At 45.0% G+C, this 989,746-nt stretch overlaps 5 protein-coding genes and 1 pseudogene across 24 annotated transcripts; 3 read left to right on the forward strand and 3 right to left on the reverse strand.

Annotated features, from left to right (window-relative positions):
- Positions 1-5,804: 5,804 nt before the first annotated feature.
- eif2b2 (eukaryotic translation initiation factor 2B, subunit 2 beta) lies at positions 5,805-29,648 on the reverse strand. 2 transcript variants are annotated; one of them, XM_072274826.1, is made up of 8 exons: positions 29,429-29,647; positions 25,411-25,531; positions 19,868-20,013; positions 13,138-13,301; positions 12,321-12,416; positions 11,547-11,684; positions 9,158-9,224; positions 5,805-5,990 (listed from the first exon to the last, which is right to left on the reverse strand). In XM_072274826.1, the coding sequence occupies exons 1-8, from the start codon at positions 29,577-29,579 to the stop codon at positions 5,833-5,835; spliced, it is 1,041 nt and encodes a 346-aa protein (XP_072130927.1). In that variant the 5' UTR covers positions 29,580-29,647; the 3' UTR covers positions 5,805-5,832. The 2 variants fall into 2 exon arrangements, with proteins under 2 accessions (XP_072130927.1, XP_072130928.1); XM_072274827.1 differs by lacking the exon at positions 12,321-12,416 and having other exon boundaries at positions 29,429-29,648.
- Positions 29,649-69,748: 40,100 nt separating this feature from the next.
- Positions 69,749-90,240, reverse strand: zdhhc22 (zinc finger DHHC-type palmitoyltransferase 22). Of its 2 annotated transcripts, none has more exons than XM_072242814.1 (2): positions 90,172-90,240; positions 69,749-71,658 (listed from the first exon to the last, which is right to left on the reverse strand). In XM_072242814.1, the coding sequence occupies exon 2, from the start codon at positions 71,640-71,642 to the stop codon at positions 70,863-70,865; it is 780 nt and encodes a 259-aa protein (XP_072098915.1). In that variant the 5' UTR covers positions 71,643-71,658; positions 90,172-90,240; the 3' UTR covers positions 69,749-70,862. The 2 variants fall into 2 exon arrangements, with proteins under 2 accessions (XP_072098915.1, XP_072098992.1); XM_072242891.1 differs by lacking the exon at positions 90,172-90,240 and adding an exon at positions 89,992-90,031.
- A 121,278-nt stretch (positions 90,241-211,518) lies between these two features.
- Positions 211,519-440,154, forward strand: tmem63c (transmembrane protein 63C). The gene is made up of 22 exons (XM_072251616.1): positions 211,519-211,722; positions 223,009-223,088; positions 235,760-235,847; positions 237,869-237,906; positions 244,820-244,962; positions 245,731-245,782; positions 252,390-252,498; positions 253,155-253,228; positions 269,558-269,638; positions 277,791-277,911; positions 279,458-279,591; positions 313,399-313,521; positions 330,118-330,271; positions 347,572-347,678; positions 360,158-360,244; positions 389,987-390,052; positions 390,760-390,922; positions 396,346-396,451; positions 400,283-400,450; positions 413,953-414,068; positions 430,806-430,880; positions 439,926-440,154. The coding sequence occupies exons 1-22, from the start codon at positions 211,519-211,521 to the stop codon at positions 440,118-440,120; spliced, it is 2,484 nt and encodes an 827-aa protein (XP_072107717.1). The 3' UTR covers positions 440,121-440,154.
- Positions 286,397-287,788, forward strand: LOC140200532 (paraneoplastic antigen Ma2 homolog; annotated as a pseudogene).
- A 10,394-nt stretch (positions 440,155-450,548) lies between the features above and the next one.
- On the reverse strand, positions 450,549-737,603 carry pomt2 (protein-O-mannosyltransferase 2). 13 transcript variants are annotated; one of them, XM_072274830.1, is made up of 22 exons: positions 710,989-711,307; positions 694,553-694,637; positions 671,894-672,007; positions 650,754-650,862; positions 639,806-639,914; positions 620,778-620,937; positions 610,162-610,268; positions 583,992-584,074; positions 570,959-571,068; positions 570,810-570,876; positions 565,523-565,583; positions 564,225-564,303; positions 549,856-550,007; positions 537,536-537,627; positions 525,372-525,448; positions 508,226-508,297; positions 506,854-506,913; positions 501,806-501,911; positions 485,871-486,011; positions 484,122-484,233; positions 473,821-473,932; positions 469,696-469,756 (listed from the first exon to the last, which is right to left on the reverse strand). In XM_072274830.1, the coding sequence occupies exons 1-21, from the start codon at positions 711,300-711,302 to the stop codon at positions 473,836-473,838; spliced, it is 2,307 nt and encodes a 768-aa protein (XP_072130931.1). In that variant the 5' UTR covers positions 711,303-711,307; the 3' UTR covers positions 469,696-469,756; positions 473,821-473,835. The 13 variants fall into 13 exon arrangements, 11 of the variants coding, with proteins under 11 accessions (XP_072130933.1, XP_072130932.1, XP_072130951.1 ...); XM_072274832.1 differs by lacking the exons at positions 469,696-469,756; positions 473,821-473,932 and adding an exon at positions 450,549-450,808; XM_072274831.1 differs by lacking the exons at positions 469,696-469,756; positions 473,821-473,932 and adding an exon at positions 450,549-450,811.
- syne3 (spectrin repeat containing, nuclear envelope family member 3) lies at positions 737,534-912,740 on the forward strand. Of its 6 annotated transcripts, none has more exons than XM_072274879.1 (13): positions 737,534-737,764; positions 738,379-738,539; positions 749,029-749,201; positions 790,298-790,607; positions 798,124-798,288; positions 809,993-810,229; positions 817,941-818,074; positions 827,674-827,848; positions 856,004-856,186; positions 881,055-881,204; positions 898,199-898,354; positions 899,248-899,283; positions 908,524-912,739. In XM_072274879.1, exons 2-13 carry the CDS (start codon positions 738,393-738,395, stop codon positions 908,716-908,718), a joined length of 2,061 nt encoding a protein of 686 aa, XP_072130980.1. In that variant the 5' UTR covers positions 737,534-737,764; positions 738,379-738,392; the 3' UTR covers positions 908,719-912,739. The 6 variants fall into 6 exon arrangements, with proteins under 6 accessions (XP_072130980.1, XP_072131004.1, XP_072130988.1 ...); XM_072274869.1 differs by having other exon boundaries at positions 737,536-737,764; positions 809,903-810,229; positions 908,524-912,736; XM_072274903.1 differs by lacking the exons at positions 899,248-899,283; positions 908,524-912,739 and adding an exon at positions 884,072-884,254 and having other exon boundaries at positions 809,903-810,229; positions 898,199-898,289.
- The last annotated feature ends 77,006 nt before the right edge of the window (positions 912,741-989,746 follow it).

A 989,746-nucleotide genomic window follows, 5' to 3' on the forward strand; every position in this document is an offset into this window, starting at 1 on the left:
GTGCACTTAGCTGTAGCTCCTGAGAGAACATATTAAGGAACTAGAGCTGCTGCTCAATGACCTTGTATGAGTTATATGGGAGAATGAGGTGACAGAGAGAGGCTACAGGGAGGTAGTCATCCCTATATTGCAGGAGACAGGTAACTGGGTGACTGTGAGCAGGAATGGGAAATACACAGCCAGTGCAGAGTACTCCTGTGGCTGTTCCCCTCAATAATAAGCATAATTCCGATGGGCCAATCAGCAGCAGGATTATGCCACAGCGACAAGGTTTCTCACAATTGAGCGACACTTGTTTAAAAGGAGATTTTGCAGACGGTCAGGCTCATTCCAACATCCCAGTCAGCGGCAGGATTATGCCACAGCAACAAGGTCTTTTGCGGGTCAGCGACGCTTGTTTCAAAGGGACAAGCGAAGCGGCCATTGTAGGGAGTAGGCCAGTGGTGAGAGTAGGAGTGTCAGGCTTTGCTTCAAAGGCGGCTTCAGCTGGAAAGAGGCATTGGCTCTAGGTAAGCTTCTGTTAAGGTTCCTTTTTTTTCTTTCACTGTACCTCGTGTAGCAATTGGCTGTTGTGTGGGGATATCTGTGTGAAGTGCATCAGGCTGCAGCTCCTTGAAGACCGTGTTAGGGATCTGGGGCAGCAGCTGGAAGACCTTCGGCTTGAACAGGAGAGTGAGGAGATAATTGATCAGAGTTACAGGGAAGTAGTCACCCCAAAGTTGCAGGAGACGAGTAGTTGGGTGACTGTTTGGAGAAATGGAAATGTGAATAGGCAATTAGGGCAGAGCACCCCTGTGGCTTTTCCCTCAATAAAAAGTATAAATATATATGAAGTTACCATTACTAGGGAGAAGGTTCTTGGGAAGCTGAAAGGTCTGAAGGCAGATAAGTCACCAGGACCAGATGGTGTACACCTCAGAGTTCTGAAAGACATGGCTAAAGAGATTGCGGAGGCATTAGCAATAATCTTCAAGAATCACTAGTTCCTGAAATGGTTCCAGAAGACTGTAAAATTTCAAATGCCACTCCACTCTTCAAAAAGGGAGAGAGGCAGAAGAAAGGAAATTATCGGGCAGTTAGTCTGACCTCAGTGGTTGGGAACATGTTGGAGTCAATTATTAAGGATGCGGTCTCAGGGTACTTGGAGACACATGATAAAATAGGCCATAGTCAGCATGGTTTCCTCAAGGGAAAATCTTGCCTGAAAATTCTGCTGGAATTCTTTGAAGAAACAATAAGCAGGATAGACAAAGGAGAATTGGTTGATGTTGTGTATTTGGATTTTCAGAAGGTGACCCATGGTATTACAAGGAAGATTTTAGCATGGGTAGAGCGGTATCTGACTGACAGGATGCAAAGAGTGTGATCAAAGGTAACCTTTACCTTTTCTGGCTGGCTGCCAGCGATTAGTGTGTTGAGACATGATTCTTTTTATGTTATATATTAATAATTTGGATGATGGAATTGATGGCTTTGTTGCAAAGTTTGAAGATGATATGAAGATAGGTGGAGGAGCAGGTAGTTTTTGAGGAAGTAGGCTACAGGAGGAGGAGTTGGACAGATTAGGAGAATGGGCAAAGAAATGGCGTATGGAATAGTATTGGAAGGTGTATGGTCATGCACTTTGATAGAACTGAAGGGGTTGCCTATTTTCTAAATGGTGAGAAAATACAAAAAACTGAGACACAAAGGACTTGGGAGCCCTTGTGCAGGATTCCCTAAAGGTTAATTTGCAGGTTGAGTCTGTGGTGAGGAAGGCAAATGCAATATTAGTATTCATTTCAAAGGGACTGGAATATTAAATGTTGAATCTTTATAAAGCACTGGTGAGGCCACACTTGGGAGTATTGTATGCAGATTTGGTCCCCTTATCTTAGAAAGGATGAACTGAAATTGGAGAGGCTTCAAAGGAAATTCATGAAAATTTTCCAGGATTGAATGGCCTGTCATATGAAGAGCGTTTGATGACTCAGGGCCTGTATTCACTGGAATTCAGGAGAATGAGGAGTGACCTTATTGAAACCTATCAAATGGTAATGTGGATATGGTGAGAATGTTTCCTATGGTGGGAGAGTCTAAGACCAGGGGACACAACCTCAGAATGGAGGGGCATCCTTTTAGAACAAAGATGAGGAGGAATTTCTTTTGCCAGAGAATGGTGGATCTGTGGAAATTGTTGCCACAGGCAGCTGTGGATGCCAAGTATTTTTGTATATTTAAGACAGAGGTTGATAGATTCTTTATTGGTCAGGGCATGAAGAGATACAGGGGGCAAGGCAGCTGATTGGGTCTGAGATGAAAACTGGATCAGCCATGATGAAATGGTGGAGCAGACTTGATGGGCCAAATGGCCTAATTATATTCCTAAATCTTATGGTATTGTAAAACTCCAAGCCAGGCACCTTTGCCCAGCACAGCTTGTGTTTTTGGGTCTTGGTGCTGCTGGACTGCAGGATGTTATTCCCACTAATACCCCAAAATTTGCTCCACCACTCTGTATCTTAAATTTTCCATTTAACTGGGCAAAGATGAGTGAAGTGCAATAAAAGAAAAACTCCGTGGAAGAAGTCCCAGTGAGCCAGAGCCTGAAATGATGAGTTAGAACCATAGAACACTACAGCACAGAAAATAGGCCATTCGGCCCTTCTAGTCTGCGCCGAAACATTATTCCACTAGTCCCATTGACCTGCATCTAGCCCATAACCATCCAGACCTCTCACATCCATGTACCTATCCAATTTATTCTTAAAACTTAAGAGTGAGCCTGCATTTACGTCAGATGGCAGCTCGTTCCACACTCCCACCACTCTGAGTGAAGAAGTTCCCCCTAAACTTTTCCCCTTTCACCCTAAAGCCATGTCCTCTCATATTTATCTCTCCTAAGTGGAAAGAGCCTATTCACATTTACTCCGTCTATACCCCTCATAATTTTGTAAACCTCTATCAAATCTCCCCTCATTCTTCTACGCTCCAGGGAATAAAAACCCTAACCTGTTCAATCTTTCCCTGTAATTCAACTCCTGAAGACCCAGCAACATCCTAATAAATCTTCTCTGCACTCTTTCAATCTTACTGATATCCTTCCTATAGTTAGGTGACCAGAACTGCACACAGTACTCCAAATTTGGCCTCACCAATGTCTTATACAACCTCCCCATAACATCCCAACTCCTATATTGTACTCAATACTTTGATTTATGAATGCCAGGATGCCAATAGCCTTCTTTACAACCCTGTCTACCTGTGACGCCACTTTCAGGGAATTATGTATCTGATCTCCCAGATCTCTTAGTTCCTCCACACTCCTCAGTGCCCTACCATTTACTGTGTATGTCCTACCTTGATTTGTCCTTCCAAAATGCAACACCTCACACTTGTCTGCATTAAATTCCATCTGCCATTTTCTGGCCCATTTTTCCAGTTGGTCCAGATCCCTCTGCAAACTTTGAAAGCTTTCCTCGCTGTCCACAACACCTCTAATCTTAGTGTCATCAGCAAACTTGCTGATCCAATTTACCACATTATTATCCAGACCATTGATATAGACAACAAACATCAATGGTCCCAGCACAGATCCTTGAGGCACACCACTAGTCACAGACCTCCAGTCTGATAAGCAATCATACACTACCACTCTCTGTCTTCTCCCACACAGCCAATTTTGAATCTAGTTCACAACCTCTCCATAGATACCTGGTGTCTGAACCTTCTGAACTAACCTCCCATGTGGCATCTTGTCAAAGGCCTTACTAAAGCCCACGTAGACACACACCCACAACATCCACAGCCTTTCCTTCGTCTACTTTCTTGGTAACCTCCTCGAAAAACTCTACAAGATTCGTTAAACATGATCTACCACGCACAAAGCCAAGCTGACTATCCTTAATCAGCCCTTGGCTGTCCAAATACTTGTATATCTGATCTCTCAGAATACCTTCCAATAATTTACCTACTACTGATGTCAGGCTCACTGGCTTGTAATTACCTGGTTTACTTTCGGGGCCTTTTTTAAACAACGGAACAACATGAGCTCCTGCACCATACCCATGGCTAAGGACATTTTAAATATTTCTGCCAGGGCCCCTGCAATTTCTACACTAGTCTCTCTTAAGGTCTGAGGAAATATCATGTCAGGTCCGGGGGCTTTATCTACCTTTATTCGCTGTAAGACAGCAAGCACCTCCTCCTCTTTAATCTCTATATGTTCCATGACACTGCTGCTTGTTTCCCTTCCTTCCATATACACTATGCCAGTTTCCTGAGTAAATACTGATGCAAAAAAATTGTTTAAGATCTCCTCCATCTCGTGAGGCTCCATACATAGACAACCACTTTGATCTTCCAGGGGACCAATTTTGTCCCTTACTATTACTCTTAATATACTTGTAGAAACCCTTCGGGTTTACCTTCACATTATCTGCCAAAGCAACCTCATGTCTTCCTTTTACTTCCCTGATTTTCTTCTTTAGTATTTTCTTACATTTTCTATACTCTTCATGTACCTCATTTGTTCTTTGTTGCCTATACCTACTATACACCTCTCTCTTTTTCTTAACCAGATCGCCAATATCCCTTGAAAACCAAGGTTCCCTATGCTTATTAACTTTGCCTTTAATCCTGGCAGGAACATGCAAACTCTGCACTCTCAAAATTTCGCCTTTGAATGCCTTCCACATACTGAACACACCTTTGCCAGAAAACAACTTATCCCAATCCACTCTTCCTAGATCCTTTCTCATTTCCTCAAAATTGGCCCTTCTCCAATTTAGAACCTTAACTCGAGGACCAGACCTATCTTTATCTGTAATTAACTTGAAACTAATGACATTATGGTCACCGGACCCCAAAATGCTCGCCTACCCATACTTCCGGCACCTGACCTGTCTGGTTCCCTAATAGGAGATCAAGTATTGCATCCTCTCTCGTTGGTACCTCTATGTATTGATTTAGATAACTTCCCTGAACACATTTGACAAACTCCAAGCCATCCCCTACTATTACAACTTTCTGTTTCTTACATCGGTCTGCTATCTTTCTACAGATTTGTTCCTCCAATTTGCTCTGACTATTGGGCAGTCTGTAATACAACCCTATTAGTGTGGTCACACCTTTCCCGTACCTCAGCTCCACCCATATGGCCTCTGTAGATGAGCCCTCTGGACTGTCCTGTCTACGCACAGCTGTGATAGTCTCCCTGACTAGTAATGCCACTCCTCCCCCTTTCAGCCCTCCCCCTCTGTCACGTCTGAAACAACGGAACCCCGGAACATTAAGCTGCCAGTCCTGCCCCTCCTGCAACCAAGTCTCACTAATAGCAATAATGTCGTAATCCCACGTGTTGATCCATGCCCTAAGCTCATCTGCCTTACCTACAATACTCCTTGCATTGAAATAGATGCACCTGAGAACACTTCTATCATGTACAAACCTTTGATTACTGTCTATACTTGCAGTCCTCGCATGACCTTCACCCTCCTCCACTTCACTATCTGCTCTAACACTCTGGTTCCCCTCCCCCTGCAAATCTAGTATAAACCCCCCTGAGCAGAACTAGCAAACCTACCCACAGGGATGTTAGTCCGCCTCCAGTTCTAGTTTTGAGATTTCTAATTACATTGAGCTGGAGGCAAAAACGATGGGATTTCCAATCAGTACAAAACCTAGTGATCAGAGATAACTGTCTCACTGAGTGATAACCGCTCCATCACTGAAGCTTGTGTTCAGCTCACTGTGTGTGTGTGTGTGTGTGTATATATGCGTATCCACACGAGCACAGAACAAACTCTCCGACTTGAACCAAGGCATCAGTTGGTGTCAGCAAGTTTAATTAAGTTATATTTGGTGATCGTCAGGATTATAAAGTTCCCTCATTAGACGGTATATGTAGGAGGGGGCGTTCCCCCCAATGTTGGAGATGAAGAGTGTGATGAGTTCTGGAGGAACGTAGTCGAACACGGGGCAATGTGCACTCACTTTGCATAGAATCTCACCTGTAAGAAACAAACAACAGTCAGAACAAGAATCAGGTTTCTCTGGGAAAAGACATGATCACATCAAGATGGAGCTGGATAGGTATCAGGAACGAAAGCATTTATGAGGCTAGACGGAGGGAGAGAGAGAGGGAGGGAGAGAGAGAGAGAGAGATAGAGAGATATCCTTCTGTACTGCAATCAATTCTTGATTCACGACACACAAATGAACTGCACCCGAGGGTTCTGAAAGAAGTAGCAGTAGAGATTATGGAGACAATAGCAGTGATCTTTCAAAAATCATTGGACTCTGATATGGTGACAGAGGACTGGAAAATTGCAAATGTCACTCCACTCTTTAAGAAAGGAATGCAACAGAAAGGAAATTATAGACCAGTTAGCCTGACCTTAGTGGTTGGGAAAATGTTAGATTCAATTGTTAAGGATGAGGCAATGGAGTACTCAAATTGAATTGACTTTATTTCTCACATCCTTCACGTGCATGAGGAGTAAAAATCTTTACTTTACATTACGTCTCAATTTAAATGTGCAATGTGTAATCATAGTAATTCATAATAAATAGAACAGTCAATATAGTATAAAGTACACTCAAATTAGTCTCATAGCCTGGTGGAGGAAGCTGTCCTGGCTTTTATGCTGCGGTACCCCTTCCCCGATGGTAGCAGCTGGAATAGATTGTGGTTGGGGTGACTCCTGTCCCCAGTGATCCTACGGGTCCTTTTTACACACCTGTCTTTGTAAATGTCCTGAATCATGGGAAGTTCACATCTACAGATGCGCTGGGCTGTCCGCAGCACTCTCTGCAGAGTCCTGCGATTAAGGGAGGCTCAGTTCCCATAGTGGGCAGTGATGCAGCCAGTCAGGATGCCCTCAACTGGTGATACAAGACAAGATGGAACAAAGTCAGCATGGTTTCTTTAAGGGAAAACCTTATCTGATGAACCCGTTGGAATTCTTTGAGGAAATTACAAGTAGGATAGATAAAAGGGATGCAGTGAATGTTGTATATTTGGACTTTCAGAAGGCCTTTGTCAAGGTGCCACACATGAGGCTGCTTAACAAGTTAAGAGCCCATGGTATTACAGTAAGGTTACTAACATGGTTAGAGCATTGGCTGATTGGTAGGAGGCAGCGAGTGGGAATGAAAGGATCCTTTTCTGGTTGGCTGCTAGTGACTAGTTGTGTTCTGTAGGGGTCGAAGCAGGGATGTGATACTGAGGTTTTATAAGGCACTGGTGAGGCCTCACCTTGAATATTGCGAACTGATTTGGGCTCCTAGTCTCAGAAGAGAGAGGGTTCAGAGGAGGTTGACAAGAATGATTCTGGGAATGGAAGGGTTATCATATGAGGAACGTTTGATGGCTCTGGGTCTGTACTAGCTGGAATTTAGAAGTATGAGAGGAGATCTCATTGAAACCTTTTGAATGATGAAAGGCCTAAACAGGGTAGATGTGGAAAGGATATTTCTCCTGGTGGGAGAGTCTAGGACAAGAGGGCACAGCCTCAGGGAAAAGGGGTGTCTATTTAAATGAGATCCAGAGAAATTTCTTTAGCCAGAGGGTGGTGAATTTGTGGAATTTGTTACCACCTGCAGCTGTGGAGGCCAGGTCATTGGGTGTATTTAAGGCAGAGATTGATAGGTTTTTGATTGAACACAGATCAAAGGTTACGGGGAGAAGGCCAGGGAGTGGGGCTGAGGAAGGGAAAAAAAGGATCAACCACAATTGAATGGTGAAGCAGTCTCAAAGGGCCAAATGGCCTAATTGTGCTACTATGTCTTATGGTCTTTACAACTTTGGCGGGGTAGGACTACAACCAGAGGCCATGGGTTAAGGGTGAAAGGTGAGAAGATTAAGGAGAACATGAGGAGAAGCTTCTTCATTCAATGTGGAAAGAGCTGTCAGCACGTGGCCCATGTTTAATAGAAGTTTGGATAGGTACATAAATAGTAGGGAGATGGAGGGTATGGTCCCGTGCAGATCAATGTGAGTAGGCAGTTTAAATGGTTTCAGGGTGTACTAGTCAAGTCAAGTCACTTTTTATTGTCATTTCCACCATAACTGCTGGTACAGTACACAGTAAAAACCAGACAATGTTTTTCAGGACCATGGTGCTACATGAAACAATACAAAAACTACACTAGACTGCAGACCTACCCAGGACTGCATAAAGTGCACAAAACAGTGCAGGCATTACAATAAATAATACACAAGACAATAGGCACAGTAGAGGGCAGTAGGTTGGTGTCAGTCCAGGCTCTGGGTATTGAGGAGTCTGATGGCTTGGGGGAAGACACTGTTACATAGTCTGATCATGACAGCCCGAATGCTTCGGTGCCTTTTGCCAGATGGCAGGAGGGAGAAGAGTTTGTATGAGGGGTGTACGGGGTCCTTCACAATGCTGTTCACTTTATGGATGCAGCGTGTGGTGTAAATGTCTGTAATGGCGGGAAGAGAGACCCCGATGATTTTCTCAGCTGGCCTCACTATCTGCCTAGATGCTGTAGATGACTCTGTGACCTGCCAAGATCAGTATGCCAGGCAGAAATCGGGGTAAACTTATTGAATTCTCAATGTACTCAACTTGCCAAACTCACCCAGGAAATGCAGCAAGCTGTGTCTGTGGAACAGGTGTACAAGACAATCAAGAGGAAATTTGTCTTCACCAATAGTTAATTATTTAATTTGAGCCAGATTTATTATCCATTTCTTCAATGTGATCCAAAGTTCTCCGTGACTTTCAGATTTATATGCTACAATTACTCTCCCTTTCCCCAATTTAGCTTCTGATACAGAATTGTCCACCCTTTCTCCTGATGGATATGTTTGAAGGATACACTGTACGTGGGTTGGAACAGATTTATAGTTCCAGGTACAAGTGGCGAAACTTCTGTTAACCAGCTTGAGTTGATTACCCCATTAATTGTGAGACTGGCAAGCCACTTGTAATGACTGAGTTACTGCCTTGTCTTACCGAAGTACACACTTGGGATCCGTGCATGCTGCGCTCTAGCAGAAAGCACAGGTGTACACTGCCAGATCTACCATCACCACATTGATGAGTTCAGTGTGACAGAACCAACCTGCCTACTCTCAGCAGTACCCAGAGCATATGAGCTAGTAGCCAACCTGAGCCCCACAATGGGAGCTGTAACCAAGAACACGTACCTTCAGTGAAAGGGAGCACCTCTTGCGGCGAAACAAATTTGTGCACCGTGTTCTCCTCGTTGGGAAACTGCGAATGAGAAAGTGGTTCATATCCAGCAGCAAACACATCCGCACCCATGACACAAGTACTGAATCAGCAGTCAGATCAGTGCTGAGGATTAGCTGAAATAATAGATGACTAATACCAGAAGTGACAGAGCTCCCTGCAGAGAGAGACCAATCCATGACTGAAAGAGAAAGGAGCAGCAGCAAACAGCCCGTGCTCTGGAGGTCAAGGCAGGCATACGGTAGCTTTATGTTCCGACTGATGGTTGGCAGTCACCAATGTGGGAGATTAGGGAGAAGTCTACGTCTCTGATGACTATGTCTGCATGGATCAGTTCGACTCAGCAAGGCACATACAGGAACAGAATGTGTCATAGACAGAGTTTCCAGCAAGTCAGAATCAAACCCTTTGACCCAACTCTACTCACTTCACATTTATAACTGTGTAGCTAAGCACAACTCCAATGCCATATTTAAGTTTGCTGATGACAGTACTGTTGTAGGCCAAATCAAAGGTGGTGATGAATCAACATATAGGAAGGAGATTGGAAATCCAGCTGAGTGGTGTCATAACAACAAATTCTTACTCAATGATAGCAAACCCAAGGAGCTGATCATTGACTTCAGGAGGAAGAAACTGGAGATCCAAGAGCCAGCAACTTTAAATTCCTCAATGTTGTCATTTCAGAGGACCTGTCATGGGCCCAGCACATCAGTGCAATGAGGAAGCATGGTAGCGTCCTTACTTCCTTAGAAGCTTGTGAAGGTTTGGCATCTATACACTACTAAAACTCTCATGCTCTGTCTGTCTGTCTGTGACCTCCAATTAGCGCAAACGGTGCATTACAGCGGCACTTTTTTTGGCTAAATTGAATTAAAATGCACTAACTTACAGAATGCAGGCAAAGTTCAGGGTTATATATTCGTATAAAATTGCTCATTCGCCAAAAATCAACAGGCTGGCTTTCACCCAAGACCCGATCAGCCATCATGGAAATCGGGACATGACAACCCGACACAGGCGCACAGCTAGCCTCAGCAGTGACACCTACCAGAGCAAAAGGGCAGGGCAGCTCTATTTCGAGGGGTCACATTCTGCTAATCACCATCAGCATGTGCAGGATTGGGACAGATCTAACAGACCCATCAATAAGAAATAATTAAATCTTATCGTAATGACGTACTTCGAGACACCCATAAAACCCTTTGCTGCAGTCAAGGGACAGCGGTGACTATATTACGTCCATTTAGGAGAGCACCAACCACATCATCAAGAATAATCAGCATCCTTTGGTGTTAGTGCTTCGTATCTTCTATCCAGCATTAGGGTAAAAAAAAAAGGTCAGCCTAATTATGCCACGTGGAAAGGGAAGGGGAACATTATGGTCAAGAGATGACGCCAAACGTCATCAGGAAGCGGCAAGGAGAGGGAAAGAACAAGAATCAGATGAGGCCAGGGCCGCACGACTCCAGGATCAAACAGTCGGGACAAGAAAAGATGAGAGAAGAAGAGACAGAGGAGGAGAGGCATGCACGTCTCCAGGATCAGAGGCAAACAACAAACAGTAGAAGAGCTGAAGAGACGGGGGATGAAAGGGCTGCATGTCTCCAGAATGACAACGGGAGGCACAAGGGTGGCAGATAAACCAGAAATGATGCCATCAAAAGTGTCCTTCGAGGAGCAGCTATATTTGCTTTGCTACGCGTTGTTCTTCTTTACTAAACTGAGGTTTTCTACTTCAGTTTCCAAAGCAAAGCGATACCAATAGCATTCAGGAAAATTTAATGTTCATTCTGGTCACATCAGACTGCAGTACCCTTCTCTCAAAGGGTGCCCCAATGGGTCACCCCGTTGTCTGGTGTTGTCTAATACTTTAACCACATAGATATGTGGTGGAACGTATATTGACTGGCTGCATCACAGCCTGGTATGGGTGTACAAATTGGTTACATAAGCAGAGAACATGCCAGGGTGGTAGTAAAGCGTGAGGTAATCCATCTTGAAAGAAAGAATGAAAGCATGTTATTTAAACTGAGTCTACAAAATATTGAGGTACAACAGGGTCGGAATACAACAGCGAAGGTTGACAGGTAGATTTGAGCGAAGGGGCCTCACTGTAAGCAGTGTGGAATAAAATAAGGATGAGAAGGTATTTCTTCTGAGGGTCACATCCCCAGAAAGCTGTGGTGTCAGGGTGTGAATGTATTCCAGGTGAAGGAACCAGGAGTATGAGGCAGTAGGAAACTGGTATTGACATTAAGGATGGATCAGCCCTGATCTGATTGAATGGCACTAAAGGTGTAAACATGAGATTTGTGGAGGAGAGCTTAGGTGAGGAAGTACCTGTGGACACAGCTTGTACATGGCAGCACAGACGATGACCGGTGTGGAAAAGTGCCTAGCGGCCAGAGCCAGGGTGTGGGCACCGTTCACCGCCCGCAGGCCCCCATTGGCGAGGATGGTTTTGGTACCAATGATGACCTGTAGAGATGCCAGGAAACCACATCAGTGCAGGCATGCCCCTCCCAACTCCACACCCTCCTCAAACAGCCTCTGAAATTACTACTCCTACACTGACCCACGTCCCCAGCCAACTCTTCTCACAGTGCCGCTCACCCCTCCATTACCCCTCCCTCACCTCGACCCAACTCTTCCCTCTGTGCCCCTCACCCCACTACCCATCCCTCACCTCGACCCAATTCTTCCCTCAGTGCTGCTCACCCCTCCACTACCCATCCCTCACCTTGACCCAACTCTTCCCTCTGTGCCCCTCACCCCACTACCCATCCCTCACCTCCTCAGCCCAACTCTTCCCTCACTACCCATCCCTCACCTCGACCCAACCCTTCCCTCACTACCCATCCCTCACCTCAACCCCTCTTCCCTCAGTGCCACTCACCCCTCCACTACCCATCCCTCACCTCCACCCCTCTTCCCTCACTACCCATCCCTTACCTCGACCCAACTCTTCTCTCCGTGCTGTTCCACTGCCTCATTGGCTCTCCCCTTCCCACTATACCCCACCCTCTCCCTCCCCCTCACATTCCTTGCCTCCTTGTCACCTCCTCCCTGTCCTGCGCCACGATCCCTGTAGTATACAGCACCCTCAGACTGTACCTTATTGACACGTGACATGACAGCGAAGATGGCAGCGTCAGTGATGACAGTCGTTTCGATCCCAGCAGCAGACAGCGCAACAGACATTTCGTGACCCTAGAACCCGGAGACTGAGGTGAATTTCCTATCTGAGCCCAGGTGGATGATCCCTCAACAGGGGGTAGGGAGCCCCAGTGGGGAACCTCTGTGGAAGAGGCAGGACGGCGAGCACTGGAGATGGGGCAGACAGAAACAGCTGGGAGAGTTGGGCAGACGTAGTCTCCCTCCCAAATGAGAAAATCTGCAGGTGGTGAAAATCCAAGCAACACACACAAAATGCTAGAGGAACTTGGCAGGCCAGGCAGCATCTATGTAAAACAGTACAGTCCATGTTTCGGGCTGAGACCCGTCAGCAGGACTGGAGGAAAAAAGATGAGGTAATCTGAGTTAAAAGGTGGGGGAGAGGAGGGAGAAACACAAGGTGATGGGTGAGGCCGGGAGGGTGAAGGGGTGTAAGAGCTGGGAAGTTGATTGGTGAAAGAAATATAGGGCTAGAGAAGGGGGAAGGTTATGGAAGAAAGAAAAGGAGGGGTGGAAAGCACCAGAGGGAGGTGATGGGCAGGCAAGGAGATAAGGTGAGAGAAGGAAAAGGGGATGGGAAATGGTGGAAGGGGGAGTGGCCATTACCGGAAGTTTGAGAAATCCATGTTTGTGTGATCAGGTTGGAGGCTGCCCAGATGGAATATAAGGTGTTGCTCCTCCAACCTGAGCGTGGCCTCATCATGACTCCCTCCCCATCTCCCTGTCGAGCCCTGAGCCCCTCACCACTCCCACTAACCTGGCAGTAGGGGGCACACTCGGCCACAATGACATGGAAGGTGCGTTTTCGAGCAGCCTCTTTGAGGAAAGCTTCCACAGTTGGGGATCGTCCCAGGGTCATGATCACTTCGTTGGAATGGATGTGTTCCAGGGCTTGCACTGTAATGTTATCCATTGTCCCCTCTGCAAACACCAGACACTTGCACAGTTACTGCACAGGCCAACTGGCCCACTGCATTGCTGCTCACCAAAGATGGAGCTATCAGGATAAATGCCACGCCCAGCTCCTTCTATCCCCACACCATTTCCGAGCGCACCTCCCGCTCCCCTTTAATCAGGAACTGCGGCACAACCAATCAACAAGAGGAAGTGTGTACATAGAGCTACTTTCAATCAGGTCAGTAATCAACATTTAAAAGACAGAGCTTGACAGCAGTTTCTTGGAATTGGGCTGCAACCAATCAATGAGGGATTCATTAGAAAGAGGGAGTAAAAATACTACAAGTGCATGCAGAGCAGCCATTCTTTTGAGTGTACCAATGTTTAGAGTTGCTCTGACTCATCAAGGCTTGGTAAGTTTCCCTCTTTCATCGTATTTGTTCATTCCTCGTCTGTTAGCGCATAGTAGTGCAGTGAGAATAGCTCCAGGGCAGTGTTTTGTACTCTGTGTGGGATGTCTGGGAGACCTCCACTCTCCAGATAAACACATTTGCACCAGGTGCACCGAGCTGCAGCTGAGAAAATTCAACTCATATGGGAGAATAGGGAGGTGACAGACAGGGAAAGTAGTCATCCGTCAGTTGCAAGAATGGGTAGCTGGGTGACTATCAGAAGAAGGAGGGGAAATGCACAGCCAGTGCCGAGTACACCCTTGGCTGTTTCCCTCAGTATTAGTTACGCAACTTTAGATACTGTTGAGGTGCACAGCCTACCGGGGGGAGCTAAAACAACCGGGTCTCTGGCACTGAGTCTGGTGCTGTGGCTCAGAAGACCAGAGAGGGAAGAGGAATGCAGTGGTGATAGGAGATTCCATACTTGGAGGAACAGAGATGAGCTTCTGTGGACACAGTAGAGATGCCCGGATAGTATGTTGCCTCCAGGTGCGAGTGTTGGGGGTCTCAGATCAGGTCCATGATATTCTCAAGGGCGAAGATGAGCAGCCCGAAGTCTTGGTACATATTGGCACCAATGACATAGGGAGACAGGGTGAGGAGGTCCTGAAGACAGATTCTAGGGAGCTAGGTAGAAAGCTGAAAAACAGGACCTCAAGAGTAGAAATCTCTGGATTGCTGCCTGTGCCACACACCAGGGAACTGGTGCAGGGGGCAGGGGTTCAGATTTATGGATCATTGGGATCTCTTCTGGGGAAGATACAATCTGTACAAAAGGGACGGGTTACACCTGAACCCGAAGGGACCAATATCCTTGCTGGCAGGTTTGCCACAGTTGTTCGTGAGGGTTTAAACTAATTTGGTAGGGGAATGGGAACTGGAGTGATAGTGCTCAAGGATGAGGTAGTTGGTTTACAAACAAAAGCAGTGAAAAGGGTGAATACAGGACTCAAAGGTGTTATATTTGAATATGCACACTATATAGAATAAGGTAGATGAACTTGTAGCACAGTTATAGATTGGCAGGTACGATACTGTAGGCATCACTGAATCATGGCTGAAAGATTATAGCTGGGAGCTTAATATCCAAGGATACACATTGTATCGAAAGAACAGGCAAGGCAGGAAGGCAGAGAGGGTGACGTGTCTCTGTTGGTAAAAAATGAAATCAAATCATTAGAAAGAGGTGCCATACTGTAGGGTTGGAAGGTGTTGAATTGTTGTAGGTAGAGCTAAAGACACTGTTGGGAGTTGTATACAGACCCCCAAACAGTAGTAAAGATATAGTCTGCATATTACAACAGGAGATAGAAAATACATGCCAAAAGGGCAATGTTACAATAGTCATGGGGATTTCAATATGCAGGTAGATTGGGAAAATCAGATTGGTGCTGGATCTCAAGAGGGGGAATTTCTAAAATGCCTATCGGGGGGCTTTTTGGAGCAGCTCATGGTTGAGCCCAGTAGGGGATCAGCTATTCTGGATTGGTTGTTGTGCAATGAACCAGAATTAATTGGATAGCCAAAGGTAAAAGAACCCTTGGGGAGCAAGTGATCATAATATGATCGAATTCACACTGACATTTGAAAAGTTGAAGCTAAAGTCAGATGTATCAGTATTACAGTGGAGTAAAGGGAATTGCAGAGACATGAGAGGAGTTGGCCAGAAACGACTGGAAACGAACACTGGAAGGGATGACAGTAGAGCAGCAACGGCTGGAATTACTGGAAGCAATTCAGAAACCACATAGAAACATAGAAAATAGGTGCAGGAGTAGGCCATTCAGCCCTTCGAGCCTGCACCGCCATTTATTATGATCATGGCTGATCATCCAACTCAGAACCCTGCACCAGCCTTCCCTCCATACCCCCTGATCCCCATAGCCACAAGGGCCATATCTAACTCCCTCTTAAATATGGCCAATGAACTGGCCTCAACTGTTTCCTGTGGCAGAGAATTCCACAGATTCACCACTCTCTGTGTGAAGAAGTTTTTCCTAATCTCGGTCCTAAAAGGCTTCCCCTTTATCCTCAAACTGTAACCCCTCATTCTGGACTTCCCCAACATCGGGAACAATCTTCCTGCATCTAGCCTGTCCAATCCCTTTAGGATTTTATACGTTTCAATCAGATCCCCCCTCAATCTTCTAAATTCCAACGAGTACAAGCCCAGTTCATCCAGTCTTTCTTCATATGAAAGTCCTGCCATCCCAGGAATCAATCTGGTGAACCTTCTTTGTACTCCCTCTATGGCAAGGATATCTTTCCTCAGATTAGGGGACCAAAACTGCACACAATACTCCAGGTGTGGTCTCACCAAGGCCTTGTACAACTGCAGTAGTACCTCCCTGCTCCTGTACTCGAATCCTCTCGCTATAAATGCCAGCATACCATTCGCCTTTTTCACCGCCTGCTGTACCTGCATGCCCACTTTCAATGACTGGTGTATAATGACACCCAGGTCTCGTTGCACCTCCCCTTTTCCTAATCGGCCACCATTCAGATAATAATCTGTTTTCCTATTTTTGCCACCAAAGTGGATAACTTCACATTTATCCACATTAAATTGCATCTGCCATGAATTTGCCCACTCACCCAACCTATCCAAGTCACCCTGCATCCTCTTAGCATCCTCCTCACAGCTAACACTGCCGCCCAGCTTCGTGTCATCCGCAAACTTGGAGATGCTGCATTTAATTCCCTCATCCAAATCATTAATATATATTGTAAACAACTGGGGTCCCAGCACTGAGCCTTGCGGTACCCCACTAGTCACTGCCTGCCACATGATATATATATCCCAAAGAGGAAGAAATATTCGAAAGGCAAGATGGCACACCGTGGCTAATGTGAAGTCAAAGCCAACATAAAACCCAATAGGGCATATAATAGAGCAATTATTAGTGGTAAGAGAGGATTGGGAGGATTTTAAGAATCAAAAGAATGCAAATAAAAAGTCTTTAAGAAGAAAGAGATGGAATATGAAAGCTAGCCAATAATATTAAAGAGGATACCGAAAGTTTCTTCAGATATATAGAGAGGTGAGAGCGGATATTGGATTGCTGGAAAACAATGCTGGAGAGGTAGCATTGTCGGACAAGGAAATGGCAGATGAACTGAATGAGAATTTTGCATCAGTCTTCACTGTAGAAGGCACTAGCAGGATGGTGGAAGTTCCAGAGTGTTAGGGGTGTTAAGTGTGTGAAATTGCCATTACTAGGGAGAGTTTTTGCGAAACTGAAAGGTCTGAAGGTGGATAAGTCACCTGGACCAGATGGTGTATATCCCAGGGTTCTGAAAGAGGTGGCAGAAGATATTGGGGAGGCATTAGGGTAGTGCAGTGGATGTGATCTATGTGGATTTTAGTAAGGCATTTGACAAGGTTCCACATGGTAGGCTTATTCAGAAAGTTAGAAGGCATGGGATCCAGGGAAGTTTGGCCAGGTGGATTCAGAATTGGCTTGCCTGCAAAAGGCAAAGGGTGGTGGTGGAGGGAGTACATTCAGATTGGAGGATTGTGACTAGTGGTGTCCCACAAGGATCTGTTCTGGGACCTCTACTTTTCGTGATTTTTATTAACGACTTGGATGTGGGGGTAGAAAGGTGGGTTGGCAAGTTTGCAGATGACACAAAGGTTGGTGGTGTTGTAGATAATGTAGAGGATTGTCGAAGATTGCAGAGAGACATTGATAGGATGTAGAAGTGGGCTGAGAAGTGGCAGATGGAGTTCAACCCGGAGAAGTGTGATGTGGTACACTTTGGAAGGACAAACTCCAAGGCAGAGTACAAAGTAAATGGCAGGATGCTTGGTAGTGTGGAGGAGCAGAGGGATCTGGGGATACATGTCCACAGATCCCTGAAAGTTGCCTCACAGGTGGATAGGGTAATTAAGAAAGCTTATGGGGTGTTAGCTTTCATAAGTCGAGGGATAGAGTTTAAGAGTCACGATGTAATGATGCAGCTCTATAAAACTCTGGTTAGGCCACACTTGGAGTACTGTGTCCAGTTCTGGTCACCTCACTATAGGAAAGATGTGGAAGCATTGGAAAGGGTACAGAGGAGATTTACCAGGATGCTGGCTGGTTTAGAAAGTATGCATTATGATCAGAGATTAAGGGAGCTAGGGCTTTACTCTTTGGAGAGAAGGAGGATGAGAGGAGACATGATAGAAGTGTACAAGATAATAAGAGGAATAGATAGAGTGGATAGCCAGCGCCTCTTCCCCAGGGCACCACTGCTCAATACAAGAGGACATGGCTTGAAGGTAAGGGGTGGGAAGTTCAAGGGGGATATTGGAGGAAGGTTTTTTACTCAGAGAGTGGTTGGTGCGTGGAATGCACTGCCTGAGTCAGTGGTGGAGGCAGATAAACAAGTGAAGTTTGAGAGACTGCTAGACAGGTATATGGAGGAATTTAAGGTGGGGGCTTATATGGGAGGCAGGGTTTGAGGGTCGGCACATTGTGGGCCGAAGGGCCTGTACTGTGCTGTACTATTCTATGTTCTATTAGTAATAATCTTTCAAGAATCACTAGATTCTGCAATGGTTCTGGAAGACTGAAAAATTGTAAATTTCACTGCACTCTTCAAGAAGGGAGAGAGACAGAAGAAATTCTGTCAGTATGACTTCAGAGGTTGGGAAAATGTTGGAGTCGATTGTTAAGGATGTAGTTTTCAGGTACTTGGAGGCACATGATAAAATAAACCGTAATCAGCATGCTCCCTCAAGGGAAAATCTTGCCTGACAAATCTGTTGGAATTTATTGAAGAAATAACAAAGCAGGACAGACAAAGGAGAATTGATTGATGTTATATACTTGGATTTTCGTAAGGCCTTTGACACAGGAGGCTGTTTAACAAGTTAAGAGCCCATGGTATTACAAGAAAGGTTCTAGCATGGATTAGGCAGTGGCTGATGGCAGGAGGCAAAGAGTGGAAATAAATGGAGCTTCTTCTGGTTGGCTGTTGGTGATTAGTGGCCCACAGAGATATGTGTTGGGTCCATTTCTTTTAACATTATATGTCAATGCCTTGGATGACTGAATTAATGTGTTTGTTGTAAAGTTTGCAGACAATACAAAGACAGGTGGAGGGGCAGGTAGGTTTAAGGAACTAGAGAGGCTACAGAAAGACTTAGATACATTAGGAGAATGGGCAAAGAAATAGCTGATAGAATACAGTGTTGGGAAGTGTATGGTCATGCACTTTGGCAGAAGAAATAAAATTGTAGACTACTTTCTAAATGGGGAGAAATTTCAAAAATCTGAGGCACAAAGGGACCTGGAAGTCCTTGTGCAGGATTCCCTACAGACTCATTTGCAGGTTGATTCGGTGGTGAGGAAGGCAAATGTAATGTTAGCATTCATTTCAAGAGGACTAGAGGTAAGGATGTAATGTTGAGGCTTTATAAAGCCTCACTTAAGAGTGTCGTCAGCAGTTTTGAGCCCCTTATCTTAGAAAAGATGTGCTGACACTGGAGCGGATTCAAAGGAGGCCGGACAAAAATGACTCCAGGGTCAAATGGCTTGTCATGTGAAGAGCATTTGATGGTTCTGGGTCTGTATGCAGTAGAATGACGGGTGACCAAACTGAAACCTCAGATGTTGAAAGGCCTTGATAGAGTGAATGTGGAGACGATTTTTCCTATGGTGAGAGTGTCTAGGACCAGAAGACAGAGCCTCATAATAGAGGAGTATCCCTTCACCACTGAGACGAGGAGGAATTTCTTTAGCCAGAGAATCGTAAATCTGTGGAACTCATTGTCACAGGAGGGCAAGTGGTTACATATATTTAAGGCAGAGGTTGATAGAATCTTGATTGGTCAGGGCACAAGGGATACAGAGTGAAGGCAGTAGATTAGGGCTGAGAGGAAAATTAGATCAGCCATGATGAAATGGTGGAGCAGAACAATAGCCCGAATTGCCTAATTTTGCTTCTGTATCTTATGGAATCCAGTGGGGCCAGACACCCCTACTCAACATTAATCCTGGGAGCCCACTGACTGTACCACTTCAGGGAGCATCTACTCGTTCGCCTGAGTGCAACAGTGACAGACACCGACCTTGCTGACCCTGGAGGGACTCACCCCCCCCTCCCGACCCCCGAGGTTGCCACATCTCACCCCTGTTCTCCACCACTTACCGAGCTCAATCAGTAGTTCATTAATGGCCTCAATGACATTGGCTCTTAGTGGTGCAAAGCTCTCACTGAGATCCTCATTCTGACTGCCGGACATCAGCAGCCGGTGCAGAGATTCCTGGTCCATCTCCTCACTGTGACCCTGCAGCCTGCCACACAATGAGAAATCAGCAAGGCTCACCTCCCCAATACCTCCCCTCCCCTCCCCTCTCCGCTCCAAGCTCGGACTTTCCACCCTCCCTAACTCCCTCCGCACCACAGGACCTGCCTAAATCCCTCCACACTGCTGGCACCTAATTCCCACCCCAGCACTGGAACCACCCACCCTCCTCACCACTCGAACCACCCTTCCTCTGTCTGCACCATCCAGACTATCCCTTCCTCCCCACCACTGGGATCTCCCTAATCTTGGTGTGAATCCCACAATCCTCTAAAGACTCGCTCACACCTGGCATGATCCTCATAACCCTGTAAAGACCCTCCCACAGCTGGCATGATCCTTGTACCCTCTAAATATCCACCCACACCTGGCATGATTCTAGTAACCCTCTAAATAATCCTCAAAGGACACACCATACCCAGCATGATTTTTGTAACTCTTAGAGATCCGGCACTAAACACGGTCCCCTTAACACTCTAAAGACCCACCCACACACAGTATGTTTCCTGTAATTCTCTGAAGACCCACCCACATTTGTTGTGATCCCCATAACTCTCTAGACTCAACCACACCCACTATAATCCCGGTAACTCTCTATAGACACACACACCCACTGTAATCCCCGTAACTCTATAGACTCACACACACCCACTGTAATCCCCGTAACTCTATAGACTCACTCACCCACTGTAATCCCCGTAACTCTATAGACTCACACCCACTGAAATCCCCGGAACTCTATAGACTCGGACCCACTGTAATCCCCGTAATTCTTGAGACTCACACCCACCCACTGTAATCCACGTAACTCTCTATAGACTCACACCCACCCACTGTAATCCCCGTAACTCTATAGACTCACACCCACTGTAATCCCTGTAATTCTCTATAGACTCACACCCACCCACTGTAATCCCCGTAACTCTATAGACTCACACCCAACGTAATCCCCATAACTCTCTAGACTCTCACCCACCGTAATCCCAGTAACTCTCTACAGACTCACACCCACCCACTGTAATCCCCGTAACTCTATAGACTCACACCCACTGTAATCCCCCTAACTCTATATAGACTCACCCACACCCACTGTAATCCCCGTAACTCTATATAGACTCACACACACCCACTGTAATCCCCGTAACCCTCTATAGACACACACACCCACTGTAATCCCCGTAACTCTATAGACCCACACCCACTGTAATCCCCGTAACTCTCTACAGACTCACACCCACCCACTGTAATCCCTGTAACTCTATAGACTCCCATACCCACTGAAATCCCCGTAACTCTATAGACTCACACCCACTGTAATCCCCGTAATTCTCGATAGACTCACACCCACCCACTGTAATCCCCGTAATTCTCTATAGACTCACACCCACCCACTGTAATCCCTGGAACTCTATAGACTCCCACACCCACTGTTATCCCCGTAACTCTATAGACTCACACCCACTGTAATCCTCGTAACTCTATAGACTCACACACCCACTGAAATCCCTGTAACTCTATAGACTCGGACCCACTGTAATCCCCGTAATTCTTGAGACTCACACCCACCCACTGTAATCCACGTAATTCTCTATAGACTCACACTCACCCACTGTAATCCCCGTAACTCTATAGACTCACACCCACTGTAATCTCCGTAATTCTCTATAGACTCACACTCACTGTAATCCCCGTAACTCTATAGACTCACACACCCACTGTAATCCCCGTAACTCTATAGACTCACAGACCCACTGTAATCCCCATAACTCTATAGACTCACACCCACTGTAATCCCCGTAACTCTATAGACTCACCCACCCACTGTAATCCCTGTAACACTATAGACTCACACACACCCACTGTAATCCCCGTAACTCTCTATAGACACACACACCCACTGTAATTCCCATAACTCTATAGACTCACACCCACTGTAATCCCTGTAATTCTCTATAGACACACACACCCACTGTAATCCCCGTAACTCCTTACAGATTCACACACCCACTGTAATCCCTGTAACTCTATAGACTCAAACACCCAATGTAATCCCTGTAACTCTATAGACTCACACCCACCCACTGTAATCCCCGTAACTCTATATAGACTCAACACACACCCACTGTAATCCCCATAACTCTATATAGACTCACACACACCCACTGTAATCCCTGTAACTCTGTAGACTCACCCACCCACTGTAATCCTCGTAACTCTATAGACTCACACACACCCACTGTAATCCCCGTAACTCTATGCTCACACCCACCCACTGTAATCCCTGTAACCCTATAGACTCACACCCACTGTAATCCCTGTAACTCTATACCCACACACACCCACTGTAATTCCTGTAACTCTATAGACTCACCCACCCACTGTAAACCCCGTAACTCTATAGACTCACTCACCCACTGTAATCCCCGTAACTCTATAGACTCAAACAACCACTGAAATCCCCATAACTCTATAGACTCGGACCCACTGTAATCCCCGTAATTCTCGATAGACTCATACCCACCCACTGTAATCCCCGTAATTCTCTATAGACTCATACCCACCCACTGTAATCCCCGTAATTCTCTATAGACTCACACCCACCCACTGTAATCCCCATAACTCTATAGACTCACACCCACTGTAATCCCCGTAACTCTCTACAGACTCACACTCACCCACTGTAATCCCCGTAACTCTATAGACTCACACCTACTGTAATCCCTGTAACCCTATAGACTCCCACACCCACTGTAATCCCCGTAACTCTGTAGACTCCCACACCCACTGTAATCCCCGTAACTCTATAGACTCACACCTACTGTAATCCCTGTAACCCTATAGACTCCCACACCCACTGTAATCCCCGTAACTCTGTAGACTCCCACACCCACTGTAATCCCCGTAACTCTATAGACTCACACACACCCACTGTAATCCCCGTAACTCTGTAGACTCACACCCACTGTAATCCCTGTAACTCTATAGACTCACACACACCCACTGTAATCCCTGTAACTCTATATAGACTCACACCCGCTGTAATCCCTTTAACTCTATAGACTCACACACACCCACTGTAATCCCCGTAACTCTAAAGACTCACACACACCCAGTGTAATCCCTGTAACTCTATAGACTAACACACCCACTGTAATCCCTGTAACACTATAGACTCACACACACCCACTGTAATCCCTGTAACACTATAGACTCACACCCACCCACTGTAATCCCTGTAACTCCATACAGACTCTCACACCCACTGTAATCCCCGTAACTCTATAGACTCACACACCCACTGTAATCCCCGTAACTCTATACTCACACACACTGTAATCGCTGTAACTCTACAGACTCACACACCCACTGTAATCCCTGTAACTCCAGACTCACACACCCACTGTAATCCCCGTAACTCTGTAGACTCACACCCACCCACTGTAATCCCCGTAACTCTATACACACCCACCCACTGTAATCCCCGTAACTCTATAGACTCTCACCCACTGTAATCCCCGTAACTCTATAGACACATACACCCACTGTAATCCCCGTAACTCTATAGACTCACATCCACTGTAAACCCCGTAACTCTCTACAGACTCACACCCACCCACTGTAATCCCTGTAACTCTATAGACTCACACACACCCACTGTAATCCCTGGAACTCTATACACTCCCACACCCACTGTAATCCCCGTAACTCTATAGACACACACACCCACTGTATTCCCTGTAACTCTATAGACTCACACCCACTGTAATCCCTGTAACTCTATATAGACTCACACACACCCACTGTAATCCCCGTAACTCTATATAGACTCACACCCACTATAATCCCCGTAACTCTATAGACTCACACCCACCCACTGTAATCCCCGTAACTCTATAGACTCACACCCACCCACTGTAATCTCTGTAACTCTATAGAGTCACACCCACTGTAATCCCTGTAACTGTATAGACTCACACACACCCACTGTAATCCCTGTAACTCTATACAGGCTCACACCCACTGTAATCCCCGTGACTCTATAGACTCACACCCACCCACTGTAATCCCTATAACTCTATAGACTCACACACCCACTGTAATCCCCGTAACTCTATAGACTCACACACACCCACTGTAATCCCTGTAACTCTATACAGGCTCACACCCACTGTAATCCCCGTGACTCTATAGACTCACACCCACCCACTGTAATCCCTGTAACTCTATAGACTCACACAGCCACTGTAATCCCCGTAACTCTATAGACTCACACACCCACTGTAATCCCTGTAACACTATAGACTCACACACACCCACTGTAATCCCCGTAACTCCCTACAGACTCACACACCCACTGTAATCCCCGTAACCCTATAGACTGAAACAGCCACTGTAATCCCCGTAACTCTATAGACTCACACCCACCCACTGTAATCCCCGTAAATCTATAGACTAACACACACCCACAGTAATCCCTGTAACTCCATAGACTCACACACCCACTGTAATCCCCGTAACTCTATAGACACACACACCCACTGTAATCCCCGTAACTCTATAGACTCACACCCACTGTAATCCCCGTAACTCTATAGACTCACACCCACTGTAATCCCCGTAACTCTATAGACTCACACACACCCACTGTAATCCCCGTAACTCTATAGACTCACACACACCCACTGTAATCCCTGTAACTCTATAGACTCACACACACCCACTGTAATCCCTGTAACTCTATAGACTCACACACACCCACTGTAATCCCTGTAACTCTATAGACTCACACACACCCACTGTAATCCCCGTAACTCTATAGACTCACACACACCCACTGTAATCCCCGTAACTCTATAGACTCACACACACCCACTGTAATCCCTGTAACTCTATAGACTCACACACACCCAGTGTAATCCCCGTAACTCTATAGAGACTCACACACACCCACTGTAATCCCCCACGTCTTCTAATCACCTACCCATGTGATTCTCATACTTCTCTACAGACGCACCCACCCAGCATGTGCCCGTAACCCTCTACTGATCCACCCACACCCAGTGTGATCCCCGTAACTCTCTAGAGAACCCCCACCTCAACTCAACACAATTCCTGTAACCCTTGTAATACCTTCCCACAGTTGGTGTGATACCTGTAACCCTCTGAATATCTACTCGCCCCATGCGAGATCCCTGTAATCTTCTTAGGACCGACCCACACCCAACGCGATTCCCATAACCGCCTGGAGACCCATTAACACCCGGCATGGTCTCCCTAAACCTCTAAAGACCCACCCACACCCAGTGTGATCTCCCATAATCCTCTTAACCTCCCCCCCGCCATAATCCCCTAAAAACCCCCCAACCAGTGCATACCCCACTCTCACCGGCTGTACTCTTCACGAATGATTTTCATCACCCGCCGGATAATGTTCCCCACAGTGGTCTCAAAGGGCTGGGCAACAATCACCTTCCGGCTCTCCTTCCGGATCAAGTCCAGCAGCTCCCCTAGAGTGGAAGGAAGTGGTAGGTGACCGGAGTGGGTGAAAGGGCAGTAACTTCGCTGTGGGGCTTCTGACTGATTTCCCCCCCCCCCGCCCCCCCACAACTGTGGGGCTCAGGGTATGAAAATGGTGAGTGCCCAGACAAGTGGGATAGGGACAGAGATTAAGTCCCTGGGAATGGCAACGTGAAGCGCCAAACTAGGGCTAGGGAGGGTCAGATGTTGGGATCACAGGTACATCAGAGTCTTGGCACTCAGGACAGAGAATATTCAAGGGATAATCAGATACAAAATTACATAATGAAGTGTACAGTAGGCCGGACTGGACCAATAGGGAGAGAAACTGAACGAGAATGACAACGAGCTGGAGTGATTGATTCTGAGAAAGAAAGCTGGAGATGTTAGTACTGAGGTCAACACGCCATGCTGCATGGTGTCCAGGCAGAAGATAAGGGGTTGCTGCACCACAGGACGCCACACAGTGAGATCAAAGCACAATCACCCCATCTATATCTGGTCTTTCCAGTGTTGAGGAGACCACAGTGTCAGCATCTCAGGGCATCTGTCCTGGACTCAACACATCGTGGCATGGCAGTGGCTCAACTTCATTAGAGGTTTGACGTGATTTGGCTCAAGAAGACAGGTGATTGGCAAAAGGGATATGAGAGGATCATGGGACAGGAGGCCCAGGGAGAAAGAAAAGGGGGAAATTAGCAGAAGTTTGAGAAGTCAATGTTCATGCCATCAGGTTGGAGGTTTTCTCCCCCCTCCCTCTTTTTTCAGTTACTCTTCTTTCAGTTAGTCCTCATGAAGGGTCTCAGCCCGAAACGTCGACTGTACCTCTTCCTAGAGATGCTGCCTGGCCTGCTGTGTTCACCAGCAACTTTGATGTGTGTTGCTTGAATTTCCAGCATCTGCAGATTTTCTCGTGAATGTTGAAAGGCCTAGATAGAGTGAATGTGGAGAGGATATTTCCTATAGTGGGTGAGTCTATGATCAGAGTATGCAGCCTCAGAATAGAGGAGTGTTCATTTAGAACAGAGATGAGGAATAATTTCTTTAGCCAGAGGGTGGTGAACCTGTGGAATTCATTGCCACAGACAGCTGTGGAGGCCAAGTCGCTGGGATAATTTAAAGTGGAGATTGATAGGATTTTGCTATGTCAGGGTATCAAAGGTTACAGGGAGAAGGCAGGAGAATGGGGTGGGGAGGACTAATAAATCAGCCACAATGAAAAAGTGGAGCCGATTCGATGGGCTGAATGGCCTAATTGTCATCTGACTGTACATATATGCAGCCAAATGAAACAACATTCCTCTGGACCATGTTGCAGCCAAAAACATGCATCTCACACAGTACATAAAAACATTTACATAAAAAAGTTAAAATATAATTCACAATGCATGTGGTGCACAGCACAGGTAAACAGTAAACAGCTCGCAGTCCTAATGACAAAACTAGTGGCAGGGTATTCATCAGTCTCACAGCCTGACGGAAGAAGCTGTTTCTCAGTCTCGCAGTCCTAGTCCTGATACTCCGCTACCTCCTCCCTAACATTGTTGCGTCAGATTGTAGGATGGGTGGTAGGGATCCTCAACAATGCTTTGGGCCCTTCATATTCAACACTCCTGGTAAATGTCACAGATAGTGGGGAGGAAAGCCCCGATGATCCTCTCAGTGGTTTTGCTATCAGCAGTAGGGTCTTGTGGTCCGATACTTTACAGCTTCTATAGCACACAATGATACAGTCCAGTCAGACAGGACAGTGCTGACAGTGCTCCTGTAGAAAGTGGTTAGAATGGGGGTAGGGAGTCTTGCATGCCTCACACCAAGGACTCTTGCTAATTTCTGCAGATGGAAGGTGGAGAACGTTCATTCTGATGTGGAGACACAGGGTTGTAGACTCAGCCAATTCTCCCCACCACTGAGGCCATCTTCACGCGGTGATGCCTCAAGAAGGTGGCATCCATCAATACGGACTCTGATCATCCAGACCGTGCCCCTTCTCAATCAGGGAGAAGGTACAAGAGCCTGAAGACACGAACTCAGTGTTATACCAACAGCTTCTTCCCGTCTGCAATCAGATTTCCGAATGGACAATGAACCCATGAACTCTTGTACATTATTTATAGTAATGTTATGTCGTGCACACTCCAAACACCAATTTTCACATTGTACATGCGTCAGTGACAATCAAACGGCTTCAGATTTTGAAGTGAAAGGCTGCCTCTGCTGGAAGCAGTGTTTGGGTCCTGTAAAGGTGGCAATGGGAGAGTGTGGTGGGATGTGGGTGACCAGGGGTTGTCAGAATCAAATCAGCTTTATTACCACTGGCATATAACGGGAAATTTGTTAACGTAGCAGCAGCAGTTCAATGCAATACCCAAGATAGCAGACAGAGAAAAAAAAAATAATAAAACATAATAAATAAATCAATTACATATATTGAATAAATTTTTTAAAATGTGCAAAAACAGAAATACTGTATATTAAAAAGTGAGGTAGTGTCCAAAGCTTCAATGTCCATTTAGGACTGTGAAACAGTTGCTTCCCCCAAGCCATCAGACTCCTTAATACCCAGAGTCTAGTCTGACATCTACATCATTTATTATTATATAGTAATTTGTCCTCTACTGTGCCTATTGTCTTGTTTATTAATTATTGTACTGCCCGCACTGTTGTGTGCACTTTATATAGTCCTGTGCAGGTCTGTAGTCTAGTGCAGTTTTTATGTTGTTTTACGTAGTCAAGTGTAGTCTTGTGCTGTCTCACATAGTCTAGTGTAGTTTTGTGTTGTTTCATGTAGTACCATGGTCCTGGAGGAACATTGTTTCGTTTTTACTGTGTACTGTACCAGCAGCTTATGGTCTAAATGACAATAAACTTGACTTGACTTGGAATTGGAAGGCAGAGGGAAAGAAGCTGTTCCTGAATCGCTGAGTGTGTGCCTTCAGGCTTCTGTATTTCCTCCCTGATGGTAACAGTGAGAAAAGGGCATGTCCTGGGTGCTGGAGGTCCTCAATAATGGATGCTGCGAGAGGGGAAGCCAGTCCTGATGAAGGGCCTTGGCCTGAAATGTCGACTGTACTCAGTTTCTGCCTGACCAACTAAGTTCCTCCAGCATTTTGTGTGTTGCTTGGATTTCCAGCATCTGCAGATTTTCTGAGAGGGGAACGTATGAGCGGAAAAGGCCAAGGATCAAAGGCAAGTGGTAGATGGTGATGGCCAGGTAACACTTCTCATTCTGCTCAGGACTAGGGAGGGTTCGGGTTCGGGTTGAGCTGTTTCTCCTTCACCAGAAGAGGGAGCGAGACATCCCCTTCAGCGATTCCATTAGGTAAATACCTGGAGTCAGGGGGTAAGTGCTGGCTTTACACCAGGGGTCAGAGGTAAGTGAGGAGTCAGGGGGTAAGTGCCGCTTTTACCAGGGGTTAGGGATAAATACCTGGGGTCGGGGGTAAGTACTGGTTTTACCCCAGGAGTTAGAGGTAAATACCTGGAGTCAGGGGATAAATACCGGTTTTACACCAGGGGTCAGAGGTAAGTGAGGAGTCAGGGTAAATACTGGTTTTACACCAGGGGTCAGAGGTAAATACCTGGAGTCGGGGTAAATACCGGTTTTACCCCAGGGGTTAGTGGTAAGTACCTGGAGTCAGGGGGTAAGTGCTGGTTTTACACCAGGGGTCAGAGGTAAATACCTGGAGTCAGGGGGTAAGTACCGGTTTTACACCGGGGTCAGAGGTAAATACCTGGGGTCAGGGGGTAAATACCGGTTTGACACCAGGGGTCAGAGGTAAGTGAGGAGTCCCGGGAGGTTATGCCCGCTGTCGAGGGTAAATACGGGGGATCAGGTGATAAACTCCCGGGGACAGGGATGCTTATTTCTGGATCGACCCCGATACCTGCGTTGTTCCACCGACTGTGGGCCACAATGCGCCGCAGCAGCCCCGCGGTGGCCGCCGCCACATCCCCGGAACGGCGTAGCTGACCCCGGCCGAGCCTCCCGCCGAACGCCGCGACTGCCTCCGCTACCTCAGGCTGCAGGGCCGGCATGGTGCTACCGGAAACTGAACCTCACCAGATCCGGAAGTCTCCGGGGCGACCATCTTGTGGAGCGGTGAGACCGCCATATTGATGAGGGTGGGCGGAAGTGACGTTTTTATCTGTGCTCAATCATTTACTTCCTGAAACCTCTAACATTCTCCAAAAAACCCCAAACTTAAAACGTTCAATAAAATATTCACCCTCCCTACACCTCCTCCACCTCCAAAACCCCTCCAGACATCCCACCCTTCAAAAACTCATTTCAGGGAGGTAGCACCCACCCCGTCGACCTCCACGGGTTATGTAATACTTCGTTCAGTGATTTTGTCTAATCTGTAAACCAAGTTGGGTATCTGCAGCAAATGTGACATTAAAATATGTATTTATATTATCATGTTTATTCTATTATAACTTTAAGCAAGTCTACAGGGAGTTTGACCTCATCATGTAGGACATCAATGGAGTAGATCCCTAGCAGCCAGCCAGCTAGCTTAAATAACGTTAGCTATGCTAATGCACGAATGACACCTGTTAAACTCACCTCAACGTGTCTTTTACATTTTAACCCACCATGGGCAACAGAAAAGTCACTGTTGCAAACAGTGCAGCGAGCAACATTGTCATTATTTTGAGGTCGAGTGTAAAGCCCGCCCACAGAGAAAACTGATAGGTCAACTTAGCAGGGGTCCCCAACATTTTTTGCACCGCGGACCAGTTTAATATTGACAATGTTCTTGCGGACCCGCCGACTGGGGTGGGGGGTGGGGCGGGTGTTAATCACGACCGGAATATAGGTGATAAGTCAACTATAAGTCACTTATAGCTGGCTAATACACTCAATTTCGTTTCTAAAAGGGTTTACCTAACAAATTTAATATTAAACACTCAGCGCATATTTGCCTCGCATGAATATAGTGATAAGTCAATTATAAGTCACTTATAAGTCAGTAGCATCATAACATTTTAAGTAACATTTGGATATTAAAAATACAGCGCGTATTTTCCTCGTATGAACATATAGAATCATTGCAACACACCAATATCACTGAGTCAGTGGAAGCCCTGGGCTTGTTTCCCTGCAACAAGACGGTCCTATTGAGGGGTGATGCGAGACAGTGATACTGGAAGGGGATTCCTTATGTCCAGTCTATTCTGCAATTTAGTTTTTGTTGCATTTATTGCAGAAAAGCCTGCTTCGCAGAGATATGATGTTGGAAATGGAAACAATGTTTTCAGTGCTTTCGTGGCTATCTCAGGATATTTAGCCTTGACTTTGATCCAGAATGCCGGCAGAGATGTCAAACATACTTTTCATCCCTTCGTCGTTTGCAAGCTCGAGGAATTGATCTCCTTCCCGCGCTGACATGGATGACGTGTGGTTAATGACCTCGCGTGCGTTCAAGTTCAACAGTGCTTGACAGGGAATGAGAAAAGGTGCAGCTGACTCATATCGCCAAATCATATCATTTCCTCACGGCCCGGTGGTTGGGGACCACTTAGCACAAAGAGAGACCAATCAGGATGCTCGCTCTCGCTCTCCCTCTCCCTCTCAAAAAAAATCGATTTCCGGGATATTGTATATAATCTCCAGGTGTCAGGGAGCTGCTATCAATATGCAGGAGACTCCCGGAACTTCCGGGAGAGGTGGGATGTCTGCTTCTCAATCCCACCCCTCTAGGATTCACCACCAGCTTAAGTCTTTCCTCCACGCCCTCCAAACCTGACTACTTCACCTCCCAAATCCCCTCCTCTGATCCTTCACCGGACCTCTTCCACTCTGGCAAAACCCTTTGCCTGCTTTCTCTCAACTCTAACCAATACATTTACCCCAATCTCCCTTTTCTCCACCAATAATTGCCATACCTTCCACAAATCACAACCCCAAAATCGCCCCCACCTCTCAAACAAGAGGTCATCTAGTTTCAACATTTAATAAGGCCGTGATGGTCCTATTTGCAACTTCAGGTCTGAATTTCCTGTTGTAATTTATGGTAATTTTTATGCTTTTGCAGAGTACTGTTGCCATGAAATAGAGATGGGCTAACCCCTATTGACAGCAATGGATCTGGGGTTGAGAGGGTAAACAGCTTCAGGTTCCTCGGAACCACACCACCAAGGACCTCACGCGATATGTACACACCAGCTGTGTGGTGAAAAAGGCACAACAGAGCCTCTTTCACTTCAGACAGTTGAAGAAGTTTGGTATGGGCCCCCAAATCCCAAGAACTTTCTACAGGGGCACAATTGAGAGCATCCTGACTGACTGTATCATGCCTGGTATGGGAACTGTACTTCCCTTAATCGCAGGACTCTACAGAGGGTGGTGCCGACAGCCCAGCACATCTATAGTTGTGAACTTCCCATGATTCAGGTCATTTACAAGGACAGGTGTGTAAAAAGGGCCCGTAAGATCATTGGGGACCCGAGTCACCCCAACCACAATCTATTCCAGCTGCTACCATCCGAGAAACGGTACCGCAGCATAAAAGCCAGGACCAACAGGCTCCAGGACAGCTTCTTCCACCAGGCCATCAGACTGATGAACTCACACTGATTTGAGTGTACTCTATATTACATTGACTATTGGTGGGAGGAGAAGATGGCGGCGCGACGCAGCTCGCAGCGGCCACTCCGGTGGTGATGTCTGTTATCTGTCAAGTAGGGGGCCATGTACAATCCTGATTTGATGGAGACGGACGTGACAGCACAGAGGAACATCTGGTGAAATTTCTGAAATGCCTGCTTCGCTGCTGCTGCTACTGTGTGGTCCAGAGTCTACAGAAGAGAAGGCCCCGAGTCCTTGGCTTTGCTTGTTGCTCGGCGGCCGGGGTGGGGTCGAAGCGCTTGGCAGAGGATGGTGCTCGGAGAAGCTGTGTCGGAGGGGCTGGGCGGAGGCTCGAAGTTTTTGGACGGACTTGGAGTCCGCTGCAGTCGGGTGCTTCCAATGGTGCTGCATCGGCAAGTTGGCGGCACTTGGAGGTTCACGGCAGGGAGAGTTTCTCCCTTCTACTGCCTGCGTGAGATGATGAGGCTATCGGGACTTTGAGACTTTTTTTTACCATGTCCATGGTCTGCTGTTTATCAAATTATGGTATTGCTTTGCACTGTTGTAACTATATGTTATAATTATGTGGTTTTGTCAGTTTCAGTCTTGGTTTGTCCTGTGTTTTCTTGTGATATCTTTCTGGAGGAACATTGTATCATTTTTTAGTGCATGCATTTCTAAATGACAATAAATGAGGACTGAGTGTCCTCATAATCTAATTTATTATAAATTACTATGATTGCACATTGCACATTTAGATGGAGACGTAACGTAAAGATTTTTACTTCTCATGTTTGTGAAGGATGTAAGAAATAAAGTCAATTCAATTCAATTCAATCATAAACACAAGGGGTTCTGCAGATGCTGGAAATCCAGTGTAATACACACAACTCGCTGGAGGACTCAACAGATCAGGCAGCATCTGTGGAGATAAACAGTCAATGTTTCAGGCTGAAACTGAAGAAGAGTCTTGGCTGGAAATTTCTCCCTGTACGTTAGTGATAACAAAGCTGATGCTGACCCAGTAACTGTTCACTCTCTTGGTTATCGAGTACTAAAACGTAATGAATGCAGCCCAGTTCATCGTAAGACAATAAGAAATAGGATTAAAATTAGGCTATTTGGCCCGTCGAGTCTACTCAGCCATTTAATCAGCGCTGATCCTTTTTTACCCCTCCTCAGCCCCAGTTCCCAGCCTTCTCCTCGTAACCTTTGTTGCCATGTCCAATCAAGAACCTAGTCATAGTCATAGTCATAGTCATACTTTATTAATCCCGGGGGAAATTGGTTTTCGTTACAGTTGCTCCATAAATAATAAATAGTAATAGGACCATAAATAGTTAAATAGTAATCTGTAAATTATGCCAGTAAATTATGAAATAAGTCCAAGATCAGCCTATTGGCCCGGGGTGTCTGACCCTCCAAGGGAGGAGTTGTAAAGTTTGATGGCCACAGGCAGGAATGACTTCCTATGACGCTCAGTGCTGCATCTCGGTGCAATGAGTCTCTGGCTGAATGTACTCCTGTGCCCACCCTGTACATTATGTAGTGGATGGGAGACATTGACCAAGATGGCATGCAACTTGGACAACATCCTCTTTTCACACACCACCGTCAGAGAGTCCAGTTCCATCCCCACAACATCACTGGCCTTACGAATGAGTTTGTTGATTCTGTTGGTGTCTGCTACCCTCAGCCTGCTGCCCCAGCACACAACAGCAAACATGATCGCACTAGCCACCACAGACTCGTAGAACATCCTCAGCATTGTCCGGCAGATGTTAAAGGACTTCAGTCTCCTCAAGAAATAGAGACAGCTCTGACCCTTCTTGTAGACAGCCTCAGTGTTCTTTGACCAGTCCAGTTTATTGTCAATTCATATCCCCAGGTATTTGTAATCCTCCACCATGTCCACACTAACTCCCTGGATGGAAACAGGGGTCACCGGTACCTTAGCCCTCCTCAGGTCTACCACCAGCTCCTTAGTCTTTTTCACATTAAGCTGTAGATAATTCTGTTCACACCATGTGACAAAGTTTCCTACCGTAGCCCTGTACACCCTTGCTGATGCATCCAACTATGGCAGAGTCATCCGAAAACTTCTGAAGATGACAAGACTCTGTGCAGTAGTTGAAGTCCAAGGTGTAAATGGTGAAGAGAAAGGGAGACAAGACAGTCCCCTGTGGAGCCCCACTGCTGCTGATCACTCTGTCGGACACACAGTGTTGCAAGCACACGTACTGTGGTCTGCCAGTCAGATAATCAAGAATCCATGATACCAGGGAAGCATGCACCTATCAATCTCTGCCTTAAATACACCCAATGACCTGGTCTGCACAGCTACTTGTGGTAATAAATTTCACAAATTCACCACCCTCTGGCTCATGAAATTTCTCCACATCTCTGTTCTGAGGCTGTGCCCTCTTGACCTAGACTCCCCCACCATGGGGAACATCCTTTCCACATCTACTCTGTCTAGGGCTTTCAACATTCAAAAGGTTTCAATGAGATCCCCCCCTCATCCTTCTGAATTCCTGCAAGTACAGACCCAGAGCCATCAAATGTTCCTAATATGATAACCATTTAATTCCCAGAATCATCCTTGTGAACCTCCTCTGGACCCTCTCCAATGCCAGCACATCTTTTCTAAGATGAGGGGCCCAAAACTGTTCACAATACTCAAGGTGAGGTCTCACCAGTGTCTTATAAAGCCTCAGCATCACATCCCTGCTCTTGTATTCCAGACCTCTTGAAATGAATGCTAACATGGCATTTGCCTTCCTCACCACCGGCTCAACTTGCAAGTTAATGTTCAGGGTTCATTTCAGGGCACAAGCACTCCCAAATCCCTTTGTATCTCAGATTTTTGGATTTTCTCCCCATTTAGAAAATAACCTGCATATTTATTTCTTCCACCAAAGTGCATGACCATGAATTTTCCAACTTTGTATTTCACCCAAGGAATTATAGACCAGTGAGTCTGACTTCAGTGGTGGGCAAGTTGTTGGAGAAGATCCTGAGAGGCAGGATTGATGAGCATTTGGAGAGACATAATCTGATTAGGGATAATATCAGGTATATTCCTCTGATTAAATTGTCCCAGAGCAAGAACCAATTCAGAGTCCACACCCTTTACATAACAAATGACTATTTGTTTGAGATAGGTCTCAGGTTTAGCAGATCATTACCTGAAGCTTCCTGTGTCCACATTCAGTTGCTCTGATTAGATTATCCAAGAGCCAATGGGATGGAGATCCAATGGTTTAATTGATGAGGAACAGTATGAGACTCAAATACACAGGGGCGATAACTCTCCAGCAGGCAGAGACCAAACATCGCGGATGAGGACTCCTCCACGGACACGTGAAGATTGGGACCACGAGGAACGCCTGGCCAGCGTAGGTTTCCTTTCCCGGGTAATATCCTTTTCTCTTCATTGACTGTTCCTGGACTGTAAGGGAATTCCAGTAGGGTGCACACAGAGACAATTTGTGAACCCACGTGCTTTTAGTTGAAACAATAAAAGTTACTTGTCGGTAACTGCAGATTCTCTGTGCCTCATGATCATTATTATGAGGGGTGATTCTTGTAACAGAATCTGACTGAAATTTTTGAGGATGTGACTAAACACATTGATGGAGGAAGAGCAGTGGATGTAGTGTATATGGATTTCAGCAAGGCAGTTGATAAGGTACCCCATGCAAGGCTTATTGAGAAAGTAAGGAGGCATGGGATCCAAGGGGACATTGCTTTCTGGATCCAGAACTGGCTTGCCCACAGAAGGCAAAGAGTGGTCGTAGACAGGTCATATTGTGCATGGAGGTCGGTGACCAGTGGTGTGCCTCAGGGATCTGTTCTGGGACCCCTCCTTTTTGTGATTTTTATAAATGACCTGGATGAAGAAGTAGAAGGGTGGGTTAGTAAGTTTGCTGATGACACAAAGGTTGGGGTGTTGTGGATAGTCTGTAGTGTTGTCAGAGGTTACAGCAGGACATTGATAGGATGCAAAACTGGGTGGAGAAGTGGCAGATGGAGTTTAACCCAGATAAGTGTGAAATGGTTCATTTTGGTAGGTCAAATTTGAAGACAGAATATAATATAGATGGTAAGACTCTTGGCAATGTGGAGGATCTGAGATCTTGGGGTCCGTGTTGATAGGACACTCAAAGCTGCTGCATAGGTTGACAGTGTTGTTAAGAAGATGTATGGTGTGTTAGCATTTATCAACCGTGGGATTGAGTTCAAAAGCTGTGAGGTAATGTTACAGCTATATAAGATCTTGGTCAGACCCCACTTGGAGTACCATGTTCAGTTCTGGTCACCTCACTACAGGAAGGATGTGGATACTATAGAGAGAGTGCAGAGAAGATTACAAAGATGTTGCCTAGATTGGAGGGTGTACCTCATGAGAGAAGAAACATAGAAAATATAGAAAACCTACAACAAAATACAGGCCCTTCGGCCCACAATACTGTGTCCAACATGTACTTACTTTATAAACTACTTAGGGTTACCCGTAGCCCTCTACTTTTCTAAGCTCCATGTACTTATCCAGGAGACTCTTAAAAGACCCTATCGTATCTGCCTCCACCACCATCGCCGGCAGCCCATTCCACACACCCACTAATCTCTGCATAAAAGAACGTACTCCTGACATCCCCTCTGTACCTACTTCCAAGCACCTTAAAACTGTGCCCTCTTGTGTTATCCATTTCAGCCCTGGGGAAAAACCTCTGACTATCCACACGATCAATGCCTCTCATCATCTTATACACCTCTATTAGGTCACCTCTCATCCTCCGCCGCTCCAAGGAAAAAATCCCAGTTCACTCAACCTATTCTCATAAGGCATGCTCCCCAATCCAGGCAACATCCATGTAAATCTCCTTGCACCTTTTCTATAGTTTCCACATCCCTCCTGTAATAGGTTGAATGAACTTGACCTTTTCTCCTTGAAGCGACGGAGGATGAGAGGTGACCTGATAGAGGTGTATAGGATGCTGAGAGGCATTGATCATGTGGATGGCCAGGGGCTTTTTCCCAGGGCTGGAATGGCTAACACGAGGGGTCACAGTTTTAAGGTGCTTAGAAATAGGTACTGAGGAGATGTCAGGGGTAAGTTTTTCACACAGGGAGTGGTGGGTGCGTGGAATGAACTGCTGGCGGTGGTGGTGGAAGCTGATACAATAAGGGTCTTTTAAAAGCATCTTAGATAGGTAAATGGAGCTTAGAAAAGTAGAGGGCTATGTGCTAGGGAAGTCCTAGGCAGGTTCTAGAGTAGGTTACATGGTCGGCACAACATAAGACCATAAGAACATTGTGGGCTGAAGGGCCTGTAATGTGCTGTAAATTTCTATGTTGTACGTTCTATTTGCCACTTACATACCTGATAGCCAGAGGTCTCAGGGAATAGAATTAGGTACAGTCAAGATTACTAGAGAGAAAGTGCTTGGGAAGCTAAGTGGACTAAGAATAGATAAGTCTCCAAGACCAGATGAGGTGCACCCACGGGTTCTGAAGGAGGTGACTTTGGAGATTATGGAGGCATTGGAAATGATCTTCCAGGAATCAATAGACTCTGGCATGATTCCGGGGGACTGGAAGGTCGCAAATGTAGTTCCGCTGTTTAAGAAAGGAGGGAGGCAGCAAAAAGAAAATTACAGACCTATTAGTCTGACATCAGTAGTTAGTAAGTTATTGGAGTCGATCCTCAAGGACGGGGTTATGAAATACCTCGAGGTGCATGACAAAATAGGCCCAAGCCGCATGGTTTCATGAAGGGAAGATCCTGACTCACCAACCTATTAGAATTTTTTGAGGTAATCTCAAATAAGATTGACAAGGGAGAGGCTGTGGATGTTGTGTATTTGGATTTTCAAAAGGCCTTCGATAAGGCGCCGCATAAGAGGCTGCTTAATAAGATGAGAGCCCATGGAATTACAGGAAAGATATTGGAATGGGTAGAGCATTGGCTGATAGGTAGAAAGCAAAGGGTGGGAATAAAGAGATCCTATTCTGATTGGTTGCCAGTTACTAGTGGTTTGCCGCAGGGGTCGGTGCTGGGGCCGCTTCTTCTTACAATGTATATCGATGATTTAGATTATGAATTAAATGGTTTTGTGGCTAAGTTTGCGGATGACAAGTTTGTGGAGGAGCAGGAAGTGTTGAAGAAATGGAAAGGTTGCAGAGAGAATTGGTCAGTTTAGGAGAGTGGGCAAAGAAATGGCAGATGAGATACAATGTTGAGAAATGTACGGTTATACATTTTGGAAGAAGAAATAATTGGGCAGATTATTATTTAGATGGGGAGAAAATTCAAAATTCGGAAGTGCAAAGGGACTTGAGGTCCTCATGCAGGATACCCTAAAGGTTAACCACCAGGTTGGATCGGCAGTAAGGAAAGTGAATGCTATGTTGGCATTCATTTCAAGAGGAGTAGTGTATAAGAGTAAGGAGGTGTTGATGAGGCTCTATGGGGCAGTAGTGAGACCTCATTTGGAATACTATGTACAGTTTGGGCCCCCTATCTTAGAAGGGATGTTCTGATGTTGGAGAGAGTTCAGAGAAGATTTACGAGGATGATTCCTGGAATTCAGGGGCTAACATATGAGGAGCGTTTGTTGGCTCTTGGACTGTATTCATTAGAGTATAGAAGAATGAGAGGGGATCTCATAGAAACATTTCAAATGTTGAAAGGGTTGGACAGAGTAGATGTGGAAAGGCTGTTTCCCTTGGTGGGTGAGTCCAGGACAAGAGGCCACAGTCTTAGAATCAGAGGGTACCCATTTAAAACAGAGATGAGGAGAAATTTTTTTAGCCAGAGGGTCGTGGATTTATGGAATTCGTTGCCACATACAGCTGTGGAGGCCCGATCATTGAGGGTGTTTAAGGAGGAGATTGATAGGTATCCAATTCACGCGACAGTGAGAGTAGGAATGCAATGAGGTGGAGGATAAATGCGTGGCTGGGGGATTGGAGCAGGGGCAGGGATTCAAGTTTTTGGATCATTGGGACCTCTTTTGGCGCAGGTGTGACCTGTACAAAAAGGACGGGTTGCACTTGAATCCCAGGGGGACCAATATCCTGGTGGGGAGATTTGCGAGGGCTACTGAGGTGACTTTAAACCAGAATGGTTGGGGGGTGGGAATCAAATTGAAGAGATGAGGAGAGAGGAGGTTAGTTCACAAATAGAGAAAGCTAGTAGACTGTGTGTGAGGGAGGATAGGCAGGGGACAGAGATCGGGAGCACTCAGACCAAAGATGTAGGGCAGAAGGAAGAAAAATATAACAAAAATGTTTGCTCCATTAAGGATAAACAAAGAGTAAGAGGTGGAGAGTTTCTTAAATGCATCTATTTTAATGCTAGGAGCATCGTAAGAATGGTGGATGAGCTTAGAGCATGGATTGATACCTGGAAATATGATGTTGTAGTTATTAGTGAAACGTGGTTGCAGGAGGGATGTGATTGGCAACTAAATATTCCAGGATTTCGTTGCATCAGGTGTGATAGAATCGGAGGACCAAGAGAGGGAGGTGTTGCATTGCTTGTCAGAGAAAATATAACAGCGGTGCTCTGGCAGAATAGATTAGTGGACTCGTCTAGAGAGGTTATTTGGGTGGAATTGAGGAATGGGAAAGGTGTAGTAACACTTATGGGGGTGTATTATAGACCACCTAATGGGGAGCGAGAACTGGAGGAGTAAATTTGTAAGGGGATAGCAGATATTTGTAGTAAGCACAAGGTTGTCATTGTGGGAGACTTTAATTTTCCACACATTGACTGGGAGGCCAATTCTGTAAAAGGGCTGGATGGTTTGGAGTTTGTAAAAAGTGCACAAGATAGTTTTTTGCAGCTATACTTAGAGGTACCAACTAGAGAAGGGGCAGTGTTAGATCTCCTGTTAGGGAATGAGATAGGTCAGGTGACGGAGGTTTGTGTTGGGGAGCACTTCGGGTCCAGTGATCACAATGCCATTAGTTTCAATATAATTATGGAGAAGGATAGGACTGGACCCAGGGTTGAGATTTTTGATTGGAGAAAGGCTAACTTTGAGGAGATGCCAAAGGATTTAGAAGGAGTGGATTGGGACAATTTGTTTTATGGGAAGGGTGTAATAGAGAAATGGAGGTCATTTAAAGGTGAAATTTTGAGGATACAGGATTTTTATGTCCTGTTAGGTTGAAAGGAAAGGTTAAAAGTTTGAGAGAGCCATGGTTTTTAAGGGATATTGGAAACTTGGTTCGAATAAAGAGAGGGATCTACAATAAATATAGGTAGCTTGGAGAATATGAGGTGCTCGAGGAATGTAAAGAATGTAAAAAGAATCTTAAGAAAGAAATTAGAAAAGCTAAAAGAAGATATGAGGCTGCTTTGGCAAGTAAGGTGAAAATAAATCCAAAGAGTTTTTACAGTTATATTAATAGCAAAAGGATAGTGAGGGATAAAATTGGACCCTTAGAGAATCAGAGTGGATGGCTATGTGCGGAGCCGAAAGAGATGGGGGAGATTTTGAACAATTTCTTTGCTTTGATATTCACTAAGGAGAAGGAGATTGAATTGTGTAAGGTAAAGGAAACAAGAAGGGTAGTTATGGAAAGTATGATGATTAAAGAAGAGGAAGTACTGTTGCATTTAAGGAATATAAAAGTGGATAAGTCTCTGGGTCCGGACAGGATATTCCCTAGGACCTTGAGGGAAGTTAGTGAGGAAATAGCAGGGGCTCTGACAGAAATATTTCAAATGTCATTAGAAACGGGGATGGTGCCGGAGGATTGGTGTGTTGCTCATAGAACATAGAAAAGTACAGCACAGTACAGGCCCTTCAGCCCACAATGTTGTGCCGACCCTCAAACGCTGCCTCCCCTATAAACCCCCACCTTAAATTCCTCCATATACCTGTCTAGTAGTCTCTTAAACATCACTAGTGTATCTGCCTCCACCACTGACTCAGGCAGTGCATTCCACGCACCGACCATTCTCTGAGTAAAAAACCTTCCTCTAATATCCCCCTTGAACTTCCCACCCCTTACCTTAAAGCCATGTCCTCTTGTATTGAGCAGTGGTGCCCTGGGGAAGAGGCGCTGGCTATCCACTCTATCTATTCCTCTTATTATCTTGTACACCTCTATCATGTCTCCTCTCATCCTCCTTCTCTCCAAAGAGTAAAGCCCTAGCTCCCTTAATCTCTGATCATAATGCATACTCTCTAAACCAGGCAGCATTCTGGTAAATCTCCTCTGTACCCTTTCCAATGATTCCACATCCTTTCTATAGTGAGGCAACCAGAACTGGACACAATACTCCAAGTGTGGCCTAACCAGAGTTTTATAGAGCTGAATCATTACATCGCAACTCTTAAACTCTATCCCTCGACTTATGAAAGCTAACACCCCATAAGCTTTCTTAACTACCCTATCCACCTGTGAGGCAACTTTCAGGGATCTATCAACATGTACCCCCAGATACCTCTGCTCCTCCACACTACCAAGTATCCTGCCATTTACTTTGTACTCTGCCTTGGAGTTTGTCCTTCCAAAGTGTACCACCTCACACTTCTCCAGGTTGAACTCCATCTGCCACTTCTCAGTCCACTTCTGCATCCTATCAATGTCTCTCTGCAATCTTTGACAATCCTCTACACTATCTACAACACCACCCACCTTTGTGTCATCTGCAAACTTGCTAGCCTACCCTTCTACCCCCACATCCAGGTCATTAATAAAAATCACGAGAAGTAGATCTTTGTGGGACACCACTAGTCACAACCCTCCAATCTGAATGTACTCCCTCCACCACCACCCTCTGCCTTCTGCAGGCAAGCCAATTGTGAATCCACCTGGCCATACTTCCCTGGATCCCATGCTTTCTGACTTTCTGAATAAGCCTACTGTGTGGAACCTTGTCAAGTGCCTTACTAAAATCCATATCGATCACATCCACTGCACTACCCTCATCTATATGCCTGGTCACCTCCTCAAAGAACTCTATCAGGCTTGTTAGACACAATTTGCCCTTCACAAAGCCATGCTGACTGTCCCTGATCAGACCATGATTCTCTAAATGCCCAGAGATCCTATCTCTAAGAATCTTTTCCAACAGCTTTCCCACCACAGACGTAAGGCTCACTGGTCTATAATTACCTGGACTATCTCTACCATCTTTTTTGAACAAGGGGACAACATTCACCTCCCTCCAATCCTCCCGTACCATTCCCGTGGACAACGAGGACATAAAGATCCTAGCCAGAGGCTCAGCAATCTCTTCCCTCGCCTCATGAAGCAGCCTGGGGAATATTCCATCAGGCCCCAGGGACTTATCCATCCTAATGTATTTTAACAAGTCCAACACCTCCTCTCCCTTAATATCAACATGCTCCAGAACATCAACCTCACTCATATTGTCCTCACCATCATCAAGTTCCCTCTCATTGGTGAATACTGAAGAGAAGTATTCATTAAGGACCTCACTCACTTTCTCAGCCTCCAGGCACATCTTCCCACCTTTATCTCTAATCAGTCCTACCTTCACTCCTGTCATCCCTTTTTTCTTCACATTTTCTTTACCCTACTCGCCAAGGCCTTCTCATGCCCCCTTCTTGCTCTTCTCAGCCCCTTCTTAAGCTCTTTTCTTGCTTCCCTATATTCCTCAATAGACCCATCTGATCCTTGCTTCCTAAACCTCATGTATGCTGCCTTCTTCCACCTGACTAGATTTTCCACCTCACTTGTCACCCATGGTTCCTTCACCCTACCATTCTTTATCTTCCTCACCAGAACAAATTTATCCCTAACATCCTGCAAGAGATCTCTAAACATCGACCACATGCCCATAGTACATTTCCCTGCAAAAACATCATCCCAATTCACACCCGCAAGTTCTAGCCTTGTAGCCTCATAATTTGCCCTTCCCCAATTAAAAATTTTCCTGTCCTCTCTGATTCTATCCTGTTCCATGATAATGCTAAAGGCCAGGGAGCAGTGGTCACTGTCACCCACTGAGAGATCTGTGACCTGACCTGGTTCATTACCTAGTACTAGATCTAGTATGGCATTCCCCCTAGTCAACCTGTCCACATACTGTGGCAGGAATCTGTCCTGGACACACTTAACAAACTCTTCCCCATCTAAACCCTTGGAACTAATCAGGTGCCAATCCATATTAGGGAAGTTAAAGTCACCCATGATAACAACCCTGTTATTTTTGCACCTTTCCAACATCTGCCTCCCAATCTGCTCCTCTGTATCTCTGCTGCTACCAGGGGGCCTATAGAATACTCCCAATAGAGTAACTGCTCCCTTCCTGTTCCTGACTTCCACCCATACTGACTCAAAAGAGGATCCTGCTACATTACCCACCCTTTCTGTAGCTGTAATAGTATCCCTGACCAGTAATGCCACCACTTCTCCCCTTTTTCCACCCTCTCTATCCCTTTAAAAGCACTGAAATCCAGGAGTATTGAGAATCCATTCCTGCCCTGGTGCCAGCCAAGTCTCTGTAATGGCCACTACATCATAATTCCATGTACATATCCAAGCTCTCAGTTCATCACCTCTGTTCCTGATGCTTCTTGCATTGAGGTACATATATTTCAGCCCTTCTACCTTACTGTCTTTACACCGTTTATTCTGCTTCTCTTTCCTCAAAGCCTCCCTATAGGTTAGATCTGGCTTTACTCCATGCACTTCTTTCACTGCTCTATCACTCAGGGTCCCATCCCCCTTGCAAATTACTTTAAACCCTCCCGAACCATGCCAGCGAACCTACCTGCAAGGATATTGCTCCCCCTCGAGTTCAGGTGCAACCCATCCAATCTGTACAGGTCCCACCTTCCCCAGAAGAGATCCCAATGATCCAAAAATCTAAAACCCTGCTCCCTGCACCAACTCCTCAGCCACACGTTCAACTGCCATCTTCTCCAATTCTTATCATCACTGTCACGTAGCACTAGCAGCAATCCTGAGAATGCCACCCTTGAGGTCCTGTTCGTCAGCCTTCTGCCTAGTTTCCAAAACTCACACTTCAGGACCTCATCCCTCTTCCTGCCTATGTCGTTGGTGCCAACATGTATCACGACTTCTGGTTGGTTTCCCATGTTGTTCCATCGTTTAAAAAGGGTTCTAAGAGTAAACCTAGCAATTATCGGCCTGTGAGTTTGACGTCAGTGGTGGGTAAATTGATGGAAAGTATTCTTAGAGATGGTATATATAACTATCTGGATAGACAGGGTCTGATTAGGAACAGTCAACATGGATTTGTGTGTCGAAGGTCATGTTTGACAAATCTTATTGAATTTTTTGAAGAGGTTACTGGGAAAGTTGACGAGGGTAAAGCGGTGGCTGTTGTCTATATGGTCTTCAGTAAGGCCTTTGACAAGGTTCCACATGGAAGGTTAGTTAGGAAGGTTCAATCGTTAGGCATTAATATAGAAGTAGTAAAATGGATTCAGCAGTGGCTGGATGGGAGACACCAGAGAGTAGTGGTGGATAACTGTGTGTCAGATTGGAGGCCAGTGACTAGTGGTGTGCCTCAGGGATCTGTACTGGGTCCAATGTTGTTTGTCATATATATTAATGATCTGGATGATGGGGTGGTAAATTGGATTAGAAAGTATGCAGATGATACTAAGATGGGTGGAGTTGTGGATAATGAAGTAGGTTTTCAAAGCTTGCAGAGAGATTTAAACCATTTAGAAGAGTGGGCTGAAAGATGGCAGGTGGAGTTTAATGCTGATAAATCAAAATAGGACATACATGGCAATTGATAGGGCATTGAAGAATGCAATGGAACAGAGGGACCTTGGAATAATGGTGCATAGTTCCCTGAAGGTGGAATCTCATGTGGACAGGGTGGTGAAGAAAGCTTTTGGTATGCTGGCCTTTATAAATCAGAGCATTGAGTATAGGAGTTGGGATGTAATGTTGAAATTGTATAAGGCATTGGTGAGGCCAAAATTGGAGTATTGTGTACAGTTCTGGTCACTGTATTATAGGAAAGATGTCAATAAAATTGAGAGAGTACAGAAGGGATTTACTAAAATGTTTCCCGGGTTTCATCTCCTAAATTACAGAGAAAAGTTGAACAAGTTAGGTCTTTATTCTTTGGAATGTAGAAGGTTGAGGGGGAACTTGATAGAGCTATTTAAAATTATGAGGGGGATAGATGGAGTTGACGTGGATAGGCTTTTTCCATTGAGAGTGTGGGAGATTCAAACAAGAGGACATGAGTTGAGAGTTAAAGGGTAAAAGTTTAGGGGTAACATGAGGGGAAACTTCTTTACTCAGAGAGTGGTAGCTGTGTGGAACGAGCTTCCAGCAGAAGTAGTTGAGGCAGATTCGATGTTGTCATTTAAAGTTAAATTCGATAGATATAAGGACAGGAAAGGAATGGAGGGTTATGGGCTGAGTGCAGGTCAGTGGGACCAGGTGAGATTAAGAGTTCGGCACGGAGTAGAAGGGCCGAGATGGCCTGTTTCCATGCTGTAATTATTATATGGTTAATTAGTCAGGGTTTCAAGGGATATGGGGAAAAAGCCAGAAATTAGAACTAGATGGGAGAATAGTTTAGCTCATGGTGGAGTGGCGGAGCAGACTCGATGGGCCAAATGGCCTACTTCTGCTCCTTTGTCTTGTGATCTTGTGATCTTTCTTGCGTGTTCTCCTAATCAAAGTGCTTTTGCAACCTACCTGTTTCCTCAACACTACCTGCCCTTCCACCAATCTTCATATCATCTGCAAACTTGGCAACAAAGCCATCTATTCCATTATCTAAAGCATTGATATACAGCATAAAAATAAATGGTCCCAACACTGACCCCTGTGGAACACCACTAGTCACTGGCAGCCAACCAGAAAAGGATCCTTTCATTCCCACTCGCTGCCTCCTACCAATCAGCCAATGCTCTAAACATGTTAGTAACTTTTCTGTAATACCATGGACTCTTAACTTGATAAGCAGCCTCACATGTGGTGCCTTGTCAAAGACCTTCTGAAAGTCCAAATATACAACATCCGCTGTATCTCCTTTATCTATCCTACTTGTAATCTTCTCAAAGAATTCCAACAGGTTCGTCAGGGAAGATTTTCCCTGAAGGAAACCATGCTGACTTTGTACTATCTCATCCTGTGTCACCAAGTACTCCATCACCTCATCCTTAACAAACGACTCCAACATCTTCCCAACCACTGAGGTCTGGCTAACTGGCTATAATTTCCATTCTACTGCCCTCCTCCTTTCTAAAAGAGTGGAGTGACATTTTCAAATTTCCTGTTCTCTGGCACCATGCCAAAGATTTTTGAAAGATCATTACTAATGCCTCCACAGTCACTACCAATACTGCTTTCAGAACCCTAGGGTGCAGTTCACAGGCTAACCCTCCCCACCATTGAACACTGTCACAAGAAAACTTCATCCATCATCAGGGATCCCCACCACCCAGGCCAGACTCCCTCCTCACTGCTATCATCAGAAAGGAGGCACAGGAGCCTCAGGACTCACACCACCAGGTTCAGGAACAGTTATTACCCCTCAACCATCAGGCACTTGAACTGGGATGTTGAGTGAAGATATCCACTACTCTGAACTGATTCCACAATTTTAGACTCCCTCTCAAGAACTCACGTTCTCAGTATTTTTTGCAGTTTGTCTTCTTTTGCACATTGGTTGTTTGTCAGTTTTTTTTAATGTTCAGTTTTACAAAAATTCCAGTGTATTTATTTTCCTGTGAGTGCCTGCAAGAACATGAATCTCAGGACAGTACATGGTAAGATATATGTACTTTACTTTGACTTTGACTTTGATCCCCCTCTGCCTGAAAATGCTCAAAAACTCTTCCTGCACCTCTGTGGAAGAGATTCTCACCTGTGGGGAGAGGTTTCACCTCTGTCATTGACTGATGAGTTCATTAGACATGCTAATGATCGATAGCTGTATAGGATTCTGTTGATCGATAGCTGTATAGGACTTTGTTGATTAATAGATGTATAGGATACTGTTGATCGTTAGCTGTACAGGATTCTGTTGATTGATAGATGTATAGGATACTGTTGATCGTTAGCTGTACAGGATTCTGTTGATTGATAGATGTATAGGATACTGTTGATGGTTAGCTGTACAGGATTCTGTTGATCGATAGCTGTATAGCATTGTATTGAATTCTATTGAACCTTTACCCTGCCTCATGCAGCTGGATTCTAGACTTCCTGTCAGATCGCTGGGAGGTGGTAAGAGAGGGCTCCCTCACCTCTGCCCCTCTGACCCTCAACACTCTCTTTATACCCATTGTTGTATTGCCACCTACAGCTCCAATCTGCTAACTAAATTTGCTGATGATACTTTGTTTATTGGCCATATCTCAAATAATAATGAGGCAGCCTACAGTGAAGAAGTCATCACCCTGACACAGTGGTGTCAAGAAAACAACCTCTCCCTCAATGTCGCAAAAACAAAGGAGCTGGTTGTGGACTACAGGAGGAATGGAGACAGGCTAACCCCTATTGACATCAATGGATCTGGGGTTGAGAGGGTGAACAGCTTTAAGTTCCTCAGCATAAACATCACCAAGGATCTCACGTGGTCAGTACATACCGGCTGTGTGGTGAAAAAGACACAACAATGCCTCTTTCACCTCAGGCGGTTGAAGAAGTTTGGCATGAGTCCGCAAATCTTAAGGACTTTCTACAGGGGCACAGTTGAGAGCATCCTGACTGGCTGCATCACTGCCTGGTATGAGAACTGTACCTCCCTCAATCGCAGGACTCTGCAGAGAGTGGTGCGGACAGCCCAGCACATCTGTGGATGTGAAATTCCCACTATTCAGAACATTTACAGAGACAGGTGTGTAAAAAGGGCCCGAAGGATCATTGGGGACCAGAGTCACCCCAACCACAAACTGTTCCAGCTGCTACCATTGGGAAACGGTACTGCAGCGTAAAAGCCAGGTCCAACAGGCTCCTGGACACCAGGCCATCAGACTGATTAATTCACACTGATACAATTGCATTTCAATGCTAAATTGACTGTCCTGTTATACATGCTATTTACTACTACTACTCATTACAAATTGCTATAAATTGCACATTGCACACTTAGACAGAGATGTAATAAGATTTTTACTCCTCATGTATGTGAAGGATGTAAGAAATGAAGTCAATTCAATTCAAAACTGTACAGATTAACAATTGATCGCCAGCTGTATAGGATTCTATTAATCAATAACTAGAGAGGATTCTACAGATTGACAGTTGTCCAGGATTTTATTGATCAATAGCAGTATAGGATTCTATTCATCAAATGCTGCATAGTAATCTATTGTTCGATAGCAGTATAGGATTGTACTGGTCTAAAGCTGTACAGGATTGTAAGAATCAATAATTGTGTAGCATTGATAGCAGTATAGGATTCCACTGCTCGATAGCTGTATAGGACTCTTTTGAACGATAGCTGAAGATGGTTCTATGCATTGATGAGCTGTAGAGGATTCTACTGAATGACAGCTGCAGAGAATGCTACTGCTCGATAGCTGTATAGGATTCATTGATCGAGAGCTGTAAAGGATTCATTGATTGATTGTTGTATAGGATTCTACTAATCAATAACTGGATAGGATTCTATCAATCAATAGCTGTATAGGATTATATTGTTCAATAGCTGCATAGGATTCTATTGATCAATTGCTTTGTAGGATTCTATTGGTTGATCGATGTATAGGATTCTATTGATCGATTGCTACAGGGAGGTAGTTACGCCAAAGGAGCAGAGCACAGGAAACTGGGTCACTGTCAGGCAAGGGAAGAGGAAAGGGCAGGCAGAGCAGGGTTCCCCTGTGGCCATTCCCCTCAACAGCAAGTATACCGCATTGGATACTGTTGGGGGGGGATGACTTACCTGGGACAAGCTGCAGTAGCCGGATCTCTGGCACTGAGTCTGGCTCTGCAGTTCAGAAGGGAGGGTGGAAAAAGAGGAGAGTGGTAGTGATAGGGGACTCGATAGTTAGAGGTACAGATAGGTTCTGTGGTCGTGACAGAGAATCCAGGATGGTTTGTTGCCTCCTGGGTGCCAGAGTCAAGGATGTCTCTGATCGATTGCATGACATTCTGAAGTGGGAGGGTGATCAGCCAGATGTCGTGGTGCACATCGGTACCAATGACATAGCAAGGAAGAATGAGGAGGTCCTGGAGAGTGAGTATAGAGAGCTTGGTAGGAAGTTGAAAAGCAGGACCTCAAGGGTGGTAATCTCAGGATTGCTACCTGTGCCACGTGCCAGTGAGGGTAAGAATAGGATGCTCTGGAGGATGAACAAGTGGCTGAGGAACTGGTGTAGGGGGCAGGGTTTCAGATTTCAGGATCATTGGGACCTCTTCTGGGGCAGGTGGGACCTGTACAAGAGAGACGGGTTCCATTGAACTACAGGGAGACCAATATCCTTTCAGGGAGGTTTGTTAGTGCTATTGGGGAGGCTTTAAACTAGATTTGCAGGGGGATGGGAACCAGAGTGCCAGAGCTGACAGTGTGGCTGGGGTGAAAATAAATGATGTTAAAAGTTCAAGCAAATCCGCAAATAGAAAGGTTGTGAGTGGTGGTAAAAATCTTCTGAGCTGTATATATTTCAATGCTAGGAGTATTGCGGGGAAGGCAGACGAGTTGAGGGTGTGGATTGACACGTGGAATTATGACGATATAGCAATTAGTGAAACTTGGCTACAGGAGGGGCAGGACTGGCAGCTTAATGTTCCAGGGTTCCGATGTTTCAGATGTGATCGAGGCAGAGGAATGAAAGGTGGGGGAGTAGCATTGCTTGTTAGGGAAAATATTACAGCAGTGCTCAGGCAGGACAGATTAGAGGGCTTGTCTACTGAGTCCTTATGGGTGGAGCTGAGAAACAGGAAAGGTATGGCCACATTAGTGGGATTGTATTATAGACCACCCAATAGTCAACGAGAATTGGAAGAGCAAGTCTGCAGAGAGATAGCAGGCAACTGCTGGAAACATAACGTTGTGGTGGTAGGGGATTTTAATTTTCCACATATTGATTGGGACTCCCATACTGTTAGGGGTCTAGATGGGTTAGAGTTTGTAAAATGTGTTCAGGAAAGTTTTCTAAATCAATATATAGAGGTACCAACTAGAGGGGATGCAATATTAGATCTCCTATTAGGAAACCAGTTAGGACAAGTGACGGAAGTGTGTGTAGGGGAGCACTTTGGTTCCGGTGATCATAACACCATTAGTTTCAACTTGATCATGGACAAGGATAGATCTGGTCCTAGGGTTGAGGTTCTAAACTGGAAGAAGGCCAAATTTGAAGAAATGAGAAAGGATCTAAAAAGCGAGGATTGGGACAGGTTGTTCTCTGGCAAGGATGTGATCGGTAAGTGGGAAGCCTTCAAAGGAGAAATTTTGAGAGTGCAGAGCTTGTATGTTCCTGTCAGGATTAAAGGCAAAGTGAATAGGAATAAGGAACCTTGGTTCTCAAGGGATATTGCAAGTCTGATAAAGAAGAAGAGAGAGTTGTATGACATGTGTAGGAAACAGGGAGTAAATAAGGTGCTTGAGGAGTATAAAAAGTGCAAGAAAATACTTAAGAAGGAAATCAGGAGGGCTAAAAGAAGACATGAGGTTGCCTTGGCAGTCAAAGTGAAGGATAATCCAAAGAGTTTTTACAGGTATATTAAGAGTAAAAGGATTGTAAGGGATAAAATTGGTCCTCTTGAAGATCAGAGTGGTCGGCTATGTACGGAACCAAAAGAAATGGGGGAGATCTTAAATGGTTTTTTTGCGTCTGTATTCACTAAGGAAACTGGCATGAAGTCTATGGAATTAAAGGAAACAAGTAGTGTGATCATGGAAACTGTACAGATTGAAAAGGAGGAGGTGCTTGCTATATTGAGGCAAATTAAAGTGGATAAATCCCCAGGACCTGACAGGGTACTTCCTCAGACCTTGAAGGAGACTAGTGTTGAAATTGCGGGGGCCCTGACAGATATATTTAAAATGTTGGTGTCTACGGGTGAGATGCCGAAGGATTGGAGAATGGCTTATGTTGTCCCGTTGTTTAAAAAAGGATCGAAAAGTAATCCGCAAAATTATAGGCCGGTAAGTTTGACGTCGGTAGTGGGTAAGTTATTGGAAGGAGTACTGAGAGACAGAATCTACAAGCATTTGGATAGACAGGGAGAGTCAACATGGCTTTGTGCGTGGTAGGTCATGTTTGACCAATCTATTGGAGTTTTTTGGGGAAGTTACCAAGAAAGTGGATGAAGGGAAGGCAGTGGATGTTGTCTACATGGACTTCAGTAAGGCCCTTGACAAGGTCCCGCATAGGAGGTTAGTTAGGAAGATTCAGTTGCTAGGTATACATGGAGAGGTGGTAAATTGGATTAGACATTGGCTCAATGGAAGAAGCCAGAGAGTGGTAGTGGAGGATTGCTTCTCCGAGTGGAGGCCTGTGACTAGTGGTGTGCCACAGGGATCAGTGCTGGGTCCATTGTTATTTGTTATCTATATCAATGATCTGGATGATAATGTGGTAAATTGGATCAGCAAATTTGCTGATGATACGAAGATTGGAGGTGTAGTGGACAGTGAGGAAGGTTTTCAAAGCTTGCAGAGGGACTTGGACCAGCTGGAAAAATGGGCTGAAAAATGGCAGATGAGTTTAATACAGACAAGTGTGAGGTATTGCACTTTGGAAGGACAAACCAAGGTAGAACATACAGGGTAAATGGTAAGGCACTGAGGAGTGCAGTAGAACAGAGGGATCTGGGAATACAGATATAAAATTCCCTAAAAGTGGTGTCACAGGTAGATAGGGTCATAAAGAGAGCTTTTGGTACATTGGCCTTTATTAATCAAAGTATTGAGTATAAGAGCTGGAATGTTATGATGAGGTTGTATAAGGCATTGGTGAGACCGAATTTGGAGTATTGTGTTCAGTTCTGGTCACCAAATTACAGGAAGGATATTAATAAGGTTGAAAGAGTGCAGAGAAGGTTTACAAGGATGTTGCCGGGACTTGAGAAACTGAGTTACAGAGAAAGGTTGAATAGGTTAGGACTTTATTCCCTGGAGCGTGGAAGAATGAGGCGAGCTTTGATAGAGGTATATAAAATTATGATGGGTATAGATAGAGTGAATGGAAGCAGGCTTTTTCCGCTGAGGCAAGGGGAGAAAAAAAACGGAGGACATGGGTTAAGGGTGAAGGGGGAGAAGTTTAAAGGGAAATTAGCAGGGGCTTCTTCACACAGAGAGTGGTGGGAGTATGGAATGAGCTGCCAGATGAGGTGGTAAATGCGGGTTCTTTTTTAACATTTAAGAATAAATTGGACAGATACATGGATGGGAGGTGTATGGAGGGATATAGTCCGTGTGCAGGTCAGTGGCACTAGGCAGAAAATAGTTCGGCACAGCCAAAAAGGGCCAAAAGGCCTGTTTCTGTGCTGTAGTTTTTCTATGGTTTCTATCTATACCTATCATAATTTCATATACCTCTATTAAATCTCCCCTCATTCTTCTACGCTCCAGGGAATAAAGTCCTAACCTGTTCAACCTTTCTCTGTAACTGAGTTTCTCAAGTCCCGGCAACATCCTTGTAAACCTTCTCTGCACTCTTTCAACCTTATTAATATCCTTCCTGTAATTTGGTGACCAAAACTGCACACAATACTCCAAATCTGGCCTCACCAATGCCTTGTACAACTTCACCATTACATTCCAACTCTTATACTCAATACTTTGATTTATAAAGGCCAATGTACCAAAAGCTCTCTTTATGACCCTATCTACCTGTGATGCCACATTTAGGGAATTTTGTATCTGTATTCCCAGATCCCTCTGTTCTACTGCACTCCTCAGTGCCTTACCATTAACCCTGTATGTTCTACCTTGGTTTGTCCTTCCAAAGTGCAATACTTCACACTTGTCTGTGTTAAACTCCATCTGCCATTTCTCAGCCCATTTTTCCAGCTGGTCCAAATCCCTCTGCAAGCTTTGAAAACCTTCCTCACTGTCCACTACACCTCCAATCTTTGTATCATCTGCAAATTTGCTGATCCAATTTACCACATTAATATATCATCCTGGTTCCCATTTCCCTGCCATGTTAGTTTAAACCACTCCCAACAGCTCTAGTAAGTCTGTTCGCTTTGGATTCAAGTTCAACCCGTCCCTTTTGTACAGGTCCCACCTTCCCCAGAAGAGGTTCCAATGATCCAGAAATCTGAATCCCTGCCCCCTGCACCAATTCTTCAGCCACGCATTTATCCTCCATCTCATTCTATTCCTATCCTCAATGTCGGGTGGCACAGGCAGCAATCCTGAGATTATTACCTTTGAAGTCCTGCTTTTCCGCTTCCTTCCTAACTCCCTATGTTCTTTCTTCAGGACCTCCTCCCTTTTTCTTCCTATGTCGTTGGTGCCAATATGCACCACAACTTCTGGCTGCTCACCCTCCCTTTTCAGGATATTGTGGATATGTCCAGAAGCATCTTGGACCCTGGCACCTGGGAGGCAAACTCCCATTCGTGCCTATCTGTCCTCCACGACTATAGAGTTCCCTATTACTGCTGACAGTTATTAGTAAAGGCTTCCGTTAGTCTTGCGAGACCATGGATCTGCGCCTGGAAAGCCTTCACTATCCAGGGCGCAGGCCTGGGCAAGGTTGTATGAAGACCGGCAGTTGCCCATGCTGTGAGTCTCCCCTCTCCACGACACTGATGTTGTCCAAGGGAAGGGCATTAGGACCCATAAAGCTTGGCACCAGCGTCGTCACAGAGCAATGTGTGATAAAGTGCCTTGGTCAAGGACACAACACGTTCCTTCAGCTGGGGCTCGAACTCACGACCTTTAGTCCAATGCCTTAACTACTTGGCCACGTGCCCACACTTGACAGTTATTACTATTACTATTATTACTTCAGATGTCTACCCTTCTGATCCATATGGTCAGACTCAGTGCCAGAAGTACGACCGCTGTTGCTTCCTCCAGGTAGGTCATCTCACCAACATTACCCAAAATGGAGTATTTATTACTGATGGGGATGACCACAGGGGTGCTCTCCACTATCTGATGTTCCCCCTTCCCTCTCCTGACGGTCACCCATTTATCTGTCTCCTGTAGTCTTGGGTGACTAACTCCCTGTAGCTCCTGTCTATCACTGCCTCACCTTCGCTAACAAGCCGAAGGTCATCGAGCTGCAGCTCCAGTTCCCTAACCCGGTCTCTAAGTAGCTGCGTCTCGATGCACCTGGCACAGATGCGGCCATCAGGGAGGCTGTAGTCTCATGGAAGTCCCACATCTGACACCCAGAACAGAACACTTGCTTTGTAGACATATCCCCTAAAATATAAGGAACGAACTTACCTACTTGCCTTGCCGCCACTGGCCTTGCCAAAGCCTTACTACTCTGCCTCAGACTGCTCCGACGCCAACTGCTCCCATGATGACTTCTCCACTAGGCGGTACCTTTCTTTTACAGAGACTGGGATTCCCGTCAAAAACCTTTGTCAGACTTGAGCGAACGTATCTGTTGCACCTGCGCAATACTCCAATCAATGATTCCTGTCGAAAAACAGATTGACACCTGTATAACAGGGATTCCCAACCTTCTTTGTGCTATGGACTCCAGGCTGGGAACCCCTACAGTATAGGGTTCCATTGATCAATAACTGCATAGGTTTGTGTTGATCGGCAGCTGTACATGATTCTATTGAACAATAGCTGGATAGGATTCTGTCGATCATTTGCTGTATAGGATACTATTGATCGATTGCTGTGTAGGATTCTATTGATCGATTGCTGTATAGGATACTTTTAATCAATTGCTGAAAAGGATTCCATTGCTTGATATCTGTGTAGGATTCTATGATTGATAGCTGTGTAGGATTCCATTGCTTGTTTGTTGTATAGGATAATATTGATCATTAATTGTATAGATTTCTTTTGATCAATAGCCGTACATGATTCCATTGATCGATATCTGTATAGGATTCTGTTGACCGACAACTGTATAGGATTCTAATGAATGATAGATTGTGGAGGATTCTACTGGATGATAGCAGCAAAGGATTCCATAGATCAGTTGCTGCAGGCAATTCCATTGATCGATACCTGTTTAGGATTCTATTGATCAATAGCAGTAAAGGATTTTATTGATTGATGCTGTATAAGATTCTACTGATCGATAGCTGTAAGACAATCTTTATTAAGCCATTGACCAACACCATTATGTAGGGGTCCATCGATCACAGGTTGGGAACCTGTGCTGTATTGGATTCCATTGATTGATAGCTGCATAGGATTCTATTGATCAATTGGTGAATAGGATTCCATTGATTGATAGTTGTAGAGGATTATTTTGAATGGTAGCCGAACAGGGACCTGTTGATCGATAGCTGTATCAGATTCTATTGATTGATAACTGTATGGTATTCTTTTGCAACACTCACAAGACGCTGGAGGAATTCCAGCCCGAAACGTCGACCGATCTTTTCCACGGATGCTGCCTGACCTGCTGTTTTTCACCTGGAACCTACCAGCCTTCTCCTTCCCACCCTCCCCCCATCTTCCTTATAGGGTCTCTGCCCCTTTCCTCTACAGTCCTGACGAAGGGTTCCGGCCCGAAACGTCAACCGATCTTTTCCACGGATGCTGCCCAACCTGCTGAGTTCCTCCAGTGTGTTGTGAGTGTTGCTTTGACCCCAGCACCTGCACAGTATTTTGTGTTTATGGTATTCTTTTGAATGATAGCTGTCCAGGATTCTCTTGATCGATACCTGTATAGGATTCTATTGAACAATAGCTGGATAGGATTCTACCAATCATTGGATGTATATGATTCTATTGATCAATAGCTGTGTAGGATTGTACTGATTGATAGCTGCATAGTAATCACACGATTCTATTTATCAATATCACTATAGGATCCCACTGGTCAATTCCTATATAGGATTCTATTGATCGGTAGCTGTATAGGATTGTACTGTTCGATAGCTGCATAGGATTCTAATGATCGATCGCAGTGTAGCCTTCTATTGAACAATAGTTGTATAGGATTCCACTGATCAATTGCTGTATAGGTTTCTATTGATTGATAGCTGTATAGAATCCTATTGATCATTAATAGTATAGGATTCTATTGGTCAATATCTGTGTATGTTTCTATTAATTGATAGCTGCATAGGATTGTACTGATTGATTGCTGTATAGGATTGTATTGATCAATAGTTGTTTAGGATTCTATTGATTAATTGCTGTATAGGATTCTTTTGCTCAATAGCTATATAGGATTCTGTTGATCATTAGTTGTATATGATTGTACTGATCAATTGCTGCAAAGGATTCTATTCATCGATAGCTGTATAGATTGAATAGTTGATAGGATTCTCTTGATTGATTGTAGTATAAGGTTCTATTGATCGATAGCTGTTAAGGATTCTATTGATCGATTGCTGAGTGATAGCTGTATAGGATTATATTGATCGATAGCTGTATGCGATTCTTTTAATTGTTTGCTGTATAGAATTATATTGATCGATAACTGTGTAGGATTGTACTGACCATGACTGCATTCAATTCTGTAGATTGATCAATAGGTATCTATTGATAGATTGCGGTATAAGATTGTATTGATTGATAACCATATAAGATTCTACTGGTGGATTGCAATACAGAATTCTATTAGCCGATATCTGTACACAATGATAACTATGCGATTCTACTGATCGATTGCTGTATAGGATGCTATTGATTGATAGCTGTATTGGATTCTATTAATCAATAGCTGTATAGGGATATATTCCATCAACAGATCACTTGCAATCCCAGAGGTAACAACACACTGGACCATTGTTACACCACCATCAGGAATGCCTACAGTGCTATTCCATGCCCTCACTTCGGGAAGTCTGATCACCTGGCTGTACTTCTACTCCCTGAGTACAGACAGAGACTGAAGACTGCAGCACCAGCAGTGAGGACCAAAAAGGTTTGGACAAGGGAAGCACAGGAGCGCAAACAGGATTGCTTTGAATTGGTGGACTGGATTGTATTCATCTTTGAACCTGGATGAGTATGCTGCAGTTGTTACCAACTTCATTAAACCTGTGTGGATGAGTCGGTGCCTACAAAGACTTGCTGCACATTCCCAAACCAAAAGCTGTGGATGAACCAGGAGGTACATCATCTGCTGAAGGCTAGATCTGCGGCATTCAAGTCTGGCGACCCAGGACTGTACCAGATCAGGGTCAGTATGGGTGTGGGGAGTGATGGGGTTCAGGATCAGTGTGGGGTTGGGGAGTGATGGGGTCAGTATGGGGGTGGGGAGTGTTGGGGTTCAGGGTCAGTGTGGGGTTGGAGAGTGATGGGGTCAGTTTGGGGGTGGGGAGTGATGGGGTCAGTTTGGGTTTGGGGAGTGATGGGGTCAGTATGAGGGTGGAGAATGATGGGGTTCAGGGTCAGTGTGGGTGTGGGGAGTGATGAGGTCAGTATGGGGGTGGGGAGTGATGGGGTTCAGGGTCAGTGTGGGGTTGGGGAGTGATGGGGTCAGTATGGGGGTGGGGAGTGATGGGGTTTAGGGTCAGTGTGGGGGTGGGGAGTGATGGGGTCAGTATGGGGGTGGGAGTGATGGGGTTTAGGGTCAGTGTGGGGGTGGGGAGTGATGGGGTCAGTATGGGGGTGGGGAGTGATGAGGTTCGGGGCAGTGTGGGGTCAGTATGGGGGTGGGGCGTGATGGGGTTCAGGGTCAGTGTGGGGTTGGGGAGTGATCGGGTCAGTATGGGGTGGGGAGTGATGGGGTTCAGGGTCACTATGGGGGTGGGGAGTGATGGGGTCAGTGTGGGGGTAGGGAGTGATGGGGTCAGTGTGGGCGTGGGGAGTGATGGGGTTCAGGGTCAGTGTGGGGTGGGGAGTGATAGGGTCAGTGTGGGTGTGGTGAGTGATGGGGTTCAGGGTCAGTATGGGGGTGGGGAGTGATGGGGTTCAGGGTCAGTGTGGGGTTGGGGAGTGATGAGGACAGTGTGGGGTTGGGGAGTGATGGGGTCAGTATGGGGGTGGGGAATGATGGGGTCAGTGTGGGTGTGGGGAGTGATGGGGTTCAGGGTCAGTGTGGGGTTGGGAAGTGATGGAGTCAGTATGAGGGTGAGGAGTGATGGGGTTCAGGGGCAGTGTGGGGTTGGGGAGTGTGGGGTCAGTATGGGGGTGGGGAGTGATGGGGTCAGTATGGGGATGGGGAGTGATGGGGTTCAGGGTCAGTGAGGGGGATGGGGAGTGATGGGGTCAGTATGAGGGTGGGGAATGATGGGGTCAGTGTGGGTGTGGGGAGTGATGAGGACAGTGTGGGGTTGGGAAGTGATGGAGTCAGTATGGGGGTGGGGAGTGATGGGGTCAGTATGGGGATGGGGAGTGATGGGGTTCAGGGTCAGTGAGGGGGATGGGGAGTGATGGGGTCAGTATGAGGGTGAGGAGTGATGGGGTTCAGGGGCAGTGTGGGGTTGGGGAGTGTGGGGTCAGTATGGGGGTGGGGAGTGATGGGGTTCAGGGACAGTATGGGGGTGGGGAGTGATGGGGTCAGTGTGGGGGTGGGGAGTGATGGGGTCAGTGTGGGTATGGGGAGTAAAGGGGTTCAGGGTCAGTATGGGGTTGGGGAGTGATGGGGTCAGTGTGGGTGTCAGGATTGATGGGGTTTAGGGTCAGTGTGGGGTTGGGGAGTGATGGGGTCAGTATGGGGGTGGGGAGTGATGGAGTTCAGGGTCAGTGAGGGGGGTGGGGAGTGATGGGGTCAGTATGAGGGTGAGGAGTGATGGGGTTCAGGGGCAGTGTGGGGTTGGGGAGTGTGGGGTCAGTATGGGGGTGGGGAGTGATGGGGTTAGTGTGGGGGTGGGGAGTGATGGGGTCAGTGTGGGTATGGGGAGTGATGGGGTCAGTATTGGAGTGGGGAGTGATGGGGTTCGGGGGCAGTGTGGGGTTGGGGAGTGTGGGGTCAGTATGGGGGTGGGGAGTGATGGGGTTCAGGGACAGTATGGGGGTGGGGAGTGATGGGGTCAGTATGGGGGTGGGGAGTGATGGGGTTCAGGGTCAGTTTGCAGGCGGGGAGTGATGGGTCAGTGTGGGTGTGGGGAGTGATGGAGTTCAGGGTCAGTGACGGGGGTGGGGAGTGATGGGGTCAGTATGAGGGTGAGGAGTGATGAGGTTCAGGGGCAGTGTGGGGTTGGGGAGTGTGGGGTCAGTATGGGGGTGGGGAGTGATGGGGTTCAGGGACAGTATGGGGGTGGGGAGTGATGGGGTCAGTGTGGGGGTGGGGAGTGATGGGGTCAGTGTGGGTATGGGGAGTGATGGGGTCAGTATGGGGGTGGGGAGTGATGGGGTTCAGGGGCAGTGTGGGGTTGGGGAGTGTGGGGTCAGTATGGGGGTGGGGAGTGATGGGGTTCAGGGACAGTATGGGGGTGGGGAGTGATGGGGTCAGTGTGGGGGTGGGGAGTGATGGGGTCAGTATGGGGGTGGGGAGTGATGGGGTTCAGGGTCAGTTTGCAGGCGGGGAGTGATGGGTCAGTGTGGGTGTGGGGAGTGATGGGGTTCAGGGTCAGTGTGGGGTTGGGGAGTGTTGGGGTCAGTATGGGGGTGGGAAGTGATGGGGTTCAGTGTCAGTGTGGGGGTGGGGAGTGATGGGGTTCAGGGTCAGTATGGGGGTGGGGAGTGATGGGGTTCAGGGTCAGAGTGGGGGGTGGGGAATAATGGGGTTCAGGGTCAGTGTGGGGGCGGGGAGTGATGGGGTCAGTATGGGGGTGGGGAGTGATGGGGTCAGTTTGGGGTGGGGAGTGATGGGCTTCAGGGTCGGTGTGGGTGTGGGGAGTGATGGGGTTCAGGATCAGTGTGGGGGTGGGGAATAATGGGGTTCAGGGTCAGTGTGGGGGCGGGGAGTGATGGGGTCAGTATGGGGGTGGGGAGTGATGGGGTCAGTGTGGGGTGGGGAGAGATGGGGTTCAGTGTCAGTGTGGGTGTGGGGAGTGATGGGGTTCAGGATCTGTGTGGGGGTGGGGAGTGATGGGGTTCAGGTTCAGTATGGGGGTGGGGAGTGATGGGGTCAGTGTGGGGGTGGGGAGTGATGGGGTTCAGCGTCAGTGTGGGGTTGGTGAGTGATGGGGTCAGTATGGGGGTGGGGAGTGATGGGGTTCAGGGTCAGTGTGGGGGGTGGGGATTGATGGGGTTCAGCGTCAGTATGGGGGTAGGGAGTGATGGGGTCAGTATGGGGGTGGGGAGTGATGGGGTTCAGGGTCAGAATGGGGGTGGGGAGTGATGGGGTCATTGTGGGTGTGGGGAGTGATGGTGTTCAGGGTCAGTGTGGGGTTGGGGAGTGATGAGGTCAGTGTGGGTGTGGGGAGTGATGTGGTCAGTATGGGGGTGGGGAGTGATGGGGTCAGTGTGGGAGTGGGGAGTGATGGGGTTCAGGGTCAGTTTGGGGTTGGGGAGTGATGGGGTCAGTATTGGGGTGGGGAGTGATGGTGTTCAGGGTCAGTGTGGGGGTGGGGAATGATGGGGTCAGTGTGGGTGTGGGGAGTGATGGGGTTCAGGGTCAGTGTGGGGTTGGGGAGTGATGGGGTCAGTATGGGGGTGGGGAGTGGTGGGGTCAGTGTGGGTGTGGGGAGTGATGGGGTCTGTATGGGGGTGGGAGTGATGGGGTCAGTGTGGGTGTGGGGAGTGATTGGGTTCAGGGTCAGTGTGCGGGTGGGGAGTGATGGGGTCAGTAAAGGAAAATCATGTCTGACGAATCTCATAGAATTTTTTGAGGATGTAACTAGTAGAGTGGATAGGGGAGAACCAGTGGATGTGGTATATTTGGATTTTCAAAATGCTGTTGACAAGGTCCCACACAGGAGATTAGTGTGCAAACTTAAAGCACACGGTATTGGGGGTAAGGTATTGATGTGGATAGAGAATTGGTTAGCAGACAGGAAGCAAAGAGTGGGAATAAACGGGACCTTTTCAGAATGGCAGGCAGTGACTAGTGGGGTACCGCAAGGCTCAGTGCTGGGACCCCAATTGTTTACAATATATATTAATGACTTAGATGAGGGAATTAAATGCAGCATCTCCAAGTTTGCGGATGACACGAAGCTGGGCGGCAGTGTTAGCTGTGAGGAGGATGCTAAGAGGATGCAGGGTGACTTGGATAGGTTGGGTGAGTGGACAAATTCATGGCAGATGCAATTTAATGTGGATAAATGTGAAGTTATCCACTTTGGTGGCAAAAATAGGAAAACAGATTATTATCTGAATGGTGGCCGATTAGGAAAAGGGGAGGTGCAACGAGACCTGGGTGTCATTATACACCAGTCATTGAAAGTGGGCATGCAGGTACAGCAGGCGGTGAAAAAGGTGAATGGTATGCTGGCATTTATAGCCAGAGGATTCGAGTACAGGAGCAGGGAGGTACTACTGCAGTTGTACAAGGCCTTGGTGAGACCACACCTGGAGTATTGTGTGCAGTTTTGGTCCCCTAATCTGAGGAAAGACATCCTTGCCATAGAGGGAGTACAAAGAAGGTTCACCAGATTGATTCCTGGGATGGCAGGACTTTCATATGAAGAAAGACTGGATGAACTGGGCTTGTACTCATTGGAATTTAGAAGATTGAGGGGAGATCTGATTGAAACGTATAAAATCCTAAAGGGATTGGACAGGCTAGATGCAGAAAGATTGTTCCCGATGTTGGGGAAGTCCAGAACGAGGGGTCACAGTTTGAGGATAAAGGGGAAGCCTTTTAGGAGCAAGATTAGGAAAAACTTCTTCACACAGAGAGTGGTGAATCTGTGGAATTCTCTGCCACAGGAAACAGTTGAGGCCAGTTCATTGGCTATATTTAAGAGGGAGTTAGATGTGGCCCTTGTGGCTACGGGGATCAGGGGGTATGGAGGGAAGGCTGGTGCAGGGTTCTGAGTTGGATGATCAGCCATGATCATAATAAATGGCGGTGCAGGCTCGAAGGGCCGAATGGCCTACTCCTGCACCTATTTTTTATCTTTTTTATATTTCTATGGGGGTAGGGAGTGATGGGATCAGTGTGGGTGTGGGGATTGATGGGGTTTAGGGTCAGTGTGGGGTTGGGGAGTGATGGGGTCAGTATGGAGGTGGGGAGTGATGGGGTCAGTATGGGGGTGGGGAGTGATGGGGTCAGTGTGGGTGTGGGGAGTGATGGGGTTCAGGGTCAGTGTGGGGTTGGGAAGTGATGGGGTCAGTTTGGGGGTGGGAAGTGATGGGGTTCAGGGTCAGTTTGGGGGGTGGGGAGTGATTGTGTTCAGTGTCAGTGTGTGGGCGGGGTGTGATGGGGTCAGTATGGGGGTGGGGAGTGATGGGGTCAGTGTGGGTGTGGGGAGTGATGGGCTTCAGGGTCAGTGTGGGGGTTGGGTAGTGATGGGGTCAGTATGGGGGTGGAGAGTGATGGGGTTCAGGGTCAGTGTGGGGTGTGTTGCTCAGGTAGGCAAGTGGTGTTTGGGAGGGGGTTGGGAAGTGATGGGAGTAAGTGAGGAGGTGAGGTTGATGGGGTCAGTGAGGGGGTGAGGTTGATGGGGTCAGTGAGGAGGTGAGGTTGATAGGGTCAGTGAGAGGGTGAAGTTGATGGGGTCAGTGAGGAGGTGAGGTTGATAGGGTCAGTGAGGGGCTGATGGGGTCAGTGACGGGGTGAGGTTGATGGGATCAGTGAGAGGGTGTTGATGAGGGTCAGTGAGGGGGTGAGGTTGATTGGTGTCAGTGAGAGGATGAGGTTGATGAGGGTCAGTGAGGGGCTGATGGGGTCAGTGAGAGTGTGAGGTTGATGGGGTCAGTGAGGGGGTGAGGTTGATGGGGGTCAGTGAGAGGGTGAGGTTGATAGGGTCAGTGAGGGGCTGATGGGGTCAGTGAGGTGGTGAGGTTGATGGGTCAGTGAGGGGCTGATGGGGTCAGTGAGGGGGTGAGGTTGATGGGTCAGTGAGGGGGTGATGGGGTCAGTGAGAGGGTGAGGTTGATGAGGGTCAGTTGAGGGGGTGAGGTTGATGAGGGTCAGTGAGGGGGTGATGGGGTCAGTGAGGGGGTGAGGTTGATGGAGTCAGTGAGGGGGTGAGGTTGATGGGGTCAGTGAGGGGGTGAGGTTGATGAGGGTCAGTGAGAGGATGAGGGTGATGATGATCAGTGAGGGGGTGAAGTTGATGGGGGTCAGTGAGGGGGTGAGGTTGATGGGGTCAGTGAGAGGGTGTGGGGATGGGGAGTGATGGCGGTCAGCAGGGTTGGGGGGTAGTGATTGGTGTCAGGGTGGGGAGTGATGGGGTTGGTAGGGTTGATGGGGAGTGATGGAGGATCTCCAGGGGGAATGACATTTAGTACCTGAGGGGGTGTCTCAGATTGGATCAGAGTTGTTGGGAAGGCATCATGACCTGCTCTCTGTAGTTTGTAAAATACAAGGAGACAAGTTCTAACAAATCACTTTATTCAAAGTCAGAGAAACTGAGCAGCATCACCATTGCCTCATTGCCAAAGAGTTTCATTATTTCCACCTCATCTCAAGGTCTCACACTGAATGTTGTCATCTTTGGATGGAAACCAGTGCCTCTGGAATCTCTGTAGCCTCTGGAATACTGTTCCATGTGGGAGAAGCCAATTGCTGGGTCAGAGTGAGAAAGCCACGATATTGGTGTCAACCATGACCTGCTGCCTTTCAGGGTCAAACACACTCCTGCTAATTTTGTTCTGCTGCTTAAGGGAAATAGGGATTATATGCCAGTATATCTCATGTGAGTAGTAGGCAAGAGGATTATTAGGGATAGGATTTATGAGTATTTGGAAAACCATGGCCTGATTATGAACTATGTGGCTCATGAACTGATTATGGTTCTGTGTGGGACAAATCGTGTTTTACTAGTTTGATGAATTGGTTACTGGACTGTGCCCAACGCATCCACAGGTACACCCCTCCTCATCATTGCTGGTATTTACTGGAGACGCTGTCTAAAGAAGGCTATCTCATCATCAAAGACACTCTCCATTCGGGCTGTGCCATCTTCTCACTACTATTGTTGGGCAGGAAGTTCAGAAGCCTGAATTCCCACACCACCAGGTTCAAGAACAGTTAATTCTTTCAACCACTCTGTTCTTGAACTAACTGGTACCATGGTGACCTTTTGTACTTTTATAGTGACCATTTTGATAATTTTGGATCAAAATGGATTTTATGTTTTTTCTTCCACCTTCTCCAATGGGATCCCACAACCAGGCATTCCTTACCCTCCCCTGCACTTTCTGCTTTCTGCAGTGATCACTCCCTATGCGACTCCCTTGTCCATTCGTCCCTCCCCACTGATCTTCCTCTTGGCACTTATCCTTGCAAGCAGAACAAGTGCTACATCTGCCCCACACCTCCTCCCTCACTAACATTCAGGCCCCAAACAGTCTTTTCAGGTGAGGCAACACTTCACCTGTGAGTTTGTTGGGGTCATATACTGTGTGCAGTGTTCCCGGTGTGGCCTCCTGTATATCAGTGAGACCCAACATTGATTGGGAGACCGCTTCACCGAGCATCTATGCTCTGTCTGCCAAAACAAGTGGGATCTCCCAGTGGCCACCTATTTTAATTCCACTTCCCATTCCCATTCTGATATGTCCATCCATGGGGTCCTCCACTGAGGCCACACTTAGGTTGGAGAACAACATCTTATATTCCATTTGGGTAGCCTCCAACCTGATGGCATAAACATCAATTTCTCAGACTTCCAGTAATGACTCCCCACCCCTGCTCTCCTTCACCATCCCCCATCCCTATTTCCCCTCTCTCACCTTATCTCCTAGCCTGTCCACCACCTCCCTCCGGCACTCCCCACCCTTTTTCTTTCTTCCATGGCCTCCGATCAACTTCCCTGCTCTTTACTTCATCCCTCTCCCTTCTGGTTTCACCTATCATCTCACCTTTTAAATCTACTCAGCAATTTTTCTCCAGTCCTGCTGAAGGGTCTCAGCCCAAAACGTCGACTGTACTTTTTTCCGTAGATGCTCCTGGCCTGCTGAGTTCCTCCAGCATTTTGTGTGTGTTGCTTGGATTTCCAGCATCTGCAGATTTTCTCTTGTTTGTGTTATATTGTCCTAGTTCTGTGTTTTTTTCTTGTAAAAATGTATATGTTTGTGCTTGTTTTATGAATACTGGCCTTTATTCCTTGGAATATAGAAGATTGACAGGAGATTTAATAGAGGTATACAAAATTATGAAGGGTATAGATAAGGTAAATGCAAGCAGGGTTTTTCCACTGAGGTTGGGTGGGACTACAACCAGAGGTCATGGCTTAAGGGTGAAAGGTGAAAAGTTTAAGGGGAACATGAGAGGAAATTTCTTCACTCAGAGAGTCCTGAGAGTGTGGAATGAGCTGCCAGCACAAATGGTGCAGGCAAGCTTGATTTCAATGTTTAAGAGAAGTTTGGGTGGTGGGGTATGGAAGGCTATGATCCCAGTGCAGGTCGACGGGGGTAGGCAGTTTAGATGGGCTGAAGGGTCTATTTCCGGGCTGTAATTTTCTAGGACTCTATGACTCTACTGCATATCTGATGTTTTGTGCCTGTGAGGCTGTTGATGGTGAGTTTGTGTTGCATCTGTGCATACAAGGTCTTGTGATCTTGTAAACATGACAATAAACTCAACATTGTATCATTTCTTGATGCATGCATTACTAACTGACAATAAAAGAGGACTGCGTGTCCTCATAATCATAATCAGAACTTTGGCTTTGATTTTAATGGTTTTTCATGGAGGTGCCTAATGAAGCTGGAGCTCTGGATATTGTCCGCATGCATCTTAGTAAAGTGTTGACTCATCCCTCATGGAAGACTCTTGCCGAAGATTAGATGCATGCAATCCAAGGTGAATTGGCCATCCGGATTCAGAATTGGCTTGCCCATAGAAGATGGAGGGTAGACTTATTTGAGCTGGGGGTCTGTGATTACTGGTGTTCTACAGGGATCTGTGCTGGGACCTCTGCTGTTTGTAATGTACATAAATGACCTGGATGAAAATGTAGATGGGTGGGTTAGTAAATTTGCAGATGATGTGTGGATATCGTTTCCCAAAGGGGTGTAGATCAGTAATGAGTTATAGGTCAGTATAGATAGATGGAGAAATGGTAGATCAGGTTTAATCTGGACAAGTCTGAGGTATTGTACTTTGGGAGAACTAATGTACAGGGACAAGATCCTTAACAGTGTTGATAAGCAGAGAAATCACGGGGTCCACATTCATAGATCGCTGAAAGCCACTACACAGCTTTGTAGGGTGATTAAGAAGGCAGGTGACAGGCTCGCCTTTATTAGTAGAGGCACTGAGTTCAAAAGTCAGGAAGTTATGTTGCAGTTTTATAAAATTCTAGTAAGGCTGCATCTGGAGTGTTGTATACTGTCCTGGAAGGATGTTGAGGCTTTGCAGAGGGTGAAGACGAGGTTTACTAGTATGCTAGTGTGTGTTATAAGAGAGGTCGGACACACTTGGGTTGTTTTCCCTGGAGTGGCAGAGTCTGAGGGGGATCCGATCATAGTTTATTATGAGGGCATAGAGTAGACATATAGTATACTTAGCCCAAGATTGAAATCTCTCATATTAGAGCCATGCATTTAAGGCAAGAGGAGTTAATTTGAAAGGGGATATTCAGGACCAGTTTTGTTAGAGTGGCGGGTGCCTGGGAAGGGATGGTGGAGGAGGCAGATACATTAGAGATATTTCAGAGGCTCACACACAGGCACATGGATGAGCAGAGAATGGAGGAATATGGACATTGTGCAGGCAGAAGGTATTAGTTGTCATCAGCAACACACACAAAATGCTAGAGGAATTCAACAGGTTAGACAGCCTCTATGGAGGAGAATAAACGGTTGGCGTTTTGGGCCGAGACCCTTCAGGCCCCTGTTCAGCACAACATGATGGGTGGTAGGAGTTGTTCCTGTGTTGTATACTTCTCTGATTCAACAGACTAGAATTACTATCATTAGCTGTTACAAAGCAGCATTCAACACTCATCTCAAATAATTTGCCTCTAATTGTCCTGTATTGATCTGCACATTCGTCTTGCCATGAGCAAATGTTCATCAGGTTGATTCCTGGAATGAAAATGCTGGTATATGAAGAGGAATTAGCCCCTATAGGCTCATATTCACCAGAAGTGAGAAGACAGAGTCCCTATTCTTCTATATGTTGTCTATTTAAATAAACTCAATAATTGTATCTGACTCTACCATGTCCTCTGGCAGTGAGTCTCTGTGTAAAAAAACAAAACTTGCCTCCGAAATTGCCTTTAAATTTTTCCCTTCTCACCTGAAGTATTTGCCCTCATATTTAGGATATGCTTGACTGTAGAGAAAAGATTCAGACCACCTGGGTTGTAGATGAGTACTGCACCAGTTGCCTCCATCTCTCGCGGTTGTGGGTGGGTGCCTGGGTTGTAGCAAAGCTCTCTCTGGTCCACTCTGCAGTGTTGTCTGCCCATTTCTTCCTCTGTTTGCCCATTTTTCTTTTCCCCTGCACTGTTCCCTGAAGAATAATCTTTGAAAGTCCACTTGACCTTGTTATGTGGCCATACCATCTCAGTTCCTCTTCTTTACTGTGCACAGTAGATCTTCATAGTATCTCATGTGCTGGGTGGTGGTTCTTTATACATTGTTGTTTGAGACATGGTCTGTATAGGAGATGCTGAGGAGATGTCCATGATGTGTATGCATACAAGAAGATGGACAGCAGAAGTGCATGCAGGAGTTTCAGTCTGGATCTGATATTGTCTCTCCGGATTGGTTTTAGTTTCAGTCCGGATCTGATATTGTCTCTCCGGATTGGTTTTAGTTTCAGTCCGGATCTGATATTGTCTCTCCGGATTGGTTTTAGTTTCAGTCCGGATCTGATATTGTCTCTCCGGATTGGTTTTAGTTTCAGTCCGGATCTGATATTGTCTCTCCGGATTGGTTTTAGTTTCAGTCCGGATCTGATATTGTCTCTCCGGATTGGTTTTAGTTTCACTTTGGATCTGATATTGTCTCTCCGGATTGGTTTTAGTTTCAGTCCGGATCTGATATTGTCTCTCCGGATTGGTTTTAGTTTCAGTCCGGATCTGATATTGTCTCTCCGGATTGGTTTTAGTTTCAGTCTGGATCTGATATTGTCTCTCCGGATTGGTTTTAGTTTCAGTCTGGATCTGATATTGTCTCACCAGATTGGTTTTAGTTTCAGTCTGGATCTGATATTGTCTCTCCGGATTGGTTTTAGTTTAGCCAGAGTTGCTGTTGTTTGGACTGTCCTTGCAAGGACTGCAGGTTTTGATCCTTCTTGATTGATGATGGTACTAAGATACTTGAACCCTTTGACAGTAGCTGGACCTTGTCCACTGTGACTTCTGTTGTGATTGACTCTTCACTGTGTCTCATCAGCTTGGTTTTCTCCGTGCTGATCTCCATGCCGTATCTGCCCGATGTATCATCCAGATGGTTCACAAGGCAAGGCAATTCATCCTCACTTCCTGCCAGCCCATCAATGAACCTGAGTTGGTTATGATCTGTCCTCCAATGCTGACTGTGCCGATACGATCTTCCAAGGTATCTGTCATTATTTGCTCCAGAAAAATGTTGAGTAGTGTAGGTGAAAGGAAGCAGCCTTGTCAGTCTCCAACTGATGTGTGGAACCACTCTCCAAATGTGCCTTGAACAAGTACCGCATTGCCATCTTTGGTGTAGAGCTGCTTGATGGCTTGGATCAGCTTCTGGCCCAGGTTGTATCTCTTCATTGTGGTCCAGAGTGCATTATGTCACACCCTATCTAATGCCTTCTTGAAGTCTATGAACACGTGGAAGATGTCCTGTTGTATTTCTTGCACAGTACTTGGAGGTTAAATATCTGTTTTCTTGTGCTTCTTCCACTTTTGTATCCAGCTTGCTTTTCAGCGATTTTTCTTCTGCTGTGGTTTAGTCTGTTCAAGATTACTTTCAACATCACTTTGCTTGCATGGTTGATAAAACTTATGATTCAATAATTCTGGCACTGCTATAAGTTCTCTTTCTTGGGGAGAGTGATGATGAGTGATTTTGTCCAGGGTGTTGGCCATTGCCCAGACTGCCAGATTTTGTAACAGATATTGGTGAGGATGTCTATCACTGTCTCTCCTCCATGTTTTATCAGCTCAACCAGGATATTCACTATTCCTGCAGCATTCCCATTCTTCAGCTATCTTATGGTTGCTTCCACAGAATTGGAAAGTCATTGTTGTTTGACAAGTCATCATCTAACTTTATAAATGTCTATCAGGACATCCCTCAGCCTCCTTCACTCCAGGTAAGACAGCCCAGCCTGTCGAATCTCTCCCCATGTCTAAAGTCCTCCATTTCAAGCATCATCCTAGTGACTTTCTACTCTCTCCTGTGAAACCACTCCTTTCCTATCATGACCAGAACTGCACACAGTGTAGCTCAGGCATAATCCTGGTGAATCTCCAGTGAAACCACTTCCTTGCCCTGGTGACCAGATGCATACAGTGCATTTCAGATATCATCCTAGTGAATCTCCAGTGAAACCACTTCCTTCCTTTCATGTCTGGAACTGCAGACAGTGTAGTCTATCCAGTGTTTTGTACAGTTACAACTTTACATGCAAACTTTTAGACTCTGTACCCTAATTTATGAAGGCGAGCATGTCATATGCCTTCTTTACCATCCTATCTACCCGTGCAATGCTTTCAGTGAGCTATGGGCAGATCAAGGAAGGAACTTTAAAAAGGCTGAGCATGGTAAGATTAAATGCTTTTTATTACTGACAGGTCTAGCCAGGAGGCGATCAAAGAGAGGAAATCTCTCAAGTAGCAGCCATTTTGGTTGCTTCACGGTGATCTGGGCTTTGAGAAGGATGCAGACAGGATTAGAAGGTATATAGACAGGCTAAGGTAAAGTGCAAGGAAGTGTCAGATTGAATGTAATGTGGAAAAATGTAAGTTCATCCATTTTGGTAGAAAAACTATAAATTCAAACATCAGGGAGACTGAAAAGAGTTGCTGTTCAGAGGGGTGCAGGTACCCTGTGCAACAAACAGTCTGCTGGAGAAATGAGCAGATCAGTCAGCATCTGTGATGGGAATGGGACGGTTGATGTTTCAGGACTGAGAGTGTAGAGGGGAGATGGTCAGTGTAAAGAGAGAGGGTGGGTGAGAGTGAGACAGGAGCCTGAGTCATTGGTGGATTGAGGAGTGGTGTAGATAGTGAAGGATAACTCCCAGACTAGTGGCGCGGTAGACAGTGAAGTATGTTAGGCACAAGGGATAAGTTAGTTGAGCATTTCATTGCTAATTTTAATTAGTTTGGTACAATTTAAGTAGTATTTAAACATTTAAATTAGTAGGGCACCACTGTAGTGTAGCATCTTCTGCAAGGAATTTGTACATTTTCCTGTGACTGCTTGGGTTTTCTCCGAATGCTCTGGTTTCCCCCCACAGTCCAAAGATATTCCAGTTAGTAGGTTAATTAGTCATTGTAAATTGTCTGGCTAGGGTTAAGTAGGTGAGTTTTTGGGTGGTGCAGCTCTTTGCGATGGAAGAGCTCGAATGGCAGGAAACATGAGAAATTCTGAATATTGATATACAGTACATGTGATGTATAAATCCAAATCATTGGGCTTAGGAAACTGGGGGATCATTGGGAATTCTGCACAGTGGGTTTGAGGAAGCAGGAAGATTATCGGGAATTCTGCACAGTGGGTTTGGGGAAGCAGGAAGATTGATGGGAATTCAGTTCTATTTATCCTTTGGATCCACATGTACTGTTGGAATTGGGAAGAAGAATCCCAGTAACCAACGCTTCCCGAATACGTCCTGGAGGTTAACCCCCCATGGAGTGCAGCGAACTGCAGGCAACCCCTTCTTCAGGTGGTACCAGGTCCGGCCCCGGGCTACCAGCAGGATCTGCTGGCAGCAGAAGCCAGCGCAGGTGAGTCCGATGCCCAGCCAGATGTAGAGCATGAGGACGAGGAATAGCTGAAAAGATGGGATCATACTGAAGAAGAAGTGAAAGAAGGAGAGAGGGAGGAGGGTGAGGAAGGTGAGGGGATTCTCGAAGGAGAGATGGTATTCGATGCTCAGGTAGGCCACACCTACCACCAGGGAGTAGAGGCAAACAATGGAGGTGTACCAGCCGAACATGAGGAAGTAGCGCATGTTCCTGTTGCCTATGCAATTGGCGGTGAAGAAGCAGTGATGGTCTCGCTTCAGGATGACCTTACTGCAGAGTTTACAGAAGTGACTGCCTGGCTGCAGCGTGGGGCTGCTCTCACTCGACACTCTGCTGCCCCGCAGGCTCTCCGAAGGGTACCACAGAATCAGGAAGTAGTTGCCCAGGACGTTCACTGACACGTAGAGGAAAAAGGTAAAATGGAAGCCGCAGTGGGACCAGGGTCGGCGGAAGTCATCAGCGAAGATGGTGGGAATGAAGACAAAGCTCTGAAGGATGAGGGTGGTAATGGAGACGGCAAGGAAGTAGGAAGGCGCAATGGTGTTCAAAATCTTCAGCTTCAGCATCCTAGACCATTCCTCCCTACAGAGAGAACACAGTTCATTTGCAACTCCTCCTGTTGTGGAGCAGGGTTTACAGAACCTTAGACAAAGAGTCATAGAACAGTACAACACAGAAACAGGCCCTTTGCCCCATCAAACTGTTATTCTGCTTAGCCCCATTGACCTGCCCCTGGATAAACCTCCATACCCCTACCTATCCAAACTTCTCTTAAATGTTGAAATCAAATCTGCATTCACCACTTCTGTTGAGAGCTCGCTCCACATTCTTGACCCCCTCTGAGTGACAAGTTTTCCTTCATGTTCCCCTTAAATATTTCAGCTTTCATGCTAAACCCATGACTTCTTTCTTGTTCTAGTCTCAGACAACCTCAGTTGAAAAAGCCTGTTTGCATTTATCCTCTCTATACCCCTCATAATTTTGTATACCTCCACCAAATCTCCTCTCTTTCATCTATGTTCTTGGGACTAAAGTCCTAACCTATTTGGTCCTCAAGTCCCGGCAACATTGTTGTAAATTTTCTCTGTACTCTGGTGCTGAGGGACAAGGTCCTAAAGTGACTACCGCTCCCTTCTGATGCAGGAGACCCTGACATTAATTATGGCTTTGGGAAATGCAGGAATTATCAGGCATTCTGCACACTAGTTTCGTGAAGCACCGGAAAGGTTCTGTCAAAATCCTTGTAAATTTTCTCTGTACTCCTTTAATCATATTGACATCTTTCCTGTGGGTACTTTTCCTAGTCTTCACTAGTTGGAGTATGTGACGTGGCCCCAGAATGTTCCACGATCCCAGTCAGAAACTTAACGTCCTTCCAAACCGCAGGAAACACAGATACGCAGATGCAAGGGTCAGCATCCGATTAACAGACAGGAACTGGTGAAGAACCACAGGTGCTCAGTTTTGTGGTAACTGTCTCTTCTGAAGACATGGTTAGAGCAGCATTGTTAACTAGCAGTCAGTGCATCACTTCTGAGTGCCGGTGATTACCGAATGGAGTTCAATTCCTGCAGGGTTGGTAAGAACATTGTACATTGTCCCCATGACCAGATGGGTTTCAAGGATCAAGGAAGCATCAACTTTGTTTGCCGTATACATTTACATGTATTAGGAACTTGCCGCGGTGTGGTCACACATGCAACAAAAACAACATTCAACGGAATGAGAAAAGGCAATAAAAGGAAGCATCAAACTAAAAATTGTGCATAAAAAGTCGCCAAGAATAGTGGGAAACTGGAAGATCGGGAAAACTTTAAAAAGCAACAAAGTACCACAAAGCGAGCAATAAAGAAAGGGAAGCTAGATTATAAAAATAAACTGGCACAAAATATAAAAACAGATAGTAAAAGTTCTGGGGAAGGTGGGACCTGTACAGATTGGATGGGTTGCACCTGAACTCGAGGGGGAGCAATATCCTTGTAGGTAGGTTTGCTAGCAGGGTTCGGGAGGGTTTAAACTAATTTGTAAGGGGGATGGGACCCGGAGTGATAGAGCAGTGAAAGAAGTGCGTGGAGTAAAACCAGATCTAACATATAGAGAGGCTTTGAGGAAAGAGAAGCAGAATAAACGGTGTAAAGGTAGTAAGATAGAAGGGCTAAACTGTGTGTACCTCAATGCAAGAAGCATCAGGAACAAAGGTGATGAACTGAGAGCTTGGATACATACATGGAATTATGATGTCGTGGCCATTACAGAGACTTGGCTGGCACCAGGACAGGAATGGATTCTCAATATTCCTGGATTTCACTGCTTTAAAAGGGATAGAGAGGGGGGGAAAAAGGGGAGGAGGGGTGGCATTACTGGTCAGGGATACTATTACAGCTACAGAAAGGGTGGGTAATGCAGCAGGATCCTCTTTTGAGTCACTATGGGTGGAAGTCAGGAACAGGAAGGGAGCAGTTACTCTATTGGGGGTATTCTATAGGCCCCCTGGTAGCAGCAGAGATACAGAGGAGCAGATTGGGAGGCAGATTTTGGAAAGGCGCAAAAATAACAGGGTTGTTATCATGGGTGACTTTAACTTCCCTAATATTGATTGGCACCTGATTAGTTCCAAGGGTTTAGATGGGGCAGAGTTTGTTAAGTGTGTCCAGGACGGATTCCTGTCACAGTATGTGGACAGGCCGACCGGGGGAATGCCACACTAGATCTAGTACTAGGTAATGAACTGGGTCAGGTCACAGATCTCTCAGTGGGTGAGCATCTGGGGGACAGCGACCACCGCTCCCTGGCCTTTAGCATTATCATGGAAAAGGATAGAATCAGAGAGCACAGGAAAATTTTTAATTGGGGAAAGGCAAATTATGAGGCTACAAGGCTAGAACTTGCGGGTGTGAATTGGGATGATGTTTTTGCAGGGAAATGTACTATGGACATGTGGTCGATGTTTAGAGATCTCTTGCGGGACGTTAGGGATAAATTTGTCCTGGTGAGGAAGATAAAGAATGGTAGGGTGAAGGAACCATGGGTGACAAGTGAGGTGGAAAATCTAGTTAGGTGGAAGAAGGCAGCATACATGAGGTTTAGGAAGCAAGGATCAGATGGGTCTATTGAGGAATATAGGGAAGCAAGAAAGGAGCTTAAGAAGGGGCTGAGAAGAACAAGAAGGGGGCATGAGAAGGCCTTGGCAAGTAGGGTAAAGAAAAACTCCAAGGCATTCTTCAATTATGTGAAGAAAAAAGGGATGACAGGAGTGAAGGTAGGACCAATTAGAGATAAAGGTGGGAAGATGTGCCTGGAGGCTGTGGAAGTGAGCGAGGTCCTCAATGAATACTTCTCTTCGGTATTCACCAATGAGAGGGAACTTGATGATGGTGAGGACAATATGAGTCAGGTTGATGTTCTGGAGCATGTTGATATTAAGGGAGAGGAGGTGTTGGAGTTGTTAAAATACATTAGGACAGATAAGTCCCTGGGGCCTGACGGAATATTTCCCAGGCTGCTCCACGAGGCGAGAGAAGAGATTGCTGACCCTCTGGCTAGGATCTTTATGTCCTCGTTGTCCACGGGAATGGTACCAGAGGATTGGAGGGAGGCGAATGTTGTCCCCTTGTTCAAAAAAAGGTAGTGGGGATAGTCCGGGTAATTATAGACCAGTGAGCCTTACGTCTGTGGTGGAAAAGCTGTTGGAAAAGATTCTTAGAGATAGGATCTATAGGCATTTAGAGAATCATGGTCTGATCAGGGACAGTCAGCATGGCTTTGTGAAGGGCAGATCGTGTCTAACAAGCCTGATAGAGTTCTTTGAGGAGGTGACCAGGCATATAGATGAGGGTAGTGCAGTGGATGTGATCTATATGGATTTTAGTAAGACATTTGACAAGGATCCACACGGTAGGCTTATCCAGAAAGTTAGAAGGCATGGGATCCAGGGAAATTTGGCCAGGTGGATTCAGAATTGGCTTGCCTGCAGAAGGCGGAGGGTGGTGGTGGAGGGAGTACATTCAGATTGGAGGATTGTGACTAGTGGTGTCCCACAAGGATCTGTTCTGGGACCTCTACTTTTCGTTATTTTTATTAACGACCTGGATGTGGGGGGTAGAAGGGTGGGTTGGCAAGTTTGCAGATGACACAAAGGTTGGTGGTGGTGTAGATAGTGTAGAGGATTGTCAAAGATTGCAGAGAGACATTGATAGGATGCAGAAGTGGGCTGAGAGGTGGCAGATGGAGTTCAACCCGGAGAAGTGTAAGGCGGTACACTTTGGAAAGACAAACTCCAAGGCAGAGTACAAAGTAAATGGCAGGATACTTGGTAGTGTGGAGGAGCAGAGGGATCTCGGGGTACATGTCCACAGATCCCTGAAAGTTGCCACACAGGTGAATAGGGTAGTTAAGAAAGCTTATGGGGTGTTAGCTTTCATAAGTCGAGGGATAGAGTTTAAGAGTCGCGATGTAATGATGCAGCTCTATAAAACTCTGGTTAGGCCACACTTGGAGTATTGTGTCCAGTTCTGGTCACCTCACTATAGGAAGGATGTGGAAGCATTGGAAAGGGTACAGAGGAGATTTACCAGAACGCTGCCTGGTTTAGAAAGTATGCACTATGATCAGAGATTAAGGGAGCTAGGGCTTTACTCTTTGGAGAGAAGGAGGATGACCGGAGACATGATAGAGGTGTACTAGATAATAAGAGGAATAGATAGAGTGGATAGCCAGCGCCTCTTCCCCAGGGCACCACTGCTCAATACAAGAGGACATGGCTTTAAGGTAAGGGGTGGGAAGTTCAAGGGGGATATTAGAGGAAGGTTTTTTACTCAGAGAGGGGTTGGTGCATGGAATGCACTGCCTGAGTTAGTGGTGGAGGCAGATACACTAGTGAAGTTTAAGAGACTACTAGACAGGTATATGGAGAAATTTAAGGTGGGGGCTTATATGGGAGGCAGGGTTTGAGGATCGGCACAACATTGTGGGCCGAAGGGCCTGTACTGTGCTGTACTATTCTATGTTCTATGTTCTAATTATATAAAGTGGAAAAGAATGGAGAAAGTGAACATAGGTCCCTTGGAGGACGAGAAGGGGGAATTGATTTTGGGTAATGAGGAAATGACAGTCTTTGGATGACTATTTTGTGTCTGTCTTCATAGTGGAGGACACATCTAACATCCTAAAGAGAAATGCTATGAATGCAATGGGAGGTGAAGATCTCGATATAATAACTGTCACTAAAAAGATAGTGCTGAGTTAACTTATGGGCCTAAAGATAGCTCTGTCCCCTGGTCCTGATGGAATGCATCCCAGGGTACTGAAAGAAATGACATAAGTTATAGTAGAGGTTTTGGTGATAATTTACCAAAATTCTCTGGTCTCTGGGCAGGTCCCAGCAGATCGGAAGATGGCGAATGTCATGCCGCTGTTCATAAAAGAATGTAGGCAAAAAAAAAAAACAAGTAACTATAAGCCAGTTAGTTTAACATTTGTAGTTGGGAAAATGCTTGAAGCTATCATTAAAGAAGAAATAGCAAGGCATCTGGAAAGAAGTGGATCCATCTGGCAGAGGCAGCATGGATTCAGCAAAGGCAGGTCCTGTTTGGCAAACTTACTGAAGTTCTTTGAGGATATAATGAGCACAGTGGGAGGGGAAAAGCTGGATGTTATTTATTTGGATTTCCAGAAGACGTTCGATAAGGTGCCGCCAGAAAGACTTATCCATAAGATAAGGATGCATAGAGTTGGGGGTGATGTACCAATAGCTGGTTAACCAATAGAAAACAGAGAGTTGGGATACAACTGTTTCCACTGTGCATGTACCATATTTATGAGGTTGCAGTTGGGCTGAGTGTCGTTGAGTAGCGAGGGATTGGGATTCTGGTGACAATCTATGGAGAATTAGGGCCAGTGCCTGTGATGCTGCCCCAGTTATTTTCCATTGTGCATGTGCCTTACTGTATCTGTGCACATGACAATAAACTCTGCCAGGCGTGGGGAAGGGACAGAAAGCTGCAGTTAAAGCCACAACCAGATCAGCCAAGACACTAAACAACAGATTAGGCTTGAGGATCCAATCAGCTAACCCCACTCCTCTCCACGTTAAAAGAAACACACAAAATGCTGGATGAACTCAGCAGGTCAGGCAGCATCTAAGGAAATTTTAAAGAGTCAAGGTTGGTGTTGAGATCCTTCATTTGGACTGGAAAGGAAGGGACAGAAGACAGAATAAGAATTTTGGAGCATCACAATCTGTCTACTGGAGATCAGCCAAGATAATGGGGGGATAGCAGTGAAGAAGTGTCTCACTGAACTCCCATGGAAAGCAGGAGGAAAGCCTCTTCAGGATAGACATCCCTCTAAGGCAGGGGTTCCCAAACTGGAGTTCACAGACTCCCGATTAATAGTTAGAGTGCATGGCATAAAAAAGGTTGTGAACTCCTGGTCTAAGGGATTTCCGTCCAGAGATGTTATCTGACCTGCTGGGTTCATCCAGCATTTTGTGTGTGTTGCTCTGGCTTTTCAGCATCTGCAGAAACCCTTGTCTCCTGTCTGGGTTTTCCGATTGGCTAACCCAACTCCCATCCAGGTTTTCTTTTTAACTTTATTTACCCGTCAGAAACAGTCATTTTCAGATCGTCAGTGTCATGAAATATCCAAGGAACTGCTGCACCAGCTTGTGTCCTCCTGTGTGGCCTCTGTCAGGAGGCCGGAGGCAATGTGTCCTCCTGTGTTGCCTCTGTCAGGAGGCCGGAGGCCGGAGGAAATGTAGAAGCTCTGGACGACACTACAACTGATGAGGGAGGAGTAAGAACACCGAGAGGTGAAGTGGGGGCAGCTACTACATAACCAAGCTGGCCAGAAGATTCTGCCCCCAGGGCTCGTGTGTGGAGTTGACCAAAATATCCTGTATCCAGGGCTCAGGGCTGGTCAGAATACCCTGTCCCCTGGGGTTGGATGTAGAGCTGACCTGAATCTCTAGTCTCCAGGGGTTGGGTATGGAGCTCACCAAAATCCCCCACCCCGGGGTCATGTGTGGAGCTGGCCAGAGCCTTCCATCCCATAGGGGTCATGTGAGTAACTGGCTAGAATATCCCATCCCCTGGTGTCGGGTGTGGACCTGACTAGTATCTCACGTCCCCAGCGATCAGGTGTGGTGCTGGCCAGAGTCTGCAGTCCACCACAGGTCCGATGTGAAGCTGACGAGAATCTCCCATCCCCAGGGGTCTGATGTGAAGCTGACGAGAATCTCCCATTCCCCGGGGGTCTGATGTGGAGCTGACTAGAATCTCCCATCCGCAGGGGTCTGATATGAAGCTGATGAGAATCTCCCATCCCCAGGGATCTGATGTGAAGCTGACTAGAATCTCCCATCCCCAGGGGTCTGATGTGAAGCTGACTAGAACCTCCCATCCCCAGGGGTCTGATGTCGAGCTGATGAGAATCTCCCATCCCCAGGAGTCTGATGTGGAGCTGACTAGAATCTCCTGTCCCCAGTGACTGGGTGTGGAGCTGGCCACAATCTTCCATCTGCCAAGGAGCTGGCCCCCATCCCCAGAGGTCTGGTGTGGAGCTGACTAGAATGTCCCATGCCCCTGGGGAGGGGAAATTCTGGTCAGCTACACAAGCAAACCCTGGGGGATAGCGGATTCTCACATAACCACACCAGTCCCTGGTGGGGGGTGGGGGGGGGCAGGAGATTCTGGTCAGCTACATACCCGACGCCTGGGGAAGGGAGATTCGGGCCATTCAGCTCCACACCAGACCCCTGGGGATGAGAGTTTCTGGCCAGCTCCTTAGCTGACCCCTGGGGATAGGAGATTTGGGCCAGCACCACACCTGACTCCTGGTGGCCAGAATCTCCCATCCCCCAGGGGTCAGGTAAGGAGTTAGACAGAAGGTCCTGTGTGTGGAGTTGGCCAGAATTTCTTATTCCCAGGTGTTCGGTGTGGAGCTGGCCAGAATCTCCTGTCCCCCAGGGATCTGGCATGGAGAAGTCCAGAATGTCCCCTCCCCCAGGGGTCGAGTGTGGAGCAGACCAGAAACTCCTGTCCCCAGGGGTCAATCTGAAGCTGTCTACAATCTGCCATCCCCAGGTGTCAGGTGTGGAGCTGCACAGGATCTTTCATTCCCCCAAGTGTCGGGTGTGGAGTTGGACAGAATCTTCCGTCCCCAGGGGTTATGTTTGGAGGAGGCCAGAATCTCCCATCCCCAGGATCTGGTGTGCGGATGGTCAGAATCTCCCATCCCCAGGATCCGGTGTGCGGATAGCCAGAATCTCCCATTCTCAGGATCCGGTGTGCGGATGGCCAAAATCTCCCATCCCCAGGATCCGGTGTGCACATGGCCAGAATCTCCCATCCCCAGGATCCGGTGTGCACATGGCCAGAATTTCTCATCTCCAGGATCCGGTGTGCACATGGCCGGAATCTCCCATCCCCAGGATCCGGTGTGCAGTTGGCCAAAATCTCAGAATCCAAATCCGAATCCGGTTTATTATCACCGGCGTATGACGTGAAATTTGTTAACTTAGCAGCAGCAGTTCAATGCAATACATAATATAGAAGAGAAAAGAAATAATAATAATAATAATAATAATAAATAAATAAGTAAATCAATTATGGTATACGTATATTGAATAGATTTAAAAAATGCAAAAAACAGAAATACTGTATATTAAAAAAAGTGAGGAAGCATCCAAGAGTTCAATGTCCATTTAGGAATCGGATGGCAGAGGGGAAGAAGCTGTTCCTGAATCACTCAGTGTGTGCTTTCAGGTTTCTGTACCTCCTACCTGATGGTAACAGTGAGAAAAGGGCATGCCCTGGGTGCTGGAGGTCCTTAATAATGGACGCCGCCTTTCTGAGACACCACTCCTTGAAGATGTCCTGGGTACTTTGTAGGCTAATACGCAAGATGGAGCCGACTAGATTTATGACCCCCTGCAGCTTCTTTCGGTCCTTTGCGGTAGCCCCTCCACACCAGACAGTGATGCAGCCTGTCAGAATGCTCTCCATCGTATATCAATAGAAGTTTTTGAATGTATTTGCTGACATACCAAAGTTCTTCAAACTCCTAATAAAGTATAGCCACTGTCTTGCCTTAGAAACCTAGAATAGAAACATAGAAAACATACAGCACAATATAGGCCCATTGGCCCACAAAGCTGTGCCGAACATGTCCCCACCTTAGAACTACCTAGGCTTACCCATAGCCCTCTATTTTTCTAAGCTCCATGTAGCCATCCAGGAGTCTCTTAAAAGACCCTATCGTTTCCGCCTCCACCACCACAGCCGGCAGCCCATTCCACACACTCACCACTCTCTGTGTTAAAAACTTACCCCTGACATCTCCTCTGTACCTACTTCCAAGCACCTTAAAACTATGCCCTCTCGTGCTAGCCATTTCAGCCCTGGGGAAAAGCCTCTGACTATCCACACGATCAATGCCTCTCATCATCTTATACACCTCTATCAGGTCACCTCTCATCCTCCGTCACTCCAAGGAGAAAAGGCCAAGTTCACTCAACCCATTCTCATAAGGCATGCTCTCCAATCCAGGCAACATCCTTGCAAATCTCCTCTGCACCCTTTCTATAGCTTCCACATCCTTCCTGTAGTGAGGCGACCAGAATTGAGCACAGTACTCCAAGTGGGGTCTGACCAGGGTCCTATATAGCTGCAACATTACCTCTCAGCTCTTAAACTCAATCCCATGATTGATGAAGGCCAATGCACCATATTCCTTCTTAACCACAGAGTCAACCTGCATCGTAGCTTTGAGTATCCTATGGACTTGGACCCCAAGATCCCTCTGATCCTCCACACTGCCAAGAATCTTGCAACACTGTATGTCTGACAGAGTGATCAGCAGCACTGGGGCTCCACAGGGGACTGTCTTGTCTCCCTTTCTCTTCACCATTTACACCTCGGACTTTAACTACTGCACAGTCTTGTCATCTTCAGAAGTTTTCTGATGACTCTGTAATAGTTGGATGCATCAGCAAGGGAGATGAGGCTGAGTACAGGGCTATGGTAGGAAACTTTGTCACATGGTGTGAGCAGAATTATCTGCAGCTTAATGTGAAAAAGACTAAGGAGCTGGTGGTAGACCTGAGGAGGGCTAAGGTACCGGTGACCCCTGTTTCCATCCAGGGGGTCAGTGTGGACATGGTGGAGGATTACAAATACCTGGGGATACGAATTGACAATAAACTGGACTGGTCAAAGAACACTGAGGCTGTCTACAGGAAGGGTCAGAGCCGTCTCTATTTCCTGAGGAGACTGAGGTCCTTTAACATCTGTCGGACAATGCTGAGGATGTTCTACGAGTCTGTGGTGGCCAGTGCGATCATGTTTGCTGTTGTGTGCTGGGGCAGCAGGCTGAGGGTGGCAGACACCAACAGAATCAACAAACTCATTCGTAAGGCCAGTGATGTTGTGGGGACGGAACTGGACTCTCTGACGGTGGTGTCTGAAAAGTGGATGCTGTCCAAGTTGCATGCCATCTTGGACAATGTCTCCCATCCACTACATAATGTACTGGGTGGGCACAGGAGTACATTCAGCCAGAGACTCATTGCACCGAGATGCAACACAGAGCGTCATAGGAAGTCATTCCTGCCTGTGGCCATGAAACTTTATAACTCCTCCCTTGGAGGGTCAGACACCCTGAGCCAATAGGCTGGTCCTGGATTTATTTCCTGGCATAATTTACATATTACTATTTAATTATTTATGGTTTTATTACTATTTAATTATTTATGGTGCAACTGTAACGAAAACCAATTTCCCCCGGGATCAATAAAGTATGACTATGACTATGACTATAAGACTTCTTTATAACTACATCGATATGTTGGGACCAGGTTAGATCCTCAGAGATCTTGACACCCAGGAACTTGAAGCTGCTCACTCTCTCCACTTCTGATCCCTCTACAAGGATTGGTGTGTGTTCCTTCGTCTTACCCTTCCTGAAGTCCACAGTCAGCTCTTTCGTCTTACTGACGTTGAGTGCCAGGTTGTTGCTGTGGCACCATTCCACTAGTTGGCATATCTCACTCCTGTACGCCCTCTTGTTACCACCTGAGATTCTACCAACAATGGTTGTGTCAACAGCAAAGTTATAGATGGTATTTGAGCTATGCCTAGCCACACAGTTATGTGTGGAGGTGGCCCGAATCTCCCATCCCCAGGGGTCAGGTGTGTAGCTGACCAGAATCTCCCGTCCCCAGAGGCTGGGTGTGGAGTGGGTCTGAATCTCCTGTACCCCAGGGGTTGAGAGTGGAGTCCTTAACCTGAGTAAGCAAGTAAGTCATGAGAGGACATGAAATCACAGTGAAACTTAAAAGCAGATAGACTACTTATCACTCTCTAAAGACAGGTGAATCCCACTAATGGCTGGGATCTGTATATAATCTGGGAGAGTCAATGATCACCCATTGAATGCTACCTCTCTGACAAGATGCCAGAATCTTCCATCACCACTCTGGTTTAAAGTTCAAAGTCCCAAGTTTGTGGTCATACCTCTGTATCAGGGAGGAATCACCATGAATATGCAAGCACAGGGAGTTGTCCTGATGTCCTCAGATTTGGCCCTGGTTACGTTTCATGAGCAAAAGATTAAAGGCTTATAAGGAACTGGTCACCACCCTTCATGTGCTGGGGCCTGGCAGAAATATTTAAAACATCGCTGTCTACGGGTGAAGTGCCGGAGGATTGGAGAGTGGCTCATGTTGTTCCGTTGTTTAAAAAAGGATCGAAAAGTAATCCGGGAAATTATAAATGCAAACAACAGGAATTCTGCAGATGCTGGAAATTCAAGCAACACACATAAAAGTTGCTCGTGAACGCAGCAGGCCAGGCAGCATCTCTAGAAAGAGGTGCAGTTAGTCCTTCAGTTAGTCCTGATGAAGGGTCTCGGCCTTAAACGTCGACTGCACCTCTTCCTAGAGATGCTGCCTGGCCTGCTGCGTTCACCAGCAACTTTTATGTGTGTTTCGGGAAATTATAGGCCGGTGAGTTTAACGTCAGTAGTAGGTAAGTTATTGGAGGGAGTACTAAGAGACAGAATCTACAAGCATTTGGATAGACAGGGGCTTATTAGGGAGAGTCAACATGGCTTTGTGCGTGGTAGGTCATGTTTGACCAATCTGTTGGAGTTTTTCGAGGAGGTTACTAGGAAAGTGGATGAAGGGAAGGCAGTGGATATTGTCTACATGGACTTCAGTAAGGCCTTTGACAAGGTCCCGCATGGGAGGTTAGTTAGGAAAATTCAGTCGCTAGGTATACATGGAGAGGTGGTAAATTGGATTAGACATTGGCTCGATGGAAGAAGCCAGAGAGTGGTGGTAGAGAATTGCTTCTCTGAGTGGAGGCCTGTGACTAGTGGTGTGCCACAGGGATCAGTGCTGGGTCCATTGTTATTTGTCATCTATATCAATGATCTGGATGATAATGTGGTAAATTGGATCAGCAAGTTTGCTGATGATACAAAGATTGGAGGTGTAGTAGACAGTGAGGAAGGTTTTCAGAGCCTGCAGAGGGACTTGGACCAGCTGGAAAAATGGGCTGAATAATGGCAGATGGAGTTTAATACAGACAAGTGTGAGGTATTGCACATTGGAAGGACAAACCAACGTAGAACATACAGGGTTAATGGTAAGGCACTGAGGAGTGCAGTGGAACAGAGGGATCTGGGAATACAGATACAAAATTCCCTAAAAGTGTCGTCACAGGTAGATAGGGTCATAAAGAGAGCTTTTGGTACATTGGCCTTTATTAATCAAAGTATTGAGTATAAGAGCTGGAATGTTATGATGAGGTTGTATAAGGCATTGGTGAGGCCGAATCTGGAGTATTGTCTTCAGTTTTGGTCACCAAATTACAGGAAGGATATAAATAAGGTTGAAAGAGTGCAGAGAAGGTTTACAAGGATGTTGCCGGGATTTGAGAAACTCAGTTACAGAGAAAGGTTGAATAGGTTAGGACTTTATTCCCTGGAGCGTAGAAGACTGAGGGGAGATTTGATAAAGGTATATAAAATTATGATGGGTATAGATAGAGTGAATGCAAGCAGGCTTTTTCCACTGAGGCAAGGGGAGAAAAAAACCAGAGGACATGGGTTAAGGGTGAGGGGGGAAAAGTTTAAAGGGAACATTAGTGGGGGCTTCTTCACACAGAGAGTGGTGGGAGTATGGAATGAGCTGCCAGATAAGGTGGTAAATGCGGGTTCTTTTTTAACATTTAAGAATAAATTGGACAGATACATGGATGGGAGGTGTATGGAGGGATATGGTCTGTGTGCAGGTCAGCGGGACTAGGCAGAAAATGGTTCGGCACAGCCAAGAAGGGCCAAAAGGCCTGTTTCTGTGCTGTAGTTTCTATGGTTTCTATGGTTTCTATGTGCTGTTGTCCAGTATGTCTCATCCCACTCTTTAAGAAAGGAGGAAGGCTGCAGAAAGGAAATTATAGACCAGTTAGCCTGACCTCAGTGGTTGGGAAGATTTTGGAGTCAATTGTTAAGGAAGAGGTTATGGAGTACTTGGTGACACAGGTCAAGATGGGACAAAGTCAGTATGGTTTCCTTAAGGGAAAATCTTGCCTGATGAACCTGTTGAAAATCCAAAAATCTGAGATGCAAAAGGATTTGAGAGTCCTTGTGCAGAACACACTAAAGGTTAACTTGCAGGTAGAGTTAGTGGTGTGGAAGGCAAATGCCATGTTAGCATTAATTTCAAGAGGTCTAGAATACAAGAGCAAAGATGTGACACTGAGGCTTTATAAGGCACTGGTGAGGCCTCACCTTGAGTATTGTGAACAGTTTTGGGTTCCTCATCTCAGAAAAAGATGTGCTGGCATTGGAGAGGGTCCAGAGGAAGTTCACAAGGATGATTCTGGGATTGAAAGGGTTATCATATGAGGAACATTTGATAGCTCCAGGTCTGTACTCACTGGAATTTCGAAGGATGAAGGCTGGATCTCATTGAAATCTTTTGAATTTTGAAATGCCTGGGCAGAGTAGATGTGGAAAGGACATTTCCCATGGTGGGAGAGTCCAGGACAAGAGGGTACAGCCTCAGGATAGAGGGACGTCCATTTAAAACAGAGATGCAGAGAAATTTCTTTAGCCAGGGGCTGGTGAATTTGTTACCACAGGCAGCTGTTGGGTGTATTTAAGGCGGAACTTGATAGGTTCTCAATTGGACACGGCAAAAAAGCTACACAGGAATGGCTCAACAACAACAAAGTTAATGTCCTGGAGTGGCCAAGTCAGAGTCCAGACTTTAATCCAATTGAGAATTTGTGGCTGGACCTGGAAAGGGCTGTTCACTCACAATCCCCATGTAATCTGACAGAGCTTGGGTTTTGTAAAGAAGAATGGGGAAAAATTGCAGTGCCCAGATGTGCAAGGCTGATAGAGACCTATCCACACAGACTCAAGGCTGTAATTGCTGCCAAAGGTGCATCTACTAAATACTGACGTGAAGGGAATGAATACTTATGCAATCAATTATTTTGTATTTTACATTTGCAATTAATTTAGATCACTTTGTAGAGATCTGTTTTCACTTTGCCGTGAGTCTTTTTCTGTTGATCAGTGTCAAAAAAGCCAAATTAAATCCACTGTGCTTCAATGTTGTAAAATAATAAAACATGAAAACTAGCAGGGGAGGAGGTGTGAATAATTTTTACTGGTACTGTACATGTGGGTGAGAGTGACACACTGATGGACTGGAGGTATATGTGGGTCAGACCATAAGATACAGGAGCAGAATTAAGCCATTTGTCTCATCGAGTCTGCTCTGCCATTCAATTATGGCTGATCCTGTTTCCCCTCCTCAGCTCCACTCCTCGGCCTTCTCTCTGTAAACTTTCATGCCATGTATAATCAAGAACCTATCAATATCTGCCTAAAATACACCCAACGACCTGTCCTCCACAACTGCCTATGGTAACAAATTCCAGAAATTCACCACCATCTGGCTAAAGAAATTTCTCCACATCTCCGTTTTAAATGGATGCCCCTCTAACTCAAGGCTGTGCCCTCTTGTCCTAGACTCCCCTACACTGGAAAACATCATTTCCACATCTACTCTGTCTAGGCCATTCAACACTTGAAAGGTTTCAATGAGAACCCCCTCATTCTTCTAAATTCCAGCGAGTACAGACTCAGAGCCATCAAATGTTTTTCATATGACAACCCTCCCATTCCAGGAATGATCCCTGTGAACCTCCTCTGAACTCTTTCCAATGTCAGCACATCTTTTCTAAGATGATGAGTTCAAAAGGTTCTTGATTGAACGTGGAATCAAAGGTTACGGGGAGAAGGCTGGGAACTGGGGTTGAGGAGGAGAAGAAAAAAGGATCAGCCATGATTGAATGGTGGAGCAGACTCGATGGGCCAGACTTATGGTCAAATTTCCGGGTGATCTCAATCATAATGTGATCACTGCCTCCTAAGGATTCTTTTACATTAAGCTCCCTAATCAACTCCAGAACTCTGGATCATTACATAACACACAATGCAGTGATAGCTGATCCCCTATTAGGCTCAATGAAACGCTGCTCTTAAAAGCCATTTTGTAGGATTCAAAAAACTCACTCCCTTGAGGTCCATTACCAACCTGATTTACCCAGTCAATCTGCATGTTGAAATCGCCCATGACTATCATTACCTTGCCATTTTGACATGCCTTTTCTATTTCCTGTTCACATCACGGCTCCTGTTGGGAGGATTGTATATAACTGCTTTCTGGCTACTTTTACTCTTGCACTTTCTTAATTCAAGTCAGAAGAATTCAATGTCAGAGCACACTGGAAGTACGTGTGGGTCACAGCGACACACTGATGAGCTAGCAGTATGTGTGGGCCAAAGCACACTGATGGGCTGGGGGTAAGTGTGGGTCAGAGTGACACACTGATGGGCTGGAGACGAAGGGGTCAGAGTGACACACTGACGGACTGGAGACGTGTGGGTCAGAGTGACACACGGACGGACTGGAGACGTGGGGGTCACAGTGACACACGGATGGACTGGAGACGTGGGGGTCACAGTGACATACTGACGGGCTGGAGACGAGAGGGTCACAGTGACACACTGACGGACTGGAGACGTGCGGGTCACAGTGACACACTGATGGACTGGAGACGTGGGGGTCACTGTGACACACTGATGGGCTGGGGGTACACGTGGGCTGTAGATAATCATGGGTCAGATCAGTACACCGATGGTCTGGAGGTATGTGTGGCTCAGAGCTTTTAAGAAAAGTAGCTTTCCTCCTCTGAAGCAAATGGGATTGTTTGTGTCAACATGTGGTCATTTTTACTGATGAAGAGTTTTGACCTGTATATCAACTGTCTATTCCCTTCATAGATGGTGCCTGATTTGCTGTGTTCCTCCACTATTTTTTTGTGTTCCTCTAGATTTTCAGCATCTGCAGAATCTCTGCTTTTATCACACTGAGACTAGTTACTGTTGCCTTGTAAATTTAGCATGTGGGGATTGTTGGTTGTTGGTTGGTTACACGGGAATGGACATGTTTAGTCCATCAGACATAGGAACACAACTAGGCCATTTGGCACTTCAAATCTGCTCTGCCTTTACACCATGGGTAATTTCTTATCCTCTCAACCCCATTCTCCTGCATTCTCCACGTAATCTTTGACACACTGACTGATCCAGGACATATCAACTGTGCCTTTCACTGTACCCAGTGACTTGGCCTCCTTGGCTGTCTGCGGTAAATAGTGAACAGGATTAACAACAATGACCCTGGTTAACAGTGGCCATTGGCATTAATAAAACTGGATGTTGTTGCTTGAGCAAATATTCCTGAGAATAATTAACAGTGAACCTCGTGGTGAGTGCAAGAACTGCAAATGGCATGTCTGATATCCATTCAGGAGAGGGGCCTGAGATCCAGACTGGAGAGGGGTCTGAGATTAAGGCAGGACAAGGGTCTGAGATCCAGACAGGACAAGGGTTTGAGATTAATGCAGAACAACGGTCTGAGATTAATGCAGGACAAGAGTCTGAGATCCAGGCAGGACAAGGGTCTGAGATCCAGACAAGAAAAGGGTCTGATATCCAGACAGGACAAGGATCTGACATCCAGGCAAGAAAAGGGTCTGAGATCCAGACAGGACAATGGTCTGAAATCTAGACAGGACAAGGGTCTGAGATTAAGGCAGTACAAGGGTTTGAGATCCAGGCAGGACAAGGGTTTGAGATCTAGACAGGGCAAGGGTTTGAGATCCAGGCAGGACAAGGATTTGAGATCTAGACAGGGCAAGGGTTTGAGATCCAGGCAGGACAAGGGTCTGAGATCTAGACTGGAGAAGGGTCTGAGAATAAGGCAGGGCAAGGGTCTGATATCCAGGCAGGACAAGGGTCTGTGTTCAAAGGCAGGACAAGGGCCTGACATTCAGTCAGGACAAGGATCTGCAATCCAGACAGGACAAGGGTCTGAGATTAAGGCAGTACAAGGGTCTGAGATCCAGGAAGGACGAGCTTCTGAGATCCAGGCAGGACAAGGGTCTGAGATCCAGGCAGGACAAGGGTCTGAGATCCAGGCAGGACAAGGGTCTGAGATCCAGGCAGGACAAGGGTCTGAGATCCAGACAAGAAACGGGTCTGACATCCAGACAGGACAAGGGTCTGACATCCAGACAGGACAAGGGTCTGACATCCAGACAGGAGAAGGGCCTGAGATCAAGGCAGGAGGAGGGTCCGAGATCCAGACTTGAGAGGGGTCTGACATCCAGACAGGACAAGGGTCTGACATCCAGACAGGACAAGGATCTGAGATCCAGACAGGACCAGGGTCTGAGATCCAGGCAGGACTAGGGTCCGCAATGTTTCTTTTTCCTTCTTCTATCCTTAGTCTATTGTTCTTTTGAAGGACATTGATGTTTTCATTATAATTTTACACTTTTCCTCTATCATATTCCCTGTGTTTGACCCTCCTTACATTTTGATTCTCTCACTGCTTCTCTCAAGGTATTTCCCTCTCTCTCTCTCTCTCTCTCTCTATTCGTGTTTAAATATTTCCCCTCTCTCTGCCTCATTTTCTCCGACCCTTTCTCTGTCTTACCCCGCTCTTTGTCCCTCTCTGTCTTACCCCTCTCTGTCTCTGTCTACCCGTCCAATTTGCCATCTCCTGCGTCTTCGTTCCGTCTCTTATTCTCATTCTCCCTTTCTCCTTGTCTCTATCTCCCCCTCTCTGTCGCCATCTCCCACTCCCTGTATCTGTCTCCCCATCTCCCTGTTTCTCCACCACCCTCTCTGCCTCTGTCTCCACTCTCTCTGTCTCCCTTCCCATATCTCTGTCTCCATCTCCCCCCTCTCTCTGTCTCCATCTCCTGCTCCCTTTATCTGTCTCCCCCTCCCTGTCTCTCTCTTCCCCACTCTCTGTCTCCTTTCTGTTTCTGTCTCCACTTCTCTGTTTCCATCTCCCCCTCTCTGTATCTGTTTCAGCCCTCTGTCTGTCCTGTCTCTGTCTGCCCCCACTCTGTATCTGTCTCTCACTCTCACCATCTCCCGAGCTCTCCCTCCGCCTTTATGCTTGTCCCTTTCTTTTCCTCAGTATTTTGATGTGTATCCCTTTTTCTTCCTTTATGTAGACCCGTCTCTGCCTGCCCGTTCCTTTCTCCCTTCCCCCACTCTCTCTCGCTGCGTATCTGTGTGTTTCCCCCACCATCCTCCCTTCTATGTCTCCCTCACCTCCTCTTTCTCTTTCACTGTTAGTTGTACTCTTTTGATTTCACTGCTCTGTCTCTCTCCCTCCTCTCTCTCTCTACCTCCCTTCCCCCCCCCCGCTCCCTTCTCCCTCTCTTTCTCTCCCTCCCCTCTCTCTCTCTCCCCTCCCTCTGTCTCTCCCCCTCCCCTCCCCCTCCCCTCTCCCCTCTCCCCCTCTCTCCTGTGTAGTACCTGGTGCTTGCATGTACAGACTACAGCCAGCCTTTGCTCCGTCCACAGCCTCCATTGTTCTCTCCCCTCTCTCTTCACCATGCTGAATAACAGCGGACGATGCCCTGCGCAGTCTGACTGATGGCACTGGTGTTAATGCCAGCTCTCTGGCTGCTGTTGTCAGTTTATATTGATCATTACCTGCTTCTGCAATGTCCTCGGAGAACTGTCTGTTCCGTCCCCTTGCGATGATGCTGCAGTGGTGATCCCCCGCTGTGCACTGCCGCAGCTGCAGCTCTGCCGGCACAGACTGCAGCTTCTCTGTACAGACCATTACCAATTCAGCCCCTTCCTGCCCACCCCACCTCACCAAACATCTGCACCTTCATCGCAGCAGGCATCACACTACGTAGGAGGGGAGGTTGCTCAACCCATCACAACCTGTGCTGTTTCTTCAGCAAATCTCTCCAGTTCCTTGTGTACAGCGATCTTCCCGCCCTTTCATTACTTATCCAATTTCCTTTGAAAATTCTTGACGTCATTCACTATGCCAGAAGTTCTTCAGTCTCCAGTTGGATTTACCCCTCTGACTCCACTGTGTGTTCAGTGAATTACCACCACCTCTCCACTGGCTGTTCAGTGAATTACCACCACGTCTCCACTGGCTGTTCAGTGAATTACCACCATGTCTCCACTGTGTGTTCGGTGAATTACCACCACGTCTCCACTGGCTGTTCAGTGGATCACCACCACGTCTCCACTGGCTTTTATACTTTATACTTTATTGTCACCAAACAATTGGTACTAGAACGTACAATCATCACAGTGATATTTGATTTTGTGCTTCACACTCCCTGGATTACAAATATTAAATACTAAAAATTAGTAAGTATTAAAAATTTAAATTATAACTCATAAATAGAAAATAGAAAAATGGGAAGTAAGGTAGTGCAAAAAAACCGAGAGGCAGGTCCGGATATTTGGAGACTACGGCCCAGACCCGGGTCAGGATTCATTCAGCAGTCTTATCACAGTTGGAAAGAAGCTGTTCCCAAATCTGGCTGTACGAGTCTTCAAGCTCCTGAGCCTTCTCCCAGAGGGAAGAGGGACAAAAAGTGAGTTGGCTGGGTGAGTCGTGTCCTTGATTATCCTGGCAGCACTGCTCCGACAGCGTGCGGTGTAAAGTGAGTCCACGGATGGAAGATTGGTTTGTGTGATGTGCTGCGCTGTACTCACGATCTTCTGCAGCTTCTTTTGGTCTTAGACAGGACAACTTCCATACCAGGTTGTGATGCACCCTAGAAGAATGCTTTCTACGGTGCATCTATAAAAATTAGTGAGGGTTTTAGGGGACAGGCCAAATTTCTTTAGTTTTCTCAGGAAGTAAAGGCACTGGTGGGCCTTCTTGGCAGTGGACTCTGCTTGGTTGGACCAAGTCAGGTCATTTGTGATATTGACCCCGAGGAACTTAAAGCTTTTGACCTGTTCCACTTGCGCACCAGCAATGTAAATTGGGTCGTGCGGTCTGCTACTCCTTCTGAAGTCAACAACCAATTCCTTCGTCTTGCTGACATTGAGGTATAGGTTATTGTCTTCGCACCATGCCACCAGGTTCTTACTTTCCTCTCTGTACTCAAACTCATCATTACCCGAGATATGGCCTACAATTGTTGTGTCATCAGCAAACTTAATATATTGAGTTTGATGGAAGCTTGGCTACACAATCATGGGTGTACAGTGAGTACAGCAGGGGGCTGAGTACACAGCCTTGTGGGGCACCGGTGCTCAGAGTGATTGTAGAGGAGAGCTTGTCCCCTATTTTTACAGCCTGGGTCCTGTCTGTGAGGAAGTTGAAGATCCAGCTGCAGATCTGAGTGCTAAGGCCTAGGTTCTGGAGCTTAGGAATCAGCTTATTTGGAATGATGGTATTAAAGGCAGAGCTGTAGTCAATGAAAGGGAGCCTTACATATGCGTCTTTATTCTCCAGGTGTTCTAAGGAGGAATGTAGGGCCAGAGAGATGGCATCTGCCGTTGACCTGTTGCTCCGGTAGGCGAATTGCAAAGCGTCGAGGTTGACTGGTAGGTGGTGGTTGATGTGTGCCATAACCAATCTCTCGAAGCACTTCATAGCAATTGATGTCAGAGCCACAGGTTGATAGTCATTCAGGCATGCCACCACATCTCCACTGGCTGTTCAGTGGATCACCACCACATCTCCACTAGCTTTTCAATGGATTACCATCATGCCTCCACTGGTTGTTCAGCGGATTGCCACCATGTCCCCCCGCCCCCCCCCCCCCCGGCTGTACAATGGATTACCACCATGCCCCCGGCTGTTCAGTGAATTACCACCATGTCTCCACTGGCTGTTCAGTGGATCACCACCACGTCTCCGCTGGCTGTTCAGTGGATTACCACCATGTCTCCACTGGCTGTTCAGTGGATTACCACCATGTTTCCACTGGCTGTTCAGTGGATTACCACCATGCCCCCACTGGATCTTCGGTTGATTATCACTCCATCTCTGCTGAATAAGACCATGAGACCATAAGACATAGGAGCAGAATTAGGCCATTCAGCCCATCAAGTCTGCTCCGCCATTCCATTATGCCTTCTTGCCATATCCTATGTTGCCCTGACCAATCAGAAAATGATCAACTTCTGTTTTAAATATACCGCCGGACTTTGCCTCCACTGCAATCTTACCAATATTCCATAGGTTCACTACTCTGGCAAAAAAAATTCCTCCTTACTTCTGTTCTAAAACGTCCCCCTCAATTCTGAGGCTGTGCTCTCTCATTCTGCTTACCCCACCAAAGGAAACATCCTCACCACATCCAGTCTGTCTAGTTCTTTCAATATTCAGTTGGTCTCATAGAAACGTAGAAAACCTACAGCACAATACAGGCCCTTTAGCTCACAAAGCTGTGCCGAACATGTCCCTACCTTAGTACCACCTAGGCTTTACCCATAGCCCTCTATTTTCCTAAGCTCCATGTAGCCATCCAGGAGTCTCTTAAAAGACCCTATCATTTCCGCCTCCACTGCTGCTGCCGGCAGCCCATTCCACACACTCACCACTCTCTGCGTAAAAAACTTACCCCTGACATCTCCTCTGTACCTTCTTCCAAGCACTGTAAAACTATGCCCTCTCGTGCTAGCCATTTCAGCCCTGGGAAAAAGCCTCTGACTATCCACAGGGTCAATGCCTTTCATCATCTTGTACACCTCTATCAGGTCACCTCTCATCCTCCGTCGCTCCAAGGAAAGAAGGCCGAGTTCACGCAACCTATTCTCATAAAGTATGCTCCCCAATCCAGGCAACATCCTTGTAAATCTCCTCTGCACCCTTTCTATAGTTTCCACATCCTTCCTGTAGTGAAGCGACCAGAATTAAGCACAGTATTCCAAGTGGGGTCTGACCAGGGTCCTATATAGCTGTAACATTACCTCTCGGTTCTTAACTCAATCCCACGATTGATGAAGGCTAATGCACCGTACGCCTTCTTAACCACGGAGTCAACCTGCGTAGCAGTTTTGAGTGTCCTATGGACTCGGACCCCAGGATCCCTCTGATCCTTCACACTGCCAAGAGTCTTACCATTAATACTATATTCTGCCATCATACTTGACCCACCAAATGAACACCTCACACTTATCTGGGTTGAATTCCATCTGCCACTTCTCAGCCCAGTTTTGCATCCTATCAATGTCCCGCTGTGACCCCGACAACCCTCCACACTATCCACACCACCCCCGACCTTTGTGTCATCAGCAAATTTACTAACCCATCTCTCCACTTCCTCATCCAGGTCATTTATAAAAATCACGAAGAGTAGGCATCCCAGAACAGATCCCTGAGGCACACCACTGGTCACTGGCCTCCATGCAGAATATGACCCGTCTACAACCACTCTTTGCCTTCTGTGGGCAAGCCAGTTCTAGATCCACAAAGCAATTTCCCCTTCGATCCCATGCCTTCTTACTTTCTCAATAAGCCTTGCATGGGGTACGTTATCAAATGCCTTGCTGAAATCCATATACACTACATCTACTGCTCTACCTTCATCACTGTGTCTAGTCACATCCTCAAAAAATTCAATCAGGCTCGTAAGGCATGACCTACCTTTGACAAAGCCATGCTGACTATTCCTAATCATATTATACTTCTCTAAATGTTCATAAATCCTGCCTCTCAGGATCTTCTCCATCAACTTACCAGCCACTGAAGTAAGACTCACTGGCCTAAAATTTCCTGGGCTATCTCTACTCCCTTTCTTGAATAATGGAACAACATCTGCAACCCTCCAATCCTCCAGAACCTCTCCCGTCCTCATTGATGCTGCAAGTTTCATTGCAGAGGCTCAGCAATCTCCTCCCTCGCTTCCCACGGTAGCCTGGGGTACATCCCGTCCCGGTGACTTCTCCAACTTGATGCTTTCCAAAAGCTCCAGCACATCCTCTTTCTTAATATTTACATGCTCAAGCTTTTCAGTCCACTGTAAGTCATCCCTACAATCACCAAGATCCTTTTCCATAGTGAATAGTGAAACAAAGTATTCATTAAGGACCACCACTATTTCCTCTGGTTCCATACACACTCTTCTGTTGTCACACTTGATTGATCTTATCCTCTCATGTCTTATCCTCTTGCTCTTCACATACTTATAGAATGCCTTGGGGTTTTCCTTAATCCTGTCCGCCAAGGCCTTCTCATGGTCCCTTCTGGCTCTCCTAATTTCATTCTTAAGATCCTTCCTGCCAGCCTTATAATCCTCTAGATTCCTATCATTACCTAGTTTTTTGAACCTTTTGTAAGCTCTTTTTTTCCTCTTGACTAGATTTACAGCTGCCTTTGTACACCACGGATCTTGTACCCTATCATCCTTTCCATGTCTCATTGAAATGTACCTACTCAGAACCCCATGCAAATATCCCCTGAACATTTGCCACATTTCTTCCGTACGTTTCCCTGAGAACATCTGTTTCCAATTTATGCTTCCAAGTTCCTGCCTGATCGCCTCATATTACCCCTTACTCCAATTAAACATTTCCCTAACTTGTCTGTTCCTATCCCTCTCCAATGCTATGGTAAAGGAGTTAGAATTGTGATCACTATCTCCAAAATGCTGTCCCAGTGAGAGATCTGACACCTGATCACGTTCATTTCCCAATACCAGATCAAGTACAGCCTCTCCTCTTGTAGGTTTATCTACATATTGCGTCAAGAAACCTTCCTGGACACACCTAACAAACTCCACCACATCTAAACCCCTCACTTTAGGGACATCGCAATCAATATTTGGGAAATTAAAATCTCTCACCTCGACAACCCTGATATTATTACACCTTTCCAGAATCTGTCTCCCCGTCTGCTCCTCGATGTCCCTGTTGCTATTGGGTGGTCTATAAAAAACACCCAGAAGAATTATTGACCCCTTCCTGCTCCTAATTTCCACTCACAGAGACTTCGTAGACAATCCCTCCATGTCTTCCTCCTTTTCTGCAGCCGTGACACTTTCATGGCGGGATGAGAAGATGGCGGTGCGACGCAGCTCGGAGCAGCCATTCCAGTGGTGATGTCTGTTATCTGTCAAGTAGGGGGCCGTGCACAATCCTGATTTGAGCAGACATACGTGACAGCACGGAGGAACATCTGGTGAAACTTCTGAAATGCCTGCTTCACTGCCGCTGCTACTGCGTGATTCAGAATCTCCAGAGGGGAAGGCCCCGAGTCCTCGGCTTTGCTTGTCGCTCGGCGGCCGGGGTGGGGTCGAGGTGCTCGGCAGAGATGGTGCTCCGTGCTTGGTGTCGGAGGGCTGGTTGGAGGCTCGAAGTTTTTGGACGGACTTGGAGCCCGCTGCAGTTGGGCACTTCCGAATGTGCTGCATCGGCAAGTTTGTGGCGCTTGGAGGTTCATGGCAGGGAGAGATTCTCCCTTCTACCGTCTGTGTGAGATGATGGGCTATCGGGACTTGAGACTTTTTTTTACCGTGCCCATGGTCTGCTCTTTATCAAATTACGTATTGCTTTGCACTGTTGTAACTATATGTTATAATTATGTGGTTTTGTCAATCTCAGTCTTGGCTTGTCCTGTGTTTCTGCAATATCATTCTGGAGGAACAATGTATCATTTTTTAATGCATGCATTTCTAAATGACAATAAACGAGGACTGAATGTCCTCATAATCTAATCTCCTTTGCCTCTCTCCCTACCCTTTCTGAAACACTTAAAGCTTGGAACTCGAAGTAACGATTCCTGCCCTTGAGCCATCTAAGTCTCTGTAATGCCCACAAAATCATAGCTCCAAGCATGAGGAATTCTGCAGATGCTGGAAATTCAAGCAACACACATCAAAGTTGCTGGCACATCGATCTTGCTACCCCTTTTGCCAATCACCTGTCCAGCTCTTGGCTCCATCCCTCCCCATCCTGTCTTCTCCTATCATTTTGGATCTCCCCCTCCCCCTCCCACTTTCAAATCTCTTACTAGCTCTTCCTTCAGTTAGTCCTGACGAAGGGTCTCGGTCTGAAACGTCGACTGTACCTCTTCCTAGAGATGCTGCCTGCCTGCTGCGTTCACCAGCAACTTTGACATCATAGCTCCAAGTACTGATCCACGCTCTAAGTTCATCCGTTTGGTTCAAGAGCAGGAAATTCATAATGAACCTGACTCAGATCGGTCACTGTCTACCATTAGTAAAACAGAATGAGTGGTTTGTATCAATTTACCAGAATCCTCTCTTCAGTAGGTGATGCCTCAATTACATGGCATATATCATTAAGGACCATCAGCTTCCGTGATATTCCTCTTTCCATTACTACCTACCGTCAAGGAGGAGATACTGGAGCTTGAAGACCCACACTCAACATTGTAGGAACAGTTTCTTTCCCTCCACCATCAGATTTCTGAATGGTCCAGGAACCCATCAACACTACCTCACTTCACTATTCCTCTTTTACAATCTATTCGTATCATTTTTTATTGTAATATAGTCATTTAAAAATGTAATGCACTGCCACTGCTGCCACAAGCATATCATATTTCATGGCATTTGTCAGTGATAATAACCTCATTCTGATTCTAGTTCCTGTATTCCCTACAAACTGTGCAGGCCCCAGTCCTATACATTCCCAGGTTCATTGCCTGGGTCAGATACAGGCAGTAGGGACCAAGTGAATCTCTGGCTTGTAGGGAGATGCAGCAGTGTTCTTAAGAAGGAATCAAGAGGGAAATGAGGGGGAATGGGATGACCTTGGTGGAGAGGATTAAAGAGAATCCAATAAATGTTATAAATATATTAAGGGAAAAAGAGTAACTAGGCAGAAGATAGGGCGGCACATAACCTTGTTGGCTGAATCACATCTCCTGGGAGCCATGTCACAGGAAAGCAGCATCCGTCATCTGAGACACCCAGAATAGAAAGAAGACTCAGTAACTCACTGACATCCATGAATGAAATATGTGTGTTCTTCATTGCTGTCAGTCATCTGCAACCCGTCATTTGTTATCAAAATATACAACTCTGAAATTCTTCTTCTCCAGGTAGCCATGAAAGCAAGAAAGAAATGAAAGGTAGCACAATCATCAATTCCCAACTTCCCCCTCTCTGCACAATAAAAAACAAACAAAATCAGAATAGGCACATTGAATTGAATTGACTTTATTACTTACCGTACATTCTTCATACACATAAGGAGTAAAAATCTTCATGTTACGTCTCTGTCTAAATGTACAATGTGCAATTGCTTTGAATCAGTGGACTGGACTGTATTCAGGGATTCATCTTTGAACCTGGATGAGTATGCTGCAGTTGTTACCGACTTCATTAAAACCTGTGTGGATGAGTGTGTGCCCACAAAGACTTGCTGCACATTCCCAAATCAAAAGCTGTGGATGAACCAGGAGGTACATCATCTGCTGAAGGCTAGATCTGTGGCATTCAAGTCTGGTGACGCAGGTCTGTACCAGAAAACCAGGTATGGTTTGCGGAGGGCTACTTCAAGGGCGAAGGGACAATTTCGAACGAGGCTGAAGGCGATATCAGATGTACGGCAACTCTGGCAGGGACTGCAAGACATTACTTCCTACACAGCGAAACCCAATGGCAGCAGTGCTTCACTAGCAGATGAACTCAACGCCTTCTATGCATGCTTTGAAAAGGAGAACACAACTACAGCTCTGAAGATCCCTGCTGCACCTGATGACCCTGTGATCTCTGTCTCAGAGGCCGATGTTAGACTGTCTTTATTAAATAGGGTGAATCCTCGCAAGGCAGAAGGTCCCGATAGAGTACCTGGTAAGGCTCTGAAAACCTGTGCCAACCAACTAGCAGGAGTATTCAAGGACATTTTCAACCTCTCAATGCTAGGGGCAGAAGTTCCCACTTGCTTCAGAAAGGCAACAATTATACCAGTGCCTAAGAAGGATAATCTGAGCTGCCTTAATGACTATCGCCCAGTAGCACTCACACTGACAGTGATGAAATGCTTTGAGAGGTTGGTTATGACTAGACTGAACTCCTGCCTCAGCAAGGACCTGGACCCACTGCAATTTGCCTATCGCCACAATAGGTCAACGGCAGACGCAATCTCCATGGCTCTTCACACGGCTTTAGACCACCTGGACAACACAAACGCCTACGTCAGGATGCTGTTCATCGACTATAGCTCAGCATTTAATACGATAATTCTCACAAATTGATTGAGAAGTTGCAGAACCTGGGCCTCTGTACCTCCCTCTGTAATTGGATCCTCCACAAGGGAGATGAGGTCGAGTACAGGGCTACTGTAGGAAACTTTGTCACATGGTGTGGGCAGAATTATCTGCAGCTTAATGTGAAAAAGACTAAGGAGCTGGTGGTGGATTACAAATACCTGGAGATACGTATTGACAATAAACTGGACTGGTCAAAGAACATTGAGGCTGTCTACAAGAAGGGTCAGAGCCGTCTCTATTTCCTGAGGAGACTGAGGTTCTTTAACATCTGCCGGACGATGCTGAGGATGTTCTATGAGTCTGTGGTGGCTAGTGCTATCATGTTTGCTGTTGTGTGCTGGGGCAGCAGGCTGAGGGTAGCAGACACCAACAGGATCAACAAACTTATTCGTAAGGCCAGTGATGTTGTGGGGATGGAACTAGACTCTCTCACGGTTGTGTCTGAAAAGCTGTCTAAGTTGCATGCCATCTTGGTCAATGTCTCCCATCCACTACATAACGTACTGGGTGGGCACAGGAGTACATTCAGCCAGAGACTCACTCCTCCAAGATGCAGCACAGAGCGTCATAGGAAGTCATTCCTGCCTGTGGCCATCAAACTTTACAACTCCTCCCTTGGAGGGTCAGACCCCCTGTGCTGATAGGCTGGTCCTGGACTTATTTCATAATTTACTGGCATAATTTACATATTACTATCTAACTATTTATGGTTCTATTACTAATTATTATTTATGGTGCAACTGTAATGAAAACCAATTTCCCCCTGGGATCAATAAAGTATGACTATGACTATGACTATGACACTCCCTAACCGGAAGACCACAATCTGTGTGGATTGGTGATAACGTATCCTCTTTGCTGACGATCAACACTGGCACGCCTCAGGGGTGTGTGCTTAGCCCACTGCTCTACTCTCTATATACCCATGACTGTGTGGCTAGGCATAGCTCTAATACCATTTACAAATTTGCTGATGATACAACCATTGTTGGTAGAATCTCAGGTGGTGAAGAGAGGGCATACAGGAGCGAGATATACCAGCTAGTGGAGTGGTGCCACAGCAACAACCTGGCACTCAACTTCAGTAAGACGAAAGAGCTGATTGTGGACTTCAGGAAGGGTAAGACGAAGGAACACACACCAATCCTCAGAGGGATCGGAAGTGGAGAGAGTGAGCAGCTTCAAGTTCCTGGGTGTCAAGATCTCTGAGGACCTAACCTGGTCCCAACATATCGATGTAATTATAAAGAAGGCAAGACAGTGGCTATACTTTATTAATAGTTTGAAGCGATTTGGCATGTCAACAAATACACTCAAAAACTTCTATAGTTGTACCGTGGAGAGCATTCTGACAGGCTGCATCACTGTCTGGTATGGAGGCGCTACTGCACAGGACCGAAAGAAGCTGCAGAAGGTTGTAAATCTAGTCAGCTCTATCTTGGGCACTAGCCTACAAAGTATACTTATACTTTATACTTTATTGTTGCCAAACAATTGGTACTAGAACGTACAATCATCACAGCGATATTTGATTCTGCGCTTCCCACTCCCTGGATTACAAATATTAAATATTAAAAATAGTAAAAATTAGTAAATATTAAAGATTTAAATTATAAATCATAAATAGAAAATAGAAAAAATGGAAAGTAAGGTAGTGCAAAAAAACTGAGAAGCTGTTCCCAAATCTGGTTGTATGAGTCTTCAAGCTCCTGAGCCTTCTCCTGGAGGAGAAGTACCCAGGACATCTTTAGGGAGTAGTATCTCAGAAAGGCAGCGTCCATTATTAAGGACCTCCAGCACCCAGGGCATGCCCTTTTTTCACTGTTACCATCAGGTAGGAGGTACAGAAGCCTGAAGGCACACACTCAGCGATTCAGGAACAGCTTCTTCCCCTCTGTCATCCAATTCCTAAACAGACATTGAACCGTTGGACACTAACTCACTTTTTTTTAATATACAGTATTTCTGTTTTTGCACATTTTTTAATAATCTATTCAATATACGTAATTGATTTACTTGTTGATTTATTATTATGTTTTATTTTATTTATTATTTCTTTTCTCTCTCTGCTAGATTATGTATTGCATTGAACTGCTGCTGCTAAGTTAACAAATTTCACGTCACATGCCGGTGATAATAAACCTGATTCTGATTAAAGTAATTTATATTAAATAGTATGTACAACAGGACAGTCAATATAACATAAAAATACAGCTGCATCAGCATGAATTAAGCAGTCTGATGGCCTGGTGGAAGACCCCCAGATCCCCGCTCTCTGCATGAAAAGAAAAATTCTGGCATGGCTCCGGAGGAGAAAAAATTGCAATTGTCCATTTGCAAGGGAGAGAGACAAGAAAGGAAATTATAAGCCAGTCAGCCTAACTTCAGTGGTTGAGAAGATGGAGTCAATTGTTAAGGATGCGGTTTTGGGGGACTTCAAGGCACATGATAAAATGGGTCATACTCAGCATGCTTTCCTTAAGGGAAAAATTTGCCTGACATATCTGTTTGAAGTCTTTGAAGAAATAACAAGCAAGATAGATAAAGGTGAATCGGTGGATGTTGTGTATTTGGATTGTTAGAAGGCCTTTGACATGTTGTCACTCATGAGGTTGCTTAACAAGTTAAGAGTGGGAGTAAATGGGCTTTTCTGGTTGGCTGCCGGTGTCTAGTGGTGTTCCACAGGGGTCTGTGTTGGGACGGCCTCTTTTTATGCTATATGTCAATGATTTGGATGATGGAATTGATAGCTTTGTTGCAGAGTTTACAGACCATATGAAGATAAGTGGAGGGGCAGGTAGTTTTGAGGAAGTAGAGAGGCTACAGAAAGACTAAAACAGATTAGGAGAATGGACAAAGAAGCGGCAGATGGAATACAGTGTCAGGAAGTGTATGGTCATGCACTTTGGTAGAAGAAATGAAAGGGTAGACTATTTTCTAAATGGAGAGAAAATTCAAAAATCTGAGGCACAAGAAGATTTGGGAGTCCTTGTGTAGGATTCCCGAAAGGTTAGTTTACAGGTGAGTCAGTGGTGAGGAAGATGAATGTGATGTTTGCATTCATTTCAAGAGGACTAGAATATGAAAGCAATGATGTAATGTTAAGGCTTTATAAAACACTGGTGAGGCCTCTGGTCAGACCCCACTTGGAGTACTGTGCTTATTTCTGGTCGCCTCACTACAGGAAGGATGTGGAAACCATAGAAAGGGTGCAGAGGAGATTTACGAGGATGTTGCCTGGATTGGGGAGCATGCCTTATGAAAACAGGTTGAGTGAAATCAGCCTTTTCTCCTTGGAGAGACGGAGGATGAGAGGTGACCTGATAGAGGTGTACAAGATGATGAGAGGCATTGATCGTGTGTATAGTCAGAGGCTTTTTCCCAGGGCTGAAATGGTTGCCACAAGAGTACACAGGTTTAAGGTGCTGGGGAATAGGTACAGAGGAGATGTCAGGGGTAAGTTTTTTACTCAGAGAGTGGTGAGTGCGTGGAATGTGCTTCCTGGAAACGGTGGTGGAGGCGGTGGGTACGATAGGGTCTTTTAAGAGACTTTTGGATAGGTACATGGAGCTTAGAAAAATAGAGGGCTATGGGTAAGCCTAGTAATTTCTAAGGTAGGGACATGTTCGGCACAGCTTTGTGGGCCGAAGGGCCCATATTGTGCTGTAGGTTTTCTATGTTTCTCACCTGGAGTATTGTGAGCAGTTTTGTAAGAAAGGATATGCTGATATACTGTGTCCGGTGCTCCCGATGCGGCCTTCTATATATTGGTGAGACCCAACGCAGGCTGGGAGACCATTTTGTTGAACACCTACGCTCTGTCCGCCAGAGGAAGCAGGATCTCCCAGTGGCCGCACATTTTAATTCCACGTTCCATTCCTGTTCTGAGATGTCTATCCATGGCCTCCTCTACTGTCAAGATGAAGCCACACTCAGGTTGGAGGAACACCACCTTATATTCCATCTGGGTAGCCTGATAGCATGAACATTGACTTCTCTAACTTCCGTTAATGCCCCACCTCGCCTTCGTAACCCCATCCTTTATTTATTTATTTCTCTCTTTTTCTCCCTCTGTCCCTCTCACTATACCCCTTGCCCATCCTTTGGGCTTCCCCCTCCCCCTTTTCTTTCTTCTTAGACCTCCTGTCCCATGATCCTCTCATATCCTCTTTGCCAATCAACTGTCCAGCTCTTGGCTCCATCGCTCCCCCTCCTGTCTTCTCCTATCATTTCAGGTCTCCCCCTCCCCCTCCCACTTTCAAATCTCTTACTAGCTCTTCTTTCAGTTAGTCCTGACGAAGGGTCTCGGCATGAAATGTTGACTGTACCTCTTCCTAGAGATGCTGCCTGGCCTGCTGCATTCACCAGCAACTTTGATGTGTGTTGCTTGAAATTCCAGCATCTGCAGATTTCCTCATGTTTGCTGATATTGGAGAGGGCCTAACCCTAATGCAAAGTTCACAAAATGATTCCAGGACTGAAAGGCTTGTCATATGGCATGTTTGATGGTTTTCAAATCAAATCAAGTTTAATTATCATTCAAATGCAGACTGGGAGACCGTTTCGCTGAACACCTACGCTCTGTCCGCCAGAGAAAGCAGGATCTCCCAGTTGCTTGGATATATACATGGAATTATGATGTAGTGGCCACTACAGAGACTTGGCTGGCACCAGGGCAGGAATGGATTCTCAATATTCCTGGATTTCAGTGCTTTAAAAGGGATAGAGAGGGTGGAAAAAAGGGAGGAGGGGTGGCATTACTGGTCAGGGATACTATTACAGCTACAGAAAGGGTGGGTAATGTAGCAGGATCCTCTTTTGAGTCAGTATGGCTGGAAGTCAGGAACAGGAAGGGAGCAGTTACTCTATTGGGGGTATTCTGCCCCCTGGTAGCAGCAGAGGTACAGAGGAGCAGATTGGGAGGCAGATTTTGGAAAGGTGCAAAAATAACAGGGTTGTTATCATGGGTGACTTCAACTTCCTGAATATTGATTGGCACCTGATTAGTTCCAAGGGTTTAGATGGGGTAGAATTTGTTAAGTGTGTCCAGGACAGATTCCTGTCACAGTATCTTGACAGGCCGACTAGGGGGAATGCCATACCAGATCTAGTACTAGGTAATGAACTGGGTCGGGTCACAGATCTCCCAGTGGGTGAGCATCTGGGGGACAGTGACCACCGCTCCCTGGCCTTTAGCATTATCATGGAAAAGGATAGAATCAGAGAGGACAGGAAAATTTTTAATTGAGGAGGGGCAAATTATGAGGCTATAAGGCTAGAACTTGCGGGTGTGAATTGGGATGATGTTTTTGCAGGGAAATGTACTATGGACATGTGGTCGATGTTTAGAGATGTCTTGCAGGATGTTAGGGATAAATTTGTCCTGGTGAGGAAGATAAAGAATAGTGGGGTGAAGGAACCATGGTTGACAAGTGAGGTGGAAAATCTAGTCAGGTGGAAGAAGGCAGCATACATGAGGTTTAGGAAGCAAGGATCAGATGGGTCTATTGAGGAATATAGGGAAGCAAGAAAGGAGAATAAGAGGCTGAGAAGAGCAAGAAGGGGGCATGAGAAGGCCTTGGCGAGTAGGGTAAAAGAAAACCCCAAGGCATTCTTCAATTATGTGAAGGACAAAAGGATGACAGGAGTGAAGGTAGGACCAATTAGAGATAAAGGTGGGAAGATGTTCCTGAAGGCTGTGGAAGTGAGCGAGGTCCTCAATGAATACTTCTCTTCGGTATTCACCAATGAGAGGAAACTTGATGATGATGAGGACAATATGAGTGAGGTAGATTTTCTGGAGCATGTTGATAATAAGGGAGAGGAGGTGTTGGAGTTGTTAAAATACATTAGGACGGATAAGTCCCCGGGGCTTGATGGAATATTCCCCAGGCTGCTCCACGAGGTGATGGAAGAGATTGCTGAGCCTCTGGGTAGGATCTTTATGTCCTCGTTGTCCACGGGAATGGTACCGGAGGATTGGAATGAGGCGAATGTTGTCCCCTTGTTCTAAAAAGGTAGAAGGGATAGTCCGGGTAATTATAGACCAGTGAGCCTTATGTCTGTGGTGGGAAAGCTGTTGGAAGAGATTCTTAGAAATGGGATCTCTGGGCATTTAGAGAATCATGGTCTGATCAGGGACAGTCAGCATGGCTTTGTGAAGGTCAGATCATGTCTAACAAGCCTGATAGAGTTCTTTGAGGAGGTGACCAGGCATATAGATGAGGGTAGTGCAGTGGATGTGATCTATATGGATTTTAGTAAGGCATTTGACAAGGTTCCACACAGTAGGCTTATTCAGAAAGTCAGAAGGCATGGGATCCAGGAAAGTTTGGCCGGGTGGATTCAGAATTGGCTTGCCTGCAGAAGGCAGAGGGTCGTGATGGAGTGAGTACATTCAGATTGGAGGATTGTGACTAGTGGTGTCCCACAAGGATCTGTTCTGGGACCTCTACTTTTCGTGATTTTTATTAATGACCTGGATGTGGGGTTAGAAGGGCGGGTTGGCAAGTTTGCCGACAACACAAAGGTTGGTGGTGTTGTAGATAGTGTAGAGGAATTTTCAAAGGTTGCAGGGAGACATTGATAGGATGCAGAAGTGGGCTGAGAAGTGGCAGATGGAGTTCAACCCAGAGAAGTGTGAGGTGGTACACTTTGGAAGGACAAACTTCAAGGCAGAGTAAAAAGTAAATGGCAGGATACTTGGTAGTGTGGAGGAGCAGAGGGATCTCGGGGTACATGTCCACAGATCCCTGAAAGTTGCCTCACAGGTGGATAGGGTAGTTAAGAAAGTTTATAGAGTGTTAGCCTTCATAAATTGAGGGATAGAGTTTAAGAGTCATGATGTAATGATGGAGCTCTATAAAACTCTGGTTAGGCCATACTTGGAGTACTGTGTCTAGTTCTGGTCGCCTCACTATAGGAAGGATGTGGAAGCATTGGAAAGGGTACAGAGGAGATTTACCAGGATGCTGCCTGGTATAGAGAGTATGGATTATGATCAGAGATTAAGGGAGCTAGGGCTTTACTCTTTGGAGAGAAGGAGGATGAGAGGAGACATGATATGGTGTACAAGATAATAAGAGGAATAGATAGAGTGGATAGCCAGTGCCTCTTCCCCAGGGCACCACTGCTCAATACAAGAGGACATGGCTTTAAGGTAAGGGGTGGGAAGTTCAAGGGGGATATTAAAGGAAGGTTTTTTACTCAGAGAGTGGTTGGTGCGTGGAATGCACTGCCTGAGTCATTGGTGGAGGCAAGTACACTAGTGAAGTTTAAGAGACTACTATACAGGTATATGGAGGAATTTAAGGTGGGGGCCTATATGGAAGGCAGGGTTTGAGGGTCGGCACAATCTTGTGGGCCGAAAGGCCTGTACTGTGCTGTACTATTCTATTAAACCACGCACGGATACAGTCGAACTAGAAAGCGTTCCTGCGGGGCCAAGCTGCATAACATACATCACACAGAGGTCGGTCGTTTCCAGCGTCTCGGCCACGGCGCACAGAACTCGGGCGTTTCTGGCGACTCGGACACGGCCCACGGAGCTCGGGCATTTCCGGCTCTGCTCGGACACGGCCCACGGAACTCGGGCGATTCCGGCTCTGCTTGGACACGGCCCACGGAACTCGGGCGATTCCGGCTCTGCTCGGGTATTTCCAGGCAGATTCGGGAGCCGGTGCTGATGCTGCGACTCCGCTGTCGGAGGCGGATTCGGAGTAAATCGAGCGGCTGAGGGTGAGTGAGGAGAAGCCGAGGATGGAGACGAGGCTCAGAACTCGGCTCCGCGTGAAAGCAAGCACCGGGTTGTTGGATGAGGGGAAGGTGGGTGCGAGGTGCATAAAGAGGATTAGGAGGTGTGAGAAAAATTAAGAGGAGATGGGGGAGAGGTGAGGGATGTGGGTAAAATTGATATGGGGGATGGATGTGAGGGAGGATGAGGGTGTGAGGGGGAGTGAGGGTGGGTGAATGGAAATGGATGTGAGGGGGATATGGGGGTGAGGGAGGATGAGGCTGTGTGAGGAGGTATTGGGGAAATGAAGAGGGATAAGGTGATGAGGGAGGTTAGGACAATGAAGAGGGGTGAGGTGATAGAGAGTTGAGCAAGATATATGGAGACTTTGGGATTCTAACATTTCACTGTCATTCATTCTTTGGGCACTCGTGGACGTTTGCGAAGAAAAATAATTTCAGGATGTATATTGTATACATTTCTGTGACATTAAATGTACCTATGTTGTTGTTGTTGTTCGTCCTCCGTAGTCGAAGATGACCATGGCTTCAAAGTCAAATGGGAGATTGGTGGCTGTGGGTCCGGAGGTGACTGATGAGGCCAATCCGGGCCCTGAAGGCTCGTCCACATGTGGGACACAAGTGGGTGGGTGCTGTCGTGGCAGTGGATGCTGCTCGGGCCTTGCGCACAGCACGCTTTCGTTGTGCCTATATTGGCACAATGTACCTATATTGAATTGATCAATGTAGTGCATTTGGATTTTCAGAAGGCCTTTGACAAGGTGCTGCACAGGAAGCTGCTTAACAACATAAGAGCCCGTGGTATGACAGGAAAACTACTAGCATGGTAAAGCCTTGCTGATTGGCAGGAGGCAAAGAGTGGAAATAAAGAGAACCTTTTCTGATTGCCATGGAACTAGGTTGTGAAATGGAACAGAGGGACCTCAGAGTAGATGTGCATCACTCATTTAAACGAGCATTGCTGGCAGAGTATGGTGGCAGTTTTTTTTCACATTGAGGCTACAAGTAAATGGAATGAGCTGCCAGAGGAAGTGTGTGAGGCAGGCACAATAGTGACATTTAGATTGATATGTGGAAGGATTGGGACTTTAAGGGGTATGGGCTGAACACAAGTAATTGGGATCAGATGGTTAGCAGCTTAGCATGAATTTGTTGGGCCAAACGGCCAGTATCCATGCTGTATTGCTCGATCGATCGATCACTTAGTTCCTTCCTGTCATTGACTCTACTCCCAGCCTGCGACTGCCTCCACTCTCCTCTGACCACCAACTCAATTCCCTCCCGGCCACTCACTCCAACCCTTAAGTCACAAACACCTCTTGCAGGTCATAATTGCCACATCCTGTTCTTTAATTCTGATCACAAACTGTGCCCCTACTGCTACAGCCAATGACCTGTGTAGTTGCTGTTTCCATCACACTAGACTACTGGCTCCATCCATTAGTCCAATAGCCATTAACTCCAAGCTCAGACTGTTGGCTTCATCCTCTGGTCTTGCAGCGATCGGTTCTGTCCCCTACTCTACTGTCTCCTGTCTCCATTCACTTATCCTGTGAACAATGACTCCATAACCAGGCCAATGGTCATTAGATTTATAAGATTTGCCAAATTGTATTATTGGCTACAAGCATGACAGATTTACTATGTGATTGCATCCAGTATAAAGAAGTAATACTTAACAAAATGATCATTATAGTCTGTTCCTTGAGACCTCAGTTCCTCACTTTCTATCCTCAGATGGGTAGATATTGAACATATTTTTCCCATGGCAGGGACTATCTGAGACAAGAGAACAGAGATTTATGGTAAGGGGTGGGAGGCATGGGGAGAATCTGAGGAGGAATATTTCCTACTGAGTGGTTGCAATCTGGAATGTGCTTTCTGAGAAGGTCAAGGCAAATTCTCTCACAGTAACTATGAAACATTTAAACAATTACTGTCCCCGTGTTGCTGGTAGCTGATGCACTCCACGACAACTAGCTGTTTGCTTTCTGCCCTGCACCACTTTGAGACATCCCTGACTGGCAACAGAGTGGTGGCATGTTCTCTGAGTCTTATATGTGAACACTGAAACACTTGTATGCTCCCCTGCTCTCCTGGTTCTTTTCCTCACATATGGTGGAACAGTGCTAATTGCAGTGCCACAGCTGGCACTGTTTTCCCACCATCAGTATCTAAGATAGCATGGTCTGGATTGTGGGGATCTTTGATGATGGATGTTGCCAACTTGAGATGGTGAAGAGGGATGTGCCCATGATGAGTCCACTGACGTCTTCAGCTTCTTACATTCTTGCGGATACGAATTGCCATGTTAGACTGTGATACAGCCAGTCCCGATACTTTCACGAGTAAACAATCTAGCAGAGTCAGTGAATGCTGGAACATTACAGCACAGAAATAGGCCCTTTGTCCCGTCTACTCTGCTGAACCATTAATCTGCCTAGTCCTATAGACCTGCATCTGGACCATGGTCCTCTATACCCCTCACATTCATGTACCATCCAAAGTTCTTGTAAGTGGTGAAATTGAACCCGCATCCACCCCTTGTGCTGGCAGTTTATTCCACACTCACACCACCCTCTGAGTGAAGAAGTTCCTCCTCATGTTCTCCTTAATCATTTCACCTTTCACCCTTAATCCATGACCTCTACCTCTGTGGAAAAAGCCTGATTGCATTTTCCCTAACAATGTCCCTCATAAGTTTGTATGCCTGTATCAAATCTCCCTCATTCTCCTAAGCTTCAGGGAATAAAGTCCTTTTCATATAACTCAGATCCTCAAGTCCCAGCAACATCATTGTAAATTTTCTCTGCCCTCTTTCAACCTTGTTTACATCTTTCCTGTAGGTGGGTGACCAAAACTGCACACAATACTAGAAATTAGGCTTCGCCAAAGTCTTGTACAACTTCAAGAAAACAACCCAATTCCTTTTTTCAGTAGCACACACACGAAGTGCTGGAAGAACTCAGCAGGCCAGACAGCATCTATGGGAAAAAGGTACAGTTAATGTTTTGGGCTGAGACCCTTTGGCAAAAGATGAGGAAAAGATTTAAAAGTTGGGGAGGTGACAGTCGGAGAGCAGCAGAGATCACAGAGGGGAGCAGTGACAGAGGGTTTCACTAAACTCCCGTTGAAGGGAAGATTTAAAGTTCTTCCGAGTAGGCATCCCTGGAGAGACTTTGTAGTGTAGTAATCAAATCATAAACAAGACAAAATCTGCAGATGCTGGAAATCCACGCAACATTATTTAGTAATGCAAACACAAGGAATTCTGCAGATGCTGGAAATTCAAGCAACACACACAAAGTGCTGGTGAACGCAGCAGGCCAGGCAGCATCTCTAGGAAGAGGTACAGTCGACGTTTCGGGCCGAGTCCCTTCCTTCAGTTAGTCCTGACGAAGGGTCTCGGCCCGAAATGTCGACTGTACCTCTTCCTAGAGATGCTGCCTGGCCTGCTGCGTTCACCAGCAACTTTGATGTGTGTTGCTTAACATTATTTAGTGCATTGATTTATGTCGGCTAATGTGACAAAAGCTTTCTTTATGACCCTACCTGACTATGACACCATTTTGAAGAAATTATGGATCTGTATTCCCTCTGCCCTACCGCCCACCATGTAAAACCTACTCTGGTTTGTCCTGCCAAAGTGCAACACCTGGCACTTGTCTGCATTGAATTCCATCTGATGAAGGATTGAGCAGCAATGATAGGAGGAAAGATATTGTTGAGGTGTAAGATGACAACAGGTAATGTTGGGTAGGGCGAGGAGTTCACCCGCTACACCCCTCCTCAATGCACTGACTGCCTAAAAGTTCTTTCTGAAATGTGGACAGTTTCTTTCTTCCCACAGATGTTGCTCGATCTGCTAAGTTCTTGTAGGCGATTGTTGCTCCAGATTCCAGCATCCCTTGTGTCTGCACTCTACTTTCATCAGTGTATCTGCAGAAGTGTTTGGTGATGAGCTGAATCTCCTTAACCACCTAAGAAAGTAGAGCTGCTGGTACCCTTCCTTATGATTATATCAATGTGCTGGGCCCAAGCAGATCATCTGATATGTGAGCGCCCAGCTACTGACCCTTTTCAATGCTGAGTTGTTGTTGCATTGTTGTTTTGTTGCTTGTTGTGTTGTGTTCTGTGTTGTTCTACCAAGCACTGAGGACCTGCTATGTTGGGCAATACTTACAGGCTGCCCTGAGCACATCCTTGGGCATGTTGGTTGTTAACACAAACAGTGCATTTCACTGTATGTTCAATGTCGTCATCATCATCATCACCATCATCCTTAGGTGCCATGCCATATGATGAGGGCGATCATGGTCTTCCATCTGTCTTTAAAGTGAAAAGTTCTAATAATAAGCTTTTCAAAATGTTGATCTGTCCATCCCTTGCTGTGACTCACGAATGTCATGCGCTGTCAACTGCGACTTTTTCTTCCATCAAATTTCCCGTCGCTGCAAGATGTTCAATCTTCCCTTTCATCAGTACATGTGCCAGAAATTCCAGCTACCTTTTCCTGATTGATGATATCAGCTCTCTTCTTATTCTGGCTTTTCGCAACACTTCCTCATTTGTTACTCTGTCCTTCCACGATATATTCATCATTCATCTCAAAAACCGTATGTCTACAGCTTCGAGCCTTCCCTCATATTGCTTTGATATTATCCAACATTTGCTTCCATATTTTAATGTTGAATGGATGTAGCATTGCAGCACTGAGTTTTGTACCAATAGAAATTCTGTTATTCTTTAGTATCTTGCTCAAATGCTTGGACGTGTATTTAGCGATCCCAATACTACTCCCAATTTCAACATCAGCCCTACCATCAGATGTTATCATATCCCTAATTAATTGAACTTCTATGTTTGTTTAATTGTTTTGTTGCCCACTTTCAGTTAACATTTCTGTATGTCTTTCTTCTTTGTGACGATCATACATCCAGTCTTTTTGCAGTTGATGGTTAATCCTCTCTTTGTACTTTCTGTGACACCTTTTTCTAGTATTTCTTGGAGTTTCTCTTTAGAAGTAGCTATCAGCACTATGTCATCTGCATAGTCTAAGTTGTTAACATTGCATCCACCAATTATGATTGGTTAGGGCATCAAAGGAGATGGCGAGAAGGCAGGTGTATGGGGTTGAGTAGGATCCAGGATCAGCTGTGATGGAATGGCAGAGCAGACTCGATGGGCTGAATGGCCTAACTATGTTCCTATGTCTTATGGTCTTAATTATCATGCCTGGATTACTGCTAATTTCTCTTAGAATCTTCTTGCTTTAGAGACCATAAGGATATAGATATAGGAGCAGAATTAGGCCATTTCGTACATCAGGTCTGCTCCACTATTTCATCATGGCTGATCCATTTTCCCTCTCAGCCCAATCTCCTGCTTTCTTCCTGTATCCCTTTATGCCCTGACTAATCAAAAATCTATCAACCTGCTTTTTTTTGTATCCAATGACTTGGCCTCCACAGCCACCTGTGGCAGTGAATTCCACAGATTCACCACTCTCTGGCTAAAGAAATTCTGTAGGTTAGGTGAGGGAACATAACCCTGTCTGACTTCCCTCTTAATCTGGACAAAATCACTTGTCTCATTCCTGCTCTTTGTTCCCAGTACAAATTCATTGAAGATAGTGAAACACAAAATGTAATCTTCATCCTCAGAATGAGATGTGAGTGTGCCATCAGAAAGACCTATACCTATGATTCATTGATTATACTGTAGTTTTTGTTTAGGTGAGACTTGAAGAGCTTATAAAAATCCTTCAGTACTTGGACATTAATGGAAAAGGTTTCAGTCGAAGCAAGCAGCTGAGAAGGGAGAGAAGAACTCGGGTAGAAAAAGTCATTTTTTTTAAAACACTGCTCGGGGAGAAGGGTCTGCACTGCGCAGGCGTGTGACGTAGCGCGCTAAAGTTTAAAAACAGACCGCCATATACAGCGGCCATCGTTGTAGTGGCCATCGTCGGAGTGGACTGAGTCAGAGTGGGACGGCTCTGGCTCAACAGGCTTCGGCGAGAACAGGCAGAGGCCAGGGTAGGTTCTGGTAAGTTTTTTTTTGTTCAGATAGTTTAGAGTAGAGACAATGCCAGGCAGGATGTTGGAATGCTCCTCTTGCAGGATGTGGGAAGTCAGGGAGCCCTCCAGTGTCCCTGACAACGACACATGCAAGAAGTGCATCGAGCTGCAGCTCCTGACAAACTGCTTTAGGGAACTGGAGCAGGAGCTGATGACCTGCGGATCATTCGGGAGAATGAGGAGATTATGGATAGTAGCTACAGGGAGGTAGTTACGCCAAAGGAGCAGAGGACAGGAAATTGGGTCACTGTCAGGCGAGGGAAGAGGAAAGGGCAGGCAGAGCAGGGTTCCCCTGTGGCCATTCCCCTCAACAACAAGTATACCGCATTGGATACTGTTGGGGGGGTATGACTTACCTGGGACAAGCTGCAGTAGCCAGATCTCTGGCACTGAGTCTGGCTCTGCAGTGCAGAAGGGAGGGTGGAAAAAGAGGAGAGCGGTAGTGATAGGGGACTCGATAGTAGGAGGTGCAGATAGGAGGTTCTGTGGTCGTGACAGAGAATCCAGGATGGTTTGTTGCCTCCCGGGTGCCAGGGTCAAGGATGTCTCTGATCGCTTGCATGACATTCTGAAGTGGGAGGGTGACCAGCCAGATGTCGTGGTGCACATCAGTACCAATAACATAGCAAGGAAGAGTGAGGAGGTCCTGGTGAGTGAGTATAGAGAGCTTGGTAGGAAGTTGAAAAGCAGGACCTCCAGGGTGGTAATCTCAGGATTGCTACCTGTGCTACGTGCCAGTGAGGGTAGGAATAGGATGCTCTGGAGGATGAACAAGTGGCTGAGGAACTGGTGTAGGGGGCAGGGTTTCAGATTTCAGGATCATTGGGACCTCTTCTGGGGCAGGTGGGACCTGTACAAGAGAGACGGGTTCCATTGAACTACAGGGAGACCAATATCCTTTCAGGGAGGTTGTTAGTGCTATTGGGGAGGCTTTAAACTAGATTTGCAGGGGGATGGGAACCAGAGTGCCAGAGCTGACAGTGTGGCGGGGTGAAAATAAATGATGTTAAAAGTTCAAGCAAATCCGCTAATAGAAAGGTTGTGAGTGGTGGTAAAAATCTTCTGAGGTGTATATATTTCAATGCTAGGAGTATTGCGGGGAAGGCGGATGAGTTGAGGGCATGGATTGACAGGTGGAATTATGACGTTATAGCAACTAGTGAAACTTGGCTGCAGGAGGGGCAGGACTGGCAGCTTAATATTCCAGGGTTCCGATCTTTCAGATGTGATTGAGGCAGAGAAATGAAAGGTGGGGGAGTAGCATCGCTTGTTAGGGAAAATATTACAGCAGTGCTCAGGCAGGACAGATTAGAGGGCTTGTCTACTGAGTTCTTATGGGTGGAGCTGAGAAACAGGAAAGGTATGGCCACGTTAGTGGGATTGTATTACAGACCACCCAATAGTCAATGAGAATTGGAAGAGCAAATCTGTAGAGCGATAGCAGGCAACTGCAGGAAACATAAAGTTGTGGTGGTAGGGGATTTTAATTTTCCATATATTGATTGGGACTCCCACACTGTTAGGGGTCTAGATGGGTTAGAGTTTGTAAAATGTGTTCAGGAAAGTTTTCTAAATCAATATATAGAGGGACCAACTAGAGGGGATACAATATTGGATCTCCTGTTAGGAAACGAGTTAGGACAAGTGACGGAAGTCTGTGTAGGGGAGCACTTTGGTTCCAGTGATCATAACACCATTAGTTTCAACTTGATCATGGACAAGGATAGATCTGGTCCTAGGGTTGAGGTTCTGAACTGGAAGAAGGCCAAATTTGAAGAAATGAGAAAGGATCTAAAAAGCGTGGATTGGGACAGGTTGTTCTCTGGCAAAGGTGTGATCGGTAGGTGGGAAGCCTTCAAAGGAGAGATTTTGAGAGTGCAGAGTTTGTATGTTCCTGTCAGGATTAAAGGCAAAGTGAATAGGAATAAGGAACCTTGGTTCTCAAGGGATATTGCAAGTCTGATAAAGAAGAAGAGAGAGTTGTATGACATGTATAGGAAACAGGGAGTAAATAAGGTGCTTGACGAGTATAAGAAGTGCAAGAAAATACTTAAGAAAGAAATCAGGAGGGCTAAAAGAAGACATGAGGTTGCCTTGGCAGTCAAAGTGAAGGATAATCCAAAGAGCTTTTACAGGTATATTAAGAGCAGAAGGATTGTAAGGGATAAAATTGGTCCTCTTGAAGATCAGAGTGGTCGGCTATGTGTGGAACCAAAGGAAATGGGGGAGATCTTTATTAGGTTTTTTGCGTCTGTATTTACTAAGGAAACTGGCATGAAGTCTATGGAGTTAAGGGAAACAAGTAGTGAGATCATGGAAACTGTACAGATTGAAAAGGAGGATATGCTTGCTGTCTTGAGGAAAATTAAAGTGGATAAATCCCCGGGACCTGACAGGTTGTTCCCTCAGACCTTGAAGGAGACTAGTGTTGAAATTGCAGGGGCCCTGGCAGAAATATTTAAAATGTCGCTGTCTACATTTGTGAGGTGAGGTGCCGGAGGATTGGAGAGTGGCTCATGTTGTTCCATTGTTTAAAAAAGGATCGAAAAGTAATCTGGGAAATTATAGGCCAGTAAATTTAATGTCGGTAGTAGGTAAGTTATTGGAGGGAGTACTAAGAGACAGAATCTACAAGCATTTGGATAGACAGGGACTTATTAGGGAGAGTCAACATGGCTTTCTGCGTGGTAGGTCATGTTTGACCAACCTATTGGAATTTTTCAAGGAGGTTACCAGGAAAGTGGATGAAGGGAAGGCAGTGGATATTGTCTACATGGACTTCAGTAAGGCCTTTGACAAGGTCCCGCATGGGAGGTTAGTTAGGAAAATTCATTCGCTAGGTATACATGGAGAGGTGGTAAATTGGATTAGACATTGGCTCAATGGTAGAAGCCAAAGAGTGGTAGTAGAGAATTGCTTCTCCGAGTGGAGGCCTGTGACTAGTGGTGTGCCACAAGGATCAGTGCTGGGTCCATTGTTATTTGTCATCTATATCAATGATCTGGATGATAATGTGGTAAATTGGATCAGCAAATTTGCTGATGATACAAAGATTGGAGGTGTAGTGGACAGTGAGGAAGGTTTTCAGAGCCTGCAGAGGAACTTGGACCAGCTGGAAAAATGGGCTGAAAAATGGCAGATGGAGTTTAATACTGACAAGTGTGAGGTATTGCATGTTGGAAGGACAAACCAAGGTAGAACATACAGGGTAATTGGTAAGGCACTGAGGAGTGCAGTAGAACAGAGGGATCTGGGAATACAGATACAAAATTTCCTAAAAGTGGCGTCACAGGTAAAGAGAGCTTTTGGTACATTGGCCTTTATTAATCAAGGTATTGAGTATAAGAGCTGGAATGTTATAATGAGGTTGTATAAGGCATTGGTGTGGCCGAATCTGGAGTATTGTCTTCAGTTTTGGTCACCAAATTACAGGAAGGATATAAATAAGGTTGAAAGAATGCAGAGAAGGCTTACAAGGATGTTGCCGGGACTTGAGTGAATGCAAGCAGGCCTTTTCCACTGAGGCAAGGGGAGAAAAAAACCAGAGGACATGGGTTAAGGGTGAGAGGGGAAAAGTTTAAAGGGAACATTAGCGGGTGCTTCTTCACACAGAGAGTGGTGGGAGTATGGAATGAGCTGCCAGACGAGGTGGTAAATGCGGGTTCTTTTTTAACATTTAAGAATAAATTGGACAGATACATGGATGAGAGGTGCATGGAGGGATATGGTCCGTGTGTAGGTCAGTGGGACTAGGCAGAAAATGGTTCGGCACAGACAAGTAGGGCCTTGTTTCTGTGCTGTAGTTTTTTTTATGGTTTCTATGGTTTTCTAAGATATCAGAATCAACAAAAGTATGTACTGGCAGCAACGAGCAGGAATGAAAGTTGAAAATGACACAAGTGGCTCAACATAAATGTGATAAATAAGTAAATCTGCATCTTATTTTCATTGCATGGTCACCCACTTTCCCTTTCCTGAAGTCAACAATAGCTTTTTTAAATTTTACTGAGCTGGGGTATTATTGATATGTTACAGTTCATCACTGTTCTCTTCTCTATTGCCCAGCTTCCAGAACTTTCTGCATGCTAAGTATTCTTCTAACTTTCTTTTCTCCTTTATGTACTTTTTAGAAATGATGTCATTAATCAAACTTTTGTTCCCCTGCCATAATGTGGCATCAGTTTTTGACAACATCTGATGGTGTGCTTTGGGCTCTTGCTAGGGCTGTTACGTTAATACAAATTGTTGTCATTGGAGATCTTTTATCATGTTTATGACATTACTGTTCTTAAATCATCTGCAGATTTCTAATTTGTACAAGTGGCATTTATAAGAAAACATTGAATTGCAATAGAACCTTCTGAGAAGGTAACAAGAAGAATCTGAATCAGGTTTAATATCACTACCATACGTCATGAAATGTGTTATTTTGCGGTGGTAGTACAGTGTAATAAATATTGTAATTTGTAGTTTTTATTAACAAGATATATAATAAATAGTGCAAAAAGACAAAGAACTGGTGAGGTAGTGTACATGGGCACAGAGCTGGTGACCCTTTTGGGGAATGATTGAATGGAATCCCAGAAATATTGCATCCGTGAAGGAAGAAATTAAGTTTGTTATATCCATGAAGGATGATTCATCCAGTCCATCTTCCCCACTCTTTCTTCACATTCCTACTTTTTTCCCCCTTTAAGTACATATTTAATTCTTCTTTGGACACTACAACTGAATCTGTCTGCACTAGAGTCCATGCCAGTCCACTCCAGATCCTGTCCTCCCTCCCTGCATAATAGGTATTGTCCTTCATTTCACTTTCATCCCAGTTTCCCTGGCTTTTGACCCCTCCACCAGTTTCTATGTTTTCTTTGCTATCATATTGACCTCCTCTGTTTCAATGATACTATTCCAGCTTCTCCGGTCTATCATGATAACTAATGGGCCTCATGCCAGAATCACTTCTGTATCCTCTCCAGGGCCTGCACATCTTTACTTAAGGCCAGGACTGGATCAGTACTCCAGCATTTCATAACACTAAACATGGATGCAGAAAAAAGAAGCAGGAACGGACCATTTGGCACCTTGTGGTCTCCATGCTATCATGCATTCTTTTTGTTCTCTCTAACCCTCTGCATCTTCTACAACTTAAATGTATTTCAGTTCTGGTTTTCTCCATTCTGATGAAAGGTCATCAAATTGAAACATTGTCTTTCATCCTCTCTGAGCCCGCTGAGTATTTATTTCCATTATTTTCTGTTTTTATCTGTCCATTCTTAAATACTTTTTGAAATTTGCCACTTCACATCCTGTGGCCAGGTGGTCAAGGATGTTCTTAAAATTAATCCTAATTCCCAGTTCTTGGAGCAGAATCCCATAAATTATCCTCATCCAGGTAACTTTTTAAATGTAGTGAGAGTCTCTCTCTCTCCACCATCATTCAGATAGTGAGTTCAAGACTCCTATGTTCATTGAGTGAAATATTCATTCTTATCAACGCCCATCTAATATGTCTATTATTTAACTTACAGTCATAAAACACTACAGCAGAGAAGCAGGCCCATGTCAAACTGTTATTCTACCTAGTCCCAGCACAGGCAAACTAGAATAGTACAGCACATTACAGGCCCTTCGGCCCACATGGTTGTGCCGACCCTCAAACCCTGCCTCCCATATAACCCCCCACCTTAAATTCCTCCATATACCTGTCTAGTAGTCTCTTAAACTTCACTAATGTATCTGTCTCCACCACTGACTCAGACAGTGCATTCCACTAAAGGTGGATAAATCCCCAGGGCCAGACAAGATGTTCCCTCAGATCCTGTGGGAGGCTAGTGCAGAAATTGCAGGGGCTCTGGCTGAGATACTTAAATGTTCTTAGCTAGAGGTGAGGTACCAGAGGATCAGAGGATAACTAATGTTGTTCCGTTGTTTAGGAAAGGCTCTAAGAATAAGCCAAGAAATGATAGGCTGGTGAGCCTGACATCAGTATTGGGAAAGTTATTGGAAGGTATTCTAATGAGGTGTTGAAGGGTTGAAGGGGTTTGGGGGGGCGGGTTTCGGACCCTTGTGAGGAGGGGTTGCTCGGACTTCTGTCTGGGTAGTCTGCCTGTGTTGCTTTCAGACTGACAATTTTGCAGAAGTTATGTTTTGTGAATTGGGTTCCGCTTTTCTGTCTTTGTCTCGTAAGCTAGTTTTATAAATACTCTTAAGTTGGACAAAGGTTCAATATGACCTTGCAATCCTTGTTTCACTTGCAGGACAGGATGTAGTAATTTAATTATTCTGTCTAAAAAGTATGAAACTACGGTTGAAAAGTGAGGAATTACCAAATCGTGCACATTGTCTTGAGTTTGATGGCTTTTGCCTTTTAAGGTAAATAAGGGATCTTTGTCTTAAAATACCACTATTGCTGGGCAAGTGACTATGGGGGTAGCTAAAAACTTGTTTCCTGCTACATGACAAAAATGATATAAAAACTCTGTGTCTGTGCTTTGAGAGAGAGACCACTGATACGGGCCCTTGTGTGTGCCTAAGTGCTCTCTCTCCAGTAGCGAGCTACTAAATAAAAAAGCTGTTGCTTTATCTTCCGTATTACTGTGTGTTCTTGCATCGGGTAATGGGTAATAAGTAGAAGTAAGGTTTAACACTAATGGATCAGATATGTAAGTATTTGGATAGACAGGGACTGATTAAGGAAAGTCAACATGGCTTTGTGCATGGAAAGTCCTGTCTAACCAATCTTACAGAGTTTTTTGAGGAAGTTAACAGGAAAGTTGATGAAGGCAAGGCAGTGGATGTGGTCTACATGTGTTTTAGCAAGGCCTTTGACAAGGTCCTGCATGTGAAGTTGGTAAACAAGGTTGAGTCACTTGGCATTCAAGAGGAGATAGTAAATTGGATGAGACATGGCTTTGTGGGAGAAGCCAGAGAGTGGTTGTAGATGCTTGCCTCTCTGACCGGGGGCCTGTGGCTAGTGGAGTGCTGTAGGGATCAGTGCTGGGTCCATTGTTTTTTGTCATCTATATCAACAACCTGAATAATAAAGTGGCAAACTAGATCAGCAAATTTGTGGATGACACGGAGGAAGGCTATCAAGGCTTGCAGTGGGATCTGGACTGGCTGAAAAATGGCACATGGAATTTAATGCAGACAAGTGTGAAGTGTACTTTGGGAAAACCAGTCAAGGTAAGGAGGTCTTGCGCAGTGAGCAGTAGGGCAGTGAGGAGTACGGTGGAACAGAGCGATCTGGGAATGCAGATCCATAATTCCTTGAAGCGGCGTTACGGGTCTTTAGAGTGGCTTTGGCTCATTAGACTTGGGTGAGGTAATGTATCTTGTACGTTACTCTCTCTCTGTTCTTATTTGTTCATTTCTCATCTGTTAGAGCATAGTACTTGAGTGAGAGAGGCTCCAAAGGGAGTGTTTTATATTCTGTGTGGGATGTAGGAAGTCTGGGAGACCTTCAGTCTCCAAGATAAGAACATCTGCACCAGGTGCACTGAATTGCAGCTCCTGAGAGAATGTATTAAGGAACTGGAGCTGCAGCTTGATGACCTTTGACTACATGGGAGAATGAGGAGGTGATAGACAGGAGATGGAGGGAGGTAGTTACCCCTAGGTTGCAGGAGACAGGTAACTGGGTGATATCAGGAGAAGAAGGGGTAATGCACAGCCAGTACAGAGTACACCTGTGGCCGTTCTCCACAATAATAATTATACAACTTGAGATAGTATTGAGAAGGACAACTTACTGGGGGAAGCCACAGTAACTGGGTGTTTGGCACTGAGCGTCGTGCTGTGGCCGAGAAGAGAAGAGAGCTCAAGAGGACTGCATCGTTGATAGGAAATCCTTGGTCAGAGGAACAAAAATGAGGTTCCGTGAGCGCGATAGCAACATTTAGATGGTATATTGCCTACTTGTAGAGAGATACAGTGGTATGACAGAGCAGTTAGCCAAAGTAAATTCTCCAGTCCTTCAGTGTGTCACACTGAAACACGCGTACCTCCAGTCCATCAGTATGCCAAACTGACCCACATGTAACTACAGCCCATCAGTGTGTCACTCTAACCCACTTGTAACTACAGTCCATCAGTTTGCCACTCTAACCCACTTGTAACTACAGTCCATCAGTGTGTCACTCTAATCCACTTGTAACTACAGTCCATCAGTGTGTCAAACTGACCCACGTGTAACTACAGTCCATCAGTGTGTCACTCTAACCCACTTGTAACTATAGCCCATCTGTGTGTCACCCTGACCCACATGTAACTACAGCCCATCAGTATGCAACTGTAACCCACATGTAACTACAGCCCATCAGTGAGTCACTCTAACCCACATGTAACCACAGCCCATCAGTGTGTCAAACTGACCCACTAGTAACTACAGTCCATTAGTGTGTCAAACTGACCCACATGTAACCACAGTCCATCAGTGTGTCATTCTAACCCACATGTAACAACAGCCCATCAGTGTGTCACTGTAACCAACATGTAACTACAGCCCATCAGTGTGTCATTCTAACCCACATGTAACTACAGCCCATCAGTGTGCCACTGTAACCCACATGTAACTACAGCCCATCAGTGTGTCATTCTAACCCACATGTAACAACAGCCCATCAGTGTGTCGCTCTAACCACATGTAACTACAGCCCATCAGTATGCAACTGTAACCCACATGTAACTACAGCCCATCAGTGAGTCACTCTAACCCACATGTAACCACAGCCCATCAGTTTGTCAAACTGACCCACTAGTAACTACAGTCCATTAGTGTGTCAAACTGACCCACATGTAACCACAATCCATCAGTGTGCCACTGTAACCCACTTGTAACTACGGCCCATCAGTGTGTCACTGTAACCCACTTGTAACTACAGCCCATTAGTGTGTCACTCTAACCGACTTGTAACTACAGTCCATCAGTGTGCCACTGTAATCCACTTGTAACTACAGTCCATCAGTGGGTCACTCTAACCCATATGTAACTACAGGCCATCAGTGTGTCAAACTGATCCACTTGTAACTACCGCCCATCAGTGTGTCACTCTAACCCACATCTAACGACAGTCCATCAGTGTGTTACTCTAAGCACTTGTAACTACAGTCCATCAGTGTGTCACTGTAACCCAGTTGAAACTACAGTCCATCAGTGTCTCACTCTAACCCACATGTAACTACAGCCCATCACTGTGTCACTGAAACCCACATATAACTACAGGACATCAGTGTGTCAAACTGACCCACATGTAACTACAGCCCATCAGTGTGTCAAATTGACCCACATGTAACTACAGCCCATCAGTGTGTCACTGTAACCCACATATAACTACAGGACATCAGTGTGCCGCTCTAACCAACTTGTAACTACAGCCCATCAGTGTCCCACTCTAACCCACATGTAACTATAGTCCATCAGTGTGACACTCTAACGCACATGTAACTACAGTCCATCAGTGTGTCACTCTAACCATTTGTAACTACAGTCCATCAGTGTGCCTCTGTAACCCACTTGTAACTACAGTCCATCAGTGTGTCACTGTAACCCACTTGTAACTACAGTCCATCAGTGTGTCACTGTAACCCAGTTGTAACTATAGTCCATCAGTGTGTCACTCTAACCCCCATGTAACTACAGTCCATCAGTGTGCCACTCTAACCCACTTGTAACTACAACCCATCAGTGTGCCACTCTTACCCACTTGTAACTACAGCCCATCAGTGTGCCACTGTAACCCACTTGTAACTACAGCCCATAAGTGTGCCACTCTAACCCACATGTAACTACAGTCCATCAGTGTGCCACTGTAACCCACATATAACTACAGTCCATCGGTGTGCCATTGTAGCCCACATATAACTACAGTCGATCAGTGTCCCACTCTAACCCACATGTAACTATAGTCCATCAGTGTGTCACTCTAACCACTTGAAACTTCAGTCCATCAGTGTGCCACTGTAATCCACATGTAACTACAGTCCATCAGTGTGTCACTCTAACCCACATTTAACTACAGGCCATCAGTATGTCAAACTGACGCACTTGTAACTACCGCCCATCAGTGTGTCAAACTGACCCACATGTAACTACAGTCCATCAGTGTGCCACTATAATCCACATGTGACCACAGTCCATCAGTATGTCAAACTGACCCACTTGTAACTACAGCCCATCAGTGCGTCACTCTAACCCACATATAACTACAGTCCATCGGTGTGCCATTGTAACCCAAATGTAACTACAGTCCATCAGTATCCCACTCTAACCGACTTGTAACTACAGCCCTTCAGTGTGCCAATGTAACCCACTTGTAACTACAGCCCATCAGTGTGCCACTCTAATCCACTTGTAACTACATTCCATCAGTGTGTCACTCTAAGCGTCTTGTAACTACAGTCCATCAGTGTGCCACTGTAATCCACATGTAACTACAGTCCATCAGTGTGTCACTCTAACCGACATGTAACTACAGGCCATCAGTATGTCAAACTGACCCAGTTGTAACTACCGCCCATCAGTGTGTCAAACTGACCCACATGTAACTACAGTCCATCAGTGTGCCACTCTAACCGACTTGTAACTACAGCCCATCAATGTGCCACTGTAACCCACTTGTAACTACAGTCCATCAGTGTGTCACTGTAACCCACTTGTAACTACAGCCCATCAGTGTGCCACTCTATTCCACTTGTAACTACATTCCATCAGTGTGTCAAACTGACCCACTTGTAACTACAGTCCATCAGTGTGCCACTGTAACCCACATGTAACAACAGCCCATCAGTGTGTCACTGTAACCCACATGTAACTACAGCCCATCAGTGTGACATTCTAACCCACATGTAACTACAGCCCATCAGTGTGCCACTGTAACCCACATGTAACTACAGCCCATCAGTGTGTCATTCTAACCCACATGTAACAACAGCCCATCAGTGTGTCGCTCTAACCCACATGTAACTACAGCCCATCAGTATGCAACTGTAACCCACATGTAACTACAGCCCATCAGTGAGTCACTCTAACCCACATGTAACCACAGCCCATCAGTTTGTCAAACTGACCCACTAGTAACTACAGTCCATTAGTGTGTCAAACTGACCCACATGTAACCACAGTCCATCAGTGTGCCACTGTAACCCACTTGTAACTACGGCCCATCAGTGTGTCACTGTAACCCACTTGTAACTACAGCCCATTAGTGTGTCACTCTAACCGACTTGTAACTACAGTCCATCAGTGTGCCACTGTAATCCACTTGTAACTACAGTCCATCAGTGGGTCACTCTAACCCATATGTAACTACAGGCCATCAGTGTGTCAAACTGATCCACTTGTAACTACCGCCCATCAGTGTGTCACTCTAACCCACATGTAACTACAGTCCATCAGTGTGTCACTCTAAGCACTTGTAACTACAGTCCATCAGTGTGTCACTGTAACCCAGTTGAAACTACAGTCCATCAGTGTCTCACTCTAACCCACATGTAACTACAGCCCATCACTGTGTCACTGAAACCCACATATAACTACAGGACATCAGTGTGTCAAACTGACCCACATGTAACTACAGCCCATCAGTGTGTCAAATTGACCCACATGTAACTACAGCCCATCAGTGTGTCACTGTAACCCACATATAACTACAGCCCATCAGTGTCCCACTCTAACCCACATGTAACTATAGTCCATCAGTGTGACACTCTAACGCACATGTAACTACAGTCCATCAGTGTGTCACTCTAACCATTTGTAACTACAGTCCATCAGTGTGCCTCTGTAACCCACTTGTAACTACAGTCCATCAGTGTGTCACTGTAACCCAGTTGTAACTATAGTCCATCAGTGTGTCACTCTAACCCCCATGTAACTACAGTCCATCAGTGTGCCTCTGTAACCCACTTGTAACTACAGTCCATCAGTGTGCCTCTGTAACCCACTTGTAACTACAGTCCATCAGTGTGTCACTGTAACCCAGTTGTAACTATAGTCCATCAGTGTGTCACTCTAACCCCCATGTAACTACAGTCCATCAGTGTGCCACTCTAACCCACTTGTAACTACAACCCATCAGTGTGCCACTCTTACCCACTTGTAACTACAGCGCATCAGTGTGCCACTGTAACCCACTTGTAACTACAGCCCATAAGTGTGCCACTCTAACCCACATGTAACTACAGTCCATCAGTGTGCCACTGTAACCCACATATAACTACAGTCCATCGGTGTGCCATTGTAGCCCACATGTAGCTACAGTCGATCAGTGTCCCACTCTAACCCACATGTAACTATAGTCCATCAGTGTGTCACTCTAACCCACATGTAACTACAGTCCATCAGTGTGTCACTCTAACCACTTGAAACTTCAGTCCATCAGTGTGCCACTGTAATCCACATGTAACTACAGTCCATCAGTGTGCCACTATAATCCACATGTGACCACAGTCCATCAGTATGTCAAACTGACCCACTTGTAACTACAGCCCATCAGTGCGTCACTCTAACCCACATATAACTACAGTCCATCGGTGTGCCATTGTAACCCAAATGTAACTACAGTCCATCAGTATCCCACTCTAACTGACTTGTAACTACAGCCCTTCAGTGTGCCAATGTAACCCACTTGTAACTACAGCCCATCAGTGTGCCACTCTAATCCACTTGTAACTACATTCCATCAGTGTGTCACTCTAAGCGTCTTGTAACTACAGTCCATCAGTGTGCCACTGTAATCCACATGTAACTACAGTCCATCAGTGTGTCACTCTAACCGACATGTAACTACAGGCCATCAGTATGTCAAACTGACCCAGTTGTAACTACCGCCCATCAGTGTGTCAAACTGACCCACATGTAACTACAGTCCATCAGTGTGCCACTCTAACCGACTTGTAACTACAGCCCATCAATGTGCCACTGTAACCCACTTGTAACTACAGTCCATCAGTGTGTCACTGTAACCCACTTGTAACTACAGCCCATCAGTGTGCCACTCTATTCCACTTGTAACTACATTCCATCAGTGTGTCACTCTAACCCTCTTGTAACTACAGTCCATCAGTGTGCCACTGTAGTCCACATGTAACTACAGTCCATCAGTGTCCCACTGTAACCCACATGTAACTACAGTCCATCAGTGTGTCAAACTGACACACTTGTAACTATCGCCCATCAGTGTGTCACTCAAACACACATATAACTACAGGACATCAGTGTGTCAAACTGACCCACTTGTAACTACAGTCCATCAGTGTGCCATTGTAACCCACTTGTAACTACAGCCCATCAGTGTGTCACTCTAACCCATATGTAACCACAGCCCATCAGTGTGTCAAATTGACCCACATGTAACTACAGTCCATTAGTGTGTCAAACTGACCCACATGTAACCACAATCCGTGTGCCACTGTAACCCACTTGTAACTACAGTCCATCAGTGTGTCACTATAACCCACATGTGACCACAGTCCATCAGTATGTCAAACTGACCCACTTGTAACTACAGCCCATCAGTGTGCCACTCTAACCCACATGTAACGACAGTCCATCAGTGTGTCACTCTAACCGACTTGTAACTACAATCCATCAGTGTGACACTCTAAACCACTTGTAGCTACAGCCCATCAGTGTGCCACTCTAACCCACATGTAACCACAGCCCATCAGTGTGTCAAACTGACCCACATGTAACTACAGTCCATTAGTGTGTCAAATTGACCCACATGTAACCACAGTCCATCAGTGTGCCCCTGTAACCCACTTGTAACTACAGTCCATCAGTGTGTCACTATAACCCACATGTGACCACAGTCCATCAGTATGTCAAACTGACCCACTTGTAACTACAGCCCATCAGTGTGTCACTCTAACCCACATGTAACGACAGTCCATCAGTGTGCCACTCTAACCCACATGTAACGACAGTCCATCAGTTTGCCACTCTAAACCACTTGCCACTACAGCCCATCAGTGTGCCACTCTAACCCACATGTAAATACTGTCCATCAGTGTGCCACTCTAACCCACATGTAACTACAGTCCATCGGTGTGCCATTGTAGCCCACATGTAACTACAGTCGATCAGTGTGCCACTGTAACCCACATGTAACTACAGTCCATCAGTGTGCCACTCTAACCCACTTGTAACTACAGCCCATCAGTGTGCTACTCTAATCCACATGTAACTACAGCCCATCAGTGTGTCACTGTAACCCACATATAACTACAGCCCATCAGTGTCCCACTCTAACCCACATGTAACTATAGTCCATCAGTGTGACACTCTAACGCACATGTAACTACAGTCCATCAGTGTGTCACTCTAACCATTTGTAACTACAGTCCATCAGTGTGCCTCTGTAACCCACTTGTAACTACAGTCCATCAGTGTGTCACTGTAACCCAGTTGTAACTATAGTCCATCAGTGTGTCACTCTAACCCCCATGTAACTACAGTCCATCAGTGTGCCTCTGTAACCCACTTGTAACTACAGTCCATCAGTGTGCCTCTGTAACCCACTTGTAACTACAGTCCATCAGTGTGTCACTGTAACCCAGTTGTAACTATAGTCCATCAGTGTGTCACTCTAACCCCCATGTAACTACAGTCCATCAGTGTGCCACTCTAACCCACTTGTAACTACAACCCATCAGTGTGCCACTCTTACCCACTTGTAACTACAGCGCATCAGTGTGCCACTGTAACCCACTTGTAACTACAGCCCATAAGTGTGCCACTCTAACCCACATGTAACTACAGTCCATCAGTGTGCCACTGTAACCCACATATAACTACAGTCCATCGGTGTGCCATTGTAGCCCACATGTAGCTACAGTCGATCAGTGTCCCACTCTAACCCACATGTAACTATAGTCCATCAGTGTGTCACTCTAACCCACATGTAACTACAGTCCATCAGTGTGTCACTCTAACCACTTGAAACTTCAGTCCATCAGTGTGCCACTGTAATCCACATGTAACTACAGTCCATCAGTGTGCCACTATAATCCACATGTGACCACAGTCCATCAGTGTGTCAAACTGACCCACATGTAACTACAGCCCATCAGTGTGTCAAATTGACCCACATGTAACTACAGCCCATCAGTGTGTCACTGTAACCCACATATAACTACAGGACATCAGTGTGCCGCTCTAACCAACTTGTAACTACAGCCCATCAGTGTCCCACTCTAACGCACATGTAACTATAGTCCATCAGTGTGACACTCTAACGCACATGTAACTACAGTCCATCAGTGTGTCACTCTAACCATTTGTAACTACAGTCCATCAGTGTGCCTCTGTAACCCACTTGTAACTACAGTCCATCAGTGTGTCACTGTAACCCACTTGTAACTACAGTCCATCAGTGTGTCACTGTAACCCAGTTGTAACTATAGTCCATCAGTGTGTCACTCTAACCCCCATGTAACTACAGTCCATCAGTGTGCCACTCTAACCCACTTGTAACTACAACCCATCAGTGTGCCACTCTTACCCACTTGTAACTACAGCCCATCAGTGTGCCACTGTAACCCACTTGTAACTACAGCCCATAAGTGTGCCACTCTAACCCACATGTAACTACAGTCCATCAGTGTGCCACTGTAACCCACATATAACTACAGTCCATCGGTGTGCCATTGTAGCCCACATATAACTACAGTCGATCAGTGTCCCACTCTAACCCACATGTAACTATAGTCCATCAGTGTGTCACTCTAACCACTTGAAACTTCAGTCCATCAGTGTGCCACTGTAATCCACATGTAACTACAGTCCATCAGTGTGTCACTCTAACCCACATTTAACTACAGGCCATCAGTATGTCAAACTGACGCACTTGTAACTACCGCCCATCAGTGTGTCAAACTGACCCACATGTAACTACAGTCCATCAGTGTGCCACTATAATCCACATGTGACCACAGTCCATCAGTATGTCAAACTGACCCACTTGTAACTACAGCCCATCAGTGCGTCACTCTAACCCACATATAACTACAGTCCATCGGTGTGCCATTGTAACCCAAATGTAACTACAGTCCATCAGTATCCCACTCTAACCGACTTGTAACTACAGCCCTTCAGTGTGCCAATGTAACCCACTTGTAACTACAGCCCATCAGTGTGCCACTCTAATCCACTTGTAACTACATTCCATCAGTGTGTCACTCTAAGCGTCTTGTAACTACAGTCCATCAGTGTGCCACTGTAATCCACATGTAACTACAGTCCATCAGTGTGTCACTCTAACCGACATGTAACTACAGGCCATCAGTATGTCAAACTGACCCAGTTGTAACTACCGCCCATCAGTGTGTCAAACTGACCCACATGTAACTACAGTCCATCAGTGTGCCACTCTAACCGACTTGTAACTACAGCCCATCAATGTGCCACTGTAACCCACTTGTAACTACAGTCCATCAGTGTGTCACTGTAACCCACTTGTAACTACAGCCCATCAGTGTGCCACTCTATTCCACTTGTAACTACATTCCATCAGTGTGTCAAACTGACCCACTTGTAACTACAGTCCATCAGTGTGCCACTGTAACCCACATGTAACAACAGCCCATCAGTGTGTCACTGTAACCCACATGTAACTACAGCCCATCAGTGTGACATTCTAACCCACATGTAACTACAGCCCATCAGTGTGCCACTGTAACCCACATGTAACTACAGCCCATCAGTGTGTCATTCTAACCCACATGTAACAACAGCCCATCAGTGTGTCGCTCTAACCCACATGTAACTACAGCCCATCAGTATGCAACTGTAACCCACATGTAACTACAGCCCATCAGTGAGTCACTCTAACCCACATGTAACCACAGCCCATCAGTTTGTCAAACTGACCCACTAGTAACTACAGTCCATTAGTGTGTCAAACTGACCCACATGTAACCACAGTCCATCAGTGTGCCACTGTAACCCACTTGTAACTACGGCCCATCAGTGTGTCACTGTAACCCACTTGTAACTACAGCCCATTAGTGTGTCACTCTAACCGACTTGTAACTACAGTCCATCAGTGTGCCACTGTAATCCACTTGTAACTACAGTCCATCAGTGGGTCACTCTAACCCATATGTAACTACAGGCCATCAGTGTGTCAAACTGATCCACTTGTAACTACCGCCCATCAGTGTGTCACTCTAACCCACATGTAACTACAGTCCATCAGTGTGTCACTCTAAGCACTTGTAACTACAGTCCATCAGTGTGTCACTGTAACCCAGTTGAAACTACAGTCCATCAGTGTCTCACTCTAACCCACATGTAACTACAGCCCATCACTGTGTCACTGAAACCCACATATAACTACAGGACATCAGTGTGTCAAACTGACCCACATGTAACTACAGCCCATCAGTGTGTCAAATTGACCCACATGTAACTACAGCCCATCAGTGTGTCACTGTAACCCACATATAACTACAGCCCATCAGTGTCCCACTCTAACCCACATGTAACTATAGTCCATCAGTGTGACACTCTAACGCACATGTAACTACAGTCCATCAGTGTGTCACTCTAACCATTTGTAACTACAGTCCATCAGTGTGCCTCTGTAACCCACTTGTAACTACAGTCCATCAGTGTGTCACTGTAACCCAGTTGTAACTATAGTCCATCAGTGTGTCACTCTAACCCCCATGTAACTACAGTCCATCAGTGTGCCTCTGTAACCCACTTGTAACTACAGTCCATCAGTGTGCCTCTGTAACCCACTTGTAACTACAGTCCATCAGTGTGTCACTGTAACCCAGTTGTAACTATAGTCCATCAGTGTGTCACTCTAACCCCCATGTAACTACAGTCCATCAGTGTGCCACTCTAACCCACTTGTAACTACAACCCATCAGTGTGCCACTGTAATCCACATGTAACTACAGTCCATCAGTGTGTCACTCTAACCCACATTTAACTACAGGCCATCAGTATGTCAAACTGACGCACTTGTAACTACCGCCCATCAGTGTGTCAAACTGACCCACATGTAACTACAGTCCATCAGTGTGCCACTATAATCCACATGTGACCACAGTCCATCAGTATGTCAAACTGACCCACTTGTAACTACAGCCCATCAGTGCGTCACTCTAACCCACATATAACTACAGTCCATCGGTGTGCCATTGTAACCCAAATGTAACTACAGTCCATCAGTATCCCACTCTAACCGACTTGTAACTACAGCCCTTCAGTGTGCCAATGTAACCCACTTGTAACTACAGCCCATCAGTGTGCCACTCTAATCCACTTGTAACTACATTCCATCAGTGTGTCACTCTAAGCGTCTTGTAACTACAGTCCATCAGTGTGCCACTGTAATCCACATGTAACTACAGTCCATCAGTGTGTCACTCTAACCGACATGTAACTACAGGCCATCAGTATGTCAAACTGACCCAGTTGTAACTACCGCCCATCAGTGTGTCAAACTGACCCACATGTAACTACAGTCCATCAGTGTGCCACTCTAACCGACTTGTAACTACAGCCCATCAATGTGCCACTGTAACCCACTTGTAACTACAGTCCATCAGTGTGTCACTGTAACCCACTTGTAACTACAGCCCATCAGTGTGCCACTCTATTCCACTTGTAACTACATTCCATCAGTGTGTCAAACTGACCCACTTGTAACTACAGTCCATCAGTGTGCCACTGTAACCCACATGTAACAACAGCCCATCAGTGTGTCACTGTAACCCACATGTAACTACAGCCCATCAGTGTGACATTCTAACCCACATGTAACTACAGCCCATCAGTGTGCCACTGTAACCCACATGTAACTACAGCCCATCAGTGTGTCATTCTAACCCACATGTAACAACAGCCCATCAGTGTGTCGCTCTAACCCACATGTAACTACAGCCCATCAGTATGCAACTGTAACCCACATGTAACTACAGCCCATCAGTGAGTCACTCTAACCCACATGTAACCACAGCCCATCAGTTTGTCAAACTGACCCACTAGTAACTACAGTCCATTAGTGTGTCAAACTGACCCACATGTAACCACAGTCCATCAGTGTGCCACTGTAACCCACTTGTAACTACGGCCCATCAGTGTGTCACTGTAACCCACTTGTAACTACAGCCCATTAGTGTGTCACTCTAACCGACTTGTAACTACAGTCCATCAGTGTGCCACTGTAATCCACTTGTAACTACAGTCCATCAGTGGGTCACTCTAACCCATATGTAACTACAGGCCATCAGTGTGTCAAACTGATCCACTTGTAACTACCGCCCATCAGTGTGTCACTCTAACCCACATGTAACTACAGTCCATCAGTGTGTCACTCTAAGCACTTGTAACTACAGTCCATCAGTGTGTCACTGTAACCCAGTTGAAACTACAGTCCATCAGTGTCTCACTCTAACCCACATGTAACTACAGCCCATCACTGTGTCACTGAAACCCACATATAACTACAGGACATCAGTGTGTCAAACTGACCCACATGTAACTACAGCCCATCAGTGTGTCAAATTGACCCACATGTAACTACAGCCCATCAGTGTGTCACTGTAACCCACATATAACTACAGCCCATCAGTGTCCCACTCTAACCCACATGTAACTATAGTCCATCAGTGTGACACTCTAACGCACATGTAACTACAGTCCATCAGTGTGTCACTCTAACCATTTGTAACTACAGTCCATCAGTGTGCCTCTGTAACCCACTTGTAACTACAGTCCATCAGTGTGTCACTGTAACCCAGTTGTAACTATAGTCCATCAGTGTGTCACTCTAACCCCCATGTAACTACAGTCCATCAGTGTGCCTCTGTAACCCACTTGTAACTACAGTCCATCAGTGTGCCTCTGTAACCCACTTGTAACTACAGTCCATCAGTGTGTCACTGTAACCCAGTTGTAACTATAGTCCATCAGTGTGTCACTCTAACCCCCATGTAACTACAGTCCATCAGTGTGCCACTCTAACCCACTTGTAACTACAACCCATCAGTGTGCCACTCTTACCCACTTGTAACTACAGCGCATCAGTGTGCCACTGTAACCCACTTGTAACTACAGCCCATAAGTGTGCCACTCTAACCCACATGTAACTACAGTCCATCAGTGTGCCACTGTAACCCACATATAACTACAGTCCATCGGTGTGCCATTGTAGCCCACATGTAGCTACAGTCGATCAGTGTCCCACTCTAACCCACATGTAACTATAGTCCATCAGTGTGTCACTCTAACCCACATGTAACTACAGTCCATCAGTGTGTCACTCTAACCACTTGAAACTTCAGTCCATCAGTGTGCCACTGTAATCCACATGTAACTACAGTCCATCAGTGTGCCACTATAATCCACATGTGACCACAGTCCATCAGTATGTCAAACTGACCCACTTGTAACTACAGCCCATCAGTGCGTCACTCTAACCCACATATAACTACAGTCCATCGGTGTGCCATTGTAACCCAAATGTAACTACAGTCCATCAGTATCCCACTCTAACTGACTTGTAACTACAGCCCTTCAGTGTGCCAATGTAACCCACTTGTAACTACAGCCCATCAGTGTGCCACTCTAATCCACTTGTAACTACATTCCATCAGTGTGTCACTCTAAGCGTCTTGTAACTACAGTCCATCAGTGTGCCACTGTAATCCACATGTAACTACAGTCCATCAGTGTGTCACTCTAACCGACATGTAACTACAGGCCATCAGTATGTCAAACTGACCCAGTTGTAACTACCGCCCATCAGTGTGTCAAACTGACCCACATGTAACTACAGTCCATCAGTGTGCCACTCTAACCGACTTGTAACTACAGCCCATCAATGTGCCACTGTAACCCACTTGTAACTACAGTCCATCAGTGTGTCACTGTAACCCACTTGTAACTACAGCCCATCAGTGTGCCACTCTATTCCACTTGTAACTACATTCCATCAGTGTGTCACTCTAACCCTCTTGTAACTACAGTCCATCAGTGTGCCACTGTAGTCCACATGTAACTACAGTCCATCAGTGTCCCACTGTAACCCACATGTAACTACAGTCCATCAGTGTGTCAAACTGACACACTTGTAACTATCGCCCATCAGTGTGTCACTCAAACACACATATAACTACAGGACATCAGTGTGTCAAACTGACCCACTTGTAACTACAGTCCATCAGTGTGCCATTGTAACCCACTTGTAACTACAGCCCATCAGTGTGTCACTCTAACCCATATGTAACCACAGCCCATCAGTGTGTCAAATTGACCCACATGTAACTACAGTCCATTAGTGTGTCAAACTGACCCACATGTAACCACAATCCGTGTGCCACTGTAACCCACTTGTAACTACAGTCCATCAGTGTGTCACTATAACCCACATGTGACCACAGTCCATCAGTATGTCAAACTGACCCACTTGTAACTACAGCCCATCAGTGTGCCACTCTAACCCACATGTAACGACAGTCCATCAGTGTGTCACTCTAACCGACTTGTAACTACAATCCATCAGTGTGACACTCTAAACCACTTGTAGCTACAGCCCATCAGTGTGCCACTCTAACCCACATGTAACCACAGCCCATCAGTGTGTCAAACTGACCCACATGTAACTACAGTCCATTAGTGTGTCAAATTGACCCACATGTAACCACAGTCCATCAGTGTGCCCCTGTAACCCACTTGTAACTACAGTCCATCAGTGTGTCACTATAACCCACATGTGACCACAGTCCATCAGTATGTCAAACTGACCCACTTGTAACTACAGCCCATCAGTGTGTCACTCTAACCCACATGTAACGACAGTCCATCAGTGTGCCACTCTAACCCACATGTAACGACAGTCCATCAGTTTGCCACTCTAAACCACTTGCCACTACAGCCCATCAGTGTGCCACTCTAACCCACATGTAAATACTGTCCATCAGTGTGCCACTCTAACCCACATGTAACTACAGTCCATCGGTGTGCCATTGTAGCCCACATGTAACTACAGTCGATCAGTGTGCCACTGTAACCCACATGTAACTACAGTCCATCAGTGTGCCACTCTAACCCACTTGTAACTACAGCCCATCAGTGTGCTACTCTAATCCACATGTAACTACAGCCCATCAGTGTGTCACTGTAACCCACATATAACTACAGCCCATCAGTGTCCCACTCTAACCCACATGTAACTATAGTCCATCAGTGTGACACTCTAACGCACATGTAACTACAGTCCATCAGTGTGTCACTCTAACCATTTGTAACTACAGTCCATCAGTGTGCCTCTGTAACCCACTTGTAACTACAGTCCATCAGTGTGTCACTGTAACCCAGTTGTAACTATAGTCCATCAGTGTGTCACTCTAACCCCCATGTAACTACAGTCCATCAGTGTGCCTCTGTAACCCACTTGTAACTACAGTCCATCAGTGTGCCTCTGTAACCCACTTGTAACTACAGTCCATCAGTGTGTCACTGTAACCCAGTTGTAACTATAGTCCATCAGTGTGTCACTCTAACCCCCATGTAACTACAGTCCATCAGTGTGCCACTCTAACCCACTTGTAACTACAACCCATCAGTGTGCCACTCTTACCCACTTGTAACTACAGCGCATCAGTGTGCCACTGTAACCCACTTGTAACTACAGCCCATAAGTGTGCCACTCTAACCCACATGTAACTACAGTCCATCAGTGTGCCACTGTAACCCACATATAACTACAGTCCATCGGTGTGCCATTGTAGCCCACATGTAGCTACAGTCGATCAGTGTCCCACTCTAACCCACATGTAACTATAGTCCATCAGTGTGTCACTCTAACCCACATGTAACTACAGTCCATCAGTGTGTCACTCTAACCACTTGAAACTTCAGTCCATCAGTGTGCCACTGTAATCCACATGTAACTACAGTCCATCAGTGTGCCACTATAATCCACATGTGACCACAGTCCATCAGTATGTCAAACTGACCCACTTGTAACTACAGCCCATCAGTGCGTCACTCTAACCCACATATAACTACAGTCCATCGGTGTGCCATTGTAACCCAAATGTAACTACAGTCCATCAGTATCCCACTCTAACTGACTTGTAACTACAGCCCTTCAGTGTGCCAATGTAACCCACTTGTAACTACAGCCCATCAGTGTGCCACTCTAATCCACTTGTAACTACATTCCATCAGTGTGTCACTCTAAGCGTCTTGTAACTACAGTCCATCAGTGTGCCACTGTAATCCACATGTAACTACAGTCCATCAGTGTGTCACTCTAACCGACATGTAACTACAGGCCATCAGTATGTCAAACTGACCCAGTTGTAACTACCGCCCATCAGTGTGTCAAACTGACCCACATGTAACTACAGTCCATCAGTGTGCCACTCTAACCGACTTGTAACTACAGCCCATCAATGTGCCACTGTAACCCACTTGTAACTACAGTCCATCAGTGTGTCACTGTAACCCACTTGTAACTACAGCCCATCAGTGTGCCACTCTATTCCACTTGTAACTACATTCCATCAGTGTGTCACTCTAACCCTCTTGTAACTACAGTCCATCAGTGTGCCACTGTAGTCCACATGTAACTACAGTCCATCAGTGTCCCACTGTAACCCACATGTAACTACAGTCCATCAGTGTGTCAAACTGACACACTTGTAACTATCGCCCATCAGTGTGTCACTCAAACACACATATAACTACAGGACATCAGTGTGTCAAACTGACCCACTTGTAACTACAGTCCATCAGTGTGCCATTGTAACCCACTTGTAACTACAGCCCATCAGTGTGTCACTCTAACCCATATGTAACCACAGCCCATCAGTGTGTCAAATTGACCCACATGTAACTACAGTCCATTAGTGTGTCAAACTGACCCACATGTAACCACAATCCGTGTGCCACTGTAACCCACTTGTAACTACAGTCCATCAGTGTGTCACTATAACCCACATGTGACCACAGTCCATCAGTATGTCAAACTGACCCACTTGTAACTACAGCCCATCAGTGTGCCACTCTAACCCACATGTAACGACAGTCCATCAGTGTGTCACTCTAACCGACTTGTAACTACAATCCATCAGTGTGACACTCTAAACCACTTGTAGCTACAGCCCATCAGTGTGCCACTCTAACCCACATGTAACCACAGCCCATCAGTGTGTCAAACTGACCCACATGTAACTACAGTCCATTAGTGTGTCAAATTGACCCACATGTAACCACAGTCCATCAGTGTGCCCCTGTAACCCACTTGTAACTACAGTCCATCAGTGTGTCACTATAACCCACATGTGACCACAGTCCATCAGTATGTCAAACTGACCCACTTGTAACTACAGCCCATCAGTGTGTCACTCTAACCCACATGTAACGACAGTCCATCAGTGTGCCACTCTAACCCACATGTAACGACAGTCCATCAGTTTGCCACTCTAAACCACTTGCCACTACAGCCCATCAGTGTGCCACTCTAACCCACATGTAAATACTGTCCATCAGTGTGCCACTCTAACCCACATGTAACTACAGTCCATCGGTGTGCCATTGTAGCCCACATGTAACTACAGTCGATCAGTGTGCCACTGTAACCCACATGTAACTACAGTCCATCAGTGTGCCACTCTAACCCACTTGTAACTACAGCCCATCAGTGTGCTACTCTAATCCACATGTAACTACAGCCCATCAGTGTGTCACTGTAACCCACATATAACTACAGCCCATCAGTGTCCCACTCTAACCCACATGTAACTATAGTCCATCAGTGTGACACTCTAACGCACATGTAACTACAGTCCATCAGTGTGTCACTCTAACCATTTGTAACTACAGTCCATCAGTGTGCCTCTGTAACCCACTTGTAACTACAGTCCATCAGTGTGTCACTGTAACCCAGTTGTAACTATAGTCCATCAGTGTGTCACTCTAACCCCCATGTAACTACAGTCCATCAGTGTGCCTCTGTAACCCACTTGTAACTACAGTCCATCAGTGTGCCTCTGTAACCCACTTGTAACTACAGTCCATCAGTGTGTCACTGTAACCCAGTTGTAACTATAGTCCATCAGTGTGTCACTCTAACCCCCATGTAACTACAGTCCATCAGTGTGCCACTCTAACCCACTTGTAACTACAACCCATCAGTGTGCCACTCTTACCCACTTGTAACTACAGCGCATCAGTGTGCCACTGTAACCCACTTGTAACTACAGCCCATAAGTGTGCCACTCTAACCCACATGTAACTACAGTCCATCAGTGTGCCACTGTAACCCACATATAACTACAGTCCATCGGTGTGCCATTGTAGCCCACATGTAGCTACAGTCGATCAGTGTCCCACTCTAACCCACATGTAACTATAGTCCATCAGTGTGTCACTCTAACCCACATGTAACTACAGTCCATCAGTGTGTCACTCTAACCACTTGAAACTTCAGTCCATCAGTGTGCCACTGTAATCCACATGTAACTACAGTCCATCAGTGTGCCACTATAATCCACATGTGACCACAGTCCATCAGTATGTCAAACTGACCCACTTGTAACTACAGCCCATCAGTGCGTCACTCTAACCCACATATAACTACAGTCCATCGGTGTGCCATTGTAACCCAAATGTAACTACAGTCCATCAGTATCCCACTCTAACTGACTTGTAACTACAGCCCTTCAGTGTGCCAATGTAACCCACTTGTAACTACAGCCCATCAGTGTGCCACTCTAATCCACTTGTAACTACATTCCATCAGTGTGTCACTCTAAGCGTCTTGTAACTACAGTCCATCAGTGTGCCACTGTAATCCACATGTAACTACAGTCCATCAGTGTGTCACTCTAACCGACATGTAACTACAGGCCATCAGTATGTCAAACTGACCCAGTTGTAACTACCGCCCATCAGTGTGTCAAACTGACCCACATGTAACTACAGTCCATCAGTGTGCCACTCTAACCGACTTGTAACTACAGCCCATCAATGTGCCACTGTAACCCACTTGTAACTACAGTCCATCAGTGTGTCACTGTAACCCACTTGTAACTACAGCCCATCAGTGTGCCACTCTATTCCACTTGTAACTACATTCCATCAGTGTGTCACTCTAACCCTCTTGTAACTACAGTCCATCAGTGTGCCACTGTAGTCCACATGTAACTACAGTCCATCAGTGTCCCACTGTAACCCACATGTAACTACAGTCCATCAGTGTGTCAAACTGACACACTTGTAACTATCGCCCATCAGTGTGTCACTCAAACACACATATAACTACAGGACATCAGTGTGTCAAACTGACCCACTTGTAACTACAGTCCATCAGTGTGCCATTGTAACCCACTTGTAACTACAGCCCATCAGTGTGTCACTCTAACCCATATGTAACCACAGCCCATCAGTGTGTCAAATTGACCCACATGTAACTACAGTCCATTAGTGTGTCAAACTGACCCACATGTAACCACAATCCGTGTGCCACTGTAACCCACTTGTAACTACAGTCCATCAGTGTGTCACTATAACCCACATGTGACCACAGTCCATCAGTATGTCAAACTGACCCACTTGTAACTACAGCCCATCAGTGTGCCACTCTAACCCACATGTAACGACAGTCCATCAGTGTGTCACTCTAACCGACTTGTAACTACAATCCATCAGTGTGACACTCTAAACCACTTGTAGCTACAGCCCATCAGTGTGCCACTCTAACCCACATGTAACCACAGCCCATCAGTGTGTCAAACTGACCCACATGTAACTACAGTCCATTAGTGTGTCAAATTGACCCACATGTAACCACAGTCCATCAGTGTGCCCCTGTAACCCACTTGTAACTACAGTCCATCAGTGTGTCACTATAACCCACATGTGACCACAGTCCATCAGTATGTCAAACTGACCCACTTGTAACTACAGCCCATCAGTGTGTCACTCTAACCCACATGTAACGACAGTCCATCAGTGTGCCACTCTAACCCACATGTAACGACAGTCCATCAGTTTGCCACTCTAAACCACTTGCCACTACAGCCCATCAGTGTGCCACTCTAACCCACATGTAAATACTGTCCATCAGTGTGCCACTCTAACCCACATGTAACTACAGTCCATCGGTGTGCCATTGTAGCCCACATGTAACTACAGTCGATCAGTGTGCCACTGTAACCCACATGTAACTACAGTCCATCAGTGTGCCACTCTAACCCACTTGTAACTACAGCCCATCAGTGTGCTACTCTAATCCACATGTAAGTACAGTCCATCAGTGTGCCACTGTAACCCTCTTGAAACTACAGCCCATCAGTGTGCCACTGTAACCCACTTGTAACTAGTCCATCAGTGTGTCACTCTAACCGACATGCAATTACAGTCCATCAGTGTGCACTGTAACCCACTTGTAAATACAGTCCATCAGTGTGTCACTCTAACCCACATGTAGCTACAGTCCTTCGGTGTGTCACTGTAACCCACTTGCAACTACAGCCCATCAGTGTGCCACTTTAACCCACTTGTAACTAGTCCATCGGTGTGTCACTCTAACCCGTATGTAACCACAGGCCATCAGTGTGTCAAATTGACCCACATGTAACTACAGTCCATTAGTGTGTCAAACTGACCCACATGTAACCACAGTCCTTGTGCCACTGTAACCCACTTGTAACTACAGTCCATCAGTGTGACACTATAACCCACATGTGACCACAGCCCATCAGTATGTCAAACTGACCCACTTGTAACTACAGCCCATCAGTGTGCCACTCTAACCCACATGTAACGACAGTCCATCAGTGTGTCACTCTAACCCACTTGTAACTACAATCCATCAGTGTGACACTCTAAACCACTTGTAACTACAGCTCATCAGTGTGCCACTCTAACCCACATGTAACCACAGCCCATCAGTGTGTCAAACTGACCCACATGTAACTACAGTCCATTAGTGTGTCAAATTGACCCACATGTAACCACAGTCCATCAGTGTGCCCCTGTAACCCACTTGTAACTACAGTCCATCAGTGTGTCACTATAACCCACATGTGACCACAGTCCATCAGTGTGTCAAACTGACCCACTTGTAACTACAGCCCATCAGTGTGTCACTCTAAACCACTTGTCACTACAACCCATCACTGTGCCACTCTAACCCACATGTAACTACAGTCCATCGGTGTGTCATTGTAGCCCACATGTAACTACAGTCGATCAGTGTGCCACTGTAACCCACATGTAACTACAGTCCATCAGTGTGCCACTCTAACCCACTTGTAACTACAGCCCATCAGTGTGCCACTCTTACCCACTTGTAACTACAGCCCATCAGTGTCTCACTCTAATCCACTTCTAACTACAACCCATCAGTGTGCTACTCTAATCCACATGTAAGTACAGTCCATCAGTGTGCCACTGTAACCCTCTTGAAACTACAGCCCATCAGTGTGCCACTGTAACCCACTTGTAACTAGTCCATCAGTGTGTCAAACTGACCCGATTGTAACTACAGTCCATCAGTGTGTCACTGTAACACACATGTAACTATAGCCCATCAGTGTGCCACTCTGACACACATGTAACCACAGCCCATCAGTGTGTCAAACTGACTCACATGTAACTACAGTCCATCAGTGTGCCACTGTAACCCACTTGTAACTAAAGCCCATCAGTGTGTCACTCTATCCCACTTGTAACTACAGCCCATCAGTGTGCCACTCTAACCCACATGTCAGTACAGTCCATCAGTGTGCCACTGTAACCCACTTGTAACTACAGCCCATCAGTGTGTCACTGTAACCCACATGTAGCTACAGTCCATCAGTGTGTCACTGTAACCCACTTGCAACTACAGCCCATCAGTGTGCCACTCTGACACACATATAACTGCTGTCCATCAGTGTGTCACTGTAACAACACATGTAACTACAGTCCATCAGTGTGTCACTCTAACCCACTTGTAACTACAGCCCATCAGTGTGTCACTGTAACCCACATGTAACCACAGCCCATAAGTGTGTCAAACTGACCCACATGTAACTACAGTCCATTATTGTGTCAAACTGACCCAAATGTAACCACAGTCCATCAGTGTGCCACTGTAACCCACTTGTAACTACAGTTCATCAGTGTGTCACTATAACCCACATGTGACCACAGTCCATCAGTGTGTCAAACTGACCCACATGTAACTACAGTCCATCAGTGTGTCACTCTAAACCACTTGTAAATACAGCCCATCAGTGTGCCACTCTAACCCACATGTAACTACAGTCCAAAAGTGTGCCACTCTAAACCACATGTAACTACAGTCGATTGGTGTGCCATTGTAGCCCACATGTAACTACAGTCGATCAGTGTGCCACTGTAACCCACATGTAACTACAGACCATCAGTGTGCCACTGTAACCCACTTGTAACTACAGTCCATCAGTGTGTCACTATAAGCCACATGTGACCACAGTCCATCAGTGTGTCAAACTGACCCACATGTAACTACAGTCGATCAGTGTGTCACTGTAACCCAGTTGTAACTACAGTCCATCAGTGTGTCACTGTAACCCAGTTGTAACTACAGTCCATCAGTGTGTCACTGTTACCCACTTGAAACTACAGCCCATCAGTGTGCCACTGTAACCCACTTGTAACTAGTCCATCAGTGTGTCACTCTAACTGACATGCAACTACAGTCCATCAGTGTGCCACTGTAACCAACTTGTAACTACAGTCCATCAGTGTGTCAAACTGACCCACTTGTAACTACAGTCCATCAGTGTGTCACTGTAACCCCCTTGTAACTAAAGCCCATCAGTGTGCCACTCTAACCCGCATGTAACTACAGCTCATCAGTGTGTCACTGTAACCAATTTGTAACTACAGTCCATCAGTGTGTCAAACTGACCCACTTGTAACTACAGTCCATGAGTGTGTCACTGTAACCCACATGTAACTACAGCCCATTAGTGTGTCACTCTAACCGACTTGTAACTACAGCCCATCAGTGTGTCACTCTATCCCACTTGTAACTACAGCCCATCAGTGTGCCACTCCAACGGACATGTAAGTAAAGTCCATCAGTGTGCCACGTAACCGACTTGTAACTACAGTCCATCAGTGTGTCACTGTAACCCACTTGAAACTACAGTCCATCAGCGGGCCACTGTAACCCACTTGTAACTACAGACCATCAATGTGTCACTCTAACCTACATGTAACTATAGTCCATAAGTGTGTCACTGTAATGCGCTTGTAACTACAGCTCATCAATGTGACACTGTAACCCACTTGTAACTACAGCCCATCAGTGTGCCACTGTAACCTACTTGTAACTACTGCCCATCAGTGGGCCACTGTAACGCACTTGTAACTAGTCCATCAGTGTGTCACTCTAACCGACATGCAATTACAGTCCATCAGTGTGCCACTGTAACTCACTTGTAACTACAGTCCATCAATGTGCCAATCTAACCCACATGTAACTATAGTCCATAAGTGTGTCACTGTAACGCACTTGTAACTACAGCTCATCAGTGTGACATTGTAACCCACTTGTAACTACGGCCCATCAGTGTGCCACTGTAACCCACTTGTAACTACCAGTCCATCAGTGTGTCAAACTGACCCACTTGTAACTACAGCCCATCAGTGTGCCACTCTTACCCACTTGTAACTACAGCCCATCAGTGTGTCACTGTAGCCCACATGTAAGTACAGGCCATCTGTGTGCCACTGTAACCCACTTGTAATTACTGCCCATCAGTGTGTCACTCTATCCCACTTGTAACTGCAACCCATCAGTGTGCCACTCTAACCCACATGTAAGTACAGCCCATCAGTGTGCCACTGTAACCCACTTATAACTAGTCCATCAGCGTGTCACTATAACTGACATGCAACTACAGTCCATCAGTGTGCCACTGTAACCCACTTGTAACTACAGTCCATCAGTGTGTCAAACTGACCCACTTGTAACTACACTCCATCAGTGTGTCACTGTAACCCACATGTAACTATAGCCCATTAGTGTGTCACTGTATCTGACTTGTAACTACAGTCCATCAGTATGCCACTCTAACCCACTTGTAACTACTGCCCATCAGTGTGCCACTGTAACCCACATGTAACTATAGCTCATCAGTGTGTCACTCTAACCCACATGTAACTACAGTCCATTAGTGTGCCACTGTAACCCACATGTAACTACAGCCCATCAGTGTGTCACTGTAACCCATATGTAAGTACAGTCCCTCAGTATCCAGCTGTAACCGACTTGGAACTATAGTCCATCACTGTTTCACTCTAACCCACATGTAACTACAGTCCATCAGTGTACCACTCTAACCCACATGTAACTACAGCCCATCAGTGTGTCACTGTAACCCCCATGTAACTACAGCTCATCAGTGTGTCACTCTATCCCACTTGTAACTACAGTCCATCAGTGTGTCACTGTAACCCCCTTGTAACTACAGCTCATCAGTGTGTCACTCTAACCCACTTGTAACTACAGTCCATCAGTGTGTCACTCTATCCCACTTGTAACTAAAGCCCATCAGTGTGCCACTCTAACCCGCATGTAACTACAGCCCATCAGTGTATCACTCTAACCCACATACAACTACAGGACATCAGTGTGTCAAACTGACCCACTTGTAACTACAGTCCATCAGTGTGTCACTGTAACCCACATGTAACTACAGCCCATTAGTGTGTTACTCTAACCGACTTGTTACTACAGTCCATCAGTATGCCACTCTAACCCACTTGTAACTACATTCCATCAGTGTGCCACTGTAAACCACATGTAACTACAGTCCATCAGTGGGTCACTGTAACCCATACGTAAGTACAGGCCATCAGTGTGTCAAACTGACCCACTTGTAACTACCGCCGATCAGTGTGTCACTCTAACCCACATGTAACTACATCCATCAGTGTGTCATTCTAAGCACTTATAAGTACAGTCCATCAGTGTGTCACTGTAACCCAGTTGAAACTGCAGTCCATCAGTGTGTCACTCTAACCCACATGTAACTACAGCCCATCAGTGTATCACTCTAACCCACATATAACTACAGGACATCAGTGTGTCAAACTGACCCAGTTGTAACTACAGTCCATCAGTGTGTCACTCTAATCCACTTGTAACTACAACCCATCAGTGTGCTACTCTAACCCACATCTAAGTACAGCCCATCAGTGTGTCACTGTACCGCAATTGAAACTACAGCCGATCAGTGTGCCACTATAACCCACTTGTAACTAGTCCATCAGTGTGTCACTCTAACTGACATCAACTACATTCCATCAGTGTGCCACTGTAACCCACTTGTAACTACAGTCCATCAGTGTGCCACTGTAACGCAGTTGTAACTACAGCCCATCAGTGTGTCACTCTATCCGACTTGTAACTACAGCCCATCAGTGTGCCACTCTAACCCACATGTAAGTACAGTCCATCAGTGTGTCACTGTAACCCACTTGTAACTACAGCCCATCAGTGTGCCACTTTAACCCAATTGTAACTAGTCCATCAGTGTGTCACTCTAACTGACATGCAACTACAGTCCATCAGTGTGCCACTGTAACCCACTTGTAACTACAGTCCATCAGTGTATCACTCTAACCCACATGTAGCTACAGTCCATCGGTGTGTCACTGTAACCCACTTGCAACTACAGCCCATCAGTGTGCCACTCTAACCCACATGTAACCACAGCCCATCAGTGTGTCAAACTGACCCACATGTAACTACAGTCCATTAGTGTGTCAAATTGACCCACATGTAACCACAATCCATCAGTGTGCCCCTGTAACCCACTTGTAACTACAGTCCATCAGTGTGTCACTATAACCCACATGTGACCACAGTCCATCAGTATGTCAAACTGACCCACTTGTAACTACAGCCCATCAGTGTGTCACTCTAACCCACATGTAACGACAGTCCATCAGTTTGCCACTCTAAACCACTTGCCACTACAGCCCATCAGTGTGCCACTCTAACCCACATGTAAATACTGTCCATCAGTGTGCCACTCTAACCCACATGTAACTACAGTCCATCGGTGTGCCATTGTAGCCCACATGTAACTGCAGTCGATCAGTGTGCCACTCTAACCCACTTGTAACTACAGCCCATCAGTGTGCCACTCTTACCCACTTGTAACTACAGCCCATCAGTGTCTCACTCTAATCCACTTCTAACTACAACCCATCAGTGTGCTACTCTAATCCACATGTAAGTACAGTCCATCAGTGTGCCACTGTAAACCTCTTGAAACTACAGCCCATCAGTGTGCCACTGTAACCCACTTGTAACTAGTCCATCAGTGTGTCACTCTAACCGACATGCAACTACAGTCCATCAGTGTGCCACTGTAAACCACTTGTAACTAGTCCATCAGTGTGTCAAACTGACCCAATTGTAACTACAGTCCATCAGTGTGTCACTGTAATCCAGATGTAACTAGAGCCAATTAGTGTGTCACTCTAACCGACTTCTAACTACAGTCCATCAGTGTGTCACTCTATCCCACTTGTAACTAAAGCCCATCAGTGTGCCACTCTAACCCGCATGTAAGTACAGTCCATCAGTGTGTCACTGTAAACCACTTTAAACTACAGCCCATCAGTGTGCCACTTTAACCCACTTGTAACTAGTCCATCAGTGTGTTACTCTAACCGACATGCAACTACAGCCCATCAGTGTGTCACTGTAACCCACTTGTAACTACAGTCCATCAGTGTATCACTCTAACCCACATATAACTACAGTCCATCAGTGTGTCACTGTAACACACATGTAACTATAGCCCATCAGTGTGCCACTCTGACACACATGTAACCACAGCCCATCAGTGTGTCAAACTGACTCACATGTAACTACAGTCCATCAGTGTACCACTGTAACCCAGTTGTAACTAAAGCCCATCAGTGTGCCACTCTAACCCACATGTAACGACAGTCCATCAGTGTGCCACTCTAACCCACATGTAACTACAGCCCATCAGTGTGCCACTCTAACCCACATGTAACTACAACCCATCAGTGTGCCACTCTAACCCACATGTAACCACAGCCCATCAGTGTGTCAAACTGACCCACATGTAACTACAGTCCATTAGTGTGTCAAATTGACCCACATGTAACCACAGTCCATCAGTGTGCCCCTGTAACCCACTTGTAACTACAGTCCATCAGTGTGTCACTATAACCCACATGTGACCACAGTCCATCAGTATGTCAAACTGACCCACTTGTAACTACAGCCCATCAGTGTGTCACTCTAACCCACATGTAACGACAGTCCATCAGTTTGCCACTCTAAACCACTTGCCACTACAGCCCATCAGTGTGCCACTCTAACCCACATGTAAATACTGTCCATCAGTGTGCCACTCTAACCCACATGTAACTACAGTCCATCGGTGTGCCATTGTAGCCCACATGTAACTACAGTCGATCAGTGTGCCACTCTAACCCACTTGTAACTACAGCCCATCAGTGTGCCACTCTTACCCACTTGTAACTACAGCCCATCAGTGTCTCACTCTAATCCACTTCTAACTACAACCCATCAGTGTGCTACTCTAATCCACATGTAAGTACAGTCCATCAGTGTGCCACTGTAACCCTCTTGAAACTACAGCCCATCAGTGTGCCACTGTAACCCACTTGTAACTAGTCCATCAGTGTGTCACTCTAACCGACATGCAATTACAGTCCATCAGTGTGCACTGTAACCCACTTGTAACTACAGTCCATCAGTGTATCACTCTAACCCACATGTAGCTACAGTCCTTCGGTGTGTCACTGTAACCCACTTGCAACTACAGCCCATCAGTGTGCCACTTTAACCCACTTGTAACTAGTCCATCGGTGTGTCACTCTAACCCACATGTCAGTACAGTCCATCAATGTGCCACTGTAACCCACTTGTAACTACAGCCCATCAGTGTGTCACTGTAACCCACATGTAGCTACAGTCCATCGGTGTGTCACTGTAACCCACTTGCAACTACAGCCCATCAGTGTGCCACTCTGACACACATATAACTGCTGTCCATCAGTGTGTCACTGTAACAACACATGTAACTACAGTCCATCAGTGTGTCACTCTAACCCACTTGTAACTACAGCCCATCAGTGTGTCACTGTAACCCACATGTAACCACAGCCCATAAGTGTGTCAAACTGACCCACATGTAACTACAGTCCATTATTGTGTCAAACTGACCCAAATGTAACCACAGTCCATCAGTGTGCCACTGTAACCCACTTGTAACTACAGTCCATCAGTGTGTCACTATAACCCACATGTGACCACAGTCCATCAGTGTGTCAAACTGACCCACATGTAACTACAGTCCATCAGTGTGTCACTCTAACCCACTTGTAACCACAATCCATCAGTGTGCCACTCTAAACCACTTGTAAATACAGCCCATCAGTGTGCCACTCTAACCCACATGTAACTACAGTCCAAAAGTGTGCCACTCTAAACCACATGTAACTACAGTCGATTGGTGTGCCATTGTAGCCCACATGTAACTACAGTCGATCAGTGTGCCACTGTAACCCACATGTAACTACAGTCCATCAGTGTGCCACTGTAACCCACTTGTAACTACAGTCCATCAGTGTGTCACTATAACCCACATGTGACCACAGTCCATCAGTGTGTCAAACTGACCCACATGTAACTACAGTCGATCAGTGTGTCACTGTAACCCAGTTGTAACTACAGTCCATCAGTGTGTCACTGTAACCCAGTTGTAACTACAGTCCATCAGTGTGTCACTGTTACCCACTTGAAACTACAGCCCATCAGTGTGCCACTGTAACCCACTTGTAACTAGTCCATCAGTGTGTCACTCTAACTGACATGCAACTACAGTCCATCAGTGTGCTACTGTAACCAACTTGTAACTACAGTCCATCAGTGTGTCAAACTGACCCACTTGTAACTACAGTCCATCAGTGTGTCACTGTAACCCCCTTGTAACTACAGCTCATCAGTGTGTCACTCTAACCCACATGTAACTACAGTCCATCAGTGTGTCACTCTATCCCACTTGTAACTAAAGCCCATCAGTGTGCCACTCTAACCCGCATGTAACTACAGCTCATCAGTGTGCCACTGTAACCAACTTGTAACTACAGTCCATCAGTGTATCAAACTGACCCACTTGAAACTACAGTCCATGAGTGTGTCACTGTAACCCACATGTAACTACAGCCCATTAGTGTGTCACTCTAACCGACATGTAACTACAGCCCATCAGTGTGTCACTCTATCCCACTTGTAACTACAGCCCATCAGTGTGCCACTCCAACGGACATGTAAGTAAAGTCCATCAGTGTGCCACGTAACCGACTTGTAACTACAGTCCATCAGTGTGTCACTGTAACCCACTTGAAACTACAGTCCATCAGCGGGCCACTGTAACCCACTTGTAACTACAGACCATCAATGTGTCACTCTAACCTACATGTAACTATAGTCCATAAGTGTGTCACTGTAATGCGCTTGTAACTACAGCTCATCAATGTGACACTGTAACCCACTTGTAACTACAGCCCATCAGTGTGCCACTGTAACCTACTTGTAACTACTGCCCTTCAGTGGGCCACTGTAACGCACTTGTAACTAGTCCATCAGTGTGTCACTGTAACCCACATGTAAGTACAGGCCATCTGTGTGCCACTGTAACCCACTTGTAATTACTGCCCATCAGTGTGTCACTCTATCCCACTTGTAACTGCAACCCATCAGTGTGCCACTCTAACCCACATGTAAGTACAGCCCATCAGTGTGCCACTGTAACCCACTTGTAACTAGTCCATCAGCGTGTCACTCTAACTGACATGCAACTACAGTCCATCAGTGTGCCACTGTAACCCACTTGTAACTACAGTCCATCAGTGTGTCAAACTGACCCACTTGTAACTACACTCCATCAGTGTGTCACTGTAACCCACATGTAACTATAGCCCATTAGTGTGTCACTGTATCTGACTTGTAACTACAGTCCATCAGTATGCCACTCTAACCCACTTGTAACTACTGCCCATCAGTGTGCCACTGTAACCCACATGTAACTATAGCTCATCAGTGTGTCACTCTAACCCACATGTAACTACAGTCCATTAGTGTGCCACTGTAACCCACATGTAACTACAGCCCATCAGTGTGTCACTGTAACCCATATGTAAGTACAGTCCCTCAGTATCCAGCTGTAACCGACTTGGAACTATAGTCCATCACTGTTTCACTCTAACCCACATGTAACTACAGTCCATCAGTGTACCACTCTAACCCACATGTAACTACAGCCCATCAGTGTGTCACTGTAACCCCCATGTAACTACAGCTCATCAGTGTGTCACTCTATCCCACTTGTAACTACAGTCCATCAGTGTGTCACTGTAACCCCCTTGTAACTACAGCTCATCAGTGTGTCACTCTAACCCACTTGTAACTACAGTCCATCAGTGTGTCACTCTATCCCACTTGTAACTAAAGCCCATCAGTGTGCCACTCTAACCCGCATGTAACTACAGCCCATCAGTGTATCACTCTAACCCACATACAACTACAGGACATCAGTGTGTCAAACTGACCCACTTGTAACTACAGTCCATCAGTGTGTCACTGTAACCCACATGTAACTACAGCCCATTAGTGTGTTACTCTAACCGACTTGTTACTACAGTCCATCAGTATGCCACTCTAACCCACTTGTAACTACATTCCATCAGTGTGCCACTGTAAACCACATGTAACTACAGTCCATCAGTGGGTCACTGTAACCCATACGTAAGTACAGGCCATCAGTGTGTCAAACTGACCCACTTGTAACTACCGCCGATCAGTGTGTCACTCTAACCCACATGTAACTACATCCATCAGTGTGTCATTCTAAGCACTTATAAGTACAGTCCATCAGTGTGTCACTGTAACCCAGTTGAAACTGCAGTCCATCAGTGTGTCACTCTAACCCACATGTAACTACAGCCCATCAGTGTATCACTCTAACCCACATATAACTACAGGACATCAGTGTGTCAAACTGACCCAGTTGTAACTACAGTCCATCAGTGTGTCACTCTAATCCACTTGTAACTACAACCCATCAGTGTGCTACTCTAACCCACATCTAAGTACAGCCCATCAGTGTGTCACTGTACCGCAATTGAAACTACAGCCGATCAGTGTGCCACTATAACCCACTTGTAACTAGTCCATCAGTGTGTCACTCTAACTGACATCAACTACATTCCATCAGTGTGCCACTGTAACCCACTTGTAACTACAGTCCATCAGTGTGCCACTGTAACGCAGTTGTAACTACAGCCCATCAGTGTGTCACTCTATCCGACTTGTAACTACAGCCCATCAGTGTGCCACTCTAACCCACATGTAAGTACAGTCCATCAGTGTGTCACTGTAACCCACTTGTAACTACAGCCCATCAGTGTGCCACTTTAACCCAATTGTAACTAGTCCATCAGTGTGTCACTCTAACTGACATGCAACTACAGTCCATCAGTGTGCCACTGTAACCCACTTGTAACTACAGTCCATCAGTGTATCACTCTAACCCACATGTAGCTACAGTCCATCGGTGTGTCACTGTAACCCACTTGCAACTACAGCCCATCAGTGTGCCACTCTAACCCACATGTAACCACAGCCCATCAGTGTGTCAAACTGACCCACATGTAACTACAGTCCATTAGTGTGTCAAATTGACCCACATGTAACCACAATCCATCAGTGTGCCCCTGTAACCCACTTGTAACTACAGTCCATCAGTGTGTCACTATAACCCACATGTGACCACAGTCCATCAGTATGTCAAACTGACCCACTTGTAACTACAGCCCATCAGTGTGTCACTCTAACCCACATGTAACGACAGTCCATCAGTTTGCCACTCTAAACCACTTGCCACTACAGCCCATCAGTGTGCCACTCTAACCCACATGTAAATACTGTCCATCAGTGTGCCACTCTAACCCACATGTAACTACAGTCCATCGGTGTGCCATTGTAGCCCACATGTAACTGCAGTCGATCAGTGTGCCACTCTAACCCACTTGTAACTACAGCCCATCAGTGTGCCACTCTTACCCACTTGTAACTACAGCCCATCAGTGTCTCACTCTAATCCACTTCTAACTACAACCCATCAGTGTGCTACTCTAATCCACATGTAAGTACAGTCCATCAGTGTGCCACTGTAAACCTCTTGAAACTACAGCCCATCAGTGTGCCACTGTAACCCACTTGTAACTAGTCCATCAGTGTGTCACTCTAACCGACATGCAACTACAGTCCATCAGTGTGCCACTGTAAACCACTTGTAACTAGTCCATCAGTGTGTCAAACTGACCCAATTGTAACTACAGTCCATCAGTGTGTCACTGTAATCCAGATGTAACTAGAGCCAATTAGTGTGTCACTCTAACCGACTTCTAACTACAGTCCATCAGTGTGTCACTCTATCCCACTTGTAACTAAAGCCCATCAGTGTGCCACTCTAACCCGCATGTAAGTACAGTCCATCAGTGTGTCACTGTAAACCACTTTAAACTACAGCCCATCAGTGTGCCACTTTAACCCACTTGTAACTAGTCCATCAGTGTGTTACTCTAACCGACATGCAACTACAGCCCATCAGTGTGTCACTGTAACCCACTTGTAACTACAGTCCATCAGTGTATCACTCTAACCCACATATAACTACAGTCCATCAGTGTGTCACTGTAACACACATGTAACTATAGCCCATCAGTGTGCCACTCTGACACACATGTAACCACAGCCCATCAGTGTGTCAAACTGACTCACATGTAACTACAGTCCATCAGTGTACCACTGTAACCCAGTTGTAACTAAAGCCCATCAGTGTGCCACTCTAACCCACATGTAACGACAGTCCATCAGTGTGCCACTCTAACCCACATGTAACTACAGCCCATCAGTGTGCCACTCTAACCCACATGTAACTACAACCCATCAGTGTGCCACTCTAACCCACATGTAACCACAGCCCATCAGTGTGTCAAACTGACCCACATGTAACTACAGTCCATTAGTGTGTCAAATTGACCCACATGTAACCACAGTCCATCAGTGTGCCCCTGTAACCCACTTGTAACTACAGTCCATCAGTGTGTCACTATAACCCACATGTGACCACAGTCCATCAGTATGTCAAACTGACCCACTTGTAACTACAGCCCATCAGTGTGTCACTCTAACCCACATGTAACGACAGTCCATCAGTTTGCCACTCTAAACCACTTGCCACTACAGCCCATCAGTGTGCCACTCTAACCCACATGTAAATACTGTCCATCAGTGTGCCACTCTAACCCACATGTAACTACAGTCCATCGGTGTGCCATTGTAGCCCACATGTAACTACAGTCGATCAGTGTGCCACTCTAACCCACTTGTAACTACAGCCCATCAGTGTGCCACTCTTACCCACTTGTAACTACAGCCCATCAGTGTCTCACTCTAATCCACTTCTAACTACAACCCATCAGTGTGCTACTCTAATCCACATGTAAGTACAGTCCATCAGTGTGCCACTGTAACCCTCTTGAAACTACAGCCCATCAGTGTGCCACTGTAACCCACTTGTAACTAGTCCATCAGTGTGTCACTCTAACCGACATGCAATTACAGTCCATCAGTGTGCACTGTAACCCACTTGTAACTACAGTCCATCAGTGTATCACTCTAACCCACATGTAGCTACAGTCCTTCGGTGTGTCACTGTAACCCACTTGCAACTACAGCCCATCAGTGTGCCACTTTAACCCACTTGTAACTAGTCCATCGGTGTGTCACTCTAACCCACATGTCAGTACAGTCCATCAATGTGCCACTGTAACCCACTTGTAACTACAGCCCATCAGTGTGTCACTGTAACCCACATGTAGCTACAGTCCATCGGTGTGTCACTGTAACCCACTTGCAACTACAGCCCATCAGTGTGCCACTCTGACACACATATAACTGCTGTCCATCAGTGTGTCACTGTAACAACACATGTAACTACAGTCCATCAGTGTGTCACTCTAACCCACTTGTAACTACAGCCCATCAGTGTGTCACTGTAACCCACATGTAACCACAGCCCATAAGTGTGTCAAACTGACCCACATGTAACTACAGTCCATTATTGTGTCAAACTGACCCAAATGTAACCACAGTCCATCAGTGTGCCACTGTAACCCACTTGTAACTACAGTCCATCAGTGTGTCACTATAACCCACATGTGACCACAGTCCATCAGTGTGTCAAACTGACCCACATGTAACTACAGTCCATCAGTGTGTCACTCTAACCCACTTGTAACCACAATCCATCAGTGTGCCACTCTAAACCACTTGTAAATACAGCCCATCAGTGTGCCACTCTAACCCACATGTAACTACAGTCCAAAAGTGTGCCACTCTAAACCACATGTAACTACAGTCGATTGGTGTGCCATTGTAGCCCACATGTAACTACAGTCGATCAGTGTGCCACTGTAACCCACATGTAACTACAGTCCATCAGTGTGCCACTGTAACCCACTTGTAACTACAGTCCATCAGTGTGTCACTATAACCCACATGTGACCACAGTCCATCAGTGTGTCAAACTGACCCACATGTAACTACAGTCGATCAGTGTGTCACTGTAACCCAGTTGTAACTACAGTCCATCAGTGTGTCACTGTAACCCAGTTGTAACTACAGTCCATCAGTGTGTCACTGTTACCCACTTGAAACTACAGCCCATCAGTGTGCCACTGTAACCCACTTGTAACTAGTCCATCAGTGTGTCACTCTAACTGACATGCAACTACAGTCCATCAGTGTGCTACTGTAACCAACTTGTAACTACAGTCCATCAGTGTGTCAAACTGACCCACTTGTAACTACAGTCCATCAGTGTGTCACTGTAACCCCCTTGTAACTACAGCTCATCAGTGTGTCACTCTAACCCACATGTAACTACAGTCCATCAGTGTGTCACTCTATCCCACTTGTAACTAAAGCCCATCAGTGTGCCACTCTAACCCGCATGTAACTACAGCTCATCAGTGTGCCACTGTAACCAACTTGTAACTACAGTCCATCAGTGTATCAAACTGACCCACTTGAAACTACAGTCCATGAGTGTGTCACTGTAACCCACATGTAACTACAGCCCATTAGTGTGTCACTCTAACCGACATGTAACTACAGCCCATCAGTGTGTCACTCTATCCCACTTGTAACTACAGCCCATCAGTGTGCCACTCCAACGGACATGTAAGTAAAGTCCATCAGTGTGCCACGTAACCGACTTGTAACTACAGTCCATCAGTGTGTCACTGTAACCCACTTGAAACTACAGTCCATCAGCGGGCCACTGTAACCCACTTGTAACTACAGACCATCAATGTGTCACTCTAACCTACATGTAACTATAGTCCATAAGTGTGTCACTGTAATGCGCTTGTAACTACAGCTCATCAATGTGACACTGTAACCCACTTGTAACTACAGCCCATCAGTGTGCCACTGTAACCTACTTGTAACTACTGCCCTTCAGTGGGCCACTGTAACGCACTTGTAACTAGTCCATCAGTGTGTCACTGTAACCCACATGTAAGTACAGGCCATCTGTGTGCCACTGTAACCCACTTGTAATTACTGCCCATCAGTGTGTCACTCTATCCCACTTGTAACTGCAACCCATCAGTGTGCCACTCTAACCCACATGTAAGTACAGCCCATCAGTGTGCCACTGTAACCCACTTGTAACTAGTCCATCAGCGTGTCACTCTAACTGACATGCAACTACAGTCCATCAGTGTGCCACTGTAACCCACTTGTAACTACAGTCCATCAGTGTGTCAAACTGACCCACTTGTAACTACACTCCATCAGTGTGTCACTGTAACCCACATGTAACTACAGCCCATTAGTGTGTCACTGTATCTGACTTGTAACTACAGTCCATCAGTATGCCACTCTAACCCACTTGTAACTACTGCCCATCAGTGTGCCACTGTAACCCACATGTAACTATAGCTCATCAGTGTGTCACTCTAACCCACATGTAACTACAGTCCATTAGTGTGCCACTGTAACCCACATGTAACTACAGCCCATCAGTGTGTCACTGTAACCCATATGTAAGTACAGTCCCTCAGTATCCAGCTGTAACCGACTTGGAACTATAGTCCATCACTGTTTCACTCTAACCCACATGTAACTACAGTCCATCAGTGTACCACTCTAACCCACATGTAACTACAGCCCATCAGTGTGTCACTGTAACCCCCATGTAACTACAGCTCATCAGTATGTCACTCTATCCCACTTGTAACTACAGTCCATCAGTGTGTCACTGTAACCCCCTTGTAACTACAGCTCATCAGTGTGTCACTCTAACCCACTTGTAACTACAGTCCATCAGTGTGTCACTCTATCCCACTTGTAACTAAAGCCCATCAGTGTGCCACTCTAACCCGCATGTAACTACAGCCCATCAGTGTATCACTCTAACCCACATACAACTACAGGACATCAGTGTGTCAAACTGACCCACTTGTAACTACAGTCCATCAGTGTGTCACTGTAACCCACATGTAACTACAGCCCATTAGTGTGTTACTCTAACCGACTTGTTACTACAGTCCATCAGTATGCCACTCTAACCCACTTGTAACTACATTCCATCAGTGTGCCACTGTAAACCACATGTAACTACAGTCCATCAGTGGGTCACTGTAACCCATACGTAAGTACAGGCCATCAGTGTGTCAAACTGACCCACTTGTAACTACCGCCGATCAGTGTGTCACTCTAACCCACATGTAACTACATCCATCAGTGTGTCATTCTCAGCACTTATAAGTACAGTCCATCAGTGTGTCACTGTAACCCAGTTGAAACTGCAGTCCATCAGTGTGTCACTCTAACCCACATGTAACTACAGCCCATCAGTGTATCACTCTAACCCACATATAACTACAGGACATCAGTGTGTCAAACTGACCCAGTTGTAGCTACAGTCCATCAGTGTGTCACTCTAATCCATTTGTAACTACAACCCATCAGTGTGCTACTCTAACCCACATCTAAGTACAGCCCATCAGTGTGTCACTGTACCGCAATTGAAACTACAGCCGATCAGTGTGCCACTATAACCCACTTGTAACTAGTCCATCAGTGTGTCACTCTAACTGACATCAACTACATTCCATCAGTGTGCCACTGTAACCCACTTGTAACTACAGTCCATCAGTGTGCCACTGTAACGCAGTTGTAACTACAGCCCATCAGTGTGTCACTCTATCCGACTTGTAACTACAGCCCATCAGTGTGCCACTCTAACCCACATGTAAGTACAGTCCATCAGTGTGTCACTGTAACCCACTTGTAACTACAGCCCATCAGTGTGCCACTTTAACCCAATTGTAACTAGTCCATCAGTGTGTCACTCTAACTGACATGCAACTACAGTCCATCAGTGTGCCACTGTAACCCACTTGTAACTACAGTCCATCAGTGTATCACTCTAACCCACATGTAGCTACAGTCCATCGGTGTGTCACTGTAACCCACTTGCAACTACAGCCCATCAGTGTGTCACTCTAACCCATATGTAACCACAGCCCATCAGTGTGTCAAATTGACCCACATGTAACTACAGTCCATTAGTGTGTCAAACTGACCCACATATAACCACAGTCCGTGTGCCACTGTAACCTACTTGTAACTACAGTCCATCAGTGTGTCACTATAACCCACATGTGACCACAGCCCATCAGTATGTCAAACTGACCCACTTGTAACTACAGCCCATCAGTGTGCCACTCTAACCCACATGTAACGACAGTCCATCAGTGTGTCACTCTAACCCACTTGTAACTACAATCCATCAGTGTGACACTCTAAACCACTTGTAACTACAGCTCATCAGTGTGCCACTCTAACCCACATGTAACCACAGCCCATCAGTGTGTCAAACTGACCCACATGTAACTACAGTCCATTAGTGTGTCAAATTGACCCACATGTAACCACAGTCCATCAGTGTGCCCCTGTAACCCACTTGTAACTACAGTCCATCAGTGTGTCACTATAACCCACATGTGACCACAGTCCATCAGTATGTCAAACTGACCCACTTGTAACTACAGCCCATCAGTGTGTCACTCTAACCCACATGTAACGACAGTCCATCAGTTTGCCACTCTAAACCACTTGCCACTACAGCCCATCAGTGTGCCACTCTAACCCACATGTAAATACTGTCCATCAGTGTGCCACTCTAACCCACATGTAACTACAGTCCATCGGTGTGCCATTGTAGCCCACATGAAACTGCAGTCGATCAGTGTGCCACTCTAACCCACTTGTAACTACAGCCCATCAGTGTGCCACTCTTACCCACTTGTAACTACAGCCCATCAGTGTCTCACTCTAATCCACTTCTAACTACAACCCATCAGTGTGCTACTCTAATCCACATGTAAGTACAGTCCATCAGTGTGCCACTGTAAACCTCTTGAAACTACAGCCCATCAGTGTGCCACTGTAACCCACTTGTAACTAGTCCATCAGTGTGTCACTCTAACCGACATGCAACTACAGTCCATCAGTGTGCCACTGTAAACCACTTGTAACTAGTCCATCAGTGTGTCAAACTGACCCAATTGTAACTACAGTCCATCAGTGTGTCACTGTAATCCAGATGTATCTAGAGCCAATTAGTGTGTCACTCTAACCGACTTCTAACTACAGTCCATCAGTGTGTCACTCTATCCCACTTGTAACTAAAGCCCATCAGTGTGCCACTCTAACCCGCATGTAAGTACAGTCCATCAGTGTGTCACTGTAAACCACTTTAAACTACAGCCCATCAGTGTGCCACTTTAACCCACTTGTAACTAGTCCATCAGTGTGTTACTCTAACCGACATGCAACTACAGCCCATCAGTGTGTCACTGTAACCCACTTGTAACTACAGTCCATCAGTGTATCACTCTAACCCACATATAACTACAGTCCATCAGTGTGTCACTGTAACACACATGTAACTATAGCCCATCAGTGTGCCACTCTGACACACATGTAACCACAGCCCATCAGTGTGTCAAACTGACTCACATGTAACTACAGTCCATCAGTGTACCACTGTAACCCACTTGTAACTAAAGCCCATCAGTGTGTCACTCTATCCCACTTGTAACTACAGCCCATCAGTGTGTCACTGTAATCCACATGTAACCACAGCCCATCAGTGTGTCAAACTGACCCACATGTAACTACAGTCCATTATTGTGTCAAACTGACCCACATGTAACCACAGTCCATCAGTGTGCCACTGTAACCCACTTGTAACTACAGTCGATCAGTGTGTCACTGTAACCCAGTTGTAACTACAGTCCATCAGTGTGTCACTGTAACCCAGTTGTAACTGCAGCACATCAGTGTGCCACTGTAACCCACTTGTAACTACAGCCCATCAATGTGTCATTTTATCCCACTTGTAACTACAACCCATCAGTGTGCCACTCTAACCCACATATAAGTACAGTCCATCACTGTGCCACTGTAACCACTTGTAACTACAGCCCATCAGAGTGTGAGTCTTACGCACTTGTAACTACAACCCATCAGTGTGCCACTCTAACCGACATGTAAGTATAGTCCATCAGTGTGCCATTGTAACCCTCTTCTAACTACAGCCCATCAGTGTGTCACTGTAACCCACTTGAAACTACAGCGCATCAGTGTGCCACTGTAACCCACTTGTAACTAGTCCATCAGTGTGTCACTCTAACCAACATGCAACTACAGTCCATCAGTGTGCCCCTGTAACCCACTTATAACTACAGTCCATCACACTGTCAAACTGACCCACTTGTAACTACAGTCCATTAGTGTGTCACTCTAACGGACTTGTAACTACAGTCCATCAGTATGCCACTCTAACCCACTTGTAACTACATTCCATCAGTGTGCCACTGTAACTCACTTGTAACTACAGCCCATCAGTGTGTCACTGTAACCCACTTGTAACTACAGCCCATCAGTGTGCCACTGTAACCCACTTGTAACTACAGTCCATTAGTGTGTCACTGTACCCACATGTAACTGCAGCCCATTAGTGTGTCACTCTAACGGACTTGTAACTACAGTCCATCAGTATGCCACTCTAACCCACTTGTAACTACATTCCATCAGTATGCCACTGTAACCCACTTGTAACTACAGCCCATCAGTGTGCCAATGTAACCCACTTGTAACTACAGCCCATCAGTGTGTCACTGTACCCACTTGAAACTACAGCCCATCAGTGTGCCACTGTAACCCACTTGTAACTAGTCCATCAGTGTGGTACTCGAACCGACATGCAACTACAGTCCATCAGTGCGCCACTGTAACTCACTTGTAACTACAGTCCATCAGTGTGTCACTCTAACCACTTGTAACTACAGCCCATCAGTGTGCCACTCTAACCCACATGTAAGTACAGTCCATCAGTGTGCCACTGTAGCCCACTTGTAACTACAGCCCATCAGTGTGTCACTGTAACCCACTTGAAACTACAGCCCATCAGTGTGCCACTGTAACCCACTTGTAACTAGTCCATCAGTGTGTCACTCTAACCGACATGCAACTACAGCCCATCAGTGTGCCACTGTAACCCACTTGTAACTACAGCCCATCAGTGTGTCAAACTGACCCACATGTAACTACAGACCATTAGTGTGTCAAACTGACCCACATGTAACCACAGTCCATCAGTGTGCTCCTGTAACCCACTTGTAACTACAGCCCATCAGTGTACCACTCTTACTCACTTGTAACTACAGCCCATCTGTGTGCCACTCTAACCCACATGTAAGTACAGTCTATCAGTGTGCCACTGTAACCCACTTGTAACTACAGCCCCTCAGTGTGTCACTGTAACCCACATGTAACTACAGCCCATTAGTGTGTCACTCTATCTGACTTGTAACTACAGTCCATCAGTATACCACTCTAACCCACTGGTAACTACAGCCCATCAGTGTGTCACTGTAACCCACATGTAACTACAGCCCATCAGTGTGTCACTCTAACCCACATGTAACTACAGTCCATCAGTGTGCCACTTAACCCATATAACTACAGCCCATCAGTGTGTCAAACTGACCCACATGTAACTACAGTCCATCAGTGTGCCACTGTAACCCACATGTAACTACAGCCCATCAGTGTGTCACTGTAACCCACATGTAACCACAGTCCCTCAGTATCCCGCTGTAACCGACTTGTAACTACAGTCCATCAGTGTGCCACTCTAACCCACATGTAAGTACAGTCCATCAGTGCGCCACTGTAACCCACTTGTAACTACAGCCCATCAGTGTATCACTGTAACCCACTTGAAACTACAGCCCATCAGTGTGCCACTGTAAACCACTTGTAACTAGTCCATCAGTGTGCCACTCTAAACGACTTGTAACTACAGCCCATCAGTGTGCCACTGTAACCCACTTGTAACTACAGCCCATCAGTGTGTCATTGTAACCCGCTTGTAATTACAGCCCATCAGTGTGCCACTCTAATCCACTTGTAACTACATTCCATCAGTGTGTCACTCTAACCCTCTTGTAACTACAGTCCATCAGTGTGCCACTGTAATTGACATGTAACTACAGTCCATCAGTGTGTCACTCTAACCCACATGTAACTACAGGCCATCAGTGTGTCAAACTGACCCACTTGTAACTACAGTCCATCAGTGTGTCACTGTAACCCACTTGAAACTACAGCCCATCAGTGTGCCACTGTAACCCACTTATAACTAGTCCATCAGTGTGTCACTCTAATCCACTTGTAACTACAGCCCATCAGTGTGCCACTGTAACCCACTTGTAACTAGTCCATCAGTATGTCACTCTAACCGACATGCAACTACAGGGCATCAGTATGTCAAACTGACCCACTTTTAACTACAGTCCATCAGTGTGCCACTGTAACCCACTTGTAACTACAGTCCATCAGTGTGTCACTCTAACCCACATGTAGCTACAGTCCATCAGTGTGCCACTCTAACCCACATGTAGCTACAGTCCATCAGTGTGTCACTGTAACCCACTTGCAACTACAGCCCATCAGTATGCCACTGTAACCCACTTGTAACTAGTCCATCAGTGTGTCACTCTAACCCACATGTAACCACAGCCCATCAGTGTGTCAAACTGACCCACATGTAACTACAGTCCATTAGTGTGTCAAACTGACCCACATGTAACCACAGTCCATCAGTGTGCCCCTGTAACCCACTTGTAACTACAGCCCATCTGTGTGCCACTGTAAGCCACTTGTAATTACTGCCCATCAGTGTGTCACTCTATCCCACTTGTAACTACAACCCATCAGTGTGCCACTCTAACCCACATGTAAGTACAGTCCATCAGTGTGCCACTGTAACCCACTTGTAACTACAGCTCATAAGTGTGTCATTGTAACCCACAGGTAACTACAGCCCATTAGTGTGTCACTCTAACTGACTTGTAACTACAGTCCATCAGTATGCCACTCTAACCCACTTGTAACTACAGCCCATCAGTGTGTCACAGTACCCCACTTGAAACTACTGCCCATCACTGGGCCACTGTAACCCACTTGTAACTACAGCCCATTAGTGTGTCACTCTATCTGACTTGTAACTACAGTCCATCAGTATACCACTCTAACCCACTGGTAACTACAGCCCATCAGTGTGTCACTGTAACCCACATGTAACTACAGCCCATCAGTGTGTCACTCTAACCCACATGTAACTACAGTCCATCAGTGTGCCACTTAACCCATATAACTACAGCCCATCAGTGTGTCAAACTGACCCACATGTAACTACAGTCCATCAGTGTGCCACTGTAACCCACATGTAACTACAGCCCATCAGTGTGTCACTGTAACCCACATGTAACCACAGTCCCTCAGTATCCCGCTGTAACCGACTTGTAACTACAGTCCATCAGTGTGCCACTCTAACCCACATGTAAGTACAGTCCATCAGTGCGCCACTGTAACCCACTTGTAACTACAGCCCATCAGTGTATCACTGTAACCCACTTGAAACTACAGCCCATCAGTGTGCCACTGTAAACCACTTGTAACTAGTCCATCAGTGTGCCACTCTAAACGACTTGTAACTACAGCCCATCAGTGTGCCACTGTAACCCACTTGTAACTACAGCCCATCAGTGTGTCATTGTAACCCGCTTGTAATTACAGCCCATCAGTGTGCCACTCTAATCCACTTGTAACTACATTCCATCAGTGTGTCACTCTAACCCTCTTGTAACTACAGTCCATCAGTGTGCCACTGTAATTGACATGTAACTACAGTCCATCAGTGTGTCACTCTAACCCACATGTAACTACAGGCCATCAGTGTGTCAAACTGACCCACTTGTAACTACAGTCCATCAGTGTGTCACTGTAACCCACTTGAAACTACAGCCCATCAGTGTGCCACTGTAACCCACTTATAACTAGTCCATCAGTGTGTCACTCTAATCCACTTGTAACTACAGCCCATCAGTGTGCCACTGTAACCCACTTGTAACTAGTCCATCAGTATGTCACTCTAACCGACATGCAACTACAGGGCATCAGTATGTCAAACTGACCCACTTTTAACTACAGTCCATCAGTGTGCCACTGTAACCCACTTGTAACTACAGTCCATCAGTGTGTCACTCTAACCCACATGTAGCTACAGTCCATCAGTGTGCCACTGTAACCCACTTGTAACTACAGTCCATCAGTGTGTCACTCTAACCCACATGTAGCTACAGTCCATCAGTGTGTCACTGTAACCCACTTGCAACTACAGCCCATCAGTATGCCACTGTAACCCACTTGTAACTAGTCCATCAGTGTGTCACTCTAACCCACATGTAACCACAGCCCATCAGTGTGTCAAACTGACCCACATGTAACTACAGTCCATTAGTGTGTCAAACTGACCCACATGTAACCACAGTCCATCAGTGTGCCCCTGTAACCCACATGTAAGTACAGTCCATCAGTGTGCCACTGTAACCCACTTGTAACTACAGCTCATAAGTGTGTCATTGTAACCCACAGGTAACTACAGCCCATTAGTGTGTCACTCTAACTAACTTGTAACTACAGTCCATCAGTATGCCACTCTAACCCACTTGTAACTACAGCCCATCAGTGTGTCACAGTACCCCACTTGAAACTACTGCCCATCACTGGGCCACTGTAACCCACTTGTAACTAGTCCATCAGTGTGTCACTCTAACCGACATGCAACTACAGTCCATCAGTGTGTCAAACTGACCCACATGTAACTACAGTCCATTAGTGTGTCAAACTGACCCACATGTAACCACAGTCCATCAGTGTGCCCCTGTAACCCACATGTAAGTACAGTCCATCAGTGTGCCACTGTAACCCACTTGTAACTACAGCTCATAAGTGTGTCATTGTAACCCACAGGTAACTACAGCCCATTAGTGTGTCACTCTAACTAACTTGTAACTACAGTCCATCAGTATGCCACTCTAACCCACTTGTAACTACAGCCCATCAGTGTGTCACAGTACCCCACTTGAAACTACTGCCCATCACTGGGCCACTGTAACCCACTTGTAACTACAGCCCATCAGTGTGTCACACTGACCCACATGTAACTACAGACCATTAGTGTGTCAAACTGACCCACATGTAACCACAGTCCATCAGTGTGCTCCTGTAACCCACTTGTAACTACAGCCCATCAGTGTACCACTCTTACCCACTTGTAACTACAGCCCATCTGTGTGCCACTGTAACCCACTTGAAACTACAGCGCATCAGTGTGCCACTGTAACCCACTTGTAACTAGTCCATCAGTGTGTCACTCTAACCAACATGCAACTGCAGTCCATCGGTGTGCCCCTGTAACCCACTTATAACTACAGTCCATCACACTGTCAAACTGACCCACTTGTAACTACAGTCCATTAGCGTGTCACTCTAACGGACTTGTAACTACAATCCATCAGTATGCCACTCTAACCCACTTGTAACTACATTCCATCAGTGTGCCACTGTAACTCACTTGTAACTACAGCCCATCAGTGTGTCACTGTAACCCACTTGTAACTACAGCCCATCAGTGTGCCACTCTAACCCACATGTAAGTACAGTCCATCAGTGTGCCACTGCAGCCCACTTGTAACTACAGCCCATCAGTGTGTCACTGTAACCCACTTGAAACTACAGTCCATCAGTGTGCCACTGTAACCCACTTGTAATTAGTCCATCAGTGTATCACTCTAACCGACATGCAACTACAGCCCATCAGTGTGCCACTGTAACCCACTTGTAACTACATCCCATCAGTGTGTCAAACTGACCCACATGTAACTACAGACCATTAGTGTGTCAAACTGACCCACATGTAACCACAGTCCATCAGTGTGCTCCTGTAACCCACTTGTAACTACAGCCCATCAGTGTACCACTCTTACCCACTTGTAACTACAGCCCATCTGTGTGCCACTGTAACCCACTTGAAACTACAGCGCATCAGTGTGCCACTGTAACCCACTTGTAACTAGTCCATCAGTGTGTCACTCTAACCAACATGCAACTGCAGTCCATCGGTGTGCCCCTGTAACCCACTTATAACTACAGTCCATCACACTGTCAAACTGACCCACTTGTAACTACAGTCCATTAGCGTGTCACTCTAACGGACTTGTAACTACAATCCATCAGTATGCCACTCTAACCCACTTGTAACTACATTCCATCAGTGTGCCACTGTAACTCACTTGTAACTACAGCCCATCAGTGTGTCACTGTAACCCACTTGTAACTACAGCCCATCAGTGTGCCACTCTAACCCACATGTAAGTACAGTCCATCAGTGTGCCACTGTAGCCCACTTGTAACTACAGCCCATCAGTGTGTCACTGTAACCCACTTGAAACTACAGTCCATCAGTGTGCCACTGTAACCCACTTGTAACTACATCCCATCAGTGTGTCAAACTGACCCACATGTAACTACAGACCATTAGTGTGTCAAACTGACCCACATGTAACCACAGTCCATCAGTGTGCTCCTGTAACCCACTTGTAACTACAGCCCATCAGTGTACCACTCTTACCCACTTGTAACTACAGCCCATCTCTGTGCCACTCTAACCCACATGTAAGTACAGTCTATCAGTGTGCCACTGTAACCCACTTGTAACTACAGCCCCTCAGTGTGTCACTGTAACCCACATGTAACTACAGCCCATTAGTGTGTCACTCTATCTGACTTGTAACTACAGTCCATCAGTATACCACTCTAACCCACTGGTAACTACAGCCCATCAGTGTGTCACTGTAACCCACATGTAACTACAGCCCATCAGTGTGTCACTGTAACCCACATGTAACTACAGCTCATCAGTGTGTCACTCTAACCCACATGTAACTACAGTCCATCAGTGTGCCGTTCTGACCCATATGTTCGAATTCATCCTGAAATTTGAGGAGGAGAAGCTATGTATCAGTATTAGAAACATAGAAGCATAGAAAATAGGTGCAGGAGTAGGCCATTCGGCCCTTCGAGCCTGCACTGCCATTTATTATGATCATGGCTGATCATCCAACTCAGAACCCCGCCCCAGCCTTCCCTCCATACCCCCTGACCCCCGTAGCCACAAGGGCCATATCTAACTCCCTCTTAAATATAGCCAATGAACTGGCCTGAACTGTTTCCTGTGGCAGAGAATTCCACAGATTCACCACTCTCTGTGTGAAGAAGTTTTTCCTCATCTTGGTCCTAAAAGGCTTCCCCTTTATCCTCAAACTGTGACCCCTCGTTCTGGTCTTCCCCAACATCGGGAACAATCTTCCTGCATCTAGCCTGTCCAATCCCTTTAGGATTTTATACGTTTCAATCGGATCCCCCCTCAATCTTCTAAATTCCAACGTGTACAAGCCCAGTTCATCCAGTCTTTCTTCATATGAAAGTCCTGCCATCCCAGGAATCAATCTGGTGAAACTTCTTTGTACTCCCTCTATGGGAAGAATGTCTTTCCTCAGATTAGGGGACCAAAACTGCACACAATACTCCAGGTGTGGTCTCACCAAGGCCTTGTACAACTGCAGTAGTACCTCTCTGCTCCTGTACTCGAATCCTCTCGCTATAAATGCCAGCATACCATTCGCCTTTTTCACCGCCTGCTGTACCTGCATGCCCACTTTCAATGACTGGTGTATAATGACACCCAGGTCTCGTTGCACCTCCCCTTTTCCTAATCGGCCACCATTCAGATAATAATCTTTTTTCCTATTTTTGCCACCAAAGTGGATAACTTCACATTTATCCACATTAAATTGCATCTGCCATGAATTTGCCCACTCACCCAACCTATCCAATTCACCCTGCATCCTCTTAGCATCCTCCTCACAGCCATGCAGACTGTCCCTGATCAGACCATGATTCTCTAAATGCCCAGAGATCCTATCTCTAAGAATCTTTTCCAACAGCTTTCCCACCACAGACGTAAGGCTCACTGGTCTATAATTACCCGGACTATCCCTACTATCTTTTTTTAACAAGGGGACAACATTCGCCTCCCTCCAATCCTCCGGTACCATTCCCATGGACAACGAGGACATAAAGATCCTAGCCAGAGGCTCAGCAATCTCTTCCCTCGCCTCATGGAGCAGTCTGGGGAATATTCTGTCAGGCCCCGGGGACTTATCCGTCCTAATGTGTTTTAAGAACTCCGACACCTCCTTTCCCTTAATATTAACATGCTCCAGAACATCAACCTGACTCATATTGTCCTCACCATCATCAAGTTCCCTCTCATTGGTGAATACCAAAGAGAAGTATTCATTGAGGACCTCGCTCACTTCCGCAGCCTCCAGGCACATCTTCCCACCGTTATCTCTAATGGGTCCTACCTTCATTCCTGTCATCCTTTTGTTCTTCACATAATTGAAGAATGCCTTGGGGTTTTCCTTTACCCTACTTGCCAAGGCCTTCTCATGCCCCCTTCTTGCTCTTCTCAGCCCCTTCTTAAGCTCCTTTCTTGCTTCCCTATATATTCCTCAATAGACCCATCTGATTCTTGCTTCCTAAACCTCATGTATGATGCCTTCTTCCACCTGACTAGATTTTCCACCTCACTTGTCACCCATGGTTCCTTCACCCTACCATTCTTTATCTTCCTCACTGGGGCAAATTTAGCCCTAACATCCTGCAAGAGATCTCTAAACTTCGACCACATGTCCATAGTACATTTCCCTGCAAAAACATCATCCCAATTCACACCCGCAAGTTCTAGCCGAATAGCCTCATAATTTGCCCTTCCCCAATTAAAAATTTTCCTGTCCTCTCTGATTCTATCCTTTTCCATGATAATGCTGAAGATCAGGGAGCGGTGGTCACTGTCCCCCGGATGCTCACCCACTGAGAGATCTGTGACCTAACCCGGTTCATTACCTAGTACTAGATCTAGTATGGAATTCCCCCTAGTCGACCTGTCCACATACTGTGACAGGAATCTGTCCTGGACACACTTAACAAACTGTGCCCCATCTAAACCCTTGGAACTAATCAGGTGCCAATCAATATTAGGGAAGTTAAAGTCACCCATGATAACAACCCTGTTATTTTTGCACCTTTCCAAAATCTGCCTCCCAATCTGCTCCTCTGTATCTCTGCTGCTGCCAGGAGGCCTATAGAATACCCCCAACAGAGTAACTGCTCCCTTCCTGTTCCTGACTTCCAGCCATACTGACTCAAAAGAGGATCCTGCTACCTTTTCTGTAGCTGTTATAGTATGCCTGACCAGTAATGCCACCACTCCTCCCCTTCCCCCCCCCCCACTATCCCTTTTAAAGCACTGAAATCCAGGAATATTGATAATCCATTCCTGCCCTGGTACCAGCCAAATCTCTATAATGGCCACTACATCATAAATCCATGTATGTATCCAAGCTCTCAGTTCATCACCTTTGTTCCTGATGCTTCTTGCATTGAGGTACACACACTTCAGGCTTTCTGCCTTCCTACCTTTACACCCTTTATTCTGCTTCTCTTTCCTCAAAGCCTCTCTGTATGTTAGATCTGGCTTTATTCCATGCACTTCTTTCACTGCTCTATCGCTCCAGGTCCCATCCCACTTGCAAATTAGTTTAAACCCTCCCGAACCATGCTAGCAAACCTACCTGCAAGGATACTGCTCCCCCTCGGGTTCAGGTGCAACCAATCCAATCTGTACAGGTTATGTGGTTTTGTTAGTTTTTATGTCCATTTGTCATGTGTTTCTGTGATATCATTCTGGAAAAACGTATCATTTCTTAATGCATGCATTACTAAATGACAATAAAAGAGGACTGCGTGTCCTCATAATCTAATCTAATCTAATCTAATTAGTAATGACCTTTTGATAATCACTAGATTCTGGAATGGTTCCGGAAGACTGGAAAATTGCAAATGTCACTCCACTCTTCAAGAAGGGAGCGAAGAAGGGGAATTATACGCCAGTTAGTCTGACCTCTGTGGTTGGTGTCGATTATTAAGGATGGGGTTTCAGGGTACTTGCAGGCACATAATAAAAAGGGCCTTAGTCAACATGATTTCCTGAAGGGAAAATCATGCCGGACAAATCAGTTGAAATTCTTTGAAGAAATAGCAAGCAGGATAGACAAAGGAATATCAGTGGATATAGTGTACTTGGATTTTCAGAAGGCCTTTGACAAGGTGCCACACATGAAGCTGCTTAGCAAGCTATGAGCCCATGGTATTACAAGAAAGACTAGCATGGATAAAGCTGTGACTGATTGGCAGGAGGCAAAGAGTGGGAATAAAGGGAGCCTTTTCTGGCTAGCTGCCAGTGACTGGTGGTGTTCCACAAGGGTCTGTGTTGGGACTGATTCTTTTTACGTTATATGTCAATGATTTGGATGATGGAGTTGATGGCTTTGTTGCATAGCTTGCATATGATACTCAGGTGGAGTGGTAGGTAGCTTTGAGGAACTAGAGGCTACAGAAAGGCTTCGATAGAATTAGAAAATGGGCAATGAAATGACAGATGGACTGCAGTGTCAGGAAGTGTATGGTCATGCACTTTGCTACAAGAAATGAAGGGGTTGACTATTTTCTAAATGGGGAGTAAATACAAAAAAAACTGAGGTGCAAAGGGACTTGGGAATCCTTGTTGAGTCTGTGGTGAGGAAGACAAACCATAGAAACTACAGCACAGAAACAGGCCTTTTGGCCCTTCTTGGCTGTGCCGAACCATTTTCTGCCTAGTCCCACTGACCTACACACGGACCATATCCCTCCATACACCTCCCATCCATGTATCTGTCCAATTTATTCTTAAATGTTAAAAAAGAACCCGCATTTACCACCTTATCTGGCAGCTCATTCCATACTCCCACCACTCTCTGTGTGAAGAAGCCCCCGCTAATGTTCCCTTTAAACTTTTCCCCCCTCACCCTTAACCCATGTCCTCTGGTTTTTTTCTCCCTTTGCCTCAGTGGAAAAAGCCTGCTTGCATTCACTCTATCTATACCCATCATAATTTTATATACCTCTATCAAATCTCCCCTCATTCTTCTATGCTCCAGGGAATAAAGTCCTAACCTATTCAACCTTTCTCTGTAACTGAGTTTCTCAAGTCCCGGCAACATCCTTGTAAACCTTCTCTGCACTCTTTCAACCTTATTTATATCCTTCCTGTAATTGGCCAAAACTGAACACAATACTCCAGATTCGGCCTCACCAATGCCTTATACAACCTCATCATAACATTCCAGCTCTTATACTCAATACTTTGATTAATAAAGGCCCATGTACCAAAAGCTCTCTTTACGACCCTATCGACCTGTGACACCACTTTTAGGGAATTTTGTATCTGTATTCCCAGATCCCTCTGTTCTATTGCACTCCTCAGTGCCTTACCATTAACCCTGTATGTTCTACCTTGGTTTGTCCTTCCAACATGCAATACCTCAGACTTGTCTGTATTAAACTCCATCTGCCATTTTTCAGCCCATTTTTCCAGCTGGTCCAAGTCCCTCTGCAGGCTCTGAAAACCTTCCTCACTGTCTACTACACCTCCAATCTTTGTATCATCAGCAAATTTGCTGATCCAATTTACCACATTATCATCCAGATCATTGATATAGATGGCAAATAACAATCGACCTAGCACTGATCCCTGTGGCACACCACAAGTCACAGGCCTCCACTCGGAGAAGCAATTTTCTACTACCACTCTTTGTCTTCTTCCATTGAGCCAATGTCTAATCCAATTTACCACCTCTTCATGTATACCTAGCGAATGAATTTTCCTAACTAACCTCCCATGCGGGACCTTGTCAAAGGCCTTACTGAAGTCCATGTAGACAATATCCACTGCCTTCCCTTCATCCACTTTCCTGGTAACTTCCTCGAAAAGCTCCAATAGATTGGTCAAACATGGCCTACCACGCACAAAGCCATGTTGACTCTCCCTAATAAGTCCCTGTCTATCCAAATGCTTGTAGATTCTGTCTCTTAGTACTCCCTCCAATAACTTACCTACTACCGACGTTAAACTTACTGGCCTATAATTTCCCGGATTACTTTTTGATCCTTTTTTAAACAACGGAACAACATGAGCCACTCTCCAATCCTCCGGCACCTCACCTGTAGACAGCGACATTTTAAATATTTCTGCCAGGGCCCCTGCAATTTCAACACTAGTCTCCTTCAAGGTCTGAGGGAACACCCTGTCAGGTCCCGGGGATTTATCCACTTTAATTTTCCTCAAGACAGCAGGCACCTCCTCCTTTTCGATCTGTACAGTTTCCATGATCTCACTACTTGTTTCCCTTAATTCCATAGGCTTCATGCCAGTTTCCTTAGTAAATACAGACGCAAAAAACCTATTTAAGATCTCCCCCATTTCCTTTGGTTCCGCACATAGCCGACCACTCTGATCCTCAAGAGGACCAATTTTATCCCTTACAATCCTTTTGCTCTTAATATACCTGTAAAGGCTCTTTGGATTATCCTTCACCTTGACTGCCAAGGCAACCTCATGTCTTCTTTTAGCCCTCCTGATTACTTTCTTAAGTATTTTCTTGCACTTCTTATACTCCTGAAGCACCTTATTTACTCCCTGTTTCCTATACATTTCATACAACTCCCTGTTCTTCTTTATCAGAGTTGCAATATCCCTTGAGAACCAAGGTTCCTTATTCCTATTTACTTTGCCTTTAATCCTGACAGGAACATACAAACTCTGCACTCTCAAAATTTCTCCTTTGAAGGCTTCCCACCTACCGATCACATCTTTGCCAGAGAACAACCTGTCCCAATCCACGCTTTTTAGATCCTTTCTCATTTCTTCAAATTTGGCCTTCTTCCAGTTCAGAACCTCAACCCTAGGACCAGATCTATCCTTGTCCATGATCAAGTTGAAAGTAATGGTGTTATGATCACTGGAACCAAAGTGCTCCCCTACACAGACTTCTGTCACTTGTCCTAACTCGTTTCCTAACAGGAGATTCAATATTGCATCCCCTCTAGTTGGTCCCTCTATATATTGATTTAGAAAACTTTCCTGAACACATTTTACAAACTCTAAACCATCTAGACCCCTAACGGTATGGGAGTCCCAATCAATATATGGAAAATTAAAATCCCTTACCTCCACAACTTTATGTTTCCTGCAGTTGCCTGCTATCTCGCTGCAGATTTGCTCTTCCAATTCTCGTTGACTATTGGGTGGTCTGTAATACAATCCCATTAATGTGGCCATACCTGTCCTGTTTCTCAGCTCCACCCATAAGGACTCAGTAGACAAGCCCTCTAATCTGTCCTGCCTGAGCACTGCTGTAATATTTTCCCTAACAAGCAATGCTACTTCCCCACCTTTCATTCCTCTGCCTCGATCTCATCTGAAACATCGGAACCCTGGAATATTAAGCTGCCAGTCCTGCCCCTCCTGTAGCCAAGTTTCACTAATTGCTATAACGTCATGATTCCACGTGTCAATCCATGCCCTCAACTCATCCGCCTTCCCCACAATACTCCTAGCATTGAAATATATACAGCTCAGAAGATTTTTACCACCACTCACAACCTTTCTATTCGCGGATTTGCTTGAACTTTTAACATCATTTATTTTCACCCCAGCCACACTGTCAGCTCTGGCACTCTGGTTCCCATTCCCCTGCAAATCTAGTTTAAAGCCTCTCCAACAGCACTAACAAACCTCCCTGAAAGGATTTTGGTCCCCCTGTAGTTCAAGTGTAACCATGCAATATTAACATTCCTTTGAAGAGGACTAGAGTATAAGAGTAAGGATGGAATATTGAACCTTTATAAAGCACTGGTGATGTCTCAGTTGGAGTATTGTGAGCAGGTTTGGGCCTCTTATCTTTGAAAGGATGTGCTGAAACAGGAGAAGGTTGAAAGGAACTTCATGAAAATGATTCCAGGACTGAATGGCTTGTCATGAAGAGTGTTTGATGGCTTTGGGTGTGTATTCACTGGAATTCAGAAGAATGAGGAGAGACCTAATTGAAACCTATGAAATGGTGAAAGGCCCTGATAGGGTGGGTGTGGAGAGGATGTTTCCTATGGTGGGAGAGTCTAAGACCAGAGGTCAAAGCCTCATAATTGAGGCGCATCCTTTTAGAATGGAGATGAGGAAGAATTTGTTTAGCCAGAGAGTGGTGAATCTATGGAATTCTGTGCCACAGGCTTTATGTATATTTAAGGCAGAGATTGGTAGATTCTTGATTCGTTAGTGCATGAAGGGAAATAGGGAGAAGGCAGGGGATTGGTGCTTAGAGGAAAATTATATCGGCCATGATGAAATGGCGGAGCTGACTTGAGTGGCCAAATGGTCTAATTCTGCTCCTATATCTTATGGTCTTGTAGGTGCAAAATCATGACCTGTTGAAATAATGACATATGTTATTCATGCACTTTTACATATAACCAGTAATGAATTATTTTTGCAGCAAAGAATGTTTGATCTAACAATACAGTAGTCAGGTTTGACAGGAACCTGTTATAGTAATTGAGAAATCCTAAAAAGGATCACAACTGTGACATGTCCTCAGCCAACACTGTTTGAATTTTCTCAATGCCACACACACAAAATGCTGGAGGAACTCAGCAGGCCAGGTGAGAACTATGGAAAAGAGTAAACAGTCAATATTTCAGGCCTAGACCCTTATGTAAATCTTGTGTATTAAAGAATTCACACTGACATTGTGCTTTGAGCCTATAATCTTCTAATATTTTTAATACTACTTAAGATTTTGGTGGAGTTCCTTGTCATTGTTACCGGTAATAACAATGTCACCCAGGTAACACTGAGGGCTGGGGCAGCCTTGCAGCTCCCGGTCTATAGCTTTCTGTCAGAGTGTAGGTGCAGGTGCTCCTCCAAAAATAAGCCTATAATAGCAATAAAGCTCTTTGTGAATGATCATGAGAAACACTTTGGATTCTTCTACTATCTCCATCTGTAGGTAGGCGTCAGCTAAATCGGCTTTGCTGATGTGTTTTCCTCCATAGAAAGGTTTGCAAAGATATCCTCTATCTTGGGAAGAAGGTATTGATCTACTTTCGGTACTGGGTTGATGGTGACCTCAAAATCATCACAGATCTTGATAGACTTGGCTACTGGGACCACTGGAGTGGCCCATGGGCTCCACTCAACTTTGGAAAGAATTCCTTCAGCCTCCATGTGATTTAGCTCACTGGGTACTTTAACACAGATGGTATAAGGAACCAGAAAAGCTTTGTAAAACTTGGGTGTGCCATTTTCATTTTACAGTATTTTACCCTTGATATGTTTGAGTTTTCCAATGCAGTCCTCAAACACTACTATGGTATCATCCAGTACTTCTTAAAATTTGCTTTCAGTTAATTCTATTACAGGGGATGTGGCATGGTGGATGGGTCTCCAATCAAGTTGTAGTGGTCTCAGCCAATCATGACCCCATAATGCTGGTCCTCCTGTTTTTATCATATGCAAACCCAATGTGGATTGTTGGTTGTTGGATTTCACTGTTACGAATGTCATTTTCACAGGATTTATCTTTTTTCCAGTATGAGTTCTTAGTTGAATATCTGCAGGCTTTAGTTTAGTATCATTGAAATGAGGTTTTGTGGAGTGACTGAACAGCTGACCCAATATCCAATTCCATTTTAATTAATTTGCTGTAAGCCATATTACTTGTCTAATGTTTTCACATTATAAATCTCAAGGCTATCAGTCCTTTGTCACTCTCATCATTATTAGATTTTTCATCAACAGCGTGCTTATTAGTGCTTTTTTTTTGAAACTGCAACTTGACTTTTTATCTTTATCTCTTCCCTGTACAGTCCTTCTATTTTTGTCTGCCTGATAGGCTCTTGTATGTGTCCTACTTTGTTACATTTTTCGCAAATTTCACCTTTAAACCTGCATTGGTCTGGTGTATGTCTGTCTCTCCACAACTGTAACACAATTTGTTTGGCTAAGCACGTTTCTGTTTAGACATTGCAATTTTGTTCACACTCACTTTCATTCCTGACTACAACTCAATTGTGTCTCTGTCCGCTGTTTCCATTGATTCAGTATTTCAACTGCTCTTTTAAATGTAAATTGTGCTTCAGTTAGATTAGATTAGATTAGATTATGAGGACACTCAGTCGTCATTTATTGTTATTTAGAAATGCATGTATTAAAAAATGATGCAATGTTTCTCCAGAGTGATATCGCAAGAAAAACACAGGACAAACCAAGACTAAAACTTACAGAACCACATAATTATAATACATAGTTATAACAGTGCAAAGCAATACCATAATTTGATAAAGAGCAGACCATGGGCACGGTAAAAAAAAGTCTCAAGGTCTCGATAGCCTCATTATCTCACGCAGGCGGTAGAAGGGAGAAACTCTCCCTGCCATGAACCTCCAAGCGCCGCAAACTTGCCAATGCAGCACCATTGGAAGCACCTGACTGCAGTGGACTCCAAGTCCGTCTGAAAACTTCGAGCCTCTGACCAGCCCCTCCGACACAGCCTCTCTGAGCACCATCTTCTGCCGAGCGCTTCGACCCCGCCCCGGCTGCCGAGCAACAAGCAAAGTCGAGGACTCGGGGCCTTCCCCTCCGGAGATTCTAGACCACACAGTAGCAGCAGCAGTGAAGCAGGCATTTTAGAAGTTTCACCAGCTGTTCCTCCGTGCTGTCATGTCCGTCTCCATCAAATCAGGATTGTGCACGGCACCCTACTTGACAGATAACGCACATCACCACCAGAGTGGCCGCTGCGAGCTGCGTCGCTCCACCAGCTGCTCTCCAGGAGCCACAAACTAAATGATCTCTCAGTGTATCATTAAGCCTATCACTGAACTGGGAATGCTCAAACAATCTTCAATTCAGCTGTGTAAGCTGAAATGAACTCCCCTTTCTTTTGATTCCGCTTATGAAAGCTAAAACATCTGCAATCAACAATGGTTTCAGTTCTAAATGTTCTTTCAGTACTTTCATGATATCAGTAAAGCTCACTTAAGCTGTTTTGGTTGAAGCAGTCGAACTTCTAGCAAACTGTATGCGTTTCTAACCAAGGCACTCAGCAAAGCTGGCACTCGTTCATTTGCTATTTAATTTACATCAAAATACTGCTCAGTTCATTCCGTATACATCAACCAGTAATGTTCTGTGCAATCGAATGTGCCTATCTTTCCGATGTAGCCAGTCATTTTTGTTCTTTTTTGAATTTATGATTATTATCACCCAGTACTCACTGTTTATGAACCCATGAATTTGTCTGTTTTCTGCCTTTTTTTAAACTGGAAGGCTTCTCCTCTTGCAAAGAAAGCACACTGCGCTTTTTAAAAACTGGAATGTCTCACTGTGCTTCAACTGGTAGGTAGTTGTCTCTGGTTCATTTCAAAAATACCTCTTTACCACTGTTATGTTTTGTAACTCCAAATTATAAAACTAATTAAAAGAAAAACATGAAGTCAGGGTAACTTGTGTAGGTTTTTATTTTTAGTGAGGAGTGCATTTATGATGCGGCGTAATGATGTATGCCATTCACATACTTTTACGTCTAAACTAGTAATGAATTATTTAAACATCAAAGAATGCTAAATCAAAAAATATATTTACAATATTACTGAAATATTAAATAGATAACACTGTAGTGAACTGTTCTATGTTCCATGAATTTGCTGCAAAACTGTTCCCATAGTTTTGTTTTGAAACCCTCCAGACAAATGATTGAACAGTTTCAGACCTTGTGGGCTGGTCTGACAGAGAAACCATCAGTGCTAATTGGTTTGTATTAAAATCAGTGAAGTGCTGACTCACTCTTGGCCTGAAGCAGTATTGTGTGTGCAGCAAGCTGCATTAACACAATTATTACTCAGCAGCCTGCGGCACTCGATGACTCAGGCTGAGAGGCAGAGAAACATCGACAGAAAGCAGCTAACAAGCTGTCAGGAACTGGCAAGAGTGGAGCTCTCATTCTGATCTTCGTGTGGTGCTGCATGGTTATTGATTGCAGAGAGAAGGGTGCATCGTTGTGCATCAATTGTGCTACTTCTTCAGCCTCTCTGCAGCTCAGCTCCAGTCAGTTGTCTCCACCAAGGGTGAGTTGCTGATGTAAAGATCTGGGGAGAGAGGCAGGGGAATATCCTATCTGTGTGTTTATGACAGGTGGATTTGAATAGAGTGGAAAGAAGGTAGAAAATTTCACTTCAGAGGCGTCTATTCTTGTACAATGACTATCTGCCGATGAGGCAGTAGGCCTTAGAACAGGAAGCAGAAGGTAGAACATGAAATAAGCTTTTCATCCGCTCCAGCTTTTCCATGGTATTGATTTACATGAGACATGAATTTCCTGTTACGTCTCAGTTTCTGTGTTGTGCTTATCACGGCAGCTGCCCCATGACCAATTAGTGAACGAGTACAGCCACACCTGCTCGTGTGCTGGCATAGTGCAATGATGCTGACTATTTGGATTTATGGTGGACCACATAAGGAACGAGCTGCCAAAGATGCTGCACGTTGTTTAAAAGGTATTTAAACAGGTACATGGATAGGAAAGGTTTAGAGGGATATAGGGGTAAATTGCAGACAAAAGAGCCTAATTCAGGAACACATCTTGCACAGAAAATTCCATCCCAAAACTTTGAGAAACAGAAATTTCACTTTGTTCCTTCCTGATGCAAGATATCAACTGATCCAGAAGATTAGGATGCATGGGATCCATGAAGACATGGTATTTTGGATTGAGAATTAGCTTGCCCATAACAGACAGAGAAATGGCAGGAGAATGTTATTCTGGCTGGAGATATGTAACTAATGTGTATTGGTGCTGGGTCAACTGTTTATTTGTGATATATAAAATGACTTGGATGAAAGTGTAGAAGGGTGTTTTATAAATTTACAGATGGCTCAAACATTGGTGGAGTTGTGGACAGTGTAGAGTAATCAAAGAATACAGCAGGGTAGAAGATCAGTCACAGATATGGGTAAAGGAATAGCAGATAGAATTTAATCCAGGCAGGTGTGAGGTCAAAAGTAGGAAAAAAAAGTTGTTTATTGTGTACAGTTCTGGTCACTGAATTATAGGAAAGATGTCAATAAAATTGAGAGAGTACAGAGGAGATTTACTAAAATATTGCCTGGGTTTCATCTCCTAAGTTACAGAGAAAGGTTGAACAAGTTAGGTCTTTATTCTTTGGAGCATAGAAGATTGAGGGGGGAATTGATAGAGACGTTTAAAATTATGAGGGGGATTGATAGAGTTGACGTGGATAGGCTTTTTCTATTGAGAATGGGAGAGATTCAAACAAGAAGACATGAGTTGAGAGTTAAAGGGCAAAAGTTTAGGGGTAACACGAGGGGGAACTTCTTTACTCAGAGAGTGGTAGCTGTGTGGAACGAGCTTCCAGCAGAAGTGGTTGAGGCAGGTTCGATGCCGCTTAAAGTTAAATTGGATAGATATATGGACAGGAAAGGAATGGAGGGTTATGGGCCGAGTGCAGGTCAGTGGGACCAGGTGAGAGTAAGAGTTTGGCACAGACTAGAAGGGTTGAGGTGGCCTGTTTCCGTGCTGTAATTGTTATATGGTTATATGGTTATAGTCATCTGCACAAGTATATGTGTGAAGGTGCAATGGAAAACTTATTTATAGCATAATCATAGGCAAATAGTATCATATAAAAAGAGCTTTGAGCAGCGACCAAACTGGACATCGGATGGAGGGGATTTCACTCAGGTCCATCGCCTGAGTGGAAAAGCCAGCAGTGGGTCACTATAGCAAAAAAGCTTTGAGCAACGACCAATTGGCAAGAAGGGGGCATGAGAAGGCCTTGGTGAGTAGGGTAAAGGAAAACCCCAAGGCATTCTTCAATTATGTGAAGAACAAAAGGTTGACAGGAGTGAAGATAGGACCAAACAGAGGTAAAGGTTGGAAGATGTGCCTGGAGGCTGTGGAAGTGAGCGAGGTCCTCAATGAATACTTCTCTTCGGTATTCACCAATGAGGGGGAGATTGATGACGGTGAGGACATTATGAGTGAGGTTGATGTTCTGGAGCATGTTGATATTAAGGGAGAAGTGGTGTTGGGGTTGATAAAATACATTAGGACGGGTAAGTCCCAGGGGCCTGGCGGAATATTCCCCAGGCTGCTCCACGAGGCGAGGGAAGAGATTGCTGAGCCTCTGGCTAGGATCTTTATGTCCTTGTTGTCCACGGGAATGGTACCGGAGGATTGAAGGGAAGTGAATGTTGTCCCTTTGTTCAAAAAAGGTAGTAGGGATAGTCCGGGTAATTATAGACCAGTGAGCCTTATGTCTGTGGTGGGAAAGCTGTTGGAAAAGATTCTTAGAGATAGGATCTCTGGGCATTTAGAGAATCATGGTCTGATCAGGGACAGTCAGCATGGCTTTGTGAAGGGCAGATCGTGTCTAACAAGCCTGATCGAGTTCTTTGAGGAGGTGACCAGGCTTATAGATGAGGGTAGTGCAGTAGATGTGATCTATATGGATTTTAGTAAGGCACTTGACAAGGTTCCACATGGTAGGCTTATTCAGAAAGTCAGAAGGCATTGGATCCAGGGAAGTTTGGCCAGGTGGATTCAGAATTGGCTTCCCTGCAGAAGACAGAGGGTTGTGGTCGAGGGAGTAAATTCGAATTGGAGGGTTGTGACTAGTGGTGTCCACAAGGATCAGTTCTGGGACCTCTACATTTCATGATTTTTATTAACGAGCTGGATGTGGGGGTAAAAGGGTGGGTTGGCAAGTTTGCAGACGACACAAAGGTTGATGGTGTTGTAGATAGTGTAGAGGATTGTCAAAGATTGCAGAGAGGCATTGATAGGGTGAAGAAGTGGGCTGAGAAGTGGCAGATGGCGTTCAACCTGGAGAAGTGTGAGGTGGTACACTTTGGAAGGACAAACTCCAAGGCAGGGTACAAAGTAAATAGCAGGATACTTGGTAGTGTGGAGGACCAGAGGGATCTGGGGGTACATGTCCACAGATCCCTGAAAGTTGCCTCACAGGTAAGTAGGGTAGTTAAGAAAGCTTATGGGGTGTTAGCCATCATAAGTTGAGGGATAGAGTTTAAGAGTCACGAGGTAATGATGCAGCTCTATTAAACGCTGGTTAGGCCACACTTGGAGTACTGTGCCCATTTCTTATTGCTTCACTATAGGAAGAATGTGGAAGCATTGGAAAGGGTACAGAGGAGATTTACCAGGATACTGCCTGGTTTAGAGAGTGTGCATTATGATCAGAGATTAAGGGAGCTAGGACTTTACTCTTTGGAGTGAAGGAGAATGAGAGGAGACATGATAGAGGTATACAAGATATTAATAGGAATAGATAGAGTAGACAGTCAGCGCCTCTTCCCCAGGGCACCACTGCCCAATACAAGAGGACATGGCTTTAAGGTAAGGGGTGGGAATTTCAAGAGGGATATTCGAGGAACGTTTTTTTCTCAGAGAGTGGTTGGTGCGTGGAATGCACTGCCTGAGTCAGTGGTGGAGGCAGATACACTAATGAAATTTAAGAGACTATTAGACAGGTATATGGAGGAATTTAAGGTGGGGGGTTATGTGGGAGGCAGGGTTTAAGGGTCGACACAACATTGTGGGCCGTAAGGCCTGTACTGTGCTGTACTATTCTATGTTCTATGTTTTGGATTGATTAGCAAGAGCAGATTAAAGGAAGGCAGGGCAAGCGTAGTGGCCATCGTCGCAGCAGAGTCAGAGTGGTGATCTTGAGGCTTTAGCTCTTTGAGGCTTCAACAAAGGGAAGCTTCAGTCAGAGGAATTAAAGGAAGGAAAAGCACAAAGTTAAGTTTTTTTTTCCTTTCTCTTCTTTATGTCTGCTCTGCTCTTGCGGGATGTGGGAAGGCAGGGAGACCTCCAGCATCCCTGACGACTGCAATTGGAAGATGTGCATCCAGCTGCAGCTTCTAACAATTGGCGTTAAGGAGCTGGAGCTGGAACTGGATGGACTCTGGATTGTTCGGGAGGTTATTGGGGAGAGCGTTCTCTCTCAAGGTGGCAATCTCAGGATTCCTGCTCTGCTCTGCTATAATCTCTTTCCTAGACAAAGACAAGTCTTTATGGTCAGACTCACTACAAGGATCTTGATCAAACAAGGAAGGTAGGAAAGTTCCTGACAAATCATCAGAATCTGAATCCCAATTTGAGCTGTCATGGGTAGTAGACCCATGCTGCACAGAACCATCTGCCTCGGCAGACTTTTTTTCCATAGCTCGGGTTACTGCACAGGAGGGATACATGTTAGAATACATTTTTGGATCATCAGTGATCGGCTTAGTTGTCAGCTGCACTGCAGGAACAACTTTTCCATCTGCTAGGTCATTCCCCAACAATAAAGAAACACTATCCACCAGTAAACTGGGTCGTAGTCCGATTTTAACAGGTCCTGAAACTATCCCTGACTTTAAAACTACTTTGTGCAGAGGTGCAGGCATAAGGTTGCCCTCAATACCTTGTATAAGATTTACTTCACCAATGTCAGTCTCATCACTAAACTCTGTCTAACATAAGTGACTGAGAAGCCCCAGTAACCCGAAGAATTTTTATTGGTACTTGACTGGACCCTTCATTCACGGAAGCAAATCCCTCTGACATAAAATGATTGAATCCCTTCCTATCTCGGTCAGACCTTGTCAGAGCTTTCTTTGAATGTCCCGAACCCTGCAGGTTTACGGGTATTTTAAAGTGTTGGACACAGGCATCTGGAACTGCCTCCTTTTCCTTCTTCTTCAGACAGAAACAGTTAGCCATAACATGACCAGATTTCCTACAATAGTGACAAATAGGACCAAAATGTTTTTCCTTCACTTGCTTCCCTTCATTCTTACCTTTATCATGAGCTTCTGTTTTAATTTCTGGTTTACCCTGACTATCCATGCTGCTCTTTTGGAAAGTCTTACTCAGAGTAAACTTACTCTTGTGGGTGAGAGAACAAACTCATCTGCTAATTTAGCAGACTTTGGCAACGTGGCAGGGTCCTTTTCATCCAAATATGCCTTTATGCCATCAGGGATGTACCTTTTAAATTTCTCTATTAAAACCAACTCTTTCAAGTTGTCATACTCTCCATTCACATTTTTAGAGGAGCACCAACGCTCAAAACACACAGATTTGTCATAGGCAAATTCCACATAAGTCTGGTTCACAGATTTCTTCAGACTCCTAAATCTCTGTCTATAAGCTTCCGGAACCAATTCATAAGCTTTAAGTCTAACCTGCTTCACAGTATCATAATCAGCTGCCTGTTCACTGTTTAAGGCCGTATAAACCTGTTGTGCTTTACCTTTAAATACACTTTGTAAAAGGACAAGCCAGCCCTTTTTCGGCCACTGTGAACTCTGAGCAACTTTCTGAAAATGGTGGAAGTATTTATCAATATCTGCCTCATTAAATGGAGGATCCAATTTAATTTCCTGACAAGCAACAAATGGTGCACCAGAGTCTCCCGCTAGACCTCTTTGCTTCAATTTCTCTATCTTTTCTAGCTCAAAAATCCTCTGTCTTTTGGCTTCTTCCCTCTGTTTGTCTGCTTCTCTAGCATCATACTGCCTCTGTTTTTCTGCAGCTTCTAATTGACTTCGTTCCAACTCAGCCTCTATTTTAAGTTTATCTAACGCTATTTGTTCTAGCTGTAACCGGATCACATCTTTACTTACAGGAAACTTCTCTAAAACCTCTTCATCAAACAACTTCATACCTATATAATGCTCAGCTATTTTCCTCTGAATCTCTGGCCTTGTAGTAGCCATCGTTATCCCTGTAAGCTTCAGTTCCTTAGCAATTTCCAGCACCGCACCCTTTTTCGCTTTCCCTAATACCGTAGGAGTTGGTGATTCCAGAAACTTCCCAACATCCATTGCTGCTGATTACCACACACAAACCAATCAAACAAGAGGAATCGGGTATGTCCTTTATCCCCAATCAGATCGATAATTAAACAATCAATAAGCTCCAAATTTGTTCATAATCCCGGATGAGCCCCCAATTTTTGTTACGCACCAGCAGCAATAGATATGAAATTGAGTTGAGTTTTTATAAATAAACAACAAAATTTATTAACCTCTACTCAAAAACATAGAAAAGTAAACCAACAACTAACTTAAACGCAAGTTAACAGCTTTAGACAATAGACAATAGGTGCAGGAGTAGGCCATTCGGCCCTTCGAGCCAGCACCGCCATTCACTGTGATCATGGCTGATCATCCACAATCAGTATCCAGTTCCTTTGATTCCACTATCTTTAAGAGCTCTATCCATCTCTTTCTTGAAAGCATCCAGAGACTTGGCCTCCACAGCCTTCTGGGGCAAAGCATTCCATATATCCACCATTCTCTGGGTGAAAAAGTTTTTCCTCAACTCCGTTCTAAATGGCCTACCCCTAATTCTTAAACTGTGGCCTCTGGTTCTGGACTCACCGATCAGTGGGAACATGCTTCCTGCCTGCAGCGTGTCCAATCCCTTAATAATCTTATACGTTTCAATAAGATCCCCTCTCAGCCTTCTAAATTCCAGAGTATACAAGTCCATTCGCTCCAATCTTTTGACATATGACAGTCCCGCCATCCCGGGAATTAACCTTGTGAACCTACGCTGCACTCCCTCAATAGAAAGAATGTCCTTCCTCAAATTTGGAGACCAAAACTGCACACAGTATTCCAGGTGTGGTCTCACCAGGGCCCTGTACAGCTGCAGAAGGATCTCTTTGCTCTTATACTCAATTCCCCTTGTTATGAAGGCCAGCATGCCATTAGCTTTCTTCACTGCCTGCTGTACTTGCATGCTTGCTTTCAGTGTCTGATGTACAAGAACACCTAGATCTCGTTGTGCTTCCCCTTTTCCTAACTTGACTGCATTTAGATAATAATCTGCCTTCCCGTTCTTACCACCAAAGTGGATAACCTCACATTTATCCACATTAAACTTCATCCGCCCACTCACCCAGCCTGTCCAAGTCACCCTGCATTCTCATAACATCCTCCTCACACTTCACACTGCCACCCAGCTTTGTTATGCGTCTTTAGTTATCAAACAGTCAAACTTAAAGACAATGCTTAACAGATCTTACTTAAACACAGTCTTCAGGTGGTAGTTCAAAGAGTCCAAGTGATTTATGAAGTAAGTGAGAGGAGAGACTTCCCGAACCAGCGATGAAGAAAAGACGAAACTGCTGATGCTGATCTCAGCCAAAAAATGCTTTGTCCAAAGAGTTCACGAAGAATAAGATTTCTCACAGTAACTGACCTTTCGCCGGAGGTGGTCACCACACAACACACGAGACCATGCAGGGGTTAACCAAAAGTGTGTTCCACAATGCCCGTATGGACCATACCAAATGTCAATCACAGAACGCCGTTGATTTCTTGGGTTCATACGAAACTGGCAATTCCTCGCTCTCACTCTCTCTCACTCTCTCACTCTCTCTCCTTCCACGATTATGTAACCACCGACTGTGAGTCTGTTGGGGTTATATACTGTACCCAGTGCTCCTGCGGTGGCCTCCTGTATATCAGTGAGACCCGATGTAGATTGGGAGACTGCTTCACTGAGCACTGAGCCAGAAAAAGCGGGATCTCCCAGTGGCCACCTATTTTAATTCCTCTTCCCCTTCCCATTCCGATATGTATATCCATGGCCTCCTCCACTGTTGTGATGAGTCCACACTTAGGTTGGAGGAACAACACCCTATATTCTGTTTGGGTAGCCTCCAACCTAGTGGCAGCAACATTGATTTCTCAAACTTCCGGTAATATCCCACCCCCACTCTCTTCTACCATTCCCATCCACTTTTTCCTCTCTCACCTTATCTCTTTGCCTGCTACTTGCCTCCCTTTGGTGCTCCTCCCCCCTTTTCTTTCTTCCATGGCCTTCTGTCCTCTTCTTTCAGAGTCCCCCTTCTTCAGCCCTGTATCTCTTTCACCAATCAACTTTCCAGCTCTTTACTTCATTCCTCTCCCTTCAGATTTCACTTGTCATCTTGTGTTTCTCTCTCCCCTCTCCCCGCCTTTTAATCTACTCCTCAGCTTTTTTTCTCCAGTCCTGCAGTAGAGTCTCAGCCAAAAACATCGACTGTACTCTTTTCATAGATGCTGCTTGGCCTGCTGAGTTCCTCCAGCATTTAGTGTGTGTTCCTCCTTACCTCTGTTCTAAAAGGTCGCCCCCACAATTTTTGAGGCTGTGCCCTGTACTTCTGGATATCCTAACCATAGGAAACATCATCTGCACGTTCACCCTATCTAGCCCTTTCAACATTCGGTAAGGTTCAATGAGATTTCCTGCATTCATCTAAATTCCAGCGAGTACAGACCCAAAGCTTATGAACCTCCTCTGGACCCTCTCCAATGACAACACGTTCTTTCCGAGATATGGAGCCCAAAACTGTTGACAATATTCCAAGTGCAGCCTGACTGGTGTCTTATAAAGGCTCAGCATTATTTCCTTGCTGTTATGTTCTTTTCCCCTTAAAATAAATGCCAACATTGCATTTGTCGTCTCTACCACAGACTCAACCTGTAAGTTAACCTTCTGGGAGTCTTTCATGAGTCCCTCTGCACCCCTGATGTTTGAACTTTCTCCCCATTTAGATGATAGTCCGCATTATTATTCCTTTTACTAACATGCATTATCATACATTTCCCAACACTGCATTCTATCTGCCACTTTTTTATCCATTCTTCCAATTTGTCTAAGTCCTGCTACAATTGCCTTGCTTCCTCAGCAATACCTACCCCTCCACCTGTCTTCATATCATCCGCAAACTTTGCCACACAACTATCAACTTCATTATCCAAATAATTGACAAACAATGTGAAAAATAGTCCCAATACTGACCCCTGAGGAACACCTCTAGTCACTGGCAGCCAAACAGAAAAAGCCCCTTTTATTCCCTCCTGCCTGTCAGCAATTCCTCTTTCTAAGCCAGTTCTTTCCTGTAACACCATAGGATTTTATCTTGTTAAGTGGCCTCGTGTGGCACCTTCTGAAAATCCAAGTAAATGACATCCACTGCCTCTTCTTTGCCCATCATGCTTGTTACTCCTCGAAGAACTCTTAACAGGTTTGTCAGGCAAGATTTCCCTTTACAGAAACCATGCTGACTTTGACTTATTTTATCATTAGTACCTCGAAACCTCATCTTTAATACTAGATTGCAACACTTTCCTAACTACTGAGGTTAGACTAACCGGTCTATAACTTACTTTCTTTTGTCTTCCTCCCTTCTTAAAGAGTAGAGTGACATTTGCAATTTTCCAGTCCTCTGAGACCATGCCAGAATCAAGTGATTCTTGAAAGATCATGACCAATGCATTTGTTATCTCTTCAGCAGTGTCTCTTAGGGTCTGGGATGTAGTCCATGTGGTTCAGGTGACTTATCCACCTTAAATACACACAAAATGGTGGAAGAACTCAGCAGACCAGGCAGCATTTTATGTGTGTTACTTGAATTACCAGTTCTGCAGATTTTCTCTTGCTTATCCAGCTTAACACCTTTGAGTTTGCCTAGCACTTTTTCCTTTGTAATAGCAAAGGCACTCACTCCAGCTCACTGACACTCATGGACCTCTAGCGCACTGCTAGTGTCTTCCACAGTGAGGACAGATGCAAAATACCCATTAAGTTCATCTGCCATTTCTTTGTCTCCCATTGTTGTTGTTGTTGTTCGTCCATTGTTGATGTCGATGAGGACCTCGACACCATTATGATGGTGTCAAGACTAGCGCGTGATTTGGATTTAAGTGAGGGAGAGTTGCGCAGCGTCAGCCTCACTCTCTCTTCCCAATTCCCATCTGGATCCAGTGGCAAGACAGAGTCTAGACGGCTGGAGATGGGACTAGGCGCAGTGGATGACCGGGACGTCTTCTGTGTCTTGTCCTGCTCTACACGTTCCACAATGCTTGCAGAGACCGCCTTCTTGACCGTTGGACCTTCCATAGGTCTCGTCCGCTCAATCTGCCGGAGTCTGTCTTCACATGTCTTCACATGTCTCCCATTACTACCTCACCAACATAATTTTCCTGTGGTCCAATATCAGTATCAACTCTCACCTCCCTTTTACTCTTTATTGCAAAGATTGGAAGATTGCAAATGTCACTCTGCTATTTAAGAAGGAGGCAAGGAAGCAAAAAGGAAATTATAGACCTGTAAGCTTGACATCGGTGATTGGGAAGTTGTTGAACTTGATTGTCAAGGATGAGGTTACGGAGTACCTGGAGGCATACGACAAGATAGGCGGAACTCAGCATGGTTTCCTTAAAGGAAAATCCTGCCTGACAAACCTATTGCAATTTTTTGAGGAAATTACAAATAGGCTAGACAAGGAAGATGCAGGGGATGTTGTGTATTTGGATTTTCAGGAGGCCTTTACCAAGGTGCCGCACGTGAGTCTGTTTAACAAGATAAGAGCCCATGAAAACACAGGAAAGCTACATACGTGGATAGAGCGTTGGCTGATTGGCAGGAAACAGAGAGTGGGAATAAAGGGATCCCATTCTGGTTGTCTACCGGTTACCAGTGGTGTTCTGCAGGGGTCCGTGTTGGGGCTGCTTCTTTTTACGTTGTGCATCAATGATTTGGATTATGGAATAGATGGCTTTGTGGCTAAGTTTGCTGATGATACAAAGATAGGTGGAAGGGCCGGTAGTGCTGAGGAAACAGTCTGCAGAGAGACTTGGATAGATTGGGAGAATGGGCAGAGAAGTGGCAAATGAAATACAATGTTGGAAAGTGTATGGTTATGCATTTTGTTAGAAGAAAAAAACGGACAGACTGTTATTTAAGTGGGGAGAGAATTCAAAGTTCTGAGATGCAACAGGACTTGGAAGTCCTCGTGTAGGATACCCTTAAGGCTAACCTCCAGGCTGAGACGGTGGTGAAGAAGGCGAATGCAATGTTGGCATTCATTTCTAGAGGAATAGAGTATAGGAGCAGGGATGTGATGTTGAGGCTGTATAAGGCACTGGTAAGACCTCACTTGGAGTACTGTGTGCAGTTTTGGGCTCCCTTATTTAAGAAAGGATGTGCTAAAGTTGGAGAGGTTTCAGAGAAGATTCACTAGAATGATTCCGGGGATGAGAGGGTTAACATATGAGGAACGTTTGACCGCTCTTGGACTGTATTCCTTGGAGTTTAGAAGAATGAGGGGGGTCCTCACAGAAACATTTCGAATGTTGAAAGGCATGGACAGATTGGATGTGTCAAAGTTGTTCCCATGGTAGGGGAGTCTAGTACGAGAGGGCATGACTTAAGGATTGAAGGACGCCCAGTCAGAACAGAGATGCGAAGAAATTTTTTTTAGCCAGAGGGTGGTGAATCTATGGAATTTATTGCCATGGGTGGCAGTGGAGGCCAAGTCATTGGGTGTTTTTAAGGCAGAGATTGATAGGTATCTGAGTAGCCAGGGCATCAAAGGTTATGGTGAGAAGGCTGGGGAGTGGGACTAAATGGGAGAATGGATCAGCTCATGATAAAATGGCGGAGAAGATCGATGGGCCAAATGGTCGTCTTCTGCTCCTTTGTCTTGTGGTCTTATAGAACTAAAAAAAATTCAGAAACATAGAAAATCTACAGCACAATACAAGCCCTTTGGCCCACAATGCTGTGTTGAACATGTACTTACTTTAATACTTTTGATATCCCGCTTTATGTTATTGGCTAGTCTGCCCTCATATTTCATCTTTTCCCTTCTTATAGCTTTTTTAGTTGCCTTTTGTTGGAGTTTAAAAGCTTCCCCATCGTCCAACTTCCCACTCACTTTTGCTACCTTATTTGCCCTTTCCTTGGCTTTTATTCAGTCCTTAACTTCCTTTGTCAGCCACGGTTGCCTACCCTAGCCATTTGAGAACTTGTTCCTCTGTGGGACGTATCTATCTTGCATCTTGTGAACTATTCCCAGAAGCTTCAGCCATCTCTACTCAGTCGTCATCCTCCTAGTATCCTCCATTCCACCTGGGCAAGCTCCTTTCATGCCTCTGTAATTCCCTTTATTCCACTGTGATACTGACACATGTGACTTATGCTTCTCTCTCTCAAACTGCAGTATGAATTCAGTCCTTTGTTGATCACTGCCTCCTAAGGTTTCCTTTACATTACACTCCCTGATAGGTTCCTGGCTATGATGCAACACCCAGTCTAAGATAGCATTTCCCCGAGTAGGTTCAAGCACAAGCTGCTCTAGAAAGCCATTTTGTAACATTCAACAAATTCCCTCTCCTACAATCTGACACCAGCCTGATTATCCCAATCCCCTGCATATTGAAGTCCCCCATACCAATTGTGTCATTACCCTTACTACATGCCTTTTGCAGCTCCCTATGCAATCTCAACCCCACAGCTTAGCTACTGTTTGGAGGCCTATATATGGTTTTTAACCCTTGCAGTTTCTTGACTCCACCCACAAAGATTCAACATTCCTTGACTCCATGCCACCTCTTTCTAAACATGTAATTCCATCTTTTACCGACAGAGCCATACCACCGCCTATGCCTTCCTGCCTGTGTATCCTTTGACGTTAAGCTCCCAACTATGGCCCTCTTTCAGCCATGACTCAGTGATGCTCACAACACCATACCGACCAATCTCTTACACCACGAGTTTGTCCACCTTACTCCGAACGCTATACACCTTTAAATATAGCAACTTGAGTCCTGCATTTTTTGCCCTTTTGAATTTTGCCTCAGTGGTACAATTTAACTCTTTGCTCTGTCTGCATTTGTATCCAGTCATTGGCTTGTCCTTCCTTACTTTCATGTTACATGCAGCATCTTCTTGTAAACCTGCTGGCACATCCTCAGCTCTATCATACTGTTTCCCACCCCTTGCCATATTAGCCCATAAGACATCGGAGCAGAATTAGGCCATCTGGCCCATCAAGTCTGCTCCGCCATTCAATCATGGCTGATCCTTTTCTTTTCTCTTCTCCTCCTTAACTTCAATTCCTGGTCTTCTCCCCGTAATCTTTGATGCCATCTCCTATCAAGAACCTAACAATCTCTGCCTTAAATACATCCAATGACCTGGCTTCCACAGCTGTATGTGGCAACAAATTCCACAAATTCAGTTACCCTTTGGTTAAAGAAATTTCTCCACATCTCTGTTTTGAAAGGGCGCCCCTCAATCCTGAGGCTGTGCCCTCTTGTCCTAGAGTCTCCCACCATGGGAAACATCCTTTCCACATCTATTCTGTCTAGGCCTTTCAATATTCGAAATGTTTCAATGAGATCCCCTCTTATCCTTCTAAATTCCAGTGAGTACAGACCGAGAGCCATTAAACGTTCCTGGCAGGAAAGTTTAATAGAGCTGTTCGGGAGGGTTTAAACTAATTTGGCAGGGGGATGGGAACCGAAATGAGAGAGCGGAGGAAGGGGAAAACAGAAATAAATCTAAGACAGTGAGCAGTAAAGATGTCAGGAAAGACAGGCGGGTGATGGGGCAAATTTGTAGCCATTGGGATGAGTTGCAGTGTAATAAAGTTGCAGTGAAATCAAAGCGGAAAGTATCAAATACTGGTCTTAAGGTGTTATACTTAAATGCACGCAGCATAAGGAATAAGGTGGATGATCTTGTCGTACAGCTACAGATTGGCAGGTATGATATTGTGGCCATCACTGAGACCTGGCTAAAGGATGCATGTCCCTGGGATACACGGTGTATCGGAAGGATAGGAAGGTAGGCAGAGTGGGAGGCGTGGCTTTATTGGTAAGAAATGATATTAAATCATTAGAAAAAGGTGATATAGGATCGGAAGGTGCAGAATCTTTATGGGTTGAGCTAAGAAATAGCAGGGGTAAAATGACCCTGATGGCAGTTATTTATAGGCCTCCAAACAGCTGCAGGGATGTGGACTACAAATTACAACAGGAAATAGAAAAGGCTTGTCAGAAGGGCAGTGTTATGATAGTTGTGGGGGATTTTAACATGCGAGTGGATTGGGAAAATCAGGTCGGCACTGGATCTCAAGAGAGAGAATTTGTAGAATGCCTGCGAGATGACTTTTTAGAGCAGCTTGTTGTTGAGCCCACTAGGGGATCGGCTGTACTGGATTGGGTATTGTGTAATGAACCGGAGGTGATTAGAGAGATTGAGGTGAAGGAATCCTTAGGAGGCAGTGATCATAACATGATTGAGTTCACTGTGAAATTTGAAAAAGAGAAGCCGAAATCTGATGTGTCGGTATTTCAGTGGAGTAAAGGAAATTCCAGTGGCATGAGAGAAGAACTGGCCAAAGTTGACTGGAAAAGGACACTGGCGGGAAAGACAGCAGAGCAGCAGTGGCTGGAGTTTATGGAGAAGTGAGGAAGGTGCAAGACAGGTATATTCCAAAAAAGAAGAAATTTTTGAGTGGAAAAAGGATGCAGCCATGGTTGACAAGAGAAGTCAAAGCCAAAGTTAAAGCAAAGGAGAGGGCATACAATGAAGCAAAAATTAGTGGGAAGACAGAGGATTGGGAAGTTTTTAAAACCTTACAAAAGGAAACCAAGAAGGTCATTAAGAGGGAAAAGATTAACTATGAGGGCCATTAGTGCTGAGGAAGCGGAGAGTCTGCAGAGAGACTTGGATAGATTGGAAGAATGGGCAGAGAAGTGGGAAATGAAGTACAATGTTGGAAAGTGTATGGTTATGCACTTTGGCAGAAAAAAGAAATGGGCAGACTATTATTTAAATGGCGAAAGAATTCAAAGTTCGGAGATGCAACGGGACTTGGGAATCCTCGTACAGGATATCCTTAAAGTTAACCTCCAGGTTGAGTCAGTAGTGAAGAAGGCGAATGCAATGTTGGCATTCACTTCTAGAGGAATAGAGTATAGGAGCAGGGATGTGATGTTGAGGCTCTATAAGGTGCTGGGGAGACCTCACTTGGAGTACTGTGGGCAGTTTTGGTCTCCTTATTTAAGAAAGGATGTGCTGACGTTGGAGAAGGTACAGAGAAGATTCACTAGAATGATTCCGGGAATGAGAGGGTTAACATATGAGGAACGTTTGTCCGCTCTTGGACTGTATTCCTTGGAGTTTAGAAGAATGAGGGGAGACCTCATAGAAACATTTCGAATGTTGAAAGGCATGGACAGAGTGGATGTGGCAAAGTTGTTTCCCATGATGGGGGAGTCTAGTACGAGAGGGCATGACTTAAGGATTGAAGGGCGCCCATTCAGAACAGAAATACGAAGAAATTTTTTTAATCAGAGGGTGGTGAATCTATGGAATTTGTTGCCACGGGCGGCAGTGGAGGCCAAGTCATTGGGTGTATTTAAGGCAGAGATTGATAGGTATCTGAGTAACCAGGGCATCGAAGGTTATGGTGAGAAGGCGGGGGAGTGGGACTAAATGGGAGAATGGATCAGCTCATGATAAAATGGCGGAGCAGACTCGATGGGCCGAATGGCCGACTTTTGCTCCTTTGTCTTATGGTCTTATGGTCTTGTATGATAACCCTTTCATTCCTGGAATTATCCCTGTGAGCCTCCTCTGGATCCTGTCCAATACCAGTACATCTTTTCTAAGATGAGGGGCCCAAAATTTTTCACAATACTTAAGGTGTGGCCTCACCAATGCCTTATAAAGCCTCAGCATCACATCCTTCCTCTTGTATTCTAGATCTGTTGAAATGAATGCTAACGTGGCATTTGCTTTCCTTACCACTGACTCAACCTGCAAGTTAACCTTAAGGGTGTTCTGCACAAGGACTCCCAATTTCCTTTGCATCTCAGATATTAGTGTTGTGTGGGGGATTTGTACACCCTTGTTGTTCCATGTCCAACGCTTTGGATCATTGACTGGAAAAAATCTCAGGATGCTCAGCCAGCTGTGGCCTGGTTTGGGCTAGGGAAAAGAAAGGTGCTGGACATTGAAAATGAGAACAGAATGTGCTGGAAATACTCAGCATGTCAGAGAACATTTGTAAAAAGAGAAGCACTTAATATTTTGGATTGATGACATTATAGACTAGAGTGAGAAACTAATCTTAGAGAAGATTGAAGATTGGTCAGAACAAAGAGGTGTATAAGATGATGAGAGACATTGACCGTGTGGATAGCCAGAGGCTTTTTCCCAGGGCTGAAATGGCTAGCACGAGAGGGCAGAGTTTTAAGGTGCTTGGAAGTAGGTACAGAGGAGATGTCGGGTAAGTTTTTTACACAGAGAGTGGTGAATGTGTGGAATGGGCTGCTGGCGATGGTGGTGGAGGCGGATACGATAGGATCTTTTAAGAGACTTCTGGATAGGTACATGGGCTATGGGTAACCCTAGGTAATTTCTAAGTATATGTTTGGCACAGCAAGGGCCTATATTGTGCTGCAGGTTTTCTATGTTTCTAAAGAGAACAAAATTTGTTGATCCCAGTTTGCAGTTTAACTTTTAAGTATTCCCACATAAATCACCATTGACATTTCACAGTAAGTGACCTGAGGCATATGGTTCTTCACCTGCAGAGTGTGATTGACATCTATGGGTGTGATATTGTGACCGGTTGGGTAAATTCCAATTTGTATAATTGTTGCTTTTGTCAGTAAAGCTCCATTATTAACAGATTAGTTTTAGTGAGTGATCTGGCAGAGATTAAAGTGACAAATTCCAATCTGGGTTGTTGCCAATGGGCTCCATTTGCTTTTTAATGCTTTGTCCCCTTGTTTGCGGATTAGACATTTTAAAACACAGAAGTCCACTCCATAACTTTTCTGTTCTGCACCCACTGCCTTGTTCTTCGAGTAGATAATTTTCTGCCGACCATGTGCAATCCTACAGATATTCTACAGATATATTAAGAAAACAAGGATTACAAGAGTTAAAAAGGAGACGGTTATTTCTTTAGCGATTTGATTGGGACACAACTGCGCAAGTGCATGGACGTCAGCCAGGTAGAACAGTGAGAAGAGTTTAAAAGGAGACAGCTTTATAGAGCGGGTGTTCACTCAACCTGTTCTCATAAGGCATGCTTCCCAATCCAGGCAACATCCTTGTAAATATCCTGTGCACCCTTTTTATGGTTTCCACATCCTTCCTGTAGTGGGGTAACCAGAACTGAGCACAGTACTCCAAGTGGGGCCTGACCAGGGTCCTATATAGCTGTAACGTTACCTCTTGGCCCTTAAACTCAATCCCTCGATTGATGAAGGCCAATACACCATATGCCTTCTTAACCACAGAGTCAACCTGCGCAGCAGCTTTGAGTGTCCTATGGACTTGGACCTCAAGATCCCTCTGATCCTCCACACTGCCAACAGTCTTACCATTAATACTATATTCTGCCTTCATTACTTGACCTACCAAAATGAACCACCTCACACGAGTTTGTTAAGTGTGTCCAGGACGGATTCCTGTCACAGTATGTTGACATGCTGACTAGGGGGAATGCCATACTAGATCTGCTATTTGGTAACGAACCGGGTCAGGTCACAGATCTCTCAATGGGTGAGCATCCGGGGGACAGTGACCACCCCTCCCTGGCCTTTAACATTATCATGGAAAAGGATAGAATCATAGAGGATAGGAAAATTTTTAGTTGGGGAATGGCAAAGTATGAAGCTATAAGACTTGCAGGTGTGAATTGGGATGATGTTTTTGCAGGGAAATGTACTATGGACATGTGGTTGATATTTAGGGATCTCTTGCAGGGTGCTAGGGATCAATTTGTCCCAGTGAGGAAGATGGTAGGGTGAAGGAACCATGGGTGACAAATGAGGTGGAAAATCTAGTCAGATGGAAGAAGACAGCATACGTGAGGTTTAGGAAGGTTCAGATCAGTCTATTGAGGAATATTGGATAGCAAGAAAGGAACTTAAGAAGGGGCTGAGAAGAGCAAGAAAGGGGCATGAGAAGGCCTTGGCGAGTAGGGTAAGGGAAAACCCCAAGGCATTCTTCAATTATGTGAAGAACAAAAGGTCGACAGGAGGGAAGATAGGACCGAACAGAGATAAAGGTGGGAAGATGTGCTTGGAGGCTGTGGAAGTGAGCGAGGTCCTCAATGAATACTTCTCTTCGGTATTCACCAATGAGAGGGAACTTGATGATGGTGAGGACAATATGAGTGAGGTTGATGTTCTGGAGCATGTTGATATTAAGGGAGAGGTGGTGTTGGAGTTGTTAAAATACATTAGGACGGATAAGTCCCTGGGGCCTGATGGAATATTCCCCAGGCTGCTCCACGAGGCGAGGGAAGAGATTGCTGAGCCTCTGGCTAGAATCCTTATGTCCTCATTGTCCACGGGAATGGTACCGGAGGATTGGAGGGAAGTGAATGTTGTCGCCTTGTTCAAAAAAGGTAGTAGGGATAGTCTGGGTCATTATAGACCAGTGAGCCTTATGTCTGTGGCGCGAAAGCTGTTGGAAAAGATTCTTAGAGACAGGATCTCTGGGCATTTAGAGAATCATGGTCTGATCAGGGACAGTCAGCATGGCTTTGTGAAGGGCAGATCGTGTCTAACAAGCCTGATAGAGTTCTTTGAGGAGGTGACCAGGCATATAGATGAGGGTAGTGCAGTGGATGTGATCTATATGGATTTTAGTAAGGCATTTGACAAGGTACCACACGGTAGGCTTATTCAGAAAGTCAGAAGGCATGGGATCCAGGGAAATTTGGCCAGGTGGATTCAGAATTGGCTTGCCTGCAGAAAGCAGAGGGTCGTGGTGGAGGGAGTACATTCGGATTGGAGGATTGTGACTAGTGGTGTCCCACAAGGATCTGTTCTGGGACCTGTACTTTTCGTGATTTTTATTAACGACCTGGATGTAGGGGTAGAAGGATGGGTTGGCAAGTTTGCAGACGAAACAAAGGTTGGTGGAGGTGTAGATAGTGTAGAGGATTGTCGAAGATTGCAGAGAGACATTGATAGGATGCAGAAGTGGGCTGAGAAGTGGCAGATGGAGTTCAACCCGGAGAAGTATGAGGTGGTACACTTTGGAAGGACAAACTCCAAGGCAGAGTACAAAGTAAATGGCAGGATACTTGGTAGTGTGGAGGAGCAGAGGGATCTGGGGGTACATGTCCACAGATCCCTGAAAGTTGCCTCACAGGTAGATAGGGTAGTTAAGAAACCTTATGGGGAGTTAGGTTTCATAAGTCGAGGGATAGAGTTTAAGATTCACGGGGTAATGATGCAGCTCTATAAAACTCTGGTTAGGCCATACTTGGAGTACTGTGTCCAGTTCTGATCACCTTACTATAGAAAGGATGTGGAAGCATTTGAAAGGGTACAGAGGAGATTTACCAGGATGCTGCCTGGTTTAGAGAGTATGAATTATGATCAGAGATTAAGGGCGCTAGGGCTTTACTCTTTGGAGAGAAGGAGGATGAGAGGAGACATGATAGAGGTGTACAAGATAATAAGAGGAATAGATAGAGTGGATAGCCAGCGCCTCTTCCCCAGGGCACCACTGCTCAATACAAGAGGACATGGCTTTAAAGTAAGTGGTGGAAAGTTCAAGGGGAATATTAGAGGACAGTTTTTTACTCGGAGAGTGGTTGGTGCATGGGAAGTACTGCCTGTGTCAGTGGTGGAGGCAGATACACTAGTGAAATTTAAGAGACAGGTATATGGAGGAATTTAAGGTAGGTGGTTATATGGAAGTCAGGGTATAAGGGTCGGCACAACATTGTGGGCTGAAGAGCCTGTACTGTGCTGTACTATTCTATGTTCTATGTTATCTGGGTTGAACTCCATCTGCCACTTCTCAGCCCAGTTTTGCATCCTATCAATATTCTACTATAACCTCTGACAGCTCTCCACACTATCCACAACACCCCCAACCTTGTGTCATCAGCAAATTTACTAACTCATCCCTCCACTTCCTCATCCAGGTCATTTATAAAAAATCTCGCATAGTAGGGTTCCCAGAACAGATCCCTGAGGCACACCACTGGTCAGTGACCTCCATGCGGAATATGAGCCGTCTACAACTGTTCTTTGCCTTCTGTGGGCAAGACAATTCTGGATCCGCAAAGCAATGTCCCCTTGGATCCCATGCCTCCTTAGTCACATCCTTAAAAAATTCAATCGGGCTCATAAGGCATGACCTGCCTTTGACAAAGCCATGCTGACTATTCCTAATCATATTATGCCTCTCCAAACGTTCAGAAATCTTGCCTCTCAGGACTTTCTCCGTCAACTTACCAACCACTGAAGTAAGACTCACTGGTCTATAATTTCCTGGGCTATCTCTACTCCCTGTCTTGAATAAGGGAACAACATCCGCAACCCTCCAATCCTCTACAACCTCTCCCATCCCCATGGATGATGCAAAGATCATTGCCAGATGCTCAGCAACTCCTCCTTCGCCTTCCCAAGTAGCCTGGGGTACATCTTGTCCGGTCCCGGTGACTTATCCAACTTGATGCTTTCCAAAAGCTCCAGTGCATCCTCTTTCTTAATGTCTATATGCTGAAGCTTTTAAATCCGCTTTAAGTCATCCCTACAATCGCCAAGGTCCTTTGGAGTTGCAGTTGCATGCCATCTTGAAGAATGTCTCCCATCCACTTCATAATGTACTAGGTGGGCACAGGAGTACATTCAGCCAGAGACTCATTCCACCGAGATGCAACACAGAGCGTCATAGGAAGTCATTCCTGCCTGTGCCATCAAACTTTACAACTTGGAGGGTCAGACACCCTGAGCCAATAGGCTGGTCCTGGACTTATTTCCTGGCATAATTTACATATTACTATTTAGCTATGTATGGTTTATTACTATTTATTATTTATGGTGCAACTGTAACGAAAACCAATTTCCCCCGGGATCAATAAAGTATGACTATGACTATTCTCTAGCGAATACTGAAGCAAAATATTCATTAAGTACCTCTGCTATCTCCTCCGGTTACATACAGACTTTTCTGGAAAGATCTGGAAACTGTGGACAAGATGGCAGCAAAGGCAGGTACTGAGGAATGACATGTGTCTGTTGTAGTGGGTCATGATAAGAACATAGTTCAAGAGCTGGTCGACAGTAGAAACCAAGATGGAAGCAGTGAAAGACATTCTCACAGAAGTTCCTTCAGAGAAAGGAAAAAATCTTCTGCTACCAGTATACCTTAGACAGACTTTATAGTGGAGTAGTACAGTGGAGACACGAGTCTGCATCTGTAGCATCTTGTGGATCCATTGCAGATGATGGAAATCTAAAATTTAAAAAAATGTTGGAAATAGCAATGCAAGCAGCATCTATGGAAAGAAAAGCGGATAACATTCCAAGTCAGTGACTCTGCATCAGAATTGTACGAGGCCTGAAACATCAATATTTATTTATTTATCTATCTATCTATTTATTTTTTCTTTCTTCTTTCTCTCTCTGTCCTTCTCACAATCACTCCTTGCCTGGTCTCCACCTTCTTCTGCGTACCCCTCCCCCTTTCTTTCTCTCTAGGCCTCCTGTCCCATGATCCTCCCCCTTCTCCAACTCTGTATCCCTTTTGCCACATCAACTTTCCAGCTCTTAGCTTAATCCCTCCCCCTGCTGTCTTCTCCTATCATTTCGGATCTCCCCCTTCCACTTTCAAATCTCTTTCTATCTCTTCTTTCAGTTAGTCCTGACAAAGGGTCTCGGCCTGAAGCGTCGACTGTACCTCTTCCTAGAGATGCTGCCTGGCCTGCTGCGTTCACCAGCAACTTTGATGTGTGTTGCTTGAAATTCCAGCATCTGCAGATTTTCTCGTGTTTGAATATTTATTCTACAAATTTACCGAGCATGGAGGAATTGTTTGAATAAATTATTCTCGAACTACCTGCCAGGTACAGGTATCAATTATAACCGATGTTTTGATGACAGACACTGCATCTTCTTCAGGGAGGATGCTTGGGCATGTCTAGTCCGGTGCTGTTTATACCCTCGTAGTCCCTCCCTCCTGATTGGTTAGTTCTCATCCAATCAGGATTCCGTTCTGCCAACTTGTTTACAATCAAATGCCAGTTCTTATTTAGAGTGAGACCTTTGACTTTGTTAAAATTCTTTTCCTCTAGTGTTATTTCAATTGCTTCCTTTACCAGGTGGTCCCAAAAGCCATTGGCTTAGCACAGTAGTTTTCTGCTGTCGAAGTCAATCCTATGATCATCACGAATTCAGTGTTCTGCTATCGCTGATTTCTCTGGGTAACCAAAACAGATAAACCTCCTGTGCTCCTTGATGTGCCAAGATCCCTTTCTGTAGTGGTGTATATCGGCCATCTGGCCAATATGCACCACTCCGCATCGCAGGGAATCCTGTCAATGCCAGTCGACCTGATCCCCAGGTCATCTTTGACCCACATAAGCTGTGATTTGAGCTTCCTTATGGGTTTGTGGATAGTATTAATCTGGTATTTCTTCAGGATTTTGGCAATCAATCCTTACAGAAACCATGGAAATATAGGGAAGATAGGTGGTAGCGACAGGTTCCTCGTCAGTGTAAGTTTTCCTGGTTTCTCTGTCAGCCCTATTAAAGGCCCAATTAACTTCCTTCACCTTGTAGCTATTCTGTAGGAATGTCATGTGTAATTGTCTTATTTCGTTGGGGAGACTGGCCGAGTCCGAAATAGTTTTCATTTGGTTAATCAAAGTAGAAACAACTGTTCTACGTTAGGAGATGAGATGGTGGCTGTTACTGTTGAGGTATAAGTTTGTGTGAGTGGGTTTCCGATAGATAGATGCCTATCTGTGTGTTGATTTACATAAATAATGGCATCAGAAGCAGTCGAGATTGGTAAGATGCATTGTCCCTGTGGTTAGAAAACTTGACTTTGATCATCTGTGAATGGTTGTTGTTAATAGAAGGGTAATACAATGGCTGACAGACTACTGCTAATATCAGTGCAGTCAGCATTAGCAGGAAACCACTGGCTGACATACCCAGATACTAAGGTATCATTGCAGTTCAGAGCTAAGGCTATATTTGCTTCTCTTATGTTCGTCTGGAATGCGCTGCCAGGGGTGGAGATGGGAGCAGAAACAATATTTAGACAGACACATGTACGAAAGGGAATGGAAGTTATGGAAAATGTATAGGCAGATAGGATTAGTTTCATTTGGCATCATGGTTGGCATAGACATCATGGGCTGAAAGGCCTGTTCCTATGCTTTTTTGTTCAATATTCTATTCTATAATCAATATTCTTGTGTTTATGAAAAGTTGTCTGCTCCCCAAATACACAAATTGATACACCAATGACTTCACACTTATCCCATTTGCCACCTTAGGCCTCCATCCTTTTTTGGCCTTGCCCATTTATCTAAATATCTCTTAAATTTACTGATTCCACCACCTCTTGTGGTAAGTAAGTTTCAAATATCAACCATTCTCTATGTAGAATAAACCTTTCTTACAAAACCACTTTAAGACTACTTCTACTCCCCATAAGCCAAAGGTCACTCAGTTTGATATCACTACCATGCGAGAAAGATACTGAATATCTACCCTATTTAAGTGTCTATGCTCCTTTATCAGGTCACCCTTGAGCGTCCTTCACTGCAGGGAAAACAAGCCCAGCCTGTCCAATCTTTCCCCATAATTGAAGTCCTCCAATCCAGACAACATCCTGGTGAATGTCCTCTGAACTCTCTGCAGGGTCATCACATTGTTCCTATACTGAGGTGATCAGAACAACACACAGTACTCCAAGAGTGCCCTTATAGATATTTTGTGAAGTTGCAACATAAGATCTTAACTCTTATATTCCAAGCTTTGATTAATGAAGGCAAGCATGGCATTTGCCTTCTTGACCACCCTATCTACCTGTGTTGCCACTTTCAGGGAATTACGTACTTGAACCCCAAGGTCTACCTGTTCACCAACATTTCTTAGGCCCTACCATTTAATGTATTGTATCCTATGCCTATTTGATTTCCAAAATGCATTAACTCACACTCATGAGATTATCTTCCATCTGCCAGTCCTCTGTACAATTTAAAATCTGAACCATATCCTAATGTAACTTTAGACAGCACAACACCAATATTTCTGTTGCCTGCAAACTTACCTCAACATTCACAACCAAGTCAAACAACATGAGCAACATGCTGAGTTCCTCCTACATTTTGTGTCTGTTGTATGGATTTCCAGCATGTGCAGATTTTCTCTTGTTTGTGATCAAACAACATGGGTCCCAGTACTGGTCCCTATGGCACACCACTAGGCATTGGCTTCCAGTCAGAGTAGCACCTTATATCGCTATCTTCTACCTCCGTTCACCAAGCCATCTTGGATCCAGTTTTGCAGCTGACCTTGAAACCTATGTACCTTAAACTTCTGGACCAGTCTACCATATGAATCCTTGCCAAACACCTTACTAAAGTCCAGAAAGACAATGCCTACTACCCTGCCTTCATCAGTCTGCTTACAGGTGAAGACCTGTGTTACCAGGGCAAGGGGGTGGGGGTTGCAATGTGAGAAATCAATTCATATTATGAGTTTTCATAATCTGAAACTGTGTCTTCTGAGCATGCATTAAGAAACACAAGTTGAAAAACAATTAGTTTTGTGTTTATGCACTTACTTTATCACATAAATTCCATGATAGTAAATTTTATTCTCTATCTCAAATATTTTTGGTCGTGTTTCTGTTGCCTAAATATACTGTATGCAATGCAGGGTTCACCTGAATTTTATACAAGAGATTCAACAGGTGCTGGAAATCTAGAGCAACACATGTAATCCATGTGACACTGTGTGAGTTTCCTCCAGGAGATCCGGTTTCCTCCCATAGTCTAACGATGTACCAGTTGGTAGATTAATTAGTCATTGTAATTTTCCTGTGATTAGGCTAAACTTAAATTGGGAGATTACTGGGTGGTATGTCTTGAAGAGCCATAAGGGCCTATTCCACACTATATCTTAATAAATAAAAATAAAATAAAAACAAAATGCTGGAAGAACTTAGCAGCTCAGGCACCATCTATAGAAATGAAACTGTTGACGTTTCAGGCTGAGACCTTTCAACAGGACTGGAATGAAAGAGGAGACAGCTGAGTTCCTCCAGCATTTTCTCTAGGTATGTCACTTGTTTTTACCTCTTTAGAAAATCAGTAAGACAGGATTTTCTCCACACAAAAACCTTGGTGATTGTCCCTAATCTGCACCTGCCTTTCCAAGTACAAACATGCCCGTCAGCACTGTGCAATTTCATCATGGAGAAGTGGGACTTGTTCAAGCAATAGAAGCAAACTGGTGCCCTGAAGCGAAGGCAACCTTGTTCTGTCAGATTACTGTCAAGCTTCAGCTGCTTCTTTTATAGCCCACATCCTGCCTGACTGATTCCTAGTTTGCACAGATGTTGCCTCACTACTTTCCCAGAAGTCACCTGACTATTCTTCGCTCTGTGTCCAATATTTGTTAATTGATGCATTGAGGTTGTTGGTTGGCTTGCAAATTTCACAGAATGCTCCCACGTTCAAAATATGTGCCTATTTAATCACAAGGGTGTTCTTAGTTTTATATTTATTAATAACATGTACATCAAAACATATAGGAAAATGCATTGTTTGCATTAACGATCACTCAAAGATGTGCTGCGGGTAGCCATCAAGTGTTGCAACACACTCCAGATCCGACGTAGCACACTCGCAATGTCCAGCGGAATAGCACATACCCAACATACAACAAACAGCAGCAAAACAAGCCCTTTCTTTTATGTCTTTCCACTCAAAGCAACAAATAAGTCCATGTAATGAATCGGATTCTGATCACTTGTTTCAAATGACAACCAAGAGGCCATTGATTTTAGAATGTTTGTGTGTGTGTGTGTGTGTGTGTGTGTGTGTCTGTCTGTCTGTGAAATTATGCTGCTCATCTCTCTGCCTGACCCTACATCAGTAGTCCCAAACTAATTTCACTGTGGACACAGACAAAATGCTGCAGGAACCTAGCAGGTCAGGCAGCATATATGGAAATGAATAAACAGTCAACATTTTGGGTTGAGACCCTTTATCAGGACTAGGAAGAAAGGAGGAAGAAGCCAGAATAAGTAGGTGGGGGGTGATCTTGTCATAGACCCTTTGAATCAGCAGGAGTCTCCCAAGGGCCCCAGACCTCGGCACTTTACTTCACCTGAATATCGTTAATTTACCTAATTGTGGCTTGTTTTACCTGTTAATTGCTCTCTGAAGTTTACTCATGCTGTTTATTCGTAACTGCAGATTTCTCGTGTGATCTTGTACTGTTTAGGTTACGCAACTCAGCACTTGTTTCTCAGTCTTGAACAAGACTTTCCATAGTGATGTTCATTCCAAATGACCTGTGCATCTTTGTTGATTCTTTGAATAAGCTGTCATCAGTGTTTTATACCCGTCTCCAGTTACTCTGCGCCCGAGTTCTTCGTTACAGATCCGTTATCCACACTGTCCCACTATCCACTTTGCCGCATTCCCCACAGTGTCTGTTATCTACACTGCCCCATTGTCCTGAGTGATCTGTAATATGAACATAAGACCATAAGATATAGGAGCAGAATTAGGCCATTTGACCCATCGAGTCTGCTCCACCATTTCATCATGGCTGATCCATTTCTCTGTCAGACCAATCTCTCGCCTTCTCCCTGTAACTTTTTACACCTGGAATGATCAAGAATGTATCAACCTCTGTCTTAAGTACGTATATGTAAAGACTCAGCCTCCACATCCGCCTATGGCAAAGAATTCCACAGATTCACCACCCTCTGTCTCTGGTTTCTTCAGATACGTAAAGTGTAAAACAGAGGCAAGAGTGGACATTGGACTGCTGGAAAATGATGCTGGAGAGGCAGTAATGGGGGCAACAAAATAACGGACGAACTGAATAAGTTTTTGCATCAGTCTTCACTGTGGTAGACACTAGCAGTATGGTGGAAGTTCCAGGTATCGAGGCATGAAGTGTGTGAAGTTACATAACTAGAGAGAAGGATCTTGGGGAAACTTAAAGGTCTGGACCAGACAGTGTAATGCCCGGAGTTCTGAAAGAGGTGGCTGAAGAGATCATGGATGCATTAGTAATGAACTTCCAAGAATCGCTGAATTCTGGAATGGTTCTGGAAGACTGGAAAATTACAAATGACATTCACTTTCCAAGAAGGGAGAGACACAGAAGAAAGGAAACTATAGGCCTGTTAGTCTGACTTCAGTGATTGGGAGGATGTTGAAGTCGATTATTAATGATAAGGTCTTGGGGTAAATGGGGGCACATGATAAAATAGGCCATAGTCAGGATGGTTTTCTCAAGGAAAAATATTGCCTGACGAATCTGTTGGAATTATTTGAAGAAGTATCAAGCAGGATAGACAAGAAAGAATCGGTCGATGTTGCGTACTTTTTTTTTAAATTAAATGCAATCGTGAACAATGGCCAGAGCAGAAATGCTGATCAGGTTAACTAGTTCCCAAAGAGAACATAGAAACATAGAAAATAGGTGCAGGAGTAGGCCATTCGGCCCTTCGAGCCTGCACTGCCATTTATTATGATCATGGCTGATCATCCAACTCAGAACCCCGCCCCAGCCTTCCCTCCATACCCCCTGACCCCCAGAACTCTGATAGGCCAATCAGATGGTTCGCTGCTGCTCAGCATAGAACAGGCACAAGGGTCGCTAGCCCCTGTACCCCAGAAACACACCTGAGCGGTGCGGCGGGGGTATGTGCTGTGCATGACCTGATCTGAAAGCATCATGTTGACTCATAACAGATCATGTTCACGGTGGAACAGCTTAGTTAAGGATGGGGTGATCAGCACAGCTGGACAAATTATACCACCACTACCCCAGCAAGGATTTTCAGAAGGCCTTTGACAAGTGCCACACTTGAAGGTACTTAACAAGCTATGAGCACGTGGTATTACAGGAGAGGTTCTAACTTGGATAAGCAGTGGCTGATTGGCAGGAGGCAAAGAGTGGGAATAAAGGGAGCCTTAGCAAAGTTTGTGGGTGATATGAAGATAGATGGAGAGGCAGGTAGTTTTGAGCAAGTAGAGAGGCTATAGGAGGACTTAGTTTAGGAGAATGGGCAAAGAAATAAGTGGAATACAGTGCTGGGAAGTGTGTTGTTATGCCCTTTCGTAGAAGAAATGAAAGGGTTGACTCTTTTCTAAATGGAGAGAAAATATAAAAAAACTGAGGTGCAAAGGAACTTGGGAATAACTTGAGAATCCTTGTGCAGGATTTCCTAATTTGCAGGTTGGGTCTGTGATGAGGATGTTAGCAGTCATTTTAAGAGGACTAGAATATAAAAGCAAGGACGTAATGTTGAGACTTTATAAAGCACTGGTGAGTATTGTGAGTAGGCTTGGGCCCCTTATCTTAGAAAGGATGTGCTGAAACTGGAGAGGATTCAAAAGAGGTTCATGAAAATGATTCCAGGATTGAATGGTTTGTCATATGAAGAGTGTTTGATGGCTCTGGGACTGCATTCACTGGAATTCAGAAGAATGAGGGGTGATCTCATTGAAACCTATCGAATAGTGAAAGACATTAATAGAGTGGATGTGGAGAGGATGTTTCCTATGGTGGGAGAGTCTAAGACTAGAAGTCACAGCCTTAGAGTAGAGGGGTGCCTTTTTAGAATGGAGATGAGGAGGTATTTCTTAAGCCAGAGAGTGGTGAATCTGTGGAATTTGTTGCTACAGGCAGCTGTGGAGGCCAACTACCTTTCCCTCTACTGTCTTCATATTGTCTGCAAACCTGGCCACAAACCATCAATTCTGTCATCCAAATCATTAAAATGTAAAAAGAAGCGGTCCCAACACAGACCCCTGTGGAACATAAGTATCCTCCCACAGCTAACCAGAAAGAGCTCACTTTATTCCCACACTTTGCCTCCTGCAAATCAGCCAATTCTCTATCCATGCCAGAATCTTTCTTGTAATACCATGGGCTGTTAACTTGTTAGATAGTTAGGTAGATAGATAGATAGATAGATATACTTTATTGATCCCAAGGGAAATTGGGTTTCGTTACAGCCCCACCAACCAAGAATAGAACATAAATATAGCAATACAAAAACCACAAACAATCAAACAACAAAATACAAACTATGCCAGATGGAAAATAAGTCCAGGACCAGCCTATTGGCTCAGGGTGTCTGACCCTCCACGGGAGGAGCTGCAAGTTTGATGGCCATAGGCAGGAATGACCTCCCGTGCCGCCCAGTGTTGTATCTCGGTGGAATATGGCCAAAGTCCAACAGCAAAAAGTTCAATATCCGGTCTACAAACACGTTCCTCGATCGTAATATGACCCAGATTGCACCATCCATTGTTAACCAGAACAGTAAGCACCCAACTCCTTTACGCTTACCGCTCTCAGTGCACTTCCGGTCAGCCCGAACGGTCTGGAAGCCATCCATGGAAAAGATTTGATTGGGTATGTCCTCGTGCAGCCTCCAGTGAAACACATAACACTGCACTCCCGAAATGTTCTCTGACTCCTGGCTAGCACCGTGAACTCGTCCATTTTATTACCCACTGAACTCCTCTTCTCCATAAGTCTCTGATAAGTTAATCAACCTCCATAATTTGAGCAATCTCATTCATGGCACCTTGTCAAAGGCCATCTGAAAATCCAAATACACAACATGCTCTGATTCACCTTTGTCTATCCTGCTTGTTATTTCTTCAAAGAATTCCAACAGATTTGGAAGGTAAGATTTTCCCTTAAGGAAACCATGTTGGCTTTGGCCTATTTTAGAACATAGAACATAGAACAGTACAGCACAGTACAGGCCCTTCGGCCCACAATGTTGTGCCAACCCACAAACCCTGCCTCCCATATAAGCCTCCACCTTAAATTCCTCCATATACCTGTCTAGTAGTCTCTCAAACTTCACTAGTGTATCTGCCTCCACCACTGACTCAGGCAGTGCATTCCACACACCAACCACTGAGTAAAACACCTTCCTCTAATATCCCCCTTGAACTTCACACTCCTTACCTTAAAGCCATGTCCTCTTGTATTGAGCAGTAGTGCCCTGGGGAAGAGGCGCTGGCTATCCACTCTATCTATTCCTCTTATTATCTTGTACACCTCTATCTTGTCTCCTCTCATCCTCCTTCTCTCCAAGGAGTAAAGCCCTAGCTCCCTTAATCTCTGATCATAATCCATACTTTCTAAACCAGGCAGCATCCTGGTAAATCTCCTCTGTACCCTTTCCAATGCTTCCACATCCTTCCTATAGTGAGGTGATCAGAACTGGACACAATACACCAAGTGTGGCCTAACCAGAGTTTTATAGAGCTTCATCATTACATCACGACTCTTAAACTCTATCCCTCGACTTATGAAAGCTAACACCCCATAAGCTTTCTTAACTACCCTATCCACCTGTGAGGCAACTTTCAGGGATCTGTGGACATGTACCCCGAGATCCCTCTGCTCCTCCACACTACCAAGCATCCTGCCATTTACTTTGTACTCTGCCTTGGAGTTTGTCCTTCCAAAGTGTACCACCTCACACGTCTCCGGGTTGAACTCCATCTGCCACTTCTCAGTCCACTTCTGCATCCTATCAATGTCTCTCTGCAATCTTTGACAATCCTCTACACTATCTACAACACCACCAACTTTTGTGTCGTCTGCAAACTTGCCAACCCACCCTTCTACCCCCACATCCAGGTCGTTAATAAAAATCACGAAAAGTAGAGGTCCCAGAACAGATCCTTGTGGGACACCACTAGTCACAATCCTCCAATCTGAATGTACTTCTGCAGGCAAGCCAATTCTGAATCCACCTGGCCAAACTTCCCCGAATCCCATGCCTTCTAACTTTCTGAATAAGCCTACCGTGTGGAACCTTGTCAAGTGCCTTACTAAAATCCATATAGATCACATCCACTGCACTACGCTCATCTATATGCCTGGTCACCTCCTCAAAGAACTCGATCAGGCTTGTTAGACACGATCTGCCCTTCACAAAGCCATGCTGACTGTCCCTGATCAGACCATGATTCTCTAAATGCCTATAGATCCTATCTCTAAGAATCTTTTCCAACAGCTTTCCCACCACAGACGTAAGGCTCACTGGTCTATAATTACCCGGACTATCCCTACTACCTTTTTTGAACAAGGGAACAACATTCGCCTCCCTCCAGTCCTCCGGTACCATTCCCGTGGACAACGCGGACATAAAGATCCTAGCCAGAGGCTCAGCAATCTCTTCTCTCACCTCGTGGAGCAGCCTGGGGAATATTCCATCAGGCCCCGGGGACTTATCTGTCCTAATGTATTTTAACAACTCCAACACCTCCTCTCCCTTAATATCAACATGCTCCAGAACATCAACCTCACTCATATTGTCCTCACCATCCTCAAGTTCCCTCTCATTGGTGAATACTGAAGAGAAGTATTCATTGAGGACCTCGCTCACTTCCACAGCCTCCAGGCGTATCTTCCCAGCTTTATCTCTAATCAGTCCTACCTTCACTCCTGTCATCCTTTTTTTCTTCACATGTGAAGAACGCCTTGGGGTTTTCCTTTACCCTACTCGCCAAGGCCTTCTCATGCCCCCTTCTTGCTCTTCTCAGCCCCTTCTTAAGCTCCTTTCTTGCTTCCCTATATTCCTCAATAGACCCATCTGATCCTTGCTTCCTAAACCTCATCTGCTGCCTTCTTCCTCCTGACTAGATTTTCCACCTCACTTGTCACCCATGGTTCCTTCACCCTACCATTCTTTATCTTCCTCACCTGGACAAATTTATCCCTTACATCTCGCAAGAGATCTCTAAACATCGACCACATGTCCATAGTACATTTCCCTGCAAAAACATCATCTCAATTCACACCCGCAAGTTCTACCCTTATAGCCTCATAATTTACCTTTCCCCAATTAAAAATTTTCCTGTCCTCTTTGATTCTATCCTTTTCCATGATAATTATAAAGGCCAGGGAGCAGTGGTCACTGTCCCCCAGATGCTCACCCACTGAGAGTTCCGTGACCTGACCCGGTTCATTACCTAGTACGAGATTTAGTATGGCATTCCCCCTGGTTGGCCTGTCCACATACTGTGACAGGAATCCATCCTGGACACACTTAACAAATTCTGCCCCATCTAAACCCTTGGAACTAATCAGGTGCCAATCAATATTAGGGAAGTTAAAGTCACCCATGATAACAACCCTGTTATTTTTGCACCTTTCCAAAATCTGCCTCCCAATCTGCTCCTCTGTATCTCTGCTGCTACCAGGGGGCCTATAGAATACCCCCAATAGAGTAACTTCTCCCTTCCTGTTCCTGACTTCCACCCATATTGACTCAAAAGAGGATCCTGCTACATTACCCACCCTTTCTGTAGCTGTAATAGTATCCCTGATCAGAAATGCCACCCCTCCTCCCCTTTTTCCACCCTCTCTATCCCTTTTAAAGCAGTGAAACCCAGGAATATTGAGAATCCATTCCTGCCCTGGTGCCAGCCAAGTCTCTGTAATGGCCACTACATCATAATTCCATGTATGTATCCAAGCTCTCAGTTCATCACCTTTGTTCCTGATGCTTCTTGCATTGAGGTACACGCATTTCAGCCCTTCTACCTTACTGTCTTATATTATATTCTGTCTTCAAATTAGACCTACCAAAGTGAACCACTTCACACTTATCTGGGTTGAAGTCCATCTGCCACTTGTCAGCCCAGTTCTACATCCTATGAATGTCCCACTGTAACCTCTGACAACACTACAGACTATCCACAACACCCCCAACCTTTGTGTCATCAGCAAACTTACTAACCCACCCTTCTACTTCTTCATCCAGGTCATTTATAAAAATCACAAAGAGGAGGGGTCCCAGAACAGATCCCTGTGGAACACCACTGGTCACCGACCTTCATGCAGAATACAAACCATCTACAACCACCCTTTGCCTTTTTGGATAAGCCAATTCTGGATCCACAAAGCAAGGTCTCCTTGGATCCCATGCCTCTGTACTTTTTGAAGGAGCCTTGCATGGGGAACCTTATCAAATGCCGTACTGAAATCCATATACACTACATCTATTGTTCTACCTTCATCAGTGAGTTTTGTTACATCCATCAGTGTGTTTTGTTACAAGTTATGAAAGTAAGAATAAAATCTGATGAATCGCACATAAATGACAAACTAAAATGCATAAATTAAATGTTGTAAGGTATAGAACAGATCAACCACTAATACTTTGAATGTGATGCAGCGGGGAGTGTAGAAGCCTAATGGCCTAAGGAAGAAACTGTTTACTGTCCAGACTTTTTTTGTTTATTCAAACCGGAGTCTCCTGCCTGATGTTAGAAAGTCAAAGAGGATGCTGGATAGATGGGTGGGATCCTTAATAATGCTAAAGGCCTGCATATGCTGCACTCCTAATAAAATGCCCCCAGTGGATAGTAGGGAGACCCCTATGATGCTCTCAGCCATTCTCATGGTCCTTTGTGGGCACTTCCAGTCTGATGCACAGCTGCTCCCATACCAAATGGAGATGCAACTTGTCAGGATGCTCTCAATGGTGTGCCTGTAAAATGCAGTTAAGATGGTGGGGAGGGGGGAGGGGAGCATTGCTTGTGGAGATGCTGCTGTGCCTTCTTGTTCATGGTGGTGATATTTAGAGACCAGGTGAGATCACCTGTGATGTGAACTCCAGGAACTTGGTGCTCTAAAAACTCTGTTTACAGAGGAGGTATGTGGACCTTCATACCGCACCCTCCCCCTTCTTATTCTGCTTCTTTCCACTTCCTTTCCACTTCCTTTCCAGTCCTGATGAAGTGTCTCAGCCCAAAACATCAATCACTTATTCCTCTCCATAGACCTGCTGAGTTCCTCCAGCATCAAATTTGTAAGATATGATCTCCTGTGCACAGGGCCATACTGAATTCCTCTAATCAACCAAAGTTTTTCCTGATTTATGTATGTTTTATCCCTCAGAATATTCTCCATTAACTTACCTATCATAGATGTTAGACTTACTAGTCTATATTTCCAAGGTTTTTCTTTACCATTTTCTTAAATAAAAGGCACAATATTCACTACCTTCTAATAATTCACTTATGGCTAATGGTGATGCAAGTATTTCAGCCGGGGATCCCACAATTTCTTCTCTAACCCTCCACAGTGTTGTTGGATATAGCTGGTCAAGCCTTAGAGATTCATTTTAAGGCATTCAACACCTCGCTCATTATATTGTGAACTTCCCCATGGATAGTGTGGATGGACATCGTGTTCAGGATGGAAGCACTGGGATTCTGTGTTGTACATTTCTGTGATTTTCTACTGGTCTGGCTACCTGGACTCACTCACGTTCCATATTGACATCTAGAACATAGAAGATAGAAAAATACAGGAAAAGGATACTTCCCAAAGTAGCTGTAGAAGACCATGGCGTGGAGTTTCTATGTCTCTGTACTGGTCTAGCTGCCCAGACTCACCCATGATCCATATTGACCTCCGTATAAAACATTTGTCTGCACAGGTACACCAGCTTGTGACGTTGGCAGTGGACTTTAGATGGACGGCTCTACACTCCAGCTTTCCCCACAAGCCCTAAGCAGCAGACCTGAACATAACCTGGGTTTCCTCAGCTTCCTCGACTCGCTGACCAATGAAACAGTGGAACATTGCTACAGTGCGCGATCCCATAGCACTGTCCTTCAGGGGCTGCCATTTGGAGGCGTTCCCACTGTACTTACCATTAATTTCATCCTCTGGCTGGTATGCATTTACTAATTTATTCTGGTTTGATCTGTTCTGGGTGTTCTGATAGAATAGGTTACAAAACCAAATACTGTAGATGTTAATGCAAAGTTAAGACAGAGAATTCTGACAACGCTCTGCAGGTTAGCAACATCTGTGGAGTAAAAATCAGAATTAATATTTCAGGTCAATGATCTTTTGTCAGTCCTACAGAATATTAATTCTATTTTCTACTCTGCAGATTATACCTCATTTGCTAAGTTTTCCAATATTTTTTGTTTTTCAATTACAATAATGTAGAACCCATGCCTGTCTTCAAGTATTATTAATGAATAAAATGTGGTTTGCACATTTGAACTGCTTGTAGCTGTTATCACTGGAAGTCCAGCTCATTGGGAAACGGACCATCTACCTCCTCATAACTTGTCTGATGTGCCCTATTGCAGTGTAGTGTTCTCATTATAAGACCATAAGACGTAGGAGCAGAATTAGGCCATTCGTCCCATTGGGTCTGCTCTTCCATTTGATCATGGCTTTTCCATTTCCCTCTTAATTCCATTCTCCCGCTTTCTCCCCGTAATCTTTCACGCCTTTACAAATCAAGAATCTATCAAGCTCTGCCTTAAAACACCCAATGACTTGGCCTCCACAGCCGCTTGTAGCAACGAATCACACAGATTCATCACCTTCTGGCTAAAGAAATTCATCCTCATCTTTGTTCTAAATGGACGCCTCTCCATTCTGAGGTTATGTGTTCTGGTCCTAGGCATTAGAAAACATCCTCTCCACATCCACTCTATCTAGGCCTTTCAATATTCAATAGGTTTCCATGAGATTCCGCCCCCCCCCATTGTTCTGAATTTCAGCAAGTACAGGCCCAGAGCCATCAAACACTCCTCAATGGTAAACCTTTCATTCCCGGAATCATTCTCGTGAACCTCCCTGGTACTCTCTCCAATCTCAACACATCATTTCTTAGATAAGGGGTCCAAAACTGCTCACAATACTCCATGAGGTCTTACCAGTGCCTTATAAAACTCAGCATTACATCCTTGCTTTCATATTCTAGGCCCCTCAAAATGAATGCTAACGTTGCATTTGTTTTACTCACTGCTGACTCAATATGCAAATTAACCTTTAGGGAATCCTTCATGAGGATTCCCATGCGTCTCAGTGACCCAAATTATAGTTTGGGTCAGCTGATCATGTCAAAGTCATTTTCCAACAGGAATTACATTTTCACTAATGTGAAAGACCTAGATAGAGTGGATGTGGAGAGAATATCTCCAAGTGGGGGAGTCTAAGACCAGAGGGCACAGCTTTAGAATAGAGGGCTGTCCATTTAGAACAGAGATGAGGAGGAATTTCTTCAGCCAGTGGGTGGTGAACCTGTGGAATTAGTTGCCACAATATGGCTGTGTAGGCCAGGTTATTAGGTATATTTAAGGCAGAGGTGCATAGGTTCTTGATTAGACAGGGTGTCAAAGATTACAGGGAGAAGACAGAAGAATGGGATTGAGAAGGATAATAAATTAACCATGATGAAATGGTGAAACAGACACGATGGGCCAAATGGCCTAATTCTGCTCCTAAATCTTATCGCTTGTGGTTAGAGTGGCATAACACCATAAATAAGACCTAGGAGCAGAATTAGGCCATTTGGCCCAGCGAGTTTGCTCTGCCACTTCATCACATCCATTTTCCTCTCAACCCTATTCTTCTGCCTTCTCTCTAATTTTTGACCATTTGATTATTCAAGAACTTATCAACCTTCACCTTAAATATGTCCAATGACTTGGCCTGCACTGTGGCAAAGAATTCCACTTATTCACCATCCTCGGGCTAAGGAAATCTTTTGTTCATCTCCGTTCTAAATGAGTGTTCTTCAATTCTGAAGCTGCGCTCGCTGGTCCTAGGTTCACCCACTATATGAACATCCTCGCCACATCTATTGTATCCAGACCTTTCAATATTTGATAAATTTCAACGTGATATCTCCTTGTTCTTCTAAATTCCAGCAAGTACAGAGGCAGGGCCATCAATTGCTCCTCATATATTAACTCTTTCATTCCTGGGATGATTCTCGTGAACCTCCTCTGGATTCTGTCCAACGCCAGTGCATAATTTCTTAAATAAGAAGCCTAAAACTGCTCACAATACTCCGTGGGGTATCATAAATGCTTATAAGACCTCAGCCATCAAAGTTGCTGGTGAACGCAGCAGGCCAGGCAGCATCTCTAGGAAGAGGTACAGTCGACGTTTCAGGCCGAGACCCTTCGTCAGGACTAACTGAAGGAAGAGTTAGTAAGAGATTTGAAAGTGGGAGGGGGAGGGGAGATCCAAAATGATAGGAGAAGACAGGAGGGCAAGGGATGGAGCCAAGAGCTGGACAGGTGATTGGCAAAGGGGATATGAGAGGATCATGGGACAGGAGGTCCGGGGAGAAAGACAGGTGGGGGGGGGACCCAGAGGATGGGCAAGGGGTATAGTCAGAGGGGCAGGGGGAGAAAAAGGAGAGTGAGAGAAAGAATGTGTGTATAAAAATAAATAACGGATGGGGTACGAGGGGGAGGTGGGGCATTAGCGGAAGTTAGAGAAGTCGATGTTCATGCCATCAGGTTGGAGATGGAATATAAGATGTTGTTCCTCCAACCTGAGTGTGGCTTCATCTTTACAGTAGAGGAGGCCATGGATAGACATGTCAGAATGGGAATGGGATGTGGAATTAAAATGTGTGGCCACTGGGAGATCCTGCTTTCTCTGGCGGACAGAGCGTAGGTGTTCAGCAAAGCGGTCTCCCAGTCTGCGTCGGGTCTCGCCAATATATAGAAGGCCACATCGGGAGCACCGAACGCAGTATATCACCCCAGCCAACTCACAGATGAAGTGTCACCTCACCTGGAAGGACTGTTTGGGGCCCTGAATGGTGGTGAGGGAGGAAGTGTAAGGGCATGTGTAGCACTTGTTCCGCTTACAAGGATAAGTGCCAGGAGGGAGATCAGTGGGGAGGGATGGGGGGGACGAATGGACAAGGGAGTCGCATAGGGAGAGATCCCTGCGGAAAGCAGTGGGGGGGGAGGGAAAGATGTACTTAGTGGTGGGATCCCATTGGAGGTGGCAGAAGATACGGAGAATAATATGTTGGACCCGGAGGCTGGTGGGGTGGTAGGTGAGGACCAGGGGAATCCTATTCCTAGTGGGGTGGCAGGAGGATGGAGTGAGAGCAGATGTGAGTGAAATGTGGAAGATGCGTTTGAGAGCAGAGTTGATAGTGGAGGAAGGGAAGCCCCTTTCTTTAAAAAAGGAGGACACCTCCCTCGTCCTGGAATGAAAAGCCTCATCCTGAGAGCAGATCCCCTTTGCCAATCACCTGTCCAGCTCTTCGCTCCATCCCTCCCCCTCCTGTCTTCTCCTATCATTTTGGATCTCCCCCTCCCCCTCCCACTTTCAAATCTTTTACTAACTCTTCCTTCAGTTCGTCCTGACGAAGGGTCTCGGCCTGAAACGTCGACTGTACCTCTTCCTAGAGGTGTTGCTTGGCCTGCTGCGTTCACCAGCAACTTTGATGTGTCTTGCTTGAATTTCCAGCATCTGCAGAATTCCTGTTGTTTAAGACCTCAGCATTGCGTTCTTGCTTTTGTATTCTAGTCCTCTCGAAATGAATGCTAACATGGCATTTGCATTTCTTACCACAGACTCAGCCTGCAAGTTAACCTTTAGGGAATCCTGCACAAGGACACCCAAGTCCCCCTGCACCTCTGATTTTTGAATTTTCTCCCCATTTACAAAGAAGTCAGTGTCTTTATTCCCATGCACTCCCCTACATTATATTCCATCTGCGACTTCTTTCTCCCAACCTATCCAACTCCTTCCGCAGACACCCCAAACACTACCTGCCCTTGTATCATCAGCAAACTTGGCCATGAAGCCATCAACTCCTTCACCCAAACCTTTGACATACAATATGAAAAGCAGTTCCAACAGCAAGTATAGGGCTTTCCGGGGAGTGAGAGTGTGGTGAGGGATTTTGGGGAGTGGGAGGTGGTGAGGGATTCCGGGAAGTGGGAGTGTGGTGAGGGATTCCGGGAGTGGGAGGGGGATGTTCCAGGAAGTGGGTGGGTGTTTCCGGGGAGTGAATGGGGATCCAGGGAGTGGGAGGGGTGCTGGGGGGTTCCGAGGAGTGGGAAGGAGTGTGGGGGATTGTAGGGTGTGGGAGGGTGTGTGTGTATGTATAGGGGGTTTCCGGAAGGTGAGAAGGAGTGTAGCAACTGGGTTTCTGGAGTGTGGAAGGGAATGTGAGGCTTGTGTGGACTCGGATGCCTGTGTTAACCAAACCTTCTATGAGTGAATGGGAGATCTTGAAACTGCACTCATTAAACCAGAAGCCGATTTGCCAGCTTTCTGAATAGCCAGGTCATAAAAACAACAGCTAAATGAAACAATGTTGCTCTGGAACCAAGCTACAAAGCACAGTACATATATCACACACAGACATAAAATAATATTAACAGATACAAAATATTCTGTATTTGTAAAAGTTGACATAAAGTGCATATACAGCATATAGTTAAATATACAACATTATAATAGACAATACGTGCAGGAATAGGCCATTCGGCCCTTTGAGCCAGCACCGCCATTCGCTGTGATCATGGATGATCATCCACAATCAGTACCCCGTTCCTGCCTTACCATACCATAGAACCATAGAAACTACAGCATAGAAACAGGCCTTTTGGCCCTTCTTGGCTGTGCCGAACCGTTTTCTGCCTAGTCCCACTGACCTGCACACTGACCATATCCCTCCATACACCTCCCATCCATGTATCTGTCCAATTTATTCTTAAATGTTAAAAAAGAACCCGCATTTACCACCTCGTCTGGCAGCTCATTCCATACTCCCAGGCAGCTCATTCCATACACCCACCACTCTCTGCGTGAAGAAGCCCTCGCTAATGTTCCCTTTAAACATTTCCCTCCTCACCCTTAACCCATGTCCTCTGGTTTTTTTCTCCCCTTGCCTCAGTGGAAAAAGCCTGCTTGCATTCACTCTATCTATACCCATCATAATTTTATATACCTCTATCAAATCTCCCCTCATTCTTCTACGCTCCAGGGAATAAAGTCCTAACCTATTCAATCTTTCTCTGTAACTGAGTTTCTCAAGTCCCGGCAACATCCTTGTAAACCTTCTCTGTACTCTTTCAACCTTATTTATATCCTTCCTGTAATTTGGTGACCAAAACTGGACACAATACTCCAGATTTGGCCTCACCAATGCCTTATACAACCTCATCATAACATTCTAGCTCTTATACTCAATACTTTGATTAATAAAGGCCAATGTACCAAAAGCTCTCTTTAGGACCCTATCTACCTGTGACGCCACTTTTAGGGAATTTTGTATCTGTATTCCCAGATCCCTCTGTTCTACTGCACTCCTCAGTGCCTTACCATTAACCCTGTATGTTCTACCTTGGTTTGTCCTTCCAATGTGCAATACCTCACACTTGTCTGTATTAAACTCCATCTGCCATTTTTCAGCCCATTTTTCCAGCTGGTCCAAGTCCCTCTGCAGGCTCTGAAAACCTTCCTCACTGTCTACTACACCTCCAATCTTTGTATCATCAGCAAATTTGCTGATCCAATTTACCACATTATAGAAACAGAGAAACATAGAAAATAGGTGCAGGAGTAGGCCATTCGGCCCTTCGAGCCTGCACCGCCATTTATTATGATCATGGCTGATCATCCAACTCAGAACTCCGCCCCAGCCTTCCCTCCATACCCCCTGACCCCCGTAGCCAAAAGGGCCATATCTAACTCCCTCTTAAATATAGCCAATGAACTGGCCTCAACTGTTTCCTGTGGCAGAGAATTCCACAGATTCACCACTCTCTGTGTGAAGAAGTTTTTCCTAATCTCGGTCCTAAAAGGCTTCCCCTCTATCCTCAAACTGTGGCCCCTCGTTCTGGACTTCCCCAACATCGGGAACAATCTTCCTGCATCTAGCCTGTCCAATCCCTTTAGGATCTTATACGTTTCAATCAGATCCCCCCTCAATCTTCTAAATTCCAACGAGTACAAGCCCAGTTCATCCAGTCTTTCTTCATATGAAAGTCCTGCCATCCCAGGAATCAATCTGGTGAACCTTCTTTGTACTCCCTCTATGGCAAGGATGTCTTTCCTCAGATTAGGGGACCAAAACTGCACACAATACTCCAGGTGTGGTCTCACCAAGGCCTTGTACAACTGCAGTAGTACCTCCCTGCTCCTGTACTCGAATCCTCTCGCTATAAATGCCAGCATACCATTCGCCTTTTTCACCACCTGCTATACCTGCATGCCCACTTTCAATGACTGGTGTATAATGACACCCAGGTCTCGTTGCACCTCCCCTTTTCCTAATCGGCCACCATTCAGATAATAATCTGTTTTCCTATTTTTGCCACCAAAGTGGATAACTTCACATTTATCCACATTAAATTGCATCTGCCATGAATTTGCCCACTCACCCAACCTATCCAAGTCACCCTGCATCCTCTTAGCATCCTCCTCACAGCTAACACTGCCACCCAGCTTCGTGTCATCCGCAAACTTGGAGATGCTGCATTTAATTCCCTCATCCAAGTCATTAATATATATTGTAAACAACTGGGGTCCCAGCACTGAGCCTTGCGGTACCCCACTAGTCACCGCCTGCCATTCTGAAAAGGTCCCGTTTATTCCCACTCTTTACTTCCTGTCTGCTAACCAATTCTCCACCCACACCAATACCTTACCCCCAATACCGTGTGCTTTAAGTTTGCACACTAATCTCCTGTGTGGGACCTTGTCAAAAGCCTTTTGAAAATCCAAATATACCACATCCACTGGTTCTCCCCTATCCACTCTACTAGTTACATCCTCAAAAAATTCTACGAGATTCGTCAGACATGATTTTCCTTTCACAAATCCATGCTGACTTTGTCCGATCATTTCACCGCTTTCCAAATGTGCTGTTATCACATCCTTGATAACTGACTCCAGCAGTTTCCCCACCGCCGACGTTAGGCTAACCGGTCTATAATTCCCCGGTTTCTCTCTCCCTCCTTTTTTAAAAAGTGGAGTTACATTAGCCACCCTCCAATCCTCAGGAACTAGTCCAGAATCTAACGAGTTTTGAAAAATTATCACTAATGCATCCACTATTTCTTGGGCTACTTCCTTAAGCACTCTAGGATGCAGACCATCTGGCCCTGGGGATTTATCTGCCTTCAATCTCTTCAATTTACCTAACACCACTTCCCTACTAACATGTATTTCGCTCAGTTCCTCCATCTCACTGGACCCTCTGTCCCCTACTATTTCTGGAAGATTATTTATGTCCTCCTTAGTGAAGACAGAACCAAAGTAATTATTCAATTGGTCTGCCATGTCCTTGCTCCCCATAATCAATTCACCTGTTTCTGTCTGCAGGGGACCTACATTTGTCTTTACCAGTCTTTTCCTTTTTACATATCTATAAAAGCTTTTACAGTCTGTTTTTATGTTCCTTGCCAGTTTTCTCTCATAATCTTTTTTCCCCTTCCTAATTAAGCCCTTTGTTCTCCTCTGCTGAACTCTGAATTTCTCCCAGTCCTCAGGTGAGCCACTTTCTCTGGCTAATTTGTATGCTTCTTCTTTGGAATTGATACTATCCCTAATTTCTCTTCCAGATCATTCATCCAGATCATTGATATAGATGACAAATGACAATGGACCCAGCACTGATCCCTGTGGCACACCACTAGTCACAGGCCTCTCTGCTACCACCCTTTGGCTTCTTCCGTTGAGCCAATGTCTAATCCAATTTACCACCTCTCCACGTATACCTAGCGACTGAATTTTCCTAACTAACCTCCCGTGCGGGACCTTGTCAAAGGCCCATGTAGACAATATCCACTGCCTTCCTTTCATCCACTTTCCTGGTAACCTCCTCAAAAAACTCCAATAGATTGGTCAAACATGACCTACCACACACAAAGCCATGTTGACTCTCCCTAATAAGTCCCTGTCTATCCAAATGCTTGTAGATTCTGTCTCTAAGTACTCCCTCCAATAACTTACCTACTACCGACGTTAAACTTACCGGCCTATAATTTCCCGGATTACTTTTCGATCCTTTTTTAAACAACGGAACAACATGAGCCACTCTCCAATCCTCCGGCACCTCATCCGTAGACAGCGACATTTTAAATATTTCTGCTGGGGCCCCCGCAATTTCAACACTAGTCTCCTCCAAGGCCCGAGGGAACACCCTGTCAGGTCCCGGCGATTTATCCACTTTAATTTTCCTCAAGACAGCAAGCACCTCCTCCTTTTCAATCTGTACAGTTTCCATGATCTCACTACTTGATTCCCTTAATTCCATAGACTTCTTTAGTAAATACAGACGCAAAAAACCTATTTAAGATTTCCCCCATTTCCTTTGGTTCCGCACGTAGCCGACCACTCTGATCTTCAAGAGGACCAATTTTATCCCTTACAATCCTTTTGCTCTTAATATACCTGTAAAAGCTCTTTGGATTATCCTTCACTTTGACTGCCAAGGCAACCTCATGTCTTCTTTTAGCCCTCCTGATTACTTTCTTAAGTATTTTCTTGCACTTCTTATACTCCTGAAACACCTGATTTACTCCCTGTTTCCTATACATTTCATACAACTCCCTGTTCTTCTTTATCAGAGTTGCAATATCCCTTGAGAACCAAGGTTCCTTATTCCTATTTACTTTGCCTTTAATCCTGACAGGAACATACAAACTCTGCACTCTCAAGATTTCTCCTTTGAAGGCTTCCCACCTACCGATCACATCTTTGCCAGAGAACAACCTGTCCCAATCCACGCTTTTTAGAACCTTTTTCATTTCTTCAAATTTGGCCTTCTTCCAGTTCAGAACCTCAACCTAGGACCAGATCTATCCTTGTCCATGATCAAATTGAAACTAATGGTGTTATGATCACTGGAACCAAAGTGCTCCCCTACACAGACTTCCGTCATTTGTCCTAACTCGTTTCCTAACAGGAGATCCAATATTGCAATCTCTCTAATTGGTCCCTCTATATATTGATTTAGAAAACTTTCCTGAACACATTTTACAAACTCTAAACAATCTAGACCCCTAACAGTATGGGAATCCCAATCAATATATGGAAAATTAAAATCCTCTACCACCACAACTTTATGTTTCCTGCAGTTGCCTGCTATCTCTCTGCAGATTTGCTCTTCCAAGTCTCGTTGACTATTGGATGGTCTGTAATACAATCCCACTAATGTGGCCATACCTTTCCTGTTTCTCAGCTCCACCCATAGAGACTCAGTAGACAAGCCCTCTAATCTGTCCGGCCTGAGCACTGCTGTAATATTTTCCCTAACAAGCAATGCTACTCCCCCACCTTTCATTCCTCTGCCTCGATCACATCTGAAACATCGGAACCCTGGAATATTAAGCTGCCAGTCCTGCCCCTCCTGTAGCCAAGTTTCACTAATTGCTATAACGTCATAATTCCACGTGTCAATCCACGCCCTCAACTCATCCACCTTCCCCGCAATACTCCTAGCATTGAAATATATACAGCTCAGAAGATTTTTACCACCACTCACAACCTTTCTATTTGCGGATTTGCTTGAACTTTTAACATCATTTATTTTCACCCCGCCACACTGTCAGCTCTGGCACTCTGGTTCCCATCCCCCTACAAATCTAGTTTAAAGCCTCCCCAATAGCACTAACAAACCTCCCTGAAAGGATATTGGTCCCCCTGTAGTTCAAGTGTAACCCGTCTCTCTTGTACAGGTCCCACCTGCCCCAGAAGAGGTCCCATGTACTTCTCCCCATGTCCCTTGACTCCACTATCTTTAAGGGCTCTATCTAACTCTTTCTTGAAAGCATCCAGAGAATTGGCTTCCACTGCCTTCTGAGGCAGAGCATTCCACAGATCCACAGCTCTCTGGGTGAAAAATAATGCTACTGGCACTGTCATAGTGTGTAATCAGAGGTAGCAGGGTGTTCAAGGATGGCAAGGTTAGGGATATTGCTCCTCCTAAGCAAGAGGAAATCAAATGTATATGGAATGAGCTGTCAGAGGAAGTGGTTGCGACAAGTACAATAGTATCATTTGAAAAGTTTTTGGATAGGTACATGTAGGAACGCATGAGATATATGGGCCAAATGCAGGAAATTGGTACTAGCCAGCAAGGTCCAGTTGGGATGAAGGGCCTGTAACTGTGCGGTATCGCTTTGTGACTCTATGACTCTCTCTATAACTGTCCTGTGGCACAAGAGAGATCAGCCTGGGCACCAGTCTTCCTCAGCAAAGCCTAGAAAGCCTTCATAAACTCCACAGTTGGTTGAACCCAGTAGATTTGCTTTTCGAGAGCTGGTGGAGGGAAGCAGTTAGTTCAGCACAACAACCAAGCGGTTGTTAGGTTCTCCCACAGATCCAAGGAGACAGAACCGTATTAAAGGAGTGGATCAAGTCACCTTTTCTCTGTGGATCTGTGATGAAGGAGCTGTCTTTGACCAGCAGCTATACTCCTTGACCAGTACTTTATGTATGACAGGCCCTTCAACCCATTCAACAGATGCAATCATCTGTTTGAACTTCTTCCATCTGGCAGATGTTATAAGATTTTCCATGCCGGCACTTCCAGACTGAAAAATAGTTTTTTCCCCAGAGCTATAATTGCTCTGAACCAATCGATCAAGCATTATCCATAAATTTGTTATATTGCTACTTTAATACTGGTTTTATGGTTGTTGGTTGTACTGGCTGGTTACTTGATTTTATTTATTGTTTATTTATTTTATTTGTTGTTTTATAGCATTGAGTATGGGAGTTGCAAACTCATTTTCGCTGTATTGGTGCATGACAAATTGTACTATGCAATGATAATAAAGATATTTCATTTCATTTCATTCCGTCCATGCCAACCTAATCTTCTTCCTTGTCTTTAACCATATCCCCCATTATATACCTATCCAAGCTGCTCTCAAATGTTATAGTTGAACCCAGATCCACCACTTCCACTGTCGTTCGTTACACTCTCACACCACCTGCTGAGTGAAGAAGTTTGGCTTTTGATACTGAATCACCTGATCATGAAATCATTTGAAATTCTGAGTTGGTGAGGTAAATACTGGATTCTGTATTTGGTTTTGAGCCCAGTTTGAGTGGGATTGGCTTGGTATTCAGACATCACCTGTCACAGTGGGCTAACTTACAGGGCCTGATGCCTGTGTATGTTGGGAGAGATGTTAATGCCAGACTATATCTTGATTTCAGGTGCTATTGTTCATATTCTCCTGCCTCCGGAAAGCTGCCTGGGACTATGGACGACTGGCTCTACTGATGGACAATGACAGGTTCTTTCCCTTCTGTTTACCTATCTATCTCCCGTAAATACCTCCCTTATCTACTGTACCTCCCATAAATACCTCCCCTATCTACTGTACCTCCTGTATCTTAGTCCCCTATCTACCTCCAATATTCAAGTCCAACTCCTCAATTCATGCACTGGATTTTCTGGTCCTTTCAGCATGCTCCCAGTACCTGTTCACAGGGAGTATTCCAGCTGGAGGCTCTGTGTTAGAAGATAGAACAACAATACAGAACAGGAACAGGAATAGGCCCTTTGGCCCAAAATGTCCATCCTGACCCTATTGTTCATCTAACTCTTCTCATAGTCTGTTTCCTGTTCTCCACTTGTTCATGTAAATAGAAGCTCTGGTATTGACAAGAGTTTTGGGATAGAACAGCACATCAGTCCAGATCAATACCTGATGTGTTGTCTTACCTCATTCCTTTCTTTACCCATCCTACACTATCAATAGCACTCGTAATTTTATATGCCTTTTTGTCTCCACTCAGGGAAGACAGACCCTGCTTGTTTAATCTCACCTGATTACTTAAACCCTCCAAATAAAGCAACATCCTTATGAATCTTTACTGTACCTTCTCCAGGTGAATCATGTATGCCCTGTTGTAGCCAGAACTATACACAATATTCCAGTGAAATGTAACCATGCTGTCCTAACTTTAATAGTCAATGCCTCAGCCAATGTAGGTGATGCATTCTTGTGTGTTTTTGTTGTGTTCTTTTTATATTGTATTACTTATTTTGTTTTCTTTTACATTTCTGTACTGATGTATGTCAATAAACAATCTTGAATCTTGACTTGACTATAAGGGTTATCACCACCCTACGACCTGTATTCACATTTTTAAGAAACTATCTATGCACTTGTATGTTAAAGTCTTTCTGTTCAGCATCACTCCCCAAGGCTCTGCTGTTCTCTTTCAGATCTCCCCAGTTTAACTTCCCCATAATTTCATGCTTACTCAAGTAGACTCCCTCTGCCATTCCCTTGTCTACTTTTCCAGTTGATCCATGTCCTGTTGTACGTGGACTATGGAACAATATAGAATAGAAGTAGGCCTTTTGGCCCATGGAATCTGGGTTGGCTCTGATGCCAAATTAAACTGCACATCTGCCTGTTTGTGGTCTATATTCCTCAATTCCCTGCCAAGAACCATTTGATCGAGCCCTGGTTAAACTGGAGTCAGTGAGAGTCACTTTGCTGGTTGGAATCATACCTCATTCAGGGGAAGATGGCTGTGGTGGTTTATTTTATTTAGAGATACAGTGTGAAAAATGCTCTTCCAGCCCTTCAAGCTGCAAAACCCAGCAACACCCGACAACCCCTGATTTAACCTTAAACTAGAAAAGTGGAAAGCGGCCAGTGAAAGGAGTGGAGCTTTGAGGCTTTGACGAGACGAGGCAGAGGATGAGCTTGCTCGCAGTTAGTCTTTACAATGTCTCCTGAGACGGTGATGTGCCTCTCATGTTAGATGTGGCAGTCTTGGGGGAACGCCCCTCTCCCACAGAGTCACATCTGCCAGAAGTGCATACGGCTGGGCGATCTGGAAGACCATGTAAGGAATCTGGAGCAGCTGGATGACCTCCGATTCATAAGGGAGAATGAGGCAGTCATATATGAGAGCTACAGGGAGGTAGTCAGACCTAGGCTATCGGAAGCAGGTCGTTGGGTGACAGTCAGAGGAGGGAAAGGGAAGGTGAGCAGACAGGTAGTGCAGAGCACCCCTGTAGCCATTCCCCTGAATAATAAGTTTACCGTCCTGGATACTGTTGATGAGGACGACCGACCAGGTATGGGCCATGGTGGCAGGGCCTCTGGCATTGAGTCTGACCCTGTGGTGCAGAAGGGTGGGATGGAGAAGAGGAGAGCTGTCGACATTGGAGATTCTATAGTCAGGGGAGCAGACAGGAGATTTTGTGGATGTGAGAAGGACACCCGCATGGTTTGTTGCCTCCCGGGTGCCAGGGTCTGGGATGTCTCTGACCGAGTGCACAACATCCTAGTATGAGAGGGAAAGCAACCAGAAGTCATGATACATGTTGGTACCAACGACATAGGCAGGAAGAGGGATGAGGTCCTGAAGTGTGAATTTCGGGAACTAGGCTGAAGGCTGAAGAACAGGACCTCAAGGGTGGCGTTCTCAGGATTGCTGCCAGTGCTACGTGACAGTGATGGGTAAGAATTGGAGGAGATGGCAGTTGAATGTGTGTCTGAGGAGTTGAGGCAGGGAGCAGGGTTTTAGATTTTTGGATAATTGGGATCTCTTCTGGGGAAGGTGGGACTTGTACAGATTGGATGGGTTGCACTTGAACTCGAGGGGGAGCAATATCCTTGCAGGTAGGTTTGCTAGCATGGTTCGGGAGGGTTTAAACTAATTTGCAAGGGGGATGGGACCCGGAGTGATAGAGCAGTGAAAGAAGTGCATGGAGTAAAGCCAGATCTAACATTTAGAGAGGCTTTGAGGAAAGAGAAGCAGAATAAAAGGTGTAAAGGTAGTAAGGTAGAAGGGCTGAAGTGTGTGTACCTCAATGCAAGAAGCATCAGGAACAAAGGTGATGAACTGAGAGCTTGGATACGTACATGGAATTATGATGTAGTGGCCATTACAGAGACTTGGCTGGCACCAGGGCAGGAATGGATTCTCAATATTCCTGGATTTCAGTGCTTTAAAAGAGATAGAGAGGGCAGAAAAAGGGGAGGAGGGGATACTCTCTAAACCAGGCAGCATCCTGGTAAATCTCCTCTGTACCCTTTCCAATGCTTCCACATCCTTCCTATAGTGAGACGACCAGAACTGGACACAGTACTCCAAGTGTGGCCTAACCAGAGTTTTATGGAGCTACATCATTACCGCGCGACTCTCAAACTCTATCCCTCAACTTATGAAAGCTGACACCCCATAAGCTTTCTTAACTACCTTATCTACCTGTGAGGCAACTTTCAGGGATCTGTGGACATGTACCCCCAGATCCCTTTGTTCCACCACACTACCAGGTATCCTGCCATTTACTTTGTACTCTGCCTTGGAGTTTGTCCTTCCAAAGTGTACCACCTCACACTTCTCCAGGTTGAACTCCATCTGCCACTTCTCAGCCCACTTAAGGCACTGGTGAGACCTCACTTAGAGTACTGTGGGCAGTATTGGTCTCCTTATTTAAGGAAGGATGTGCTGATGTTGGAGAGGGTACAGAGAAGACTCACTAGAATGATTCCGGGAATGAGAGGGTTAACATATGAGGAACATTTGTCCGCTCTTGGACTGTACTCCTTGGAGTGTAGAAGAATGAGGGGAGACCGCATAGAAACATTTCGAATAGTTACAGTCATAGTCATACTTTGACTGTTGAAAGGCATGGACAGAGTGGATGTGGCAAAGTTGTTTCCCATGATGAGGGAGTCTAGTACGAGAGGGCATGACTTAAGGATTGAAGGGCGCCCATTCAGAACAGAAATGCGAAGAAATTTTTTTAGTCAGCGGGTGGTGAATCTATGGAATTTGTTGCCACGGGCAGCAGTGGAGGCCAAGTCATTGGGTGTATTTAAGGCAGAGATTGATAGGTATCTGAGTAGCCAAGGCTTCAAAGGTTATGGGGAGAAGGCGGGGGAGTGGGACTAAATGGGAGAATAGATTCAGCTCATGATAAAATGGCGGAGCAGACTTGATGGGCCGAATGTCCGACTTCTGCTCCTTTGTCTTATGGTCTTATGGTCTTTTGCATCCTATCAATGTCTCTCTGCAACCTTCAACAATTTATCCTAGTAGCCAGGGCGTCAAAGGTTATGGTGAGAAGGTGGGGGAGTGGGACTAAATGGGAGAATGGATCAGCTCATGATAAAATGGCAGAGCAGACTCGATGGGCCGAATGGCTGACTTCTGCTCCTTTGTCTTATGGTTTTATCCACAACACGACCAACCTTTGTGTCGTCTGCAAACTTGCCAACCCACCCTTCTGCCCCGACATCCAGGTCGTTAATAAAAATCACGAAAAGTAGAGGTCCCTGAACCAATCCTTGTAGGACACCACTAGTCACAACTCTCCAATCCAAATGTACTCCCTCCACCACGACCCTCACCTTCTGCTTTCTGCAGGCAAGCCAATTCTGAATCCAGCTGGCCAAACTTCCCTGGATCCCATGCCTTCTGACTTTCTGAATAAGCATACAGTGTGGAAACTTGTCAAATGTCTTACTAAAATCCATGTAGATCACATCCACTGCACTACCCTCATCTATATGCCTGGTCACCTCCTCAAAGAACTCTGTCAGGCTTGTTAGACACGATCTGCCCTTCACAAAGCCATGCTGACTGTCCCTGATCAGCATGATTCTCTAAATGCCCATAGATCCTATCTCTAAGAATCTTTTCCAACAGCTTTCACACCACAGTCGTAAGGCTCACTGGTCTATAATTACCCAGACTATCCCTACTACCTTTTTTGAATAAGGGGACAACGTTCTAGCCAGAGGCTCAGCAATCTCTTCCCTCACCTCGTGGGGCAGCCTGGGGGATATTCCGTCAGGCCCCAGGGACTTACCGATCGTAATGTATTTTAACAACTCCAACACCTCCTCCTCCTTAATATCAACATGCTCCAGAACATCAACCTCACTCATATTGTCCTCACCGTCATCAAGTTCCCTCTCATTGGTGAATACCGAAGAGAAGTATTCATTGAGGACCTCGCTCACTTCCACAGCCTCCAGGCACATCTTCCCACCTTTATCTCTAATCGGTCCTACCTTCACTCCTGTCATCCTTTTTTTTTTCACATAAGTGAAGAATGCCTTGGGGTTTTCCTTTACCCTACTTGCCAAGGCCTTCTCATGCCCCCTTCTTGCTCTTCTCAGCCCCTTCTTAAGCTCCTTTCTTGCTTCCCTATATTCCTCAATAGACCCATCTGATCCTTGCTTCCTAAACCTCATGTATGCTGCCTTCTTCCACCTAACTAGATTTTCCACCTCACTTGTCACCCATGGTTCCTTCATCCTACCATTCTTTATCTTCGTCACCGGGACAAATTTATCACTAACATCCTGCAAGACATCTCTAAACATCGACCACATGTCCATAATACATTTCCCTGCAAAAACATCATCCCAATTCACACCCGCAAGTTCTAGCCTTATAGCCTGATAATTTGCCCTTCCCCAATTAAAAATTTTCCTGTCCTGTCTGATTCTATCCTTTTCCATGATAATGCTAAAGGCCAGGGAGCGGTGGTCACTGTCCCCCAGATGCTCACCCACTGGGAGATCTGTGACCTGACCTGGTTCATTACCTAGTACTAGATCTAGTATGGCATTCCCCCTAGTTGGCCTGTCCACATACTGTGACAGGAATCTGTCCTGGACACACTTAACAAACTCTGCCCCATCTAAACCCTTGGAACTAATCAGGTGCCAATCAATATTAGGGAAGTTAAAGTCACCCATGATAGCAACCCTGTTATTTTTGCACCTTTCCAAAATCTGCCTCCCAATCTGCTCCTCTGTATCTCTGCTGCTACCAGGAGACCTATAGAATACCCCCAATAGAGTAACTGCTCCCTTCCTGTTACACCCTTTATTCTGCTTCTCTTTCCTCAAAGCCTCTTTATATGTTAGATCTTTGTGGCGAAGATTGTCATGCGGATGACACGAAGGTAGTTTGAGGGATAGTTAGTTTTGAGGAAATAGAAAGGTTACAGAAGGACTTAGACAGATTAGGAGAATGGGCAAATAAGTGGCAGATGAAAGACAGTGTCGGGAATTGTATGGACATGCACTTTTGTAAATGAAATAAAAGCATATACTATTTTCTAAGTAGAGAGAAAATTATAAAATCTCAAGTCCATAGGGACTTGGGTGTCCTTGTGCAGGATTCTCTAAAGGTTAATTTGCAGGTTGAGTCTGTGATAAGGAAGGAAAATGTGATGTTAGCATTCATTTCAAGAGGAATAGAATATAAAAGCAAGGATGTAATGTTGAGGCTTTAAAAACACTGGTAAGGCCTGACTCAGAGTATTGTAAGCTATTTTGGACCCTTTATTTGAGAAAGGATGTGCTGTCATTGGAGAGGGTTCAGAGGAGGTTCACGAGAATGATTCTAAACATATCTAAGTTTAGCCCTTCGTCATCGATGAAGACCTCGACACTATTGGTACTTTTTACGAGGTTGAGTTGCTAGCTTGACGCTCAACCCAGCATGGATGGAAAGCGTGCAAGGGAACCGGCTGGAGTTGAACCTGGGACCTCTCGCCCCGAAGTCCAGCACTGTTGCCACCATGCTGCTAGCCGGCTTTTGATGATAATAGTGTTGAGACTAGCACCTGATTTGGATTTAAGTGAGGGAGAGTTGCAGGTCTCACTCTCTCTTCCCAATTTCTATCTGGATCCAGTGGCAAGACAAAAGTCGAGACGGCTAGAGATGGGACTAGGTGCAGTGGATGACCAGGACAACTTCTGTGTCTTGTCCTGCTCTACACATTCTACAACACTTGCAGAGACTGCCTTCTTGACCGTTGGACCTTCCATTGGTCTTGTCCGCTCAATCTGCCGGAGTCTGTCTTCACATGCTGGGATAGACAACTCCCTATCTCACCAAGGGTTTGAGACCTGCCGGCTACCCTCACCTGGTTTAGCCAGTTTGTTGAAGCCATTGCCCAGGGTGTGGCCCCTGTCGCATGCAAACAGCTACAGGGAGCCACAGGTGAGAGCTGAGTGCCAGGTGGGGACCAAAGGTGGGCTAACTGCCTTAAAAAGGACGTGACATGTTCCCCCACCAGAAGTGCTACCCCTTCCTGACACCCCATACACCCCAACTGTAAACATAGAAACATATACAACTTACAGCACAATACAGGCCCTTCAGCCCACAATGTTGTGCCGAACATGTACTTACTTTAGAAATTACCTAGGGCTACCCATAGCCCTCTGGTAATGAAAGGGGAATAGGAAGATTGATTAATGGCTCTGGTCCTGTACTCACTGAAATTCAGAAGAATGAGGGAGGATCTCATTGCAACCTATCGAATGTTGAAAGACCATGATGGAGTGGATGTTACCTATGGTGGAGATGTCTAGGACCAGAGGGCCTAGACTAGAGAGATGTTCATTTAGAACGTAGATGAAGAGGAATTTCATTAGCTGGAGAGTGGTGAATAAGAACATAAGACAGGAGCAGAATTAGGCCATTCAGCCTATCGAGTCTGCCCCGCCATTCTATCATGGCTGATCCCGGATTCTACTCAACCCCATACACCTGGCTTCTTGTCATATCCTGTGATGCCATTACAGTACCCACTAAGTTCATCTGCCATTTCTTCGTCCCCCATTACTACCGCACCAGCATCGTTTTCCAGTGGTCCAATATCAACTCTCACCTCCATTTTACTCTTTATATAACTGAAAAAAATTAGTCTCCGGCTAGTTTCCTCATATTTAATCTCCCTCCCTTCTTATAGCTTTTTTCATTGCCTTTTGTTGGATTTTAAAAGCTTCTCCAATTATCCAACTTCCCACTCACTTTTGCTACCTTATATGCCCTTTGCTTGGCTTTTATGCAGTCCTTAACTTCCCTTGTAAGGCACGGGCACCTACCTCTGCCATTTGAGAAAAACTTCTGTGGGACATATCTATTTTGCACCTTGTTAACTATACCCAGAAACTACAGTTATCTCTGCTCTGCTGTCATCCCTGCCAGTATCCTCTTCCAATCCACCTGGGTAAGCACCTCTCTTATGCCTCTGTAATTTCCTTTATTCCATTGTGACACTGATACATGTGATGTGCTTCTCCCTCTCAAATTGTAGTATGAATTCAGTCACATTATGGTCGCTGTCTCAAGTCTGCTCCACCATTTCATCATGGCTGATCCAATTTTCCACTCAGACCTAATCTCCTGCCTTCTCCCCTTCTCCCCGTATCCCTTCATGCCCTGATCAATCAAGTATCTTTCAACCTCTGCCTTAAGTATACATAAAGACTTGGCCTCCACAGCTACCTGTGGCAAAGAATTCCACAGATTCACCATTCACTAGCTGAAGAAATTCCTCCTCATCTCAGTCCTAAAAGGATACTCCTCTATTCTGAAGCTGTGTCATCTGGTCTTAGAAGCTCCCACCATAGGAAACATCCTCTCCACATCCACTCTATCAAGGCCTTTCACCACTCGATAGGTTTCAATGAGGTCAACCCGCATTCTTCTGAATTCCAGTGAATACAGGTTCAGAGCCATAAAAAACGCTCTTCATATGACAAGTGATTCGATAAAGGACGCCAGGTCATTGAGTGTATTTAAGATGGAGGTTGATAGGTTCTTGATAAGTCAAGGCATAAAAGGTTAAAAAGTTGAGTTAGACAATCAACGTTAGTGTTGTGTAAAAATAGCTACCTTTTAATCAGGACAGCAATTGAGATTCAAAAGGCAGTTTTGTGGCAGTTTCTCTGAGTTGCAGAGCAACCAATCAGAAAAAGGCAGTGCTTAAAAAGAGCTACCTTTCAGTCGGGTCCACTTTCAAGAGTTAAAAGCAAAGCTTCACAGCAGTTTTCTCTGAATTGGACATTCAACGTCAGTGGTGTGTCATGATGATCGAAATTTCAAAGGGAGAAAAACCTCTCCTTGGGCTTCCAGCTAGGTACAAGAATCGACAGTAACCGATGTTTCGATGACAAACTCTCCCAACTTAATTTGGAATGATGATCTCAAATGGTCCCAAAAGCAATTGGCACAATAGTTTTCTGCCATCGAAGTCGATCCTTGGGCCATTGCGAATGAATGTTCTGCCACCACTGATTTCCCCGGGTAAGCCAAACAGGTAGACCTCCTGTGCTCCTTGATGCAGGTTTCCACCATGCATCTTGTCTGGCTGATATACGCTGCTCCACATTCACAGGGAATCCTGTAAATACCAGCCATCCTAAGTCCCAGGTCTACTTTGACCCACATTTTTGTCCTCGGTCACAATATGTACCAAGACACCTGGATGCTCATCCTTGCACTTGAGAATGCCATGGACCCGATCTGAGACATCCCAGATGCTGGCACCAGGGAGGCAACATACTATCTGGGTGTCTCTATCATGCCCACAGAACCTCGTCTATGTTTTTATGACTAAGAGATCTCCTATCAACACTGCACTCCTCTTTAGCACTCTGCTCTTCTGAGCCATAGCGCCAGACTCAGTGCCAGAAACCTGGTCACTGTGGCTCCCATCTGGTAGGTTCTTCCCCTCATTGGTATGTAAAGTGGTATAATTATTATTGAGGGGATGACTACAGGTGTAAATTGCATTGGCTGTGCATTTCCCCTCCTCCTAACAGTCACCCACTTTCTTGTCTCCTGCAATTTAGGGCTGACTACCACCCTGTAGCTCCTGTCCATCATATCATTCTCTTGTTTGAGTCAAAGGTCATCAAGCTGTAGCTCCATTTCCTTAATACGTTCTGTCAGGAGCTACAACTTGGTGCACTTAGTGCAGATGTGTGAATCTGGCAACTGGAGGTCTCCCAGATTTCCCACATCCCACACAGAGGACATCCCCTATAGCTATTCTCACCGACCTACTATGCCCTAACGGATAAGAAATGAACAAATAGCAGGAGAGGGAGAGAGAGAGAGAGAGAGGGAGAGAGAAAAAAACCTCACCCAAGCCAGATCTTCCCCAAACTCTAACTTGAACTTCCTTACAGATTTCTGTCTGGTATTAATCCAGTATTTCTTCAGCATCCTGGTGATCCTTCCAGAAACCATGGAAATAGAAGTGGAAAGACCCACTATCTGTTGGGAAGTGTGATGGTGGCTGTTATTGTTAAGGTATAAGACCACGTGATTAACCCTGTGAAAACTATTTTGGATCTGGAGAGTCTCCACGAGGAAATAAGAAGATTACGAATGACATTCCTACAGAATGGCTACAAGGAGAAGGAAATCAATTGAGCCCTTAAAAGGTCCGACAGAAAACCTGGGGAACCAAATGAGAGGAGGAACCGTCACGACAGCCTGTCTTTCCTATATTTCCACAGTTTCTGGAAGGATCGTCAGGATAACAAGCAGGATGAACAAAAGAGAACCGGTTGATGTTGTGTACTTGTGTCACAAATGAGGCTGCTTAACAATCTATCAACCCAAGTTATTAGAGTAAAGATTATAGAATGAATAAAACAGTGGCTGATTGGCAAGAGGCAAAGAGTGGGAATAAAGGAAGCCTTTTCTGATTGGCTGCCAGTGACAAGAGTCTGTGTTAGGACAGATACGTTTTACATTATCGGTCAATGATTTGGATGATGGATTGATGGCTTTGTTGTAATGTTTGCAGACAATATGAAGATAGATGGAAGTGAAGGTAGTTTTGAGGAAGCAAGAAGGCTACAGAAGGACTTAGACAGATTAGGGGAGTGGGCAAAGTAGTGTAGATGGAATACAGTGTTGGGAACATAGAACATAGAATAGTACAGCACATTACAGGCCCTTCGGCCCACAATGTTGTTCTGACCCTCAAACCCTGCTTCCCATATAACCCCCCACCTTAAATTCCTCCATATACCTGTCTAGTAGTCTCTTAAACTTCACCAGTGTATCTGCCTCCACCACTGACTCAGGCAGTGCATTCCACGCACCAACCACTCTCTGAGTAAAAAAAAAAACTTCCTCTAATATCCCCCTTGAACTTCCCACCCCTTACCTTAAAGCCACGTCCTCTTGTATTGAGCAGTGGTGCCCTGGGGAAGAGGTGATGGCTATCCAGTCTATCTATTCCTCTTATTATCTTGTACACCTTTATCATGTCTCCTCTCATCCTCCTTCTCTCCAAAGAGTAAAGCCCTAGCTCCCTTAATCTCTGATCATAATGCATACTCTCTGAACAAGGCAGCATCCTGGTAAATCTCCTCTGTACCCTTTCCAATGAAGTGTCAGCCTTTCACCATTTGATAGATTTCAATGAGGTCACCCCTCATTCTTCTGAATTTCAGAGAATACAGGTCCAGAACCATCAAAGGCTCTTCATACGACAAGCCATTCAATCCTGGAATCATTTTCATGAATCTCCTTTGAACCCTGTCCATTTTCAATACATCCTTTCCAAGATAAATGGTCCAAAACTGCTCACAATAGTCCATGTGAAGCCTCATCAGCACTTTATGAAGTCTCAACATTATATAATTGCTTTTATATTCTAGTCCTCTTGAAATGAATTCTAACATCGCATTTGACTTCCTTACCACAAACTCAACCTGCAAATTAGGGAATGTTTATGGAATCCTACACAAGGACTCCTAAGCCCCTTTAAACCTCAGTTTGTTGTATTTTCTCTCCATTTAGAAAATAAATTCTTCTACCAAAGTGCATGACCATACACTTCCCGACACTGTATTCCAACTGCTATTTCTTTGCTCATTCTCCAAATCTGTCTAAGTGCTCTGTAGTCTCTCTACTTCCACAAAACTACCTGCCCCTCCACCTATCTTCATATCATCTGCAAACTTTACAACCAGCCACCAATTCCATCAAACAAATCACTGACATATAACGTAAAAAGTATCTGTCCCAACACAGACTCCTGCCAAACACCAGTAGTCACCGGCAGCCAGTCAGAAAAAGTTTCTTTTATTCCCACTCTTTGCCTCCTGCCAAACAGCCGCTGCTTTATCCATGCTAAAATCTTTCCATGGGCTTGTAGCTTGTTAAGCAGCCCCACGAGTCGCACCTTGTCAAGAGCCTACTGAAAATCCAAGTACACAACATCAACCAATTTTCCTTTGTCTATCCAAAAGATTTGTCAGGTAAGAAATTCCCTTGAGGAAACCAAGCTGACTACAGCCTATTTTAGCATGTGTCTCCAAGTACCCTGAGACTTCATCCTTCAGAATTGACTCCAACATCTTCCCAACCACTGAGGTCAGATTAATCGGTCTATATTTTCCTTTCTTTGGCCTCTCGCCGTTCTTGAAGAGTGGAGTGACATTTGCAATTTTCAGTCTTCCAGAACCATTCCAGATTCTAGTGCTTCTTGAAAGATCATTACAACGATTATTCACGATCTCTTTAGCCACCTCTTTCAGAACCCTAGGGCTTACACCATCTGGTCTAGATGATTTATCTACCTTCAGACCTTTCAGTTTCCCAAGAATCTTCTACTTACAGTAACTTCACACACTTCATCCCCCTGAGTCCTGGAAATTCCACTTTACAGCTAGTATTTTCCACAGTGAAGACTGATGTAAATTACTTAATTCAGTTCATCCACTATTTTGTAGTCCCCCATTTCTACCTCTTCGGCATCATTTTCCAGTGGTTTGATATCCACTCTCAACTCTCTTTTACACTTTAGGTATCTGAATAAACTTTTGGTATCCTCTTTAATATTATTGCCTAGCACACTTTCATATTCTATCCTAACCTTCTTAATGACTTTTTTAGTTGCCTTCTGTTGGCTTTTAAAATCTTTCCAATCCTCTAACTTCCCACTAATTTTTGCTCCATTATATGCCCTCTCTTTGGCTTTTATGTTGGCTTTGACTTCTCTTGTTAGCCATGATTGTGTCACCTTTCCTCATTATCTCTCGGTTTCTCACTTCCCATTTTGTTTGTTGATGGCTACCTGTTTTCTCTGTAATTCTCAATGCTTTTGTAAGTCTGAAGGTGCTGTGCTGTTTACAGCTTTCTTTATTTTCTGCAGCCTCACCTCCTTGTTTTATGGAGAACAAAATGAAAAGGAGAAATCTTCCTGTGAAACCAGCCCAACAGAACTGGAGAGTAAGGATGTGGTGAGTCAATTTACATTTCAGTGAACTTACTGAAATGTTTACAGGGACTATGAGTGGGAACTTCTTCACTCTGAGGGTGGTGAGAGTGTGGAAGAAGCTTCCAATGGAAGTGGTGGATGCAGGTTTGATTGCAGCACTTCAAGGTCATAGGTATAGGTACATGGGTGGGAGGAGCATGCAGGGCTGATCCAGATGTTGCTCGATGGGACGGGGCAGAATAATAGTTTGTCATGGACTAGGTGGGCCGAGTGACCTGTTTCTCTGTGTAGTGTTCTATGATATTATTTACTAGTCATCCAACTGCAAAGGCAATTTGGATTATTTTTACATCACGTACAAAATGCTGGAGGAACTCAGCAGTTCAGACAGCATCTATGGAAATGAATAAACAGTCAACATTTTGAGCCAAAACTCTTCATTGGGACTGGGAAGGAAGGGGGAAGAAGTCAGAATAAGGAGGTTTGGGGGAGCAGAAGGGGTGTGTACAAGCTGGCAGGTGACAGATGAGTCCAGAGGGGAGGTAGGTGGGTAGGGGATTGAGGATGAAGTAAGAAGCTGGGAGGTATTAGGTGGAAAAGGTAAAGGGCTGAAGAAGAAAGAATCTGATAATAGTGGACCATGCAAGAAAGGGAAGAAAGAGGAGAACCAGTGGGAGGTGATGGGTAGGTGAGAGAAGGAGAGAGAGAGAAACCAAAATGTGTAATGGAAAAAGAGCGAAGGGGGAGGGGGGAAATTACTGGAAGTTATGAAAATCATTGTTCATGCCATCAGGTTGTAGGTTACTCAGATGGATATGAGGTGTTGCTCCTCCAACCTGAGTGTGGTCTTATAGTGACAGTTGAGGACACATGTTGGAATGAAAATGGAAAGTGAAATTGAAAAACTACTTTAAGCACCTTCTTTTGTGGCAGACAGGGTGAAGGTGCTCAATGAAGCAGTCTCCCAATTTGCCTCACTAGATACAGCAGATGACTCACAGTTGAAGTGTTTTTTGCGGGACTGATAGACTCACAAGTGAAGTGTTGCCTCACCTCAAGGTGAGAGAGGACGTGTAAAGGCAGGTGGAGCACTTGTCCTGCCTGCAGCAATGAGTTCCATGAGGGAGATCAGTATGGAAGGATGATATTACAGTGCCTTTGGGCCCCTTACCTTAGAAAGGATGTGCTGAAACTGGAGAGGGTTCAAAGGAGGTTCACAAAAATGACTCCAGGATTGAATGGCTTGACATATGAAGAGTGTTTGATGGCTCTTGGCCTGTATTCTCTGGAACTCAGAAGAATGAGGGGTGACCTCCTTGAAACCTATTGAATGGTGAAAGACATTGACAGAGTGGATATGGAGAGGATGTTTCCAATGGTGGGAGAGTCTAAGACCAGAGGACACAGCGTCAGAATAGAGGGGCATCCTTTTAGAACGGAGATAAAAAGGAATTTCTTTAGCCATAGAGTGGTAAGTCTGTGGAATTCTTTGCCACAGGCAGTGGTGGAGGCCAAATCTTTATGAATATTTAAGGCAGAAGTTGATAGATTCTTGATTGGTCAGGGCATGAAGGGATACAAGGAAAAGGTAGGAGACTGGGTCTGAGAAGAAAAATTGGATCAGTCATGATGAAATGGTGGAGCAGACTTGATAGGCCAAATGGCCTAATTCTACTCCTATATCTTATGGTCTTATGGTAATTTCTGTGTTGCTAAAATTTCATCTATTAAATGGTCTTTCCTGATTTGTTGATAATTATCGAGTCTGTTCATATGTTCTCATTTATTTAAATTTGATTACTGATGTTTGCTCATGTGACCGTTCTAATTGTTGATTGCTAATGGCCATTGGCACTAATGTCTTGTAAATTGGTGGTTGCTATTGTGTTGTATGTTATGGGATTGTCCTGTGTTTCAAACTTGGCACTAAATCACAGTCAATTCTGGTAAATTTCACATACTGGCAATAAAGTGATTCTGATTCTGATATGTGATCTTAGCTTCAAATTAATGGATTTTTCATTTGGTTTTGTTTTACGGTAGGGCTTTTGTTCATGGCTGACCACACTCTATCACATGAGGTATGTTGAATGTTCATTGCTTAATCCTTGTGATTTCTGCTGTGTGAAGAGAGTTACAGATAGTCACCTCCTTCAGCCACATGTCAGAATACAGAAGAAATGATGTGTCAATGGTAGCAGTGTCATGGTGACAATTTCCTTGTTAATGGACGTTACCAGTTCCTGAGGAAGATGAGAATAAGGCTATGTCCACACTAGACTGGATAAATCTGTAACCGAAGCTTTTTCCCTTCGTTTTGACCCTTCGTCCACACTGAAATGGAGTTTTCCTCCCCCAAAAACGGAGCTTTTCTAAAACACTCTCCAGAGTGTTTAAATCTGAAAACGCCGGTTGGCTGTTGTAGTGTGTACGGGGTAACCGGCTAATTTTAAAAACGCTGTCATGACGTGCCGGAACAACTGGTGGCGGCAGCGCGGCATTTCATAGTTTTCTTAAACGCAACCTCCAACACCACAACAACAATATCTGACAATGGGTGTGTAACATCCCAATGTAACATTGTATGGAAATACAATGTAACACTGATGAAGACATGTTTTATACATTTAACAAGATGCTTTATTAATGTATTGCTTGTGCAAACATTCAATAGATGCAATTGTCACTTTTGCCCAGTAACTTGTTTGATTACACATGTTAAATACAGCAAAATAATACACAAAGACATGTCAAAAGTAAAGGCAAACAAATGAGGTAACAGCAAATTTCACTTTTGCCCAGTAACAAGCCTTCTTGCATTTAGTTGTAGCTGTCGTCCCTTTCATCGGTGATGAGACTATGGCTGTAGGAAACGTTTCTGGACCAACTGGAAAAATGGGCTTAAAAATGGCAGATGGAGTTTAATACAGACAAGTGTGAGGTATTGCACTTTGGAAGGACAAGCCAAGGTAGAACATACAGGGTAAATGGTAAGGCACTGAGGAGTGCAGTAGAACAGAGGGATCTGGGAATACAGATACAAAATTCCCTAAAAGTGGCGTCACAGGTAAATAGGATCGTAAAGAGAGCTTTTGGTACATTGGGCTTTATTATTCAAAGTATTGAGTATAAGAGCTGGAATGTTATGATGAAGTTGTATAAGGCGTTGGTGAGGCTGAATCTGGAGTATTGTGTTCAGTTTTGGTCACCAAATTACAGAAAGGATATTAATAAGGTTGAAAGGGTGCAGAGGAGGTTTACAAGGATGTTGCCGGGACTTGAGAAACTGAGTTACTGAGAAAGGTTGAATAGGTTGGAACTTTATTCCCTGGAGCGTAGAAGAATGAGGGAAGATTTGATAGAGGTATATAAAATTATGGTGGGTATAGATAGAGTGAATGCAAGCAGGCTTTTTCCACTGAGGCAAGGGGAGAAAAAAACCAGAGGACATGAGTTAAGGGTGAGGGGAGAAAAGCTTAAAGGGAACATTAGGGGGGGGGGCTTCTTCACACAGAGAGTGGTGGGAGTATGGAATGAGCTGCCAGACGAGGTGGTAAATACGGGTTCTTTTTTAACATTTAAGAATAAATTGGACAGATACATGGATGGGAGGAGTATGGAGGGATATGGTCCATGTGCAGGTCAGTGGGACTAGGCAGAAAATAGTTCGGCACAGCCAAAAAGGGCCAAAAGGCCTGTTTCTGTGCTGTAGTTTTTCTAAGGTTTCTATGGTTTCTAAACACGCACCAAGTCTTTCGTTTGGCAATTTCCTTTTAAGTTTTTCTAGTCTGTAACTGGACAAACGCGCACCAAGTATACCGTTTCCTCTTCACTTGTTTTCTGTGTGTCCTGTGCATGCCCAGTAGGAGGAGATTCGCCCAAATACCCATTTTAATGTGGACAGAGGTATTTTCAAAAACGCCTGGTGTGGATGCCTATCATTTTTACGCGAAACCGGCGTTTTCAAAATTATCCAGTCTAGTGTGGACATAGCCTAAACCCATAACTATTGTAATGAAAATAAATCAGAGAGGTTAAGAACCATTTAAATTAACTAACAATAAAAAATGAAACTGCAAACATTCAGAAAGAATGATGTGACCAATGAAGTGTCTGCTTATTTAACATGTAGTATAGTGACTGGGTGTCAGAAGAAGGAATTACAGGAAGAAGTTCTCCAGTTGGGTCTCAGTTTGAACAGAATAATCAAGCGAAATGGAACAGAATTCCTGACAGACTGATTTCTGATAGATTGTTTTATGTTCTATCTTCGAAGATGTTGTGAGAAGGAATGGCTGTGTGGATGGTGGTGTTCCTAATCACCTGTTGCCCATGACCACCTTGGTCATATAACCATATAACAATTACAGCATGGAAACAGGCCATCTTGGCCCTTCTAGTCCGTGCTGAACTCTAGTCCCACCTAGTCCCACCGACCTGCACTCAGCCCATAACCCCCCATTCCTTTCCTGTCCATATAGCTGTCCAATTTTAACTTTAAACGACAACATCGAACCTGCCTCAACCACTTCTGCTAGAAGCTTGTTCCACACAGCTACCACTCTCTGAGTAAAGAAGTTCCTCCTCATGTTAACCCTCAACTTTTGCCCTTTAACTCTCAACTCATGTCCTCTTGTTTGAATCTCCCCCACTCTCAATGGAAAAAGCCTATCCACGTCAACTCTATCTATCCCCCTCATAATTTTAAATACCTCTATCAAGTCCTCCCTCAACCTTCTACGTTCCAAATAATAAAGACCCAACTTGTTCAACCTTTCTCTGTAACTTAGGTGATGAAACCCAGGTAACATTCTAGTAAATCTTCTCTGTACTCTCTCTATTTTGTTGACATCTTTCCTGTAATTCCGTGACCAAAACTGTACACAATGATCAAAATTTGGCCTCACTAATGCATTGTACAATTTCAACATTGCATCCCAACTCCTATATTCAATGCTCTGATTAATAAAGGCCAGCATACCAAAAGCTTTCTTCACCGCCCTATACACATGAGATTCCACCTTCAAGGAATTATGCACTATTATTCCTAGATCCCTCTGTTCTACTGCATTCTTCAGTGCCCTATCATTTACCATGTATGTCCTATTTTGATTAGTCCTACCAAAATGTAGCACCTCACATTTATCAGCATTAAACTCCATCTGCCATCTTTCAGCCCGCTCTTCTAACTAGCCTAAATCTCTCTGCAAGCTTTGAAAACCTACTTCATTATCCACAACTCCACCTATCTTAGTATCATCTGCATACTTACTCATCCAATTTACCACCCCATCATCCAGATCATTAATGTATATGACAAACAACATTGGACCCAGTACATATCCCTGAGGCACTCCACTAGTCACTGGGCTCCAATCTGACAAACAGTTATCCACCACTACTCTCTGGCGTCTCCCATCCAGCCACTTTTGAATCCATTTTACTACTTCAATATTAATACCTAACGATTGAACCTTCCTAACTAACTTTCCATGTGGAACCTTGTCAAAGGTCTTACTGAAGTCCATACAGACAACATCCACCGCTTTACCCTTGTCAACTTTCCTGGTAACCTCTTCAAAAAATTCAATAAGATTTGTCAAACATGACCTTGTCAGAGGCCCTGCTATTTCCACACTAATTTCCCTCAATGTCCTAGGGAATATCCTTTCAGGACCCGGAGACTTATCCACTTTTATATTTCTTATAAGCACCAGTACTTCCTCTTCTTTAATCATCATAGTTTCCATAACTTCCCTACCTGTTTCCCTTATCTTACACAATTCAATATCCTTCTCCTTAATGAATACCGAGAAAAGAAATTGTTCAGAATCTCCCCCATTTCTTTCGGCTCCACACATAGCTGACTACTCTGATTCACTAAGGGACCAATTTTATCCCTCACTATTCTTTTGCTATTAATATAACTGTAGAAACCTTTGGGATTTATTTTCACCTACTTGCCAAAGCAACCTCATATCTTCTTTCAGCTTTTCTAATTTCTTTCTTAAGATTCTTTTTACATTCTTTATATTCCTCGAGCACTTCATTTACTCCATGCTGCCTATATTTATTGTAGATATCTCTTTTTTCGAACCAAATTTCTAATATCCCTTGAAAACCATGGCTCTCTCAAACTTTTAACCTTTCCTTTCAACTTAACAGGAACATAAAAATCCTGTACCCTCAAAATTTCACCTTTAAATGACCTCCATTTCTTTATTACATCCTTCCCATAAAACAAATTGTCCCAATCCACTCCTTCTAAATCCTTTCACATCTCCTCAAAGTTAGCCTTTCTCCAATCAAAAATCTCAACCCTGGGTCCAGACCTATCCTTCTCCATAATTATATTGAAACTAATAACATTGTGATCACTGGACCCGAAGTACTCCCCAACACAAACCTCTGTCACCTGACCTATCTCATTCCCTAATAGGAGATCCAACATTGCCTCTTCTCCAGTTGGTACCTCTATGTATTGCTGCAAAAAACCATCCCACACACATTTTACAAACTCCAAACCATCCAGCCCTTTTACAGAATGGGCTTCCCAGTCTATGTGTGGAAAATTAAAATCTCCCACAATCACAACCTTGTGCTTACTACAAATATCTGCTATCTCCTTACAAATTTGCTCCTCCAATTCTCACTCCACATTTGGTGGTCTATAATACACCACCATAAGTGTTACTACACCTTTTCCATTCCTCAGTTCCAGCCAAATAGCCTCCCTAGATGAGCCCTCTAACTAATCCTGCAAGAGCACTGCTGTAAGATTTTCTCTGACAAGCAATGCAACATCTCCCCCTCTTGTCCCTCCAATTCTATCACACCAGAAGCAATTAAATCCAAGAATATTTAGTTGCCAATCACACCCCGCCTGTAACCATGTTTCGCTAATAGCTACCACATCATACTTCCAGGTATCAATCCATGCTTTAAGCTCATGCATCTTTCTTATAATGCTCCTAGCATTAAAATAAATGCATTTAAGAAATTTTCCACCTCTTACTCTCTGTTTATCACCAACGGTGCAAACAACTTTACTATTTTCTTTTTCTTCCTTTTCCCCTACATCTGTTCCTACACTCTGGTTCCCCTCCCCCTTTGTATCTAGTTTAAATCCACCGGATCCTTTCTAGCAAACCTACCTGCAAGAATATTTGTCCCCCTCCAGTTCAGATGTAAACGGTCCTGCCGGAACAGGTCCCATCTTCCCTGGAAAACTGCCCAATTATCTATAAATCTGAAGCCCTCCCTCCTGCACCATGTCTTCAGCCACGTGTTGATCTGCGCTATCTTACTATTTCTAAACCCGCCTGTGCGTGGCCCTGGTAGCAATCCTGAGATTGCTATCCTGGAGGTCCTGTCCTTTAACTTGGCACCCATCTCCCTAAGCTCACCATTCAGGACCTCCTCACTCTTCCTACCCACGTCATTGGTCCCTACATGGACCACAACATCTGGCTGCTCACCCTCCCTCTTGAGAATACCGAGAACTCGATCCGAGATATTGCGGACCTTGGTACCAGCGATGTAACAGACCATCTGGGATTCTCGATCTCTTCCACAGAACCTCTCATCTGTCCCCCTAACTATCGAATCCCCTATCACTACTGCTCTCCTCTTTTCCCTCCTTCCCTTCTGAGTTGAGGGTCCCATCTCGGTGCTAGAGACACAACCACTGCAACTTGTCCCTTGTAGGTCGTCCCCCTCAACAGTGTCCAAAACGATGTACTTATTATTGGTGAGAACAACCACGGGGGTGCTCTGCTCATTCTGTCTATTCTCCTTCCCTCTTTCTACAGTCACCCAGCTACCTGTCTCCTGACTCTTAGTGGTGACTATCTCCCTGTAACTCCTGTTTATTTCTGCCTCTGCCTCCCGAATGATCCGAAGTTCATCCAGCTCCAGCTCCCTAACTTGGTTTGTCAGGAGCTGCAGCTGGATGCGCCTTTTACAGGTGTAATCATCAGGGACGATTGTGCTCGCCCTGACTTCCCACATACTGCAAATGGAGCACTCAATTGCCCTAACTGCTGCCTCCATTACCTACTCTTAAGGTAATTAGATTTATTAAAGGAACTTACCCAACCTTACCTCACTTGGAGTGAAGCTCTTCCTCAGCTCCCCAAAGCCTCAGGAGTCAAAACCTTCCTACTCTGTCTCCCACTACTCCGTCGCCTGCTCCATTAATTGTCTCTCTTTTAAACACTCCCGCTGCCTCACGGTCCGACTTACACGCGCTTGCACAGTCATGCCCTGTTCAACTGCCAAAGAAATGACTGACTTACACAAACTTCTCTCTTTTAAACACTCCCGCTGCCTCACGGGTCATAGAGGTTACGAATTTGTGAGGTCCTTTTAGAAAACAGCAGTGCATTTTGCAGGTGGTATATTCTACCACCAGTCTACACCAGTAGTGGAGGGAATGTTTTTTGTGGTGAACTGGGATTGGGGTGGACAATCAAACATGCTGCTTTATCCAAGATGGGAGGTGTTGGAGCTGCAGTCATCCCTACAAGTGGATGTTGTTCCTTTATATCCTGCCTTATACCTCCCTGGGAAGGCTGTGAAGTGGCAATATAGTCAACCACTGACTTGCTTGTTGTGAAATATTCACATTCAGTAGTGATGTCGATGTCAGGTTTTCTCCCTGCTTCCGTTTACACAGATGGTTTTGAACTGGCGCCCTGCTAAAAATGAGGGAGGATGCTGTGAGGGGCTGTGGTGAAGAAGGGGCTGAGGGTAAGATTAGTTTCGGGGGTGGGGGCAAGGAGATAGTGATGAAGTTGGCAGTGGAGAGCATTTTGGGCAGAGTACATCGAGTGACAGGGCTCTGTAGGAGTGAATGAGGAGCATTAGAAGCCACAACATGAGGTGATAAGGAACAAGGGCAGAGGAAGCAGAGGTGTTGGGAGGGGATGGGCTGATAGCAGTTCTTGTAGCTGTCTGTGAAACTGGAGCTGTATCCACTGTGTTTGTACTCAGAGATGATGAAATTCAATACAAGTGCGGAATCGACGCCATCGTGTATCTCTCGTTCCAGCGTCACATCTTAGTTCTCCTCAGTGTGGTCTGTGTCTTCTCCATCGCCATCATCCTTCCTGTCAACTTCTCGGGGGACCTGCTGGGTAAGGATCTGTGTTCTTTAGTCAGAGGATGGTGAATCTGTGGAATTCATTGCCACAGATGGCTGTGGAGGCTATCTCTGGGCATACTTAAAACAGAGGTTAATAGGTTCTTGATTAGTAGGCATGTGAAGAGGTTATGGGGAGAAGTCAGGAGAATGTCTTAAGGTCTTATAACGGGGTATGGTCTTATAAAGAGGAATAATAAATCAGCCATGATTGAATAGCAGTGCAGACTTGATGGGCTCAATGACCTAATTCTGCTCCTATGTCTGGGATCTTACTGGGAGCAGAGAAGGCATGGCACCAGAGGTCAGCAGTAACAGGTGTGTGTAACAGAGCAGGTGGGGAGGTGTGGCAGATGGATCAAAAGCCTGGCCAAAGAGGTGCACCCTAAAGATCATTGTAGGGAAGAGAGAGGTGCAGAGGGCTAATTTCCTAAACTGGAGGTGTTGGCACTAGTTATTACATTTGTGAATACCAGGTGCCTCTTTGTTTGGGGGCTTGCAGAGAAATCAGGGTGGTGGTGGACCAGAACAAGTTCAGGTCCTGTGAGACCATGGAGCGATCTAAGTTTTCACATTGGAGAGACTGGGGTAGAACTGGGAGCTGAGGAAGGGGAGGGCAAGTGAATTGGTCAAGAGCATGGAGCTAGCCTTGGGCTGCAGACACTGGATGAAACCACTGGCTCTGACCACTGGGAGGGGGAAGTCTGTGCTTTGTCTTGTTGCACTTGCACCTACCACTGACTGATGAACGTTTATGTTCCAGGAGACAGCCCGCAACACTTTGGCCGTATAACCATCGCAAACGTTCCTGCAGAGTGAGTGAGGAAGGACTGTCTGTAATTCCACAATGCAGCCACCATCTACTCTCCCCCTGAACTGGTCCCACACATTTCTGCTGCCCATCAATCTCCCTGTGGTACCCCCACTCCCATCCATTGCCAACAGGAACATCTCTGTTTCCTTTTACTCTGTTCCCTAGTGCTGAGTCGACGCCATTCTGTACCCTCTTCTCATCTGATCTGCCTCAATGCTGCCATCATATCCATGATGGTCCCTCACTGCTGTCAGTCTCTCCTGCACTCCCAACCATCCCCTACCCAAGCTTCCTTCCCCGTCAGTTCTGCTCACCTATCTTATCATTCATACCCCTACCTACTGGCCTGCCTTCATCATTTGCCATCCCCTTATACCCAGCTGTCTACACCAATCTTACGAGCCACACAGAAACGATGGTTGTGTTGATGATGAGGTCTTCCCCCAAGCCATCAGACTCCATAATACTCAGAGTCTAGACTGAACATCTGCATCATTTATTACTATATTGTAACTTGTCCTCTACTGTGCCTGTTGTCTTGTTTATTATTTATTGTATTGCCCTGCACTGTTTTGTGCACTTTATGTAGTGCTGTGTAGGTCTGTAGTCTAGTGAAGTTTTTGTGTTGTCTTAAGTAGTCTAGTGTAGCCTTGTGTTGTCTCACTTAGTCTAGTGTAGTTTTTGTGTTGTTCCATATAGCACCATGGTCCTGGAGGAATGTTGTTTCGTTTTTACTGTGTACTGTACCAGCAGTTTATCGTCGAAATGACAATAAAAAGCGACTTGACTTGACTTGACTGGGAATTTGTGAAAGAACATTTTCACCCAGAAGGTGATTACGCTGCCTAAGAGGAGATGGACACAAAGATTCCCACAATATGTAAGAAGTAGATATGGGGAAAGTAACTGTAGGGGTTTCAGAGAGTCAGGATCATCTTTATAGACCTGTTAGCTTGACGTCGGTGGTTGGGAAGTTGTTGGAGTCGATTGTCAAGGATGAGGTTACAGAGTACCTGGAGGCATATGACAAGATAGGCAGAACTCAGCATGGATTTCTTAAAGGAAAATCCTGCCCGACAAACCTATTACAATTTTTTGAGGAAATTACCAGAGTGCTAGACAAGGGAGATGCAGTGGATGTTGTATATTTGGATTTTCAGAAAGCCTTTGACAAGGTGCCACACATGAGACTACTTAACAAGATAAGAGCCCATGGAATTACGGAAAAGTTACATAAGTGGGTAGAGCGCTGGCTGATTGACAGGAAACAGAGAGTGGGAATAAAGGGATCCTATTCTGGTTGGCTACCGGTTACCAGTGGTGTTCCACAGGGGTCTGTGTTGGGGCCACTTCCTTTAAATTGTACATCAACGATTTGGATTATAGAATAGATGGCTTTGTGGCTAAGTTTGCTGACGATACAAAGATAGGTGGAGGGGCTGGTAGTGCTGAGGAAACGGAGAGTCTGCAGAGAGACTTGGATAGATTTGAAGAACGGGCAGAGAAGTGGCAAATGAAGTACAATGTTGGAAAGTGTATGGTTATGCACTTTGGCAGAAATAATAAACGGGCAGACTATTATTTAAATGGGGAAAGAATTCAAAGTCCTGAGATGCAACGGGACTTGGGAGTCCTCGTATAGGATACCCTCAAGGTTAACCTCCAGGTTGAGTCGGTAGTGAAGAAGGTGAATGCAATGTTGGCATTCATTTCTAGAGGAATAGAGTATAGGAGCAGGGATGTGATGTTGAGGCTCTATAAGGCGCTGGTGAGACCTCACTTGGAGTACTGTGGGCAGTTTTGGTCCACTTATTTAAGAAAGGATGTGCTGACATTGGAGAGGGTACAGAGAAGATTCACTAGAATGATTCCGGGAATGAGAGGGTTAACATATAAGGAACGTTTGTCCGCTCCTGGACTGTATACCTTGGAGTTTAGAAGAATGAGGGGAGACCTCATAGAAACATTTTGAATGTTGAAAGGCTTGGACAGAGTGGATGTGGCAAAGTTGTTTCCCATGATGGGGGAGTCTGGTTCGAGACGGCATGACTGAAGGATTGAAGGGCACCCATTCAGAACAGAAATGCAAAGAAATTTTTTTAGTCAGAGGGTGGTGAATCTATGGAATTTGTTACCACGGGCAGCAGTGGAGGCCAAGTCATTGGGTTTATTTAAGGCAGAGGTTGATAGGTATCTGAGTAGCCAGGGCATCTAAGGTTATGGTGAGAAGGCGGGGGAAGTGGGACTAAGTGGGAGAATGGATCAGCTCATGATAAAATGGCAGAGCAGACTCGATGGGCCGAATGGCCGACTTCTGCTCCTTTGTCTTATGGTCTTATGGTATTCTGAGGCTGTGTCCTCTGGTCTTAGACTCTTGCAGCCTAGGAAATATCCTCTCCATCCACTCTATCAAGGCCTTTCACCATTTGATATGTTTCAATGAGGTCACCCCTCATTCTTCTGAATTCTCATGATACAGGCCCAGAGCTATCAAATGCTCTTCATAAGGCAAGTTGTTCAATGCTGGAAACATTTTTGAGAACCTACTTTGAACCCTCTCCAATGTTAGCACATCCTTTCTAAGATCAGGGGCCCAAAACAGTTCACAATACTCCAGCTGATGCCACACCAATGTTTTATAAAATCTCAACATTACATCCTTGCTATTCTTGTCCTCTTGAAATGAATTCTAGCATCGCATTTGCCTTCCTCACCAGTGACTGAACCTGCAAATTAACCTTCAGGGAATTCTGCACAAGAACTTTCAAGTCACTTTGCACTTCACATTTTTGAATTTTCTCTCCATTTGGAAAATAGCCATCTACTAAAGTGCATGATCATATACTTCCCAACCCTGTAATCCATCTGCCACTTCTTTGCCCATTCTTCTAATCTATCTAAGTCCTTCTGTACCCTCTCTATTTCCTCAGAATGACCTGCCTTTCCACCTATCTTTGTATCGTCCACAAACTTTTTAACAAAGCCATCAATTCCATCATCCAGGTCATTGACATTTAACATAAAAGGAAGTGATCCTAACATAAACCCATGTGGAACACCAGTAGTCATCGGCAGCCAACCAGAGAAGTCTCCCTTTATTCCCACCCTTTGCTTCCAGCCAATCAGCCATTGCTTAATTCTTGCTAGTATCTTTCCTGTAATACCATAGGCTCTTAACCTGTCAAGCAGCTTCATGTTTGGCACCTTGTCAAAGTCCTTCTGAATATCCAAGTACACAACATCCATCGATTCTCTTTTGTCTATCCTGCTTGTTACTTCTTCAAAGAATTCCAACAGATTTGTCAGGCAAGATTTTCCCTTGAGGAAATCAAGCTGACTACGGCCTATTTTATCATGTGCATTCAAGTACTTCAAAACCACATCCTCAACTATCAACTCCAACATCTTCCCAACCACTGAGAAGAGATGAAGTGGCCTACAATTTCCTTTCTACTGCTCCTCTCCCTTCTTGAAGAGTGGAGTGACATTTTCAATTTTCCAGTCTTCCAGGTGTATAAGATGATGAGAGGCATTGATGGTGTAGATAGTTAGAGGCTTTTTCTCAGGGCTAAAATGGCTAACACGAGAGGGCACAGTTTTAAGGTGCTTGGAAGTAGGTACAGAGGAAGTATGTTGGGGCAAGTTTTTTACCCAGAGGGTGGTAAGTGTGTGGAATGGGCTGCTGGCGACGGTGATGGAGGCGGATTTGATAGCGTCTTTTAAGAGACTCCTGGATAGGTACATAGAGCCTAGAAAAATAGAGGGCACAGCATCATGGGCCGAAGGGCCTGTATTGTGCTGTAGGTTTTCTATGTTATTATGACCATTCCAGAATCTAGTGATTCTTGGAAGATCATTACTAATGCCTCCATACTCTCTTCAGCCACCTCTTTCAGATCTTTGGGGTGTACACCATTTGATCCAGGTGACTTATCTACCTTCAGACCTTTCAGTTTTCCAAGATACTTCTTCCTCGTAATGGCAACTTCACATACTTCTGACCTCTGACGCTTTCAAACTTCCATTATACTGTCAGAATCTTCCGCATTGAAGACTGATGCAAAAGTGACAATGAAGCCATCTGACTTCTGTGTACAACAGCAAGCATTCAAACTGTTGATCATTCTCAATACAAATTTCTTGAAATAGTTGAGAATTGAGAGCATGGGACCTGATTTTATTTACTGCTGTGATAACAGTATTTAATGATTTATGCAGCTGATCACGTAGGATTTTTGTGAGAAGGTATCTGAATTATACAGTGAATGGTAAATACTATTATGTTACATACAGTTTTTTTTCAAGAAAGTAATAGCCTAGGGTAGTGTCCTTTCATTGATGGTGCCCATCTGTTGCACAAGCAAGAATATTGTTGAGCAGAATGTCCTCTTTGAAAAATTGTTCAACAACCTGAATATTGACTCTCCGTCATATCTATTTCTAGTCCCCTTGCAAATAAAAACTCTAGTACCATGCCACACACAAAACATTTCAAAGTGTTTCGGCCTGAAACATCGACAATACTCTTTTCCATAGGTGCTGCCTATGTTGCTTGGGTTTTCAGCATCTGCAGATTTTCTCTTGTTTGTGATTACTGCACCATGCTTTCATGTTTTATGAAGCGAACATAAGCCAGAATCAAAGATTCATTGCCTGGCAAATTGACCTATCCAACTGCAGAGTGAATTCCATTGTCCCATTCATGTTGCACATTGTGTCTTCCACATTCTCAGACATTTCATCTTTAAACAAAGTTGTCACTGAGTGGAATCACTTTAATTATTTGCTCTGGTGACTTGTGTAAAACATTACCCAGAACCTCTCTTACTGTGGCAAAGTCAGTTCTTCTCCAATTGTATGGGGCTTTCCAGATTTAGCAATGAGCAATGAAATATTGTATGAAGCATGCAAACCATTACTCTTTTGTTATGAAGTGCTGGCATACATGTTTTGAGTGTTTTTTCATTTCTGAAAGTTTTCATGAAGTGACTGACAATAAGCCAAGTTCTTGTTTGCTTTATCAGAGTGTATTCTCTTCAAACGTTCAAGGAACCTGGACAGTTTCATTGCTTCATTTGGAAAAAAAACTTTTTCACACAACAGATATATTGGCTGCTGTTGGTTACTTGGTGCTGGTATAAATCCATATTTCAGGTACTCCACATTATTCTGTCAACATACTGCTCTTAATTAAAAATTAGATCATGGCGATAATGAGAGACATAGAAACATAGAAAACCTACAGCACAATACAGGCCCTTTGGCCCACAGAGCTGTGCTGAACATGTCCTTACCTGAGAAATTACCTAGGGTTACCCATAGCCCTTTATTTTACAGTGAACGGTACGGCACTGAGGAGTGTAGTAAAGCAAAGGGATCTGGGAATAGAGGTCCATCATTCATCACAGGTAAATAAGATTGTAAAGAAAGCTTTTGGAACATTGGCATTCAGAAATCAAAGTATCGAGTACAGGAGGTGGAATGCTATGTTGATGTTGTATAAGATATTAGTGAGGCCCAATGGGGAGTATTGTGTGCAGTTGTGGTCACCTGACTGTGCAACAGTTTCTTCCCCCAAGCCATCAGACTCCTCAATACTCAGAGTCTAGACTGACATCTACATCATTTATTATTATACTGTAATTTGTCCTCTACTGTGTTTATTGTCTTGTTTATTAATTATTGTACTACCCTGCACTATTTTGTGCACTTTATGTAGTCCTGTGCAGGTCTGTAGTCTAGTGCAGTTTTTATGTTATTTTATGTAGTCTAGTGTAGCCTTGTGCTGTCTCACATAGTTTAGTGTAGTTTTGTGTTGTTTCATGTAGCACCAAGGTCCTGGAGGAACGTGGTTTCGTTTTTACTGTGTACTGTACCAGCGGCTTATGGTCGAAATGACAATAAACTTGACTTGACTTAAAGTAACGTTGAAAGAATGCACAGAAAAATTACAAGGATTTTGCTGGGTCTGGAGGAACTGAATTAGAAGGAAAGATTGAATGGGTTAGGACTTTATTCTTTGGAACATAGAAGATTGAGAGGAGATTTGATTGAATATACAAAATTATGGAGGTGTATTGATTGGGAAAATGCAAACAGGCTTTTTCCACCGAGGTTGGGTGGGACTACAGTCATGGGTTAAAGGCGAAAGGTGAAAAGTTTAAGGAGAACATGAGAGGAAACTTCTTCACTCAGAGGGTCAAGAGGATATGGAATGAGCTGCCAGCACATGTGGTACACGTGAGCACAATTTTAACTTCTAAGATAAGTTTGGATAGGTACATGGATGGTAGGGGAATGGAGGGCTATGGTCCTGTTGCAGGTCAATAAACTGCAGGGAGGAGGTAGTCTAAATGGTTCAGCATGGACGAGATGGACCTATTTCTGTACTATACTTTTCTATGATTATATGACTCAAAGACATGGCAGATCTTATCACACCTGTGCCCACTGCCTCAATCATTTCCTGCAACTCCCTTCTCCACCCGTTACCGTGATTTCCAGTTTTAGATCACTCCTTCCTCTCCCTCTGTTACTTTATTCCCCCTCCATCAGTTCTGCTGCCTCCCGTACTTCTGCTGCTGAAGCTCTGGGTTTTTGTTTTCCAGTGATCGGCTGTTGTGGCTACATAGTATATTTGCGCTCTTCTACTTCATAGTGACAGTGATCTGCATGGGACATCACTCTCTACAGCTTGATTATAAGGAGAATGAGAAGGTGAGCTACAACTGAATGAACACATTGTGTTAATGTGCAGGAGCTGACAGTTTCACAAGCCTGCAAAGGAGCACTTGGCTCACCTTCCTACTCTGGCCAGTGCTTCCAGGATAGGCTTTCATCCAGGATAAATGTTCTAATTTCCACATTTATTCTTATGTTATATGCTCCACAGTTCTCTGCCTGATGAAGCCAATTTTTTCATTCATAAAAATCCTCCCTCAATGTCAATGTAGGTGTTTGTGAAGCTGTCCAATCACCACAGTGTCACCTGGGGAAGGGAACCTGCAGTCCTTGAGGATTGAGAATGACTGCTTCTAGCCTGGTTCTGAAGTGGTTAATAGGGCCAGTGTGGGACTTGCAGTCCCTTTTACAGAACTCAGAAGTCTTTACACAGGCAGAAGTGCAGGCAGGGAATGGTGGGCTATAGACCATGTGCATGGCAAATGGGGTTAATTTGAATTGGCACTGGACAGTACTCAAAAGGTTTGTACAGGAGTAAAGTAATTCCCTTAAAATCAAGTCCAAGGATGCAGTCACCTTGAGCAGCTCTTTTCAGTTGTTCTCGGTCTGGATGACAGGTGTTTGTTTGGGGGCATGGTTTGAGTGCTCTAAGTGCTATGATCTAATCTAGCTGTAGCCTTTTTCTTCCAAAGGTTGCAAGGACATTGCTGATCTCACAAATCCCAAAAGACATCACAGATGCAAGTCTCATCATCAAGCACTTCCAGTGAGTCCTACGGCTTTGAACAAGTCAGCGTTGGGAGGAGCAGTGAGTGTGTGGGGATGTTGAGAGCGAGGTACTGGGGTTATGGAAGTGAATAGTCTGTATTTCTGAATCCATGTGCTTTGAAGAAGGGAAGGCTGTGGGGAGAACTAAATTATAAAATAAGGTCATGCCTGTATAGTGAGATTTTGTTCTGCTTGGTAGAGCGATTGAGTGGTCAGATGCTATTTAAAAAAAAAGGGAAGAATTAATAGCGGTTAAGAACAGTTGCATGTGGCGTGCATTTGAACGCAATAGGGTAAATTGCTTCCTCCTAAGCAGTAAATGATCTCTGATAATAATTACTATCTGCATTTTCAATAACTATTTGATCATTTTTTAAGTTTCTCTGTGCTTGAACTACTGTCCTTAGCAATACAAGACACTGTTGTTTATCTCACACAATCTGTCAATTGTGGGTAGATCACATTTCCACGTAGTTCCTTCTCAGGAGCATTTTACAAGTCATTTCAGTGGTCATATTTGGCTTTCTGTTGGAATCAAGCCAATATGACCACATGCTGCCTTCTTTATGCATCACAAATATTGAATTCCATCATTGAATTAGAGCTGTGGTGGCTTCTTGCCTGCTGTCCTTGATAACATCCGTAAGACCATAAGACATAGGAGCAGAGTTAGGCCATTCTGCTGTTTGAGTCTGCTCTCATCCCTCTCAATCCCAGGGACCTTGTCAAATGCCTTGCTAAGGTCAGGCTTACCGGCCTATAATTTCCAGGTTTATTTTTAGAGCCTTCCTTAAACAGTGGAATAACATTAGCTATTCTCCAATCCCCTGGTACTTCACCTGTTGCTAAGGATGACATAACTAACTTTGTTAGGGCCCCAGCAATTTTTGCACTTCCCTCCAACAGGGTCTAAGGAACACTTTGTCAGGCCCTGGGGATTTATCCACCCTCATTTGGCTCAGGACAGCAAACACCTCCTCCTCTGTACAGGGTCCATGAAGTCTTTGCCTCACTTCTATAGTTTCTATGTATGTTTCCTGAGTAAAATCCATTTAAGATCTCCCCCACCTCTTTTGGCTCCACACATAGATTACCATTTTGATCTTCCAGAATTTTGTTTCTTGGATTCTTTTTGCTGTTAACGTATCTGTAGAATCTGTTAGGATTCTCCTTCATCTTGTCTGTGAGGGCAACCTTATGTTTTCTTTCTTTCTTAAGTGTTGTCCTTTACTCCATAAGCACTTCATTTGTTCCTATCTTTCTATACCGACTATGCACTTCCCTTCCACTCTGTTGCATCTAAAACAACGGAACACTAGAACATTGAGCTAACAGTCCTGCCCCTCCTGCAAACGAGTCTCACTAATGGCTACAAAATCATAATTCCAGGTATTGATCCAGGTCCTGAGCTCATCTGCCTTTCCTACAATACTTAAATGGGTATGAATGAGACCCTCCCTCATTCTTCTAAACTCCAGTGAGTACAGGCCCAGAACCATCAAATGCTCATCATGTGTTAACTGCTTCACCCCTGGGATCATTCTCATGAACCTCCTCTCGACTCTCAATAATGCCAGCACATCTTTTCTTAGATGTGGGGCCAGAAACTACTGACAATACTCCTAGTTCAGTCTGACCTATGCATCATAAAGCCAAAGCATGAGTTGCATTTGTATTCTAGCCCTCTTGAAATGAATGCAAACGTTGCATTTGCCTTCCTTACGACCAAGTCAGCCTGCAAGCTAACCTTCAGGGAATCCTGCACAAGGACTCCAAAGTCCCTCTGGATCTCAGGTTTTTGAATTTTCTCTCCATTTTGAAAGTAGTCTACGACATTATTTACCAGATGTCTTGGTACATATCAGTAGCAATGACGTAGGAAGGAAAAGCAATGAGGTCCTGAAGAGAGAATTTAGAGAGCTAGGCAGAAAGTTGAGAGCAGGACCTTCAGGATAGTAATTTCTGGATTGCTACCTGTGCCATGTGCTAGCGAGGGTAGAAACAAGATGATTTGGCAGATAAATGCATGGCTGAGAAGCTGGTGCAGGGGAAGGGCTTCAGGTTCTTGGATCATTGGGATCTCTTCTGAGGGAAGTATGACCTGTACAAAAGGGACAGGTTGCACCGAAACCCGAGGGGGAACAATATTCTTGCAGGCAGGTTTGTTAGAGCTGTTGGGGAGGGTTTAATCTAATTTGGCAGGGGGGTGGGAACCAGAATGAAGGGAGTCAGGATAGGACAGATGGTCAAAAAAGCAAAGATAGAACATAGAGAACACAGAAAATCTACAGTACAATACAGACCCTTGGGGCCCACGATGCTGTACCGAACATGTACTTACTTAGAAATTACCTAAGGTTACCCATAGCCCTCTGTTTTCCTAAGCTCCATGTACCTATCCAGGAGCCTCTTAAAAGACCCTATCGTATCCACCTCTACCACCGTTGCTGGCAGCCCATTCTACACACTCGCCACTCTGTGTGAAAAACTTACCCCTGCCATCTTCTCTGTACCTACTTCCAAGCACCTTAAATCTGTGTCCTCTCGTGTTAGCCATTTCAGCCTTGGGGAGAAAGCCTCTGACTATCCACACGATCAATGCCTCTCAGTATCTTGTACACCTCTATCAGGTCACCTCTCATCCTCCACTGCTTCAAGGAGAAAATGCCGAGTTCACTCAACCTATTCTCATAAGGCATGCTCCCCTATCCAGGCAACATCTTTGAAAATCTCCCCTGCACCCTTTCAATAGTTTCCACGTCCTTCTTGTAGTGAGGTGACTAGAACTGAGCAGAGTACTCCAAGTGGGGCCTGACCAGGGTCCTATATAGCTGCAACATTACCTCTCGGCTCTTAAACTCAATCCCACGATTGATGGACCCAGTACAGATCCCTGAGGCACACCACTAGTCACCGGCCTCCAACCTGACGAACAGTTATCCACCACTACTCTCTGGCGTCTCCCATCCAGCCACTGCTGAATCCATTTTACTACTTCAATATTAATACCTAGTGATTGAACCTTCCGTGTGGAACCTTGTCAAAAGCCTTACTGAAGTCCATATGGACAACATCCACTGCTTTACCCTCGTCAACTTTCCCAGTAACCTCTTCAAAAAATGCAATAAGATTTGTCAAACATGACTTTCCATGCACAAATCCATGTTGACTGTTCCTTATCAGACCCTGTCTATCCAGATAATTATATATACCATCTCTAAGAATACTTTCCATCAATTTACTCACCACTGACGTCAAACTCACAGGCCGATAATTGCTAGGTTTACTCTTAGAACCGTTTTTAAACAATGGAACAACATGAGCAATATGCCAATCCTCCGGCACCATCCCCATTTCTAATGGCATTTGAAATATTTCTGTCAGAGCCACTGCTATTTCCACACTAACATCCCTCTAGGTCCTAGTGAATAACCTGTCCGGCCCTGGAGACTTATCCACTTTTATATTCTTTAAAAGCACTAGTACTTCGTCTTCTTTAACCATATAACCATATAACAATTACAGCACCGAAACAGGCCATCTTGGCCCTTCTAGTCCGTACCGAATTCTTACACTCACCTAGTCCCACCGACCTGCACTCGGCCCATAACCCTCCATTCCTTTCCTGTCCATATATCTATCCAATTTAACTTTAAACGACAACATCGAACATGCCTCAACCACTTCTGCTGGAAGCTTGTTCCACACAGCTACCACTTCTCTGAGTAAAGAAGTTCCCCCTCATGTTACCCCTAAACTTTTGCCCTTTAACTCTCAACTCATGTCCTCTTGTTTGAATCTCCCCCATTCTCAATGGAAAAAGCCTATCCATGTCAACTCTATCAATCCCCCTCATAATTTTAAACACCTCTATCAAGTCCCCCCTCAACCTTCTACGCTCCAAAGAATAAAGACCTAACTTGTTCAACCTTTCTCTGTAACTTAGGAGATGAAACCCAGGCAACATTTTAGTAAATCTCCTCTGTATTCTGTCAATTTTATTGACAACTTTCCTATAATTCGGTGACCAGAACTGTACACAATACTCCAAATTTGGCCTTACTAATTCCTTATACAATTTCAACATTACATCCCAACTCCTTCATTCACTGCTCTGATTAACAAAGGCCAGCATACCAAAAGCTTTCTTCACCACCCTGTCCGCATGAGATTCCACCTTCAGGGAACTATGCACAACTTTTCCTAGATCCCTCTGTTCTACTGCATTCTTCAATGCCCTATCATTTACCATGTATGTCCTATTTTGATTAGTCCTACCAAAATGTAGCACCGCACATTTTTCAGCATTAAACTCCATCTGCAATCTTTCAGCTCACTCTTCTAACTAGCCTAAATCTCTCTGCAAGCTTTGAAAACCTACTTCATTATCCACAACGCCACCTATCTTAGTATCATCTGCATACTTACTAATCCAATTTACCACCCCATCATCCAGATCATTAATGTATATGACAAACAACATTGGACCCATACAGATCCCTAAGGCACACCGTTACACACCGTTCTCCAATCTGACACACAGTTATCCACCACTACTCTCTGGCGTCTCCTGTCCAGCCACTGTTGAATCCATTTTACTACTTCGATATCAATGCCTAACGATTGAACCTTCCTAACTAACCTTCCGTGTGGAACCTTGTCAAAGGTCTTACTGAAGTCCATATAGACAACATCCACCGCTTTACCCTCGTCAACTTTCCTAGGAACCTCATTAAAAAAATTCAATAAGATTTGTCAAACATGACCTTCCATGCACAAATCCATGTTGACTGTTCCTAATCAGATCCTGTCTATTCAGATAATTATATATACCATCTCTAAGAATACTTTCCATCAATTTACCCACCACTGACGTCAAACTCACAGGCCGATAATTGCTAGGTTTACTCTTAGAACCCTTTTTAAACAATGGAACCACATGAGCAATATGCCAATCCTCCGGCACCATCCCTGTTTCTAATGACATTTGAAATATTTCTGTCAGAGCCCCTGCTATTTCCTCACTAATTTCCCTCAAGGTCCTAGGGAATATCCTGTCTGGACCTGGAGACATATCCACTTTATATTCCTTAAAAGCACCAGTACTTCCTCTTCTTTAATCATCATACTTTCCATAACTACCCGACTTGTTTCCTTTACCTTACACAATTCAATATCCTTCTCCTTGATGAATACCAAAGAAAAGAAATTGTTCAAAATCTCCCCCATCTCTTTTGGTTCCGCACATAGCCGTCCACTCTGATTCTCTAAGGGACCAATTTTATCCCTCACTATCCTTTTGCTATTAATATAACTGTAAAAACCCTTTGGGTTTATTTTCACCTTACTTGCCAAAGCAGCCTCATATCTTCTTTTAGCTTTTCTAATTTCTTTCTTAAGATTCTTTTTACATTCTTTATATTCCTCGAGCACCTCATTTACTCCAAGCTCCCTATATTTATTGTAGATCCCTCTCTTTATTCAAACCAAGTTTCCAGTATCCCTTGAAAACCATGGCTCTCTCAAACTTTTAACCTTTCCTTTCAACCTAACAGGAACATAAAGATCCTGTACCCTCAAAATTTCACCTTTAAATGACCTCCATTTCTCTATTACATCCTTCCCATAAAACAAATTGTCCCAATCCACTCCTTCTAAATCCTTTGGCATCTCCTCAAAGTTAGCCTTTCTCCAATCAAAAATCTCAACCCTGGGTCCAGTCCTATCCTTCTCCATAATTATATTGAAACTAATGGTATTGTGATCACTGGACCTGAAGTGCTCCTTAACACATACCTCTGTCACCTGCCCTATCTCATTCCCTAACAGGAGATCCAACGCTGCCCCTTCTCTAGTTGGTACCTTTATGTATTGCTGCAAAGAACTATCTTGCACACATTTGACAATCTCCAAACCATCTAGCCCTTTTACAGAATGGGCTTCCCAGTCTATGTGTGGAAAATTAAAATCTCCCACAATCACAACCTTGTGCTTACTACAAATATCTGCTATCTTCTTACAATTTTGCTCCTCCAGTTCTCGCTTCCCATTAGGTGGTCTATAATACAACCCTATAAGCGTCACTATACCTTTCCCATTCCTCAATTCCACCCAAATAGCCTCCCCCGGACGAGTCCACTAATCTATTCTGCCAGAGCACCGCTGTTATATTTTCTCTGACTAGCAATGCAAAATCTCCCCCTCTTGCCCCTCCTATTCTCTCACACCTGAAGCAACGAAATCCTGGAACATTTAGTTGCCAATCACACCCCTCCTGCAACCATGTTTCACTAATAGCTACAACATCACATTTCCAGGTATCAATCCATGCTCTAAACTCATCCACCATTCTTACAATGCTCCTAGCTTTAAAATAATTGCATTTAAGAAACTCTCCACCTCTTACTCTCTGTTTATCCTTAATGGAGCAAACAACTTTGTTATCTTTTTCTTCCTTGTCCCCTACATCTTTGGTCTGAGTGCTCCTGATCTCTGTCCCCTGCCTATCCTCCCTCACACACTGTCTGCTAGCTTTCTCTATTTGTGAACTAACCTCCTCTCGTCTAGTCTCTTTAATTTGATTCCCACCCCCCAACCATTCTAGTTTAAAGTCACCTCAGTAGCCCTCGCAAATCTCCCTGCCAGGATATTGGTCCCCCTAGGATTCAAGTGTAACCCGTCCTTTTTGTTCAGGTCACATCTGCTCCAAAAGAGGTCCCAATGATCCAAAAACTTGAATCCCTGCCCCCTGCTCCAATCCCTGCTCCTTTACCTCATTGCATTCCTACTTTCACTGTCGCATAGCACAGTCAGTAATTCCGAGATTACTACCTTTGCAGTCCTTTTTCTCAACTCCCTTCCTAACTCCTTATATTCTCCTTTCAGGACTTCTCCCCTTTTTCTACCTATGTCATTGGTACCTATATGTACCACAACCTCTGGCTCCTCTCCCTCCCACTTCTGGATCTCTTGGACGCGATCAGAAACATCCTGGACCTTGGCACCAGGGAGGCAAACTACCGTCTGAGTCTCCGGACTGCATCCACAGGATCGCCTATCTGACCCCCTAACTATCGAGTCCCCTATTACTACTGCCCTCCTCTTCCTTTCCCTACCCTCCTGAGCTACAGGGCCAGACTCTGTGCCAGGGGCACGGTCACTGTTGCTTCCCCCAGGTAAGCTGTCCCCCCAACAGTACTCAAACAGGAGTACTTATTGTCAATTTTCAATTGTCAATTTTCTTTAATCATCATAGGTTCCATAACTTCCCTATCTGTTTCCCTTACCTTACAGAATTCAATATCCTTCTCCTTAGTGAATACCAAAGAAAAGAAATTGTTTAAAATCTCCCCCATCTGTTTTAGCTCCACACATAGCTGTCCACTCTGATTCTCTAAGGGACCAATTTTATCCCTCACTATCCTTTTGCTATTAATATAACTGTAGAAATCCTTTGGATTTATTTTCACCTTACTTGCCGAAGCAACCTCGTATCTTCTTTTAGCTTTCTAATTTCTTTCTTAAGATTCTTTTTACATTCTTTATATTCTTCGAGCACCTCACTTACTCCATGCTGCCTATATTTATTGTAGATATTGCTGCCTATATTTATTGTAGATAACTTTGGACCCTTTATCTTAGAAAAAGATGTGTTGAAACTGGAGAGGGTTCAAAGGAGATTCACAAAAATTATTCCAGGATTGAATGGCTTGTCATATGAAGAGCGTTTGATGGCTCTGGGCCTGTGTCCTCTTGAATTCAGAAGAATGAAGTGTGACCTCATTGAAACCATTGAAAAGCTGCCACTTCCTGACACAATATTCCATCTAATCTTCTTTGCACACTCCCCTAATCTCTCCAAGTCCTTCTGCAGCCTCCTAGCTTCCTCAAAATTACTTGCCCCTCTATCTATCTTCATGTCATTTGCAAACTTTGCAACAAAGCAATCAATTCCATCATCCAAATCATTGACATATAACGTAAAAAGAATTGGTCCTAACACAGACTCCTGTGGAACACCACTAGTCACCGGCAGCCAACCAGAAAAGGCTCCCTTTATTCCCACTCTTTGCTTCCTGCCTATCAGCCAACGCTTTATCTATGCTGAGGAGGAATCTTTCCTCTTATACCATGTGCTCATAGCCTATTAAGAAGCCTCATTTCTGGCACTTTGTCAAAGGCCTTTTGAAAATCCAAGTACACAATATCAACCAGTTCTCTTTTGTCTATCCTGCTCGTTATCCTGGCGATGCTTCCAGAAACCGTGGAAATATAGGAAAGACAGGCTATCACGACGGGTTCCGCCTCGATGTTAGGTTTCTTGCTTTTTCTGTCCGACCTTTTAAGGGCTCAATTGATTTCCTTCTCCTTGTAGCCATTCTGTAGGAATGTCATGCGTAATCTTCTTATTTCCTCGTGGAGACTCTCCAGATCCAAAATAGTTTTCACAGGGTTAATCATGTGGACTTATACCTCAATAATGACAGCCACCATCACGTCTCCCACAGAGAATGTTTCTTTCCATTAATATTTCCATGGTTTCTGGAAGCATCGCCGGGATCCTGAAGAAATACTGGATTAATACCAGACACAAGGAAGCTCAAATCACAGCTTAGGCAAGATCAGGCTTGGGTGAGGTAAAGTATCTTGTCAGTCTCAGTCAGTCTCTCTCTCTCTCTCTCTCTCTCTCTCTCTCTCTCTCTCTCTCTCTCTCTCTCTCTCTCTCTCTCTCTCTCTCTCTATCTCTATATCTCTCTCTGTCTCTCTCTCTCTCTATCTCTCTCGCTCTATCTAATTCTCCATCTCTCTCTCTTCTTGTTCATTTCTTATCCGTTAGGGCATAGTAGGCCAGTGAGAATAGCTACAGCGGCAGTGTTTTGTACACTGCGTGGGATATGGCAAGTCTGGGAGACCTCCAGTTCCCAGATACACACCTCTGCATCAGGTGCACCAAGTTGCAGCTCCTGAGAGAATGTATTAAGGAACTGGAGCTACAGCTTGTTGACCTTCGACTCATAGAGAAACATAAACATAGAACATAGAATAGTACAACATAGTACGGGCCCTTCAGCCCATAATGTTGTGCTGACCCTCAAACCCTGCCTCCCATATAAGCTCCCACCTTAAATTCCTCCGTATACCTGTCTAGTAGTCTCTTAAACGTCACTAGTGTATCTGCCTCCACCACTGACTCAGGCAGTGCATTCCATGCACCAACCACTCTCTGAGTAAAAAACCTTCCTCTAATATTCCCCTTGAACTTCCCACCCCTTACCTTAAAGCCACGTCCTCCTGTATTGAGCAGTGCTGCCCTGGGGAAGAGGTGATGGCTATCCAGTCTATCTATTCCTCTTATTATCTTGTACACCTCTATCATGTCTCCTCTCATCCTCCTTCTCTCCAAAGAGTAAAGCCCTAGCACCCTTAATCTCTGATCATAATGCATACTTTCTAAACCAGGCAGCATCCTGGTAAATCTCCTCTGTGCCCTTTCCAAAGCTTCTACATCCTTCCCATAGTGAGGCGACCAGAACTGGACACAGTACTCCAATTGTGGCCTAACCAGAGTTTTATAGAGCTTCATCATTACATTGCGACTCTTAACTCTATCCCTTGACTTATGAAAGCTAACACCCCATAAGCTTTCTTAACTACCCTATCCACCTGTGAGGCAACTTTCAGTGGATCTGTGGACATGTACCCCGAGATCCCTCTGCTCCTCCACACTACCAAGTATCCTGCCATTTACTTTGTACTCTGCCTTGGACTTTGTCCTTCCAAAGTATACCACCTCACACTTCTCCGGGTTGAACTCCATCTGCCACTTCTCAGCCCACTCCTGCATCCTATCAATGTCTCTCTGCAATCTTTGACAATCCTCTACACTATCTACAACACCACCAACCTTTGTGTCGTCTGCAAACTTGCAAACCCACCCTTCTACCCCCACATCAAGGTCGTTAATAAAAATCACGAAAAGTAGAGGTCCCAGAACAGATCCTCGTGGGACACCACCAGTCACAATCCTCCAATCTGAATGTACTCCCTCCACCACCATCCTCTGCCTTCTGCAGGCAAGCCAATTCTGAATCCACCTGGCCAAACTTCCCTGGATCCCATGCCTTCTAACTTCCTGAATAAGCCTACCGTGTGGAACCTTGTCAAATGCCTTACTAAAATCCATATAGATCACATCCACTGCACTACCCTCATCTATATGCCTGGTCACCTCCTCAAAGAACTCTATCAGGCTTGTTAGACATGATCTGCCCTTCACAAAGCCATGCTGACTGTCCCTGATCAGACCATGATTTTCTAAATGTCTATAGATCCTATCTCTAAGAATCTTTTCCAACAGCTTTCCCACCACAGACATAAGGCTCACTGGTCTATAATTACCCAGACTATCCCTACTACCTTTTTTGAACAAGGAGACAACATTCGCCTCCCTCCAATCCTCCGGTACCATTCCCGTGGACAACGAGGACATAAAGATCCTAGCCAGAGGCTCAACAATCTCTTCTCTCGCCTCGTGGAGCAGCCTGGGGAATATTCCATCAGGCCCCGGGGACTTCTCTGTCCTAATGTATTTTAACAACTCCAACACCTCCTCTCCCTTAATATCAACATGCTCCAGAACATCAACCTCACTCATATTGTCCTCACCATCATCAAGTTCCCTCTCATTGATGAATACCAAAGAGAAGTATTCATTGAGGACCTCGCTCACTTCCACAGCCTCCAGGCACATCTTCCCACCTTTATCTCTAATCGGTCCTACCTTCACTCCTGTCATCCCTTTTTTCTTCACATAATTGAAGAATGCCTTGGGGTTTTCCTTTACCCTATTCGCCAAGGCCTTCTCATGCCCCCTTCTTGCTCTTCTCAGCCCCTTCTTAAGCTCCTTTCTTGCTTCCCTATATATTCTTCAATAGACCCATCTGATTCTTGCTTCCTAAACCTCATGTATGATGCCTTCTTCCACCTGACTAGATCTTCCACCTCACTTGTCACCCATGGTTCCTTCACCCTACCATTCTTTATCTTCCTCACTGGGACAAATTTATCCCTTACATCCCGCAAGAGATTTCTAAACATCGACCACACGTCCATAGTACATTTCCCTGCAAAAACATCATCCCAATTCACACCTGCAAGTTCTAGCCTTATAGCTTCATAATTTGCCCTTCCCGAATTAAAAATTTTCCTGTCCTCTCTGATTCTATCCTTTTCCATGATAATGCTAAAGGCCAGGGAGCGGTGGTCACTGTCCCCCAGATGCTCACCCACTGAGAGATCTGTGACCTGACCCGGTTCATTACCTAGTACTAGATCTAGTATGGCATTCCCCCTAGTCGGCCTGTCCACATACTGTGACAGGAATCCGTCCTGGACACACTTAACAAACTCTGCCCCATCTAAACCCTTGGAACTAATCAGGTGCCAATCAATATTAGGGACGTTAAAGTCACCCATGATAACAACCCTGTTATTTTTGCACCTTTCCAAAATCTGCCTCCCAATCTGCTCCTCTGTATGTCTGCTGCTACCAGGGGGCCTATAGAATACCTCCAGTAGAGTAACTAATCCCTTCCTGTTCCTGACTTCCACCCATATTGACTCAAAAGAGGATCCTGCTACATTAGGAGAATGAGATGGTGATGGACAGGAGCTATAGAGAGGTAGTCACCCCTAGATTGCAGGAGAGAGGTAACTGGGTGATTGTCAGGAGAAGGAGGGGAATTGCACAGCCAGTGGCCGTTCCCCTCAATAATAATTATACAACTTTAGGCTCCAATGAAGGAGCCGACCTACCAGATGAGAGCCACAGTGAACGGGTCTCTGGCACTGACTCTGGTGCTGCAGCTCAGAAGAGCAGAGAGGTGAAGAGGAGTGCAGTGTTGATAGAGATACTTTAGTAATAAAAATATAGGTGAGATTCTGTGCAACACACACAAAATGCTAGATAAACTCAGCAGGCCAGGCAGCATCTAGGAGAAGAATACAGTTGACATTTTGGGCCAAAACCCTTCGACAGGACTACCGAAGAGTTTCGGCTCGAAACATAAACTGTAATCTTTTCCTAAGTGCTGCCTGGCCTTCTGAGTTCCTCCAGAATTTTGTGTGTGTTGCTCGCATTTCCAGCATCTGCAGATTTTCTCTTGTTTGTGATGAGGTTCTGTGGGCATGATAGAGACACTCAGATGGTATGTTGCCTCCCTGGTGCCAGCATCAGGGATTTCTCAGATCGGGTCCATGGCATTCTCAAGGGCAAGGGTGAATATCCAGATGTCTTGGTACATATTATCGCCAAGCACAAAGATGTGGCTCAAAGAGGCGTCAACAGAGGCTTCAATTGCCATTCCTCTAGTGGGCTCAACTACAAGCTGCTACAGAAATCCATGCCGTTGGCATTCTACAAATTCCCTCTCTTGGGATTCCAGCACCAACCTGATTTTTCCAATCCACCTGCATATTGAAAATCCCCATGATAATCATGTTTCCCTTTTTACATGCCTTTTCTATCTCCTTTTGTAATTTGTAGCCCATGTCCTAGCTACTGTTTGGGGATCTGTATATAACTCCCATCTGGGTTGTTTTATCCTTGCAGTTTCATTACCCACAAAGATTCTACATCTCCCAATCCTATGTCACATCTTTCTAAGGATTTGAATTCATTTTTACCTACAGATCCACTACAACCCCTCTGTCCATATGCCTATCCTAAACCATGTGTATCCTTGGATGATAAGATCCCAGTTATGATCTTCTTTCAGCCACAACTCAGAGATGTCACAACATCATACCTTCCAATCTCAAACTGTGCTACAAGATCATCTGCCTTATTCTTTATACTGCATACATTCAAATATAACACCTTCAGTCCTGTATTCATTACTGTTTTTGATTTTGGCCCACTGTTATACTTTAGCTCATCCCACCGACTGCAGTTTTGCCCTATCATCTGCCTGTCCTTCCGCACAGTCTCACTAATCACTGCCTCTGTTTGTACAACAGCATCCCTCTCCTCAGTCCTATTACTCTGGTTGCTATCCCCCGCCAAATTCATTCAAATCCTCCCCATAGCTCTAGCAAACCTGTCTGCAAGGATATTGGAACCATAGAAGGATAGAAACATAGAAAATAGGTGCAGGAGTAGACTATTCGGCCCTTCAAGCCTGCACTGCCATTCAGTATGATCATGGCTGATCATCCAACTCAGAACCCTGTACCAGCCTTCCCTCCATACCCCCTGATCCCTTTAGCCACAAGGGCCATATCTAACTTGCTCTTAGATATAGCTAATGAACTGGCCTCAACTGTTTCCTGTGGCAGAGAATTCCAGAGATTCACCACTCTCTGTGTGAAGAAGTTTTTCCTCATCTCGGTCCTAAAAGTCTTCCCCTTTATCCTCAAACTGTGACTTCCCCAACATCAGGAACAATCTTCCTGCATCTAGCAGGGTTTCGGGTTTCGATGTAAAACCTCGGGTTTCGATGTAACCTGTATTTCCTTGCGGCCAGCTTTGCTAGAGCTGTTTGGGAGGGTCTAAGCAAATTTGGCAGGAGGATGGGAAGCAGAGTGATAGTGCTGAGGATGGACTGGTTGGTTGACAAACTGAGACTGCTAGCAAGGACAGACTGATAGGGCAAAATTTTAGTCAATAATGTAAAAAGGGGATAAAATCGAAAAGGATGATGAATACAGATATGAAGGTGTTATATTTAAATGCACACAGTACATAGAATAACATAGATGAACCTGTTGCACAGTTACAAATTGGCATGTATGATATTGTGGGCACCACTGTGTTGTAGTTGAAAGAAAATTATAGCTGGGAGCTTAACGTCCAAGTATACACATCGTATTGAAAGGATAGGCAGGTAGGCAGAGGGGGTGGGGTGCTCTATAGGTAAATAGGAAATCAAATCATTAGAGGTGACAAAGGATTGGAAGGTGTAGAGTCATTGTGGGTATAGCTAAGGAACTGCAAGGGTAAAAAGAACCTGATGGAAGTTGTATACAGACCCCTCCCCCAACAGTAGTAAAGAAGTGGTCTGCACATTACAACAGGAGATAGAAAATGCTTGTCAAAAGGGCAATGTTACGATAGTCATGGGAGATTTTAACATGCAGGTCGATTTGGAAAATTAGGTTGGTAATCTCAAGAAAGTGAGTTTGTTGAATGCCTAAGAGGTGGCTTTTTAGAGCAGTTTGTCGTTGAAACTTCTAGGAAATCAGTTATACTAGATTGGGTGTTATATAATGAGCAGGAGGTGATTAGGGTGCTTAAGGTAAAAGAAATCTTAGGAACCAGTGATCACAGTATGATTGAGTTTAGCTTGAAATTTGATAGGAAGAAAGTAAAGTCTGATGTAGCAGTATTTCAGTGGAGTAAAGGAAATTACAGTGGTATGAGAGAGGAATTGGCCAAAGTAAATTGGAAGGAGTTGCTGGCAGGGATGTCACCAGAGCAGCAAAGGCATGTGTTTAGGGGGAAAATGAGGAAGGTGCAGGATATGTGCATTCCAAAAATGAAGAAATACTCAAATGGCAAAATATCTGATCAGGGAAGTCAGTGCTAATGTAAAAGCAAAAGAGAATGCATACAACAAAGCAAAGATTAGTGGGAAGATGGACGATTGGAAAGCTTTTAAAACCCTACAGAGAGCTACTAAAAGAATCAATAGGAGGGAAGAGATGAAGTACGAAAGCAAGCTATCAAACAATATTGAAGTGCAGAGTAAAAGCTTTTTCATGTATGTAAAAAACAAAACAGAGTTCAGAGTGGATATATGACCACTAGAAAATGAGGCCGGAGAAATATATCAGTGGCCAAGGAGATGGCAGATGAACTAAATGAGTATTTTGCATCAGCCTTCACTTGGAAGACACCAGCAGTGTGCCAGATGTTGAAGGGTGTGAGGGAAGAGAAGTGAGTGCAGTTACTATTACAAGAGAGAAGTTGCACAAGAAGCTGAAAGTCCTATGGGTACATAGGTCACCCAGGCCAGATGAACTGCGCTGTGGGGTTCTGAAAGAGATAGCGGTAGAGATTGTGGAGGCATTAGTAATGATCTTTCAAAAATCATTGGACTCTGGCCTGGTGCAGAGGACTGGAAAATTGCAAATGTCACTCCATTCTTTAAGAAAGGAGGAAGGCAACAGAAAGGAAATTATAGACCAGTTAGCCTGACCTCAGTGGTTGGGAAGATGTTGGAGTCCATTGTTAAGGATGAGAGTATGGAGCACCTGGTGACACGTGATAAGATAGGATATTGTGAGCATGGTTTCCTTCAGGGAAAATCTTGCCTGACAAACCTGTTGGAATCCTTTGAGGAGATAACATGATGGGATGCATCCCAGGGTGCTGAGGGAATTGGTGGAGGTTATAGTAGATGTGTTGGTAATCATTTACCAAAATTCTCAAGACTCTGGGCAGGTCCCAGCGGATTGGAAGACAGCAAATGTCATGCCACTTTTTAAAAAAGGATGTAGGCAAAAGACATAGAACAGTACAGCACAGTACAGGCCCTTTGGGCTACAATGTTGTGCCAACCCTTAATCCCTGTCTCCAGTTCTGGTCGCCTCACTATAGGAAGGATGTGGAAGCACTGGAAAAGGTACAGAGGAGATTTACCAGGATGCTGCCTGGTTTAGAGAGTATGGATTGTGATCAGAGATTAAGGGAGCTAGGGCTTTACTCTTTGGAGAGAAGGAGGATGAGAGGAGACATGATAGAGGTGTACAAGATATTAAGAGGAATAGATAGAGTGGATAGCCAGCGCCTCTTCCCCAGGGCACCACTGCTCAATAGAAGGGGACATGGCTTTAAGGTAAGGGGTGGGAAGTTTAAGGGGGATATTAGAGGAACGTTTTTTCACTCAGAGAGTGTTTGGTGCGTGGAATACTCTGCCTGAGTCAGTGGGAGGCAGATACACTAGTGAAATTTAAGAGACTACTAGACGGGTATTTGGAGGAATTTAAAGTGGGTGTTATATGGGAGGCAGGGTTTCAGGGTTGGCACAACAATGTGGGCCGAAGGACCTGTACTGTACTATTCTATGTTCTATGTGTGTGTGTGTGTGTGTGTGTGTGTATTACTGAGTATGTATGAGGATATTTGTGCGTATGTCTGCTTGTGTATGTATATACCTTTGCGTGTGTATATGTGTGTTTGTGTGAACGGTGTGTATGAAGGACTGGTATTGGTTAGTAACAGTTTGTTCCTCTCTGCCGTATCTGTGTGTTGCACTAGGTAAGATGGTGACCTTCAGCTGGAATGAAAGATGCGTAGTTGTGACCTTAAATATGTATTGTCTTCCAGTGAGGCCTACCCAAGCTGTACAGTGACAGATGTGCAGTTCTGCTTTGATGTCCGTGCTCTGATGAAACTCGACTGTGAAAGGTAAACTATGAGCAGAGCAAATGGGAAAAGTCCACAGTTGTATTCAGCCACAACAAGCCCAGAGTCAAACCCTGGCACTGTGAATAATTTCAGATGTAAATAGCAAGTGCAGGAACAACTGATGTTCTCTACGCTAAACATCCATCAGATGTGAACTGTCGCTACCTTTTGATGCTTGCCACTCCTTCCCTGCTATAGCACATTAGCATGCCCTGCACTTTTGTGCATACATAAGAACTAAGAGCAGGAGTCAGCCATTTGGCACCTTGAGCTTGCTCTGCCATTCAATAAGATCTTGACTGATCTGGCCATGGACTCAGCTCCACTAATATGCCTTTTCCCCCGTAACCCTTAATTCCCCTGCTGTGCAAAAGCCTACCTAACTGTGCTTTAAATATATTTAATGAAGTAGCCTCTACTGCTTTCCTGGGCAGAGAATTCCACAGATTCACTACTTTCTTGGAAAAGCAGTTTCTTCTTATCGCTGTCCTAAATCTATTCCCCTGAATCTTGAGGCTATGTCCCCTAGTTCTCAGCTCATCTTCCAGTGGAAACAACTTTCCTGCCTCTTTCTTATCCACCTCTTCATAATTTTATAATGTTTCTATAAGATCCCCTCTCATTCTAGTGAGTATAGTCCCAAGGACTCAAGTTCTCCTCATGGGTTAACCCCCTCATCTATGGAACTAACCTCATGCACTTCCTCTGCACTGTCTCCTGCAAACCAAACTTTTGTGGTTTATGTGCTAGCACTCCCAATTCCCTCTGAACAACAACATACTTCAGTCTTTCACCATTTAGAAAACAATCTGATCTTCTATTTTTCCTTCCAAAGTGGATGACCTCGCACTTACCAACATTGTACTCTGTCTGCCTCACCTGTGGCTCCAAGTAACTGTTTGCATGTGTCAGCAGCCACACCCCAGTACACCACTTCAACAGGCAGGTGAAACCAGGTGATGGTAGCTGGCTACCTCATACTCTGGTGAGCTAGAGACGTGCCTGTCCCAGATTACAAAGTCAGCTCTGGCCGACTGGGCAGAAGAGATCTACAGTGAGATCCAACAGCCAGGAAGGTGGTGCTGCAACACTCTGTGAAGAGAGAAGGGCATGACAAGGCACAGAAGACTTTATGGTCATCCACTACAACCAAGGAAGATCCCAGTTTGTGACGCTTGTTCATACCACTGGACTGGCACTTCTGAGGTCAAGAGAATGTAACTGCCCCAATGCAACAGCTTTTCCACTTTCCTGCACAGGTTTCCTGTCATCGTTGGACATAACAGACAATTACCTCTACAGCTGCCAAACCCTTAGCTACTCACTTAATCTATTTATATCTCTCTGCTTGTAAAGCATTCATTTAGCTCCCTTCCCACATCCTGTGAATCCAAGCATGAATTCCTGTCTTTATCCTGGATCTACCCTCTCCCTAGTTATCCTCTTGTATTTAATATATTTATAAAAATGGTTTAGGATTCTCCTTAATCCTACTTGCCAAGAACATTTCATGGCCTCTTTGGGCCCTGCCTGAGCATTTTCCTGCTATTTTAATTTTATTTATTCAAGGACCTGACAAACTTCAGAACCTCTTTCATAATCTGAGCTTCCTTTATCCTGCTCAGGACTGAAATATGCTTGTCCATGGGATTGGTCAGCTATATTTAAACAATATCAGGTGTGCACTTCCACAATAACAATGGTGCACAATTAGCTCCTGTGTAATAGTGTCAAACTCACCCTCCCCCAAATTCTTATTTTTCCAAAAGGTTCATGATATCTTTATACATAATTACTGTATATATAAACTTAAGGAGTTATGATAACTTTTTGCAGAATGATTTTCCAATGAAAGGCCACTCACCTGTCCAAGTTCGTTTCTATAAGACGTAAGACATAGGAGCAGAATTAGGCCATCTGGCCCATTGAGTCTGCTCTGCCATTCAATCATGGCTGATCCTTTTTTTCAATCTCCTCCTCAACCCCAGTTCCCGGCCTTCTCCCCGTAACCTTTGATGCCACTTCCAATCAAGAACCAATTAGTCTCTGCCTTAAATCACTCAACGACTCAACGACCTGACCTCCAGAGCTGCATGTGGCAACAAATTCCAGAACTTCACCACCCTTTTGCTCAAGAAGTTTCTCCGCATCTCTGTTTTGAAAGGACACCCCTCCATCCTGAGGCTGTGCCCTCTTAGAAACATAGAAACATAGAAAATGGGTGCAGGAGTAGGCCATTCGGCCCTTCGAGCCTGCACCGCCATTTATTATGATCATGGCTGGTCATCCAACTCAGAACACCGCCCCAGCCTTCCCTCCATACCCCCTGACCCCCGTAGCCACAAGGGCCATATCTAACTCCCTCTTAAATATAGCCAATGAACTGGCCTCAACTGTTTCCTGTGGCAGAGAATTCCACAGATTCACCACTCTCTGTGTGAAGAAGTTTTTCCTAATCTCGGTCCTAAAAGGCTTCCCCTCTATCCTCAAACTGTGACCCCTTGTTCTGGACTTCCCCAACATCAGGAACAATCTTCCTACATCTAGCCTGTCCAATCCCCTTAGGATCTTATACGTTTCAATCAGATCCCCCCTCAATCTTCTAAATTCCAACGAGTACAAGCCCAGTTCATCCAGTCTTTCTTCATATGAAAGTCCTGCCATCCCAGGAATCAATCTGGTGAACCTTCCCTGTACTCCCTCTATGGCAAGGATGTCTTTCCTCAGATTAGGGGACCAAGACTGCACACAATACTCCAGGTGTGGTCTCACCAAGGCCTTGTACAACTGCAGTAGGACCTCCCTGCTCCTGTACTCAAATCCTCTCGCTATAAATGCCAGCATACCATTCGCCTTTTTCACCGCCTGCTGTACCTGCATGCCCACTTTCAATGACTGGTGTATAATGACACCCAGGTCTCGTTGCACGTCCCCTTTTCCTAATCGGCCACCATTCAGATAATAATCTGTTTTCCTATTTTTACCACCAAAGTGGATAACTTCACATTTATCCACATTAAATTGCATCTGCCATGAATTTGCCCACTCACCCAACCTATCCAAGTCACCCTGCATCCTCTTAGCATCCTCCTCACAGCTAACACTGCCACCCAGTTTCGTGTCATCCGCAAACTTGGAAATGCTGCATTTAATTCCCTCATCCAAGTCATTAATATATATTGTAAACAACTGGGGTCCCAGCACTGAGCCTTGCGGTACCCCACTAGTCACCGCCTGCCATTCTGAAAAGGTCCCGTTTATTCCCACTCTTTGCTTCCTGTCTGCTAACCAACTCTCCACCCACACCAATACCTTACCCCCAATACCGTGTGCTTTAAGTTTGCACACTAATCTCCTGTGTGGGACCTTGTCAAAAGCCTTCTGAAAATCCAAATATACCACATCCACTGGTTCTCCCCTATACACTCTACTAGTTACATCCTCAAAAAATTCTATGAGATTCGTCAGACATGATTTTCCTTTCACAAATCCATGCTGACTTTGTCCGATCATTTCACCGCTTTCCAAATGTGCTGTTATCACATCCTTGATAACTGACTCCAGCAGTTTCCCCACCACCGACGTTAGGCTAACCGGTCTATAATTCCCCGGTTTCTCTCTCCCTCCTTTTTTAAAAAGTGGAGTTACATTAGCCACCCTCCAATTCTCAGGAACTAGTCCAGAATCTAATGAGTTTTGAAAAATTATCACTAATGCATCCACTATTTCTTGGGCTACTTCCTTAAGCACCCTGGGATGCAGACCATCCGGCCCTGGGGATTTATCTGCCTTCAATCCCTTCAATTTACCTAACACCACTTCCCTACTAACATGTATTTCCCTCAGTTCCTCCATCTCACTGGACCCTCTGTCCCCTACTATTTCTGGAAGATTATTTATGTCCTCCTTAGTGAAGACATAAGCCACTGTCGCTTCTCCCGGGTAAGCTGTCCCCCCCAACAGTCTTGTCCTAGACTCTCCCACCATGGGAAACATCCTTTCCACATCTACTCTGTGTAAGCCCAAAACAAGTTTGAGTATGGTCCATACTCTAGTTAGATTATCCACCTACTGTTTCAAGAAATCCTCTTAAATGCACTGAAGAACTTCTACCCCATCTAAGCCTCTTGCACTAAAACAAAAGTAAAAATTTGGTATTAAAGTCACCACTACCACAACTTTTTTTTTACATCTTTCCATAATCTATCTACATATCCGTTCCTCCATCTCTCAGTGTCTATTGGGAAGCCTACAGTATAACCCCATCAGAATGATTGCACTTCTTTTAATCTTTAACTCCATCCATTTTGTCTCAGTGAATCACAGTCATGAGAAGATCAGCAGATGTTGGAAATCTGCACTGTTTCAGTGAATGAACCCTGCACCATGGACATGATGGGCCATGGGCCTATTGCTATGCTGTATGACCCTGACACATCCTCAAAGAACTCCAACAGCTCAGTCAGTTGTGATTTACTTTAATAAAGCCATGGTGACTGCTCACTCCCGTAATGCTTTACAAGATGTTTTGTTGTATTCCAGCATTTTTCACTAACATCAGGTTGACAGGTCAGTAGTCCTCTGTTCTCTTTGCCCCTTTTTTCTGAAACAGTGGAGTAATATTTGCTGCCCTCCAGTCCTTAGGAATGATTTCAGGATCTTCAGAACCCCAGAGTGGGACAATTGGAACATCAGCCATCTCTAAAGTCACCATTTCAAAACTCTGAGATTAAGACCATGCACTAGTGTTAGGGTTAGGGTTAGGGTTAGATTCATAGTTCCTTCAGTATGCTAGTCTCACTTTCCCCGTGATTCTCTAATATATCCAACAGTTTTTATGTGCCTTCTGGAAGACAGATGTTATGTGCCTTCTGGAAGTACAGCATATTAACGGGGGACAAAGAGATAGTAGATGAACTAAATGAGTATTTTGCAACAGTCTTCACTATGGAAGACACGAGCAGTGTGCCAGATGTTGAAGGGTGAGAGGGAATAGAGGTGAGTGCAGTTACTATTACAAAGAAGAAGGTGCTCAATAAGCTGAAAGACGTAAGGGTACATGAGTCATCTGGACCAGATAAACTGCACCCTAGCTTTCTGAAAGAGATTTTGGAGGCACTTGTAATGATCTTTCAAAAATCATCGGATTCTGGCATGGTGCCATAGGTCTGGAAAATTGCAAATGTCACTCCACTTTTTAAGAAAGGAGGAAGGCAGTAGAAAGGAAATTATAGACCAGTTAGCCTGACCTCAGTGGTTGGGAAGATGTTGAAGTCAATTGTTAAGGATGAGGTTATGGAGAACTTGGTGACACAGGACAAGATAGAACAACCTTTTCTGTTGGCCGCCAGTGGCTATTGGTGTTCCGCAGGAGTGGGTTTTGGGACAGCTTTTTATGCTGTATATCAGTGATTTAGATGCTAGAACAGATGACTTTGTTGCCAAGTTTGCAGATGATATGGAGGTTGGTGGAGGGGCAAGTAGTATTGAGGAAACAGGTAGGCTATAGAAGGACTTAGACAGATGAGGAGAATGGGCAAGAAAGTGGCAAATGAAATACAATGTTGGAAAATGCATGGTCATGCACTTTGGTAGTAGAAACAAATGTGTGGACTATTTTCTAAATGGGGAGAAAATCCAAAAATCTGAGATGCAAAGGGACTTGGGAGTCCTTGTGCAGAACACCCTAAGAGTTAACTTGCAGGTACAGTCAGTGGTGAGGAAGGCAAATATGAGGAACGTTTGATAGCTCTGGGTCTGTACTTGCTGGAATCTAGAAGGATGAGGGGGGATCTCATTGAAACCTTTCTAATGTTGAAAGGATGTTTCCTATGGCGGAGGAGTCTAGAACAAGAAGGCACAACCTCAGGATAGAGAGGCGTCCATTTAAAACAGAGATGCGGAAAAATTTCTTCAGCTAGATGGTGGTGAATTTGTGAAATTTGTTTCTACAGACTGGTGTCTTTCTCATCACCAACTCAACCTGCAAGTTAAACTTTATGGAAGCCTCCACAAGGACTCCCAAGTCCTTTTGCACCTCTGATTTTTGAATTTCTCCCGGTTTAGAAAAAAATTCATATTTTTATTCCTTTTACCAAAATGCACGGCAATGCCCTTCCCTACACTATATTCCATCTGCCACTTTTTTGCCCATTCTCACAATCTGTCTAAGTCCTTCTGCAGATACCCTGCTTCCTCAACACTACCTGCCCCTCCACCTTGCTTCATATCGCCCACAAATTTGGCCAAAAAGCCATTGATTCCTTCATCCAAATCATTGACATATAATGTGAACAGAAGTGGTCGCAACACTGACCCATGTGGCACACCACCGGTCACAGGCAGCCAACCAGAAAGGGCCCCTTTATTCCCACGCTTTCCCTCCTGCCAGTCAATTGATCTTCTACCCATACTAGTACCTTTCCTTGAGATGTCCTTGATTCTGGGGAGGCTAGTACCAATGATGGAGTTGGCTGAGTTTGCAGCATTCTGCAGCCTTTTCCAATCCTGTACAATGGGCCCCCATATTAAATGGTAATGCAACCAGTTAGAATGCTCTCCAGAAACAAGAGAAAATCTGCAGATGTTGGAAATCCAAGCAACACATGCACGTTACTGGAGGAACCCAGCAGACCAGGCAGCGTCTATGGAAAGTACAGTCGACGTTTCAGGCCAAGACCCTTTGGCATGACTGGAGAAAAAAAGATGAGGAGTAGGTTTAAAAGTTGGGAGAGGGGGGAGAGAAACACAAAATGACAGGTGAAACTGGGAGCAGGAGGAATGAAGTAAAGAGCTGGGAAGTTGATTGGTGAAAGAGATACAGTGCTGGAGAAAGGGGAGTCTGATAAGAGAGAACAGAAGGCCATGGAAGAAAGAAAAGGGTGGAGGAGCACCAGAGGGAGGCGATGGGCAGGCAAAGAGATAAGGTGAGAGAGGGAAAAGGGGTTGGAGAATGGTGAAGGAGACGGGGCAGAGCCATTATTGGAAGTTTGAGAAATTGATGTTCGTGCCATCAGGTTGGAGGCTACCCAGATAGAATATAAGGTGTTCCTCCAACCTGAGTGTGTTCCCATCGTGACAGTAGAGGAGGCCATGCATTGACATATTGGAATGGGAATGGGAAGTGAAAGTAAAATGGGTAGCCACTGGGAGATCCTGGTTCTGGTGGATGCAGCGTAGGTGCTCGGCGATTTGGTCTCCCAACTTACATCGGGTCTTGCTGATATATAAGACGCCACACTGGGAGCACTGGACGCAGTATATGACCCCAACAGACTCACAGGTGAAGTGTCGCCTTACCTGGAAGGTCTGTTTAGGGCTCTGAACGGTGGTGAGGGAGGAGGTGTCGGGGCAGGTGTAGCACTTGTTCTGCTTTCAAGGTTAAGTGCCAGGAGGGAGATCAGTGGGGAGGGACAAATGGACAAGGGAGTCGCATAGGGAGTAAACCCTGTGGAAAGCAGAAAGTGGCCGGGGGGGGGGGGTAGGGAAAGATGTGCTTGGTGGTGGGATCCCTTTGGAGATGGTGGAAGTTCTGGAGAATTATGTGCTGGATGCAGAGGCTGGTGGGGTGGTAGTTGAGGATGAGAGGAACTCTATCCCTGGTAAGATGGCGGGAGGGTAGGGTAAGAGCAGACGTGCGTGAAATGGAAGAGATGTGGTTGAGGGAAGTGTTGATGGTGGAGGAAGGGATCCCCTTTCTTTGAAAAAGGAGGACATCACCTTCGTTCTCAACGGTACATCTGTAGAAATTTGTGAGAGTCTTTGGTGACATACCAAATCTCCTCAAACTCCCAATGATATATAGCCATTATATATCGTCTTTGTAATTGCTTCAATATATTGGGCCCAGGATAGATCCTCAGAGATGTTGACACCCAAAAACATGAAACTGCTTCCCCTTTCCACTGCTGATCTCTCAATGAGGACTGGTGTGTGTTCCCTCGATTTCCCCTTCCTGAAGTCCACAATCAATTCTTTAGTCTCACTGACCTTGAAGGCAAGGTTGATAACACTCAAGCAGTTACCAATATTGAATCTGGAATATATTTTTCGATAACTTCATAACTGATGGGCTAACTCACAAAATCTGAAGATGAGTGAGGAGTTCCTGCCATGGTTCTCAGGGTTTGTAACCTTTGTATTCCTCCTTCAGACGAAAAGCAATGAAAGGTCGTCTGTATTTCACAGCCAAGGCCCAAAAGGAAGGAAAGATCATGATTAAGACCCACCCATTGGCCCGGATCTGCTGCTGTGACTGCTGTGGATTTGAACAGGTGGGAATATCAGTCTTCTAGAGTAAATAATTTGTTTACAATGGTCAATATTGAAGGCAGAGAAGAACAGAATGGATTGATAGGTTGGAGCAGGAGTAGGAACAGACACAGGCAGACAGAAATGAAATGGGATTAAGAGAGGTGTTGGAGATGGGCAGAGATTTAGAGTGACAGATTGTATGGGTAAGATAACAGTGGATCATTGACTGAGAAGGGGATCTGAGATGGAGGTTGAGGATATAAGGAGGACAAAAGACTATGTTAGGAGATAATCAATGTATTAATATCAAAGTGAATACAGGTTACAACGAATATAGTTCAAAACCATAGTTCACTGAAAGTGGATAATGTGCTAAAGCAAGTATATGGCATGCTTATCTTCATTATTATGGATGCTGAGTATAGACAAAAGGAAATCATGCTGTAGGTATATAAAAATTTAGCCAGACTGCAAGGAGTATTGGTTGTAATTCTGGTCGCCCCATTATCAGAAGCATGTGGAGACTGTGGAGAGAGGTCAAAAGAAGTTTAGTCATGGAGTCATACAGCATAGAAACAGGCCCTTTAGCTCAACTGGATGCTGCTGATCACAGCATCTTCCCTCCTAGTTCTTCGTATCTACATTCAGGCCATAACTCTCTACAAGCCCATCCCCTGGATGCACCTTCCCAAATGCTTCTTAAGTGTTGGAACTGTACCCTCTGACCACCTCCTGTCCAACTACATTCCCGTTCCCTGTCCAACCATGTGTTCCCATTCCCTGGTTCTGGTTCTGTACTCACTGGAATTTAGAAGAATGATGGAGGATCTCAATGAAACCCATTGAATGCTGAATGGCCTAGATAGAGTGGATGTGGAGAGGATGTTTCTTACAATGGGGAAGTCTCAGATCAGAGGGTGTCCATTACAACAGAGATGAGGAGGAATTTCTTGAGGCAGAGAGTGGTGAATCTCTGGAATTTATTGCCACAGACACTTGTCATATTTAAAGTGGAGGTCGACAGTTTCTTGATTAGTCAGGGTGTCAAAAGTTATGGGGAGAAGGCAGGAGAATGGGGTTGAGAGGGTTAATAGTGGAGCAGATTCAATGGGCCAAATACTGTAATTCTGCTCCTGTGTCTTATGGTCTAACTATGGCCTCTGTTATCTGTCCTACCACAGCCAGATTAAGGCAGAAACCATTTTCCTCACTTCCCAGCACATCCCAGTTTTCCACCGTGACTGGTGGATTTGGAGGATTGTTCACTGTGACATTCCTTGCACCCAGCAGCAATGCATGGAGAGACCTGTTTATTGTTGATGTAGCTCAAAAGATGCAGTTGTCCACTTGAGATACAATAGCTTCAACATTACCTTCTGCCTTGCCTGAGAACTGAACCATCCAGAGGAAGGTTTGGATGGCAGCCTGAGATATGTGTCCGGGATGTGGCTTGTTTCCGCACTTCCTATGCTATGTGGTTGGCTTCCCTGTAAATAGTGTGGAAATTTAATATGCATAACCATTTGAACTCCATTTGTTCACCAGAAGCTGCCTTCTCTGTTGCAGGTGGATGCGGAGCAATACTACAGTGAACTGGAAGAGAAGCTCACGGATGAGTTCAACGCTGAGCGCCATCGGATCACTCTGAAACGGCTGGGAATGACTTTTGTGACCTTCCAGGATGAGCGGATGACAGCTGTGTAAGTAACAGGCAAAGGGTTGAAATTAGGATTGACACCTCCTCTTTTGTTTTTATGCCATCCCTTTATTCTGACCCCACACCAACAGCACCAACTCAGAATAATCATCACTAACTTGGAACTAATCAATGGTCACCTTACACCAAACTGCCTCCAACACCAGCACAATCCCCAAACCTGCACCAAACCCACTCCATCCAGCACCATCACTAAACCAGCTCCAAACCCACTCTAACCAGCACTAACACTACTCTAACCAGCACCATTCTCAAGCCTGCTCCAACCCAAGTGTAACCAGCACCACTACAAACCCAGCTCCAACCCCACTCTTACCAGCGGTATCAACCCCACTAACCAGCAGCACCCCCAACCCTGCTATAACCGGCTCCATCTCAAAACTAGCAGCACCGACCCCAGTTTAACCAGCACCATCTCCAAACCGGCTCCAACCACTCTCACCAGCATCATCGCAAGACACCACTAACCCCACTCTAGCCAGCACCATCTCGAAACCAGCAGCACTAACACCACCCTATCCAGCACCATCTCCAAAATAGTTCCAACTCCATTCTAACCAGCATCATGTCCAAACTGGCTCCAACTCCACTCTAGCTAGCTGCATTCCCAAACGAGCATCATCACCAAACCACTGCTAACCCCGCTCTAGTCAGCATTGTCTCCAAATTGCCTCCAACCCAAATCTAACCAGCACCATCTCCAAACCAGCACCGTACCCACTGTAACCAGCACTGTTTCCAAACCAGCTCCAAAACAACTCCAACCCCACTCTAATCAGCATCGTCACCAAACCACCACTAACCACTCTAACCAGCATCGTCACCAAACCACCACTAACCCCACTCTAACCAGCATCGTCACCAAACCACCACTAACCACTCTAACCAGCATCGTCACCAAACCACCACTAACCCCACTCTAACCAGCATCGTCACCAAACCACCACTAGCCCCACTCTAACCAGCATCGTCACCAAACCACCACTAGCCCCACTCTAACCAGCATCGTCACCAAACCACCACTAACCCCACTCTAACCAGCATTGTCACCAAACCACCACTAGCCCCACTCTAACCAGCATCGTCACCAAACCACCACTAGCCCCACTCTAACCAGCATCGTCACCAAACCACCACTAACCACTCTAACCAGCATCGTCACCAAACCACCACTAACCCCATTCTAACCAGCATCGTCACCAAACCACCACTAACCCCATTCTAACCAGCATCGTTACCAAACCACTACTAACCCCACTCTAACCAGCATCGTCACCAAACCACCACTAACCACTCTAACCAGCACTATTTCCATACCAGCAGCACCAACCCCACATTAACCAGTGCTCCAGAATAAATACCTCAAACCCTGCCCTTTCACTGGCAGTCAGTGGCCCCGCGTAAGTGGATTTACACGGGAATGGCTTAGTGTTAGCCATAAACCAACAACACCTAGCATCAGAAAAAGATAGTAAGATATAGGAGCAGCATTAGTCCATCTGGCCTATCGGATCTGCTTTGCCATTCAATCTTGGCTGATAGCTAAAATGAACTTAGAACACTAGCCAGGTGCTACTAGTTAGCAGCACACTAACCAACAGCAATTGATCAAATATAAACAAGAAAACAAAGTTGTTACACTAATGAGCATGTTCTGATTGGGAAGATGTTAGAGTCAATTGTTAAGGATGAGGCGTTGGAGTACTTGGCTACTCAGGACAAGATAGTACAAAGTCAGCATGGTTTCCTTCCGGGATTCAGAGCAAGAGAGCTGCGAGTGAACGGCTGATTTTCGGAGCCAAGGCAGTTTTTACCACTCGGGGTGAAAGAGAGGCAAGACTGCACAGGCGCGTGACATCAGGCAGTAGAGTGTGAATAGGGGGGGCCACATCTTTCCATTTAAGCAAAAGCGTCCTTCTGGCCATAAGAGACATAAAAGCCAAAATGTGCAAGTCAGATGACTCCAAAATAATATCCTTTCCTCCAACAATACCAAATAAAGCAGGCAAAGGATTAGGTTTGAAATTTACTTTGAAAATTATCGAGAAAGTTTGAAATACTTCTTTCCAATATTTTCCAAGACTCAGACATGTCCAAAACATATGAATGAGTGAAGCTTCTCCATTATTACACTTATCACAATACGGAGATATATCCAAATAAAAATGGGACAACTTATCCCTGCAGGAAGCAGGGATTTAGATTCTGAGACCACTGGGATCTTTTTTGGGGTAAGGATGAATTGTACAAAAGGGACGGGTTGCACCTTAACAGGCGGGGGACCAGCATTCTGGCAGGCAGGTTTGCCACTGCTACACTGGTGTGTTTAAACTAAATAGTGGTGGGGAGGAGAGGAAATATAAGGATGGAGTTAAAGGGAAAGAGAGAATAAAGAAAGTTAAGAAAGACAACAGAATTAACGGGGCAGAAAGCTCAGGAAGGGATCGGAGAGTATGGCCAAGTGCACTAGGAATCGATGTGATGGGTGAGGGGAGTAATGGATTAAAAGTATTATATATGAATGCACGAAGTATAAGAAATAAAGTGGATGAGCTTGAGGCTCAGTTGGAAATTGGCAAGTATGATGTTGTGGGAATAACAGAGACATGGCTGCAAGAGGACCAGGGCTGCGAAGTGAATATTCAAGGGTATACGTCCTATCGAAAGGACAGACAGGTGGGCAGAGGGGGTGGGGTGACTCTGTTGGTGAGGAATGAAATTAAGTCCCTTGCGAGGGGTGACATAGAATCAGGAGATGTAGAGTCAGTATGGATAGAACTGAGAAATTGTAAGGGCAAAAAGACCCTAATGGGAGTTATCTACAGGCCTCCAAACAGTAGCCTGGATGTAGGGTGCAAGTTGAATCAAGAGTTAAAATTGGCATGTCACAAAGGTAATGCTATGGTTGTTATGGGGGATTTCAACATGCAGGTAGACTGGGAAAATCAGGTTGGTACTGGACCCCAAGAAAGGGAGCTTGTGGAGTGCCTCTGATATGGATTCTTAGAGCAGCTTGTACTGGAACCTACCAGGGAGAACTCAATTCTGGATTTAGTGTTGTGTAATGAACCAGATTTGATAAGGGAACTCAAGGTAAAGGAGCCATTAGGAGGTAGTGACCATAATATGATAAGTTTTGATCTACAATTTGAGAGGGAGAAGGGAAAATCGGAAGTGTCAGTGTTACAGCTGAACAAAGGGGACTATGGACCCATGAGGGAGGAGCTGGCCAAAGTTGACTGGAAAGATACCTTAGAAAGGATGACAGTGGAACAACAATGGCAGGTATTTCTGGGAATAATACAGAAAGTGCAGGATCAGTTCATTCCAAAAAGGAAGAAAGATTCTAAGGGGCGTAAGGGGTGACTGTGGCTGACAAGGGAAGTCAAGGACAGTATAAAAATAAAAGAGAAGAAGTATAACATAGCAAAGATGAGCAGGAAGCCAGAGGATTGGGAAACTTTTAAAAAGCAACAGAAGATAACTAAAAAGGCAATACGGGGAGAAAAGATGAGATACGAAGACAAGCTAGCCAAGAATATAAAGGAGGATAGTAAAAGCTTCTTTAGGTATGTGAAGAGGAAAAAATTAGTTAAGACCAAAGTTGGGCCCTTGAAGACAGAAACGGGTGAATTTATTCTGGGGAACAAGGAAATGGCAGACGAGCTGAACAGGTACTTTGGATCTGTCTTCACTAGGGAAGACGCAAACCATCTCCCAGACGGAATAGTGGCCGGACGACCTAGGGTAACAGAGGAACTGAAGGAGATTCACATTAGGCAGAAAATGGTGTTGGATAGACTGATGGGACTGAAGGCTGATAAATCCCCAGGGCCTGATGGTCTGCACCCCAGGGTACTTAAGGAAGTGGCTCTTGAAATTGTGGACGCATTGGTAATCATTTTCCAATGTTCTATAGATTCAGGATAAGTTACTGAGGACTGGAGGGTAGCTAATGTTATCCCACTTTTTAAGAAAGAAGGGGGAGAGAAAACAGAGAATTATAGACCAGTTAGCTTGACATCAGTGGTGGGGAAGATGCTGGAGTCAATTATAAAGGATGAAATAGCGGCACATTTGGATAGCAGTAACAGGATCGGTCCGAGTCAGCATGGATTTACAAAGGGGAAATCATGCTTGACTAATCTTCTGGAATTTTTTGAGGATGTAACTATGAAAATGGACAAGGGAGAGCCAGTGGATGTAGTATACCTGGACTTTCAGAAAGTCTTTGATAAGGTCCCACATGGGAGATTAGTGGGCAAACTTAGAGCACATTGTATTGGGGGTAGGGTACTGACATGGATAGAAAATTGGTTGGCAGACAGGAAACAAAGAGTAGGGATTAACGGGTCCCTTTCAGAATGGCAGGCGGTGACTAGTGGGGTACCGCAAATCTTGGTGCCGGGACCGCAGCTATTTACAATATACATTAGATTAGATTAGATTATGAGGACACTCAGTCCTCGTTTATTGTCATTTAGAAATGCATGCATTAAAAAATGCTACAATGTTCCTCCAGAAAGATATCACAGAAACACAGGACAAACCAAGACTAAAACTGACAAAACCACATAATTATAACATATAGTTATATAAGGGGTTTCTTGTTTTATGTTACTGCGTATGTTAATTAAGATGACTTCTTTGTTATGTTAAATGCTGATAAAGTCTCTAGTTAGCAGTTTGCTTGGGTTATAATATAGATAACAGAGTAAGTGAACCAATGGGTGTCCATGTTATTGTTTCTTGGGGTGATATGCTGTCTCATATGGCTGGGGACCAGGGAGTTTTGGTGGGGAGTTGGAGGAGAGACTGGGAGGACGACGAGTTGGAGAAGAAACCGGGAGGACGACGAGTCGGAGGAGAGACCGGGAGGACGACGAGTTGGAGGAGAGACCGGGAGGACGACGAGTTGGAGAAGAGACCAGGAGGACGATCATACGGCTGGGAACCAGGGGGTTTTGGTGGGGAGTTGGAGGAGAGACCGTGAGGACGACGAGTTGGGAGAGAGACCGGGAGGACGACGAGTTGGAGGAGAGACCGTGAGGACGACGGACATACGGGGAACCAGGAGTTTCTGGCGGGGAGTTGGAGGAGAGACCGTGAGGACGATGAGTTGGAGGAGAGACCGTGAGGATGACGAGTTGGAGGAGAGACCATGAGGACGATGGACGTACTGGGAGTGCTCTGGTCGATTACTCCGGGTGGTTCCGGGCTGCCAGTCGAGGGGTCAGAGTGGATCGCGGAGTGGATATTGTCTACATGGACTTCAGTAAGGCCTTTGACAAGGTCCCGCATGGGAGGTTAGTTAGGAAAATTCAGTTGCTAGGTATACATGGAGAGGTGGTAAACTGGATTAGACATTGGCTCAATGGAAGAAGCCAAAGAGTGGTGGTAGAGAATTGCTTCTCTGAGTGGAGGCCTGTGACTAGTGGTGTGCCACAGGGATCAGTGCTGGGTCCATTGTTATTTGTCATCTATATCAATGATCTGGATGATAATGTGGTAAATTGGATCAGCAAATTTGCTGATGATACAAAGATTGTAATCATTGTAATAGACAGTGAGGAAGGTTTTCAGAGCCTGCAGAGGGACTTGGACCAGCTGGAAAAATGGCAGTTGGAGTTTAATACAGACAAGTGTGAGGTATTGCACGTTGGAAGGACAAACCAAGGTAGAACATACCGGGTTAATGGTAAGGCACTGAGGAGTGCAGTAGAACAGAGGGATCTGGGAATACAGATACAAAATTCCCTAAAAGTGGCGTCACAGGTAGATAGGGTCATAAGGAGAGCTTTTGGTACATTGGCCTTTATTAATCAAAGTATTGAGTATAAGAGCTGGAATGTTATGATGAGGTTGTATAAGGCATTGGTGAGGCCGAATCTGGAGTATTGTGTTCAGTTTTGGTCACCAAATTACAGGAAGGATATAAATAAGGTTGAAAGAGTGCAGAGAAGGTTTACAAGGATGTTGCCGGGACTTGGGAAACTCAGTTACAGAGAAAGATTGAATAGGTTAGGACTTTATTCCCTGGAGCATAGAAGAATGAGGGGAGATTTGATAGAGGTATATAAAATTATGATGGGTATAGATAGAGTGAATGCAAGCAGGCTTTTTCCACTGAGGCAAGGGGAGAAAAAAACCAGAGGACATGGGTTAAGGGTGAGGGGGGAAAAGTTTAAAGGGAACATTAGGGGGGGCTTCTTCACACAGAGAGTGGTGGGGGTATGGAATGAACTGCCAGACGAGGTGATAAATGCGGGTTCTTTTTTAACATTGAAGAGTAAATTGGACAGATACATGGATGGGAGGTGTATGGAGGGATATGGTCCATGTGCAGGTCAGTGGGACTAGGCAGAAAATGGTTCGGCACAGCCAAGAAGGGCCAAAAGGCCTGTTTCTGTGCTGTAGTTTTTCTATGGTTTCTAAGAAAGAAGGTCCGAGCTCCAGCGTGTGCACGAAGAAATTGAACTTTGATAAGTCTGGCGCCTGTTCCATTCCTTTTTGTATTGTACCTCCATTAATCTCATCGACTGAGTAATATCTATAAAGTGTAATTGGTAAAACGTACATTGAGTGCTGGCTGATGATTGATGTTTGAAGCCGAATCAGGTGGCAGTTGTACAGCAACTGACGTAACCGGGAGAGAAGGTGGGCGGGGGACAGGGTTTCCCCTAGATAAATAGGAGCCAATAGAGCTGAGCATTACATTTGTTGGGGCAGACGTCCGGGTTTGAATTTTCGATAAAGCTGTATAAATCACCATGTTAAGTAGTGTGGAGATGGATCGAGATAAGATTGTAAGCTGGTATGAGTTAGAGGACATACCGGTGAATCATGCGTGCGTGTTAAGTGGGGTGGATTTCCGCATTTCGGGAGATGTACTCGTGCAAGGGTTGAGTTTGATCAAAGGTATAGGGCAGGTAGGACTGGTAGCTAGAAGATGCGGTAAAGAAGTGGAATCTAGCTGGGTGTTGGTTCGTACGAGTGCTGACATCATGATGTTGGAACTGCCAGTGACGGTCGGCGTCTGGGGGAGGGGGGTGCCATGGGGCCTCCACACCTTCCCAGAGGAAGGAAGTGAGGAGATACCAGAGGAGGAGCTAGATGAGACCCCAGGGGAGGTGCCAGTAGCCAGTGGTGGAGGGTCAGAGTGGGAAGGCTTGGCCAGGCCCCGTCCCCCAGCTAGAGGTGAGATCTCCGAGTTAGAAGCCGCCATTACCTCCCTGGTGAGAAGGGCCGAGGGGCCCTGCCCAAAGCTGAGAATTTTCTCAGGAGCCAAACCTACCCCGGAAGGGGAGGACGACTATGAGATATGGATTGAAAATACGTCCCAGTTGTTAGAGGCGTGGCCAGGTTCAGATGAGGAAAAGAGACAGCGATTGGTGGAAAGTTTGAGGGGAGGGGCGGCTGGGTAGTCCGGGAGCTGAAGGCGGAACGGCCCTCGGCTTCCCTGACGGAGTATCTGGAAGCTTTGGAGGGAACGTTTGGAATGTCAGGAGATCCCTGGGAGCTTTTAGCGCAGTTTCACCACATGGGGCAGGGAAGAGGGGATAAACTCTCAGAATACATTTTTCGGCTGGAGAGAATGCTTATTGGGTTGTGGCACTGAGGGTTAGTGAAGGTGGACGAAGTGGTGAGGTTGAGGATGAGTCAGATATTTAGTGGTTCCCTGGAGGAGGACAAGGTGGTTTGGAGTCTCCGGCAGTCCTATAAAAGGAACCCCCCTCCATCATTCGGGCAGCTGATTAGAGAGGTGTGGGAGGAGAAGAGCGCTTTGGGCCGGAAAAGGGGCTTGGGCCACCGGGGACGATCCTCAGCGGTTCAGGAGGTGGTAGCTGGGTTGAGAACCGAGAAACCCAAGGGTTTCTGGGGGGAAGGGACCCCCGCTTGAGGGGATGGACAGGGAGAGTACCCCCTTCGGGGGACGGCCCACACCGTGGGCTGGGAGTGGGGAGCGTCCTGGGAGGAAAGGGGTGGCGGATAGAGTGTGCTATAACTGTGGGAAAAAGGGGCATTTCTCGGGGGAATGTGAGTGGCCGGGGGTGTGCTACAGCTGTGGGGAAGCGGGTCACTTTCAGAGGGATTGTGAGAGACAAGGTGCCCCGCGGAGGGAAAGCCCCCGGGACACTAAGAAGGGAGAGGTGTCGGGAAACTTAGGAGAGACTCAATGAGGGAACGGACTGGAGTCTCAGGAGGAACACGTTCCCAGAAATCAGCCATGGGACCCCCGAAAGCCCAAGCCCTTATTCTGGATGGACTGGTGGGACTCCGTTCCAGCATGTCCCTACGGATATAGGGAATCTTTGCAAGAGCCATCCTTGACACTGGAAAACAACGGGAATTCTGCAGATGCTGGAAATTCAAGCAACACACATAAAAGTTGCTGGTGAACGCAGCAGGCCAGGCAGCATCTCTAGGAAGAGGTGCAGTCGATGTTTCAGGCCGAGACCCTTTGTTGACACCGGATCACAGGTTACCTTACTGTAACAAAAACCAATTTCCCCCGGGATCAATAAAGTATGACTATGACTATGACTATGACTATGTACTGGTCGTTCTACAACAAATATCTGAAGCATTTGCCAGTAACCCCGTTTAATGCACTGGAGATTTGGGGCATAAGTGACGGTGATTACCCGTACGATGGCTACCTGCCAGTGAGATTGGAATTCTCAGAGGGTGATGTGGGAGTGTCGGAAGCCCTTGAGACGTTGGTGTTGATTTGTCCGGACCTGGTGGAAACTGGTGGCGCTGCCCTGCTGGTGGGGACTAACTCCCCTCTTGTGCGACGGCTCCTGGGAGCCTGTAAGGGGAAGGCGGGGGAGAACTTTCTGGAGACCCTCTCAGTACACCCAGTGTTTCAAGCGGTGTATGAAGAAGTGGGTGACCCTACGGGGCTGAATCCTGAGTTCAAACGAGGGACGGTGTGGAGTACTCAGGTGAGGCCTAAAGTGATACAGCCAGGGGAGGTGGCAGTAGTGATGGGGACCCCCAGGTCTCCCGGAGTACTGGCGGGCGAGGCCCTGTTAGTAGACACCCCGGAAGACCTTGAGGGGGAGTCCCGGTTCCCGGCTGGGGCACTGGTGAGACCTGAATTGCAGACGCCCTCAGCTGTACAGGCACGGCGGATGGGGGTGATTGTAAGGAACACAACGGAAAGGGAGATCACCTTTAAGCACAGGATGCCCCTCGCACACTTGTTCCTGGTGACGGTGATGTCTAGCGCCCCCGTGAGGCCCACTGGAGGAAAACTATTGGAGAACAGGGGGCGGCTGACCGAGGAGGCCTTTAATTTTAAGGACTCCCCTGTACCGCTGGATTATAAGAGCAGGCTGGTGGAGAAGACGCTGAAGCTAGGGGATGTCTTTTCTCAGGGCGAGTTTGATGTGGGCTGTTCCAAGAGCACTCGTCACACTATCCAGGTGACAAATGACACCCCGTTTAGAGAAAGGTCGCAGCGGCTGGCCCAGCAGATGTGGAAGATGTGCGGCTGCACTTGCGGCAGTTGAGGGATGCAGGGATTACCGAAGAGTCCTGGAGCCCCTATGCAGTGCTCCATAGTAGTGGCTAGGAAGAAAATGGGAAGGTATGCATGTGCGTGAACTATAGGACCCTGAACCGGTGCACTGTCCCCGACCAGTATACAGTCCCAAGGGTGGAAGATGCATTGGCCTGTTTAAGTGGTGCGCAGTGGTTTAGTGTATTGGATTTGCGGAGTGGGTATTACCAGATTCCGATGAGTGAGGCCGATAAAGAGAAGACAGCCTTTATCTGGCCCCCGGGATTTTTTCATTTCGAACGAATGCCCCAAGGCATATCGGGGGCCCCAGCCACCTTCCAGCGGCTCATGGGGAGGACAGTGGGGGATATGAACCTGCTGGAGGTGTTGGTGTATCTGGATGACCTGATAGTATTTGGAACATGAGGAGCAGCTGCTGAAGGTGCTGAGTCGGCTGAAGGAGGAAGAGTTGAAACTTTCCCTGGATAAATGCCATTTCTGTAAGCTGTCAGTCAGCTATGTCGGACACTTAATTTCGTGAAATGGAGTGGCTACTGATCCGGCTAAGATAGCCGTAGTGACCACCTGGCCGAGACCCCAGAAGGTGAGCGCTCTGCGCTCGTTTTTGGGGTTCTGTGGGTATTACTAGCGATTCGTGAAAGGATACACTAAAATGAGTCACCCATTCAACCACCTGTTGTGTGGCTATCCACCTATGGGGAAGAAAAGGAAAGGAAACTGAGGGCAGAAGGCAGGCGGATACTTGAACCTGGCGGAGCCTTTTGGATCGAGGTGGGATGCTCAATGTGAGGAGGCGTTCCAATCTCTGAAAAGGGTGCTGACACAGGCCCCAGTGTCAGGAGGGGGAATTAGAAGAGTCAGGTACTAGAGAGTACCCCTGTGGCTGTACCCCTTGACAATAAGTACTCCTGTTTGAGTACTGTTGGGGGGGGAGCTGCATACCTGGGGGAAGCAACAGTGGCCGCGCCTCTGGCACAGAGTCCAGCCCTGTGGCTCAGAAGGGTAGAGACAGGAAGAGTGATAGGGGACTCTATACTTAGGGGTCAGACAGGCGATTCTGTGGACGCAGGAAAGAAACTTGGGTGGTAGTTTGCCTCCCAGGTGCCAGGGTCCGGGATGTTTCAGATCATGTCCAAGATATCCTGCAGTGGGAGGGAGAACAGCCAGAGGTCGTGGTATATATTGGTACCAATGATATAGGCAGAAAAAGGGAAGAGGTCCTGAAAAAAGATGACAGGGAGTTAGGAAGGAAGTTGAGAAGCAGGACTGCAAAGATAGTAATCTCGGGATTACTGCCCGTGCCACGCGACAGTGAGAATAGGAATAGAATGAGGTGGAGGATAAATGCGTGGCTGAGGGATTGGAGCAGGGGGCAGGGATTCAGATTTCTGGATCATTGGGATCTCTTTTGGGGCAGGTGTGACCAGTACTAAAAGGACTGGTTGCACTTGAATCCCAGGGGTACCAATATCCTGGCGGGGAGGTTTGCTAAGGCTACTGGGGAGAGTTTAAACTAGAATTGTTGGGGGGTGGGAACCGAGCTGAAGAGACTGGGGAAGAGGAGGTTTGCTCAAAAATAGAGAAAGCTTGTAGACAGTGCGAGAGGGAGGATAGGCGGGAGATAGAGAAGGGAAAGTTTGAGATGCATCAATTTTAACACAAGGACTGTTGTGAACAAAGCGAATGAGCTTAGAGCACGGATCGGTACTTGGAGATATGATGTGGTGGCCATTACAGAGGCTTGGATGGCTCAGGGACAGGAATGGTTACTTCAAGTGCTGGGTTTTAGATGTTTCAGGAAGGACAGGGAGGGAGGCAAAAGAGATGGGGGTGTGGCACTGTTGATCAGAGATAGTGTCACGGTTGCAGAAAAGGTGGACACTATGGAGGGATTGTCTATGGAGTCTCTGTGGGTGGAGGTTAGGAACTGGAAGGGGTCAATAACTTTTCTGGGTGTTTTTTATAGGCTGCCCAATAGTAACAGAAATATCGAGGAGCAGATAGGGAAACAGATCCTGGAAAGATGTAATAATAACAGAGTTGTCGTGATGGGAGATTTTAATTTCCCAAACATCAGTTGGCATCTCCCTAGGGTTTAGATGGGGCGCAGTTTGTTAGGTGTGTTCAGGAAGGTTTCTTGACACAATATGTAGATAAGCCTGCAAGAGGAGAGGCTGTACTTGATTTGGTATTGGGAAATGAACCTGGTCAGGTGTCAGATCTCTCAGTGGGAGAGCATTTTGGATCGTAATTCTATCTCCTTTGCAATAGCATTGGAGAGAGATAGGAACAGACAAGTTAGAAAAGCGTTTAATTGGAGTAAAGGGAATTATGAGGCTATCAGGCAGGAAATTGGAAGCTTCAATTAGAAACAGATGTTCTCAGGGAAAAGTATGGAAGAAATGTGGCAAATGTTCAGGGGATATTTGTGTGGAGTTCTAATGAGACAGGGAAGTTATGGTAGGGTACAGGAACCATGGTGTACAAAGGCTGTAATAAATCTAGTCAAGAAGAAAAGAAAAGCTTACAAAAGGTTCAGGGAGCTAGGTAATGTTAGAGATCTAGAAGTTTATAAGGCTAATAGGAAGGATCTTAAGAAGGAAATTAGGAGAGCCAGAAGGGTCCTTGAGAAGGCCTTGGTCGGCAGGACCCCAAGGCATTCTACAGGTAAGTGAAGAGCAAGAGGATAAGACATGAAAGAATAGGACCCATCAAGTGTGACAGTGGGAAAGTATGTATGGAACCGGAGGAAATAGCAGAGGTACTTAATGAATACTTTACTTCTGCATTCACTATGGAAAAGGATCTTGGTGATTGTGATGATTTGCAGCAGACTGAAAATCTTGAGCATGTAGATATTAAGAAAGAGAATGTGCTGGAGCTTTTGGAAAGCATCAAGTTGGATAAGTCGCCGGGACTGGATGAGATACACCCCAGGCTACTGTGGGAGGCGAGGGAAGAGTTTGCTGAGCCTCTGGCGATGATCTTTGCATCATCAATGGGGACGGGAGAGGTACCGGAGGATTCGAGGTTTGCGAATGCTGTTCCTTTATTCAAGAAAGGGAGTAGAGATAGCCCAGGAAATTATAGACCAGTGAATCTTACCTCAGTGGTTGGTAAGTTGATGGAGAAGATCCTGAGATGCAGGATTTATGAACATTTGGAGTGATTAGGAGTAGTCAGCATGGCTTTGTCAAGGGCAGGTCATGCCTTACGAGCCTAATTGAATTTTTGAGGATGTGACTAAACACATTGATGAAGGAAGAGCAGTAGATGTAGTTTATATGGATTTCAGCAAGGGAATTGAAAAGGTACCCCAAATAAGGCTTACTGAGAAAGTAAGGAGGCATAGGATCCAAGGGGACATTGCTTTGTGGATCCAGAACTGGCTTGCCCACAGAAGGCAAAGAGTGGTTGTATACGGGTCATATTCTGCATGGAGGTCGGTCACCAGTGGAGTGCCTCGGGAATCTGTTCTGGGACGTCTACTCTTTGTGATTTTTATAAATGAGCTGGATGAAGAAGTGGAGGGATGGGTTAGTAAATTTGCTGATGACACAAAGGTTGCGGGTGTTGTGGATAGTGTGGAGGGCTGTCAGAGGTTACAGCGGGGCATTGATAGGATGCAAAACTGGGCTGAGAAGTGGCAGATGGATTTCAACCCAGATAGGTGTGAGGTGGTTCATTTTGTTAGGTCAAATATGATGGCAGAATATAGTATTAATGGTAAGACTCTTGGCAGTGTGGAGGAACAGAGGGATCATGGGGTCCGAGTCCATAGGACGCTCAAAGCAGCTGCGCAGGTTGACTCAGCGGTTAAGAAGGCGTGCGGTGTATTGGCCTTGATCAATCGTGGAATTGAATTTAGGAGCTGAGAGGTAATGTTGCAGCTATTTTGGACCCTTGTCAGACCCCACTTGGAGTACTGTGCTCAGTTCTGGTCACCTCACTACAGGAAGGATGTGGAAACCATAGAAAGGGTGCAGAGGAGATTTACAAGGATGTTTCCTGGATTGGGGAGCATGCCTTATGAGAATAGGTTGAGTGAACTCGGCCTTCTCTCCTTGGAGCAATGGAGGATGAGAGGTGACCTGATAGAGGTGTCTAAAGTGATGAGAGGCATTGATCGTGTTGATAGTCAGAGGCTTTTTCCCAGGGCTAAAATGGTTGCCACAAGAGGACACAGGTTTAAGGTGCTTGGGAATAGCTACAGAGGAGATGTCAGGGGTAAGTTTTTTTACTCAGAGAGTGGTGAGTGTGGAATGGGCTGCCGACAACGGTGGTGGATGCAGATACGGTAACGTCTTTTCAGAGGGTTTTGGATAGGTACATGGAGCTTAGAAAAATAGAGGGCTATAGGTAAGCCTAGTAATTTCTAAGGTAAGGACATGTTTGGCTGAACTTTGTGGGCTGAAGGGCCTGTATTGTGCTGTAGGTTTTCTATGTTTCTGTGAACATGTTGGAATCTTCTTTGAGGAGATTACAAGTAGGATCAATAAAGGGGAGACATTGGATGTTGTATATTTGGACTTTCAGAAGGCCTTTGACAAGGTGCCACACATGAGGCTGCTTACCAAGTTAAGAGCCTATGGTATTACAGGAAGGTTACTAACATAGTTAGAGCATTGGCCGATTGATAGGAGGCAGTGAGTGGGAATAAAAACGATCCTTGTCTGATTGGCTGCCAGTGACGAGTGGTGTTCTGCAGGAGTCAGTGTTGGGAGCACTTCTTTTTATGCTGTATATAAATGATTTAGATGATGGAATAGATATCTTTTGCAGATGATACTAAGATAGGTGGAGTAGCAGGTAGTTTTGAGGAAACAGGTAGGTTACAGAAGGACTTAGATCAGGAGAATAGGCAAGAAATTGGCGAATGAAATATAATGTTGGAAAATGCATGGTCATGCACTTTGGTAGTAGAAATAAATGTGCGGACTATTTTCTAAACGGGGAGAAATCCAAAAATCTGAGATGCAAATGGACGTGGGAGCCCTTGTGCAGAACACCCTGAAGGTTAACTTGCAGGTAGAGTCGGTGGTGTGGAAGGCAAATGGCACATTAGCATTCATTTCAAGAGGTCTAGAATACAAGAGCAAGGATGTGATGCTGAGGCTTTATAAGGCACTGGTGAGGCCTCAGCTTGAGTATTGTGAACAGTTTTGGGCCCCATATCTTAGAAAAAATGTGCTGGCATTGGAGAGAGTCCAGAGCAGGTTCACAAGGATGATTCCAGGAATGAAAGGGTTATCTAATGTTAAAAGGCCTAGACAGGGTAGATATTGAAAGGATGTTTCCCATGGTGGGAGAGTCTTGGACAAGAGGGCACAGCCTCAGGATAGTGGGGCGCCCTTTCAAAACAGAGATGCAGAGAAATTTCTTTCGCCAAAGGGTGGTGAATTTTTTAGATTATGAGAACACTCAGTCCTCTTTTATTGTCATTTGGAAATGCATACATGCATTAAGAAATGATACAATGTTTCTCCGGAGTGATATCACAGAAAACAGGACAAACCAAAGACTAACACTGACAGATCCACATAATTATAACATATAGTTACAGCAGTGCAAAGCGAAACCATAATTTGATAAAGAACAAACCACGGGCACAGTAAAAAAAGTCTCAAAGTCCCCGGGTCGATCGAGTGCCACGTGCCACGTGCTAGTCAGAGTAGAAATAGGAGGATATGTCAGATGAATATGTGGCTTGAAAAATGGTGCAACGGGGAGGGATTCAAATTTCTGGGGCATTGGAACCAGTCCTGGAGGAGGTGGGACTGGTACAAACAGGATGGTCTGCACCTGGGCTGGACCGGAACCAATGTCCTAGGGGGAGCGTTTGCTACTGTTGTTCAGGAGGATTTAAACTAATGTGGCAGGGGGTTGGGAACAAGTGCAGAGAGACAGAGGGGTGTAAAATGAGGGTAGAAGCAAACAGTAGTAAGGTGAAAAGTAAAAGTGGCAGGCCGGCAAATCCAGGGTAAAAATCAAAAAGGGCCACTTTTCAACGTAATTGTATAAGGGCTAAGAGTGTTGTAAAAGCGAGCCTGAAGTCTTTGTGTGTCAATGCAAGGAGCATTCGTAACAAGGTGGATGAGTTGAATGTGCAGATAGTTATTAATGAATATGATATAGTTGGGATCACAGAGACATGGCTCCAGGGTGACCAAGGGTGGGAGCTCAACATTCAGGGATATTCAATATTCAGGAAGGATAGACATGAAAGAAAAGGAGGTGGGGTGGCATTGCTGGTTAGAGAGCAGTGAGGCCTGATGGAATATGCTCCAGGCTGCTCCATGAGATGAGGGAAGAGATTGCTGAGGCTCTGGCTAGAATCTTTATGTCCTGGTTGTCCATGGGCATGGTACCAGAGGATTGGAGGGAGGTGAATGTTGTCCCCTTGTTCAAAAAAGGTAGTAGGGATAGTCCGGGTAATTATAGACCAGTGAGCCTTACGTCTGTGTTGGGAAAGCTGTTGGAAAAGATTCTTAGAGATCGGATCTGTAGGCATTTAGAGAATCATGGTCTGATCAGGAACAGTCAGCATGGCTTTGGGAAAGAGCAGATCGTGTCTAACAAGCCTGATAGAGTTCATTGAGCAGGTGACCATGCGTATAAATGAAGGTAGTGCAGTGGATGTGATCTATATGGATTTTAGTAAGGCATTTGACAAGGTTCCACACGGTAGGCTTATTCAGAAAGTCAGAAGGCATGGGATCTGGGGAAGTTTGGCCAGGTGGATTCAGAATTGGCTTGCCTACAGAAGGCAGAAGGTCGTGGTGGAGGGAGTACATTCAGATTGGAGGATTGTGACTAGTGGTGTCCCACAAGGATCTGTTCTGGAACCACTACTTTTCATGATTTTTATTAACCACCTGGATGTGGGGTAGAGGGGTGGGTTGGCAAGTTTGCAGACTACACAAAGGTTGGTGGTGTTGTAGATACTGTAGAGGATTGTCAAAGATTGCAGAGAGACATTGATAGGATGCTGAAGTGGGCTGAGAAGTGGCAGATGGAGTTCAACCCAGAGAAGTGTGAGGTGGTACACTTTGGAAGGACAAACTCCAAGGCAGAGTACAAAGTAAATGGCAGGATACTTGGTAGTGTGGAGGAGCAGAGGGATCTGGGGGTACATGTCCACAGATCCCTGAAAGTTGCCTCACCCGTAGATAGGGTAGTTAAGAAAGCTTATGGGGTGTTAGCTTTCATAAGTGGAAGGATAGAGTTTAAGAGTCGTGATGTATTGATGCAGCTCTATAAAACTCTGGTTAGGCCACACTTGGAGTACTGTGTCCAGTTCTGGTTGTCTCACTATAGGAAGGATGTGGAAGCATTGGAAAGGGTATAGAGGAGATTTACCAGGATGCTGCCTGGTTTAGAGAGTATGCATTATGATCAGAGATTAAGGGAGCTAGGGCTTTACTCTTTGGAGAGAATGAGGTTGAGAGGAGACATGATAGAGGTGTACAAGATAATAAGAGGAATAGATAGAGTGGATAGCCAGCGCCTCTTCCTCAGGGCACCACTGCTCAATACAAGAGGACATGGCTTTAAGGTAAGGGGTGGGAAGTTCAAGGGGGATATTAGAGGAAGGTTCTTTACTCAGAGAGTGGTTGGGGCGTGGAATGCACTGCCTAAGTCAGTGGTGGATGCAGATACACTTGTGAAGTTTAAAAGACTATTAGACGGGTATATGGAGGAATTTAAAGTGGGTGGTTATATGGGAGGCAGGGTTCGAGGGTCGGCACAACATTGTGAGCCGAAGGGCCTGTAATGTGCTGTACTATTCTATGTTCTATGAGAGGAGATTAACGCAATAGAAAGGAAGGACGTTAGCCAGGAGGATGTGGAATCGATATGGGTAGAGCTGCATAACACTAAGGAGCAGAAAACACTGGTGAGAGTTGTGTACAGGCCACCTAACAGTAGTAGTGAGGTTGGGGATGGCATTAAACAGGAAATTAGAAATGCGTGCAATAAAGGAACAGCAGTTATGATGGGTGACTTCAACCTAAATGTAGATTGGGTGAACTAAATTGGTAAGGGTGCTGAGGAAGAGGATTTCTTGGAATATATGCGGGATGGTTTTCTGAACCAACATGTCGAGGAACCAACTAGAGAGCAGGCCATTCTAGACTGGGTATTGAGCAATGAGGAAGGGTTAGTTAGCAATCTTGTCGTGCAAGGCCTTTTGGGTAAGAGTGACCAAGATGGAGGGTGATATAGTTAATTCAGAAACAAAGGTTCTGAACTTAAAGATGGGTAACTTTGAAGGTATGAGGCATGAATTAGCTATGACAGACTGGCAAATGATACTTAAAGGGTTGACGGTGGATATGCAATGGCAAGCATTTAAAGATTGCATGGGTGAACTACAACAATTGTTCATCCCAGTTTGGCAAAAGAATAAACCAGGGAAGATAGTGCACCCGTGGCTAACAAGGGAAATTAGGGATAGTATCAATTCCAAAGAAGAGACATACAAATTAGCCAGAAAAAAGCGGCACACCTGAGGACTGGGAGAAATTCAGAGTCCAGCAGAGGAGGACAAAGGGCTTAATTAGGAAAGGGAGAAAAGATTATGAGAGAAAGCTGGCAGGGAACATAAAAACTGACTGTAAAAGCCTTTATAGATATGTGAAAAAAAAAAGATTGGTTAAGACAAATGTAGGTCCCTTACAGTCAGAAACAGGTGAATTGATCATGGGAACAAGGACATGGCAGACCAATTGAACAACTACTTTGGTTCTGTCATCACTAAGGACGATATAAGTGATCTTCCAGAAATAGTAGGGGACCTAGGGTCTAGTGAGATGGAGGAACTAAGGGAAATACATGTTAGTAGGGAAGTGGTGTTTGGTAAATTGAAGGGATTAAAGGCAGATAAATCCCCAGGGCCAGATGGTCTGCATCCCAGAGTGCTTAAGGAAGTAGCCCAGGAAATAGTGGATGCATTAGTGATAATTTTTCAAAACCCTTTAGATTCTGGATTAGTTCCTGAGGATTGGAGGGTGGCTAATGTAACCCCGCTTTTTAAAAAAGGAGGGAGAGAGAAACCAGGAAATTATTGATTGGTAAGCCTGACATCGGTGGTGGGGACAATGCTAGAGTCAGTTATCAAAGATGTGATAACAGCACGTGAATAGATGTGATAAAGGGGGAATCATCGGACAAAATCAGCATGGATTTGTGAAAGGAAAATCACATCTAACGAATCTCATAGAAATTTTTGAGGGTGTAACTAGTAGAGTGAATAGGGGAGAACCAGTGGATGTGGTATATTTGGATTTTTAAAAGGCTTTTGACAAGGTCCCACACAGGAGATTAGTGTGCAAACTTAAAGCGCACGGTATTGGGGGTATGGTATTGATCTGGATAGAGAATTGGTTGGCAGACAGGAAGCAAAGAGTGAGAACAAACGGGACCTTTTCAGAATGGCAGGCAGTGACTAGTGGGGTACCGCAAGGCTCAGTGCTGGGACCCCAGTTGTTTACAATATATATTAATGACTTAGACGAAGGAATTAAATGCAGCATCTCCAAGTTTGCAGACGACACGAAGCTGGGCGGCAGTGTTAGCTGTGAAGAGGATACTAAGAGGATGCAGGGTGACTTGGATAGATTAGGTGAGTGGGCAAATTCATGGCAGATGCAATTTAATGTGGATAAATGTGAGGTTATCCACTTTGGTGATAAGAACAGGAAAACAGATTATTATCTGAATGGTGGCCGATTAGGAAAAGGGGAGGTGCAACGAGACCTGGGTGTCATTGTACACCAGTCATTGAAAGTGGGCGTGCAGGCACAGCAGGCGGTGAAAAAGGCGAATGGTATGCTGGCATTCATAGCAAGAGGATTCGAGTACAGGAGCAGGGAGGTACTACTGCAGTTGTACAAGGCCTTGGTGAGACCACCCCTAGAGTATTGTGTGCAGTTTTGGTCCCCTAATCTGAGGAAAGACATTCTTGCCATAGAGGGAGTATAAAGGAGGTTCACCAGATTGATTCACCAGATTGGGATGGCAGGACTTTCATATGATGATAGACTAGATTGACTAGGCTTATACTCTCTGGAATTTAGAAGATTGAGGGGGGATCTTATTGAAACGTATAGAATTCTAAAGGGATTGGACAGGCTAGATGTAGGAAGATTGTTCCCGATGTTGGGGAAGTCCAGAACAAGGGATCACAGTTTGAGGATAAAGGGGAAGTCTTTTAGGACGAAGATGAGGAAAAACTTCTTCACACGGAGAGTGGTGAATCTGTGGAATTCTCTGCCACAGGAAACAGTTGAGGCCAGTTCTTTGGCTATATTTAAGAGGGAGTTAGATATGGCCCTTGTGGCTAAAGGGATCAGGGTGTATAGAGAGAAGGCAGGTACGGGGTTCTGAGTTGGATGATCAGCCATGATCATACTGAATGGCGGTGCAGGCTCGAAGGGCCGAATGGCCTACTCCTGCATTTTCTATGTTTCTATGACTCCCAAGACCCCGATAGCAGGCGGCAAAAGGGAGACACTCACTGCCATAAACCTCCAGGCACCGTCAACTTGCTGATGCCTTGGAAGCAGCCGACCACAGCCAACACTGAATCCATCCGTCCGAAAACTTTGAGCCTCCGACCAGCCCCTCGGCCTCCCGAGCGCCATCCTCTGCCAAGCGCCTTCGACCTAGCCCCGGCCACTGAAACAAGCAAAGCAGAGTATTCGGGGCTTTCTGCTCCGGAGATTCCGGTTATCACACAGTAGCAGCGGCAGCGAAGTGGGCATTTCAGAAGTTTTCCAGATGTTCCTCCGTACTCTCACGTCTGTCTCCATCAAAGCAGAATTGTGCACAGTCCCTTACTTGACAGATTACAGATATCATTCACTGGAGAGGCCGCGTGCACTGCTGTCGCGCCGCCATCTTCTCCTCAAATTTGTTGAATTTGTTGCCACCTGCAGCTGTGGAGGCCAAGTCTTTGGGGGTATTTAAGGCACAGATTGATAGGTTCTTGATTGAACATGGAATCAAAGGTTATGGGGAGAAGGCCGGGATCTGGGGTTGAGGAGGAGAAATAAAAAGAAACAGCCACGATTGAATGGCGGAGCAGACTTGATGGGCCAGATGGCCTAATTATGCTTCTATGTCTTATGGTCTTATAAACTATAACTAATTGTTGTTGCGCCACATTAACACATACATTAGAGATATCCCATTTGACCCTGATGTCATTTAGGTATTAAGGGCTGGATATAGAGAAGAAAGGAAACTTATGAGAGAGATGGGAACTACTGGGAAGATCTGACAAGAGTAGACATGCTGGGAGCAGTATGTTAAGCTGGTCCAGGAGGTTAAGTCACATGGAATCTAAAACTGGCTTTGTCATAGAAGTCGGAGAGATTTGGAATTGATTTGTTATTGTCTCATGTACTGAGTTACAATGAAAAACGTATCTTGCATACTGTTCATACAGATCAATTCATTACTTAATACATTGAGGTAAAACAAGAGAAAGCAATAATAATACAGAATAAAGTGCAACAGCTACAGAAGAAGGGCAATGCAGATAAACAATAAGGTGAAAGATTATAATGAAGTAGACTGTGAGGTCTACAGTCCACTTTATCGTACCAGGAAACAATTTAATAATCTTATAACAGCAGGGTAGAAGCTGTCTTTGAGCCTGGAGTTATGTGCTTTTAAGATTTTTATCTTCTGGTGGTGATAGAGTAGTGTTTCTTTGAGTTGACATCTGGGATCAATGAGATTTCTCAGGGATCTGTGCTGGGACCAGTAGTATTTCTCGGGGGTCAGAATCAGAATCAGGGTTATTATCATCATGAAATTTGTTAACTTAGCAGCAGTTCTATACAATATATAATGTAGAGGAAGAAGGAAGAAAAAGTAAAAATAATAAATAAGTAAATCAGTTTACTATATATATATATATCGAATAGATTAAAATTGTGCAAAAAAACAGAAATAATTGTATATTAAAAAAGTGAGGTAGTGTTCACGGGTTCAATGTCCATTTAGGAAACGGATGGCAGAGGGGAAGAAGCTATTCCTGAATCCTTCAGGCTCCTGTACCTCCTACCTGATGGTAACAGTGAGAAAAGGGCATGCCCTGGGTGCTGGAGGTCCTTAATAATGGACGCTGCCTTTATAATACACCACTCCTTAAAGCTGTCTTGTGTACTTTGTAGGCTAGTACCCAAGATGGAGCCGACTAAATTTACAATGCTCTGCAGCTTCTTTCGGTCCTGTGCAGTAGCTCCCCCCCCCCACCCCCCCGAGTCCCCATACCAGACAGTGATGCAGCCCATCAGATTGCTCTCCACATTAGATCTATAGAAGTTTTTGAGTGTATTTGTTGACATATCAAATCTCGCTTTCTTTATAACTGCATCGATATGTTGGGACCAGGTAGGATCCTGAGAGATCTTAACACCCAGGAACTTGAAACTGCTCACTCTCTCCACTTCTGATCATTCTATGAGGATTGGTGTGTGTTCCTTCGTCTTGCCCTTCCTGAAGTCCATAATCAGCTCTATCGTCTTACTGGCATTGAGTGAAAGGTTGTTGCTGCGACACCACTCCATTAGTTGACATATCGCACTCCTGTACACCCTCTCGTCTCCATCTGAGATTCTATGAACAATGGTTGTATCATCAGCAAATTTATAGATGGTATTTGAGCTATAACTAGCCACACAGTCATGGGTATAGAGAGACTAGAGCAGTGGCTAAGCACACTCTCCTGAGGTGCATCAGTGTTGATTGTTAGTGAGGAGGAGATATTTTCACCAATCCACACAGATTGTGGTCTTCTAGTTGGGAAGTCGAGGATCCAATTGCAGAGGGAGGTACAGAGGGCCAGGTTCTGTAATTTCTCAGTCAGGATTGTGGGAATGATGGTGTTAAATGCTGAGCTATAGTGGATGAACAGCATCCTGTGTAGGTGTTTGTGTTGTCTAGGTGGTCTCAGGCCACGTGAAGAGCAATTGAGATTGCATCTGCTGTTGACCTACTGTGGCGATAGGCAAATTGCAGTGGGTCCAGGTCCTGACTGAGACAGGAGTTCAGTCTAGTCATGACCAACCTCTCAAAGCATTTCATCACTGTAGATGTGAGTGCTACCAAGCGATAGTCATTAAGGTAGCTCATATTATTCTTCTTAGGCACTGGTATGATTGTTGCCTTTTTGAAGCATAGAAACGTAGAAAACCTACAGCACAATACAGGCAGCACACATAAGAGTTGCTGGTAAACGCAGCAGGCCAGGCAGCATCTCTAGGAAGAGGTACAGTCGACGTTTCAGGCCGAGACCCTTCATCGGGACTAACTGAAGGAAGAGCTAGTAAGAGATTTGAAAGTGGGAGGGGGAGGGGGAGATCCAAAATAATAGGAGAAAACAGGAGGGGGAGGGATAGAGCTAAGAGCTGGACAGGTGATTGGCAAAAGGGATATGAGAGGATCATGGGACAGGAGGCCCAAGGAAAAGGAAATGGGGGAGGGGGGAAATCCCAGAGGATGGACAAGGGGTATAGTCAAAGGGACAGAGGGAGAAAAAGGAGAGAGAGAGAAAGAATGTGTGTATATAAATAAATAACAGATGGGGTATGAGGGGGAGGTGGGGCATTAGCGGAACTTTGAGAAGTCAATGTTCATGCCATCAGGTTGGAGGCTACCCAGACGGAATATAAGGTGTTGTTCCTCCAACCTGAGTGTGGCTTCATCTTGACAGTAGAGGAGGCCATGGATAGACATATCAGAATGGGAATGGGATGTGGAATTTCTGCATACCTCGACATGGTTTTTATCCCCCCTTGTTCAGTCCCTTCCTATCTATGTTCGTGACACTCCTCACGCTCTTAAACTTTTCGATGATTTTAAGTTCCCTGGGCCCCCACCGCTTTATTTTCACCATGGATGTCCAGTCCCTATATACTTCCATCCCCTATCAAGAAGGTCTCAAAGCTCTCTGCTTCTTTTTGGATTCCAGACCTAATCAGTTCCCCTCTACCACCACTCTGCTCCGTCTAGCGGAATTAGTCCTTACACTTAATAATTTCTCCTTTGGCACCTCCCACTTCGTCCAAACTGAAGGTGTAGCTATGGGCACCCGTATGGGTCCTAGCTATGCCTGCCTTTTTGTTGGCTTTGTGGAATAATCTTATGTTCCAAACCTATTCTAGTATCTGTCCCCCACTTTTCCTTCGCTACATCGACAATTGCATTGGCTCTGCTTTCTGCCCGCATGCTGAGCTTATTGATTTCATTAACTTTGCCTCCAACTTTCACCCTGCCCTCAAGTTTATCTGGTCTATTTCCGACACCTCCCTCTCCTTTCTAGATTTTTCTGTCTCTATCTCTGGAGACAGCTTACCTACTGATGTCTACTATAAGCCTACTGACTCTCACAGCTATCTGGACTATTCCTCTTCTCACCCTGTCTCTTGCAAAAATGCCATCCCCTTCTCGCAATTCCTCCGTCTCCACTGCATCTGCTCTCAGGATGAGGCTTTTCATTCCAGGACGAGGGAGATGTCCTCCTTTTTTAAAGAAAGGGGCTTCCCTTCCTCCACCATCAACTCTGCTCTCCAATGCATCTCCCCCATTTCACACACATCTGCTCTCACTCCATCCTCCCACCACCCCACTAGGAATAGGGTTCCCCTGGTCCTCACCTACCACCCCACCAGCCTCCGGGTCCAACATATTATTCTCCGTAACTTCCGCCACCTCCAACGGGATCCCACCACTAAGCACATCTTTCCTTCCCCCCCTCTCTCTGCTTTCCATAGGGATCGCTCCCTACACGACTCCCTTGTCCATTCATCCCCCCTGTCCCTCCCCACCGATCTCCCTCCTGGCACTTATCCTTGTAAGGAGAACAAGTGCTACACATGCCCTTACACTTCCTCCCTTACCACCATTCAGGGCCCCAGACAGTCCTTCCAGGTGAGGCGACACTTCACCAGTGAGTCGGTTGGGGTGATATATTCTGGTCCGGTGCTCCCGATGTGGCCTTCTATATATTGGCGAGACCCGATGCAGACTGGGAGATCATTTCACTGAACACCTACGCTCTGTCCACCAGGGAAAGCAGGATCTCCCAGTGGCCACACATTTTAATTCCACATCCCATTCCCATTCTGACATGTCTATCCACGGCCTCCTCTACTGTAAAGATGAAGCCATAGTCAGGTTGGAGGAACAACACCTTATATTCCGTCTGGGTAGCCTCCAACCTGATGGCATGAACATTGACTTCTCAAACTTCCGCTCATGCCCCACCTCCCCCTCGTACCCCATCCATTATTTATTTATATACACACATTCTTTCTCTCTCTCTCCTTTTTCTCCCTCTGTCCCTCTGACTATACCCCTTGCCCACCCTCTGGGTTTTCCCCCCTCCCCCTTTTCCTTCTCCTTGGGCCTCCTGTCCCATGATCATCTCATATCCCTTTTGCCAATCAACTGTCCAGCTCTTGACTCCATCCCTCCCCTTTCTGTCTTCTCCTATCATTTTGGATCTCCCCCTCCCTCTCCCACTTTCAAATCTCTTACTAGCTCTTCTTTCAGTTAGTCCTGACGAAGGGTCTCGGCCCAGAACGTCGACTGTACCTCTTCCTAGAGATGCTGCCTGGCCTGTTGCATTCACCAGCAACTTTGATGTGTGTTGCTTGAATTTCCAGCATCTGCAGAATTCCTCGTGTAGCACAATACAGGCCCTTTGGCCCACAGAGTTGTGCTGAACATGTCCCTACCTTAGAAATTACTAGGGTTACCCTTAGCCCTCTATTTTTCTAAGCTCCATGTACCTATCCAAAAGTCTCTTAAAGCGCTGGCAGCCCATTCCACGCACTTACCACTCTCTGCGTAAAAAAACTTACCCCTGACATCTCCTCTGCGCCTACTCCCAAGCACCTTAAACCTGTGCCCTCTTGTGGCAACCATTTCAGCCCTGGGAAAAAGCCTCTGACTATCCACATGATCAATGCCTCTCATCATCTTGTACACCACTATCAGGTCACCTCTCATCCTCTGTGGGAACTTTCGCCCATAACAGTGAGAGGTTGAAAAAGTCCTTAAATACTCCTGGCAGTTGATTGGCTCAAGTTTACCGAGCCTTACCGAGTACTCCATCGGGACCTTCCACCTTGCAAGGGTTCACCCTTTTTAAAGACAGCCTAACATCGGCCTCTGAGACAGGGATCACAGGGTCACCTGGTGCAGCAGTGCTTGGCCAGTGGTGTTCCTCAGGTATCTGTGCTGGTCCGGTGGTGCTCTGCCGGGATCAGTGCTGGGTCAAGGTGTATTTCTCAGGGATCCATGGGGGAAGCGGTGGTATTCCTCAGGAGTCCCTGCTGAGACCAGTGGAGTTCTGCAGGGAGCAGTGGTGTCTTGCAGAGAATAATGCTGGAATTAGTGGTGTACCTTAGGGATCAGTGCTGGTCCAGCAGTGTTCCTTGGGGATCGGTACTGGTCTAGTGGTATTCCTCAAGGATTGGTGCTGGGTGCAGTGGTGTTCCTCAGGGATCTGTGCTGGGACACCTGTACTTTAATTAATATTTGGATATCACTGTAGGTAGCCTGGGCACAAGAGGTTGAGGGGTAACCTTATTGGGGTACATAAAATCATGAGGGGCATCCATAACGTGAATGTTCACAGTCCTTTCCCTAGGCTAGGGAAGTCTGAAATTAGAGTATGTAAATTTAAGGTGAGGGGGATAGATTTAATGGAGATCTGAAGGGCAATGTTTTCACAAAGATGGTGCTGCGTGTTTGAAACAAGCTGCCTGAGGAGGTGGGAGAGGCAGGTACAATTACAGCATTCTAAAGACATTTGAATGGGTACATGGATAAAAAAGGTCAAGAGGGATATGGTTCAAATGTAGACAAATGGGTCTAGCATCTCGGTCAGCATGTATCATTTGATTGAAGGGCCAATTTGTGTAGTTATGTGCTGTATGACTATGACTGATGGGAAAGAGAGGGATAAAGGCCAAATGCAGATGAATGGGGCTAGTTCAGGAATGTACTTTGGTAGGCATGGACAATTTGACAAAGGCCCTGTTACCGTGCTGTATAACTCTATGACAGTCCCAATGATAACCTTCAGGTACTGATATTCCAACAAAAAGCATGGATATATCATATAAAACATCAATATACTTCCTAAATATTGGTATTCTGAACTGGGTACATATCTAGAACTTGGCCTGTGTTTTATGAAGTTTAGAATAGCCTCCTTTCCAGCCACAATGGCAGTAAAGATAACCTTTCCTTTGTTTCAGACCACTGTTGTCCACTCACCCCTCTCTGTATTACTCCCACATTTGTTTTTTTTTTTGTAATTTATTTTTCATTGAAGTTCATCATCAAACAAGACTTTCCATAAGATGTATTGTACATATATATCATATAGTCATATTTGTCACAAATCTCCACATAATATTTATAGAAACATACATAGAAACATAGAAAATAGGTGCAGGAGTAGGCCATTCGGCCCTTTGAGCCTGCACCGCCATTTATTATGATCATGGCTGATCATCCAACTCAGAACACCGCCCCAGCCTTCCCTCCATACCCCCTGACCCCCGTAGCCACAAGGGCCATATCTAACTCCCTCTTAAATATAGCCAATGAACTGGCCTCAACTGTTTCCTGTGGCAGAGAATTCCACAGATTCACCACTCTCTGTGTGAAGAAGTTTTTCCTAATCTCGGTCCTAAAAGGCTTCCCCTCTATCCTCAAACTGGGACCCCTCGTTCTGGACTTCCCCAACATCGGGAACAATCTTCCTGCATCTAGCCTGTCCAATCCCTTTAGGATCTTATACGTTTCAATCAGATCCCCCCTCAATCTTCTAAATTCCAACGAGTACAAGCCCAGTTCATCCATTCTTTCTTCATATGAAAGTCCTGCCATCCCAGGAATCAATCTGGCGAACCTTCTCTGTACTCCCTGAGGTACTTATCTGAGGTACCTCCCTGAGGTACATATCTGAGGTATACACTTATAGAAAGGAGAGGAAAGAAAGAACAATCAAAAGAAGAAAACTATGTACAAAGTAGGGAGTGATCTTTTTTTTACAACATATTCATTGACTTGTGAGAATAAAGTCAGGCCTATGATCTGTTATGTAGTTAAACCATTTTTCCCAGTATGAATCAAATTGTTCCAACTTATGATTAATTACTTCTCCATTTTGTAAATGTTCATTGCAATTTCCATCCATACATTTAAAGTTGGACTTTCCTGTGATAACCGTTTCCTGGTAAGGGTCTTTTTACCAGCCACCAGCAGTATATTCATTAAATATTTATCTCTTTTCAACCATTCTTGAGATATATACCCAAAATGTATGGTCTTACTTTCTGAGGGTATTTCACATTTAAAGATGTCTTATAGGGCATTGTGTATCCCACTCCAATAGTCTTTGATAACGAGACATTCCCAGAAAATATGATAATGGTTTGCATTTTGATTTCCACAATTTCTCCAGCAAATGGGGAGGTTACTATCATAATGGGATTTCTGAGAGGGTGTAATAAAATATCTTATCAAATTTTTCCACCCGAACTCCCTCCATTTCTGTGAACTGGTGGACTTCCATTGATACCTCCATATTATTGTCCATTCTTCCTCAGATATTATTATCCCTCCTTCCTTCTTCCATTTTGTTTTAATGTATGAAGTTGAATGTGTTTTAAGATTTGACAAACCCTTATACACACTTGAAATGATTCTACTACCGTTGTCTGAATTATATACTTTTCTAAATAGCGCTATCAAACATGTACTTGCCTTGGTTACATTTTTAACCGTCCTATTAACATACTGTCGCATCTGTAAATATCGATAGAAGTCTTGTTTTTCTAATAAGTGTTTCTCTTTGAGCATTTCAAAACTAAACAGTGTTCCTTTTTTCATTATATTGCAAATAGCTGTTATTCCTTTAGTTGTTCAGTCCTTAAATCTAGCATCCAGTTTGTTCGGCGTGAAATCTGAGTCATATGCACACCATTTAAGAATTGCAATGTCTCTCTCTAGTTTATATTCTTTTATAATAGTTTTCCATATTTTAAGAGTCCATTTCACCCATGGGTTATCAATAGTATTTATGTAACTTTGTAGGTTGTTATCAGCCAAAATTACCTATATGGGGATGGAAAGTATTCTCTCCTCAATGTTTTTCCATTGAGCGCCACATGATGGGTTGCACCAGCATATCACAGCTCTCAACTGTGCTGCAAAATAGTAATCTCTAAGAGAAGGTAGACCCCATCCTCCACTTCCTTTGCTAATTGCAAAGTTTTGAGACGAATTCTGGGCCTTTTACCTTGCCATATATATCTTGATAGCATCTTGTCCCATTCATTGAATTGATTTTGGTTAATCTCTATTGGTAGGGTCTGAAAGAGATATAGCAGTCTGGGCAGTATATTCATTTTAATAGATTCAATCCTTCAACTGAGACCAAGAAAAGGAATTAGGATCCATCTTGTTATATTACCTTCCTTAATTTTTTTATATATAGGCTGATAATTGCATTCTGATAATTTTGCCAAATCTTTTGGCATAATGATTCCCAAATATTTGACAGACTCTGTTTGCCATGCCCAAGGATAACTACTTTCAATTTCTCTTAGTCATACTTTATTGATCCCGGGGGAAATTGGTTTTCATTACAGTTGCACCATAAATAATAAATACTAATAAAACCATGAATAGTTAAATAGTAATATGTAAATTATGCCAGGAAATAACTCCAGGACCAGCCTATTGGCTCAGGGTGTCTGACCCTCCAAAGAAGGAGTTGTAAAATTTGATGGCCACAGGCAGGAATGACTTCCTACGATGCTCTGTGTTGCATCTCGGTGGGATGAGTCTCTGGCTGAATGTACTCCTGTGCCCACCCAGAACATTATGTAGTGGATGGGAGACATTGTCCAAGATGGCATGCAACTTGGACAGCATCCTCTTTTCAGACACCACCGTGAGAGAGTCCAGTTCCATCCCCACAACATCACTGGCCTTATGAATGAGTTTGTTGATTCTGTTGGTGTCTGCTACCCTCAGCCTGCTGTCCCAGCACACAACAGCAAACATGATAGCACTGGCCACCACAGACTCATAGAACATCCTCAGCATCATCCAGCAGATGTTAAAGGACCTCAGTCTCCTCAGGAAATAGAGACGGCTCTGACCCTTCTTGTAGACAGCCTCAGTGTTCTTTGACCAGTCCAGTTTATTGTCAATTACTATCCCCAGCTATTTGTAATCCTCCACCATGTCCACACTGACCCCCTGGATGGAAACAGGGGTCACCGGTACCTTAGCTCTCCTCAGGTCTACCACCAGCTCCTTAGTGAGCTATAGTTATATGGAAGTTGTTGGGTTTTATGTATGTTGATCTTATATCCTGATAATTGGCCATATTGTTCAAAGGATTGCATCAATTTAGGTAAAGCGCATGTTTGTTGCCCTAGATAGAGCAAAATGTCATCCGCGTAACAGGCTAATTTATGTTCTGTCCCTTTAATAGTAATTCCCCTGATATCTTCATTTTGTCTGACCTGTTGAGCTAATGGTTTCAGATATAATGTGAAGAGTAGCGATGACCATGCACAACCCTGTCTCATGCCCATTTCTAGGGTAAAACTATTAAATAAATATCCATTGATTTTAATCCTAGCAGTAGTAGTGCCTGTATAGTTTTAATAATTGTGTCATGTAGATCAAATCTATGTAAAATTCTGTAAAGAAAATTCTAATTAACCGAATCAAATGCCTTTTCAGCGTCCACACATCACTATTACTTCAGTTTTTTTTATATATGACCCATAATGTGAAGTGTCCTTTGTATATTGTCTTGTGTTTGGCGTTGTTGTATAAAACCTGTCTGATCATTATGTATCAGTGTGGGTAGAAACTCTTCTAATTGTTTGGCCATGATGGAGGTAAATAATCTATAATCCACATTAAGAAGACATATTGGTCTAAATGACCCACATTCCATTTTATCCTTGCCTTCTTTCAGTGTAGCTGAGATTATCGCCTCCTTCCAGCTGGGTGGCATTTACGTCTTTCTTAGAGCCCAGTTCAGTGTGGGGAGTAAAACAGGAATTAACTCATTTCTAAATTCCTTGTACCACTCTGCCGTATATCCATCTGATCCTGGTGAATTGCTTAATTTAAGACTACTAATTGCAGTTTTTAGTTCAGCTTCAGTTATGTCAGCAGTCATCGTTCTATTTTGTTCTTTACTTAGAGTAGGTAACTATAAAGAATTCAGGAAGGTGTCAATCTGGGCTATGCTTTCCCCTGGAGCTTTGGAATATAGAGTTTTGTAAAACATTTCAAAAGCTTCTTGAATTTCACTTAATTTATTTTTTTTACCACTTTTGTTCTTGGATCCCCAATTCTATGAATTGTGTTTTCTGCTATTTTTTTTTAGTTTACACGCCAGTATTTTCATAGATTTAGATCCACTTTCATAGTGTCTCTGTTTCAGAAACATTAAATTTTTTCTAATTTCTTGTGGAGCCAAACTATTAATTTCATTCCTAATTTTTAAAATTTTCTTGAGCGTATCCTGTGCCAAACTCAATTTGTGTTTTGTTTCTTGTTCGTTCAGCTTATTTTGTAATTCCTCTAATGTTTTATTCCTTTATTTTTTCTTATATGAAGATATCGCTATAATTTTCCCTCTTAAGACAGCCTTCAGAGTATCCTATAGAATGGGAGGTGAAACCTCTCCATTATCATTGAATTCTAAGTAAAGACCAATTTCTTTTTTAATTCCTTCAGTCCTGATGAAGGGTTCCAGCCCGAAACATCGACTCATCGTTTCTAACTGATGCTGCCCGACCTGCTGAGTTCATCCAGCGTACTGAAAGTGTTGCTTTGATCACAGCATCTGCAGATTATTTTGTGTTTCTTTTTTAATTTGTTCCTTAAAATAGGAATCATTGAGTCAACTTGAATTTAGTTTCCAAATAGTATTCTTTGGTTGTAGGTCAAAATCAACAGATAAATATATAGGTGCATGGTCACTTACATCTATTGTCCCAATTCCACAGGTGTTTATTTTGCCTTTGTTTATTCCAACTGTTATGAAATAGTCTATTCTTGTATATACGGAATGGGGGGCAGAATAATGAGTGTAATCCCTTCTGTCGGGGAAAAGGTCCCTCCATATATCATTTAGACCAACATCCTCAAAAAGAGTTTCTTATGTAAGGACTCTGTTTCATACGTTTTTCTATTGGAAGAGTCTAACTTTGGTTGTAATTGTAAATTTAAGTCTCCCCCACATATCAAGAGACCTTCTGTTTCCGTTACCATAATATTAGTAATTTTCTTGAAGAAACAAATATCACTTCCTGGGGGTGCGTATATATTCAATAAAGTAACTGGATTTCCATCTATATTCCCCCTTACCAGAATATATCTGCCCTCCTTATCTCGCATTGCGAATACTTTTTCAAAATTTAGCTTACTTGAGATGAGAATAGCAACTCCTCTTCCATGTCCTGATTTATATGAGGAGAAAAACAAATTAGTGAAGCCCATTCTCTTTAATTTTCCATGCTCATTATCACTTAAGTGAGTTTCCTGTAAATATACTACACGGGCTTGTTCTTTTTTTCATTTTGGATAGAATTCTACTGCGTTTGATTGGATTTAACAGCCCATTGACATTAAAAGAAATGAATTTTACTTAGCCATGTGTACCTGTTAGTATATCAATGAACTTTGCAGTATATAACTTAATCGATCTAATCCCTGAACAAATAAGAACCAAGAAACGTAAATAATAATAAAAAGGTAACGAAGGTGTGATTCCAATGCTGGGGTCTCCAGATGACCCTGGGTTGAGCTAGAGGAAACGTCTAGCCGTGGGGGATAGGCCCCCTGCAGTACCTATAAAAGTAAAAATAGATTTTTATTTATATATATAAAAATAAAAAAAATTGAGTAATATAAAATCCACATTATAATACGTATTTCTTGAGATAGGTATATCACTGTCTATTTTTGTTTCCGTTTAGTTTATCAGCACTTTTAAAGTTAGCCAAACCTTGTGGCTCTTCTGGAGGAGGTGAGGGCTGGCTGTATTCAGAGAACTCACAGTCTCTTTCTAATATCCTTCTCTCATCCTCCTCCCATCCCCTGCTTTCTCAGTTCTCTTACTATTTCCCCAGCAGATCGGGATAACTGCTCAGCTAGACTTTTCCTTGGTTTGACCATGCTAATAGGCAGTCCTCTGTTTTCATGTCTGTAGTCGCCTCTTCCACTGTCTAATATAGCTGTATCTCTCCTTCGTAAAATACTCTCAGTTTAGCAGGGTATGAGGTTTGGAATTTAATCTTTCCTGGCTTTAATTTTCGTTTCACTTTGGAATATTCCTTCCGTTTCTGTAGGACCGCCGAACTATAATCATGATCGAAATATATTAACTTCCCGTTCCAAAACACCATCTTCTTACCCCAGGCCCTTCGTAGAATCTCCGCCTTGCGCTTGAATCGAAGGAATCTAAGTACTATTGAGCGCGGCTTACTTTCTCTGTCTCCGGGAGGCCTCGGGATGAGTGCACGATGCGCGCTCTCAATTTCAATCTCCATAGTCGGGGGATTCTCCAGCGCTTCCCGCAGCAGCTTTTCTACAAATTCCATCAATCGACAATCCCTCCACTCCTTCGGGAACATTATAAATCCTGATACTTTTCCGTCGCAATCTTCCCTCCTGGTCAAGCAATTTACTTTCCTGTTGATTTTTATCGTTTTACTTAGTATCTGTTCCACGTTTTGCACGCGATCTCCCACCTTCTCAATTCGAGTCTCTGCCACCGCTATTTCCTGATTGACGTTGGCGAGCTCTGACTTGATATCATTGAGTTGCTGTTTTATATCTTTTTGGACTTCCCTTATCTGTTCCAAAATCCTTATCATATTTACCGCTTCGCCTGAACGAGGCCCCGTGTCAGCTTTGCCACCACGCGCACGTGTAGGAGAGCTGCTCGTTGCACCTCTCTCTTCCATAGGCTCCGCAGTGATGTTTTTTTAATCTCCATTCTTTTTCCCCATTCTTGCCCCCCTTATCAATTCAGATATTTTCGGAAGATCTTATACTTGGTGGATTAATGGGGTAAAATATATGTTTTTCTGGAGGAGCTGTTGATTTAAGCTGCCATTCTGGACGATGACGTCACCGGAACCTATCTCTCTCACATTTGTTTTTGTTTGTGTATCCTTACTTTTCTAGGATCATGAAGGATTACCAGCATAGTAAGTGCCGGAATCGGTTGCAACAGTCCAGCGTTACAACTATCGTTAAGTCTTACAGATGGGATGTTCGCTATGCCCCTGGGCTCAGCGATATTATCTGGTGAGTCATTCACAGAAGGTCTGAAATTTACGTTATCAGTAACCAAGTAAATGACAGTAGGAAAGTGTTTAACATATCCACACTCTTCCTCAGCATTATTATTGTACCTGTGAGTTCTGTTAGTATCATAAGCAATAGAAACAGGACTAGGTCACTCTGTCCTTACACTATAGCTAAATTTATACGTAGCACGCCTTTCCCTTGGTTACTCAACTGTAAACTTTCATGTTGATAATTAATGAGTGAAGAATCTCTCAGACAACAGCAGCAGATTTTGCAGTATGTGCTGTCTTCAATCAGCTTATTGACCTGTAATAAGGCATCATCGGTAAAGAATATAATGTAGGAAATCTCATATTACAGCTTGCCTGTCATTTCTAATGTGCTGAGAATGGATCCAGAGTTAGTGGTATGTGCCTTGTGTGGGATGTGGGAACTTTGGCAGACCTCCAGTCTCCCTGATAACTATATCTACAAGTACACTGTACTACAGCTCCTTAGGGACTGTGTTAAATACCTGGTGCTGTAGCACAATGACCTTTGTTTCCTACAGGAAAATTTGAAGGTGATAGATAGGAGCTACAGGGATGTAGTCACCCCTAAGTTGCAGGAGGCAGGTACCTGGGTGACTGACAGGAGAGGGAAAGGGAATAGGCGGCCAGTGCAGAGTACTGTGGCTAGGCTCCTCAATAATAAATATACCGCATTGGATACTTTTGGGGGACCTAACTGGGAGAAGCCACAGCATGCAGGCCTCTGGCCCTGAGTCTGGCTCTGTGGCTCAGAAGGGAAGGGGAGGGGGAGAAGAGGTGAGCTGTAGTGATAGGGGATTCATTGGTTAGAGGAACAGAAAGGAGGTTCTATGCACAAGGGAAACAGGAGGTATCCTGAAAAAGGGTCTCGACCTGAAACGTCAACTGTTTACTCTTTTCCATAGATGCTGCCTGGCCTGCTGAGTTCCTGCAGCATTTTGTGTGTGTTGACGTGGATAAGAACGAGATTCCCAGACAGCTTGTTGCATCCCAGATGCCAGGGTCAGGGACATCTTCATTGAGTCCACAGGATTCTTACATGGGAGAGTGAGTAGCCAGAGGTCGTAGTCCATGTTGGTACCAATGACATAGGTAGGATAGGTAATGTGGTCCTGCCAAGTGAGTTCAGGGAATTAGGATCTAAGTTAAAGGACAGGACCACCAGGGTTATGATCTCGGGATTGCTACCCATGCTATGTGCTGGTGAGGCCAGAAATAGGAAGATCATACAGTTTAACATGTGACTAAGGAGTTGATGCAGAAGGGAGGTCTTCAGATTTGTGGATCATTCGGCTCCCATCCAGGGAAGCTGGGACCTGTATAGAAGAGATGGTTTGCACCTGAACTGGGAGGGAACTAATATCTTAGCAGGAAGATTTGCTAATGCTGTTTTGGGGGTGGGGGGTGTTAGACCAAAGTTGCAAGGAGATGGGAACCAGAGTGCTAAAGCAGATAGTGGAGTGGAGTGCTTGTGGAGAAATATGTTTTAAAGCCTACATGGAATAATGCCATTGTAGCCATTGGTGAGACTTGGTTGCAGGAGAGGCAGGACTGGAAGCTTAATGAACTGGGTTTCCATTGTCTTAGATGCAGTAGAGCAGGAGGGAATAACGAAGGAGGGGTGGCATTACGAGTCAAGGAAAATGTTACAGCAGCATTAAGTCAAGACAAAGTGCAGAGCTCTTCCTCTGAGGTGTTATGGATGGAACTAAAGAATAAGAAAGGGATGACCATGTTAATCGTATTACAGTGGTGCTAGAAAGTTTGTGAACCCTGTAGAATTTTCTCTAAAATGTGATCAGATCTTCACGCGTCCTAAAACTAGAAAGAGAACCCAATTAAATAAGTAACACAAAACTTATTCTTTTATACTTATTCATTTATTTATTGAGAAAAATAATTCAATACTGGCAAGTACATATTTGGCACAGTATTGTGGAGGACCTATATTGTGCTGTAGAAGGTCTATGTTCTATTATTTGTTGGAAAAATGTATGTGAACCTTTGCTTTCAGTAACTGGTGGGACCCCTTGTACAGCAATAACTTCAACCAAATGTTTCCTTACAAAACTGCTTCAACTCTAGGATATTGGTGGGTTGAACTGCCAAGACCATAAGACATAGGAGCAGAATTAGGCCATTCAGTCCATCGAGTCTACTCCACTATTCCATCATGGCTGATCCTGGATCCCACTCAACCCCATACACCTGCCTTCTTGCCATATCCCTTGATGCCCTGACCGATCAGGAAACCTATCAACTTCCGCCTTAAATGTATGCACGGACTTGGCCTCCACTACAGTCTATGTCAGAGAATTCCACAGATGTATTACTCCCTGGCTAAATAAATTCATCTTTACCTCTGGTCTGAAGGGTTGCCCCTCAATTTTAAGGCTATGCCCTCTAGCTCTAAATACCCCCACCATAGGAAACATCCACCTTATCTAGTCCTTTCAAATTCGGTAGGCTTCAATGAGATCTCCCCATATTCTTCTAAATTCCAGTGATTACAGGCCTAAAATGCCAAAATGCTCCTCATATGGTAACTCACTTCGTTCCTGGAATCATCCTCATGAACCTCTCTCCAATGACAACACATCCTTTCTAAGATATGGGCGCAAAACAGTTGACAATACTCCAAGTGTGGCCTAACTAGTGTCTTATAAAGGATCAGCATTATCTTCTTGCTTTTATATTGTATTCCATAAGACCATAAGATACAGGAGCAGAAGTAGGCCATTCGGTCATTGAGTCTGCTCCGCCATTCAATCATGGGCTGATCCAATTCTTCCAGTCATCCCCACTCCCTGACTTCTCCCCATACCCTTCGATGCCCTGGCTAATTAAGAACCTAATCTATCTCTGCCTTAAATACACCCAATGATTTCGCCTCCACAGCCTCTCGTGGGAACAAATTCCACAGGTTTACCACCTCTGACTAAAGTAATTTCTCTGCATGTCTGTTCTAACTGGACACCCTTCAATCCAGAAGACGTGCCCTCTTGTCCTAGGCTCCCCTACCATGGGAAATAACTTTCCATATCTAATCTGTTCAGGCCTTTTAGCATTTGGAATGTTTCTATGAGATCCCCCCTCATTCTCCTGAACTCCAAGGAATACAGCCCAAGAGCTGCCAGACGTTCCTCATACAGTAACTCTTTCATTCCTGGAATCATTCTTGCGAATCTTCTCTGAACCCTCTTCAATGTTAGTATATCCTTTCTAAAATAAGGAGCCCAAAACTGCACACAATACTCCAAGTGTGCCTTGACATCACATCCCTGCTCTTATATTCTGTACCTCTAGAAATGAATGCCAATATTACATTCGCCGCCTTCATCACCAACTCAACCTGGAGGTTAACCTCTAGGGTATCCTGCACGTGGACTCCCAAGTCCCTTTGCATTTCTGCATTTTGAATTCTCTCCCCATCTAAATAATAGTCTGCCCATTTATTTCTTCCACCAAAGTGCATGACCACTGTATTGTATTGTATTTCATTTGCCACTTCTTTGCCCATTCCCTTAAACTATCTAAGTCTCTCTGCAGGCTCTCTGTTTCCTCAACACTACCCACTCCTCCACCTATCTTTGTATCATCAGCAAATCCCATAGTCCAGATCATTGACATACATCGTAAAAACCAGTGATCCCAACACCAACTGAAGTGGAACTCCACTGGTAACCAGCAGCCAGCCAGAATAGGATCCCTTTATTCCCACTTTCTGTTTTCTGTCGATCCGCCAATGCTCCACCCATGCTAGTAACTTCCCTGTAATTCCATGGACTCTTATCTTGCTGAGCAGCCTCATGTGCGGCACCTTGTAAAAGGCCTTCTGAAAATCCAAGTACACCACATCTACTACATTTCCTTTGTCTACCCTGCTTGTAATTTCCTCAAAGAATTACAGTAGGTTTGTCAGGCAGGATTTTCCTTTCAGGAAACCATGCTGGCTTTGGCCTATCTTGTCATGTGCCTCCAGGTACTCTGTAATCTCATCCTTAACAATCAATTCCAACAACTTCCCAACCACTGATGCCAGGCTAACAGGTCTATAGTTTCCTTTCTGCTGCCTCCCACCCTTCTTAAATTTATTACCCTTGAAATAAATGCCAACAATGTATTTGCCTTCTTTACCACAGACTTAACCTGTAAATTAACCTTCTTGACTCGCACAAGGACTCCTAAGTACCTCTGCACTTCTGATGTTTGCACCTTCTCCTCACTTAGATAATAGTCTGCACTATTGTTCCTTTTAGCAATATACTTTATCATACATTTCCCAACACTGTTTCCCATCTGCCACTTTTTTGCCCATTCTGCCAATTTGTCTAAGTCCTGCTGTAATTGCATTGCTTCCTTAGCACTACCTACCCCTCCACCTATCTAAGTATTTTCTGTAAACTTTGCCTCAAAGCCATCAATTCCATTATCTAAATCATTGACAATGTGAAAAGTAGCGGTCCCAATACTGACCCCTGAGGAACACCACTAGTCACCAACAGCCAACCAGAAATGGCCTCTTTTATTCCCACTCACTGCCTCCTGCCTGTCAGCCATTCCTCTATCCATGCCAGTATCTAAGATAGGATTTTATCTTGTTAAGCAGCGTCATGTGGGCACCTTATCAAACGCCTTCTGAAAATCCAAGTAAATGACATCCACTGCCTCTCCTTTGTCCACCCTGCTTGTTACTTCCTCAAAGAACTCTTAACAGATTTGCCAGGCAAAATTTCCCTTTACAAAATCCATGCTGACCTTGACTTATTTTATCATTGGTCTCCAAGTACCTTGAAATCTCATCCTTGATAATAGACTCCAACACTTTTCTCACCCACTGAGGCTAGGCTGACTGGCTAATACTTTCCTTTCTTTTGCCTTCCTCCCTTAAAGAGTCGTGTGATATTTGCAATCTTCCTGTCATCTGGGACCATGTCAGAATCAAGTGATTCTTGAGAGATCACAACCAATGCATCTGTTACCTCTTCAGGAACCACTCTGAGGACTCTGGGATGTAGTCCATCTGGTCCAGGTGACTTATCCTCCTTAAGATCTTTGAGTTTGCCTAGCACTTTTTCCTTTGTAATAGCAGTGGCAGGCTTCCCTGCTCCCTGACTCTCACAGACCTCTGGCACACTGCTAGCGTCTTCCACAGTGAAACAGATGCAAGTTACCCATTAAGTTTACATGCCATTTCTTTGTCCTCCATTTCTACCTCACCAGCATCATTTTCCAGTGGTCTAATATCAACTCTCACCTCCTTTTCACTCTTGAGATAACTGAAAAAAACTTTTGATATCCTGCTTTATATTATTGGCTAGTCTGCCCTCATATTTCATCTTTTCCCTTCTTATAGCCTCCTTAGTTGCTGTTTGTTGGATTTTAAAACCTTCCCACTCACTTTTGCTACCTTATATGCCCTTTCCTTGACTTCTATGCAGTCCTTAACATCTTGTGTCAGCCACAGTTCCCTACCCCTACCATTTGAGAACTTCTTCCTCTGTGGGACATTCCCAGAAACTTCAGCCACCTCTGCTCTGCCGTCATCCCTGACAGTATCCTCGTCCAATCCACCTGAGCAAGCTCCTATCTCATCCCTTTGCGAGTCCCTGTATTCCATTGCGATCCTGCTCAAATTGCAGTATCAATTCAATCATATTATAATTACTGTCTCCTAAGGGCTCCTTTATGTTAAACCCCCTGATAAGATCTGGGTTATTACACAACACCCAATCTAAGATAGCTTTTCTTCTAGTTGGCTCAAGCACAAGCTACTCTAAAAAGCCACCTTGTAGGCATTCAACAAATTCCCTCTCTTGCAATCCAACACCAATCTGATTTTCCCAATCCCCTTGCATGTTGAAGTCCCCCATTACAATTGTGTCATTACCCTTATTACATGCCTTTTCCAGCTCCCTTTGCAATCTCAATCTTGGCTACTATTTTGAGGCCTATATATGATTCCCATAATGGGTTTTTTACTCTTGCAATTTCTTAACTCCATCCACAAACATTCAACATTCTCTGACCCTATGTCACCTCTTTCTAAAAATGTAATTTCATCTCTTATCAATACAGCCACACCACAGTTTATGCCTTTCTGCTGTTCCTTTCGATGAAGTATATCCTTTGATGTTAAGCTCCAAACTATGGCCTTCTTTCAGCCACGACTCAGTGATGCCCACAACATCATACCGACCAACCTCTAATTGCGCCACGAGTTCCACTTTAATCTGAAACTTACGTACATTTAAATACAACACCTTCAGCCCTGCATTCTTTGCCCTTTTGAATTTTGCCTCTGTGGTATAATTTAGCTCTTTGCTCTGTCTGCATTTGTACACAATCATTGGTTTAACCTTCCTTACATTAATGTTACACCCATCATCTGCTTGTAAATCTGCTGTCTCATCCTCAGCTCTATCATATGGGTTCTTATCCCCTGCCATATTAGATTAAACCACTCCCAACAGCTCTACTAAATCTGCCCACAAGAAAATTGGTCCACCTTGGTTTCAATTACAACCCATCCTTTATGTACAGGTCCCACCTGCCCCAGATGACCTCCTGATTATCCAGAAATCTGAATCCCTGTCCCCTGCTCCAATTCTTCAGCCACGCATTTATCTGCCATCTCATTCTATTCCTACCCTCACTGTGGCATGGCATAGGCAGCAGTCTTGAGATTACTACCTTTGAGGTCCTGATTCTCAGCTTCCTTCCTAATTCACTGCATTCTTTTTTCAGTACCTCCTCCCTTTTTCTTCCTATCTCATTGATATTAATATGTACCACAACTTCTGGCGACTCACCATCCTTTTTCAGGATATTGTGCACGTGTCCAGAAACATCTTGATTTCTGACACCTGGATGTTTCCTATTTTGCATCCACAGAATCACCTATCTGCCCTCTGACTATAGAGTCACCTGTTACTGCTTGCATCCTCCTCAGTTCCCTAATTACCTGAGCCACAGGCCCAGACTCAGTGCCAGAGGCTCAGCTACTGTATGTCGTCCCCTCTAACAGTGCTCAAAATGGAGTACTTATTGTTGAGGTCGTTCCACAACATTTCTACAGCATTAAGAACAGGACATTGACTGTCCATTCCAAAATATGAATTTTCTTCTTTTTAAACCATTTTGTTGTTGATTTACTCTTGTCTTTCGAATCATTGTCTTGTTCTATTATACAACTTCTATTCAATGTGGGCACGTGGCCAAGTGTTTAAGGCATTGGACTAGCGACCTGAAGGTCCTGAGTCCGAGCCCCAGCCGATGGAACGTGTTGTGTCCTTGAGCAAGGCACTTAATCACACAGTGCTCTGCGACGACACTGGTGCCAAGCTGTATGGGTCCTAATGCCCTTCCCTTGGACAACATTGGTGTCGTGGAGAGGGGAGTCTTGCAGCATGGACAACTGTTGGTCTTCCATACAACCTTGCCCAGCCTGCACCCTGGAGAGTGAAGACTTTCCAGGCACAGATCCATGGTCTCGCAAGACTAACGGATGCCTTTACTTTATTCTGCTTCAGGTGATGGACTGCTACCCTGACATTTTCCTGTAAAATGTCTTGATACAATTTCTTATTCTTTGTTCCCTCAACAATGAGGAAGCAGTCCAGGCTCTGAGGCAGCACAGCAGCCCCAAACCATGATGTTGCTTCCACCATGCTTCACAGTTGGGGTGAGGATTCGGTGTTAGTGTACAGTGTCCTTTGTCGTCCAGACATAGCAATGTGCATTTCTGCCGAAAAGTTCAACTTTTGTCTCATCTGTCCACAGAATATTGTCCCAAAAGCATTCTAGAACATCTAGGTAATATTTTGAGATGTGCAGCAATGTTTGGAGAACAGTGGTTTCCTTCGTGGTGTCCTTCCATGAACACCATTCTTGTTCATTGTTTTTTTATAGTGGACACATGAACAGAGATTTTAGCAAGTTCTAGAGATTTATTCAGGTCTTTTGCTGTTACTCGAGTTCTTTTTCACCTCCTTCAGCATTGCATGTTGTGCTCTTGGTGTGATCATAGAAACAGAGAAAACCTACAGCACAGTACAGCCCCTTCGGCCACAAAGCTGTGCCAAACATGTCCTTATCTGAGAAATTACCTAGGGTTACCCATAGCCCTCTATTTTTCTGAGCTCCATATACCTGTCCAGGAGTCTCTTAAAAGACCCTTTCATATCCGTCTCCATCACTGTCGCCGTTCCACTCACTCAGCACAGTCTGCGTAAAAAACTCACCCCTGTTATCTCCTCTGTACCTACTTCCAAGCACCTTAAAACTGTGCCCTCTTGTGCTAGCCATTTCAGCCCTGGGAAAAAGCCTCTGACTAACCACCCAATCAATGCCTCTCATCATCTTATACACCTCTATCAGGTCACCTCTTATCCTCTGTCGCTCCAAGGAGAAAAGAACGAGTTCACTCAACCTATTCTCATAAGGCATACTCCCCAATCCAGGCAACATCCTTGTAAATCTTCTCTGCACCCTTTCTATGGCTTCATAGAACATAGAACATAGAATAGTACAGCACAGTACAGGCCCTTCGGCCCACAATGTTGTGCCGACCCTCAAACCCTGCCTCCCATACGAGACCCCACCTTAAATTCCTCCATATACCTGTCTAGTAGTCTGTTAAACTTCACTAGTGTATCTGCCTCCACCACTGACTCAGACAGAGTATTACACGCACCAAACACTCTCTGAGTAAAAAAACATTCCTCTAATATCCCCCTTAAACTTCCCACCCCTTACCTAAAAGCCATGTCCTCTTGTATTGAGCAGTGCTGCCCTGGGGAAGAGGCGCTGGCTATCCACTCTATCTATTCCTCTTATTATCTTGTACACCTCTATCATGTCTCCTCTCATCCTCCTTCTCTCCAAAGAGTAAAGCCCTAGCTCCCTTAATCTCTGATCATAATGCATACTGTCTAAACCAGGCAGCATCCTGGTCAATCTCCTCTGTACCCTTTCCAATGCTTCCACATCCTTCCTATAGTGAGGTGACCAGAACTGGACACAGTACTCCAAGTGTGGCCTAACCAGAGTTTTATAGAGCTGCATCATTACATCGCGACTCTTAAACTCTTATCCCTAGATTTATGAAAGCTAATACCCCTTAAGCTTTCTTAGCTACCCTATCCATCTGTGAGGCAACTTTCAGGGATCTGTAGACATGTACCCCCAGATCCCTCTGCTCCTCCACACTACCAAGTATCCTGCCATTTACTTTGTACTCTGCCTTGGAGTTTGTCCTTCCAAAGTGTACCACCTCACACTTCTCCGGGTTGAATTCCATCTGCCACTTCTCAGCCCACTTCTGCATCCTATCAATGTCTCTCTGCAATCTTTGACAATCCTCTACAGTATCTACAACACCACCAACCTTTGTGTCGTCTGCAAACTTGCCAACCCACCCTTCTACCCCTACATCTAGGTCGTTAATAAAAATCACGAAAAGTATAGGTCCCAGAACAGATCCTTGTGGGACACCACTAGTCACAATCCTCCAATCCGAATGTACCCCCTCCACCACGACCCTCTGCCTTCTGCAGGCAAGCCAATTCTGAATCCACCTGGCCAAACTTCACTGGATCTTATGCCTTCTGACTTTCTGAATAAGCCTACCGTGTGGAACCTTGTAAAATGCCTTACTAAAATCCATATAGATCACATCCACTGCACTACCCTCATCTATATGCCTGGTCACCTCCTCAAAGAACTCTATCAGGCTTGTTAGACACGATCTGCCCTTCACAAAGCCATGCTGACTGTCCCTGATCAGACCATGATTCTCTAAATGCCCAGAGATCCTACCTCTAAGAATCTTTTCCAGCAGCTTTCCCACCACAGACGTATGGCTCACTGGTCTATAATTACCCGGACTATCCCTACTACCTTTTTTGAACAAGGGGACAACATTCGCCTCCCTCTAATCCTCCGGTACCGTTCCCGTGGACAACAAGGACATAAAGATCCTGACCAGAGGCTCAGCATTCTCTTCCCTCGCCTCGTGGAGTAGCCTGGGGAATATTCCGTCAGGCCCCGGGGACTTGTTAAAATAGATTAGGACGGATAAGTCCAACACCTCCTCTCCCTGAATATCAACATGCTCCAGAGCATTAACCTCACTCATATTGTCCTCACCATCATCAAGTTCCCTCTCATTGGTGAATATGGAAGAGAAGTATTCATTGAGGACCTCGCTCACTTCCACAGCCTCCAGGCACATCTTCCCACCTTTATCTCTAATCGGTCCTACTTCACTCCTGTCATCCTTTTTTTCTTCACATAATTGAAGAATGCCTTTTGGGGTTTTCCTTTACCCTACTCGCGAAGGCCTTCTCATGCCCCCTTCTTGCTCTCCTCAGCCCCTTCTTAAGCTCCTTTCTTGCTTCCCTATATTCCTCAATAGACCCATCTGATCCTTGCTTCCTAAACATCATGTATGCTGCCTTCTTCCACCTGACTAGATTTTCCACCTCACTTGTCACCCATGGTTCCTTCACCGTACCATTCTTTATCTTCCTCACCAGGACAAATTTGTCCCTAACATCCTGCAAGAGATCTCTAAACATCGGCCACATGTCCATAGTACATTTCCCTGCAAAAACATCATCCCAATTCACACCCGCAAGTTCTAGTCTTACAGCCTCATAATTTGCCCTTCCCCAATTAAAAATTTTCCTGTCCTCCCTGATTCTGTCCTTTGCCATGATAATGCTAAAGGCCAGGGAGCGGTGGTCACTGTGCCCCAGATGCTCACCCACTGAGAGATCTGTGACCTGACCTGGTTCATTACCTAGTACTAGATCTAGTTTGACATTGTCTCTAGTTGGCCTGTCCACATACTGTGACAGGAATCCATCCTGGACACACTTAACAAATTCTGCCCCATCTAAACCCTTGGAACTAATCAGGTGCCAATCAATATTAGGGATGTTAAAGTCACCCATGATAATGACACTGTTATTTTTGCACCCCAAAATCTGCCTCCCAATCTGCTCCTCTGTATCTCTGCTGCTACCAGGGGGCCTATAGAATACCCCCAATAGAGTAACTGCTCCCTTCCTGTTCCTGACTTCCATCATACTGACTCAAAAGAGGATTCTGCTACATTACCCACCCTTTCTGTAGCTGTAATAGTATCCCTGGCCAGTAATGCCACCCCTTCTCCCCTTTTTTCACCCTCTCTATCCCTTTTAAAGCACTGAAATCCAGGAATATTGAGAATCCATTCCTGCCCTGGTGCCAGCCAAGTCTCTGTAATGGCCACTACATCATAATTCCATGTATGTATCCAAGCTCTCAGTTCATCACCCTTGTTCCTAATGCTTCTTGTATTGAGGTACACACATTTCAGCCCTTCTACCTTACTGTCTTTACACTGTTTATTCTGCTTCTCTTTCCTCAAAGCCTCTCTATATGTTAGATCTGGCTTTACTCCATGCACTTCTTTCACTGCTCTGTTGCTCTGGGTCCCATCCCCCTAGCAAATTAGTTTAAACCCTCCCGAACCATGCTAGCAAACCTACCTGCAAGGATATTGCTCCCCCTCGAGTTCAGGTGCAACCCATCCAATCTGTACAGGTCCCACCTTCCCCAAAAGAGATCCCAATGATCTAAAAATCTAAAACCCTGCTCCCTGCACCAACTCCTCAGCCACGCATTCAACTGCCATCTCCTCCAATTCTTACCATCACTGTCACGTAGCACTGGCACTCTCTCTTCCACATCCTTCCTGTAGTGAGGCGACCAGAATTGAGCACAGTAATCGAAGTGGGGTGTGACCAGGGTCCTATATAGCTGCAATATTACCTCTCGGCTCCTAAACTGAATTCCACAATTGATGAAGGCCAATGCACTGTATGCTTTCTTAACCACAGAGTTAACCTGCGCAGTAGCCTTGAGTGTCCTATGGACTCAGACCCCAAGATCCCTCTGATCCTCCACACTGCCAAGAGTCTTACCATTAATACTATATTCTGCCATCATATTTGACCTACCAAAATGAACCACTTCACACTTATATGGATTGAACTCCATATGCCACTTCTTGGCCCAGTTTTGCATCCTGCCAATGTCCCGCTATAACCTCTGACAGCCCTCCACACTATCCACAACAACCCCAACCTTTGTGTCATCAGGAAACTTACTAACCCATCCCTCCACCTCTTCATCCAGGTCATTTATAAAAATCACAAAGAGTAGGGGTCCCAGAACAGATCCCTGAGGCACACCACTGGTGACCGACCTCCATGCAGAATATGACCTGTCCACAACCACTCTTTGCCTTCTGTGGGCAATCTAGTTCTGGATTCACAAAGCAATTTCTCCTTCGATCCCATGTCTCCTTACTTTCTCAATAAGCCTTGCATGTTGTACCTTGTCAAATGCCTTGCTGAAATCCATATACACTACATCTACTGCTCTACCAACATCAATGTGTTCAGTCACATCCTTAAAAAATTCAATCAGGCTTGTGAGACATGACCTGCCTTTCACAAAGCCAGGCTGACTATTCCTAATCATATTATATCTCTCCAAATGTTCATAAATCCTGCCTCTCAACTTACCAACCACTGAAGTAAGACTATCTGTACTCCCTTTCTTGATTAATGGAACAACATCTGCAACCCTCCAATCCTCCGGAACCTCTCCTGTCCCCATTGATGATGCAAAGGTCATAGTCAGAGGCTCAGCAATCTCCTTCTTCGCCTCCCACAGTAGCCTGGGGTACATCTTGTCCAGTCCCTGGGGTACATCTTGTCCTGTCCTGGTGACATATCCAATTTGATGCTTTCCAAAAGCTCCTGCACATCCTCTTTCTTAATATCTACATACTCAAGCTTTTCAGTCCGTTGTAAGTCATCTCTACAATCACCAAGATCCTTTTCTGTAGTGAATTCTGAATCAAAGTACTCATTAAGTACCTCTGCTATTTCCCCTGGTTCCATACACACTTTTCCATTGTAACACTTGATTGGTCTTATTTTCTCACATCTTATCCTTTTGCTCTTCACATACTTGTAGAATGCCTTGGGTTCTCCTTAATCCTGTCCACCAAGGTCTTCTCATGGCCTTTTCTGGTTCTCCTAATTTCTTTCTTAAGCTCATTCCTGTTAGCCTTATAATCTTCTAGCTTTCTATCATTACCTAGCTTTTTCAACTTTTCGTAAGCTCTTCTTTTCTTCTTGACTAGATTTACAACAGCCTTTGTACACCATGGTTCCTGCACCCTACCATCCTTTTCCTTTCTCATTGGAACGTACCTATGCAGAACTCCACGCAAATATCCCCTGAACACTTGCCACATTTCTTCCGTACATTTCCCTGAGAACATCTGTTTCCAATTTTTGCTTCCAAGTTCCTGCCTGATAGCCTCATATTTCCCACTACTCCAATTAAACACTTTCCTAACTTGTCTGTTCCTGTCCCTCTCCAATACTATGGTAAAGGAGATAGATTTGTGATCACTATCTCCAAAATGCTGTCCCACTGAGAGATCTGACAACTGACCAGGTTCATTTCCCAATACCAGATCAAGTACAGCCTCTCCTCTTGTAGGCCTATCTACATATTGTGTCAAAAAACCTTCTTGAACACACCTAACAAACTCCACCCTAACAAACCCCTCACTCTAGGGAGATGCCAATCAATATTTGAGAAATTAAAATCTCTCACCACGACAACCCTGTTATTATTACACCTTTCCAAAATCTATCACCCTATCTGTTCCTCAATGTCCCTGTTACTATTTGGTGGTCTATTTAAAACACCCAGTATAGTTATTGACCCATAGAAGCATAGATCACTACAGCACAGAAAACAGGCCATTTGGCCCTTCTAGTCTGTGCTGAAACATTATTCCACTGGTCCCATTGACCTGCATCCAGTCCTTAACCCTCCAGATCTCTCCCATCCATGTACCTATCCAATTTATTCTTAAAACCTAAGAGTGAGCCCGCATTTACCACGTCAGATGGCAGCTTGTTCCACACTCCCACCACTCTCTGAGTGAAGAAGTTCCTGCTAATGATCCCCCTGAACCTTTCCCCTTTCACCCTAAAGGCATGTCCTCTCGTATTTATCTTTCCTAATCTAAGTGGAAAGAGCCTATTCACATTTACCCTGTCTATACCCCTCATAATTTTGTAAACGTCTATCAAATCTCCCCTCGTTCTTCTACGCTCCAAGGAATAAAGTCCTAACCTGTTCAATCTTTCTCTGTAACTCAACTCCTGAAGACCCAGCAACATCCTAGTAAATCTCCTCTGCACTCTTTCAATCTTACTGATATCCTTCCTATAGTTAGGTGACCAGAACTGTACACAATACTCCAAATTTGGCCTCACCAATGTCTTATACAACCTCCCCATAACATTCCAACTCCTATACTCAATACTTTGATTTATGAATGCCAGGATGCTAATAGCCTTCTTTACAACCCTGTCTACCTGTGACGCCACTTTCAGGGAATTATGTATCTGATCTCCCAGATCTCTTAGTTCCTCCGCACTCCTCAGTGCCCTACCATTTACCGTGTATGTCCTACCTTGATTTGTCCTTCCAAAATACAACACCTCACATTTGTCTGCATTAAATTCCATCTGCCATTTTCTGGCCCATTTTTCCAGTTCGTCCAGATCCCTTTGCAAACTTTGAAAGCTTTCCTCGCTGTCCACAGTGCCTCTAGTCTTAGTGTCATCATCAAACTTGCTGATCCAATTTACCACATTATTATCTAGATCACTGATATAGACAACAAACAACAGTGCTCCCAGCACAGATTCTTGAGTCACACCACTAGTCACAGGCCTCCAGTCTGATAAGCAATCATCCACTACCATTCTCTGTCTTCCTTCCTGTTCCTAACTTCCACCCACGGAGACTCCGTAGACAATCCCTCCACGTCCTTCTCCTTTTCTATGGCCATGACACTATCTCTGATCAACAGTGCCACACTCTCACCTCTTTTGCCTCCCTCCCTGTCCTTTCTGAAACATCTAAAGCCTGGCACTCGAAGTAACCATTCCTGCACCAGAGCCATCCAAGTCTCTGTAATGGCCACAACATCATAGTTCCATAGCACTTGGATCTTTGATCTTTGCAGGATGCCCATTCCTAAGGAGAGTAGCAACAGTACTGAGTTTCCTCCATTTGTTGACAATTTCTCTCACTGTGGAGTGATGAACACTCAGGTCTTTAGAAATGCTTTTGTAGCCTTTCCCAGCATCATGCATCTCTACAATTCTTCTGAGGTTTGCTGAAAGTTGTTTTGATTGAGGCATGGTGCACAAAAACAGATCTTTCTTGAGAAGATCAGACTCTGTCAGTAACCTGACTTTGTGTGTCTTTTTTTCATAGGGCAGGGCACCTCTGCAACCCACACTTCCAATCTCATCTCATTGACTGGAACACCTGACTCCAAATATCTTTTGTAGAAGGCGTAACCCCAGAACCTCGCATATTTTTTCCAACAAATACATGTAATATTGGATCATTTTTCTCAATAAATAAATGAAGAAGTATAATGTTATTTAATTATGTTCTCGTTATCTGGTTTTAGGCTTCACCGTGGTGCATCATTTACATAAATGATTTGGATAAGGGTACGTGTGGCATGATCAGTAAATTTGTATACGTCACCAAAATTAGCTTTATAACAGCGGGATAGACAATTACAATGCTTAAAAGGCATTGGAGGGGTACATGGATTGAAAGATTTAGAGGGATATGGGCCATATATAGCAAGATGAAATTAGATCAGTTAGGCATCTTGGACACATTGACATTGGGTAGAAGGGCCTGTTTCCATGCTACGTTACCCTGTCTCCATAAACCTACACTTTGCCCCTGAAATAGGAGGTGGTCAGGGTCAACCCCTTTGCAGGGTCTGGAGTCACTCTGCCTCATTGCCACTCCCTCCTTCTTTCTCTATCCTTCCACTACTTCCTCTTTTTGCCACTCCAGCATGTTCTGGCCCTTTCCTGTCTTCTCATTCCACTGTCTTACCTTTCCCTTGCCACATTTCCCAATTTCATGTCATTCCCACAAATGCATTCCTCAGCCCCATTTCCTTTAACTGCTGCATCATGACGACACTCACAAATTCTATCACTGACTCCCTCACCTTTTGCCAAGATTGGTACAATTAACTGGTTATTAAAGACTAGTCCAAGAGGCTCTGTGAGCCTCAGAGTAGAAAATCACAGCAACATTAAAACTGTAACAAATTGCAACTGACCCTTCTAGGACCAATTAGAATGTTCTTTAGACCCTTGGATGCAGGGTGAAGTCTGTTGTCCATCCAATTTCCACAGGTTTCATCTTGACAGGGAACCTTAGCAAAGTTTTCTAAATTTGATGGTTTCATGTGTGACTCATTTTCCACTTTAGTGGGAGATCGTGAGAGTGACAGTCTATTCTGCCAGCATTAGCAGAAGCAGCTGAGGTTGGGACGAACAATTTACATACAATGTAGTGCTGCCTATCGGGTTTCAGCTTCATCCTCTGTTGATATTCCCTCATTTGGTCGTGATGTCTTTTCTCACTGTGTTAGGGAGAACCTGTCGGTGCAGGGCAGTGTCTGGTGGATCCGCTGTGCCATTCTGAACATCCTCCTCTTTCTACTCCTCTTCTTCCTCACTACACCTGCTATCATCGTCAACACTATGGATAAATTCAATGTCACTAATCCTGTGGAGAGCCTGAAGGTAGGTGCTGCCCACTAACCCTGACATGCCTAACATCTTTACAGCTATACAAGGCCTGATCCACGCACACAGCAAGGTCATCCTGCCTGTCAATGGTTGGTCCCTGTACAGAAGCCTTACACCAGGCTGGCATTGCCCCCTCATTGGGCTATGGTGCTAATCTCCCAAATCTGTTTCAAGGGAGAGGGCAAAGTAACTGACCCCGCTGAGATTTACCACTCTCCACACTGTACCTAGTGCAAAGAGATCTCATTCCTCACACTGTACCCAGTGCAGAAAGATCCCAGTCCCCATACAGTACCCAGTGCAGACAGATCTCACTTCCCACACTGTACCCAGTACAGAGATATCTCGCCCCCCACACTGTATCCAGTGCAGACGGGCCTCGCTCTCCACACTGCCGCCCAGTGCAGGGAGATCTCACTCACCACTCTGTCCCCAGTGCAGAGAGATCTCTCTCCCTGAGCAGATCTCATCTTACCCAGATACTGTATTGGGAGTGAAGTGGGTGGCATTGTTTCTAGTCCTTCTGGGAATGGTCTGAGCATAAAATTAAAAAAAGGAATAGAAAATGTTGGAAATGGTTAGCAGATCAGGCAGTGTCTATGTGGAGAGAAGCTGAGTTAACTTTGAATCATATTACATGGTACAAGCCCTTTGGCCCAAATGTGTATGTTGGCCAACTTGTCTACCTGAACGAGTCACATTTCCCCATGTCTGGCTGATCAAAATCAGGTGTATTATCATTGAATACTGAATCAGGTTTATGATGTAAAATTTGTAGCCATATATCACAAAGACATACAAAAATCTATACATTTCAAAAATAAATGAATAATAAATAAAAAGAAAAAATAATGAGACAGTGTTCATGGGTTCATTGACTGTTTAGAACTCTAATGCTGGAGGGGAGGAAGCTGTTCCTAAATCGTTGAGTGTGGGTCTGCAGCCTCCTGTACCTCCTCCCTTATGGGCAGAAGTGGGCATGTCCCAGATTATGAAGGTCCTTAATGATGGATACTGCCTTCTTGAAGCACCTTCTCTGTCTTGAAGATATTCTCGATTGTGGGGAGGGTTGTGTGTACAAAGCTCTGCAGCATCTGCGATCCTGTGCGTTGGCGCTTCCATACCTGAGGGTGATGCAGTTAGTCAGAACACTGTCCATGGTAGTGTCCATGAGTTCAGAGAAGGTTCAGAAATCTAATGATGGAGGGGAAGAAACTGTTCCTGAAAACTTCAGGCTCCTGTAATAATAAGAAGAGAGCATATCCTCGATGGTGGCATCATTAATGATGGATGCCGCCTCTTCAGTCGCTGCCTCTTGAAGATATCTTTGATGACGGGGAGCCTAGTGCCTGTGACGGAGCTGACTGAGTCTTCAACCCTCTGCAACCTCATCAGATCTTGTGCATTGGAAGCTCCATACTGGGTGGTGTTGCAACTAGTCAGAATACTATCCATGATATACCTGCAGAAATTTGCTTAGAGACTTTGGTAACCTACCAAATTTCCTGAAATTTCTAATGAAGTGTAGCTATTGGTGTGCATTCTCCATGACTGCATCAATATGGTGGGCCTTGGACAGATCCTCTAAGATGTTGATGCCCAGGAACTTGAAGCTGCTCACAATTTCCACTGCTGAACCCTTAATTACCCCTTCCTGAACATAGAACATAGAATAGTACAGCACAGTACAGGCCCTTCGGCCCACAATGTTGTGCCGACCCTCGAACCCTGCCTCCCATATAAGCCCCCACCTTAGATTCCTCCATATACCTGTCTAGTAGTCTCTCAAACTTCACCAGTGTATCTGCCTCCACCACTGACTCGGGCAGTGCATTCCACGCACCAACCATTCTCTGAGTAAAAAACCTTCCTCTAATATCCCCCTTGAACTTCCCACCCCTTACCTTAAAGCCATGTCCTCTTGTATTGAGCAGTGGTGCCCTGGGGAAGAGGCACTGGCTATCCACTCTATCTATTCCTCTTATTATCTTGTACACCTCTATCATGTCTCCTCTCATCCTCCTTCTCTCCAAAGAGTAAAGCCCTAGCTCCCTTAATCTCTGATCATAATGCATACTTTCTAAACCAGGCAGCATCCTGGTAAATCTCCTCTGTACCCTTTCCAATGCTTCCACATCCTTCCTATAGTGAGGTGACCAGAACTGGACACAATACTCCAAGTGTGGCCTAACCAGAGTTTTATAGAGCTGCATCATTACATCGCGACTCTTAAACTCTATCCCTCGACTTTTGAAAGCTAACACCCCATAAGCTTTCTTAACTACCCTATCCACCTGTGAGGCAACTTTCAGGGATCTGTGGACATGTACCCCGAGATCCCTTTGCTCCTCCACACTACCAAGTATCCTGCCATTTACTTTGTACTCTGCCTTGGAGTTTGTCCTTCCAAAGTGTACCACCTCACACTTCTCCGGCTTGAACTCCATCTGCCACTTCTCAGCCCACTTCTGCATCCTATCAATGTCTCTCTGCAATCTTTGACAATCCTCTACACTATCTACAACACCACCAACCTTTGTGTCGTCTGCAAACTTGCCAACCCACCCTTCTACCCCCACATCCAGGTCGTTAATAAAAATCATGAAAAGTAGAGGTCCCAGAACAGATCCTTGTGGGACACTACTAGTCACAAACCTCCAATCTGAATGTACTCCCTCCACCACCACCCTCTGCCTTCTGCAGGCAAGCCAATTCTGAATCCACCTGGCTAAACTTCCCTGGATCCCATGCCTTCTAACTTTCTGAATAAGCCTACCGTGTGGAACCTTGTAAAATGCCTTACTAAAATCCATATAGATCACATCCACTGCACTACCCTCATCTATATGCCTGGTCACCTCCTCAAAGAAATCTATCAGGCTTGTTAGACACGATCTGCCCTTCACAAAGCCATGCAGACTGTCCCTGATCAGACCATGATTCTCTAAATGCCTATAGATCCTATCTCTAAGAATCTTTTCCAACAGCTTTCCCACCACAGACATAAGGCTCACTGGTCTATAATTACCTGGACTATCCCTACTACCTTTTTTTTAACAAGGGAACAACATTCGCCTTCCTCCAATCCTCCGGTACCATTCCCGTGGACAACGAGGACATAAAGATCCTAGCCAGAGGCTCAGCAATCTCTTCTCTCGCCTCGTGGAGCAGCCTGGGGAATATTCCGTCAGGCCCTGGGGACTTATCTGTCCTAATGTATTTTAACAACTCCAACTCCTCCTCTCCCTTAATATCAACATGCTCCAGAACATCAACCTCACTCATATTGTCCTCACCATATCAAGTTTCCTCTCATTGGTGAATACCGAAGAGAAGTATTCATTGAGAACCTCGCTCACTTCCACAGCCTCCAGGCACATCTTCCCACCTTTATCTCTAATTGGTCCTACCTTCACTCCTGTCATCCTTTTTTTCTTCACATAAGTGAAGAATGCCTTGGGGTTTTCCTTTACCCTACTCGCCAAGGCCTTCTCATGCCCCCTTCTTGCTCTTCTCAGCCCCTTCTTAAGCTCCTTTCTTGCTTCCCTATATTCCTCAATAGACCCATCTGATCCTTGCTTCCTAAACCTCATGTATACTGCCTTCTTCCTCTGGACTAGATTTTCCCCCTCACTTGTCACCCATGGTTCCTTCACCCTACCATTCTTTATCTTCCTCACCGGGACAAATTTATCGCTTACATCCCACAAGAGATCTCTAAACATCGATCACATGTCCATAGTACATTTCCCTGCAAAAACATCATCCCAATTCGCACCCGCAAGTTCTAGCCTTATAGCCTCATAATTTGCCTTTCCCCAATTAAAAATTTTCCTGTCCTCTTTGATTCTATCCTTTTCCATGATAATGCTAAAGGCCAGGGAGCGGTGGTCACTGTCCCCCAGATGCTCACCCACTGAGAGATCTGTGACCTGACCCGGTTCATTACCTAATACTAGATCTAGTATGGCATTCCCCCTGGTCGGCCTGTCCACATACTGTGACAGGAATCCATCCTGGACACACTTAACAAATTCTGCCCCATCTAAACCCTTGGAACTAATCAGGTGCCAATCAATATTAGGGAAGTTAAAGTTATTCAGGATAACAACCCTGTTATTTTTGCACCTTTCCAAAATCTGCCTCCCAATCTGCTCCTCTGTATCTCTGCTGCTACCAGGGGGCCTATAAAATACCCCCAGTAGAATACCCCCTTCCTGTTCCTGACTTCCACCCATATTGACTCAAAAGAGGATCCTGCTACATTACCAACCCTTTCTGTAGCTGTAATAGTATCCCTGACCAGTAATGCCACCCCTCCTCCCCTTTATCTGCCCTCTCTATCCCTTTTAAAGCACTGAAATCCAGGAATATTGAGAATCCATTCCTGCTCTGGTGCCAGCCAAGTCTCTGTAATGGCCATCATAATTCCATGTATGTATCCAAGCTCTCAGTTCATCACCCTTGTTCCTGATGCTTCTTGCATTGAGGTACACACATTTCAGCCCTTCTACCTTACTGACTTTACACCATTTATTCTGCTTCTCTTTCCTCAAAGCCTCTCTGTATGTTAGATCTGGCTTTACTCCATGCACTTCTTTCACTGCTCTATCGCTCTGGGTCCCATAATTATCAGAGGTGCAGAGGGATTTAAGAGTCCTTGTTCAAGACTCCCAGAGGTTAATTTACAGGTTGAGTCTGAGGTAAAGAAGGCAAATGCAATGTTGGCATTTATTTCAAGGGGAAGAGAATATAAAAGCAAGGAGATATTGATATGACTTATAAGACACTAGTCAGGCTGCGTTTGGAGTATTGTCAACAGTTTTAGGCCCCATATCTCAGAAAGAATGTGTTGTCATTGGAGAGAGTCCAGAGGTGGTTCACAAGTGTGATTCCAGGAATAAAGGGGTTAACATTTGAAGAGTATTTGGCAGCTTTGGGCCTGTACTCATTGGACTTTAGAAGAATGTGGGGCATCTCTTTGAAACCTAATGAATGTTGAAAGGATTAGATTAGATTATGAGGACACTCAGTCCTCGTTTATTGTCATTTAGAAATGCATGCATGCATTAAGAAATGATACAATGTTCCTCCAGAAAGATATCACAGAAACACAGAACAAACCAAGAGTAAAACTGACAAAACCACATAATTATAACATATAGTTACAACAGTGCAAAGCATTACCGTAATTTGATAAAGAGCAGACCATGGGCACGGTAAAAAAAAAAGATAGGGTTGATGTGGAGAGGATGTTTCCTACGGTTGGGGTATCCAGAACTAGAGGGCACAGCCTCAAAATTGAGGGGTGACCTTTTAGAACAGATGTAAGGAGGAATTTTTTTAGTCAGATGTAGTGAATCTGTGGAATGCTCTGCCACAGACTGTGGTGGAGGCCAAGTCTGTGGGTATATTTAAGGTGGAAGTTGATGGTTTCCCGATCAGTCAGGGCATCAAAGGATCTGGCGAGAAGGCAGGAGTATGGGGTTGAGTGGGATTCAGGATCAGCCATGATGGAATGGTGTAGCAGATTCGATGGGCTGAATGGCCTGATTCTGCTGCTATGTTTTATGGTCTTATGATCAATTCCTTAGTCTTAAATGACATTGAGTGCAAGGCTTCTGTTGTGACACCACTCAACCAACTGATATACCTCACACCTCATTTGTGCCATCTGAAATTTTGCCAATAACAGTGGTGTCTTTTACAAATTTATAAATTGTGTTTCAGCCTCACAGTCATAAATGTAGAGAGAGTAGAGCTGTGGGCTAAGCACATATCCTTGAGGTACACCGGTGTTGATTGTCAGTGAAGAGATGTTATTTCCTGATGAAGTGGTCGAGGATTCAGTTGCAGAGGGAGGTACTGAGGCCCAGGTTTAGAAGCTTGGTGATTAATACAGAAAAAATGATGGAGTTGAACACTGAGCTGTCATCGATAAACTGCAGCCTGGTGTATGTTTTGTTGTAGTCTAGGTGCTCCAAAGCAGAGTGGAGAGCCATTGAGCTTGTGTCAGGTGAAATGCAGAGCCTAGCACCTGGCACTCCCTCTGTAAAAAAAGTTCTTGCCATAAAAATTTTATTTAAATTTTTGGAGGAGGAAACTCGGAAGAGAGATCAGAAAATAGAGACTTTGGAACAAAAAGTGTCTTCGATGTCTAAACAGTTGGAGAGTTTTAAATCTAAGATCATTGATCTTGATAATCGATCTAGAAGACAGAACTTACGTTTAATTGGTCTCCCTAAGGATGTCGAGGATGGGGACCCTTTAATATTCTTTTCTCAACTTTTAAAGGAAGCGTTTAGCTCTGAATTCCTGAATGATCTTCCATTGCTCAACCGCGCTCATCGCAGTTTGCGTCGGAAACCAGATTCCCAATCTAAATTTTCCCCCTCTTACCTTAAACCTATTCCCTCTAGTGTTGGCATTTCCATCCTGGGGTAAAAATAACCTGGGGATTCAACTGCATAGGAGACAGTTAGACAGTTAGGAGATTCTGTGGCTGCGAAAAGACGCCAGGATGGTGTGTTGCATTCCAGGTGCTAAGGTCCAGGATGTCTCAGAGCAACTGCAGAATGTTCTCAAGAGGGAAAGTGAACAGCCTGAGGTTGTGATGCACATTGGCACCAATGACTTAGATAGAGAAGGTGAAGAGGTCCTGTGCAGTGAGCACAAGGAGTTAGGGAAGAGGCTGAAATGCAGCACCTCCAAGGTAGTAATGTCTGGATTACTCACAGTGCCACGTGCTAGCCAAGATAGGAATAGGATGTTGTACAGATGAATGAGTGGCTGAGGCCTGATGCAGGGGACAGGCTTTCAGATTTCAGGATCATTGGGATCTCTTCTGGGGAATGTATGACCTGTAGAAAAAAGGATGGGTTATACCTGAACCCAAGGGGGGCCAATCTCTTTGCAAGCAGATTTGCTAGAGTTTTGGGGAGGATTTAAACTAATCTGGCAGGGAGATGGGAACCAGAGTGATAAGGTTGAAGATGGGCAGTTGGTATGCAAGCAGATGCAGTGTGCAGTGAGACTGTGAGGAAGTGCAGGCAGATGATATGGCAAAATTGCAGTCAGTGGGATGAGCCGAAGTGTAACATGAGGGCAAAATCAAAAAGAGTGATAAATGTAGGTCTGAAGGTATGATATTAGAATACACAAAGTATGCGGAATAAGGTAGATGATCTTGTAGCACATTATAGATTGGCAGCTATGACTTTGTGGGCATCGTTGAGTTATGGCTGAAGAAAGATCATAGTTGGGAGCTTAACATCCAAGGATACACATTGTATTGAAAGGACAGGCAAGAAGGCAAAAGCGGTGGCATGGCTCTTAGTAAAAAAAATGAAATCAAATCCTTAGAAAGAGGTGACATAGGATCAGAAGATGTAGAATCCTTTTAGGCAGAGTTAAGAAACTACAAGGGTAAAATTACCCTGATGGGAGTTATATATAGGCCTCTGAACAGTAGCCACAGGTTACAATGGGAGACAGAAAAGTCATGTCAATAGGGCAATGTTACGATAGAATTTCAATATGCAGGTATATTGGGAAAATCAAACTGGTGCTGGATCTCAATAGAGAGAATTCATAGAATGCCTATGAGATGGCTTTTCAGAGCAGATTGTGCCCACTGGTTGAAAAGCAGTTCTGGATTGGGTGCTGTGTAATGAATCAGATTTGCTTAGGGAGCTTGAGGTAAAGGAACCCTGAGGAGTCAGTGATCATAATATGGTAGAATTCACTCTGCAGTTTGAGAAGGAGAAGATAAGCTCAGATAAAGGATGATGGCAGAGCAGCAATGGCTCATACATCCCCAAGAAGTAGTAGTATTCTGAAAGCAGGATGAATCAACCATGGCTGACAGGAGAAGTCAAAGCCAACAAAAAAAGCCTAAGACAGGGCATATAATAGAGCAAAAATTAGTAAAAAGTTAGAGATTGGGAATTAATTAAAAACTAGCAGAAGGTGAAGGCAACTAAAAATTCATAAAGAAGGAAAAGATAGAATACGAAGGTAAGCTAGCCAATAGTATGAAAGACGATACAAAATGTTTCTACAGATATATAAAGTGTGAAAGAGAGGCGACAGTAGATATCAGGCTGCAGGAAAATGATGCTGGAGTGGTGGTAATGGGGGCCAAGGAAATGGCGGGTGAATTGAATAAGTAATTTGCGTCAGTCCTCACTCTGGAAGACACTAGTAGTATGCCGTAAGTTTGAGGGTGTCAGGGGACTGAAGTTGCCATTACTAGGGAGAAGGTGCTTGGGAAACTAAAAGGTCTGGAGGTAGATAAGTCCACACCCCAGAGTTCTGATGGAGGTAGCTGAAGAGATTTGGGAGGCATTAGCAATGATCATTCGAGAATCAATAGATTCTGGCATGGTTCCGGAGGAGTGAAAATTGCAAATTTCACTCCACTCTTCAAAAAGGGGGAGAGGCGGACAAAAGGAAATTATAGGCCAGTTAGTCTGACCTCAGTATTTGGGAAGATGTTGGAGTTGATTGTTGAGGATGTAGTTTCTGGGATACTTGGAGGCACATGATAAAATAAGCAGCAGTCAGCATGGTTTCCTCAAGGGGAAATCTTGCTTGACAAATCTATTGTATGGAATTCTTGAAGAAATAACAAGCAGAATAGACAGAAAATAATCTGTGGATGTTGCGTATGTGGATTTTCAGAAGGCCTTTGTCAAGGTGCCACACATGAGGCTGATTAACTTCAGAGCCCATGACATTACAGGAAAGGTACTAGCATAGACACAGCATTGGCTGATTGTCAGAAGGCAAGAGTGGGAACGGAGTAAAGCCAGATCTAAAATATAAGGAGGCTTTGATGAAAGAGAAACAGAATAAAGGGTGTAAAGGTAGGAAGGCAGAAGGGCTGAAGTGTGTGTACTTCAATGTAAGAAGCATCAGGAACAAAAGTGAAGAACTGAGAGCTTGGATACATACATGGAATTATGATGCAGTGGCCATTGCAGGGACTTGGCTGGCACCAGGGCAGGAATGGATTCTCAATATTCCTGGATTTCAGTGCTTTAAAAGGGATAGAGAGGGGGGGGAAGGGGAGGAGGGGTGGCATTACTGGTCAGGGATACTATTACAGCTACAGAAAAGGTGGGTAATGTAGCAGGATCCTCTTTTGAGTCAGTATGGGTGGAAGTCAGGAACAGGAAGGGAGCAGTTACTCTATTGGGAATATTCCTTAGGCCCCCTAATAGCAGCAGAGATACTGAGGAGCAGACTGGGAAGCAGATTTTGGAAAGGTGCAAAAGAAACAGGGTTGTTATCATAGGTGACTTTAACTTCCCTAATATTGATTGGCACCTGATTCGTTCCAATGGTTTAGATGGGGCAGAGTTTGTTAAGTGTGTCCAGGATGGATTCCTGTCACAGTATGTTCACAGGCCCACTCGGGGGAATGCCAAACTAGATCTAGTATTAGGTAACGAACCAGGTCAGGTCACAGATCTCTCAGTGGGTGAACATCTGGGCAACAGTGACCATTGCTGCCTGGCCTTTAACATTATCATGGAAAAGGATGGAATCAGAGAGGACAGGAAAATTTTTAATTGGGGAAGGGCAAATTATGAGGCTATAAAACTAGACCTTGCGAATATGAATTGGGATGATGTTTTTTGCAGGGAAGTGTACTATGGACATGTGGTCGATGTTTAGGGATGTCTTGCAGGATGTTAGGGATAAATTTGTCCCGGTGAGGAAGATAAAGAATGGTAGGGTGAAGGAACCATGGATGACAAGTGAGGTGGAGAATCTAGTCAGGTGGAAGAAGGCAGCATACATGAGGTTTAGGAAGCAAGGATCAGATGGGTCTATTGGGGAATATAGGGTAGCAAGAAAGAAGCTTAAGAAGGGGCTGAGGAGAGCAAGAAGAGGGCATGAAAAGGCCTTGGCGAGTAGGGTAAAGGAAAACCCCAAGGCATTCTTCAATTATGTGAAGAACTAAAGGATGACAGGAGTGAATATAGGACCAATTAGAGATAAAGGTGGGAAGATGTGCCTGGAGGCGGTGGAAGTGATCGAGGTCCTCAATGAATACGTCTTTTCGGTATTCACCAATGAGAGGGAACTTGATGACAGTGAGAACAATATGAGTGAGGTTGATGTTCTGGAGCATGTTGATATTCAGGGAGAGGAGGTGTTGGATTTGTTAAAATACATTAGGACGGATAAGTCCCCGGGGCCTGACAGAATATTCCCCAGGCTGCTCCACGAGGCGATGGAAGAGATTGCTGAGCCTCTGGCTAGGATCTTTTATGTCCTCGTTGTCCACGGGAATGGTACCGGAGGATTGGAGGGAGGTGAATGTTGTCCCCTTGTTCAAAAAAGGTAGTAGGGATAGACCGGGTAATTATAAACCAGTGAGCCTTATGTCTGTGGTGGGAAAGCTGTTGGAAAAGATTCTTAGAGATAGGCTCTATAGGCATTTAGAGAATCATGGTCTGATCAGGGACAGTCAGCATGGCTTTGTGAAGGGCAGATTGTGTCTAACAGGCCTGACAGAGTTCTTTGAGGAGGTGACCAGGCATATAGATGAGGGTAGTGCAGTAGATGTGATCTATATGGATTTTAGTAAGGCATTTTACAAGGTTCCACACGGTAGGCTTATTCAGAAAGTCAGAAGGCATGGGATCCAGGGAAGTTTGGCCGGGTGGATTCAGAATTAGCTTGCCTGCAGAAAGCAGAGGGTGGTGGTGGAGGGAGTACATTCAGATTGGAGGGTTGTGACTAGTGGTGTCCCACAAGGAGCAGTTCTGAGACCTCTACTTCTCGTGATTTTTATTGATAACCTGGATGTGGGGGTAAAAGGGTGTGTTGGCAGGTTTGCAGATGACACAAAAGTTGGTGGCGTTGTGGATAGTGTAGAGGATTGTCGAAGATTGCAGAGAGACATTGATAGGATGCAGAAGTGGGCTGAGAAGTGGCAGATGGAGTTCAACCCGGAGAAGTGTGAGGTGGTACACTTTGGAAGGACAAACTCCAAGGCAGAGTACAAAGTAAATGGCAGGATACTTGGAAGTATGGAGGAGCAGAGGGATCTGGGGGTACATGTCTACAGATCCCTGAAAGTTGTCTCACAGGTAGATAGGGGTGTTAAGAAAGCTTAAGGGGTATTAGCTTTCCTAAGTCGAGGGATAGAGTTTAAGAGTCGCGGGGTAATGATGCAGCTCTATAAACTCTGGTTAGGCCACACTTGGAGTACTGTGTCCAGATCTGGTTGCCTCACTATAGGAAGGATGTGGAAGCATTGGAAAGGGTACAGAGGAGATTTACCAGGATGCTGCCTGGTTTAGAGAGTATGCATTATGATCAGAGATTAAAGGAGCCAGGGCTTTACTCTTTGGAGGGAAGGAGAATGAGAGGAGACATGATAGAGGTATACAAGATAGTAAGGGGAATGGATAGAGTGGACAGCCAGCGCCTCTTCCCCAGGGCACCACTGCTCAATACAAGAGGACATGGCTTTAAGGTAAGGGGTGGGAAGTTCAAGGGGGATATTAGAGGAAGGTTTTTTACTCAGAGAGTGGTTGGTGCATGGAATGCACTGCCTGAGTCAGTGGTGGAGGCAGATACACTAATGAAGTTTAAGAGACTACTAGACAGGTATATGGAGGAATTTAAGGTGGGGGGTTATATGGGAGGCAGGGTTTCAGTGTCGGCATAACATTGTGGGCCGAAGGGCCTGTACTGTACTATTCTATATTCTTTGTTCTATAAAGGGAGCCTTTTCTGGTTGGCTGCTGGTGACTAGTGGTGTTCTACACAGATCTGTGTTAGGTTTGTTTCTTTTTATGTTATATGTCAAGGATTTCGATGATGGAATTGATGGCTTTGTGGCCAAGTTTGAAGATAGGTGGAGGGGCAGGTAGTTTTGAGGAAGTAGAGAGGCTGGAGAAGGACTTAGACAGATTAGGAAATGGGTAAAGAAGTGGTAGATGGAATACAGTTTTGGGAAGTGTGGTCATGCGCTTTGGTAGAAGAAATAAAAGCATAGACTATTTTCTAAATGGAGAGAAAATTCAAAAATCTGTGGTGCAAAGGAATTTGGGAGTCCTAATGCAGGATTTCCTAAAGATTAATTTGCAGGTTGAATCGGTGGTGAGGAAAGCAAATGTTATGTTAAAGTTCTTTTCGAGAGGACTAGACCTACCTGGGAGAGGCAACAGTGGCCGTACCTCTGTCACAGAGACTGGCCCTGTGGCTCAGGAGGGGAGGGAAAGGAAGAGGATGGCAGCAGTGATAGGGGACTCTATAGTTAGGGGGTCAGACAGGCGAATCTGTGGACGCAGGAAAGGAACATGGATGGTAGTTTGCCTCCCAGGTACCAGGGTCCAAGCTGTTTCTGATCATGTACACAATATCTTGAAGTGGGAAGGAGAACAGTCAGAGGTCGTGGTACATATTGGTACCAACAACATAGGTAGGGAAAGGGACTACAGAGAGTTAGGAAGGAAGTTGAGAAGCAGGACCTCTAAGGTAATAATCTTGGGATTACTGCCTGTGCCATGTGACAGTGAGTATAGGAATAGAATGAGGTGGAGGATGAATGTGTGGCTGAGGGATTGGAGCAGAGGGCAGGGATTCAGATTTCTGGATCATTGGGACCTCTTTTGGGGCAGGTGTGACTTGTACAAAAAGGACGGGTTGCACTTGAATCCCAGGGGGACCAATATCCTGGTGGGGAGGTTTACTAAGGCTACGGGGGAGAGTTTAAACTAGAATTGCTGGGGGGTGGGAACCGAACTGAAGTGACGGAGGTAGGGGAGGTTGGCTCACAAATAGAGAAAGCTTGGAGACAGTGCGAAAGGGAGGATAGGCAGGTGATAGAAAAGGGACATGCTCAAACCGATGGTTTGATATATGTCTATTTTAATGCGAGGAGAATTATGAACAAAGCGGATGAGCTTAGAACTTGGAGCTATGATGTTATGGCCATTACAGAGACTTGGATGGTGCAGGGGCAGGAATGGCTACTTCAAGTGCCAGGCTTCAGATGTTTCAGAAAGGACAGGGAGGGAGGCAGAAGAGGTGGGGCCTTGGCGCTGTTGATAGAGGTAGTGTCACGGCCGTAGAAAAGGGGAAGACATGGAGGGATTGTCTACGGAGTCTCTGTGGGTGGAAGTTAGGAATAGGAAGGGGTCAATAACTCTACTGGGTGTTTTTTATAGACCACCCAATAGTAACAGGGACATCGAGGAGCAGATAGAGAGACAGATTCTGCAAAGGTGTAAAAATAACGGGGTTGTTGTGGTGATATATTTTAATTTCCCAGATATTGATTGGCATCTACCTGGAGTGAGGGGTTTAGATGGAGTGGAGTTTGTTAGGTGTGTTCAGGAAGGTTTCTAGAGAGAATATGTAGGTAAAGCCTACAAGAGGAGAGGCTGTACTTGATCTGGTATTGGGAAATGAACCTGGTCAGGTGTCAGGTCTCTCAGTGGGGGAGCATTTTGGAGATAGTGATCACAATTCTATCTCCTTTACCATATCATTGGAGCAGGATAGAAACAGACAAGTTAGGGAAACGTTTAATTGGAGTAAGGAAAAATACGAGGCTATCAGGCAGGAACTTGGAAGCATAAATTGGAAACAGATGTTCTCAGGGAAACGTATGGAAGAAATGTGGCAAGTGTTCAGGGGATATTTGCATAAGGTTCTGCATAGGTACGTTCCAATGAGACAGGGAAAGGAAGATAGTGTACAGGAACCATGGTGTTCAAAGAATGTTGTAAATCTAGTCAAGAAGAAAAGAAGAGCTTACGAAAGGTTCAAAAAAATAGGTAATGACAGAGATCTAGAAGATTATAAGGTTAGCAGGAAGGAGCTCAAGAATGAAATTAGGAGAGCCAGAAGGGGCCATGAGAAGCCCTTGGCAGGCAGGTTTAAGGAAAACCCCAAGGCATTCTACAAGTACGTGAAGAGCAAGAGGATAAGGCATGAGAGAATAGGACCAATCAAGTGTGACAGTGGAAAAGTGTGTATGAAACCAGAGGAAATAGCAGAGGGACATGCTCAAACCGATGGTTTGATATATGTCTATTTTAATGCGAGGAGTATTATGAGCAAAGCGGATGAGCTTAGAACTTGGAGCTATGATGTTGTGGCCATTACAGAGACTTGGATGGTGCAGGGGCAGGAATGGCTACTTCAAGTGCCAGGCTTCAGTATTCACCACGGAAAAGGATCTTGTTGATTGTAGGAATGACTTGCAGTGGACTGAAGAGCTTGAGCATGTAGATATTAAGGAAGAGGATGCGCTGGAGCTTTTGGAGAGCATCAAGTTGGATACATTACTGGGACCAAATGGGATATACCCCAGGCTACTGTGGGAAGCGAGGGAGGAAATTGCTGAGCATCTGGCGATGATCTTTGCATCATCAATGAGGATGGGAGATAGTCCAGAGGATGGGAGGGTTGCAGATGTTGTTCCCTTAATCAAGAAAGGGAGTAGAGATCGCCCAGGAAATTATAGACCAGTGAGTCTTACTTCAGTGTTTGGTAAGTTGATGGAGAAGATCGTGAGAGGCCGGATTTATAAACATTTGGAGAGGCATAATATGATTAGGAATAGTCAGCATGGCTTTGTCAAAGGTAGGTCATGCCTTACGAGCCTGATTGAATTTTTTGAGGATGTAACTAAACACAGTGATGAAGGTAGAGCAGTAGATGTAGTGTATATGGATTTCAGCAAGGCATTTGATAAGGTACCCGATGCAAGGCGTATTGAGAAGATAAGGAGGCATGGGATCCAAGGGGACATTGCTTTGTGGATACAGAACTGGCTTGCCCACAGAAGGCAAAGAGTGGTTGTAGACGGGTCATATTCCGCATGGAGGTCGGTGACTAGTGGTGTGCCTCAGGGATCTGTTCTGGGATCCTTACTCTTCGTGATTTTTATAAATGACCTGGATGAGGAAGTGGAGGGATGGGTTAGTATATTTGCTGACGACACGAAGGTTGGGGGTGTTGTGGATAGTGTGGAGGGCTGTCAGAGGTTACAGCGGGACATTGATAGGATGCAAAACTGGGCTGAGAAATGGCAGATGAAGTTCAATCCAGATAAGTGTGAAGTGGTTCATTTTGGTGGGTCAAATATGATGGCAGAATATAGTACTAATGGTAAGACTCTTGGCAGTGTGGAGGATCAGAGGGATCTTGGTGTCTGAGTCCATAGGACACTGGAAGCTGCTCCGCAGGTTGACTCTGTGGATAGTCTGAAGCTTTTTTCCAGGGCTGAGATGGCTAACACAAGAGGGCATCATTTTCAGGTGCTTGGAAGTCGGTACAGAGGAGATGTCGGGGTAAGTTTTTTACGTAGAGAGTGGTGAGTGCATGGAGTGGGCTGCTGACGACTGTGGTGGAGGCGGAAACGATAGAGTTTTTTGAGAGACTCCTAGATAGGTACATGGAGCTTAGGAAAATGGAGGGCTATGGGTAAGCCTAGGTAGTTCTAAAGTGAGGATATGTTTGGCATGGCTTTGTGGGTCGAAGGGCCTGTATTGTGCTGTAGGTTTTCTATGTTTCTATAAAGCAAGAATGCAATTTTAAGGCTTTGTAAGTCACTGGTGAGACCTTGTTTGGGACATTAAGGGCCCCTTATCTAAGAAAGGGTGTGCTGACGTTGGGGAGGGTTCAAAGGACATACATGAAAATGATTCCAGGATTGAAAGGCTTGTCATACAAGGAGTGTTTGATGGCTCTGGTTCTCCACTCGTTAGAATTCAGAAGAATGAGGGACGACCTCACTGATACATTTTGAAGATTGAAGGGCATTGATAGGGTGGATATGGAGAGGACTATGATGGGGGAGTCTAAGACCAGAGGACACATTCTCAGAATCGAGCAACATCCACTTGAAACGGAGATGAGGAGGAATATCTTTAGCCAGAGAGTGGTGAATCTGTGTAATTGGCTGCCATAGGGGGCTGTGGAGGCCAAGTCATTATGTATATTTAAAGCAGAGGTTGGTAGATTCTTGACTGGTCAGGGCATGAAGAGATACGAGGAGAAGGCAGGAGATTGGGGCTGAGAGGGAAGCGGAGCAGACACAATGGGCCAAATGGCCTAACTCTGTTCCTGTATCTTATGGTCTAATAGACAAAAGAGAGTCAGTGGATGTTGTTTTCTTGGATTTGCAGAAGGCCTTTGACAAAGTGCTGCACATGAGGCTGCTTAACAAGGTAAGAGCCCATGGTATTACAGGAAAGGTACTAGAATGGATAGAGAATTGGCTGACTGACAGGAGGCAAAGAGTGGAAATAAAGGAAGCCTTTTCTGGTTGGCTGCCAGTGACTAGTTGTGTTCTGCAGGAGTTGGTGATGGAACCACTTCTTTTTACATTATATGTCAATGGTTTGGATGAAGAAATTGATGGGTTTGTGACCATTTGTGGATAATACAAAGATAGGCAGGAACAGTAAGAACATTGAAGAATGAGAGGAGACCTCATAGAAGCATTTTGAATGTTGAAAGGCATGGACAGAGTGGATGTGGCAAAGTTGTTTCCCATGATGAGGGAGTCTAGTACGAGAGGGCATGAATTAAGGATTGAAGGGCGCCCATTCAGAACAGGAATGCGAAGAAATTTTTTTAGTCAGAGGGTGGTGAATCTATGGAATTTGTTGCCATGGGCAGCAGTGGAGGCCAAGTCATTGGGTGTATTTAAGGCAGAGATTGATAGATATCTGAGTAGCCAGGGCATCAAAGGTTATGGTGAGAAGGCGGGGTAGTGGGACTAAATGGGAGAATGGATCAGCTCATGATAAAATGGCGGAGCAGACTCGATGGGCCGAATGGCCAACTTCTGCTCCTTTGTCTTCTGGTCTTATGGTCTTATTAAAGAAGCATCTGGACATCTGAAGGAGCAGAGCATCGAAGGATGTAGAATTAATACTGGTTGGTGGGATTAATATAAATAGGTCTGTGTAATCATGGTGGTCTAAGGGTATTTTACAACTGTAATTGACAATATTCCCAGCATCAGTAGTTTTATTTTTGACTTCCATTGTACTCAGGGAAGTGGCCAACTTCATCCACGCTCTACTGGTGAAATGTACCAGCCTTGTGTGTGCAGCCATGCTGTTCACTGTCCTCAGTCTTTGGTCAGTTCTCAGCTCTGTCACAGGACAGTTAACAAGTTGCTTTTTGTCTTGACTTTAGAAGAGTGTTCTGCCTTGCTTATTGACAAGTTTAGTAGCTCTTGTGTTGGTATTGCCTTGTTTTTCAGCCTCTCTGGTCTCCCTGTCTAACATTGCTTCATTCTGTTTCAGAATCCTATTGTGACCCAGTTCTTCCCAACTTTGCTTCTGTGGACATTTTCCGTATTGCTGCCATTCATCGTCTACTACTCCGCTTTCTTTGAGTGTCACTGGACCAGGTAATCCTATTTCAGGTGTATGAAGCTGAGCTGGAAGCCTGGGATCACACAAACACTTGTAGTAACTGATGCCAGAAGTATGGTCTTGAGAGGAACACAAATCCCATCCAGCCAAGACAGCTGGTCAATTCCAATTGCATATTTCAATGGCATGGGTAATGTTGACAGATGGTGCACTCTCTCAACTTGCAGTACACTCCTCACATGCTTTCTGTACCTCCTCCCGCACTTTCACCACATGCTCTCCTTCACTTTTCCCAATTCCCCATTTCCCCTCTGCTCATGATTTCCTTGATGGTAAACTGGATGAGCAAATTTGCAAATGGCACCAAGACTGGGGATGTAGTGAACCACGAGGAAGATTATCAAAGCTTTTAGCAGTATCTAGACTTGTTGGAAAAATGGGCTGAAAAATAGCAGATTGAATTTAATGCAGATAAGTGTAAAGTGTTGCACTTTGGGAGGGAAAACCAGGGTAGGTCTTACACGGTGACAGACAGGGCACTGAGGAGTGTGGTAGAATAGAGGGATTTGGGAGTACACAGCAACACACGTGACACACAACAATGGACCCAATACTGATCCCTAGTCACAGGCCTGCAGTCAAAGAGGTAACCATCTACTACCCCTCTCTGGCTTCAGTCACAAAGCCAATGTCTCATCCAATTTTCTACCCTATCTTGAATGCCCAGAGACTGAACATTTTTCACCAGCCTCCCATGCGGAACCTTGTCAAGTGCCTTGCTATAAAGTCCATGTAGACAACATCCACTGCTTTGGTTTATCCTCTTTCCTGGTAACTTCCTCGAAAAACTTTATAAGATTGGTTAAACATAACCTACCACACACAAAGCCATGCTCTCTATCCTTAATCAGTCCCTGTCTATCCAAATACTTATATATTCTGTCCCTTAGACTACCTTCCAATAACTTTCCCACAACTGATGTCAGACTCAGCAGGCTATAATTTCCTGGTTTGTGTTTAGACCCTTTTTCAAACAATGGAACAACATTAGCTATCCCCCAATCCTCAGATACCTGTAGGGTCCAAAGGAACACCTTGTCAGGCCCTAGGGATTTATCCACCTTGATTTGCTTCAGAATAGAAAACACCTCCTTCTCTATAATCTGTACAGGGTCAATGAAGTTGATGCTGCTTTGCCTCATTTCTATAGACTGTGTCCATCTCCTGAGTAAATACAGATGCAAAAAAATTACTTAAGGTCTTCCCTATTTGTTTTGGCTCCACACATGATTACCAGTCTGATTTTCCAGAGGACCAGCTTTGTCCCTTACAATCCTTTTGCTCTTAACATATCCAGAGAATCCTTTAAGATTCCCTTTCATCTTGTCTGCTGGAGCAACATCATGCTTTCTTTTAGGTTTGCTTATTTCTTTCTGAAGCTCTCTCTTGCATTTCTTATACTCCATAAGCACCTCATTTGATACTACCTGTCTGTAGCTGCTATGCACCTCCTTTTTTCTCTTATCCAGGGCATCAATAGCTCTTGAAAACCAAGGTTTCCTACACTTGTTATGTTTACCTTTTATTCCGACAGGCACATTCAAGCTTTGTATTCACAAAATTTTGCTTTTGAAACTTCCCACTTACAAGGTAAACCTTTGGCAGAAGAGAGCCTGTCCCAATCCGCACTTGCCACATCATTTTTGATACCATCAAAACTGGCCTTACTCCAATTTAAAATCTCAACCCGTGGACCAAACCTATCTTTTTTCATATTTACTTTGAAACCACTAGCATTGTGGTCACTAGATGCAAAGTGTTCCCCTACACAAACTTCTGTCACCTGCCTTGTCTCATTCTCTAATAGCAGACACTGTATTGCATGCTGTCTTGTTGGGACTTCTATGTATTGATGAAGGAAACCTTCCTGAACATGAATAAACATATCTGGGACTTCCAGCTGGGTACAGGTATTTATTTTAACTGATGTTTCAATGACAGATTTTGCTATCTTCATCAGGGATGATGCCTGTGCATGTCTTCTCTGGTGGTATTTATACCCCTGTAGTCTGTCCCTCCTGATTTGTTGGTCCTCATCCATCTGGTTTCTGCTCTCCCACCTTGTTTACAATCAAATTCCAGTTCTCCATCTTTGTTAAAATTCTTTTCCTCTAGCTTTATTTCAATGGATTTTTTTAACTAGGCAGTCCTAAAAGCCATTGGTGCAGAACAGTAGTTTTGTGCCGTCGAAGTCAATCCTATGGCCATTGCAAATGCACGGTATCCAGTGGTGGTTTTCAGATTGCTTGTTCCACTCCGCCAGTGTAGTCCTGATAAGGTACAGCTCTGGGGACTACGGTGAAGTTTAGACCCTTGGCAAGGAATGATCTTGTTGCCTCATTGATGCTTTGCCCAGTTTGATTGATGACTACCCTTTTTGGGTCTAATTGTGGGATGGCTGCACTTTCTTTGGGTAGTTTGTTGTATTTCTTGACCTGCCTTGCAGGAGTTCCTTTGTGAAACTAGTTCACCTTGGGCAGTCGTGTATCTATTGATGTACCCCCAATCATTAGGAGACAAGAGGGCTGACAAATTCGATTGTAAACAAGTTGGGAGAGCGGAAGCTGGATTAAATGAGAACTAACCAATCTGGAGGGATGGACTACAGGCCACAGTAAACATGCGCGGGCATCATCCCTGATGAAGATGGCAGAGTTTGTCGTTGAAACTTTGGGTATATTCGATACCTGTACCTGGCTGGAAGTCCGAGAAGAGTTTATTCGTCATATATGCCGGGAGAGCACTAGATGCTTTTTCCTGAACACATTTGACCAACTCTATCAAATCCAGTCATTTTACAGTTTGGGATTCCCAGTCAATTGAATTGACTTTATTTTTTATATCCTTCACATACATGAGGAGTAAAAATCCTTACGTTACGTCTGGATCTAAATGTGCAATGTGCATAATCATAGTAATTTATAATAATTAGAACTGTCAATGTAATATAGAGTACACTCAAATCAGCGTGAGTTCATCAGTCTGATGGCCTGGTGGAAGAAGCTGTCGCGGAGCCTGTTGGTCCTGGCTTTTCTGCTAAGTTCCCTGGCCCCCACCGCTTTATTTTCACCATGGATGTCCAGTCCCTATATACTTCCATCCCCCATCAGGAAGGTCTCAAAGCTCTACGCTTCTTTTTGGATTCCAGACCTAATCAGTTCCCCTCTACCACCACTCTGCTCCGTCTAGCGGAGTTAGTCCTTACTCTTAATAATTTCTCCTTTAGCTCCTCCCACTTCCTCCAAACTAAAGGTGTAGCTTTGGGCACCCATATGGGTTCTAGCTATGCCTGCCTTTTTGTTGGGTTTGTGGAACAATCTATGTTCCGTGCCTATTCTGGTATCTGTCCCCCACTTTTCCTTCGCTACATCGACGACTGCATTGGCGCTGCTTCTTGCACGCATGCAGAGCTCGTTGACTTTATTAACTTTGCCTCCAACTTTCACCCTGCCCTCAAGTTTACCTGGTCCATTTCCGACACCTCCCTCCCCTTTCTAGATCTTTCTGTCTCTGTCTCTGGAGACAGCTTATCCACTGATGTCTACTATAAGCCTACTGACTCTCACAGCTATCTGGACTATTCCTCTTCTCACCCTGTCTCTTGCAAAAACGCCATCCCCTTCTCGCAATTCCTCTGTCTCCGCCGCATCTGCTCTCAGGATGAGGCTTTTCATTCTAGGACGAGGGAGATGTCTTCCTTTTTTAAAGAAAGGGGCTTCCCTTCCCCCACTATCAACTCTGCTCTTAAACGCATCTCCCCCATTTCACGTACATCTGCTCTCACTCCATCCTCCCGCCACCCCACTAGGAATAGGGTTCCCCTGGTCCTCACCTACCACCCCACCAGCCTCCGGGTCCAACATATTATTCTCTGTAACTTCCGCCACCTCCAACGGGATCCCACTACTAAGCACATCTTTCCCTCCCCCCACCCCCTGCATTCCGCAGGGATCGCTCCCTACGCAACTCCCTTGTCCATTCCTCCCCCCCATCCCTCCCCACTGATCTCCCTCCTGGCACTTATCCGTGTAAGCGGAACAAGTGCTACACATGCCCTTACACTTCCTCCCTTACCACCATTCAGGCCCCAAACAGTCCTTCCAGGTGAGGCAACACTTCACCTGTGAGTCGGCTGGGGTGATATACTACGTCCGGTGCTCCCGATGTGGCCTTTTATATATTGGCGAGACCTGACGCAGACTGGGAGACCGCTTTGCTGAACATCTACGCTCTGTCTGCCAGAGAAAGCAAGATCTCCCAGTGGCCACACATTTTAATTCCACATCCCATTCCCATTCTGACATGTCTATCCACGGCCTCCTCTACTGTAAAGATGAAGCCGCACTCAGGTTGGAGGAACAACACCTTATATTCCGTCTGGGTAGCCTCCAACCTGATGGCATGAACATCGACTTCTCTAACTTCCTCTAATGCCCCACCTCCCTCTCGTACCCCATCTGTTACTTATTTTTATACACACATTCTTTCTCTCACTCTCCTTTTTCTCCCTCTGTCCCTCTGAATATACCCCTTGCCCATCCTCTGGGTTCTTCCCCCCACCTCCTTGTCTTTCTTCCTGGACCTCCTGTCCCATAATCCTCTCATATCCCTTTTGCCTATCATCTGTCCAGCTCTTGGCTCCATCCCTCGCCCTCCTGTCTTCTCCTATCATTTTGGATCTCCCCCTCCCCCTCCAACTTTCAAATCCCTTACTCACTCTTCCTTCAGTTAGTCCTGACGAAGGGTCTTGGCCTGAAACGTCGACTGCACCTCTTCCTAGAGATGCTGCCTGGCCTGCTGCGTTCACCAGCAACTTTTATGTGTGTTGCTTTTCTGCTGTGATACCGTTTTCCGGATGGTAGCAACTGGAATAGATTGTGGTTGGGGTGACTCAGGTCCCCAATGATCCTACGGGCCCTTTTTACCCACCTTTTTACCTACCTAACTCGATAGTTAGGGGACAGATGGAGGTTCTGCGGCAGCAAAAGAGACGCCAAGATAGTGTGTTGCCTCTCGGGAGCTAGGGTCCAGCATGTCTCTGAATATTCTTGAAGGGGAAGGTGAGCAGCCGGAAGTTGTGCTACATGTCGGTACCAATGACGTAGGCAAGAGAGGCGTAGAGATCCTGAGCAGTAAGTTTAGGGAGTTAGGAAGGAGATTGAAGAGAAGGACCTCCAAGATGATAATCTTCATATTACTCCCTGTGCCATGAGCTGGGGAAGGTCAGTACAGAAAGATAGCGCAGATGAATGAGTGGCTGAGGAGATGGTGCAGGGACAGGGTTTCAAGTTCTTGGATCATTGGAACCTTTTCTGGGGAAGGAGTGACCTGTACAAGTGGGACAGGTTGCACCCGAACTGGAGGGGAACCAACACCTTGGGAGGGAGGGCTTGCTAATGCTATTGGGGAAGGTTTAAACTCAGTTCGAAGAAGGGTGGGAACCGAAGTGAAGAGGCAGAGGATGGGGTGGTTGGCGCACAAGTAGTGTCAGCTTGTAGGGAGTTTGTGAGGAAGGAGAAGCAGATGATGGGGCAAAGATGCACTCAGCCAGATGGTTTGAGATATGTCTATTTTAACGCAAAGAATATCATTAAAAAAAAGGATGAACTTAGAGCGTGAATCAATACATCGAACTATGACATTGTGGCCATTACAGAAACTTGGATGTCTCGGGCAGGTATGGCTGCTGAGTGTGCCAGGATTTAGATGTTTCAAAATGGACAGGGAGGGAGGCAAAAGAGATGGGAGAGTGGCACTGCTCATCAGGGATAGTATCAATAAAGGAAAAAGTCATGGAAGGAACACACATCAAAGTTGCTGGTGAACACAGCAGGCCAGACAGTATCTCTAGGATGAGGTGCAGTCGATGTTTCAGGCCGAGACCCTTCGTCAGGACTAACTGAAAGAAGAGTTAGTAAGAGATTTGAAAGGGGGAGGGGGAGATCTGAAATGATAGGAGAAGACAGGAGGGGGAGGGGTGAAGCCAAGAGCTGGACAGTTGATTGGCAAAGGGATATGAGAGGATGATTGGCAAAAGGGATATGAGAGGATATGATGGCATGAAGTCAACGAGCTCAGCATGCGTGCAGGAAGCAGCGCCAATGCAGTCATCAACATAGCGAAGGAAAATTAGGGGACAGATACCAGAATAGGTTTGGGTCAATGTAGCGAAGACTCGTTGACTTCGTTAACTTTGCCCCCAACTTTCACCCTGCCCTCAAGTTTACCTGGTCCATTTCCGACACCTCCCTCCCCTTTCTAGATCTTTCTGTCTCTATCTCTGGAGACAGCTTATCTACTGATGTCTACTATAAGCTTACTGACTCTCACAGCTATCTGGACTATTCCTCTTCTCACCCTGTCTCTTGCGAAAATGCCATCCCCTTCTCGCAATTCCTCCGTCTCCGCCATATCTGCTCTCAGGATGAGGCTTTTCATTCCAGGAAGAGGGAGATGTCCTCCTTTTTCAAAGAAAGGGGCTTTCCTTCCTCCACCATCAACTCTGCTCTCAAACGCATATCCCCCATTTCACGCACATCTGCACTCACTCCATCCTCCTGCCACCCCACTAGGAATAGGGTTCCCCTGGTCCTCACCTACCACCCCACCAGCCTTCGGGTCCAACATATTATTCTCTGTAACTTCCGCCACCTCCAACAGGATCCCACCACTAAGCACATCTTTCCCTCCCCCCACCCCCCGCTTTCCGCAGGGATTGCTCCCTATGCAACTCCCTTGTCCATTAGTCGCCCCCATCCCTCCCCACTGATCTCCCCCCTGGCACTTATCCTTGTAAGCGGAACAAGTGCGACACATGCCCTTACACTTCCTCCCTTACCACCATTCAGGGCCCCAGACAGTCCTTCCAGGTGAGGCGACACTTCACCTGTCAGTCGGCTGGGGTGATATACTGCGTCCGTTGCTCCTGATGTGGCCTTCTATATATTGGCGAGACCCGACGCAGACTGGGAGATCATTTTGCTGAACACCTACGCTCTGTCCGCCAGAGAAAGCAGGATCTCCCAGTGGCCACACATTTTAATTCCACATCCCATTCCCATTCTGACATGTCTATCCATGGCCTCCTCTACTGTCAAGATGAAGCCACACTCAGGTTGGAGGAACAACACCTTATATTCCGTCTGGGTAGCCTCCAACCTGATGGCATGAACATTGACTTCTCTAACTTCCGCTAATGCCCTGCCTCCCTCTCGTACCCCATCCGTTATTTATTTATATACACATATTCTTTTTTTCTCTCTCCTTTTTCTCCCTCTGTCCCTCTGACTATACCCCTTGCCCATCCTCTGGGTTTTCCCCCCCTCTCCCTTTTCCTTCTCCCTGGGCCTCCTGTCCCATGATCCTCTCATATCCTTTTTGCCAATCAACTGTCCAGCTCTTGGCTCCATCCCTCCCCCTCCTGTCTTCTCCTATCATTTTGGATCTCCCCCTCCCCCTCCCACTTTGAAATCTCTTACTAGCTCTTCTTTCAGTTAGTCCTGACGAAGTGTCTCGGCCCAAAACGTCGACTGTACCTCTTCCTATAGACGCTGCCTGGCCTGCTGCGTTCACCAGCAACTTTGATGTGTGTCGCTTGAATTTCCAGCGTCTGCAGAATTCCTCGTGTTTAAGTCATGGAGGGATTGTTTACTGAGTCATTATGGGTGAAAGTCAGAAACAGAAAGGAGGCAATAAATCTACTGGGTGTTTTTTCATAGACCACCCCTCAATAGTAACAGAGATGTCAAGGAGCAGATAGGGAGGCAGATTCTGGAACAGTGCAATAATAGGGTTGTGTGATGGGTGATTTTAACTTTCCTAATGTTGATTGGCATCTCCTTAGATGCCAATATGAACTGTGTTCGACTGACGGTTGATGTGATGGTCTTTCAGATATGAACCATGTTTGACAGACAGTTCATTTCATTTTTAAATCTTTTCATTAATTATTATTGAAAATCAACAAAAAATAAATTAAAGTAGTTAAATCAACATATCAATATATACAATAAGAGTTAAACTATCAAATAACTGATTAACCAAGCTAAACAGTATACCAATAATAATAAGAAAAAATGTTAAAACTATTATTTTTTTGGAAAAAAGAAAGAAGGAAAAAAGAACCCCTACTAACTAAAACAAAAAAAACCCTACTAACTGAAAAAAAATGAGAAACAAACCCATTGGGAGCACAACCCCGGAGCTATACGCCATAAAAGCTTCCATAAAAGGAAAACATCAATCCGCCAACCAAAACCAATTACACAAGAATCAGAAGGGGACCATCTTAATTAACTCGGATCAAATGATAATAGCGGGCAAGAGAACCCCACCTTTTCTCAAAGTCAAATCGAGGATCAAAAGTTCAACTTCTAATTTTCTCCAAACTAAAACATAATATCACCTGAGAGAACCATTGTATCAAAGTGGGAGCAGAGGCATCTTTCCATTTCAGTAAAATAGCCCTTCTAGCCAATAATGTGACAAATGCAATCACATATTGGTGTGATATAGAAATACCATGAATATATTGAGGAATTATACCGAACAGAACTAACAATGTATGAGGTTGTAAATTAATTTTTAAAGCTTTAGAAATTGTAGAGAAAATAGATTTCTAAAACTGTTTCAATACAGAACACGACCAAAACATATGTGTCAATATAGCCGCACTCATAAAAGTTGCTGGTGAACGCAGCAGGCCAGGCAGCATCTCTAGGAAGAGGTGCAGTTGACGTTTCAGGCCGAGACCCTTCGTTCCTGTTGTTTGTGTCAATATAGCCGTCTCAGTTTTACATCTATCACACTGACTATCAACATTAGAAAACATTTTAGACAGTCTCTCCTTTGTCAAATAGTAACGATGTACAATTTTAAATTGAATTAGAGAGTGACTGGCACAAATCGAAGAAGAGTTAACCAACTTCAAAATTCGCAACCAATCCCTGTTATCAAGGTCATGTTAAGCTCTGTTTCCCAATCTTGCTTAATCTTAAGAAAAGGATAATTATACTGTTGTAATAGTAAATTATAAATTTTCCCAATAAAACCTTTCACAAAAGGATTTATTTTTAAAATAATGTCTAACAGGTCAGAATCTTGTATATATGGAAAATTACTTAAATATGAACCATGTTCGACAGACAGTTCATGTGATGGCTGGTGAGATATAAACCGTGTTTGACAGACAGTTGATAGAAACATAGAAAACCTACAGCACAATACAGGCCCTTCAGCCCACAAAGTTGTGCCAAACATGCCCCTACCTTAGAAATTACTCGGCTAACCTATAGCCCTCTATTTTTCTAAGCTCCATGTACCTATCCAAAAGTCTCTTAAAAGACCCTATCTTATCTGCCTCCACCACCATTGCCGGCAGCCCATTCCACGCACTCACCACTCTGTGGTAAAAATCTTACCCGTGACATCTCCTCTGAACCTACTCCCCAGCACCTTAAACCTGTGTCCTCCTATGGCAATCATTTTAGCCCTGGCAAAAAGCCTCTTTCTATCCACACGATCAATGCCTCTCATCATCTTATACACCTCTATCAGGTCACCTCTCATCCTCCGTCGCTCCAAGGAGAAAAGGCTGAGTTCACACAACCTATTCTCTTAAAGTATGCTCCCCAATCCAGGCAACATCCTTGTAAGTCTCCTCTGCACCCTTTCCATGGCTTCCACATCCTTCCTGTCGTGAGGCGACCAGAACTGAGCACAGTACTCCAGGTCGGGTCTGACCAGCGTCCTATATAGCTGCAACATTACCTCTCGGCTCTTAAACTAAAATTTGATGTGATGGTTGATCAGATATAAACTGTGTTCAACAGACAGTTGATGTGATGATTGGTCAGATATGAACTGTGTTCGACAGACAGTTGATGTGATGGTCGGTCAGATGTGAACTGTGTTCGACAGACCGTTGATGTGATGGTTGGTCAGATATGAACCATGTTTGACAGACAGTTGGTGTGATGGCTGGTCAGATCTGAACCGTGTTTGACAGACAGTTAATGTGATGGTTGGTCAGATATGAACGATGTTTGACAGACAGTTGATGTGATGATTGATCAGATATGAACGATGTTCGACAGACAGTTGATGTGATGGTCGGTCAGATGTGAACTGTGTTTGACAGACAGTTAATGTGATGGTTGGTCAGATATGAACGATGTTTGACAGACAGTTGATGTGATGATTGATCAGATATGAACGATGTTCGACAGACAGTTGATGTGATGGTTGGTCAGATATGAATTGTGTTCGACAGACAGTTGATGTGATGGTCGGTCAGATATGAACGATGTTTGACAGACAGTTGATGTGATGGTTGGTCAGATATGAACCGTGTTCGACAGACAGTTGATGTGATGGTTGATCAGATATGTAAAAAGGAAAAGACTGGTAAAGACAAATGTAGGTCCCCTGTAGACAGAAACAGGTGAATTGATTATGGGGAGCAAGGACATGGCAGACCAATTGAATAATTACTTTGGTTCTGTCTTCACTAAGGAGGACATAAATAATCTTCCAGAAATAGTAGGGGACAGAGGGTCCAGTGAGATGGAGGAACTGAGCGAAATACATGTTAGTAGGGAAGTGGTGTTAGGTAAATTGAAGGGATTGAAGGCAGATAAATCCCCAGGGCCAGATGGTCTGCATCCTAGAGTGCTTAAGGAAGTAGCCCAAGAAATAGTGGATGCATTAGTGATAATTTTTCAAAACTCATTAGATTCTGGACTAGTCCCTGAGGATTGGAGGGTGGCTAATGTAACTCCACTTTTTAAAAAAGGAGGGAGAGAGAAACCGGGGAATTATAGACCGGTTAGCCTAACGTCGGTGGTGGGGAAACTGCTGGAGTCAGTTATCAAGGATGTGATAACAGCACATTTGGAAAGCGGTGAAATGATTGGACAAAGTCAACATGGATTTGTGAAAGGAAAATCATGTCTGACGAATCTCATAGAATTTTTTGAGGATGTAACTAGTAGAGTGGATAGGGGAGAACCAGTGGATGTGGTATATTTGGATTTTCAAAAGGCTTTTGACAAGGTCCCACACAGGAGATTAGTGTGCAAACTTAAAGCACACGGTATTGGGGGTAAGGTATTGGTGTGGGTGGAGAATTGGTTAGCAGACAGGAAGCAAAGAGTGGGAATAAACGGGACCTTTTCAGAATGGCAGGCAGTGGCTAGTGGGGTACCGCAAGGCTCTGTGCTAGGACCCCAGTTGTTTACAATATATACTAATGACTTGGATGAGGGAATTAAATGCAGCATCTCCAAGTTTGCGGATGACACGAAGCTGGGTGGCAGTGTTAGCTGTGAGGAGGATGCTAAGAGGATGCAGGGTGACCTGGATAGGTTGGGTGAGTGGGCAAATTCATGGCAGATGCAATTTAATGTGGATAAATGTGAAGTTATCCACTTTGGTGGCAAAAATAGGAAAACAGATTATTATCTGAATGGTGGCCGATTAGGAAAAGGGGAGGTGCAACGAGACCTGGGTATCATTATACACCAGTCATTGAAAGTGGGCATGCAGGTACAGCAGGCGGTGAAAAAGGCGAATGGTATGCTGGCATTTATAGCGAGAGGATTCGAGTACAGGAGCAGGGAGGTACTACTGCAGTTGTACAAGGCCTTGGTGAGACCACACCTGGAGTATTGTGTGCAGTTTTGGTCCCCTAATCTGAGGAAAGACATCCTTGCCATAGAGGGAGTACAAAGAAGGTTCACCAGATTGATTCCTGGGATGACAGGACTTTCATATGAAGAAAGACTGGATGAACTGGGCTTGTACTCGTTGGAATTTAGAAGATTGAGGGGGGATCTGATTGAAACGTATAAAATCCTAAAGGGATTGGACAGGCTAGATGCAGGAAGATTGTTCCCGATGTTGGGGAAGTCCAGAACGAGGGGCCACAGTTTGAGGATAGAGGGGAAGCCTTTTAGGACCGAGATTAGGAAAAACTTCTTCACACAGAGAGTGGTGAATCTGTGGAATTCTCTGCCACAGGAAACAGTTGAGGCCAGTTCATTGGCTATATTTAAGAGGGAGTTAGATATGGCCCTTGTGGCTACGGGGGTCAGGGGGTATGGAGAGAAGGCTGGGGCGGGGTTCTGAGTTGGATGATCAGCCATGATCATAATAAATGGCGGTGCAGGCTCAAAGGGCCGAATGGCCTACTCCTGCACCTATTTTCTATGTTTCTATGTTTTTCTATATGAACGATGTTTGACAGACAGTTGATGTGATGGTTGGTCAGATATGAATGATGTTTGACAGACAGTTGATGCGATGGTTGGTCAGATATGAACCGTGTTCGACAGACAGTTGATGTGATGGCTGATCAGATATGAATGATGTTCGACAGACAGTTGATATGATGGTTGGTCAGATATGAACGATGTTCGAAAGACAAATGGTGTAATGGCAATTCTTTATGTTTCAGATCCACGGAGAACCAGGTGACAATGCACAAGTGTTACTTCTTCCTGGTTTTCATGGTGATCATCCTGCCATCTCTGGGACTGACCAGGTAACTTTCTGTGGAATAAGTGAAGCGCCATACCATTGGCGTCTTGAAGGAGGGTGACACAAATGCTGCCAGTTTACTTCCTACAGATGCTGCCTGGCCTCCTGCGTTCACCAGCAACTTTGATGTGTGTTGCTGCCAGTTTACTGTTAGGTTCTTTCACTGATCTTCTTTGTGGGGACATAGAGTCGACTTCTGTGTGTAAGGTGTAACGGGTTAAAGAACCAGCAGAAATGGAAAACACTTGGAGTCTGGTATTGCTATTCAGTAAAGCTCGTTTATTAGTAACTACGCAATACAGTAATAAAAATTCAGGTGTACAGATGTCCCCCGCTTTTCGAACGTTCGATTTACGAAACCTCACTGTTACGAAAGACCTACATCAGTTACCTGTTTTCGCTAACAGAAGGTGTTTTAGATAGATAGATAGATATACTTTATTAATCCCGAGGGAAATTTGGTTTCGTTACGGCCGCACCAACCAAGAATAGAGCGTAAATATAGCAATACAAAAACCACAACAATCAAACACCAAAATGCAAACTATGCCAGGTGGAAAATAAGTCCAGGACCAGCCTATTGGCCCAGGGTGTCCGACCCTCTACGGGAGGAGCTGCACGTTCAATGGCCACAGGCAGGAACTGTTAGGGGAAAAGGCAGCATGTGAAAAAAAAAAGCAGCGTGCGCCCCGAGCAGCTGCTCTCCCCCGGATTCGGAACTGCATTCTTGCCGGCATTGCTTAAACACGTGCCTGTGAGCATCCATTTGCAAAATGAGTTCTAAGGTATCGGAAAAGCCGAAAAGAGCTCGTAAGGGTGTTACACTTAGCGTAAAACTAGACATAATTAAGCATTTCGATCGTGGTGAACGCAGTAAGGACAAAGTGAGTTTGGCTTGTGGAAGTTGATGAAGATGATGTTGAAGAGGTTTTGGCATCCCATGACCAAGAACTGATAGATGAAGAGCTGATGCAATTGGAAGAGGAAAGGATAACAATCGAAACCAAATGTAGTAGCGAACGGACCGAAAGTGAAGTCGTCCAGTAACTGAATGTGAAGCAACTGCGTGAGATTTTCACTGCAATGATAAAGTACGACTTTAATTTTGAAAGGGTACGTTGGTTTAGGGCATATTTGCAGGATGGTTTGAGTGCTTACAAAGAACTGTATGATAGAAAAATGCACGAGGCTAAGCAGTCAAGCAAGCCTTCCACATCAGCCGCAGCAGACAACGAACCTCGACCTCGACATCAAGGCAGGCAGACATAGAAGAAGATGACCTGCCTGCCCTGATGGAAACAAACCACCCCAACCCCCAGGCCGCAGAGAATGCAGCAGTAGCCAGAATGCACCCAGCACATCTTTAAGAAAAAAGCCGAAATAAACAAGCTAATTAATTAGGTGCCGCCTGGCACATAAATGTCGGCCCAGATCAGAGGCGATTGCCGATTGTGTCACCTCTGATCCGGGCCGTCAGTTACATGCCGGGCGGCACCTAATTAATTAGCTAGTTTATTTCGGCTTTTTTCTTGAAGATGTGCTGGGTGCACCCCGGCTACTGCTGGACTCCTGCATGCTTCGCTGCAGTGTATCGGTCGGCGGCCTGGAGGGTGGGGACCACTGCACCACCCCAACCTCCGACGACTCAGCCTAACACGCCATTATCAGTGTGCTTGGCACTGTCTTCCCGATTCCTGTAAGTGATACTGCACTGTACATATATTATTTCTACCTTATATTGGCTGTGTATTTTTATGTGTTATTTGGTATGATTTGGCTGGTTGGCTTCATAGCTTAGAGGTTACTGGAGAGAGTGTTTCTGCCAACAGCGCTTGCGCTGTGTTTTTGCCGACAGCGCTTGCGTGAGATTTTTGCTACAGAGAACAGTGCAGACAATGATTGTAGAAAAGTATTTCTACTTTATATAGGCTGTGTATTTATCATATCATTCCTGCTTTTACTATTATGTTACTGTTGTTTTAGGTTTTATGTGTTATTTGGCATGATTTGGTAGGTTATTTTTGGGTCTGCGAACGCTCACAAATTTTTCCCATATAAATATTCCGGCTTGCGAACCGTTTCATAGGAACACTCTACCTTCGGTTGGTGGGGGAAACCTGTATCAGACAGGTAGCAATGATTATATATAAGTGTGGAAATAATAGACCCAAGCTTCTTCAAGCTGAGGCGGTAAATGGATACAGCCATACAACGATGGGTAAAGGGAATCGGTTAAGTTCGTGGTATTTAGTTGAGCAGTGTTGGAGAGAGAGAGAGGTGTTTAGTTCAGGTAAGTTGATGCCGTCATTTCTTCGTTGTCCTCCAAGATCCTTTTGAAGTCACCGAATGTGACCACACAAGGGGACCGTCTTCTGTGGTGGAGTTATCAACCCAGGCGAGGGGGTGGACACACTAATAACTTCCCACCGGTCACTCCCTGTTCACACTGCGAGAGCCACTGATCAATCCACCTGATCGATCCTCCAAAACCCACTTTTTCTGTGGGCACAACAAAGCTCATTCAGTGTCCAAAACCATGTGTCTCCCGTTTATCATCTGACCTTCTAATTATCTCCCCATGCTGAATACCAGCTGTCACTCAAGCAGCTCCTCCCCTCTCTCTCTGTAAGAATACAGAAGCTGAAACCAGTGTCCTTGTAAAAATGTAAACAAGCTACAGAAAACCCATAACATCATCCAAAGCTGTCTTTGCCTCTCTCTCTCTTAAAAGCAAGATGTCGGTGTTCAATAACTGTCTCTCTTTCTTTTCAACAAGATGTTTGTGTTGGGCACTTCTCTCTCTCTCTTTTCAAAAGCACAATTCAGAGGAGTAATTCAGGACCCCAGCGCAACTGCCAGACCACCTCTTAAAATGTCCATCATGTACCCACACCACTTACCGGGTTACCCTACAGTGTACCCCACCACTTACTGTGTACACCCACCAGTGCATACCCTCAATACTAACAATGACCCCCAAAGTGTTCCCACAATACAAACTGTGAACCCCCATACCCTGCTCTCACCACTTAGCATTTCCCCCACCACATATCGTGTCCATAAGGCTATAAGAGAAAGGAACGGAAGTAGGCCATTCAGCCCATCGAGTCTGCTCCAGCATTCAATCATGGCTGATCCAATTCTTCCAGTCTTCCCAACTCCCCTGCCTTCTCCCCATACCCTTTGATCTATCTATCTCTGCCTTAAGTGCATCCAATGACTTGGCCTCCACAGCCGCTTGTGGCAACAAATTCCACAGATTTACAACCCTCTGACTAAAGTAATTTCTCCGCACCTCTGTTCTAAATGGATGTCCTTCAATCCTTAAGTCTTGTCCTTTTGTCCTGTACTCCCCTACCATGGGAAATAACTTTGCCATATCTAATCTGTTAAGGCCATTTAACATTTGGTATATTTCTATGAGATTCCCCCTCATTCTCCTGAATGCCAGGTGTTACGTACCAGCAGCAATAGATCACAAATTGAGTCAGGTTTTAATGTTAAAACACTGTGTTTATTACTATCTACTCAAAAATATAGAAAATCAAATGGAATAAACAGAAGTTAACAGTGTCATGTGCATGTTAAAAAACTGTCAATCTTAGAAACAGTTCTTAAAGTCTTAAGTTAGCAAACTAGAAAGATCCAGTAATCCACGGAATAAGTGAGGGAGAAACTTGTAAATCCACATTAAAATGTAGAGAGGAGGCGATTACGAAGAATTCCACGGGTTTCACACCGGGAAAATAAAGTAACAGTCACCGAAGATCTTATCGGTCGAGTTGTCCCGAAATCCACATAGAAATATGACAAGGTGACAGTCGCGGAATAACCCTTAGCTCAAGTGGTTACCACATAACATACCCGCAACCATGTAAGGGTTAACAAAGGTGGTCGCCATAGAGTACTCCAACAAAATCCATGTATAGATCATAGGAAGTGACAGTCACACATCCATTGTGCACTGGGTGCTGTTGATCAACCCAATTCTCTGGGCACGGGAAAGTATCAGACTTTACCCATTGCTGCAGCAAGCTCCTGCTGGCAGCTTGTGGTCCAAAACTTACACACACACACACACACACACACACACACACACACACACACACACACACACACACACACACACACTCTCTCTCTCTCTCTTTCTTTGAAAGTCCCAGCGGTCTGTCACAGCTTGTTATACCGATGTCATAGTCCTGCCTCATCCAGGCGTTTTAAAGTGACACCCACGGTAAATGAAACGGTGGTCACGTAACACCTCCCCCAAAAAAGGGAAAATTTTGATTTGTAAGAGCAAAATTTTAACTGCAATCTACAGTATGTGAAAGAATACATTTACGGTTACTATATAGTGTACTACAGACATATAACATATTGCAGAAGCGTATTCAAATAGTAACTCCCACTCCACTATTAAAAGTACACCGCAAACTTAACATCTGGGAAGACAATCGGCAATTATATTATCCTTTTTCTTTATTAATCTTTTTATTGATTTTTTAAAAAGGCAATGATACAGTCAAGAGGTGAATTAATTCAAATACATATATCAGTTACATTATAAAGATTAAGATAAATGTCAAAATCATAGATAATGTTAAACTAGTGTAAAATATATAATAATAAAAAAAAGAAAATAACAATTCTCCTCTTACCAGTTTATGAAAAGAAAAGAAAAAACATTGGATTTTAAATGAAAAGAAAAAAATCCACTACACTATAATAAAACAAAATAAAAGGACTGGACAGTCCATTTTGAGGATATGACAAAAAAAGAAAGAAAATACTTTATGATCAAATCCAAGACGTCGAAAAAAAATTGAAAGTGTAATAAATCAAATTAAATGAAAATATTGGATAAAAGGTCGCCATATTTGCTCAGAGTTAAAGGATGTATCAAATGTCCGACTTCTTATTTTCTCTAAACTTAAACAGGACATAATGGAGGAGAGCCAGTAAAAGACCGTAGGTCAATTAGAATCCTTCCACTTCAATAAAATGGCCCTCCTAGCCAGTAATGTTGAAAAGGCGTTACTGCAGAATATTTCTTGCTTCCGAGGGGATAATCCCAAAAATTGCCATAAGCAAGTGAGTTTGTATATCCAGATCCAAAACTCTTGATAGTGTTTTAAAAACATCTCTCCAAAAGTAATCTAGCTTTGTACTAGACCAATACATATGAGTTAAAGTGGCCAACTCAGTATTACACCTGTCACAAATTGGATTAATATTAGGGAAGGTACGCGCTGATTTATCCTTTGACATATGGGCCCGGTGTACTACCTGGAACTGTAATATGGAATGACGGGCACAAATAGATGAGTTTTAGTCCATTGATTATCTGTAAATGACTTGAAGTTCCAATTCCCACCACAGATGTAAGGCTCACTGGTCTGTAATTACCCGGACTGTCCCTACTACCTTTTTTGAACAAGGGGACAACATTCGCCTCCCTTCAATCATCCGGTACCATTCCAGTGGACAACGATGACATAAAGATCCTAGCCAGAGGCTCAGCAATCTCTTCCCTCGCCTCGTGGAGCAGCCTGGGGAATATTCCGTCAGGCCCCGGAGACTTATCCGTCCCAATGTATTTTAACAACTCCAACACCTCCTCTCCCTTAATATCAACATGCTCCAGAACATCAACCTCACTCATATTGTCCTCACCGTCATCAAGTTCCCATTCATTGGTGAATACCGAAGAGAAGTATTCATTGAGGACCTCGCTCACTTCCACAGCCTCCAGGCACATCTTCCCACCTTTATCTCTAATCGGTCCTACCTTCACTCCTGTCATCCTTTTTTTCTTCACATAATTGAAGAATGCCTTGCGGTTTTCCTTTACCCTACTCACCAAGGCCTTCTCATGCCCCCTTCTTGCTCTTCTCAGCCCCTTCTTAAGCTCCTTTCTTGCTTCCCAATATTCCACAATAGACCCATCTGATCCTTGCTTCCTAAACCTCATGTATGCTGCCTTCTTCCACCTGACTAGATTTTCCACCTCACTTGTCACCCATGGTTCCTTCACCCTACCATTCTTCATCTTCCTCACCAGGACAAATTTATCCCTAACATCCTGCAAGAGATCTCTAAATATCGACCACATGTCCATAGTACATTTCCCTGCAAAAACATCATCCCAATTCACACCCGCAAGTTCTAGCCTTATAGCCTCATAATTTGCCCTTCCCCAATTAAAAATTTTCCTGTCCTTGATTCTATCATTTTCCATGATAATGCTAAAGGCCAGGGAGCGGTGGTCACTGTCCCCCAGATGCTCACCCACTGAGGGATCTGTGACCTGACCCGGTTCATTACCTAATACTAGATATAGTATGGCATTCCCCCTAGTCGGCCTGTCCACATACTGTGGCAGGAATTTGTCCTGGACACACTTAACAAACTCTGCCCCATCTAAACCCTTGGAACTAATCAGGTTCCAATCAATATTAGGGAAGTTAAAGTCACCCATGATAACATAGAACATAGAATAGTACAGCACAGTACAGGCCCTTCGGCCCACAATGTTGTGCCGACCCTCAAATCCTGCCTCCCATATAAGCACCCACCTTAAATTCCTCCATATACCTGTCTAGTAGTCTCTTAAACTTCACTAGTGCATCTGCCTCCACCACTGACTCAGGCAGTGCATTCCACGCACCAACAACTCTCTGAGTCAAAAGCATCTGTAGGAAGAGGATCCCTTACTCACTCTTCCTTCATTTAGTCCTGACGAAGGGTCTCGGCCTGAAACTTCGACTGCACCTCTTCCTACAGATGCTGCTTGGCCTGCTGCGTTCACCAGCAACTTTGATGTGTGTTGCTTGAATTTCCAGCATCTGCAGAATTCCTGTTGTTTTTCTCTAAGTAAAAAAACCTTGCTCTAATATCCCCCTTGAACTTCCCACCCCTTACCTTAAAACCATGTCCTCTTGTATTGAGCAGTGGTGCCCTGGGGAAGAGGCGCTGGCTATCCACTCTATCTATTCCTCTTATTATCTTGTACACCTCTATCATGTCTCCTCTCATCCTCCTTCTCTCCAAAGAGTAAAGCCCCAGCTTCCTTAATCTCTGATCATAATGCCTACTTTCTAAACCAGGCAGCATCCTGGTAAGTCTCCTCTGTACCCTTTCCGATGCTTCCACATCCTTCCTATAGTGAGGTGACCAGAACTGGACACAATACTCCAAGTGTGGCCTAACCAGAGTTTTATAGAGCTGCATCATTACATCGCGACTCTTAAACTCTATCCCTCAACTTATGAAAGCTAACACCCCATAAGCTTTCTTAACTACCCTATCCACCTGTGAGGCAACTTTCAGGGATCTGTGGACATGTACCCCGAGATCCCCCTGCTCCTCCACACTACCAAGTATCCTGCCATTTACTTTGTACTCTGCCTTGGAGATTGTCCTTCCAAAGTGAACCACCTCACACTTCTCCGGGTTGAACTCCATCTGCCACTTCTCAGCCCACTTCTGCATCCTATCAACGTCTCTCTGCAATCTTTGACAATACTCTACACTATCTACACCACCACCAACCTTTGTGTGGTCTGCAAACTTGCCAACCCACCCTCCTACCCCCACATCCAGGTCGTTAATAAAAATCATGAAAAGTAGAGGTCCCAGAACAGATCCTTGTGGGACACCACTAGTCACAATCCTCCAATTTGAATGTACTCCCTTCACCATGACCCTCTGTCTTCTGCAGGCAAGCCAATTCTGAATCCAGCTGGCCAAACTTCCCTGGATCCCATGCCTTCTAACTTTCTGAATAAGCCTACCATGTGGAACCTTGTCAAATGCCTTACTAAAATCCAAATAGATCACATCCACTGCACTACGCTCATCTATATGCCTGGCCACCTCCTCAAAGAACGCGATCTGTCCTTCACAAAGTCATGCTGACTGTCCCTGATCAGACCATGATTCTCTAAATGCCTATAGATCCTATCCCTAAGAATCTTTTCCAACAGCTTTCCCACCACAGACGTAAGGCTCACTGGTCTATAATTACCCGGACTATCCCTACTACCTTTTTTGAACAAAGGGACAACATTCGCCTCCCTCCAATCCTCCGGTACCATTTCCGTGGACAACGAGGACATAAAGATCCTAGCCAGAGGCTCAGCAATCTCTTCCATCGCCTCGTGGAGCAGCCTGGGGAATATTCCATCAGGCCCCGGGGACTTCTCTGTCCTAATGTATTTTAACAACTCCAACACCTCCTCTCCCTTAATATCAACATGCTCCAGAACATCAACCTCACTCATATTGTCCTCACCATCATCAAGTTCCCTCTCATTGGTGAATACCGAAGAGAAGTATTCATTGAGGACCTCGCTCTCTTCCACAGCCTCCAGGCACATCTTCCGACCTTTATCTCTAATCGGTCCTACCTTCACTCTTGTCATCCTTTTTTTCTTCACATGATTGAAGAATGCCTTGGGGTTTTCCTTTACCCTACTTGCCAAGGCCTTCTCATGCCCCCTTCTTAAGCTCCTTTCTTGCTTCCCTATATTCCTCAATAGACCAATCTGATCCTTGTTTCCTAAACCTCATGTATGCTGCCTTCTTCCACTTGACTAGATTTTCCACCTCACTTGTCACCCATGGTTCCTTCACCCTACCATTCTTTATCTTCCTCACTGGGACAAATTTATCCCTAACATCCCGCAAGTGATCTCTAAACATCAACCACATGTCCATAGTACATTTCCCTGCAAAAACATCATCCCAATTCACACCCGCAAGTTCTAGCCTTATAGCCTCATAATTTGCCCTTCCCGAATTAAAAATTTTCCTGTCCTCTCTGATTCTATCCTTTTCCATGATAATGCTAAAGGCCAGGGAGCGGTGGTCACTGTCCCCCAGATGCTCACCCACTGAGAGATCTGTGACCTGACCTGGTTCATTACCTAGTACTAGATCTAGTATGGCATTCCCCCTGGTCGGCCTGTCCACGTACTGTGACAGGAATCCGTCCTGGACACACTTAACAAACTCTGCCCCATCTAAACCCTTGGAACTAATCAGGTGCCAATCAATATTAGGGAAGTTAAAGTCACCCATGATAACAACCCTGTTATTTTTTCACCTTTCCAAAATCTGCCTCCCAATCTGCTCCTCTGTATCTCTGCTGCTACCAGGGGGCCTATAGAATACCCCCAATAGAGTAACTGCTCCCTTCCTGTTCCTGACTTCCACCCATATTGACTCAAAAGAGGATCCTGCTACATTACCCACCCTTTTTGTAGCTGTAATAGTATCCCTGACCAGTAATGCCACCCCTTCTCCCCTTTTTCCACCCTCTCTATCCCTTTTAAAGCACTGAAATCCAGGAATATTGAGAATCCATTCCTGCCCTGGTGCCAGCCAAGTCTCTGTAATGGCCACTACATCATAATTCCATATATGTATCCAAGCTCTCAGTTCATCACCTTTGTTCCTGATGCTTCTTACATTGAGGTACACACATTTCTGCCCTTCTACCTTACTGTCCTTACACCATTTATTCTGCTTCTCTTTCCTCAAAGCCTCTCTATATGTTAGATCTGGCTCTACTCCATGCACTTCTTTCACTGCTCTATCGCTCTGCGTCCCATCCCCCTAGCAAATTAGTTTAAACCCTCCCGAACCATGCTAGCAAACCTACCTGCAAGGATATTGCTCCCCCTCGAGTTCAGGTGCAACCCATCCAATCTGTACAGGTCCCACCTTCCCCAGAAGAGATCCCAATGATCTAAAAATCTAAAACCCTGCTCCCTGCACCAACTCCTCAGCCACGCATTCAACTGCCATCTCCTCCAATTCTTACCATCACTGTCACGTAGCACTGGCAGCAATCCTGAGAACGCCACCCTTGATGTCCTGTTCTTCACCATTCTGCCTAGTTCCTGAAACTCACACTTCAGGACCTCATCCCTCTTCCCGCCTATGTTGTTGGTCCCAACATGTATCACGACTTCTGGTTGCTTTCCCTCTCGTAGCAGGATGTCGTGCACCCGGTCAGAGACATCTCAGACCCTGGCACCCGGTAGGCAACAAACCATGCGGGTGTCCTTCTCACGTCCACAAAATCTCCTGTCTGCTCCCCTGACTATAGAGTCTCCAATGACAACAGCTCTCCTCTTCTCCATCCCACCCTTCTGCACCACAGGGTCAGACTCAGTGCCGGAGGCCCTGCCACCGTGGCTCACACCTGATCAGTAGTCCCCGCCAACAGTATCCAGGACGGTAAACTTATTATTCAGGGGAATGGCTAAAGGGGTGCTCTGCACTACCTGTCTGCTCACCTTCGCTTTCCCCCCTGACTGTCACCCAACGACCTGCTTCCGACAGCCTAGGTGTGACTACCTCCCTGTAGCTCTCATCTATGACGGCCTCATTCTCCCTTATGAGTCGAAGGTCATCCAGCTGCTGCTCCAGATTCCTTACACGGTCTTCCAGATCACCCAGGCGTATGCACTTCTGGCAGATGTGACTCTGCGGGAGAAGGGAGTTCCCTCAAGACTGCCACATCTCACATGAGAGGCACATCACCGTCTCCGGAGACATTGTAAAAACTAACTGCGAGCTAGCTTGTCCTCCGCCTCTTCTCGTCAAAGCCTCTCGAGTCAACTCCACAAAGCTTCACTCCTTCACTGGCCCACTCACGCACTGGCCGCTTCGCTTGAGCTATCCCTCTATTTGTCTGTTTGAGTTTTTCAAAATGTTTGGTCACCTGACCTCGACTGCCCAGTCAGCTGCTTTCTGCTGAGTCTGAGCTATTCAAATCTTGATTGTCTAATTAATGGCTTACTGCTGATCTGATTGTACAGACCAACTGCCAAAACTGCCAGAATCTCTCGAGTCAAAGCCTCAAAGCTCCAGTCCTTCACTGGCCCACTCACTCACTGGCCGCTTTCCAGTAGCAACCCTGTTATTTTTGCACCTTTCCAAAATCTGCCTCCCAATCTGCTCCTCTGTATCTCTGCTGCTACCAAGGGGCCTATAGAATACTCCCAATAACCCGTTGTAGTTGTGTCAGGTCTTCTTATTTTTAGAATCTGTCTTCTAGCCATACTTGCTTTCAACTGACCAGCTAATAATTTGCCTGATTTGTCTCCATGTATATAAAATTGACTTTTGGATTTAAAAAGTTGCTGTTCAATAGGAAAAGTCAACAACAAATCATGTTGTGCTTGGAGTTCCACCCTTTCCTTAAAGAGATCTTCACTAGGCATTACTGAATAAAGTTTATCTATTTCTTTAATTCTATTAGTAATCAGCAAAATTTCCGCCTTAGTTTTCCTCCTGAAACCCGCTGAATATGAAATTGTTTGTCCCCTAAGAAAAGATTTCATAGTATCCCAAATAACTAAATTTGACATTTTCTCAGTTGTGTTCAATTAAAAAAATAGAGGAATTTGTTCTTTAATAAAATTTACAAAAGTTGAAACTTGCAAAAATAAAATGTTAAATCTCCACTGAGGTCTGTAAATATTATCAGAAAGTTCCAAAGTTAGTTTCATAGGTGCGTGATCTGATAACATGATCACATCATAGGCACATTAAACAACAGAGGTCACCAATCACATATCCAAAAAAAAAAATCGATTCTTGAATATTTATGATATACATGTGGAAAAAAAGGAAAAATCTTTTTCTTCAGGAAATTTAAATCTCCAAATATCGACCAAATCATATTCTACCAAAAAAAGAATTAATGCAAGTTGCAGCTTTATTAGGAGGTGACGGGTTGGTGGACAATCTATCAATCAACGGATCAAGACAGCAGTTAAAGTCACTGCCCATAATCAACTTATATTCATTTAAAATCGGCAATACAGGAAATAGCTTCTTAAAAAAATTGGGGCTATCTGTATTAGGCGTGCATACACAAACTAAAGCCACCTTTTGACCACACAACAAACCAGTTACAATCAAATATCTTCCAATTAAATCAGTAATAGTATTAAAATGGACAAAAGGGATTTTAGAGTTAATAAAAATAGATACCCCTCTTATTTTATTTACTAATAAAGATTGAAATAAGGGTCCCTTCCAAAATTAAAAAATGACTTTCATCTTGTTTACGAATATGCATCTCCTGTGCAAAAATAATATCTGCATGGTGTTATTAATTTTTAAGAATCTTTCTACGCTTAATAGGTTGGTTCATACTGTTTAAGTTCCACGATATTATATTGATTTTATTGAGATCCATATTTAAAATTTAATTTGAAAGTTCTATGAAGTATTCTAACGCACAGGCGCAGCCTAAACTGGAAGAAAAGTCGAAGCTTGACTCGATCAGAAAGAGCAGCAAGATGATTGACAAAGAAAAACCCCTCAGGACTGCCCAGTCGGAAAAACACTAACCTAATAGCCCCACTCACCTCCCCCAAAAGCCCGGGAGTCGTCCAATAGGCAAATGACATGCTAAACTACTGACCTTTAACCCGTCTCCAGATGGCAGCTCCATTTACAAAGTATAAAAATACCACCACCAACAAGACATAACAAAGAATACATAAAGAAGTAAACAAATTCCAAATATTTTCATATTGTGTCTAACAGTAATTAAAACTGAGTTAACGACAGCCATCTTAAATCCATTTAAAATACACAGCCATGTATTCAAAATAAAAGGATAAGTACTAATATATACTACAACTAATATTAAAGACTTACAAATCAAGAAAAAAATAAGTAAATATATATGTATTAAGCTCAGAACTACATTAACTGTTAAACAACAACAGATCTAAGGAAGTTAACCAAGTCTGTATCTGAACATTGATAAAACGAAAAGCAGACTTTCATCAACAGGATTACAAACCACTCCCAGCTAAGGATCAACTTTTCAAATTGCTTACAGAGTAGACTTAAACTCTTACAAATTTCCAACCATCTTCTGGCGAATCAATCCATCTTAGACGAGCATTGGGTGGAGTAATCATCAAATGCGCGGGGTAGCGCAGGGATGGATGGAGATTCATTTTTAAAAATTCCACCATCACTTCGCGATATTCGATTCTTTCGGTATAAATCTCTGGGGCATAGTCTTCCACTATACGAATCCAGACTTCATTATAGATTAACTTATCCCTTTTCCTCGCATTCCGAAGAATAGCTTCTTTGGTTGAAAAATAATGCAAACAGAGAATAACAGGACGTGGTTTAATTCCAGCTGGTGATTTAATTTCGACTGATGATTTAAGATGTCCATTTCGGTGGGCTCTGTCCAATATCGGACGAGCTTCAAGAATGTCACCAAAAAGTGAATATAATATGTTCGAAAAGAACTTAAGTGGCTCACCGGTTTCCATAGTTTCAGGCAAACCCAGTATACTTATATTCGTCCTGCGACTTCTGCTTTCCAAATCAATTGTTTTCTTCTTAATCCTTGATAGTTCCGAAGTATTCTCATTAATTTTCTTTTCCATAAAAGATATCTTCAAATCCTGTTCCTTAATAAATTGATCCACTAATTCAAAATCTCTTCCAATTCTGTGATTGCTCTGCTTAAGCGACTGATATTGATCTAACAGACTCTTCAAATACTCCTGAATAACAATGATGGTTTTTTCAAACAATTCATTAGCTTTCATCAGTTTATCCATTTTGGTATCCAACGTACCGATCTTCACATTCATAGCTTCCATTAAGGAGAACGTTTTTTTCAGAGTAGAAACTTCCTCTGATTTCTCCGTTTGCTGCGGTTCAGGAAGCGTTTTGCCACTACGCAATTCAGTTCCAGCCATCGTATTTAAACTGTAAAATCTTTCAGCAAGTATAATAAATCTTCAAACTTAAAACAGCTCTAGCAGTGGAAACTAAGTTATAAAAAAATGGAGCTAAGACAAAAAGATGTCTTGCTCCATGCACTGTCAAGTGGAGACTCCGGCAATTATATTATCCTTGCCTTTAATGTGAGTTATCATGAGATCATATTCCTGTAAAATCAAACTCCAATTCAACAACTGTCTGTTTTTTGTTTTTCACCTTACTCAAGAACACCAATGGATTATGATCTGTATAAACCACAAGTTAGTTTCTGAGCTGGGTAAACATGCACATCAAAATGCTGCAAAGCCAAAATAAGTGATAATAATTCCTTCTTGATGGTGGAATAATTTCTTTGATGCTCATTGAATTTCTTGGAAAAGTAAGCCACAGGATGGTCAACATCATCATAATCATCCCTTTGTAGTAACACTGCTCCTGCAGCTTCATCACTGGCATCTACGGCTATGGAAAATAGCTTTGCAAAGTCAGGTGACTTGAGCACAGGTTGGTGACATAAGATGGCTTTCAATTTATCAAATGCCTCCTGACAAGGCTCTATCCAAACAAACTTTTCACCCTTCTTCAGGAGGTTAGTCAATTGGAGAACAACATCAGCAAAGTTCTTACAGAACTTGTGATAATATCCGACCATTCCCAGGAATCTTCTAAGTGCTTTTTTACCAGTTGGAATGGGAATCTCAGAAATTGCCTGAACAGGAGCCAACCTGCCTTGACCTACAACATAACCAAGGAGCTTAGCTTGTCCAACCTTGTCTACACAATCATCCACTCTCGGGATGGGATAAGCATCTGTTTTTGTTATAACATTCACCTTTCTGTAATCAGTGCAAAACCTGATACTACCATCTGGTTTAGGTATCATAACACAAGGTGAGATCCAATCTGAAGTAGAATGCCTAATAATACCATTTTCCAACATATACTCAATCTCTTGTTCAGCAAGTCTACATTTTTCAATATTCATGTGATACGGATACTGTTTTATAGGTCTGGCATCACTGGCACCTACATCATGTGAGGCTACTGTGGTTCTTTTTGGAACATCAGGAAATAAATCCTGAAATTTCATGATCAACTGCTTCACCTGTTGCCGCTGCTGTGGCTTTAAATGAGCCAATTTCTCATCAAGATTTTCCAAAATAGTTGAATTTGTCAATCTGGCTGAAATAATGTTTGATTTAAAATAGGCCTCAGATGGATCAGCTAGTAAATTCCCAGAGTTCAGATTCATTGTTATTGACTACAACTGTCACAGCTGCTGTCTGTTTCTCATGATACAGCTTAAGCATGTTTACGGAACAAAACTGCGTTGGCCTTCGTCTGTCTGGTGTTTTGACTACATAATCCACATCATTGATTTTAGACACAATTTCGTAAGGACCATGAAACTTAGCTTGCAATGGGTTTGCTTGCACAGGGAACAAAACAAGTACCTTATCTCCCAGCTTGAATGACCTCATTCTGGCTTCCTTATCATAACAAGTTTTCATTCTTTCCTGGGCTGATTTTAAATTTTCCCTTGCTTAGTTGCTAGCCCTTTTCAATCTATCTTTGAATTTTAAAACATAGTCCAACAAATTAATATGCAGGTCATTGTTAATCCATTGCTTTTTTAATAATGCCAAAGGACCTTGGACCTGGTGTCCAAACACAAGTTCAAAGGGGCTAAAGCCTAGGGACTCTTGCACTGACTCCCCTATTGCAAATTGAAGCAAGTGAACTCCCTCATCCCAATCCTTCTCATTTTCAATACAGAATGTCCTAATCATGATTTTGAGGGTAGGATGAAATCTTTCTAAGGCCCCTTGGGATTCTGGATGGTACGCAGACGACGTAATTTATTTGGCTCCCAGTTTGTAAACTATCTTGCTGAAATAATTCTGACATAAAATTACTTCCTTGATCGGACTGGATTTCTTTAGGCAAACCAAATAGGGTGAAAAACTTTATGAGAACCTTCGACACAGTTGGAGCTCTTATATTCCTGAGGGGTATTGCTTCTGGAAATCTAGATGATGTACACATGATGGTTAGAAAATACTGATGGCCAGCTTTAGTTTTGGACAATGGGCCAACACAACCCACAATAACTTTAGAAAAGGGTTCACCAAATGCAGGAATATCAGGTGGTCTCCACTTCCTCATTAACACTCCATCCTTGAAAAGTACCCAACTGGTACTTTTTCAATCTCATCACCTGGGAGAGCTTTTTCTCTCAAGGCTGCAATCTCAGGGTCTCTGGTCTGTTCTGCTATAAACTGCTTCCTGGACAGAGACAAATCTTTATAGTCAGCCCTAATACAAGGATCCTGTTCCAATAATGACGGAAGGAAAGTCACTGACGGGTCATCAAGACCTGAGTCCCGATTTGGGCTATCATGGGTAGCAGAACCATGCTGCACAGGACCATCCGCACTGGCAAGCTTCTTTGCCATAGCTCGAGTTACTGCACAGGATGGATAAACATTAGAATCCATCTTTGGGTCATCAGTGTTTGGCTTAGTCGTCAGCTGCACTGCAGGGACAACTTTACCACCTGCCAGGTCATTCCCTAACAACAAAGAGACACCTGTCACCGGTAAACTGGGCCGTAGTCCTATCTTAACCAGTCCTGAAACTAACACTGACTTCAAAATTACCTTGTGCAAAGGTACAGAAACAATGTCATCCCCAATGCCTTGAATAAGATTTACCTCACCAATGGCAGTCTCATCACTAAACTCTAGAACATTGTCTAACAAGAGTGACTGAGAAGCCCCAGTATCTCGAAGAATTTTCACTGGTACCGGGGATGACCCTTCGTTCACTGAAACAAACCCCTCTGACATAAAAGGAATGAATTCTTTCCTGACCACGTCAGACATCTCAGCCTTTGATAGCCTTCATCAGAAGGTCTGGAACCCTGTGGGTTTATAGGTGTTTCAAAGTGTTGAACACAGGCATCTGGAACTGCCTCCTTTTCCTTCTTCTTCCTTAGGAGGAAACAGTTAGCCATAACGTGACCAGGTTTCCCGCAATAGTGACGAGTAGGACCAGAATGTTTCTCCTTCAATTGTTTCCCTTCATCCTTACCTTTGTCACTAGACCCAGATTTAATTTCTGGTTTACCCTGACTATCCGTGCTACCCTTGTGGAAGGTCTTACTTGGGGCAAACTTAAACTTGTGGGTTAGAGCAAACTCATCTGCTAATTTAGCAGACTCTTGTAAAGTGGCAGCATCCTTCTCATCCAAATATGTCTTTATATCATATGGGCACATCTTTTAAACTCTTCAATTAAAATCAACTCTTTCAATTTGTTGAAGTCATCATCCACAGTTTTAGATGTGCACCATCATTCAAAACACACAGACTTCTCATAAGCAAATTCCACATGAGTCTGGCTCACAGATTCCCTCAAGTTCCTAAACCTTTGCCTACAGACTTCTGGAAACAGTTCATAAGCTTTAAGCACAGCCTGTTTTACTGTCACATAATTAGCTGCATCGTCAACTGACAGGGCAGAATAAGCCTGCTGAGCCTTACCCTTAATTACACTCTGTAACAGGAGAGGCAACCGTCTCTTGGCCACTGTAGGTTCTGAGCAACTTTCTCAAAATGCTGAAAGTACTTATCAACCTCAGCCTCATCAAACGGAGGAACCAATCTAACTTTCCGACTGGCAACAAACTTATCCCTAGAGCCAGAAGTTTACCTCTCGAGCCTTTACTTCTCCATCTCAAACTGCCTTTGTCTTTCTCTTTCCTCAGCGTCTAGCAGCCTTTGTGGGAGTTTGTAGGACAGGAGACAATATGGTGAAGTGGAGTTTAAAGACCAGCAGATCCTGTGAGTGTGGCAAAAGGGTGCAGAACATTGAACATACTGTGGGGACCGCCATCCCCAGCGGGCAATGTTCGGAGCAGGAAGCGGAGTGAGAGGCAGCAGAACAATAGGGCTTTAGCTCAATGGGCTTAGGCGGTAACGGGATGAGGCGAGGTAGGTTTACCTGTGTTATTTGCGGAAAGGAGGAAGTATGTGTGTGAGCAACACACATCAAAGTTGCTGGTGAACGCAGCAGGCCAGGCAGCATCTGTAGGAAGAGGTGCAGTCGACGTTTCAGGCCGAGACCCTTCGTCAGGACTACATGTGTATGTATGTGTAAGTATGTGTGCGAGGCCAGTTTTCTGTGCTCGGTGTCAGATGTGGGAGGTCCTGGAGTCTCCCAGCCTCCTGGACGGCCATATCTGCACCAGGTGTGTCCAGCTGCAACTCCTAGGGGACTGAGAGAACTGGAGATGCAGCTCGATGACCTTCGCCTGGTCAGGGAGAGCGAGGAGGTGATAGAAAGGAGTTATAGGCAGGTGGTCACACCGGGGCTGCAGGAGACAGACAAGTGGGTCACAGTCAGGAGAGGGAAGGGGAAGAGTCAGGTACTAGAGAGTACCCCTGTGGCTGTACCCCTTGACAATAATTACTCCTGTTTGAGTACTGTTAGGGGGGACAGCCTACCTGGGGGAAGTGACAGTAGCCGTGCCTCTGGCACAGAGACAAGCCCTGTGGCTCAGAAGGGTAGGGAAAGGAAGAGGAAGGCAGTAGTGATAGGGGACTCTATAGTTAGAGTGTCAGTCAGGCGATTCTGTGGACGCAGGAAAGAAACGTGGATGGTAGTGTTCCTCCCAGGTGCCAGGGTCCGGGATGTTTCAGATCACGTCCAAGATATCCTGCATTGGGATGGAGAACAGCCAGAGGTCGTGGTACATATTGGTACCAATGACATAGGTAGGAAAAGGGAAGAGGTCCTGAGAAAAGATGACAGGGAGTTAGAAAGGAAGTTGAGAAGCAGGACCACAAAAGTAGTAATCTCAGGATTACTGCCTGTGTCACGTGACAGCGAGAATAGGAGTAGAATGAGGTGGAGGATAAATGCGTGGCTGAGGGATTGGAGCAGGAGGCAAGGATTCAGATTTCTGGATCATTGGGACCTCTTTTGGGGCAGGTGTAACCTGTACAGAAAGGACGGGTTGCACTTGAATCCCAGGGGTACAAATTTCCTGCTGGAGAGGTTTGCTAAGGCTACTGGGGAAAGTTTAAACTAGAATTGTTAGGGGGAGGGAACCGAACTGAAGAGACTGGGGGAAAAGGAGGTTGGCTCACAAATACAGAAAGCTGGGAGATAGTGCGAGAGGGAGGATAGGCAGGTGATAGAGAAGGGACGTGCTCAGACCGAAGGTTTGAGATGCGTCTATTTTAACGCAAGGGGTATTGTGAACAAAGTGGATGAGCTTAGAGCGTGGATCAGTACTTGGAGCTATGATGTTGTGCCATTACAGAGACTTGGATGGCTCTGGGGCAGGAATGGTTACTTCAAGTGCCGGGTTTTAGATGTTGCAGAAAGAACAGGGAGGGAGGCAAAAGAGGTGGGGGCGTGGAACTGTTGATCAGAGATAGTCTCATGGCTGCAGGAAAGGTGGACACCATGGAGAGATTGTCTGCGGAGTCTCTGTGGGTGGAGATTAGGAACAGGAAGGGGTCAATAACTTTACTGGGTGTTTTTAATAGGCCGCCCAATAGTAACAGGGATATCGAGGAGCAGATAGGGAAACAGATCCTGGAAGGGTGTAATAATAACAGAGTTGTCGTGATGGGAGATTTTAATTTCTCAACTATCGATTGGCATCTCCCTACAGCAAGGGGTTTAGACGGGGTGTAGTTTTTTAGATGTGTTCAGGAAGGTTTCTTGACACAATATGTACATAAGCTTACAAGAGGAGAGGCTGTACTTGATTTGGTATTGGGAAATGAACCTGGTCAAGTGTCAGATCTCTCAATGGGAGAGCATTTTGGAGATAGTGATCATAATTCTATCTCCGTTGCAATAGCATTGGAGAGAGATAGGAACAGACAAGTTAGAAGAATGTTTAATTGGAGTAAGGGGAATTATGAGGTGATCAGGCAGGAAATTGGAAACTTAAATTAGAAACAGATGTTCTCAGGGAAAAGTATGGAAGAAATGTGGCAAATGTTCAGGGGATATTTGTGTGGAGTTCTGCAGAGGTACGTTCCAAAGAGACAGGGAAGTTATGGTAGGGTACAGGAACCGTGGTGTACAAAGGCTGTAATAAATCTAGTCAAGAAGAAACGAAAAGCTTACAAAAGGTTCAAATAGCCAGGTAATGTTAGAGATCTAGAAGGTTATAAGGCTGATAGGAAGCTGCTTAAGAGGGAAATTAGGAGAGCCAGAAGGGATCATGAGAAGGCCTTGGCGGGTAGGATTGAGGAAAACTCCAAGGCATTCTGCAAGTATGTGAAGAGCAAGAGGATAAGACGTGAAAGAATAGGACCTATCAAGTGTGACAGTGGAAAAGTATGTATGGAACCGGAGGAAATAGCAGAGGTACTTAATGAATACTTTACTCACAACACGCTGGAGGAACTCAGCAGGTCGGGCAGCATCCGTGGAAAAGATAGGTCGACGTTTCCACGGATGCTGCCCGACCTGCTAAGTTCCTCCAGCATGTTGTGAGTGTTGCTTTGACCCCAGCATCTGTAGATTATTTTGTGTTAATGAATACTTTACTTCAGTATTCACTATGGAAAAGGATCTTGGTAATTGTAGTGATGACTTGCAGCAGACTGAAAAGCTTGAGCATGTAGATATGAAGAAAGAGGATGTGCTGGAGCTTTCGGAAGGCACCAAGTTGGATAAGTCACTGGGACCAGATGAGATGTACCCTAGGCTACTGTGGGGGGTGAGAGAGGAAATTGCTGAGCCTCTGGTGATGATCTTTGCATCATCAATGGGACAGGAGAGGTTCTGGGGGGTTAGAGGGTTGCAGATGTTGTTCCTTTATTCAAGAAAGGGAGTAGAGATAGCCCAGGAAATTATAGGCCAGTGAGTCTTACCTCAGTCGTTGGTAAATTGATGGAGAAGATCCTGAGAGGCAGGATTTATGAACATTTGGAGAGGTATAATATGATTAGGAATAGTCAGCATGGCTTTGTCAAGGGCAGGCCATGCCTTACGAGCCTGATTGAAATTTTTGAGGATGTGACTAAACACATTGATGAAGGAAGAGCAGTAGATGTAGTGTATATGGATTTCAGCAAGGCATTTGATAAGGTACCCTATGCAATGCTTATTGAGAAAGTAAGGAGGCATGGGATCGAAGGAGGCATTGCTTTGTCGATCCAGAACAGGCTTGCCCACAGAAAGCAAAGAGTGCTTATATACGGGTCATATTCTGCATGGAGGTTGGTGACCAGTGGTATTCAGGAATCTGTTCTGGGACCCTTACTCTTCGTGATTTTTATAAATGACCTGGATGAGGAAGTGGAATGATGGGTTAGTAGTTTTGCTGATGACACAAAAGTTGCAGGTGTTGTGGATAGTGTGGAGAGCTGTCAGAGATTACAGCAGGACATTGATTGGATGCAAAACTGGGCTGAGAAGTGACAGATGGAGTTCAACCCAGATAAGTGTGAAGTGGTTCATTTTGGTAGGTGAAATATGATGGCAGAATATAGTATTAATGGTAAGACTCTTGGCAGTGTGGAGGATCAAAGGGCTCTTGGGGTCCGAGTCCATAGGACGCTCAAAGCAGCTGCACAGGTTGACTCTATGGTTAAGAAGGCGTATGGTATATTGGCCTTGATACTTTTACTTTATTGTCAAATTATTGTTGAATTGAGTATAAGAGCAAAGAGGTCCTTCTGCAGCTGTACAGGGCCCTGGTGAGACCACACCTGGAGTACTATGTGCAGTTTTGGTCTCCAAATTTGAGGAAGGACATTCTTTCTATTGAGGGAGTGCAGCGTAGGTTCACAAGGTTAATTCCCGGGATGGCGGAACTGTCATATGTCAAAAGAATGGAGCGACTGGGCTTGTATACTCTGGAAGTTAGAAGGCTGAGAGGGGATCTTATTGAAACATACAAGATTATTAAGGGATTGGACACGCTGCAGGCAGGAAGCATGTTCCTGCTGATGGGTGAGTCCAGAACCAGAGGCCCTAGTTTAAGAATTAGGAGTAGGCCATTTAGAGCGGAGTTGAGGAAAAACTTTTTCGCCCAGAGAGTGGTGGATATATGGAATGCTCTGCCCCAGAAGACTGTGGAGGCCAAGTCTCTGGATGCTTTCAAAAAAGAGATGGATAGAGCTCTTAAAGATAGTGGAATCAAAGGTTATGGGGATAAGGCAGGAACTGGATACTGATAGTGGATGATCAGCCATGATCACAGTGAATGGCGGTGCTGGCTCGAAGGGCCGAATGGCCTACTCCTGTACCTATTGTCTATTGTCTATTGTTGCCAAACAATTGGTACTAGAACGTACAATCATCACAACGATATTTGATTCTGTGCTTCACACTCCCTGAATTACAAATATTAAGTATTAAAAATATTATAAATAGTTAAAATTAGTAAATATTAAAAATCATCAATAGAAAATAGAAAAATGGGAAGTAAGGTAGTGCAAAAAAACCGAGAGGCAGGTCCGGATATTTGGAGGGTACGGCCCAAATCGTCGATTTGAATTTAGGAGCCGAGAGATAATGTTGCAGCTATATAGGACCCTGGTCAGACCCCACTTGGAGTACTGTGCTCAGTTCTGGTTGCCTCACTACAGGTAGGATGTGGAAGCTATAGAAAGGGTGCAGAGGAGATTTACAAGGATGTTGCCTGGATTGGGGAGCATGCCTTCTGAGAATAGTTTGAGTGAACTCGGCCTTTTCTCCTTGGAGCACCGGAGGATGAGGTGACCTGATAGAGGTGTATAAGATGATGAGAGGCATTGATGGTGTGGATAGTCAGAGACTTTTTTCCAGGGCTAAAATGGTTGCCACAAGAGGACACTGGGTTAAGGTGCTGGGGAGCGGGTACAGAGGAGATGTCAGGGGTAAGTTTTTTACGTAGAGAGTGGTGAGTGTGTGGAATGGTCCACTGGCAACGGTGGTGGATGCGGATACGATAGGGTCTTTTAAAAGACTTTTGGATAGGTACATACATGGAGCTTAGAAAAATAGAGGGCTATAGATAAGCCTAGTAAATCCTAAGGTAGGGACATGTTCGGCACAACTTTGCGGGCCGAAGGGCTTTTATTATGCCGTAGGTTTTCTGTGTTTCTTTCTATGTTTCTGTGTTCTGAGCAACTGCCCATTCTCACCTGATTTAGCTGACACTGACCTGCTCAACATCAACCAAACAAACAACACTAGAGTGGCTGGCTGTCTGGTGTGACAAGCTATGATGATGATGACTTACTGTGACCCCCATCGCATACCCTCGCCACATACCGTGACCCCCCCCACCGTGTATCCTCACCACTTACCATGACCCCCCCCCTGCATATCCTCACCATTTACCAGGTCCGCCCACCGTGTATCCTCACTACATACCGTGACACCCCACCACTTACCCTCACCACTTACCATGTCTCCCACTGCATTCCTTCACCACTTACTGTGTCCTCTCTCTGCATACCCTCGGCACTTACCGTGACCACCCCATAGAGTTCCCTTAACACATAATGCAGATAGTCCTTCTGCAGCGTACCTATTTGTCAACACGACCTTCCCCTCCACCAATCTTTGTACCATCTGCAAACTTGGCAACAAAACCATCTATTCTATTGTAAGGGGGTTTCGACTTTTATGTTACTGCAGAGGCTAAATAAAATAGCGTCTTTGTTATGTTAATCTGGGGAATGCGGCTTTGTTGTGTTAAACGCTGAGAAAGTTTGCGCTAGCAGTTTGTTTTGGTTTAGAGTGTGATAAGAGGGTGCTATTAACCAATTGGGATAGTTGTTACGGTTTTGGTGTATTTGAAGATACCGTATGCACGGGGTTTTGGGGCAGAAGGTGGGAGAGTGAGACAGAGGATGGACGAGGTGCTGTGATGTCCGCTAACGGGGTCGGACCCTGAGGAGGGCGTTCGGCGAGGAGACAGAGACGGACTCGTGTGGAGCGTCTGGTCGACCACCGTTGTTGGTCCAAGGCGGCTGGTCAAGGTGGTCCGAGGGGTCGCAGGGTGAAGAAGAAGGTCCTTGAGCTCCAACTATTTTGTGCACGAAGAGATTGAACTTCGATAAGTGTGGCGCCTTTCATTTTCCTTTTATATTTTATTCTCTCTTAATTATATAGTTCCAGTAATATCTATAAACTGTAAATCATTTAATTGCATCTGGTGTATTGTCTGTTATTTGGGCGGGGTGGGGTACCTCACACAGCATCCACACAAACTAATTACCCAGTTTGGCGGGGCCAAGGCTGTTTCCCTAGATGACAGCGAGCCGAGCGACCCTGAGGGTGGTTAGGGGGGCTACATTGTGGGGGCTCGTCTGGGATTGAGTCTACTGGTATGCTGTGTGGGTGCCCTTTTTTTTAAAATCAGTAATGTGTGTCTCTGTGGGTTACTTGCTGGTTATTGCTGGATGCGTTGTGGGTGCGGTCCTTGTTCGAGTTCAGGCTGGCATTGACCAGTTGGAGGTGGCACTCGGGGCTGTCCATGCGGTTGGGAGAGGGAGGAAAGAGTGGTCTGATTTGAAGGTGGGGACTGCAAATAAATGTTCTAGCTCTGGCAGGCTCCGCCTGGCGCTTGGGATAGTGTCCACCCCAAGAGGGGCGGAGGCGTGCGAGACGCGGGCGGAGCGGATCTCTCAGTTGTTAGATAAGTGGAAGTGCTCGGTTGAGGGAGAGCGACAGGGATTGGTTGAAAGTTTGAGTAAGCGGGCTGGTGACAGCGTCAGAGCTGTTAGGATCACTTACACCGTAGTGACAGCTGTCAGTTATTTGAAAGAGGGGGGAAAGTTTTCAGTGTGCCTTCTCTGGCTAGGAGGGCGGCTAAATTGCTTGTAGTGCCAGGGGGATCAGTTGTTCAGCTGATCAGAGAGGTGTCGGGAAACTTAGTGGAGGCCCAGTGGGGGAGTGGCTTGGGGTCTCTGGGGAAGCACGTTCCCAGCAATGTACCAATGTACTTCCGGAAGGAGAAGACCCTATTCCTGAAGGCTTAGAGGGACCACGCCCCAGGGTGTCGTTACGGATAGAGGGGATCGATGCTAAAGCCATCCTCGACCCCGGGGCGCAGGTCAAGTTGTTGTACAGTTCGTTTTACAACCGGTGTCTGAAGTATTTACCCTTGACAACCACAAGGGCACCGGAGACTTTGGGTACTAGTGCCAGTAGTTATCCAGAAGACGTTGATTGGTTAATGACCCTGGAGTTCATGGAGGCATTGTCTGGGCACCCAGCGTGTCGAGTTGCTTCTGAGGATGTGTGTAGCAGCCTTGAGCCGGTACCGAATTTAAACGAGACCCAGTGGTGGTACGGCTTGGGGAAAGTAGCTGAGGGTGAGACCCTCTTAGTAGATGCTCCGAACTACCAGAAGGGAGGGGAGTTGACCGCTGAAGACACCTCAGTGAGAGAGAGGTCGCGGCAACTGGGCCCTAGCGGCGTGGAAGATGAAGGCAGTGTGTGTGTGGATTATGCGATGTGGTTTAATGTGCTGTATCTGAGGAGTGGATGTTGCTGGATCCCAAGGAGTGTGGCTGTTGAACGGCAGACGGCCGTTACTAGTTCCCTGGGATTCTTCCGATCCGAAAAGATGCCCAAGGGCATATCCGGAGCTCCTGCATCCTTCCCGCGGGGCATAAGGAAGATCATAGGGGAAGTGAAGGTGTCTGGAGTTTTAACATATGTGGATGACTGCCTAGAGCTTAGATTCGCCTGGGGGGACTCTGAAGCGAGGTGAGTGGCTGAGCCCGGGCGACCGAGGCGAAGTGTCAAATATGGAGGACATTTTGGCCGGAGGAGTTTGGTGCAATGTGAGAAAAATGACCCGACATACCAGTTGAACTTCCTGGTGTTGGGACAGATGGTGTTGGACCGGGGGATGGAAACCCAGGTTGTCAATCTAAATGAGACACAGGGAAGAGATGGGATTTGCACCACACTGCGGTCATGTACTGATGAATTAATCCAGCGAGAAGAGACAATGACCCACCTTCGAAGGGATCAGCAGAAACTCAAGACGTCGATTCAGAAAAGATTGGAAGACTTACAAGTTGGGGAAGATCAAGGAAGTGTTCTGACTAAGGTCAACAGAAAACCGAGAGCCCAGAGAGGGGAGTTTGACTACACTCCCGAGGAGGTGAAGAAATGGAGGACAGATCTCGGAAAAGGGAGGCGGACGCTTGAAAGGAACCTGAAGATGACAATCGCGAGTTTAAATGAAGTAGAAAAACTGAAAATTGACCTGGAAGACGCCCTCAGGAAGAAACCATTGGAGGCTGAACATCCTTTAACTGCTGCTTTTCAGGTCAGGGTGGAAGAAGCTGGTGGGGTAACTGCGTCCCAGATTGAGATGGCCAAGAACCCTGAGTCAGAACTGCTGTGGCTGTGGCGAGAGTTGAAGGAGTCCCCGAAGAAGCTGACGTCTCGACTGCAGGAGGCTGAAGGGGTAGCCCCGGCTAAATGTTTCAGTTTGGAGAAACTTAAACAGCAGCTACTGATCGAGGGAATGAGGAAGGATACGGATTCGAAGGATGATGTGTTGCATGTGTGGTACATGCTGCCTTTCACTAACTTCCCCGTGATTGAGGAATAGACCTTTGGCCCTTCTCCCGCTGAGTCAGGTGTAGTGGGGAGGGCTAGCTGTGGGCAGTCTGAGTTGTGGCAGGATCAGGAAGAGGAGAGGCGGGGTCCCGGACACGGGACTGGGGGCTCCGAGCTGTAGTGGTGGCCCGAGTGAGAGAGGAGTTGGCAAGCAGGCCCGAGGTATCCCTAGTAGTGTCTGAGCCTTTTGGGTTTAGGTGAGGGGGTACAGAGGTCTCGGAGGGTTAAGAAGCTCCCAGATAGGTTGGCCTATGTAGCGCCCGTGGGACGGGAGTAAGGTCCACTGTTTGGGGAGCACTGTCACTGTGTGTATCTGCGTATGTGTGTGTTGTGTGTCTGCAGGACTGGTTGACGAGTTATTTAGAAGTCATGAGGACATGACTTTATTTGGTGGGGGGAGAGTGTAAGGGGGTTTCGACTTTTATGTTACTGCGGAGGCTAATTAAAATGGCGTCTTTGTTATGTTAATCTGGGGAATGCGGCTTTGTGTGTTAAACGCTGAGAATGTTTGCGCTAGCAGTTTGTTTTGGTTTAGAGTGTGATAAGAGGGTGCTATTAACCAATTGGGATAGTTGTTATTGTTTTGGTGTATTTGAAGATACTGTGTGCGCGGGGTTTTGGGGCAGAAGGCGGGAGAGCGAGACAGAGGATGGACGAGGTGCTGTGATGTCCGCTAACGGGGTCGGACCCCGAGGAGGGCGTTCGGCGAGGAGACGGAGATGGACTCGTGTGGAGCGTCTGGTCGACCACCATTGTTGGTCCCAGGCAGCCGGTCGAGGTGGTCCGAGGGGTCGCAGGGTGAAGCAGAAGGTCCTTGAGCTCCAACTGTTTTGTGCACGAAGAGATTGAACTTCGATAAGTGTGGTGCCTTTCATTTTCCTTTTATATTTTATTCTCTCTTAATTATATAGTTCCAGTAATATCTATAAACTGTAAATCATTTAATTGCATCTGGTGTATTGTCTGTTATTTGGGCGGGGTGGGGTACCTCACACAGCATCCACACAAGCTAATTACCCAGTTTGGCGGGGCCGAGGCTGTTTCCCTAGAGGACAGCGAACCGAGCGACCCTGAGGGTGGCCGGGGGGGCTACGCTATCATTTAAATTATTGATATACAGCATAAAGTGACATGGTCCCTACAGAACACCACTAGTCACTGGCAGACACCAGACAAGGATTCTTATATTCCCACTCGTTGCCTCCCACCAATCAGCCAAGGCTCTAACCATGCTAGTAACTTTCCTGTAATACCATGGGCTATTAACTTGGTAAGCAGCCACATGTGTGGTACTTTGTCAAAGCCCTTCTGAAAATCCAAATATACAACATCTCCTGTATCCCCTTTATCTATCCTACTTGTAATCCTCTCAAAGAATTCAGCAAGATTTTCCCTCAAGGAAACCATGCTGACTTTGTCCTAACTTGCCCTGTGTCACCAAGTACTCCATACTTGTGAACTGGAGTGAAGGGATGGGAAGGAAAGTCAAAAAGCAAAGATGGCATGCAGTCAGACTGTCAGGAAGGGCAGGTAGCTAATAGGACAAAATTGCAGCCAGCAGGGAGAGTATCAGTGCATCAGGAATGCAGAATCAAAAAGGGTAGCAAATACAGTACTCAAAGGGATATATCTCAATGCATGGAATATAAGAAATAAGGTCGATGATCTTGTTGCATTATTACAGATCGTCAGGTATGATATTAAGTATACAAGATATTAAGAGGAATAGATAGAGTAGATAGCCAGCGCCTCTTCCCCAGGGCACCACTGCTCAATACAAGAGGACATGGCTTTAAGGTAAGGGGTGGGAAGTTCAAGGGGGATATTAGAGGAAGGTTTTTTACTCAGAGAGTGGTTGGTGCGTGGAATGCACTGCCTGAGTCAGTGGTGGAGGCAGATACACTAGTGAAATTTAAGAGACTACTAGACAGGTAGATGGAGGAATTTAAGGTGGTGGGTTATATGGGAGGCAGGGTTTAAGGGTCGGCATAACATTGTGAGCCGAAGGGTCTGTACTGTTTTATGGTCTATGGTGTTGTAATTGGGAGCTGCTCCAGGTCTCTAACACAGTCTTCAAGGAGCTGCAGCTGGATTCACTTCACGCAGACGTAGTTCCCTGGGAGACTCTGGGTCTCCCAGGACTCCAACATCTGGCATGAAGAATACACAGTGGCCATTTAAACTATACTAAGTACTTCTGACACAGTAAAGAAAAAGGAAACTTGAACAGAAACTTACCTGGATAACTTACTTAGGGCTGATGCCCCTTCCAAGCTGAAGCCTCCTTTGAGCTAAAGCCTGACACTCCCACTCTCACTACTGGTCCTCTCCTAACAATGGCCACCCTGCCTGTCCCTTCTGTACTTTTATTTACTCCTCTCTTACCATGTTCCCCCACTGCATTACCTCACCACTTACCACGTCCTTGCACCGCATGCCCTCACCACTAACTGTGTCTCCCCCACTGCATACCCATATCACTCAATGTGTCCCCCACTGCATTACCTCACCACTTACTGTGAACTCTCACCGTGTTACCTCGCCACTGTAAACTCCCACCGCGCAACCTCGCCACTCACCGTCAACTCCCACTGCGCTACCTCACCACTCAGTGTCATCCCACCGCGCTAACTCACCACTCACCGTAAACACCCACTGCGCTACCTCGCCACTAACCGTAAAGTCCCACCGCGCTACCTCGCCACTAACCGTAAACTCCCACCGCGCTACCTCGCCACTCACCGTAAACACCCACCGTGCTACCTCACCACTCACCGTAAACTCCCACCGTGCTGCCTCGCCACTCAGTGTCCTCCCACCGCGTACCACCACTTACCATTTCCTCCCAGTAAATATCCTCACTACTTATTGTGTCCCACACCATGTACCCTCACCATTGACTGCATTCCATGTCCCAAAACTGCCTACCCACCACTTACTGTGTCCTGTCACCACAAACCACATCCCTCACTACTTATCATATTCCACCACCATGTTTCACGATTCCCCAAGTGCAAACCACATCTCATCTACTTAGAGTGGTGCTGACTGCTCTTCTCACCTCCATTACAGTGGTCTTCATACCCAGAGCTGTACCTGAGCCCCAGTGTGAAACCATCCCATCCACAGAGGTGATTTCTCCAGCACTGCGCACTGAGGGTCATGCCTTCCCCAACTGTGGGGACCACCCTTCCCTATCACAGACTGTGGCTTTCCCTCTCCAATACCATCTCCTTGCTTTCTGAGAGTCATGCCTTCCCTGACCATTCCCTCATCGCTGCCTGGGGCTGCTCCTCCCTGAGGCTGCTCCCAGCTCCCAGATGCCCAAGGATAACATCATCTTCTGTTTGCATTTCAGTCTGGATGTCTTTTTCCACTGGCTCTTTGACACCAACTTCCTGGATGAGGCAGAAGTAAAGTTCCAGTAAGTTTCCACTCTGTGATTGTGTCTACTCTCCCTAGCATTTCTGTGCATGCATCAGCCTCTGGCAAATACAACAATGACCTCCAGTTAACCATCTTATAAACAGCCCAAAGTGCATGTAATCTACTCTCAGTGACCTGATTTTCTATATAGAACCTTTTGCAATTTGATCCCAGCCTGTAATCCACTCCAGGAGATCTGTTATTCTCTATGTAGATACTCCTAAACTCCTGGATTAGAACCCAGCCTGTAGTCCACTCTTAATATTATTTATTATTTATTTCTTTAATTTTTTTTGTATTTGTGCAGTTTGTTGTCTTTTGCACTTTGGTTGTTTGTCTTTGTGTCTAGTTTTTCATTGAATCTGTTGTGTATTTACTGTAAATGCCTTCAAGAAAATTAACCTCAGGGTAGTATATGGTGATATACATGTTTTGATAATAAACTTACTTTGAATTTTGTAAGCCACTGCTGGGGCTCTATTATTCTCTATATAAACAATCCAAATACCTGGATTTAAATTCCAGTATGTCACTCACTCCCAGTGAAATTTCATAAAGATGCCCAAATGCCTGGGACAGGACCCAGTCTGTAAGCTCCTCACACTCCTGGATATCTGTAATATCCAAGAACGCTGAGCCTCTTGATGAGATCCTCCTCCTGAATATCCACTTTGGCATGTGATTTGCTGTTTCCTTCTCTTGCAGATGTGTCTTCCTGCCGGATAACGGTGCTTTCTTTGTGAATTACGTGATTACATCCAGCCTGATCGGTACTGCAATGGAGTTGCTGCGTATCCCTGGGTTGCTGGTGTACACTGCAAGGCTTCTATTTGCTAAATCAAAGGCGGAGCAGATACATGTGAAAAAGGTAAAGACCCCTGTCCGCAACCCTCCCAATGGGGAAATGATCAAAGGGCTTATTGTTTGGATGAATTGAATTGAACTGAATTGACGTTATTACTTACATCCTTCATATGCGCGAGGAGTAAAAATCTTTACATTACATCTCCGTCTAAATATGCAATATACAATTTATAGTCATTCATAATAAATAGTATGTACAACAATATAACATAGAAATACAGTTGTGTCAGCATGAATTAATCAGTCTGATGGATGGTGGAAGAAGCTGTCCCAGAGCCTGTTGGTCCTGGTTTTTATGCTGCGGTACTGTTTCCTGGATGGTAGCAGCTGGAACGGCTTGTGGTTGGGCTGACTCAGGTCTCTGTAGGATCCTGCGATTGACAGAAGTACAATTCCCATACCAGGAAGTGATGCAGCCAGTCAGGATGCTCTCAGTTGGGCCCTGTAGAAAGTTCTTGAGTCCTGGGTATGACTCTAAACTGCAACCGGTGATGAGGCTCTAATTGGGGACTTACAGAGCTTTGGGGAAAGTGGAGTTACCCCTTAGTCATTCATTGCTCCCAGGGCCGCTCTGACCCAGAACGGTAACACTTGTAAGGGTTCCTGCTCAGGATATGAGCAAAGGCCAACGGCAGATCTGGCAGGTTCAGCAACTGAACTTATGACGGAGAAGGCGGATGAGCTAGGATCTCAAATGTCAACGGCTATAATACAGGCGGATGAACATTTGGGAAGAGAAATAGCGATTTCTTTAGTTCACCCAACAGAAGGCAATAACAAGCCACAGTTGCTAGATACTAGGTTTCCTAGAATCTATTTGCTAAGAAAACCATGGTCAAACTCACAAAATGTATCACACAACAACAACGTCAAGAAGATCTTCAAGACAATTCTGAAGATGCTTCGCTCAGTAGGGTTGATTCTGGGCAGCAGGGGATCCCCGACCATCATCAGGCTACTGCTCATAAAATTCAAGTAACACAAAAGAAAATTATTGCCACTTGGAATTTCCCCCGGGATCAATAAAGTATGACTATGACTATATCAAGCAGAAAGATTGGACAATGTGATAAATGAAAAGGAAAGGCTAAAGATTAACATCATGGGAATTAGCGAAGTTCATTGGATAGGTGCTGGAACATGTCAGAATAGAAATAAAATACTAATTTATTTTTGTGGAATATCCCATACTAATGGATTAGGAATTCTTATGGATGAAAACATAGCAAAAAGTGTTTTAGGACATTGGGCAATATCAGAAAGAGTTCTCCTTATTAGATTCAGAGGACTACTATTTGATTTAGCAATTATACAGGTATATGCACCAACAACAGATGGAACAAACGAGGATATACAATTCTATGAAGAGTTTGAACAAGCAAAGAATGGATGCAAATCTCAAGATATTGTTATTGTCATGAGAGATCTAAATGCTAAAGTCGGACAAGATGCTGATGGAAATACCATAGGAAAATTTGGCCTAGGGGAAAGAAATGAAAGAGGTGAGAAATGGGTAGAATGGTGCAAGATGAATAATCAGGTCATTATGAATACCTACTTTAAAAACCATCCAAGATGCTTATGGACCTGGAAAAGCCCAGGTGATAACATCAGAAATCAAATTGACTTTATTACTATAAACCAAAGATTTAGAAACTCAGTGACTCAATGCAAGACAGATCCAGGCGCAGACTGTAATAGTGACCATAACCCAGTAGTATGTCATGTAAAAATAAAACTTAAAAAACTAAAGAAGCAAAAACCTGAACAATCCCTTGTCACAAGTAATTAAAGAAGAAAACAAGACAAAAATTTACAATTGAAGTAAGGAATAGATTTCAAAGTCTAGAAATAAAATCTGTTGAAGATGATAGCGATCATGTAGAAATGAAGTTTAATTCTCTAAAGGATGCCTTGGTAGAATCAGCAAAGTCAGTAATTCCTAAAAAAGAAAAAAGCACAAAGAATAGATGGATGACAGATGAAATCAAAAATCTAATGGAAGAAAGGAGACAGAAGAAAGCAAATCCTATAGAATACAAGTCCTTAGATAAAAAAGTTAGAAGCTTATGTCAAAAAGCCAAAGAAGAATGGTTAAACCAGGAATGTGAGCAAACAGAAAGAATCCCTGTTACTGATCCGAAAAGGTTACATCAACAAATCAAGAATATCACTGGTAAAAAGCTCCTCTGTTCTTCAGGTGGATGTTTGAAAGCAAAGGACGGTACCATTATCATGAAAAAAGATGAGATTATTAACAGATGGACTGAGTATATTTAGGAATTTTTTGAAGACGGATCAATGCAAAAAACCAGAAATTAAGAAAAACATTGAAGGTCCAAGTATTTTAAAATCTGAAGTTTGTAATGCAATAAATAAGATGAAGAAAGGAAAGGCAGCAGGTCGTGATGAATTAGTAATAGAACAAATTATCGCCCTAGAAGATCATGGAATTGAAAAACTTACTAATTTAATCAATAACATTTATGAGATTGGAATAATACCAGAAGAGATGAAAAAATCAGTATTTATCACTCTTCCTAAGAAACATAGAGCAATAGAGTGTGAATTACATAGGACTGTAAGTTTAATGAGTCATATCACCAAGATACTTCCAAGAATTTTGATGATAAGAGCTAAAAGTAAAATACAAGCTGAAATAGGTAAAGAAAAATGTGGTTTTGTGAAAGACAGAGGTACAAGAAACACAATATTGATGTTAAGGATACTATCAGAACGAGCTATTCAAGTGCAAAAAGATTTTTTTGTTTTATCGACCACAGAAAAGCATTTGATAAAGTGAAGCTCAATAAGTTATTTGAAATATTATAGGAAACTCTAGATCTAGGTTCAAAAGACCTCTGCCTAATCAGAAATCTGTACTGGGAACAAACTGCCGCTGTAAGAATAGATGGAGAAGTGAGTCAGTTTACGAAAATCAAGAGAGGCGTTAGACAAGGGTGTGTTTTCTCCCCTGATTTTTTTAATGTGTACAGTGAAACAATATTACAAAAAATAAGAGACATTTTGGGAATCAAAGTTGGTGGTGAAAACATCAATAATTTCAGATATGCAGATGACACTGTGTTAATTGCAAGTACGGAGGAAGAACTACAGAACTTAATTGATATAGTTGTTGAAGAAAGTGTAAAAATGGGTCTATCTATCAATTGCAAAAAGACAGAATGTATGGTGATATCCAAAAAGAAGGAGAATCCTATCTGCAGGCTGAGAATAAACGGGGAAGACATAAAACAAGTACAGAACTTGTGCTACTTAGGAAACTGGGTGACATCAGATGGCAGGTGCGACATAGGCGTCAAAAGAAGAATAGGGATGGCAAAAGACACCTTTACGAGAATGAAGAGTATACTGACCAATACTAAACTAGGCATGACAACCCGCCTCAGAGTACTGAAATGTTAGGTTTATCCAGTTATGTTATATGGCTCAGAATATTGGGCAATATCTAGTAACATGAGGAAACAAATTGAAGCAGCAGAGATGTTGCTTTTGAGGAGGATGCGAAGAATATCATGGACGAAACGAATATCTAACAAGGATGTCATGAACAGAGCAAACACAAAAAGAGAAATAATGTATGAGATCATGAAAAGGCGACGTAACTTCAGTGGACATGTGATTAGGAAAGAGGAGCTAGAATGCACGGTAATTATGGGAAAAATTGAAGGGAAGAAAGCAAGAGGAAGACAAAGAGAAATGATGATGGAGACAGCAGCCAGAGAATTGGAAATGAATACCAATGAATTGATCCACTTGCCCGAGACAAGAGTGTGTGGGCCATGGCAGTCAAAGCTCAGACTGGGTATGGCACCTGATGATGATGATGATGATGAGAAAGTTCTTAGGATTTGGGGGCCCATACCAAACTGTTGTGCTCTTTTCACCACACAGCCAGTATGTTCAGACCACATGAGATCCTCGGTGATATTTATGCCAAGGAACTTAAAGGTGTTCACCCTCTCAGCCCAGGTGCATTGATGTCAATAGGGGCTAGCCTGTCTCCATTCCTCCTGTAGTCCACAATCAGCTCCTTTGTTTTTGTGACATTGAGGGAGAGGTTGTTTTCTTGACACCACTGTGTCAGAGTGATGACTTCTTCTCTGTAGGCTGCCTCGTTATTGTTTGAGATAAAGCCAATCGGTGTATTGTCAGCAAATTTAATTAGCAGATTGGAGCTGTGGGTGGTGACACAGTCATGAGTATACAGAGAGTAAAGGAGGGGGCTTAGGACACAGCCCTGAGGGGCACCTGTGTTGAAGGTCAGAGGGGCAGACCTGCTGGCGATCAACAGGAAGTCCAGAATCCAGCTACACAAGGCAGGGTGAAAGCCGAGTTCTCTGAGCTTCTTGCCAAGCCTGGAAGGAATTATGGTGTTGAATGTTAAACTGTAGTTCAAGAGCAGCATTCTCACATAAGCATCCTTCTTCTCCAGATGTGTAAGGATGGTGTGTAGAGTTGTGGCTATTGTGTCGTCTGTCAATCGGTTGTGTCAGTAGGTGAATTGTGGATGGTAGCATGCTGCAGATGTAGTCCTTGACCAGACTCTCAAAGCATTTGCTTATTGTTGAAGTGAGTGCAACAGGACGCCAGTTGTTCAGAAATACTACCTTGGTCTTTTTAGGTACTGGAACAATGGTGGTTGTTTTGAAGCAGGAGGGCACTCTACTTTGGGAGAGGGAGCTTGAGGTTAAAAATGTCTGTAAACATACCTGCTAGTTGTGGCGCGCACACTCTGAGTACTCGCCCTGGGATGCCGTTGGGTCCCGCAGCCTTGCAACTGTCCACTCATTGGAAACACTTGCGTACTTCACCCTCCGAGATGACCAAGCTGCAGGTCGCATCAGCTGTAGGTCTCCTCAGGGGCTCAGTATTGGCAACATCAAATCGAGTGTAAAAAAGATTTAGCTCATCTGGGGGACAGGCAGCGATGTTAGAAACTCCACTGCATTTAGCTTTGAAGTCTGTGATGGTGTGCTGACCTTGCCATAAGCTGCATGTGCTTTTGGTGGAGAGTTGAGTCTGAATCTTGTCCCTGTATTGTTGTTTCACTGCCTTGATGACTTTGCACAGATCGTAGCTGTATTTCTTGAGTGTGTGCATTCAGTGGATGGAGAATTCCCTCTTCTCTGCATTGCATTGAAGGGCTGAAAGGAGTTGAGCACAGGGAGGTGGGAATAATGGGATGAGAGGACTTTAAAATGGAGGGAATAATTCCAACCTCAGCAGGCCAAAAGGATCTGAACTTTTATTGCTGTAAGTCTAAGTTCATGGGGGGGTGGGGGTGGAGGATCAGGGGATTGTGAATATTTGAAGGATTGCTCAATAAGTTCCACCCCTCTCTCTATCATACACCACTGCACACACCCCCTTCCTAACCTCACCTCTCTCTCTCTGTCCCCCCAGAATCAAGCCTATGAGTACCAGTTTGGATTGGAGTATGCTTGGACCATGTGTATACTTGCTGTCGTGATGACCTACAGTATCACTTGTCCAATTATCGTTCCCTTCGGTAAGTGTCTGTGTTCTACGAATTACGTCCATAGCCAATACCTCCTTCCTGAGATACAGTGATCAAAGCAGAATATAATTATTCCAGATACTACATAACTAGAGCCTTATGTATCTTTCACCCTTCATAACCAATACACCCAAAAATGGCCATCTTGCATAAGCCAGTCCCATCATCCACTTCTATTAGCCAGTCCTTTACCCAGTCCTTATCATCCATCCACCTGGATTTGAAATGTTGTTTTCTTCAAGTTCAAATGAATTGTCATTCAACCATTCACATACATATATGCACCTAAACAAAATGTTGTACCTCTAAGGTCAAGTTGCAAAATACAGTACATATAGTTACAATCCAGCAAATACAGTCACAAAATAATATGAGCAAGTCCCTGATTGGCAAGGCCTGAAGATTGACAGGTTGACATAAAATGTAAGGTGCATATTTGTTTAAGACAGTATAATGATACTGGCATGATTATATTAAAACAAACAGCTGTATAACTATGTAGGGCTGTGGGTAATCCTAGGTAATTTCTAAAGTAAGTACATCTTCAGCACAGCATTGTGGGCCGAAGGGCCTGTATTGTGCTGTAGGGGTTCTATGTTTCTTAAATATGTGACACAGCAGCAATAAAAGATGAAAAGTGTCTGTGAATTGGAGCATGTGGGAAGGCATTCAGACAGGGTGTACACGTGTGCCGGGTGGCACACATTCCCTTATTTCCTACTCTCTCATTAATTTATGTGAAAGCAAGTCCGATCTGGTGTTATCAGATCGATTTCCCACTATCAGTCACTTTGGCTCTGCCCACTCAGTCTACCTACACTTTGTATCTTCTCGCTCTTCCATGTCACCCACTGTCTCCTAATTTACTGTCACTGCTGGTCTTGGAGAGACAGGAGTGCTTTCACCCAAATCTTGAATAATAGTGCTGAAACATTAGGGCCCAGTAAACTCGAGGTTCTGAGTTATAGGGAGGCAAGTGTTTCATTCCAAGGACTGATTTTGTAGAGATGTAAAAAAAATTATGAGGGCTTTTGATAGGGTGAATACACACAGTCTTTTCCCAAGAAATGGAACTAAAAATTAAAAGGCATAGGTATAATGTGAGAGGTGAAAGACTTAAAAGGGACCTAAGGGGCAATGTCTTCATGCTATACAGTGGATTCCAGTTAATCATTTATTTGGAACAACCTCCATGAACAAAAACTAATCGAGAAAATAGCCCAGAGTCCCTTCATTTATTTGAGACAATTGGGGTAGGGGTCTGCTTAGTTGGGGTAGGAAACTTTTGCCAAATTGTTTCTAACTAGTGTCAGATGTGTGCACTTGTGTGGCCGCTAAACACTACATGGTGCTTAGAGCAAACAGTTTTTAAATAGTGCCAGATATGCATACACTTGTGTTCAAAACGCAGTGATTTTCGTCACTGCTAGTTGTCAAAAAATAAGCAGTAAAACAATTCAGAACTGATTTGCACTCTGCGGTTTCAAGCACTCAGGCTTGGAGATGCCAGAAATGACCAGCAGTGAAAATGAAATGACAATTTGAAAGTATCAGCAAACATCTTGAATGTTACAATGAAAATGAAGATTTGAAGGATGCGATCATTGATGGCATATCATTGTATGAAGGCAGTACATTATCTGCATGAGATGTCTGCACTGATTTTGTTCATTTATAGTTAATTATAAGAATGTGGTGTCCTCTGTAGATAATTATTAGGAGCTAATACACAGTTTTATAATACTGTAAATACTGTAGTAGTATTGATAGTGTTGTAATTTATTCTGTATTTCATTTAAATGCTTAATTTGTTACTCAAATGATAGTTGGTCTTTTTTATACCTCTTTAACTATCTTTTGGAGGAGTTTTCCGGTGGCCTAATCAAAGCAAGGTCAATGAAAGAGATTTAAAAAGGAGCTTTTGCAGGCTTCTGGCATTTTCTGGCAGCCCAATTAAATTGCAATTCATTAGCAGGGGCAAAGAACATAAGGCAGGGACAAGCCGAGCAGCCATTGTATGAGTGGATCAGTGTTAGTGTGGAAGGCTTTGGTTCATCAAGCTTTGGTAAGAACAGCCTTAAGTGAGGTAAGTATCTGGTAGGTTTCTCCTTCTTCATTCCCTGTCTCCTACTGCATAGTTAGAGCAGTGAGAATGGCTCCAGGGGCTATGTTGCGTTCTTTGTGTGAGATGTGGGAACCCTGATGGCCAACACAAGAGGGCACAGTTTTAAGGTGCTTGGAAGTAGGTACAGAGATGTCAGGGGTAAGTTTTTTTACGCAGAGAGTGGTGAGTGTGTGGAATGGGCTGGCAGCGATGATGGAGGCGGATACGATAGGAACTTTTAAGAGACTCCTGGATAGGTACATGGAGCTTAAAAAAATAGAGGGCTGTGGGTAACCCTAGGTAATTTCTAAAGTAATGACATGTTCGGCACAGCATTGTGGGCCGAAGGGCGTGTATTGTGCTGTAGGTTTTCTATGTTTCTATCCTGGTGCACGAGCTGTAGCTCCTCAGAAAACTTAAAGAACTGGAGCTGCAGCTTGATGACCTCTGGCTGTTATGAGAAACTGAGGAGGTGATAGAGCTACAGGGGGGTAGTCACCCCTAGGTTGCAGGAGGGAGGTATCTGGGTGACTGTCAGGAGAGGGAAGGGAAATGGGCAGTCCATACAGAGTACCCCCTCTGGCCGTTCCCCTCGATAATAAGTATACCATTTGGATACTGTTGGTGTGGAGGGAGCCACGGTGACTGGGTCTCTGACGCTGAATCTGGTGCTGTGGCTCAGAAGGGAAGGGGGTAGAAGAGGACTGCAGTAGTGATAGGGGATTCCATTAGAGGACTTGACATGAGATTCTGTGGATGGGATAGAGACACCCGGATGGTATGCTGCCTTACAAGTCCCAGGGTCAGGAGGTCCATGGCATTCTAAAGGAAGAGAGTGAGCAGCCAGAAGGTACTTATTGGCACCAATGATATAGGGAGGAAAAGGGAGGAGCTCCTGAAGAGAGAATTTAGGGAGCTATGCAGAAGGCTGGTTATGCCCAGGTTATGGCAGGGTTCTATTCTTGTGAACTGTTCAGAATCTGCACAGTTTGTAATCGGAGATGTGGCCATAAACTGAGTTTCCAGGCGCCAAGAGATACCCGTAGCCCTCATTACAAATCCATCCAGCCGATCTCTCAAACGCTCATGTGTACAGACTGGGCACAAGTCATACATTTATATCTCACTTTTAGACAAGTCTTCATAAAGATAACATTATATTTTAAAACTGAATTGATGTGCCTAACACATTTGTTGTATTTCCTGTGTACTGTGTATTATGCAGAGACTGGGTAATTGGGAAACTGACCACACACTCTGCTTTTTTGTGCCGTGCTATGTTTCTCACATTAATTGCACCACATGCTGTTTGTTGATGAGTTGTGTGCATGACCATGATGTTTCTTCTTCACACTCTTTCACTCCCAACTCCTCCTCCTCTCTTCACCTGCCCATTCTTCTGTCCTCCTGCACATCTCAAATCTCCCCATCCCTAAATGTTCCTTCCCTGACCCACCTATCTCCCTTCTTCCTGCCCATCTCAACCTCCTCTCAACTGCTTTTCCCTGACCCACCTATTTCTATCTATTCCCTACCTGTTTCCACCACTCTTTCTCCCAATCTTTTCCTAACTCAGTGTCTGTTCCTCAACCTTGGTATCTCATCTGTCATCTACTCCATTTGTCCTCCCTCCCGTCCCTCCTCCTTTCTTTCTCCGTGACTTCTGTGCCTCCCTCCACAGCTTTAACTGACCACGTTGTCCTTGTGCTTATGTGTAGGGCTGCTCTACATGTTGCTGAAACACCTGGTGGATCGATATAACATTTATTACGCGTGCTTACCCACCAAGCTCAACCATCGGCTGCACTCGGCTGCTGTCAGCCAGGTCATCATTGCGCCAATCCTCTGCATGTTCTGGCTGCTCTTCTTCTCTGTACTGCGTCTTGGTAGGTAATGTTTCTCGGCCGTGCACAAAGGGAGCAGGGTTCTGTGTGGGAGATCTGCCAGGGCAGGTTTATTACTGTACGTGAATGTGGATTATTCCTTCAACAGCTGACAACCCCATTGTCCCCACCCCACCACTGCCCCAGAACAGAACCTCTGAACCTCAGCACGGTCTAACTGTGGCAAAGGCAGAAGTCACAGTGTCGTTGAAACAGGGTCGTTGGTGGGGTATTTCCACTAAAAGATTTGTTTTGTGGCTCTTATGAATTTGACATTGCAACAACTTGAACCTTGTGCTATGATTTAGTGCTTAAGTCATGTGACAAAAACATGGAGTGACCTGGAGACTGAAATAAACATCAGAGAGGAAGCATGTGGTCAGTGGCCTTCAAGAATATGTTTGAGGCTGCAAAAGTCCATCATATTTATAAATATTGTTACTGACGAATATAAATCCACATATCCAGTATACATTTCACAACATTACGCCAGTGATACTAAACCTGATTCTAATCCCTGTGGCACACCACTAGTCAAAGCTCCAGTCAGAGAAGCAACTATCTACTACTATTCTCTGGTTTTTCCCGTGAAGTCAATGTCTAATCTAATTTACTCCTCCATCTTGAATGCCAAGCAACTAAGCCTCCTTGACCAACCCCCCATGTGGGACCTTGCTAAGTTCCATGTAGACAATACCCACTGCCTTTCCTTCATCAACTTTCCTGGTAACTTCCTCGAAAATCTCTGTAAGACACAACCAACCATGCATATAGCCATGTTGACTATCCCTAATCAGTCCCTGTCTATCCAAATACTTATATATTCGTTTGCTTAGAAAACTTCCAATAACTTCCGCACTTCTGATGTCAGGCTCATTGACCTATAACTTTCTGGCTTATTCATAGAGCCTCAATTAAACAACGGAACAACATTAGCTATCCTCCAATCCCCTGGCACTTCATCCATTGATAAGGATGTCTTAAGTACCTCTGCCAGAGCCCCTGCAATTTCTGCACTAACTTCCTACAGGGTCCAAGAGAACACTTTGTCAGGCACTGTGGATTTATCCACCCTGATTGGTTTCAAAATAGCAAACACTTCCTCCTCTGTAATCTGTATATGGTCCATGGCCTCACTGCTGCTCTGCCTCACTTCTGTAGATCCTGGGTCCATCTCCCAAGTAAATACAGATGCAAAAAAATCCATTAAATATCTGCCCATCTTTTTCTGCTCCATGCATGGATGACCACTCTGATCTTCCAGAGGACCAATTTTGTCCCTTGTTTTCCTTTTGCTTTCAATATATCCGGAGAATACCTTGGGACTCTCCTTAACCTTGTTTGCTAGAGGAACCACATGCCTGTTTTAACTTTCCTGATTTCCTTCTTCTGTATTCCCTTGCATTTCCTATATTCCTCAAATACATCATTTGTTCCTTCCTGCCTATACCTGCTATGCACCTCCTTCTTTTTCTTAACCAGGACCTCAATATCTCTTGAAAAACAAGGTTCCCTAAACCTCTTTTTCTTGCTTTTTACTCTGACAGGAACTTACTGTACTCTCAAAATTTCACTTTTGAAGTCTTCCCATTTACCAAGTGCACCTTTGCCAGAAAACAACCTATTCCAAATCCACAATTACCAGATCCTTCTGATACTCCTCAGAGCCGAACGTTGTTGAGCTGCAGCTCCTGAGAGAGTGTATAAAGGAAGTGGAACTGCAGCCCAATGGCCTTTGATTCATATGGGAGAATAAGGAGGTGATGGATTGGAGCAACAGGGAAGTAGTCACCCCTGGGTTGCAGGAAACAGGTCACAGGGTGACTGTCAGGAGAAGGAAGGGGAAATGTATAGCCAGTGCAAAATACCCCTGTGGCCATTCCCCACAATAATAAATATACCACTTCAGATACTGTTGAGGGGGATGACCTACTATACTGACACCAATAACATAGGTAGAAAAGCTGAGGAGGTCTTGAAGAGAGATTTTAGGTAGAAAGCTGAAAAACAGGACCTTGAGAGTAGTAATCTCTGGATTTCTGCCTGTTCTACGTGCCAGTGAAGGTAAGAATAAGATGATTGGTACTGCTTCTTTTTGTACTATATATCAATGATTTAGATGATGGACATCAGCCAGTTAGAACAGTGAAGAGAGTTTAAAAGGAGACGGTTATTTCTTCAGCAGTTTGATCGAGGTACGACTGCGCAAACGCGTGGATGTCAGCCAGTTTGAACAGTGAGAAGAGTTTAAAAGGAAACAGTTTTATAGAGCAGGCTTAGGAGGAGCGGGCGGCGAAGTAGAGGGGAACAGAGTAGGAGGGCTTTGGTTCAACGGGGCTTTGGCGATAATGGGTCAAGGCGTGGTAGGTTGCCTGTGTAGAATACAGACAGGAAGTATGTATGTGAGGCCGTTGTTCTGTGCTCAGTGTCAGATGTGGGAAGTCCTGAAGACTCCCAGCCTCCCGGATGGCCACATCTACACCAGGTGCGTCAAGCTGCTGCAGCTCCTGAGGAACCGCATTAGGGAACTGGAGATGCAGCTCGATGACCTCTGGCTGGTCAGAGAGTGAGGAGATGATAGATAGGAGCTATATGCAGGTAATCACCCCGGGGCTTCGGGAGACATGTAAGTGGGTAACAATCACAAGAGGGAAGGGCAAGAGTCAGATGCTAGAGAGTACCCCATGGCTGTCCCCCTTAACAGTAAGTACTCCTGTCTGAGTACTGTTGGGGGGGACGGCCTACCTGGGGGAAACAACAGTGGCCGCACCTCTGGCACAGAGTCTGGCCCTGCGGCTCAGAAGGGTAGGGAAAAGAAGAGGATGGCAGCAGTGATAGGGGACTGTATAGTTAGGGGGTCAGACAGGTGATCCTGTGGACGCAGGAAAGAAACACGGATGGTAGTTTGCCTCCAAGGTGCCAGGGTCCGGGATGTTTCAGATCGCGTCCATGATATCCTGAAGTGCGAAGGAGAATAGCCAGAGGTCATGGTACATATTGGTACCAACGACATAGGTAGGAAAAGGGAGGAGGTCCTGAAAACAGACTAGAGGGCGTTAGGATGGAAGTTGAGAAGCAGGACCATGAAGGTAATAATCTCGGGATTACTGCCTGTGCCACGTGACAGTGAGTATAGGAATAGAGTGAGGTGGAGGATAAATGCGTGGCTGAGGGATTGGAGCAGGGGGCAGGGATTCAGATTTCTGGATCATTGGGACTGCTTTTGGGGCAGGTGTGACCTGTACAAAAAGGACGGGTTGCACCTGAATCCCAGGGGGACCAATATCCTAGTGGGGAGGTTTGCTAAGGCTATTGGGGAAGAGTTTAAACCAGATTTGCTGGGGGGGTGGGAACCGAACTGAAGAGATGGAGGAAGAGGTAGTTGGCTCACAAATAGGAAAAGCTTGTAGACAGTGCGAGAGGGAGGATAGGCAGGTGATAGAGAAGGGATACGCTCAGACCGATGGTTTGAGATGGTCTGTTTTAATGCAAGAAGTATTATAAACAAAGCGGATGAGCTTAGAGCGTGGATCAGTACTTTGAGCTATGATGTTGTGGCCATTACAGAGACTTGGGTGGCTCAGGGGCAGGAATGGTTATTTCAAAGGTTAGGCTTTAAATGTTTCAGAAAGGGTAGGGAAGGAGGCAAAAGAGGCGGGGGCGTGGCACTGTTGATCAGAGAGAGTGTCATGGCTGCAGGAAAGGTGGACGCCATGGAGGGATTGTCTGCGGAGTCTCTGTGGGTGGAGATTGGGAAGAAGAAGGGGTCAATAACTCTACTGGAGAGCCAGAAGGGGCGATGAGAAAGTCTTGGCAGATAGGATTAAGAAAAACCCTAGTGCATTCTACAAGTATGTGAAGAGCAAGAGGATAAGACGTGAGAGAATAGGACCAATCAAGTTTGACAGTAGAAAAGTGTGTATCGAATCAGAGGATATAGCAGAGGTACTTAATTAATATTATGCTTCAATATTCATTATGGAAAAGAATCTTGGCGACTGTGGGGATGATTTACAGCGGAAGGAAAAGCTTGAGCAAGTAGATATAAAAAAAGAGGATGTGCTACAGCTTTTGGAAAGCATCAAGTTGCATAAGTCACCGGGACCGGATGAGATGTACCCCAGGCTACGGTGGGAGGCAAGGGAGGAGATTGCTGAGCCCCTGGCATTGATCTTTGCATCAGTGGGGATGGCAGAGGTTCTGGAGGATTGGAGGGTTGTGGGTATTGTTCCCTTATTTAAGAAAGGGAGTAGAGATAGCCCAGGAAATTATAGACCAGTGAGTCTCACTTCTGTGGTTGGTAAGTTGATGGAGAAGATCCGAAGAGGCAGGATTTATGAACATTTGGAGAGGCATAATATGATTAGGAATAGTCAGCATGGCTTTGTCATGGGCAGGTCTTGCCTTATGAGCCTGATTTAATTTTTTGAGGATGTGACTAGACACATTGATGAAGGTAGAGCAGTAGATGTAGTGTATATGGATTTCAGTAAGGCATTTGATAAGTTACCCCATGCAAAGCTTATTGAGAAAATAAGGAGGCATGGGATCCAAGGGGACTTTGCTTTGTGGATCCAGAATTGGCTTGCCCACAGAAGGCAAAGTATGGTTGTAGAAGGGTAATATTCTGCATGGAGGTTGGTGACCAGTGTTGTGGCTCAGGGATCTGTTCTGGGACCCTTTCTGTTTGTGATTTTTTATAAATGACCTGGATGAAGAAGTGGAGGGATGGGTTAGTAAATTTGCTGGTGACACAAAGGTTGCGGGTGTTGTGGATAGTGTGGAGGGCTGTCAGAGGTTACAGCAGGACATTGATAGGATGCAAAACTGGGCTGAGAAGTGGCAGATGGAGTTCAACCCAGATAGGTGTGAGGTGGTTCATTTTGGTAAGTCAAATATGATGGCAGAATATAGTATTAATTGTTAGACACTTGGCAGTGTGGAGGATAATAGGGATCTTGGGGTCCGGGTCCATAGGACACTCAAAGCTGCTGCGCAGGTTGACTCTGTGGTTAAGAAGCCATACTGTGCATTAGCCTTCATCAACCGTGGGATTGAATTTAGGAGCCGAGAGGTAATGTTGCTGCTGTATAGAACCCTGGTCAGACCTCACTTGGAGTACTGTGCTCAGTTCTGGTCGCCTCAGGAAGAATGTGGAAACCATAGAAAGGGTGCAGAGGAGATTTACATGGATGTTGCCTGGATTGGGGAGCATGCCTTATGAGAATAGGTTGAATGAACATGGCCTTTTCTTCTTGGAGCAACGGAGGATGAGAGGTGACCTGATAGAGGTGTATAAGATGATGAGAGGCATCGATGCTGTGCATAGTCAGAGGCTTTTTCCCAGGGCTCGAATGGCTAGCATGAGAGGGCATATTTTTAAGGTGCTTGGAAGTAGAGGAGATGTCAGGGGTGAGTTTTTATGCAGAGAGTGGCTGCCAGCGACGGTTGTGGAGGTGGATACAATAAGGTCTTTTAAGGGACTTCTAAATGGTATATGGAGCTTAGAACCCCTTCTGGAATTCCTAATTTCATTCTTAAGCTCCTTCCTGCTAGCCTTATAATCTTCTAGATCTCTAACACTACCTAGTTCTTTGAACCTTTCGTAAGCTCTTCTTTTCTTCTTGACTGGATTTTTCACAGCCTTGGTACACCACAGTTCCTGTACCCTACCATCCTTTCTCTGTCCCATTGGAACGTACTTCTGCAGAATGTCACACTAATATCCCCTGATTGTTTGGCACATTTCCCTGATAACATCTCTTCCCAATTTATGCTTCCAAGTTCCTGCCTGATAGCTTCATATTTCCCCTTACTCTTCACTGAGGAAGACATCAGCAGTATACCGGACACTCAAGGTTGGCAGGGAAGAGAAGTGTGCGCAGTCACAATTACGACAGGGAAAGTACTCAGGAAGCTGAATAGTCTAAAGGTAGATAAATCTCCCGGACCAGATGAAACGCACCCTCATGTTCTGAAGGAAGTAGCTGTGGAGATTGTGGAGGCATTAGCGATGATCTTTCAAAAGTCGATAGATTCTGGCATGGTTCCGGAGGACTGGAAGATTGCAAATGTCACTCTGCTATTTAAAAAGGGGGCAAGGAAGCAAAAAGGAAATTATAGACCTGTTAGCTTGACATCGGTGGTTGGGAAGTTGTTGGAGTCAATTGTCAAGGATGAGGTTACAGAGTACCTGGAGGCATATGACAAGATAGGCAGAACTCAACATGGCTTCCTTAAAGGAAAATCCTGCTTGACAAACCTATTACAATTTTTTAAGGAAATTACAAGTAGGCTGGACAAGGGAGATGCAGTGGATGTTGTATATTTGGATTTTCAGAAGGCCTTTGACAAGGTGCCACACATGAGGCTACTTAACAAGATAAGTGCCCATGGAATTACGGGAAAGTTACATACGTGGATAGACCGTTGGCTGATTGGCAGGAAACAGAGAGTGAGAATAACGAGATCCTATTCTGGTTGGTTGCCGGTTACCAGTGGTGTTCTACAGGGGTCCGTGTTGGGGCCGCTTCTTTTTACATTGTACATCAACGATTTGGATTATGGAATAGATGGCTTTGTGGCTAAGTTTGCTGATGATACGAGGATAGGTGGAGGGGCCGGTAGTGCTGAGAAAACAAAGAGTCTGCAGAGAGACTTGGATAGATTGGAAGAATGAGCAAGGAATTGGCAATTGAAATACAATGTTGGAAAGTGTATGGTTATGCACTTTGGCAGAAGAAATAAACGGACAGACTATTATTTAAATTGGGAGAGAATTCAAAGTTCTGAGATGCCCCGGGACTTGGGAGTCCTCGTACAGAATATCCTTAAGGTTAACTTCCAGGTTGAGTCAGTAGTGAAGAAGGCAAATGCAATGTTGGCATTCATTTCTAGAGGAATAGAGTATAGGAGCAGGGATGTGATGTTGAGGCTCTATAAGGCGCTGGTGAGACCTCACTTGGAGTACTGTGGGCAGTTTTGGTCTCCTTATTTAAGAAAGGATGTGCTGACATTGGAGAGGGTACAGAGAAGGTTCACTAGAATGATTTCGGGAATGAGAGGGTTAACATCTGAGGAACGTTTGTCTGCTCTTGGACTGTATTCCTTGGAGTTTAGAAAAATGAGGGGAGACCTCATAGAAACATTTCGAATGTTGAAAGGCATGGACAGAGTGGATGTGGCAAAGTTGTTTCCCATGGTGGGGGAGTCTAGTACGAGAGGGCATGACTTAAGGATTGAAGGGCGCCCATTCAGAACAGAGATGCGAAGAAATTTTTTTAGCCAGAGGATGGTGAATCTATGGAATTTGTTGCCAAAGGCGGCAGTGGAGGCCAAGTTATTGGGTGTATTTAAGGCAGAGATTGATAGGTATCTGAGTAGCCAGGGCATCAAAGGTTATGGTGAGAAGGTGGGGGAGTGTTACTAAATAAGAGAATGCATCAGCTCATGATAAAATGGTGGAGCAGACTCGATGGGCCGAATGGCCAACTTCTGCTCCTTTGTCTTATGGTCTTATGGTCTACTCCAATTAAACGCTTTCCTAACTTGTCTGTTCCTATCCCACTACAATGCTAGAAATAGAATTGTGATCACCACCTCCAAAATGCTCTCCCATTGAGAGACCTGACAACTGACCAGGTTCATTTCCCAATACCAGATCAAGTACAGCCTCTCCTCTTGTAGAATTATCTACATATTGTGTCAAGAAACCTTCCTGAACGCATCTAGCAAACTCCACCCCTTCTAAACCCCTTGCTCTGGGAAGATACCAATCAATATTGGGGAAATTAAAATCTCCCACCATGACGAGTCTGTTATTATTACACCTTTCCAGAATCTGTCTCCCTATCTACTCCTTGATGTCCATGTTACTATTAGGTGGTCTTTCAAAAACACTCAGTAGAGTTATTGAACCCTTGCTGTTCAACAGAGACTTAGTCGACAATCCCTCATGACTTCTTCCTTTTCTGCAGCCGTGACACTATCTCTGATCAGCAGTGCTCCCTCCTTGTCCTTGCTGAAACATCTAAAGCCTGGCACAATCAGCAGCCACTCCTGCCCCTGAGACATCCAAGTATCTGTAATGGCCACAATATCATAGCTCCAAGTATTGATCCTTGCTCTAAGCTAATCCACTTTGTTCATGATGCTTCTTGCATTAAAAGATACACACCTCAAACCACCAGTCTGAGTGCATCCCTTCTCTATCACCTACCTATTGTCCCTTTCACACTGCCTACAAGCTTTCTCTATTTGTGAGCCAACCGTCCCTTCCTCCGTCTCTTCAGTTTGGTTCCCACCCCTCAGCACTTCTAGTTTGGAACAGCTATTCTGGATTTGGGTGTTATGCAATGAACTGGAATTGATTAGAGAAGGTCAAAGAACTGTTAGATGTAAATGATCATAAAATGATAGAATTCACCCTGCACTTTGAGAAGGACAAGCTAAAGTCAGATGTATCAGTATTGCAGTGGAGTAAAGGGAATTACAGAGGCATGATGGAGGAGATGGCCAGCATTGAATGGAAAAGAATATTTTGCAGGGATGACAGAAAAACAGGAATGACTGGAATTTCATGAAGCAATTCGGAAGGCACAGAATGTATACCTCCTAAAAACGAACAAGTATTCTAAAGGCAAGATGACACAACAATGGGTAACGAGATGTCAAAGCCAAAGAGATGGCATATAATAGAACAAAAACTAGTGGGAAGATAGAGGATTGGAAAGCTTGTAAAACCCAACAGTAGGCAACTAAAAAAGTACTTAAGAAGGAAATATGGAACATGAAGGCAAGCTAGCCAATAATATTAAAGAGGATACCAAAAGTTTCTTCAGATACATGAAGTGTGAAAGAGAGGTGAGAGTGTATATCGGACCCCTGGAAAATGTTGCTGGAGAGGTAGTAATGGGAGACGAGGAAATGGTGGATGAACTTTACGTCAGTCTTCACTGTGGAAGACGCTAGCAGTATGCCAGAAGTTGAAGAGTGTCGGGGGCAGAAGTGTGTGATGTTGCCATTACTAGGGAGAAGGTTCTTGGGAAAACTGAAATATCTGAAAGGAGTTAAGTTGCCTGGAACAGATGGTATACACCCCAGGGTTCTGAAAGGGGTGGCTGGAGAGATTGTGAGGGTATTACTAATGACCTTTCAAGAATCAGTTGACTCTGACATGGTTCCAGAGGAATAGAAATTTGCAAATGTCACTCCACTCTTCAAGAAGGAAGAGAGGCAGCTGAAAGGATGTTATAGGCCAGTTAATCTGACCTCAGTTGGTTGGGAAGATGTTGGAGTTGATTGTTAAGTATGTGGTTTTGGGTTACTTGAGGCACATGATAATATCGGCTGAAGTCAGCATGGTTTCCTGAATGGAAATTCTTGCATGAAAAATCTGTGAGAATTCTTTGAAGATAAACAAGGATAGACAAAGGAGAATTGGTGGATGTTGTATATTTGAATTTTCAGAAGGCCTTTGACAAGGTGCTACACATGAGGCGGCTTAACAAGTTAAGAGGCTATGGTATTACAAGAGAGATACTAGCATGGATAAAGCAGTGGATGATTGACAAGAATCAAAGATTGGGAATAAAGGGAGCCTTTTCTGGTTGGCTGCCCGTGTTCCACAGGAATCTGTTTTGGGATCATTTATTTCTACGTTACATTGTCATTGACTTGTATGATGGAATTGATAGCTTTGTGGCAAAGTTTGCGGACGATACAAAGATAGGTGGAGGGGCAGGTAGTTTTGAGGAAGCAGAGAGTCTAGAGAAGGACTTAGACAGATGAGGACAATGGGCAAAAAAGTGGCGGATGGAATGGGAAGTGTATGGTCATGCACTTTGGTAGAATAAATAAAAGGGTGAACTGTTTTCTAAATGGAGAGAAAAGTAAAAAAAAAAATCTGAGGTGCAAAGGAATATGAGGGTCCTGGTGCAGGATTCCCTAAAGGTTAACTTGCAGGTTGAGTCTGTGATGAGGAAGGCAAATGTGATGTTAGCATTAATTTTAAGAGGACTGGAATATAAGTGTAAGGATGTAATGTTGAGTCTTTATAAAGCACTGGTGAAACCACACTTGGAGTATTGCGAGCAGTTTTTGGGCCTGTTATCTAAGAAAGGATGTACTGACATTGGGGAGGGTTCAAAAGAGGTTCACGATAATGATTCTGGGATTAAAAGACTTGTTATTTGTTTTGGGCACATGGCCAACTGGTTAAGTTGTTCGTCTAGTGATCTGAAGGTCGCTCGTTCGAGCCTCAGCTGTGGCAACATGTTTGTGTCCTTGAGCAAGGCACTTAATCACACATTGCTCTAGTGTCTGTGCAAGGAGTGGTGCCCCACACAGACTTCCAATCTGCACCTTGTAAGGCATAAAAATGCCTGACGCAGGACTCTAATGGTCTGAGTCGATGTTCCCCTCCCCATATGAAGAACATTTGATGATCTGGGCCTGCTCTCACTGGAATTCAGAAGAATGAGGGGTGACCTCATTGAACATTGAAAGGTCTCAATAGAATGGATGTGGAAAGGATGTTTCCTGTGGTTGGGGAGTCTAATACTGGAGGACATAGCCTCAGAGTAGAGGGGCGTCCTTTTAGCCAGAGAGTGGTGAACCTGTGGAACTCATTGCCATAGGCGGCTGTGGAGGGCAAGTCATTGGGTATATTTAAGGTAGAGGTTGATTGATTCTTGATTGGTTTTGGCATGAAGGGATATGTGGAGAAGGCAGAAGATTGGGCCTGAGAGGGAAAATGGATCAGCTATGATGAAATGTCGGAACAGACGCAACGGGCCAAATCATCTAATTCTGCTCCTATATTAGGGAATGAGATAGGTCAGGTGACTCGAGGTTTGTGTTGGGGAGCACTTCGGTCCAGTGATCACAATGCTATTAGTTTCAATATAATTATGGAGAAGGATAGGTCTGGACCCAGGGTTGAGATTTTTGATTGGAGAAAGGCTAACTTTGAGGAGATGCAAAATGATTTAGAAGGAGTGGGTTGGGACAATTTGTTTTATGAGAAGAATATAATAGAGAAATGGAGGTCATTTCAAGGTGAAATTTTGAGAGTACAGAATCTCTATGTTCCTGTTAGGTTGAAAGGAAAGGTTAAAAGTTTGAGAGAGCCATAGTTTTCAAGGGATATTAGAAACTTGGTCCGGAAAAAGAGAGAGATCTACAATCAATATAGGCAGCATGGAGTAAATGAGGTGCTCGAGGAATATAAAGAATGTAAAAAGAATCTTAAGAAAGAAATTAGAAAAGCTAGAAGAAGATATGAGGTTGCTTTGGCAAGTAAGGTGAAAATAAATCCCAAGGGTTTCTACCGTTATATTAATAGCAAAAGAATAGTGAGGGATAAAATTGGTCCCTTAGAGAATCAGAGTAGACAGCTATGTGCGGAGCCAAAAGAGATGGGGGAGATTCTGAACAATTTCTTTTCTTCGGTATTCACTAAGGAGAAGGATATTGAATTGAGTAAGATAAGGGAAACAGGTAGGGAAGTTATGGAAACTATGATGATTAAAGAAGAGGAAGTACTGGAGCTTTTAATGAATATCAAAGTGGATAAGTCTCCGGGTCCTGACAGGATATTCCCTAGGATCTTGAGGGAAGTTAGTGTGGAAATAGCAGGGGCTCTGACAGAAATATTTCAAATGACATTAGAAACGGGCATGGTGCCGGAGGATTGGCGTATTGCTCATGTTGTTCCATTGTTTACAATGGGTTCTAAGAGTAAACCTCGCAATTATCAGCCTGTGAGTTTGACGTCAGTGGTGGGTAAATTGATGGAAAGTATTCTTAGGGATGGTATATATAATTATCTAGATAGACAGGGTCTGATTAGGAACAGTCAACATGCATTTGTGCGTGGAAGGTCATGTTTGACAAATCTTATTGAATTTTTTGAAGAGGTTACTAGAAAAGTTGACAAGAGTAAAGCGGTGGATTTGTCTGTATGGACTTCAGTAAGGCCTTTGACAAGGTCCCACATGGAAGGTTGGTTAGGAAGGTTCAATCGTTAGGTATTAGTATTGAAGTAGTAAAATGGATTCCGTAGTGGCTGGATGGGAGACGCCAGAGAGTGGTGGTGGATAACTGTTTGTCAGATTGGAGGTCAGTGGCTAGTGGTGTGCCTCAGGGATCTGTACTGGGTCCAATATTATTTGTCATATACATTAATGATCTGGTTGATGGGGTGGTAAATTGGATTGGTAAGTATGCAGATGATACTAAGATAGGTGGAGTTGTGGATAATGAAGTAAGTTTTCAAACTTTGCAGAGAGATTTAGACCAGTTAGAAGAGTGAGCTGAAAGATGGCAGATGAAGTTTAATGCTGACAAATGTAAGGTGTTACATTTTGGTAGGACTAATCAAAATAGGACATACATGGTAAATGGTAGGGCATTGAAGAATGCAATAGAACAGAGGGATCTAGGAAAAATGGTGCATAGTTCCCTGAAGATGGAATCTCATGTGGATAGGGTGGTGAAGAAAGCTTTTGGTATGCTGGCCTTTATAAATCAGAGCACTGAGTATAGGAGTTGGGATGTAATGTTGAAATTGTATAAGGCATTGGTGAGGCCAAATTTGGAGTATTGTGTCCAGTTTTGGTCACCGAATTATAGGAAAGATGTCAACAAAATAGAGAGAGTACAGAGAAGATTTACTAGAATGTTACCTGGGTTTCATCACCTAAGTTACAGAGAAAGGTTGAACAAGTTGGGCCTTTATTCTTTGGAACATAGATGGTTGAAGGGGGACTTGATAGAGGTATTTAAGATTATGAGGGGGATAGATAGAGTTGACGTGGATAGGCTTTTTCCATTGAGAATGGGGGAGATTCAAACAAGAGGACATGAGTTGAGAGTTAAAGGGCAAAAGTTTAGGGGTAACATGAGGGGGAACTTCTTTACTCAGAGAGTGGTAGCTGTGTGGAACGAGCTTCCAGCAGAAGTGGTTGAGGCAGGTTCGATGTTGTTGTTTAAAGTTAAATTGGATAGATATATGGACAGGAAAGGAATGGAGGGTTATGGGCCGAGTGCAGGTGGGTGGGACGAGGTGAGAGTAAGGGTTTGGCATGGACTAGAAGGGCCGAGATGGCCTGTTTCCATGCTGTAATTGTTATATGGTTATATCTTATGGCCTTATGATACCATCTAAATTTGCCTTTCTCCACTTGAGAATCACTTCTCAAGGACCAGACCTATTTTTATAATTACCTTTAAACTAAAGGCATCAATGTAACCCTTCCCTCCCACATAGCCCTCTATTTTTCCTTTTTGTTCCTATCATTTGATAACATCATTGTGAGGCAGCTGGAATTGTTTTGCTTCATTATGCGTTTTGCTGAAATAGACGTTGTTGAATTCAGACAGACTTCTGTGTAGCATGATGTGAGGTTATCCAATCTGAACAGCAAATATTGCAACAGCATATTTACAAATGATGGGATGTTGAACGTTTGAGGTTGCGGCAATAACTGTTGTTTTTATTGCAGGGCCAGTGCAACCCATCACCCTCTTCACATTTGTCACGTTGCTCCTCTGCATCGTCTTCTCATTGTTCGCATTTTGCATCAAAGGAGTTCACAAACTTAAGCCTCAAAATTATCAGGTAAATGGGATTGTGCTGGGATATAGAAGAAGGGTAAATGGGACACCCAGTGGGACTGTATTGGGGTGTAAAAGCAAGAGAAATGGGACATCCAGCGGAATTGTGTTGGGATGTAGAAGAAAGTTAAATGTGACTCCCAGAGGGATAGTGTTGGGATGTGGAAGAAAGGCTGTGGCACATAGATCAATGGTTTGGAATCTGAGATAAGGTCAAATATCAACCTTGAAGGAAGTAATGTCCTGATTCTCCAAAACCTGTTTACAAATACTGCCCCTGCACCTTGGGGCATGAACAAGGTTAATGAGTCATATACATCCATCCTATGTGGACATATGTCCAAATCACAGACGAGTCTGCAGATCCTGGATCAGCCTTGTTCTTTTCTGTTGGGACAACAGGATGCCATTGGTGCAACAGATGGAGCTACAACCTTACAGCTCCAGCAATCCAGGTTCAATCCCAACCCCCAGTCTGTTCTCCCTCTGACTGGGTGACTTTTCCCCAGATGCTCTGAAGATGAGCGGGTTGGTGTGTTAATTGTCCCTGGTATACAGGTGAGGGGCAGAATCTGGGGTGGGGGTGGGAGATGATGGGAATGTGACGATAAGTGTAGGACTGGTGCTTGGTGGTGGCACGCTAGTGGGCTGGAGGGCCATTTTCTATGTTGGGTTACTCTGTGAACCTATGCTTGAATGGTGAAGCAACACACATCAAAGTTGCTGGTGAACGCAGCAGGCCAGGCAGCATCTCTAGGAAGAGGTGCAGTCGACGTTTCAGGCCGAAACCCTTCATCAGGACTAACTGAAGGAAGAGTGAGTAAGGGATTTGAAAGTGGGAGGGGGAGGGGGAGATCCAAAATGATAGGAGAAGACAGGAGGGGAAGGGATGGAGCCAAGAGCTGGACAGGTGATAGGCAAAAGGGATACGAGAGGATCATGGGACAGGAGGTCCGGGAAGAAAGACAAGGGGGGGGGGGACCCAGAGGATGGGCAAGGGGTATATTGAGAGGGACAGAGGGAGAAAAAGGAGAGTAAGAGAAAGAATGTGTGTATAAAAATAAGTAACAGATGGGGTACGAGGGGGAGTTGGGGCCTTAGCAGAAGTTAGAGAAGTCGATGTTCATGCCATCAGATTGGAGGCTACCCAGACGGAATATAAGGTGTTGTTCCTCCAACCTGAGTGTGGCTTCATCTTTACAGTAGAGGAGGCCGTGGATAGACATGTCAGAATGGGAATGGTGAATCAGCTTCCTGAATCTCTGTAGCATATCTAGTGAGGGTGCTGTCACTGTGCTGATGGAGAGAGTTCCAGTGATAATGAACGAATAGGCTTGTCAGTTTCTTATAATTTGCTGCTCCTGTCCTTGCTGTCTCGGCTTGGGAGTTTTTGTCAGGACAGCCGAGACAGAGAGGGTACACAAGCCTGGATAGTTGTTGGATGGAGTGAATGTTCAGGAGGTGGCTGGTGTGTCAGTCTAGCAGGCTACTTTCATCTGTATTGTTTCAAGTTGATGAAGCTGTGCTCATTCAGGCTGGTAGGAAGTGTTTCACTATGCTCCTGACTTGTGCTTGCGAATGGATGTAGGAAAGGCCTTGGGGTAACTGGAAATGGGTCCCTTGTTGCAGGATATCGGCCTCTGGCCTTCATTTGTCATCACAGAATCTGTCCCTTAGGAGATGATCATCTTCAAAGATGAAGACTTATGGAAGGAATATGAGCAAAAGGTGGAGACGATCTTGGGACTTGTGTCTTCCTTTTCCTTTGTTTCTAAATGAAACATCACACAGTCAAATGAGCAAATTAGAGAACAGACTTGTTCAAGCAATCATTGGTAACTTGTATGGTTTTACATTGTGTTCTTAAGCAACATTTGTGTGAAGCAGAAGAGAGGAGAAAACTATTCCAGAAGCAGGTAGATAGATTCAAAGTACATTTATCAAAGTGTGTATACAGAATACAACCCTGAGATTCGTCCACCTGCAGGCAGCCACAAAACAAAGAAACAATGTGGAATCCATTCAAGAAAATATCAAACCCCCAACACATGAAAAAAGAGCAAATTGCGCCAACAGCAAAAAGCGAGTGAACAGTACATAGAATATCAAACATTGAGCCAGGAGTCTAGTAGTATTCAGTTTAGTTCCTTTCAGCACCGTGCCACTAGTTGACTGCAGGCCACAGACTACTATTTGCCAAAGTGCCCCAGTCCACATCGATCACCCTGATCAAACCGCTCAAAAACAGCAAACAAAAAGTAACCCGAATCCAGAGCCCCTTTGTTGTAGAGAGACTAGTGACAATCGTAGCGTCTGCTCCCTGTGTTTGGCTTACTCTGAATAATTAAAAAAGTTAATGCTAGAAATACTCATCAAGTCAGGCTACATCTGTGGAGAGAGGAGTAGACTTAATATCTCTTCAGAACATAAAAAGCTGTGAATTGAATTGACTTTATTTCTTACATCCATCACATTCATTAGGAGTAAAAATCTTTACGTTATGTCTCTGAATGTGCAATGTGCAGTCGTAGTAATTTATAATAATTTATAATAAATAGAACAGTCAAGGTAACATGGAATACACTCAAATCAGCGTGAGTTAATCCGCCTGATGGCTTGGTGGAAGAAGCTGTCCCGGAGCCTGTTAGTCCTGGCTTTTTATGCTGCGATACCATTTCCCGGATAGTAGCAGCTGGAACAGATTGTGGTTGGGGTGACTCGGGTCCCCAGTGATCCTACGGGCCCTTTTTACACACGTGTCTTTGTAAGTGTCCTGAATCATGGGAACTTCACAACTATATATGTGCTGGGCTGTCTGCACCTCTCTCTGCAGAGTCCTGCGATTAAGGGAAGTACGGTTCCCATACCAGGCAGTGATGCAGCCAGTCAGGATGCTCTCAATTGTGCCCCTGAAGGAAGTTCTTAGGATTTGGGAGCCCATACCAAACTTCCTGAACTGTCTGAGGTGAAAGAGGCACTGTTGTGCCTTTTTCACCACACAGCTGGTGTGTACAGATCACATGAGGTCCTCGGTAATGTAGATGTCAAGGAACTTAAAGCTGTTTACCCTCTCCACCCCAGATCCATTGATGTCAATAGGGGTTAGCCCATCTCCATTCCTCCTGTAATCCACAACCAGCTCCTTTGTTTTTGCGACATTGAGGGAGAGGTTGTTTTCTTGACACCAGTGTCAGAGAGATGACTTCTTCATTGTAGTCCACCTCATTATTGTTTGAGGTAAGGCCAATCAGTGTCGTCAGCAAACTTAATTAGCAGATTAGAGCTGTGGGTGGTAACACAGTCATTGGTATACAGGGAGTAAAGGAGGGGGCTTAGTACACAGTCTTGAGGGGCTCCTGTATTGAGGTGAGGGAGCCCACTCTTACCACCTGCTGGCGATCTGACAGGAAGTCCAGGATCCAGCTTCACAAGGCAGGGTCAAGGCCTGAGGCAGGGATGTGTGTAAAATAAAACATAGAAACATAGAAATCTACAGCACATTACAGGCCCTTCGGCAACAATGTTGTGCCAACCATTCTAGAAGCTGCCTAGAATTTCTCTACCATATTTCCCTCTATTTTTCTCAGCTCGGAGTATCTACCTAAAAGTCTCTTAAAAGACCCTATTGTATCTGCCTCTACCACCTTCACTGACAGTGCATTCCATGAACCCACCACTTTTTGTGTGAAAAACTTATCTCTGACATCCCCCTTATACCTACTTCCAAGCAGCTTAAAACTATGCCCCCTCATGTTATAGACATTTCAGCCCTGGGGAAAAGCCACTAGCTATCCACGCGATCAAGGCCTCTCATCATCTTATACACCTCTGTCAGGTCACCTCTCATCCTTTGTTATTCCAAGGAGAAAAGGCCAAGTTCACTCAGTCTATTCTCATAGGGCATGCTCTCCAATCCAGGCAACATCCTTGTAAGTTTCCTCTGCACTTTCTCTATAGTATCCACATCCTTCCTGTAATGAGGTGACCAGAACTGAACACAGTACTCCAACTCTAAGTGAAGTCTTATGTAGCTGTAACATTACTTCACGGCTCTTGAACTCAGTCCCATGGTTGATGAAGGCCAACACACCATACGCCTTCTTAACAACACTCAACCTGTGCAGCAGCTTTTACACAAACTCCAAGATCTTGCTGATTCTCCACACTGCCAAGAGTCTTACCATTAATATTATGATTAGAGGTAGCTTTGTAGTGAAAGTGGTGGAAATTGTGGAAAATGAGCCATTGGACATGGAGGCTGGTAGAGTGGAGGTTAGGACAAGATAGCCTGCCTTTGAACCAGGCCAGGCATTTCTATCCACACACATCAAAGTTGCTGGTGAACGCAGCAGGCCAGGCAGCATCTCTAGGAAGAGGTACAGTCGATGTTTCGGGCCAAGACCCTTCGTCAGGACTAACTGAAGGAAGAGTGAGTAAGAGATTTGAAAGTGGGAAGGGGAGGGGGAGATCCAAAATGATAGGAGAAGACAGGAGGGGGAGGGATGGAGCCAAGAGCTGGACAGGTGATTGGCAAAGGGGATATGAGAGGATCATGGGACAGGAGGCCTAGGGAGAAAGAAAAGGGGGAGGGGGGAAAACCCAGAGGATGGGCAAGGGTTATAGTGAGAGGGACAGAGGGAGAAAAAGGAGAGAGAGAAAAAGAATGTGTGTATATAAATAACAGATGGGGTACGAGGGGGAGGTGGGGCATTAGCGGAAGTTTGAGAAGTCAATGTTCATGCCATCAGGTTGGAGGCTACCCAGACGGAATATAAGGTGTTGTTCCTCCAACCTGAGTGTGGCTTCATCTTTACAGTAGAGGAGACAGTGGATAGACATGTCAGAATGGGAATGGGATGTAGAATTAAAATGTGTGGCCACTGGGAGATCCTGTTTTCTCTGGCGGACAGACCATAGGTGTTCAGCGAAACGATCTCCCAGTCTGCGTCACGTCTCGCCAATATATAGAAGGCCACATCGGGAGAGAGATATAGAGATAACCAGGTTGCAAATTGTAGCGGTGACTTTCCTCAGAGGCTCAGAATTAGTGACATCGAACCAAGCATAAAAGCGATTGAGCTCATCTGGGAGAGAGACTGTGGTGTTGGCAGCACCACAACGTTTGGCTTTGAAGTTTGTGATGGTATGCAGCCCTCGCCACAAGTCACGTGTGCTATTTGTTGTGAACCTTGACTCAATCTTGTCCCTATATTGTTGTTTTGCAGCCTTGATAGCTTGAAGTTATGAAACCCTCCATGACTTCCTTCTTTTCTGCAGCTGTGACTCTATCCGTGGTTAGCAATGCAAAAATGAATCCCGCTTTCCTGATTGGATGACTCATATTCCAATGCACCCGTTATCTCTAACCAAAACCCAAACACTGCTTCTACAGAAAGACCATTACGTTAGCAGTGAAACCTTTACCCGTAACACCCTGGTAAATGAACCCTTAGGAGGCAGTCATAGTGATAGTCATACTTTATTGATCCCGGGGGAAATTGGTTTTCGTTATAGTTGCACCATAAGTAATTAAATAGTAATAAAACCATAAATAATTAATAGTAATATGTAAATTATGCCAGGAAATAAGTCCAGGGCCAGCCTATTGGCTCAGGGTGTCTGACCCTCCAAGGGAGGAGTTCTAAAGTTTGATGGCCACAGGCAGGAATGACTTCCTATGACGCTCAGTGTTGCATCTCGGTGGAATGAGTCTCTGGCTGAATGTACTCCTGTGCCCAACCAGTCCATTATGTAGTGGATGGGAGACATTGTCCAAGATGGCATGCAACTTGGACAACATCCTCTTTTCAGACACCACAGTCAGAGAGTCTAGTTCCATCCCCACAACATCACTGGCCTTACGAATGAGTTTGTTGATTCTGCTGGTGTCTGCTACCCTCAGCCTGCTGCCCCAGCACACAACAGCAAAGATGATCGCACTGGCCACCACAGACTCGTAGAACATCCTCAGCATCGTCCGGCAGATGTTAAAGGACCTCAGTCTCCTCAGGAAATAGAGACGGCTCTGACACTTCTTGTAGACAGCCTCAGTGTTCTTTGACCAGTCCAGTTTATTGTCAGTTCGTATCCCCAGGTATTTGTAATCCTCCACCATGTCCACATTGACCCCCTGGATGGAAACAGGGGTCACCGGTACCTTAGCCCTCCTCAGGTCTACCACCAGCTCCTTAGTCTTTTTCACATTAAGCTGCAGATAATTCTGCTCACACCATGTGACAAAGTTTCCTACCGTAGCCCTGTACTCAGTCTCATCTCCCCTGCTGATGCATCCAACTATGGCAGAGTCATCAGAAAACTTTTGAAGATGACAAGACTTTGTGCAGTAGTTGAAGTCCGAGGTGTGAATGGTGAAGAGAAAGGGAGACAAGACAGTCCCCTGTGGAGCCCCTGTGCTGCTGATCACTCTGTCGGACACACAGTGTTGCAAGCACACATACTGTGGTCTGCCAGTCAGGTAATCAAGAATCCATGACACCAGGAAAGCATCCACCTGCATCGCTGTCAGTTTCTCCCCCAGCAAAGCAGGGCGGATGGTGTTGAACGCACTGGAGAAGTCAAAAAACATGACCCTCACAGTGCTCACTGGCTTGTCCAAGTGGGCATAGACACGGTTGAGCAGGTAGACGATGGCATTCTCAACTCCTAGTCGGGGCTGGTAGGCAAACTGGAGGGGATCTAAGTGTGGCCTGACCATAGGCCGGAGCAGCTCCAGAACAAGTCTCTACAGGGTCTTCATGATGTGGGAGGTCAATGCCACCCGTCTGTAGACATTGAGGCCGCTGGGGCATGGCGTCTTCGGCACAGGGACGAGGCAGGACTTCTTCCACAGCACAGGAACCCTCTGGAGCCTCAGGCTCAGGTTGAAGACATGGCGAAGTACTCCACATAGCTGAGGGGCACAGGCTTTGAGCACCCTGGTACTGACACCATCTGGTCCTGCAGCCTTGCTTGGATTGAGACGTTTCTGCTGTCTTCTCACCTGTTCAGCTGTGAAGCCCACCGTGGTGGTTTCGTGTGGGGAAGGGGTATAGTCATGAGAGCAGGGTGGGTGACTGTGAGGAGGGGTAGGAGGGGAGAGTGGAATATGTGTTGGTTGGGGGCCGACAACAGATGAATCATGTGGGGGATGGGCAGGGGCCACAATGTCAAATCTGATAAAGAACAGGTTAAGTTCGTTGGCCCTGTCCACACTGCCTTCAGCTCCTCTGTTGCTAGTTTGCCGGAACCCAGTGATGGTCCTCATCCCACTCCAGACCTCTCTCATGTTATTCTGCTGGAGTTTCCACTCAAGCTTCCTCCTATACCTGTCTTTAACCTCCCTGATCCTGGCTTTCAGGTCCCTCTGTATTGTCCTCAGCTCCTCCCTATTTCCATCTACTGCAGTTTGAGAGGGAGAAGCATAAATTGGATATATCAGTATTATAATGGAATAAAGGAAATTACAGAGGCATGAGAGAAGAGCTGCTGAGGTGGATTGGAGGAGGATACTGGCTGGGATGATGAGAGAGCAGAGGTGCCTGAAGTTTCTGGGAACGGTTCACAAGGCGCAGGTTAGATATGTCCCACAGAAGAAGTTATTCTCAAATGGCGGGGCTAGGCAACTGTGACTAACAAGGGATCGAGGGATGACTGCGCAAGCGCGTAGACGTCAGTTAGTTAGACCAGCGCGAAGAGTTTAAAAGGAGACAGTTTTTTCTTCTGCAGTTTGATCGAGGGATGACTGTGCAAGCGAGTTGGCATCAGCAAGTTAGACCAGCGCCAAGAGTTTAAAAGGTGACAGCTTTATACAGCCAGCGAATTGTAGAGGGAGTCAGAGTAGGAGGGCTTTGCCTCAACGGGGCTTCAGCGATAACAGATTGAGGAGAGGTAGGTTACTTGTGAAGAATAGAAACAGGAAGTATGTCTGTGAGGCCGGTGTTCTGTACTGAGTGTCAGATGTGGGAAGTCCGGGAGACTCCCAGCCTCCTGGAAGGCCATACCTGCTCCAGGTGTGTCGAGCTGCAGCTCCTTAGGGACCGAGTTAGGGAACTGGAGTTGCAGCTTGCTGACCTTCGTCTGGTCAGGGAAAGTGAGGAGGTGATGGAGAGCAGCTATAAGCAGGTAGTCAGATCGGGACCACAGGAGACAGATACGTTGGTAACAGTCAGGAGAGGGAAGGGCAGGTGTCAGATACTAGAGAGTACCCTGTGGCTGTCCCCCTTAACAATAAGTACTCCTGTTTGAGTACTAGTGGGGGAGACAGCCTACCTGGGGGAAGCAATAGTGGCTGTGCCTTTGGCACACAGTCTGGCCCTGTGGCTCAGAAGGGTAGGGAAAGGAACAGGATGGCAGCAGTGATAAGGGACTCTATAGTTAGGGGATAAGACAGGAGATTCTGTGGATGCAGGAAAGAAACTCGGATGGTAGTTTGCCTCCCAGGTGCCAGAGTCCGGGATGTTTGTGATTGCCTCCACAATATCGTGAAGTGGGACAGTGAACGGCCAGAGGTCGTGGTACATATTGGTACCAATGACATAGGTAGGAAAAGGGAGGAGGTCCTGAAAACAGACTACAGGCAGTTAGAAAGGAAGTTGAGAAGCAGGACCTTAAAGATAATAATCTTGGAATTACTGACTGTGCCAAGTGACAGTGAGTATAGGAATAGAGTGAGGTGGGGTGTCGGGGAGGGGTAGCATCTCTGGTGGGGGAACATGTTGCGTCCTTTTCAAGGCAGTTAGTCCACCGCTGGGCCCCACCTGGCACTCAGCTCTCACCTGTGGCTCCCCGTAGCTGTCGACTCTGTCTTGCCACTGAATCCAGGTGGGATTTGGGAAGAGAGAGTGAGGCAGACGCTGTGCAACTCTCCCTCACTTAAATCCAAATCACGTGCTAGTCTTGATCATAATAGTGTCGAGGTCCTCATGGACAACGATGGACGAACACAAAAAGGAGTGAGGTGGAGGGTAAGTGCGTGGCTGAGGGATTGGAGCAGGGGGCAGGCATTCAGATTTCTGGATCATTGGGACCTCTTTTGGGACAGGCGTGACCTGTACAAAAAAGAACGGTTTGCACTTGAATCTGAGCGGGACCAATATCCTGGCAGGGAAGATTGTTAAGGCTATTGGGGAGAGTTTAAACTTGATTGCTGAAGGGTGGGAACAGAACTGAAGAGACAGAGGAAGGGGCTGTTGGCTCACAAATAGAGGAAGCTCGGAGACGGTGTGTGAGGGAAGATAGGCAGGCGATAGAGAAGGGATGCGCTCAGTTCGATGGGTTGAGATGTGTCTATTTTAATGCAATAAGCATCATGAACAAAGCGGATGAGCTTAGAGCATGGATCAGTACTTGGAGCTATGATCTTGTGGCCATTACAGAGACTTAGGTGGAGAGGGGCAGGGGTGGTTACTTAGAGGTGTTTCAGAAAGGACAGGGAAGGAGGCAAAAGAGGTGGGAGCATGGCACTGCTGATCAGAGATAGTGTCACGGCTGTGGAAAAGGAGGAAGTCATGGAGGGATTGTCTAACCCCAAGACATTCTACAAGTACGTGAAGAGCAAGAGGATAAGACATGAGAGAATAGAACTAATCAAGTGTGACAGTGGAAAAGTGTGTATGGAACTGGAGGAGATAGCAGAGATACTTAATTATGAAATTAGCCTTCACACAATGCACCACACTCCAAAATTAATTGCATTTGATACATTTCAAAATCCTAGAGCTATTTGATTTTTTTTTAAATAACTACATAAGCACAATCCTCATTTTACTTTTGGATGCAATGAATACAATGTTATGATAATAACTGTTAAAACTATTTAAAGTCAGCTGTGGGTGGAAATGTGAATAAGTCAGTGTACAAGATGGGGCGGCACGGTAGGCTTATTCAGAAAGTCAGAAGGCATGGGATCCAGGGAAGTTTGGCCAGGTGGATTCAGAATTGACTTGCCTGCAGAAGGCAGAGGGTCGTGGTGGAGGGAATACATTCAGATTGGAGGATTGTGACTAGTGGTGTCCCACAAGGATCTGTTCTGGGACCTCTACTTTTCGTGATTTTTATTAACGACCTGGATGTGGGGGTAGAAGGGTGGGTTGGCAAGTTTGCAGACGACACAAAGGTTGGTGGTGTTGTAGATAGTGTAGAGGATTGTCGAAGATTGCAGAGAGACATTGATAGGATGCAGAAGTGGGCTGAGAAGTGGCAGATGGAGTTCGACCCATCTGGGAGGCAGGGTTTGAGGGTCGGCACAACATTGTGGGCCGAAGGGCCTGTACTGTGCTGTACTATTCTATGTTTAAAACCCTTTCATTCCCAGTATCATCCTTGTTAACCTTCTCTGAACCATCTCTAATGCCAGCACATCTTTTCTTAGATGAGGAGCCTAAAACCATTAACAATACTCAAGGTGAGGCCTCACCAGTGCCTATTTGAGCCTCAATATCACATCCCTGCTCTTGTATTATAGACCTCTTGAAAATGAATGCTAACATTGCATTTGCCTTCCTCATCACCAACTCTACCTGCAAGTTAACCTTTAGGGTGTTCTGCACAAGGACTCCCAAGTCCCTTTGCATCTCAGATTTTTGGATTTTCTCTGTTTGGAAAATAGTCTGCACATTTACTTATACTATCAAAGTGCATGACCATGCATTTCAACATTGTCTTTCATTTGCCACTTTCTTGCCCATTCTCCTAATCTGTCTAAGTCCTTCTGCATCCTGCCTATTTCCTCAACACTACCTGCCCCTCCACCAATCTTCGTATCATCTACAAATTTGGCAACAAAGCCATCTATTCCATCATCTAAATCACTGACAGTCTGCATAAAAAGAAACAGTCCCAACAATGACCTGTGCAGCCACTAGGCACTGCCGGCCAACCAGAAAAGGAAATTCCTACTCGCTGCCTCCTACCAAAGGGAAAATTTTGCCTGACAAATCTGTTAGAGTTCTTCGAGGAAGCACAAGCAGGTGGACAAAGGAGAGGCAGTGGATGTCATTTATTTGGATTTTCAAAGGGCATTTGATAAGGTGCCACAGATAGGGCTGCATAACAAGATAAAATCTTATGTCATAAGGGCGAAGAACACAGAACTGAAGGAGCAGTAGCAGTCGGAATACAGTGGACAAACTTGTGGCGCAATTAGAGATTGGTCAGTATGACGTTCCGGGCACCACTGAGTCCTGCGTGAAAGAAGGTCATAGTTGGGGGTTTAACATCAAAAGATATACTTTGTATCAAAAGGCCGGGCAGGAAGTCCTATGTGGTGGTGTGGCTATTGGTCAGAAATGGAATTACAGCTTTAGAAAGAGGCGACATGGGTTCAGAGAATGTTGAATCTTTGTGCATGGAGTTTAGAAATTGTAAAGGTAAAAAAACCAGTATGGGAATCATATATAGGCCTCCAAGTAGTAGCCAAGATGTGGGGTTGAGATTGCAAAGGAAGCTGGAAAAGGCCTGTAATAAGGGTAATGTCATAACTATCATGGGGAAACTTCAATATGCACGGGGATTAGGAAAACCTGGATGGTGACAGATCGCAAGAGAGGTAATTTGTCAAATGCTGATGAGTTGACTTTTTAGAGCAGCTTGTGCTTAAAGCCAACTCAGGGAAAGGCTGTCTTAGCCTGGGTGTTGTGTAATAACGCATATAGAAACATAGAAAACCTACAGCACAATACAGGCCCTTCGGCCCACAGAGTTGTGCCAAACATGTCCCTACCTTAGAAATTACTAGGCTTACCCATAGCCCTCTATTTTACTAAGCTCCATGTACCATCTATCTAAAAGTCTCTTAAAAGACTCTGTCGTATCCGCCTCCACCACCGTTGCCCATCTATGGCTTCCACATCCTTCCTGTAGTAAGGCGACCAGAACTGAGCACAGTACTCCAAGTGTGATCTGACCAGGGTCCTATATAGCTACAACATTACCTCTCAGCTCCTAAATTCAATTCCATGATTGATGAAGGCCAATACACCGTACGCCTTCTTAACCTGCGCAGCTGCTTTGAGTGTCCTATGGACTCGGACCCCAAGATCTCTCTGATCCTCCACACTGCCAAGAGTCTTACCATTAATACTATATTCTGCCATCATATTTGACCTACCAAAATGAACCACTTCACACTTATCTGGGTTGAACTCCATCTGCCACTTCTCAGCCCAGTTTTGCATCCTATCAATGTCTCGCTGTAATCTAATCTAATATCTTATTAGGGAGCTCAATGTAAAGGAACCCTTAGGAGGCAGTGATCATAATATAATTGAATTCATACTGCAGTTTGAGAGGAAGAAGTCACATGTATCAGTATTGCAATGGAATAAAGGGAATTACAGAGGCATGAGAGAAGAGCTTGCCCAGGTGGATTGGAGGGGGATACTGGCAGGGATGATGGCAGAGCAGAGGTGGCTGGAGTTTCTGGCAACAGTTCACAAGGCACAGGATAGATTTGTCCCACAGACTAAGATGTTCTCAAATGGCGGGGCTAGGCAACCGTGGCAGATGAGGGGAGTTAAGAACTGCATAAAAGTCAAGGAAGAGGCATATAAGGTGGCAAAAGTGGGATGATGATACCAAAGAGTATGGGGAGAAGGCAGGGGAGTGGGGATGACTGCAAAAATTGGATCAACCCATGATTGAATGGCGGGGCATACTCGATGGGCCAAATGGCCTACTTCTGCTACTATGTCTTATGGTTTTATGATTGGGAAGCTTTTAAAATCCAACAAAAGGCTAGTAAAAAGAGCTATAAGAAGGGAAAAGATGAAAAGTGAGGGCAAACTAGCTGATAATATAAAGCAGGATAAAAAACGTTTTTTCAGTTATATAAAGAGTAAAAGGGATGTGAGAGTTGATATTGAACCACAGGAAAATGATGCTGGTGAGGTAGTAATGGGGATGAAGAAATGGCAGATGAACTTAATAAGTACTTTGCTTCAGTCTTTATTGTGGAAGATACTAGCTGTATGCCAGAGGTTTGTGAGTGGTCAGTTAGCAGGAGTGAGGCATTGGCTATTGCAAAGGAAAAAGTACTTGGCAAACTGAAAAGTCTTAAGGTGGGTGAGTCCTGGACTAGATGGACTACACCCTAGAGTCTTGAAAGGGTTTGCTGAAGAAATAACAGATGCATTGGTCATGATCTTTCAAGAATCACCTGATTCCCGCATGGTCCCAGAGGACTGGAAAATTGCAAATGGCACTGCACTCTTTAAAAAGGGAGGAAAACAAAAGAGAGGAAATTATAGGCCAGTTAGCTGAACCAGAGTGGTTAGGAAAGTGTTTAAGTCCATTATTAAGGACGAAGTTTCAGGGCACTTGGAGACTAAAGATAATACAAGTTAATGTAAGCATGGTTTCAGTAAAGCAAATCTTGCCTGACAAATCTGTTAGAATTCTTTGAGCAAGTAACTAGCAGAGTGGACAAAGGAGAGGCAGTGGATGTCATTTACTTAGATTTTCAGAAGGCATTGATAAAGTGCCTCACATGAAGCTGTTTAACAAGATAAAATCTTATGGTGTAACAGGAAGGATACTGGCTTGGATAGAAGAATGGCTGACGGGCAGGAGACAGTGAGTGGAAATAAAGGGGGCCTTTTCTTGTTGGCTGCCAGTGACTAGTGGTGTTCCTCAGGGGGTCAGTATTGGGACAGCTGCTTTTCATATTGTGAATGATTTGGAATTGATGGTTTGTAGCAAAATTTGCAGATGATACAAAGATAGGTGGATGGGTAGGTAGTGCTGAGGAAGCAATGCATTTGCAGAAGTTCTTAGGCAAATTGGAAGAATGGGCAAAAATGTGGCAGATGGAACACAGCGTTGGGAAATGTATGATAATGCAATTTGGTAAAAGGAACAGAAGTGCAGTCTATTACCTAAATGGGAGAAAATTCAAACATCAGAGGTGCAAAGGAACTTGGGAGTCCTCATGCAAGACTCCCAGAAGGTTAATTTACAGGTTAAATCTGTGGTAAAGAAGGCAAATGCAATGTTGGCATTTATTTCAAGGGAAATAGAACGTAAGAACCAGGAGGCTTTATAAGACACTAGGCAGCCTGCACTTGGAGTATTGACAACAGTTCTGGGCCACGTATCTCAGTAAGGATGTGTTGTTATTGGAGGGAGGGAGTCCAGAGGAGGTTCATGAGGCTGATTCTGGGAATGAAGGAGTTAATATATGAGGGGTGTTTGGCAGTTTCAAGGGGGTGTGAGAGTTCAGTATTTTACTCAGAGTCACAGATACCTGGAGTGTACTGCCTGGTATGGTGGTAGAGGCAAATACTGTACATTAAAGGTTTTTACAAGATGTTTGGATAGGCACATGGAAGTGAGGAAGATGGAGGGATATGGACATGGTGTAGATAGGAAGGATTAGTGTTTGGGTGTTTTTGATTTTCTTTTTAGCTGGTTCAGCACAATATTGTGGGCCAAATGGCCTGTTTCTGTGCTGTACTCTTCTACTTTCGTACACTCTGGCTACTGCCACAATGTCACTGTCTTATGCAATTTACTACCTTATTTTGAATGCCCAGTGACTGAACCTTCTTGACCATCCACTGCCTTGCCTTCATCAACTTTCCTGGCAATTTCCTTGAAAATCTCTATAAGATTGGTTAGACACAACGTACCATGTATGAAGCCATGCTGACTACTCATCATCAGTCCATGTCTATCCAAATACTCATAATACTTCCAATAACTTTCCCACCTCTGATGTCAGGTTAACCAGTCTATAACTTCCTGGTTTATTTTTTGAGCAGCGTAATAATGTTAGCTATCCTCCAATCCTCTGGAACCTCATCTGTTGCTAAGGATGATTTAAGTATCTCTGCTCAGACCCCTGTAATTTCTGCATTTCCTCCCACAGAGTCCGAGTGAACACTTTGTCAGGCCCTGGGGAGTTATCCACCCTACTTTGTCTCAAAACAGCAAATTTGTTTTAAATTCCCCAAGTATGTAACCATTCATCTTATCTCTGCCGCTCATAATTTCATAAACCTCTAAAAGGTCACCCCTCAGCCTTCTTCATTCCAGGATAACCAGTCCCAGACCTGGCCAAGCTCTCCAGTGTTGGTAACAACCTTATGAATCTTTTCACCTTTACCAGGTAAATGACATCGTTCCTATCATAAGCTGACTAGACAACAGTCATATTCCAGGTTTCCAGTAGCTGCAGTGTTCCAGCAATGTTTAATTCCTATTTGTTCCTTCTCTCCATATTTTCCTTCACCGACCCTATTTCCTTCCCCAGTCAGCTCAGCTGAGTTAAACACTCCTTCTCCAGCCAACATCACATCACTTGTGCCATTAAGTCTCCTGCATCGGTTCTCTACACTGACGTGTTTGATATCTAACACTTGCTGCTTCTTGCTGGAGAAAGTTCATAGACTTGAAACATTAACTGCCCTCTCACTCAAATTGCTGGTGTGTACATTTTAAACCAATTGCGGGTTTCCATTCTTCAGTTTCTCTCAGCATGGCCCACCTGTTGCACACTTACCAGGCCAGGCACCTGCTTTAACCAAATCGATATTGTGCTAATCGATATTAGCCACTATCAGTCCATGCCAGCTCCCGGGAGAGCAATCCTTTCTGCTCCTCTTCACATCTCTATTACATTCCCTTTGGAAAGTCCTGGTTCATCTTCACTATCTTCACTAACCCACATACACACAGAATTTCCAGCTGTAATTCTGCCCCAGGAGATGGTAATAGAATACTTATATTAATCCAGACATCCCCACTGACAGTATTCAGACACACTCATTCGAATAAACCTCCTTTATTTCCACTCCTACTCAGAGCACATCCTCCCTCAGCAACAGACATTACTGATAGAAATCAGAAAAGTACAGCATAGGGACTGCCCTCTCACCCACCATGTCTGTGCAGAGCAGTAAACCAATCCCTTCTGCCTGCGCTAATCCAAACCCTCCATTCCTCGCATATCCATGGGTCTGTCTCGAAGCCTCTTGCCTGCTTCCACACTCACTCAGCCTTATTTCCTAAGCTCAAAGTTCAAGGTAAATTTATCTTCAAAGTGTATATGTCACCAAATACAACCCTGAGATTCATTTTCTTGTGGGCATTCACAGTACATACAAAGAAACACAATAGAATCAGTGAAAGACCGCGCCCAACAGGATGGACAAACAGCCAATGTGAAAATACAAAAATAAAAATAAGACAAATAAATAAATCAGCAATAAATATCAAGTTCAGGGGTTGTGGAATCAGTTCTGTAATAGGGTAGGTAAAGTTGAGTGAAGTTATCCCCTCTGGTTCACAAGCTTGATGGTTAAGGAGTAATAACTGTTCCTGAACCAGGTGGCCTGGGTCCTAAGTCTCCTGTACCTTCTTCCTGATGGCCGCCGTGAGAAGGCAGCATGACCTGGATAGTGGGGTTCTTGATGATGGATGCTGCTTTCCTGTGACAGTGCTCTGTGTAGATGTGCTCAGTGACGGGGAGGGCTTTGCCTGTGATGGACTGGGCTGGGCCATATTGTAAGATGACACCAGGCTCCCCCTGATGTCCCCCATTCCACAAGCAGAATGTCTGACTCCAATGACTGCCATTTCTTCCTCTGAACTCATGACTGAAAAAGGACCGACCTTACATTGATTTGCAGTGTCTTGTCACTGCTCAGCCTCCTCGCACACTGCACTTTCCCCTTTCAAACACGAATCCTGATTTCAGTCCAATCTGATGTTGTGAGATCTTATTTTGATTCTGATCTGTTCTCAGCTGACGGAGCCTCAGCAGGACTGCATGTTCGTGGACGGAGAGAGGAGCAGTGTGTCCTCCACACCAAATTCCAACGTAAGTGAAAGAAAAATGGGGGAGATATCACAGGTAATATTCCCCTCTGGTGTTCCTCACTTGCTTGGTGCTTGCTTATTGAATTACTGTCAATGTGTTGGCAGCAGTCAGGCTGAATTTAGGGTTACACTTACTCAAGATCAAGTCAGAATCAGAATCACTTTTATTATCACTGACAGATGACATGAAATCTGTTGTTTTTTGGCAGTAGTACAGCACAAGTCATGAAAGATACTACAGGTTGTTATTCCTCTCCATGCCTAGTGGCGCATTGGTTGGCAACCTTGTTGTTTCTTTTAGCATTGTTTCTTCTGAGGCCAAGATGCTAGCTCGATGCTCGCCTTGCACAGATGGAAAGTGTGCAAGGAGCCGGCCAGATTTGAACCCGGGGCCACTCGCTTGAAGTCCAGTGTGGATGCCACTTCACCACCAGTCAGCTAAAGGTTACAATAAGAAATAAACTGCAAAAAAAAATAACAAGGTAGTATTCATGGGTTCATTGGCTGTTCAGAAATCTGATGGCAGAGGGGAAGAAGCTGTTCCTGAATTGCTTTATCTTCTGACTTTTGGACCTTGTCCCCAATGGTAGTAACGAAAAGAGGACATACTCCAGATCATTAGGTTCCTCAGTGATAGATCTGTCTGCATCTACAACTCTGAAGTTTGAGTAATAACATAGAAACATAGAAAATAGGTGCAGGAGTAGGCCATTCAGCCCTTCGAGCCTGCATCGCCATTTATTATGATTATGGCTGATCATCCAACTCAGAACCCCGCCCCAGCCTTCCCTCCATACCCCCTGATCCCCGTAGCCACAAGGGCCATATCTAATTCCCTCTTAAATATAGCCAATGAACTGGCCTCAACTGTTTCCTGTGGCAGAGAATTCCACAGATTCACCACTCTCTGTGTGAAGAAGTTTTTCCTAATCTCGGTCCTAAAAGGCTTCCGCTTTATCCTCAAACTGTGGCCCCTCGTTCTGGACTTCCCCAACATCGGGAACAATCTTCCTGCATCTAGCCTGTCCAATCCCTTTAGGATTTTATACGTTTCAATCAGATCGCCCCTCAATCTTCTAAATTCCAACGAGTACAAGCCCAGTTCATCCAGTCTTTCTTCATATGAAAGTCCTGCCATCCCAGGAATCAATCTGGTGAACCTTCTTTGTACTCCCTCTATGGCAAGGATGTCTTTCCTCAGATTAGGGGACCAAAACTGCACACAATACTCCAGGTGTGGTCTCACCAAGGCCTTGTACAACTGCAGTAGTACCTCCCTGCTCCTGTACTCGAATCCTCTCGCTATAAATGCCAGCATACCATTCGCCTTTTTCACCGCCTGCTGTACCTGCGTGCCCACTTTCAATGACTGGTGTATAATGACACCCAGGTCTCGTTGCATCTCCCCTTTTCCTAATCGGCCGCCATTCAGATAATAATCTGTTTTTCTATTTTTGCCACCAAAGTGGATAACTTCACATTTATCCACATTAAATTGCATCTGCCATGAATTTGCCCACTCACCTAACCTATCCAAGTCACTCTGCATCCTCTTAGCATCCTCCTCACAGCTAACACTGCCGCCCAGCTTCGTGTCATCCGCAAACTTGGAGATGCTGCATTTAATTCCCTCATCCAAGTCATTAATATATATTGTAAACAACTTAGGTCCCAGCACTGAGCCTTGCGGTACCCCACTAGTCACCGCCTGCCATTCTGAAAAGGTCCCGTTTATTCCCAGTCTTTGCTTCCTGTCTGCTAACCAATTCTCCATCCACATCAATACCTTACCCCCAATACCGTGTGCTTTAAGTTTGCACACTAATCTCCTGTGTGGGACCTTGTCAAAAGCCTTTTGAAAATCCAAATATACCACATCCACTGGTTCTCCCCTATCCACTCTACTAGTTACATCCTCAAAAAATTCTATGAGATTCGTCAGACATGATTTTCCTTTCACAAATCCATGCTGACTTTGTCCGATGATTTCACCGCTTTCCAAATGTGCTGTTATCACATCTTTGATAACTGACTCCAGCAGTTTCCCCACCACCGACGTTAGGCTAAATGGTCTATAATTCCCCGGTTTCTCTCTCCCATCTTTTTTAAAAAGTGGGGTTACATTAGCCACCCTCCAATCCTCAGGAACTAGTCCAGAATCTAACGAGTTTTGAAAAATTATCACTAATGCATCCACTATTTCTTGGGCTACTTCCTTAAGCACTCTAGGATGCAGACCATCTGGCCCTGGGGATTTATCTGCCTTCAATCCCTTCAATTTACCTAACACCACTTCCCTACTAACATGTATTTCGCTCAGTTCCTCCATCTCACTGGACCCTCTGTCCCCTACTATTTCTGGAAGATTATTTATGTCCTCCTTAGTGAAGACAGAACCAAAGTAATTATTCAATTGGTCTGCCATGTCCTTGCTCCCCATAATCAATTCACTTGTTTCTGTCTGTAGGGGACCTACATTTGTCTTTACCAGTCTTTTCCTTTTTACATATCTATAAATGCTGAGGCCAAACTGGGGTTGGAGGAGCAACACTGATGATTTGAATATTGATCTCTCCAACTGGCAGTAATTTCTCCCCCATTCCCTTTCTCCATTCCCCATTTTTGTTTCCCTCTCACCTCTTCTCCTCAACTGTCCATCCGATGCCCCTCCTCTTTCCCTTTCTCCCATAATCATCTGTCCTTCCCTATCAGATTCCTTCAGCCCTTTGCCTTTTTCACCTATCTCCTGCCAGGTTGTACTCCTCCCCCTCTCCTTAAGTTCTTATTCTGGCTTCATCGAATATTCCCGTTTAATACTATAGCTGATATCCACAGTCACAGCCTCGGGTACTTCAATAAGAAGCATAATTTCAAGGTCTTTAAAAAATATATAAATACTCAAAATCGACGAACCCAAGGCAGCAGACTCGGGTCATGAGTGCAGTACCCCTTTAAGAAAATGGAAGCATGAAAGCTGTGCCAGTTTGCAGGTACAATTGAAAACCAGAGCCCTTAGACCCCCACTCCCAACTATCCTGCTGGCGAATGTACAGTCTCTGGAAAATAAAACTAAAGAACTCAGAACAAGATTGCGGTACCAGAGGGACAGAGACTGTTGTATACCTTGCTTTATGGAAACACGGCTCACCTCCGCCATTCCGGATGCAGCACTGCAGCCTGATGGCTTTACCATTCTCGTCAAAGACAGGTCAGCTAAGTCTTTTAAAAGCAGAGGAGGTGGAGTATGTTTTAACATCAACTCATTTTGGTGCATAGTCCTGTTCACCCGACCTCAAACATCTAGCAGTGAAATGTCAGCCATCTTCCTGGTAGTGGTGTATGTTCCACCTTTGGCCATCGTCAGTCAGGCTGGCACCAGAGAAGCTGAGAAGCGTAATCATCAGGCACAAAGCAGCACACTCTGCTACCTTCCCTATCACTGTGGGGGATTTCAACCAGGCCAGCTCAAAGAACTCTCTGAATAACTACCATCCAACCCAACAGGCCGGTGTTCTGTACTGGGTGTCAGATGTGGGAAGTCCAGGAGACTCCCAGCCTCCCGGAAGGCCATATCTGCGCCAGATACATCAAGCTGCAGCTCCTTACGGACTGTGTTAAGGAACTGGAACTGCAGCTCGATGACCTTCGTCTGGTCAGGGAAAATGAAGAGGTGACAGAGAGGAGCTATAGGCAAGTAGTCACACTGGGGCCTCGGGAGACAGATAAGTGCGTAACAGTCAGGAGAGGGAAGGGCAAGAGTCAGATACTACAGAGCACCCTAGTGGCTGTCCCCCTTAACAATAAGTACTCCTGCTTTAGCACTGTTGGGAGAAGCAACAGTGGCCGCACCTCTGGCACAGAGTCTGGCCCTGTGTCTCAGGAGGGGAGGGAAAGGAAGGAGGCAGCATTATTAGGGGACTCTGTGGATGCAGGAAAGAAAAATGGATGGTTGTTTGTCTCCCTGGTGCCAGGGTCCAGGATGTTCCTGATTGCGTCCACAATATCCTGAAGTAGGAAGGTGAACAGCCAGAGGTTGTGGTACATATTGGTACAAACGACATAGGTAGGAAAAAGGAGGAGGTCCTGAAAACTGACAACAGGGGGTTATGAAGGAGGTCGAGAAGCAGGACCATGAAGGTAGTAATCTCGGGATTACTGCCTGTGCCACACGACAGTGAGTTTAGGAATAGAGTGAGGTGGAGGATAAATGCGTGGCTGAGGGATTGGAGCAGGGGCAGGGATTCAGATTTCTGGATCATTGGGATCTCTTTTGGGGCAGGTGTGACCCTGTACAAAAAGGTCAAGGTTGCATTTGAATCTGAGGGAGACCAATATCCTGGCAGGGAGGTTTGCTAAGGCTACTGGGGAGAGTTTAAACGAGAATTGCTGAGGGGTGGGAACTGAACTGAAGAGACGGAGGAAGGAGCCGTTGACTCACAAATAGAGCAAGCTTGGAGACAGTGCGAGAGGGAGGATAGGCAGGTGATAGAAGCGATATGCTCAGACTGATGATTTGAGATGTGTCTGTTTTAATGCAAGAAGCATCATGAACAAAGCGGATGAGCTTAGAGCATGGATCAGTACTTGGAGCTATGATCTTGTGGCCATTACAGATACTTGGATGGCTCAGGGGCAGGAATGGTTACTCAGAGTGCCAGGCTTCAGATAGAAACCATAGAAAAACTACAGCACAAAAACAGGCCTTTTGGCCCTTCTTGGCTGTGCCAAACCATTTTCTGCCTAGTCCCTCTGACCTGCACACGGACCATATCCCTCCATACACCTCCCATCCATGTATCTGTCCAATTTATTCTTAAATGTTAAAAAAGAACCCGCATTTACCACCTCGTCTGGCAGCTCATTCCATACTCCCACCACTCTCTGTGTGAAGAAGCCCCCCCCTAATGTTCCCTTTAAACTTTTCCCCCCTCACCCTTAACCCATGTCCTCTGGTTTTTTTCTCCCCTTGCCTCAGTGGAAAAAGCCTGCTTGCATTCACTCTATCTATACCCATCATAATTTTATATACCTCTATCACATCTCCCCTCATTCTTCTATGCTCCAGGGAATAAAGTTCTAACCTATTCAACCTTTCTCTGTAACTGAGTTTCTCAAGTCCCGGCAACATCCTTGTAAACCTTCTCTGCACTCTTTCAACCTTATTTATATCCCTCCTGTAATTTGGTGACCAAATCTGAACACAATACTCCAGATTCGGCCTCACCAATGCCTTATACAACCTCATCATAACATTCCAGCTCTTATACTCAGTACTTTGATTAATAAAGGCCAATGTACCAAAAGCTCTCTTTACGACCCTATCTACCTGTGATGCCACTTTTAGGGAATTTTGTATCTGTATTCCCAGATCCCTCTGTTCTACTGCACTCCTCAGTGCCCTACCATTTACCCTGTATGTTCTACCTTGGTTTGTCCTTCCAACGTGCAATACCTCACACTTGTCTGTATTAAACTCCATCTGCCATTTTTCAGCCCACTTTTCCAGCTGGTCCAAGTCCCTCTTCAGGCTCTGAAAACCTTCCTCACTGTCTACTACACCTCCAATCTTTGTATCATCAGCAAATTTGCTGATCCAATTTACCACATTATCATCCAGATCATTGATACAGATGACAAATAACAAAAGGACAGGGAGGGAGGCAAAAGAAGTGGGGACATGGCACTGCTCATCAGAGATAGTGTCACGGCTTCAGGAAAGGAGGAAGACATGGAGGGATTGTCTACTGAATCTCTGTGGGTGGAAGTTAGAAACAGGAAGGGGTCAATAACTGTACTGGGTGTTTTTTATAGACCACCCAATAGTAACAGGGACATTGAGGAGCAGATAGGGAGACAGATTCTGGAAAGGTGTAATAATAACAGGGTTGTCGTGTTGGGAGATTTTAACTTCCCAAATATTGATTCACATCTCCCTAGAGCGAGGGGTTTAGATGGGGTGGAGTTTGTTAGGTGTGTTCAGGAAGGTTTCCTGACACAATATGTAGATAAGCCTACAAGAGGAGAGGCTGTACTTGATCTGGTATTGGGAAATGAACCTGGTCAGGTGTCAGGTCTCTCAGTGGGAGAGCACTTTGGAGATAGTGATCACAATTCTATCTCCTTTACCATAGCATTGGAGAGGGATAGGAACAGACAGGAAAGTGTTTAATTGGAATAAGGGGAAATATGAAGCTATCAGACAGGAACTTGGAAACATAAAGTGGGAACAGGTGTTCTCAGGGAAATGTACGGCAGAAATGTTGCAAATGTTGGGAGATATTTGCATGGCGTTCTGCATAGGTACGATCCAGTGAGACAGGGAAAGTATGGTAGGGTACAGGAACCATGGTGTACAAAGGCTGTTGAAAATCTAGTCAAGAAGAAAAGAAAAGCTTACGAAAGATTCAAAAAAGTTCCGGTGCACCCCCCACCGAATGTTCAAGTGTGCAGCAAAGCATCATTAAAGACACAGACTTGCAGTACTCCGAAGACTACTCGTTCACCCAGTAATTCGACATACCACAGGCTCTCTCTCTCTCTCCCTCCCTAATAAGGGAAAAAGAGGTGTCCCCATTTCATAGCAAGAGGGGAGACATAACAAACGACTCGCTGATTTATAATGATAAAAGTCTGTTGCATCGCTTTTTCGGAGCTTTGTACCCAAAGAACTAAGGTCTCTAAGCACATAGCTAGCTTACTGCTTTCGATCTTCCATCTCCCACGACACACCAATTTCCTGCGGAGGCATCGACCTTGTGTCCGCCCGCCTCCGGAGCCACAAAATCCCGGAACCCTGAAGGCGCGTTAGTCTTCTAAACTGCGTCCTTGGTATATTGAATAGCTGCCAGTTGTGAGACCCCGAGAGCGGGTCCCATTCCCGCAAAAAAACCAATGCAGCCTGACTAGTGTCTTATAAAGGCTCAACATTATCTCCTTGCTTTTATATTCTATTCCCCTTGAAATAAATGCCAACATTGTATTTGCCTTCTTTACCCAGATTTAACCTGTAAATTCACCTTCTGGGAGTTTTGCATGAGGACTCCTAAGTCCCTTTGAACCTCTGATGTTTGAGCCTTCTCCCAATTTATATAATAATCTGCACTATTGTTCCTTTTACCAAAATGCCTTATCATACATTTCCCACCACTGTATTCCATCTACCACTTTTTTGCCTGTTCTTCCAATTTCTCTAAGTCCTGCTGCAATCATAATGCTTCCTCAGCACTACCTACCCCTCCACCTATCTTCGTATCATCCACAAACTTTTCCATGACGCCATCCATTCCACTCTCTAAATCAATGCCAAACAATGTGAAAAGTAACGGTCCACTAGTCACTGGCAGCCAACCAGAAAAGGCCCTCTTTATTTCTACTCTCTGCCTCCTCTATCCAAGCCAGTACCTTCCTGTAACACCATAGGATTTTATCCTGTTAAGCAGCCTCACGTGTGGCACCTTATCAAATGACTCCTGAAAATCCAAGTCAATGCCATCCACTGCCTCTCCTTTGCCCACCCTGCTTGTTACTTCTGACCTGCGAAACAGTTCCAGTTGATGTTAGAAAAAATAGAAAATCTGCAGATGCTGGAAATCCAAATAACACACACAAAATGCCTGAAGAACTCAGCAGGCCAGACAGCATCTATGGAAAAAAGTACAGTTGATGTTTTGGGCCGAGATCCTTCAGCAAGGCTGGAGAAAAAAGATGAGAAGTCAGAGTAAGGGGGTGTGGGTGGGGAAGAGAGGAGACGGAGGAACACAAGGTGACAGGTGAAACTGGGAGTGGGGAGGGATGAAGTAAAGAGTTCGGAAGTTGATTGCTGAAAGAGATACAGGGCTGGAGAAGGGGGAATCTAATGGGAAAGGACAGAAGGTCATGGGAGAAGGAAAAAGGGGGACGAACACTGGAGGGAGGTGTTGAGCAGGCAGGGAGGTAAGGTGAGAGAGGCCTTCCCTATTCCCCACTTTCTTTTCTCTCTCCATCTTTCTCTCTCAGGCCCTGATGGTGTGACCTGGTGGGGCTCTGAAAACCTGTGCCAGGCAACTGGTGGGAGTGTTCAAGGGCATCTTCAATCTCTCACTGCTGCAGTCAGAGATTCCCAGCTGCTTCAAAAGGGTGACAATCTTGCCAGTACCCAAGAAGAGCAGGGTGAGCTGTCTCAACACTATCACCCAGTGGCACTCACACCTGCTCTGATGAAGTGCTTTGAGAGGTTGCTCGTAGCTAGAATCAACTCCTACCTAAATAAGCATTTGGATTCACTGCAATTTGTCTATCACCACAATCAGTATACAGGAGATGCCTTCTCACAGGCTCTCCACCAGTAAGTGATACAGGAGCCTGAAAAAACACACTTAATGTTTCAGGAACAGCTTCTTCCCCTCTGCTGAGTGGACACTGAATTCATGAACAATATCTCATTATTTTTCTTCCTCTCTTTTTGCACTAATTTAATTGTTTAATATATACTTATTGTAAGTTATAGTTATTTTATTATGTATTGCAATATACTACGGCCACAAAGCCACAAATTGCACAACATATGTCAGTGATAGGAAATCTGATTTGGATTCAGTTGGGTGAAGTGCCAGAAGATTGGAGGGTGGCTCATATTCTGTCTTTATTTAAAAAACCCTGGATCCTATAGACAACCTAACATCTGTGGTAGGTAAATTAGCAGAGGGAATTTTGAGGGCTACGATATGCATGCATTAGGAAAGATGGGTAGATCAGGGATCATCAGCACAGCTTTGTTTGTGGGAGATCATGTCTCATGAACTTGAAAAATTTTGAAGAAGTAACCAAGAAGGTCAATGAGGGCAGGTGGTAGACATGGTCTTCCAGAAGCAGGCACATTAAAAACATTTAAAAGGTATTTGGGATAGGTACATGGATAAGAAAGATTTGGAGGGATATGGGGCAAAGAGGGGGAAATAGGACTAGCTTAGACAGGAACTTTGGTCTGCATGGATCAGATGGGCCAGAGAGCCTGTTCCTGTGCTGTTAGTCTCTGATTCCTGTAGTGACCACTTGCTGATACTTCCAGGTATTTGTTGCGGCTGTTCTCCAGGATCCCGAATTGGGTCTCACACCTGTTGCATCTCCTGCACATCAGACTTATGGAACCATGGAAAATCGTTGTGATGACACCAAATCTGAAAGTTCTGGTCGAATGCAAAATTTTGAGCCTATATTAGAAAGTCCTCAGCATGAGACAAAGGCGGGGTCTGTATTGGACTAAGTTTTGTTACTGGTGTAGACAACTGTGCTGTAGCAGAATGTGACTCATTTACTAGAGGTCCTGTTAACGCCACAGACATTTGCTGATTCTGGACAGAGGTTAGAGGTGTGAAGTGTTTTGAACTCCTGCTTTCATTGTGAGGAGTAGGGTTGGAACTATCATTTCCAATTGCTTTGTTCTGTAACTCTGCCTGCACTCGCTACCTGGCAGAGAATTCCATTGGCCAGCATGTCCCAGAGAATGCTGCATGTTTCCAAGTGCCCAGGTCATCTGCTGCACACGGGAGCTGGAAATCTATTGAAAGAAGCTCCTGTCAAAGTCGCTGCAGTACAAGGAAAACAATGTGCCTGAAGCCATTTCCTCCCTCTGACCAACTATATGAATGAGGCCTGACATCTTGTGATGTTATGGGATTATATATTAATGTTTTAATCTGTACAGTTTCAGATAAATTGCTTTTGTTGCTGCCAATTTGATTTAAATTAACTGAATAGCCATGATGGTTTCTTCTTTTGCAGTACCAGTTTCTGCTTGCTTATTTCACCAGCAGCTTCATTGTCCTCTTCCCCATCACTATCACTGCTTCTGTTCCTTCTTGCAGCAGCTAAATAAAGTCAATCTTTTTGCCAATTCTGGAAGTCTCAGCCGAAGCCTGAGGGTGTCATTGAGGTGAATATCTCCCTAATCTCAATAATTTCAGTTCTCCATTAAATATTTATTTTCATTATTGATGATGGAAATTCATCCTCAGGTCCAATTTCCATTTCTTCTTTAGCTCTGTAACTCAGTAATGCTGTTCCTGCATTTCCATTCCTGTGTATCCTTGTGAAACCCCCTTTTACTGGGTGTCTCTGGAAAACCGGCTCATTACCCCTCGCTAACAGCCACTGGATTCCACAGCGCTAGACCCACCTTTATCCAGCTTCGTATGTATACAACTTTGGACCCACCAAATCCATGAGGTTGGGATGTCTAGTCCATGTGATTTACTGCCCCCCAGCAAGAGATAACTGTTCATACACTGCATACAATTATGAAAAAGTATATTTAAGAATGTAAGTTTAAGCAAAGTTATCAAATGAAAGAAAGAAAAAAACCAAAAAGGCCCATTGCTGTCAAATGTATCCTTAAGTTGGAGCTCATCTTGAAGTTGTCTGTCACTCACGTGCTGGACCCTCGGTCTGCATGAAAGCACAGACCACCTTCCAACTGTGGCTTGAAATTCGTCGTGAACAAACGGATCTCCCACGGGAGGATTAGTTCATGCTCCTTGAAGACATTCATCTGCACAGAGCACCTTGTTCAACAGGGACAGCATCCTCAGCCATCCTTTTCCCCGCCTTCTTCCAGCTCCCACCAACGGAGACTTTCTCCACCACCGTCTTCCAGAACCTCCTCTCAAATCTCCCATCCTGACATTCCGAAACTGAATAACAAAGCTTCTCATCTCGGCTCAGTTCCAAACAAGCTGAGAGCAGAACAGACTGCTGTTACAGAACTGCTACAATGAAATACCTACAGCGTAGCAGTAAAAACCTTAACCAGGGCATTACACTTGTATTCTTGATTTTTCGAGTGGCAGGTTATTCAAATTGAGATCATTGGCAGTGGAGTGGTGGTGGGGGTGTGGGGGGAGGAATCAGTCCGATAAGGACTGATTGCTTGATTGATATGTTGTCCAAAATATGGAACCAGAAAATCTACAGCACAATACAGGCCCTTTGGCCCACAAAGCTGTGCTGAACATGTCCTTACCTGAGAAATTACCTAGGGTTACTGATAGCCCTCTATTTTTCTGAGCTCCATATACCTGTCAGAAGTCCCTTAAAAGACCTAATCATAGCCGCCTCCACCACCGTCGCCGGCAGCCCATTCCACGTACTCACCACTCTCTGCATAAAATACTTACCCCGATATCTCCTCTGTACCTGCTTCCAAGCACCTTAAAACTGTGCCCTCTCGTGATAGCCATTTCAGCCCTGGAAAAAAGCCTCTGACTGTCCACACGATCAATGCCTTTCATCATCTTACACACCTCTATCAAGTCACCACCTCTCATCCTCCATCGCTCCAAGGAGAAAAGTCCAAATACACTTAAGCTATTCTCATAAGGCATGCTCCCCAATCCAGGCAACATTCTTGTAAATCTCTTCTGCACCCTTTCTATGGTTTCCACATCCTTCCTGTAGTGAGACAACCAGAACTGAGCACAGTACTCCAAGTGCAGTCTGACCAGGGTCCTATATAGCTGTAACATTACCTCTCGGCTCCTAACCTCAATCCCACGATTGATGAAGGCCAATGCACCGTATGCTTTCTTAACCACAGAGTCAACCTGCACAGCAGCCTTGAGTGTCCAATGGACTCAGACCCCAAGATCCCTCTGATCCTACACACTGCCAAGAGTAGGGGTCCCAGAACAGATCCCTGAGGCACACCGCTGGTCACCAACTTCCATGCAGAATATGACCTGTCTACAACCACTCTTTGCCTTCTGTGGGCAAGCCAGTTCTGGATCCACAAAGCAATGTCCCCTTGGATCCCATGCCTCCTTACTTTCTCAATATGCCTTGCATGGGGTACCTTATCAAATGCCTTGCTGAATTCCATATACACTACACATGCTGCTCTACCTTCATCAATGTATTTAGTCACATCCTCAAAAAATTCAATCAGGCTCGTAAGGCACGACTTGCCCTTGACAAAGCCATGCTGACTATTCCTAATCATATTATACTTCTCTAAATGTTCATAAATCCTGCCTCTCAGGATCTTCTCCATCAACTTACCAACCACTGAAGTAAAACTCACTGGTCTATAATTTCCTGGGCTATCTCTAATCCCTTTCTTGAATAAGGGAACAACATCCGCAACCCTCCAATCCTTCGGAACCTCTCTCTTCCCCATTGATGATGAAAAGATCATCGCCAGAGGCTTAGCAATCTCCTCCCTCGCCTCCTACAGTAGCCTGAGGTACATCTCTTCCGGTCCTGGCAACTTATCCAACTTGATGCTTTCCAAAAGCTCCAGCACATTCTCTTTCTTAATATCTACATGCTCAAGCTTTTCAGTCCTCTGTAAGTCATCCCTACCATCGCCAAGATCCTTTTCTGTAGTGAATACTGAAGCAAAGTATTCATTAAGTACCTCTGCTATCTCCTCCGGTTCCATACACACTTTTCCACTGTCACACTTGATTGGTTCTATTCTCTCACGTCTCATCCTCTTGTTCTTCACATACTTGTAGAATGCCTTGGGGATTTCCTTAATCCTGTCCACCGAAGCCTTCTCATGGCTCCTTCTGGCTCTCCTAATTTCTTTCGTGAGCTCCTTCCTGCTAGCCTTATAATCTTTTAGCTCTCTATCATTACCTAACTTTTTCAACCTTTCATAAGCTCGTCTTTACTTCTTGATTAGATTTACAACATCCTTTGTACACCACAGTTCCTGCACCCTACCATCCTTCCTGTCTCATTGGAACCTACCTATGCAGAGCCCCATGCAAATATCCCCTGAACAATTGCTATGGTTCTTATGTACATTTCCCTGAGAACATCTATGCTTCCAAGTTCCTGTCTGATAGCCTCATATTACCCCTTACTCCAATTAAACGCTTTCCTAACTTATCTGTTCCTATCCCTCTCCAATGCTATGGTAAAGGAGATAGTGTTGTGACCACTGTCTCCAAAATGCTCTCCCACTGAGAGATCTGACACCTGATCAGGTTCATTTCCCAATACAAGATCAAGTACAGCCTCTCCTCTTGTAGGCTTACCTACATGTTGTGTCAAGAAACCTTCTTGAACACACCTAACAAACTCCATCCCATCTAAACCCCTCGCTCTAGAGACATGCCAATCGATATTTGGGAAATTAAAATCTCCCACCACGACAACCCTGTTATTATTACATCTTTCCAGAATCTGTCTCCCTATCTGCTCCTCGATGTCCCTGTTACTATTGAGTGGTCTATAAAAAACACCCATTGGAGTTATTGACCCCTTCCTGTTCCTAACTTCCACCCACAGAGACTCGGCAGACAATCCCTCCATGACTTCCTCCTTTTCTGCAGCCATTACACTATCTCTAATCAACAATGCCACACCCCCACCTCTTTTGCCTCCCTCCCTGTCCTTTCTGAAACATCTAAAACCTGGTAGGTAATTATCAAAGAATTTCATGTGCTGAAGAATATGCCCACGGTTATCAAAAGAATTGGGGAAGCCAGATGGGCCGAGAACAGTTTAGTCAAATTAAAAAGGGACATCTTGTATATCATAAGTTACACCTTGAGGAGGTGTTGTTCAAGTTGAGTTGGCTCAACTCTTCTGACTGAAGTGTGATATCTATTTTTCACTTTTAACTAAATCACTGATTCAAATACTGTACTCTCCAGTTTACACAAGCAGCTTTTATGGAGTTGATCACAAGGGAAACATAGGGTAGTCTAATTATATTGCTTTAAGAAGTATTCTATCCTCAACAAATGAACATTAGAAATTACAATTGAAAGAATTTTACAGAAGTACACTCCAGCCCATGTGGAGCAGCTAAGCTAGTTGATCTTCTGTGCCATAGTAGTTCTATGATCTCCTGAATATCTTCTTGTGAAGCTGTTGACTTGTACTCTCCCCAATTCTGTCATTCATCGACACTACAGCCAGTGCTATTCTGCCTGTTCATATCTCACCCAGCTGCATCTCACTATCTGATAGGAACCTTAAGTTAAATTTAAACTAATTACAGTTATCAGTTCCAACGTGAAGTAATGAAGGACAGGGATAACTGCAAAGTAGTGAACTAGGTAGGAGCTGACAATCCTGATTCACTACATGGTAGATATGAAAACTTTTAAGGAAGGCAGGGCTTAAATACGAAAGACAATTTGTTGAGGCTTATGCTAAAATAACTTCTGTATCTATGGTAAGAATTCAACACATCAGTCAGCCTTTGCCAAATAAAGGTCTGTGACTTACAAACAGAATCACAGTAGAGATTAATCCATGGGCATGAAGAACTACGGTATCAGTTAGTGCAGTGGGCTGTTTGCTGGCTTTCAAAAAATTATTTCACCTACCTTTGGAACAATTATTCTACTACTATCTGCTAAGTATTTTCTGTATTTCAATGCTATGTTACAGGATTAATAAATAAATATAACTGTGACCTCATGGACTGAATCTCTTCAAATAAATTAACCAAATTCTAGCAGAGGACTGATGTGTTCACAAGCTGATGATGGAATGCAGACATCGCTAGCAATCTTCTTTCTGAAATGTCCGTAAATTGGCGGGCTTGATCTAGGACAAGGGTCAAATACCATGGTTGGAGAGACATGTACACAGAAATAGGAAGTGAAAATTCCTTTTCTGTAGATTAGTGAACCAGAAGGGTTTACAGGTTTATTTTGTGATTATTATATAAGTAGTAGCCTTTCATTTCAGGATAATTACTTGAATTTAAATTTCCAGATTGTCAACTGGAATTCAAACCCATGTTCTGCCAAAGTTCAGTATCTTGTGTGTGTTGCTCGGATTTCCAGCATCTGCAGATATTTTCTTGCCCATGTCAGAAATATACAGCATGGACACAGGCCCTTCAACCCAAGTTTTCCTCACCAACCATCATGTCTTCCTGAGCCAGTCCTATTTGTTTGCATTTCACCCATTTCATAAGACCATAAGATACAGTAGCAGTATTTGGCCCATCGAGTCTGCTCTGCCAATTTATCATGGCTGTTACATTTTCCCCCTCAGCCCCAATCTCCTCCCTTCTCCCTAGATCCCTTCATGCCCTGAGCAATCAAGAATCCTTAAATACACCTAATGACTTGGTCTCCACAGCTGCCTGTGGCAACGAATTCCACAGATTAACTACTCTCTGGCTAAAGAAATTCCTTCTCATCTTCATTCTAAAAGGATGCCCCTCTATTCTGAGGCAGTGTCCTCCGGACTTAAGACCCCCCCCCCCCCCCACCATAGGAAACATTCTCACCACATCCAGTATATCGAGACCATTCAACATTTGATAGATTTCAATGATGTTACCCCTCATTCTTCTGAATTCCAGTGAATACAGGTCCAGAGCTATCAACCATTCCTCATATGATAAGCCTTTCAATACCAGAATCATTTTCGTGAAACTCCCTTCAAACCCCCTCCAATGCCAGCACATCCTCTCTCAGATGAGGGGTCCAAAACTGCTCATAATACTCCAAATGGGGCCACACAAGTGCTTTATAAAGCCACAACATTATATCCTTGATTTTGTATTCTAGTCTTCTTGAAATTAATGCTAACATCGTATTTGCCTTTTCTCACCACCAACTCAACCTGTAAGTTAACCAGGGAGTTGGGTAGGAAGCTGAAAAGCAGGACCACCAGGGTAGTAACCTTGGGATTGCTGCCTGTGCCACTTGCTAACGAGCGCAAGAATAGTATGATCAGGAATATTAATGCCTGGCTGAGAGATTGGTGTAGGGGGCAGGGCTTCGGGTTCCTGGACCATTGGGGCATCTTCCAGGGGAGGTACGACCAGCACAAAAGGAATGGGTTACACCTGAACCCAAAGGGGTCCAATATCCCAACAGGCAGGTTTAATAGAGCAGTTCAGGAGGGTTTAAACTAATTTGGCAGGGGGATGGGGACTGGAGTGATAGGGCTGAGGAAGGAGAAAACAGAAATAAGTCAAAGACAGCGTGCAGCAGAGATGATAGAAAGGACAGGCAGGAGATGGGGCATAATCACAGCCAGTGGGATGATTTACAACAGAAAGCGACAAATACTGGACTGAAAGTGTTGTATTTGAATGCACGCAGCATAAGATAAAATGGATGATCTTGAAATTCAGCTACAGATTGGCAAGTATGACATTGTGGCCATCTCTGAAACTTGGCTAAAGGATGGCTGCCATTAGGAGCTGAACGTCCAAAGATATACAGTGTTTGGGAAAGATAGGTTAATAGGCAAAGGGGGTTGTGTGGCCCTGTGTATAACAAATAATGTTAAATCATTAGAAAGGGATGACATAGGATCAGAAGGTGTAGAGTCTCCATGGGTTGTGTTAAGAAATGGCAAGGGTAAAAGGACCTTAATGGCAGTTCTATACAGGCCTCCAAACAGCAGCAAGGATATGGATTACAAAATACAGCAGAAAATAGAAAAGGCGTGTCAGAAATGTATCATGAACAAAGTGGATAATCTTAGAGCAGTGGTCCCCAACCATCGGGCTGCGGACTGGTACCAGGCCGCAAAGCATATGCTACCGAGCCGCGAGGAAACGATATGAGTCAACTGCACCTTTCCTTGTTCCCGGTCATGCACTGTTGAACTTGAACACAGGGTTGCCAATTGTCCCATATTTGCTGGGACATCCCATATATTGGGCTAAATTGGTTTGTCCCATATGGGACTGCCATTCTCCCGTATTTCCCCCGCTAAGGTAGAGCATTCCTACGAAACCTTTTGTGCCGAAATGGCGTGAAGCGAAGAAGTAACTACCATTAATTTATATGGGAAAAATTTTGAGAGTTCCCAGACCCAAAAAATAACCTACCAAATCAGACCAAATAACACATAAAACCGAAAATAACACTAACATATAGTGAAAGCATGAATGATATGATAAATACACAGCCTATATGAAGTAGAAATAATGTATGTACAGTGTAGTAGGGAAGATGAAGGCAAAACCGATTTGTGGGGGAAAAAATCAGCACGTACGTGCATGCGCACACAGGTGCCCGCGCAATGCTTCATGGTCATGGTGGTCTTTCCTGGGGTAAAGTGTCCCGGGATTTGACTGCTACTTTTGTCCCTTATTTGGGAGTGAGAAAGTTGGCAACCCTGACTGTAAAAGGCATGTTGAGGTGAGTTTAACCCTACTTGAACAACCCCCCCCCCCCCCCAGTCAGCCGGTCCGCAAGAATATTGTCAATATTAAACTGGAACGCGGTGCAAAAGAGGTTGGGGACCCCTGTCTTAGAGCATGGATCAGTACTTGGAGCTGTGATATTGTGGCCATTACAGAGAATTGGATGGCTTAGGGGCAGGAATGGCTACTTAGAGTGCCAGGCTTTAGATGTTTCCGAAAGGACAGGGAGGGAGGCAAAAGAGGTGGAGGTGTGGCACTGCTGATCAGAGAAAGTGTCATGGCTGCAGACAAGGTGGATGCCATGGAGGATTGTCTACTGAGTCTCTGTGGGTGAAAGTTCTAAACAGGAAGGGGTCAATAACTCTACTGGGTGTTTTTTATAGACCACCCAATAGTAACAGGGACATGGAGGAGCAGATAGGGAGACACAATAATAATGTAAGCAGTAATAACAGGGTTGTCATGATGGGGGATTTTAATCTCCCTAGAGTGAGGGGTTTAGATAGGGTGGAGTTTGTTAGGTGTGTTCAAGAAGGTTTCCTGACACAATATGTAGATAAGCCTACAAGAGGAGAGGCTGTACTTGATCTGGTATTGGGAAATGAACCTGGTCAGGTGTCAGGTCTCTCAGTGGGAGAGCATTTTGGAGATAGTGATCATAATTCTATCTCCTTTACAATAGCATTGGAGAGAGATAGGAACAGACAAGTTAGAAAAGCAATTAATTGGAGTAAGGGTACATATGAGGCTATCAGGCAGGAGCTTGCAAGCTTAAATTGGGAACAGATGTTCTCAGGGAAAGGTATGGAAGAAATGTGGCAAATGTTCGGGGGATATTTGCATAGTGTTCTGCACAGGTATGTTCCAATGAGACAGAAAGGATGGTAGGGTACAGGGACCGTGGTGTATAAAGGTAGTTGAAAATATAGTCAAAAGAAAAGTTTACAAAAGATTCAAAAAATATACAATGATATCAATCTAGAAGATTATAATGTGACGGGGTTCTGAATTACCCCTATGAACTGTGCTCTTGAAAAGAGAGAGAGAGAGTTGTTCAACAACAGACACCTTGTTAAAAAGAGAGAGAGAGGTGAAGACTGCTCAGTTAGTTTATACTTTCTACAAGGAGACTGGCAGCTTCCAAGTTCTTACAGAGAGAGAAGGGAGGAGTTGCTTGATGGACAGCTAGTATTCAGCACAGTGAGATAAACAGAAGGTCAGCTGTTAGGCCTGGAGACACATGGTTTTGGACACTGAATGAGCTTTGTTGTGCCCACAGAAAAGGTAGGTTTTGGAGGATCGATCAGTGGCTCTCGCAGTGTGAAAAGGGTGTGACCGGTGGGGAGTTATTCGTGTGTCCAACCTTTGCCTGGGTTGATAATTCCACCACAGAAGAATGGTCCCCTTTGTTGTGGTCACAGTCGGTGACTTCTAAAGGATTTTGGAGGACAACGGGAAGATCGACGGCGTCAGCTCACCTGAAGACTCAAATCTCTCCCTCTCTCTCTCTCCATCACTACTCAACTCAATACCACAAACTGAACTGAACTTTACTCATCATCGTAAGACTATCTATTTATCCCTAGACTTGAAGAAGCTTGGTTTTCATATATTTACACACACACACACACACGCACACACATATATATATAAAATCATTGCTAACCTGTTTGATATATCTGCATTTATATTACTGTATTGCGTAGTTACTAATAAATACCATTAGTTAATAGCAATACTGGACTCCAAAGTGCTTTCCATTTCTGCTGGTTCTTTAACCCGTCACGGGGTACGTGACAAAATGGCTAGCAGGAAGGAGCTTAAGAATTAAATTAGGAGAGCCAGAAGGGGCCTTGATAAGGCCTTGGCGAGCAGGATTAAGGTAAACCCCAAGGCATTCTAGAAGTATATGAAGAGCAAGAGGATAAGACATAAGAGTGTGATATATCTATCAAGTGTGACAGTGGAAAACTGTGTATGGAACCGGAGGAGGTAGCAGAGGTACTTAATACTTTGCTTCAGTATTCACTACGGAAAAGCATCTTGCGGATTGTAGGGATGACTTAGAGCAGGCTGAAAAGCTTGAGCATATAGACATTAAGAAAGAGGATGTGCTAGAGTTTTTGGAAAGCATCAAGTTGGATAAGTCACCGGGACCGGATGAGATGTACCCCAAGTGACTGTGAGAAGTGAGGGAGGAGATTGCTGAGCCTCTGGCAATAACCTTTGCATCATCAATGGGGACGGGAAAGGCTCCAGAGGATTGGAGGGTTGCAGCTGTTGTTCCCTTATTCAAGAAAGGGAGTAGCGATTGCCTAGGAAATTATAGACCAGTGCGTCTTACTTCTTTAGCCCCCCTGGCCAGCCTCAAGGTCGCTTAGCTGGCTGTCGTCTGGGGAAGCAGCCCTCGGCCCTGCCAAACTGGGTAATAGTTTATGTGGATGCTGTGTGATGTACTCCAACCCCGCCCGAATAACAGACAATACACCAGATACGATTAAATGCTTTACAGTTTATATATGTTACTGAGCTATATAATTAATAGAGAATAAAATATAAAAGGAAAATAAAAGGCACCACACGTATCAAAGGTCAATCTCTTCGTGCACAAACAGTTGGAGCTCAGGACCCTCCTTCTTCACCCTGCGACCCCTTGGACCACCTCGACCTGCCACCTGGGACCAACAACGGTGTCGACCAGACACTCCACACGAGTCCGTCTCCGTCTCCTCTCCTCGCCGAACACCCTGGACCTCGGACTCCTGCTCGGGGTCTGTCACAGCACCTGGTTCATCCTCTGTCTCTCTCTCTCCCGCCTTCTGCCCAAAAACCCACACATCACACTAACTTACAGACACACAGAAAAAAAATAACATCTATCCCAATTGGTTTGTTCACCCTTTTATCAGTAACATGATCCAAACAACTGCTAGCGTGAGGACTTTCTCAGCAGTTAACATAACAAAGAAGCCATTTTAATTAGACTATGCGGTGACATAAAAGAAGAAACCTCTTACACTCTCCCCCCACCAAATAAAGTCATGTCCTCATGACTTCTAAATAACTCGCCAACCAGTCCTGCAGACACAAAACCCATCCCGATACACACAGTGACATTGCTCCCCAAACAGTGGACCTTCTGCCCGTCCATAGGCCAACCTATGTGGGAGCTCTCTAATCCTCTGAGACCTCCGTACCCCCTCACCTAAACCCTAAAGGCTAGGACACTACTGGGATACCTCGGGTATGTCTGCCAACTCCTCTCTCACTCAGGCCACCATTACAACTCAGAGCCCCCTGTCCCGTGTCCGGCGCCCCGCTTCTTTTCCTTCCTGGTCCTGCTGTAACCCAGACTGCCCACAGCTAGCCCTCCCCACTACACCTGACTCAGTGGGAGAAGGGCCAAAGGTCTCTTCCTCAATCACGGGGAAGATAGCGAAAGGCAGCATGTACCACATGTCCAGCACATCATCCTTCAAATCCATATTCTTCCTCATTCCCTCGCTTGGTAGCTGCTGTTTGAGTTTCTTCAAACTGAAGCATTTTGCCGGAGCTACCCCTTCAGCCTCCTGCAGTCGAGACGTCAGCTTCTTCGGGGACTCCTTCAACTCTCGCCACAGCCACAGCAGTTCTGACTCAGGGTTCTTGGCCATCTCAATCTGGGACGCAGTTACCCCACCAGCTTCTTCCACCCTGACCTGAAAAGCAGCAGTTAACGGATGTTCAGCCTCCAGTTTTTCCTTCCTGATGACTTCTTCCAGGTCAACTTTCAGTTTTACCACTTCATTTAAACTGTTGACAGTCATCTTCAGGTTCCTTTCAAGCATCCGCCTCCCTGGGCTGTCGGTTTTCTGTTGGCCTTCAGAAACACTTCCTTGATCTTCCCCAACTTGTAAGTCTTACAATCTTTTCTGGATCGACGTCTTGAGTTTCTGCTGATCCCTTCGAAGGTGGATCATTGTTTCGTCTCGCTGGATTAATTCATCAGTACATGACCGCAGTGTCAGCTCGGAATTCCGTTTCTCCTTCTCCATGTTGACGAGCGTGAATTCCAAGTCTGCAATGGTCGTCCCGCAAGAGGGGCACTTCGTCTCCGGCCTGCATTTCTGAGCGTTCAGTTCAGCAATGCAAATCCCCTCTCTCCCCTGGGTCTCATTCGGATTGACGACCTGGGTTTCCCTCCCCAGGTCCACCACCGTTCCAACACCAGGAAGTTCAACTGGTATGCCAGGTCATTTTCCTCACATTGTACCAAGCTCCTCAGGCCAAAAATTCCTCCACATTTGACACTTCGTTTCTGTCGCCCGGGCTCAGCCACTCGCCTCGCCTCATAGTCCCCCCAGGCGAATCCAAGCTCTAGGCAGTTATCCACATACACCAAAACTCCACACACCTTCACTTTCCCCATGGGCTTCCTCATGCCCCGCGGGAAGGATGCAGGGGCTTCGGATATGCCCTTGGGCATCTTTTCGGATCGGAAGAGTCCTGGGGAAATAATAACGGCCATCTTCGGCTCGACAGCCGCACTCCTCGGGATCTGGCAACACCCACTCCTCAGATTCAGCTCATTAAACCACGTCGCATAATCCACACATGCTGCCTTCATCTTCCACGCCGTCAAGGTCCAGTCGCCGCGACCTCTCTCACTGAGGTGTCTTCAGCGGTCAACTCCCCTTCCTTGTGGTAGTTCGGAGCGTCTACTAAGAGGGTCTCACCCTCAGCTACTTTCCCCAAGCCGTACCACAATCGGCTCTCGTTTAAATCCGGTACCGGCCCAAGGCTGCTACACACGTTCTCAGAAGCAACTCGACACGCTGGGTGCCCAGACAATGCCCCCATGAACTCCAGGGTCACTAACCAATCATTGTCTTCTGGATAACTACTGGCACTAGTACCCAAAATCTCCGGTGCCCTTGTGGTTGTCAAGGGTAAACGCTTCAGACACCGGTTGTAAAACGAACTGTACAACAACTTGACCTGCGCCCTGGGGTCGCCGATGGCTTTAGCATCGCTTCTCTCTATCCGTAACGACACCCTGGGGCGTGGTCCCTCTAAGCCTTCAGGAATAGGGTCTTCTCCTTTCGGAAGTTCATCGGTACATTGCCGGGAACGTGCTTCCCCAGAGACCCCAAGCCGTTCCCCCAGTGGGCCTCCACTAAGTTTCCCGGCACCTGTCTGATCAGCTGAACAACTGATCCCCTGAAATGATCCCCCTGGCACTGCAAGCAATTTAGCCGCCCTCCTAGCCAGAGAAGACACACTGAAAACTTTTCCCCCTCTTTCAAACGACTGACAGCTGTCACTACGGTGTAATTGAACCTGACAGCTCTGACACTGTCACCAGCCCGCCTACTCAAACTTTCAACCAATCGCTGTCGCTCTCCCTCAACCAAGCACTGCCACTCATCTAACAAGGGTCTACACTGCGCAGGCGCATAACGTAGGCGCCAGGGTTTAAAAAGGGAAAATTTCAGCGGTTCTTGTTCCAGTCGAAGCAAGTAGCTGAAGAAGTGAGCGGAAGAATTTCGGGTCGAAAAAGTTTTTTTTTAAAGAACTGCTCGGGGAGAAGGGTCTGCACTGCGCAGGCGCGTGACGTAGCGCGCCAAGGTTTAAAAAGCAGACCACCATATACAGTGGCCATCGTTGTAGCGGCCATCGTCGGGGTGGACTGAGTCAGAGGGGGACGGCTTTGGCTTAAACAGGCTTCGGCAAGAACAGGCAGAGGCCAGGGTAGGTTCCGGTAAGTTTTTTGTTCAGATTGTTTAGAGTAGAGAGAATGCCAGGCAGGATGTTGGAATGCTCCTCTTGCAGAATGTGGGAAGTCAGGGAGACCGGACCTGCAAGAAGTGCATCCAGCTACAGCTCCTAACAAACCGCGTTAGGGAACTGGAGCAGGAGCTGGATGACCTGCGGATCATTCGGGAGAATGAGGAGATTATAGATCGTAGCTACAGGGAGGTAGTTACGCCAAAGGAGCAGAGGACAGGAAATTGGGTCACTGTCAGGCGAGGGAAGAGGAAAGGGCAGGCAGAGCAGGGTTCCCCTGTGGCCATTCCCCTCAACAACAAGTATACCGCATTGGATACTGTTGGGGGGGGGATGACTTACCTGGGACTAGCTGCAGTAGCTGGATCTCTGGCACTGAGTCTGGCTCTGCAGTGCAGAAGGGAGGGGAGAAAAAGAGGAGAGCGGTAGTGATAGGGGACTCGATAGTTAGAGGTGCAGATAGGAGGTTCTGTGGTTGTGACAGAGAATCCAGGATGGTTTGTTGCCTCCCAGGTGCCAGGGTCAAGGATGCCTCTGATCGATTGTATGACATTCTGAAGTGGGAGGGTGACCAGCCAGATGTCGTGGTGCACATCAGTACCAATAACATAGCAAGGAAGAGTGAGGAGGTCCTGGTGAGTGAGTATAGAGAGCTTGGTAGGAAGTTGAAAAGCAGGACCTCCAGGGTGGTAATCTCAGGATTGCTACCTGTGCTACGTGCCAGTGAGGGTAGGAATAGGATGCTCTGGAGGATGAACAAGTGGCTGAGGAACTGGTGTAGGGGGCAGGGTTTCAGATTTCAGGATCATTGGGACCTCTTCTGGGGCAGGTGGGACCTGTACAAGAGAGACGGGTTCCATTGAACTACAGGGAGACCAATATCCTTTCAGGGAGGTTTGTTAGTGCTATTGGGGAGGCTTTAAACTAGATTTGCAGGGGGATGGGAACCAGAGTGCCAGAGCTGACAGTGTGGCGGGGTGAAAATAAATGATGTCAAAAGTTCAAGCAAATCCGCTAATAGAAAGGTTGTGAGTGGTGGTAAAAATCTTCTGAGGTGTATATATTTCAATGCTAGGAGTATTGCGGGGAAGGCGGATGAGTTGAGGGCATGGATTGACAGGTGGAATTATGACGTTATAGCAACTAGTGAAACTTGGCTACAGGAGGGGCAGGACTGGCAGCTTAATATTCCAGGGTTCCGATGTTTCAGATGTGATCGAGGGAAAGGAATAAAAAGTGGGGGAGTAGCATTGCTTGTTAGGGAAAATATTACAGCAGTGCTCAGGTAGGACAGATTAGAGGGCTTGTCTACTGAGTCCTTATGGGTGGAGCTGAGAAACAGGAAAGGTATGGCCACATTAGTGGGATTGTATTACAGACCACCCAACAGTCAACGAGACTTGGAAGAGCAAATCTGCAGAGAGATAGCAGACAACTGCAGGAAACATAAAGTTGTGGTGGTAGGGGATTTTAATTTTCCATACATTGATTGGGACTCCCATACTGTTAGGGGTCTAGATGGTTTAGAGTTTGTAAAATGTGTTCAGGAAAGTTTTCTAAATCAGTATATAGAGGGACCAACTAGAGGGGATGCAATATTGGATCTCCTATTAGGAAACGAATTAGGGCAAGTGACGGAAGTCTGTGTAGGGGAGCACTTTGGTTCCAGTGATCATAACACCATTAGTTTCAACTTGATCATGGACAAGGATAGATCTGGTCCTAGGGTTGAGGTTCTGAACTGGAAGAAGGCCAAATTTGAAGAAATGAGAAAGGATCTAAAAAGAGTGGATTGGGACAAGTTGTTCTCTGGCAAAGATGTGATTGGTAGGTGGGAAGCCTTCAAAGGGGAAATTTTGAGAGTGCAGAGTTTGTATGTTCCTGTCAGGATCAAAGGCAAATTGAATAGGAATAAGGAACCTTGGTTCTCAAGGGATATTGCAACTCTGATAAAGAAGAAGAGGGAGTTGTATGACATGTATAGGAAACAGGGGGTAAATCAGGTGCTTGAGGAGTATAAGAAGTGCAAGAAAATACTTAAGAAAGAAATCAGGAGGGCAAAAAGAAGACATGAGGTTGCCTTGGCAGTCAAAGTGAAGGATAATCCAAAGAGCTTTTACAAGTATATTAAGAGCAAAAGGAGTGTAAGGGATAAAATTGGTCCTCTTGAAGATCAGAGTGGTGGGCTATGTGCGGAACCAAAGGAAATGGGGGAGATCTTAAATAGGTTTTTTGCGTCTGTATTTACTAAGGAAGCTGGCATGAAATCTATGGAATTGAGGGAATCAAGTAGTGGGACCATGGCAACTGTACAGATTGAAAAGGAAGGAGGTGCTTGCTGTCTTGAGGAAAATTAAAGTGGATAAATCCCCGGGACCTGACAGGGTGTTACCTTGGACCTTGAAGGAGACTAGTGTTGAAATTGCGGGGGCCCTGGCAGAAATATTTAAAATGTCGCTGTCTACGGGTGAAGTGCCAGAGGATTGGAGAGTGGCTCATGTTGTTCCGTTGTTTAAAAAAGGATCGAAAAGTAATCCGGGAAATTATAGGCCGGTGAGTTTAACGTCAGTAGTAGGTAAGTTATTGGAGGGAGTACTAAGAAACAGAATCTACAAGCATTTGGATAGACAGGGGCTTATTAGAGAGAGTCAACATGGCTTTGTGTGTGGTAGGTCATGTTTGACCAATCTGTTGGAGTTTTTCGAGGAGGTTACCAGGAAAGAGGATGAAGGGAAGGCAGTGGATAATGTCTACATGGACTTCAGTAAGGCCTTTGACAAGGTCCCGCATGGGAGGTTAGTTAGGAAAATTCAGTCGCTAGGTATACATGGAGAGGTGGTAAATTGGATTGGACATTGGCTCGATGGAAGAAGCCAGAGAGTGGTGGTAGAGAATTGCTTCTCTGACTGGAGGCCTGTGACTAGTCGTGTGCCACAGGGATCAGTGCTGGGTCCATTGTTATTTGCCATCTATATCAATGATCTGGATGATAATGTGGTAAATTGGATCAGAAAGTTTGCTGATGATACAAAGATTGGAGGTGTAGTAGACAGTGAGGAAGGTTTTCAGAGCCTGCAGAGGGACTTGGACCAGCTGGAAAAATGGGCTGAAAATGGCAGATGGAGTTTAATACTGACAAGTGTGAGGTATTACACGTTGGAGGGACAAACCAAGGTAGAACATACAGGGTTAATGGTAAGGCACTGAGGAGTGCAGTGGAACAGAGGGATCTGGGAATACAGATACAAAATTCCCTAAAAGTGTCGTCACGGGTAGATAGGGTCGTAAAGAGAGCTTTTGGTACATTGGCCTTTATTAATCGAAGTATTGAGTATAAGAGCTGGAATGTTATGATGAGGTTGTATAAGGCATTGGTGAGGCCGAATCTGGAGTATTGTCTTCAGTTTTGGTCACCAAATTACAGGAAGGATATAAATAAGGTTGAAAGAGTGCAGAGAAGGTTTACAAGGATGTTGCCGGGACTTGAGAAGCTCAGTTACAGAGAAAGGTTGAATAGGTTAGGACTTTATTCCCTGGAGCATAGAAGAATGAGGGGAGATTTGATAGAGGTATATAAAATTATGATGGGTATAGATAGAGTGAATGCAAGCAGGCTTTTTCCACTGAGGCAAGGGGAGAAAAAAACCAGAGGACATGGGTTAAGGGTGAGGGGGGAAAAGTTTAAAGGGAACATTAGGGGGGGCTTCTTCACACAGAGAGTGGTGGGAGTATGGAATGAGCTGCCAGACGAGGTGGTAAATGCAGGTTCTTTTTTAACATTTAAGAATAAATTGGACAGATACATGGATGGGAGGTGTATGGAGGGATATGGTCCATGTGCAGGTCAGAGGGACTAGGCAGAAAATGGTTCGGCACAGCCAAGAAGGGCCAAAGGGCCTGTTTCTGTGCTGTAGTTTCTATGGTTCTGTGGTAACAGAGAGATCCGCTCCACCCACATCTTGCACGCCTGCGCCCCACTTGGGGTGGACACTATCCCAAGCGCCAGGTCTAACCTGCCATAGCTGGAACATTTATTCGCAGAACATTTATTTTCTTGGCAGTGTGGAGGATCAGTGGGATCTTGGGATCCGAGTCCATAGGACATTCAAGGCTGCTGCACAGGTTGACTGTGTGGTCAAGAAAGCATATGGTGCATTGGCCTTCATCAACCGTGGGGTTATGTTCAGGAGCTGAGAGGTAATGTTACAGCTATATAGGACGCTGGTCACACCCTACTTGGGGTGCTGTGCTCAGTTCTGGTTGCCTCACTACAGGAAGGATGTGGAAACTATAGAAAGGGTGCAGAGGATATTTACAAGGACGTTGCCTGGATTGGGGAGCATGCCTTATGAGAATAGGTTGAGTGAAATTGGCTTTTTCTTCTTGGAGCGATGGAGGATGAGAGGTGACCTAATAAAGGTGTATAAGGTAATGAGAGGCATTGATCGTGTGGATAGTCAGAGGCTTTTTCCCAGGGCTGAAATGGCTAGCACAAGAGGACACAATTTTAAGGTGCTTGGAAGTAGGTACAAGAGAGATGTCAGGGAGCGGGCTGCTGGCGACGGTGGTAGAGCTGGATACAATAGGGTCTTTTAAGCAACTCCTGGACAGGTAGAAACATAGAAAACCTACAGCACAATACAGGCCGAATGGCCCACAAGCTGTGCTGAACATGTCCTTACCTTAGAACTACCTACGCTTACCCATAGCCCTCTATTTTTTGAAGCTCCATGTAACTATCCAGGAGACTCTTAAAAGACCCTATCGTTTCTGCACCCACCACCGCTGCCCGCAGCCCATTCCATGCACTAACCACTCTCTGTGTAAAAAAACTTACCCGACATCTCCTCTGTACCTGCTTCCAAGCAGCTGAAAACTATGCCCTCTCATGCTAGCGATTTCAGCCATGGGAAAAAGCCTCTGACTATCCACGCAATCAATGCCTCAATATCTTGTACACCTCTATCAGATCACCCCTCATCCTCCGTCGCTCCAAGGAGAAAAGGCCGAGTTCACTCAACCTATTCTCATAAGCATGCTCCCCAATCCGGGCAACATCCTTGTAAATCTCCTCTGCACCCTTTCTATGGTTTCCACATCCTTCCTGTAGTGAGGTGACCAGAACTGAGCACAGTACTTCAAGTGGCATCTGACTAGGGTCCTATATAGCTGCAACATTACCTCTCGGCTCTTAAACTCAATTCCACGATTGATGAAGGCCAATACACCGTATGCCTTCTTAACCACAGAGTCAACCTGCGCAGCAGTCTTGAGTGTCCTATGGACTTGGGCCCCAAGATCCTTCTGATCCTCCACACTGCCAAGAGTCTTACCATTGATGTTGTATTCTGCCTTCATATTTGACCTACCAATATGAACCACCTCACACTTATCTGGGTTGAACTCCATCTGCTACTTCTCAGCCCATTTTTGCATCCTATCAATATCCCATTGTAACCTCTGACAGCCCTCCACACTATCCCCAACACCCCAACCTTTGTGTCATCAGCAAATTTACTAACCCATCTCTCCACTTCCTCAAACACGAGGAATTCTGCAGATGCTGGAATTTCAAGCAACACACATAAAAGTTGCTGGTGAATGCAGCAGGCCAGGCAGCATCTCTAGGAAGAGGTACAGTTGACGTTTCGGCCCGAGACCCTTCGTCAGGACTAACTGAAAGAAGAGCTAGTAAGAGATTTGAATGTGGGAGGGGGAGGGGGAGATCCAAAATAATAGAAGACAGGAGGAGGAGGGATGGAGCCAAGAGCTGGACAGTTGATTGGCAAAAGGAATATGAGAGGATCAAGGGACAGGAGGCCCAGGGAGAAAGAAAAGGGGGAGGGAGCAAAAACCCAGAGGATGGGCAAGGGGTAGAGTCAGAGGCCAGAGGGAGAAAAAGGAGAGAGAGAAAAAGTCTGTGTGTATATATAAATAACGGATGAGGTACGAGGGGGAGGTGGGGCATTAGTGGAAGTTTGATAAGTCAATGTTCATGCCACCAGGTTGGAGGCTACCGAGATGGAATAGAAGGTGTAGTTCCTCCAACCTGAGTGTGGCTTCATCTTTATAGTAGAGGAGGCCATGGATAGAAATATCAAAATGGGAATGGGACGTGGAATTAAAATGTGTGGCCACTGGGAGATCCTGCTTTCTCTGGCGGACAGAGTGTAGGTGTTCAGCGAAACGATCTCCCATTCTGCGTCAGGTCTCACCAATATATAAAAGGCCGCATCGGGAGCACCGGACGCAGTATATCACCCCAGCTGACTCACAGGTGAAGTGTCGCCTCACCTGGAAGGACTGTCTGGGGCCTGAATGGTGGTGAGGAAGGACGTGTAAGGGTATGTGTAGCACTTGTTCCGCTTACAAAGATAAGTGCCAGGAGGGAGATCCGTGGGGAGGGATGGTGGGGGGACGAATGGACAAGGGAGTTGCATAGGGAGAGATCCCTGCGGAAAGCCGGGGGGGGGGGGGAGGGAAAGATGTGCTTAGTGGTGGGATCCCGTTGGAGGTGGTGGAAGTTACGGAGAATTATATGTTGGACCCGGAGGCTGGTGGGGTGGTAGGTGAGGACCAGGGGAAACATATTCCTAGTGGGGTGGCGGGAGGATGGAGTGAGAGCAGATGTGTGTGAAATGGGGGGAGATGTGTTTGAGAGCAGAGTTGATGGTGGAGGAAGGGAAGCCCCTTTCTTTAAAGAAGGACATCTCCTTCGTCCTGGAATGAAAAGCCTCATCCTGAGAGCAGATGCAGCGGAGACGGAGGAGTTGTGAGAAGGGGATGGCATTTTTGCAAGAGGCAGGGTGAGAAGAGGAATAGTCCAGATAGCTGTGAGACTCAGTAGGCTTATAGTAGACATCAGTAGATAAGCTGCCTCCAGAGATAGAGACAGAAAGATCTAGAAAGGGTTAGGGTGGGACGTGGAATTAAAGTGTGTGGCTCTGTCTGCCAACGAAAGCAGGATATTCCAGTGGCCACACATTTTAATTCCACGTCCCATTCCCATTCTGATATGTCTATCCACGGCCTCCTCTACTGTCAAGATGAAGCCACACTCAGGTTGGAGAAACAACACCTTATATTCCGTCTGGGTAGCCTCCAACCTGATGGCATGAACATTAACTTCTCAAACTTCCGCTAATGCCCCACCTCCCCCTCGTACTCCATCTGTTATTTATTTATATACGCATTCTTTTTCTCCCTCTGTCCCCCTCACTATACCCCTTGCCCATCCTCTGGGTTTTCCCCCCTCTCCCTTTTCCTTCTCCCTGGGCCTCCTGTCCCATGATCCTCTCATATCCCTTTTGCCAATCACCTGTCGAGCTCTTGGCTCCATCCCTCCCCCTCCTGTCTTCTCCTATCATGGACTGTGGGCAGTTTTGGTCTCCTTATTTAAGAAAGGATGTGCTGACGTTGGAGAGTGTACAGAGAAGATTCACTAGGATGATTCCGGGAATGAAAGGGTTAGCATATGAGGAACGTTTGTCCACTCTTGGACTATATTCCCTGGAGTTTAGAAGAATGAGGGGAGACCTCATAGAAACATTTCGAATGTTAAAAGGCATGGACAGAGTGGATGTGGCAAAGTTGTTTCCCATGATGGGGGAGTCTAGTACGAGAGGGCATGACTTAAGGATTGAAGGGTGCCCATTCAGAACAGAGATGCGAAGAAATTTTTTTAGTCAGAGGGTGGTGAATCTATGGAATTTATTGCCATGGGCAGTGGTGGAGGCCAAGTCTTTGGGTGTATTTAAGGCAGAGATTGATAGGTATCTGAGTAGCCAGTGCATCAAAGGTTATGGTGAGAAGGCGGGGGAGTGGGACTAAATAGGAGAATGGATCAGCTCATGATAAAATGGCGGAGCAGACTCGATGGGCCGAATGGCCTACTTCTGCTCTTTTGTCTTACGGTCTTATCATTTTGGATCTCCCCCTCCCACTTTCAAATCTCTTACTAGTTCTTCCTTCAGTTAGTCCTGACGAAGGGTCTCAGCCCGAAACGTCGACTGTACCTTTTCCTAGAGATGCTGCCTGGCCTGCTGCGTTCACCAGCAAATTTGATGTGTGTTGCTTCAAATTCCAGCATCTGCAGATTTCCTCGTGACAGTGTTCAGGGAGTTAGGTAGGAAGCTGAAAGGCAGGACCTCTAGGGTAGTAATCTCAGGATTGCTGCCTGTGCCACTCTAACGAGTGCAAGAATAGCATGAACAGGCGTATTAATGTGTGGCTGAGAGACTGGTGTAGGGGGCAGGGCTTCAGATTCCTGGATCATTGGGGCCTCTTCTGGGGGAGGTACAACCTGTACAAAATGGACAGGTTACACCTGAACCCAAAGGGGTCCAATATCCTAGCGGGTACATTTAATAGAGCTGTTAGGAAGGGTTTAAACTAATTTGGCAGGGGGATGGGAACTGGAGTGATAGGGCTGAGGAAGGGAAAACAGTAATAAAGCAAGATAGCGTGCAACAGAGATTATAGAAAGAACAGGCAGGAGATGAGGCTTAATCAAAGCCAGTGGCATGAGTTAGAGGGCAATAGAGGTGTGGTGCGGTTAAAACAGAAAGCAACAAATACTGGACTGAGAGTTGTATTTGAATGGACGCGGCATAAGGAATAAAATGGACGATCTTGAAATTCAGCTACAGATTGGCAAACGTGACGTGGTGGCCATCTCTGTAACTTGGCTAAACGATAGCTGCCATTGGGAGCTGAATGTCCAAGGACAGATGGTATATCGGAAAGGTAGGTTAGTAGGCAGAGTGGGTGGTGTGGCTCTGTGTATAAGAAATAATTTTAAATAGTTGGAAAGAGATGACATAGGATTGGAAGTTGTAGAGTTTCTATGGGCTGAGTTAAGAAATGGCAAGAGTAAAATGACCCTAATGGCAGTTGTATACAGGCCTCCAAACAGCAGCCGGGATGTGGATTACAAATTACAGCAGGACATAGAAAAGGCCTGTTAGAAAGGAAATGTCATGACAATCGTTGAGGATTTTAACATGAAGGTGGATTGGAAAAACCAGGTCAGTACTGGACCTCAAGAGAGAGAATTTGTAGAATGCCTAAGGGATGGCTTTTTAGAACAGCTTGTTGTTGAGCCCACCGGGGGATCGGCTGTACTGGATTGGGTGTTGTGCAATGATCCGGAGGTGATAAGAGAGCTTAAGGTCAAGGAACCCTGAGGGAACATTGATCACAATATGATCGAGTTCACATTGAAATTTGCAAGGGAGAAAATAAAATCCAATGTGTCAATATTTCAGTGGAATAAAGGAAATTTCAATGGCATGAGAGCAGAACTGGCTAAAGTTGACTGGAAAGGGACATTTGCAGGAAGGACAACAGAGCAGCAATGGCTGGAGTTTCTGCGAAAAATGAGGGAAGTGCAAGACAGATATATTCCAAATAAGAAGAAATTTTCAAATGGAAGAAGGACACTACCGTGGCTGACAAGTGAAGTCAGAGTCAAAGTAAAAGCAAAGGAGCGGGCATACAAGGAAGCCAGAGCTAGTGGGAAGATAGAGGATTGGGGAGCTTTTAAAAACATGCGGAAGGAAATGAATAAGGTCATTTGGAAGGAAAAGATCAATTCCATCATCCAAGTCATTGAGATATAATGTAAAGAGGAACAATCCTTGGGGTACCGCAAGGCTCAGTGCTGGGACTCCAGTTGTTTACAATATATATTAATGACTTAGACAAGGGAATTAAATGCAGCATCTCCAAGTTTGCGGATGACACGAAGCTGGGCGGCAGTGTTAGCTGTGAGGAGGATGCTAAGAGGATGCAGGGTGACTTGGATAGGTTAGGTGAGTGGGCAAATTCATGGCAGATGCAATTTAATGTGGATAAATGTGAGGTTATCCATTTTGGTGGCAAGAACAGGAAAACAGATTATTATCTGAATGGTGGCCAATTAGGAAAAGGGGAGGTGCAACGAGACCTGGGTGTCATTGTACACCAGTCATTGAAAGTGGGCATGCAGGTACAGCAGGCGGTGAAAAAGGCGAATGGTATGCTGGCATTCATAGCAAGAGGATTCGAGTACAGGAGCAGGGAGGTTCTACTGCAGTTGTACAAGGCCTTGGTGAGACCACACCTGGAGTATTGTGTGCAGTTTTGGTCCCCTAATCTGAGAAAAGACATTCTTGCCATAGAGGGGGTACAAAGAAGGTTCACCAGATTGATTCCTGGGATGGCAGGACTTTCATATGATGAAAGACTGGATCGACTAGGCTTATACTCTCTGGTAGAAGATTGAGGGGGGATCTGATTGAAACGTATAAAATTCTAAAGGGATTGGACAGGCTAGATGCAGGAAGATTGTTCCCGATGTTGGGGAAGTCCAGAACGAGGGGTCACAGTTTGAGGATAAAAGGGAAGCCTTTTAGGACCGAGATGAGGAAAAACTTCTACACACAGAGAGTGGTGAATCTGTGGAATTCTCTGCCACAGGAAACAGTTGAGGCCAGTTCATTGGCTATATTTAAGAGGGAGTTAGATAAGGCCCTTGTGGCTAAAGGGATCAGGGGGTATGGAGAGAAGGCAGGTACAGGGTTCTGAGTTGGATGATCAGCCATGATCGTAATGAATGGCAGTGCAAGCTCGAAGGGCCGAAAGGCCTACTCCTGCACCTATTTTCTATGTTTCTAATCCCAACACAGACCCTTGTGGAACACCACTAGTCAGCAGCAGTCAACCAGAAAAGGCTCCCTTATCCCCACTCTGCCTCCTGGCAATTAGCCACTGCTTTATCCATGAAAGTTAATACAATGGGTTCTTAACTTGTTAAGCACCCTCGTGTGTGGTACCTTGTCAAAGGCCTTCTGCAAATCCAAGCACACAACATTCACCGATTCTCCCTTGTCTATCCCGCTTGTTATTTTCTTCAAATAATTCCAAGATTTGTCAGGCAAGATATTCCCTTCAGGAAACCATGCTGACTACAGCCAATTTTGTCACGTTTCCAAGTAAGCCAAAACCAAATCCTTAACAAGTGACTCCAACATCTTCCCAACCACCGAGGTCAGATTAACTGGCCTATAATTTCCTTTTTCTGCTTCTCTCCCCTGAAGAATGGAGTGACATTTGCAATCTTCCATTCACCTGGAACCATGCCAGAATCTATTCATTCCTGAAAGATCCTTACTGATGCCTCCACAATCTCTTGAGCCACCTCTTTCAGAACCCTGGGCTATAAGCCATCTCGTCCAGGTGACTTATCTACCTTCAAGCGGAGCAGGTTGGGGAAGTCCTAAATGAATACTTTGCTTCAGTATTCACAAGTGAAAAGGACCTTGATCAGGGTGAGGTCGAAATAGAACAGGCCCGTGTGCTGGACAATGTGGAGATTGAGGAAGAAGTAGTGTTGGATCTTCTTAAGAACATCAAGATTGATAAATCCCCAGGGCCGGACATGATATAGCCCAGGTTGCTGTGGGAAGTGAGAGAAGAGATCGCCGGAGCAGTAGCTATGATCTTTGAATCCTCTTCGGCTGCAGGGGAGGTGCCGGAGGATTGGAGAACGGCAAATGTAGTTCCTTTGTTAAAAAAGGTAATAGGGAGAAACCTGGGAACTATAGACTGGTGAGTCTTACATTGGTGGTCTGCAAACTATTGGAAAGGATCTACGAGCATTTGGAGAAGTACAGTCTACTCAAGGATAGTCAACTTGGCTTTGTGAAGGGAAGATCGTGCCTCACGAGCCTAACTGAGCTCTTTGAAGAGGTAACAAAAAAAAATTGATGAGAGTATGGCAGTAGATGTGGTCTACATGGATTTTAGCAAGGCATTTGACAAGGTCCCTCACGAGAGGCTCATCCGGAAAGTCATGAGGCATGGGATCAGTGGAACCTTGGCTGTTTGGATAAGAAATTGGCTAAAGGGAAGAAAGCAGAGGGTAGTTGTGGAAGGAAAGTATTCTGTCTGGAGGTCAGTGCTGCAGGGATCTGTCCTGGGACCCCTGCTATTTGTGATTTTTATAAATGACCTGGATGAAGAGGCGGAAGAATGGGTGAGTAAGTTTGCAGATGACACAAAGATTGGAGGAGTTGTGGATGGAGCTGTAGGTTGTCAAAGGTTACAAGAGGATAAAGACAGGATGCAGAGTTGGGCAGAAAAGTGGCAGATGGAGTTCAATCTGGATAAGTGTGAGGTGATGCATTTTGGAAGGACAAACCAGAAGGCTGAGTACAGGGTTACTGGTCAGTTACTTAAGAGTGTGGATGAACAAAGGGACCTTGGGGTTCAAATCCATACATCCCTCAAGGTCGCTGCACCTGTTGATAGGGTAGTTAAAAGGCCTATGGGATGCTAGGCTTCATTAATAGGGGATTGAGTTCAAGAGTAGAGAGATCATGTTGCAACTCTACAAATCTCTGGTGAGACCACACTTAGTTATTGTGCTCAGTTCTGGTCACCTCATTATAGGAAGGATGTGGAAGCTATGGAGAGGGTGCAGAGGAGATTTACCAGGATGTTGCCTGGATTGGAAAACAAGTCTTATGAGGCAAGGTTAGCAGAGCTAGGACTTTCTCTTTGGAGTGTAGAAGGATGAGAGGGGATTTGGTAGAGGTCTACAAGATTATGAGAGGCATAGATAGGGTGGATAGCCAGTACCTGTTTCCCAGGGCACAAATAGCAAACACCAGAAGGCAAATGTACAAAGTTAAGGGAGGAAAGCTTAGGGGAGACATCGGGCTAAGTTTTTTTTACACAGAGGGTTGTGGGTGCCTGGAATAACTTACCAGGGATGGTGGTGGAGGCTGAAACATTAGGGGTATTTAAGAGCCTCTTGGACAGGCACATGGATGAAAGAAAAATAGAGACATGGTAGTGTGGGTTTAGTACTTTTTTTATTAAGGAATTATATGGGTCGGCACAACATCGAGGGCTGAAGGGCCTGTACTGTGCTGTAGTGTTCTATGGTTCTATGCTTCAGACGTTTTAGTTTCCCAAGTACCTTTTGCCTAATAATGGCAACTTCACACACTTCTGACCCCTGCACTCTCGAACTTCTGGCATACTGTTAGTGTCTTTCACAGTGACGAGTGATGAAAAATACTTATTCAGCTCATCCCGCATTTCCTTGTTCCCCATTTCTACCTCTCCAGCATCATTTTCCAGCAGTCCCCTATCTACTCTCACCTCTCTTTTACACTTCATGTATCTGAAGAAACTTTTGGTATCCTCTTTAATATTATTGGTTAGCTTGCCTTTGTATTCTATCTTTTCCTTCTTAATCATTTTTTTTAGCTGGTTTTAAAAATTTCCCAATCCTTTAACTCCCCACAAATTTTTGTTCTGTTATATGCCCTCTCTTTGGCTTTTTTTTTTTTGCTAGCTTTGACTTCCCGTTACCCACAGTTTCGTCACTTTGCCTTTAGAATACTTCTTCCTCTTTGGGATATATATATATCCTGCGCCTTCCGAATTGCTTCCAGAAATTCCAGCCATCACAGCTGTGCTGTCATCCCTGCCAATGTTCTTTTCCAATCAATTTTGACCAGCTCCTCTCTCATGCTTCTGTAATTCCCTTTACTCCTCTGTAATACTGACATATCTGACTTTAGCTTCTCCTTCTCAAATTGCAGGGTGAATTCTATCATATTATGATCACTGGCCTCTAAGGGTTCCTTTACCTTAAGCTCGTGAATCAATTCCATAAGACTATAAGACATAGGAGCAGAATTAGGCCACTCAGCCCATTGTGTATGCTCCGCCATTCCATCAATGGCTGATCCCAGATCCCACTCAACCCCATACACCTGGCTTCTTGCTATACTCTTTGATGCCCTGACCAATCAGGAAACAATCAGCTGCCGCCTTAAATATACCCACAGACTTGACCTCCACCACAGTCTGTGGCAGAGCATTCCACGGATTTACTACACTCTGACTAAAAAAAAATTCCTTCTTCCCTCTGTTCCAAAGGGTCGCCCCTCAAGTTTGAGGCTGTGCCCTCTAGTTCTGGATACCCCACCATAGGAAACATCCTCTCCACATCCACACTATCTAGTCCTTTCAACATTCTGTAGGTTTCAATGAGATCCCCCTGCATTCTTCTAAATTCCAGTGAGTACAGGCCCTTAATGCATCAAAAACTGAAAAGCCATATTGCCACTGGATAAAACATTGATTAGGCCACATTCCAGGTCATTGCACAACACCCAATCCAGAATCTGCTCTAAATCTTTCTTGTCCTTGTTTCTCTGTCTTACGCAGAGAGGTTAGAGAGACTGGGCTTGTACACGCTGGAATTAAGGAGATTGAGGGGGAATCTGATTGAGACATATAAGATTATTAAGGGATTGGACAAGATAGAGGCAGGAAATATGTTCCAGATGCTGGGAGAGTCCAGTACCAGAGGGCATGGTTTAAGAATAAGGGGTAGGTCATTTAGGACAGAGTTGAGGAGGAACTTCTTCTCCCAGAGAGTTGTGGAGGTGTGGAATGCGCTGCCTCAGAAGGCAGTGGAGGCCAATTCTCTGGATGCTTTCAAGAAGGAGCTAGATAGGTATCTTATGGATAGGGGAATCAAGGGTTATTGGGACAAGGCAGGAACCGGGTATTGATAGTAGATGATCAGCCATGATCTCAGAATGGCGGTGCAGGCTCGAGGGGCCAAATGGTCTACTTCTGCACCTATTGTCTATAAATGTCCTTTAGAACATAGAACAGTACAGGCCCTTCAGTCCACAATCATGCACTGATCTTTTAACCTACTCTAAGATCAATCTAACCCTTCCTTGCTATGTGTTCCTCAATATCCCTATCTAAGAGCATCTTAAAAGGCCCTAATGTATCTGCCTTTTCCACCAGCCCTGTAGGGTTATTTACACAACCACCCCTACCACTTCCCCTGGCACTTTGTTCCACATATCCATCACCTGCAGGTCCCCTTTAAATCTTTCTATGTTCATATATCCATGCCTCTAGTTCTACTCCCTATCCTGGGATAAGTCTGTGACAATCTACCTTATCCACGAGAGGGATATACCTCCATAAAGAGATACTATACTTTGGTTTAGAGACAACAGTCCCAGCTTATGGAGACTTATGGAGAAGAGGAGTTCAGTGGGTAATAAAATGGACGAGTTCACGGCGCTAGCCAGGCAGCAGAGAACATTTCGGGAGTGCAGTGTTATGTGTTTCACTGGAACTGGGCTGCACGAGGACATACCCAATCAAAACTTTTCCATGGACGGCTTCCAGACCATTCGGGCTGACCAGAAGTACACTGAGAGTAGTAAGCGTAAAGGAGTTGGGTGCTTACTGTTCTGGTTAACAACAGATGGTGTAATCCAGGTCATATTACGATCGAGGAACGTATTTGTAGACTGGATATTGAACTTTTACTGTTGGACTTCGGCCACATTCCACTGAGATTCAACACTGGGCGGCAAGGGAGGTCGTTCCTGCCTGTGGCCATTGAATTTACAGCTCCTTCCATGGAGGGTCAGACACCCTGAGCCAATAGACTAGTCCTGGACTTATTTTCTATCTGGCATAGTTTGCATTTTATTGTTTGATTGTTTGTGGTTTTTGTATTGCTATATTTATGCTCTATTCTTGGTTTGTGCAGCTGTAACAAAACCCAATTTCCCTCGGGATCAATAAAGTATATCTATCTATTATCCATTCTATTCTTATAACTAAAGGCCTCCAGTTCCAGCAATATGCCTGTGAATCTGTGACCGTAATACTCCAAGTAAACTCTCACAAATGTTTGTTTAATAACACCATTGTTTGTGTTGAAGATGAGAAGAATTGATGAAAAGTTTGGCAAAGCAAGTCGCCCCATTCCTCTTCACAGAATCTTCGCTTTAGCGTCGTGGCGATGCTCTGACACTGAATGGCTGCTGTCACTCGTGTCTGAGCTCAGTGAGGTTTAGAATTCCCAAGACTCCATCCACCTCAACCCTGCCATTGGACTGTGAGGATCCTGAGCATACGGGCCAACCATCCCATAGGTCAGTGGATGAAACAAATAGAAGCTGGAATAAAAGAGAACAGTGATTCTCTACAGATCGAAGGAATCTTGCACATTGAATCAGTACAAATCTCTGAAATGGCAAAGAAAAAGACTGGCAATGGAAGGTTACCCACCAACTCAAACTACATCATCCCAACAGACTAGTTCAATCAGGAAGGAAGAATTGCAGTGAAGAGGGGATTGAGGAGGAGAAAAGGAGACATCTTTACAGTGATAGTCACATCTATGACTCGAGCTAGTCCCTTTGTACTCCATTTGACAAAATGTGGTCGTGGTTTGAGTGGTGCTGTTGGTTTAGCTCAGGTGAGGAACTGCCATATATTTTGTAAGGAATTCACACCTTGTACTCACCATACACAAATGGTACAACACAGTACAGGCCCTTCAGCCCATGGTGTGCCAAGTTTTTAACAGACTCTAAGATCAATCCCTCCCATTTAGCCCTCCAACACACACAAAATGCTGGCGGAACTCAGCATTTATGCAACATCTATGGGAAAAACGTACAGTCGATGTTTCCAGCCAATACCCTTCCGCAGGATGTCCCAAAACATAGACTGCACTTTCTTCCCCCATAGATGCTGCTGGCCATTGAGTTCCTCCAGTATTTTGTGTGTGTTGCTCGGATTTCCAGCATCTGCAGATTCTCTCTTGTTCATATAACCCTACATTTTTCTTTTATCCATGTGTTTACTTGAGGATGTGACGAAACACATTGATGAAGATAGAGCCGTAGATGTAGTGTATATGGATTTCAGCAAGGCATTTGATAAAGGTACCCCATACAAGGCTTATTGAGAAAGTAAGGAGGTATGGGATCCAAGGGGACATTGTTTCGTGGATCGAGAACTGCTTGCCCACAGAAGGCAAAGAGTGGTTGTAGACGGGTCATATTCTGCATGGAGGCCAGTGACCAGTGGTGTGCCTCAGGGATCTGTTCTGGGACCCCCTACACAGATAAATGTGAGATGGTTCATTTTGGTAGGTTAAATATGATGGCAGAATATAGCATTAATGGCAAGACTCTTGGCAGTGTGGAGGATCAGACGGATCTTGGGGTCCGAGTCCGTAAGACACTCAAAGCTGCTGCGCAGGTTGACTCTGTGGTTAAAAAGGCATACGATGTATTGGCCTTCATCAATTGTAGGATTAAGAGCCGAGAGGTAATGTTGCAGCTATATAGGACCCTGGTCAGACCCCACTTGGAGTACTGTGCTCAATTCTGGTTGCCTCACTACAGGAAGGACGTGGAAACCATAGGGAGGGTACAGAGGAGATTTACAAGGATGCTGCCTGGATTGTGGAGCATGCCTTATGAGAATAGGTTGAGTGAACTCAGCCTTTTCTCCTTGGAGTGACGGAGGATGAGAGGTGACCTGATAGAGGTGTATAAGATGATGAGAGGCATTGATCGTGTGGATAGTCAGAGGCTTTTTCCCAGGGCTGAAATGGCTAGCATAGGAGGACATAGTTTTAAGGTGTTTAGAAGTAGGTACAGAAAAGACGTCAGGGGTGAGTTTTTTTTACATAGAGAGTGGTGAGTGCGAGGAATGGGCTGCTGGTGGCAGTGGTGGAGGCGGAAATAATAGGGTCCCTGGATATATACATGCTTAGAAAAATAGAGAGCTATGGGTAAGCCTAGGTAGTTCTCAGGTAAGGACATGTTCGGCACATGTCTGTGAGCCGAAGGGCCTGTTATCTAAGGGTCTCCTTAAATGTCCCTAATGTATCTGCCTCTACCACCAGTCCTCGCAGCACATTCTGCATATCCACCACCTTGTGTAAAAGATCTGTAAATTCCTCCAATCAGCTGAAAATTATGGCCTCTCATATTAGCTATTTCAGCCCCGGACAAAAAGTAACTGGCTGTTCAGCTTATCATCTTAACCACCTTTATCAAGTCTCCTTACAACCTCCTTCCTTCCAAGGAAAAAAAAACTAGCTTGATAAACCTATCCCCATAAAACAAGTTCTCTAATCCAGGCAGCATTCTGGTAAATTTCTTCCTAATTTTGTATCCTCTGATAAGACAACACCTTATTTTCCTGCACTCCAGGAAATAAAGTCCTAACCTATTTAACCTTTCCCGATAACTCAGGACCTCAATTCCCAGCAAAATCTTTGTAAATTTTCTCTGCACTCTTTCAAGCTTATTTACATCACTCCTGCAGGTAAGTGGTCAAAACTGCACACAATACTCCAAATTTGGCTTCAACGGCATTTTGTACAATTTCAAAATAACATCTCAATTCCTGTACTCAACACATTGATTTATGAAGGCCAATGTGCCAAAAGCTTTCTTTATGACTCGATCTACCTGTGATGCCACTTTCAAGGAATTATAGATCTGTATTCCCAGACACTTCTGTTCTATCATTCTTCTCCATGCCCAAATACTTATGTGTAAGACCTGCTCTGATTTACCCTCACAAAGTGCAACACCTCGCACTTGTCTAGCAAATTCCATGTGCCATTTTTCAGCCCATTTTTCCAACTGGTCTAGATCTCGCTGCAAGCTTAGATAGCCTTCTTTGCTGTCCACTACACCCCTAACCTGTTGGGGAAAAACATAGAAAACCTACAGCACAATACAGGCCCTTCGGCCCACTATGCTGTGCTGAACATGTACTTATCATTGATGTACATCGTAAGAAGCAGCATTGCCAGCACCAACCCCTGTGCAGCCAGCCAGAATAGGATCCCTTTATTCCCACTCTCTGTTTTCTGCCGATCAGCCAGTGCTCCGCCCAGGCTAGTAACTCCCCTGTAATCCCATGGGATCTTATCTTGCTAAGCAGCCTCATGTGTGGCACCTTGTTAAATGCCTTCTGAAAATCGAAGTACACCACTTTTATTGAATCTCTTTTGTCTACCCTGCTTGTAATTTCCTCAAAGAATTGCAGTAGGTTTGTCAGGCAGGATTTGGCCTATCTTGTCGTGTGCCTCCAGGTACACCATAATTTCATCCCTAACTATCGATTCCAACAACTTTCCAACCACTGATGTCAGGTTAACAGGTCTACAGTTTCCTTTCTGCTGCCTGCCACCCTTCTCGAATAGCAGAGTAACGTTTGCAGTTTTCCAGTCATCCGGTAAAATGCCAGAATCCATCGATTCTTGAAAGATCATCGTTAACACAATCTCTCCAGCTACTTCCTTCAGAACCCGAGGGTGCATTCCATCAGGTCCAGGAGACTTATCCACCCTCAGACCACGAAGCTTCCTGAGCACCTTCTCAGTTGTAATTTTCACTGCACTAACTTCACTTCCCTGACACTCTTGAGTGTCCGGTATACCGAAGACTGATGCAAAATACGCACTCAGTTCATCCGCCATCTCTGCATCTCTCATTACAATATCTCCAGCATCATTTTGTATTGGTCCTATATCTATCTTCGACTCTCTTTTACCCTTTATATACTTAAAAAAACTTTTAGTATCTTCTTTGATATTAGTTACCAGCTTCTTTTCATAATTCATCTTTTCCTTCCGAATGACCTTCTTAGTTTCCTTCTGCATGTTTTTAAAAGCTTCCCAATCCTCTATCTTCTTTGTATGCCCTCCTTGTATGCCCTCTGACTTCCTTGTATGCCTTCTCCTTTGCTTTTACTTTGACTCTGACTTCACTTGTCAGCCATGGTAGTGTCCTCCTTCCATTCGAAAATTTCTTCTTATTTGGAATATATCTGTCCTGCACTTCCCTCATTTTTCGCAGAAACTCCACCCATTGCTGCTCTGCTGTCCTTCCTGCAAATGTTCCTTTCCAGTCAATTTCGGCCAGTTCCCCTCTCACGCCAGTGTGATTTCCTTTATTCTACCGAAATACCGACACACTGGATTTTATTACATTCAGCCCATCAAATCTGCTCCACCATTCCAGCATGGCTGATCTTGATCCCACTCAACCCCATACACCTGTCTTCTCGCCATATCCTTTGATACCTGACTGATCAGGAAACAATCAATTTCTGCCTTAAATATATACATGGATCTGGCCTCCACCTCCGTCACTGGCAAAACATTCCACAAATTTATTACTCACTGGCCAAAAAAATTCCTCCTTACCTCTGTTCTAAAAGGTCACCCCTCAAATTTGAGTCTATGCCCTCTAGATCTGGATAATCCTCCCATAGGAAACATCCTCTCCACATCCACCTTCTCTTGGCCTTTCAACATTCTGTAGGTTTTAATGAGATAGAAACATAGAACAGAGATAAACCTACAGCCCAATACAGGCCCTTTGGCCCATAATGCTGTGCCAAACACATACTTACTTTAGAAATTACCTCGGGTTACCCATGGCCCTCTACTTTTCTAAGCTCTATGTACCTATCCAGGCGTCTCTTCAAAGACCTTATCATATCCACCTCCACCATTGTCGCCCGCAGCCCATTCCACGCACTCACCACTCTGCTTAAAAAACTTACACCTCCTCTGTACCTACTTCCAGGCACCTTAAAACTGTACCCTCTCATGTTAGTCATTTCAGCCCTGGGAAAAAGCCTCTGACTTTCTACACGATCAATGCCTCTCATCATCTTATACACTTCTATCAGGTAACATCTCATCCTCCGCCGCTCGAAGGAGAAAAGGCCGAGTTCACTAAACCTATTCTCACAAGGCATGCTCCTCAATCCAGGCAACACCCTTGTAACGCAACACACACAAAAAATGCCGGTGAACGCAGCAGGCCAGGCAGCATCTATAGGAAGAGGTACAGTCGACGTTTCGGGCCGAGACCCTTCGGCAGGACTAACTGAGAGAAGAGATAGTAAGATTTGAAAGGGGGAGGGGGAGATCTGAAATGATGGAAGAAGACAGGAGGGGGAGGGATGGAGCTCAGAGCTGGAAAGTTGATTGGCAAAAGGGATACAAGGCTGAAGAAGGGAGAGGATCATGGGACCGGAGGCCTAGGGAGAAAGAAAGAAGGGGAGGGGAGCCCAGAGGATGGGAGAGGAGTTATAGTGAGAGGGACAGAGGGAGAAAAAAGAGAGAGAAAAAAGGTAAAAAGAAAAAAAAATAAATAAATAACGGATGGGGTACGAGGAGGAGGTGGGGCATTAACGGAAGTTAGAGAAGTCAATGTTCATGCCATCAGGTTGGAGGCTACCCAGACGGAATATAAGGTGTTGTTCCTCCAACCTGAGTGTGGCTTCATCTTTACAGTAGAGGAGGCCGTGGATAGACATATCAGAATGGGAATGGGACGTGGAATTAAAATGTGTGACCACTGGGAGATCCTGCTTTCTCTGGTGGACAGAGCGTAGGTGTTCAGCGAAACGGTCTCCCAGCCTGTATCAGGTCTCGCCAATATATAGAAGACTTCATTAACTTTGCCTCCAACTTTCACCCTGCCCTCAAGTTTACCTGGTCCATTTCCAACACCTCCCTCCCCTTTCTTGATCTTTCTGTCTCTATCTCTGGAGACAGCTTATCTACTGATGTCTACTTTCAGCCTATGGACTCTCACAGCTACCTGGACTATTCCTCTTCCCACCTTGCCTCTTGCAAAAATGCCATCCCCTTCTTGCAATTCCTCTGTCTCCACCGCATTTGCTCTCAGGATGAGGCTTTTCATTCCAGGATGAAGGAGATGTCCTCCTTTTTTAGAGAAAGGGGCTTCCCTTCCTCCACCATCAACTCTGCCCTCAAATGCATCTCCCCCATTTGATGCACATCTGCTCTCACTCCATCCTCCCGCCACCCCACTAGGAATAGGGTTCCCCTTGTCCTCACCTACCACCCCACAATTTCCAGCATCTCCAGATTTCCTCGTGTTTGCGTTTTTAATATCCTTGTAAATCTCCTCTGCACCCTTTCTACAGTTTCCACATCCTTCCTGTAGTGAGGTGACCAGAACTGAGCACAGTACTCCAAGTGGCACCTGACTAGCATCCTATATAGCTGTAACATTTCCTCTTGGCTCAAAAACTCGATCCCACGGTTGATGAAGGCCAATGCGCCGTGTGCCTTCTTAATCATAGAGTGATCCTCTACACCACCAAGAGTCTTACCATTAATACCATATTCTGCTATCATACTTGACCTACCAAAATGAACCACCTCACACTTATCTGGGTTGAACTCCATCTGCCACTTCTCATTCCAGTTTTGCATCCTATCAATGTCCTGTTGTAACCACTGACAGCCCTCTACACTATCCACAACAACCCCATACTTTGTGTTATCAGCAAATTTACTAACCCATCCAGGACATTTATAAACTTCATGAAGAGAAGGGGTCCCAGAACAGATCCCTGAGGCACACCACTGGTCACTGACCTCCATGGAGAATATTACCCGTCTGCAGCCACCTCTGCCCTCTGTGGGCAAGCCAATTCTGGATCCACAAAGCAAGGTCCCCTTGGATCCCATGCCTCCCTAATTTCTCAATAAGCTTTGCATGGGGTACCTTATCAAATACCTTAACTCCCGCATTCTTCTAAATTCCAGTGAGTACAGGCCCAAAGCTGCCAAATATTCCTCATATGTTAACCCCTTCATCCCCAGAATTATCCACATGAACCTCCTCTGGACTCTCTCCAATGACAACACATCCTTTCTGAGATATATAAACCATAGAAACTACAGCACAGAAAGAGGCCTTTTGGCTCTTCTTGGCTGTGCCGAACCATTTTCTGCCTAGTCCCACTGACCTGCACATGGACCATATCCCTCCATACACCTCCCATCCATGTATCTGTCCAATTTATTCTTAGATGTTAAAAAAGAACCCGCATTTACTACTTCGTCTGGCAGCTCATTCCATACTCCCACCACTCTCTGTGTGAAGAAGTCCACGCTAATGTACCCTCTAAACTTTTCCGCTCTCACCCTTAACCCATGTCCTCTGGTTTTTATCTCCCCTTGCCTCAGTGGAAAAAGCCTGCTTGCATTCACTCTATCTATACCCATCATAATTTTATATACCTCTATCAAATCTCCCCTCATTCTTCTACGCTCCAGGGAATAAAGTCCTAACCTATTTCTAACGTTTGTCCTTCCAACGTGCAATACCTCACACTTGTCAGTATTAAACTCCATCTGCCATTATTCAGCCCATTTTTCCAGCTGGTCCAAGTCCCTCTGCAGGCTCTGAAAACCTTCCTCACTGTCTACTACACCTCCAATCTTTGTATCATTAGCAAATTTGCTGATCCAATTTACCACATTATCATCCAGATCATTGATACAGATGACAAATAACAATGGACCCAGCACTGATCCCTGTGACACACCACTAGTCACAGGCCTCCACTCGGAGAAGCAATTCTCTACTACCACCCTTTGGCTTCTTCCATTGAGCCAATGTCTAATCCAATTTACCACCTCTCCATGTATACCTAGCGACTGAATTTTCCTAACTAACCTCCCATGCGGGACCTTGTCAAAGGCCTTATTGAAGTCCATGTAGACAATATCCACTGCCTTCCCTTCATCCACTTTCCTGGTAACCTCCTCGAAAAACTCCAATAGATTGGTCAAACATGACCTACCAGGCACAAAGCCATGTTGACTCTCCCGAATAAGTCCCTGTCTATCCAAATGCTTGTAGATTCTGTCTTTTAGTACTCACTCCAATAACTTACCTACTACCGACATTAAACTTACTGGCCTATAATTTCCCAGATTACTTTTCGATCCTGTTTTAAACAACAGAACAACATGAGCCACTCTCCAATCCTCCGGCACCTCACCTGTAGACAGCGACATTTTAAGTATTTCTGCCAGGGCCCCTGCAATTTCAACACTAGTCTCCTTCAAGGTCCGAGGGAACACCCTGTCAGGTCCCGGGGATTTATCCACTTTAATTTTCCTCACGGTAGCAAGGACCTCCTCCTTTTCGATCTGTACAGTTTCCATGATCTCACTACTTGTTTCCCTTAATTCCACAGATTTAATGCCAGTTTCCTTAGTAAATACAGACGCAAAAAACCTATTTAAGATCTCCCCCATTTCCTTTGGTTCCGCACATAGCCCACCACTCTGATCTTCAAGAGGACCAATTTTATCCCTTACAATCCTTTTGCTCTTAATATACCTGTAAAAGCTCTTTGGATTATCCTTCACTTTGACTGCAAGGGAACCTCATGTCTTCTTTTAGCCCTCCTGATTTCTTTCTTAAGTATTTTCTTGCAATTCTTATACTCCTCAAGCACTTTATTTACTCCCTGCTTCCTATACATGTCATACAACTCCCTCTTCTTCTTTATCAGAGTTGTAATATCCCTTGAGAATCAAGGTTCCTTATTCCTATTCACTTTGCCTTTAATCCTGACAGGAACATACAAATTCTGCGCTCTCAAAATTTCTCCTTTGAAGGCTTCCCACCTACCAATCACAACCTTGCCAGAGAACAACCTGTCCCAATCCACGCTTTTTAGATCCTTTCTCATTTCTTCACATTTGGCCTTCTTCCAGTTCAGATCCTCAACCCTAGGACCAGATCTATCCTTGTCCATGATCAAGTTGAAACTAATGGTGTTATGATCACTGGAACCAAAGTGCTCCCCTACACAGACTTCTGTCACTTGTCCTAACTCGTTTCCAAACAGGAGATCCAATACTGCATCCCCTCTAGTTGATCCCTCTACATATTGATTTAGAAAACGTCCCTGAACACATTTTACAAACTCTAAACCATCTAGACCCCTAACAGTATGGGAGTCCCAATCAATATATGGAAAATTAAAATCCCCTACCACCACAACTTTATGTTTCCTGCAGTTGCCTGCTATCTCTCTGCAGATTTGCTCTTCCAATTCTTGTTGACTATTGGGTGGTCTGTAATACAATCCCACTAATGTGGCCATACCTTTCCTGTTTTTCAGCTCCACCCATAAGGACTTAGTAGACAAGCCCTCTAATCTGTCCTGCCTGAGCACTGCTGTAATATTTTCCCTAACAAGCAATCTACTCCCCCACCTTTCATTCCTCTGCCTCGATCACATCTGAAACATCGGAACCCTGGAATATTAAGCTGCCAGTCCTGCCCCTCCTGTAGCCAAGTTTCACTAATTGCTATAACGTTTCATTTCATGTGTCAATCCACACCCTCAACTCAACCGCCTTCCCCGCAATACTCCTAGCATTGAAATATATACACCTCAGAAGATTTTTACCACCACTCACAACCTTTCTATTAGTGGATTTGCTTGAACTTTTTAACATCATTTATTTTCACCCCAGCCACACTGTCAACTCTGGCACTCTGGTTCCCATCCCCCTGCAAATCTAGTTTAAATCCTCCCCAACAGCACTCACAAACCTCCCTGAAAGGATATTGGTCCCCCTGTAGTCCAAGTGTAACCCGTCTCTCTTGTACAGGTCCCACCTGCCCCAGAAGAGGTCCCAATGAACCTGAAATCTGAAACTCTGCCCCCTACACCAGTTCCTCAGCCATTTGTTTATCCTCCAGAGCGTCCTATTCCTACCCTCACTGGCACGTAGCACAGGTAGCAATCCTGAGATTACCACCCTTGAGGTCCTGCTTTTCAACTTCCTACCAAGCTCTCTATACTCACTCTCCAGGACCTCCTCACTCTTCCTTGCTATGTCATTGGTACCGATGTGCACCACGACATCTGGCTGATCATGCAAGCGATCAGAGACATCCTTGACCCTGGCACCCGGGAGGCAACAAGCCATCCTGGATTCTCTGTCACGACCACAGAACCTCCTATCTGTACCCCTAACTATCGAGTCCCCTATCACTATCGCTCTCCTCTTTTTCCACCCTCCCTTCTGCACTGCAGAGCCAGACTCAGTGCCAGAGATCCAGCTACTGCAGCTTGTCCCAGGTAAGTCATCCCCCCCAACAGTATCCAATGTGATATACTTGTTGTTGAGGGGAATGGCCACAGGGGAACCCTGCTCTGCCTGCCCTTTCCTCTTCTCTCGCCTGACAGTGACCCAAGTTCCTGTCCTCTGTTGGCGTAACTACCTCCCTGTAGCTACGATCTATAATCTCCTCATTCTCCCGAATGATCCGCAGGCCATCCAGCTCCTGCTCCAGTTCCCTAACGCGATTTGTTAGGAGCTGCAGCTGGATGCACTTCTTGCAGGAGTCGTTGTCAGGGACACCGGAGGGCTCCCTGACTTCCCACATCCTGCAAGAGGAGCATTCCAACATCCTGCCTGGCATTCTCTCTACTCAAAATAATCTGAACAAAAAAACTTACCGGAACCTACCCTGGCCTCTGCCTGTTCTCACCGAAGCCTGTTGAGCCAAAGCCGTCCCACTCTGACTCAGTCCACCCCGACGATGGCCACTACAACGATGGCCGCTGTATATGGTGGTCTGCTTTTAAACCTTGGCGCGCTACGTCACGTGCCTGCGCAGTGCAGACCCTTCTCCCCGAGCAGTGTTTAAAAAAAAGACTTTTTCTACCCGATTTTTTCACTCCCTTCTTCAGCTGCTTGCTTCGACTGAAACAAGAACTGTTGAAATTTTCTCTTTTTAAACCTTGGCGCGCTACGCGCTATGGGGCCCAAAACTGTTGACAATACTCCAAGTGCAGCCTGACTGGTGTCTTATGAAGTCTCAGAATTATCTCCCTGCTTTTATATTCTGTTCCATTGAAATAAATGCCAGGATTGCATTTGCTTTCTTTACTACAGACTGAACCTTTATATTAACCTTCGAACATCAGAGGTGCAGAGGAACTTAAGAGTCTTGTAAGAAGGCTCCTGCACCTCTGATGTTTGAATCTTCTCCCCATTTAGATAATATTCCACACTGTTGTTCCTTTTACTAAAATGTATTATCATACATTTCCCAATGCTACATTCAATCTGCCACTTTTTTGCCCATTTTTCCAAATTGTCTAAGTCCTGCTGCAATCGCATTGTTTCCTCCGTACTTCCTATCCCTCCACCTATCTTCGTATCATCAGCAAAGTTTGCCACAAAGCCATCAATTCCATTATCTAAATCAATGCCAAACAATGTGAAAAGTAGTGATGGCCATACTGGCCCCTGAGGAACACTACTCGTCACCAGCACCCATTCACTGCCTCCTGTCTGTCAGGCTTTCCACTATCAATGCCAATATCTTTCCTTGAATGCCACAGGATCTTATCTTGTTAAGCAGCCTCGTGTGTGGCACCTTAACAAATGTCTTCCGAAAATCCAAGTAAATAACATCCACTGTCTCTCCTTTGTACACCCATAAGTCAATATCAGCATGGTTGGAACACCCTAAAGATTAACTTGCAGGTCGAGTCAGTGATGAGGAAGGCAAATGCGATGTTAGCATTTATTTCAAAAGGTCTAGAATACAAGAGCAAGGATGTGAAGCTGAGGCTCTGTAAGGCACTGTTGAGGCCTTACCTTGAGTATTGTGAACAGTTTTGGACTCTTCATCTTAGAAAAGATGTGCTAGCATTGGAGAGGGTTCAAAGGAGGTTCACAAGGATGATTCCAGAAATGCAGGGGTTACCATATGAGGAATGTTTGATGGCTCTGGGTCTGTACTCGCCGGAATTTAGATGGTTGAGTGGGGATCTCTTTGAAACCTTTCGAACGTTGAAAGGCCTAGACAGAGTAGATGTGGAAAGAATATTTCCCATGGTGGGAGAGTCTAGGACAAGAGGGCACAGCCTCAGGACAGAGGGATGTTCATTCAAAACAGAGATGTGCAGAAATTTCTTTTGCCAGAGGGCGGTGAATTTGTGAAATTTGTTGCCACATGCAGCTATGGAGCTGTTGGGTGTACTTAAGGCAGAGATTGATAGGTTCTTGATTGGACATGGCATCAAAGGTTACGGGGAGAAGGTCAGGAACTGGGGTTGAGGAGGAGATTAAAAAAAAGGATCAGCCACGATTGAATGGCGGCGCAGACGTGATGGGCCAAATGGTCTCATTCTCCTCCTATGTCTTACGGTTCCTGTCAAGAGAAATCTTGCCTGACAGATCTGTTGGAGTTCTTTCAGGAAGTAACAAGCAGGCTAGACAAAGGAGAGGTAGTGGATCTCGTTGACTTGGATTTTCAGATAGCATTTGATAAGGTGCCACACGAGGATGCTTAACAAGATAAAATCGCATGGTTACAAGAAAGATACTGGTATGGACAGAGGAATGCCTGACAGGCAGGAAGCAGTGAGTGGGAATAAAGGGGGCCTTTTCTGGTTGGCTGCTGGTGACTCCTGGTGTTCTTCAGGGTTCGGTGTTGGAACTACTAATTTTCACATTGTTTGTCTCTGATTTCGATAATAGAATTGATGGTTTTGTGGTAAAGCGTGCGGATGATATGAAGATAGGTGGAGGGATAGGTCATGCAGAGGAAACAATGTGATTGCAGCAGGATTTAGACAACTTGGAAGAATGGGCAAAAAGGGGCAGATGGAATACAGCGTTGGGAAATGTGTAATATATTTTGGTAAAAGGAACAATAGTGGAGACTATTTTCTAAATGGAGAGAAGGTTCAAACATCAGAGGTGCAGGAGGACTTAGAAGCCTTTGTGCAGTATCTCTAGAAGGTTACCACAGGCTGAGTCTGTGGTAAGGATGGCACATGCAATGTTGGCATTTATTTCAAGGGGAATAGAATATATAAACAAGGAAATAATGCTGAGGCTTTATAAGACACTGGTCAGGCTGCAGTTGGAGTACTATCAACAGTTTTGGGGCCCATATCTCAGAAAGGATGTGTTGTCATTGGAGAAAGGCCATTATTCCTCATGATTCTGCCAGTGACTGGTGGTGTTCCACATGGGTTGGTGTTGGGATGACTTGTCTTTTTATTATATTATCAATGATTTAGATGATGGAATAGATGCTTTGTTGCCAAGTTTGCAGATGATATGAAGATTGGTGGAGGAGCAGACAGTTTTCAGGAGACAGGTAGGCTGCAGAAGGACTTAGACAGATTAGAAGAATAGGCAAAAGAGTGGCAAATGAAAGACAATGTTTGAAAATGTATGGTCATGTATTTTGCTGGTAGAAATAAATGTGCGGACTATCTTCTAAATGGGAAGAAACCCCAGAAATCTGAGATGCAAAGGGATATGGGAATCCTTGTGCAGAACACCCTAAAGGTTAACTTGCAAGTTGAGTCATTGGTGAGAAAGGCATATGCAATGATAGCATTTATTTCAAGGGGTCTAGAATACAAGAGCAGGGACGTGATGCTGAGGCATATAAGGCATTGGTGAGACCTCACCTTGGGTATCGTGAACAGCTTTGGGCTCCTCATCTAAGAAAAGGTGTGCTGGCATTGGAGACGGTCCAGAGGAGTTTCACAAGGATGATTCTGGGATTGAAAGGGTTATCATATGAGGAATGTTTGATGGCTCTGGGTCTGTACTCACTGGAATTTAGAAGGATGAGGGGGGAAATGTCATTGAAAACTTTTAAATGTTGAACGGCCTAGACAGTGTAGATGTGGAAAGGATATTTCCCAGAGTGGGGGGGGGGGCATCTAGGACAAGAGGGCACAGCCTCAGGATAGAGGGGCGGCCATTTAAAACAGAGGTTTCTTTAGCCATAAAGTGGTGAATTTGTGGAATTTGTTACCACATGCAGCCGTGGAGGCCAGGTCATTAGGTTTGTTTAAAGAAGGGATGATAGGCTGTTGATTTGACACAGCATCAAAGGTTACGGGGAGAAGGCTGGGGAATGGGGTTGAGGAGGGAGAAAAGGATCAGCCGTGACTGAATGGCAGACCAGACTTGATGGGCCAAATGGCCTAATTCTGCTCCTAAGTCTTATGGTCTTATTCTGGAAATGATAGGATTAACATACGAGGAGCTCTTGGCAGCTTTGGGCCTGCACTCACTGGAATTTAGAAGATGCGGGGGCGGGGGGGTGTCTCATTGAAACCCACTGCATGTTGACAGAACTAGATAGGGTGGGTGTGGGAAGAACGTTTCCTCTGGTGGGGGTATCCAGAACTAGAAGGCACACCCTCAAAACTGAGGAGTGACCTTTTAGAACACAGGTGAGGTGGAATTTTTTTAGCCAGAGAGTAGTGAATCTGTGGAATGCTCTGCCACAGACAGTGGTGGAGTCCAAGTCCTTGGGTATACTTAAGGCAGAAGTTGATCGTTTCCTGATCAGTTGGGTGGGATTGGGATCAGCCATGATGGAATGGCGGAGCAGACTCGATGGGCTGAATGGCTCCCATGTCTCTGGTCTATGGTCTAGCTACCTGACCCTCCATCTATCTGCTCAGATGAAGTGGGAATCCAAATGAGAAAGGTAAAGTCAAGAAAAGGATTGGAAACACTTTGTAGAAGTTATCTTCTCCAAATGATGCTGCAGGTGAGTAAATGAAGTCAATATGAGATTGTTAGAATGAACAAAACTTGTTTTCATAGGCAGAACTGTGAATCAATCCCATTTTTTTTTTAGGAGACATGCCTACCTGTACATACAGGCAAAAATCAAGCATATAACCCCACCAGTGTAAACTCTTCGGGCTACCTGATGGCTTAAGAAGAGGTCAGAACTTTGCAGCAGAACATGCCAGGTAATTGCTGAAAAAGAAATAAATATGAAAATATAAACACAAGAGGTTCTACAGATGCTGGAAAACTAGAGCAACATACACAAAATGTCAGAAGAACTCAGTGTTTTGGCTCAAAATGTTGATTGTTTATTCATTTCCATAGATGCTGCTTGACCCGCAGTGTTCCTTCAGCATTTTGTGAGTGGGAAAAGTGTTGCATTTTTTTAAACAATAACTAAATTTGGCATTTGATGACTGAAGAATTGAACTGATGTGAACTTTGTGAAGCTGGAATTTAGACTAATGATTAATTTACTGGATCAATCTTGAACAGAATAGAAACATGAACTCAATTGTAGCTTTTTACATTAATTGCACATCTTTGGCATTTCCAAAGACATTTTCACCACTGGACAAGAAATAAGGAAAACAATAGTAATGATATGAGAAATAAGAGCAAATAAAGATCGCCCTATGCCGCAGAGGGTTCCATCTTGAAGGACTCCCACCAACAGGGACATGCCCTCTTCTCATTACTACCGTCAAATGCGGGAGGAAGGCCAAAGAATGAGATTGAGAAAAATTCAGACATGATTATTTGTCGGGCTGCACAATCAATCCTATTGCACCAGTTCTACAATCCTATTAATAGAATACTCCAACATTCAATACACTAGCAAATTTGCCGATGACACAACTCTGGGTGGCAGTGTGAAATGTGAGGAGAATGTTATGAGAATGCAGGGTGACTTGGACAGGCTGGGTGAGTGGGCAGATGCATGGCAGATGCAGTTTAATGTGGATAACGGTGAGGTTATCCACTTTGGTGGTAAGAACAGGAAGGCAGATTATTATCTAAATGGAGTCAAGATAGGAAAAGGGGAAGTAAAATGAGATCTAGGTGTTCTTGTACATCAGTCACTGAAAGCAAGCATGCAAGTACAGCAGGCTGTGAAGAAAGCTAATGGCATACTGGCCTTCATAACAAGGGGAATTGAGTCTAAGAGCAAAGAGAATCCTTCTGCAGCTGTACAGGGCCCTGGTGAGACCACACCTGGAGTACTGTGTGCAGTTTTGGTCTCCAAATTTGAGGAAGGACATTCTTGCTATTGAGGGAGTGCAGCGTAGGTTCACAAGGTTAATTCCCGGGATGGCGGGACTGTCATATGTCGAAAGATTGGAGCGACTGGGCTTGTATACTCTGCAATTTAGAAGGCTGAGAGGGGATCTTATTGAAACATATAAGATTATTAAGGGATTGGACATGCTGGAGGCAGGAAGCATGTTCCCGCTGATGGGGGAGTCCAGAACCAGAGGCCACAGTTTAAGAATTAGGGGTAGGCCATTTAGAATGGAGTTGAGGAAAAACTTTTTCACCCAGAGAGTGGTGGATATATGGAATGCTCTGCCCCAGAAAGCTGTGGAGGCCAAGTCTCTGGATGCTTTCAAGAAAGAGATGGATAGAGCTCTTAAAGATAGCGGAATCAAAGGTTATGGGGATAAGGCAGCAACTGGATACTGATTGTGGATGATCAGCCATGATCACAGTGAATGGCGGTGCTGGCTCGAAGGGCTGAATGGACTACTCCTGCACCAATTGTCTATTGTCAATTCTGCTCCTCTATCTTATGGTCTAATGTTGAAAGGATAAAGGATTTTACACACCTGTTAACATGCTGCTAAAGAGCATTGCTGGGAAGTAGTGATGATAGTAGAGAATTCGGCCCATCAGGTAGAATGGTAAATAATGCAGGATCCAACCCAGCAACACGTGCCTGGCTGCACGCAGAATAATGTAACAGCGCTCTGCAAAACAAAACAACGGTCAGTCATTTCTGAAAACCCATACAAACATTCTCCTCCTGATGTGATATAAATCTGTGCTGGCCCTTTGGGGAGCAAAGTGCCTGATATCACGCCACATGATGCGCCTCCCTCAGCAGAACTTTTATGCTCACACACATCAGGTACTTTGTGTCTCTTCTGTGTTAATTGTCTGAATTATTTACATCCCAAATCTATCTCTCTGTACAGATTAAAATACAAACCATTGGAGGAACTCAGCATCCCTGGGGAAGAGGAACTGTCAAAATTAAGTCAAAGCCCTGCATCATATCCTGACTGTGATATATAAAAATTATTTGGATGAAAATGCAGATGGTCTGATTAGTAAGTTTGCAGACAACTCCAAAGTTGGTGCAATGTGGAGTGAAGAAGGGTGAAAGAATACACAAGATATTGACCAGTTGGAAATATGGGCACAGAAAGAATAAAATGAAGTTTAATCCAGACAAGTAAGAGATATTAGGAGGATCATAGTATAAGGCAACTAAAAGAGCTGTAAGAGGGGAACAGATTAAATATGAGGGCAGACTAGCCAATAATATAAGCAGGATACCAAAAGTTTTTCAGTTATGTAAGACCATAAGATATAGGAGCAGAAGTAGGCCATTCGACCCGAGTCGGCTCCACCATTCAATCATGGGCTGATCCAATTCTTCCCGTCATCCCTACTCCCCTGCCTTCTCTTTGATGCCCTGGCTAATCAAGAACCTATCTATCTCTGCCTTAAATGCGCCCAATGACTTGGCCTCCACAGCCGCTCGTGGCAACATATTCCACAGATTTACCACACTCTGACTAAAGTAATTTCTCCACATCTCTGTTCCAAATGGGCGTCCTTCAGTCCTGAAGTCATGCCCTCTTGTCTTCAACTCCCCTACCACAGGAAATAACTTTGCCATATCTAATCTGTTCAGGCATTTTAACATTCAGAATGTTTCTATGAGATTCTCCCTCGTTCTCCTTCTCCTGAACTCCAGGGAATACAGCCCAAGAGCTTCCAGACGTTCTTCATACGGCAACCCTTTCATTCTTGGAATCATTCTCGTAAATCTTCTCTGAACCTTCTCCAATGTCAGTATATCCTTTCTAAAATAAGGAGCCAAAAACTTCTCACTATACTGTGGTCACATGAGTGCCTCATAGAGCCTCAACATCACATCCCTGCTGTTATATTCTATACCTCGAGAAATGAATGCCAACATTACATTCGCTTTCTTCACCACCAAGTCAACCTGGGGGTTAACCTTTAGGGTATCTTGCACAAGGACTCCCAAGTCCCTTTGCATCTCTGCATTTTGAATTCTTTCCCTATCTAAATAATAGTCTGCCTGTTTATTTCTTCCACCAAAGTGCATGACCATACACTTTCCAACATTGTATTTCATTTGCCACTTCTTTGCCCATTCCCTAAACTATCTAAATCTCTCTGCAAGCTCTTTTTGCTCAACGCTACCCGCTACTCCACCTATCTTTGTAACATTGGCAAATTTAGCCCATTTTCCAAATCATTCACATACATTGCAAAAAGCAGCGGTCCCAACACCGACTCCCGTGGAACTCCACTGGTAACGGGCAGCCAGCCAGAATAGGATCCCTTTATTCCCATTCTCTGTTTTCTGCCGATCAGCCAATGCTCCACCCACGCTAGTAACTTCCCTGTAATTCCATGGGATCTTATCTTGCTAAACAGCCTCACGTGCAGCACCTTGTCAAAGCCTTCTGAAAATCAAATACACCGCATCTACTACATCTCCTTTGTCTACCCTGCTTGTAATTTCCTCAAAAAATTGCAGTATGTTAGTCAAGCAGGATTTTCCTTTTAGGAAAACATGCTGGCTTTGGCTGATCCTGTCATGTGCCTCCAGGTATTCTGTAATCTCATCCCTAACATTCAATTCCAACAACTTCCCAACCACTGATATCAGACTAACAGATCTATAGTTTCCTTTCTGCTGCCTCCCCCCACCCTTCTTAAATAGCGGAGTAACATTTGCAGTTTTCCAGTCATCCCGTACAATGCCAGAATCTATTGATTCTTGAACGATCATTGTTAATGCCTCCGCAATCTCTCCATCTACTTCCTTCAGAACCTGAGGGTGCATTCCATCAGGTCCAGGAGATTTATCCACTCTCAGACCACTAAGTAGTCCTTCTCAGGTCAGACCTTCTCAGTCGTAATTTTCACTGCACATACTTCAATCCCCTGACACTCTTGAATGTCCGGAATACTGCAGATATCTTCCACTGTGAAGACTGATGCAAAATATGCATTCAGTTCGTCTGCCATCTCTGCGGCTCTCATTACAATATCTCCAGCGTCATTTTCTACTGTTCCTATATCTACCCTCAACTCTCTTTTACCCTTTATAGAGGACAGGAGAAGATGGTGGCACAATGCAGCGGGCAGCAGCCACTCCGGTGATGAATATCTGTTATCTGTCAAGTAGGATGCCGTGCACAATCTTGATTTGATGGAGGTAGATGTGAGAGCACAGAGGAACATCTGGTGAAACTTCTGAAATGCCTGTTTCACTGCCGCTGCTGCTACTGTGTGATCCAGAATCTCTGGAGGGGAAGGCCCCGAGTCCTCGGCTTTGCTTGTTGCTCGGTGGCTGGGGCGGGGTCGAAGCACTCGGCAGAGATGGTGCTCGGTGTTGGAGGGCTGGTTGGAGGCGCGAAGTTTTCGGACAGACTCAGAGTTGGCTGTGGTCGGGTGCTTCCAGGGTGCTGCATCGGCAAGTTTGCGGCGCTGGAGGTTCATGGCAGGGAGAGTTTCTCCCTTCTACTGTCTACATGAGAAGGTGGGCTATCGGGACTTTGAGGCTTTTTTTTTTACCGTGCCCATGGTCTGCTCTTTATCAAATTACGGTATTGCTTTGCACTGTTGTAACTATATGTTATAATTATGTGGTTTTTGTCAGTTTTAGTCTTGGTCTGTCCTGTGTTTCTGTGATATCATACTGGAGGAACATTGTATCATTTCTTAATGCATGCATTTCTAAATGACAATAAATGAGGACTGAGAGTCCTTGTAATTTAATTTAATCTATTTTAAAAAAGCTTTTAGTATCTTCTTTGGTATTAGTCACCAGCTTCCTTTCATAATTCATCTTTTCCTTCCTAATGACCTTCTTGGCTTCCTTCTGCAAGTTTTTAAAAGCTTCCTAATCCCATCTTCCCACTAGCTTTGGCTTCCTTGTATGCCCTCTCTTTTGCTTTTAATTTGGCTCTGACTTCACTTGTCAGCCATGGTAGTGTCCTTCTTCCATTCAAAAATTTCTTCTTCCCTCATTTTTCGCAGAAACTCCAGCCATTGCTGCTCTGCTATTATACCTTTCCAGTCAAGTTTGGCCAGTTCCCCTCTCATGCCATTGTAATTTCCTTTATTCCACTGAAATACTGACACATTGGTATTTAGATTCTCCTCAAATTTCAAAGTGAACTCCATCATATTGTGATCATTGTACCCGAAGGGTTCCTTAATTTAAGCCCTCTTATAACCTCTGGATCATTGCACAACACCCAATCCAGCACAGCCAATCCCCTAGTGGGCTCAACAGCAAGCTGTACTAAAAAGCCATCCCTTATATATTCTACAAATTCTCTCTCTTGAGGTCCAGTACTGGCCTGGTTTTTCCAATCCACTTTCATGTTAAAATCCCCAATGATTATCATGACATTGCCCTTCTGATATGCCTTTTCTGTCTCCTGATGTAATTTGCAATCCACATCCTGGCTGCTGTTTGGAGGCTTGTATACAACTGCCATTCGGGTCCTTTTACCTTTGCCATTTCTTAACTCAACCCATCGAGACTCTACACCTTGCAATCCCATGTTATCCCTTTCTAATGACTTAATATTATTTCTTATACACAGGGCCACACAACCCCCTCTGCCTACTAACCTATCTTTCTGATGCACCATATATCCTTGGGCATTTAAGTCCCAATGGCAGCCATCCTTTAGCCAAATTTCAGAGATGGCCACAAAGTTATACTTGCCAATCTGAATTCGAGACCGTCCATTTTATTTCTTATGCTGTGTGCATTCAAATACAACACTTTCAGCTCAGTATTTGCTGCTTTCTGTTTTAACTGCACCACGCCTCTATTGCCTTGTAACTCATCCCACTAGCTTTGATTATGTCTCAACTCCTACCTGTCCCTTCTATCATCTCTGTTGCACACTATCTTTGATTTATTTCTGTTTTCCCCTTCCTCAGCCCTATCACTCTGGTTCCCATCCCCCTACCAAATTAGCTTAAATCCTCCCTAACAACTCTATTAAACCTGCCTGCTAGGATATTGAACCCCTTTGGGTTCAGGTGTAACCTGTCCTTTTTGTATGGGTTGTACCTTCCCCAGAAGATGCCCCAATGATCCAGGAACCCAAAGCCCTGCCTCCTACACTAGTTTCTCACATTCATATGCCTGATCATGCTATTCTTGCGCTCGATAGCATGTGGTACAGGCAGCAATCCTGAGATTACTACCCTGTAGGTCCTGCTTTTCAGCTTCCTACCCAACTCCCTGAATTCTCTCTTCAGGACGTCCTCTCTTTTTCTACCTATATCATTGGTACTAACATATACCAAGACTTCTGGCTGGTCACCTTCCCCCTTCAGAATACTCTGCACTCGATCCAAGACATCCTGTACCCTGGCACCTGGGAGGAAACACCATGCGTGTATCTCTATCGGGCTGACAGAACCTCCTGTCTGTTCCTCTCACTATGGAATCCCCTATGACTACCACATTCCTCATCTTCTCTCCCTTCTGCACCACAGAACCAGGCTCAGTGCCAGAGACCCAATTGTCATGGTCATTCTCCAAAGAGTATAAGGGAGGTGAGAGTTGATATTGGACCACTGGAAGATGATGCTGGTGAGGTAGTAATGGGGAACAAAGAAATGGCAGATGAACTTAATGCATACTTTGCATCTGTCTTCATTGTGGAAGACACTAGCAGTGGTGCCAGAGGTCCGTGAGTGTCAGGGAGCAGGAGTGAGTGCCATTGCTATTACAAAGGAAAAAATGCTGGATAAGCTCAAAGCTCTTAACTTGGATAAGTCACCTGGACCAGATGGACTACATCCAAGAGTCCTGATAGAAGTTGCTGAGGAGATAACGGATCCATTGGTCATGATCTTTCAGGAGTCACTTAATTCTGGCATGGTACCAGAGGACTGGAAAATTGCAAATGTCACTCCACTCTTTAAGAAGGGAGGAAGGCAAAAGGAGGGGAAATTATAGGCCAGTTAGCCTAACCTCAATGGTTGGGAAGGTGTTGGAATCTATTATCAAGGACGAGGTTTCGAAGTACTTGTACACTAATGATAAAATAAGTCAAAGTCAGCATGGTTTCTGTAAAGGGAAATCTTGCCTGACAAATCTATTAGTGTTCCTTTTCTAGTTGGCTACCAGTGACTAGGGGTCCTCAGGGGTCTGTATTGGGACCGCTACCTTTCACATTGTTCGTCAGTGATTTAGATAATGGTGATGGCTTTGTGGCAAAGTTTACAGATGATATAAAGATAGGTGGAGGTGTAGGTAATGCTCAGGAAACAATGTGAATGCAGCAGGACTTAGACAAATTGGAAGAATGGGCAAAAAAGTAGCAGATGGAATACAGTGTTGGGAAATTATGATAATGTATTATGGTAGAAGGAACAATAGTGTGGACTATTACCTAAATGCAGAGAAGGTTCAAACGTCAGAGAAGCAGAGGAACTTTGGAGTCCTTGTTCAAGACTCCCAGAAGGTTAATTTACAAATTGAGTCTGTGGTAAAGAAGGCAAATGCAATGTTGGCAATTATTTCAAAGGAAATAGAAAATAAAAGCAAGGAGATAATACAGAGTCTTTAAAAGACACTACTAGTCAGGCTGCACTTGAAGTATTGTCAACAGTTCTGGGCATGTCAGAAAGGATGTGTTGCATTGGAGAGAGTCCAGAGAAGGTTCACAAGGATGATTTCGGGAATGAAGGGGTAACATATGAGGAGCATTTGGCAGCTTTGGGCCTGTATTCACTGCAATTTAGAAGAATACAGGGTGTGGGGGGAATCTCATTGAAACCTATCGAATATTGAAAGAACCAGATAGGGTGGATGTGGAGAGGATGTTCCCTTTTTCCAATATTTTTATTATTAATCTTACATATAAGAATACAGAGTAAAAGAAAAAAAATACAGGTGTTCCCTGCTTTTCGAAGGTTCGCTTTACAAAAGACCTATATTAGTTATCTGTTTTCGCTAACAGAAGGTGTTTTCACTGTTACGAAAAAAGCAGCGTGCGAAAAAAAACAGCGCGCACCGCGAGCAGCCGCTCTCCCCCAGATTCGGAACTGCGTTCTCGCCGGCATTGCTTAAACACGTGCCTGTGAGCAGCCGTTTGCAAGCTGAGTTCTAAGCTATCAGAAAAGCCTGAAAGAGCTCGTAAGGGTGTTACACTTAGCGTAAAACTAGACATAATTAAGCGTTTCGATCGTGGTGAACGAAGTAAGGACAAAGTGAGTTTGGCTTGTGGAAGTTGACGAAGATGATGTTGAAGAGGTTTTGGCATCTCATGACCAAGAACTGATAGATGAACAGCTGATGCAATTGGAAGAGGAAAGGATAACAATCGAAACCGAAAGCAGTAGCGAACGGACCAAAAGTGAAGTCGTCCAGGAACTGAACGTGAAGCAACTGCGTGAGATTTTCGCTGCAATGATAAAGTACGACTTTAATTTTGAAAGGGTACTTTGGTTTAGGGCATATTTGCAAGGTGGTTTACAAAGAACTGTATGGTAGAAAAATGAGCGAGGCTAAGCAGTCAAGCATACCGCCGTTTTTCAAGCCTTCCACATTAGCCACAGCAGACGACGAACTTTGACCTTCGACATCGAGGCAGGCAGACATAGAAGATGACCTGCCTGCCCTGATTGACGATGAGATGACACCCCAATGGTCCCAACCTCCGGGCCGCGGACAGATACCAATTCGTGAAGAATGCAGCAGTAGCTCAGAGGCATCCAGCACGTTTTTAAAGAAAAAAGCCGAAATAAACAAGCTAATTAATTAGGTGCCGCCCGGCACATAAATGTCGGCCCAGATCAGAGGTGATTGCCGATTGCGTCTCTGTCCCTCTCACTATACCCCTTGCCTATCCACTGGGTTTCTCCCCCCTCCCCCTTTTCTTTCTCCCTAGGCCTCCTGTCCCATGATCCTCTCATACCCCTTTTGCCAATCAACTGTCCAGCTCTTGACTCCATCCCTCCCCCTCCTGTCTTCTCCTATCATTTTGGACCTCGCCCTCCCCCTCCCATTTTCAAATCTCTTACTAGCTCTTCTTTCAGTTAGTCTTGATGAAGGGTCTCAGCCCGAAACATCGACTGTACCTCTTCCTGGAGATGCTGCCTGGCCTGCTGCGTTCACCAGCAACTTTGATGTGTGTTGCTTTACTATATGTTACTGTTATTTTAGGTTTTATGTGTTATTTGGCATGATTTGGTAGGTTATTTTTGGGTCTGCAAACGCTCACAAATTTTTCCCATATAAATAAATGGTAATTGCTTCTTCGCTTTATGACATTCCGGCTTATGAACTGTTTCATAGGAATGCTCTACCTTTGGATGGCGGGGGAAACCTGTATATTAATACATTATACTAAATCGCATATAAAGACTCCTTACCCTATATTCATACAGATTAATTGGTAACATTGAAATATAGTAATTTTATTATATTAAAAAAATCTAACCCACCACCAAGACCACAGCTGATTCGTAAACAAAAAAAGGAAAAAAAAAATTATTCATCATCATCTGTGCTTTAACAGCAAATCAAAGGTTTTAAAAATAATTCAGAATAGGTCCCACAATGTTTGAAAGTCTTGGCTAGGTTCAGAGATTTCAGAGAACATCGAATCTTCTCTAAATTTAAACATGGCATCACATCACGTAACCATTGAGCGTGATTAGGAGGGACGGCATCTTTCCATTTAAGCAAGAGCGTCCTTCTGGCCATAAGAGGAATAAAAGCCAAAATGTGCAAGTCAGATGACTCCGAAATAATATCCTTTCCTCCAACAATACCAAACAAAGCGGTCAAAGGATTAGACTTAAAGTTTACTTTGAAAAGTATCCAGAAAGTTTGAAATACTTCTTTCCAATATTTTCCAAGAATCGGACATGTCCAAAACATATGAATGAGTGAAGCTTCTCCATTATTACATTTATCACAATACGGAGATGTATCTAAATAAAAACGAGACAACTTATCCTTGGTCATATGGGCCCTATGACCACTTCAAATTCTAGGAGAGAGTGGTGGGCACATAACGATGAAGTGTTAGCCAATTTAAAAATTTGATTCCAAGTCTCCTCAGAAATTGAAGTCTGTAAATCTTGTTCCCAAAGATTTTTAGTTTTATCTAAAGGAACACTTCCCATTCCCAACAGCGTATTATAAATATTAGATATAGATCCATTATAAAAAGGTTTCAAATTAAAAATTACATCTAATAGATGCTTATCAGGTCTTTTAGGAAATGTACTTATTTGAGACCATAAAAAATCTCTTATTTGTACGTATCGAAAAAAATTAGTTTTGGGTAAGCTATATTAAGTTGACAGTTGTTCAAACGAAAAGTGATTTCCCTCTACAAACAAGTCCTGAAAGCATTTAATACCTAATCTATCCCATTCTTTAAAAGCCACATCAATCATAGAGGGTTTAAAAAAATAATTAGAAAAAATGGGACTCAAAAGAGAAAATCTCAAGAAGCCAGAGTATTTTCGGAATTGTATCCAAATTCTCATAGTGTGTTTAACTACCAGATTATCAGTTAACTTACTCAGAGACAAAGGAAGTGAGGATCCAAGAAGAGAAATAATAAAAAATTTATTGACAAGAGTTAGCTTCTAAAAAAACCCACATCGGTCAATCCTCACGATTAATATAACCAAAATGTAAGATTTCTTATATTAACTGCCCAATAATAAATTCTAAAGTTCGGTAAGACTAATCCTCCATTCTTTTTATCTTTCTGAAGATGAATTTTATTTAATCTAGAATGCTTATTCTTCCATATATAAGAAGATATAATAGAGTCAAGAGAATCAAAAAAGGATTTAGGAATGAAAACTGGCAATGCCTGAAAAAGATACATAAACTTAGGTACGCAAACAACAGGAATTCTGCAGATGCTGGAAATTCAAGCAACACACATCACAACAGGACTGACGAAGGGTCTCGGCCTGAAACGCCGAGTGTACCTCTTCCTAGAGATGCTGCCTGGCCTGCTGCGTTCACCAGCAACTTTGATGTGTGTTACATAAATTTAGGTGGTACATTCATTTTGATAGAGTTAATTCGGCCAATCAGTGATAGCGAGAGAGGTGACCAATTTGATAGTATCCTTTTTACGTGATTCAATGGGGTAAGAAAATTTTCTTTAAATAGACGCTTATAGTTTTTAGTAATTGTTATGCCTAAATAGGTAAATTGGTTTTTTACAATTTTAAAAGGAAGGCTAGAATTTGTTGGTATCAAATTATTCAAAGGAAAAAGTTCACTTTTATGTAGGTTTAATTTATAACCTGAGAACTGGCTAAAACAGGAGAGTAAAGAAGGCACATGGGTAACGAAGTCTCAGCATTAGAAATAAATAGCAGCAGATCATCAGTGTACAGCAAGACTTTGTGAATAGTGTCCCTCCTTAAAATAGAGGTGAAATCATTAGATTCTTGAAAGGCAATGGCTAAAGTTTCTAAGGCCAGATCAAAAAGCAAAGGGCTCAACGGACAGCCTTGTCTAGTGCCACATTGAAGATTAAGCGGTTTGGAATTATGAGAATTAGTGATAACCCTAGCGGAAGGAGCTAAGTAAAGTAATTTTATCCATTGAATGATAATGGGTCCAAAATTGAATTTTTCTAAAGTTTTAAATAAATAATTCCATTCAACTCTGTCGAAAAATTTCTCAGCATCTAGGGATACCACACATTCCAATATCATGTTAAAAGGAGAATAAATAACATTTAATAACCAATGAATATTAAAATAAGAATATCGATTTTTGATAAATCCAGTTTGGTTATTGGAAATGACAGATGGTAAAATACTTTCAATCCTATGGGCCAAAACTTTAGATAGGATCTTAGTATCAACATTAAGTAAAGAAATTGGTCTATAAGAAGAGCATTCGGTTCGATCTTTATTCTTTTTAAGGATAAGCGAAATGAAAGCCTCATAAAAAGACTGAGGGAGTCTGCCCGACTTGAATGAATCCAAAAAAACTGAACATAAATGATATACAAGCAGTGAGGAAAAGATCTTGTAAAACTCTCCAGAAAATCCATCTGGATCCGGAGCTTTCCTCAAATGTAATGAGTGCACAGCCTCAACAATTTCCTCAAAAGAAATAGGTTGTTCCAACAACTTTCTGTTGTCGGCAGAAATTGTAGGAATGTTTAGTTGGTCTAAAAAATTGTTCATTACAGTGTTATCCTTAGAAGATTCAGAACTATAGAGTTTTAGAATAAAATTCTCTAAAAGTAACATTTATTTCTAAATAATCAATTGTCCTTTCACCATGAGCTTTGCATATTTCTTTAATCTGCTGTTTAGCTATAAACGTTTTAATTTGATCAGCCAATAATTTACCTGTTTTATCTCCAATAATATAAAATTAACTTTTATCTTTTAGGAGTTGGGTTTCAATTGAATAAGTTAAAAGGAGATCATATTTAGATTTAGTTTCAACATGTCTTTTATATAAGGCAGGTTCTGGAGCCAAGGCATACTCTTGGTCTAATTGTTTCAGCTGATTAGCTAAATTACTTCCTCTCTTTATTAGCTTTTGTCTTAATACTTGCAGTATTAGAAATAATTTGTCCTCTAATATACACCTTAAAGGCATCCCATCTGATAAGACTGGAAGTCTCCTCTAAGGTATTCTCTTAAAAAAAAGAGTAATTTGTCTTTCCATAAACTTTAAAAAATCTTTATCAAATAACAAAGTTAAATTAAATCGCCAAAACCTATTTGTTTGAAGAAAACCAGGGAGATTTAAAGACAGGAGCACAGGAGCGTGATCTGAGACAGAAATCTCTTTAGATTCACAGGATCGAACTGATGGAATCATTTGGCTATCAATAAAAAAAAAACAACAATCCTGGAATATGTATGATGGACATGAAAGAAAAATGAATATTCCTTGTCTACTGGATGAAAAAAAACGCCAAGCATCAACAATACCACATTTCATTAAAAAAGATTTAATAAACACAGCTGATTTATTTGGTATCATTAGTTTAGAAGATGAACAATCTAAAGCTGGATCTAAGCAACAATTAAAGTCTCCACCCATCACCAATGAGTACAGACTTAGATCTGGCAAAAATGAAAAAAAAAACGCTCAAAGAAACCTGGGTCATCTATATTCAGAGCATACACTTTGGCAAATACCATTAGCTTGTTATTTCATTTCCCTGACACTATAACAGAACGCCCATTAGTATCAGAAATTACTTTACGTTGAACAAAGGGAACTTTATTACCTATAAGGATCGAAACTCCTCTGGCTTTGGTCTGAAATCAGGAATGGAAATGAGACTCCCTCCATCAATTAAAAAGGTGTGAATTGTCATACTTACATACATGGGTTTCTTGAAGAAAAACAACTGGTACCTTAAGTTTTTTAATATAGGCAAAAATCTTATTTCTTTTCACGGGGTGATTTAGCCCTTTCACGTTAAAACTAAGTAAATTAATACTTTGATCCATTTTAAAACTATTTATAAGAAAGGTTAAGGTAGCAATCAGAGAAATGTATATTAAACCCAGATAATATACCTTGTGATATATTAACTAAGCAACAGAATTGACTAGATTCCCAAATCAGCTTCAAGAAAAAAGACTCCCCATCCCCCTCCCAAAGACAGAAAATCGGTCAAAGAACAACCGCTATCTACCCCCACTGAAAACATTCCCTTAGAAAACCTGTTGGAACCGTTCCAAAGAATTCAAGGTTTTTTACTGTTCCAACCAAGACTAAATAATATACAGTAAAAAAAACAGCTTAGACAGGTTTATCAAACAGAAAGAGCAATTATTTATACCAAAAAATATTAAAGTCATTTTTAAAATATATAGTATTTCTGTTTTTGCAAGATTTTTAATCTATTCTATATATATATATATATATAGAATAAATTAAAAATTTATATACACAGTCATTTTTTTGAGTCTAAACATTCTTGCACTTGCTCCTTCATACAAAACCATTTAAATGATCCATCTTCCATTGTGATTCTCAGTCAAGCCGGAAAACGAAGAGAAAGCTTTCCATTTTGGCTGTACAGCTCCGCCATAACTTTTTTAAACTTAACACGTTCTGCCATAACTTCTGATGAAAAATCTTCAACAATACAAATCTTCTGATCTTGGTAGTCAATCATACCTTTTCCATGGGCATCACGAATCAGACGGTTCTTTATTTGAAATTCATGGAAACATATAATGACTGATCTTGGTTTTGATTTTGAAGTCGATCCGTAGATAGGCGATCTGTAAACACGATCAATCAAAAGCAGAGACTTTATAATATCAGGGAATAATTCCATCAAAAGGTATGCAAAGAATTCTTCAGGATTATCTCCTTCTATTTGCTCTTTAAGTCCCAAGATTCGTAAGTTGTTTCTCCTACTCCTGTTTTCCAAATCAATAATCTTCTATCTCCGTATTTCGTTGGACTTGGATTGTTTTTCATACAGCTTTTGCAAATCATCCATTCTCTCATCCAGTATAGTAATAACCTCTTCATGTTTCTTTATCTTCTTATCATGCTCGGTAAGAATTGCTTGAATATCGTCTAATTTTTTACCTATTTGTTTAATTTCAGCGCTGATTTGTTGCAAATCAGCCGACGCTTCTTTTCTGAACTGTTGTAACTCCTCAGTAAGCTTTTGAATAGCTTCCAAAGCTGCTTTGGTAGTCATAGTAATATAGTAACCTGTCTAACAGTAGCATTTCAAAAGGTTGGAGACAAAAGTAAGTAAGTTAGGAGCACCAGCAGAGAGCTGTTACTCAATCAGCGGCCACCAGGCAAATCCCGAGGATGCTTCCTATGTGGAGGTATCCAGAACTAGAGGGCACAGCCTCAAAAATTGAAGGCGATCTTTTAGAACAGAGGTAAGGGGGATCTTTTTTTGCCAGAGAGTAGTAAATTTGTGGAATGTTCTGCCACAGACTGTGGTGGAGGCCAAGTCCGTGTGTATATTTAAGGCTGAAGGTGATCGTTTCCTGATTGGTCAGAGCATCAAAGCATATGGTGAGAAGGCAGGTGTATGGGGTTGAGTGGGATCTGGGATTAGCCATGATGGAATGGCCTACTTCTGCTCCTTTGTCTTATGGTCTAAAAACTGGGTCACTTACTGGAAACAATGCTGCCATCATTAGAAATTGGGATACTAGATTAAAAGTTATAGAAATCAGAATAGAGTAAATGTTATCCAGGTATGTCTGTGAGTTTGTGGGCTCATGAAGCATGTCCCTGCATTTCTCCATCTCACTTCCATTCCCAATGAGGAATCTTATCCAGTTCCATCTAAATCCAACAGAAGCGGAAAGATCAGCAACCCATTTTACAACATTCCTGGCATCTGAACCTCTTTGACATTTACTGTCTATTCCTCTTTGTCCGAGATTAGACAATGGTGAGCTGTGTGCTTGATATTGTAGTGTACACGTTTCATTAAGCTGTACTGTTCATTCAGCTCCACTGTCACAAGGATCATTACAGAAAATCTTTCCTACCAAATGCGATAAGCATATACAGCAGTTCATCTCTGTTTAACAGGAGAACACACATCATCATACAATAGTCTCTTGTGACAGGGTCCTGAATTACCCCTATAATCTGTGCTCGTTTACCCCTATTAACTGTGCTTTTGAAAAGAGAGAGAGTTATTTAACACCAACATGTTGTTTTAGAGAGAGAGAGAGAGAGAGAGAGAGAGAGAGAGAGAGAGAGAGAGACACACACACACACACACACACACACACACACGAAGACTAACTTTTGGACTGTCACTTTAAGGCACGAGAAAAAACTGGCTAACTTTTGGATTTCTGCTGAGTTGGAGACAGCACCGAACAGCTCGTAAGTTGCTATGGTGACTGAAGGCAGCGTTATTTGATGGACACTTGATGTTATGATTTTTCGGCAGCATGTTTATACTTCCTTCAAGGACATTTGCCTGCTTGTACATTTCTTACACGGACAAGGGAAGGAGTTATTTGAGTGACAGTTGATGCTCAGCACGGGAAGATAAAATAGAAGGTCAGATGATAGACCTCAGACATGTTTTGGGACACTGAATGAGCTTTGTTGTGCCCACAGAAGAAGTGGGTTTTTGGAGGATCAATCAGGCAGATCGATCAGTGGCTCTTGCAGTGAAGAAAAGGCAGTGACTGGTGGGGAGTTGTCCATGTGTCCACCCTTGCCTGGGTGATAGCTCCACCACAGAAAACCGGTCCCCTTTGTTGTGGTCACAGTCGGTGACTTTTAAAGGATTTCGAAGGACAACGAGAAGATCGATGGCGTCAGCTCACCTGAAGACTCAAATCTCTCCCTCTCTCTCTCTCCATCACTACTCAACTCAATACCACAAACTGAACTGAACTTTACTCATCATCATGAGACTGTATCTTTTTACCCCTGGACTTAAAGAAGCTTGCTTTTCATATATTTCCACACTTACTGATTTACTTATATATAATCAATGCTAACCTGTTTGATTTATCTAGATTTATATTACTGTATTGCATAGTTACTAATAAATATTATTAATTAATAGTGTTTTCCATTTCTGTTGGTTCTTTATTCCTGTCACGGAGTACGTGACACTCTGCTTTATTATTTTGTACATTATTATTGCACTGTATTGCACATTGATAAATGATTATGTATATTATTATTATGTACTTCATTATTAGTTAATATTCTTATTATATTATTATTGTTTATTATTATTGCTAAGCGTGTTTTTAAATGTTGCTGCTGTAACAAAATAATTTCCCACATGTTATCAATAAAGTACTTATTATTAAACAGACCCTTCAGTCCTCTATGCTCACTGTTGACCGTCATGCTTGATTCTCATTGTTCTGGCCACCTCCGCCTCCTCCTCTGGCAGCTCATTCTAGATACCAACCTCTGTGTGAAATATTTATTTCTCAGATCAGCTTCAAACCTCACTGCTCTCATCTGGGAAAAATTACTGGCTATCAACCTCATAACTTCATGTAGCTAACAGATATAAGTGGATTAGCATGTTCCAATGTAGTATAATATTTAGAAGTATGAAGTCTTTAACTTTATTGAAAAGAATATAAAAATATGTGAGACCCGAATTAGTGCACATATACAGGTGTATAGTGTGTTGGCGCATGGCCAAGTGGTTAAGGCGTTCGTCTAGTGATCTAAGGTCGCTAGTTCAAGCCTTGGCCAAGACAATGTGTTGTGTCCTTGAACAAGGCACTTAACCACACATTGCTCTGCGGCGACACCGGTGCCAAGCTGTATGGGTCCTAATGCCCTTCCCTTGGGCAACATCGGTGGCCTGGAGAGGGGAGAGACTTGCAGCATGGGCAACTGCTGGTCTTCATACAACCTTGCCCAGGCCTGCGCCCTGAAAACCTTCCAAAGGCAGAAATCCATGGTCTAACGAGACTAACGGATGCCTATACAGGTATATATGAGTACACTGACCTCTGACCAAATGAATGGGCTGATATCCTCGCTGTAAGTAGACAACTGTAATGCTGAAGAGAAGCAGGTAGATAAGAAGGCTTGAAAGGTTCAGCCACCAAATCACCTGAACAGAAGAAAATATAGTTACCCTATGCAAAGAACATGACTACCAAGGACATGCACATAAAGCACAAAGAAGCACAAATTAGTATTTACACAAATTTCCTCCATTTCCCAGATGCCTTCTGTCACCACACCCCTGCATCCACCCATGCCCCTCCCCCCATTGACAGAAAGCCACAATTATAGAGTTTTGAAAAAGGCCCCTTGGCCCATGCACTCCCAGCTGACCTGATCTTGCTTAGTCCCATGTATCTGCATCCAGACCATAGACCTCCATACCCCTCCTATCCATGCACCCATCCAAATCTCTTTTAAAAATGTTGAAATTGGCTCCGCATCCACTGTTTGCACTGGCACCGTGTTTCATACTCTCATCACTCTCTGAGTGAAGAAGTTCCACTTTAACTTCCCCTTAAACTTTTCACCTTTCACTCTTAACTCATGATGTCTAGTTGCGGTCTCACCCAACCTCAGTGGAAAAAGCCTGCTTGCATTTATCCTATCTATACCCCTTATAATTTTGCATACCTCTATCAAAACTCTCCTCGATCTTCTACACTCTAGGGAATAAAGTCCTAACCTATTCTAGGTTAGCCTTGAGCAGTGCCTAATTGGAGAGATTGTAGCTCACTTAGGCTTGCTGACTGAGTGGAAAAGGTAGCAACTTTGGGACTTTGAACAGTGCCCAATCAGCATTTGTGATTGATGGGCAAAAACAAATTAAAGAAAGACAGGAACAAGCGAAGTATCCATTGTTGGTGCAGCCATCATTGGAGTGGACAGAGTTAGAGTGGAGATTGTGAGGCTTTAACTCTTCGAGGTTTCAGTGAGAGAAAGCTGTTGTAGAGTTCTATATATCCCCCCTCTGCTAATGCCGACGAGGCACTACATGAGCTCTACAGTGCTATCAGTGACTTTCAAACCAAACACCCTGATGGCATCTTCATTATTGCAGGCGATTTTAACCATCTGAACCTAAAGACAGTCCGGCTTAAATTCCACCAGTATGTTGACTTTGAAAAGACACTCAACCTAGCTTACACCAACAAAGCAGGTGCCTATAAAGCAGTCCCTCAACCTCATTTTGGACTCTCAGATCATTTATCTGGAGTGATAATTCCAGCATACAAACCGGTGATCAAACGGGTCTAGCTAGTTCTAAAGATGGTGAAACCTGGCCTGAGGACTGCATTGATAATACAAACTGGAGAATGTTCAGGTCAGCTCCTATCTTTGACAACCATGTTAACAGAGGAATATGTGGGCTCTGTGACCAGCTACATAGAGAAGTGTACTGAGGATGTTACCATCACGAAACACATCCGGGTGCGGGAAACAACACCGGCAATGTGGAAAATTGACCCAGGTATGTTCTGTACACAAGAAACAGGGCAAGTCCAACCCAGCCAATTACCAGCCTATCAGCCTACTCTCAATCATCAAAGTAATGGAAGGAGTTGTCAACAGTGCTATCATGCAGCAGCTACTCGACAATAACCTGCTTACCGATGTCTAGTCTAGGTTCTGTCAAGGCCATTCCTGACCTCATCATCTCATAGGCCCACCATGGAACAAAGAGCTAAATACCAGAGGTGAGGTGAGAGTGATAGCCCTCGACATCAAGGCAGCATTTGACCGAATATGGCATCAAGGTGCCCTAGCTAAAACGGAGTCAATAGGAATTAGGGGGAAAACCCTCTGCTGGTTGGAATCATACCTGACACAAAGGAAGATGGTTGTGGTTGTTGGAGGTCAATCATCACATCCTCAGGACATCACTGCAGGAGGTTCTGAGGAAAGTGTCCTAGGACCAACCGCTTCAGCTGCTTCATTAATGACTTTCCTTCAGTCATAAGGTCAGAAGTGGGGATGTTTGCAGATGACTGCACAATGTTCTGCACCATTTGTGACTCCTCAGGTAGTGAAGCAGTTCATACCCAAATACAACAGGACCTGGACAATATCCAGGCTTGGGCTGACAAATGGCAAATAACATTCCAGCCACACAAATGGCAAGCAATGACGATCTCCAACCATCATCTCTTGACATTCAGTGGCATCACCATCACTGAATCTCCTACTATCAACATCCTAGGGGTTACCATCGACAAGAAACTGAACTGGTCTAGCCATATAAACACCGGCTACCAGAGCAGATCAAAAGCTAGGAATCTTGTGGCGTATAACTCACCTCCTGACTCCCCAAAGCTTGTCCACCATCTAGAAGGCTCACATCAGGAGTGTAATGGAATTCTCGCCACTCATCTGGATGAGTGCAGCTCCATCAACACTCAAGAAGCTCGACACCATCCAGTACAAGGCAGCCCACTTGATTGGTACCCCTTTCATAAGCATCCAATCCCCCCACCATCGACAAACAGTTGCAGCAGTGTGTACTATCTATAAGATGCACTGCAACAACACACCAAAGTTCCTAAGGCAGCAGCTTCCAGACCCACAGCCACTACCATCTAGAAGGACGAGAACAGCAGATACCTGGGAATACCACCATTTGGAAATCTCCCTCCAAGTCACCCACCATCTGACTTGGAAACATATCACCGTCCTTCATTGTCGCCGGATCAAAATCATCAAATTCCCTCCCTAAGAGCATTGTGGGTGTACCTACACCTCGGGGACTGCAGCGGTTCAAGAAGGCAGCTCATCACCACCTTCTCAAGGGCAACTAGGGATGGGCTAAAAAAACGTGGGCTTAGCTGGCGTCACCACATCTTGTAAATGAATAAATTAAAAGAAAAAATCAGAAGCCATGGCTTACTGTAGAGATGCGTAGACGCCTGAGGGATTATGATGCTGCCTTTAGATCAGGAGATGTTACAGCTCTCAGGAAAGCTTCCCTACTCTGTCAAGAAGGGGAAATGAGAGCATTCTCAGAGAATTTACAGTCACTTCTGAGATACCAGAGACTCAAGTCAAATATGGCAGGGAATTCAGAGAATTACAGACTACAAGTCTACCCTACGTGTCAGTGACCAGCATGCTTGACTCCCTGAGAGGCTAAATATCTTCTGTGCTCAGTCTGATGTCCAGAAGAAAGTGCTCATGAGGAAGGTACCCCTCCCCCCCATGACAGCAAACACTCCATCTGGCTGCAGCTGAGGTGAGGAAGTCCCAGGCCAGAGTCAACCCACGCAAAGCTGCGGGGCCTGATAATATACCAGCTTGGGTTCTGAAAGACCGCACAGCCCAGCTGATCATTATATTCCACATCTCTGGAACAATTCATTGTCCCCTCGGTTTTCAAGGCAACAGTAACCCGTGGCATTAACATCAACCATTGTGAAATGCTTTGAGTGGCTGCACATGGAGCACATTAAAGCCTTTCTCCCAGTTACACTGGACCCTTTCCAGTTCACTTATCACTCAAATCAATCCAGGGATGATGCAATAGCTTCTGCCACCCACTCCGTCCTGTCCCACTTGGAAAATGGGATCTCATATGCCAGACTGCTGTTAATAGACTTCGGTTCAGCATTCAACAACATCATACCCCAGAAACTGATGGGGAACCTGTCCTCAGCGGGTCTCAACACTTCCCTCTACAATTGGATACTGGACCTAACAGCAGGGCCACAGTCAGTCCATGTTGGCAGCAACATCTCTTGTTCCATTACGCCAAGGCTATGTGCTCAGCCCACTGCTGACGTATGACTGTGTTGCAGAATCCAGCTCAGACCATGTCATCAAGTTTGTGGATGACACAACAGTGGTTGGCCTTCTCAAGAACCTCAACAAGACGGAGTATACAGAATAAGTGGAGCAGCTGGTGGATTGGCGTGAGGAAACAGCCTAAGCCTGAACGTGGAGAAGACAAAGAAAATCATTGTGGATTCAGGAAGGTGCAGACAAACCATCCCCCTCTGCAAATACATGGCTCCTCCATAGAGAGAATTAAGTGCACCAAGTTGCCAGGAGTTCACATCATGGATGAGCTCACCTGGTCCCTTAATATCATCTCCCTGAACAAGAAATGCAATGTTGGTAAATCCATGGTTATGCAACTTGATAGAAAAAATAAATTTGCAGAATATTTTCTAAATGTAGAGAAAATCCAAAAGTCTGAGATGCTCATTTATTCGGGAGTCCATGCGCAAAACACCCTAAAAGTCAACTTGCCGGTAGGGTCAGTGGTGAAGAAGGCAAAAGCAATGTTAATATTCATTTCAAGAGGTCTAGAGTACAAGAGCAGGGATGTGATGCTGAGGCTTTGTAAGGCACTGGTGAGGCCTCACTTTGAGTATTGTGAACAGTTTTAAGCTCTTCATCTAAGAAAAGATGTGCTGGCATTGGAGAGGGTTCAGAGGAGGTCCACAAGGATGATTCCAGGAATGAAAGGGTTATCATATAAGGAACACTGGATAACTCTGGGCCTGTACTTACTGGAATGTAGTAAGATCAGGGGGATCTCATTGAAATCTTTCAAATGTTGACAAGCTCAGACAGAATAGGTGTGAAAAGGACGTTTCCCGTGGTGAGGGAGTCTAGGACAAGAGAGCACAGACTCGGGACAGAGGGGCATCTATTTAAAACAGATGTGGAGAAATTTCATTAGCCAGCGAGTGGTAAATTTGTGGGATTTGTTACCACAGGCAGCTGTGGAGGCTAGGCAGTTGGGTGTATTCAAGGTGGAGATTAATAGGTTCTTGATTGGCCATGGCGTCAAAACTTACGGTGAGTAGGCCAGGGAGTGGGGCTGAAGAGGGGAAATAAAAAAGGATCAGCCATGAATGGATGGCGGAATAGACTCGATGGGTCTAATTCTGCTCCTATGTCTAAATGAACATCAAACATGGTGAGTGAAGTTATCAGAAGAACCTATTGCCATTCAGAGATCTCTGCACTGGTTGTTTCACCATCAACATAACATTTTCAGGATATTAAGCATCATAATTGAATTTTAGTGACTATTGCTATCAACTTACGGGGTTTCCTAATAAATAAACTCGATATTCAGTCTCATTTGTGCCAGAAAAACGAAGACCCTGTGTAAACAAGATACCATGGTGAAGTTCAGAAGACAGACAAACAAATGATAACAGCAATGTTTATTTTCGTTCATAGTGAAGGGCATTATGAACTGACCTGGTCAAATCTTATTGCCCACTCTAAGCATCATCGGCCCATTGATCCACACCAATCATCAATCACCTATTTACACTAATTTTCCCAGAATCACCAGCTTGAGCAATTTGACAGCGTTCAATTAACCTAAAAACCTACACATGTTTGAGATGTGGGTGGAAACTGGAGCGCACATATGAAACCTACGTAGTCACAGGAAGAAAGTGAAAACCCCTCACATCTGTCGGACAATGCTGAGGATGTTCTACGAGTCTGTGGTGGCCAGTGCTACCATGTTTGCTGTGGTGTGCTGGGGCAGCAGGCTGAGGGTAGCAGACGCCAACAGAATCAGCAAACTTATTCATAAGGCCAGTGATGTTGTGGGGATGGAACTGGACTCTCTGACGGTGGTGTCTGAAAAGAGGATGCTGTCTAATTTGCATGCCATCTTGGACAATGTCTCCCACCCACTACATAAAGTACTGGTTGGGCACAGGAGTACATTCAGCCAGAGACTCATTCCACTGAGATGCAACATAGAGCGTCATAGGAAGTCATTCCTGCCTGTGGCCATCAAACTTTACAACTCCTCCCTTGGAGGGTCAGACACACTGAGCCAATAGGCTGGTCCTGGACTTATTTCCTGGCATAACTTACATATTACTATTTAACTATTTATGGTTTTATCACTATTTAATTATTTATGGTGCAACTGTAACGAAAACCAATTTCCCCCGGGATCAATAAAGTATGACTATGACAATGACTATGACTATAGACAGCACCGGAGGTGAGGGTTGCTGGTACTGTGTCCCTATGGTCCAATGTGGCTGGTTGGCCCAGTTGGTTAAAACACATGTGATCCAAAGCAAGCAGCTTGCACAGGTTTGTAGGTTCCATCATTGGACAGGAGCCTCCACAGCATCGAGGACATTTCAAAAGGTGATATCTCAAAAAAGTGACATGGTCAGAGTGGAGATACAGGAATCTGAAGACCCATACTCAACAAATCAGATACAGGTTTTTCACTCCACTGTCAGATTTCTGAACAGACCATGAGCATGACCTCATTATTCCTCTTGTGTACTATTCATTTTTGCAACATAGACCTTTATGTCTTTGCACTGTAGTGCTGAAGAAAAACAAATGTCACGTCATATAGCAGTGATTCTGATTTCCATAACCCCTCCCCCAGGTTATTGTTATTGGGAACTTAGGGATAGGCATCTTTACCTGATAATTGATTGGCCAGTGCCAGGGTTTTGAAGTGAGCTCATTGTCTTTGGGTTTTAGGCCACTGTTACCCTGTAGAGAGAAAAAAAAGCACAAATGGGGAATAAGAATAAAAGGTAGCAAAAAAATGTTTAAAAAACATATTTGTATCTGGTGTTATTCTGAACAGTTTTCAATCTGGCGATCTGTTCATGTCATATTTACATATACTGAGAAGATGAAGTTTTGATGTATGGTTCTGAGGTCAAGCTATCTATCATTTCTCTGACGATATGCCACGCTGTGACAGGTTTGTATGCTTTGGTAGGGTGTGACAGCACTGGACAGGGTGCAGAGTAGATTCCCCAGGATGTTGCCTGGATAGAGAGTTTCAACTGGATCAATGCTGTGACCAGTGAAGGCAAGGGTGCGATAAGCATCCTTCATCACCCTGTCTACCAGAGTCACCATTTTCAGGGAACATTGTACTAGTATGCCCATGGTCCTTCCCTTCACTGGGCAAGGGCTGCAATCATTGCGAAAAGTCGTTGGTTGGTGAGGCAGTACAAGGTTTAAAAAGAGCTCAGGGTCTTTCAGAACTTTGCAGCAGGGTGCAATCATAACGATCTCTTATGCACACAACAGAGGCCAATATAAAGAAATGAGGTACAAGTGATGCAGCCAATGTCAGAGAAGACAGCGTTACAATGGCCAGGCTTTGGCTCAACAGGCAAGAGCAGGCGCAAGCTAGAACTTAACCTTGAGAAGTTAGAGTTATAACAAGTGCAGGCAGGTTAGTAGTTAAGGCAATGGAATGCTCTTCCTTTGAGATGTGGGATTTCAGGGTAGCTGACAACATCCCCGATGACCATATATGCGAGAAGTGCAGCCAACTACTGCTCCTGACTGACAAGGTCAAGGAGCTGCAGCTGGATGTATTCATAATCATCAGGGAGGCTGAAAACATCACAGATGAAACTTGTACTGAGATGGAAGCTTCAGATAGGAGATGGATGACCACCCACCAGGAGAAATAATGGGAGTAAGCATTCAGTGCGGGGTGCCTCTGTGTCCATTACCCTTCTCCCTCCAGCAACAGGTATACCCCTTTGAATAGTGCTGGGGGGATGACCTATCAGGGCACAGCAGCAGTACAAGCCAGGCCAGTGGCTCTGAGGCTCAGAAGGGAAGGCGAAAGTCAGGTAGTGATAGGAGACTCAATAATTAGGTCGATGGACAGCGCATTCTGTGGCCATGAAAGAGAAGCCAGTTTGGTGTACTGACTCCCAGGAGACAGGTCAAATACCTTGCTAAAGTAGACAACATCCACTACTACGCCTTCATCCACTTTCCTGGCAACTTCCTTGAAAAATTCTACAATATTGGTTGGACATGACCTAACATGCATGAACCATGCTGAATATCCTTAATCAGCCAACGTCCGTTGGTTGGTGTTGTGGATAGTCTGGAGGGTTGTCAGAGGTTACAGCTGGACATCAATAAAATGCAGAACTGGGCTGAGAAGTGGCAGATGGACTTCAGCCCAGATGGTGTGAAGGGGTTCATTTTAGTAGGCCAATTTGAAGACAGAATATAATATAAATGGTAAGACTCTAGACAGTGTGGAGGATCTGAGATATCTTGGGGTCCGTGTCAATAGGACACTCAAAGCTGCTGCGCAGGTTGACAGCGTTGTTAAGAAGGTGTATGGTGCGCTGGCATTCATTAACCGTGGGATTGAGTTCAAGAGCAGTGAGGTAATGTTACACCTGTACAAGACCTTGGTCAGACCCCTTGGAGTACTGTGCTCAGTTCTGGTCACCTCACTACAGGAAGGATGTGGATACTATAGAGAAAGTGCAGAGGAGATTTACAAGGATATTGCCTGGATTGGAGGGCATGCCTTATGAGAATAGGTTGAATGTTCTTGGCTCCTTGGAGCGATGGAGGATGACAGGTGATCTGATAGAGGTGTATAAGATGATGATGATGATGGGCATTGATCATGTGGATGGCTTTTTCCCAGAACTGAAATGGCTAACATGACAGGCATAGTTTTAAGATGCTTGGAAATAAGTACCGAGGGGATGTCAGGGGTAAGTTTTTTTTACACAGAGAGTGGTGGATGTGTGGATTGCACTGCCGGTGGCAGTAGTGAAAGCGGATACAATAGGGTCTTTTAACAGCCACTTAGATAGGTACATAAGAGCTTAGAAAAATAGAGGGCTATGCATTAGGGAAATTCGAGACAGTTTCTAGAGTAGGTTACATGGTCGGCACAACATTGTGGGCTGAAGGGCCTGTAACGTGCTGTAAATGTCTATGTTCTATTCAAATACTTAAATATCAGGTCAATTCGAAGACATTCCAATAACTTTTCCACGACTGATGTCAGACTCACCAGCCTATAATTTTCTGGTTTATGTTTACAGCCTTCTTTAAACAGCAGAACAACATTGGCCACCCCCCCAATATTCTGGAACCGCTCCTGTCACTAAGGATGTTAACTATCTCTGCACGGGACCAATTTTGTACCCTGCAAATCCTTATCTCTTAACATATCTGTAGAATCTCTTAGGATTCTCCTTCACCTTGTCTGCTGGAGCAACTTTATGCCTTCTTTTAGACTTCTTAGTGTTCTCTTGCATTTCGAATACTCCAAAAGCACATCATTTGTTCCTACGTGCCTATATCTGCTACATACCTCCTTTTTTCTCTGAACCAGAGCCTCAATATCTCTTGTAAATCAAGGTCCCCTACACCTGTAGAAACTTAGAAACATAGAAAACCTACAGTACAATACAGGTCTGTTGGCCCACAAAGCTGTACCGAACATGTCCTTACCTGAGAAATTAACCTAGGGTTACCCATAGCCCTCTATTTTTCTCAGCTCCATGTAACTGTCCAGGAGTCTCTTAAAAGACCTAATTGTATCCACCTCCACCGCCGGCAGCCCATTCCATGCACTCACCACTCTCTGCGTAAAAAACTTACCCCTGACATCTCCTCTATACCTGCTTCCAAGCACCTTAACACTGTGCCCTCTCGTGATAGCCATTTCAGCCCTGGCAAAAAGCCTCTGACTATCCACACGATCAATGCCTCTCATTATACACCTCTATAAGGTCACCTCTCATCCTCCATCACTCCAAGGAAAAAAGGCCGAGTTCACTCAACCTCTTCTTAATAGTTTTCACATTCTTCCTGTAGTGAGGTGACCAGAACTGAGCACAGTCCTCCAAGTGGGGTCTGACCAGGGACCTATATAGCTGCAACATTACCTCTCAGCTCCTTATCTCAATCCCACAATTGATGAAGGCCAATACACCGTATGCTTTCTTACCCAAGAGTCAACCTGCGCAGCAGCTTTGAGTGTCCTATGGAGTCAGACCCAAGATCCCTCTGATTCTCCAGATTGCCAAGAGTCTTAACATTTTTATCTTTAACTTTTATTCTGAGAGGCATATACAAGCTTTGTACTCTCAAAATTTCGCTTTTGAAGGCCTCCCACTTTCCAAGTATACCTTGGCCAGAAAACAGCCTGTCCCGATCCACACTTGCCAAATCATTTCTGATACCATTACAAATGGTCCTTCTCTAGTTTACAATTTCAATCCACAGACCAGAGCTATGTTTTTGCATATTTACTTTGAAGGTGATGGTCAAGCCAGACTCGATACATCGAGACCAGACACTAGGCGGCTAGGCGGGGCACGTGATTGGAAGATGGTGGCAGACTTAACATAGAACATAGAATAGTACAGCACAGTACAGGACCTTCGGCCCACAATGTTGTGCCGACCCTCAAACCCTGCCTCCCATATAAGCCCCCACCTTAAGTTCCTCCATATACCTGTCTAGTAGTCTCTTAAACTTCACTAGTGTATCTGCCTCCACCACTGACTCAAGCAGTGCATTCCACGCACAAACCACTCTCTGAGTAAAAAACCTTCCTCTAATATCCCCCTTGAACTTCCCACCCCTTACCTTAAAGCTATGTCCTCTTGTATTGAGCAGTGGTGCCCTGGGAAAGAGGCGCTGGCTATCCACTCTATCTATTCCTCTTATTACCTTGTACACCTCTATCATGTCTCCTCTCATCCTCCTTCTCTCCAAAGAGTAAAGCCCTAGCTCCCTTAATCTGATCATAATGACTTAGGCCAGCTACCTTGCTTCCCAGCTGAAATTGTGGAAACCAACCTCAGACCAGACCTTGTGCTGTGGTCGGCCTCACTCCATCTCGTTTACATCATCGAACTTACAGTGCCCTGGGAGGATGCAGCGGAGGAGGCCTACGAGTGCAAGAAGCTGAGGTATGCTGAGCTGGCAGCTGATGCGCAACAACGTGGTTGGAAAGCAAGGGTCCGACCGGTCGAAGTAGGCTGCAGAGGATTTGTAGCCATATCAACATCAAGGCTACTCCGGGAGTTGGGAGTGCAAGGGAAGACACACCAACAAGTAGTCAAAGACCTCACCAGAGCTACTGAAAAAGGTTGTCAGTGGCTCTGGATGAAGAGAAAGGATTCCATCTGGGCCCCCAAGTGAGTGAAAGGCATCTAGGGGGCGAGCCCGGGACACCGGGATTCACTGCTGAACCCTCCGGAGGTGTCGTGAGCCTATCTGCGAAACACTGAGGAAAGAGGGAAAGAGGGCGCCCACTTGATAACCCAGAGGATGCCACCACTCACTTGGCCACCCCACAGAGTCTAGGCAGCATGTCTCAGAAGTGCAAATAAGGGATATTAACATCTAGTCCTACATAACATACCTGAAACTCGTGGCATTGTGGTCACTAGATGCAATGTTCCCCTGCACAAACATCTGTCACCTGCCCTGTCTCACTTCCTAACTACAGATCGAGGATCGCACGCACTCTCATTGGGACTTCTACCAATTGATGAAGGAAACTTTCCGAAACACATTTGACAAATGCTATCCCATCTAGTCCTTTTTACTATTCAATATGTGTACGATATGATTCCAAGTCAATATGTGGAAAGATAAAATCATCTACTACAAAAGTCATCTGGACCAGATAGTCTACATCCCAGAGTCCTGAGGGAGGCTGCCGAAAAATTAATGGATGTATTGGTCATGATCTTTCCAGAATCATTGGCATGCTCCCAGAGGACTGGAAAATAGCAAATGTCACTCTATTCTTTAAGAAGGGAGGAAGGCAAAAGAAAGGAAGTTATAGGCCAGTTAGCCTAACTGCAGTGGTTGGGAAAGTGTTGGAGTCTACTATTAAGGATGAGGTTTTGGGGTACTTGGAGACTAATGATAAAATAAGTCAAAGTCAGCATGGTTTCTGTAAAGGGAAATATCGCCTGACCAATCTGCTTTTTGACGAAGTAACCAGCAGGGTGGACAAAGGAGAGGGAGTGGATGTCATTTATTTTGACTTTGATAAGGTGACACACAAGACTGCTTAACAAAATAAAAATCCTATGGCGTTACAGGAAAGATACTGGGATGGATGGAGAAATGGCTGACAGGCAGGAGGCAGCGAGTGGGAACAAAGGGGCCCTTTTCTAATTGGCTGCCAGTGACCAGTGGTGTTTCTTAGGGGTCAGTATTGGCACCACTACTTTTCACTTTGTTTGTCACTGATTTAGATAATGGAATTGATGACCTTGTGGCAAAGTTTGCAGATGTTACGAAGATAGGTGGAGGGGTAGATAGTGCTGAGGGAGCAATATGATTGCAGCAGGACTTAGACATCGGAAGAATGGGCAAAAATTTGGCAGATGGAATATTGTGTTGGGTAATTATGATAATGCATTTTGGAAAAAGGAACAATAGTGCAGACCATTATCGAAACATCAGAAGTGCAGAGGGACTTAGGAGTCCTCGTACACAACCCCCAGAAGGTTCATTTACAGGTTGAGTCTGTGGTAGAAAACGCAAATGCAATGTTGGCATTTATTTAAAGGAGAATAGAATATAAAAGCAAGGAGATAATGCTGAGGCAGAAGACACTCGTCAGGTCACTCTTGGAGTATTGTCAACAGTTTTGGGCCACATATCTCAGAAAGGATATATTGTCATTGGAGAGTCCAGAAGAGGTTCACAAGGATGATTCTGGGTTTGAAGAAACATTTGGCAGCTCTCACTGGAATACGGGGGAATCTCATTGAAATCTATCAAATGTTGAAAGGACTAGATAAGGTGGATATGGAGAGGATGTTTCTTACGAAGGGGTTATCCGAACTAGAGGGCACAGCCTCAAAATTGGGGGCGACCTTTTAGAACAGAAGTAAGGAGGAACTTTTTTAGCCAGAGAATAGTGAATCTGTGGAATGCTCTGCCACAGATACTGGTGGAGGCTAAGTCCACAGCTATTTAAAGCAGAAGTTGAGAGCTTCCTGATTGGTCAGGGCATTAAAGGATATGGCAAGAAGGTAGGTGTATAGGGTTGAGTGGAATTCTGGAATCAGCCATGAATTGATTTCAGTTCAGCGTTCAATACCATCATCCCGCAGAGACTAGTGGAGAAACTGTCGCTGCTTGGCCTTAGCACTGCCATGTGTCGCTGGATTCTGGATTTCTTGACAGAGAGACCACAGTCAGTCCGTGTTGGCAGGAACATCTCTGACTCCATTACACTGAGCACTGGATTCCCACAAGGCTGTGTGCTTAGCCCATTGCTGTTTACACTGCTAACATATGACTGTGCAGCCGGATTCAAGGAGAACCTGATCATTAAATTTGCAGACGATACCACAGTGGTGGGGCTCATCAGCAAAAATGATGAAACTATGTACAGGGAGGAGGTCAAACACCTACAGAGCTGGTGCAGGGATAACAACTTGATGCTTAATGTCACCAAAACCAAGGAGGTGATCGTCGATTTCAGACGGTCTCAGCCTGAGCACACAGCCCTCAGCATCAGCGGCTCCACAGTGGAGCGAGTGGAAAACATCAAGTTCCTTGGGGTGCAGATCTCGGACAATCTCATCTGGTCCAGGAACACCACTGGGATTGTGAAACAGGCCCCAGCAGGGATTGCACTTTCTGAGGAAGCTTAAACAAGCATCACTCCCCACTAACATCTTAACTGCATTCTACAGAAGCGTGGTTGAGAGTGTGCTGACCTTTTGCATCACAACCTGGTACTCCAGCTGCAGTGCTGTCGACAAAAAAGCCTTGCAGAGGGTGGTTAGGGGAGCAGAGAAGGTTATTGGGGTCTCCCTACCTTCTATCCAAGATCTCTTTCAGAGTCGATGCCTCCAGAAGACACGGTGCATCATTAAAGACCCCTCACACCCTCTCCATGAACCGTTTGTTCTTCTGCCATCAGGCAAACGTTACAAGAGCATCAAAACTAAAACCACAAGGCTACTAAACAGCTTCCTCCCACAGGCAGTCAGACTGCTAAATAGCTGCTCCACCTGACTCTGCTTTGGACACTTTTAACTTGCACTGGACACTTATAACTGATTTAACTGACATGTGGCTGTTGTGTTTTACCATTTATTGTTATGTTTATTATCTAGTGTTGCGTTTGTTATGTATGATTGTACTGCCCCTGAGGAACGCTGTCTCATTCTGCCCTGCAGAGCTGATGTATGGTTAGAATGACAATAAAGTTTTTTGAAACTTGAATCTTGAATCTTGAATGGCGGAGCAGACTTGATGGGCTGAATGGCCTAATTCTGTTCCTACGTCTTATGGTCTTATAACAGCCTTATGTTTCTTGCAACTGTCCATGATCTCTCCACAAATTTGTTCCTCTACATCCCTCGGACTTTTGGGTAGACTGCAATATAGCTCAGTTAACTTTCCTTACTTCTCAGTTCTACACAAAATGCGTCACTTGACGAGATCTCCATCTGTCCTTCCTGGGTACTGCCATGATATTTTCCCTCACTAGCAATACCACACTGCCTCCTTTCATCCCTCCCACACTGACACTTCGAGAACACAAGAACTCTGGTATATCCAGCTGCCAGTCCTGCCCCTCCTGCAACCAAGTCTCACTAATAACTAAAATATCATAATTCCTGGTGTTGCTCCATGTCCTGAGCTCACCTGCCTTTCCTACAATACTTCTTGCATTGAAATATATGCAGTTCAGGACACAAGTCACACCATACTCAACCTTCTGATTCCTGACTTTGTCTGAAGTCTTACTGACATCTGACTCCACAACCTATCCACTAACTATTCCGGCACACTGGTTCCTATCCCCTTGTAACTAGTTTAAACTCCACTCTGCAGCACTAGCAAACCTTCCTCTTAGGATATTAGTTTTCCTTCCAATTCAGGTGCAAACTGTCTTTTCTGTATAGGTCCCACCTTTCCTGGAAGAAAGCCCGATGATCCAAAAATCTTATGCCCTTCCTCCTACACCAACTCCTTAGCCACATGTGGCATGGGTAGCAATCCTGACATCACAACCCTGGAGGTCCTGCCCTTTAACTGAGCACCCAACTCTCTGACCTCCCTCCGCAGAACCTTGTCACGCAGCCGACTCATGTCATTGGTGTTGATATGGACCACCACCTCTAATTGGTCACCCTCCCACTTGTAACACCCTGGGAAAGGTCTCACTGCTAATGTATTGATCTTTCTGTAGAAGCAGTGTTTGGGTTATGGTTAGAGATAATGAATACTTTGGAATATGAGCTGTCCCATTATGGGAGGGTGTTTTCGTGCTGTGTGCCTGACACTAGGGTGATCTGGATCTTTTGTTCAGTGGGAGATGAGGAGAGAAGACACCAGAGGGAAGAGGTCGTAGGGCTTGATTTGGAGCGGAGCCATGATCCCACGAAAGATAGGGAGATCAAAGGAGGATCAACGAAGGGGAAACTGTGAGCTCCAATTTGATTGTTTCATTAAAACAGGCCCTTTTCTTTTTTTGCTTTTTCTTCACTAACCCTGCAGTAAAATTAAGAATTGTAGAGCTAAATCGTTTAATTGTATGCAGCGTACTGTCTGTTTCTCCATGGTACTGATTTGTAACAGGGTAACAAATCACACAGCATCCAGGGTGGACTCGCCTCTCCCCCATTTGGCAGGGCCACAGAATTGTCTTTCCTAGACTTAAGCAACCGACAGAAGGGTTACACACATAAGAATGCCGAGGACTCAATCCAAGTTGTCCCAGACTTCGGCACCAGGGAGGTAACATACCATCTGGGACTCTCATTCTTACCCATTGAACATCCTTTCCATAAGACCAGAAAGACATAGGAGCAGAATGAGGCCATTTGGCCCATTGAGTCTGCTCTGCCATTTCATCATGGCTGATACATTTTTCCTCTCAGCCCCAATGTTCTGCCTTCCCGCCCCACCCCCCCATATCCCGTCATGCCCTGAACAAACAAGAATCTACCAACCTCTGCCTTAAAACTTCGCCTACATAGCTGCCTGTGGCAACCAATTCCACAGATTCACCTCTCCAGCTAAAGAAATTTCTCCTCATCTTTTGTATAAAACGCAACACTTTCAAATCAAACCACAACAGGGACAGAGTTCCCCTTGTCCCTACCTACCACCCCACCAGACTCCGGATCCAGCACATTATCCTCCGCAACTTCTGCCACCTTCAAAAGGACCCCACCACTAAGCACATCTTTCCCTCTCCACCCCTCTCTGCTTTCCGCAGGGATCGGTCCCTCCGCGACTCCCTTATCCGCATGTCCATCCCCACTGATCTCCCACCTGGCATTTATCCCTGTAAGCGTAAGTGCTACACCTGTCCCTACACCTCATCTCTTGGGCCCCAAACAGTCCTTCCAGGTGAGACAACACTTCACTTGTGAGTCTGTTGGGGTCATCTGTTGCATCCGGTGCTCCCGGTGCGGCCTCCTCTACGTCGGTGAAACCAGATGCAGATTGGGGGAGCACTTCGTCGAGCACCTCCGCTCTGTCCGCCAAAACAGACAGGATCCCCCAGCAGCCACCCACTTCAACTCTGCTTCCCATTCCCATTCAGATATGTCCATACGTGGCCTTCTCTACTGCGATGATGAGGCTAAACTCAGGTTGGAGGAGCAACACCTACCGACTAGGTAGTCTCCAGCCCCTTGGTATGAACATAGAATTCTCCAACTTGTTGGAGTGTTGCTTTGATCACAGCATCTGCAGATTATTTTGTGTTGAGGGTAGGAACAGGAAGTTATGGCAGATGAATGTGTGGCTGAAGAGTTGGTGCACGGGGCAGGGGTTCAGATTTCTGGATCATTGGGATCTCTTCTGGGGAAGATCTGACCTGTACAAAAAGGATGGGCTGCACCTGAACTGGAAAGGGACCGATATCCTGGCGGGCAGGTTTGCTAGAGCTGTTGGGGAGGGTTTAAACTAGTTTGGCAGGAGGGTGGGAATCAGGATATGAGTGCAGAGATTAGGGTAGAAGGACAAAGGCATGAAGCTATGTGTTCTGAGTTGGTGAGGAAGGACAGACGGGGGACAAAACATAAATATATATACATATATATAAACATATATTTATACTCTATTCTTGGTTGGTGTAACTGTAACAAAAACCAATTTTCCTCAGGATCAATAAATGTAGCCAGTTAGAGGGGTTGAAATGTGTCTATTTCAGCACCAGAAGTATTAGGAATAAAGGGGATGAACTTACAGCATGGATCAGAAAGTGGAACTACAATGTTGTGGCCGTTACTGAAACTTGGCTGGAGGAAGGGCAGGATTGGCTGATGCAGGTACCGGGGTTTAGGTGTTTTAAAAGGAATAGGATGGGAGGTAGAAAAGATGGGGGGAGTAGCATTACTGGTCAGGGATAGTATCACAGCTATAGAAAGGGAGGACGCTGCAGAGGGAGTATCCACTGAGTCAGTGTGGGTGGAAGTCAGAAATAGGAAGGGATCAATCACTGTGTTGGGAGTAGTCTATAGGTCCCAAATAGCCCTCGGAACACCAAGGAGCAGATAAGCAGGCAGATTTTAGGATGGTGCAGGAAATACAGGGTTGGAGTTATGGGTGATTTCATATTGACTGGCACCTCCTGACTGCAAGGGGGATAGATGGGGCTGAATTTGTCAGGAGTGTTCAAGAAGGATTCCTGACACAGTATGTGGACCGGCCGATGAGAGGAGAGGCCATACTGGATCTAGTTCTGAGTAATGAACCTGGTCAGGTGGCAGACCTCTTGGTGGGGGAGCATTTTGGTGAGAGTGACCACAACTCCCTTAGCTGCAGCATAGCTATGGAAAAGGATAAAAACAGACATCTTGCATCACCCCAAGATAGCGCTGGTAACTGGTGACTCTGCGCGTGCTCTCCCGAGCAAACTGCCCTCTCCACTATCCTATACCCGAGAAACCCTTCTAAACCTCCAATCTAGCAAGATCAAGATCAACAACACCCTGGCGAAGCTACTGACCCAGCTGGAGACCACCGCACCAGAATTGCTTCTTAAACTCCGGACCGCACCTGGACCCAACTAGCGAGGCCCACCACGTTCCCGGAGACCTGTGGTCTGCTACCGTCGAAGCACTTGGAGACACAGCCCATTCCGACCAGCACCTCTCCGGAGCAGACGACCACACAGAAGTGATGACGGAGACCTCAAGGTGCCCCAGACGCTTCCCCAGAGCGACCACCGTAAAGCCCCGTTGGTGGCCAACCACAGCTGCCGGAAGTGAGGCCTCCGCGGCCGACCTTGGAAATCAAGCCCGAGGCTCGGCTGGAGCGGAGGCCTCCGCAACTGTGACTCGGCTTACAGACTTGTTTCAGCCAGGAGCCCGGCCATCCGGAATTGAGTGTCAGCTTTGGGGCCCGACCCAATCAACAGCCTGGGCCCCCGGCAGCTGGAAATGGCAGCGGAGTCTCCCCCGTTACTCAACCCTACCTGGAGCGTCCGACGACGCGACCCGCCGATTGATCCCCGCGGACTGCGTCCACCAACATCAAAGAGCTGCCGACAACACACTGCATCAATGAAAACCTGGAAAGATGCACTACTTACCGAGGAAGCGTGGGAAAAGAGCTGGGCTGCTGGTCAGATTGAAGCTGAAGGGCTTCAGGATCCCTATGCTCACCACCCTACTAGCTAATGTGCAAGCCATAGAGAACAAGGTGGATGATCTTAAAGGGAGACTCATCTACTGCAGGGAGATGCAGAACTGCTGTGTATTTTGTTTCACCGAGACCTGGCTCTCCCCACCACCCCCGACTTTGCCATTCACCGCACGGCGTCTTTGGGCAAGACAAGGGGAGGTGGTGTCTGCCCACTGATCAACACTGAGTGGTGCTCAGACACAGTGGCACTGACAAGCTCCTGCAGCCCGGACCTGGAACACCTGTCAGTGAAGTGTCGTCCCTACCATCTGCCACAGGAATTCACCTCGGTCATACTGACAGTGGTCTACATTCCCTCCCAGGCGGACGTGGAGCGTGCTCTTAACATACTGTATGCCAACATCAGTGAACTTGAGACCAGGTATCCGGAGGCCTTGCTCATTACAGCCGGGGACTTTAATCAGGCCAGCCTCAGGAAGGCGCTGTCAAAGTTATACCAACATCTCTCCTGCCCCACTAGAGGCCCGAATATACTCGACCACTGCTACACAGCAGTCAAGGATGCCTACCGTTCCGTCCCATGACCTCACTTCGGAAAATCGGACCATCAGGCTGTACTCCTTCTCCCGGCTTACAAACAGAAACTGAAGCGGGAGGTCACGGTGTCAAAAGTAGTGTCGCGTTGGACGGAGGAAACGGATGAGGTCCTCCGTGACCGCTTTGAATCGGTGGACTGGTTAGTATTCAAGGACTCGGCAACTAACCTCGATGAGTGTGCCTCAGCTGTCATGGACTTTATTTGGAAATGCACGGAGGACTGTGTGTGTCGCAAGACGATCTGGTATTCCCTAACGGGAAACCTTGGATGAATTATGAGGTCAAGTCCTTTTTAAAGGCTAGAGCTGCGGCTTTTAGGTCCGGGGATACCAGTCGCTGCACGGAATCCAGGCGTGAACTCGGAAAGCCATTAAGGGTGCCAAGAGGCAATATCGAGCCAAGTTGGAAGCCCAGGCTAACCAGAGGGATGCCAGTAGACTATGGCAGTGTCTAAATGAGATCAGTGGGCGCAAAGAAAAGGCTGGGAATATCAATAACTGTGGCGCTTCTCTTCCTGACGAACTTAATATATTCTACACAAGATTCGAACAGAAGAGGAGCGTCCCGCTCCCTCTGGGTGAACTGAACCTGGTGGCATCGAGATTCATCGTCACCGAGGAGGACGTTAGAAGGGCCTTCCTAAAGATAAATCCAAGGAAGGCGACGGGCCCAGATGGCGTCCCAGGATGGGTTCTCTGGGCCTGTGCAAGCGAGCTAGCTGGGGTGTTTGCTGACATCTTCAACTGTTCCTTGCTTCAGTCTAAGATCCCCTCGTGTTTTAAGAAGGCAACGATAATCCCAGTGCCGAAGAAGAGCAAGGTGGCATGCCTGAATGAGTAACCTGTGGCTCTGACATCAATTGCTATGAAGTGCTTCGAGAGATTGGTTATGGCACACATCAACCACAGCCTACCAGTCAACCTCGACGCTTTGCAATTCGCCTACCGGAGCAACAGGTCAACGGCAGATACCATCCCTCTGGCCCTACATTCTTCCTTAGAACACCTGGAGAATAAAGACACATAAGTAAGGCTCCCTTTCATTGACTACAGCTCTGCCTTTAATACCGTCATTCCAAATAAACTGATTCCTAAGCTCTGGAACCAGGGCCTTAGCACTCAGATCTGCAGCTGGATCCTCAACTTCCTCACAGACAGGACCCAGGCTGTAAAAATAGGGAACAAGCTCTCCTCTACAATCACTCTGAGCACCGGTGCCTCACAAGGCTGTGTACTCAGCCCCCTGCTGTACTCACTGTACACTCATGATTGTGTAGCCAAGTTTCCATCAAACTCAATATATAAGTTTGCTGATGACACAACAATTGTAGGCCATATCTCGGGTAATGATGAGTTTGAGTACAGAGAGGAAATTAAGAACCTGGTGGCACGGTGCGAAGACAACAACCTATCCCTCAATGTCAGCAAGACGAAGGAATTGGTTGCTGACTTCAGGAGGAATAGTGGACCGCGCGACCCAACTTACATTGGCGGCGCGCAAGTGGAACAGGTCAAAAGCTTTAAGTTCCCCGGGGTCAATATCACAAATGACCTGACTTGGTCCAACCAAGCACAGTTCACTGCCAAGAAGGCCCACCAGCGCCTTTACTTCCTGAGAAAACAAAAGAAATTTGGCCTGTCCCCTAAAACCCTCACTAATTTTTACAGATGCACCGTAGAAAGCATTCTTCTAGGGTGCATCACAACCTGGTATGGAAGTTGTCCTGTCCAAGACCGAAAGAAGCTGCAGAAGATCGTGAACACAGTACAGCACATCACACAAACCAATCTTCCATCCTTGGACTCACTTTACATCGCACACTGTCCGAGTAGTGCTGCCAGGATAATCAAGGACACGACCCACCCAGCCAACACACTTTTCGTACCTCTTCCCTCCGGGAGAAGGCTCAGGAGCTTGAAGATTTGTACGGCCAGATTTGGGAGCAGCTTCTTTCCAACTGTGATAAGACTGCTGAACGGATCCTGACCTGGATCTGGGCCGTACCATCCAAATATCCAGACCTGCATCTCGGTTTTTTTGCACTACCTTACTTTCCATTTTTCTATTTTCTATTTATGATTTATAATTTAACTTTTTAATATTTACTAATTTTTACTATTTTTAATATTTAATATTTGTAATCCAGGGAGCGGGAAGAGCAGAATCAAATATCGCTGCAATGATTGTACGTTCTAGTATCAATTGTTTGGCGACTATAAAGTATAAACAGACAAAATGGGAAAGTGCTTAACTGGGGAAGGGCTAACTATGAAGGGATGAGGCAGGAACTAGCGAGAGTAAATTGGAAACAGATGTTCAAGGGTGAAAGCACAGAAGTAATGTGGAGGAAGTTTAGGGACCACTTGTACTGGGTTCAGGATAGGTTGGCCCACTGAGACAAGGAAAAAATGGTAGGAAAAGGGAACCGTGGCTGAGGAAATACGTGAGGCAACTTGTCAAGAGGAAGGAGGAAGCATATGTTAGATATAAGAAGCAGGAAGCAGGAGGGGCTCATGAGAAATATAGGGTAACCAGGAAGGAGCTTAAGAAAGGAGAGCTCGAAGGGGGCATGAGAAGGCCTTGGCATGTAGGATTAAGGAGGACCCCAAGCATTCTATGCTAATGTGAAGAACAGAAGGATGACAAGAATGAAGGTGGGGCCGCAAAAGGATAAAAAAGGCAACATGAGCCTGGAGGCGGAGGAGGTTGGGGAGGTCCTAAATGAACACTTTGCTTCAGTATTCACAAGTGAAAAGGACCTTGATCAGGGTGAGGTCGAAATAGAACAGGCCTGTGTGCTGGACAATGTGGAGATTAAGGAAGAAGTAGAGTTGGATCTTCTTAAAAACATCAAGATTGATAAGTCCCCAGGGCCGGCCGTGATATAACCTAGGTTGTTGTTGGAAGTGAGAGAAGAGATTGCTGGAGCAGTAGCTATGATCTTTGAATCCTCTTTGACTACGTTGGTGGTCTGTAAACTATTGGAAAGGATTCTTAAGGATAGGATCCACAAGCATTTGGAGATCTACTCAAGGATAGTTAACATGGCTTTGTGAAGGGAAGGTCGTGCCTCATGAGCCTAATTGAGTTTAGATTTTAGATTATGAGGACACTTAGGCCTCGTTTATTGTCATTTAGAAATGCATGCATGAAGAATTGATACAATGTTCCTCCAGAGTGATATCACCAAAAAAAAGGACAAGCCAAAGACTAACACTGACAAGACCACATAATTATAACGTATAGTGATAGCAGTGCAAAGCAATACCATAATTTGAAAAAGAACAGACCATGGGAACGGTAAAAAAAAGTCTCAAAGTTCCGATCGACTCCCGATAGTCCCCGATAGCAGGCGGCAGAAGGGAGAAACTCTCTCCGCCATAAACCTCCAGGCACTGACAAATGTCGATGCATCGGAAGCACCCGATCACAGCCGACTCTGAGTCCGTCCGAAAACTTCAAGCCTCTGACCAGCCCTTCAATACCGAGCACCATCTCTGCCGAGCGCTTTGACCCCGGCCCGGCCGCCGAGCAACAAGCAAAGCCAAGGATTCTGGGCCTTCCCCTCCGAAGATTCTGGATCACATGGTAACAGCGGCAGCCCTACTTGACAGATTACAGATATCATTCACTGGAGTGACCACGCAAGCTGTGTCGCGCCGCCATCTTCTCCTCCTCTTTTTTGAAGAGGTAACAAAAGAAATTGATGAGGGTAGGGCAGTTGATGTGATCTACATGGATTTTAGCAAGGCATTTGACAAGGTCCCCCAGGAGAGACTCATCCAGAAAGTCATGAGGCATGGAATCAGTGGAACCTTGGCTATTTGGATAAAAAATTGGATTGCAGGAAGAAAGCAGAGGGTAGTAGTGGAAGGAAAGTATTCTGCCTGGAGGTCGGTGACTAGTGGAGTGCCACAAGGATCTGTCCTAGGACCCCTGCTCTTTGTGATTTTTACCCTTCTACACTTTCCACAGCACCACCAACCTTTGCATCATCTTCAAACTTACTATTCCACCTTTTCACTTCCTCATCCAAGTCAAATATAGAAATCACAAAGAGCAGGGGTCCCAAAACGATTCCTGTGGAACACACTAGACACTGACCTCCAGTTAGAAAATGTTCCATCTGCTACTACTGGCAGGCAAACCAATTCCAAATCCACACAGCCAAGTATCCAGAATGAGCCTGCCATGGGAAACCTTGTCAAATGCTTTACCAAATTCCATTTCCATCACATCCAGTCCACCTTCATCATTATGTGTTCAAAGACATAAACATCTCCCCCTTTTTATGTCTACATGGTCCGGACAGTAAACATTTTCCTTCCTGAGTTCACTGCCCTTTATACTTTCATGTCCATATATGCTCCATTGAGTAACAATGCGGGTGGCTGGGTTTGTAAGTTCACAGATGACAATGTGGATGGATGGGTTAGTAAGCTCATAGATGTGGTAGTTAGCTGTAAGAGTAAATCGGAGACTGGGTGCCTTGCAGTCCAGCATTAACAATTATTCAGTGGACTACATAATGTGCTGAAATAAGTTCAGTCAGAATATAATGCAAAGAAAAAAAACTACTGACCCGTATCATGACGACATGAGATTCCAGTAGTATCTCAGAGAATGATGGTTTCAACACCTCCAGGCTGATATTCGGCACTGAAATGATTATATTAAAGTTACATATATCCAGATTTTTGGAACATGCACATCTGAATAAAACACTTGTACTTACATAATTCCTTTTAAGTTCTGAGGACAGACAAAAAAAGCAGTTAAGTGTTTTTGTCTATCCTGAGAACTGAAAGGAATTACACTAATACAAGACAGGCTGGAACAGGCTCTTGATATGAAATGTTAACCATCCTTTTACCTCCACAGATGATGTTTGGTCTGCTGAGTTCCTCCAGCAATTTAGAATCAGAATTAATATCACCAGTATGTGTTGTGACATGTGTTGTTTTGTGGCAGCCGTACATTGTAATAAATAAACTATAGATTAAAATAAATATATGTATAAAAAATAAGTTAAATAAGTAGCACAAAGAGAGCAAGGAAAAATTACTGAGATGGTGTTCATGGGTTAATTGACCATTCAGAAACCAGATGGCAGAGGGGAAGAAGCTGCTCCTGAAATGTTGAGTGTGCTGTATTTCCTCCCTGATGGTAGCAATGAGACGAGGGCATGTCCTGGGTGATGGGGTCCTTCATGATGGATACTACATTTTTTGAGGCATCACCTCAAGAAGGTGTCCTGGATGCAGGGGAGGCTAGTGCCCATGATGGAGGTGGCTGAGTTAACAACTTTGCGCAGCTTTTTCCAATCCTGAACAGTTGCCTCTCCATACTAGTGATGCAACCAGTTAGAATGTTCTCCACAGTACATCTGTAGAAATTTGCAAACGTCTTTGATGTCATACCAATTCTCCTCAAGCTCCTAATGAAATATAGCTACTGTTGTGCCTTCTTTGTAATTGTATCAAGATGTTGAGTCCAGCATCGATCCTCCAAGATGTTGACACCTAGGGATTTCACTTCTTTTATGTCCTTTATGTTTGTTTTTTTTCTTGGATATGATTCTGGAATTGTTGGAGCCTGTGGCTTGTGGTTTGGAGTTCATTTATTTCCCAAATATTGATTGGCATCTCCCTTGAATGAGGGGTTTAGATGGGGTGGAGTTTGTTAGGTGTGTTCAGGAAGGTTTCTTGACAGAATATGTGGATAAGCCTACAACAGGAGAGACTGTACTTGATCTGGTATTGGGAAATGAACCTGGTCAGGTGTCAGATCTCTCAGTGGGAGAGCATTTTGGAGACAGTGGTCACAACACTATCTCCTTTACCATAGCATTGGCGAGGGATAGGAACAGACAAGTTAGGGAAACATTTAATTGGAGTAAGGGGAACTGAGGCTATCAGGCAGGAACTTGAAAGCATAAATTGGAAACAGATGTTCTCAGGGAAACACACAGAAGAAATATTTGAGTGGGGTTCTGCATAGGTACATTCCAATGAGATAGGGAAAGGAAGGTAGGGTACAGAAACCGTGGTGTACAAAGGCTGTTGGTAATCTAGTCAAGAAGAAGAGTTTACGAAAAGTTTAAAAAAACGAGGTAAAGATAGCGATCTAGAAGATTATAAGGCTAGCAGGAAGGAGCTTAAGAATGAAATTAGGAGAGCCAGAAGAGGCCATGAGAAGGCCTTAGCGGACAGGATTAAGGAAAACCCTAAGGCATTCTACAAGTATGTGAAGAGCAAGAGGATAAGATGTGAGAGAATAGGACCTATCAAGTGTGACAGTGGAAAAGTGTGTATAGAACCGGAGGAGATAGCAGAGGTACTTAATGAATACCTTGCTTCAGTATTCACTATAGAAAAGAATCTTGGCGATTGTAGGGATGACTTCCAGCAGACTGAAAAGCTTGAGCATGTAGATATTAAGGAAGAGGATGTGCCCGGGGTTTTGGAAAGCATCAAGTTGGATAAGTCACCGGGACCAGACAGGATGTACCCCAGGCTACTGTGGGAAGCAAGGGAGGAGATTGCTAAGCCTCTGGCGATGATCTTTGCATCATCAATGAGGACGGGAGAGGTTCCGGAGGATTGGAGGGTTGCGGATGTTGTTCCATTATTCAAGAAAGGGAGTAGATGATAGCCCAGGAAATTATAGACCAGTGAGTCTTACTTCAGTGTTTGGTAGGCTGATGGAGAAGATCCTGAAAGGCAGAATTTTTGAACATTTGGAGGGGCATAATATGATTAGGAATAGTCAGCATGGCTTATGTCAAAGGCAGGTCGTGCCTTACGAGTCTGATTGAAATTTTTTGAGAATGTATCTAAACACATTGATGAAGGTAGAGCCGTAGATGTAGTGTATATGGATTTCAGCAAGGTGTTTGATAAGCTACCCCATGCAAGGCATATTGAGAAAGTAAGGAGTCATGGGATCCAAGGGGACTTTGCTTTGTGGATCCAGATCTGGCTTGCCCACAGAATGCAAAGAGTGGTTGTCGAAGGGTTATATTCTGCATGGAGGTTGGTGACCAGTGGTGTGCCTCAGGGGTCTGTTCTGCGACCTTTACTCTTCGTGATTTTTATAAATGACCTGAATGAGAAAGTGGAGGGATTGGTTAGTAAATTTGCTGATGACACAAAGGTTGGGGGAGTTGTGGATAGTGTGGAGGGCTGTCAGAGGTTACAGCGGGACATTGATAGGATGCAAAACTGGGCTAAGCGGCAGATGGAGTTCAACACAGATAAGTGTGAAGTGGTTCATTTTGGTAGGTCAAAGTAATGGCAGAATATAGAATTAATGGTAAGACTCCTGGCAGTGTGGAGGATCAGAGGGATCTTGGGGTCTGAGTCCATAGGACCCTCAAAGGTGCTACGCAGGTCGACTCTGTAGTAAAGAAGGCATACGGTGCATTGGCCTTCATCAATCGTGGGATTGAGTTTAAGAGCCGAGAGGTAATGTTGCAGCTTTATAGGACCCTGGTCAGACCCCACTTGGAGTACTGTGCTCAGTTCTGGTTGTCTCACTGCAGGAAGGATGTGGAAACCATGGAAAGGGTGCAGAGGAGATTTACAAGGATGTTGCCTGGATTGGGCAGCATGCCTATGAGAATAGATTGAGTGAACTTGGCTTTTTCTCCTTGGAGCAACGGAGGATGAGAGGTGACCTGATAGAGGTGTACAAGATAATGACAGGCACTGATCATGTGGACAGTCAGAGACTTTTTCCCAGGGTTGAAATGGCTGGCACGAGAAGGGATAATTTTAAGGTTCTTGGAAGTAGGTATAGAAGAGATGTCAGGGGTGTTTTTTTTATGCAGAGAGTGGTGAGTGCATGGAATGGGCTGCCGGCGGCGGTGGTGGTGGAGGTGGAGGTGGAAACAATAGGGTCTTTTCAGAAACTTCTGGATAGGTAGATGGTGCTAAGAAAAATAGAGGGCTATGGATAAGCCGAGGTAGTTTGAAGGTAAGGACATGTTCGGCACAGCTCTGTGGGCCGAAGGGCCTGTATTGTGCTGTAGGTTTTCTCTGTTTCTATGCAGGTTGAGTCGGAAAATCAGGTTGGTAATGGATCTCAAGAGAGTGAGTTTGTTGAATGCCTACAAGGTGACTTTTTAGAGCAGTTTATTGTTGAGCCTACTAGAGGATCAGCTGTACTGGATTGAGGTGATGGGGGGGGGTTAAGCTAAAAGAACCCTTAGGAAGCAGTGATCACAATATGATTGAGTTCAATTTGAAATCTTATAGGGAGAAAGTCAAGTCTAACATAGCAGTACTTCAGTGGAGTAAAGGAAATTACAGTGGTATGAGAGTGGAGTTTGCCAAAGTAACTTGGAAGGAGATGCTGGCAGAGCTGGCCATAGAGGAGCAATGGCGTGAGTTTCTTGGAAAATGAGGAAGGTGCAGGATAGATGTATTCCAAAAATGATGAAGTACTCAAATGGCAAAATAGTACAACCATGGCTGACAGGGGAAGTCAAAGCTAATGTAAAAGCAAAAGAGAGGGAATACAACAAAGCAAAAATTAGCGGGAAGATGGAGGATTGGGAAGATTTTAAAAACCTACAGAGAGCAACTAAAAGAATCATTAGGAGGGAAAAGATGAAACATGAAAGCAAGCTACCAAACAATATCTAAAAGTGGATAGTAAGAGCTTTTCCATTTATGTAAAAAAGTAAGAGATGAGCGTGGATATAGGTCTGCTAGAAAATGCCACCAGATAAATAGTAGGGGGGACACAGAGATGGCAGATGAATTAAATAAGTATATTGCATCAATTTTCAAGATGGAAGTCACTAGTAGTGTACCAGATGTTGAAGAGTGTGAAGGAAGAGAAGAGTGTGCAGTTACTTTTACAAGGGAGAAGGTACTCAAAAAGCTGAAAGACCGAAGGGTACATAAGTCACTCAGACCATATGAACTGCACTCCAGGTTCTGAAAGAGGTAAGGGTAGTGATTGTGGAGGCATAAGTAATGATCTTTCAAAAGTCATTGAATTTAGCGTGGTGCCAGAAGACTGGAAAATTGCAAATGTCACTCCACTCTTTAAGAAAGGAGGAAGGCAGCAGAAAGGAAACTATAGACTAGTTAGCCTGACCCCGGTGGTTGGGAAGTTGTTGAGGTCAATTGATGACGAAGAGGTTATAAAGTTACTGGCACAGTTAGAGCATTGGGTGATTGGTAAGAGGCAGCGAGTGGGAATAAAAGGATCCTTTTCTGGTTGGCTGCCAGTGACTAGTGGTGTTCCACAGGGGTCAATGTTGGGACCACTTCTTTTTATGCTGTATGTCAGTGATTTAGATGATGGAATACATGGCTTTGTTGCCAAGTTTGCAGATGATACGATGATTGGTAGAGGGGCAGGTAATGTAGTGTTGAGGAAACATGTAAGCTGCACATCGACTTGGACAGATTAGGAGAATGGGCAAGAATACAAGAAAGAAGAAAGGCATCCGTTAGTCTTGCGAGACCCTGGATCTGCGCCTGGAAAGTCTTCACTCTCCAGGGCGCAGGCCTGGGCAAGGTTGTATGGAAGACTGGCAGTTGCCCATGCTGCAAGTCTCCCCTCTTCACAACACCAATGTTGTCCAAGGGAAGGGCATTAGGGCCAATACAGCTTGGCACCAGTTTCGTCGCAGAGCACTGTGTGATTAAGTGCCTTGCTCAAGGACACAACACACTGCCTTGGCTGGGGCTCGAACTCACGACCTTCAGATCGCTAGTCGAACGTCTTAACCACTTGGCCACGTACCCACGCAAATGAAATACAATGTTGGAGGATACATGGTCATGCACTTTGGTAGGAGAAATAAATGTGCAGCGAAAAGGGGAGAAAATCTAAAAATCTGAGATGCAGAGGGACTTGGGAGTCCTTCTGCAGAACACCCTAAAGGTTAACTTGCAGGTAGATTCTGTCGTGAGGAAGGCAAATACAATGTAAGCATTCATTTCAGAAGATCTAGAATACAAGAGCAAGGATGTGTGCTGAGGCTTTATAAGGTACAGGTGAGGCCTCACCTTGAGTATTGTTAACAGTTTTGGGCCCCTCATCTTAGAAAAGATATGCTGGCACTGGAAAGGGTTCAGAGGATGTTCACAAGGATATTGCTGGGAATGAAAGGGTTATCATACGAGAAACGTTTAATGGCTCTGGGTCTATACTCACTAGAATTTAGAAGGATGAGGGGGAGATCTCACTGAAACCTTTCAAATACTGAAAGGCCTAGACAGAGTGGATGTGGAAAGGATGTTTCCTATAGTCGGGGAGTCTCGGACAAGAGAGCACAGCCTCAGGATAGAGGGGCGTCCATTCAAAACAGACATACAGGGACACGAGGAAACCTGCAGATGCTGGAATCTGCAGCGCTGGAGCCCTCCCGCCACCCCACTGGGGATAAGGTTCCCCTTGTCCTCACCAACCACCTCACCAGCCTCCGGGTCCAACATATAATTCTTCGTAACTTCCGCCACCTCCAACTGGATCCCACCACTAAGCACATCTTTTCCTCCCCCGCCCCCCGCTCTGCTTTCCACAGGGATCGCTCCCTATGCGACTCCCTTGTCCGTTTGTCTCCCCCATCCCTCCCCACCGATCTCCCTCCCAGCACTTATTCTTGTAAGCGGAACAAGTGCTACACATGCCCTTACACTTCCTCCCTCACCACCATTCAGGGCCCCACACAGTCCTTCCAGGTGAGGCGACACTTCACCTGTGAGTCGGCTGGGGTTGATACACTGCGTCCGGTGCTCCCGATGTGGCCCTCTGTATATTGGCGTGACCCAACGCAGACTGGGAGATTGTTCTGCTGAACACCTACGCTCTGTCTGCCAGAGAAAGCAGGATCTCCCAGTGGCCACACATTTTAATTCCACATTACATTCCCATTCTGATATGTCTATCCATGGCCTCCTCTACTGTAGAGATGAAGCCACACTCAGGTTGGAGGAACAACACCTTATATTCCATCTGGGTAGCCTCCAACCTGATGGCATGAACAATGACTTTTCAAACTTCCGCTAGTGCCCTGCCTCCCCCTCGTACCCCATCCGTCATTTATTTATATACACACATTCTTTTTCTCTCTCTCTCCTTTTTCTCCCTCTGTCCCTCTCACCATACCCCTTGCCCATCTTCTGGGCTTTTTCCCCCCTCCCTCTTTTCTTTCTCTCTAGGCCTCCTGGCCCATGATCCTCTCATATCTCTTTTGCCAATCACCTGTCCAGCTCTTGGTTCCATCCCTCCCCCTCCTGTCTTCTCCTATCATTTCAGATCTCCCCCTCCCCCTCCCACTTTCAAATCTCTGAGTACCTCCTCTTTCAGTTAGTCCTGACGAGGAGTCTCGGCCCAAAACGTCGACTGTACCTCTTCCTAGAGATGCTGCTTGGCCTGCTGCGTTCACCAGCAACTTTTATGTGTGTTGCTAGATATACGGAGAAATTTCTTTAACTAGAGGGTGGTAAATTTGTGGAATCCATTCTATGGGCAGCTGTGGAGGCCAGGTCGTTGGGTGTGTTTAAACTAGAGATTGATAGGTTCTGGATTGGATGTGGCATCAATGGTTACAGCGAGCAAGCCTGGGAGTGGGGCTGAGTAGGGGTAAAAAAAGAATCAGCCATGACTGAGTGGTGGAGCAGACTCAATGAGCCGGATGCCCTCATTCTGTTCCTATGTCTTAGAAACAAGGAAACATAGAAAACCTACAGCACAATACAGGCCCTTTGGCCCACAATGCTGTGCTGAATATGTATTTACTTTTAGAAATTACCTGGGGTTACACATAGCCCTGTATTTTTCTAGGCTCCACGCACCTATCCAGGAGTCTCTTAAAAGACCCAATTGTATCCACCTCCACCACCATCGCACTCTCCACTCATTGCCAAGATCCTTTTCTGTAGTGAATATTGAAGCAATGTATTACTTAAGTACCTCAGCTATCTCCTCCGGTTCCATACATATTTTCCACTGTCACACTTGATTGGTCCTATTCTCTCACGTCATCCTCGTGTTTTTCACATACTTGTAAAATTCCCCAGGGTTTTTTTTAATCCTGTATGCCAAGGCCTTCTCATGACCCCTTCTGACTCTCCGAATTTCATTCTAGAGCTTCTTCCTGCTAGCCTTATAATCTTCTAGGACTCTATCATTACCTAGTTTTTTTGAACCTTTCCTAAGCTCTTCTTGACTAGATGTACAACAGCCTTTGTAGACTACGGTTCCTGTACCCTACCATCCTTTCCGTCTCATTGGAATGCACCTATGCAGAACCCCAAGCAAATATCCCCTGAACATTTGCCATATTTCTTCCAAGACATTTCCCTGAGAACATCTGTTTCTAATTTATGGTTCCAAGTTCCTGCCTGATAGCCTCATAATTCTCCTTACTCCAATTAAATGTTTCCCAAACTTGCCTGTTCCTATCCCTCTCCAATGCTATGGTAATGGAGATAAAATTGTGATCACTATCTCCAAAATGCTCTCCCACTGAGAGACCTGACACCGGACCAGGTTCATTTCCCAATACTAGATCAAGTACAGCCTCTCCTCTTGTAGGCTTATCTACATATTGTGTCAAGAAACCTTCCTGACACACCTAACAAACTGCACCCCATCTAAACCCCTCGCTTTAGGAAGATGCCTATCAAAATTTGGGAAATTAAAATCTCTCACCACGACAACCCTGCTATTAATACACTTTTGCAGAATATGTCCCCTATCTGCTCCTCGATATCCCTGTTACTATTGGGTGGTCTATAAAAAAAAAACACCCAGTACAGTTAATGACCTCTTTCTATTCCTAACTTCCATCCACAGAGACTCCGTAGACAATTCTTCCGTGACTTCCTCCTTTTCTGCAGCCGTGACACTATCTCTGATCAACAGTGCCACACCCCCACCTCTTTTGCCTCCCTCCCTGTCCTTTCTGAAACATCTAAAGTCTGGCACTCTAAGTAACCATTCCTGCACCAGAGCCATCCAAGTCTCTGTAATGGCCACAATATCATAGCTCCAAATACTGATCCACATTCTAAGCTCATCCGCTTTGTTCATGATGCTTCTTGCGTTTAAAAACAGACACATCTCAAACCATCGATCTGAGCATATCCCTTCTCTATCACCTGCCTCTCTTCCCTCTTGCACTGTCTCCAAAGTTTCTCTATTTGCGAGCCAACCACCCCTTCCTCCATCTCTTCAGTTCAGTTCCCAACTTCCAGCAATTCTAGTTTAAACTCTTCCCAATAGCCTCAGCAAACCTCCCTGCCAGGATATTGGTCCCCTTCGGATTCAAGTGCAACCTGTCCTTTTTGTACAGGTCACGCACGTCCAAAAAGAGGTCCCAATGATCCAGAAATCTGAATCCCTGCCCCTGCTTCAATCCCTCAAACACGCATTTATCCTCCAACTCACTCTATTCCTATACTCACTGTCGCATGGCACAGGCAGTAAACCCGAGATTATTACCTTTGAGGTCCTGCTTCTGAACTTCTTTCCTAACTGCCTCTAGTCTGTTTTAAGGACCTCTTCCCTTTTCATACCTATGTTGTTGGTACCAATACGTACCACAATCTCTGGCTGTTCACCTTTGCACTTCAGGATATCTTGGACGCGATCAGAAACATCCTGGACTCTGGCACCTGGGAGGCAAACTTCTATCAGTGTTTCTTTCCTGCATCCACAGAATCGCCTGTTTGATCCCCTAACCACAGAATCCCCTATTACTGCTGCCTCCTTCCTTTCCCTACCCTTCTGAGCCACAGGGCCAGACTCTGTGCAGAGGCACGGCCACTGTTGCTTCCCTCAGGTAGGCTGTCCCCCCCAAGTGTACTCAAACAGGAGTACTTATTGTTAAGGGCGCCAAACACAGGGGTACTCTCTAGTATCTGATTCCTGCCCTTCCCTCTCCTGACTGCTATCCACTTACCTGTCTCTCGAGGCCCCGGTGTGACTACTTGCCTATAGCTCCTCTCTATCACCTCCTCACTTTCCCTGACCAGACGAAGGTCATCGAGCTGCATCTCCAGTTCCTTAACACTGTCCCTAAGCAGCTGTAGCTCGACGCACCTGGTGCAGATGTGGCCAACTGGGAGGCTGGGAGTCTCCCGAACATCCCACATCTGAGACCCAGTACAGAACACCAGCCTCACAAACATACTTCTTGTTTCTATTCCTCGCAGGTAACTTACCTCGCCTCGACCCGTTATCACTGAAGCCTGAATGAGCCAATCTGCCTCAGATGACTTCGGCGATGACCACTCCTTTGAGGACCACTCAAAGGAAGCTCCCTTTTTTAAGTAACTGCCGCTGACCTGCGAGAAATCCCTCTTGGTAAAGCTCTGTTGATGCCGCTGATAGGCCACGTACAATGGACAAATGATCTAAAGCCTCCTTTTTCAATAACCATCGCCAACCTGCGAGAAATCCCTCTTGGTAAAGCTCTGATGCCGCTGATAGGCCACGTACAATGGACAAATGATCTAAAGCCTCCTTTTTCAATAACCATCGCCAACCTGCGAGAAATCCCTCTTGGTAAAGCTCTGATGCCGCTGATAGGCCACGTACAATGGATTAATGCTCTTGAAGCTCCCTTTTTAAATAACCACCGCTGACCTGTGAGAAATCCCTCTTGGAATTTCTCTTATATCCTTATAGAAACATTTAACGCAGAGGGTGTGATGAGCTGCTAGAGAAGTCATTGAGGTAGGTACAGTAGAATCATTTAAGAAGTACTTGGATAGGTACATGGAGGGGCAGGGCTTGGAGAGATATGGGCTGAAAGCAAGAAATAATGACTGGGTGGACAAAATGGTTGGCATAGTCTGAGCTGGTCGATGGGCCTGTATCTGTGCTGTACTGCTCTGTGATTCTGGATTGTGATTCCCCACCCTCAGTCTCCTACGATTCTGGTTCCTGATAGATTGCCTCTCAGTCTCCTATGATTCTGGTTCCTGATAGATCCCCTCTCAGTCTCCTATGATTCTGGTTCCTGATAGATCGCCTCTCAGTCTCCTATGATTCTGGTTCCTGATAGATCGCCTCTCAGTCTCCTATGATACTGGTTCCTGACAGATCCCCTCTCAGTCTCCTATGATTCTGGTTCCTGATAGATCGCCTCTCAGTCTCCTATGTTCCAAGGAAAAAGTCCTAGCTTGCCCAACTTCTCCCTCTAATTCAAGTCTCATAAGTTCGGGTAACACCTTTGTAAATCTTTTCTGAATTCTTTTCATTTTAATAGCTTCCTTCCTATAGCAGGATGACCACAACTGAACACAACACTCCAAGTGCAACTTCGCCAGTGTCCTATACAACTTTTGTACTCAATGCCCTAACTTATAAAGGCCAGTGTGTGCCAAAAGCCTCCTTGGCCATCCTGCCTGTGAACAGGCAATCGTGTCTTACAAACTTGACTGAGGTTTTGATAGTGTGACTGAGAAAGTTTGTGAAGGCAGGGCTGTATACATGTCTTATGTAGACTTCAGTCAGGCCTTTGATGAGGCTCCATATGGTAGGCTACTCTCAAAGGTTAGACCCCATGGAATGCAGGAAGATTTGGTTCATTTGATACACAATTAGTTTGATGGTAGAAAACAAAGCGTGATGAAGGAACACGCACAAAATGCTGGAGGAACTCAGTAGGCCAGGCAGCATCTATGGAAAAAAGTACAGTACAGTTTTGGCTCAAAAAGCCGATTGTACTCTTTTCCATAGCATGGTATGCTGAGTTCCTCTAGCATTTTGTGTGTGTTGCTCGGATTTCCAACATCTGCAGATTTTCTCGTTAGTGATGAAGGAAGGTTGTTTTTTGGATTGTGTGTCACAGGGATTCAGTCTGAGCCAATTATTGTTTGTCATTTATATCAAAAACTTGAATAAGAATGTATAAAGTATGGTTTGTAAGTTTGCTGATACACTAAAATAGGTGATAGTGAATAATGAAGAAGGCTATCAAAAAAATTATAGTGGGATCTTGATCAGCTAAGTAAGTGGGTCAAACAAGGGCAAGTAGAGTTTAATTCAGATTAAGTGCGAGATGCTGCATTTTGTAAACCAAATCTAGGGAGGATTTTTACAGTGAACGACACAGCAATTTGGACTAGTAGAACAAAGAGGCCTTGGAGTACAAATACTATGTGTCCATTCACCGTCCTTAAATAGTGATAGTGAAGTCTCCAATTTTGAAAAACTCCCTTTCTCTGTCATCACCAGAACTGGCCATTGCTCTGGTAAGTCATCCATCTATGATGTTGACTTGTCTCTGTATTTGTACAGCCTGACTTGGTGGGCAAGTCCCATGGCCCTACATTTTCAACTTCTTGTGTGTTTTCAATCTCCAACTGTCTTCGTCTTACAGCTTTGGTTCCCTTTTCTCTCATTAATTGATCTGTGATCTCATCAGCCAGATAAGTTCTGCAAATTTAACCACACAGTAACTCTGGCCTCACCCTTTCACAGAGATTCCCTTTGCTTCCCCTACTTCTCAGTAACTTCAAGCTCACTTATTTTCTCTCTATTTCTTAAAGTATTATATGTTTTCAGCCTGAAACATTTTCTATTTCTCCTTCCACCAATGTTGCCAGATGCAACTGTTTCCACCATTTTCTGTTTTTATTTCTGATTTCCAGCTTGTGCATTTCTCATATTCAAATACATGGGCTTCCCACGTAATATAATGCTAAACCAAGAAATGTTAAATTTTATAGACACAAGATATTTTTTGCAGATACATTTGCAACCACTTACATTTGGCATTAATATGATCCTCAATGTTCCACAACGAGTTGGGGGTTTCTTTAAGGTAAGGACTACAGCTGACTTCAACCTGCTCCCATCCCCTGCAGACAACAAAGATCAACAAAAGCAGCATAAATACGGGTCAACTTTTCAACTGATTTCTAGAATCAATTCCTATCAAAACACCAAAAGTGGCCTCTGACTAGAAATTAGTATGGACAAATCACATAAATAATATGGTTTTGAGTGAAATCAGAAAGTCAGAATCTGGGTATCCCGCTGTGAAGGGGAAGGGCAGGGGTGAGGAGGAGGGCATACACATGGGAAGTAGTAGAGCTCTCTACTGGTTGAAGTGATATCCAGCTAAGGGAAAGATTGTTGTCTTTGAAGGTTATTTACCTCAGCCTCAGGAGGAAAAATTGATAGATTCCTGATTGGTCAGAACATCGAGGGATATGGTGAGAGGGTATGTGTATGGGTTGGACAGGATCCAGGATCAGCCATGATGCAATGGCGGACCAGACTCAACAGGCTGAATGGCCTAATACTGCTCCTATGTCTTATGGTCCTCACTGCAGTCATTCCTCAGTGGCTGGGCTCATCTGCCTGTGCATGTTTCTTATTAACTTTATCTCTACAATGGCTGAAGTGGGAACATTTTCTAATACTTGCACAATATACCCAATGTAAGGACTAGTAAGGATATCAAAGGTTATGGGGAGAAGGCAGGAGAATAGAGTTGAGAGGGATAATAAATCAGCCAAGATGGAAAGCTGGAGCAGACTCAATGGGCTGAATGGCCTAATTTGCTCCGAAATCTTATGGTCTAATGACAAATTACATCTGACAAAATAGAACAACTTGGAATATAACGGAAGGTCGGTATAGGTGACTCAGTTCAAAGAATCAAGAGTCATGACATAGAAGGCAGCCATGCAGTCACTTGAGGCTCTTTTCACACCCTGTACAGCAATTTGATTGATCCCATTCCACTCATCTTTCTCCACAGACTTGCAAATCATTTTCACTTCAAGTGCCAATCAAACTCCTTCAAGCCCTGTTTGAGTTTTAATCCATAGTATAACCACCCTCCGTGTTTGTTTTCTGTTGTATACTTCTTGTATTTTTTTTGCCCACCACTCAGTGTTTGCTGGGTCTTGAACCATCTAACAACAACACCTCTTTATTTAACTTTTTTACACCTGTCATGATCTTGCTCTCCTCTAACCATCATAGGAGACCAAGGGGCAACCTCATGGAGGTTTATGTAATTATGAGGGGCCGAGGCAAAGTAGAGTCAGGTTCTTCTTCCAGGCACAGGGAGTCTAGAACTAAAGGGTAAAGGTTTAAGGTCAGAGGGGAGAAGCAGAGATATGAGGGATAGGTTCTCTCCCCACAGAGAGGGTGATCATTAACTGGAACATGCTGCAGGAGGTAGTGGTATTAGCATTTAGAACTATCATAAGACTTCAAGACACAGGTACAGAATTGACATGTAACAAACATTTGGATAAGGTATAGAGGGATACAGGCTTAATGCACAAAAATGGAATTAGCATAAATAAGCATCACAATCAGTTTGGATGAAATGGGCCAAAAAGGCCCGATTCTGTTCTTCAGGGTTCTATGAGTAGCTATCACTTTGACAAACATGAACAAGGGCTGACGGTGTTCTTTCTGCAGAATAGACTTCTATTGTCAATACCTCTGCTAGGTAATCTGATTCAGTACATATTTTACATAAACTGCATTACCATGAAGGTCAGCAAGCACATGAAGGTTGGCCTGTGAGACAGTGGGAGACTTTAAAAAGCGAACAGATTAACAGAGCGGGTGACGGAGTAATGGGAGACAGAGTAGGAAGGCTTTGGCTCGAGAGACTTTGGTGAGCAGAGACTGAGGACGAGCTTGCTCCCAGTGAGGTAAGACTGGGTAAGTTCCTTTAATTAATCTAATTAACTTAGAAGTAGGTAATGGAGGCATCAGTTAGGGCAGGCGATTGCAGTATGTGGGAATTCAGGGTGGGCACAATTGTCCCTGATGACTACACCTGTAAAAGGTGCATCCAGCAGCAGCTCCTGACAAACCGAGTTAGGGAACTGGAGCTGGAGCTGGATGAACTTCAGATCATTCGTGAGGCAGAAATAGACAGGAGTTACAGGGAGACAGTCACCCGTAAAAGTCAGGAGGCAGGTAGCTGGGTGACTGTCAGGAGAGGGAAGGGGAATAGACAGAATGAGCAGAGCACCCCTGTGGCCGTTCCCATCAATAATAAGTATACCATTTTGGATTCTGTTGGTGGGGACAACCTACCAGGGACAAGTTGTAGTGGTTGCATCTCTGGGACCGAGACTGGACCCTCAGCTCAGAAAGGAAGGAGGGAAAAGAGGAGAGCAGTAGTGATAGGGGATTCGATAGTTAGGGGAACAGATAAGAGGTTCTGTGGAAGAGATCGAGAATCCGGGATGGTCTGTTGCCTCCCTGGTGCCAGGGTCTGTGATATCTCGGATTGAGTTCTCAGTACTCTCGAGGGAGGGTGAGCAGCCAGATGTCGTGGTCCATGTAAGGACCAATGACGTGGATAGGAAGAAGCAGAAGGTCCTACAAAGAGAATTTAGGGAGTTAGGTGCAAAGTTGAAGGACAGGACCTCCAGGGTTGCAATCTCAGGATCGCCACCTGTGCCACGTGCTAGTGAGGCTAGGAATAGGAAGCTAATGCAGCTAAATACGTGGCTAAGGAGTTGGTGCAGGAGGGAGGGCTTCATGTTTCTGGACAATAGGGCCTTGTTCCAGGGAAGATGGGAACTGTTCCGACGGGACGGGTTGCACCTGAACTGGAGGGGGACTAACATCCTTGTGGGAAGGTTTGCTAGTGCTGCTCCGGGTGGTTTAAACTAGATTTGCAGGGTGAGGGGAACCGGAGTGTTAGAGCAGATAGTGAGGTGGAGGAGGATAAAGGTCAAGCGAGAACTGCAAGTATAGTGCATGGAGTAAAGCCAGGGAGTACTCCAGGTAGCGTGAAGTGCCAAATCAAATATCACTGTAATAATTGTACACTCTAGTATCAATTGTTTGGCGACAATAAAGTATAAAGTATTTAAAAAAGCCAGATCTAACATATAAAGAGGCTTTGAGGAAAGAGAAACAGATTAAAGGGTGTAAAGGCAGTAAGGTGGAAGGTCTAAAGTGCGTGTACTTCGATGCAAGAAGCATCAGGAACAAAGGTGATGAACTGAGAGCTTGGATACATACATGGAATTGTGATGTAGTGACCATTACAGAGACTTGGCTGGCACCAGGGCAGGATTGGATTCTCAATATTCCTGGATTTAGTCATAGTCATACTTTATTGATCCCAGGGGAAATTGGAAATTGGTATTTCAGTGCTTTAAAAGGGATAGAGGGAAAAAGGGGAGGAGAGGTGGCATTGTTGCTCAGGGATACTATTACAGCTACAGAAAGGGTGGGTAATGTAGCAGGATCCTCTTTTGAGTCAGTATGGGTGGAAGTCAGGAAGAGGAAGGGAGCAGTTACTCTATTGGGAGTATTCTGTAGGCTCCCTGGTAGCAGCAGAGATACCAAGGAGCAGATTGGGAGGCAGATTTTCAAAAGGTGCAAAAATAACAGGGTTGCTATCACAGGTGACTTTAACTTCCCTAATACTGATTGGCACCTGATTAGTTCCAATGCTTTAGATGGGGCAGAGTTCGTTAATTGTGTCCAGGACGGATTCCTGTCACAGTATGTTGACAAGCCGACTAGGGGGAATGCCATACTCTATCTAGTATTAGGTAACGAACCGGGTCAGGTCACAGATCCCTCAATGGGTGAGCATCTGGGGGACAGTGACCACCGCTCCCTGGCCTTCAGCATTATCATGGAAAAGGATAGAATCAGAGAGGACAGGAAAATTTTTAATTGGGGAAGGGCAAATTATGAAGCTATAAGGCTAGAACTTGCGAGAGTGAATTGGGATGATGTTTTTACAGCGAAATGTACTATGGACATGTGGTCGATGTTTAGGGATCTCTTGCAGGATGTTAGGGATAAATTTGTCACGGTGAGGAAGGTAAAGAATGGTAGGATGAAGGAACCATGGGTGACAAGTGAGGTGGAGAATTTAGTCAGGTGGAAGAAGGCAGCATACATGAGGTTTAGGAAGCAAGGATCAGATGGGTCTATTGAGGAATATAGGGTAGCAAGAAAGGAGCTTAAGAAGGGGCTGAGGAGAGCAAGAAGGGGGCATGAGACGGCCTTGGCGAGTAGGGTAAAGGAAAACCACAAGGCATTCTTCAATTATGTGAAGAACAAAAGGACGTCAGGAGTGTAGGTAGGACTGATCAGAGATAAAGGTGGGAAGATGTGCCTGGAGGCTGTGGAAGTGAGCAAGGTCCTCAGTGAATACTTCTCTTCGGTATTCACCAATGAGAGGGAACTTGATGATGGTGAAGACAATATGAGTGAGGTTGATGTTCTGGAGCATGTTGATATTAAGGGAGAGGGGGGACTTCCGGGTCATCAAGGGAATGGCGGCGTAAGGAAAAGGTCTCTCGACAAAAAAGAAGGTAAACAGCCCCAAAATCAAATTTAGACAAATACTTAACATTGCATAACTATATTAATAAATGGGGCAAGGATGATGTCTAAGAACAAGATTAAAAAGTCCGCTCCGAAGGCTGATAAACATAAAGAGACGCAGAAAGGCGACGGGCCTAGCTCCCCCACGGCAAGCCAGAACGGAGATAATGAGGGGGAATCGGTGACTCTGTCCTTGATTCTCGGAGAGATTCGCGAGTTCCGACAAGATAACAGCAAACAGCTGGAAGATATTAAAGGAGAAATAGTAAAAACTAACTCACAGATAGATGAAGCCGAAGCGAGGATTGTTGGAATTGAAGAGAAGCTACAAAACGCCGAGGAAGTGATAGCAGAAATGCTGAAGCTGCAAGACCAGATCCAGTGGAAACTAATAGATCAAGAAGGCCGCTCAAGAAGGGAAAATGTGAGGATTTACGGAGTTCCCGAAGGAACTGAAGGTAAACCCGGATTGATGATTCCCTTCATAGAGAAGCTGCTTAGAGAGGACCTTAATATACCGGACGCAAAAGACCTACAGGTAGAAAGGGCTCACCGCGCGTTGGCACCACAGTCCCCGGCAGGCGCCCAGCCCAGATCGATTCTGGTCAGATTTCTCAGTTACAGAACAAAGGAAGAGGTGCTTAAAAGGGCATGGCAAAATAAAGGTTTCATGTGGAACAACTGTAAAATCAGTTTAGACCACGACTACGCACCGGGGATTCTTGCCAGACGGAAGGAATACACAGAAACACGGAGAGTCCTGAAGGAAAGCAACATCAGATGCCAGACCCTGTATCCAGCTCAGCTGAGAGTCTTTTATGACGAAGGGACAAAAACTTACGCTACGGTGGAGGAGGCAACGTTGGACCTGGTGGACCGGGGACTACCTATTAAAGTTATCACCCAACCGGAGTCGCTACTGGAGAGGATTCGGCAAAAGTCGTGGCAGTTAGTGGGGCGAGGATGCTCCACACGAACCAGAGTGTCAAACTACAAGGAAAAGCTGCAAATATTCAGACGCGAATGTACAGAGAATACAGATTAATTAAGAGAAATGACTGAAAAGAGTAAATCGGATTTAAAGGTAAAATGAAAACTGGTAACTGAAAATAAACTAGGCGGAATAACTTGAATGATAGCAATATGGTCGAGACATAAATAGGAAAAAATTCTCTATGATTATTCAAACTGCTGAGGGCCCTCTAACACAGGGTGAAGATAGAGGTCATCCCTCAGAACTGAGGTGGGTCGGTGCTCAGGCCTCACTGTGGGAAGTCGGGAAAAATTTTCAAATGTTACATGTTCAAAAATATCTAGGGTGTGGTTATATGTCTTGGTTTACTGTTGAGAAGGGATTGCGTACTGTTTGGTTAGAAAAGGAGAGTGTTTTTTTTCTACTAGAGAAAAATGCAAACTGAATTGGTAAAAATAATTTCCTATAATGTTAATGGGGTTTTGAATCCAATTAAAAGAAATAAGATTATGTCTAAATTGAAAAAAGAGAGGGCACAAATAGCTTTCCTCCAGGAAACACATATGAGCCAATCTGAACATAGAAATTTAAAAAGAATGGGCTTTAAGCATGTATTTTATTCATCATATAAATTGAGTCACAAAAGAGGGGTAGCTACTTTAATATCAAGTACTCTTAATTATGAACATATTTCAGAGACTAAAAACAAAGAAGGACGGTTTGTAAAAATCACAGGAAGAATAGAAGGTACAGAAATAACATTGCTGAATGTTTATGCTCCTCCAGGTTGTGAATGGTCATTTTATAGACACATTTTTGACCTAATGGTCAGTTCTCAAGGGGTAGTAATTTGTGGAGGGGATTTTAATATTAGATTAAATCCTGTATTAGATTCTTCAAGAATAGTTACTCAGAATAAACCTCTGACTTGGAAAATGAATTCATTGATGGAGGAGTTGGGAATTATAGATGTCTGGAGGGAATTACACCCTACTAGTAAAGATTATACACATTACTCTTTCCCTCATTCAGCCTATTCAAGGATAGACTATTTCTTTATCCTTAATACAGTTAGACTCAGGATAAAAAACTGTAATATTGCAACAATTGATCTGTCGGATCATAGCCCAGTCTCTATGTCTCTAATCCTGGAAAGGAAAATGAGGAAAACACTATGGAGGCTAAACTCACATATACTCAATAACCCGAAAGTAATGGAGAGATTAAGGGGAGAAATCAAAGAATATCTAGACCTTAATGACACGGGAGAAACATCACCAGTGATCTTATGGGATACATTGAAAGCTGTACTGAGAGGGAAAATTATTTCCATTACCACTCACATGAAAAAAATCAATGCACAAAAATTAGCAGACCTTCAAGGAAAATTAAAACAACTTCAAGTTGTAGATAGCAACAAAAGTAATTCAAATCGTAAACAGGAAATTAGGAAATTGCAAAGTGAAATGACGATATTTATACGTTGGAAACTCAAAGAAATTTTTTTTTACCTGAGACAAAAGAATTATGAAGTAGGAGGTAAATCAGCTAGATTATTAGCATATAAATTACGAAAACAACAAGCAGACAATACAATTCATAAAATAAAGAATCCAAAGACAAAGCTTGTGGAGAGTACAATAGGGAAAATTCAAGAGAGTTTTGAAACATATTATCGAGAGCTGTACTCCCAACCCCGGGCCCCCAATGAGCCTTATATAGACAGTGTATTGAATTTTTTAGATCTACCTAAATTTACAGATTTACAAAATGAAAGTTTATTAGAACCAGTAATTGTCAAAGAACTGAACGTGGCCATCTCTAGGTTAAAGGCTGGAAAGTCCCCGGGTTCTGATGGTCAGGGACTTATACCTCAGAGTGGTATAAGTCCCTGAAGACACAGTTAGCCCCATTACTACTTAACACCTTTAATTGGATCTTGCAGAGAGGAGAAACTCCACCTTCCTGGAGAGAAGCGATTATTTCAGTTATTCCTAAAGAGGGTAAAGATAAACTAGAATGTGGCAATTATCGGCCAATTAGTGTTCTTAATTTAGATTACAAACTATTTACATCTATATTAGCGCGCAGATTGGAAAAGTTTTTACCTGGCCTAATCCAGTTAGACCAGACTGGATTTATTCAACAAAGACAAACACAGGACAACATAAGGAGAACTACGGGGATCAGGGGGTATGGAGGGAAGGCTGGGGCGGGGTTCTGAGTTGGATGATCAGCCATGATCATAATAAATGGCGGTGCAGGCTCGAAGGGCCGAATGGCCTACTCCTGCACCTATTTTCTATGTTTCTATGTTTCTATATTAGAACAGGTTAATAAGAACGAGACAGAGACAACGGTAGTAGGATTGGACGCTGAGAAAGCTTTTGATTCGGTTAGTTGGGCATTCCTATACAGAGTGTTAGGAAGATTCGGCTTTCAAAAAAAGTTTATTAAAGTAATTCAGACTCTATATGACAGCCCTACAGCCCGAATTAAGATAAATGGGAACCTCTCTGACTCCTTCATCTTAGAGAGAGGCACTAGACAGGGATGCCCAATTTCTCCTCTCCTTTTTGCGCTATATATTGAACCGCTTGCCCAACTAATAAGACAGAGCGAAATCGTAAAAGGTATCAAGGTGGCAGGGATTGAACAGAAAGTGGCGTTATTCGCAGATGATGTTTTGGTCTATCCGAGCGAACCAGAAAAATCATTTATAGGATTGTTTACACTGTTGGATGACTTTGGGAAAATATCAGGTTATAAAATAAATGTAAAGAAAACGCAGGTTATACACCATCCAAAAAATTGCAGGATACATACGATCTTAAGTGGGAAGCTAAATCATTAAAATATTTAGGAATAACCCTGCAGAAGGATCTTACAACACTGTCACAGGTAAATTATGGGCCATTAATCTCAGAGATAAAAGCAGATATGCATAGATGGAATCTTATCCCCTTTTTAAGTTTAAATTCAAGGATAAATACTATAAAAATGAATATTCTTCCTCGGTTATTGTATCTTTTCCGTACTTTACCGGTAGAGGTGGATGATAATCAATTCAGGGAATGGGACAAATGGATTTCCTGCTTCATTTGGCAAGGAAAGAAACCTAGAATTCGATATAACACCTTACAGTTAGGGAAAGAAGGAGGAGGTATGGTTCTTCCTTGCCTGAGAAATTATTTTTATGCCTCACAGATAACCCCTCTGTTATATTGGTGTAATAGGGAATATAAGGCTAGATGGAAGGAAATAGAATTTGGATTAGTTGACAGTTTTCCTCTTCAGGCCTCAATAGCTGACAAAGGATTGATGGCCCAGTTGGAAAAATTTAAAAACAGTTGGATAAATCTTACATTAAAAGTATGGCAGAAGGTGGTTAATTCATGTGGAATTAATAACATGTTAAAACTCTTTAGATGGTGTGCATATGATACCGAATTCCTTCCCAACAGAGGAGATAAAAGATTTAAGCTATGGATAAAGAAAGGTCTTACAATCTACCTCTCATTTATAGATAAAAGAGTATTACAAAGTTTCCAAATCCTGCAGGACAAACATGGCCTAGAACATAATGACTTTTTTTAGGTACCTTCAAGTACGAAACTATGTTAACCAGAGTTGTAGATATACAGACCTATCAACAGTAGAATTAAAATTTTTCAAGATTCTGAACTCGGCTTGCAGTTCAATACCTAGTAAATCAGTTTCTCGAGTATATAATGCACTCTCCCATGCTAAAAATGTAAATACACTGTATATTAAAGAGAAGTGGGAGAAAGAAGTGGGGTTGGTACTTTCAGAGGAGGCTTGGGGGAAAATCTGCAGCTTTCAATGGTCCTCGACTAATTCTTTGACTCGGAGAGAACATTGTTGGAAAAACATTATAAGGTACTTCAAGACCCCATATCAGGAAAAATATAAAGATACAAACGTGACGTGTTGGAGAAGGTGCGGCTCCAAGGAGGCAAATCATTTTCATATTTTCTGGGATTGCCCTAAATTAAGTCTATATTGGGAAGGTATTCATAGAACATTAGTTAAGGTACTTAGGTCCCAGATACCTCTGAACTTTGAGACGCTCTATTTGGGGCATGTATTGTTTCTTGAACAGAAGGAAGATATAAAGTTGCTGCAGGCCCTCTTAGCGGCAAGTAAGAAATTCATCACTAGAAAGTGGCTAAATCCAATACCATCTACATTAGAAGATTGGCACGAAATTATCTTGGAAATATTTAAAATGGAAAAGTTGACTTACTCCCTGAGAATTCAAAAAGAAAAATTTTATCAAATCTGGAATAAATGGATTGAATATATAACCCCAATGCGAGAAGACCTTAGATGACTCTAATGATTTATACTGCTCTTCTCATCAACGCAGTCATATTGCTAACGTAAGCACCCCTAGTCTAAATGTCTTTTTTTTTTGTTTTCTTTTGGAAAATAGAGAATTAACACAAGTAAAGGGAAAGATTTGAAAAAGGGATAAAAAACAGAAAAATTAAGTAAATAAGTACATAGGGATTGGATAATTATGTCTGCGGGCAGGAGCAAGCATGAACAAATTAGGATATAAACACCTACAATGGTTGTTACATAGGCTTACATACAACATTTTGGACCAGTGGAAATGGTCCAGAAGAGTTATACGGAAACTATTATTACCATTTTTCTTAACAACTAATACCATTACTTAGCCTAATAGATTAGAATTACCACAGTACATAATTATCTATTTAAGTGTCTAATTTTCTTTTATATCATCTCAATGTGTACTTAAGAATGTATAAATAATTATAGTTTTATACATATAAAAAAAGGAAAAGGTTATATGTGTGAAAAAAGTACATGATATTTGTGAATTCCTTATCCAAATAAAAATAAAATTTAAAAAACAAAAGAAAAAAGATATTAAGGGAGAGGAGGTGTTGGAGTTGTTAAAATACATTAGGACGGTTAAGTCCCCTGGGCCTGATGGAATATTCCCCAGGCCGCTCCACGAGGCGAGGGAAGACATTGCTGAGCCTCCGGATCTTTATGTCCTCGTGGTGCATGGGAATGGTACCGTTGGATTGGAGGGAGGCGAATGTTGTCCCCTTGTTCAAAAAAGGTAGTAGGGATAGTCCGGGTAATTATAGACCAGTGAGCCTTACGTCTGTGATGGGAAAGCTGTTGGAAAAGATTCTTAGAGATAGGATCTTTGGGCATTTAGAGAATCATGGTCTGATCAGGGACAGTCAGCATGGCTTTGTGAAGGGCAGATCATGTCTAACAAGCCTGATAGAGTTCTTTGAGGAGGTGACCAGGCATACAGATGAGGGTAGTGCAGTGGATGTGATCTATATGGATTTTAGTAAGGCATTTGACAAGGTTCCACACAGTAGGCTTATTCAGAAAGTCAGAAGGCATGGGATCCAGGGAAGTTTGGCCAGGTGGATTCAGAATTGGCTTGCCTGCAGAAGGCAGAGGGTCGTGATGGAGGGAGTACATTCAGATTGGAGGGTTGTGACTAGTGGTGTCCCACAAGATCTGTTCTGGGACCTCGACTTTTCATGATTTTTATTAACGACCTGGATGTGGGGGTAGAAGGGTGGGTTGGCAAGTTTGCAAATGACACAAAGGTTGCTGGTGTTGTGGATAGTGTAGAGGATTGTCAAAGATTGCATAGAGACATTGATAGGATGCAGAAGTGGGCTGAGAAGTGGCAAATGGATTCAACCCGGAGAAGTGTGAGGTGGTACACTTTAGAAGGACAAACTCCAAGGCAGAGTACAAAGTAAATGGCAGGATACTTGGTCGTGTGGAGGAGCAGAGGGATCTGGGGGTACATGTCCACAGGTCCCTGAAAGTTGCCTGACAGGTGGATAGGGTAGTTAAGAAAGCTTATGGGTTGTTAGCTTTCATAAGTCGAGCGATAGAGTTTAAGAGTCGCGATGTAACGATGCAGCTCTATAAAACTCTGGTTAGGCCACACTTGGAGTACTGTGTCCAGTTCTGGTCGCCTCACTATAGGAAGGATGTGGAAGTATTGGAAAGGGTACAGAGGAGATTTACCAGGATGCTGCCTGGTTTAGAGAGTATGCATTATGATCAGAGATTAAGGGAGCTAGGGCTTTACTCTTTGGAGAGAAGGAGGATGAGAGGAGACATGATAGAGGTGTACAAGATAATAAGAGGAATAGATAAGAGTGGATAGCCAGTGCCTCTTCCCCAGGGCACCACTGCTTATTACAAGAGGACATGGCTTTAAGGTAACGGGTGGGAAGTTCAAGGGGGATATTAGAGCAAGTGTTTTACTCAAGAGAGTGGTTGTTGCATGGAATGCACTGCCTGAGTCAGTGGTGGAGGCAGGTACACTGGTGAAGTTTAAGAGACTACCAGACAGGTACATGGAGGAATTTAAGGTGGGGGGTTATATGGGAGGCAGGGTTTATGGGTCGGCACAACATTGTGGGCTGAAGGGCCTGTACTGTGCTGTACTGTTCTAATATCTGTGAAGACAGGTTAGGTGCAGGAATAACAACATTTTCCCACTGAAGAACTAATTGGAAATTGGGTTCAAAGGCTTCTATGGCTTCATTGTGATCGAACTCAAACAACGAAAATTAAAATAGGAAAATGGACGATTGCTCGTTCAATCTTTTCTGAAAGGTATAGCAAGCAGCTTTTCCTCGTGAGTGTGCCTATATCAAGCATCACCCACATATGTTTTTCAGATATCAGCCAGTGGGCTGAATCTCTTATTTTAATCAGCCAATAATAAACTCACCACTTGGGCAATGACTTCCCAGAAGAGTACAGAACACAGCCAGTCGCCACGTGGATTAATCGAATTTTACTCCTGAGGACTTTAATCAGATCCCCATTCTGTCCCCCAATCACCTCAATTCTCCAGAAATCATTCGCATCCCCTGTGCCATTCTGTAAATACAGAAAACAAAATTCTATCAATAGAAGCAGAGCCGCATTCTTTATTCCAGTGCAACACTAAGTTCGACCGTAAGAGAATAGGAGCAAATTAGGCCGCTTGGCCCAGAGCCTACTCCACCATTTCATCATGGCTGATCCACTTTTCCCCCTCAGCTCCAATCTCCGTAAGACCACAAGACCAAAAGACATAGGAGCAGAATTAGGCCATTTACCCCATGAAGTCTGCTCCACCATTCAATCATGGCTGACTCTTTTTTCTCCTCCTCAGCCCCTTTCCCTGGCCTTCTCATAACTTTTGATGCCGTGACCAATCAAGAACCTATCAAACTCTGCCTTATATACACCCAATGACCTGGCCCCCATAGCTGCCTGTGGAAATAAATTGCATAAAGTCACTGCCCTCTGCCTAAAGAAATTTCTCCACATCTCTGTTTGAAATGGACACCCCTCCATCCCGAGGTTGTGCCTTCCTGTCCGAGACTCCCCCACCATGGGAAACATCATTTCCACATCGACTCTGTTTCGGCATTTCAATATTCGAAAGGTTTCAACGAGATTCCATTCCCCCTTCATTCTTCTAAATTCCGGCAAGCACAGACCAAGAGCTATCAAATGTTCTTCATATAACCCTTTCATTCCTGGAATCATCCTTGTAAGCCTCCTCTGAACCCTCTCCAATGCCAACACATCTTTTCTACTATGAGCCCAAAACTGTCCACGATACTCAAGGTGAGGCCTCACCTGTGCCTTATAAAGCCTCAGCATCACATCACTGCTCTTGAATATTAGACCTCTTGAAATGAATGCGAACTTTACATTTGCCTTCCTCACACCAGACTCTACCTGCAAGTTAACCTTTAGGGTGTTCTGCACAAGGACTCCAAAGTCCTTTTGCATCTCAGATTTTTGGCTTTTCGCTCCGTTTAGAAAATAGTCTGCACATTTACTTCTCCTACCAAAGTGCATTTTCCAACACTGTATTTCATTTGCCACTCTTTTGCCCATTCTCTTAATCTGTCTAAGTCCTTCGGCAGTCTACCTGTTTCCTCAACACTTCTTGCCCCCCACCAATCTTCGTATCATGTGCAAACTTGGCAACAAAGCCATCTCTCTCTTTGGCTATCGATCCCATAGGATGATGATGGTTCCTTTCAGTTAGTGGGGTGGTACCCCACTCCTCAGAAAGGAACATATAACATATAACCAATAACCATAATAATAGGGGACTCGATAGTTAGGGGGTCAGATAGGCGATTCTGTGGACGCAGTCAGGAGACACGGATGGTAGTTTGCTTCCCTGGTGCCAGGGTCCGGGATGTTACTGATTGTGTCCAAGATATCCTGAAGTGGGAGGGTGAGGAGCCAGAGGTTGCGGTACATATAGGTACCAATGACATAGGGAGGAAAAGGGAAGAGTTCATGAAAGGAGAATATAGGGAGTTGAGAAAAAGGACAGCAAAGGTAGTAATCTCGGGATTACTAATCCAAGGGGTCAGTGTGGACATGGTGGAGGATTACAAATACCTGGGGATACGAATTGACAATAAACTGGACTGATCAAAGAACACGGAGGCTGTCTACAAGAAGGGTCAGAGCCGTCTCTATTTCCTGAGGAGACTGAGGTCCTTTAACATCTGCCGGACGATGCCGAGGATGTTCTACGAGTCTGTGGTGGCCAGTGCTATCATGTTTGCTGTGGTGTGCTGGGGCAGCAGGCTGAGGGTAGCAGACACCAACAGAATCAACAAACTCATTCGTAAGGCCAGTGATGTTGTGGAGATGGAACTGGACACTCTCACGGTGGTGTCTGAAAAGAGGATGCTGTCTAAGTTGCATGCCATCTTGGACAATGTCTCCCATCCACTGCATAACATACTGAGTGGGCACAGGAGTACATTCAGCCAGAGACTCATTCCACCGAGATGCAGCACAGAGCGTCATAGGAAGTCATTCCTGCCTGTGGCCATCAAACTTTACAACTCCTCCCTTGGAGGGTCAGACACCCCGAGCCAATAGGCTGGTCCTGGACTTATTTTATAATTTACTGGCATAATTTACATATTACTATTTAACTATTTATGGTTTTATTACTATTTTTCATTTATGGTGCAACTGTAACGAAAACCAATTTCCCCCAGGATCAATAAAGTATGACTATGACTATTACTGCCTGTGCCATGTGACAGTGAGAGTCAGAATGGAATGAGGTGGAGGATAAACGTGTGGCTGGGGGACTGGAGCAGGGGGCAGGGATTCAAGTTTCTGGATCATTGGGACCTCTTTTGGACCTGTACAAAAAGGAAGGGTTGCACTTGAATCCTAGGGGGACCAATATCCTGGCGGGAAGATTTGCGAAGGCTACTGGGGAGACTTTAAACTAGAATGGTTGGGGGGTGGGAATCAAATTGAAGAAACAAGGAGAGAGGAGGTTAGTTCACAAATAGAGAAAGCTAGTAGACAGTGTATGAGGGAGGATAGGCAGGAGACAGAGAACGGGAGCACTCAGACCGAAGATGTAGGGGAGAAGGAAGAAAAAGATCACAAAGTTGCTTGCACCATTAGGGATAAACAGAGAGTAAGAGGTGGAGAGTTTCTTCAATGCATCTATTTTAATGCTAGGAGCATTGTAAGAAAGGTGGATGAGCTTAGAGCATGGATTGATACCTGGAAATATGATATAGCTATTAGTGAAACATGGTTGCAGGAGGGGTGTGATTGGCAACTAAATACTCCTGGATTTCGTTGCTTCAGGTGTGATAGAATCGGAGGGGCAAGAGGGGGAGGTGTTGCATTGCTTGTCAGAGAAAATATTACAGCGGTGCTCTGCCAGGATAGATTAGAGCAGCGGTCCCCAAACACTGAGCCACGGACCGGTACTGGGCCGCAAAGCACGTGAGGAAACGATATGAGTCAGCTGCACCTTTCCTCATTCCCTGCCACGTACTGTTGAACTTGAACATAGGGTTGCTATTTGCCAGGACATCCCGTATACAGGACTAAATTGGTTTGTCCCATACGGGACTGCCCTTGTCGCGTATTTCCCCCACTAAGGTAGAGCGTTCCTATGAAACCTTTCGTGCCAATATGGCTCAAAGCGAAGAAGCAATTACCATTAATTTATATGGGAAAAAATTTTGAGCGTTCCCAGACCCATAAAATAACCTATCAAATCATACCAAATAACACATAAAACCTAAAATAACTAACATGTAGTAAAAGCATTAATGATATGATAAATACACAGCCTATATAAAGTTGAAATAATGTATGTACAGTGTAGTCAGGAAGATTAAGCCAAAAACAATTTGTGGGAAAAAAATTAGTACATACGCGCATGCACACGTCACACATGGGAACGTCACGCATGTGCACACAGGTGCCCGCACAAGGCTTCATGGTCATGGTACTTTTTCTCGGGGTAAACACAAGAGTCTCGTCAACTGGCATAATTTACATATTACTATGTAACTATTTATGGTTCTATTACTAGTTATTATTTATGGAGCAGCTGTAACGAAAACCAATTTCCCCCGGGATTAATAAAGTACGACTATGACTATGACCATAACACACACAAAAAATGCTGGTGAACGCAGGAGGTCAGGGAGCATCTATAGGAAGAGGTACAGTCGATGTTACGGGCCAGGACCCTTCGTCAGGATTTGACTGCTACTTTTGTCCCTTATTTGGGAGTGAGAAAGTTGGCAACCCTAGCTGTAAAAGACATGTTGATGTGAGTTTAACCCTACTTGAACACCACCCGGTCGGCTGGTCTACAAGAGTACTGTCAATATTAAACTCGTCTGCGGTGCAAAAAAGGTTGAGAACCCCTGGATTAGAGGACTCATCCAGGGAGGCTATTTGGGTGGAATTGAGGAATGGGAAAGGTGTAGTAACGCTTATAGGGGTGTATTATAGACCACCTAATGGGGAGCGAGAATTGGAGGAGCAAATCTGTAAGGAGATAGCAGATATTTGTAGTAAGCACAAGGTTGTGATTGTGGGAGATTTTAATTTTCCACACATAGACAGGGAAGCCCATTCTGTAAAAGGGCTGGATGGTTTGGAGTTTGTAAAATGTGTGCAAGATATTTTTTTGCAGCAATACATAGAGGTACCAACTAGAGAAGGGGCAGTGTTGGATCTCCTGCGAGGGAATGAGATAGGTCAGGTGACAGAGGTAAGTGTTGGGGAGCACTTTGGGTCCAGTGATCACAATGCCATTAGTTTCAATATAATTATGGAGAAGGATAGTACTGGACCCAGGGTTGAGATTTTTGATTGGAGAAAGGCTAACTTTGAGGAGATACGAAAGGATTTAGAAGGAGTGGATTGGGATAATTTGTTTTATGGGAAGGATGTAATAGAGAAATTCAGGTCATTTAAAGGTGAAATTTTGAGGGTACAGAATCTTTACGTTCTTGTTAGGTTGAAAGGAAAGGTTAAAAGTTTGAGAGAGCCATGGTTTTCAAGGGACATTGGAAACTTGATTCGGAAAAAGAGAGTGATCTACAATAAATATAGGCAGCATGGAGTAAATGAGGTGCTCGAGGAATGTAAAGGATGTAAAAAGAATCTTAAGAAAGAAATTAGAAAAGCTGAAAGAAGATATGAGGTTGCTTTGGCAAATAAGGTGAAAATAAATCCAAAGGGTTTCCACAGTTATATTAATAGCAAAAGGATAGTGAGGGATAAAATTGGTCCTTTTGAGAATCAGAGTGGATGGCTATGTGTGGAGCCAAAAGAGATGGGGGAGATTTTGAACAATTTTTTCTTCGGTATTCACTAAGGAGAAGGATATGGAATTGTGTAAGGTAAGGGAAACAAGTAGGGTAGTTATGGAAACTATGATGATTAAAGAAGAGGAACTACTGGCATTTTTAAGGAATATAAAAGTGGATAAGTTTCCGGGTCCTGACAGGATATTCCCTTGGACCTTGAAGGAAGTTAGTGTGGAAATAGCAGGAGCTCTGACAAAAATATTTCAAATGTCATTAGGAATAGGGATGACTGGCGTATTGCTCATGTTGTTCCATTGTTTAAAAAGGGTTCTAAGAGTAAACTTAGCAATTATCGGCCTGTGAGTTTGATGTCACTGGTGGGTGAATTGATGGAAAGTATTCTTAGAGATGGTATACATACATATATATACACACACACACATATATATATATATATATATATATATATATATACATACACACACACATATATACATATACATATATATATATATAATTATCTGGATAGACAGGGTCTGATGAGGAACAGTCAACATGGATTTGTGTGTGGAAGGTCATGTTTGACAAATCTTATTGAATTTTTTGAAGAGGTTACTAGGAAAGTTGACGAGGGTAAAGTAGTGGATGTTGTCTATATGGACTTCAGTAAGGCCTTTGACAGGTTTCCACATGGAAGGTTAGTTAGGAAGGTTCAATTGTTAGGTATTAATATTGAAGTAGTAAAATAGATTCAGCAGTGGCTGGATGGGAGACACCAGAGAGTAGTGGTGGATAACTGTTTGTCAGATTGGAGGCCAGTGACTAGTGGTGTGCCTCAGGGATATGTACTGGGTCCAATGTTGTTTGTCATATATATTAATGATCTGGATGATGGGGTGGTAAATTGGATTAGTAGTATGCAGATGATACTAAGATAGGGGGAGTTGCGGATAATGAGGTAGGTTTTCAAAGCTTACAGAGAGATTTAGGCCAGTTAGAAGAGTGGGCTGAAAGATGGCAGATGGAGTTTAATGCTGATAAATGTGAAGTGCTACATTTTGGTAGGACTATTTAAAATAGGATATACATGGTAAATGGTAGGGCATTGAAGAATGCAGTAGAACCGAGGGATCTAGGAAAAAATGGTGCATAGTTCCCTGAAGGTGGAATCTCATGTGGATAGGGTGGTGAAGAAAGCTTTTGGTATGCTGGCCTTTAAAAATCAGCATTAAGTATTGGAGTTGGGATGTAATGTTGAAATTGTACAAGGCATTGGTAAGGCCAAATTTGGAGTATTGTGTACAGTTCTGGTCACCGAATTATAGGAAAGATGTCAACAAAATTGAGAGAGTACAGAGGAGATTTACTAGAATGTTGCCTGGGTTTCATCTCCGAAGTTACAGAGAAAGGTTGAACAAGTTGGGACTTCATTCTTTGGAGCATAGAAGGTTGAGGGGGGACTTGATAGAGGTATTTAAAATTATGAGGGGCATAGATGGAGTTGACGTGGATAGGCTTTTTCCATTGAGAATGTGGCAGATTCAAACAAGAGGACATGAGTTGAGAGTTAAAGGGCAAAAGTTTAGGGGTAACATGAGGGGGAACTTCTTTACTCAGAGAGTGGTAGCTATGTGGAACGAGCTTCCAGCAGAAGTGGTTGAGGCAGGTTTGAAATTGTTGTTTAAAGTTAAATTGGACAGCTATATGGACAGGAAAGGAATGGAGGGTTATGGGCTGAGTGCAGGTGGGTGGGACTAGGTGAGAGTAAGAGTTTGGCACGGACTAGAAGGGTCGAGATGGCCTATTTCCGTGCTGTAATTGTTATATATGGTTATATAGCCATATATATTTCTAATCTCTAATCCACATCCCAGCTGCTGTTTGGAGGCCTGTATACAACTGCCATTAGGTTCCTTTTACCCTTGCCATTTCTTAACCCATAGAGACTTCACACCTTCTGATCCTATATCATCCCTTTCTAATGATTTAATATTATTTCTTATACACAGGGCCACACCACCCACTCTGCCTATTAACCTATCTTTCTGATACACATATCCTTGGATGTTCAGCTCCCAATGTCAGCCATCCTTTAGCCAAATTTCAGAGGTGGACACAACATCATACTTGCCAATCTGTAACTGAATTTCAAGATCTTCAAATTTATTTCTCATGCTGCGTGCATTCAAATATAACACTTACAGTCTGTATTTGTTGCTCTCTGTTTTAACTTTACCACACCTCCATTGCTCTGTACATCATCCCACTGGTTGTGATTATGCCTCATCTCCTGCCTGTCCTTTCAATCATCTCTGTTGCACGCTATCTTTGATTTATTTCTTTTCTCCCCCTCCTCAGCCCTATCACTCCGGTTCCCATCCCCCTGCCAAATTAGTTAAACCCTCCCTAACAGTTCTATTAAACTTGCCTGCGAGGATATTGGACCCCTTTAGGTTCAGGTGTAACCCGTGCTTTTTGTACAGGTCACACTTCCCCCAGAAGAGGCCCCAATGATCCTGGAACCTGAAGCCCTGCCCCTTGCACCAGTCTCTCAGCCACACATTAATATGCCTTATCATGCTATTCTTGCGCTCGTTAGCAGGCAGTAACCCTAAAATTACTACCCTGGAGGTCCTACTTTTCAGCTTCCTACCCAACTCCCTGAATTCTCTCTTCAGGACCTAGTCCCTTTTCTATCTATGTTATTGGACCCAATGTGTACCAAGACATCTGGCTGTTCACCCTCTCTCTTCAGAATACTCTGCACCCAATCCGAGACATCCTGTGCCTACCCTGGCACCTGGGAGGCAACACACCATGTGGGTATCTGTATCAGACTCACAGAACCTCCTGTCTGTTCCCCTCACTATGGAATCCCCTATGACTACCACATTCCTCATCTTCTTTTCTCTCTTCTGCACCATGAAACCAGGCTCAGTGCCAGAGACCCGATCACCGTGGTCGTCCTCTGTCAGGTCACCCCTCTCAACAGCATCCAAGACAAGGCGGATGGCCACAGGGGTGCTCGCTACTATCTGAGTTCTTCTCTTCCCTTCCCTTCTCTGACAGTCACTCACTTGTCTAACTCCTGCAGCTTCAGGGTAACTAATTCCCTGTAGCTCCTCTCTATCTCCTGTTCACTCTCCCTAATAAGCTGTAGGTCATGAAGCTGCAGCTCCAGATCCCTAACACGGTCTCTCCGGAGCTGCATCTCAGTGCACCTGGTGCAGATGTGGCCATCTGGGAGACTGGAAGATTCCCAGGATTCCCACATCTGACGCCAGGAGCAAAGTACAAACTCTACAGACATGCTCTCTGTTCCTCAAAAAATACAAGGAAAAAAATGTAGTGCACTTACCTTGCCAAAGCCTGAAGAAGCCAACACCCTACCACTTTGACTTAGACCACTTCATCAATGACTGCTCCGCTAGGCAGTGTCTCCCTTTTATGCCTGAGCCTTCCCTGCTCTTCAACACAAGATTTGTGTTCTAGTTATAGCCGAATTCCCGTGAAGCCTTCCCCTTTTAAACATCGTTCCCGGACCTGTGTGTCGTCTTCTCTCTCCTAGCTCTTCGCCTCACGATTGGTGTGCCAGTTATAGCCCGTAATTCCCTCCTGGCTCGATAGGAAGCTCAGAGACCACGGCCTGCACCCCATCTTGTGCAGCTGAATCCAGATCGCCAACAAGTAGTAAGGATGGGCTTCCTCACCTCTGTCCCTCTGATCCTCAACAGAGGTGCCCCCCGGGTTTGTGTTCTGAGTACCCTTCTCTACTCCTTTTACACCCACGACTGTACTGCCAGACACAGCTCCAACCTGCTGATCAAACTCGCAGATGACACGACTTTGATCGGCCTTATTTCTGGTGGTGATGAGACAGCCTAGAGGACAGGTTGACACCCTGACACAGTGGTGCCAGGATAATAACCTTCCTCAACGTCCGAAAAACAAAAGAGCTGATTGTGAATTACAGGAGGAACAGAGACAGGCTGGGCCCGATCAACATTAATGGGTCTGTAGTTGAGAGGGTGAGTAGTTTCAAGTTCCTCGGTATGCACATCACCGATGATCTCACCTGGACTGTACACACCGGCTTTGTAGCAAAAAAAAGCGCAACAGTGCCTCTTTCACTTCAGGCGTCTGAAGAGGTTCGGCATGGGCTCCCAAATCCTCAGGACCTTCTACAGGGGCCCCATTAAGATATACAGACTGACTGTATCACTGCCTGATACGGGAACTGCACCAACCTTGTTTGCTGGGCACGCAGAGAGTGGTACGGACAGCCCAGCGCATCTGTGCACATGAATTTCCCTCCACTGAGGACATTTACAGCAGCAGGTGCAGAAAGGAGGCCTGGAAGATCATCGGGGACACTGGTCACCCCGACCATAAACTGTTTCAGCTACTTCCATCTGGCAAATGCTACCGCAGCATTAAAGCCAGGACCAACAGGCTTCTTTCTACAAGCCATTAGACTTTTAAATTCACATGTCTGTACATTGCGACAGAGTCATAACACAAAGATTTTTACTCCCTCACATTGTGGGATGGATGTAAAATTTAAATATATTTTAAACAATTGTGGTTCATTGCACAACACCCAATCTAGAATCGGGTGATCAATGTAGTCTTGGGGTAACTGCAAGTCTGTGTCTTTGCTACTGCTTTGCTCACACTTGAGTGCTGGTAGCAGGTGCGCTTTATTTTTGCCAATGGGAGGAGGGGGATTGTTGCTCGCTGCCACTTACATGCAGGAGGGAGGAGTTGGGGGGGGGACTTTGGGTTCTAACTTTTAACTGACATTCATTCTTGGGGCACTTCTCTGTTTTCGTGGATGGTTGCAAAGAAACAGCATTTCAGGATGTATATTGTATACACTTCTCTGACATTATATTGTACCTTTGAATAGCTAATCTCCTTCTGGCCTCAACCATGAGCTGCCCTAAAAAGCCATCTCAAAGTCATTCTAGAAATTGCCATCCCCCACCCCACTGCCAGAATCCAGCACCAACCTGATTTTCCCAACAAATTCCACAAATTCAGTTACCCTTTGGCTAAAGAAATTTCTCCACATCTCTGTTTGAAAAAGGTGCCCCTCTATTCTGAGGCTGTGCCCTCTTGTCCTCGGCTCTCCAACCATGGGAAACATCCTTTTCACATCTACCCTGTCTAGGCCTTTCAACATTCAAAAGGTTTCAATGAGATTGCCCCTCATCCTTCTGAATTCCAGTGAGTATGGACCCAGAGCCATCAAATGTTTCTCATATGATAACCCTTTCATTCCTGGAATCATCCTTGTGAACCTCCTCTGGATCCCTTCCAATGCCACAGCACATCTTTTCTAAGATGAGGGGCCTAAAGCTGTCCACAATACTCAAGGTGAGGTCTCATCAGTGCCTTATAAAGCCTCCGCTCACATCCTTGCTGTGTTGTATTCTAGACCTCTTGAAGTGACTGCTGACATGGCATTTGCCTTCCTCACCACCGACTCAACCTGCAAGTTAACCTTCAGGGTGTTCTGCACAAGGATTCCCAAGTCCCTCTGTATCTCAGATTCTTGGATTTTCTTCCTGTTTAGAAAATAGCCCGCACATTTATTTCTACTACCAAAGTGCATGGCCATGCATTTTCCAAATTTGAGTTTCATTTGCCACTTTCTTGTCCATTCTCCTAATCTGTCTGAGTCCTTCTACATCCTGTTTCCTCAACACTACCTGCCCCTCCACCAACCTTCATATCATCTGCAAACTTGGCAACAAAGCCATCTATTCCATCATCTAAATCATTTATATTCAGCATAAAAAGAAGTGGTTCCAACACCGACCCTTGCGGAACACTACTAGTCACTGGCAGCCAACCAGAAAAGGATCCTTTTATTCCCACTCACTGCCTCCTACCAATCAGCCAATGCTCTAACCATGTTAGTAACTTTCCTGTAATACCATGGGCTGATAACTTATTAAGCAGCTTCATGTGTGACACCTTGTCAAACACCTTCTGAAAGTCCAAATATACAACATCCACTACATCCCCTTTATCTAACCTACTTGTAATCTCCTCAAAGAATTCCAACAAGTTCATCAAGCAGGATTTTCCCTAAAGGAAACAATGCTGACTTTGTACCATCTTGTCCTGTATCACCAAGTACTTCATCACCTCATCCTTAACAATTGACTCTAACATCTTCCCTACCACTGAGGTCAGGCTAACTGGCCTATAATTTCCTTTCTGCTGCCTTCCTCCTTTCTTAAAGAGTGGAATAACGTTAGCAATTTTTCAGTCCTTTGGCACCATGCCAGAGTCCAATGATTTTTGAAAGATCATTTCTAATGCCACCATAATCTCTAATGCTATCTCTATCAGAATCCTAGGATGCAGTTCATCTGGTCCAGGTGACTTATGTCCTTTTAGGTCTTTCAGCTTTTCGAGCACCTTCTCTCTTGTAACAGTAACTGCACCCACTTCCTTCACACACTACAACATCAGACAACCTGCTAGTCTTCCACAGTGAAGACTGACGTAAAATATTCATCTAAAACTGCCATCAACATCCTTTTACCCTTGCAGTTTCTTAACTCAATCCACAAGGATTCAACATCTTCTGATCCTGTGTCACATCTTTCTACAGATTTGATGCCATTCTTTACCAGGACAGCCACACCACCACCACATCTGCCTACCTTCCTATCCCTCTGATATAACATGAAACCTTGGACATTCAGCTGCCAAGTACAATCATCCTTCAGGCACGATTCAGTGATGGTCACAACGTCATAACCTTTTCAACTGAAGGATCTTCCTAGATCTGGCCTCACTAGCACGTGGCACAAGTAGCAATCCTGAGATCACAGTCCTGGAGGTCCTGCCCTTAACTTAGCACCTAACTCCCTATGCAGAACCTCGTCACTCATCCAAACCATATCATTGGTAGAATGTGGAACAGTACAACGCAGGAACAAGCCCTTCAGCCCACAATGCTCAGCCAAGCCAAATAAATCAGTAATGAAATCCCCTGTTAAATTAATCCTTTCTTGACAATATCCATATCCCTCTATTTTATTCACATTCATGAACCCATCTAAACATCTCTTAAAAGTCTCAAACATACCTGCCTCTCCACCATCACGGTAACCCAAGGCACCGACTACTCTGTGTGAAGAAAATTGTCTTTCACATCTCCTTTAAAATTACCCCCTCTCATCTTAAATGCATGCACTTATATATCAACCCAGAAAAAAAGATACCATTCAGAACAGAAATGCGAAGAAATTTTTTTAGTCAGAAGGTGGTGAATCTATGGAATTTGTTGCCACGGGCAGCAGTGGAGGTCAAGTCATTGGGTGTATTTAAGGCAGAGATTGATAGGTATCTGAGTAGCCAGGGCATCAAAGGTTATGGTGAGAAGGCGGGGGAGTGGGACTAAATGGGAGAATGGATCAGCTCATGATAAAATGGCGGCGCAGACTCGATGGGCCGAATGGCCGACTTCTGCTCCCTTGTCTTATGGTCTTATCTGTCTACTTTATCTATGCCTCTCAATCTTATAAACTTCTATCAGATCTCCCCTCAGAGTCTGTGCTCCAGAGAAAACAATTCAAGTTTGTCCAACCTCCCATTTTCGCAAATGCTATCTAATCCAGGTGGAATCCTGATAAACCTCTTCTGTCCACTCCCAAAGCCTTGACATCCTTCCATCTTGCCATCTTGGACAATGTCTCCCATCCACTACATAATGTACTGGTTGGGCACAGGAGTACATTCAGCCAGAGACTCATTCCACCGAGGTGCAACACTGAGCGTCATAGGAAGTCATTCTTGCCTGTGGCTATCAAACTTTACAACTCCTCCCTTGGAGGGTCAGACACCCTGAGCCAATAGGCTGGTCCTAGGCTTATTTCCATCTGGCATAATTTACATATTATTACTTAATTATTTATGGTTTTATATTGCTATATTTATACTCTATTCTTAGTTGGTGCAACTGTAACGAAACCCAATTTCCCTTGGGATCAATAAAGTATGTCTATCTATCCATCCACAATGCACTACTCCAGATGCACCTCATTAGAGTTTTATAAAGCTGCAACTTAACTTCCTGACTTTTGAGCTCAATGTCTCAACTAATTAATGCAAGCATACATATGCCTTCTTAATGACCCTATCAACCTACATTGCCATTTTCAAGGAGCTATGAACTTGGATCTCAAGATCCCTCTACTCATCAAAACTTTTAAGGGTCTTGCCTCTAACAGCATACTGTCTCTTTACATTTGATCTACCAAGGTGCAACACTTCACATTTGGCTAAGTTAAATTCCATCTGCCATGATTCTGGGAATGAAGGGGTTAACATATAAGGAAGTGTTTGGCAGCTCTGGGCCTGTACTCACTGGAATTTAGAAAAATGCGTGGGATCTCATTGAAACCTCTCGAATGTTGAAAGGACAGGATAAGGTGGCTGTGGAGATGATGTTTCCTCTGGTGGGGATATCCAGAAATAGATGGCACAGCCTCAAAACTGAGGGATGACCTCTTAGAAAAGAAGTAAAGAAGAATTTTTTTCAGCCAAAGTGTGGCGAATCTGTGAAATGTTGTGGTGCAGGCCGTGGGTATATTCAAAGCGGAAGTTGATGGATTCCTGATTGGTCGGGGCATCGATGGATATGGTGAGAGGGCAGGTGTAGTATGGGTTGAATGGGATCCGGTATCAGCCATGATGAAATGGTGGAGCAGACTTGGTGGGCTGAATGGCCTAAATCGATGTCCTCACTTTATGCCATTATCCCCACCCATAACTGCAACTGATCTATATCCCGCTGTATTCTGTGTAGTCATCTATGTTATCCACAACACCCTGGGATCAATAAAGTATGACTATGACTATGACATCCAGGTCATTAATATACATGACAAACAGCAGAGGTCCCAGTACAGACCCCAGCAGAACACCAATAATCACCGATCTTCTAATACTTCCCCCTGCTCCTAAAACTCGGTAATATACCAGAGTCCTTTCCAGCTCAGAAGCAGCCTTTCCTGCTTAGGCACCACAATAAGCTGCGCACATCATCACTGAGCTACTCCCAGGTTCGACATAGAGAAGTCATGGAAACCCAAGGGTTCCTTTAAAGGCACTCCATAATCTGCCAAAAAAGAATCTTCACACAATCTTCAGCTGTCATTGTAGCATAATGGTTAGCATGAAGCAATTACACCTAAGGGCATTAGAATTCGGAGATCTATTCCAATGCAGTCTGTAAGGAGCTTTCTATGTTCCTCCCCTTGAACGTGTGGATTTCGTCCGGGTACACCAGCTTTCTCCCACAGTCCAAAGATGTACAAGTAAGCAGATTAATTGATCATTTGTAAATTGTCCTGGGGTTAATTCAGTGGGTTGCTGAGCAGTGCGGCTCAGTAAGCCAGGAAGGGCCTGTTCAGCACTGTATGTCTAAATAAATAAAAAGAAATGCCTCTAAACGGATGCTTACTATTCCATATCCTGTGACCTGGAAATGCTTCTTAGTCAGAGGTGCTTCGTGCTGGTGACTGTGCATATTCCGTGATGTCCTGGCAAAGATAAAATCAAATGTCAGCCTGTAAGGATGAATCACTAATATTAGAAGAAGAAATAGAACATAGAAACCTACAGCACATTACAGGCCCTTCAGCCCACAAAGTTGTGCCAATCATGTAAACTACTCTAGAAACTGTCTAGAATTTCCCTACCGCATTGCCCTCTATTTTTCTAAGCTTCATGTACCTACCTAAGAGTCTCCTAAAAGACCCTATTGCATCGACCTCCACCACCGTCACTTATAGTGCATTCCGCGCACCCATCACTCTCTGTGTGAGAAACTTACCTCTGACATCCTCCCTGTACCTACTTCCAAGCACTTTAAAACTATGCCCCTTCATGATAGCCATTTCAGCCCTGGGAAAAAGCCTCTGGCTGTTCACATGATCAATGCCTCTCATCATCTTTTACACCTCTATCAGGTCACCTTTCATCCTCTGTCGCTCCAAGGAGAAAAGGCCAAGTTCACTCAACCTATTCTCATAAGGCAACCTCTCCGATCCAGGCAACATCCTTGTAAATCTCCTCTGCATTCTCTCAGTCTAAAGGACTGAGGTCCTTTAACATCTGTCGGACGATGCTGAGAATGTTCTACGAGTCTGTGATGGCCAGTGCTATCATGTTTGCTGTTGTGTGCTGGGGCAGCAGGCTGAGGGTAGCAGACACCAACAGAATCAACAAACTCATTCGTAAGGCCAGTGATGTTGTGGGGATGGAACTGGACTCTCTGACGGTGGTGTCTGAAAAGAGGATGCTGTCCAAGTTGCATGCCATCTTGGACAATGTCTCCCATCCACTACATAATGTACTGGCTGGGCACAGGAGTACATTCAGCCAGAAACTTATTCCATCGAGATGCAACACAGAGCGTCATAGGAAGTCATTCCTGCCTGTGGCCATCAAACTTTACAACTCCTCCCTTGGAGGGTCAGGTACCCTGAGCCAATAGGCTGGTCATGGACTTATTTCCTGGCATAATTTATATATTACTATTTAATTATTTATGGTTTTATTACTATTTAATTATTTATGGTGCAACTGTAACGAAAACTAATTTCCCTCGGGATCAATAAAGTATGACTATGACTATAGTATCCATATCCTTCTTGTAGTGAGGTGACCAGAACTGAACACAGTACCACAAGCGGGGTCTAACTCGGGTCGTATATAGCTGTGACATTACATGTTAAAGAACCCATCTTTAAAACTTACTCTTTGTGTTCAAGCTTGACTACATCTCCATGTCGAACATACTGGGCAGGGCCATCTGGATCTGTAAGGAAGCAAAAGCAACAACTAATTAAATAATGCGTATTTCTAAAGATCAATTCACATACAAGTTCACACTTCTCTACATGCTACTTATGATTAGATGCATCTTTGTCTCTCAGAGAAGCAAAGGCACACAAGCCTCTTATTCAACTCTTCTCTGATCTATTTAATCAAGAGTTTGATTCAGGAAGCCTCCCTCACCACCATTCAGGGCTCTAGACAGTCCTTCCAGGTGAGGCAACACTTCACCTGTGAGTCGGCTGGTGTGATATATTGCGTCCGGTGCTCCCGATGTGGCCTTCTATATATTGGCGAGACCCAACGCAGACTGAGAGACCATTTCACTGAACACCTACGCTTTGTCCGCCCGAGAAAGCAGGATCTCCCAGTGGTCACACATTTTAATTCCACGTCCCATTCCCATTCTGATATGTCCATCCACAGCCTCCTCTGCTGTCAAGATGAAGCCACACCCAGACTGGAGGAACAACACCTTATATTCCATCTGGGTAGCCTCCAACCTGATGGCATGAACATTGACTTCTGTAACTTCTGTTAATGCTCCTCCTCCCCTTCTTACCCCATCCCTTATTTATTTATTTCCCCCCCTTTCTTTCTCTCTCTTTTTTCTCCCTCTGTCCCTCTCACTATATCTCCCTCTGGTGCTCCCCTCCCCCTTTCTTTCTCCCTAGGCCTCCCATCCCATGATCCTCTCCCTTCTCCAGCCTTGTATCCCTTTTGCCAATTAATTTTCCAGCTCTTAGCTCCATCCCTCCCCCTCCTGTCTTCTCCTATCATTTCAGATCATCCCCTCCCCCTCTCAAATCTCTTACTATCTCTTCTTTCAGTTCGTCCTGACGAGGGGTCTCGGCCCGAAACATCGACTGTACCTCTTCCTATAGATGCTGCCTGGTCTGTTGCGTTCCACCAGCATTTTGTGTGTGTTGCTTGAATTTCCAGCATCTGCAGATTTCCTCGTGTTTGTGTTTTTAAATTGAACTAGTTGCTGTGAGGTTGCGCCAGTTTTACCTACTCTGAGTTCAGCCATGCCATGTTGCTCGTTGTCTACACTCTGCCTTCCCGATACGCTCATTGCAGTATCGGGAGACTTCAACCATGTTTCTGCCTTGACAATCCTACCCACCTTCAATCAGTTTGTCAAGTGTCATACAAGAAAAAATAAAACACCCCACTTGGAAGATCAGATCACAACCTGGTTCAGCTCATGCTCTTGTATAAGCCCAAAGCACAGCAACAGCCTGCTACCACTGTGATAGTAAAGAAATGGTCTCTAGAGGCCATTGAGGCCTTGAAGAGCTGCTTTGAGGTTACTAACTGGAATGAGCTTTGTGAACCATATGGGGAGGACATTAACGGGCTTACTGATTGCATCACTGGCTACATCAACTTCTGTGTGGACACTGTAATACCATCAAGGACTGTTCGTTGCTTCCCCAACAACAAAACATCGGCCACCAGTGATCTAAGGGCTCTTTTGAACCACAAAAAGAGAGCCTTTAGATCAGGAAGCAGGAAGGAATTGAAACATGTGCAGAGGGAGCTAAAGGAGAAGATCAAGGTGGCTAAGGAGGAATACAGGAGAGAGCTGGAGGACAAGCTTGAGCAGAGTAGCATACAGGAGGTGTGGAGAGGCATGAGGAACACCACGGGCTTCAATCAGCCTAGCTGTAGAGCGTCGTAATGCCGCCATGAGTGGGCTAATAAGGTCAACCAATTCTTCTATAGGTTTGACATTTGCCATCCTGTTCACACCCCCTCAGCACACCAGTTCAGGTGCCGAGGCACTCAATGCTCCCTCAGTACAATGCCTCTTCTCCTCCCTCATCCAGTTCAGCACATGAACACAGGCTACCATTGTCTACATCCCCTCCTTGCCTTGCACCAACCATCCACACCTCTACATCCCAAATGCTACTTTCACCTCCCCCAGCTCTCACCTTCCACCTCCCAAGTCCACAGAGACTCATTTTCACTACTGAGCAGGTGAGAAAGGCTCTGAGGAAACTCAGACATGGCAAAGCATTGGAGCCAGATGGTGTGAGTCCCAAAGTCCTGATGGAGTGTGTTGAGCAGCTGCGTGAAGTTCTCCAGCACATTTTTACTCTGAGTCTCAGTCTGGAAAGGGTCCTGACTGTGTGGAAAACATCATGTATGGTCCTAGTACCTAAGAAGGGCAAACCCTTGAATGACTACTGTCCAGTGGCCTGAACCTCATACATCATAATTACCCTAGAGAGGCTGGTCCTGGCTCAGTTCCAACCCCTGGTCAGATCAGCCCTCCATCCCCTGCAGTCTTGCCTATAAAGAGCACACTGGGGTTGATGATACTGTCATCTACCTGCTGAACAGAGCCTACTCCCTTTTGGATAAGCGGGGCAGCACTGTGAGGATCTTTTTTTTAAATTTCTCAAATGCCTTCAATACCACACAGTCCTCATTGCTGGGGGAAAAGCTCTGATCAATGCAGGTAGGCACTTCCATTGAATCCTGCATACCACAGTTTGTGCAGCTTCAGGGCTGTATGTCAGATATGGCTATAAGCAGCACTGGGGACTGCATTGGCTCCCTTCCTGTTTACTCTTCTTTATTTCTCTTCTAATAATTGTAAATCTGTGCACTTAGAATGCTACTGTGGCATTGTAATTTCCTCTGGCATCAATAATGTATCTATCTATCTGTAACCTAACTAGACAAGAAACTATCAACTTCTGCTTTAAATTTGTCTTCCATGGTAATGAATTCCACAGTTTCACCACCCTTTGGTTAAAGAAATTCCTTCTCATATCTGTTGTAAATGGACATTCTTCCATTCTGAGGTTGCACTCTCCCTAAGCAGGAGCCTCAGTGACCTGGTCTCCAGCACTGAATCTGGTGCTGTGGCTCAGAAGAGCAGAGAGGTGAAGAGGACTGCAGTGTTGATAGGAGATTCCATAGTCAGAGGAACAGAGATGAGGTTCTCTGGGCGCAATGGAGACATCCAGATAGTATGTTGCCTCACTGGTGCAAGGATCAGGGTTGTATTGGATCAGGTACATGGCATTCTTAAGGGCAAGGATGAGCAAATTTCACACCATTCTTCAAGAAAAGAGAGAGCTAGAAGAAAGGAAATTACAGCCCAGTTAGTCTGAACTCAATGGTTGGGAAGATGTTAGAGTTGATTATTAAGGATGTGGCTTTAGGGCGTAGTTAGTATGGTTTCCTCAAACGAAACTCTTGCCTGACAAACCTGTTGGACTTTGAAGAAATAACAAGCAGGATAGAGAAAGGAGGATCAGTTGATGTTGAGTACTTGGATTTTCAGGCCTTGGACAAGGGCCACACATGAGGCTGCTTAACAAGTTACAAGCCCATGGTATTACAGGAAAGATGGATAAAGCAATGGCAGGAGACAAAGAGTAGGAATAAAGGGAGCCTTTTCTGATTGGTTGCTGATGACTAGTGGTGTTCCACAGGGGCCTGTGCTGGGACCGATTCTTTTTATGTTATATGTCAATGATTTGGCTGACGGACTTGGTTTCATTGCAAAGTTTGCAGATAATACACAGATGGGTGGAGGGGCAGATAGTTTTGAGGGAGTAGAAAGGCTACAGAAGGACACACAGATTAGGAGAATGGGTAAAGAAATGCAGTGTCAGGAAGTGTGTGGTAATGCACTTTGGTAGAAGAAAGGAACGGGTTGACTATTTTCAAATGGAGAGAAAGTACAAAAATCTGAGATGCAAAGGGATTTTGAAGTCCTTGTGTAGGATTCCCTAAAGTTTAACTTGCAGATTGAGTCTATGGAGGAAGACAAATGCAGTGTTAGCATTCATTTCGAGAGGACTAGAATATAAAAACAAGGATGTAATGTTGAGACTTTATAAAGCATTGGAGTAGTGTGTACAGTTTTGGGCCCCTTAATGATATGCTGAAACTGGAGAGGGTTCAAAGGAGATTCACGAAAATTACTCCAGGATTGAATGGCTTGTCATATGAAGAGCGTTTGATGGTTCTGGGACTGTATTTGCTAGAATTCAGAAGAATGGGGGGTGACCTCTTTGAAACCTATTGAATGATGTAAGGCCTTGATAGAGTGAATGTGGAGAGGATATTTCCTATGGTGGGAGAGTCTAAGACCAGAGGACTCGGCTTCAGAATAGAGGGGTGTCCTTTTAGAATGGAGATGAGGACGAATTTCTTTAGCAGGAGAGTGGTGAATCTGTGGAATTCTTTGCCAGAGGCAGCTGTGGAGGCCAAGTTTTCATGTATATTTAAGGCAAAGGTTGAGAGATTCTTGATTGGTCAGGGCATGAAGGGATATGGGGGAAGGGGGGCAGCATGAAGGCAGGAGATTAGAGCTGAGAGAAAAATTGGATCAGCCAGAGAGTGGTGAATTTGTGGAATTATTTGCCACAGGCAGCTGTGGAGGCCAAGTCTTTATGTGGAGGCAGAGGCTGATAAATTCTTGATTGGTCGGGGCCTGAAGGGATACAGGGAGAAGGCAGGAGATTGGGGGTAAGAGGAAAAATGGATCAGCCATGATAAAATGGCAGAGCAGACTCAATGGGCCAAATGGCCTAATTCTGCTCCTCTATCTTATGGTCTTACCTTTTCTCACCTACCTATAAATTCCTCTGGGTCCCCTCTCTTTTCCCTTTCTCCCATGGTCCTGTCGACAGATCCTTTCCTCTCCCTTTACCAGCCACCTGGCTTCACCTATCACATTCTAGCTATCCTCCTTCCCCTCCCCCTACCTCTTTTCTCTGTCATCTATCTCCCTTCCTTTCCAGTCCTGAAGGGTCTCAGCCCAAACCATCAATTGTTTACTCATTTTCATTGATGCTGCCTGTTCTGCTGATTTCCTCCAGCATTTTGAATGTGTCGCAATGCATTTCACTGCATGTTTCAATGTATATGTGACAAATAGCACTAATCTTTTTTTATCTTTATTAGTTTTAAACTAGTTATGAAAAAGGACAAATCAGGTCTTCAAGTCCTAATGGACCTGATCAACAATAGGATTGATTTTTTTTTGAGGAGGTAATAAAGTGTACTGATAAGGGTAGTGTAGAAGACGTGGTTTACATGGACTTCAGAATTGCCTTCCATGACATTCCATATGGGAGACTGGTCCAAAAGGTTAGGACCCCTGGGATTCAGGCTATGTATGTGAATTAGATCCAGCTGTTATCTCTAGGAAATTAAACACACAAAGTAGAACACTAACCTGTGGTGTGCTCAGGTTTCCTGACAATCCAAAAATTGTTATCATCCTTGTGTAAATATGCTGTAACCTGAAAAAAGGACAACAGAACTTTTTACACAACACAAATTCAGCACCTAAACCCACACAATATCTCAGGGCAGCCAACTGACCTGCTGTTGTCGTGCTCCAACCCCTTCTGGATAGAGATGCCAGTGAGAGTGCAGATATCCCCCTGCAGTCCGCACATTCTTCATTGTAATTATTGATCCATAAGCAATATCTGCAGCAAATGTGCAAGGGAGAACTGTCATGCTATCTCTAGATTTCATTTTGGCATTCAACACTACTGTCCCACACTCCCTGGTTAACAAACTGCTGCTCTTCAGTTTGAATACCCCACTGTGCAACTGTATGATAGACTTCCTAACCAACAGACCTCAAATAGTTAGGATGCATAACCATAAGACCATAAGACAAAGGAGCAGAAATCAGCCATTCGGCCCTTCGAGTCTGCTCCGCCATTTTATCATGAGCTGATCCATTCTTCCATTTAGTCCCACTCCCCCACCTTCTCACCATAACTTTTGATGCCCTGGCTACTCAGATACCTATCACTCTCTGCCTTAAATACACCCAATGACTTGGCCTCCACTGCCGCCCGTGGCAACAAATTCCATAAATTCACCACCCTCTGACTAAAATAATTTCTTCGCATTTCTGTTCTGAATGGGCGCCCTTCAATCTTTAAGTCATGCCCTCTCGTACTAGACTCCCCCATCATGGGAAACAACTTTGCCACATCCACTCTGTCCATGCCTTTCAACATTCGAAATGTATCTATGAGGTCTCCCTTCATTCTTCTAAACTCCAAGGAATACAGTTCAAGAGCGGACAAACGTTCCTCATATGTTAACCCTCTCATTCCCGGAACTATTCTAGTGAATCTTCTCTGTACCCTCTCCAATGTCAGCACATCCTTTCTTAAATAAGGAGACCCAAACTGCCCACAGTACTCCAAGTGAGGTCTTACCAGCGCCTTATAGAGCCTCAACATCACATCCCTGCTCCTATACTCTATTCCTCCAGAAATTAATGCCAACATTGCATTCGCCTTTTTCACCAACAACTCAACCTGGAGGTTAACCTTAAGGGTATCCTGCACGAGGACTCCCAAGTCCCGTTGCATCTCAGAACTTTGAATTCTCTCCCCATTTAAATAACAGTCTGCCCATTTATTTCTTCTGCCAAAGTGCACAACCATACACTTTCCAACATTGTATTTCATTTGCCACTTCTTTGCCCATTCTTCCAATCTATCCAAGTCTCTCTGCCGACTCCGTTTCCTCAGCACTACTGGGCCCTCCACCTATCTTCGTATCATCAGCAAACTTAGCCACAAAGATATCTATTCCATAATCCAAACTGTTGATGTACAATGTAAAAAGAAGCGGCCCCTACACAGACCCCTGTGGAACACCACTAGTAACCAGCAGCCAACCAGAATAGGATCCCTTTATTCCCACTCTCTGTTTCCTGCCAATCAGCCAACGCTCTATCCATGTATGTAACTTTCCCGTAATTCCATGGGCTCTTATCTTGTTAAGTAGCCTCATGTGTGGCACCTTGTCAAAGGCCATCTGAAAATCCAAATATACAACATCCACTGCATCTGCCTTGTCTAGCCTACTTGTAATTTCCTCAAAAAATTGTAATAGGTTTGTCAGGCAGGATTTTCCTTTAAAGAATCCATGCTGAGTTCTGCCTATCTTGTCATATGCCTCCAGGTACTCTGTAACCTCATCCTTGACAATCGACTCCAACAACTTCCCAACCACCGATGTCAAGCCAACAGGTCTATAATTTTCTTTTTGCTTCCTTGACCCCTTTTTAAATAGCGGAGTGACATTTGCAATCTCCCAGTCCTCTGGAACCATGCCAGAATCTATCGACTTTTGAAAGATCATTGCTAATGCCTCTGCAATCGCCACAGCTACTTCCTTCAGAACACGAGGGTACATTCCATCTGGTCCGGGAGATTTTTCTACCTTTAGACTATTCAGCTTCCTGAGTACTTTCTCTGTCGTAATTGTGACTGCACACACTTAGCTTCCTTGCCACCCTTGAGTGTCCGATATCCTGCTGATGTCTTCCTCAGTGAAGACTGATGCAAAATACTCATTCAGTTCCTCTGCCATCTCCTTATCTCCCATTACAATTTCTCCAGCATCATTTTCTATCGGTCCTATATCTACTCTCACCTGTCTTTTACTCTTTATATACTTGAAAAAGCTTTTAGTATCCTCTTTGATATTATTTGCTAGCTTCCTTTCATAGTTAATCTTTTCCCTCTTAATGACCTTCTTAGTTTCCTTTAGTAAGCTTTTAAAAACTTTCCAATCCTCTGTCTTTCCACTAATTTTTGCTTCCTTGTATGCCCTCACCTTTGCTTTAACTTTGGCTTTGACTTCTCTTATCAGCCACTGTTGCATCCTTCTTCCATTCAAAAATTTCTTCTTTTTTGGAATATAACTGTCTTGCACCTTCCTCATTTCTCGCATAAACTCCAGCCACTGCTGCTCTGTCGTCCTTCCCGCCAGTGTCCCTTTCCAGTCAACTTTGGCCAGTTCCTCTCTCATGCCACTATAATTTCCTTTAGTCCACTGAAATACCGACACATCAGATTTCGGCTTCTCTTTTTCAAATTTCACAGTGAACTCAATCATGTTATGATCATTGCCTCCTAAGGGTTCCTTCACCTCAATCTCTCTATCACCTCCGGTTCATTACACAATACCCAATCTAGTACAGCCAATCCCCTAGTGGGCTCAACAACAAGCTGTTCTAAAAAGCCATCTCGCAGACATTCTACAAACTCTCTCTCGAGATCCAGTGCCGACCTGATTTTCCAATCCACTCGCATGTTAAAATCCCCACAATTATCATAACACTGCCCTTCTGACAAGCCTTTTCTATTTCCTGTTGTAATTTGTAGTCCACATCACTGCAGCTGTTTGGAGGCCTATATACAACTGCCATCAGGGTCCTTTTACCCCTGTGATTTCTTAGATCAATCCACAAAGATTCTGCACACTACGATCCTATATCACGTCTTTCTAATGATTTAATATAATTTCTTACCAATAAAGCCACGCCTCCCCCTCTGCCTACCTTCCTATCCTTCCGATACATCATGTATCCTTGGACGTTCAGCTCCCAGAGACATGCATCCTTTAGCCACGCCTCACTGATGGCCACAATATCATACCTGCCAATCTGTAGCTGTGCGACAAGATCATCCACCTTATTCCTTATGCTGCGTGCATTTAAGTATAACACCTTAAGACCAGTATTTGGTACTTTTCGCTTTGATTTCACTGCAACTTTATTGCACTGCAACTCATCCCAATGGCTACAAGTTTGCCCCATCACCTGCCTGTCTTTCCTGACATCTTTACTGCTCACTATCTTAGATTTATTTCTGTTTTCCCCTTCCTCTGCTCTGTCATTCTGGTTCCCATCCCCCTGCCAAATTAGTTTAAACCCTCCCTAACAGCTCTATTAAACCTTCCCGCCAAGATATTGGTCCCCTTCAGGTTCAGGTGTAACCTGTCCATTTTGAACAGGTCATACTTCCCCCAGAAGAGATCCCAATGATCCAAGAATCTGAAGCCCTGCCCCTTGCACCAATCTCTCAGCCACGTATTCATCTGCCTGATCCTACTATTCTTGCCCTCGCTAGCACGTGGCACAGGTAACAATCCCGAGGTTACTATCCTGGAGGTCCTGCTTCTCAGCTTCCTTCCTAACTCCCAGAAATCTCTCTTCAGGACCTCCTCCCTTTATCCTATCTATGTCATTGGTACCAACACGTACCAAGACAACTGACTGCTTGCCCTCTCCCTTCAAAATATTCAGGACCTGATCCGAGACATCCCGTACCCTGGCACCTGGGAGGCAACACACCATGCGGGTATCTCTATTAGGCTCACAGAATCTCCCGTCTGTTCCCCTGACTATGGAATCCCCTATGACTACCGCATTCCTCTTCTCTCTCCTTCCCTCCTGCACAACAGCGCCAGGCTCAGTGTCAGAGACCCGGTCACTGTGGTGCTCTTCCCTCCCCATCATCCTCAACATGAGTGCACCCCCCCCGGACTGTTTGCTGAGCCCACTGACGTACACTGTGCTGATCCACAACTGCATGGCCAAACACACGAATGGCACAACATCTCTGCTATCTCTTTTGGTACCACATATTTTTAATCTCTCACTGCTACCAACAACTATGAGATAGTCATAGTCATACTTTATTAATCCCGGGGGAAATTGGTTTTTGTTACAGTTGTTCCATAAATAATAAATAGTAATAGAACCATAAACAGTTAAATAGTAACATGTAAATTATGCCAGTAAATTATGAAATAAGTCCAGGACCAGCCTATTGGCTCAGGGTGTCTGACCCTCCAAGGCAGGAGCTGTAAAGCTTAGAACATAGAGAGACATAGAAAATAGGTGCAGGAGTAGGCCATTCGGCCCATCGAGCCTGCACCGCCATTCAGTATGATCATGGCTGATCATCCAACTCAGAACCCTGCACCAGCCTTCCCTCCATACCCCCTGATCCCTTTAGCCACAAGTTTGATGGCCAGAGGCAGGAATGACTTCCTATCACGCTCGGTGCTGCATCTCGGTGGAATGAGTCTCTGGCTGAATGTACTCCTGTGCCCCAACCCAGTACATTATGTAGTGGATGGGAGGCAATGACCAAGATGGCATGCAACTTAGACAGCATCCTCTTTTTCAGACACCACTGTCAGAGAGTCCAGTTCCATCCCACAACAATCACTGGCCTTACGAATGAGTTTGTTGATTCTGTTGGTGTCTGCTACTCTCAGCCTGCTGCCCCAGCACACAACAGCAAAGATGATCGCACTGGCCACCACAGACTCGTAGAACATCCTCAGCAGATGTTAAAGGACCTCAGTCTCCTCAGGAAATAGAGACGGCTCTGACCCTTCTTGTAGACAGCCTCAGTGTTCTTTGACCAGTCCAGTTTATTGTCAATTCGTATCCCCAGGTATTTGTAATCCTCCACCATGTCCACACTGACCCCCTGGATGGAAACAGGGGTCACCGGTACCTTAGCTCTCCTCAGGTCTACCACCAGCTCCTTAGTCTTTTTCACATTAAGCTGCAGATAATTCTGCACACACCATGTGACAAAGTTTCCTACTGTAGCCCTGTACTCAGCCTCATCTCCCTTGCTGATGCATCCAACTATGGCAGAGTCATCCGAAAACTTCTGAAGATGACAAGACTCTGTGCAGTAGTTGAAGTCCGAGGTGTAAATGGTGAAGAGAAAGGGAGACAAGACAGTCCCCTGTGGAGCCCCAGTGCTGCTGATCACTCTGTCAGACACACAGTGTTGCAAGCACACGTACTGTGGTCTGCCAGTCAGGTAATCAAGAATCCATGATACCAGGGAAGCATCCACCTACATCGCTGTCAGCTTCTCCCCCAGCAGAGCAGGGCGGATGGTGTTGAACGCACTGGAGAAATCAAAAAACATGACCTTCACAGTGCTCGCTGGCTTGTCTAGGTGGGCGTAGACACGGTTCCGCAGGAAGATGATGGCATCCTCAACTCCTAGTCGGGGCTGGTAGGCGAACTGGAGGGGATCTAAGTGTGGCCTGACCATAGGCCGGAGCAGCTCCAGAACAAGTCTCTCCAGGGTCTTCATGATGTGGGAGGTCAATGCCACTGGTCTGTAGTCATTGAGACCGCTGGGGTGCGGCGTCTTCGGCACAGGGACGAGGCAGGATGTCTTCCACAATACAGGAACCCTCCAGAGGCTCAGGTTGAATACATGGCGAACTACTCCACACAGCTGAGGGGCACAGGCTTTGAGCACCCTGGTACTGACACCATCCGGTCCTGCAGCCTTGCTTGGGTTGAGACATTTCAGCTGTCTTCTCACCTGTAGAGCTGTGAAGCTCACCGTGGTGGTTTCGTGTGGGGAATGGGCTATAGACAGGAGATGGAAGAGCTTGAGGACTGGTGCCAGGCAAATAACCTCTTCCACTACGTCAACAAATCAAAGGAAATAGTTGTTGACTTCAGTTGAACTCTAACTACTTACCACTTTTGGGGGCACTGCAAGCAGTTTCAAGCTCCTGGGAGTGCACGTCTTGCACAACCTCTCATCATCCTAGAACATATTCTACATAATGAAGAAAGTTAACCAACACCTCTGCTTTCTGAGAAGCCTGAAGAGAACTGGACTATGCACAGCATTAGGCACATCCTTCTGTAGAAGCACAGTGGAGAGCACCTTAACATGCTGCACCATGCCTGTTATGAAAACTGCACTGCAGCGGACAGTAAGGCTCCACAACAGGTAGTCAAAACTGCCCTGTGCATCACTGGCATCAGCCTACCCACCAAGGATATATATACAGAGAGATGCCAAAAATATCATGAAGAAACCCACCCAGCCTGTTTGTCCCACTCTCATCAGGGAGCCGGCTATGTAGCATTCACGCTAGGGCCACCAAGTTCAACACAGTTACTTTCCCCAAGAACCAAGCCTGATCAAAACCTCCACCCACTAACCTATCCCACACCTCCAACCACCACTACTTTCTCATTTTTGTCAGAGTCACTTCACGTACCATGATTCCTGTGCCAACCTTCACTTTATAATCAATGTACATAAGCCATCTTACATATTTATATTTACGCAAACACGAGGAAATCTGTAGGTGCTGGAAATCCAAGCAACACACACAAAATGCTAGTGAACGCAGCAGGCCAGGCAGCATTTCTAGGAAGAGGTTCAGTCGACGTTTCAGGCCGAGACCCTTTGTCAGGACTAACTGAAAGAGGAGGTACTAAGAGATTTGAAAGTGGGAGGGGAGTGGGGGAGATCTGAAATGATAGGAGAAGACAGGAGGGGGAAGGATGGAGCCAAGGGCTGGAAAGATGATTGGCAAAAGGGATACGAAGCTGGAGAAGGCAGAGGATCATGGGACGAGAGGCCTAGGGGAGAAAGAAATTGGGGAGGGGGGGAAAACCAAGGGGATAGGCAAGGAGTTATAGTGAGAGTGTGAGAGGGACAGAGGGAGAAAAAAGAGAGAAAAAATGAGGAAAAAAGGGGAAATTAAATAAATAGATAGATAGATAAATAAATAAATAAATAATGGATTGGGGTACGAAGGGGAGGTGGAGCATTAACGGAAGTTAGAGAAGTCAATGTTCATGCCATCAGGTTGGAGGCTACCCAGACGGAATATAATGTATTGTTTCCTCCAACCTGAGTGTGGCTTCATCTTGACAGTAGAGGTGCCATTCCCATTCTGATATGTCTATCCACGGCCATTAGAGGGTACCCATTTAAAACAGAGATGAGGAGAAATTTTTTTAGCCAGAGGGTCGTGGATTTATGGAATTCGTTGCCACATACAGCTGCGGAGGCCCGATCATTGAGGGTGTTTAAGGAGGAGATTGATAGATATCTAATTAGTCAGGGTATCAAGGGATATGGGGGGAAAAAAAGCCAGAAATTGGAACTAGATGGGAGAATAGTTTAGCTCATGGTGGAGTGGTGGAGCAGACTCTATGGGCCGAATGGCCTACTTCTGCTCCTTTGTCTTGTGATCTTGTGAAAGTTGATTGGCAAAAGGGATACAAGGCTGCAGAAGGGAGAGGACCCTTCTCCCATCTTCAACCCTCCTCCTCTTCATGGACACCCCGCTCTGGTCTTCTGCCTGCTCTGGATCTCTTTATTGCAAATTGCCGACGGGACATCAACCGTCTCAACTTCACCGCATCTTGTTCCAATTCCAACCTCACTCCTTCTGAACGCTCTGCACTCCACTCCCTCAGCACCAATCCTAACCCTTACTATAAAAACCCGCCGATAAGGGGTGTGCTGTTGTAGTCTGGCGTACTAACCTCCACCTTGCCGAGGCACAGCGACAACTGGCTGATACCTCCTCTTATTTACCCTTCAATCATGACCCCACTAAGGAGCACCAGGCCATTGTCTCCCACACCATGACAAACCTTATCAGCTCAGGGGATCTCCCATCCACTGCCACCAACTTCATAGTTCCCACACCTTGCATTTCTACCTTCTACCCAAGATCCACAAACCTGCCTGTCCAGGGTAGACCCATCGTCTCAGCTTGCTCCTGCCCCACCAAACTCATTTCTGCATACCCCGACAGTGTTTTATCCACCCTTGTTCAATCCCTTCCCACCTATGTTCCTGACACTTCTCACACTCTAGATTTTTTCAATGATTTTAAGTTCCCTGGCCCCCACCGCCTTATTTTCACCATGGATATCCAGTCCCTATATAATTCCATTCCCCACCAGGAAGGTCTCAAAGCTCTCCGCTTCTTTTTGGATTCCCAGACCTAACCAGTTCCCCTCTACCACCATTCTCCTCCCTCTAGCAGAATTAGTCCTTACTCTTAATAATTTCTCCTTTGGCTCCTCCCACTTCTTCCAAACTAAAGGTGTAGCCATGGGGCGCCCACATGGGTCCCAGCTATGCCTGCTTTTTTTGTTGGCTTTGTGGAACAGTCCATGTTCCAAGCCTATACTGGTATCTGTCCCCCACTTTTCCTTTGCTACATCGATGACTGCATTGGCACTGCTTCCTGTACACATGCTGAGCTCATAGACTTCATTAACTTTGCCTCCAACTTTCACCCTGCCTTCAAATTTACCTGGTCCATTTCCGACACCACCCTCCCCTTTCTTGATTTTTCTGTCTCCATCTCTGGAGACAGCCTATCTACTGATATCTACTACAAGCCTACAGACTCTCACAGACCACCTGGACTATTCCTCTTCCCATCCTGTCTCTCACAAAAATGCCATCCCCTTCTTGCAATTCCTCCGTCTCCGCTGCATCTGCTCTCAGGATGAGGCCTTTCATTCCAGGACGAGGGAGATGTCTTCCTTCTTCAAAGAAAGGGGCTTCCCTTCCCCCATCCATCAACTCTGCTCTCATATGCATCTCTCCCATTTCACACACATCTGCTCTCACCCCATCCTCCTGCCACCCCACTAGGGGTTCCTCTTGTCTTCACCTACCACCCCACCAGCCTCCGAGTCCAACATATAATTCTCCGTAACTTCTGCCGCCTCCAACGGGATCCCACCAGCAAGCACATCTTTCCCTCCACCCCACTTTCTGCTTTCTGCAGGGATCGCTCCTACGTGACTCCCTTGACCATTCGTCCCTCCCATCCCTTCCCACTGATCTCCCTCCCGGCATTTATCCTTGTAAGCGGAACAAGTGCTACACATGCCCTTAAACACCTCCTCCCTCACCACCATTCAGGGCCCCAGACCGTCCTTCCAGGTGAGGTGACACTTCACCTGTGAGTCAGCTGGGGTGATATACTGCGTCTGGTGCTCCCTGTGTGGCCTTCTATATATTGGTGAGAGCCAACGCAAGACTGGAGATCGTTTCGCTGAACATCTATGCTCTGTCTGCACAGCGAAAGCAGGATCTCCCAGTGGCCACACATTTTAATTCCACATCACATTCCATTCTGTTATGTCTAACCATGGCCTCCTCTACCGTCACGATGAAGCCACACTCAGGTTGGAGGAACAACACCTCATATTCCGTCTGGGTAGCCTCCAACCTGATGGCATGAACACTGACTTCTCTAACTTCTGTTAATGCCCCTCCTCCCCTTCTTATCCCATCCCTTATTTATTTATTTATTATTTCTCCTCCTCCCCCCCCCTTTTCTCTCTCTGTCCCTCTCACAATAACTCCTAGCCTGCACTCCATCTTCCACTGATGCTCCCCTCCCCCTTTCTTTCTCCCTAGGCCTCCCGTCCCATGATCCTCCCCCTTCTCCAGCCTTGTATCCCTTTTGCCAATCAACTTTCCAGCTCTTAGCTCCATCCCTCCCCCTCCTGTCTTCTCCTATCATTTCAGATCTCCCTCTCTCCCTCTCAAATCTCTCATTTTCTCTTCTTTCAGTTAGTCCTGACGAAGGGTCTCGGCCCGAAACGTCGACCGTACCTCTTCCTATAGATGCTGCCTGGCCTGCTGCATTCCATCAGCATTCTGTGTGTGTTGCACAATACTCCACGTGTGGTCTCACGAGTGCCTTTTAGAGCCTCAACATCACATTCCTGCTCTTATATTCTATACCTCTAGAAGTGAATACCAACATTGGATTCGTCTTCTTCACAACTGACTCAACCTGGCGGTTAACCTTTAGGGTATCCTGCACAAGGACTCCCAAGTCCCTTTGCATCTCTGCATTTTGAATTCTCTCCCCATCTAAATAATAGTTTGTCCGTATATTTCTTCCACCAAAGTGCATGACCATACTTTCCAACATTGTATTTTAGAGATTTGTCCCTCTAAATCCTGCGGACTGTTGGGTAGTCAAAACGTGGCTTTCCTGTTCCTTGGTTCCACCCATAAAGCCTCACTGCTCTGGTCTCCGGTCTGTCCTGACTGAGCACTACTGTGACATCTTCCTTGACTAGTAACATCATCCCTCCCGCTTTAATCCCTCCTGCTATGTCGTGTCTAAAACAATGGAACCCCAGAATACTGCCCTTCCTGCAACCAAGTATCAATAATAGCTTTCTTGTTGTTCAGTTGTTAAGTCAAGTCCGACTCTTTGTGACTTCGCGGTCTGTAGGGTTTTCATGGCAAGATACGGAAGTAGATTGTCAGGTCTTTCTTCCATGCAGATACTGCTACTGCCCAGCCTGGGATCCGGCTGGGTTTGCACTGAGGACCATCTGCCTTGAAATTCAGTGCTGATGCCACTAAACCACCCTAACCCATGCCCTGAGCTCATCTGCTTTTCCTACAATACTTCTTAGATCATAAAACCATACGAGTTAAGGTACCGGTGACCCCTGTTTCCATCCAGGGGGTCAGTGTGGACATGGTGGAGGATTACAAATACCTGGGGATACGAATTGACAATAAACTAGACTGGTCAAAGAACACTGAGGCTGTCTACAAGAAGGGTCAGAGCCGTCTCTACTTCCTGAGGAGATTGAGGTCCTTTAACATCTACCGGACGATGCTGAGGATATTCTGCGAGTCTGTGGTGGCCAGTGCTATCATGTTTGCTGTTGTGTGCTGGGGCAGCAGGCTGAGGGTAGCAGACACCAGCAGAATCAACAAACTTATTCGTAAGGCCAGTGATGTTGTGGGGATGGAACTGGACTCTCTCACGGTGGTGTCTGAAAAGAGGATGCTGTCCAAGTTGCATGCTATCTTGGTCAATGTCTCCCATCCACTACATAATGTACTGGGTGGGCACAGGAGTACATTCAGCCAGAGACTCATTCCTCCGAGATGCAGCACAGAGCATCATAGGAAGTCATTCCTGCCTGTGGCCATGAAACTTTACAACTCCTCCCTTGGAGGGTCACCCCGTGCCGATAGGCTGGTCCTGGACTTATTCCATAATTTACTGGCATAATTTACATATTACTATTTAACTATTTATGGTTCTATTACTATTTATTATTTATGGTGCAACTGTAACGAAAACCAATTTCCCCCTGGGATCAATGAAGTATGACTATGACTATGACTATGATATAGGAGCAGAATTAGGCCATTTGGCCCAAAGAGTCTGCTCCACCATTTTATCATGGCTGATCCATTTTTCCTCTCAGCCCCAATCGTCTGCCTTCTCCCTGTATCCCTTCACATCCCGACCAATCGAGAATCTAACAACCTCTGCCTCCACAACTGCCTGTGGCAAAGAATTCCACAGATTCACCAATCTTTGGCTAATGAAATTCCTTCTCACCTCCATTCTCAAAGGACACTCCTCTATTCTGAGGCTGTGTCCTCTGGTCTTAGACTCCCCCACCAGAGAAAACATCCTCTCCACATCCACTCCATCAAAGCCTTTTACCATTCGATAGGTTTCAATGAGGTCACCCCTCATTCTTCTGAATTATAGTGAATACAGGCCCAGAGTTATTGAATGCTCTTCATATGACAAGCAATTCAAACCTATCCACAATGATTCAACATCTTCCGAGCCTATGCCATCTCTTTCTAATGATTTGATTTCATTTTTTACGAATAGAGCAATGCCATCCACTCTGCCTCTTGCCTGTCCTTTTGATACAGTGCGTAACCTTGGATATTAAGCTCCCAGTTATAATCTTCTTTCAACCATGATTCAGCAATGCCTACAGCATCATACATGCCAATCTGTAACTGTGCTACAAGTTCATCCATCTTACTCAGCATACTGTGCGCATTCAAATACAACACCTTCAGTCCTGTATTCATCTTTTTCAATTTTGTCCATATTTTATGTTGCAACTCATCCTGTTGATTGGAATTTTGCCTTCTCATCAGCCTTTCCTTGTTCGCAGTCTCAGTACACGTTGCCTCTGTCTGTAAACCAACTACCTCAACTTGAGCATAAACAATCTAGTTCCGGTCCCCCAGAAATTTAGCTTAAACCCACCTGAACAATTCTGGCCAACCTACCCGCAGGTTGAGAGGGTGATAAAGAAAGGTTTTAGCACAATGATCTTCATAAATCGGAATGCTAAGTACACGATTTGGGATGCTATGTTGAAGTTGAAGGCCCTACAGGGAATACTGTGTGTAGTTCTGGTTACCTTGCTAGAGGAAGAATATTGAGAGGAGATTTGAGAGGTGTATAAATTGGGTAAATGCAAGCAGGCTTATTCCACTGAGGATGGGAGAGATTAAAACTGGTGGTCATGGATTAAGGGTAGAAAGTGAAATGTTTAAGGGAAACCTGAAGGAGAATTTCTTCATTCAGAGGATAGTGAGTGTGGAAAGAGCTACCAGTGGAGGTGGTGGATACGGATTTGTATAAGTACATGGATCAGAAGTGTATGTAGATGGGACTACAGCCCAGTACGGGTAGATGGGACTAGGCAGAAAAATAGGCCAGCGCAAATTTGGGCTGCAATACTCTTAAGAGTCCTCTAACATGCAGATGATGTGTCTGAAAGTACTCAACGCTCCTTCTCCAACAGCTCCTATTTCCCATGCCAATGTGAACTTTCTCACGAGAATCAAATCCAGAAACATAGGGGCAAAATTTATCACTGGTTACAACAGAGTTAATATTTATTCCAGAACATAATAGTAAACCGTAAGAATCAGAGTAACTTTTTTAGAATTTCAGATATACTCACATTCTGGCATTGTGGCATTGTGTAAATTATTACCAATGAGACGAGACTGAAATGCAGAGCTAAAGAATCCATCACCAGAGCCACTGCAAGGGAGAGAAAAAAAGGACAACATAAAGGTGACAAGTTAATGAGCACTGCAAATTTCCTGTTTTGCCTTGAATAAAAATACGACACCCAATTGCAAAGTTACACAATCTTGATGACATTTGTAGACTGCATTTTTTGGACAAAACACTCAACAATTTAAGACTCCAAATTACAATTATAAGTTCTGATGGGGATGCCACTTGACAATATTGTTTTCAGTGCCCCATCTACTTGCTTATAAAGGAAGATACTGAAATGTTTTCATACAATTATCAGTGAGATGAAAATGAGAGACAATGACAATCCGAAGTGAACTTGTGTAAGGACAAATCATCATACCTGTGCATATTAAAATGGTTTGGAGAGGAAACAGAAAAGATGTATTAACAAGAACCTTCCATCAATAATTTTTTGAGAGAGAGGATTGGTGGGACTGTTGAAGAGTTTGGACAGGAATTCAGACTGGGAAAGAAAGAAATGGTTCTCATTGGGAACTGGAGAACCAGAGGATGCAAGTTTCATATGACTGGCAAATGAACCACGAATGACATGACAATCGGTTTCAAAAGAAAACATTTTCTCCCTAAAACAACTTGTGGTTAGCATCTGAAATAACTACTTGACAAGTTGATGGAGACAACTTTAATGTTGATTTTGAAAACTGAATTGATCAGTTCTGAAAAGAAAACAATGAAGAAAGACCACGGAAATGATATTCAAGCTCACGAAGGATCTTCAACCTCACTCTGCTTTTCTTCTGCCAAAGTAGAGGGAGACAGAGTAGGAGGACTTTGGCTCAATGGAGCTTTGTCAATAATGGGTCGAGGCGAGGTAAGTTACTTGTGAGGAAAAGGAATAGGAAGCATGTCTGTGAGGCCGGTGTTCTGTACTGGGTGGCAGATGTTGGATGTCTGGGAGACTCCCAGCCTGATCAAGGGACAACTGCGCAAGCACATGGACGTCAGCAAGTTAGACCAGCGCGAAGAGTTTAAAAGGAGACAAGTTTATAGAGCGCGTGCAGAGAAGAGAACCTGGTTAATGAAGGTGTGGGCCAGATCAAAGTGGCAGGGTTGCGTGACACTGAATCTCAAGTGACGAGATCAAGAAGCAGAAGAGGGCTATTTGCCCACTGCCCGAACACTCTCAACCTAACGTTACAGTGACATACTCTTCATTCTCCCGGTCCACGAAATGCCAATAAAAAAGCCCAGATACCCAAAAGGCAAGAGAGAACCAGTTAGTTAAACGCAAGCTGGGTCCACAGAAAACAAGTCACTACTAAACTCAGGGACAGTGTGGAGTGATACTGAATGCCCAGTAAACACTGTCAATTTAACCCGTGCAATCCCAGGCATACAGATGCCAGGTAATGATGTTTAAAAATATAATTACGCTCAGATTTACATGCCTCTCATTATCTTGGTCCATGGGATAAACACAAGCCACGCCTGATCAACCCTGGCTGGGTCACCTTGGCAAGGATGTCTAATGAAACACCCAATGACCTCAGGTTGCATTATTGATGATGTGTCCCAGTTCACAACCGGTTCATTAAACGAAGTGGTGTCAAACCACGATAATGAAAGGCATGGGCCAGATTAAACTGGCTCCACTACACTACCCTATCCGCCACAGCACCTCATACCTCACCACACAAAACTACACAACCTTATCTCTCCCAGCCCCACAAATACATCTGCCATTCCTACCCTCAAACCTAATCCTAAGGTCCAAGGGGGCACACACCCCCACTAACCTGATCCACACCCCGATTAACTCTGGCCACACATCCACAAACCTGCAGCCACTGCATGACCAGAGCCCTACATGCTCACCACACAAAACCCCACATCCGGTGATGAATATCTGTTATCTGTCAAGTAGGGTGCCGTGCACAATCCTGATTTGATGGAGACAGACATGAGAGAACGGAGGAACATCTGTAGAAACTTCTGAAATGCCTTTTTCGCTGCCGCTGTTACTGTGTGATCCAGAATCTCTGGAGGGGAAGGCCCCGAGTCCTCGGTTTTGCTTGTTGCTCGGCGGCCGGGATGGGGTCGAGGCGCTCAGCAGAGATGGTAATCAGTGCTTGTGTCGAAGGGCTGGTTGGAGGCGCGAAGTTTTCGGACGGACTCAGGGTTGGCTTCCAATGCACCAACAGTTGTCGGTGCCCAGAGGTTTATGGCAGGGAGAGTTTCTCCGTTCTGCTACCTGCTATCGGGGACTATCAGGAGTCGATCGGAACTTTGAGACTTTTTTTTTTACTGTTCCCATGGTCTGCTCTTTATCAAATTATGATATTGCTTTGCACTGCTGTAACTACATGTTATAAGTCTGTGGTCTTGTCAGTGTTAGTCTTTGGTTTGTCCTTTTTTTTGTGATATCACTTTGGAGGAACATTGTATCCTTTCTTAATGCATACATGCATTTCTAAATGACAATAAACGAAGACTGAGTGTCCTCATAATCTAATCTAATCTAATCTTCTCCATCAATTTACCAACCACTGAAGTAAGACTCACTGGCCTATAATTTTCTGAGCTATCTCTACTCCCTTTCTTGAACAAGGGACTAACACCTGCAACCCTCCAATCCTCTGAAACCTCTCCAGTCCCCATTGATGATGCAAAGATCATTGCCAGAGATTCAGCAATCTCTTCCCTCACTTCCCACAGTAGCCTGAGGTATATCTCGTCCGATCCCGATGACTTATCCAACTTGATGCTTTCTAAAGTCTCCAGCACATTCTCTTTCTTAATGTCTGTATGCTCAAGCTTTTCAATCCGCTGTAAGTCATCCCTACAATCACCAAGATCCTTTTCTGTAGTGAATACTGAAGTAAATAGACAATAGGTACAGGAGTAGGCCATTCAGCCCTTTGAGCCAGCACCACCATTCACTGTGATCATGGCTGATCATCCACATTCAGTACCCTTTTCCTGCCTTCTCCCCATATCCCTTCACTCCGCTATCTTTAAGAGCTTTATCTAACTCTTTTTTGAAAGAATCCAGAGAATTGGCCTCCACTGCCTTCTGAGGCAGAGCATTCCACAGAACCACAACCCTCTGTGTGAAAAAGTTTTTCCTCAACTCCGTTCTAAATTGTCTACCCCTTATTCTTAAATTGTGGCCTCTGGTTCTGGACTCCCCCAACATCGGGAACATGTTTCCTGCCTCTAGCGTGTCCAATCCCTTAATAATCTTATATGTTTCAATCAGATCCCCTCTCATCCTTCTAAATTCCAGTGTATACAAACCCAGTCGCTCCAATCTTTCAACATATGACAGTCCTGCCATCCCGGGAATTAACCTCGTGAACCTACGCTGCACTCCCTCAATACCTAGAATGTCCTTCCTCAAATTTGGAGACCAAAACTGTACACAATATTCCAGGTGTGGTCTCACCAGGGCCCTGTACAACTACAGAAGGACCTCTTTGCTCCTATACTCAATTCCCCTTGTTATGAAGGCCAGCATGCCATTAGCTTTCTTCACTGCCTGCTGTACCTGCATGCTTACTTTCAGTGACTGATGAACAAGGAAACCTAGATCTTGTTGTACTTCCCCTTTTCCAAACTTAACACCATTCAGATAGTAATCTGCCTTCCTGTTCTTGCCACCAAAGTGGATAACCTCACATTTATCCACAGTAAACTGCATCTGCCCACTCACCCAACCTGTCCAAGTCACCCTGCATTCTCATAGTCATACTTTATTGATCCCAGCGGAAACTGGTTTTCGTTACAGTTGCACCATAAATAATAAATAGTAATAGAACCATAAATAGTTAAATAGTAATATGTAAATTATGCCAGTAAATTATGAAATAAGTCCAGGACCAGCCTATCGGCACAGGGTGTCTGACTCTCCAAGGGAGGAGTTGTAAAGTTTGATGGCCACAGGCAGGAATGACTTCCTATGACGCTCTGTGCTGCATCTTGGAGGAATGAGTCTCTGGCTGAATGTACTCATAACATCCTCCTCACATTTCACACTGCCACCCAGCTTTGTGTCATCTGCAAATATAAAGTAATAAAGTATAAAGTCATCTAAAGTATTCATTAAGTATCTCTGCTAACTCCTCCAATTCCATACACACTTTTCCACTGTCACACTTGATTGGTCCTATTCTCTCACGTCTTATCCTCTTGTTCTTCACATACTTGTAGAATGCCTTGGGGTTTTCCTTAATCCTGCTCACCAAGGCCTTCTCATGGCACCTTCTGGGTATCCTAATTTCATTCTTAAGCTCCTTCCTGCTAGCCTTATAATCCTCTAGACGGAGGATGAGAGGTGACCTGGTAGAGGTGTATAACATGATGAGCGGCATTGATCATGTAGACAGTCAGAGGCTTTTTCCCAGGGCAGAAATGGCTGCCACAAGAGGGCACAGGTTTAAGATGCTTGGGAGTAGGGTCAGAGGAGATGTCAGGGGTAAGTTTTTTTACGCAGAGAGTGGTGACTGTGTGGAATGGGCTGCTGGCAATGGTGGTGGAAGCGGATACGATAGTGTCTTTTAAGGGACTTTTGGATAGGTACATGAAGCTTAGAAAAATAGAGGGCTATGGGTAACCCTAGTAATCTCTAAGGTAGGGACATGTTCGGCACAACTTTGTGGGCCAAAGGGCCTGTATTGTGCTGTAGGTTTTCTATGTTTCTATCTCTATAAATTACCTAGTTTTTTTAACCTTTCATAAGCTTTTCTTCTTGACTGGATTTTCAACAGCCTTTGTACACCACAGTTCCTGTACCCTACCATCTTTTCCCTGTCTCATTGGAACATACCTATGCAGAACTCCACACAAATATCCACTCAATATTTGCCACTTTTGTCCCGTACATTTCCCTGAGAACATCTGTTTCCAATTTATACTTCCAAGTTCCTGCCTGATAGGTTTATATTTCCCCTTACTCCAATTAAACACTTTCCAAACTTGTCTGTTCCTATCCCTCTCCAAGGCTATGGTAAAGGAGACAGAATTGTGATCACTATTTCCAAAATGCTCTCCCACTGAGAGACCCAACACCTGACCAGCTTCATTTCCCAACACCAGATCAAGTACAGACTCTCCTCTTGTAGGTTTATCTAAATATTGTGTCAGGAAACCTTCCTGAACACACCGAAGAAACTCCACCCCATCTAAACCCCTTACTGTCGGGAGATGCCAATCAATATTTGGGAAATTAAAATCTCCCACATCAACCCTGTTGTTATCACACCTTTCCAGAATCTGTCCTATCTGCTCCTCTATGTCCCTGTTACTATTGGGTGGTCTATAAAAATACACCCAGTGGAGTGACTGACCCCTTCCTGTTCCTAACTTCCACCCACAGAGACTCAATAGACAATCCCTCTATGACTTCCTCCTTTTCTGAAGCCATGACACTATCTCTGATCAGCAGTGCCATGCCCCCACCTCTTTTGCCTCCCCCCCTGTCCTTTCTGAAACATCTGTAGCCTGACACTCTGAGCAACCATTCCTGGCCCTGAACCATCCAGATCTCTATAATGGCCACAACATCATAGCTCCAAGTACTGATCCATGCTCTAAGCTCATTCGCTTTGTTCATGCAAACACGAGGAAATCTGCAGATGCTGGAAATTCAAGCAACACACACAAAAAATGCTGGTGAACGCAGCAGGCCAGGCAGCATCTATAGGAAGAGGTACAGTCGATGTTTTGGGCCAAGACCCTTCGTCAGGACTAACTGAAAGAAGAGATGGCAAGAGATTTGAAAGTGGGAGTTGAAAGTTTCTAATCTCTTACTATCTCTTCTTTCAGTTAGTCCTGATGAAGGGGGCTTGGTCCGAAATGTCGACTGTACCTCTTCCTGTAGATGCTGCCTGGCCTGCTGCGTTCACCAGCATTTTTTGTGTGTGCCGCTTTGTTCATGATGCTTCTTGCATTAAAATAGACACATCTCAAACCATCGGTCTGAGCACATCCCTTCTCTATCACCTGGCTATCCTCCCTTTCGCAAAGTCTCCAAGCTTTCTCTATTTGTGAGCCAACAGCCACTTCCTCTGTCTCTTCATTTGAGTTCCCACCCCCCCCCCCCAGAAACTCTATTTTAAACTGACCCCAATAGCCTTAGCAAACCTCCCTGCCAGGATATTGGTCCCCCTCAGATTCAAATGCAACCTGTCCTGCCTGCTCCAAAAGAGGTCAATGATCCAGAAATCTGAATCCCTGCCCCATGCTCCATTCCCTCAGCCACGCATTTATCCTCCACCTCACTCTATTTCTATACTCACTGTCACATGGCACAGGCAGTAATCCCGAGATTACTACCTTTGAGGTCCTGCTTCTCGACCTCCTTCATAACTCCCTGTTGTCTGTTTTCAGGACTTCCTCCCATTTCCTACCTACGTCGTTGGTACTAATATGTACCACGACCTTTGGCTGTTCTCTTTCCCACTTCAGAATATCGTTGGCACAATCAGAAACATCCCAGACCCTGGCACCTGGGAGGCAAACTACCATCCGTGTTTCTTTCCTGCGTCCACAGAATCGCCTGTCTGACCCCTAACTTTTGAGTTCTCTAATACTGATGCCTTCTTCCTTTCCTTACCCTTCTGAGCCACAGGGACCAGACTCTGTGCCAGAGGCGTGGCCACTGTTGCTTCCCTCAGGTAGGTCATCCCCCCAACAGTACTCAAACAGGAGTACTTACTGTTGAGGGGGACAGCCACAGGGGTATTCTCTAGTATCTGACTCTTGTCCTTCCCTCTCCTGATTGTTACCCACTTACCTGTCTCTCGAGGCCCCAGTGTGACTACTTGCTTATTTGCTCCTCTCTATCACCTCCTCGCTTTCCCTGACCAGATGAAGGTCATCGAGCTTCAGCTCCAGGTCCCTAACCCGGTCCCGAAGGAGCTGCAGCTCAATGCACCTGGCATAAATGTGGCTGTCCAGGAGGCTGGGAGTCTCCTGGACTTCCACATCTGACACCCAGTACAGAACACAAGTCTCACAGACATACTTTTTGTTTCTATTCTTCACAGGTACCTCATCTTGACCCATTATTGCCAAAGCCCCATTGAGCCAAAGCCCTCTTACTCTGTCTACCGCTACTCAGTTGCCTGCTCCTCTGGCACACGCTCTATAAAGCTGTCTTCTTTTTATACTCTTCCAGCCAGTCTAACTCGCTGACGTCCACATGCCTCCGCAGTCGTTCCTCGATCTTACCGCCAAAGAAAAAATGATCGCCTTTTATACTCTTCCCATCGGTCTAACTTGCTGACATCCACGCGCCTGCGCCGTCGTTCCTCGATCACTGTACACCCCAGAGTTCTGAAAGAGGTGGCTGAAGAGATTATGGAGGCATTAGTAATGACCTTTCAAGAATCAATAGATTCTGGCATGATTCCAGAGAACTGGAAAATTGCAAATGTCATTCCACTCTTCTAGAAGGGAGAGAGGCAGACAAAAGGGAAATAGAGACCAGTTAGTGTGACCTCAATGGGTGGGAAGATGTTGGAGTCAATTATCAAAAATGAGGTTTCGGGGTACTTGGAGGCACATGATAAAATAGGTCGTAGTCAGCGTGCTTTCGGCAAGGGAAAATCTTGCCTGACAAACTGTTGGAATCCTTTGAAGAAATAACAAGCAATGCCACACATGAGGCTGCTTAACAAGCTACGAGCCCGTGGTATTTCAGGAAAGATTCTAGCATGGATAAAGCAGTGGCTTATTGGCAGGAGGCAAGAGTGGGAATAAAGGGAGCCTTTTCTGGCAGGCTGCCCAGTGACTAGAAGTGTTCCACAGGGGTCTATGTTGGGACTGATTCTTTTCATATTATACAGTATGTCAATGATTTGGATGATGGAATTGATGGTTTTGTTGCAATGTTTGCAGACGATATGAAGATAGGTGGTGGTACAGGTGGTTTTGAGGAAGTAGAGAGGCTACAGAAGAACTTAGACAAATTAGGAGAATGGGCAAAGACATGGCAGATGGAATACAGTGTTTAGGAAGTGTATGGTCATGCACTTAGGTAGAAAAATGAAAGGGTTGACTTTGTTCTAAATGGAGAGAAACTACAAAAAACTGGGGTACAAAGGAACTTAGGAGTTCTTGTGCTGAATTCCCTTAAGGTTAATTTACAGGTTGAGTGTGTGATGAGGAAGGCAAATGCAATGTTAGCATTCATTTCAAGAAGACTAGAATATAAAAGCAAGGATGTTAATATTGCACCTGTGAGGCCTCACATGAAGTATTGTGAGCAGGTTTGGGCCCCGTATCTTAGAAAGGATGTGCTGAAACTGGAGAAGGTTCAAAGGAGATTCATGAAAATGATTCCAGGATTGAATGGCTTGTTATATGAAGAGCATTTGATGGTTCTGGGCTTGTATTCACTGGAATTCAGAAGAATGAGGGGTGACCTCATTGAAACCTATCGAATGGTGAAAAACTTTCATCGGGTTAGGGTTAATTCCAGGAATTTAAGGGTTATCATATGAACAGTGATTGAAGGCTCTGCGTTTGTGCTCGCTGGAATTTAAAAGAATGAGGGGCATCTGATTGAAACCTATCAAATGTTGAAAAACCGAGATAGAATGAATGTGGAGAGGATCTTCCCTTTGGTGGGGGACTCTGGACCAGAGGGTACAGCCTCAGAATAGAGGGACATCAATTTAGAACAGAGATGAGGAGGAAATTAATTAGTCAGAGGGTTGTGCAATTCATTGTCACAGGCAGATGGGGAAGCCAGGTAACTGGCTGCATTTAAGGTGGAGGTTGTTCTTGATTAGTAGGGAATAAAAGGTTGTAGGGAGAAGGCAGAGGGATGGGGTCGAGAGGGTAATGAATCAGCCATGATAAAATGGCAGAGCAAACTCAATGAGCCAAATGGTCCAATTCTGCTCCTTTGTCTGATGGTCTTATGACGAAAGTGAGCATGCCAAAAGGCTTCTTCACCACTCTATCTACTTATAAATCCACTTTTAGTGAACCATGCACTTGTGCTCCAAGGACCCTCTGTTTTGCAATACAGCCGAGAGCCCTGCCACTCATTGTGAAAGTCTGATCCAGATTTAACTTTCCAAAATGCAAAAGCTCACAACCATCTAAATTCAACTATATTTGTCAACTTACTCCACTGATCAAATTTTTCAAATCAATTTCAACTCTAATTATCACTCAATCATACATGAATACAGTTGAACGAAACAACATTCCCCTGGGGCCAACGTGAAAAACATACACAAGACACTAAACACATTGAATACAGCGAGCAGACATCAAAATAGTCAAAGTCTCTGAATGACATGTCCCACAAATTGTTGATGCAGTTCTGGACAGTCCATAGAAAAACACATGCACGCAATCCAGCCTGTCATTCTACCGATCGAACACTGGAGAAAAGCACTAACAGGATAGGCTAGCCTCCAACCGATCCACGCTACACTGCTTTCGGCGTCTCCTCTCCTGGACCGCAGCAACAGGTAAACCCACGGCTTGAGGCCTAGTGTTTGCAACAACCGAGGCCACGCAGCTTCCCCACCATCTGTCGCATCACCAAATGAGGGAAACAGACCTGCTGCAACTTACATTAACAATGTCCAATAGGATCTTGCGATCACAAGAGTAATGTGCAGGACAATCACCCGCAGTTACACTACATGCCACCTTCGCACACCAACTCCAATGCTTTCCTGTAGCAGGCAGCAATACATTCTGCACCAAGTCCAACTCCTCAACAAGCACTGATGGGATAGACCTGCAGCACCCAAGTTCTTGGAGTCCAGTACTGTCTTGTAATTGTAAACAAGACACTTAAAAAAGACAAAAGCACCTTTCGTTGGCTCCCAAGAGGTCGCTGCGGCCGAGTGTGCCACCATCTTACTGATCAAAATCCCCTTGTAGTTTTTGATAATTTTCATCATTATTCACTATCCCACCTATTTTTGTACCATGGACTCAGAGTCACAGAAAGGTACAGCACAGAAACATGCCCTTCGCTCCACCTAGTCCATGCCAACTTCCATCGACCTACCACACCAAAGCTGTCCAAACCTATCCAAACTCCTCTTAAACGTTGAAATCGAGCACGGGTACACCACTTGTGCTGGCAACTCGTTCGACACTCGCACGACCCTCTGAGTGAAGTAGTTCCTCTCATGTTCCCCTTAAACTTTTCATCTTTCACCCTTAACCCATGACTTTAAGGTCTTGTTCCACATGACCACAGTGGAAAAAACCTGCTTGTGTTCACCCTATATATACCGCACATCATTTTGCATACCTCTATCTATCTTCTTCGCTCCAAGGCATAAAGTCCAAATCTATTCAATCTTTCCTTATAACTCAAGTCCTCCAGTCCTGGCAACATCCTTGTAAGTTTTCTCTACACTTTTTCAACCATTTTTACATCTTTCCTGCAGGTAGGTGATCAAAGCTGCAACTCCAAATTAGGCCTCACCAATGCCTGGTTCAACTTCAAAATAACATCCCATCTCAATACATTGACTTATGAAGGCCAATGTGCTAAAAGCCTTCTTTATGACCTTATCTACCTGTGATACCACTTTCAATGATTTGTGAAACTGTATTTCCCTTTGTTCTACAGCACTCCTCAGTGCCCTACCATTCAATGTGTAAAATCTACCCTAGCTGATCCTACAAAAGTACAACACCTCACACTTGTCTGTATTAAATTCCATCAACCATTTCTCAGCCCATTTTTCCAGGAGGTCCAGATCCCGCTACAAGCTAGTCCCATTGACATGTAACTGGACCATAGCCCTCCATACCCATCCCACCATGTACCTATTCAAATTTCTTTTGAATATACTTACATCGAAGCCATGTCCATAACTTCCACTGGCAACTCGTTTCACATTCTAACAACCCTTAGAGTGAAGAATTTCCCCCTCATGTTCCCCTTAAACATTTAATCTTTCACTCTTCACCCAAAACATCCAGTTCTCATCTCTGCCAACCTCAGTAGAAAAAGCCTACCTGCATTTACCCCAGCTTATCCCTCAAAAACCTTTTTCAGATCTCTCTCACACTCTTATGCTCAAAGGAATGAAGTCCTAATCTAATTCAATCTTTCCCTATAACTCAGCTCCAAGAATGCCAACATGCTTGTAAATTTTCTCTGTGCACTCCAACCATATTATTATTTTCCCTGTATACAGATGACCAGAACTAGAACCATAGAACACTACAGCACAGAAAAACAGGCCATTCGGCCCTTCTAGTCTGTGTCGAAACTTTATTCCACTAGTCCCATTGACCTGCACCCAGCCCATAACCCACCAGACCTCTCCCATCCATGTATCTATCCAATTTATTCTTAACTTAACTTAAGAGTGAGCCCCCATTTACCACATCAGATGGCAGCTCGTTCTACACTCCCACCACTCTCTGAGTGAAGAAGTTCCCCCTAAACCTTTCCCCTTTCACCCTAAACCCATGTCCTCTCGTAATTATCTCTCCTAATCTAAGTAGAAAGAGCCTACTCGCACTTACTCTGTCTATACCCCTCATGATTTTGTAAACCGCTATCAATCCCCCTCATTCATCTACACTCCAAGGAATAAAGTCCGAACCTGTTCAATCTTTCCCTGTAACTCAACTCCTGAAGACCCGACAACATCCTAGTAAATCTTCTCTGCACTCTTTCAATCTTACTGATATCCTTCCTATAGTTAGGTGACCAGGACTGCATAAAAATACTCCAAACTTGGCCTCACCAATGTCTTATACAACCTCACCATAACATCCCACCTCCTATACTCAATAAATTGATTTATGAGCGCAAGGATGCCAAAAGCCTTCTTTACAACCCTGTCTACCTGTGATGCCACTTTCAGGGAATTATGTATCTGAACTCCAGAAATCTCCTTATTACTCCGCACACCTCAGTACCCTAACATTTACTGTGTATGTCCTACCTTGAGTTCTTCAGCAGTTTGAATGGGGCACAACTGCGCAAGCGCGTGAAGGTCGGCCTGCGAGACAGCAGGAGAGCTTAAAAAGCGAGTAGATTAACAGAGTGTGCAACGGAGTAGTGGGAGACAGAGTGGGAAGGCTTTGGCTCGAGAGGCTTCAGCGAGCAGGGGTTAAGGATGAGCTTACTCCCAGTGAGGTAAGGCCGGGTAAGTTCCTTTAATTAATCTAATTAACTTAGGAGTAGGTAATGGAGGCAGCAGTTAGGGCAGTCGAGTGCTCAGATTGCAGGATGTGGGAAGTCAGGGCGAGCACAATTGTCTCTGATGACTACACCTGTAAAAGGTGCATCCAGCTGCAGCTCCTGACAAACTGAGTTAGGGAACTGGAGCTGGAGCTGGATGAACTTCAGATCATCATGAGGCAGAAGCAGAAATAGAAATAGACAGGAGTTTCAGGGAGACAGTCACCCCTAAAAGTCAGGAGGCAGGTAGCTGGGTGACTATCAGAAGAGGGAAGGGGAATAGACAGAAAGAGCAGAGCACCCTTGTGGTCGTTCCCATCAATAATAAGAATACCGTTTTGAATACCGTTGGTGGGGATAACCTACCAGGGACAAGTTGTAGTGGTCACGTCTCTGGCACCGAGACAGGACCCTCAGCTCAGCAAGGAAGGAGGGAAAAGAGGACAGCAGTAGTGATAGGGGATTCAATAGTTAGGGGGACAGATAAGAGGTTCTATGGGAGAGATCAAGAATCGCAGATGGTCTGTTGCCTCCCTGGTGCCAGGGTCCGCGATATCTCATATCGAGTTCTCAGTATTCTCATGTAGGAGGGTAAGCAGCAGATGTTGTGTCCATGTAGGGACCAATGACATGGATAGGACTGAGGAGGAGGTCCTAAAAGAGAGTTTAGGGAGTTAGGTGCAAAGTTGAAGGACAGGACCTCCAGGGTTGTAATCTCAGGATTGCTACCCATGCCATGTGCTAGTGAGGCTAGAAAATAAGAAGATAATACAGCTAAATACGTGGCTAAGGAGTTGGTACATGAAGGAGGGCTTCATGTTTCCGGACAATTGGACCTTGTTCCAGGGAAGGTGGGACCTGTTCCAACGGGACGGGTTGCATTGAACAAGAGGGGGACTAACATCCTTGCGGGAAGGTTTGCTAGTGCTGCTCCGGGGGGTTTAAACTGGATTTGCAGGGGAAGGGGAACCAGATTGTTAGAGCAGAGAGTGAGGTGGAGGAGGATAAAGGTCATGCGAGAACTGCAAGTATAGTGCATGGATTAAAGCCAGATCTAACAGAGAAAGAGGCTTTGAGGAAAGAGAAGCAGAATAAGGGTTAAAAGGTAGTAAGGTAGAAGGGCTAAAGTGCGTGCACTTCAATGCAAGAAGCATCAGGAACAAAGGTGGTGAACTGAGAGCTTGGATACATACATGGAACTATCATGCAGTGGCCATTACAAAGGCTTGGCTGTCACCAGGGCAGGAATGGATTCTCAATATTCCTGGATTTTCAAGCTTTAAAAGGGATAGAGAGGGGGAAAAGGGGAGGAGGGGTGGCATTACTGGCAAGGGATACTATTACAGCTACAGAAAGGGTGCGTAATGTTGCAGGATCCTCTTTTGAGTCAGTATGGGTGGAAGTCAGGAACAGGAAGGGAGCAGTTACTCTATTGGGGGTATTCTATAGGACCCCTGGTAGCAGCAGAGATACTGAGGAGCAGATTGGGAGGCAGATTTTGAAAGGGTTGCAAAAATAACAGGGTTGTTATCATGGGTGACTTTAACTTCCCTTATATTGATTGCATCTGATTAGTTCTAATGCTTTAGACCGGGCAGCATTTGTTAAGTGTGTCCAGGACGGATTCCTGTCACAGTATGTTGACAGGCCAACTAGGGGGAATGCCATAATAGATCCAGTATTGGGTAACGAGCTGGGTCAGGTCACAGATCTCTGAGTGGGTGAACATCTGGGAGACAGTGACCACGGCTCCCTGGCATTTAAACACTATCATGGAAAAGGATAGAATTAGAGAGGACAGGGAAATTTTTAATTGGAGAAGGGCAAATTATGAGGTTAAAAGGCTAGAACTTGCGGATGTGAATTGGGATGATGTTTTTTCCAGGGAAATGTACTATGGACATGTGGTCGATGTTTAGGGATGTCTTGCAGGATGCTAGGGATAAATTTGTTCCAGTGAGGAAGATAAAGAATGGTAGGGTAAAGGAACCATGGGTGACAAGCGAGGTGGAAAGTCTAGTCAGCTGGAAGAAGGCAGCATACATGAGGTTTAGGAAGCAAGGATCAGATGGGTCTATTGAGGAATATAGGGTAGCAAGAAAGGAGCTTAAAGAAGGGGCTGAGGAGAGCAAGAAGGGGGAATGAGAAAGCCTTGGCGAGTAGGGTAAAGGAAAACCCAAGGCATTCTTCAATTATGTGAAGAACAAAAGGATGACAGGAGTGAAGGTAAGACTGATTAAAGATAAAGGTAGGAAGATGTGCCTGGAGGCTGTGGAAGCGAGCGAGGTCCTCAAGAATACTTCTCTTCAGTATTTACCAATGAGAGGGAACTTGATGACGTTGAGTACAATATGAGTGAGGCTGATGTTCTGGAGCATGTTGATATTAAGGGAGAGGAGGTGTTGGAGTTGTCAAAATACATTAGGACAGATAAGCCCCCCGGGGCTTGATGGAATATTCCCCAGGCTGCTCCACGAGGCGAGGGAAGAGATTGCTGAGCCTCTGGCTAGGATCTTTATGTCCTCGTTGTCCACGGGAATGGTACCGGAGGATTGGAGGGAGGCGAATGTTGTCCCCTTGTTCAAAAAAGGTAGTAGGGATAGTCCGGGTAATTATAGGACCAGTGAGCCTTACGTCTGTGATGGGAAAGCTGTTGGAAAAGATTCTTAGAGATAGGATCTTTGGGCATTTAGAGAATCATGGTCTGATCAGGGACAGTCAGCATGGCTTTGTGAAGGGCAGATCACATCTAACAAGCCTGACAGAGTTCATTGAGGATGTGACCAGGCATATAGATGAGGGCAGTGCAGTGGATGTGATCTATATGGATTTTAGTAAGGCATTTGACAAGGTTCCACACAGTAGCTTATTCAGAAAGTCAGAAGGCATGGGATCCAGGGAAGTTTGGCCAGGTGGATCAGAATTGGCTTGCCTGCAGAAGGCAGAGGGTCATGGTGGAGGAGTACATTCGGATTGGAGGTTGTGACTAGTGGTGTCCCACAAGGATCTGTTCTGGGACCTCTACTTTTTGTGATTTTTATTGACGACCTGGATATGGGGGAGAAGGGTGGGTTGACAAATTTGCAGACGACACAAAGGTTGGTGGTGTTGTAGATAGTGTAGAGGATTGACAAAGATTGCAGAGAGATATTGATAGGATGCAGAAGTGGGCTGAGAAGTGGCAGACGGAGTTCAACCCGGAGAAGTGTGAGGTGGTACACTTGGAAGGAGAAACTCCAAGGCAAGTACAAAGTAAATGGCAGGATACTTGGCAGTGTGGAGGAGCAGAGGGATTTGGGGGTACATGTCCATAGATCCCTGAAAATTGCCTCACAGGTAGATAGGGTAGTTAAGAAAGCTTATGGGTTGTTAGCTTTCATAAGTTGGGGATAGAGTTTAAGAATCACGAGGTAATGATGCAGCTCTATAAAACTCTGGTTAGGCCACACTTGGAGTACTGTGTCCCGTTTTAGTCACCTCACTATCGGAAGGATGTAGGAGCATTGGAAAGGGTACAGAGGAGATTCACCAGGATGCTGCCTGGTTTAGAGAGTATGCATTATGATCAGAGATTAAGGGAGCTAGGGCTTTACTCTTTGGAGAGGAGGAGGATGAGAAGAGACATGATAAAGGTATACAAGATATTAAGAGGAATAGATAGAGTGGACAGCCAGCGCCTCTTCCCCAGGGCAGGACTGCTCAGTACAAGAGGACATGGCTTTAAGGGGTGGGGAGTTCAAGGGGGATATTAGAGGAAGGCTTTTTACTCAGTGAGTCATTGGTGCGTGGAATGCACTGTCTGAGTCAGTGGTGGAGGCAGATACACTAGTGAAATTTAAGGGACTACTTTGGGTTGACTTCCGGGTCATCAAGAGAATGGCGGCGTAAGGAAAAGGTCTCTCGACAAAAAAGAAGGTAAACTGCCCCATAATTGAATTTAGACAAATACTTAATATTGCATAACTATATTAATAAAAGGGGCAAGGATGATGTCTAAGAACAAGATTAAAAAGTCCGCTCCGAAGGCTGATAAACATAAAGAGACGCAGCAAGGCGACGGGCCTAGCTCCCCCATGGCAAGCCAGGACGGAGATAATGAGGGGGAATCGGTGACTCTGTCCTTGATTCTCGGAGAGATTCGCGAGTTCCAACAAGATAACAGCAAACAGCTGGAAGATATTAAAGGAGAAATAGTAAAAACTAACTCGCAGATAGATGAAGCCGAAGCGAGGATTGTTGGAATTGAAGAGAAGCTACAAAACGCAGAGGAGGTGATAGCAGAAATGCTGAAGCTGCAAAACCAGCTCCAGTGGAAAATAATAGATCAAGAAGGCCGCTCGAGAAGGGAAAATGTGAGGATTTACAGAGTTCCCGAAGGAACTGAAGGTAAACCCGGATTGATGATTCCCTTCGTGGAGAAGCTACTTAGAGAGAACCTTGATATACCGGCCGCAAAAGACCTACAGATAGAAAGGGCTCACCGCGCGTTGGCACCACAGCCCCCGGCAGGCGCCCAGCCCAGATCGATTCTGGGTCAGATTTCTCAGTTACAGAACGAAGGAAGAGGTGCTTAAACGGGCATGGCAAAAGAAAGGTTTCATGTGGAACAACTGTAAAATCAGTTTAGACCACGACTACGCACCGGGGATTCTTGCCAGACGGAAGGAATATACGGAAACACGGAGTCCTGAAGGAAAACAACATCAAATTCCAGACCCTGTATCCAGCTCGGTTGAGAGTCTTTTACGACGAAGGGACAAAAACTTACGCTACGGCGGAGGAGGCAATGTTGGACCTGGCGGACCGGGGACGACCTATTAAAGTTATCACCAACAGAGTCGCTACTGGAGAGGACTCGGCAGAAGTCGTGGCAGTTAGTGGGGCGAGGACGCTCACACGAACCAGAGTGTCAAACTACAAGGAAGAGCTGCAAATATTCAGACTCGAATGTACAGAGAACACAGATTAATTAAGAGAAATGACTGAAAAGAGTAAATCGGACTTAAAGGTAAAATGAAAACCGGTAACTGAAGATAAACTAGACGGAATAACTTGAATGATAGCAATATGGTCGAGACATAAATAGGAGAAAATTCTCTATGATTATTCAAACTGCTGAGGGCCCTCTAACACAGGGTGAAGATAGAGGTCATCCCTCTGAACTGAGGTGGGTCGGTGCTCAGGCCTCACTGTGGGAAGTCGGGAAAAATTTTCAAATGTTACATGTTCAAAAATGTCTAGGGTGTGGTTATATGTCTTGGTTTACTGTTGAGAAGGGATTGCTTACTGTTTGGTTAGAAAAGGAGAGTGTTTTTTTTCTACTAGAGAAAAATGCAAACTGAATTGGTAAAAATAATTTCCTATTATGTTAATGGGGTTTTGAATCCAATTAAAAGAAATAAGATTATGTCTAAATTGAAAAAAGAGAGGGCACAAATAGCTTTCCTCCAGGAAACACATATGAGCCAATCTGAACATGGAAATTTAAAAAGAATGGGCTTTAAGCATGTATTTTATTCATCATATAAATTGAGTCACAAAAGAGGGGTAGCTACTTTAATATCAAGTACTCTTAATTATGAACATATTTCAGAGACTAGAGACAAAGAAGGACGGTTCGTAAAAATCACAGGAAGAATAGAAGGTACAGAAATAACATTGCTGAATGTTTATGCTCCTCCAGGTTGTGAATGGTCATTTTATAGACACATTTTTGACCTAATGGTCAGTTCTCAAGGGGTAGTAATTTGTGGAGGGATTTTAATATTAGATTAAATCCTATATTAGATTCTTCAAGAATAGTTACTCAGAATAAACCTCTGACTTGGAAAGTGAATTCATTGATGGAAGAGTTGGGAATAATAGATGTCTGGAGGGAATTACACCCTACTAGTAAAGATTATACATATTACTCTTTCACTCATTCAGCCTATTCAAGGATAGACTATTTCTTTATCCTTAATACAGATAGACTCAGGATAAAAAACTGTAATATTGCAACAATTGATCTGTCGGATCATAGCCCAGTCTCTATGTCTCTAATCCTGGAAAGGAAAATGAGGAAAACACTATGGAGCCTAACTCACATATACTCAATAACCCGAAAGTAATGGAGAGATTAAGGGGAGAAATCAAAGAATATCTAGACCTTAATGACACGGGAGAAACATCACCAGTGATCTTATGGGATACATTGAAAGCTGTACTGAGAGGGAAAATTATTTCCATTACCACTCACATGAAAAAAATCAATGCACAAAAATTAGCAGACCTTCAAGGAAAATTAAAACAACTTCAAGTTGTAGATAGCAACAAAAGTAATTCAAATCGAAAACAGGAAATTAGGAAATTGCTAAGTGAAATTGACGATATTTATACGTTGGAAAGTTAAAGAAATTTTCTTTACCTGAGACAAAAGAATTATGAAGTAGGAGGTAAATCAGCTAGATTATTAGCATATAAATTACGAAAACAACAAGCAGACAATACAATTCATAAAATAAAGAATCCAAAGACAAAGCTTGTGGAGAGTACAATAGGGAAGATTCAAGAGAGTTTTGAAACATATTATCGAGAGCTGTACTCCCAACCCCGGGCCCCCAATGAGCCCTATATAGACAGTGTATTGAATTTTTTAGATCTACCTAAACTTACAGATTTACAAAATGAAAGTTTATTAGAACCAGTAACTGTCAAAGAACTGAACATGGCCATCTCTAGGTTAAAGGCTGGAAAGTCCCCGGGTTCTGATGGGTTTACCTCAGAGTGGTACAAGTCCCTGAAGACACAGTTAGCCCCATTACTATTGACACCTTTAATTGGATCTTGCAGAGAGGAGAAACTCCACCTTCCTGGAGAGAAGCGATTATTTCAGTTATTCCTAAAGAGGGTAAAGATAAACTAGAATGTGGCAATTATCGGCCAATTAGTGTTCTTAATTTAGATTACAAACTATTTACATTTATATTAGCGCGCAGATTGGAAAAGCTTTTACCTGGCCTAATCCACTTAGACCAGACCGGATTTATTCAACAAAGACAAACACAGGACAACATAAGGAGAACTCTGCACATATTAGAACAGGTTAATAAGAACGAGACAGAGACAATGATAGTAGGATTGGACGCTGAGAAAGCTTTTGATTCGGTTAGTTGGGCATTCCTATACAGAGTGTTAGGAAGATTCGGCTTTCAAGAAAAGTTTATTAAAGTAATTCAGACTCTATATGACAGCCCTACAGCCCGAATTAAGATAAATGGGGACCTCTCTGACTCCTTCATCTTAGAGAGAGGCACTAGACAGGAATGCCCAATTTCTCCTCTCCTTTTTGTGCTATATATTGAACCGCTTGCCCAACTAATAAGACAGAGCGAAATCGTAAAAGGTATCAAGGTGGCAGGGATTGAACAGAAAGTGGCGTTATTCGCAGATGATGCTTTGGTCTATCTGAGCGAACCAGAAAAATCATTTATAGGATTGTTTACACTGTTGGATGACTTTGGGAAAATATCCGGTTATAAAATAAATGTAAAGAAAACGCAGGTTATGTCCCTAAATTATACACCATCCAAAAAATTGCAGGATACTTACGATCTTAAGTGGGAAGCTAAATCATTAAAATATTTAGGAATAACCCTGCAGAAGGATCTTTCAACACTGTCACAGGTAAATTATGGGCTATTAATCTCAGAGATAAAAGCAGATATGCATAGATGGAATCTTATCCCCTTTTTAAGTTTAAATTCAAGGATAAATACTATAAAAATGAATATTCTTCCTCGGTTATTGTATCTTTTCCGTACTTTACTGGTGGAGGTGGATGATAATCAATTCAGGGAATGGGACAAATGGATTTCCCGCTTCATTTGGCAAGGAAAGAAACCTAGAATTCGATATAACACCTTACAGTTAGGGAAGGAAGGAGGAGGTATGGTTCTTCCTTGCCTGAGAAATTATTTTTATGCCTCACAGATAACCCCTCTGTTATATTGGTGTAATAGGGAATATAAGGCTAGATGGAAGGAAATAGAATTTGGATTAGTTGACAGTTTTCCTCTTCAGGCCTCAAAAGCTGACAAAGGATTGATGGCCCAGTTGGAAAAATTTAAAAACGCTTGGATAAATCTTACATTAAAAGTATGGCAGAAGGTGGTTAATTCATGTGGAACCAATAACATGTTAAAACTCTTTAGATGGTGTGCATATGATACCGAATTCCTTCCCAACAGAGGAGATAAAAGATTTAAGCTATGGATAAAGAAAGGTCTTACAACCTACCTCTCATTTATAGATAAAAGAGTATTACAAAGTTTCCAAATCCTGCAGGACAAACATGGCCTAGAACATAATGACTTTTTTAGGTACCTTCAAGTACGAAACTATGTTAACCAGAGTTGTAGATATACAGACTTATCAACAGTAGAATTAGAATTTTTCAAGATTCTGAATTCGGCTTGCAGTTCAATACCTAGTAAATCAGTTTCTCGATTATATAATGCACTCTCCCATGCTAAAAGTGTAAATACACTGTATATTAAAGAGAAGTGGGAGAAAGAAGCGGGGTTGGTACTTTCAGAGGAGGCTTGGGGGAAAATCTGCAGCTTTCAATGGTCCTCGACTAATTCTTTGACTTGGAGAGAACATTGTTGGAAAAACATTATAAGATACTTCAAGACCCCATATCAGGAAAAATATAAAGATACAAATGTGATGTGTTAGAGAAGGTGTGGCTCCAAGGTAGCAAATCATTTTCATATTTTTTGGGATTGCCCTAAATTAAGTCTATTTTGGGAAGGTATTCGTAGAACATTAGTTAAGGTACTTAGGTCCCAGATACCTCTGAACTTTGAGACGCTTTATTTGGGGCATGTATTGTTTCTTGAACAGAAGGAAGATATAAAGTTGCTGCAGGCCCTCTTAGCGGCAAGTAAGAAATCAATCACTAGAAAATGGCTAAATCCAATACCACCTACATTAGAAGATTGGTTCGAAATTATCTTGGAAATATTTAAAATGGAAAAGTTGACTTACTCCCTGAGAACTCAAAAAGAAAAATTTTATCAAATCTGGAATAAATGGATTGAATATATAACCCCAATGCGAGCAGACTTTAGATGACTCTCCTAATGATTTATACTGCTCTTCTCATCAACACAGTAATATTGCTAACGTAAGCACCCCTAGTCTAAATGTTTGTTCTTTTTTGTTTTCTTTTGGAAAATAGAGAATTAACACAAGTAAAGGGAAAGATTTGGGAAAGGGATAAAAAAATGAAAAAATTAAGTAAATAAGTACATAGGGATTGGATAATTATGTCTGCGGGCAGGAGCAAGCATGAACAAATTAGGATATAAACACCTACAATGGTTGTTACATAGGCTTACATACAACATTTTGGACCAGTGGAAATGGTCCAGAAGGGTTATATGGAAACTATTATTACCATTTTTCTTAACAACTAATTCCATTACTTAGCCTAATAGGTTAGATTTACCACAGTACATAATTATCTATTTAAATGTTTATTTTCCTTTTATATCATCTCAATATGTACTTAAGAATGTATAAATAATTGTAGTTTTATACATATAAAAAAATGGAAAAGGTTATATGTGTGAAAAAAGTACATGATATTTGTGAATTCCTTATCCAAATAAAAATAAAATAAAAAAAAAGAAATTTAAGGGACTACTAGACAGGTATATGGAGGAATTTAAGGTGGGGGGTTATATGGGAGGCAGGGTTAAAGGGTCGGTACAACATTGTGGGCCGAAGGGCCTGTACTGTGCTGTACTATTCTATGTTCTATGTTCTATTTGTCCTTGCAAAATTCAACACCTCACACTTGTCTGCATTAAATTCCATCTGCCATTTTCTGGCCCATTTTTCCAGTTGGTCCAGATCACTCTGCAAGCTTTGAAAGCCTTCCTCGCTGTCCACAACACCTCCAATCTTAGTGTCATCAGCAAACTTGCTGATCCAATTTACCACATTATCATCTGGATCATTTATATAGACAACAAACAACAATGGTCCCAGCACAGATCCCTGAGGCACACCGCTAGTCACAGGCCTCCAGTCTGAGAAACAATCATCCACTACCACTCTTCTCCCACACAGCCAATTTCTAATCTAGTTCACAACCTCTCCATGGATACCTAGTGTCTAAACCTTCTGAACTAACCTCCCATATGGCACCTTGTCAAACGCCTTACTGAAGTCCATGTAGACAACATCCACAGCCTTTCCTTCATCTACTTTCTTGGTAACCTCCTCGAAAAACTCTACAAGATTCGTTAAACACGATCTACCACACACAAAGCCATGGTGACTATCCTTAATCAGCCCTTGGCTGTCCAAATAGTTGTATATCTAATCTCTCAGAACACCTTCCAATAATTTACCGACTACTGATGTCAAGCTCACCGGCCTGTAATTGCTTGGTTTACTTTTGGAGCCTTTTTTAAACAACGGAATAACATGAGCTACCCTCCAATCCTCCGGCACCGCACCCGTGGCTCAGGACATTTTAAATATTTCTGCCAGGGCCTCTGCAATTTCTACACTAATCTCTCTCAAGGTCCAAGGAAATATCATGTCAGGCCCGGGGGATTTATCTACCTTTATTCGCTGTAAGGCAACAAGCACCTCCTCTTCTTTAATCTCTATATTTTCCATGACACTGCTGCTTGTTTCCCTTCCTTCCATATACGCTTTGCCAGTTTCCTGAATAAATACTGATGCAAAAAAACTGTTTAAGATCTCCCCCATCTCGTGTAGCTCCACACATAGACGACCACTCTTATCTTCTAGGGAACCAATTTTGTCCCTTTTATTCTTAATATACTTGTAGAACCCCTTCGGGTTTACCTTCACATTATCTGCCAAAGCAACCTCATGTCTCCTTTTTGCCTTCCTGATTTCCTTCTTTAGTATTTTCTATACTCTTCAAGTACCTCATTTGTTCCTTGTTGCCTATACCTGCTATACACCTCTTTCTTTTTCTTAACCAGACCACCAATATCCCTTGAAAACCAATGTTCTCTATGCCTATTAACTTTGTCTTTAATCCTGGCAGGAACATACAAACTCTGCACTCTCAAAATTACGCCTTTGAAGGCCTCCCACTTACTGAAAACATCCTTGCCAGAAAACAACTTATCCAATCCACTCTTCCTAGATGCTTTCTCATTTCCACAAAATTGGCCCTTCTCCAATTTAGAACCTCAACTCGAGGACCAGACCTATCCTTATCCATACTTAACTTGAAACAAATGACATTATGGTCACTGGACCCATAATGTTCACCTGCACATACTTCTGTCACCTGGCTTGTCTGGTTCCCTAATAGAAGATCAAGTACTGCATCCTCTCTCGTAGGTACCTCTATATATTGATTTAGAAAACTTTCCCTGGTTCCGGTGACGTCATCATCCAGAATGGCAGCTTAAGTCAATAGCTCCTCTGGAAAAACGCATACATTGCCCCGTCAATCCATCAAATATAAGATCATTCAAAAATATCTGAACTGATAAGGGGGCAAGAATGAAGAAAAAGAATGGAGATAAAAAAAAAGCATCACTGCGGAGCCTATGGACGAGAGAGATGCAACACGCGGATCTCCTACCCAAATGCATGCTAGCAAGGCTGATGATGGGCCTCGTGGAAGATCGCATGCAAAACGTGGAACGGATACTAAGTAAGACGATAAAAATATTAAATCAACAAGAAAGTAAACTGATTGACCGGGAGGGAAGATCACGACAGAAAAATATCAGGATATACAATGTTCCCGAAGGGGTGGAGGATTTGTCTATGACGGAGTTTGTAGGAAGGTTGCTGCAGGACGCACTAGAGATTCCCTCCACTCTGGAGCTTGAAATTGAGAGGGCGCATCGTGCGCTCGTCACGAGGCTTACTGGAGACAGAGAAGATAAGCCACGCTCAATAGTAATTAGATTCCTTCGATACAATACCAAGGCAGAGATTCTACGAAGGGCCTGGGTAAGAAGAGGGTGTTTTTGGATGGGAAATTAATATATTTTGATCAAGGTTACCCCCCAGTGGTCCTGCAGAAACGTAAAGAATACTCTGCAGTAAAGTGAATATTAAAGCAAGAAAAGATTAGATTCCAAACTCCGTACCCTGCTAAACTGCAGGTGTTTTATGAAGATGGTATGCAACTGTATCAGATAGTGGAACAGGCAACTACAGACATGAGGAACAGAGAGAGGGCTGTCCGTCAGCGTGATCAAACCAAGGGAAAGCCTGGCTGAGCAGTTATCCTAATCCGCTTGGGAAATAGTAAGAGAACCGAGAAAGCAGGGGATGGGAGGAGGGCGAGAGAATATCAGGAAGAGACTGTGAGTTTTCCGAAGACAGCCCTCACCCCCTCCAGAAGAGCCATAAAGTTTGGCTAACTTTAAAAGTATTGATAGGATAAATGGAAGCAAAAATAGATGGTGCTATACCTATTTCAAGAAATACTTATTATAATGTGGATTTTATATTAACTCAATTTTTTTTATTCATTCATTCACTCCTTTTTCCCCCACCTAAATGAGAATATATCTATATATATATGGGAGGAATACACAGGGAAATCTTTTCTGTGTAATGGATATAGACTTTTTCACTTACTTTTATGGGTACTGTAATGGGGGCCTCCAACTCACAGGAAGGAGGGGCTATCCTCCATGGCTAGACGTTTCCTCTAGCTCAACCCAGGGTCATCTACTAGAGACCTCAGCCTTGGAATCACACCTTCCTTGCCTTTTTTTTTAAAATTATTTGCGTTTCTTGGCTCTTATTTGTTCAGGGAGTAGATCGATTAAGTTTTATTCTGCTAATTTCAATGATATATTGACAGATAAGTACACATGGCTAAGGACAAAGTAAAGTTCATTTCTTTTAATGTCAATGGGCTGTTAAATTCAATCAAATGCAGTAAAATTCTATCCAAGATGAAAAAAAGAACAAGCCCATGTAGTATATTTACAGGAAATTCACAAGTGATAACGAGCATGGAAAATTAAAGAGAATGGGCTTCACTAATTTGTTTTTCTCCTCATATAAATCAGGACATAGAAGAGGAGTTGCTATTCTCATCTCAAGCCAGCTGAATTGTGAAAAAGTATGCGAAATGGAAGATAAGGAGGGCAGATATATTTTGGTAAGGGGGAATATGGATGGAAACTCAGTTACTCTATTGAATATATACGCACCCCCAGGAAGTGATATTGATTTCTTTCAGAAAATTTCTAATATTATGGTAATGGAAACAGAAGGTCTCTTGATATGTGGGGGAGACTTAAATTTACAATTACAACCAAAGTTAGACTCTTCCAATATAAAAACTTATGAAACAAAATCCTTACATAAGACAGTGAATACACTTTTTGAGGATGTTGGTTTAATTGATATATGGAGGGACCTTTTCCCAGACAGAAGGGGTTACACTCATTATTCTGCCCCCCATTCTGTACTTACAAGAATAGACTATTTCATAACAGTTGGAATAAACAAAGACAAAATAAACACCTGTGGAATTGGGACAATAGATGTAAGTGACCATGCACCTATATATTTATCTGTTGATTTTGACATACAATCAAAGAATACTATTTGCAGTAGGTACAGAAGAGATGTCAGGGGTAATTTTTTTTTTACGCAGAGAGTGGTGAGTGCGTGAAATGGGCTGCCGGCAACGGTGTTGGAGGTGGATACAATAAGGTCTTTTAAGAGACTTTTGGATAGGTACATGGAGCTTAGAAGAATAGAGGGCTATGGGTAAGCCTAGTAATTTCTAAGGTCGGGATATGTTCGGCACAACTTTGTGGCCCGAAGGGCCTGTATTGTGCTGTCGGTTTTCTATGTTACTATGTAACTGGCAATAAGTTTCAGTGTGATCTAGGTTTGATCAAAGTTGATCACAACTCACCTTTTATTCAAAACTGTAAAATGAATTGCAAAAAAGGTTGTGTAGAAAACCAGAGGCAGGAGAATGAGGCACAATACTCGAGCTAGCAAGTGTTTTCCAAACTCAACCTGGAATAAAAGATACAGTCAGCCAAACTTATCCAGCTGTGCTTTGTAACCTTTTCAAACAATAGTCCTTCCAAAATATTGAACAAGTGTGAGCTTTTAGACAGTGAAAATCCACATACATGTCTTTAATGATGGATATTTGAACACTTATCAAGTGAGTTAGATATTTCTGATTTTGATTACTCACAGGAAGTGGGTAAATCACAATCTTCAGTGCAGATATTGAAGACCCTCACCCACTTCCCCACATCCTGCACACCACTCCCCACTATCGACCCCTCACGCACTTGGCCACACCCTGCATGTCATTCCCCACAATCAAACCCTTACCCACCTCTGCACATCCTGCACGCTATTTCCCGTAATCACCAATGAAATGCCCACTCAACATTCCCTCCTTGGATGCGGCTGAGTTCCTCCAGAGTTTTGGGTGCTGCTCTGAATTTCCAGCATCTGCAGAATCTTTTTTTTTGTGTTCAAAATGAGCACATATCTTTAAGGCAACACAGATTCTGGCTGATATGATTCTTTGGTTCAGAAATGTTTGCTCTTTTCCATAGATGCTACTCGGCCTGCTGAGTTCCTCCAACATTTTGTGTGCATTGCTTTCGATCTCCAGCATCTGCAAATTTTCTTGTATTGGGGAGGGTTTAAACTAACTCGGCAGGGGACTGGGAACCGGAGTGAAGGGACTCAGGAAAGGACGGATAGTTAAAAAAAAAGTAAAGATAGCGTGCAGGCAGATTGTCAGGAAGGGCAGGCAGGTGATGGGACTTAGTTGCAGCCAATAGGCTGAGTATCAAATCATTGGGGATGCACAGTCAGAAAGGATAGCAAATATGGAACTCAAGGTGCTGTATCTAAATGCGTGTAGTGTAAGAAATCAGGTGGCTGATCTTGTTGCAATATTACAGATTGCCAGGTATAATGCTGTGGCCATCACTGAATAGTGGCTGAAGGGTGGTTGTAGTTGGGAGCTGTATGTCCAAGTTTATATGTTATATTGGAGGGATAGGACGGTACGCAGAAGGGGTGGTGTGGCTCTACTGTTAAAGAATGGCATCAAATCAGTATAAAGATGTGACATAGGATCAGAAGATGTTGAATCCTTGTGGGAGGAGTTAAGAAACTATAAGGGTAAAAGGATATTGATGGTAGTTATATACAGGCCTCTCAACAGTGGCTGGGAGGCATACCACAGGTTACAGCAGGAAATAGAAAAGGCTAGTCAAAAGATAGTCATGGGAGATTTTAACACGCAGGTTGATTGGGAAAGTCAGGTTGGTAATGGATCTCAAAAGAGTGATATTACAGAGACTTGGCTGGCACCAGGGCAGGAATGGATTCTCAATATTCCTGGATTTCAGTGCTTTAAGAGGGATAGAGGGGTGGGGGGAAAGGGGAGGAGGGGTGGCATTACTGCACAGGGATACTATTACAGCTACAGAAAGGGTGGGTAATGTAGCAGGATCCTCTTTTGAGTCAGTATGGGTGGAAGTCAGGAACGGGAAGGGAGCAGTTACTCTATTGGGGGTATTCTATAGGCCCCCTGGTAGCAGCAGAGATACCAAGGAGCAGATTTGGAGGTAGATTTTGGGGAGGTGCAAAAATAACAGGGTTGTTATCATGGATGACTTTAACTTCCCTAATATTGATTGGCACCTGATTAGTTCCAAAGGTTTGGAAGGGGCAGAGTTTGTTAAGTGTGTCCAGGACGAATTCCTGTCACAGTATGTTGAAAAGCCAACTAGGGGAAATGCCATACTAGGTCTAGTATTAGATAACAAACCGGGTCAGGTCACAGATCTCTCAGTGGGTGAGCATCTGGGGGACAACGAACACCGCTCCCTGGCCTTTAGCATTATCATGGAAAAGGATAGAATCAAAGAGGACAGAAAATTTTTAATTGGGGAAGGGCAAATTATGAGGCTGTCAGGCTAAAACATGCGGGTGTGAATTGGGATGATATTTTTGCAGGGAAATGTACTTTTGACATGTGATCGATGTTTAGGGATCTCTTCCAGGATGTTAGGGATAAATTTGTCCTGGTGAGCAAGATAAAGAATGGTAGGGTGAAGGAACCACGGTTGACAAGTGAGGTGGAAAATCTAGTCAGGTGGAAGAAGGCAGCATACATGAGGTTTAGGAAGCAAGGATCAGACAGGTCTATTGAGGAATATAGGGAAGCAAGAAAGGAGCTTAAGAAGGGGCTGAGAAGAACAAGAAGGGGGCATGAGAAGGCCTTGGCAAGTAGGGGAAAGGAAAACTCCAATGCATTCTTCAATTATGTGAAGAACAATAGGATGACAAGAGTGAAGGTAGGACCGATTAGAGATAAAGGTGGGAAGATGTGCCTGGAGGCTGTGGAAGTGAGCGAGATCCTCAATGAATACTTCTCTTCGGTATTCACCAATGAGAGGGAACTTGATGACGGTGAAGACTATGAGTGAGGTTGATGTTCTGGAGCATGTTGATACTAAGGGAGAGGAGGTGTTGGAGTTGTTAAAATACATTAGGACGGAGAAGTCCTCGGGGCCTGACGGATAATTCCCCAGGCTGCTCCACGAGGTGAGGGAAGATATTGCTGAGCCTCTGGCTAGGATCTTTATGTCCTCGTTTTCTACGGGAATGGTACTGGAGGATTGGAGGGAGTCGAATGTTGTCCCCTTGTTCAAAAAAGGTAGTAGGGATAATCCAGGTGATTATAGATCAGTGAGCCTTACATCTGTGGTGAGAAAGCTGTTGGAAAAGATTCTTAGAGATAGGATTTTTGGGCATTTAGAGAATCATGGCTGCTCAGGGACAGTCAGCATGGCTTTGTGAAAGTGCAGATCGTGTCTAACAAGCCTGATAGAGTTCTTTGAGGAGGTGACCAGGCATATAGATGAGGGTAGTGCAGTGGATGTGATCTATATGGATTTTAGTAAGGCATTTGACAAGGTTCCACACAGTAGGCTTATTCAGAAAGTCAGAAGGCATGGGATCCAGGGAAGTTTGGCCAGGTGGATTCAGAATTGGCTTGCCTGCAGAAGGCAGAGGGTCATGGTGGAGGGAGTACATTCGGATGGGAGGGTTGTGACTAGTGGTGTCCCACAAGGACTTGTTCTGGGACCTCTGCTTTTTGTGATTTTTATTAACGACCTGGATATGGGGGTAGAAGGGTGGGTTGACAAATTTGCAGACGACACAAAGGTTGGTGGTGTTGTAGATAGTGTAGAGGATTGTCAAAGATTGCAGAGAGATATTGATAGGATGCAGAAGTGGGCTGAGAAGTGGCAGATGGAGTTCAACCCGGAGAAGTGTGAGGTGGTACACTTTGGAAGGACAAACTCCAAGGCAAGTACAAAGTAAATGGCAGGATACTTGGTAGTGTGGAGGAGCAGAGGGATCTGGGGGTACATGTCCACAGATCCCTGAAAGTTGCCTCACAGGTAGATAGGGTAGTTAAAAAAGCTTATGGGTTGTTAGCTTTCATAAGTTGGGGGATAGAGTTTAAGAGTCACGAGGTAATGATGCAGCTCTATAAAACTCTGGTTGGGCCACGCTTGGAGTATTCTGTCCAGTTCTGGTCACTTAACTACAGGAAGGATGTGGAAGCCTTGGAAAGGGTACAGAGAAGATTTACCAGGATGCTGCCTGGTTCAGAGAGTATGGATTATGATCAGAGATCAACGGAGCTAGAGCTTTACTCTTTGGAGAGAAGGAGGATGAGAGGAGACATGATAGAGGTATACAAGATATTAATAGGAATAGATAGAGTGGATAGCTAGCGCCTCTTCCCCAGGACACCACTGCTCAATACAAGAGGGTATGGCTTTGAGGAAAGGGGTGGGAAGTTCAAGGGGGATATTAGAGGAAGGTTTTTTACTCAGAGAGTGGTTGGTGCGTGGAATGCACTGCCTGAGTCAGTGGTGGAGGCAGATAACACTAGTGAAGTTTAAGAGACTACAAGACAGGTATATGGAGGAATTTAAAGTGGGGGGGTTACATGGGAGGCAGGGTTTGAGGGTCGGCACAATATTATGGGCCGAAGGGCCTGTACTGTGCTGTACTATTCTATGTAGAACCATAGAAACTACAGCACAGAAACAGGCCCTTTGGCCCTTCTTGGCTGTGCCGAACCATTTTCTGCCTAGTCCCACTGACCTGCACACGGACCATATCCCTCCATACACCTCCCATCCATGTATCTGTCCAATTTAATCTTAAATGTTAAAAAAGAACCCGCATTTACCACCTCGTCTGGCAGCTCATTCCATACTCCCACCACTCTCTGTGTGAAGAAGCCCCCCCTAATGTTCCCTTTAAACTTTTCCCCCCTCACCCTTAACCCATGTCCTCTGGTTTTTTCCTCCCCTTGCCTCAGTGGAAAAAGCCTGCTTGCATTCACTCTATCTATACCCATCATAATTTTATATACCTCTATCAAATCTCCCCTCATTCTTCTACGCTCCAGGGAATAAAGTCCTAAGCTATTCAACCTTTCTGTAACTGAGTTTCTCAAGTCCCGGCAACATCCTTGTAAACCTTCTCTGCACTCTTTCAACCTTATTTATATCCTTCCTGTAATTTGGTGACCAAAACTGAACACAATACTCCAGACTCGGCCTCACCAATGCCTTACACAACCTCATCGTAACATTCCAGCTCTTATACTCAATACTTCGATTAATAAAGGTCAATGTACCAAAAGCTCTCTTTACGACCCTATCTACCTGTGACGACACTTTTAGGGAATTTTGTATCTGTATTCCCAGATCCCTCTGTTCCACTGCACTCCTCAGTGCCTTACCATTAACCCTGTATGTTCTACCTTGGTTTGTCCTTCCAACGTGCAATACCTCACACTTGTCAGTATTAAACTCCATCTGCCATTTTTCAGCCCATTTTTCCAGCTGGTCCAAGTCCCTCTGCAGGCTCTGAAAAACTTCCTCACTGTCCACTACACCTCCAATCTTTGTATCATCAGCAAACTTGCTGATCCAATTTACCACATTATCATCCAGATCATTGATATAGATGACAAATAACAATGGACCCAGCACTGATCCCTGTGGCACACCACTAGTCACAGGCCTCCAGTCAGAGAAGCAATTCTCTACCATCACTCTCTGGCTTCTTCCATCGAGCCAATGTCTAATGCAATTTACCACCTCTCCATGTATACCTAGCGACTGAATTTTCCTAACTAACCTCCCATGCGGGACCTTGGCAAAGGCCTTACTGAAGTCCATGTAGACAATATCCACTGCCTTCCCTTCATCCACTTTCCTGGTAACCTCCTCGAAAAACTCCAACAGATTGGTCAAACATGACCTACCACGCACAAAGCCATGTTGACCCTGTCTATCCAAATGCTTGTAGATTCTGTCTCTTAGTACTCCCTGCAATAACTTACCTACTACTGACGTTAAACTCACCGGAACATAATTTCTCGGATTACTTTTCGATCCTTTTTTAAACAACGGAACAACATGAGCCACTCTCCAATCCTCCGGCACTTCACCCGTAGACAGCGACATTTTAAATATTTCTGCCAGGGCCCCTGCAATTTCAACACTAGTCTCCTTCAAGGTCCGAGGAAACACTCTGTCAGGTCCTGGGGATTTATCCACTTTAATTTTCCTCAAGACAGCAAGCACCTCCTCCTTTTCAATCTGTACAGTTGCCATGGTCTCACTACTTGATTCCCTCAATTCCATAGACTTCATGCCAGCTTCCTTAGTAAATACAGACGCAAAAAACCTATTTAAGATCTCCCCCATTTCCTTTGGTTCCGCACAAAGCCGACCACTCTGATCTTCAAGAGGACCAATTTTATCCCTTACAATCTTTTTGCTCTTAATATACTTGTAAAAGCTCTTTGGATTATCCTTCACTTTGACTGCCAAGGCAACCTCATGTCTTCTTTTAGCCCTCCTGATTTCTTTCTTAAGTATTTTCTTGCACTTCTTATACTCCTCAAGCACCTGATTTACCCCCTGTTTCCTATACATTTCATACAACTCCCTCTTCTTCTTTATCAGAGTTGTAATATCCCTTGAGAACCAAGGTTCCTTATTCCTATTCAATTTGCCTTTAATCCTGACAGGAACATACAAACTCTGCACTCTCAAAATAGAGTGCGTTTGTTCAATGCCTATTAGATAGCTTTTTAGAGCATTTTGTCATTGAGCCTACTAAGGGATCAGCTATACTGGATTGGGTGTTATGGAATGAACCAGAGGTATTTAGGGAGTTTAAGGTATAAGAACCCTTAGGAACCAGTGATCACAATATGATTGTGTTCAACTTAAAATCTGATAGGGAGAAAGTAACGTCTGATGTAGCAGTATTTCAGTGGAGTAAGGGAACTACAGTGGTATGAGAGAGGAGTTGGCCAAAGCAAATTGGAAGGAGCTGCTGGCAGGCATGTCAGCACAGCAGTAATGACATGCGTTTCTCGAAAAGTGAGGAAGGTGCAACTTGGGACCACACGGCTTGATGAAGGCACCATATGCCTTCTTAACCACAGAGTCAACCTGCATAGCAGCTTTTGAGTGTCCTATGGACTCGGACCCCAAGATCCCTCTGATCCTCCACACTGCCAAGAGTCTTACCATTAGTACTATATTCTGCCATCATATTTGACCTACCAAAATGAACCACCTCACACTTATCTGGGTTGAACTCCATCTGCCACTTCTCAGCCCAGTTTTGCATCCTATCAATGTCCTGCTGTAAACTCTGACAGCCCTCCTCCACACGATCCACAATAACCCTAACCTTTGTGTCATCAGCAAAATTACTAACCCATCCCTCCACTTCCTCATGCAGCTCATTTATAAAAATCACGAAGAGAAGAGGTCCCAGAACAGATCCCTGAGGCACACCACTGGTCACCAATCTCCATGCAGAATATGACCCGACTACAACCACCCTTTGCCTTCTTTGGGCAAGCCAGTTCTGGATCCACAAAGCAATGTCCCCTTGAATCCCATACCTCCTTACTTTCCCAATAAGTCTTGTATGGGGTACTTTATCAACTGCCTTGCTGAAATCCATATACACTACATCTACTACTCTATCTTAATCAATGTCACATCCTCAAAAATTTCATCAGGCTCATAAGGCACGACCTGCCTGTGACAAAGCCATGCTGACTCTTCCTAATCATATTATGCTTCTCCAAATGTTCATAAATCCTGCCGCTCAGGATGTTCTCCATCAACTTACCAACCACTGAAGTAAGACTCACTGGTCTATAGTTTCCTGGGCTATCTCTACTCCCTTTCTTGAATAAGGGAACAACATCTGCAACCCTCCAATCCTCCGGAACCTATCCCATCCTCATTGATGATGCAAAAATCATTGTCAGAGGCTCAGCAATTTCCTCCCTCGCCTGCCACAATAGCCTGGGGTATATCTCGTCTGGTCCCGGTGACTTATCCAACTTGGTGCTTTCCAAAACCTGCAACATGTCCTCTTTCTTAATATGTCTGTATGCTTAAGCTTTTCGGTCCGCTGTAAGTCATCCCTACAATCGCCAAGGTCCTTTCCCATAGTGAATACTGAAGCAAGGTTTTCATTAAGTACCTCCTCTATCTCCTCCGGTTCCATACACACTTTTCCACTGTCACACTTGATTGGTCCTATTCTCTCCACATCTTATCCTCTTGCTCTTCACATCTTATCCTCTTGCTCTTCACATACTTGTAGAATGCCTTGGGGTTTTCCTTAATCCTGCTTACCAAGGTCTTCTCATGGCCCCTTCCAGCTTTCCTAATTTCATTCTTAAGCTCCTTCCTGCTAGTCTTATAATCTTCCAGATCTCTATCATTACCTAGTTTTTTGAACCTTTTGTAAGCTTTTCTTTTCTTCTTGACTAGATTTTCAACAGCCTTTGTACACCACAGAATTTGTCTCCCTATCTGCACCTCAGTGTCCCTGTTACTATTGGGTGGTCAAAAAAAAAAACACCCAGTAGAGTTATTGACCCCTTGCTGTTCCTAACTTCCAGCCAGAGACTCAGTAGACAATCTCTCCATGACTTCCTCCTTTTCTGCAGCCATGACACTACCTCTGATCAGCAGTGCCATGGCCCCCACCTCTTTTGCATCTCTCCCTGTCCTTTCTGAAACATCTAAAGCCTGGCGCTCTAAGTAACCATTCCTGCCCCTGAGCCAGCCAAGTCTCTGTAATGGCCACAGCATCACAGATCCAAGTACTGATTCACGTTCTGAGTTCATCCGCTTTGTTCATGATGTTTCTTGCTTTAAAATAGACACATCTCAAACCATCAGTCAGGGCGCATCCCTTTTCTGTCACCTGCCTATCCTCCCTCTCACACTGCCTTCAAGCTTTCTCCATCTGTGAGCCAACCAACCCTTCCTCTGTCTCTTCAGTTCGGTTCCCACCTACCTGCAATTCTAGTTTAAACTCTCCCAAATAGCTTTAGCAAACCTCATTGAAACCTTTCGAATGTTGAAAGGCCTAGACAGAGTAGACGTGGAAAGCATGTTTCTCATGGTGGGAGAGTCTAGGACAAGAGGACACAGCTTCAGGATAGAGGGGCGCCCTTTCAAACCAGAAATGTGGAGAAATATTCTTTAGCCAAAGGGTGGCGAATTTGTGGAATTTGTTGCCAAATGCAGCTATGGAAGCCAGGTCATTAGGTGTATTTAAGGCAGAGATTGATAGGTTCTTGTTTGGACATGGCATGATAAGTTACGAGGAGAGGGTCGGGAACTGGGGCTGCGGAGGAGATAGAAAAAATGGATTAGCCATGATTGAATGGCAGAGCAGACTGAATGGGCCAGATGGCCTAATTCTGCTCCTATGGCTAATGGTCTTATGGAAACATCTCTATGATCAGCTGGCTGGTGGTGAAGTGAAATCACCACCAGACTTCAAGCTGTGTGGTCCCGGGTTCAAATCCAACCCATTCCCTGCACACTTTTCATGTGTGCTTGATTGAACAACTCGGCCTCGCAAAAAAGCAGACAAAAAACGCAAAAGTAGCAGCAGCAGCAGCAGCACACTGCCATAGTTAGATGCATCAGCAAGGGAGATGAGGTTGAGTACAGGTCTACAGTAGGAAACTTTGTCACATGGTCTGAGCAGAATTGTCTGCAGCTTAATGTGAAAAAGACTAAGGAGCTGGTGGTGGACCTGAGGACAGCTAAGGTACCGGTGACCCCTGTTTCCATCCAGGGGGTCAGTGTGGACATGGTGGAGGATTACAAATACCTGGGGATACGAATTGACAATAAACTAGACTGGTCAAAGAACACTGAGGCTGTCTACAAGAAGGGTCAGAGCCGTCTCTATTTCCTGAGGAGACTGAGGTCCTTTAACATCTGCCGGACGATGCTGAGGATGTTCTACGAGTCTGTGGTGGCCAGTGCTATCATGTTTGCTGTTGTATGCTGGGGCAGCAGGCTGAGGGTGGCAGACACCAACAGAATCAACAAACTCATTCGTAAGGCCAGTGATGTTGTAGGGATGAAACTGGACTCTCTCACGGTGGTGTCTGAAAAGAGGATGCTGTCTAAGTTGCATGCTATCTTGGTCAGTGTCTCCCATCCACTACATAATGTACTGGGTGGGCACAGGAGTACATTCAGCCAGAGACTCATTCCTCCGAGATGCAGCACAGAGCGTCACAGGAAGTCATCCCTGCCTGTGGCCATGAAACTTTACAACTCCTCCCTTGGAGGGTCAGACACCCTGAGCCGATAGGTTGGTGCTGGACTTATTTCATAATTTACTAGCATAATTTACATATTACTATTTAACTATTTCTGGTTCTATTACTATTTATTATTTATGGTGCAACTGTAACGAAAACCAATTTCCCCCAGGATCAATAAAGTATGACTATGACGATGACTATAAGGTTGCCACCCAATGAGCCACAAGGCCCAGAAAGAAAGAACAGCAACATCTCTGAGACGGCTTGTAGGATTGCCCTCCAAAATTGAACATCAACTTTTTTTTGAAAATTACTTTATCTTGTTGTGCCTTCATAGTATTATTTCCCTACCCCTCAAGAGGCCACTTTGGACATGAGCTACTCAGCCTACAGTGGTGCCTACACTGTTGCTATCACTCAAGTCTCTATTCCACTCCCTTTCAGACCATGCGTCTGGTCTCTCACAGTGCCCAAACCTCAAGGAACTCCATCTCATCCTCCAGTCTGGCACATTACTGCTTTCAGGAACACCTTTCACATCTATCTTTGAACCAAACACCAAGATAAAACCATTATTTCCCAGACCAGCTGAGATCACAGCTCTTGGAGATCATAAGACAAGACAAAGGAGCAGAAGTCGGCCATTCGGCCCATCATTCTGCTCCTCCATTTTATGGTTCCATGGAGTCCAAAATTATTGTTCCCTCAAATTCAGACATTTGTTCCTTTGAGGTTCACAGACACATGACTTCAAGAAATGGACGGAAACCAATAAATATAAATAACACAGGGTATAATTCCCTAACTCAGAAAATGTTGCGTAAATAGCTACTTACCAAAGATACGTCAAGAATTCCCAGAAGGTGCCAGAGGTCACTGACAGTGTTAATTCCAATGAGGATGATCACAAAGATTCCAACAAATTTTACTCCAAGGGCTCCAGCAATGTTAACTCCTGTCAATATCAACCATTGCCACCAAGGTAGAGAAAAAGGCCTAAACATATATGGAGAACAATTATAGGAACAATCACATTTCAAATTAGTTTGCTGATAATAGCTGGGAACGAGTTCAAAAGGTTTGCAGATTGTGCAAGAAAGTAGCCATGAGGAAAAATGTAAAGTCATCCACACTGGCAGTCATAGAGTTAACCAGCACAGAAATAGCTTTTCAGCAAAACTTATCCATGCTGAGCAATTTGTCTATCTTGAGTTTGTTGATAGCAGAGTTAGCTAACGAGCCCAGTATGTATATGAGCCCTTAAGAGAGGGCGTCACAGCTCATTCCATTTACTCACCACTCTCAATGTGAAGAAACTGCCCTTCGGGTCCCTTTTAAATTTTTCCCCCCTCACTGTAAAAATATGTCCCTTATCTTAGACTCCTCTACCATAGGGGAAAAGAAATCTCCTTATCTATATCACACATGATTTCATGAACCTCAATCCCCTGCACTCCAGAGAAAACAGCCTCAACCTGTCCAGTCTCTCCTTATAACTCTCAGCCTTCAGTCCCAGTATCACCCTTTAGAATCAGAATCAGGTTTGTTATCACCGGCATGTGATGTGAAATTTGTTAACTTAGCAGCTGCAGTTCAATGCAATACATAATCTAGCAGAGAGAAAAAAAATAAATAAAATGTAATAAATAAACAAGTAAATCAATTAAGTATATTGAATAGATTATTTAAAAATGTGCAAAAACAGAAATACTGTATATTAAAAAAGTGAGGTAGTGTCCAAAGCTTCAAAGTCCATTTAGGAATCGGATAGCAGAGGGGATGAAGACATACATAACATTACATACTTTCTAGAGGTAGTTGAGCTGAACTGCACACAATATACCAAATACAGTCTCACCAACATCTTGTACATACAAGAGTAACATGACATCTTAACTCTTGAATTCAATGCCCTGCCAAACTAACTGCCTTCTTCACCACTCTGCCTATCTATATCTCTGCTTTGAGAGAACTATGTACCTGTCCCCTTCACACATTCTGCTCTGTAACACTTTCCGTAGAGCTACTATTTACTGTACAAGTCTCCCATGGTTACCAAAATCCAACATCTTACACCAGTTTGAATAATATTCCATTTTACTGAAGGCGGCTCTCAGCCTGAAACGTTGACTTTTTATTCATTTTCATTGATCCTGTCTGGCTTGCTGAATTCCTCCAGCACTTTGTGTGGGTAACTTTGGATTTCCAGCATCTGCAGAACCACCTGTGTTTATAATATTCCATTTGCCAATCTCTGGTCCCCTTCTTATGGACATGTAGAGAACATGGACCAACACCTTTTCAACATAAATAACCCTCTTCTCCGTCCACTACAGGTGATGTTGTCCATGTTACTAACACTGTCATCCAAATCACTAAATAGATGACAAACATCAGCAGACCAAGCACTGATCTCTTGGACTCCCATCTGAAAACCCATCCTTTGTAATACCGTGCTTTGCCTCCTCCCACCAATACAATGTGACTCACACTGAATCATATGACCATAAAACCATAGAGCAGAATTAGGCAATTTGACCCATCGAGTCCGCTCAGCGATTTCATCATGGCTGATCCATTTTTCCCTCTCAGCCTCAATCTCCTGCCTTTTCTCTGTATCCTTTCACGGCTTCACCAATCAAGAATCCTTCAACCTCTGTCTTAAATATTTGTAAAGACTTAGCCTCCACAGCTACCTGTGACAATGATTTCCACAGATTCTCTAGCTAAAGAAATTTCTCCTCATCTCTGTTCTAAAAGGATGCCCCTCGATTCTGAGGCTCTGGTCCTAGACTCTCCAATGGGAGTAAACATCTCCAATCCACTGTATCAAGACCTTTCGCCATTCAATAGGTTTCAATTAGGTCACCATTCATTCTTCTGAATTCCAGTGAATCCAGGCCCAGAGCTCTTCATATGACAAGCCTTTCAATCCAGGAATCATTTTTCTGAATCTCATTTGAACCCTCTCTAGTTTCAGCACTTCCATTCAAAGGGGCCCCAAACTGCTCACAATATTTACAGTGAGGCCTCACCAGTTCATTAAAATGCCTCAACATTACATCCTTGCTTTTATATTCTAGTCCATGAGACCACAGGATATAGGAGTAGAAGTAGGCAATTCAGCCATGGAGTCTGCTCCGCCATTCAATCATGGGCTGATCCATTACTTCCAGTCATCCCCATCCCCTGCCTTCTCCCCATACCCTTTAATGCCCTGGCTAATCAAGAACATATCTATCTCTGCCTTAAATGCACCCAATGACTTCACCTCCACAGCTATTCATGGCAACAAATTCCACAGATCTACCACCCTTTGACTAAAGTAATTTCTCCACATCTCTGTTCTAAATGGACATCCTTCAATTCTGAAGTCGTGCCCTCTTGTCCTCGACTCCCCTACCATGGGAAATAACTTCGGCATATCTAATCTGTTCAGGCCTTTTAACATTCAGAATGTTTCAATGACATCCCCACATTCTCCTGAACTCCAAGGAATACAGCCCAAGAGCTGCCAGATGTTCCTCATAGAGTAACCCTTTCATTCCTGGAATCATTCTCGGGAGTCTTCTCTGAACCCTCTACAAAGTCAATATCTCCTTCCTAAAATAAGGAGACCAAAACTGTACATGATACTCCAAGCGCGGTATCACAAGTGCCTTAAGGAACCTTAACATCACATAGAAACATAGAAAGAAACATAGAAAACCTAAAGCACAATACAGGCCCTTCCGCCCAGAAAGTTGTGCCGAACATGTCCCGACCTTAGAAATTACCAGGCTTACATATAGCCCTCTATTTTTCTAAACTCTCCATGTACCTATCCAAAAGTCTCTTAAAAGACCCTATCGTATCCACCTCCACCACCGTTGCTGGCAGCCCATTCCACGCACTCACCACTCGCTGCATAAAAAACTTACCCCTGACATCTCCTCTGAACCTACTCCCCAGCACCTTAAACCTGAGTCCTCTTGTGGCAAGCATTTCAGCCCTGGCAAAAAGCCTCTGACTATCCACACAATCAATGCCTCTCATCACCTCATACACCTCTATCAGGTCACCTCTCATCCTCTGTCACTCCAAGGAGAAAAGGCCAAGTTCACTCAACCTGTTTTCATAAGGCATATTCCCCAATCCAGGCAACATCCTTGTAAATCTCCTCTGCACCCTTTCTATGGTTTCCACATCCTTCCAGTAGTAAGGCGACCAGAACTGAGCACAGTACTACAAGCGGGGTCTGACCAGGGTCCTATATAGCTGCAACATTACCTCTCAGCTCCTAAATTCAATTCCACGGATAATGAAGGACAATACACCGTATGCCTTCTTAACCAGAGTCAACCTGCGCAGCTGCTTTGAGCGTACTATGGACTCGGATCCCAAGATCCCTCTGATTCTCCACACTGCCAAGCGTCTTACCATTAATACTATATTCTGCTATCATATTTGACCTACCAGAATGAACCACTTCACACTGATCTGGGTTGAACATCTGCCACTTCTCAGCCCAGTTCTGCATCCTATCAATGTCCTGCTGTAACCTCTGACAGCCCTCCACACTATCCACAACACTCTCAACCTTACTATCCCATCCCTCCACTTCCTCATGCAGCTCATTATAAAAATCATGAAGAGAAGGGGTCCCAGAACAGATCCCTGAGGCACACCACTGGTCACCGACCTCCATGCACAATATGACCTGTCTACAACCACTCTTTGCCTTCTGTGGGCAAGCCAGTTCTGGATCCAGAAAGCAATGTCCCCTTGGATCCCATCCTCCTAACTTTCTCAATAAGCCTTGCATGGGGTACCTTATCAACTGCCTTGCTGAAATCCATATACACTACATCTACTGCTCTTCCTTCATTAATGTGTTTAGTCACATCCTCAAAAATTTCAATCAGGCTCGCAAAGCACGACCTGCCCTTGACAAAGCCATGCTGACTATTCCTAATCATATTATGCTTCTCCAAATGTTCATAAATCCTGCCTCTCAGGATCTTCTCCATTAACTTATCAACCACTGAAGTAAGACTCAATGGTCTATAATTTCCTGGGCTATCTCTACTCCTTTTCTTGAATAAAGGAACAACATCTGCAACCCTCTAATCCTCTGGAACCTCTCCCATCCCCATTGATGATTCAAAGATCATTGCCAGAGGCTCAGCAATCTCTTCCCTCACCTCCCACAGTAGCCTGGGGTACATCTCATCTGGTCCCGGCAATTTATCCAACTTGATGCTTTCCAAAAGTTGCAGCACATCCTCTCCCTTAATATCTACATACTCAAGCTTTACAGTCTGCTGCAAGTCATCACTACAATCACCAAGATCCTTTTCCATAATGAATACTGTAGTAAAGTATTCATTAAGTACTGCTGCTATTTCCTCCAGTTCCATACACATTTTCCCCACTGTCACACTTGATAGGTGAATTCGTTCACGTCTTATCCTCTTGCTTTTCACATACTTGTAGAATGCCTTGGGGTCTTACTGAATCCTGCCCGCCAAAGCCTTCTCATTGTACTTCAGGATTGAAGGGCGCCCTTTCAGAACAGAAATGCGAAGAAATTTTTTTAGTCAGTGGGTGGTGAATCTATGGAATTTGTTGCCACGGGCAGCAGTGGAGGCCAAGTCATTGGGTGTATTTAAGGCAGAGATTGATAGGTACCTGAGTAGCCAGGGCATCAAAGGTTATGGTGAGAAGGCGGGGCAGTGGGACTAAATAGGATAAAATGGATCAGCTCATGATAAAATGGCGGAGCAGACTCGATGGGCCGAATGGCCTACTTCTGCTCCTTTGTCTTATGGTCTTATGGCCCCTTCTTGCTCTTCTAATTTCCTTTTTAATCTCCTTCCTGTTAGCCTGATAATCTTCTAGATCTCTAACATAACCAGCTCTCTGAACCTTTCGTAAGTTTTTCTTTTCTTCTTGACTAGGTTTATTACAGCCTTTGTACACCACAGCTCCTGTACCCTACCATAACTTCCCTGTCTCATTGGAACATACCTACGCAGAACTCCACACAAATATCCCCTGAACATTTTCCACATTTCTTCCATACTTTTCCCTGAGAACATCTGTTCCAAATTTAAGTTTCCAATTTCCTGCCTGATAGCCTCATAATTCCCCTTACTCCAATTAAACGCTTTTCTAACTTGTCTGCTCCTATCTCTCTCCAATGCTATTGTAAAGGAGATAGAATTTAGATCACTATCTCCAAAATGCTCTCCCACTGAGAGATCTGACATCTGACCAGGCTCATTTCCCAACACCAAGTACAGTCTCTCCTCTTGTAGGCTTATCTACATATTGTGTCAAGAAACCTTCCTGAACACACCTAACAAACTCCACCCCATCTGAACCCCCCCCACTTTCGGGAGATGCCAATTGATATTTGAGAAACTAAAATCTCCCATCATGACAATTCTGTTATTATTACACCTTTCCAGGATCTGATTTCCTATCTGCTCCTCGATATCATTGTTACTATTGGGCGGCCCATAAAAAACACCCAGAAAAGTTATTGACCCCCTTCCTGTTCCTAACCTCCACCCACAGAGACTCCGTAGACAACCCCTCCATGACGTCCACCTTTTCTGAAGCTGTGACACTATCTCTGATCAACAGTGCCATGCCCCCACTTCTTTTGTCTCCCTCCCTGTCCTTTCTGAAACATCTAAAACTCAGCACTTGAAGTAACCATTCCTGTCCCTGAGCCATCCAAGTCTCTGTAATGGCCACCACATCATAGCTCCAAGTACTGATCCACGCTCTGAGCTCATCCGCTTTGTCCACAATACTCCTTGCGTTAAAATAGACACATCTCAAACCGTCCGTCTGAGCGTGTCCCTTCTCTATCACCTGCCTATCCTCCCTCACACACTGTCTCCAAGCTTTCTCTATATGTGAGCCAACTGCCTCTTCCCCGGTCACTTCAGTTCAGTTCCCGCCCCCCAACAATTCTAGTTTAAACTCTCCCCAGTAGCCTTAGCAAATCTCCCCGCCAGGATAATGGTCCCCCTGGGATTCAAGTGCAACCCGTCCTTTTTGTACAGGTCACACCTGCCCCAAAAGAGGTCCCAATGATCCAGAAATCCAAATCCCCGCCCCCTGCTCTTATATTATATACCTCTAGAAATGAATGCCAACATTGCATTCGCCTTCTTCACCACCAACTCAAGCTGGAGGTTGAACTTTAGGGTATCTTGCACAAGGACTCCCAACTCCCTTTGCATCTCTGCACTTTGAATTATCTCCTCATCTCAATGTCTACCCGCTTATTTCTTCCACCGAAGTGCATGGCCATACACTTTCCAACATTGTATTTCATTTGCCACTCTGCCCATTCCACTAAATTATCTAAGTCTCTCTGCAGGCTGTCTGTTTCCTCCACACTACGCGCTCCTCCACCTATCTTTGTATCATCAGCAAATTTAGCCACAAATCTATTAATCCCATAGCCCAAATCATTGTCATACATCATACAAAGCAGCGGTCCCAACACTGAACCCTGTGGAACTCCACTGCTAACCAGCAGCCAGCCAGAATAGAATCCCTTTATTCCCACTCTCTGTTTTCCGCTTATCAGCCAATGCTCCACCCATGCTCATAACTTCCCTGTAATTCCATGGGCTCTTATCTTGCTGAGCAACCTCATATGGGGCTCCTTGTCAAATGCCATCTGAAAATCCTAGTACACATCTCCTGCATCTCCTTTGTCTACCCTGCTTGTAATTTCCTCAAAAAGTTGCAGTAGGTTAGTCAAGCAGGATTTTTCTTTCAGGAAACCCTGCTGGCTTTGGCCTATCTTGTCATGTGCCTCCAGGTACTCTGTAATCTCATCCCTAACAATCAATTCCAACAACTTCTCAACCACTGATGTGAGGCTGACAGGTCTATAGCTTCCTTTCTGCTGCCTCCCACCCTTCTTAAATAGCGGAGTAACATTTGCAATTTTCCAGTCATCCGGTACAATGCCAGTATCTTCTAGTCCTCTTGATATGAATGCTAACATCATATTTGCCTTCCTCACACTGACTCAAGCTGCAAATTAACTGCCAAGGAATCCTGCAAAAAGATGCCCAAGTCTCTTTGCATCTCAGTTATTTGAATTTTCTCTCCATTTAGAAAAAAGTCTACCATTTCATCTCTTCTCCAAAAGTGCATGACCATACATTTCCCGACACTGTTTTCCATCTGGCATTTCTTTGCCCAGTCTCCTAATCTGTCTAAGTCCTTTTGTAGCCTCTCTGCTTCCTACATTAGTGTTGGCGGACCAATCGATTTGTAGACGGAGAGTACTTTGCACAGGTTGGGGAGAAGTGTTACAAAAAGGAGCGTTTTATGGAGTTCAGCACATTAACGGCAGACCAATTGATTCACAATTCATTAACAGGAGCAAATAGAAGTAAAGCAGGGTCAAAGCAGAGCGGCCATTGTGTGAGTGGACCAGTGTACGAGTGGGAACTTGAGACTTTCTCTCAAGAGGCTTTGGTGAGGAGGCACAGGAAACTAACAGGTAAGCCTTTTGTAGTAGATTGAATAAAAAGTCACCACAGCCCAGCTCATCTGCAGTTGTGAACTTCCCATGATTCAGGACATTTACAAGGACAGGTGTGTAAAAAGGACCCGTAGGATCATTGGGGACCCGAGTCACCCCAACCACAATCTATTCCAGCTGCTACCATCCGGGACACAAAATGATCTGCAGGTGCTGGGGTCAAAGCAACACTCACAACATGCTGGAGGAACTCAGCAGGTCGGGCAGCATCAGTGGAAAAGAACGGTCGACGTTTCGGGCCGGAACCCTTCATCAGGACTGTAGGGGGAAGGGGCAGAGGCCCTATAAAGAAGTTGTATCTGCCTACCTGGACTCCATTTTGTCACCCATAGTTCAGTCTCTCCCCACCTGCATCTGGGATACATCCCATGCCCTCCACCTCTTCAATAACTTCCAGTTCCCCGGTCCCAACCGCTTCATTTTCACTATGGATGTCCAATCCCTATACACCTCCATTCCCCATGAAGAAGGCCTCAAAGCCCTCTGCTACTTTCTGGATAATAGACCTCACCAGTTCCCCACCACCACTACCCTCCTCCAGTTGGCGAAACTGGTTCTCACACTCAATAACTTCTCTTTTGGCTCTTCCCACTTTCTTCAGACCAAGGGTGTAGCTATGGGAACTCGCATGGGCCCTAGCTATGCCTGCCTCTTCGTTGATTATGTGGAACAGTCTGTGCTCCAAACCTATTCTGGTACTGCTCCCCAACTTTTCCTTCGGTACATTGATGACTACATTGGTGCTGCTTTCTGCACCCATGCTGAGCTCGTCAATTTCATCAACTTTACTTCTAACTTCCACCCAGCCCTCAAATTCACTTGGTCTATCTCGGACACTTCTCTCCCCCTTCTTGATCTCTCGGTCTCCATCTCTGGAGACAGACTGTCCACTAACATCTTCTACAAGCCCACTGACTCTCATAACTACTTCAACTATACCTCTTCCCACCCCGCCACATGCAAAAATGCCATTCCCTATTCCCAGTTCCTCTGTCTCCGCCGCATCTGCTCTGAGGATGAGGTTTTCCGTTCCAGGACATCTCAAATATCCTCTTTCTTTAAGGATCGTGGTTTCCCTTCTGCTGTCATTAATGATGCCCTCACCCGCATCTCCTCCATTTCCCGCACTTCGGCTCTCACCTCATCCTCCCGCCACCACAACAGGGACAGAGTTTTCCTTGTCCTCACCTACCACCCCACCAGCCTCCGGATCCAACACATTATCCTCCGCAACTTCCGCCACCTTCAACAGGACCCCACCACGAAGCACATCTTTCCCTCTCCACCCCTCTCTGCCTTCCGTAGGGATCGGTCCCTCCGCAACTCCCTGGTCCACACGTCCCTTCTCACGGATCTCCCACCTGGCACTTATCCCTGTAAGCGCAAGTGCTACACCTGTCCCTACATCTCCTCTCTTGCCACCATTCAGGGCCCCAAACAGTACTTCCAAGTGAGGCAACACTTCACTTCTGAGTCTGTTGGGGTCATCTATTGCATCTGGTGCTCCCGGTGCAGCCTCCTCTACATCGGTGAAACCCGACGCAGATTGGGGGACCGTTTCGTCGAGCACCTCCGCTCCGTCCGCCAAGACAGACAGGATCTCCCAGTAGCCACCCACTTCAACTCTGCTTCCCACTCCCATTCAGATATGTCCATACATGGCCTCCTCTACTGCCATGATGAGGCTAAACTCAGGTTGGAGGAGCAACACCTCATATACCGTCTAGGTAGTCTCCAGCTCCTTGGTATGAATATAGAATTCTCCAACTTCCAGTAATTCCCCCCCACCCTCCCTTCCCCTATCCCTATGTCACTCTGCCCCCTCCCCCAGCTGCCTACCTCCTCCCTCTTGGTTCCGCCTCCTTCTACTATCCATTGTGCTTTCCCCTATTCTTTCTTCACCTTTCCTGCTTATCACCTCCCTGCCTCCCTTCCCCCACCCCTTTATCTCTCCCCTTACTGGTTTTTCTCCTGAAACCTACCAGCCTTCTACTTCCCACCCTTCTCCCACCTTATCTATAGGGCCTCCGCCCCTTCCCCCTACAGTCCTGATGAAGGGTTCCGGCCCGAAACATCGACCGATCTTTTCCACTGATGCTGCCCGACCTGCTGAGTTCCTCCAGCGTGTTGTGAGTGCTACCATCTGGAAAACGGTACCACAGCATAAACGCTAGGACCAACAGGCACCGGGACAGCTTCTTCCACCAGGCCATCAGACTGATGAACTCACCTTGATTTGAGTGTACTCTGTATTACAATGCCTGTTCCATTTATTATAAATTATTATAAATTACGATAATTGCACATTTAAATGGAGACATAACGTAAAGATTTTTACTCCTCATGTATGTGAAGGATGTAAGAAACAAAGTCAATTCAATTCTAATTAAATAAAGTAGGGATGATGTAGGATCAGGTGACGTGCATAGCTGCATGAAGTGGGAACTGGTGGACCCCATTGTGGTTCCTGGTGACCACATCTGCGCAAGTGTTGGCTACTTGAGGAACTCAGGCTCAAAGTTGATGACCTCGAATCTAAGTTTCAGACACTGCACCACATCAGGGAGGGGGAGAGTTACCTGGATTCTCTATTTCAGGAGATAGTCACACCCATTAGATTAGCTGTCTCAAATTCGGTCTGTGGTCAGGGACGAGAGGATGTGACTGCGAGTGATGTGGGTAGTAGGATCCAAGAGACAGTGCTGGAGGAGCCTCAGCCCTTGAGCTCGTCCAACAGGTCTGAGATTCTTGCTCCCTGTGTGGATGAGAGTGGCTGTAGGAAGGATGAGCAACCTAACTGTGGCACCCTGGTTCAGGGAACCATTCAGGGGAGGGGGAAGAGAAGAGAAATGTAGTGGTAATTGGGGATAGTATTGTCAGGGGAATAGACAGAGTTCTCTGTCACAAGGATAGAGCGTCTCAAAGGTTGTGTTACCTGCCTGATGCCTGGGTTCAGGACACCTTATCTGACCTGCAAAGGAATTTGTAGTGGGAGGGGAAAGATCCAGTTGTCATGGTCCATGTGGGTACCAACAACATAAACAGAACGAGGAAAGAGGTTCTGCTGAGGGAAGATGAGCAACGAGGGACTAAATTAAAAAGCAGAACCAAAAAGGTGGCAATCTCTGGATTACTACCTGAGCCACGTGCAAATTGGCATAGGGTCAAAAAGATTAGAGAGTTATGTGTGTAGCTCAAGGACTGGTGTGGGAGAAGTGGGGGAAGCTGGCACCAGTATTGGGGAAGGAGGGAGCTGTACCAATGGGATGGGCTCCATCTGAACCCTGATGGGACCTGGATCCTAGCGAATCACATAGCTAAGGCTGTGGATAGGGCTTTAAACCAAGTTATAGAGGGGTGAATTCAACAGATTGGAGAAGTATGGATGAAATAAAAGAAAAAGTGTGGAAAGAGAAAAAACAAAAGATAAAAAAGAGAAAAGGGTGGAGTAAAGAAAAGTCAAGTGCAAAAGAGAAGAAAATTACAAGATTTTAAAAGCACAATGAGTGTAAGGGCGCTTTATCTGAATCCCCGTAGTATCCGAAATAAGGCCAGTGAAGTTGTGGTACAAATCAGTACAAAGAGGTATGATTTAGTTGCCATTACAGAGACGTGGTTGCAGGGTGGAGAGGATTGGGAATTAAATATCAAAGGATCTCAGATAATACGGAACGACAGGCAGGAAGGTAAGGGAGGTGCGGTAGCGCTCTTAATTAAGATGGGATCAGGGCGATAGCAAGAGACGATATAAGATCTTGCGGGCAGAAAATTGAATTCATCTCGGTGGAAATTAGTATAGTAAAGGATAAAAATCACTGGTGGGAGTTGTCTATCAGCCACTGAATAATAACATTACAGTGGGACAGGCGATAAACAAAGAAATATCTGAGGCACATAAGAATGGAACAGCAGTTATCGTGGGGGACTTTAACTCGCACATAGATTGGGCAAATCAAGATGGTCAACCCAGCCTTGAGGAAGATTTCATAGAATGCATCCGTGATGGCTTTCTTGAACAGCATGTTACTGAACCTACAAGGGAACATGCTATCTTAGATCTGGTCCTGTGCAATGAGACAGGTAAAATTAGTCATCTTGTAGTTAGGGATCCTCTTGGAAAGAGTGATCACAGTATGACTGAGTTTCTCATACAAATGGAGGATGCAATAGTTCGATCTAAAACCAGTGCTCTAAGTCCACAATCCATGCGGATTAGTGATAATATCTCCTCCTCACTGACAGTCAATACTGGTGCAACTCAGGAGGATGTGCTTAGCCCATTGCTCTACTCTTTCTATACCCATGACTGTGTGGCTAGGCATAGCTCAAATACCATCTATAAATTTGCTGATGATACAACGTTGTTGGTAGAACCTCAGATGGTGACAAGAGGGTGAACAGGAGCGAGATATGTGAACTGGTGGAGCGGTGTTGCAGCAACGAGCTTGCACTCAGCGTCAGTATGACTATGGACTTCAGCAAGGGTAAGACGAAGGAACACACACCAATCCTCATAGAGGGATCAGAAGTGGAGAGAATAAGAGTTTCAAGTTTCTGGGTGTCAAGATCTCTGAGGACCTCACCTGGTCCTAACCTGGTCCCAACATATTGATGCAGCTATAAAGAAGGCAAGACAGTGACTATACTTCATTCAGAGTTTGAAGAAATTTGGTATGTCAACAAAAACACTCAAAAACTTCTATAAGTGTACTGTGGAGAACATTCTGACAGGCTGCATCACTGTCTGATATGGGGGCGGTGGGCTACTGCACAGGACCGAAACAAGCTGCAGAGGATTGTAAATTTAGTTTGTTCCATCTGAGGTACTAGCCTACAAAGTACCCAGGACATCAAGGAGCGGTGACTCAGAAAGGCAGCATCTATTATTGAGGACCTCCAGCACCCAGGGCATGCCCTTTTCTCACTGTTTCCATCAGGTAGGAGGTACAGAAGCCTGATGGCACACACTCAGCGATTCAAGAACAGCTTCTTCTCCCTTGCCATCCGATTCCTAAATGGACATTGAACCTGTGAACACCACCACACTTTTTTTTAATACATATTATTTCTGTTTTAGCATGATTTTTAATCTATTCAATATACATATACTGTAATTAATTAATTAATTTGTGTGTTCATGTGTTTGGTGAGGTAAGTGGGTGAGCAGACTTATTTTTCCTTGTTTCATTCCTGTAGAATTAGGTAGTATGCCTGCAGGGTTAGTGCTTTGTTCAGGGTGTCAGATGTGGGAATCTTGGGAGACCTCCAGCCTCCCTGATGGCCACATCTGCGTCAGGTGCATCAAGATGCAGCTCCTCAGAGACCATGTTGGGATCTGGAGCTGCAGCTTGATGACCTACTGGAGGTTTACCGTTTGCATGAGATGATGGGACTTTCGAGAGACTTTGAGACTGTACAGTGCCCATGGTCTGTTCTTATCAAATTACGGTATTGCTTTGCACTGTTGCAGCTATATGTTATAATTATGTAGCTTTTGTCAGTTTTTCAGTCTTGGTTTGTCATGTGTTTCTGTGATATCATCCTGGAAAAACATTGTATCATTTCTTAATGCATGCATTACTAAATGACAATAAAAGAGGACTGCGTGTCCTCATAATCTAATCTAATCTATTAGGGAGAGTGAAGAGGTGATAGACAGGAGCTACAGGGAGCTACTCATCCCAAGGCTACAGCGGTCAGAAAACTGGGTGACTGTCAGGAGAGGGAAGGGAAATGCCAGGATAGTGGAGAGCACCCCTGTGGCTGCCCCCCTCAGCAACAAGCATATCGTTTTGGATGCTGTTCAGGGGGATGACCTGACAGGGGACGGCCACGGTGACCGGGTCTCAGGCACTGATACTGGTGCTGTTGTACAGGAGAGAAGGAGGGAGAAGAGGAATGCGGTAGTCATAGGGGATCAGACAGGAGATTCGGTGAGCCTGATAGAGATACCCGCATGGTGTGTTGCCTCCCAGGTGCCAGGGTACAGGATGTCTCAGATCGGGTCCAGAATATTCTGAAGGGAGAGGGCGAGCAGCCAGCTGTCTTGGTACGTGTTGGTACCAATTACATATTCAGGAAAAGGGAGGAGGTCCTGAAGAGAGATTTCCAGGAGTTAGGAAGGAAGCTGAGAAGCAGGACCTCCAGGGTAGTAATCTCAGGATTGCTACCTATGCCACGTGCTAGCGAGGGCAAGAATAGTAGGATCAGGCAGATAAATCCATGGCTGAGAGATTGGTGCAGGGGGCAGGGCTTCAGATTCTTGGATCATTGGAATCTCTTCTGGGGGAAGTATGACCTGTTCAAAAAAGGCAGGTTACACCTGAACCCGAAGGGGACCAATATCCTGGCGGGAAGGTTTAATAGAGCTATTAGGGAGGGTTTAAACTAATTTGGCAGGGGGATGGGAACCAGAATGACAGAGCAGAGGAATGGGAAAACAGAAATAAATCTAAGATAGTGAGCAATAAAGATGTCAGGAAAGACAGGCAGGTGATGGGGCAAACTTGCAGCCATTGGGATGAGTTGCGGTGCAATAAAGTTGCAGTGAAATCAAAGCGAAAAGTACCAAATACTGGACTTAAGGTGTTATACTTAAATGAACGCAGCATAAGGAATAAGGTGGATGATCTTGTCGTACAGCTACAGATTGGCAGGTATGATACTGTGGCCATCACAGAGACATGGCTAAAGGATGCATGTCTCTGGGAGCTGAACATCCAAGGATACACAGTGTATCGGAAGGATAGGCAGGTAGGCAGAGGGGTGGAGTGGCTTTATTGGTAAGAAATTATATTAAATCATTAGAAAGAGGTGACATAGGATCGGAAGGTGCAGAATCTTTATGGGTTGAGCTAAGAAATCGCAGGGGTAAAAGGACTCTGATGGCAGTTATATACAGGCCTCCTAACAGATGCATTGATGTGGACTACAAAATACAACAGGAAATAGAAAAGGCTTGCCAGAAGGGCAGTGTTATGATAATTGTGGGGGATTTTAACATGCGAGTGGATTGGGAAAATCAGGTCGGCACTGGATCTCAAGAGAGAGAATTTGTAGAATGTCTGCAAGATGGCTTTTTAGAACAGCTTGTTGTTGAGCCCACTAGGGGATCGGCTGTGCTGGATTGGGTATTGTGTAATGAACCAGAAGTGATTAGAGAGATTGGGGTCAAGGAACCCTTAGGAGGCAGTGATCATAACATGATTGACTTCACTGTGAAATTTGGAAAAGAGAAGCCGAAATCCGATGTCCGGAGTAAAGGAAATTACAATGGCATGAGAAAGGAACTGGCCAAAGCTGACTGGAAAGGGACACTGGTGGGAAGGATGGCAGAGCAGCAGTGGCTGGAGTTTATGCGAGGAGTGAGGAAGGGGCAAGACAGATATATTCCAAAAAAGAAGAAATTTTCGAATAGAAAAAGGATGCAACCATGGCTGACAAGAGAAGTCAAAGCCAAAGTTAAAGCATAGGAGAGGGCATACAAGGAAGCAAAAATTAGTGGGAATACAGAGGATTAGGAAATTTTTAAAAGCTTACCATAACACCATAACACAAAAGAGCAGAAGTCGGCCATTCGGCCCATCGAGTCTGCTCCGCCATTCCATCATGAGCAGATCCATTCTCCCATTTAGTTCCACTCCACCACCTTCTCACCATAACCTTTGATGCCCTGGCTACTCAGATACCTATCAATCTCCGCCTTAAATACACCCAATGACTTGGCCTCCACCGCCGCCCGTGGCAATAAATTCCATAGATTCACCACCCTCTGACTAAAAAAATTTCTTCGCATTTCTGTTCTGAATGGGCGCCCTTCAATCCTTAAGTCATGCCCTCTCGTACTAGACTCCCCCATCATGGGAAACAACTTTGCCACATCCACTCTGTCCAAGCCTTTCAACATTCAAAATGTTTCTATCAGGTCTCCCCTCATTCTTCTAAACTCCAAGGAGTACAGTCCAAGAGCAGACAAGCGTTCCTCATACGTTAACCCTCTCATTCCCAGAATCATTCTAGTGAATCTTCTCTGTATCCTCTCCAACATCAGCACATCCTTTCTTAAGTAAGGAGACCAAAACTGCCCACAGTACTCCAAGTGAGGTCTCACCAGCGCCTTATAGAGCCTCAACATCACATCCCTGCTCCTATACTCTATTCCTCTAGAAATGAATGCCAACATTGCATTCGCCTTCTTCACTACCGACTCAACCCGGAAGTTAACCTTAAGGATATCCTGTACGAGGACTCCCAAGTCCCGCTGCATCTCCGAACTTTGAATTCTTTCCCTATTTAAATAATAGTCTGCCCATTTATTATTTCTGCCAAAGTGCATAACCATAAACTTTCCAACATTGTACTTCATTTGCCACTTCTCTGCCCATTCTTCCAATCTATCCAAGTCTCTCTGCAGACTCTCCGTTTCCTCAGCACGACCTATCTTCGTATCGTCAGCAAACTTAGCCACAAAGACATATGGCTGTTGTGTTTTACTATTTATTGTTATGTTTATTATTTAGTGTTGCGTTTGTTATGTTATGATTGCACTGCTCCTGAGAAACGCTGTCTCATTCTGCCCTGCAGAGCTGATGTACGGTTTGAATTACAATAAAGTTTTTTGAATCTTTGAATCTATTCCATAATCCAAATCGTTGATGTACAATGTAAAAAGAAGCAGCCCCAACACGGACCCCTGTGGAACACCACTGGTAGCCGACAACCAACCAGAATAGGATCCCTTTATTCCCAGTCTCTGTTTCCTGCCAATCAGCCAACGCTCTACCCACGCATGTAACTTTCCCGTAATTCCATGGGCTCTTATCTTGTTAAGTAGCCTCATGTGTGGCACCTTGTCAAAGGCCATCTGAAAATCCAAATATACAACATCCACTGTATCTCCCTTGTCAAGCCTACTGGTAATTTCCTCAAAAAATTGTAATAGGTTTGTCAGGCAGGATTTTCCTTTAAGGAATCCATGCTGAGTTCTGCCTATCTTGTCATATGCCTCCAGGTACTCTGTAACCTCATCCTTGACAATCGACTCCAACAACTTCCCAACCACCGATGTCAAGCTAACAGGTCTATAATTTGCTTTTTGCTTCCTTGCCCCCTTCTTAATTAGCGGATTGACATTGCAATCTTCCCAATCCTCTGTCTTCCCACTAATTTTTGCTTCCTTGTATGCCCTCTCCTTTGCTTTAACTTTGGCTTTGACTTCTCTCAGGCCACTGTAATTTCCTTTACTCCACTGAAATACTGACACATTAGATTTCGGCTTCTCTTTTTCAAATTTCACAGTGAACTCAATCATGTTATGATCACTGCCTCCTAAGGGTTCCTTCATCTCAATCTCTCTAATCACCTCCGGTTCATTACACAATACCCAATCCAGTACAGCCGATCCCCTAGTGGGCTCAACAACAAGCTGTTCTAAAAAGCCATCTTGCAGACATTCTACAAATTCTCTCTTTTGAGATCCAGTGCCGACCTGATTTTCCCAATCCACTCGCATGTTAAAATCCTCCACAATTATCATAACACTGCCCTTCTGACAAGCCTTTTCTATTTCCTGTTGTAATTTGTAGTCCACATCCCTGCAGCTATTTGGAGGCCTATAAATAACTGCCAACAGGGTCCTTTTACCCCTGTAATTTCTTAGCTCAACCCATAAAGATTCTACACCTTCCGATCCTTTATCACCTCTTTCTAATGATTTAATATCATTTCTTACCAATAAAGCCACACCTCCCCTCTGCCTACCTTCCTATCCTTCCGATACACCGTGTATCCCTGGACGTTCAACTCCCAGAAACATGCATCCTTTAGCCAGGTCTCTGTGATGGCCACAATATCATACCTGCCAATCTGTAGCTGTACGACAAGATCATCCACCTTATTCCTTATGCTGCGTGCATTTAAGTATAACACCTCAGGACCAGTATTTGGTACTTTTCGCTTTGATTTCACTGCAACTTTATTGCACTGCAACTCATCCCAATGGCTACAAATTTGCCCCATCACCTGCCTGTCTTTCCTGACATCTTTACAGCTCACTATCTTAGATTTATTTCTGTTTTCCCCTTCCTCCGCTGTCATTCCCGTTCCCATCCCCCTGCCAAATTAGTTTAAACCCTCCCAAACAGCTCTATTAAATTCCCGCCAGGATATTGGTCCCCTTCGGGTTCAGGTGTAACCTGTCCTTTTTGAACAGGTCATACTTCCCCCAGAAGAGATCCCAATGATCCAAGAATCTGAAGCCCTGCCCCTTGCACCAATCTCTCAGCCACGTATTCATCTGCCTGATCCTACTATTCTTGCCCTCGCTAGCATGTGGCACAGGTAGCAATCCCAAGATTACTACCCTGGAGGTCCTGCTTCTCAGCTTCCTTCCTAACTCCCAGAAATCTCTCTTCAGGACCTCTTCCTTTGTACTCAAACACTTTCCACTGTATATGTGACAATAACAATGAAAAAACAAACAATAAGCAACAACACACATAAAAGTTGCTGGTGAACGCAGCAGGCCAGGCAGCATCTCTAGGAAGAGGTACAGTCGACGTTTCAGGCCGAGACCCTTCGCCTGTCCTGACGAAGGGTCTCGGCCTGAAACGTCGACTGTACCTCTTCCTAGAGATGCTGCCTGGCCTGTTGCGTTCACCAGCAACTTTTATGGGTGTTGCTTGAATTTCCAGCATCTGCAGAATTCCTGTTGTTTGCAATAAGCAACAAGGTCAGAGGGGATGCATGTGAATCTCTGTGTCTCCTGGAAGGGCAGTTTAGGACCCTGGATGGTGGTGAGGGAGGAAGTGCAGGGACATATATAGCACCTGCTACCATTGAAGGAAAAGTGCCAGGGTATAGAGAGGGATGAACAGACCAGGGAGCTGTGGAGAGGTGATGAGATCACATTGTAGCTGGTGTAAATTATGAAAATTGATATGCTGAATGCATTGCAACACACACAAAATGCTGGAGGAACTCAGCAGGCCAGGCAGCATCTATGGAAAACAGTTGATGTTTCAAGCTGAGACCCTTTGGCAGGACTTTTTCCGTAGATGCTGCCTGACCTGCTGAATTCCTCCAGCGTTTTGTGTGTGTTGCTTAGGTTTCCAGCATCAGCAGATTTTCTCTTGTTTGATGCTCAATGTGTTGGCTGATGGGATGAAAAGTAAAATCCATTGACTTTCGATCTTCTGCTCGGTTAAAAGATATCAAGCAAAAACTATTTTTTTTGTGTGGTAAAAACCCCATGTGGCATATTTATCATGCACTTCATCAGATTTATGGATGATTTATACTTACCTGCCCTTCATGGCATTGAACTTCAGCATGCACAGGACTGCTCCCAGAATAAAGAACATTAGGATAGGATCCAACAAGATGTACTGTGAAATAGTTATACATCCAGTATCTGCCAAGAAAAACAAAAGTTACAGTAATTCATCCAATGTCTGCCAATAGAAAGATATTGTTGCATATGGATTGAACAGCATCAGCTCCATCAACACCACAGATTTCAGATCAAAGCTGGTCCAGACCTGGTCAACATTTAAATTCTCTTCAACAATCTGGGGTACTCAGATTACAATTAACAATGCCATTGTCAAACATATGAACAAAGTCCCAACACTGTTGAAGAAACAATGAAGCAACACGCAGGACAGAATGCACTTCACAAGACTGGACTTATTTCCTGGCATAATTTACATATTACTATTTAACTATTTATGGTTTTATTACTATTTATTATTTATGGTGCAACTGTAACGAAAACCATTTTCCCCCGGGATCAATAAAGCATGACTATGACTATGAGCAAAAAGCAGAAACGCCGCATGCTGTGATGGACAGAAACAGACAAGGAGAAGGAAGGTAAGGGCAGACAGTGCCAGATGGGAGGGAAGGGAGACAGAGGCTGTAAGGCGAGAAGTGGAGACGAAGTGTAGCAGATGATGGAATTTACTAAATAAAGAAGGCAGGACATTCAGGTAGAAAGGGCTGGCAGATGGAATGAGCTGGAAGAGTGGAGAGGACACTCACATGATGTACTCTTTGTATCATAAGTAGATACAAGGTTGGCAAAGGAAACAAAATTGAGTGATGTGCTGGGGGAGTGTCAGTGCTCAGAAAAAGGAGTCAGAGACTCATTGAACACTACAGCACAGAACAAGGCCCTTTGGTCCATCTATTCCATGCTGAACTATTAATCTGCCTAGATCCAGTGACCTGCATAGGGACCAAAACCTTCCATACTCCTCCCATCCATAAGGCCATAAGATATAGGAGCAGAAGTAGGCCATTCAGCCCATCGATTCTGCTCCGCCATTTAATCATGGCTGATCCAATTCTTCCAGTCATCCCCACTCCCCTGCTTTCACCCCATACCCTTTGATGCCCTGGCTAATCAAGAACCTATCTATCTCTGCCTTAAATGCACCCAATGACTTTGCCTCCACAGCCGCTCGTGGCAAAAAATTCCAAATTCCAATTCCAACCTGGCCAAGTAGTGAAGGCCTGCGCTAATTAACTGGCTGGTGTGTTCACAGATATCTTCAATCTCTCACTCCACCAGTGTGCGGTACCCACCTGCTTCAAGCAGGCTTCAATAATAATGGTGCCCAAGAAGAGTATGGTAACCTGTCTCAATGACCATCGTCCAGTGGCACTCACATCCACAGTGATGAAGTGTACTGCGAGGCTGGCGTTGAAGCAGATCAGCTCCTGTATGAGTGGCAACTTGGATCTGCTCCAATTTGCCTATAGAAGCAACAGGTCTACAACAGATACCATCTCATTGGCTTTTCACACAACCTTGGAACATCTGGACAGCAAAGTTGCATACATCAGGATGCTCTTTATCATTTACAGCTCAGCATTTAATATAATCATCCCTCAAAACTAATCAGTAAACCGAAGGCCTGGACCTCAAGACCCCCTTCTGTAATTAGATCCTGGATTTCCTCTCTTGCATATGCCAGTCAGTTCGGATTGGTAAAAACGTCTTCTCCACAATCTCTATCAGCACAGGAGCACCACAGGAATATGTGCTTTGCCTTCTGCTCCACTTGCTTTACACCTATGACTATGTGGTTAAGTACAGCTTCAACACCATATACTTTACAAGTTTGCTGATGATACTACTGTTGTGAGCCATATCAAAGGTGATGATGAATCTGCATAGAGGAGGGAGATTGAAAATTTAGCTGAGTGGTGTAATAACAACAATCTCTCAATGTCAATAAGACCACGGAACTGATTGTGGACTTCAGGAGGGGGAAACGACAGGTCCATGAGCCAGAACGAGTATTTTGCATCAGTCTTCACTGAGGAAGACATCAGCAGTATACTCAAGGGTGGCAGGGAAGAGAAGTGTGTGCAGTCACAATTACAACAGAGAAATTACTCAGGAAGCTGAATAGTCTAAAGGTAGATAAATCTCCTGGACCAGATGGAATGCACCCTCGTGTTCTGAAGGAAGTAGCTGTGGAGACTGCGGAGGCATTAGCGATGGTCTTTCAAAAGTCGACAGATCCTGGCATGGTTCCGGAGGACTGGAAGATTGCAAATGTCACTCCGCTATTTAAGAAGGGGGCAAGGAAGCAAAAAGCAAATTATAGACCTGTTAGCTTGACATCGGTGGTTGGTAAGTTGTTGGAGTCGATTGTCAAGGATGAGGTTACAGAGTACCTGGAGGCATATAACAAGATAGGCAGAACTCAGCATGGATTCCTTAAAGGAAAATCCTGCCTGACAAACCTATTACAATTTTTTGAGGAAATTACAAGTAGGCTAGACAAGGGAGATGCAGTGGATGTTGTATATTTGGATTTTCGGAAGGCCTTTAACAAGGTGCCACACATGAGGCTACTTAACAAGATAAGAGCCCATGGAATTACGGGAAAGTTACATACGTGGATAGAGCGTTGGCTGATTGGCAGGAAACAGAGAGTGGGAATAAAGGGATCCTATTTTGGTTGGCTGCCGGTTACCAGTGGTGTTCCACAGGGGTCCGTGTTGGGGCCGCTTCTTTTTACATTGTACATCAACGATTTGGATTATGGAATAGATAGCTTTGTGGCTAAGTTTGCTGATGATACGAAGATAGGTGGAGGGGCCGGTAGTGCTGAGGAAACAGGGAATCTGCAGAGAGACTTGGATAGATTGGAAGAATGAGCAAAGAAGTGACAAATAAAATACAATGTTGGAAAGTGTATGATTATGCACTTTGGCAGAAGAAATAAACGGGCAGACTATTATTTAAATAGGGATGCAATGGGTCTTGGGAATCCCCGTACAGGATACCCTTAAGGTTAACCTCCAGGATGAGTCGGTGGTGAAGAAGGCGAATACAATGTTGGCATTCATTTCTAGAGGAATAGAGTATAGGAGCAGGGATGTGATGTTGAGGCTCTATAAGGTGCTGGTGAGACCTCACTTGGAGTACTGTGGGCAGTTTTGGTCTCCTTATTTAAGAAAGGATGGGCTGACGTTGGAGAGGGTACAGAGAAGATTCACTGAAATGATTCCGGGAATGAGAGAGTTAACATATGAGGAACGTTTGTCCGCTCTTGGACTGTATTCCTTGGAGTTTAGAAGAATGAGGGGAGACCTCATAGAAACATTTCGAATGTTGAAAGGCATGGACAGAGTGGATGTGGCAAAGTTGTTTCCCATGATGGGGGAGTCTAGTACAAGAGGGCATGACTTAAGGATTGAGGGCGCCCATTCAGAACAGAAATGCGAAGAAATTTTTTTAGCCAGAGGGTGGTGAATCTGTGGAATTTTTTGCCACGGGCGGCAGTGGAGGCCAAGTCATTGGGTGTATTTAAGGCAGAGATTGATAGGTATCTGAGTAGCCAGGGCATCAAAGGTTATGGTGAGAAGGTGGGGGAGTAGGACTAAATGGGAGAATGGATCAGCTCATGATAAAATGACGGGGCAGACTCGATGGGCCGAATGACCGACTTCTGCTCCTTTGTCTTATGGTCTTACTCAGAGGGCCTGTCCTGAACTGATCATATAAATATAGTTTCAAAGAAAGCATGACAGCGCCTCTACTTCCTCAAGAGTCTGCAGAGATTCGGCATGTCATCAAAAACCTTGGCAAACCTATATAGATCTGTGGAAAGTGTGCTGACTGGCTACATTTCATCCTGGTATAGAAACACCAATGCCTGAGCGTAAAATCCTACAAAAGGTTGCGGATTCAGCCCAGTACCTCATGGATAAAGCCCTCCCAACCATTGAGTACATCTACATGAAACGTTGCTGTAGAAAAGCAGCATCCATCATCAAAGATCCTCACCACCCAGTTCATGCTCTTTTCTCGCTGCTGCCACCAGATAGAAGGTACAAGTGCTTCAGGACTCACACCACCAAGTTCAAGAACAGTTACTACATAGAAACATAGAAACCCTACAGCACAATACAGGCCTTTCAGCCACAATGCCGTGCTGAACATGTCTTAGAAATTACCTAAGGTCACCCATAGCTTCTCTATTTTTCTAACAACGCCTCAACCATCAGGCTCTTGAACTAAAGGTGATAACTACATTCATCCTATTTCTGGTGTTCTCACAACCGATGGTCTAACTTTGAAAACTCTTCATCTTGTCATTTCATTCTTGTTATTCATTGCTCTTTTTTAATATTTTCATTTACAGATTGTTGTTCATTGATCCTGTTTACAGATACTGTTCCATAGATTTGCAAGTTTGTCCATGGGAAAAAGAATCTCAGGGTTGTATGTGGTGACATGTATGCACTCTGATAAAAACATTTACTTTGAACTTCTGAACTTTGAACAGTCTGCAATCTCTCTACAAATTTGCTCCTCTAAATCCTGCTGACTATTGGGTGGTCTACAATATAATCTCATTAATGTGGTTATCCCTTTTTCATTCCTCAATTCTACGCATAAAGTTTCACTAAATGAGTTCTCCAGACTGTCCAAACTGAGCACCTCTGTGACATTTTCTCTGATTAGTAATGCCACCCTCCCCCTTCAATTCCTTCCCCCCATCAAATCTAAAACAATGAAACCCCAGAACACTGAGCTGCCTGTCCTGCCCCTCCTACAACCACAAGTCTCACTAATGGTGATAATGTCTTAATTCATTGTGCTGATCTGTGCTCAAAATACATCTACCGGATACGCTTTAGCACTGCTGGCCCACCACCTCGACGGAGTCTTGATCATAAGCGGGCCGAAACTGCTGAGGACAGGTGGCAGATCAACTGATGATCCCACTGGTGACAGCACAGGACAGTTAACATCTGAGTCCACATGTATTTTTTAACTACCTTCCGTATGATACACCTTGCAATAAAATGTGCACATCTTCCAACAACCTTTGCCTCCCTTTGCTAAAGCCTCGAAGAGTCAAAGCCTAATCTCACAACTCAAACACTGGCACACTCCTACTTCTTTATGTTGGCCCTTGCCAGATGCCTAATGATGCACAATCCAACACCTCCTCGCATGCAGAATGTCTCAGCTGTCCCCACTCGCAACTTTTGAACTCTCTCTCCCTCGACAAAATCCAACGTCTCCTCAGTGGCAGTGATGTGCAGAATGGGAGAGAGAACATGGGTGGATCGGTAGAGAAGGGAGCACGTGGTATCTGAAAATGGAAAATTCAATGTTCTTGGCAGTGTTGTGGACTACCCAGCTGAGATATGAGATGTAAACACTGAATTTTCAAGTTTCAAGTAATCCTTATCTCCAGTGCTCTCCTTTCAGTCAACGTATTTTTGTTCTTATCATATGCCACCCTGTATGCAGCCACCCATTACTTATTTTTTGCTCCTCTTCACCTCCTGGTTTACTGCACAAAGAATAGACTCCCCCATCTGCCTTTCATTGCTCCCTTGACTGCCATCCTGACTAGTTGCATCATCATCTGGGACGGAGGCATCAATGCACAGGACAAGAGTCTGAAGACACAAGATCAACTTTTCAAGAACAGCGATTTCCCCGCTGTGGGTACATAGTGGTACAAACTATGTAGGTAGGAAAAGGGATGAGGTTCTGAAGAAAGAATGTACGGAGTTTGGTCGGAAGATTTGGCAGATGAAGGTATGTCTGAGGAATTAGTGCAGGGGACAGGGTTTCAGATTTCTGGATCATTGGGATCTCTTCTGGGGAGGGTATGACCTGTACAAAAAGGACAGATTACAAGGGGCACCAATAACCTTGCAGGTAGATGCAGTGTGTACTGAGACTGTCAGGAAAGACAGGCAGATGATAGGACAAAATTGAAGTCAGTGGGATGAGTTGAAGTGTAACATGGATGCAAAAGCACTGGTGAGGCTTCACTTGGGGTATTGTAAATTGTTTTGGCCCCTTATCTTAGAAAGGATGTGCTGAAACTAGAAAGGGTTCAAAGGAGTTTTACTAAAAAGATTCTAGGTTTGAATAGCTTGTCATATGAAGAGCACTTGATGATTCTGGGCCTGTATTCACTGGAATTCAGAAGAATGAGGGTTACCTCATTGAAACCTATCAAATTTTGAAAAGCTTTGATAGCGTGGATGTGGAGAGAATGTTTCCTTTGGTGGGAGAATCTAAGACCAGAAGACATAGCCACAGAATAGAGGGGCATCCTTTTAGAACGGAGATGAGGAAGAACGTTTTTAGCCAGAGCGTGGTGAATTTGTTGCCACAGGTGGCTGTGGAGGACAAGAGCTCACATATATTTTATGGCAGAGGTTGGTAAATTCTTGACTGGTCAGGGCACAAAGGAATACATGGAGAAAGCAGGAGATTGGGGCTGAGAGAAAATATAGATCAGCTATGATGAAATGGCGGAGCAGAGTTGATGGGCCAAATTGCCTAATTCTGCTGCTATATCTTATGGTCTTATGGTCTAACATAGGGTGGATAAATCACCAGGGCCTATGAACTTGTAGGAAGCTATTGCAGAAATTGCAGGGGACTGAGCTGAGGTATTTAGAACATCCTTAGCAACGGCCTAATTCTGCTCCTTTGAAATGGTCTAAAATTGAAAAGGGTGATGAAAACACAACTGCATATGTTATATTTGAATGCACGTAGTAGACAAAATAGAGTAGATGATCTCGTAGCACAATTAGAGATTAGCAGCTCTGACATTGTGAGCATCACTGTGTCGTGGCTGAAGATCATATTTGGAGCTTAATATTCAAGAATGCACACTATCAAAAGGAAATATAGGAAGGCAGAAGGAATGGCACTGCTCTGTTGGTAAAAAAATGAAATCAAATTGTTCAAAAAAGGAGACAGAGGATTGGAAAGGAGACAGAATCTTTGTGGGTAGAACTAAGAAATTGCAAGTGTAAAAAGAGATTTGGAGTCCTCATGCAGGATTCCCTAAAGGTTAACTTGCAAGGTAAGTTTGTGGTAAGGAAAGCAATTGCAATCTTAGCACTCATTCCAAGAGAACCAGAATATAAGAGCAAGGATGTAATGCTTTATGAGGCTGCACTTGGAGGACTGTGAGCAATTTTGGGCCCCTTATCTACGAAAGGATGTGCTGGCATTGGAGAAGGTCCAAGGAGGCTCACAAGAATGATTCCTGAAATGAATGGGTTAATGTATGAAGAGTGTTTGATGGTCTGGACCTGAACTCACTGACATTTGAAAGAATGTGGGGGAATCTCACTGAAACCTATCTAATACTGAAAGTCCTGGAAAGATGGATGTGATTAGGATGCTTCCTATCATGGGGAAGTCAGGAGTCTAGGACCAGAGGGCACAGCCTCAAAATAGAGGGATGTCCATCTGGAACAGAGTTGAGGAGGAATTTCTTTACCTGGAGGGTAAGAAAATTATGTAATGAATTGCCAATGACAACTGTGGAGGCCAAGTCATTGGGAACATTTAAGATGGAGGTTGATAGGTTCCTGATTACACAGAACATAGAATAGTACAGCACAGTACAGGCCCTTCGACCCACAATGTTGTGCCGACCCTCAAACCCTGCCTCCCACATAAGCCCCCACCTTAAATTCTTCCATATACCTGTCTAGCAGTCCCTTAAATTTCACTAGTGTATCTGCCTCCACCACTGACTCAGGCAGTGCATTCCACGCACCAACCACTCTCTTGAGTAAAAAACCTTCCTCTAATATCCCCCTTGAACTTCCCACCCCTTACCTTAAAGCCATGTCCTCTTGTATTGAGCAGTGGTGCCCTGGGAAAGAGGTGCTGGCTATCCACACTATTGATTCCTCTTAATATCTTGTATACCTCTATCATGTCTCCTTTCATCCACCTTCCCTCCAAAGAGCAAAGCCCTAGCTCCCTTAATCTCAGATCATAATCCATACTCTCTAAACCAGGCAGCATCCTAGTAAATCTCCTCTGTGCCCTTTCCAATGCTTCCACATCCTTCCTATAGTGAGGCGACCAGAACTGGACACAGTACTCCAAGTGCGGTCTAACCAGAGATTTATAGAGCTGCATCATTACCTCGCGACTCTTAAACACTATCCCTTGACTTATGAAAGCTAACACCCCATAAGCTTTCTTAACTACTCTATCCACCTGTGAGGCAACTTTCAGGGATCTGTGGACATGCACCCCCAGGTCCCTCTGCTCCTCCACACTACCAAGTATCCTGCCATTTACTTTGTACTCTGCCTTGGAGTTTGTCCTTCCAAGGTATATCACCTCACATTTCTCCAGGTTGAACTCCATCTGCCACTTCTCAGCCCACTCCTGCATCCTATCAATGTCTCTCTGCAATCTTCGACTATCCTCTACACTACCCACAACACCACCAACCTTTGTGTCGTCTGCAAACTTGCCAACCCTCCCTTCTACACCAACATCCAGGTCGTTAATAAAAATCACTAAAAGTAGAGGTCCCAGAACTGATCCTTGTGGGACACGAGTAGTCACAACCCTCCCATCTGAATGTACTCCCTCCACCACGACCCTCTGCCTTCTACAGGTAAGCCAATTCTGAATCCACCTGGCCAAACTTCCCTGGATCCCTGAATAAGCCTACCGTGTGGAACCTTGTCAAATGCCTTACTAAAATCCATATAGATCACATCCACTGCACTACCCTCATCTATATGCCTGTTCACCTCCTCAAAGAACTCTATCAGGCTTGTTAGACACGATCTGCCCTTCACAAAGCCATGCTGACTGTCCCTGCTCAGACTATGATTCTCTAAATGCCCATAGACCCTATCTCTAAGAATCTTTTCCAACAGCTTTCCCACCACAGACGTAAGGCTCACTGGTCTATAATTACCCGGACTATCCCTACTACCTTTTTTGAGCAAGGGGACAACATTCACCTCCCTCCAATCCTTCGGTACCATTCCCGTGGACAACGAGGACATAAAGATCCTAGCCAGAGGCTCAGCAATCTCTTCCCTCGCCTCGTGGAGCAGCCTGGGGAATATTCCGTCAGGCCCTGGGGACTTATCCATCCTAATGTATTTTAACAACTCTAACACCTCCTCTCCCTTAATATCAACATGCTCCAGAATATCAACCTCACTCATATTGTCCTCACCGTCATCAAGTTCCCTCTCATTGGTAAGTACCAAAGAGAAGTATTCACTGAGTCAGGGCATGAAAGGTTACGGTGAGAAGACAGGAGAATGGGGTTGAGAGGGATAATACATCACCACGATGGAATAGTGGAGCAGACTCAATGGGCCGAATGGTCTAATTCTGCTCCTATGTCTTATGCTTACAAAATAGGTTAGGTGGAACCAAACATACAGAGAAACAAAGAAAACCTACAGCACAGTACAGGCCCTTCGGTCCACAAAGCTGTGCCAAACATGTCCTTACCCAAGAAATTACGTACAGTTACCCATAGCCATCTATTTTACTGAGCTCCATGTACCTATCCAGGAGTCTCTTAAAAGACCCTGTCATATCCGCCTCCAGCACCGTCGCTGGCAGCCCATTCCACACACACACAACTCTCTGCATAAAAAACTTACCCCGACATCTCCTCCGTACCTAATACACCTATTATTTAATATATCTATCATTTGAATACCCACTCAGATGAAGGGTCTTCCTGAATCATCAACTGTCTATTTCCCTGCATAGATACTGTCTGACTTGCTGAGTTACACTAGCAGTTTTTTTTGTGCTAGATGTTGAGTAAATTTACACACAACAAGAAAATTACTAGAGTTGTACACAACAAACAATATTCTTTTTGGATACTGCAGGACATGGATTAGTTATAAGGTTAAGTACAGTAGTGGCAAATGGAACTTCATCATGACAAATGCACCTAATGTACTTTGGGAAGCGCAATTCTGGATGACACATAAAGCAAGTGAATGGATGTCAAGGAGCCTCAAGTGAAGAGAGACATTAGGTTGCAAGTCCATAGCTTGCTGAAAGTGGCAAGGCAATTGGATGAGGCAGTAAAGAAGGCATTTTGCATGCCCCAACTGGCCCATTTCACAAAAAATGTTTGTTTGGATATACACCTTGTTTGGATATACACCTTAGCATAATCTGAATTTTTCCAATGACACCAACATATTGAAACAAGATATTAAAAAGATTGGAAAGATATTTTTGTTATTATTTCAACGGTCCTAAATATAGACTTACAACCTCATCCAATTACTGCTATCTTTGGACTACCAATGATAGACTCAAATAATTTAACCTCTTCATCATGAAGGATGATTGCATTTCTTACTTTAATAGCTAGAAGGTCCATCTTGTTGAATTGGAAAGAGATCAACCCTTCTACAGTATTTCATCGGTTTTCACAAACTATGGTGTGTCTGAATTTGGAGAAAATTAGAAGTGCAGTTTATGACCCTTCTATTAAGTTTGAAAAAATTTGGAGGCCATTTATTCAGCATTTTCATTTGATGTAATTTGATCATTCCCAAACTGGTTTTATTTCTCTGTACTGTTGTTGGAGGGGAATGGAGGCGTCGACGCTGAGGTTTTCTTCTTTTCCATTTTTAAGTTGTTAGTTTTGCCCAAGTCTTTTAGCTTAGCTTAGTTGTTTTTTTTTCTTTTGGGATGGGTTTTTTTTTTCTTCTTTTTTGTCTTTTTCCTTTTTTTTTGCTTTATATTATCCGTGTTCAGTTCTACATGTATGGGAGTTTTGGTAATTTCCACTATTTGGTTTTGCAATTACTCTTTTTTTAAATGTAACAATACATCTCATATTATTTGTATTATTGCTATGTTTTGTTTCTATATTTTGAAATTAATAAAAAGATTGAAAAAGAAGAAAGAAAATATAATCAGTGAGAAACTTACCAAATATCAGAATAACAGCAGCAACAAGTGCAGCAGTGAGTGACCTGGTCAGCTCCAAAACAATGAGATATGCAAAGGGAACGAGGCAAGACCCTAGGATTGCACAGAGCTGGAGATATTCACAAGAAAAAGCACACAAGACAGAAAGAGAACAGGTTACCATCAGAAATGTAAAAATAGCATCTGGAAGATGGAGAGTACACTAATAGATTTACATTTCATAGATTAACGGAGTTATACAGCATGGAAATAGACGTTCAATCCAACTTGCCCATGCCAACTAAAATGCTGTGTTTGGCCCATCACCCTCTGAACCTTTCCTATTCATGAGCCGATCCAAATGACTTTTAAACATTGTCATTCATTCCATCCAATACCCTCAGTGTGGGAAACCAATCCCTCAGATCCTTTCTCTCATCTTAAACTTGTGCCCTGCAGTTTCAGCTTCCTCTGCCCAGGGAAAAAGACTGTCTATCCTCCTCACCTCCGTTGCTCATAATTTTATAGACCTCAAAAAGGTCACCTTTCAGCTTCCCTTGCTCAAAGGAAAACAGTCCCGGCCTATCCAATCTCTCATTCTTCCTCAAGCCCTCCAATCTTGGCAACATGCTTGTGAGACTTTTCACTACCTCAGTACAGTAGCCAGGATAATCAATCACCACCCCAGATATTCTCTCTTCTCCCATCGAACAGATACAGAAGCCTGAAGACACCTACCAACAAGCTCAAAGACAGCTTCCACCCTGCTGTTATAAAAATATTAAATGATTTCCTAGTACAGGCTGAGCATTCCTTATCTGAAATGCTTGGGGCCGGAGGTGTTTTGGAATTTTTTTTTGGATTTTGGAATATTTGCATTGATATGATGAGATACCTTGGAGATGGGACACAAATATAAACACAAAATTCATTTACATTACATATACAGCTTATACATGGGAAAGAGTAAACAGTCGACTATTTGGGCCCAGACCCTTCATCAGAACTGTACCTAATATGAAGGGTCTTGACCTGAAAAGTCGACTGTTTACACTTTTCCATAGATGCTACCAGGGTAGCTGACTCCCTCCAGCATTTTATTTGTATTGCTTTGGATTTCCAGCATCTACAAATTTTCTCATGTTTGTACAGCTTATACATATGCCCTGATGTAGATTTATATAATATTTTAATAATAGAAACATAGAAAACCTACAGCACAATACACGCCCTTCAGCACACAATGCTGTGCCAAACATGTACTTACTTTAGAAATTACCTAGGGTTAATTTTATAAATGAAACAAGAAAATGTACACTGTACATTGAACCATCAAAAAGGTAAACTATCACTACCTCAGCTGCCCAGGTGGACAGTCAGTGGCTGTTTGTCGTTGCCATAACAGCCAACTCTGAATCCAGTAAGCAGTCTTTGTCCTCCACTTGTTCATTACACCATTCAGCAGGTTAGATTTTCATCAGCGACAACCTTGGCAAACTCTAATGATCTTCTCCGTTGCTTTACCACCACAAATCTTTAAAAATCTTACGGTATGCCTTTACTTAAATTCTGCAACCAGCCTGCTGAATATTCACAATTACATTCAATTTTCAGTTTGCCGTGAAAGATCTTTGCTTTGCTCATGATCAGCATACTGTTAAGCAGCATATGTTCACTCTGTCGCTGATAAATCTATTCTTTCAATACACAATCAAGATCTTCAGTTTTTGTTTAATGTAGTTTTTTTCTATTATTTGTTAACTTCTGTTTATTACATATATGAAATCATTCTCTGTGTTGCACAGAGACCTGTGCATTGCCTGGGTACCTTCCCAGCATCTTGTTGAATTTTCTATTTGTGACGTTATGTCAGTACTCATATACACAACCTATAAAATGAGTTGGGGGGGGGGCGGTCTCTTAATCTCACATTCTACCAAGTTATGATTTTGCATCTTATTGTTTACCAACACTTACTCTGCAGTTGATACAATTTATTCTGCATTAGACCATAACATTTTGGAGCAGAATTCTGCCAGTCAGTCCATCGAGCCTGCTCCACCATTCCATTATGGCTGATTTATTTTCCCTCTCAACCTCATTAACCTGCCTTCCCCCCATACATCTGTTGCCCTGACGAATCAAAAAACTCCAAATATTTGTTTTAAATATACCCAATGACTTGGCCTTCATAGACATCTATGGCAATGAATTCCTCCTCATCTCAGTTCTAAATGGATATCCTTCTATTCTAAGGTTGTTCCCTCTGCTATTAGATTCACCCACTATAGGAAACATCCTCTCCATATCCATTCTACCTAGGCCTTTCAATATTTGATAGGTTTCAATGAGCTCCTCCCTCATCCCTTTAAACTCCAGTGAATACAGGCCCAGAGCCATCAAATGCTCCTCACACAGAAATGTACAAAAGTCTGAGGCACATGCAAAAAAATTCTGTAAAGCAAAGATGCTTTCAAGAATAATTAAATGAAATGTTTCTAAATATTAAAAAACTATGAAGAGCAGTAAGCAGTAAAAAAAACTAAATCAAATCAATATTTGGCGTGACAAAACTTTGCCTTTAAAACAGCATTAATTCTCAGTGGCATGCCAAAGTTTGCGCACCCCTGATCAAAATTTCTGTTACTGTGAATGGCTGAGTAAAAGATGAACTGATTTCCAAAAGGCATAAAGTTAAAGATGACACATTTCTTTAATATTTTAAGAAAGAAAACTTTTTTATTTCCATCTTTTACAATTTCAAAATAACAAAAAAGGAAAAGGGCCCAAAGCAAAAGTTTGGGCACATACTGTTGCTCATTGCGGCCAAAAAGTTCTATTTTAACTTCATCAGTCCACAACACTTGTTTCCAAAATGCATCAGGCTTGTTTAGATGTTCCTTTGAACCTTTTGAATAGAACTTTTTGGCCTCAATGAGCAAAGGTATGTTTGGAGAAAAAAGGGTGCAGAATTTCATGAAAAGAACCCCTTTCCAACTGTTAAGCACGGGAGTGGATCGATCATGCTTTGGGCTTGTGTTGCACAGGAAACATTTACTGTTAGAGGGAAGAATGAATTAAATTAAATACCAGCAAATTCTGGAAGCAAACATCACACCATTTGTAAAAAAGCCAAAGATGAAAAGAGGATGGCTTCTACAACAGGATAATGAACCTAAACACACCTCAAAATCCACAATGGATTACCTCAAGAGGTGTAAGCAGAAGGTTTTGCCATGGCCCTCACAGTCCCCTGACCTAAACATCATCGAGAATCTGTGGATAGACCTCAAAAGAGCAGTATATGCAAGATGGCCCAAGAATCTCACAGAGCTAGAAGCCTTTTGCAAGGAAGAATGGGTGAAAATCCCCCAAACAAGAATTGAAAGACTCTTAGCTGATTAAAAAAAAGTGTTTACAAGCTGTGATACTTGCCAGTGAGGGTAGGAATAGGATGCTCTGGAGGAGGAACAAGTGGCTGAGGAACTGGTGCAGGGGGCAGGGTTTCAGATTTCAGGATAATTGGGACCTCTTCTGGGGCAGGTGGGACCTGTACAAGAGAGACGGGTTACACTTGAACTACAGGGGGACCAATATCCTTTCAGGGAGGTTTGTTAATGCTATTGGGGAGGCTTTAAACTAGATTTGCAGGGGGATGGGAACCAGAGTGCCAGAGCTGACAGTGTGGCTGGGGTGAAAATAAATGATGTTAAAAGTTCAAGCAAATCCGCTAATAGAAAGGTTGTGAGTGGTGGTAAAAATCTTCTGAGCTGTATATATTTCAATGCTAGGAGTATTGCAGGGAAGGCGGATGAGTTGAGGGCGTGGATTGACATGTGGAATTATGACGTTATAGTAATTAGTGAAACTTGGCTACAGGAGGGGCAGGACTGGCAGCTTAATATTCCAGGGTTCCGATGTTTCAGATGTGATCGAGGCAGAGGAATGAAAGGTGGGGGAGTAGCATTGCTTGTTAGGGAAAATATTACAGCAGTGCTCAGGCAGGACAGATTCGAGGGCTTGTCTACTGAGTCCTTATGGGTGGAGCTGAGAAACAGGAAAGGTATGGGCACATTAGTGGGATTGTATTACAGACCACCCAATAGTCAACGAGAATTGGAAGAGCAAATCTGCAGAGAGATAGCAGGCAACTGCAGGAAACATAAAGTTATGGTGGTAGGGGATCTTAATTTTCCATATATCGATTGGGTCTCCCATACTGTTAGGGGTCTAGATGGTTTAGAGTTTGTAAAATGTGTTCAGGAAAGTTTTCTAAATCAATATATAGAGGGACCAACTAGAGGGGATGCAATATTGGATCTCCTGTTTGGAAACGAGTTAGGACAAGTGACAGAAGTCTGTGTAGGGGAGCACTTTGGTTCCAGTGATCATAACACCATTAGTTTCAACTTGATCAAGGACAAGGATAGATCTGGTCCTAGGGTTGAGGTTCTTAATTGGAAGAAGGCCAAATGTGAAGAAATGAGAAAGGATCTGAAAAGCGTGGATTGGGACAGGTTGTTCTCTGGCAAGGATGTGATCAGTAGGTGGGAAGCCTTCAAAGGAGAAATTTTGAGAGTACAGAATTTGTATGTTCCTGTCAGGATTAAAGGCAAAGTGAATAGGAATAAGGAACCTTGGTTCTCAAGGGATATTGCAACTCTGATAAAGAAGAAGAGGGAGTTATATGACGTATAGGAAGCAGGGAGTAAATAAGGTGCTTGAGGAGTATAAGAAGTGCAAGAAAATACTTAAGAAAGAAATCAGGAGGGCTAAAAGAAGACATGGGGTTGCCTTGGCAGTCAAAGTGAAGGATAATCCAAAGAGCTTTTACAGGTATATTAAGAGCAAAAGGTTTGTAAGGGATAAAATTGGTCCTCCTGAAGATCAGAGTGGTCGGGTATGTGCGGAACCAAAGGAAATGGGGGAGATCTTAACTAGGTTTTTTGCGTCTGTATTTACTAAGGAAACTGGCATGAAGTCTATGGAATTAAGGGAAACAAGTAGTGAGATCATGGAAACTGTACAGATTGAAAAGGAGGAGGTCCATGCTGTCTTGAGGAAAATTAAAGTGGATAAATCCCCGGGACCTGACAGGGTGTTCCCTCGGACCTTGAAGGAGACTAGTGTTGAAATTGCAGGGGCCCTGGCAGAAATATTTAAAATGTCGCTGTCTACAGGTGAGGTGCCGGAGGATTGGAGAGTGGCTCATGTTGTTCTGTTGTTTAAAAAAGGATCGAAAAGTAATCCGGGAAATTATAGGCCAGTAAGTTTAACGTCAGTAGTATGTAAGTTATTGGAGGGAGTACTAAGAGACAGAATCTACAAGCATTTGGATAGACAGGGACTTATTAGGGAGAGTCAACATGGCTTTGTGCGTGGTAGGTCATGTTTGACTAATCTATTGGAGTTTTTCGAGGAGGTTACCAGGAAAGTGGATGAAGGGAAGGCAGTGGATATTGTCTACATGGACTTCAGTAAGGCCTTTGCCAAGGTCCCGCATGGGAGGTTAGTTGGGAAAATTCAGTTGCTAGGTATACATGGAGAGGTGGTAAATTGGATTAGACATTGGCTCAATGGAAGAAGTCAGAGAGTGGTAGTGGAGGATTGCTTCTCTGATCGGAGGCCTGTGACTAGTGGTGTGCCACAGGGATCAGTGCTGGGTCCATTGTTATTTGTCATCTATATCAATGATCTGGATGATAATGTGGTAAATTGGATCAACAAATTTGCTGATGATACAAAGATTGGAGGTGTAGTAGACAGTGAGGAAGGTTTTCAGAGCCTGCAGAGGGACTTGGACCAGCTGGAAAAATGGGCTGAAAAATGCCAGATGGCGTTTAATACAGACAAGTCTGAGGTATTGCATGTTGGAAGGACAAACCAAGGTAGAACATATAGGGTTAATGGTAAGGCACTGAGGAGTGCAGTGGAACAGAGGGATCTGGGAATACAGGTACAAAATTCCCTAAGAGTAGCGTCACAGGTAGATAGGGTCATAAAGAGAGCTTTTGGTACATTGGCCTTTATTAATCAAAGTATTGAGTATAAGAGCTGGAATATTATGATAAGGTTGTATAAGGCATTGGTGAGGCCGAATCTGGAGTATTGTCTTCAGTTTTGGTCACCAAATTACAGGAAGGATATAAATAAGGTTGAAAGAGTGCAGAGAAGGTTTACAAGGATGTCGGGACTTGAGAAACTGAGTTACAGAGAAAGGTTGAATAGGTTAGAACTTTATTCCCTGGAGCGTAGAAGAATGAGGGGAGATTTGATAGAGGTAGATAAAATTATGATGGGTATAGACAGAGTGAATGCAAGCAGGCTTTTTCCACTGAGGCAAGGGGAGAAAAAAACCAGAGGACATGGGTTAAGGGTGAGGGGGGAAAAGTTTAAAGGGAACATTAGGGGGGGCTTCTTCACACAGAGAGTGGTGGGAGTATGGAATGAGCTGCCAGAGGAGGTGGTAAATGCGGGTTCTTTTTTAACATTTAAGAATAAATTGGACAGATACATGGATGGGAGGTGTTTGGAGGGATATGGTCCGTGTGCAGGTCAGTGGGACTAGGCAGAAAATGGTTTGGCACAGCCAAGAAGGGCCAAAAGGCCTGTTTCTGTGCTGTAGTTTCTATGGGTGTTACTAAGTACTGCCATGCAGCTGCCAAACTTTTGCTTTGGGCCCTTTTCCTTTTTTTGTTATTTTGAAACTGTACAAGATGGAAATAAAAAAGTTTTCTTGCTTAAAATATTAAAGAAATGTGTCATCTTCAACTTTATGCCTTTTGGAAATCAGTTCATCTTTTACTCACTTAGCTATTCACAGTAACAGAAATTTTGACCGGGGGTGGTAATCTCAGGATTGCTACCTGTGCCACGTGCCAGTGAGGGTAGGAATAGGATGCTCTGGCGGATGAACACGTGGCCGAGGAACTGGTGTCGGGGGCAGGGTTTCAGATTTCAGGATCATTGGGACCTCTTCTGGGGCAGGTGGGACCTGTACAAGAGAAATGGGTTACACTTGAACTACAAAGGGACCAATATCCTTGCAAAGAGGTTTGTTAGTGCTATTGGGGACGGTTTAAACTAGATTTGCAGGGGGATGGGAACCAGAGTGCCAGAGCTGACAGTGTGGCTGGGGTGAAAATAAATGATGTTAAAAGTTCATGCAAAGTCACAAATAGAAGTGTTGTGTGTAGTGGTAATAATCTTCTGAGATGAGGCTATTTCAATGCAAGGAGTATTGTGGGGAAGGCTGACGAGCTGAGGGCGTCGATTGACCCATGGAATTACGACATTATAGCCATTACTGAAACTCGGCTACAGGAGGGGCAGGACTGGCAGCTTAATGTTCCAGGGTTCCGATATTTCAGACGTGATAGAGGCAGAGGAATGAAGCGTACGGGGGGTGGCATTGCTAGTCAGGGAAAATGTTACAGCAGTGTTCAGGCAGGACAGATTAGAGGGCTTGTCTACCAAGTCCATATGGGTGGAGCTGAGAAACAGGAAAGGTATGACCATGTTAACAGGGTTGTATTATAGACCACCCAATAGTCAGTGAGAATTGGAGGACCAAATCTACAGAGAGATAGCAGACAACTGTAGGAAACATAAAGTTGTGATAGTAGGGGATTTTAATTTTCCACAACACAAAATACTCTGCAGATGCTAGGGTCAAACCAACACTCACAACATGCTGGAGGAACTCAGCAGGTCAGACAGCATCCGTGGAAACGATCAGTCAACGTTTCCACGGATGCTGCCTGACCTGCTTAGTTCCTCCAGCGTGTTGTGAGTGTTGCTTTAATTTTTCACATATTGATTGGGATTCCCACACTGTTAAAGGTCTAGACGAGTTAGAGTTTGTAAAATGTGTTCAGGAAAATTTTCTATATCAATATATAGAGGTACCAACAAGAGGGGATGCAATATTAAGAAATGAGTTAGAACAGGTGATGGAAGTGTGTGTCAAGGAACACTTTGGTTCCAGTGATCATAACACCATTAGTTTCAACTTGATCATGGATAAGGATCGATCTGGTCCTCGGGTTGAGGTTCTAAACTGAAAAAAGGCCAAATGTGAAGAAATGAGAAAGGATCTAAAATGTGTAGATTGGGACAGGTTGTTCTCTGGCAAGGATGTGATTGGTAAGTGGGAGGCCTTCAAAGCAGAAGTTCTGAGGGTGCAGAGTTTGTACATTCCTGTCAGGATTAAAGGAAAAGTGAATAAGAATAAGGAACCTTGGTTCTCGAGGGATATTGGAACTCTGATAAAGAAGAGGAGAGAGATGTATGACATGTGTAGGAAACAGAGCAAATAAGGTGCTTGAGGAGTATAAAAAGGGCATAAAAATACTTAAGAAGGAAATCAGGAGGGCTAAAAGAAGACATGAGGTTGCCGTGGCAGTCAAAGTGAAGGATAATCCAAAGAGCTTCTACAGGTATATTAAGAGCAAAAGGATAGTAATGGATAAAATTGGTCCTCTTGAAGATCACAGTGGTCAGCTACGTATGGAACCAAAAGAAACGGGGGAGATCTTAAATTTTTTTTTGCATCTGTATTTACTGAAGAAATTGGCATGGAGTCAATGGAAATAAGGCAAACAAGTAGTGAGGTCATGGAACCTTTACAGATTGAAGCGGAGGAAGTGCTTGCTATCTTGAGGCAAATCAGAGTAGATAAATCCCCAGGACCTGATAGGGTATTCCCTCAGACCTTGAAGGAGACTAGTGTTGAAATTGCAGGGGCCCTGGCAGATATATTTAAAATGCCGGTATCTACGGGTGAGGTGCCCGAGGATTGGAGGATAGCTTATGTTGTTCCATTGTTTAAAAAAGGCTCTAAAATTAATCCGGGAAACTATAGGCCAGTAAATTTGACGTCGGTAGTAGATAAATTATTGAAAGGAGTACTAAGAGATAGGATCTACAAGTATTTGGATAGACAGGGACTTATTAGGGAGAGTCAACATGGCTTTGTGCGCGCTAGGTCATGTTTAACAAATCTATTAGAGTTTTTCGAGGAGGTTACCAGGAAAGTGGAGGAAGGGAAGGCAGTGGATGTTGTCTACATGGACTTCAGTAAGGCATTTAACAAGGTCCCGCATGGGAGGTTAGCTAGGAAGATTCAGTCGCTAGGTATACATGGAGAGGTGGTAAATTGGATTAGACATTGGCTCAATGGAAGAAGTCAGAGAGTGGTAGTGGAGGATTGCTTCTCTGATCGGAGGCCTGTGACTAGTGGTGTGCCACAGGGATCAGTGCTGGGTCCATTGTTATTTGTCATCTATATCAATGATCTGGATGATAATGTGGTAAATTGGATCAGCAAATTTGCTGATGATACAAAGATTGGAGGTGTAGTGGACAGTGAGGAAGGTTTTCAAAGCTTGCAGAGGGATTTGGACCAGCTGGAAAAATGGGCTGAAAAATGGCAGATGGAGTTGAATACAGATAAGTGTGAGGTGTTGCACTTTGGAAGGACAAACCAAGGTAGAACGTACAAGGTAAATAGTAGGGCACTGAGGAGAAGGATCTGGGGATACAGATACAAAATTCCCTAAAAGTGGCATCACAGGTAGATAGGGTCGTAAAGAGAGCTTTTGGTACATTGGCCTTTATAAATTAAAGCATTGAGTATAAGAGTTGGAATGCTATGGTGAGGTTGTATAAGGCATTGATGAGGCCGAATTTGGAGTACTGTGTGCAGTTTTGGTCACCAAATTACAGGAAGGATATTAATAAGGTTGAAAGAGAGCAGAGAAGGTTTACAAGGATGTTGCCGGGACTTGAGAAACTGAGTTACAGAGAAAGGTTGAATCGGTTAGGACATAATTCCCTGGAGCGTAGAAGAATGAGGGGAGATTTAATAAAGGTATATAAAATTATGATGGGTATAGATAAAGTGAATGCAAGCAGGCTTTTTCCACTGAGGCTAGGGGAGAAAAAAAAACCAGAGGACATGGGTTAAGGGTGAAGAGGGAAAAGTTTAAAGGGAACATTGGGGGGGCTTCTTCACACAGAGAGTGGTGGGAGTGTGGAATGAGCTGCCAGATGAAGAGGTAAATCTCGGCTCACTTTTAACATTTAAGAAAAACTTGGACAGGTACATGGATGAGAGGTGTATGGAAGGATATGGTCCAGGTGCAGGTCAGTGGGACTCGGCAGAAAAATGGTTCGGCACAGCCAAGAAGGGTCAAAAGGCCTGTTTCTCTGCTGTAATGTCCTATAGTTGCCCAAACTCTTGCATGCATGAACTCATGCATAAACATTGACTTCTCTAACTTCCGCCCCACCTCCCCCTCATACTCATCATTTATTTATTTATATACACACATTCTTTCTCTCACTCTCCTTTTTCTCCCTTTGTCCCTCTGACTATACCCCTTGCCCATCCTCTGGGTCTCCCCCCACTTTTCCTTCTCCCTGGGCCTCCTGTCCCATAATCCTCTCATATCCCTTTTGCCAATCACCTGACCAGCTCTTGGCTCCATCCCTCCCCCTCCTGTCTTCTCCTATCATTTTGGATCTCCCCCTCCCCCTCTCAAATCTCTTACTAGCTCTTCCTTCAGTTAGTCCTGACGAAGGGTCTCAGCCTGAAACGTCGACTGTACCTCTTCCTAGAGATGCTGCCTGGCCTGCTGCGTTCACCAGTAACTTTGATGTGTGTTGCTTGAGTTTCCAGCATCTGCAGAATTCCTCGTGCCCGCATTTACCACTTCATCTGGCAGCTCATTCCACACTCCCTCCACTCTCTGTGTGAAGAAGCCCCCACTAATGTTCCCTTTAACCTTTTCCCTCTTCACCCTTAACCCATGTCCTCTGGTTTTTTTCTCCTCTAGCCTCAGTGGAAAAAACCTGCTTGCATTCACTCTATCTATACCCATCATAATTTTATATACCTCTATCAAACCTCCCCTAATTCTTCTATGCTCCAGGGAATAAAGTCCTAACCTATTCAACCTTTCTCTCTAACTCAGTTTCTCAAGTCCCGGCAACATCCTTGTAAACTAGTGGTCACCAACCTTTTTAAGCCCAAGATCCCCTACCTCGACCTTAGTGAAAGGCAAGATCTACCTACTAAATCGTTTAGACAAAAAAAAGGCTCAGATTGTACTTCCAATTTGAGGCCTTTTATTTGGGCTAATTGTATTTGAATTACACAAAATACTTTTGTCAAACTTTCAAATTAATTCAAACAAGAAAACACTGTAACCAGCATATCAAACAGGCCATAGCTGTCTTTCTTTAAGAATGTTACAATACCTCACACCTTTAATTCTAAGTTTCATTACTTAATTGTATTTCAACACCAAAAATAAATGAATAAAAATTGACTGTTGCACTCAGTGTGATTTATGGTTCTATTACTAATTATTATTTATGGTGCAACTGTAACGAAAACCAATTTCCCCCGGGATCAATAAAGTATGACTATGACTATGACTGGGGCTGAATATTTTCTGCTAGTCCCCTGAAATTTGGCTCATAACTACAGACAGCCAGTCTGAGACAGTCTGTGAGGTGTAGGGTTGCCAACTGTCCCGTATTTCCCCTGCTAAGGTAGAGTGTTCCTATGAAACCTTTTGTGCGGAAATGCTTTACGCCGAAGAATTACCATTAATTTATATGGAAAAAATTTTTGAGCGTTCCCAGACCCAAAAAATAACCTACCAAATCATAACAAATAACATATAAAACCTAAAATAACACTAACATATAGTAAAAGCAGGAATGATATGATAAATACACAGCCTATATAAAGTAGAAATAACGAAGATTAAGCCAAAACCAATTCGTGGGGAAAAAAAAATCGGCACGTACGCACATGCGCACACAGGTGCCCGCGCAAGGCTTCATGTTCATGGTAGTCTTTCTCAGGGTAAACACAAATGTTCCGGGATTTGACTGCTACTTTTGTCCCTTATTTGAGAGTGAGAAAGTCGGCAACCCTAGAGCCATAGAACCATAGAAACTACAGCACAGAAACAGGCCCTTTGGCTCTTCTTGGCTGTGCCGAACCATTTTCTGCCTAGTCCCACTGACCTGCACACGGACCATATCCCTCCATACACCTCCCATCCATGTATCTGTCCAATTTATTCTTAAATGTTAAAAAAGAACCCGCATTTACCACCTCGTCTGGCAGCTCATTCCATACTCCCACCACTCTCTGTGTGAAGAAGCCCCCACTGATGTTCCCTTTAAACTTTTCCCCCCTCACCCTTAACCCATGTCCTCTGGTTTTTTTCTCCCCTTGCCTCAGTGGAAAAAGCCTGCTTGCATTCACTCTATCTATACCCATCATAATTTTATATACCTCTATCAAATCTCCCCTCATTCTTCTACGCTCCAGGGAATAAAGTCCTAACCTATTCAACCTTTCTCTGTAACTGAGTTTCTCAAGTCCCGGCAACATCCTTGTAAACCTTCTCTGCACTCTTTCAACTTTATTTATATCCTTCCTGTAATTTGGTGACCAAAACTGAACACAATACTCCAGATTCGGCCTCACCAATGCCTTATACAACCTCATCATAACATTCCAGCACTTAACTCAATACTTTGATTAATAAAGGCTAATGCACCAAAAGCTCTCTTTACGACCCTATCTACCTGTGACGACACTTTTAGGGAATTTTGTATCTGTATTCCCAGATCCCTCTGTTCCACTGCACTCTTCAGTGCCTTACCATTAACCCTGTATGTTCTACATTGGTTTGTCCGTCCAACGTGCAATACCTCACACTTGTCAGTATTAAACCCCATCTGCCATTTTTCCAGCTGGTCCAAGTCCCTCTGCAGGCTCTAAAAACCTTCCTCACTGTCTACTACACCTCCAATCTTTGTATCATCAGCAAACTTGCTGATCCAATTTACCACATTATCATCCAGATCATTGATATAGATGACAAATAACAATGGACCCAGCACTGATCCCTGTGGCACACCACTAGTCACAGATCTCCACTCAGAGAAGCAATTCTCTACCACCACTCTCTGGCTTCTTCCATCGAGCCAATGTCTAATCCAATTTACCACCTCTCCATGTATACCTAGCGACTGAATTTTCCTAACTAACCTCCCATGCGGGACCTTGTCAAAGGCCTTACTGAAGTCCATAGAGACAATATCCACTGCCTTCCCTTCATCCACTTTCCTGGTAACCTCCTCGAAAAACTCCAACAGATTGGTCAAACATGACCTACCACGCACAAAGCCATGTTGACTCTCCCTAATAAGCCCCTGTCTATCCAAATGCTTGTAGATTCTGTCTCTTAGAACTCCCTCCAATAACTTACCTACTACTGACGTTAAACTCACCAGCCTATAATTTCCCGGATTACTTTTCGATCCTTTTTTAAACAACGGAACAACATGAGCCACTCTCCAATCCTCCGGCACTTCACCCGTAGACAGCGACATTTTAAATATTTCTGCCAGGGCCCCTGCAATTTCAACACTAGTCTCCTTCAAGGTCCAAGGGAACACTCTGTCAGGTCCCGGGTGTTTATCCACTTTAATTTTCCTCAATCTCAAGCACCTCCTCCTTTTCAATCTGTACAGTTTCCATGGTCTCACTACTTGATTCCCTCAATTCCATAGATTTCATGCCAGCTTCCTTTGTAAATACAAACACAAAAAACCTATTTAAGATCTCCCCCATTTCCTTTGGTTCCGCACAAAGCCAACCACTCTGATCTTCAAGAGGACCAATTTTATCCCTTACAATCCTTTTGCTCTTAATATACTTGTAAAAGCTCTTTGGATTATCCTTCACTTTGACTGCCAAGGCAACCTCATGTCTTCTTTTTACCCTCCTGATTTCTTTCTTAAGTATTTTCTTGCGCTTCTTATACTCCTCAAGCACCTGATTTACCCCCTGTTTCCTATACATGTCATACAACTCCCTCTTCTTCTTTATCAGAGTTGCAATATCCCTTGAGAACCAACGTTCCTTATTCCTATTCAATTTGCCTTTAATCCTGACAGGAACATATAAACTCTGCACTCTCAAAATTCCCCCTTTGAAGGCTTCCCACCTACCAATTACAACTTTGCCAGAGAACAACCTGTCCCAATCCACGCTTTTTAGATCCTTTCTCATTTCTTCACATTTGGCCTTCTTCCAGTTCAGAACCTCAACCCTAGGACTAGATCTATCCTTGTCCTTGATCAAGTTGAAACTAATGGTGTTATGATCACTGGAACCAAAGTGCTCCCCTACACAGACTTCCGTCACTTGCCCTAATTCGTTTCCTAACAGGAGATCCAATATTGCATCCCCTCTAGTTGGTCCCTCTATATACTGATTTAGAAAACTTTCCTGAACACATTTTACAAACTCTAAACCATCTAGACCACTAACAGTATGGGAGTCCCAATCAATGTATGGAAAATTAAAATCCCCTACCACCACAACTTTATGTTTCCTGCAGTTGTCTGCTATCTCTCTGCAGATTTGCTCTTCCAAGTCTCGTTGACTATTGGGTGGTCTGTAATACAATCCCACTAATGTGGCCATTCCTTTCCTGTTTCTCAGCTCCACCCATACGGACTCAGTGGACAAGCCCTCGAATCTGTCCTGCCTGAGCACTGCTGCAATATTTTCCCTAACAAGCAATGCTACTCCCCCACCTTTCATTCCTCTGCCTCGATCACATCTGAAACATCGGAACCCTGGAATATTAAGCTGCCAGTCCTGCCCCTCCTGTAGCCAAGTTTCACTAATTGCTACAACATCATAATTCCACGTGTCAATCCACACCCTCAACTCATCCGCCTTCCCTGCAATACTCCTAGCATTGAAATATATACACCTCAGAAGATTTTTACCACCACTCACAACCTTTCTATTAGCGGATTTGCTTAAACTTTCAATATCATTTATTTTCACCCCAGCCACACTGTCAGCTCTGGCACTCTGGTTCCCATCCCCCCTGCAAATCTGGTTTAAAGCCTCCCCAATAGCACTAACAAACCTCCCTGAAAGGATATTGGTCCCCCTGTGGTTCAAGTGTAACCCGTCTGTCTTGTACAGGTCCCACCTGCCCCAGAAGAGGTCCCAATGATCCTGAAATCTGAAACCCTGCCCCCTACACCAGTTCCTCAGCCACTTGTTCCTCCTCCAGAGCATCCTATTCCTACCCTCACTGGCACCTAGCACAGGTAGCAATCCTGAGATTACCACTCTCGAGGTCCTGCTTTTCAACTTCCTACCAAGCTCTCTATACTCACTGTCCAGGACCTCTTCACTCTTCCTTGCTATGTCATTGGTGCCTACGTGCACCACGACATCTGGCTGGTCACCCCCCCCCCCACTTCAGAATGTCATGCAATCGATCAGAGACGTCCTTGACCCTGGCACCTGGGAGGCAACAAACCATCCTGGATTCTCTGTCATGACCACAGAACCTCCTATCTGCACCTCTAACTATCGAGTCCCCTATCACTACCGCTCTCCTCTTCTTCTCCCCTCCCTTCTGCACTGCAGAGCCAGACTCAGTGCCAGAGATCCAGCTACTGCAGCTAGTCCCAGGTAAGTCATCCCCCCCCAACAGTATCCAATGCGGTATACTTGTTGTTGAGGGGAATGGCCACAGGGGAACCCTGCTCTGCCTGCCCTTTCCTCTTCCCTCGCCTGACAGTGACCCAATTTCCTGTCCTCTGCTCCTTTGGCGTAACTACCTCCCTGTAGCTACGATCTATAATCTCCTCATTCTCCCGAATGATCCGCAGGTCATCCAGCTCCTGCTCCAGTTCCCTAACGCGGTTTGTCAGGAGCTGCAGCTGGATGCACTTCTTGCAGGTGTCGTTGTCAGGGACACCGGAGGGCTCCCTGACTTCCCACATTCTGCAAGAGGAGCATTCCAACATCCTGCCTGGCATTCTCTCTACGCTAGACAATCTGAACAAAAAACATACCAGAACCTACCCTGGCCTCTGCCTGTTCTTGCCGAAGCCTGTTTAAGCCAAAGCCGTCCCACTCTGACTCAGTCCACTCCGACGATGGTCGCTACAACGATGGCCGCTGTATATGGTGGTCTGCTTTTTAAACCTTGGCGCGCTACGTCACGCGCTTGCGCAGTGCAGACCCTTCTCCCCGAGCAGTTCTTTTAAAAAAAAAACTTTTTCGACCCGAAATTCTTCCGCTCACTTCTTCAGCTACTTGCTTCGACTGAAACAAGAACCGTTGAAATTTTCCCTTTTTAAACCTCGGCGCGCTACGTCATGCACCTGTGCAGTGCAGACCCTTCTCCCCGAGCAGTTTAAAAAAAAAATGACTTTTTCGAGCCGAAATTCTTCCACTCACTTCTTCAACTACTTGCTTCGACTTGCTTCGACCTAGTAAGGTGTCTGTCAGTAAGTCAGCTCCTGTACTTAGATTTAATAATTTTCATCTGTGAAAATGCAATTTCACATAGATAAGTTGACCCGAAGTAGGCACTGACTTTTAGTGCTATAAAACCAACGCGCACATCGCACATTGCTGGGGCCCCATCAATAGTAATTGCCACCAGTTTATGAATGGGGATGCTATTTTCACGGACATATTTTTTAAACTCATTGTAGATATCCTCACCTCTCGTTCTCTCCTTTAATTGCAAAAGAATGAGGAAGTTCTCCTTTGTTGTAAAATCCTGGAAAGTCATTCTGACAAATACAACATGCTGAGCTGTTTGCATTACATCCAGGGATTCATCGAACTGTAGTGAAAAATATTCACAGAGTGACAAGTCCTTTAACACTTGCTGATCCACGTCCTTTGACAGTGACTCTACCCTCCTTGTCACTGTTGCAGGGCCAAGCGGTATATTATGTATTGCGGTTGTGATGCCATTTTTGTTTTTAAAGTCATTAAAAACAGTCTCTGCGGTAATGGCCATTGCTTCCCTGAATAAATCGCCATCTGTAAAAGGCTTCTTGTGTTTAGCCAAAAGATGACTTACACAAGATGATGCTTCAATAGCAGCCTTATTTTGAGCAGCATGTTTTGTGAAAAACGATTGCTGAGCCTTCAACCCTGATTTCAGCTCCTCAACTTTCCAGGCACGAATTGCGCTCTTTGGGGGGTAGGTGTCTTTAAATTCCTGGTGGTTGGTGTTGCGGTGCCACTCCAGATTCCCTCTTTTAGTCAGTGCTTGTGTTTGGTGGCACAACATACATACACACTTGTCTTTCACCAAGGTAAATAGAAATTGCTCTTCCCATTCTGGATGGAATTTGTACATTTTCGCCTTCTTTCGTGGAGCCTCTGCCATGCTATCAGGATATCACGAGTGATTGCCGATTGCGTCGCCTCTGATCTGGGCCGACATTTACGTGCTGGGCAGCACCTAATTAATTAGCTTGTTTATTTCGGCTTTTTTTCTTAAAGATGTGCTGTGTGCGTTCCGACTACCGCTGCACCACTGCATTCTTCGCGGCCCGGAGGTTGGGGACCACTGCTGTATATTGATGTTTGCGACAGTCTGTACTCTCTATCTAATCTGATTGGTCACCTTAATGCAGCACAAGCTACGCTGAAAATGCAGTGCATGGCAGGGGAACTACACACATGTGCACTGGGCAGAAAGAACGAAACTAAAACCCTGTAACCCAGAAACAATCTCTCTTTAAAACAGCTTTGTAGTGAAAATATTGCTATATTACCATTATCTTAATTAGTATTACTTACTTTTATAATGCTCACATTACAACAGTATTTCTGTATTTATTTTTGATTTTTTTCGGGATCAACTGGGGAAGTTTCAAAGATCAACCGGTCGATCGCGATTGACGGGTTGGCGACCCCTATTGTAAACCTTCTCTGCACTTTTTCAACCTTATTAATATCCTTCCTGTAATTTGGAGACCAAAACTGCACACAATACTCCAAATTCGGCCTCACCAATGCCTTATACAACCTCACCACAACATTCCAACTCTTATACTCAATACGTTAATTTATAAAGGAAAATGTACCAAAAGCTCTCTTTACGACCCTATCTACCTGTGACGTCACTTTAGGTTGTGATAGTTATTAAAACAAATGATACATTTCACTACGCAAACAACAGGAATTCTGCAGATGCTGGAAATTCAAGCAACACACATAAAAGTTGCTGGTGAATGCAGCAGGCCAGACAGCATCTCTAGGAGGAGGTGCAGTCGACGTTTCAGGCCGAGACCCTTCGTCAGGACTAACTGAAGGAAGAGTGAGTAAGGGATTTGAAAGTTTGAGGGGGAGGGGGAGATCCAAAATGATAGGAGAAGACAGGAGGGGGAGGGATGGAGCCAAGAGCTGGACAGGTGATAGGCAAAAGGGATACAAGAGGATCATGGGACAGGAGGTCCGGGAAGAAAGACAAGCGGGGGGGAACCCAGAGGATGGGCAAGGGGTATATTCAGAGGGACAGAGGGAGAAAAAGGAGAGTGAGAGAAAGAATGTGTGTATAAAAATAAGTAACGGATGGGGTACGAGGGGAAGGTGGGGCATTAGCGGAAGTTAGAGAAGTCGATGTTCATGCCATCAGGTTGGAGGCTACCCAGACGGAATATAAGGTGTTGTTCCTCCAACCTGAGTGTGGCTTCATCTTTACAGTCGAGGAGGCCGTGGATAGACATGTCAGAATGGGAATGGGATGTGGAATTAAAATGTGTGGCCACTGGGAGATCCTGCTTTCTCTGGCGGACAGAGCGTAGGTGTTCAGCAAAGCGGTCTCCCAGTCTGCGTCGGGTCTCGCCAATATATAAAAGGCCACATCTGGAGCACCGGACGCAGTATATCACCCCAGTCGACTCACAGGTGAAGTGTTGCCTCACCTGGAAGGACTGTTTCGGGCCCTGAATGGTGGTAAGGGAGGAAGTGTAAGGGCATGTGTAGCACTTGTTCCGCTTACACGGATAAGTGCGAGGAGGAAGATCAGTGGGGAGGGACAGGGGGGGACGAATGGACAAGGGAATCGCGTAGGGAGCGATCCCTGCAGAATGCGGGGGGGGGGGGAGGGAAAGATGTGCTTAGTGGTGGGATCCCGTTGGAGGTGGCGGAAGTTACGGAGAATAATATGTTGGACCCGGAGGCTGGTGGGGTGGTAGGTGAGAACCAGGGCAACCCTATTCCTAGTGGGGTGCGGGAGGATGGAGTGAGAGCAGATGTACGTGAAATGGGGGAGATGCATTTAAGAGCAGAGTTGATAGTGGAGGAAGGGAAGCCCCTTTCTTTAAAAAAGGAAGACATGTCCCTTGTCCTAGAATGAAAAGCCTCATCCTGAGAGCAGATGCGGCGGCGACGGAGGAATTGCGTGAAGGGGATGGCGTTTTTGCAAGAGACAGGGTGAGAAGAGGAATAGTTCAGATAGTTGTGAGAGTCAGTGGGCTTATAGTAGACATCAGTGGATAAGCTGTCTCCAGAGACAGAGACAGAAAGATCTAGAAAGGGGAGGGAGGTGTCGGAAATGGACCAGGTGAACTTGAGGGCAGGGTGAAAGTTGGAGGCAAAGTTAATAAAGTCAACGAGCTCTGCATGCGTGCAGGAGGCAGCGCCAATGCAGTCGTCGATGTAGCGAAGGAAAAGTGGGGGACAGATACCAGAACAGGCACGGAACATAGATTGTTCCACAAAGCCAACAAAAAGGCAGGCATAGCTAGGACCCATACGGGTGCCCATAGCTACACCTTTAGTTTGGAAGAAGTGGGAGGAGCCAAAGGAGAAATTATTAAGAGTAAGGACTAATTCCGCTAGACGGAGCAGAGTGGTGGTAGAGGGGAACTGATTAGTCAGAACGGAATTAGTCTACTGATGTCTACTATAAGCCCACTGACTCTCACAGCTATCTGGACTATTCCTCTTCTCACTCTGTCTCTTGCAAAAACGCCATCCCCTTCTCGCAAATCCTCCGCCTCCGCCGCATCTGCTCTCAGGATGAGGCTTTTCATTCTAGGACGAGGGAGATGTCTTCCTTTTTTAAAGAAAGGGGCTTCCCTTCCTCCACTATCAACTCTGCTCTTAAATGCATCTCCCCCATTTCACGTACATCTGCTCTCACTCCATCCTCCCCCCACCCCACTAGGAATAGGGTTGCCCTGGTCCTCACCTACCACCCCACCAGCCTCCGGTCCAACATATTATTCTCCGTAACTTCTGCCAACTCCAACAGGATCCCATCACTAAGCACAACTTTCCCTCCCCCCTCTCTCTGCATTCCACAGGGATCGCTCCCTACGCGACTCCCTTGTCCATTCGTCCCCCCCATCCTTCCCCACTGATCTCCCACCTGGCACTTATCCGTGTAAGCGGAACAAGTGCTACACATGCCCTTACACTTCCTCCCTTACCACCATTCAGGGCCCCAAACAGTCCTTCCAGGTGAGGCAACACTTCACCTGTGAGTCGGCTGGGGTGATATACTGCGTCCGGTGCTCCCGATGTGGCCTTTTATATATTGGCGAGACCCGACACAGACTGGGAGACCGCTTTGCTGAACACCTACGCTCTGTCCGCCAGAGAAAGCAGGATCTCCCAGTGGCCACACATTTTAATTCCACATCCCATTCCCATTCTGAAATGTCTATCCACGGCCTCCTCTACTGTAAAGATGAAGCCACACTCAGGTTGGAGGAACAACACCTTATATTCCGTCTGGGTAGCTTCCAACCTGATGGCATGAACATCGACTTCTCTAACTTCCGCTAATGCCCCACCTCCCCCTCGTACCCCATCTGTTACTTATTTTTATACACACATTCTTTCTCTCACTCTCCTTTTTCTCCCTCTGTCTCTCTGAATATACCCCTTGCCCATCCTCTGGGTTACCCCCCCGCTTGTCTTTCTTCCCGGACCTCCTGTCCCATGATCCTCTCGTATCCCTTTTGCCTATCACCTGTCCAGCTCTTGGCTCCATCCCTCCCCCTCCTGTCTTCTCCTATCATTTTGGATCTCCCCCTCCCCCTCCCCCTCCAACTTTCAAATCCCTTACTCAATCTTCCTTCAGTTAGTCCTGACAAAGGGTCTCGGCCTGAAACGTCAACTGCACCTCTTCCTAGAGATGCTGCCTGGCCTGCTGCGTTCACCAGCAACTTTTATGTGTGTTGCATACATTTCACTGTATGTTTCGAAGTGCACATGACGAATAAATCTAAACCTTCTATATCCTAAGAATATTCTGGCCATCAGTTCAACCTACATTCCTTACCGCTCTCATGCCATAGTAATGGTGGTGTTCATACTTGTCTCCAGGTTTCTTAAAGGGAAAACTGCCATCATATCCAGTCAAATATCCTGCTAATCCAATTAGCATCTGCAAACAGGAAAACAAGAACTGAACGCATACATAAAAAAAGTTAGGGGCAAATGACACATTAGAAGTATCAATTCTGGTCAAGAAAACAATTAAAAAGCAAATAAAATTCTAGAATTTATTCTGAGACACACAAGTTAAAAATAATGATTTTAAAATATACATGAACACTGGTCAAATCAGATTCAAGTCTATGTTATAGAAGGAAATTAAAACACAAGAAAATGGAAAAGATAAATAAGGATGGCATCACAATGTACAGACTGGAGCTTTACTTGGAAAACTTCGGAATTATTTAACATTATCAATTTGCTGTTAAGCTGCATTTGGGAAACTATTTTCATTATGCGATTACATAAAACCAGGATTCAACATTGCAAGTTAGAATTCCAAAAGTGAAATGAGGAACAAACACTCTGCCTGAAGGTCGGTGACCGGTAGTGTTCCGCTGGGATCTGCACTGGGACTCCCACTCTTCGTGATTTTTATAAATGAGTTGGATGAGACCATAAGACCATAAGATATAGCAGAAGTAGGCCATTCAGCCCATCGAGTCTGCTCCGCCATTCAATCATGGCTGATCCAATTCTTCCAGTCATGCCCACTCCCCTGCTTTCACCCCATACGCTATGATGCCCCGATTAATCAAGAAGCTATCTATCTCTGCCTTAAATACACCCAGTGTCTTGGCCTCCACAGCCACTCGTGGCAACAAATTCCACAGATCTATCACCCTCTGACTAAAGTAATTTCTTTGCGTCTCAGTTCTAAAAGGACGTCCTTCAATCCTGAAGTCGTTCCCTCTTGTCTTAGAATCCCCCACCATGGGAAATAACTTTGCCATATCTAATCTGGTCAGGCCTTTTAACATTCAGAATGTTTCTATGAGATCCCTCCCCATTCTCCTGAACTCCAGGGAATACAGCCCAAGAGCTGCCAGACGTTCCTCATACAGTAACCCTCTCATTCACTCAAAAACTTCTATAGTTGTACCATGGAGAGCATTCTGACAGGCTGCATTACTGTCTGGTATGGAGGGGTTACTGCACAGGACCGAAAGAAGCTACAGAAGGCTGTACATCTACTCAGCTCCATCTTGGGCACTAGCCTGCAAAATACCCAGGACACCTTAAGGGAGCATTGTCTCAGAAAGGCAGCATCCATTATGAAGGACCTCCAGCACCCAGGGCATGCCCTTTTCTCATTGTTACCATCAGGTAGGAGATACAAAAGCCTGAAGTCACACACTGAGTGATTCAGGAACAGCTTCTTCCCCTCTGCCATCCGATTCCTAAATGGACGTTGAAGCTTTGGACACTACCTATTTTTTTTAAATATACAGTATTTCTGTTTTTGCACATTTTAAAAAATCTATTCAATATACATAATTGATTTACTTGTTTATTTATTATGTTTTATTTTATTTATTATTTTTTTCTCTCTCTCTGCTGGATTATGTATTGCACTGAACTGCTGCTGCTAAGTTAACAGATTTCACGTCACGTGCCGGTGTTAATGAACCTGATTCTGATTCATTCTCGTATGAGGAAGTGAAAGGACAGGTTAGTAAGTTTGCAGATGACATCAAGGTAGATGAACTTGTGGATAATGTGGAGGGTTGCTGCAGGCTGTAACGCAACATTGACAGGATGGAGAGGTGGGCTGAGAAGTAGCAGATGGAGTTCAACCAAAAGATGTGTGAAATGGTATGAAAATGATCGCAGGATATAAAAAGACCAGAGACTGGGTGATTGAAGGGGACTGGGACATAGCCAATGAGTTAAACAGGTTTTTCAACAGGTTTGATGAGGAGGTTTCTGTTTACCCTTCTACAGCCATCCACCCCCCAGCTCCTCCTCTCTCAGCCTTCACCCTCCATCTCTCTCCAATGACAATGGAGGGCTAACGACCAGACACATTGACTGTCACTGCTGAGCAGGTAAGGAGAAAGCACAGCAGACCACACAGGCAAGGCTGTAGGCCCGGACAGCATTAGCCCAAGGTGTGTGCTATTCAGCTGAGTGTAGTCTTTCAATACATCTTAATCTAAGCTTGAGCCTAGAGCAGGTCCCTGTGCTGTGGAAAACATCCTGCCTAGTTCCAGCACCCAAGAAGACATGTCCCACCATGCCCAGTGACTACGGACCAGTGGCACTGACCTCACAAGTTATGAAATCATTATCTTCCTGCTTCAACGTGCTTACACTCATCTGGATGAGCAAGGCAGCACTGTGAGAATCATGGTCTTTTGATTCCTGCAGTATTTTTACCACCATATGACCTGCTTTACCAGGGAATAAGCTCATGGAGATGCAGGTGGATGCTCCACAATGTCCTGGATTTCAGACTACCTTTCCAGACAGCCACAATATGTGAGATTGCAGAGCTGTGTATCAGATACTGTGGTTAGCAGCACAGGGCACCTCAGGGGACTGTCCTGTCCCCCTTCCTGTTCTCTGTCTACACCTCAGACTTCAGATACAACTCTGAATCCTGCCACCCTCATAAGTTTTCGGGCGATTCAGCAGTTCTGGGCTCTATCACTAGGGTCAAGAGGCTGAGTACGGAAGAGTAATGGACAACTTTGTTGAGTGATATGGGATAAATCACCTGCAGTTCAACATCACTAAGACAAAGGAATTGGTTATGGACTTAAGTGTACGGGGTCTTTCTTTTGTTACATTTAAAATGGCGACTTTGTTACGTTAATCTGGGGAATGCAGCTTTGTTGTGCTTTAACGCTGAAGAGAGTTTGCGCTAGCAGTTTGTTTTACTTTAAATTGAGATAGCAGCCTTCTATTAGCCAATGGGTGGTTATGTATCGTTTTGTTTTCGGATACCATGCTGTATGATATGACTGTGGACTGAGTTTTGGCGGGGAGTCGGAGGAGAGACGAGGAGGACCGCGGACGTGTGGAGAGGCTCCGGTCAATCACTCAGGGTGGTCCCGAGCCGTGAGTCGACGGAATTCGGGTGGTCATCTGAAGTCGAATTGAGCTCCAACGGTAGCGCGCGAAGAACTTGGACTTTGATAAGTGTTGGCACCTTTTTTTTTCATTACTTTCCTCTCTATATCAAATGTATATTAATGTCATAGAATTAGTAATATCTATAAAGTGTATTTGTTAAAATTTACTGGGTGTGCTGGCTGATGATTGATGTTTGTGATTGATTCGGGCGGCGACCGACCCTATGGGGAGTGTTGAGGTGGATGCTGGGTTGGATTTCCCCTAGACATACACGAGCCAATATAACGGAACGTTACATAAGGAAGATGGAAACACTCTGTATTTCCATCTCCGTCAAGGAAACGGATGTGGAACTCGTCCAGAACTACAAATACCTGGGAACTCACCTGGACAATAAATCAGACTGGACTAAAAACATGGGGGCTCTGTACAAGGGACAGAGCCGACTGTACTTCCTGAGGAGGTTCCAGTCATTCAAGGTCTCCAGTGCTGTGCTGCAGATATTCTCCAATTCAGTTTGGCCAACCTTCCATTCTACACTGTAGTCTGCTAGGGCAGCACGATGAGAGCAGTTGATGCAAGAAGATCGATAAGCTCATCAGGAAGGCTGGTTCTGTTCTGGAGGTGGAACTGGATTCCCTGGTGGTTGTGTCTCAGAGGAGGATGCTGCAGAAGCTACAGAGCATTATGGACAATCCCTCTCACCCCCTCCATGACATACTGGACAAACAGAAGAGCAACTTTAATACCAGACCAATTCCACTGAGGTGTACCACTGAATGACACTGGAGATCCTTTCTCCCTGTGGCTATAAAGACTCTACAACTCCTCTTCCTTAAGTATATAAGTATATGGTTTCATTGCACATCTGTATTTTGCACTATTACTTTTAATGCACATTTTGTATTCTTTTTTTTACCTCAATGCTTACACTTTGTATTTTAAAGTTTATTATTTCTGACTGAGCAACCTTGCAACAATAATTTCCTTCAGGATAAATAAAGTTTTATCTTATCTTATCTTATTTCAAGGGAAATAGAATATAAGAGCAAGGAGATAATGCTGAGGCTTTATAAGACACTAATCAGGCTGCACTTAAGAGTACTGTCAACAGTTTTGAGCTCCAAATCTCAGAAAGGATGTAATTGGAGAGAGCCCAGAGAAGGTTCACGAGGATGATTCTGGGAATGAAACTCTGGGAAAGGCACTGTCCCAACTGCTCAAGCAGCTGTGGAGGATGCTGAGACTCATCTGGCGGACAGGAAAAGTGGCTGAGCAGTGGAAATTTGCTGATGGCGTCCTGAAACACTACAAGAACATCGACCAGTTCAGGGTCATCTTATTGCCGTGTTGAAGGAAAGATAATTTTCAGCATAGTCGCAAGGCGGCTGGCAGCTTTCTGCTCCAGCAATGGCTACTATACATTTGTGCAGAAGGGAGGTACTCTAGGAATGCCCAGGTGTTTGCAGCATACAGGAGTGGTGACCCAACTCACTCAAGAGGCGCAGAAGAACAGATGGTTTTCTGGCTTGACCTGGCCAATGCCTATGGATCAATCCCTCACAAGCTAGTGTAGACTACCATGGACAACCATCACGTTCCAGGGGAACCTCATTCTGTATTATTACAACCATTTCAGAACGTTAGCTTCATCAGGCCAAGCTTCATCAGAGTGGTACAGGCTGCAGATTGGGATCATCACATGCTGTATTATTCTTGTGACCCTCTTTGCCCTTGCAATGAATATTATTGCAAATTCTGCTGAATCAGAGTGCCGCGGCCCTTGCTGCAAGTCTGGTGTATGTATGGTAACCACCAATAAGAGCTTTCATGAATAACCGAAGGGTCCTGCCGAAGTGTTTCGGCCCGAAACGGCACTCTTTTCAATTGATGCTGCCTGGCCTGCTGAGTTCCTCCAGCATTTTGTGTGTTTTGCTCAGCATCCTACCGAGGTTTCTTTGGCCACTGCTATTATATGAAATTCCAATTTCCACTGTCGAGAGCCAAGAGAGAAAAGTCAGCAGCATCACCCTCTCTGGAAAGAACACCAAGCTGCCGCTGCCCTTGGAATCCTTGGAACAGTTCAAGGTGACAAGAGCTAGAGAGGAGAGGTGCTGCAGTACAGGGAGTCCAGTGACCCAAAGATGGCTCAGCCAGGGGTCATTGTGAAGACCGGGAGAAAGTGGAAAGCGGAACAGGCCTTGCAGCAGGTTGAATCTCGGCTGTGCTGCAATGTCCTGTTGGGAGCGGTGACCCAAGGAAGAGCTGGACTGGGAAGCTGCCTGGTCCCGAGGTATGACAGGACTAAGGGGAGGGAGAAGCACAAGCTCATCTAGGAGGATGTGAGAACAGATGTAGATGAAGAGAGATCCATCGAGGCAGTGGGCAAGCAGCAGCAGGGAGTTTGGACCAGGTGGAAGCAGACCATGGAAAGGAGAGTGACATGGACTGATCTCTGGCGAGCAGAGCCAACCCGAATCACATTCCTTGTCCAGGCAGTGTATGACATCTTGCCCAGTCCAGCCAAGCTGCATAGCTGGGGGAAGGCTGATGCCACAGGCTGTCTGTTGTGTTCCAGGAGAGGAACCTTGTAGCACATTCTGAGCTGCTGCCCAAAAGCTTATGGAGGGGGCCGATACTGCTGAAGAAATGACCAGGTATAGAAGACCCTTGCGGAAGCAATCTTCTTAAGAAACATTAACAGTAAACAAGCTCAAACCTGCAATCAAACCATCAGTTTTGTGAAAGCAGGAGAGCAAACTGAAGCAAAAGTAAAGGCACCCACAGGGATTCTGGCATCTGCTCATGCCTGGCAACTGATGACCATAAGACCATAGGTCAAAGGAGCAGAATTATGCCATTTGGCCCATCAGGTCTGCTCCACCATTCAATCACAGCCTTTCTCCTCCCCTCCTCAAACCCATTCTCTGGCCTTCTCCCTGTAACCTTTGATGCCATGGTCAAATCAAGAACCTATCAATCTCTGTCTTAAACGCACGGAATGACCTGGCCTCTACAGTTGCCTGTGGTAATAAATTCCACAAATTCACCACCCCCGGCTAAAGAAATTTCTTTGCATCTCTGTTTTAAATAGGCGGCCCTCTATCCTGAGGCTGTGCCCTCTTGTCCTAGACTCCCCCACCATGGGAAACATTCTTTCCATATTTACTTTGTCTAGGCTTGTCAACATTCAAAAGGTTTCAATGAGATCCCCCCTCATCCTTTAAATTCCAGTAGGTACAGACCCAGAGCCATCAAATATTTGTTATATAACAACCCTTTCATTCCTGGAATCATCCTTGTGAACAGCCTCTGGACCTCTCCAATGCCAGCGTACCTTTTCTAACAGCCCAAAGCTGTTCACAGTACTCAAGATGAGGCCTCACCAGTGCCTTATAAAGCCTCAGCATCACATCCCTGCTCTTGCATTCCACACCTCTTGAAATGAATACAAACATTACATACGCCTTCCTCACCACCAGCTCAATCTACAAGTTAACCTTCACGGTGTTTTGCACAAGGAGTCCCAAATTCCTTTGTATTTCAGATTTTTGGATTTTCTCCTCATTTTTCCAGTACCATCCGAACGGTCAACATCTGTGCAGAGCCGTGATTAATGTTCTAGGAAGAATGTTTGCTAGTGCTGTTTTGGAGGCTTTAAACTAATATGGCAGGGGGATGGAAACCCACACAGTAAAGAAGAGGGAAGTGATGCAGAGACCAAAGCTAGAGTTAGTATAGAAAAAAGTAAGAGTAGAGAGCATAAAAGTAAAAAGCAAAAATTGCATAGATCACCAGATTCTAAAAGGACAATTTAAGGGCAGTTTATCTAAATGCCCGTAGTATTAGAAACAAGGTTAGTGAACTTGTGGCACAGATCAGTACCAAGGCATATGATTTAGTGGCCATTACAGAAACCTGGTTGCAAGGTGGAGATGACTGGGAATTAAATATCCAAGGGTATCAGGTAATACAGAAAGATAGGCAGGAAGGCAGAGGAGGTGGGGTGGCGCTCTTGATTAGGGATGAGATCATGGCGATTGTGAGAGACGATATAAGATCTACGGAGCAGAATGTTCAGTCCACCTGGGTAGAGATTAAGAATAGTAAAGGGAAAAAAAATCACTGGTGGGAGTTGTCTACAGGGCACCTAATAAAAATATTGCAGTGGCAGAGGTGATTAAGTAAGAAAAACTGAGGCTTGTAAGAACGGAACGGCAGTTGTCCTGGGGGATTTAACCTCCACATAGATTGGGTGAATCAGGTTGGTCAAGGAAATCTTGAGGAGGACTTCATAGACTGCATCCATGATGGCTTTCTTGAGCAGTATGTTAGTGAACCTACAAGGGAAAATACTATCTTAGATCTAGTCTTGTGCAATGAGATAGGTAAGATTAACAATCTTGTAGTCAGGGATCCTCTTGGAAAGATTGATCATAGTACGATTGAATTTCACATACAGATGGAGGATGAAATAGAACTAAAACTAGTGTATTTATACTTGAACAAGGGAGATTACAACTGGATGAGGGAGGAGTTGGCTAATGTGGATTGGGAGCACAGGCTATTTGGTAGGACAGTTGAGGAACAGTGGAATAGTTTCAAAGAGATTTTTCATAGTGCTCAACAAAAGTATATTCCAGTCAAAAGTAAGGACAGTAAGTGTGGGGAGAGCCAGCCTTGGATAACTAAAGAAATAAAAGTTAGTATCAAATTAAAAGCTCATGTGTACAAAGTCACAAAGAGTAGTGGGAGACCGGCGGATTGGGAAAACTTTAAAAAGCAACAAGAGAACAACTAAACAAGAAATAAGGAAAGGGAAGATAGAGTATTAAAGTAAATTAGCACAAATTATAAAAACAGATAGCAAAAGTTTTTATAAATATATAAAGCAGAAGAGGGTAGCTAAATTTAACATAGGTCCCTTAGGAGACGAGAAGGGGATATTGATATTGGGTGATAAGGAAATGGCCGAGGTATTGAACGACTATTTTGTGTCGGTCTTCACGGTGGAGGACACATCTAATATGCCAAAGAAGGATGTTATGGACAAAATGGGAGGTGAGGACCTTGATAAAATCACTGTCACTCAAGAGATAGTGATGAGTAAACTAAAGGGCCTGAAGGTAGATAAGTCCCCTGGTCCTGATGGGATGCATCCCAGGGTGCTGAAGGAATTGGTGGAGGTTATAGAGATGCATTGGTAATCATTTATCAAAACTTTCTACACTCTGGGCAGGTCCTGGCTGATTGGAAGACAGCAAATGTCACGCCGCTTTTTTTAAAAAGGATGTAGGCAAAAGACGGGCGAATATAGGCCAGTTAGCTTAACATCTGTAGTTGGGAAAATGCTTGAAGCTGTAATTAAGGAAGAAACAGCGAAACATTTAGAAAGGAGTGGTTCCATTAGACAGACGCAGCATGGATTCAGAAAGGGCAGGTCCTGTTTGACAAACTTACTGGAGTTCTTTGAGGACATAATGAGTGCAGTGGGTAGAGGGGAACAGGTGGATGTCGTGTACTTGGATCTCCAGAAGGCATTCGACAAGGTGCCACACAAGAGACTTATAAATAAGATACGGATGCATGGAGCTGGAGGAAGTGTATTGGCATGGATAGTGGATTGGTAAACCAATAAAAGGCATAGAGTTGGTATAAATGGGTGTTTCTCTGGTTGGCAGTCAGTGGTGAGTGGGGTGCTACAGGGGTTGGTGCTGGGCCTGCAGCTGTTTACCATTTACATTGATGATTTGAAAGAGGGGACTGAGTGTAGTGTTGCAAAATTTGCTGATGACACTAAATTGAGTGGGAAAGCACATTGTACAGAGGATGTGAAGAGTCTGCAGAGAGATATAGATAGGTTAAGTGAGTAGGCCAAAGTCTGACACATGGAATACAACATTGGTAAATGCGAGATCATCCACTTTGGAAGGAATAATAGAAGAGCAGATTATTATTTAAATGGTGAAAGATTGCAGCATGCTGTTGTGCAGAGGGACTTCAGAATGCTTGTGCATGAATAGCAAAAAGTTGGCTTGCCGGTACAACAGGTTATTGAGAAGGCAAATAGAATGTTGGCCTTCATTGCTAGAGGGATTGAATTCAAGAGCAGGGAGGTCATGCTGCAACTATACAGGGTACTGGTGAGGCTGCACCTGGAGTACTGTGTGCAGCCTGGTCTCCATAGTTGAGGAAGGATATAATGGCTTTGGAGGCAGTGCAGAGGAGGTTTGCCAAATTGATTCCAGAGATGAAGGGGTTAACCTATGAGCAGAGATTGAGTCACCTTGGACTATACTCTCCGGAATTCAGAAGAATGAGAGGGGATCTTATAGAAACATACAACATTTTGAAAGGGATAGATAAGATAGAAGTAGGAAAGTTGTTTCCATTGGTATGTGAGACTAGAACTAGGGGACATTGCCTCAAGATTCAGGGGAGGAGATTTAGGACGGAGATGAGGAGAGACTGTTTTTCCCAGAGAGTAGTGAATCTGTGGAATTCTCTGCCCAGGGAAGCAGGTGTGGCTTCTTCACTAAATATATTTAAGATACAATTAGATAGGTTTTTACATAGTAAGGGAATTAAGGGTTCTGGGGAAAAGGCAGGTAGGTGGAGCTGAGTTTAAGGACAGATCAGCCATTATCTTATTGAATGGCGGGGCAGGCTTGATGGGCTGGATGGCCTACTCCTGCTCCTATTTCTTATGTTCTTATGTAAAAATAGTCCGCACATTTATTTCTACTACCAGAGTGTATGATTTTGCATTTTCCAACAACGTAATTTGCTACCCTCTTGCCCATTCTCCTAAGGCAGTGGTCCCCAACCTCCAGGCCGCAAACCGATACATTGTCGCGAAGAGCGCAGTGGGGCAGCGGTAGTCGGAACGCACCCAGCACATCTTTAAGAAAAAAGCCGAAATAAACAAGCTAATTAATTAGGTGCTGCCCGGCACGTAAATGTCGGCCCAGATCAGAGGCAACGCAATCTGGACCGACATTTACGTGCCGGGCGGCACCGAATTAATTAACTTGTTTATTTCGTCTTTTTTCTTAAAGATGTGCTGGGTACGTTCTGGCTACCACTGTCCTAATCTGTCTAAGTCTTCCTGCAGCATACCTGTTTCTTCAACATTAACCGCTCCCCTACCAATCTTTGTATCATCTGCAAACTTGGCAACAAAGCCATCTATTCCATCATCTAAATCATTGATATACAGCATTAAAAGAAGCGGTCCCAACACCGAACCCTGCAGAATATCACTGGCAGCCAACCAGAAAAAGATTCTTTTATTACCACTCGCTGCCTCCTACCAACCAGCCAATGCTCTATTTATGCCAGCAACCTTCCTCAAATACCTTAGGCTCTTAACTTGGTAAAACGCCTCATGAGTGGCACCTTGTCAAAGGCATGCTGATAGTCCAAATAAACACTGACTGCATCCTCTTTATCTTACTTGTAATCTCCTCAAAGAATTCCTACAGGTTCGTCAGGCAAGATCTCCCCTTAAGGAAACCATGCTGACTTTGTCTTATCTTGTTCAGTGTCACCAAGTACTCCATAACCTCATCCTAAACAATTGGCTCCAACATCTTCCCAACCACTGAGGTCAGGTTAAATGGTGTACAAATTCCTTTCTGCTGCCGTCCTCCTTTCTTAAAGAGTGAAGTGACATTTGCAGTCTTCCAGTCCTCTGGCACCATGCCCGAGTCCAATGATTTTTGAAAGATCATTGATAATGCTTCCACAATCTCTGCTACCTCTTTCAGAACCCTCGGGTGCAGTTCATCTGGTCAGTTTGACTTAAGTACCCTGAGATCTTTCAGCTTTTTGAGCAACTTCTCCCTTTTAATAGTAACTGCACTCATTTCTCCTCCTTCACACACTACAACATTTGGCACACTGCTAGTGTCTTCCACAGCAAAGACTAATGCAAAACACTCAGTTAGTTCATCTGCCATCTCCTTGTTCCCCCAATTATTATTTCTCTGCCTCATTTTCCAGCGGTCCTATAGCCACTCTCATCTCTCTTATTTTTTTTACATACTTGAAAAAGCTTTTACTATCCATTTTGATATCGTTTACTAGCTTGCTTTCATACTTCATCTTTGCTATCCTAATGATACTTTGAGTTGCTCTCTGGAGGTTTTTAAAAGCTTCCCAATCCTCCATCTTTCTGCTAATTTTTGCTTTGTTATATGTCCTCTCTTTAGTTTTTACATTAGCTTTGATTTCCCTTGTCACAGTTGTATTATTTTGCCATTTTAAGTATTTCTCCACCTTTAGAATACATCTGTCCTGCACCTTCCTCATTTTTCCCAGAAACTCATGCCAGCAGTTCCTTTTAATTTACTTTGGCCAACTCCTCTCTTATACTATGGTAATCACGGACCTGGGGAAACAACGAAAGATCCCACAGCACATTGTCAAGACCAGTTTGAGACCTGACATCCTCCTCATCTCAGAGGCAGCAAAATACACCATTCTGTTGGAGCTGACAGTGCCATGGGAGGAGGGCTATGACAGGAAGCTTGCCAGATGTGAGAATTGGTCACAGAAGTCTAAGTGCATGCCCGTTGAAGCAGGCTACTGGAGCTTCACTAGACAGTGTCTTCAAATACAAGGAGGCAGAGAGCCATCGGCAACATCATCCAGGCAGCAGAGAAAGCCTCAAGATGGCTCTGGATGAAGAGAACAAGTCAGTGGGGATCTGCAGCACATGCTACCTGAACACAAGTCATAGCTTGATCAACCACGACTGGATTGCCTGGGGAAGAGTGCCTGATGTTGAAAGACCTGAAACACTCGATGACCCCAGATTACATCTCTGATATCCCTTTCTCACCTTATGTCCTTCCCTGCCCACCACCTCCCTCTGGTGCTCCTTCCCCTTCTTCCATGGTTTACCACCCTCTCCAGCCCTTTATTTCTTTCACCAGTCAACTTCCTAGCTCTTTACATCACCCCTCCCCCACTCCCAGTTTCACCTACCACCTACCACCTGGTACTTCTTCTCCCCTACCAGCACGTTCTAACTCTGACTTCTCATCTTTTTTTCCAGTCCTGATGAAGTCGACTGTTACTCTTTTCCACAAATGCTGCCTGGTCTGTTGAATTCCTCCAGCATTTTATGTACATTGCTTGGATTTCAAGTGTTTGCAGATTTTCTTCTGTTTATGTAACATCCATAATGATGCGTCAGAGCATGATGAACTTGGGAGTGTTGTGCATGAATCACAGAAGGTTGCAGGTGCAGCAGGCTATCAAGAAGGCAAATAGGATGTTAGCCTTTGTTGCTACAGAGACTGAATTGAAGAGCAGGGAGGTTGTGCTGCAACTGTACAGGGTACTATGAGGAGAGACTACTCTTGGGACTACTCACTGAAACAGAAGAATGAGAGGAGATCTCAGAGAAACAAATTTATGAAAAGAATACGTAAAATAGAGGCAGGAAAGTTGTTTCCACTGATAGGTGAGACTAGAACTAGGGGACACAGCCTCGAGATAAGGTACCTAATTAGATTAGATTAGATTATGAGGACTCTCAGTCCTCTTTTATTGTCATTTAGTAATGCATGCATTAAGAAATGATACAATGTTCCTCCAGTATGATATCACAGAAACACAAGACAGACCAAGACTAAAACTGACAAAAAACCACATAATTATAACATAGTTACAACAGTGCAAAGCAATACCGTAATTTGATAAAGAACAAACCATGGGCACGGTAAAAAAAAGTCTCAAGGTCTCTCGAAAGTCCCACCATCTCACGCAGACGGTAGAAGGAAGAAAAACTCTCCTTGCCATGAACCTCCAGCGCCGCAAACATGCCGATGCAGCACCCTGGAAGCACCCGACCACAGCCGACTCTTGAGTCCATCCGAAAACTTCGAGCTTCCAACCAGCCCTCCGACACCGAGCACTTCGACCCGGCCCCGGCAACAGGCAATAGGCAAAGCCAAGGATTTGGGGCCTTCCCCTCTGAACATTCTTGATCACACAGTAGCAGCAGCGGCGAAGCAGGCATTTCAGAAATTTCTCCAGATGTTCCTCTGTGCTTCTTACGTCTGTCTCCATCAAATCAGGATTGTGCATGGCACCTACTTAACAAATACCCATATCATTTCGGAGGAGCCGCGCGCGCTGCGTCGCGCCACCATCTTCTCCTCATTGAGAAAATAAGGAGGCATGGGATCCAAGGGGACCTTGCTTTGTGGATCTAGAATTTAGCTTGCTCACAGAAGGCAAAGAGTGGTTGTAGACAGGTTGTATTCTGCATGGAGGGTGGTGACCAGTGGTGTGCCTCAGGGATCTGTTCTGGGACCACTGCTCTTTGTGATTTTTATAAATGACCTGGACAAGGAAGTGGGGGGATGGGTTAGTAAATTTGCTGATGACACAAAGGTTGGGGGTGTTGTGGATAGTGTGGAGGGCTGTCAGAGGTTACAGTGGGGTATCAATAGGATGTAAAACTGGGCTGAGAAGTGGCAGATGGAGTTCAACCCAGAAGTGGCAGTGAGGTGGCTCATTTTGGGAGGTCAAATATGATGGCAGAATATAGTATTAATGTAAGACTCTTGGCAGTATGGAGGGTCAAAGTTATCTTGGGGACCAAGTCCATAGGACAATCAAAGCTGCTAGCGCATTGCCCTTCCATCAATCGTGGGATTGAGTTTAAGAGCTGAGCGGTAATGTTGCAGCTATATAGGACCCTGGTCAAACCCCACTTGGAGGGCTGCACTCAGTTCTGGTCTCCTTACCACAGGAAGGATATGGGAACTATAGAAAGGGTGCAGAGAGATTTACAAAGATGTTGCCTGGATTGGGGAGCATGCCTTATGAGAACAGGTTGAGTCCTTTTCTCCTTGGAGTGGCAGAGGATGAGAGGTGACCTGATAGAGGTGGTGTTGTTGTTCGTCCATCGTCGACGTCGATGAGTACCTCGATACCAGATGGTGTCGAGACTAGCACTTGATTTGGATTTAAGTGAGGGAGAGTTGCGCAGTGTCAGCCTCACTCTCTCTTCCCAGTTCCCATCTGGGTCCAGTGGCAAGACAGAGTCGAGATGGCTGGAGATGGGACCAGGCGCGGTGGATGACCAGAACATCTTCTGTGTCTTGTCCTGCTCTAGACATTCCACGACGCTTGCAGAGACCGCCTTCTTGACCGTTGGACCTTCCATTGGTCTCTTCCGCTCAATCCGCCAGAGTCTGTCTTCACATGCTGGGATAGACAACTCCCTATCTCACCGAGGGTTTGAGACCCGTCGGCTACCCTCACCTGGTTTAGCCGGCTTGTCAAAGTCATTGCCTGGGGTGTAGCCGCTGTCGCATGCAAACAGCTACAGGGAGCCACAGGTGAGAGCTAAGTGCCAGGTGGGAACCAAAGGTGGACTAACTGCCTTGAAAAGGACACGACATGTTCCTCCACCAGAGGTGGTACCCCTCCCTGACACCCCATAAAGAGGTGTATAAGATGATGAGAGGCATTGATTGTGTGGATAGTCAGAGGCTTTTTCCCAGGGCTGAAATGGCGAACACGAAAGGGCAGAGTTTTAAGGTGCTTGGAAGCAGGTACAGAGGAGATGTCAGGGGTAAGCTTTTTACGCAGAGAGTGGTGAGTGTGTGGAATGGGCCGCCGGCGATGGTAGTGGAGGCAGACACGATAGTGTCTTTTAAGAGACTCCTGGATAGGTACATGTTGCCTTAGGAAAATAGAGGGTTATGTGTAATCCCAGGCAATTTCTAAAGTAAGTACATGTTCAGCACAGCATTGTGGGCCAAAGGACCTGTATTGTGCTGTAGCTTTTCTATGTTTCTATGTAACATTGTATTTCATTTGCCACTTCTTTACCCATTCCTCTAAACTATCTAAGTCTCTCTGCAGGCTCTCTGTTTCCTCAACATTACCCACTCCTCCACCTATCTTTTATCATCGGCAAATTTAGCCACAAATCCATTAATCCCACAGTCCAAATTATTGACATACATCGTAAGAAGCAGCGGTCCCAACACCAACCCGTGGAACTCCACTGGTAATCGGCAGCCAGCCAGAATAGGATCCCTTTATTCCCACTCTCTGTTTTCTGCCGATCAGCCAATGCTCCACCCACACCAGTAACTTCCCTGTAATTCCATGGGCCTGATCTTGCACAGCAGCCTCATGTGCAGCACCTTGTCAAAGGCCTTCTGAAAATCCAAGTACACCAAATCTACTGCATCTCCTTTGTCTACCCTGCTTGAAATTTCCTTAAATAATTGCAGTAGTTAGTCAGGCAGGATTTTCCTTTTAGGAAACACCGCTGCCTTTGGCCTATCTTGTCATGTGCCTCCATGTACTCTGTAATCTCATCCCTAAACATCGATTCTAACAATTTCTCAACCACTGATGACAGGCTAACAGGTTCATAATTTCACATCTGCTGCCTCTCACCCTTCTTAAATAGCGTAGTAACAATTGCATTTTTCCAGTCATCCAGTACAATGCCAGAATCTATAGATTCTTGAAACATCATTGTTATTGCCTGCACAATCTCTCCAGCTACTTCAGAACCCGAGGGTGAGTTCAATTAGGTCCAGGAGATTTATCCACCCTCAGACCATTAAGCTTCCTGATCACCTTCTCAGTCATAATTTTCACTGCACATACATCACTTTCCTGACACTCTTTAATGTCCGGTATACTGCAGATGTCTTCCACTGTGAAGACTGATGCAAAATACGCATTCAGTTCCTCTGCCATCTCTGTGTCTCTCATTACAATATCTCCAGCAACATTTTCCATTGGTCCTATATCTACCCTCAACTCTCTTTGACCCTTTTTATACTTAAAAAAAGCTTTTAGTATTTTCTTTGATATTAGTTGCCAGCTTCCTTTCATAATTCATCTTTTCCTTCCTAATGACCTTCTTAGTTTCCTTCTGCAAGTTTTTATAAGCTCCCCAATTCTTTATCTTCACACTGGCTCTGGCTTCCTTGTTTGCCCTCTCCTTTGCTTTTACTTTGGCTCTGACTTCACTTGTCAGCCATGGTAGTATCATTCTTCCATTCAAAAAATTCTTCTTACTTGGAATATATCTTTCTTGCACTTCCCTTATTTTTCGCAGAAACTGCAGCCATTGCTGCCTTTCCTGCTAGTATCTTCCCAATCCACTTTCATGTTAAAATCCACAACAATTATCATGACATTGCCTGACAAGCCTTTTCTATCTCCTGCTGTAATTTGTAGCCCACATCCCGGCTGCTGTTCGGAGGCCCGTATACAACTGCCATGAGGGTCCTTTTACCCTTGCCATTTCTTAACTCAACCCATAGAGACCCTACACCTTGCAATCCTGTATCATCTCTTTCCAATGATTTAAAATTATTTCTTACACATAGGGCCACACCACCCCCTCTGCCTACTAACCTATCTTTCCAATACACCATATATCCTTGGAAATTTAGTTCCTAATGGGAGCTATTGAGTATTCAATAAGTACCTCTGCTATCTCCTCCGGTTCCATACACACTTTTCCACTGTCAGACTTGATTGGCCCTATTCTCTCATGTCTTATCCTCTTGCTCTTCACATACTTGTAGAACGCCTTGGGGTTTTCCTTAATCTTGTCTGCCAAGGCCTTCTCATGGCCTCTTCTGGCTGTCCAAATTTCATTCTTAAGCTCCTTCCTGCAAGCCTTATGATTTCCGAGATCCCTATCAGTACCTAGTTTTTTTGAACCTTTTGTAAGCTTTTCTCTTCTTCTTGACTAGATTTTCAGCAGCCTTTGTACACCATGGTTCCAATACCCTACCATCCTTTCCCTGTCTCACTGAAACGTACCTATGCAGAACACCACGCAAATATCCCCTGAACATTTGCCACATTTCTGCCGTACATTTCCCTGAGAACATCTGTTCCTAATTTGTGCTTCCAAGTTCCTGCCTGACAACTTTATATTTCCCGTTCCTATCCCTCTCCAATGCTGTGGTAAAGGAGATAGAATTGTGATCACTGTCTCCAAAATGCTCTGCCACTGAGAGATCTGACACCTGACCAGGTTCATTTCCCAATACCAGATCAAGTACAGCCTCTCCTCTTGTAGTCTTACCTACATATTGTGTCAGGAGGTGGGACTGTTGCTTGCTGCCGCTTACACGTGGGAAGGAGGGGAGCTGGGGGGGGTACTTTGGGGTTTTAACATTTAACTGTCTTTCATTCTTTGGGGCACTCCTCTGTTTTCGTGGATGGATGCGAAGAAAAAGCATTTCAGGATGTATATTGTATACATTTCTCTGACATTAAATGTACTTTTGAATCCTTTCTGTCTGAACACCCTGAACAAACTCCACCCCATCTAAACCCCTCATTCTAGGCAAATGTCAATCATTAGGGAAATTAAAATCTCCCACCATGACAACCCTGTTATTATCGTATCTTTCCAGCATTTGTCTCTCTATCTGCTCCTCAATGTCCCTGGTACTATTGGGTGGTATATAAAAAACACCCAGTAGATTTATTGACCCTTTCCTGTTCCTGTTCCCACAGAGAGTCAGTAGACAACCCCAACATAACCTCAAAGTTGCTGGTGAACGTAGCAGGCCAGGCAGCATCTGTAGGAAGAGGTGCAGTCGACGTTTCAGGCCGAGACCTTTCGTCAGGACTAACTGAAGGAAGAGTGAGTAAGGGATTTGAAAGTTGGAGGGGGAGGGGGAGATCCAAAATGATAGGAGAAGACAGGAGGGGGAGGGATGGAGCCAAGAGCTGGACAGGTGATTGGCAAAAGGGATATGAGAGGATCATGGGACAGGAGGTCCGGGAAGAAAGACAAGGGGGGGGGGGGGGGAGGACCCAGAGGATGGGCAAGAGGTATATTCAGAGGGACAGAGGGAGAAAAAGGAGAGTGAGAGAAAGAATGTGTGCATAAAAATGAGTAACAGATGGGATACGAGGGGGAGGTGGGGCCTTAGTGGAAGTTAGAGAAGTCGATGTTCATGCCATCAGGTTGGAGGCTACCCAGCTGGAATATAAGGTGTTGTTCCTCCAACCTGAGTGTGGCTTCATCTTTACAGTAGAGGAGGCCGTGGATAGACATGTCAGAATAGGAATGGGATGTGGAATTAAAATGTGTGGCCACTGGGAGATCCTGCTTTCTCTGGCGGACAGAGCGTAGGTGTTCAGCAAAGCGGTCTCCCAGTCTGCGTCGGGTCTCGCCAATATATAAAAGGCCATGTCGGGAGCACTGGATGCAGTATATCACCCCAGTCGACTCACAGGTGAAGTGTTGCCTCACCTGGAAGGACTGTTTGGGGCCCTGAATGGTGGTAAGGGAGGAAGTGTAAGGGCATGTGTAGCACTTGTTCTGCTTACACGGATAAGTGCCAGGAGGGAGATCAGTGGGGAGGGATGGGGGGGACGAATGGACAAGGGAGTTGTGTAGGGAGCGATCCCTGCGGAATGCAGAGAGAGGGGGGGAGGGAAAGATCTGCTTAGTGGTGGGATCCTGTAGGAGGTGGCGGAAGTTACGGAGAATAATATGTTGGACCCGGAGGCTGGTGGGGTGGTAGGTGAGGACCAGGGGAACCCTATTCCTAGTGGGGTGGCGAGAGGATGGAGTGAGAGCAGATGTACGTGAAATGGGGGAGATGCGTTTAAGAGCAGAGTTGATAGTGGAGGAAGGGAAGCCCCCTTCTTTAAAAAAGGAAGACATCTCCCTCGTCCTAGAATGAAAAGCCTCATCCTGAGAGCAGATGCGGCGGCGACAGAGGAATTGCGAGAAGGGGATGGCGTTTTTGCAAGAGACAGGGTGAGAAGAGGAATAGTTCAGATAGTTGTGAGAGTCAGTGGGCTTATAGTAGACATCAGTGGATAAGCTGTCTCCAGAGACAGAGACAGAAAGATCTAGAAAGGGGAGGGAGGTGTCGGAAATGGACCAGGTAAACTTGAGGGCAGGGTGAAAGTTGGAGGCAAAGTTAATAAAGTCAACGAGCTCTGCATGCGTACAGGAAGCAGCGCCAATGCAGTCATCGATGTAGCGAAGGAAAAGTGGGGGACAGATACCAGAACAGGCACGGAACATAGATTGTTCCACAAAGCCAACAAAAAGGCAGGCATAGCTGGGACCCATACGGGTGCCCATAGCTACACCTTTAGTTTGGAGGAAGTGGGAGGAGCCAAAGGAGAAATTATTAAGAGTAAGGACTAATTCCGCTAGACGGAACAGAGTGGTGGTAGAGGGGAACTGATTAGTCAGAGCGGAATTAGTCTACTGATGTCTACTATAAGCCCACTGACTCTCACAGCTATCTGGACTATTCCTCTTCTCACTCTGTCTCTTGCAAAAACGCCATCCCCTTCTCGCAATTCCTCCGTCTCCGCCGCATCTGCTCTCAGGATGAGGCTTTTCATTCTAGGACGAGGGAGATGTCTTCCTTTTTTAAAGAAAGGGGCTTCCCTTCCTCCACTATCAACTCTGCTCTTAAACGCATCTCCCCCTTTTCACGTACATCTGCTCTCACTCCATCCTCCCCCCACCCCACTAGGAATAGGGTTGCCCTGGTCCTCACCTACCACCCCACCAGCCTCCGGGTCCAACATATTATTCTCCGTAACTTCTGCCACCTCCAACGGGATTCCATCACTAAGCACATCTTTCCCTCCCCCCCTCTCTCTGCATTCCGCAGGGATCGCTCCCTACGCGACTCCCTTGTCCATTCGTCCCCCCCCATCCCTCCCCACTGATCTCCCTCCTGGCACTTATCCGTGTAAGCGGAACAAGTGCTACACATGCCCTTACACTTCCTCCCTTACCACCATTAAGGGCCCCAAACAGTCCTTCCAGGTGAGGCAACACTTCACCTGTGAGTCGACTGGGGTGATATACTGCGTCCGGTGCTCCCGATGTGGCCTTTTATATATTGGCGAGACCCGACGCAGACTGGGAGACCGCTTTGCTGAACATCTACGCTCTGTCCGCCAGAGAAAGCAGGATCTCCCAGTGGCCACACATTTTAATTCCACATCCCATTCCCATTCTGACATGTCTATCCACGGCCTCCTCTACTGTAAAGATGAAGCCACACTCAGGTTGGAGGAACAACACCTTATATTCCATCTGGGTAGCCTCCAACCTGATGGCATGAACATCGACTTCTCTAACTTCTGCTAAGGCCCCACCTCCCCCTCGTATCCCATCTGTTACTCATTTTTATGCACACATTCTTTCTCTCACTCTCCTTTTTCTCCCTCTGTCCCTCTGAATATACCTCTTGCCCATCCTCTGGGTCCTCCCCCCCCCCGCTTGCCTTTCTTCCCGGACCTCCTGTCCCATGATCCTCTCGTATCCCCTTTTGCCTATCACCTGTCCAGCTCTTGGCTCCATCCCTCCCCCTCCTGTCTTCTCCTATCATTTTGGATCTCCCCCTCCCCCTCCAACTTTCAAATCCCTTACTCACTCTTCCTTCAGTTAGTCCAGACGAAGGGTCTCAGCCTGAAACGTCGACTGCACCTCTTCCTACAGATGCTGCCTGGCCTGCTGCGTTCACCAGCAACTTTGATGTGTGTTGCTTGAATTTCCAGCATCTGCAGAATTCCTGTTGTTTCCCTACATGACCTCCGCCTTTCCTGCAGCCGTGCGCTATCTCTGATCAACAGTGCCACGCCCCACCTCTTTTGCCTCCCTCCCTTTCCTTTCTGAAACATCTAAAGCCTGGCACTGGAAGTAACCATTCCTGTCCCTAAGCCATCCAGCTCTCTGTAATGACCAGAACATCATAGCTTCAAGTACTGATCCATGCTCTAAGCTCATCTACTTTGTTCATGATACTCTTTGCATTAAAATAGACACATCTCAAACCATCAGTCTGAGCGCATCCCTTCTCTACCACCTACCCATCCTCCCTCACACACTGTCTACAAGCTTTCTCAATTTGTTAGACAACAGCCCCTTCCTCCGTTTCTTCAGTTCGGTTTCAACGCCCCCAGCAATTCTAGTTTAAACTCTCCCCAACAGCCTTAGCAAACCTCCCTGCCAGGATATTGGTCCCCCTTGGATTCAAGTGCAACCCGTCCTTGTGTCACAAAAGAGGTCCCAATGAGCCAGAAATCTGAATCCCTGTCCCTTGCTCCAATCCCTCAGCTATGCATTTATCCTCCACCTCACTCAATTCCTATGCTTACTATCGTGTGGCACAGACAATAATCCCGAGATTGCTACCTTTGAGGTCCTGCTTCTCAACTCTTTCCTAACTCCCTGTAGTCTGTTTTCAGGACCTCCTCACTTTTCCCACCTATGTCATTGGTGCCAATATGTATGATCAACCTCTCAAAACACTTCATCACAGCAGATGTGAGTTCCACTGGGTGATAGCCATTGAGGCAGCTCACCCTGTTCTTAGGCACTGGTATGATTGTTGCTCTTTTGAAGCAGGAGGGAACCTCTCACTGCAACAGTGAGAGATTGAAGATGTCCTTGAACAATCCAACCAGTTGGTTGGCACAGGTTTTCAGAGCCTGATGCCTTGTAAGGGTTATTCCTCTTGAAAGATGTTCTGATGTCATGACATCAGCCTCTGAGATAGAGGCCACAGTGTCACCAGAGGCTGCAAGGATTTGCATAGACGTAGTTTTATTCTTCCTTTCAAAGCATGCATAAAAGGTGTTGAACTTATCTGGGAGTGAAACATCACCGCCATTCATGATGTTAGGTTTCGTTTTGTAGGAAGTAATGGCCTGTAAACCCTGCCAGAGCTGGCGTGCATGCAATTCAGTCTCCAACCTCAATCGGAATTGTTTTGTCACCCTTAAGATAACCTTCTGCCAGTTGTACGTGAATTTCTTGTATAATTCTGGATCATTGGTCAGAAATTGTACAGATCTAGCCCTAACAGACCACAAATTCCACTGCTTTTGAGTTGCATATGTCTGGTATGTTCTCAAAGACAGACTCTCATCCACTCAGGGGACTAAACGCAAGAGCCACAAGATAATATTGCAGCTCTATGAAACCCTGGTTAGATCACACTTGGAATCCTATGTGCCTCATTATAGGAAGGATGTCAATGCTTCAGAAAGGGTGCAAAGGAGATTTACCAGGAAGCAGCCTTGCCTAGAGGGCCTATCTTAAGAAGATAGGTTGAGTGAGCGAGGGCTTTTCTCCTTGCAGCAAAAAGGATGAGAGGTGACATGATAGAGGTATACAAGACGATATAAGGCATAGGTTGAGTGCATAGCTTTTTCTCAGGGTGGAAATGGCTAATACAAGGGGAATAATTTTGGTGATTGGAGGAAAGTATAGGGGGAATGTCAGGGGTAAGTTCTTTACAAAGAGAGTGATGGTAGAGGCAAATACATTAGGGACATTAAAGCGATTCTTAGATAAACACATGGATGATAGAAAAATAGAGGGTAATGTTGAAGGGAAGGATTAGACTGATCTCAGAGTGGGTTAAAAAATTGGCTTAACATTGTGGGCTGAAAGGTATGTACTGTGCTGATATATTCTATATTAATTATAAATATATTCCTCTACTGCTCTATCTCATCCCTTGGCAATCCTCATTATCTTTTTTTTAATTTTTTATGCAGGAATTCATACCTTGCCTAGTGGAGGATGAACATCAAAGAAAAATGTCTGGTTGATATAATAACTTCCCATTTTTCCAAAGTGGGTTTCATCCCAACTGTGAAGAGGAACAAATATTCATGATGCTGGATTTCAAAAATGCTACTTTCTCAACCAGACTCCTTACAAGCATACATCACAGGCTCCACAACCATGCATAGTTAAATGATGCAAAATAAACAGCCAGTAAAATAAAAGGCAAAACAGAAAAGTAGAGGCTTATAATGGGAAATGTGGAAATGATAAAGATGTGTATCAATGTAAAGATGTGTATCAATGGGCCGAAAGGCCTATTCTGCTCCTGTATCTTATGACCTAAAGACAGTGCTTTCAATCAGTCAACATTCCACAATCTTTCTGTAGGAACACTAAGACTCCTATTTTTTATATTTTAAATATTAATAAATACTAATAAATCCGGAGGTGGCTAAAAATTGATAATGAAGTAGGCAATGTTAGATAATTAATGAGTTAAAATGGGCACAGCACGTCAATGAAATTTAATTCTAAGTGTGAAAGGAGCATTTTGAGAAGTCCAATGAAGCAAAAATTAGAGAATTTTTGGATCTTAAGGAATACTGAGGTACAGAGAATCTTTGTGTACACGTAAACAGATCCTTTAAGGTGACAGCCACAGGTGCTCAGGGCAGTAAGAATACCATTTGAGCAGGAACAGCCCAACAGGCCCCTCAAGTCTGCGCTACCACTCCTTTGCTACTTTGTCAAGATATCAACAGGGCAAAAAAATTACACCATAATAGGAGCAGAATTAGACAATTTGACCAATCGAATCTATTCCACCATATCATCATGGCTGATCCGTTATTCCTCTCAGCCCCAATATCCTGCCTTCTCACATCCCTTCATGAACTGACCAATCAAGAATCTATCAACCTCTGCCTTAAATAATCATAAAGACTTGACTTTCACAACTACCTGTGGCAATGAATTCCATTGATTCACCACCCTCTGGCTAATGAAATTCCTCCTCGTCTTCATAGTAAAAGGATGCTTCACTTCCCGAGGCTGTGTCTCTGGTTTTAGACTCTCGCGCCATAGGAAACATCCTCTCCACATCCACTCCATCAAAGTCTTTCACCATTCGATAGGTTTCAATCAGATTATCCCTCAATTTTCTGAATTCTAGTCAATACAGGCCCAGAGCCATCAGACGCTCTTCATATGACAAGCCATTCAATCCTGGAATCATTTTCGTGAACCTCCTTTGAACCCTTTCTAGTTTCAGAACATTCTTCCTAAAGGGTCCAAACCAGCTCACAATATTCCAAGTGAGGTCTCACCAGTGCTCTATAAAGTTTTAACATTACATCCTAGCTTTCATATTCTAATCCTCTTGAAATTAATGCTAACACTGCATTTGCCTTCCTCACTACAGACTGAATCTGCAAAATAGCCTTTAGGGAATCCTGCACAAGGACTCCCAAGTACCTATGTATCCCAGTTTTTTTGTAGCTTCTCTACATTTAGGAAAATCAACCCTTTCGTTTCTTCTACCAAAGTGCATGACCATACACTTCCCGAGTGTATTCCATCTCCCACTTCTTTGCCCATTCTCCAAACTCGCCCTTCTGTAGCCTCCCTACTTCCTCAAAAATGCCTGCCTCTCCACCAATCTTCATATTGTCTGCACATTTTGCAACAAAGCCATCGATTCCATCATTGGCATAAAACGTAAAAAAAAAATCACAGACACCTGTGGAACATCACCACTCACCAGCAGCCAACCAGAAAAGGCCCCCTTTATTCTCACTCTTTCCCTCTTGCCAGTCAGCCAATGCTTTATCCATAGGATCCATAGGATGCAGAAGCGGGCTAAGAAGTGGCAGATGGAGTTCAACCCGGAGAAGTGTGAGGTGGTACACTTTGGAAGGACAAACTCCAAGGCAGAGTACAAAGTAAATGGCAGGACACTTGGTAGTGTAGAGGAGCAGACGGATCTCGGGGTACATGTCCACAGATCCCTGAAAGTTGCCTCACAGGTGGATTGGTTAGTTAAGAAAGCTTATGGGGTGTTAGCTTTCATAAGTCGAGGGATAGAGTTTAACAGTCGCGATGTAATGATGCAGCTCTATAAAACTCTGGTTAGGCCACACTTGGAGTACTGTGTCCAGTTCTGGTCACCTCACTATAGGAAGGATGTGGAAGCATTGGAAAGGGTACAGAGGAGATTTACCAGGATGCTGCCTGGTTTAGAAAGTATGCATTATGATCAGAGATTAAGGGAGCTAGGGCTTTACTCTTTGGAGAGAAGGAGGATGAGAGGAAACATGATAGAGGCGTACAAGATAATAAGAGGAATAGATAGAGTAGATAGCCAGTGCCTCTTCCCCAGGGCACCGCTGCTCAATACAAGAGGACATGGCTTTAAGGTAAGGGGTGGGAAGTTCAAGGGGGATATTAGAGGAAGGTTTTTTACTCAGAGAGTGGTTGGTGCGTGGAATGCACTGCCTGAGTCAGTGGTGGAGGCAGATACACTAGTGAAGTTTAAGAGACTACTAGACAGGTATATGGAGGAATTTAAGGTGGGGGCTTATATGGGAGGCAGGATTTGAGGGTCAGCACAACATTGTGGGCCGAAGGGCCTGTACAGTGCTGTACTATTCTATGTTCTATGCTAGAATCTTTCCTGTAATACAATGGGCTCGTACCTTGTTAAGCAGCATCATATGTGGCACCTTGTCAAAGGCCTTCTGAAAATCCAAGTACACAACATCAACTGATTCTCCTTTGTTATCCTGCTTGTTATTAAGTCCAACAGATTTGTTAGGCAAGATTTTCTCTCCTTGAGGAAACCATACTAACTACGGCCTAAAGCCACATCCTTAATAATCGACTCCTACGTCTTCCCAACCACTCAGTTCAGTCTAATTAGGCTATAATTTCCTTTCTTCTGCCTCTCTCCGTTCTTGAAGAATGGTGTGAAATTTGCAATTTTCCAGTCTTCCAGAACCATTCCAGAATCCAGCGATTCTTGAAAGATCATTACTAATGCCTCCGCAGTCTCATCAGCTACCTCTTTCTGAACCCTGGGCTGTACATTATCTGGTCCAAGTGACTTTTGTACCTTCAGACCTTTGAGTTTCCTAAAAACTTTCTCCCTAGTAATGGTGACTTCACACACTACATGACCTCTCACAACTGGAACTTTGACCATACTGCTAGTGTCTTCCACAGTGAAGACTGATGCAAAATACTTATTCAGTTCATCCATCATTTCCTTGTCTTCATTATTACCACTCCAGCATTGTTTTCCAATGGTCCAATATCCACTCTCATCTCTCCTTTACACTTCATGTATCTTAAGAAATGCTTGGTAGCGTCTTTAATATTACTGGCTAGTGGACTTTTGCATTCCATCTTTACCTTGTCAATGTTTTTTTTAGTTGCCTTTTGTTGGTTTTCAATTAAGTCACCCCTCCTTTATCTGAATTCTTGTAAATATAGACTCAGAACCATCAAACAATCTTCATATGACAAGCCATTCAATCCTGCAATCATTTTTGTGAACTCCTTTGAACCCTCACCAGTATCAGCACATCCTTTCTAAGATATGGGGCCCAAAACTGCTCACAAAATACTCCAAGTGAGACCTCACAGTGCTTTATCAACCCTCTACATTACATCCTTGCTTTTATATTAAAGTCCTCTTGAAATTAATGCTAACTTCTCATGTGCCTTACTCATCACAGATTCAACCTGAAAATTAACCTTTAGGAAATTCTGCACAAGGACTCACAAGGCCCTTTACACCTCAGTTTTTTGTATTTTCTCTCCATTTAGAAAATAGTCAACCGTTTCACTTCTTTTTCCAAAGTGCATGACCATAAACTTCCTGACATTGTATTCCATCTACAAACAAGAGAAAATCTGCAGATGCTGCAAATCTGAGCAAAACGCACAAAATGCTGGAGGAACTCAGCAGGCCAGGCAACATCTATGGAAAGAAAGTACAGTTGACATTTCAGGTTGAAACGTCGAGGGGAACCTACATTCTTGCAGGCAGGTTTGTTAAGAGCTGTTGGGGAGGGTTTAATTTGGCAGGGGGATAGGAAACTGAGTGATAGGGCGAAGGATAGTGTAGTTGGTACACAGGTCTATGCAGTGTGTAGTAAGACCGTGAGGGAGAACAGACAGATGTTAGGGCAAAATTGCAGTCTCTGGGATGGCTTAAAGTGTAACAGGAGCAAAATCAAAATGGTGAATACAGGGACGGAAGGCGCTATACTTGACTGCACGCAGTAAATGTAATAAGGTAGACTTGGAAAGCATCAAGTTGGCTAAGTCTCCAGGACTGGATGAGATGTACCCCAGGCTACTATGGGAGGTGAGGGATGAGATTGCATCATCAATGGGGATGGGAGAGGTTCCGGAGGATTGGAGGGTTGCAGATGTTGTCCCCTTATTCAAGAAAAGGAGTAGAGATAGCCAAGGAAATTATAGACCAGTGAGCCTTACTTCAGTGGTTGATAAGTTGTTAGAAAAGATCCTGAGAGGCAGGATTTATGAACATTTGGAGAGGCATAATATGATTAGGAATAGTCAGCATGGCTTTGACAAAGGCAGGTAGTGCCTTACAAGCCTGATTAAATTTTCTGAGGATGTGATGTGACTAAACATATTGATGAAAGTAGAGTAGTACATGTAATGTATATGGATTTCAGCAGGGTATTTGATAAAGTACCCCATGCAAGACTTATTGAGAAAGGAAGGAGGCATGGGATCCAAGGGGACATTGCTTTGTGGATCCAGAACTGGCTTGCTCACAGAAGACAAAGAGTGGTTGTAGACGGGTCATATTCTGCATGGAGGTCAGTGACCAGTGGTGTGCCTCAGGGATCTGTTCTGGGACCTGTTCTCGGACCCCTTCTCTTCGTGATTTTTATAAATGACCTGGATGATGAAGCGGAGGGATGGGTTAGTAAATTTGGTTGATGACACAAAGGTTGGGAGTGTTGTGGATAATGTGGAGGGCTGTCAGAGGGTACAGAGGGACATTGACAGGATGCAAAACCAGGCTGAGAAGTAGCAGATGGAGTTCAACCCAGAAGTGGCAGTGAGGTGGTTCATTTTGGTAGATCAAATATGATGGCAGAATATACGAGGGGTGATTGATAAGTTTGTGGCTTAAGGTAGGAGTCAATTTTAGGAAACCAAGCACATTTATTTTTCAATAGTCCCCTCCTACATTTACACACTTAGTCCAGCGGTCGTGGAGCATACAGATCCCTTCTTTGTATAAGTCGGCATCTTGGACCTCCAGAAAGTGGTCCACAGCAAGGGTGATTGATTAGTTTGTGATTAAGGTAGAAGGAGACGAGTTATACAGCTCTCGTCACATGCATGTGCAGTTCAACTCTGAGTGATTATGCAGAAAGTGTGAAGTTAATAACTCATCTCCTTCTTCCTTAGGCTACGAACTTATCAATCACACCTGCTGTGGACCACTTCTGGAGGTCCAAGACGCCGACTTCTACAAAGAAGGGATCCGTATGCTCCACGACCGCTGGACTAAGTGTGTAAATGTAGGAGGGGACTACGTTGAAAAATAAATGTGCTAGGTTTTTTAAAATTGAGTCCTTCTACCTTAGGCCGTGAACTTAACAATCACCCCTCGCAGTATTAATGGTAGGACTCTTGGCAGTATGGAGGATCAGAGTGATCTTGGGGACCAAGTCCATAAGACACTCAAAGCTGCTGGTGCATTGGCCTTCATCAACTGTGGGATTGAATTTAAGAACCGAGAGGTAATGTTACAGCTACACAGGCTTCCCCCGCTTTACGAACGTTCGCTTTACGCCATATCGCTTTTACGAAAGTACCTGTTTTCGCTAACTGAAAGAGGATTTTTGCTTTTACAAAAAAAGACACCCGCTTTATACTTGTGTTTACCCCGAGAAACACTACCATGACCGTGAAGCCTTGCGTGGGCAGGTGTGCGCATACGTGTACGTGCACATATGTGTATGTGCCTATTTTTTTCTACAAATCGGTTTTGGCTAAATCGTAAAAGTGCATAACCATACCCATCCCAACGTTGCATTCCACCTGCCACTTCTTTGCCCATTCTCCTCATATGACTCCCTGCTTCCTCAACACTATTTGCCCCTCCACTGATTTTCATATTGTCTACAAACTTGGCCACAATGCTATCAATTCCATCATCCAAATCACTGATATACAACGTGCAAAAAGCGTTACCAACACTGACCCCTGCCGAACACTGACAGTCACCGGCAGCCAATCAGAACAGGCTCCCTTTATTCCCACTCTTCGCTTCCTGCCAATCAGGATGCTCTATCAATGATAGTATCTTTCCTGTAATATCTTGCTAAGCAGCCTCGTGCAGCACCTTGCAAAAGGCCTTCTCAAAATCCAAGTAAACAACATCCATTGACACTCCTTTGTCTATCTCGCTTGTTATTTCCTCAAAGAATTCCAACAGATTTGTCAGGAAAGATTTCCCTTGAATGAATCCATTCTGACTTTGGACTATTTTATCTTGTGCCTCCAAGTACCTTGAAAGAGTGGAGTGACATTTGCAACTTTCCAGTCCTCCAGTACCATGCCAGAATCAATTGATTGTTGAAAGATCATCACTAATGCTTCCAGAATCTCTTCAGCTACCTCATTCAGAACCCTGGGATGTAGTCCATCTGGTCTACGTGACTTACAGTTGCAAGAAAAAGTTTGAGAACCCTTTGCAAATGCTTGTATTAATTACTCATAACATGTGGTCTGATCTACATCTAAAGCACAATAATAATCTGCCTAAACTAATAACACACAAACCACTGTACTTTTCATGACTTTTATTGAACACATTGTTCAACCATTCATAGTCCAGGCTGGAAAAAGTGTGTGAACACTTGTATTTAATAACAGGTAGAACCTCCTTTAGCAATAATAACCTCCACCAAATGTTTCCTGTAGCTGCTGATCAGACTTGCACAACGGCAAGAAAGAATTTTAGACCATTCCTCCATACAGAACTGCTTCAGTTCATCAACATATCACAATTCTATCTCCTTTACCGTAGCTTTGGAGGGGGATAGGAACAGACAAGTCAGGAAAGTGTTTAATTGGAGTAAGGGGAAATATAAGGCTATCAAGCAGGAACTTGGAAGCATATATTGGAAACAGATGTTCTCAGGGAAATGTACGAGCGAAATGTGGCAAATGTTCAGGGTATATTTACATGGAGTTCTGCATAGGTACGTTCCAATGAGACAGAGAAAGGATGGAAGGGCACAGGAACCATGGTGTACAAAGGCTGTTGTAAATCTAGTCAAGAAGAAAAGAAGAGCTTACGAAAGGTTCAAAAACTAGGCAATGATAAAGATCTCGAGGATTATAAGGTTAGCAAGAAGGAGCTTAAGAATTAAATTAGGAGAGCCAGAAGGGGCCATGAGAAGGCTTTGGCGGACAGGATTAAGGAATACCCCAAGTCATTCTACAAGCATGCGAAGAGCAAGAGGATAAAACATGAGAAAATAGGACCAATCAAGTGTGACAGTGAAAAAGTGTGTATGGAGCCAGAGGAGAATGCGGAGATACTTAATAAATACTTTGCTTCAGTATTGACTATGGAGAAGGATCTTGGCAATTGTAGGGATGACTTACAGTGGACTGAAAAACTTGAGCATATAGATATTAAGAAAGAGGATGTGCAGGAGCTTTTGGAAAGCATCAAGTTGGATAAGTTACCAGGACCAGTTGAGATGTACCCCAGGCTACTGTGGGAGATGAGGGAGGAGGTTGCTGAGCCTCTGGCAATGATCTTTGCATCATCAATGGGGACAGGAGAGGTTCCGGAGGATTGGAGGGTTGCGGATGTTCAAGAAAGGGAGTAGAGATAGCCCAGGAAGTTATAGACCAGTGAGTCTTACTTCAGTGGTTGGTCAGTTGATGGAAAAGATCCAAACAGGCAGGATTTATGAACATTTGGAGAGGTCTAATATGATTAGGAATAGTCAGCATGGCTTCGTCAAAGGCAGGTCATGCCTTATGTGCTTGACTGAAGTCTTTGAGGATGTGACCAAACACATCAATGAAGGTAGAGCAGTAGATGTAGTGTATATGGATTTCAGCAAGGCATTTGATAAGGTATCCCATGCAAGGCTTATTGAGAAAGTAAGGAGGCATAGGATCCAAGGGGACATTGTTCGTGGATCCAGATCTAGCTTGCCCACAGAAGGCAAAGAGTGGTTGTAGACCAGGGATCCTTTGCGCACCACGGACCAGTTTAATACTGACGATATTCTTGCAGACCAGCCGACGGGGGGAGGGTTCAAGTTCAACAGTGCATGACAGGGAATAAGGAAAGGTGCAGCTGACACATATCGTTTCATATCGCCGAATCATATCGTTTCCACGCGGCCCAATGGTCGGGGACCACTGTTGTAGACGAGTCATTTTCTGCATGGAGGTCGATAATCAGTGGTGTGTATGACCTGGATGAGGAAGTGGAGGGATGGGTTAGTAAATTTGCTGATGACACAAAGGTTGGGGGTGTTGTGGATAGTGTGGAGGGCTGTCAGAGGTTATAGGACATTGATAAGATGCAAAATTGGGCTGAGAAGTGGCAGTTGGAGTTCAACCCAGATAAGTGTGAAGTGGTTCATTTTGGTAGGTCAAATATGATGGCAGAATATAGTATTAATGGTAAAAGTCTTGGCAGTGTGGAGATTCAGAGGGATCTTGGGGTCTGAGTTCATAGGGCACTCAAAGCTGCTGCGCAGGTTGACTCTCAAGTTCAGAAGGCAAATGGTGCATTGGCCTTCATCAATCGTGGGATTAAGTTTAGGAGCCAAGAGGTAATGTTGCAGCTAGATAAAACCTGGTCAGGCCCCACTTGGACTACAATGCTCAGTTCTGGTTGCCTCAGTACAGAAAGGATGTGGAAACCATAGAAAAGGGAGCAGAGGAGATTTAAAAGGATGTTGCTTGGATTGGGGAGCATGCCTTATGAGAACAGGTTGAGTGAACTCAGTCTTTTCTCCTTGGAGCAGCGGAGGATGAGAGGTGACATGATAGAGGTGTATAAGATGATGAGAGGATTTGATCGTGTGGATAATCAGAGGCTTTTCCCCAGGGCTGAAATGGTTAATATGAGAGGGTACAGTTTTAAGATGCTTGGACGTAGGTACAGAGGAGATGTCAGGGCAAGTTTTATCTGCAGAGAGTGGTGAGTTCATGGAATGGGCTGCTGGCGACGGTGATGGAAGCAGATAAGGTGGGGTCTTTTAAGAAACTCCTGAATAGGTACATGGAGCTTAAAAAAATAGAGGGCTATGGGAAACCCTAGGTAATTTCTACATGTTCAGCACAGCTTTATGGGCCAAAGGGCCTGGATTGTGTTGTAGGTTTTCTATGTTTCTATGTAAACACAAAATTCTCTGCAGATGCTGGGGTCAAAGCAACACTCACAACACGCTGGAGGAACTCAGCAGGTCGAGCAGCATCCGTGGAAACGATCAGTCAACGCTTCCGGCCAGAACCCTTCGTTGCTATGTTTCTATGTAATATTTCTGGGATACCTTGCACGAACAGCCCTCCTGAGATGCCCTCCACAGCATCTCAATTGGGTCAAGCTCTGGACTTTCTTTTTGGCCATTCCAAAATATGAATTTTTTTCTTTTTAAACCATTCTGTTGATTTAATTTTGTGTTTCAGATCATTGTCTTATTGCACAATGTAACTTTTATTAAGCTTCAGGTGATGGACTGCTCCCCCGACATTCTGTTGTAAAAATGTCTTGATACAATTTGAATTCATTGTTCCCTCAACGATTGCAAGCTGTCCAGGTCCGGAGGCAGCAAAACAGCCCCAAACCATGATGCTCCTTCCACCATGCTTCACAGTTGGGATGAAATTTTTGGTGTTGGTGTGCAGTGCCCTTTTTTTTTCCAAACATAGCAGTGTGCATTTCTGCCAAAAAGTTCAACTTATGATGTACATCTATCTGCAGAACATTGTCTCAAGCGTTTGGAACGTTCAGGTGGTCTTTTGCAAACTTGAGACGTATAGCAAAGTTTTTTGGGAGAGCAGTGGTTTCCTCTGTAGTGTCCTTCCATGAACACCATTCTTGTTCAGTGTTTTTCTTACAGTGAACGCATGAACAGAGACCAGCAAGTTCCAGAGATATCCACAAGTCTTTTGCTGTTATCCTTGGGTTCTTTTTCACCTCCTTCAACATTGCATGTTGTGTTGTGCTCTTGGTGTGATCTTTGAAGGACACCCATTCCTTGGGAGAGCAGCAACAGTACTGAGTTTCCTCCATTGACCTTACTGTGGACTGATGAACACTCAGATTTTTAGAAAGGCTATTTTAGCCTTTTTCCAGCGACATGCATCTCTACAATTCTTCTTCTAGAGTCCTCTGAAAGTTGTTTTGGTCAAGGCATGGTGCACACAAACAGATATTTCTTGAGAAGAGCAAGCTTTGTCAGTAACCTGACTTTGTGTGTCTTTTTTTATACGGCAGGGCACCTCTATGACCCACACTTCCAATCTCATCTCATTGATTGGAACACCTGACTCCAAATAGCTTTTGTAGAAGGCATTACCCAAGAGGCTCACGTACTTTATTTAAACCTAGACTGTGATTGATTTTGGCCCAAAATGTCGACTGTACTTTTTTCCCAAGGTGCTGTCTGGCCTGCTGAGTTCCTCCAGCATTCTGTGTGTGTTGCTGTGATTGTTTGAATGGTGTATATTGTATTGATGAGAAGTACAATTATTTGTGTTTTTAGTTTAGGCAGATTGTGTTTGTCTATTATTGTGACTTAGATGACGATCAGACCTCATTTTATGAATAATTAATACAGAAAACCAGGCAATTGCAAAGGGTCCACAAATGTTTTCTTGCAACTGTATCTATCTTCAGACCTTTCAGCTTCCCAAGCACCTTCTCCCTTGTAACAACAACTTCACTCACCTCTGCCCTCTGACACTCTTGACCACCCAGCACACTGCTAGTGTCTTCCACAGTAAATACTTGTTTGTCCTCCGTTGCTACCTCTCCAGCATAATTTTCCAGTGATCTGATATTTGCTCTAGCCTCTCTTTTGCACTTTATATATTGAAAAAACTCTTGGTGTCCTCTATGATATTATTGGCTGCCTTACCTTCATATTTCATCTTTTCTCTCCTTATGGCTTTTTTAGTTGCCTTCGGTTGGTTTTTAGAAGTATCCCAGTCCTCTTAACTTCCCACTAATTTTTGCTCTGTTATGTGCCCTCTCTTTTGCTTTTATGTTGGTTTTGACTTCCTTTATCAGCCAAGGTTGCATCAAGGTTGCACTAAGGTTGTATCAAGGTGAGTCCACGATACCCTGAAGTGGGAAGGTGAACAGCCAGAGGTCGTGGTACATATTGGCAGGAAAAGGGAGAAGGACCTAAAAACAGAATACAGGGAGTTAGGAAGGAAGTTGAAAAGCAGGACCTCAAAGATAGTAATCTTGGGATTACTGCCTGTGCCACATGACATAGAAACATAGAAAACCCACAACACAATACAGACCTTGTGGCCCACAATGCTGTGCCAAACATGTACTTCCTTTAGAAATTACCTAGGGTTACCCATAGCCCTCTATATTTCTAAGCACCATGTACCTATTTAAGAGACTCTTAAAAGACGCTACCGTATACGCCTCCACTACCATCGTCGGCAGCCCATTCCACACACTCACCACTTTCTGCGTAAAAACTTACCTCTGACATCTCCTCTGTACCTACTTCCAAGCACCTTAAAACTGTGCCACACACATCAAAGTTGCTGGTGAACGCAGCAGGCCAGGCAGCATCTCTAGGAAGAGGTACAGTCGACGTTTCAGGCCGAGACCCTTCGTCAGGACTCACTAACTCGTTAAAACTGTGCCATTTCAGCCCTGGCGAAAAACCTCTGACTATTCACACGATCAATGCCTCTCATCATCTTATATACCTCTATTAGGTCACCTCTCATCCTCCGTCACTCCAAGGAGAAAAGGCCAAGTTCACTTAACCTATTCTCATAAGGCATGCTCCCCAATCCAGGCAACATCCTTGTAAATCTCCTCTGCACCCTTTCTATGGCTTCCACATCCTCCCTGTAGTGAGGTAACCAGTACTGAGCGCAGTACTCCAAGTGGGGTCTGACCAGGGTCCTATACAGGTTTCCCCCGCTATCCGAAGGTAGAGCATTCCTATGAAACCGTGGCTGACAAGGGAAATTAGGGATAGTATCAATTCCAAAGAAGAAACATACAAATTAGCCAGAAAAAGCGGCACACCTGAGCATGGGGAGAAATTCAGAGTCCGGCAGAGGAGGACAAAGGGCTTAATTAGGAAAGGGAAAAAAGATTATGAGAGAAAGCTGGCAGGGTACGTAAAAACTGATTGTAAAAACTTTTATAGATATGTGAAAAGAAAAAGATTGGTTAAGACAAATGTAGGTCCCTTACAGTCAGAAACAGGTGAATTGATCATGGGGAACAAGGACATGGCAGACCAATTGAATAACTACTTTGGTTCTGTCTTCACTAAGGAGGACATAAATAATCTTCCGGAAATAGTAGGGGACCGAGGGTCTAGTGAGATGGAGGAACTGAGGGAAATACATGTTAGTGGGAGGAGAAGGCGGCGGCGCGCCTGCGTGTCCGCATCCCTCCGGTGAAAAATGATATCGTATCTGTTAAATAGGGGCCGTGGACAATTCTGATTTCATGGAAATTGGACATGAAAGCACAGAGGAACATCTGGAGAAATTTCTGAAACGCCCGTTCGCTGCTGTCGTTACTGTGTGGTCGGGAATCTCTCGGAGGGTAGGCCTCAAAATCCCCGGCCTTACCTGCTTTTGGCGACCGAGAAGGAGGTCGAATCATTCAGACAGAGATGGCTCTCAGTACTCGGTGTCGGAGAGCTGATCAGAGCTCAAAGTTTTTGGATGACTCAAGAGTCGGATTGTGGTCGGCATGGCAGGGAGATTTTTTCTTCCTTCTCCCGTCTGCATGAGATGTGGGACATTTGAGAAACTTTGAACTTTACTGTGCTCACGGACTTCTTCATCAAGTTATGGTATTGTTACACTGTTTGTAACTATATGTTATAATTATGTGGTTTTGGCAGTTTTTTCAGTCTTGGTTTGTCCTGTGTTTTGTGATATCACACCAGAGGAAATAATGTATCATTTCTTAATGCATGCATTACTAAATGACAATAAAAGAGGACTACGTGCCTTCATAATCATAATAGGGAAGTGGTGTTCGGTAAATTGAAGGGATTAAAGGCAGATAAATCCCCAGGGCCAGATGGTCTGCATCCCAGAGTGCTTAAGGAAGTAGCCCAGGAAATAGTGGACGCATTAGTGATAATTTTTCAAAACTCTTTAGATTCTGGACTAGTTCCTGAGGATTGGAGGGTGGCTAATGTAACTCCGCTTTTTAAAAAAGGAGGGAGAGAGAAACCAGGGAATTATAGACCGGTTAGCCTGACATCGGTGGTGGGGAAAATGCTAGAGTGTGTTATCAAAGGTGTGATAACAGCACATTTGGAAAGTGGTGAAATCATCGAACAATGTCAGCATGGTTTGTGAAAGGAAAATCATGTCTGACGAATCTCATAGAATTTTTTGAGGATGTAACTAGTAGAGTGAATAGGGGAGAACCAGTGGATGTGGTATATTTGGATTTTCAAAAGGCTTTTGACAAGGTCCCACACAGGAGTTAGTGTGCAAACTTAAAGCACACGATATTGGGGGTAAGGTATTGATGTGGACAGAGAATTGACAGGAAGCAAAGAGTGGGAATAAACAGGACCTTTTCAGAATGGCAGGCAGTGACTAGTGGGGTACCGCAAGCCTCAGTGCTGGGACCCCAGTTGTTTACAATATATATTAATAACCTAGATCAGGGAATTAAATGCAGCATCTCCAAGTTTGTGGATGACACGAAGCTGGGCGGCAGTGTTAGCTGTGAGGAGGATGCTAAGAGGATGCAGGGTGACTTGGATAGGTTAGGTGAGTGGGTAAATTCATGGCAGATGCAATTTAATGTGGATAAATGTGAGGTTATCCACTTTGGGGACAAGAACAGGAGAACAGATTATCTGAATGGTGGCCGATTAGGAAAAGGGGAGGTGCAACGAGACCTGGGTGTCATTGTACACCAGTCATTGAAAGTGGGCATGCAGGTACAGCAGGCGGTGAAAAAGGCGAATGGTATGCTGGCATTCATAGCAAGAGGATTCGAGTACAGGAGCAGGGAGGTTCTACTGCAGTTGTACAAGGCCTTGGTGAGACCACACCTGGAGCATTGTGTGCAGTTTTGGTCCCCTAATCTGAGGAAAAACATTCTTGCCACAAAGAAGGTTCACCAGATTGATTCCTGGGATGGCAGGACTTTCATATGATGAAAGACTAGATTGACTAGGCTTATATTCTCTGGAATTTAGAAGATTGAGGGGGGATCTTATTGAACCTTATAAAATTCTAAAGGGATTGGACAGGCTAGATGCAGGAAGATTGTTCCCGATGTTGGGGAAGTCCAGAACGAGGAGTCACAGTTTACGGATAAAGGGGAAGCCTTTTAGGACCGAGATGAGGAAAAACTTCTTCACACAGAGAGTGGTGAATCTGTGGAAACAGTTGAGGCCAGTTCATTGGCTATATTTAAGACAGAGTTAGATATGGCCCTTGTGGCTAAAGGGATCAAGGGGTATGGAGAGAAGGCAGGTACAGGGTACTGAGTTGGATGATCATACTGAATGGCGGTGCAGGCTTGAAGGGCCGAATGGCTTACTCCTGCACCTATTTTCTATGTAAGCTGAAATGGCGTAAAACAAAGAAGCAATTACCATTAATTTATATGGGAAAAATTTTTAAGCGTTCCCAGACCCAAAAAATAACCTACCAAATCATACCAAATAGCACATAAAACCTACAACACTAACATACAGTAAAAGCAGAAATATGATAAATACACAGCCTATATAAAGTAGAAATAGTGTATGTACAGTGTAGGTTCACTTAACAGAATCAGGAAGATTTAGCCAAAACCAATTTGTAGGAAAAAAAAATCAGCAAGTACACGCATTCGCACACACCTGCCTGCGCAAGACTTCATGGTCATGGTAGTCTTTCTCAAGGTAAACACAAGTTTAAAGCGGGCGTCTTTTTTCGTAAAAGCAAAAATCCTCTTTCGGTTAGCAAAAACAGGTACTAACGTAGGTTTTTTATAAAAGCAAAGTGGCGTAAAGCAAATGTTTGTAAAATGGGGGACACCTGTGTATGAGTATTTGGATAGACATGGACTAATTAGAGATAGTCAGTATGGCTTCATGCATGGTATGTTGGGTCTAAACAACCTGACAGAGTTTTTCGAGGAAGCTACCAGGAAAATTGATGAAGACAAGGCAATGGATGCTGTCTACATGGGCTTTAGCAAGGCATTTGACAAGGTCCTGCATGGGAGGTTATTCAAAAAGGTTCAGTCGCTTGGCATTCAAGCTGGGAAATTCAATTAGACATTGGCTTTGTGGCAGAAGCCAGAAATTGGTAGTAGATGATTGCCTCTGACTATAGTGAGGAAGACTATCAGAACATGCAGTGCAATCTGGACCAGCTTGAAAAATGCCATATGGAATTTAATGCAAACAGGTGTGAGGTGTTGCACTTAGGTAGGTCCACCCAGAGGTTTTATACAGTGAACAGTAGGGCACTGGGGCATGTTGTAGGACAAAGGAATCAGGGATTACAGTTCATAATTTATCAGAAGTGGCGTCACAAGGAGACTGGGTCAGAAGAAAACTTTTGGCACATTGGCCTTCATAAATCAGAGTATTGATTACTGGAGATAGGATGTTATACAATCGGGTCTTCTCAGAGACTCCTGGATCGGTATATGGAGCTTAGAAAAATAGAGGGATACGGGTAACCTCAGGTAATTTCCAAGTAAGTACATGTTTGGCACAGCATTGTGGGCCAAAGGGCCTGTATTGTGCTGTAGGTTTCCTATTTTTCTATGTTATGTTGTTGTATATGACATTGGTGAGGCTTAATTTGAAGTATTGTGTGTAGTTTGGTCACCTAGACGATAGATGTAAATAACGTTGAAATTGTACAGAGAACACTTACAAGAATGTTGCCGGGATATAAGGAAAGATTGAATAGGTTAGGACTTTGTTCCTTAGAACGTAAAGATTGAGAGATTTGATACAGATACACAAAATTATGAGAGGTATAGATAGAGTAAATGGAAGCAGGCTACCACCCTCCCGGATATTCCCCACCTCACAGACACTCCGCACCAACACTGCACATTCCCCCACCACCCGCCTGCATACCAAACACCTCACACTCCAATCTCAAAGACACTCCCCAGACACCGACCTCCCCACCCAACGCTCACCCACCAAACATGCTGGGGCTCCGACAAGTGGTAGAAGCGGCTGAGCAGCGACAGCGCGGTGACCAACATCAGTAGCAAATGGCGATGGGCTTGGCCATCGCCGTCACCCCTTATTCCCTTGGCCAGTTCCACCGAGGCTCGTTTGCAACCCGAGCCTTCCAACAGCCTTTCTGCAACCCTCAATGCAGCAAAATCCCGGGAGTACTTCGCTTGTCTGCAGGACATCTCGCCACGGATTGAGCAGGAAGCACAGGCCGCGTCTCCCGTGGCAACAGATAGCACGCATGCGCCGCACTGCGCGGGTGCTTTGGATACCATGGAGTGGAATGAGTCGTGCTTATGCGAACAGTGAGCAAATCATCCTTCTTGAACGCGTCATTCGAGAGTCGGTATCACGCAGCCCTGCTATTCTGATCCAGGGTTGCCAGATTGAAATTTTAATTTAAAGCCAGACAAATTCCACTGTTTCCCCGACACTCACATCACAACAAAAACTCCAGATCCAGGTCATTACTCTCCTCTTCACTGGAATCAGTAGAACATACGGCCGATGTGAAGTTTTTTTTTTAGCATTTCTGGAGATGCAGTGAAGTCTTTGCAATATTTGCTTGAAAGCAATAGTTCTGCCCTGATTCTCACAATAGCATCAGGAAGATTCAGCTGCATGTCCTTTCTTGCCTTCTTTTTAATGGAGGATACAAGAGAAAATATCCTCTCAACTACAGCATTGCTGACAGGGGTTATTAGGCAAGTAAGGGCAAAGGTGGCGACCTCTTTAAATGCCTGTTGCTGAAGTACACCAAGCCAAAACTCTTCAGTGTCTGTCGGGAGTCCATCTTTCTTAAATGGAGCTGCTTCTTTCCAATCCACAAAAGGCATTTTTCTCTATTCTTCTTCAGTAGCGCTGACATTGTTTCCTGCAAGGTGTATAAAGGGTAACTCGGAAAACATGGGCCTTGAAGCTTGATTTAAAATTATCACAGGGCTCAATTTTGATAAACTTTCAAATGTATCTCTCACCGACGGAAGTCCACATGTAACTTGACTCAGAGCTTCTTCTAGCAAAGACATACATCTTTCTTTGACATTTTTTATTTCTAGATGGGCCTCAGCACTATTGTTCTGCTGTAGGAACATTACATGATGTTAAGAATTTGATACCAAAATCAACATCATTAAAATTTTTTTTCTGTTTTTTCACATCATACAGTCTGTTCTGAAGACTCTTCTGGTGTAAGAATATTTGTTGCTACAATTCATGAGGATCAACTTTGGTTTGCTGAAAAAGGCTGTTCAGTCTTTCAAATTCCTGCACAACAGGTCGGTGTTGCAAACTTTAGGAGTCTTGCTGTGAATTTTGTATCAAGCTTTGATTGGGCTAGTTCAGCAGAAGTGAAATATCCCTTTAGCTCTTCCCAGTTCATCAAAATATTAAACATGACCTTTCCACGCACAAGCCACGTAATAGATGAAGGCTTTATAAAGGGGAGGGGGCAGTTCAAGTTAGCTCAAATTCTATAGCTGTGTTCATCACTCTAAACAATTCTTTGTATGCTTCTCGTCTTAATTCACTATGGCGGTAGAGGCTTTGAGGAAAGAGAAGCAGAATAAACGGTGTAAAGACAGTAAGGTAGAAGGGCTGAAATGTGTGTACCTCAATGCAAGAAGCATCAGGAACAAAGGTAATGAACTGAGAGCTTGGATACATACATGGAATTATAATGTAGTGGTCACTCACAGAGACTTGGCTGGCACCAGGGCAGGAATGGATTCTCAATATTCCTGGATTTCAGTGCTTTAAAAGGGATAGAGAGGACAGAAAAAGGGGAGGAGGTGGCATTACTGGTCAGGGATACAATTACAGCTATAGAAAGGATGGGTAATGTAGCAGGATCCTCTTTGGAGTCAGTATGGGTGGAAGTCAGGAACAGGAAGGGAGCAGTTACTCTATTGGGGGTATTCTATAGGCCCCCTGGTAGCAGCAGAGATAGAGAGGACCAGATTGGGAGGCAGATTTTCAAAAGGTGCAAAAATAACAGGGTTGTTATCATGGGTGACTTTAACTTCCCTAATATTGATTGGCACCTGATTGGTTCCAAGGGTTTAGATGGGGCAGAGTTTGTTAAGTATGTCCAGGATGGATTCCTGTCACTGTATGTGGACAGGCCAACTAGGGTGAATGCCATACTAGATCTAGTACGAGGTAATGAACCGGGTCAGGTCACAGATCTCTCAGTGGGTGAGCATCTGGGGTACAGTGACCACCGCTCCCTGGCCTTTAGCATTATCATGGAAAGGGATAGAATCAGAGAGGACAGGAAAACTTTTAATTGGGAAAGGCCAAATTATGAGGCTATAAGGCTAGAACTTGCGGGTGTGAATTGGGATGGTGTTTTTGCAGGGAAATTTACTAATGGACATGTAGTCGATGTTTAGTGATCTCTTGCAGGATGTTGGGAATAAATTTGTCCCGGTGAGGAAGATAAAGAATGGTAGGGTGAAGGAACCATGGGTGACAAGTGTGGTGGAAAATCTAGTCAGGTGGAAGAAGGCAGCATACATGAGGTTTAGGAAGCAAGGATCAGATGGGTCTATCGAGGAATATAGGGAAGCAAGAAAGGAGCTTAAGAAGGGGCTGAGAAGAGCGGGAAGGGGGCATGAGAAGACCTTGGCAATTAGGGTAAAGGAAAACCCCAAGGCATTCTTCAATTATGTGAAGAAAAAAAGGATGACAGGAATGAAGGTAGGACCGTTTAGAGATAAAGGTGGGAAGATGTGCCTGGAGGCTGTGGAAGTGAGCGAGGTCCTCAATGAATACTTTTCTTCGGTATTCACCAATGAGAGGGAACTTGATGATGGTGAGGACAATATGAGTCAGGTTGATGTTCTGGAGCATGTTGATATTAAGGGAGAGAAGGTGTTGGAGTTGTTAAAATACATTAGGATAGATAAGTCCCCAGGGCCTGACGGGATATTCCCGAGGCTGCTCCACGAGGCGAGGGAAGAGATTGCTGAGCCTCTGGCTAGGATCTTTATATCCTCGTTGCCCACTGGAATGGTACCAGAGGATTAGAGGGAGGCGAATGTTGTCCCCTTGTTCAAACAAGGTAGTAGGGATAGTTCAGGTAATTATAGACCAGAGGGCCTTACGTCTTTGGTGGGAAAGCTGTTAGAAAAGATTCTTAGAGATAGAATCTCTAGGCATTTAGAGAATCATGGTCTGATCAGGGACAGTCAGCATGGCTTTGTGAAGGGCAGATCGTGTCTAACAATCCTGATAGAGTTCTTTGAGGAGGTGACTGGGCATATAGAGGAGGGTAGTGCAGTGGATGTGATCTATATAGATTTTAGTAAGGCATTTGACAAGGTTCCACACGGTAGGCTTATTCAGAAAGTCAGAAGGCATGGGATCCAGGGAAGTTTGGCCAGGTGAATTCAGAATTGGCTTGCCTGCAGAAGGCAGAGGGTGGTGGTGGAGGGAGTACATTCAGATTGGAGGATTGTGACTAGTGGTGTCCCACAAGGATCTGTTCTGGGACCTCTACTTTTCATGATTTTTATTAACAACCTGGATGTGGGGGTAGAAGAATGGGTTGGCGAGTTTGCAGACAACACAAAGGTTGGTGGTGTTGTAGATAGTGTTGAGGATTGTCAAAGATTGCAGAGAGACATTGATAGGATGCAGAAGTGGGCTGAGAAGTGGCAGATGGAGTTCAACCCGGAGAAGTGTGAGGTGGTACACTTTGGAAGGACAAACTCCAAGGCAGAGTACAAAGTAAATGGCAGGATGCTTGGTAGTGTGGAGGAGCAGAGGGATCTGGGGGTACATGTCCACAGATCCCTGAAAGTTGCCTCACAGGTGGATAGGGTACTTAAGAGAGCTTATTGGGTGTTAGCTTTCATAAGTCGAGGGATAGAGTTTAAGAGTCGCAATATAATGATGCAGCTCTATAAAACTCTGGTTAGGCCACATTTGGAGTACTGTGTCCAGTTCTGGTCGCCTCACTATAGGAAGGATGTGGAAGCATTGGAAAGGGTACAGAGGAGATTTACCAGGATGCTGCCTGGTTTAGAGAGTATGCATTATGATCAGAGATTAAGGGAGCTAGGGCTTTACTCTTTCGAGAGGAGGAGGATGAGAGGAGACATGATATGGTGTACAAGATAATAAGAGGAATAGATAGAGTGGATAGCCAGCGCCTCTTTCCCAGGGCACCACTGCTCAATACAAGAGGACATGGCTTTAAGGTAAGGGGTGGGAAGTTCAAGGGGGATATTAGAGGAAGGTTTTTTACTCAGAGAGTGGTTGGTGCATGGAATGCACTGCCTGAGTCAGTGGTGGAGGTAGATACACTAGTGAAGTTTAAGAGATGACTAAACAGGTATATGGAGGAATTTAAGGTGGGGTCTTATATGGGAGGCAGGGTTTGAGGGTCGGCACAACATTGTGGGTCGAAAGGCCTGTACTGTGCTGTACTATTCTATGTTCTATGAAACCAATTGGGTACTTCAGACAGCAAAAATCCAATATTTGATGGTAGCTTGGACACTGCATATTGAATGCACAGTGCCAGCCAATGACAGATACGTTTGAGTTGCACACAGAAAGGAGGCACATCTTTAATCTAGACCACACAGATTTGTTGCACCCAAACATGTTTGGTGCACCATCCGATGCAAAACCAATGCAATTTTCAAGACTCTGGCCACATCTTTTGATTTCCTCGTCAATCGAATTGAATATGTTTTTCCTGTAGCCTCTTGCACCGCAATTAAACCTAGAAATCCAGTTACAGTTTCCTTTGTTCTATCACTTAAAATTTGAACTAAAATACACAAGTGTCTTTGTGTTGAAATGTCAGTAGATCCATCTATAATGATGGCATATTTCTTATTCTGAAAGTCATCAATGAGACCAGTTTTCAGTGCAGGCGAAATGATGTTTTTGATTAAGCTTGTACATTTAGTTTTATGTAACCTTATGTGCTCCAGGGTACTCCCATGCCCATGTACTATCATGATTTCACTCAGGTGGTCAACTGTACGTATCGCACAATGGCAGGTCATGCTTACAGCAACTTGCAGCTCTGCTGCCTTAACTTTATCATTATCTTGCCTTGGAGTCTTTGTTACATTAAGTTGCGTCTGGCCTTTTGATGGCGTTTACCGCTTGTGTTTCTCCGATTTTTCATGATTTGTAAGGTTACTAGCCTTTATAAAAACAGCCGAAGGCATCACAGTTTCACCACAAATCGTTATTATGTACAGAAAGTACGCTTCACGGTCGATTTGTATGATTATAAATCACATCCAAACACTTTGGAGATCTGAGAAAAACTGCACCCACCCGGACGGGTGGGCACATGATCGTGTTGCCGACTTGCTGGTTGGCGCCTTCTTGCCCAGACACTTGGCGGCAGAAATATTGCCAAACATAACTGACCAAAAAACATTTTTCTGAAAGGAAAATGGTTCAGAAAAAGGATGGTATGTAATTTTCGTGCAGACAATCTTAGCATGTAGAAAAGCCAGGAAAAGCCAAAAAAGCTAAATGATTTTGCTGACGCCAACCAGATTAGGAAAAAGCCAGCTTTCTGGAATTTGGCACAAAAAAAAGCCAAGCTGGTAACCCTGTTTTGATCTGCCCACACCTTCATAAACCAGGTCCAGCATTTGCCTTTACTGGATGGTCCTCTTCCATACACGTCAGCTCATTTGTGGGGGTGTGAACAGGGTTAGTCGAGTGCGGTCCACGTTAGTTGGAGTGTGTTTGGACGTTAGGATTAGGATTAAGGTAGGGTTGAAGGACATATTTGTGGGGCTGGGGGAGATAGGGTTGTGGAGTTTAGTATCAGGAGGTAAGTGGTGCTGTGGATAGGGCAGTAGAGCCACTTTAATCTGGTCCATGCCTTTGACCTGGTCCAACACCACTTGGCTTAATTAACTGTGTGTGCACTGGGACATATCATCAGTCATGTAACCTGGGATCCCTAATGCATGGTTGTGAAGGTGCATCTCTATATCCCATGGGTGCAGGTGTATGTGTCTGTATCCCATGGGTCAGGGTGTGTCTCTGCTATGCCATTTCATCATGGCTGATCCAATATTCCTCAAAGCCCCAATCTCTTCCTTCTCCCTGTATCCTTTAATGCCTTGACCAATCAAGAATCAATATACCTCTGCCTTAAATATACATAAGAACTTGGTTTCCATGGCTGCCTGTGGCAAAGAATTCCACAGATTCACCAGTTTGCCTCAAGAAATTCCTGTACTGTACTCAAGGGTTCCTGTACTGTGGAAGACGTATTGCCTCGACCCTGTGCCGAAGACACCGCGCCCCAGCGGCCTCAATGACTACAGACCGGTGGCATTGACCTCCCACATCATGAAGACCCTGGAGAGACTTGTTCTGGAGCTGCTCCGGCCTATGGTCAGGCCACACTTAGATCCCCTCCAGTTCACCTACCAGCTCCGACTAGGAGTTGAGGATGCCATCGTCTACCTGCTGAACCGTGTCTACGCCCACCTGGACAAGCCAGCGAGCACTGTGAGGGTTATGTTTTTTGACTTCTCCAGTGCGTTCAACACCATCCGCCCTGCTCTGCTGGGGGAGAAGCTGACAGCGATGCAGGTGGATGCTTCCCTGGTGTCATGGATTCTTGATTACCTGATTGGCAGACCACAGTACGTGTGCTTGCAACACTGTGTGTCCGACAGAGTGATCAGCAGCACTGGGGCTCCACAGGGGACTATCTTGTCTCCCTTTCTCTTCACCATTTACACCTCGGACTTCAACTACTGCACAGAGTCTTGTCATCTTCAGAAGTTTTCGGATGACTCTGCCATAGTTGGATGCATCAGCAAGGGAGATGAGGCTGAGTACAGGGCTACGGTAGGAATCTTTGTCACATGGTGTGAGCAGAATGATCTGCAGCTTAATGTGAAAAAGACTAAGGAGCTGGTGGTAGACCTGAGGAGAGCTAAGGTACCGGTGACCCCTGTTTCCATCCGGGGGTCAGTGTGGACATGGTGGAGGATTACAAATACCTGGGGATATGAATTGACAATAAACTCAAAGAACACTGAGGCTGTCTACAAGAAGGGTCAGAGCCGTCTCTATTTCCTGAGGAGACTGAGGTCTTTTAACATCTGCTGAGGATGTTCTACGAGTCTGTGGTGGCCAGTGCTATCATGTTTGCTGTTGTGTGCTGGGGCAGCGGGCTGAGGGTAGCAGACACCAACAGAATCAACAAACTCATTCATAAGGCTAGTGATGTTGTGAGGATAGAACTGGACTCTCTGACGGTGGTGTCTGAAAAGAGGATGCTGTCTAAGTTGCATGCCATCTTGGTCATTGTCTCCCATCCACTACATAATGTACTGGGTGGGCACAGGAGTACATTCAGCCAGAGACTCATTCCACCAAGGTGCAGCACAGAGCATGATAGGAAGTCATTCCTGCCTGTGGCCATCAAACTTTACAACTCCTGCCTTTGAGGGTTGGACACCCTGAGCCAATAGGCTGGTCCTGATTTAATAATTTACTGGCATAACTTACATATTACTATTTAACTATTTATGGTTCTATTACTATTTATTATTTATGGTGCAACTGTAACGAAAACCAATTTCCCCCGGGATCAATAAAGTATGACTATGATTATGACTCATCTCTGTTCTACAAGGATGCCCCTCTATTCTGAAGCTGTGGTCTTAGACTCTCCCACCATAGGAAACAATAGACAATAGGTGCAGGAGTAGGCCATTTGGCCCTTGGAGCCAGAACCGCCATTCACTGTGATCATGGCTGATCATCCAAAATCAGTATTCAGTTCCTGCCTTATCCCCATAACCTTTGATTCCGCTATCTTTAAGAGCTCTATCCACCTCTTTCTTGAAAGCATCCAGAGACTTGGCCTCCACTGCCTTCTGGGGCAGAGCATTCCACATATCCACCACTCTCTGGGTGAAAAAGTTTTTCCTCAATTCCGTTCTAAATGGCCTACCCCTAATTCTTAAACTGGGGCCTCTGGTTCTAGACTCACCCATCAGTGGGAATATGCTTCCTGCCTCCAGCGTGTCCAATCCCTTAATAATCTTATATGTTTCAATAAGATCCCCTCTCAGCCTTCTAAATTCCAGTGCATACAAGCCCAGTCACTCCAAACTTTCAATATATGACAGTCCAGTCATCCCGGGAATTAACCTTGTGAACCTACGCTGCACACCCTCAATAGCAAGAATGTCCTTCCTCAAATTTAGAGACCAAAACTGCACACAATACTCCAGGTGTGGTCTCACCAGGGCCCTGTACAGCTGCAGAAGGACCTCTTTGCTCCTATACTCAATTCCCCTTGTTATGAAGGCCAGCATGCCATTAGCTTTCTTCGCTGCCTGCTGTACCTGCATGCTTGCTTTCAGTGACTGATGTACATGAACACCTAGATCTCGTTGTACTTCCCCTTTTCCTAACTTGACTCCATATAGATAATAATCTGCCTTCCTGTTCTTACCACTAAAGTGGATAACCTCACATTTATCCACATTAAACTGCATCTGCCATGCATCCGCTCACTCATCCAGCCTGTCCAAGTCATCCTGCATTCTCATAACATCCTCCTCACATTTCACACTGCCACCCAGCTTTGTGTCATCCGCAAATTTGCTGATGTTACTTTTAATCCCTTCATCTAAATCATTAATGTATCCTCTCCACACCTACATCCACATCCACTTTATCAAGGCCTTGCGGTCACCCCTCATTTTTCTGTATGCTACTGAGCACAGCCCAGAGCCATTGAACACACTTCATGTGACAAGCCATTCAATCCTGGAATCATTTTCATGAACCTCCTTTGAACCCCTTCTGTGCCTTCTGAATTGTAACCTTGCCTTTAGAATACTTCTTTCTCTTTGAGATATATATAAAATAAAATGAAAAGAAAATGCTGGGAATATCACTAACTGTGGCGCCTCTCTTCCTGACGAACTTAACGTATTCTACGCAAGATTCGAACAGAAGAGGAGCATTCCATTCCCTCCGGATGAACCCTACCTGGTGGCATCAAGATTCATCGTCACCAAGGAGGACGTTAGAAGGCCCTTCCTGAAGATAAACCCAAGGAAGGCGACAGGCCCAGGTGGCCTCCCAGGATGGGTTCTCTGAGCCTGTGCAAGCGAGCTAGCTGGAGTGTTTGCTGACATCTTCAACTGCTCCTTGCTTCAGTCTAAGATCCCCTCATGTTTTAAGGAGGCAACGATAATCCCAGTGCCGAAGAAGAGCAAGGTGGCATGCCTGAATGACTAACAACCTGTGGCTCTGACATCAATTGCTATGAGGTGCTTTGAGAGATTGGTTATGGCACACATCAACCACAGCCTACCGATCAACCTCAACGCTTTGCAGTTCGCCTACCGGAGCAACAGGTCAATGGCAGCTGCAATCTCTCTGGCCCTACATTCTTCCTTAGGAGAATAAAGACGCATACGTAAGGCTCCTTTTCATTGACTACAGCTCTGCCTTTAATACCATCATTCTAAATAAACTGATTCCTAAGCTCCGGAACCACGGCCTTAGCACTCAGATCTGCAGCTGGATCTTCAACTTCCTCATAGACAGGACCCAGGCTGTAAAAATAGGGGACAAGCTCTCCTCTACAATCACTCTGAGCATTGGTGCCCCACAAGGCTGTGTACTCAGCCCCCTGCTGTACTCACTGTACACCCATAATTGTGTAGCCAAGTTTCCATTGAACTCAATATATAAGTTTGCTGATGACACCACAATTGTAGGCCGTATCTCGGGTAATGATGAGTTTGAGTACAGACAGGAAATTAAGAACCTGCTGGCATGGTGCGAAGACAATAACCTATCCCTCAACGTCAGCAAGATGAAGGAATTGGTTGTTGACTTCAGAAGGAGTAGCGGACCGCACGACCCAATTTACATCAGTGGTGCGCAAGTAGAACAGGTCAAAAGCTTTAAGTTCCTCAGGGTCAATATCACAAATGACCTGACTTGGTCCAACCAAGCAGAGTTCACTGCCAAAGAGGCCCACCAGCACCTTTACTTCCTGAGAAAACTAAAGAAATTTGCCCTGTCCCCTAAAACCCTCACTAATTTTTATAGATGCACTGTAGAAAGCATTCTTCTAAGGTGCATCATAACCTGGTATGGAAGTTATCCTGTCCAAGACCAAAAGAAGCTGCAGAACATCGTGAACACGGCGCAGCACATCACACAAACCAATCTTCCATCCGTAGACTCACTTTACACTGCACGCTGTTGGAGCAGTGCTGCCAGGACAATCAAGGACACGACCCACCCAGCCAACACACTTTTCATCCCTCTTCTCTCCAGGGGAAGGTTCAGGAGCTTGAAGACTCGTACGGCCAGATTTGGGAACAGCTTCTTTCCAACTGTGATAAGACTGCTGAACGGATCCTGACCTGGATCTGGGCCGTACCTTCCAAATATCCGGACCTGCCTCTCAGTTTTTTTGCACTACCTTACTTCCCATTTTTCTATTTATGATTTATAATTTATATTTTTAATATTTACTAATTTTAACTATTTTTAATATTTAATATTTGTCATCCAGGGAGTGTGAAGCGCAGAATCAAATATCGCTGTGATGATTGTACATTCTAGTACCAATTGTTTGGTGACAATAAAGTATGAAGTATAATTGAAGAATGCCTTGGGGTTTTCCTTTACCCTACTCACCAAGGCCTTCTCATGCCCCCTTCTTGCTCTTCTCAGCCCCTTCTTAAGCTCTTTTCTTGTGTCCCTATACTCCTCAATAGACCCATCTGATCCCTGCTTCCTAAACCTCATGTATGCTGCCTTCTTCCACCTGACTAGATTTTCCACCTCACTTGTTTCCCATGGTTCCTTCACCCTACCATTCTTTATCTTCCTCACTGGGACAAATTTATCCCTAACATCCTGCAAGAGATCCCTAAACATCGACCACATGTCCATAGTACATTTCCCTGCAAAAACATCATCCCAATTCACACCCGCAAGTTCTAGCCTTATAGCCTCATAATTTGCCCTTCCCCAATTAAAAATTTTCCTGTCCTCTCTGATTCTATCCTTTTCCATGATAATGCTAAAGGCCAGGGAGCGGTGGTCACTGTCCCCCAGATGCTTACCCACTGAGAGATCTGTGACCTGACCCAGTTCGTTACCTAGTACTAGATCTAGTATGACTTTCCCCATAGTCGGCCTGTCAACATACTGTGACAGGAATCCATCCTGGACACACTTAACAAACTCTGCCCCATCTAAACCCTTGGAACTAATTAAGTGCCAATCAATATTAGGGAAGTTAAAGTCACCCATGATAACAACCCTGTTATTTTTGCATCTTTCCAAATTCTGCTTCCCTATCTGCTCCTCGGTATTTCTGCTGCTACCAGGGGCCCTATGGAATACCCCCAATAGAGTAACTGCTCTCTTCCTGTTCCTGACTTCCACCCATACTGACTCAAAAGAGGATCTTGCTACATTACCCACCCTTTCTGTAGCTGTAATAATATCCCTGACCAGTAATGCCACCCCTCCTCCCCTATATGATAGCAATGGTTAAGAGTAATTTAGACAGCTGCACAAATGTGCAGAGAATTGAGGCCTCTAGATAATCGTAGTTTAAATGAATATCATGGTCAGCATAAATATGGGCCTTTTCCTGTGCTGCACTGTTCTATGTACAGAGAGAACTCATCGATGGGACACAGACACAGCCCCTCCCTCACCAATGTGCCCTCAAATTTGTAAAAATTTTATGCTGTGCATTGTTTTGCCCAGTGCCAACAACATGTGCACACTGAATGTTTTAGTGGAAGTAAACCTGAAGCTATTCTAAGGATAATAAGTCTTTCTGCTTTAAATGACTTGCACTCTTCTGCACCTTACACAAAATTCGACAAAGTGAAAGTGAATTCGACAAAATTGAAAGTTTTGAGGACGGGAGAGGTTCCAGAGGATTGAAGGGTTACATATGTGGTTCCCGTATTCAAGAAAGGGAATAGAGATAACCCAGAAAATTATATACCAGTGAGGCTTACTTCAGTGGTGGGCAAGTTGTTGCAGAAGATCCTGACAGGCAGGATTTATGAGCATTTGGAGAGACATAATCTGATTAGGGATAGTCAGCATGGCTTTGTCAAGGGTAGGTCATGCCTTATGAGCCTAATTGAATTCTTTGAGAAGGTAACAAAACACATTGATGAAGGTAGTGGATATGGATTTCAGCAAGGCATTTGATGTTTCCCCATACAAGGCTCATTCAGAAAGTAAGGAGGCATTGGATCCAAGGAGACCTTGCTTTGTCGATCCAGAATTAGCATGTCCACAGAAGGCAAAGGGTGAATGTAGATGGTTCATATTCTGCTTGATGAATGGTGACCAGTGGTGTTCCACAGGGATCTGTTCTGGGACCTGCCCTCTTTCTGATTTTTATAAATGACCTGGATGAGGAAGTGGAGGGATGGGTTAGTAAGTTAACTGATGACACAAAAGTTGGGGTGTTGTGGATAGTGTGGAGGGTTGTCACAGGTTACAGCGTAACATCGATAGGATGCAGAACTGGGCTGAGAAGTGGCAGATGGAATTCAACCCAGAAAAGTGTGAAGTGGTTCATTTTGGTAGGTCAAATTTGAAAATAATATAAATGGTAAGACGCTTGACAGTGTGGAGGATCGATATTTAAATGCTAAACACAAAGGCAATCGCTACTTAAAAAGTTATAGACAATGCATGGACAATGATTCCTTTTGAAGCTACATACAAACATCATACCTTCTGACTTCATCCTTTCCTTCCAACGCCAACACAGCCTTTAGGAATGCAAGTTAAATCCACAATACACTTATTTGGCATTTTACGTGCTAACATAGAAGACAATTAATATTTATAAAGTATAGATAGTACTGTCTTCGAAACTACAGCATCTGGTCAAACTACGGCACCAGAAGCATCTGTTATTCACAGCATTTTAGGAAGTGCATTGTTGTGGACTCAATCCACAGTACTTTGTTAAAATAGAAGTCTGGTGCACAAAGTCATTTAAGTGTAAACGAATCATCTACCCAAAAAACTCACTCTAACAGTGTATATGGATTTCAACAAGGCATTTGATATGGTACCCCATGCAAGGCTTATTAAGAAAATGAGGCATGGAATCCAAGGGGACCTTGCTTTATGGTTTGCCCACAGAAGGCAAAGAGTAGTTGTAGACAGGTCATATGCTGCATGGAGGTCGGTGGTGTGCCTCAGGGTTCTGTTCTGGGACCCCTTCTCTTCAGGAATGACCTAGATGAGGAAGTGGAAGGATGGGTTAGTAAATTTGCTGATGACACAAAGGTTGGAGGTGTTATGGATAGTGTGGAGGGCTGTCAGTGGTTACAACGGGACATTGACAGGATGCAAACTGGGCTGAGAAGTGGCAGATGGAGTTCAACCCAGATAAGTGTGAGGTGGTTCATTTTGGTAGGTCAAGTATGATGGCAGAATATTAATGGTAAGACTCTTGGCAGTGTAGAGCATCAGAGGGATCTTGGCGTCTGAGTCCATAGGACACTTAAAGCTGCTGCGCAGGTTGACTCTGGTTAAGAAGGCATACGGTGCATTGGCCTTCATCAACCGTGGGATTGAGTTTAAGAGCTGAGAGGTAATGTTGCAGCTATATAGGACCCTGGTCAGATCACACTTAGAATACTATGCTCAGTTCTGGTCACCTCACTACAGGAAAGATGTGGAAGCTATAGAAGGGGTTGCAGAGGAGATTTACAAGGATGTTGCCTGGACTGGGGAGCATGCCTTACGAGAATAGGTTGAGTGAACTTGGCCTTTTCTCCTTGGAGGGAAGAGGATGAGAGGTGACCTGATAGAGGTGTATAAGATTATGAGAGGCATTGATAGTGTGGATAGTCAGAGGCTTTTCCCCAGGGCTGAAATGGCTATCACAAGAGGGCACGGTTTTAAGTACTTGGAAGTAAGTACAGAGGAGATGTCAGGGGTAAGTTTTTTTTATACAGAGTGTGGTGAGTGCGTGGAATGGGCTGCCGGCGATGGTGGTGGAGGTGGATACGATAGGGTCTTTTAAGAGATTCCTGAATAGGTACATGGAGCTTAGAAAAATAGAGGGCTATGGGTGACCCTAGGTAATCTCTCAAGTAAGTACATGTTTGGCACAGCATTGTGGGCAGAAGGGCCTACATTGTGCTGTGTTTTTGTTTTAATGTTTCTATCATGAAATAAAATGGACCAGCATGGTTTTCTCAAGGGAAAATCTTGCCTACAAATCTGTTGGAATTCACTGAAGAAAAAACAAGCAGGATGGACAAAGGAGAAATAGCTGATGTTGGTATTTGATTTTTCAGAAGGCCTTTGACAAGGTGCCACACATGAGGCTGCTTAACAATCTACAAGCCCATGGTATGACAAGAAAGATTCTAGTATGGATAAAGCAGTCACTAATTGACAAGAGGCAGAGCGGAATAAAGGAGGCCTTTTCTGGCTGGCTGCCAATGACTAGTGATGTTCCACAGGAAGTCTCTGTTGGAACTGATTATTGTTACATTATATGTGAATGATTTGGATGATAGAATTGATGGTTTTGTTGCAAAGTTTGCAGATGATATGAAGGCAGGTGGAGGGGCAGGTAGTTTTTAGGAAGTAGAGAGACTACAGAAGGACTTAAGACAGATTGAGAGGTTGGGCAAAGAAATAAACACAAAATAATCTGCAGATGTTGGGGTCAAAGCAACACTCACAACACGCTGGAGGAACTCAGCAGGTCGGGCAGCATCCGTGGAAAAGATCAGTCGACGTTTTAGGCCTTCCTGACGAAGGGTTCCGGCCCAAAACGTCGACTGATCTTTTCCACGGATGCTGCCCGACCTGCTGAGTTCCTCCAGCGTGTTGTGAGTGGGCAAAGAAATGGCAGATGGAATACAGTGTCAAGATGTGTATTTTCATGTACTTAGGTAGAAGAAATGAAAGGGTTGACTATTTTCTAAATTGTGAGAAAATACAAAAAACTGAGGCACAAATGGGACTTAATAGTCCTTGTGCAGGATTCCCTGAAGGTTAATTTGCAGGTTGAGTCTGTGGTGAGAAAGGCAAAAGCAATGTTAGCATTCATTTCAAGAGGACAAGAAAACAAGGGCAAAGATGTAATGTTGAAACTTTCTAAAGCACTGGTGAGGCCTCACTTGTAGTATTGGGAACATAAAGACGTGGCTTCCACAGCTGCCTTATCAAAGGAAAGATGTGCTAAAATGAAAGTGACTCCAGGCTTGTCATATGAAGAGTATATGATGGGTCTGGGCCTGTATTCATTAGAATTCAGACAGCCCAATCAGCAGCAGGCCACAGCATCAAGGCTTCTTGCGGGTGTGACGGAGTCCTGAATTACCCCTATGAACTGTGCTTTTGAAAAGAAAGAAAGAAAGAGAGAAAGAGAGAGATATGCCCAACACAAACATCTTGTTAAAAAGAGAGTTATTTAACACCGATATTTTGTTTTTGAGAGAGAGACAGACAGACAAACAGACAGACAGAGACAGAGACAGACACAGACACTGATAGACACAGACAAAGATAGCTTTGGATGATGTTATAGGTTTTCTGCAGCATGTTTACATTTCTACAAGGATGCTGCCTGCTTGGAAATTCTTACAGACAGAGAAGGGAGGAGCTGTTTGAGTGACAGCTAGTATTCGGCATGGTGAGATAAATAGAAGGTCAGATGATAAACGGACAGACACATGGTTTTGGACACTGAATGAGCTTTGTTGTGCCCACAGAAAAAGTGGGTTTTGGAGGATTGATCAATGGCTCTCGCAATGTGAAAAGGGAGTGACCGGTGGGAGAAACACTCAGGTTGGAGGAACAACACCTTATGTTCCGTCTGGGTAGCCTCCAATCTGATGGCATGAACATTGACTTCTCTAACCTCCACTAATGCCCCACCTCCCCCTCGTACCCCATTCATTATTTATTTATATACACACATTCTTTCTCCCTCTCTCCTTTTTCTCCCTCTGTCCCTCTGACTATACCCCTTGCCCATCCTCTGGGTTCCCCCCTGGCTTTTTCCTTCTCCCTGAGCCTCCTGTCCCATGATCCTCTCATATCCCTTTTGCCAATCACCTGTCCAACTCTTGGCTCCATCCCTCCCCCTCCTGTCTTCTCCTATCATTTTGGATCTCCCCCTCCCCCTCCCACTTTTAAATCTCTTACTAGCTCTTCCTTCAGTTAGTCCTGACGAAGGGTCCCGGCCTGAAACGTCGACTGTACCTCTTCCTAGAGATGCTGCCTGACCTGCTGCGTTCACCAGCAACTTTGACGTGTGTGACCGGTGGGAGGTTGTTTGTGTGTCCATTCCTTGCCTGGGTTGATAATTCCACCACAAAAGAACGGTCCCCTTTGTTGTGGTCACAGTCGGTGACTTCTAAAGGATTTCGGAGACAATGGAAAGATCGACAGCGTCAGCTCACCTGAAGACTCAAATCTCTCCCTCTCTCTCTCTCCATCACTACTCAAGTCAATACCACAAACTGAACTGAACTTTACTCATCATCGTAAGATTATCTATTTACCCCTAGACTTGAAGAAGCTTGGTTTTCATATATTTCCACATTTACTTATATATAATCATTGCTAACCTCTTTGATTTATCTGCATTTATATTACCGTATTGCATAGTTACTAATAAATACCATTAGTTAATAGCAATGCTGGACTCCAAAGTGTTTTCCATTTCTGCTGGTTCTTTAACCCGTCACGGGGTACGTGACACAGGTAGGCAACACTTGTTCATAAGGAGAGCTTCGCGGATGTTCAGGCTTATTCCGATGGCCCAATCAGCGGCAAGTACAGGCCACAGTGACAAGATTTCTCACAGGGCAATGACACTTGTTTGGAAGTACAGAAGGGGCAAGCGGGACAGCCAGTGGTGAGAGTAGGAGTGTCATGTTTTGGCTCAAAGGAGATTTTGACTCAGAAGAGGCGTTGGCTCTGGATAAGCTTCTGTTAAGGTTCCCTTTTTGTTCTCTCTTACCATACCTAGTGCAGTAAATGGCTGTGTGGTCTTCATGCCAGATGTAGCCATATGCACATTACACAGAGCCACAGCTCCTTGAAGAACGTGTTAGGAATCTGGAACAGCATCTGAATGGCCTACAGCTTGTACAGGAGAGTAAGGAGATAGCGATCAGAGTTCGAGGCAAATAATCACCCCGATGTTGCAGGTGAGTAATGAGGTGACTGGAACTGTGATTAGGCAGATAGTGCAGAGCACCCCGTGGCCATTCCCCTCGATAATAAATATACGGTTTTGGATACCGTTGTGGGGTATGACCTCCCAGGGGAATATCATGGAGCTTGGGTTACTGGCACTGAGCATGGGTCCATGGTGCAGAAGGAAAAGAGGAAGAAGAGGGCAGCGGTAGTGATAGGGGACTCAATACTCAGGGGAATGGACAGGAGATTCTGTAGATGAAACACCTGAATGGTATATTGCCTCCCAGGTGCTAGGGTCAGGGATGTCATGATCACATTCACATTTTGGAGGAGGGAGAGCAGCCAGATGTCTTGGTACATATTGGTACCAATGACATAGGAAGGAAAAGCAAAGAGGCCCTGAAAAGAGAATTTAGAGAGTTGAGAAGCAGGACCTCCCAGGTAGTAATTTCTGGATTGCTGCCTGTGCCACGCACCAGCGAGTGTATAAACAAGATGATTTGGCAAATTAATATGTGGCTGAGAAGCTGGTGCAGGGGGCAGGTTCTTGGATCACTGGGATCTCTTCTGGAGGAGGGATAACCTATCATAAGTGACGGGTTGTACCTGAACCCAAGAGGAAGCAATATTCTCATGAGCAGGTTTGTTTAGAGTGGTTGGGGAAGGTTTAAAGGGATAGGAAAGTGGGCAGAGGGGGAGGCATGGCTCTGCTGGTAAAGAATGGCATCAAATCAGTAGAAAGATGTGACATAGGATCAGAAGATGATGAATCTTTGTGGACTGAGTTAAGAAACTGCAATGGTAAAAGGACCCTGATGGCAGTAATATACAGGCCTCCCAACAGTAGCTGGGATATGGACCACGGATGACCAGAGGAAATAGAAAAGGTGTGTCAAATGGGCAATGTTATGATAATCATGGTAGATGTGATCATGCAAGCTGACTGGGAAAATAGGGTTGGAAATGGATCCCAAGAGAGTGAGTTTGTTGAATGCCAATGAGATGGCTTTTTAGAGCAGTTTGTCGTTGGGCCTACTAGGGGATCAGCTATACTGGATTGGGTGTTAGGTAATGAACCGGAAGTTTAATTAAGGTAATTAAGGTAAAAGGACTCTCTGGAGGAGTGATCACAATATGAAATTTGATAAGTGTCACGTACCCCGTGACGGGGATTAAGAAACCAGCAGAAATAGAAACCACTTTGGAGTCTCGTATTGCTATAAACTACTAATATTTATTAGTAACTACGCAGTACAGTAATATAAATGTAGATAAATCAAACAGGTTGGCAATGATTTAACATATATAAAAGTAAGTGTGGAATATATATATATATATATATATATGAAAACCAAGCTTCTTTCAGTCTAGGGGTAAAAAGATACAGTCTTACGATGTTGAGTAAAGTTCAGTTCAGTTCGTGGTATTTAGTTGAATAGCAATGGAGAGCGAGAGAGAGAGAGAGAGAGAGAGAGAGTTGAGTCTTCAGGTGAGCTGATGCCGTCAATCTTCTCGTCATCCTCATCATCCTCAACTGTGACTTTAACCAGGGGGACCGGTTTTCCTGTGGTGGAGCTATCACCCCGGCAAGGGTGGACACATAGACAATTCCCCACCAGTCAACCCCTTCTTCTTCGCTGGAATAGCAATTTTTGGATCAATCTGCCTGATTGATCCTCCAAAACTCACTTTCCCTGCGGGCACAACAATGCTCATTCAGTGTCCAGATCATGTGCCTGAGGTCTGTCTCATCTGACCTCCTATTTCTCCCACCAGGCTGAACATCACCTGTCATTCAAAGAGTCCCTCCTTCCTTTTCTGCAAAGAAGTGCACAAGCAGGCAACAAGTCCTTGAAAGTAACATCAACAACCTGCTGTAAATCACAACATCGAGTGTCCATTAAATAACACCGCCTTCGGTCACCAGAGCAACTTAAGAGCTGCTCGGTGCTATCTCCAACTTCAAACTCAGTAAAAATCCAAAGCTACTTCCAATGCCTTAAAGTGACAGTCCAACTGTTAATCTTTGTCTCTCTCTCTCTCTCTCCTTTCCAAACAAACCATCAATGATGAATGTCTCTCTCTGTCTCTCTTCAAACAGTTTATAGGGGCACTCCTGGATCCCCTCACAATACACAGCAACCTACATTGCAATACAGGCCCTTCGGCCCACAAAGTTGTGCCAAACATGTCCCTACCTCAGAAATTACAAGGCTTACCTATAGCCCTCTGCTTTTCTAAGCTCCATGTACCTATCCAAAAGTCTCTTAAAAGACCCAATCATATCCGCCTCCACCACTGTTGCCGGCAGCCCATTCCACACACTTACCACCCTCTGCGTAAAAAACTTACAACTGACATCTCCTGTGAACCTACTCCCCGGCACCTTAAACCTGTGCCCTCTTGAGGCAGCCATTTCAGCCCTGGGAAAAAGCCTCTGACTATCCACATGATCAATGCCTCTCATCATCTTATACACCTCTACCAGGTCACCTCTCATCCTCCATTGCTCCAAGGAGAAAAGGCCGAGTTCACTCAACCTGTTTTCATAAGGCATGCTCCCCAATCCAGGCAACATCCTTGTAAATCTCCTCTGCACCCATTCTATGGTTTCCACATCCTTCCTGTAGTGAGGCAACCAGAACTAAGCACAGTACTACAAGTGGGGTCTGACCAGGGTCCGATATAGCTGCAACATTACCTGTCTGCTCCTAAACTCAATTCCACAAATGATGAAGGCCAATACACCGTACGCCTTCTTAACCACAGAGTCAACCTGTGCAGCCGTGTTGAACATCCTATGCACTCAGACCCCAAGATCCCTCTGATCCTCCACACTGCCAAGAGTCTTACCATTAATACTATATTCTGCCATCATTTTTGACCTGCCAAAATGAACCACCTCACACTTATCTGGATTGAACTCCATCTGCCACTTCTCAGCCAAATTTTACATCCTATCAATGTCCCACTGTAACCTCTAATAGCCCTCCACACTATCCACAACACCTCCACCCTTTGTGTCATCAGCAAACTTACTAACCCATCCCTCCACTTCCTCATCCAGATCATTTATAAAAATCATGAAGGGTCCCAGAACAAATCCCTGAGGCATACCACTGGTCACAAATCTCCATACAGAATATGACCCATACAACCACTCTTCGCCTTCTGTGGGCAAGCCAGTTCTGGATCCACAAAGCAATGTCTCCTTGGATCCCTTGCCTCCTTACTTTCTCAATAAGCCTTGTATGGGGTACCTTATCAAATGCCTTGCTGAAATCCATATACACTACATCTACTGCTCTTCCTTCACCAATGTGTTCAGTCACATCCTCAAAAAATTCAATCAGGCTCGTAAGGCACAACCTGCCCTTGACAAAGCCATGCTGACTATTCCTAATCATATTATATCCCTCCAAATATTATAAATCCTGCCTCTCAGGATCTTCTTCATCAACTCACCAACTACTGAAGTAAGACTCACTGGTCTATAATTTCCTGGGCTCTCTCTATTCCCTTTCTTGAATAAAGGAACAATATCGGCAACCCTCCAATCCTCCGGAACCTCTCCCATCCCGATTGATGATGCAAAGATCATTGCCAGAGGCTCGGCAATCTCCTCCCTCGCCTCCCACAGTAGCCTTGGGTATAGCTCATCCGGTTCCGGCAACTTATCCAACTTGATGCTTTCCAAAAGCTCCAGCACATTCTCTTTCTTAATATCTACATGCTCAAGCTTTTCAGTCCACTGCAAGTCATCACTACAATCACCAAGATCCTTTTCCATAGTGAATACTGAAGTAAAGTATTCATTAAGTACCTCTGCTATTTCCTCCGATTCCATGTACACTTTCCCATTGTCACACTTGTTAGGTCCTATTCTTTCATGTCTTGTCCTTTTGCTGTTCACATACTTGTAGAATGCCTTGGAGTTTTCCTTAATCCTGCCCGCCAAGGCCTTCTCGTGTCCCCTTCTTTAAGCTCCTTCCCGTTAGCCTTATAATCTTCTAGATCTCTAACATTACCTAGCTCTCTGAACCTTTTGTAAGCTTTTCTTTTCTTCTTGACTAGATTTATTACAGCCTTTGTACACCACAGTTCCTGTACCCTACAATAACTTCCCTGTTTCATTGGAATATACCTATGCAGAACTCCATACAAATACCCCCTGAACATTTGCCACATTTCTTCTGTACTTTTCCCTGAGAATATCTGTTCTCAATATAAGCTTCCGAGTTCCTGCCTGATAGCCTCATAATTCCCCTTACTCCAATTAAACGCTTTTCTAACTTATCTGTTCCTATCTCTCTCCAATGCTATTGTAAAGGAGGTAGAATTATCTCCAAAATGTTCTCCCACCGAGAGATCTGACACCTGACCAGGTTCATTTCCCAATACCAAATCAAGTACAGTCTCTTCTCTTGCAGGCTTATCTACATATTGTGTCAAGAAGCCTTCCTGAACACACCTAACAAACGCCTCCCCATCTAAACCCCTTGCTCGAGGGAGATGCCAATCGATATTTCCCATCATGACAACTCTGTTATTATTTCCAGGATCTGTTTCCCTATCTGCTCCTCGATATCCCTGTTACTATTAGGCGGCCTATAAAAACACTCAGTAAAGTTATCAACCCCTTGCTCTTCCTAACCTCGACCCACAGAGACTCCGTAGACAATCCTTCCATGGCATCCACCTTTCCTGCAGCCGTGACACTATCTCTGATCAACAGTGCCATGCCTTCACCTCTTTTGCCTTCCTCCCTGTCCTTTCTGAAACATCTAAAACCCGACACTTGAAGTAACCATTTCAGTCCCTGATCCATCCAAGTCTCTGTAATGGCCACCACATTATAGCTCCAGGTACTGATCCACACTCTAAGCTCATCTGTTTTGTTCACAATACTCCTTGCGTTAAAATAGACACATCTCAAACCGTCCGTCTGTGTGCGTCCCTTCTCTATCACCTGCCTATCCTCCCTCAGGTTTTTAATCTTTCTCTAAGCTTTCTCTATTTGTGAGCCAACCACCTCTTTCCCAGTCTCTTCAGTTCATTTCCCAGCGCCCAACAATTCTAGTTTAAACTCTCCCCAGTAGCCTTAGCAAACCTCCCCACCAGGATATTGGTCCCCCTGGGATTCAAGTGCAACCCATCCTTTTTGTACAGGTCACACCTGCCCCAAAAGAGGTCCCAGTGATCCAGAAATGTGAATCCCCGGCCCCTGCTCCAAACCCTCAGCCACGCATTTATCCTCCACCTCAATCTATTCCTCTATTCATTGTCGCGTGACACAGGCAGTAATCCCAAGATTACGACCTTTGCGGTCCTGCTTCTCAACTTCCTTCCTAACTCCCTGTAGTCTGTTTTCAGGACCTCTTCCCTCTTTCTACCTACGTCATTGGTACCAATATGTACCACGACTTCTGGCTGTTCTCCTTCCCACTGCAAGATATCTTGGACACGATCTGAAACATCCTGGACCCTGGCACCTGCGAGGCAAACTACATTCCGAGTTTCTTTCCTGCATCCACAGAATCGCCTGTCTGACCCCCCTAACTAGAGAGTCCCCTATCACTACTGCCTTCCTCTTCCTTTCCCTACCCCTTTGAGCCATAGGGCTGGACTCTGTGCCAGAGGAACGGCCACTGTTATTTTCCAGAGGTAGGCTGTCCCCCCCAACAGTACTGAAACAGGAGTACTTATTGTCAAGGTGTACAGCCACAGGGGTACTCTATAGTACCTGACTCTTCCCCTTCCCTCTCCTGACTGTTACCCACTTGTCTGTCTCTCCTGGCCCCGGTGTGACCACCTGCCTATAACTCATTTCTATCACCTCCTCGCTCTCCCTGACTAGACGAAGGTCATCGAGCTGGATCTCCAGTTCCCTGGCGCGGTCCCTTAGTGCTCAGCTCGACACACCGGATACAGATATGACCGTCCGGGAGGCTAGGAGACTCCAGGGCCTCCCACATCTGACACCAAGCAGGGTCTGTGTTGGGACCGATTCTTTTGATGTTATATGTCAATGATTTGGATGATGGAATTGATGGCTTTGTTGCAAAATCTGCAGACAATGAAAAGATAGATGGAGGGGCAGGTAGTTTTGAGGAAGTAGAGAGGCTACAGAAGGCATTAGATTTGGAGAATGGGCAAAGAGATGGCAGAGGAATATAGTGCTGGAAGTGTATGATCATGCACTTTGGCAAAAGAAATGAAAGGGTTGACTATTTTCCAAGTGGAGAGAAAATACAAAAAACTGAGGCGTAGAGGGACTTGGGAGTACTTGTGCAGGATTCCCTAAAAGTTAATCGGGAAATGACTGCGCAGGTGCGAGGATGTCAGTGAGTTAGACCAGTGGGAGAAGTATAAAAGGAGATAATTTTTTCTTCTACGGTTTGATCGTGGAATGACTGCGCAGGCACGTGGACATCAGCAAGTTAGACCGGTGGGAAGAGTTTAAAAAGAAGACAGCTTTATAGACTGGGCATTATAGGAGCAGGTGACAGAGTAAAGGGAGTCAGAGTAGGAGGGCTTTGGTTCAACAGGGCTTCGGCGATAATGGGTTGAGGCAAAGTAACTTACTTGTGAAGAATAGGAAGTATTACTGCAAGGCCTGTGTTCTGTACTGGGTGTTGGATGTGGGATGTCTGGGTGACTTCCAGCCTCCCGGACAGCCACATCTGCGCCAGGTGCGTTGAGCTGCAGCTTTTTAGGGACTGGGTTCGGGAACTGGACATGCAGCTCGATGGCCTTTGTCTGGTCAGAGAGAGTGAGGAGGTGATAGAGAGGAGTTATAGACAAGTAGTCACACCAGGGCCTCAGGAGACATGTAAGTGGGTAACAGTCAGGAGAGGGAAGGGCAAGAGTCAGATACTAGAGAGTACCCCTGTGGCTCTCCCCCTTAACAACAAGTACTACTGTTTCAGTGCAGTTGGGGGGGGGGGGGAACGGCCTACCTGGGGAAGCAACAGTCGCTGTGCCTCTGGCTCAGAGTCTGGCCCTGTGGCTCAGAAGGGGAGGGAAAGGAAGAGGATGGCAGCAGTGACAGGGGACTCTATAGTTAGGGAGTCAGACGGGCAATTCTGTGGACACAGGAAAGAAACACAGATGGTAGTTTGCCTCCCAGGTGCCAGGGTCTGGAATGTTTCTGATCGCGTCCATGACATCTTGAAGTGGGAAGGTGAACAGCTAGAGGTCGTGGTACATATTGGTACCAATGATATAGGTAGGAAAAGAGGGTTGGTTCTGAAAACAGACTGCAGTGAGTTAGGAAGGAAGTTAAGAAGTAGGACCACAAAGGTAGTAATCTCGGGATTACTGCCTGTGCCATTCAACAGTGAGTATTGGAATAGAGTGAGATGGATGATAAATGCATGGCTGAGGGATTGGAGCAGGGGGCAGGCATTCAGATTTCTGGATCATCAGGACCTCTTTTTGGGCATGAGTGACCTGTACAAAAAGGACGGGTTGCACTTGAATACAAGGGGGAACCAATATCCTGGCAGGGAGGTTTGTTAAGGCTATTTGGGAGAGTTTAAACTTGAATCGCAGGGGGTGGGAACCAAACAGAAGAGACGGAAGGAGGGGCTGTTGGCTCACATCCAGAGAAAACTTGGAGACAGTGTGAGAGGGAGGATAGGCAGGTGATAGAGAAGGGATGCGCTCAGACTGATGGTTTGAGATGTGTCTATTTTAATGCAAGGAGTATCATGAACAAAGCGGATGAGTTTAGAGCATGGATCAGTACCTGGAGCTGATGTGGTGGCCATTACAGAGACTTGGATGGCTCAGGGACAGGAATGGCTACTTCGAGTGCCAGGCTTTAGAAGTTTCAGAATGGCTACTTCGAGTGCCAGGCTTTAGATGTTTCAGAAAGGACAGGAGAGAGGCAAAAGAGGCGGGGGTGTGGCACTGCTGATCAGAGATAGTGTTATGGCTGCAGAAAAGAAGGAAATCACGGAGAGATTGTCTACTGTGTCTCTGTGGGTGGAAGTTCGAAACAGGAAGGGGTCAATAGCTCCACTGGGTGTTTTTTAATAGACCACCCAATAGTAACAGGGACATCAAGGAGCAGATATTGAAACAGGGTCTGGAAAGATGCAATAATAACAGGGTTGGCGTGGTGGAAGATTTTAATTTAGAAGCATAGAAAAATAGAAAAACTACAACATAATATAGTCCCTTTGGCCCACAATGCCGTGCTGAACATGTACTTACCTTAGAAATTACCTAGGGTTACCCATAGCCCTCTATTTTACTCAGCTCCATGTACCTATCCAGGAGTCTCTTAAAAGACCCTATCGTATCCGCCTCCATCACCGGCAGCCCATTCCATGCACTCAGAACTCTCTGCATAAAAAAACTTACCCTGACACCTCCTCTGCACCTACTTCCAGGCACCTTAAAACTGTGCCCTCTCGTGATAGCTATTTCAGCCCTGGGAAAAAGCCTCTGACCCCACGGGCCTCCGTATCTAGCATATCATTCTCTAACTACTGCCATCTCCAGCAGGATCCTACCACTCCAGAGACTGCTTTCCATAGGGATTACTCTCTATGTGATTCACTTGTCCTCCCCACTGATCACTCTCCTGGCACTTATCCCTGCAAATATGACTTTGCTACACCTGCCCCTGCATCTCCACTCTCACCACTGTTCGGGGTCCCAAACAGTCCTTCCAGGTGAGGCAATACTTTACCTGCTGGGATCATCTATTGTATCTGGTGCTCCCGATGCAGTTTGGGGGACTGCTTTGTCGAGCGCCTTGTTCTGTCCACTGCTAAAAGGAGAATCTCCCGGTGGCTACTCATTTCATTTCAACTTTCAATTCCAATCCTGACATGTCAGTCCATGTTTCTCAGGTTGGAGGAGTTAACACCTCATATTGCAAATAGGTAGCCTATAACCTGATGGCATGAACATTGATTTTTCTGAATGGTAATTTTTCCCCACTTCCCCTTCTTTCTTTTATTTTTCCATTCCCCATTCTGGTTTCCACTCTTAACCCTTCTCCTAACTTGCCCATCACGTCTCCTATCACCTCCCAGCGACCTTCCCCCTCACCGCTCACCTTCGCGTTTGTACTCCTCTCCCTCATGCTTCTTATTCTGGCATCTCCCCCCTCTCCTTCTTTTCCTTTCCTGTCTTCATGAAGCGTCTCCGCCCGAAACATTGACTGTTCATTTCCAAAGATACAGCTTGGCCGACTGAGTTCCTTTCGCATTTTGTGTGTTGCTCCTGTCCCGCCAGCTACTGCTCCGCCCGCCGCTTTGCAATGAACCTCCCCTCCGATTTCGCCCCGGCTGCTGCAGTCCCACTGCTCCCCTCCACAGCTGTCCCAACCATCTGGCCTCGGCCCCGGCCCCGGCCCCGGCCCCGGCCCCGGCCCCTTGGTCCCGCCCACTGCTGCCCCAGCCCGGCCCCGACTCTACGTCCCGGGCGGAAGCGACGCGCTAGGAGTGAAGGAGCCGAGGCCAATTCGGCGGGAAGGCCGGCAGCAGCAGACGGTATCGGGGTTGCATTGGTCAGTCTGCGTCTTTCGCTCTGAGGGAGCGCGCGGTAGATGCGGTGAATCCCGAGGTCGGTGCCGTTACTTAGAGCGATGGAGAGTGGGCTGTAGCTGTGGACGGAGGCAAGGCCGTGAGGATGAGAGGCCGGAGAGAGGGAGGTGGACGAGGGCCGAAGCTTTGGCCTTGCCTAGTTAGGCATAGGCGAGATGCCCGGGGAAGGATGCTTGAGCTCGGACTGGATGTATTGTGCCTCGATTTCTGCAGATTATTGCAGGAGTGGATTGGGCGGAGACTTTGTCCTTAATGTTTTTATAGCCCGAATTTCTCTTTGGATGCCACTGCTCCTTGACTTCACTTTCCTTCTGATAGTTGATGCATTGGCTGTTTGTGCTGTTCTTCACATCGAACCCCAGAAAACAGCACAAACAGCCAATGCAAACTACTATGGCAAACTACATCTTGCTGAGCATCTGGTTGGTAGGTGTGGACCCTATTCATCCAGTATGTGCCTTCTCAACATTTTGGGAAAAGCTTTTTCCCTTCCACCATCGGCTTTCTGAATGGCCCATAAGCACTATCTTGGTATTCCTCAATGACAATAAATCTGATTTTGATTCTCTCTTTGCAGTTCCAGTTGCTGAAATGGTTGTGCAGGGGGAAGATGATGATTTTGAAACTTGCTACACAAAGGCTCAGTCCTGGATACAAACAATCCATGATCGTTTACAAACCTGTGACAAAGTGCAAGGGTCAAAGGAAATTCTTGAAGCCAGGCTGAAGGAGACAAAGGTGAGTAGCGAGTGCATTGTGGAGTTGCCTCTCATGCATCCACATGGGTGTGTCTGGTGTATATATTAAACTAAATAAATAGTTCCTAGCACTTGAAGCAAATCATTGTTGAGTTTTCTAGTACTACATGGTAAGATAAGGATTAAAGTGCGTCATCTGGACACAAAGACAGTGTAATTATTTGTTAACGCAAACCTGAGGAAATCTGCAGATGCTGGAATTTCAAGCAACACACATAAAAGTTGCTGGTGAACGCAGCAGGTCAGGCAGCATCTCTAGGAAGAGGTACAGTCGACGTTTCGGGCCGAGACCCTTCGTCAGATCTAACTGAAAGAAGAGCTAGTAAGAGATTTGAAACATCATTTCAAGATTTGTTAACATCAGCATTCAGCTGATTGTGTAGGAAGCTTAAAGTGATGCAGACACGGGGTGTTGTCTGACCCTTGTAGTAGTGTGTGATATAATAGCCCTCCATAATCTGGAAGCATACCCAGAGACAAGTGCTTTAAATATGATTTTTGTAAATGATTATACTATCTTTTATATGACAGAAATCTCACTGGATGTCTGATCTGTCAATCCACTCAATAGCTTCTGATGCCAAGTGGCAGAATGAAGTACCTCCCTCAGAAAAGACTCACTGGGTACGCTGTTGTGATGTGTTCCACGGTTTAGGACTCATGACCACAACTGCATTTATGGTTGTTTCATATGATTCATAGCACAGGGTGGTATGTTGTCCGTTCTGTCTAGTGTTTATTTACCTTCAGGGATGTTGCTTGACCTACTGAGTTCATTTAGTATTTGGGAGTGTTCATGCAGGATTCCATAAGGTTAATTTGCAGGTTGAGTCAGTGAGGAAGGCAAATTCAGTGTTAGTCTTCATTTCAAGAGGACTATAAATCAAAGCAAAGATGTAATGCTGATGCATCACTTGAGGAGTATTGTGAGCATTTTTGGGTTCCTTATCTAAGAAAGGATGTGTTGATGTTGGAGAGGAATCAGAGGAGGTTCACAAGAGCGATTCTGAGAATAAAAGGTTTATGATGGATCTTTCCTATAGTGGGAGAGTCTGAGACCAGAGGGCACCGTCTCAGAATAGAGGACATCCATTTAGAACGGAGATGAGGAGGAATTTCTTTAGCCAGAGGGTGGTGAATCTGTGGAGTTCTTTGCCATTGGCAGTTGTGCAGACCAGGTTATTGAGTGTATTTCAAGCGGAGATTGATAGGTTCTTGATTAGTCACGGCATGAAAGGTTACGGGGGAGAAGGCAGGAGATTGGGACTGAGAGGGAAATGGATCATTCTGAATTCTGAATGGTCCATGAACACCACCTTACAATTCTCTTTCACTAATTTGTTTATTGTAACTTGTTTATTTTAACTTGTTTATTTTTTATATCTTGCACTGTACTACTGAAACAAATTTCACAGCATATGTCAGTGACAATAAACTTGGTTCTGATTCTGAGATTTGAGGCTCCAGGGATTGGTGTTAGTCCCACTGTTGTTTGTCATCTATATTAATGACTTTAATGACATTGTTAATGTGGTTAGTAATTTTATGGATGATACTAAAATTGGTGGTGTAATGAACAGTGACGACTGTTGTCATCAGAATCCAGACGTACTGGGGAAGTGGACCAAAGAATGGAAGATGGAGCTTAACTCCAAGTGTGAAGTATTACTTTTTGGTAGGTTAAACCAGGCAGTACCTGCACAGTAAATGGCCAAGTCTTGGAGAGTGTGATAGAATCGAGAGGCCAATGGGTTCAGGTTCTTAGTTCTCTGAAAGTGGTGCCACAGGTTGAGAGGGTGGCGAAGAAGGCATTAGCGGAGTTTCCTTCATCAGGGCGCACACTGAGTACAGGGGTGGGGACGTTATGTTGCATCTATGCCAGTTGTTGATGAGACTACACTTGGAGCATTGTGTGCAGTTCTGGTCACCCAGCAATAAGAAAGATATCTTTAAACTAGAAAGAGTGCAACAAATTCAATAGAATGTTACTGGGACTGGAAGGCTTGATAATGAGAGGCTGAGGGTGACCTTACTGAAGTTTATGGTGGCCAGAGTTTTTTTATCACCAGGGTAGGGGAGTCAAACCAGGATTGAGCTTTGACCAGTGACCAATCTGGACATCAGAGGTTTGAGAGGAGAGGATTTCTCTCAGGTCCATTGACTGAGTGGAAAAAGGCAGTGGCAGATCGAGGAAGTGTAATTGATCTTTGACCGACGACCATTCAGCGTTTGGGATTGATTAGCAAGAGCAAATTTAAGGAAGGCAGGGCCAAGCGCTGTAGCCACCATCTGAATGGACAGATTAGAGTGGTGATCTTGAGGCTTTAGCTCTTTGAGGCTTCAGTAAAAAAAAAAGAAAAGCTCTAGGTAAAGTTTTTTTTCCTTCCTTTTATGTCTGTTAGGACAGTAGAGACGCCAGGCAGGATAGTTCAGTGCTCCTGTTGCGGGATGTGGGAAGGCAGGGAGACCTCCAGTGTCCCTGACGACTACAACTGTGATATGTGCATCCAGCTGCAGCTTCTAACAATCAGTGTTAAGGAGTTGGAGCTGGAACTGGACATTCGGGAGGTGGAAGGAGTGATAGATAAGACACTTAGAGAGGTAGTTACACCGAAGGTGCAGGACAGGAAACTGGGTGACAGTCGGCAGGGGAAAGGGATTAAGGAGCCATTGCAGAGTACTCCTGCAGCCATCCCCCTTAAGAACAAGTATACCACTTTGGATACTGTTCGAAGGATGACTTAACAGGAAAGTCAAGCGGTTGGGTATCTGGCATTGGCTGTGTGTCATAAAACAGAAGGGGGTAGAAAAGGCGTACTGCAGTGATAGCAGACTCATTAGTTAGAGGAATGGACAGGAGATTCTGTGGGCGAGAACAAGATTCCTGGATGGTATGTTGCCTTCGGGGTGCCAGGGTCTGGGACATCTCAGATTGAATCCTTGGCATTCTTAAGAGGGAGAGTGAACAATCTTCCAGATAGAATTTGTGAGATGTATTCAAGAAAGTTTCCTTCATCAGTACATAGAAGTCCTAATGAGAGAGCGTATGATACTGGATCTGCTATTGGGGGAATGAGACAGGGCAGGTGACAGAAATTTGTGTAGGGGAACACTTTGCATTCAGTCACCGAAATGCCATTCGTTTCAAAGTAAATATACAGAAAGATAGGTCTGGTCCACAGGTTGAGATTCTAAACTGGAGAAAGACCAATTTTGATGGTATTAGAAATGTGGATTGGGACAGGCTGTTTTCTGGCAAAGTTGTACTTGGAAAGTGGGAGGCCTTCAAATATGAAATTTTGAGGGGACAAAGCTTGTGTATACCTGTCAGAAAAAAAGATAAAGATAACAAGTGTAGGGAACCTTTATGTTCAGGAGATAGTGAAGCCCTGGTTAAGAGAAAAAAGGAGGTGCAGAGCAGGTATAGGCAAGTAGGAATAAATGCGGTGCTGATGGAGTACAAGAAATGCAAGGGACACTTAAGACAGAAATCAGGAAGGCTACAAGAAGGTATGAAGTTGCTTTAGCAGACAAGGTGAGGAAGAACCCTAAGGGACTCTACAGATGTATAAAGAGCAGAAAGATTGCAAGGGACAAGATTGGTCCTTTGGAAGACCATGTGTGTAGCCAAAACAGATGCGAGAGATCTTCAATGAATTCTCTGTATCAGTATTTACTCAGGAGATGAATAGAGTCAATAGGAGTGAGGCAAAGTAGCATCAACTTCATGGGCTCAGTACAGATTACAGAAGAGGAGGTGTTTGCTACCCTGAGGCAGATCAGGGTGGATAGATTCCCAGGGCCTGACAAGGTGTTCCTTGAGACCCTATGGGAGGTGTGCAGAAATTGCCGGGATATTTAAAACATCCTGAACGACTGGAGAGGTACCAGAGGATTGGAGGATAGCCAATGTTGTTCTGCTTTAAGCCTACAAGAAGAGAGGCTGTACTTGATCTGGTATTGGGAAATGAACCTGATCAGGTGTCAGATCTCGCAGTGGAAGAGCATTTTGGAGACAATTCTGTCTCATTTACCATAGCATTGGAGAGGGATAAGAACAGCCAAGTTAGGAAGGCGTTTAATTGGAGTAAGAGGAAATATGAAGCTATCGGGCAGGAACTTGGAAGTATAAATTGGGAACGGGTTCTCAGGGAAATGTATGACAGAAATGTGGCAAATGTTCAGGGGATATTTGTATGGAGTTCTGCATAGGTACGTTTCAATGAGACTCGGAAAGGATGGTAGGGTACAGGAACCGTGGTGTACAAAGGCTGTTGAAAATCTAGTCAAGAAGAAAAGAAAAGCTTACGAAAGGTTAAAAAAACTAGGTAATGATAGGGATCTAGGAAATTATAAGGCTTGCAGGAAGGACCTTAAGAATGAAATTAGGAGAGCCAGAAGGGGCCATGAGAAGGCCTTGGCGAGCAGGATTAAGGAAAACCCCAAGGCATTCTACAGGTATGTGAAGAACACGAAGATAAGATGTGAGGTGAGAGAATAGGACCAATCAAGTGTGACAGTGGAAAAGTGTGTATGGAACCGGAGGAGATAGAGGAAGTATTTAATGGATTGCTTCAGTATTCACTACGGAAAAGGATCTTGGTGATTGTAGGGATGACTTACAATGGACTGAAAAGCTTGAGCATGTAGATATTAAGAAAGAGGATGTGCTGGAGCTTTTGGAAAGCATCAAGTTGAAAAAGTCTCCGATACTGGATGAGATGCACCCCAGGCTACTGTGGGAGGCAAGGGAGGAAATTGCAAGCCTCTGGCAATGATCAATGCATTATCAATGGGGATGGGAGAAGTTCTGGAGGATTGGAGGATTGAAGATGTTGTTCCCTTATTCAAGAAAGGGGGTAGAGTTCGCCCAGGTAATTATAGACCAGTGAGTCTTACTTCAGTGGTTGGTAAGTTGATGGAGAATATCCTGAGAGGCAGAACTTATGAATATTTGGAGAGGTATAATATGATTAGGAATAGTTAGCATGGCTTTGTCAAGGGCAGGTCGTGCCTTACGAGCCTGATTGAATTTTTTGAGGATGTAACTAAACACATTGATGAAGGTAGAGCAGTAGATATAGTATACATGGATGTCAGCAAGGCATTTGGTAATGTATCCCATGCAAGGCTTATTGAGAAAGTAAGGAGGCATGGGATCCAAGGGGACCTTGCTTTGTGGATCCAGAATTGGCTTGCCCACAGAAGGCAAAGTGTGGTTGTAGACGGGTCATATTCTGCATGGAGGTTGGTGACCAGTGGTGTGCCTCAGGGATCTGTTCTTAGACCCCTTCTCTTCGTGATTTTTATAAATGAACTGGATGAGGAAGTGGAGGAATAGGTTAGTAAATTTGCTGATGACTGGATCGGACTGTATTCTTTAGAACTAGAAGATTGAGAGGAGATTTGATAGAGGTTTACAAAATTATGAGGGGTTTAGATGGGGTAAATGCAGCAGACATTTTCCCTTTTCGGTGTGACTACAACCAGAGTTCATGGGTTAAGGTTGAAAGGCGAAAGGTTTAAGGGGAATATGAGGGGATATTTCTTCACTCATTGGTCATGAGTGTGTAGAATGAGCTGCCAGCACAAATGATGTATGCGAGCTAGATTTCAACGTTTAAGAGAAGTTTGGATGGGTACATGGATAGGAGGTATACGTGGATATGGAAGACATTTGGACAGATACACTGTAGGAAAGTATTGGCCAAATACAGATAAATACAGATAAATAGGACGAATTTAAGTAACCAACTTTAAGTTGGGCTGAAGGGCCTGCTTTTGTGCTATGTATCACTGATTCTACCTACATTACTTTTCTTCTCAATTCTCCTGATTGTAATATTTCCTTTGAATGTCCCTTTCCTGGACACCTCACCCTGGTCTTCTGCCTGGACCTTTTTATTGCCAACTGCCGATAGGACATAAATGTGTAGACTTTAACATTCCTCTCCTATTCCAACCTCACTCCTTCTGAACGCCCGGCTCTCCACTCCCTCCGCACCAATCCTAAGCTCACCATCAAACCAGCAGATAAGGGAAGTGCTGTTGTAGACTGGCGTACTGACCTTTACTTTGCTGAGGCCCAGCGCCAACTCTCAGAAACCTCCTCTTACCTACACCTCAAACAGAACCCCACTAAGGAATGCCAGCAGACCATTGTCTCCTGCACCATCGCCAGCCTTATTGACTCTGGGTATCTCCCATCCACTGCCACCAGCCTCATTGTTCCTGCACCCTGCACCTCCTGTTCCTACCTCCTACCCAAGATCGACAAACCCGCTTGTCCAGGTAGACCTGTTGTTTCAGCTTGTTCCTGCCCCACTGAACTCATATCAGCATACCTTGACTCTGTTTTATCCCCCATAGTTCAGTCACTTCTTACCTACGTCCATGACACCTCACATGCTCTTGAGCTTTTCAAGGATTTCAAGTTCCTGGTCCCCATCATCTTATTTTAACTATGGATGTCCAGTCCCTGTACACCTCCATTGTACACCAGGAAGGCCTCAAAGCTCTGTTTTTTTTCTGGACATCAGACCTAACCAGTTCCCCTCCACCACCACTCTCCTCTGCCTAGTAGAACTTGTCCTCACTCTCAACAATTTCTCCTTTGGCTCCTCCCACTTCCTTAAAAAAAAGGGGGTAGCTATGGGCAATCGCCTGGGTCCCAGCTATGCCTACCTGTTTGTTGGCTCTGTGCAACAGTCTGTGTTCCAAGCCTATATGGGTGACCGTCCTGCACTTTTCCTACACTAAATCGATGACTGTATTGGTGCTGTTTTCTGCACCTGTGCTGAACTCGTCGACTTCATCCACTTGCCTCTGAATTCCACCCCGCCCTCAAATTCACCTGGTCCATTTCTGACATCTCCCTTCCCTTTCGCAATCTTACTGTCTCTATCTCCGGAGAAAGCTTATCCATTGATGTCTAGTACAAACCCATAGACTCTCGCAATTACCTGGACTTCACCTTGTCCCACCCTGCTACTTGTAAAAATGCCATCCTATAAGACATAGGAGCAGTATTAGGCCATCTGGCCCATTGAGTCTGCTCTGCCAATCAATCGTGGCTGATCCTTTTTTTTTTCCCCTTCCTCAACCCCAGTTCTTGGCCTTGTCCCGTAACCTTTGATGCCATGTCCAATCAAGAACCTATCAATCTTTGCCTAAAATACGACCAACGACCTGGCTTCCACAGCTGCATGTGGCAACAAATTCCACAAGTTCATCACCCTTTGGCTAAAGAGATTTTTCCGCATCTTTGTTTTGAAAGGGCACTTCTCTATCCTGAGGCTGTCCTCGACTCTCCCGCTATGGGAAACATCCTTTCCACATCTACTCTGTCAAGGCCTTTCAACATTCGAAAGGTTTCAATGAGATCCTCCATCATCCTTCTGAATTCCAGCGAGTACAGACCCAGAGCCTTCAAACGTTCCTCATATGATAACTCTTTCATTCCTGAAATCATCTTTCTGAACCTCCTCTGGACCATCTCCAATGCCAGCACATTTTTTCTAAGATAAGGGGCCCAAAACTGTTCACAATACTCAAGGTGAGGCCTCAGCAGTGCCTTATAAAGCCTCAGCATCACATCCCTGCTCTTGTATTCTAGACCTCTTGAATGAGGCTTTACATTCCAGAATAAAGGAGATATTCTCCTTTTTCAAAGAAAGGGGTTTCCCTTCCTCCACCATCAACGTTGCCCTCAACCGCATCTCTTCCATTTCACGTAGTCTGCTCTTAACCCACCCTTCCGCCACCCTACCAGGGATAGGGTTCCTCTTGTCCTCACTACCACCCCACCGGCCTCCCCGTCCAGCACATAATTCTCCAAAACTTCCACCACCTCCAACAGGATCCCACCACCAAGCATAACTTTCTTTCTTCCCCCCCACCCAACATTCTGCATTCTGCAGAGATTGCTCCCTACGAGACTCTCTTGTTCATTTGTCCCTCCCCACTGATCTCCATGCTGGCACTTATCCTTGCAAGCGGAACAAGTGCTACACCTGTCCCTACACCACCTCTCTCACTACCATTCAGGGCCCTAAGCAGTCCTTCCAGGTGAGGCGACACTTCACCTGTGAGTCTGTTGGGGTTATTTACTGTGTTCGTGCTCATGGTGTGGCTTTCTGCATATCAGTGAGACCTGACGTAGATTGGGAGACAGCTTCACCAAGCATCTATGCTCAGTTCGCCAGAACAAGCCGGATGTCCCAGTGGCCACTTCCCATTCCCATTCTGATATGTCCCTCTCCCTTTTTTTCTTCCATGGCTTTCTCTCTCTTTCACCAGTCGACTTTGCAGCTCTTTACTTCATCCCTCCGCCTCCAGGTTTCACCTATCACCTGGTGTTTCTCTCTCCCCTTCCCCCACCTTTTAAATCTACTACTCACCTTTCTTTCTCCAGTCCTGCTGAAGGATTTCGGCCTGAAATGTCAACTGTATAGATGCTGCCTGGCCTGCTAGGTTCCTCCAGCATTTTGTGTGGTGTTGCTTCGATTTCCAGCATCTGCAGATTTTCTCTTGTTTGTAACATTCAGCCTGGTTCTCACTAGAGTTAATCAACTGTTTAAAAATTGGCAACTTTTTATTTGTGGCAACACAGTAGAATAGTGGCCAGTGATCAGGGTTCAATTCCTGCCACTGTTTGTTAGGAGCTTGGCTCTTCACACTTTATGAGTTCCCCATGAGTGTCGTAGAGGGCATCGAGAGGAAAACCAACAAGCACCTGCGGAGATGGTTGGGAGTTCCCCCAAGCTTCTCTTCAGTGGGCCTTTACATTTGTCTGGGCAACTGCAGCTTCCCCTGTCATCTGTTGTGGAGGAATTCAAGGTGGCAAAATGCAGAGCTTTATTAAGCTTGAGAGATTCTAATGACGTCTTCGTAAAGCAAGCAGGCATTACAACCAGATCTGGGCATAAGTGGGCAGCCAACGCAGCTGTGGAGGAGGCAGTGTGCTCTCTGAAGCTGCGAGGTATCATCGGCAACCCCTGCGTCAGGCAGCAAGACCTCAGCTCAGTTCACTTCCAGAAGTGGGGAAACGCAAGCATAGGGAACAGGTGAGACATGATACAGGCAGAAGTACGGATCCGTGAGGAGAGAAGCAGATTTCAAAGGCAGTGGAACAAGGGTCCCAGGGTGCCTGGACAAAATGGGATCTGCCTAAGCACAAGATCTCATGAGCAGAGTTATGGAGACTGGAGCCCTTCCGTATTTCCTTCCTCTTGCGATCCGTGTATTACACCCTTCCTTCACCATTACATCTGTACACATGAGGGATGGGAGAGGACCCGAACTGTAAGCTCTGTGGTCAAAAGAGGACACTGGCTCATATACTGTCCGGATGTAAAACAGCTCTAACTCAAGGACGGTATAGGTGGCGCCATGATAAGGTGCTTCTGGCTCTTGCTGACACGCTAGAGCGGGAGAGATGCAAGAAGAGGATGGCTGGCACAGATTTGAGGAAGGCCATCACCTTCATCAAAGAGGGAGCCAGGCCTTTCGTAACCGAACAACCAAAGCCCAATCTGCTGCTAACGGCCAGGTCCTGGGAGATGAGGGTCGATGTGGAAAGGAGGTTGCAGTTCCCAGATGTGCACACAATCCTACGCCCGGACATTGTACTGTGGTCAATGGAAGACAAGAAAATAATTCTGGTCGAGTTGACTGTGCCATGGGAGGAGGGATGAGAAGAGGCCCACGAGAGAAAGGCCTTGAAGTACCAGCCCTTTACTGCAGGAGTGTAAAGACAAGGGATGGCAGGCATGGTTGTTCCCTGTGGAGATTGGCTGCAGAGGTTTCCCAGCCAAATCAGCATGGCGGTTGTTGTCAGATCTGGGCCTGAACGAAAAGAGCAAAAAACAAGCAGTTCGTAGGATGGGGGAAGAGGCAGAACGAGCTTCTTGTTGGATTTGGAGTACGCAAGAGGAGGGGAGCTGGAAGCCAGGAGCAGACGGGCAGTGATTTGGCCACCACTGCCGGCCCACCAACTGGAGGGTGTCGTGGTTAAGGGTCGAAACACTCGGTGAAGGTTAGGAACCACCTGATGACATCTGCTCCTGGCTGAAGGCTACGGTTACCTTATAAGGTAACTGGAGAATGCACCCTAACAGGTGTATGTAACAAGTCACTAGAGTTAATCAACTGTTTAAAGATTGGCAACTTTTTATTTGTGGCAACACAGTAGAATAGTGGCCAGTGATCAGGGTTCAATTCCTGCCACTGTTTGTTAGGAGCTTGTATGTTCTCCCCATGACTGCATGGGTTTCCTCTCGGTGTTTTAGGTTCTTCCCACATTTGGGTTAGTGTTGGTGCCAGAAGCATGTTGACACTTGCGGGCTGCCACCAGAACACCTTGGAATGGTTTAGTTTATGATGAAAATGATACATTTCCATATATGTCTTGATGTTTCGATGTACATGCCAATCTTCATCTCTTTCCTTATTGTTTTTATGTTTGATAGGAAATTTTGGCTAAGGAACCTGAAGGAAGCATGTGGATACATAAGGTGCAGGTGAAGGCAGATTTATTGCTGGACCACACCAGTGAAGCCAAGAAGCACGAGATCCATCAGGCACTGAGAGAGATCAAAACCACCTGGGAAGATACCCAGACCAATATGGTTCATTGTCACAGGTAGTGGTTCAGTGTCTGCTGTTCACTTTATCTTATTCACTCTGTCACTTGCAACACACATCAAAGTTGCTGGTGAACATAGCAGGCCAGGCAGCATCTCTAGGAAGAGGTACAGACGACGTTTCGGGCCGAAACCCTTCGTCAGGATGAAGGGTCTTGGTCTGAAACGTCGACTGTACCTCTTCCTAGAGATGCTGCCCGGCCTGCTGCATTCACCAGCAACTTTGATGTGTGTTGCTTGAATTTCCAGCATCTGCAGATTTCCTCGTGTTTGCACTCTGTCACTTGTTTGGCTTCCACATTTAAAACCAGAACAAGGCTGAGCTTTTACCATGAGTTTGTTAAGTGCATGCAAGGGTTGGGTGTGAGTAGATGCAAACACTGGGGAGTTGAGAATTTGTGCCTGGAACAGTCGGTGAGTGGACTGTTGAGGAGATGAGATAGGTGCGTGTGTGTGTGTGTGTGTGTGTGTGTGAGAGAGAGAGAGAGAGAATTGTTCTTTCGGTTCAAGATAACACTGGCGATGCCCAGCGATTACTGTAATGGAATGAAAACAACTGCAATATATGTCTATTTAATAACACTTGATTAATGACAATGGAGAGGCGAGTAAAGAGGTATCATGGCAAGCAGAGACGAGCGGTGGCAGATGTGCAGGGAAGAATGCTCTGCCATAGACTGCAGTGGAGGCCAAGTCCGTACGTATATTTAAGGCAGAAGTTGATTGTTTCCTGATCGGTCCGGACATCAAAGGGTATGGGGAGGAGGTAGGTGTTTGGGGTTGAGTGGGATCCAGGATCAGTCATAATGGAATGGCAGAGCAGACTTGATGGGCTGAATGGCCTAATTCTGCTCCTATATCTTATGGTCTTAAGGCCTGGTTATGGCAAGTGTAATCAGGGTCGAAGGAGATTCAAGGCAGAATCATGGCGCCCTGAGAGTGAGGAAATTGGTGATGTCTGATTCATTTAAACACTGGGCTGAATTGGAATGGTTAGGTACAGACCGGCAAAGTGCTCTGGGAGCAAGGAATAACCCACTGTTCGGCCAATTTAAGCGCTGGGCCAGATTGAATAGGTCAAAGTGCTGGGACCAGAGGCGGGGGACGGGCCGGTTCTACTTGCTAAGTCAGGGCGTTGATATGGCTGTACGCTGGAGTGCAGTGCAGGCTACAGTAATGCCTGGTTTCGCTTCCGTTGTCTTACAACGCTTACTTGGCTTTGGAATGGACTATGGCTGTTGACTGCGCCTGTGCCAGTTGCAGTGATGCTTGGCTTTCTGTCTTTCGTAAAGCTCCAGTTCTGAAGCTATTTGCTTGCTTTCGTTTTTTGCACGGTTTGTTATTTTTTCTTTCTCTGCGCACTGGGTATCTGACTTTTTTTTAGGTTTCTTTGTTTTGTGGCTGCCTGGAAGGAGAGGAATCTCATGGTAAAATTGTGTATACTTTACTTCAGTATTCACTATGGAAAAGGATCTTGGTGATTGTACTGCTGACTTGCAGCAGACTGAAAAGCTTGAGCATGTAGATATTAAGAAAGAGGATGTGCTGGAGCTTTTGGAAAGTATCTAGATGGATAAGTCACTGGGACTGGACGAGATATACCCCAGGCTACTGTGGGAGGCGAGGGAAGAGATTGCTGAGCCTCTGGTGATGATCTTTGAATCATCGATGGGGACGGGAGAGGTTCCGGAGGATTGGAGGGTTGCAGATATTGTTCCTTTATTCAAGAAAGGGAGTAGAGATAGCCCAGGAAATTATAGACCAGTGAGTCTTACTTCTGTGTTTGGTAAGTTGATGGAGAAGATCCTGAGAGGCAGGATTTATGAACATTTGGAGAGGTACCCCATGCAAGGCTTATTGAAAAGTAAGGAGGCATGGAATCCAAGGGGAAATTGCTTTGTGGATCCAGAACTGGCTTGCCCACAGAAGGCAAAGTGTGGTTGTAGATGGGTCATATTCTGCATGGAGGTCAGTGACCAGTGGTATACCTCAGGGATCCGTTTTGGGACCCTTACTCTTCGTGATTTTTATAAATGAGCTGGATGAGGAAGTGGAGGGATGGGTTAGTAAGTTTGCTGATGACACAAAGGTTGGAGGTGTTGTGGATAGTATGCAGGACTGTGAGAGGTTACAGCGAGACATTGATAGGATGCAAAACTGGGCTGAGAAGTGGCAGATGGAATTCAACCCAGATAGGTGTGAGGTGGTTCATTTTGGTAGGTCAAATATGATGGCAGAATACAGTATTAATGGTAAGACTCTTGGCAGTGTGGAGGATCAGAGGGATCTTGGGGTCCGAGTCCATAGGACGCTCAAAGCAGCTGCGTAGGTTGACTCTGTGGTTAAGAAGGCATACGGTGTACTGGCCTTCATTAATCATGGAATTGAATTTAGGAGCCGAGAGGTAATGTTGCAACTATATAGGAGCCTGGTCAGACCCCACTTGGAGTACTGTGCTCAGTTCTGGTCACCTCACTACAGGAAGGATGTGGAAACCATAGAAAGGGTGCAGAGGAGATTTACAAGGATGTTGCCTGGATTGGGGGGCATGCCTTATGATAACAGGTTGAGTGAACTCAGCCTTTTCTCCTCGGAGTGATGGAGGATGAGAGGTGACCTGATAGAGGTGTATAAGATGATGAAAGTCATTGATCGTGGGGATAGAACATAAAATAGTACAGCACAGTACAGGCCCTTCGGCCCACAATGTTGTGCCGACCCTCAAACCCTGCCTCCCATATAAGCCCCCACCTTAGATTCCTCCATATACCTGTCTAGTAGTCTCTTAAACTTCACTAGTGTATCTGCCTCCACCACTGATCCAGGCTGTGCATTCCACGCACCAACCACTCTCTGAGTAAAAAATCTTCCTCTAATATCCCCCCTTGAACTTCCCACCCCTTACCTTAAAGCCATGTCCTCTTGTATTGAGCAGTGGTGCCCTGGGGAAGAGGCGCTGGCTATCCACTCTGTCTATTCTTCTTATTATCTTGTACACCTCTATCATGTCTCCTCTCATCCTCCTCCTCTCCAAAGAGTAAAGCCCTAGCTCCCTTAATTTCTGATCATAATGTATACTTTCTAAACCAGGCAGCATCCTGGTAAATCTCCTCTGTACCCTTTCCAATGCTTCCACATCCTTCCTATAGTGAGGTGACCAGAACTGGACACAATACTCCAAGTGTGGCCTAACCAGAGTTTTATAGAGCTGCATCATTACATCGTGACTCTTAAACTCTATCCCTCAACTTATGAAAGCTAACACCCCAGAAGCTTTCTTAACTACCCTATCCACCTGTGAGGCAACTTTCAGGGATCTGTGGACATGTACCCCCAGATCCCTCTGCTCCTCCACACTACCAAGTATCCTGCCATTTACTTTGTACTCTGCCTTGGAGTTTGTCCTTCCAAAGTGTACCACCTCACATTTCTCCGGGTTGAACTCCATCTGCCACTTCTCAGCCCACTTCTGCATCCTATCAATGTCTCTCTGCAATCTTTGACAATCCTCTACATTATCTACAACACCACCAACCTTTGTGTCGTCTGCAAACTTGCCAACCCCTCTTCTACCCTCACATCCAGGTCGTTAATAAAAATCACGAAAAGTAGAGGTCCCAGAACAGATCCTTGTGGGACACCACTAGTCACAATCCTCCAATCTGAATGTACTCCCTCCATGACCACCCTCTGCCTTCTGCAGGCAAGCCAATTCTGAATCCACCTGGCCAAACTTCCCTGGATCCCATGCCTTCTAACTTTCTGAATAAGCCTACCGTGTGGAACCTTGTCAAATGCCTTACTAAAATCCATATAGATCACATCCACTGCACTACCCTCATCTATATGCCTGGTCACCTCCTCAAAGAACTCGATTATCAGGCTTGTTAGACACGATCTGCCCTTCACAAAGCCATGCTGACTGTCCCTGATCAGACCATGATTCTCTAAATGCTCAGAGATCCTATCTCTAAGAATCTTTTCCAACAGCTTTCCCACCACAGACGTAAGGCTCACTGGTCTATAATTACCCAGACTATCCCTACTACCTTTTTTTAACAAGGGAACAACATTCGCCTCCCTCCAATCCTCTGGTACCATTCCCATGGACAACGAGGACATAAAGATCCAAGCCAGAGGCTCAGCAATCTCTTCTCTCGCCTCGTGGAGCAGCCTGAGGAATATTCCGTCAGGCCCCGGGGACTTATCTGTCCTAATGTATTTTAACAACTCCAACACCTCCTCTCCCTTAATATCAGCATGCTCTAGAACATCAACCTCACTCATATTGTCCTCACCATCAAGTTTCCTCTCATTGGTGAATACCGAAGACAAGTATTCATTGAGGACCTCGCTCACTTCCACAGCCTCCAGGCACATCTTCCCACCTTTATCTCTAAATCAGTCCTACCTTCACTCCTGTCATCCTTTTTTTCTTCACATAATTGAAGAATGCCTTGGGGTTTTCCTTTACCCTACTCGCCAAGGCCTTCTCATGCCCCCTTCTTGCTCTTCTCAGCCCCTTCTTAAGCTCCTTTCTTGCTTCCCTATATTCCTCAATAGACCCATCTGATCTTTGCTTCCTAAACCTCATGTATGCTGCCTTCTTCCTCCTGACTAGATTTTCCACCTCACTTGTCACCCATGGTTCCTTCACCCTACCATTCTTTATCTTCCTCACCGGGACAAATTTATCCCTTACATCCCACAAGAGATCTCTAAACATCGACCACATGTTCATAGTACATTTCCCTGCAAAAACATCATCCCAATTCGTACCCGCAAGTTCTAGCCTTATAGCCTCATAATTTGCCTTTCCCCAATTAAAAATTTTCCTGTCCTCTTTGATTCTATCCTTTTCCATGATAATTATAAAGGCCAGAGAGCGGTGGTCACTGTCCCCCAGATGCTCACCCACTGAGAGATCTGTGACCTGACCCGGTTCATTACCTAGTACTAGATCTGGTATGGGATGCCCCCTGGTCGGCCTGTCCACGTACTCTATCAGGAATCCATCCTGGACACACTTAACAAATTCTGCCCCATCTAAACCCTTGGAACTAGTCTGAGGCTTTTTCCCAGGGCTGAAATGGTTGCCACAAGAGGACACAGATTGAGGGTGCTGGGGAGAAGGTACAGAGGAGATGTCAGGGGTAAGCTTTATACTCATAGAGAGTGGTGAGTGCGTGGAATGGTCTGCTGGCAACGTTGGTGGAGGTGGATATGATCGGGTCTTTTAAGAGAGTTTTGGGTAGGTACACAGAGCTAAGGAAAATAGAGGGCTAAGGGTAAGGCTAGTAATTTCTAAGATAGGGACATGTTTGGCACAACTTTGTGGGCCGAAGGGCCTGTATCATGCTGTAGGTTTTCTATGTTTCTACGTGCATTGATGATAAATGTACAAACCCCATTTCCAGAAAAGTTGGGATATTTTCCAAAATGCAATAAAAACGAAAATCTGTGATAAGTTAATGCACGTGAACCTTTATTTAACTGACAAAAGTACAAAGAAAAAATTTTCAATGGTTTTACTGACCAACTTAATTGTATTTTGTAAACATACACAAATTTAGAATTTGATGGCTGCAACACACTCAAGAAAAGTTGGGACAGAGGCATGTGTTATATCACCTTTCCTTTTAATAACACTTTTTAATCATTTTGGAACTGAGGATACTAATTGTAGTAGAGTTGCAATTGGAAATTTTGTCCGTTCTTACTTGATATAAGACTTCAGCTGCTCAACAGTCCGTGGTCTCCATTTCTGATTCTCCTCTTCATGATGCGCCATACATTTTCAATAGGAGATAGATCTGGACTGGCAGTCTACAAAGCCACGCGGTTGTAGCCCGTGCAGAATGTGGTCTGGCATCGTCCTGCTGAAATAAGCATGGACGTCCTGGGAAGAGACGTCGCCTTGATGGCAACATATGTCTCTCTAAAATACTTATATACGCCTCAGAGTCAATGGTAGCTTCACATACATGCAACTCACCCATGCCGTGGGCACTGATGCACCCCCATACCATCACAGATGCTGGCTTTTGCACCTTTCGCTGATAACAATCTGGATGGTCATTTTCATCTTTGGCACGGAGAACTTGAGGCCTGTTTTTTCCGAAAACTAGCTGAAATGTGGACTCATCTGACCACAGCACACGGTTCCACAGTCTTTCAGTCCATCTTAGATGAGCTCGGGCCTAGAGAACTCGCCGGTGTTTCTGCATAGAGTTGATGTATGGCTTCCTCCTTGCGTAATACAGTTTCAAGTTGCATTTCTGGATGTAGCGATGGACTGTGTTGAGTGACAATGGTTTTCCGAAGTACTCCGAGCCCAGGTGGCTATAATTGTCACAGTAGCATGACGGTTTCTTAGGCAGTGCCGCCTGACGGCTCGAAGATCATGCACATTCAACAGTGGTTTCTGACCTTGCCCTTTACGCACTGAGATGTCTTTGAATTCTCTGAACCTTTCCACAATATTATGTACTGTAGATGTTGAAAGACCTAAATTCTCTGCAATCTTGCATTGAGAAATGTTCCTTTTGAACTGACTAACAATTCTCATGAATTTTGGCACAAAGGGGTGAGCCACGACCCATCCTTGCTTGCAAAGACTGAGCCTTTGATGGACACTACTTTTATACCCAGTCATGATACCTCACCTGCTGCCAATTAGCTTGTTTAATGTGGAGTCCTCCAAACCGGTGTTACTTGAATAATCTGTGAACTTTTCAATCTTATTTTAACTCTGTCCCAACTTTTGTTGAGTGTGTTGCAGCCATCAAATTCTAAATTTGTGTATATTTACAAAATACAACTAAGTTGGTCAGTAAAACTATTGAAAATCTTTTCTTTATACTTTTGTCAGTTAAATAAAGGTTCACGTGAATTAACATATCATGGATTTTTGTTTTTATTCCATTTTGGAAAATATCCCAACTTTTCTGGAAATGGGGTTTGTACTTTCAACTTTGAAGTTTGTATGTGTCAGGAGTGGAGTGTTGGGGAGGAGTGTGTGTGATTGTGTTACGGTATCGGTGAGGTGCATGCGTGTGCATGTCTGGGTGCCTGGACTTTTGGGAGGGGTGTGTGTTACGGTATTGTATGCGCGTGTGTCAGGGTTTTGGTAAGGGTTAGGTGTACATGCGTTGGAGAAGTGAAGTGACATGCTACTTGTTGGGTAAAAGTAATTTCTCAACTCTCCAACCCCTGTAAAAGTTTTATAGATTATGAGACCGTAAAACATGGAGCAGAATTAGGCCATTCAGCCCATCTAGTCTGTGGCAGAGCATTCCACAGATTCACTACTCTCTGGCTAAAAAAATTCCTCTTTACTTCTGTTCTAAAGCGTCACCCCGCAATTGAGGCTCTGCCTCTTAGTTCTGGATACCCCATCAGAAAAAACATCCTCTTCACATCCACCCTATCTAGTCCTTTCAATGTTCAGTAGATTTCAATGAGATACCTCCCCATATTCTTCTAAATTTCAGTGAGTACAGGCCCAAAGCTGCTCAATGCTCCTCCTATGTTAACTCCTTCATTCCCAGAATCATCTTCATGTACCGACTCTGGACTCTCTCCAGTGACTCAAAACTGTTGACAATACTCCAATTGCCACCTGACTGGTGTCTAGAAGCATAGAAAACCTACAGCACATTAAAGGCGCTTCGGCCCACAAAGCTGTGCCGAGCATGTACTTACTTAGAAATTGCCTAAGGTTACCTATAGCCCTCCATTTTTCTGAGCTCCATATATCTGTCCAGGAGTCTCTTAAAAGACCCTATTGTACGCTCCTCTGCCATGGCAGCCCATTCCACTCACTCACCACTCTCTGCGTAAAAAAAAAAACTTAGCCCTGACATCTCCTCAGTACCTACTACCAAGCACCTTAAATCTGTGCCCTCTCGTGTTAGCCATTTCAGCCCTGGAGAAAAAGCCTCTGACTATCCACAGAATCAATGCCTCTCGTCATCTTGTACGCCTCTATCAGGTCACCTCTCATCGTCTGGCACTCCAAGGAGAAAAAGCTGAGTTCACTCAATCTATTCTCATAAGGCATGCTCCCCAATCCAGGCAACATCCATGTAAATCTCCTCTGCACCCTTTCTGTGGTTTCCACATCCTTCCTGTAGTGAGGCAACCAGAACTGAGCACCATACTCCAAGTGGGGTCTGACCAGGCTCCTATATAGCTGCAGCATTACCTCTCGGCTCCTAAAATCAATCCCACGATTGATGAAGGCCAATGCACCGTATGCCTTCTTAACCACAGAGTCAACCTGCGTAGCAGCTTTGAGTGTACTGTGGACTCGGATCCCAAGATCCCTCTGATCTTCCACACTGCCAAGAGTCTTACCATTAATACTATATTCTGCCATCATATTTGACCTACCAAAATGAACCACCTCACACTTATCTGGGTTGAACTCCATTTGCTACTTCTCAGCCCAGTTTTGCATCCTGTCAATGTCCCGCTGCAATCTCTGACAGCCCTCCACACTATCCACAACACCCCCAACCTTTGTGTCATCAGCATATTTACTAACCCATCCCTCCACTTCCTCATACAGGTCACTTATTAAAATCACAAAGAGTCGGGGTCCCAGAACAGGTCCCTGAGGTACACCACTGGTCACCGACCTGCATGCAGAATATGACCCGTCTACAACCGCTCTTCGCTTTCTGTGGGCAAACCAGTTTTGGATCCACAAAGCAATGTCCCCTTGGATCCCATGCGTCCTTACTTTCTTAATAAGCCGTGCATGGTGTACCTTGTCAAATGCCTTGCTGAAATCCATGTACACTACATCTACTGCTCTACCTTCATCAATGTGTTCAGACACATCCTCAAAAATTCAATCAGGCTCATAAGGCACGACCTGCCTTTGACAAAGCCATGTTGACTATCCCTAATCATATTGTGAAGCCTCTCCAAATGTTCATAAATCCTGCCTCTCAGGATCTTTTCCATCAATTTACCGACCACTGAAGTAAGACTCATTGGTCTATAATCTCCTGGGCGATCTCTACTCCCTTTCTTCAATAAGGGAACAACACCCGCAACCCTGCAATCCTCCGGAACTTCTTCCGTCCCCATTGATGATGCAAAGATCATCGCCAGAGGCTCAACAATCTCCTCCCTCGCCTCCCACAGTAGCCTGGGGTACACCTCCACCGATCTCGGTGACTTATCCATCTTGATGCTTTTCAAAAGCTCCAGCACATCCTCTTAATATCTACATGCTCAAGCTTTTCAGTCCCCTGTAAGTCATCCCTACAATCGCCAAGATCCTTTTCTGTAGTGAATACTGAAGCAAAGCATTCATTAAGTACCTCTGCTATCTCCTCTTGTTCCATACACACTTTTCCACTATCACACTTGATTGGTCCTTTGAGAGATTGAGGTGAAGGAACCCTTAGGAGGCAGTGATCATAACATGATTGAGTTCACTGTGAAATTTGAGAAAGTGAAGCGGAAATCCGATGTGTCCGTATTTCGGTGGAGTAAAGGAAATTACAGTGGCATGAGAAAGGATCTGGCCAAAGTTGACTGGAAAGGGACACTGGCGGGAAGGACGGCAGAGCAGCAGTGGCTGGAGTTCATGCGAGAAGTGAGAAAGGTGCAAGACAGATATATTCCAAAAAAGAAGAAATTTTCAAATGGAAAAAGGATATAACCATGGCTGACAAGAGAAGTCAAAGCCAAAGTTAAAGCAAAGGAGAGGGCATACAAGGAAGCAAAAATTAGTGGGAAGACAGAGGATTGGGAAGTTTTTAAAAGCTTACAAAAGGAAACTTAGAAGGTCATTAAGAGGGAAAAGATGAACTATTAAAGGAAGCTGGTAAATAATATCAGAGGATATTAAAGTTTTTTCAAGTATATAAGGAATAAAAGCCAGGTGAGAGTAGATATAGGACCGATAGAAAATGATGCTGGAGAAATTGTAATGGGAGATAAGGAGATGGTGGAGGAACTGAATGAGTATTTTGCCTCAGTCTTCACTGAGGAAGACAGCAGTATACCGGACACCCAGGAGTGTCAGGGAAGAGAAGTGTGCGCAGTCACAATTACGGCAGAGAAAGTACTCAGGAAGCTGAATAATAGACAATAGGTGCAGGAGTAGGCCATTCCGCCCTTCGAGCCAGCACCACCATTCACTGTGATCATGGCTGATCATCCACCATCAGTATCCAGTTCCTGCCTTATCCCCATAACCTTTGATTCCACTATCTTTAAGAGCTCTATCCATCTCTTTTTTGAAAGCATCCAGAGACTTGGCCTCCACAGCCTTCTGGGGCAGAGCATTCCATATAGCCACCACTCTGGGTGAAAAAGTTTTTCCTCAACTCCATTCTAAATGGCCTACCCCTAATTCTTAAACTGTGGCCTCTGGTTCTGGACTCACCCATCAGCGGGAACATGCTTCCTGCCTGCAGCGTGTCCAATCCCTTAATAATCTGATATGTTTCAATAAGATCCCCTCTCAGCCTTCTAAATTCCAGTGTATACATGCCCAGTGGCTCCAACCTTTCGACATATGATAGTCCCGCCATCCCGGGAATTAACCTTGTGAACCTATCCTGCACTCCTTCAATAGCAAGAATGTCCTTCCTCAAATTTGGAGACCAAAACTGCACACAGTACTCCAGGTGTGGTCTCACCAGGGCCCTGTACAGCTGCAGAAGGACCTCTTTGCTCTTATACTCAATTCCCCTTGTTATGAAGGCCAACATGCCATTAGCTTTTTTCACTGCCTGCTGTACTTGCATGCTTGCTTTCAGTGACTGATGTACAAGAACACCTAGATCTCGTTGTGCTTCCCCTTTTCCTAACTTGACTCCATTTAGATAATAATCTGCCTTCCCGTTCTTACCACCAAAGTGGATAACCTCACATTTATCCACATTAAACTGCATCTGCCATGCATCTGCCCACTCACCCAGCCTGTCCAAGTCACCCTGCATTCTCATAACATCCTCCTCACATTTCACACTGCTTCCCAGCTTTGTGTTATCGGCAAATTTTCTAATGTTACTTTTAATTCCCTCATCTAAATCATTAATATATATTGTAAACAGCTGTGGTCCCAGCACTGAACCCTGCGGTACCCCACTGGTCACCACCTGCCATTCCGAAAGGGACCCGTTAATCGCTACTCTTTGTTTTCTGTCAGCCAGCCAATTTTCAATCCATATCAGTACTCTGCCCCCAATACCATGTGCCCTAATTTTGCCCACTAATCTCCTATGTGGGACTTTATCAAAGGCTTTCTGAAAGTCCAGGTACACTACATCCACTGGCTCTCCCTTGTCCATTTTCATAGTTATATCCTCGAAAAATTCCAGAAGATTAGTCAAGCACGATTTCCCCTTCGTAAATCCATGCTGACTCAGACCGATCCTGTTACTGCTATCCAGATGTGTCGTAATTTCATCTTTTATAATTGACTCCAGCATCTTTCCCACCACCGACGTCAGGCTAACCGGTCTATAATTCCCTGTTTTCTCTCTCCCTCCCTTCTTGAAGAGAGGGACATTAGCCACCCTCCAATCCACAGGAACTGATCCTGAATCTATAGAACATTGGAAAATGATTACCAATGCGTCCACGATTTCTAAAGCCACCTCCTTAAGTACCCTGGGATGCAGACCATCAGGTCCCGGGAACTTATCCGCCTTCAGACCCGACAGTCTTGCCAACACCATTTCCTGCCTAATATAAATTTCCTTCAGTTCATCCATTACCCTAGGTCCTTTGGCTACTATTATATCTGGGGGATTGTTTGTGTCTTCCCTAGTGAAGACAGATCCAAAGTACCTGTTCAACTCATCTGCCATTTCCTTGTTCCACATAATAAATTCACCCGCTTCTGTCTTCAAGGGCCCAATTTTGGTCTTAACTATTTTTTTCCTTTTCACATACCTACTATCCTCCTTCATATTCTTGGCTAGTTTACCTTCGTACCTCATTTTTTCTACGCGTATTGCCTTTTTAGTTACCTTCTGTTGCCCTTTAAAAGTTTCCCAGTCCTACGGCTTCCCCACTCGTCTTTGCTATGTTATACTTCTTCTCTTTTATTTTCATACTGTCCATTACTTTCCTTGTCAGCCACGGCCTCCCTTTACTCCCCTTAGGATCTTTCTTCCTCTTTGGGATTTTGGGGCCCCTACCAAACTTCTTCAACCGTCTGAGGTGAAAGAGGCGCTGTTGTGCCTTTTTCACCGCACAGCTGGTGTGCACAGACCACATGCGTTCTCGGCGATGTCGATGTCAAGGAACTTGAAGTTGTTTACCCTCTCAACTCCAGATCCATTGATGTCAATAGAAACATAGAAAATAGGTACAGGAGTAGGCCTTTCGGCCCTTCGAGCCTGCACCGCCATTCATTAGGATCATGGGTGATCATCCAACTCAGAACCCTATACCTGCCTTCTCTCCATACCCCCTGATCCTTTTAGCCACAAGGGCCTTATCTAACTCCCTCTTAAATATAGCCAATGAACTGGCCTCAACTGTTTCCTGTGGCAGAGAATTCCACAGATTCACCACTCTCTGTGTGTAGAAGTTTTTCCTCATCTCAGTCCTAAAAGACTTCCCCTATATCCTCAAACTGTGACCCCTCATTCTGGACTTCCCCAACATTGGATAGGGGTTAGCCCATCACCATTCCTCCTGTAATCCACAACCAGCTCCTTTGTTTTTGCAACATTGAGGGGGAGGTTGTTTTCTTGACACCACTGTGTCAGGGAGCTGTGTAGTCAGTGTGAAGTGACAAATCCTGCTTAAACCTCTTCCTTAGATTTAGAACATGCTGTTCAGCAACCTTCCTATTATTTGGCATGTTAACTTCTTTCTTTCTCAAGAGTAAACTAATCTGATAGTGGCCATCCACTAGTTTTGCGGAATTCGTAACTAGCTCCGTGAATTTGTGGTCTTCTCTTGACAGGCTAGGTTGTTCATCCTGACTGCATTCTGGGATGTCTGCCTTAAACTGCTGCTGCCAAAGTTCATCCAAGTTCAAAACTAGATCCTGTTAATTGTCAGCTCTGGCTGTGCATAGTCTCTTCCATCACCATTATCTCCTTTCCACAGTCTATTCATAGTCCAACCCAATGTTGTCCTAATTGCATAGGTTCCATGATTAACACTGCAAATCACTTGCAACAGCTCCAATGCTTTAGGCGCATTTGTCCCTATTAGCAGTGTAAAAGTTGAATCTGAATAAAATTTGGGAGACCAGCTTCTTATAGTTACCACAGTTTATTGCGTACCCTCCTGCAGGAGTTTGGGACCCAGTTGTCAAAGGGAGGACATGTAATTACTGCCACCGTCTGACAAGTGGGCCAGCTCCCTCAGGTTACAGCTGTATATTTATACATAGTAAGCCCCATACATTACAGTTGCAAGATGTTATTTGAACTGGTATACCCACCAAATCTGTTGGTGCAAAACTTAGTTACAGATAAGAGAGTCTGCTAGATGAAGGCTTAATTACAGATGGATATGCTGTCCAGTCTTTATCCCTTATTCCCTTTGCTAGGCCCTGACTTAATTACAGATGGATGTTCATTCTTGTCCTTATCGGTGAGCCCTCCCTCCCCTACTCAAACGAGGATACAATGTACAATGTTATCAAACTCTCAATGTCTCTCTGCAAGCCAGGGAGAATTGGTATAAGCCTGTTTTAGCTGACTGCTGAAGACTGAGTTTACTTCAGTTCAAAAATTCCTATTCAGCCCCAATTATTCTTTTAGCTAGAGGTTACATAGGTTCAAAATGATTTTTTTGATATCCTCAATTCCTCAGCAGCACAGTTTCTGAATCAATCTCTGGCAACTGGACGTGTTTCAAGTGAGACCATCCCTGGAGATCCCTCTGTCATGGAATGTTCCCTATGTGGACAAGCATACTTTTCTGTATATAGATATTAGGTAGTTCACAATAGTTTTCACCATCTAAGCCAGCCACTTCCAATGCTGAAACAATGTGGCTACTTAAGATCTTCTCTTGACCCATGGTAATAAGAGAAAGCAAGTCATTTATCCTGTGAGGTTGAGTTTGTTCATGAGGCCCGATGTGCAGAACTCTGCTATACTTCCTTGGTCTCGGAAAGCATAAGTAACCACTGTCTTTGTTACCTTTCTTAGACTTCACTTGTACTGGAACAATAGGGAGATTACAATCATGATCACCAACCCCTGTAAGACCATTAGCTACGAGGACACTACTCTCTACTGATTCTTTCATGGCTTGTTTTGATTCTGCAACCTTTTCGTCATTGTGAATATGAAGTATGCTGGGATGCTTGCCACAGCAGACCTTTCATGAAAGACGCTTCCTACAATCCTTGTTGGTGTGCCCTGTGCACAATCAGCTAAAGCAGACATCGTTTCCCTTTAGTAAGATAATCTTCTCACTATGAGTCCTTTTCTCCACCTTGGGACATGAATCCGATAGGTGTTCACCCTCGCAAAATGGTCAAACCTTTTAGGCTGACGGGACCATTTCCCTTTCGTTAATTCCAGGTTCAGTTTTAGCTTTACTTCTCACTGTGGCCACATCAGTGGCAAAGCTGCTTCCTTTAGCTTTATGTAATGGCCTTTACCCCAACTGACTCCCGTTGCCTAGGGTGAATAGCCGTGGACCCTGCCAAACAGTGCAAATGCTTTGGTGCGGATACGGTGTGAGGTGCCCAATGATCAGCCACAACACAAATATCAAACAATATACCAAGTGCGAGTAACGAATTATACTTTATAGCAAATTTTGGTGATGGGTTAGTAGGAACAACTAAAAGAAAAAGCGCCACACAAGTAACTTATAAGTCTTGTGCACGTAATATTTTAATACGTTGGAGCTCACCTCCAATTCCATCCACAACATCCTTCTGAGACTCCGTCCACCATCCAAACCTCTGAGGTCCAGTATCTGCTGCCCTGGAACCGCTGTCCATTCCCCCCACATCTGTCCTCTCTGCTTGTCTCCCGAAAAAGCCTGCGCTCCTTAACTCAGCACACATATACAGGATAACATAACATGACTTAGATTGGCTAGCAAATGAATACACTCCTCATTATCAGTAAATATAACCCAAACGCGGAAGATTTAAAAGGAACACAGCCTCATACAGCGGACAGCGGAGTTTGGGGGCTGCAGAGTGAGCCGGGAGCAGAGTGAAGGCTTAAGGACTTCGGCTCAACGGGCTCAGGCGGAAATGGGTGAGGCGGGGAAGGTTTGGTATTCATTTTTTGTTGTTATTTGAGGAGAGGGGCAGTATGAGTGTGAGGGCAGCTTGTTCTCAGTGCCAGATGTGGGAGGCCCTGGAGTCTCCAAGCCTCCCGGATGTCCACATCTGCGCCAGGTGCGTCGAGATGCAGCTCCTAAGGGAACCTTCGTCTGGTCAGGGAGAGTGAGGAGTTGATAGAGAGGAGTTACAGGCAGGTGGTCACACCGGGGCCACCGGAGGCAGACAAGTGCATCACGGTTAGGAGGGGGAAGGGGAAGAGTCAGGTACTAGAGAGTACCCCGGTGGCTGTGCCCCTTGACAATAGGTACTCCTGTTTGAGTACTGTTGGGCGGGGAGGGGGGCAACAGCTTACCTGGGGGAAGCGACAGAGTGCACAGAGTCCAGCCCTGTAGCTCAGAAGGGTAGGGAAAGGAAGAGGAGGGCAGTTGTAATAGGGGACTCGATAGTAAGGGGGTCAGATAGGCGATTCTGTGGACGCAGTCCAGAGACCCGGATGGTAGTTTGCCTCCCTGGTGCCAGGGTCCGGGATATTTCTGATCACGTAGAAGATATCCTGAAGTGGGAGGGTGAAGAGCCAGAGGTCGTGGTACATATAGGTACCAATGACATAGGTAGGAAAAGGGAAGAGGTCCTGAAAGGAGAATATAGGGAGTTAGGAAGGGAGTTGAGAAAAAGGACAGCAAAGGTTGTAATCTCGGGATTACTGCCTGTGCCACGCAACAGTGAGAGTAGGAATGCAATGAGGCGGAGGATAAATGTGTGGCTGAGGGATTGGAGCAGGGGGCAGGGATTCAAGTTTTTGGATCATTGGGACCTCTTTTGGCGCAGGTGTGACTTGTACAAAAAGGACGGGTTACAATTGAATCCTAGGGGGACCAATATCCTGGCGGGGAGATTTGCGAGGGCTACTGACGTGACTTTAAACTAGAATGGTTGGGGGATGGGAATCAAATTAAAGAGACGAGGAGAGAGGAAGTTAGTTCACAACAGGGGGATGGGAGCAAGTGCAGAGAGACAGAGGGGTGTAAAATGAGGGTAGAAGCAAAAAGTAGTAAGGTGAAAAGTAAAAGTGGCAGGCCGGCAAATCCAGGGCAAAAATCAAAAAGGGCCACCTTTCAACATAATTGTATAAGGGGTAAGAGTGTTGTAAAAGCGAGCCTGAAGGCTTTGTGTGTCAATGCAAGGAGCATTCGTAACAAGGTGGATGAATTAAAAGTGCAGGTTGTTATTAATGAATATGATATAGTTAGGATCACAGAGAAATGGCTCCAGCATGACCAAGGATGAGAGCTCAACATTCAGGGATATTCAATATTCAGGAGGGATAGACATGAAAGAAAAGGAGGTGGAGTAGCATTGCTGGTTAGAGAAGAGATTAACGCAATAGAAAGGAGGACATTAGCCGGGAGGATGTGGAATCGATATAGGTAGAGCTGCATAACACTTAGGGGCAGAAAACGCTGGTGGGAATTGTGTACAGGCCACCTAACAGTAGTAGTGAGGTTGGGGATGGTATTAAACAGGAAATCAGAAATGTGTGCAATAAAGGAACAGCAGTTATAATGGGTGACTTCAATCTACATATAGATTGGGTGAACCAAATTGGTAAGGGTGCTTAGGAAGAGGATTTCTTGGAATGTATGCGGGATGGTTTTTTGAACCAACATGTCGAGGAACCAACTGGAGAGCAGGCTATTCTAGACTGGGTATTGAGCAATGAGGAAGGGTTAATTAGCAATCTTGTCGTGAGAGGCCCCTTGGGTAAGAGTGACCATAATATGGTGGAATTGTTCATTAAGATGGAGAGTGACATAGTTAATTCAGAAACAAAGGTTCTGAACTTAAAGAAGGGTAACTTTGAAGGTATGAGAAGTGAATTAGCTAAGATAGACTGGCAAATGACACTTAAAGGGTTGACAGTGGATATGCAATGGCAAGCATTTAAAGATCACATGGATGAACTACAACAATTGTTCATCAAAGTTTGGCAAAAGAATAAATCAGGGAAGGTAGTGCACCCGTGGCTGACAAGGGAAATTAGGAATAGTATCAATTCCAAAGAAGAAACGTACAAATTAACCAGAAAAAGTGGCACACCTGAGGACTGGGAGAAATTCAGAGTCCAGCAGAGGAGGACAAAGGGCTTAATTAGGAAAGAGAAAAAAGATTATGAGAGAAAACTGGCAGGGAACATAAAAACTGACTGTAAAAGCATTTATAGATATGTGAAAAGAAGAAAATTGGTTAGGACAACTGTAGGTCCCCTACAGACAGAAACAGGTGAATTGATTATGGGGAGCAAGGACATGGTAGACCAACTGAATAACTACTTTAGTTCTGTTTTCACTAAGGAGGGCATAAATGATCTTCCGGAAATAGTAGGGGGACATAGGGACCAGTGAGATGGAGGAACTGAGGGAAACACATGTTAGTAGGGAAGTGGTGTTAGGTAAATTGAACGGATTAGAAGCAGATAAATCCCCAGGGCCAGATGGTCTGCATCCCAGAGTGCTTAAGGAAGTAGCCCAAGAAATAGTGGATGCATTAGTGATAATTTTTCAAAACTCTTTAGATTCTGGACTAGTTCCTGAGGATTGGAGGGTGGCTAATGTAACCCCACTTTTTAAATAAGGAGGGAGAGAGAAACCAGGGAATTATAGACCGGTTAGCCTAACATCGGTGGTGGGGAAAATGCTAGAGTCAGTTATCAAAAATGTGATAACAGTACATTTGGAAAGCGGTGAAATCATCAGACAAAGTCAGCATGGATTTGTGAAAGGAAAATCATGTCAGGAAGGAAAGAGTGAGAATAAACGGGACCTTTTCAGAATAGCAGGCAGTGACTAGTGGGGTACCACAAGGCTCAGTGCTTACATATGTATCAATATTAGTTGTTTACAATATGTATTAATGACTTAGATCAGGGAATTAAATGCAGCATCTCCAAGTTTGTGGATGACACGAAACTGGGCGGCAGTATTAGCTGTGAGGAGGATGCTAAGAGGATGCAGGGTGACTTGGATAGGTTAGGTGAGTGGGCAAATTCATGGCAGATGCAGATTAATGTGAGGTTATCCACTTTGGTGGCAAAAACAGATTATAATCTGAATGGTGGCCGATTAAGAAAAGGGGAGGTGCAACGAGACCTGGGTGTCATTATACACCAGTCATTGAAAGTGGGCATACGGGTACAGCAGGCGGTGAAAAAGGCGAATGGTATGCTGGCATTCATAGCAAGAGGATTCGAGTACAGGAGCAGGGAGGTAGTACTGCAGTTGTACAAGGCCTTGGTGAGACCACACTTGATTCCTGGGATGGCAGGACTATTATATGATGAAAGACTGGATCGACTAGGCTTATAGTCGTTGGAATTTAGAAGATTGAGTGGGGATCTTACTGAAACGTATAAAATCCTAAAGGGATTGGACAGGCTAGATGTAGGAAGATTGTTCCCGATGTTGGAGAAGTCCAGAACGAGGGGTCACAGTTCGAGGATAAAGGGGAACCCTTTTAGGACCGAGATTAGGAAAAACCTCTTCACACAGAGAGTGGTGAATCTGTGGAATTCTCTGCCACAGGAAACAGTTGAGGCCAGTTCATTGGCTATATTTAAGAGGGAGTTAGATATGGCCCTTGTGGCTAAAGGTATCAGGGGGTATGGAGGGAAGGCTGGTACAGGGTTCTGAGTTGGATGAACAGCCATGATCATACTGAATGGCGGTGCAGGCTCGAAGGGCCGAATGGCCTACTCCTGCACCTATTTTCTATGTTTCTAAACAAGCTGCTAGAGAGAGAATTTTCTCAGCAGTTAACATATGAGAAGTCATTTTGGTAATAAGTGATTAACAATTAACAGTCCAGCTAATATTACTGAGAACCCTACACTTAGAACGAAATTGTGACTTAGATTTGTTTACACATTTGCTTATCGGAGGAGGAGAAGATGGCGGCGCGACATAGCGCGCGCAGCCTCTCTGGTGATGAATATCTGTTATCTGTTAAGTAGGATGCCGTGCACAATTCTGATTTGATGGAGGCAGACATAAGAGCACAGAGGAACATTTGGTGAAACTTCTGAAATGCCTGTTTCGCTGCCACCGCTACTGTGTGATCGGAAATCTCCGGAGGGGAAGGTCCCGAATCCTTGGCTTTGCTTGTTGCTCGGCGGCCGGGGCAGGGTTGAAGCGCTCGACAGAGTCGGTGCTTGGTGTCGGAGGGCTGGTCTGAGTTTCGAAGTTTTCGGATGGTCTCAGAGTCGGACTGTGGTCGGGTGCTTCCAGGATGCTTCATTGGCAAGTTTGTGGCGCTGGAAGCTCATGGTAGGGAGAATTTCTCCCTTCTGCCGTCTGTGTGAGATGTTGGGGCTATCGGGACTTTGAGGCTTTTTTTTACCGTGCTAATGGTCTGCTCTTATCAAATTACGGTATTGCTTTGCACTGTTGTAACTATATGTTATAATTATGTGGTCTTTGTCAGTTTTAGTCTTGGTCTGTCTTGCGTTTCTGTGATATCATACTGGAGGAACATTGTATCATGTTTTAATACATGCATTTCTAAATGACAATAAACAAGGACTGAGTGTCCCCGTAACCAAATCTATTGCTGGTGATGGAACTTCCTGAATATTCCCAAACACCAGGTGTGTAGCAATCTTTAATTGCCTTTCTATATAATCAACAACATCAGTGAAAGAAGTTTTATGACTTGCCTTTTTTGCTGTTCACAGACTACAGTACTCCATTTACAGTGCCTATAAGTATTCATCCCTCGTCGAAGTTTGCATGTTTTATTGTTTTAAAATATTGAATTACATTGGATTTAATTTGTCTTTTGCTAACACTGATCAACAGTCAAAGTGAAAGCAAATTTCTACAAATTGGTCTAAATTTATTACAATTAAACACAAAATAACTGATTGCATAATTACTCACCCCCTTCATTTGAGTATTCAGTAGATTTACTTTTGGCACCAGTTACAGCCTTGAGTCTGCGCAGATAGGTCTCTCAGCTTTGCACATCTGGACACTTCCCTCATTCTTCTTTACAAAACTGCTCAAACTCTGTCAGAGCGCATGGGATCATGAGTGAACAGCCCTTTTCAAGTCTAGCCACAAATCCTCCAGTGGATTGAGATCTGGAGTCTGATGGCCACTCCTCGATATTAACTTTGTTGTTGTTTTGGGGCTTGCTGGAAAACAAATCTCCTAAGTTGCCGTTCTCTTGCATACTGCATCAAGTTTTCCTCCAGGACTTCCCTGTATTCTTCTGCATTTACCTACCACCTTCACAAGCCTTTTAGGGCTTGCTGCAGCAAAGCATCCCACAGCACCATGCAGCCATCATCATGCTTCACTGTAGGGACGGTGTATTTTTGATGTGCAGTGATTGGCTTACACCAAACATAGCATTTACTCTAATGACCAGTAAGCTCAATTTTGATTTCATCAGCTCATAAAACTTCCTTCCAGCTGACTTTGGAGTCTCCCACATGCCTTCTGGCAAACTCCAGCTGAGATTTCATATGAGTTTTTTTCAACAGTGGCCTTCTTTTTGCCATTCTCCCACAAAGCTGTGATTGGTGAAGCACCTGGGCAACATTTGTTGTATACACAGTCTCGCATCTCAGCCACTGAACCTTGTAACTCCTTGAGAGTTACCATAGGTCTCTTGGTGGCTTCCCTCACTAGTCCCCCTTCTTGCAGTCACTCAGTTTTTGAGGATGATCTGCTCTTGGCTGATTTACAGCTGTGCCATATTCTTTCCATTTCTTGATGATTGACTTAACTGTACCTAGGGGATATTCATTGACTTGGAAATTTTCTTGTATCCATCTCCTGACTTGTGCTTTTCAATAATTTTTTTACAGAGTTGCTTGGAGTGTTCTTTTGTCTTCATGGTGTAGTTTTTGCCAGGATACTGACTCACCAGCAGGTAGACTTTCCAGATACAGGAGTATTTTTACAACAATCAATTGAAACACCTTGACTGTACACAGGTTTATAAAAAGCTAGGACACCTTAACTAATTATGTGACTTCTAAAACCATTTGGCTGCACCAGTGATGATTTGGTGTGTTGTATTAAAGAGGGTGAATATTTATGTAATCAATTATTTTGTGTTTATATTTGTAAATAATTTAGATCACTTTGTAGAGATCTGTTTTCACTTTGACATGAAAAAGTCTTTTTCTATTGATCAGTGTTTTTAAAAAAAAAGCCAAATTAAATCCACTATGATTCTCAGTGGTTGATCGGGGCAGGACTGCGCAAGCGTGTGTAAGTCGGCCCGTGAGGCAGCGGGAGTATTTAAAAGAGAACAGTTTGATGGAGCGGGCGACAGAGTAGAGGGAGACAGAGTAGGAAGGCTTTCTCTTGAGAGGCTTCGGCGAGCAGAGGCTGAGGACGAGCTTCACTCCAAATGAGATAAGGCCGGGTAAGTTCCTTTAAAAGGAGGACTGTCTGCAGTGGTATTTTATTTGAAGCAAGGAAGGCGGCGAGGCTGTAGCGTATTGGGTAGGTCATGACAGCTGAGATCGGCCTGGTGGTTTGTTCCTCCTCAGTATATGGGAAATCAGGGATACTTCCAGTGTCCCTGATGACTATGTTTGCAGGAAATACGTCCAGCTGCAGCTTCCGGCAGACCGCATTGAGCAGCTGAAGTTGCGATTGGATTCATACTGGAGCATCCGCGATGCTGAGAAATTCATGAATAGCACGTTCAGTGAGTTGGCCACACCGCAGGTAAAGGCTACATAGGCAGAAAGGGAATGGGTGGCCACTAAACAGCGTAGCAGTAGGCAGGTAGTGCAGGAGTCCCCTGAGGTCATCTTCCTCCTAAACAGATATACTGTTTTGTATACTGTTGGGGGAGATGTCTTATCAGGGAAAGGCAGCAGCAGCCTAGTTCATGGCACCATGGGTGGCTCTGCGGCAGTTGAGGGAAGGAAAAGGAGCGGGAGGGCTATAGTGATAGGGGATTCAATTGTAAGGGGAACAGACAGGCATTTCTGCTGCCGCAAACGAGACTCCAGGAGGGTATGTTGCCTCCCTGGTGCAAGGGTCAAGGATGTCTGTGAGCGGCTGCAGGACATTCTGGAGTGGGAGGGTGAACAGCCAGTGGTTGTGGTGCACATAGGTACCAACGATATAGGTAAAAAAACGGGATGTGGTCCTACAAGGTGAATTTAGGGAGTTAGGAGATAAACTAAAAAGTAGGACCACAAAGGTAATAATCTCTGGATTACTACCAGTGCCATGTGCTCGTCAGAGTAGAAATAGGAGGACATGTCAGATGAATACGTGGCTTGAAAAATGGTGCAAGGGGGAAGGATTCAAATTTCTGGGGCATTGGAACCAGTCCTGGAGGAGGTGGGACCAGTACAAATAGAACGGTCTGCACCTGGGCTGGACTGGAACCAATGTCCTAGGGGGAGCGCTTACTACTGTTGTTCAGGAGGATTTAAACTAATGTGGCAGGGGGATGGGAACAAGTGCAGAGAGACAGAGAGGTGTAAAATGAGGGTAGAAGCAAAAAGCAGTAAGGTGTAAAGTAAAAGTGGCAGGCCCGCAAATCCAGGGCAAATATCAAAAAAGGCCACTTTTCAGCATAACTGTATTAGGGCTAAGAGTGTTGTAAAAGCAAGCCTGAAGGCTTTGTGTGTCAATGCAAGGAGCATTCGTAACAAAGTAGATGAATTGAATGTGCAGATAGTTATTAATGAATATGATATAGTTAGGATCACAGAGACATGGCTCCAGGGTGACCAAGGATGGGAACTCAACATTCAGGGATATTCAATATTCAGGAGGGATAGACATGAAAGAAAAGGAGGTGGGGTAGCATTGCAGGTTAGAGAGGAGATTAACGCAATAGAAAGGAAGGACATTAGCCAGGAGGTTGTGGAATCGATATGGGTAGAGCTGCATAACACTAAGGGGCAGAAAACACTGGTGGGAGTTGTGTACAGGCCACCTAACAGTAGCGAGGTTGGGAATGGCATTAAACAGGAAATTAGAAATTCGTGCAATAAAGGAACAGCAGTTATAATGGGTGACTTCAATCTACATATAGTTTGGGTGAACCAAATTGGTAAGGATGCTGAGGAAGAGAATTTCTTGGAACGTACGCGGGATGGTTTTCTGAACCAACATGTCGAGGAACCAACTGGAGAGCAGGCCATTCCAGACTGGGTATTGAGCAATGAGGAAGGGTTAGTTAGCAATCTTGTTGTGAGAGGCCCCATGGGTAAGAGTGACCATAATATGGTGGAATTGTTCATTAAGATGGAGAGTGATATAGTTAATACAGAAACAAAGGTTCTGAACTTAAAGAAGGGTAACTTTGAAGGTATGAGAAGTGAATTAGCTAAGATAGACTGGTAAATGATACTTAAAGGGCTGACAGTGGATATTCAATGGCAAGCATTTAAAGATCGCATGGATGAACTACAACAATTGTTCATTCCAGTTTGGCAAAAGAATACACCAGGGAAGGTAGTGCACCCATGGCTGACAAGAGAAATTAGGGATAGTATCAATTCCAAAGAAGAAACATACAAATTAGCCAGAAAAAGTGGCACACCTGAGGACTGGGAGAAATTCAGAGTCCAACAGAGGAGGACAAAGGGCCTAATTAGGAAAGGGAAAAAAGATTATGAGAGAAAGCTGGCAGGGAACATAAAAACTGATGGTAAAAGCTTTTATAGATATGTGAAAAGAAAAAGATTGGTTAAGACAAGTGTAGGTCCCTTACAGTCAGAAACAGGTGAATTGATCATGGGGAACAAGGACATGGCAGACCAATTGAATAACTACTTTGGTTCTGTCTTCACTAAGGAGGACATAAATAATCTTCCAGAACTAGTAGGGAACCGAGGGTCTAGTGAGATGGAGGAACTGAGGGAAATGCATGTTAGTAGGGAAGTGGTGTTAGGTAAATTGAAGGGATTAAAGGCAGATAAATCCCCAGAGTGCTTAACGTAGTAGCCCAAGAAATAGGGGATGCATTAGTGATAATTTTTCAAAACTCTTTAGATTCTGGATTGGTTCCTGAGGATTGGAGGGTGGCTAATGTAACCCCACTTTTTAAAAAAAGAGGGAGAGAGAAAGGGGGAATTACAGACCGGTAAGCCTAACATCGGTGGTGGGGAAAATGCTAGATCAGTTATCAAGGATGTGATAACAGCACACTTGGAAAGTGGTGAAACCATCTGACAATGTCAGCATGGATTTGTGAAAGGAAAATCATGTCTGACGCATCTCAGAATTTTTTGAGGATGTAACTAGTAGAGTGGATAGGGGAGAACCAGTGGATGTGGTATATTTGGATTTTGAAAAGGCTTTTGACAAGGTCCCACACAGGAGATTAGTGTGCAAACTTAAAGCACACTGTATTGGGGGTATGGTATTGATGTGGATAGAGAATTGGTTGGCAGACAGGAAGCAAAGAGTAGGAATAAGCGGGACCTTTTCAGAATAGCAGGCAGTGACTAGTGGGGTACTGCAAGGCTCAGTGCTGGGACCCCAGTTGTTTACAATATATATTAATGACTTAGCCGAGGGAATTAAATGCAGCATCTCCAAGCTTGCGGATGACACGAAGCTGGGTGGCAGTGTTAGCTGTGAGGAGGATGCTAAGAGGATGCAGGGTGACTTGGATAGGTTAGGTGAGTGGGCAAATTCATGGCAGATGCAATTTAATGTGGATAAATGTGAGGTTATCCACTTTGGTGGCAAGAACAAGAAAACAGATTATTATCTGAATGGTGGCCGATTAGGAAAAGGGGAGGTGCAATGAGACCTGGGTGTCATTGTACACCAGTCATTGAAAGTGGGCATGCAGGTACAGCAGGCAGTGAAAAAGGCGAATGGTATGCTGGCATTCATAGCAAGTGGATTCGAGTACAGGAGCAGGGAGGTACTACTGCAGTTGTACAAGGCCTTGGTGAGACCACACCTAGAGTATTGTGTGCAGTTTTGGTCCCCTAGTCTGAAGAAAGATATTCTTGCCCTACAGGGAGTACAAAGAAGGTTCACCAGATTGATTCCTGGGATGGCAGGACTTTCATATGATGAAAGACTGGATTGACTAGGCTTATACTCTCTGGAATTTAGAAGATTGAGGGGGGATCTTATTAAAACGTATAGAATTGTAAAGGGATTGGACAAGCTAAATGCAGGAAGATTGTTCCCGATGTTGGGGAAGTCCAGGACGAGGGGTCACAGTTTGAGGATAAAGGGGAAGCCTTTTAGGACCGAGAGTAGGAAAAACTTCTTCACACCGAGAGTGGTGAATCTGTGGAATTCTCTGCCACAGGAAACAGTTGAGGCCAGTTCATTGACTATATTTAAGAGGGAGTTCGATAAGGCCCTTGTGGCTAAAGGGATCAGGGGGTATGGAGAGAAAGCAGGTACAGGGTTCTGAGTTGGATGGTCAGTCGCGATCATACTGAATGACGGTGCAGTCTCGAAGGGCCGAATGGCCTACTCCTGCACCTATTTTCTATGTTTCTATGATTCAATGTTGTAAAACAATAAAACATGCAAACTTCCATGGCAATGAATAATTTTTATAGGCACTATATCCTGAAGTATTTAGGGCAATTTCTTCTTGAGGAGGAATTGCCAGAGAGTGATGAATGTATAGAATTCATTGCCAAAGACCAAGTCATTGGCTATATTTAAGGCAGAGTTTGATAGATTCTTGATTATTCAGGGCATGAAGGGATGCAAGGAGAAGACAGGAGATTGGAGCTGAGAGGGAAAATGGATCAGCCGTGACAAAATGATGGAGCAGACTCAGTGGACCAAATGACCTAATTCTGCTCCTTTATCTTGTGGTCTTATGGACAATTGACATATTAGCAGGCATGTCCAGCACACACACACACGTACTGGATTTCTACCATGGCATTGCTATAGCCTTTAAGAAAAAGACTGTAGTCTTGAAGAATTTTCATGTCTTCAGCTTTAATAAGTACCCAAGAAAGAGCCTTTTGCCTATAGGTTGATGTAATTTTCTGTTCATTACCAAAGTGTTCCTGTCATGAAGGTTTAGCTTTTAGACGTTCTCCCTTAGGGTCGACATCCTGGAAACTTCTGACGTTCTGTAGGGCAACCTTTAGTGTACTGTTCAAGTAGATAGAGGCAGTCACTCTAGCTATCCACTGTTTTCAAAACCCCTCATGAATGCATGATACTGAAATGGATGTCCATGGAAGATTTGAATTTCTCTTTTAGGCAATGATGAAATGCGTTGCTGTTGTACCAATAAGGTTATTAGTTAATTTTGCTTCCTCATAATATCAGTAGTATTGTTTTGACCTCTATCATCTAAAACAAGTGTGTTTCCATGCTGTAAGTGAATATCCGCATGAGCTGTGGGATATGACATAGGGTCAGAGTGCCTTACTAGTGCAGGCTGAGAGTAAGCACCATGAACTACTTCATGGGAGTTTTGTTCATGTATCTCAAACACACGAGGAACAAATGAATCAACATTGATATTAAGTGTATTGGTTTTTCTTTGTGATTTTTCAATATAAGAATTCACACCATAGGACTGTCCTGCTGGAGCACTTTTAGCAGTCGTGACACTTGAAGCTCAAAGCACATTAAAGGGTCTCGGCCCGAAATGTCGACTGTACCTCTTCCTAGAGATGCTGCCTGGCCTGCTGCATTCACCGGCAACCTTGATGTGTGTTGCTTAACTTTAGCCATTTGTGTGGCAATATTTTCCTCCAACTTAAGCTAATCCTTCCTTTTTCCATAGGTGTTCCTCTTGCTGTTCCATTGCATGCTTGTCCTTCAACTTAACCTGTTTCTTCCTTTTCTGTAGCTGTACCTTTTGCTCTTCCAGCGCATGTTTGTCCTCAATAATCATTGACGTGTCATTAATGAAGCTAAATCAGCCTCTGTTTTAATGTGTGCAGAGGAGGTAGTAGATGCAGAAGATTTCTTCCTGCAACAGAGCTTCAAGTGCTGACATTTGATACACTGTCATTCAGTTTCACATCATCTTGTGGGTCATCTGCCAAATGAATAGTCAAAACATGCTTTGGAGTTTGAGAAACATCGTCAGTTGGAAGGTGAGACACACATTCACTTGTTGCATCAATATGACCTTCAATATGACATGTTAGGGTCAACGATTAGTTCATATCCTCTATGAATGCACTGCATTCGTGATCAATATTTGAAAAACGTTGGTTGTTTTCCTTGTTCAGCCTTGGAGAAGTAATGAATTAGCATGTGATGTTGCTTAGCAACACTTCACAGAGATTAGTCAAGCCCTCAAGATGAGATTGCATGTAAGGCATTTTCTTATGGTCATTAATTGATGTTATTAAACCTTTAATTTTGTTCACATTTGTTTCGTACTTTTGAAGACTTTAAATTAGATTAGCCTTAGCTTTGGTTTTAATTTCTCTTTTGCAAGCCCCAACTACAGGGTTGTTGCCACCTATTCCATGCTTTGATACAGTCGTATTACTTTCTGTTTGTTCACTTGCAGTTCCGGCAAAATGTAACTCAAATAACGTAGTTAACAAACAAACAGTCGGTACTTTCACAACGCTTAAACCAGACTGAACAAACAGCTTTTAATTCAAGCGTTGGCAAATGGAATATTTCAGCACTTCAGTACAATAAAGCGATGAACCCTGAGGCGAACTTCACACAACTGAGGTACAGTCCTAATGGATGGACCGCACTGACCATTCAAAAATGACCATACAAACATAGAGCATGAATTAACAAAAGGAGGCAGATAATCCTACTGCAAGCTGCTCTTATTTTTGACCTGTTGTTCATGGTGTCACGATTTTAATTTTGCCAATGCGTCCAAGGCAGTCCTTTGCTGTACACTGGTGTTTATTTGGTGTAACTTTTTTTGTTGACAAAATGTAGTGGTTACTTGAAAACAAACCAAAACCGCTGAGGGCCTAAGCCAAGGTAAGCGACCTGTGTGATGTTTAAGGTGTGTTTGATCCTTTGTTACAAAACCAGCAAAGACAAATGATCTTGTAGCGACTTTAAAAAAATCTGGACACTCTTGAAGCACTAGATGGAGTAAATCGCACTTGACTTTGCTCCGTTCTTTTTTTCATTTATTTCCCACCTGTTTAGTATTCACAGTGAAATGTTTACAATATTTTTGTATGCTTGAATTTTGACTTTTAATTCTTGGAAATAACAACCAGAGGGAAAAAGGCACTAACCGAGAGCACGGAAGCCGACAATGGAAATGGAGAAGGAGGCGACCCTAAACAGTTTAAACAGCCTCAACAGGCACAACTGACTTTGGAAGTTATATACAAGCTTTTGGGTGACAAACTTGATAAATTTGATAAAAGATTTTCTAATCTCGAGATAAAGTTAAATAATATTGAAGATCAACTTGGAGCAATTAAACGTGAGAATGAAAAGCAACAACTAATTTCGGATCTTGATGAAAATGGCAGACAAACAGACTGCAGATTGAGCTCATTGGAAATGAAAGTAATCTCGACCACTCAAACGCTGGAACAATATAAAGCCAAGATTATTGACCTGGAAAATCGCAGTCACAGACAGAATGTACGGATTTTAGGACTTCGTGAGGATGTTGAAAGTGGCGATCCCACTAAGTTTTTTGCTCAATTTTTAATTGAGGTATTCAGTACTGAAGTGTTTTCTAACCCCCCTATACTAGACCGCGCTCATCGCTCATTAAGGGTTAAACCTCTGAAAGCTTTAAAACCCAGAGCTGTTGTTCTATGATTCCACTATGTGCATACTAAGGAGCAGTTAATTCGAGTTGCACGTCGGAAAGGCATGATTGAGTATGGGGATCTCAGATTTTGTTTGGCGGAAAATTTTAGTCCAGAGTTGTTACAAGAGAGGTCTCTTTTTAGGTCGGTGATGTCGGTATTATACCAAAAGAAATTATACCTTGCGTTGTTATATCCTGCGTGTTTAAGGGTTGTTTTGCCAGTTTAACGGTTTAAATCAGTGACGGAGGCATGTCAATTTCTTGAAGAGCTTGACTAATTTTCAAGTGTTTAATAAATTTATTGCTTTTTCATGTTTGGATGTAGTTGTCTATTAGTTTAAAACTAATGTGTAGATTTGCCTTTAAAGTTCGGGAAATCTCATTCTTGGTTGGATTATACCTGTATTTTTTTTTTGGAGTATAGATGTTTATTATGCTTTTATGTTAAGATTTCTTTTCTCTTTTATTATTTTATGTAAGTATTTTTAACTTCGTTTAACATTTTGACTTAGCGACAGTGTTTTTTTTGAATTAATAAGATTGTATTTTGTTTCATTTTTCAAGATTTCGCCTTTCAAAATGTCTCGCAATGACTGGGTTCTTTTTTTTCAATATTTGTTTTGTCCTTTTCTTGGTATTTCTCTCATAATGTTTTGTCTGTGGGTGGTTTATTACATTTCTTCCATTTGGAGTTATGTCTTCATGAGAGTTGGGGGTAATGTATTTGGGATTAGTTAGCATACTGGCTGACTTTGGCCAGTTTTTTTTTCGGGCTTGGTGGGTAGGGGATGGTATTTCTTTTAGCTTAGTATTTTCCAATTGGGATGTTCTGAAACTACAAGTATGTCTGAATTGTCGTAGATTCCGGTTCCTCTTTAAACTTTTTCCTCTTCCTGAGTCATGGGTTTCCCGTGCAGTAAGGTTAACCCTTTGCATACCATTTGGCTTATGGTAGTAAAATGGATAATGTTATTAATTTTGTTTCATGAAATGTAAATGGTTTGAATCATCCGATTAAACGGAAGAAGATTTTTAAAGTCCTTCATAGACTGAATGCTCAGATTATCTTTGCTCAGGAGACTCGTGTGAGGAGGGTGGATAATCAACAGTTTTTTAGGTTTTGGGAGGAACAACAGTTTCATTCTAATTCATAATCTAAGGTAAAAGGAATCTCTATTTTTATAGACTCCTCGATTTCATTTGTTCATTATGAAACAATTTCAGACCCGAGTGGTAGATTTTTGTAAATTACTGGTTTATTTTATAATCAAAAAGTCATTTTGGTTAATATTTATGCACCAAGTACTGACTATCCTGAATTTTTTAAGCATTTATTTGCATCTTTTCCTAATTTAAATAAATATAAGTTGGTAATGGGTGGAGACTTTAATTGTTGCTTGAACCCTTTGATGGATAGATCTGCCCCTAATCAAATATCTCTAAACAAATCCACTATTTTTATTAACTCCTTTTTAGTTGATTCCAGAATCTTAGATGTTTGGAAGCTTTTATATCTTAATGAGAAAGAGTTTTCATTTTTCTCCCATGTATATTATCGTTATTTGAGAATTGATTTTTTTTATTGATTATTGATTAGCTTAATCTGTTATTGCATGTGAATATGATGCAATTACTATTTCTGATCATGCACCTCTGAAACTATCAATTAATTCACTGACGTAAGTTCTAGTGCTAGACAATGGAGGTTCAATTCCACTTTGCTTCAGGATTCAAATTTTGCCAATTTTATTAAAAAACAGATTGATTTTTTCTTTTCACCTAACTCTACGGATGAAATTTCCAGTGGAATATTGTGGGATACTTTTAAAGTATATATTCGTGGGCAAGTTATTTCATATTCTGCTGGATTGAAAAAACAAATTAATAATGAAATATGTACATTGGTTGTTAAGATTAAAGAAATAGATTAAAAATATTCTGTTGCTCCTAATCTAGAACACTATAAAAAGAGGGTTGAACTTCAGATGCAACATAATTTGTTATTAACTTCCCCGATTGAAAATCAATTACTTAAAACTAAGAGTCAATTTTATATACATGGTGATAAATCGGGTAAATTATTGGCAGACCAACTGAAAGCTGCTTCGGCTAAACGTTTGATTAGTAGAAGTTTTTAAAGGGGATGGTACCTTGACGGTTGATCGTGACGAAATTAATAAATCTTTTCAAGAATTTTATACCTCTCTATATCAATCGGGATATCCTGAAGAGTCTACCATAATGCATGAATTTTTAAGGAAATTGAACATTCTGAAATTACCACTTAATGAACGCTTAGAACTAGATGCATCCATTACGGATGATATTGTTTGGATGGATTTACAGTAGACTTTTATAAATCTTTTTCAAATTTACTTTCACCATGGCTATGTAAATTTTTTAAGGATGCCTTACTTGTAGGTAAATTGCCACAATCCTATTGTGAAGCATCCATTTCTTTAATTCCTAAAAAAGATAAAGATCTTACTGATTGTGCATCATATAGACCTATATCTTTGTTGAATGTAGATTCCAAAATTTTTTCTAAAATAGTAGCAAATAGATTGGAAAAGGTACTGCCACAAATTATTTCTGATGATCAGACGGGATTTATTAAAAATCGCTTTTCGTATTTCAATGTTAGGAGATTAATGAATATTGTATATACTCCTTCATCTAAAGTTCCGGAATGTGTTATTTCGCTCGACGCCGAGAAGGCGTTTGACAGAGCTGAATGGAAATATTTATTTCATGTGCTTGAGAGATTCAACTTTAGCCCAAAATTTATTTATTGGATTGAATTGATACATCATTCACCTTTGGCTTCCGTAGTTACCAATAATCAGAGATCCCCCTTTTTTAGGCTTTTCAGAGGTACTGGACAGGGTTGTCCGTTAAATCCTTTGTTATTTGATATAGCTTTGGAACCCTTGGCAATTGCCTTTCGTGATTCACCCAATATATTTGGAATTACTCGTGGGAAGGAGACGCATAAGGTAGCATTGTATGCAGATGACTTGTTACTATATAGCTGTAACCCAGAGAAATCCATCCTGGCAGTTTTATCACTACTAGCTCATTTCAGTAGTTTTTCTGGTTATAAACTAAATCTTAATAATTCAGGGCCCCAAACAGTCCTTCCAGGTGAGGCAACACTTCACCTGTGAGTCGACTGGGGTGATATACTGCGTCCGGTGCTCCCGATGTGGCCTTTTATATATTGGCGAGACCCGACGCAGACTGGGAGACCGCTTTGCTGAACACCTACGCTCTGTCTGCCAGAGAAAGCAGGATCTCCCAGTGGCCACACATTTTAATTCCACATCCCATTCCCATTCTGACATGTCTATCCACGGCCTCCTCTACTGTAAAGATGAAGCCACACTCAGGTTGGAGGAACAACACCTTATATTCCGTCTGGGTAGCCTGATGGCATGAACATCGACTTCTCTAACTTCCGCTAAGGCCCCACCTCCCCCTCGTACCCCATCTGTTACTTATTTTTATGCACACATTCTTTCTCTCACTCTCCTTTTTCTCCCTCTGTCCCTCTGAATATACCTCTTGCCCATCCTCTGGGTTCCCCCCCCTTGTCTTTCTTCCTGGACCTCCTGTCCCATGATCCTCTCGTATCCCCTTTTGCCTATCACCTGTCCAGCCCTTGGCTCTATCCCTCCCCCTCCTGTCTTCTCCTATCATTTTGGATCTCCCCCTCCCCCTCCAACTTTCAAATCCCTTACTCACTGTTCCTTCAGTTAGTCCTGACGAAGGGTCTCGGCCTGAAACGTCGACTGCACCTCTTCCTACAGATGCTGCCTGGCCTGCTGCGTTCACCAGCAACTTTGATGTGTGTTTCTTAATAAGAGTGAGCTTTTTCCATTAAATATGCAAGTTCCAATTTATACAGTAATTTGAATTAATTACTGATTATTTCACTTATTTGGGTGTCAAAATTACTAAAAAATATAAAGATCTATTTAAAGTTAACTTTCTACCCTTAATTGATCATGTTAAACAATTGTTTACTAAATGGTCCCCACTGTCCTTATCATTGATTGGTCGAATTAATGTTATTAAAATGGCTGTTTTACCTAAATTTCTGTATTTATTTCAAATGGTACCAATTTTTATCTCTAAATCCTATTTTGGTATTATTGATTCTAAAATTTCTTCTTATATATGGCAGAATAAAAATCCTAGATTGAGTAAGAAATATCTACAGAAATCAAAAAAGGACAGTGGTTTAGCACTGCCGAATTTTATATTTTATTATTGGGCAATTAATATCCGATATTTAATGTCTTGGACGCAAGATTAGGATGAAATTCATTGTCCACAATGGGTGAACCTGGAGGGTGAGTCCGTGCAGTGGTTCTCATTAGCTTCTATTTTAGGAGCTTTGCTCCCCTTTGCATTAACCAAACTGAATAAACAAATAATTAATCCAATAATTAAATATACAATACGAAAATGGTTTCAATTTCGCAATTTTTTTGTATTGAACGAATTTATTTTATCTAGTCTGTTACGTACCCCGTAACTGGGTTGCCAAACCAGCAGAAATGGACCACTTAATTGGAGTCTGGTTTAACAGAAGCTAATATAGTTTTATTAAAGAAATAAGTAACACAGTACTCTAATTGTAAGGATATAAATGCAACAGGTTAGCAATGATAAAACACACATGTACACAGAACTAGAGTAATAGGAATCAATCAAGCTCTATCGCAGTCTAGAGGTAAAATGATCAGTCTCAAGTGACGCAGAGTTCAGTTCAGCTTAGTACAGTTCACAGTAATCACTGTGGTGCTGTTGGAGAGAGAGAGAGAGAGAGATGCAAATCTGATTCAGCAGACCTTTGATGTTCTTCGCAGTTGGCTTTCGGGCGGACCCTTTTTTTATGTCTTCTGTGGTCACCGACTGTGACCGCTCCGTTCCAGATACAACCGTTCTTCCTCGGTGAACCCGACACCCAGGCAAGGGCGGGCACACGCACCAGGTTCCCGCCGATTATACCTTTTCACCCTGTGCGTCTATGGTCGGTTCCGGTGAGCAGACCTCAAAACTCCTACCAACTTGTGGGGGCACACCACTCTTCCAGGGTCTCGTTATCTCGTGATCTCGTGGTGTGTGTCGTGCCTTAGTGAACATGTTCTTTTTAATCCCCCTGCTGGGGTATCGCCTGTCCATCAAACTTAAAATAGTTCAGATTCAAAGCAACCGGTCTGTCAATATTCTGAAATATGTTTCTTTCTCGTTAATCTCTCTCTTCTCTCTTATTAGCATTTTGAATGTTTCTCCATTGTCTCACTTATCTTTCTCATTAGCATCAATCTTCTGATAACTTGGTTTTCCGTCACACCCCTATCCTTCAAAGGATTTTTACTGGGGTAAAAATTATGGGCATGAATACATTATTAGATACACACTAATATACAGGGTCATCAGCTATTCGGCTAATACAGAGAACTTTAAGTTGTCAACACCTTGACAGACAGTCAGCAATCACCTTTTCGGTTCCTTTTATATGTTTTATTTGAATATCAAGTTCCTCTAAGACCAGGCTTCAACTTAGCATCCTTTTGTTTTTATCCTTCATAGTGGCCAAAAACGCTAATTGGTTGTGATCAGTGTAAATTCTCAGTGGTTTCCGTCCTGGACGAATATAACAAAGGTCGTTCCACACAAAGTTAGCATTCTTTGGCAAGAGCTTAGTAAGAGGGAGGGTAATATCTGCAAAGGTTTTGCAAAACTTCCGATAGTACCCCATCATCCCCAAGAACCTTCTCAGGGCTCTCTTGTCTGTCGGAGTGGGGACTTCAGAGATAGCCCGCACCTTAGCCTGCATCGGAGCCAGCTGCCCCTGTCCTACCACAAATCCCATATAAGTGACCTTCGTGTGGTCAAATTCACTTTTTGCGAGGTTCACTGTCAGGCTGGCTTCAAACAGCTTTTTAAACAGTTCCTCTACTGCCACAATGTGCTCCTCCCACGTGTCACTCCAGACCACTAAATCGTCAATATACGCTTCTGTGTTCCTTAGCCCTTTTGTCACTGAATTAATCATCCTGTAGGGGTGTTGCTTACTAGGCTGACCTGATGTGACAACAACACCATGTCCCGGCTCTTGCATCGCCCCGGGACATCCGGACATACGTGTGTGTGCCGGTTAATTAGCTTTCTCAGCGGCTCGCTCTGTTCGGGGGTTAAAGGAGAGACCTTATCAGCAATGCTGGCCAAAACAATAGAGTACTCCCATCTGGTCGGCACCATACTTATCTATTCAAAATGGGTTTTCCCCTTATCAGGTGACACCCTAGCCTCATTAATTTTCGTGATAACACCGACTAGGTCTGTTCGCCTATCGTGGCAATCTGTTAGCATATCAATAGCCTGCTAACTGTGTTAGCGCACGTCTACAATAGTCAATAGCATCCTTCCTCCTGTGCGGCCAGTAAAACTCTTTCATGATTCTATCGACTGTCCTCCTTACCCCAAAATGTCCACTGAGGGGTATCTTGTGGGCCAGGTTAAGAATCTCATCCCCATAAATTTTCGGCACTACCACCTGGTGTATCACCCCCCATTCCTCATCTGCGGGCACGGTACGTGGTCTCCATTTCCTCATTAGTACTCCCTCCTTCACATAATAGCCCACTGGCTCCCTTTTTAATTCTGCTTTGGAGAGAGCTGTCTCTGCCAAAACCATCAGTTCCTCATCTCGCTCCTGTGCCTGTATAAATTCCTTCCTTGCTAATGATAAGTCTACCTCAACTTCCGTTTCACTACACTGCTTCTCACTTTCTAACCCCTCCTGGTACAAGGCTGGTGAAAACGTCTCAGCTAAATCTATATTCGCTTCGGCAGCCGTTCTGGACATGCGCCGAGTCACTGCGCAAACGGGATAAACCTGTGAGTCCATGGGCGGGGCCTCAATGCTGGCAGGCTGGCTTGTCAGTTTTACTGCTGAGAACACATTTCCGCCGGCGAGGTCATTACCGAGCAAGACCTCCACGTCTTCCATCGGTAATTCGGGCCTCATCCCTATCGTGACCGGTCCGGAGACCAAGTCGCTTTTTAGGTGTATCTGGTGCAAAGGTACTGCTTCAGTCCCTTTCCTAATGCCTTTTATCATCCTGACCTCCCCAGTCTGGGTCTCTGAACTAAAGTCTAAAACACTCCTTAAGATCAGTGACTGACAAGCTCCAGTGTCTCTCCAGATCCGTACTGGAACCGGGTTTAACCCCTCCTTCACCGACACCAATCCGGCCGAGATAAACTTCTCGCGCACTTCCTAAACTTTATCAGACCTCTTCTTCCCTAGCAATTTGTTTGCCAGCTCAATACAGCCAGTCAGAACCGTCGTTTTTCCTTTCCCTGTCTCCTTCTTTGGGGCAAAGCACCTGGACGCAAAGTGACTGGCTTTCCTACAATTATAGCATACGACCCCAGGAGACTTCCTACCAAACTGCTTCCTGTCTTCCTTATCCTTCTCCCCGGCTTACTTTCTGACTTTCCCGGCGGACTCTCTCCGCCCTCTCGACTACCCTTGTGGTAGCTTTTACCCGGGGTAAACTTCACTTCGTGTGTCAACGTGTACTCATCCGCTAACTTAGCAGTTGCGGCTAAGGTTTCTGCCTCTCCCTCATCTAGTTAAGGCCTCATACCTTCAGGGACACAACCTTTAAACTGCTGAATCAGGATTAGCTGCAGCAGTCTGTCATAATCCCCATTGACCCCCTTCGAGGCGCACCAACGCTCACAATACATCTGCATCTCACGGGCAAACTCTAAGTACGTGCGGCCCCACTGCTCCCTCGCATTCCAGAACCTCTGCCGGTATGCCTCCGGGACCAACTCATAAATCCTGAGTATCGCCTGTTTCACCACATCATACCTCTGAGCATCTTCTGCGGACAATGCCGAGTAAGCTTGTTGAGCTTTCCCTTAAGTACGCTCTGAAGCAAAACAGCCCACTTATCCCTCGGCCAGTCCTGGCTTGCAGCGATTTTTTCAAAATGGGAAAGTACCGATCAACATCGGCCTCCTCAAATGGGGGAACCAGCCTAACCTCCTGGGTTGCCCTGAACCCTCCACCTTGGTTCGGCATGGGCCCCTGCGCTAGCGTCATCCTTAACTTCTCCAGCTCAAATTCCCTTTCCCTCTGTTTCTCTCTCTTGTCGTTCTAACTGCCTGTCCCTCTCTTCTCGTTCTAACTGCCTGTCCCTCTCTTCTCGTTCCAGCTGTTTTACCCGGAACTCGTGCTCGAGTCTCAATTTTTCAATCTGCAGCTGTACTGCTTCTCCACCAGGTTTGCCCATAGATACCACCTCCAGCTCCCCTTGGGGAAACACACCTTTAGATACATAATGCTCTATGATAGCTCTGTGCATCTTGTCTCTCCTCATTGTCGACTTCCCCTTAAAAAGATTCAACCGTTTGGCAACAGTTGCCAACTCTGATTTCCTGGCATCCTCTAATGCCTCCAAGGTTGGCGCCTTTAGAAATTCCTCAATCTCCATTTCTGCTGTTTGCCCTTGCTTTCTTTCGGGAATTTTAACCCAATCAATTTACCCAGTCCCAAATTTGGCGTTCAAAATCGCAGACGAGATCCCCACTTATGTTATGTACCCCGTAACTGGGTTGCCAAACCAGCAGAAATGGACCACTTAGTTGGAGTCTGGTTTAACAGAAACTAATAAAGTTTTATTAAAGAAATAAGTAACACAGTACTCTAATTGTAAGGCTATAAATGCAACAGGTTAGCAATGATAAAACACACATGTACACAGAACTAGGGTAATAGGAATCAATCAAGCTCTATCGCAGTCTAGGGGTAAAATGATCAGTCTCAAGTGACGCAGAGTTCAGTTCAGCTTAGTACAGTTCGCAGTAATCGCTGTGGTGCTGTTGGAGAGAGAGAGATATGCAAATCTGATTCAGCTGACCTTTGATGTTCTTCGCAGTTGGCTTTCGGGCAGACCCTTTTTTTATGTCTTCTGTGGTCACTAACCGTGACCCCTCTGTTCCGGATACGACCGTTCTTCTGCGGTGAACCCGGCACCCAGGCAAGGGCAGGCACACACACCAGGTTCCTGCCGATCGTACCTTTTCACCCTGTGCGTCTATGGTCGGTTCCGGTGACCAGACCTCCAAACTCCTACCAACTTGTGGGGGCACACCACTCTTCCAGGGTCTCGTTATCTCGTGATCTCGTGGTGTGTGTCGTGCCTTAGCGAACCTGTTCTTTTTATCCCCCTGCTGGGGTATCGCCTGTCCATCAAACTTCAAACAGTTCAGGTTCAAAGCAACCGGTCTGTCAATATTCTGAAACAACAGGAATTCTGCAGATGCTGGAAATTCAAGCAACACACATCAAAGTTGCTGGTGAACGCAGCAGGCCAGGCAGCATCTGTAGGAAGAGGTACAGTCGACATTTCAGGCCGAGACCCTTCGTCAGGACTAACTGAAGGAAGGGTCTTGGCCTGAAACGTCGACTGTACCTCTTCCTACAGATGCTGCCTGGCCTGCTGCGTTCACCAGCAACTTTGATGTGTGTTGTCAATATTCTGAAATGTGTTTCTTTCTTGTTAAACTTTCTCTTCTCTCTTATTAGCATTTTGAATGTTTCTCCATTGTCTCACTTATCTCTCTCATTAGCATCAATCTTCTGATAACTTGGTTTTTCGTCACAAGCCCTATTATATCTAATTTTTTCTTTCAACCTTCTAGAATTGATCAAGCTTTTTCCTTATGGAAAATGAGGGGAATAGCATGCTTTCGTGATTTATCCATGGATAATTGTTTCATGTTGTTTGAACAATTATCTAATAAATATAAGTTGCCTAGTTCACATTTTTTCAGATATCTGCAGATTAGAAGTTTTTTGAATGGTATCTTATCTAGTTTTCCAATATTTCATCCAACTTATATAACAGAAAAAAATTTAGGTTTAAATCCCTATCAGAAGTGCTTAATAGCAGTTTTGTATGATTTAATTACAAAAATACATCTAGGTACATCTGATAAAATTAAAAATGAATGGGAAAGAGAACTTCAGGTATCTTTACCTATAGAGAAATGGGAGAAAATTCTTCAACTAGTTAATACTTCCTCAACACTCACAACACGCTGGAGGAACTCAGCAGGTTGGGCAGCATCCGTGGAAGCGAACATTCTATGTTTCGGGCTGGAATACAATTTAAAATAGTCCATAAGGCTCATATGTCTAAGGATAAATTAGCTCATTTTTACTGACATATAAATCCTGTGTGTGACAGATGTAACTCTGAGTGGCCTCTCTGACACATATGTTTTGATCTTGTCCTCTTTTTGATAAATATTGGAAAGATATTTTTGATATTATTTCAACAGGTTTGCATATTAATTTAAAACCTCACCCTACGACTGCAATTTTTGGATTACCAGTGACAGATGTTGGTCATTTATCCTTTTCAGCTTGTCGTTTGATTGTGTTTGTTACACTAATAGCTAAAAGATCCATCTTACTTAAATGGAAAGATTCAGATCCTCCTACTACTTTTCAATGGTTTTCTCAAACTATATTATGTTTAAACCTGGAAAAAATTAGATGTGGTATGGTTGATTCTTCAGTTAAATTTGGAGAAACCTGGAGACCATTTATTCAACATTTTCATATGATGTAAGCTGTCCATTATCAGAACCCTTTTAAAAAAATAATCTTTTGTTTATCTATGGAGGAGCGGAGTCAATGACAAATAATGTTCTTATCCAAAAGAATAGGACATCCCAGTTTTGTTTTTTTTTAGTTTAGGGGATTCTTTATAAAATTTCTTTTTTCATGTTCAATTAATCGGAGATTGGGAGGCTTGAATTATATATTTTACTCGAATTATGTTTGTATATGTTAACCATTATCAATGTTACACCCATCTCTTTGCATCATTAATATTGTTATGTATATTAATCTGAAACTTAATAAAAAGATTGAAAAAAGAAAAAAATCTAACAAAACTAAATTAGTGTTATAGCGATCTTAATGTTCTAATTAGCAACATCAGAATTAACGTTCTATATGTATTTTAGTGAAGTTAGCGATCTAGTAAGCATTGTAATAACATCCCAATTAGTGGTCAACAAAACAAAATATTCCCCGTGGTTCAACCCCTCTCCACTAGACTAAACTAAACAACTAACTGAGCAAAAGCGTGAATACATGACTATACTTATTCACTTTAACAAGAGCCCAATCCATGTGACAGATTACCATAATAAAATGTGCCACAAAATGCAGTACAGGCAGACAATAGATACATGGCTCCTACAAGTCCATCGAGTCTACTCTACTGTTCCATCGTGGCTGATTTTATCCCTCTGAACCTCATCCTTCTCCCCATAATCTGTGATGCCCTTACTAATCAAAAACCTACCAACCTTCTCTTTAAATATACGGAATGCTCGGCTTCTACAGCGGTCTGTGGCCATGAATTCCACAGATTTACCAGCCTCTGGTAAATAGGAATTATGAAGCCCTCCAGTCCCAGTGACATTCTGTTGATTTTTTTTTTGCACTCTTTCCAGCTTAATGATATCCTCCTCTCTGTTTCCTGTAAAACAAGCTGCCAGTGCAAGTGTAGATACAGGATTTCAACATTTAAGAGTAATTTGGATAGGTACATTGATGGAAGGAGCATGGAGGACTATGGTCCAACTGCAGGTCGATGGGGCTAGGTAGATTCATGGTTTGGCACTGATTAGGTGGGCTGAAGGGGCTGTTCTTGTGCTGTGTTCTACGACTTTATGACCATGGCTAAAGAAATTCCTCCTCATCTCTGTTCTAAATGGATGCCCCTTTATTCTGAGGATGTATCATCTGATCCTAGACTTTCCCCCACTTTTGGAAATATCCTCTCCACATCTGCTGTCTAGGCCTTTTAAAGATCCTGTCGAAGCAGCTGATTATTTTCATCATTACTAAATTTCACGCTGGTCTCCATTGTTCCAACAAAACAACAGTGTGTAACCAGTCTCTTCCCCCCCAATGAACAGCATCTCTGGCAAGGTCAGGAAGGACGAGTTTGATTTCCACTGATGCTATCCTTCATTCCCTTGCAGTCGGATTGAATGGGTTTTACTGCACTGGTTCGAGTATTTGAAGGCAAGGGAAGACTATTTCTCGTGGTTGGTAAATATGAAACGAATGCTGGAGTCTGATCTTGAATTACAGCTGACCTTAAAGGAGAAGAAATTTCAGCTAAGTCATCACCAGACCCTGCTCAGTAGCATCTTCAACCAGGCCGCTCTATTGGAACGTCTCTTCCAAGAATCGGGTTCCTTATTTGCCACAACTGCAGATGAGACTCTCAATGAGAAAAGCCAGCAGGAATTAAAAGCAAGTCATGAGGATCTTGAGCAGAAAGCAAAGGTAGGAATCTCTCCTTGCTTCTGGGTGTTTGCAAGGACAGATGTGTCAGCTGATGGCTGCTTCTGTGCTGTAAATTTCCAAGCAACTATTTGATCTTGTTTCTATCAAGAATCACTTAGTTCACTGCTGAAACTTTTTAAAATCATGTGTTAGATCTTGCTGCAATATTCCACCTGGTTCTGTCAGTGTGTTTCAGTGAGTATGTCAAGTTCTGGCAGTGTAGAAGAGATTTCCTGAGGTGTACCAGAGATGTGGAGAGGTGACCTGTGAAAAAGTGATGAATAGAAATGTTCATATTAAGAAGGATCAGTGATCACTGAACACAGATCAGCAGAGAACATCAAAGATCCAAAGGCATTTTATATACATTAAGGGAAAATGTAGCTAGAGAGAGAACAGGGCCCCTCATGGTTAATGGGGGTAGTCTGTATTAGTACAGAGGAGGTGTTGGATGTCTTAACATGTATGAAGGTTGATAAATCTCCAGGGCTTGATGTGGTACAGTACTGTGCAAAATTCTTATGCATATGTAAAAAAAATTCTGTAAAGCTTTCTAAATAATGAAATGATATTTTTTGAAATATAAAAATCACAATAAAGAACAGAAAACAAAAAAGAGAAATGAAATCAATATTTGGTGTGACCACCCTTTGCTTTTAAAACTGCATCAATTCTCTTACATACATCACTGTAAGAGAATCAACTGGTAGATTGTTCCAAGCACACTTGGAGAACTTGCACAGTTTTTCTGCTGACTTTGACTGTCTCACTTGCTTTTGTCTGTCCAGGTAATCCCAGAAAACATATGTTGAGATTAGGGCTCTGTGGAGGCTATACCATCTGAAACCATATAAATAATCCAGGGTGCTCAAGACTTTTGCACAGTACTCTATATCTAAGTACATGGTAGGAAGTTAAGAAATTTCAGGAGCCTTGGATGAGATATTTGCATCATCATTAGAGATGGGTGAAGTGTTGGAATACTGGAGGGTGGTGAATGTGGCTAATGTTGTGCCTTATTTAAGAAGGGTTGCACAGAAAAACCTGGGAACTATAGAACAGTAAATCTAACATCTGTGGTAGGTGTTAGTTACCCCTACCTCAGGAGATATGAAGGATAAGATGCATGACCAGGGAGAGTCAGCACAACTTTGTGCATGGGAGATTGTGTCTCACGAATTTGATTGGGTTTTTTGAAGAAGTAACTAAGAAGGATGATGAGGTGAGAGCAGTAGATGTGCCTCTGTAGCTGAACCTGAACCATATGTTCCACTAGGAGTTTGTTTTTTTGCTTCTTCTATCCTTTGCCTATTTGTGTCTGACCAAATGCCTCTTTAATATAAAGATTGAATATAATTATTATATAATGATTATTAAATATTATGATATCTTTGATGTATAGGAGCAGAATTAGGCCATTTGGCTCATCGAGTATGCTCCACCATTTCATCATAACTGATCCATTTCTCTCTCAGTTCTAATCTCCTGCCTTCTCCCTGTAACCCTTCATGCTCAGACTAACTAAGAACCTTTCAACTTCTGCCTTAAATATACCCAATGACTTGGCTACCTCAGCTGCCTGTGGCATCAAATTCCACAGATTCACTTCTCCCTGGTTAAAGAAATTCCTCTTCGTCTCCATTTTAAATGAGTGTTTTACTATCCTGAGCATTTGTACTCTGGTCTTGGACTCCCCCACCGTAGGAATCATCTCTCCATATCCACACCATTAGAAACATAGAAAACCTACAGCACGATGCAGGCCCTTTGGCCCACAAAGCTGTACAGAACATGTCCTTACCTTAGAAATTACCTAAGGTTACCCATAGTCCTCTATTTTTCTAAGCTTTATGTACCTATCCAGGAGTCTTTTAAAAGACCCTATTGTATCCGCTTCTACCATGGCAGCCCATTCCATGCACTCACCACTCTCTGCATAAAAAAAAACTTAGCCTGACATCTCCTCTGTACCTATTTCCGAGCACCTTAAAACTATGCCCTCTTGTGCTAGCCATTTCAGCCCTGGGTAAAAGCCTCTGACTATCCACACTATCAATGCTTCTCATCATCTTGTATGAGGTCACCTCTCATTTGTTTCTCCAAGGAAAAAAAGGCGGAGTTCACTCAACCTATTCTCATAAGGCATGCTCCCCAATCCAGGCAACATCCTTGTAAATCTCCTCTGCACCCTTTCTATGGTTTCCACATCCTTCCTGTAGTGAGGTGACCAGAACTGAGCACAGTACTCCAAGTGGGGTCTGACCAGGGTCCTATATAGCTGCAACATTACCTCTCGGCTCCTAAACTCAATCCCACGATTGATGAAGGCCAATGCACTGTTTGCCGCCTTAACCACAGAGTCAACCTGTGCAGCAGCGTTGAGTGTCCTATGGACTTGGACCCCAAGATCCCTCTTATCCTCCACACTGCCAAGAGTCTTACCATTAATACTATATTCTGCCATCATATTTGACCTACCAAAATGAATCACCTCACACTTATCTACACTTATCTGGGTTGAACTCCATCTGCCACTTCTCAGCCCAGTTTTGCATCCTATCAATGTCCTGCTGTAACCTCTGACAGCCCTCCACACTATCCACAACACCCCCAACCTTTGTGTCATCAGCAAATTTACTAACCCATCCCTCCACTTCCTCATCCAGGTCATTTATAATAATCACGAAGAGGAAGGGTCCCAGAACAGATCCCTGAACCACACCACTGGTTACCAACCTCCATGCAGAATAAGACCCATCTACAACCACTCTTTGCCTTCTGTGGGCGAGCCAGTTCTGCATCCACAAAGGAATGTCCCCTTGGATCCCATGCCTCCTTACTTTCTCAATAGGCTTTGCATGGGGTACCTTGTCAAATGCCTTGCTGAAATCCATACACACTGCACCTACTGCTCTACCTTCATCAATGTGTTTAGTCACATCCTCAAAAAATTGAATCAGTCTCATAAGGCATGACCTGCCTTTGACAAAGTCATGCTGACTATTCCTAATCATATTATGCCTCTCCAGATGTTCATAAATCCTGCCTCTCCGGATCTTCTCCATCAAGTTATCAACCACTGAAGTAAGACTCACTGGTCTATAATTTCCTGAGCTATCTCTACTCCCTTTCTTGAATAAGGGAACAACATTCACAACCCCCCAGTCCTCTGGAACCTCTCCCGTTCCATTGATGTTGCAAACATCATCGCCAGAGGCTTGGCAATCTCGTCCCTCGCCTCCCACAGTAGCCTGGGGTACATCTCGTCTGGTTCTAGTGACTCATCCAACTTGATGCTTTCCAAAAGCTCCAGCACATCCTCTTTCTTAATATGTACATGCTCAAGCTTTTCAGTCCATTATAAGTCATCCCTACAATTGCCAAGATCCTTTTCCGTAGTGAATACTGAAGTAAAGTATTCATTAAGTACCTCTGCTATCTCCTCTGGTTCCATGCACACTTTTGCACTGTCACACTTGATTGGTCCTGTTCTCTCACCTCTTATCCTCTTGCTCTTCACGTACTTGTAGAATGCTTTGGGGTTTTCCTTAATCCTGACAACCAAGGCCTTCTCATGGCCCCTTCTGGCTCTCCTAATTTTATTCTTAAGCTCCTTCCTGCTAGTCTTATAATCTTCTGGATGGCTATCATTACCGAGTTTTTTTTAACCTTTCGTAAGGTTTTCTTTTCTTCTTGACTAGATTTACAACAGACTTTGTACGCCATGGTTCCTATATCCTACTGTCTTTTTCTTTTCCAAATGGAACGTAGTTATGCAGAAATCCACGCAAATATCCCCTGAATATTTGCCACATTTTTTCCGTACATTTCCCAGAGAACATCTGTTCCCAGTTTATGCTTCCAAGTTCCTGCCTGATAGCCTCATATTTCCCCTTACTCCAATTAAACGCTTTCCTAACCTGTCTGTCCTATCCCTCTCCTTTGGTGCCTTTCAACACTCAATAGGTTTCAATGAGATCCCCACTCATTCTTCTGAATTCCAGTGGGTAGAGGCCCAGAGCCATCAAATGCTCCTCATATGGTAAGACTTTCAATCCCAGAATCATTTTCGTGCGCCTCCCTTGAACTTTCTCCAATGTCAGCACATCCTTCCTTAGATAAGGGGCCCAAAACTGCTCACAATAGTCCAAGCGAGGCCTCATCAGTGACTGTAAACCCTCAACATTACATTCTTGCTTTTATATTCTAGTCCTGTCAAAATGAATGCTAACATCACCTCGCACGATTGTATCTGATTCCACATCCATCACTTTAAACTCCTTCTTCTTGTCTTAAAGCCAATGGATGTTAATTAATTGGGTTTTCAGAAGGCTTTTGACACGGTCTGGTTCACGAGACTATGAAACAAGGTGGGTGTAGAAAGAAAATTTCCTTTTGTAAGAGAGGATCTGAGGGTACGACCTCTTAATAAAGGGATGACCTTTTCATAGAACATGGAATAGTGCAGCACAGTACAGGCCCTTTGACCCACAATGTTGTGCCGACCCTTAAACCCTGCCTCCCCCTCCCATATAACCCTCCCACCTTAAATTCCTCCATATTCATGTCTAGTAGTCTTTTAAATTTCACTGGTGTATTTGCCACAACCACTGACTCAGGCAGTGCATTCCAGGCACCAACCACTCTCTGAGTAAAAAACCTTCCTCTAATATCCCCCTTGAACTTCCCACCCCTTATCTTAAAGGCATGTCCTTTTGTACTGAGCAGTGGTGCCCTGGGGAAGAGGCGCTGGCTATCCACTCTATCTATTCCTCTTAATACCTCTATCATGTCTCCTCTCATCCTCCTTCTCTCCAAAGAGTAAAGCCCTAGCTTCCTTAATCTCTGATCATAATCCATACTCTCTAAACCAGGCAGCATCCTGGTAAATCTCCTCTGTACCCGTTCCAATGCTTCCACATCCTTCCTATGGTGAGGCGACCAGAACTGGACACAGTACTCCGAGTGTGGCCTAACCAAAGTTTTATAGATCTGCTTCATTACCTCACGACTCTTAAACTCTATCCCTCGACTTATAAAAGCTAACACCCCAGAAGCTTTCTTAACTACCCTATCTACCTGTGAGGCAACTTTCAGGGATCTGTGGACATGTACCCCGAGATCCTGCTGCTCCTCCACTACCAAGTGTCCTGCCATTTACTTTGTACTCTGCCTTACAGTTTGTCCTTTCAAAGTGTACCACCTCACACTTCTCCGGGTTGAACTCCATCTGCCACTTCTCAGCCCACTTCTGCATCCTATCTATGTCTCTCTGCAATCTTCGACAATCCTCTACACTATCCACAACACCACCAACCTTTGTGTTGTCTGCAAACATGCCAACCCACCCTTCTACCCCTACATCCAGGTCATTAATAAAAATCATGAAAAGTAGAGGTCCCAAAACAGATCCTGTGGGACACCATTAGTCACAACCCTCCAATCTGAATGTACTCCCTCCACCACGACCCTCTGCCTTCTGCAGGCAAGCCAATTCTGAATCCACCTGGCCAAACTTCCCTGGATCCCATGCCTTTTGACTTTCTGAATAAGCCTACCGTGTAGAACCTTGTCAAATGCCTTACTAAAATCCATGTAGATCATATCCACTGCACTACCCTCATCTATATGCCTGGTCACCTCCTCAAAGAACTCTATCAGGCTTGTTAGACACGATCTGCCCTTCACAAAGCCACGCTGACTGTCCCTGATCAGACCATGATTCTTTAAATGCCCATTGATCCAATCTCTAAGAATCTTTTCCAACAGCTTTCCCACCACAGACCTAAGGCTCACTGGTCTATAATTACCCGGACTATCCCTACTACCTTTTTTGAACAAGGGGACAAAATTCGCCTCCCTGCAATCCTCCAGTACTATTCCCGTGGACAACGAGGACATAAACATCCTAGCCAGAGGCTCAGCAATCTCTTCCCTCGCCTCGTGGAGCCACCTGGGGAATATTCCATCAGGCCCCGGGGACTTATCCGTCCTAATGTATTTTAACAACTCCAACACCTCCTCTCCCTTGATATCAACATGCTCCAGAACATCAGCCTCACACATATTGTCCTGAACGTCATCAAGTTCCCTCTCATTGATGAATACTGAAGAGAAGTATTCATTGAGGACCTCACTCACTTCCACAGCCTCCAGGCATATCTTCCTATCTCTGGGTCCTACCTTCGCTCCTGTCATCCTTTTGTTCTTCACATAATTGAAGAATGCCTTGGTGTTTTCCTTTACCCTACTCGCCAGGGCCTTCTCATGCCCCCTTCTTAAGCTCCTTTCTTGCTGCCCTATATTCCTCAATAGACCCATCTGATCCTTGCTTCCTAAACCTCATGTATGCTGCCTTCTTCCACCTGACTAGATTTTCCACCTCACTTGTCACCCATGGTTCCTTCACCCTACCATTCTTTATCTCCCTCACCGGGACAAACTTACCCTAACATCCTGCAAGAGATCCCTAAATATCGACCACATGTCCATAGTACATTTCCCTGCAAAAACATCATTGCAATTCACACCCGCAAGTTCTAGCCTTATAGCCTCATAATTTGCCCTTCCCCAATTAAAAATTTTCCTGTCCTCTCTGATTCTATCCTTTTCCATGATAATTCAAACCAAGATGAGGAAGAATTTCTTCAGCCAGAGAGTGGTGAATCTGTGGAACTCATTGCCATGAAGGGCTGTTGAAGACAAGCCATTGGGTATATTCACAATAGTGATTGAAGGTTCTTGATTTGTAAAGGGGAGAATAAAAAAAATAACAGCAAATCAGCCAGGAATGCTGGATCAGGATCGATGGGCCAAATGTCCTAATTCTGGTGCTACGTCTTATGGTCCTATACAGACTAAAGTATTCTTACGATGCCTCTCATGGAATTAGAATCAGGATTATTATCACCGGCATGTGTTGTGAAATTTGTTAATTTAGAATGTGTAGGATTTAACAGTCATGTTGATAGTAATTCAGTCATAAGTTTATTGAGTCATCTCGTAATGGTTATGGCTGAGTGATGCTTAACACTTCAAGATAAGTTAGCTGTCATTTAAACTTACAGAATGGCTGGTGTAGCAGCAGAAACAGTAACACAGCTATATGTGCAAAGTATTTTGTGGCTGTGCTAAGCTCGATTACTAAAAAGTGAAGATTCTACAAATGTTGTTCAAAGATTTATAATCCCTATGATTGGATGATTAAAAAAAGCTGGTTATTATCATGCAGAACAATGACAGGTCTATGTACAACATGTTTAATTTTGCAGAATAAAATGTCTAAAACTGGAAAACAAGTGAACACTTGATGTGAGTAATACAGGTGAAGAAGAAGGATCTAGCCTGTGTGTTTCAAAGCAACAATGTGTTTGAGAGAGAGCTGCAAGGAATGTGTGAGGAATGATAGGGAGTGATCCACATGACTCAAAGTTGGGAGACTTCTCATGAAAATAATCAGGTTGATGTTGACGGTAATTAATTCTGTGAGATTTCACAACAATTTTTCTTATCTTAGCAAAAGGTGACTGTTTTGGAAGAAATAGTGCAAGATCACCAGCTTTACCTGGACAGTCTGGAGAAGTTCCAAAACTGGTTGCAGCTAATGACAGAAAAATATAGCAGTTGCATCTCACACAAGAACTGCAAGGATCACGTGGATGGATCACTTCAGGAACTGATGGTAAATGATGCAACAGTTAATAATCATTTCTATCTGTAAACTAGATGAAGATTAAAGATCAGGAGAGATTGTGTAAGGGTGCTTCAGTTTTTGACCTTGTTCCTGGGATTGACAAAGATGTCCAATAATGCCTGTCTGAGAGTTAAGCAGGACAGTGACTTTAGGCAGCTTCTCAGTTGGACCTGCCAAGTGGGCAGGAATTTCTGATCTCCGGTATATGTTCTGAAGCCATGCTTCTCTTTGGATAGTAGAAATGTTCCTCAACTCTCCTTAATCTTTCCACCCACTGATTTAAATTTATACCTTTGTTACTGGTCTCTGCTGGGGAAACTTGTCCTGCTGTTTTAGCCTTCTTTTATTCCATCTTTCACAATAGATTAGAGCAGTTCCCTTCCACTGATTTTTTGGCTTCTGAGTCCATAATTCTTTGCTTTTTCTCCCTTCAGAGGTGAGGCAGTATTGTATAGAATCAGGCCCTTCAGCCCAACTCATCCATCCTGATCAAATATCTTCCTGCGTTTGTCCTATTTGCCTGCACTTGGCCCATAACCCCCTAACCCTTTTAATATTCATGTATCTGCAAGTGTGTTTTTTTAAAAAAATGCTGTCATTGTATCTGCCTCCACATCTTCCTGCGGCATCTTTTTCTATATACTCTCCACTGTGTGTGGAAAATCTTGCTGCTTAGTACCCTTTTAAATCTTTCCTCTTTTACCTCTAGTTTGAGACTCCCCTACCTTGGGAAGAAGACTGTGACCATCCACCTTTTTCCTGCCCCTGAGGATTTTATAAACCTCCATATGTCACCACTCAGCCTCTTTCACTCCAGGGATAAACAGTCCCAGACCATCCAGTCCTTAAAACTCAAGCCCTCTGGTCCTGTGAAACTTTTCTGCACCATCTCCAGATTAATCATATCCATTCTATAGAATGGCAACCAGAATACACAATATGCCAAGTGTGGTCACACCTACGTGTTGTACAGCAGTAACCTGACTTCCTAACTCTTGTACTTAGTGCCAATCAATTGAATACCAACGTGTCATATGCCTTCCTTATCACCTTTCTAATGCTTTCAGGGAAATATGTTTCTGTACCCCTCGGTCTCTCTGTTCTACAACACTTCCCAGAGCCCTGCCATTCAGTGTGCAAATCCTGCCCTGGTTTAACTTCCCAAAATGCATCCCCTCTACTTGTCTGAGTTAAATTCAAAGAGATTCAAATATATTTATTGTCAAAATATGTATGCGGTGTAGGGTGATGGGATGGAGATGCATCGCTGCCAAAGGACGTGTAAGGTGCTCCTTCCCTCTGCCAGCCTGCAGGTCACCCTTGGTCAAGGTGGAGCATCTTTGTAGCAACCCCTTCTTCCCCCCCCCCACCCCACCATTCAGGGTCACATGAATCCATGGTGGATGGTCATATGAGTAACTGGTGCATATCACAAGTCCTAGTTATGTGACCACTGACATCAGGCTGACAATTTCTGAAGTGTAGTGATAATGGCTGGGGTCACCTGCCTTTTAAAGACACTGCCCAGAAGAAGGCAATGACAAACCACTTCTGTAGAAGATTTTGCCAAGAACATTCATGGTCATGGGGTTGTGATTGCCTATGTCATACAACACAGCACATGATGATGATATGTGCAGTATACAACCCTGAGATCTGTCTTCCAGCTGACAGCCACGAAGCAAAGAAACACATTGGAACCCATTCAAAGAAAGCATCAAACAGCAGGTTCCTTTTGCCATTGCTGTCCTGAATTTCCCAGCTGATTGAGGTCTACTTGTAATTTTAGACAACCTTGTTCACTGTCAACCACACCACCAATCTGCAAACTTAATATGCCATCGATATTCATTAATGTAAATGACTAGCAGTAGGGACATAGAAACAATGAAAACCTACAGCACAATACGTGCTCTTCGGCCAATAATGCTGTGCTGAACATGTCCTTACTTTAGAAATTACCTAGAGTTACCCATTGCCCTCTATTTTTCTAAACTCCATGTACCTATCCAAGAGTCTCATCGTATCCGCCTCCACCACCATTGCTGGCAGCCCATTCCACGCACTCAGCACCCTCTGAGTAAAAAGAAACTTACCCCTGACATCACCTCTGTACGTACTTCTAAGCACCTTAAAATGTTATCCATTTCAGCCCTGGGAAAAAGCCTCTGACTATCCACACGATCAATGCCTCTCATCATCTTATACACCCCTATCAGGTCACCCATCATCCTCCGTTGCTCCAAGAAGAAAAGGCCGAGTTCACTCAGCCTGTTCTCATAAGGCATGTTCCCCAATCCAGGCAACATCCTTGTAAATCTCCTCTGCACCCTTTCTATAGTTTCCACATCCTTCCTGTAGTGAGGTGGCCAGAACCATGCATGGTACTCCAAGTGGGGTCTGACCAGGGTCCGATATAGCTGTAACATTACCCCTTGGCTCTTAAACTCAATCCCACAGTTGATGAAGGCCAGTAGACCATATGCCTTCTTAACCACAGAGTCAACCTGCGCAGCAGCTTTGAGTGTCTTATGGACTTGGATCCCAAGATCCCACTGATCCTCCACACTGCCAAGAGTCTTACCATTACTACTACATTCTGCCATCATATTTGATCTACCAAAGTGAACCAACTAACATTCATCTGGGTTGAACTCCATCTGCCACTTCTCAGCCCAGTTTTATATCCTATCAATGTCCTGCTGTAACCTCTAACAGCCCTTCACACTATCCACAACACCCCCAACCTTTGTGTCATCACCAAATTTACTAACCTATCCCTCCAGTTCCTTATCCAGGTCATTTATAAAAATCACAAAGAGTTGGGGTCCCAGAACAGATCCTCAAGGCACACCACTGGTCACCAACCTCCATGTAGAATATGACCCATCTACAACCACACTTTGCTTTCTGTGGGCAAGCGAATTCTGGATCCACAAAGCAATGTCCCCTTGGATCCCATGCCTCCTTACTTTCTCAATAAGCTTTGCATAGGATACCTTGTCAAATGCCTTGCTGAAATCCATATAAACTACATCAACTGCACTACCTCCATCAATGTGTTTAGTCACATCCTCAAAATATTCAACCTTGGTTTGTAAAGCATGAACTGCTTTTGACAAAGCCATGCTGACTATTCCTAATCATATTATGCCTCTCCAAATGTTCATAAATCCTGCCTCTCAGGATCTTTTCCATCAACTTACCAACCACTGAAGCAAAACTCAGTGGTCCATAATTTCCTGGGCTATATCTACACCCTTTCTTGAATAAGGGAAAAACATCTGCAACCCTCCAATCCTCTGGACCCCCTCCCGTTCCCACTGATGATGCAAAGATCATTGCCAGAGGCTCAGCAAACTCCTCCCTCGCCTCCCACAATAGCCTGAGGTATATCTTGTCCAGTCCCGGTGAGTTATCCAACTTGATGCTTTCCAAAAGCTCTAGCACCATCCTCTTTCTTAATGTCTTTATGATCAAACTTTTCAGTCCGCTGTGTCATCCCTACAATTGCCAGGCTCCTTTTCCGTAGTGAATACTGAAGCAGAGTATTCATTAAGTACCAATGCTATCTCTTCCGGTTCCATATACACTTTTCCACTGTCACACTTGATTGGTCCTATTCTCTCCACATCTTATCCTCTTACTCTTCACATACTTGCAGAATGACTAGGGGTTTTCCTTAATCCTGTCTGCCAAGGCCTTCTCATGGCCCCTTCTGGCTCTGCTAATTTCATTCTTAAGCTCCTTCCTGCTAGCCTTATAATTTTCTAGATCTCTGTCATTACTTAGCTTTTTTTTAACCTTTCATAATATTTTCTTCTTGACTAGATTTTCAATAGCCTTTGTACACCACGGTTCCTGTATCTTACCATCCTTTCCCTATTTCATTGGAACGTACCTGTGCAGAACACCACGCAAATATCCATAGAAACGTTGAAAACTTACAGCACAATACAGGCCCTTTGGCCCAAAAAGTTGTGCCGAACATGTTCTTACCATAGAAATTACTAGGCTTACCCATAGCTCTCTATTTTTCTAAGCTCCATGTACCTAACCAAAAGAGTCTTAAAAGACCCTATCGTATCCGCCTCCACCACCATTGCCATATAACCATATAACAATTACAGCACGGAAATAGGCCGTCTCGGCCCTTCTAGTCCATGCCGAACTCTTACTCTCACCTAGTCCCACCGATCTGCACTCAGCCCATAACCCTCCATTCCTTTCCTGTCCATATATCTACCCTTCATAACAAGGGGAATTGAGAATAAGAGCAAAGAGGTCCTTCTGCAGCTGTACAGGGCCCTGGTGAGACCACACCTGGAGTATTGTGCGCAGTTTTGGTCTCCAAATTTGAGGAAGGGCATTCTTGCTATTGAGGGCGTGCAGCGTAGGTTCACAAGGTTAATTCCCAGGATGGCGGGACTGTCATATATCGAAAGATTGGAGTGACTGGGCTTGTATACTCTGGAATTTAGAAGGCTGAGAGGGGATCTTATTGAAACATATAAGATTATTAAGGGATTGGACACACTGGAGGCAGGAAGCATGTTCCCGCTGATGGGTGAGTCCAGAACCAGAGGCCACAGTTTAAGAATTAGGGGTAGACCATTTAGAATGGAGTTGAGGAAAAACTTTTTCACCCAGAGAGTGGTGGATATATGGAATGCTCTGCCCCAGAAGGCTGTGGAGGCCAAGTCTCTGGATGCTTTCAAGAAAGGATGAATAGAGCTCTTAAAGATAGCGGAATCAGAGGTTATGGGGATAAGGCAGGAACTGGATACTGATTGTGGATGATCAGCCATGATCACAGTGAATGGCGGTGCTGGCTCGAAGGGCCAAATGGCCTACTCCTGCACCTACTGTCTATTGTCTATTGTCAACTTAACCTTAAATGACAACATCAAACCTGCCTCAACCATTTCTGCTGGAAGCTCGTTCCACACAGCTACCACTCTCTGAGTAAAGAAGTTTCCCCTCATGTTACCCCTAAACTTTTGCCCTTTAACTCTCAACTCATGTCCTCTTGTTTGAAGCTCCCCCACTCTCAATGGAAAAAGCCGATCCGCATCAACTCTATCTATCCCCCTCATAATTTTAGATACCTCTATCAAATCCCCCCCTCAACCCGATACACTCCAAAGAATGAAGACCCAATTTATTCAACCTTTCTATGTAACTTAGGAGATGAAACCCAAGCAACATTCTAGTAAATCTCCTCTGTACTCTCTCAATTTTATTGACATTTTTCCTATAATTTGGTGACCAGAACTGTACACAAGACTCTAAATTTGACCTTACCAATGCCTTATACAATTTCAACATTACATCCCAACTCCTATACTCAATGCTCTGATTAATAAAGGCCAGTATACCAAAAGCTTTCTTCACCACCCTATCCACATGAGATTCCACCTTCAGGGAACTATGCACCATTATTCCTAGGTTCCCCTGTTCCACTGCATTCTTCAGTGCCCTACCATTTACCATGTATGTCCTATTTTGATTAGTCCTACCAAAAATGTATCACCTCACATTTATCAGCATTAAACTCCATCTGCCATCTTTCAGCCCACTCTTCTAACCGGCCTAAATCTCTCTGCAAGCTTTGACAACCTACTTCATTATCCACAACTCCACCTATTTTAGTATCATCTGCATACTTACTAATCCAATTTACCACCCCATCATCCAGATCATTAATATATATGACAAACAACATTGGACCTAGTACAGATCCCTGAGGTACACCACTAGACACCGTCCTCCAACCTGACACACAGTTATCCACCACTACTCTCTGGCATCTCCCATCCAGCCACTGCTGAATCTATTTCACTACTTCGATATTAATACCTAACGACTGAACCTTCCTAACTAACCTTCCGTGTGGAACCTTGTCAAAGGCCTTACTGAAGTCCATATAGACAACATTCACCACTTTACCCTCCTCAACCTTCCTAGTAACCTCATCAAAAAATTCAATAAGATTTGTCAAACATGACCTTCCACGCACAAATCCATGTTGACTGTTCCTAATCAGACCCTGTCTATCCAGATAATTATATATGCCACCTCTAAGAATACTTTCCATCAATTTACCCACCACTGACGTCAAACTCACAGGCCGATAATTGCTAGATTTACTCTTAGATCCCTTTTTAAACAATAGAACAACATGAGCAATACGCCAATCTTCCGGCACCATCCCTTGTTTCTAATGACATTTGAAATTACACAGACAGGACCCAGGCTGTAAAAATAGGGGACAAGCTCTCCTCTACAATCACTCTGAGCACCGGTGCCCCACAAGGCTGTGTACTCAGCCCCCTGCTGTACTCACTGTACACCCATGGTTGTGAAGCCAAGTTTCCATCGAACTCAATATATAAGTTTGCTGATGACACAACAATTGTAGGCTGTATCTCAGGTAATGATGAGTTTGAGTACAGAGAGGAAATTAAGAACCTGGTGGCATGATGTGAAGACAATAACCTATCCCTCAACGTCAGCAAGACGAAGGAATTGGTTGTTGACTTCAGAAGGAGTAGTGGACCGCACGATCCAATTTACATCGGTGGTGCGCAAGTGGAACAGGTCAAAAGCTTTAAGTTCCTCGGGGTCAATATCACAAATGACCTGACTTGGTCCAACCAAGCAGAGTCCACTGCCAAGAAGGCCCACCAGCGCCTTTACTTCCTGAGAAAACTAAAGAAATTTCGCCTGTCCCCTAAAACCCTCACTAATTTTGATAGATGCACCGTAGAAAGCATTCTTCTAAGGTGCATCACAACCTGGTATGGAAGTTGTCCTGTCCAAGACGAAAGAAGCTGCAGAAGATCGCGAACACGGTGCAGCACATCACATAAACCAATCTTCTGTCCTTGGACTCACTTTACACCACACGCTGTCGGAACAGTGCTGCCAAGATAATCAAAGACGCGACCCACCCAGCCAATACACTTTTCATCCCTCTGCCCTCTGGGAGAAGGCTCAGGAGCTTGAAGACTCGTACGGCCAGATTTGGGAACAGCTTCTCTCCAACTGTGATAAGACTGCTGAACGGATCCTGACCCGGATCTGTGCCGTACCCTCCAAATATCCGGACCTGCCTCTCGGTTTTTTTGCACTACCTTACTTTCCATTTTTCTATTTTCTATTTATGATTTATAATTTAAATTTTTTAATATTTACTATCGATTTGTAATCCAGGGAGCAGGAAGCGCAGAATCAAATATCGCTGTGATGATTGTACGTTCTAGTATCAATTGTTTGGCGATAATAAAGTATAAAGTCTAAGTATAAGTATTTCTGTCAGAGCCCCTGCTATTTCCACACTAACTTCCCTCAAGATCTCGGGAATATCCTGTCTGGACCTGGAGACTTATCCACTTTTTTATTCCTTAAAAGTGCCAGTACTTCCTCTTCTTTAATCATCATAGTTTCCAAACTACCCTACTTGTTTCCCTTATCTTACTCAATTCAATATCCTTCTCTTTAGTGAATACCAAAGAAAATAAATTGTTCAAAATCTCCCCCATCTCTTTTGGCTCTGCACATAGCCGTCCACTCTGATTCTCTAAGGGACCAATTTTATCCCTATCCTTTTGCTATTAATATAACTGTAGAAACCCTTCGGATTTATTTACACCTCACTTGCCAAAGCAACCTCATATCTTCTTTTAGCTTTTCTAATTTCTTTCTTAAGATTCTTTTTACATTCTTTATATTCCTCAAGCACCTCATTTACTCCAAGCTGCCTGTATTTATTGTAGATCTGTCTCTTTTTCTGAACCAAGTTTCCAATATCCCTTGAAAACCATGGCTCTCTCAAACTTTTAACCTTTCCTTTCAACCTAACCAGAACATAAAGATCCTGTACCCTCAAAATTTCACCTTTAAATGACCTCCATTTCTTTATTACATCCTTCCCATAAAATAAATTATCCCAATCCACTCCTTCTAAATCCTTTTGCATGTCCTCAAAGTTAGCCATTCTCCAATCAAAAATCTCAACCCTGGGTCCAGACCTATCCTTCTCCATGATTATATTGACACTAATGGCATTGTGATCGCTGGACCCGAAGTGCTCCCCAATACATACCTCCGTTACCTGCCCTATCTTATTCCCTAACAGGAGATCCAACACTGCCCCTTCTCTAGTTGGTACCTCTATGTATTGCTGCAAAAAACTATCTTGCACACATTTTACAAACTCCAAACCATCCAGCCCTTTTTACAGAATGGGCTTCCCAGTCAATGTGTGGAAAATTAAAATCTCCCACAATCACAACCTTGTGCTTACTACAAATATCTGCTATCTCTTTACAAATTTGCTCCTCCAATTCTCACTCTCCATTAGGTGGTCTATAATACACCCCTATAAGTGTCACTACGCCTTTCCCATTCCTCAATTCCATCTATATAGCCTCCCTAGACGAGCCCTCTAATCTATCCTGCCAAAGTACCGCTGTTATATTTTCTCTGACAAGCAATGCAACACCTCCCCCTCTTGCCCCTCCGATTCTATTACACCTGAAGCAACGAAATCCAGGAATATTTAGTTGCCAATCACACCCCTTCTGCAACCATGTTTCACTAATAGCTGCAACATCATATTTCCAGGTATCAATCCATGCTCTAAGCTCATCCACCTTTCTTACAATGCTCTTCGCATTAAAATAGATGCATTTCAGAAACTCTCCACCTCTTACTCTCTGTTTATTCCTAATGGAGCAAACAACTTTGTTATCTTTTTCTTCCTTCTCCCCTACATCGTCGGTCTGAGTGCTCCCGTTTTCTGTCCCTTGCCTATCCTCCCTGACAGACCGTCTACTAGCTTTCTCTATTTGTGAACTAACCTCCTCTCTCCTCGTCTCTTCAATTTGATTCCCACACCCCAACCATTCTAGTTTAAAGTCTTCTCAGTAGCCTTCGCAAATCTCCCCGCCAGGATATTGGTCCCCCTCGGATTCAAGTGCAACCTGTCCTTTTTGTACAGGTCACACCTGTGCCAAAAGAGGTCCCAATGATCCAAAAACTTGAATCCCTGCTCCCTGCTCAAATCCCTCAGCCATGTATTTATCCTCCACCTCATTCCATTCCTACTCTCACTGTCACGTGGCAGAGGCAGTATCCTGAGATTCCTACCTTTGCAGTCCTTCTACTCAACTCCCTTCCTAACTCCCTGTGGTCTCTTTTCAGGACCTCTTCCCTTTTCCTACCAATGTCATTGGTACCTATATGTACCTATTGCTGGCAGCACATTCCACGCACTCACCACTCTGCTTAAAAAAACTTAACCCTGACATCTCCTCTGTACCTACTCCCAAGCAGCTTAAACCTGTGCCCTCTTGTGGCAGCCATTTCAGTCCTGGGAAAAAGCCTCTGACCATCCACACGATCAATGCTTCTCATCATCTTATACACCTCTATCAGGTCACCTCCCATCCACTGTCCCTCCAAGGAGAAAAGGCCGAGTTCACTCAACCTGTTTTCATAAGGCATGCTCCCCAATCCAGACAGCATCCTTGTAAATCTCCTCTGCACCCTTTCTATGGCTTCCACATCCTTCCTGTAGTGAGGCAACCAGAATTGAGCATAGTACTCCAAGTGGGGTCTGATCGGGGTCCTATATAGCTGCAACATTACCTCTCGGCTCCTCAATTCAGTTCCACAATTGATGAAGGCCAATACACTGTATGCCTTCTTAACCACAGAGTCAACCTGCGCATCTGCTTTGAGCATCCTATGGTCTCGGACCCCAAGATCCCTCTGATCCTTCACACTGCCAGGAGTCTTACCATTAATACTATATTCTGCCATCATATTTGACCTACCAAAATGAACCACTTCACACTGACCTGGTTTGAACTCCATCTGCCACATCTCAGCCCAGTTTTGCATCCTATCAATGTCCCGTTGTAACTTCTGACAGCCCTCCACACTATCCACAACACCTCCAACCTTTGCGTCATCAGCAAATTTACTAACCCATCCCTCCGCTTCCTCATCCAGGTCATTTATAAATTCACAAAGAGTAAGGGTCCCAGAACAGATCCCTGAGGCACACCACTGGTCACCGACCTCCATGCAGAATATGACCCGTCTACAACCACTCTTTCCCTTCTGTGGGCAAGCCAATTCTGGATCCATAAAGCAATGTCCCGTTGGATCCCATACCTCCTTACTTTCTCAATTAGCCTTGCATGGGGTACCTTATCAGGGTACCATGGGTCCCTTGAACATTTGCCAAATTTCTGCTGGACATTTCCCTGAGAACATTTGCTCCCAATTTATGCTTCCAAGTTCCTGCCTAATAGCTTCATAATTCCCCTTACTCCAATTAAACGTTTTCCTACCTTGTCTGTTCCTATCCCTCTCCAATGTAAGAGGAGATAGAATTGTGATCACTATCTCCAAAATGCTCTCCCACTGAGAGAGATCTGACACCTGACCAGATTCATTTCCCAACACCAGATCAAGTACAGCGTCTCCTCTTGTAGGCTTATCTGAATATTGTGTGAGGAAACCTTCCTGAACACACCTGACAAACTCCACCCCATATAAACCCCTCGCTCCAGGGAGATGCCAATCAATATTTGGGAAATTAAAATCTCCCACAACAGCCCTGTTATTATTACACCTTTGCAGAATCTGTCTTCCTGTCTGCTCCTCGATGTCCCTGTTCCCTTGCTGTACGTCTGATAGAATCATATAAAAGTACAGCATAGAAACAGGCTCTTCGGCTGTGACAAACCATTTAAACTGCCTAAACTCTAACCTGCACCTGACCGTTGCCCCCCCTACCCCCTGCCAATCATGCACCTATCGTAGAATTCTCCAACTTCCGGTAATTCCCTCCCCCTCCCTTCCTCTATCCCTATTTCACTCTGCCCCCTCCCCCAGCTGCCTATCACCTCCCTCATGGTTCTGCCTCCTTCAACTACCCATTGTTTTCCTGCCTATCACCTCCCTGCTTCCCCTCCCCCACTCCTTTGTCTTTCACATTACTGGTTTTTCAACTGAACCTACCAGCCTTTTCCTTCTCACCCTCCCTCCACCTTCTTTATAGGGCCTCTGCCCCTTCCCTGTTCAGTCTGGACGAAGGGTTCCGGCCCGAAACGTCGACTCATCGTTTCCACGGATGCTGCCCCCCCGTTGAGTTCCTCCAGCGTGTTGTGAGTGTTGCTTTGATCCCAGCATCTGCAGATTATTTTGTGTTCACCTTTGTGACCTTACTGCTATACTCATTTTCTTTTTATGTATCCCAAAAATATTCATTTCTTGCCCTATTCCCTTTCTCTTTGCTTTCTCCATGCAGGATGTGAATTGTCCATGGGTAGAGGAGCGTGTCCTGGCTTACCCAGACAAGCACCAGTTGTCTTTTTACCTTGGCTGGAGGGAGGGGTGGTGAGGCGGGAGAGGATTGAGGAAGGGACGGGTGGGGAGAGGGAGTAGTGCATTTGTGGCTATGCTTATAGAGCCATGGTATCAGTGGAAATATTGTGAATGGGCATAATGAACTGCAGCTTCTACTTTCACAATCTGAGTTCTTCAGTTACCTTATTCATGTAAACTTCACCTTAAACACTTGCAGGAGCTGAGTGATAGCATCAGTAGTAAGGAAGGGGAGCTAGAGAATCTAAAGAGCCAGGCTGAAGCTGTAATAAAGAACACATCTCCCAAGGGTGCTGAGGATATCAACAGAGACTTGGAGCAACTGAGGACAGACTGGGAGGACCTGCAACGGAAGTGTGAACGGCATCAGGCCCCCCTACAACGAGCACTGCAGAATGTGCTAGAACATCAAACCAAGACTCAGCTGCTGGAGAGAGAGCTGGCTGAGATATTGGACCAATTACAGACTCTGGAACTCGAGCCTCCAGATGAGAATGAACCTGAAATTGTGTGGCGTAACTGTCTGGTAAGTTGTACCCTAGGGGGAGTGGGTCAGGGCGCTTTTGGGCTTTTTCCCAGTTGTGCCCCTTCCTGGTTGATGATTTGTGCTGGACCACGATATTTTACTTCACCTTGGAGCTACGTTTCTGAAGTTTACCATCATTTTGCGCTCTGATGCTTAACACTTTTAATGTTCCTGGCTAGTCTCTAGTGTTTGCCTCCCAATCAACACCAAACACTTGGCCAGCTCTCTCCACTCTCACCACTTTAAACTGTTGCATAATATTGATCATCCTTACACCTGCTGTCTTACTTCTGTGTACCTGTACTGCTTCTAAATGTTGGCTGGTTCTTGCTTTCATTGTCGTGTACTTGGGGGAAATGGTTTTATTTTTTGAGGGGGTTGAGTGTGTGGATACAAAATAAATCCTAAATGGCTGTAGGGTGTTTTTAAGAATATTGGCACTTGAGTTGTCTGAATGGGCCAATGACATCCAAAACAAGGCAACGCATGCTAAGATTTTACAGAACAATTGCTGAATTTAGAAATAAGTAATACAATCCATTTTAGGCACTTAGTTTTAGAAAGGTATTTCAAGACCTTGAAGAGGGTGTTAAGGATGAGAGATTGCAGGGTCCATGAGGACTTACGGCTGTAGTAGCAGGTCTGAGTGAGAGTGTTGTCAAAGGGCAGGAGAGCAGCAGAAATCACAGACAGTGGGGGTAGATCTGTCATACACAACTCATGTCAGGCAGGGCTCAGAGTATTTGGGTACCAGGGATGTGAAGATCTGAGATTGTTCACCAGGACCAGGAAAAAATGTGAATTTATTCTTCTTCTATCAGCAGGAAATACTGTTTATTTACTGTTTTGTCAGGAACAGGGAAATTTGTGGATTTATTGTTCTACCAGGAACAGGGAAGACTTTATTTATTGTTCTTCTAGGAACAGGGAATACTATTTATTTATTGTTCTGCCAGGAAAAGGGAATAGTAGACCATAAGATATAGGAGCACCATTTCATCATGGCTGAACTATTTTTCCTCTCAGCCGCAATCTTGTTTCTTCTCCCCGTATCCCTTCATGATCTGAACAATCAAGAATCTACCAACCTCTGTCATTGATTGACTTAAAGACCATAAGACATAGGAGCAGAATTAGGCCATTTGGCCCATGAATCTGCCTTAAATACACCCAATGATCTGGCCTCCACAGCTGCCTGCAGCAACAACTTTCACAAATTCACCACCCTTTGGCTAAAAAAAAATTGCTCTGCATTGGTTTTAATCGGATGCCCCTCTACCCTGAGGATGTGTCTTCTTGTCCTAGACTCCCACACCATAGGAAGCATCCTTTCCACATCTACTCTGTCTAGACCTTCCAGCATTCAAAAGGTTTCAATGAGATCCCCACTTATCCTTCTGAATTCCCGCGAATACAGACCCAGAGCTATCAAACGTTCCTCGTATGATAACCCTTTCATTCCTGGAATCATCCTTGTGAACCTCCTCTGAACTCTCTTCAATGGCAGCCAATCCCTTCTTAGATGAGGAGCCCAAAACTGTTCACAATACTCAAAATGAGGCCCAGGTAGTAGCTTGTAAAGCCTTAGCATCACATCCCTGCTCTTGTATTCCAGACTTCTTGAAATGAATGCTAACAGTGCATTTGCCTTCCTCACCACCGACTCAACCTGCAAGTGAACTTTTGGGGTGTTCTGCACAAGGACTCCCAAGTACCTTTGTGTCTCAGATTTTTGGATTTTCTCCCCATTTAGAAAGTAGTTTGCACATTTAGTTCTACTACCAAAATGCATGATCATGCATTTTCCAACATAAATTTCATTTGCCACTTTCTTTCCCATTCTCCTAAGTCCTTCTGCAGCCTACCTGTTCCTCAACACTACCTCCCCCTCCACCAATCTTCGTATCATCTACAAACTTGGCAACAAAGCCATCTATTCCATCATCTAAATCATTTATATATAGCAAAAACGAAGCAGTCCCAACACCGACTTCTGCAGAACACAACTAGTCACTGGCAGCCAACTGGAAAAGGATCCCTTTTATTCCCCCTCGCTGCCTCCTACAAATCAGCCAATGCTCTAACCATGCCAGTAACTTTCCTATAATACTTGGTAAGCAGCCTCATGTGTGGCATCTTGTCGAAGGCTTTCTGAAAGTCCAAGTATACAACATCCACTGCATCCCTTTTATCTATCCTACGTGTAATCTCCTTGAAGAATCCCAACAGGTTTGTCAGGCAAGGCTTTCCTTTAAGGAAACCATGTTGACTTGGTCCTATCTTGCCTTGTATCACCAAGTACTCCATAAAGGTTTGGCCTCCACAGCTGCTTGTGGCAAAGAATTCCACAGATTCACCACTCTTTGGCTAAAGGAATTCCTCCTCATCTCCATTCTAAAAGCACACCCCTCTGTTCTGTAGATGTGACCTCCAGTCTTAGACTTTCTCATCATAGGAAACATCCGTTAGACCATAAGACAAAGGAGCAGAAGTCGGCCATTTGGCCCATTGAGTCTGCTCCACCATTTTATCATGAGCTGATCCATTCTCCCAATTACTCCCACTCCCCCGCCTTCTCACCATAACCTTTGATGCCTTGGCTACTCAGATACCTATCAATCTCTGCCTTAAATACACCGAATGACTCAACCTCCACTGCTGCCCATGCAACAAATTCCATAGATTCACCACCCTCTGGCTAAAAAAATTTCTTCGCATTTCTGTTCTGAATGGGCGCCCTTCAATCCTTAAGTCATGCCCTCTCGTACTAGACTCCCCCATCATGGGAAACAACTTTGCCACATCCACTCTATCAAGGCGTTTTACCATCCATTAGGTTCCAATTAGATCACCCCTCATTCTTCTGACTTCCAGTGAATACAGTCCAGAGACATCAAATACTCTTCATATTGCAAGCCATTCAATCCTGGAATCATTTGCGTGAACTTCCATTTAATTAATAAATAAATAAATAGTGTTTATTGTTCTCCCAGGAAAAGGGAAGACTGTGGATTTATTGTTCTAACAGGAACAGAGAAGACTGTGGATTTATTGTTCTAACAGGAACAGGGAAGTCTGTGGATCAATTGATCTCACAGGAACAGGGTATACTGTGGATATATTGTTCTACTGGGAACAGGGAAGACTATAATTATTATTCTACCAGGAACAGGGAATACTGTGGATTTATTGTTTTACTAGGAGCAGGGAATACTAGGGATGAGGTCCTGAAGTGTGAGTTTCGGGAACTAGGCAGAAGGCTGAAGAACAGGACCTCAAGGGTGGCATTCTCAGGATTGCTGCAAGTGCTGCGTGACAGTGATGGTAAGAATTAGAGGAGATGGCAGTTGAATACGTGGCTGAGGAGTTGGTGCAGGGAGCAGGGTTTTAGATTTTTGGATCATTGGGATCTCTTCTGGGGAAGGTGGAACCTGTACAGATTGGATGGATTGCACCTGAACTCGAGGGGGAGCAATATCCTTGCAGGTAGGTTCGCTGGCATGGTTCGGGAGGGTTTAAACTAATTTGCAAAGGGGATGGGACCCAGAGCAATAGAGCAGTGAAAGAAGTGCATGGAGTAAAGCCAGATCTAACATATAGAGAGACTTTGAGGAAAGAGAAGCAGAATAAACAGTGTAAAGACAGTAAGGTAGAAGGGCTGAAGTGTGTGTACCTCAATGCAAGCAGCATCAGGAACAAAGGTGATGAACTGAGAGCTTGGATACATGCCTGGAATTATGATGTAGTAGCCATTACAGAGACTTGGCTGGCACCAAGGCAGGAATGGATTCTCAATATTCCTGGATTTCAGTGCTTTAAAAGGGATAGGGAGGGCGGAAAAAGGGGAGGAGGGGTGGCATTACTGGTCAGGGATACTATTACAGCTACAGAAAGGGTGGGTAATGTAGCAGGATCCTCTTTTGAGTCAGTATGGGTGGAAGTCAGGAACAGGAAGGGAGCAGTTACTCTGTTGGGGGTATTCTATAGGCCCCCTGGTAGCAGCAGAGATACAGAGGAGCAGATTGGGAGGCAGATTTTGGAAAGGTGCAAAAATAACAGGGTTGTTATCATGGGTGACTTTAAGTTCCCTAATATTGATTGGCACCTGATTAGTTCCAAGGGTTTAGATTGGGCAGAATTTGTTCAGTGTGTCCAGGACGGATTCCTGTCACAGTATGTGGACAGGCCGGCTAGAGGGAATGCTATACTAGATCCAGTACTAGGTAATGAACCGGGTCAGGTCACAGATCTCTCAGTGGGTAAGCATCTGGGGGACAGTGACCACTGCTCCCTGGCCTTTGGCATTATCATGGAAAAGGATAGAATCAGAGAGGACAGGAAAATTTTTAATTGGGGAAAGGCAAATGATGACGCTATAAGGCTAGAACTTGCGGGTGTGAATTGGGATGATGTTTTTGCAGGGAAATGTACTATGGACATGTGGTCGATGTTTAGAGATCTCTTGCAGGATGATAGGGATAAATTTGTCCCGGTGGAGAAGATAAAGAATGGTAGGGTGAAGGAACCATGGGTGACAAGTGAGGTGGAAAATCTAGTCAGGTGGAAGAAGGCAGCATACATGATGTTTAGGAAGCAGGGATCAGATGGGTCTATTGAGGAATATAGGGAAGCAAGAAAGGAGCTTAAGAAGGGGCTGAGAAGAGCAAGAAGGGGGCATGAGAAGACCTTGGCGAGTAGGGTAAAGGAAAACCCCAAGGCATTCTTCAATTATGTGAAGAACAAAAGGATGACAGGAGTGAAGGTAGGACCGATTAGAGATGAAGGTGGGAAGATGTGCCTGGAGGCTGTGGAAGTGAGCGAGGTCCTCAATGAATACTTCTCTTCAGTATTCACCAATGAGAGGGAACTTGATGATGGTGAGTACAATATGAGTGAGGTTGATGTTGATGTTCTGGAGCATTGTTGATATTAAGGGAGAGGAGGTGTTGGAGTTGTTAAAATACATTAGGACGGTTAAGTCCCCTGGGCCTGATGGAATATTCCCCAGGCTGCTCCACGAGGCGAGGGAAGAGATTGCTGAGCCTCTGGCTAGGATCTTTATGTCCTTGTTGTCCACGGGAATGGTACCGGAGGATTGGAGGGAGGCGAATGTTGTCCCCTTGTTCAAAAAAGGTGGTAGGGATAGTCCGGGTAATTATAGACCAGTGAGCCTTACGTCTGTGGTGGGAAAGCTGTTGGAAAAGATTCTTAGAGATAGGATCTCTGGGCATTTAGAGAATCATGGTCTGATCAGGGACAATCAGCATGGCTTTGTGAAAGGCAGATCATGTCTAACAAGCCTGATAGAGTTCTTTGAGGAGGTGACCAGGCATATAGATGAGAGTAGTGCAGTGGATGTGATCTATATGGATTTTAGTAAGGCATTTGACAAGGTTCCACACAGTAGGCTTATTCAGAAAGTCAGAAGGCATGGGATCCAGGGATGTTTGGCCAGGTGGATTCAAAATTGGCTTGCCTGCAGAAGGCAGAGGGTCATGGTGGAGGGAGTACATTCAGATTGGAGGATTGTGACTAGTGGAATCGCACAAGGATCTGTTCTGGGACCTCTACTTTTTGTGATTTTTATTAACGACCTGGATGTGGGGGTAGAAGGGTGGGTTGGCAAGTTTGCAGACGACACAAAGGTGGGTGGTGTTGTAGATAGTGTAGAGGATTGTCAAAGATTGCAGAGAGCCATTGATAGGATGCAGAAGTGGGCTGAGAAGTGGCAGATGGAGCTCAACCTAGAGAAGTGTGAGGTGGTACACTTTGGAAGGACAAACTCCAAGGCAGAGTACAACGTAAATGGCAGGATACTTGGTAGTGTGGAGGAGCAGAGGGATCTGGGGGTACATGTCCACAGATCCCTGAAAGTTGCCTCACAGGTGGATAGGGTAGTTAAAGCTTATGGGGTGTTAGCTTTCATAAGTCAAGGGATAGAGTTTAAGAGTCGCAATGTAATGGTGCAGCTCTATGAAACTCTGGTTAGGCCACACTTGGAGTACTATGTCCATTTCTCGTCGCCTCACTATAGGAAGGATGTTGAAGCATTGGAAAGAGTATAGAGGAGATTTACCAGGATGCTGCCTGGTTTAGAGAGTATGCATTATGATCAGAGATTAAGGGAGCTAGGGCTTTACTCTTTGGAGAGAAGGAGGATGAGAGGAGACATGATAGAGGTGTACAAAGTAATAACAGGAATAGATAGAGTGGATAGCCAGCGCCTCTTCCCCAGGGCACCTCTGCTCAATAGAAGGGGACATGGCTTTTAAGGTAAGGGGTGGGAAGTTCAAGGGGGATATTAGAGGAAGGTTTTTTACTCAGAGAGTTGTTGTTGCGTGGAATGCACTGCCTGAGTCAGTGGTGGAGGCAGATACACTAGTGAAGTTTAAGAGACTACCAGACAGGTATATGGAGGAATTTAAGGTGGGGGCTTATATGGGAGGCAGGGTTTGAAGGTCGGCACAACATTGTGGGCCAAAGGGCCTGTACTGTGCTGTACTATTCTATCTTCTATGTTCATAGAATTCCAACAGGTTCGTTAGGCAGGATTTTCCCTGAAGGAAACCATGCTGACTTTGTGCTATCTTGTCCTGTGTCACCAAGTAGTCCATCACCTTACCCTTAACAATTGTCTCCCAACATCTTCCCAGCCACTGAGGTCAGGCTAACTGGTCTGTAATTTCTTTTCTGCTGCCTTCTTCCTTAAACAGTGGAGTGACATTTGCAACTTTCCAGTCCTCTGAAGTATTCTACGCTACCAATATCCAACAGGGTCTTGCGATCATAAAGAAAATGTCCAAGACAATCACTTGCACCATGCACCATCCAACGGTGCACAACATGTCAAGGTGACAACACAAGAATGGTACACAATAAGTCCAGATCCATCACTATTGGGCACCTTGCTGATGAGATAGTCCTGCTGTACTTGATGTTCTTAATGTCCATCAGTGACTTTGTCTTTGTTACAAGACAAAGAAATACATCTTTGATTAGACCTGGAGTAGCTGCTGAGTTCAAGTGCACCATCATCTTTCTGGAAGATCATTTTTGAGTTGGATAGAGTGGATGTGGAGATGGTGTGAAATAACAGCAGAAGTTGCTGGTAATGCTTCACAGGTCAGATAATGTGTATGGAAAGAGAAGCAGGTAATGATTTGGGCCTGTTGTGCCACCATGCCTTGTGGATGATAGAGAGATTGAACGTGAGGGTAGGTGTCAGACTGATGGAAATGGCCATCATGGATGATAGAGAGAGATTGGACGTGAGGGTAAGTGTCAGACTGATGGAAATGGCCATTGTCAATGATAGAGATTAAACATGAGGGTGTCAGACTGATGAAAATGGCCATTACCTAGCACTTATTTGGTACAAATATTCTAGGCGCATGTCTGCCCATACCTGGCCCTACACAGTGCAGGAATGCTCCACTCATTTGCAAGTTTGGTAAGTCCTCAAATTATTGGAAGAAAATTAAATAATTAGCAAGGTAATGGGTGTGGGAATAAATTCCAGACTATCTTCTTGAACTCTAATTCTTGCTAAACCTCCCACTTCTGTTCCAGTCGCATTGACAGACCTTGTCCAAATTAATGACTAAGCAGGAAAGCAAGTCCAATGAGGTCTTTTATTGAGGTTGCACCACTCCAAACTGTCTCTGTTCTTATTAAGACATTTTTACCTCACCGTCTTTCCTTCCTGATTTAGATCACCAGGTCTTCAATTTTAGCAGTGGAATCGCAAGTGGAAGAACTTCAGATGAAACTGAAAAATCTTGGCATGTTCTCACAGAACGACACTCTCTCTGCTCAGGTCCTGAATGTCATTCAGGAATTTAACAGGTAATGTTGCAGGCTTAGAAAAGCTAGATGTGCTAAAACTCTTGTGTTATGAATTTTCTTTGCACCTGTGTGGCTCAGAGGACTTAGAGATGTTCAGACTTCAAAGTACATTTCTTATCAAAGTATGTATATTTTATACAACTTTGAGTTTTCTCACCTTACAAAAAGTCACAAAACAAAGAAAGCCAGCAAAACCCTGAAAAAAGGACTGTCATGGGTGTATTACAAATTTCTTAGTCAATGGGTGATAGAGGAGAAGATGTGCAAATAACAAAGAGATGCAGTAACATTAGGGTTGTCGTACTGCAGTTTTCAGTTCACTGAATATTAACTGGACGTGCCTTGGCCTTAAAGGTTCAGGGAGTGGAATTTTTGGAACGTTTCCAGGAGAGCCTTTTGATAGAGTAACCAACAATGGAAGGAGAATTACAGAACTTCATCTTGTGGAAATGGAGCTGGTCAAGTAGTGAAAGTCAAGGGCCTCCGTTGGTCAGAGTTGACCATGGATATTGCGTCCCAGCTGTCTAGATACGCAAGCCTGGGCAGTACGATATGGGGAGCAAGCTGTTGCCTATGTAGCAAGCTCTCCCTCTCCATGCATCTGATGAACTCAAAGGAATGACAGAGACCGATACAGTTTGGTACCAGCAGCATTGCTGGAGTTGCCAGTCGGCATTGAGCTCAATGTAGGACTGTCTTAGGGACTCCAGCTCCTGATTTTTTCCTTGGGGTTTACTCCCAAAGCCTTCCCCATGAGTGGTTATAGCCACAAGGTAGCAGAGGCTTGAAATCAATTTCCTTCTCTTAGATGAACTGCTAACCATGGCTGATGAGCCCCATCTGCCTGAAGTGACTGATTTTAAGGCACCAGTAACCCGCCTTTGCCCTTTCTTATGTCAGTAGAAATGGTTCTGCCAAGCTTAGTACGTGAAGACCAGACGCTGGACTTGATTGTCAGAAGCTATTTGGGCCGTGTGCCACTGGGAGCTTGTCCCCATTACCACCCCTGCCTATAACATCCTTATATTGCATCTGTTTGCTATTTGCACATCTTTTTCTCTATCACCTATTGACTACTAAGAGATTTGTAATACACCCCAAGACTCTTGGCAGTGTGGAGGATCAGTGGGATTTTAGGGTCCGAGTCCATAGGACACTCAGAGCTGCTACGCAGGTTGACTGTGTGGTTAAGAAGGCAAATGGTGCATTGGCCTTCATCAACTGTGGGATTGAGTTTAAGGGCCGAGAGGTAATGTTACAGCTATATAGGACCCTGGTCAGACCCCACTTGGAGTACTGTGCTCAGTTCTGGTCACCTCACTACGGGAAGGATATGGAAACTACAGAAAAGATGCAGAGGAGATTTACAAGGATGTTGCCTGGATTGGGGAGCATACCTTATGAGAATAGGTTGAGTGAACTCAGCCTTTTCTCCTTGGAGCGACAGAGGATGAGAGGTGACCTGATAGAGGTATATAAGATGATAAGAGGCATTGATCGTGTGGATAGTCAGAGGCTTTTTCCCAGGTCTGAAATGGCTAACACGAGAGGGCACAGTTTTAATTAAGGTGCTTGGAAGTAGGTACAGAGATGTCCGGAGTAAGTTTTACTCAGAGAGTGGGGAGTGCATGGAATGGGCTGCCGGCGATGGTGGTGGAGGCGGATATGATAGGGTCTTTTCAGAGACTCCTGGATAGGTACATGGAGCTTAGAAAAATAGAAGGCTATGGGTAACCCTAGGTAATTTCTAAAGTAAGTGCATGTTCGGCACAGCATTGTGGGCTGAAGGGCCTGTATTGTGCAGTAGTTTTTCTATGTTTCTAAGATATGAGGCACGTTTGGCAGCTTTGAGCCTGTACGCACTGGAATTTAGAAGAATGGAGGAAGATCTCATTGAAACCATAAGACATGGGAGCAGAATTAGACCATCTGGCCCATCGAGTCTGCTCCGCCATTCAATCATGGCTGATCGTTTTTTTTTCTCCTCCTCAGCCCACTCCACAACTTTCTTCCCATAACTTTTGATGCGATGTCCAATCAAGGACCTATCAATCTCTGCCTTAAATAAACTCAATGACCTGGCCTCCATGACTGCCTGTTGTAATAAATTCCACAAATTTTCTACCTTCTGGTTAAAGAAATTTCTCTGCATCTCTTTTTTAAATGGATGTCCCTCCATCCAGAAGTGGTGCCCTCTTGTGTTAGACTCCCCTCCATTGGGAAAAATTCTTTCCACATCTACACTGTCTAGGTCTTTCAACATTCAAAAGGTTTCAATGTGATCCCTCCTCAACCTTCTAAATTTCAGCAAGTACAGACCCAGAGCTATCAAACATTCCTCGATTGATAACCCTTTCATTCTTGGAATCATCTCGTGAATCCCTCTGGACCATCTCCAAAGCCAGCACATTTTTTCTAAGATGAGGGGCCCAAAACTGTTCATAATACTCAAGGTGAGGCCTCACCAGTGCCTTATAAAGCCTCAGCATCACATCCTTGCTCTTGTATTCTGGACCTCTTGAAATGAATGCTAACATGGTATTTCCTTCCTCACCACCAACTCAACCTGCAAGTTAACCTTCAGGGTGTTCTGCACAAGTTCTCCCATGTCCCTTTGCATCTCAGATTCCTGGATTTTCTCCCGGTTTAGAAAATAACCCTCACATTTATATCAACTACCGAAGTGCATAACCAAGCATTTTCCAACATTGTATTTCACTTGCCTCTTTCTTGTCTATTTTCCTAATCTGTCTGAGTCCCACTGCATCCTACCTGTTTCCCCAACACTACCTGCCCCTCCACCAATCTTCGTATCATCTGCAAACTTGGCAACAAAGCCATCTATTCCATCATCTAAAGCATTGATATACAGCATAAAAACAAGTGGCCCCAACACCGACCCCTGCGGAACACCATTCATCACTGACAGCCAGCCAGAAAAGGATCCTTTTATTCCGACTTGCTGCCTCCTACCAATCTGGCAATGCTCTAACCATGTTATTAACTTTCCTGTAATGCATGGGCTGTTAACTTGTTAAGCAGCCTCATGTGTAGCACCTTGTCAAAGGCCTTCTGAAAGTCCAAATATACAACATCCCCTTTATCTATCTGACTTGTAATCTCCTCAAAGAATTCAAACAGGTTTGTCAGGCAGGATTTTCCCTGAAGAAAATCTTGTCCTGTGTCACCAAGTACACCGTCACCTCATCCTTAACATTTGACTCTACCATCTTCCCAACCACTGAGGTCAGGCTAACTGGTTTATAATTTCCTTTCTGCTGCCTTCCTTCTTTCTTAAAGAGTGGAGTGATATTTGCAGTTTTCCAGTCCTCTGGCACCATGCGGGAGTCCAATGATTTTTGAAAGATCATTTCTAGTGCCACCACAATCTCTAACGTTACCACTTTCAGAACCTTAGGGTGTAGTTCATCTGGTACGGGTTACTTATGTACCTTTAGGTCTTTCAGATTTTTAAGCACCTTCTCTCTTGTAATAGGTACTGCACCCACTTCTCTTCCTTCACACACTACAATATCAGGCACACTGCTAGTGTCTTCCACAGTGAAGTCCGATTCAAAATACTCATTTGGTTCCTCAGCTATCTCCTTGTCCCCTGTTATTATTTCTCCTGTCTCATTTTCTAGCGGTTCTATACTCACTCTCATAGATAGATTACATAGAATAGTACAGCACATTACAGGCCCTTCAGCCCACAATGTTGTGCCGACCCTCAAACCCTGCCTCCCATATAACCTCCAACCTTAAATTCCTCCATATACCTGTCTAGTAGTTTCTTAAACTTCACGAGTGTATCTGCCTCCACCACTGCCTCAGGCAGTGCATACCACACACCAACCACTCACCAACCACTCTCTGAGTAAAAAACCTTCTTCTAGTAATCCCCCTTGAACTTCCCACCCCTTACCTTAAAGCCATGTCCCCTTCTATTGAACAGAGGTACCCTGGGGAAGAGGCGCTGGCTATCCACTCTTATCCATTCCTCTTATTACCTTGTTATGAGGCTATAAGGCTAGAACTTACGGGTGTGAATTGGGATGATGTTTTTGCAGGGAAATGTACTATGGACATGTGGTCAATGTTTAGTGATGTCTTGCAGGATGTTAGGGATAAATTTGTCCCGGTGAGGAAGATGAAGAATGGTAGGGTGAAGGAACCATGGGTGACAAGTGAGGTGGAAAATCTAGTCAAGTGGAAGAAGGCAGCATACATGAGGTTTAGTAAGCAAGGATCAGATGGGTCTACTAAGGAATATAGGGAAGCAAGAAAGGAGCTTAAGAAGGGACTGAGAAAGAGCAAGAAGGGGGCATGAGAAGGCCTTGGCAAGTAGGATAAAGGAAAACCCCAAGGCATTCTTCAATTATGTGAAGAACAAAAGGATGACAGGAGTGAAGGTAGGACCGATTAGAGATAAAGGTGGGAAGATGTGCCTGGAGGCTGTGGAAGTGAGCGAGGTCCTCAATGAATACTTCTCTTCGGTATTCACCAATGAGAGGGAACTTGATGATGGTGAGGACAATATGAGTGAGGTTGATGTTCTGGAGCATGTTGATATTAAGGGAGAGGAGGTGTTGGAGTTGTTAAAATACATTAGGACAGATAATTTCCCGGGGACTGACGGAATATCGCCCAGGCTGCTCCGCGAGGCGAGGGAAGAGATTGCTGAGCCCCTGGCTAGGATCTCTATGTCCTCGTTTTCCACGGGAATGGTACCGAAGGATTGGAGGGAGGCGAATGTTGTCCCCTTGTTCAAAAAAGGTAGTAGTGATAGTCCGGGTAATTATAGACCAGTGAACCTTACGTCTGTGGTGGGAAAGCTGTTGGAAAAGATTCTTAGAGATAGAATTTCTGGGCATTTAGAGAATCATGGTCTGATCAGGGACAGTCAGCATGGCTTTATGAAGGGCAGATCGTGTCTAACAAGCCTGATAGAGTTCTTTGAGGAGGTGACCAGGCATATAGATGAGGCGTTCCGTTCCAGGACATCTCAAATGTCCTCTTTCTTTAAGGATCGTGGTTTCCCTTCTACTGTCATCAATGATGCCCTCACCTGCAACTCCTCCATTTCCCGCACTTCAGCCCTCACCCCATTCTCCCGCAACCACAAGGACAGAGTGCCCCTCCTCAGCTACCACCCCGCCAGCCTCTGGATCCAGCACATTATCTTCCGCAACTTCCGCCACCTTGAACAGGAACCCAGCACTAAGCACATCTTTCCCTCTCCACCCATCTCTGCTTTCCGCAGGGATCAGTCCCTCCGCGAACTCCCTTATCCGCACGTCCTGTAAGTGTAAGTACTACACCTGTCCCTACACCTCCTCTCTTGCCACCATTCAGGGCCCCAAACAGTCCTTCCAGGTGAGGCAACACTTCACTTGTGAGTCTGTTGGGGTCATCTATTGCATCCGGTGCTCCCGGTGCGGCCTCCTCTGCATCGGTGAAACCCGACGCAGATTGGGGGACCGCTTCGTCGAGCACCTCCACTCCGTCCACCACAACAGACAGGATCTCCCGGTAGCCACCCACTTCAACTCTGCTTCCCATTCAGATATGTCCATACATGGCCTCCTCTACTGCCATGATGAGGCTAAACTCAGGTTGGAGGAGCAACACCTCATATACCATCTAGGTAGTCTCCAGCCTCTTGGTATGAACATAGAATTCTCCAACTTCCGGTAACTCCCTCCTCCTCCATTCCTCTATCCGTATTTCACTTTGCCCTCTCCCCCAGCTGCCTATCATCTCCCTCATGGTTCCACCTCCTTCTTCTACTACCCATTGTTTTCCTGCCTATGACGTCCCTGCTTCCCCTCCCCCAACCCTTTGTCTCTCAGATTACTGGTTTTTCAACTGAACCTACAAGCATTCTTCAAATCCTTCCCCCTCCTCCTCCTTTCTTCAGTCCTGATGAAGGGTTCCGACCTGAAACATCGACTCATCGTTTGCACTGATGCTGCCTGACCTGCTGAGTTCCTCCAGCGCGCTGTGAATATAGATGAGGGTAGTGCAGTGGATGTGATCTATATGGATTTTAGTAAGGCATTTGACAAGGTTCCACACGGTAGGCTTATTCAGAAAGTCAGAAGGCATGGGATCCAGGGAAGTTTGGCCAGGTGGATTCAGAATTGGCTTGCCTGCAGAAGGCAGAGGGTCGTGGTGGATGGAGTACATTCAGATTGGAGGATTGTGAGTAGTTGTGTCCCACAAGGATCTGTTCTGGGAGCTCTACTTTTCGTGATTTTTATTAACGACCTGAATGTGGGGGTAGAAGGGTGGGTTGGCGAGTTTGCAGACGACACAAAAGTTGGTGGTGTTGTGGATAGTGTAGAGGATTGTCGAAGATTGTAGAGAGCCATTGATAGGATGCAGAAGTGGGCTGAGAAGTGGCAGATGGAGTTCAAGCCGGAGAAGTGTGAGGTGGTACACTTTGGAAGGACAAACTCCAAGGCAGAGTACAGAGTAAATGGCAGGATACTTGATAGTGTGGAGGAGCAGAAGCATCTGGGGGTACATGTCCATAGATCCCTGAAAGTTGCCTCACAGGTAGATAGGGTAGTTAAAGTTTATGGGGTGTTAGCTTTCATAAGTCGAGGGATAGAGTTTAAGAGTTGCGATGTAATGATGTAGCTCTATAAAACTCTGGTTAGGCCACACTTGGAGTACTGTGTCCAGTTCTGGTCGCCTCACTATAGAAAGGATGCGGAAGCATTGGAAAGGGTACAGAGAAGATTTACCAGGATGCTGCCTGGTTTAGAGAGCATGCATTATGTTCAGAGATTAAGGGAGCTAGGGATTTACTCTTTGGAGAGAAGGAGGATGAGAGGAGACATGATAGAGGTATACAAGATATTAAGAGGAATAGATAGATTGGATAGCCAGCGCCTTTTCCCCAGGGCACCTCTGCTCAATACAAGAGGACATGGCTTTAAAGTATGGGGTGGGAATTTCAAGGGGGATATTAGAGGAAGTGTTTTACTCAGAGAGTGGTTGGTGCGTGGATTGCACTGCCTGAGTCAGTGGTGGAGGCAGATATGCTAGCGAAATTTAAGACACCACCAGACAGGTATATGGAGGAATTTAAGGTGGGGGGTTATATGGGAGGCAGGGTTTGAGGGTTGGCACAACAATGTCGGCCGAAGGGCCTGTACTGTGCTGTACTATAATAGATAATTGTTATTAAATTATTATAAATCTTTGATTTAACAAGAATATTTATTTTTATAATGGTTAATCTTGGTAATGACTTGCCATTTCACAAAGCTTATTAAAATAAAACTGATAACTCAGCACCCTCAGGACCTTGGTGGCATTGGGTCGAGCAGATTTTCCAAAACTATTCAATGTTACACATTTTCCCCCCCCCAACACACTTTTAGTTTTTTTAAAACATGTTATCCAGTAGTTGAAAAAAATAAGAGAAACCTGCTGTGTTTCAGTTTATCAAACACACAAGCTGAAATGCTGAAGCACTCCAGATCCTACTTCTCACCCATACTCTGGACCCCAGCTCTGGCCAGAAACCTACTCACATTCCTAACTCCTGGTGTTAGGAAGCCTGGTTAGATAGATAGATAGATATACTTTATTGATCCCTAGGGAAATTGGGTTTTTGTTACAGCCGCACCAACCAAGAATGGAGCATAAATATAGCAATACAAAAACCACAAACAATCAAACAACAAAGTGCAAACTATACCAGATGGAAAATAAGTCCAGGACCAGTCTATAGGCTCAGAGTGTCTGACCCTCCACGGGAGGAGCTGCAAGTTCGATGGCCACAGGCAGGAACGACCTCCCGTGCCACCCAGTATTGTATCTCGGTGGAATACGGCCGAAGTCCAACAGTAAAAAGTTCAATATCCGGTCTACAAACACGTTCCTTGATCATAATATGACCCGGATTGCACCATCTGTTGTTAACCAGAACAGTAAGCACCCAACTCCTTTATGCTTACCGCTCTGAGTGCACTTCCTGTCAGCCCAAACGGTCTGGAAGCCGTCCATGGAAAAGCTTTGATCGGGTATGTCCTTGTGCAGCCCCGTTCCAGTGAAACACATAACTCTGCACTCCCGAAATGTTCTCTGACGCCTGGCTAGCGCCGTGAACTCGTCCATTTTATTACCCACCGAACTCCTCTTCTCCATAAGTCTCTGTTGTCTCTGTTCAGGCTCCACACTTGGCCAGAGGGCGGTGAATCTGTGGAATTCATTGCCACAGACAGCTGTGGAGGTCAAGTCGTTGAGTATATTTAAAGTGGGGGTTGATAAGGTCTTGATTAGTCAGGGTGTCAAAGGTTACAAGGTGAAGGTAGGAGAGTGGGGTTGAGAGAGAAAGTAAATCAGCCATGATGGAATGGCAGAGCAGACTCGATGAGCCTAATTCTGCTCCTATGTCTTATGGTCATATGGTCTTATTTTAAGGGTTTTGGGCCAAGACCCTTCATCAGCTCAGAACATTGACTGTTTATTAATTTTCTGCCTGACCTGCTGAGTTCCTCCAGCACCTCAGTGTACTTCTGTATGGAATGATCTGTCTGGATGGCACATTAAGACTTTTTTTTCCCCCATTGTATTTTGGTACATGTGACAATAATAAACTTTTTACCAATTCTTTTCCACTGGAGCTGCAGCCCAAGCAGTCTTAAAATCCAAGTCCAGGTTCATGTAGAATAGGTGGGGCAATGAGCAAGCTCAGGGAAGGAGCTCAATATTTAATACAAAACTATTACTTATTTGGAGGTGACACAGTAGCATAATGGTTAGTGTAATGCTGTTCTAGCACCAGTGACCCTTATCGAATAGTACAGCACAGTACAGGCCCTTCGGCCCACTATGTTGTGCCGACCCTCAAACCCTGCCTTCCATATAACCCCCCACCTTAAATTCCTCCATATACCTGTCTAGTAGTCTCTTAAACTTCACTAGTGTATCTGCCTCCACCACTGACTCGGGCAGTGCATTCCACGCAACAACCACTCTCTGAGTAAAAACCTTCCTCTAATATCCCCCTTGAACTTCCCACCCCTTACCTTAAAGCCATGTCCCCTTGTATTGAGCAATGGTGCCCTGGGGAAGAGGCGCTGGCTATCCACTCTATCTATTCCTCTTAATATCTTGTACACCTCTATCATGTCTCCTCTCATCCTCCTTCTCTCCAAAGAGTAAAGCCCTAGCTCCCTTAATCTCTATTCATAGTGCATACTCTCTAAACCAGGCAACATCCTGGTAAATTTCCTCTGTACCCTTTCCAATGCTCCAACATCCTTCCTATAGTGAGGCGACCCGAACTAGACACAGTACTCCATGTGTGGCCTAACCACAGTTTTCCACAGAAGTGTTATTAGTCAAGTATTTAGTTGTATTTCTTGCTTTATGAGCCTCCAGTAAGCTGTTGGTCGTCCTCAGTAGCGCTATCTTAAACCATAACTTATAGGAGGTATGTTGGTTCAGATGGGGGAAGGTTATGATGAGGATTTGTGGGGTTGTGCAAGGTCAGAGAAGAGGCTAATGTTCAGCATTGCTGGAGCTATGGTCTTCCAGTTTATTGTTATCACAAATTACATTTAACGTTTACCTTTCAGAGTGAAAGGAAAGATAATGAGGAGGTGCAGTCAGTTAGTGGAGAATCTTCGCCAGGGCTTTCAGGAGCTGCTGAAAGAGTTTAAGCAATGGAAGAACAACACCAGGAATCTGCTGGACTCTGCCCTGGATACCAATGATGAAGCATTTACCAGCCTTTATCTACAGCGCATTGAGGTAATTGACAAACACTCACTGGACCTTGTATATGGTGCATTGACCTACAGTGCCTATAAAAAGTATTGGAAGTTTGCATGTTTTATTGTTTTACAACATTGAATCACAGTGGATTTAATTTGGCTTTTTTGACACTGATCAACAGAAAAGGACTTCCATGTCAAAGTGAAAACAGATCTCTACCAAGTGTTGTAAGTTAATTACAAATATAAAACACAAAATAATTGATTGCATAAGTATTCACTCCCTTTAATATGACACACCAAGTCATCATTGGTGTAGCTAATTGATTTTAGAAGTTACATAATTAGTTAAATAAAGACCATGTGTGTACAGTCAAGGTATTTCAAAGTTGTAAAAATACACTTGTATCTGGAACGTCCAACTGCTGGTAGGTCAGTATCCTGGCAAAAACTACACCATGAAGACAAAAGAGCACTCCAAGCGACTCCATGAAAAGGTGATTGAAAAGCACAAGTCAGAAGATGGATATAAGAAAACTTCTAAGTCACTGAGTATCCCCTAGGGTACAGTTAAGTCAATCATCAAGAAATAGAAAGAATATGGCACAGCTGTAAATAGATAGATAGATACCGTGACCTTGTCTTATGGTCTAATGGTCTTATATTTTATTGATCTCAAAGGAAATTACAGTGTCACAGTAGCAGTACAAGTCCACAGATATAAATATTAGAAGAGAAGTAGAGAGAATAAAAAAGTAAGTTACCACAATCTTAACAGAAGGCGTCATCACTTCCCTTGCTATAGGTTGACTCATAGTTGAGCCTAATGGCTGAGGGTAAGAATGACCTCATATAGCACTTTATAGAGCAGCACAGTTTTCTTAGTCTATTACTAAAAGTGCTCCTCTGTTCAGCCAAGGTGGCTTGCAGAGGGTGAGAAACATTGTCCAGAATTTCCAGGGTTTTCCATAGGGTTCTTTGTTCTATCACAGCTTCCAGTGTGTCTAGTTTGACTCCTATAACAGAGCCATCCTTTCTATTCAGTTTATAAAGCCTTTTGGCATCACCTATTGTTGATGCCATTGCCCCAGCACACCACCACATAGAAGATTGTACTGGCGACAACAGACTGCTAGAACTTGTGAATGAGAGGCCTATATACTCCAATCTCCTCAGGATGTAGAGGTGACTCTCACCCTTCTTGTACACAGTCTGTGTGTTGGTGCACCATTGAGGTCATAAGACCACAAGACATAGGAGCAGAATTTAGCCAGTGGGTGGTGAATCTATGGAATCTGTTGCCTCGGGCGGCAGTGGAGGCCAAGTCAATGGGTGTATTTAAAGCAGAGATTGATAGGTATCTGAGTAGCCAGGGCATCAAAGGTTTTGACGAGAAGGCGGGGGAGTGGGACTAAATGGGAGAATGGATCAGCTCATGATAAAATGGCAGAGCAGACTCGATGGGCCGAATGGCCAGCTTCTGCTCCTTTGTCTTATGGTCTTAGCATCCCAATTCACACCCACAAGTTCTACCCTTATAGCCTCATAATTTGCCCTTCCCCAATTAAAAAATTTTCCTATACTCTCTGATTCTGTCTTTTTCCATGATAGTGCTAAAGGCCAGGGAGTGGTGGTCACCGTCCCCCAGATGCTCACCCACTGAGAGATCTGTGACCTGACCCGGTACGTTACCTAATACTAGATCTAGTATGGCATTCCCCCTAGTCGGCCTGTCAACATACTGTGACAGGAATCCGTCCTGGACAAACTTAACAAACTCTGCCCTGTCTAAAGCATTGGAACTAATCAGGTGCCAATCAATATTAGGGAAGTTAAAGTCACCCATGATAACAACCCTGCTATTTTTGCACCTTTCCAAAATCTGCCTCCCAATCTGCTCCTCGGTATCTCTGCTGCTACCAGGGAGCCTATAGAATACTCCCAATAGAGTAACTGCTCCCTTCCTGTTCCTGACTTCCACCCATACTGACTCCAAAGAGGATCCTGCTACATTACCCACCCTTTCTGTAGCTGTAATAGTATCCTTGACCAGTAATGCCACCCCTCCTCCCCTTTTTCTGCCTTCTCTATCCCTTTTAAAGCACTGAAATCCAGGAATATTGAGAATCCATTCCTGCCCTGGTGCCTGCCAGGTCTCTGTAATGGCCACTACATGATAATTCCATTTATGTATCCAAGCTCTCAGTTCATTACCTTTGTTCCTGATGCTTCTTGCATTGAAGTACACGCATTTTAGCTCTTCTACCTTGCTACCTTTACACCCTTTATTCTGCTTCTCTTTCCTCAAAGCCTTTTTATATGTTAGATCTGGCTTTACTCCATGCACTTCTTCCACTGCTCTATCGCTCCGGATCCCATCCTGTTTGCAAATTAGTTTAAACCCTCCCGAACCATGCTAGCAAACCTCCCTGCAAGGATATTGCTCCCCCTCGAGTTCAGGTGCAACCCATCCAATCTGTACAGGTCCCACCTTCCCCAGAAGAGATCCGAGTGATCCAAAAATCTAAAACCTTTCCTGTTGTGAAGGATGATTTAAATATCTCTGCCAGGGCACCAACAATTTCTGCAATTGCTTCTGGAAGGCTTTGACGGAACACCTTGTCAGGCCCTGGGAATTTATCCACCCTGATTTACCTCGGTAGCAAGCACCTTCTCTGTAATCTATACAGGCTCCCTGAACTTCATGCTGCTTTGCCTCACTTCTTTATCTACTGTGTCCATCTCCTGAATAAATACAGATGCAAAAATTTTATTTAAAAACTCCCCCATCTATTTTGACTCTACCCATGGATTACCATTCTGATCTTCCAGAGACCAATTTTGTCCCATGCAATCCTCTTAAAATATCTGTAGAATTCCAGAGGATTATCCTTCACCTTGTCTGCTACAGAAGTTTCATACCCTTTTTAGCCCTCCTAATAACTTTCTTAAGTGTTCTCTTGTATTTCTTGTACTCCATAAGCACCTTATTTGTTCTGAATTGTGTATGCTTGCTATGCACCTCCTTTTTTTCTTTTAACTAGGGCCTCAATATCTTGAAAACCAAGGTACCCTACCCTTATTATCTTTACCTTTTATTCTGACAGGCACATACAAGCCTTCTGCTCTCAAAATTTCATTTTTGTTGGCCTCCCACTTGCACCTTGTGCATCCCAGTTTGGCAAACGAATAAATCAAGGAAGGTACTGCACCCATGGTTGACAAGGGAAATTAGGGATAGTATCAATTCCAAAGAGGAAGCATACAAATTAGCCAGAAAAAGTGGCTCACCTGAGGACTGGGAGAAATTCAGAGTTCAGCAGAGGAGGACAAAGGGCTTAATTAGGAAGGGGAAAAAAGATTATGAGAGAAAACTGGCAGGGAACATAAAAACTGACTGTAAAAGCTTTTATAGATATGTGAAAAGAAAAAGATTGGTTAAGGCAAATGTCGGCTCCCTACAGACAGAAACAGGTGAATTGATTATGGGGAGCAAGGACATGGCAGACCAATTGAATAATTACTTTGGTTCTGTCTTCACTAAGGAGGACATAAATAATCCTCTGGAAATAGTAGGGGACAGAGGGTCCAGTGAGATGGAGGAACTGAGGGAAATACATGTTAGTAGGGAAGTGGTGTTAGGTAAATTGAAGGGAGTAAAGGCAGATAAATCCCCAGGGCCAGATGGTCTGCATCCCAGAGTGCTTAAGGAAGTAGCCCAAGAAATAGTGGATGCATTAGTGATAATTTTTCAAAACTCTTTAGATTCTGGACTAGTTCCTGAGGATTAGAGCGTGGCTAATGTAACCCCACTTTTTAAAAAAGGAGGGAGAGAGAAACCGGGGAATTATAGACCGGTTAGCCTAACATCGGTGGTGGGGAAACTGCTAGAGTCAGTTATCAAAGATGTGATATCAGCTCATTTGGAAAGCGGTGAAATCATCGGACAAAGTCAGCATGGATTTGTGAAAGGAAAATTATGTCTGACGAATCTCATAGAATTTTTTGAGGATGTAACTAGTAGAGTGGATAGGGGAGAACCAGTGGATGTGGTATATTTGGATTTTCAAAAGGCTTTTGACAAGGTCCCACACAGGAAATTAGTGTGCAAATTTAAAGCACACGGTATTGGGGGTAAGGTATTGATGTGGATAGAGAATTGGTTAGCAGACAGGAAACAAAGAGTGGGAATAAACGGGACCTTTTCAGAATGGCAGGCGGTGACTAGTGGGGTACCGCAAGGCTCAGTGCTAGGACCCTAGTTCTTTACAATATATATTAATGACTTGGATGAGGGAATTAAATGCTGCATCTCCAAGTTTGCAGATGACACGAAGCTGGGCGGCAGTGTTAGCTGTGAGGAGGATGCTGAGAGGATGCAGGGTGATTTGGATAGATTAGGTGAGTGGGCAAATTCATGGCAGATGCAATTTAATGTGGATAAATGTGAAGTTATCCACTTTGGTGACAAAAACAGGAAAACAGATTATCATCTGAATGGTGGCCAATTAGGAGAAGGGGAGGTGCAACGAGACCTGGGTGTCATTATACACCAGTCATTGAAAGTGGGCATGCAGGTACAGCAGGCGGTGAAAAAGGCAAATGGTATGCTGGCATTTATAGCAAGAGGATTCGAGTACAGGAGCAGGGAGGTACTACTGCAGTTGTACAAGGCCTTGGTGAGACCACACCTGGAGTATTGTGTGCAGTTTTGGTCCCCTAATCTGAGGAAAGACTCAGAGGGAGTACAAAGAAGGTTCACCAGATTGATTCCTGGGATGGCAGGACTTTCATATGATGAAAGACTGGATGAACTAGGCTTATACTCGTTGGAATTTAGAAGATTGAGGGGGGATCTGATTGAAACGTATAAAATCCTAAAGGGATTGGACAGGCTAGATGCAGGAAGATTGTTCCCGATGTTGGGGAAGTCCAGAACGAGGGGTCACAGTTTGAGGATAAAGGGGAAGCCTTTTAGGACTGAGATTAGGAAAAACTTCTTCACACAGAGAGTGGTGAATCTGTGGAATTCTCTGCCACAGGAAACAGTTGAGGCCAGTTCATTGGCTACATTTAAGAGGGAGTTAGATATGGCCCTTGTGGCTAAAGGGATCGGGGGTATGGAGGGAAGGCTGGCACAGGGTTCTGAGTTGGATGATCAGCCATGATCATACTGAATGGCGGTGCAGGCTCGAAGGGCCGAATGGCCTACTCCTGCACCTATCTTCTATGTTTCTATGTTTACCAGAAAACAGGAAGGTAGAGGGGGCAGCTTTGCTCTGTTGGTAATAATGAAATCAAATCATTAAAAGAGGTGACATATGGTTGGAAGGTGTTCCGGTGTATAAGCTGATGAGAGGCATTGATTGTGTGGATAGTCAGAGGTTTTTTCCCAGGGCTGAAATAGCTGCCACAAGAGGACACAGGTTTAAGGTGCTTGGGAGTAGGTACAGAGGAGATGTCAGGGGTATGTTTTTTACACAGAGAGTGGTGAGTGCGTGGAATGGGCTGCCAGCAATGGTGGTGGAGGTGGATACAAAAGGGTCTTTTGAGACTTCTGGATAGGTACATGGAGCTTAGAAAAATAGGGGGCTGTGGGTAACCCTAGTAATTTCTAAGGTAGGGATATGTTCGGCACAACTTTGTGGGCCGAAGGGCATGTATTGTGCTGTAGGTTTTCTCTGTCTCTATGTGTTGAATCATTGTGGATAAAGCTAAGGAACTGCAAGGGTAAAAAGACCCTGATGGGAGTTGTATACAAACCTTCAAACAGTAGTAAGGATGTGACCTGCAAATTATAACAGGTGATAGAAAATGCATGTCAAAAGGGAAATGTTACAATAGTCATGGGGGATTTTAATATGCAGGTAGACTGGGAAAATCAAATTGGTGCTGGATTCCAGGAGGGAGAATTTCTAGAGTGCCTTCGAGATGGCTTTTTGGAGCAGTTTGTGGTTGACCCCACTAGGGGGATCAGCTATTTTGGATTGAACCAGAATTGATTAGAGAGCTGAAGATAAAAAGAACCCTTGGGGGCAAGTGATCATAATGTGTTTGAATTCACACTGAAATTTGAGGAGAACCTGTAGTCAGATGTATTCGTATTTCAAAAGTAAAGGGAATTACAGAGGTATGAGAAAGGGGAGTTGGCCAGAATTGTCATAGAAAAAATTGATTGGAAAAGAACACTAGCTGGGATGATGGAAGAGCTGCAGTTGTTGGAATTTCTAGTAGCAATTCAGAAGGCACAGGATATTTTTTATCCTAAAGAGGAAGTATTCTAAAGGAAAGATGACTGTGGCTAACAAGAGAAGTCAAAACCAACATAAAAGCCAAGGAGAGGGCATTTAATAGAGCAAAAACTAGTGGGAAGTCAGAGGATTGGAAAGCTTTTAAAAACCAACATGAGGAACTAAAAAGTCATTAACCAGGTAAAGATGGAGTAAGAAAGTAAGCTAGCCAAGAATATTAAGGAGAATACCAAAAGCTTTTTCAGATACATAAAGTATAAAAGAGGCGAGAATGAAAATTGGACCACTGGAAAACTATGCTGAAGAGGAAGTAATGGGGGACAACAAAATAGCGAACGAACTGTGGAAGAAACAAGCAGTATGGTGAAGTTCTAGGTGTCAGGAGTCATGAAGTGTGTGATGTTACCATAACTATAGAGAAGATTCTTGGAAAACTGAAAAGTCTGAAGGTAGCTAAGTCACCTGGACCAGTTAGTGTATACCCCAGGCTTCTGAAAGAGGTGGCTGAAGAGATCGTAGAGGCCTTAATAATGATCATTCAAGAATCACCAGATTCTGGTATGATTCCGGAAGACTGGAAAATTGCAAATGTCACTCCACTCTTCAAGAAAGGAGATTATATACCAGTTAGTTTGACCTCTGTTGTTGGGAAGATGTTGATGTTGATAATAAGGATGAGGTAACCGGGTACTTGGAGGTTCATGATAAAATAAGCCATGGTCAGCATGGTTTCCTCAAGGGAAAATCTTGCCTGACAAATTTGTTGGAATTCTTTGAAGAAATTACAAGCAAGATAGATAAAGGAGAATTGATTGATGTTGTATACTTGGATTTTCAGAAGGCCTTTGACAAGTTGCCAGGTGTGAGGCTGCTTAACAAGCTATGAACCCATGGTGTTACTGAAAAGATTCCAGCATGGATAAAAGCTATGGCTGATTGTCAGGAGGCAAACATTGAGAATAAAGAAGAGAAAATCTGCAGATGCTATGAATCTGAGGAACACGCACAAAATGCTAGAAGAACTCAGCAGGCCAGGCAGCATCAATGGAAAAAAGTACAGTCAACTGGGAGATCCCACTTATCCACCAATGCCTGTTACAAACCCACAAACTCTCACAGCTACCTGGACTATACCTCATCTCATCCTGCTGCTTGTAAAAATGCCATCCCCTTCTCTCAATTCCTCCGTCTCTTCCGCATCTGCTCTCAGGATTAAGCTTTTCATTCTAGAAGGAAGGAGATGTCCTCCCTTCGCAAAGAAAGGGGCTTCCCTTCGTCTACCATCAACACTGCCCTCAACCGAATCTCTTCTGTTTGATGCATGTCTAATGTTACCCACATCTTCCCGCCACTCTACCAGGGATAGGGTTCCTCTTGTCCTTACCTACTGCCCCACCAGCCTCCGCGAACAGCACATAATTCCCTGAAACTTCCGTCACCTCCAGTGGGATCCCACCACCAAGCACATCTTTCCCTCTCTCCCCCCCCCCCCCCACACCACTTACTGCTTTCTGCAGAGATCGCTCCCTACGCAACTCACTTGTCCATTCATCCCTCTCAATTGATCTCCCTCCTGGCACTTATCCTTGCAAACAGAACAAGTGCTACACCTGCCCCTACATCTTCTCCCTCACTCCTGTTCAGGGCCCTAAACAGTCTTTCCAGGTGAAGTAACATTTTTGGTGCTCTCGGTGTGGCCTCCTGTTTATCGGTGAGACCTGACATAGATTGGAAGACCGTTTCGCAGAGCATCTATGCTCCGTCTGCCAGAAAAAGCAGGATCTCCCAAAAGTCACCCATTTTAATTCCACTTCCCATTCCCATTCCGATATGTCCATCCATGGCCCCTTCCACTGTTGTGATCAAGTCACAGTTACGTTTGAGGAACAACACCTTGTATTCCATTTGGGTGGCCTCCAACCTGATGGTATGAATATCGATTTCACAAGCTTCCGGTAATGCCCCCCACCCCCTCTCCTTCACCATTTCCCATCCCCTTTCCCTCTCTTATCTCCTTGCCTGCCCATCGCCTCCATCAGGTGTTCTAGTGATCCTTTTTCTTTCTTCCTTGGCATTTTGTCTCTTTCACCAATCAACTTCCCAGCTCTTTACTTCATCCCTCCCCCTCCAGGTTTCACCTATCACCTGGTGTTTCTCTCTCCCCTTCCCCCAGCTTTTAAATCTACTGCTCAGCTTTTTTTTTCCTCCAGTCCTGCCGAAGGGTTTCGACCCGAAACATTGACTGTTCTTTAATCCATAGATGCTGTCTGGCCTGCTGATTTCCTCCAGCATTTTATGTGTGTTGACTGGGAATAAAGGGAGCCTTTTCTGACTGGTGTGCCAGTGACTAGTGGTATTCTGTGGGTCTGTGTTGGGAATGATTCTTTTTACGTTATTTAAGAGCAGGGAGGTGATGTTGAGGCTCTGTAAGGCACTTGTGAGACCACACTTAGAGTATTGTGAGCAGGGGAGCGGGGATGACTGGAAGAATTGGATCAGCCCATGATTGAGTGGCGGTGCAGACTTGATGGGCCGAATAGCCTACTTCTGCTCCTTTGTCTTGTGGTCTTATGATTTAGATGATGGAATTGAAGGCACATGATCTTTGTTGCAAAGTTTGCAGATGATGTGAAGGTAAGTGGAGGGGAAGATAGTTTTGAGGAAGTAGAGAGGTTACAGAAAGACAGATTAGGGGAATGGGCAAAGAAATGGCAGATGGAATACAGTGTCAGGAAGTATATGGTCATGTACTTTGGTAGAAGAAATGAAAGGGTTGAGCATTTTCTGAGTGAAGAGAAAATACAAAAAAACTGAGGCACAAAGGGACGAGTCCTTGTGCAGGATTCCCTATAGATTAATAAGAAAGAACATAAGAAATAGGAGCAGGAGTAGGCCATCTGGCCCATCGAACCTCTCCTGCCATTCAATAAGATCATGGCTGATCTGTCCGTAAACTCAGCTCCATCTATTTGTCTTTTCCCTATAACCTTTAATTCCCTTACTATGTGTAACACTCGCTTCGCCTGGCGGCTTAATATAGGGGGTGATAACCCCCTGCCCGGCCAAACTTAAGAAATCTCGTTTGGGTGGGTGCTGCACAATGTGTCCCCTGTTACAAATCTGTACCCCGAAATGACAAACAGTACACAATATGCGATTAAACGATTAAGCTTTATAACTCTTGCTTTGACTATATGGTTAGTAGAGAAGCAAAATACTAAAAAAAGGGCCCAAATCTTATTAAACAGTCTGTGCACAAAGTTGGAGCTCACTGATAGGCTGATCGTCGCTGCCCTTCGGACCTTTGCTCCGAGTCCACCCTGTCCAGCAGTCTACCAAATCTCTCCATTCGTGTCTTCTCTCTCCCCCTCTCTCCCCCTCTCTCCCCCTCTCTCCCCCTCTCTCCCCCTCTCTCCCCCTCTCTCCCCCTCTCTCCCCCTCTCTCCCCCTCTCTCCCCCTCTCTCCCCCTCTCTCCCCCTCTCTCCCCCTCTCTCCCCCTCTCCCCCCCCCTCTCCCCCCCTCCCCCCCCCGGCAAAAGGCCGCAAAATCAACTGTTTTCAGGTTCACAAGACAGGGCACCAAAATCCTGATTGGCTAATATGCATCCACAGTCCTGTTATCTCCAGCCATAACCCAAACATTACTGCTACAGAGATACCGTTACTTCAGCAGTGAACATTCCAGAAATCCATTGCATTAGCAGTGAAGCCTTAAAGTGCATTACATATGTAAAAACCTATCTAACTGTTTCTTAAACATATTTAGTGAGGAAGCCTCAAATGCTTCCCTGGGCAGAGAATTCCACAGATTCACCACTCTCTGGGATAAACAGTTTCTCCTCATCTCCATCCTAAATCTTCTCCCCTGAATCTTGAGGCAATGTCCCCTAGTTCTAGTCTCACCTACCAATGGGAACAGCTTTCCTACTATCTTATCTATCCTTTTCAAAATGTTGTATGTTTCTATAAGACCCCCTCTCATTCTTCTGAATTCCAGGTGACTCAATCTCTCCTCATAGGTTAATCCCTTCATCTCTGGAATCAACCTGGTGAACCTCTTCCGCACTGCCTCCGAAGCCAGTATATCCTTCCTCAAGTATGGACACCAGAAATGCACACAGTACTCCAGGTGCGGCCTCATCAGTACCCTGAAAAGTTGCAGCATGACCTTCCTGCTCCTGAATTCAATCCCTCTAACAATGAAGGCCAACATTCCGTTTGCCTTCTTAATAACCTGTTGTACCTGCAAGCCAACTTTTTGCGATTCAAGAACAAGCACTCCCAAGTCCCTCTACACAACAGCATGCTGCAATCTTTCACCATTTAAATAACAATCTGCTCTTCTATTATTCCTTCCAAAGTGGATGATCTCGCATTTACCAACATTGTATTCCATCTGCCTGACCTTGGCCCACTCACTTAACCTATCTATATCCCTCTGCAGACTCTGCACATCCTCTGTACAATTTGCTTTTCCACTCAGTTTAGTGTCATCAGCAAATCTTGCTTCGCTACACTCAGTCCCCTCTTCCAAATCATCAATGTAAATGGTAAACAGCTGTGGGCCCAGCACCGACCCCTGCGGCACCCCACTCACCACTGACTGCCAACTGGAGAAACACCCATTTATACCAATTCTCTGCCTTCTGTTGGTTAACCAATCCACTATCCATGCCAATACACTTCCTCCGACTCCATGCATCCGTATCTTATTTATAAGTCTCTTGTGTGGCACCTTATCGAGTACTTTCTGCAAATCCAAGTATACGACATCCACATGTTCCCCTCTTATCCACTGCACTCATTATGTCCTCAAAGAACTCCAGTAAGTTTGTCAAACAGGACCTGCCCTTTCTGAATCCATGCTGCATCTGTCTAATGGAACCACTCCTTTCTAAATGTTTCACTATTTCTTCCTTAATGACAGCTTCAAGCATTTTCCCAACTACAGATGTTAAGCTAACTGGCCTATATTCGCCCGTCTTTTGCCTACATCCTTTTATAAAAAGTGGCATGACATATGCTGTCTTCCAATCCGCCAGGACCTGCCCAGAGTCTAGTGAGTTTTGATAAATGATTACCAACGTGTCTACACATGCAGGCGGGTTTAGATTGAAACTAGATACGATGGGGGAGGGGAACCAGAGTGTAGGAACAGATGTAGGGGAGAAGGAAGAAAAAGAAAATATTAAAGTTGTTTGCACCGTTGGTGATAAACAGCGAGTAAGAGGTGGAAAATTTCTTAAATGCATTTATTTTAATGCAAGGAGCATTATAAGAAAGGTGGAGGAGCTTAAGGCATGGATTGATACCTGAAGTATGATGTGGTAGCTATTAGTGAAACATGGTTACTGGAGAGGTGTGATTGGCAACCAAATATTCCTGGATTTAATTGCTTCAGGTGTGATAGAATGGGAGGGACAAGAGGGGGAGGTGTTGCATTGCTTGTCAGAGAAAATATTACAGCAGTAATATTCTGGCAGGATAGATTAGAGGGCTCGTCTAGGGAAGCTATTTGGGTGGAATTGAGGAATGGGAAAGGTGCAGTAACTCTTATGGGTGTGTATTATAGACCACCTAATGGGGACTGAGAATTGGAAGAGCAAATTTGTAAGGAGATAGTAGATATTTGTAGTAAGCACAAGGTTGTGATTGTGGGAGATTTTAATTTTCCACACATAGACTGGGAAATCCATACTGTAAAAGGGCTGGATGGTTTGGAGTTTGTAAAATGTGTGCAGGATAGTTTTTTGCAACAATACATAGAGGTACCAACTAAAGAACGGGCAGTGTTGGATCTCCTGTTAGGGAATGAGATAGGTCAGGTGACAGGGGTTTGTGTTGGGGAGCACTTCGGGTCCAGTGATCACAATGCTATTAGTTTCAATATAATTATGGAGAAGGATAGGTCTGGACCCAGGGTTGAGATTTTTGATTGGAGAAAGGCTAACTTTGAGGAGATGCGAAAGGATTTAGAAGGAGAGGATTGGGACAATTTGTTTTATGGGAAGAATGTAATAGAGAAATGGAGGCCATTTGAAGGTGAAATTTTGAGAGTACAGAATCTTTATGTTCTTGTTAGGATGAAAGGAAAAGTTAAAAGTTTGAGAGAGCCATGGGTTTCAAGGGATATTAGAAACTTGGTTCGGAAAAAGAGAGACATCTACAGTCAATATAGGCAGCTTGGAGAATATGAGGTGCTCGAGGAATATAAAGAATGTAAAAAGAATCTTAAGAAAGAAATTAGAAAAGCTAAAAGAAGATATGAGGTTGCTTTGGCAAGTAAGGTGAAAATAAATCCCAAGGGTTTCTACCGTTATATTAATAGCAAAATGATAGTGAGGGATAAAATTGGTCCCTTAGTGAATCAGAGTGGACAGTTATGTGTGGAGCCAAAAGAGATGGGCGAGATTCTGAACAATTTCTTTTCTTCAGTATTCACTTAGGAGAAGGATATTGAATGGGGTAAGATAAGAGAAACAGGTAGGGAAGTTATGGAAACTATGATGATTAAGGAAGAGAAAGTACTGGAGCTTTTAAGGAATATAAAAGTGGATAAGTCTCCGGGTCCTGACAGGATATTTCCTAGGACCTTGAGGGAAGTTAGTGTGGAAATAGCAGGGGCTCTGACAGATGTATTTCAAATGTCATTAGAAACGGGGATGGTGCCGGAGGATTGGCGTATTGCTCATGTTGTTCCATTGTTTAAAAAGGGTTCTAAGAGTAAACCTCGCAATTATCGACCTGTGAGTTTGATGTCAGTGGTGGGTAAATTGATGGATGGTAAATCTGAGGGATGGTATATATAATTATCTGGGTAGACAGGGTCTGATTAGGAACAGTAAACATGGATTTGTGTGGGGAAGGTCATGTTTGACAAATCTTACTGAATTTGTTGAAGAGGTTAGAAGGAAAGTTGACGAGGGTAAAGCGGTGGATGTTGTCTATATGGACCTCAGTAAGGCCTTTGACAGGTTCCCACAGGGAAGGTTGGTTTGGAAGGGTCAATTGTTAGGTATTAATATTGAAGTAGTAAAATGGATTCAGCAGTGGCTGGATGGTGGTGGATAACTGTTTGTCAGATTGGAGGTCGGTGACTAGTGGTGTGCCTCAGGGATCTGTACTGGGTCCAATGTTATTTGTCATATACATTAATGATCTTGATGATGGGATGGTAAATTGGATGAGTAAGTATGCAGATGATACTAAGATAAGTGGAGTTGTGGATAATGAAGTAGGTTTTCAAAGCTTGCAGAGAGATTTAGGCCGGTTAGAAGAGTGGGCTGAAAGATGGCAGATGGAGTTTAATGCTGATAAATGTGAGGTGATATATTTTGGTAGGACAAATCAAAATAGGACATACATGGTAAATGGTAGGACATTGAAGAATGCAGTAGAATAGAAGGATCTTGGAATAATGGTGCATAGTTCCCTGAAGGTGGAATCTCATATGGATAGGGTGGTGAAGAAAGCTTTTGGTATGCTGGCCTTTATAAATCAGAGCATTGAGTATATGAGTGGGATGTAATATTGAAATTGTATAAGGCATTGGTGATGCCAAATTTGGAGTATTGTGTACAGTTTTGGTCACTGAATTATAGGAAAGATGTCAACAAGATAGAGGATAGAGAAGATTCACTAGAATGTTACCTGGGTTTCATCACCTAAGTTACAGAGAAAGGTTAAACAAGTTGTGTCTTTATTCTTTGGAACGTAGAAGGTTGAGGGGGGACTTGATAGAGGTATTTAAAATTATGAGGGGGATAGATAGAGTTGATGTGGATAGGCTTTTTCCATTGAGAGAAGGGGAGATTCAAACAAGAGGACATGAGTTGAGAGTTAAAGGGCAAAAGTTTTGGGGTAACATGAGGGGAGACTTCTTTACTCAGAGAGTGGTAGCTGTGTGGAGCGAGCTTCCAACAGAAGTGGTTGAGGCAGTTTTGATGTTGTCATTTAAAGTTAAATTGGACAACTATATGGACAGGAAAGGAATGGAGGCTTATGGGGTGAGTGCAGGTCGGTGGGACTAGGTGAGAGTAAGAGTTCGGCATGGACTAGAAGGGCCGAGATGGCCTGTTTCCATGCTGTAATTGTTATATGGTTACTATAACCTCCGCCAATTCCTTCAGCACCCTGGGGTGCATCCCATCAGGACCAGGGGACTTATCTACGTTCAGGCCCTCTAGTTTGCTCATCACTATTTCTTTAGTGACAGTGATTTTATCAAGGTCCTCACCTCCCATTTTGTCCATAACATCCTTCTTTGGCATATTAGATGTGTCCTCCACCATGAAGACCAACATAAAATAGTCATTCAATGCCTCAGCCATTTCCTTATCACCCAATATCAATTTCCCCTTCTCGTCTTCCAGGGGACCTACTTTGACTTTAGCCACCTCTTCCGCTTTATATATTTATAAAAACTTTTGCTATCTGTTTTTATATTTTGTGCTAATTTATTTTCATACTCTATCTTACCTTTTTCTTAACCAATTTTCCCTGGGATCAATAAAGTACGACTATGACTATGACTATGACTATGACCTTTCCTTATTTCTTGTTTCGTTGTTCTCTGTTGATTTTTAAAGTTTTCCCAATCTTCCAGTCTCCCACTACTCTTTGCGAGTTTGTACACATGAGCTTTTAATTTGATACTTTCTTTTATTTCCTTAGTTATCCAAGGCTGGCTCTCCCCACACTTACTGTCCTTACTTTTGACTGGAATATACTTTTGTTGAGCACTGTGAAAACTCTCTTTGAAAGTATTCCACTGTTCCTCAACTGTCCTACCAAATAGCCTGTGCTCCCAATCCACATTAGCCAACTCCTCCCTCATCCCAGTGTAGTCTCCCTTGTTCAAGCAGAATACACTAGTTTTAGATCTAACTATTTCATCCTCCATCTGTATGTACAAAATTCAATCATACTATGATCACTCGTTCCAAGAGGATCCCTGACTACAAGATCGTTAACCTTACCTGTCTCATTGCACAGGACTAGATCTAAGATAGTATTTTCCCTGTTGGTTCGCTAACATGCTACTCAAGAAAGCCAGTTGAGTCTGTGGTGAGGAAGGCAAATGCAATGTTCAGATTCCTTCAAGAGGATTAGAATATAAAAGCAAGAATGTACTGTTGAATTTTTATAATGCACTAGTGAGGCCTTACTTGGAGTATTATGAGCAGTTTTGGATCCCTTATTTTAGAAAGGATGTGCTGAAATTGGAGAGGGTTCAAAAGAGGTTCACGAAAATGATTCTAGGATTGAATGGCTTGTGATATGAAGAGCGTTTGAAGGCTCTGGACCTGTATTAGCTAGAATTCAGAAGAATGAGGGGTGACCTCATTGAAAACTATCAAGTGGTGATGGAGTGGATATGGAGAGCTCTTAAAGATAGTGGGGTCAAGGGATATGGGGAGGAGGCAGGAATGGGGTACTGATTGTGGATGTTCAGCCATGATCACAGTGAATGGCGGTGCTGGCTCAAAGGGCCGAATAGCCTACTCCTGCACCTATTGTCGATTGAGAGGATGTTTTCTATGATGGGACAGTCTAAGACCAGAGGACATAGCCTCAGAATAGAAGGGTTGAGGAGGAATTTCTTTACCTCGAGAGTGGTGAATCTGTGGAACTTGTTGCCACAGGCGGCAGTGGAGGCAAAGTCTTATGTACATTTAAGGCAGAGGTTGATAAATTCTTGATTGGTCAGGGCATGAAGGGATACAGAGAGAAGGCAGGAGATTGGGGCTCAGAGGAAAATCTGATCAGCCGTGACCTTCCTTCCATCATAAGGTCGGAAGTGAGGATGTTCGCAGATGACTGCACAATGTTCTGCACCGTTCGTGACTCCTCAGTTAGTGAAGTTGTTCATACCCAAATATAGTAGGACCTGGACAATATTCAGGCTTGAGCTGACAAGTGGCAAGTAACATTCAAGCCATGCAAGTGCCAGGCAATGACCGTCTCCAACAAGAGAGGCTCTAACATTCGTCCCTTGACATTAAGTGGCATCACCATCACTGAATCCCCTACTTACAGCATGCTGGGGTTACCATTAACAGGAAACTGAACTGGTCTAGCCATATAAACACCATAGCTACCAGAGCAGTTGAAGGTGAGGGATTCTGCAACATGTAACTCACTTCGTGACTCCCCAAAGCCTGTCCACCATCTACAAGGCTCAGGTGAGGAGTGTAATGGGATACTCACCACTTGCCTGGATGAGAGCAGCTCCATCAACACTCAAGAAGCTTGACACAATCCAATACATGGCAGCCCACTTGATTGGTATCCCTTCCACAAGCATCTAATCCCTCCACCATCAACAAACAGTTGCAGCAGTGTGTACTATCTGCAAGATGCACTGCAACGACATACTAAAGTTCGTAAGGCAGCACCTTCCAGCTCCCCGACCACTACCATCTAGAAGGATGAGAACAGCAGATACCTGGGAACACCACCACTTGGAAATCCCCTCCAAGTCACTCACCATCCTGACTTGGAAACATATCGCTGTCCCTTCACTGTCGCTGGATCAAAATCATGGAATTCTCTCCCTAACAGCACTGTGGCTGTACCCACACCTCAGGGACTGCAGCATTTCAAGGAGGCAGCTCATCACCATCTTCTCAAGGACAGCTAGGGATGGGCAGTAAATGCTGGCTTAGCTGGCGACGCCCACATTCTGAAAATTAATAAATAAATAAAATGAAATGGCAGAACAGACTCGATGGGCCAAATAGCCTAATCCTGCTCCTATATCTTATGATATATATCCCTATCATCACTGTAGGAATTTTTCCAGCAATGGTTGTGTCATCAGCAAAGTTATAGATGGCATTTGAGCTGTGCCCAGCCACACAGTCATGGGTGTAGAGAGAGTGGAGCGGTGAGCAAAGCACACGTACCTGAGGTGTGCCAGTGTTGATTATCAGCGAGGTGGTGGTGATGTTTCTGATCTGCTCAAATTGTGGCCTACTGGTTAGGAAATTAGGGAACTTCTCTTGAACGTTGAAATCAAAATTGTGCATCCACCACTTGGGCTGGCAGCTCATTCCTCACTCTCAACGCTCTCTGAATGAAGAAGTTTCCCCTCATTTACCCCTTAAACATATCACCTATCATCCTTAACTCATGACCTCTTGTAGTCTTACCCAACTTCAGTGGAAGAAGGCTGCTTGCATTTACCTCACCTGTACCCCTCATAATTTTGTTATGTCTATCAATTTCCCCTCAATCTTCTATGTTCCACGGAATAAAGTTTCAACATATTCAGTCTTTCCTTATAATTCAAGTCCTCTGGACCTGGCAAATTATCACTGTACTCTTTCAATGTTATTTACATCCTTCCTGTATGTAGGTGACCAAAACTGCGCACAATACTTAAAATTAGGCCTCACCAACCTTATACAGCTTAAACATAACGTCCAATCTCTTATACTGTGTACTTTAATCTATGAAGACCAATGTGCCAAAAGGCTTCTTTGCAATTTTATCTACCTGTGATGCCACTTTCAATGAATTATGGACCTGTATTCCCAGATCCCGTTGTTCTACTGAACTCCTCAGTGACCAGCTACTCACTATATGAGACCTATCTTGGTTGGTCTTCCCAAAGTTCAACACCTTACACTTGTCTGGATTAAGTTCCATCTACCATTTTTCAGCCCATTTTCCAGATGGTCCAGATCCCGCTGCAAGCTCTGAAAGTTTTCCTCGCTGTCCACTAAAGGAAAACCACATTCTCTCTGCGTCTGTCTCCTGAGTAAAGCAGGATGCAAAAAGTCCATTTAAGATCTCACCCATCTTTTTTGGCTCGAGAAACTAATGTTCATACCATCAGGTTGGAGGCTATGCTGGTGGAATATAAGGTGTTAGCAGTGGACCAATTGATTCGTAGAGAGAGAGAGCTTCACACAGGTCATAGAAACATAGAAAACCTACAGCACAATACAGGCCCTTCGACCCACAAAGCTGTGCCAAACATGTCCTTACCTTAGAACTACCTAGGCTTACCCATAGCCCTCTAATTTTCTCAGCTCCATGTATCCATACAGGAGTCTCTTAAAAGACCCTATCATTTAGATTATGAAGACACGTAGTCCTCTTTTATTGTCATTTAGTAATGCATGCATTAAGAAATGATACAATATTTCCTCCAGTGTGATATCACAAAACACAGGACAGTCCAGACTGAAAATAGTAACAAAACCACATAATTATAACATATAGTTACAACAGTGCAACAATACCATAACTTGATGAAGAAGTCCATGAGCACAGTAAAGTTCAAAGTCTCTCAAATGTCCCACATCTCACGCAGACAGGAGAAGGAAGAAAAACCCTCCCTGCCATGCCGACCACAATCTGACTCTGAGTCATCCGAAAACTTCGAGCTTCGATCAGCTCTCCGACACCGAGTACTGAGCGCCATCTCTATCCGAACGATTCGACCTCCTTCTCGGTCACCAAAAGCAGGCAAGGCCGGGGATTTTGAGGCCTACCCTCCGAAAGATACCCAACCACGCAGTAACGACAGCAGCGAACAAGCGTTTCAGAATTTTCTCCAGATGTTCCTCTGTGCTTTCACGTCCATTCTCCATCAAATCAGAATTGTCCACGGCCCCTATTTAACAGATACGATATCATTTTTCACCGGAGGGCTGCGCACACGCAGGCGCGCCACCATCTTCTCCTCTGCCGGCAGCCCATTGCATGCACAGTCAGGGAGAAAAGTTTAAACAAAGAGCGTTTCACGGAGCTCAGCTCATTAGAGTTGTGGGTATGACTGCAAGGCCAGTTTTCTGTTCTGGGTGTCAGATGTGGGATGTCCGGGAGACTTCCAGCCTCTCTGATGGCCACATCTGTGCCAGGTGCATTGAGCTACAGCTCCTTAGAGACCGAGTTAGGGAATTGGAGCTGCAGCTCGATAACCTTCGGCTTGTTAGGGAGAGTGAGGAGGTGATAGACAGGAGCTAGAGGCAGGTAGTCACCCCAGGGCCACAAGAGACAGTTAAGCGGGTAACTGCCAGGAGAGGGAAGGAAGGGCGTCAGGTAGTGGAGAACACCCCTGTGGCTGCCCCTCTGAACAATAACTACTAACATTTTGAGCGCTGTTCGGGGAAGGGATGGGGGATAACCTACCTGGAGGAAGCAACAGTGGCCATGGATCTGGCACTGGCTGGTCCTGTGGCTCAGAAAGGTAGGGCAGCGGTAGTAGGGGTCTCTATAGCTAGGGGACAGATAGACGATTCTGTGGACGTGAAAAAGAAACAGGGATGGTAGTTTGCCTCCCAGGTGCCAGGATTTATGATATTTCTGAGCACGTCAATATATATAATGGATTCTCAATATTCCTGGATTTCAGTGCTTTAAAAGAGGTAGAGAGGGCAGGAGGAGGGGTGGCATTACTGGTCAGGGACACTATTACGGCTACAGAAAGGGTGGGTAATGTAGCAGGATCCTCTTTTGAGTCAGTATAGGTGGAAGTCAGGAACAGGAAGGAAGCAGTTACTCTATTAGGGGTATTCTATTGGCCCCCTGGTAGCAGCAGAGATATAGAGGAGCAGATTGGGAGGCAGATTTTGGAAAGGTGCAAAAATAACAGGGTTGTTATCATGGGTGACTTTAACTTCCCTAATATTGATTGGCACCTGGTTAGTTCCAAGGGTTTAGATGGGGCAGAGTTTGTTAAGTGTGTCCAGGACGGATACCTGTCACGGTATGCGGACAGGCTGACTACGGGAAATGCCATACTAGATCTAGTACTAGGTAATGAACCGGGTCAGGTCACAGATCTCTCAGTGAGTGAACATCTGGGGGACAGTGACCACCGCTCCCTGGTCTTTAGAATTATCATGGAAAAGGATAGAATCAGCGAGGACAGGAAAATTTTTAATTGGGGAAGGGCAAATTATGAGGCTATAAGGCTAGAACTTGCGGGTGTGAATTGGGATGATGTTTTTGCAGGGAAATGTACTATGGACATGTGGTCGATGATTAGAGATGTCTTGCAGGATGTTAGGGATAAATTTGTCCCAGTGAGGAAGATAAAGAATGCAACACTCACAACACGCTGGAGGAACTAAGCAGGTCGGGCAGCATCCGTGGAAACGATGAGTTGAGTTTCAGGCCGGAACCTTTCGTCAGGACTGCAGGGGGAAGGGGCAGAGGCCCTATAAAGAAGGTGAGGGGAGGGTGGGAAGGAGAAGGCTGGTAGGTTCCAGGTAAAAAACCAGTAAGGGGAAAGACAAAGGGGTGGGGGAAGGGAGGCAGGGAGGTGATAGGCAGGAAAGGTGAAGAAAGAATAGGGGAAAACACAATGGGTAATAGAATGAGGCAGGACCATGAAGGAGGTGGTCGGCAGCTGGGGGAGGGGGCAGAGTGACATAGGGATGGGGGAAGGGAGGGGGAGGGAATTACCGGAAGTTGGAGAATACTATGTTCATACCAAGGGACTGGAGACTACCTAGACGGTATATGAGGTGTTGCTCCTCCAACCTGAGTTTAGCCTCATCATGGCAGTAGAGGAGGCCATGTATGGACACATCTGAATGCGAGTGGGAAGCAGAGTTGAAGTGGGTGGCTACTGGGAGATCCTGTCTGTTTTGGCAGACGGAGCGGAGGTGCTCGACAAAGCGGTCCCCCAATCTGCGTCGGGTTTCACCAATGTAGAGGATGCCGCACCGGGAGCACCAGATGCAATAGATGACCCCAACAGACTCAAAAGTGAAGTGTTGCCTCACTTGGAAGTACTGTTTGGGGCCCTGAATGGTGGCAAGAGCGGAGGTGTGGGGACAGGTGTAGCACTTGCGCTTACAGGGATAAGTGCCAGCTGGGAGATCCCTGGGGAAGGACGTGTGGACCAGGGAGTCATGGAAGGACTGATCCCTACGGAAGGCAGAGAGGGGTGGAGAGGGAAAGATGTGCTTAGTGGTAGGGTCCTGTTGAAGGTGGCGGAAGTTGCGGAGGATAATGTGTTGGATCCGGAGGCTAGTGGGGTGGTAGGTGAGGACAAGGGGAACTCTGTCCTTGTGGTGGCGGGAGGATGGGGTGAGAGCCGAAGTGTGAGAAATGGAGGAGATGCGAATGAGGGCATCGTTAATGACAGCAGAAGGGAATCCCACTATCAAAGATAAAGATTGGTAGGGTGAAGGAATCATTGGTGACAAGTGAGGTGGAAAATCTAGTCAGGTGGAAGAAGGCAGCATACATGAGGTTTAGGAAGCGGGGATCAGATGGGTCTATTGAGGAATATAGGGAAGCAAGAAAGGAGCTTAAGAAGGGGCTGAGAAGAGCAAGAAGGGGGCATGAGAAGGCCTTGGCGAGTAGGGTAAAGGAAAACCCCAAGGCATTCTTCAATTATGTGAAGAAAAAAAGGATGACAGGAGTGAAGGTAGGACCAATTAGAGATAAAGGTGGGAAGATGTGCCTGGAGGCTGTGGAAGTGAGCGAGGTCCTCAATGAATACTTCTCTCTTCAGTATTCACCAATGAGAGGGAACTTAATGATGGTGAGGACAGTATGAGTGAGGTTGATGTTCTGGAGCATGTTGATATTAAGGGAGAGGAGGTGTTGGAGTTGTTAAAATACATTAGGACAGATAAGTCCCCAGGGCCTGACGGAATATTCCCCAGGCTGCTCCTTGAGGTGAGGGAAGAAATTGCTGAGCCTCTGGTTAGGATCTTTATGTCCTTGTTGTCCACGGGAATGGTACCGGAGGATTGGAGGGAGGCGAATGTTGTCCCCTTGTTCAAAAAAGGTAGTAGGGATAGTCCAGGTAATTATAGACCAGTGAGTCTTACGTCTGTGGTGGGAAAGCTGTTGGAAAAGATTCTTAGAGATAGGATCTCTGGGCATTTAGAGAATCATGGTCTGATCAGGGACAGTCAGCATGGCTTTGTGAAGGGCAGATCATGTCTAACAAGCCTGATAGAGTTCTTTGAGGAGGTGACCAGGCATATAGATGAGGTAGTGCAGTGGATGTGATCTATATGGATCTTAGTAAGGCATTTGACAAAGTTCCACATGGTAGGCTTATTCAGAAAGTCAGAAGGCAAAGGGTTGTAGTGGAGGGAGTACATTCAGATTGGAGGATTGTGACTAGTGGTGTCCCACAAGGATCTGTTCTGGGACCTCTACTTTTCGTGTTTTTTATTAACGACCTGGATGTGGGGATAGAAGGGTGGATTGGCAAGTTTGCAGACTACACAAAGGTTGGTGGTGTTGTAGATAGTGTAGAGGATTGTCAAAGATTGCAGAAAGACATTGATAGGATGCAGAAGTGGGCTGAGAAGTGGCAGATGGAGTACAACCTGGAGAAGTGTGAGGTAGTACACTTTGGAAGGACAAACTCCAAGGCAGAGTACAAAGTAAATGACAGGATACTTGGTAGTGTGGAGGAACAGAGGGATCTCGGGGTACATGTCCACAGATCCCTGACAGTTGCCTCACAGGTAGATAGGGTAGTTAAGAAAGCTTATGGGGTGTTAGCTTTCATAAGTCGAGGGATAGAGTTTAAAAGTCGCGATGTAATGATGCAGCTCTATAAACTCTGGTTAGTTCACACTTGGAGTACTGTGTCCAGTTCTGGTCACCTCACTATAGGAAGGATGTGGAAGCATTGGAAAGGGTACAGAGGAGATTTACCAGGATGCTGCCTGGTTTGGAGAGTATGGATTATGATCAGAGATTAAGGGAGCTAGGACTTTACTCTTTGGAGAGAAGGAGGATGAGAGGAGACATGATAGAGGTGTACAAGATATTAAGAGGAATAGATAGAGTGGATAGCCAGCGCCTCTTCCCCAGGGCACCACTGCTCAATACAAGAGGACATGGCTTTAAGGTAAGGGGTGGGAAGTTCAAGGGGAATATTAGAGGAAGGTTTTTTACTCAGAGAGTGGTTGGTGCCTGGAATGCACTACCTGAATCAGTGGTGGAGGCAGATACACTAGTGAAGTTTAAGAGACTACTAGACAGGTATGTGGAGGAATTTAAAGTGGGGGCTTATATGGGAGGCAGGGTTTGAGGGTCGGCACAACATTGTGGGCCAAAGGGCCTGTACTGTGCTGTACTATTCTGTGTTCTATGTTTATTATTTACTATAATGCCTGCAGTGTTTTGTGCACTTTATGCAGTCCTGGGTAGGTCTGTAGTCTAGTGTAGTATTATTCATTTAGCACCATGGTGCTGAAAAACGTTGTCTTGTTTTCACTGTGTACTGTACCAGCAGTTATAGTCCAAATGACAATAAAAAAGTGACTTGACTTGACTTGATTAGTCTCAAGTCTTCCTTCTTTCGATACCTGTGATATATCCTGTCAGGTCCTGGTGACTTATGCACCTTAATGCTCTTTGGGTATTGGGTATATTTAAAGAGATTGATAGGTTCTTGACTCGTCAAGGTGTCAAAGGTTACACGGAGAAGACAGGAGAATGGGGTTGATGGATAAATAATTAGCCATGATGAAATGGTGGAGTGCCCTCGATGGGCCAATGGCTTCATTCTGCTCTTATTTCTGATGGTCTTGCGGATTTTTCATGTCCCTTCTTAACTCCTAATTTCTTTCAGAGACCTACAGACTTGTGCCCCAAGATCTATTATGTACATTATTGTTCCTAACAGTCCTGGTATTTATTGTGCACTTTTCTAATTGCATTTGACTTCCCAACACATGACTCACACTTAGCAAGATTAAACTCCATTTGCCAGTTCTCTACTCTTGTTTTCGGCTGATCTGTATCCTGTAGTATTTTTCATAACTGTCCTCGCAGTTCATATTCTGTAATTAAATTCATCATTCCATCTTTTCTATGAAAGACCTTCAAAATTGGGCAGACTATTATTTAAATGGGGAAAGAATTCAAAGTTCTGAGATGCAGCGGGACTTGGGAGTCCTCATACAGGATGCCCTTAAGGTTAACCTCCAGGTTGAGTCGGTGGTGAAGAAGGTGAATGCAATGTTGGCATTCATTTCTAGAGGAATAGAGTATAGGAGCAGGGATGTGATGTTGAGGCTCTATAAGGTGCTGGTGAGACCTCACTTGGAGTACTGTGGGCAGTTTTGGTCTCCTTATTTAAGAAAGGATGTGCTGACGTTGGAGAGGGTACAGAGAAGATTCACTAGAATGATTCCGGGAATAAGAGGGTTAACATATGAGGAACGTTTGTCCGCTCTTGGACTGTATTCCTTGGAATTTAGAAGAATGAGGGGAGACCTCATAGAACCATTTCGAATGTTGAAAAGCATGGATAGAGTGGATGTGGCAAAGTTGTTTCCCATGATGGGGGAGTCTAGTACGAGAGGGCATGACTTAAGGATTGAGGGTGCCCATTCAGAACAGAGATGCGAAGAAATTTTTTTAGCCAGAGGGTGGTGAATCTATGGAATTTGTTGCCACGGGCAGCAGTGGAGGCCAAGTCATTGGGTGTAATTAAGGCAGAGATTGATAGGTATCTGAGTAGCCAGGGCATCAAAGGTTATGATGAGAAGGCGGGGGAGTGGGACTAAATGGGAGAATGGATCAGCTCATGATAAAATGGCGGAGCAGACTCGATGGGCTGAATGGCCGACTTCTGCTCCTTTGTTTTATGGCCTGAACTCTCAAAGTACGAAGTAAATTTATTATTAAAATGAATATATGTCACCATATACTACCCGAGAAATCCTTTTCTTGCAGGCATTCTCAGTAAACACAAAGAAACACAATCGAATCAATGTAAAACTGCACATGACAGAGGGACAGACAACCAATGTGCAAAAGACAACAAACTATGCAAATACAAAATATAGCAAAAACACAACAATAAATAAATAAATAAATAAGCAATAAATATCGAGAACATGACTTAGAGTCCTTCTAAGTAAGGCCATTGGTTATGGAATCAGTTCAGTGTTGGGGTGTGTGAAGTTATTCCCACTGGTTTCAGTAAGTTGGTCAAACAGGACCTGCCTTTGCTGAATCCATGCTGTGTCTGCCTGATGGATCCATTTCTTTCCAAATGCTTCACTATTTCTTCTTTATTGACAGCTTCAAGCATTTTCCCAACTACAGATGTTAAACAACCGGCCTTTAGTTACCTGCCTTTTCCCTACATCCTTTTTTGAACAGTGGTGTGACATTCACTGTCTTCCAATCTGCCGGGACCTGCCCAGAGACCAGAGAATTTTAGTAAATCACCACCAAAGCCTTTTCTGTAACTTCTGCCATTTCTTTCAGTACCCTGGGATGCACTCCATCAGGATCATCTACCTTCAGGCTCCCCAGTTTTCTCAGCACTATCTCTTTAGTGATAGCTATTGTATTGAGGTCCTCACCTCCCATCGCATCCATAACATCTCTCTTTGGCATGTTAGGCGTGTCCTCCACCGTGAAGACCAACAGAAAATAGTCATTCAAAGCTCCTGCCATTTCCTCATTACCCAATATCATTTCCCCCTTCTTGTCCTCCAAGGGACCTACATTCACTTTAGCCACTCTTCTCCGTTTTATATAATTATACAAACTTTTACTATCCGTTTTTATATTTTGTGCCAGTTTATTTTTATAATCGTAGCTTCCCTATCTTTATTGCTTGCTTCATGGTACTTTGTTGCTTTTTAAAGTTTTTCCAATATTCCAGTTTCCCACTACTCATGGTGACTTTGTACGCACGAGCTTTTAGTTTGATGCCTTCTCCTATTTTCTTAGTTATCCAAGGCTGGCTCTCCCCAGTCTCACTGTCCTTGCTTTAAACTGGAATATACTTTTGTTGAGCACCATGAAAAATCTCTTTGAAAGTCTTCTACTGTCCCTCAACTGTCCCACCATATAGCCTGTGTTCCCAGTCTACACTAGCCAAATCCTCCGTCATCCCATTGTAGTCTCCATTGTTTAATTATAATACACTGGTTTTAGATTGTACTATTGTATGAGAAATTAAATCATACTGTAATCACTCTTTCCAAGAAGATCCCTTACTACAAGATCATTAATTTTACCTGTCTCATTGCACAGGACCGGAACTAAGATAGCACGTTCTCTCTAGGTTCAGTAACGTGCTATTCAAGAAAGCCGTCACAGATGCATTCTGTGAAGTTCTCCTCAAGACTGCCTCAATAAAGTTAATTCATCCAACCTATGTGGAAGTTAAAGTCCCCTATGATAACTGCTGTTCCATTCTTACATGCCTCAGATATTTCTCTGTTTATTGTCTGTGCCACTGTAATGTTATTATTCGGTGGCCGATAGACAACTCCCAGCAGTGTTTTTTTTCCCTTTACTATTCCTAATCTCTATCCAGATGGATTCAGCATTCTGCTCCTTAGATCTTATATCGTCTCTTACTATCGCCCTGATCTCATCTTTAATTAAGAGCGCTACCTCACCTCTCTTACCTTCCTGCCTATCCTTCCATATTACCTGATATCCTTGGATATTTAATTCCCAATCCACTCCACCCTGCAACCACGTACCTGTAATGACCACTAAATCATACCCCTTTGTACTGATTTGAGCCACAAATTTACTGACCTTGTTCTGAATACTATAGGCATTCAAATAAAGTGCCCTTACATTTATTGTGCTTTTAAAATCTTGTGTAATGTTTTACTCTTTTGAACTTGAGTTTTCTTCACTCCTTTCTTACCTTTCTCCTTTTTATATTTTGCTTTTTCTTTTTCTTTATCCAGACTTTTCATTTTTACTTTACTTCTCCAATCTGTTGAACCGACCCTCCTACTATTTTGTTTAAAGCCCTATCTATAGCCCTAGTTATACGATTCACTAGGATCCAGGTCCCATGACGGTTCAGGTGGAGCCCATTCCATTGGTACAGCTCCCTCCTTCCCCAATACTAATGCAAATTTCCCATGAATTCAAGACTACTTCTCGCACACCAATCCTTGAGCCACGCATTTAACTCTCTAATCTTCTTGACCCTCTGCCAATTTGTATGTGGCTCAGGTAGTAATCCAGGGATTAGTACCTTTTTGGTCCTGCTTTTTAACTTAGTCCCTAGCTGCTCAAATTCTCTTGGCAGAACCTCTTCCTCGTTCTACCTATGTCGTTGGTACCCACATGGATCACGTCAACTGGACCTTTCCCTTCCCACTGCAAGTTCCTCTGCAGGTCAGATAAGATGTCTCAAACCCAGGCACCAGGCAGGCAACGCAGTCTTCAGGACCTCTATCCACGCGACAGAGAACTCCAGCACTGTCTTTTGGATCCCAGTACCCACCTCACTCACACTCCCACCCTCATGCCCCTGACCACAGACCAAATTTGAGGCAGCTAATCTGATGGGTGTGACTACCTCCTGAAACAGGGAATCCAAGTAACTCGACAGCACCACCACCCCCCCCCCCCCACCCCAACGTGCCGCAGTGTTTGAAGCTCAGATTTCAGGTCATCAACTTTGAGCCTGAGTTCCTCGAGCAGCTAACACTTGCTACAGATGTGGTCACCAGGAACCAAAATCAGGTCCACCAGCTCCCACATCATGCAGCTGCAGCACATCACCTAATCCTGCATCATCTCTTTATTTAATTAGCTGTAATTTAGTGACTTTTTATTCAACCACTTCAAAAGCCCTACTTGCTAATTACCTGTGCCTCCTCACCAAAACCTCAAGTTCCTACTCCTACATTGGTCCCCTCTCACAATGGCTGCTCTGCTTTGACCCTGCTTTACTTATACTTGCTCCTGCTAATGAATCGCAAATTGATTGGTCCGCCGCTAATGCGCCGAGCCCCATGAAATGCTCCTTTTATAAACTTTTCTCCCCAACCTGTGCAAATCTCAATCAATGCTGCCTCTCCCTCTCCCTCTCCCCCCTCCCGCTAATGTAATTGTGGGCTGAAGGGCCTGTCCTGTGCTGTTCATTTTAATTTGCAGAATTAGTGTGAAGCTGGAATCATGATTGTAGTTCCACCTGAATGTTGGCTTTCGGTTCCTTCCCTCAGGACCAGTTGACTTGTAGCAGTGAACTACAGGTCAAACTTGACAGATTTCGGGTACTTGAGGGGATGCTGACCAAGGTTTTCAACAGTGAGCAGGCAGCAGCATTTGGAGCTGAACTGCGGGAAGCTTCGTGGCAGCAAGAATTCTTCACTGATCTCCTGATTAAGAGACGGGGGCAGATACAGGTAATAACACTATCCAAAACACAACAAGTGAGAAACCAGTACACCTGTTTCCACAGTGACTACAGCAGCTTGGTCAGGCACACGAGCTGATGATGTTAGATCAGTAACAACATAGAAAATGCTGGAAGAGCTCAGGACAATCGAAGTTTCTGGTTGGAATCTGGAGAAGGAATCTCGACTGGAAATTTCAACTATGATTTTCCTCCGTCAGTGCTGAGTTCCTTCAGTTCTTCAGTGTTGCTCAAAGAGGGTGTGGTCTGTTAGAGGACCAGACTTGGACTTGGTCCATTTCATCTACAGCAGAAATCTTTTGGCTCAAATGTTTTGGGAGCATGCAAGAAGCACAAAATTTATTTCTTGCCTTTAGATTCAGTGAGGCAGAGGTGCTGCCCATGATCCCATCATCTCTGTGTGCTCTCCATATGTTGCATGTGTCCAGTCTCTGGAGGAGAATCTATATGAAAACCATTTTTCCAGCATCAGTGAACTGAAGATATGTTAGAAACAGTAAAATACAACCTGACTTGCACTAACAGGCAGCACAAACTATGTGTGCCTTTTGGAGTTCCCATTCTATTTCACAAGGATTTTGTCGATTGCAGGATCCATTGAGCCTGACACCAGTACTGAGGCAGTAGAATTTGCCAGTGGTAGGACGTTAGTAACCTGAGAATAGAGAAGGAGAAAGGCAGAGGGCAGTAAATTTGTGGTGAAAAAAGTTTGAAAAATGGAGAGAGAAAGATCCTAGTGAGCCTCATGCAACAGAGAAGCACAGTACACCAACGGCCTTCAGCCCATGTCTTGTAGGTTTGCTAGCATGGTTCGGGAGGGTTTAAACTAATTTGCAAGGGGGATGGGACCCGGAGCGATAGAACGGTGAGAGAAGTGCATGGAGTAAAGCCAGATCTAACATATAAGGAATACAAGGAAGCAAAAATTAGTGGGAAGACAGAGTATTGGGAAGTTTTTAAAAGCTTACTAAAGGAAACTAAGAAGGTCATTAAGAGGGAAAGATTAACTATGAAAGGAAGCTAGCAAATAATATCAAAGAGGATACTAAAAGCTTTTTCAAGTATATAAAGAGGAAAAGACAGGTGAGCGTAGATATAGGACCGATAGAAAATGATGCTGGAGAAATTGTAATGGGAGATAAGGAGATGGCGGAGGAACTGAACGAGAATTTTGCATTAGTCTTCACTGAGGAAGACATCAGCAGTATACCGGACACTCAAGGGTGGCAAGGAAGAGATGTGTGCGCAGTCACAATTACGACAGAGAAAGTACTCAGGAAGCTGAATAGTCTAAAGGTAGATAAATCTCCCAGACCAGATGGAATGCACCTTCGTGTTCTGAAGGAAGTAGCTGTGGAGATTGCAGAGGCATTAGCGATGATCTTTCAAGAGTTGATAGATTCTGGCGTGGTTCTGGAGGACTGGAAGATTGCAAATGCCACTCTGCTATTTAAGAAGGGGGCAAGGAAGCAAAAAGGAAATTATAGATCTGTTAGCTTGACATCGGTGGTTAGGAAGTTGTTGGAGTCGATTGTCAAGGATGAGGTTATGGAGTACCTGGAGGCATATGACAAGATAGGCAGAACTCAGTATGGATTCCTCAAAAGAAAATCCTGCCTGACAAACCTATTACAATTTTTTGAGGAAATTACAAGTAGGTTAGACAAGGGAGATGCAGTGGATGTTGTATATTTGGATTTTCAAAAGGCCTTTGACAAGGTGCCACACATGAAGCTACTTAACAAGATAAGAGCCCATGGAATTACGGGAAAGTTACATACGTGGATAGAGCGTTGGCTGATTGGCAGGAAACAGAGAGTGGGAATAAAGGGATCCTATTCTGGTTGGTTGCCGGTTACCAGTGGTGTTCCACAGGGGTCCGTGTTGGGGCCGCTTCTTTTTACATTGTACATCAATGATTTGGATTATGGAATAGATGGCTTTGTGGCTAAGTTTGCTGATGATACGAAGATAGGTGGAGGGGCCGGTAGTGCTGAGGAAACGGAGAGTCTGCAGAGAGACTTGAATAGATTGGAAGAATGGGCAAAGAAGTGGCAAATGAAATACAATGTTGGAAAGTGTATGGTTATGCACTTTGGCAGAAGAAATAAATGGGCAGACTATTATTTAAATAGGGAAAGAATTCAAAGTTCTGAGATGCAACGGGACTTGGGAGTTCTCGTACAGGATACCCTTAAGGTTAATCTCCAGGTTGAGTCGGTGGTGAAGAAGGTCAATGCAATGTTGGCATTCATTTCTAGAGGAATAGAGTACAGGAGCAGGGATGTGATGTTGAGGCTCTATAAGGCGCTGGTGAGACCTCACTTGGAGTACTGTGGGCAGTTTTGGTTTCCTTATTTAAGAAAGGATGTGCTGAAGTTGGAGAGGGTACAGAGAAGATTCACTAGAATAATTCTGGGAATGAGAGGGTTAATATATGAGGAAAGTTTGTCCACTCTTTGACTGTATTCCTTGGAGTTTAGAAGAATGAGGGGAGACCTCATAGAAACATTTTGAATGTTGAAAGGCATGGATAGAGTGGATGTGGCAAAGTTGTTTCCCATGATGGGGGAGTTTAGTACAAGAGGGCATGACTTAAGGGTTGAACGGCTCCCATTCGGAACAGAAATGCGAAGAAATTTTTTTAGCCAGAGGGTGGTGAATCTATGGAATTTGTTGCCACGGGTGGCAGTGGAGGCCAAGTCATTGGGTGTACTTAAGGCAGAGATTGATAGGTATCTGAGTAGCCAGGGCATCAAAGGTTATGGTGAGAAGGTGGGGGAGTGGGACTAAACGGGAGAATGGATCAGCTCATGATAAAATGGCGGAGCAGACTCGATGGGTTGAATGGCCGACTTCTGCTCCTTTGTCTTGTGGTTTATATAGAGAGGCTTACAGAAACAGAATAAAGGGTGAAAAGGTAGTAAGGTAGAAGGGCTAAAGTGCGTGTACCTCAATGCAAGAAGCATCAGGAACAAAGGTGATGAACTGAGAGATTGGATACAGACATGGCATTATGATGTAATGGCCATGACAGAGACTTGGCTGGCACCAGGGCAGGAATGGATTCTCAATATTCCTGGATTTCAGTGCTTTAAAACGGATAGAGAGGGGGGGAAAGGGGAGGAGCGGTGGCACAGGGATGCTATTAAAGCTGCAGAAAGGGTGGGTAATGTAGCAGGATCCTCTTTTGAGTCAGTATGGTTGGAAGTCAGGAACTTGGAGGGAACAGTTACTTTATTGGGAGTATCCTATAGGCCCCCTGGTAGCAGCAGAGATACAGAGGTGCAGATTTTGGAAAGGTACAAAAATTAAAGAGTTGTTATCATGGGTGACTTCCCTAATATTGATTGGCACCTGATTAGTTCCAAGGGTTTAAATGGGGCAGAGTTTATTAAGTGTGTCCAGGACGGATACCTGTCACAGTATGTCGACAGGCCGACTAAGGGGAATGCCATACTAGATCTAGTATTAGGTAACGAACCAGGTCAGGTCACAGACGTCTCAGTGGGTGAGCATCTGGGGGACAGTGACCACCGCTCCCTGGCCTTCAGCATTATCATGGAAAAGGATAGAAACAGAGAGGTGCCAGAGAGTGGTGGTAGAAAATTGCTTCTCTGAGTGGAGGCCTGTGACTAGTGGTGTGCCACAGTGATCAGTACTGGGTCCATTGTTATTTGTCATCTATATCAGTGATCTGGATGATAATGTGGTAAATTGGATCAGCAAGTTTGCTGATGATACAAAGATTGGAGGTGTAGTATACAGTGAGGAAGGTTTTCAGAGCCTGCGGAGGGACTTGGATCAGCTGGAAAAATGGGCTGAAAAATGGCAGATGGAGTTTAATACTGACAAGTGTGAGGTATTGCACGTTGGTAGGACAAACCAACGTAGAACATGCAGGGTTAATGGTAAGGCACTGAGGAGTGCAGTGGAACAGAGGGATCTGGGAATACAGATACAAAATTCCCTAAAAGTGTCGTCACAGATAGATAGGGTCGTAAAGAGAGCTTTTGGTACATTGGCCTTTATTAATCGTAGTATTGAGTATAAGAGCTGGAATGTTATGATGAGGTTGTATAAGGCATTGGTGAGGCCGAATCTGGAGTATTGTGTTCAGTTTTGGTCACCAAATTACAGGAAGGATATAAATAAGGTTGAAAGAGTGCAGAGAAGGTTTACAAGGATGTTGCTGGGACTTGAGAAACTCAGTTACAGAGAAAGGTTGAATAGGTTAGGACTTTATTCCCTGGAGCGTAGAAGAATGAGGGGAGATTTGATAGAGGTATGTAAAATTATGATGGGTATAGATAGAGTGAATGCAAGCAGGCTTTTTTCACTGAGGCAAGGGGAGAAAAAAACCAGAGGACGTGGGTTAAGGGTGAGGGGGGAAAAGTTTAAAGGGAACATTAGAGGGGGCTTCTTCACACAGAGAGTGGTGGGAGTATGGAATGAGCTGCCAGACGAGGTGGTAAATGCGGGTTCTTTTTTAACATTTAAGAATAAATTGGACAGATACGTGGATGGGAGGTGTATGGAGGGGTATGGTCCGTGTGCAGGTCAGTGGGACTAGGCAGAAAATGGTTCGGCACAGCTAAGAAGGGCCAAAGGGCCTGTTTCTGTGCTGTAGTTTCTATGGTTCTATGAAAATTTTTAATTCGGGAAGGGCAAATTATGAGGCTGCCAGGCTAGAACTTGCAGGTGTGAATTGCCTGGAAATGTACTATGAATATGTGGTTGATGTTTAGGGATCTCTTGCAGGATGTTAGGGATAAATTTGTCCTGGTGAGGAAGATAAAGAATGGTAGGATGAAGGAATCATGGGTGACAAGTGAGGTGGAAAATCTAGTCGGGTGGAAGAAGGCAGCATACATGAGGTTTAGGAAGCAAGGATCGGATAGGTCTATTGAGGAATATAGTGTAGCATGAAATGAGCTTAAGAAGGGGCTGAGGAGAGCAAGAAGGGGGCACGTGAAGACCTTGGCGAGTAGGGTAAAGGAAAACCCCAAGGCATTCTTCAATCATGTGAAGAACAAAAGGATGACAGGAGTGAAGGTAGGACCGATTAGAGATAAGGGTGGGAAGATGTGCCTGGAGGCTATGGAAGTGAGCAATGTCCTCAATGAATACTTCTCTTCTGTATTCACCAATGAGAGGGAACTTGATGATGGTGAGTACAATATGAGTGAGGTTGATGTTCTGGAGCATGTTGCTATTAAGGGTGAGGAGGTGTTGGAATTGTTAATATACATTAGGATGGATAAATCCCCGGGGCCTGACAGAATATTCCCCAGGCTGCTCCACGAGATGAGGGAAGAGATTGCTGAGCCTGTGGCTAGGATCTTTATGTCCTCATTGTCCACAGGAATGGTACCGGAGGATTGGAGGGAGGCGAATGTTGTCCCCTTGTTCAAAAAAGATAGTAGGGATAGTCCGGGTAATTATAGACCAGTGAGCCTTATGTCTGTGGTGGGAAAGCTGTTGGAAAAGATTCTTAAGAGATGGGATCGATGGGCATTTAGAGAATCATGGTCTGATCAGGGACAGTCAGCATGGCTTTGTGAAGGGTAGATTGTGTCTAACAAGCCTGATAGAGTTCTTTGAGGAGGTGACCAGGCATATAGATGAGGGTAGTGCAGTGGATGTGATCTATATGGATTTCAGTAAGGCATTTGACAAGGTTCCACACAGTAGGCTTATTCAGAAAGTTAGAAGGCATGGGATCCAGGGAAGTTTGGCCGGGTTGATTGAGAATTGGCTTTCCTGCAGAAGGCAGAGGGTCGTGGTGGAGGGAGTTGGACTGGAGGATTGTGACTAGCAGTGTCCCACAATGATCGGTTCTGAGACCTCTGATTTTCATGATTTTTATTAATGACCTGGATGTGGGTGTAGAAGGGTGGTTTGGCAAGTTTGCAGACGACACGAAGGTTGGTGGTGGTGTAGATGTGTAGAGGATTGTCGAAGATTACAGAGAGACATTGATAGGATGCAGAAGTGGGCTGAGAAATGGCAGATGGAGAAGTTTGCAGACGACACCAACCTTTGTGTCATCTGCAAACTTGCCAACCCACCCTTCTACCCCAACATCCAGGTCGTTAATAAAAATCACAAAAAGTAGTGGTCCCAGAACAGATCCTTGTGGGACACCTCTTGTCGCCATCCTCCAATCTGAATGTACTCCCTCCACCACCATCCTCTGCCTTCTGCAGGCAAGCCAATTCTGAATCTACCTGGCCAAACTTCCCTGGATCCCGTGCCTTCTGACTTTCTGAATAAGCCTACTGTGTGGAACCTTGTCAAATGCCTTACTAAAATCCATATAGATCACATTCACTGCACTACCCGCATCTATATGCCTGGTCACCTCCTCAAAGAACTCTATCAGGCTTGTTAGACACACATCTGCCCTTCACAAAACCGTGCTGACTGTCCCTGATCAGACCATGATCCTCTAAATGCCCATCGATCCCATCTCTTAAGAATCTTTTCCAACAGCTTTCCCACCATAGACGTAAGGCGAACTGGTCTATAATTACCCGAACTATCCCTACTACCTCTTTTGAACAAGGGGACAACATTCGCCTCCCTCCAATCCTCCGGTACCATTCCCATGGACAATGAGGACATCAAGATCCTACACTTTAGAAGGACATACTCCAAGGCAGAGTACAAAGTAAATGGCAGGATACTTGGTAGTGTGGAAGAGCAGAGGGATCTGGGGGTACATGTCCACAGATCCCTGAAAGTTGCCTCACAGTTAGATAGGGTTGTTAAGAAAGCTTATGGGGTGTTAGATTTCATAAGTCGAGGTATAGAGTTTAAGAGTCGCAAGGTAATGAGGCAGCTCTCTAAAACTCTGGTTAGGCCACACTTGGAGTACTGTGTCCAGTTCTGGTCACCTCACTATCGGAAGGATGTGGAAGCATTGGAAAGGGTACAGAGGAGATTTACCAGGATGCTGCCTGGTTTAGAGAGTATGCATTATGATCAGAGATTAAGGGAGTTAGGGCTTTACTCTTGGGAGGGATGGAGGATGAGAGGAGACATGATAGAGGTGTACAAGATATTAAGAGGAATAGATGAGTGGATAGCCAGCGACTCTTTCCCAGGGCACCACTGCTCAATACAAGAGGACATGGCTTTAAGGTAAGGGGTGGGAAGTTCAAGGGGGTTATTAGAGGAAGGTTTTTTACTCAGAGAGTGGTTGGTGCATAGAATGCAGTGCCTGAGTCGGTGGTGGAGGCAGATACACTAGTGAAATTTGAGAGACTACTGGAGAGGTCTCTGGAGGAATGTAAGGTGGGGGGTTATATGGGAGGCAGGGTTTAAGTGTCAGCACCACATTGTGGGCCGAAAGGCCTGTACTGTGCTTTACTATTCTATGTTCTATGTTCTAAAGGAAGGATGAGGCTGATAAGGGAAGTCAACGACAACAGAAAAGCAAACAAGAGGGCGTAAAATAAAGCCAAAATTCTTGGGAAGTTAGAGAATTGGAAAGTTTTAAAATAGCAACAGAAGGCAACTAAAAAAGCCATAATGAGAGAAAAAATGGATTATGAGGTAAGCTAGCCAATAATATAAAAGACTACACTGCAAGTTTAAAAAAATATATAAGGAGTTAAAGAGAGGCGAAGATGCATATTGGACTGCTGGAAATTGACACTGGAGAGATGGCAATGCAGGGACAAAGTAAAATCGGAGGAACTTATTAAATATTTTGTACGACCTTAAGATATAGGAGCAAAATTAGGCCATTTGGTCCATCAAGTGTACTCCACAACTTCTTCATGACTGATCCATTTTTCCTCTCAGTCCCAACCTCCTGCCTCCCCCCACCCCCGCATCCCTTCTGACCAATCAAAAATATATCAACCTCTGCCTTAAATATACATACAGACTTGGCCTCCACAACTGCCTGTGGCTAATAATTCCACAGATTCACCACTCTCTGGTTAAAAGATTCCTTCCCATCTCCGTTCTAAAAGGATGTCCCTCTGTTCTGAGGCTGTATCTCCTGGTTATAGACTCTCCCATCACAAGAAGCATTCACTCTATCAAGGCCTTTCACCATTCGATAGGTTTCAATGAGGTCACCTCTTATTCTTCTAAATTCTGGTGAATGCAGACCCAGAGCCAACAAATGCTGTTCATATCACAAGCCATTCAAACCCAAAATCATTTTCATGAACCTCCTTTAAACCCTTATTTTTCTAAGATAAGGGGCCCAAAACAGCTCACAGTACTCCAAGTGAGGCCTCACCAATGCTTTATAAATTACATACTTGCTTTTATATTCTAGTCCGCTTGAAATGAATGCTAACATTGCATTTGCTTTCCTCACCACAGATTCAACACGCAAATTAACCTTTGGGGAAACCTGCACAAGGACTTCCAAGTCCCTATGTGCCTCAGATTTTTGTATTTTCTCTTCATTTATTAAATAGTCCACCCCTTTATTTCTTCAATGAAAGAGCATGAACATAAACTTCCGGACACTATTCCATCTGCCACTTCTTTGCCCATTCTCTTAATCTGTCTGAGTCCTTACGTAGCCTCTCTGCTTCCCCAAAACTACCTACCCCTTCCCTATGTTCATAGCGTCTGCAAACTTTGCAACAAAGCGATCAATTCTATCATCCAAGTCATTGATACCCTACCTTTGTCATTGGTACCAACATGTACCACAGCTTCCAACTGCTCGCCCTCCCTTCAAGGATATTCTGCAAACGCTCAGAGACGTCTTGGACCCTGGCACCCGGGAGGCAACACACTATCCTGGCGTCTTTTTTACTGCTGCAGAATCACCTATCTGTCCCCCTATCTTTCGAGTCCCTATGACTATTGCTCCACTTGACTTTACGCTACCCTTCTGAGGCTCAGAGATAACACAGTACTATTGGTCTGGCTGCTGATGCCTTGTCCAGATAAGTCATCCCTCTTTGCAATATCCAAAGGGGATTACCTGTTGCTGAGGGGAATGGCTACAGGGGTACCCTGCACTGACTTACTTCTCCCTTTACCTCTCTTGAGTCATAGGAGAGGGGTAGAGGTCCCGCACAGTAAGTTTAGGGAGTTAGGAAGGAGACTGAAGAGCAGGACCTCCAAGGTGGTAACCTCTTGCTTACTTCCATTTCACGAGCTAGTGAAGGTCAGAACAGGAAGAGACCATAAAACGTAGGAGCAGAATTAGGCCATTCAGCCCATAAAGTCTGCTCAACCATTCCATCATGGCTGATCCCAGATCTCATGCGACTCTATACACCTGCTTTCTCGCCACATCCTTTAATGCCCTGACTGATCGGGAAACAATCAGCTTGCGCCTTAAATCTACCCACAGACTTGGCCTCCACCACGGTCTGTGGCAGAGCATTCCACAGATTCACTACTTTCTAGCTTAAAAAAAATTCCTCCTTGCCTCTGTTCTCAATTTTGAGGCTGTACCCTCAGGTTCTGAATACCCTCACCATAGGAAACATTTTCTGTACATCAACTCTATCTCGTCCTTTCAGCATTCGGTTTGCTCTCTCCTTGGCTTTTATATTGGCTTTCACTTCTCATATTAGCAAAGGTTGTGTCATCTTTCTTTGCATTTAGAAAATTAAACCAGAGACCAGTGAAGAACAGTGCAGCTTTGTCGAAGGCAAGGGAACATCAAATGCCGCTTATATTCTCAGGAAAATTATCGAAAGGTCAATAGAAGTACAAGAAGACCTATAATCTGTTTCATTGACTACACAAAAGCCTTCAACTTAGTGAAACACCAAGTCATCATGAAAATGCTTAAAAATATTAATATCGATGGAAAAGATCAAAGAATAATCAGGAATCTCTACTGGCAACAAAGTGCAGCCATACGGATAGACAACGAGATTGGTTAATATCAACCAATTGATTACCTGACTGGCAGACCACAGTACGTGTGCTTGCAACACTGTGTGTCCGACAGAGTGATCAGCAGCACTGGGGCTCCACAGGGGACTGTCTTGTCTCCCATTTACACCTCGGACTTCAACTACTGCACAGAGTCTTGTCATCTTCAGAAGTTTTCGGATGACTCTGCCGTAGTTGGATGCATCAGCAAGGGAGATGAGGCTGAGTACAGGGATATGGTAGGAAACTTTGTCACGTGGTGCGAGCAGAATTATCTGCAGCTTAATGTGAAAAAGACTAAGGAGCTGGTGGTAGACCTGAGGAGAGCTGAGGTACCGGTGACCCCTGTTTCCATCCAGGGAGTCAGTGTGGACATGATGGAGGATTACAAATACCTGGGGATACGAATTGACAATAAACTGGACTGGTCAAAGAACACTGAGGTTGTCTACAAGAAGGGTCAGAGCCGTCTCTATTTCCTGAGGAGACTGAGGTCCTTTAACATCTGTCGGATGATGCTGAGGATGTACTACAAGTCTGTGGTGGCCAGTGCGATCATGTTTGCTGTTGTGTGATGGAGCAGCAGGTTGAGGGTAGCAGACACCTACAGAATCAACAAACTCATTCGTAAGGCCAGTGATGTTGTGGGGATGGAACTGGACTTTCTGACGGTGGTGTCTGAAAAGAGGATGCTGTCCAAGTTGCATGCCATCTTGGACAATGTCTCCCATCCACTACATAATGTACTGGGTGGGCACAGGAGTACATTCAGCCAAAGACTCATTCCACGGAGATGCAACACTGAGTGTCATAGGAAGTCATTCCTGCCTGTGGCTATCAAACTTTACAACTCCTCCCTTGGAGGGTCAGACACCCTGAGCCAATAGGCTGCTCCTGGACTTATTTCCATCTGGCATAATTTACATATTATTATTTAATTATTTATGATTTTATATTGCTATATTTATACTCTATTCTCGGTTGGTGCAACTGTAACGAAACCCAATTTCCGTCGGGATCAATAAAGTAAGTCTGTCTATCTATCTATCTGTCTATCTATCTGACTTTAGCTTCTCCTACTCAAATTCCTGAATTATATATATGAAAGTTAAAATAAGTAGTGCAAAAGAGTAGTGAGGTAGTGTTCATGGCTTCAATGTCCATTCAGAAATCTGATGCAGAGGGAAGGAAGCTGATCCTGAATCATTGAGTGTGTACCTTCAGGCTTCAGTACCTCCTTCCAATTAGTCATTGTTATCGTGGCTATCCCTCAAGGTCGAGGATGATGGTCTTCGTTCTGAAGAAGTGGCCCACAGTGCGAAGACGTGTGTATTTGTTTAACGTGTACTTGATGTTGCACTCCAAGAAGCACACGATGCTTCACAAATCAACCAACTGATCCCAATGGCATGGAAACCACGACGATTGGAGCTGATGGATTTGTTGCAGCCTTCATCTGCTTTCACAGCCGTTGAGTTCCAAGTAACTTCGTCCGCCTGTTCCACCGTTGACGTCTTGGTTGGATTGTTCTTTGTCAGGAACCTCACCCTCGACCTTACCGCCATGGGTGACCCTACCAGGAGCATAGCTCCAGATGGCACCGCTCTCAGGATCACAGGACCACTCAAGCTTCTCCACCACGACAAGGTGACAATCCACGGAGAAGTAAGTTGGTAGCAATTAGTAAAGGGCATAACCTAGTTGGCTGCCTATGACAAGTGGTGTTCCTCAGGGGTCAGGATTGGGACTGCTGCTTTTCACATTGTTTGTCAGTGATTTGGATCATGGAATTGATGGCTTTGTGGCAAAGTTTATGGATGATACGAAGATAGGTGGAGGTGTATGTAGTGTTGAGGAAGCAGTACAATTGCAACAGGACTTAGACAAACTGGAAGAATAGACAAAAAAGCGGCAGAGAGAATACATAGAAAACCTACAGCACAATACAGGCCCTTTGGCCCACAATGCTATGCCAAACGTACTTACTTTAGAAATTACCTATGTTTACCCATAGCCCTCTATTTTTCTTATCTCCATTTACATATCCAGGAGTCTCTTAAAAGACCCTATCATATCCGCCTCCACCACCATTGCCGGCAGCCCATTCCACGCACTCACCACTCTCTGCGTAAAAAAACTTACCCCTGACATCTTCTCTGTACCTACTTCCAAGCACCTTAAAATTGTGCCCTGTCGTGTTAGCCATTTCAGCCCTGGAAAAAACCTTTGACTATCCACACAATCAATGCCTCTCATCTTCTTATACACCTCTTTCAGGTCACCTCTCATCTTTGGCCACTACAAGGAGAAAAGGCCAAGTTCACTCAACCTATTCTCATAAGGCATGCTCCCCAATCCTGGCAACACCCTTGTAAATCTCCTTTGCACCCTTTCTATAGTTTCCACGTCCTTCCTGTAGTGAGGTGACCAAAACTGAGCACAGTACTCCAAGTGGGATTTGACCGTGGTCCTATATAGCTGTAGCATTACCTCTCGGCTCTTAAACTCAATCCTATGGTTGAAGAAGCCAATGCACAGTATGCCTTCTTAACCACACAGTCAACCTGTGCAGCAGCTTTGAGTGTCCTGTGGACTCAGACCCCAAGATCCTTCTGATCCTCCACACTGCCAAGCGTCTTACCATTAATACTATACTCTGACATCATATTTGACCTACCAAAATACTGTATTCTGCCATCATATTTAACCTACCAAAATTGATGTTGAGAAATGTATGATAATGTATTTTGGTAAAAGGAACCTCCTCTGGACTCTCTCCAATGACAACATTTTTGGTAAAAGGAACAATAGTGTGGACTGTTATCTAAATGGGGAGAAGGCTCAAACCTCAGAGGTGCACAGGGACTTAGAAGACCTTGTTCAACACTCCCAGAAAATTTGCAAGTTTACAGGTTGCATCTGTGATAAAGAAGGCAAATGCAATTTTGGCATTTATTTCAAAGGGAGTTGAATGTAAAAGCAAGGAGATTATGCTAAGGTTTTATAAGGCACGAGTCAGGTCACACTTAGAAACATAGAAAACCTACAGCACAATGCAGGCTATTCGGCCCACAATGCTGTGCCAAACATGTACTTACTTTAGAAATGACATAGGGTTACCTGTAGCCCTTTATTTTTCTAAGCTCCATGTACCTATCCAGGAGTCTCTTAAAAGACCCTATCGTATCTCTCTCTACCGCCATTGCCGGCAGCCCATTCCACACACTCACCACTCTCTGCATAAAAAACTTACCCCTGACATCCCCTCTGTACCTACTTCCAAGCACCTTAAAACTGTGCCCTCCAAGTTTATAGAACATAGAACAGTACAGCACAGTACAGGCCCTTCAGCCCACAATGTTGTGCCGACCCTCAAACCCTGCCTCCCATATAAGCCCCCAACTTAAATTCCTCCATATACCTGTCCAGTAGTCTCTTAATCTTCACGAGTGTATCTGCCTCCACCACTGACTCAGGCAGTGCATTCCACGCACCAACCACTCTCTGAGTCAAAAACCTTCCTCTAATATCCCCATTGAACTTCCCACCCCTTGCCTTAAAGCCATGTCCTCTTGTATTGAGCAGTGGTGCCTTGGAGAAGAGGCGCTGGCAATCCACTCTATCTATTCCTCTTATTATCTTGTACACCTTTATCATGTCTCCTCTCATCTGCCTCCTCTCCAAAGAGTAAATCCCTAGCTCCCTTAATCTCTGATCATAACGCATACTCTCTAAACCAGGCAGCTTCCTCTGTACCCTTTCCAGTGCTTCCACATAGTCATAGTCATAGTCATACTTTATTGATCCCAGGGGAAATTGGTTTTCGTTACAGTTGCACCATAAATAATAAATAGTAATAGAACCATAAATAGTAATATGTAAATTATGCCAATAAATTATGAAATAAATCCAGGAGCAGCCTATTGGCTCAGGGTGTCTGACCCTCCAAGGGAGGAGTTGTAAAGTTTGATGGCCACAGGCAGGAATGACTTCCTATGACACTCAGTGTTGCATCTCCGTGGAATGAGTCTCTGGCTGAATGTACTCCTGTGCCCACCCAGTACATTATGTAGTGGATGGGAGACATTGACCAAGATGGCATACAACTTAGACAGCATCCTCTTTTCAGACACCACCGTGAGAGTGTCCAGTTCCATCCCCACAACATCACTGGCCTTATGAATGAGTTTGTTGATTCTGTTGGTGTCTACTACCCTCAGCCTGCTGCCCCATCACACAACAGCAAACATGATAGCACTGGCCACCACAGACTCGTAGAACATCCTCAGCATCGTCTGGCAGATGTTAAAGGACCTCAGTCTCCTCAGGAAATAGAGACGGCTCTGACCCTTCTTGTAGACAGCCTCAGTGTTCTTTGACCAGTCCAGTTTATTGTCAATTCGTATCCCCAGGTATTTGTTATCCTTCGCCATGTCCACACTGACCCCCTGGATGGAAACATGGGTCACCGGTACCTTAGCTCTCCTCAGGTCTACCACCAGCTCCTTAGTCTTTTTCACATTAAGCTGCAGATAATTCTGCACACACCATGTGACAAAGTTTCCTACCGTAGCCCTGTACTCAGCCTCATCTCCCTTGCTGATGCATTCAACTATGGCAGAGTCATCCGAAAACTTCTGAAGATGACAAGACTCTGTGCAGTAGTTGAAGTCCGAGGTGTCAATGGTGAAGAGAAAGGGAGACAAGACAGTCCCTCGTGGAGCCCCAGTGCTGTTGATCACTCTGTCAGACACACGGTGTTGCAAGCACACGTACTGTGGTCTGCCAATCAGGTAATCAAGAATCCATGACACCAGAGAAGCATCCACCTGCATCGCTGTTAGCTTCTCCTCCAGTAGAGCAGGGCGGATGGTGTTCTACGCACTGGAGAAGTCAAAAAACATGACCCTCACAGTGCTCGCTGGCTTGTCCAGGTGGGCGTAGACAAGGTTCAGCAGGTAGATGATGGCATCCTCAACTCCTAGTCGGGGCTGGTAGGCGAACTGGAGGGGATCTAAGTGTGGCCTGACCATAGGCCGGTGCAGCTCCAGAACAAGTCTCTCCAGGGTCTTCATGATGTGGGAGGTCAATGCCACCGGTCTGTAGTCACTGAGGCCGCTGGGGCACGGCGTCTTCGGCACAGGGACGAGGCAGGACGTCTTCCACAGTTCAGGAACCCTCCGGAGCCTCAGGCTCAGGTTGGATACATGGCGAAGTACTCCACATAGCTGAGGGGCACAGGCTTTGAACACCCTGGTACTGACACCATCCGGTCCTGCAGCCTTGCTTGGATTGAGACGTTTTAGCTGTATTCTCACCTGTTCAGCTGTGAAGCCCACTGTGGTGGTTTCGTGTGGGGAAGGGGTATAGACATGAGAGCAGGGTGGGGGACTGTGAGGAGGGGTAGGAGGGGAGAGTGGAATATGTGTTGGTTAGGGGCCGACAACAGATGGCTCATGTGGGGGATGGGCAGGGGCCACAACGTCATATCTGTTAAAGAACAGGTTAAGTTCATTGGTCCTGTCCACACTGCCTATAGTGAGGCGACCAGAACTGGACACAGTACTCCAAGTGTGGCCTAACCAGAGTTTTATAGAGCTGCATCATTACATCGCGACTCTTAAACTCTATCCCTCGACTTATGAAAGCTAACACCCCTTAAGCTTTCTTAGCTACCCTATCCACCTGTGAGGCAACTTTCAGGGATTTGTGGATATGTACCCCCAGATCCCTCTGCTCCTCCACACTACCAAGTATCCTGCCATTTACTTTGTACTCTGCCTTGGAGTTTGTCCTTCCAAAGTATACCACCTCACACTTCTCCGGTTTGAACTTCATCTGCCACTTCTCAGCCCACTTCTGCATCCTATCAATGTCCCTCTGCAATCTTTGACAATCCTCTACACTATCTACAACACCACCCACCTTTGTGTCGTCTGCAAACTTGCCAACCCACCCTTCTACCCCCACATCCAGGTCGTTAATAAAAATCACGAAAAGTAGAGGTCCCAGAACAGACCCTTGTGGGACACCACCAGTCACAATCCTCCAATCTGAATGTACTCCCTCCACCACGACCCTCGCATTAACCCTAATGCAAATCCACCTGGCCAAACATCCCTGGATCCCATGCCTTCTGACTTTCTGAATAAGCCTACTGTGTGGAACCTTGTCAAATGCCATACTAAAATCCATATAGATCACATCCACTGCACTACCCTCATCTACCCTCATTTATATGCCTTGTCACCTCCTCAAAGAACTCTATCAGGCTTGTTAGACACGATCTGCCCTTCACAGAGCCATGCTGACTGTCCCTGCTCAGACCATGATTCTCTAAATGCCCAGAGATCCTATCTCTAAGAAACTTTTCCAACAGCTTTCCCACCACAGATGTAAGGGTCACTGGTCTATAATTACCCGGACTATCCCTACTACCTTTTTTTGAACAAGGGGACAACATTCGCCTCCCTCCAATCCTCCTGTACCGTTCCCGTGGACAACGAGGACATAAAGATCCTAGCCAGAGGCTCAGCATTCTCTTCCCTCACCTCGTGGAGCAGCCTGGGGAATATTCTGTCAGGCCCCAGGGACTTATCCGTCCGAATGTATCTTAACAACTCCAACACCTCCTCTCCCTTAATATCAACATGCTCCAGAACATCAACCTCACTCATATTGTCCTCACCATCATCAAGTTCCCTCTCATTGGTGAATACTGAAGAGAAGTATTCATTGAGGACCTCGCTCACTTCCACAGCCTCCAGGCACATCTTCCCACCTTTATCTCTAATCGGTCCTACCTTCACTCCTGTCATCCTTTTTTTCTTCACATAATTGAAGAATGCCTTGTGGTTTTCCTTTACTCTACTCGCCAAGGCCTTCTCATGCCCCCTTCATGCTCTTCTCAGCCCCTTCTTAAGTCCTTTCTTGCTTCCCTATATTCCTCAATAGACCCATCTGATCCTTGCTTCCTGAATCTCATGTATACTGCCTTCTTCCACCGACTGGATTTTCCACTTCACTTGTCAGCCATGGTTCCTTCACCCTACCATTCTTTATCTTCCTTACCAGGACAAATTTATCTCTAACATCCTGCAAGAGATCTCTAAACATTGACCACATGTCCATAGTACATTTCCCTGCAAAAACATCATCCCAATTCACACCTGCAAGTTCTAGCCTTGTAACCTCATAATTTGCCCTTCCCCAATTAAAAATTTTCCTGTCCTCTCTGATTCTATCCTTTTCCATGATAATGCTAAAGGCCAGGGAGCAGTGGTCACTGTTCCCCAGATGCTCACCCACTGAGAGATCTGTGACCTGACGCAGTTCTTTACCTAGTACTAGATCTAGTATGGCATTCCCCCTAGTCGGCCTGTCCACATATTATGACAGAAACCGTCCTGGCCACACTTAACAAACTCTGCCCCATCTAAACCCTTGGAACTAATCAGGTGCCAATCAATATTAGGGAAGTTAAAGTCACCCGTGATAACAACCGTTATTTTTGCACCTTTCCAAAATCTGCCTCCCAATCTGCTCCTCGGTATCTCTGCTGCTACCAGGGGGCCTATAGAATACCCCCAATAGAGTAACTGCTCCCTTCCTGTTCCTGACTTCCACCCATACTGACTCCAAAGAGGATCCTGCTGCATTACCCACCCTTTCTGTAGCTGTAATAGTATCCCTGACCAGTAATGACACCCCTCCTCCCCTTTTTCTGCCTTCTCTATCCCTTTTAAAGCACTGAAATCCAGGAATATTGAGAATCCATTCCTGCCCTGATGCCAGCCAAGTCTCTGTAATGACCACTACTTTATAATTCCATATATGTATCCAAGCTGTCAGTTCATCACCTGTATTCCTGATGCTTCTTGCATTGAGGAACACACATTTCAGCCCTTCTACCTTACTGTCTTTACACCGTTTATTCTGCTTCTCTTTCCTCATAGCCTCTCTATACGTTAGATCTGGCTTTACTCCATGCACTACTTTCACTGCTGTATCGCTATGGGTCCCATTCCCCTTGCAAATTAGTTTAAACCCTCCCAAACCATGCTAGCAGGCCTACCTGCAAGGATATTGCTCCCCCTCAAGTTCAGGTGCAATCCATCCAATCTGTACTGGTCCCACCTTTCCCAGAAGAGATCCCAGTGATCCAAAAATCTAAAACCCTGCTCCCTGCACCAACTCCTCAGCCACGCATTCAACTGCCATCTCCTCTAGTCCTTACCATCACTGTCACGTAGCACTGGCAGAAATCCTGAGAACGCCATCCTTGAGGTCCTGTACCTCAGCCTTCTGCCTAGTTCCCGAAACTCACACTTCAGGACCTCATCCCTCTTCCTGCCTATGTCTTCCTGCCTATTTCTACGAATTTAGAGGAATGCGGGGAGATCTTCTTTGAAACATGCCAAATGTTGAAAGGACTGGATGGGGGGGGATATGGAGAGGATATTTCCTCTGGTGGGGGTATCCAGATCTAGAGGACACAGCCTCAAAATTGATGGGTGATCTTTTAGAATGGGTAAGGAGAATTTTTTTTAGCCAGAGAGTAGTGAATCTGTGGAATGCTCTGCCTCAGACTGCGGTGGAGGCTATGTCTGTGTGTATATTTAAGTGGGAAGTTGATAATTTCCTGATCGGTCATGGCATCAAAGGATATGGTGGTAAGGCAGGTATATGGGGTTGAGTGGGATCCGGGATCAGCCATGATGGAATGGCGGGGCATGCTCGATGGACTAAATGACCTAATTCTGCTCCAATGTCTTCTGGTCTTATGGTTCTGGGTGATGGGGGTAGTTAATGATTGATGCCGCCTTTTTGAGGCACCGCTCATTGAAGGCAACCAGGATGATAGGTAATCTGTAGTGCCCATGATGCAGCTCACTGAATTTACCACTTTCTACAGATTACTTAGATCCTTTCCAGTGCCCACCAGATGTTAGAGCAAAAGTACGTTCAGCCAGATAGTTTAAGATGTATCTATTTTAATGCAAGGATCATCATAAACAAGGTGGATGAACTTAGAGTGTGGATCAATACATGGAACTATGACATTGTGGCAGAAACTTGGATGTCTCAGGGTCAGGAATGGCTGCTGAGTGTGCCGGGCTTTAGGTGTTTCAAAAAGGTCAGGGAGGGAGGCAAAAGAGGTGGGAGCGTGCCATTGCTCATCAGGGATAGTACCTCAGCTACAGAAAAGGAGGAAGTCATGGAGGGATTGCCTACTGAGTCAGTATGGGTGGAAGTCAGAAACAGGAAAGGGGCAATAACTACTGGGTGATTTTTATAGACCTCCAATTGTAGCGGAGACATTGAAGAGCAGATAGGGAGGCAGATTCTGGAACGGTGCAATAATAATAGGGCTGTTGTGATGGGTAATTTTAACTTTCCTAATATTGACTGGCATCTCCTTAGAGCAGGGGGTTTAGATAGGGTCGAGTTTGTTAGGTGTGTCCAGCGAGGTTTTCTGACAACTCGAGGAGAGGCTGTACGTGATCTGGTATTGGGAAATGGTCAGATGTCTGATCTCTCGGTGGAAGAGCATTTTGGAGGTAGTGATCACAACCTTATCTCCTTTACCATAGCACTGGAGAGGGATGGGAGCAGATAGTTTGGGAAAACATTTGAAGCACCCGGGTTCGGTTGGCTGCGTAAGTCTGGGAAAGGCAATCTCCAGCCCCAGCTCCGGGTCAAATCCTACAAAGTCTTCTCTCCAGCAACACACATAAAAGTTGCTGGTGAACGCAGCAGGCCAGGCAGCATCTCTAGGAAGAGGTACAGTCGACGTTTCGGGCTGAGACCCTTTGTCAGGACTAACTGAAAGAAGAGATAGTAAGGGATTTGAAAGTGGGAGGGGGAGGGGGAGATCCAAAATGATAGGAGAAGACAGGAGGGGGAGGGATGGAGCCAAGAGCTGGACAGTTGATTGGCAAAAGGAATATGAGAGGAACATGGGACAGGAGGCCTAGGGAGAAAGAAAAGGGGGGGGGGAAGCCCTGAGGATGGGCAAGGGGTATAGTGAGAGGGACAGAGGGAGAAAAAGAGAGAGAGAAAAAGTATGTGTGTATATAAATAAATAAATAACGGATGGGGTACGAGGGAGAGGTGGGGCATTAGCGGAAGTTTGAGAAGTCAATGTTTACGCCATCAGGTTGGAGGCTACCCAGACGGAATATAAGGTATTGTTCCTCCAACTTGAGTGTGACTTCATCTTGACAGTAGAGGAGGCCGTGGATAGACATCAGAATGGGAATGGGACGTGGAATTAAAATACGTGGCCACTGGGAGATCCTGCTTTCTCTGGTGGACAGAGCGTAGGTGTTCAGTGAAATGATCTCCCAGTCTGCGTCAGGTCTCGCCAATATATAGAAGGCCACATCGGGAGCACCGGATGCAGTATATCACCCCAGCCGACTCACAGGTGAAGTGTCGCCTCACTTGGAAGGACTGTCTGGGGCCCTGAATGGTGGTGAGGGAGGAAGTGTAAGGGCATGTGTAGCACTTGTTCTGCTTACAAGGATAAGTGCCAGGAGGGAGATCGATGGGGAGGAATGGGGGAGACGAATGGACAAGGGAGTCGCGTAGGGAGAGATCCCTGTGGAAAGCAGAGAGAGGGGAGGGAAAGATGTGCTTAGTGGTGGGATCGCGTTGGAGGTGGCGGAAGTTACAGAGAATTATATGTTGGACTTGGAGGCTGGTGGGGGGGTAGGTGAGGACAACGGGAACCCTATTCCTAGTGGGGTGGCTGGAGGATGGAGTGAGAGCAGATGTGCGTGAAATGGGGGAGATGTGTTTGAGAGCAGAGTTGATGGTGGAGGAAGGGAAGCCCCTTTCTTTAAAAAAGGAGGACATCTCCCTCGTCCTGGAATGAAAACCTCATCCTGAGAGCAGATGCGGTGGAGACGGAGGAATTGCGAGAAGGGGATGGCATTTTTGCAAGAGACAGCGTGAGAAGAGGAATAGTCCAGATAGCTGTGTCAAGAGACAGGGTGAGACACACTCAGTTTGGAGGAACACCACCTTATATCACACTCAGGTTGGAGGAACAACACCTTATATTAAGATGAAGCCACACTCAAGTTGGAGGAACAACACCTTATGTTCCGTCTGGGTAGCCTCCAACCTGATGGCATGAACATTGACTTCTCAAACTTCCGCTAATGCCCCACCTCCCCCTCGTACCCCATCTGTTATTTATTTATTTATATACACACATACTTTTTCTCTCTCTCTTTTTCTCCCTCTGTCCCTCTCACTATACCCCTTGCCCATCCTCAGGGCTTTTTCCCCCCCTCCCCTCTTTTCTTTCTCCCTGGGCCTCCTGTCCCATGATCCTCTCATATCCCTTTTGCCAATCAACTGTCCAGCTCTTGGCTCCATCCCTCCTCCTCTTGTCTTCTCCTATTATTTTGGATCTCTCTCTCCCCCTCCCACTTTCAAATCTTTTACTAGCTCTTCTTACAGTTAGTCCTGACGAAGGGTCTCGGGCCGAAATGTCAACTGTACCTCTTCCTAGAGATGCTGCCTGGCCTGCTGCGTTCACCAGCAACTTTTATGTGTGTTGCTTGAAATTCCAGCATCTGCAGATTTCCTCGTGTTTGTGTCTTTTCTCCAGCGTCTTCTCTCTTCATCCTCCTTGATCCACAAGCCCCAAGCCCAACATTAGTGGCCCTCACCAGTTAAACCTCCCCTTAATCTGGCCATCCTAAATGGATGGCACACATTTCTCCTATCTCTTATCTTCAACAGTAACCCAAACAAGCAGCTTGCAGCAGCATAACAGTTAAAAAAAAATGAACCATGGCATTACACATTTAATTGGGGTAGGGGAAATATGATGCTATTAGCCAGAAACTTGGGAGCAGATGTTCTCAAGGAAATACACGGCAGAAATGTGACAAATGTTCAGGGAATATTTGCAAGGCGTTCTGTATAGGTATGTTCTATTGAGGCACGGAAAGGATGGTAGGGTAAAAGAACCATGGTGTTTAAAGGATGTAGAAAATCTAGTTAGAGGAAAAGAAAAGCTTATGAAAGATTCAAGAAACTAAGTACTGTTAAAGCTCTAGAAAATTACAAGGTTGCCAGGAAGGAGTTTAAGAATGAAATTATGAGAACCAGAAGGTGCCATGAGAAGGCCTTGGTGAGCAGGATAAAGGATAACCTCAAGGCATCTACTAGTACGTGAAGAGCAAGAGGATGAGCCGTGTGAGAATAGGACCAATCAGGTGTGATAGTGGAAACTTGTGCATGGAGGCAGAGGAGGTAGCAGAGGTACTTAATGAATACTTTGCTTCACTATTCACCAGGAAAATAGACCTTGGCAATTATGCAGATAACTTACTGTGGCTGGAAATGCTTGAGTATTTGGTGGTGGTGGCATCCGTTAGTCTCGCGAGACTATAGATTTGTGCCTGGAAGGTCTTGCTTCAGTCTGTGTTAGAGTAGCGTCTGTTGTAGCTGTAGAGGCCTACATGGGGGTGACAGTCTCGGCTGCATCGTCTGCACTTGAAGGCGCTGTCCTCCAGTGTTATCTTGGTGCTGTTTTTCCGATGAGTGCGCTTTTCTCCAGCAGCAAGCCTCAGCTTCTCTTCTCCGCTTTTTAGACCTCTGCGTAGTTCCAGCCTCCAGTAAGAGCGATCGCTTACGATGTCCTCCCACCTCTCGACGTTCACTTTCAGTGACTTCATGTCTCTTGCAAACGTCTTTGAAACAAAGGTGGGGCCGCCCTTGTGCTCTCTTGCCAGAGGTCAGTTCCCCGTACAGCAGGTCCTTTGGGATCCTCCCGTCTGACATGCAGTGTACGTGGCCCAGCCAGTGGAGACGGCATTGTTGGAGCAGGGTGAAGAGGCTGGGTATCTGGGCGCGGTCCAGGACCTCATTGTTGGTGACTCGGTCAGTCCACGTGATATCCAGGATGCGCCTCAGGCTGCGAAGGTGGAAGGTGTTGAGATGCCGCTGTTGTCTGTACTAGAGGCTCCAGGTCTCGCTGCCGTAAAGCAGTGTGCTGAGGATGCAGGCCCTGTAGACTGCAACTTTGGTGTGCGTCGTCAGCTTTCTGTTCTCCCAGACTCTCTTTGTCAGCCTGGCAAATGTTGAGGCTGCTTGTCCGATCCGTCTGTTGATCTCGGGGTCTAGGGAGAGGCTGTCCGTGATGGTGGAGCCAAGGTACGTAAACTTGTGAACTATCTCCAGCTCGTAGTTGTTGATGGTAATGGCAGGGGGGTGCTCAATGTCTTGGCCCAACACGTTGGTTTTCTTCAGGCTGATGGTCAAGCTGAAGTCCTGGCAGGCTCTTGAGAAGCTGTCCATGAGGCGTTGCAGTTACTCTTCAGAGTGTGTTGCCACTGCCGCATCATCTGTAAACAACATGTCCCTGATGAGTACTTCACGAACCTTGGTTTTTGCCCTTGGCCAAGACAGACGGAACAGCCTCCCGTCCGATCTGGTGTGGAGGTAGATACCATCAGTTGATGTTCCAAAGGTGTGTTTCAGCATGACTGCGAAGAAGATGCCAAACAGGGTGGGGGCAAGCACACAGCCCTGCTTCACACCGCTGCGGATGTTGAAGGCCTCCAAAGAAGAGCCGTCGAACTGAACGACACCCTTCATGTCTGTGTGGAATGACTGAACTATCCTGAGGAACCTCGGGTATATAGACATTATATACCCAAGATTATATTGAGTATATAGACATTAAGAAAAAGGATGTGCTGGAGCTTTTGAAAAGCATTTAGTTAGATAAGTCACTGGGTCTGTACAAGATAGACCCCAGGCTACTGTGTGGAGGAGATTGGACAGTGCTGTGGGTGTTAGCAGGTCCTGCTAACGAGCCATGTTTTCATACGAGCCTTGTGGGGGGGGGGGGGCGGGTTACACAGCAAGTGTATATATGTCTGTTAAGTAGTTAAGTTAAAATAAGTAGTGCAAAAAAAAATAGTGAGGTAGTCTTTATGGGTTCAATGTCCATTTAGAAATCAGATGAGTATTGCAGGTGCCCTTGTCAATCCATGTTGTTACCAATTTGTTCAAACAGAATTATGCTTCTCACTGAGCCATGCTGTCTTATCTTTCTTTAATTCCTGCCTTTCCAAGTGTATCTTAATCCCATCCCTCATAATGTTTTTAGTACTTTCACACCAATGATGTTTTCAGGTGGCATTGTAGAGATCCATATCTACCAAAGGAGATATAAGGCTCTCCTTCCCTCCATTAGCCTGCAGGTCACCCTTGGGCAAGGTGTAGCACCTGCTTAGCCCCTGATCAGGGTCACTTGAAGCCATGGGAGCAGGAGATTGATGGTCATATAAGAAGGTGCTGCATATCACAATTCTCTGAACAGTATTGATAATGGTTGGAGTCACCCACCTTGTAAAGACACTGCGCAGAAGGCGGCAATGGAAAACCACTATTGTAGAAAAATTTGCTAAGAACAATCATGGTCATGGAAAGACCATGATCACCCACATCATTCGATCGCTCAAGCTACACATTTTCCGAATTATTTTTACAGCTCATAGTGGTGATGATAATATTTGACTCAAAGGCCTGAGGAAGTTTCCCCTCTGTGGGCAAAGCCTCAAGATACCATCATTGGACTGAGATGAGGAATTGCTTCCCTCTGAGCTTTGAGATACTCTTTAGCTGGAGAGAAATTGAGGGCTCTGGATGAAGCTTAGGAATGTAACTGAGGCCAAATCTCACATAAGTAAGATTCTGACTGAAAAGATGGAACAAGCAGGAGGAATGGAGAAACATCTTTTATACCTAACGAACGGTTTGGATCTGGGAATGGATTGAATGAAGGATCACAGTGGAAGCATGTTTAGAACTCTATCACTATTCAAAGGAAAAGTGTTCAGGGCCATAGAGAGCAGCAGGGAGTGGGACTGACTGCATACTCAGAAGCAAAAGATAATAGATGATGTAGAACTGAAGAAGCCATTCAGCCGAAGACAACTTCTGTTGTTTTATTTCAGGCAAATAATCAAGGCCTTGCTAATTACAAGCTATTGATGAAGAAGTTTGAAGATTGGCTAAAAGGTGAAGATCAAAAATTAACAAATATCTTGGCTGCCAACAATGCCAGGAACGGTAGGGAGAGGAAAAGAAGGAGACAAGTTTTGAAGGTAAATGAGGTTATTTCAATGGCCAGCTGTTCACTTGGGCATTTTGTGATGGTGTATTAACTTCATATTTTATTTCCATGTAACATTGGCTATTAGCTTCATTGAGTTTCACCAGTTTTCAATCCAGTTCCCCCATTTAATTCCCTGTAACCTATTCCATCTCATCAATTCTCCACTGAATCACCCACCTAACCATGGGTAATTTGTGTGACCAATTAACCTACCAACCAGCATGTCTTTAGGACAGAAGAGGGACCAGGAAAACCAGTGGTACAGATGCACTCACAGGAAGGTAAAAACTATGCAAGCATCGGAAATGAAGGTCAAACCTGAGTCACTTGGTGTGTGGGGAAACAGTATGATCTTACATGTATCTTCAGCTCTTCCTGAAGGAGATAAGGACATTGAATTGCCCAGAGCACCAGAAGACAGTGGATAATTTGGCAGCACAACATCCTTGCAATGTTTAGAGCTAGGACTATTATTGGCAAAGGTAAACACAAAATAATCTGCAGATGCTGGGGTCAAAGCAACACTCAACACGCTGGAGGAACTCAGCAGGTCGGGCAGCATCCGTGGAAAAGATCGGTCGATGTTTCGGGCCGGAACCCGTCGTCAGGACTGTAGGGGATAGGGGCAGAGGCCCTATAAAGAAGGTGGGGGGAGGGTGGGAAGGAGAAGGCTGGTAGGTTCCAGGTGAGAAACCAGTAAGAGGAAAGATAAAGAGGTGGGGAAAGGGAGGCAGGGAGGTGATAGGCAGGAAAGGTGAAGAACGAATAGGGGAAAACACAATGGGTAGTAGAAGGAGGCGGAACCAAGAGGGAGGTGGTTGGCAGCTGGGGGAGGGGGCAGAGTGACATGGGGATAGGGGAAGGGAGGGGGAGGGAATTACCAGAAGTTGGAGAATTCTATGTTCATACCAAGGGGCTGGAGACTACCTAGACGGTATATGAGGTGTTGCTCCTCCAACCTGAGTTTAGCCTCATCATGGCAGTAGAGGAGGCCATGTATGGACATACCTGAATGGGAGTGGGAAGCAGAGTTGAAGTGGGTGGCCACTGGGAGATCCTGTCTGTTTTGGCGGACGGAGCGGGGGTGCTCGACGAAGCGGTCCCCCAATCTGCGTCGGGTTTCACCAATGCAGAGGAGGCCGCACCGGGAGCACCGGATGCAATAGATGATCCCAACAGACTCAAAAGTGAAGTGTTGCCTCACTTGGAAGTACTGTTTGGGGCCCTGAATGGTGGCAAGAGAGGAGATGTAGGGACAGGTGTAGCACTTGCGCTTACAGGGCTAAGTGCCAGGTGGGAGATCCGTGGGGAGGGACGTGTGGACCAGGGAGTTGCGGAGGGACCGATCCCTGTGGAAGGCGGAGAGGGGTGGAGAGGGAAAGATGTGCTAGTGGTGGGGTCCTGTAAAAGGTGGCGGAAGTTGCAGAGGATAATGTGTTGGATCCGGAGGCTAGTGGGGTGGTTCGCAAAGGTGTGGTAGAGAGGTATGGAACAACTATGGTACCTGTTCAAGTGGTGTAATGACCAATAAATTAAGCTTCTTGATCTGTCCAGTGAGTGATTAATGGTAAAGAGGAAGGTCCTGTCTGAAGACCATAGGACATAGGAGCAGAATTAGGCTATTCAGCCCATTGAGTCTACTCCACTATTCCATCATGGCTGATCCCAGATCCCACTCAACCACATACACCTGCCTTCACGCCATAAGCTTTGATGCTCTGACCAATCAGGAAACTACCAATTTTCACTTTAAATATACCCCCGGTCTTGGCCTCCACAGCTGTCTGTGGCAGAGCTGTCCACAAATTCACTTTCCAGAGACTAGGCTTAACGAGTAGGGTAAAAAAAAAGAGAAAACCTGAACCAACGTGATCAAGAAGCAGACAACATATTGAACTGAATTTTGTGTTCAGAATGTGCTCCCCTCAATATTAGATAAACAAAATGTGATTGAAGATCCTTCCTCATCTCGTCCTGGGGGTTTATCCATTTTTAACCCACAAAGGCATTACGTTTCTCCTCTTTAATTTTGGAAAATTAACATAAGAACATAAGAAATAGGAGCAGGAGTAGGCCATCTGGCCCATCAAGCCTGGTCCGCCATTCAATAAGATCATGGCTGATCTGGCCATGGGTTCATCTCCACCTACCTGCCTTTTGCCCCATAATTCTTAATTCCCCTACTATGCAAAATTACACTAAAGTTTTCTCATTTCCTTGATCACAAATTCCAATTCCTCTGTGAATTCTGATTATTGTCATAGAACAACAGCACAGAACCAGGCCCTTCAACCCATTTTGTCCATGCTGAATTATTATTCTGTCTCTTCTCATTGACCTGCACCCAGACCATAGGCCTCCATACTGCTTCCAGCCAAATATCTCTTAAATGTTGAAATCAAACCTGTCGGCAGTTTGTTCCACACTCCTTACATCCTCTGACTGAATGAGTTCCCTCATGCTTCCCTTAAACATTTCTCCTTTCAGATTCAGATTTAATATCAATGGCAAATGTCATAAAATTTGTTGTTTTGCGGCAGCAGTACATTGCAATAAATAATAATAAAAGCTATAAATAACAAGAAGAAAAATATCTGTAATGCCCTGTAATCTTAAGATTTCTACTGTTATGCTGCAGATATTTTATTTTAGCAGTTCTGTAAAAGCAGTGTGTTCTGTGGGTAGACTACGTTTGGTTTTGGCTAGAAAATAAGGGGCAATGATGTTCAACTCTGGAATATTGTGTTAGCCATTCAGGATGGGGGAGTTGGGAGAGGGTTCTAAAGACAACTGGGCAGAGTGAAATTTATCACAGACAGTATGGTTCACGTTTTTTTGGCGGGAACTGCGGAGAAGACAGAAGGGAAGATGGCTGAGGATGCAGTGGGAAGGAGCGTTTGCCCTTGCATGGAGATTTGTAAAGATGAATGGCTCAAAGGAGGAAGGGCCAATATCCCTGCGAGAGCGGCCGTTGTTCGAGATGGATTTTGAGTGACTTTCAGAATCTGTGTGTTTTCACACAGACCATGGGTCCAGCACGTGAGTAACTCGACAGCTTCAAGATGAGCTCCAAATTTATGTGCACATCTGAACTGGGTTAACTGTAAAGAGCCCTTTTATTTATTTTTTCTTTTTCTTAACTGTTCGATAAAGCTGAAATTTGTAAATATACTTTCTTTATAATTTGATTCAATCTGTTATTTCTTGCCAACCAATAATTGTGTATGGGCCATATTTACAGAGCATTTGCTCAAATAGAGGTTTCTTTAATTGGAACATGACGGTGTTCCTGCTTGGTTGAATCCCAAATCATACCGACCCTAGACGTATAATGTTTATGAAAGGTGACCTTCTCACTGCGGAGTCTCGTGACCGTTAGCAGAGCCAGCTAATGAGTTGTTTGCATACGAGCCTGGTGAAGGGGAGATTTATATATATACACACACACATATATATGTGTGTATATACACACATATACAGACATAGAAATCTGCAGCACATTACAGGCCCTTTGGCCCACAATGTTAGGTCGACCATGTAACCTACTCTAGAAACTGCCTAGAATTTCCCTACTACATAGCCCTCTAATTTTCTAAGCTCCATGTACCTAATAACCTTCATTAGCAGTGCATTCAACACATCCACCACTCTCTGTGAAAATCTTACCTCTGACATCTCCCTTATACCTACTTCCAAGTACCTTAAAGCTATGCCTCCTTGTGTTAGCCATTTCAGCCCTGGGAAAAAGCCTCTGGCTATCCACATGATCAATGCCTCTCATCATCTTATATACCTCTATCAGGGCACCTCTCATCCTCCATCACTCCAAGGAAAAAAGGCTAAGTTGACTCAACCTATTCTCATAAGGCATGCGCTCCAATCTAGGCAACATCCTTGTAAGTCTCCTCTGCACTCTCTCTATAGTATCTACATCCTTCCTGTAGTGAGGTGACTAGAACTGAATACAGTACTCCAAGTAGGGTCTGACCAAGGTCTTGTATAGCTATAACGTTATCTCTTGGCTCTTGAAGTTAATCCCATGGTTGATGAATGCCAGCGCACCATACACCTTCTTAACAACACTGTCAACCTGCGCAGCAGCTTTGAGTGCCCTATGGACACGAGCCCCAAGATCTCGCTGATCCTCCACATTGCCAAGAGTCTTACCATTAATATTCTGTCTTCAAATTTGACCAACCGAAATGAAGCACTTTACAATTACCTGGCTTTAACTTCATCTGCTACTTCTCAGCCCAGTTCTGCATACTATCTATGTTATGCTGTAACCTTTGACAACCCTCCAGACTATCCACAACACCCCCAACTTTTGTGTCATCAGCAAACTTACTAACCCACCCTTCTACTTGCTCATCCAGGTCATTTATAAAAATCACAAAGAGGAAATAGTAGTCACCGTCCTCCATACAAAATATGAACTATCCACAACCACCCTTTGCCTTCTGTGGGCAAGCCAATTCTGGATTCACAAAGTAAGGTCTCCTTGGATCCTATACCTCATTACATTCTGAATGATCCTCGCATGGGGAACCTTGTCAGATGTCTTACTGAGATCGATATCCACTGCATCCACTGCTCTACCTTCATCAATGTGTTTTGTTACATCCTCAGATAATTCAATCAGGTTCGTAAGGCATGACCTGCCCTTGACAAAGCCATGCTGACTAGTCCTAATCAGATTATGCCTCCCCAACTGCTCATAAATCTTGCTTCTCAGGATCTTCAACAATTTGCCCACCACTGAAATAAGACTCACTGGTCTATAATTTCCTGGGTTATCTCTACTCCCTTTCTAGAACAAGGGAACAACGTTTGCAACCTTCCAATCCTCTGGTACTTCTCCCGTCCCTATTGATGATGCAAAGATCATCGCTAGAAGCTCAGCAATTTCCTCCCTCGCTTCTCACAGTAGCCTGAAGTATATCCTGTCTGGTCCCAGTGACTTAATCTAGCTTAATACCTTTCAAAAGCTCCAGCACATCCTCTTTCTTAATGTCTGTACACTCAAGCGTTTCAGTCCACTGTAAGTCATCCCCACAATTGACAAGGTCCCTTTCACTGGTGAATACTGAAGCAGAGTATTCATTAAGTACCTCCGCTACCTCCTCCGGCTCCATGAACATGTTTCCATTCTCACTTCTGATTCCTATTCTGACACGGCTCATCCTCTTGCTCTTCACATACTTGTAGAGTGCCTTGGGGTTTTACTTAATCTGGCTCACCAAGGCCTTTTCATGGCCCCTTCTAGCTCTCCTAATTTCATTCGTGAGCTCCTTCCTGGCACCCTTGTAATTTTCTAGAGCTCTAACAGTACCTTGTTTCTTGAACCTTTCATAAGCTTTTCTTTTCTTCTAACTAGATTTTCTACATCCTTTGTACACCATGGTTCTTTTATCTTACCATCCTTGTTGTGCCTCAGTGGAATATAGCTATGCAGAACGCCATGCAAATTTTACCTAAATTTTTGCCATATTTCTAGCATGCATTTTCCTGAACATCTGCTCCTAATTTATGTTACCTTACCTTAATTAATAACTTGAATTAAGTAAGTACTGCAAAAGAAAACCTTAACCCATGACATCTTAAAAAAAAAAAGTGTTTTCGGCTTCCAGCATTTTCTGAGGGCCCAGTCAAATTGTGGTTCATTAGCAAGGGCAAATAAAAATAAGGCAGGGACAAGTGGAGCGGCTATCGTGTGAACCAGTGTTAGAGAGGATAGGCTACGGGTCATCAGGCTTTGGTGACAATAGGCTTAGGCAAGCTAAGTATCTGGTAAGTTTCTTCATTCTTCGTTGGTTAGTGCATAGTTAGAGTAGTGAGAATTTCTCCAGGGGCTGTGTTGTGTTCTTTGTGTGAGATATGGGAAATGTAGAATATGTGGGAGACTTCAACCTCCTGGATAACCACATCTGCAACAAGTACGCAGAGTTTCAGCTTAGAGAACATGTTAAGCAATTGGAGCTGCAGCTTGTTGACCATAAGACCTTAAGTCATAGGAGCAAAATTAGCCCATTCAGCCCATCGACTTTGCTCTGTCATTCCACCATGGCTGATCGCAGATCCACTCAACCCCATACAGCTGCCACTTTGATGCCCTGACCGATCAGGAAATGATCAACTTACACCTTAAATATACCCACACACTGACCTCACTAGATGTCCTGACTAGACACTGCTGTGCCTTTCCTACAATACTCCTTGCACTGAAATAGGTGCAGTACAGATCATTAGTCCCACCACGCTCAACCTTTCAATTCCTGTCTTGCTTAACAATATCTTTCCCCACATCCACTCCACTATCTGTTCTGGCACTCTGCTTCCCATCCTCCTGCAACTCTAGTTTAAACCCCACTCCCATCCCGCAGCACCAGCAAGACTTCCCACAAGGATATTCCCTCCAGTTGATGTGCAAATCATCCCTTCTGTGCAAGTCCCACCTTTCCTGGAAGATAGCCCAATGATCCAAAAATCTGAAGCCCTTCCTCCTGCACCAACTTCTTAGCCACGTATTAAATAGTTATATCTTCCTATTTCTGGTCTCACTAGCACTTGGCACAGGTAGCAATCCTGAGATCACAACCCCAGAGGTCCTGCCCTTTAACTTAGCACCTAACTCTTTGAACTCCCTGTGCAGAACTTCATCACTCGTCCTACCTTTATCATTGGTACCGAGAAGGACAATGACCTCTGGCTGCTCATCCTTCTTGATGTCCCGCACCCTGGCACCTTGGATTCCTCTAATGAATCTCCTATCACTTCAGCTCACCTCTTCTCCCCCTTTCCTTCTGAGCCTCAGAGCCAAAATTGGTGCCAGAGACCTGACCACTGAGGCTTTCCTCTGCTGGGTGATCCCCTCTTACAGTGTGTTATTGAGGGGAACAACTACGGGGCTACTAAGCACTGGCTGCCTATCCCTTTTCCCCCTCCTTAAAGTCACCCCGTTACCTGTGTCCTGCACTTTGGGTGCAACAACCTCCCTGTATCACCTGTTAATCAATGCCTCAGCCTCCCAACTGCACAGCAACAGCTTCTCCGTGGCAAGAGTCAGAAGCACCAAATCTCTTGGTGTGTAAGTTATGGATGATCTCTTCTGGTGTCTCAGTACCACCCATTTGGTCAAGAAAGCACAGCAGCGCCTCCACTTCCTGTTGATATTGAGGCAAATAAGGCTCTCCTCATTTCATCATTGCTGATCCATTTCCCTCTCGGTCTCAATCTCCTGCCTTCTTCCTGTATCCCTTCATACCCTGTCTAATCAACAATCTATCAACCTCTACCTTGAACATACCCAATGATTTGCTTCCACAGCTGCCTGTGGCAAAGAATTCCACAGATTAACCACTCTATGGTTAGAGAAATTTGTCCTCATCTCCATTCTAAAAGGACACCCCTCCATTCTGAGGCTGTGTCCTCTGGTCTTAGACTCCCTACCATAGGAAACATCCTCTCCTCATCCACTATTGAGGCCTTTCAACATTCAGTAGTATTCCATGAGTTCACCCTTCATTTTTCTGAATTCTAGAGAGTACAGGCCTCCTACCATCAGGCACAAGGTACCGCAGTGTAAGAACTAGGACTGTTAGGCTGGGTAACAGCTTCTTTCCACAGGCTGTGACGCCACTGAACATTCTGCTACCACCCAATGCACACTATCTATTATGTTGCCAGTAGCATTATGCTGTTGTATGGTGTGCAAACGTCTTGGGCACATGTATAAGACAATATCCAGGCTTGGGCTGACAAGTGGCAAGTAACATTTAAGCCATGCAAGTGCCAGGCAATGATCGTCTCCAACAAGAGAGGCTCTAACCATTGTCCCTTGACATTCAGTGGCATCACCCTCATGGAATCTAATCTGCCGGGACCTGCCCAGAGTCCAGAGAATTTTGATAAATTATCTCCAAAACCTCTACTATAATTTCTGCTATTTCTTTTAGTACCCTGGGAGGCATTCCATCAGGACCAGGGGACTTACCTATCTTCAGGCCCACAAGTTTGCTCAGAACTACCTCTTTAGTGATAGCTATTCTATCAAGATCTTCACCTCCTATCACAACCATAACATTTCACTTTGTCATGTTAGACATGTCCTCCACCATGAAGGCTGACATAAAATAGTCATTCAAAACCTATGCCATTTCCTCATTACCCAATATCAATTCCCCTTTCTCGTCATCCAAGGGACCTACATTCACTTTAGCCACCCTTCTCCATTTTATATAATTATACAAACTTTTTCTCTCCGTTTTTATATTTTGTGCTAGTTTATTTTCATAATCTATATTCCCCTTCTTTATTGCTCACTTAGTCGTTCTTTGTTTAAAGTTTTCCCAATCTTTCAGCTTCCCACTACTCTTGGCGACTTTGTACGCATGAGTTTTTTAGTTTGATGCCTCCTTTTATGTCCTTAGTTATCCAACACTGGCTCTCTCCACCCTTACTGTTCTTGCTTTTAACTGGAACATACTTTTGTTGAGCATCATGAAAAATCTCTTTGAAAGTCTTCCACTCTTCCTCAACCATCCCACCACATAGCCTGTGTTCCCAGTCTATACTAGCCAATTCCTCCCTCAACCCATTGTAGTCTCCATTGTTTAGGCATAATACACTAGTTTTAGATCCAACTGTTGCACCCTCTGTTTGTATGAGGAACTCAGTCATTCTGTGATCTGTCTTTCCAAGCGGATCCCTAACTGTAAGATTACTAGTTGCACAGGACCAGATCTAAGTTAGCACATTTTCTTGTAGCACAAGTCTTTGTGCAGAACACACGAAAGGTTAACTTGCAGGTAGAGTTGATGGTGAGGAACGCAAAGGCAATGTTAGCATTCATTTCAAGACATCTAGAATACAAGAGCAGGGATGTGATGCTGAGGCTTTATAAAGCACTGGTGAGGCCTCATCTTGAGTATCATGAACAATTTTGGATGACTTATCTAAGAAAAGGTGTGCTGACATTGGACATGGTTCAGAGGAGATTCACAAGGGTGATTCTGGGATTAAAGGATTATCAAATGAGGAACTTTTGATGGCACTGGGCCTGTACTCACTGGAATTTTAGAAGGATTGGAGGGGGGGATGTCATTGAAACCTTTCAAATGCTGAAAGTCTTGGAGCAGATATGGAATGGATGTTGCCCATGGTGGGGAGTCTCAGAAGAGGGCACAGCCTTAGGATAGAGGGGCTTTCAGTCCCTGAAGACTGGAAAATTGCAAATGTTACTCCACTCCCCAAGAAGGGACAGAGGCAGAAGAAAGTAAACTGCAGGCCAGTTAGTCTGACCTCAGTGATTGGGAAAATGTTGGAGTCGATTATTAAGGATGAGATCTCAAGGTACTTGGAAGCACAAGATAAAATATTCTGTAGTCAGCATGGTTTCTTCAAAGGAAAATCTTGCGTGACAGATCTGTTTTTGAAGAAATAACAAGTAGGATAGACGAAGGAGAATCGGTTTTTGTTGTATACTTGGATTTTCAGATTGTCTTTGACAAGTTGCCACAGATGAGGCTGCTTAACAAGCTGAAAGGTTATGGTATTATAAGATAGATTCCATCATGGATAAAGCAGTGGCTGATTGGCAGGAGGCAAAGAGTGGGAATAAAGGGAGTCTCTTCTGGTTGGCTGCCGGTTAGTAGTGGTGTTTCACAGGAGTCAGTGTTGGGACCGATTCCTTTTATGTTATGTGGTGGAATTGATAGCTTTGTTGCAAAGTTTGCAGATGATATGAAGGTAAGTAGAGAGGAAGGTAGTTTTGAGGAAGTAGAGGGGCTACAGGACAGATTAGGAGGATGTGCAAAGAAATGGCAGATGGAATACAGTGATGGGAAGTGTATGGTCATACACTTTGGTAGAAGAAATGAAAGGGTTGATCATTTTCTAAGTGGAGAGAAAGAAAATACAAAAAAATTAGGTGCAAAGGAATTTGGGAGTCCTTGTGCAGGATCCCCTAAAGGGTTAATTTGGAGGTGAGAAAGGCAAATGCAAGGTTCGCATTCATTTCAAGAGGGCTAGAATATAAAAGCAAGGATTTAATGTTGAAACTTTATAAAGCAGTGGTGAGGTTTTACTTGGAGTATTGTGAAGAGGTTTAGGCCCCTTAGAAAGGTTGTGCTGAAACTGGAGAGGGTTCAAAGGAGGTTCAGAAAAATGTTTCTAGGAATGTTTCAGAAAGGACAGGGAAGGAGACAAAAGATGTGGGGGCGTGGCACTGTTGATCAGAGAAAGGTGGACGCCATGGAGGGATTGTCTACGGAATCTCTGTGGGTGGAGGTTAGGAAAAAGAAGGGGTCAATACCTTTACTGGGTGTTTCTTATAGGCCGCCCAATAGTAACAGGGATATAGAATAGTACAGCACATTACAGGCCCTTCGGCCCACAATGTTGTGCCGACCCTCAACCCCTGCCTCCCATATAACCCCCCCACCTTAAATTCCTCCATATACCTGTCTAGTCGTCTCTTAAACTTCACTAGTGTATCTGCCTCCACCACTGATTCAGGTAGTGCATTCCAAGCACCAACCACTCTCTGAGTAAAAAACCTTCCTCTAATATTCCCCTTGAACTTCCCACCCCTTACCTTAAAGCCATGTCCTCTTGTATTGAGCAGTGGTGCACTGGGGAAGAGGCGCTGGCTATCCGGTCTATTCCTCTTAATATCTTGTACACCTCTATCATGTCTCCTCTCATCCTCCTTCTCTCCAAAGAGTAAAGCCCTAGCTCCCTTAATCTCTGATCATAATCCATACTCTCCAAACCAGGCAGCATCCTGGTAAATCTCCTCTGTACCTTTTCCAATGCTTCCACATCCTTCCTATAGTGAGGCGACCAGAACTGGACACAGTACTCCAAATGTGGCCTAACTAGAGTTTATAGAGCTGCATCATTACATCGCGACTTTTAAACTCTGTCCCTCGACTTATGAAAGCTAACGCCCCATAAGCTTTCTTAACTACCCTGTCTACCTGTGAGGCAACTTTCAGGGATCTGTGGACATGTACTCCGAGATCCCTCTGCTCCTCCACACTACCAAGTATCCTGCCATTTACTTTGTACTCTGCCTTGGAGTTTGTCCTTCCAAAGTGTACCACCTCACAGTTCTCTGGGTTGTACTCCATCTGCCACTTCTCAGCCCACTTCTGCATCCTATCAATGTCTCTCTGCAATCTTCGACAATCCTCTACAGTATCCACAACACCACCAACCTTTGTGTCATCTGCAAACTTGCCAACCCACCCTTCTACCCCCACATCCAAGTCGTTAATAAAAATCACGAAAAGTAGAGGTCTCAGATCCGATCCCTGTGGGACACCACTAGTCACAACCCTCCAATCCGAATGTACTCCCTCCAGCACGACCCTCTGCTTTCTGCAGGCAAGCTAATTCTGAATCCACCTGGCCAAACTTCCCTGGATCCCATGCTTTCTGACTTTCTGAATAAGCCTACCGTGTGGAACCTTGTCAAATGCCTTACTAAAATCCATGTAGATCACATCTACTGCACTACCCTCATCGATATGCCTTATCGAGGAGCAGATAGGGAAACAGATCCTGGAAGGGTGTAATAATAACAGAGTTGTCATGATGGGAGATTTTAATTTCCTAAATATCAATTGGCATCTCCCTAGAGCAAGGGGTTTAGGTGGGGTGGAGTTTGTTAGGTGTGTTCAGGAAGGTTTCTTGACACAATATGTAGATAAGCCTTCACGTGGAGAGGCTGTACTTGATTTGGTGTTGGGAAATGAACCTGGTCAGGTGTCAGATCTCTCAGTTGGGAGAGCATTTTGGAGATAGTGAACACAGAAACATAGAAAATAGGTGCGGGAGTAGGCCATTCGGCCCTTTGAGCCTGCATCGCCATTCAGTATGATCATGGCTGATCATCCAACTCAGAACCCTGTACTAGCCTTCCCTTCATACCCCCGATTCCTTTAGCCACAAGGGCCATATCTAACTCCCTCTTAAATATAGCCAATGAACTGGCCTCAACTGTTTCCTGTGGCAGAGAATTCCACAGATTCACCACTCTCTGTGTGAAGAAGTTTTTCCTAATCTCGATCCTAAAAGGCTTCCCCTTTATCCTCAAACTGTGATCCCCTCGTTCTGGACTTCCCCAACATCGGGAACAATCTTCCTGCATCTAGCCTGTCTAATCCCTTTAGGATTTTATATGTTTCAATAAGATCGCCCCTCAATCTTCTAAATTCCTACGAGTATAAGCCTAGTGGATCCAGTCTTTCATCATATGAAAGTCCTGCCATCCCAGGAATCAATCTGGTGAACCTTCTTTGTACTCCCTCTATGGCAAGGATGTCTTTCCTCAGATTAGGGGACCAAAACTGCACACAGTACTCCAGGTGTGGTCTCACCAAGGCCTTGTACAACTACAGTAGTACCTTCCTGCTCCTGTACTCGAATCCTCTAGCTATGAATGCCAGCATACCATTTGCCTTTTTCACCGCCTGCTGTACCTGCATGCCCACTTTCAATGACTGGTGTATAATGACACCCAGGTCTCGTTGCACCACCCCTTTTCCTAATTGGCCACCATTCAGATAATAATCTGTTTTCCTGTTTTTGCCACCAAAGTGGATAACCTCACATTTATCCACATTAAATTGCATCTGCCATGAATTTGCCCACTCACCTAACCTATCCAAGTCACCCTGCATCCTCTTAGCATCCTCCTCACAGCTAACACTGCCGCCCAGCTTCGTGTCATCCACAAACTTGGAGATGCTGCATTTAATTCCCTCATCTAAGTCATTAATATATATTGTGAACAACTGGGGTCCCAGCACTGAGCCTTGCGGTACCCCACTAGTCGCTGCCTGCCATTCTGAAAAGGTCTCGTTTATTCCCACTCTTTGCTTCCTGTCTGCCAACCAATTTTCTATCCATATCAATACCTTACCCCCAATACCGTGTGCTTTAAGTTTGCACACTAATCTCCTGTGTGGGACCTTGTCAAAAGCCTTTTGAAAATCCAAATATACCACATCCACTGGTTCTCCCCTATCCACTCTACTAGTTACATCCTCAAAAAATTCTGTAAGATTCGTCAGACATGATTTTCCTTTCACAAATCCATGCTGACTTTGTCTGATGATTTCACCGCTTTCCAAATGAGCTGTTATCACATCTTTGATAACTGACTCCAGCATTTTCCCCACCACCGATGTTAGGCTAACCGGTCTATAATTCTCCGGTTTCTCTCTCCCTCCTTTTTTAAAAAGTGGGGTTACATTAGCCACCCTCTAATCCTCAGGAACTAGTCCAGAATCTAAAGAGCTTTGAAAAATTATCACTAATGCATCCACTATTTCTTGGGCTACTTCCTTAAGCACTCTGGGATGCAGACCATCTGGCCCTGGGGATTTATCTGCCTTTAATCCCTTCAATTTACCTAACACCACTTCCCTACTAACATGTATTTCCCTCAGTTCCTCCATCTCACTGGACCTTCTGTTCCCTACTATTTCCGGAAGATTATTTATGTCCTCCTTAGTGAAGACGGAACCAAAGTAGTTATTCAATTCATCTGCCATGTCCTTGCTCCCCATAATCAATTCACCTCTTTCCGTCTGTAGGGGACCTACATTTGTCTTAACCAATCTTCTTCTTTTCACATATGTATAAAAGCTTTTACAGTCAGTTTTTATGTTTCCTGCTGGTTTTCTCTCATAATCTTTTTTCCCCTTCTTAATTAAGCCCTTTGCCTCCTGTGCTGGACTCTGAATTTCTCCCAGTCCTCAGGTGAGCCACTTTTTCTGGCTAATTTGTATGCTTCTTCTTTGGAATTGATACTATCCCTAATTTCTCTTGTCAGCCACGGGTGCACTACCTTCCTTGATTTATTCTTTTGCCAAACTGGGCTGAACAATTGTTGTAGTTCATCCATGCAATCTTTAAATGCTTGCCATTGCATATCCACTGTCAACCCTTTAAGTGTCATTTGCCAGTCTATCTTAGCTAATTCACGTCTCATACCTTAAAGTTACCCTTCTTTAAGTTCAGAACCTTTGTTTCTGAATTAACTATGTCGCTCTCCATCTTAATGAAGAATTCCACCATATTATGGTCACTCTTACCCAAGTGGCCTCTCACGACAAGATTGCTAATTAACCCTTCCTCATTGCTCATAATGATCATAATTCTATCTCCTTTACAATAGCATTGGAGAGAGATAAGAACAGACAAGTTAGAAAAGTGCTTAATTGGAGTAAGGGGAATTATGAGGCTATCATGCAGGAAATTGGAGGCTTAAATTGGAAACAGACGTTCTCAGGGATAAGTAGGGAAGAAATGTGGCAAATATTCAGGAGATATTTGTGTGGAGTTCTGCATAGGTACATTCCAATGAGATAGGGAAGTTATGGTAGAGTACAGGAACCATGGTGTACAAAGGCTGTAATAAATCTAGTCAAGAAGAAAGGAAAAGCTTACAAAAGGTTCAGAGATCTAGGTAATGTTAGAGATCTAGGAGATCATAAGGCTAATAGGAAGGAGCTTAAGAAGGAAATTTGGAGAGCCAGAAGGGGCCATGAGAAGGCCTTGATGGGCAGGATTAAGGAAAACCCCAAGGCATTCTACAAGTATGTGAAGAGCAAGAGGGTAAGACTGAAAGAATAGGACCTATCAAGTGTGACAGTGGGAAAGTATGTATGGAACCGGAGGAAATAGCAGAGGTACTTAATGAATACTTTACTTTAGTATTCACTATAGAAAAGGATCTTGGTGATTGTTGTGATGACTTGCAGCAGACTGAAAAGCTTGAGCATGTAGATATTAAGAAAGAGGATGTGCTCGAGCTTTTGGAAAGCATCAAGTTGGATAAGTCGCCGGGACTGGATGAGGTATACCCCAGACTACTGTGGGAGGTGAGGAATGAGATTGCTGAGCCTCTGGCGATGATCCTTGCATCATCAATGGGGACGGGAGAGGTTCCGGAGGATTGGAGGGTTGCGGATGTTATTCCTTTATTCAAGAAAGAGAGTAGAGATAGCCCAGGAAATTATAGACCAGTGAGTTTTATTTCAGTGGTTGGTAAGTTGTTGGAGAAGATCCTGAGAAGCAGAATTTATGAACATTTGGAGAGGTATAATATGATTAGGAGTAGTCAGCATGGCTTTGTCAAGGGCAGGTCATGCCTTACGAGTCTAATTGAATTTGTTGGGGATGTGACTAAACACATTGATGATGGACGAGCAGTAGATGTAGTGTTTATGGATTTCAGCAAGGCATTTGATTAGGTACCCCATGCAAGGCTTATTGAGAAAGTAAGGAGGCATGGGATCCAAGGAGACATTGCTTTGTGGATCCAGAACTGGTTTGCCTATAGAAAGAAAAGAGTGGTTGTAGACGGGTCATATTCTGCATGGAGGTCGGTCACCAGTGGAGTGCCTCAAGGATCTGTTCTGGGACCCTTACTCTTTGTGATTTTTGTAAATGAGCTGGATGAGGAAGTGGAGGGATGGGTTAGTAAGTTTGCTGATGACACAAAGGTTGGAGGTGTTGTGGATAGTGTGGAAGGCTGTTGTGGATAGTGTGCAGGACATTGTTAGGATGCAAAACTGGGCTGAGAAGTGGCAGATGGAGTTCAACCCAGATAAGTGTGAAGTGATTCATTTTGGTAGGTGAAATATGATGGCAGAATATAGTATTAATGGTAAGACTTGGCGGTGTGGAGGATCAGAGGGATCTTGGGGTCTGAATCCATAGGACGCTCAAAGCAGCTGCGCAGGTTGACTGTGTGGTTAAGAAGGCGTACGGTGTATTGGCCGTCATCAATCATGGAATTTTAATTTATGAGCCAAGAGGTAATGTTGTAGCTATATAGGACCCTGGTCAGATCACACTTGGAGTACTGTGCTCAGTTCTGGTCACCTCACTACAGGAAGGATGTGGAAGCCATAGAAAGGGTGCAGAGGAGATTTACAAGGATGTTGCCTGGATTGGGAGCATGCCTTATGAGAATAGATTGAGTGAACTTGGCCTTTTCTGCTTGGAGTGACAAAGGATGAGAGGTGACCTGATAGAGGTGTATAAGATGATGAGAGGCATTGATCATGTGGATAGTCAGAGGCTTTTTCCCAGGGCTGAAATGGTTACCACAAGAGGGCACAGGTTTAAGGTGCTGAGTAGTAGGTACAGAGGAGATGTTAGGGGTAAGCTTTTTACTCAGAGAGTGGTGAGTGCGTGGAATGGGCTGCTGGTAATAGTGGTGGAGGCAGATACGATAGGGTCTTTTAAGAGACTTTTAGATAGGTACATGGAGCTTAGTAAAGTAGAGGGCTATAGGTAAGCTTATTAATTTCTAGGGTAGGGACATGTTCGGCACAACTCTGTGGGCTGAAGGGCCTGTATTGTGCTACAGGTTTTCTGTGTTTCTATGAATGAGTGCTTTGGCATATGAAGAGCACTTGATGGCTCTGGGTATCTATTTACTAGAATTCAGAAGAATGAGGTGTGACCTGGTTGAAAGCTGTTGAATAGTAGAGGCCTTGATACAGTGGATATGGAGAGGATGTTTCCTATGGTGGGAGTCTATTACCAGTGGACACAGCCTGAGAATAGATGGGCATCCATTTAGAATGCAGATAAGGAGGACTTTCTTTTGTCAGTGAGTGGTGAATCTGTGGAATTCTTTACCACAGACAGCTGTGGAGGCAAAGCCTTTATGTATATTTCAGGCAGAGGTTGAATAGATTCTTGATTGGTCAGGGCATGAACGGATACAGGGAGAAAGCAGATGATTGGGGCTGAGAGGAAAATTGGATCAGCCACGATGAAATGGTGGAGCAGACTCAGTGGGTCAAATAGCCACATACTGCTCTGATATTTTATGGTCGTTTGGTCTGCATGTTTATGGTTTAATGAAAATGAACTTGATGAGCTTGGCTGCCTCTGGGCATGCACAAAGTAATGGGAGTTTCTAGTTTTTTCAAATAAATGACAAATTGTTTTCAGGTGCTGAACTGTCATGTACCTCATGGTCAGAAGATTTTTGAAGAGCTGATAGGTGTTGAGTGTGCCAGAGTGAATGAAGAAGAGAAACAGCTGGAAGATTTGCGATATCGATGGATTTTGTATAAAACAAAGCTCAGCGAAGCAGGAGACCTCCTGGTATGTGCTGTGGCCTAAATCACATCCAGTCACTTCAAAAACTGTCACTGTTTTGATTTCTGTGTACTTGATTGGACACTTGATCCTTTTGTGCAACTGTTGACTTAAAGCTTTTGTTCTCAAATTCCATTCCCGGAGTTGAATAACTTGATTTTTTTCTTGTGGAGGTCAAGTATCCAGCGTTTGAGGCTAATGCCTATTTGTATCTCTTCACCATCTTGGTGCCCTGCATAGGTAAATTGTTTGACATCCAGCTGTGGTTACCACAACATCAGCATTTCAAAGATGAAATTTATTGTCCTTGGTTTCTTCTTCAACTCCCACTCTGTGACTCGTATACACCAGCATATCAGTGTGCCTACAGTGTGAAAGCTACTGCAGAACAGCACAGCGCAAAGGTCCTTCTGACCACCATATTGTGTTGAACCAATTAAATATGTAACAACTAATCCCTTTTGCCTACACAGTGTCCATACATTTCCATTTCCTATACATTCATTTGCCTTTTTGAGAGCCTCTTAAACACCTCCATTGTATTTACCTCTACCACCACCCCTGACAGTGCCTTCCAAACGCCCCCACCTCTCTGTGTATATGAGAAAAAACGCCATGTACATCTCCATAAGAGCATCAAGGCTGAAGATATAACAGCAGAATTAGGCCATTTGGCCCATCGAGTCTGCTTCACTTTTTCATCGTGGCTGATCCATTTTTCCTCTCAGCCCCCAATTTTTCCTGCCTTCTCCCTGTATTACTTCATGCCCCGACCAATCAACAACCTATCAGCCTCTGCCTTAAATATACGTAAAGACTGTCTTTATGTCTGCATTCGGTATGTTCAGTACCTGGTAGTTTTTTTTCTTTCACTGTCTATTTTGTGATTGTCTCTGCAGAGTCAAGGCCAAGATGAAGTTGAAGAATTTAGAAAGGTGATCACATTTCTTTAAATCTTCATGTTTCATTTGAATTGTGCCTTTGCAGCCAGTTTTAGTGAAATAGTTCTGTGATGCCTGTAGAATGGATAGGTTGGGTTTGTTTTCCTGTCATCAGGAAGATTGGGGAAGCGGGTATACAAACTGTTGGAGGGTGTATGTGGGGTGAATGGTGAGAAACGTCCCTGAGCAGAAGTTTCTCTAACTACAGGCAAAGGAGATTTCAGGGGATTTGGTGGAAGAATTTCTTCACCCAGAGGGTTACATGCTGCCTGATGTATGGTGGAGGCAGAGACCATCACAGAACATGGAATGGTACTATACAGGAAAAGACCTCCAGCCCAAAGTGACTACATGGCCATAATATCAATCCAAACTAATCCCATCTCCCTGCACGTGGTCGAAATTCCTCATTCCCTGCCTATCCAAATGCCTCTTCTGTGTTGCTGTCATATCTGCTTTCACCATTTCTCCTGGCAGTGTGCTTCAAGCAGCCACCATTCTCTGTGTTGTATATTTGCCTCACAAATCTCTTTTAAACTTTCCCTCTCACACTGAGCCTATGTCATTGGACCATAATATATAGGAACAGAATTAGGCCATTCAGCTTATCAAGTCTGCTCTGCCATTCCATCATGGCTGATCCCAGATCCCACTCAACCCCATATTCCTGCTTTCTCGCTATATCCTTTGATGCCCTGACCGATCAGAAAATGACCAACTTCCGCCTTAAATATACGCACGGACTTGGCATCCACTGCAGTCTGTGGTAGAGCCTTTCACAGATTTACTACTCTCTGGTTAAAAAAAATTCCTCCTTGCCTCTGTTCTAAAGGGTTGCCCCTCAATTTTGAGGCTGTGCCCTCTAGTTCTGGATCCCCTCATCATAGGAAACATCATCTCCATATTGACCCTATCTAGTCCTTTTAATATTTGGTAGGTTTCAGTGAGACCCCCCCCCATATTCTTCTAAATTCCAGTGAGTACAGGCCCAAAGCTGCCAAACCCTCATTCCCGAATCATCTACGTGAACATGCTCTGGACTCTCTCCAATGACAACACATCCTTTCTAAGGTATGGCCTGACTAGTGTCTTATAAAGCCTCAGCATTATCTCCTTGCTTTTATATTCTATTTCCCTTGAAATAAAGCAACACACATCAAAGTTGCTGGTAAACGCAGCATCTATTGGAAGAGCTTCAGTCGACGTTTCAGGCCGAGACCCTTCGTCAGGACTAACTGAAGGAAGAGTTAGTAAGAGATTTGAAAGTGAGGGGGGAGGGGGAGATCCAAAATGATAGGAGAAGACAGGAGGGGGAGGGATGGAGCCAAGAGTTGGACAGGTGATTGGCAAAGGGGGTATGAGAGGATCATGGGACAGGAGATCCGGGGAGAAAGACGGGGGGGTGGGGGAACAGAGGATAGGCAAGGGGTATAGTCAGAGGGACAGAGGGAGAAAAAGGAGAGTGAGAGAAAGAATGTATGTATAAAAATAAATAACGGATGGGGTACTAGGGGGAGGTGGGGCACTAGCGGAAGTTAGAGAAGTCGATGTTCATGCCATCAGGTTGGAGGCTACCCAGACGGAATATAAGATGTTGTTCCTCCAACCTGAGTGTGGCTTCATCTTTACAGTAGAGGAGGCCGTGGATGGACATGTCAGAATGGGAATGGGACGTGGAATTAAAATGTGTGGCCACTGGGAGATCCTGCTTTCTCTGGCGGACAGAGCATAGGTGTTCAGCAAAGCAGTCTCCCAGTCTGCGTCGGGTCTCGCCAATATATAGAAGGCCACATCGGGAGCACCGGACGCAGTATACTGTCCGTCAGAGAAAGCAGGATCTCCCAGTGGCCACACGTTTTAATTCCACGTCCCATTCCCATTCTGACATGTCCATCCACGGCCTCCTCTACTGTAAAGATGAAGCCACACTCAGGTTGGAGGAACAACATCTTATATTCCATCTGGGTAGCCTCCAACCTGATGGCATGAACATTGACTTCTCTAACTTCCGCTAGTTCCCCAACTCCCCCTAGTACCCCATCCATTATTTATATTTATACATAAATTCTTTCTCTCACTCTCCTTTTTCTCCCTCTGTCCCTCTGACTATACCCCTTGCCTATCCTCTGTTCTCCCCCCCCCCGCCCCCCCGTCTTTCTCCCCGGATCTCCTGTCCCATGATCCTCTCATATCCCCTTTGCCAATCACCTGTCCAACTCTTGGCTCCATCCCTCCCCCTCCTCCTCCTGTCTTCTCCTATCATTTTGGATCTCCCCCTCCCCCTCTCACTTTCAAATCTCTTACTAACTCTTCCTTCAGTTAGTTCTGACGAAGGGTCTCGGCCTGAAACGTGGATTGAAACTCTTCCAATAGATGCTGCCTGGCCTGCTGCGCTTACCAGCAACTTTGATGTGTGTTGCTTGAATTTCCAGCATCTGCAGAATTCCTGTTGTTCCCTTGAAATAAATGTCAGTATTACATTTGCCTCCTTTACCACAGAAGAAGAATAGCCCTTAACTCAGCAGTGGAGTTATTGGGGCACCGTCATGACAGTGTTTCCATAGCAAGCTATTCTTGTTTTTACGAGGCCGAGTTGCTAGCTCGACGCTCAACCCGACCTGGATTCGAACTCGGGAACCTTTGCTCCGGAGTCCGGCACTGATATTATTGCACCACCAAGCAGGATAATTACCACAGACTCAACCTGTAAATTAACCTTCTGGGACGTGGCACCAAAGGTTACAGGGAGAAGGCCAGGAACTGGGGGTTGAGGAGGTGAAAAAAAAAGGATCAGCTTGAATGGTGGAGCAAACCTGATGGCTGAATTCTGCTTATATGTCATGGTCTAAATCATTGACAAACAATGTGAAAAGCGCAGTCCCAGTACTGACCCCTGAGGAACACCACTAGTCACTGGCAGCCAACCAGAAAAGGCTCCTTTTATTCCCACTCGCTGCCTCCTGCCTGTCAGCAATTCAACTATCCATGTCAGTATCTTTCTGTATCACCATAAGTTATTATCGACTTGGATCGACTAGTCTTACACTCTCTGGAATTTAGAAGATTGAGGGGGGATCTGATTGAAACATATAAAATTCTAAAAGGATTGGACAGGCTAGATGCAGGAAGATTGTTCCCAATGTTGGGGAAGTCCAGAACGAGGGGTCACAGTTTGAGGATAAAGGGGAAGCCTTTTAAGGACCGAGATGAGGAAAATCTTCTTCACAGAGAGAGTGGTGAATCTGTGGAATTCTCTGCCACAGGAAGCAGCTGAAGCCAGTTGATTGGCTATATTTAAGAGGGAGTTAGATATGGCCCTCGTGGCTAAAGGGATCGGGGGTATGGAGGGAAGGCAGGTACAGGGTTCTGAGTTGGATGATCAGCCATGATCATACTGAATGGCGGTGCAGTCTCGAAGGGCTGAATGGCCTACTGCACCTATTTTTTATGTTTCTATTATCTTGATAATCGGATTCATGTGTAGCACTTTATCAAACTCCTGAAAATCCAAGTAAGTGATATTCTCTGCCTTTCCTTTTTCCACCCTGCCTATTATTTTCTTGAAAAGTTCTTAACAGATTTGTCAGTCAAGATTTCCCTTGACGGAAACTATGCTGACTTTGACTTATTTTGTCATTAGTTTCCAAGTACCTCGAAACCTCATGCTTAATAATAGACTCCAACACTTTCCCAACCACTGAGGAATTATACGCTAACCGGCCTATAATTTCTTTTCTTTTGCCTTCCTCCCTTCCTAAAGAGTGGAGTGACATTTGCAATCTTCCAGACCTCTGGGACCATGCCAGAATCGAGTGTTTTTTGAAAGATCATGACCAATGCATCTATTATCTCTTCATCAACCTCTCTCAAGACTCTGGGACGTAGTCCATCTGGCCCAGGTTACTTATCCACCTTAAGACCTTTGAACTTGACTAGCACTTTTTCCTTTATAATAGCAATGACACTCATTCCTGTTCCCTGACACTCACTTCTGGCACATTGCTAGTGCCTTCCCCAGTACCCAGTAAGTTCATCACACAAAGGAGAAAATCTGCAGGTGTTGGAAATCCGAGCAACACATACAAAATGCTGGAGGACCTCAGCAGGCCTGGCAGCATCTGAAAAAAGAGTACAGTCAACATTTTGGGCCGAAACCCTTCAGCAGGAACTAAGTTCATCTGCCATTTATTTGTCCCTATTACCACCTCACCTGCATTATTTTCCAGTGGTCCAATATCAACTCTCATCACCCTTTTATTCTTTATTTAACTGAAAAATCTTTTGGTATCTTGTTTTATATTATTGGCTAATCTGCCCTCATATTTCATCTTTTCCCTTCTTATAGCTTTTTTAGTAGCCCTTTGTTGGATTTTAAAAGCTTCCCAATCATCCAGCTTCCTACTCACTTTTGCTACATTATATGCCCTTTCATTGGCTTTTATGCAGTTCTTAACTTCCTTGTTAACCACAGTTACCTACCCCACCATTTGAGAACTTCTTCCTCTGTGGGTCATATCTATCCTGCCCCTTGTGAACTATTCCTAGAAACTTCAGCCATCTCTGCTCTGCCATCATCCCCACCAGTATACTCCTCCAATCCACCTGGACAAGCTCCTCTCTCTTCCCTCTGTAATTCCCTTTATTCCATTGTGATACAAATGCCTTTGAGTTATACTTCTCCCTCTCAAATTGCAGTATCAATCATATTATGATCTCTGCCTCCACAGAGTTCCTTTACGTTAAGCTCCTTATTAAGGTCTGGCTTATTACACAACACCCAGTTGAAGTCAGCCTTTCCCTGAGTAGGCTCAAGTACAAGCTGCTCTAAAAAGCAGCTAGTAGGCATTCAACAAATCCACTCTCTTGCGATCGACACCAACCTGATTTTCCAATCCCCTTGAAGTTCCCCCATTACAATTGTGTCATTACCCTTATTACATACCTTTTCCAGCTCCCTTTGCAATCTCAAACCCACATCTTGGCTACTATTTGGAGGCCTAAATATGATTCCCATAATGATTTTTTTAATCTTGTAATTTCTTAACTCCATCCACAAAATTCAACATTCTCCGACCCTATGTCACCTCTTTCTAAAAGTGTAATTTAATCTCTTGCCAATAGAGCCACACCACCTCCTGTGTCTTCCTGACTGTCCTTTTACTACAAAGTATATCCTTTGACGTTGAGCTCCCAACTATGGCCTTTCAGCCACGACTCAGTGATGCCCACAGTGTCAAACTGACCAATCTCTAATTGCACCACGAGTTCGTCCACCCTATTCCGATTGCTACACACATTTAAACACAGCAGCTTCAGTCCTGCATTCTTCACTCTTTTGAATTTTGCCTCTGTGGTGCAATTTAACTCTTCGCTCTGTTGGCATTTGTATCCAACCACTGGCTTGTCCTTCCTTACATTCATGTTACATCCATCACCTGCTAGTAAACCTCCTGGCTCATCCTCAGCTTTGTCATACTGGTTCCAATCCCCATGCCATATTAGTTTAAAACACTCCCAACAGCTCTAGTAAACCTGCCTGCAAGAACGTTGATCCCGCCCGGATTCAAGTGCAACCCATCCCTTTTGTACAGGTCCCACCTGTCCCAGAAAAGGTTTCAGTGTTCCAGAAATCTGAATCTCTGCCCCCTGCACCAATTCTTCAGCCACACATTTATTTGCCACCTCGTTCAATTCCTATCCTCACTGTCACGTGACACAGACAGCAATCCTGAGATTACTACCCTTGAGGTCCTGTTTCTCGGCTTCCTTCCTAACTCCCAATGTTCTTTTTTCAGGATCCCCTCCCTTTTTCTTCCTATATTTTTAGTAGCAATATGTACCATGACTTCTGGCTGCTCGCCCTTCCTTTTAAGGATATTGTGGACACATTTAGAAACATCATGGACCCTGGCACCTGGGAGGCAAGCTAACATCCGTGTTTCCTTTTTGCCTCCACAGAATCACCTATCTGTCCCCCTAGCTATAGAGTCCGCTAGAACTGCTGTCATCCTCTTCAGTTCCCTACCCTTCTGAGCCACAGGGTCAGACTCAGTGCCAGAGGCACGGCCACTATTGCTGCCCCCAGTTCAGTCACCACCTCCCGCCCCAACAGTACTCAAACAGGAGTACTTATTGTTGAGGGAGACAGCCACAGGGGTGCTCTCCATTACCTGACAATCCCCCCTCCTTCTCCTGATGGTCACTCATTTATCTGTCTCCTGTAGCCTTGGGGTGACTACATCCCTCTAGCTCCTGCCTATTGCTGCCTCACTTTCCCTAACAAGAACGTCATCGAGCTGCAGCTCTAGTTCCCTAACACTGTCTCTAAGGAGCTGCATCTTGATGCACCTGGCACAGATGCGGCCATCAGGGAGGCTGGGAGTCTCCTGGAAATCCCACATCTGACACCCAGAACAGAACTCTGGCTCTGTAGACATATCCCCTATTGTCTCTGGAGTTGAATAAAAAAAAATAAGGAATGAACTTACCTAGCCTCCACCTCTTCTTGCTTTGTTGAGCCAAAACCTTCCTACTCTAACTTAGAATACTACGACAACGACAGCCGCTCCCACGATGACCGGTTTTTAAAAGCTCTTTGTTGGACCTGCATGGGAATGCCCTCTAGTATTTGACATTTCCATACTGGAGAAAAAGATTATCTACCCAATGAATAATAATTTTATATGCTATCAGGTCTCCTCAGTCTCTTATGTTCCAGAGAAGCCAGTCCAAGTTGTTCTAACTTCTCTTTGGTAGCGAAAACATTCCAATCAAATTCTTCAAATGAGCTCTAAAATAGCATGGCTATAAGGCTGATGCTGTGTATTCACAGATGGATTTTGTACAGATAAGTAAATTTTGGAAATCTTGAGTAACATATTTAAAGTTCCAGAGGAAATGAACAGGTCAGGCAGCATTTATGAAGGGAGAAAAACAGTTCAAGCTTTTGGGCCAAGACCCTTTGACTGGAAAGAAAGGGGGCAGAAGCCAGAAAAGGGTGGGAGAGGGGAAGGAGTATAAGCTGGCAGTGATAAGTGAGACCAGGTGAGGAGGAAGTTAGGTGGGTGGAGGAGGGGTGATGAGCTCTGGGAGAGAATAGATGGAATAGGTAAAGGGCTGAAGAAGAAAGAATTAATAGAAGAGGAGAATGGACCATGGAATAAAGGGAGAAGGAAGGGAACTAGAGGGAGATGATGAGGTCAAGGTAAGAGAAGAGAAGGGAGAGAGAAGGTAACCAGAATGGTGAATAGTAAAAGAAGTGGGAAGGTGGAGAAACAGTGGAGAGCAATGAACATGTTAGAGAATTCGATGTAAATGCCATCAGGTTGGAGGTGGAAGAGGCAGCAGTGAACAGACATGTTAGAATGGGAGTGTTTAGTCAAATTGAAATAGATGGCACCAGGAGATTAATGCTATTGTGGTGTAACCCAATCTCTAATGTCTTTTTCCATGTTGTATGGCCATATCTCTCCAATTAGAGTTGCTAATGTGACGACTAGCGGGGTGGAGAGTGAGGGCAAGCGGATTTCTGTCTTTTGTGCAGGTGGAGGAATGTGGACGTCAGAAGAGAGCAAGTCACAGTTAAATGAAAAGAAAAACATCTATAAAGTTTTGGCGCAAACACGAGGAAATCTGCAGATGCTGGAAATTCAAGCAACACACATCAAAGTTGCTGGTGAATGTAGCAGGCCAGGCAACATCTCTAGGAAGAGGTACAGTCGACGTTTCGGGCCGAGACCCTTTGTCCTGACGAAGGGTCTCGGCCCAAAACGTCGACGGTACCTCTTCCTAGAGATGCTGCCTGGTCTGCTGCATTCACCAGCAACTTTGATGTGTGTTGCTGTAAGGTTTTGGTCAGTATCCAGGCTAGATGGGATGGGCGAAAGGGCCTTTTTCTGTGTTGCAGTGCTCAGCGACTATCTGTGAAGTATTCGTGTGTATTATGTCATTGGTGCAGAACTGTTGTTAACTTGTTCATTGAATCATGATTAGGAAAATAAGCCTTGTGCTAAATATTAGGAAATTAAATGTCATCTTCCTGCCTCCTCCCACCACATGGCATTGAACCCAGAGTGTAAAAGCCTGGATTATGTGAACCCTTTCCGTATTTTGGGAGCTATTGTTACTCTGATGCATTATATGACCTTTAGCCGTTGAGGAAAGAAATGTTTGGCAACACATGGTGTCTCACTACCTGAAATGAAGGAGCATCAAGAAAGACAATGAGGTCTCCCCATTTCTTGCTCAGGAGCATGAACAGTGGAAAGTTTGCACTGCCTCCAAAACTACCCGCTGGCTGCATCGATCACCAGTGACTTCACGTGCAGCAGACCAATGGAAGGCTATCAGGGCCTCTGCAATTCCCTTCCTCTTTCCTGAGCAGCCAGTGAATAGCATCATAAAGCAGGAGTGACCCCTTTTGGCCTAACTTACTGGCCTTGATCTTTGCTCACCCCATCTGCATTAGACCCATATCTCTCTACACTTTATCTAGGTACCTGTACAAATGCTTTCTAACTCCAGCTGACCTTAAGCTCGCCATTCCCACACAAGGGCCATAGCCAACACTGCAGTTGCAGGTTCCAGCTGTAGGTGCATACTATCCCATTTGGAATAGATTGTCATTCCTTCTTTGTTTCTGGGTTTAAATCCTGGAACTCTCGCCCAACACCACTGTTGGGAATCCTCACCAGAAGAACAAAAGTGGTTCAACGGCTTCAGAGATAGGAAGAGATGCACAGTTAGTGTTGAATGTGCTGGTAACACACAGATCCTGAAAAATATATTGCATGTTCTTTAGTTTTGATGAATCAAGCTCTGTGTGTGCTTGGTGTTAAGCAGATACCTTGATACACACCTGTATTTCATGTGAAACCTGTGGATTTTGATTTGTTCGAGAGTGTTGGACTCTGCTTGTTTTCTTTATTTATTACTTTTTTGACATTTCTGTTCCTGTGAAACAAAACGTTGTGTTTGTTAATTGTGTGGGGGATGTGAAAAAGGCATTAAAGGTTCTATTGATATATGGTACCAGATAACCTAACAGAAAGACTGATTTACTGCAATATTTTTCCCATGTGTAGCTGGAAACAAATATTTAATGTGCTATGAAGTCCTACATTTTAAAGCCTGATAATTGATTATGCAAAGCAAAACCATGTTAAAATGCCTGTGTTTCAGTGTGGAATGGAAGGTTGAGCGTTGTAACCAGTTTTGCTTCTTATTTCCCTGCAGCCTTCGGGAGGGATCTGCCGCTACCTCTCTCGCGCCTGTTGTGCTGCACTCCCTCTTCAGTTGCTCTTGCTCTTTTTATTGCTGCTCGCCTTCCTCCTGCCTCTCATCGAGGAACAGGACAGCTGCAGTGTGGTCAACAACTTTGCACGGTCGTTCTACCTGATGCTGCGATATCAGGGTCCACCTCCAACGTAGCCAGATGTGTTCTCATTCCTCACAGCACATCCAGTGCAAGCAGCTCCCTCATCTCACTCTGAACGCTGTATCCGATATAGCCAGCCTAGAACTGACTGGTGTCCGTTTCATCAGATACGCTGCAAGATTTACTCCATTTTCTTGTCCTCTTCATTGTAACAAAGCAGTATTCATCTCTTATGCCTGACAGTATGAGGCAGAAGATTTTTTTTTAAGTGTTGAAGCAGTGAGATAATAAGATCTGCTTTGCTTAACATTCATTTATGGTATTTAGCTGACATTTCTCGTACAATAACATCAGATTATTTTATAAACTTTTTAAAATTTATAAGATAAAAATAATTTATTAGGAAGGATGTTTAATCACGTTGAAGTTTCAGGCTAATATTTGAGATTGTGATCCTCACCTTATATTGAAACAATGAGACCTGATTTTTATTTGTAGAATTTTAAGGAGTGTATTTTCGTGAATTTTGTGGGGGTTTTTTTGTTTATTAATGGCCAGAAAAGCATTTATCTGTTACAGTTACCCATGGTGAAGTTTTCTCAACTGCAGAGCAGTTGTGTAAATTAGAAATGATGAGATAAATGATAAGTTCAGTTATAAATGATACTGGCAATTACATGGTTAATGTTTGGCCACTTCATTGTTGTTACTTTCAAAGACTTTAAAATAATTATTTAGAAACTCACAAAAGAAATGATTGTTCAGCCTGTCTTACTTGGGTAAAAATTTGAAGGAGTTTTATAATTAGTTCCAGTCCCCTGAAATTAAGGCCATAAGACATAGGAGCTGAATTCGGCCATTTGGTTCCTCAAGTCTGCTCCACCAGTCCATCATGGCTGATTTCTTCACAACCAATTTCTCTGTGTTATTACTGATCAGTTTCCATTTCTCTCAAACAGATTTCAGATTGTAATGGAAGTAATTAACTGGGAATAAAGAATTATCAGTTAACTGGAATCCACTGATTGAAAGGTGGCAAATTAGTTTCAGTAACTTGAAGTAGAATTGGACTTGCATTTGAGGCAAAAAAATTGCAGGACTGCAGAGAAGTTAAAAAATGGGGTTGATTTTAAATACTCTTGAATAGAAAAAAAAAAGTCAAAAGCATAGTTTATTGTCATCTGCCAGGTGCAATGAAAAACTTACTTGCAGCAGCATTATAGGTACATAGAATCAGACTTGTGTAACCTGAAATGTAATGTTTTTATATTAACGTTTCTATAATATAGTGACTGAAGTTTCTGGAAATTTTTTATTGATTACTTGTGAATGAATGGATGTTCAAAATCATAGTTAATCATTCTCTACTTAAAAGAGAATGAAGCAGTAGAATAGCAGTTGGCAGTTAGCATCTTGCTGTTACAGCACCAGTGATCCAGGTTAAATTCAGCTGCTATCTTAAGGAGTTTGTACATCTCCCTGTGATCACATGGGTTCCTTTTCAATGCTCTGGTTTCCTCCCACATTCCAGAGACATAAGGTTAGTAGGTTAATTGATCATATGGGTGTAATTGGGTGACTTGGGCTGGAAGGACCTACTACCATGCTAGATCTCTAAATGAAAACCACATTATTCTAGACACCAGGCAGCACCCTGGTTTCTATTCTGCACCATCTCCAAAGCCTCCACATCCTTCCTGTAATGGGGTGACCAGAATTAGATCATAAGACATGGGAGGAGAATTAGGCCATTTGGCCCATTGAGCCTGCTCCGCCATTCCATCATAGCTAATTTATTATTCCTCTCAATCCCATTCTCCTGCCTTCTCCCCATAACCTTTCACACCCAGCTTAATCAAGAACCTGTCAACCTCTACCTTAAATATACCCAATGACTTGGACTCCATAGCTGTAATTTCCACAGCCAGGCTACTCCCTGATTAAAGAAAATTTTCCTCATCTCTGTTCTAAATGGATGTCTCTCAATTCTGAAGCTGCGTCCTCTGGTTTCCCCCACTATAGGAAACATCCTCTCCAGATCCACTTTATTCAGACCTTTCAAAATCCGATAGGTTGCAATGAGATCTTCCCCTCCCCCCTTCTGAACTCCCGTGAGTACGGGGCCAGAGTCATCAAACGCTCCTCATATGTTAACTCTTTCATTCCTGGAATAATTCTCTTGAAACTCTTCTGGACTCTCACTAGTGCCAGCATGTATTTTCTTAACAAGGATCTCAAAGCTGCTTACAATGCTGTAAGTGTAGTCTAACGAGTGCCTTATAAAGCTTCAGCATTATGTCCTTGCTTTTGCATTCTAGACCTCTCGAAATGAATGCTAACATTGCATTTGCCTTTCTTACCACTGACTCAGCCAGCAAGTTCAGTTTAGGAAATCCTGCATGAGGACTCCCAAGTCTCTGCACCTCTGATTTTTGAATTTTCTCCCCATTGAGAAAATATTCCACTCCTTTATTCCTTCTGCCATTTCTTTGCCCTTTCTCCCAATCTGTCTTAAGTCTTTCTGTAGACACCGTGCTTCCTCAACATTACCTGCCCCTACAGCTAACTTTGTATTGTCTGCAAACTTGGCCACAAAGCCATCAATTCTTTTATCCAAATCATTGACATATAATGTGAAAAGAAGTGGTCCAAAAAACAACTCATGCGATACACCACTGGTCACTAGCAGCCAACCAGAAAAGGCCCCCTTTGTTCCCATTCTTTGTCTCCTATCAGTCAGCTTATCTTCTATCCATGCTACTGCCTTTCCTGTTAAACCATGGGCTCTTGTGAATAAGCCTGGTGTGTGGCACCTTGGCAAAGGCCTTCTGAAAATTCAAGTAAACCACATCCACTGAGTCTCCTTTGTCTATCCCACATATTATTTCCCGAAAGCATTCCAACAGATTTGTCAGGCAAGATAAACCCTTTGGTAAACAATGCTGACTTTGGCCTGTTTTATCATGTGCTTCCAAGAACCCTGAGACCTCATCCTCAATAAACAAAAGAAAATCTGCCAATGCTTGAATTTCAAGCAACACACACACGAAATGCCGGAGGAACTCTGCAGGCCAGGCAGCATCTATGGAAAAATTCATAAATCCTGCTGACCTGCAGAATTCCTCCAGCATTTTGTGTGTGTTGCCTTAATAATAGACTTAATTAAAGTTGGGCTAACTGGCCTATAATTTCCCTTCCTCTGCTTTCCTCCCTTTTTTAAAGAGTGAGGTGGCATTTGCAATTTTTGAGTCCTCAGAAACCATTGCAGAATCTAGGGATTCTTGAAAGATCATTACTAATGCCTCCACAATCTTCAGCTACCTCTTTCAGAGCCCTGTGATGAAGCTCATCTGGTCCAGGTGATTTATCTAACCCTAACTCTTTCAGCTTCCCAAGCACCTTCTCCTTCATAAAAGCAACTGCATTCACTTCTGTCCCCTGACACTCTCACATTTTTTGCATTTTGCTAGTGTCTTCCACAGTGAAGACTGATGCAAAATACTTAAGTTCCTATGCCATTTCTTTTTCCCCCAGAAATGCACATAATACACCCAAGTATGACCTGACCAAAGTTTAGTACAGCTGTAACATTAGTTATAGAGATGTATGGCACAGTAAAAGGCCCTGAGCCCATACATGCCCATGTTGGCAAGGATGTATGTTTAATCCCATTACCTGCCCACACATTTAAATGTATCTAATGTACCTGCATCAACCACTTCCACTGTCAGCTGATTCTGTGTATCTAGCATCCACGGTGTTGTTTTTTTGATCCCCTTAGATTCTTCTTAATCCTGTCACCTCCAAACTTTAAACTATGTGTTCTAGTTTTCAATTCCACGACCTTGGGAACTTTCGCTTGCAGCACTTCAGGGAATGCAGTGATTCAGGTAAGCAACTCACTGCCACTGTCATCATGCCAACTCAGGATGGACAATTATTGATATTGTTGTGGCTTGGAACGTCCACATCTTTTAAATAAATAAATATAATTCTCATTTCTAACCTCTCACTTCCAGACATTGTACTCAATCTGTCATTTGATTACCCATTCCTGTATCCTAGCTATATCACTTTGCAGGCATTTTGTCTTTCCTCAGCCTGACTTTGTATTAATAGCAAACATTGGCACAATATCGATTATCCCTTCATCTGGATCATTTCTATAAAAAGTGAATAGTAGAACACACAAGGTAGGTAACTCCAAAGATTCTTTTCCATTCAGACTAGCCAATAATATAAAGCTTGATACTGAAAGCATTTTCTGTTATACAAAATGTATAAGGGAGGTGAGAGTTGATATTGGACCACTGGAAAATTATGCTGCTTAGGTAGTAATTAAGGGGGGGAGGCGCAAAGAAATGGCAGATGAACTTGCAGGGTACTTTGCAACTGTCTTCGGAGCAGGAGCAAGCGCCTTTGCTAAGAAAAAATGCTAGGCAAACTCAAAAATCTTAATGGGGTTAAGTCACCTGGGCCATATGGACTACATCTTAGAGTCCTGAAAGAGATTGCTGAAGAGATAACAAATGCATTGGTCATGATCTTTCAATAAACACTTGATTCTGGCATGGTCCCAGAGGACTGGAAGATTGAAAATATCACTCCACTCTTTAAGAAGTGAGGAAGGCAAAAGAAAGGAGATTATAGGTCAGTTAGCCTAACCTCAGTGGTTGGGAAGGTGTTGGAGTCTATTATTAACGATGAAGCTTCAAGGTTCTTGGAGACTAATGATAGAAAAAGTCAAAGTCAGTATAATTTCTGTCAAGGGAAATCTTGCCTGACAAATCTGTTAAGAGTTCTTCGAGGAAGTAGCAAGCAGGGTGGACAAAGGAGAGTCAGTGGATGTCATTTACTTGGATTTTCTGAAGGTGGTTTGATCAGGTGCCACACTTGAAGCTGCTAACAAGATACAATCCTATGGTGTTACAGAAAGTTACTGGCATGGTTAGCGGAATGGCTGAGAGGCAGGAGGTAGTGAATGGAAATAAAAGGGGCCTTTTCTGGCGGGCTGCCGCTGATTAGTGGTGTTCCTCGGGGTCAGTATTGGGACCGCATTCTTTGTCAGTGATTTAGATCATGGAATTGATGGTGTCGTGGCAAAGTTTGTGGATGATATGAAGATAGATGGAGGGGTAGGTAGTGCTGAAGAAACAATATGATTGCAGCAACATCTAGACAAATTGGAATGGGCAAAAAAGTGGCAGATGGAATACAGTGTTGGGAAATGTATGATGATACATTTTGGTAAAAGGAACAATAATGTGGACTATTATCTAAATGGGGAGAAGGTTCAAACATCAAAGGTGCAGAGGGACTGAGGAGTTCTCGTGCAAGACTCCCGGAAGTTTAATTTACAGGTTGAGTCTGCGGTAAAGAAGGCAAATGCATTTATTTCAAGTGGATTAGAATGTAAAAGCAAGGAGATAATGCTGAGGTTTTATAAGACACTAGTCAGACTGAACTTAGAATTTTGTCAACAGTTTTGGGCCCCCTAATTGTAGAAAGGATGTGTTGTCATTGGAGAGAGTCCAGAGGACGATCATACAGATGATTCGGGAATGAGGAGGTTAACATGTGAAAAGTGATTGGCAGCTTTGGTCCTGTACTCACTGGAATTTGGAAGATTGTGGGGGCGGGGGGGGGGTATCTCGTTAAAACTTCCTGAATGTTGAATTGGCACACTGACCTTCATAAATCAATGTATTGCGTACGGGAGATGGGATGTTATGTTGAAGTTGTATAACACGTTGGTGAGGCCTAATTTGGATTATTGTGTGCAGTTTTAGTTACTTATCTACAGGAAAGGTGCAAACAAGGTTGAGAGAGTGCAGAGAAAATTTACAAAAATGTTGCGGCGTCTGGAGAACCTGAGTCATAAAGATTGAATAGATTGTGACTGTATTCCTTACATGTAGAAGATTGCAAAGAGATTTGATAGAGATATAAAGTTATGAGGGATATAGATAGTGTTAAGGCAAGCAAGCTTTTTCCACTGAGGCTGGGTAGGACTACAATTGGAGGTCATGGGTTATGGTTAAAAGAGGAACTTGAGGGGAAATTTCTTCATTCAGAGGGTCATGAGAGTGTGGAATGAGCTTCCAGCATATGGTGCATGCGAGGTTGATTTCAACGCTTAAGAGAAGTTTGGATAGGGACATGGATGGCAGGGATACAGAGGGCTATAGTCCCGGTGCAGGTCGATGGGAATAAGCAGTTTAAATGGTTTCTGCATTAATAGATAGGCCAAAGATTCTGTTTCTGTGCTGTACTCTGTGACTAATGCATCATCTCACACTTGTCTGCATTAAATTTCAGGATTCCTGTGAAACAAATAGTTTCGTGGTTGAGAAGCACAGAGTCACATAGCTTGGAAATGGCCCTCCTGGCCACATTGCCCTGACTCCCCATTATACCTATCTAAACCGCTGGATTTATTTTCTGATCCTTATGTTTCTTCCAGGAATCAGAAATGACGAGCAGTCTTAATTCCAAGATTTCAGTTTACTTTGGAGTACAAACAAACATACAAGTACAAGGCAAACTAAAAAAAAAGCTAAGAAACACTACTAATAGGTGTATCGATGCGAAGACAGGAATAAAGTCAAGATGGCTCCTCTGAAAAATAGATAAGACATTTGTCAGGTCAGAATAAATTAGCTAATAGGCCACATAATTAAAACAATGATGTCACATGAGTAATGTACTAATGCTTAGCCAGTGACAAATGAGAAAGGTAGTAAATGGTCAGTTTCGCTGTTATGCTGCTTTCTGCCAGTAAGTGGGGATGAGCCACCACATACTGTGAAAAATACATGAGTGTGTTAAAAAGTAAAAATTTTATTAAAAGTATTTTTAAAGACTGGTTTCCAACAAAACTAATCTCATGTATCTTCATAGGGTCAGTAGCATTCTATGCCTTGGAAATTTATCATATGGTCATCAAGTTATACAGCACATACTTCCTTAATGTTGTCATAGTACCGGGGTAGTAGTGATGTGCTCCCACTACCTAGCAAATCTTTTCAATTAGCCTCTGACAACCAAGTCCAGCTCTTTGCCTTCCTGTGTGGCTTAGCTACTAAGCCCAACAGAACTGTTTCTACTGACGGGAGAACAGGCAAAGTTGGATTACTGACGCCATAAAACCAGGGAGTTAGGGCTCCTCAGGTGTGGTTGGTAGCTCATCTAAGAGAAGGGAAACCCTGATCTCAAACCTGCACTGCCTTGTGGTTATACTCACTCATAGGGGAGGCTACAGGAGTAAACCCCAAGGAAACAATCATTAGCTGGAGTCCCTCAGACAATCCTAAGGATAATGGTTGAGCACTACATAGATAAGGAAGAAATTGAGGGGGAGGTGTTAGAGAGGTTTCCTGAGAGTAAACTTGAGACCCAGTTACAACTAGAACAAGTGAAGTTAGAGAGATTTAAATTGGAGGCTGCTGAAAGAGAAAGAGATAAACAAACGCAGTTTGAGATAGGAATAGAGAAGCTAAGGCTCGAGAAAGAAGTTGCTGGTTCTAAGGAGCTGGTTGTACCGTTTGTTACCAGTCAGGAAGTTAAACTGGTCCCTCCATTTGAGGAGACTGAGGTTGATAAATACTTCCATCATTTTGAGAAAGTGGCTCAGAGTCAAAAGTGGCCAAAAGAAAACTGGTCTCTTTTGTTACAGAGTGTAATTAAGGGTAAGGCTCAACAAGCTTACTCTGCCTTATCAATTGGAGATGCAGTTAATTATGAGACAGTGAAACGGACTGCACTTAAAGCCTATGAATTGGTTCCAGAAGCCTATAGGCGAAAGTTTAGAAATTTGAGGAAATCTGTGAACCAGACTTATATGGAATTTGCTTATGAGAAATTTGTGTGTTTTTACCGGTGGTGCACATCTAAAAATGTGAATGATGATTTAAACAGCTTGAAAGAGTTGGTTTTAATTGAAGAATTTAACAGGTGCGTCCCTAATGACATAAAGGTATATTTAGATGAAAAGGATGCTGCCACTTTGCAGGAGTCTGTTAAATTAGCAGATGAGTATGCTTTAACCCACAAGGTTAAGTTTACCCCGAGTAAGAGCTTCCAAAAAAGTAGCAGGGATAGTCAGGGTAAACTAGACATTAAATCTGGGACTAGTGACTAAAGTAAGGATGCCAACTAAGCCAATCACTGATGATTCAAAGATGGATTCCACCATTTATCCCTCCTGTGCAGTAACTCAAAAGTATGGCTAAGAAGTCAGCCAATGCAGATAGTTCTGTGCAGCGTGGTTCTGCTACCCAAAATCAGGATTCAAGTTTTGATGACTTGTCAGGGACTTTTCTGCCTTCATTAGTTCACCAGGATCCAAGTAAACGAGAAAGATTTATTTCTGTTTAGGAAGGAGTTTATAACAGAACAGAGACCCTACTTTAAAAGAACAAGCTCTCTCAAATGATGAGATAAAGAAAGTGCCAGTTGGATATTATATTAAAGATGGATTGTTAATGAGGAGGTGGAGACCACCTGCTATACCTGTGAGTGAGGGATGGGCAATTGTTCACCAAGTTGTGGTTCCTAAAGTCTATAGGAACGAGATTTTAACTTTGGCCTACAGTATGCCCTTAGGTGGCCATTTAGTTGTGAATAAAACTAAACAAGGTTATGAAAAAACTTTTCTGGCCTAATTTGAGGAAAGATGTGACCTTTTGTCGACCTTGTCACACTTGTCAAGTTGTGGGTAAACCTAATCAGGTCACTCCAGTGGCCCCAATGCAACCTATACCTGCATTCGGTGAATCTTTTTCAAAGGTTATTGTGGATTGTGTTGGTCCATTGCCAAAGACTAAAGCTGGCCATCAGTATTTATTAAGTAGCATGTGCACAGCATCCAGATTTCCCGACGCAATACCTCTCAGAAATATAAAGGCTAAAACTGTGGCAAATGCTTTGTTTGGTTTGCCTAAAGAAATTCAGTCTGACCAAGGAAGTAATTTTACATCTGGATTATTCCGGCAGGTAGTTTATGAGTTGGGAGCTAAGCAGATTACGTCATCTATGTACCATCCGGAATCACAAGGGGCTTTAGAGAGATTCCATTCTACTCTCAAAACAATAATTAAGACATGCTGTGTTGAATATAAGAAGGATTGGGATGAGGAAGTTCCTTTGCTTTTATCTGCAGTAAGAGAATCAGTACAGGAATCCCTAGGCTTTAGTCCATTCGAACTTGTATTCGGTCATAGAGTTTGGGGATTTTTGACCTCGTTAAAGGAACAGTGGATTAATGAGGACGTACATATCAATTTACTGGACTATGTTTTGAAGTTTAAAGAGAGATTACACCAAGTCTGTAGTCGAGCGAGACAAAATTTAAAGATTTCTCAAAACAAAATGAAGCATTGGTTTGATAAACAGGCTCGTAAAAGGAATTTCCAAGAAGGAGATAAGGTATTGGTATTATTTCCAATGTTGACAAATCCACTTCTGGCGAAATTTAATGGACTGTATGAAATAGTCTCTTAAGTTAATGATGTAAATTATGTTGGCAAAACACCTGATCGACGAAAATCAACACAGATGGCACATGTAAACATGATGAAACCATATTTTGACGAGCAGGCACCATATGTGAGCGTGATTGTCAAAACAAATGAGTCTGGCAATCCTGGGAATGAATTAATTGATTCATCTGCGGTTTATTCTAAGACAAACATTGTCTCCATCAGATGAACAAATTCAGCTATTCTAGAAAACATTGATAACAAATTGGCCCATTTGCAGCCACAGAAACGACAGCAAATGAAGGAATTAATTTTGAAGTTTAAAAATGTATTTCCTGATGTTCCAAACTGAACCACAGTCACATCACATGACGTGAATGTCGGGAGTGCCCAGCCGATTAAACAACACCCCTATCACATGAAAAGAGAGCAGTTTGATGGAGCGGGCGACGGAGTAGAGGGAGACAGAGTAGTAAGGCTTTGTCTCGAGAGGCTTCGGCGAGCAGAGGCTGTGGACAAGCTTCACTCCAAGTGAGGTAAGGCCGGGTAAGTTCCTTTAAAAGGAGAACGGTCTGCAGCGGTATTTTATTTGAAGCAAGGAAGGTGGGGAGGCTGTAGCGTATTGGGTAGGTCATTCAGCTGAGATCGGCCCCGTGGTTTCTTCATCCTGCAGCAAGTGGGAAATCAGGGATACTTCCAGTGTCCTTGACGACTATGTGTGCAGGAAATGTGTCCAGCTGCAGCTTCTGGCACACCGCATTGAGCGGCTGGAGCTGCAATTGGATTCATACTGGAGCATCCGCGATGCTGGGAAAGTCATGAATAGCACTTTCAGTGAGTTGGCCACACCGCAGGTAAAGGCTGCAAAGGCAGAAAGGGTATGTGTGGCCACTAGACAGCGTAGCAGTAGGCAGGTAGTGCAGGAGTCCCCTGAGGTTATCTCCTTCCTAAACAGATATACTGTTTTGGATACTGTTGGGGGAGATGTCTCATCAAGGGAAGGCAGCAGCAGCCGAGTTCATGGCGCCATGGGTGGCTCTGCGGCACAGGAGGGAAGGAAAGGAGTGGGAGAGATATAATGATAGGGGATTCAATTGTAAGGGGAATAGATAGGCGTTTCTGCGGCCACAAATGAGACTCCAGGAGGGTATACAACAGAAATTCTGCAGATGCTGGAAATTCAAGCAACACACATCAAAACTGCTGGTGAACGCAGCAGGCCAGGCAGCATCTCTAGGAAGAGGTACAGTCGACGTTTCAGGCCGAGACCCTTTGTCAGGACTAACTAAAGGAAGAGTTAGTAAGAGATTTGGAAGTGGGAGGGGGAGGGGGAGATCCAAAATGATAGGAGAAGACAGGAGGGGGAGGGATAGAGCCAAGAGCTGGACAGGTATTTGGCAAAGGGGATATGAGAGGATCATAGGACAGGAGGTCCGGGGAGAAAGACAAGGGGGGGGGGAGGGAACCAGAGGATGGGCAAGGGGTATAGTCAGAGGGAGAAAAAGGAGAGTGAGAGAAAGAAAGTGTGTATAAAAATAAATAACGGATGGGGTACGAGGGAGAGGTGGGGCATTAGCGGAAGTTAGAAAAGTCAATGTTCATGCCATCAGGTTGGAGGCTACCCAGACAGAATATAAGGTGTTGTTCCTCCAACCTGAGTGTGGCTTCATCTTTACAGTAGAGAAGGCCGTGTATAGACATGTCAGAATGGGAATGGGATGTGGAATTAAAATGTGTGGCCACTGGGAGATCCTGCTTTCTCTGGCAGACAGAGCGTAGGTGTTCAGCAAAGCGGTCTCCCATTCTGTGTCAGGTCTCGCCAAATGATAATAACGGGCAAAAGAACCCCACCTTTCTCGAAATCAAATTAAGGATCAAAAGTTCGACTTCTAATTTCTTCCAAACTAAGACATAATATCACCTGAGAGAACCATTTTATCAAAGTGGGAGCAGAGGCATCTTTCCATTTCAGTAAAATAGCCCTTCTAGCCAATAATGTGACAAATGCAATTACATATTGGTGTGATATAGAAATACCGTGAATATGTTGAGAAATTATACCAAACAAAACTGTCAATTTATTGGGTTGTAAATTGATTTTTAGAGCTTTAGAAATTGTAGAAAAAATAGATTTCCAAAATTGTTTCAATACAGAACACAACCAAAACATATGTGTCAATGTAGCCATCTCAGTTTTGCATCTATCACACTGACTATTTACGTTAGGAAATATTTTAGGCAATCTCTCCTTTGTCAAATAATAACAATGTACAATTTTAAATTGAATTAGAGAATGACTGGCACAAATCGAAGAAGAGTTAACCAGCTTCAAAATTCGCAACCAATCCTCTGTTATCAAGGTCATTTTAAGCTCTCTTTCTCAATCTTGCTTAATCTTAAGTAAAGGATAGTTATCCTGTTGCAATAGTAAATTATAAATTTTCCCAATAAAACCTTTCACTAAAGGGTTCATTTTTAAAATAATGTCTAACAGGTCAGAGTCTTATATATATGGGAAATTACTTAAATATTCTTGTAAGAAATGTCTGACCTGAAGATATTGCAAAATATGTGAATATGAGAGAGAGTATTTAGTTACTAATTTCTTAAAGGACATCAATCGGCCTTCTTGAAACAAGTCCATAAAAGAAAAAATTTCTTCATTCCTCCAAAGAGAAAAGGTAGGATCACTAAGTGAAGGTTCAAATAAATAGTTTCGATAAATTAAACTAAAAAGGTTAATTTTTTTAAGAACAATAAACTTACGAAACTGGTACCAGATTCGTAATGATTGATTAATCATAAGATTTATATTTAGAATAGTAATTTTGGCTAATTGTACAGGTAAAGGAGCTCCTAATAACAAGTTAAATTAAATTGTTTCACAATTTTCAATTCCAAATCAACCCAAGATGGTCGTTCCTTTTTATCGGTCCGATATAACCAAGAACACGCATAAGGTATATTAACCACCCAATAATACATTCTTAAATTAGGCAAAGTAAGACCTCCATCCTTTTTTAATTTTTGTAAATGACATTTTCCAATTCTTGGTCTTTTATTTTTCCAAACAAAAGATGAAATAATAGAGTCAACCTGATCTAAAAAACTTCTTAGTTAGAAAAATAGGAATATTTTGAAATACATATAAAAATTTTGGTAAAATCATCATTTTAACTGCGTGAATTCGAGCTGCTAACAAAAGTGTAAGTGGATTCCATCTAGAAAAAAATTGCTTCATAAAATCCAGTAAGGGAACTAAATTAGCTCTTGTTACATCTTGTTTTCCAGTAATTCCTATAGGCTCTTTGAGTGATTGGTACATATTCATGTCATATAGGCAAATGATGTTTACTTTCTTTCATATTACTTACCCAAAGCCTTTAAAATATTTACAAATCAGTACATTTTACACAAGTCACTAATTGTAATAGATATTTCTACACATTCTCAGAACACTTTTCCCCCCATTAATAAAACCTTGCAATTTATCAGTGAATATTTTTCCTTCTTTGGCTTTTTCAACCAATCACATCATTCCTGAGCCCAGAAATCAAGCAAGATCTATGACAGCATTTTTTATTTTAAAAAGTGGTGAGGTAAAAATTGAGAAACAGCATCCATTTTTGGCTAGCATGATTGAGGAACAATTTCTCCAGCTCGAAGACAGGGTACAAAAAGGTTGGTTCCAATGGTGGGATATATCAAATGCAAGGTGTCACCAGAAATGCTGGAGCTATTCCCTATGCAACAAAGAAATTTGGGAAGCTAGAGGGAATATTCAGCATCATAATAATTTTTGACATAGTAAACAGAAAAAAAATTACAACCTTTGTCATGGTTCAGGGAATAAGGCACACAAATTCAAAGTCATGGGCAAGATACACAGAGGGAACGGGTATGATTTGGTTTTATAAAGCAGGGGTTAGGTAGATTGGATATTGGTTTCCACAGAAACCCCAAAAGCAGAGTTCAATATTTAAGTTTTACTTTTTAAAATTTCCATAAATGCCTGTCTTCACTGAAGGGAATCTGACTGAATATCTCTGCCAGATGGACAGCTTCTACACCACTGTTATAAAACTATTGAATGGTTCACTTGCACTACACATTGGACTCTTAACATCATGAACTACCTCCTTATGAAGTTGCACCTTATTGTTTATCTGGAGTGCACTTTCTCTGCATCTGTTGCATTTTATTCTGCATTCTGTTACTACTTTTCCTTGTACTACTTTAATGTTGGAATAATGTAAGACATTTTCACTCGTGCCCTGAATCTCCTGCATTGAATCACATGCCCTGAAACTCCTGCCGTGAGTCTCCTGCCCTGAAAGTCCTGCCCTGAATCTAGAACCCTGGAACTCCTGTCTGGAAACTCAAGCCCTGAATCTCCTGCACTGAAACAGCCTGCTCTGAAACTGCTGCCCTGTATCACCTGCCCTGAATGTACTGCCCTTAAGCTCCTGCCTGAAACTACTGCCCTCAATCTCGAACCCTGAAACTCCTGCCCTGAATCTCCTGCCCTAAAACTCCTGCACTGAAACTTCCTGCTCTGAAATTCCTGCCCCGAATCTCCTGCCCTTAAACTGTAGCCCTGAAACTCGTGCCCTGAATCTCCTGCACTGAAACCTCTGCTCTGAAACTCTTGCCCTGAATCTCTTGCCCTGAATCCCATGCCCTGAAACCCCTGCCATGAAACTCCTGCCAAGAAACTCCTGCTTTGAATCTCATGCCCTGAAACTCGTGCCGTTAAACTCCTGCCCTGAAACTCGTGCCGTTAAACTACTGACCTGAATCTCGAACCCTGAAACTCTTGCCCTGAAACTCCTGCCCCGAAACTTCCTGCCCCGAAACTTCCTGCCCCGAAACTTCCTGCCCCGAAACTTCCTGCCCCGAAACTTCCTGCCCCGAAACTTCCTGCCCCGAAACTTCCTGCTCTGAAACTCCTACGCTGAATCTCCTGCCCTTAAACTGTAGCCCTGAAACTCGTGCCCTGAATCTCCTGCGATGAAACCCCTGCTCTGAAACTCCTGCCCTGAATCTCTTGCCCTGAATCCCATGCCCTGAAACCCCTGCCATGAAACTCCTGCCATGAAACCTCCTGCCCTCAGTCTCCTGCCCTGAAACTACTGACCTGAATCTCAAACCCTGAAACTCTTGCCCTGAAACTCCTGCCCTGAAACTCGTTCCATTAAACTCCTGCCCTGAATCTCGAAACCTGAAACTCCTGCCCTGAAAGTCTTGCCCTGAATCTACTGCCCTGAAACTACTGCCCTGAATCTGGAACCCTGGAACTCCTGCCCTGAATCTCCTGCACTGAAACATCCTGCCCTGAAACTCCTTCATTAGGGTTAGGTTGAGAGTATGCGGGCAGTGGGCAAATCAGCCCTCTTGTGCTTTTTGATCTCCTCACTTGAGATTCAATTTCACGCGACCCTGCCACTTTGATCTGGCCCACGCCTTCATTAACCAGGTCCAACACTTGCCTTTCTTGGATCTTGCCCCTCCTGACAAAGGTAATCGGGTTTGTGGGGGAGTGGCCAGGGTTAGTCGGGCTGTGCCTAGGGTTTGTGGGGGTGTGGCATGATCTCTGGGATGTGCCGAGGGTTTGTGGGGGTGTGTGCCCCCTTGGACTTTAGGATTAGGTTTCAGTGTTGGGCTGGTGGATGTATATGTGTGAATGGGATAGGTAAGGCTGCAGAGTTTGGAGTGGTGAGGTATGAGGTGCTGTGGCGCATAGGCTCATGTGGTGAAGCCAGGTGAATCTGGCCCATGCCTTTCATTATCGTGGTCCGACACCACTTGGTTCAATGGACCGGGTGTGCACTGGGACACATCATCAGTAATGCATCCTCGGATCATGGGGTGTTTCGGGTCTTTCATCATTAAACACCCTCCCCGAGTTGACCCAGCCGGAGTTGATCAAGCTCGGCTTGTGTTTTCCCATGGACCAGGATAATGAGAGGCATGTAACTATGAGGGCAATGTTGTTTTTAAACATCATTACCCGGCATCTGTATGCCTGGGATTGCATGGGTTAAATTGACAGTGTTTACTGGGCATTCGGTGTCTCTGCACCTGAGTTTAGTGGTGACTGGTTTTCTGTGGACCCAGCTTGGGTTTAACTTTCTGGTTCTCTCTCGCCGTTTGGGCATCTGGGCTTTATTCTTGGCATTTTGTCGACCGGGAGAATGAAGAGCGTGTCACTGTTAGGTTAGGTTGAGAGTATGCGGGCAGTGGGCAAATCAGCCCTCTTGTGCTTTTTGATCTCCTCACTTGAGATTCAATTTCACGCGACCCTGCCACTTTGATCTGGCCCACGCATTCATTAACCAGGTCCAACACTTGCCTTTCTTGGATCTTGCCCCTCCTGACAAAGGTAATCGGGTTTGTGGGGGAGTGGCCAGGGTTAGTCGGGGTGTGCCTAGGGTTTGTGGGGGTGTGGCATGATCTCTGGGATGTGCCGAGGGTTTGTGGGGGTGTGTGCCCCCTTGGACTTTAGGTTTAGGTTTGAGTGTTGGGCTGGTGGATGTATATGTGTGACTGGGAGAGGTAAGGCTGCAGAGTTTGGAATGGTGAGGTATGAGGTGCTGTGGCGCATAGGCTCATGTGGTGAAGCCAGGTGAATCTGGCCCATGCCTTTCATTATCGTGGTCCGACACCACTTGGTTCAGTGAACCGGGTGTGCACTGGGACACATCATCAGTAATGCATCCTCGGATCATGGGGTGTTTCGGGTCTTTCATCATTAAACACCCTCCCCGAGATGACCCAGCCGGAGTTGATCAAGCTCGGCTTGTGTTTTCCCATGGACCAGGATAATGAGAGGCATGTAACTATGAGGGTAATGTTGTTTTTAAACATCATTACCTGGCATCTGTATGCCTGGGATTGCATGGGTTAAATTGACAGTGTTTACTGGGCATTCGGTGTCTCTGCACCTCAGTTTAGTGGTGACTGGTTTTCTGTGGACCCAGCTTGGGTTTAACTTTCTGGTTCTCTCTCGCCGTTTGGGCATCTGGGCTTTATTCTTGGCATTTTGTCGACCGGGAGAATGAAGAGCGTGTCACTGTTAGGTTAGGTTGAGAGTATGCGGGCAGTGGGCAAATCAGCCCTCTTGTGCTTTTTGATCTCCTCACTTGAGATTCAATTTCACGCGACCCTGCCACTTTGATCTGGCCCACGCCTTCATTAACCAGGTCCAACACTTGCCTTTCTTGGATCTTGCCCCTCCTGACAAAGGTAATCGGGTTTGTGGGGGTGTGGCCAGGGTTAGTCGGGGTGTGCCTAGAGTTTGTGGGGGTGTGGCATGATCACTGGGATGTGCCGAGGGTTTGTGGGGGTGTGTGCCCCCTTGGACTTTAGGTTTAGGTTTGAGTGTTGGGCTGGTGGATGTATATGTGTGACTGGGAGAGGTAAGGCTGCAGAGTTTGGAGTGGTGAGGTATGAGGTGCTGTGGCGCATAGGCTCATGTGGTGAAGCCAGGTGAATCTGGCCCATGCCTTTCATTATCGTGGTCCGACACCACTTGGTTCAGTGAACCGGGTGTGCACTGGGACACATCATCAGTAATGCATCCTCGGATCATGGGGTGTTTCGGGTCTTTCATCATTAAACACCCTCCCCGAGATGACCCAGCCGGAGTTGATCAAGCTCGGCTTGTGTTTTCCCATGGACCAGGATAATGAGAGGCATGTAACTATGAGGGTAATGTTGTTTTTAAACATCATGACCTGGCATCTGTATGCCTGGGATTGCATGGGTTAAATTGACAGTGTTTACTGGGCATTCGGTGTCTCTGCACCTGAGTTTAGTGGTGACTGGTTTTCTGTGGACCCAGCTTGGGTTTAACTTTCTGGTTGTCTCTCGCCGTTTGGGCATCTGGGCTTTGTTCTTGGCATTTTGTCGACCGGGAGAATGAAGAGCGTGTCACTGTTAGATTAGGTTGAGAGTATGCGGGCAGTGGGCAAATCAGCCCTCTTGTGCTTTTTGATCTCCTCACTTGAGATTCAATTTCACGCGACCCTGCCACTTTGATCTGGCCCACGCCTTCATTAACCAGGTCCAACACTTGCCTTTCTTGGATCTTGCCCTTCCTGACAAAGGTAATCGGGTTTGTGGGGGAGTGGCCAGGGTTAGTCGGGGTGTGCCTAGGGTTTGTGGGGGTGTGGCATGATCTCTGGGATGTGCCGAGGGTTTGTGGGGGTGGGTTAGGGTTAGGTTGAGAGTATGCGGGCAGTGGGCAAATCAGCCCTCTTGTGCTTTTTGATCTCCTCACTTGAGATTCAATTTCACGCGACCCTGCCACTTTGATCTGGCCCACGCCTTCATTAACCAGGTCCAACACTTGCCTTTCTTGGATCTTGCCCCTCCTGACAAAGGTAATCGGGTTTGTGGGGGAGTGGCCAGGGTTAGTCGGGGTGTGCCTAGGGTTTGTGGGGGTGTGGCATGATCTCTGGGATGTGCCGAGGGTTTGTGGGGGTGTGTGCCCCCTTGGACTTTAGGATTAGGTTTGAGTGTTGGGCTGGTGGATGTATATGTGTGACTGGGAGAGGTAAGGCTGCAGAGTTTTGAGTGGTGAGGTATGAGGTGCTATGGGACTTAGGCTCGTGTGGTGAAGCCAGGTGAATCTGGCCCATGCCTTTCATTATCGTGGTCCGACACCACTTGGTTCAATGGACCGGGTGTGCACTGGGACACATCATCAGTAATGCATCCTCGGATCATGGGGTGTTTCGGGTCTTTCATCATTAAACACCCTCCCCGAGATGACCCAGCCGGAGTTGATCAAGCTCGGCTTGTGTTTTCCCATGGACCAGGATAATGAGAGGCATGTAACTATGAGGGTAATGTTGTTTTTAAACATCATTACCTGGCATCTGTATGCCTGGGATTGCATGGGTTAAATTGACAGTGTTTACTGGGCATTCGGTGTCTCTGCACCTGAGTTTAGTGGTGACTGGTTTTCTGTGGACCCAGCTTGGGTTTAACTTTCTGGTTCTCTCTCGCCGTTTGGGCATCTGGGCTTTATTCTTGGCATTTTGTCGACCGGGAGAATGAAGAGCGTGTCACTGTTAGGTTAGGTTGAGAGTATGCGGGCAGTGGGCAAATCAGCCCTCTTGTGCTTTTTGATCTCCTCACTTGAGATTCAATTTCACGCGACCCTGCCACTTTGATCTGGCCCACGCCTTCATTAACCAGGTCCAACACTTGCCTTTCTTGGATCTTGCCCCTCCTGACAAAGGTAATCGGGTTTGTGGGGGAGTGGCCAGGGTTAGTCGGGGTGTGCCTAGGGTTTGTGGGGGTGTGGCATGATCTCTGGGATGTGCCGAGGGTTTGTGGGGGTGTGTGCCCCCTTGGACTTTAGGATTAGGTTTGAGTGTTGGGCTGGTGGATGTATATGTGTGACTGGGATAGGTAAGGCTGCAGAGTTTGGAGTGGTGAGGTATGAGGTGCTGTGGCGCATAGGCTTATGTGGTGAAGCCAGGTGAATCTGGCCCATGCCTTTCATTATCGTGGTCCGACACCACTTGGTTCAATGGACCGGGTGTGCACTGGGACACATCATCAGTAATGCATCCTCGGATCATGGGGTGTTTCGGGTCTTTCATCATTAAACACCCTCCCCGAGATGACCCAGCCGGAGTTGATCAAGCTCGGCTTGTGTTTTCCCATGGACCAGGATAATGAGAGGCATGTAACTATGAGGGTAATGTTGTTTTTAAACATCATTACCTGGCATCTGTATGCCTGGGATTGCATGGGTTAAATTGACAGTGTTTACTGGGCATTCGGTGTCTCTGCACCTGAGTTTAGTGGTGACTGGTTTTCTGTGGACCCAGCTTGGGTTTAACTTTCTGGTTCTCTCTTGCCGTTTGGGCATCTGGGCTTTGTTCTTGGCATTTTGTCGACCGGGAGAATGAAGAGCGTGTCACTGTTAGGTTAGGTTGAGAGTATGCGGGCAGTGGGCAAATCAGCCCTCTTGTGCTTTTTGATCTCCTCACTTGAGATTCAATTTCACGCGACCCTGCCACTTTGATCTGGCCCACGCCTTCATTAACCAGGTCCAACACTTGCCTTTCTTGGATCTTGCCCCTCCTGACAAAGGTAATCGGGTTTGTGGGGGAGTGGCCAGGGTTAGTCGGGGTGTGCCTAGGGTTTGTGGGGGTGTGGCATGATCTCTGGGATGTGCCGAGGGTTTGTGGGGGTGTGTGCCCCCTTGGACTTTAGGATTAGGTTTGAGTGTTGGGCTGGTGGATGTATATGTGTGACTGGGATAGGTAAGGCTGCAGAGTTTGGAGTGGTGAGGTATGAGGTGCTGTGGCGCATAGGCTCATGTGGTGAAGCCAGGTGAATCTGGCCCATGCCTTTCATTATCGTGGTCCGACACCACTTGGTTCAATGGACCGGGTGTGCACTGGGACACATCATCAGTAATGCATCCTCGGATCATGGGGTGTTTCGGGTCTTTCATCATTAAACACCCTCCCCGAGATGACCCAGCCGGAGTTGATCAAGCTCGGCTTGTGTTTTCCCATGGACCAGGATAATGAGAGGCATGTAACTATGAGGGTAATGTTGTTTTTAAACATCATTACCTGGCATCTGTATGCCTGGGATTGCATGGGTTAAATTGACAGTGTTTACTGGGCATTCGGTGTCTCTGCACCTGAGTTTAGTGGTGACTGGTTTTCTGTGGACCCAGCTTGGGTTTAACTTTCTGGTTCTCTCTTGCCGTTTGGGCATCTGGGCTTTGTTCTTGGCATTTTGTCGACCGGGAGAATGAAGAGCGTGTCACTGTTAGGTTAGGTTGAGAGTATGCGGGCAGTGGGCAAATCAGCCCTCTTGTGCTTTTTGATCTCCTCACTTGAGATTCAATTTCACGCGACCCTGCCACTTTGATCTGGCCCACGCCTTCATTAACCAGGTCCAACACTTGCCTTTCTTGGATCTTGCCCCTCCTGACAAAGGTAATCGGGTTTGTGGGGGAGTGGCCAGGGTTAGTCGGGGTGTGCCTAGGGTTTGTGGGGGTGTGGCATGATCTCTGGGATGTGCCGAGGGTTTGTGGGGGTGTGTGCCCCCTTGGACTTTAGGATTAGGTTTGAGTGTTGGGCTGGTGGATGTATATGTGTGACTGGGATAGGTAAGGCTGCAGAGTTTGGAGTGGTGAGGTATGAGGTGCTGTGGCGCATAGGCTCATGTGGTGAAGCCAGGTGAATCTGGCCCATGCCTTTCATTATCGTGGTCCGACACCACTTGGTTCAGTGAACCGGGTGTGCACTGGGACACATCATCAGTAATGCATCCTCGGATCATGGGGTGTTTCGGGTCTTTCATCATTAAACACCCTCCCCGAGATGACCCAGCCGGAGTTGATCAAGCTCGGCTTGTGTTTTCCCATGGACCAGGATAATGAGAGGCATGTAACTATGAGGGTAATGTTGTTTTTAAACATCATTACCTGGCATCTGTATGCCTGGGATTGCATGGGTTAAATTGACAGTGTTTACTGGGCATTCGGTGTCTCTGCACCTCAGTTTAGTGGTGACTGGTTTTCTGTGGACCCAGCTTGGGTTTAACTTTCTGGTTCTCTCTCGCCGTTTGGGCATCTGGGCTTTATTCTTGGCATTTTGTCGACCGGGAGAATGAAGAGCGTGTCACTGTTAGGTTAGGTTGAGAGTATGCGGGCAGTGGGCAAATCAGCCCTCTTGTGCTTTTTGATCTCCTCACTTGAGATTCAATTTCACGCGACCCTGCCACTTTGATCTGGCCCACGCCTTCATTAACCAGGTCCAACACTTGCCTTTCTTGGATCTTGCCCCTCCTGACAAAGGTAATCGGGTTTGTGGGGGTGTGGCCAGGGTTAGTCGGGGTGTGCCTAGAGTTTGTGGGGGTGTGGCATGATCACTGGGATGTGCCGAGGGTTTGTGGGGGTGTGTGCCCCCTTGGACTTTAGGTTTAGGTTTGAGTGTTGGGCTGGTGGATGTATATGTGTGACTGGGAGAGGTAAGGCTGCAGAGTTTGGAGTGGTGAGGTATGAGGTGCTGTGGCGCATAGGCTCATGTGGTGAAGCCAGGTGAATCTGGCCCATGCCTTTCATTATCGTGGTCCGACACCACTTGGTTCAGTGAACCGGGTGTGCACTGGGACACATCATCAGTAATGCATCCTCGGATCATGGGGTGTTTCGGGTCTTTCATCATTAAACACCCTCCCCGAGATGACCCAGCCGGAGTTGATCAAGCTCGGCTTGTGTTTTCCCATGGACCAGGATAATGAGAGGCATGTAACTATGAGGGTAATGTTATTTTTAAACATCATTACCTGGCATCTGTATGCCTGGGATTGCATGGGTTAAATTGACAGTGTTTACTGGGCATTCGGTGTCTCTGCACCTCAGTTTAGTGGTGACTGGTTTTCTGTGGACCCAGCTTGGGTTTAACTTTCTGGTTCTCTCTCGCCGTTTGGGCATCTGGGCTTTATTCTTGGCATTTTGTCGACCGGGAGAATGAAGAGCGTGTCACTGTTAGGTTAGGTTGAGAGTATGCGGGCAGTGGGCAAATCAGCCCTCTTGTGCTTTTTGATCTCCTCACTTGAGATTCAATTTCACGCGACCCTGCCACTTTGATCTGGCCCACGCCTTCATTAACCAGGTCCAACACTTGCCTTTCTTGGATCTTGCCCCTCCTGACAAAGGTAATCGGGTTTGTGGGGGTGTGGCCAGGGTTAGTCGGGGTGTGCCTAGAGTTTGTGGGGGTGTGGCATGATCACTGGGATGTGCCGAGGGTTTGTGGGGGTGTGTGCCCCCTTGGACTTTAGGTTTAGGTTTGAGTGTTGGGCTGGTGGATGTATATGTGTGACTGGGAGAGGTAAGGCTGCAGAGTTTGGAGTGGTGAGGTATGAGGTGCTGTGGCGCATAGGCTCATGTGGTGAAGCCAGGTGAATCTGGCCCATGCCTTTCATTATCGTGGTCCAACACCACTTGGTTCAGTGAACCGGGTGTGCACTGGGACACATCATCAGTAATGCATCCTCGGATCATGGGGTGTTTCGGGTCTTTCATCATTAAACACCCTCCCCGAGATGACCCAGCCGGAGTTGATCAAGCTCGGCTTGTGTTTTCCCATGGACCAGGATAATGAGAGGCATGTAACTATGAGGGTAATGTTGTTTTTAAACATCATTACCTGGCATCTGTATGCCTGGGATTGCATGGGTTAAATTGACAGTGTTTACTGGGCATTCGGTGTCTCTGCACCTGAGTTTAGTGGTGACTGGTTTTCTGTGGACCCAGCTTGGGTTTAACTTTCTGGTTGTCTCTCGCCGTTTGGGCATCTGGGCTTTATTCTTGGCATTTTGTCGACCGGGAGAATGAAGAGCGTGTCACTGTTAGGTTAGGTTGAGAGTATGCGGGCAGTGGGCAAATCAGCCCTCTTGTGCTTTTTGATCTCCTCACTTGAGATTCAATTTCACGCGACCCTGCCACTTTGATCTGGCCCACGCCTTCATTAACCAGGTCCAACACTTGCCTTTCTTGGATCTTGCCCCTCCTGACAAAGGTAATCGGGTTTGTGGGGGAGTGGCCAGGGTTAGTCGGGGTGTGCCTAGGGTTTGTGGGGGTGTGGCATGATCTCTGGGATGTGCCGAGGGTTTGTGGGGGTGGGTTAGGGTTAGGTTGAGAGTATGCGGGCAGTGGGCAAATCAGCCCTCTTGTGCTTTTTGATCTCCTCACTTGAGATTCAATTTCACGCGACCCTGCCAGTTTGATCTGGCCCACGCCTTCATTAACCAGGTCCAACACTTGCCTTTCTTGGATCTTGCCCCTCCTGACAAAGGTAATCGGGTTTGTGGGGGAGTGGCCAGGGTTAGTCGGGGTGTGCCTAGGGTTTGTGGGGGTGTGGCATGATCTCTGGGATGTGCCGAGGGTTTGTGGGGGTGTGTGCCCCCTTGGACTTTAGGATTAGGTTTGAGTGTTGGGCTGGTGGATGTATATGTGTGACTGGGATAGGTAAGGCTGCAGAGTTTGGAGTGGTGAGGTATGAGGTGCTGTGGCGCATAGGCTCATGTGGTGAAGCCAGGTGAATCTGGCCCATGCCTTTCATTATCGTGGTCCGACACCACTTGGTTCAATGGACCGGGTGTGCACTGGGACACATCATCAGTAATGCATCCTCGGATCATGGGGTGTTTCGGGTCTTTCATCATTAAACACCCTCCCCGAGATGACCCAGCCGGAGTTGATCAAGCTCGGCTTGTGTTTTCCCATGGACCAGGATAATGAGAGGCATGTAACTATGAGGGTAATGTTGTTTTTAAACATCATTACCTGGCATCTGTATGCCTGGGATTGCATGGGTTAAATTGACAGTGTTTACTGGGCATTCGGTGTCTCTGCACCTGAGTTTAGTGGTGACTGGTTTTCTGTGGACCCAGCTTGGGTTTAACTTTCTGGTTCTCTCTCGCCGTTTGGGCATCTGGGCTTTATTCTTGGCATTTTGTCGACCGGGAGAATGAAGAGCGTGTCACTGTTAGGTTAGGTTGAGAGTATGCGGGCAGTGGGCAAATCAGCCCTCTTGTGCTTTTTGATCTCCTCACTTGAGATTCAATTTCACGCGACCCTGCCACTTTGATCTGGCCCACGCCTTCATTAACCAGGTCCAACACTTGCCTTTCTTGGATCTTGCCCCTCCTGACAAAGGTAATCGGGTTTGTGGGGGAGTGGCCAGGGTTAGTCGGGGTGTGCCTAGGGTTTGTGGGGGTGTGGCATGATCTCTGGGATGTGCCGAGGGTTTGTGGGGGTGTGTGCCCCCTTGGACTTTAGGATTAGGTTTGAGTGTTGGACTGGTGGATGTATATGTGTGACTGGGATAGGTAAGGCTGCAGAGTTTGGAGTGGTGAGGTATGAGGTGCTGTGGCGCATAGGCTCATGTGGTGAAGCCAGGTGAATCTGGCCCATGCCTTTCATTATCGTGGTCCGACACCACTTGGTTCAATGGACCGGGTGTGCACTGGGACACATCATCAGTAATGCATCCTCGGATCATGGGGTGTTTCGGGTCTTTCATCATTAAACACCCTCCCCGAGATGACCCAGCCGGAGTTGATCAAGCTCGGCTTGTGTTTTCCCATGGACCAGGATAATGAGAGGCATGTAACTATGAGGGTAATGTTGTTTTTAAACATCATTACCTGGCATCTGTATGCCTGGGATTGCATGGGTTAAATTGACAGTGTTTACTGGGCATTCGGTGTCTCTGCACCTGAGTTTAGTGGTGACTGGTTTTCTGTGGACCCAGCTTGGGTTTAACTTTCTGGTTCTCTCTTGCCGTTTGGGCATCTGGGCTTTGTTCTTGGCATTTTGTCGACCGGGAGAATGAAGAGCGTGTCACTGTTAGGTTAGGTTGAGAGTATGCGGGCAGTGGGCAAATCAGCCCTCTTGTGCTTTTTGATCTCCTCACTTGAGATTCAATTTCACGCGACCCTGCCACTTTGATCTGGCCCACGCCTTCATTAACCAGGTCCAACACTTGCCTTTCTTGGATCTTGCCCCTCCTGACAAAGGTAATCGGGTTTGTGGGGGAGTGGCCAGGGTTAGTCGGGGTGTGCCTAGGGTTTGTGGGGGTGTGGCATGATCTCTGGGATGTGCCGAGGGTTTGTGGGGGTGTGTGCCCCCTTGGACTTTAGGATTAGGTTTGAGTGTTGGGCTGGTGGATGTATATGTGTGACTGGGATAGGTAAGGCTGCAGAGTTTGGAGTGGTGAGGTATGAGGTGCTGTGGCGCATAGGCTCATGTGGTGAAGCCAGGTGAATCTGGCCCATGCCTTTCATTATCGTGGTCCGACACCACTTGGTTCAATGGACCGGGTGTGCACTGGGACACATCATCAGTAATGCATCCTCGGATCATGGGGTGTTTCGGGTCTTTCATCATTAAACACCCTCCCCGAGATGACCCAGCCGGAGTTGATCAAGCTCGGCTTGTGTTTTCCCATGGACCAGGATAATGAGAGGCATGTAACTATGAGGGTAATGTTGTTTTTAAACATCATTACCTGGCATCTGTATGCCTGGGATTGCATGGGTTAAATTGACAGTGTTTACTGGGCATTCGGTGTCTCTGCACCTGAGTTTAGTGGTGACTGGTTTTCTGTGGACCCAGCTTGGGTTTAGCTTTCTGGTTCTCTCTTGCCGTTTGGGCATCTGGGCTTTGTTCTTGGCATTTTGTCGACCGGGAGAATGAAGAGCGTGTCACTGTTAGGTTAGGTTGAGAGTATGCGGGCAGTGGGCAAATCAGCCCTCTTGTGCTTTTTGATCTCCTCACTTGAGATTCAATTTCACGCGACCCTGCCACTTTGATCTGGCCCACGCCTTCATTAACCAGGTCCAACACTTGCCTTTCTTGGATCTTGCCCCTCCTGACAAAGGTAATCGGGTTTGTGGGGGAGTGGCCAGGGTTAGTCGGGGTGTGCCTAGGGTTTGTGGGGGTGTGGCATGATCTCTGGGATGTGCCGAGGGTTTGTGGGGGTGTGTGCCCCCTTGGACTTTAGGATTAGGTTTGAGTGTTGGGCTGGTGGATGTATATGTGTGACTGGGATAGGTAAGGCTGCAGAGTTTGGAGTGGTGAGGTATGAGGTGCTGTGGCGCATAGGCTCATGTGGTGAAGCCAGGTGAATCTGGCCCATGCCTTTCATTATCGTGGTCCGACACCACTTGGTTCAATGGACCGGGTGTGCACTGGGACACATCATCAGTAATGCATCCTCGGATCATGGGGTGTTTCGGGTCTTTCATCATTAAACACCCTCCCCGAGATGACCCAGCCGGAGTTGATCAAGCTCGGCTTGTGTTTTCCCATGGACCAGGATAATGAGAGGCATGTAACTATGAGGGTAATGTTGTTTTTAAACATCATTACCTGGCATCTGTATGCCTGGGATTGCATGGGTTAAATTGACAGTGTTTACTGGGCATTCGGTGTCTCTGCACCTGAGTTTAGTGGTGACTGGTTTTCTGTGGACCCAGCTTGGGTTTAACTTTCTGGTTCTCTCTTGCCGTTTGGGCATCTGGGCTTTGTTCTTGGCATTTTGTCGACCGGGAGAATGAAGAGCGTGTCACTGTTAGGTTAGGTTGAGAGTATGCGGGCAGTGGGCAAATCAGCCCTCTTGTGCTTTTTGATCTCCTCACTTGAGATTCAATTTCACGCGACCCTGCCACTTTGATCTGGCCCACGCCTTCATTAACCAGGTCCAACACTTGCCTTTCTTGGATCTTGCCCCTCCTGACAAAGGTAATCGGGTTTGTGGGGGAGTGGCCAGGGTTAGTCGGGGTGTGCCTAGGGTTTGTGGGGGTGTGGCATGATCTCTGGGATGTGCCGAGGGTTTGTGGGGGTGTGTGCCCCCTTGGACTTTAGGATTAGGTTTGAGTGTTGGGCTGGTGGATGTATATGTGTGACTGGGATAGGTAAGGCTGCAGAGTTTGGAGTGGTGAGGTATGAGGTGCTGTGGCGCATAGGCTCATGTGGTGAAGCCAGGTGAATCTGGCCCATGCCTTTCATTATCGTGGTCCGACACCACTTGGTTCGATGGACCGGGTGTGCACTGGGACACATCATCAGTAATGCATCCTCGGATCATGGGGTGTTTCGGGTCTTTCATCATTAAACACCCTCCCCGAGATGACCCAGCCGGAGTTGATCAAGCTCGGCTTGTGTTTTCCCATGGACCAGGATAATGAGAGGCATGTAACTATGAGGGTAATGTTGTTTTTAAACATCATTACCTGGCATCTGTATGCCTGGGATTGCATGGGTTAAATTGACAGTGTTTACTGGGCATTCGGTGTCTCTGCACCTGAGTTTAGTGGTGACTGGTTTTCTGTGGACCCAGCTTGGGTTTAACTTTCTGGTTCTCTCTTGCCGTTTGGGCATCTGGGCTTTGTTCTTGGCATTTTGTCGACCGGGAGAATGAAGAGCGTGTCACTGTTAGGTTAGGTTGAGAGTATGCGGGCAGTGGGCAAATCAGCCCTCTTGTGCTTTTTGATCTCCTCACTTGAGATTCAATTTCACGCGACCCTGCCACTTTGATCTGGCCCACGCCTTCATTAACCAGGTCCAACACTTGCCTTTCTTGGATCTTGCCCCTCCTGACAAAGGTAATCGGGTTTGTGGGGGAGTGGCCAGGGTTAGTCGGGGTGTGCCTAGGGTTTGTGGGGGTGTGGCATGATCTCTGGGATGTGCCGAGGGTTTGTGGGGGTGTGTGCCCCCTTGGACTTTAGGATTAGGTTTGAGTGTTGGGCTGGTGGATGTATATGTGTGACTGGGATAGGTAAGGCTGCAGAGTTTGGAGTGGTGAGGTATGAGGTGCTGTGGCGCATAGGCTCATGTGGTGAAGCCAGGTGAATCTGGCCCATGCCTTTCATTATCGTGGTCCGACACCACTTGGTTCAATGGACCGGGTGTGCACTGGGACACATCATCAGTAATGCATCCTCGGATCATGGGGTGTTTCGGGTCTTTCATCATTAAACACCCTCCCCGAGATGACCCAGCCGGAGTTGATCAAGCTCGGCTTGTGTTTTCCCATGGACCAGGATAATGAGAGGCATGTAACTATGAGGGTAATGTTGTTTTTAAACATCATTACCTGGCATCTGTATGCCTGGGATTGCATGGGTTAAATTGACAGTGTTTACTGGGCATTCGGTGTCTCTGCACCTGAGTTTAGTGGTGACTGGTTTTCTGTGGACCCAGCTTGGGTTTAACTTTCTGGTTCTCTCTTGCCGTTTGGGCATCTGGGCTTTGTTCTTGGCATTTTGTCGACCGGGAGAATGAAGAGCGTGTCACTGTTAGGTTAGGTTGAGAGTATGCGGGCAGTGGGCAAATCAGCCCTCTTGTGCTTTTTGATCTCCTCACTTGAGATTCAATTTCACGCGACCCTGCCACTTTGATCTGGCCCACGCCTTCATTAACCAGGTCCAACACTTGCCTTTCTTGGATCTTGCCCCTCCTGACAAAGGTAATCGGGTTTGTGGGGGAGTGGCCAGGGTTAGTCGGGGTGTGCCTAGGGTTTGTGGGGGTGTGGCATGATCTCTGGGATGTGCCGAGGGTTTGTGGGGGTGTGTGCCCCCTTGGACTTTAGGATTAGGTTTGAGTGTTGGGCTGGTGGATGTATATGTGTGACTGGGATAGGTAAGGCTGCAGAGTTTGGAGTGGTGAGGTATGAGGTGCTGTGGCGCATAGGCTCATGTGGTGAAGCCAGGTGAATCTGGCCCATGCCTTTCATTATCGTGGTCCGACACCACTTGGTTCAATGGACCGGGTGTGCACTGGGACACATCATCAGTAATGCATCCTCGGATCATGGGGTGTTTCGGGTCTTTCATCATTAAACACCCTCCCCGAGATGACCCAGCCGGAGTTGATCAAGCTCGGCTTGTGTTTTCCCATGGACCAGGATAATGAGAGGCATGTAACTATGAGGGTAATGTTGTTTTTAAACATCATTACCTGGCATCTGTATGCCTGGGATTGCATGGGTTAAATTGACAGTGTTTACTGGGCATTCGGTGTCTCTGCACCTGAGTTTAGTGGTGACTGGTTTTCTGTGGACCCAGCTTGGGTTTAACTTTCTGGTTCTCTCTTGCCGTTTGGGCATCTGGGCTTTGTTCTTGGCATTTTGTCGACCGGGAGAATGAAGAGCGTGTCACTGTTAGGTTAGGTTGAGAGTATGCGGGCAGTGGGCAAATCAGCCCTCTTGTGCTTTTTGATCTCCTCACTAGAGATTCAATTTCACGCGACCCTGCCACTTTGATCTGGCCCACGCCTTCATTAACCAGGTCCAACACTTGCCTTTCTTGGATCTTGCCCCTCCTGACAAAGGTAATCGGGTTTGTGGGGGAGTGGCCAGGGTTAGTCGGGGTGTGCCTAGGGTTTGTGGGGGTGTGGCATGATCTCTGGGATGTGCCGAGGGTTTGTGGGGGTGTGTGCCCCCTTGGACTTTAGGATTAGGTTTGAGTGTTGGGCTGGTGGATGTATATGTGTGACTGGGATAGGTAAGGCTGCAGAATTTGGAGTGGTGAGGTATGAGGTGCTGTGGCGCATAGGCTCATGTGGTGAAGCCAGGTGAATCTGGCCCATGCCTTTCATTATCGTGGTCCGACACCACTTGGTTCAATGGACCGGGTGTGCACTGGGACACATCATCAGTAATGCATCCTCGGATCATGGGGTGTTTCGGGTCTTTCATCATTAAACACCCTCCCCGAGATGACCCAGCCGGAGTTGATCAAGCTCGGCTTGTGTTTTCCCATGGACCAGGATAATGAGAGGCATGTAACTATGAGGGTAATGTTGTTTTTAAACATCATTACCTGGCATCTGTATGCCTGGGATTGCATGGGTTAAATTGACAGTGTTTACTGGGCATTCGGTGTCTCTGCACCTGAGTTTAGTGGTGACTGGTTTTCTGTGGACCCAGCTTGGGTTTAACTTTCTGGTTCTCTCTTGCCGTTTGGGCATCTGGGCTTTGTTCTTGGCATTTTGTCGACCGGGAGAATGAAGAGCGTGTCACTGTTAGGTTAGGTTGAGAGTATGCGGGCAGTGGGCAAATCAGCCCTCTTGTGCTTTTTGATCTCCTCACTTGAGATTCAATTTCACGCGACCCTGCCACTTTGATCTGGCCCACGCCTTCATTAACCAGGTCCAACACTTGCCTTTCTTGGATCTTGCCCCTCCTGACAAAGGTAATCGGGTTTGTGGGGGAGTGGCCAGGGTTAGTCGGGGTGTGCCTAGGGTTTGTGGGGGTGTGGCATGATCTCTGGGATGTGCCGAGGGTTTGTGGGGGTGTGTGCCCCCTTGGACTTTAGGATTAGGTTTGAGTGTTGGGCTGGTGGATGTATATGTGTGACTGGGATAGGTAAGGCTGCAGAGTTTGGAGTGGTGAGGTATGAGGTGCTGTGGCGCATAGGCTCATGTGGTGAAACCAGGTGAATCTGGCCCATGCCTTTCATTATCGTGGTCCGACACCACTTGGTTCAATGGACCGGGTGTGCACTGGGACACATCATCAGTAATGCATCCTCGGATCATGGGGTGTTTCGGGTCTTTCATCATTAAACACCCTCCCCGAGATGACCCAGCCGGAGTTGATCAAGCTCGGCTTGTGTTTTCCCATGGACCAGGATAATGAGAGGCATGTAACTATGAGGGTAATGTTGTTTTTAAACATCATTACCTGGCATCTGTATGCCTGGGATTGCATGGGTTAAATTGACAGTGTTTACTGGGCATTCGGTGTCTCTGCACCTGAGTTTAGTGGTGACTGGTTTTCTGTGGACCCAGCTTGGGTTTAACTTTCTGGTTCTCTCTTGCCGTTTGGGCATCTGGGCTTTGTTCTTGGCATTTTGTCGACCGGGAGAATGAAGAGCGTGTCACTGTTAGGTTAGGTTGAGAGTATGCGGGCAGTGGGCAAATCAGCCCTCTTGTGCTTTTTGATCTCCTCACTTGAGATTCAATTTCACGCGACCCTGCCACTTTGATCTGGCCCACGCCTTCATTAACCAGGTCCAACACTTGCCTTTCTTGGATCTTGCCCCTCCTGACAAAGGTAATCGGGTTTGTGGGGGAGTGGCCAGGGTTAGTCGGGGTGTGCCTAGGGTTTGTGGGGGTGTGGCATGATCTCTGGGATGTGCCGAGGGTTTGTGGGGGTGTGTGCCCCCTTGGACTTTAGGATTAGGTTTGAGTGTTGGGCTGGTGGATGTATATGTGTGACTGGGATAGGTAAGGCTGCAGAGTTTGGAGTGGTGAGGTATGAGGTGCTGTGGCGCATAGGCTCATGTGGTGAAGCCAGGTGAATCTGGCCCATGCCTTTCATTATCGTGGTCCGACACCACTTGGTTCAATGGACCGGGTGTGCACTGGGACACATCATCAGTAATGCATCCTCGGATCATGGGGTGTTTCGGGTCTTTCATCATTAAACACCCTCCCCGAGATGACCCAGCCGGAGTTGATCAAGCTCGGCTTGTGTTTTCCCATGGACCAGGATAATGAGAGGCATGTAACTATGAGGGTAATGTTGTTTTTAAACATCATTACCTGGCATCTGTATGCCTGGGATTGCATGGGTTAAATTGACAGTGTTTACTGGGCATTCGGTGTCTCTGCACCTGAGTTTAGTGGTGACTGGTTTTCTGTGGACCCAGCTTGGGTTTAACTTTCTGGTTCTCTCTTGCCGTTTGGGCATCTGGGCTTTGTTCTTGGCATTTTGTCGACCGGGAGAATGAAGAGCGTGTCACTGTTAGGTTAGGTTGAGAGTATGCGGGCAGTGGGCAAATCAGCCCTCTTGTGCTTTTTGATCTCCTCACTTGAGATTCAATTTCACGCGACCCTGCCACTTTGATCTGGCCCACGCCTTCATTAACCAGGTCCAACACTTGCCTTTCTTGGATCTTGCCCCTCCTGACAAAGGTAATCGGGTTTGTGGGGGAGTGGCCAGGGTTAGTCGGGGTGTGCCTAGGGTTTGTGGGGGTGTGGCATGATCACTGGGATGTGCCTAGGGTTTGTTGGGGTGTGTGCCCCCTTGGACTTTAGGATTAGGTTTGAGTGTTGGGCTGGTGGATGGACATGTGTGACTGGGATAGGTAAGGCTGCAGAGTTTGGAGTGGTGATGTATGAGGTGCTATTGGGCTTAGGCTGGTGTGGTGAAGCTAGGTGAATCTGGCCCATGCCTTTCATTATCGTGGTCCGACACCACTTGGTTCAATGGACCGGGTGTGCACTGGGACACATCATCAGTAATGCATCCTCGGATCATGGGGTGTTTCGGGTCTTTCATCATTAAACACCCTCCCCGAGATGACCCAGCCGGAGTTGATCAAGCTCGGCTTGTGTTTTCCCATGGGCCAGGATAATGAGAGGCATGTAACTATGAGGGTAATGACGTTTTTAAACATCATTACCTGGCATCTGTATGCCTGGGGATGCATGGGTTAAATTGACAGTGTTTACTGGGCATTCGGTGTCTCTGCACCTGAGTTTAGTGGTGGCTGGTTTTCTGTGGACCCAGCTTGGGTTTAACTTTCTGGTTCTCTCTTGCCGTTTGGGCATCTGGGCTTTCTTCTTGGCATTTTGTCGACCGGGAGAATGAAGAGCGTGTCACTGTTAGGTTAGGTTGAGAGTATGCGGGCAGTGGGCAAATCAGCCCTCTTGTGCTTTTTGATCTCCTGACTTGAGATTCAATTTCACGCGACCCTGCCACTTTGATCTGGCCCACGCCTTCATTAACCAGGTCCAACACTTGCCTTTCTTGGATCTTGCCCCTCCTGAGAAAGGTAGTCGGGTTTGTGGGGGTGTGGCCAGGGTTAGTCGGGGTGTGCCTAGGGTTTGTGGGGGTGTGGCATGATCACTGGGATGTGCCTAGGGTTTGTTGGGGTGTGTGCCCCCTTGGACTTTAGGATTAGGTTTGAGTGTTGGGCTGGTGGATGGACATGTGTGACTGGGATAGGTAAGGCTGCAGAGTTTGGAGTGGTGATGTATGAGGTGCTATTGGGCTTAGGCTTGTGTGGTGAAGCTAGGTGAATCTGGCCCATGCCTTTCATTATCGTGGTCCGACACCACTTGGTTCAATGGACCGGGTGTGCACTGGGACACATCATCAGTAATGCATCCTCGGATCATGGGGTGTTTCGGGTCTTTCATCATTAAACACCCTCCCCGAGATGACCCAGCCGGAGTTGATCAAGCTCGGCTTGTGTTTTCCCATGGGCCAGGATAATGAGAGGCATGTAACTATGAGGGTAATGACGTTTTTAAACATCATTACCTGGCATCTGTATGCCTGGGGATGCATGGGTTAAATTGACAGTGTTTACTGGGCATTCGGTGTCTCTGCACCTGAGTTTAGTGGTGGCTTGTTTTCTGTGGACCCAGCTTGGGTTTAACTTTCTGGTTCTCTCTTGCCGTTTGGGCATCTGGGCTTTCTTCTTGGCATTTTGTCGACCGGGAGAATGAAGAGCGTGTCACTGTTAGGTTAGGTTGAGAGTATGCGGGCAGTGGGCAAATCAGCCCTCTTGTGCTTTTTGATCTCCTGACTTGAGATTCAATTTCACGCGACCCTGCCACTTTGATCTGGCCCACGCCTTCATTAACCAGGTCCAACACTTGCCTTTCTTGGATCTTGCCCCTCCTGACAAAGGTAGTCGGGTTTGTGGGGGTGTGGCCAGGGTTAGTCGGGGTGTGCCTAGGGTTTGTGGGGGTGTGGCATGATCACTGGGATGTGCCTAGGGTTTGTTGGGGTGTGTGCCCCCTTGGACTTTAGGATTAGGTTTGAGTGTTGGGCTGGTGGATGGACATGTGTGACTGGGATAGGTAAGGCTGCAGAGTTTGGAGTGGTGATGTATGAGGTGCTATTGGGCTTAGGCTTGTGTGGTGAAGCTAGGTGAATCTGGCCCATGCCTTTCATTATCGTGGTCCGACACCACTTGGTTCAATGGACCGGGTGTGCACTGGGACACATCATCAGTAATGCATCCTCGGATCATGGGGTGTTTCGGGTCTTTCATCATTAAACACCCTCCCCGAGATGACCCAGCCGGAGTTGATCAAGCTCGGCTTGTGTTTTCCCATGGGCCAGGATAATGAGAGGCATGTAACTATGAGGGTAATGACGTTTTTAAACATCATTACCTGGCATCTGTATGCCTGGGGATGCATGGGTTAAATTGACAGTGTTTACTGGGCATTCGGTGTCTCTGCACCTGAGTTTAGTGGTGGCTTGTTTTCTGTGGACCCAGCTTGGGTTTAACTTTCTGGTTCTCTCTTGCCGTTTGGGCATCTGGGCTTTCTTCTTGGCATTTTGTCGACCGGGAGAATGAAGAGCGTGTCACTGTTAGGTTAGGTTGAGAGTATGCGGGCAGTGGGCAAATCAGCCCTCTTGTGCTTTTTGATCTCCTCACTTGAGATTCAATTTCACGCGACCCTGCCACTTTGATCTGGCCCACGCCTTCATTAACCAGGTCCAACACTTGCCTTTCTTGGATCTTGCCCCTCCTGACAAAGGTAGTCGGGTTTGTGGGGGTGTGGCCAGGGTTAGTCGGGGTGTGCCTAGGGTTTGTGGGGGTGTGGCATGATCACTGGGATGTGCCTAGCGTTTGTTGGGGTGTGTGCCCCCTTGGACTTTAGGATTAGGTTTGAGTGTTGGGCTGGTGGATGGACATGTGTGACTGGGATAGGTAAGGCTGCAGAGTTTGGAGTGGTGATGTATGAGGTGCTATTGGGCTTAGGCTTGTGTGGTGAAGCTAGGTGAATCTGGCCCATGCCTTTCATTATCGTGGTCCGACACCACTTGGTTCAATGGACCGGGTGTGGGTTAGGTTGAGAGTATGCGGGCAGTGGGCAAATCAGCCCTCTTGTGCTTTTTGATCTCCTCACTTGAGATTCAATTTCACGCGACCCTGCCACTTTGATCTGGCCCACGCCTTCATTAACCAGGTCCAACACTTGCCTTTCTTGGATCTTGCCCCTCCTGACAAAGGTAATCGTGTTTGTGGGGGTGTGGCCAGGGTTAGTCGGGGTGTGACTAGGGTTTGTGGGGGTGTGGCATGATCACTGGGATGTGCCGAGGGTTTGTGGGGGTGTGTGCCCCCTTGGACTTTAGGATTAGGTTTGAGTGTTGGGCTGGTGGATGTATATGTGACTGGGATAGGTAAGGCTGCAGAGTTTGGAGTGGTGATGTATGAGGTGCTATTGGGCTTAGGCTTGTGTGGTGAAGCTAGGTGAATCTGGCCCTTGCCTTTCATTATCGCATTAGGGTTAGGTTGAGAGTATGCGGGCAGTGGGCAAATCAGCCCTCTTGTGCTTTTTGATCTCCTGACTTGAGATTCAATTTCACGCGACCCTGCCACTTTGATCTGGCCCACGCCTTCATTAACCAGGTCCAACACTTGCCTTTCTTGGATCTTGCCCCTCCTGACAAAGGTAATCGGGTTTGTGGGGGAGTGGCCAGGGTTAGTCGGGGTGTGCCTAGGGTTTGTGGGGGTGTGGCATGATCTCTGGGATGTGCCAAGGGTTTGTGGGGGTGTGTGCCCCCTTGGACTTTAGGATTAGGTTTGAGTGTTGGGCTGGTGGATGTATATGTGTGACTGGGATAGGTAAGGCTGCAGAGTTTTGAGTGGTGAGGTATGAGGTGCTATGGCGCATAGGCTCGTGTGGTGAAGCCAGGTGAATCTGGCCCATGCCTTTCATTATCATGGTCCGACACCACTTGGTTCAATGGACCGGGTGTGCACTGGGACACATCATCAGTAATGCATCCTCGGATCATGGGGTGTTTCGGGTCTTTCATCATTAAACACCCTCCCCGAGATGACCCAGCCGGAGTTGATCAAGCTCGGCTTGTGTTTTCCCATGGACCAGGATAATGAGAGGCATGTAACTTTGAGGGTAATGACGTTTTTAAACATCGTTACCTGGCATCTGTATGCCTGGGATTGCATGGGTTAAATTGACAGTGTTTACTGGGCATTCGGTGTCTCTGCACCTGAGTTGAGTGGTGACTGGTTTTCTGTGGACCCAGCTTGGGTTTAACTTTCTGGTTCTCTCTTGCCGTTTGGTCATCTGGGCCTTGTTCTTGGCATTTTGTCGACCGGGAGAATGAAGAGCGTGTCACTGTTAGGTTAGGTTGAGAGTATGCGGGCAGTGGGCAAATCAGCCCTCTTGTGCTTTTTGATCTCCTGACTTGAGATTCAATTTCACGCGACCCTGCCACTTTGATCTGGCCCACGCCTTCATTAACCAGGTCCAACACTTGCCTTTCTTGGATCTTGCCCCTCCTGACAAAGGTAATCGGGTTTGTGGGGGAGTGGCCAGGGTTAGTCGGGGTGTGCCTAGGGTTTGTGGGGGTTAGGGTTAGGTTGAGAGTATGCGGGCAGTGGGCAAATCAGCCCTCTTGTGCTTTTTGATCTCCTCACTTGAGATTCAATTTCACGCGACCCTGCCACTTTGATCTGGCCCACGCCTTCATTAACCAGGTCCAACACTTGCCTTTCTTGGATCTTGCCCCTCCTGACAAAGGTAATCGGGTTTGTGGGGGAGTGGCCAGGGTTAGTCGGGGTGTGCCTAGGGTTTGTGGGGGTTAGGGTTAGGTTGAGAGTATGCGGGCAGTGGGCAAATCAGCCCTCTTGTGCTTTTTGATCTCCTCACTTGAGATTCAATTTCACGCGACCCTGCCACTTTGATCTGGCCCACGCCTTCATTAACCAGGTCCAACACTTGCCTTTCTTGGATCTTGCCCCTCCTGCCAAAGGTAATCGGGTTTGTGGGGGAGTGGCCAGGGTTAGTCGGGGTGTGCCTAGGGTTTGTGGGGGTGTGGCATGATCTCTGGGATGTGCCGAGGGTTTGTGGGGGTGTGTGCCCCCTTGGACTTTAGGATTAGGTTTGAGTGTTGGGCTGGTGGATGTATATGTGTGACGGGGATAGGTAAGGCTGCAGAGATTGGAGTGGTGAGGTATGAGGTGCTGTGGCGCATAGGCTCATGTGGTGAAGCCAGGTGAATCTGGCCCATGCCTTTCATTATCGTGGTCCGACACCACTTGGTTCAATGGACCGGGTGTGCACTGGGACACATCATCAGTAATGCATCCTCGGATCATGGGGTGTTTCGGGTCTTTCATCATTAAACACCCTCCCCGAGATGACCCAGCCGGAGTTGATCAAGCTCGGCTTGTGTTTTCCCATGGACCAGGATAATGAGAGGCATGTAACTATGAGGGTAATGTTGTTTTTAAACATCATTACCTGGCATCTGTATGCCTGGGATTGCATGGGTTAAATTGACAGTGTTTACTGGGCATTCGGTGTCTCTGCACCTGAGTTTAGTGGTGACTGGTTTTCTGTGGACCCAGCTTGGGTTTAACTTTCTGGTTCTCTCTTGCCGTTTGGGCATCTGGGCTTTGTTCTTGGCATTTTGTCGACCGGGAGAATGAAGAGCGTGTCACTGTTAGGTTAGGTTGAGAGTATGCGGGCAGTGGGCAAATCAGCCCTCTTGTGCTTTTTGATCTCCTCACTTGAGATTCAATTTCACGCGACCCTGCCACTTTGATCTGGCCCACGCCTTCATTAACCAGGTCCAACACTTGCCTTTCTTGGATCTTGCCCCTCCTGACAAAGGTAATCGGGTTTGTGGGGGAGTGGCCAGGGTTAGTCGGGGTGTGCCTAGGGTTTGTGGGGGTGTGGCATGATCACTGGGATGTGCCTAGGGTTTGTTGGGGTGTGTGCCCCCTTGGACTTTAGGATTAGGTTTGAGTGTTGGGCTGGTGGATGGACATGTGTGACTGGGATAGGTAAGGCTGCAGAGTTTGGAGTGGTGATGTATGAGGTGCTATTGGGCTTAGGCTTGTGTGGTGAAGCTAGGTGAATCTGGCCCATGCCTTTCATTATCGTGGTCCGACACCACTTGGTTCAATGGACCGGGTGTGCACTGGGACACATCATCAGTAATGCATCCTCGGATCATGGGGTGTTTCGGGTCTTTCATCATTAAACACCCTCCCCGAGATGACCCAGCCGGAGTTGATCAAGCTCGGCTTGTGTTTTCCCATGGGCCAGGATAATGAGAGGCATGTAACTATGAGGGTAATGACGTTTTTAAACATCATTACCTGGCATCTGTATGCCTGGGGATGCATGGGTTAAATTGACAGTGTTTACTGGGCATTCGGTGTCTCTGCACCTGAGTTTAGTGGTGGCTGGTTTTCTGTGGACCCAGCTTGGGTTTAACTTTCTGGTTCTCTCTTGCCGTTTGGGCATCTGGGCTTTCTTCTTGGCATTTTGTCGACCGGGAGAATGAAGAGCGTGTCACTGTTAGGTTAGGTTGAGAGTATGCGGGCAGTGGGCAAATCAGCCCTCTTGTGCTTTTTGATCTCCTGACTTGAGATTCAATTTCACGCGACCCTGCCACTTTGATCTGGCCCACGCCTTCATTAACCAGGTCCAACACTTGCCTTTCTTGGATCTTGCCCCTCCTGAGAAAGGTAGTCGGGTTTGTGGGGGTGTGGCCAGGGTTAGTCGGGGTGTGCCTAGGGTTTGTGGGGGTGTGGCATGATCACTGGGATGTGCCTAGGGTTTGTTGGGGTGTGTGCCCCCTTGGACTTTAGGATTAGGTTTGAGTGTTGGGCTGGTGGATGGACATGTGTGACTGGGATAGGTAAGGCTGCAGAGTTTGGAGTGGTGATGTATGAGGTGCTATTGGGCTTAGGCTTGTGTGGTGAAGCTAGGTGAATCTGGCCCATGCCTTTCATTATCGTGGTCCGACACCACTTGGTTCAATGGACCGGGTGTGCACTGGGACACATCATCAGTAATGCATCCTCGGATCATGGGGTGTTTCGGGTCTTTCATCATTAAACACCCTCCCCGAGATGACCCAGCCGGAGTTGATCAAGCTCGGCTTGTGTTTTCCCATGGGCCAGGATAATGAGAGGCATGTAACTATGAGGGTAATGACGTTTTTAAACATCATTACCTGGCATCTGTATGCCTGGGGATGCATGGGTTAAATTGACAGTGTTTACTGGGCATTCGGTGTCTCTGCACCTGAGTTTAGTGGTGGCTTGTTTTCTGTGGACCCAGCTTGGGTTTAACTTTCTGGTTCTCTCTTGCCGTTTGGGCATCTGGGCTTTCTTCTTGGCATTTTGTCGACCGGGAGAATGAAGAGCGTGTCACTGTTAGGTTAGGTTGAGAGTATGCGGGCAGTGGGCAAATCAGCCCTCTTGTGCTTTTTGATCTCCTGACTTGAGATTCAATTTCACGCGACCCTGCCACTTTGATCTGGCCCACGCCTTCATTAACCAGGTCCAACACTTGCCTTTCTTGGATCTTGCCCCTCCTGACAAAGGTAGTCGGGTTTGTGGGGGTGTGGCCAGGGTTAGTCGGGGTGTGCCTAGGGTTTGTGGGGGTGTGGCATGATCACTGGGATGTGCCTAGGGTTTGTTGGGGTGTGTGCCCCCTTGGACTTTAGGATTAGGTTTGAGTGTTGGGCTGGTGGATGGACATGTGTGACTGGGATAGGTAAGGCTGCAGAGTTTGGAGTGGTGATGTATGAGGTGCTATTGGGCTTAGGCTTGTGTGGTGAAGCTAGGTGAATCTGGCCCATGCCTTTCATTATCGTGGTCCGACACCACTTGGTTCAATGGACCGGGTGTGCACTGGGACACATCATCAGTAATGCATCCTCGGATCATGGGGTGTTTCGGGTCTTTCATCATTAAACACCCTCCCCGAGATGACCCAGCCGGAGTTGATCAAGCTCGGCTTGTGTTTTCCCATGGGCCAGGATAATGAGAGGCATGTAACTATGAGGGTAATGTTGTTTTTAAACATCATTACCTGGCATCTGTATGCCTGGGGATGCATGGGTTAAATTGACAGTGTTTACTGGGCATTCGGTGTCTCTGCACCTGAGTTTAGTGGTGGCTTGTTTTCTGTGGACCCAGCTTGGGTTTAACTTTCTGGTTCTCTCTTGCCGTTTGGGCATCTGGGCTTTCTTCTTGGCATTTTGTCGACCGGGAGAATGAAGAGCGTGTCACTGTTAGGTTAGGTTGAGAGTATGCGGGCAGTGGGCAAATCAGCCCTCTTGTGCTTTTTGATCTCCTCACTTGAGATTCAATTTCACGCGACCCTGCCACTTTGATCTGGCCCACGCCTTCATTAACCAGGTCCAACACTTGCCTTTCTTGGATCTTGCCCCTCCTGACAAAGGTAGTCGGGTTTGTGGGGGTGTGGCCAGGGTTAGTCGGGGTGTGCCTAGGGTTTGTGGGGGTGTGGCATGATCACTGGGATGTGCCTAGGGTTTGTTGGGGTGTGTGCCCCCTTGGACTTTAGGATTAGGTTTGAGTGTTGGGCTGGTGGATGGACATGTGTGACTGGGATAGGTAAGGCTGCAGAGTTTGGAGTGGTGATGTATGAGGTGCTATTGGGCTTAGGCTTGTGTGGTGAAGCTAGGTGAATCTGGCCCATGCCTTTCATTATCGTGGTCCGACACCACTTGGTTCAATGGACCGGGTGTGGGTTAGGTTGAGAGTATGCGGGCAGTGGGCAAATCAGCCCTCTTGTGCTTTTTGATCTCCTCACTTGAGATTCAATTTCACGCGACCCTGCCACTTTGATCTGGCCCACGCCTTCATTAACCAGGTCCAACACTTGCCTTTCTTGGATCTTGCCCCTCCTGACAAAGGTAATCGTGTTTGTGGGGGTGTGGCCAGGGTTAGTCGGGGTGTGACTAGGGTTTGTGGGGGTGTGGCATGATCACTGGGATGTGCCGAGGGTTTGTGGGGGTGTGTGCCCCCTTGGACTTTAGGATTAGGTTTGAGTGTTGGGCTGGTGGATGTATATGTGACTGGGATAGGTAAGGCTGCAGAGTTTGGAGTGGTGATGTATGAGGTGCTATTGGGCTTAGGCTTGTGTGGTGAAGCTAGGTGAATCTGGCCCTTGCCTTTCATTATCGTGGTCCGACACCACTTGGTTCAATGGACCGGGTGTGCACTGGGACACATCATCAGTAATGCATCCTCGGATCATGGGGTGTTTCGGGTCTTTCATCATTAAACACCCTCCCCGAGATGACCCAGCCGGAGTTGATCAAGCTCGGCTTGTGTTTTCCCATGGACCAGGATAATGAGAGACATGTAACTATGATGGTAATGTTGTTTTTAAACATCATTACCTGGCATCTGTATGCCTGGGATTGCATGGGTTAAATTGACAGTGTTTACTGGGCATTCGGTGTCTCTGCACCTGAGTTTAGTGGTGGCTTGTTTTCGGTGGACCCAGCTTGGGTTTAACTTTCTGGTTCTCTCTTGCCGTTTGGGCATCTGGGCTTTCTTCTTGGCATTTTGTCGACCGGGAGAATGAAGAGCGTGTCACTGTTAGGTTAGGTTGAGAGTATGCGGGCAGTGGGCAAATCAGCCCTCTTGTGCTTTTTGATCTCCTCACTTGAGATTCAATTTCACGCGACCCTGCCACTTTGATCTGGCCCACGCCTTCATTAACCAGGTCCAACACTTGCCTTTCTTGGATCTTGCCCCTCCTGACAAAGGTAATCGTGTTTGTGGGGGTGTGGCCAGGGTTAGTCGGGGTGTGACTAGGGTTTGTGGGGGTGTGGCATGATCACTGGGATGTGCCGAGGGTTTGTGGGGGTGTGTGCCCCCTTGGACTTTAGGATTAGGTTTGAGTGTTGGGCTGGTGGATGTATATGTGACTGGGATAGGTAAGGCTGCAGAGTTTGGAGTGGTGATGTATGAGGTACTATTGGGCTTAGGCTTGTGTGGTGAAGCTAGGTGAATCTGGCCCTTGCCTTTCATTATCGTGGTCCGACACCACTTGGTTCAATGGACCGGGTGTGCACTGGGACACATCATCAGTAATGCATCCTCGGATCATGGGGTGTTTCGGGTCTTTCATCATTAAACACCCTCCCCGAGATGACCCAGCCGGAGTTGATCAAGCTCGGCTTGTGTTTTCCCATGGACCAGGATAATGAGAGACATGTAACTATGATGGTAATGTTGTTTTTAAACATCATTACCTGGCATCTGTATGCCTGGGATTGCATGGGTTAAATTGACAGTGTTTACTGGGCATTCGGTGTCTCTGCACCTGAGTTTAGTGGTGGCTTGTTTTCGGTGGACCCAGCTTGGGTTTAACTTTCTGGTTCTCTCTTGCCGTTTGGGCATCTGGGCTTTCTTCTTGGCATTTTGTCGACCGGGAGAATGAAGAGCGTGTCACTGTTAGGTTAGGTTGAGAGTATGCGGGCAGTGGGCAAATCAGCCCTCTTGTGCTTTTTGATCTCCTCACTTGAGATTCAATTTCACGCGACCCTGCCACTTTGATCTGGCCCACGCCTTCATTAACCAGGTCCAACACTTGCCTTTCTTGGATCTTGCCCCTCCTGACAAAGGTAATCGTGTTTGTGGGGGTGTGGCCAGGGTTAGTCGGGGTGTGACTAGGGTTTGTGGGGGTGTGGCATGATCACTGGGATGTGCCGAGGGTTTGTGGGGGTGTGTGCCCCCTTGGACTTTAGGATTAGGTTTGAGTGTTGGGCTGGTGGATGTATATGTGACTGGGATAGGTAAGGCTGCAGAGTTTGGAGTGGTGATGTATGAGGTGCTATTGGGCTTAGGCTTGTGTGGTGAAGCTAGGTGAATCTGGCCCTTGCCTTTCATTATCGTGGTCCGACACCACTTGGTTCAATGGACCGGGTGTGCACTGGGACACATCATCAGTAATGCATCCTCGGATCATGGGGTGTTTCGGGTCTTTCATCATTAAACACCCTCCCCGAGATGACCCAGCCGGAGTTGATCAAGCTCGGCTTGTGTTTTCCCATGGACCAGGATAATGAGAGACATGTAACTATGATGGTAATGTTGTTTTTAAACATCATTACCTGGCATCTGTATGCCTGGGATTGCATGGGTTAAATTGACAGTGTTTACTGGGCATTCGGTGTCTCTGCACCTGAGTTTAGTGGTGGCTTGTTTTCGGTGGACCCAGCTTGGGTTTAACTTTCTGGTTCTCTCTTGCCGTTTGGGCATCTGGGCTTTCTTCTTGGCATTTTGTCGACCGGGAGAATGAAGAGCGTGTCACTGTTAGGTTAGGTTGAGAGTATGCGGGCAGTGGGCAAATCAGCCCTCTTGTGCTTTTTGATCTCCTCACTTGAGATTCAATTTCACGCGACCCTGCCACTTTGATCTGGCCCACGCCTTCATTAACCAGGTCCAACACTTGCCTTTCTTGGATCTTGCCCCTCCTGACAAAGGTAATCGTGTTTGTGGGGGTGTGGCCAGGGTTAGTCGGGGTGTGACTAGGGTTTGTGGGGGTGTGGCATGATCACTGGGATGTGCCGAGGGTTTGTGGGGGTGTGTGCCCCCTTGGACTTTAGGATTAGGTTTGAGTGTTGGGCTGGTGGATGTATATGTGACTGGGATAGGTAAGGCTGCAGAGTTTGGAGTGGTGATGTATGAGGTGCTATTGGGCTTAGGCTTGTGTAGTGAAGCTAGGTGAATCTGGCCCTTGCCTTTCATTATCGTGGTCCGACACCACTTGGTTCAATGGACCGGGTGTGCACTGGGACACATCATCAGTAATGCATCCTCGGATCATGGGGTGTTTCGGGTCTTTCATCATTAAACACCCTCCCCGAGATGACCCAGCCGGAGTTGATCAAGCTCGGCTTGTGTTTTCCCATGGACCAGGATAATGAGAGACATGTAACTATGATGGTAATGTTGTTTTTAAACATCATTACCTGGCATCTGTATGCCTGGGATTGCATGGGTTAAATTGACAGTGTTTACTGGGCATTCGGTGTCTCTGCACCTGAGTTTAGTGGTGGCTTGTTTTCGGTGGACCCAGCTTGGGTTTAACTTTCTGGTTCTCTCTTGCCGTTTGGGCATCTGGGCTTTCTTCTTGGCATTTTGTCGACCGGGAGAATGAAGAGCGTGTCACTGTTAGGTTAGGTTGAGAGTATGCGGGCAGTGGGCAAATCAGCCCTCTTGTGCTTTTTGATCTCCTCACTTGAGATTCAATTTCACGCGACCCTGCCACTTTGATCTGGCCCACGCCTTCATTAACCAGGTCCAACACTTGCCTTTCTTGGATCTTGCCCCTCCTGACAAAGGTAATCGTGTTTGTGGGGGTGTGGCCAGGGTTAGTCGGGGTGTGACTAGGGTTTGTGGGGGTGTGGCATGATCACTGGGATGTGCCGAGGGTTTGTGGGGGTGTGTGCCCCCTTGGACTTTAGGATTAGGTTTGAGTGTTGGGCTGGTGGATGTATATGTGACTGGGATAGGTAAGGCTGCAGAGTTTGGAGTGGTGATGTATGAGGTGCTATTGGGCTTAGGCTTGTGTGGTGAAGCTAGGTGAATCTGGCCCTTGCCTTTCATTATCGCATTAGGGTTAGGTTGAGAGTATGCGGGCAGTGGGCAAATCAGCCCTCTTGTGCTTTTTGATCTCCTGACTTGAGATTCAATTTCACGCGACCCTGCCACTTTGATCTGGCCCACGCCTTCATTAACCAGGTCCAACACTTGCCTTTCTTGGATCTTGCCCCTCCTGACAAAGGTAATCGGGTTTGTGGGGGAGTGGCCAGGGTTAGTCGGGGTGTGCCTAGGGTTTGTGGGGGTGTGGCATGATCTCTGGGATGTGCCAAGGGTTTGTGGGGGTGTGTGCCCCCTTGGACTTTAGGATTAGGTTTGAGTGTTGGGCTGGTGGATGTATATGTGTGACTGGGATAGGTAAGGCTGCAGAGTTTTGAGTGGTGAGGTATGAGGTGCTATGGCGCATAGGCTCGTGTGTTGAAGCCAGGTGAATCTGGCCCATGCCTTTCATTATCATGGTCCGACACCACTTGGTTCAATGGACCGGGTGTGCACTGGGACACATCATCAGTAATGCATCCTCGGATCATGGGGTGTTTCGGGTCTTTCATCATTAAACACCCTCCCCGAGATGACCCAGCCGGAGTTGATCAAGCTCGGCTTGTGTTTTCCCATGGACCAGGATAATGAGAGGCATGTAACTTTGAGGGTAATGACGTTTTTAAACATCGTTACCTGGCATCTGTATGCCTGGGATTGCATGGGTTAAATTGACAGTGTTTACTGGGCATTCGGTGTCTCTGCACCTGAGTTGAGTGGTGACTGGTTTTCTGTGGACCCAGCTTGGGTTTAACTTTCTGGTTCTCTCTTGCCGTTTGGTCATCTGGGCCTTGTTCTTGGCATTTTGTCGACCGGGAGAATGAAGAGCGTGTCACTGTTAGGTTAGGTTGAGAGTATGCGGGCAGTGGGCAAATCAGCCCTCTTGTGCTTTTTGATCTCCTGACTTGAGATTCAATTTCACGCGACCCTGCCACTTTGATCTGGCCCACGCCTTCATTAACCAGGTCCAACACTTGCCTTTCTTGGATCTTGCCCCTCCTGACAAAGGTAATCGGGTTTGTGGGGGAGTGGCCAGGGTTAGTCGGGGTGTGCCTAGGGTTTGTGGGGGTTAGGGTTAGGTTGAGAGTATGCGGGCAGTGGGCAAATCAGCCCTCTTGTGCTTTTTGATCTCCTCACTTGAGATTCAATTTCACGCGACCCTGCCACTTTGATCTGGCCCACGCCTTCATTAACCAGGTCCAACACTTGCCTTTCTTGGATCTTGCCCCTCCTGACAAAGGTAATCGGGTTTGTGGGGGAGTGGCCAGGGTTAGTCGGGGTGTGCCTAGGGTTTGTGGGGGTTAGGGTTAGGTTGAGAGTATGCGGGCAGTGGGCAAATCAGCCCTCTTGTGCTTTTTGATCTCCTCACTTGAGATTCAATTTCACGCGACCCTGCCACTTTGATCTGGCCCACGCCTTCATTAACCAGGTCCAACACTTGCCTTTCTTGGATCTTGCCCCTCCTGCCAAAGGTAATCGGGTTTGTGGGGGAGTGGCCAGGGTTAGTCGGGGTGTGCCTAGGGTTTGTGGGGGTGTGGCATGATCTCTGGGATGTGCCGAGGGTTTGTGGGGGTGTGTGCCCCCTTGGACTTTAGGATTAGGTTTGAGTGTTGGGCTGGTGGATGTATATGTGTGACGGGGATAGGTAAGGCTGCAGAGATTGGAGTGGTGAGGTATGAGGTGCTGTGGCGCATAGGCTCATGTGGTGAAGCCAGGTGAATCTGGCCCATGCCTTTCATTATCGTGGTCCGACACCACTTGGTTCAATGGACCGGGTGTGCACTGGGACACATCATCAGTAATGCATCCTCGGATCATGGGGTGTTTCGGGTCTTTCATCATTAAACACCCTCCCCGAGTTGACCCAGCCGGAGTTGATCAAGCTCGGCTTGTGTTTTCCCATGGAACAGGATAATGAGAGGCATGTAACGATGAGGGTAATGACATTTTTAAACATCATTACCTGGCATCTGTATGCCTGGGGATGCATGGGTTAAATTGACAGTGTTTACTGGGCATTCGGTGTCTCTGCACCTGAGTTTAGTGGTGGCTTGTTTCCTGTGGACCCAGCTTGGGTTTAACTTTCTGGTTCTCTCTTGCCGTTTGGGCATCTGGGCTTTGTTCTTGGCATTTTGTCGACCGGGAGAATGAAGAGCGTGTCACTGTTAGGTTAGGTTGAGAGTATGCGGGCAGTGGGCAAATCAGCCCTCTTGTGCTCTTTGATCTCCTCACTTGAGATTCAATTTCACGCGACCCTGCCACTTTGATCTGGCCCACGCCTTCATTAACCAGGTCCAACACTTGCCTTTCTTGGATCTTGCCCCTCCTGACAAAGGTAATCGGGTTTGTGGGGGAGTGGCCAGGGTTAGTCGGGGTGTGCCTAGGGTTTGTGGGGGTTAGGGTTAGGTTGAGAGTATGCGGGCAGTGGGCAAATCAGCCCTCTTGTGCTTTTTGATCTCCTCACTTGAGATTCAATTTCACGCGACCCTGCCACTTTGATCTGGCCCACGCCTTCATTAACCAGGTCCAACACTTGCCTTTCTTGGATCTTGCCCCTCCTGACAAAGGTAATCGGGTTTGTGGGGGAGTGGCCAGGGTTAGTCGGGGTGTGCCTAGGGTTTGTGGGGGTTAGGGTTAGGTTGAGAGTATGCGGGCAGTGGGCAAATCAGTCCTCTTGTGCTTTTTGATCTCCTCACTTGAGATTCAATTTCACGCGACCCTGCCACTTTGATCTGGCCCACGCCTTCATTAACCAGGTCCAACACTTGCCTTTCTTGGATCTTGCCCCTCCTGCCAAAGGTAATCGGGTTTGTGGGGGAGTGGCCAGGGTTAGTCGGGGTGTGCCTAGGGTTTGTGGGGGTGTGGCATGATCTCTGGGATGTGCCGAGGGTTTGTGGGGGTGTGTGCCCCCTTGGACTTTAGGATTAGGTTTGAGTGTTGGGCTGGTGGATGTATATGTGTGACGGGGATAGGTAAGGCTGCAGAGATTGGAGTGGTGAGGTATGAGGTGCTGTGGCGCATAGGCTCATGTGGTGAAGCCAGGTGAATCTGGCCCATGCCTTTCATTATCGTGGTCCGACACCACTTGGTTCAATGGACCGGGTGTGCACTGGGACACATCATCAGTAATGCATCCTCGGATCATGGGGTGTTTCGGGTCTTTCATCATTAAACACCCTCCCCGAGTTGACCCAGCCGGAGTTGATCAAGCTCGGCTCGTGTTTTCCCATGGAACAGGATAATGAGAGGCATGTAACGATGAGGGTAATGACATTTTTAAACATCATTACCTGGCATCTGTATGCCTGGGGATGCATGGGTTAAATTGACAGTGTTTACTGGGCATTCGGTGTCTCTGCACCTGAGTTTAGTGGTGGCTTGTTTCCTGTGGACCCAGCTTGGGTTTAACTTTCTGGTTCTCTCTTGCCGTTTGGGCATCTGGGCTTTGTTCTTGGCATTTTGTCGACCGGGAGAATGAAGAGCGTGTCACTGTTAGGTTAGGTTGAGAGTATGCGGGCAGTGGGCAAATCAGCCCTCTTGTGCTCTTTGATCTCCTCACTTGAGATTCAATTTCACGCGACCCTGCCACTTTGATCTGGCCCACGCCTTCATTAACCAGGTCCAACACTTGCCTTTCTTGGATCTTGCCCCTCCTGACAAAGGTAATCGGGTTTGTGGGGGAGTGGCCAGGGTTAGTCGGGGTGTGCCTAGGGTTTGTGGGGGTTAGGGTTAGGTTGAGAGTATGCGGGCAGTGGGCAAATCAGCCCTCTTGTGCTTTTTGATCTCCTCACTTGAGATTCAATTTCACGCGACCCTGCCACTTTGATCTGGCCCACGCCTTCATTAACCAGGTCCAACACTTGCCTTTCTTGGATCTTGCCCCTCCTGCCAAAGGTAATCGGGTTTGTGGGGGAGTGGCCAGGGTTAATCGGGGTGTGCCTAGGGTTTGTGGGGGTGTGGCATGATCTCTGGGATGTGCCGAGGGTTTGTGGGGGTGTGTGCCCCCTTGGACTTTAGGATTAGGTTTGAGTGTTGGGCTGGTGGATGTATATGTGTGACGGGGATAGGTAAGGCTGCAGAGATTGGAGTGGTGAGGTATGAGGTGCTGTGGCGCATAGGCTCATGTGGTGAAGCCAGGTGAATCTGGCCCATGCCTTTCATTATCGTGGTCCGACACCACTTGGTTCAATGGACCGGGTGTGCACTGGGACACATCATCAGTAATGCATCCTCGGATCATGGGGTGTTTCGGGTCGCATTAGGGTTAGGTTGAGAGTATGCGGGCAGTGGGCAAATCAGCCCTCTTGTGCTTTTTGATCTCCTCACTTGAGATTCAATTTCACGCGACCCTGCCACTTTGATCTGGCCCACGCCTTCATTAACCAGGTCCAACACTTGCCTTTCTTGGATCTTGCCCCTCCTGACAAAGGTAATCGGGTTTGTGGGGGAGTGGCCAGGGTTAGTCGGGGTGTGCCTAGGGTTTGTGGGGGTGTGGCATGATCTCTGGGATGTGCCGAGGGTTTGTGGGGGTGTGTGCCCCCTTGGACTTTAGGATTAGGTTTGAGTGTTGGGCTGGTGGATGTATATGTGTGACTGGGATAGGTAAGGCTGCAGAGTTTTGAGTGGTGAGGTATGAGGTGCTATTGGGCTTAGGCTTGTGTGGTGAAGCTAGGTGAATCTGGCCCATGCCTTTCATTATCATGGTCCGACACCACTTGGTTCAATGGACCGGGTGTGCACTGGGACACATCATCAGTAATGCATCCTCGGATCATGGGGTGTTTCGGGTCTTTCATCATTAAACACCCTCCCCGAGATGACCCAGCCGGAGTTGATCAAGCTCGGCTTGTGTTTTCCCATGGACCAGGATAATGAGAGGCATGTAACTATGAGGGTAATGACGTTTTTAAACATCATTACCTGGCATCTGTATGCCTGGGGATGCATGGGTTAAATTGACAGTGTTTACTGGGCATTCGGTGTCTCTGCACCTGAGTTTAGTGGTGGCTTGTTTTCTGTGGCCCCAGCTTGGGTTTAACTTTCTGGTTCTCTCTTGCCGTTTGGGCATCTGGGCTTTGTTCTTGGCATTTTGTCGACCGGGAGAATGAAGAGCGTGTCACTGTTAGGTTAGGTTGAGAGTATGCGGGCAGTGGGCAAATCAGCCCTCTTGTGCTTTTTGATCTCCTGACTTGAGATTCAATTTCACGCGACCCTGCCACTTTGATCTGGCCCACGCCTTCATTAACCAGGTCCAACACTTGCCTTTCTTGGATCTTGCCCCTCCTGACAAAGGTAATCGGGTTTGTGGGGGAGTGGCCAGGGTTAGTCGGGGTGTGCCTAGGGTTTGTGGGGGTGTGGCATGATCTCTGGGATGTGCCGAGGGTTTGTGGGGGTGTGTGCCCCCTTGGACTTTAGGATTAGGTTTGAGTGTTGGGCTGGTGGATGTATATGTGTGACTGGGATAGGTAAGGCTGCAGAGTTTTGAGTGGTGAGGTATGAGGTGCTATTGGGCTTAGGCTTGTGTGGTGAAGCTAGGTGAATCTGGCCCATGCCTTTCATTATCATGGTCCGACACCACTTGGTTCAATGGACCGGGTGTGCACTGGGACACATCATCAGTAATGCATCCTCGGATCATGGGGTGTTTCGGGTCTTTCATCATTAAACACCCTCCCCGAGATGACCCAGCCGGAGTTGATCAAGCTCGGCTTGTGTTTTCCCATGGACCAGGATAATGAGAGGCATGTAACTATGAGGGTAATGACGTTTTTAAACATCATTACCTGGCATCTGTATGCCTGGGGATGCATGGGTTAAATTGACAGTGTTTACTGGGCATTCGGTGTCTCTGCACCTGAGTTTAGTGGTGGCTTGTTTTCTGTGGCCCCAGCTTGGGTTTAACTTTCTGGTTCTCTCTTGCCGTTTGGGCATCTGGGCTTTGTTCTTGGCATTTTGTCGACCGGGAGAATGAAGAGCGTGTCACTGTTAGGTTAGGTTGAGAGTATGCGGGCAGTGGGCAAATCAGCCCTCTTGTGCTTTTTGATCTCCTCACTTGAGATTCAATTTCACGCGACCCTGCCACTTTGATCTGGCCCACGCCTTCATTAACCAGGTCCAACACTTGCCTTTCTTGGATCTTGCCCCTCCTGACAAAGGTAATCGGGTTTGTGGGGGAGTGGCCAGGGTTAGTCGGGGTGTGCCTAGGGTTTGTGGGGGTGTGGCATGATCTCTGGGATGTGCCGAGGGTTTGTGGGGGTGTGTGCCCCCTTGGACTTTAGGATTAGGTTTGAGTGTTGGGCTGGTGGATGTATATGTGTGACTGGGATAGGTAAGGCTGCAGAGTTTTGAGTGGTGAGGTATGAGGTGCTATTGGGCTTAGGCTTGTGTGGTGAAGCTAGGTGAATCTGGCCCATGCCTTTCATTATCATGGTCCGACACCACTTGGTTCAATGGACCGGGTGTGCACTGGGACACATCATCAGTAATGCATCCTCGGATCATGGGGTGTTTCGGGTCTTTCATCATTAAACACCCTCCCCGAGATGACCCAGCCGGAGTTGATCAAGCTCGGCTTGTGTTTTCCCATGGACCAGGATAATGAGAGGCATGTAACTATGAGGGTAATGACGTTTTTAAACATCATTACCTGGCATCTGTATGCCTGGGGATGCATGGGTTAAATTGACAGTGTTTACTGGGCATTCGGTGTCTCTGCACCTGAGTTTAGTGGTGGCTTGTTTTCTGTGGCCCCAGCTTGGGTTTAACTTTCTGGTTCTCTCTTGCCGTTTGGGCATCTGGGCTTTGTTCTTGGCATTTTGTCGACCGGGAGAATGAAGAGCGTGTCACTGTTAGGTTAGGTTGAGAGTATGCGGGCAGTGGGCAAATCAGCCCTCTTGTGCTTTTTGATCTCCTGACTTGAGATTCAATTTCACGCGACCCTGCCACTTTGATCTGGCCCACGCCTTCATTAACCAGGTCCAACACTTGCCTTTCTTGGATCTTGCCCCTCCTGACAAAGGTAATCGGGTTTGTGGGGGAGTGGCCAGGGTTAGTCGGGGTGTGCCTAGGGTTTGTGGGGGTGTGGCATGATCTCTGGGATGTGCCGAGGGTTTGTGGGGGTGTGGCATGATCTCTGGGATGTGCCGAGGGTTTGTGGGGGTGTGTGCCCCCTTGGACTTTAGGATTAGGTTTGAGTGTTGGGCTGGTGGATGTATATGTGTGACTGGGATAGGTAAGGCTGCAGAGTTTTGAGTGGTGAGGTATGAGGTGCTATTGGGCTTAGGCTTGTGTGGTGAAGCTAGGTGAATCTGGCCCATGCCTTTCATTATCATGGTCCGACACCACTTGGTTCAATGGACCGGGTGTGCACTGGGACACATCATCAGTAATGCATCCTCGGATCATGGGGTGTTTCGGGTCTTTCATCATTAAACACCCTCCCCGAGATGACCCAGCCGGAGTTGATCAAGCTCGGCTTGTGTTTTCCCATGGACCAGGATAATGAGAGGCATGTAACTATGAGGGTAATGACGTTTTTAAACATCATTACCTGGCATCTGTATGCCTGGGGATGCATGGGTTAAATTGACAGTGTTTACTGGGCATTCGGTGTCTCTGCACCTGAGTTTAGTGGTGGCTTGTTTTCTGTGGCCCCAGCTTGGGTTTAACTTTCTGGTTCTCTCTTGCCGTTTGGGCATCTGGGCTTTGTTCTTGGCATTTTGTCGACCGGGAGAATGAAGAGCGTGTCACTGTTAGGTTAGGTTGAGAGTATGCGGGCAGTGGGCAAATCAGCCCTCTTGTGCTTTTTGATCTCCTCACTTGAGATTCAATTTCACGCGACCCTGCCACTTTGATCTGGCCCACGCCTTCATTAACCAGGTCCAACACTTGCCTTTCTTGGATCTTGCCCCTCCTGACAAAGGTAATCGGGTTTGTGGGGGAGTGGCCAGGGTTAGTCGGGGTGTGCCTAGGGTTTGTGGGGGTGTGGCATGATCTCTGGGATGTGCCGAGGGTTTGTGGGGGTGTGTGCCCCCTTGGACTTTAGGATTAGGTTTGAGTGTTGGGCTGGTGGATGTATATGTGTGACTGGGATAGGTAAGGCTGCAGAGTTTTGAGTGGTGAGGTATGAGGTGCTATTGGGCTTAGGCTTGTGTGGTGAAGCTAGGTGAATCTGGCCCATGCCTTTCATTATCATGGTCCGACACCACTTGGTTCAATGGACCGGGTGTGCACTGGGACACATCATCAGTAATGCATCCTCGGATCATGGGGTGTTTCGGGTCTTTCATCATTAAACACCCTCCCCGAGATGACCCAGCCGGAGTTGATCAAGCTCGGCTTGTGTTTTCCCATGGACCAGGATAATGAGAGGCATGTAACTATGAGGGTAATGACGTTTTTAAACATCATTACCTGGCATCTGTATGCCTGGGGATGCATGGGTTAAATTGACAGTGTTTACTGGGCATTCGGTGTCTCTGCACCTGAGTTGAGTGGTGACTGGTTTTCTGTGGACCCAGCTTGGGTTTAACTTTCTGGTTCTCTCTTGCCGTTTGGTCATCTGGGCCTTGTTCTTGGCATTTTGTCGACCGGGAGAATGAAGAGCGTGTCACTGTTAGGTTAGGTTGAGAGTATGCGGGCAGTGGGCAAATCAGCCCTCTTGTGCTTTTTGATCTCCTGACTTGAGATTCAATTTCACGCGACCCTGCCACTTTGATCTGGCCCACGCCTTCATTAACCAGGTCCAACACTTGCCTTTCTTGGATCTTGCCCCTCCTGACAAAGGTAATCGGGTTTGTGGGGGAGTGGCCAGGGTTAGTCGGGGTGTGCCTAGGGTTTGTGGGGGTTAGGGTTAGGTTGAGAGTATGCGGGCAGTGGGCAAATCAGCCCTCTTGTGCTTTTTGATCTCCTCACTTGAGATTCAATTTCACGCGACCCTGCCACTTTGATCTGGCCCACGCCTTCATTAACCAGGTCCAACACTTGCCTTTCTTGGATCTTGCCCCTCCTGACAAAGGTAATCGGGTTTGTGGGGGAGTGGCCAGGGTTAGTCGGGGTGTGCCTAGGGTTTGTGGGGGTTAGGGTTAAGTTGAGAGTATGCGGGCAGTGGGCAAATCAGCCCTCTTGTGCTTTTTGATCTCCTCACTTGAGATTCAATTTCACGCGACCCTGCCACTTTGATCTGGCCCACGCCTTCATTAACCAGGTCCAACACTTGCCTTTCTTGGATCTTGCCCCTCCTGCCAAAGGTAATCGGGTTTGTGGGGGAGTGGCCAGGGTTAGTCGGGGTGTGCCTAGGGTTTGTGGGGGTGTGGCATGATCTCTGGGATGTGCCGAGGGTTTGTGGGGGTGTGTGCCCCCTTGGACTTTAGGATTAGGTTTGAGTGTTGGGCTGGTGGATGTATATGTGTGACGGGGATAGGTAAGGCTGCAGAGATTGGAGTGGTGAGGTATGAGGTGCTGTGGCGCATAGGCTCATGTGGTGAAGCCAGGTGAATCTGGCCCATGCCTTTCATTATCGTGGTCCGACACCACTTGGTTCAATGGACCGGGTGTGCACTGGGACACATCATCAGTAATGCATCCTCGGATCATGGGGTGTTTCGGGTCTTTCATCATTAAACACCCTCCCCGAGTTGACCCAGCCGGAGTTGATCAAGCTCGGCTTGTGTTTTCCCATGGAACAGGATAATGAGAGGCATGTAACGATGAGGGTAATGACATTTTTAAACATCATTACCTGGCATCTGTATGCCTGGGGATGCATGGGTTAAATTGACAGTGTTTACTGGGCATTCGGTGTCTCTGCACCTGAGTTTAGTGGTGGCTTGTTTCCTGTGGACCCAGCTTGGGTTTAACTTTCTGGTTCTCTCTTGCCGTTTGGGCATCTGGGCTTTGTTCTTGGCATTTTGTCGACCGGGAGAATGAAGAGCGTGTCACTGTTAGGTTAGGTTGAGAGTATGCGGGCAGTGGGCAAATCAGCCCTCTTGTGCTCTTTGATCTCCTCACTTGAGATTCAATTTCACGCGACCCTGCCACTTTGATCTGGCCCACGCCTTCATTAACCAGGTCCAACACTTGCCTTTCTTGGATCTTGCCCCTCCTGACAAAGGTAATCGGGTTTGTGGGGGAGTGGCCAGGGTTAGTCGGGGTGTGCCTAGGGTTTGTGGGGGTTAGGGTTAGGTTGAGAGTATGCGGGCAGTGGGCAAATCAGCCCTCTTGTGCTTTTTGATCTCCTCACTTGAGATTCAATTTCACGCGACCCTGCCACTTTGATCTGGCCCACGCCTTCATTAACCAGGTCCAACACTTGCCTTTCTTGGATCTTGCCCCTCCTGACAAAGGTAATCGGGTTTGTGGGGGAGTGGCCAGGGTTAGTCGGGGTGTGCCTAGGGTTTGTGGGGGTTAGGGTTAGGTTGAGAGTATGCGGGCAGTGGGCAAATCAGTCCTCTTGTGCTTTTTGATCTCCTCACTTGAGATTCAATTTCACGCGACCCTGCCACTTTGATCTGGCCCACGCCTTCATTAACCAGGTCCAACACTTGCCTTTCTTGGATCTTGCCCCTCCTGCCAAAGGTAATCGGGTTTGTGGGGGAGTGGCCAGGGTTAGTCGGGGTGTGCCTAGGGTTTGTGGGGGTGTGGCATGATCTCTGGGATGTGCCGAGGGTTTGTGGGGGTGTGTGCCCCCTTGGACTTTAGGATTAGGTTTGAGTGTTGGGCTGGTGGATGTATATGTGTGACGGGGATAGGTAAGGCTGCAGAGATTGGAGTGGTGAGGTATGAGGTGCTGTGGCGCATAGGCTCATGTGGTGAAGCCAGGTGAATCTGGCCCATGCCTTTCATTATCGTGGTCCGACACCACTTGGTTCAATGGACCGGGTGTGCACTGGGACACATCATCAGTAATGCATCCTCGGATCATGGGGTGTTTCGGGTCTTTCATCATTAAACACCCTCCCCGAGTTGACCCAGCCGGAGTTGATCAAGCTCGGCTCGTGTTTTCCCATGGAACAGGATAATGAGAGGCATGTAACGATGAGGGTAATGACATTTTTAAACATCATTACCTGGCATCTGTATGCCTGGGGATGCATGGGTTAAATTGACAGTGTTTACTGGGCATTCGGTGTCTCTGCACCTGAGTTTAGTGGTGGCTTGTTTCCTGTGGACCCAGCTTGGGTTTAACTTTCTGGTTCTCTCTTGCCGTTTGGGCATCTGGGCTTTGTTCTTGGCATTTTGTCGACCGGGAGAATGAAGAGCGTGTCACTGTTAGGTTAGGTTGAGAGTATGCGGGCAGTGGGCAAATCAGCCCTCTTGTGCTCTTTGATCTCCTCACTTGAGATTCAATTTCACGCGACCCTGCCACTTTGATCTGGCCCACGCCTTCATTAACCAGGTCCAACACTTGCCTTTCTTGGATCTTGCCCCTCCTGACAAAGGTAATCGGGTTTGTGGGGGAGTGGCCAGGGTTAGTCGGGGTGTGCCTAGGGTTTGTGGGGGTTAGGGTTAGGTTGAGAGTATGCGGGCAGTGGGCAAATCAGCCCTCTTGTGCTTTTTGATCTCCTCACTTGAGATTCAATTTCACGCGACCCTGCCACTTTGATCTGGCCCACGCCTTCATTAACCAGGTCCAACACTTGCCTTTCTTGGATCTTGCCCCTCCTGCCAAAGGTAATCGGGTTTGTGGGGGAGTGGCCAGGGTTAATCGGGGTGTGCCTAGGGTTTGTGGGGGTGTGGCATGATCTCTGGGATGTGCCGAGGGTTTGTGGGGGTGTGTGCCCCCTTGGACTTTAGGATTAGGTTTGAGTGTTGGGCTGGTGGATGTATATGTGTGACGGGGATAGGTAAGGCTGCAGAGATTGGAGTGGTGAGGTATGAGGTGCTGTGGCGCATAGGCTCATGTGGTGAAGCCAGGTGAATCTGGCCCATGCCTTTCATTATCGTGGTCCGACACCACTTGGTTCAATGGACCGGGTGTGCACTGGGACACATCATCAGTAATGCATCCTCGGATCATGGGGTGTTTCGGGTCGCATTAGGGTTAGGTTGAGAGTATGCGGGCAGTGGGCAAATCAGCCCTCTTGTGCTTTTTGATCTCCTGACTTGAGATTCAATTTCACGCGACCCTGCCACTTTGATCTGGCCCACGCCTTCATTAACCAGGTCCAACACTTGCCTTTCTTGGATCTTGCCCCTCCTGACAAAGGTAATCGTGTTTGTGGGGGAGTGGCCAGGGTTAGTCGGGGTGTGCCTAGGGTTTGTGGGGGTGTGGCATGATCTCTGGGATGTGCCGAGGGTTTGTGGGGGTGAGTGCCCCCTTGGACTTTAGGATTAGGTTTGAGTGTTGGGCTGGTGGATGTATATGTGTGACTGGGAGAGGTAAGGCTGCAGAGTTTTGAGTGTGAGTGGTGAGGTATGAGGTGCTATTGGGCTTAGGCTCATGTGGTGAAGCCAGGTGAATCTGGCCCATGCCTTTCATTATCGTGGTCCGACACCACTTGGTTCAATGGACCGGGTGTGCACTGGGACACATCATCAGTAATGCATCCTCGGATCATGGGTGTTTCGGGTCTTTCATCATTAAACACCCTCCCCGAGATGACCCAGCCGGAGTTGATCAAGCTCGGCTTGTGTTTTCCCATGGGCCAGGATAATGAGAGGCATGTAACTATGAGGGTAATGACGTTTTTAACATCATTACCTGGCATCTGTATGCCTGGGGATGCATGGGTTTAAATTGACAGTGTTTACTGGGCATTCGGTGTCTCTGCACCTGAGTTTAGTGTGGCTTGTTTTCTGTGGCCCCAGCTTGGGTTTAACTTTCTGGTTCTCTCTTGCCGTTTGGGCATCTGGGCTTTGTTCTTGGCATTTTGTCGACCGGAGAATGAAGAGCGTGTCACTGTTAGGTTAGGTTGAGAGTATGCGGGCAGTGGCAAATCAGCCCTCTTGTGCTTTTTGATCTCCTCACTTGAGATTCAATTTCACGCGACCCTGCCACTTTGATCTGGCCCACGCCTTCATTAACCAGGTCCAACACTTGCCTTTCTTGGATCTTGCCCCTCCTGACAAAGGTAATCGGGTTGTGGGGGAGTGGCCAGGGTTAGTCGGGGTGTGCCTAGGGTTTGTGGGGGTGTGGCATGATCTCTGGGATGTGCCGAGGGTTTGTGGGGGTGTGTGCCCCCTTGGACTTTAGGATTAGGTTTGAGTGTTGGGCTGGTGGATGTATATGTGTGACTGGGATAGGTAAGGCTGCAGAGTTTTGAGTGGTGAGGTATGAGGTGCTATGGCGCATAGGCTCGTGGGTGAAGCCAGGTGAATCTGGCCCATGCCTTTCATTATCATGGTCCGACACCACTTGGTTCAATGGACCGGGTGTGCACTGGGACACATCATCAGTAATGCATCCTCGGATCATGGGGTGTTTCGGGTCTTTCATCATTAAACACCCTCCCCGAGATGACCCAGCCGGAGTTGATCAAGCTCGGCTTGTGTTTTCCCATGGACCAGGATAATGAGAGGCATGTAACTTTGAGGGTAATGACGTTTTTAAACATCGTTACCTGGCATCTGTATGCCTGGGATTGCATGGGTTAAATTGACAGTGTTTACTGGGCATTCGGTGTCTCTGCACCTGAGTTGAGTGGTGACTGGTTTTCTGTGGACCCAGCTTGGGTTTAACTTCTGGTTCTCTCTTGCCGTTTGGTCATCTGGGCCTTGTTCTTGGCATTTTGTCGACCGGGAGAATGAAGAGCGTGTCACTGTTAGGTTAGGTTGAGAGTATGCGGGCAGTGGGCAAATCAGCCCTCTTGTGCTTTTTGATCTCCTCACTTGAGATTCAATTTCACGCGACCCTGCCACTTTGATCTGGCCCACGCCTTCATTAACCAGGTCCAACACTTGCCTTTCTTGGATCTTGCCCCTCCTGACAAAGGTAATCGGGTTGTGGGGGAGTGGCCAGGGTTAGTCGGGGTGTGCCTAGGGTTTGTGGGGGTTAGGGTTAGGTTGAGAGTATGCGGGCAGTGGGCAAATCAGCCCTCTTGTGCTTTTTGATCTCCTCACTTGAGATTCAATTTCACGCGACCCTGCCACTTTGATCTGGCCCACGCCTTCATTAACCAGGTCCAACACTTGCCTTTCTTGGATCTTGCCCCTCCTGCCAAAGGTATCGGGTTTGTGGGGGAGTGGCCAGGGTTAATCGGGGTGTGCCTAGGGTTTGTGGGGGTGTGGCATGATCTCTGGGATGTGCCGAGGGTTTGTGGGGGTGTGTGCCCCCTTGGACTTTAGGATTAGGTTTGAGTGTTGGGCTGGTGGATGTATATGTGTGACGGGGATAGGTAAGGCTGCAGAGATTGGAGTGGTGAGGTATGAGGTGCTGTGGCGCATAGGCTCATGTGGTGGAAGCCAGGTGAATCTGGCCCATGCCTTTCATTATCGTGGTCCGACACCACTTGGTTCAATGGACCGGGTGTGCACTGGGACACATCATCAGTAATGCATCCTCGGATCATGGGGTGTTTCGGGTCGCATTAGGTTAGGTTGAGAGTATGCGGGCAGTGGGCAAATCAGCCCTCTTGTGCTTTTTGATCTCCTCACTTGAGATTCAATTTCACGCGGACCCTGCCACTTTGATCTGGCCCACGCCTTCATTAACCAGGTCCAACACTTGCCTTTCTTGGATCTTGCCCCTCCTGACAAAGGTAATCGTGTTTGTGGGGGAGTGGCCAGGGTTAGTCGGGTGTGCCTAGGGTTTGTGGGGGTTAGGGTTAGGTTGAGAGTATGCGGGCAGTGGGCAAATCAGCATTAGGGTTAGGGTTAGGGTTAGGTTGAGAGTATGCGGGCAGTGGGCAAATCAGCCCTCTTGTGCTTTTTGATCTCCTCACTTGAGATTCAATTTCACGCGACCCTGCCACTTTGATCTGGCCCACGCCTTCATTAACCAGGTCCAACACTTGCCTTTCTTGGATCTTGCCCCTCCTGACAAAGGTAATCGTGTTTGTGGGGGTGTGGCCAGGGTTAGTCGGGGTGTGACTAGGGTTTGTGGGGGTGTGGCATGATCACTGGGATGTGCCGAGGGTTTGTGGGGGTGTGTGCCCCCTTGGACTTTAGGATTAGGTTTGAGTGTTGGGCTGGTGGATGTATATGTGTGACTGGGAGAGGTAAGGCTGCAGAGTTTTGAGTGGTGAGGTATGAGGTTCTATGGGGCTTAGTGGTGAAGCCAGGTGAATCTGGCCCATGCCTTTCATTATCGTGGTCCGACACCACTTGGTTCAATGGGCCGCATTAGGGTTAGGGTTAGGGTTAGGGTTAGGGTTAGGGTTAGGGTTAGGTTGAGAGTATGCGGGCAGTGGGCAAATCAGCCCTCTTGTGCTTTTGATCTCCTCACTTGAGATTCAATTTCACGCGACCCTGCCACTTTGATCTGGCCCACGCCTTCATTAACCAGGTCCAACACTTGCCTTTCTTGGATCTTGCCCCTCCTGACAAAGGTAATCGGGTTTGTGGGGGTGTGGCCAGGGTTAGTCGGGGTGTGCCTAGGGTTTGTGGGGGTGTGGCATGATCTCTGGGATGTGCCGAGGGTTTGTGGGGGTGTGGTGCCCCCTTGGACTTTAGGATTAGGTTTGAGTGTTGGGCTGGTGGATGTATATGTGTGACTGGGAGAGGTAAGGCTGCAGAGTTTGGAGTGGTGAAGGTATGAGGTGCTCTGGCGCATAGGCTCGTGTGGTGAAGCCAGGTGAATCTGGCCCATGCCTTTCATTATCGTGGTCCGACACCACTTGGTTCAATGGACCGGGTGTGCACTGGGACACATCATCAGTAATGCATCCTCGGATCATGGGTGTTTCGGGTCTTTCATCATTAAACACCCTCCCCGAGATGACCCAGCCGGAGTTGATCAAGCTCGGCTTGTGTTTCCCATGGACCAGGATAATGAGAGGCATGTAACTATGAGGGTAATGACGTTTTTAAACATCATTACCTGGCATCTGTATGCCTGGGGATGCATGGGTTAAATTGACAGTGCTTACTGGGCATTCGGTGTCTCTGCACCTGAGTTTAGTGGTGACTTGTTTTCTGTGGACCCAGCTTGGGTTTAACTTTCTGTTCTCTCTTGCCGTTTGGCATCTGGGCTTTGTTCTTGGCATTTTGTCGACCGGGAGAATGAAGAGCGTGTCACTGTTAGGTTAGGTTGAGAGTATGCGGGCAGTGGGCAAATCAGCCCTCTTGTGCTTTTTGATCTCCTCACTCGAGATTCAATTTCACGCGACCCTGCCACTTTGATCTGGCCCACGCCTTCATTAACCAGGTCCAACACTTGCCTTTCTCCGATCTTGCCCCTCCTGACAAATATAATCGGGTTTGTGGGGAGTGGCCAGGGTTAGTCGGGGAGTGACTAGGGTTTGTGGGGGTGTGGCATGATCTCTGGGATGTGCCGAGGGTTTGTGGGGGTGTGTGCCCCCTTGGACTTAGGATTAGGTTTGAGTGTTGGGCTGGTGGATGTATATGTGTGGCTGGGATAGGTAAGGTTGCAGAGTTGGAGTGGTGAGGTATGAGGTGCTGTGGCGCATAGGCTCATGTGGTGAAGCCAGGTGAATCTGGCCCATGCCTTCATTATCGTGGTCCGACACCACTTGGTTCAATGGACCGGGTGTGCACTGGGACACATCATCAGTAATGCATCCTCGGATCATGGGGTGTTTCGGGTCTTTCATCATTAAACACCCTCCCCGAGATGACCCAGCCGGAGTTGATCAAGCTCGGCTTGTGTTTTCCCATGGACCAGGATAATGAGAGGCATGTAACTATGAGGGTAATGACGTTTTTAAACATCATTACCTGGCATCTGTATGCCTGGGGATGCATGGGTTAAATTGACAGTGCTTACTGGGCATTCGGTGTCTCTGCACCTGAGTTTAGTGGTGACTTGTTTTCTGTGGACCCAGCTTGGGTTTAACTTTCTGGTTCTCTCTTGCCGTTTGGGCATCTGGGCTTTGTTCTTGGCATTTTGTCGACCGGGAGAATGAAGAGCGTGTCACTGTTAGGTTAGGTTGAGAGTATGCGGGCAGTGGGCAAATCAGCCTCTTGTGCTTTTTGATCTCCTCACTCGAGATTCAATTTCACGCGACCCTGCCACTTTGATCTGGCCCACGCCTTCATTAACCAGGTCCAACACTTGCCTTTCTCCGATCTTGCCCCCTCCTGACAAATATAATCGGGTTTGTGGGGAGTGGCCAGGGTTAGTCGGGGAGTGACTAGGGTTTGTGGGGGTGTGGCATGATCTCTGGGATGTGCCGAGGGTTTGTGGGGTGTGTGCCCCCTTGGACTTTAGGATTAGGTTTGAGTGTTGGGCTGGTGGATGTATATGTGTGGCTGGGATAGGTAAGGTTGCAGAGTTTGGAGTGGTGAGGTATGAGGTGCTGTGGCGCATAGGGCTCATGTGGTGAAGCCAGGTGAATCTGGCCCATGCCTTTCATTATCGTGGTCCGACACCACTTGGTTCAATGGACCGGGTGTGCACTGGGACACATCATCAGTAATGCATCCTCGGATCATGGGGTGTTCGGGTCTTTCATCATTAAAACACCCTCCCCGAGATGACCCAGCCGGAGTTGATCAAGCTCGGCTTGTGTTTTCCCATGGACCAGGATAATGAGAGGCATGTAACTATGAGGGTAATGACGTTTTTAAACATCATTACCTGGCATCTGTATGCCTGGGGATGCATGGGTTAAATTGACAGTGCTTACTGGGCATTCGGTGTCTCTGCACCTGAGTTTAGTGGTGACTTGTTTTCTGTGGACCCAGCTTGGGTTTAACTTTCTGGTTCTCTCTTGCCGTTTGGGCATCTGGGCTTTGTTCTTGGCATTTTGTCGACCGGGAGAATGAAGAGCGTGTCACTGTTAGGTTAGGTTGAGAGTATGCGGGCAGTGGGCAAATCAGCCCTCTTGTGCTTTTTTGATCTCCTCACTCGAGATTCAATTTCACGCGACCCTGCACTTTGATCTGGCCCACGCCTTCATTAACCAGGTCCAACACTTGCCTTTCTCCGATCTTGCCCCTCCTGACAAATATAATCGGGTTTGTGGGGAGTGGCCAGGGTTAGTCGGGGAGTGACTAGGGTTTGTGGGGGTGTGGCATGATCTCTGGGATGTGCGAGGGTTTGTGGGGGTGTGTGCCCCCTTGGACTTTAGGATTAGGTTTGAGTGTTGGGCTGGTGGATGTATATGTGTGGCTGGGATAGGTAAGGTTGCAGAGTTTGGAGTGGTGAGGTATGAGGTGCTGTGGCGCATAGGCTCATGTGGTGAAGCCAGGTGAATCTGGCCCATGCCTTTCATTATCGTGGTCCGACACCACTTGGTTCAATGGACCGGGTGTGCACTGGGACACATCATCAGTAATGCATCCTCGGATCATGGGGTGTTTCGGGTCTTTTCATCATTAAACACCCTCCCCGAGATGACCCAGCCGGAGTTGATCAAGCTCGCTTGTGTTTTCCCATGGACCAGGATAATGAGAGGCATGTAACTATGAGGGTAATGACGTTTTTAAACATCATTACCTGGCATCTGTATGCTGGGGATGCATGGGTTAAATTGACAGTGCTTACTGGGCATTCGTGTCTCTGCACCTGAGTTTAGTGGTGACTTGTTTTCTGTGGACCCAGCTTGGGTTTAACTTTCTGGTTCTCTCTTGCCGTTTGGGCATCTGGGCTTTGTTCTTGGCATTTTGTCGACCGGGAGAATGAAGAGCGTGTCACTGTTAGGTTAGGTTGAGAGTATGCGGGCAGTGGGCAAATCAGCCCTCTTGTGCTTTTGATCTCCTCACTCGAGATTCAATTTCACGCGACCCTGCCACTTTGATCTGGCCCACGCCTTCATTAACCAGGTCCAACACTTGCCTTTCTCCGATCTTGCCCCTCCTGACAAATATAATCGGGTTTGTGGGGGAGTGGCCAGGGTTAGTCGGGGAGTGACTAGGGTTTGTGGGGGTGTGGCATGATCTCTGGGATGTGCCGAGGGTTTGTGGGGGTGTGTGCCCCCTTGGACTTTAGGATTAGGTTTGAGTGTTGGGCTGGTGGATGTATATGTGTGGCTGGGATAGGTAAGGTTGCAGAGTTTGGAGTGGTGAGGTATGAGGTGCTGTGGCGCATAGGCTCATGTGGTGAAGCCAGGTGAATCTGGCCCATGCCTTTCATTATCGTGGTCCGACACCACTTGGTTCAATGGACCGGGTGTGCACTGGGACACATCATCAGTAATGCATCCTCGGATCATGGGGTGTTTCGGGTCTTTCATCATTAAAAACACCCTCCCCGAGATGACCCAGCCGGAGTTGATCAAGCTCGGCTTGTGTTTTCCCATGGACCAGGATAATGAGAGGCATGTAACTATGAGGGTAATGACGTTTTTAAACATCATTACCTGGCATCTGTATGCCTGGGGATGCATGGGTTAAATTGACAGTGCTTACTGGGCATTCGGTGTCTCTGCACCTGAGTTTAGTGGTGACTTGTTTTCTGTGGACCCAGCTTGGGTTTAACTTTCTGGTTCTCTCTTGCCGTTTGGGCATCTGGGCTTTGTTCTTGGCATTTTGTCGACCGGGAGAATGAAGAGCGTGTCACTGTTAGGTTAGGTTGAGAGTATGCGGGCAGTGGGCAAATCAGCCCTCTTGTGCTTTTTGATCTCCTCACTCGAGATTCAATTTCACGCGACCCTGCCACTTTGATCTGGCCCACGCCTTCATTAACCAGGTCCAACACTTGCCTTTCTCCGATCTTGCCCCTCCTGACAAATATAATCGGGTTTGTGGGGGAGTGGCCAGGGTTAGTCGGGGAGTGACTAGGGTTTGTGGGGGTGTGGCATGATCTCTGGGATGTGCCGAGGGTTTGTGGGGGTGTGTGCCCCCTTGGACTTTAGGATTAGGTTTGAGTGTTGGGCTGGTGGATGTATATGTGTGGCTGGGATAGGTAAGGTTGCAGAGTTTGGAGTGGTGAGGTATGAGGTGCTGTGGCGCATAGGCTCATGTGGTGAAGCCAGGTGAATCTGGCCCATGCCTTTCATTATCGTGGTCCGACACCACTTGGTTCAATGGACCGGGTGTGCACTGGGACACATCATCAGTAATGCATCCTCGGATCATGGGGTGTTTCGGGTCTTTCATCATTAAACACCCTCCCCGAGATGACCCAGCCGGAGTTGATCAAGCTCGGCTTGTGTTTTCCCATGGACCAGGATAATGAGAGGCATGTAACTATGAGGGTAATGACGTTTTTAAACATCATTACCTGGCATCTGTATGCCTGGGGATGCATGGGTTAAATTGACAGTGCTTACTGGGCATTCGGTGTCTCTGCACCTGAGTTTAGTGGTGACTTGTTTTCTGTGGACCCAGCTTGGGTTTAACTTTCTGGTTCTCTCTTGCCGTTTGGGCATCTGGGCTTTGTTCTTGGCATTTTGTCGACCGGGAGAATGAAGAGCGTGTCACTGTTAGGTTAGGTTGAGAGTATGCGGGCAGTGGGCAAATCAGCCCTCTTGTGCTTTTTGATCTCCTCACTCGAGATTCAATTTCACGCGACCCTGCCACTTTGATCTGGCCCACGCCTTCATTAACCAGGTCCAACACTTGCCTTTCTCCGATCTTGCCCCTCCTGACAAATATAATCGGGTTTGTGGGGGAGTGGCCAGGGTTAGTCGGGGAGTGACTAGGGTTTGTGGGGGTGTGGCATGATCTCTGGGATGTGCCGAGGGTTTGTGGGGGTGTGTGCCCCCTTGGACTTTAGGATTAGGTTTGAGTGTTGGGCTGGTGGATGTATATGTGTGGCTGGGATAGGTAAGGTTGCAGAGTTTGGAGTGGTGAGGTATGAGGTGCTGTGGCGCATAGGCTCATGTGGTGAAGCCAGGTGAATCTGGCCCATGCCTTTCATTATCGTGGTCCGACACCACTTGGTTCAATGGACCGGGTGTGCACTGGGACACATCATCAGTAATGCATCCTCGGATCATGGGGTGTTTCGGGTCTTTCATCATTAAACACCCTCCCCGAGATGACCCAGCCGGAGTTGATCAAGCTCGGCTTGTGTTTTCCCATGGACCAGGATAATGAGAGGCATGTAACTATGAGGGTAATGACGTTTTTAAACATCATTACCTGGCATCTGTATGCCTGGGGATGCATGGGTTAAATTGACAGTGCTTACTGGGCATTCGGTGTCTCTGCACCTGAGTTTAGTGGTGACTTGTTTTCTGTGGACCCAGCTTGGGTTTAACTTTCTGGTTCTCTCTCGCCGTTTGGGCATCTGGGCTTTATTCTTGGCATTTTGTCGACCGGGAGAATGAAGAGCGTGTCACTGTTAGGTTAGGTTGAGAGTATGCGGGCAGTGGGCAAATCAGCCCTCTTGTGCTTTTTGATCTCCTGACTTGAGATTCAATTTCACGCGACCCTGCCACTTTGATCTGGCCCACGCCTTCATTAACCAGGTCCAACACTTGCCTTTCTTGGATCTTGCCCCTCCTGACAAAGGTAATCGTGTTTGTGGGGGAGTGGCCAGGGTTAGTCGGGGTGTGCCTAGGGTTTGTGGGGGTGTGGCATGATCTCTGGGATGTGCCGAGGGTTTGTGGGGGTGAGTGCCCCCTTGGACTTTAGGATTAGGTTTGAGTGTTGGGCTGGTGGATGTATATGTGTGACTGGGAGAGGTAAGGCTGCAGAGTTTTGAGTGGTGAGGTATGAGGTGCTATTGGGCTTAGGCTCATGTGGTGAAGCCAGGTGAATCTGGCCCATGCCTTTCATTATCGTGGTCCGACACCACTTGGTTCAATGGACCGGGTGTGCACTGGGACACATCATCAGTAATGCATCCTCGGATCATCGGGTGTTTCGGGTCTTTCATCATTAAACACCCTCCCCGAGATGACCCAGCCAGAGTTGATCAAGCTCGGCTTGTGTTTTCCCATGGACCAGGATAATGAGAGGCATGTAACTATGAGGGTAATGTTGTTTTTAAACATCATTACCCGGCATCTGTATGCCTGGGATTGCATGGGTTAAATTGACAGTGTTTACTGGGCATTCGGTGTCTCTGCACCTGAGTTTAGTGGTGACTGGTTTTCTGTGGACCCAGCTTGGGTTTAACTTTCTGGTTCTCTCTCGCCGTTTGGGCATCTGGGCTTTATTCTTGGCATTTTGTCGACCGGGAGAATGAAGAGCGTGTCACTGTTAGGTTAGGTTGAGAGTATGCGGGCAGTGGGCAAATCAGCCCTCTTGTGCTTTTTGATCTCCTGACTTGAGATTCAATTTCACGCGACCCTGCCACTTTGATCTGGCCCACGCCTTCATTAACCAGGTCCAACACTTGCCTTTCTTGGATCTTGCCCCTCCTGACAAAGGTAATCGTGTTTGTGGGGGAGTGGCCAGGGTTAGTCGGGGTGTGCCTAGGGTTTGTGGGGGTGTGGCATGATCTCTGGGATGTGCCGAGGGTTTGTGGGGGTGAGTGCCCCCTTGGACTTTAGGATTAGGTTTGAGTGTTGGGCTGGTGGATGTATATGTGTGACTGGGAGAGGTAAGGCTGCAGAGTTTTGAGTGGTGAGGTATGAGGTGCTATTGGGCTTAGGCTCATGTGGTGAAGCCAGGTGAATCTGGCCCATGCCTTTCATTATCGTGGTCCGACACCACTTGGTTCAATGGACCGGGTGTGCACTGGGACACATCATCAGTAATGCATCCTCGGATCATCGGGTGTTTCGGGTCTTTCATCATTAAACACCCTCCCCGAGATGACCCAGCCGGAGTTGATCAAGCTCGGCTTGTGTTTTCCCATGGACCAGGATAATGAGAGGCATGTAACTATGAGGGTAATGTTGTTTTTAAACATCATTACCCGGCATCTGTATGCCTGGGATTGCATGGGTTAAATTGACAGTGTTTACTGGGCATTCGGTGTCTCTGCACCTGAGTTTAGTGGTGACTGGTTTTCTGTGGACCCAGCTTGGGTTTAACTTTCTGGTTCTCTCTCGCCGTTTGGGCATCTGGGCTTTATTCTTGGCATTTTGTCGACCGGGAGAATGAAGAGCGTGTCACTGTTAGGTTAGGTTGAGAGTATGCGGGCAGTGGGCAAATCAGCCCTCTTGTGCTTTTTGATCTCCTGACTTGAGATTCAATTTCACGCGACCCTGCCACTTTGATCTGGCCCACGCCTTCATTAACCAGGTCCAACACTTGCCTTTCTTGGATCTTGCCCCTCCTGACAAAGGTAATCGTGTTTGTGGGGGAGTGGCCAGGGTTAGTCGGGGTGTGCCTAGGGTTTGTGGGGGTGTGGCATGATCTCTGGGATGTGCCGAGGGTTTGTGGGGGTGAGTGCCCCCTTGGACTTTAGGATTAGGTTTGAGTGTTGGGCTGGTGGATGTATATGTGTGACTGGGAGAGGTAAGGCTGCAGAGTTTTGAGTGGTGAGGTATGAGGTGCTATTGGGCTTAGGCTCATGTGGTGAAGCCAGGTGAATCTGGCCCATGCCTTTCATTATCGTGGTCCGACACCACTTGGTTCAATGGACCGGGTGTGCACTGGGACACATCATCAGTAATGCATCCTCGGATCATCGGGTGTTTCGGGTCTTTCATCATTAAACACCCTCCCCGAGATGACCCAGCCGGAGTTGATCAAGCTCGGCTTGTGTTTTCCCATGGACCAGGATAATGAGAGGCATGTAACTATGAGGGTAATGTTGTTTTTAAACATCATTACCCGGCATCTGTATGCCTGGGATTGCATGGGTTAAATTGACAGTGTTTACTGGGCATTCGGTGTCTCTGCACCTGAGTTTAGTGGTGACTGGTTTTCTGTGGACCCAGCTTGGGTTTAACTTTCTGGTTCTCTCTCGCCGTTTGGGCATCTGGGCTTTATTCTTGGCATTTTGTCGACCGGGAGAATGAAGAGCGTGTCACTGTTAGGTTAGGTTGAGAGTATGCGGGCAGTGGGCAAATCAGCCCTCTTGTGCTTTTTGATCTCCTGACTTGAGATTCAATTTCACGCGACCCTGCCACTTTGATCTGGCCCACGCCTTCATTAACCAGGTCCAACACTTGCCTTTCTTGGATCTTGCCCCTCCTGACAAAGGTAATCGTGTTTGTGGGGGAGTGGCCAGGGTTAGTCGGGGTGTGCCTAGGGTTTGTGGGGGTGTGGCATGATCTCTGGGATGTGCCGAGGGTTTGTGGGGGTGAGTGCCCCCTTGGACTTTAGGATTAGGTTTGAGTGTTGGGCTGGTGGATGTATATGTGTGACTGGGAGAGGTAAGGCTGCAGAGTTTTGAGTGGTGAGGTATGAGGTGCTATTGGGCTTAGGCTCGCATTAGGGTTACGGTTAGGTTGAGAGTATGCGGGCAGTGGGCAAATCAGCCCTCTTGTGCTTTTTGATCTCCTCACTTGAGATTCAATTTCACGCGACCCTGCCACTTTGATCTGGCCCACGCCTTCATTAACCAGGTCCAACACTTGCCTTTCTTGGATCTTGCCCCTCCTGACAAAGGTAATCGGGTTTGTGGGGGAGTGGCCAGGGTTAGTCGGGGTGTGCCTAGGGTTTGTGGGGGTGTGGCATGATCTCTGGGATGTGCCGAGGGTTTGTGGGGGTGTGTGCCCCCTTGGACTTTAGGATTAGGTTTGAGTGTTGGGCTGGTGGATGTATATGTGTGACTGGGATAGGTAAGGCTGCAGAGTTTTGAGTGGTGAGGTATGAGGTGCTATTGGGCTTAGGCTTGTGTGGTGAAGCTAGGTGAATCTGGCCCATGCCTTTCATTATCATGGTCCGACACCACTTGGTTCAATGGACCGGGTGTGCACTGGGACACATCATCAGTAATGCATCCTCGGATCATGGGGTGTTTCGGGTCTTTCATCATTAAACACCCTCCCCGAGATGACCCAGCCGGAGTTGATCAAGCTCGGCTTGTGTTTTCCCATGGACCAGGATAATGAGAGGCATGTAACTATGAGGGTAATGACGTTTTTAAACATCATTACCTGGCATCTGTATGCCTGGGGATGCATGGGTTAAATTGACAGTGTTTACTGGGCATTCGGTGTCTCTGCACCTGAGTTTAGTGGTGGCTTGTTTTCTGTGGACCCAGCTTGGGTTTAACTTTCTGGTTCTCTCTTGCCGTTTGGGCATCTGGGCTTTGTTCTTGGCATTTTGTCGACCGGGAGAATGAAGAGCGTGTCACTGTTAGGTTAGGTTGAGAGTATGCGGGCAGTGGGCAAATCAGCCCTCTTGTGCTTTTTGATCTCCTCACTTGAGATTCAATTTCACGCGACCCTGCCACTTTGATCTGGCCCACGCCTTCATTAACCAGGTCCAACACTTGCCTTTCTTGGATCTTGCCCCTCCTGACAAAGGTAATCGGGTTTGTGGGGGAGTGGCCAGGGTTAGTCGGGGTGTGCCTAGGGTTTGTGGGGGTGTGGCATGATCTCTGGGATGTGCCGAGGGTTTGTGGGGGTGTGTGCCCCCTTGGACTTTAGGATTAGGTTTGAGTGTTGGGCTGGTGGATGTATATGTGTGACTGGGATAGGTAAGGCTGCAGAGTTTTGAGTGGTGAGGTATGAGGTGCTATTGGGCTTAGGCTTGTGTGGTGAAGCTAGGTGAATCTGGCCCATGCCTTTCATTATCATGGTCCGACACCACTTGGTTCAATGGACCGGGTGTGCACTGGGACACATCATCAGTAATGCATCCTCGGATCATGGGGTGTTTCGGGTCTTTCATCATTAAACACCCTCCCCGAGATGACCCAGCCGGAGTTGATCAAGCTCGGCTTGTGTTTTCCCATGGACCAGGATAATGAGAGGCATGTAACTATGAGGGTAATGACGTTTTTAAACATCATTACCTGGCATCTGTATGCCTGGGGATGCATGGGTTAAATTGACAGTGTTTACTGGGCATTCGGTGTCTCTGCACCTGAGTTTAGTGGTGGCTTGTTTTCTGTGGACCCAGCTTGGGTTTAACTTTCTGGTTCTCTCTTGCCGTTTGGGCATCTGGGCTTTGTTCTTGGCATTTTGTCGACCGGGAGAATGAAGAGCGTGTCACTGTTAGGTTAGGTTGAGAGTATGCGGGCAGTGGGCAAATCAGCCCTCTTGTGCTTTTTGATCTCCTCACTCGAGATTCAATTTCACGCGACCCTGCCACTTTGATCTGGCCCACGCCTTCATTAACCAGGTCCAACACTTGCCTTTCTCCGATCTTGCCCCTCCTGACAAATATAATCGGGTTTGTGGGGGAGTGGCCAGGGTTAGTCGGGGAGTGACTAGGGTTTGTGGGGGTGTGGCATGATCTCTGGGATGTGCCGAGGGTTTGTGGGGGTGTGTGCCCCCTTGGACTTTAGGATTAGGTTTGAGTGTTGGGCTGGTGGATGTATATGTGTGGCTGGGATAGGTAAGGTTGCAGAGTTTGGAGTGGTGAGGTATGAGGTGCTGTGGCGCATAGGCTCATGTGGTGAAGCCAGGTGAATCTGGCCCATGCCTTTCATTATCGTGGTCCGACACCACTTGGTTCAATGGACCGGGTGTGCACTGGGACACATCATCAGTAATGCATCCTCGGATCATGGGGTGTTTCGGGTCTTTCATCATTAAACACCCTCCCCGAGATGACCCAGCCGGAGTTGATCAAGCTCGGCTTGTGTTTTCCCATGGACCAGGATAATGAGAGGCATGTAACTATGAGGGTAATGACGTTTTTAAACATCATTACCTGGCATCTGTATGCCTGGGGATGCATGGGTTAAATTGACAGTGCTTACTGGGCATTCGGTGTCTCTGCACCTGAGTTTAGTGGTGACTTGTTTTCTGTGGACCCAGCTTGGGTTTAACTTTCTGGTTCTCTCTTGCCGTTTGGGCATCTGGGCTTTGTTCTTGGCATTTTGTCGACCGGGAGAATGAAGAGCGTGTCACTGTTAGGTTAGGTTGAGAGTATGCGGGCAGTGGGCAAATCAGCCCTCTTGTGCTTTTTGATCTCCTCACTCGAGATTCAATTTCACGCGACCCTGCCACTTTGATCTGGCCCACGCCTTCATTAACCAGGTCCAACACTTGCCTTTCTCCGATCTTGCCCCTCCTGACAAATATAATCGGGTTTGTGGGGGAGTGGCCAGGGTTAGTCGGGGAGTGACTAGGGTTTGTGGGGGTGTGGCATGATCTCTGGGATGTGCCGAGGGTTTGTGGGGGTGTGTGCCCCCTTGGACTTTAGGATTAGGTTTGAGTGTTGGGCTGGTGGATGTATATGTGTGGCTGGGATAGGTAAGGTTGCAGAGTTTGGAGTGGTGAGGTATGAGGTGCTGTGGCGCATAGGCTCATGTGGTGAAGCCAGGTGAATCTGGCCCATGCCTTTCATTATCGTGGTCCGACACCACTTGGTTCAATGGACCGGGTGTGCACTGGGACACATCATCAGTAATGCATCCTCGGATCATGGGGTGTTTCGGGTCTTTCATCATTAAACACCCTCCCCGAGATGACCCAGCCGGAGTTGATCAAGCTCGGCTTGTGTTTTCCCATGGACCAGGATAATGAGAGGCATGTAACTATGAGGGTAATGACGTTTTTAAACATCATTACCTGGCATCTGTATGCCTGGGGATGCATGGGTTAAATTGACAGTGCTTACTGGGCATTCGGTGTCTCTGCACCTGAGTTTAGTGGTGACTTGTTTTCTGTGGACCCAGCTTGGGTTTAACTTTCTGGTTCTCTCTTGCCGTTTGGGCATCTGGGCTTTGTTCTTGGCATTTTGTCGACCGGGAGAATGAAGAGCGTGTCACTGTTAGGTTAGGTTGAGAGTATGCGGGCAGTGGGCAAATCAGCCCTCTTGTGCTTTTTGATCTCCTCACTCGAGATTCAATTTCACGCGACCCTGCCACTTTGATCTGGCCCACGCCTTCATTAACCAGGTCCAACACTTGCCTTTCTCCGATCTTGCCCCTCCTGACAAATATAATCGGGTTTGTGGGGGAGTGGCCAGGGTTAGTCGGGGAGTGACTAGGGTTTGTGGGGGTGTGGCATGATCTCTGGGATGTGCCGAGGGTTTGTGGGGGTGTGTGCCCCCTTGGACTTTAGGATTAGGTTTGAGTGTTGGGCTGGTGGATGTATATGTGTGGCTGGGATAGGTAAGGTTGCAGAGTTTGGAGTGGTGAGGTATGAGGTGCTGTGGCGCATAGGCTCATGTGGTGAAGCCAGGTGAATCTGGCCCATGCCTTTCATTATCGTGGTCCGACACCACTTGGTTCAATGGACCGGGTGTGCACTGGGACACATCATCAGTAATGCATCCTCGGATCATGGGGTGTTTCGGGTCTTTCATCATTAAACACCCTCCCCGAGATGACCCAGCCGGAGTTGATCAAGCTCGGCTTGTGTTTTCCCATGGACCAGGATAATGAGAGGCATGTAACTATGAGGGTAATGACGTTTTTAAACATCATTACCTGGCATCTGTATGCCTGGGGATGCATGGGTTAAATTGACAGTGCTTACTGGGCATTCGGTGTCTCTGCACCTGAGTTTAGTGGTGACTTGTTTTCTGTGGACCCAGCTTGGGTTTAACTTTCTGGTTCTCTCTCGCCGTTTGGGCATCTGGGCTTTATTCTTGGCATTTTGTCGACCGGGAGAATGAAGAGCGTGTCACTGTTAGGTTAGGTTGAGAGTATGCGGGCAGTGGGCAAATCAGCCCTCTTGTGCTTTTTGATCTCCTGACTTGAGATTCAATTTCACGCGACCCTGCCACTTTGATCTGGCCCACGCCTTCATTAACCAGGTCCAACACTTGCCTTTCTTGGATCTTGCCCCTCCTGACAAAGGTAATCGTGTTTGTGGGGGAGTGGCCAGGGTTAGTCGGGGTGTGCCTAGGGTTTGTGGGGGTGTGGCATGATCTCTGGGATGTGCCGAGGGTTTGTGGGGGTGAGTGCCCCCTTGGACTTTAGGATTAGGTTTGAGTGTTGGGCTGGTGGATGTATATGTGTGACTGGGAGAGGTAAGGCTGCAGAGTTTTGAGTGGTGAGGTATGAGGTGCTATTGGGCTTAGGCTCATGTGGTGAAGCCAGGTGAATCTGGCCCATGCCTTTCATTATCGTGGTCCGACACCACTTGGTTCAATGGACCGGGTGTGCACTGGGACACATCATCAGTAATGCATCCTCGGATCATCGGGTGTTTCGGGTCTTTCATCATTAAACACCCTCCCCGAGATGACCCAGCCAGAGTTGATCAAGCTCGGCTTGTGTTTTCCCATGGACCAGGATAATGAGAGGCATGTAACTATGAGGGTAATGTTGTTTTTAAACATCATTACCCGGCATCTGTATGCCTGGGATTGCATGGGTTAAATTGACAGTGTTTACTGGGCATTCGGTGTCTCTGCACCTGAGTTTAGTGGTGACTGGTTTTCTGTGGACCCAGCTTGGGTTTAACTTTCTGGTTCTCTCTCGCCGTTTGGGCATCTGGGCTTTATTCTTGGCATTTTGTCGACCGGGAGAATGAAGAGCGTGTCACTGTTAGGTTAGGTTGAGAGTATGCGGGCAGTGGGCAAATCAGCCCTCTTGTGCTTTTTGATCTCCTGACTTGAGATTCAATTTCACGCGACCCTGCCACTTTGATCTGGCCCACGCCTTCATTAACCAGGTCCAACACTTGCCTTTCTTGGATCTTGCCCCTCCTGACAAAGGTAATCGTGTTTGTGGGGGAGTGGCCAGGGTTAGTCGGGGTGTGCCTAGGGTTTGTGGGGGTGTGGCATGATCTCTGGGATGTGCCGAGGGTTTGTGGGGGTGAGTGCCCCCTTGGACTTTAGGATTAGGTTTGAGTGTTGGGCTGGTGGATGTATATGTGTGACTGGGAGAGGTAAGGCTGCAGAGTTTTGAGTGGTGAGGTATGAGGTGCTATTGGGCTTAGGCTCATGTGGTGAAGCCAGGTGAATCTGGCCCATGCCTTTCATTATCGTGGTCCGACACCACTTGGTTCAATGGACCGGGTGTGCACTGGGACACATCATCAGTAATGCATCCTCGGATCATCGGGTGTTTCGGGTCTTTCATCATTAAACACCCTCCCCGAGATGACCCAGCCGGAGTTGATCAAGCTCGGCTTGTGTTTTCCCATGGACCAGGATAATGAGAGGCATGTAACTATGAGGGTAATGTTGTTTTTAAACATCATTACCCGGCATCTGTATGCCTGGGATTGCATGGGTTAAATTGACAGTGTTTACTGGGCATTCGGTGTCTCTGCACCTGAGTTTAGTGGTGACTGGTTTTCTGTGGACCCAGCTTGGGTTTAACTTTCTGGTTCTCTCTCGCCGTTTGGGCATCTGGGCTTTATTCTTGGCATTTTGTCGACCGGGAGAATGAAGAGCGTGTCACTGTTAGGTTAGGTTGAGAGTATGCGGGCAGTGGGCAAATCAGCCCTCTTGTGCTTTTTGATCTCCTGACTTGAGATTCAATTTCACGCGACCCTGCCACTTTGATCTGGCCCACGCCTTCATTAACCAGGTCCAACACTTGCCTTTCTTGGATCTTGCCCCTCCTGACAAAGGTAATCGTGTTTGTGGGGGAGTGGCCAGGGTTAGTCGGGGTGTGCCTAGGGTTTGTGGGGGTGTGGCATGATCTCTGGGATGTGCCGAGGGTTTGTGGGGTGAGTGCCCCCTTGGACTTTAGGATTAGGTTTGAGTGTTGGGCTGGTGGATGTATATGTGTGACTGGGAGAGGTAAGGCTGCAGAGTTTTGAGTGGTGAGGTATGAGGTGCTATTGGGCTTAGGCTCATGTGGTGAAGCCAGGTGAATCTGGCCCATGCCTTTCATTATCGTGGTCCGACACCACTTGGTTCAATGGACCGGGTGTGCACTGGGACACATCATCAGTAATGCATCCTCGGATCATCGGGTGTTTCGGGTCTTTCATCATTAAACACCCTCCCCGAGATGACCCAGCCGGAGTTGATCAAGCTCGGCTTGTGTTTTCCCATGGACCAGGATAATGAGAGGCATGTAACTATGAGGGTAATGTTGTTTTTAAACATCATTACCCGGCATCTGTATGCCTGGGATTGCATGGGTTAAATTGACAGTGTTTACTGGGCATTCGGTGTCTCTGCACCTGAGTTTAGTGGTGACTGGTTTTCTGTGGACCCAGCTTGGGTTTAACTTTCTGGTTCTCTCTCGCCGTTTGGGCATCTGGGCTTTATTCTTGGCATTTTGTCGACCGGGAGAATGAAGAGCGTGTCACTGTTAGGTTAGGTTGAGAGTATGCGGGCAGTGGGCAAATCAGCCCTCTTGTGCTTTTTGATCTCCTGACTTGAGATTCAATTTCACGCGACCCTGCCACTTTGATCTGGCCCACGCCTTCATTAACCAGGTCCAACACTTGCCTTTCTTGGATCTTGCCCCTCCTGACAAAGGTAATCGTGTTTGTGGGGGAGTGGCCAGGGTTAGTCGGGGTGTGCCTAGGGTTTGTGGGGGTGTGGCATGATCTCTGGGATGTGCCGAGGGTTTGTGGGGGTGAGTGCCCCCTTGGACTTTAGGATTAGGTTTGAGTGTTGGGCTGGTGGATGTATATGTGTGACTGGGAGAGGTAAGGCTGCAGAGTTTTGAGTGGTGAGGTATGAGGTGCTATTGGGCTTAGGCTCGCATTAGGGTTAGGGTTAGGGTTAGGGTTAGGGTTAGGGTTAGGGTTAGGGTTAGGGTTAGGGTTAGGGTTAGGTTGAGAGTATGCGGGCAGTGGGCAAATCAGCCCTCTTGTGCTTTTTGATCTCCTCACTTGAGATTCAATTTCACGCGACCCTGCCACTTTGATCTGGCCCACGCCTTCATTCACCAGGTCCAACACTTGCCTTTCTTGGATCTTGCCCCTCCTGACAAAGGTAATCGGGTTTGTGGGGGAGTGGCCAGGGTTAGTCGGGGTGTGCCTTGGGTTTGTGGGGGTGTGGCATGATCTCTGGGATGTGCCGAGGGTTTGTGGGGGTCTAGGGTTTGTGGGGGTGTGGCATGATCTCTGGGATGTGCCGAGGGTTTGTGGGGGTGTGTGCCCCCTTGGACTTTAGGATTAGGTTTGAGTGTTGGGCTGGTGGATGTATATGTGTGACTGGGAAAGGTAAGGCTGCAGAGTTTTGAGTGGTGAGGTATGAGGTGCTATGGGGCTTAGTGGTGAAGCCAGGTGAATCTGGCCCATGCCTTTCATTATCGTGGTCCGACACCACTTGCTTCAATTGACCGGGTGTGCACTGGGACACATCATCAGTAATGCTTCCTCGGATCATGGGGTGTTTCGGGTCTTTCATCATTAAACACCCTCCCCGAGATGACCCAGCCGGAGTTGATCAAGCTCGGCTTGTGTTTTCCCATGGACCAGGATAATGAGAGGCATGTAACTATGATGGTAATGTTGTTTTTAAACATCATTACCTGGCATCTGTATGCCTGGGATTGCAAGGGTTAAATTGACAGTGTTTACTGGGCATTCGGTGTCTCTGCACCTGAGTTTAGTGTTGACCGGTTTTCTGTGGACCCAGCTTGGGTTTAACTTTCTGGTTCTCTCTCGCCGTTTGGGCATCTGGGCTTTGTTCTTGGCATTTTGTCGACCGGGAGAATGAAGAGCGTGTCACTGTTAGGTTAGGTTGAGAGTATGCGGGCAGTGGGCAAATCAGCCCTCTTGTGCTTTTTGATCTCCTCACTTGAGATTCAATTTCACGCGACCCTGCCACTTTGATCTGGCCCACGCCTTCATTCACCAGGTCCAACACTTGCCTTTCTTGGATCTTGCCCCTCCTGACAAAGGTAATCGGGTTTGTGGGGGAGTGGCCAGGGTTAGTCGGGGTGTGCCTTGGGTTTGTGGGGGTGTGGCATGATCTCTGGGATGTGCCGAGGGTTTGTGGGGGTCTAGGGTTTGTGGGGGTGTGGCATGATCTCTGGGATGTGCCGAGGGTTTGTGGGGGTGTGTGCCCCCTTGGACTTTAGGATTAGGTTTGAGTGTTGGGCTGGTGGATGTATATGTGTGACTGGGAAAGGTAAGGCTGCAGAGTTTTGAGTGGTGAGGTATGAGGTGCTATGGGGCTTAGTGGTGAAGCCAGGTGAATCTGGCCCATGCCTTTCATTATCGTGGTCCGACACCACTTGCTTCAATTGACCGGGTGTGCACTGGGACACATCATCAGTAATGCTTCCTCGGATCATGGGGTGTTTCGGGTCTTTCATCATTAAACACCCTCCCCGAGATGACCCAGCCGGAGTTGATCAAGCTCGGCTTGTGTTTTCCCATGGACCAGGATAATGAGAGGCATGTAACTATGATGGTAATGTTGTTTTTAAACATCATTACCTGGCATCTGTATGCCTGGGATTGCAAGGGTTAAATTGACAGTGTTTACTGGGCATTCGGTGTCTCTGCACCTGAGTTTAGTGTTGACCGGTTTTCTGTGGACCCAGCTTGGGTTTAACTTTCTGGTTCTCTCTCGCCGTTTGGGCATCTGGGCTTTGTTCTTGGCATTTTGTCGACCGGGAGAATGAAGAGCGTGTCACTGTTAGGTTAGGTTGAGAGTATGCGGGCAGTGGGCAAATCAGCCCTCTTGTGCTTTTTGATCTCCTCACTTGAGATTCAATTTCACGCGACCCTGCCACTTTGATCTGGCCCACGCCTTCATTCACCAGGTCCAACACTTGCCTTTCTTGGATCTTGCCCCTCCTGACAAAGGTAATCGGGTTTGTGGGGGAGTGGCCAGGGTTAGTCGGGGTGTGCCTTGGGTTTGTGGGGGTGTGGCATGATCTCTGGGATGTGCCGAGGGTTTGTGGGGGTCTAGGGTTTGTGGGGGTGTGGCATGATCTCTGGGATGTGCCGAGGGTTTGTGGGGGTGTGTGCCCCCTTGGACTTTAGGATTAGGTTTGAGTGTTGGGCTGGTGGATGTATATGTGTGACTGGGAAAGGTAAGGCTGCAGAGTTTTGAGTGGTGAGGTATGAGGTGCTATGGGGCTTAGTGGTGAAGCCAGGTGAATCTGGCCCATGCCTTTCATTATCGTGGTCCGACACCACTTGCTTCAATTGACCGGGTGTGCACTGGGACACATCATCAGTAATGCTTCCTCGGATCATGGGGTGTTTCGGGTCTTTCATCATTAAACACCCTCCCCGAGATGACCCAGCCGGAGTTGATCAAGCTCGGCTTGTGTTTTCCCATGGACCAGGATAATGAGAGGCATGTAACTATGATGGTAATGTTGTTTTTAAACATCATTACCTGGCATCTGTATGCCTGGGATTGCAAGGGTTAAATTGACAGTGTTTACTGGGCATTCGGTGTCTCTGCACCTGAGTTTAGTGTTGACCGGTTTTCTGTGGACCCAGCTTGGGTTTAACTTTCTGGTTCTCTCTCGCCGTTTGGGCATCTGGGCTTTGTTCTTGGCATTTTGTCGACCGGGAGAATGAAGAGCGTGTCACTGTTAGGTTAGGTTGAGAGTATGCGGGCAGTGGGCAAATCAGCCCTCTTGTGCTTTTTGATCTCCTCACTTGAGATTCAATTTCACGCGACCCTGCCACTTTGATCTGGCCCACGCCTTCATTCACCAGGTCCAACACTTGCCTTTCTTGGATCTTGCCCCTCCTGACAAAGGTAATCGGGTTTGTGGGGGAGTGGCCAGGGTTAGTCGGGGTGTGCCTTGGGTTTGTGGGGGTGTGGCATGATCTCTGGGATGTGCCGAGGGTTTGTGGGGGTCTAGGGTTTGTGGGGGTGTGGCATGATCTCTGGGATGTGCCGAGGGTTTGTGGGGGTGTGTGCCCCCTTGGACTTTAGGATTAGGTTTGAGTGTTGGGCTGGTGGATGTATATGTGTGACTGGGAAAGGTAAGGCTGCAGAGTTTTGAGTGGTGAGGTATGAGGTGCTATGGGGCTTAGTGGTGAAGCCAGGTGAATCTGGCCCATGCCTTTCATTATCGTGGTCCGACACCACTTGCTTCAATTGACCGGGTGTGCACTGGGACACATCATCAGTAATGCTTCCTCGGATCATGGGGTGTTTCGGGTCTTTCATCATTAAACACCCTCCCCGAGATGACCCAGCCGGAGTTGATCAAGCTCGGCTTGTGTTTTCCCATGGACCAGGATAATGAGAGGCATGTAACTATGATGGTAATGTTGTTTTTAAACATCATTACCTGGCATCTGTATGCCTGGGATTGCAAGGGTTAAATTGACAGTGTTTACTGGGCATTCGGTGTCTCTGCACCTGAGTTTAGTGTTGACCGGTTTTCTGTGGACCCAGCTTGGGTTTAACTTTCTGGTTCTCTCTCGCCGTTTGGGCATCTGGGCTTTGTTCTTGGCATTTTGTCGACCGGGAGAATGAAGAGCGTGTCACTGTTAGGTTAGGTTGAGAGTATGCGGGCAGTGGGCAAATCAGCCCTCTTGTGCTTTTTGATCTCCTCACTTGAGATTCAATTTCACGCGACCCTGCCACTTTGATCTGGCCCACGCCTTCATTCACCAGGTCCAACACTTGCCTTTCTTGGATCTTGCCCCTCCTGACAAAGGTAATCGGGTTTGTGGGGGAGTGGCCAGGGTTAGTCGGGGTGTGCCTTGGGTTTGTGGGGGTGTGGCATGATCTCTGGGATGTGCCGAGGGTTTGTGGGGGTCTAGGGTTTGTGGGGGTGTGGCATGATCTCTGGGATGTGCCGAGGGTTTGTGGGGGTGTGTGCCCCCTTGGACTTTAGGATTAGGTTTGAGTGTTGGGCTGGTGGATGTATATGTGTGACTGGGAAAGGTAAGGCTGCAGAGTTTTGAGTGGTGAGGTATGAGGTGCTATGGGGCTTAGTGGTGAAGCCAGGTGAATCTGGCCCATGCCTTTCATTATCGTGGTCCGACACCACTTGCTTCAATTGACCGGGTGTGCACTGGGACACATCATCAGTAATGCTTCCTCGGATCATGGGGTGTTTCGGGTCTTTCATCATTAAACACCCTCCCCGAGATGACCCAGCCGGAGTTGATCAAGCTCGGCTTGTGTTTTCCCATGGACCAGGATAATGAGAGGCATGTAACTATGATGGTAATGTTGTTTTTAAACATCATTACCTGGCATCTGTATGCCTGGGATTGCAAGGGTTAAATTGACAGTGTTTACTGGGCATTCGGTGTCTCTGCACCTGAGTTTAGTGTTGACCGGTTTTCTGTGGACCCAGCTTGGGTTTAACTTTCTGGTTCTCTCTCGCCGTTTGGGCATCTGGGCTTTGTTCTTGGCATTTTGTCGACCGGGAGAATGAAGAGCGTGTCACTGTTAGGTTAGGTTGAGAGTATGCGGGCAGTGGGCAAATCAGCCCTCTTGTGCTTTTTGATCTCCTCACTTGAGATTCAATTTCACGCGACCCTGCCACTTTGATCTGGCCCACGCCTTCATTCACCAGGTCCAACACTTGCCTTTCTTGGATCTTGCCCCTCCTGACAAAGGTAATCGGGTTTGTGGGGGAGTGGCCAGGGTTAGTCGGGGTGTGCCTTGGGTTTGTGGGGGTGTGGCATGATCTCTGGGATGTGCCGAGGGTTTGTGGGGGTCTAGGGTTTGTGGGGGTGTGGCATGATCTCTGGGATGTGCCGAGGGTTTGTGGGGGTGTGTGCCCCCTTGGACTTTAGGATTAGGT

Source organism: Mobula birostris, chromosome 1 (assembly GCF_030028105.1).
Source record: "Mobula birostris isolate sMobBir1 chromosome 1, sMobBir1.hap1, whole genome shotgun sequence".
NCBI lineage: Eukaryota > Metazoa > Chordata > Chondrichthyes > Myliobatiformes > Myliobatidae > Mobula > Mobula birostris.

Excerpts from the sequence above, each read along its gene's own strand:
- syne3 (XM_072274869.1), top strand. The coding sequence starts at position 738,393 with ATGGTTGTGCAGGGGGAAGATGATGATTTTGAAACTTGCTACACAAAG. Across the intron at positions 818,075-827,673 it reads GTCATTCAGGAATTTAACAG|AGTGAAAGGAAAGATAATGA; the intron begins GTAATGTTGCAG and ends TTTACCTTTCAG. Across the intron at positions 881,205-898,198 it reads GAAGGAGACAAGTTTTGAAG|GTGCTGAACTGTCATGTACC; the intron begins GTAAATGAGGTT and ends AATTGTTTTCAG.
- tmem63c (XM_072251616.1), top strand. The coding sequence starts at position 211,519 with ATGGACGGCTCTACACTCCAGCTTTCCCCACAAGCCCTAAGCAGCAGA. Across the intron at positions 223,089-235,759 it reads CTACTGATGGACAATGACAG|CCTCACCTCCTTGTTTTATG; the intron begins GTTCTTTCCCTT and ends TATTTTCTGCAG. Across the intron at positions 414,069-430,805 it reads TTAAGCCTCAAAATTATCAG|CTGACGGAGCCTCAGCAGGA; the intron begins GTAAATGGGATT and ends ATCTGTTCTCAG.
- eif2b2 (XM_072274826.1), bottom strand. The coding sequence starts at position 29,579 with ATGCCGGCCCTGCAGCCTGAGGTAGCGGAGGCAGTCGCGGCGTTCGGC. Across the intron at positions 25,532-29,428 it reads CAGTCGGTGGAACAACGCAG|GGGAGCTGCTGGACTTGATC; the intron begins GTATCGGGGTCG and ends CTTCCACTCTAG. Across the intron at positions 12,417-13,137 it reads AGTGTGCCCCCTACTGCCAG|GGTCACGAAATGTCTGTTGC; the intron begins GTTAGTGGGAGT and ends TCCGGGTTCTAG.
- zdhhc22 (XM_072242814.1), bottom strand. The coding sequence starts at position 71,642 with ATGCTGAAGCTGAAGATTTTGAACACCATTGCGCCTTCCTACTTCCTT.
- pomt2 (XM_072274828.1), bottom strand. The coding sequence starts at position 711,302 with ATGGTATCCAAAGCACCCGCGCAGTGCGGCGCATGCGTGCTATCTGTT. Across the intron at positions 650,863-671,893 it reads GCATGAGAGCGGTAAGGAAT|CTCTGTGCAATCCTAGGGTC; the intron begins GTAGGTTGAACT and ends GAATATCTCCAG. Across the intron at positions 550,008-564,224 it reads AGGTCACAGGATATGGAATA|AATGGCACAGGGGATGCGAA; the intron begins GTAAGCATCCGT and ends CTGTATTTACAG.